The sequence below is a fragment of the Nipponia nippon genome, unplaced genomic scaffold (assembly GCF_047370975.1).
Source record: "Nipponia nippon isolate SJK-2023a ecotype South Korea unplaced genomic scaffold, ASM4737097v1 scaffold_4, whole genome shotgun sequence".
NCBI classification, from domain to species: domain Eukaryota; kingdom Metazoa; phylum Chordata; class Aves; order Pelecaniformes; family Threskiornithidae; genus Nipponia; species Nipponia nippon.
The window spans coordinates 40,967,550-42,120,982 of record NW_028262358.1 but is presented as its reverse complement, the minus strand read 5'-3'; the positions used below and the strand labels follow the sequence as shown (position 1 = coordinate 42,120,982).

The window sequence follows — 1,153,433 nt, the reverse complement described above, 5'->3', positions numbered from 1 at the left end:
AAAAGGAGTTTAATAATATAAAGCTTTTCAAATCTATCCAATATAATCCCTTATAGAAATTGACTTTTGTGAACAGTGATTCTTGGATCTAAAGAAGTACTTCACAAAGCTATTTAACATTGCCTTCTCATTGCATTCATTAAATCCAATTTTGTGTCAGTTTGCACAAACGAGTCTTATTATCATACATCGACTCTAACAGTATAGTATCTAGCAGAAATACTTGACAAAAATGCCTCTCTGAATAGCAGCACAAGATAAGGATGCTAATTATCACCTCTTATTTTCACTATTTTTTCTGAACTATAAGCAGCTGAATTTTAGAAAGCCAACTAATAGATAAATTCAGGTGTAGGGAAAGAATACAAAGTATATGAAGATCTCTTTAAAACACATTTTTAATCAGCAATTCAAATATTAACTTTCCAGCAGTATTTGAATTTATCCCGAATTCCTTGTCCCATTCCTGCAGTTGAGTTAATGTATGTCTCACTTTATGAGCAAACAAACAAATAAACTCCCACTCCTGATGGGTCTTAATTTTCTGTCTAAGTGCTGGTGAAATATACACTTAAAGTAGGCATCTTGTACCATGGCTACTTTCCATGATTTTGATATTAAACTGTTTACCATGTTTCTGGAGAATTAAAAACAAAAAGGGTTTAGACATGAATCATAGAATCACAGAATCATTAAGGTTGGAAAAGACCCTTAAGATCATCGAGTCCAACCATTAAAGTCCAACTGAATGATGTTGGTTAAAAATGAGACCCCCAAATTTTTATTGTTACAATCACAAATTTAATGTAAAGTTCTTGTGAAAACTTGTTTTGAACTTGAAAATATTACCTGAAAAAGAATAAAGTGAGTATAACAGTATGAAAACAAAGATATATTGGTCAGCAATACTCTTTGTAAGATATCAGTAGATAGTTGATAAAAGCAAGGCTTCACTTCAATACCAATACTTGTGCTAATTAGGAAACATCTTATGGAAAAGGAACAAAAAAAACATGCCAGAGGGACCAGTTCATATTAGTGTAGCACATTTCAAGTCTTCCTATTCCTGCCAACATTATTTTAAATATATTGAATCCTCAACATGGATCGCTTTTTGAATGCATTGCAACTACTAGGCCATCAGATGAGCTTTAAATATCAATTCTATGATGGTATGTCCAGTTTGATTTACTTGGTGTAATTTCTCCCAGATCTTCTTCCAAAATTCTCTGGGAAAAATTCAGACAAAATAGAAGTGTCCTGACATTTCTTGAGAAACCGGTGTCCATGTAAGTTGCTGTGCCACATGTGGCAGAATGCAAATTTGACCTTTCTCCTTCCTGCTATTTTAAACCATTCACCAGTTTCATCAGCTAGTATATTTTTATTTTTGATCCATGTGGGCTTATAAAATGCACTCACTTATGCACCTTCAACCTCTGGAAAGGTTAAGGATACCAAAGCTTTCAATGACCAACAGAAAATTAAAATGAAAACTGTTCCTGAAATAACCAGAAATTTTTTCTAAAATGACTAGTATTGAATATACTTTTCTTGCTTTTACAAAGATGTGTCTATTTAAAAGCATAACACTTTGAAATATTTTAAGTACAGTTGAGTGATATGTAGGTCAATAATTCCCACTGCTCTATATTCAAAACTAAAGATTTTTCTAAGCCAAATAAGAGTTAGAGGGGTCTACAGACAGAAATCTCAGCAGAATATCAAGAGAGAAGGCAGAAATGGCTACAGGTTATTGCCATAAGAAGATATACAGATTTTTTTTTTTCCCCTCAGTAAGTTCAAATATAGAATGGCTTTTAGGCTATAATTCCCTTGTCATCTGGTTATATTTAATAGCGCTTACTATTATTCACTTTGTGAAAATTCATCTTGAATATTGATATTTTACCTGTTTGATGCTTTCAGAAGCTTCCTATTTTCCCCCCTTTGATTCATTATTCCTTTGAGTTCCCTCACAGTATTATTTTCCTCTTTAACTCTTTCTCATCTCTTATGATGCACGAGTCATCTTTATGCATCATTTTCTGCTAGCCATCTTTGCACTATTCAGCTTTGCAACAGATTCTCACAGCCACCAAAATGCATTATGCATTGTGAAAAAATTATAGCAAAGGATTAGCTGTCCCATATCAGTTGACTGCCTTACCTGGATCCCAGTATAGCAGAGAGCTTTGCAAGAGGTCAATCAATGACAGCTGGCAAAACTTTTTCCATATTTTGTTTTTGTCTGCTTTTGTAGAAATCTGTAGATATATGGCTAAAGAATGAATAACTTTAATCATCAGATGACAAAACTAATTAATTCAATGAAATTTCCTTCTGTTTCCACCATAGCCAAGTTTTACTACTTGGTATCCAAGCTGTAGTTGAAATCCTGACTCCAAACACTCTGCATGGTAGCAGAGTGAGTTTCCTGTAGTTGTCAGGCACAATGCTAAACTCTGCGAACTGCTCTTCTTCTGTGCATGAATTATTCAGATTCAAATAGGTATAAGTACCTATCTGTACCATGTGCATAAGAATTAACACACGGAAGACAGCAGAAATATGCACGCCAGTTTATGATTAAACTGGAATCACAGGCCTGGGAAAGGCTGCGAGCTGGTGCTCAAAATCGCACCAGGAAATCAATAAAGAGGTACTAGACCTCCCCTAGGAAATCTGTTTCAGTAATTACCTATGGTTCACCTTTGCTGGCACATCTTAGATATTTAAAAATTTGTTCTCACTTTCCTCTTTATATTATTCAACCCCCAGTTCCTTTATCCTTTCCTCATGTCATCAGGCTTTCTAGACTTGTGATGATTGCTTTCTGCATGACTTTCCGTCTGGTTTGCATCTGTCTTGAAGGGTTGAAGATAGGCAAGGTACTCCAGCTGACATCTTCCCAAAGCTGAATAATTAATGGATTATTTACTGTCCTGTAGATGTACTCCTGTATGGGAGTACACCCACCCCTCTGTGGGATTTGTTTATTGCTACAGCACAATATTGCTGGTTCATGTTTAAATATGACTTGCTATTACACCCAGGATATTTTCTGCTGTTTAGTCAATTGTTCCCAATCCTGCATGAGCAACTATTTCTGCTGAAGCATAGTATCTTGTACTTGTTGAATTCTAACTGTTTTCTTTCAAATAGTCTTCAGTTCAACAAGGTCATTTTAAATTTGAAGTCATCTTTCAGCAGTCCCTCCCAGCTTGGAAGCATCTACAAATGTAATTAGCAGAATCTCTGTTCTTTCATCCTGCTTATTAATGAAATATTAACCTCTGCAGAATCTCACTTGCACATACTTCCATTCTGGCATGTTGATACTTACTCTCTTAGGAAGGTTTGTCCAGTCATTGGATCCATGCTGCAGTGCTTCCATGTAAACAACATTTCCACAGATTGCTTATGAGATTTACTGGATGTGATTTGCTTTTTACTGGTCCAGATTGAACATTACTCATTTAATTGCTTTTCTTCTAGATGTTCAGTGTTCACTTGTTTGTTCCAGTATTTTTCTAGAGGTCAAAATCAATCTGATTAAATCTGCAAGTCCCAAAGTCCTGCTTTTTTTTTTTCCTTTCTGAAGACAGTTCCACTCTTCAGTTTTCTTTATTGTCCCTGAATATTCACAGACAATGCTATGATCACTGAGATTTCATTAGCCAGTTCTTTTAGTAACCTGGAATGTGCTTTAGCACACCCTTCACAATTGAAACAAAACAAATACCTCATTCTCTTAATTTTATTTTGCTATTTGAAGAACAACACTAGCTGTTCAAATGATGTTCTTTTACAGTAATATTTCAGTTTTCATCTGGTCTATCATGCCTCTGGTATAACAGTTAAATCATCATTTTAATCTTGTACCCAGACTGCCTACTCCTACAATTTTCCCCATACTTCCTTTGATATCTTTACTCATCAGGAAAACACCATGTGGTTCTGCATGATATATCCCTGAAACATCACACTTATATGAATAACACTCACATACAGGGACAGTATTATTCCTAGAATTCCTTTTGCACTGTGCTTTCTTATGAATAATACAACACCTTAAAATGCTTTAAAAATATCTAATTTCCATGCAGATTGTCTACAATATTGTTTGCTCACAGGATGCAGTTCTCATCCCCTGATTGATAGAAGGCCAGTGGCAAATCTCATTTCAACTTGTCATCTATTTAGGTACTTGGCATAATCAGACTGCTGGCTAAGAATGTTTTCTGCAGCCGTACTGTGGAGACAGGTAATGATGACAGACATACTCACATATAGCCTTTCACCCAAGAGGATCCAGAAAATATTGCAGAGAACATAGTTTGAAAAGTATTTGCATTTTAGGATTGTTTTATCCACTGCAATGAAATGAACTGTGGCAACTGTTTAAGAATCTCACTCCAGGAATAAATAAAATAGGAGACAGAGAAACACAAGAATCCTGTGTTTTGGTGAGCAAAAACGTTGAAAATCTGAAACATCTGGTGTCATGTATTATCAAGGATATTCTAGGAGTATTGAGTTAATTTTATAACATTTTCTTTCCTTGGATGAATCAAAGGCAATATGAGAGCTGTTGAGAGACAATGAAACTGAAGTACTGAAACACTAGTCACACATTATTCTGAAATATCATATACAAATTATTTAGGAATAAGCATGTGGACTTGTCTGAGTACTGTCCTGACCTTAGAGGGAGACACCATCAGAGAATCCACAGATGTGAAACAGTAATGAAAAGAAATCTGTCTGCTGGGACTTGGCGCTTTCTGGGGCATCCTTGCAAAGGATGAGTGACTACTAAACAAGAGAGGCATGTATACAAAAGCAGCTGTAATTTCTGGATAGGTTTTGTTTTCACTGAATAACCCCTGTCCCTGAAAAAGCAGCAACACCTCCTCCCCCCGACCCGTTTCCCCCCCCCACCCCCCAAAAAAAATCCAGACAATGGGATGATCAAAGTGATTGTAGGAACCTGTATGATTCAACGGTCTATAGATGGAAAAAATAAAAAAACCCTGTGATTATGTCCTGAGAAAGGTAATGGCAAGAACACAAAGACCTGAGTTCTCAGAGAGAAGGGCCAAGGGCAGTTAAATTTGAGTTGAGAGTTGGACTTGGGTTGGTCAAACTACCCTAGGTAATTCACAAAATGTCACAAGAACACTGATACGAAAAGTCAGCTGAAATCATCAGAAATTTCATAGAAAGGGAAAGCTGTTCCATATCACAGCATTTCCTACCACTTTAAAAAGAAAAAATCCAGTATATCAGTGATGTCGTGGAAAAACAGGATATTTAGACTTTGCTACCAATATTTTCTGAACCATCTGATTAGCCAGGTACAGAGATATTGATATCAGAGCTTTCTTTATAAATGAGAACTGTAAGAAGATTCTTTTTCAATGCTTTTGCACAAAACCATAGAAGATAGACTCTCTTAAATCCTAATTTTCTCCTGAAGTTTGAAATACTTGGAAGGCTTCCAGAAGCTATACACTGCCTAGAGACCACAAGGAAGCAACAACAGGAATTAAGGATGAAGAAACACATACTGTTTCCTTTGGATGTGGAGATATTCTCCATGGAATGGAGGGCAGCGTGGGGCACTGATCACACCCTTGGTACTGTGCTGGTAACTAGTCCTAATTATTTCAGAAAAATTACCACATCTTTTATCCAGAAGCAGAAAAGGGAAAGTAATCATATACCAGGCACAAATGTAATTGGATCTTAAACACAGAATAGGCAAACAAATTGTGTTTTAATTGACATTTAACCCATGGCATTTATAGGTCCTTTCTTTCTATTACAAAAATGTAGCACCCCCTATTTGTGATTACTGTTACCACAGTGGGTTTTCTCAAAGTCTCTCCAGGCACCGTGCTCAGTATGATAACCTTTTTACATTGTGCTCTTTCATTTGGTCTGCTGATGGAGAAATTCCAGCAGCTTCCTGCTGAGGGCTTTCTGTAAAGGAACAACGGTTGCTTTGTTGGGGAAAAAAAAGACCTATTTAGAGAGGTATGTTCTTCTAAGCCAGCCCAGCAGAGCAGAAGGCAGGGTGGGAGAAGACAACCAAACAACTTTTCAGAATTCTTTATGGATCATACACTGCATTATAATTTGCATTAGCAGGAATTATAACTTCCAAACATTCTAAGCTGTCCTGAATAGGGGGAATAAAAGCAGAATGATGTTTTATTCAGGTTAATTTTCTACCCCTCTAATTTTATGTTCCATGAGGGTAATACAACTAAATATTTCTGAAGTATTTGTATAAATGGAAAAAAAGCAACAAAAAAAACTTGGAAAAAAAAGCATGCGACTACTGGTGTAATAGAAAATGTGGAAAAAAGAAGAGAAAGTGATGAACTCCTTGTAAGACTGGAGAACATGGGAATATAACTTCATGGATATGACTAGTCATCTTGAACACATGCAGTCCTTTAGTAATGTAAGAATTAAAAAGTGTCATGTGCCTTTTCAGGGAAGGGGGTGTTATGTGCTGCAGTTCATGAGGGGTTTCTGGCAAAACTGCATGTGTTTTCATGCTTAAACCTTGTCTTTGTGTGTATATTTTTTACAAGACCAATGCACTTCAGAGAAACAGATTTTTTTTTTTTCCCCCGTGATGTTATCAGGACTCCCTTTTCAGTACCAACGATTGGAAGGTTATCTCCAGTTTTCGTCTCACGCAGATAATCAATTTTAAAAAATTCAACTTCAGAATACTAAAAGGGGACCTGTCATATAGTTTCATAACTTATATTCCTCTTATATCTGGAGTTATGACTTACCATATATTAGCCTCAAGGGAAACCTCTTTCCTCAGTCCATGGTTAACCAAGAATTATCTGGCATTGCTTACGCATGTGAAAATTATTTTAATAGGAAACTTTGAAGTATCTGAACAAGAGGACCATCTTCCAGGAAAAAGGACATTATAATTAAAGTATTATTTGCACTAGGAACTGTTACACTGTAACTTAAAGAATTTTCTATCTTTCCTAAAGTTATATTAAAATCCTAATACATCTGGGCACTCTTACTTAGTTTTACTACATTGAACTTTAGCTAAGACTTCAGAATATTTAGAAAATAAAAGTATTATATATACAATTTAGAATAGGTACAAAATGAAGACATGTTGGACACAGGTTGCATCTTACTGCTCCTTTTCTGCTGCAGAAAGGTGAACCACCTGTTTTTTTGAGTACTGTTCTGGTATTGTTAGGTTGGAATACATGAAATTTGGAAAGGAAAGTATTTATGAGAGGTTGGGTTTTGTTTTGTTTTATCCCGAGATAATATTGAAATGCCCCGAGGAGTTTTATAAAGTATGTGCCAGAGATATTCACTGAATTTCTAATGACTTAGCGGGTATAGTGTTTCTGAAGGCAGACTTACTTCAAAGCAGAGGCTGTGACTGACTTACTGAACACTGAGTAGGAAAATGTATGAACTGAGTAGAGAAACATTTCTGAGCAAAAGTAATTTCCTCCCACTTTCCACAAGATAAAGTCAAAAGCCTATTAAAAACGTTAAGACATTGGCATCTTGAAGGGATCTAAGATCTAAGGCCACAGAGGAGACTTCTGTGATCACTGTTTTCTCAGAAAGAACGTGTAGAAAGTGATGCTCACAGACAGATTTGTAGGGGAAGATGCTGAACAAAGGACACAAAGTTTACCTTCTCTGCATAAGTGCAAAATGGGAAAGGTAACAGTTGACAAAGTAAATGAAATGCAGCATGGAGCCCTACATACTGTGAGGTCAGTTGTGCTGAAGAAATAGCTGGAACGACCCACATTTCCAGTCCCCTGAAATGTCACCCTCTCTGAAACACTGCGGGCCCCAGTCCCAGTTCTGCTGAAGTGCCCTGTAACTGATATGCCACACACATTTAGATTATGAGGTTTGGGTACAAAATCTTCCACTGGTTATTTAATGGATGTCTGCATGTCTTCCAATCTACATGCAATAGTTTTAGGCATTGTCTGGTTCTCACCCTCTTTCCAGTAGATTTTTATGCTGTGTCTTTTTTAAAAAAAGCCATGGGTTTTAGTTAATCATAAATGCTGTTATGCACAATGCAAGTTGTATATACATATACATATTAAAATCCTATATTAGCTTTATTTAGTATAATTATGGAAATGATGTTTTCCCATCTGTAAAATATAGCTTTTTACCAAGGACATATTAAACACATAATTCCAAACAATCAAAAAAAAAAATTGGGAAAAGCTTGCAAAACATTGTTTCTAGCAGAAGAATATAAAAAATTGTAGAAGTTCCTATCCATCCCTGTCCTTGCAAATATTTATCTATCTTCCCTCTACTTAAGTTCAAGCATATTCACCTTTTGACCTCAGCACTGAACTGGATTGCTCATGCCAGCTATGCAGGGTGGTTTTATAACTCTACACATCCTTACACTACCAAAGTCATGTGTATGTGTTTGTGTGTGTACATACACTTACAGAAATAGCTTTCCTATTTTATCTTTAAGCTCTCTAAAGCCTAATCAGGATAATCTGACATACTGAAATTTTTGTCTAGAAATCTCTTAGATGACTATGGAGCTGAAACATGTAGACAAAAGAGGAGCTGGAGGTGCAGGATCAATACACAAGACAAACATGTCTTAGAAATGGATATTGATTCCATTAAAGAAACATGCTGCAAGTGAAAGCCAAAGGTTTTTCTTCCTGTTGCATGTGGATGATTATGAATAAGCTTTCCAGAAAAAAAATATTTAAGCCTCAAGGCAGAAGTGTGTGGCTGCTCCTCTTGCTGTGGTTGCGATGGACATGAGCTGGTAGCAGCTGAGCAGAGAGGCACGACTGAGTTGTGGAGGATTTTTGGTGTGTATGTGCAGCTATGTATTTTTCTATGACCCTTAAAACTTCTCTGAAAATGAAGTAACCTGTTATGGGCAGAGAGCAGACCATTCCCCAACTGCTTACCATACAGCTTTGAAGCTGAGGAGGATCCAGAGTCCAGTGACAGGGTCAGTGGAGGGGTTCGGCTCAGAGTGGGGACAGCTGAGGACGGCGCACATGTGGCGTCTCCTCCCCCACACCTCTGCACCTGCCCCTCTGGCACCAGTACAGGCATTGCCAGGTGTCTGGCTGAAACCATCAGAACCCATCTGCTGCAAACCAAATAAAAGGCATTTCATTTGCCCACAGGCTTTTCCATCCACTTTTGAAGGTCTGCTGACAGCCTGGGGAAGTGTGAGACCTCTCAGCTCAACCATGATGCTTTTCAATGCACAAGCACTCAGTATTATTTCAAAATGTTACATGAATGTGAAAAAAAAGGATAGATTACATCTTAGAAAACACTTTTATAACTGTCTGTATGCTTATATGTACATATAAGTATATACAGATGTATGTATGCAGATATAAATATGTGTACATATTTCACATCTCTGCCTTAACTGGAGATGACAAAGAAAGCTTCCAGTACATCAGCCAGCTGAGTGAGACTACATAATAATCCAAATTACTTTTCACAGCTTTCTTCTCAGTGCCTCAGTACACCCCACTGGGTGGAATCACTACCAAGGTACCTGATCAGATACTTCTTCCTGTGGAAAAATTCATCAGATCCTATCATGCTTCTTTTCCAAAACAGCTTGTTATGTTATTATCTCTTAACATCTGTTGTGCTACCTGCATGTATCTGTTGAGACAATTTAAAGGAATATATAAAATGATGAAGTAATACTTCTTATTAAAAAAATGAAGAAAGCAATTTCTCCCGTTTTTCATGAAGGCCAACAAAGAACAATATAAAATAAAGCTTACAATAATTTGAAAGGTGCCTTAAAGTCAACAGGATACTCGATAATTCTCTCAATCTTATTAGAAAAAAACCCAAGGAATCAGCAACAAAACCCATAAATATTTTTTAAAAATTATATATATGTATATAGTTCCAAGCATTTTACCTATATTTAAAAGCAGGCAGGCAGATACACCTAAAAACAGGAGCCCTATGTGTATGCCACATTTAAAGGCCCAGACATTTGCTCCCTCAAAAGACACCCGGGAAAAAAATTGAGATTCCTTAAAAGAGGAAAAAAACAGGTGCTGGAGCCTTCAGGTGAAGTTCCAGTGGTCGTCATCCAGCTCTGGAGGTGGGGCAGCTCCTGTTCCTGCCTGCCAAGGGACAGGGCAGGGCGTGCAGGAAGCGTTTATGCAAACGCATGCTGTATCTAATAACCCGGTAATTTCAGTGTCTGACACTAAGGTATTATAATAAAATAAATTAGAAAATGAAAATAAAGTAAAAATTAACCTGCTTTCTCCACTTCTTTCCTGATAATTAGAGATATTAGCACTTAATTAGGACTATTAGCACTTAATTAGCACATAGTCTGTTATCAGATTATGCCTCCCAGGAAAATTGCTGATGAACCCTCTCACTTCCTCATTTATTCCCTGGTGAAGCTCAGAGCAAATTGAGAGGGCTTGTACTAAGGTGAATGCAGGACTGTGCTTTGCATGCTGTCTTTTTCTTCCTTTCCTTCCCTACCTTTCTGCCTCAGTAAACTGGCGAAGCTTGCCTTCCTTTCTGAACTGCTAAGTTATTTTACTGCATGGAAAGTGAAGTATCTCAAATTACTGGCCCTGGTGTGACTAATTTCTCAGGATGCTGCTGCAAATATGTCATCATTTAAGAGTTACCTTCCAAGAACACTAAATATGTCAACTATGTTTGTAAACAGACCTTGAGTTGCATAAATATAAAAAGATACTTTCCCTTCCTCCTACAAAACAAACATCTGATGTCTATTATGCTTTGTTTGCTTTCTTCTTTCCTATCTTTCTCATTTTAAAATAAATGCCAGTCAGATTCACTTGTCACTGATATAACAACAAAGAGCGTTATTAATACAGAAATGGCCCCTTGGTTCATTTCTAGCATCTCCATGCCAGAGAGAAAAAAAAAAACAAACCAAAAAAAACCCCAAAAACAAACCCCACCAAACCCCCCACAGGAATCAAGAAGTGGATGTTGTGAAATGATACATAACATGCTAAAACCTGCTTCAAGCTGATTTCATAAGCCAGCAAGAAAACAATCCACATTTCATTTTCAATTTCTTCTAATCAAAGGATAAGATCAATAAATAGCAATTTCTTCCGGTCATAACAAAGGAAAAAAAAAGCCAACACAACAAGCTCTCAGCAATGTAACTTTCAGTAAGTTAACAGAAGTTGCAGATTACTTGAGTAGGGGGAGGGAAAATGTTATAATAAACACATAAAGAATCTGCCATTTTTTATTGTCTTTCTTGATAAAAAGAACACTTCTTAACAATACATCAAGAATAGCATTTCTATAAGGGTGAATATAGACATATAGCTGTGACAGCACGAGTTCAAGGGTTGTATTTCTTGGCAGAATAAGTTATTTTTTCTCAGTTTTGTGATGCTACTTGACATCTTTCAGCACCCAAGCTAACTTTTTCACAATCAATATATGTTTCTCTCTCTCACAGTATGATCTGCAGTATTGGCATGCTCTAAAACTGAAAAGTTAAGATGCGAGGATTTTAGATGTTAGAAGAGTCAGGTTTTTCACTCAGAAAACCATTCTTGATCTATCAGGACATAAGAATATATTGAGTGAGCTGTAGCTGGATGATGCCAAAGCACCTGTTTTGCTAGAGGCAGCTGATGAGGACGAATAAAGGTAAGACAGGCCACCCAGAAAATTAAGGAATTAATTTTTTTATTTTTTTATCCCAAATGGCTGAGATTGAAAGTAACTTGCAGTATTTGAGGTGGGAGAAAATACAGTAGAACAGGAAAAAGGCCCAGGGTTGAAAATGCTACGCATGTGCTCAGCTTCACCTTCACATGCAGTATTGTCCATTTAACACCGGTGTATACATATGTATGCTATATGCAAATATAAAAGGAGACATTTACATAATGTACTTGATGACCTAAAGAATGCCTTTGTGTATCCGCAGATGCCAAAGCAAGAGAGATCCTTCATTTCTGTTACTTTGAGTTATGGATGTTTTAACTGTAATTACTTACTAATATTAGCATTTAAAAAGAAAAAAAAAAGTCACATATGGACCCATTCTAAGGAAACAAAATTTCTTTTTGGATACAAGCAAAGGTTAAATTTTTAAATACTATGCTAAAATTTCTTTAAAGGATCTGTCAAGTTTGCTAAACAGAGCAGCTCAGACTCTTGCAAACTGTAAGGATGGGAAAATAGCTCAGAAGTTTGTAATTCAGAAGCTAAAATATAGCTGTGTCTGCGACCCCTTTCAGTACTTCATTTACCAATCGTGGGTACTTGTGAGAAAGCAGTTCCCAAAGACCACATATTTTTACAGTTGTGTACAAGCACTTGGTTTTGTTCCAACCCCAAGAGATGCAAAGGATCAGCATGGTCTGCATTTATAATTTCTTTCATCTGATGACGAGATATCCACAAGATGAACCGAATCAGATATTATCCTTCTTCCTTTTCTTCTCTTTCCTTTCTTTCTCAGGTCCTGTGGACAAGACTTGCATGAGCATTGCAGTGAGAGCCTCCGTCAGCTTGATCCTTGCTGCTTAGCTTGCCCTGTGAGCTCAGGTTCCTATACATTGCCCAAGTCTAAGTTTTTTTCATGTAAGATCTGGCTTTTTCTATGTACGCACACACATATGTGCAAAACCTCATGACCATGAAAATTCTTATTTTGGGCTTTGTGTCATTTCTGGATTACTTAAACACTTTCCTGGCAAAGAATGATGAAAACCTGCCATTCTGTGATCTACTCAAGATACTAATGAGGAAATTATTACTTTGGCCACAAGAGTTTTTAACCTTTTTCCACTGTGTAGGTGCCTGTCCTTTCTTCACGGCATCAAATGCCAGCTGTGGCCAAACCACATTTCTTTCATCCAGGGCCAAGTCTTCAGTGGCAACATCTGCCTGCCCTTGTTACAGCCCTGCCAGGATGGTGACAACTTCAGAGGGTGCTTATAGCGTCAGGCAGGAGAGATCCTAAAATAAGAAATCCTTCCCTGCTATAAAATTTTCTAATCCATGTATGCAGAGAAAAATAAGTGAATATGATCCCCATTTTAGAGTGGTGACCCTCACCCATACAGATGTGGATCAGATAAGTAACTAGAGTGCCCTTTCACTTTACATGCCTGCAGCTTGTGGGTGATTCATTTAATACATCTAGTTACCAATTTTCTGAAGTTTTGGGCATCCTTAAGCCTCCTCAAAACACTGGAGAAAAAAAAAAAAGGATTTCAAATCGCTGCCCAAGCCCACAAGTAATCTATGTCACTGTTTGAGCTTTCAGGAAACAGTGGCTTAGACATTGTCCCTGTAGTCACATGAATGGGTTTTTAATCTCGGTGTGAGTTTCTGCAGTTACAAATCACACACAGAGGCATGTTTCAATGAAAGCCTGTAAGACGCCACATGAAGGCCAAGCAGTGGCACAGGTCAGAGGGGCATTCAGGAGCATCTGTGTTCATGTCTTTAAAGCAGAGATTTCTTTCCTCCACTGTCACGACCCAGCAAGCCGGCGGGCTGCCTGGTCTAGGAACAGACCACAGCGATGAGCTGAAAGGGCTTTTCATACATGAAAATCCTTACCAGCACTAAACCAAACAAGGTAATATTGAGTCAAAAGCACTATGTACAAAACCTTCCCACTCTAGAAGAGAGAGACAGTATTCCCACACACATTCTCCTTAATAACTCATCTTAAAACCCTTTCTTTGCCCCAAGGCTGTGGTTAACCCTTTGTGTACTAGAAACCACTTCTGTTCACATCCCAATTTTTCTAGAACTTAAATGAAAGTGTCTTGGATTTAAAGGAAAAACATGGTTTGAAGAAAGCTTCCACAAGGTAATTAGCTACAATAATTAGGAATACTGAGTGTATAATACAGGAGAAGGTGCACGTTAATGTTATGTTTGATTATATAATGTCAATTTTTCTGAAAATGTATATGGAATTGAGTGTGCTTCCTTTGGCTGCAGAATATATGAGTAATTATGCATTAACATAATAATGTAGTAAAGTGGGAGATTTAGTTAACAAACTCTGGAAGTTAGCACATTTCTTTAAGCACAAGAAATGAACCCACTATTAATGTCTTAAAACTTTTATAAATGCCTCATTGTATTTCACCATTCTGCATTTGCAGTTTGCATCAGTGGCAAGGCACAAGTGATATTTTCCTTCTGCACAAGCCTTTCACCTGCACTTTCTGAGGCTCTTCTGCAAACAATGTGAATTCTTTTAGGTACATTTCAGTTTTACACATAGCCAACTAAAAAACACTAAGCTGGAGTAAATAGTAATGACGTCTGTGCATACTCTCATGCAGAATAAGTGTTGAGGCCCCATCTCTCTCCAGGATTCATCTTGCCTGAGAGGCAACTTCCAGGGTGGAAGGTGCATTTTGCTTCTTGCAGGGCAGAAAGGGGATTCAAAGGTACTGAGCAGTCTGTGCAAAACTGGGGTGGCAGACGTTGCAGTCTCCTGCCGGCTGCTTTCCCAGCAAGGAGGAAGAACTCTCTCAAGCCTGGAGATGGTGCACGATTGCCACCTACAAACATGAGACTGCAGCCGCCCTGGACAAATGGCAGTGGCATATGCTGTATTTCAATATTAGACTGCACTATTGGAAATCTACAGTAATCAGCAAGCCCATAGCAAAATCAACCTGGCAGCTAGAAAAGTGGCCTGATGGTGATCCAGAGGAAGCCTTTGAATGGGAGCGAACACAGATTGACCTTCACAATGTGAAGGGAGGAAGAGAAGTCTTTTTCAGAAGCGGAAAGATTGAGAATAATAAGATTTTGAAGGCAAACATATACTCCCTAGTATTTATTGCCTAGGAGCAATAAAACATAAGCAGGTGTCGTCTGTTTGAAATGCCCTCTGCCTCAGTTGGCTTTTGTGGGAGGATAGGGTTGATTGTTATTACTGAATATCTATAATCCTTTCTTGAATGTGTGGCTGATCTGCACCATCACAGAACTACCATTATTTCTTCAATTAGTGAAAATCTTCCATAATAGCCAGAAGACGTATGTTCCAGGTACGATGCTGCAGGGCATGTTTCTGCATTTGTTAGTACCGAGGCAAAATTATTTATTTTTTCCCCCTCTGATGTAGGCTGGCTAGCTTGTGGAAAAGATAACTGTGCAAAAACTAGATAGGTATATTCAGGGAAGCTAGAAAAGATGTAAATGGACTTTACTGAGTTTAGTGGAGTAATGATAGTTACTTTACTAGATAATCTGTTCTCCATCTGTCTGCTCTCAGAAGATTGTATACAGCCCCACTACCTTTTTTCCTCCCAAGCTGTGGAATATGTTACTGGGAAACAATCAGTCATTCACAGTAACACAAAAATAACATTTTCATGCCTGTGACCACTAACCATATTTCTGTGTAAATAAAAAAAAAAAAAAAAGAAAAAGAAAAGCCCTGAGACATTACCTTTTAGATACTTTTAAGCAGCATTCTGTGAACCAAAAAGTATACTTCAGTGTGAATTCTTTGAGGTGGAAATATTGTCACTCTTATTTACAGTTCAGAAAATACACTGGATTAAATTTTAGGTCTATTTCATTTTCTGTTGTAAAATGGAAGTAATTGTGCTGGTCTGTAACAGTATATGAATATTAATAGTAAATGAAAGCTCCATAAATTGCCATGTGTAGAACCAAAACCAAAGAACAACTACCTGTGGTGTGGTTTTTTAATGGATAATGAAAATTTGAGTTGTGTTTTGAGTTTGAAGCAAGTATATTGACCCAAATCTGTGCCATCTATCTGTTTGATGCCAAACTGAGTTTTGAATTATTCTTTCTACCAATGTTTGCCATGCTTTTGAATGCTAAATTCCAGTACAGAAAATTGAAACCAGCTGTGCCTTCTTTCATCTCATCCATATGCTGTAAAATCTTTGCCAAATAAGCTCCATAGCTTTTCCTGGTAAGATATCTTCTTTCCTGTTCTTGTTCAGCAATGAAACAGCCATCAGACCTGGAATTTGGATACCATCAGTATCTGCATTGACACGCAGAGGAATTATGTCCATGAGCTGGAGAGGTGGCTGTTGGGCACTGCAGGAGCAGCATGCCCTTGATCAGAGAAAGTACACAAAGGGAATGGTACAGCAGCACATAAAACACACAACAGAGCACCCGCAAAGTTATCTTACTTTTTTATCTACACTACTGTGAAATTTTCAGAGCAGATTTGGATCCCGAGGAAAGCCAGGCAGTGGTAGAGGCTGCCCAGAGAGGTTGTGCAGTCTCCATCCTTGAGGGGGTTTCAAGACCTGACCAGATAAAGTCCTATGCAACCTGGTCTGATCTCAGAGCTGACCCTGCTTTGAGCAGGAGGTTGGACTACAGATCTCAGCCTGAGTTATCTGGTGACTCTGTGATTCTGGGATGTACCTTTATCCATGTGTAGGGTATTTTCTTTGTAACAGTAACAGATAGGATTTTCATGTGGCCAAAATAGCCCATTGGTTATAATTTTCCTGTCTTTTCTGGCACGAAAACATACATAATTTCAGAGGCTATTATGGTCTGTTTTAGTATTAAGCCCTACTTTATACAGAAAAACTAAGAATATGTTTAGTAGGTCCAGTAAAATCGTCTTTGGATTATAGAATTTTCAACACCAGTATAAGTGGCAAAATCTAACCTTGAAACTATTGGGGTGTCAGTTTCTACATCTTTAAAATTGATGTGGTACTGTGAGGTTTTAATCAGATGTCATTGATGAAAAGAAGTTTAAACCAAATATTATGATTTAAAGAAACAGTAGAAATAAATCAGATACTATGCTATTAACACAGGCACTTCCATCTTCCTGTTCTCAACCTCTCCTTTTTGGTATATGCAAGAATTAAACAAAATGTTCTATATATTTCACTTTGAGTAATGAAAAATCCAAGGCTTTTGTGAGACTCCTTACAAATAACATCATAACCTGTAAAGAAATATTCCTCTCTGACAGATAGCTTTTAGAGGAACTGCTAGGTGTTTTCACAAGAGAATGTTGAATACTTTCCTGAAAAGCTTTTAGGCATCAGATCAGAAGAGACAATTGGCTCTTTGTAGCTGACTTTATTGCTCATTTACTAGTTCCTCATTATGTTTACATAATTATTTCTGCTTCTTTTCATTTATATTATTTTATTATTTTTATTTGACAAATAGGGTAATTTCCTTCTTTCTTTTCAATGTCAATCTTATTTGTGCTGTTTGTTCCCCATTCTCTCCCTTGTCCTTGTGACCCGTTCACAGTTGCCAGCATTCCTTGTCTTCATCAAGCAGAAGATTAATTTTCCTGCTCCATCCGTTTCTGTATTTCAGAACCCGGGTTGTTGTTTTTCTTTTTCCTGGTTTTCTTCACAAGAGAGTCAAGCAGTGATTGCTGCTCACAGGAGGAGAGTACCGTGGGCTTCTTTGCTCTGTTGGTTGCCTGAAGGGCTCATTTGGCACTCACCTTAAGCTATAGCTGCTCCAGGAGAGCATGTGTTAAAAGTTTTCTGTATCAGTGGGATTTTCTTCATTCCCTTTGAAAAAATCTAAGACCCTATCTAAGAAAACAAACAACCGTGTAGGTCAAAATGAGAAACAGACACAGAACTACTTATAGACCTGTGCTGTCACTGTACACAAATGTTCTCCCATGACACTGGTGACAGTCCTTCGATTTTCTTCCAAAAGAAACCTTAACTGTGAAATGAAGCCAGAAGCCCTACTGCCAGATTTCTTGCTCACTGTCTCCAGTACAAGTCAGAAGGAAATATCTTGAGGCCAGAGGTTCCTGTAGAAAGCCAGAATAAGCAAAAGAAGAGGCCAGCTGTGTGTCTGAGTTGCCCCATATGTCAGAGAAGTTCATGTTCTCATAATGCAAATCTTTAAGTAAACCTGCTGCTCTGACATACTTCTGTTGCATCTTTAATAGTAAGACCAGTTGTTCTCTGGGTACCCAGCCCCCTGACCTGGAAGACAGGGATGGGGAGCAGAATGAAGCCCCCATAATTCAAGGGGAAATGGTTAGTGACCTCCTACACCACGTAGACTCACACAAGTCTATGAGGCCAGATGAGATCCACCCAAGGGTACTGAGGGAGCTGGTAGAAGTGCTCACCAAGCCACTTGCCATCCTTTATCAGCCGTCCTGGCTAACCAGGGTGGTCCCAGTGGACTGGAAGTTAGCAAATGTGACATGTGACACCTATCTACAAGAAGGGCTGGAAGGAGGATCTGGGGAACCACAGGCCTGTCAGTCTGACCTCAGAGCCGGGGAAAGTCATGGAGCAGATCATCTTGAGTGCCATCACGCAGCACGTACAGGACAAGCAGGGGATCAGGCCCAGCCAGCATGGGTTTATGAACGGCAAATTCTGCTTGACTACCCTGATGTCCTTCTATGACAAGGTGACCCGCTTAGTGGATGAGGGAAAGGCTGTGGATGTTGTCTACCTGGACTTTAGTAAAGCCTTTGACACCATTTCCCACAGCGTTCTCCTGGAGAAACTGGTTGCTCATGGGTTGGATGGGCGTACTCTTCACTGGGCAAGTCACAAGTGGTGTTCTCCAGGGCTCAGTACTGGGGCCAGTTCTTTTTAATATCTTTATTGATGATCTGGATGAAGGGATCGAGTGCACCCTCAGTAAGTTTGCAGACAACCCCAAGTTGGCCAGGAGTGTTAATCTGCTGGAGGGTAGGAGGGCTCTGCAGAGGGATCTGGACAGGCTGGATGGATGGGCCGAGGCCAACTGTATGAGGTTCAACAAGGCTCAGTGCTGGGTCCTGCACTTGGGTCACAACAACCCCATGCAACGCTACAGGCTTGGGGAAGAGTGGCTGGAGAGCTGCCTGGCGGAAAAGGACCTGGGGGTGTTGGTCGACAGCTGGCTGCAGATGAGCTGGCAGTGTACCCAGGTGGCCGAGGAGACCAATAGCATCCTGGCTTGTATCAGAAATAGTGTGGCCAGCAGGACCAGGGAAGTGATCGTCCCCCTGTATTCAGCACTGGTGAGGCTGCACCTCGAGTGCTGTGTTCAGTTTTGGGCCCCTCACTGCAAGAATGACATTGAGGTGCTGGAGTGTGTCCAAAGAAGGGCAACAAAGCTGGTGAAGGGTCTGGGGAACAAGTCTTATGAGGAACAGCTGAGGAAACTGGGGTTGTTTAGCCTGGAGAAAAGAAGGCTGAGGGGAGACCTTATCACTCTCTACGACTACCTGAAAGGAGGTTGTAGCGAGGTGGGGGTCGGTCTCTTCTCCCAAGTAACAAGCAATAGGACAAGAGGAAATGGCCTCAGGTTGAGCCAGGAGAGGTTTAGATTGGATATTAGGAAAAATTTCTTCACCGAAAGGGTTGTCAAGCATTGGAACAGGCTGCCCAGGGAAGTGGTTGAGTCCCCATCCCTGGAGGTATTTAAAAGACATGTAGATGTGGTGCTTAGGGACATGGTTTAGTGGTGGACTTGGCAGTGCTAGGTTAATGGTTGGACTTGATGATCTTGAAGGTCTTTTCAAACCTAAATGTTTCTATGATTCTATGATTCTCCTTCAGATCTACTATCCATAAGGAGAGAACTGCAATACTAGATGAACAAGTGAAAATCCTGTTGAAAGTTTGACCAGCTGAATGTAAAAATTTTACCAAAAAAGGGACTAGCTGTCTTCTGATATTTCTTGTCTCTCACTTACTCCAACACACATAAGTAAACCCTATGTTGCAAAACCAGAAGTGCTTGTCAGAAGAAATGTCATAGCCAGTCGGCACTCAGGATACAGCTCCGATATTTCCTTTGCAGTATGAAGGGACTTTCATTGCTTGACACTGAGAGGTCTCTTTTCTTCAGCTGGGTTGCCAGTAGTTTAGACATAAGGAGTAAATGATGAAAGAAAGTAGAACTGTTCATTAGCTTAACTTGTGCCATCTTGGCAAGACCTGGGACTGCATTTTTCATTTCAAGCTTGATGTTACTGCATAACACTGCAGAGGTAGCTTCACAAGCCCTGAAACAACAGAAGCCTAGCTTGCCAAGGTTTCATGCTCTGAGACACACAGCAGTGTCTGATGTCCAATAAGTGTGAGGTAAAGACTAAGCCTTTTTGTCAAAGCACTAATAGGGCCTCTGTCTCTATGCATTCACCTATTTTCAGAAAAGTATGTTGAATTTAGTTGAAATTGATCACTGGCTTTAAGGATGACAAGTTCAAAACAGACCAGTAAGCAGAAATATATGGACTAACAGTAAGAGTAGACTCACATAAAGCCACTTTCCCTCAGAATTGAGTCTAAAAAGTATAGAAAAGCTGTAAGCCTTTCTTGTGTCATTAGTAAAAAGCAATCAAACAAGATAGAGTAATAAATGGTACTGAGGGGTCATGAACTCAAGCAGATCTTTCAAAACTGAACTTATCTAAGAACCTTTAATTTCCCATAATGGATTCCCAACAGCCATGTAAAAATATTTTCCATCTATCTATCTTTTTAGCTGTCTATCCCTCTCTCTATCTCTCTCTATGTCTATCCATCTATCTACCTCTGTCTAAGAAAAGTATCTAAAGGACTGAGTAAAAGTCTGCTTTTATATTAACTTTAATACTGAAATAAATGAGGCTTTCTTTGATTTACCTGGCTATCAGAAAAACTCTTGGCTTGCACTCATCAACCAGGGTAAGTTTATTTGCCTAATTTGCTTTTTCTGCGCAATGAGGCTGATTTCTCTTTGACGTTTTGGGGACCTGATATAGTTCGTTGTAGTGTTCCTTTGAATTCAGCCTAAGCAGAAACCCATTACCATTAGTTCTGGAACTGTTCCTGGAGCCAATGGTAAATGTAAGGTAGCAATTGCTATAGTTGTCCTATAAATCCTTTGCTATAGCTGTCCCTATAAAATCCTTTTCTTCTTAATTAAGCAGTTTGAAAATAGAAGGAATATGCCATAGTAGTGTACTACAGTTTGATCCCCGAGGGTGGATTTTGCTTTCAGGTTACATGCCATCACTTTGAGTCAGCCTGAATCTTATAAGAATGTCGAATTGAAAGGGATTTCTCTGTAGTAAATTAATAGTGTGAAAGCCATTATCAACACTTGAAACTAAAACCAAACTTTCTAGCCAGCCACAAGATGAAGTTAGAAAATAAGAAACAATACAACTGAAGCAAATCAACCATGTTCTCATTAAAGTCAATGGCCATTTTGTCATTGGCCTTGATAGGAGTGGGATCTGACCCAAATTCTTCACTTCCCCCATTAGAAAAAGGAAACTGAAATTCATGTTGCCTTTTTTCCCATCCCTAATCTCATTTCCTCATTTTCCTCTCTCTCCCTCAAACCTAATTCTCCAGGGACTGTCTGAACAAAGTAGCAAGTATGAGTGGAGGGCTGCAGAAAGGAGGTGATAAGGTGCATGCAATGTAGCTTAAGTTTTGCTGGCTATTTGCTGCATCAATGTGCTTTTCTTACAGCTTGCAAAACTTTGCTTTACTTAAGTCCGATATAGATCCACATATCTTACAAGCAAACAATATCATCCTCTGACTGGCTACTTGAGTAAGTAATTTTCACCTCGGTGCTAAAAATGGGAAGATATTTTAATTCCACTGAAAGCACTGGGGGGCAGTGTGATCTAGTGAAGTATACGTTGGCGCAGCTGCCCTGCCATCTGGCTGGGGTATCACTTCCAGGAGGAACTCCTGTCTTTATCTGGAAGCTCTGCCGTACCTCCTTGAAGGGCTGAGAGTATGTGCGTGTGCTCTGTCTCTTCTGGGGGGACCCATTAGAAGCTGGGCGATGAGGCAATGTAAAATAAACTAAAATGTAATGTTAACAAAGACTGACAGTCTAAAAGGTCTGACTTACTATGGATGTGCTACGAATAGGAGGATACTTGTTTCTCTGTGGGATCATCTGAACTGAGAACAAGCAGAGAAGTGTCTGTGGTGCCTGGGTCTATGACTGTGTCTGGCAAGAAAAGCAAATCTTGTCTATTATTTCCAAAGTATACCTCTTCCTGACAGTAGAGTATGAAGAGTGCTGCAAATTGTTATTGTCTGTTGTACATTTTCTACTTGTTTTATTGCTTACAATTTATTATTTCTTATCTTGCACAACAGCAAGCAAGCAAACCAATCAATTATATAACATCAGCTAACCTGGAACGCAAACAAAGCGGCTGCAAATACAGGGGAAACAATACACAAACACAGCATTTCCCAGAAGGTGCTTATGTAAATTATTGATTTTTATTTTTAACATGAGAGGGTATTGCTATTCCTATTGGCCTTTTAGTTCAGAAAATTCTGCCTTGTAGCACATCACTGAAACTTCTAAAAGATACAGAGAAATGGTGGAAACCTGGTAGTTTTTCAAACAACCAAAATGTCTAATGCTGAGGTTTTAATTCTGTAATTGTAAGTAGTCATTCATAAGCAGAGAATGGTCTTTACAAATGACTTTTATCTGAAAAGAATACTCTGAAGGGGTTGCAGTCTTATAGGCCTGACTAACAAAAAATTCCCGCAATGAGTTACTAGTTCAAGAGCAGGGAAACTGTTACTGCTTTAATCATGGGATGAAGGCTGAGCAGTAAAAAGGGTTTTGCAGGGTAACTTCCACTCAGGTGTCTTAGGAGGAATTCCGACCCTCGTGCCTTCAACATGCCATAATGTATTATGCAACGTATAAGCTAGCTTGAATACAAAAGGCAGTACAGTTATAGACTCAAGGGACTCTTTCATATAGTGTATTGCTTCTGGTCTTCAGCCAAAAGTCATATCTTTGGTCAGTCACTTTTCCTCCTGTAGTGTTTCCAAAGTAATTCCTAAAGCAGGAGTTGTAATGCCCTCTGTCCCATGCTCAATACTCCTGCTGTTGGTATTAACTCCTCTTGATAGCATTGGTAGTTGCATCTGTGTTTTCCAGTAGCCAGATACACCTGGAGAAGGAATGAAAGTGTTATAAGAAAAGCTGTTTGTGCGCTCTATTCACAGATAGTACTCAAAAAAGAGCAGCCACACCTTGGCTCTGTAAGACGCTCCTGGAGTATGTAAGGCTGTCCTAACTAAACTACTGATGGAATGAAACTTAACATGCACTTTTTTTTCCATATTGAGAGCTTCTGTGCTAAATGAAAACAAAACAGAACAAAACAAAGAAAACTAAGAAAATCACCCATATCACTGTGCCACTGTTGCCACTCTTGTGGTAAACCTTTAAGGAGGAACATGTTAAGTCTTGAGTCATACAAGATAGACATTTTGGAGGGGACTTGATTTTGCAGCCAGGCTCATACTTCTGCTTTGGATCTGTTTTACATACATAATTTTATTTGTCTTTTGCTACTCCTTTATTTATATAACTATATAAAGATAGAATATGTGGTTATATGAATGCTATATGTGCCAGAAACCAGGTTTCACATGCAAATGTACATGGGATAAACCAAGGATAAGTAGACTGTCATCCTCTGTCTTGTATGGAGGACAACCCCTGTGAGCAGAAGCAGTGATGAAAGCTGGCACTGCCAGAAATGTAGCCCATATTCTATAAGGTGCTGAGAAAGGTTAGAGTGAGGTTGTCACCAGCAGAGATAGACAGATGTCCAGCAGCGGTAAGCTGGGTTTTTTGGCATCGTCAGGTTTATTGGCTGACCTCATATTTGTGAATAATACCCAGGAAACCACCAAATGAGAAAAGAGCTACAGCAAACACTAATTAAATGTGCTCTCTCTCTCTCTTTCAGGCTAATTAGCACACGTAGAGATTAAGCCTTGGAGAATAAAAAGTTCAGCTCGGAGACTGCAAGAAAAAATACAATGAAAAAACCCAAATCTGATCATGCCGTACTCTCATTGGAAAGTGTGTTTGCTTCTACTTACTGTGGCTTGATGCTTTAGTGTTATTTCTTTTTCAGTCCACCTAAAATCTCCAAGTAAAACTCATAAAGTCACAGAGTTTCTTTCACTAAGAAATTCAAGAGATCATGCAAGGTTTGCATGCCACTTGACCAAGTTCACTTGAAAGTCCGGGCATCCTTACAAAACCATTCAGATAGTTTGCAAATGTAGTGCTTATTGCCTCTAAATTGCATAGATCAGCTTCTTCCAGAGAGCAGACCAGGGACTGGGATTCATACAATGTGACTAGTATCCAGAGGGCGCCATTAAAGTGCTCTTTTGAGCCATTTCAGTTCTCTAGGTCTCAATTTCTTTTCCTAAAGCCACTTCAGATGTGTGCAATGTGACAGTTAAAAAATGGTTATTATCATTCTATGTTATTTTCCAAGTTTCAAGCCAGGGAGAAAATTCTAATCTGGCAAAATTAAATACAGCTGTAGAATTTTTAAGCTTGAATTTCCATAGCCTCTGCATGCACATTTCTATAGTCTGTATTGACAGTTCAACTCATCCTCATTATCTTTCATATCACAGACCCTTTCCTGTTGAAGAACCTTATGTTAACATAACCAACACTAGGCAAAGCTTAGGTCTCCATAAAGTGCTAGCAGCTGCTTTTTGTAGCAGAGTACAGCTAAGTGGATGGCCTGATCAAACAGGTTTTAAAATCCCAAAAGAAAGTACACATGAAGTCAGATTAGTCCCATACACTATTCGTTAAGAAGTTGATCTTGAGGGACATTATGTTGGGGCTTAAAACATCATGAAGAAAAACCAAAGGAATCAGATCTTCCTCTGCTGCTTCATTGGGATTTTAAGATATATGTCCTAAATCTGCAGGTCAGCACAAACTAGATTCATGTTGAACTGTACCAAAATGTGAGTATCACCTTCAGGCCTACTTCCTTTTCCTGGTAGTCTTGTGACAGTCAGGAAAGCACTTTGAAAGTGGCTAGGTAATGTAGGAACATATATCCATGAGTTTGTACTTGTGAGATTCACAGAGTTCACTTTTCAAAAAGAGTACTTCAGCCCCAGCACTGGGGTCTGGACATTTATGCACAGAGTTATCTGTTCCAGTCAGCAGCAGACTGGCAGTTCATACCATCACACCATACTATGAGAAGTACCCACAGGGAAAATTAGGAGTCAGAGCCCACCTCAGCATCTTCCCTCATAGGGGGAAGGCAGATGCCTTTGCACCTTGTCACTCTCACTCTGCCCGGGCTCCTGGGCTCCCAGTTGCTTTGTTTCCAGGTCCACTGACTGTTGCTGTAACTGTTGACCTGAGCCATTTGCCTTTATGTGACCTAAGAGGACCAAGTCAGTTGGATGTCTGTAGGCTAACAACAAGGTCTTATTGCAAAATGTGTGAATGATTCCAGAGCTGGTAAGGTGGCTAACAGTGGATTGGATCCATCTAGCTGGCCAAATCTTTCCTCACTATTCCCTTTCGCTGTTCACCCTGAGAAGGTGGTGAAAACTGCACCTAACAGTCATGGTTGAGAGGATGGTCCTTTGTGACTACATCTAAACCTAATGCTTCATCTAGAAATTTAAAATAAATGTTTTAGGCATAAGAATCACAGTGAAATTAAACATGGTAGTCCCAGATCCATCACAGTAGCTCTCTTCAGAGAGAGCATCTCTGAAGAGATGTTATTGGTGTCTGTGTACCCAGTGTGAGCAGACTAAGCTCTCCCCTTTGGCATCCAGATGAACTGGAGATATAGAGCTGGATGTTCTCCAAAACCATCTTTATTTCTCATCAAAGCAACTGAGTGGATGTGAAATAGACAAAGTTAATGATAATAGCATGAAAGATATTAACATTCCTTGAAAATGCATATGTCAAATGACATTAGTATTTGTACATTCTTTTCTAAGATATAAAATTTGTCTCAAATAACATTTAGAAGGTTGGGTATTTAGTCACATGGAGCAGGTCATTGTGGATTACATTAATACATATGCATGACATCATTAATTAAAAAGTACATGTTATACAGTGAGATTATACAAACCTCACTGGAAGACTAAAGAGATTTACTAGAAAGTCATATTATGTATGCTGAGTTAAGTCCACTAAAGCTGCCAGAAGAATCTGCAACTCTGCTTTGGATCTGCAGAGCTTCACCTATTGGCATAAATACCCTCCCTTGTCAATCAAACTTTAATTACAGCTACTGGCAAAGGAACTTCATTCCATCAGACTTCAGTAAACACACATACCACTAGACACAGTGTCATAGGCACAAATGATGAAGAAGAGAATGGAGAGCATGCTGTGATAGGATGCCACTGAATATACCCTTTTGTTAGCTGGATACTACTGTTAGGAAAGCAAGGGACCCAATGAAATCCTTGGAAAGGGATTTGGTTACTAGTATACTTTAAACACCAGTGTACAATGTTTTTAAAACCTCCATGGAATTCTAAAAAGGAGTATTTTTCATTGCTCATTGGTAAAGAACAGTGCATCTTGGCCACTAAATTTCATAGTTTTTCAGCATTAGTATGTTCCTCATAACCTGATTTGATCTCTGTCTTACTTCTTTTTCTTCCTTTTGTTTTCTTGTCTGACTTCCTTCCTACATTCTCTACTCTCTCAGAGGAACTCAAAGACTTATGGGGTTCAGCCCTTCAACAAACATCCTGAGAGAAGCTGCAAAATGAAATTACTATTTTAGCAGCCAGAGCAGCCATATTTCTAGATATGTATTATTTAAACATATTAACTGTGATTCCAAATTAAATGGTACAGTAGAGGCACATGATCTGAACAAAGACTCCAAGCATCACACACTGTGACCCAGTTACCATTGCACACTGGAGGCTGGACACCAGAAGAGCTTCTCTCCACTTCATTCCTTCAAGTCTGAACCTGGAGCACTGCACTTGGGGGCAGAGTGATTCCACCATGGATTTGTCTTTGTTGATTGATTGCACCACTGTGACTGGTGACCACAGCACCACCTAACAGGTATTACCAAGTTTGGCCCTGCTTGTGGAGAATTGCAAAACCTATTTCAAAATGGACATTTTCCCAGAGTAGTAGATGAATTGGCTGGGAAATCACTCTGAAGAGCTCATCAAAGCTATTGAGGCAGCCACAGCCGTGACATAAGGCTAGCTTCATACTGTACATTTGTGAGCAATGTCGCAATGAAACTCTGGGTTTCACAAGGGCAAAATATCAAGAACAAACTCACAGAGTACTTTGGTATTTCAGTTTCCTCATGAAACTGAAAAGTCCAAAACTCCAAAATACGTACATTTTTTTCTGGACTCCAAAGGTTTGTGTATGTGAAAGCAGAGATTCTTACCTTAGACTATTGCTCCTACGTGAACAACATACGTAAGCATTAGTATGAGTCTGTCCTATGCCGTGAACCATTTTCATTCAAATGCAAAGTATCAGTACAGCACAAATCAAAGTGTTCTGGTAAATAAGATTGGACATCCAAGTGAGGACCTGGAAACCAAACAGTGAACAGTAGAGAGAAAATACTTGACAAAGCAATATCTTTGATGGAGTATACCTTCTTGAAAACCTTTTTGTTTGTGAAATGTTGATAGTAATTTTGTTTGGAAAAAATGTGACTTGCTTCTTATTTACAATTCATTTAAAAAGCATTTGAATTTAAATGGAAATAAATAATTTTGATTGACCACAAACCAATTTACATCGGTTTGGAAATTTGTTTTCTGATTGTCTTTACTGTGCAGTACACTATGATTACCGTTCAACTGCATATTTATCTTACTATGCTATATTCTTCTACCCATTATTTTTGTTTTGGGTCTTTTAGTGACCTCAAAATGCCATGTGCATGATTTGAAAAAGCATAATGTTTATATTTACATTAGTGAGAACAAAGGTAGCACTACTTGGATAACCATGGAGATGTCATTGTTTGCAAAACACTTCCATTTCTTCATAGCACAACCAATTCCTTGTGTGCTTGAGTAGCAAAGGAAGGCTCAGCTACGTATGCTGTGCACTTGATGCATTTTGAGCTTTGGTAATTTACTGAACTTTAAGAAGGGCAATCAGAGTGGCAAAGCAGCAATTCATAAGCAATTGCCATTTAGGCAAGAGGCATACAATTTTTGATTAGGCAATTCAGGCATTGTTTAAACTGAAGTTGCAATTAGGTAACCTTCACTTACTTAATATATCACCATTAATTTTAATCAGGCATATTTGTTATTTTTGGCATTAGAAAAAAGCTAATTAAATTCTAATTCAAAATTCATATCTATATCTTGACGCAGACAGACTGCTGCAGTGTTGCTTTAGTGAAAATATCTGTTTCTCTTGATATTCCATTAATGAAATTACCCTATCTGCAAAACTGTGGTTCACATACGTAGATTAATAATGCCATGTTTTGCAATCCAGTCTTAAACTAGCAAGAAGGTTGCTATCATACTTGTTTTTAATAGAATAATAAAAAGTTTACATTGAACTTGATTGCATAATTTACAAGAATTCCTTTTATAGTATTTTAATTGGGTTACTAATAAGTTTTCCCCACATTTACCTTACTGATACTGAAAATTATTCATGTAAGTTTAATGAATAATTCTTCATGAATGCTACTTCTCCAAGTTCTCATTTTAATCAGGTTTCATTTACATGATATAACATGTTTCCAGGTTGAAGAAACCAATTTTTCTAGTATAAATACTTGCTCTTACTGACCACAAACTGTTTTCTGTCTTTTCAAGCATTCCCAAAAAATCTGTCAGGTTCGGATCCTGTTGCAGCAAGTAAATAACTTAAATACTTAAAAAATGAAAAAAAAAAAAGTAAAGCTAGAAGAAACCAAGCCTGAGAAAAGTTGAAAAAACAAAAAACCAAAATCCCAACCTTGTATTAAATATAAACTTTGCCGCAGAAATTATGTTGTGTTCTACAATTTCAGATGTAACCACACCAAAGATATGGAAATAATAAATGTATTTATGTTCTAGCTGTAGGAAGGGGATGACGTTTAAAAAATCATTTTAAGAGTATTTAGTCCATGCTCACTGAAAGGCAAAAGGGGCAATGACTGTCAGCTTCTTATATCTGCAAACTTTTATTTGTTATTAGTTCCATATCTAATACTTGGGTGTTTGACTAATCAATATTTTAATACACATTAAGTATAATGCTTACACTTATGTAATGGAAAAAATTAGTATCAAATCTGCACTGAGAGAGATTTTGGCTTTGATAAATCATTAATTTAATCTGATGATCGGGGTGGAATTGGTTTCAAAGGATTAGCCCAGAATAGTTCAATCTATACACAGTGAAATAGTTAAAAGTCAACCTTAGGCTTCTGCTTGAAATTTTTATTAGGGTGGTTTGTAACTAGCTGTCTTGCTCTGGGACATTGTTAACTGCATCTCTCGCAGGGTTTTAAGCTTAATGATTTGAAACTGCCCTCCTTTAGCACAGTAGGAAAGACATGTAAATCTTTGTTTGAGTTAATAGTTTAGATTATTACAGAAGTTTTCAGACTTGCTCTTTAATTTGACAGGCAATTTAGAGGACCAAGAAAATGTAAGTGTCACTTGTGAACCCTATCAAGAAAATGCTTTTTCTCCCTGCTTCACTAATCTCTGCTCTGCTAATTCAGCTGCAGAGTGAGCATAGAAACATCTTTGCAATATCAAATTTACTGGTAAAATATAGCAGTTCTTTTGCTCAGTGGCCGCTCCAGCTTTTTTGCAGAAATACAAGACTCTCATGGAGACAGAGCAATGTTATCCTATGATAAGCACTTCACTGATATGGATTTTTAGCTCCATCAGTAACATTGATTAGTCAAAGTTTAATACATTCAGATGTAGAAGATTCAAGAGATAATTCGATATCTGATAAATGAACAGATATTAAGACCTTTATTTAAGAGATGCAATTTCACAGCTTTAGTTGGAAGAGAATAACAGATTTTTACTAATTGCTAAAAAGAGGAAAACTCATTTACTGTAGACCATTAGCTATACACTTAATTAAAATTTAAGAATCACAATTGTAACCTTGCTGCAGCTTATGAAGTTTAATCTCAGCCATTGATTCCTAACTGAATCCTGACAGACTGTAAACTTGTTGTTTCCTGCCTATTAGAAGATGTACTCAATATATCTGACTAAAAGGCAAATATGATGATTGACAATAGACATATCAATATCTAGTGTAAGGTTGATTAACATTTTATAGCCTGTAGACATTAGGACTGACATTAATGACTGAACCACAGAAAGTTATCTGGTCCTTGTTGGTTACCAGGTGAATAAATGTGCTAAGAAGCCTTTGTGGGTCACAGAAAAGGGTGTCTGCTTTATTGATATTTGTAGGTAGGATTAATTTATAATGCTTTAGACAATAGACACAGCCTTTAGATAAGAGACAGGTACAATGGCAGGACTAGTATTATAACAACTGTGCTCCAATTGCCATAGGCACAGGCCTACACCATTGGAGATAAGGACTTTTTTTGTGGAGTAATATAGGAGGTCCTTTTCTAAGCATCCAACTAGTGAGCAACATCACATACATAAGAAGGCCATTATGGTATGTGCTGTGAATGTCTGTAAACAAGTGAAATGGAACTGCTCTATTTCACAGCCAAAGCAATCCAACAGAGTGCTAGGGGTTGAAAGCCTTGAGAAAAGCAGACTGTGAAACCCAACAGCAGGATGTTTCCATGTCCTATGTCTGTATTTCACCTGGCTGTCCTACAGGGAAGCGCAGTCACAGAGCTCTGCCCTCTGGAGACGATGCTCCTGTCAGCCTCAATGCCATGCACCTGCCTGTCCACGCTGCAGATGCAGCAAAAACCCATTTTCAATTTTAAAGGAAAACTTTAAAACTACTTCTGTCTCTGAATTTTTGATAGATTCATACATTACAGAAAAAAAGTACTTGCACCAGCTAATATATTAAGAATTTCGCACCCTTCCACTGACTTTTAGTAACAGACATTTCTTTTCTCTCCTACCTGAGAATACACTCTGCAGACAGGAGCCCCACCTGCCCGCCCAGGGAAAGCCATCCTTCACAGCTCTGCCAGAGCTCTCTTGACCACGTCACCTCGTGTCTTTGGTTAATTTGGTCCTAACACACAGAGTTACTAATTCCCATCCTTTAGCCAGGCCAAAATAGCCCAAATTATGAATGAAGCCCAGGGATGATTTTGTTACACATATAATAACTCTCCTAAACTTTTAGGCCACAATTCATGGACAGCTCCTAGGGTTCTCATGCCTCACAGCCTGTCTCAGATCAAGTTCCCTAATTCACCCTTAAGCAATTTGTATGAAATTTGTATGACCAGTTAGCATCAAGATGTTAAAAAGAATAGTTCCTTTTTTACTTAAAATAGGAAAGTGCTATGTACTGCGTTCAACCGTGTGACGCTATTTGGCTCATTTTTGTAAATTGCATCTGCTGTTACACATAGGCAACTGGGAAGAAGAGGGACATTGCATTTAGATCTCAGCTGAGAGCTGGGTAGCTACAAGCATTTATATTAGTTCATTATTGTAGAAAACCATGAGGTTGAGATTTGAATGTCAACTCTGCATGGATCATAATGATACAAATAATTTTTTTACACAAAATGCAACAGCCGGGTGCATACTTACATATGCTTTAAATCTGCCTAGCCACAAAGGCTACCAGTGATAGTTGTCTTTTAGCAACAATAAACAAAATGTCCATATCTAATACAATGAGAAGACAGTTCCAACAGCAAATTTCATCATTACTAAGATAAAAAAAACCAAAGAAATTTCTTTTCCTGGATAATCATAAACTGTTTTGCTGGGCTGCAGCAGAATAGTCCCTTCACATAACCTACACAGCCTGAAGCTAATTTCATTCACTGTGACTTGCAGGAAAAAACCACCAGTGAGCAACCGTGAGTGTCACTTAACAGTAATGGATATTTGAAGCTACTTAAGCCCTTAATACTGTTTTTCTTCTCATATGTATGAAATTAATCTCCGTTTATTTTAATGAGAGGGTAGTGCTATGTAAATCAGGTTTTTGGAAATGTCAGCAGGTTGTGGCAAGCTGAAATGAAAAAAGTGCTTTATATAGGGGGAAATAACAATACTACTACTGTTGTTGTTGTTGTTGTTATTATTATTATTATTATTGACATACTGGATCCTTGGAACTGAGGTAAATGCAGGCACGAGAAAGAATTTTTTTGTCAATGTGAATGTCTGTGTTATGTTTGCCACAGGATATTGTCAAAGAGAAAAGTTGGTAGGATGCTTTTTCATTTCTGCAGAGCATTTAAAATAGTTTTTTCAGAAGGTTCGAACGACTGCTCATTTTGCAGTGAAAAACAACAAAAAAGTGTTATTGGAAGGGAAGAAGCAGAAAGAATGACTGAGTTCAGCTAATTTTAAACCTCACTAGAATCCTGCACATTTAAACAGCTCCCTGTTTACTGGATGGTCTGTGATGATGAAAATAAATACAGACCAAGATCTTATTAACCACAGCCTATGCAACTGGAGATATAACCCCTATAGTAACTGCTCGCATAGCACCGTGCACAGCAGTCAGGAGATATAAACATGAGCATAAACTGAGAGCTAGTGATGTGGCAGGATCTTGACAGCAAGAGCTGTTGTCAGTCAGATATGATTCCTTCATAACCGTAGCTCTTGTGTGCTGGAGAGTCCAGGTGGTGCTTGCTGTAGCTCCTGGGTGATCCTGGAGAGCCCTCAGGAGAGTGATGGTGCTCCCTGCAGAAAAACATGCTTTAATATATTGGGAAAGGCAATGTTTGAATGGCATATTCTTTCCATAATCCTCCTGGTGCATCATACACACCATCTATAGAATGCAAAAATGGTTCAAATAGTAAGCTCAAGCTCACAGTGGAAAGTCTGACTCCCCAGGCTGTTATTCAGTAATTAATAGGAAGCAGTAACCTTATTTTTTTTCTTAAATTAGATTGATTATCACCCTTTTATTAGAAGGTATGACAGTTTCTTTTCCACTCAAAATCTTTAAATCCAAAGTTTCCCTAAAACTGTTCTCTAGTTTCTGAAATTTATGTGTGATCCAGAATGAAATTCTTCAGTTTATGACAATATGAGACAAACTGGCTGATATTAACGTTCCCTTTGACCTTTATGATAGCACGTTGCACAGCAACACTTCTGCCCTGGAGGGAAAAGCAAGACTACCAGCAGGTCTTTCCCATCTAAAATGATGCAAGTCAGTAGAGCATATGTAATATTCCCAGAAAGTACTGGCAGCAGAAGATTGGGCTTCCAGGAATTGTATGGCTTAGAGCACAGGGATCCAGGTTTTCTGATATTGTAAGGCCATTCCATAAAGATAAAGGTGGAATTTCTTTAAATCATATAAAGCTGGACAGAGTTAAAAATATATAAAAAAACCCATATACAGTTGAAGGGAAAATGGTCTTTGCTGGCGCAGAGCCTATGCGCAATGATATCTTCTAAGGAAGAACGACCTAGAAAATAAAATCCCCCAAATCATCACCCAGTGTCACTGTTTCTGGAATAGGAATAATTTAGCCCAGCTCATCTCAACTACAAGCACTCAGTATATCAGCTTCTTTGAAAAAGGAATAATCTTTGCTGGCTGATGACAGCTTAGGCTATACACGACAGTAGATATGTAATCATATCTACTTCTTTTAGGACCTTGCACAAAGTTCAGGACCTTGAACTTTCTGCCATGGACAAGTCTAAACAAGCCACAGCAGAGTTAGTCAGAGCACTGAGACACTGAAATCTCAGCATGGGTGAAATTCAAGCTTAAATAAATTTGTCCACAGGATCGTTGTTTCAATGCATGCCCTCATAACCAGGGTATGCATTGGCTATACTGAGAATATTCAGGGCTTTGTTTACTTTTAGTCATCTACTATATAAATGATTTGTTGTGAGGAATTATATATATGACTACTGTGTCTCATCATAAGCTAGTGCTCCATCCAAAATTCCTGGCTGTACCCCTGACTTCATACTGTTTAGTTTAATCCTGCTTCTCTTCAGTTCTCAATATGCTCCTGTCACTGCATGGCATCCTCACCCTCCTGTGCACCTCTTTAATTTGGATCATAAGAAAATATTGTTCGCCCTTTTAAATTAATGAGCAGCTAAACACTATCAAAACTTCCATTAGGTTGAGTAAGAGCAGGATGTCTTAGGTAGCATGCACACAATCCATATACATGTATTTTCCAGACCACTCACAAGGCATGCCTAATGATGTGTAAGTGCATTTTCCCCGCCTCTCTCCAAAATAAGCAGAATGGGTGCTTGGGAAATATTTGACATCTTTTCCTCATTCATCTGTCTGCATTATATTGCAACAGTGACCTTGACTGACAGTTTTAAACTATACCCCATTCTTCCTCTCGAAAGAAGAATGTTTTTCCTCTCTGCTTTGTTAAATGAACAAAGGCTGGAAATACTATGTTTGAAAAAAGTTTAGTTTTGTGTAGCATTATTTAGAAATTCATAACTGTTCTGTGTCATTCATCACTCTTTCTTTCTGAATGTCACCCATGGCTTCGTCATATAGGATACAGCTTAGGACACCAAGCATTTGGAACCAGTTCATTTATGCAATTTTTTTTTCCCACCAATGACTATTTTGCGTAACTCTGTCCTTCCTAACACAATTAGCTCCCAAATAAACTTCATTTATGCCACCATGAGTTCTCTGGGGCATATATAGCCTTAGTTCCTTGGAGAGAATAAATGACAGTTGGAGGGAAATGTTTATCATTTATTCATTCTCCCTCCTTTCTTCATCTTTTTCAAACTTTCCTTGATTTCCCATGATAATGATCATGTGAAATCCACTGATTCTAACTGTAATCAGGAAGAAAGAAGATGAAATACCAGGAGTGTGAAATGTGGTTTAATTTTAAAGAACTACTTTTCTCATTTCCAAACACATATTCACAATAAAATTAAATTATATACACCCTAAAAGTAATTTTTATCCTAGAAGAGAAAAAATTCCAAAATGCTATCTAACGCAGTCTCCGTATGTTTGCTTTCCATTCTTTATATTAATATTTTGCCAAGAAAAAAAATCTAAATACTATAATTATTCCCTCCATTTTAAAAATAATACATTGCGGAAAATACATTGATTGCTGTCTACAGGTTTCCAGCATCACTGACTACATGTATAAAATCTAATAGCACTGTCTGGATACCACAGCTGGCATTAGAGTTTTATTTAGATTCTGATATTTGCTTATCATAAGTTCAGGGATTACTAGAGAAAGTAGCTGGGATCAGCGTAACTTCTATTTTCACCCAAGTGTGATTACTTTCAATTTATCCTCCCTGTGTGCTGCAAAGTGGCATGAACCAACATTAGTGCCATTGCAAATTGTGCCTTTGTTTTCTTTGCCTTATTTGGGTTCTTGTCTGGTGAGAGAAAGGTTCCTCCTTCTGGGAAAGGACTGAATGGTTGAAGATGCCATACCAGGCCTGACTGGGAACAGGCTGAACTAAAAATAACAGCCACACTCTTTAGCAAGGCTGTTGCCCAAACAACTTCCTTTATCCTTTCATCTGACAAAGCTGGCAGAAATGAGTCATTAGACAAAGACAGGTGGAAAGCTTCTAACCATTTTAGCGAGTGGTCTCCATGAAAACATTGAAAATATAAAGCGTGCATTTGATGCAACCCTCTGCTGTTCTTCTGAGGAGCATTGCAGAAAAAGTTTTGCAGTCTATATCTCTGTTTCCAATTAGATTTCACAAGGGCAGTAACAATAGCCCTGGCTGAGGGGTCAGAGCCAACACCACAGTTCAGAGCCTCTTGTAGTGATTTCAGCCAGGCCTTGACCCCAGGGCTTCAAGTTCAATGGTTTCTAGCTTCCTTCTTATTTTCAGTCATTTCCTTGGAGATTCTCTGGGTGAGACAGGAGGCCAGGGAGGCTAGATAAACAAATTATTAAAGCAGTTGTTTTCTAATGCAGCCAACAGCTTGAGTGCAAATGCTTCCTTTCCTTTATTCTGCCAGATTCCTGGCTATTACAGAGACAATAAAATGACTACCTAAAAAGCAAATCATAAGACAAGTATCTCAGTTTGCATGACAGCTTTGAGTGCATTTTATGTGACTATTTAATGCAGTTCTATGTTATTCTTCCTGAGCAGATGATGAATAAAATACAAAAAACCTCTGTTTTCAAGGTGTTAAAATGAAATAAATTTTCAGTGCTATTGCTTGTAACAGGAACCAAATTTTAGGTTGCTGAGGCCAATGTCTCTCAAAAACTTAGTGAGCCATGACTAGAGAACAAGGTCATTATTTCTGCTCATCTAATTCTGATTTTGAGCAGCGCTATTACTTTCAAGCTACAGGAAACAAACCGGCATACTTTATTTCTACTGTTGAATGGTTTGAAGGCACAAATTACCTCCCCTGCATATTTAGTGAGGAAATTTTAGGACTTTTTCTTCGACTGAAAAGAGGATAGAGATGAATTTGAGAGACATCTATTCTACTGGTATTGGCATAAAACAATTATTATTTGACAAATTTAAAACAAGATCATACGCAAAATGGTTTTGTTCTTACAAATGAAAAAGGGAAAGTTGAAATCAAAATACAAAATTTAAATGGGAGAATTCTACAAGAAAATAGAGATACAGAGAAATTTTATATTCCAACATGAAAATAGCATATTTTCTTTAAAGCAATTAATTTATAATATCTAGCATTCCATCAAGATTAAAACAGAAAGATTAAACTAGAATTTAGTCTTGATTCATAAGGCAGAACATGAAAATCCATGAAATTTTTTATGTGTAGTTCTGATTTAATTAATCACAGATGAAATACTTCAGGCATTCATCTGACTTCAGCCATGTAAAAGTGAGACATTCAGTGAGGGTTAGTCATCTCAGCTCCTTTACTATCCAACAGAGTGGTATCGAAAGCACATACATTTTTTGCAAGAAAACAAAGAGAGAACCTACTTTCTATTTCCAAACACCAGAGTTTCCTTTATGGATGTCTGAGGGTCTGAATCATGGCCTAAATTAACATGATGGATTTCTTTTTTTTCTTTTCTTGATAACTCATTTAAATAACCGTTATTGAACTCCAAGTGGATATGTAAAATTAACTTCCATTTCCATGAGTACGAGTGAACTCAGGGTTTCAAACATTTCCAGCTGTAGGCAGGGTATAATTACCTCATGTACAAATGTTCAGGAAGTCTACAGCTCCATAGTCAGAAATTGTGATGTTTCCAAAACACCTTTCCATCCGTTTTTCCAAAATGCTGTTTTTACTGTATCTAACCACTATATAAAGGCATAGGGAAACCGTGTTGTAATAATGTTACCTAAATGAACTCCCCCCAGGTGGCATGGATGCCCACTTTCAAATTCTGCAGCAGCCAAAGGGTTCTGGCAGGACCATACACCTCAAAGCCCAAGATCCAAATTGGTGTCAACAACACTGTGATTTTCAGAACACCAATGACAAGAAAAAGCCATATGTAGAATTACAAATGTTGGAAAACTCAGGAATAACTAAGAAATCAAAATTAAGCTCACACGTCTATGTTCCCATTACAAATAAGGAGAAGAGATCACGCTATGCTAATGCATGCTATTGCATTAGATTCTGAAATGTTTGGACAACATTTTTCTTCCTCCTCTGCTATTTTACTTCTAAATTTCACGTGATTATACTCTCAGAATTGTGCTGACATTCACTGGAAAAGGAAGAATAAAATATCATGAGAAAGCCCTTGCTTACTAAACTTGAAGAGAAACCTTGAAGCCCATGTATTTGTTTGTTTTACAATTGCTAAATGTCTGGAAGTAGAAACTCCTCTTAAAATTGAACTAAACCTTCAAACCGGGATGTTTGTCAGTAACTGTTTCTCTTTAATATTAAGGTGATATCCAAAGTCTTAGCAGAGCTTTTAGCGAGACTTCAGTGCTGCCCAGCAATTGAAACCTTCTTTGCAAAATACTTCATTGAGGCAGAACCGCCGTTGCCCTATAATGCCACGCTCCTGACAGAAAGGTGCCCTCAGTGACTCGGACCCAAAAGCCAGGCAACACAGGGCAGGGTAGTTGTCAGAGCAACCCTTTCCCTGCTGTAGCTGAGTCATTGCTCAGCACGCCCCTAACATACGTCCTTCCAGCCCATATCTGAAGATCGTGCATCACACCCTCAAAACAAGCCATACGTACTTTGCTAAAGTAAAAAGTCTTCTGGATGGTAATCCACTTACATTTGTTCTGCAGTTGAACACTGAGCTTTCTACTGGAAAGAAATGAGCAATATGTTCTCAAGCACTGTGGTTCTTTTCGCATCCTGTCCTTTCTAATTCACAGATTTCTACGCATTGTTATGCTTCTGCCCAGGCACCGTTATCCCCAGAGCACGCTCTCTCGTCCTCCCTCAGCAGAGAGAGACCTGCTCTGTGGGTACTCATGCAGCCAGCATGTTTCTGCACATCTCTGCACCGCAGTGACTTGGTCTCACCCGTGCTTCCACTGTCTTGCATCACAATCCCAGAGAACAGGGACACTTTATACCACAACTGTAGCGTAATTGCAGCTCTGCCTCATCCCCTGAAACAATTACCAGGTCTCTTCACATTACAATCATATCCTTTCCAAGCCGATTCAGCTAATCAATACCCAGCGCAGTGATAGCTAAGACACTAACTGCACTCCTGTATGCACGTAGCTCTCTGTGACTATTGACAGCTCTAGAGAAGCAGGGTCTGTACTTTGATTAATTTCCTGAGTTTTATATCACCGACTTCAATCTCTTGGAAAGGCACAAGGCAACCTTAAAAGTGAATTGAAAAGGTGTTTTGTTTGTAATCTGTTGCTGAGAGATTCTTCAGTATGGAGGTTGGCAGGACTGAAACTTATTTTAAATAAAAGCGTCAAGGTTTTGTCAGCTGGAGAGGTCAAACAAGCAGTGTGTGTGGCTGCCAAGGCAGCGGAAGGGTTGATTTCTCAGGGATGCTTGCTCTGTGATTTCAGTTGGAATTCTGAGCAGTCATTCAACATATCTGAAAAATATTAAGCCTTTTAAAAGAGCGCAAGCTGCTTTCTGATCCTACAGCTGATATATCTTCTCTTCCTTTTCTTTCCCTTAGCCAGGCAAAAGAGATACTCTCACCCCTTCCTGCTGGAGCAGACAAAGCATCAAGCCTTCAAAACCTGCTTGTGACCAACGGGGAGTCTGACACAAGGTTTGTCCCCTGACAGCTCCTGATCTATCGAAGTGCCCTTTGCAGAAGGCACTGGAAGAGAGGAGAGAGCCGTGCGCAGGAGCCTGCTCTGCTGAGCTCTGGTCCTTTATCTCAGATCACAGCCTTTGTATCACAGGAGCTGCTCCCCAAGCTTTTGGCCTCTTGACAAATCCTATTCAGTAATGTACACTAAATGAGTGCAGGTTTCCTGATAGTAACAGCCTTTTCTAGGAATTAGAGGTGAGGCTATCAAAGTTACAATTCTTCACTTAGAGAAATTTGATAAAAATAACTTTTTGGTCAGGTCTGGTCAGAGCTGATTTGCAGACATGAGTGCTGCGGGCAAAAATCTATTTAGATAATCTGACTCACCAGCAATGAAACCTGAGGCTGCAAGAAAGCTAAATCTAGTCTTGTAGACCAATAATACGATATGTGACATGCAAGTTGTTTTTGTTTAGTTCACTTAAATTTAACTCCCATTTAAATGTAATTTTATATTTCTGAAATAATTTAGTCAAACTAAAACCAGGCTACAGTAATCTGCCTTGTGTCAGAATGTTTTTTTTCTAACACTGATCTCCCTTTACAGGTGAAAGATTTGTAAGTGAGGAAAACATAAAAAAAATGTAGTCTTGTAAACAGAGGTTAGTTAACATGCAAGAGTTCCGAATTTAGCCAGGTGACTTCCTTCTCCGTATGTCAGTTTCCACATCTGTAAAACAGCACTAACTTCCCCAATGAAGCATTTTGAAATCCAAAGGTGAAAAAAAACCACTAGCAGTAATGCTGCTGCCATCAGCTCTGTTTAACATTAAGCCAAACAACAGTTAATTTGTGATATGGAATTTTTTAGAAGGATAATATTTTCTCCTACTGGAGTAGATAGAGGTTATACTGTGAACTGCAATCAGAATAAAATTAGGCAAAACATTGAATTCCAGCTAAATACCTACTGAGTTTCCACACCTTCCTTCAGAATCTGAAATTCAAACTTTTAATGCCTGGATATAAAAAAGAGTTAAAAGAAACATTGCATTAACTACAGCCACCCTGCTCCTGTGCAAGTTGATGACTAAAGGTCTTTCTACATTCGCACTCTCATAATTTGACAATTTTTTTTTTTTTCAGTATTGCTTCTCCAAAATGTCTTCAGGAGTCACACATTACTTCAGAAGAAAGTTGGGAGCTTTGAATATAGCAAGTGCCTGGAAAGACTTGACTTCAGAAGCACAGAAGCCATATTAACTGGAGCTGTTGCTATTTTTCTGTGTGTGAATTCCCACCCAGACCTAGATCAGCAGCCAGAATTGATGACATAGATACATAGTTATTAATACAAAGTACTTGTTTAAAAAATATGAAAATAAACATCCAATACAATAGAGGCAATGAGTTCCTGCAGCTTAACAGGTCACACAGGTCTGGTGACCTAACTGAAGACAAAAGGTCTCTGTGAAACTGGCTCCAACTACTGAACATACAGTCATGGTATTGTAATACTGATGAAAAAAACCCTGTTTGAATATGAATATTGTCATTAATATTTTCAGGATATCAGTCTCCACTGTGCATACACTGTTTTGAGCATGCGTACGCACATATTATCTCCTCTTTCTGGTTGCTGTAGACATCACAGTCCCATATAAAAAGTAGTGCAAGCATGTCTTTGGTAAATCTGTTTATTGCTGTGACGTACAAACATGCTTTTGTGATACACCTCATCTGATTATAAACTCTGCTGTGGTCATGATGGCAGTGTCGCCCTGCCTCTGAGAAGAGGAGGGACACATTCCAAACAATTGTCAAAGGCAACATGAGCTTTTAAACCTATGGAGAGAAGTGATTAGAGGTAAATCCCTTGATTCTCACGTAAAAGTTAACTAATCTGAAGGGGGAAATAAGACAAGAAAATTAAAAAGAAGCTGAACCTTTATTTGAGCTTTGTGGTTCTATTGGTACTAAGCGAGGGTCTTGCCGTTCTAGTACGATACACTAAATAACAGCATTTCATTTCATTTCATTTCATGCACTTGTCCTTTCTTTCAAGGGCAATGTCTTTTGTCTAAGTAATAATGCCATTGTCACAGATCAATTGTTTTCTCTCTTCTTATTTTTTTTCCTTGGGGCATTGCACAGGATGACTAGACAGAAACATTTCTATCAATTTCATCTTTCCTGTGAAGCCTTGATAACTCTGTTACAAAGTTGATAGAAAACAAGATATGAAAGACAGACTTTTTATTTCTGTCAGAAAAAGGTGACTGTACAGCAAAGTATAGGGTTTTTTCACAGTGAAATCACCCCTGCCCAGGTCTGGTGTTTAGTTTTTGCCTATGTAATTTATTTATAAGCTGTATTGAATATTTGTAAAGTTTGCTTCTGGTCTTGTGCTTCAAGGCAATACATAGAGAAAATGTTTACTCCTCTTATGATTTTCAACAAGTGTTGTTTTCTTTAACTTGACTAGTGCTTCATTCCACATGTTGTTTCAGTTCCTTAACTTATTTCAGATGTTTCACAGCTGAAAAAATTCTACTGGAGTGGTACATTTTGCTAAAATAAGTGACTGCTAATATATAACCTTAGAAATGAGTCTAGAAATAGTCTGAAAAGGCACAAGTAATTTAAGTGCTTCTGAGCCTGAAGCTTTTCAAAAGCTCCTGGGGAGTTACATGAATGGGCTTTGGTGTACAGACGTCCCCCTCTCGCATATAGGGATCCCCTCTCTACCTGAGCACCATCTGAGCCCTGCCTCTTCCACCTACCTCCCTGCCTAAGCACTGTCCTCTGCTCTGCTGCTGCTCTAGTTTACATGCTATCACTGCACAGTTTTAGCTCAGAAGAGCACTAAGGATGGTTCGATGGCTGACCAGCTAGCTTGCTCTATCACTCACATTTTCAGAACACTCTCTAGGGTACAGGTTATTCAGAAGAGTCCTTTCCTTACCAGCCCAGCATTTCTCCCACTACAATCTAAACCCAATAGACTCAAAACCACTGGGTGTTTGGGTTTAAGCCACAATACTCAGGCTTATCCAGATATCTTGGAGGATTTGCTTGGAGAGCTCTGTCACTCATGAGAATCATGCCCTTATGTGAAGACCACCGACATCAATGCCCCACAGCTGCAGCTCTAGGCATCCATTGCGTTGCCCTCCTTGCAGCCCCAGCCCCAGGCATCAGGCACTTCCCTGCGGACTAGCCAAGGCCAGGCTGTGCTGTAGGCCCATGGGTGGGCCCAGCTCAGTGGGGCCCATGCCCAGGCAGGGCAGGGCTGTGGGGAGCTGGAGACCAGCCCTGCTGCAGCATTGCTGGGGCAGGGGCTGATGGCCCCAGGGGCTGACATGGGGTTCTGGGCCATGGGCAGGTGGGGGAAGTCCCAGAGGGTGGGCAGGGGCACCTGCAAATGCCCTCAGAGTCCTGGCAGCATCTTGCAATGAGATTGTCTCAGAATTAAATACTCCTGAAACAAGAGACCTGCCTCCATCACCTCACTGGCAATATGGTCCCAACAGTGTTTGCATTTTTGAAGCTAGAATGGTACCGGCTCTGGAGAAAACCCAGAATCAGTCCTAGTCACCAATTTTTTCTCCCAGGTGGTTGGGACTTCACCCCCAAAGGCAGCACCATGTAGAAGATTCCACCCGCAAAGGCTCTCTGAACACGGCACGACCACCCCTGCCCAGCGTGGTCTTGCTTTGACACTCTCTGGCCAAGGTGAGGTTTGTCAGGTCTTTGAGATGGCCATGCACACAAAGAGGAGCTCAGAATTTGGGTCCAGACTCATCCAGTATGTCTGCTGTTGGGGAACAAAGCATTTGGCATGGGTTTGGGCTTGGAGTCCTGGCTTGGGACCATCCTTCCTCCAAACATGTAACAGTTTCAATGAATGAAAATCCAGGAGGTGGATTCTGGTATTTTTCCATCTTGACATATCAGGAAAACATTTATGCAATTAGAAATGCTACTACATTTTCTCATAGACCATAGCATCCTGTGAGACTAATTAGCAAAAGACAGAAACCTCCCTAAAGATTAAGTCAAAAAGACAGATGAAACATTCTCCTTTTCTCTGCTTGTTTCCAGTGATTCAGCTGGAAATTTATCAAGTGGCAGGAAAATACAAAAAAGTGAGAATGATCCAGCTGTTGTATAAAACCCTGTTAGTGATAAGTTTGTAGTTTACACTGCAGGTGACTTAGCTTTGTCACCTAGAGTCTTGTTCGTTCCCTCTCTCACTGTATACCTGCCTTTCAAGCCATATTCTGTGCAGCTGCCAGATGAGACCAATATCTAGTCTAGGCTGACATGGCATGATGTATTTTTCTTGAAGGGGCTGAAAATGTTCACCCCCTACCACTCAGAAATGAAACAAGAAGAGTTTGCCTTTGTCTTCTCAATCTTTAAGAGATAAGAGGAAAAGGTTAGGTTTGATTTAGCCCTGAAACCAAATTACTACTTACCTTTCTGAAAAGCAATTAGAAACACCTGTAAAATGGTGGGAATGCTGTATGGAAGCCACAGGGAAAAAAGAAACTGCACCACACCTCACAGCAGCAATAAGTGATCAAGTCCATCATTCATTCTGAAAAAACATCTTTGAGCGTCTGCTTGCTCTCATTATTTCCCTCCTTCCAGAAAAAAAGAGAAGCACATAGCAAATGCATTTTGTCATCCCCCATAAAAACAGAAATGGAAGATTAAGGTAATTTAATTTTGCCCACATTCCATTTGATATCAGCCAATGGATACAGCTCTGCTAAAAGAAATCATCATAAGAAATGTTATAGGAGAAAGACAACAGAGAAAGTGACTCACCAATTTCCTTAACACTTTTGATTGTTTATGAGAAATAAGTATTTCATTACCAGCCAGATTTACTTTACAAATAAGAAAGAACAAACTGAAAAATAGCATAGGATTTCTTAGGAGAAAGAAAAGATGGATGGAATATGACCTAATTGGGCTTTAATATTATAGAAATATCAGGAGGCAGTGAACTGTACCTCTTTGAGCTCTCCAACCCTTTTTAAGTGAGTTGTCATCCCGCCCCTCTCTTTCCAGTCTGATCTTAGGCCATCATTCCTTCTTTCTTTTTAGGGTCAACATTTGCTGGTGAAAGAGTGTGACAGCTAAGAACCCACTTCCAGTATTGTCCAAATTCTTCCAGTACTGGTCACCTTACTGTAGGCTGCCGCACTGCCATGCCACACCAAAAGCAAGCCTGCCTGTACTAGAAGAGAGGTGCCTGATGATAAATGTCACCAAGAATACTGTAAAAGAGGGAGATTTGAGGAAGGTTATCTCATTGCTACTTTTTAAAAACTTTACTTCGTCTGCCTGTTTCCGATCTGAGTAATACTAACACATTGGAAATAATTGCTAAGGTATGTGATCTATTATTGTTTATTGCAACCTTATAACTAAATATCCCCTCCCTCTCTCCTTTTCTCTCTTCTTTCCTGCTTTCCCCAAAGGTCTGGAACACTTCTTCTACTAAAATTGTAATTTATCAGTGATCAGGATTGAATCCACTTCATACTGAAGTATTTTGCCCTCACAAATAGATCACAAGAGAAAAAGAAAAAAAAAAGGCCCACTCCTTTTTCAAAATGCATGACTCATTAACCTCTATCACTAGCTGTGCTTTTGGCATTATGGATCTGTACACCAGCTTGAAAGTCAGTCATTCACTTAGATCCACAAGTCAGCAGGTCCCCTGGTTCCATGTAAGCTCTTGATGACTATTCTTAAAATCTTTTTAAATCCAAAAAGCAAGGCCTGTCCCATGTAGTTATTGATCCTTGGCACAAACTTGGAAATAAAACCACTGTTATACCTCAAACACAACAAAATTAACATCTTCCTCATCTTACATGTCTAACTGATTGGGATGGAGGACTGGCTCCAGGTAAAAAACAACAGTCTAGCTTCAGATATGCTCTTGTCTTTGAAATCAAACTCCTTTGCTTCTTATACTCTTTATGCTAATTACATGGAGATATTGCTCAAAGGTATCCCAAAGTTATTCTTTCAGTAGCTATGACTCCCCACTTTTTTTGCTGACACTTGCAAATTCCTACCATAGCACACAAGCCCACACTCCCTTCTTTTAAGACCAACCCAAGAAAACTACAGTTTACAACCTCCGTCCTAAGACAACAGAAATCTGCTCTCCTTTGTCGTGAGCTTCTGTCTGCTTGGGATAATACCCACTGTAACTTGGACATCACTTTCCTTTGCCTACAGATATATTCACTTCTTTAAGCAAGTTCTCCAACCACATCAGCAGATCTTGACCACCCAAATAGATGTAAAAATTACTTCCCACTCCTATGGCAAATAAGTAATTCACTCTTCCAGTTTCTTCTGGTCAGATTTGGTTTCAGACTCTCCATCAGCCATAAAGGTAGTGCTTTTAACAAAGATCTAAACCAGCCCTTTCTTGTAAGCCAAATTCCCGTCTCATGTCCTCTTTGTACCGCATATGTCAGTGGGAAAATCACAAAGGGTTAAATAATTACAAACTTCCTGTAGCACAAGGCCTGTGAATGAGATGGTTATAAGTAATCAGATTATCTGATCATATGTTTTTCCTTAACTTGTTGGAGGATGAAGTGGTAACAGGGATAACATTTCATACCTCTTTGGTCTGCGTCACTGTAGTGTCTATGTGTTCTTATCTTTTGTTTTGTTTCTTACCCAATTTTTTCTCCTGGTTTGAAAAACTACTTGTAAATATTTGGAAGAGCTGTGGAGCAGATGGTTCACAGTTAGATCAGAGCGTTACCCTGTGTGGTCCCTTTCCTCTCTCCAAAAAAAAGATCAGCTCTGAAACTAGCCATTAATTAGATCCAGGAGCAAAGTAGGATTATCTACAACCCTTGAACATGGTTCAGAGATGAGGATTACTGAACAATGCTTCAAATTCAGGAAAGACTAAAATATTCAAACAAAAAACAGATGATGGAGTCTTGAGAAATATATATTTGGGTAAATATCTCTTAATACTTATTGTGTGCAAAACAAGAAAATACATTCTTATTGCAGTGACTTAGCATCAGGTGCATAATGTTTGATCAACTTGCTCTGGCCAGTTCCACATTCACTTCAGCATGTATAGACTAGCTGTAAGTGACTTTAACCTGCCTTGCAGTCCATCAGGGCTGAGATTTTTGTGGCTAGCCGTTGTAGTGTCTTTGCTTCTTAATAGAAGGATAATGTAGAGGAAGTTCTCTCTCATGGTAATAATCATATTTAGTCTAGAGCTACAGTATTGTGTAGGTTGCTTAAGTAATTGCCAGTGAATTCACTGAGGGAAATGAACAACAATAAATACGGACTATTCAACATAAAGTGAAACTTATTTAATTTACGCTATGCAAATTACTTGGCAACTTCTTAATTATTTGTTTAATATTGATAAAATTTTCCCCAGATGTGGTTTAATACATGGAGCTTTCAATTTAGCAAAGAGGTACAGAGAGGGAGAGGTATTCAAGAGTGTAAGGCTGTGCCATAGCATGATGGAAATATATTGTACCAGAAGAGGTCATTCCCTCCTGTCTTCTCTGCTGAGGCAGTACACATAAATCTAGAGCATCTTAAAAAATCTATATTGTCTTAGTGAAGGAAATCACATAATCCCTTTAGCTGACAGATTTTTATACTAACATGAATTTATGGCTTTAGAAGATTTTCCTAATATCTGACCTAAAATTCTATCTTGGGGGGGGGGGGGGGGGGGGCTGGGAAGGAGAATGTAGTCTTCCCTGTAACAGAGGTTTACATTTTGAAAAACTGTCATCAATCTTCCCCTTTTTCAATTAAATAAAGCTAAATTAAATAATTCGATCATTCTGTTACTTTCCTCTGGACTATAACCCTGTGCTGAAGACTAGTATCTGAAACCCAGAGCAATATTGCAATTTAGACATCACCAGAACTTATTAAATGGATAAAATATTGTCCTGTGTTTTTGCAGGAAGCATTTTTGTTAGTGGATCACATCACAAGATTTACCTTATTTAAAATAGTATCACATTGTAGATCATTGTTGGTCTGTTGTCCAATGTAACTCCCACACTTTTCTTATTAAACTGCTGCCTAGTCAGGTTTTTAATTTTGCCTTTAGGCATCTGATTTCCCCTTTCTGGATACAAGGACTTACACTTGCCTTTTCTGAATTTCATTGTGTTGATTTTGAGTCATTTTCCAGTTTAACAAGAATAAAAAATAAGCATTTAATCTTTGCCTCCAGCCTGCCACCCTTCCTAGGCTGATATAATTTTGCAAATTTGATAAGCATGTTTGTTTACCATTTTCCAAGCTGCCAGTGAAAATATTAAATAGAACCTGTCTCTGGGCAGACCAAGTCGGGGTCCCTCCTGAGGGTCCACCAGTGTGAGAGCATGTCACTGACAGCTGTTGTCTGAATATGCTTTTTAACTGCTTCTAATTTCAGATCACATTGGTTTTATCTATATCACACTTCCTTAACCTGTTTATGAAAACAGTGTGTGGACAGTAGGATCAACTGTTCCCTCCTTATTTATGCTGCAAAAAACAAAATTAATTTACTTTGGTTTCATTTGGTCTCAACAACTTCATGGTGGGCAGATGTTTTATTTTGTTACTTCATTGTCTCAGTGTTTACAACTCGATTACTCAATAATGTCTTCCAGTAATTTTTTTACTATTTAAGCTAAGATGACTGATCGAGAATTCCTTTGTTTTTCCCATATTCCTTTATTATTAAGAGGGGTTTTTTTTGTTTTCCCTTTTGTCTTTCATGGTTTTCCAAAGATACTCATTGTTCCTTCTGCTCAGTTTTGAGTAGTTCTTCATGTATGCTAGGATGAATTTCTGAGGTGTTGCTGACATGCATTGATCTCATTCACATAAATACTGTTTGCTCTTGCCGTACTCACATAGTCTCTGTGAGTGCCTGGCTTAGGGAGAACACATCGTTATTACCTTTAATTTCCTAGATTTCTTCCCCAAAATTGATTAGCATCCTGAGTTCCCATTAAGGACACTAAAATTTTGGATTATTAAAGATACCTCACAAGATCTGGCCCTGCCTGTTATAGTTCTGTCTTTTAATTATATAATGTCAGCCTCTTCCTACAAGTGTTTGCATATTGCTGGCCTCTATTGACACTGTTGGGAGGGGAGTGCTTCCCATGCCGTAGGTCTTCTCTCCAACCTGTGAAATCACATTAAAGGCCATTCTTAAAAAAAAAAAAAAAAAATCTCATTATATTCTGGATCATCTGCTTCTGAAGAATGTTTATGGGTTGGTCTTATTTATAATTTGGCTGATTGCTCTGTTTACCATAGCTTTTATGCCTTTCAAAAGTTATTAGGTTGTTACTCTACTATGTTCAATCCCACTTAGTCACGCTTGGCTTAGGTCTATTAGCTTATTTGATGTCTTTGATTCTAAATCTTCATTGGCATGATCACAGTATATACATTTTCAAATTATCACATTAATATCTCCCATTCCCGAGATTTCTTTAAAGCAAGTAATTGACTGTAATCAAGGGTCTGAACATTTTTGTGCAGCTGCAGATTCATCTGTCTGCCACACACTTTTTATTACAAACCGAGGAAAACAAGCAAACAAAACCATTTTTTTTACCAGGGGTTCTTCCATGAAGGGCTGTTTCAGTTTGAAAAGGCACGAGGTAAAGTTAAGCTACATTCTCATGCCAATCATATATTACTGCCTCAAAAATTATATCATTAATATAAATTAAACCACTGTAAAAACCCTGATAAAAAAGTAAAACATAATGAAAATAGAATTTTGTTTTAAATTTCATTCAAAATTATGTATTAGACAAATGTCACCCTTTGAATCTCTACCTCTACCATAAAATCTGATATTAAGAGAGGACTTTTCTATATTGCTTAGGCTCCTGAACATTTATCATAGGGTCACAGCTTAGAGATTAAGTTCTTGTTTAAATTTTTAACATCCTTCTAGAAAGCCATTTATTTTCACCACACATACTCACAATGAGATACCTTGTTTTTATTTACCTCCCAAAGCATGGTTGGTGATATCTTGGTGATTAATTGGAACGACATCGTATGTACAAGTTTTGAAATCAGTATCTGTATGGACTCTGACTTTTGTGTTTATGGAAAATAATTTTTCCATAAGCCACTTTTCTGTGACTATTCATTTTTTAAAAAAAGGCATTTTTATTGTTTAATAAACCAGTGAAGAAACACTATGCAAAAATAAGCTAATCTCCAAAATCTCTTTGTAATAGATAACTACTCTCATTTTTTTCAGAAGAACAAAAGAGAAAGAGAGAGAAATTAATTTGGCAGAGACCAAGATGCTGATACAGGACACAAGGAGCCAGTGACAAGTAAGAGTCATATGCATGGGTTCACTCTGCGACTGCAAAACGTATTTGATATGTGTGTATAGTTATATATAAAAAAATTTAAATTCAGTCTTGCATCATCAAGAACTCACAAAACGTTTAAAACCCCTTCTCAACACAAACAACAAGGAAACACTTGTCTCTTACTCAGCCCATTTTCTCAATGTCAAATTGTTAGTACACTGCATGGGAGTCTGTTAATTGATCCACTAAATTCTCAGCTTCATACGATGACAGAGCCTTTCCTGTGGCTTTTCCAATCCTCATTTTCCACCATTTCACGTGATGGTATACTTTTAAACAATTTTTTTCTGTGCATGTTGTGCAGAAATGTGGTTTGGTGTCTGGGATGACCTCACATGATTAGAGCTACATGGAGTTTCTGTGATTTATTAATCAGTGGTGAATAGGAAATGGAGCACCAGCCCTTGGTCTTGAAGAGATCCACATGCTCTCAAAGTTTCTTGATCCAATACTGTGAACTACCCTCACATGAGCCTGCTTTTAAAATGTCCTATAAATGACACCTTCCATTAAACCCTCCAGAGCACTGCAAGTTTGCTAATGTTGTGATCAGATTCTGAATGCCAGCCAGGTTTAATATTATTTATTTTACCTGGCTTGATTCCTAGGACTAAGTCCACAATGTCCTTTGGTCTTGTTAGTTTGTCAAATGAGCATATACTGTCCACGAATTATAGTCCTCTTTCTCCAAGGATATTACTTTCATGGTATCTGTGACTCTTAGCTGCCCTTATTATAGGCGCAAACCTATTATTTTATGTATTATTACTTAAATTATGATAAACTATTGACATTAAGGAACTGAATCATGAACACAAAGCTATCAATTACTATCCTGAGAAAACAGATCCTACTATATTTCAAGCTTCCTCCCAACAGACCTGTGCTTCATTAACTACTATTGTCCACCAAAAAGTATTATTTTTTTCCCTTGCTCACACCTTTATACTCCTCCTTCATTGTTGGTTTATAGCAATGGACATTCTTCACTTATTTCCTTACAGTGGGAAAGCTTCAGGTCCCTCTGAGCTAGATGAAGACTGAGAAGAGCTGTGGGAGATGAACAGAACTAAAGAACACACTGTTATTGAAAGCTTCACCAGAAAAAAAAAATAGGTTTTTTTTAGGGTCGGTGCATATTAGATGTATGTGTTCAGAGTATCCATTTTGTTAGTATTTGTAGTGCCTCGACTGCTAAATCTTCTTTTCAGTTCTTTAATTGCAGCTATTGCATTTTTTGCAAGAGACTCTGTTCTGATTAAGGGTCTTTTCCCCAAAGCACCCACTGCCCAAAGATTTCTTCCGTATAGTTTTGGTATACTTCCTGCTGGTTTTCATACCATTCAATTAGAGGTACATATTAGATTTTCTGTCAGCATCTCTGATTTCAGGAATGCTCAATGTCTACTCAGAGTGATTCCTTGACTTACATGTTATTTTACTCATTTTCCTAGATGTTCTCTCCCTCTCTCTCTCTTCTAAGAAAGTCCTTATGTTCTTTCATCCTGAAACCTGAGGTGAACAGGAGTCTTTCATCCCTATATTGTGAATATATACATGCAAAGAATGTCCCCTGAAGCTTGAAACAGGACTCTTACTTCAAAGGGCTATAGCACTTTGCAGGAACGTAGTAAGAGACAGACCATCTCTGGGTGTCTTCATCTATATGGATCAGATCGGATGACACTCAGGAAGGAAAGAAAAGAAAAGAAGAAGCAAACAAACCAAACAACCCATAAAATATCAACATTAACTTTTTTACCCAAAATACTTTGCCTATACAATCTTGTTCGGTCTGTGGGAAGATTAAGATTTCCCCAAAAGATTTTTTTTTTTAATGGACAAGTCATTTCAGTAATATACATATACACATACACATACATATATATATATATACATATATATGTAAACCAAAAGGTAAACCAAAATTTTTTAAAAAAAGTTGATTGAAAATTACAATATTGATGTCTCTAGTTTTTGCAGAAAAATTACAGCTTTTCATGAAAAGGGACATTTTCCCTAAAATGATGTGTGTCATCAGGTAAATACTCAACAATTCATCTCTGTTGACAAAAAAGGAACAGAGACAAAGGACAGGAGAATAAATTGACCAAAATCACTGCGTATCAGAGAGAGCAATGAAAACAGATACCAAGTCCTTGTCCGGTGCACTATTTTTTGGACCAGTCTGTCTGCCTGACTCTTTCCCTTAAAGTTAGTCTAACATTACTTTTGAAGTCAAACATTGCAACAAAATGTATTAAAATAACATTCAAATAATATTTCTTGATGTGTTCTGTTTAATGAAATAACAAGAATGAAAGATAGAACGCAGTTTCTTTCCTGTGAATCTCCCAGGTTTATGTAAATGCAGCTCATAGCTGGAAATTAATGCTTTGTCCCTCCTATGGAGTTAGTGAATTTAATCATTGCTTTATCACAGATATTTATAATTATATAACTGGTTTTACTTTTAATCTTATGATGTCTAAATAAAACAAATATAACAGTATCATGCTAGAGATAACAGGACAATAAACTTAAAGATTCTCAAACAACTGAATGAGAGCCTATTGTACACATTTATGTATATTTTATATTCTGTTTTCCCCAAGTCTTTAGATATTATTCAAGGCTAGAATTTAATAGACCTCTAAATCAGAGGTGACATGATTCATAGAATATACAAATCCAATCTTTCTTCAGAAAAAAAAAAATTAAAATCAGAATAAAACATCTTCTGGTCACAAAGATAAGTGTGTGAACATGCCCAACAAAATTTCATTTTATCCCATAATCTTTACTTGTTCGTAATGCTCTTGACTAGTTGAACAAAGAAAGTCTTCCTAGAAAATAAAATAGGTCTTTAATTTTAGTCCTTTTGGTTATACATGTGAGCAAGAACTTAGCTAAATAAAACATACATTTCTTTCTATTTTCTCATAATTAAGAAACATCTGTAAGGTTCACTCAAGCTTTCTAAGATCATCTGTTTTACTTCATTGCTTATAAGCATCTAAAACTGTACATGATAAAGTATTGTTCCCTTTTTTTTTTAATTCATTTCATTGGTCAAAGGGGTGAACATGAAGAAAACAGTGCTAAACCTGAAGAAATGGCAAAGATACTTTCAGAAGTTTTCACTGCTTGTTTGAAAACTCCCACTGAAGGTAAGTAGTATGCACAGTGTTAACTGAGCCATTATGTTTGTTTCTTGCTAAATGTGTGCCTTACAGTACAGTACATCTAGAACATCCCCAAAATATACAACCTTCTCTTTTGAGAGTCCAACCCAAATTATCCAGAAGTGCTTCACTTATATTAGTGCAGTGATCTTTTAGGCAATTTTTCTTCTGTCAGTCTCTTTTGTACAGAACTAATTTCAAGAGGTAGCAAAACTGCAGCTATCTTATTTCTTAACATATGTGTGAGTATATTAAGTTTTCTCCAGCTACTCAGAGGGCTATCAGTGGGTTATGTCAACTGAAGACTGTCGTCAGATAAAACTGCAATGGACTTATACAAATGTGGATGTATTTGACTAGATGCCAGTTCCTATATGCCTTTATTAAAGCCTTGCTCAAGCAGAAAATTCTGCTTTAATGTTATTATAGTTTAAATTATAACATAGCCAAATTAATTTTAGATTAATTATATTCTTTGCTTAATTAATGTGCTCTCTCTGAATTTGAGTATAGAAAATCATAAAGAAAAAAATAAAAAGCAAGATTATAAATCTAAAGATGTCACACTTAGAGGGCTGAGGAGGATTTTACTGAAAAATCACCTACTTCTCTCTGCAGGGTTTCTTGAATGGCCTTTAGTACTTAAACATGTACTTAGCTTTCCAGTAGAGAGAGACTTTATTCCAGATACCTCTGTCTTTTGAAATAGTCCTAGCTGTTGGCTGCAGACTGCCCTGTGAACTTTGCAATGTTGCTCCTGAAGTTTTTTTCTGGTAACTTTGTTTCTTGTATTGTGAAGTACATGGTTTGTGCACAGTTATCCGGTCAAAATTGTAAAAGTAACCTGTACATTCGGCATTTCCAAGCATTTGAGCACCAGATTTGTCATCCAGCACCATCATTACCACGTTTGATTAGAAACACTGAATATATCAGTTGTTCGCCTTCCATACTCTTCCTAGCTCCCGTGAGCCACCTTAACAGTTATAGAGGCTCCTGGGAATCACATTAGAGTTCTCCAGGGAAAGGGTTTGGAGAAAGTCACTGAAGGCAGCCAGACATAGGTGCCTGCATCCAATGCTGATGTATATGAGAGTTCATCTAAATGGAAGAAGAAGTGGTTCTCCTAAACATCTTGGACACGGAAAGCCTCCTTGGCTCAGTTCAGACCTCTTCTCACTGTGATACTCATAGTCCCTCTCACATTGATTATGTCTGAGCCTTTGAACAATGCTCTTCACCTTAGAACACTGGCTTTTGTTTTGCACTGCAGGAGAGCTAGTAAATTTTAGGCCATCTCCACTGGGCTTGCATGTGCTGAGTCATAGCATGGGAAAATACGAATGTTAGTCTGTCTTAATTCTGGTCACCACTAGTCTTTGTTACATTAACAAATTATGACACTTGGTTCTTTCTACCATTCTTCCTGATTTTATTTTAAAATACTCCATGAAAATATTCCATGAAAATTTGTCAGTTCTCGTCATTCTATTCCAACAATCAGATTATTGGAGTTAAGTGTACAGAAATATAAGAAAGTAGTGTGGCATAAAGTTGAAGAAATGGGATGCTTTGACTGCTGTTTCAGTAATTCATATTAGTACTTTCTTGTCAAGTGCCGTCGGGTAATAAAAATTCAGACTTTTTCATTACAGGAAACATTGCAATGAACATTTACAGGTAAAGGACCCATCCTAAAAACTGATGGCTTTGTATTACCATATAATGAAAAAAACCTCTTTCACAGGAAATGCACCTAGTTCTCTAGTAGACAAAAATAAAAATAAGAGTAAAGAAATCCAATATAGGGCCCGTTTCCAGTCGCTCTGGTCTATCCAATATACTGGTGACAGAGATGCTGGATTTTACAGCATGAGATCAAAAGAAATCTGAAAAACAGCAATGTGTGTAGAAATATATAATGTTTGCTAATAGACAGAGACATAAAATGTTTTGTCAGCAAGGTATGGTCTATATAATACTGTTGACAGGTTGTTAAAGTTCTTTTCTGTTTTAAATATCACTTAAATTTTGGGGGTATGAACTGTTCACATTTTCTCTCCTTCAGTGCAGTGTGCATTATATGTCGTTATTTTACAAAATAAAATTACCAACTGATGGCACTAGAGAAACTAGGTTATATATATAAAATTTCAAAATAAGGTTCTGGGAAACTACTGAAAGGAGTAATGGTAACCTATGCCTTGCTGATCTTCTTTGAGCTCTCACTTTTTACAGCACATGAGCCAATCAATGCATTCAGTATTCCAACTAATTTATTTTCTATGTAGGGTGCTTTCTTTCCTTTCTTTCCCCCTTCTTTCTGTTTCTTCCATTTCAATTTATGCCTGCCTCTATTAAATGTTGACATTTTTATTATGGTAAAATATACTTTGAATTGTCACCTATGAACCCCTTTTACATCCACAGGACAGGTCGTTAATTCATCTGTAGACTGTCTGTCCTGTATCTAAACTGTGTGCTAGACTGAACACCTAAGGAGACTCCTTGTTTTGTCACTAGCTTGTGCTGTGTGACCAGTTGGCCCCCTGACACATTCATTGCACAAGACCTCCTTATACTGCCATGTATTTGCCCACCTTAGCCTTTTAGGATGTTTTTTGTGACCTAGACATATATGTGTGCTGGTGTTCACTGGTGTGGAAAAGCACTGTGGGCAGAAAAGCAGGAACAGATGTATCAGCATTTGTGTATCTATCTTGACTGCCCTTGCACCTCCGGGCCTTTTTCCCTCCTCAAACGCCTTTCCTCCATGCACTTGTAACAGTGGGACACAAGTTGGCCTTGAAGACTGATCTGTGCTAGACTTCCGTTAAAGTCTTATCAATATTGCCCTTTTTCTCTACACTTGTCACACCAACAGTCTCAGTGTAGGAATACTTAGCATAGAACCTTGGTCTAAAAGATTTTGTGGACAAACCTGTTCTCCACAGTTGCTCAACTAGGAAGTCATATGAAATGGAGAGCAGAAACCTTCTGATGGGCTGGAGGAAGTGTGACAACCGCTGGCTCACACACACCAGGTACACAGCCAGGAGTTGAAGTGTTCCCTCGCGGGCCAAGGGTCCAGCTCTCACACCCAGGAGTCCCATTACCACACCAGAAATGAGGTCCATGAAAGGCTATGGGCAGTACAGGACCCAGGGCTAAAGCATCTTACTCTCAGCCATACCATTACTCAGAAAATCCACAGTCTTAAATTAGATATCTAGGCTCTAGAGCAATTCAGAGACAGGATTGAGTTAATGAGTAAGAAATTATGAAGGAATCAAATGTCAGGGTCTTGTAATTAAGCCAGTTCAGATGGGGAGGAGCAATTCTTACTAACTAGGATTTTCAACATGAAACACTGTCCTGGAGCTACATGTTGTCCTCAGACCTTCTTTATGCAACATCGCCCAAGGAACTGGCTATTGTAAGCAACTTTTCCCGTGGTTAACACACTCAGCGAGGATACATTAAAAAAAAGGTTTAATTTCTTCCTCTGACAAAGGGGAGTTAAAGCTCTTCTACTCTAGTTGAAATAATTGAATATTAATTAGGCCATGAAGAGAGAGCAAAAGGCCTGCATGAGGGTTAGAACATTTATGTAGGTGTCAGGGCATGTTTAAATATTTTATAATAATTACCCACTGGAGCTGAGCGTCAGTTTTCCCCGGTGAATGCCCTTGTCTTCTTGTTCTTTGTGAGAAGCCCAGTCTGCTTCAACACGTTCTGAATCTAGCTGGCTTGGTATGATAAAGACAGGGAAAAAAATATGGAAAGTATCTGCAGAAGTGGGTTTCCTGAAGGACCGTGGGTATTCAATAGTCCTGCTGCATCACTTCCATGACTTCTTCTTTATTGATCTCCTTAAACATGTGGCAGCAACTATCTTTCAGTCCTCCTTTTTTGTTTTCCTACCTCTCGTCTTGTGGAGAAAGGAGAGTGTAGCATCTCCTAACATTCACATGCTCAAGAACATATAGCTCAAGATAGGAAAAAGAAAAATTAATTGACAGTTGATTTTTGCAACAAGATCTGACATACATTTACAAATGGAAATGTCCATAATTTGTCTGAGTCTTAGGTACTTCCTTAAACAAAAACAAGTGTCCCTCAGATATGCACCTGATAGATGGATGGATACAGATGTTGGTATTTTTGCAAATTCATGGAAAACCTTGCAAATCTTGTCCTACAGTGCCTTAAGGAGTCTTTCTACTTCACTGGTTGTTTGCATGGGGCTAGAGCTCTAACAAGGAGGTTGGGGATGAGGGAGAGAGACCTGCTTTTTCACAGAAACCTATATTCACAAATTGCCCTGATGCAAAAATTAGTCCTTCAGCAGAGAAAAGCTGGGGTGGGAGAATAGGGGTAAATCTTCTATGTTGACAGTGACAGCACATCTTTTTATCCTATGCTAAAAATGCATCCTTTCTTGGGACAATGAGATGCAGAGAGGTCATATCTGTCAGGGCTTGCTTGAAGACAGGGGTGAGACATCATCTGTGAGGCATCCCAAAAGAGAGATTAAAACTTCCTAGTAATGGAGCTATGGTCCTCAGCAGAAGGCAATAATAGAGAACAAGTTGGAAAACCAGAAGTAGCTAAAAGAAATAGAGGAGCTACTATGTAATTAACACTCTAAAACGTGCATTTTGCATTGAAGGAAACTGCAAAATTTGCGTTGAGATTGGAATTGAGCAATTGCCTGGCTCTGTGGCAATGCTAAACCAAGATAGCATTGGCAATTGTGATTTCAGTCATGTTGACAGCTATGATTTTTGTCTAAAACTGGAAGCTACTGTTTCTCAAGCTGTCATTAGCGATTGTCACCTGGAAGAAGCACTTGCTTATCGACCGAGAACAAGGGTGATGATTCCCCCAGCAAAGCCTTACCGGTGTTACTGTGCCCTCACTGTAACATTTATTTATCTCATGCTTTTTCTACATCAGCTTTTTTTTCTTATATCAGTTACACTGGCTGTGGAAAATTAACTTTTTTTATGACAAACTGTGGGAAGGCCACTGGAAAATGATTTCTCTTATTTTTGCCTTTTCAGAGACATGATCTAGACTTTATGAAACTAGCAGTGGCATTTAACCCATTCTTCAAGCAAATAAGTAACATGAATTTTAAAAACTCCTATCATATCGTCCATACCAGTGGTAGAGAGATCTGACTTAGAGATGAGATGAGAACCCACATTATCTGTGAAACAGAGTCACAACCTTTAACAGCAAGTTCATCTGATGAGCCAGGGACATCCCTTATGTTGAGAAATACACCAAAATATATTAGCATCTTCAATAAAGATTTAACACATCTATAAAATGTGGTAATTCACCTTTTAAAACATAACTAATAAACTGCAATTCATTAGTTCACTGCCTCTGTTTTATAAATCAGAGGCAAGCGATAAAAAAGAATTAATATTTAATTTTTAACAAATATGTTTCAAATGTCTTTCTACTTTAAGGTTAACTAAAATTAAACAAATTTGATTTGTAAAATGTGGCAAATCTCCAAAACTGCATCAAGAAGCAACATACTAAAAAACAAATCCTTTAAAGGCTAAAGGCTAAGACTTTTCACATTTTGAATGTCACTGTCTTGCTAATAGCTCTTTAGACTGTGACTTCACAGCAATAATGCACTGTTTCATAGTTACTGGCTCTAGCTGAATTCCATCTTGGTTTTTATTCATCTCAGTTCCATTGCACTCAACTAAATAACACCATTAACCCAGAGTATTTTAATTCCAGATGTGAAAATGTAGAGATGGGTGCTTTTAGTCCAGTATTTCCCTTTAAATGGTATTTTTCAAGGGAACAACATTTAAGGAAGAAATAATAACTCAAGATAATGCAGAACACAGTACTTACATGCCACCTTATTTTAATACATTTGGAACACAAAACTGCAAGAGTAGAAGGACAGAATTTTAGCTGCTACCATTACTATTAACCATGTATTATTCACCAAGGCAAATTAGCGAAGCTCAGTCCTGCACTTAACAGGTGCAGCTCCGTAATAGTTGTGTGTTAGGTATCTCACATCATATAGTTGGTGTTAAGCATCCCAAAGTGCTCATTTGTGAATATTACCTATTTTTATTTCAGAAAATCACATAGATTCAAGAAAACTGGGAACTGAAAATCATGTGCAGCAAGATTTAATCACTAGAGCACAGTCCGAGGCTAATGACTTATAAACTTGATCCTGACACTGGCTTATTCAACCTCCTTTTGTTTGTTTCCTGACCTGTAAAGCAGACATAATATTTTACTTAGATATTAAGGTCCTTAGATAGAAAACATTAAAGAATGTAAAAAAGAGCACTGTTGTATGCAACACACATCTCTTTCTTCATAGTATTTCTTAATTTTTCCCTCTGGTACATACACAAAAAATATAGATTTTTTTTACCCAGATTATAAATTCTCATATACATTTACACAGAACAAACCCAAACAGTCAGATTATCTTTGAGAGGTGGGAAAGAAACTCATTCATTTTTGCTCAAACTGAAAAATAAATTTTACATCAACACCACATTGACTTGAAATGGAGAAATGAAAATTGAGTCATGGATTTGAAAACTGCCACAATTTTCATTTAATACATCCATAATTTTTGTTTCTATGTTTGTGAGCTATTTCTCAATCTTTTATATATAAATACCATAGCAAAACCATTCCTGTGGGAACAGTTATTGGTTGTCTCAGTGTTAAACTAACTCTGTGTCTTAACAAGGTACTCTTACATTATTCAGATGTGCTAAATCTTCCTACTTGTCTGTGAAGTGTATGTCTGGAAACAAAGGACGTAATATTTCATTTTTTTAGTAACATAGTAAATAATCATTGAGAAAGTAAGATAGCATTTACAGAAATGTGTAAAAGAACTTAAGAGCACAAAGTGGTGGCTGTACGCACACATATTCAGCTGCTAGTAACAGCTTTGAACAACTAAATAGGATACCAAATCCCAACTGACAAATGAGTCCTCAGATTTTGACTCTGTCCCACCCTCATTGCTTCACCACAGAGAAGTGATGGCAGCCTGCATGGGGCAGAGATTCTGCTGCTCCCCAAGTTGCATCCATCAGGAGCCAGGTGGGGGCATATCCTGGCTCAGTACTCAGCCATAATTACACTGTCTTTGCCAGAAGCAGACAAGAAAATAGCCATTAGATTAAACATTTCAGGCACTCGAAGAAGGGCCTGCCAAAAAAACGGTCAAATGTTAAGCAGGAGATGATCAGCTTGTGGCCTGGCTTGATCTGTGCTAGGACAGAAATATGATAACCAAGTCTGAGAAGTCTGGTGAGGTAAGGGGCCTGGGGAGAGAACCTCCGCCTTGATCAGCTCTGAGTTCAACGTCTTCCTTAGTGTTCTGAAGTGGAGTTGTCTAATTTATGAAATGGGAGTGAAATCCTTATAACTGTTATGACATGAAACTCTGAATGTAAGCAGCTTCCTACATTCATTACATGCTTTATTTCTGATAATTTATGTGGTGATACTGAGGCAAGCATTATACACTCTAATGTAAGAAATTAATTTGTTAATTCTGGTCTTGCTGAGACATATAAGCAGACCACACACCAAACTGCAAAATATGAACTGCTGGATGATGTTCTGATAAGTCGTAAGCCTTTGTAATACGAACTTACACATGCCCTCACCAGTGAGTTTAGGAATGTTTTCTAAGTTTTATAAAGCTTTAACAAAACAGGAATTGGGAAATAAAAATGCTATTCAAACTGGTAGAGCACTTTTTGTACAGGTGGCATTGCTTGTCCAGCAAAACTGTGGCAGTTTCTCTTGTCTGAAATACAATTCAACTTTTTAGGTTGGTATACTGCTGGGACTTTCCAGTTTTTCTTCTACTTTCAAAGTCAGTTCATACATGCAACTAGAAAACTTGGCATTTAGAGATCAAACATGCTCTTCATTGCATGTGGCTCCAAGGATTCTCCTGGGGAAAAAAAAAATAGGCTACAAAATTTAATGAGTCTTAAGAGTGAGGCAGCGCAGCTTCAGGTGATGGCTGGGACACAGGAGGGAGGTTTAGGGGACACTGATCTTCAGCTGCAGCTGAGGGATCTTGGAGAAAACCCAGAGGTCAAGAGGGAGGTAGTCTTATGGCTGCCTATATTTAGATGACAGCTGTCAATAGCTTCTCTCAGGTAACAATCTTACCTAGAGGGGGTAGAGGAGTGCTGGCAGGCTCCGCATTAGTGGAAATCCATGAATTAGGCATTTTGAGAGTCTTAGTTGGCCTTTGGCTCATATGAGGTTATCAAATCCACCACAAATTTTTTCCTTTGCAAGCAGTGAAATAAATATTAAGTTGTTCAAAAGATTATAATCGTCCATGAATTCTGTATTTTCCCTTATTTTTAGAAAGATCTGTTAGGAAAATATGACCAGAAGTAGAGTGAGAATATAGGTCTGGAACTAAGAACTTTGTGTTTTGGTAATTAACAAATCTGAATCCAGGGCAATTTGCACAAATATAATAGAGAACATTTTACCTTCCTTTCTTCTCATGTCCTAGTGGCTTTCCCTCTACTGCACAGTGGTCCTGGCATTTTGGAAGCCCTTTCAGTTATTGATTGAAATAAAGCAGTCCAGTTTGCTGACATTAGTGTCATATTCCTAAAACAAACTAAAAAAATTATCACATCTTTGCATTTTCATTTCCTCACTTGCAAGACTTGCATTGCAGTTTATTTTAGGCATTGGACTTCAGTTTTAGAAACTCAGTTTATTGGACTTGTTGTAAAATAATAACATATGAGTAATAAGTTTAATGGAACATAAAATGCCTTTGCATATGAAGCATGGTCAGAATTGGTTTTGTGAACTAGATGGCTCAAACAATGCTATATCTAATATAGACAAGGCCTGAGAGTGGAAGTTGTTTATACTATTGAAATATTCTACAGTTTGCTGTCTTCATTTTTAAATATTCTGCTGACTGGGAGGGCAAATGAAATCTAAATCACCTGTTAGAACACCATCTTCATTGTTCTGCCACATGTTTTTATATGGATGTGAAATCCGTGTGAAATACCGTTGCAGTAACTACTGAACTTTTCATTTTGATAATGTCTGTTACCCTCTCAGCATTTCTTTCCCTGCAGTACCTTCTAACTGGATTCATTTTTTCTTAATACTCTGGGTGGAAAACTATGTTTCAAGGTCTGATTCTTGAATGGCCAGATAACAGTACCATTTAATATAAAGCTGCAAGTCCGGAGCAGATTTCAGCACAATGCTGTTGGCTGTTGGAGAGCTGGCAGCAATCACAAGGAGACAGTAAGGAGGTCAGGATTCTCTTATCTTGTGGCTAATATGCCATGAGTGATAGCTACAAGACTTGAGTGGAGCATGCACAGCGTACATGCTTCTCATGTGGCTGATATGTTGGCTGACATTACTCACTTCCTCAGAGACAGTAAATTGGAGCAAAGTTCATTCTACGTTGGGGAGGTCATGAACAGAATTATTCTGAACAGTTTTCATTAAAATGGTGTCAGAAGCAGAAAAATCAAGGATTTTATGCACCTTTAAGAGAATATTAGACTTGTCAGAGATATGTGAGCAACATGGAAGTGTGATGTTTAGTTAAAATGCATTTTTTTCTTTGTTGAGAAATGAGAATTGGTCATCGAAGAATTAAAAGCAGTAACTGTTTTGAGAAAGGGCAATTTATGTATAGTCAGATGGTTGATCCATCATAGCCAAGGTGCTTTAGGAAAGAAGGGGAAGCAGATAGGATAGAATAAGTAGATAGTAGGAACAATCCTGGATAACAACGGAAGAGAAAGGAAAAATCCAGTAGGACAGAAAGAAAAAGAAAACTGAAGATGGAAGATTAATTAGTTCAAATTAAGGTAGATAATAGAATAGAACAGACTATTTCAGTTGGAAGGGACTTACAACGATCACCTAGTCCAACTGCCTGACCAATTGAGGGCTGACCAAGTTAAAGCACGATATTAAGAGCATTGTCCAAATGCCTCTTAAACACTGACAGGCTTGGGGCATCGACCACCTCTCCAGGAAGCTTGTTCCAGTATTTGACCACCCTCTTGGTAAAGAAACACTTCCTAATGTCCAGTCTAAACCTCCCCGGTGCAGCTTTGAACCATTTCCACGCATCCTATCACTGGGTACCAGGGAGAAGAGATCAGCACCTCCCTCTCCCCATCCCCTCCTCAGGAAGCTGCAGAGAGCCATGAGGTCACCCCTCAGCTTCCTCCTCTCCAAACTAGACAAGCCAAAGTCCTTACCTGCTCCTTACAAGACATTCCTTCCAGCCCTTTCACCAGCTTTGTTGCCCTTCTCTGGAAGCATTCCAGGACCTTCACATCTCTCTTAACTTGTGGGGCCCAGACCTGCACACAGGACTTACTCCAGGTGAGGCCGCGCCAGTGCTGAATACAGCGGGACCGTCACCTCTCCTGACTGGCTGCTTATGCCGTGTTTGATGCACCCCAGGATGCGGTTGCCCTCTTTGACTGCCAGGGCACACTGCAGACTCCTGTTGAGCCTGCTGTCGATCAGCACCCCCAGATCCCTTCCTGCAGGGCTGCTCTCCAGCCACTCCTCTCCCAATTTATACTTGTGCCCGGCATTATTCTCTCCTAGGTGCAGAACATGGCTACATACCTTAAGCCTTCCTTTTTCATCAGTACATGGCTCTTCCAAATACCTAACCATGTTTGCATTGTTACAATATGGGAGTTGAGATGAATTAGATCAACTTCATACTTCTCATACTATGTTTTCTCTGGTCTTGTCAGCCTCAAAAGTGATCTCATTAAAGCATAAATATTACTTAGGAAGCCCTTTAGCTCTGCCAGCCTGGTATTCCTCCGGAAGAATTTCTACTACTACTAAACTCTGAAAAAAAAGTTTGATTTTTAATTAAGATGAATAAAAATAAATGCAGGTTTTCAACTGTTGCTGAATGTGTTTGAGGAACTTGTTGCATGAAGAATCTGGAGAAAAGACAATGTAAGTACATGAGGTCACTGATGCTTTCCTAGAGGAAATGAAGCGAAATGAAGCAAAATGAAGAAAAATGAAAAACACTATGTTACCCAGGTTTTAGATGTAAGTAGAATAGCTTAAGACTTCTGATAAAGTGATTCATCAAAATAAAAATAATGGTCTGATGTAACTGACTGTTAATACCAGACAGTCCTGAGTCACATCTTCCCAAAATACCAGAAAACTGGATGACCTTATCTCTGACTTAGATCTAGTGTTCAGCTGTGACACAGAAATAGCTGGCACAAGAAGTATAGCTGTTTAGTCTTTTATAAAATAAAAATTCCTGCAACATGAAAAGGAAAAGAAAAACTGTTTTAGAAACTACATTAACATACTGAAGAGAATTTTCTCACTATTTTTGTTTCTGTTCGACTTCACACTCCTGCAACAGAGAAATCTTAAGGCTTCAAAAGTAATGTTTTCTAGGAAGATAAACTATGTGCATAAAGGTCAGGTATTCGTTACTGTGAGTTACTTCTACCTAGAAAAAGCATAAGAAATGAGACAGCGTTCAGTTTCCACAATATACAGTATCTATGCTTCAGAAAGCCTGAAAAGAATGTGTAAATTATGCATATATTTAGTCCTTTCAGAATTGATAGTAGTGAATAATATTGTGGGAAAAGTTGCACAAAATTACATACAAGCTATGAAATACACTTTCATATACAAGAAAAAAAAAGTATTGTCATCTGAGCAGGAGAAAAACGAGCTTCACAAGAGGTACTGCTGACTTCAATCACGTGTTCAATGATCTTGCACTGTTACACATCATGAAGGGCCACTGGTTACAACCCTAGCATATATGCAGTGTAAAAAAGACCTAATTCATATAACTCTCTGCTGGAAATCATCAGCCATTACTCCAGAATAAAGCAGACTCATCCACTTGATCTGGATACGCAAGAACAGATGTTTCCTAATTAAAATCTAATAGAAACTCATCAGCATTATGTATCTATTACATTTGCAACAGAAGACTAATCCTTCTTTGATATCTCTTAATGTTATCAGCCAAGTATATTAGCAATTAGAGCACAGGCAATTTTCAGAAGACTCAGTGGTAAAAATAAAATACATCTGTTTCATAATGGTAGTAGAAAGGAAAAGCTTTATGATTTCTTACCCAATGTTTCACTTAGATCATATAGACCTACAAGAAACATTAGAAACAGAGAGAAACAGAGGCAGTGATTTCTTAGCAAACATATGAAATATTACAATATATTAAATATAACAACTCCAACTGATCAACATACATTATCAAGGGGAAATACTTTTTTTTTTTTTTAACCCAACCTGAAAACATAGGCCGTTTTAGGAAACAAAAGTTTATGCATGGTGAACTGAGTGACGATGATTGTGTGGAAATGTAAGTAAACAAGTGTTCACGGGTGAATTAGAGGAACATCCTCTGTGTACATGGATGCCTGAGAGGCAGGTGAAGTGCCTATTTGTGGTACTAAGGGCATGCATTATGCACTTCAATGTCTGTTTTTCTTGCTCTCTCTGTGTTGGATTCATTGGACTCACACTTCTGAAAACCATTTAACATATGTTATGATTTAACATATCTTTTGACACTTGCACATAACAGGAGGAATACAATCTGACGGACTCAGAGATATTTTAGTGTGATATGGTCAGACTACATATTAAACCAACATACACCCATCTTACTGCTGCTGCTTCTTTCCTTTAAGCCCATGCCCTGGAAATCACCATTATTATGTACCTCTGGACAGATCCTTAATGTCTGCCCAAGGTGTGGTTTATGGGCTTGAAGGTAGAAGTTATGTTGAATAATGGCAGGTATGATCTGAACTAATAAATATTTCCAAATTGAATCTAGTGTTCAGATTGATTGTTCAGATTGACTGACAGATTCATAATCCATAATGAATTTAAGATCCAACAGACATTTTAAAATTAATCACTAATGGTGAGATTGAATAACATGCTGTTCAGTTTGTAATGTATATTAATGCTTTTGGCAGATCTACAGGCTAAAATATTAAGTTAAACATTTCCTCACCAAAATCTCGATACCTATACTACAAAAAGTAACATTTTAAAACTAGTATAGCCATGTGTCTTTTTGGTCTGTTTTTTAAAAGGCAACATGAAAAGAGTAATGCCACTTAAATGAACAATTATTGTAATCATAAAAAGCAAATTCTTAAGGATATTTAAGAATGACATTTCTTTTTTTTTTTTTGTGTTCTTTACATGCAATATATAAAGTAACTTCATATTTTGATAGTGAAAATGTCACCTAAGTCAACATTACATAGATGAAATCAAAGTAACAGACACCTCCAAGCAAATATTTCAGTCTTTCTCTGAGACTGCTTTACAGTCCTTCCCTTTAAGGACAGGTTTTAAGGTGTTTTAGCTGTTGTCCTAATTCTGAGCAGTTGGCAATTTCCTCATTAATTTGGCTCTGCAGTCTGCTTAAGATGACAAAAGATGAAGACTTTTCAAAGCAGTATGACATTAACAGTAAATACTGTATTGCTGTATGCCACCCAAAAATCTGGGGATCAGAAATCAGTAGCAATTAAAGACCACGGACATATCCAGTTTTTCCACTAAACTCAATGTAGCAAGCAGTTGCTACCATTTGCCCAGGTTTCTGTTTCAAAGCTTTGTAAGGCTACACTGCAGTGACTCATTCTTGAGGTGAAAAAGGATTGGATCACAAAAAAGCTGTGTATGAACAAAGTATTTACATCTCTGCCCGAGCAAAGAAGTGAAAAACAACATTCTTTACCAGTGCTGCCCTGCAACTATCCACAGAAAATACAGCTACTATTGTGAACTCAAGCTAGAAAGGAAAGGCATGTACCTTCAACCTCTCAGTGGTGTAACGTTTGCTGTGCAAGGTGGCCTCAGTCTTATCTGTATCAACTCCCATTCAGTGGCCCTTATCCATGCCCAAGCACCAGACCAGGTGTTTAGTATCACAGATCATGTAGATCATGCAGATCATGCAAAAGCTATTAACTTCCCTTCCAAGTACATTGGTGCCACTTTAGCGGTGTTCACAAAAGATTTTTGGTTGCAATTGTGTTGCAGCAGCATTAGATGCTACTGCATGTGCTTGCAGCAGCATTAGATGCTACTGCATGTGCCTGCATCCTCTTTCTTGTCACTAGTGTTCCCTGTGTCCTCATATCGATTGGCAAAACTGCACATGACAGTTACCCTACCCTCATTGTGTCAAAGAGGTCTGGGTGAGTATGAATGATTTCAAGAGGGAGGTTGATGCTTGCTTTTGGTGTTTTTTTTTTTCCTTTCCCACCAAGTTCGTTTGACAGCAGCAGGTTACAGAAGGCAACATGTGTGATGATGCTGGCAGATCTGACAGGGCAATAATCTCCAGGGGAGAAGTGGTGATAATTTGCTTGGAGAGGTAGTGTTTTATCTTCTCAAACAAAACCTTAGACATGTTAGGATAGTGCACCAGCTCCTGCCTTTTACTAATTATGCTACTTGCAGATTGATGTTTATTTCTGTCAACCCTTCCTCTCACTCCCTCCCCCCAAAGCCCCCAGTAGTATAGCAACATGTAATTGTCCTCCATTATGATTTTATTTTTTGTAACAATTTTAGGAAGAATTACACTTTTGAGTCCCTTTAATAGTAATTTTTTGGTTTTCCTGTCAATTACAAGCTATCCCCAAACAGTTCATCCCCTTTCCTTACTTAAAAAACAGACCAGACAATAAAGCCAGATAAGTGTTCAGTTTTAGTTTTGATAGCTAATTTGCCTATTATTTCACATACAAAAGTTTGTTTGTAGAACATAATGTATAGAAATTAGTGATTTTTAATCTAAGAGGTCTTATGTCTGTGCTTTTAGCACGTAGAAGAGAATGTGAGGTTAGGAAAGGATGGCTGGCTAGGTGTTGAAAGTAATGTATGTTCTGGCTGTCTGGGATTCTTGGTAGCTTTATGATTTTAGGAAGCACACTCTTTGAATGGTGCTCAAGCATTACAGAGGCTTACCCTTCTCTTCCCCCTACCTCTTCTTCTTAGCAAAAACTGCTTCACTGACTTCCATATCTATAATTTGGCCCTGAGCATCTAAAGATGGATGAACATCTAATGATGGATGAACATTTGGAAACAAATGAGAAGTGAGAGAAAGAAAAATTCATGTGAGGATGTTTTACATTCCCTGGAGCCCCTGATATTCAGGCCTTTAATTCCCTGCTTGCTTGAGGAGGTGATAATATTAAAAACGGAGAAGAATTACAAGCTAAACCTAGGCTTTTAGTGCTGTCACTTCTGCACTGCATTCCCTAGTGTGTCTGTTGGAAATATGCCTTAACTTCTAGCATCTGATACTGAAACGATATCAGAGGCATAGGAAATCAAGCCAGAGTAGAGCCATTGCGAGGGGTTTGCTTTCCAGTTTGGATTTGGGTGTGTAGGAAGTTTGTTAGGAATTTTTTTTTTTTTTTACATAGTTCTGATATCTAGCTGTACTGCAGACAGCCTGAATCAATATGGTGGTCAAACCATAGAAGACACCACCCACCCACTCACGGTCCTCAAAGCAGAAAGGAGGGCACTTTAATAAAAGTGGAAAAGCTTCCTTGATGTGTCAAGCATGTCAGTTTTCTGTGCAAAGTGAGAGCTGAGGCTTCGCAGGGTAAATCAGTCTGAGAAATAACAAAGAGCTCTTATCCACTTTAGAGTGAAAATAAAAAGCAGGCAATCTTTTTAAAGTATAGCTTTGATTCAAATGAATCAATTAGTAGTTATCACATGCTTAATTTTAAAAGATTGAAATGCAAATAATTGCATAATGTTACTTGAATTGTTTTTAAATATATTAATCAAAATTCCTGTCTTGGATAAGAGCATTAGCTGATATTTCACTCATGCCCACATGCATTTCCATACTTACAGTCATTTTTGCTCCCTCTGATCATCTTTGAGCAGGCTCTGACTGGCAAGATTGCACGTGCTAGTGAAAAAAAAGAGCACAAAGGACAAGTTCCTCTAGCTGTCTTTAACAGGCTCTTGTAACAAAAAGGAGAATTTCCTCTTCCTAAATTCAATGAGCATGCATGACAGCTAAAAGAGGGTGATGTGTTTGATAGGACTGTTTCTCCCTCCTTTATTCACTATGCAGTGGCAAAATTGGATAGTAACATTGCATAGGTCCTTCATGTTCAAGGTGTCAGGAAAGCATCTGAAAAGCAATCTGGTGTGATCTCATCTGTGCCTCGTCATGAGCTGTATTGACATGACTCCTTCAGAACTCACCCTCCTCAAAAAGCATTATTTAGCAGTGGCTCAATAAATCACCCTCTGGAAGGGCATCCCCACTGACTGTGTAATATCCTGATAGACACTGTGTTCCCAACCTGAGTTTTTTCACTTAGGTTACACAAAGTTGTTTGAAACAACTTTCTTAAGATGTTACAGTTACCTCACTTTAGATTTGGAGTAACTCCACATAATGTCAGTCTTCCAGTGAAGGTAAATTTTATGCTCTGTGTATGACTAAGGTGTATGTATGGAGTACTGAAAAAAGGAGACTTTCAGATCTGGAAGAACTATAGATTGTTTCCACTTCTACGATAGCTTTCAGTTCCTGCTCAAGACCGGTCTTTGAGAGAGACCAGTTTAAGAAACTTTATTGGTGCCGCTAAACTACTCAGTTGCTGTTTTTCCAAGTAGTCAATGATTTGGTAGTTTAAGACAGTTATGAATTAGCAATGAAGAGTTGTTCTGATTTGCTGTTAGTTTTACTGATAACCTGCAGATAATGGTCACTAAAATGCTATTTGAGTTGTGTTATTTTACTGTCATGAGAAAAAAAACCACTATAAATACAGCTTCAAGCAAAGCATAGTATACTGAGGATACGTTCACTTAATTTACTTTTTAAATATCCACTCAGACTATAAACAAATAGCTACTTGAAAGCCTCTGCATTATCTGCATTTCTATTTGGATTTAGTGATGATGACTTTCTGTTGTCAGTGGTATTTCTTTTAATTGATTTTAATGTTTAGTTTTGTTTGTCTTTTTGCTTCCCCTTAACTGACATGCTTTCAAAATTTATGGTGTTTTCTTTTTTTTAAGAATGTTGCTAAAGAGAAGCTTTAATTTAAAAATGTAAACAGTGTTTCCCTGGCAGGCATAGACAAGCATGTGAAGGGCAAGTCAGATATAGCTCCTGTAAGAAAGCTGGAAAGCAGTTTTTCAATCCAAAATAATAAGAGAGTTTTTGCATTCCTCAGCATCCTTGAAAGGGGAGAAAACCTCTACTAGCTCTTTCTTTTGCAGCAATCAGGAGGAAATTTCTTTAGGTGAACCCCAGAGCTTTGTGTTGTTTGCTGCCTGAGTGGGCTGAATATCAGGTGCCTTCAAATACCGCAACATAACATATTGGTGATATATAGAACTAGAGGAAAGTAAAGTGCTTTGCATGAAATAATTCACCACATTAATTTATCACAGGACAAAGTGTATTAGAATGGACACAGAGTCAAGATGTTTAACCCTGCAAGAAAACATATCTCCAATACTGGTGGACTCAGCCTACTGAATCATAAAAAGCCCTGCCTATTTCTTTCCACTTAACTTCGGAAACAGTGTTCAACACCTAAAAAATATTTTAACAGAAACTCACTTTTCTGCTGAAATGTGGATGTGTGAAGAGAAGGCTCTGCAAGGTTTTTTTTATAACTAAATTAAAAAAAAAAATGCAAATTGGAGTAATTTTGCTTAATTTAGTCCAAAAATTTAGAGAATGAACTAATACTGATCAAAGCAGCAGAACACCGGTCCCTTTATGTGTCACAGCAGAAGGCTTAGCATGTATGTTATAAATAAAAATTAATAAATAAAAATTCAAAACTGTGGGGATTTTTTCATTTTAAAGGAAAAGTTATTAACTTTGTTAGGTGTATATATGTGTGTAATTATATATCACATACAGGCAGGCTAATTATTCCAATAATAATGATAATTCCAGAAGCCGACTGTTCCACAAACAGTTCCTTAGCTTTACAATCTTAGTTGTACTTTCAGGCATTTCGGGAATTGACCTCAATCTAAAAAGAGTCAACAAGAAGACTCAGAGAATCTTTTTGGTATTTTTGATTTTCATTAGTAAAGAAACCTCTCAACTCTTCTCTATCCACATTGTACTTTACTGAAACTCATATCATAGCTTGAGAGAACTGCATGTAGCAGGAAGCACACTCGTGGTCTGAAGTGTACCAACTTTCCAGTTGCTACATCTAGTGTCTCCATATGTCACTTGCTCAGAGTGTGTGTGTATACGTATATAATAAGATAATCTGGTTTGCAGATCTGAAACAGCTGGTTCCTGGGGCAGGGTGGGTTTTCTGCAAAATAGTAAGCCTTTATTGGCAAAGACAAAGAAACCTGATTCACTTGTTAGTTGTTTCTTGTCAAATGAGCTTGGCTTGCAACTTCGTTAGCATCATGGGATGAACAGTAGAGATCTTTTGACCCCTAAAAAGTTTTCCAAGAGCATATGCAGTAATAAGTTAGAAAAGAGCTGATGATCACTGGATCAAAAGCTGAACTTGTGCCAACAATGTTGTGTTGTTGCAGAAAAGAAACTTGTATGTGTAGACATTAAGAGCTGCCATCAAGACCCACAGATAACCCCACAGCTCTGGTCACGACTGGTAGGACTCAGTGGGAATACTGTGTCCAAGTTTAAGTAGCACATCTCAAGTGAGGTGTTGACAAAGTGAGAAAGACCAGGGAAGAGCCAGAAGAAAAAAAAGAAAGGTGTTGGAAGCACAAAATGAGAAAAAAGAAGAAGAAAAAAAGCCATTATTTAAGACTACAGAAGAAAATATTAAGAAGAGACAAGATAATGTTCTCCAGTTACACTAAAGCTCTTGCAAAAAGCAAGGAAACAAGTTGTTTGTTGACAAGAGAAGTGGCTTAATCATTGGTTTACACAGCATCAAGCAAAGACTAGATTATATGCAGGAAAAGATAAAATTTCTGAAAAAAAAGCGATGTGGTTACTCAGGTGGGCTGAGGATCCTCCTTTGCTGGATGGAGTATGCCAGGAAACATCTCACAGGAGCAGTGTAGATAGCTGATCCTGTATTATGGCAGAGGAGAATAGCAGGTAACTTCCTGGAGTCCTCTCTAAACCTCGTTCACTGTGATCCTCTGAATTTATGACTTAGTAAAAAAAGAATAGAGAGGGATTGAACCACAATAATAGTTCTGATCAGAGGAAAGACTCGGGGTGTCACAGCTAATATTTCTGGCATTTGGCAATGGAGAAATCAGAAGAAAAAGAAGGAATTGCTAGGTAATTGTAGACTGAGTTTGAGAAAAATAACTGCTTATGTGGCAGTTACGTACCTAGCCATTTTATCAGTAAATGGATTATCTGTACTACAGGGCTCATTCTTAAAATAGCGTCATTACCCCTAAACTAGAATCATACTTCTGCATGTCATTGCAATTAATTCCCTTGCTATGCTGCTTACTCATGCCATCAGTTACGACTTGCTGCTAAAGCTCACAAACACATTTCTACAGAGCAAATTTATGTAATGTAACATCCTTTCTCTAACAAATATGCCTTCTGAAACTGACAATAGCTGAATATCTTCATCAAAACCAAGCAAACACTCAGCATGTGTACTTCAAAACTCATCTACTGTGGTTGTAATTGTAAGAAAGTGTTATTGCTTAAATGAATAAATAAATCAAAAGATTTGGCAGTGTCTGCCATTGTTCCTCCTTTTGGTAACTTTTCCTTGTCCAGTGCTACCAGCAACGGAGACAGTTTTGTGGCAATGGTCTGTGCAAGAGCACTGGTTTGATGGTGAGAATACCTTTTACAAGTTGTCAGCAGCAGATGGGACGTGGCCAGGCCCTTTGCTGCAGGGGGTGGTTTGTAGAACCGCATGAAGGAGCAGGTGTAGCCTGCTAGTGCTAGGCTTGTACTTCTTATGGGAAAAAACAGAGATTTTAGAGTATTGGGAAAGAGTGAAGTCTATTGTCTGACAGACAGCTACTGACCTCTCAAGTTTCAAAGAGTAAGCACACTCTCAGAGGAGAGGAGAGGTCTGTGATTGCCTTTCCTCATAATCTGGGGGATGGAAATTGTGTTTACCCAAGCATTGCTTCTTCTTCCTTTCGCAGGCAAGCAAGAAGTGCATCATTTCGCTTGTGTTCATACGCGGGACAGTGAGGTCTCACCTGGGTTTCCTAAATTGAACACTAGGTGGTTTTCTACATGTTGTTGGATAAAATTATGTCCTAATTTTTTAAGTTCTCGCATGTTAGGGAGCAACAGAAATTTCTTCCAAGCAATTAGTCTGTTTTAAAATGAAGGATAATGCCATAACAATTATATAAATTTTAAGGGTATTTTTTATATAGAAATAAAATTTCTGACTAAAAGACATTCTAGCCAAACCACAAAGTAAGAGTCACCTGTGCTGACCCATTTGAAGACAAAAGTATGACAGAAAGGAGGTAGTCACTTAGGGTTTTCTTTTTGTTGTGTTAACCCTTAAATTTTGAATGCATAATTGAGTGTGTATATAAATATATGCATATTCCACAACATTATGCCACATGATTTACACATTTGCAATTTATTGGAGTATTTTTTTAAGTTGCTTTAGTCACTTCACCTCAATCCTGTCCTAAGAACATGTGAATGGAGGACAGCTGTGTGAAAATCAACACCTTCAATAAAAAGTTCATGAGTCAATGACTGGTAAGAGGACTGGAGTTCACAGACTGGTTCAGCAACTGCTTAACAGCTTGCCCTCAAGGTACAAGAGAAAAGTGAAGTAGTTTGAGTTAACACTTTCTTTTATATTGCCTACAAATGTCTTGAAGCAATTTAATGTGTTGTAATGAGCTAGAAATTGGAAGCTGAAGTGAAGAACATGAAGGGTCGTGCACTAGTGTGTGGCTTAAAAAGGTTTCTAGATTTCTTTTTCTCTCATTTTTGGATAAATAAATATATTTAATTTATTAAGTGTATTACATGTGACTACTTTATAACTATTTAATAGTTAGAACAGAGCAGGGACCAGATTCCCTAGAAAACTCAGGGGTACTTATGGTATTGCCTGTGATTTTAATTTCTTTGAATTCACTTGACACAATATTTAAATTGCTTCTTCCTCCTATTTAGAGATGTGTGATGCATCTTGGTGGAAAAAATCATAATCATATTGTTCTGCCTTTCTTCTGATAAATATCTTTTGGCAAAGATAATAAAGTTTATGTTGCATGAAAATCATTCCTTGTATAAGTTGATATCAGCTGCTGACTTTCTTTTGATAGATCAGTAACTGTTTCAAAAACAAAACACAGGTGAAGGATGCATTATCTAAAAACCTATTCAGAAAAAGGTGTTTCCTCAACTGACAGTTAAGTCCCACATGTTAAACAACATTAATGATACACCAATATGCTGCTTCTTTCTGCTTCTTAGTAACTCTTTTAACTTTAGTATCTGGTAGTGTTAGTTCAATTTTTTTCAAGACTAAGTGCTCAGTATCTAGTTAGTTGTATGTCTGGTCTGACCCTTGTCACCAGTTGTGCCATGTCTTCAGTACCTCTCACTGAACTCTGTAAATTCCCATGCTTTTACCTATGCTGAAAGTCATAGCCCTTTAATTTGTGTTTTATCAAACTTTAAGCACAGCTTTAGTCTCTTAGCATCAGTCAAAGAAAACAGTGGAGCTATGTAAAAAAGTGTGTGCCTTGCTCCATAGTCTGTTATTTCCCCCCCTCTAGAGTTAGTGTGATGGTTTGATAGTTTCAATCAAAAGGTGAAAACATGTTAAACTCTGTATAAAATAACAGCTTGACTTTTACCTTTTTAGTTTTTACTTTGTTTCTCATTTCTAAATATGACCTCTCTGAACTTCACTAGCTGTAATGTTAAGTTGAAGAGTGGGCTGGTAAGACTGATATAGTAGAAATGTGTTCATTAAGATTTCTTTTTGTTGTTGCTATTTTATATCTGAAATCAAAGTAGTTTGGGGTTGGGGTGGGGTGTGAAATGTAGAAAGGATGCGATTTTGATATTATGGACCGCTGAAGAAGGAAGGTCTAATAGTGATGGAAGCTGATTGAAGGATCCCTTCAATCTGATGGTCCTAGACTTTATTTTAGAAGTTTTGTTGTTGTATTTAAACTGTGTGAAGCTACAAACCAACTTAACAGCTTATGTTTGAATATGACACACAAGCCGTGGAACTCAATTGGTTACATAGAATTTCACATACAATTCTGTTTCCTTGAACTGGAAGAAAACCAAAGAAATCAAGAATTACAGATGCTACTGAAGCTAATACATGTGGGTTAACTGGATCTGTCCTTGTCCAGCTCAATGTATGTGGTTTGGTTTTTTTGTTTTTTAATCTGAATGGAGTAAAAATTGCATTCTTTACCCTGTTTTATGTTTGCACTGAAAATTGATCTCACAAATGATGTTGTTAAATCTACTTTTTTTTTTCCTAGTGTTGGAAATAATAAGAAAAGTTTTTTTCGTAGTAGTTGGCATTCATGTATTCTCAGTTTCTCAGTTTATCAATACACTATACAGTGTATGTTTTTCAGTAGGCTTAAAAAAAGTGAGCTCTAATTTAAAAAAATCATAGGTATTTGACTAAAACACTTATAATATTTCAGCCTTTGTAGTTTGCATCTATACATTATAGTCTAATGGATCTTGAATTCCAGTTCATTTAAAAAAAAAAGTCTGGAATACAATCTAACATAGCAAAACCAGCACACAGAAAATTACTTATTTACTCACTTATGGCTGGAATACAGCATTTGAATTCTCCAGAGGCTAGTGGCAACTGTGAAATCAGTATCCTTGGCAGTAAAATTGATGACCTTATATGAAATGTTGTGCTTTGAGCAGCACTAGGCTGTGCTTCTAAGTCTGTCTTTTATGTGTGGCTACAGCTGAGACTGTCCTTGTAGGTATGCTGCAGTCATCACCTGCTCTGCCAAACAGAGCCCAAGGCTCACACAGCAGCAACTGGAAATTTTACATACAGCTGAATTGCCAGAGAGTTCAGGAAAATACATCCTGATTTATGTTTGTTGGATGCAGCTGTGTTTCTGTGACAGACAAAATCAAAATAGCTATGGATTTCATAGTTAGAATCTAGATCTCTTGCTTGTTCTCCGCTGCCAGCTGTAATTATTTTCTATAAAGGTAACATACTCTAAAGCAGAAGGATCAAAACTTTGCCCTTTTTGGCAAGTATTTTGTTTCATGTGCAAAACATAATATTCATATTATTTGAGGAAAAACAAACATGTAAGCTCATCATCCTAATCAGTATTAGCACAATTCAGTTATTTGAGTTACCTATGCATGAGAAGAGATTGTCAGGTGAAGGACATGAGCTGGAGCTGCAGATAGTAGACCCACATGCTATTAACATCATCAGAACTCGACAGTTTCTAGTTATATAGCTCTCTGTCATTCCATTGCAAAGGTTTTTATTTTGTATGTTTGAACAATGATTGCTGGGAAGACCACAGAGCCCCTATGTGCAGTAAAGTATGCTTTCTCTATTTTCTATGTTTAGCACCTATGTTGTGCATTCTCGGGGAAAACCCCGGGAAGTGGTTTGACATTATAGTTTCAACTTCTAATTAAAGAAATTTTTCATTTCCAAAGGAAATACATGGTCCTGGGAAGATAAAAATGTCACTGTGCACTGGATGTGGCAGACTCCAACAGAGATCTTGCTGCTTGTTAAGAACATGATGGCAGCTGCATCATAGTGGAGACTGGCAAAACTTAGGCATGAAAGAGCTAAATACCTTTCTTGAGGTCACGTCTGACTTTATCATTTTGGACACATTTCCCTTGTGCCCTTTTATTTGCGGTTGTGGTACTCTTACTTGATTACAGAATGTATTTACAAACAAGGATGTTTGGCAGAGTGTATGGTGCTACGCGTTTCTGTTATGTGCCAGTTCAGAGAGATGTCCAATTAGATTATTTCAGACCAGCTCATGCGAAAGAACCATACAAGGCATGTGTGAATGATATTGCTTGAACCAGAACTAACCTGATGAAAAGCGGTATTTATTTCTAGCTAAATGGAGGTCTATTATGGTAAAAGCTAAAATTACCGTGTGGTGGTCTTCAAATCAGATGCAAACAGTGTAATTGCCATTGCAAAAGCAGAGTAAACAAGAAAACAATCTGTGCATCTAGTAAACACTCAGTATCACCATTCCTTTCTGTAATTCAAAGTAATGATTCCAGTTTGACCTCTTTAGCTATAGTTAAGCACAAGAAAACAAATTCTGCAGAATTCAGAACATACCAGTTTGTTCCAGCAAAGAATTTGACTCACAGCATTTTCAAGAGACTTTCCTAACACCAAGAGAAGCACGAAAGCTTAGGCTGTGCAGTTCTGAAAGGACTTAAACAGCTGAGTCCTGCTCAACCTCTCTATACCTGTGCCTGCCTATAGTGTGAAAAATATTACCTTTGTCTTTTAAATGAATCTTTGAAACCATTTTTATTGCTTCTCATAGTATAAAGATATCTGGCAGTTTTGGGGTTGGTTTTTTGTGTGTTTTTTGTTTGGTTGTTTCCCCCCCGCCCCGCAAGGTGACCCACGTCTGTGGACTTAAGAGAATTGACAAATATGGTATCCTAAAACATAACAATTTACAAAATAGGTATTTCCAATTGCTGTTAGGAAGAACATCATGTCTGATCTCTTATATACATGTAGATCCAGGAGAGCTTAATAAAGCATTTTTGATTGACAGTCATCCATCACCACACAATGAAGGAGTGGTGCTGGATCTGTGAGGAATATGAGGTTTAGGATAGGGATTTGAATGGTGCTTGTCAACAAGCACTGCTTTCCTGACAAATACAGGTAATAGATTTTGTAACTCAGGAGTTGCTCCTTGTGTGATGTTACACTTAACAGACTGAAATCTTTTAATTTAATCCTTTTTTATCCTGGAGGATAATAGCATGAACTCACACAGACCTGTCTAAATTCCATTAATTTCAGAGAACCCTTTAAGTGGGAGGGCACCAATGTATCATGAAAACTTCCTATTTTAATGAAAAAAGAAAACTAGTCTGGAAGTAAAGGCTCAGGTCTCTGTTAAATAGAGCACCGAGTAGTACTTACACCCTCTATAATAGTTTAAGATAATGTTTTAGTTCAAAACAGTACATGTAAATGTTGGTGACCTTTGATTTCTAATGCATCATGGTCCCTCTCATTTCCAGCTCGAGCTCACTCTACTTTATTCGCAAGCCCTTTAAATCAAATGTGAAGAGATCTTGTCAGGCATATGAGCAAAGAAACACAAGGCTTGACACTTGTCATGAACATAACAAAACACCTGTAATAAATACTGGATTTTTTCATGTGACTTTTCACTGAGACCACTGCAAACAGCCTTTGTTATCTCATACTAGCTTAAGAGAATCAAAAATTAATTTGATCAAGTTTTTTTGGTTTTTTGTTTGTGTGTTTTGTTTAAGAAAACTCTCTAGTAGTAGTCTGAAATAATTAATCTTGACCAATAAAATTTGGACTCCATAAGTCAAAGAAGCATTAAAGGAGAATAACACTGTACATGTATGCATGCATGCATGTATGGGGATACGTATGGGTGAAAACTGATATACTTAGTCCCAATAGACACGCAGAACACTTGCTTGTGTCTAATTTTAAAGATGCAAGTCATCTAGTAGAGTTAACTGGCCAGATTGATACTGAAAGTAAGTGCATATATAAGGAAAGCACTTATCTGATGTATAACTTGTCCGAATGAGCTGACAGTCATATGTCCAGGTTGTGAAGGAGGAACGTCCAAGTATATGGGCTCAGCAGTCCCTATAGGACCACAGAAAGACTTAGGTGAGCCTCTGAAAAATATGTGCTATATGTGGTAGTACATATGTACAAAATGTCCTACTGAGCTACTTCATTTTCCTCCCAAAGAAATATTGCATATCAAATGCTGTACCTGAATTGGTCAAAAGTTGTTACCAGCTACTCAGGTGTGTAAATCCAAGGAGCTGTTCAGGAGTCATTAAAACATGCATTTAAACTCACTTCTCTGCTGCAGGTTTAGTTTCAGGTTGTGATACCTTGAGGGAAAATACATAATGTTATCTTTCCTGTTCAGCCTCATTAACAAGGAAGATAAAATATTTCCTACTATCTTCTTGGCTCTTTTTTTTTTTTTTTTTTCCTTCCCCCTTCTCCTTACTGTGAAAATAGGTTTTCTAGCAAAGCAAGTAAAGTTTCCTCCATATGGGCTTGAATGTATGGGACCTGCCTGGAAAAGCTTATAGCTATATTTCCTCCACTGTTTTAGTCTTGCAACTTCAGTGGAGAACTATCACTGGTACAGATTTTGTCATACGGAAGTTTAAAAGCCATAAATTATTATTTAAAAAATAAAATTTAATAGAAACTAAGAGTAAAATTGTAATACTGACTGCTTGTTAAACTTAATGAAATTTCAATTTGCTTAGGGACATGATTTAGAGGTGGACCTGGCAGTTAGGTTAACGGTTGGCCTCAATGATCTCAGAGGTCTTTTCCAACCTTAATGATTCTATGATTCAAGGGGAATTATTTACATACTTTTCAGTTTTGCTGATGGGAAGAAATCCTTTAATGGGAAACTGGACAACATGCCATGAAGAAAAAGTTAAAACAGGTATCTTTTGAAGAAAATGGTCTAGCAGAGCAGTCCTAAAGTTAGTTAAAAATCATTCTCACTTAGCTAGAGAGAGAGAACTGGCAGTAATTATGAAAAAAATCTGTTCTTTCTTTAACTTTCTGGCTCCAAAACTGAAAAACCTGCTATGAAATGCAAAGATATGAGGTGAATTAGTAGATTATGGAGTCTTCATACTTCAAGTGCTCAACACACTCAAATTTTGACAGTAGGGGAATGGGGAAACATTCAAAAGTGTTTTTTTTTTGTATGCTAAGATAATTTGCAATACCTTCCTAGTTATTAGATGCCTTTGTTGAGCTGAAACTTAACTTGAAGTAGATGCCTACATAATATAAAAAGATAGCATGGACTACAGTGTAGATCTCCTTTAAAAAAAAAAAAAATTAAAAAGCTAAGAATGCCAAGTAAAGTATACCTAAATTTCTGTTCAGAGAAGTCCTCTGAATTTAGTACCTAAGCTCAAACTCTACTCAAGTGAAGCTATTGGAATTATGTTCTGATTTAAAAACACAACCAGAAAACCCTAATACTTCAACAGCTGCTGAAATCCTTGTTCTGTTTTAGATAATGGGAAGATTTAAAGAACTGTATATATGCTTTAATTTGCATATATATGAGTATTTTATGATCATTTGTATAGGCTTTTTATTCCTGCTTTAAAATTTATATACAGATGAAGTTGAAGGAAGGGATGAAGAAATTCCTTTAATGCAAAGCAAACAGTATTTATTTACCTAAATCATTCTTCGCTGTCTGACATGACAAAAATTGGTAATGATGTGTACTGCTACTCTTGCTGCTCCTGACTGAAGTCCTCAGGTTTAGTGTTAGGATATTCCTAGGACTTTCAACATTTTATAACCTAACTTAGTGTTCTGAGTATGGTAAAGCTGATAATTATTCAACATGTGGCTGACAGTTTCCTTTTGGATGTGTTTTTAGCTTTCCTTACTGATGATATGTCAGTAGCTGATGATAAAAAACACCCTACTGTTGCAACAACTATGATGTGCTTAAAGTGCATGTGTTTTACACTTTTATAAACCAGCTAGACAAATAAATTAATATAAAATTAAAAAGAAAAAAGTAGAATAGAAAATCTCAGAGATTTCTGCTGGTCACACGGTAAGTCCCGCAAGTACTACCAGCAGTTTGTTCAGTGAGATGGTTAAACCCACAGAGCATTTGTGGTCATGTGGTTTTGAACACCACCATCTGCCCAGGCTCGGGCTTCCCTCCTCTGTCTCTCACTGTTCCACATTAAGGTTTAGACAAGGGGGGGAAATACATACTTCTTGTGGAACTATAAGGGCATTTTAGCATTTCACAGGTCTAAGACCACTTAGGAAGCCATATCTTGGAAGAATACTTCTTTTACTCCACCATCACTCACCAATCTAGGGTTTATCATCATCTCTACTACTGTGTTTTGCTAGTGTTTTGAAAAGTACTTCTTCAGCCTTGCCAAGAAAAGGTTTTTACCTCCATCCTCTGGAATTTGTGCTGTATTTGAATGTGTTTGTTTCTCCTGGTGATGATGATGGTCCCTTTTTCTGTTTCATTATTATGTTCTTTGTCTTCACCCTTTTAAATATAAAAGGTACATTTTTAATCTCCTTATTTAGTATATGTTTAACTCACATAATCCTTCCATGTCAGTTCCCACTCTCGTCTCTCTCTGAGCACTTAAAATAACCTGTGACAGCTCTCCATTTTGTCTTCATCTTATGTTAGGACTGACACAATCTATATGGAGTAGAAATGTTGCAACCCTGCTTTATCTTATGATGTCTCTCTGCAGAAAATCATGTTGACCTTTTTTGCTTACTTATCACAAGCTCACATAGCTTTATAATGCCAGCCTACATTGGTCATGGATCATGTCATGGCAGAAACGGAGATATCCGCAAGGCTCTATATGCTTTTAAAAGGAAGGATGATAGAAACACTATTTGACAATGTTAAATATTATGCCAGCCTGTTTTGGATTTCTTGATATGTGCAAAGTTATATTATTCCATTGTTATTCCTTTTAGTACCGTGGTTTTGACTTTTAGAGCAGGTGATTTCTGATTCTTATATGTCCATACGTCTTGCCTGAGGTATGTTCCCATTCTGTAGTGCTTCCATGGGAATGAGTTGTACCATATTTATTTCTAGAATAAAAGAAAATACCATAGAAATGCCAAATGCCCTTTTTCCCTTGACCTTTCTGTTACAGCTTTGAAGAGCAAGTTTATTACTTATTAGGAAATATAAATAATCAACAGTCATTAAAGCAAAGAAATACGTCTTGGTGAATGAATTATGCCCACAGGACAAGACAATAGCTGCTGGTACCCACAAGATGTTCAGAAAATCAGTTATTGTTGTGTTTCTTTCTTACTCCATAATAAATGCATCTGTAACCTACTAGCTAGTCATGTAGGGCCAGATTCAAATGCAAGACTTTGTTGCATTTAGGAATAACAGCCCTGAAAATCCCCCTCTCAGATGCTGTCCAGCTCTATTACTGCCTAGATTTGAAGGCTGAGAGAGCTGTTCCTTTTTATGTGCCCTCCCCTGTTGCTATAGTTGGGATAACACTGGAAAGCCTGGCAATTGTTTCACATTCAGAATAGCTGGGGTTTCAAAAATAGGCATTCTCCAGACAGGCCAGTCCTGTACTTATTTTAAGAGCATGTCTAAAGTGTAAGTTTGGGATCTGAACAAAAAATAATTGCACTGTTCGCTATCACTGACATCTGTGAGATAGTGGTCAGAGAAGTCTTCGAGACAGACGTAGACCTTGGTATCTAACAGCTCCTAGGAGGGTGTATGAATCAGCACACTATTAAGGGTATTTTCCTTTTGTAGAAACTGTTTTGTTGCAGCAAAGATTAGTTGAACTGCCTAGAAACAGGTAACATAACTCTGTTGCCATATCTTATTTTCATAGTAAAAGATGCACTGTCAGTATGACTAATAGTGGATTTGTCAGTCCCTGTGTGGTAGCTGAAACTGAGTTTTCTTTAGATTGTGTGAGTTTCTTTCCTACATATCTTTTTTTTTTTTTTTTTTACTAGAAATAGGGTTTTAACAGAGCTAAGATGGAAGAGAAAGGGTTCTGTTTGTTTTCTTAGTAGTGTTTATTAGGTTCAGCACTGGAGTTTTGTCTATAAGGTACATTCTGTCAGAAATCCTCGGGGAAGAATGGGGTGAGACCAGAGACAGAAAATGACACTGACTGCTTAAGTGGAATGTGATACAGTCTGTTACAGAGCAAGATGAATTGGAAGAGTTCTATTCTCTTGTTTTGTCTGCTATTGAAGCCACTCTTGATTCTGTGGTCTAGCCTGTACTGAAACTGGGTTTCCAGATAAGTGGTCTGAGCAAATGGTAGAAACCAGAGAATGAGAGTGAGTTTATTTAGAAATTCTGTACTGCAGTTTTGGATTGCATTCCTCTGAATGCACTCAAGAACAAACTGACTACTTCATCTATTAAAAATGACTACTTGTTGTAAATGGAAAAAAGCTCAAGTACAGAAAGATAGGAACCATCTGCACAAGCACTGTTTTGGGAGATGAAGGTGCTGTAATATCACTACAGTGGTGAAAAGTGGTAATGTCACTTTAATTAGAAGTTGTGGTCTAGCACATTTTTTACTTAGCATTTAAAATCCTAGTGCAGTTTTTATCTCTTGGTCCAAAAGGATAAAAAAAAAAGGGGGATTCATTGTTAACATTTGAACTCTCAAAAATTCATTTAGTAAGTGTACAAAAACATGTCAGAGAGCATTCTGGAGACTTGAGTGCCTGGTATTTGCAGAAGAGCAACACGGTTTTTAACTTTATAAGCACGCGTATGTCAGAATCCCAGTTATACTATCCAACCTTGAGCCCTGTATTCTTTGAACTGAACAGTGAATCTGCCATTCCTGAATTTGCAAATACTCTTCCATCAGGTGTGCTTCAGTCCCAGTGTGGGAAAAGAACAAACAAACAAACCTTCTTTTTAAGTGGAAAGATAATTTGGTTTCTCTGACTTGTTTATTTCTTGCTAACTGTGAGGCTGACAATATCAAGAGTAGTTTAGGTTCTAATATATAGTCTTAGCCACCAGAGATTTTATGTAGATTAGGTTCACTTTTCATACAGGTTAACAAATAACAATTGACCTAAAGCTGTTCTAAATCTTACTGAGACAGTGATTTTTCTTTGGTTGACCTAGTGTAGAGCAGTCTGTATTTCTGAGATCTGAAAGGCAGAAGTGACAAGGATACTGAGGCTACCAAATTTTTCTAGCCCTTTCATTACTTGCTCAGGTGTTATGACACAGTACAAGGGAATGGGAAGATTATGAATGATGGAAATAATGACACCAATAGTGACTGGAATAATTGAATTGAAGTTTACCATCACCAGGGAGAGAATGAAGGAAAAACAAGGGAAATAGAACAGCAAATGGAACAGGCAAGATGAGAAAAGAAAATTACAAACATGTACATTTTGTATGGTTGTGGGGAAGGGCAGAAAAGGGTGAAATACTTTTCAGAGGTAAAAGAGGTAAAGATAGTGGACAATGAATATTATTTCTCCTTTTTCCTTCTAATTCCAACTGCTACCTCTCTGACTCCTGTATGTTCTGTGACTATTTCACGCTGGGTTTTTTATTACCTTTGCCTTTTTACTACTCCATTATTTGTTAGTGAATGAAATGCCCCTTAGTGCATGAACCAGTTTTGCCTATAGCAACATATGAAAGAAGTGTACAATGCAGCAAATTAAAATCAGAACTAACTTAAGCACTGCATCTGTTCTACTCATTTGATGTTGGCTTTGTGATTACAAAACATCATTCGCTTTCCAGATGACAAACAGACTTACAATAATATGGGCAATATGCAGAATAGCAAATTCTGCTGAAACTTGGGATACCAGCTGAAATAATAATGAATACAATTCTGCAGATAATATTTTGATGGAAATAGGTGCAGTCAAATTATCCACTGCAGATGAATAAAAATGACTCATCAGAATGTTCTAATTCAGCCACAAGAGTAAAAGGGTGAGATAAATATTTTAAAGATATTAGCTATTTTAAATAATTAGTAGTCACTAAAGGAGTTATTAAATAGTCAAGTTTGTTTTAAAGGTCTTGCCTAGATTTGCAGTTCCTTCAGGGCAAAAGTCTTTTGGAAGAAAGAGCTTCAAACTCCTAAATACCTCACAATTTTGCCATGTACAATTTGTTCTATTAACAATAGAACATAAGTAAGATAAAAAAAACCAAAACCAACCAACCAAAAAAACCACAAAAAACCACATAGGTATGGTTGGGGTTGAAAAACAAAGTTGATTTACGTTGTTTTAGCTATGCATCTGAAAGCCAGAGAATACCTCAGTAGGTTTCAGCTGCTGCAGACAGGGTTCTTCAAGGTGTGTGGAAGCTCCCAGAGACTGGCTAGAGCAGAAGGATATGAATGCACTATCACTTTGAAAACAAGTACAATATTTTGTGACATTACATCAGAATGTTATGTTCACAAAACAGCTTGTGTACCAGTGTGTATAAATGTTCCTTAGCCACTACAAAGCAACATGAGGTGCCTTAATACTGGTAGAGATTAAGAGACCTCATGTAACTGTCTCACTTTATCTTCTGTGAAGATAAAACCCACTGTACGTAAGATTTTCTTCATTAAAAATGTCATAGGATAGATTCTGCAATCATTACTCATGCTGAGCAGTAGATATTACCATGTGAACAGGTTCACTGAATTCAATAGTTGCATTGAAAGACGGTTTGTGATGGGAATGCATTTCAGTAAATGTTCCAAAATTAAGTCAAGGCTCCACAGGATGGGGTCCAGGGATGGCTTAAGGGAATAAGATAATTATCTGCAAGTGTATTGGTGGAAAAAAGAAATCAACCCTTTGCTGCTCTCAACCCCGGAAAGTACATAATTTGGAAATCTCCTACTTGTCTAATATGTATGCTAGTATAAATTGGATCGGTGAGGTGTTAAAATGTTTGAGATGAAGGTGATGTGGGTCAGCAATGTAGCTTGATCCCACGCACACTTGCAAATGCAGAACTATCTTAGAGCCTCATTCAACATCTCACTTTCCTGCAGTACAAAAAAAGAAGTTTGTAAAATTAAAGAAACTTACAAACAGACCACTTTGAAAAATTAGCATTATCATGCTGATGCCTGCTTGAAATATTATATGAAAATTATGTGCATTGACAAGGCATGATATTCTTCAAAATGCTTTTTAGCACAATTTGATTTGAAGTCAGACTAACAGTCAGTGAACAAATTAAGGAATAAATTTTGTTAAGAAAATCTGCCATTGTCATAAAACATGCACCTGCACTATGTTGATGGACCCTCAAATCTGCACAAAATGTGTGGATGAGGTTTGAGAATGAATAGGAATAACGCACGCTTTTGCACAAACACCTGTATTTGACCTCTGTCTTATGAAATTGTACCATCAGTAAAAGATCTTTTCTCTATACTTGAAACAGACATCCACCAAAAACGTGTGGAAAGGAGGACTTGCCTAAGCTCATTTTTAGGGTTTTGCACTGAGGAAAGTTTTTTTTTTTTAACTGGAATCATGCTATCTCAGGTCAGGGTAGCACTGATATGGAGCTTAGTAAAGTGCAACACCTGTGCTAGGTTCATATAGGGGTTATTGATTTTTAGTTTCAAAGTAAGACCTGGAATTTAAAATCCATGTGTGCAAAACCAAAATTCAATATGAGCATAAAATTTAGCAAAGAGTAAAATGCCAAGTGTGTAACAGCTATTTCTCAGCTCATGTAGACAGCTCATGTAGACAGCTGGGGCAAGAGGTTGTGTAAAAAGTTCCCGTTATCCTCCTAGGAAATTAGCAAGAAGCATTGTCTGCCACTAATTTTCAAATAAGCTACAAAATGAAAGCTAATCAGTGTTTGCCAATGATGAGTGTAATTTTGAAGAGCAATTACAATCAGCGACTATTTTCTTCAAGATATTAGTTTGCAAATAGTTGTGGTCTGGCGCACATTCAGGGTAATGATTGTGGCTGTTTGCTGGATGTGGTGAGTTCAACCCTGTCAGCAGCAAGCCGCAGCATAGCTCTCCCATCACTGCAGGGTTTAGCAGCATGACAGGATGTTTCCATAGAGCCCAAGATGCACTTTTGCCATCTGAAATGTCTGTGTGGGTGTTTGTCTCGTGGTTCATTGCTTCACCAGCCACTGTGTCTAATTTGGAATTACTTTCGCTTCTACATGTTCTTCCCTCCTTGCTTTTCTAGAAACTCAAAGCTGCAAGCAGAAGCTCCTGAAATCACCTAAGCTAAGCCCATGTCCTATGCTAGCAGTGCATGAGCACTGCCTCTTTGCTGTTACAGTCAGAGTAAAGATTTCTGGATGTTTGTCATATTTGGATTTCTTTGATCAACTGTAATATTATGTATAGCAACATACATTACATGAAGCAAGTATTCCCGATTTTCTTGGGCAACAGTTGGAGTTTGCTGGTATTTGATAGTGGTTTTTTTTTTTCTTATTGTCTTGAAATTTTACACTGTTCTCCAAGATGTTTTTTTCCTGTCAGTCAGAGTGACCCTAGACTGCATCAATATCCAATATAACCAGACTTATGCAAGTTGAATGGTGACAGAACAGTGTGGTGCTGGGGAAAACAAGAATGTGATAATGGAGGTAAACCACTAGAAATTTTATGTTTATAAATATTCCTTATATTTTAAGTTTTTTATGAAGGGAGAATGTAGGGGGAAAGTACTGCATAAATGGATATCATCTATAGATCACACAGTACTAATAAAATTAATATCAATAGTTGTGAATCTGAAAAATAAGGTTGTCTGACTATTTTAATAAGAAATCAACAGTGGAGCTATGGCAGAAGGACTATACTGGTAATGTGCAAAATGCCTGTGAATACAGAAGGACTAAAGAAGCTACAGCAATGTGCTGGGTGTATTTTGGGTTTTTTGTTGTTGTTTGTTTGAGGTTTTTTTATATATAGTATCTCATCCCAGCCCCTGAGAAAACAGATCCATCATTGTGTAGCAGCATTTGGAGCTGGGAACTCATGCAGCAGAAGCAGGCTGGGATTTCACAGCAAACAACATACGACCTGTGCTATTTGACAACAGCAGCCTCAACAAAGTGCCTGTTGCCAGACCCAGCCTTAAAGGATCTGTGTCTGAAGGCTGGTGTAGCAGTGTGTTTCAACAGAACTGAATGTGAAATGTGTTGCCACGTCAGTGTGACCAGCTGTCTCCCTGCAGTGACTCAGAGAGGCATTTTAGGTTGTGTTCCAGGGTGTTTTCATTACAAAGCTTTTCACTCTTTCCCTAGGACTGAGTGGTGATACCAGCATGTTTGTGTTTGCTAGTCTGTTCTTCCAAGGCTGGCTGAAGTTTTTTTGGTACTTTAAGGGCTATTTTTCAGTGAGTGGGTGTCTAAAGCTATCAGAAATGTGAGCCCCCAAACAGAGGTAAAAATCGCCAAATCTGCAGTCAATTTTGGAAAATTGTTGACATGTAGTTTGTCAGCCCCCTGAATCCAGAGGGAATAAGTTAAGGCCAGCTTGCACACAGCCTAGATCAGTCTCTGTCTGCTCCTATGCATGCATACCTGTGTGCAAGGGAGAATGCTATCCAGCTCAAGGCTTCTGACTATCTGAATAATCTTAGTTTGGATAGCCTGAAAAAAGTCCGTCTTAAGGTTGCCAGCTGCATTTTTAGAGGGCCCGCCTGTTCACCATGCTATGTCATGGAGCTGCAAAGGATTTCAAGCTCAGGTGTCACATAGTCACACTGCTTTCAGATCCAGAGCTTACTCACTGTGAGACAAGTGCCAGCTGTGTCTTGCACAATGGAAATGTCTTCTGCTCAGCTGGGATTTAGGATGGTCATCCAGAAAATTAAGAATGCACACTTAAACAAAATCTTTCCAAGGTGGTTGGCTGGGGACTCTCTTCTTGGAAACCATGCTTTATTTTTATTTCTCTGTGATGTAGCTCCAGTTGCTCAGTAAGGATAACAATAAGTCTTCACATCACATGGATGTTGTGAAATATAGCTCTGTGTGTGAATCCCGTCATCAGTTGCTCTGATGAGCGCCATAAAATCCCATTGTATAAATGACAGAATTTAGATGGTGCGTAGTAAAGGACATATGTTGAATGAGGAAGACAGAATAAAATAATGAATTTCTGATCATGTAATAAGTGCTAGTGATTTTAGGCAGTGTTTATAAAAGGAATTTGTGATACAGTGCAAGATGTATGTGGAATAATGAAAAAAGTTATTGAAATACTTAAAGATGGTGTCATAGCAGCTTCTCAAAAGGAAACTGAATTGTGTGTTATTTGCTTTAATTCTGACATTTAAAAATTCCTCAATGTTTTCTTTATGAATTTTTTATAAAACACCAAAGTACAACAAATTTTTAAACATGTTCTTATTTCCTTTGCCTGCTATGTTTTCTATTTCTACTGAAATACGCTTTATTAATTAATATATGCAGACATGGGTGTGAGTGGGAGGAGTGTTCAAAATTATCCTCTAGTTCGCCTGATCTCAGAAGTCACTGAATCACACCAGTGCATTCATAAATAATTCTACTGGGTCTCAGAAACTTCAAATACACATGATCTCTCATGCTTACTTTCCTTTACCTACCACCTTCATGCCTCTGAAGGCAAAAGGAAATTCCATACAGGTTCCAGGTCAGGGTGCAGGTGATGTTTCCATGTCATGGGCTAGAGTCTCAATTTGGAAGCACAGAGAGTATTCCTACATTTACAAAAATAGTTGATGCTTACAGTAACTTTAATTTTACTGATGGTTGATCTGATTTCTTGGGCAGATTTCAGGGTACCCTCATCCACCCTGTATCCAACAGAAAAAGAATTTAATGGCTCATTTTGCAAAACAAAAGTGCGGGGGAGAGATGAGTATTCACCTCTTCTGAATTACTTGCCATTTGTTTGTAACTTAGCCACAAGTTTCTACTAAAATCATTTAAGGTGTAGCAGATACTCCTGTATACTGTGCTTGGTTTTGTTATGCTTACCTTCTGCTATTTCAGCCATGGAATAATAAATGTTTATGTCTGACACTGCAATATTTATTTGCAGAGCTCAGACAATGTTGCAAAGGTAAGAAGATATTATTAAACATTACAAACGAAAACACTGGAGTCAAATGGAAGAGATGACCTGGCAAGAAACACTGATGGAAAAAAAACATGATAAGGTTTGTAGATCTCTTGTGGAGTGCCATGACCCCTCCATTGCATCTGTCTAGAAATCACTGAATAAAGAACAACAGGATAAGATGGAATATTCTGTATTTCTTCCTCTAAAGTACAGAGAGAAAAGGCAAAAAATAGATACTGTTGATAAGTGAAATAAGCAGATTCCTAGAAATTGTCATTTTTTCCTAGGCATCCTGGAAGGAAAAATGCATTTTAGAAGGGATTATGAAGAGGATAAACATCTTTCTTACTTTGCAGGTGTTTAAAAAGACCAGCCTTCCCAGCCATGTACTATCATCAAAGGAAGAAGAGACGTGTTTGAAAACATAAGGAAGATGGAGGCTGGTGTCATGGAATGATCAGATGTAGGAATGAATCTGAGTGAATAAAAGATGAGAAGCAGTGAAGGGCCTTGATTATTATTTTTGCACAGAAACAGCTGAATATTTTAAGTTTATTTGAATATCCTCTGTTGTCAGACAAAAAGGAATTAGCTCTCAGAATGACATTTCCAAAACCACATCCAGTGGCTTCTGTTGAAGGGTCAAGCTGACAAGGGGACCTGCCAGAGGTTGGTGGTTTTGCCTTCCTTCTGTTGGCATTCCAGAAGAGTCATGCCATTCCCACCATAGCAACATCCTTCTGTCCTTTGTAATGAAATTAATTCATTGATACAAAACATTTGATATAGTCCTCTGCTTGGAAAACTTAGGCAGGGGAGAAGTCAGACTTACTATAAATTGAGTGCAATGGTCATTATAATTTCTTGTATAACTTAAGTCCAGTCAGATGGTCAAAATCTTTGCTACAGAGTCCTACAGCCTAATCATTCTCATCTGCATATTCCAATTTTCTGTGTTTGAAGCTGGGAACAAGGGAAGAGCTAATTGGGAAAGAAGTTATCTGGAGATTATAGATTATAACTACAACACCATAAAACTTACTGTTTTCTGTCAGAAAAAAAATTTAAAAATCTACCCAAGAGAGGTCCAGATACAGCTGCTTGAAATAGAAAAGTTGATTAAAAAATTAATAAAACCTGAATTATTAAAGGGTTGATCTGGTGCTATTTTATTTATAAATTAGTAAATTGGGAACATATTCATGTTTCTGTATTCCATGTTAGGTCTTCTCATAACAGACTTGATCCCTAAAACTTCATCGCAACAGAAGCTAAACAAACCATTTTGAATAATCTTAATAACTTTAAAACCAATGAAGCTATAAGAAAAAAATGTTTTTATTTCGTCTTAGAAACATCTTGTAGTATGAAACAGAATAATTTGATTCCCAAGTTTTAGCACTTATAGGTTTATACTGCCAAAGGCAAAGACCAGTTTGCCCTTTGTTTCTTTTCCCTTGAGACTATCCTGTTAAACTAAAGCTCAGCATCATCCTAGAGTTTATCCTACCCTTTTCCAAAATCATTTTCTCATTAGCTACAACTAAATTAAGAAGTTACTACAAAAGGATATACTAAAGTAAATTAAATTCATTAAGAAGATATGACCAATGCTTGCATATGTTTAATGCTTAACCAACTTCCTGTAGCATTAGTATTTTTATGAATTTTAAAAGGATGCTAGTTTCAGGATATCAAAACAGTAACATTTCACAAACACACCTGACTTCACAGATTTCCAGGTGGGAGAGCACTGAATTCAAGTAACCTGTGTATTAACTCTCTTCTTTCTTTTAGGCTTCTGTCACTAATTCTACCAACAGTTCATCTGGATTTCTCTCTTTCACACCAGACTATAACGAGTAATGCCCTAATAATAAGGATTCAAGTCTTTGTTCTCTTATCTTTTGTGACTTGAAACTGTCACGTTCAATAACATGCTTTTTTTTCTCCTTTTTTTTTAAATGCAGTCAGATTATTTATATTCTGTAACATTAAGCATATACATTCATTTATTTTGAAACTAATGTTTAAACTTCTTGCTCTTTACAGTGCTTAAACAATATCAACAAATCAAAGTGAATAAAGAAAATCTATTCTCCGTATTTTCTATGTCTAGAAAACTGATTGGATTTTATGGAAATATGTACACTCTCTTTACATCAAAAAAATTTCTATACTAAAATAAATATCATGTTAAAAATTTTCAAAAGAAGACAATCAATCTTCTCATCCTGATTTTGTAGCTGTGAATGTATTAAAAGACTGTACTAGAACTGAACAGCCCAGACAATTTTTTTTTTTTATCATGTGAGAAAAGTCTCTTGAGTCTCAAAGGAAATGGCATTATCTCTTACCTTCAAAGACTTAATGGATAGAGATTAGCTTTCAGTTTATTATTAAAAGGAATCTTTCTGAATGTAAAACACATCTTTCAAACCTTTTTAAAAGTGTAGTAAGGGAATTAGTTCCAAAAATATTATTCCAGATGTTTCAGGTCAGAATGACAACTATGATGGTAGTAGTAGGAGTCTTTTTCAAGCATATATCAGAAATGAAGCTGAAGTTATGTGCCTCTATAAAAGAGAAAAGAAAAAAAAAAAAGGAAGGTACAGTCAACAAAATGCAATGGCTTTGTGTAATTCTTTGCCTACGCTTCTGAAGTTTTATATAATGCACTTTTGTGGAAGATTTTGATAATAACATATCAAGGCAAACAAGATACTATTTATAGGAACAAAAACTAGTAGGTCTAGTTTGAGGGTTCAACAATCCCAATAGTGCATCTGAAATACCTAGGGAAGAGCAAGCACAGGGGAAAGGAAATCTTATACATCCTCTGTCCCCCTCTCTCAGTCTACAGGTGTCTTGCAGGGGCATTCCTGGGACTGATATGGTTGGTTAGTAGCCCACTGTGTATCTCTCTTCCAAGTATGTGTTTAGTTTCTCCTTTAGGTCCACTAAACATATTGCAGCCTCAGAAGTAAGTTCCTAATTTACAGCATGATAATCTGGTGTAATATTGCAAATTAGTTCTCTGCTTGTGTTTCTACATTGCTCTCTCTCCTCAGAAAAGTGCTCAGCCTTCCTGCCACTAAGGGCTTGTGGTAACAGCTCCCTTGGTCTCTCCTTTATCTTGGGATATCAGCTTTCTCATAGTTCCTTTCAAAAATGGTGGTAACTTGAAGGGGAAAATGTATCCAAGTATACGTATAATAGCAGCAGCCTTCTCCTTGTTTCCTAGCACTAATCCAAGTTTCAATCCTATTCCTGGCTTCAGCACAGCTGTCTTTTCCCTTACCCTATGCACGGCTGTGAGAATGGATCCATAATTTACTGAACTGCTATCCTTGAGTTACTCTCGCAAAATACTTTCCAGCGAATCCATATCTTTCCTCTGATGCAGCTAACCACTGTCCTTCTTCAACTTTATCTCCTGCCCCATGCTATTCATGTCATATCTCAAATTATCTCATTAATTATATGCAATGCTATTTGTTGCTAATTTTTGTAACGAACTGACAGATGTGGACTGAGAAAAGACAATATCCTTGTGATTAGGCACAATGTCTCATTCACCTTGGGTGTGGAAGACACAGACAAACGTCAGTGTTCATTTTCTACAATCTAGCTATGTATGCTTAGTCTTCCCTTAAAAAGTTCTAGCAACAGTAAATAGCAAAACTGAATTCAGAAATTATAAAAACATATTAACAAAAATCCTATCAAGCTATAGCTGAAAATTCAGAAGCAAGAAAAATACGTTTTTGATCTTTAAATCCCTTTTAAAATTTTGGTTATATCTTTAGAATTATAAAAAATAAATATAGGGATAATTGGCAAGTAGATGCCAATCTCTTTCTTCAAGATTGTTCAAGAACAGTAACGTCTAAGATATGTAAAAGTAAAAATTATGAAGTACAGTTATGTGTGAATGATGAAGAAGAAGAAATGCATGAACTTCTATATAACCCTTTAATTGTATTTCTTAAAAAAAATGATTAAAATGTTTATAATTGGCTCTGAAGTTATTTGTTTTATGCATACGTATCTTGGACTGTCAGATTAAGATAGTAAAAAAAGTCTATGTGGACAACAGAAACTCTTAGTTTTTCTTCAAAATGCAGGACAAACCTGTGTGTCCAAATTTAATAACATACATGTTGGTTTTGATGCAAAGCTAAGAGTACCTGGACATGGTTTCCAAAATTTGGCTTATTATGTTTGGAAAGTCAAGTTACTGTTGCTGACAAAAAAAGGGTTTTCAGGCTCATCATTTTATTGTGTGATATTATAACTACATATATGGTGCAAAATAGTCATAGAATGAGCCCATAAAAATACAGTAACATTTGAATTTCTGGACTAAATCATTCCAGACATAAGATGTTCCAAAGCTAAAAGATGACATTTTTTCCAGGATGAACAAAAGAAGCATATGCATCTTGAAAATGCCTTGTTTGATTTCCTGATCAACAGAAAACACATAAAAGAAATGTAAACAGATGTTATTTTTCAACAGTTACATTATGGATGTGTATGTGTGAAAGAAATATATGGAAAACCAAATTTGTCATAGAGAAATTAATTAAGATTGCAACTGGGTTAAAAATAAATCCTGTTTTTTAACATATTTTTCTTCATATGAGTTGATACATCCACCTTGCTTTCTACAGATACATGGACAAGACATATGATAAACTATCTATACACACTACAGATATGTATTTTATATTTTCATTTCACTGCCATATTGTATAGCCTGACTGAGAGGATAGCCAAACCCTTTGACTAGATCTCTTATGGGCCACTGTCAAAAGTACTGACAAGTTGTACATATATATTCACATACACATCACCCCCAAATTCATTGTAATTTTATTCAGGACATATGTTCTGCAGAAACCTGAAAAATGAATAAACACATCTAAAAATATGGTATGACTTTGAGGGGGCTGTACATAAAGGAGATAAGGAACAAATAATACTGAAACTCAAGATTTGGAAGAAAGTAGGATGCTAACAGCATTTTACAGGAAAAGAATATTTAATTTCCTAATAGAACACAGGAAAAGTATATCTAAGTTTCAAGTGAGAATGAATGACCGAATAATGCAAATATTAACCTATACCTGAAGGTTCAGAACCCTGAGAAAAATGTATTCTGACTCTGTACTTTCCCCTCTTCTACCTCCTTTTGCCTCCTTCTTTGTCAGAAATGAACCTGGGCTATCACTGTAAGGAAAAAGTAGAAATTAGAGTTATGACAAACATAATTATTTACTTGTTAGGGCCATAGGTGAGTAGTTAAGCCATTGCTCTTCAGGTTCTTATTAAAACACTTACAGAGTCATAATTCAAAATGGTTCATAGTCGCACCTTGACAGGGCTATGGGGAAACTTAGAGGTCTTTGACTTAATATGCACTGAGAGCAAGGTCTTCCCAAGGCTTAACCTGAAAGGTTTTCAAAGGTGCTGCTTTACAAGCGGTCTGGGGATACTGGGTGTTTTAAAATCATATCTGAAAAGAATTTCTAAGCAGACAAAGCACTGTGTTAAAGTGTGAATCATCCTCCTATGTACTTCGGCCACTCCTAAGATTGTCTTCTCCTCCCTTGCTCCCTCCATCTCCCAGCCCAGACAAAACTATAGTGTGACTCTCAGATTTCAGAAACATACTGAGACAGGTTATACTTCTACAATCTCACATTTCTGACATCCTATTTGTGAAAAGAGACTAAATTGATCCATTAAACATGTAATAATGGGTATAAGAGTAAGGAACTGCCATGTGGATGCAGTTCAGGACCAGGAAGCACCCCAAGGAGAAAGGCTTGCCTGACCTTGGAAACTAAATTGAATTAAAGAAGGGTGTGTGAATTTTACTGTGTGTGTGAATCCAGGCTAGAATGAAGCAAAATTTACTCATAAGCAAGAATATCTATTATCACAATTGCTCCAGAATAGCCGTTCTTTACACAGTGTTATTCAGTATCTTAAAAATACCACTGCCAACATATGACTGTTTTTAACAGTCGAAGGCTGGTGGTCATTCAAGACCAACAGACTGACTTAAAGTGAACTTTTTCACACTTTATGCTACTGCGCCATTTTTAAATCAGTCTGGCTCACTGGAGTTATTTCTAATTTAAACAGGCATACCAAAAAAGTAATGATACCTTACAATTCTAAATCCTTTCTAAAACATAAATGTACAAGTGTAGAAACATGTCATTTTGGGGTGTGTTCATAGAATTTCATTTCTTTAGTAAAGATGGCAAAATTAAACCATGCTTAGAGCTATATATAGAAAGTTAATTTTGTTTTTTTCAGATTTCATTATTTTGATGTTTACTTTCAGATCAATCCATCATTATTTTTAAATAGCCCATAAAAGGGAATGGAAACCAGGCTCTGGGCCAACAGCATCAATGGGGCAAAACAGAGCCAGAAAATCTAGACCATCAGGAAGCTGGACAGATACATTCATAAAGCTTACCAGACACCATCATGTCACCTGGAACCCAGGGAGCTCTACTTGTTTTCACCTTGTTAGGAGATGTACAGAGGACATTGGTGCTCAGGGTAAGTATGCTGTCAAAAAAGAAATATCAAAAGACAAGAGCTAGTTTCATCAAAGTTTTTTTCTGGATTTCATTTCTATTGATTCAGATATGTGAAACCACTTTTTTTTTTTTTTTTTTCAGATGACCTTGGTATTTTCCAGTAAAAAGTTAATTTCTTAAAGAATCTTCACCTCATGTACTATGCACAGAGATCTAGTTCTTTCACTGCTTCCTGTCAAAACTGGTTACAGATCTAAAGCTTAGAAGTCACTTGATATTTTTTACTGCATTATGGTTTACAATGAGATATTGTCATTTTTTCTGGAGAACTATTTCTAGGTGTGAAAGAGCAGTTTAATAAACTCTTGTTGGAGTAGACCATCTGCAAACTCTAATATGGAGCATGCTGGTGGTTTTGGTGCTGTAGATACCTATTCACAAGCCAACTTCTAACAGAAATCAGATCTTAATTTTGCAGAAATGGTGGAAAACAGGACTGGGCTTTAGAAACATAAAGGTCTCTACTGATGTTGAACACACAGGGTTTAAGAGATAATAAGAAAGTGGAATGGAAGAAACCCAATTTCCAGGTCAATTCTGACCCTTTCTAAGTGGAAATGCCATGTAGTGTTAATAATGTGCCATTATTTCAAATGCCCATCTGCTTGATGGCAATTGTAAGTTTATCACTTAGTTGTTCAAAGTGATGCCTGGTTGGTTTAATTTCTACTTGACATTGTAAATCAGTTCCCTGAGAAACTACTGCTTGTTAGAAATTTCTCAGTTCTTATACTGACTTTCTTGCTAATCCACTTTGTGAGCTTGGACAGATCACTAATTTTCTCAAGAGGTTAGTCTATATGGCAAACTGACAGTGTAGTGCACAGATATACAGCTTTTTCTAATAGAGTTACTTCAGGTGTGAAGAAGGGTCTACGCATGGCAGTCCAGTGCTCTTCTGTGTGGACTGATTCACCTTGCAAGAGAGTTAGCATGTAGGCATTCCCCAACTTCATTCCTTTCTTGATCCAAAGTGGACTGATAATGCACGCTCAGCTGCCTCAGAGGGTCCAGAGACAGTGCTATGCTGTGAAACAGAGGGGGACGGCAGGCATTTTTTCTGACTGCTCTAGTCCTTTAGGAGTACTTGGTACTCATCCCACAGCAAATAGCATATTTTACATTTCAGGATATTTCCAACTGATTTGGGCCAAGTTTTTTTAATGTACTCAGATTACATCCTTCCTGTATCTATTATTTTTCCTTTCTGTTGTAACCCTCAGGCTCCTGCATCCCTAACAGTACACTGTTGCCTCCAGAAATAAGGCAGCAATTGTTATCTATTCCCTCTTACCCTACCTGAGAACACAGTATCTTTTGAGGATGATATTGTTTTCTTTACTAGCTCGATAATCAACAGTGTTGCCACTGCTTATTAGTGCTCTTGATTTATAGAAAAAAAGTGATAATGCAATAAGCCTTTTTTAATTTCGATTGTCTGATTTTATGCTTCATTGTTGTCATATTGCCTTGAGACTCAAATGTATTTCAATGTGCAACTTCATACCATATGATACTAGTAACTGTAAGGCTATCTATTAATCTGTCTCCTCTGGAAAATTTCATGTGTTATGCTCTCTTATACTACTTAGTCAATAAAAATTTCATATGCCATAAAAGATACAGGTGTGGGCTATGGGCACAGGATAATCAGTTGTTCTGGAGTAGAGCTGGACTAAGAATTGGGGTGAAAGTTTGCTGGTCAAACAAACGATCTGTAAAAGAGTATCAGTCTTGTTTTAATAAAATAAAAAAAAAAAAAAAAGAATTAAGGTAAATGTCTTCCTGAAGCTTTTTTATCCAGATAAAAGTCTAAGTGCTTCATATTAAAAATATCAAAACAACACATGCGGATTGTTTGGTTATTTGTTCCCATTCTCTCTGTTTTTTTGGCTGAAATAACTGAAATTCAACTGGGATTACAATTTGCAGTCATCCTGAACATGCCCTTTTCTGTTTAAAAACAAATATGTATTGTAACAACAACAACAACAAAATATCTGAGAAAAAATAAAACCAAGCACAAAAAAACCCCACCTGAGTATATTTCCAAATGAACTGACAAGCGTATTGAGACCATGACCCCAGTCCAGCTAAGAACTGAAGTACATACTCGTCTTTATTTTGGGTCCTCTTTCCATTTACTTTACTGAGTGGTAGGTTTAATATTAGCCCAGGCAATCCCATAATCTAGGAATGGTAGTACTACAAACTTCTGGCAAGATCATAAGCAAGTGAAAAAAATGGTAATTGTCACTCCTGGATCAATGAAGACTACCCTGAGAGTATAAATGAGTATTTTTATAAAAGTTTGTGTTTATTGGTGCCTGACCCATATTCATTCTGTCCTGTTTTTCTTCTTTCATGGACAGTTTCATAGGAATCTGATGTGACTGAGAGAAACAACTTTTGCTTTGCTCCAAGTGCCAGCAGAGCACTGATTCCCTGCTATTACAGGGATAAGCCTGTGGAAGTGTTATACTTTCTTCATCCCAGGCTAACCATAAACCAGGTGGAATAATGTAATTTTTCCTTCTCAAACATTTTGATTAAACCTTAGGGATGCTAGAATTTGTATTCAAAGCCATGGTAGAGTTCAGATCTTTCTGAATGATGAATGTTTCTCCTCCCTGTTCACTACTTTCTGCAGTGTTCAGAAAGCACGAACACCTTATTTTCAAAAAAAGTGCCAAAGCCCCCAAAAGTAGATCTCAGACATACATTATGAAACTTATTATTATTACTATTACTGTTATTATTTATTTTTAATTGTAAAACATTAATTTTTAATTAGCTTTTTAATAGCTATTCACTTCTGACCTCCCAGGTGCTTCTTCCCCATTCAAAGTAGAGCCTCTCCCACAAGCATGGTGGTAAAATTGGTTCTGAAACCAAAGAACCTGATCTTGGGATATTCTGATTGTAAAACAGAGAAGGAGGACTATAAACAAAAATAAGCCTCTCTTAAGAAGTCTGGCATGAAACTGTAATTTTCACATATTACTATTTTTTATTAAAGCTGTGTTCAGAAAGATAACTTCCTATACATTCTTTGGGTGTACTGTAAATCTACATTTATATAAGCAATTATAACAATAGTCAGTCAGAGGAAGCTTTTTTTTATTTAATAGCATAGCTTTAAATTATATGCTGGTTTCTGCAGCAGCTCACCAACAGAAGCATGATTCATACTGGAAAAGCAGAGGTAGCAGAAGGAGAAGATTAAGAGCACATCTAAACTACCAGCCACTTTGGGTGGTTGGTTTTTTTGTAGGGGAAGATCCCAGAGGGCTTTGGAAGAGTCTTTTTCTTCCATGACTGTTGCATAAGAAATGTACAGATATAAGAAATGTACAGATATACATGTTCTAATTTGTTTTAAATGCATAAGCAAATTGCACACAGTATGCTCTTTTTCTTTAGCAAATTAAAAATTGGTGAACAGAGTAGAAGCAGAAGAGGAGCAACCAGCGGAGGGCCAGGCCAGTTGGTAGGGAAAATCTTTGCTGTACAGTTAGAACTTAATTAAATCTATTGGGATTCTGTACGCTTCTTTCAATAAAAATGTGTGGAAAGTGGTTAAAATCTTACAGAATTGCCCATTTCTGTGTGCGCCTTCACTTAAAGAGGAAATTTGCTATTTTTGGTTTTGGGCAGAATTCTGAACCGAAAAGCTGCCCAGGGCAAAGGTTTTGTTAGCCTTCTTAAATATGTACTATGTATAAAAATACATGCCACAAGTATATATGTAAAATATATATATACAGACATATACAATATGTAGTGAGAAGAATAAATTTGCCTAAATTATTATGGATAGTAATGTATATTCCCTTGTGTTTATACACAGTCCTATAACCTAGTTATGCAGATTGTGGTGACTTTTTGCTGGGCTGTGGCTTCTTGAGGAAGATCCAACTTTTTATTAGTTTCCTTCAGGGATGTTATATACATTTTCAAAATGAGTAACTATCTACTCACACCCTTAGCTTGAGTATCTTTTTGTCTAATAATGAGTAAGTAGTTTTTTGTTGTTGTTGTTGTTCTAGGCATTTGTTTTAAACTTAGAAGAATGGTAAGGAAATGTCATTTAAGAGACAAAATTTGTGCAAAGATTGATTAATGTCTAAGTGGCAAATGCTCATTTCATCTCGTTGTAAGCATGCTTTATTGCAATTATTCTGAGAGTGAAGTGGACACAGTAGAGCCAGTCTGAAAGCATGGTAGCAAGCCAGCTCTTCCCAGCACATCCTGAGGGATGTTTCTCTAGAGAGACCTTATCAAACAGCATAGGAGGACTTACTGCATTGCAACACTGGTGGGGTTTGTATTGTTCAGTAGAACAGTCTGTATTGCTTGATAAATCCTGCCTGTTCGAATAAAAACCTGTAATACAGCCAAATGAGGGGTTTTACACAACTGAGGGAAAAAAAAGAATGGAAAGCATACAAATAGAGCAGGAGAGTATGTGTCCGGGAAAAGGATGTCTCATGGAAAATGATGTAGGGATTCACAGTGGATAGACAACTCAATTGGAGCTACTATTGTAATGCTGGGTCAAAAAGGCCTAATGCAATCCTTAGATAAATACAGAGAAAAAAAGTGAATAGAAGGAAAGACGTGATTTTGCTTCTGTACTGGAACAGCATGTAGGATTTTTGTCTAACCTTTATAAAAAGGTTGTTGAAAATGTGAAGAGATGCCAAAGAGAGATGTAAAAATGAGTTGAGGGGTATAGAAAGTGCCTTTCAGGAAGGTACTTAGAGCTAACTCTATTTAAATTATCAAAAAAAAGTCTGAGAAGTGAGTTGAATGCTGGACATAAGTACCTTTAAAGAGAGAAAACACTGGAAGGTGAAGGGCTCTCTAATCGAGAAGAGGCCCAGCAAGCACCAGTAGCTGCAGACCAAACACCGGGCAACTGAAACTTGAAACAAGCCACATCTTTTTAAAAAATTAGTATGGTTAATCACTGGACAAATGGCAAAGGGGAGTAAATTTGCCATGCCCTAAGGTCTTCATATCCAAAATGGGACCCTTTCTGAGTAGAGGGAGAAAAGCAGCAGATGAACTGACTGAATTTGAGTAACCTGAGACCTTGCTCAGAGCATCCCCTGCATAAGTCGGAAGTCCATAAAGCTTATTTCAGAAAGTAAGAGCAGCAAACATTGGGCAAACTACACTCTGCGGCTCTGCTCTGACCATTTGCACATGACCCGAGCCATAAACACCACTCTGGGTTTAGGAAATGTGGCAAGAGCTTGACGTAGGAAAAGTGAAAGAGAGATGAGCTGGGAATAGTGCGGGTTTAGGTACCTGCTTTTGCCATAAAGTAGTGGTGCCCTGGGCAGAAAGAGGGGACAAAACACCTTGTGAAATGCAGAGACAACAGCCTGAAAGGGAGAGTGGGCACCGTCAGCCTTTGGCAGTGCCTGTGCCAGCAGCCTGGTGAGACTCTGGGCTCCTGTTATGTGCCAGTTTGTTTCTATGAGTCACTGTCACACGCATGCTCATATATATGTATATACTCCCCCATCCACTAAAAAAGCCACAAAGCTATTTATTATTCATGGAAAGTTCAATTTCAGAGTCATTCTTCCTACCTTTAGTCACAGTCTCTCTAAGTTGTTTTTTTTCCTAATGGGCTATTCACAACTTTCATGTAAAATAATTTCTAAGGGGCTATTCTAAATTTTTTTGCATGTCTATCCTAAGCTAATTTTCCTTATATATACATATAGATGCATACAGTACAATTTAACTTGACTATGCAATCTTTTTTTCTTCATTTTTGCCTTGCTGAATGATAACCTGGAAGGATTTTTCCTTAACCAAACATTTTGTGTTGGGGTATTCATAATGAAAGAAGTGGAAAAAATATCTAAAGCCTCTGATACAGTGGTGGCATCCCCTGCCTTCATTTTGGAAAGCAAAACATGGAAAGAATTAATCTGAGACCTACTGTATCCCAAGTGGATTTCTTCTGCTGCTGAGTAATCTATACTCAGCTCATATTTTTTGCTTTTCTCTCAACTGCTTCTTTAATTCTTAACTAATTTCAAGATGGATAGATGCACATTTCTGGCAAACATAACTGTTTATGGGAAGGAAGGGGAAAAGCCTCCTGGTTCTAGCTGGAAGGTTTTTTCCTCTGAAAATGTCATTAGAAATATAAAGAGATGTGACTCAAACCCCAGCATTGAAACTGTAGCTGTGGATAGTTTTTTCCAGCAATTTTTCTAGTTGCTTATGGTTTGGTTTTTTTTTTTTTTTCCCTGTGGGACCTGTATAAAATATTTACAGAGAGGGTCCCACACAATCCCAGATTTTATTTCTTCTTAGAGAAACTTTCACTAACTATAAGTTATGGAAAACTGCTGTTGATGAGACTGGTACATGTCCTACAGGTTAAGAATATGATTAAGCCACTCTTCTTTAACATTCAGATACTACCACCTTACTTTGGTACTGTCAAATCCTGAAAATACACTTCCTGAATACATCTGCTCTGAAAAAAACCTTTTACCACAAGCACATATATATGCCATCATATAGAAGGTGCTTTTGTGGCTTCATGGACTTACTGGACCTTGGAAAATCCTGCTAGGCACTCTGGATTAACATTTTATCTGTCTATGTTGCCAAATCTTTGCTGCTATTTTCACTCATACTACCTAAATGCAAATGTAAGTACTTCTGCTTTTAGATTGAAAGCTCATTTCACATGTGTCAATGCACAGCTTTCAGAAGGTAACAACACATTTTAATTTTTTCTCACTCCATTTAGATTTGAACTGAAAAACTGGAAGCAGATATCATGTATCCATTTACAGTCCAAACACTAATCACCTATGCATTAGTGTTTTCTTCATTCTTTTAAAAATTAGTTCCTTTTGATAAGAAAATTATTTAGCTTCAAAATAAAATTAATAAATCCTATAGTGAGTGTTATAAAAATATAAATATTAATATATAAAAATATTAGTTTAACATTTATTTCTCCTGTCCCAAGAAAAGAGAACAGATCTATAAATCTTAATCCTTACAATATTATCCACCACATTTCACTTTGGTACTTGTGTCAAAATAAGATACAGGATCTTAAGGGTCTTTTCCAACCTTAATGATTCTATGATTCTATGGTGGAGTCAATCCAACAACAAAACAAGAAGTCATTTCAAAGGCACCTTTTCTGCTCAGCCTTTACTGACCACCCACTGTTTAATGACAACAGCAAAGTTAGGTAAGAAATGTACCTCATAGCCAACAGCATCGGTGCCAGGCAAGTGTGTAAAAGTATGGAGACAGGACTGGAAACTGCAGGTAATTCCCTCTAGAAAGTGGCGGTGCAATAGAGGGGAGATGTTAAAACAGTCATTGGCATCATTAGAGAGTGGCAGGTGTCAGAGAAAGGAGGGTTCTTAATAGAGTCTCAGGGGCCCAGCCAGGGGTGTGATTCATGTCTGCAAGTTATAGAAGTTGAGTTTAGTGCAGGTGACGGCCTGGCAGCTGTGGCTTCTGCTCTCCATGGCACGGGGGCATCTGAAGTAGCTCGGGTTCAGACACAGGACCTCAAAAAAAGGGTGAGAAAAAACTTTTCCTCCCTACTGGAAACTTATGTTTCAACACATCATTATGTCACCAATGTAAGTGGGTGAGAAGTGCTTTCTGCCTCACCACACCTGCAGCCCTGAAGGACTTTGGTGGGAACTGGCACAGATTGGCTGGAGGAGTGCCTTCTCTCTCACTTTGGCTCAAGAGACAGAACTGTCAGGGGAAATGGTTGGCTTGCTCTTTTCAGAAAACTAAATTTTATAGGCAAACGCAGGCTAACAGTCAGGTGAGAAGCATTACCTTACCTGATACTAGAATAGTTTTACAGTAGAATAGCTTTACTAGAATAACTAGAATAGTTTTACAGTTCCTGAGACTGGGCCAGCTTAAATAAGCTTGAAGGGGGATTAGTAAATTTAAGGAAGAGGGACAGCAACCACATTTTCAAACTGGAAAAAAACTCCTCCTGGGATTCTAGCTTTAACTAGGCCATTAGGCCGCAAGAAACCATCAATGACTACCTCGTCTCTTATCTTGGGGGTGAAGATCTATGTGCTGACATAGCACATAGCACAGTGTGCTGACACTAAGTAGTCACAGCAAGTCTGTAAATGAATTTTTCCTATTGCAGAGAGGTAAGGAGAACCCAGCTCTGAGGGTGTTCACCCAGTGAAGAAGAATTTACATCTGTGGCTGTCTGACCAAAGCCAATAGTAAAGGATTTGTCTTCATCATGTCCCTGTGTCCTTCCCATGAGGACAAATACAGGGACAGCTTAATGCTTTCCTTCTCAAGGCGTGAGGCAAAGGAACATTATCTCAGAAGGGATCTGTAAGGAGTCTTCGTTCATCCAAAATGCAGTTAGAGCTGTAGCATCAGTGTTTGATTCTCAGGGTAAAGGCTGAGCTTGTGAAATCCTTCATTTTAAGGCACTGAGAGTTCTTTGCAAGCACCTATGCATATTAGACCATTATTTCTTAACATCCTCAGAGGGCATGGCCTGGTTAACCAGGATGGCTGTTCAGCATATTGATGGGTGAATTTATTCATCAGGGACAAATTTTCAAGTGGGGGCACAAGATAAGCCTAGTGGCTAACAGAAACCCCTCCCAGAGATCCCTGGAGGGATGGGAGTGCAGGAGAGAGTATGGACAACCTCTGCTTTCTGCAGCAAGAGAACTGAACAAGCACAACCAGCAGTCAGGCTTCAGACGTATTCCAGTTTTCTGTATGTATTATCGCATTTAGGGGTAAAACAAACAAACAACACATACATCATGAAATTGAGGAGATCATATACTTGCTAGAAAGTGTTTAGACCAATCAATTGTGCTTAACCGTGATTGGTGACTTAGTAGCTTGCAGACCTGGAGCAGTTGAAGTAGACAGTGTCCATTTATGAAACTTCACGTGGGTGGCAAGGACATTATTCTGTGTACAATGATGACCTTACTCCCTAACGTGAATCTACTAGAGTGCCTAGATGAAGCATTGAGGCAAGAGGAGCAGCTAGCAGCCTGCTGGTAAAGAGTGCAGCTAAGAGACTGCCCGGCTGATGGGAGAGCAAACAGGCTTCCCCAGCCTGTGCTGCAGTGTCAGCTGCAGCTTTTATGCCCAGCCTAAATTACGGTACATAAAGGGGGTCGCAGAAAGTCTTTTCACACTGGAGCTAGTGATGAAACTGTATCACAGATAGTAATTAGTTTGTGTAGATTATAGAGAGATAAGTTCGGCCACTGCCTTAGTCCTTTGGAACTTTCATTCCCTGATGGGGCTGATGGATAGAAAATTATATCAGCTTTGGTTCCTGTCCCATTACAACTGAATAATTATTGTAAAGTTCTCATTAGTTGTACCTCAGCAAAGACCAGACTGATCTTAAGGGAAGATGTGGGGGATTTTTAACTTCCTCCCCCCCCCCCCCCGCCCACCCCCGAAAAGGTCATCAGTTTCAAATTGTTAAAAAAAAATCGCTAGAAACCAGCTGGTCAGCCTGAAGGCTGGCAAGTACCTAATGATGAATCTATATTACCCAGACTTGATTAATAGTGGAGACTCTGAAAATACAACCTTCACCACCTTTCTTAAACTTCTGATAACATGTTTAGAAATATATTAGTTTATCTGTCTAAGCAAGTCTCTGACATCTACCAAAAGTGGCAGATTCCTGGCTCCATAATAAAATGACAGTACCCTTATCAAAATGGGAAGATAACTGTACTACAAACACATAAGTTGTTTTACAAAGTGATTAGTTCTTCCCTACAAATTTGTGTAATTGCATTAGGTTTAGAACCAAATCATTATTTGCTTAACCTGACGTTAATGTGACAGGAAAGTAAAGATCATTTTCATATACTGTAATCCTTTGTCCTTTTCTTTGGTTTTCTGCCCAAAAGGTAAAACATGAGAAATACTGTATTTTTTGAGTAATATTCATTGCTTTCACCTGCCTGCTGTCCTTACTGTAGTTGTCTTTATAGAAGCAATACTTCCTTGCAGTGACAAAGAGGCCATTTCAAAAAAGTTGGGGGTGAGCTGATGAAAGAATTGCAGCAAGCACAAAGTGCTTTACATTCTCTGAAAAGTGGTATGATGATATATTTCCACTTTTCTTGCTGATCAAATAATGAAAGTTACTCTCTTTTCTCTGCAATACCTTTTAACAAGCTCTCCTAGCTGTGTAGTTACAGTGCAAGAGTATCCAGGATAGTAAAGATCTTTTTCAAATGGAAAAGGGGAGCTTGTGTTACAAAATAAAAGTGTTCCTTTTTTCAACATCTGAAAAACGTTGCCTTCAGAAAGGTGTATTTTCTCTGTTAATCTGGTCCTTGTATTGTGATATATATCAGTGGGTGACTAGTTTGAAATGTGAAAATAATAGATTTAGCTTTCCTAGGAATTAAAGATACTCAGATACATTTCCTTTCAAAAAGAAATATTAAAAAGAGATTCTCACATCTTCCAGGAAAGCCATTCTCAGTCAGGTAAATGTACATTTATACCAGGTTGATTAGTGTAAATAGAAAAAGTGAAGAAAAACTTGACATGAGATAAACTGGGAACCTGATGCCATGGTAGACTTAAGAAGAGACTAACCAAAGGATGGGTAGCTATTTTTGAATAAGCTGGTTTTGAACTAAAGTTCCTTATCTTTCTCTTGGGTTTTATGCTTTATCAAAAACATCAGTCTTGATGTAACTCAAAGGGAGAGGGTGGCAGGAAGAGCTGAAATCTCAGGCTCTTACAGGAAGGAAAAATAATCTTTAACATTTCCCTAAATGCTTAATTCACAGATTTTATTCTGCAGCAAACCCCTTTTATTCCTTTATTATATTGCAGCCTTTTGTCATCAGTCAGCAACCTGTCATGTTTTCTAGTTTAACTAACCTACAGGATCCAGAGGTGCTGTCTGATATTTATATACGAGGGAGTAGAAGGTGAGCAATCGGTTGTGGGTCATTCATACAAATAATGTAGTTGATACTTTGCTGACTAAGGAAGGCTATGAAGACTAAGTAGGATACCTGTGTGTGTACTTGACCCACGAAGAAGACAAAGGCATGTAATTCAAGGCAAAAGGTGTTTCTATATGGAGCACTTCTAAGCTAAAAGACAAAGCCTGTGACCTGTAGAGTGAAGGATGTATTGAAGGACCTCAGAAGGATTTCAGGAGTGTCTGTGGATAAGGAAGAGTTATTTGCAGTTTTTATTTGGTATTTTAAGCTTTCTGAATTAAAATCTTTAGATGTGACCTTTTGAAGGAGAACTTAACTACGTGACACTGCCAGTGAGTGTGAAGGCTATGTCAGTTTTGTCCGGAACAATAAGATAGGCGTTGTAATAATGAAATCTTTGTTGTGCTCTAAACCCAGCACAGGCATAGTGGAGTGCGGGAGAGTACAAGATGATATTTCTTAGACCATCAGTAGTGGCCCAGCTCTATTACCTATAAAATGAAGACAAAACACTAACAAAGAGTTTAGTAAAGGAAATCTATTCATTATTACACCTTTCTCTATTCTGTGTATCTTCATTGTTTTAGAAGGAGAAGGTAGTGGAAGGAACAGAGAGCAGGAAATATTTCAGAATTCTCCAGCAAGGATTTTTCCATGCAGGAATACATATAATTATTGAGTGACATTGTCTTTGAGACATAAATTACAATTGCATATTAATCAACAGGATGTGAATTGTCCCTTGATAGTTAAATTTGATTTCAATTATAAGATTTGGTTTGGATCACAAACAAAATTTCTTGGCATAAGCATCAAGTAACTACAATAAGAATCTGAATTTCATTTTCTCTGGCAGCCTCCTTTCTGCAAGAAGTGAGCCTGCATTTCCATTTTGTGATTGCCCATAGTGAGAACTGCAAAGTGATTGTCCAGTGCTTTGCCTCAGAGATGCAGTATTGGAATTTCATGTGGTCAGATCCAGCCTGAAAACATGACAGGAAGGTCATAGCAACTCTAATTTAGCAAGTTCTTATAAAATGCATAGGTAAATGTCTCAACTGTTAGAAAGGGAAAAGGTAAATTGAGCCTGGTGAGGCATCCTTTGAAAAATTGTCAGCACTTGGTGTGTCAGTGTTGAGGACAAATTTCAAAATAATTTTTGACAGAGATGCTGCTAGACATCTCAGCAGGGGCAAGGACGCACCATTAAACCCTGTGACATTGAAATACAAGTGACTTGTGCTGGGAACTGTGCATGAAAGGAGATGTGGCAGAGACAGAAAAGCCCAAATGCCTGCAGCTGCCCATAAGAAGGGCAGATATGTCTAAGGGGGGATTTGAACCGAGGTGTTTACAGAGTCTCTGTCTCTCAGAGCTTTTCTGACCCCACACTGAGTTACCTTGAGGGAGCTCTGGAGCTGGTTCTTGTTTATAGCTTAGGAGAAAATTCAGGAAAAGAAAGCCTTCATGATAGATGTAGCCTGGAAGATATTTTAATCTAGGTGAATTTAGCCAGCAATGTATAAGGTGTTGCAAAGCCCTCTACTTTCAGCTATAGGTTTTTGTAAGCTACTGTGGTATTTAAAACATCATCTTTCATTTTATTACCAACATCTGCAATGCCTTGCTGTGCTAGACACAACGAAAACGTTGATTACATGAAAATAAAACACAAAATCAGATTATAGTGAATATTAATTTTCTTTTATGCAGGTGACATGTACCTGTCCTGCAATGAGTATGCTGTGCAGTCCTTTCAGAGGCAGACTGACAATGATCATTTGTACCTGTAATGATGATGGCTGTGCCCTTTGAAATCCATTTCACAGAAAATCAGTAATACAAGTGTGAATTCATGAGTTTCCTCCCTTGATGGTTACAGTTCCTGAAGATTTCCCTTCGGCCTTTGTTTTTCTATAGAGGTCCATGGTGGTCAGCCCAGACATTTTCTTTTCTGTGCTCGCAGGCATGACATCCTCCTTACTAGGTCTCGGTTAAACTAGGAGCAACTTTGAGAGCGATCTCCAGACCTCACTCTTCCACTTCCTGTTAGCCATAGAGACTGTCTAAACATCACCACTGTCTGAAGCCCTGCCTTTTAGACAAAGTCGGATGAGATAGGCCTTACCCTTGGACAAAAAGCTGGCAACAGAAGAGAAATGGTGAGGTGGGAGAAGTGCATTTAATTTTAGAAGATAATAACTTTTTTATTTACTTTAATAAAAGATGCTTCATATATCATCACTTCTCAACTGATAAAACTTCAGTGGGATATAAGATGACCTCTACTTTCTTTGCCCTAAATATATTCTCTGGGGTTTTTTTAGCTAAAAATAATGAATGAGCATGTCTATAAGACTGTGCTTATTTTTCCCTATAAACTGGAATGTATTTACTGAATGGGACACTACATCCAAAGTACACTTATCCAAATATTGCTGTCCTGGAGAAATGCAGTGCTCTCATTCTCCCCCTGCCACATCAGGGCAGAGCATTAGTCCTGCATTTGTCATTGATTAGGAAGAATAACAGTGATACAGATGAAAGTGAATAATACACTGAGACGGTATCAATATGTTGTTACTAGGTCAGTAACATTGCACAGAAAAGACAAGAGAGAATCAAAATCCAAATAAAGAGTAACTTTTTAGGCTTATAAATGCCATTGATAAACTTAGTCCCCTCATTAACACTGGTGGCAGGCAATAGCATTAGATACTATTATTTACCAAGCCAGTTTTCATTCATTCATTAAAATTATGCATGGGTGAAGTTAAAGCAGCACTGCATGGCACAGGTAAGCTGCCCAGAAATAGTACTGTCATTAAGTAAAATGTATTTTTAATATTTCTATGTGGTAACACTTGTTTCATCATTTCTAAGGATGTGCATCAAATAAGGTAAAATTTACAAGCACCTTCTCCATCTTGTTGCTTAAAGACTGACAAAATGCAGTATTCTCATTCTAAAAGGCATCGCTTTCTATTCAGTTTTGTCTGCTTGATTCACAACATAATGAATTTTCACTCCAGCTATTAAATAGAGCAGATGGGATGACGAGGACATATTCTGCTAGGGCAGAATTAGTCCAGTGAAACCTGGGATCATTGCTGGTGGACACCCTCCCAGGCAACCAGGGGGTGCAAACACAGAGGGGAGCAGTGCCCGTCTGCTCCACCACCACCTCCCTGGGGGCTTCCAGCTGCACACAACATTGGACCCGAAATCCGTTTGAGAGTGGTCATCAATAGTTATCTGGTTTCTAAACCTAAAGCAAAGACCTCAGAGCACCAGGCTGGAAACTGAACCTTGCCACTTAAGCAAAGGAACAGAGAAACTTGGTTTGAATTAAGCAAGTTCTTATCTGTCTCACATCATGACGCCTGCCGAAATACAAGATTCTTCTTCTGTTGAATTTCTAGGCCATATTTCATTCTGGCTGTTATTTTACATGAGCTTCTTCACTTCTTTCTTTCAACTTTGTTTTCGAGGTTTTGAAAGCCAAAAAAAAAGATTTATCTGACACTATAGATAAAGAGAAAAAACTATGTGAACTAACTAAGACTGCTAAAGCAAAAAGCATAATAAGTTGGTTTAAGAGGAAAGTAAATGTCTTTATGGAGAAAGAGTTGACAGGAGAAGATGGTGGCAAAATGGGAAAGCCAAATAACACCAAAGTATAGGAAATTCAGTAGCTTTTCTCAACAACTTCTTGCACCCTTATGTTAAGTTAATATGTAGAAATTGACATAGAAATGCATTATCTTCTGCTATTTATTTCTTTGTTTTCCAGTTCCAATAGTATTTTGATTCCTTTTAATGAAATAGCAATTAATAAATACCCTGCACAGCATTTCACAGAGACAGCATTTAAACTTGAAGATAGAAAAGCAAAGCAATCTTACTTGAAACTGCTCAAAGCTGAAATCACCAATAAATGACTGACATTCACTGGAAAGAGGTTCAGAAACAAGATGTTCTCTGGCCTTGAATCTTTGCTGAACAATGACACCAAAATCAACAGTCTCTACTATAAATCAAATGTTTTGTGGTTCACAAAAACAAGGAATAAATAAGCATTGACCATTCTGATTTTCTGCTATTTTTAGCAGAACAAGCTGCTCTCTCTCTGTGATGAACTATGGAACAAAATGCTAGCATTATGGCCTTCCAATAAGGCTTGTAAGGCTGGAGAAAAAGAAAATGGTATACCACTACAATTGATCACTATACAGTGATTTTTCTATTAGTAGAAGGAGAAAGAATCTTTAGTGCAAGAACAAATTTCATAATTATAATCCTTTCTTACTACTCTCCTTTACTGACCAAACAAAAAGAGGGAAAAATTAAGTGGTTCTATGAGAAAGTTACAGTAAGAAAAGAGAAGATTTGGGCAAAGTAAGCAAGGAGATTAGTTTTCTGAAAGACAAACAGACACTTCAAAAATATATTCTGGGTAAAAGGATCCAGTACTCACTTGATCTAAGACCAAAATATTTTTGGGAATGTTGAGGAATCTAAGACAGGAAAATGGGAGTGAATGTCTATTCTTTCTGGCTGCATACATGCTTTTCCTCTGCTAAGTAGGTGATTGATTACAAGAGCTCCAAACCAGAGGATATTTGTATTTCCACTATTAGGTGCTTCTGAAATGGAGGAAAAGTATATTCCCAGAGTGCTTGTAAAGCTGATGCATGGGGAAAGATTTTGAAATTGTTTGAAAGTCTGCGTCTGACCCTCTAGGGAAGCCATGCTTCAAAATCCCCTTTGCATGATGAGGGTACAGAGGTAGTGTCTGCACCTGGCATCCATTCAGATCAAGGAAAATGTAAGAACGTTTTGGCCTAATATCATGGGGTTCAAAAGAGCAGCTCTGCAGGTATCCACTTGGGGTATACAATATGTTTGTTATATAAGATAATTACATGAAAAAAAATCATTAAAAGAACATGACTGAAGTTGCAAACTAAACATTAGAGTTATTAATTTCTCTATGATTTTGCTGTTGGTCTCATGATTGTTCAATAGATGTGGATGCTTCTATTTTTTACATTATCTTTATCAACACAGAAAAGACCTTAAGGACACAGTCTAAAGGACACAGACTAAAGCAACTGGTAAGAGGAAGGAGCAAAATGAATTAGGATGCTGTATAGGCATTCTTGATGTTTTTCCCTGGACAGGAACATTCTCTACAAGAGACATTGTAAATGGCACATCAGAGTTGAAGATGTCTAAATTGGTCCGAGTTCCTGAGTGAAGGCTGCATATATTTTTATTGACAGATACAGAGGCCTCAAAGGATTTTCAGCCTCCTTCTACTTTCCACATGGAGGTGCAGACTTTTAGAAATGTCATCTGTGTAGATGATTTTTATATGTGGGTTTTTAGTTATCTTTCTCAAAGATATTACTCTGTGGTAGAAGTAACTAGAGAGAAGGCTAGATGATGAAGCAGAAGTCCACACCTGCACCATTCTGGTAGGGTTTTTCAAAGGATGTGTATAATCTCTAACATAAATTGTAGGGTCAGTACTACTTTTGGAGATATGTACATGAGGTCACATATCACAAGAAAACAGCCAAGAGTCCTTGAGGTAAAAGGCCCTCAAAGGCAGATATACAAAGAGAAGCTGAAGACTCAGTGCATTTTCAGAGAATGGAAGGTAAAGGTGTTAGTCCTGAGCACCAGCCTGCCAGGTGAAAAAATTGGCTGGATATGTTACTCTTTGTTACACAAATGTGAAACTGGGACACTAAATGACTTATCCTAGGTCCCATTTCGAATTCAGACCCAACAGGTATTTCAGTCTCTGTCTTTCCTATCTGGGCTCAAAGACAGCTTGCTCCCCCTTTTGCTGGATATCCCATCTAAGTCTTCCCTGAAGTAAGACAAGTCACTCAACACTGAAGCATTTAAATCTAAACTAGCATTGTCTCTTCACTTTTTTCAAGTATTTTCTCATTATACTACTTTCTATCACTTATCCCATAGATCTAATCTATCCAAAATCTACAGCCACAGTCAGTTCTTTGACTGTAATAAATCACTTAAGCAAAAATAGGTTTGAGTGGAGAATTCATTGTTTCAGAGAGGTGAATTTATACAAACGTGGATTTTTCCAGGAAGGAAACTGAACCTGCACCATAAACTCACAGTGTAGCTGATTATTTCTAGCTTTCAGAATAATTTTAAAATCATTCTACTTTTACTACAGTTGGAAGTAATGAAACCTCACAAGAAGTGCCAAATTTCCTCGAAGCATTGGCTGAATTTTGAGGTTTGAGCACGAGAGAGGCCAATTATGTTTTCAGATGAAAATCATGTGAAACTGGATGGCTTGTTTTGCGGGGAGATGAAATTTTCCCAAATTAGACAGTTTTTCAGACTTTTCCTGATTATTTTCATGGTTTTCGTTAGTGAGCTACTGATTTATTCAACTCAGAAATTAAAAGCAAAATTTAAGGAGTTAAATTCTGGATTCATTGAAGACAGTGGGGCTTTTCCTCTTGAAATGAATATCACAGTGAACCACCCCTCACCACTAATTAATTGCGTTAACATTTGGGAAAAAAAAAAAGGAAGTTTTGCCTCTGTCTGCCCAAGCAAAACGGAAAGTTGCCTGTTTCAACATGGTTGTTCCTATGAAGTACTGAAAAACTACTTTGGAAACTTTCCCATTAAAGCAGCTGTGTCCTTTTAATTTGGATCTGACTAAGGACCTTGTTTTTCATTCACATTGCAAGAACTGCTGAATGTAAAGCCATTAAAAGGAGCTTTCAAAATTGCTTGGGCAGACTTAACATTATTTAAATGTTAAGGCATTAGCTTTTTAGTAAAGATACCATATTTAAAAATTAAGTTCATCTATAAAGTTTTTTGATAGTTAATGACAAAACCCTTTTCAGCCCTTTAATCTTAACAAATACCTCTCAATAATTTCCACGTATTCTTCTATCACTGTTTTATTTTGTGTTTTGGTTTGTTATTTGTTTTAGTGAGAGTTAAATAAAATATTATATCAAAATGAGATATATGTCCTTGTTCTGATAAAGGCAAAAATATTACGTAGTACTGGAAAGTCACTAACAAAACTTTACAAGGAAATGTTATTTTATAAAAATAGCAAAAATCTAACAAAACATATGGGACATTAATAAAATTTTTGAAGCATCTTGGGTTTTTGCCATCAGATATTGAAGTGCGGACCTCTTGAGTCACCAAGAAAAAAGATGTATTCTGAGTACTGGTAATTCCAGTCCATAGATGAACTTCAGCATTTATTCTAGCTAGGACTCTGCTGGGTCATTCACTCAAAGGGGATGATTGTATGAATCAAATCACAAGTTACTGGACTCATTAGAATTGCAGGGTTAAATACCAGGGCCAAGGTTACGATAAGAAGTCAGGCTGAATAATCATATAAGGCCTTGCTGTGACTAACTTTCAATAAACCAGCATTTTTCTTATGAACTTTCTTATTCCAAAGAAAGGCAAGTAAGCAGTGCTGTGAGAATATGAAGCTGCTGTGCTAATAAAGTAGCTTATTTTTCAGTGATATTTAAGAATTTTATGTTCCAGCAGGAATAGCTAGATACAAAAGTTTCCATATCCTTGACTCATTGTCCTATTCAAATGAAGTGAAGTAGCCTCAGCGGCTAAAGCAAAACAGAACAGAACAGAAAAATGCTTTCCTCTTTAGTGATGGAAAAATAAAATACTATGTTGATAATATGGAAATGACGAAAAGAATATCCCATTGAGGTACTATCAACTACAAAGCTCTTGTTCCAGTGGACTGACTCCAGGAAATTAGAAAAACAGTCAAAATGCTATTGGTTCCTATTTCATTACTTTACTTCATACATATCAATTATAAACATTAGCCCTTTGGTAGGGCTGACTCACTTGAAATACAGTGGTTTTCTCACATCTGATTTCTCAGCACCTGAAAAACTGCCATCCATGAGGTTATAAATACTGAAAAATATCGATGTGAGTTCATTACTTTTTAATTATAAAGAGAGAACATTAAAAAAAAAAACAAACCACTGTTAGAAATTCTGTTCTTCTGTTGATAATCTCTTCCAATAAATATATTTATTGTTGCCATGCATAAAGAGTGAACTATAAGGCAAGAGAAGAGTATGTGTTTGTCAGAGGAAGCTATTTCTCAAATTTAATTGTGCTGCAAAAGACATTCAAGAAGAATTATTAAATGTTTTTCATTTTTATTTTACAAAACTCTCTTTTTGCATTGCTGTTTGACTTTTTCCTTCTCAGAAATCAAGAAGATGTATGCAAAATTAATTCCAATAAGTAGTTATTTTGCTTTTTTATGAGTTGTATTTTGTCATAATGAATACCTAGGTGGCTATTTCACGTTTAAAGTAATTCTATAATGGTTTTCCTTTATTGCTCTATAATGTACATGTCAGCAGTTTTCACATGTGACTGCCTTATATCTCCTGATGCAAAGACTAAATTCTATCTTGTTTCCCATCTAGATAACTACACACTGAGAAAATGGAAAAAGAAGCTGTTACTTTCAGAGAAGTTCTGTGCAAGATTAGTCAGTGCTATTGCTAATGTTGTTTTTAGAAAACTAACCACTGGAGCTGAGAGAAAATATTCATTTGAAGCACTCTGTCTTTAAACACATTTTTTCAAAGGTTGGGATCACTCCAGCTACCTCAAATAGGTGGATTAGGCCATTTAAAATGTTGTGTTCTCTTAAATGTTGTATTCAAATACTCAACTGCTACTCCAGGAAATCATATGTCTCTTGCAGGTTAGTTATACCTGTTATGTGAAAAAATGTCCTCGTTACCTCAAGTATCGTCAATATCTGGCACCAGAAAACTGCCTCAATGGCTGCTGTTTGTTTGAGGGGCTGCTATTTTTATTAATAAACTTTTAAGGACTTCATGTTTTCATTTTTCCACTGAAATTTCTCCAAATCAATATAGTAAAACAGGAAAAAGTACAGATATGAGTAATAAGATTATCACAATTTTATGGTGTGGGAATGCTTCTATATTAAGGATAATTCACTTGAAACTTCTGCTTGGAAAAAATGTCAGCTGAAGGGAGATCTAAGAAATGATGCAATTGTGAATGGTATGGAAAATGTAGATAAAGAATGATTATTTATTGTTTTCCTTAAACTGGGTGTTATGATTGGGTACCAGACTGCAAACAAAAGGGAAGCCTTTTTTTTTTTCCCCACAAGAGAGCCTATTTTTACAGGAATTTTTTAGACACCACAAGTGTAAGTAGGATCAAAAGAATTACTTAAATTCACCGAGGGTAGATTCAACTGTGACTATTATCTATGACAATTTTAATTCAAATTCTACACTCCCAGGCAGATGGCTTGCTACACCTATGATCTGACCTGTTTTTTTGGTGGAGTGACCTGTCAACCAGGAATTGTGCTAAGAGGTAAATTATGATCCTTATGGGAAATGGGGTGGTGGTGGTGGAGATGACACTAGTTGGCTGGGCTGGGTATATAAACAAGTCTCCTTCACTTGCCATGTGTAGTCTACCTGACAGTGTGTGCCGGCTGGTGAACACACATGACACAATTCCCCATATGCTTTCTTTCGAACATATCTGACAAATTTACCTATTGAGTGTAAACCAATAAGAATGTCTGCTCTGTTGCAACAGCATTGTGTCATATGGTACTGTTCCTCTGAGGAGTTGTGTCATATGGTACTGTTCCTCTGAGGAGTCTACATTATGCTTCCTTGTGTATATATTCCACTTGTGTCAGGTCACTGTTTGAAGTGATAAATATATCTCACCTCAAAATTGGGCATGGACTCATCTTCCTGAACATTGCTTTGCCTCTTACTTTCTGTACTACAGCTGAAATTGTAAATCATCTGGCTCATTTCCATTGCCTGACAGGCCGAAACTGGAGTGGCAATGTTGATACCCACTAACCATATGCAAAACTGAAAGCAGTAATAATCCACAGCAAAATAGATGAAAATCATTAACAATTATTTTCAGGGTATGTTCTTCATGAATTTCTAACTATTTCCATAGAAACTTAAATTTCAAAGAACAAGTTCTGATAGTAAAGTTGAAGAGAAATAGGAAAAAAAAAAAGCATAGATACAGATTGTCTCCACTGTTATTCTAGATTTTTGGTTTTACAGTCAACTATTGCTGTGAACATAGTTACAGAGAGCTGTCAAGAAATATTCTTCCCTGAAACACAGATATGAGGAACCCTTGCCAATGACTCCAAGTGATTAATACTCATGGGACTATTTCATAAGCAAATGCAAATTATGAACTATTTTGCTGCTTTACCACAGTTTTTCTCGGAGTTCTCATTTCAGATCTTAGTCTTCTGTCTTTGTAGAAGAAAAGTCTATCCTTTGAAGGAAACTGACTCCAAATGCTGTAAGTTCAGGTCTTCTCAGCTGTGCTGTACTGGCAAGTATGATTAGCCTTATTTTTCATATAGCCTTTTGAAAAGTAGCCTTACTGCTCTTATCCATTGATTTAGGGATTACAAAGATCAATTAGTTACAGTGCAAATGTAAAATTGTATAGCATGCTTTATTCTTTAAAACTTTCTATTCATTTTTGCTATATTTATAAAACAATCTTGAAGTTTAAATATTTGGACCCAGATTGAGTAAGAGGTTAAAGTTTAAATGTTAAACGCATTGCAGTAAACTGACAAAAATTCCCATTAGTTTCAGAGAGAGAGTTTTGACCTAAAACGTTTATATACTTTGGGCAGGATTCATTAAGGGTCTACGAGTTAGGCAAGACACGCCAAATGAGTCATCTCTTCTATGCTTCCTACATGAACAACAGGGGAGAACAACTCTTGATATGACTGATCTGACACTGAGACTTTCCCAGACAGAGAAAAGGATGCCAGTCTAGAAAGGCCTCCCTCTCTCCCCTAATGATGCAGGGTTTCTAGACAACAGCTTTAAACTAGATACCTATCTTTAGATGTTTAAATTCAGAAGAAATTAATTCAGAAGAAATAAATAGCACTCAATGTTAAACATTTCATATCTTTAAATTTAAGCAAAATTAGTCCTCCTTAAGGTCAGGGATCTCAGGGAATCAAATCTTTCTTAATCTCTATGCATATTTACCTCTTGAATTTTAGGCTGAAGAGGGAGGAGAAATTGCTTTTTTTACCTTCCAGGGATATCAATCAACAGATTCATTCATTCATTCATTAAAGGGCCAACAATTATACCATCTAGCAAACACTAGTTACTAACCAACTTGAAGGAAAACTGTTATGAGAATATGTGTATAGAGCTATAAGGCACCTTCAGACAAAAAATGCACCACTTGTGTCACTGAAAGCTTGCAGGTATGTGAGCCAAAAAGGCAAGAAGTGAAGACAGAAGAAGACAGAAAAGAAGGTATGGATGAGGAAAGTTACAGCAAAGAAAGCCTGTGTGTTAGTTTACAGCACACCTGTTATTTCAAAAGAATCAGCCAGAGGATTTCATATGCCTGCCCTACAAAAGTGCAGGTAGGCTGCTCCTCACAGCAAGGGGCAAACTACCTTGCGTTTACCAGAGCTAGAAAAATAAATTCCTACTATCCTAAGGCTCTGAGGTTGTTTATGCACTAAAATGTTCCTTCTTATTTTTCCTTATAATACAGGAAAAAAGCAGAAACTAACAATCATTTCTTTGGAGCTGAAGTTGATCCAACTAGCTTAAAAAAGAGCACTATGCCAGTTGACAGTATATCATTGAAAAAATAGTTTAAAGTGTTTCCTCTTGGGTTTGTAATGGTGGGATGTCTTCTGGGACACATTTTCCTTCCAGGAAAGTGTTGGGCAGCAGGCAATCAAGCGATTGGAAGCTGAGTCAAAGGAAGAACCAAAAAAGAGGTGAGAACTGACTAAGGGAAAGGAAAAGGAAACAGAAGAGATCCTGCCCCGAGCTCAGTGCTGCTCAGTGAGCTTCCCCATGCTGCAGTAATTAACTGGCCTTGCTCCTGACCACACGGTTGCCTCCAGTGAAGATGAATAAAACAGAGGAACCTGAGCCAGGGAGGTGCTCTCACTTAAGTGAGGTGAAGGGCACAGGTGCCATAGCAAAGAGACTCTAGAGCTCCTCTCAGAAGCTCTCTCTGTCACCAGTGTGGCCAGATGCTTGGGTGATGACTGTTTTAAGATATGCAGCCAGTGAGATTTCTCAAACGCTGTTCCAAATGTGCTGGTTAAAACCTCAGTGACAAACAGAATATGATTGCTTTCTTGATTATTGTAATATGAAACTTGAAATGTAAAAGTTTCTATTTGCTTTGAGGTTGCCGACATTGATTTAAATCACTTGTTACTGCATTGGACGGACTGCAAACACCTTAAGACGAGACAGAGATTATTTTCCCTGTCAGTAAATCTTACAAATCTTAGGAAGCAGCATAGACTCTACATTAAAAAGCAAAACCAAAATTAACTTCTAAAATTAGAGAAACAAAAATGAATATTCTGTGTAATTTGCAGAAAAAGATTCTACATTTTTATTGGAAATACATTTTTCATGTTCCTTTTCCTAGACAGTACATAGGTGCTATAGAAAACGTTAAGGTAGATGAGTAGCTTCTCAGTATCTTTTTTCTGCATAATGAATAGTTGTTATAGTGTTTTTATGCAGATTTCAATTTGTTTTATGAAGAGCCATTGTTCTGTTGATATTAAAAAGGAAAAATAAGCTGTCTAATCTCATCCTGTGTAAGGAAACTATGTTTATTTTACTAAATTGCATGCATGTACAATGTGTTTAATTCAGAAAAAGAGATGTCTTAATAGTATAATACATATTCCATTTGGAATTCCAGCTGCCAGAGGAGTAGCAATGATTGAGAGACTAATAGAATAGAGAGGATAATACTCTTTAATGCCTTTCTTATGGATTCCACAAATCCTTTTGATATCTTCATGTGAGGAGAGGGGTACATGATGCTCCAGGCTCTAGCAGAAATTGCTGTACAAACTGAGTGGTAGCCTGTGCCTGACTTGTGAACTGCAGGAAGGCTGTACTTCATTTCCCTACTTGAAATATATTTATCATGTTTATAAGCTTAGAAGGATTGGAAGGACTTGGTCACCCTTAATAAACAGCAAGTTTCAGTTCTATCTCTAATGTTTTATTCATAGAAATTAACATAAATAAGATGTCCACCCAAATCCTGATAAAGACAGGTACGTTTTTCTTTTGGTTTACTATGATATTCTAAGAAGAGCATGGTAGAAATGATATAGAGTTCTATACATGTCTTCTTACCTGCATTTCAGCAGAATCATTTGTATACATTGATGAGATCCCCCTGAGCCTTCTCTTCTCCAGGCTGAAAAGCCCAAGCTCTCTCACCCTTTCCTCATAGAAGAAGTGTTCCAGTCCCTTAATCATCTTCGTGGCCCTTCATTGGACTCTCTCCAGTAGCTCCATAGCTCTCTTATGCAGAGGAGCCCAGATCTGGGCACAGCACTCAGGTGTGGCCTCCCCAGCACTAAGTAGAGGGCAAGGATCACCTCCCTCGACCTGGTGGCAACACTCCTCCTCACGCAGCCCAGGATAACATTAGCCTTCTTTGCCACTTAACACAAAGCTAATCAAGAGCCTTACTTATAGCTGTTTGATCAACCCTTGATAAATGCTTGGAATATGCTGCTTTCACATTTGTTCTTTTATTTATGTTTCAGGGAAAGGAAAGTCACGGCATTGTAAATGACTTAAAGCAGAGGTTTAAATTGTTTTAAGATTCCTTAGATGAGAATGGACATCACTCAAGTAATTTTCCTGTCCGCTTTGTGTTTCTTTCCAGTATTTTACCCCAGGAGTGAAGCACTAAATAGGCAAAGAAAGGCTTTTATAAAGTCTTCAGTTATTGTTTGCTGCTGGATGCACATGGATAAATGAAATGCAAAGCAGTCCCATAAACCCTGATCTGCAGATCTGGGAATTGCAGTGATGTCTTAACAGTTCACTCACTGTCATGTTGTTTGTAGAAGTTAAAAGTCACTGTAAACTCACGTGGTAGAAGACTGTCGCTTGTATATTAATGAAATATCAATTGGTAGTCAAGATTCATTAGAAGAGTTGGTAACTACGTATTTTTTACATACCTCCAGTTCATTTTCAACGATAAAAGCATGCTATCTGTTTATTCTGTTAATGCAATAAAATTATAAGTAATTTGTACTGGCAACTCACATATAAGTTTTAATGAGGTAATTTGTTAAGGAATATTTTTGAAATATTAGAGCACTAAAGGTGCAGCAGAACAATGAGAAACAAAGCTTTTGGCTTTTTCTCAAGCAAGGCTGTTATGCATTGTTACAAAGGAATTGCCATCAAATGATGTACTATGTGTTCATTCTACTGCTCACTATAATTATGATCACAATTAAACCTCAAAAATTGTTACTGTCAGTTTAAGATGTATGAAGCTGAAAAGACAGTTTGCACTGCAACAAATTTTATTATTATTAAAGACTGGGTAATCATAGCCAGCTGCAGTTGATCAATCTGGAAATCTCACACATTTAGGAACATGTCACTGAGCTGATTCTTTTAACTTTGGGGTTTTTTTTTGCAGTTAAATTCTAACCATCTCTGTGGAAAGAGTAATCTTAAATGTCTTTCCTCCTTCACTGCCCTTGTCCAAACCATCATTAGCAGATTAAGTCCTTTCTTAAGCATTTTTAATGTAATTGGGAATTCTTTGTGATCAGATATGGACTCCAGTATTGTTATCATTAAAAAGATACTTCTATGGATGTGGAAGTAAGTACAAAATCTTAACTTTATGTTCTCAAACTAGACCTTGGACTCAGAAAATTTGCATTTGAAACTCTCTCTTGTAGTATTATGAGACAAAGTTCTGAATTTATAGGATTAAAGCATTTTTGCCTAGATTTTCAATTTTATAGCCTTTGAATTTGATACACAAAACTTTAATGCTGTAGTTGATACCATAGTGTAATGCTTAGCTATATATCAATATATAGAGATTATATTCTAGCCACAAATCTTTATGGAATAATAGATTACATTTTGCTCTTTGGTTGGTTGGTACAACTGGAATTTTGAATTGAGTGCTTAAATTACTGGAGATTTATGCTTGGGTGAAAGAGCACAGAGAGGAGTATTTAAAACAATCTTAATATGTTTCAGTGTTATTGGATTTGTTTTTAACTTCAGTAAGTGCATAAATTTTCATGCCACCATTATTTCTGATCTCAGAGAGCAGAAGTATTTTGATTGCCATGGTTGACCTGTCCGATAGATTCCAGACTGCTTAGTAGGTAGAGGACTCAAGCCCTCAACATGTACCAAGAACTACTAATGTTTCTTTCTCTACTGGACTTAACTCTGAAAGTTTTGAGTTTGTAAGATTTGACTTTTATTATAACAGTAAAAGCTCTGTCATGTTTTCCAATCTTCAGTTACTCATTCCTTAACTTGTAACTCAATTATAGGTTTTTGTGTCTGGGAGAGTGAGAAAAATACAGGTTAGAAATATGAGAAATCATGAGAAATATTCTCTCAAAAAGTAATAATTTTAAAAAATATGACATGAAAATTTAGTTGTTGTAAGGCATTGTCGTGGTTTAACCCCAGCTAGCAACTAAGCACTATGCAGCCGCTCGCTCACTCCCCCCTTGGTGGTCTGGGGGAGAGAATCAGAAGGGTAAAAGGGAGAAAACTCGTGGGTTGAGATAAGAACAGTTTAATAATTGAAGTAAAATAAATTAGAACAGTTAAATAGGCAAAGCAAAAACTGTGCACGCAAACAAAGCAAAACAAGGAATTCATTCACTGCTTCCCATCAGCAGGCGGGTGTTCAGCCATCCCTAGGAAAGCAGGGCTCCATCACGCGTAACGATTACTTGGGAAGACAAACACCATCACGCCCAATGTCATGTCATGTCATGTCATGTCATGTCATGTCATGTCCCGTCCCGTCCCGTCCCGTCCCATCTCTCCTTCTTCTTCCCCCAGCTTATATACTGAGCATGACGTCATATGGTATGGAATAACCCTTTGGCCAGTCGGGGTCAACCCCGCTGGCTGTGCTCCCTCCCAGCCCCCCATGCACCCAGCAGAGCGTGGGAAGCTGAAAAGTCCTTGACCAGTGTGAGCGCCACTTAGCAACTATTTAGCAACAGCTTTAGCACTACTTAGCAAGAACCAAAACATCAGTGTATCATCGACATTGTTCTCATCCTAAACCCAAAACACAGCCCCATACCGGCTACCAAGAAGAAAATTAACTTTTTCCCAGCTGAAACCAGGACAGGCGTGAAAGGGGAGTACAGATTTCAAATTGATTTCTATTATCATTTGAAAGCTAATTTAAATAGACCATTGCAATAAACATGTCACTGCTATTGCGATACGCATTTCTAAATGTAAGAGAAATTAATTATAATTTTTTCACATCCACCTTATAAAAAAATCAGTGACTTTAGAAAATATCATCTATTTGCTAACTACAAAACTATATTGTGAGTATTTAAGATGGAAAACCTGAGCCTGACGAGCCTGCATGGGAATACGAATAGTTTGTCAAAGCAGTGTGTTTTCATGAAATTTAGACTTAAGACAGAACTTAGGTTTTTACCTCTGTCCCTGAGCAATACCTTCAGGAAGGTATTTAAAAAGAAAAAAAAAGTAATTTGTGAAATTCTAATTTCATTATAAAAATGGAATTTCTTAGGTGATTTTGCCTGGTAAATCACAGTATTGAAGTACTCCAGCACTCAGCAATATTCAGAATCTCAAAGTTTTATGTCACTCTGTATCTCTGTTAAACACCTGGACTCAACAATTTCACCTGAAGTGATAATTAAATTGAGAGATTTTCCTTTCTCACAAAGCTCATTGCCAAAGTCTCCAGTGGTAGGCTTGCGTCGGAAGACACGCATGAGATCTTGCACTGATTTAATTTTAAAAGTGGGCTGTCTTTTTGCATTTGACTCTATGTTCTTTTCTCTTTCAATTCATCTCAAATTGACAGTTGTACCTGTGTATAGCTATGGCAACAGCCACAAGCTTGCTTTCTTGGTTTTCTTTTTCCCTGTCTACATCAAATATTATGCCAGTTTTAGTAACATGGCAGACGTTAATAAAGATTTTGTTTTCAGTGTGCTTCATTTGGTGGTTAGCTTTTCCACTTCTGTTGAAATAAACTCACCTGGTAGTTCTGAAGTTCAGAGTGTTATTAGTTGTTGTTCAATATTTTAAACACAAGCCTAAGCTTATGTTCTACAGAAGAAAACAACATCAGTCCCGAAGTCTGAAGTGATGTGCACTTAGTATCATAGGCATGGAGCACTCCATGTCACACTCCCTTAAAAAGAAAAAGAGCTAGGTTTCTATGTCAGTAAGAAAGTTAATTTCAAAGTATATTTATAAGTCATTTTTAGCTCCTACAAATTTATCGGTTTTCATGAGAATACATTGTATTCTCAATATGCAAAACACAACAGCAAAAGTATCCTCACTCAAAAGTATCAAGCCCAGAAATTTGCAAGTTCATTCAAAATTTGAATCTAAGACATAATCCAAAGTTTTAAACTAGGAGTATTTCATAATCTGCATAGCATGGTCATTACACTTCATCCCACCTCATGCAACAAGCCCAGTAACGTCTCTGACTGTAATATAAATTGTACTGCTGATGGCTATGCACATGCTCCTTATCCAACTGCAATTTTGTGGTCAAACATCATACTTCAAACCTGGCAATAAATATTTTTGTGTGTAATTCCTGTAGGTGATAGTAGTTCAAATGCTATCTTCCTGAAGGAGAATTAAAAAGAGTATGAAAAGCATGCATGAGGATAAACAGTAATAGGAATGAAAAGAAAATCCACTATTCTTCATTTGTCAGTGGTCTTCAGATCTAATCATTTTCATACTCAGATATTAGAGAATAAAACTGTTTAAAATGCCACTTACATGCACCTGACTCCCTTTTAACTTTGTGTAATGATTATAGTTATCAGACCTACCTCTAAAGTTCACAGCTTTCAATTTTATATCAGTATGTTTACTCTGTTCACTAATAAATGAATTAGAAATGCCTACGACTTCATTATTGCAGATAATACTTGGATTTCCAGGCACACCTGAGCTGTGTCCTTAACAGCAAATATCAGAATCCAACTACAAGAATTCTTATTAAACCTGCTTTTATTTGTACCTTTTGTAATTTCACATGCTATAAAGCAAACTGCTTTCCAGTAAAAAGCACAGCCCTGGGAATTAGCAAACTTCTATTGTAATTCAAGTATCTGCAGTTACAATGGAAATGACTGAAAAAAACCTTTGAAAATATGTTTCTCATATTTTCTAATCCATTCTAACCCATTTCTAATCCCAAATATCTCATTTATCACATTACAGAAAATAAAAGGTAACTAAATAATCTTTTTTGTTACTCATGAGATAGCTGCAATAAAAACTGGAAACAATTTCCCCTTGCTGACGTCTTTCTTTGAGCATATCCAAACCTATACGATTATTGAAGACTTTTCTCCCAGTTATCAGTATGCAATTTGTAGCAATATAGGACACTCATTTTCATTCTGCAGTATGGGCATAGAATCATAGAATCATAGAATGGTTTGTGTTGGAAGGGACCTTAAAGATCATCTAGTTCCAACCCCCCTGCCATGGGCAGGGTGACCTTCTACTAGACCATGTTGCTCAAAGCCCCATCTAACCTTGGCATCTATAGAAAACACTTGGAAGTTACTAAAAGAAGCTATAAATTTACTTTATTTATCTTTGTTGTTTCAAAAGCAGGGTCCAAATTATACATCCCTTTTTCTAATCCAGCAGAACTAAAGGCAGAGGGATAAAGGCTATTGACATGTTCTCTTTATGGGCAATAAACGGCTTGGGTCTTGTCTGCTATAAAGTCTGTGGGCAAGTTAAAGAGTTTGAGCTCTTTGAACAAGCTCTAACTAAGTTTTGAGGGGGCCGGCATTTTAGGAGCTGCTCTGGTCCTGCAAATGCTCAGGGTTGGTGTATTCCTCAGAGCCCACCGATCCTGGGCAGACAGCAGCGTGCATTGCCAGAGGTGGGTAAGGAGGACTCCATACTCAGCCTTCTGTGTTTTAAAATTGAAACCTGACTGCTGTAATGCTAACCCACTTTCCAAAAAAAGTGAAAAAGTGAATTAATTTATTGGTATTTTCTCTCTTCCTTTGTTCTGTGTGTTGCCAGCCCAGAAGAATGCATCAAAGGTAACACCAATGCTGAGTGGCCATTGCTTTGCACATGAAAGACTTTTGGGAAGCCCTGTTGGGCACCCAGGCTGCAGATGCAGGAGCAGGAGGGAGATGTTTGATGCCAGGTGTCCCCAGCATGACCCCACGCCGGCTCCTTCTCCTGCAGAAAAGCAACATTTCCTGACTGGCAACAGCAAATGACATTCTTGCTGGGGGTGAGGTTTCCAGTTCATCCCTGCTCATCACATTATTGCATGATCTTGTCTTTATACTGCTGTTTGAGTGGGGATTTATTGCACTTGCAGGTTTCCATTACCTCAGCTGATGCTGTAGACTGGTATCCACCAATGCCCAGTCAGGAATGCAGTTGTTTAGGATTAGTAGCAGGTAAGACAGTGTCAAAGACTGATGAAGCAAATTAGTCAACATAAGCTTTCTGCCACTTATGAACATATTCTAGTATAACTTTTTTATATACCATTACAAAGAAAACATCCTGTAGCTTTTCATAATTTTCCCTCTTTGTTCCCTCTTTTCAAACTCAAAGTGGTTTTAACTCTCAAACTGTTCCCTATGCAATTAGTTTTCCTCATGGATGAGTGGTTTAAAAATAACCTATTTGGAAAAAACCATAAAATTTCCTTAGTTACTGCAGTGAGTGGTTTTGATATTATAGAAATAGTTATAGTAACAAAGATACTGAGGATATCTCACAGAATTATTCATACATAACTTTTGTTCGGTTGTTGAGAATATAATGAGCTTGAAAAATTAGTTTTCTCTGGAGAAAAATCGGAGTTGTTCAGTGTGAGAAATACTGTGAGAAATAACTGGACTGTTACTATTATTGTATGCATCTCTCTGTTCAAGGGATAAATTCTATAAATAACCCATAATATCAATGGAAACAACTAATTACCACATTGATACATAAATAATCCCATTTCATTTCATTTCAAATAACAGAAAAATTAAACCTTTCTATATTAAATATCATTGTCAAGATCTTCAGTTTGCACGATGTGTACTTGCAGCTTGATGCTACCAACACTGAATCTTTGGGATTTTAAGAAAACTTTTTATGTAATTCCCAGAAAACAATAGTTTAATCACAAGGTGACATCTGGAGTAAGAATTCTTCAGTAAACCTCATATTGAGCTAATGCTGAGGTACAAGAGATCATTATATGCTTTGTTTTGTTATATCAAAAAAATATAAAATAAAAAAAAATGATGATAAACTTTCTGCTTGCTTTAGAAAGGCCATTTTCAATAAGGGATAAATTCAGAGCCAAATCATCTGGGGGATGTAACTAAAGATTAAAATTTTTAATTTAGTTGTTTCAGAACATTTCAATAGGCATCCAAAAATGTCACACGATGAAATAAAACAAGCTATAGTCTTAAAACAATAAACCAAGATTAAATCAGAAGCAAAACCAGCTATAATAAAATCTAAAAAAGAAATACAAACAAAAGGAAGAGGATGTTTACAGCAATAAAGATAAACTAATGCTAGGAACTCAGAAAATTTATAAACTTTCTAGAAAAACATAAAGACATATATAGACAGCTTTAAGGATAAAGAATGTTTCAAAGAGCATGAAGAAAAAAAAGAAACAAGTGAGTTGTGATGATCACAGTTTTTCTTGATTAGGTGGTTCATCTTTTGACTGATAAATCAAATCTAACTGATCAATGAGACTTGACAAGCTCTACCTTTTAATTTCAATTATGTGACAGGCGAAAGCATTCAGAAATAGATATTTTGATAGAAGATGTCAGATGACTGCTTCATTCATACCATATGATGAACTATTTTTTATTGCATCAGTAACTTTAGGAGGTTTTAACAACAGTTACAGGAGCTAGGCATTTTAAAATGAGGATTTTCAGATAACTTGAAAACTTGAACTTAAATAGTTCAGGAAAAATCCCTATAACAGTAGTTAATGTTGATTTTCCATAACTCATGGAACAACCAATACTTAAAAAAGACAAATGGGATGGTCAAAATAATTATGTCTGTCAGCCTGTCATAAAGCCTGAAGAAAAGAATGGACAAACTGATAAAAGACTTTATTAATAAAGATTTAAAGGGAAGTAATGTAATTCATGCCAATCGGCATGAGTTTATGGAAAACAGATCTTTTCAGACCAGCTTTGTACCTTCCTATTGCTGAAAATAAACCCAATCAACTATGGAGAAAAAGGACAAGAAGCAAGGTTTGGATACAGTACCAAGGCTGAGGCCTTGGATTGGTTGTAGGAAGCTGCTACCCTGACGCATGCAGGATGCCTGCCTGAACAGGAGATCCCACTGGAGTAGTCAGACCAAAGGAGCAACTCAAAATATTAGGGCCGTACAGGATCTCAAAGTGATATATCCGTTTTGCCTCTCTTTTCCTCAACCTTCCCGGGTCAGGAAGGAGGCTGGGACCATTCTCAGTAGGTTTCTTGGAATGGTCACATTTTGCAGGGGGGAAGGGGTCATTGATAAGAGGTTTTAATAGTATGAATGCAGACTGTTCTTTGCCAGACGGACTCAGCACCAGGAAATAATCCTGGGCATGTACAGTTTGTGGGGGTAGAGGCAGTCAGAGTGCAGTCACTGTTGCCATCTCACACAGGAATTCTCTGTATAGCCCAGAAGTTACCAATTAAGGAGGTTGCTGGCAGACTGAGAAGATGTCATGGAAAAGCCACAAGAACAGCTGGCAGACTGGAAAGATGCTTTAGAGTCCAAGAAGTCATCCACTGTGTCTGAAAGCTTAGCAAAGATTAAAGTGTGATTTCATAACCTCTTACAAGTGCCTACAGAGGAAACAGGAATTTGATAGTGGAGAACAGATATCCCATGGTTATGAATTGATATTAAATAGTTCAGACTAAAGAAAAAAAAACACCACCATTTTTCTCCTACAAGAGTTATAATAATAACCACTATCAAGGACTATAGTGGTTTTTCCATTACTTGCTTTAAAGAACATGATTATATATTTTCATTCAAGATACATTTCATACAAAAGGGAATTAAGCCAATATAACTATACACAAAGTCAGAACAGATGTGTTAGAGCTGCTGATTGTGATTCAGCTCACAGATGTGATACAGAGACTGTTAGTATCACCACAGGTTATATGCTATCAACAGCTGTACGCATATTGCCAAGAACAATCTATTATTTTGAGAGACCATTAGCTGCCCAGGCTTTTGGACCTACTCACCAGCTGGGAGGCATAAGAACTTGCTTGGGAATGAAATTCAGAGCATGCTATTGCTAATTTCAAAGATGGAATTTCATTAAGAACAACAACCTGGGAGCAAGAAGAAGGACACAATTACCCCGTAACTTCAGGTATCTAACTGAGGGATTGTACCATGGCAGGCACTGACTACACATTGTGCTCCTGTCATCTAGCTCAGGGGAACATCTGACAGAGCTACCTTAATTATGCCACTGACAGTCTAGGAAGCAGAGACTTCTAACTTTATGTGCTCTGAACTGCACCAAATGTAGGTGCCTACGGTAGGCGTCATGAGTATCTGCCATTGTGGGCTGCTGTTTGCACCAAGTGAAAAGGAAAAAAGAGGTGTAACACCACAGCTTGTCCAATGAACACGCACAAGCAATGTGCCTAGCTCACACTGGAAGTAAACAATGAGTAGACATCTAAAAGCACAAATGGCATTAAGATCTTAAACACCTTTGACTTACAGAGGAGTCAAGCAAGGATGCACTGCTTGACTCTCTGGAATTCTGCGCTCCAAGTACCTCACTTCTCTGCAAATCCCAAAATTAGGACTAGGACTACTGTGGAGGCCACAGAAGTAGCTGCAGTTCTGGCCACAACTGTTTTGTGCCCTACATACCCTTGGGCTTTTTAGAGCTGTTAGTATCTCTCAGAAGAGCTGAGCTATGCTAGCATAGCGTTTTGATCTATTCCTCTGAATTAGAGCCTTTACAATGTATTTGTGCTACAAGTATATAAGACCAAACATTTAAAGCTGAAATTTTCAAATGCCCTTAAATATGAAAAGGTAAAAAGTAAGGGAAGTCTTATAGTCCTGTTGAGGATAGTGAGAAACAGTCAAGACACACTCCTAAGCTTATGTTTCTAAAGAGCTTCTCTAATATTTTGAGGCAAATGAAGGTTTTATTCCTTTAATATACAGATGTAATTCCTACTGGTGCTAATGAGAATTATGTGTACAATTCAACTGAATAAATCTTATAATTTAAGTGGTATTTGGAGGGGGACTTCAAAGAAAACAGCTAATGTCTGTGATAAATAGTCTGTGAAAAGTTTGAACATTTGAATAGCAATCAATACTTTTAATGATCTTGAGTTTTCTAATATATGCCAAGAATTCCAGTGTGCAGAAGTCCAATACAAGGATGTCCAATCAAACTACAGTAATCTAAAAAGACAAAATATAAAAACATGAACACTTTTAAGACTTATTGAAGTACAGCCATAAAAATGAAAGGTATTCAATTTTTATTATTTGTAGAAAACTCTAAATGACAAAAAAAGTGAGGTTTTGATCTGAATCTTCTTTGATATAAAAAGAATCCCTATTAAGCCTTAGGTGAACCAAAAAGAAAAAAAGCAAGTCAGACAGACAGAGAGACAGAGACTAAATTTTAGATTTCCACTGCATTTCTAGATCTCCTTTCAGGTGTACAATTTTGATTTATTGTGGGCTCAGTAATATATGTGTAATGATTACAGAAGAAGTAATTTCAAAACTTGGACTGCACATCAGAACAAAAGCTGAGCAAAGGCACTCTGCTATCCCCTTCTTGCTGCAGCGATGATCCGTGCTGGGATTATACAGTATCTTATGAAACGGAACCACAGTACGCTTGGTACACAACCTGTAGGATTAATGCTTCATTAAGTACCTGTGTAGACCTGCTTGGTGGGGGTACCGGAGCCATTCAAACTGACAAGGCAGGTAGTGACTTGAGGAGGTGAATTCCCCAGCTTTAGGTATCTGGAGTACAGATGTCTGCATCTGTCTCATTGTCTACAATCTCCTAAGTGTTAGTAGAACAATCCTGGAGAGAGATTAATCTCATCCCACAGTAAATGTCTACAACAGACCAGATTAATTGGTCATTATTTTTTGCCATTTTATTTTGTTGAGTGTACAGAGTAGGACCTAAATAGCTCAGATATACATCTAAAGCTAGGCGAGAAGACTCCCACGCCTAGTTTATCCACTGATGTAGAAGTCAGTCTGACCTCCAGTGACAGAGACTGTAACAACCACTTTAATCAATGTATTCCTGTGTTCATTATAATTTGAAAAGCATTTGTTGATGATGACCTGTAAATTAAGCCAAATATTTTAATGCAGTCTGTCATAGACAAATAGAACAAAACATCATCTTCCTATTCTGAATCTTTTTTTTTTTGTTTTACATACGTGAAGAAAGGTACATCTCACTTCATTTTTGTCTTCTTCAGGTTAAACAAATCCAGTATTTTTGGTACTTATCTGCAGGTCAGGTTTTCTGCATCTGTGCTCATCCCAAACAGTATCCATTTGATCAAAGATCTTTTTTGCTGTAGCATCCAAGGATGGCTATAATATTCCAGCTAAGACCTTATTGCAGTAATGCGGACACTAGAGAAAATCTACTTCAAATGTCGTAGGCACAATTTTTCTGCATGGAATTTGCTCTTTTTTTTTCTTTTTCTTTTCTTTTTTTCCCCAACATCATAAGATTACTCATCCTTGTTCTCTTGGTGATTCAGGTTATTTTCCAGGTCTTTTTCAGCCAATGACCTAGCTTGCTTATTCCTGTCTATATACAATAACTTCCCCTAGAAAAATAGCATGTATTTTTTTTCCTGACCCTACCTAAAATCTGACAAGATTTCTTTGAATTTCATGCTAATAATTACAATCTTCTTGCCTTGGTGACCCTTCATACTTAATGAGCACACCTTCTGTTTGCTTCTCTGGGTCATTCATGCAAACATTTAATAGTTTTCTACCCTGCAGAGACCCTTTGGAGAGTAGAAATGATCAGCTTTCTTTACCTGTGGCATTTTCACCTAAACCAAGGTTTCCCAGTTTCCTTCTAGGAAAGGCACACGAGCCTCTGTTGAAAACCATACTGGACCTGTGATATGACGTCTGCTGTTTCTCCTCCATCTGTAAGGCCTTTGCCTCTCATAGGAAGAAATGAAGCTGGTTTGGCATGATTCATTCCTGGCACATGAAGGCTGGTGGTTATTCATCCTTCTGCATTACTCAGTGTGTTCACAGACTGCTTGCTTATTGGCTCCATGTGCTTTTCAGAAGCGGAAGTTAGGATATCTACAATTTTCTGGCACCTCCTTTATAAAGCAGTGCACCACTTTTGCCTTTTGCTATTTTTTCATATCCATCTGTCACAACTTCTCAGAGGAAACAACACAGATTTTATTAATGAATTCTTTCAGTGCTCTGGGAAAAAAAAAGTCATCAGATGAAGGCAGTTTGAAAACATCTGATTAAGTCAAGTATCAATTTGTTCCTTGCTATACCAGGCTGAAGTCTTGCTCCTTCATGCCTGATATTAATTATGATAGTGTCTGATAGCAAATGAGCTTTTTAGAGAAAGTGAAAAAAGTCATTAAGTGTTTAGAAATTTTCAGCATCATATGTCAATCACTTTCAATCTTTGCAGGGGCAAACTAACCATCTCTCTTGTTTTCATCTTACCTCTGGAATACTTACTTATAAGTGGTTTCCTGTTGCAGTTAATTTCCTCCACGGGTTTCCTTTCGTAACTTTGTTTTTCTAACCCAAACTTTAATTGCAGTGCTGTGTTTTTGCACCCATCCTCAGTAGTTTGACCTCCATTTCTATGCAGTTCTTTTTTGTGCTTAAAATGCCAACAAGATATTTCATCATACTTAGTTTCCCAGCTGTGTGCCCTTAATATTCTTTTTAATTGCTAATCTCTTTTACACCTTCTCCTCATACAAGCCATTTGAAATGATCTTTCCTTCCAATTCTCTGATTTCATTGAAGCCTGACTTTCTGAAAGCCGTTGTTTTTATTCTGCCCTTATTTGTGCACTCTCTTTGAAGGGTCATGGAGCTACATTGTCGTGTTCAGTCATACCCAAGTTATCTTTCAATTCAATGGCCTCAGAGTTCTTTTCTCTTAGTTGAAATAATATGTAGGATTTCTCCCTTATAAATGTCCTACAGTTTTGCTACTAATTGGAAGAACTTGCAGGGCAGTCAGTGTCTCACTATGTCCATTTTTCCTAAGTAGTTTCTGTTATTAAACATTTCTACTGATGACTGCTCATTTAAGGGTTTTAAAGGGTCACAATGACATCACCTACTCTGGCTTACAATTTCTGCTCAAAATTGTTCACTGGCTAATTCTCTATTTTGTAAGACTTTGCCACTTAAATTTCTTCTATTTCTATATCTCTTTATTTGCATTTTAGTGCCAGTTATGAGTCTCGGCTATGGTTGAGGATTCAATCTTTTGAGACACTGCACACATCTGTAAAGATAATAATAATAATAAAACCCCCTGTAATTCTCATATGCTTTCACAATAAACTTAGTTCTACTCAGTTCCTTTGCTTTGCCTGTGCTGCCATTTTGTCTGTAACTACTTGTTCAACACAGAGAACATGTGCATGTACATATATGGATGTATACCTGCACTTACTGTAATCCTGAACTTAGAGGGATACTTTGCATCCTAAGGAGGCTAAATAATAACAGATAAAGGATTGTTTGTCTGATGCCTAGAACTGCAAGTGACAACTAAGCTGCCTATAATCTGTGGATTTAAAAACTTCTGGGCACAACAGGCAGATCCACGAGAACAGTTTAGTGACTGCAGAAACCTCATAAATATTTCAAATATGACCTGTTATGTAAATAAAAAAAAAGTTATCTTAGCCACGTATAAGGAGAGACATCTTCATAAAAACCACGAGATGAATAATCTTAATAAAACCTGTTCGAAATTTAATTTTAAAAAGCATTTAATTTTTCTCCGTCCTTACCATACATCTCTTTGGTCATGTCTTTCCATTACTTTAGAGGTCTCGGAATTGGAACTAGACTGGTTTAGTTACTTTGGCTCATGTTTCATTTAAGTCCGCATTTAAGCACCTTATCCATGAAAGACAAATAAAAAGAAAACATATCAAGGATTCAGAGGCCTGAGAAAAGTGAGGTTTTTTTCTATCCTGGAATTAAAGTACTGAGGAGTTATAATTTCAATCTGCATTAAAAGCAAACTGTAATTTTTAACCCTGTGTGTCCTTAAAATCCTGATTCAATGAGGCTTCTAAACACCTGCTCTACTTCAAAGTATGCTCACAATTGCTTTATTGGATCAGGTCCTAATTTGCTCAAAAACATAAATGGACCTTATTAAAAGTCCACAAGCTTGTGCTCTGTGGCTTACTTTCAAGTTATTTCATTTGAAGCACAGGGATCCAATTAATTCCGATGGAGCTGTTTTACAGATATTAAATTTACATATTAAGTACTAAATTGAGGCCAAATTGAGGATTACTGATGGTCTAAAGGCTTCCGATTCTATAGCTGTCTGCAGTGCAAAACTATTTTCGTGGAATAGTTTCCTGTTATTAGACAGTTTTATAAACTACAGAGATATCACTCTCTTCACCTACAATTCACTTCATAAATACATGGACCATTCTTAAAGCACCAGCACATAGTCACGGCATGATTTTCAAATATAGATAATAAAATAAGTTAGCGTAAACAAATGATAATATTTATCCACTGGAAATACTACGTACTGAAATCCTCAGAATTAATTATTGGAACACTTTAGCTGTATCTTGTTAAGATGAAGGTTGGTTCTGATTTATAGGATCACTGTGGAGTTCCTTATTAAACTGTCACTCAGAAAGTATAAGAGTGGAAAACCCATTACTGTGTTAATTAGGTCTGTGGTAGTTTTCAGACTGGTGGTGACAGCTGCCTGCATGTGGCCTAGCATATATATTATCCAAGTGGCAACACTACCTCTGTTGGGGTAGAAGGCTTTGCAGTCATGACAAAAGGGAAAAGGATGCTGCTTTGCCCCTTAGAGGGCAGTATGACAATCCAGGAAAAAACTTCAAAGGTTAGATTTATTTTCTTGCAGAATAAGAGTAACGACAAAACATGCCGTGGCTCCATTTCATTTTGCTCTTTTTTTATTTCTTTCATACCCAAGGGTAGCTGCCTTGCACAAACACCCAGTTATGTTCCTCTAGGTGCAAATGTTACTGAGAAAAATTTAGATAAATTAATACCAGAGGACTATATTGTTCAAAAACTTGTGTTTCTTGCATGACCTCAGCCACAGGATTTCAGGAAATAATTCCATGATAAAATAGGTGTTTGCATTTCTGGGCTTAGGTGATAGGTAGCCCCCCACGTCTCTTGGTATCTTTCAGTTCTGAATTACTTTCAGTTTCAGAAAAGTAAGACAGACCTTCCTAACGTGCCCTTGTGACATGGAGAGTAATCAAATTTTCAAAAATGATCTTGAAAGTTATGTCCCTTATCTTTCAATCAGACAGACTGCACTATACACATCTGTTACTGTGAAGCAAACCAAGGTACAATATTTGGACATTTAGCCTTACCTGTGGTAAATGTGTAGTAGCAAACCCCACCTCCATTGATAGGAACATGTTTGGAAAGGTTGATGAATTCCTTCAAACTGCCTCAAATTTACTCAAAGCTTTTATCACTTAGTAGCTAATACTCCTTACAAACCCTAAAATCCATATCCTCACTAGTAAAGCATTTACTTGTTCATGTAGCCAACATGCTAAGTCACACTTGAAAAGCAGAATATTCTTTGTTAAGTCAGTAAAGCATGTCTTAAATAGCATCTCAAAACCAGATACAGTGAGTCAGGTCAGGCCCACCAAAAACAATACTATCGCCTCCTGAACCCCAAGAGATTTTTCTGTTCTTCTGCTTTCAGAAGAAAAGTGCTCCTCTTTTTGCGCCAACATTGCACTGGGAGATGCTGTTCAGCAGTGTGGCAAGCAGATATGGTACACAAACTGAATCATTCATTAAGTGAGTATTTGTGGGCTGACACGAATACCTATACTTGGGGAGCACGCTAAATATCTATTCCTATGCACATTGCTGTTTCTGCTCTTTAAAAAGTAGACCAGTCCAAACAAGAACCTGTGGTGAATCCATTGAAGTAAGTGAACAGTGTTCCCCTGCATTGGATAGGTTTTGTGCCTGGGTCTCATGCTGAGAAAAATGACCTAATACATTTTTCCCCATCTCTGATTTCAATGACTCCCTGATATTATTTGCTCCATGTTTCCATTCCAGTCTCACTTTCTTCTACATACCTCATTTCATCGTATTTTCTGTCACATTTTTAAAATTCATCATATAATACTGGAAATTATGTAGAACTTTTTGACATTTAAAAGATCATGGACTGCTCAGCAGAAATAAGCAAAGTCTGCCAGTCAGAAGGCAGGCCACCATTAGTGCACAGTCAAAACTCCCATGCATACAAATCACTCCATCTCCCAAAGTCAGAAAGAACAGGTGGATGAGACAATAGTATCATAAAGTGCTGTTGACTAAAACAAGAAGCAGTAATTGAGAGACGAAAAATCTTTCTGCTCTTCGCTTCTCTGTTTGCAAACAGAGAAGGACTTGTGGGTAATCTGATGGTTGGAGGTCATCTTGGGCATAGTGATCACGAAATGACAGAGTTTTCAATTCTTGGAGAAGTAAGGAGGAGGAACAGCAGAACTGCTACCTTGGGACTTTTGGAGGGCAGACTTTGACCTGTTCAGGAGCCTGGCTGACAGAGGAGGGAGTCCTGAAGGGCAAAGTAGTCCAGGAAGGCTGGACGTTCTTCAAGAAGGAAATCTTAAAGGCGCAGGAGCAGGCCGTCCCCACGTGCCGAAAGACGAGCTAGCAGGGGAGAAGACTGGCCTGGCTGAAAAAGAGCTTTGGCTGGAACTCAGGAAAAAAAGGAGAGTTTATGACCTTTGGAAGAAGTGGCAGGCAACTCAGGAAGACTACAAGGATGTCATCAGGTTATGCAGAAAGGAAACTAGAAGGGCCAAAGCCCAACTAGAACTTAATCTGGCTACTGCTGTAAAAGAAAACAAAAAATGTTTCTATAAACACATTAGCAACAAAAGGAGGGCTAAGGAGAATCTCCATCCTTTATTGGATGTGAGGGGAAACATAGTGACAACGGATGAGGAAATGGATGAAGTACTTAATGCCTTCTTTGCCTCAGTCTTTAAGAGTAGACCAGTTGTTCTCTGGGTACCCAGCCCCCTGAGCTAGAAGACAGGATAGGGAGCAGAATGAAACCCCCATAATCCAACGGGAAATGGTTACTAACCTGCTACACCACGTAGACACACACAAGTCTATGGGGCCAGATGGGATCTACCCAAGGGTACTGAGGGAGCTGGCAGAAGTCCTCACCAAGCCACTTTCCATCATCTATCAGCAGTCCTGGCTAACCGGGGAGGTCCCAGTGGACTGGAAATTAGAAAATGTGATGCCCATCTGCAAGAAGGGCTAGAAGGAGGATCTGGGGAAATATAGGCCTGTCAGTCTGACCTCGGTGCCGGGGAAAGTCATGGAGCAGATCATCTTGCTATCATGTGGCATGTACAAGACAACCAGGTGATCAGGCCCAGTCAGCATGGGTTTATGAAAGACAAGCCCTGCTTGACTACCCTGATGTCCTTCTATGACAAGGTGACCCGCTTAGTGGATGAGGGAAAGGCTGTGGATGTTGTCTACCTGGACTTTAGTAAAGCCTTTGACACCATTTCCCACAGCGTTCTCCTGGAGAAACTGGTTGCTCATGGGTTGGATGGGCGTACTCTTTGCTGAGTAAAAATGTGGATCTGGATGAAGGGATCAAGTGCACCCTCAGTAAGTTTGCAGACGACACCAAGTTGGCCAGGAGTGTTGATCTGCTGGAGGGTAGGAGGGCTCTGCAGAGGGATCTGGACAGGCTGGATGGATGGGCCGAGGCCAACTGTATGAGGTTCAACAAGGCTCAGTGCTGGGTCCTGCACTTGGGTCACAACAACCCCATGCAACGCTACAGGCTTGGGGAAGAGTGGCTGGAGAGCTGCCTGGCGGAAAAGGACCTGGGGGTGTTGGTCGACAGCCGGCTGCAGATGAGCTGGCAGTGTACCCAGGTGGCCGAGGAGACCAATAGCATCCTGGCTTGTATCAGAAATAGTGTGGCCAGCAGGACCAGGGAAGTGATTGTCCCCTTGTACTCGGCACTGGTGAGGCCGTACCTTGAGTACTGTGTTCAGTTTTGGGCCCCTCACTACAAGAAGGACATTGAGGTGCTGGAGTCTGTCCAGAGAAGAGCAAAGAAGCTGGTGAAGGGTCTAGAGCACAAGTCTTATGAGGAACAGCTGAGGAAACTGGGGTTGTTTAGCCTGGAGAAAAGAAGGCTGAGGGGAGACCTTATCACTCTCTACGACTACCTGAAAGGAGGTTGTAGCAAGGTGGGGTTTGGTCTCTTCTCCCAAGCAACAAGCAATAGGACAAGAGGAAATGGCCTCAGGTTGAGCCAGGAGAGGTTTAGATTGGATATTAGGAAAAATTTCTTCACCAAAAGTGTTATCAAGCATTAGAACAGGCTGCCCAGGGAAGTGGTTGAGTCCCCATCCCTGGAGGTATTTAAAAGATATGTAGATGTGGTGCTTAGGGACTCGGTTTAGTGGTGGACTTGGCAGTGCTAGGTGGATGGTTGGACTTGATGATCTTACAGGTCTTTTCCAACCTAAATGATTCTATGATTCTATGATTCACTATTTAGGCTGAGCTCATGGACTTGCTTTTAGTCAAAGGACAGAATCCACAGCCATTTGTCTGGAAAAATACAGCTGCAGTCAGCTAGCAAATAAGCTAATTCGGCGAGAACATTTACAAGACAGAAAAAAATATTAACTCCATGTTTCTGAGATCTTTGTGATCACTTAAGGGGATGTTTGACTGAGCTACTATATTCCAAGCAATGGCAGCTAGAGTATGAGAGAGAAAAAAGAAAGTTGCCCCAAGATTACCTGCTCAGTGTTCATGGTCCATCCTTTAGATAATGGAAGAATATAATGGTAGCTTAACTTTTCTCCTCTCTGAATTAAGGATTCTCTGCTCATGGAACTTACATGTCATCTTGCCTCCATCATGACCTCCTTTGGAGGTCTCTACTGGTCAAAGGTTTAAAAAAGTGGCAGGTAATCCATGTTAGAACAAGGAAATCAGAAACATATTGTCCTTTTGCCAACAAAAGACAGTTTACATTACTAGCTTTCCTTGAATTACCTTTCTGATGATATGGGTGAGCCATTCCAGACAGACAGCAGATGAAGAATCACACTTTGGAGCTGTCTCCACTAAAGCAGGGATGCTAAGAAACAGTGGATTTTCAGAGGAAGGCACGAGAAATCTGGAGCTGTTATGAACATTTCAGGCTTTCTGCTGATTTTATCAAACTCATTTTAATGTCTGATGTAAAAGAGAGTTCAAACATGGGATCACAATCAGTTTCCTTGACTGTGTTCTCAGAAGCAATATCTGTCGCCCCAAAAAGGGTTTGGATTTTTTTGTTCACCTTCATATCTCAAAACTTGTTTAGAAAACAAATTACCACAAGTAGCAACATGTGACTTCATGTGGGAGTGAAAACTGGTAGGGGTTTAGTACATGAGTTTTAGGGATTTGACAATTATGGTTCTATACCAGGAATACTCAGCTTATTTTGTATATCCAATAGAGAAATAAAGTGACTTATCATTTGTGATTTTGATATAGAGAAGAGTCTGTGCTTCAAAAGTCAGTCAAATTCTCTTCTTGTTTACACCTGATCAAAACCAAAACCAAAAACTTCATTGTCAAATGAAGATTGCTACATCCACAGATGCATGCTGCACTTCAGCAGGCAGATCATTGAATGGGTGTTAAGGAAGGCAATGTGATTTAAATTATGAAAGATTTCTAATTCAGTCCAGCAACTCTAACGAAACTGGTAAGATGCATCAGCTGCAGTTATCATGAATTGCTGTGTATGCAACAGCACTAAAATGAATTAATCGCTATTAGTCACTCCTGAACTAGTTACTTTCATGCTTATAACTATGCTTATTCCAATAACCACTCTGTATAACACCCAGACTATTTTGTTTCTGACAACAATAATTTGACAAAGAGGTGAAGTATATACCTTTATTGTATATCCTAAGAAGAAAAAACAAACCCTTTTTTTTTTTTAAACTTAGATTTGCCTTTCTACCTTAACTGATCTCTTACTACCAGGAATTTAAATCTTACAGTATAACACAGCAACACAAAACACCAGTCTCTCATGCCAATATGTTTATTTCCATGTGGGAGGTTAGAAGAGTATTAGATTTGTAACAGCAATGCTATAAGGAAACACTTGGTCTCCTAGCTGCCATAATTATTATCAGCTGCAAAGTTACTGGGTTTCCTCTTATTAATGTTATCACTTGGCACAGAATTATAATGCAGGTTTAGCCAGTTATTTAGCCATCTGTGAAATGGCTTAACTCTGTAAGGCATGGTATTAAACAAAATTCATATTAGTTCTGAGGAATACACAGTTCATGGTGTTGTCTGCAATTCAGTTAAATAAAAACGAAGTCAGTTGGGAAATTGCTATAGTTGGACTAATTACATATAATAGCATAGGAAAATATGGGGATTATAGGTGAAACTAAATCCTTCAATAAAGCCTCCTTATGCTAGATGTTTTTTGGATTCCCTTCCTCTCCTTGCCCTGCAATAAACTATGAAAATATTGAACCTCTTGCTAAATTATTTTCCTTTAATTAGTCAGATTTCAAATAGAATATTTTTCATCCCTTGTCTTCATTTCCTGGCAGAAAGCAGAACAAATAAATTAATTCCATTAAGAGCCATTAGAGGAACAACATAGAATACTAAATCTGGCCAATAATAAACTGACCTATTGAATCATCTTGTAGTAAATTAAAAATCATTTTAACAGCCCACAGGCTAAAGTATTAAAAACAACATCAAACCCTTTTTGGTTTCATGTGTAAGAATTAAAGGAACCAAAAAGCCAGAGTCTAAACACTGAGTTCTCTGCTCTTTTATTCCCATGTGATCCCACCAGCAACTTCAGGCTTTCTATCAACCACTGATACACACAAATGATGCCAAGACTCACATTCCTATAAACAGCATAATGTCATATGTGTATCTATCTACACCAGTCTGCATTGCTGGAGGTGCAATTTTCTGAGTAATACACTAGGAAGATCAGGATGTTCAGAAACCCAGTGCTAACACTGGTATGGAGAAACTTGAAAACAGAGTTAGTTCGGTTGCCACTCTTCTTCCCTGACAAGCCAGCATATTATTTTCATCATGTCTGACAGGGGATAGATCAGAGTAAAAAAAAACAAAGCAGCAAAATTTCTTTTTATACAAAAATCAAGTATGCTTTTTTTTTTTTTTTTAATAAAAATATTTCCCTCAATAGAAAACTTGTTAAAAAAATGGTATCCAAAATTAAGAGCAGTTTCTTATGAACACAGCAAGGAATCATAGAACCTTGTTGATGATTGATACATAACTAAAATTTAGGAGACATAATTATTTTATTAAGGAATAAAATAATTTCCATTTTCCACATCTTTGCTTGTTTACTGGATGGATGGGAGTGTTCACAAATGTTATGTTCCTTGTTTGAGCTTTATATAAATGACTATATATACACATGTATACATACATATATATACCTACCTATATATATATATGTATACAAACAAAATTCCCTCCGGGCAATGTATAGTCTTCAAGGATACTGAAGGTTATTGCAAAAAAGAACAGAATGATCTGTTAGTGTCCGTGATGTATGGGATGAGAAGCAGTGGATTTAACAGAATGAAGGAAGATTCAGATTAATCTTTATTAGAAGGGTTTGTAAAGTGAAGCAATAACCAAGAGGGAACAAACTAGAATAGATTACGTGGGAGGTGATAGAGTCTCCATTTTTGGAGGTCTTTACAAGCGAGCTGGAAAATACCAGAAAAAATCCAGTTAATCCTACGTTAGGGGAAGAAAGAAGATCAGGTGATATCTTGAGACCCCTAGACCCAAAGCAGAGTTGTGTATATCCTTCTGGAGGCCAAAGATGAACTTAAGCTTAGGTGTTTAAGAGTGCATCCGCATGATTGTTTTAGTTTGGCTCAGGAAGATGCTTTCCAAGTGAATTTTGCAATTGTTCTCACTCACTGCACCTTGGTTTGTGTAGCAGAGAGGTCTCAGAAAGCATAAACTCTGTTCCCTTTAGGTAAAACTGTACTGGAAGATGCACTCTGGGATTATACTTAATAAATTTTAGCTGCTAATTGGCAATCAGCCCATGGGGTCAAACTAAATTTGGCTGGAGGAACATGACTATAGTGCAGACAAAGGTCCTTGCACCATCTGTTTTGCTCTACAGAGCCTCTCCTGTTAGACCATTCTTCCTGCTAGTGTAGACATGACTTAAGACTTTTACTGGTTATGACCATAAGTTCCTGAGGAACTGATGCAGCCAGGATCTGTTGTACTTCTGAGTCCTATACCACAGATACAAGGAAAATGAAGCAGAGGAAAATAAAAGCAGAGACAGAACTTAAGATAAGCCCTTTTTAGTCCCTTTTAAAAGCAGGAATAATTTTGTTATACCATATTTATACCATATATTAGATCATCTATGTACATCTCTATTTATATATATGAAAATACATTCATAACACTGAGCTTCAGTCAGTTGAAGGCAAGTTAACAGACACCAAGAGTCTGCTCAGGCACCACCATTCTTCATCTTTTCTGAATGTACTTTCCAAAGTAAACATTTCTAATACAGATTGCAAATGAAATACAAAGCTTTTTGCTAAAAGACGATGCCTTTTATGCTTTTTCCTGATTCATATCTGACTTATTCTTTATCTTAGAAAGCAATTATCTTTTGAAAATAGTAAGTCACCAACAGAATATAAATTAGTACATCACCTCACAATATGATGGTCTTTCTGCTGTCGTGACCCGCCATGTTTTCAGCCGTCATCCAGCTACCAACATGTAAATGCAATAGACTGGGATATAAAAAGATGTGAAGACCTGGAGAATGGGCCTAGGGCTGAATTCTGATTTCTCTGACATTATAAGCTCTTTGTGTTAGACCTTAGGCTTGTTTCCAAATGCTTGAATGGTTCTTGTCTCTCTTGGTGGTCCCTCAGAGCGTTTCACACCACACTGAAACCCACAGAGAAGCACAGCCACGGCCAAACACTTTTCCCCCTCTAGAAAAATGTATGCAACAGATGATTTCTAGCTAGGAGAACTTGTTTATAACAGGGAAAAGGAGTCTGTGGTCAGGAGCAGGCCCAGACAGAGAAACTGGGACATTAAAAGGACAGGAATGGGTCTACTTTCAGAACTTTTTCCTGATGGTTGCAAACTGCAGAGAGCTGCTGGAGGTACTGGATGAGAGAGGGCAATATGCTAAACGTCAGTAAGCAAAGATTAGCCAAGGAGCGTTGTGCTCAGGTTCGCTGCTATATTCAAAATTGAGCTATCATTTTATGTTTTATCACAAGCAAAAGATAGAGTCAAAAGAGGCTTGGCGAAGCTTATGTCTAATTACTTTTGAAATTGAATGTCCCCGGAAAGAGCTAAATGGTAAACTAGAATATCTGCACCTAGGCTGAAATGTTAAGGGAATGTGCAAGAGTGATTGTGGAGGTTTGGGGACAGCTTTATTCATTCTGACATTAAAAATTTTGGCCTACAGATCACCTGACTTTTAGGAGTCCTTCTCACAAAGGCATGAAATTCTCCTCTGAAATGGCCATATTAAGGCTGGAGGATAAATTCAGAGCCAAAATACTGTAGTACCCTGAGATGATGACAAAAATGGGAATTGCTGTACATATGTACAGCAAATATGCATCTTTGAGACACATACACACACATATATACATACATATGTAGTAATTCCTAGTAAGTTGGCAATAAGCTCTGATAATAATTTGTCAGAAAAATTGACCAAAAACTGAAATGGTGAATTGTCTAAAATGCAAGAAGTGGCTCCTCTGAACAATTGCATAATGATGAGATAAGATTCACAACTTGCAGTCTGCAGGATTTTTATGATCCAGCTACAAAGTGCTGCAAATCTGTTCTCCCCCAGATTGTCTCATTTGGGAGGGGCTTCAAAGTAGCCTAGGCACCTGAAAGAAGAGAACGGTGGACTATTATTGAGGATGCATATATTTAGGAAATCCTGAACTCTTAAAAACCTGCCAATAATTGCCTCTCTGTTTTACAAAGCCATTTTCTTTCTCCTAACAGAGCGCTGCTTCTACTAGCTTTGATTACAGAAAAGCACAATCACCTATTCAAATAATGAAGGACTGTCTTCTCTTTTAAACACACACTGAGTGCTAGTAGGTTGCAGTATTTCACTAAAGACTGAGGCTAGTCTGAAGATAGCACACTCAGCAAGGAAGAAGATAAAAAGAACAGCGCATTCCTGTGTGAAATGTTATATTCAGGTTGTCTCAGAATCAGACGCCAACTTCCACCCCGTGCACACGTGTGAACAGGCGCCCGATGGCACTGCAGGGTATCGTTTCCTCCTGCCCAAAGTCGCCATGGCAAGATTTTGAAATTGCACCTGGGTTTAACTCTCTCACTGATGCACAGTCCAATCTCACCAGCTGCTTACAAGCACCTGGACTGTTGAACTGCAATGAGTGCCAAGGAAATAGTAACTCCTGGTGCCTCCCTGCGGACCTGTCCCTGCCCAGCGCTACCTTTTGTCTCCCTACAGGCTCTGACCTTGAGTCCATATAGCCAAAGTTTAAGAAGGTTCAGCATCCAGTCAGCTTTCTTCCACAGAAAATGTTAGGCTTTGGGACTGACATTTTTGGGGAGGAACAGATTTCTAGGTCTGACCATTGAATAATAAAACCCACTTTCTATGAACAATAAAGAAAACTTTATTAAGGCATAAGTCAGTGATATTGACTGGGTTGTATAAGATGGCATTAATTTCATAATCGGTCTCCTTTTTTTGCAGAAACAATGAATGATTCCTCAGTCAGGAACTTATCTTACAGATAGAGATCCTTGGTGGTTTGTTTTTTTTTTTTAGAGTCCATATCCAAAATAATCTTTGAAACTAAAAAACAGATTATTTTGCTCTCATGTTTCACATTAGTATTGACTGAAATGCAAACTTTGACACATGCAGTTTCACTCATTTATTTAGGGAAATGTCAGCACAGTATTTAAAGCAAACGTGGTAAAGGAATGATCCCTTATTGCTTGCTTAGGCCTTTCCAGGTATCACATCTCCTGAATTTTTTAGGGAGAGGACACAGGGAAATGAATGCTGTGCAGCTGGCATATAAATATTCCTTTGGATATTGTCCGTGACAGCTGGCTCTCATACAAGAACAGGTGAATTCCTCACAGCCATGTAAGTGTTTGAGGAAGTTGACAATTGCTGCAATAACTAGTGAATACATAGTTCAGGTTAGAAATGTGTGCCAAGAGAAAAGGTTACAGATGTTTTCCAGAAGGTAGAAAACAAAAGGCCAGTTATTTAACTGCTCCAAATTGCGGAGGACAGGAGAGTCAGCCAGTTTTGTGTCTGTGTGTGTCTGTGAATGGTCCCATGTGGCTTCTCAAGGGAGCACTTTTTTAACATACAAAAGCTCAAATCAACTCACTAACAGCAATCCAGAATTCAAGAAAGATTTTTCCTGCTCCTACAGTAAACTGAAGCAGTTTTTCTCCTGCTGAGGTTATTTTTCTATTTGTCTTATTGGCATAGACTCTAACAACAGCAATCTCTACAGCTTCACATAAACTATGAAGTTCTTCATGCAAACGTGTTTGATAGCTTCTTGTGAGCAGAGACTGTGTGAGGGTTTGTTTTTGGGTTGTTTTTTTTTTTCACAAGGTAATTGTTGCATGTCACTCATGAGGTCATTGGAGATCACAGCACAATGGGACTTTGTTCTCTGCTTTGCTGGGCTATTCTGACAACAGAGCTACTTATGCAACAGCACAGTTGCAGTCCTCCCTTCAGAAAACCATCATGAGAGAAGTTTTTATTTTTAAATGTATTGGATAGTCTTACAAAAAAATACATGTGATATGTATTATGTTGTACTGTTGCAAAGTTACACTCTCCAAAGCAAATTCTCTGATTTCCAAAAAAAAAGGAATGAGCTGACAAGTAAAACCCATCTAAATAATGAATCAAACATCCAGAAATGATTGGCTTAAAAATATTTTTTCTTTTGTCTTTTTTTTTCCTTCATGTAATAGAATTGTCTTTGTCACCTTGTTTTGAAACCCGTAAGGTTCACTCAGGTTACATTTTTAAGCTTTTCTCTGCAACTACAGGGAAATTTTCCTCTTAGCTGAAAGTTAGGATTGGCATGGACCCAAGATCTGTGGCTAAAAGGAAAATGTCAGAAATCACAAGAGTCGTGATGATATCATACTAAAGTCACCTCGAAGATACTGGTAGTGAGTCCTTAGTTGGTCCCAAGAATGGCTGGCATGAGGAGATGACTGAGTAACCGAGGTGCCAGACTCAGTTCCTATCATAAAACAGGGACCGGGGACAATATACTTTTACCCCCACAAAGATAGTAGGGTATGTGCTCAGGTGCAAAGATACTTCACTATGTCTGTAGCCCTTGTAAGGCAAAGAACCCACGGTGAGAGTACAATGCTGTCCTGCTCCTTCTTCCCCTTCCTCTGCAATCCTTCTGCGCTCTTCCCACCCTTGCCTGAGTGCAATACGCAGCTTGGGTCCTTTGGAACCCACTTTTTTCCAGAAATCACCTCAACAGATATTTTTTTTTAATCTTATTTGTTGAGGAAAAATGTATATCTTGTTTATTTTGCCACGGGTCATGTTTTGCATGTCTCTTCTTCCACCATTGCCCCCTCCCAGTCCTCAAACCCAGGTGTTGTATAACACTGTGAGCATGTAGCCTGTTCTAGAACTGGAATATCAGCTTCACTGAGAGAGCAGTGAAAAATAACATGAAAAGGTCACCTCTGTGGTAAAGTGGCCCTGCACCTTTCTGATGGGGGAATACAAGGCTTCTGTTGACTTTGCAGAACAAATCAGAAACACAGCGATTTGGATCCAGGTTTCCCCTTTCCCTAAGATGCCAGAGACTGATCCCCTCACATAAGCTGAAATGTAAACAAGTCAGCATACCACTTCACCTGGATTAAGGGAACTATCTGCAGGCTATGATATCCTCAGTCATGGAGTGACCATGTTTGGAAAGGGTAATTTTTAATCATTATCAGCCTGATCTTCATGAATCCAGATTCTGTTCTGCTACATAACCGTGAATCCAGAGCAGCTCTATCAATTTATCTGCACTCTTACCAGGGTTACTGAGAATAAAATTAGGACAAGACTCCCAGATTTTTATCATCTGATTTCGAAACGGAGATGTATGCCCTTCAACACATAAAAGGACTATTTGTTCATTTCCATTTTAATGGAGTTTCTTACAGGTTGCTAATATGTTACTTGGGAATCACTTCAAAATACAAAAGCAGAGGCAATTCCCACTGCTGGGAATAAAAAGAGAGAAGTGATGGTTTGAGATTTATTCTGCCAAAATATACTGAAAGATTCTGTTGGAAGTGGCTTTGATTGAAGAATGCATTAAAGGAATTTTAAATAACATTAATTAAGAAAGTGAGCATGTCATGAAGATAGATTTTAGTGGACAGGTTAATATTTACCCTGAAAAACAACTTCATGGCTTGAGTGAGTCAGCAGGATGTGTGGGAGAAGGGCTGGTAGAAGGCCTCTCAGCAGTGGAAATAAAACTGAATTATTCTGCCTCAGTGAAAATGGTAAAATAAGGTACCTCTTGCTTGCAAGGTGTCTGTTCTCCTTTTTCCTTCTTTTCCCTTCGTGTCCATCTCCTCATCTCCCGTTGCAGTAGCTGCTTCCCAGACTCTTTGGCCCATTGCTTGGAAAGGCGGGTTTTATACTCTACAGCTTTGTGTTGCAGGGTAAAGTGGACACGACAGCCTACTGCAGTCTCTTTTTAGGACATCTGCTGTCCTCCAGCACTCAGCCTGGCCTGTTTTGCCCACACCTACAGTGACAAGAGTCTGACCTTCCAACTAGCTGCATCTCATTGATTTAAACTACTTTCCTTCCGTATACTGAAGAGCAAGACGAGTCAGAGTCCCTATACTCGGCTACTCTAGAGTAACCTGTCTCTGCATGAACTATCTGGAAAAACTGACCTCCCTAGACATCTAATGTGGGCGTCTAGAATTAAATTTCCTGTATCATTGCATTATTATGCAAACACACTGTTATTCAAGTTTCCTTTCTGCAGGAACTGTCCTGCTCACAAGAAAAGAGTTAGCTCTGTAGAAAACTGGTCATTTGTACTATTCATTCTTGCATATTTTGGTCTTATTTAGGCTGAAATTTAAATTTTAAATACAGCTTTAGTGATTAACAGAAGAACCTGGTGAACTGATGTAAAATTTCATGTGAGATCTAAAGGTATGACTGAAGAAGCAACTTTTGAAAGTACCTTAAAGTGATCTAGAGAAATAATAGGTATTGATTTTTCTTTATTGAGGATGAAACCTCACGTGTAGTCTTGCTTATTTGCAAGAATATGTTAGTGGTAGAAGTACAGGGATGTTGAGAAGTGTATGTTCAAAGACAAAATCTTGGATTAACTTCAGAGGAAGCTTAAATGCTCCATTTGTTCTCCAATAATATGTTTTAAGTAATTCGATTTATTTTTCAGTCAGATCCAAATAAGCAAAGGCTAAAAATTACAACATATTTCATGTCTCTGGTGGCTCAAGTCACCTCTTTCAATCCCTGAAATACTGACTATCTGGGTCTCAATGTGCATATTAGAAATGACCTTGTATCTTTAGTCTGGAGTTCAAACCTCCACTCATATCTGAGTCTGTCATACTTTTTTTTCCCCTTAAGACCTTAAATCCTGAAACTGCCAAACTTCATTCAGAAAAAAAAAAAATTCCATTATTTTTAACCTTGTAAAAATCAAATGTGGGATATTTGAGTAAATATAGAATTCAAAGTTAAAATGAAACTTGTGTAGCTAGATCTGGCCTGCATCGCTATTTGTACTGATTACAAGGCATTGTGTATTAACGGAAAGTGGAAAAAAAGTGGGGAAAAAAAAAATTGTGACTTATGAAGTCTATAGCACTGAGTATGAAAACAAGACAGAAGATTTCGTATCTCATTTCAAGTACTTTTATGTGTGAATGTTTCCCTTTTGGTGACCTTGCAGTATACCTAGAATATAGCTAAAACCAAAGTTAAATCAAAGCGATGCTGATTTGAATAAGCTTCAATAAACATACACAAAATCCCTCATTCCCCCTACAGAAAAATCAGAACATCTCACTCTGATTTAAATAAAAGCTGGTTTTTTTTGAAGGAAAAGAAGTTGCTTTACCAAAATAACAGAGACTGATATGATCTTTCAATAGAATAAGGTTCTACATTGTAAATGGACACATTTGGAGCTTAAAATACCACTGTTAACCAAAGTCATAATCTTATGTTCTGGAAAGAAACAGTCACACCATATGAAATACTATAGCATTTTATGTTTTACAACAGAAAAGAAAAAAATGCATATGTGGTTTTCCTTATACCTATGAAAAAACTGATGATACATTTTCTGCTTGTTAAATGGCTGCCTTCCAAAGAGTTCTTGCTATCAAATCAAGCTTCATAAATTCTTCAAATGTATTTTCTATTGAGAACTCAGTGATGTATGAGGATTATGTAGGTCTTCCTTTTGTTTTGAAGGAGCTATCCCAGTCATCCTTATATTCTTTGGGGATTAACACTCACTGGAAAACATGAGCATTAATTTCTGCAGGACAATATCCTAGCCATAGCAATAATGGAGAAATTTATTTCTGAAGCTTTAAGGAGCTATTCAAATTTCTATGGCAAATTCCAGTCTGAAGAGTCTAAACATCACTTTATCTTCACAAACTTGTAATATTAAAAAAAATTAAGTAGAGCTTTAAAAAAAGAGTTCGTGGACATGCTTTTCTGGCAATTGCATATAGAATACTTCTACCATCAGCATATTTTGGTTAATGAGGGCTGCAAGGACCAGGAGGAAGCATCAGTCTCCCTTCCAAAGTATTGTGTTTATTGCCCTAGCTGTCAGAGCTGAATGAATTTAGCATGTGGTGCTTATAACAACTCGTTAGCTGTTATATGCTTGACATGTGGCAACAGCTTAAAACCATTTGGAAGCAGAGGCTAAAGCAGGCTTCTGCACAGTGAGGGATCATATTGCTGGAACAAATACTACTGGACCAATGAGGATAGCTTACAGCCACTGCCTTTCAGATGCTGGTTTCCATCCTACTGTGAGAAACCTGCCTGTGTGGTGTGAGCCTGCATTTTGGAAAGGCTGCCTGCTCATCTGCAGGGCAGGTGAGGGAAAACCAGTCTGTGCTTTCCTGGGCCCCACCAGTCTGGAAACAGGTGTCCTTGAAAGGAAAGGAGTTGTGTTCACTCTCACCTGAGATGTCACCAATGGCTGCATCAGAAAATTATTATGACATAAAATACAGTAATACAGAGTGAAAACAGCAAGAGATTTGGCACTTCATTCACCTGGACTAAGATGTCAAGTGCCTGGACTCTGCTTTGGAAACAGCAAAGCAGTGCACTTACCATGGCAATCAGGTCGTGTCCTTTCTTCTATATCGTTGCAGATTTGAAGCACGAATTATTGGTCCAGTAGGGCACATAGGGCAAAAGGCTCAAAAGGTGAATTTGATGGCCTTCTCTGGCCTTAAATTCTATGAATACCGGGAACAAACTCGAAGCCAACAGCCAGAAAGTTAGTGCTGAGTTCATCTTCCCTCTCCTACAGTTACTACTGCCCAAACTCTTCCCCAGTTTTTCTTAAGATGCCAGAGGAAAACTTGTGTGCTGTTATCAACAGATTTGGGCTGGTCCAGACCAAGGAGGGAAATTAATTCTGGGCCCTCAGCTCCCTCTCAGATAATATGCTGCTGCTTTCCTCTTGTGTTGTACCAGCTCTGCACCCGCTCGCTCGCCTCCTGTACTCTCAGCTGGGGAAACTAACACAAAGGGGGAGCAATCCTCTCATGGTCTTCAGATATATTTGCAAAGACAGCAGAGCTAGACAGGAGCACATTTATCCACACTCTGTACTGTTTTAAAGGAAGTTTTATCCTGTAATTGTTATACAATACTTATGTAGTAAATATGATCTAATCTAAGATTAGCCACATGGACTGCTGGTGAATCTTGTATGGATTTGTTCAGAAACTAGAAGACTAATAAAACCATGGCATTCAACAAGCAGCTCATGTGCTAAGGCTGTTTGCCAGCACTATGAGACAAATGCCATTATCAAATCTCACTTTAAAAAAATGGTACATAGCTTCTGATTTTTTTTTTTCCATTCTAGAAGGCACTTTACTGAGCATCAGTTTTCCTGTAACTATAGAAGATAACAAATGAACTCAAATCTAAAGAAAATAATACTGTAAGTGGAATGAAGTTGTGATGCTTTGTGACTGCCATACAATTTCTCATGTTGAGTACAAACAAGTTGTAGAAAGTTGAACTCTATATCACAGTTCGGCAGAGTAAACAGTTTCTTGCTCTTAAGACGAATTTTACGAATATTGGAGACTGTTTCCCCTCTATACAAAATCCAAATATCTAGGAATAAAGAAACGCAAACACACAGAGCCAAAGTACATAGTTTTTGCCAGAACCAGTGGGCTTGACATAAAATACATGAAGAATCAGCTTTGGTTAATGAAATACTGCACAAACTGTGCTCACTTCAGCAGTTAGGATCTGCTCCCATGAGAACATGCTGCTAATTTTACACTGAGATCCCCCCCCCAACAAACCAGGCTTTCAGGGGAAACTGCATGTTGATCAGCAGAGATGAGTTTCAGATAATTCTAGTAGTTCACCCTATTGTAAATCCTCAAACAAAGCCTGCTGATAAAAAACAAAGTATTTTCACAAGAGCTGTTGATTATACTCTTATACTAAATCAAGTATTGCTTTTCAATTAGATCATGGTGTGCTCAGCCCTGCAAGTCAGCAGGAAGGTTAGAAAAGTCATCTTGTCCTGAATTAATCTATTAGCATAAGTGTTTGTGAAGCCAATCTAAACATAAACTGATATAACATACTTATTTTAAAAAACCTGTGAAGAGGATATAAATTAAGGCAATCTTTCGGCTCACTTAAATTGCTACCTGAAGTTTTCCCTCATGCTTTTGTCTTCTTAACACTTCCTCCAAGCATTGCAAAAGCCTCTGCTTCACTTTGTTCCTGTCTGCTGAGACAGAAGACTGTCCAAAATTGTGTTTGTTTTGTATGAACAACAACAAAAAACTACTGTAAACCAAGCTGAAGTTGTTAGGCAGGTTTCTGCTTTTACAGACATTGTTACTCCTTTATAAGCTGTGGCTTACTAATGGCAAATACTAAAACTTTCTTTTACTAAGAATTTTGTGGGGTTTTGTTATAATTTACAAGGTAAAGCATAGTTTTAACCACCACTTGACTGACAAAGCTTCTTAATGAGATCCAACATGGATGAGAATTCCCATATCCCATTAACGATTTACATTTGTCACAGAACATGCAAGAAAAGAAAAAAAAATTTTAGCAATAAATGGGGAACAGTCTCAGGCCTAAAAGAATAAATAGCATGTTATTTATTTCTTGCCTCTTGAGCCAGGAGGAAAGGAGGGAATATGCCAGGACAATATCCATATGAACAAGTCTTAACTGCATTTGGCCCAAAAGTTTTCAAGTTTTGAAGATATCTAAAGATATCCAGCAAAAAAAGGATGGGAATATCACTAAGCCCTCACAGCTCTATGGAGGCTGCTGGTATGTCTCTGGTTAAAATTACCATCAGCAGACCAAATCCTCACAACCTTCGCTCAGGGTCTGGGGCTGAGGCTTTTGCAATTGCACCAGGGCAAAGCTCTTGTCCCTGCATGTAAGCTTCTACTGAAGAAAAACAGTACCTCCTTAGCTCTTCATGCAAGTGTACCCCACCAAAACTTTAAGTTAGGCCAGTTTTTGGATACCTGATGTATGAAGTCTATTGCCTTTCATTTTCATGAATGCTGTCTCCTTACTGCTTTACATACCTTTGCCTGCATTGACTCTCTTCTCCTAGACTCTTGAGGGGCCATTAGGGATTGGAAAAAAAAATGAAAGAAGACTATTTATGTTCTGTTGGTAAATGTGGTTGATGCAGGGGGTTCTGGTTACTAAGGGGCAAAGAAAATCACAGATTTGTGAGGAAGCTGCAAGGAGAAGTGACTTTGAAAAATCTTAGTGTTTTTAGAACTTAAGATACATTAAAATGGTGATACATTTAATGATCTGTGTCTATTTTTCAGTCTTAGGTGCTTTCAAAATGGCTGTTTTAGGAGTAATTTGTCCAGTAATTCTGGGTATACCTACACTAGCATTGCTAGAGAACATTGCTCGGGCAGTGAGAATCAATAGTCTGTGTTGTCAAACCGTGGGGATGTCCCTGGCCTGGTGTGGACCCTGTCTGTCCCTGGAGTCGTTTGGCTGTCAGCGTGGGCCAATGACAGAGGCTGGAGGTGGCTGCCCTGTTCTGGAGGAAAAGGGCATTTCATAGGAGAGATATGGGCTCTCTCGTACATGTTGGTCTCAGTGCCAATCCATGTGTCCTGGCCAGATGAATTTTTAATAAAGTTGTAGTGTAACCCTCCTAAAAACCTGAAAAGAAGGTGGTGATTTCTTACTTTCACTTTGAGTTTTATTTCTCTCACTTGTAACTTTGGTAGATTTTTAGGGACACTTCAGCTCTGTAGCAGCACAAACTTCCAAATAAACATAAACATATAAATAAATCTCAGCAGGCTAAAACAGCCTGGTACAGACTTCTGGTTGTATATTATGATTATCCATATATTTCATCAACTAATTTAGCGTTGCTCCCTCCACGATTACCCTCTGATAAAAAATATCCTTTTCCAGAGCATAAAAGCAATATTTATCTGTTCTGTTATAGTTGACTACATAGCTCTCATTCACTAGCAAATTGCAGTGTCAACTTTATTGGCACAATTTAATTTTATTTACCAGGAAACAAAATTCTTCAACCAGAATAACTGGTTGTGGCTTTTATTTTTCAAAATTACAATGAAGTGGGCTTTCAGAGAACAAAGTAAATATTTAATTAGTAACAAGTTATATAAAGCAATTACCTCTATAGGAAGTGCACTTTCCCCTTCTTTATGTAAGAGACTCATTGTTTCCAAAGAGGAATTTTTCCTGAATAATGACTATATGCCACACTTACATAAAAGGAGAGAATGTCATCCACCCATGGTGATCATAAGTAATACATGGCCATTATTGCTTTCTCTTTTGGCAAATGCTGCCCAGAGTATCCAATACATATTAAAGAGGCCTCGTTTGCATACCACATAAGGCTGTCTGTGTTGTAAATGTTTATTGCATTGAAATCTCAGAAATATGTGTGTATTTGTGTAAACTGGCACTTTTACTAGCTGATGTATTCAGAAAATGCCAACATCTTATTGCTCTAAATCACTGTCCTTAGGGCTGGCATTATAGAACAGGCAAATATCTTTAAAAGCATGTAAAACTGAAATAAGAGACCTGTCCCAATTTCTCGTTTTGTCTGGATAATTTTTCTGCTGCCCACCGTACCCCTCATGTCTTGCCCGGGGGTCCCTGTCCTATCCCCAGCGCAGCTCGCAACATCCTCTTCTGACATAGTCACAAAAGCTACCACAGCCTTGTCTCCCTCTGTGGCTTCTTCCAAGAGCAATGCAGAGCAATTAAGGGTAATTAAGAGCAATTAACTACTGAGATAGCCTCACTGGGCTGGAGTTACTCTTTGTGAAGCTCTGCTTGGTCAATGACCCATCATAGATAACTTCATTGTCCAGAGATTGCAACTCTCAGGAAGGGAGGGCCTTCTTACATGGATGTCACAAGCACCGGGAAAAGAGGTCAGAGTCACATAAAGGACCCTGAAAGCTCAATATTTACAGAAGTGCTCCCATGCCACTAGCTGAGGAAAACAGTGAGAAATAGCCTCCTGAGGTTATATGCAAGCCTCCCTGGGGACCTCTGACACAGGATATTTCTCAGAGAGGACAACTGGAGTGGAACTCTGTCTCGGGGTTGACACAGAGTCTCACAGGGCAAATAGGGACGAGCTGATATAATGCAGGCAGCTGTCGAGGCCATCTGTGCCATAGGACTGCTGGCCCAGGGAGTTGCCCGTGAAGTGACTTTTCCTCATCTCTGCTCACTTTGGGTGCAAGTTCTGCACATTGACTCTCAAAGGTGCAGACCACAACTCCATAACAGCTTCAGTGCAGAAGCAAGCCCCAGTACTTATTGTGTCTAGAGTCATGGCTACACAGACTCGAGGAAGGGAGTGCTGGATCCTTGTTTGTCTACTTTCATTTGTCTTCACTGTTAGGGGACACTGAAAGTACAAAATGTAAATCTACATTGGGGTGCTCTTACCCATGTAATCTCTTCCATTGAGTGGTGTTTTCTTAGCAACCTACAGGACACTAACCTCCCTCAAAGAATCAAATACAACATGGGGTCTTTTCAGTAACCCGTACTTTAATGGTCTTGAGCAGGTTAGGTAAAATACTGAAACTTTCTTCATAGCAACATCAGAGAAAGTCATCTGAAGAACAATCCTGTAAGTGCTGAATCCACAGCTGATATACAGAGAGCTATCCATGCTTAAAATTAAGCACTAACTGAAGGGTTTGGATGGCTGGATACCAAAATTCTTAGTGTCTTGGAGTATCAGATCCTTTGTCAGTGTATGTGGCATTGATAAGTGTGATAGAATTGAGGAAATATTACACTACAGGTGAATGTCTTTATTAAAGTTTTGGTTTTAATTATGAAAATATTTCACTTTTTTATCCTAACAGTTACCCTAACTATACAGATGACTCTCTAATGTTACGTTATACATGCTCTTTAATCCTTCCAGTCTCAAAGACGTAAAATTATAGTCAGATTTTGAGGTTTAAAAAGTGCACTTGAGATATCTGAAAAAGGGAAAACCTGTTAGTTTTTTTTTTCCCTTTTGTCTACTGAAGCATTCTACTTTTGAATTAAAATATCCTAAGTTTGTGAATGCCAGGAGGGATTTACTGGAAACACAATGACGACTGTGATGATGGCACTCAGAGTAAAATTGAATGCATACAAAAGATCTGTTCTGTGATTCCATAGAAATATTGTTCATTTGTTTAATTGGCCATAGGGCTCAGTAACAGAGATAATAGTTGTCCCTACTGGCAGTGTTGCTCTTTGCTTTTACAGGAGTACTCTCATAGTTAACACATCTCTTACAATACAGAGCACTCTGGAAGTGTGAAAGCACTACCATTTACACTGCAGCTGAGTGGTAGCACCATAGTTCATTTTTTGTAGTCTTTCACTAACAAGGTGTAACAAAAGTTATGCCTTTATATGATCGAATTCCCACCTAAAGTATAAAATATTTTATCCATTTTCTGCTTCAGAAGTTCTGTCAAACTACATGAGATGGGTAAACTGATTAGCTGTGAGGACTGTTATCTGATACAGAATAGACAAAAGCTCAAATCCTGCTTTTGGAAGTAAGTAAAATCACAGTTACGGATACCATAATTTTAATCCATCTCCATCACAAAACATGTTATAACAAACTTCTCTGTACGTTGGAACTCATTCATCATTTCTAAATGAGCACACAGAGGGGTTTAATTTTTAAACTCCCTTCTGTTATCAAACCATAAAAACCAAGAGACAAAAATATTTATGACAAATGGAAGCTACACACATGATTTCTATTATGGAAGTGTTTATTTTCTGTAGAAAGATGGTAAGAACAAGGAGTTGCATTTTTATCAGTCATTATTCAAGTAAAAAAATCACTTAAAATACAGTTGAAATTGCACTTTGAAGCTTTCTAGTAAGTTGTGTGAAGTTTCTGGACACTACACATAAATCTTATTTTTAGAGAAATCATGACATGTGAACATATTACATTCTATTAATATTGAACCTTTAGGATAATATATATATATCTCCTGTTTTATTCTTATTGTCTAAATTCTATATTTTACACATAAGTTTACATTTTTTAAATATGTATGTAATAGTAGGTTCTTTTTAATGAAGATAACAGTACTAGAAATGTCAGAGTTGTAATCAATACATTGTTTGACCATACCAAACCTACTTAGACTATAATAAACATTTGGCACTTGCCATTTGTAAATCAAAAGCAAATTTACAAAGGTGGAAAATTGTTATTGGATTTGTTTATGGTTAGAAGTAGGAACTCAGACATGTGATTACTTAAATTTTGAACAGGAGGTTCTTGCCAGAGCTGGGGATAAGCTAGAGGTGAAATTCAGTCTTTCTTGAAATCAGAGAGAGTTTACTATTGACATTTCCCACGTTTCACACTTCTTGGCTAGAGATGAGTAATTCCTGTCTACTGCTTCAAGTGCAGTTGTTTGGGGCATGAGCATTCTGGTACTCAGTGGATACCCAGGTGCATCTCACAGGTGTTTTGCAGCATCTTTTAAGTTTACAATAAGGCATCAGAAAGTGTACTGATTGTTTCTTGCTTTTGGCTTGGCTTGTACAGTGTGTCTTATTGCAGAGATGCATGCCTTTGATTGCATCTATTTGTTATGTGAGCCCCAGGACAAGTTATTCTAAGAATTATGATGGTGCCAGTTACGAGATCAAATATTTTTTAAAAGCTTGCTCTAAGAGGTTGATAAGGCATTGCCACAGACATATTGTCCATAGGAGGTGACAATTCAGTAGCATATTTATTTTTTAATTATATTTGCTAAATTTTACATTTAACTTGTCAAATACATACTGTTGCTTATCACAGAAACATCAGTGATCCAAATCAGCAAGGATGTTGAATCTGTTTATATTGGAAATTGCAACATTTTGCTCAGAAACGGGAAGGCAGTAAAAATCTTGAAATTGCTTCATCGTTATTTCCTCTGAAGGACAGAAAAAGGTCTGGACAATTACTTTTATGAAGTGGCCCTAAGAAGTGCAGTACAGATTCTCACCCAAAAAGGCAAACATGGAAATAGAATACAGGAATTTTAATGGTGTCTTCAGTAAAAGAAGAGAAGCACAAGTTGAATACAACCAAATGCTAAAGAGCTATCAGGAGACACAACAAAACACTGCTTAGGAAATACTTGTATAAAGATTGAACTGACAAAATAGTAGGTCCAGTTCAATGCTCCAAGTTTTGTACTCTCACAGACAAAAGGAGACAAAAATTGCCCTTGATTCACCCCATTCCTACACAGATTTGACTGAGATTAGTCACAACAGTATATGTTTTAGTGTAAAATGTTCAATAGCCTAACCTGTTCTGCTTCCAAGCCTTTTTAAGACAGCTATGTCTCAACCTAATGCCTGTCAGGAGATTTTCCTCAGTGCTAGAGGTACACTTTGACACCTCAAACTTATCAAGATGCCCACTGCTGATTCTTCCAGCTTGAACATCTTTCTCTTCTGTTATTGTCACACATTTAATTCTCAGGCAAGTTATACAAAATGCAGCTTTCAGTTTTCAACTTCAAACAATCTCTCCAGATATTTTATTCTCTGATCTATCTCTTAAAGACTAAAAACAGTGTGTTTGTTTTTTTATCTGTTATGTTCAGAACAGAAAACAATAATCTATGTGTTTACTGAACCGATTTCACACAGTGATTCCCCACATGAACCTTAAATTAAATATGTTTCCAAACCAGTTTGCAGTAAAATGTGCCCTGAATGGCCCTGCACTTCATTCTCACTTGTATTATCACAGAATTACTTTCATATCTTTTCTTCACTTTTCACTTCACCTTTCACTGAAAACTTTTTTGAAGTTTTGTTCCATAATGCAATAACGTTCTTCAAGACTTATCAAGACATAATATTTGTCTGTATTTCCAATCTCCCCAAACTTTTTCTGTTCCATCCTTGTCCTTTTGTATCTCTAACTCTGTGGTGGGTTGACCCTGGCTGGATGCCAGGTGCCCACCAAAGCCGCTCTGTCAATCCTCTCTTCAGCTAGACAGGGGAGAGAAAATATAATGAAAGGCTCGTGGGTCAAGGTAAGGACAGGGAGAGATCACTCACCAATTACCTTCATGGGCAAAACAGACTTGACTTGGGGAAATCAAGTTAATTTATTGCCAATCAGAATCAGTGAAGGACAATGAGAAAAAAACCCTAAATCTTAAAACACCTTCCTCCCACCCCTCCTTTCTTCCCAGACTCAACTTCACTCACAATTTCTCTGCCTCCTCCCCACCGGTGGCACAGGGGGGACGGGGAATGGGGGTTGTGGTCAGTTCATCACATGTTGTCTCTGCTGCTCCTTCCTCCTCAGGGGGAGGACTCCTCACACTCTTCCTCTGCTACAGCATGGGATCCCTCCCATGAAAGACAGCCCTCCATGAACTTCTCCAACGTGAGTCCTTCCCACAGGCTTCATTTCTTCATGAACTGCTCCAGCGTGGGTCCCTTCCACGGGGTGCAGTCCTTCAGGAACAGACTGCTCCAGCGTGGGTCCCCTGTGGGGTCACAAGTCCTGCCAGCAAAACTGCTCCAGCATAGGGTCCTCTCTCCATGGGTCCACAGGTCCTGCCAGGAACCTGCTCCAGCGCAGGCTTCCCACGGGGTCACAGCCTTCTTTGGGCATCCACCTGCTCTGGCATAGGGTCCTCTACAGGCTGCAGGTGGATATCTGCTCCACCGTTAACCTCCGTGGGCTGCAGGCAGAGAGACTCTCTCATCATGGTCTTCACCACAGGCTGCAGGAAAATCTCTGCTCCGGTGCCTGGAGCACCTCCTCCCTCTCCTTCTTCACTGACCTTGGTGTCTGCAGAGTTGTTCCTCTCACATATTCTCACTTCTCTCCCTGGCTGCAATTGCCATTGTGCAAACCCTTTTTTCCCCTTCTTAAATATGTTATCACAGAGGTGTGACCACCTGTGCTGATGGGCTCTGCCTTGGCCAGTGGCAGGTCCATCTTGGAGCTGGCTGGCATTGGCTCTATCGGACGTAGGGGAAGCTTCTAGCACTTTCTCACAGAAGCCACCCCTGTAGCCCCCCTGCTATGAAAACCTTGCCACGCAAACCCAATACAAACTCTCAATTTAAATCAATTTATAAATGTTATTGAAGATTTATAATCCCCTTTTTTTGGAACAATAATGGACATGTTAAAATTACAAGACGTATTTATCACTGTAATATCTCTCCACAGCTCAGTAAGTCATCTTTTATTATCTTTTCAGTATGTACTCTTTAGGAAGATGTATCCTTTCTTGTTTAAGGCAATGTGAATCGATAGTGAGAACAAACAGACTATATTGTCATAAAGCTTGACTATTTCAAGTACTTTATAACTGCAATGTCTAATCAGTTGATATTTCATATAACAAAAAAATGGTGGTTTACTGTAAAATACTTTCTAAAAAATATTCTCAACTTGCTCTTTATGGCTTTTTTAATATGAAATAAGCATGGATGTGCAATGTGTCTATGCACATTTATTCCTGTGCTTTTGAGCCAATATATAAAGTACAAGTAATTAACGTCTGGTTTTGAATTTTGGTGCTGCATTTACTTTTCTAAAACCCCTCAGATCATCATCAATTTTCTTCATGACTTTTAAAAATGCTGCAGGTAGCACAAAAAAGAAACTGTTGTGAGCCTACCACTCACTAGGTACACAGCTTTGTTCCAAGCAGAAGACAGAATTTAGGTTTCAGCAGAAGTTAACATTTGATAAGGAAGAATAAATAATGGCTCAGCTGTAGGAAAAGTTCAAGATACAACCTGAAACTATACAACTTGTCTTGTTCTGCATATGAACATGATATATTGCATGTGCTGCTTTCAGATTTGTTAAATATTACAAAACTGGTAAGCATAAGAAGGAATAATGTTGAGTTGCTTTTAATGAACAGAAATCAGGGATTAAAAAATAAATGAGTGCTGTTTTTTTAAAAAGAAAAAATCCACACTTTTTTTTTACAATTTTGGTATTGTAATTGATTGAAAATTCCAGTTCTCTAAATACCAGCCTCTGGAATAATCTTGTGTACTGACATGGTTTCATAGCTTTCTTACCCCCACTTTTTATCTGCAGGTAAAAGCACAGGTAGTCACTAGAAACAGAATGCCTGCATCAGCTGAACCTGAGCTTCAAGGCTGGACTTCAGCATGGGAAAGGAAATGAAGAGACACCACTTGCAGTATAGTAATGAGGGAAGAGCCAAATGTTGAAATATTCTTTACCATAATTGGGTAGTTCACACCAGAGGGAACTGAAGAAGAGGCATCTACAAACTGATCATATCACTCAAATCTGCATTTGTTTTGCTGTGGGGTGAACTGATCTGTGGTGTGTCCTTAACCTCTTACTGACCATGAAACAGACTGGAAGCTACTGTTGTACTCACGCCTTGCACTGAAAATCTCCTATACATCACAGACAAGATGATAACCACATTGTGGGCCTCAGCGGAATACAAAAATAAACCCAACTAATGAGTAGTAGTAAAATCTAAAGGCTTTAATGCTGGGAATAATTTACAACATAAGCCAATTAATGTTGCCAAGAACTATATGACCTCCCCAGGGTACGTACCTGAGGAACTGCAGTAGCTCCAGTATTTTTGCATATTCCTCCTCTGCCTGAATAATTCCAGTCTATTCCATATGCTTTCTTCAAAGGTGACCATTTTTACTCTAAATCCACTGTTGTTCATAATAGGTAAATTTCATGCCCTGTCTTGGGTTTCAGATGATGTTGACAGATGGCTTTTGATTTCACTGGACATAGGTGTGCATGCAGTCACATAATTACCAAACTTCAACATAAAAAATACCCCCTGAAGATCAAGGCCATTATACGTCTCCAAAACTCTAGACCTGAGACTTTACTTAGACCTTTTAGGATGTGAATTTTTCAGCCTGTTCTAGTATTAAGTGGTGAGAATAGTGGCAGGAAAAAAAAGACTTTGCAGTGCTGTGCAGGGAGTGAAAGTTCAAACTTGGGACTTGCACTGAAAGATGTCCCCACATGTGATCCCCATGTCAGGGGGTACCTAACCTTTCTCGCTGCAGACTCAGAGCAACTGGATGGAATCTTAGCCATACCGCTGTCTTGTTACTTTATTGAAATAAAGCAGCGTGCACTTTGCAGGCTTCAAAACTCCCTTTTGAACAAACTATATCTGTTCTGAGGTTATTTTTACTGTAAAGGACTTATTTACATTCCTGACAAAGATTAGTGAAACCCATTTAGTCAGCAGCAGAACAGTGAATCTCTGTACAACTTCACACCCTCCTCCCCATAACTTAATACCCACCCCATAACTTAATACCTGATCAGACTCCTACATATACTTACTTGCCCTCCCAAGGAGTTTACAGAACAGTGCTGTCTTGGGCCAGATTTCACTTTACAAGCTTCACATTTCCAGGTTCAGTCATTTCGTGGTTTTCCTCATTCCTTCCATAGTCATAGACAGCTATCCTTTAAATGGCACTCTTTGAGGGCCATTTACTCCAAACAGTGAAAACTGCTGGCCTGTGGCAATGTGGTTTCTATCTGGGAGGGGGGTCTGGATCCATCCCCTCTTCCCAGGACAATTCATGTGTTTCACATCATTAAACAGCATAAGAGGCCCTGAAGTGAATCTCTCATCCAGCAAGCACTGTACGCTCATTTCAGATGGCGTACAATGCCAGACAAGCGCTGCATTCAGCTTGCTAATTAGGCCGTTCATTTTGTCCCCTCGTCTTCCTTCTGGCCCTTTGGAGAAGCTGTTTTTATAAACAGACTGGTAAGAACTAAATTACTGTTTGGAAAACTTTCCCTGAAAACATTCTTTGCTTCTTTCTGCTTGGAGATACTTTGTTAAGGATAAGATATGTGTTAAGTAACAATACAAAAGCTAATGATATGTGAACTTGACTCTGGGGCAGCCAGAGTTTTTGGATTAGAATTAGTGTTAAACTCCAGCAAATCTCTACAGAGGTTCTGCTGTAGTGTCTTGCCTTCCCTTTTTCTTTGTTAGAACATCCTTTCTTCAGTCACCCTCTTTCCTGAAATAATATTTTTCTGAAAGTATGGTGAAGAAGTAATGTGGGTAGTGAAGAAGCACAAAAAAGTGTTGAAAGGTGGGGAAAAAATGTAAGAAATTTGCCTGGTTTACTTCACCCAATTAGGAGTCTGGTACGCAATCTGCATACACTGCCTGTGGCATTTCCCAAATCCTCTCTTAAAGAGTTTGAAGCAAATGACTTTTGAGAAGAGACTGAGAGGGTGTCATTTGGTAAATGTGGCAAAGGGATGGGAGAGGTGAGGGTCTTTTTGCTTCCTTCTGCTACTAAATGAGTAGTTCTAGAGAAAGTGGAAAGAGACATTTATTGGAGGTGCACCCTGAAAGCCTGAGAGGCAGCAGGCACATATTTCAGCAAAGAATACTTCAATTAGGTGTAAGAAAAAAAAATTCTCAGTGTTGGTCAAACCATTTGCCCAGAGATTTTTCTGGAGTCTCCCACTTTGGAGAGGTTGTAAACTCAACTGGAAAAGGACATGACTAACCTCAGCTAACTTACTTTGGCCCTGCTTTGAGCAGGGGGTTGGACCAGATGACTTCCATAGGTCCCTTCAAACCTCAATTACTCTTTTTTTCAATAATTTAGCAGTAGAACCTGTGTCTGAGATATGATTAGAAACAATGAATATATTTATCATCTTTATGTTCCCATTTCATACTTTCTGTCTGGTTTTTAGCTTTCTTTTTATTCTTCACCTCTGACATTTGTAGTACAACACTGTTGGAAAGAACACCTTTCTTGATCTATCAAAATGATTTGCATGATTGCTTAAAACTCTTCCTTTATCTCCATAAGAATTATGGAAGTTTTTAAAGATATGGCATTCCCTATGAAAGTACCCGCTATAAAGTAAAATAAAAATATTTGCAAGAATCAGGAGAAATAATTAGGAAAAAACCTGCCCAAAACTCCAAAAGTTTTGAAAGCTCACCTCACCTGAATGGTTTGCTTCAATATAAATTTTTTATCATTCTCAGATCAACTTGATGTGCTGTCCATGCTGTTAAGAAAGTCTCCTTCCTTATTGCAAGACTCCAGTGGTATGAAGATCAAAGAGCTAATGTTCATTATCATACCTAGCTGTGGTTACAGTACTTCCAGAGAACAGTAGGTAGTACCTAATCAGGTAGGACACGTGGCATTTGTTGTTCTCAGATATTTCTCACTATGACACTCAGTGCTCAAGTGCATCTTAATTTCCCCAGGACTTTAAGTATTTGTGTTAATAGTTCCATATTGGAGAACTGTCTCAAGTGTAACATTTTTTGGACAATTTCAGATAAAATTCTTTGTCTATTTTCCAGAAAGAAAGTAGACCAAAAGTTGTTATTCTTTGTCCTGCAATGAAAAATTCTGGTTTATTTTTTCCTGTGCAAAAACTGTGCAAACTCTTCACTCTGGAAAAAAGACTTGCATCCTGTGTCATAAACTGCATGAATTTCACAACTTAAAAACTAATCTTTGCTTTCACATGCTTAGAGAAAGTAAAATTCCCAAAAGCTCCCATCAGCTTTGGCTGGATCAGGTCCTCATCCACCATGAGACCTTTGCGCACCAGTTTGGGGTGGGGGTCAGGCTGGGTGGGCAGGGTCCCTGCCAGCAGTGTGGCTCTTTGCCCAGTCCGGGCAGCACAAAGGAAATGCCACATCTCAGACTTTCTTGCAGAGAAGAAAAACTCAATCACATGATGAGGGGAAAGATATAAATGTGTCCTTTCAGAGAAAAGACAGATGTTAAGCTATAACTCCTGCAATTAAAAATAATACAAGAAGCAAATGCCTATGAATAAAAGGCCCTCACTGACCACCAAGGTGGCCTTCCTTAACAGTGCTCATCAATTTTCCCTTGACATAAAATACAAATTTTATGAGCCTAGATGAACTGCCTCTATATCCTATCTGTGTGACTTATAATATTTTCATCATCAAATTAACTGGAACTCCTAAAAACTATTTTGAGGTACAAAGAGTCCTGAACTTATTTTTTAATTGGAACTATGCAGCTTTATGTTAGCTAATTGTCATAGCTTGGTCATCCAGACTTTTCAGTTGGTCCTTACTTACATACTTTTTAGGATCTTATAATATTTATCTAACCTAAAATATAACTATATCTGTGATACCTAATATAAAAAGAAATGTCAATGTCCCGTGTTTTCATTTTTAATGCAAACACTTTTCTGTAGCCATTACATGTTTTTCTCAGTTCACAAAAATTTCTGTTGTATACATTCTGTCCATGTTTCTTTGCTACAAATGAGTTTTCTAACCTGCTGAACCCCAATACCTCATTTGCAAGTGGTTGTCAACTCACAGGACTTCAGTGATTTGTTTTATGCAGTAGATTGGAGGAGTATAAGAATATGAAAGTTTGCTAAATTTTTTACAGTCTCAAAGCTTTCTAGAAGCAGTTGCAAGTGAAAATAAGAATAGCTCTGAAATTGTTAAACCAAAAAATGAGCTGCAGAAAAAGGTCAAGATTTGTTGCTGAAGTACAAGCGCTTCCTTCTAGAAAACAAGCCAGTTTTTCTCTTGTTAGCAAGGTCATGCAGCCAATTCATTTCATCTAACGTTAAGAAACCATTTTTAAAGCACTCAATTTATTAGATTTCTAACGTTAAGAAACCATTTTTAAAGCACTCAATTTATTAGATTTAGGGCTTTGGGCTGATATAGGTTGTTGTGGCACCAGCAAACCTCTGGAGTTACGCCAGCTTGGGATCTGGTGCCTAAATTTTTATTCTGCATCTTGCCACATAAATAAAAGTGGTTATGACAAGATTTCTCCTCACAGGATTTTACAGGTCACATATGAGGTCACCAGCAACAGGAACTCACTGAAACTGTTTGCAGGTTCTTGTGCAACAGGATATGCCCACAAAAAAGGCAACAATTCAGTCTCAAAGGCCACAGAAGATATGCTATGCATGGCTCTTGGAAGGGATCCTGCCTGCCACAAAGATCCGATATAGACTGGTAAGACATATACATACTTCCCCGACCACCTATGCCTCCTCCCAGAGGTGCCTCCCTCCCTCCAGGAGGTGTGAAAGCAGTCTGAATGTCCTGTAGCAAAGGATCAATCCTAAAACTTGATTTGGCTTCAAATTTTTGTAAACAGGTCATATAAGATAAGAAAGCCAAGTCATGGTGTGTGTGTTGGGCCCAAGGGTGCAGCCCTTCTGGCTCAAAGCCTGGTGTCAGTGCAGCACCGCCGTGGGACCTGGACTCTGTTTGACTGCAAAAGCAGGTGAGGTGTGAGAAGGTGCTGGAGCCAGAGCTGCCTAACTGCAAGTAAGAAGTCCCATGGCTGCACCTGCTGGGGCTATAACAGTTAGCAACTCAAGGATTCAAGACCCCTGACATGAAGAAGTCAAAAAATAAAAAACAAAGGTAAAAACAGGTTAAAGGGCACCTGTAGAGGGTAACTCAGCAAGACCAAAGCTCAGCCTGCTCCAGGCTGCAGTGAAGGCTTCCCTGTCCTTCCCTTACTGACAGCTGCCTGCAGAAGTGTTTTGTCAGGCCTGAGGAGCATATTAGTGCTTAGCCTGGCACTGTGTTGGTCCTGGACACCTATTGCATGTGTTACCCCATAAATAGCTGCCATGTTCTCTCTGTGCTGCGTACAGCCTGCTTGCAAAGTCTCTTTGCATGTGGTAAAAGGTGCCTGAGCCAAGGTGACTCATGAGGGAGAGTAATGTGTGTTATTGGCATAAAGATTCCTGTTGACTTAACTTCAGTGTTTGCACTTCACTATCAATATTTTAATTATTGATAAAAGTATGATAAGGAACAAATGGAAAGGGACAATTAATGGGAAGGGACAGAGGAATGAGGAGGAAGGGAGAAAAGCAAAGCAGAAATATTGTCTCTGAACTTTGCTTGAAGCACAGGTTATTAATATAATAATGCACTCAAGCCAAGAGTGTGTCCATGCATGAGCAGAGATCTCCAGCATGAGCAGGAGAAGGTTGCTGAGACATCCACAGCACTCCACAGACTGCCCTGCACCCCTACCGATGTGGGGTGGCAATTTGGCTTCAACAGCGTGGGGGGCACACTGACTCCCTCAGATCCATTCTGTCCTGAGGTTCACACCAGGGTTGAGAACAGAGGAGGGAAAACAGGAAAAGAGCAGGGTGTGGTACAGAGAAGGAAAAGGGCAGAGGAAAGAAAAGCAACCTGCCTGAAAAAGTGAAATAGTTATCCCACAGTGAAATGGAGGTATGCTAATTTGAATTTTCTCACATTTTTCTTGGTCTAAGTTTACCTAGCCACACATAGATATTGCAGATGAGCTGACCATCAGGTAAAATGTTAACCTTTAGTATTCTGTACTCTTAAATATTAAAACTGGCTTGAAATACAAAGCTTATTTTGTTTCCTAAAACTGTGTCATAGATGAAACATTAATTGTACACTGACCAAAACAAATTCCCCATGTAATGGATTTTAGTGTGTTTTCTTTTACTGCTGAGGGAAATTCTGTGTGCAATATGGCACAAACCAGATCATTCAGTTTCTTCTACTGCAAGCTTCCACGGAGCATGGAAAATCTCAGATACATCTCATTAGCTTTTCTGCATGTGCGTCTCTAATTACGAAGTGCTATAATTGATCATTTTCCTTTTCAGATTAATTTATAACGTAAGAAGATTTGATTGAGGAAATGTACAAAAGGAATACTTTAGTTTGACCTTACGGCTTATTCCAACTCTTTGGCTGGTGTCCATCAGGATCATTAAAATCAATTAAGGAGTTAAGAACAGGACATCTATTGTTCTGCCATAGAATCAATAGACCCTTTCACATCTCCTGTAATTTTAGGGATCACAGCAGACAGTTTAAAGAATTACTCTTTTGTAGAATCATAGGTTCTAATGCTGCATATAACGACTTTGTTAGGTTTATTTTTCTCTTTAAAGGCAAACACACATGATTTTGGGGACTGGAAATACAGCGTGCTCTATAAGAGAGGCATCCAGTCCACATTTCATCTCTGATACCACGGGCATGCTGCATGAAAACTAAAGTATAGCTGATATCTTTGCTCCAATCAATTTAATTGAAATCGCTGAATATTCAGTCCACTGATGATTGGTCATTTGTAGCTGCAGCTATATTTAGAAAAAGGAAAAAAGAGATATTTGTATCCAAGTAACAAAGATGTGGCCCGCGTCATAGCTACATGGTTGGATTAGCTGGTGGCAGTCATTGCAGCAACTGAAATAAGAAGTGTGGGGAAGGACAGACTAACACAGTCCTTAAGGCCCAGAAGCTACACTAATGCAATAATAACTTGGAGCCAGAAATAAGCTTAACCTTTTTGGTGAAACAGGATTATTTCATGTGAAGCATGGCTCCATTCAGAAACTGTAAACTCAGAGTTGAGGCAGTGTTTGCTCATATTTGTGTAGTACCTCACAAATGGGACCGATAGTGCCTAGGGGTGTCAGTGCTAATGCTGGGTAAATGTTAAATGACTCTTGTGCTTTTTATTATTTAGCAGCTATCGCTGGGCTGTGGAGGAGCTGGTGCTAAATATAATCAGTTTCAATCACAGTGAAATATTACAGATCAGATAGTTGTGCTGGAAACTAAGTATGAATGGAGAATAATACCACACACCTTATTTATGACCGAGTGTAATACATATGAAGGAGAAATGAACGAGGAGAGGAAATTCTCTAAAGTCAGTGCCTACAGTTACACTCAAATCTTATTTATGGGCAAAGAGGAAGCACACCTTACATGAATAAAGCCAAGAGTTTATTGCTTGATTAATCGAAATTGAAAAAGTCTAATCGCTTTTAGTCCACAACTAATTGTTACAGAAAAAGAAAGAATAATAGACTTAGCACTGGTGTACGCACATATCTTAGTTTCTACCCCTTTTCCTGGGGTTATGCTCTCCCTTTTGCTGCTCTGGCAGTGGGGGGTGTTATGGCAAGCTGTCAGCATCTGGAGTCCTTCAATGGGAGGAACACCATGTTTATGTTGATGGTTTCACCTCACTTGGTGTCCTTCTTATATGTTTGCTAACATGCTCTTTCTTCATTGGTCTGCAGCTCCATGTTACATCCAAACTTGTTGCATACGGTGTCTTTTTTCTATGCTGGATACTATTTCTTTGTTCTCTTTTCCACCTCCAGTTTTTTCAGCTCCAGGTCTGCATATCTTCAACTGACCATGGCTGGGCAGTTTATAGCTGTGGGGCCTCCAGTGCCAGCCTCTGCCCCATCATGTCATTCGGCTGCATTTGGTGCCTCCACTTCTCAAGGCTGCTGTCTCACCAACCTGTGTTTCTGTATGTGACATCATTATGGTAGAGTCATCAAATCAAGGTGGTCTCATACAAGACAAACCAAAGGAAAACAGATTAGCTGTAGACACCTGGCAATTAGGAACAATGTTATTACAGCTAAACCACATTAAAGTAAAGCTGCTGGCAGGTCAAGAAAAGTTCAGATAGAGCAAGCCTGACAATCCTCAGAATGTCAAACTCAGTTGACAGGCCTTGCAAACTCAGTACAATGCTTATGGTCAGTTGCTAGCAATGGCAATACCATATTGTAGAGCTACAGGGTAATGCTATTAGCTACATGTAAGTTCAGCAATAAATCCTATAAAATTAATATTTTCTTCATCTGACAAGATGCTTAGTTCAACATTAATATGTTGTCTGCCTGCAGTGAGAAATAATTACTTATTTTTTTTCTACTGGAAAGCCGAATTAAATGTGTTTCCATATCCAGTGGGAGGACTCCTAAGCGCTGATTACTGCATAATCTATAATAAACTGTCATAGAAGCTGTCTACATTAAAATAATGAGTAAAATATCAGTGATGTAACTTCAGTTAATACTGTGGCTTCCAGCTTCTGTGAGAATAAGACTAAACATAAGCATAATATGTCTCATAATCCATAATACCATATATATTTGTTATCATCCACAATATAAGGGTAATTCGAAGCACTTTCTTTCTTAATTTGCTAAGAAGTGCTCAATTTCTACAATGGCAATGTGAAGACATTAAAAATTATGTTGTTTTTTTTAGCAGGCAATCCCTGTTCCTCTTTGCTCCTCAAATTCTCAAGCAAATAACCCATCAGATTGTAATTATCTCTGCTGCCACCTGAGCAGTAGTGGAGGCCAGAGTCCCTTCCGCCTGGGGATGCCTGGCCAAGCAGAGGCAGGAGGGAGATGCAGGAGGGGGCAGCAGGAAGGGGTGATGGCAAGGCAATCCCCTCCACAGCCACCAGTCTCTGGGGCCAGCAGGGAGTGCTCCTCTCTCCCTTGGTCACAGATGAAGGTGCAACAGGCTCAGAGAGAGCACCACAGGGGACCTCAGAGGATCCCCACTGCTCCCCTGGTGAAGATGCAGGGCCAGAGACTCAGCATCCCCTTGTGCCACGCCTCCAGGCCTGCCTGCCAGCATACCCTCTGAGGGCTTCTCCGTCCTATTCTGACAAGCAGCTTTAACCATCTCTCTTGCATAGGTGGGTACCAGGTACATGTCTATAAATAGAGTGTGACTGTCAAAGCGAGAGGCAGGAGTTAAGTGCCCTGCGGCTCCTTGGTTTGCCCTGTCAGCAAGCTGGGAAACTGCAAAATGCTGACAGTTGAAAATTCATCATTAAAATGTTCTTCAGCATCAGTCTTTCTTTCCCCTGTCACCAGCAAGCCCCCAACATCAAGACAAACACAGTGACCCTGACAAAGAGCTGACTATTGTCTTGTGTGTGCCAGCTATCATGTTTTACTACTGCTGTTTTCTTTTTAGCAGAGGCATTCTTAATTGTGTGTCAAGAACATTTCCTGCCTCAGAAGGCAATAATCTATATTGGTAAAGAAATCAACAACCTGGGGTATCTCCATAAGCCAGAGTGTCGTTCTTCCCTAGCAGTACTTTGAGGTCTCAGCACCCCACTTTGGGTGGTGTCTGGGCAAGCCCCAAATCCCCAAATAGCAGGGAATAAGTAAAGGGGAAAACAGCATTTGCCAAAGGGCTTAAAGACTTCAGAGTGAGCAGCAACTTCAGGGTTCCCCATGTAGCCTTCGCTTGAAACACTTGAAACACTTGAAACTAGAAGGGACAGGATACGAGCAAGCATAACTGGGGAACCGAGGAGCTTTGGCAAGAAAATGCTCTGTTAATAATCATCAATTTAAATTATTTATGTGCAGTGTGCAATGTAGCACTATGGAAAAAAAAATGCTGCATATTTTTTTTTTTTTTCAATGGAGCAAATATTATAAGGACTGGTCTGCAATTTGTAATAAACTACCTGGTGTTTCTTCAACTCTAACATTTTGATGTTTCAGATTTCCACTATGGAACTCATAGGAAAGCACTTGCAAATCAGAACCCATGTTGAGAAAAACACCTGCATATCTATTATATTAATGTATTCTTAACAAAAGCAAAAGGATGCTTCTGAAAGCCATCACAGATCATACATCTTTTTTGGACCAGATATTGTAATTTTCTAGGAAGGCCTGAAATCCTGGTTTTCTTTAGTGCAATCACCGCACCTGAACTGTTTATTCTGAATTTTTTCTTTGGCAACAGTTAGCTATTTATACCTGGAAGATACGAGCTTTTGTAGATCTAAGAAAGCAGCCATTATGTTTTTCAGTGTTACAGTTTTTTTCTGCTTCCTCATTCTGTTTTTAAGCTTAAATTCCTTTCAGTCCTTCTTCTTTCTCTTCAACAATTAGACATATAGCATCTTATGTTACTACCATAGATCATAAAGTTTGTCCTTACAATTTTATCTTTCATGCAGTTTGCACTATGTTATTCTATGCAATCCATTGAGTAAGCCAATTTCTACATATATCTTAACTCTCAGAAATACATATAATCATATTTTATTTTCAATGTTTACTCCCTTTGAAAAAAAAAGCTGTTTATTGTTTTAATTAATCATCAACTGGCACAATCATTTTCACATTTCTTCTTTTATATAACAGAGATTACAAGTCCTGGAAAAAATCTATTAAGTAACAAAATGTCTTTTAAAGAACTGAACCATACAAATTTAATGTAGTATGCATACATTTCTAAGTGGCATGTATTGCAGGTAAAAGGGACAACGTACAAGTCCCTTATTTTTCAATTACTATTGTTACATTCAGAAAAAAATCATTAAACTCAGCAGAATTCAAAGCAGAATTAAAATTCTCCCATTTAACTCCAGTTCATCCACTGATATTTTTTTCTGAAATGCACTTCAACAAAGGCTCACCAGAATATTTTATTGCAAAAATTCAGTACCCAAAAGATAATGATATATGACAGCAAACTTACATACTGTGTTTGACTACTCTGCAATAAATAAGGGAAAAAGTTATATAACCCCAATGGAGAACATCTCTCTCTTCTGTGAGATTTCTATTTGTTGGATTAAAAAAAATCTTATTGTAGCTACATAGAAAGAATAGTTCAATTTTTCCTTTTTTCTCTTGTATATGTAACTGTCTCCTAAATGAAATCTGGAGATCTGCTTATTACAGCCTCTCAACCTGTTCAGTAAGAAAAGGTACATTGCATATTTAATTCTGTATAGGAGGGAAACCTGCCTTCCAAATGATGTTCAACTGGAACTTCGAATGCACTTTCCTACACAAATTAAAAAGAAGAAAAAAAAAAAGAAACAAACATAAGTGCTTGTTCAGCTCAAAGTCAAAAGGAATAAGTAATTTTTCAAAATTTTTACCCAAATACATTATCAACAAAAGCTTTGTTTACATAAGTTTCTATAATCACTTAAGTCCAGGTCTCCCTCCTCATCCTTTTTTCATAATAATGTTTAGCCAATACAATAGGCTGAGTCGCTGAATGGAGCAAAGCCAAAGTGCAACAGGCTTTTCCAATGGAAGCAACTCTCTTGCACTTTGTCAATGTTCTTGTATTTGCACTTTCTTACTGCAGCTCCTTATCCATGGGAACAGTTAATTTACGTTTCAGCCATATCCCATTTTCTTATTCTACTCTTCCATTAGTACAGGGTCTGAGTGCAGACTAGCCTTATATCTAGCCCAGGCAGTGCAAACAGATGGTTTGTTTGCATTGTGCTGTCATCATGATGATTTATCGCAACCACTCCCAGAGTAAGACATTACATTTACCTTATTGTCCCTCAAGGACCCAGTTTTAGAGCTTATAGTGGAGAGTAAAGCAGAGTAGATGAAGGCTGTAAGGCTTCCCACAGTCACCAGATTGATTTTTTATGTCCCTGTGGTGCTGAAACATGGATTCATAAAGTTAGGTCAAAAGCAAGGTTTTCAAGAAAACATTTCAAAAGTGCTGGCACACAGTGATATGTCCTCCTTTGTAAAGCATGAAAATGCCAAATGCTAAGTACTTGCTACCCCAAGACTTTGGCACCCTGCTGATAGAGTAACACAGGAGCTCTGTTACCTATTATGTTCCTTGCCATATATACCACAATGGTGAATCAATTCAGCGTCAGAATATTAACATGGTGGTCACGGCGCCAAGAACAACCGCAGACCTTCCTTTGTCTGCACAAAGAAAACAGCTGGAGGAAATGCTTATTTTAAATATCTCTGGGTTACCTTTACTTTCTTTCAAAAATTACTTATAGAAAAGGTTTCTGTTTATCCTGCTATGTAACCATGTGTCTGTCACCTGCTTCAGGAAAGTGCAGTCTGCTGGTGGTGGGAGCAGAAGAGACTGGCTGAGTCAGAAAGAGGCAGCTACCCACATCTGCACCTAAGGTAGGATCATTCATATCTTAAGAAAACAACACAAGATGATCCAAACAAACAAACAAACTGATCATTCACTAACTTTACTGAAGGAGACATGACAGTCCACTGTTGACTCCCTTGTAACGTGTTTGGTTGTGTGTCCATTTCATCACAGTTTAGGACTTTTTTTCACAGGGAGGTATACAACAAAGCTGTGAACTAGCACAGGTTGTTTTGCACAGCGCACAAAACCTCTGCAGAAACAAGCAAATGCAACATGCAACCCCTTAGAACAATGTAAAGTTCTACGCTTTTGCTTTTCTTTTGTATTGCCCACGCCCTTAGCTGAATGTCTCTCTCCCATCAGAGAAACCAAACTCAATTTGCTGTGCTGTGCTTACCTTTTTTATGACACTTTCCATCTACCTGCAGTCCCAGGCCACTGGACCTACAGGATAAGTATGTTTTGGAGTTAGTTAGATACACCTGACCCAATAAGCCTGCAAACAAAGCCAAACTTCAGTATGTAGTAAGTGTTAAAGGAATCAAAAAAATGCACTTTTTATTGTGGGCAGATTTTTCTGACACAATTGGGAAGCTGTGAGTAATGATAGCACCTTATGAATTTAAGAAACACCAAACTAAAATTTCTCGCCATCTCCATTTTTAAAAATAAATTTTTTAATACCAGTAAAATGAAAATGTAAGCAAGTAACTTAGATGAAGATTCATACTTTAGAGCATTACACTTCAGCTTTGGTTGGTTTATCATATAAAGGTACTTAAGAGGTACTTCATATTGATATTGGAAAATATAGGAAGTTATACCAGAGCAAAAGAGAACGATGTGCTGGAGGTCTTGGCAAAGAAGAACAGACTGTAGGAGCAGATGACTAAATCTTATGTTTGTGGTCACAAAAAGGCTGTGAACATAAGCTAAGATTAAAAAAGAAGATAAAGATCAGAAAGATAAAGACATCAAACATGGAGCAAAATGGTACAAAGTAGTGAAGATCAGCAGCTACTCCCATGCAAAGATTTGAGGAAATCTGTAGTCTGATAAAGTCAGTTTACAAAGACAGTCACACAACGTTACCCCATCCCTACGCTCTCCGGTTTGGCATATGTAAGAACAAACTTTCTGCAGCACCTTGTGCAAGAGCTTACCGAGTCTATCAGCAACCTATTAGATGTTAGCACTGCACAGACACACAGTGGATTCCTTTCACTGTTAACAAAGGTGTATTCTCCAGCAAAGGAGCAGAAACACTCTGTCTCCACCAAGCACCTAACTGCAAGTATCAAGCCATGACACATACAGCATGAAAATTTGGGCTGAAGACCTAAACTACATTTGCTCAGTCAGGTCCTAACCTAGGGACAGACTGTTCCTGCTCTGAGACACAGGACACATCCTGGACACAATTACTCTGGTCACATCATCTGAAAACAGCATTTCAGCCAAACAGAACGTGCCACATGAGGCAAAGTGTCCCCCCTTGTCAGCCTCAAGGATGGGGCTTTGTTGCCCCCACTCTCCTGTGTTAGGAAGTACCTTTGCTTGTTGGTCAGCTCCAACAGGAGCTGACATAGGATGCTCCAGAGAAAAGCTTCTGTGGGGCAAGCTTCTGTCATGCTGCTAAGGAGCCTAGGAGGGTGGAACGCTGGGAACGTGGATAATTCAGAGGTCATCAGGAGCAAAAGAAAACAGTGATAGAATGGCCTGCCCTGGTTCTGAGGTGTTTGAAGGGGAGATCCTAGGAAACCCTAGGAAACCTGTGGTGGAGAAGAATTTAAATAAGGCAGAAAAACACCAAAACAAAACTTGAAAGGAACTGAGCAGGGAAATGTGTTCCATATGGGTAATGTTAAGGCTAACAAGTCTCTAGCTTGATAAGCAGCATGCACATGCTCTGTGTGATGCTGGGCAATCACTTGAAAGAGAAAAGCTGATCACAAAGTCAGTAGACCATAGGATATAGCATTGCAAACAACACAGACATACAAACATAATTTAATGAGAAAAGCTGATCATAAAGTCAGTAGACCGTAGGATATAGCATTGCAAACAACACAGACATACAAACATAATTTAACATCACAACTGGAGATACATACAGGTGGATTCAAGGTACCTTCTATTTATTTAAGAGCTGTCTGTATTCTTCATTCCAGGATAACTTCCAAAAATATGTTCAGAGTTCTGGAAAACAGACATTTCAAATGAAATAGATAAAGTCCCTCTTAAGTGTTAACAGTCATATAAACTTGGCCATGTGTCCATGACCATGAGAATATGATAACGTTATCTGCCTTATGAACTCCTGATTTCCTCCAGCATGTATCTCAATAACATGTACTAATTTCAACATTTTTATTACCCAGAAAACTTCTGCTTAAAAAAAGAAATAAGAATGCTTACTCCTGAAAGGTTGTATACTTTATAATAGGAAAGCCTTTCTGACTCATGTACTTAAACTGAACAAGGCAAAACTTATTCCTTCCCCACGGGACTCTGTGTATTAAGTCTTGTGTGTTACAATGTCTACACTGAAAATGGCAAGTCAGTCAAAATAGAGAATTATCACCTTTAGCCATTGTTCATACATTTTTCAATTGTTTTTGTACTTCTGCTTTCTTCCATACCTGTATAATATATGAAAATAAGCCTTTTGATACTCTCAAGCTAATTTTGCAGTTTCTCATTTACTGGCTTTTACACATCAAGATGAGAAATATTTTTCAAGGTATATCTTTGACTTGTTTCAGAATATCATGTTTCCTTTAACAATTATGACAGTTAAAATCATATCTAATACTAGAGTGGAAAAATAATTTTAAGAAATCAAATAAAATGACAGTATGGTTTTTCTAAGAGGTTTTATAGCTTAACTCATCAACAATATTTGAGTTCAAAACTATGCATCATGATGAAGAAAAAAACAATCATCTAGACATTATGCATGCATTTATAACTGCACTGATAGTCTTTGAAAAACAGACATGGGAACACACAATACAGAAAAAGCGTCAGAATCCTATAAGCATCCAAATCTGTGGGGTTAAATATAAAGGAAAATATTTACACTTCAAATGAAACATAAGAAAATTAGTCCCAAAGAATAATGCTCAAAACCCCCTCCGTGCCTTCAACCTAAATTTTTGAGATGGTGTACTCTTATAGTATAACTCTATAACTGTTTTTAAGAATATCTGTTAGTAGCAGACTGACTGGTGTTACTCTGAACTAAATTTTCCCAACTGAGTGAGAGGATACAAAAATTCATTTTGAAATATTTTCATATCTAAATATTGAGATAATACTCATTTCTCATGGGGTTAGGCTGTTCCCTGTTCAATACCACTTCTAAAAAAGGTTAATAAATTCAGTAAATGTCATAAATGTCTTGTTGATGTTCTTTGTTTTCATATTTCAAAAGCTTGCGGCATCCAGTCAGGAAATATAAACAGCACCATGTGCCAGTGGAAGCATTCATATTCTGCACCTCACAAATTCTGAATTCTCTGCTTTACCAGTGCATTTGGACTGTTTGCTAACGCACCCATAAACCGTGAAAGTGGTTTACATACACGACTTGAGCCTTGAAATCTATAGGCTTTCTTCCTACTCCTCGTAACGTTTAAACTGAGCGTAGTATTACATGTCTACACATGTCATTTGCTCACCCAAAGTGGACTGAGGCAAATACCTACACTCTTTGCCAAACTCAGGTCTTTGCTAGTGTTAATGGATTCATGCATATGTTAGCTCAGATGAAGGCCATATAACTACATAAGTAGATGATTGCATGAACACAAGAATGATTAAAATCCTAGATAATGCTTACAGAGTGCTGCCAAAGAAAAGTCTTCAGGAAGAATGAAATAATTAATCAAGACTGTACTATTAACAACCCACATATATTCCACTTTCAGTGCTCAGATATTCTGCTTTAGGACTTTCTGTCCCCAAGCTTGTCATGCAGCACTCACGAGGAACAACAAAAAAACACTTGCTTCTAGATTTAGCAATTTGTGACTTACATAAAGACACGCTGATAGATGGATGTCTGGACTCATTAAATGAACTGGATACTGTTTTGTAGGAAGTGGTAACTGGTCTTAAATAGCTGCTTTGAAAAAGATCTCTGTACTGCCTTTGCTAGCAAGCAGCTAATACATTACTGTAGACAGGAATCATGCTTACATTAACATATTAGGCAAGATACAGCTCTACCAGCAGTTGCCACATTTGTGTTTGCTTATGTTATAATAAATTACTATTTAGTTCAGGATAAGACTGAACACCAAAGCCCCTTTATGAGTCTATCTATTTGACACTGGCAGGCAACCCTCAAGTAGCTGCACAGTATCTCCACGGAAGGGGATCAGTGACCCGGAAACTCCTAGTGAAGAACCTCATGTCAGTGTTTTCACAGTGATACTAACTGAGGCAAAACAAAAGACAGCTGATTCTTTGAAAAACAAATATAAAGATCGTGGAGAGACAAGAGTATTCAGGGAAACGCTTCTTTCATCAAACTTCTGCAAGTCAGAATTGGTAGCCAACTTGAATTTACTTGTCACTGTTCCATTTTGCGCTTGTGCCCTGACAGAGGTGCAACAAAAAGCAGCTACCATGGCACAAAGCCTCACTTTGCAGGTGAAATGGTGAAGAGGCCACTCTGCTCAGAATGAATTTACAGACCTTAAATCAAGGGCAGAGGTAAAATTTGGTTACAATGTATAAACAGGTCATTAGCACTTTCAGCCAATGTTAATTTTCCTAAATGAATATTAACTTGTAACCAAGCAGAAAAAATAATCTTAATGAAATATTCCTTATGCAAAGAGAAATAATAGTCCTTTGCTCTTAAATGCTGTGTGCCAAATAATATACAGAAGCATTTAGTGTCACATCATCAAAAGTATTTACAGGACCACCTCTCACTGTGATTTTAAATTTGAGTCAAATTTTCCTGAGAATTATCAGCAACTGCTCATTTTTAATTGTGAACTTTTGTTACATAGTTTTGTAATTAATTCTGTGGAAGGTATATACAGATGACAAGTAACAGCTGTTCTAAAAATATTCCTTGATTTTCTCCCTGTCCAAAGAATAATTTTATACTGTCTTCAAATATTTAAAATTATTGTTGCTCTCCAAGAAGAAAAGAAAAGGAAAAAAAAGCAGCCTGTCACAGCAAATTAGGAAAGTCGTGTCATTTGGACTGAATGTTTCTAGTGTGCTGTATATGCTCTACATAATCAGCACTAGGTGTAAGTGTAAAATAAAAAGTCTCACATTTCAGGATAACTTTTTTATTTTAAAGCTTCCCAATTCACACAATCAGACTCCAAGTCCTGTTCCTCATTCGTGACACTCTAGTAAGCCCTTACAACTATGTGAGAATCTCAATTCAATTCTTGAATGTATTTCTAAAGGCTTCTGTGCAGGAGGACTGTGGAGAGAGGCTTACCAATTTGAGCCAATCTTAAATCAAACCAGAAACCTGAGGAAAAGAATACAAAATATTGTATCTACATGTTTTCCTTTTATTTAAAGTCAAAACCCAACACTATGCCACTTTTGATGAAACCATAAAAGTCGGTGCACGTCTCTTGACCAAGGTTTTAGTATTATATATATCTATCTGCATAATAAGGACAAGCCCAAATTGTCACGTCACAACTACATCATATACTCCCAAGCCCATTCTCAAATATGAGCTTAATAGAACCTTCAAATTATTAAGAAATTATGCTATATTTTGTGCATTTCTTAGCACAGATTTCAGTGAATCTGTCTTTCCCACCCAGCTCTGAACATTCTCTCTTAGGTCGTATATCTGCAGGGCTTTCTTGGAAGGAAAACTTGTTGCTTGCCACCAGAGGAGATAAGACTAAGCTCAGGCTTCCTATGAAACAGTAAGGACAAGGTCAGCATAGCTGAGCAGAGCAGGCTCAAGATCATTCTGGGGCTGATGGCTCTTGTCTGGGGACAAGAAGAGAAGAACAGCATGGTGGCTAAGACCAAAATGGTCTTTGACTGTTTTATGGCGGTGAATAGCAGATGACTGAAGAAGACCATCAGAACAGGACAAATTGTAGGTTAGGTATATGCTGGGCTAGAAGTAGATCTTTGTGTTTAATAGCCTTGGCTTTTTTCTTTTTCCTTTTTTTTTTTTAATTTTTATGATATATTTATGTAATCAGTTTTGAAACTATGCAGACTCTTGACATCCTCGACATTCTGTGGCAAGAAAGTTTAGTTTAACCTTGTGAAAGAAACATGTACATTTATTTATTTAGAATCAGATTATGCCAGTGTGTTGATGACAGGGGGTGAGCAATCATTGCCTGTTTTCTATTCACCTGCCTCGTGGCAGCAAGGACTGCAGAAATCCCTATTACTTACCTTTTTTCATTTTGAAATGCAGTCATCTTTTAAATATTTCCTTGTGTGAAGAATATTGCATAACTTTGGTCATCTTTGTCACACTTCTGTTACACTTTTGTAATTCTATTGTATTCTTTTTGTGATGGAAATCAGGATTGTAAGTACTCTCCAAAACAGAAAGATGTCTCATGGATTAGTGCAGTGACAAGGTGATGTTTTTCTTGAAATTTCCTAATATTCCTTTTGCTTTTCAAATTGTTGCTTTTCCTTCAAATATCATAAGTATTGATGATTGCTCTCAAAAATTTTGTTAAAAAGAAGTAAAAATGTCATCATAATTTCTGTAATTACTAGGCTTGACAGTGTTATAAAACCACCTTGAGTTCATGAAAATTACCACTACTATAGCCTGCTGACTCTACACTGTAGGTGGATTTTAACATTTGCATGTACTTCCTGAAGAGTCTGTTAGCATGATGGTAAATTACACATTACAATTATAGTTTGCTCCTGCCTGCTCCCAAATTGGTTTTTAGTGTTTCAGGTATGATTGTTACTTTGTTTTTGAAAAGGTAAAAATATTTGTGGTGGCTACATATTTTTTCTAGATTATTTTAAAGGCATTTTTACCTTGATATCCAAATGGCATATCCACTGATGAGGTCTAAGGATGACATAAAGAATGACTTGTTTTAAATAAGATCCATATTTTCATCATCAGCTAATGAGTAGAAATGTTTTTTGCAAGATTCATTTTAAGTATGCCAGAAACTGGCAGCATAAAAAAACCAAAAAGGTTTCTTTATCAAGTAGAAACAAGTATTCTCTGATTATGATTTCTAAATTTGATTGCCAACCTTGTCTAAAGATTTCCCACAGCACTAAGAAATAGTCTCAGTGGGTAGGGCCTAACACAGCTTCCCTGAGGATAAAATAATTGTCGTGGTTTAACCCCAGCCAGCAACTAAGCACCACACAGCTGCTCGCTCACCCCCCCACCCCCGAGTGGGATGGGGGAGAGAATGGGAAGGGTAAAAGTGAGAAAACTTGTGGGTTGAGATAAGAACAATTTAATAATTGAAGTAAAATAAAGTAAAATAGTAGTAGTAGTAGTAGTAGTAGTAGTAGTAGTAGTAGTAGTAGTAGTAGTAGTAATAATAATAATAATAATAATAATAATAAAATAACACAATAATAATATACAAAGCAAGTGATGCACAATACAATTGGCTCACCACCCACCAACCAATCCCCAGCCCATCCCCGAGCAGCGATCGCTGCCCCCCAGCCAACTTCCCCCAGTTTACATACTGAGCATGACATCATAAGGTATGGAATAGCCCTTTGGCCAGTCTGGGTCAGCTGTCCTGGCTGTGCCCCCTCTCAGCTTCTTGCTGGCAGGGCAGGGGGAGCTGAAAAGTCCTTGACTAGTGTAAGCACTGCTTAGCAACAACTAAAACATCAGTGTGTTATCAACATTATTCTCATACTAAATCCAAACCACAGCACTATACCAGCTACTAGGAAGAAAATTAACTCTATCCTAGCCGAAATCAGGACATTGTTTGTCACTGAAGATTGGTAACATTGCTAATGCATACCAAAAGCTGACCTGGATTACCTGCCTCTCTGCTGTGTCTTGGATTTGTAACTCTTCCTGCATTTCTTGTCAGTAATTGCAGTGCAGGCAAAGGATGCCTTGATGCAGGCACAACACTGCAACCAGAACTGTAATCAGAAATCAGGTTTGCATGTGGAAGAACAGCTGTCACAGATGGTGGCTCTGTGGATGGCACTGCAAACACATCATCCATCTGGGAGCAGAGCTGGATGAATGTAGCATAATAGGATTTCTGAATATTTTTGTGAAACCTGCCGAGTTTCACGCTAGTGTCACTGCAGGCCCCCATACCCCTCTGTTCACTGAAGAGCAAAACTGAAAGGTTTTCTCATTATTCATGTAGAAGGCCTGCACAGTTGCAATAGTTCAGCGATAATCCAAAGGAAATAATGGGACCTTCCTCTATGAACACATATAGAGTGATTTGATGATCACATAATATGCTATGAATATACAATACTCATTCACAATCAGTCACAGACAATTTACTTGTCTAAACTGGTGGTGCCAGCAGTTCCCCAAATAATTATGAATAGTAAATACACAATAATAGTTGTGGTTTGAGAAGAGATTATTCATACACAGATATACTAACTATATCTAGCAATTGGGTGAAAGTTCAAATTCAATTCATTCTCAGATTGGTTACCCCTGGCTGTGGAGCCTATGAACTTGAAGACCACAACTCCTGCACAGACCTCATAGCCACGACTTTTTAGTTAACTGTAAGAAAAGCCTACAGAGGACAAATCTTCAAAAAATCAAATTCTCCCTGTTTGATGGGTATTCTGTCATTAGGCCGACTCACCTTTGAGAACTCTGCAAGGACATATCATATATCTTCATTAATATCTGACACTTTTTCCCATGACAGTCTTCAAGGCAAGGTAGAAACATATGGTGGACAAGAACACTGGTAGGTGGAAAACAGTGTTAAAGGAGTGGTTACCAGTGGGTCACTATCAAAATAGAAGTCTGTGCTCCTGGGTGTGGTTACAGTCAAGACTTTCATTCATTGTGTTGGAAGTGCAATAATCATATTCTTTTTCACTTTCAAATGAAATGGTGGAGCGGAGGTCACGGAGGACATGACCAACACAATATCTTTAGACACCACTTTCCTAAACCATGTCTCTATATGCCTCAGCTTTGTTCAGATCTGGTCATTATTGCTTAGCAGTGCCTTCCTGGAAAGGATTTCAATTCAAATCATATTCAGTTTGGTTTGAAACAGACTTTATTCAATAGAGAATAATACAGGTTATTATATTTTAGGCTAGGGAACTGATCAACTGACTGCAAGTTCTGCAAGAGACTATGCAGATGATCGTGATTCATAAATTAGACATGTATCAACAGTAATGTCTATTCTGAAAAAAAAAGCAAAGCATCTCACTGGATGTGTAAGCAAGACACATATGAGACATGAAGTAATCCTCTGGCTTTACTCAACTGTACTTCAAGGGCCAACTTTAACCCCCACTTTTAAAAAAGGTGCTGAACAGCTGAGACAGCATCCAAACAGCAAAAGTTGCCAGAAGTTTAGAAAAAATAACCTTCAAAGAGGGAAATGGGGTTATTCAGTGTACCAAACAAAAAGGCAAAGAGAAAGATATAGTAAGTATTTTAACATGTAAAAACCAGCTACAAAGAGGAAGGAAATAAACTCTTTTGCCATAGGCAAAGAAGTTAAAGGCTTGAATTACAGCAAGTGCAGCTGAGGTTGGGCTGCAAAAAACTTTCTAATAGTAAACATGATGAAGTATGGAAAGGGAATGCTGCAGAATCTCCTGCCGAGCGGTTTGTAATAGCAAATAAATTAAACAAGAACATGGTATAAATGGCTTGGGCACCATCTGGACAATGGAATAGATGAGTTCTTACTTGAACATGTTTTCTGTGATTTTACACTCTCTTTTCAGAAGCAAACAAATCTATTCCTTTTGTTAATGTAAAAATAAAAAAACAAACCCTGCTTTTGTTTTTCAAAACACATGGAAACATGTATATTGATGTTAATGGAGTATCATGATGTCAGTGATGTTCTTCAACTCTGTTCCTAGGTATATTGACTTTAAGACAGAACCTGCTTTAGTTCATCCTGATGATTAGCAGAATGGAGCAAATCTAAACCTGATGGAACTTTACTTTCTTGATGTCAACGGATCCAGATTCATCTACACTGGATCTAAAATTGGCACTGAGAGCAGGAGTGCTTTGACTTTCTTAATTAAAAAAAATCATTGCTAGTTCCATGGGGACAAGCCCACCCATTCATTGTTCTTCAGGTTAACCCACCCATTCATTCTCCTTTCTGATCCCATTTGTTCTATTTTAATTTCCTTATCTTCTGTATTTCCTTCTTGAATTCTAATATTTATTTTAAACTATAAAAGCTAATAAGATCTGCCAGAAACTTAAAATTCAAAACTAGAGATTACAGGTGATTATAATGTTATCTGAATTGTTATCTAACTGTTGGCAAGTACTCCACAGTTACTACTGAAACCTGCAGCAACTGAATTTATTAAGCCTATAATAAACAAAATCAGTAAGTTTAAAATGAAAACATTAAAAGTTTTTACACTGAAGAATGAATAGTAATTGATATTTTAATACAATGTAAAATAAATAAATATCAATCAAAATTAAAATATCCATAAAATATTGATATTTTAATATCAATAGTAATTGATATTTTAATAAAATGTAAAATAAAACTGAACCTTCAGCATTGGAAAGCCTTTTCATTATTACGTAGAGATAATTGGTTATGCACATGCTTATGTATTTCTAAATGCAGTAAATGCGAAATTAATGCAACAGAATGCCAGAATAAATGCCATTGTTGATAACTGGATTATTGCATATAAAAATAATAAAAGACACATTCACCAGATTTTAGTTTCATGAACATACTCAGTCTCCTGTGGCTTGAAGACTACAGTTCCAACTGAGCCATCCTAACTGAATCGGCTGTATTGTGTTACTGCACTTACAGTGCACCATGCCTTTTATGAGTGAACTATTTTTCTGATACAAGCAAACACATTTTATTCAGCACTTGTAATGTGCTAAGATCATGCATATGGCCAGCTTTGATGGCTTGTCTAACAAGCAATAGTTCGATTGCTTGCAATCATTCTTTTTATCCTAAGATAAATACTAGGTATATTGGCTTTTGCATCACAGGCTGGAGCTATAGACAGCGTTATATTTATGATTAACAAAATTTGATACACATTCACTGAGCTGAAAAAATAAGATTTTACAAGTGTTGGACATCAACCAATGAACATTGAGATGCAAGTGATGTGAAACCTCTTGCAAAGACAGTTCTGAACCTCCTTGGGACACTGTCATTACAGAGACCATCACCATCAGAGGCTGACCAAAATACTGTGGACCCCAACAGACACCTGTTCTCTACTTCTTGGTCAAAGAAAGAGCTCTGTCTTTCTTTTAGTGACAACAGATTGCTATTTTGGACAATAATAAACAATACCAGCATCTTTTAAAGGAAGTATGAACACCACATGAACAACACCAACTGACTGTGATTTAATAACAGATTTTAAAAGAACCCTCATATGTAGCAGTGGAAGGCATTAGGTTTTAAACTTGTGAATCTGCTTTTTCTACTGTGTAAGCCTTCTGTCCTTTGAATCAGCATAAATAATATGTAGTACATTGCATTCCTTATGGTTTTCTATATCTCTCATGGTATCTGAGGAACCATTTACTCTATAGGAAAATACCATCAATAACATCCTTTAAGAATGATTAGGAAATTGTTGGATTTCCTAATGGCAACCACTATCTTTTTTGTTACTGACAATTACAGTGTCTTAATATGATCACAGGTTGTTATAAAGTTTGATGCTATATTCCTTACATGAATATAACAAGTATGCAACATAATTTTAAAATAATGCCACTAGAATCCCTCCACACAGCATCAATTGGTCTTAGTCGCTGTTGCACTCCAGGGTTACACTGCCACCTCGCACACAGATTAATGTTTTAATTATGGCCCTTCTTGGAGATTATTTCACAGAGGACTCATACTGGTACTGCAGACTAACTATATATATATATGTTCTTCTGAATCATCAAATTAGCGTAGGAGACTGAGTCCCAGTTTGAAAAGGGACTTGTGAATTTTGGGCCCAGATTCTACCTACGTGATCTTGGAAAGGATGGGATTTGGAGAAAAAGGAGAGAAATGAGATAGGGAGAAGAGGTAGGGGTCAGAAGATCGCAAGTCATAATAGAGGAATTGCTAGAAGGTAGTCTACTAAGATGGAAAAAAGAATAGCTTGAAATACTGTGCAAGTGTAGGTAGATAGTACTGTAACGACTTGCAGATAGCTACCAAGACCCATGGTAATGCAATAATGGGAAACTGATAGATTCTCTTTTATTTCTCTGGACACCTTTATCCAAAATGTCACTGTGCATCATGCAAACTTCATTGCTAATATTTTTTATTAATTTTTGCATGTATATGATGTGCTATTAAAAACAATAACTATGCAGATTGATGTTGTGCAATTTCAGAACTTTTCTTGGAGGGAGCACCTGAAGTGTGTGTAACAAATTAAGGACTTTCCACCAAATGCTCACAGTTTCTGCAACTTACTTAGGCCACAGGAATTGTAATTTGAAATGTATGCTCCAATCAGCCTCTAGTTACCTATATGAAAACAATGAGATACAGAGAGACACACAGAAAGTGACCTAACTATTTCCACCAGCAAATATTGAGAAACTCGCTGTGGAGCAGACAACAGCTTTCTAACTACACAAATCACTGGGATGTGAAAGAATTAAATTAAAGCCCCTGGTCTGAATTATTAAGTTAGATTTTCCTTATTTGACTATTCTAAATGAATCCAGAGCCTCCTGTTTTCACAGGAGCAGAGCTTTTGTCAAAATTAATACAGATCCAATGAAATAGTCTTTTATCTGAACAGCCACAGAAGTATAAAGGTTAAATCTTATCTTTTCTTCTTCTCAAACTTGTAAATCCTTTAAGATCAGAACATACATGTGTCCTTATTCTTGACTGGCTTGATTGGGTACAGAGGATACTGAGTAGCTTTTAATTTAATGAATGTTATTCCCCTGTTTCTTTCAAAAGCCCATCTTTCAGACTCCACCTCTTGAAAAAGTATTTTCTAATCAGTGCCAACCTGGCCCACTTTACTAAAGCTTGTGATTTTCTTGATTTTCTTACAGCAACTCCTGGGACTTTGATGAAGTTTAACTTCTTCCATTTTCAGTCACCATAGTGGAATAAATTTACTGGTTTTATATACTGAATTTTTCTTTGCTGTTCCATCATCTCTGTGCAAAGCAGGACCCTAAATGATTAGTTTGACTGTACTACAGCAAGTTTTTCAATTTTAACAGTGGTATTACTTGTGGGACAAGCAATATTATTGTTTTATAAAACTGCTACATTATTAAATATTTTTATGTGTTATAAGAATGTACATTCTTAGGCAAAAAGTAGTGTAGAATAATTAGTTTTAATAAAACTTTCATTTGTAAGATTTGTGCCAATACATACGCATAATTCAGTTGGTCAAAAAGTCCTTTCACTCTTTTATTAAGCAGTCATAACAGATCTGAAATGCACATAAAGCACAAGCGTTGCTCTACTTTATAGTTACTCTCCATTTTGTAGTTATGCCCTATTTAGCACACAAAAAAGCCCCTAATTCATGAGCAAAGCAACAAGTGAAGGACACATTGTCTATTAAATTACAGGCCAATTCTCACTGCTTATGGAGGAGAAAGACCTTTATAATCCTGCCATAAACCTCTAGCCAAAGGTTTTACTGTTGGACAGGAATTCCCTGTTTGTGGTGTGCTCTGCATAGTTGTCCCTCAAAGCTGTCAGAAGAGGCTGCTAAGAGGGAAAAAGCATAAGGAAGAGGATAGGTACTTGTTCTCCATTGACATGGAGTCCATAAAGACCTTGGAAAAGTTTCTGGACTGCTTCATTGTATGTCAAAGCCAAGTTCTGGCCCCATGTATAAAGAAATCATAGCAGTCTTCCTGAAATGCATTTATTCCCTACACATTGCCCTAGCTGGAAAAAAGCGATAACAAAGAGTCTGTTTTGAAATCTTTGCAAGCTGATCTTTATTATTTTATTACAAAGAAGCCAGAGGGCATCTGGGACATTTGTAAAGAACTTTCTTTCCATAAAACCTTCTTTTGCAATTAAAAAAAAAAATCAAAAAAAAGGTGAAGATTTACACAACTTCTAATTATCTCATGGGAGCACTGTTAGGAACATCCCATAACACAACAGAATATGACTAAGAGTAAAAATATAAAAATATGAGGTTAGCAAGTGATTGCCTTTTCAGTGGAACTGACTCACAAAGGTGTTATTTCTCAGAAGTGCCCATATCCTATTTCAAAAATGATTGAGGTTCTTGGGAGCCAACATCTTGCTGCACATTAAAACTAACTCTCTTTACACCTTGTGAAAATGTTATTCTTTATGTTTCTCGCATATTGCTACCCCTTTCCACCAGACTAGTTCATCAAAATGAATTTCTTTGAGTTCTTTCTGTATGGGAGAACTTGATAGTGGGGCCAGGTATTTCTTTGCACACATTCTTTGTAAATAAAAAGGATTATGTCAAAGTCTGATTCCTCTGAATGCAACAGGAATCAAACAAGAAAGGAAAGTCTTTACTCCCTACTCCAGTATTTTATAATACATATTATTCAAAGATTCTGTCTGAGATTCATTTCAGATCATACTTTAAGCTCTTTTTTGGCTGTCCACTTCTTTTTGCTGTTTTTTTTTTTTTGCTGTCTCTGCTGTTTCTCTCAGACCCAAACACGCTGCTGCAATCCAATCAATATCTCACCCCACCTCTGTTAGCAGAACTGCAGGATCTCCTCATGTCCCACAGCTTAAGCCCTGCTACATACTGTCATACATAATCTGTTTTGGCAATCCAGTCATATTGTTTTGGATTAGTATTCCATGGAAAATACAATTTTCTAATTTCTCTGAATGAAAGGCTGCCAAACCCAGTTTTCATTATGTTTTCTCATAGCTTAACTGTGTTTTTTGTGGATTAACGGTAAACCTTCTCAACTAAGAAGTTCTGAGAAATTTATCTATCATCTTTAACATTTACTCACTGTGGTCAGAAGTAGAGAGGACTGGTTGATTGCAAATACCCTACATACTGCTATTTTCAGGAGGCCCTCAGTAACACATCCCATTAGTGACAGCTCAACCTGCTGGTTGGCTGAAATCACCTACTTTATCTTCCTGAAAGGTTGGCAGTCAGTGCACGGTGGAAGGCAGTGAGAGGGATCCCAGACCCTACTGCAAGTCTGCACAGTTTTACTGAAGCAAATGAAGAAGTCTGAGTTTCTGAAAAGACAGAACAGGGCTGAGGTTTTTGCATTTCCCTAACTGTGTAAGTGATAGTCGCCCCCAGAAGTGCAAGGCACGTTAGGGGTTTCCCTATTTATAAGGGTGGTGGTATAAAGCCTGATACAATTACCTCTTCCTGAAGCGTCTCAGGAATTTCAAACTTGAAAATGACCAAGTTGGGTAAAAATGTGTGTTCACTAGAATGATACCAAAAAAACCCACACCAAAAAAAAACAACAAAAAAATTCCCTTTACAGTCAACATCAGCAAAAATCAAATCTTAACTAATATGGAAATAAATTGACCTTGAAATAACTTATTGTATGACATATTGAGAAAAGATCAGACAAATATGTAGTGAACGTTATACTGACATTTAGGCTTAAACTCCATTTAAGCAATAACTTTAGAAGCGCTGCTTCTAAACAGGTAATTTATATGTGTCAAATGTATCTGCCTGTCTCTGGCTTAGTATAATCAAAAGTATGATTTTTCAAGTCAGAGGAGAAATAACTACAGAACACATATGATAAGGGAATATGAGGAAGAGTGGAATTGCCAGAAGTAAATTTTATACCTGTTCCTTCTTCATTTGACTTGGGTTTAGGAAAAGCTAATGTTTATTTTCAGGTTATTTCCTAGGGAGAATTGAGCAAATATAAAGCCACATTCTTTTCCTGGTGCAACTGCTCAAATTCACATCCAAATTAACAGATACTGTTTATAGCAGCAGATAATTTTACCCCAAATATTTGCTCAAAATCAATGCATGTCCTGAGTGGTTCATAACATATCTTATTCTACTGCAGGAAATCTGCTGTGAGTCAGTAAGTCTTACCCTGTAAATGACTCCCACAAAAGTAATTCTCTCTTCTTAAAAAGATGACCTTTTTCAGACCGTTCCTCATCTTGCTGGCAAAAAATGTACAAATTCCAGCTCATTAAGTCTTCCATTGTCTACATGGATCATCCGGGAATGAATTTATTCCTTCTGTCAAGGGTACACTTCAGAAGGATAACTTCCACTGTGCTGCTCCAGCTATAAGAGGGCATGCACAAAATTGGGGTTTTACTCCAATTCTGTCCCACTCATCCTCCAACAGCACCTTTTTTAAACCATAGTGCTTATGAAAGGATTGTGCAGCAACGGAGCTTCCAAGACATGTATGTGGTGGTATTAATAAATCAGGGCCCAAGTTCTTATAATGCTTTTCCCAGTTATGAAGGCTCTCTGATGCTTTTAATTTACATTTAAATCTTGCAAGAACTTGTTGTTTAAAAAAAGATGTGAGGCAATTCATATTTTAATTCACTATGAACTAATTGCCTTAAAAGTCATGATGGGAATCGATATTTCATGTACTTAAGATACATGTGCTATGTTAAGGATTAAGTGCATGTTCTTAGCTTGGTGTTAGTCTTATCTGGAAGACTGCCAGTGAAGCAGAAACTGCATTTTGACACATTTAGAATCACAGCAATCCTCTTAATGAATAATTACTTCTACAGAATTGTTTACATTCAGAAGTTTTAACCAAATCTAATGCTTGCTTTAAGTAGAAACACATTTGTCTTAGCGTGCTGTTAAAGCGCATATAAATCATAATTTACCTTTGCTGTGTATCCTAATGCAATCTATTAAGGAAATAGTTCTTTTAATAACAAGACTTCAGGAAACAGACAGCTCAATCACACATAAAGAGACAATAAGATTACTGTTAATACACTTTTAACCTTTTAAAAACTCATTCTGATTAGCACACAAAGCTGAAGGGTCAGTGGTCATTTTCCTACAAGGCCCCTTTATGGACTGACAGTTTTGTCATCCCAGAAAACAAACCCATGGGCCGGAAATGACCTGGTGTCCCACCTCGTTACTTCATCCCCTGGGGAGAAAGGCTGGGCCCTGAGCATGTCATTCTGGGTATCTGCCCATACAGTGAGGTTGGAGGCACCAAGCACCATGAGGCTCATTTGAGCACAGGTGTTTTACTTTGCAATCGGGGCAGCTGTAGACAGTTTGCATGGTTGAATCACTTGGAGGCAACTCAGTAAGCTCCTATAATTCAACACTTGTGTCTGAAATACCACTCCCTAAGATCTCTTCTGTCTTTATTCACACTGCTGGTCTCAATGGAAAATTTATTTTCTTCTTCCATGCCCATCTCCACATCAATCTTTACCAAATGTCTCAACTTTTCTGATAACTTTGACGTTCATAGCCAATATTTTTCTAATTAACAAAAATATTTTTTAAAAGGAAAAAAGGATGCCATTCCAATATTTACCTGTGGTTCAAAACATTCAAGAATGTATAAAATACAAAACTCAGAAGATAAGTGGACACTTTCATGGCTTTTAAAAATTACAGAATTTTAGTATTTTGAAAATATTTAATAAAGCTTTTTTTATTTTGGAGGCAACTTTCAATAAAACATCTGTTAGTGCAATCAGCGAGGCACTAAGTTAATAGAGATATATAGTGTTACAAGGCTATTCTTATTTGGTCTTAAAGTTGAAAAAAGGGATCACACCTGACAATGCAAAGAATTCTAACCTTCACACTGAGCTCAAATTGTTTACCCCTGAACAGTTATAAGGGATTGAAAGTTTACAGTCAAAACATCATTGATTTGTTTTACCAGAACAGGTTTATAATATGCTACTGGCAAGCAGGAGACTGTTCCAAGTTTAAATGATGGATCAATGTGGAAAAATATTGATAATCTGAAGCAATCAGACCTCTGACATCTGTAAAACTCAGGAATAAACTTCCTCTTAGGACTGACAATGCCTTTCATTTCTGGTCTCTGGCCAGTGCCAAACTGATCCCAGTGCCAAATAAGTGATGTCTCTGAAGAGTCCTTCATGAAACATTAGCCACAGTTGCGAACACAAGTTGTGCGCACTTATTTCCAACTTTCAGAAAGTTTGGTCTGACCTTTCATGCTAGCAATGTCCATGGGTGGAAGGAAGCTGCTGTTTTTCACAGGAGTTTGTTAGATTCAGGAGTAAAAGCTAGTTCTCACTGTATTTTAGTCTTCTACTTTATTTTCTTTCTCATTTCAAGTAACTTGGTTAAATCATTGATAGCTCACAGGAAACCTTGAAGTTTTTTTCAGAAGAGCAAACAATTTTCTAATCTCCGTCTGATTTATTATCTGACTGGTTGCTGGCTGCTGAATAGCCAGCAAGTGCACAGATTAGTATCTCACTAACAAAATAAAAAACAAAGGATATTTTTGACATCTGAGGAAGGCATATGCAGATTTTTACAGGTCTTTTTTTTTAAATGTACCTGCACAACTCAGGACTTTGAACTTCCTTCCAGGAAAAGGATGCATTCATTAAATGTACCCTGGGACATCTTCAATCATAGACCAGATACTGAACAAGGTCATGCTTTGTTCTGGTTTACAGTATGTTCCTCCCATATTTTGCTGAAGGGTTTTTGTAGTCAGAGTTGGCTCTACAAGCCATGTTTGGCTGGCGGCATCCTCAGTATGTCTCTGTGTCTTTTAAGCAATAAAGCTCCAAAAGTATTATAGATTGCAGTTAGGTTGGAAATTAGGACTTACCAGAGTCAGTTTCCAGCTTTCTGTTATTATAATGACTATCCCTGAGCTGTAGATTTTGAATTTGCTTATTCAGAATACATCCCACTTTGCAGCTAGACATCCTAGCTAGCTCTGCAGGACGCTGAGAGCATTTGAGAGCATTTAAGAGCATTTCACAGGACTCTCCATGAATGACTTGCTCCTACCCACAGTAGCCCTTTGTGGTGCCTCCTCTGGGCTTTCGTGGCCTCCACACCACGCACGGGCCCCCAGCAGAACCCCAGGCCCATCAGCCCTTATGCTGCCACAGGGACATTCCACACACCCTGTTGTGTCTCCACATGAAGCACCCCGAAATAAGCCACCAAAAACAAGGGACAAGGCTGTGGCTGCTGGGTGTAGGTGGCAGGTAGTACTAGGGACAGTCCAGGAAGACAAAACCCTAAGGAAGCCTGTGATTAGCTGAAATATTACAGAATTTTACAAAGAAGTTGTCTGGAGGAGAGTTACTGCTTCTTCAACTGAGGAACTTCAGCCATTAGTGTTCAACTCTGTAACACTCTCTGCAGTCTCAAGGAACAGCACCATCAAAACCCTACAACTGACCTTTTCAAGGTGTCATATGAACTCTGGGAGCCTCATCTTTATGACAAACACTGACTACCTCCAGATCCATGACAAACGGCAAAAGCTGATCATGTGCTGTTTGTGCAATCAAAAGGATAGATAAGACCAAAAGCACATAGAAAAACATCAAAGTAAAATTAAGCTTTGGTTAAAAATTAAATAGCTATATATACACCTGGTAAAAACATGCAAACAAACATATATATTATATGATAAAACCTCTAGGCAAGAAGAAAAAGCTTAGAGTTTAAAAGATAACCAAGAGAACATTTAGACATGTCTAAGTGTAGAACGTGCTTCTGTATCACAGGATGCTCATGCTCCCAGCTTTAACTTCTTCATGGCTGATCCCTTCACCTCAACTCTGGCCATACACTTGAGAACATCTTTACCTTGGTTTTATCTGAATTAATATTCACAGAAGCCATTTGTTACAATCTTCTCATAGGGGATATTTGAAAAAAAAAAACAAAGGAGTATATTTAAAAAATTAGGCAGAAGCACTCACGTTGTAGTGCTTAAATAGTCTTCCTGTGAAGAGAAGAAAAACATGTGAATATGGTTACCATTATCCAACACTGTTTAAACAGCAAAATGCTATAAAAATTGTTTCCAGTGAATGTTTGCACATTTTTATAAATTTATTTGCTAAAGACTAGAAGGAAGTCATATTCTCCTCAGGGATATCACACAAGAAGCAAGTATATCTAAGTGAACTGAAAATACTAGCTATAAATTATCTATTCAGCTTTTCTTCTCAAATACTGGCAAGCAGAGCTCTGAACTACTGGATTTAGGCTTCCTTTCCTCTTCAGTGGACTATAAAAAAACTCCAAGGTTAAGTGGCAGAGCGGAATACTTGTAGTCCTCCTGCCATCTTCATCCAACATTGAGCTTGAACATGTATCACACCAGAAAAAAAAATGCTACTACTGCAGCAGGTTGAAAGTTTTTTTTCCTTTTTACAAAATTGTTTGGAAATGCTGAATTCTCAAATCTGAAACTTTTGTGCACGAACATGCAAGCATAACTTTAACTGAGTCTGCCATGAAATTGCTCACCAACATGGAAGTGACAGATGCCAGAAAAAAAGGCAAGAAGGTGGTTGGTTTGCAGACTTGGAAGGTGACTATCTGAGATGTGAAGTTTTTGGGACACTGAAAGTACAAACTAGCTCATACCATTGCCCCTCTCCTGTACAAAGAACAAAGTTCTGCCTTTTTTCCAAAGGTGAGCATATTTCTCACTATCTTTGGAGGTGCTCCCCAAATTCTAAAAAGTAGTTGCCATTTCCTGACTATTAAAAAGGAAGAAATAGCTGTTCCTTAACTCTTTTCTTTCATGTTTGGATGAGTAGCCCTTGTACTCGTCTGTTTACCATCTGCAGCTTTTCAGGAAACCTTTGTTCATTTTTAGATACTCTTATTTTCTAGAATGTCCTTCTTAGAAGACTATATTTCCTTTCTTATGTATTCAGTGTATAATAAATTTTTGCCATTCAAAGCGGGTTTTTTCCTTAACAGAGAATACAATTTCTATATAAATGCTGGTAATAAACATCTTTACATGTAAAGTTTAGGGATTATGAAATGGTTATAAAACCACCATAAAGTTTACTTTCTTGTTGTTGGCCAAAGGGTGCTTTGGAACATTTTTTTTCACTTTTGTTCTCTCAGTAACGCTAGTGTCACTTCACTTCAGAGAGGAAGCAATTCCTGTTTTCTTCACTTTCAGCTTGGCTTCTCTGATTTGGGTTAATGTATTTTGGTTAAATGAGAAAAGATGACAACTGTGTTTGGAGGTCTTTTCCAATTTGCTAAGATGATATACTGAACAGTAGTATAGTCTTCATTGTCAGTCTATAGACCAGATGTAGCAAACAGAAATATGCACTTTTTCTGTACTGTTGTTTCTCGCTCAGCTAAACTTCATATTGTTGTAATTATCCAGTTCGCTATACAACCAAGGCATCATCAAGCAGAACAGATCAGAGTAATATAGTGATTAATACATAGATAATTTAGATGTTATATGACATAGCATGACCAGGACAGAAAGAGTACCTCTAGGTGGCATAACATGATGACTTTTCCTGGCATGCAAAAGGCAGTTGATAGGAACCAGAAGCCATGACCTCGCCAAGAAGCATTTAGAAATAATGTGAAACACTGACCTAATGCAATGCAATTAATATTATTTTCCAAAGTTAAGAAAATTCTCACTGAGTTGCTTGATGTAAGATAATTCTTTAGTTTATGAATGTTTCTGTAGCTGAAATTCCACAATTTTCAAAAGATGTCAATAGTCAAAAGTAAGGAAATTCACAGGATAAAATAATAAAAAAAAAAATGTAACATGGGGAAGTCTTTGTAGACCACAGTATGTTATATTCATTCCATATTGCTAAAAATATGGTAGGGAAAATATCTAGTAGTGAAACTATGTATGGATTCCTGAATGGCCTTTTGCTGAAGTTGGATATATGAGTGACAGCAATTAGAAATGGCTGCTATGGTTTGTGTCGCTTAGAAAACTGCCTAATAAATGTCTTGTCCTACCCTGTCCCAGCAATTCATTGTGATGCACTGTCAAGGTTTGCAGTTTCTTCCAAAGAAACCAGCCAAAAATCAGAAAGACTTCTCCTTTGTCCTCTCTGTATCTTCTGCGCATAAAGCAAAATGTCTAGGCACTCATCTATGAGATACCTCACTATGTGGTTACTTTTCCAGGCTTCTTTTAAAGTGTTCCACAGTTTTCCCATGGTCCATGTTGGCCACAAGCCATGTGTTTTTATAAATACAGTGCTGAGCCAATGCTAATATTCTTTTCCTCCCCAGCAGGTTTTATTAGATTGGGCTAACCTTAGTTACACAGCTTCCGATTCAAATCTGTCTCACATTTAGGTGCTTTAGAAAGAGGATAAAGTTCTTACATAGCTATCTGCAAAATTTCATTTAACTGTAGTCTCCATTGAAGTACATCATTGGTCAGTTACTAGCTCTAGTGTTGAAATTTTTTAACTGAAATCAAGTACTTTACAATTTAAAAGCAGAGAATTTTCACAGTTATCTATCATTTTAAGTAAGAGATCTAAACTCTGTTTTGAGAGGTTTTGAGGCAGAGCTGGCTGACTGTTTACAAAAGAGAATGTGAATGTCATAAAACATGTTATCCCACTCAGAAAAGAATTAGTCCCATGTACTCATATTCTTCTTCCCTATACAAAAAGGTGTCCTTTCCTGAGCTACCATATATCCTATGCTTTTTATGTACTTCATAACTGCAGTTACTTACTGGCTGCTTCTGATGCTTCTGCTTTCCCTGCATACACTTTGTAGGAAACATCTATAGGAAATGCTCTTGAATTCAAAGTCAAAATAATTTATCTAAGAGCAGTTGAATATGTATATAAAAGTTTACCGAACTGTACTTAGATCACAATCTTGAAAGTGACTTTGAGTGAAGGAAGAGCTTTGATAGTTCTTTGAAAGCCCATTTCTGAGGGATTCCATCATGAAACCTGATCAACTTGAGGGTTCCCCTAGTGACTGCACTAAATATCTATCCACAGGCAGTGATTTAAATATGATTTCAGTTCATTAAGTTGGTTTTTGTATTGAAAACCAAGTTATTATTTTCCACTTGTCATCCACTTTTCTTCTCACATTTGTAGTTCTAATTTTCTAAACTCTTCTTATCTCATCAGAGTTTACTGAGTATGCTAAAATTGATGATTTTTTGGCCACGTTTATTGGAATCCATGTCTCCTGAACCTGTTTTTGGCTTCCTTCTCTCCAAGTACTTAAATTGGCTTGACTTGGTTTATTAATTCCCTGATACATAATGCCTATTAAATTGTCACTTCCAAATGCATCCAGATATATAATTATCTCCAACACTTATCCACTCAACAAATATCTTAGTACAGTCATCAGATTTGTTAGGTCCATAATTTCCATAGCACTTCTTAGGATTTTGTCTTTTTTAATAATGGAACTTTATTTATGTTTTCTCCAATTAACATGAAACTTCTGCTACATTAAAGGATTATTTTAAATTACTGACAGCAGGATGCTTTCTTCTCCAATCCCATTAAGGTTAAATTCTCTCACATGCAGAGTCTCTGGGTCACTCAGAATGAATTCTGAAGATTTAAACGTTGAAGAGCCTTGGCTAAGAAACCCCTCAGAATACAGAACATCAGAAAAATTAGCCAAGTTCTGGGCACTTTAGTTTAGTCCAAGACCTCCTAAAGTAATGAAAAATTCCTGTTGACCTCAAAAGATCGAGTTCTTTTTGCATGCAGACTGATTAAAGGGACAATATCTAACACCGGGTCTATTAAAGCTGATGTAACTTGAATTCATCTGGTTCTCAAAGACCTACTTACAGCCTTACTAACAGATAAACAACGGAAGAGCAGTGTGCATTTACAATATTTTGTGTAGGAGCAGTGTATTTTCATGTATAAACTCTAACGCCCATCAGAGCAGGTGAGGGACTGATCAGACTGACTTCATTGTGCTTTTTATACCGCAGTGAGGTGATGTGCAGAAAGGTATGTAAATAACATAACGCTGTGTGGGACTGAGTTTATATAAGTCTGACTAGTTCGTAGAGATTAATATAAAGATACATACACATGGATATTCACTAAAGCAACACGGCATATTAGTCTTCAAACTTCTTATTTGGTACGAGGCAAATGATAGTAGAGTTTTCGCTTGTTAGCAAAGAAATTACATGTATTTATATATATACAAAGGAAATCTGACAGAAGGGAATGTTAAATGTTTGAATTTCACTTCCAAAGGATAAAGTTGTTCATCCATGGGGGAAAGGCAGTTACATGCAGAGACGAAGAAGCTCCTGTTGGCTAAGTCTTTGGATGAACCTTTCAGTTTTTTAATTGAAATGAAACAATTCATCCTGATCCTTGAAAACCTTTCAAGTCTGAATATTGCCTACAGTATACAAGGTGTAATTGAAACTCCATTTGTCTCAGATCAAACCCAAGGGAAATTGCCTGAAGTCAGTTCAAATTAAAATAGCCTTCTGAAGACAGCATGGGCTTTGTTTGTCTGCTTGTTTATTTTTTAACCTGGCATCTTCCTACTAATTGTTTGGTAAAAGTCCTTAATTAAAGGTTGGTGTTATTGTAAGCAGCCAGATTGGTTTTATGAAGAAGCAGAGTTTCTAGGAAAGCTCTATTATGATCAGTGTAGAAGGAAGTGGCATATTTGTCTTGTTTTATGTCAACCTTATTTTTTCCTTACCAGTAAAGTAGTGGAGTTTCAAAGCCAAACACTGCAGCTTGGGGAAAGAAATGTCAGATACATTTTGCATCACAAATGCAAGGCAAGTAATTGCAACTGCCTTTAGAAAAATCCTAACAGGACATCTGCCTGTGTGTGAAGCGTAGGCGTGTATCTAGCAGCACACAGACATACTGCTTGCAACTTTGCAGGACACTTTATGTAACTTTCATATGTTGCAGAAAGTTAAGAAAAGCATTAAATGACAGTGGAAACAATTGTCTAACGTTTTCACTCTCCTGCACAGGACAAAGAACTCCACAAGCTAGAAACCAGTTGATCCGACGCCTGCTTATCCAATAGCAGGAACAACAATGCCCAGAAAATTATCTTAATGGGTTTTTTTCCTTGTGTTTGGGTCACTACAATTCTATTCTAGCTACATTTACTGGCAAACTTACTAAACAAACAAGGCTGTCCAAACTCTCCATCTTGTATGCTGGCTGGAAGTGGAAGCTTGATTATACACGCCCTTGTTATGGACTGATCATTATCTCTGTGTATATGATTTGTGGGGTGCTATTTTTGTGAGACAAACAGGGCCAACAGAATCACATAGAAGTACAGTCTGTAGGTTTTCTATCTTCTGCCAACTAATTGTTAGCAAATATATCTAGTGAAGGATCTATTGCTTCACTTTAATTGTTAGGAAAACAATGCTTACACCGTGTGCACCTTTCAGCAGAGAGAAGCAAAAGGAGCCAGAAGCAGACAAAGAAATAGGTCTTCCACTTCTTTTAGCCATCTGCAAGAAATGTGTATGAAACTAGATATAAAACTTCACTTGAATTGTATTCTCCCAAGCTGAGATGTAGCAATACTGGTTAGCATGACTGGGAATACTTATGTGCTTTAGATACAGCTTCCCAGTTCAGTCACTTATTTCAAATTAATGTTAATATTTGAACGTAACTCCTGCTTGGAGCAGAAGAGTGAAAATACAGGATATGGGGAGCATCACTCCTGCTCTACAACGTAAATCCTAAGAGTGAATTCTTTCACATTCTTCATCGTAATGCATATTTTTAAACTAGGATATTAAATTAGATGGTTTGTTTTCACTCTGTGAAAACTTGCTGTCATGAAACTGCAGATAAGATTGAAGGATGAAAAGGAATACAAAAGTAGAATCACTGACCGTGATTGAAGGGTCTGATGCAGAACCATGAAAAACAGCCACAGCTACCACAGAGGTCAAATGCTTCTCAGAATCTTCTTTAAACACTTATAAAAATTTACTGGTGCCTTGGGCCAGATCTTAAAATTATAACATGTGTTTATCTTTGTATGTCAAATTTTAGATGAGATTTGTCATGCTCATTACAAGTGCAACGTTGATTTTTTTTTTTTTTCCTACCACAATACTGTGTCTTGTACTGATCTTTGTAATTTCTCAGAAAGTCGTTCCTGGGAGACTAAACTCAGGGAAAGCTAAAGGAGAGCTCTGCATGCTTCTTCATATACATAGCTAGGTCTCAAAGAGCAAATAATCTGAGGGATAATCTGTGGATGGAATTCAAACCACTCTAATACGAGTTGCAACAGTTCTGCCAAAGCAGCTATATTGTGTTCATATTAAGGAAGAAAAGCAAACAGAGCCAAGAGCTATTCTCCTACTTTTGCATCTGACAGAGCTGTTTCATGTCAACATAACCAAAAAGACCATGGTTTTAGGAAAAACTCATTATTGAACTCAGTCCAGAAAAACAATGTGAGGACCATTTCCCAAGCAGAGAATGGCACAGGGGCAATTTCAAATGGGGACAAAAATCCAGGCTAGGCTGGGAGTTCAACTGAGTTTTGTATTTGTTTGCCTCTGGGCCACAAACAGACGATTAAAAAGCTGGAGCTCCATCCTTGTAACCATTGCTACCACCTGGACCAGCAGGGAGGAGGCTAAGCTCTCTCCTGTTTCTGGACCTTGCCTCTGCTGGGTGACACCCAGTCTGTGGTCCCCAGCCTATGAACCTGGCTTGCTCTGGGTGTGTTTTGCAAGACAACAAGACTGTCACCCTTGGGACTTGCTCCTCTGTCTTACAGTTTGTTCCATTCATTTTTTCCAGCATATTTACCAATGGAAATAATTTTAACCTCCAGTACCCTTTTCTTAGCAATTTTACACTATTTATCACAGGAAGATAATATTATTGGGTAGACACCCCAAATTTTGCACATCAGTGCAGTTGAACTGTTGTAATTAGAGTCTGTCCTGAAAAGAGTATGATATATCTTTGATTACAAATAGCAATTTTAATGTTAAAATAAGAAGTTTTACGTTTCATCAAGCATAGCCCCAAATGAAAAGCTGAAAAATAAGGCATATGACAACAAGCACTATGAAAATAAGATATGAAAGGTATAATTTATTATTCAACAACTACTGATTAGCAAAATATTAAAAAGACAGTGCAATCATAAAGTAGAATCATAAAAAAAAATCTACAAAAAAGTCATGGAAAAGCAGCAGTGGCTAATCCATGTAACCATATACTTTCTGTTCTGTGTGATGAATTGGTAGAAAATGGAGAGAGGAAAATATTAAACTTTACACTGAACTATACTGATCAACTGTTAACTGAAGCTATCAGTCTGTTTTTATACACTTTCAGAGAATGTTAAACTTACTACAGTTGCAGATGACTAGTTTGGAAGGGAGGATGCCGTGGGTAACAATTTTGTGTAGAATAATTGCACTTCAAAACTTTATAAAGGAAGTTCCCCATGCATTTATAAATGTACCAGCGGAGCAAAAATATGTATGCTTTCCACTTTATCAGAAAACTGAAATTTTACACACACAACCTATTTACATTTCAAAATCAGTCTTACATGTTGAAATAGTACTTTGAGGGTATATTTTAAGAAGTAGATTAATCGCCCTCCTGGGGAAAAGAGTAACACTGGAATTCAAACATTGCTGTGTAAGAATAACAAAAAATTTCCTGGCTATAATTTTCAGTTCACAGGAGTGAAACTGATTGGACCCTAAACTCTGAGTTGCCACCAATGGGCTACACAGCCTCTGTCTGCAGTCTGGCGAGGAGAGAAGTTGATTGCAATAGTTACAACAGAATTACTGAAAATATTACTGTAATTACAGCAAAATAATAGCAATACCCGTATTAATATGATTGTGCTTTTGCAATGGTAAGCTGTCACAAAAGGAAAATGCTCATGGGTCGGTGTATAAAAGTATTTTGTACGGTTGCTCTAAAATGCCGTCCAACCCTTCCTAAATCTGCCCAATATTTGGATAATTTGCCAAGATGCCTGCATCGTTTGTGGTGGAAGGGTGTCCCTGCTCAGAGGACTGGAGGTGCAAAGGCACTTGGGGCACATGGGGGAGGCATGGGAGGCTCTGGCCTTGGAGGAGGGAGAGTGGGGCCTGGGGACTTGGGACTTGTCTTCCCAGCACTGGGGCTGGGAGGCTGCGAGCTTTGGGAATACACACCCCAAACAGCTGGTGGATCCTGCAGCACAGTCACTCAGGAGAAGACTTTGTGTTGTTTCAGAGAGATCTGGTCTTGTTTTTCCAAAGAAACTCTTTTAGTAAATTCCCTTTTTGTGGAAAATGTAAATATTTTCAGTCCTCATTCTCATGAAAACAAAAGCTTCAAAATATTGGAAATGTACCCAGACTGAAAAGTCCAAGCTTTAGTAAGCAGGTACTTTTCTTTGTCTTTTCTCTTGTTTAATGTCTCCTCTGTTTTGCATTTCTGTTTCATACTGTTTCATATAACATCATGAACTGGAGAGTTGTTTCTTGGGAAGCTTGGCAGAGAAGTTCTGCAGAGCAATTTCTTTATTTATCAGTTGGATTTTCAAAGTATTAGATGTTTTTGGATTGATCCAGAAATTACAATCATAAAATGAAAAATATATTTTAAGCTATTAAATGTATTCTAAAATACTAGCCAAGGGGAAAAGAAAAAGTGCTTTTCAGTTTACTTTCAGTTTAACAATATCTTTTCCCAAATCTACATTTTCTCATTTTTTATTTCTCCTGTTTGATTAAACATGAGCATGAGACTCTTCAGACATCAAGACCGATCCAGGTGATGGGACACAATCATGTCCCTTGCATGTTCCTTTCCCAAAATGGGCAGCTGTCACCTTAGCATCAGTTAGATCTATCTCTGACATGGAAAGGTGTTGGGAAACTATATATATACATTTTAAGTTCTTGAACTTCCTCTAGCTGCCTCACTGCTGCTGTCAGTGAACACATCCATGGTGGTAGTGTGGTCAAACAGGCTAATTAATCCTCCTTGGGATTCAAGCCAAAGTATTAGCCATGGTCTCTTTCTCATACACAAATATTGCCATACCTACTGCGAAATAACAGTGCAAAACCAAAAATGTGAAAGCTGGGTTAGCAGCAAGCACAAGCTCTTGTACTGTGACATTTAAATCTTCATCAATGCCACCACAGACCAAGCTGACCTTTTGTTAACAAGAGCTCGCCTTTCGTGTTGTTCGAACAAAAGTTTGCTTTAACAATTTACACTTCAAAAGTGTAAAACACTTCATGTTTGCGTCTTAAAAATTACTTTCTTGTTACATTTCAAAGTTACTACTGAAAACAAAACCTACAAACCTCAAAGTAAACAAAAGGCAAAGAGAAAGAAAACAGAGCATTTCTGAAAAGGTTATACAAATAACTGTAAGAATTGTTAAAGCCTTTTTTTTTAATTTTGGATAGAAAGTATTAAGTTTGCTTTGCATTCTTAGGCCAATAAAGCACAACACACCAAAGGATTTTCAAACAAGTTTTAAAGTAGGTAATTGAGATAGCCTGCATTAAAAGGCTTATACACAGCGAGATCTTCCACAGCCCACACTACTTGTTATATGCAGGCAAGAAGATTTTGAACCTCAATGCTATGGCTTTGGAGAACAAGTAATACCCAGCTATTTTGTAGTCCTTTGAACATCCACAAATGTCCACAACCCCGTACCCCAAGATTTCCTCAGCTGTGGTGTCTTGTTCCAAATGTTTGCGGGGCTTCTCTGTCTCCCCTTCTGCTGCTGCCACTGTGGATTGTGCCCTCGCCCGTCCCTGCCCTGAGCTTTGGGGGGCCAGGTGGGGCACACATCCCCAGGAGGTTACTGATGCAGCACAAGCAAGCAGGGGACCCCCAGCCTCCTTTTCATCCTCCTGTGTAGAACTGTGCCCCCACATCTGCTTCTCTCCCTCCACTTTTCCTTTGCTCAGGTTAAGGGTAGAAGTCCCATCCTGAGACAGCATATATGTTAAGCGGACAAGGAAGTGGCTAAGCCCAATATGAAACAAGCTGCTGATGATAAGCGTTTATACTACAGCTCTGTGCTTTGTAAGTTCTCTTTTCCTTTTAAATTTTTAATTTTGGCTTCAAAGCCACCTGAGCACTCAGAGTTTCTTATCAGTTCCTTTCATGCTGATTGGAATTTCCTCTTTCCTTTTCATTCTTGCAGTTTAACTCATCTTTCTCTGCTAATAAAATCACTCTGGCAACCTCATCTTGTGCTCTCATTTAATTTGTGACAATCCCAGCTGTCATTTGTTTGTGTATTCTTAATTCCATTATTAGGTTTAAATAATGCCTTCCAAAGAGTCCATCTTTTACTTTAAATGTCCTTTAGCTGCCCTTGGATTGCATTTCGATACCCTTGTTCCCTCTTTTCCAAGTTCAAAGGCTAAATTCGCTTTCTTTCTCATTCTCCTTTTTTGACACAGTCATCTGAAGACCCAGGTTAATACACTCTGAATTTCTTTTGGCCAATCCCTTGTGTGTCTCTTTCAGAATTTCCTTCATAAAAGCCAACTCCTTATCCTTTTCTCATAATCTCCTTCCTAGTTCTCCCTGTAATGTTGCTACAGTTCCCTTGAACTTTTAGAGTTTCACTTCAACACATGGCCCAGCTGCTGAAACAATACCCTGTGACCAACCGTTGTGCTTTAAACCAATAAAGCAGGTATGAGTTGCCAGCACTGAATAAACAGCATGCTAAGGCTTCTGTTTTGCACTGCCTGGATTTTTTTTTTTTTAAATCCCACATTTCTTTACAACTGAATCACCAGTTTCTAACTTTCTCTTATTGCAGGTAAATCTTTCAAAGAACGTGCTGTCCTGCAGCACGCTTACACACGCAGTGCAGGGGGGAAGATGCAAGTAAGGAAGGACTACCTACAAATTTAGTCTCTGTTTACACTATCTTTAATATGTGTTGCTCTTTGAGTAGGACCATGTGTTTGCTACTTAGGGTACTTTCCCACCAAATGGACACAGTGGGTTATCACAGGGTAGGTCCAGAGGCAGCCAGGGCGGGGAGAGCATGTCCAGGAGCCGTCCCACCCCGGATGCTGTGCTGAGCACAAGCCAGCAGAGAAAAGCTTCAGCCCTTCCCTTTAGGAGGCTTATTCTCTTCCAAAGAAAGTAGTGAAGGAGGCATGTTATAGTGTTTCTTTCAAATGCCTAGCTGGGCACCCTCGTTTCAAGCCAGAGTCAAGCAATGGGGTGCACGGGGTGCCCAGCGTGGCCTTGGCAGTGCCACTGGAGCCGCCAGAGCAGCTGCCTGGGGTGGATATTTCAGCTTTGAAGCTCCTGGCTTCCCCACGAGCCACCTGAGGCTCCTAGATACTTTTTTACAGCTAGCTCTGCGAATCCCAATCCTTAAGTCTCTATCACTTACAAGAAGAGAGTCGTAGCAGAAGTAAAATCCTTTGAAACGTAGCAGGCATGCGATCCATCGCTGGTTTGAAGCCCTAAAGGTGCGTCAGAGTGAGGAGTAACTGTTCATTATCCCGGAGAGCTGAAAAGTCAGAGCTGAGGGGAGGTGGCTATGAGTTTTCTTCCTTTTTTTTTTTTTTTCCTTTGAGGTTTTGGCATTTTCTTGGCACTTTCCTACTGTTTTTTGCCTCTCTGGAAAATATTTTCACTCAAAAAAAAGTACAGCCGTTACCACCACCAAGAATCCAAACACAGAATAAAAGAAAAAAAGCCTTCAACCACAAATACTAAAAAAACCTTAAGCAACAAAGAAAATGAATAGTTGCAAGAAGATAAGAAAAATGTGAAAACCTATGTCATCAACACAGCAGTACTACAAATCAGAGATGTCTGAAATATGGTCAGAATAAATCCCTATAGTATTGCAGCAATAAGCCAGTTACTTCTTCTATAAATCAAATTATTTGTTAACAAACCCTTAGGGTTTTTCCAAACCAAGTTTAAAAAGAAATACTCATTTTCAAAAGTACAAGATCTCCAGGATGTGTGTTAACCTCAGGGCTCCTGGCTGGTTTATCAAATTTTACTGTGTTCATTTTAATGTAATAAAAGACACCTAGGTAGCTAGAGATTGATAATCGTGTCGCTGCACATCATTCAGCAAGTTCTTGGAGGTGTGAGTGCACATACCTCCACTCACCACCTATGGCTGTGACAGCTATTAACAATCTTGCTCTCTTATTTAAACTTACAGAGAAATAAAGGAGAAAACCAAGTGTAAACATCTGTTATTGGTGCAATCCACCTTTTTGTTACTTTTTGAGAACTGGGAAAAAGTTGGTGGGCTGCTCTGCAATGCGGGCAACGCTGCCCCAGGTGCTGCAGAGTCCCATCCCCTCCCGGAGGGCACCCGGCAGGTGACTGCTGGCACCCTGCCTGCGTGACCGTGTCCCCCTCGTCCTCTGGCCCAGCCACGCAAACATGCGGTACCCTCCTGGGGATGTGCGCCCAAAGTGCTGTGGATTCTCCTTTCAATTATCTCCTGCCCTTCCAGCCTGAATGATAGACTCACCACATTTTTTAGAGGTTGTCTCAGAAACCACAAGTAACAAACTGCTCATGGCAAAGAAAACCAAAAGCTGACATTTTCTAGAAGCAACATGATTCCATGAGTTTAGGTTTTAGAGAAATAATGAATAATGCAAAGTTTTATGACAACTCTGTGAAATTTGTTAGGACTGCATGATATAGGAGGTAGTTATCCAAAGATTTTACATGCTCTTAACAGAGCTTGTTCTTGGCTACTGTCCAGTACAGCCACTGACACTGGTGGCAGATAGAGGGGGTGGTGGACAGAGTGAGGTTTCTCCAGATGTGACAGGAGTTGCTCTCACTGAAAATCACAACTGCTGTGGGGATACAGCACACAAGACATCTTGCTCCATGGGATTGCTTTCAGTGAGTGACAAACTCTGTCCATCTTCAGCATGTTGGAAGGCTCTTTATGAAATCGCCTCATAAGCTCTAATACAGTCACAGCGTAAGGTCCTCACATGATGCTTTTCCTATGCAGATCCACAAGCCCTTAACAGGATTAGCTCTACAGTTTTTAGGAATCAGTTGAAAACTTTTTTTTTTCAGTCCAAGAGGGCCAAAATGAAAACAAACAATGCTGGAATATTTGGCTGGTCTGATCATTTAATGAAAATGCAGGTCTGCACCAAAGTCCCTCCTCTCTTTCACTCTGCACAGGCATTTGCACTCGGATGCTGACTGTTCTCCAGTGTATTTGTCTCCATGTGCTTCTTCATAAAAATTAAAAATAAAAACATTTAATAACTTTGATTTAATCTCTGAGGCAATTTTGCAAAACAATCTAAGCCTTTTGTTTGAAATCTCTTTGGCGCAGTGTTAGCAGGCAGCAGTACCCCTATTTGCTGTAAGCAGAAGCCAGCAGAGGAAGCAGTTCGCCCAGCAAGCCAAGGGCAGACCTTGAACTCGAGTCCCTCAAAATTTGCTTGGTGCTTTGGCACATTGCCTCCCACCGGCCTCCTCTATTTGCCTTTCACAGGGTGAAAGCCCAGCCCTTTGTGCCATGGGTACGGCTCCGCTTTGGCTTTGACGGGTGTGCACAGTCCTGCCTGCCTGCACTTCTTGGGCAGGGGTGAACAGGAACAGGATAACACACAGAGTAAGGTCAATCTCATCAAACACGAGACTTCAAAGGGAAGCTTCTGTGGACACAGCCAGAACTCTGCTGGCAGTAGTGTCACAAAAGTGGTGAGAAATTCAATTTGCTTGCCCTTTTTCTACTTTCATGGTCATAGTCCAGCAAATAGATAGAAAAGTCATAAGGTTGTTTTATTTTCTGTTGATGAGTGTAAATGACAGTGAAAGAGAACTGGCAATGATTCCTGTGTGCTAGTATTCATATTTATGAGCAAGAAAAGGCTCCTAGAGAAAAATGAAATTTAGTGTGTTTGCAATAGACAAAGATAATTTCATTGTATTCTCTTTTTTTAGCCAAGAAATAGTCTTTTGAAAATTTAAAGTGGTAGCATTTTGCACGCTTTGAATACCTGTAGACTAAGATTACCATCTTTAGTTAACAAATAAATAAAGCACCTCCACATTTCAGAGGCAAAACTCTGACAATATTAGATTTGATTTTAATGGCAATAGGCCTCTCGTATAGATGGAGTCAGAGGAACTGACAGATCACAATTATACTGCTACGGTTACTTGAAAAGGTATAGGGGTGAGGGCACCTCAAATTCCTGGTTAGCATTTGCGTGGTGTGTTGACAGCCCCTGTTGTGCTAGCCTTTAGGTCCACAAACGGCACTTCAAAAATAGGGGCTTTCTCTGGCTAGCTACCTCCTGTTCTGCCTGCACTTTCCTGTATTGAGTCAGCCCTCTTCTACCTCATGCAGCCTTGCCTATGGGTGTGTGGGGCACTCTCACAGCTTTTTCACCTTCTGGTACATTATTGTTTCTCAGCTTTACATTATTTCGTGACAACTGTAAGTGTAAAAGTAAAACCTGCCTCCTGACCTAGCTTTGTGAATCTTAAATGCGTTTTTCTACCAACTCAACCCAGATATTTTTGTCACAAGGAAGGTTTTGTAAGGGTATTCCTGCACTGTTCACGATGTACAGCTCAGCCAGGTGGCAAGTCCAGGGACTTCTACTCTTCTTTTAGCCCCAGCATGTGCCTTCTCACCATGGTATTTTATAGATATCCTACTGCTATCTATACCAAGATAATTTTTTAAAAATGCAATTTATGCTATAATTATCAGAAGTGACTCTTTTCCAAAGCACTCGGTTTGGAAATACCTCTGCTGGAACACAGCTGTATAAATAAGTGAGTCTTCAGCTGATTTGGGTGTAGAAAAGCAGGAAAATAGCTTTTTGGATTCAACAACATACAGCTTGTTCAGTCCAAAGAAGCCACCCTAAGCACATTATTTCAGTTTTATTTAAAAGACTCTTAATAAAATAACTAGATTTCTAGACAGAATATTGTGCTAAGGTTTTTAGCACAGAAAAAATTCAGGTTATTTTGACAAAATAAATCTGAAATATTTTACTTTTTATTAGTTATTTTTGTGGTGAAAAATTATACCTAATAAATTCATTCAGTTTTATTCATGAGTTTCTCTCTTGGATTATGATTTTGAAAATATCTAACTTTTTTTTGAAATAAATCTGTATTACAATTTTCATTTCAAGGCAATGCTAAAAATGGCACTGAGGTAACAGATCAAGGGTCTTTGTAAAGGTATTGTAAGAAAAATTATATTAAGTTACTATAATGTAAAGATTAAAGAGATTTAAAACTGTAAAAAGGCAATGTAACTCTTCATTGCAGAACTAATAAAGCATTCTGGTTACCCTAAAACATTTTACTTGTGCAACCACTGAACTGAAAATGTAGTGATTGCAAAGTGTAATAACAATAATGGCTATACCTTGCACACCATTTCTCAGCCATCGACATAAAACACTTTATGGAGAATATAAACACCAGTTTCAGGCAGGAATAATGATAAAAGCTCTGAGTTACTGGCTGAGTGATTCTGTGCAGGGGAAGGGCCATGACGTGACATGACGGGAAGGCAAGGCAAGGCAAAGCAAGGTAAGGCAGGGGAAGTGGAGTGCATGCTGGGGGTCTGCACTGCCAAAAGGGCAGTGCATGAAGGGAGCCAAATCCACCTTTGTCTTTCTGTCTCTTTCCCCTCCTCTGTCTGTACTAACTAAAGCCCTGTTGAAGATCCAAGGCGTATTTGACATTTGGGCCTGTTTCTGTGAAAAGTCAAATTTTTCTAGATGTTAGAGAAATGGCTAGATTTGAAAGGGCTTATATCCTCAGACAGACCTTACAGATTAGTTTCTTTGTCAATGTATACACTGACTTAGCATGCAGAGGCCAATACAGAAGCTTTGTATGTTTACTTATTGTAATAATAAAATGTGCCAGTGATATCACTCTTCTGTGTCCAAAAATTAGGGAAAAGATTAGACAAATACATCCTTCCATTGATGTATCTAGAAGAATGATAACAATTGGGCTCCCCTCCATGGAGAAACAAACATATTAATGGCCAAACCTAACGGCACTCTGCTATTTGACAGAGATCTAGGTGGGAATCTATAAGCATAACCATTGGAGTTGATGGCTCTTGTCCCTCTCCTGAACTTTAATTAGGACTGGAAAACATATCTCAGTGCTTTACTGGATCTCCTTTGTGTTATACACACTTGTACACACATGCAATACTGTAAGGGATGCCAGTATTACACACAAGGGCGCATGCACACACACACACAAGTTGCATGTACTTTAATACTATTCATTTATTTGCTATGGAGCATAACAGAGAATGTTCAAGAACATGGTTTCCAACTATTCAAAGATATGAAGTTCCTGGAAGAGCAGGGTTAGCCAAATTCTCCAGTAAAATATTTTCAAACTAGCAGAAAACATGTTTTTCAGCACCCATGGTAATAGAATTAGCAGCATTTGAAGTTTTACTCAGAAACACACTTTTTTACTTCTGGAAGGAAAGCCATCTTAAATGTATAAACATAAAATAATTACAAAAGTATTCTTTTAAAAATAAGTAATATATTTTGTTAGCATTCCAAGTCAAAATATTTTACATATTGCATTCAAATGACAATATCATTGTAAAACATAAGATTAAGATTTATTAAGCCAAACTTGTATCGGTATGCGTACCGCACATTGTTTTTACAGTTGTTTTGCACTAAGTGTTTAAGAACTATGCAGTTAATTCCTAGCAGGCTGCTGAGGCAATCAAACCGAGGAGATAATATGTATATAAACTATCCTGAAAAAGACTGTCTTTATTGTCATCTGTCATTGAGTGGAATGAACAGGGTATGTTTCTCCAATATGGTGACAATTTGAATTTTTAAACTAATTTTATTCTATGTTGTGTCTGAAACATGCTACACATATGCATGATTGGTATTCTAGAGGATTTTATGATATTGCAAAAAATGTTATATCTAGTTGAAACTCAGGTTTATTTCTTTTTCAGAGGGACTAAGGCACTGAATGTTTCCATGTCTGACATGTATGCACTGGAGACCATTATGTACCCAGAGTCCTCAGGCTTCCTACAGACACCTTGGAGTAGGAGTCACAGAAGTCAGCTTGCTTAACAGGACGCTCTGCTGGAAACCAACAAGTTGAGCTGTCACTTTTCTAAATGCAGGCTCAGGTGACTCAATGCCCACACCTTCAAGCTCCCAGAAGCACATCCCATGAGACATCTTTGCAGCTTGGCTTTTGTTAATCAGGTAGCAGATAGGCTGGCATAGCTGAGAAGACCTGGACTTCAGCCGGGTAAGCAAAGTGTCCAGGGAGAGCTCAGCACAGTCACCATGGCTCGATGCCTCAGCTTTTGCTCTTTGTCTAGAGAAAGAGGATAGGTGTTTTGGTCTTTTGTCTTGAAAACCCTTATGTACTAAAAGATGGCATTTATTTGGGTCACCACAGGAAAACAGGGAGTGTTAAAGATACTTAAAGACTTTTAAAATTACATCTTCTTCATGTTCCTGAAATAAATACTAAGAAACAAAATTATTTCCTTCCTAAAACCAAAGTTTTCTTTTATAGCTGTATTGTAATAGACATTGTCTGTAATCTAATACTTTCAGGGACCATCTTTCAGAAATACTTTCACAGATGGGAGTATTTGCTCTCCCATTCTGCTAAATAAGAGAAGCGAGGGCTAGTGTCTGCCTGTCAAGAGACACACGCTGTCCAGGGCTAGCTCCATCCAGAACAGACTGCTCCTTCCACTTGCTCCTGGATTTCTTCTGGTGCTCTGTGGCCCTAAAACACAAATATTATTTTTGTCATTAAGATATATGAAATGATGTTGAAGCCCACCAAAGGCTTTTTCCCATAACGGGAATGAGAGGCTTTGTGTTGCATGCCCTGAGATCTGGCATGAAGCTATGGGAGGCTCCAAAGCTTTCTGCAGAAGTGTTGCAGAACTCTAGGGAGCCAAACCTAGTTCAGTCTTGGGAACACTGCCTTTTCGGATCCATCCTTGGAATTAAGTACCTCCAGACTGCCCTTGGAGAAAGCTAACTGATGTGACCCCACAAGAGAATTGGGGAATAAGCTAATATTGAAGTCAGACAAGCAGGAGTCCAGTACAAAAGGTCTCCCCAACCTTCTTTTATTTTGCAGCACAAATACACCTCTGGAGTCACTTAAAAGAATAGCTTCATCATAATTATCCGTGACAGCCCATGAAATACACAGCCATAGCTGCACTCAGGAGTCATGGTCGTATTGAAGCGTGATACACAGGGTAAAAAATCTCCCCCTTGCAAAAAGCAAGCACAACACCTGCATACTGTTTATATCTCAGTCACGTTTGACCTGAAAGCGAGATATAGACCTTGTGTTACAAAGGCAAGTTTTTGGCTCAATAATTAAATTAAATTCAAGGAGGAGACAAACTGTATCATATGGTTGAGAAATTCTCATAAGAATCTATCCAACACCCGGCAGGTGTAGCACAAGCTCTTAATCTGACCCTCTCCTCTACTCATCAATGGCACTAAATGCTAATCTGGAAGTGATGGCTCTTATGCTTCTTCGTGCTGAAGTCAGAGCTACGACTCCTCACCAGCAGCACAGCTCCTGAGAGTTAACTGTGGTGTCTCAAGGAATACCTCTGCTGCAGTGTTGCTTGTCACGGCTTTAACAGTGGCTAATGGTTTTGCTATTACTTATTTTATTTTGGGATGACAATGATAGATCTTTGTTTTAAATATAGATGTACCCATTCCAGTTAGCTGAAATGTAATGTCTAAACTACTTGGAAGTATCTCTTTAAACGCACGTGTAAGGACAAAAAGACTTCTGAGTTGTAAAGCAGCAAATTTTAATGAGTGAAGAGAAACACAGGGCAAAGAAAATATGTTTAATCAGTTCTAGAAATGCAAAGGGATTCTGACACTGCACAAGATCAATATTTTTCACTCCTTCTCTATAAATTACAGTTAATTATCTCTTAAAACTGGAATGTGATTCTAGATTTTGGATAATGGCACATTCATTCTTGGTCCTTGCTTGGCCAACCTTAGTCAAAGTCTAACGCCATGTTATCATCCACGTGTGCCTTTCCAACCATCGTCCCCTCCCTGAGGCTTGGGAGTGACATTCAGTGGAAAAGGGGTTGGGGGAAGTCTGGTGCTACAGAGACCTTACCCTCGCCGTCCTCCCTGCTTACTTTCCCATCTTAAGTCACCCCATGCATGGCTCTGTGGGGTTTCTAAGCCGCTTTCATAGAAAGCTTTATGTGCCACCCTTCGGCCTCCAGGACACATTGGTGGTCTGCTCAGCAGTAAGCGTAGGGTCAAAGGCTGCTTTCTGCAATTGCACTGTTAATTTATACAGGGCGTGGAGAAAGAGACTGCTTTACAAAACACATTTTTTATTAAAATCTCTGGGATGAAGAATTGCCATCAGTATGAACAGACACAGAATAATTGGGTACTAAATGTACAGCTTAATTGACTTCCGCTAAAAATGGGGCTTTGAAGGAATTGCTGATATCTTTTTCTTATATAAAAAATGGTTTGCAGATTATGAATAAATAAAATGGAGGGAATTGAAACTTTTTTTTTTAAAAGTTCACTAGCACAAAATGTCTTTGAGAACAGTAGGTAACTATATGAATAAAGACCGTGATTTAAGAAGATAATTTCTTGTAAGGATATGTTAAATTATACACTAAATGACGTGTTACTATACCTAATACTTAAAGTCAGGGCTGTGCTATCCTAGATGCTGCAATAAGACAGCTGTAGGAAATGAAGCAGAAACTATCCCTGAGATGATGAAAACCACTGTGGGTTTCTTTCTTTGAGCATGCCACTGTCAATCACTCTGCTGATAGCAAGGAGAGTTGTGGAGAGACCCTAACCCATCTCCTTGCTCTCCAGTCCAACCAGGCACAGGCTAACTCTAGTCCAAAAGCTGCAGAGCTGAGGCACGGTGGTGCTGAGCGTGGACTTCACTCACCCAGGCAGCTGGATCAAGTCTAAACAATGTAAAGCACAGAAGCAAAGTAAGTTCATATCCATCTTCTGACATCTGCATAGAAATGCCCACAGTGTCTCAGCATTTCCCGGCTCTGACTGGAGAGTAAAATCCTTTGAACGTCTGTTTTTCACTGTGGGGTGCGGTGTAAATCAGCTCCTGTTTCTTTGTATTCTGGAGCTGCCGAAAGAAAAACGTGACAGGTCCCTCAGATTGTATTTTCCTGCATGTCACAATTACCCAGGTTGTTTGGGGTCTTCAGACCCTTAGAGAAGGTGCATGTAAAGATAACTCAAGTCTCCACTGTGTAAGCAGCAAGCAGATCACTTAAGGGACAGAATGGCATATATTCTTTAGTTGATCCTACAAGTAGCTGCAAATTTCACTCTGATAAGACACAAAGAGGGTTATAGGGAAATGAAAATTCAATTAGTGTAAACCCAACATAGCCCTTTAAATTTTTTATTTAATTTTTTCATATTTTATTAATTTTTTGCTTCACAAGATGAAGAAATCATTAACATCATTTAAACTGGAATAATACTGCAGATGTTTTCAGTGCACATAATACTGAGATTTTGTGTTTTACAGTTAATTTGGCATTTAAAGCTGTATTAAGGTCAAATCCAAATGACCTGTGTTATATTGCCAAACCTGTCCAGTAAAGTTTGTTAGGAATTTCTCAATTAAGCAATTTTTAATTCAAAACCTTTCCTGGAAAAGGTTCAGTCTGGAATTCCAATCAAATGAAAAAAAAAACTAGTGAACAAGATGCATACAAAACAGCCAGGCAGTAAGAAGTCATGGCGCTCATCAGGACAAGGGAAACTGTGATTCATGTCCTTCATGTATTCCTGAGTTCATTTCTTAATAATGTTGCCATCATAATTTCTAAAAATTTTTAATAGGAATTTTAAAAGTATTTTAAACATCGTCATTATGTAGGACAGGGAAATTACCTACTCTTCAGCCTCTGGCCATGACCATCTGAAACACCCACATTTCTTTTTACAGAATAAGAATAAACATCAGGCTTGCAGAAGAAATTTGGGTCAATTAGATCTGTGTCCATCATAACTTTGTTCCTTTCAAGAGCTGCCTTTAGGCAGCAGACAAACAATAACACTGTAATTTCATACTGGTAGCTAATACTCGTTTGAATTGTATAACTTCAGATAGAAATATATAGCAGCAGCAAAGCAGTGGCAAAGTGGTTAATCTTTCTTTATCCACTGTGCCCTTAGAAGACTATATGCAGGAAAAGATTACAGTTTTTTATTGGTGGTTTCCAAAGGAGCCACAACATAAATACTCAGCTATCTCCAAAGTTGCATACTTAATTTAGGGTCAAATCCTTCTCTGGCAAGCAGGAACTTAGTATTTACCTAAATGAAATAGCAGATATGAAACAAAATGTGTCTGATGATTAGATCTAATGTTTATCAATATGACCAGAAGTTGCATGATTATGTGACTTCAAGAAAAAAAGCATTCAACAGAAATATTTATTTTCAGTCTTCAGTGGTTTGAAAAATAGCACCCTTACCTGTGAGAAGCAGACTTTGCCATAGCAACTCATGCTTTTTTCCCCAGCTTAGATCATTCCTCAAGATAAATTACTCTAAGCTGCCTGCAAACGCCACTGAGAACGACCGGGAATGTCTCTGGCCACTTCCAACACAGCATAAAAGGGCAAGAGCAAACCGTGCCTGTGAGTCAGGGAGTGCTGCTCAGAGGAGTCGCTTGAGATGTAAATAATTTGGGCAAGAGATATTCCAGAGACCTCATCCTCTCCAGCTGCTACTGCCAAGAGGCCACGTTCTTAAAAATTCAAAGCTGCTATTCATTTGTTTCGGCTCAATCGTATCAGCGGACAAGGTAGACAATACAATATATTTCAGAAGTTTAGCAGGAGAAAAGAAATTTTAAAAGCCTGAGACGCCTTCAGTGACATGATGTAGGACAGAGTATCTCATCACCTGCTGCTCTTGACAAATGAACTGAGGAGGCTGCCTCTGTTCTCTGAGTGATATGATAGAGCGGATATTTCCCAGAAACAAAAATTACAGAAAACACAGAGGTGGGGGTAGCCCATTACACCCCCCTCCCTGCTGCAGGGAATGCCTAAACCATTCCTAATAGAGAAATATCTACCAAATCAAAGCCAGATGGCTTTCCCTTTCCATGCCCACCCCACTGGCTTCCCAGCCAGTTTGCTCCGTGCCCCGTGCCCCGCTCAGGGCACACCCAACAGGAGCTGGGGTGGGAAGCTGTTGGCTTCCTCTGTGCCTGAGGACAGGGAGAGGCAAAGGGCGTTTCTGCAAGGCTTTTCTTCTCTGCACTGAAGTACAAGCCAGGATGGAGGTGCAGAAACAGCTCCTGCCATGCAGGCAGCCTTGCTGGCAGCAATGGCAGAAATCCCTTTGCAGCCCCCTCCTGTTTCCTTCATCCCAACTTTTTCTCTTCCCACAGTAGCAGAATGAGACTCTGACTCTGGTTTTGGCATTGTGGCACCTGCAAACATTCTCAGGAGCCAGGAAAGGCTCAGTGTGTGGGGGTTGTTGGAAGGGCGACTCCAGCTCTCCAGCATCTCCTACAGCACCTCAAAACACCTCTGAGCTCCTCCACCCCCAGGACACTCGCACAAAACTGGTTCATCCTTCTTTGTCACTTGCAGCCCTCCAGTGACATCCTGGCCCACTGCAAAGTCCTGCATGCGAGCTCCAGCCCAGTGTCCTCGTCCGTCCGGGAAGGCCCCGCGCCCTCTTGCACCTCCCCGGCACCCCTTACTTCCCCCTGCACCCCATCTGCTTCAACTCCCAGCTGCTGCGGTGCCTGATCCTCACCTAGCAAGGTCTTTCATCCCACCATGTCTCTCAGGACTTCACTCTGAGCACGGCACATTTATTTCCATATCAATCAGAATCGTACAAAAAACCCATTAACAGAGACATATCCGTGCACTTCCATAACACCTTATCTAACAGAGACAATCTTTTCTCTTAATAAAGGGCACATGGCACAGCCATTAATAGTGAAGGCTCTGCAGCACCACTATTTGTTTTCAGAATGAGGTAACACTTACTTCTACATTTTCAGTGTTTGCTCCTCCATCCACTCTACCTTGTGTTTGAGCTTTGGCTGAGCACAGGAAACGGTTCAAATAATTATTCATCTATTTGGACAATAATAGGTAACTTCTCCATAGTTACAACTGAAATCAGTCTGTCTTATTTTACACTTCTATAATTTCGATTCCACAAAATGAGTTTGACATGGAATTTTAATCCAATATTACCTTCAGATTCAGAGAGAAATAATTAAACTGTCTTTAAGCTAAATTTAAATAGCACAAAGGAAAAGGCAGTAAAAGCTGGTTCAAGGTTTGCATTTTCTGTAACATTCCTTTGTCTACCTCAAGCTTCTTAAAAATTCATGCTCAAGGTATACTTGGCAGCAGTTTTATAATTACAAAGCTATTAAGCTTTTGTAGGGAAAAAGTGAAACAGTTTTTTTTTCCTAATTAGCTAATCATAAATTTTTCAGGGAAATAGTCTTCTACTAGAAAATGATGATTTGAAGAGGCAAAGTATTCAGCAGGAGTAAGTTGATTATAATATATTTTCTTACAAAAATCAGTACATGTCCCCAGTTAATTAAGTTTGTCCTTTGGTAGCAAGTCCACTTCTCTGCCTGGATAACTCATATTCTTCCTCCCACCGCTGCCTTTATAGATGCTGCACAGTGAGGTGCCAGGAAGTCAAGGAGATAAAAATGCTCACGGCCCCATTAATTCTATTCTGAAAAACTGAGAGAAACTTCTATATCATTTTTTTTCTCAATGGAATTTCTGAATTCAATGGGAAATATTTATGTTTATAAGAGAATTTTTAGCAATCTGGAGAAATTCTTATGAAAGAGATTTCTGACCTCTCCAGCTAATGCAATATAATTATAGCTTAGACTTGTAATGCATTTTCCCAAAGACCGTATAGATCCTGTCAATATTAGCCATCTATTACAGACATGAGAAGGCCAAACTGAGGGCACGTTTATAATAATGATAGCTCTTCACTGCAGTGGAGGTACTCATACCTGGACCCATGATTATACAGTTGCCTTAGAAAAAACAAAAGTTCACAAACAGACTGGTAAAGTAACTTATTGTTTAACAACAAAGTAATCGTTGGGTGTATTTTTCTCAGTCCATGCAATCCCTTCCTTCTGCTCTCAGAGCCCATCTTAAAGATATAAAAAGATTTTTCTCAAGCCATTTTATAATTCAACGAGGTGCATATGTTCCAGGTGGGGTTTAGACATTAAAGGAAAAAAAGGCTTAGCAAAAAGAACAAACAAAACAGAACAAACAAAAACCTTTCCACACCCCTTCAGTCACACACACCCATACACATATGCATCAACAGTAACTGAATTTCCTGTCACAAGGAATTTCTACCTGCTTTTGCAAGCTGTTATGAGAACTCTCACTTAAAACTCGTATTTGATATCTGATATGAAGCTGGCAAAAGGCTCCTCCAGCTTTTAGGCTCAAAGCAAAATCCTTTATGCAGCCACCAAGGGTGAAAACAGAGTCTACACATCTGCATTATCCAAACTGACTTAGGGAGCTTGTTAGCAAGAACTTGAGTGACTCTTGAATACCCAAAGCATAGCAACAGCTATCTTTCTCCCTGACCTCTAAAACCAAAGTGTGACAGGCAGGGAGAGAAAAGGAAATAAGACAAGAAATTGGTGAATCTCCAGCAGGAAAGGTTTTTATTGCTAAGTAGAGTGAGAAACTAGCAACTGAGAAGTGAAGACAGGACACCTTACAATGTGATCTTTTATCTCCCCAATGAGCAGAGGACTTTTTCTATCATTCTCTATCCCCAGAACAGATTACTTATCCCACTTCTCAGGGGTTATCGTTCAAGTTGCTCTCAAGTCTTTCCCCATGTTCCTGAAATAAAAAACTAAGAGAGAGGCCCCATTTCCTTTGCTTAACAGTACTCAGAAAGGAGCTGTTTCCAAAAATGAAAGTGTTTCATTGAAGATGTCCATTGTTCCTCCATCCTAATTCTCTATTTTCCATCGACTCTCAGTCACTGTGTCTAGAGAGTGTGAAAATAACGTTGGTAGTGTAAAATTAAAAAAATTAAAAAAATGAATGTCCATCTTTTAAAAACACTATTCATTCAGTGTCAGACTCTGAGGACATTCTTGGGCCCAGAAGCTGCCAGTAAAGCTGCCCTTTTACTATACGCTATTACTCCATCACTGTACCTCTGGACTCTGAGGGCCAGAGACAAACAGGAGTCGCAGTTTTGAATTTTTACATTAGGGCAGTATAGGGGAAAGCACAAGTGAATAACAACAAAATACAGGAAAACAAGAGAGAAAAGAGTCTTTGCAGCACATTCTCGTATTTCCCTCTGCCTTTTAGGCATCTGTTGCCTTAAGAACACAGTTGTCTTGAGCTCCCAGTAAAGTCAACAGAGCACAAGGGACACCCCTGGATAGAGACACCCCATATCTGATCTGCCCCTTTTGAGATGCTGCATCTCTCTTCTTCAACAATGCATTCTGTGCCTACACTGGCAGTTTGGTTCAGAGCAGTGTGTAGCTGTGAAGCAAATCCTCTGGATTTATTTATCCTGTGTTGTTGGGTTCTCAGACCAGTTTTGGTGTATGTGAGCTGAGATCACTTTGGAAACTCAACCCTGATAGCACTCCCCAAAGCTTTTAACTGGAGCACTGCTTCAGCTCCCACTTTGTCTGCCTTTGCTTCCCCTCCCCAGCACCTGCCAACCATCCTTGCAAAGGCCACAGGGGCATCTCATGTTGCTGAGGTCCTTCATGATGTGGGAAGGACAGGTTTGGTGGGAATGGCTATCTTTTTGATTTTGAAGAGGAGACAGTCCTCTGCCTGCTATACTGTGTGGGAGAGTGGAAGTAATTTCTGCAGCTGAAGGTGTGTCTCGTGAAGAGATCACAGGCTGCAGTGTGCTGGTGAGGCTGGAAGAGGGCGGAATTTTTTAATAGTGTTTCAGCATGGGATAGATGGGTGATTTCTTCCAAAGGGTGAAAAGAGGTGTGAGGCGGATGGCACTTACAGGAGGGCACAAAGGAAGCCCCTCTTATGTGAGAAAGCCTGGGGTGAGCATTCTGAAGTTGCAAAGAGATGCTTTCAGGTTCAAGTGAAAACGGGAGGTGTGAAGATAGGTTGAGAAAATTCTGCAACTATGACAAGGAAAAAGCCACTGCCTAAGGAAAAATAGCCATGGGATGGACAAGATTATGTCAGGTTCTGTCATTTTCCTTAGAAAGAATCTTACTCTGTGAAAGATGTGAGGGTTGTAGGAAAATCAGGTTGGATGAGTATGTTCAAGGATGTGAAAAGATGACTTCTTCAATGAAGCAGCAAAAAATTAATTTCGTTAGTTATGAGGAGACTAAAATCAAGAGGACCCAGAGATTCCTTTCCTTGGAGAATAATAAGAGAAGAAAAAAAGTTCTGCAGGAAAATATTTGGCAGTCCTAAGTCAGTATTGTTAATATTACAGATTATATAAATAATTTATGTAAATACTTATTTAAACTAAACGACAAATCATTGTAATTTATTATGAACACTGTATGTGTAACCATAGATGCACTGCCAGTTTGACCTTGATAGAATAATCAAGGCCTGAATTAATAAATGATGGTGAGAGATATTGTTGACTGACATGTCTTCCATTTTGGAGGCCGGCGTTAGCCAATTTGGCCTTAAATGAAAGAGAAATAATTTTCAATCTACATATCCGTTCTGTTTTGTTAGCAGATTGTCTACTTTTGTTTGCAGATCAGCATGAGTTCCTGATGACAGCTGACTCACACATACTGTAAACCAAGAAATATCAAGTAAAATGATGTTTGGCAGCAAAGTAACTAAAACATACAACCATTTAAATATTGACACTTGACTTTTGTCATATGAGCAGCAGCATATTTTTTATGGGTCTTTTTCTTTTGATGATGAATGCTTAAGATCTTGTTGGTGCACAGTATTTCGTCTACCGTGGAGATATCTCCAACATTCTAGATGTCAAAAGTGGCACGGAAGTGATACAGACATTTTTGCCAACCTGGTTAAAAATGAAGCAGAACCAAGGAGTCCCCTGCTGTGTGCACAGCAGTGATACTGTTAGGCTTCTGCAAGCTCTGTTAGAGGCTACAGGCTTCTGCTATGGGCAGAAGCAGGGGTGCAAGGTGGGGCACTGTGGGCATTCGCTGAAGGCTGAAGAGACCTGGAGGTGCCCCACAGTAGGACATCTTGACAGTGGCAAAGGAGATACCACCTCATTATGCAGAGGAGTGAGCTCTCCAATTTCTGTCAGGCACTGCACCAGCTTACCAGAGCTGCCTGGTGTCACAAAGCTGCTCAGGCTTTCCTTTGCTTGCTCTTCACTTCTGCTGAGCACGCCGTGATGTGCTTTCCAGAAGTACAGCCCCAGTGCTCAGCCCAGGTTTTTCAAAGCTTGATCGTGCAACAGGCAGACCAGCATCCAAGTTAGGGGGAATTGAGGGGAGCCCACAGCTGCTCCAACTGGCCACCAAGTCGGTGGGGTTCTCTAACAAATGATCCACTGTCACTCCACAGATGGAAAAGATATGCAGAAAGAACAAAGTGTAACAAACCTGGTGCCTCCTGGTTCAATAGGACCTGCTGTTTAGATACAGTTAATGTGTGTAAGGACATATTTCCAAAGCACTGAGGAGAATAAAGACGAAACCCATGAGTTTTCTCATCTGTATAAGGAAAGGAAAATACATTATGCCCTGCGTGTCATTTTTAACAGGAAAAATGCCCTTAAATACCTGTTACCAGCATGATGCTTTTACAGATTGTATTTATTCTTCAACTTTGTTATTTTATTAACATTATTACACAGAAGTTATTAAAGAGAGTTTTATACAAAAACAGATGTTTCATGTTTGGTTAAACAAAAAGGTTTTCTGAACTCTGTTTTCAGTTCATGAGCAGGGAAAGTGGACGTGCAGATTTGAACTGAGGATCCAAGTCTCTTAATATGTCTGAGAAATTATTTTTCACTTGGAGCTGTTGTAGGAAAACTATTTTAACTGAACTGTTTTTTGATGGGAGTTAGATTCAGTGACATGGAAAATTAGTTAATTTATTTTAGTTTTACCAGATTATTCATTTTGGTATTATAATGTTTTCTTCTGACATTTCAAAGAAATTGAAGTTTCTTTCAATTTGGATGTAAAGACTTTTAATAAAACTAATGCCCAAATCCAAAATAATATTTGTGATTTCTCAAAAAGTTGACTTTTCCATTTGATTTTGAGTTGATTAGAGTTGAAATTTTACCAGCCAAGCAACCAATCAACCAACTAAAGAAACCAACTAGTTTCACATGCTTAACTTGCAAATATGGGAGGAAAACCATTTGGTATGCAGCTCAGTGGTATAGTAAAGAATAAATGCTAACGAATGTAGTAAAGTTTACTCTCTTCTCACATGCTTCACACATGCTTGTTGACTTTTCTTTTTTCTGTTATGCCATTGACATATGTCTCCCTTACAGAAATCATATGATATATATCATACTCCATTAAAACTGTACATCAATTGGGCATCCCAGGAATCCTCTTCCAAATTTTTTTCCTGTAAAGTATCACTGTGTGGGTGTAACTGTGTAACCACAACAGCCAAAACGATGTCAGATTAAGTTAGTCTTGAGTCTAAGTCCTTCAATACTGTATTAGGATAATTGTCTCAAAAGACAGAGGCTTCAAAGAGCTACTAATAAAGTGAAAGATCTGTTGCTGTTCTGAGCCAGGACTACTGTTCTTTCATTTCCTAATAGGGCTCAATAGTAACTCTTCTGATTAAATGGATCTTAATCATTAGAACTTTATTGATGATAGCTCAAACAGCTTTACTGGGAGTGGAGGTCAACCAGTGAAAATAACTTACAGAAAAAAACTGTATTCAACTATTTTCTAACTGCTGTAAATTCTAGGCTACTGTATCTTTAAGTTAAAAAAATATTTTCAAGTACACTATTGACTTTCAAAACACTTAAAAAGTGTGCTTTGTATGCTCTGATCATTTTCGTTGTTCTTAGTTTGTGGTTTGTGTAAGGGGTTTATATAGAAGGATTTTGTTTAAGTTTAAAAATCTCAGGCAATTCTAAAATATCTGGTGGGGATACCAAGCTTTTCTGGTTTTCATTAATGCTGACTCATACAGATTTTATCACATTTAAGAGCTATACTTTGGGCTATACTGTGCTTCTGGCCTCCTATGAGAAGCAGAGTAGAAGTAAACATCCTTGAGGAAGAACACTGGCATGTCTCAAAGAGGTGCTATTTTTCATCTTACTTCTTGTTTATGCTTGGAGATACAAAATCGCAGTGTCCCTTTGTAAGGCAGCGCTGTTCTGCCCAAACTGTGAGCAAGCAGGCTACTAGCTGCTCCACAGTGCAAAAGCTGCCACAATTGCGCAAGCTCTTCAGTCTTGGTCATTCTCCGGTATCACACAGCCTGGGTACTCCAGAAACAGAAACAGGAGCAAGAATAGGTTAGAAATCATAATTCCTAATACATGGTCAAGTTTGACGGAGTTAGGCTCCTCTGTAAGTGCCGGTTTTCTGAGAATGTATATATAGTGTATAGTTAAATGAAAGACAAGGTTTTAGTCATTGCTTCTGCTGTCGTTGTTCCTTTCCCAGCTGCAAAGGAAACTAAACTTTGCTGCAACTGCTTTTTGTTTCCATGAAAACTATAGCACGTTCATCTTCACATGATTTAGGAAGATATGATAAGAGATGCACATAAAAAACATTGTTTTCCTTCTCTTGCCTCTAATGTCAATATGCTGTGTGAGGGAGGAAGCTGGGAGGAAATTGAAGTTTTCCTCTGAAAGATCATAAATCTAGCTCTGTTACTTATTAACGAATTCCATATAGCTCTTAATTGCCAGTAGATTTGCTGTGTAGACAAAGCGTGTAGTAGAGAGTCAGGAGGGCATGCAGGCAGCAGGTGATCACAGGTGTGACCAGTGCACTCTCTGCTGTAGCTTGCTAAGGTGCCTGATAGCCATATTGAAAAAGCAGAAAAATTTTGATGGAACCAAGCCTACTTGGTCTGCATTCATCATCAAATTGGTAGCAAAACCAGAATTATTTTCCAGTTAGGACATTTCCTCAGAGGAAGAAAACCCTCTGCCTGTTAGGATTGGTTTGGTGATGAAGCTTTGCTTCATTGCTGTATCAGCTGCTGGATTTGTGAGAGCTGGCGTTGAGCCTGTGGTCCTCTTTGTGGAAGCTGCTGAAAGAAATCATCGTAAAAACAAAGCAGTTTTGTACAGACTCACACATCTCAGCCAAAAAACAATTTCAGGCCATAAGTAGCTATTTAAATAAGCTGTATAATATCTACAATTGTAAACCCCCAGTATGTCCTATTGCTGGGAATTACAGCCTTGGTTCCTGTGAGAAATCTGTTTGGAATGGCTAAAATGTGATAGGATGATCTTACCTGGGATGTAGATGGAGAAACTGCATTTTTGCATTTTGGTAAGAGGTACTGAAATAACTTGGACAGAAACAAACAAACAGGAGGGGATGAACTGCAGAATGACACAAGGTAGCACAGTTTTTTTGTTTAAGTTACCATCTGAATCTAGCAGAGCTGTTATTGGTAAGACAATGGAAAACCAGATTTTTCCCAAATGTCTTATCCAATGGGTACAGAGAGGAACAACTAAAATTTCTAATCCAAACAAATATGGTCTGTTCTTGAAGGCAGCCCAGTTAATTAGTTTTCACATAGTAGTTTTCAGCAATGACAGTGAGAACTCTGCTGTATCACACTTGGTTTTATGCCCGACAGCAGGGGAGGCAGAGTTATGGGAAAACCCTGTATTTCGTATACTTGATGATACCCACACTGCTGCTAGGCGCTGGATGATGGAGGCATGTAAGAAACGGCACACTGCAACATGTGTGCTCCCTGCCTGAGTTCAGTGAGTGCTGCCCAACTTCCAGTGTGCAACAGCCACGGGGCCAGTAGAAAGACGCAAGCGGAATTCACCTAGTGCCTCATCTGGAACATAACGAACTCTGTGCTTTGTTTTAATCGGCGGCTTAATGCTAAGTCATACTATGACTATTTGAGAGCCTAAAGCACACATTTTTCTGATGAAGAGAGCCATATAGAAAAGATGAAACTGTTAAATACTGTGAAGAATCTTACAGCCTGAAGAGCTGGGGGCTCCTGGCTCTGTCCTGCTGTGGAGGGATGGCCTCAGTTGTTCTGGAGGAACCAAATGAGCAGGCTGCTTTGAAACGTCAACATTTTGTTATTTGCTTTTCTTTTGTCCATACTCAAAACACATCATAATCACCCAACTGATAAATTAACTTAAGAGATTGGAGCTGTGGCACCAATCGACATGGCCACCTCTTCAGGACAAAGAACCGTGTCTGGTTTATCTGAACAAAATCAATTTAATTGCTCAGTAGCAGGACAGGACATACAGGTGTTATAAAGTGAGCATCTCGAATGTATGGTGTGCTTCATGTTTGCTTTTCCCCTGCAGCGTAGATGTAGCCTTTGATTTCTGCTTTTAGCTCAGCTGTGATCATATAGGTTTCATCCTCTCATTGCCATTCACCATCCTGCTTTCCCTTTGTTTCCACCATCAGTCTGCAGACAGAAAGCTGAAGTATTGTTTTAGTGTTGATTTACAGTTTCGGTCTTTGCTTCTGCTTCTTCATTCCTCGACTTCCAGAGGAAGTCCTTCTCTTTTGTAATTTCTAATTCATCTTGATTTTTCTTTTTATCACTTGACTCTCTAAGTCCCAACCACTTCCCAGCAATCCTTTTTCTGCTCCTTAGGCTCTCTTCTTAGATCTCACATCTGTTTTAGAAGAGAAGAAGATGAAGGGTCAGGAATGAAGGCAGAGGAGAGGAAGATATCAGGCTTTACCAAAAGGTTTTTTTTCCTTTTGCTTCACATACAGGTTAATTCTGTACTGATCAATGAAGATAGTTGACTAAAATGGATTAAAACAGAGAACAAACAAAAGAAACCAAACAAACAAAACCAAAAAACTATAGGAACATCAGAATGTGTTGGTTGCTCACTTATGATTTAACTCTGGTTACAATAGTGCATCTACATTTAAAATATCATTACATGTTATCAGTCGCACTTTTTAGACTGTTCATGTCTTGCATTTAGTGACCTTAGATACATTCTTTATCAGAACTGTTTTTTAAACATATTTCTTTTCCTTTGGGGGATTTTTACAGTCTTTCCAGATCTGTCCTCATTTTAAAGAAAATGAAAAATGAAAAAAAAAATTAAAATCCAAACTTTCATTGTTAGATAGTTAAGCTACCTGGAAATGAACTTCCTTGCAAGGATTGCCTTCAGACAGTTAAATACTGCTGTTTGTTGGAATTGTCCATTAAACTGACCTTATCAACAGGCTGTTTTACTAACATCTCAAAGATGGTTAGGGTTGTTATATTTAAATGGTCCTATTGCAAAATGGGATGGTATAAGTTGTGATGTGTGAAAAACAACATTGCAACTTTTATTGAAATACTCACGTGTCTAAAATACTAGCTGAATAAAATCAGAAACTTGTATTGATTTGTGTAGCTTCTGTACATTGACTAGTCTTTTGTGCAAACTGCTGTTCTGAATCCCAGTCGGCCAAGCAGCAGACTTATTTTTCCATAGATAAAAACCAGGTGATATCTGATGAAATGCATAATTAGCTTAATAATATATCACCGCAGAAAGTGTGCAAGTTTTTCAGCTGGGGAAACTATAACACAAAAAAAGCTTAAGTAACTGCTCAGCAAGGATGTGGTAAGTATAGAACAAAATGGAAATTCTACTATTGTTAATTTAAGTCTAATTTATTACTGATTCTGGTTCTCTCTGTAGTTCTTTCTCTCTTAGAACTGACAAAATTGAGGTTAAAAATTAACTTTCCATTAAGATGAATAAGACAGGATCATTTGCGATCTCATACTTTTTTGTTATATTTGAGGATTTAGTAAAACAACACAAGAAAAATCCTTTTCCCCTGCTGTAAAATTATGTAGTACACAATACAGTTGACTATAGAGCAACATTACATCTAACCCAGAACACAAATGTTAAAAATATTTTTTATTTACAGGTTCTTAATACCATTTTCTAATTCACTGTTCTTCCTTAAGCTTTCTTAAACCATTTTATCCTCAGCTCCTTCTCTTGCCAACATCACTGATAAACTTGGAGATCTGGGTTTTTTCACAGGTCTTTATTGAGCTATTTGGAAGAATTGAAAAATTGGGATAGAAATATCAGCCATTTTAGCTTGTTAAGGGCTAAGATTTATATTCAGATTGATTTTCAGTTATAATGGATCTACAAGTGAGTAGTGAGGCCGATAACGTATGGTTTCAAAACAGCAGGATATTAGGAATTCCGTGTTAGACAGAGAACAATTTGGATCCAAGCATGAGACTGTTCTTTTGAAAAGAGGAGATTCAATACAATGAAGTGATCCAAAATTTTTACAATTGTTACTCTTTTAATTACCATAGAATTCATTAGCAATGATGAACTGGTTTATTAGTTTGTTTTTCTCATTTGGAAACAAACACATGAACTCAGTTGCAGGTTGTGAAATTTTATTTGTGCTGGCATATGAAAGAAATTTTAAACTTTGTCTTTGCACAGTGCATAGTCCTATAGAAGAAGTCTTCTAAGCTTTGTAAGCAAAATTCCTGCAAAATTAAACTCCAGTAAATGCAACACATGATAAATGCCTGAGTGACATCTGATTAAATTAGCAAATCGATACTGGATTCTGAACACACTTCTGGATCAGGCGGAAATGGGCATGGTGATTGCTTGCTGCACAGTTACGCATTTCAGATCCATCTGGCAAAAGTGAAGCGCTTGATGTCAGGCTCTTGTGAGCAGTGTCTATCTCCCTATACGTATATCCCATATAGGCCAGCCTGGCAGGCAGGTCGTCGTTCCCACCCCCCTTCCATTTCTTAGTCAGATGCCAGTGATCCTCACAGACAATAATCATGATATCTTTCCTGTTTGATTTGAAAAGACACTTTTTAATAGTGTATCTTCTATGTGTCACTTAAATATGGAAATTATAAAGAAGTGGACTGAGAGGCCTTCAAAAGACCATAGAACCCAGACCCCTTTTTTTGAGATATAGGATCAAATATTCATATATTGCCCTGGTCAGAAGTCTGTCTAACTTCAGTGTAGGAGGAGAGATGAAGGGAAGATGGGCAGTATGCATACCCAGACTCCCATGAACATGTTGCTGACACAGTTACGCATAGCAACTGCCCAGAAGTAACCGCTGTCCTCCTGTACTCTGATTACTGATTTCAGCATTTTATATTATATGCAGCTTGAACACACATTTTAAAAATACTGATTAAAGTGTTACTTTTTTTTTATAATGGTATGCAAGTAAATATAACACTTTAAAATACAAGCATTCATTTTCTTTCACTGCACTTATATATGGACTTTGACTTCAGTTACAAAACTTTGACTAAGTTTTCTTACTTCTGAAGAAATGTAGCCTCTTTCTGTCTTTGTCAGTATATAAACAGATACTATGTTTATCAGCCAACCATGCAGTCTTCAGAATAAAACTCATAAACTTTGACTACAATGGCACAGTCCTCACTCATATACTGAGGTGAAAAAGCAATCACGTCTGTCTGGATAAGCCAAGCAAATTAAGGCCTGAAAAGAGCATTGAAAAATAGTCACTTGTTAGTTTTCCTGTGAGTGATCCCAACTTATTTACCTGGGGTTTTTTCCTTCTGTAGCTCAATTTTCCCAGGCCCTTTCAGCAAGGGCTGATGTATCTCCTCATTCTAAAGCTTTCTTTTAGAGTATTGTTTAACTCTGTGGTTACAAAAACCCCACAGATATATGTGCTTGCTTTAAGATTTAACTTAAATTGTCAAATAATGTAAATTAATTTTCACAGGTCACGATGCTACTGAATCAAACTTCAGCTGCATTAATTTCTGAATGTACACTGTACGATGTACACTGCTGGGGGTTAAATGTTTTTTTTTCCATCTAAAATCTTATACATTTTGGCTGCTCTGAATATATAAATAACAAAAGAAAAAGAAGGAAAAAAATTTAAAAAAAATACTATTGGAAGGCTGAGTGCTTGCTGCTTTCCTGGAGTTTATAGGAGACATACACTCTTCAGCCTTTCCCCTGAAAGGGCCATCAGCAAAGCGCACAGGTAACACCTGTGGTGATAACCATGCCCACGGAGCCCTTGTGCATGGGCCACAATGTTCTTCATCAAATTAAACAAGGTTACCTGCACTGTTGTGTGGGGGAAACCAAGTCATAAGTAGTTGGCTGACCAAAATTAATGTCTTTTTCGTGCTAAGTTATGGGCTAAGCTGAGAACGCATTCATCAGGGGTGTGTGGCTAAACATCTTGCTAACTGTTCAAGTACACAAGCCTATCTATATGTTCCAGTACCTTATTGGGAAGTGACCCTAGTGCACTTCCTGCAGAAGTATGCAGATGCCACAACAGAAATCTGCAAAGAGATATTATGAGATTAATTGGCCATAGGAATTATGTAAGGTGTTCTGGGTAAAATAATTCTGGACATATTGGATAGTGAAGAAAGTGATTAATTCCTAGAGGATATCCACATTTTCCATGTAAGATTTCCTGTGGGAAGGCTTTTTTTCACATACTTTGTTTTTGGAAAAAAAAAATCAATTTAATAGATGTTCTCTTTTCCTGTATTTTTTTTATCTCGCCTTTCTCCCCTTCCAATGTTTTCTATTGTGTGCTATAGTACTGTAGGGGTACTCTTTACTTCCTCTTTTTAATTTTCCTATACGTACTTCAACTAATTCTTCAACTGTGGAAAAGTTGCAGAGTGCTACAGAGAATGTAAGGGTGGAAGGACAACCATTTTTTTCATCACTTATTATATTTGGCCCATGTCAATACAACTCATTTATGCATAACCCACTTTGTACAACTGCTTCTTCCTCCCCTGCCATACACTAATACATGTGCAAAATGCTTTAAAAAGCATTTTAAACAATGCTTACAGGGCATTCATATTTCATATCTCAGGCTGTGACAATATGTGATTTTTAAAACTAGAGATTTTTCATTAAGTTCTGGCATCTGATTTACAGGCATTCAGACTATACAGGTATTGCATTAATTACAAGCACTCACAGATACAAGAAAACACAAACTCTCCATATTGTGATGAAATTCAAGTTTAGACCAGTAAAAAGGTGATGTAATAGCTCTCTTTATTGTGTAATAACAGCACAGACAGTTTTTCCTTTTGTGTCTAGTGGTAACTTAAATTTCATGGTCTACTGTGTAACTAGACTCTATGGACTACTAGAAAGCATGTGAAAGATTAAATTCATGTTCCTCATACAGATACTTACAGAGAAAGAATTACCTGAAAAAATAATTATTCCCTTCCAGTACCATGAAGGCAAATTTATTCTCTAAAGCATAACTTTGGAAACACAATAATCCTGAAGTTACGTCAGAACCACGTACCCTAATTTTTTCACTTGCTTGAAAGAAAGAATGGCTCTCGTTTGCCTTAGTCGGGGACCCTCTGATCTACAAATGGGATCCCAGAATCACAGAAAGGTTGAGGTTGGAAAGGACCTCTGGATGTCATCTGGTCCAACTCCACTGCTCAAGCAGGCCCACCTAGAACAGGCTGCTCAGGACCATGTCCAGATGGCTTTTGAATATCTCCAAGGATGGAAACCTCACAACTTCTCTGGGCAACCTGTGCCAGTGCTCGGGCAACCTGTGCCAGTGCTCAGTCATCCTCACATTGAAAAACTGTTTCCTGATGTTCTGACAAAACTTCCTGTATTTCAGTTTGTGCCCATTGCCTCTTGGCCTGTCACTGGGCACCACTGGAAAGAGCCTGGCTCTGTCCTTTTTGCGCCCTCCCACGAGGTACTTATATACATTGATGAGATCCCTCCTGAGCCTTCTCTTCTCCAGGCTGAACAGTCCCAGCTGTCTCAGCTTTTCTTCATAGGAGAGATGCTCTAGTCCCTTCATCAACTTGGTAGCCCTTCATTGGCTCTCTCTAGTATATCCACATATCTTTTGTACTGGGGAGCCCAGAACTGGACACAGTCCTCCAGATGTGGCCTCACCAGTGCTGAGTAGAGGGGAAGGATCACCTCCCTCAATCTGGTGGCAACACTCCTGCTAATGCAGCCCAGGATACCATTAACCTTTTTTTGCTGCAAGGGCACATTGCTGAGGCAAAGAAGGCATTCAGTACTTCAGCCTTTTCCATGTTCCATGTAATCAGGTCCCCCATCTTGTTGAGCACTGGGCCCACATTTTCCCTAGTCTTCCTCTTGTCACCTATGTACTTGTAGAAGCTGTGTGTGGGATGTGAGCTAAAACACACCGGGTTCCTTCTGCAGTATTTTGGGCCTTACTGCAAAATACTGTTTCCAAAAATTTTCCCCAAAAAAATTGATTTACCATATTTAAAAAAAAAAATCTAAGTTCTACTGCCTTTTTACTGCATGCTGCCAACAGGGGATGTAATATACCCCAGAGCAAAACTCATCCTCTTCTGTATCTCTTATAGTGTAAACATAGAGACTGGGAAAACCTTCATCTTTACCTATATGAAAATGCCTTTAAATCTTTCTTGATGGTTTATACAGAGGTGCCCTAGCTCAAAAGACCTCTGAAAAAAATAAAGTTATCTTGCTAGAAAACTTTAATTCAGCTGAAAACTGGTGGCTTTTTAATTCAGCTCTACCTAGGACTCTTTTTTTGCCAGGTCATGATCAAATTAGTTAAGGAAGTCCTAGCTGAATGGAGGTCTGCATGTTGTCATTAGCTACTACTTAGAAGGATGGCTCCAGCTAAAGTGTGTCCTTGGCTTCCTCCTTCCAAGTCCAGGAGAACAGTTTCTGTTATCCATGTTGCAAGTTTTTAGCGATGTTGGTAAACAGTGGAAGTGTGTGAAATGAGATGCATCCTAGTTAACTAAGAAATTTATTTCAGTAACTGGAATAAATGCTTGCTAAAAAGATTGGATAAATATTTATTTGCTGGCAGGTATTTTTGGTGTTTGCTAAGAAGGTAGGGAACTTTCTGTCTCATTAACTTCGTGCGTAAGAAGATCATGAATCCAATTGCATAAGCTTTGAGTTTCTAACTGAAATGTGAGTTCTCAGTGGTATAGATCTCTACCTCAAGTATCAACTTCAAGATAAACTTCAGCTTTAGGTACTAGAACTTCCCCACCTTTCAGTCTTATTGGGGAACATGAGGGATTGCTAGCCTGTCTATTTTTCATGGCAAGGTTTCTGCAATCTGGATTTTAATAGGTCTTTGTTTCTAGGTAGGACTAAGTTGCATCTGGAGTTTGGTAGAATGAGAGCCTTGAACAGGCAGTAGCTCTAGGGATCCACCTCCCATGATCTTGGAACTGAAAAATCAAAAATAAACTATCTAGCAATGAACCATGACAGAAAATCTGGACCAATAGCAGATAAGCTGAATCCCACCCACTGCTTTTTCTCATTGCTGTAACTGCCAGCATCAGAGGAACAAAGAGACCATTACAAAAAAAGGCTATTGGGTGTAAAAGAGATTATTTATTATGCTTAACACAAAGCAAAGCAGAATAAAATAACCCATTTAGTCATATGCATAGAGAAGAATGTTGGACTTTAAGGTGGGAACAATCCTGCACTGTTTTATAATGTTTAACATCTGATGAACTGAGAGCCAAATAAAGCTGGATGGTTGTAGAGAGACTTTATCGACATTAACTCTCATAATACCATGGTATCAGTTGATGATATCAACAGCAATGAATTCTAAGATTAACGTACAGAACAATGTAAATGCAATGTCCCATCCAGTCACTATGGAAATACTGTATTGCATATACAGTGAAATAAGCATAATCACATCTGGATACTGCTTCATTACACCACAACAGCTTTAAACATCCAAGTGCTATATGGTGACTTTTTATTTTCTACTTTGTTGTTTTTTTTTTTCTTAAGTGTCTGTTGAACTCTGAATGAAAGTTAAGGAAGCTCCAGAACATATGTGCTACTTTTGGCATCTGTTCCCTGACCCTGTCATGGATTTTGCAGAGCCTAAATTGGATAAGGCAAACACAAGAGAAGACACCTGTCACAGGTAAGCCATTTTTACCTTTTTTCTCTATCATAATTTCCTTAAAAAAAAAAAAAACAAAACAACCCACAAAAACTATTCTTTTTCCTTTCTCTGTTATTCTGAAGTAATGGTTCAAATCCCAGCTAGAGGCATTGAGCTAACTTTAGTCTAAATATCAGATATGATTTTTTTTCTTTTTAACTCCCTGAATGTACAGTGAGTTTGTTCCTACTCCATGCAATAATTGACGACTGTGCAGTGTGTTGTTTTGTGGATTTTCGTATGCCACCCTAAAAAATGACATCCCCTGCAACAACTGTGTGAAATTACTATGGTATTTCCTGTAAGTGGAGGATTTGTTCCAGTGTCTTTGTGGAAAGTTTCCCTATTCCTTACAAGCACAACCTTGTAAAGCACCCTTCAGTTCATGTCTGCTGCAAACTGTTTCAGGCCTTTCAGAAACTGTAGTGTGCTGGAACAGTTCCTATTCTACTTTCCCCTTCCCTTGCTGGTCTAGTGCCTATGAGAAGGTGGCAGCGCCCAGAACTGTGACTCCAAAAGCCCTTCTACAAATAGAAACTCTGGAAACAAAGGTGAGGCAGAACCAGCCCAGAGAAACCACCAGTATCCCAGTAAACACTGAGGACATAAACCAACAGTAGCTTCCCCTGAAAATTATTGGTTTTATTCTTTTACTACATGTTTTGGTGAAATTATGACCAGGTCAAAGTCTAAAATGTTGAAGAACATTTCCCTAAAAGAGGATTATACCTATCTGCTATGAATGAAAAATCAAATGTTTGCTTTCACTTTTTCCGAGTAAATTGCAATTTCTGAAAATCAGGGTTCGATCAAGCATGCAAACTGAGAAAACAGCCTTTGCAAGTCCCTTTGCTCTTTTTGAAAAAGAATTCAAAGCACTGAAATAATGATGTGCTAAGCAATAGAAGTGGCATTTTTCTCAACCATTAGGTCTTGCAGGCTGTAATTTTCAGCCTGCTCAGGGACTTTTGATCATGCAAACTAAATTGAACCATTGCATGAACAATTTAAAAAGTATGGATGCTTTTATCCAGGACTGAGTACTCCAGTTGAAACACCCCAAATTAGATTGCGTTGCTCTCACCACCCTGTCTACCTGCAAAACTCTACACGGGTATTTGCATTCCCAAGTAAAACAGGGATTATACTGGAAAGACTCTAGGGCAAAAGATGGAAACAAAAGAGATTCTGCATTATTTTAAAAGGTACCAAAAGATATATCTGAAAGTAGGTCTCCCTCCCTGGCCAAAAGTGTGGAATATACCAAGTACTACCAGACGATGTCTGAATGTACAGTGGCTCACTCACTGAACCAAGAGCCTTCTCTTACATCCCAATTGGGTGACAAAATCCAGCAAGATAATCTTACTGATAATAATTTTCCTTCATTACTGTTCCCATTCACCACATACAATACAGCTAGGGAAAAAACAAACAAACAAAAATCCCACAAAAAAGCAAACCACAATCCACATTTGTCAATCACCTGTATTTGGACATAAAGAAACTAAAGCAAGGGTTGGGTGTTTGTTATCTTGTACCTTTTTACCTTCACTGCCTTTGTTTCTGTTTATTAATGCTATGCTGGTTTCACCAGTGCTACTATACTTAGAAGTCAGGAGAGCTTCCACGTGTTTGTGTCCATGGCCTGCCAACACAATGCCCTAGCCTGGGAGGATGCTTGCTTGATGTGTGAGCAAAACAGCATTAACCGAGTGATGGGAAGTACGGAGCACACTACCTATGTAACTGGTCATAACCAACCACAGAAAGGACAAAACTTTTCATTTAGTAGCAGAAAGTCTTCTCTATTAAAGGTCAGGAAAAAACATGTCAGAAACAATGGGAGTACTTTAAAGACTTGGGGGAACACAGAGTGTCCTCAGAAGATGGAACTGTTTTACTTTGACTTCTTGCAATATTTTTGGATGCAAATAATATTTAGTAATATTTAATAAAGTATGGTCCCTTATTGCCCATGAAAATTTTGGCTATGCGGCAATGGGAACTAAACTAAAGCTGTATAATTTATCCCTATAAAAGAGAAGGAAGGAGGAAATGCATCCACCTGCGAGCATGTACTGGGCTGACTCATGTTAACGGAGACTGGTGTATATCCCACCAGTACGAAGAACAAAAGAATGATTCTCCTCCTGGTATGAATCTTTATTTTCCCTCAATTCCACTGCCGAACTGAAAAATTAGTTTGCAGAGTTTGGCCAGCAATATTGTAGTAAACTAGTAAAAGATTTTCATACTACAAAGTTATCCTCACTCCTATAAAACAGCTTGGTGATATGTGAGCTGCTTTGAACATCTTTCTAAGTCTGTCTGTTACTCAGTTAAAGGCAATGGCATACTAAATCCAGAGCCCGTGAAACTTGTGTGCCATCCTGCCTTTATGTCATCCATGCCACTCTCTCCAACAATTTATAAATGCATTTATTTGGTGCATTTCTTCGTTCAGAATCAAAGCCTGAACTACATCACAGGAGGTGAAAGACTCATACATTTAATCTACTACATAATTTGGCACTGGATTTACTTTTTCAGTCCCACATCCCTTCCCAGAAGACATGATTTAGTCAAAACCAATTACCGAGCTCAAGTCAGAGCCAGCATGGGGAGATTCTGTGGTCTGTGGCAGATGATCAGGAGAGGCGAGCTAATGGCACCTGCCATTAGTGAATCTGTATTTCTGAAAAATGTATTATATTTTGACTACACCTGTTGATATGAGGGAGAATCCAGAGTTAAAAACAAAACAAAGCAAAATAAACCACCTTTAGCAAGCTAATTAAAACCGCTTTAGCTCATACACCAGTGCCTTCTTGACTCATAAATAAAAGTCCTAAGCAGATCTTTTGGCTGGCAAATAACCCCAGTTTGTAAGGAATTTGATTGATACAGGCAAGGAAATTAAACATGCTGCAAAATAACACATAGCGGAGCACGTCATGGCTTGGAGAGAAAGGTAAACACAATAATGTTTACATTGTCGGAGCACCAGTTTATGCCTAAATTCAGCAGAGTATTCCATACAAAAGTAAAACTTTGGATGTTGCTAAATGCATAAGTAACACAAAATAGTCATCTCTTGCCTTGCTGCTTTTTAGAGAGTGGTTTGTTTCAACACATTTGCATTCTGCTTGCATCTCCCAAGTCAGCCCCAAGGTAGCCTGAAGGATCATGCCTTCAGGGGTTTGGGGCCAAGGGAGGTGGGGACTCCTTTTCTAGCTTGTTGCCATGGCACCTGGAAAATAATTGGCACACTATCACAAATGGTGGTTTTCAGCAGCTGTGGCATGCAAGGATTATAGCCTCAGAAGAAATATCTGTTCCCCAAGTGAAATTTTCCAGAGGGCTTCACAGTGCATGAGCAGTATTGAAATGTGGGCTCAGGGATAAGAGAGAAGCCTCATGTTTTCATCTGGAGGGACAAAACTGCTTCTGACATGTAAGAGAGCAGGGAGCAGGCTCTCAGACCGCTTCTTTTTCCTGAACTAGGATACCTAGTGTTCTACCACTGACATCTTCCGTGACTTCAGTTGTTCAAGTGAACAAAAAATCTATTAGTGGACTTGCTCTGTAAGGGAATATTTTGCTGCCTGTTCCACAGCTGTTCTTGAGAAACTGTTTTGTGTGAACTCAGACTGCTTCAGCTTGAGCATCTGTGTAGAAACTGTACCAAAGACTTCTCTAGCAGGGAGGGAGAATCCTGAAACAGTTACTACTTTGAACCAATTTGGGTAATTATCCAAAACTCAGTTATCGATGTAAAATTAATATGGGCTTCTTGGAACTGATAAATTTCATTTGAACAAATTTTCACTGTGGAAAATCATGAAACAATAAACTTTCTAGCTAAAGCCAGGATAAGAATATGATGCAAATAATCATTCAACTCGTATGTTCATTTTATTCCCCAGTCTTTTAGTTTAGGTTTTGGGGTGGTTTTTTCCATTTTAAATTCTTTGGAACTAGAGTCACATTATGTGTGTGCATGTTCCGACATTATTTTCATAGTAACTAAACCTGAATTTTAGTCTTGGCTAGATTTTCAGGAAAACCTCTCAGCCCCGATCTCTCTGTAAGAGAGTTCTGCTTCCCCATTAGAAGAGCAATCAAGACTGTAATAACTATATGTAGTCTGAAGCATATTAGTGATCACAATTCAAAATGTAGTTTCATATCTTCCCACCTTGCTGTCCCACTTCTCAAGCTCTGAGCAGAGAAACGGCAGAAGAATGGAAGGAAGGTGGGAGGGAATTAATCAACTCTTGTCTGCCCCTATTGTGCCATTTTAATGACAGGTTCACCTTCCATGTTCCTCTGAGAAACAGAGCAAGATCAAGTGAAATAAAGTGGTAGTGGAAGTGCAAAATAAGTTAGAATAAGGTAGACCACAGACAACAGCTAGAATAGAATAAATGAGGGGGAAGTGGAAAGGTGGAATTGTAGGGAAAATAGAAAAGAGGACCAAATAAAACTTAGTGCAACAGGAGAAAGTGAACAGCAAATTTAAAGGTGCAGCAATTGGGATGGAAAAGGCAATCATTAAAAAGCAGAAGACTGTCTTCTCGGAGAACAGAAAATTAAATGGTGTCTAAGAAGATGTAGGAGAAAGATTCAACAAACAAGGATGCAGAGGGGAGAACACAGAAATAAGAAAAATAACAACAAAAAGAGTGTGAATGAAGAACATCATTGAAGAAATGGAAAGCAAAACAAAAGATACCAAAGAACTGGAGATGGGAAACAAAGTAGTGTCAGGAAGCAAATGGGAGTATAGGCAATGAAGAAGAAGAAATATCACATACAGGAAAAAAAGTATGGAATAAATAAAAGATATAAGCACACATATAAAGAATGACCACAAAAGATTATGACCTTGTTCCCTGTGAGTATGGCTTAAGTTTGCCCTAAGAACAGGTAGTAGTTTTCCCATTCCTGGTCTTGCATTTGTAGAATAAAAATATTAATATATTATACTAAGGCAAACATATTTCACAGTGAAAAATTGTGTATCCATAATAGAAATGGACTTGATGTCAAGATAGTCTGAGGAAAGAGGTTCAGATGATAGGCTTTTTTTTCCATGCTTCATTGTATTCCTTTATGTAAAAAAGGGACCTATGTCTTTATTCTATCATTCTGATACATGCTGAGCAGTACCATGACCTGCAGGTGATTTGAGTGAAATCAATAGGGCTGCTTGCTGAGCAAGGACTTGATTGCTGCTTTACCTAGGGTCAACAGCAGAATTCCTATTGCTTCCAGTGAAAAAAGATCAGGCAGTAAGATAACAGTTGTGAGAAAGAATGACAGAATCACATACTATACAGAATTGCATGCACTAGGATGGGGGCATGGCAACATATTATGTTATATATTAATGTAAAATATGAACAGCTCTTAGAAATGATGTTTCCCATTTCCACCACCAAGTGCAGATGAAAACCACTACAAAACAAAGGGATATCAAATGAATGCCTTCATTTTCAAAAGTATTGCATTGATAAACACCAGCTAGACATTGTGTCCAAAAGGTATAATGAGGTCCTTTGCATGTCCTCTTTATAATCCAATGTTAGATAAATTAAATCAACTTTGAAAATTATCATGGCTTTTTATGAAAAACATGTATTACATAGTCAGTAGCAAACACATGTTCCATTTGTTTTAATACAGCATAAATAGATAGAATAGGTACTGAGGATCGGCAGCTGTAATGCGTTTAATTACATTCTCTTCTGTATCTAGCTAATAGGCTTCCACCACCTTGAAATTCTCAGATAACAAAATGTCCATACAGTAATGTACGGACCTTTTTTCACCAAATCAGCAAAACTTTTAAAGATGTTTGTAATGTAAGAAATACTCCATTGCCAAACTTTTTACGATTTTTACCCTTCTGGACTTTGGGTAACTTCTGGTTTATATAGATAAAAAGGAAATAGTCTCTGATTTAATGCCTTTTTAAAAAAAATCTGGACATTTTCTCAGAACTGGTTTCACTGCCCTGGACTAAGTGAGAATATTCATTTGATTCATCTGTAACTTTCTCTGCACTTGATTCAATAAGTTTAGTATCAAGAGAGGAGAGGGATTGTTTCTTTTTTAACTGAAGCTCTCTTTTTATTATACTTAGGCATCAGTCTCTTAATATTTCAGAGGCTCATTTCTAAGCACACAAACTCACTGTTTGTTTTGAAGTTTTTATAGTGAATTATCAAATTACATTTGTAGATATGTTTGTTAAACCTAACTTTCAGAGTACATTTCTAGGGGAAAAAAAAAAAACAAACCTGTAGGTCACTCAAGAAACAAAGCAAATAGACACATAACGGTGAAACCAGATAGTTCAAATTGCACATTTAAACAATCAAAGGAGATTGTGAAGAGCAGAGAAAGATGTGTGCAGGCTTATAACAGCTGGTAGTTTTCTGACTATTCAAATGAATTGTCTTTCAGTATCCACAGTACTAAATACTGAAACTTATGTTTTTAGTTAGCATGACTAGAAAATTGCACGAAAGGGAACATTTGGAACAATGAAGTGAGGGAAGGAAAATGAGAACCAGCAACAAGAAGATAAATTCTATTATCATATTACCTATTCCTTTCACAAAATGCCTCCTACTGAACTCCATGCTATTGGAAATACATCCAAGCTCATTTTTGCTAACTGACAAAAAATATCACACAAGGATCCTCTTTCCAGACAGATCTTTGCTAAATGGGTCTTCTATATCTATGCATAATTTTATTTTATAGTTGTTTTGCTTGCAATGAGCCAACACACTACACTATGGAGACATATCCATGAGTGAAAATAATTTCATATATCTTCATATATGACCACAGTCATGCAGAAAATAACAATCAGTCACAATAAATTAATAAAAGAAATAATGCAAGAAATGAATGTAGTGCTATGAATTTTGTCACAATGTCTGGGTTTGTGATTCAGTAGGATTTCACAAATTAAATAAGCTGGGGCCTAGTATAATAAAGTTGCATGCTTACAGACAGATTCATTTACCAGATCCATCATGCAGGCGTCTCATAAGCCAAGTCTGGATTCCTGCCCTGGCATCCCAAAGCCACCGACTTCTTGAGCATACAGGGAGGTAGTTAGCTGCCTACAGCTGGTGATGTAGGCTTGTCTTCTCTGTAATCCAGCTATTGTCAGAAAAGATGAAGCAAAAGCTTTGACCAAGCCTTCATTCAATTCTGAATAAATATTATTATATTTTAAGAAGGTGAGACTGTTTTCAGTTTATCAGAAAAGTGCTGGTGTTGCACTGGCTGCAAGAGAGGGCAGTTGCAGTGGCAATGTCCTGGCTAATCAGGGCACCAGATTCCCACCACAATCTCTGGGGCTTAACCAAAACTGTCTCTTCAGTATCTACCTGGGAAACAACCTTGGGTCTTCCTAAATTTTGCAGCAGCAATTAGATAATTCGTTCTTGAGGACAAACTTGCTTCGGGCCAAGTACTAGACACGGTATCCCAATGCAAAATAGATGCATGAACTCCCTCAGCCGTATTCTGCAAGAAATCAAAACAGATAGCCTTTAATTTGTTCAGAAAACTGTCCTCCCATTTATCCACTGCCAGTTTTCATCTGTATCTCAAAATTCTTCCAGCATCATCAACTGAGAAAGCATATAGCTCTCATTTTCTGCCTCTTCCCAAAAACAGAGGCTATGCTTAATTTTATTTTCTGTGAGAGAATGGGAATAAGCAACCTGAGTACTGTTAGTCACCAGCTTTTCAAGTTTGAGATCTCTAATGGTATATTTTCTACAAGACTATCTCATTTTTTACAGCTCTGTAGTATCTCACATGTGGTCCTGAAGCTGTAGTTCTGTAGACTGTTTTTGTGTTATAAATAAAATATCCATGGTGGGATTATAGAAGAAAAGAAATCCCAGTATTTATCAATACCTCTTCCACAAGGTCCCCAAAGGTACTTAAGTATCTAAGTCCTGTTATAAACACACTAAATCTAATACAAAGACTAGAAAAGCTACAAGGCAAATATGAAGGGCAAAAAATCAGAGTATATTTAAGACAAATGGTCATTTAGGTTGATGCATTTGCACTGTGTTGGCTTAGTGCCCATAGTGGGATGCCACAAAGGACAGAGCACACTGAGGAGGGTTTTTAATAAGCTGACTTTCCAAATGCATCTCCAGCTCTTCCGAGCTCATTTCAAAACTCAGACATAAAAGGCTGTTACTAGCAAATCTGGTGCCCTTTGTGACCAGGGCCATTGCTAATATTAACTCTACATAGCTATCAAAATATTTTCTATTAGACATGCTTTACCCAAAAAGAAGAGTCATTCTGGAGAGGAAAAAAAACTTTAAAAACCAAGTTTATAAATCAAACCCAACCCCAAACCTTCATAGGGTATTTTATAAATCACACCAAAATGTTCAAATCACAGTGTATATTTTTCCAAATTAAAGACAATTATGTGGTAAAAGTTAATTACCTTTTGCAGTAACACCAGCTGGCCTCATTTAAAACAATGATGTCTAATAGTTCCCATTCATTGTGCAGGGATGGAATTCAGTATATAGTGAGATACCATGATGAATTACCTGAACCATTGGAGGCTATTACTTATATCTTTTTTTCCAAGGCATGATACCTCTGTAAATATACATCTCTGCATTTTGTCATGCATGTTGGATCAATGTACGGATGGGCTCCCTCTAAAAAAAAGTCCATTTGCTTCTGGAAGAGATTCAGCAAGTGTCATTAATCCGCTCTCTGCACTACAATAACTTGGTGCTCCAATATGGCACTAAAGTTACTATGCCTCAGAGAAACAGAAAAAATTAAGGTTGTTATCACTTGAGATTATTACAAGTCACAGAGTGGAAGTTCATTTTAGCGTGCAGTGCTATCCACAGATTCTCACAGATTTACTGTACCAGCCATTATTTCTACAGGATATAGCATTATTCTTTGTCCTAGATCTTTGTTCTAGATGTCCTAGAACAAACCATAACAATAGGAGACTGGTCCCATTGAATTAAATGGAAATATTTACATTGCTTGGTTTAAGACTGCCTGGGTTTGTTGTTACTGTTTAGTAGCACTGAAGAATTTTGCTGCCAAACAAAGGACATATTTCACTTCTAAGTGCCTGGCTTTTAGGACTAAGATGTTTCCAATACTGATATGAACTTATGATTTGACGCTCTGATTTTCATACATATGTTGCAGACATTCTTATTTAGATACTGTAATAAGACGAACTTCATTTCTCTCCTTGTGTGATGCTTTCAATCACTCTATTACATCATTTCACATTGTAAAGGCTTTTTTAAAATAAAATAAAAAAAACCAAACCAAACCAACCAACTCTAAGGATCTTGTCTTCAAATGTTTCAAAATTCAGTAAATAACAATAATCCAATCAGGGATATTAGCCAACTGGCAAAGTAGTATCCCTCATTGTTTTTAATGACAACCTTGCAGCAACTTGACTAGCTCATTACAAAATTATTCCTGTCCTCTTGGAATAATTTCATGTGCCTTTAACAGAAGGTCTGGATCTATCTGCAGCTTTTCTAACCAGAGCTGGCCTTTGCTATTTCAGTCCCCTGAAGAACAGAAATGCATCCACCCTCTCCTATGTATCCCTATAATTTACTGTGCTCACCAATTAGTAACCTCTGAATGAAATTGTGAAAGGGGAGACATGCAGTCTATATGTAGATGGAAAACCTAATAATGTAAACTTGAGTGTATTCCAGGAACAGAACAAGCAAATAAAAAATTCACCCTCCAAGTGAGCAGTTCAATTTTTTGTAGTTTTGCCATGGCACCTTCACATCAGCACAGACACACATATTTTGCTTGTGCCTCTTCAAGCAGACAATGCCACCAGGGGTTACTCCATATCCGTCCTGGAGGAAAACAGCTTACTGAAAGACAGGAAATTGCCTTTATGTTGCTTTGCTTTTTTATTTTGCTAATACAGGAGAGGTTCATCCAGCAGCTCAGCTGTAATTCAGTGGACACGCTGCCCCAGCCCAAACCGAGTCCCCTTTGTGGCTGGGGACCCGGTCCTTCCAGAGGCCCCAGTACTGAATACCTTGTTCAAAGGCAACACAAGCTTCCTCTCTCCTGCAGGTGGCCTCGGTAACCAAAGGGGCTTTCACATTTAAGAACAGAGTTTCCCATTGATTAGGGTTATCAAACAAAGCCTGAAATGAATGAAAGTAATAGCAGTCATGCAAGCTGCCAAACGAGCTTAGACACACATGGTCTCTTAGATGTCTCTGGCCGTGCTTATGTCCTCTGTATTGCTATTGCTGCCCTTGGGATGCAAGGTAGAGGCTAACTCCTGTTTTCACAGGAAAAGGATTAGAGCTACATTTTGGTTAGATATTATTACCTTTATTTTTAATCTTCAGAGAAACAAAGACACCTGAGCTGATCATACACCAACTTTATCTTGCTTTGCATTTTGTGCCATGGTCTTCTGTAAAGTTACTCCTGAATAGGACTTTGTAAGCGAAGAGAAAATTGGGACAGCTGTCTTTAGGGAAAAGGAAACTGTAAGCCTAATAGATTATAAGCAAGGATTTATTATCTTATGATACAGACAACCTTTATATATGTACTGGGTTTCATTGGGATAAAGTTAATTCTCTTCATAGTAGATCATGTGGCGCTGTTCTGGATTTGTGACCAAACCAGTGTTGAAAAAGCACAGATGTTTTAGTTATTGCTGAGCAGTGCTTACACTGTGTCAAGGCTTTTTTTTTTCTGTTTCTCATACTGCCATGCCAGACAGTTGGCTAGGGGTGCACAAGAATTTGGGAGGGGACACAGCTGGGACCGCTGACCCCAACTGACCAAAGGGATATTCCATACCATATGGCTTCCTACTCAGGAATAAAACTGGGGAGGGAGGGAGCCTGGCCAGGGCTGCCGTTGGTCAGGGACTAGCTGGGCATCAGTTGGTTGGTGGTGAACAATTGGGATTTTTTTTGCATCACTTGTTTTTCTTGGTTTTTTTTTCCTTTTCCTCTTTATTGGTGGTTTTTGGTTTGTTTGTTCTTTTTTACTTTTTATTAAGCTGTCTTTACCTCAACCACAAGTTTTCTCACTTTTACCCTTCTGATTCTCTCCCCCATTCCACTGGGGCTGAGCAGCCTACTGGGATTAAAACCTGACACCGCTATATTAGCCATGTACATGGAATCAAGTCTTTTTCAAAGTATTTTTAGGATGGGGCCTTGAAAATAGGAAAAAAAATGCTGGAAAATTGAGTTTTCATCAGCTTCTGTATCTAAAAGTGTCAGAACTGTGCTAATTACTTTTAACTGTAAAGGATTGTCTTACAGTCATTTTGTATGGTAACGGTAGCTATTTATCACTGTTGAACAATTTTGTTATATGTTACTTATCATATTTAACAAACAACATAACTGGTTGTGTTGGACTTTTTCCTTTTTATATGCACTTAAATTGCTGTATATTAGGTTAATGAAGAGATTTTTTTTTTCCTGGATACATTATTGATGAGAAATTCAGCAGTTATGCCTGCTAAAGGTCAGGGTAACATTGTGTTTTTTTTCATTCTTGATCCAATCTTTAAGCCAACAAGGGCAGTAACAAATTTTGTAAAACCATTAGCAAGTTGAGAAACAAAGCAATAGCTGCACTTCCATTTAATTGGCATTCGGTTCTTTCTAGATTAAAAAGCATGCCTTGGAGCCCGAATGTATTACTTACACATATTTCATGATTTTTATTCTGCTGATTCTAAGAACAAAATAACAATTGCTGTCACCTCCCACAGTGTCTGTGTATGCACTCTGCATCTTACATGTGTCCCAAGTGGAAGACAGAATAGTAAGGAAAATAAATTTGATTAAAAACAAAGCTTGTCTCTTCTTTCAGCCTTCAGTCTAGTGCAAGGTTGCAGATAATAATGCCTGACAAAGACCTCTCCTTTGTGATCCATTTGAAAACATACATATTTTTGTTTTCTTTTAAGTTGAAGTTAAACATTACAAATTTTCAAAACTGAATATCATTTGAAGCAGAGGCCATTCATTTTCCAACTGAAAATCAAAGAGACCGATGGAGGAGGACAGGAGGAAAGGATGCAGAGTGGGAAGAAAGGAGTGAGTTTTTCAATAAAACAATGTTCTTGTCTGAGATTTTTCTGTGACTCATTTGTTTGGAGACACAACTATAAAGGAGGACAGTGGGATGCTGAGATGCTAATCAGGAATAGAGACTGTTCCTCCCCACATGCTGCAGTGTCACTGCAGCTCTCCTCTCATCTCTGAAATTCAGTCCTCAAAACATATATTCCTTTGGGTGATAAAAAAATAAGTCTTAAATTACAGCCATTACCAAGATAATTGTCTTTTTTTTTCTTCCTAAGTTTTATACCTTGATGCTTTTCTTCCTTCTGTGTATCTGTCACTGTCTTTTTTCTCACTGCGACACGGGGGGCAGCATTATCCCCAGATAAGGCAGCAGTCAAATGGTCCCAGTTGTCTTAGTCTTTTTTTTTTTTTCAAGCCTCTTATTCTCAGACCTAAATAACATCTCTTCAATCACTGCTATGATATGATGGGATGTGACCCAGCATCAATCTTTTATTTGTTGTCTTGGAACTGGTGGAGTGTTACAGAGGTACCCAATATCACATGGGCTTTATAATGCCCACATCCGTCCAGCTTTTCCTATCCTATTTGTTGTGATTTTGGTACCAGTATCTCTTCTAGTATCTCTTTATTCATTAGCTTTTAATTTAGTTTTAAATATTTTGCTCCAAAATCTGCACTGAATGTTGCGCCTTTTGCCTTCCATCTTATTATTTTTTCATTATGTGTTTTTACTTACACAGATTATGGGAACTTAAACAATAAACACACTTGTGTACTCCTTCAACGATTGTAACCAGAGTGGCCTGAGTGGTGACTGACATAAAACAATATACAGTAAAGGATCAAAGGAAAACGAGCATGCAGACTGAATTGAGCAGAATTTGTTTGTATTTCCACCCCAATAATTACTTATACCAGCTGCCTCTCTGGCAAACTTCTGTGCCTGTATAGGGGAAAATCAAACAGAGTAGGTGTCAGAAATCACACAATAGAAATAGCTGTTCTGTTTTTAAAGTTGATCTCCTAATAATCTTTCTCTTGCCACAGCTTAGCTGCAGTACTTTCTTTCCCCTGATGTATTGGCAACCATGTAGAAGATCTGCTTTCTGTTCACCTGCAAAAAATACAAACGCAGCAATTAGTGGATGTCCAAGCCAGAAGATTTCCAAAAAATTTGGCATGTGCACTGCTTAACTAGAAAACAAATGTTTGTCAGGTACAGCAAGGAAAAAGTTGAAGGATAAGTGAATGGTCCAAATTGTCCTGGATGTAGAAGTTCACATCTATCATTCACTGATCTTCCATACCGGCTGTTTCCTTGAACAGCAGACTGCATTTCCTTTTTGCACAGAAAGCAAAGCCTGGCAGAGGTGGGCTGAGAAGGGCAATAACTGCAGGTGAACACTGTGCTGGGCACTGCCCCCTGAGCATGGCTAGTTGACCAGGCACTTGGTGTGAAAAGGGCTTGGGAGAAGACTGGGAATCTGCTGTGCTCTGAGCTTCCAAATATTTTGCTAAATATTACAGCTTTGTTCTAGGAAAGAGAATTACGGATTTGAGGGAAAACAGGAAACTAGCTGTGGCTCTCTCATCATAACTGTTTGGTGCCGGTCTTGTTAAATTTTCCCAGGTCAGTTTATGGTTTGGACATTTCCAGTATCTCAGACATTGGGTTTCTCCCCGAGATCCATATTTCTGACTGCTTCCCATGCGCTGGGGCAGCAGCTGCACCATGCTGCCATAGTCTCATTGCAAGGTCTGAAGTCATAAAAAGGAAAAGCGGGTGCCATGAGGTGTTTCCCACTGAATAGATCTCAGTTAAGATGATTTCAGTAGTCTTGCTCTATCTGAAATTAATATTGCATGGGCCCTGAGAGGCAGCTGATGATGTGAGGCCTTCTTTCTGGTTACATAGCAGGAGACCCTGAGCATTTGGTGCCTCCTGGCTTGCACAAGGGACCTCAGGACTGGGGAACTTGGCCATCAGTAAGAATGAGATCTCTCAGATGAAGTCAACAATGAAGCTATGAAGCAGGATATATCACTATTCCACTGAAACCTGTACAATTTTTGGAGCTTGACCTTAACAGCCCACAGTTGCCATTTGAAAGAATGGATAGAGAAGGTCTCTATTGTTGAAGGATGCTATTGTTGTTACTGCAAAGGACACTGCAGTGGTTCTGTACGCAAGGAATGTCACTGTTGCATCCTTGTCAATCATTTAAGTAGGGACAATGAGTCAGCTGGTGTTCTAAAAACTTCCTCCATCACTGCATCTTTAGTTTCCAGCATGACCAAATGTGTGCTATAGGATTCTGCAGCTGAGACTTGTTCCGCAGCCACATGGTGCATCACACCAACAGCTGTGGGAGCAGATCCTCGTGGTGTTGGTGGAGGTAACATCCCTCATTCATAATGTGACGTTTTTGGCAGACCAGACAGAGCTAGTTATGAGGATCTCTCAGACCAAGAACCACAACTAAAATTTGTGGATGCAATAATATCTCTACTAACATCCTTAGGATATTTTTTCAGAGGTTATTTTCAGAAGTGTGTTTAACGTGCCTTAGGAAATCAGATCAGTGGGAAAAGATGCTTCCTGAAGGTGCAGAAAGAGATTAAATAGCACTGATTTTCCCACAGCTAATGTAAAGCTTCTTCATTGCTCACATTACTATCTAGCAGTTAACCTAGCAACTATATAACAGGAAGCAGGCTGGAGACAATCAATTAACATTGATTCTTATGCAGCATAAGCCTAGCAAACAGCACATTTTGTATTTGCGGTTGTATTTGTGAGTATTTGTCTATTGCAGAGGAAACACTTAATCAAGGCTGTAAATAGTACTATTTTTCAATTATTTCTTTTATCTAGGAAAAAAAATCTCATTGAAAAAATATTAGCAAATTCTCCAAGTATTCTAGATATCTGACATTTCATATATTAGTTGAGAGGAAGTGCTTATATGATATTAAGTTAAAACAGCTGCAAGTCTAGACATTGCTATTATAAATTATGCAATAAATAATGTTACTACATTGTCATATTTCCTGTCAAAATTTTTCTATCAATCCTTTTCTTTTTAACAGAAAAGCTGTCGAAGTCTAAAGACAAAATTTATAGTGACCTGATTGTGAAGGGGATTGAATACTGACAAAACCCCCTGTGGAGTCAGTGGAATTTCAGCAGTGTTAAAGACCAAAACATGATGTGGTGTTCTGATCAAGACATTATTTGACCATAAAAATTTCTAAAATTAAACATTTTCATGACAAAAAGACAAAGAAATCACTGTTCTGACCAGCTTAATTATGTCACAGCTGTGAGCATAGCCAACCTATTCCTATACATTTTTCCCACACATGATATTTACTATTGATTTCTAATTAAAGTGGAATTAATTTAAAACATGACTCAGAGCACTCACTGAAGGCTTGTAACAGCAATGCCTAGTAGTAGGCTTTCCTCATTTTTCCTGGCTTTGAAAGTCAGCTTTCAGTTGCTTTAAACTTTTCACAAAGCACAATTTATTGAACAGACATGTGGAAGTACCAAATAGGCAATTTTTGCACCTTGAGAGCTCAAAAAAATTACATCTTTGGTTAAAAAGGAACAAAGCTATTCTGGAAAACAGCTTTTAGATGTCTGTCCTGAGTACTTCAAAACTGGCCATGAATTCTTCTAAAAAAATTTGGGTTTCTGTTCTCTGGAAACCCACAAGCCCTTTCTTGGTGTGTGGTCTGGGCTATGCCACGATTCCTAGTGGCTGCATTTTACTTTCTTTTTTAATTTTTTTTAAGGTCTGCTTGACAAACATAAGACTAGTATGTTATGAGAAAGAAAAACTAGATTAATCAAAGATTAATCCACAGGCTGAAGAGCTCTTGGAAATGTATATAACAATAAGACTGGTTTCATAATATCACAGTGATATGTTTGTTAAGACTTTGTTTTTTTTTTTTAACTGGGAGTGTACTGGTCAAAGGTTTGGGTGATTTTTTTTGAATGTTCATACGTGACATTGATAAAGAGTTGCTTCTAGCACTTAACTCCAGCCAGCAGGAGCTGGGTCCATACCCCCGCTGCATGGTTTTACCCTACCTATCATAACAGAGGAGCTGAATCATAACATCATACTTTGAGACACGTCAAAGAAAGGACATCTGTTCAGAAAATTCAAAATATTGTAAGGCAAGAAGGGTAAGACAGACTACTGATTTGTTCAGGCCAGTGCCACCAAAGGAGGACCTGAAATATCACTGAGCCCAGCTCAGCCATAGAGATGTTGGAAAAGGACTAAATTTTAGATTTTATGTAGAAGGTAAGTCCTAGAAACTAGTAGCTGGATATCAGTGGACCCATAGGGGTGATGGGATGGATTAATTTTGTTATACGATGTTTTGAAGACAAAACATGACTGAAAAATTTTGCAGTAAATAGGACATTCATATTTTAAATAGGCTATATGTAGACAAATCAGAAAATTAAATACTAAAGCTTTTTTTAAGTGAAGCATGACACTGCTTGTATGTGTAAGTCCTAGAACAGCTGTACAGAGAATAGATTCAATGAGGATATGTCCTCTCTTGACTACTGTTTCCTATGTGGTTGAAAGTTATTTTTTTATTTTTCAAGTATCTGTGGACCTTGACGACAAACACTTTAAAAATTTATGAATCATGCATTTAAAATAACTGTGCAAATGGATTTTGTGCTAAAAAGTCTTTTCATTGGTGACAGATTACCAATGGAAATTTTGTACTTTCAATTGATTATCTGTTTCTTTGGTGACTGAGTGTCTGTAGTTCATAGTTTGCAACAAACATTTATTGTTTCCTACATCCATTTGACTTTTTGCTCGGTTTTTCTGATTAAAAAATTAATGGATATCAAATGAAAACACAGCTAATAAAATGAGGCAAATATCAGTCATATATTCATCTATACATTTGCATTGTGCATATCCAAACAAAGGAAAGGTCTCAAAGTTGTTCAGATTGTTATATGACAAATTTTCTGGACTTTGATACCCTCGTGAATGCATCTGAACATGCTGCACGTGCTGAGAGCAGGGCACTGAAGAGCTGTCTCCAGCCACCTTTGAGGTGGACTGATACTGCAAATGGACACCCACTGCATAGCACATATGTCGATGGAAAATCTTCCTCTATTGTTCCTTCATGGGCAGAAAACACAACTTGAATGCTATGTGATTTCACCATCATGTACCACCTTGCAATAAGCTGGTGCTCTTATTGTGTTATTTATGAGGAATGATATGCCCTTAGACCAAGAAACAGAGATAGCAGAAGTATCCCACATACTTCCTCTCCCCTTCAGGGGCTCTTAGGGATTCAGTACAGCTAGTTGGGTTCATGGGGTTTAGTGCCATCTCTAAGTAAATTTAAACAAGTTACATCACAGCCTTTCATGTCCCTTCACATGAATCAAATTCTGTTCTGGGATTTTCTAACAGTTTTGTGAATTAAATTAATTTTTACCTTTCCTGTACATCTGTATAGTTACATGAATAAGTTTAAAGTGAGTTAGTGCTGTGAGCTGGATTAGAAATTTATTTTCACACGATTTCTGGAACTAGACTGAAAAATGTTCAGCACCTACAGAACCAGGTTTTCAAAACTTAAAGGAATCAAAAGAACTTGCTTTATTGTTGTGTCCAATCCCTCTGCTATTACAAGCAGCCATATTACGTGTGGCCTCTTTTCCTATTTAGCCAAAACAACCGGACAGGTTTTCAGAACAAAATATTAGATTGAGAGCCATTCAGCATAGATTTGCCTCTAATAGCAGGGAAATCAGTGACCACAGGTTTTTAACTCCATGAGACATAGGCCTGAGACAGAAAATAATAACCAATATTTAGAGAACTTGGAATGAGAACTGGGTCTTTCAGGCAAACAGAAATCCAGAGTGTTACGAAAAAGAATCAGGACAGTGTTTGGAGAGACCTGGATGTACTCAGAGCTGGAAAGGACAAAGGATTATTTTTTTTACACAGAATCATTCAAAAGAGAGTTATTGTACTTTTCCTTTGTGTGGCTTAAAATTCCTGCAAACTTAAACCAGTATCATGTACTTTTCATTAGTCACTGCATTCATTAAGGACCAACTGTCAAGTAAAACTGTAGCAGCTCTGGGCATGTAGTTGAGTTGGGCTCCAAGCAGCTGTAGTGCAAGCTGTGATAAAGAGCCTTTACCAGGACTGAAATGAGGGTGTTGTTTTTGTTACGCATGTCAAATTGTCCCTGCCTGAAATACTTCTAGTGAATGTTATAATCCCTTAGTTTAACCCTGAGCTTAAGTCAAAATATATAAATCAATGAAGGGATACTTTTTGGTTGTTTTGGAATCTAAATTTCCTCCTAGTTAACTTAACTGTTTGGTAGAAAACTTTCTTATTTATTGTCTTTTGCACTTGATGTAGAGGAACAAGGTGTGTGAAAGTGACTTGACTCTGAAATCCTGATTGTTTGGGGGGGCGTCCAACATTATAAGATTTTTCCCTAGCCTCTCTAGCACTCTCGGTGAAACCAGTGGAAAATCTGACTTTACTGGGAAAGAAAGAGAGATCAATGTTTCAAATTATTTATTTATATAATTAACTATCTTTAAATAAATCAAGCTGTAGTTCCAAAAAGCTTTATATTTCTTACTGACAGCCGATCAGATATTTGCAGTGAAAGCCATTAGCAAATTCCATCCGCAGTACTCACCATTTGTGTGGTGTATTTACAGTTCTTTCTTTGCAAGGCAAGTGTTGGAAGGGTAAACAATTTGCCTTACGGAGCAATCTCAGAGACAATTTTTCATTAAATGTAGAGTTACATGAGCTGCTTACAGAAGGAAGACAAGTTGGAAATGGAGTTAAATCTCCAGGGAGAAAGTCACTGCTCCAATGGGAGAGACATTTTGAAAACTTTTCTAAAACACAAATGTGAAAACCTCAGTGCTCCAGATCCATCAACTTTCAGTTGTCATCTGTATTGCTTATTGAGCTCACCACAGCCTGGATTTTATAGAGGTGTGAACAAGTGTGGCACAATGGTTGGACCATAAAATACTGCTAAAGGCTCTGCCACTACTGATCCAAACTCTCTAGCTGAGCTACAGCTAAAAAGTCCCCCATGTCAGATTAAGTGTGTGCCATATATAGCAAGTGGGAAACACGTTCTGCCCAAGTTAAATGGACCTCCTCAACCAGCTGAACTCTGTGTATCCCCCATCAGTACAAGACCAAGAGTGAAGTGTTATCTGAGTATAAAAGAAGTGTCCTTCTAGACTCTTTTCTTCCTTTTACAGCGAGCCTCTGGCTGGGTCCTAACGGAGATTAGGTGACAGCTTTCATCTAAGAGCGGCACTGTGAAAACCTAAGGTGTGGGTGAGGTGTCCAAGGTCCCCAGTAGGAAATAATGTGAAGAAAGGCTACATCTAAATCCTCCTGAAGAGAGATTTAAAGGACAGAGACCTATCTAGACCAATTAGAGAGGAGAGTATTCAATATGTAAGAAACGTCCTGGAAGAAAACAGAGGTTTACAAAGGAGAGGGAGAGGGACTGAAGGACAGTGTCACTGACATGGAAACATTGACTTTTTGATTCTGTATAGGAATGCAAAGTTTGATTCCTGTGTGGAGATATCCATGAAACATTAGTGAAGTAAGCATCACCACCCAAGTAATAGGCTTTGGGCTTGCACACATAAGAAAACCCCAAAACATGAGGTATATTTGCAGTTTTGTGTACCTGCTGGCTTTAGGGCACAGAAGCATCACATAGTCTGTGAGCTCAGTCACCCTGCCTTACAGAGCCCCATGCAGCTCCAGCTGGGACACAGGGTCCTTGCTATCTGCACTAACAAGGGACATCAGCACAGATGGCACTGACCCATCATCTGTCTGAGTATTTTCTATCACACAGGACAAAGCAGAACTGGCTGCACCAATTTATTTTGCCAGAGGGAGGGGTCTTCAAAATTATTAGGCACAGAAAACAAAGCAATATCTTTGAGCATAACCATCCAAGCATCCAACCCTAGATATAAATTACCAAGTTCTCTCTGGATAAATTAACAGTGAGGTCTACCTAATTGCTAAGTGCTTGGTCAAGAGTCAGATTTAAACTTACGCTGAGTTCTGAAAATTACTTGATTCAGTTCATATGATCAAGCAAATGATGGCATAGAAATATATATTTTTTAAAGAATTTATGAACAATATTGTGGCAAACAAACCAAGAGCCAGAATGTATTCTGGTGATGCTGGAAGACATAGATATATGGAATGTGTTCATTTACATGAAAGAAAAGTTACTGCAAAAATGTTACCAATGATCGCTGTGTACAGACTGAAGTTTCAAAAAGAAAAATTTTGATCACTTGTGACCTTTCAATACATCTACTGTCAGTGTTTTCAGGTTTCTGTCTGCAATGCAAATGGTGAGGCAAAGTCGAGAATGTGGTAGGAGCAGAAAGCAAAGTGCCTCTTTACCTTGGCATTCATCCGCAGGAATACCTCCTCTAACAGTAAAATTCCTGGAGGGAAAAGAGAAGGAGGAGAGGAGGGTAAACAACAATTGTTTCATTTATCAATTCAAAATAAATAGTGACATTTATGCAGCATATAATTATTAATGTTTTAACATTTACTATGTCTTTCTCATCAAAACAAGTTATGAAGTATTTTTGCTCTGATCATGAGCTTTTCCTGACTCTCGTCCTTTATTTGGATGAACATTCTCATTTCCCAATGAAGGCAGCTGGAAGAATGGGAACAAGAAAGTGTGAGCTTTTCCATATAAAAGACTACGAATGTTTAAAAGAAAGGAAACAGCAAATTATTGTGACATACAAGAGCTGAAACTAGGAATATCTACAACTTATTTTAGAAAAAAAATTCTGAAGAATTTAAAAGAAACTAGGTGGAAGAATATTGTCATGTAAATCTTGCTGAACTGCTGATACCGAGTTCTACAGCTGAACCAATCTTTAGATTTGTTAGCAGAGTTTATTTATTTTGTAGCTTAACTAGATTTAGTTGCTTTAGTTGCTTAGTTGCTTTCCTGCGCGGGGTGAGATCAATATAACATTTGCCCCCTTTATATTATTTGCTCCCCTCTACATTTGCTTTATAGCATATCTTTATAGGATACCACCTCTTACTCATTTTCTCTCTAAATGAAACAATATTTCAATTTCCTTCCACAGAGTAGCTTTTCTTTAATTCTAATAACACCACTTGTCTGTTTGTGAACCTCTTTTATTGCTGTCATATCCTTTTCTGCGATAGACTGATAAGAATAGAGCCAAATATTCCAAAGAAGAGCCTATAACTGATTCTTGTAATGACAATATAATATTTTTTGTGCTGTTTTCTAGCTCATTTTTCACATCTCATTCTTTCCAGCAATGCTTTGGACTTCAACAATTATTAGGGCAGAAGACATGAGAGGCTCAAATTTCCCTTCCATTGTACAACAGCCTGATTTTTTTCAATAATTCAATTAACTGACAGCTGTATTCCCTTCCTCCAAGCATTCTGACCTCTCTGAAGGTGCTCAGAGCTTTCTTTTGTTATTTACAGCTCAAATGTTTGTTCCTCAATTATCCATGCTGAAATTGTCCATGCTGCATCACAAGATGCATGTGAATCTCCTCTTTCCCAGCAGCTCCCATACAGTCAGCCACTTTTCATAACTTTCCAAGAATAATTAAATACAAAAACAAAATCCAAGAACAAAAACAAGGGCTTGTGAGATCTCGGGTTGACTTTCCATTATAGTTCTCTGAGGGGCTGCAAATGCATCAGACTAACTTCTTTTTACTAACTTTCTCTGGCTGTGAGGAGGAGATAAAAGTTCCCATCAAATGTTCTGAAAGGCATGAAATATTATTTATACATAATAATAAAAGACAATCTTTGAAAGCAACAGTCCCAAACACATCCTCCTCCCCCTTAAGCTGGAAGCCAGTGCCCAGAGACTGACAGTATCTACTCCAAGGGACAACCTGTGAGCCTGTCTTGCGCATGCCTTCCCACCTCCCAGCCACCGACAGATTTCCCTGGCACCTAACCAAGTCCTCTCATGAGGTGTCGGTACTTGTATACAATGATGCTGCTCCTTTCTTTTCCCTTCTTACTTCCCTTCTCATTTCCACACTCTTTCCCCCTCAGCAGTCCTCAGCTCCTCATCCCCACCTCTCTCCTCTCATCACAGGTCCCCTGCCCTTTCCTGCAGCAAGCTACACCGCCTCCTGTCCCCTTCACCCTGGGGGACTGGGGACAAAAGTGGCTGGGGAAGGGGATCACACCTGCACCCTGTCCCCTCCATCACCCCTGCTGACCTTGGTCTGGCCTACGTCCCGATCTTGGCACAAGCTCACCTGCAGATGTCCCCCACAGAAGAGTTTAGCCTTTTTATTTGTGCAATCTGTTTACCCTTTTGTTTCCCCAAGACTTTCTCATTCAGAGAGTGCACACACCTAACACAATTAGCAATACTTTGCTGTAGACTTTCGTAATTCATTGCATCCACTGCCTTTTCAAAAGTGGTGTGGTATAATACTTACTGTTCTTCCTTCAGGTAGGATTTTTACAATTCTCTTAAAAGCAATCAGGACAAATTTATGCTGCTTATTGCTTACAACTTTATCATTTTCTGTATATATCTAAGGGCTTTAGTCCTGCCATTTTCCTTACAGAGTTGAATTCTATAGGTGCATAAATAGATTAAATATGTTTGTTGTAAAATGTTGCCTACATTTCCTCACATGCTGGTGGACCTCTCGATTAAATGACTTATACAGATCAATGACTCAAAGGCACTTTATATGCAGATATATTCTATGTTTATCCTGCAGACCACCCACTGCCAGCAAATACAATTATCATTTTATAATTGGAGGAGAGCTGGAGGGATACAAGAGTGCGCATGTGCACGTGCATGCATGTGTGTGTCTCGCTTGCTATATATATATATGTATGTACGTATGCACATGTGTATGAATGTATAAAATGCACATGTGCATATTCACTGAGGGTGAAAAAAAAAAAAGGAATTCAAGTGAATTAAGAAGGTCTCGGTAATACGATTGCAGCACATTAAAAACATAGCATACCGGCACCAAGTGCACTGCAAATGAATATTAAGGTCTGCATTAAGTGCAAGGCTAATGGTATTCCAAACCTCCTGCCCAGGCTGGTTTTGGAAGACCATTTAAAACACAGCAGTCAAGGAGTGGGATGGGGGGAGAGTGGTCCAATGGCCAGGCTCGTTTCTTCCTCACCCACAATCACATTTTACACAATTAGGATTAATTAAGAAAAAAATTGCAGGAGATTAAATGATAAGATTGTATTCCAGGGGAATGTGTTTTATCTAAGCTTTTAAAAAAAGGCAATACAAGAGCAGCAAAACCTGGAAATAGTTTTGAAAGAAGATGACACCTTGCTGTGATGTGATTTGTAGCGACAGTTATGATACAGTCACAATGACTAAGTGTTTGCAGTGCTAATAGGTGTTTACTCCCATACAGAGATGGCTGGGAATTTTTCATCAAAACATGTTTAGAACTAATCATGCTGGTTTTGTCTGAATTCTCAAATTTAATTTTCTTGAAAAAAATAAATATGGCATAATTTTTCTGTCCTTTGTGAAAGGTTATAATAACTTATTAGTCAAAGCACTCTTTTCTGTTTTGGTATCTTATATTTTTAAATATAAAAGTATTTCTTGTTTGCATTGCAATTAAAACTGAACACTGGGTTTTATAAGAGCACAGAAAGGAGATGTTTGGTCTGAAAAATAAGATAAAAGGTTTCAGTGAGGTAGCAGCTCTCTTTAGCCATGTTAAGAAAAGTAGGACATCTCAACAGCATTAACATGCACTAGTGTTATGCTAGTGACTGTCATTTCTGACAGTGAAAAACAATGAAATAAGAGATGTAACTTCAAAGCTTGGAAACAATTTTGAATTTTTCCAAACAACTTAAAATCCAAATGTCGAGTTTCTTTATAAAAGAATGCTTTTGTAGTGCCAGAAGGGGAAAGATATTTGAAGAGAGTGGAAATGAAAACTACAATGATTAATTTCACTGTTTTTTTTACATATGTATTTTTAGACAGGCATTACACAATGAAGACCAACATATTGCATAAAGTAGGTAACTACAGTTCCCGTGTGAGCAGAAGAGACTGGAATACTTTTCCAGGCTTCACAGCAAAGCTATCACAGGGAAGAGGAATGGATTGCATGGAGCTGGGAAGCAGAAAAAAGTTTTGACAACCAAGACCTCTAGGCAAGTGCCTGAGCAGAGCGGAGGGGCTGCCCCACAGTTCTCTCCTTCAATGGGGAAGGCATGGGTGTGGGTGCAAAATCCCAGCCAGCTGGCATAGCACCAGGGGGCTGAGGAGGGCAGTAAGGCAGAGAGTCAATGTGTGAGATGTGACAGCTCTGAAAATTTGAAACGCCGGGTGTGTGCATGCAAGTGTGTGTATGTATATCTCTGCCCTTCTCTTTTATAGAAGGATTTTTCAGTGACCTTTCAAAAATTGGCAGTAAGCCAGAGGAATTTCAGTCAACTGATTGGTACTCATGACAAATAAGTCTCCTGTGTAGCTGCTTACACATGTACTTCAGGCCATATATTAAAGGTGTTAGGTTTAGACAGCAATATTTTTTTAATGCATCTATCCTTCAGCCATCTCACCAGATTATTCCAGTTGCAGCAGCTGGTCCCTCTCACAGTCCTATGTGGTTTCTAGAGGCAGACATTTAGCAAGGAAATGTCTTTTGAATTTATTCTCCTATGAGCTTTAGGGAACGAGTTGTTTGAGTTTTCAGTTCATGTAATTTGGATAATTATTTTCCCTTTTTTCTCGCTAATCACTTACTTTTTAAGTTGGAGGTCTGCTCTGGACTTATGTGGTGCTGTGTCCGGGAGGGGACACTGTGACCTGCACATGCCCACAACAGTGCAGAGCCTCACTCGAGGTCTGGGTCTGGAGCTTTTGTTTCCTTCTCATGGTCTTTCCCATTTTCATCCAGTTGCTCATTTAAATCAGGTGCTGAGGCTACAAAATAACCCCAAGCACTTCTTTTCCTACCGAAAGATCCCCTAACAAAGAACAGCTAATGGAGCTCATGCAATGGATTTTAAATGATGGGATTTTCTGGTCTCTTTTCATTCATTTTCAGCTACTTAAAAATGCAATGCAGAGATCATGGCCATGGTTTTAGAATAACAGATCTGATTTTTTTAAGAGGATGAAAAAGCAAGTGCATGTGCTTTTATATTCATGAAGACTACTGTCTTAATTTCCTGAAAGTCAGAATAACTACCCAAGATTGAGATTTCAGAAAAGAAACTTTCTGAAGTACTTAAGATAATTTAAATTTAAATATTCAGTGAAAAAATGCAAAGTTTCTGCAAACAGCCTGTTAACATGGAAGCTCTAGCGCCTGCCAAACTCCAACAGCTTCTTTTTTTCCTTTTTTAAGTAAAGATAGAACACCATTTGCTCACTCGAGTCATTTATGTCAATGCCTGGAGAAGGTGAGACGCAGCGATTCCAGTGAAATCCTGTGTGTTGTGTCAAATCTACTGCCTGCTGCTGCTCATCAACCATAGCATTCATTTCACATCTTATGCATTGTGTGATCAGAAAAGGAAAATATTTTCTCTTCTGTTCCCCCAGTTTATAGTGCCAGTGCATCACTGTATCACTCAGAGTATGGCACAGACTCCTTTTCAGCAAAGGCAATGAAGTGAGATCACCCATATCATAATTTTCAGGAGTTTAAATCTGTATGCCTTAGTAATAAGTCCAGCATGCCAGCTATTTGCCAGCAACATTATTTAAACATTATTTAACATGTTACTATGGTCCTGCCAACAGGGTAGTCAAAATATAAATGAGCGTCTTGAACTGAGAGACTTCCTGGGGATGGGCAATTAAAAACCTGCAGTCTTTATAGAAAGAACAACATAGGTGGTGGCGGCAAAACATTCTCCCCGCTATGTTGAATTGATCTGTTTCAGCCTCGGACTGCATGGATCACCCACAGGGGTGCAAGGAGAAGTAATTTTTCATGCTTATCTTGCAAGTCCTGACTGTGACCATGGATCTCAATTAATGTAGGACACTGGAAACAGTTTATTTACACAGGCATCCCTTCTGATAAGCTATCTCCATCTTTTTCATCTTTGTTGCATCACATTGAGGCAAAACATTGAAAAGTCTAAACAGAATTACTTGATGTAGAAATAGCTCTTCACAGTGACCTACCTGGGAAAATGTATTCCTGTTGAAATTCCCAAGCAAAGGACTAATTTGCCCCATTAATACTGATTATTTCTCCATTTTCTTTTACTTTTGGGAAGCCTGTGTCTTTAAACCTTGCTGAAACATAATAGAACCCCCACTGATCAATCATGTACATGCATGATGCCTTTCAAAGAGCTTTCTTGCACTCCTGACTAGCTTCATCTAGACTTAAATTGGATGCGGTAAGCAGAAAATTACAGACTATATTTAATCAGTCTCCTGAAACATCTAGTCCTGTTCAAGAACTTCCTTCACATGCAGTTATTAGAACATGGTGGGGAGTAAAAATCTCCCCTTCCTACGTGACAGCACACACCATGAGGCTACCGAGTAATTTTCTGAATATCTTCCCCCCCACGCAGAGCCACCTTTCACTTCAGCAAAAGCTACTGAGAGCTTCACTGAGAACAATCTGTGGCCCAAAAAGCTGATGGTTGCTGCTTGCTTTGGTGCAAGAAAAGATCATCATTTTCCAGACTAAAAGTAAGCAATAAAGCTTGTATAGAACGTGAACCAAGCAGCTCCTTCCCCCTCTTAAGTTATTTTTATTGTCTTAGTTGAACTTAGCTGTGTTGCAGCCCCACATCCAGGTTCTTCACTTTGATCAGCCTTATTTTAAACACTTTTCTCTCTTCTGTTCAAGATCTGTTCCCTATCAAGTTTGCAATTAATAAAGCAGATAAATTAGTTTAACTAGACGTGGTTTTGTGTTCACCTCCTTTCTGGTTCATGCTCTTTGCCCCAGTCACTAGGTACAGGCATTCTTGGCCTGGAAAAACAAACCAAAACAAAATTTTTCACTAATTAACCTGTTGGGTGTTTTTTACAGTGAGGTAGAGGGGAGAAAGAAGCTTGCAATTGCATCAATTTCTCTTGACCTTCTGGGCAATTTATGTTTGCACATTCTCAACTTCCAGCTTTCCTACATCTGCAAGAGCTTCCTCCAACACATTCCTGCATTGTACTGAAGGATTTCTCATCACTCCCCCGGCCAGGCTCATTTGTTATACAGTGCTGTGTTTGATTGTACTTGCCTTCAAATTTTCAATTTGCATCCTTCAGTTAAGTTTTAGATCCATTGAAGGGTTAGAACAACTCTCTTTAATTAAAGCTTTTCTTCTGCCTTCTTTGTAGATAATTAGTGATGACAATAATTCAGGAACATTAATAGAATTCAGATAATGGTGGCTATGATGATTCTAAGTGCTTCTTAAAACAGCTACATTTTAAGCTAAAAACACAAACCAAATCTTTATTTATGGCATTAAGCAGTCTTGAACTGTCCCCAAGATGAAATGCACTTTTCATTTTGGATGTATAGTTTCTTCCAAAGCATTAGTGCTTTTGGCTGGCTAACCACTACATTCCTCCTACCAAATTATTAATTAGACAATCTATCAAAGCAAGTAGTCAGATAAATGGTTTGCCCTGCCTTCTTTGCCTTTTTGCTGTTTCAAATCATCTTCCCACTCACGTGGAAGGATGAACACCACAACATATCCTTCTTCACCCTTAACCTGAAAGAATTTGGGGTTTGGTGTTCGTGACTGAAGGGTGGGAGGAAGGAGGGAGCTTTTGGGGCAGGTGAGAGGAGCACTGCCCTCCCCCACGGTCCTGGGCTGACTCTGCAGCCTGTACATGGAAAGGTAATGCAGGTAACAGTGCTGTCAAGTATCCTAAACGTAAATTTTCTGATAGAAGGAAAGCCTGTAGGGAGTCTGAGAGGGAAGAATACTTGATTGTAATTTTTTCTGTATTGTCATGATACTCATTTCTCTAACATTGCCAACTCATTTGACCCCACTGGACTGGTGGAATAAGCTTTTCAGTAATTAAGGTATTAACAATTCAAAAATAAAAATCAAAACTTGCGTTCTAATTCAGCAGTCAGAAAATCATCCTTCTAAAACAAAGGGACCTAGTGTCTGGCAATTCATATCTCATCCTTCTTGCTTGAATAGCCAGCCTTGGCCCCTAGGACTCTGCAGAAATCCTTCCAGTCTCCATTATTAATAATGCTCTTCCAGAATCTGTTCTGTCATAAATTCTTCTGTTATTTGTTCAAAATCATGCAAATCATATACAACTCAAAGGTAAGTTTAAATCTTTGCCTGCCTTCTCATGTACAGCCACCAGCTACCGAATTTGATCAACTTGCATAGAGGAAATAAAGAACTATTCATTTTATTTGCCATTCTTATTTTCAGTATTCTCCTTAGAAAAACAATAATTTCCCTGTGGCCTCCAAAAACTTCAGAAAATAGTTTAATTCCATGATTTCTGCAGAAATTCAACTCTTAACAGTTCCTTCTGGGCCAAGGAATAAGTAATGAGTTTACTCCTGATACACCTCTTCTTTATTAAGAGTGTGTTTTGGAAAGTAGAAAATATAGCCTGTCCTGTTTGAAATACTCTGATCCCACATCAGCTCAGGGTTTTAACTTTGATCTTCTGAATACTATAAAAAATGTATCTGAGTAAGTGAGGAATTTTGCAAATGCTTTCTCTTCTTACACTGGAATGAGCCCAGAGTAACACTTTGCCAGCCCTGTGTCCTGCTGTGCCTGAAGCTCAGACCTGGAGAGGTGACCACCTCCCGCTACCCAGCACGTAGACTTCACCTAATGAATCTGGCCCCTCAGACCTGACCAGAAAGCTGATATAACAGTGCGCCTTGTCACTCCCTAACTCTTCTCCATCAAAATGATTTGGAATAGAAAAGACCCACTGGTGGAAGTGTCTAAGCTAGCCATGTCTCCCTGCCAGGCACCTGGATCCTAACTTTTGCCGTTGAGCAGTACAGGTCCAGATTTTTATGTTTCTTTTGCTTTGAACCCCTGTATCAGTCTGGCATTGTCACTTCAAATTTCAGAAGTGAGAAAATGAAGCACTTGCTGTGTCTCTAAAAGCTGCAATGAGATGTGATAATGGTGTTTCTAAATAACAGCTGATGATTTTCCCCTGCCGCAGTGAAAATCGTGAGAATGTATGAAATCATCTCTGTAGCTAACAGTTCAAAATATATCCAAAAATGGTAGTATGGACACAGATGGGTGTTCATTGTGATCAAACATTTCTAGATGAAGAGTTTTCAATGTAATTTTTCATGAAAAAAAAACAATTAAGGAGGAGGAAGAACCTGGAATGTGTTAGAATGAATCTTTTCATTCAGGGTTTTGATATTATGCAACACTACCTGATAACCAAAATTTTACAAAAGATTTTTTTTTAGAATTAATATGGTTGTACTGATTGAAATGAGATGACACAGGCATCTTATATTTTACTTGTATACCTTTGTTACCAGTTAACCCTGCATTAGGACCACATTGTTGTGTACTGATGACATTGAAGAGAAAAGTGACAGCTAAGGGGAGCAAATTTAGGTTTCAGAGCCTTGAAAAGCTCTATAAAGCTGTCTCTAGACTATAAAGAAGTAGTATTTCAGTCACACTCCACTCATCAGTGTTTTCTACTGGCTAGTGGAAGTTGTTCAACATACAAACTGATGTGCATCTTTCTTCTGTGTAGAAGATCACTATGCATTTTCTAGAGAAGTAGTAGGTCTAACATAGGGGAGTGGGTTCCATTTCTGGCTGCAGACACATAAAAGTAGGTGTAATGACATTTGCTATACATCTCCAGATAAGCAGTACTCAAGGCTGCATAGCCTTTTCTGAGCTATTTTAAGAGGGAATTGTTGGCTTTCAAGTGGAAGAATTATAGTCCATATATCTGTTTTCTGTCTTCAGAGACATCGTGTGTGCGCAGACTCAGAAAAAAAAATATGCTCACATAATGATTTTGTCAGGTTAATTTGATCCATCCCAACATGAGATTTCTAATTTCAGTTTAGATTCTATTATTTGACAAAGATGCTGCATATATAGGGCAAAAATAATAACTACATTATACCGCCTGCCAGACTGAAATGGTGGAAGTGATAGATTCTGAGTTTGAAGCCACTATAACTTCAATTAAAGTTAGGAACTCTGATTCTCTGTCTGGCCACATTACTAAATTCACTGTCTTATTGTTAAATGATTTTTGCTTTTAAAAGATAAGGAAGTTGCCTTATGCATTTGTTGCATTTTAGAATGCTGTCAAGTCTGTTGGTAGCATTCAAATGTTGTCCTTAAGTATGTAAGTTGTTTTAAAGTTGAGTTAATTTAAATTAAAAAAAATCTGCACTCATTATTACTTATTTTAACATTTTCTTGCTACTGCTGGAAGAACTGATTGCTTCCTTCAGTCAAATATCGACCAGAAGAACATCTGTAATTATAATCACCTAATACCCTTTCTTCTGAATGAATATTTATACTTAGAAACAATAATCCTATTCCTGTTACACAGTTGGACTCATCTACACCCCTTTTCATTCTTTCATTGTCATGCTGGCACCTTTTGGTTTATTTGGAGGGGAATACAACAGGATCAGAAGCTGCTCAGGATCAGAAGCAGTTCAAGACTGTAATTCCTTTTTTTCTTTCCTAATCTTTACCTTCACATGGTACTCCCTGGAGAGCCTGGGTTCAGGTCTTCCTTGCTGAGCCGGTGGAGATGCGCAAGGCTGTCAGGGGCTTTTCAGAGCTCGAGGGGAAGGTGGATGTTCATGTGTACATAGCTGGTGCCACAGATTTCTGGTGACTCATGTCAAGTCCCAGGTCACATTTAGATGTTACAGTTGTCCCAGTTCTCCACAATATATCGCAGCTCCCGGAACAGGCCATGGCCAATAAATCATAAAGCAAAATGAGGACAGAAAGCTACCCACCAGCTCTTTTTTCCACCCAATCCTGTTAGGTTCAGTGTAAATACTTCACAGAGTTCAATTTCTATGAAGGTTAGAAAGAAAACAAGCAGGTCTCTGACCTAGCAGACAGATAAAAATTTGAAAGAAGTAAGGACCTACTCACCACCCAGTGCCTGTTTCCCCTTACTCTGAGCTGCCAGGATCTGGCTTTCAGGGACTGGGATCTCAGACCTCAGGCTTTCACAACATATCCTGAAACACAGGACACAGGAGGTACCTCTCCAAAACCTTCATGAAACCACCTTTTCAATGGTTTTGTTCTCTGTGGAAACAGAACTACTTTGCTCTACTGCAAAGTGCGTTTAATTCCTCTCCTTCCTGAGCTTCTGAAATCTGCTTTTGTTGTGCTCACTTCTGTGTGCTTGCTTGCTTGCTTGGTAGAGAAAGGTATTGGCCAACTGAGAAAAATGAAAGGATGGAGTGAAACAAAAGAAAAAGTCCTAAATGTATATGCCTGGATTAACAGATGGCTGAGGAGAGTGGGATGGCAAAAGCATGATGGTCTATAAATAGCTGAAGGATGGAGTTAAAAGAGAGTGTTGGGCTAACAAAAGACATCTTTTATGAAATATCAAGATTTTATCATAGCATTTTCAAGATATGTTATAGATTATTAAAACAATAAACATCTAAAAAAGAATGGTGTATTGGAAGACTTTGTCTCTTCCCCCGCCTTTATCTTCCATATTTCCAAAATGCAACAAAAAGAATAAGCCATCCTTTTCTGTGGATGATGTAATTACATGCTAAATCAGTATTTGAAAATATTACAGTTAATACCCAAAGAAGCTGCTCTTAAATGAAAAATTTGTCCAGATAATGAAGGTGATCTCTATCAGAACTAATGTGGCCAAAGTCATGATCAGTCATCCTGCCACTGTTGATAGCAAGATGTCCATTGATCTAAAAAAAAAAAAAAAAAAAAGTAAAGCAAAAGCAGTGCATTTAAAGGTTAAATGCCTTCTTTTTACTCGTTGTGTTTGTTTCTGTTTGGGGTATGTCTGATTCACCTTTGAGGAATATCAGAACAAATTCATTTTCCACAATAAAAGTTAATAAGGATTTTGATTTACCTATTTTATGGGAAAATGTCCAAAACAACACCATGGATTTACCATGGATTATACAGACCAAATTCTTCAAATGTTAAATTCCATGAGGGATGCTAATCCTAAGAGAGACAGTAATAGCCTGTTTTCTTAAGGGAAGATAATCAAATATCTTGCAGATTTGCCACATGCCTTTTTCCTTTTTTTTTTTTTTTTTTTTTCTGGTTTGTGTCTTAAATCCTTCTGACGCCATATGACTGACCACCATATGTTGTAAACTGTTGCCTCCTCAAAATTTGTCTGAAAGCTCACTGTGGCCAACTCTGTGGATTTAAACACTACTAAAGCTCTTACCTGCATAACGTTGAAGGCAAGAGCTAAAAAAGGACATAATTTGCACAAATTGTAAGTAAAATTGAGATGCATAAATTCAAAATTGCAATCTGAACTAGTTTTCTACTAATTTTAAAAATGTCTGAATTTTATTTACATCTTCCACATGAAGAAATTAGCTAAGCATCTTAACTTCTGCTCCTCTGAATACCCGCTGCAATTTGAACATCTCGGTGTCTAGCTTCTAGCTAACACTTCGGCCAATTTAGAAGCAAGCATGTCTATACTTATGATATATTGACATTCACGTAGTAGTTCAAATCAAGAAAAGTGAATTTCCTGATTGTCTCCACTTACCAAGGTTTGGCCTGCCATGATAGAGCAGTCTCAGAGCATGTGAACTGGTGTTTTTTGGGGGGATGAAACTCAATTGGAAGATGTGCCCACTAGTGGGCTTTCATCTCAGACTCTCATAAAATGTAGACACGGCTTCTGTTAATGGTTAGAAAACTCATGCAGACCTGTATATTAAATGCCCTTCTCAGCAAGAGGTGGGGCATGATCACTACCCCTCCTAGACGGGATGGCTCAAGAGGGAACATGGATCTGTGAATTTGCATTTAAGGTGCACTCCTTGGAAGAAGTTCACAGAAGTTAAGTATGAGTTTTTAAATAATTTCTAGAGAAAAAACAGTCTTGGCAACTGCTTCCAGAACTACTTCTGATCTGGAACCAATGCAGCCAAGCCTATCAACTGGACTTGCATAGCCATATTCCTTCTCATGCTTTCAGGTTTCAGCACTGCGAGTCTTTCATTGCTTTCTGAATCTTTCATTGCTTTCTACACAGTGTCATAGTCCCAGCAGGAGAGACGGATCAGACCCACTACAAAGCCTGTGACTTGGACTGAGAGCCTGGTGGTGGTTACAGCACAGTCAATAAGCTCCTTGAAGATGTTCTCTGGCTTAGTTTTGCCCAGAAGGATGCCAGTGTGTGTGCTCCCAGGCTGTTTCACACTGCAAGCCAAAGCATAGCAAAGAGTGATGAGGACATTTGCTTTGAAGGTGCACTCTTGGCCCAAATGAAGCCTTTAACACAGATGTACCCTGTAGAAATCCTCTTAAAAATGGGATTCATTGCTTGGACACCCCGAGGATGAAAACAGTATCAAACTTCAGTCCCTAACATCCTGCACAAATGTTTTAGTCATTGTGCTCTGGCATAAAAAAGGACACAATAATCTCTCTTCCTCCAGCAACCCTCTTCTAGGTGGCTGCAGGTTTGAGGGCACTGCTCTGTCCATTGCGATAGCAGCTGTCAGGGCAGGAGTCCCTGCTGCCACTCAGTGCCCAGTGGCAGCAGTGCCTTCATGAATCCCTGAGCCAGGGAGTTTTAATGTCCTTGCTGGCTAGCTCTGGATGTTGCCTCACTTAACTGAAAAAAGTTTTTTGGATCAGAGTTTGGCATCCTCACTGGAAGCCAATGACCTGCTTTGGGGATTGGGTATCTGAAAGCTGGGCACTACAGCATCCAACAAATAGAGAAAGAAAAAAAAAAAAAGAAAAAATAAACATTAGGACTGTCTCCTACAAAACAGAATTTCATAGAAGCTAACAGTTTCAGAATCAGAATATACAGATTTCATATTTCAGGTTCAGAAATATACAGGCAATACATTCTTAAACAAAACATCATTTTCACAATGTTTCTTGCTGATTTACTGGGCATCACTGACTCCTGTCTGCTGGTGGCAGTGCTTAATTGGCTGCTTCTGCCTCTTGTGCCTGCTTTCCATCTCGCATACAAACAGAGCAAATCCCTAGCAGTAGCCTTTTACAGATAATTTGAAATGATTATTCTTTTGGCCGAGAGCAGGTGAAACTCATGTATTCACTTCTCCACAGTTTAGCAGGCTGTCATATTAAAAAAAAACCAAAACCAAAACAAACAAACAAACAAAAAAAACACACACAGAAATTTAAGCACCAAAATTACATTCCTGAAATAAATAAGTACAATACACCCAACTTTGCATAAATAAATAAAATTAAAACAGATCACCATATGGGACTCTGTCAAACTCTGTGCCTGTGGGTGTAGGCTAATCATCACAAAACACCTCTTTGTATCTGAATGCTTTTATTTTTAAAACATGTAAAGGCAAAACAACAACAACAACAACAATAATAATAAAAGGAATATATCAGTATTTTTCACACTTAGTGCTTCCTATGCATCAGATACATATGAACCCAGAATGATATGGGCAAGAGTGCATACACGCTCCTTCTGTCCACCCACATACACAAGGGCAATTATAGCCCAAACGACAAGATCAGTTTAAAAGATTTTTCTCCCAGCTTTTGTGATTTTTATTGCAGAACATCATCTAGTCTGAATCATCATCTAGCCAGAGAAGATCCCTGATAATTTACACATATAGTTCATAACTTCTGTTTAAGCAGCATCATATCTTTTAGACAGACTACCCTTTGGATAGAAAGCTTTAACAGATGGAGAATCCTGTATTTTTCTAGGTAAATTGGTACAGTGTTTTTTACTCTTGCTACTAAATTGCATATAATTTCTACTCTGAATTTGTCTAAATTCAATTTCCAGGCATTGGATTTCATTATCCTTATTTTACCAAATTAAAGAAGTCATTATAGGAAGTCTTCTCTCCACAGAAGTACTTCTGAAGGCCATGATCACATCACGTGTTAGACTAATTAACTACCCTGAGTCTCTTAATTCTCTCTAGACCTCAAATCAAGTTTGTAGCTCTTTCCTGAACTTTTCTAATCTTTCAGCATCCTTTTTGAAAGCGTGGGTAGAATCAGACATACGCTCACCCCATAGGAGCCTCACCATGATGACACAGGACTGTCACGTCCCTACTCCTTCCTGGCAATCCTCAGCTCAAATATCTGAGGACTGTGTTCACCTTTGTGGCTTCAACAGTGCAATGGGAATTTGTATGCAAATTATTTGGCTCCTAGATGTCAGACTTTTTATTTAGATATGCCAAAAGGCATTTCTCTGATAAACCTGTACAATTGCTTTGCCCTCAGCAACATAGAGCATTTTACCAGTTTTTGTGTAATCTACAATTTTTTCTGATAAGGACATCTTGTATTTTCTCCAGATCACGCTTAGCATTACTGAAAAGCACTAAACTAAGGACCTCAATAAATATATATACATAAAAGAATTATATTATTGGAACATAATGAAGCAATTTTTAAGTCGTACAATGAAGACTGTCAGCTTATTTGCTTTGTGAAACAAAATAACATACAAGACCAAATTATTTGAAGATGTTTGAAGTTGATATAATACACTGTTATTAAACAAACTTCTAGTTTTAATTGAAAACAGAATCTAATTTGTTTGGCAAGAATAAGTTCCCTACTCAAACCCATGTGAATTTGTATGAGCTGTACGTCCGCTCTTTGGGTTACCTCAAGGAACACTCCCACGTAGCACGTATGCAGCTCAGCTTGCACACCATGACACATAGTCGAGTCCTGGCTAGTCTTCTTTATTGCCAAATTTCTATCATTTTCCTGCAAACCTCTCTTCAACATTGAGCCTGAAATGTTTAAACACTTTTAATTCCCTGCCTGTGCCTGGATTTCACTTGCGAAGTTTATTTCACTGCTGTATTTTAACTTCCTATACTTTTAAAACGAGGTATCCTGCAAATGTTATCAGGAAACGTAACTCCTGCACAAACAGCAAATGCCAAGCTTACAATGGACCCCACTTTGCACTGGTTTGGACTCATTTTTCCAGTGCTGAATACTTTAAATGTTTACTCCAAAATGACGACTTAAGTGGATGAAAAGCCATTATTTTAAAATTGATTTAGTCTGAAAGTGTCCTTGTAAATTTGTTTGATTTCTGCTCAGAAGACCTCGTGCCTGAAAACAGTTAAATATCAGACACCTAACAGAAGTGGGGTTTGGTTCTCCTTTTGGAAGGGCAGCGTACTAAAAGTGCCAGCAAATATATCTGAGTCTGGGCTGCATCCCAGCTGCCGCATCAGTACTTCTTCCAGGGTCTTGTCGCAGAAGTCAAGGCCGGAGATCAGGGAGCTACAAAGAGCCCAGCCTGATTTCAGTATTCATCTGGGGTTGTTGAACAGGACATTTGGAAAGATGATTACTTTCTCCTTGTAAATGGAACATGAATTCTATCTGCAAATCTCAAAGAGAAAATGATAGTGGAATTCGCAATGCCATTTCCACAGTCATTTCTTGGAATACAGTTGTGCTTCAAGAGCATTTAAGAGGGTACCTTGACTGCTAATTTGAGGATTCAACATAGTTACTTCAACTATAAAGACAATGCATTTGAAAAATACATGTGACAGATTTTCTGTAGATTAATGAATATAATCATGAAGAACAAATTAAATGAAGAAGACTTCCAGAGAGAGTAAATTCACTTAACAATCTGAAGAAAGGGCAATTTATATCTAAATATAGCTCTGCTAAGGATGAGCATCCATGAACCCACAGCTTTTTTCATATTCTAGGAGTGAGTTTCCTCTCATTCAGATTTCTTTGAGTTTTTGTTTTTCCTTCACAGAATAGCAAACTGATAAAAAATATTACAAAAGGAGTTTTTAAGACTGTCAGGATGACAGGTTTCCTCCTTCACTATAGTGACCCGATTCATTCCTGGCTGAGAAATAAGCACTCTCAATCACACTTAACAGGTTTCCATGAGAGGGAAGGTACAATTGCTTTATCCAATACAATAAAAGTTAAATTGGGTCCTGGTCTCAGCTAGTTAAGATTGTATACACTGAGCAAGTAGCCGAATGCTCTGTAAGGGCAAATAGACTATCTTCTCATATTCACAGTGCATAACTGGAGGCATAATATGCTCAGTTGTTACTCTGTACACACACATAGCCCAAATTTCAGGAACATTCATTCTAATAGGGAAATGCTATCACTTCTTCATTCCTGGCAAATCAAGGGGCAGGCTGAAAGATCCCTCATGCAAAACTTTTTTTTTTTTTTAACAATTAAAGATTTCTTCTCAGGTAGACTAGAAAAAGTCTTGAGATCATTTGATCATTTCCCAGGCTAGGGACACAGTCTCCTGTCCTAAGTCTTATTAGAAACATAAGTCATCATTTCCTTTGACCTTAATGAAAGCAGTGTGGTTAAATTCAGAGTAATCATTTTATAAGACAGAGCTACATCTCTCCAGCATACTTGCATAATAATCAACTGAAGCAATTTTTCTGTAATGTCAGGGCAGCAGAAGCAGAGCTGCAGAACATACCAAAGCCATAGTAGATAGGCTGGTATGTTTATTTGTCACATGTTTATCTAACTACCTCAACTGCTTCTATTGAAGATGTCTGAAACAGAAAAAAAAATCACTTTAGTTTTAAAAAATAGTTATTCTTACAGCTGTTACTCTAAGTACTCTTTGACTAACAATATATCAATATAATATGATAAACATAAACTTAGTCCTGCAACAGTTACAAGAAAAGCGCTCCTTATTTACTCAGCTGTGAAAACAAATTCAGATACTCCCTTGATAATTGTTACAAATATAAGGTTATGTTAATGACATCTATTGAGGATGAGCTACAAAAATGAAGTTTACTTGGGAATATTTCCAGCAACATATATAATTGCAGATTTCAGAAAACATTTTATTTGAACAACGCGCACTACTTCTATGATGCTATCATCAGTTTTGTGCGTAATTTGCTTTTTAATAGTCCCTTTAGAAAGCTGATAAGTCTAATCAAAGCTTGCATAATTTCTGTTTATCATTTAGGAAAGTTAGCATGTCTCCACCAAAGGAAAACATCGCTGGCAAATAGTACACCGCAGCTCATTACTGAAAGATGTGGGCTGGTTCTCTGATGCAATTACTAACAATATTAGTGGTAACTAGAAAGGTATTTGTATCCATAAACAAATATTAAAGGTCTTCAGATTTATATTTATAAAAATTTCATCTGGTTTTATAGCAACAGTAACAGTATTATTACTAAAGTAATTGATTTATAAATTAGTAATTATTATTCCTACTAACACTACAGCCAGTAACTACTGAAGCATTTTTGCACTTTGGTGAGATGAAGCAACCAAAAATATGAATGTACCACTGATAGTTTTCCTTTCCTGGCAAAATTCAAGTTTTGTTAAATCAAACTAGATTTGACTATGGAAAGTTTGGAGATTTGCAAAATTCTTAAATATAAATATTCCTAAATATGAAATATGCAGGAACCAGTGTTCTCACCAGCAGACATATATAATCATCTGTCTCACTGGCAAGAACATATTGGTTAAAAATAAACAGTCTTTGCTTAATGGCTCCATCCAGCTGCCCTTCAGCTGATGTAGGTCCAGAGGGAATCCTGCATGGGGACAGTCACAGACTTGTACTCTCCTACCAAAATGCAGCCAGGCATTCGAGCTGGTGTAGCAGCAGTGTTCTGGTTTTGTCATTATTTGCCATTTTTACAGAATGGTGGACTTCTTTAGTTTGTTGTTATGAAAATTACTACTTAGACATGCTTTTTTTATATTCAACTAAATTTAGCTTTATAAAAGCAAAAGTGCGTTTTCCCATTAAACACAAAGCCTGCACCCCTCTTGTCCCACGTCTACTACTGCTCTTACTATCACAACTTCCAATACTATATGGTATTCACGCAGCCTACAGTTTGACTAGGTTTCTTTCCTGAATCTTATCGTGCATAAGGAGATAACCAAGCCCACTAGTATATGTTAATACAGATTATTTTATTATTTGTACTTCCATTAATTGTATCAAAATGCTCTTAAGACTAATATGCAGATGGATATTTACTGAATTTAGTTCCAGCATCTTGAACAAACACATGTTTTCAAAGCATGTTGGTGAGTGAATGAGTATAACCAAACAAATGTCATGTATGCAGTAGTGGGTGAGAGACTGTTTCATGTGCATTCACTTTTTTTTAAAATCAAATTTAATTTGGAATGCTATCTATATTGAGATTTTACTGCAGACTAGATTGTTGAGGCACTGTGGAAAACAAGATGGAACAGAGTTAAGAAGCAAGCCACAGGACTATCCAGTTTCTCGTGGTGTGTGTGGGGCTTTGAGCATTTTCTTCATCATACGATCTTTAAACTACAGCAGAACTTTACAGATCTCCAAGCTATAACTAAAACCACTTCTGCTAAATGATATGCATCTGATTTTAACAAGAGCAAGAATGCAGAAGACATTTTTTCTCATTAATACAGAAAAAAAGATGGTTTTGTGGTTAGGATGGAGTAGTGAAATTCACAAAACCCAGGACATATCCTCTTTGGTATGGCATTCTAATGCATCACTTAAGCTAACGTAAAGGCTACCATCAAAACCACCACATTTGAAAGTTACTGTGCAATCAGGGAGAAAATAACCTTGTGATAAACTAATATCTCTATCCCTACAATCATGCCCATTGTGAATTCCAGTGAGTTCATGGGAAATCATGCAATATCTCTCTCTGTTCCCTGAAGTGCAAAATTAACATAATACCTGCTGATCCACCTGACAGGTGGATTTGAGACACACGTACAGATGCCTGGAAAGAAGATGTTTCAAAAACACATATCCAGATAAGGTATCCCCAGCCTTAAACGCTGTCTGGATGATGTGCGTGCCTATTCCTGACTCATCTGACCAACCAGACTCCATTTGCTGTACCTTTGACACGGGACTTGTACCACCACCTTAGCTGTGACTTTTTCAGGTTTTGGTTTTTTTCCCCTGTTTCTCACTGCTGTTATTTCTTTTCAGGAGGCAGACATGATTTCTGCATTGTGTTACTACTTAAAGCTACTACCTGATTATTTTAAAATCTAGTTTTTCAACAGATTCTGAAAATTTATTGAGAAGGAATGAAAGTTGATGATTTTTATGTTATTTCTCTGCCCAACAAACATATACAAAAGATAGGGAAAGCATTGTCTTTCAGAGTGTGTCAGTTGAAAATATGATCTTCAAATATAGTGCAACTGGAGATTATTCACCAACAAAATTCTAGAACTTCTGTTTTTGAAAAAAATATTAATTCTCACATACTTCAGAATATTTTAAATAAAGCGTTCTTGGGAATATCAAGTGTACATTTGTACATCAAAAACTCCTAACCAGAATAGGATTAAGAAAAACTCCTTATTAGCTCAAGAGATAAACAGATCAGCCAAGTGAGACTTCAACCACTAAAGATGTAAAAAAATAGGTGTTCATCATGGGATATGTAGCTCATACTCAAAAGATACATAGGACTCAAGGCTTCCAATATAATGTCCTGTATCACTAAATTTGCTTATAAGGAATTGATAGGGGCCTGCCTGAAACAAGGTGGTCAGCCTTGGGCTGATAGATTGCCTTCCAACTGCCCGGTTAATTTTTCTGAATACATGGCTTAATCATCAAGGGACTGATTTCAGGTGTGAACCAGACAAATGTCTTCCTAATTTTGTGATTTGGCTGGCTGGCTTGAACTTTAGCTTTTGCAATGATGGCTTTTGAACTGTAGCTTACCAATATGGACTAAGTAGCGTAAACTGTCATGGTCAAGCATCACCCAGATCTTCCCAGCCAGGGTTGCAAGGCCTCACAGTTCCCAAGAAAAACTTGCTTTTTTATTCCTATTCTTTTTTTCCTCAGATCAAAAAATTAATGGTACTGAAGAAGTAAGGAGCTGGCTTCTTAATTTAGCACTGTCTTACTCAGCAATTTTAGAAGCTTTACTGGAATAGGAAGGATACAAAACAGTCACTGGTTGGAACTAATATTTTTCTTGTCTTGTGATCAATGGCCAGATTGGGTGGTGCATCGATCCTGGACAGTGGTCTGGCTTTCCCCGTGCCACCCTCCCAGCACCTGTATGTCAGAGAACTCCATAAGGCTGAGACAATTTCCCTATACGCCCTACTAAGTGCACTGTTGGTAAAATACAATTGTAGCACTGGTATGCTATAACTTCATATATGGCCTGCATATAACGTATACAATATACATGTATACATGTGTGCTTGTGAGCATGTGTGTGTGTGTGCACCTGTGTGGAGAAAAACTGTATATAACTCTACTGCTCTCCGTGGCACAATTTGTGCAACAAACATTATCTGTTCAGCTGTGTCTGTCTATAGAACAGACACACTGTCTGAGCAAAGACACTCTCTGAGCATGAATTAAGTTACCCTCAGTATGAAAAGCAATTTATTGATCCAGTCCCTGATAGATTTCCTTTTCACTCAATTTTTAGCTACTGTTAGCAAACCATGGAGCTTTAAAGGGAAAATTCAATAACTGCCGTTCCTATTGGGTACTGTGTATCTTGAAGACCTAGAGCTTTAAAAGCATCTGAACTGGTAAGAGGACTCCTATTCTGCACCAAAAAAAAAAAAAACAAAGCAAAAAAAAAGAAACAGAGAGAAAACTGTAGCTTGCTTCTTTGGGGAGATTAGGAGATCTAGACTTAAATCCTTACTTTTTCTGAGCCAAATCAGAGAGATGAATTTAAGTATCATCATCCTAATTCTTCACCATCAGGCTGTAAGCCATTTATTTCCCACACTTCATAAAAAAAGGATGTGCTTCAGTCTCTGGACAAAACACACAAAAAAACCCTGAAATCTCAGAAATATTTCCAGCTGTAGCTCCTTGAGATGTATAACTACTACTGGCATTTTTCTTTGGAAGAAGTATTCTTCAAAAGAAGAACATATTTTCAAACGAAAAATGTCCTGATTTATTATGATAACCTGTTTATGAAGTTTTTGTTACACCAGGAAGATTCCTGCTTTTCTATTTGCTTTTAAAATGAAGCTAATACACTTCTGAAAGCTTTGGTGTCATCCTAGTGAGGTGTATTAACTGGGGTTTAGGAGGAGAATCTCACTTTTTCTGTATACAACTTCCTTTTTCCTCCTCTCCCCCATGTCCAGATGTAATTTTTTTTCAGTGTTGCTTAGGTTTTCTCCTGTTCTTTCTTGATTTTTATTCTAACATTGGCAAGTCAGACAAGTAGTTAGAACTGCTAGTCTTTGCCTAATACGTGTGACAGGTTAGACTTGGGCCCTGGTTTTGCAATTGGATTTGACAGCGTGCGTGCCCCGCTGGAGGGACTTGCTTTGGCATGGTGCTGTTGGTGTTGAGCCATTCACACTGCCTGCTGTATTACTTGTGAGTAACCATTTGGCTTCCCTCCGTGTAGCTTGCTTTGTTTTCATGCCAGTAAAACAAACAATAACAACTTTATTTTCCCTCTTCTTTATTGCTTTATTGTATTATTGCTGCATTAGTAATATCAGGTGAGCGATATTGGCAGCTGTCTTCCCACAAATGCCAAAATCCTAATTGCCTGCTGCCACAGGACAGTATAGAGTTCAAATTCCCAGGACTCATCACTCTCACGCCAAATATGAGGACTTCTGTTAAGACCAATACAACTTATTAATAAAAAAGACCAGTCATTAATGATAAATGGCTCTAAGTGTATGTTAAGCATTGTATAACCATACAGAGAGATACGCAGGGTTTTGTGACCTCGAATACTAAGATGCACTCAACTTAATATTTACAATGAATTACATTCTTCCACAATAGCAGTAATACAAGGAAGTTTATTTTGCCATGCTCAGATTTCATAAAATAACATCTTCAAGTATAACTTCCCTATCCTCAGTAAAACAAGCAAGCTTTTGTGTGTTCCAGTACTAACACAGAATGCAGATCCTGAAGAGCATCTTAAATATATTAAGAGGAATAAACGATTGTATGATTTTAATATGATTTAATACAAGATACAGCAAAAGATATAAGGCAGCATTTCCCAGAATTTCTTCAGCGAAGTCAGAGTCGCCAGAGGAGGCACTTACTATGAAAATTATACTATAGCCTTTGGCGAATGGTGAAGATAAATTATGTGAGTTAACAAAGAACTGGGTATGTTTGATGGATTCAGAACAGGAGTTGAAGTTAAAGAATGACACACAGACAGAAGGAAACATTTCAGAGTACCTGGAAATCAAAAGTTCGTCTTTAAAGGAATAGACTGATAGGAATTTTATTCCTAGTTCTGCCCTTGACTTGCAACGTGACCTTGAATTAGTCTCTTGACTTCTCTGGCGGGGTTGGCATAATGATGTGCTGGTTTTCTTGCAGGAAATGCCCATAAAAAAGATTCCTTCCATCGATTTTTTTTTTTTCCATTGGAAACAAACAAGCGCTGAACCACCAAACATTTTAAGTAAAAAAATACTGAAAACTTAAAAAAAGTTAAAAATTCCAAATGGATTTCTTCATTTGCATTTCCCATCAAGGATTTTCAAGGAATATTTTCAAGGAATGCAAGCACTTTCCATAAAAATGTTTGTCAAGAAACACATTTTCCCATCAAAATTAAGTTTTAGTAGAAAAATACAGAGCAAATTTGGCCAACGAACATCATTACATGCCTACTCATCTATATATCATGAAACAAGAGTTTTCAGTGCCCAGAATGATGCGGATTTCAGCTGACCAGGTGGGATGAATGACACAGACCTAGCAGTTTTGGAGTATGTGACACGCTCCCTGCTTTGAGTCCCTTCCATCTCTCTGCAGTCTCTTCTCAGCAGCACAGCATGCCCTCAGACACATCCGTGACATACCTTCTAAGAATATACAGTGCTAAAACAATTTCCTCCTAGCAACAAGTCAACCCATGATTCCTTCAGTACCATGCATTTATCTTAATCGCTTTGCTTTTAATTAGTCCAAATGATTGTTCATTGCTTTCTCACACAGCTCCTACTACCTCATGTATAAACTGGCAAGGTAGTGACAGAGTATGTCTGCTCAGCTGACAACAAGATGGAATTATTTCTGGATTCGTTCAGACTGTAGCACATATAATGACATACATCTGACAGGGATGTGTTGAACACTCCACAGTATCCGTAGGGTTACTTGGCCCAGCTTGGAACAAAATACATACAAGGCATACACAGCAGATCTCCAGAGCCTGAGATGGAGTCCTTTACCATGAAGAACAGAAACCTGGCTAAGATGTCATAGTCATTGGATAAGTAAGGCGGAAACACTGAAGGCTGGTGAACAGAATTAGCTTTGTCCAACACATAGTTCACAGGATCTCCAAAGAGTCTCTCTAAAATGCCTTTCTTACTCCCTTATTTCCTGAAAAAAACACAAAAATGGTACTAACTTCTCAGTTTCATCACACATTTGTTTCCCCTTCAAAGCTAAGTCCTTGGTTCTTTTACTTTCCAGCTTTCTGGAAGTTCACGTGGCAATGAATTAGTTTCATTTTCTTAATGCAGGACTGTTTTTTGGTGCTAGTTGTTCACACATCCCTCCTGAGGACACCTGTAGTTTTCAAACAGCTGGTTTAGCTTTGACTGAGCCAAAATTGTGGTTGCCTTAATATTTTCCCAGCTTCACTGAGACTGAGTTTAGTTCTTGAGAAAGAGAAGACAGCTAGGGAGTGTTCCCAGCTTTCACTCTGCTTTTACACCCTTGGTACATAAATAAAACATGGACAGTAATTTATAACACCTCTAAAGTCACTCTGCTTGTTGTCTCATTGTGCTTGTTATTGCTTCTACTCGATCCAGCCTAGACAAACTCTTATTTCATGGCTACAGCTACACAGTCACACCTTTCTCATGCAGAGAAAACCCTAGATGATAGTGAGCTTGATTCCTGCCTGTCTTGTGTACTCATGTATAGATAAGTGGATATGAATTGTTTCTTTTCTGATCTAATATTTTGCACTTACTTTGGGAAGATATAAACAGAAGAAAGCACAAAGCAGTGAAGAAAGATTAAATCGTTGGAGAAAAGGATAAAACTTTAATAGCTCTATGTAAACTATGTAAATTAAGTATCCAGAACAATTACTAGAAATAGCACAGGTTTGTGCTGATAGCTTCTTAAATATTTTTTCTTTATTTCTCATCAAATGTTACCTTTGAGTAGTGGATAATAAGCTTTTACAGAAATTATTGAAAGGGCACAAGCCCAATCAAGCATCTGTGAACCCACCAATTACCTCTGCTAATTCAAATAGTATGTCTCTTCCCCAAGTTGCTACTTTAAAAACCCTGCATGACAAATAAATCAAGAGCTCCATATTCTGTGATATACAAACAAAATGAATCATGTGTTCTTTAAAAAAATGTTTATTATAAAGATTACTAGCCTTTCAGTTGAGCTTTTTCTGAACAATCTTGACTGTTTCAGAATATTACTTGGCCATTTCTATGCACAGTAGATGAAGGCTTCACATAGTTTAGATGAAATTTCATATTATTATTATTGTAGTTACGATGATGCAGAGTATTTAAGTCATTAGTTAGATAACAGAAAAAAGAGATGTTTTAGGCAAAGGCATTATTTAAAAGAGAAAAGAAAGACTTTTACATACATGCAATTGAATACTCAAGTTATTTGAACACATAAGAATTTTTCAGTATGCAGAGCCTGGCCCTGAAATGGATGATACTGAGTTTTCAAAAGTAGCCCTTCATAATGCTTCTTAACTTGTTAGCAAAGCCGAACACCTGATTTCAACACTGGATGCCTTCCTTATGAGTTGTAAACTGATGTCCATAGAAAGAGTTGTCTGGAGGCTTTCTTTGTATCTATTTACAGGTAGTCATGTAATGGCTGTCCAAGAATCTTAAAATACTGCCATGACATCTCTGAACTTGCTTGACTGCTTGCTAACCAACAAACCTGCTGCAGCATCACCTCCCTGGCCCATGCTCAGCACTGACAGGACTGAGTGACAGCATGTGAATTCCCAGCCACACCAGCTCTTATGGTCACAACAATTCCTTGTTATATACAGATATGAAAAAATATGGTATTTTTCAAGGCCAGACTCAAGGGGGTTTGGGAGTTGTTTTTTTCAGTTTGGGTTTGCTTTTTCTATATCTGTCTGTCTATCTATCCATCCATCCATTTTGGTATACTATAAAGCTGAGAAATTGAAGGCAAGCACTACTGATGACCTTTCTGAGCTTTTATTTCTGTTCTGAGCACAGAGCTTAATCCTAAGAGTCATTCTATCACTACTGATACTTCTCTTTCATTTCAGTAAAAGTAAAGTAGCATTTCTGAAAAAAGTAAAGAACTGCTTTATGATGCATTCTTTGTCCCATGTTAGACACTCTTTGACCCATTTAAAAATGGTTAACACATGTAATATGGCTTCTACTGGGTCCTGGGATACAAAAAACCCAAGCAAAACCCAAGATTTTCCCAATAAAGTCAGAGAAATCTCTGCTTTTATAATGTGATGGGTAGTGCTGAACAGCAGCTGGATACATGACTTAAAATTATTATATGACTTAAAAATATAATATAGTAAACAAAGAACAGCATAACAAGGAAGGACATGATATAGGCAATTTGCAAAATTTATGAATATGCAAATCATAGATGAGAAGGAAAATACATGTAAAAAACTTTTACATTTAAAATTAGAATTGTTCTCCAAAGAATATAAAAAATCTGATTAACTTATGAAGGAAGAAAACCTTACCTAAGTTCAGAGGCTAAATTTTAAAGGTTTGGAGGTATGCACAGATGGAAAACCTCAGTTTGAACATAGCTTCAAGGCCAGAGAAACACCGTATTGGAATAAATATTTTGTTGCTTCTAACATAAAACTAATCTTTTTAGAGTAAATATATCCCTGTCTTTAATATAAGAAGATACCCATATGTATATAAAGATAAGATCTTTAAACTACCTTTGTGGTTTCTATCCTGGCTCATTTCTTACTTCGGAAACATTTCATGTTTGATGTTTCCCTATCACGTAATTTCCTATTACCATAACTGAAATGAAGTCAAATGTATGCTGCCTATAATGGTTTCTCACATTTGCTAAGCTTTTACTTATTTTATTTTCTCACTGAAGAATATTTTATACTATTTTTATATAATCTTATACCATTTAACACCTATAGACTGACTAAATGAATGAATATTAAATGGAAGTGTAGTGGCAGAAGTGTAGCAGGAACAATTGCTGTGAGTGCAGCCTGCTCTGAACATGTGCTCAGGAAGATCTGCATTAAGACAGTTCAGTGTATAGAAACGCTGCCATTCATAGGCTCATCCTTTTGTAGTTGCTTCCTTTATGTTTTCTATGGTATTTGCACCTTGATCTCTAGCACGCTTACAGTTTTTCAGAAGTACTTTCATAGACCTATGGAACTGCACAGTGTGCGATGTACAGCACTAAAATATTGCTCTCAGATCATATGGATTTGGGTGTGTTTGCATGGTATAACTTGTACTGACAGAAGTTCTTTGGATGTGCTACAAAGCCAGAGGTTTTCCAGTCATTTTTCACTCAAGTGAATACACAATATTCTTGCTGTGCTGAAAGATAACAGACTGTATTGCACTAAATCGTAATGTTTGCATTAACAGTTAAGGCCGTAATACTGCAGTGGCGCAACTAAAGGCTACAAGGTACAGAATTCTTGAAAAAATATTTCTACAGACTGTAAAATTTCATTACACCTGTTACTACCTCAGGATCCAGGATTTGCTTTCCTGAGGGCTTCTTCAAATGCTTCTGAAAGGGTCTATGTTTCCTTTTTTATAAAAATTCTGAACACAATACAGAAGGAAGTTAACCAGAGCAGCTAATCCAATAACTCCATGTTATGTCTTTTTCTATTAGCATTCCATATCTAGCAGTCACTGTCTACTAATATGTAAATTTGGAGTAGTTAATTTCCTACTCTTTAACTGACCCTGATCATTATGATCTTATGCATGCTTATCAGTATAAATATGTACATTTTAGGCCTTGGCTTCACACAAAAATGAAATCAAATATTTACAAAATATACACAATAGAATCCTCCATTTGTTAGTGTGATTCATGTTTAACACTAGTGTGTAATAAATTCATGTCAGTGTCGGCATAACCATTTGTTTGCACCTTTAAAATGCTCAGGATTCAAAAAAAAAAAAAAAGGAAAATCATCATTCTTCTCTTGTGGATCTACTTTGCTAATAAGTCATCTCCAGAAAAAGTTGTGCACCCAGCTTTGAGAAGAGGTCACTATGAGCAAAAGTGAAATGTGTGGGAAGGTGGAAGTTAGGATCAGTCACAATCATAACATGCAGTGTAAACTATAAAAAAACTGAGAGAAAATTCTGGCTTCATTTTGTTTTTTAATATAAACTGTGCCATACCCTCTACCTGAATCTTATTCTGCATTAGTGCAAAGTGCTTATCAAATTTGTGAGTTTCTCAATCAATTATCCTAACTGATTAAAATATCTGCTGGAATGCCCCAGAAGAATATACTATTTTGTGGGCATGACTTTTGCATATGGGTATGAATATGAACATAAAAAAAGTATGAAAAATCCAGTACAGACTCTGAAGCAGATAATTAGCCTCATATTGAAAGCTGTTTAAAAACAAAAAACAAACAACAAAAAACCAACAACTTGATTTGTGAACCTTTTGACGGCATAATTCCCATAAAATTAATTATACTGCAAATTCAGAAGAGTGGAACTTCAGCACTTACAGGTTGTTCATATTGCCTTTTTTAGTCAGAGCCCTCAAAATAGATCACAAATATTAATTTATTACAACCCAGGATGTTATGAAAAAAATGGTCTCCCTGCCCCTGCCTCTTTTCATCTTACCTTTCAAGAGACTGCTGTTTCTCCTGGCAGCACCAGCCCAGGAGCAAGCATTTTGCAGGGGCCCTTGGAATTAACTTCAGCCATACAGATCAACATTTCGCTATGGATAATCTCCACTTGAATGTAAGGATTTCAGGGAAGCCGCCAAATCCTTTTCCTACACTGCTGAACGTCAGGGATTTAGCTGTAGAGATGGCACCTAACCATACCTCAGGGGACTTCCATGAGGATTCGTTAAGACTTAAGACTCCTGATGATGAAGGCCATCCATTATTGTCCTTATTTTTTTCAGATCTCAACAGGACTGTACTTATGGCTCTCTAGTCTGCAGCATGACGTACTCTATTGAAGTGATACGGCACAGAAATACACATTTTCCTGTATTGAGTGAATTGGAAAATCGTGTGTTTTTAATTAGCTGTAAAAGTACAGTACAGCAGCTGGTACTACAAAGTATATGAAAAGACTTGCCTTGCTTTGGCTTTGCACTTGGAGAATAAAACAGTTAAGTGCCTGCTTTTCTACAGTGAATGATGAATGTGAATTATGTGGATTGGAGAAGGCATGGGGTTTTAAACACAGGCTCTTCCCATTTCACTTCGGTGCTGCCGTGTGGCTGCTAATTTGCTCTTGCTCTATTGCCTTTTTCTGGATCATTACTGAAACTGTGTTAGTCATAGACTCCCTGAGATGTTTCACAACATTTCTTGAATAACAGACAGCTGGTGTACAGCGAGAGCACACCATACAGGCTCCAGTCTTCCTTATACTCGCTTATATGCTCCTGGGCAGGGGAGGGCAAAACACAGAAGCCTGCAGAAAATCTCGGGGGGGATTTCCACCTCCCTGTCATTCTATAAACTGCCCTGCTTTGGCCTCTGTGATGGAGAAGCTAAGAAGCAGTGCCAAATGTGCTCAGTTAATATTTCTTGGAAGCTGTATGAATTTGTCTCACGTGTTCCATGGTACTCATTTTAGGAGGGTACAAGCTTCCACTCAGGCTTCAGCTTCCCAACAACCAGTGATAGCCTCTCTCAGATGAAAGGGATACTGAACAAGGGAGTTGAAGATTGGGATGGGCAAGCAATGAACATTAACAGCAAATTAATATTTTCTGTGTTTTGCCACAGTTTGGCCTCAGCCTTTGGAAGTATACACAAGCAACTTTCCCATCACCCTCTCCTAAAACAGGTTTGAACTTTTCCATGTTTTTGCCCCTCCTTACTATCACTCTCAGATTCTCATCTATTCAAAACTGGTAGCATTTACTAAAGCTTGTCAGACTTGAGCTCCCTTCAGCATCCAGCATCACCACTCACGGTTGCCACTACCATGCTATTATGATACCATGGAAATAGAAGATGTATGTAAGTGCTAAATAGCCAGTATTATTTACTGTTAACAAAATTATATACCCTTCAAGATGTATGCATATCAACCTTAAGGCTCTAGAAATAAGTCACATTTTTTATCATTTATATATAGTTTCATGTACCATGTTCTGGGTACTTATGTGAAGGTTTCCATGTTTTGATAACTAATCTGATGTTATTACAGAACACTGCCGAAGTGCTGAAATCCTGGCTAACATTGTAGCTGCATAATCTCAGACTGGCTACGTATATACTTTGGTACACTTTCCAGACTGATTCCTCTAAAGCCTTTTCTGTTCCTCCCAGTTTCTGTGCAAGTCACTACAATTTCAAAACACTCCAACAGGTTTTTTCATTGTTTCTAACAAACATAGTGGAAAGTGAATAATTTAATACAAGGAGTAGCAAACACATACTCTTTGGAAAATTTCCAGGTCAATGATCAAAAAACATTACCTGCATCCTAAAGGTGGAGCTGCATGAATTGGCACAGTGCCGATTTGTCTCTATTGCAATGTGAAGAAGTACCTTTTCCAGATCATTTGGTATTCCACTGAAAAATTTCCTCAGTGTGTTCTCTATGTGAGAACTGGACTCAATCAATTTCCATTAGTGAGAAAGCTATGTCTGAAAAAAAAAAAAAGTTTTAACTCACCATAGCAGAAACACCATTTCATTATTTTAAACCTGTCAAAAATGAAATTCATGTCGGCTTAAGCAGAATAAGTAACTCAGCTGTGGAGATACTAAGGATAGGTGAATGGGTATTTGTCTCTACTCACAGTTAAACTATTCCAAAATTAACTTTTGGTCCCCCAAAACTACTGAACTTCATTCTTCCAGGTGTTTTCCAAAACAGCATCAAATAAGCCAGTAGATGTGCTGGCTTTTCGCCATATAGTACATACACAACACCATAGGTGGCTGTCCACATAGATCCCCTAGCAGCACTTGCAAATTCACCTAAAGAGATATGATGGGTTGACCTTGGCCAGCTGCCAGACACCCACCTGGCTGCTCTCTCAATCCCCCTCCTCAACAAGAAAGGAGGTGAAAATAAAATTAAAAGCTTGCAGGTCAGGACAGAGAGATCACTCACCAATTACCCTCACAGGCAAAACAGACTTGACTTGGTGAAAATGAATTTAATTCATTGACAATTAATAACAGAGTTGGATGGTGAGAAATAAAGACAAAAACTGAAACACTTTTCCCCCACCTTTCATCCTTTTTTCCCAGGCTCGACTTCACTTCTTCATTTCCAGCTCCTCTCCCTTCCCCCTCAGCCCTGGGCAGCACAGGGGTACAGGGACAGGGGTTGTGGCCAGTCCATGGCAGCTCCTCTCCATCACTCCCTCCTTGCACTGCTCCCTGCTCTAGCACAGGGCCTCCATGGGCTGCCATCCTTCAGGATAAACCTGCTCCAGCCTGGGCTCTCTGTGGGCTGTGATTTCTTCAGGACACGTCCACCTGCTGCAGTGTGATCTGCCCCAGGGCCTGCAGGGGAAACCCTGCTCCATGCCTGGGGAACCTCCTCTCCCTCCTGCTTTCACCTTGCTGTTCACACTCTTGTTTCTCACAATTTTTAAAAATTTTAAAGTGTTTTGTCCTTTCTGAAACATGTTAATTTTCTTCTTAGTGGCTGGTATAGTGCTGCGTTTTGGATTTAGGATGAGAATAATGTTGATAACACAGGGATGTTTTAGTTACTGCTGAGCAGTGCTTATGCAGAGTCAAGGCCTTTCCTGCTTCTCTCACTGCTCCACCAGTGAGGAGGCTGGGGGTGCACAAGAATTTGGGAGGGGACACAGCCGGGACAGATGACGCCAGCTGACCAAAGGGATATCCCATACCATATGGGATCGTGCTGAACAAAAACTGGGGGGAGTTGGCGGGGGTGGGGAGCACAGCCGCTGCTTGGGAACTGGCTGGGCGTTAGTCAGCAGGTGGTGAGCAATTGCATTGTGCATCACTTGTTTTGTATATTCTTTTATCATTATCATTGTTCTCCCTTCCTTTTCTGTCCTGTTTAATTGTCTTTATCTCAACCCACGAGTTTTACCTTTTTTCCGATTCTCTCCCCCATCCGAGTGGGGGGGAGTGAGCGGACGGCTGTGCGGGCTGAGCTGCCTGCCAGGTGAAACCAGGACACGCGCCTTCCCCCGGCGCCACCAGCCCCGCGCCCTGCAGCGGCAGCCCCTGCCTCTCCTCACAGAGGCCACCCTGCAGCAATCCCCTGACAGCAGCTGGGCACAGACACCTGACACAAGAGGTAAATAGAGTCCTAAACGCATCGTTTGACACATCTTACAAGGGCATGACCTATTCCTGAGAGCATTTGAAGTAGGTTAAACAGATTTTAAAGGGATGTGGCTATCTAGGTACTCTGAGGTAATGGAGCTTGGCCTACACATTTCTGGTGTGCACTGGATGTTCATACTCGCCTAGTGTTTATTTTTACAACTTAGAATCAATTAAAATATGTGACCTGAACCTTACCAACCTGAATAATCTGAAAGATTTTTATCAGTTTAAAGTATTCAGTCATAAATGCTTAGAAATTTATGCCGAGCAACACAATCTGCCTCTGATTTCTGCCCAGCCGACCCTCTCCCAACTTCTCCATTGCTGTGTCACCATCTACAGCTGATTGATGGTGCTTCAGTACTTCAAAGTCTGAGATTAATGATGAAGTTCCCACATCTTGGTCACCTGGTTTTGAAGCAAGGAGTCTGATTTGAATTGTGGAGGTTAAAAAAGGAAAATATTTTTCTTGTCTTGCAATGGCTGAAAGGTCATTCTTGAGCACAAGTGGTTTAAATAATTTATCGTGAGCTACTGAGTCATAACAGTTAGTGATATGTCTTTTACTATGGTGACATTCTATTTTTTCAACTCTGTATTTTTTTATTCTGCAGTAGGATTAAATAGCTCTCAATCTGCAGTAACAAGAAATGTTTAAGCACGCTGCAACTGCATAATGATGCATCAGATCTGTGCCTTTCACTAACAGTGAAGTACCTTGATGGGACCACATGCTAAAAAGAAGCGTCTTGCTTGGGAACAGCACACCTCTATCAGCTTTGAGCCCATCATTTATTTTATAAGTAGCCTGTGCATACTCACTTTGCAACATGAGATAATTTGAGACTCCGATGCTGATCTACTTTTTGCATTTCTGCATTGGCACTGGGAGTCTTCATACCTCTTTATTTTGGGTGCTTCATTGTTCTGTGCAGTCTAGGGGGGGTTGGTTATATCTTTCAGTAACTGAAAAGTTGCCTAGAAGTTAAAATAATTCTCACGGCTGCTAGTATTTCACAAATTTCATTTTGTCTTCAAGGCAAATATCAAATATCAAAATATTTCTGTTTTCCCCACCTAACTTAAAATATTTATATGTACTGAAGACATTCTGGATCATGTTTCCTGAGAGTATATGGAAGTCTGGCCCCTTGAAAAGTGTATCTATCTACCAAAAATGTCTTTCCAGTTTCTGACTGCTTTGATTGCAAAACATTCCTTCACTGTAACTGCAAATGCTTCTAGTTGCTGTGTAAAACAAACAGAACACCGTTCCTCAGAAAGAGTGCACAATCGTCCTCCTCCCTCTGCTTCTTTTTTCTTGTCTCTTCTCTTGACTCCAAACAATGATTACGGACAGGAGCGAAGGCCTCTGTGGGGATATGGGTTTCATTATGAGAAAAAGGTCCACTTGGCAGAATTTCTGTAGTTCAAGAAATGAGGAGTAGTGTAACACTGTCATATGAAATAAGAAGTAGAGGAAAAAAAAACCACAGAAAAAAGGAAAGGAAACACTGGATCCTGTCATGAAGCTGTTGGGCTCCATGCAGAATTGGCCCCTATGTTGGCTGTGTTTTGGCGACATAGCCTGGTTGAGGACAGTAATTCTCCTGGGTCCCTCTGCAAGGGACGCATGGGCAAGGGGCCCATGGGCTGCCACAGATTTCCACCCTTCCAGCTCTGCAGCCCAACTACCCCTTTGAGCCCACTGGAATCTCTCCTCATGCAGTTTCCCCCACCCGTCCTGCCCAGGCTGAGCTGGGGCATCCTTAGGAATCTGTTCCCTCAGCATGGAAAGAGGTGGAAGCTAAAAACAAGCATGGTAAAAGAATATGGGAAATCATAACACTGAAAATGAGTTATGGAAAATCTGGTTTTAAAAGGGAAGAGCTGCTGTTACAAAAACTGTACACTCAGTTTGTACTTCTGCTGGGCATTAACAGGTACCATAGGAGGAAGGATGTGTATATATGTTTTTGTTGTATTACATTAGGAAAGACAACTTAGTTTCTTTCTACTTCATTGCTAGATCTGCTATTGCTATTCCATCCACTTCAAAAATTTGGGAATAATGACATTGAGCTTACAAAGGTGTCGAAACGATTAATTAATTGTTTTGGAAGTGTTCCCCATTACTTGAAATCAAAGCATTATAAATATCAAATTATTATGTTACCAAATAATAAGCCTCAAACTTGAATTTCAGTCTTGACTAGACCAGTTTTATGTAGACAAGGCTCCATCTGAACATACTTTTCTGCTCATTCATGTTTTTCTCACAGTCAGATGTTATATCCAATGATGTTTGAAATAATCTATCAATTTGGAAAATTGTGAATCACTGTCATCCTCCTCGGACATTCTCTGAAACTGTTATGAAACGTGAACGAAACCGTATTCTTTAGATGTCTTAAACAGTACAAAACTCCACAAATTGTGTCTCATTTTTTTCAAATATGCTTAGCGATTGGCCATAGTGACAACCTTGATCATCAGCCAGTAACATAATCTTGATTTTGCTTGCCCTACAAGGATCACCTGACTTTATGGAGTGGTGTATGGTTTGCACTGATTTACACGATGGAAAATTAGATAAAATGCAGCATGAGTAGATTGTGCTAGACTAACTTGATCCCTTTTTTTAGACAAGATAAATAATTTTCTTGACAAGGGTATTTCTGCAGACTTGATCTATTTAGAGCTCAGTAAAGCTTTTGGCATGGTGACACATGGGGAATTGTTAGTTAAGCTGAAGAGGATGAGGATTAGTACAAGAATGTCAGTTCAGTAAGGCATGGGCCAAAGGGGAGACAATGAGGTGTGTTGTGCTGACAAACCATCGGGCTAGATGGATACTGCTGGTGAAATTCCTCAGGGAGCAGCAGTTGCTCAGCCCTGGCCAAAGAGAGGGATCTGCCAGCTGAGGCTGTTGGTGAGACGATGTTCAGAGGCGCTGCCAATGCTGACTGACGAGTATCTGGTGATCGGACAAAAAAAATGGAGTGACTATAAGGTCACAGTAAAGCATAAAGTAAGGAATACAATCAGACAAAATAAGATAATGCATGTAGGAGCTAAATATAGGAAATTCTGCCATGAGCTGGGGGTTATCACCTGGAAACAAAAGAAGCAAAGGAAATACTTGTTAGTACTATCTGGCCAGAGGGTAACTATTAGCCAGCAATGTGATGGAGCGGTGAAAATGGCAAGGTGAACACCAGCTTACAGTCTAGGGCACTCTCACCACTTCTGAGCTCTTTCTAACTGGTCATATTTAGCACCTTGTCTAAAACTGGTATATAATTTCACCCATATTGAAGGAAACTCAAATCAAAAATAAAGATAATACACAAATGCAGTTTAGATAAGCAGAAGAGAAAAGAACCTGTGTTACAAAACAAGACTAGGAAAGCACAGGTTTAGCCTGGCAAAACTATGGAGAGGGCATTATAAAGCTCTTAAAACACAGGAGAACGGTGAGCTAGCTCAAGTCAAGGCCAGTATTGTCAAGCAAGACAAATGGATATAAAGTGTTCAGAAATAAATGGAAGCTTAAAATTAGAAGTTCCTAACTATTGCCAACATGAGGTTCTGATGTCCCAGAGGAGTAAAAAAGGAGGGAGCAAAAAGTAAAATATGATCATAATCATTTGAATTTCTGAATGAAACTATGTGATTCTGGATTCCATGTGGTGAATGACACCATGGACAAGGAAGTGGTCTTGCCCAAGAAGGTCCTTCAAGGATAACTTCAAGGAGTGCTCAATAGAGACAATTGAGTTGATTTCCTAATGAGTTTCTTTGGATGCTAGCTGCAAATACACAACCACAGAGCATCCAGGGGATGACTGCAAAGACTCTGAGAACAGCAGTGGCACGCACACGGGCACAAAAAAACGCAGGAGGCCAAGGATGCAGAATCATCAAAGATGAGGCCACAAATTCAGTGGTCCTCAATGTGTAGCAAAAAGTGTGGGTTGTGCATCAGCCTGTCCAGTCGTCCAGCCGCACAGCACTCACTTGTATGTCCCTACCTTCCTTGCAGTGCTGTTACCTGCGAGGGCTGGCATGCTCACGGTGACTTGGTCATGATCCTCCAGTGAGTCCCACATGGCAGGTAAGTTCTATGTTGTTCGGTGAGAAGAGAAATAAATCAAGATGTTGAGAGATGTGCAACTTCTGATGCCAGATTTGCTTCTTATTCCCATAGATACCTTATGAAAGATAATCAAGTAATCTTTCCTAGTTAAAAAAAAAACAAAACAACAAAAAACCAACAAACCAACAGTCTTCTAATTAATCTTCACTTCTGTCCCTTCTTAAGAACATATTGCAAAGACTCATATTATACCTAGGAGCTCTACTATACCTAGGAGCTGTACTATGCAGGTTTAAACCTCTGGTTTCTGCTCAGCCAAAGGTTTTGTTAAAGTCAATGGATTTTTTCCGTAAAGGGTATTATTTAGCAGTGTCACTGCAAAATTTATTCCCCTACCTTAGGCTTCCCTAAACAGTTCCTTGACTGTCTTGACACTTACTTCTTTATACAAGACATTATCCAATATGTGTTTTCTAGGATCATTGATTCTAATGTGTATACGCTTGCTTTAAAGGCTCATTTTGCATGACTCAAGGTTAAACATATTTATGGTACACAATTGTACTAGGTAACTGGGCTCTGATTTATAAAGTATTGATATGTGTCTTAAAGCAAGGCAAATTCAAAGCCAAGCTGATCTCAGCTTGCTTTGAATCTTAAAAAAACGTACTTTCTGAAATACATTCTGCATTATATCATATAGATGATTTTTGCCACAGCCTCAGGAATTAGTGAGGTTATGGTAGATACAAAGCTATGTACTTTTGACCCTGGTCTAATCATACTGTGATTCACCATTTGGGATTTTTTTTTTCTGCCCATACGAATGGTCCATGTGTTAATATATTATCCACCTCAACCTGAGATCATCTTAGCTGTATTTTGTGTGCTCAGAACTGGGAAGCTCTTAAGCAAATGTAACAGCTAATACAAGAGACAAAGGGGAAAAGATGGTCAAATTACCTAGGATTTTTTTCAGCTACAGCTTCAATGGCATAAAAGAAATACACTCTATCTAATATAATCTTAAAAAACAGGGGTGTATCCTGTGACCTCATCCCCGACGCACAGGGGTGCTGAGCCCTTGGCAGCCAAGCTGCAGAAACTCCAAGGACAACCCATGCTCTGAAGGGTCACCTGAGAGGACTCGGCCGCAGCGGCTCTCAGCTGCTCTGAAACCCCAGCCTAGTGTTACAGGGTACAGAGTTATTTTAGAGTTATTTCTGGCACTATTTTTAGATGCAAGGTAAAAGGAAAAGCTTGGATGGGCAGTAAAGCAAACGTATGCAGAGCTCAAGAGCAGACGAATCTTTGCACACCAAAAAGTCTTGATTTTTTATGTGTAAGAACTTTTTTTATTTTTTTTGCTGTTTCATCCCACAGGTATTTTTTAGGGAGATATGAATTACTCATTGAATTTGTTGAAAAACAGCAGGTTCCTAATTTATTTTTTAAGTGTTCAAAATTTAGTACCCAAAATTTTGTATATTCTTTCACAGGCTCTGGTCACAACTACTTGTCACTAAGGATCCTATGGCACGTTCTGTGAAAATCCTGACATCGGGGCGTCGGACGCAGCCCCTTGCTTGAGCGGCTGTAGCACGCGGCTGTAGCACACGGCGGGCATGGAGCACTGCAAAGGGTGAAGACAACCAACCAGCCGGGGCTGGCCGCGCTGTAGTAGCAGAGGGAGGGACCTCTACCAAGCAGGTAATCCTTCTTCACTGGATGCGTAAGGTGCAAAACAGACCCCAAGTTTATCAATTTTTTTTCTGAAGGTAGTAGATAATGGAAATAATATTATTTATAAAATTAACAGAGAATTAGAACCCTCCAAAGTACATACTGCTGTTTTATTTATATTTTCCAGAGCACCAGTTTGTAAACTTTTCTCTTGCACATAAGCAAGAAATACACCAGCAGGCAAACAGAACACCCCCTGCTCCCTTGTGCCATAGCAACTTTATAGCAAGCAATGAAGACTGGAAAACAAGTGCTAAATTCTGAAATTCTTTTGTGTTGAATGATTTCAAGTTGAATTTATTAATCTTTTATGACAGAAGAAACACAGAAGTGTGGCACACCTCAGTTTGCTGTAATAATTTATCATGTACATTTACAGGATCTTTTAAAATGCAAAGGATTTCCTATGTTCTTCTGGTTTAACATGTTTTAATTGTGCATAAGCATACCTTAATGCATTATTTGGCTTTCTGTGAGTTCACAGCATGCCCCGATTAGCTGAAAGGGGAGAATATTCTAAGCAGGTCTTTTGAAAGATTGCTAGAAATGAATCAATACCACATTAATATACATTGCGGAGCTATATGATGATATATGTGACTTGGTTGACGTTATATGCTCCATTAAGAGGCATATTTAATATGCAACGGAAAATTATTTACTTTCCACAAGCAGGACCACAATCTTCAAGCAATAGCTGCTCATATGTCTCAATTAAAACCAATAAAAATAGATACCAAAAAAAAAAAAAGGAAAGAAAGAGACGAGACTATCACAGACTAATGGAAGACTTCCCCGCAGCATCTCATTTTCTGCGAGTCACTTCTACCTCGCAGGCAGCTCGCAAGGGCAGGGGACGGTTTTTGTGAACCTGCCCTGAGGTCCCTGCACCCCGCGGCAGGGGCCGCGGGCAGGACCCCGTCGCTCATCCCCGCCCGCCCGCCCGCCCGCACACCGCCACCCCCCGCGCTGTCCCACCGGCTCAGGGACGCCGCGGGACCGCCGGCCGCCCGGCATCGCGCCTCGGAGGTGCCGCCCGGTGGCCGCAGCCCGCCCGTAGCCGCCGGGCTCCCCGCGGGGCGGCCCCGGGGCACCCGCCCGGGCCGGGCCGGGCCGGGGGCGGCGGGCGGGAGGGGCGGGGCGGGGCCGGCCCCCGTGAGGTCAGCGCGGGCCGGCCAATGAGCGGCGCGGCGGGCGGTGGCGGCCGGGTGCCCCTCGTGCGGCGGCTGCATGGGGAGGGCGGCGGCGGCGGCGGCGGGCGCGGGGCGAGGGGTCCGGGCGCGCCCCCGCCCACCCCGGGGACGAGACTGAAGGAGGCGGTGCCGCTGCCCGGGCACAGGTGCGGCGGCGGCGGCGCGGGCGGGTGCGGAGCGCCCTCCTCCCGGCGGCGCCCGGCGGGGGATGTGCCGGCCGCCGGGGGCGCGCCGCCCGTGGGAAGCGCGCTCCTAACGCCACCTGGGCGCCACGGGGAGCGCTCGGCGCGGAGCGGGCGGTGCGGGGTCGCCGGGAGCCGGGCAGGTAGGAAGGGAAACGCCGGTTTGGGAGGGTCTGAGGGGCTTTTGTTTGTTTCTCCTCCCTTGTGTGCGGGGGCGGCGGGGGCGGGGAGCGGCGTGCGGGGCCGCCCGGGCCGGCAGCGCAGCGGGGCTCCCCGCGGGGAAAGTTGCGGGGACGGTCCCTGCGGCGGGGCGGCTTGAGGAGCCGCGGGACTCCCGCCTGCCGCTCCCCGTCCGCCCGGGGCGGGGGGCTGCGCTTGGGGCGGCGGCCGCCGGGGGGCTCCGCGGACCGCGGCGGGGCTGCCCCCCTCCCGCGGTGCTCGGAGGAGCGGCCGCTCCCGGGGCGGCTGCGCCCCTTGAACGGCGAGGCGAGGTGCCGGCCGCCCCGCCGCGCCCGCCCGCGGGCTCGCCCCGCCGGTGGGATCGGGGACCGCGGCCGCACAGCGCGGCCGTCCCGTCCTGCGGCGGCTCGCACCGGGAGCCCCGGAGCACGGCTCGACGTGCCGCCGGCTGCCGGGCTCGTCCCGCTGGGTCGGTGCGGGAGGGCGCAGCGGTGCGCGGCTCCCCCGGCCGGTCGGTGCCCCCGCCGCCTCCCCGCGCACCGTGTGCGGTGTCTCCTCCGTTCTGGATCAACGAGGTTCCTCGGGGCCGTACCGGAGTGTGGGCTGTCGTGCCGCTGGAGTTTGGGAAGGCATCGGTGGGCAGGGTGTGCGCTGCCAGCGCACCCACAGGAGTGTCTGAAGCAGAGCCCAAGTGTTTGCTTAAAACCAGAGCTAGCCGTATTCCCTTCGCTGTGTAAGTCTCAGGGCAGAGAAACCCAAATGTGCTCGTGTGGGTTTTCTTGCTGATTAACAGGCTTCTGATTGTCTGGGATTACTTTTGGAAAAATGCAAATCCCGGCAAATATCTGTGCTGACCATATATAGAAGTAGTCACAGGCAGAAGAACTGTAACTTCAATATTGCTGATACACATCGAGAAACTTTAAATAAAAAAGCAAACAAAAGCCAGGATATGTCTTGAGGATGTTTTTGCCCGAGCAATATATTTTCCTGTGTTTACACCCTACCTTGACTGAAATGTTCATTTTTTTTTTTTTTATTTACATACCCATACACCTCGAAGTCAGTGAATCATATATATTGATTTTATTTCACCTGCTTCTGTATATTTAATCTGACAATGTTCGGTTTGCTTACTTGTGTTGGACCAGGACTGCAGTAGGTAACTCTGCTTTCTCCAGAATGGAAGCCCGGTTTGGTGGCTTTCAGAAATGTGCCTCAGCATGGAAGCAAGCTGGTCACTCGTACGGTAGCAGTTCTCTGTGGCATGGAAGAAGTATTGCAGGGTTTTCTGATATTGTGTGTCCTAAAAAGTTTTCATGTTTTGTTCTCTTTTTTTTTTTAATAGTTCTGTTATTACCAGAAGCTTTTGCATGTACGTGATTGCTTTGTAGAGCAGTATGAAGATTATGTTTTCTAGTGCTGAATCTTATACAAAGTAATGTGTTTTTACTTCAGTGCTGTGTGCACGTTAACAGGGTAACTTCAGCTTTAGGGAAGAAGAATCAGTTGACTTGAACTGAAACACTGAAAACCATTCTATTGGACTATTTTGGATGTAGCAGTTTTGCTGGATTTTAATAGCAAAGCAATGAAATACTCCAGGGATAATCCAGTATGAAATTCATCTGACTTGCTGCCAGCTGTATCAAAACAGGTTGCAAGTTTTCTTCTTTTCTTCTACCAGCTGCACTCTGCCACCAAACCCAGACATTCAGTTTTGTATTCTTTCACATTTCATTCAAAGGAAATAGAACCTAATTTACTACAGAAGCTGTTGTGAGGTGCAAATTCATATAATTTGAAAGTAGATGAATAGTAACTTTCTGGAGGGAGCCAACTGCATGCTTTATATCATATATCTGTATATTGTCAAGTGCAATCCATTTTTACTTCTGTTACTGAAAGAAATTTAAATTTCATCTTACTCATAGTAATATAGTCTTCATCCAACAACTTATCAATGTATTTTAGAGTAGCAGTCGCAGAAGTAGGTTTTCATGGTGAAAACCAACCATGACCATATGAAACATCACAAACACAGTGCTCACTGTGGTCGTAACACTAAGACTTAGAACTGTAATTTAAGGATTAAAATGTCTTGATTAATTTGTAAGATGGTCTAAAAAATTGTCACACTTATGGTGCTCTCCATTCTAAAGCTATTGTTACTGCTTCAAAACTATCTGACCTCCCTTTCTTGCATTAGTATTTGGATTTTAGTCTTACTGCTATGTATGTTTTCAGGACCAATTCCTGAAATGCTAAAGAAAAATCTGTGATGACTAAGGTGGAAATTTCTCCTACGTAAATACTGCAACATTATGGTTCTTATGTTCATACCTTCCCTCCTCCCTCAGTCTTGATTTTAGCAGATAGAAAGCCTAAATGCATACTTTTTTTGCTGGCAATTACTGTACTTAGGCAGTGTTGTGTGACTCGAAAAGAAAGGGGAAGGAGTGCAAAAGGTGCTTGACACTAGAAGAAAGTTTGAAGTGATCTGGATGACCTTAATTAATTTTGTCCATTATCGTATTATGGCTTGTTTGCCATTAAGAAGAGGTTGTACTCTAAGCAGATGTGGTGCTCTGAGGATGAGACAAAGTATCTGGGAGGTATTTGAAGGCAATGAAAGCTCTGCTCAGTGCATGTAAATGCATGGTTGCTGAGTTTAGTACATAATATGATAGAACAGTTCACTAATGTTATTAGTATCCCTTACTGTAGTGGCAGCTTTTCATTTAATGAAGACATATAATTAGGCTTTAAAATAAGGAGCAGTATGGATAAGAATATGTGGGGGAGGATATGCAGTGCCCCTCTATCAGTATCCTCAGCTATATTTAAGCACCTTAGTTTGTGAATATGTAACAAATGCATAAATGGATCTGTAAGCTTGGAATGAAAAGAAAGACCCTGGTAACACCAAAAGTAGTCTGTTTTGCAAATTCACTCAACAGCATTGCTACATCCTCCATGCCTTCATTCTGTGTGTTTCTTCAGTAGAAGAACATCAATTCTGCTAGACTGCATGGCTGCTGTAACGTGTGAAACTCTGTCAGTTAGAGATGCTGGGAGAGTGTACATCAGCTACACCTCTAGACACACAAACCATGCCTCTCAGTCCATCCAACAAAGAGTGTTGTAGAATATGCACTGGGGTATGTTCCTGGTGGTGTTGGGGTGCAAAACAGAACAAATTAATTTAGTATAAGCCTGGCGTGCCATATTTAGATTGGGACATCATGCTCAGGAGTTGTACATGTCTCGTTTTTGTTTTGAGAGAGGATAAGAGCATGCTGCGACACTTTCTACTCCTTGTGCCTTGGTTGAGTGCCATCGGAACACAACCCTTCTATGTGCAAGCCTGGCTAGGAGATTCAGTGAGGGCAAGGAAAAGACATTCTCCTGAATATAAGTTGTTGAAATGACTGTGTGTAAAATAGGAGAGGATGGAAGATTAACCCTTTCACCTATTCCGAGTATGTGGTTTCATGGTAGAGGCATCAATTAGTGTAGAGGAAGGTAGGCTTAAGCAAATTTCTTCATTAAATGTTTACAAAGTGAAGGCAAGGTCTTTTCTATGGTTAGAAGATTTTTGGAAAACCAAAAGCAAAAGATGTAATTTATATTACAAATGATAAATATTCAGTTGGTGAAATGAGAGCTAGAGGGAGTTTGATACTTCTGTAAATTAATCTTGATGGAGATAGTTAAAGAGAAATATTTAATAATACAGCTACAGTATGGATTATGGGAAAATGTCTTCCTGGATATGATTTGAAAATGCAGCCACTTGTCAATGCCATTACCTTTCCTCCTCTGTTTTCTGTGCTTTTGTTCTAAAGTTGGAGTAAACAAAACCCTAACTGTTTAATTTAGAAAACTTCCCTGCAAGCAAATTCAGGGGTTTGTTCATTTAGCCAGATGCACTACATCAGTGTAGCCACAGTACGCAGAGCTCTATGCAGACCAACCATCTGATACTTTGCCTGGTCTCTGGTGTGAGCATTATGCCTGGTTTTGACCTCCAGGAGATTGTGGCTCCTCTGGTAATTTGTAGCAAGTTCTTGTCAGGGTAGTGAACGTGTTTGGGGGATTCAGGATTATCCAGTTATATTCAACAGCTGATGGAATTGTGCTCAATAATGACTATTTCTGATTTTTTTTTTTTTCTTTCCACCCCTGAACGAGAAGGCAGTGTGATGACGTGTAAGGATAATCTCCCAGTGTGTGTAGATGATAATCTGTCCTTCTGCATTCCCAGTATATCCCCATGGAAAAGGATTAATTGTGACACGCAAAACCTTCTAATACAAAAAGTCAGAGGTTTCCCTCTTCTTTATAAATTCATAGAGGATTAAGAAATTTGGGGGGATGGGATTAAAAAAAAAATGCTTGGAATTTCTGTGACATGCCTCTGTTGATGTGCCTTACTTCTGTTAAAGAAAATGATCTAATCTCAATGCCTGTGGTTGGCTAAAGTGTTTTGTGCAATATTGTTTGCCTGCTTAGCTCTAGCTGTATTCATGATTACCGTTCTGTCCATTGCTACCTTACTTGACAGCATTAGGTGTACTGGAGCCAGATGCCAAGGGCTCTGTGTGGGCCTTTGAGCTCCATGTGAGAAGTAAAGGAACCTCTTTCCAGGTCAAGTCTACAGAGTCACGACAACATACATTGTCCTGCAGCCTCCTTACTCCTGCCTGTCCTTCTCCTAAGCAGGAGGAGGCCCTTCCACCATATAGGATTAACGTTTTTTGAGAAATCTTCCCAACATTCCTGCATGAAGGTCTCGGGTATCATCTGTAGCATCTAAAGGAAATAACCCTGACAGTCTTGAAGGAAAAAAAAATGCTATATATCATCCACAAGGATTTATAAAACAGTTCTGAGGGGCAATCTGCCACTAGTCTACAACTCCATCATTTCCTTGTGAAATAAGTAAATTTATTGAGTTCAGGAATTATGTGGGTTTCTAGTAGCAGAAAATACATTATTAAGGTGGTTAAATAGTACTTGTAAAAAATCTTGCTAAATACATACTGAAGAAGCAAAGCATTTCGCTTCCTTCAGCCTTGCATTATAAGCAGTTATGTAGAGCCACACTATTCTTCATGGGATTCGAATGGCAAGTCAAGCCTAAAAAAAGCAATGACAATTCTCTCTAAAACCTTAAATACCTCATAGAAGGTACTGGGCTGCAACAGAAACAAATAATTTGGTGAGATAATAGCAGTCTTAGTATAGAATATTAATTACTACTTTTGGTTTCATACAACCTAGAAAACACTTACTGGCTTCATGGCTATTACTCAGGAGCAAGCAGGTCATTATCTTGAAGCAAGATACCTGCGTTCACTAAAAATGCAAAAGAAAGGTCTCTGCAAAATACTGAAAGAACAGTGTCAAGTCTGTAGAGAACAGTATTGAATTACCCTTCCTTAGACTAATGTAGAGGAGCTTGTCCCACAGGGTGCCGTGATGTATGAAAGCAGACACATCCCTGTGCTCTCTAGGACTTTCTGAAACAACAGAGCCTGGGTCCATCTTGGGGTATTAAGGCAGCAACATTCATGCTCTACGTTCTAAAGCATGAAATATCCATTATGCCTAAAGAGTCTAATGACATGAAAGGCTTGGGTTTATAGCTGCAAGCTCTATATTGGTCACCTATGCAAAATCTTACTGCTTTTTTTGACCAGAAGCCTTTTAGCACTCTCCCATGTTTCTCTAGTAAAAATTAATAGTACTAATTGCCACTTCTTTTATCATTAATTTCTGAATCAACACGAAGTATTGCTATAGCAACAAATCCTTTCGAACTTCACTGCAGACAATTAGTAGGAAAATTCAATCTCAATATGTAATAAGCACAATAGTAAGAACTATTCAAAGGATTAAGGAACTTTCGTTTAAAAAGAAGGGGAGTAATGCAGACACTCAAAACTGTCATGGAAGAACAGAACCTGAAAGTTTTCAGAATTATCTTTTTATTAATCATCTCCAATTGCTGTACAAAGGTGCATACTTGGTTCTAACAAACAATTACAGCACACTGTGTTTCCTCGGAGATAAAGTACATCACCCTGTGGAATACTCTGCAGATTTTTATCTCCAATAATAATGTCTCACCATAAACTGCTGCATCAGGATGGCTGTTCTTCAGCCCTGACAGTGGATGTGTGGGAAAACCCTAAGTGGGTTTCAGGATTAGCCGGACATCAAACAATCCAAATTTATGAGGTCAGAATTGGATAGTGCTTTATCTCTACTTTTTCACCAGCTGAAGCATCCTTCTCTCTTTCATCGAAATGGATTGCTATTTGCATTTTACCTTGTCATTTCTCTTGATAACAGGCAGACAAGGGAATTTATCCATATATGCACACGCACAAATCAGGAGGCAAAAGGGCTGTGGAAGTGCCAAATGCCTGAGGAACAGTGGAATAAAATGGAACTGTCTTGGACTGTGAGTCCATGATTGGTGTTATTGCCTGTGATAGATTTTTGAGGTAGTGAAAGCTTATAATTTTTAGGGGGAGCTGAGTTTCTGAGGATGTTGGTTGCAGTGGAAGAAGGTTGTGTGAGAAGGGAGCATAAGGACAGGTGAAGGGTAAGGACGAGAAAACTGTAAATTAAGGAAATTAAGAGGATAGTCAAAGGAGAATTAGTGCTTGTACGAGGGAAGCCTGAAGGGAGTAGGCCAGGAGCCTGTGACTCTTGGATATATACAGGATAGAGAAAAGAAGGGTGGTGGTAGGGTAAAAGACACAGAAAAATGGAACAACATGACTCCAGGTGCTGAGGGAAGAAAGTGCCTGTGGCAGAGATCCTGGGAAGAATGTGGCAGGTTCCTGGGGAGGAAGGGTTGCTCTGTGGACCCTTGCTTCACCTCATGCAGCGGGCGGCTTTTTCATAATAGTGCTTCACTGGATGTCAAGGCTGGCTCTTCTGTATATTGTTAAAGTATGTTTCCTTATATGTAGTGCCCCTGCCACCCACCAGACCTTCTCTGCTTCCCCTGGAAAGACTGTTAACCTTGCAAGTAATAATTGGTAGAAGGCAAATATTGAAAATGCAATTGCATGCAAGGCCACAGCTCCACAGCTTTGTCTTGTCGGAACACTTCTTGGAGAGCCCTCTGGAGCCCTTTGCATAATGTCAAAGTTACCATTTTCAAGCAATCAAAGCTTGAAATCTCTCTTCAAGTTGTATCTCTTGGTTATTCCTTTTATTAGCATAGTGGTCTGGCTTTGTTAACTGGGAAGTCTTAAAGAAAATTCTGTAATAAAAGCTAAAACAGCATTACAAAAGCCTATGGTGAAGAAATGCTGAGTGTGTTTTTCTTCCATGATTCTTAGAAGACAAATGATCCCTGGAATATTTATGTATGTAAATATCTTTCTAAAATACCTATTGCAGAAAGCATCTCCTGATAGAGAATGAGCAAAGTCACTTTAATAGTGTCCCTTAAGGAGGACTGAAAAAAAAGAATTGGAGTCCCATCTCAGATCTGGAGCTACGGAGGTAAATTCAGGGAGATTTAAAACTAGTAAGGAGGCTTGGTGGGGGATAGAGTTGTTTATTTCAAATTTCTGTGTTTGTATTCTTTTTCTAGTTATTGTTTTGTATAAAATTATCTTGGATTTCCTGTGGAAAGAGATGGGAAAGTTCACCCTTAAGAGAAAGGACATAGATTTTCTCTGCAAGACAGAAAAAGATGATCTCTAGTGTCTGGATGCAGTGTAAAAAAGCTAACAAAGAATGACTTTAGAACTAACACTGTTGAAAAACAGGAAAAGGTCTACATTGAAGCAGAAAGTTGAATAGACTAACCTTCAGCTGTGCGTGGAAGAGAAGCTTACAGGACTACAGCTCTAGGGGTAAAGGGTTGTGCTGTAGAAAATAGTTCCTAAAAATAATGCTGTACAATGCAAAAGGAACTAGTATAAATAGAAAAGCAATGAGAATAATTTGTAGCTTCATTTCTGGAAACTGCAGTTCAATAGCTACTGGCTAGCGATGATGTGGTAGGCAGATTTTTGGTTCTCCTTTTCCTTGGCCTTAAGCTGCAGCGTGATAAGGGAATATATCAACAAAACTGAAGATAGTGTTTGACTTTCCTGTTGATAGACAGTCATAGGCATGCTCCTCGGATTGTCAGACTTTTCCTTTTCAGTCATACATGCAGTTTTCACTGAAAAAGCATAGTGCCTACTAAGACTTCCAAATAAAAATACGAGTGACTATTACTTTTCCTCCTGTTTCATATCTCCATTCAAAAAATTCAGTTGTTTTGTGAAAGCAAGTACATGGAAGGTGCAGATACTTGTGAAGATGGACTGTGCTTTTCAGAAGAAACAGACGGTGTTTATACTGTTCACTACTGAGTCAGTAGTTTTCGTTCTCACTCAACTCAATGAAAGCTGTGTTTGTTTGCCAAAGGGAATGCTAGAGAGGCAAAAATGTGCAAGCAAGATTGGAAAAAAAAGGTTTATAAAAATAGCAGTAGGTTTGTTCATGCTTGAAAAACGGTAGGAGATTAAAAAAAAAAAAAGCAAAGTGGGTTTAATACATAGAAACATTTCAGTTAGTCTTTAAAGACTGCCTAAGACAGGATCACTTTCTGCTGCAATCTGTCTAGAAATTTCTGGTTTTCTTCTGCAATTCTGTTAGCTTGAACGCTTCCAGCTTGAGCTGGATCTCATGGATATAAGTTAAACTAAGTTACAAATTTGTATGAATTTGGACACAAAACTGTTGTGATTCTCTTTCTTTAGTGTCCACACTCTTTGGGAACTGACGAGTTTTTTGTGCTGATATCAAAGTTTTGGATTCATACGCAGTGATCAAAGGTATCAGATATTTATTTTATTGTTAAAAAATTTCATTAAAGTATTCATTCAAATCTAATTTTCATTACTATGATTCTGAAGATCATATTTAATATGAGCTATGTTTCTCGTAAGCACAATCCAAATGATCCATCGTTAAAAGCACATTCTCACAAGCTGTGAAGAAGAGAATTGTAAAGTTATTTACCTTTCCATCCAGTTTGGGGAAGAAAAATGTCATTTGTCACATTCAGTTCTGCATTCAGTGTGATGTATTCCTATCTGTGAATAAAATATTGAAGCTGAATAGATAGCATGATTCTTACTAATGTATATTAGTCTGCTCCCCTGCCTCCTCCCCAAATAACAATGTTAAGTTGTAAAATGAAAATCATGATTCTGGAAAGACTTTCTCTTCAGGAATGCTAAGCAAGCATGGATTTAGTTTTATAGATTTGTACTAAACACTTTCTTGAATTAGGTTGAAAAAACCTAATAGATGTAGGACTCTCGGCCACTCATTTAAGTAAGCATATGTTGAGTCCGCCATCCATAAATGTGGTTCAGTAAATGGGTACTTGGAGCGCAGAACCTTTATGAAGCATTACACGCTGAAGCTTTTCAGGGCACTTGTGAGCAAATCTGCTGCTGATGTAAACTGCCAGGAGCAGCTCTCGAATTATGGGTATGGTAAAATCAAACTTTTAAATGCCTGAAACGGAAGAATGAGGATTATATGACTCTTGTAGGCTGACAGCAATGATCAGGAGATCCATTAAGATCCAGGATATAGGTGAAGATGTTGAGGCCTAAAAAAGCAGGTATCAAGTGAACTGCATTTGAAAGAAAATAATACACAAAAAAGCACATCTCACATACATTATTGCCCACAGCATTAGGACACATACACAATTCTAACTTGCTGTCATATTTGCAAGTTAAGAAAATGGAGGTTCAAAGATAAATATGATTAGATATGTTGTTTCCAAGAAGAAAATATTGAAATTGAAACAATTTGTAATGTACTGATTACTTTTTAATGTAACTAAATGTCTAATATCTAGCAACCTGTCAATATTAGCATGCAGAGGTCTTATCCTTGTTGTATCACTTTGAAACTTTGCGTGGTACAATGAGTCATATGGGTGACCAGTATCTTTCTCTGTGTCAGTTCTCATCAACTTCATTTGATGTGTGTGTTGGTTTGTTTGTTTCTAGGAATAATGCATTCATTTTACAACAGCTGTACAGTTTTATTTCCACTTCTCTTAAATTTCAGTGTAGTTACTGTTTTTATAGCTGTTATGGAAAGCAAAGGTTCCTTTAAAAAAAACAAAACAACAACCAACCAAACAAAAAAAAAACCCAAACAAAAAGACCCAAACCCTCATCCCTCTGTTTTTATAAGGTGAGAACATTTTCTTGATATGGCTTACGTAATGGGATGGGTAAGAATTTATTTGCATTGTGTATTGATTTATATGACAAGAACATTTGCATACTAAGAACGCTTGTGTTTGTAGCCTTTTGTGGTTGTGTGACTTGCATGACTTTGATCCTGCTTTCTGTATTGTAGCTGGAATCAGGTGTTGCGATGTCATAAGGAAAGTGTTTCTGAATCTTAATGTTGGACATACCAAAAAAATGAATTTCAAGACTGTTCCTTTCAATTACTTAGAATTTTTTTATTGACCATGTGTTTGAAACTGGGATGGTGTTTGTTTTTTTGGTTTAGCAGCTATTTTCCTTCATTATGTATTTATTTTTTGCTATATTAAAAATAACTTCTGATGGCCTTTCTCTGGATTTTTCAATTGGTAATGCTGCTGCTCCTGATCTCAGTGTAAACAAATGCAAGGCTTTGAGTTCGTGGCAACTGGGTTGAATCTACAATATTAAATTATTAATTTAATTTCTACATGGATTGTGGAAAGTCTTGCACCTAACTCATGGCGAGTTCCAAGTTAGTATTGGCAGTTTCGTGAATGCAAGACAGTTACCGTACTGTTTTTGACAGAAGTCCTAAAAAGAAACATTTCTGTAAGAAACTTGAGAATTGTAGTGGTTAAGATGGTAAGTTATGCTTAGGCCTGAATGTGTGTACTAAAAAACTTTTGAGTGCTGACACCTCTGGCCCTAATTCCCCCCCGCCAAGTGTCTTAGATTATTAATGATTAAGAGTAATGAATAGATGCAGAAAAGCTTCATTCATCATGCTTGGCTAGCTCATGCAGAAGGTTAAACCTAAAAGGTAAAACATGAAGAGGAAGCACTATAGAAGTGTTTGTAAATTTGATGGTTGTATGTATACACCATCTGGCTGTATTTCTATCATCTTACTTAAAGATGTGGAGTGACACCTAGCACCATTAAGCTAAAGGTTGGGGTTTTTTTGGTTTTGTGGTTTTTTTGTTTGTTTGTTTTGGATTTTGACAAATTGAGATTTCACTTCAGCCTGTATTTCACTTTCGTTTACTTTCCTTTTTTAAGCTTGAACAATGAAAAGTATAGTTTTTTCTGGTCAGTTTTACTTGGGTATTTTATTTATAACACTTTTTTTTGAGTGTTCCAGTAGCAGTGGTTCAAAAATCCTCCTGTTTTTTTTTTCTACCAAAGGTATTACCCTCTCCTAGTTAAAATGAAAGAGAAATGCAAATTCTAGAAATAGGTGGCCGGCTGGTCTTGTTTTGACCAATGATATGTGTGGAGTGTACATGTGCAAATCATACTTCAAGGCCTGTCCTAATCAACTTAAGCAAAATAAATTGAAATAAATATCCCCAAACTATTTGCAGCAGTTAGATTATATTAATTTAAATGAGATTAAAGCTATAATATGCATAGCTATTTTCATGTGAAGATAAGCTTAAGCAATATTCTTCCTCAGATCCTAGTTCAGAGTAACAACCAGGCCAGAACCCTTCATTTGAGGATTATTATTTCCCTTCTGAATTTCTAGTCTCCTCTTTTTTTTTTTTTTTTTTTCTCTGATGGTTAGCTCTCTAATTTTTCCAAATATTCTTGTTTGCATGTTATTTACAAATTTGGTTCTGATGCAGTGATCCGTATATATATTAAGGCTTTTAGTTTTGAGAATCATGGAACTGGAACAAATATTCTAAATAGCTAATTAAGCACAAAATCATAAGAATAGATGTTGTTATCCACAGCCTCAGGTAGGAATTTTTGGGTTTGATTGTGCTTGTTAATAGAGCTCGAGTGTGGAAAAAAACATGAATTATTGGGGAAACTTGAGTGGTACACACGGAGAGTTGGAAGTCCTACAGATTAAACCCCAATTGTATTGTGTGTGTGAAGGTAAGAAAGTCATATTCTGAATCAGACTGTAAGAGTGAAAGGTCCTTGATATAGTATTGCTGGAATAGGAATAGGATTAATTATGGATTTGTGATGGGTTAGTATTTTATCTTTTCAGCAAAATTTGGACAGAGGGAATGCTGACTGAAAGGTGAATATAGAACAAAAAGATGAGCATCTAGTGACTTTTATTGGTTAAGCAGTTTTCAACAGCTTTAACTTGGTGTTTCAATGAGATTAACAGATTGCTAGACTGCATTATTTAGTAGCAAGGCTTTACCTTGCTACTAAATCCTGTCTGGATTTAGCGAAAAGTTACATCCACTTGAGCTGTTATCATAGATGTCACTGGGATATCATGTAAATGTGTGAAAATGGCTTCAGCAGTAATGTAGTGCAGAATGCTTTAAAATGGATAGATTACTGTATGTTAAAGCTTTGCACAGTCAGCTGCATGTTGTTAATCAGCTGAACTTTACCTAAATTGATGGTCATATAAAGTTAACTAAAATTTCTGATTTGGGCAAAGAAGAAGTCATTTAAAATATGAAAGTTATTCATGAGTCTGTACTGTCACCAGAAGGTATAAAGTAGAATATGCACAGTATGTTTGACTGAAAGGCTAGTCTTACTTTTGTAATTGTAAATATGGTATGACAGCTGTAGAAGTGATACATTGCAACATTTTATCCCAAAGAGCTTAATGTAAAGAAATGGGGGCTAGCATCTGGATGGGTATGAATTAGCCACATCCCATTACCTCGCATTTACTTATGCCAATTTGTAGCTCTTCTAAAGTCATCTTCAGCTTTGCAAGGAACACCGACTATGTACACTTGGGTTCTGCCAGCCCTGAGAATTTTAAATACCTGTAGCAGAAGCTTTTTAGGCCTCTTGGGGGAAAAACGTAATATAAAAAGGCACTATATAGACAGACTGTGTACCAGCTGCTTTGTTTTCCTTTTGCACACCCTTGGTGTCCTACGCTTCTGTGTTCCTTCTATATTGTTTGTTGATCTTTCTGAGAGGAAAGTTACTGAAAATGTCAACTGAGTGTTACAGTTTCCATATTGGAAAAGCAAGTGTGTAAGTATTGAGTCGTGAATTCCCATGTTTATATTTAGAAACTTTCGCTGCCAATCCTGTATTTCAGGAGTTCCTTGAAATTGTTGTAATGAGAGTTGAGCTTAAATGCACAAAACTTCATATGCTACAAAGTAAATTTGTTGCATAATAACTTCAGTACAGCACCCTGAGAGAAATAACTCTGGACTGAGGAATTTGTTTACTCTTCTGACAAAGCCTGTAAAAAATTAGTCAACTAGCTCCAGTCAAGGGAACTTATCTGATTTTTTCAGGCATGACCAGTGGATCTCTGCAGTTCCATAACAGCGATATTACCACCTCACAAAACTTTTAAACTCTTTAGCGTAGACAGCAGAGGGACACAATAGTCTTATTTTCACTGAGTTAATGCTATGGGTTTTCCTCTTTGCTGTTCTTATTAATCCACTCTGTTTAGTTAAAATTCAGGGAAAGGAGATGAGGACAGGTATCTGACCGCAGAGACAGGCTGGCCACCCAGGAGAGTTTAAAGCTTATGATAACTCTAGTCAATGGGGAGGAATTGGGGAATTTTAACTTTCTGTCATTCGTGGATTTGAAGTGGCAGTGCTTTAAAACTTTGGCATTACTATTATGCCTTGAAAATCTAGGTAGATATTTTCAGTTTCCACAACACAGTAGAAGTTGTCTGATAGCGAGGGACTGGGGACCTGGGGGCAATGGCAGACGTGAGATAATGGGAAGTGGTGTTGAAATAGTTCACTAGCATGTATTCCCGACTTGGACATGTGTAAGCATTCGCACAGGCACCTCTCAATGAGGGAGAAATACCAAGATTTGGGCCATGGAAGTCTTTGTATATAATCTTAACATGACTCCGTCATGGTAGGACTCAGCTGTATCTCAATATGCTTGTGAGTTTGTAAACTGCTGGTTACTAAAGAATCATTTCTGCAAAGGTTTTAATTTTTTTCCCTCTGAAAAATGGAGCTGCTAATCCACTTCAACAAAAAGCTCCCCCCTGCCCAAGAATTTGTTTTATTCTGTGGCAGTTAATTCCGTGGGACGTTGACCACGAGGTGGGTCAAGTGAAGATGTTTTTTTCTGGGAGAGGAAGTAGTTTGGAAGTAGGTTTCCAGTTTCCCAGCCGTCTGTTAAAGCTTTTTTCTTGAAGCTGTTTGTTATTTCTGAGGCTGCAGTTATGTTTCTCACTCAACTATAAGGCTGTAGTAGTCAAAGATTTCCCCGAGCTCGGTTACTGCAAAATCCTTCAATGACAAATTTAAGTCAGTACTTCTATGTGTCAGTGTAGCAGGTATTTCACCATTAATGTGAACTGCAGTCAGTACCATAAGTATGTCACAGGAGAGAAGTGAATCGTGTATGTTGGAGAAAAAATGAGTGAGTATGGGTCATTGTGGACTAAGGTATTTGGAAGCTCTTGTATAGGGAAAGAAAGGTAGAATTAGGGTAGATATTGGAAGGTTATAGACTTTCTTTGTATAAAGACATGGTATTTTAAATCACGTAATAGATCAGAAGTGAAATGTTTTCTCCCTTACAGTCAGTGATAGTACATTAGCAGACAGTTTTCTAGCTCATGTTGACCTTAGTGACAGGGCAGTTTTGAATTAGGTAGGTTTGCCAGTGCTTTTCTGCCCAATAGCTGTTTGCCATAATCAGGGTGGAAAAAATTCCTCCGTATGCTCACACAAATTGAGTCCATTTTTTTTTGTCTGCTTATGAGTCTGCTCTGTGCAAAAGGGACTCCTGTGCTCTGCCTCAGTTGCAGACCAGTTCTCCACCAGAAGCGTAGTAGTCTGGCAAGCCAGCAGAAAGGGTGAGAACATGGACAGCAATTGCCAGACCATCACAGTCCATTAATTTTACCTTAATTATACTTTGGCCCATGATTAATACAGGTCATCGCTGCCTGGTCACATTGTAGATCGTGCTGAATATTGTACAATGACAAGTACAACTCCTCTGAGTCATTTTGACTCCACGGCTTAAACAATCATTGTTTAAACAGGGTAAGGAAACTGTTTATTTTAAAAATGTTTCCAAGAAGTCCTAATTCCCTTTTGGGGTAAATGGAAGAGTTTCTGCTATGACATTACTTTTAACTGTAGAAAGCAGTCAGGCCAAACACTGAAAAGGAAACAGAAAAGATAACTTAAGAGCTCTTCTGCTTTCTCAGCAAGTAAAGTGACAAAATTTCTTTGGATTGGGTAGATTTGCTCTTTAGCCCAAGGGCTGGGTGAAGTGTCTTTGCAGGTCAAGAGATGAGTTGATGGGGTAAAAAATGTGTTCTCAGGAGAAGACTTTGGACCAGGAGTGCTTAGAAGCAGCCTAGCTCAACGCCTGCACAGCCACAAAACGCATCACTGGATAAGAAGGGGAAAATCATTAACTTAGGATAGATCGTTCATCCACCATACAAGGTAGCATCACATGCTTTGTTCTAAGGAGTTTTGAACGTTGTTGTGGGCACTTCCCTGGAGACTGCCCCAAACATCCAGCTCTTCCTTTTTGCATTGCTTGCAGGTTGTGGTTACACCTTGTGTAAGCAGCTAGCAGCCACCTGAGCAAGAACTGCAGCCTTGCTGTCGCATCCCTCTTCCTTCCTTAGCAAGCATCCCTCTTTCTGCCCTAATTGCAAGTCAGATGCTTTCTTCCTCCATATGTTTCATATCACATAGTATAGCTTCAGTGGGAGGGTCCAGTGCCTGTGTCTCATGAAGGGAAGAGTTGCATGTGAGTGACTTGGGAGATGGCTGTCCTGTAGCTGTGCCCCCTGCTGTCACCACACAGACCACTGAGCAGCCCTCCAAGTGTCACGCTTAGTCCTCAGGTTTTCAGGGGAACTGAAGTTACCACTGCTTTGCCTGAAAGTGTTTGACTATAAAATGCAGAAATCCTGGAGCTACTTCAGGAGTAGCTGGGCTGTCTGTGTAGCAAGGGCAGGAGCACAGCTGGGACTGACAGTCTCTGTGTATCTTGTCCCTGTTCATCATTCAAGGCCTTTGGAAAAAGCCCTGCCAAGGAAATCATTATAGTCTCAAACGTAAATGTGTTCTTGGGAAGTCAGAAATGTATGCTTGAACCCACAGGTTCAATTCCCCGCTGCCTCTGAGGATACCATTCGGCCTGAGTGACAATTGTAAACTCTGTGCATGGGCTTCTCTTTCAAACCTAAGTCTGTATTTACATGCCTTTTCCTAGTTGGTTGAGTGTAATGTATTTGTTTGACAGAAGATGATTCAGTTCGGTTTCTGTTTTGCCAGAAAAAAAATCTTGAACAATAGCAATTCAGGTTGAATGCCCCAAAATTAATTCAATCTCTTGACTTCACAGTTTTATTTAAAAGACAAAAGATTTATAATTCCGAGTTTCTTTTGTGTTTATATAAGAAACAATGCAAGAGGATTAAAAGTTGAGTCACTTCAAGACATAAAGCAAATTAATTGCTGACAAAGGCACAGCAAAAAATGTTAAAAAAACCCCAAAACCCAAACCCCCCCAAAACCAAAAAAAAAATCCCCAAACCCCAACCCAAACCCTTTCATGTGTAATCTTAGTAGAGGTTATATTCTTGGGAGTTGTTTGTTTACTGGCACCTTCTTTCAGGAGTAATGACTAAATACATAAAGGTATGTGTATGTAAGTACAGTTCTGCAACCCCTCCTTCTTGTTCCAGGATTGCGGGAGTCTGGCAGGAGCTTCCATAAATGGTGACTGCTCTTCTCTTCAGTTTTAATTACATGTGCATAGATGTAGTATGTCTTCAGAAGCTGAAAATTCCCTTCTTGTCGTCACGTACAGTTATGTGAGAGGTTTTTTGCTCATAGGACCAGATGATAGCTTTCTTGCAGTGATGAGCAAGTGGGAGTAGGAGGAAAAGAGCTCTTTTCACTGTGAGTCCTACATAATTACATTTAAAATGATGGAATGAGTCAAGGCTAAGTTGTCTGGGCATGTATGCATACTTATAGGTTAATATAGGTACAGTAGATGCATTTCTTAGATAATTTTCTTATTTGTTTTATATAAGTGTTTGCAAAAATATGAAAATTGCATTCATTAATTTGTCAATAATTACTTTCTGCCAATAGGCAAAAAAGTAACAACAGAAAGCTCTGGCCTCTATACCTAATTCTATATACAGAGTACTTGAATAATTTGACCACAGAAGTTGTTCCACTCTCTCATGTACATGTATTCTTCATTGCCTTGATATCTCAGGGAATTTTGTTCTTGTGTGGAAGTAAACAAAAATGTTCCGTCTTTGCTATTTTAAGCAACAAGTGGAAACTTTCATGGATGAAACAAAGAGTTGAAATGTAAACTGAAACAGCTTTCAAGTTGAAGTTCAATTTTTGGGGTTATGAACTGCTTTTGTAAGACATCACTGTAGCTTCATTACTTCTTTCGGATACGAGTATGATTGCAAAACACTGTTAGCATTTCCCTGAGGTAACAGGAGGGGGTGAATGCTTGTCTAAGACTGAGGAGCTGGAAACCTTCACTCTTTCATTCAAAGTCTCTGTTGGCTTCTATGGTGGGAATCGAATAATGAGAAAAACATTTGACTAAAAATTGTAACTGCCTACTGTGTTTTGCCTCATCGTTCCTTCACCTGTTTTTTGGTCTCTTCTAGATGCTTTGTACATGTAGAGTCTAGAAAAACTGTGGTCTCACCCAAACCTCTCCTTAGCTGCTATTATGTTATAAATGTATCCTTTTGTTTATATTTTCAAATTTTTGCAGGATGTTGGCTTTTTACCCACTGTCAAAACATAAATTGTAACTACTGGTATGCTTCTTCTCAACTCCTATTTTTGATTTGCATTTAACTGAAGATAAGGTGCCTGCAATTTCATGTCAAGTTTGGTATGCTGCTCTGCCACAGAGATAACAGCCAACTAGAGATACTAATCAGTGGTAGGAGAGTTGTAAAACAATCATACGAAGCTCATAATGATCCCCATTTGTCACTTTGGATACTGAATAGCTTTTTCTGGGGTGCCAGTGTAGATCTGTGAGAAATAAGTTGAACATCCTTTTGATCATCAGGTGCTTAACTGATATGAATGAAGCTGGAATTGATTCAAATGTGCCCAGTCCTTTCCCAGCAGCATGCTCAAGGAAAATATGTGCTGAATTCTTCCTCTATAAGAGCCAATAGAAATTAATGAATTCACCTCTATAGAAACAGGGTCCAATGAAATTTCAGTCCAACATAATAAATTTATTCGTGATATCTGTATAATAAACTTAAGAGGAAAAGCTAGTGGCTCTTACTGTCCAGGTATATGAACATTCTTAGTGCAGCTCCAGCTGCTTAATTCCTTCACCTTTGCAGTATGTGCGCAAGAACTGAGATGGAACAGTGGGCTGTTTGGGTCATCCTTTTGAAAGTCTAATTTTTACTTTGCTGTTTTGAACTCTGAAACCATGATGGGCTGCAAGGCAAGAATACCTGGATTAAGGTTCAGTTTATTTAGAGCCTAGGGCTATAGTAACAGTGCTAGAGGAGCCTGCATCAAAACATTCAGGTTTTGGAAGACACTCCCACTTTAATACAGGAGTGGCACGGACCTTTTCTCTTTAGTTCTCTTGTTTCTTCAAGTTCTGTTTTAATTAATTACCATTTGGAAAATTGAAAAGCTGCACCAGGTGAGCTAAAGATTTATTGGCTTAAATTATTTCTTTGAACAGTGGAATGATTCTTTTGTCTTGCATAGCAGGTTTAAACAATGTTTATTTTCATTATTAGCAGAAACCATTTTGAGTTGGAGCAAATATGAAGTACTATGTAATCTAAGCAATATACTTACTGTACAGAGTGTGTCTCAACAAATACTGACAAATGTTACATTTTAATAATCCATTCTGATATGCACTTGAGAAATTATTTATACTATTAGCATTGCAATGAGGTTTTTCTATGACGTGTTTGCCATGGGTAATTCTGTTTCCATACCTCATTCTAGTTCCTGAAATGGGCTAAATTATACTATAGGCATATTTATGCTAGTCTAGTAGTATCCATGTATGTTGAAGAGAGGAAATGGTAGCAGGCAGGAGGAATGCTGTTGCTGTAAGCAGACTAGGTATAGTTGAAGCACAAAGCTGTCTGCTGCAGCTGAACCTTTAAAGACTACAAGGATCACCTCACTTGCTCCTGAAGCATAGCAGTCTCTGAGGCAATACATAGGAAATGTAAAAATCTACACATATGCCATTAGGATAGGAGGTGATGTATTTAAACTGTAGGCATGATACAGTTGTCTAAAATGAAATTTTGCTGCAGGTTCAAGGTTATAGCTCGTCCCTACGAATGACATCAGATATCTGGTTACAAATGAACAAAGACCTGTTTTGAAAGTATAACTCAAAAGTTTCCACCTGTGTAATGGTTCTCCCTAACAGGCTGGTGGGATTTTGGTGCTGACACCCATGAATGGTGGTTTCCATAAAGATACAATTGCATGTACACTGCTCTGTTCTCTTCCACTCAAATACTTACCTAATGCAAACTGGGTTTTCTTGTTGCCCTACCAAAGCTTGTGTCTATAACATCTGAGAATTTGCCACACCTTTTTGCATGGTGTGAAATATCTAGCTTATTTTTGCTGTACAATGTTTTGCATAATTATGCTTCATCAATGTATGAATTTGTTAAACACTCTGGAATGCTATGAAAGCATTCAAGTTTCATATATCTTAAAAAAATGTTAATTTTAAAAAGCAATTCACAGGTGAGATATTGTAAAGTCAGTGAGATACTTGTGTCCAATTTATGTATACTGTTCTCTTTCTTCTTAAGACTAGATGAAACTGGCTTCAGATAGGTGGTATCATTTGTTAATACACATTAGAAAAGAACTTGAGATTTTTCCTCAACATTTCCTCACCTGTACGCATCTCTATTGTTTCGTTACTGTATAGTTATATCGATAGCTGTTTTGCTAGAAAACGTTTTTACTTGACGTGAGTACCCTTGGTTTTCCTCCTTGGCTATGGTAGACTATTTTTGTTTATTCTATTAAAAGCATAAACAAAGGTTACATCACCATATGGTAATCTTCTCACATATACACACATCTATCTTAAAATAAATTGTTAGTGTAATTTATCTTAAAATAAATTGTTGCTCCTAATTTTCAGTGTTTTTTTCTTGAAAAGCTGTTTAGTTTCAAACTGCATATTTCCTTAAAAATATATATACCCATTAATAAAAAAGATGAATGTAATTTTTGAGAAATAGAATACAGTAAGTTGAAAAGACAGGGTAGGGTTTTTTTATATTTTGGGAAAATAAATCACAAAAATAATTTAAGATGTCTTTTTTAGAAATTATGCTTTTAGCTTATTGAATTAGTTTCCTGTGAAATAATAAATCATTATGCCAGTTTCAGATATTCATGGGAAAACTTGAAAATACTGATTAGAATCTAAGCCTTCGACTAAGACTATGGCCAACATCTAGAGCTACCTTTGAATGTGCTTTTATCAAAAGATACCAGGTTTGTTTAGTTTGCTTGAAATTATGTTGAAATTTAGTGCTCTTAGAAGTAATTTTAAAGTGATACTTTTGATTTATGGGTGATCTTTAAAAGATACATTTAGGAGATATTTCATTTACTAGATAGAAGGGAAAGGAGATCTTTGCAGTTTTTGCTTGTTTCTGTAGTTCCTCCAATTGTGTTCTTGGTCTAATATACGTCCAGTCAACTTCTTTGGTCTGAAATTTATAACTTATTCTGAAATTTTGTAGAGGAAGAAATAGACATGTTTAATCAGGAAAAATTGAAATGAATGAAGTCAGTTTAGTTGAGACTGACAGTTTAATCTCTATCTGAGTAATTGTGGTGTATTACAAGAGTTGCTGCTCTGCCTCCTCTACTGGCTTTTATCTGTATAATGCATGTGTTGTGTCCTAGCTTGTTCAGAAATTAGAGCAGACCCAAAGTAAAATGTCTTTGCCATTTTCTAAAAACTGCTTATTTGCAAAAGTTAGGTTTCCTTTATTTGGTGTTTAAATTCATCCTGGAGGTGGATTCAACTGTAAATAGTTCAATTAGTCCACCCTGTGCCTATGTAGAGTACTCAAGGCACCCTAATAGAAAGTCTGCAAGATAAGGGGCTTAGCTTTCAGCCTTGGGGGGTACAAGACCCCTACTCCTCCCCAATGTATTTTAATGTTACACTTCCTTTGCATAATTCTGTTTTATGCCACTATTTCCAATCTCTAGTGAAAGACTGTATGCAACAGAAAAAAAAAGTATCTTAAGTGCAGCTGACAGAATTCAGGAATCTCTGTCTAAAGAAATTTATACCTTGCTTGTTAAGTGACAGAGGCTGAAAATGTGTCGGTACTCTCATATTTCCACGACTATAGAGGGAAAAGTGTAACAGCATGTGGAAGGCTCTATACCCACTAGTACTAAGTGGTTTAGGAAGGGAGGGATAAAAAAACCCCGATGTTGTCTGCAGTGGATGAGTGTGAACTGAAGGGATAATAAAAGCATTAGGAAGCTTTCTGATTGTTGGCCTTTCTCTGAAAATTCAAGGAGGGCATTTCTTCCCTTGACTCCTTCAGACTTACCAAAGCTTTAGGTGGCCCCAGTCACCCCTGAGATTTCTGGCTGCCCTGGTAATGGCTTAAAAAGAGCTGGCTGAGACTGGCGCTGGGAAGCCAGCCAAGGTTGCGCAGCCAAGAAGGGAAGGAAGGTCATGCAAAGGGAAACCATGCGAGGAGCCTGAGGATCACATCACCTGCTTGAGGAGGAAAGACTTAAGACAGCCTGACATGTTGAAAGCTGTTCCTTTGCTGGGAGATACCTTACCTGTACTGAGCGGAAGGTGCAGAAGCAGCATGACTTTTGCAGTCCATTGGCCCTCGTTGGGAAGGGAGAGAGCAGCTTCTGTTCCTTGCTTCCGGGATAGATTATGCATTATTTCTAGTGAGTCCTAATATAAAATGCGTAAGCAGTGTCGGAAGCAGAGAATGGAAGTTGGGAATGTGCTCATCACTTTACTGCACTAACTACATTATCAATAAAGCATGTGCTAAATGGATTAAGAATAGGCTGCCATCTCAAAAGTGGCTCTTCAAAAAGAAGCCTGACCATCTCTTCAGAGCCTGAAATAATTTTGGTTAATGATCTAGAAACAAAGATGAAATCATTGACAATTATGCTGTCTGCACATTTTATCAAAACAATAAACAACTATGACAGTAAAATCAAAGGAGTTATACAGTTGAAGCAGCCAGTTTCTAAAATCAAGAAAGGCATGGGGCTGGGAATCAGTCTGAAACACTTGGACTTTGAAAGGGCCGGTAACCAAATTTGGGTCCCCCTAGGTGGTGCTGTAGAAGGAAATGCTAGTGATATTCGTATATTCATTTTTTATATATGTATATATATGAATATACAAATATATATATGTAGGAATATATATACATATTCATATATTCATTTTTATATGTATGTATATATATGAATATACAAATATATATATGTAGGAATATATGTACACACCAGTGTGTGTGTGTGTGTATATATATGTATAAAAAAATGATGCAGACTGGTGAGGCTGACATTAGACAGTGTACCCTTTTGGTATTTGTATTGAAAAGAAGCGTTAGAGGAGGAAGAAATGACTGAAAAGAACACATGAACAAGGATTTAGGAGAAATGCCTCTGAAAAAAAACTTCAGAGCTCAGTTTGGTAACCAAATCAAAGATTGGAAGTTAACACAGTAATAGTGCAGAGGAACTTTGAGGACAGAAAGTAAAGAGTTAAAGCATTCTCCCCTTTAGTGCTACAGACAGATGCAGGATGACTGAGAGCGAGGTCCAGATTTTAGCATCAGCAGGGATGAGTTAACAGAATCTGTGGAGGTTCTCCAGCCCCCAGCACTCCTCATCACGCCTCCATACCATGCTGGCAGGTCTGCTCTGGCAAGCTAACACTAGCAGAATTAAATACAGCAGAATAAACGATTGAGATGAGATTTGCAATGTACAGGAGATCAGAAAAACGCTTTGTGTAAAGATATAGTATCTTCTGGCCTTAAGTCTGATTAAATGTCCTTAAACCTCAAAGGAATATTCCCGATGTTTTACAGTTAAATTGAGTATTGACTACTGTTGCGATAGGACAAGGGGTCATGGTTTTAAACTAAAAGAGGGTAGATTCAGACTAGATATAAGGAAGACATTTTTTATGGTGAAGGTGGTGAAACACTGGAACGGGTTGCCCAGAGCGGTGGTATATGACCCATTCCTGGAAATATTCAAGGTCAAGTTGGACGGGGCTCTGAGCAGCCTGATCTAGTTGAAGATGTCCCTGCTCATTGCAGGGGGGCTGGACTAGATGACCTTTAAAGGTCCCTTCCAACCCAAACTATTCTATGATTCGATGATTAATTTGTTTATACAGGAATTGTATTATGGCCTTACTAACAAGGTAGTTTTGGTTAAAATGTAATTCAGTTGCATTGCATTGCATTGCATTTGACATCTTCCCAAATCTGTGTGCCCCCTCCCTCCTGCTTTAACAAATTGTGTAGCAGGAATACTTCTCCATAATGTTTGATTTCTCATCGAATGGTAATACAAAGGAAGACCTAATGAAGACCCTAGTCTAAACCCTTATTGCCATGGTTCAGAAGAGTTGAAGATAATGACACATTAACCTTGGTGTGCTAGTTGTTATGGAGAACTCTAGAGGAATCATTCTTTCACCATGCACTAATAATCAGAAGATGTTTAACTTAAGGTTTCCTTCCAAGAAACTATGATTAATTTGTATATTAATGCCTAAGTAAGGATTCAAATTGTGTAAGGCTTAAATAATTTCTATTCACTTAAAGAAGATTCAGTCAAGAAAGATCCCCTGTGCTTTAAGACCACAAAAATATTTTAAAAATTTAATGAGATTTAATTAAAAATGCTGATATTTTGGTTGCTTCTGATATTACCCTGGCAGTAAACTGCTTGCCTAAAGGATCTTTCAATAACGTTAGTTATTAGTGGTAGTTGTGTGGGGTTTTGGGTTGTTTTTCTTAGTTAAACTTCCCAAACTACTGCTGCTCCTTCTCCTCATCACAACAACCCTAAATGGGAGTAGCAGAGCAGAGGGAGATCTGTCTTGGTCTGTATCCACAAGTGATGCCTTTTTTTTCCCCACTGCATGTGCACAAATGCTGCCAGGGACTCTTCATTCAACCCTGAGCAGCTGGGAATGGCCATTTCCTTACAACTTGTCTGATAAAAGAGATGGAGTTCTTCAAGAAGAAAACCTCTGTTTACTTTACCTTCATCAGTTCCCATTCAGCATCTCTGAATAGGTGCGTGGCCTCTAGACAATTGAAAAGAAAATGTCAAAATGCAGCTGTCTGTCAGCTTTGTCTCCATTATATCATTCAAGTAATTTTTTTAAAAATAAGGAATCAAAAATTAATTCAGGTAACATTAATTCAGTAGCTTTTTTGAATATGTTAGTACAATAGAAATCCTGTTACGCTGAAAGAAAGAAGATTGAGGCTGTTATCTTTCAGTACTGATCACACTGCAATATTGTGAGTACTCTTCTTTTTCTACCCTTCCACCCTGTGGAAGGGAGAAGGATAAAGGGAAGGTAAGGCTTGTGTGCCAGTGTGCACATCATGGTTAGTTCTATCACTATGCTATTAATCTCTGCTGGCTTTTTTTTTTTTTTTTCTGGTCCAGGAAACAGCGTTGTATATTTACTGAAAGTAGACTTCCATAGGATTTTGAAATTTATCATTTTATTTTTTTTCTTCTACCTCATACACAGTACATGTGTGTGGACAAACAACTTATTTTTGCATTATTTTCTGTTGAATAGTTAAATCTTTTCCTGCTGATCATTGTCTTAGGTCTTTTATGTGCTTTTTTTCTGGCTGTTTGACTTTCTGACTGTCTACACCACCAATTCCTTGAAGTTATTGCATGGTGAAATGCTGAGAGAAATCTTGTAATACCATGGATTTGGATGGTAGTAAGGCAGAACATCAAAATCTCAAATTTTCTCTCAAGTACTCTGCATTGCTCCTAGGAAAAACAGCTCTCAAACCAAAAGTTTCCACTTGAGTTTTGTGAACGTGCTTTGAACTGCATCATGCTCCCACCACCCAAAAATTTGCTTCTCCAGTGAACAACTTAAAACCCAGTTGATCTGTACTTGACTATCTCTGCAAGCCTCCTAAGTATTTGTGGCTTCAAAATCTTTTGGTCTGTGGTGCTGCTGCAGCTGATATCAACACTTTTTTCCCCACTATTTTGTTGTATACCTGCAGTTGGCTATCTCTGCCGTTGCTTTCTCACTGATTCTGTAGTCGGTTCAAAATAAAAAAAAAAAAGGATCAAAATATTTTTGGCCTGGTTGTTATGCTAAGTGTCACTTACCTATGGTGATGTACCATTATTTCAAAAAGAAAAAAAAAAAGGCATTTCACTCCTTTCTCCTTAGCATAAAAGCTTTTAGTAAATAGAAGATGGGATAGGCTGGGAGCCAGGAGACTGGGTGCTCTTGTCTCTCCTCTGCAAGCTGAGGTTGGTTGTTCTGGGCAGTTCACAATCCTTCTTGACCCAAGCCTCTGGTCTCATTTTTAATGTTGATATAACTAGCATTTTGTATATATTTAACTGATGCTGTACTCAGTCATTTTAGTGAGTGTTTGAAACAGGGTTCAAGTTTCAGCTGTTTATCACACTTTGATCTCATAATACGTCTGGCATGCATGTGCAAAATATATATTCAGTGGTATCTGTTAACATCTGACTTCCTTAGTAGGGCACAGTTTTGCCTCAGAGATGAGCAAGTAACTCAGGAACCACAATATTGGACCTGCCATTGTCCTGTGGCAATACAAACAATGTTATGACTAGTGGCACAGAAAAGTGGGCAGAAAGGATGTTTTAAGGGGAAAAAAAAAAAATCCTATGCTAGCTGTTATCTATGAGCATCTTCAGGAGCCCATGGTGCAGCCAGCTGCCTTGTCTGTTCCTCTTGCAGCTTCTCCATTACCATGGGAGGCAGAGAGAGAGAGATCTAAAAGATCATGAGTTCGTATCCTCCACTATATGAAAAGAATAGTGTGGGATGGGCATTTATTATGAAAACTGTAATAGCATATGCAGTGCTCCTGCCCTTGTGCATTATGCATTTTCTTATTAGGACTTTGTGAGCACATCTCCCCTCTCCTCATCATGCTACTTGCTATGTTAAAGATTTCATAGTAATAGAAGTGCTCTAGAAATAGAAGGCTGTGTCTATAAACAGATTTGGATTTTAATTAAAAAGAATTTTTTTTTGAAACTTTAGTTCTACTCCTTGATCACTTAGTGCTTTCTGCCATATGCTGCTGCATAAAGACAAGTAGAATTACTAAAAGGGAAGATCTGCAGGAAGGTGGTACCTGTTCGTGTTTTGCTGAGCCAATAGATGTTTGCTAGCGTGCAATTAAGGAAAGAACAACAAATCAGATGTGAGTAATATAGCACTTAAAATATTTGTGCTATATTAGCTTCATATAAAAAGCTCAAATATCTGCTCAATTTTGTGTATTTGAGACTGATGAAAAATGGGTTTGCAAAGCATGTGAGTACAACCTCTGTAGTGATGCCTGAACACGATGGTGTCTGAGTACCAGTCTGAAAAAAAGAAATTCCAGTTTCCATTTGGGGGGGGAGGGGGGAATGCAGTCAGAATAATCTAATTTATGACAACAATAATGGATTTCTGACATAATGGCGTTATCTGACTTTCAATCCAAAACATGCATAGCATCTAACCCAAAGAAACAAACAGAAGCAAGGCAAAGGAAAAAGTCTTCGGAGGAATCTCCAAAATGCAAACAGTTTGCTTGAAAGGAGCAGTGTGAAGCATGGGGCAGAGAGGCAGGCATACTGGCATAAGCACTATTTTCTTTTTGGACAGAGAGACTGGATTTGTAGGATGGTTATGCTTCTCTCAAAACTGAGCAGAAAAGATCATAATGTACCTAAAAAAAGAAACAAAAGTATACATATCCTGCAAAATGAAGTGATTTGTTTAATAAACTACATCCCCTAGTTCAAATAATTTCCTTGAACATGATGGAACATGGGTGTTGCTTATATATTTGACACTGAAATATGAATTGTTAGATAGCCGAAGTTGAAGGTAAAATCTAATCATATGTGAGCATAAGTAAAAGTTAGGAGGTATAGTAGCTAAATCGAATTTGTAGTTGACAGAGAAAGCAGTACACTTGATGGCTGAAAGCAGGTGGAGACTACAACAGCGTGAGTAAATACAGCAGTTTAAGTATAATGCTGGAGAGGACACCAGGGACTACTTAGTCCCTTCTCTATTTTCTGGTGTCATCTGATTCTATAAGTAGGGATGTTTTATATAAAAATAAATTTAAAAACAAGCAACCAAACCAAAAACAAATGAATGAATGCAAGGGCATTGCACCACAGAGAAAAACAAAACAGTAAATATACAGTGACTGAAGATCACATAGGTTAAGCCTTCATAGCTACAAACGATATGCATGTGATGGTGAATGGGCTGTTTCAACAGCCAGCAGTCTTAGACCTTAAGAAGGGACTGGGGGATGAAAGGGCAGCTAAGCAGAAAAAGTATTAAATATCTTCAGCTTCACTGTAGTGGTAAACGTGAATGCTTGAGGATGGTGCTCTGATCAGGAAGAGCTGCACAGAAGGTCACATTTTTTTGTGACCAGAGGTTTTCCAGAGTTGGTCCCTACTGTGCTGTTGTGAAGAGACTGTCTGGAGGCTGGGTCCTCAGCAGTGCACCTGAACCAGTTCCCTCCTTCCTGAGGTCGGTCTTCTCATGTGTGTTTGCAGTTTCATCCCGGGGGTCCATCTCTGCATTGCTCTCTGTCACCACTTACTAAAAGTACTATCTGAGACTTGTGGATATAAGACACCAAGCTATGAATACAGCTACAGGGTCATAAACAATGTGTATATAAACTATCCGGTAACGGCTGATGTACAGCTCCATTGGTGTGAGTCTCAGAAGCACCAGTTATGTCAAATTGAGAATACTTTTTCTGCTATTGGAGAGCTGGAAACTTTGTCCCATCATCAGACTTTCACAAGTTCGCATTTTTGTTATCTGGGAAAAGGGCGAGGGGCAAACTGCAAGTTCCTTCTGCTCTCCTGAAGTAGCAGGTAAGATATTGGCTATGTTCCAAAGGCCACTGGCAGAAGTCAACAGAAAAATGAGGTATTGATCAATTTCATTGCTGCTTATTTACTGAAATTTCACCCTAGGTTATCCAGGGCATGAGGAAAGGAGAATGCACTTACTGTTTGTTTCCTAGTAAAGGCCAAACCAAAGCAATAGCGAGAGTGTCTCATAAGGACTGCAGCAGGCAAACAGGGTAGGAATCGGTGGTGCTATGTGCCCAGAAGTGCTTACCACAAGGGAACTCTGCAGTTGATCTGTGCCTCTCAACAATAGGTAAAAATAATAATTCAATGCAGCTTTCTCTTGGCTTCTTACTGAGTTTTGTGAAGGGGGATTCTGATCTACATTTGCATTAAATAATAACTGGTATTTCAAAATTATCTCCCAATCATAGAAACTGAAATTTATTGAAAAATCCAGATGTTTTGTATTATGGCTTAATTATTATTTCTTATTGATGACAAAGCAGAATTCTTAACATGGGTCTTATTTTAGCCTTGTTAAAGGAAAGGGAAATAAAATGTTTTGACCTCAGTTTGTGCATGGTAACTCTTGGGGCTTCTGGGAAGGTTCCTAGCTTTTGGATGTGTGTTGCATGTCCTGCTTTCCAGAGGATCACAAAACCAAGCAGTTGCTTAAGAAAAAGACTCTTGAGTGTGTACTTCTGGGCGTCTGTTGAGAGAAGCCTGGTGTTCATCTGTTGGCATTCAGTAGAAGGATCCATGCTGCTTCTCCAGGAATATGGTAGCAAGGTCTGTTTGGATGTTTGGGGAGGGGGGAACCAAACTCAAAAACCCCTGGATTGTTGTATGAAAAACATGACTTATGTGTTTAATATTCATTTTTAAAATACCTTGAAGGATACGGATTAATTCATTAGTGTTGGTGATTACATCTGCCTAAACCTTTCCAGGCAGTCGTACTTCCTGTCTAGAGTGAGGAACTTCATTTTCTTGTTGGTCTTCTGATCTAATTGAGCAGATGGCAAAATAACAATGTTGATTAAACAAACATTTCGGTGTTTATAAACTAGGTTTTGCTACACTTTCTTTGTAGGACCCAAACATTTGGCCCAAGTACTGAGCCTTAATGAGTTACTGGAGTTCAGCTGAGCTGTGTTTTTTCCTTCAATTTGCAAGGAGCTGAAAGCACGAACCTAGTTGATGAGTGCGGGTAACCTGATGTGCAGCATCTGAATAAGCTATGAGAAGGCAAATTTATGTCAGAGGTCTTTTGGAATCACTATCCAACCACATCTGACTGCAAATAAATCTTTTTTTCAGTTCTGTCCTGCAGAGTGTTTCTGCCCTGGAATGTGTGTTCCTCCCCTGAGCCGCTGATCTTGAATAATTAGAAAATAAAGCTTTGTCTCCCTGATTTAAATAGTTGGAATGGCCTATGTCTGCAAGGAAACTCTTGTTTAAGGTTAAATGTTAAAATTTTAAAATTTATTTTTTGTATAGCTTAAAATGCATCTTGTTAGACTAAACTAGACAGATGGGTGTATGCAGGTGAGTCCACAAATTTAAGTCAAACCAGTTTTCATATTTTCAGTAAAAAGGATTTGACTGTCTTTTATTGACGAATCTTATGTGTTTATAGCATGCAGGCAGCAGCAGCTGGGTAGTTGGAAATAGGTGGGTAGTTCCCTGTGTTATGTTACAAGTAAAGATCGGAGCTTTTTTCATTCTTCAAACTTTGTAGTTAAAATGAAAATTAAAACCAAAAGACCCTCGAGCCTTTCCATTCTATACTGGAATGGAAGCAGCAGCTGTTGAAATGTTGAGAGTAAGACTTCTGTAATCAGGAATAGGCAAGCATTTGATTGAGCCCCAGAGTGCTTACATATGGGAGAAGGGGAAACCTTGGTACCCATCCTTGCCTGAGGGACCCTAAGGTAGTGTCAAGCAAGTCCTCTAACCAGGGAGCTATTGCTTGAGGGGCAGCAGATGGGGTATCACCATACCACCTCTCTTCTCCTTCTCTTCTCTGCCCCTTCCCCCCCTCCTTTTTTTAATTAAAAGGAATGTGTAAGTGCTTGTAAGGTAGTGAGAGGGCTTGGTTTGGTGGATAGTTTGAAGATCTGTGAGGAGTTAAGACAGGAGACTGTTGTTTTGACATTGTTGGACAGCTAGGGCATGTACAGAATCAGAGGTTGGGCATTTAAGGATGTTTGCTTGTGAAAGTCTAAATACCATAGGGGCTCAGGGACTAGGCAGGATATTTGAAGGCTGCTGTCTTCAACCTACGTACCTGAATTTCTTCTAGTTCATTTGTTGGTCTTAGCCTAACTACCTCATAGGGCTGAGCATAAAAATCTTTCTTAAATGATAGGAAAAAAAGATTGGTTTAAGCACCATGCTTAAAACAGGTATCCCTTGTGGAGGAACTCTAATGCTAACCAATCTATCATGATGCTTTCTAAGTGTGCTTCAGGGTGAGATAATCATGCTTATTTCAGTAAAAAAATATGATGGGTTGCAGAAGTCTGAGGTAATAACTCTGTATAACTTGTTAAGGACTTCTTAGGCCTGCACTGTCTCTCTCTTCCTTACCCCCAGTTCAGTTTGTAACTAGATAAAATTAACTGGGGGGGGGGGGGGGGGGGGATCTGTAAAACTTATGATATTAAGTATTTTTCCAAGGGCTGGTTTTTTAATATATATTCACTGAAAAGAAAAATTAAAGTTCTACAGAGGCAGAAAAAATACAATATTTAGTGTTAACTCAGGTTACATAGTATTTTTAGAAAGAATGTAAATTAAAAAACCCACTAACTCTCTAACCTGGGGAATAGGGCTTAATTCACCATCAAGTTCTTTTGATTCATCAATGTTCAATTTAATGAATAATTTCTTAAATATAAAAAAAAATTATTTTAAACCCTATTAAGAATAGCTTTAATTAAATGTAAAGATACAGACTGACTTTACGAGAGTCATATCAAGGTGTGGCAGCATGCAATTGAAAATTTTGTTGTTAACACCAAAACTGAAGATTAAGTTTTTCATATATTCAGATTACAAGGAACTTTATTCAAAAGTCAATTTGGAAGAAAATAAAATGTTTTAAAGCAGAGTTAAAAGTTTTTTGACTTAAAATTTCCGAAGTATGTAATACATATCAGGATTTTAAAAATAAAATTATTGAAAATAAATGCCACTTTATGGAGCACTTTAAAATGTTTTTTTTTTTATTCCGATTACAAATGAACCCACACACACCCTTCAAAAACTGTCAAAAAAAGAAATCTTTTCAAATTAAATGCCAGCACAGTGAATGTGATTTTTGTGAACATTTTGATTTCAATAAAGCAGCATTCTCTGGTGGATAATTATTTGATTGTCGTTTTTTCCAACTAGCTCTAGTATAAAGTGGCTTATTTATGCACTTTTTATTTGTGCACGTTTTATTTTGTATGGCACATTTCCATTTCGTCTTAGGAGCTTTATAAAGATTAAGCTTTATAGACCCCTTTTCTGCAGATATTATCCCCATTACACAGGAAGGTAAGCAAATACAGAGGAAGGTTAATTGAATTGCCCTGCTGCAGTATGTGAGTATTGGAGCTGGAACTACAATTTGGGAATGATCGTTCCCAAGTCAGTGGTTTAATCTAATATAGCACAGGAGTCTTTCCTCTGGCATTGTAACCATAGAAAAAAGAAGGGCAGAAAACACAAAGTTAATAACATCTTAAAATTAAGCTCTAAGGTATTGCTTTTCATCCTGTTAAGACTGTGTTTTCCTTTTTATATGTTCTTTCCAATAACAGACTTCTTTCCTTCATGCCCTAGCAGGTAAGATAAATAGGACCAACTGTGGCCAATAGGAACCTTGCTGTTCATTTTGGGGACCAGAGTTTTAGTTGATCGCACATCTTGGTTATGTTTTCCTATGTATTTGAATAAGTGGTAAGGCACAGATTTTTAAGAGCCTTTAGAAACTCAGCCTCACAATGAAGATCACTTTAAAACAGTCTGGGTTACTAACGAAGGAGATTGCCTTGTACTCATAGCAATGACTTTGTGGTATTGACTGTTTAAGCAAAATATGTACAGTCATTATCGTGATAAAAGTAAATCCCTGACACTCTGAAAAGCTGTACAAGTGATTTGTGACATGTATGGGTGGTTGACTTCTACCGCTTTAAGTCCTGTTTGGTGTTCTTGTTTCACTTAAATCAGGATTGAAAGGTGAGGTCTGGTCATGAAGTATATGGCATGATTTTCTGATTTTGGAAGAATTATTTAGTTAAAGCCTTTACTTTCTTACTCTAACTTGAGTTTCTGTGAATCACTTAGTTTGGTGATCCTATTGGACTTGTAGTGGAGATTGAGGTAAGCAGTGTTGGCATGGGGCTCACTTAATGCGAAACCCCTCAAATACAAGGAGGTGCAAGGAGAGAGGGGAAGCACAGTAGGGAAGGGGGTGGTTTGACCCTTTCCTGGAAGGGATCCTCATGCCTGCAGTATGGCAGGACCAGCCACAGGTTCAGTGCTCCCTTTCACGTAGCCTGTTTAAGGGCAACCTTTGGGCTTTCAGGGAGGGAGGGGAAGGCTCATTAGTGGCTGAGAAAAGGATGTGCTTAAGATCTGCTTTCTCCCTGTGCTCTTGGAGCTGCACAGCGCTCTCTCTTCTGAGGGGAAGCACAGCTATGAATATGTTGCACCCTTTGCAGTAGTGATGCCTTTGTAATACTGTGTTTCAGCTGCTCATTATCGTGAGCATTTAGCACAAATGTATTTATGGAAAATTTAAGACTTTTATGTTGTAGTGGAGGGGCAACAATCTCTCTTCCTTCAGGAGGGTGTTTTAACAAAAACATTTTTTTTTTTTTTTTGTCAAAGCAAATGTCCAACTCCTTTATTACTCTTCTGGGACTGTTTTCAGGTTATTGTAGCTTTGTTTTAAACTGTATGTCAAAAAATGATTTACTAGAGCATCTGTAAAATGTTCTGGGGACCTTGGCAAATACCTGATAGTTTAGGTCCATGTCCAGATACTGGGTCCTATCCCAAAAATAATTTTGTGATAAATGGATGAAAACTGCTGGCAGGTAAGCATGCAAAGAAAAAAGAAGTTGAGATGAATTGGTTTTGTTATTTTTGAGAAGTGTCTTTTTAGTAGATTTCTTTTATGAAAGATGTTGCCACAGCTCCTGTTGCAGATAAACTTGCTTACTTGGGACTACAGTTTTAATGCAGGAGCAAAATTTATGTGCTTCCTTTTTCTTGCTGAAACTTTTAGAAGTATAATAAAGCTGTAATACTTCTGCCCTTTCTCTAAAAAAAATGAAGAGACAACAGAGTCCAAATGCATTTGATTACTGTATGGGTATGATAAAGTAGGCTAACTTGTCTTCATGAGAGGGAGGTATCCAGGGCTCTGGGCCTCACCTCCTACGGAAAGATAAGGAAAATATCTTTCTGTACAAACATGGTGACTGTATGTACTAGGGAGGAAGGGAATGTACTTTGCCATTGACAAGCTGCAAGTTCAGGATCTTCTTTATGCTATGGTAGGGTCTTTGATCTATAATTCCCCTCTAGTCCCAGTGTCTCTTGAAAGTCTGACTTTTTTGGACAAAGATTTGCAATGTCTGCAACCAGGACCAGTTCTGTTATTCCCTGGAAATGCGAATACTAGACCTCTATGATTTTTTTTCTAGTTTTGCATGCATCTGTGGCAACTATGCACAATACCAGTTGAATGTTCATTGTTAAGGATACAGAAAACCAAAAGTGTATTGAGAGACTATGAAACACTCTGGGGAAGTATTAACTTTTAAAATCAGTTTATTGAAACTCCACAGATTACTCCTAACAGGTGCTGTTGAACTGTGTTTTGAGGGCTGTGGTAGAGCTGGGCCACCACGTGAGGCCACAGCTATTAGGCCCTTCTGTTATGTTGTAATACTGGTAACTTTTTCTGCTCTGTAAAAGTCACCTCTGGTCTTAAATGTACTTCTCTGGGTTTTGAGAAGCTTCAAGTAAAGGACTGCTGCGACAATTCCCTACTTTCCTGCAATATGAGTTTTATTGACCCATGTTGAAGGAGGTGGGCTAAGCAACCTGGTTGTTCCTTACAAACCATTTCTGGAGTAAAGGCAGGCAGTAGTGTTGGTTGTCCTGGGGACTTTAAGCTGTACAGCACCTGCTGTACATTGATCTCTCCCTGGCAGCTGGTGAACTTTTCTGGTTCAAAGTTTCAGAAAAGAATTTAGAGACTTACATAATTCTTTTTACTGTTAAACTCAATAGGGCCTAGGCAATTTTCTAAAAGTCCAAGGCCTGCATTCATGTTTGAGGTGAACTTTTCCCTTGCATGTGGTTTTTTCCCCACAGTGACTCCACTGGCTGGTGTGTAAGTGCCTTCAAAGGGAGGCAGAGAGCTGCACTGAGAAATATAGAGACCATTTGTGTCCTGGGCTCTTTCCCCAAGAAAACACAGACCTATCTGTCCTGTACATAATGTACAATAGAGAGAAACAGGATTGGTGTTACAACCAACTTTGAGTTGCTGGTCAGCACTTCCCATAAATAATATAAAATTAGGAGAGGTGTATAAGCTTCCTGTTTATGAAATCACTAACAACTTGCTATTTTTGTCTGATCTTTGACTAAAACTTTGCAGTTCTCACTGAAGAAATATATTGTGGGGAAAAAAATATTAATGGAAAACTCCAAAACAAACCTGTCTGACTTTAAAGAATGAGGCACAAAGACCAGACTATGTGCAATAGCTAGGTGTGCATGAACCATACATTCCCTCTATCCAAAAGGAATTATCTGCTGTCAAGGCGGCCATCATATTTTGAGAATGAAATTGTGAAGTAGTTTAAAAACACAAGACAAATATAAACAAGATAATTGACCCATTAGGCTATTTGTGAAATAATACTTGGGAGGTATGCTGCTGTGCAGTTAAAACTGTGTCCTCATAGATCTGGAAAAGATGTAAATGTTGGAGGGGGGAAGCTTTCCTTTCCTTCTGCAAGCCCCAGGAGAGGGCTGAGGCACCGATCTCGCTTGTGGTTACCTGTCTGGTCCTTGGGCTCAGCCCCAATTGCAAACTGCTGCAGGGTGCCTGGGCAGCAGGGAGAGGCTGGGGTATGGGGAAACCCAGCAGGCAGATGGTCCTCTTCTCCATCTGCCCACCTCTGCTGCAACCATGATCTTTAGTAGCCAGGCATTCCTGTGGCTTTGGTTAGTTGACTGTCTCTCCTGTAACCAAGAGGGCTGGAGTTACTCTCCGCTTTTTGGGCAGTCTGCTTTCTCATCTCCACCCCTAGCTGCTGTCAGTGGTGCCATGTTCTCCTGGAAGCACTTTCAGGCACATCCAGAGTAGGATGAGACCAACCTGGGGAGGGGGACGGGCCTTGGAAAAGCTCTGTTGAGTCTGATGGAAAGGGTGGGAGGGAAGGAAACACCAACACACAAGCCCCTGCCTGGTGCTCTGTTACTTGTTCTTGGTCTCCAGGGCTGGAAATTGGGAAATAATAACAAAAGGTAAAGGGTTTGGGTGTGTTTATTCACACCAGGGTCTGTTGGACTGCAGAATTCACTCTCTGGTTCCTTGGAGAAAGCTCCCTTTTGGCTGGAGGTGACCCATCACCTTTTTCAGGGGTGGCTGGGTGGGGTGCCCACAGGAAGAGAGCCCAGCTGTGCTGATCAGTGATCTCGCCTGAGATGTGTTTACTAAGCAGGCTGGGCATGGCAGGTGGTTAGTGGTTCCTCTCCTGCTCCTAACACTCGGCAGCAGATGGCAGGGCAGCTGCTTGACACCGCGGCATGGCTGGCTGCAGCCCCTCCACATCAGCTCAGCCTTCCCCTGCCCAGGCAGTGTGTATGTCCTTTCCTGTGGCAGCTGCCTTTCTTGGTACGATGGCTGACATTGCTGTTTGCTTCTTAGCTTTTCCTGCCCAGCCCGGATTAATCTAGCTGGTCCTAGCTGAGGCTTCAGTGCCCTGAATGGGGCTTGGCCCCTAAGTGGGCTTTGCTCTGAGGCATGCAGGAGAAAACCCAGCAGTGTGGGAGAAAGTCCTCTGGCTGGAGGAGGAGGGCAAGAAAAACCCAACAGTTTTGAATCCTCTTTGCACTGGATAGCATCCCCCTGCTCACCCCCATTGTTCTGTGTCTTCAGGTCACTGTATGTCCGGCAGCTTGCCCTCGGTGTCAGAGCAGAGGCCACGGGGCACGACTGTCCCTTTTACAGGCAGCAGAGCTGACCCAGAATGATCTCTACAGCTCTTCTGTTTAAGAGCTGAAGTCTGACCTGTCTGAATAATAAATCCCAAGAAGAGTCTCATGTACTTGAATGGAAAACACCTGGACATCTCCTCCCCTGCCCCCATCCTTTTGGCCATGTGCTTTTTCTTTCTCTCTCGTATCTTTACCCCCTCTTTATTTTTCTCTTTCCTGCTTTTTCTTTTGCATACTAGCAGCAAAGCGACTTTTATAAAAAAAAAAAAAAGTTTCTTAAATGACTGGTTGGAGAGCCTATGCAGGCACACAGGCCAGCAGGGAGCCCTTTGGAGGAGCCTGGCCCCATTGGCTTAGGGTGGGAGAAGATGCCTGTGCCTGCTGTGGAGGCAGAGCCTAGTGAAGCGGGGTGGGCTGTGAGCCTGCTGTCCTCTCGCAGCGACACCACCTCAGCTTCGGCCACCTTGGAGGCGTCTCCCCCAGGCAGGAGCTGGGGGTGAACTAGGAAGAAGTGGGTCGGGGTCTCTGCAGCGCCTGCGAGTGAGGTGGCATGTCCAACAGCTAGGGCAGGTGCGGGTGCTATGGCCTTTCCCTGCTTGCTCAGCCCTGGGAGGTGAGGAACAAGCAACAGCCTGTCTTTACACCTTCCCTCTGTAGCCTTTTTCTTCTGACCCTGCCTCATCCACTTAATCTGCATCTGTAGGGTGTTTCCAAAGTCTCATAGTAATATACTTCATAGTAGTATACTTCTTGTTTTGAGGGAAGAAAGAAACATTTTTTTTTTCCTTCAGTTGCATATAGAGAACCTAAACATAAATACCTGCTAATTTTGGAGTCCCAGACTCCAAAATTCAGGGGTTCAGGGTGCCAGGAGGATCGCTAACTATAATTGAAACTATGCACTCATTACTGTACCAGCTGCTCCAATACCCCGAATTCTTGGAGCTAGTCTAACATCAGCTAGCATTATCAACACTCTCACAGTTCTTACCTGAGAATTTAGCTAGTTTGAGTTTCTACGTTTTTTTCAAAGGATCACAAATTAAGCTTCTGCAGGCTGGTAGATTTCTTCAGTGGCTCTTCCTGTTGTTCCAGTATTACAAATGAGGACCTGAAGCACAAAATTATTAACATTCATAGTTTTTAGAGCTCAAATGCATAGTTACCTTGGTGCTTCTAGTGCTGAGTACTCTACGTAGGCTTTATTTAAAGGACTTATTTTACCTGCTATTGAGTGTTGTATGTGTCAGGAAATCTAACAACATAAGGTCTTCGGGGGTTATTTTTCCTTTTCTAACTTGTAGAATAGAATACCTGAACATGCACTGACCATTATTGCTTTCTAGGTTTCAGATATAAATATGAGTATTATTTTTCTCTAGGTTTCACAACCTGTAGAAGTGCTTAAATTTAACTATCTTACAGCTAATCCATGTTCAAGACTAAGAATTAAATTGGAAATTTAGATTCCTGGTTTTTTTTTTTAATTAATTAAACTAGGCTATTGCTATAGGTAAACTATTATTTTCAATAACTGATCTAATTCTAATTTCAGTAACTAAAACTAGGAAGTGAAGGGTAAAGAGCTAAACAATATGTAAGTTTTGAAAAAGATCAGTGTTGCTACTTTGTATTGGATTTTAACACACGGGTTCTGTTTATTATAGCAGTTTGTTACCACAGAAATATAAGCTGAAAGGTAGCAATGATGACTTAGTGTAATATATTTATGTTAAATAAACTTGTCCTGTTAGCACTACATGCAAGGCTTTATTTACATTACAGTAAGCTGTTTTCTGCTGCATTTACAATTCTGCTATACAAATAAATTAAGAGATCTCATGACACTGTCATGATTACTTTCTCCCTGCAAACTGAAAAACTTTAATATTTTTAAGCATATTTACTTGGAAGTGGTTACATTAAACTTTCTGTTGGGGCACCATCAAACCTACCATCTAAGAAAGGAAACAGATGAAAGTCAGTCTTATCTTCTTGTTCCTATACATGAAGGATGGGCAAATATTAAATATTGTATTTAGAATTCAATGCTATTGCAAGCAATACGGAATAACCTTTTAAAATATATTCCTGTCCTCCAATAACAGATGAACAGCTACAAAATGAAATAAATTAAAAGAGCCAGTACAATCACACACAAAGCTTTGACTGTTTGATCTTCTGTGTTGTACAAATGCACTCTTTTGGAAATCAGTGAATTTATGCTTCAGCTTTGGTCAAGCTGAACAGGTGCAGTGGAGTGCATGATTTGGCCTGTAATATTGGTAGTGGTGGTGGAGATAGATAAGCTGTGAGAGAAAAACTGAGTGTGAACTTTCAGTCCCAGGATAATTTGCAGGGCTGATAAATTGAGGGGGGTGAAGGCAGGGAAGAAGTATTTCTGTTTAGGTAAAGGAGCAGATTTTTGTCTGCACTCCAGTTACAAAGGCCGTGGACCATCACAGTCCAGTCTGGTTTTATGTAATACTAAGATACATACTTCCGACATGATACAAGTATAATTTCTTCTGTGAACATCTGTTCCTTTAAAAAAAAGTCATGTATAGTTTTGTTTCCTATAAGGATAGAGCTGGTAGAATGAATTTGCAATATCTTGATATAAGTATTTGGAGTTAAGCTCTTCCTCTTTCTACCCTTTTTCACTAAAACCTGTTTGACAAAACACAGGGTAACTTATTCTTTTTGTAAACGTTGCCTCCTTTGGTCGCTCAACCTGATGCAGTTTCCATTCATTAGTAGCTGTCGTCCTGGGTCCTGGAAGGAGAGGGATGCTACTCCCTTCCTCTGCAGGACACCGTACGGTAAAGTCCCCCTCATGAAGGCACAAGCCATCAGGCATTCTGAGCCACCAAATTCAACATCATTTGCAATTATAAACTGTCTAGCTAAAACACTTACAGGATTTCTAGTTATTTATCTGACAATTAAAAAAAAATAAAATTATAAGTAATGCAGCCCTTTTAGCTGCAGAATCTCCCTCACTTACAGAAAATGGTACATACAGGGCTTCCACAATGGTATTACACGTTCATACTTTTATTTCCAGTATACATAGGAGAACAAGAGAAATGCCAGCTCTGCTATGCACAGTTGATTGTGCAGCGATGCTGATTATATCCACACTTAGCTTTTTGTGTTCTTCCCAGCTGGACACGTTTCTCGGTTACAATTTTGTGTTTTGTGCATCTGTGGTGTGATGCTGTTGGTTTCAAGATCCTGTGTGCTGTTCAGTCTGTTTTCAAAGAATTCCCTCCAGTGTTCAAGTTTGGCTTAATGCTTGTAGAAAGCAGCAAAGTGGGTGGGACTAATGCCCATGGAAACTAACTGTTGGTATTTGGAAAAACTCCAGATATTACTGTAGTTTTAAATAATTGGGGGAGTGGGAGCAGGAGGGGGCACTATTCTTATGTCCTCTGGCAGATCACTGTGAAATGTTACTCTTACTTTTATTAACTATTTGCTTACATTTTTCCTTCTCTTATTTTTCATATTTTTCCTGTTCTTTTCCTGGAGCAGTGGGGTGGGGGAATAAACTTACAGTTCAGAAAAATAGTTTACAGAATTGTATACCCTACCTGATACTTAAATGCTGATCCTATGTTTTGTTTTTTTCCAGAATGAGCCTCCCATTATGTTGCAATGGAACAAAAACTTGCAAAGAATAGTGATAAATAAAAATAAACAAATCTCACAGGAAAACTTAGAAATTACTAAAATGAGATTTAAACATTTCTAACCTAGTGGATTTGCATTGTTTGAAAGTATGATATTGTTTTGATTACTATACCAAAGTTATAGTACTGTGAAGTGTTTTTAAAAGAAATATTTTCTAGTTTAAAATAAAGGCTCTTATGTAATTAAAAATGAACTATTTGGCTATGATAACACACTTTCTCATTTGATATATCTATTTAGTAGTCATCATTAATATTATATTGAAGGTTTTTTGCATTAAACAAATCATGGAAAATCTCTAGGGCTGAATATCCGATAATAATCAAGTAAACCAACCAACCAACAAAAGAAAAAGTAAGCAATGGTGTGTAATTGAGAAAGAAGCTACTTTTTAGCTTTCTGAGCTAGACACAATGATGACTTATCTGGGAAATTACAAGTTATCTGAGAGCAATTGCTGCTGATTTGAAGTTTCATTAGAAAATACTGTTATTTTGCCATATCTGGTGAAGGTGAGCTGAAAGGGTTTGTGTAATGTGTAAGCTGTAATTCGAATATACATTGATACTACCTGACCTCTCTTTGTAGTTTCTCTGTCAATAGAAAACCTAACTGAAAGCAGAACTTGATACTTTATTGCTGTTTGGCAAAAGGCAAATGATACTTTCTTGCTATTTGGCTAAATGTTAATAAACCTTGTAGGAAGGCTTTATGCATTTATCAGATAATGCTTACAAAAAGCTCTAAATCTGACAAACATAGAAGAGTAGAAGACTTTGAATGAGTAATATAGATAAATTGGCTTTCTGGTATTGGGTCTGTCTGTCTTGCGTCTGTCTGTGTGTCCGTGAACTCCTAGGAGGGTGCATGGCTGCCGGTGGTCCTGGCCATCTCGGAAAGCCCCAGGAAGCATCTCAGTTACCTTAGGATGTTTTAGGTAACACCAGGTACCTACACTTAGGCAACAGAAATGGCTCTTAGATGTCTATCTTTATTTAACAGACCTATAGACACTTAAATATACATGTGGGAATCTCAAAGTGGCCCTTGCACTAGGAGCTTGAAATTTTTCATTACAGCATAAAGCAAGAATATCTTGCTTTTTTGTCTCCTTAAAAACCATTGCACAAGGTCAAGTTTGCTATCAGTGTTTCTGAATGTGAATACGTTTTTTAGATTTATTACTGACATTTTTTCTTTATTTTTTTTTCTCCTTGTTATGAGAAAAATTTGGACCGCAGATTGTCATCAATGTGAAAACACTGAGAAACTCTGACACAGGGCATCTCCCACCTAGTTCAGAATCCCCTTTATGTACTTTACTTTGACATCTACTTGTGTAAAGTTTTTTCTTTCACTGCTTAGCTTATGATTTTATCCATTCAGAAGAAATAAAGGGAAAAAAACCCATCACTTTTCATTACTTCATTTAATCCCATTATTATCACTATTAAACCATCAGTACTTACATGAAAAGTATTCTTCTCACACTGGGGATAACTGTAGAATATGTTTTCCTTTATCCAAGTTGGGTATATTTCTGTGCATGTGTGTTATTTATTTTCAAAGTAAATTCTTCCATTAACTCACTTATTCTTGTTTCTCTGACCTACCTGTAGCAGTTTTCCAGCCACATCTCTAGTGGAGACAAGCTTCAGCTATTCTAGTATGAGTGGGATCGAAATATACTTATATATGAAGGGTTCTATTTTTATACTTTATGATGTTTTTATGTGGTTTAAAATTATACTGGCTGTTCTGTAGTCCTGTTGCATACCATTCAGGTTTCATTTCGAATTAATTTCCTCCAGGGCTCTTATTACTGTTGCTTTTCAACTTCTCCCTGTATACTAAATTATTAGGAGGACCCTCAGGTAACAAAGGCCTGGTAGTGCTAGAAAAGAAAAGGGCAGTGAACAGAGGTCGCTCCTACCTGGGGAGCAAGAAAAGGTTTATGTCACTGGTGAGCTGTTGAGATCCCTAAGACAGGCAGGGAGAGCAAGTTTTTTTGCCACTGCTGTAGTTTCTTTCATAGCTCAATCACTATTAATTTAAAGACTTTATTGTTAAGAAATAGTCTGGGTTTGCGACATATCCCTTAAGTGTTGCATAAGTATTGAATATGTAAGTATTCCATTGAATTGACACACCCCCTCCACCCCCGCCAAATGCCAAATACAAATACTAGGAAATGTAATAACACTTTTTTGGTAAATATTAGCCAATGGACTTTTTCAGTCCAAACAGTATGCATTAAAAAAAAAAAATCTGTTAATGCTACATAGCTTATTGACATAGTAAATATGTTCTCTGTGTCTGGACAGCTACCTATAAAAGTTTTATGATGCCTATAGATAATATTAAGATGAAGTGAGATGATGAGGAATTTCCCAGACTTTCATTTCATAGAATCGTGTAGGTTGGAAAAGACCTTTAAGATCATCGAGTCCAACCATTAACCTAGCATTGCCGAGTCCACCACTAAACCATGTCCCTAAGCACCACGTCTACCCGTCTTTCAAATACCTCCAGGGATGGGGACTCGACCACCTCCCTGGGCAGCCTGTTCCAGTGCCTGACTGCCCTAGTTCTGCTGGCCACACTATTTCTGATACAGGTTTTTATTGGTTTTGTTTTGTGGTGGTTTTTTTGTGGGTTTTGGCTTGTTTGGCTTTTTACACATTTTAGAAAGTATACCCATTTATTTGCAATATCTTAACATACAAAAGAGAATTTTGGAGAATTCCCTAGGGAGATGCTTACTATCTGCATTCTTCTAACTTTTCAGCCCTTTTCCCTAACTATTAATTCTGAATATCAGTACCTAATGAAAAGGTAAAACAGCCAGTTAATCTATGTAAAGCTATAAAACTATATTTCTGTAAAAAATATCCAAGGTAATCCATGTCCAGAAGTTATTTTAATTTATAAATGTGGTTTTTACTTTGTTATTTACTGTTGACTTCAGTGTTGCAGCTGGTGGCAGAAGGCTCCATGGAGTCCTGCCTGTTTGTCACTATCAGTTAATGTTTTGGTTACACTTAGAAAATATCCCTGGATTTGGGTTTGCTCCTATAGGGCATGCTGATAGCCCAGGATGCTCCTTTGCTGTGCAAAGAGCAGAAGCAGGGGATCTAAGGACTCAAAGAAGAGTGCATGATCTAAACTGGGAATTAGGCAGGGAGAAAACAAAAATAACAAAAAATGTGTTCATCTATAAAATTCCTTGATAGATACTGCAGAGGTTTTCATGTGACTGACTTAAAAATTGCTCCTGTGGTAGCAGCTCAGCAGAGACAGCCTCTGTACATGTCTGCCGGGAGGGGGCTGGGGCACGCTTTTACCCTCCTGCTTATCGCTGCTGTCAAGGAAAGTTATCCTGTGAACTGCATTTGAATCATGTACAGGTGATAGAGGAAGAAATTTCCTCTGTGGATTAAGCAGCCTTTTAGATGCTTTGTATATCACCACTGTCAGGCTTGACAGTTCACCTAGATTTTTTTACTTTTTATTGTTCTAAAAAAGTCACCTTTCCCGTTTCTCCTCAACTGATCATGTGAAACAGTTTTCAGGAAGGTGCTGCCTGTGGGTGCAATCCTCCACAAAGTGCTAGGAGGAACTGTGGGTGGCTGCACCGCCAGCGTCCCGCTTCTCACTGTCCCTGAGGGCATGGGGCTGCTGCCATCCCTGCAGTTACAGATGGGATGCTTCAGAGTTAAGTGGCAAACGCCTGTAAATTTTAATGGGATTTGGCTGCCAGAATCTCTTAGGCCACTTTTAAAATTTTAAGCTGTGATTTAGTGTTTCTTGGGAAGAGACTTTCCCTAGATACTCATTTCTTATCGGCTGAAGGAAAGTGGGTTTTCATTGCGCTGGTTTTTGAAGCTGAAAGAATCAGACTTGACTGGAAGTATTTGTTCTACATAAAATATGTAATCATATAATTCTGAAGGATGATGCTGTCTGTATACTATATACCAGTCGTCTTGAAAATGTTTCTCTTGACATATTTGGTCTGTTCATAATGCCTCCATTTTTTAATCATATCAAGTGCCCTGGTGTATTATTTTTATACCTCATAGTTCGTGTAGTATTAGGCTGAAGCATTTACCATAAATCTCTGATCTGATACAATGACGTATACACCCAGTATTTTATCTATGTATTCTTTATTCTTTACATTTACATTCTAGGAAATTGCAGGTCGCATGGAAGAAAGCTCTCCTGTTCATCGCCATGACCTGTGTAAACAGCTAGCAGATAGGCTTTGATATCTGGGTGCAAGTCTAACCTTGCAACAACAAGAGGACTAATCAGCCTTAATCCAAGGTTTCAGGCAGGATGGGGAGGCACTGCAGGGAAAGGTGTGTTTCAGACACATGGGCTAGTGGGAGGCAGGGTAGTGTTCAGGAAGGACAGGTCCCTTCTCCTGTTCATCCTTTCTATTAAATCCACTGATGATCCAACACAATGAATAAGTAAATACCAAAGCTATATAACAACACTTTTTTTTTTATTAGTAAACTAAACCCATCCAGTTCAGAGGAAGTCGAATTTCAAAATTCAACTGAAGCAGAATAATTAGGGTTGGTTGGTTTGGGTTTTTTAATAATTATATAAATAATATATATTATAAAAGTGGTAAAAACAGGGAAAGAACAAAGTTGTGGATACTGCTTTTGATGATGCGCTGAACTATTAGCCCTGTGATGAGGGTGGTCATGCTAGACATAGTAGACTCAAATTCAACTTGCTTTTTTGTCGAAGGACACTTGAACACACAACTCTCTGCAGAAAGTGCTCTGTTAACCAGGCTAGAAATAACTCGGAAATAAGGTCTGTTGTGCCGCTCTGTATACAAAATTAAACATTCAGGGGAGCAGGGACTGGAACCAGATGTCTCATTTCCCAAGTGACTAATCTAGCCACCAGGCTAGAGACTTGCATTTTCTCATTACCCCTCCCTTCCTCCATTTACATACAGTTTATACACGGGAGACAGTTTCAATTGGCCTGTAGCATTAGAAATTATCACACTGGCATATAATTTTCCACAGGGTATAATTGGACCATGCCTAATTCAAGTGCAGGAGGAAGTACCAAGCATCATAGAGACAAAGTGGTATTATTTTTATTTGCCTTATCTGAGGAATTTTTGTGCCCTTGGGGTTGCCTCAAGGAGCCAAGAGACCTTCAATTCCAGTCTGAACTGAAAAGAATATGAGGAAATGGCCTCCTGAGCTGCATTAGGAGGATTATTGCTTGCAGGTTGAGGGAGGTTCCCCTCTACTCGGCACTGGTGAGGCCTCAGCACTGGTGAGGCCCAGCGGTGCTGGCTTTCAGTTCTGGGCTCTCCAGTACCAGAGAAATGTGGAAATACCGGAGCAAGTCCAGCACAGGGCCACAAAGATGATTAGGGGACTGGAGCATCTCCTCCATGAGGAGAGGCTGAGACTGCTGGGACCGTTCAGCCTGGAGAAGAGAAGGCTCAGGGGGATCTCATCAGTGTATACAAATACCTGAAGGGAGGGAATGAAGAGGCGGCAGCCAAACTCTTTTCAGTGGTGCCCTGTGACAGGGCAAGAGCCAATGGGCACAAACAAAAACAGAGGAGTTCCTGTCTGAACAACAAGAAACATCTTATTACTGTGAGGGTGATGGAGCACTGGCACAGGTTGCCCAGAGAAGTTGTGGAGCTTGGGGATATTCAAAACCTTGGGGATATTCAAAACCTTACTGGACATGGTCCTGGACTACCTGCTTTAGCTGACCTTGCTTGAGCTGAGGCAAGTTGGACTAGACAATCCCTGGAGGTTTCTTCTGACTTCAGTTTTTCTGTGAAAAATATGTAGTTCTGTTATGTTCTTTTACTAACAGATACTCATTGACCATATAAACACCACGTACCTAGGTTTCTTATTCTGTCAGATTAAGATATGAAATCTATTAAAACAAGCAAACAAAACACCAAAAAAAACCCAAACCAAAAACAAAACCCTGAAAAAAAGTTAAAACAAAAATGAAGTCTTCCCTTAAATTTGTAGGTGACAGAAGCCAATTAGACCGATGATGTTAGTATGATTACATAAAGCACGAGAAACTTTTGGAGTTTAGATTAACTCTGAGGAGTTGTTTGAAATGAAGTTTCCTTAACAAATGCTTATTTTACCTTGTGTTGACTTATACTTGCTTTTGAGGTAGGGGATGAGATGGCAGAAGAATCTATCTTTTGAGTCTGAAAACCATATGCGGGTGACTTGAAACATTGTTTTCCTCATCTAGACAGAATAATTCTTGAAAAAAAAAATTTTAAAAAAAAAAAAGAAAATCTTTGTGAGAAAAGGTAGAAAAAAATGTGAAAACAGTAGGTTTCTTTCAGTGTTAACCTGATGATGTTTGAGTCCCAGAATACTGCAGCAGTAAGGAGCAGCATGTGCAGATGTGGTCCTCACTCCCAGCACACAATCACTGAGAATTTTGGTATGTACTGTGAAGAAGGAAAGCTGTAGTGACATTTTTTTTTCCCCTGAATGCACTTATCTCCCTGATGTTGGGTGCCATTAAAGCTGCAATTATAAACAAGGCTACAACAGAGAAAAATGTAGATTAGTTTTCATTAATATATTCAAGGAAAGAGAAGATTTTAATAGATTCTCTTCAAAAATTTAAATGTAAAGCACATCTTGCTAAAGTTCTGAGCCTCCTTGTTCCAGTGTGATGTTGGGAACCTACTTCTGCTTTGAAGGGTCTTGGGTATGTTCAGGTCTCCATGATCTGTTGTTACACGGCTAACTTAAAATGCAGCTGGTATCAATGGAAAGGTCCTTGTTTGCTTTCAGTTGGAGCTGGATAGTGTCTCTAATGATGATAGGTTTTGCCTGGAAAATGGTAGTACATGTGATGTTTCCATGTGCTTTTATCTGGTTGAAGTGGCTTGACTCTTGACACTGCAGGTTTTGTCTCTATGTTCAGAACCAGGCAGGCTGGGGCTGTGCGTGTGTTAAAGGTTTGGGGGTCATTCCTCCTGGCTGTTCCTTGATGGCTTACCTGGCACTTACCACACACTGCTTGTCCCCGTGCACGGTCGCCTCAGTTGTGATGCAGAATGGCTTGCAGGACTGTGCAATGGACTGTAGTAAAGCACGGCTGCAGGCTAAGAACAGACACTTTTACAGAGCTGTTTTCGACCTTCATCACTTCCCCGCCCTGGATCACTGCCTGCCCCCCTGGCCCTGGATGCTTGAATTGGTGCCTCAGCTGCAGGGCTGCCTCATGTCCGCACTGCTGCCGGGGAAAGGGCTCTGTAGCCCGCATATGGAAACACAGACACTAGGCATTGTATGCCGTAGGGAATCAAGTGGGGAAATATTATTGTATTTCTGAATGCAGTTTGAAAGCTGTGTGTATATATTAACTCTGTATGATCAACAACCGTATTTCTAAAAGTTGTCAATTTAGTCATCTGTACAAAATTTAAGTGTCATGGTGTGGAGCCTTGGGTTTTCCATGACTCTGAATATGTTCCAACACATTCCCATGTAACTGAATGATTGTTTTTGCCTTTCACAATCATATTTTCCATTCTTCCAGTGAAGATTTCTGTACTTCATAAAACAGCAGGCCATGGGATTCAGACCAACAACAGAGCAAGGTGTGAGTCCTGAACATCATCTTTCAAATTCCTTTCTCTTAAAATCTACTTCTCCTCCTCTTCCTCCCATTTTATTAGAGTGAATCCTTTGCAATTATTAGGAAATACAGCCTGGGTAAACTGGATGTCATAACTTGCAGACTGAGAAGTCAGTCATGCAGACATACCTTGAAGGGCGTTGGTTAATATTTTATTATAGTAGACAGTGCTTGTAAGTTTGACTCAATCTGTTAGCCAATTTATTAGTAAATGAGATAGCACATACTGAAGATCAGAGTGGCAAGTTCTGTTACTTTAAAGTTTTTTTTTATGACATTTAATATTAATTGTAAAAAGAAAAAGCTAAATCCTCACTTATACTACATTCCAAAGAGGAATATCCTTATGGCTTTTCTTTTTATCTCCTTTCAATGAATCTGTTCTTTCATTTATCTTGATTGAAGGAAATCAATTGTCATTTTAGTAGCTGTCAACAAGCAGGCTGGGACAGCATAGTTGTTGCTTATTTACACTTGGTGCTTTCATTTCAGTCCTTTATGGAGATTTTTTTTTCTTAAATTCATTAATGATAAACCTAATGAAAAGTTGATTTTTTTTTTTAAGATGAACCAAGAAAGGGAAAAATGATGCATTATGTATTTTATTACAAGAAGTTTAGAAACAGGCAGCAGGTGTGCATGCATATGTGGTGAAGAAAGGCAGCACAGGTGCTAAACCAAAGAAAATTACTATTTTCACCTATTAATTTTGGACTACTACTTAGGGTACCCAGAAGCTGGGTACTGAGGGACTTCTAAGCTTTTAAGTATCAGAGTAAGCAATTTTGCTTGCCAACAAAATTTTTTTTGTCAATCTTTTTTAATACCTGTATAAAACAAACAATTAAAAAAATAAGGGAACATTCAAGAGCTGGAATGTGTTAGATAAGTTAGTTAATTTGTATTGCCTCTAAGTATCATAATTTTAATTTGTAGTAATAGAAAATAATGGGCAACAGCTGAACAAGCAGCATAAGCAAAGAGGAGAGCTGCTCTATACCTATATTACGTTAGTTGCATATTATAATAGAATGAACAAAATCAGTAAAATAACATTTGAATTACTGAAGTTTCTCTTTGTAGATTAAGGGAATTGAAAGTGATGGCCCTGTTTGACATCAGTTTGAGTCAATTTCAGCTAATTTCATTTCAGTGGTTGAAAATAGTTTAAGACAATTCCATATTTTCCTTGAGAAGTATTTTTTTCCTTTTGTTGTTGATTTTCCTGCCTCCATGGTCTTGAGAGCTGTTTAATTATTTCCACTGAAATAGTTTATTGCTAAATGTTCTGATTTTTCACTTTTTTTTTTGATTGATAAGTTTCAACTTTGCTGGGAAGTGTAGATGCAAAAATAAAAATTCGTTTCAGCCTACGTAATTCAAGATAGTTCTTTCTTTGAATATGTCCACAGAAATTTATTATAGTTCGACAAAATGTTTGATGAAATGAATCTCAGGAAGCCATCAACTTCCTTGAACTGCATTTTCCATAAGAGAATGTAGCTTGATATTTTAATTAATTTTCAACAGCAGCTACTTTTGAACTTAATTTTCAGTTAGTTTACCAAATGGAAATGAAACCATTTGTTATCTGGAATATCAAGGAATATTTATTATTTCAATCACAGAATTCAGGTTATTTAAATATTTTTAAACTTATTTCTGTTGTACAAATTTTTTTTCAACATACAGAAATGTTACCACATTAGAAACAGGAATAGTAACGATTTATTCTGCAACCTTGAATAATTTTACAATGGCATTCCAGCTAATTTCCTTTCTAACATTTATTTTCCTGGTAAGCTGATTTAACATGTTTCTTCAGTGATTTTAATCTTCCCTTAGCAATTGGTAATACCTTAATTCTTCTTCGAGTTCTTCACCTGTATATTCTACTGTCCCTAAGGAGAAAAAGCTGTGCAAGACGTACCCATTGTTAGTAAATCTTGGTTTTGATGTATCCTGAAAAATACAGAAAACTAGCGTCTGCAACTCATTGGTCCTCCCAAGGGAAGGATTCTTGGAGTTGCTTAACAGCTCCTCTCTCCAGCTGTTCCTTTTCGAACCTCTGCTGCTGTGAGGCTGCTTGGACCGTTTATTAGGTGATACTGGAAGTGATCATTGCACTGATGGGGTTCGCTGCTTATCTGAAAACAGGGAAGCCAGGCAGCAGCAAACTTCTGAAATCTGCTTCTTTTCTGGAACAGGGGGCTCGTGGAGCTTCTCCTCAATGCAAGGTGCAGCCTGACCCCTGAAATGCTTTGCCTTCCTTTTTCTCCCTGAAGTCACTTTCAGTCTCTCCTTTGGCATCTTCTGTGAGCATACAGATAATTTTTTAAGTGAGTAATTCCATTAGCTTTGGTAGGATAACTTGAATATGTAAAGCTAGACATACTTGAATACTTTATTGAATCAGGGACTAGATTTTTCATAATCTTCTCTTTATTTTTAATCTGAATGAGTGGGTCAGTCTCAGGAACCAGATGTCTTACTTTCAGAGCTCTGCACTTTGTCAGTTGTGATCAGCCCATACTTTTTTTTTTTTAACCAACATTTATTTGAGTTTTTTTTCTTCCAGTCCACAGAAAATGTGATTCTTACTGTGTTAACAGCTCTTTTAAAGAAGGTGTAAGTAATAAACCCCCGAATGAACAATAGCTGTACCTCAGCAGTACAGCTTTGGGAAGTTGCAAAGTAATTTTTAAATTTCCTTTGAGATAAAGACAACTAATTCTGAGGCTGCTCTTTGTAGGTGCATGCTGCATAGTGAGGTTAAATTACAATAAGTGAGCAAGGTATTTAGCATGACTCCTCTACGTTGTGCATGCCAGGGCTCCTGGCATTGCTGGAAAATGACATCAGGCTGAGTGAAGTGTGTGAAGAATTGAAGAAACTCTTTTTAAGCTTGGAGAGTGGAAGATTCTTAGTGGGCATATTTCCTTGACCTAAGATATGTCCAAATTGTAATTACAGGGGAAATGTCCTCCAAATGGCATTATTTCCACTTATATGCAAATTTTGTTTCCTTTCATGCTTTTCCAGAAATTTTTAGAAGCTTTAATATTAGCTTGTTAATGTTTTTAGGAGGCCTAAGTGTATCCTGGAATAAAGTACATGTTTTCATTCACTTGGTGTTACATCCAGCCTATACAATGTTAACATTCAGAATCCAAACAGTCATTTAAAATTATTCTTAATATTTACAGTTTTCTGTATCGGAAAAGCTGGTTAGAAGCTCTTAAGAGTAAAGTAATTGCCTGACTTTTCTAACATTAAGTTCCATTAAGGCTGCCACAATAAGTTGGCCAATATTGCATAGCCACAATATTTGTATTGAGAAAAAGAAAGATTTGCTTTTTTAAAGTGAGAACAAAAGCTGATTAATCTAAAGTGGTACAGTAGCCAGTGGTCCACTTCTAGTCTTTAATGCATTTCTTTTCACAACTTTATTGGGAGATCACAAATCCTAGCAGGACTCTAGCTGTAACATGGATATGGGGTACAGAGACCATGGCAAAAATTTAAAGATTAATAGGTGCTTAAATCCTATTTCAAGAGAGAAATACTTTTGAAAACAAGAACTACCTCATCAGGAACTACCATTTTACAACACCTTATTTTTTTCCTCTTCAGTTGTTAAGCAAGTAGTAAAAACCTGGCTTGTTATCTCTTAAATTGACAGAGCAAGTTGGAAAAGAAAGAGCAAAAAAAAAAATGGAAGCTTCTGAATACTTACTAGGACTAATTGCAGGGTATTTTCTGAACTCAAGTTTGTAAGCAATTCAGTGAAAGTTGTGATGCTTTTTATATTGTATTAGTTTCTTAATCAAGATACTGTGTTATACCAGGTCTTAATAAAAACAAGGTTACAGTGGTAAAATACTTAACCAAGTCTATAATCTTATAAGTTTGACAAAAGTAATGTTCCAAAAACTCATAATTATCCAAATAATAATCCAAAACCTCATTAATTGTATTCACTTCCATTACTAATTTTGTTTAATTTATCACTGTTTCTGTTGTTGTCTGGCAAATTCATAATATCTGTAGGTTTTTTTGTTTACTCATTAACCTTGCTAAATATTTGTACCATAATCACTGCTTGTTAGAGTACTAATATTTTGTAAAAAAAGTAGTTTTACTTTTCTTCCACACTGTAAAGAATGCTGGATCATGTGTTGTCAGTCAAAGGTTTCTCAGTATGTATGTACAGTAACCCGTATGTACTTCCTGGAGAAGTAGCCTATGCAAAGATTTTTTTCAATCATAAATAAAATATTTGATTAAATTTGGTCCTTTTTAGTAGAATTAGTTTTACTCTTAAAATCAGACATCAAATTGAGCACATTCTGAAAGAGAAAAATATCCACAAGGACATCCTCTTTCACATCTGCATGAAAGCAACTAGATGATAGCTATTATTTTATCACTTTAATGTATTCTTTATATAGCATTTCACAGATTTTCAGGAACAAGTTATAACGGACGGTTTTCCCAGTGTATTTTATTAGCTTCTAAATACACCGGTTTATCGTTCTCTCTTTCCTCCCTGACTGGTTAAAGTTCACATCTAAATTTTGTGGAAGAATGGAAAAATCTATTTTTCGTACAACTTTATTTCTTACATTTATTCTTGAGTGAGATTTCTGATAAGAAGAGCCAGGGTTTTATCCATATAACCAGACAGTCACGTACCTTTTTAAAGTGTGTTCTAAGAAATAGGCCTGCTGTTCAACCTAATCTTTCATTTGCTATTTCTGTAAAGCACCTTTGAGTGTTTCTTGAGCTTAAAATGTTTGATCCTATGTGCTGTCCATTTCTCTCCTTTCTGTATCTTTTCAGAGTTTCTGATCTTTGAGTGTTATGATATATCTTCCATGCATTTCTTCATTTTCCTTCTTCAGATTTGAATATATGTCTTTTCTATATCTCTAATTCATGCCCTTCCTTCATGCTTTCTCTGTCATTTTAGTATTGTCAATCCCAATCATTTGGGAGTTTTGCTGAAAAAGTATATCCATGTACTGAATCTTCTTTCTTTTTAAAATCTGGATTCAAGTCCATTATGAGGCAGAATGAAAACAATTTTGGCAGTCTTATTCTAGTCTTTTCTTGAGTTTCTGTCCCATAATAAAGCATAATGCAGAATAATTGTCCTTTTCTGCTTCAGTTGGTTTGAGTGTCAGGGATACTGCAGGTCAAGGCTGAAGTACATAAATGCTTGCTCAGCACATCACTACCGTTTGTCTTACCACATGAAATGTGTCTTAATATATTTATTGAGATCATTTAAAGTAAAAAGGAAACATTAAGCTAAACTTTTCATGAGGAAAAATATAGGCACAAATCATCCCAGTTTTATACCATTATATAAATCCCTGGAACCATGAAAAACAGCATTTTCATTGACCTTTCCTTGGTTTCCACTATGTATTCATCTTTTTGGACTGGATTCATAAACTGTAATGTTAAACTTGATAACTCATTTTGATCATTACATGGCCTGTTAATGATTGCATTGTTTCACATTTGCTCATGTTATTCAGGACTTTAAGTATAAAATATAGATACATTCTTATAATATGAAATATAATACTTCAGTTACGAAATCTGCTTTGCAATGCAGTAGGCTTGTTTGAATGCCGTCATCTCGGGTAAGTATAAAATGATTAGTCTGTATTGCCAATTCATTTGGTTTTACAGCTTTATTATGCACTTCTGTGTAATGAACCAGTTAAGGGTGGCTTGTGTTATCTGAACACACAAAGTAAAACAAATCAACCTTTTATTTGTTGGTGACTAATCCTGATGTTTTCTCACTATTCTACTGTACTTATAACATTGTTTTCTAATGATGCAAAGTACAATTATAGATACCAGAAAATGTTGAAGCCCACTGCAGTTGTTAATGATGGAGACATCGAAGTCTTGATAACATTCATATAACAGAAACAAGTATCTGCTAATTTACAAAGAGAGAAAATAAAGAGCCAAGAGGGTAGATGGCACCTTCCAGGTCCTTCCTGTAGGAGTAGCTGATTCCCTCTCCCACATATGCTAGTGAGCTGATTACTAAAGGAGGAAACATTATAAACAGTGTGACAGTGTAAATTGCACCAGTTGTCTTCCCAGTTAAAATACACAGGAAAGAAGTGACACCTGTGCAAAGGACACACTTTTCAAAGCTTCTCTGTTTTATCTCAGGTGGCAGCATCTAATCAGGGAGATTCATTCTTGCATGTATGTTCTCTTTAGCTTCTGTGCCCTGCCTTTTTTCAGCCGACCTGATTTACCCCTCTCGCTCATATGGGCTAGAATCCTTGACTTTTCATGCCATTCTCTCTCTTCTGTTTGAAGGGTGGATTTGGGATTTTGTGGGGGGGGGAAAGGGATTGCATCTGGATTTTATTTTCCGTAGTAAATTCCAGAGACTGCCCATGCAATTCAGAAATTTCAGTAGCTGAAAAGTAAAAGGCTGTTTTATTTTCTTCTGTGATATAAGCTGCTAAAGATTTTTATTACCATTACATCCCAAATTAGCCTTTTGTTACTCCAAATAGGTATATTTATATAACTAGAAATTAAATGTGATTTTCTCCACAATGAAATCTACTCAGTGACAAATATATTTCTCTGACAAAGGTCCAGTGCCACTGAAAGAATGATCTAAATGGGTGATTGTAGGCAGTTATGAATATTACAGTCATTATTAAAGTATTACTCAAGAATAGTGTTAAATAGCTTTTTGGTCATAAACTTTATTTTCTGGATATATTTTTCTCTTATCACTCAATGAGGTATTTGAAGGGGCCTATGCCATGGCTGGCAACCTTAACCTTTTGTTAACAAGACTTTCAACAGTTTATTTCCTTGCTGATTTTGCTTTTAATTGGAAAGAAAAATATTCATATTAGTAGTCAAGTTGGAAGCTATGATTATTATTTTAACTTACTGTGTCTAAGAACAAGTAAAGGGTAACCCGTGACTAAGTGACTCTTTTCCTTTATTTATAATAAAAGGGGCTTTATGGTCATTCATGGAAGTATGGGGAATATTTTATGATAGAGGTGATCAGAAAACAAACCACAGATGTGGACTGTATTTTAAATGCATGTTGATTATTCTAACGTTAAGCAAAGAAGGAAGGCCTAGTGTGTGCCATGCGGTTGACCCTTTTCCTCTCCCCCATCTACAACCAAGCTGTTGTCTCTTTAAGGAATCCATTGATATTTTAGAAGAGCTTTTATAAAGCTAACGTGAATAACTGTCTTTTTGGTTACAAAAAAAAGCAACAGAAAAGGAAGGATGTGTTAAGAAAACTGCCGCAGGTTAAGTAATTGTCTTCTTTTTATAAAATAATTCTGTAACTTGGGCTCGGTTCCTTCCTCTGCCTGAAAGGTATTTCCTCCCTGGGACAGTGCAATGACTGCGAAGCTATAGGAAATTTAGGTGTTTTTAAAGGCTGATTACAGTTGGCAGTCCTCTTAGTTTCTGCAGGTCATACTGTTCCTGTTATTGCACTCTTTGCAAAGCGCGGGGGGGGGGAGGTTTTTTTGGGTACGCAAGTGGGAGGAGTGGTTCCATGGTCGTTTGGGCAGGTGTTTCTTATCTCCTGTGATGGTGAGCGAAGCCTGGATGCTCACAGAGAGCCGTTCCTTCATCCCTCTTCCCTGGTGTCCCCACACGTTACAGCAGAGGGGCGCGGGGGACTGGCAGGCAGCCCCTCTCCGGTTCTTTCCACTGCATGACCACATTGCATACCGCCCCCCCCCCCTTTTTTTTTTCCCCCCTTTCTCACTGCCCCCAGCCTTTTATTCTTTGCTCTTATCTGCCTGAGTTTGCCATTTTTCTTTTTGGCTTTTATTGGAATAATCTTTTCCCATTCAGAGGTTGTCTTGGTTTTAATTCTAGCCTGGCTTAGGTTTGGCCAGACCCTAGTGCAGCTTTTTTGCCTGCTAGGGGTTCCTGACAACCCCTAGTATAGATAGGGCTGACAGCGTGCCTGTTCCCTATCCTGTCTGCATGCCTGCGGGTGATCTCTGTGGCCTGGGGATCAGCCCTGCCCCTGCCTGGAGAAAGCCAGTGCTTTCCAGATCGCAGGGGTTATATACTGAGTCTGCTTTAAAGGTGTTCAAAGGCAGGTCTGCATTCCAGAGTTTGTGCATTTGAAAGACATTAACTGGATTTGTCAATCTTGAGAAATACTGCTCAGTTTGCAGGGCTATGTTTTGGTAATAAACAACCTCCTACATGAAACACTGCAGCTCCCTTGCGCTCTGGTGAGGCAGGATAGCTGTCACTGCAGAGTGGCTAAATATTGTGGGGTTCGGAGCGCCTAAGAGTCCATCATTACTTGTGGCAGGGATTTGCCGTAAACCACATAGACGAATTCACATTGCATTCAAAGTTGAGAAAAATTATCCCTAGTTGGGCAGGTACCCTAAATAATAATAATATTTATTATTCTTATTCTTATTATTATTATTATTATTATGTTTAAAATAAATTATTACACATTCTCCGTTCAAACCTGCAGTTTCAGAATTGTGGTGGCAACATCACTGCAGTAGATAATGCCCAGGAATAAATGGCCCAAGTGATTAAAGGCAAATGATTGTCGGAAACTTATAAAGAAGAGAAGAGGAAAAAAAAAGGAATCATACTATTTAGGCTACAATAATATAAATTTGGACTGCAGCATGTGGATACATTCCTTCAGACAGCTGGGGCGGACACAATTTTTTTTATTCTGAAAGAGATACCACAGCCAAAAATGGGAACAGTTACTTTTTCTTTTCCCCAGAAAAAGAGAAAATATCTTTTTTTTCTGTCCCAGTCAAATTGTTTTCTTTTACTTACTCCAAACTGTATTTTTAACATACAAACGATGCCAGAATGCATACAATGTTTATGTATAATACCAAGACTGATTGCATCATTGTTAAGAACTATCACCAGTAAGAGATGTGTGTGATAAGCCAACATGGATTTAAATGCAATCTGTGCGATTCTGTAAGAGTGTTACTATGTGAAACTGGGTGCAAATATGATAATGCATCTAACCATTTGTGGCTGTACGATGCTTACAGACATATGTGAAAACAAAGTTAAGTCAGAAGTATTATGCTATTAGTAGAAACTCTGTGAGCTTAAGTCTGAATGTAGACACACGGATCATTTGCGGTTTCTTACTCTGTGCACGTTGCATATGAAGAGACTGGACTTGAAGTTACACTGTCTGTAATAACATTAGTTGCATTCTCTTTATGAAGGGACTTATTTCAGAAAATGTTGATTCTTAGATGTTCTTCCAAATGAGCTAATCATTCTTTGCTGTTCTCTGAAAACACAAATGGAGCAAGAAGCCATAGATGGTGCTTATTTAGGTGGTGTTGCATTTTCCCCTAAAAGATACAAATTTTAGCCATAGATCATTGGCTGGATTTTTTTGTTTGAGATAAGAAACCAAAAAAGTGACACTCATAAAAACAACAGTTCTTTGTGGTTTTTTTTTTTTTTCATCTACCACAGTAACCACTAAGTATTAAAAGATACTGCAGCTCTTATTTAGAGTCTTAGCAGCTACTGTAAACATCCTCTTTGCTTCCCATGTTCCTTTTTCTTCTCAAATGTGTGAAGTTTCCTTTTGCAGGAAGAGGGATAATGGCTACCTCATTTTACCCTAGGACCATCCGTATGCTTATGCCTTTGAACTATTTTCCACAACATTATGTCTAAAAAAAACTTTTCAGTTTGAATAGTTCGCTGTTTTGTGTTTTGTTTTGTTTCTTTCCCCAAAAAAATTCTTCCTTTTTTCTTGAGGAAATATAGGTGATCTAGAGTAACTCTTTTCAGTGAACTGGCAATGCACAAGGAATCTGGTGTCACGTGGTACCCGCACTCGTGCCTGGCTCTGCTTTTCTAGAGAGTGCTTTAGCAGTGATGCTGAGGCTAGTACTTTTGGGGGGCATGTGTACCCATTATACTTTTAGCAGGTGCTTCGGTCTCTTGGAGAAAGTCTTGTCAAAATGGAAACGTTCTTGCCAAATACCCATGCCAACAAATGGATATTTCTGGTTAGAAAGTCTTGACTAGTTATGATTGACAGCTGTCTCTTTTTCTTACAGTTCTGTGTCTTTGAGTGCTGTAGAAAGGGTTGGCACAATACTAAAAGGGGTTGGTTTACCTTTTGTTTCCCCTTCTGTGATCAGAATCAGTATCATCTTAGCACATAAATCTAGCTGAATTTAATTTGCAAGATGGGCGTATGTGCAAGGAAAGATGTGGACAAGCATGTGATACGCTCTGTAAAATGTGTGATGTAATTTTCAGTCTTACTATGCATCAGCTTCATCATTTCCAAAGGTTTTATCTTCCAGATACATTTTTTTGAAAGAGGTTTTTCTGACTCAACTATACTTATCTCCAAACTTGACTAAGTTATGTAATTTATTCAGATGATACTCAGCTCTGCTTAGGTTTCTGTGACTTTCCTGTACAAGTTACCTTATCTTCATTTTTTAAATTAAAAGCCAATAAAAAAAAAATCTCAGGGCAAGATGGTTTCCAGACTCAGTTTGGTACTTTTGCTTCAAATTCTCAGTTAAGATTCTTTCTGTGTTTTGTTTTAGTATGTTGCCACTTTTCTTTAGGAAAAAAAGGCTTGCCTCATTACAGTTTGCTAGCACACCCCTATCAATTGTGAAACTGTGGGCTGTTTGAAAGAAAATCTGTGAGAAGTGGTGCCATGTGCTGAATGAGGAGCTGAGCGAGCTCTGTCCCATCTCCATCTGGAGAAGCAGCATCCTGCTACCCAGTCAGTGCCTGTATACTGGCCGTCTCTCAGGGAGATGGCCTGAAATCAGCTACTTTGTATTCTACTGGGAGCTGGGGAAGTGGGAAGGAGCTGGTGGTCTGCCTGCGTTTCCTTCCTCAGCAACTTCCTCCGAGAGTTCAAAACTTTCTGTTCCAGTATGTGCAAAGTGTAGTTGCCAGCCCTCTCCTGTGGAGCACAAATGTGCAAACAGTAATCCTGAAAATAGTACTTCTGCTTCTGCATAGCAGGGTTCTTTTGGTTTGTTTTAAGAAACTTTTTTCCTCTACCTTCTTTTTGTGCTCCTCTGTATTTCTGTTCAGTGGCGTATACTTCTGCAAGTTAAAATGGGGAATGTTCCCCTCCATTTTACTTCATTTGTATGTAATGCCTCATGAATTTAATTTCCTAGTAAAATTTCTTTCCAAATATGACTGGAAAACACATTTCTTCTTTGCCTTTCATCTAAATACTTCTTCCTACCTTTGATGTATTATTTAATTCTGTAATTTTATTATTTAACACCTGAGATCATGGCGGAGTATAATTTCTGAGAAGCCCACTGTATAGACATGCACACTGTTTAAAGTGGGTTGGAAATTTTCTGAGAACAGACAAACAGCAAATGTCTTTTGAAAGTGGAAGTTGTTTGAGCCTGAACATTTTGTTTCAAATACCTGGGTTGAGAGAACTTTGCCAGTTTGAAGGGAGGAGTCTGATGAGAACTTGGCAGTGTCAGGAGCTGTGGCTTTCTTCAGATAGACAAAAGCAAATTTGGGGGATGCAGAAGAGAAGCATAATTTTATTATTGAACAGTCAATAATGACAAAGATAAAAATAAATAACTATTTCTAGCTCCTTGCTCCTGGATCCTCAGAAATACTATAAAACCGATGAGAAATCCACTCATGATTCTGATTCCATGGACCTGGGTCTTTCACAGCACATAGCTGAAGTGACTCAGGAGGTCTAATTTTGTATATACAAAGCAACTCACACATGAAACGGAAGAGAGAAGTGAACACTGTTAAATAAAGATTAGTATTTGGCATTGAGCCCATACTCCTGAAAGCACCATTTGCCTGATCCCTTTGGGATCAATGGTGAGTATCATCCTAAAGCAGTGGCAAAATATCAATTTAGTCCTAAGATTCTCCAAGCCACAGCAAGGTCTCCAGGAGGAGTTATGGCTTACAGCTGGCTGAACTTCAGTCTTAGGGTTACTGTATATCAGAACAGACCAGTGTTCATTGCAAATGGGTCCCTTGCTTCTGGAAAATGCCAGAAAATGGTAATTTTTCTATTTATCTTTTATCTGAGATATCTTTTGCCTTGATTGTCTACTAAATATCAGGACTAAAGAAAAAAATAATTTGCAATACTGCATACAATAGGAAGTGACACCTGACTTTCTCAAAGGCAGGTAGTAAGAATACTGCTGTTATAGTCCTCCTCCCTGAGAGATGACTTTTCTGCAACACTCCTGCTACTTCTATATGCAGTGTTATGCCATGTGAAAATAATTGAGTTAACCTTGAATAAGCAGTGTCAGCTTGTCAGATGTGTATTCTGCTCAGGTTAAATGCTGCTTCTCAGCAGTGCTAATTGGAGTGTTGCACTAATATTAACTAAACTGCCTTCTTCACGTTAGTGACTTGGCACTTTTGATTCAACTCAGTTTCGGTGAGTTTGGAGCTTTGTATTTTTGAACAGTTCAGGATATTTTCCAGTTACCATTCTATGAGAAATAATTAAATATTCAAAATTATGTTGTTTGTGGTTTTTTTATATCATTAAAGAGTATGCCCATGTACATCAGTGGGTTTTTGAAAGATGCAACAGTATTGTGTGCCTGAAAGTAAAACAAACAAAAACCCCTTAGTAATTATACCTTTCCTAGTTTTATTCTTTTGTGTTTCTTGCTATCTACTTCAAATCCTGCTTTAAAATGTATCTTTTTGACCAGTATGCAAAACAGCTGAGGGGCTGTCAGTCAAATAAGATTTCTTCATCTGATAGAAGAGATTAACAAAGGAAATTAAAGTATGTAGTTCTACATATTACATCTTCTAGGAAATGTTTAAGCATATATTTGACTGGATAAAGCTACAACATTTTTTGACATTATATGGATTTTTTTAATCTATTTACATTGTGTTAATCCTGGATTTATGATCTAGAATCTGAGCCAAGAGACCAAAGACTAAAACTATCCTCCTCAAAGATCCACAACAGTGTGAAAATATAACTTATATTTTATGTAGCTTTGGGTCAACTTCCTTAGAAAAGTAGACTGACATTTGAGCTTTTTTTTTTTCTTTTAAATTCTGGATTTGTTTTAATGTTTCAGTAACTTGCTATAGCTGTAAATATTTCTGTACAGATGCAAAGTCAATTCTTTCAAGATTCTGATTAATGACTTAGGTTTAATCAGATTTGCCTTCTAGCCATAACTTCAGATGAGAAACCCATCTTTCCTTTCTCAAAATTTACATTTCATTTTAGCCCTTAACATTTAGAAAAGTTGCTAGACAGTTCCAGCTGGCAGGATTTGATGTCATGGTACAGCTCAGGAAAATACATCCAGGACTTACCTACCTGATAATCTGCTCTTTAGGTACTGAAAAAGTTTCCTATTTAACTAAGCCACGTGCAAATGTTTACGTACTACATGACACCCCTGTGATGCCATACAATGACATTCTACACATGGCAATTAGCAGCATATTCCTTACAACTGGTGTGTGGTTGAGACAGTGTAGGCTGCCTAATAACCACTTGTCAACATGCCAGTTGTGGGGGAATTGTGATCAGGTGCCCTGATAAGCTTCATGTGCTGTCAAATTGCAGGGTCAGAGAGCACCTTTTCTCAGACTTTCCTTCTCTGTCATGGTCCAGAGTTGTTCAGGGACAGCCTCTCTGGAGGAACAGAGGAAATCTGCTGATCATTCGTATTCTGGCATTGTAGTGGGTAAAGGACACCCTCCTAATGTGGAGCAAAACACAGGTTAGGTAAACTGGAGGCATTAGGAAAAGCTATTTTAGGTGTCTTTTCAATGTCCTGAGGAGTGAGCGAGAGCCGTATATTTTAGGTTGACAGCAACTAGAAGTAAAAGAGAGACTTATAGCAAGATAATTATTTCCCTAAAAGTAGTAGAAAGGCTTGATATCACACCCATGCCCATACCAAAGAATCCTTCATCCTAAAGATTGTCTTGGAGAAATGTTGATAACTATTGTGCTATGTAAGCAGGGGCTCAATAACAGTACTTTGTGTTATAGGTATAGGATGAAGACCCTAATAGCTTAGGCCAGGCCATGAAAAGGGTGGTAGATCATAAATCTGTCTTTCCAAATGCTGTATTAAGGGCACACTAATTTATGGCATATAGCGTTATCTAATGGTTCTGCTCATAAATGCAGATCTTTATTATGGTTTCAGTAGCTTCATCATTTTAGACACTGGCTTCTGCTTCTCTTTGATGTAGCCAGATAATTTGAATTATACCGTTAGCAGAAGAGAATGTTTTCATGCCAAAACCTCTTGCTGATCAGCATCTCTTGTATCACCCTTCTGCTTTACTGCTGTTCTGCATGGCATTTCTGTATGTATTTCTGCTGAAGCTCTTTAACTTTCTACTTTCGTATTGGCTTACCACTTAATGAAGCTAGCTGGCTGAGTATAAACAGAACCTGCGGTGATGGATAGCATCTATACATAAGTTAAAAATATTTTAGCATAACTCATTAAAGCAGCTACTTAAGTTCATGTTAAGTGTAAGGGGAATGTGGGTGGGAAGGCATGTGGAAATTGGGTTGGCTTACAGGATGGAATGAAATTATTATCGCTCTTCAGGGAAGTGCAGTTCCTGTAAAGACTGCCATTTTGGGCAATTTAGGGAATTTTTGTAATGAATTTCTTCTGGAGGGGGAAATTCTTGAAATACTTCATTTACTGAAGATGCAGATGTATATTATTAAAAGGTCTAAAGCTGCTGAAATACTCAATCAGGAAAAAGCGATGCTTAAAACCGGGCTTGGCATTGCCCAGTGGATGTACTTTAGCAAGCTTTATCTTCTTGAGGTCAGTTCTGGTGAAGTTAACTTTAGCTTTAGTGCTGCCTTTATCACATAGAGCTTCCCTTGATCAATACGAGGGCTGGACCAGTGTGGGAGCGTCTCTTCAAAGTAAAATGTACAGATCCTTTGGGTACTTGTGCTATGGAACATCTTTCTTTTTTTTTTTTTTTTTTCTTTCCTCTCTGAACACTTGACTTAAAAATTATGTGATGTTTTTCATCTAGCACTAGGTCATTACTGATCGGACTTAATTTTGAGACTAATGAGTTTAGCAGAGAATACAATATTTCATAGTTGATCTCTAAGGCTATTCAATGTCAAGAAGTTTTGGATTTTTTTGTTTTTGTTTTAATATATGGCAATTAACATTTATCAGAAATCTGAAAGAGAGAAGTTCTCTTGTAGAAGGTTCTTCAGTTACTGTCATATGGTGGATAGCAGGATCCGTATTATGTGCCCACCTGAGAGAGAATTAAAGTCCTAAGGATCATAAGATGGTGATAAATTATTTTAATGAGAGGAAAAGAAAAACAGGAAAAAATACTATTTGTAGTGTTTCTATCAATTTGCCCAAAACAGCAGTACTTTTATTCCCACATAACTACTTTTAAGAGGCTCTTCTGTGTTTAAAATAACATTTATTTTTAAAAGAATGTTAAGTATTAGACTTTGTTAACACATGGCATATTTTCCATCTCCTTGCTATAGTAAACTACTGTAGTAATACTGTTTAGTGTTTAGCCTTTACTCTGCTTGAATTAATATAACTACTTTGAAAGGCTTGGTAATTATGAGTCCTTTCTTCCAAATTGCAGTTCAGACGAAGATGGTTCATAAATCCTAATATATCCTGAACGGTAGAAGGATGGCAATTGTTCATGCACCAGCACAATTAGGAATAACTTATTTTCCAAGAATCCACCCCCATATATTCATTTAAACCCATTCTGTATGAAATTTAAACTATAAAGCTTCTAGAAGACCTGTATACCAAAAGAAGACAGTCCTCCTTTAATTGTCAAATAGGAAACAGAAAGATCATTGAATCACAAACATAAGCATTGTGGAGATTTACAGAAGAGTGCTTTGCTATGATTAATAAAGTGTCAAGTTGAGCACTAGTTGCAATGTTATCAATTTCATGAAACAGCAATTATAGCAGGTTGACAAAGCTGAAAAGACGTAATAAAGTTAAAGCTAAGAACAAACAAGTTCGAAGGATGGGGCAAACTCATCTACACACGACTTTGATACTATTTCCCTGTGGGAGTGTTCAAAGCCAGCAGCCTTTGGGACTGACTTGCTTGAGCCTCACTCGTTGTCAGCTCTGCTTTTTTCTTCTTTTTTATTTTTTTTTTCCTCCCCTCCTCCTCCTCAAGGAACAATATTTTGGCTTTGCAAAATAAGTTGGCTTAAAAGAATTGGTTATATTTTAAAACTGGTTTAGTAACTAGGCAGGTCTAAGCAGCCCAGATATCTTAGAAATCTGGCTGCTTAGGTGGATTGACAAATAGTAATTTTTAGATGCTGTGCTTCATAGATAGTAGGCAGATTCTTCATTTACATAATTCTATGTTGATAAAATCTAGTAATAGGTAAAAAGCTAGAAGCTGCCCTTATCCAGGTTATATATTTGAATTTCTATGAATTTTGATCTGAATAAAATAAAAATTGAATTGCTAATGACTCTTGGATATTATTTCTGTCATTAAGAGATCTGCTTTTGGTCCTGTGCCTTTCCCTGTTCCACAAAAACAGTCCCGCAGCAGGACTTGTGGCATGGTATTTTCATGTTTTCTCCTCTGTGCAGAGAAGTGGTTTGTAGTTAGAAGGCAATGAACACAGTGCCAGGCATCAAGCCCCTCTTCAAATGTAACTAACAGAAAATAAATAATAAAGCTACTTTGATTCTATTTAAATCAGTTTCTTTAAAGAACAAAAGAACATCTATTGCTTCTTGCATGGCTTTAGCGGTTGTCTTCTAATGAAAAAATCATTTTGTTCTGCTTCAATATTTCAGTCTTTATCCATAACTGGCTGTATACGCATTAGTGTTTGTTTCTGATCAGTGGTGTGGTTTTAATGCAAATTCCCTATTGGTCCCTACTTACTGCCTGCTTAGTGCATGTTGCTTCATTACCTGGTTTTAACAAGCATGAACTGGCTTCTTCTCAGAGGAAATTAAACCAGAAGTCCCATTTCAGATCCACACCAATGGAGTTTATCCTGGTCTCTTTTCTCTGTAGAGTAATTACACGATTTGGATTATAAAATTGTTTGAAATTTTAAATCTGGCTTATCATAATTCTTAAGGCAGGTAAAACAGAAAACATAGTGAATTGTGTTTCATAATTTTCTTTTTTCCACCCTTGGTAGTTTACTTTTAAATTAATATTTAAAACAATTACCTTTTTTTCCTGTTTGGCAATTTTATCTTTTGATTCTTACAGCATTTTCCTAGTGTTGAGTTTTGAGGTATTCCCTCTATGTGGAAAGCACTTCTAAAGAGAATAAAATTTTATTTAAAATTCACAATGGTACAGGCAACTTGTTATATTTTTTTAAAAGTGTATATATATAAATTAGTGCGTTGTTTGAAACTATTCTAAAAGAAAATCCTTTTTTTTCTGCCTATGTATTTTGAAAATTGGAAACTGAAGTTTCAATTTATACTGGTTTAGAGATTATATATGTATTTAGTCTTTTTTGTTAGTGTTTGATTATTTATAAAGCATATGTAAACTTGAAAATTAATTAGTAGGCTAATTATAGAAGTAAAATGATAACACAGCCATAAAAGAAATCCTTTAAGAAGACAGAACGAGCATCTTTCTTTCCTTTGATTTATGAAAGCAATTGAAATATGCTGCAGTATTATCCTCAACACTTATTATATCTAATGGACAATTAATTTAAGCTTATTTAAGAAAGTGCAGGGAAGAAACGAAAGGGTTGGGCTACCATTAAGAGAGGATGTGAACATCAAGCATGGTGGATCAGAAATGAATCAGCAATTTGCCATTTGAAGGCAAACATCTGATGTGATCTACAGCTTTCAAATGCTTGGAGCTGACACTTGATATAAATGTTGTAAGGGGTTATTGATAACACTGGTTGAAAACCAAAAGATTGCTTTTAAGAAAGCACTTTCAAAATTGTGATTTTGTTCCAATGAGGAAACAAAAAATGAAAAGTCTCCATTTTGTCTTGATAAAAGAAGATGGATGCACTTTCTCCCTCCTCCTCCTTCTCCTCCTCCCCTTCGTCTGCGCAGTGGGGTGCAGGATGCTGGTTGGGACACCCAGCTTCAGTGAAGTCCTTGTTCTGGGCTTTGTGCAGAGGGTCTCGCTCTTCCCTGCTTTGCAAGCCTACATTCTTGATCTTCCAAGAAACATTCTCATGAAAATATGAGTACAGGGATGCTTTCCAGTGAAGAACATAAAAGTTCAAAAATTTCCTCTTAGCCTTAGCGTATTCAGTCATGTGCTTCCTGTCCCGCTCCATGTAATGTTGGTGTATTTGCTTGTGGCTTACGTGAGTCACAGATTTCAGAGTCTTCTCCAAGTTCCTAGCAGACAAATATCTACATCGGGAAACAATGGGTTTGGTTTTTGTTTCTTTTTATTTTGTTTGTTTGTGTTTTGTTTTGTTTTTTTGACTTATGCCTCTTTTTGTCTTCTCTTCTATCCCTGTTGCACTTTCGGTGGAAGAAGCAGGTTAGAAACCTTCCACAATTACGGAAGCAGGAGGGGGCATGGCTTTACCACATTTGACGGACTGAGCTGGTCTGGTAGTATAAAACAAGCAAAGGCAAGTGCGTTTTGGGATGATGTTCACATCTAACATGAAATCAAGCAAAAGTAAAATAAAACTGAATTTTCCAAATAGATTGCAACAGTATGTTTGACAGGTGAAGTTATTAAAAAAAAAAAAAAAAAATTACAGTTGGTTCTGGGAGGAGATGGGGAACATCTAACGTAAGGGTCACCTTGTCGTCAGAGCAGGTGGGTAGCCTCTCTGCATCAGCGCTCTGTGCATGCGTTATGCTTCAGTTGCTGTAAACTGACAGCTGAAATGTCACTGTAACGGAATCGTTCCAGTTCTGACCCGTCCGCTCTCTGTTGAGTGGTGGCATTTTCTAGCACATGAGTAAGTCTCTGGGCAATGGCTTGTTTATTAGAATATGCTTTTAGGGCTTTTACCTGTTGTGGCTTGTGTCAGAAGGGAGACAGCACCCTTTATGTCAATAAGCATCGCATGCTTCTCTCTCTCTGCTTTGCAAATATTTTTAAACTGGCTTTGCTAATCTTGCTTATGTCTTTAAGACTGATATATCCTCCGAGTTATAGCTAATTGGCTGCTTGTCGTCTGCAGCTTGTGCGTTCTGTTTATCCCATGACAGACTCAGTGTATCAGTGTGTTCTACTAAATGTATTTCGTGGCAATATCGCATCTGTATGGCCAGCTGGCTTTTCCTGTGTCACAGGGGCGCCATGCGGCTATTGCTAAAGCAGTCCCCTACTCGGGTTTCTCCTGTGGCTGCTTCTGCTCCTGCCATCAGATGGCTCCTCCAGTTTTCTTTCAAAGAAGGCCAACCATGAGTATTTGTTAGTATCACAGACATAACCTTACGCTGTAGGATCTGGGAGAAGTTGTTAGCTTCTGGATCTACATGTCACCCTAGACGCATCCTCTCACTTCATGCACCTCTCCGCCTCTTCTCCCTAGGTGCTCAGGCCTAAAAACAAGACAAAACTTTCTGAGCATTCCCCTGGCTGGGCAATGAGGTGCCAGGGTGGCCAGGTCTGATGCTGGGGGTGCCATGCAGATCTGGGACAACCAAGGCAGGGCTCCCTGGGTGGCCATGGGCAGGGACATGGTCCTGGGGAAAGAACTACAAAACAAAAGATCTCTCTTTGGATGTTTTTTGGTGCTGGGTGCCTTACAGTCACCTGCAGTGGGGGCTCACCGACCAAGCTGCTGCTCCAGAACTACAGTTTATGTTCACAAAGCCCAATGTAAACCTGGAGTGAAATGTATGTTGAAGGCCTAAGATAAGTTCTGTCCTACAAAGAGAGTATGTTCCTAGTTCACTTATCCGAAGACTTGGTTTGGGAATGAGTGACATGTAGGGCTTTCTTCTATGAATCCCTCCACTAATAATAGTCCTGTTATGCTCTTACCACATACCACTCTCCTCCTGAATTAAAAAATGTGTACCAATTCTGAGTGGTACAGTAACAGTTAATCATAGTAATCCTGAGGGGTTCTGTGTTTTATATGTAAGCTGCACAGTGTGTTGAGACAATGTCCTTTATTTAGTTTCGTGGTTACTCCGTGCCTCAGTGACATGTATTATGACAAAAAAATACAAGTATGGAAGAATTTAAAACACTGTTTGGTGTAGTCTGGGTGATTTGGCACTAGAGTGAGAGAAAAAGCACTCTGCATCCCTACCTCTGCCACCAGTTGGTAAGGGGATTTCAAGGAAGTTAGTTAATACCTGTTCCTCATTGCCTGCCTGAGATTCACTCCTGAAGATTTTCAGGAAGTGCAATGTAATTTATAGATCTTTTATGAAGGGAAACTCTGCTTTCTGACTTCAGGCTGTAACTTCTAGGGAACAAATAATTTCTGTTGTATGGGATATCGACAGTGTCTCATTATTGAATGGTTAGAAGTTCAAAGAACAAGTTTTGGTGACTGTGGTGTAGCTTGGTTTATGCCTGTCAGTAGAGTAATTAGAAAATTTCTGAAAAATGTAGGTTCTCTTCCTATTACTAATATTCTCATATTGCAGCATGGAGACAAGTCTACTGGCATAAATCTGTGCAGAAAGAATTATGATGTATTACACATAACAGAAAATGGGGGAAAAATAGACACGAACAAAAGAAGAAAAGCTCTCTACAAAGCAAGATTATTCAAAATAAAATAGATATGAAATGAAGCATTAAACAGTAAAAGTACAGAAAGCTCCATCTGTTATCCTGTGGTTATAAGGCTGAACTCCCTGTCTTGTGTACTGCCAATAACTGTATATCAAACATTATTGATGGCTCTAGATGTTTTCAGGAATGAGTGAACACTGATTCGCTGTGTTTAATTGCTACTTCACAAATAGCCAAGTACAAAGTAATAATAAAAATGCTGGTCAGATAATGCAGCAACGAATATGGTATGTGGGATTTTTTGCAAATGAGAAACACCTTTAGATTTTTATTTTCCTTTGAGACTCAGGAGCTGTTCTTTTTTAATAAGCATTTTTAAAAAATAATTCTGGATTGTCACATCACTTCTACTGGTACAAATCTGGAGGAATATAGAAGCCTTGGAGCACTTCTCTGTCTTGGTAGGCAGAGACACAGATTCACTGAATAAACTTTTTCCCAAACTCAAATTTTTTTTTGATTGCAAAATATGTATTTTTACCCTTACTTTTAGTCTTTGAATTCTTAACTGTGGCTTCAACTCCTCCAGCATAAATTGCCATGGTTATGCAAAGGCACCTGGAGGTAGGAGAAGTTCCTGCAGTGGAATGAAGCAGAGCAGTTTTATGTCTTCTTGGCTTTCTGTCCCTGGAGCTGAGGTCTCCTCCCTGTGGCTTTCTGACAAAAACATGGAAAGTTAAAGGTGGCTCAATATGTGAAAGCTTCCTGTAGCTCTAACAGACATCTGCATTTCTGAGATGAAAGTGTTGGGTCCCTTCACTCCCCTCCTTTGCCCATCCTTTTTGGTACATTTCCTTTAGTTTTTTCCACTATCCTAAACCTTGTTTATTCCAGTTGGACATCAAGGTAATAAAGCAGAAACGAATCATCCATGCATCTGATGAGATAAAGACATCTTAACATGAAGTTCTATTTTAATTGCCTTTTATGGAGCACAAGGGAATTCTAAATAGCCAAATGAGCTTTCTGTAGATATCTGTGAATAGTAAAACTGGCCATTCCCAGAAAATGATAAACCAGAGAAAACTTGCATTTTGACACTTGAAAAAGGAAAATGATATAAATGAAATCTCATTTTTCATATTATTTGGCTACAAGCCAAAGCATTTTAAGTGCTTCAGAACTGATCACCATGTTTGCAGCAGGAAGCAATAACGAACATTTAAAAATATTAACTTAAATTTCCACCTTTTTCAGAAGCCAAAATACATGTTTAAAAAATGGGAATCACTTTTAGGGAGATTTGATGAATCCAAATCCAGGTGCAACCTCATTAAACCAGGTTCTTGATATAAGTCCTATAACCTGATAGGCCCTCACACACCTGAATCCTCTTCAAAGGTGGAGTCTGAAGTAGTTAAGGGACTTTCTCAAGGCCTTGCAGGAACGGTATGTTGAAGCAAGGAGTGGATCATCTTCCTGGTGAAAGGCAGTCTGGTACCATAATCACAACGGTATCTGCTGACACTGCTGTCTTTGAAAGCAGATATCTTCCTGACACTCTCCTGGTACAAACAGGTGACTCCAAGGACGTGAAACGTCCAGATTTAATTTAGGTATCTCCAGCCAAGCGATGAACTGAGAAATAGGCAAGTTACCTGTGAGATGTTAGCAGATTTCAGAGAAAATTCTACAGCTACCGCTCTCTACCTGGCACAAACTGTAAGAAAAATTTTGTCTTTTAATTATTCGTAGGGAAAAATAATCCTTTAAAATACTCATTTTCTCACATGGTTTTGAAGGTAGCTTTGTACATGGATACCTGGTAGGTCCTTTTCACATCTTAAAATCAAAGTTTAAAGGATTTTATAGACCTTTTTGATTCTTTGCCTTTAGGAAACACAGACGACATTTTTTTTTAAATTGTTGATATATGGGTATGTATAACTGCAGTTGTCTGTCCAGCCATAACTTCATAAAGCCCTTTATGATATGCAGGGTCATTTTAATACTTTTATCTGGAAACCCAGAATAGTTGTAATAATTGAAGAAGAAAGGCATTTTTTCAGTGCTCACTACAGAGCTACGCTTCGGAGAGTACTTATCTTTTAGGGAAGAAAGATTGTAAAAGCTCTACAATGGAGAAGACAGACATTACTCATTCAGGCCTAAGAATGATGAGCAATGCTTAAGCTGAAAATATGTCTGAGAATCAGCCTCTCTTAAGAGGGCATTATTCTTCCTGCCTGGAGCTGCATCTTAGGTTTGTTTCTTTTCTCTGTGACCCTTTCTTTTACCGTTTTCCATATGTGATATCCATGCGCAACCTCTGTGCTCGTACCACTCCTGCCTTCCCTCCCCCTGTATCGTCTTCAGAGCCAGCATTTCAGAGAAAAGAAATATACAAACCATTTATTCATTCATTCATTCATTCATCCCTTTTCTGCCTCCTTCTTGTTTGCAAAACGAGCAGGAAGCTATTTGTGCCTGGTGACTCACCATCAGATTTTACGAGGGGATTATGCTGAACATCACTGATTCACACACTCTCGGCTTTGTCAGAGGTCAATGTCTTGGCAGCATTCCCCTGTAAATACCATGCAAGTACTGAGCTGTTGATCTTGAGAGCTTTAAGTCATTTCTGCCTTCCATGGTCGTGGCTGTGCGTCTTGTTCAGAACAGTTGCCAACAGGGGGACAAGTGACAAATTCTGTCTCTGTATTGAATAGAGAAATTTCCTGACATTCAGTTGGTGCACGGGTACCTGCTCAGCAGCAGTCTCCTCCCCTTCCCTTCACCCTGAAGTGTGCACTGATTTTTACTTTCCTTAATTCAAAGAGCTGTTGAGATGAACACATAAAATCTGATTAGATATTGTTCACGGCCTTTCATTTTGTAATTCTCCTCCCCTCTTACCACACAGTTGCTTCCTGCCCCTTTATATCTATTCTCTCATTTTCTGTTGCCTTCCTTCAGGGTGCTAATTTATAAGGTCCCTTAGCTTAAGGAGCTATCAGCTCTTTGAAATCAGGGAGATTCCCATGAATTTAAGAGTTAGGCTACACAATCCCAGCTGGGGATTTGGCATTTACTTTTTTGTATTTCTCTGACACTTTCTGCATATTTATGGATGCATACACATGATGCAGCTGTAGTAAGCTGTGTGTTCAGTAGCATATGGGGAGGTCCAAGAGGCAATCCTGCAAGCAGTAATACAACTGCCTAATTAACTTTGTTTTCCTGAGCCATGCCAATGACGTAGTACTTAATTTCTTGCAGAATGAGCCACTGTACAGGTTGTACACAAGATCTTGAAAAGGAAAAGGTTGGTTGAAGGCTTACCAACGATGGAAAACAAGAAATGTCCCATAGGGTTGATACAAGTTTGAAGATGTTCTTCTTTGTATTGTAGTAATTTTCAGATTTTCAAAAAGTTAATTTGCTTATTTTACTTTTAAAATGCTTTGAGAGCCTTGGAATATTAAGATAGAAGAGCTGGAAGAAACTTTCTGGACATGAATACAAGTTTCTGCCATCTGACACCCCCAGTCAGTCCTACTCCTTCCTGATTCCCGTGTGTCGCTCTACTCCTACATGCATTTGCTTGGACCCCTTCTGTCTCCACTGGAAATACAGAGCTCCTCCAGGTCTCACCAGGAAGGCAAATATCATCTGGCTTGGAAAGGCTCTCGTATGGATGAGCTCTGCTACCACCAGCCATGCTACTGGATGCTTTGTTTAACTTGCTGATGGAGACTGCCAGGATGCCCATGATGGGATAAGATGAAGAACGTTCTCCAAGTCATCTGTCCGACCCTGGTACATGTAGTTTTGGGCAGAGCTCAGTGTAGACACAGATATTCCCCTCTCTCACTATCTAATATCCAGTCAATAAAGTCTCTGTATGTAGGAGAATAGTAACAGATAGACCACTCTTCTTCCTTCTTCACACCAATGGGATTTTCCCTTTGTGATGTGTTTTGTTACAGAAGATTAAAAATATGCTTTCTGAGCTCTCTTACATACCTTTCTCACATGCGTGCAGAGAAAATTCAACCATTACTAAAATACTGCTATTACATTTGGCTGCTTTATAGTCTAGTATATAAAACACCACCTTTTTTTTCCTAATTATAGGGATGTTCAATTAGATCTGGGAGTTAAAACAATTTGTTCCATAAGCAAAGAAAATAATCTTTATTTCTTGAGGATTTGTTTTGTGTCTTATGCTATCTACATCTTCCTATCCTCCTGTCTCTGGGTGGACCCAATTCAGAAAGGACGGTGCTAGAACAGAACTGCAGATGTGCCTGGTGCCAGCAGGTGGAATGGCTGCAAGGCAAAACAGATTAAGGCTGAGTGTTTCTTGCCCTTTTTTTCCAGGCATTCTTTTATCACTAGCATCTGTTTCCACTCCCTATTCATCCTGAAACTTGTAGAAACCTCACAACTTGGGGACTCACATCTGCATGCCATTTTGGAGAGTTTTCACTGAAAACTGGGGAAAAAACCCAAACAAACAAACAAAAAAAACCCCAAACAAAAACCCACCACCTTGTAAAGAGGATGTTTCTTCATTTTGTATTATCATGATTTCATTGTAGCTGATGTTACAAAAATTGATTAATCTGACATTAGAACTGTTCATTCAGGTGAACGTATGTTTCATTGGAGAGCATCTGAGTGGCAAGGTTTGCTGATGATTTAAATTTATTTGGGATAGTGAGGGAAGCTGTAAAGAATTGCAGAGGGATTTTAGGAGATGGAGATAATACTATACCCAGAAGCCACCACCACATGTGGCTCAGTGATTTTGACAAGTGTCTGGAGGCTGGGAAAAAGGTGGGGTATGCTTGGGGATCACTTATGTTACTGCCTGGGCATTTGCTTTTGGCCACTGTTGGAAGTGACGGTCTGAGTTCGTTGGACACCTTTCTGAGGCAGTGCAGTACTCTTATGTTCCTACAAGTTCCTGAAAAGACTATGTGTTTAAAAACCCAGAAAAGCTGTTTCAAGCATGACAAAGAACTAAGGAAGGGAAAAGCACGAAACGAAAGAAAACCAAACAAACCACTCACGCATGAATTGTACTTGGGAAGAAATGTTAGCATGTTAGCATCTTTGGGAGAATCTAAATGTTTTCAGGTCACTGGGCAGGAAAATCTTTAGTTTGGCTGGATGTACAAAGTGAACTTCAGCACAAATTCCACAAGATGAGATTAAAATAGTACATTTACAATTACTGTCTTCTAGCAACTTTTGGAGAAACAAAATCTGTTACAAAAATGGTTTGTTTTGCCTGGAAAGAGATGGTCGTTAATGTTTGTTGACTTATCATGGTCACCATCTAAAATATAAACACAGTTCCCTGTCACCAGAGTGTCTGAGGAATTGCTGGTTGACTCTACTTGGAGGGAAAAGTCAATGTGTTTCAGATCACAGCCTGTCAGCAGAATTGTCATGTACTGTTGCAATTACAGACATGGATAGTATTAGTCTTTATTGAGTTCATTGGGATATACTGAAACTAAACTCCACATAGGTAACCTCTCTCTCTCTCTCTCTCTCTCTCTCTCTCTCTCTCTCTCTCCCCCTCCCCCCCCCCCCCTTTTCCTTCATTTCCCTCCCCAGATATCTTACCTGTAGAAGCCAGTGTAGGAGGTAACGCTAAGGTTGTTACGGTTTTGGTATTTACTTCCTCATCAGCTTTGTTCAGGATTGTTGAGTGTCTCATTGTTTTCATTAACTCGTGGGTGATTTGCTTCAAAAACAAATTATTTTTTTAGAAAGAAACTTGCAGCCTTCAGCTCCTCTGTCTCTCTGTGTATAATCGGTACATTGTTTGATGAAGTTATTGGTGAAAATAAGAAATTACCATCTCAAATCAGGGTTTTTCTTCTATAGAAGACTCCTTGGGATTTTTTGGTAGTTACAGCCAAATTATCCCTTCTGAAGCAGCAATTGTATCACTTGGACTCATTTTACTCTCTTTACCTCTCATATATTTTAATTTGCCTGATTTTGAACTACAGAATTTAAAACTAAAAATTTGTCTAATGAAGTCATGCTCATTGCCAGTAAAAAGTATTAAGCCTGCCCTTAAACTTACTTTACCATAATGTAATCTGCACTTCATCTCAGTCTTTAGTTTTGCCACATTTACAGTTTATGACAACAGGATTTGGATGGAGAAAACAGAAGATTTGAACTCAGTGCTGTAATTTTCATACACGTAGGCACTGCACATTTTGGTTGAAAACTTGGTAAGCTTAATGTGATACTTCTATTGTTTTGTATGTCTGAAATTTGCTACTGAACTTGAATTTGATGCCCATCTTCTGTCTGATCTTATTTTTGCATTATTGATGTACTGTATGGAATGGTGTGGTATTTGAAATCTTGATTTCCTGTAGCTTACGTGACTTTTTTTGAAGCAAATTGCAAAATGAATGGACACAAAGTACAACAGGCCTTCTGTGAAGAATGTCTGGGAAGAACCTCTTTCTATTAAGAAAAACAACAGTGGTAGCAAAATACTAATGAAAATGAATCACTTTATAAGGCATTATTAGTTAGATAAAAACCAAAGAAAATATAAAAATGCAAATATTTATATATATAAATATATATATTACTATATATAAAAATAACAAAACAAAAATCTAAGTAAAAATCATGTCCCTCCATCCTCCCTTATAACTTATTCTTTGGAAACAAGCACACAAATCTGTTTTGAGTGTGTTCAAAACTCAGACTATTTTTTTCAGAAGCTTCTAATACTTTAAAAAAGCTTAGAACTGATAAAACAATATGGTTAAGCATCTTCTATGTGGAAAGGATGTCTCTTGAGCAAAAAATATGTCTCAAACAAAATTTTGGAGTTTTTTAAAAGTTGCAAGTTCCAGGACACCACGTGCTCTGGAATGTGCCTGAATGAAATAGAAATCACTTCTTACATGTAATCTGATTTAAAAAAAAAAAAAAAAAAAAGGAGAGAGACAGACAATAAATAGATTGTTAAATTAAATAAATGAAAGAGTTTCTAATGTTCCACCAGGGTAAAACAATCATAGCTGCTTTTTTTTTTTTCCCCCCCTTTACCCTTTTGATACCAGTTGCGATACAGGATGACAGTTTTGTACGCTTGTAGGATTTGTTAAGAACTCAATTATCCTGTTATTTTGTATAAAGCACAGTTATAAAGTTACATGGTTCTGTGGGTAGTATGAGATAACGATCATGAATAATAAGGGCAGAGGGATAAAGTTGTGACCACAGAAGAGTATTGTGTTTTAACGAAAGCATCTTTCTTTGTCGATGTTCTATTGAATTATTCTAATTGTTTTATTATGGGATTTTGAAATAGAATGTAGAAAAAGAACGATGACCTGTCTTTGAAGCCTCCACCAGCCTTGAAATCATTCTTCTCTCCAATGATTTAATTGTTAAGCGACAGCAAGTGTTGGATGTTTATGCTGTTCTCCTTCAATAGTTGACTATTTCAGAAGGCAGAGGGAAAAGTAGGATAGTATCAGTGAATACTTGTGACAGTACATAGTGGTGATTACCATTCAAACGCAGTGTTAAAACAGTTTTCTTTGCACGCTGCCTGAGCTCCTTAATGCAGGCAGAAATCTGTTGGCCGGAGGAGCGAGGCTTTCCTCACAGGGATGTTTCCGAGCATGTGGACCATGTGCTGAACTCTTCAAGCCTGGTTACCAGGCGAGGAAATGAAGTCAGCTTTTGGGCTGGGTATTCTGGGGTTTCCGCAAACGATAAATTTGCAATGACTAAAACATTCTTTCTGGGTCTTTGAAAGCAGAAAAAGTCCATTGGCATAGAAACCTACAGCCCAACTGGTCGAATTAGCAAAGTTATAATCCACTTAGAAGAGAGGTTGAGGAGTTGTTTTATTTTGGTGGTACAAATATTGCTGTCTCTTAATCACAAGCATTTGTACCTGTTTCATCTACAGAAAAGGTATGGGATAAAGAGGAGTTTCAAAGGAAGGTGTTCTACTGAAGTCTATAAATACTGAAAACTATGATTTCTCTTTCCATTTGTATTTCTAATTCCTATTCTAATGAAACAAAACAAGAATGATATGACTCTTCAGACATCTACCTAAAGTTTATGAAATGATTATCCCTCCATATATAGCATGTTCTTGCTTGCCTTTTGGAAGCTTTTTTAATAGCTGAAGGTTAGCCTTTAGGTCATAGCTTTTATAGGTTTAGCATAAGCCTTTAATCTCTCTTTAATGATTTTTGTGTGTAACTTATTCTCATAATTATTACTAATAAAGCTACCACATAGCAAAGTACAGTACATCCTTGTAGTATCAGAATTCTTTATCCTATTTGTTTATATCTTATTAGCAGAAAAAATACTGCCTGTATCTTCTTATGGTCCCAAAAAAGGACCTTCCTAGGCACTATAATAGCACAGAGCAAGAGTAATGTTGAAAAAGAATGTTCAGATTTGGCTAACAACATCTTGGAAGCAGTGTTAATTTTGAGGGAAAAGGTTGCTGATTTCTTTTTTCTCTTTTTTTGTTGCCTGGGGTTAAGTTACAACAAGAATTATGCTAAAACTAATAAAAATAGGTTTTTAATCATTGAGTTTTATCACCCATATAAAAATCAGTAATATAACTTGACTATCTGGGGCTTGTACAATATGTACTTATGCCTTAATAACAGAAGACATCTGCTGAACTAATTTCCTCAGCAATTTAAAGAGCTGCCTATATTGTGAACTGATAGATATTCTCTGTTGCCTCAAAGCCCTTTGAACTTCGTGCATCTTATTCATTATAGCAAAATTACTTGTTCCTTAGCAATTTTGCTATACAGTATTTTCACAGAAAAAATAAATGTAATGAAACTCACTTTCTTCCCATCTCTTGTGATTTTCCTCCTACTTTCGGGATGCTACTTGTAATACAATTCTTCTAGCAATGAGAAGAAAATTTGCTGACTATGCCTCTGGTGTCTCCATTATTTTTTTTTTTGGTCCCTCAGAGGAAAAAGCTCTGACAAATGGGTCAGCTGGCTCCCTTCCCCAAGAGACAGAGAGTAATTTTCCTGGTTCCTATATTCCTGATTTGAGGTCCCAACTTTCCCTCTCCCCAAACCTGCCACTCTAAACAGGCAGCCTGTGAAATGCTTAGAGCACCACTAGCAAGCTCCAGGGTAAAGCAACACTTCAAATGTTCAGTAACTCGTCCATGCACAAGGTGGGTGAGGTACAGTATTGACACTTTTCAACTTCTTCCCCGACAGTTTTTAAAACTTTTTTTGTTTTTCTTCCAGTGCTATCTGCTGCATCCTTTGAGAAGTGCCCGTATGTTTCTAGCTTGAACCTGTAACTGTAAGATCCCTGAGGGTTTTTTGGCTGATGCTTGACTGTACCATTGTAAGTGCATAAATGCTGGCCATGCTTTAGCTGGTAGTATGGTTTAGCAGAAAGCAGCACCAATGCACAGAGGAGTTGAGAGCTCAGTACCTGCTTTGTTGCTAGCCAGAAGAGCAGGATGTGAAGTTTTGGGAATATATTTGGTTATTCTGTGTGTTTCTGAATGAAAAAAATACCAGGGAACTTTGTCTTGTCAGTAATCCCCAAATCTTTCAATTTTGTAATAACCCACTTTCTCGCACTGCCCCTACTGGGTTTTCTTCAGCCTAGGTGACAGAGATAAGTTATTCTCCGCTCTGAAGTACAATTTTTTTTTTTCCTTCTTCTCATTGTATTTTTTGGGGAGGAGGCAGCGGGGAGGACTAATCAGCATTTCACACCTGCATTTGTAGAAGAAAACACTGAGCAAGATCTGGGGCCCCAGAGGAAGTCTTTTAGAGCAACCAAGTACAGGACTCTAAGGGAATCACAACTAATGAACGCTAGACAAATGTGTAACATTAAAAGTTGCCAGGTGAAGACAACTAATGCAACTAATATGAAGGCCATGAATGGAAAGACAGCGGAACGGTTTTATTTATAAGATCATGATTAACATCAGTCTGTGCACTGCATAATGGTCAATTACTGACTGCTTAAATTTCCTTGTATAGTGAGACTTCATCTTGTAAACCACAGACTCTGAAATGGCCGCTCTCTTTCCCCCACATCTTAAATTTTATCTTTGCTCCCAAGACACCAGGATTGTTTTCATATTTTGTAATCCAAATTAGTGTATATAGAGGGTATTTGCTGCACCAAGCTGGGTGTCCTACACACCAGTGAAAAGGAGGATGAATAACCCTTCTGAGGAGGTTAAAAACAGTTTGTCATCCCCTCACTTCTGAGTCCAAGTCCACATTGCTGGTGTTGACATGCATTAAGGAGGAGATGCCATGAAGCTGTTCCAACCTCATTTCTCCTACGCAAGTTTTATTACAATATAATATAAGTGCTATTTCAAGCTTTATTTATTTTTTCCACAAGTGATGATATGGCTGGCATATTTAGAGATTTATTGTTAATTAACACCAGTTCATTAAAGGATTAGTTCTGGGGGCACATGCTAAGCACAGCTGCGTTGCTGCTGTGTGAGCCTAAGTTGACCAAGGGAGCCATGTTCTGCTCTCAGGCTCCATCCACAGTCAATCCTGGATAAGAATTCTTTCCTGGATAAAGAGTCATTTTCTCTTGTTCTTTTTTTTTTTTTTTTTTTTTTTTAATGAACTGTTATTGCTAGATCGTAGAATATCTGCTGGAACCATCAGTTCTGACTTTATTCATTGCCCTCCTACTTAGTCATATCTCACACAGTCAAAAGGTGATGAAATAACAGTACAGAAAAAGTTGGGTTTGGTTTTAACTGCTGTGTAGCACAACAGGCTGCACAGGAACTTCTGTAGTTCCCCAAAATATTATTTGGTTCGTAGAACATGAAGATACAAATACTTGCTTTGCCAAGCAATATCAATGTCTGTTCACAGAATTTAAATGTGTTGAGAAAGCAGTCTTTTTGCATGTGAGATCTCCTTTATGTTGCTGATATGGTAAAAATATTCTGGTGGGTCAGCCATTTTCTGCAAGGTGGAAAAAATATAAAGCTATTCCTCTAGCGTGAAAAGAAGAAATAGGTAGTTGACAGGGACAGAGCACAGTTGTTCCTGACGTCCATTGGTCAAGAATCTGTTAGACACTGTATACCAGCATGAAAGTTAATCTTGCATCATAGAAAGGATGTGGACCACAGTGCTGGAGAATGAATGTCACGTTTTCATTACATATTTGCTCAGAAGAGAGCGCTCTCACAGGAAATATATTAGCTCTATTTCTTTGCCTGATGTGCTGCTAATGAAAGAGAGTGAGTGACAAGGGAAGTTCATGTACAGATTTAGGGGAAAAGTCTTTTTAAAATTACACAGCTTTTAAAAATTATACTCAGAGCATATTAAATGCACAGTTTATTACCATACATATAAGAAGTGATATTCAGAACCTGTTGATATAAACTGACATGTTGATTCCTCTGTTCTGTTCCCTTACAGCAGCAAACCAGGTGTTTTTCCCACAAAGAACTTAAAAAATGTGCACACAAATATCGACATAGCATTGCGAGGCTTCATGCAGATCTGAAGTAAATAGCCTAAATGAAGACCATGGTTTGAACGCGAAATTAAGAGCAAAATGCTCATCCAAACACTTCTAAAAAACAACAGAAATAATAGATACCACTAGTGACTATGTGGAGTCCTACCTAAATTTCAAAGCAAATTGATACTGTTCATCACAGATTTGTTACTAGAATTTTTATTTTAAAATAAATTACAATAAAATAATAAATAATTTTATATACATCACCGTGTTGGAGTGTTGAGGCAAATAACCTTAAATTCATTGCAAACACTGAATGAGGATGTAGTAAGCTGGGGGATCATTATGGAGAAAAAAGCAAAGAAAGATGCAAGAGAAGTGTAAATCATGTTTCACAGTTTCACTTGCTCTACTACAAGCAGCATTCACTCTTCAGAGATCACAGGTAAATAGTCCTTCCTTCCTGAGACTGAAAATCTATTGTTTGAAAAGTTAGTAAGTTAGTATCAGCCAATTATTTGTGAAAATTCCGTTTTTGTTTTTTTTTTTTTTTTTTGAACAATGCATGCTGCCAGATGCACTTTTAATTAACTGTGCTCTGAATGCCACTTCATTACATTTATTTTTTGGACATTTTTTTTTTTCATTTTGGAAAATAGCATTTTAATGGAAAATCCTATTCTTTGGCCTCTGAGTAGTAGATTTTTTTGTTGTAAGTGTAAGCTGAATTGGTTAGACTTTGAAAATAGGTCAGTGGCTAGTAGAGGTTGTGTAAGGACTAAAAAGCACTTTATCAGTACTCATTAGGCATTGTGGTTATAAGGTCTCACTGTTAAAACATACTTGAGAGTTTCAAGCAATAATATGCTACTCCACAGGTTTTAAATATTGCATATTCATAACATTAAAAAATGTTTGATTAAAACAACAGTTACAGTAGTTGCCAGGGGCCAAAATGTTTGGTCATTTGGATATGATCCAGTTTTGTTCATTATAAGGGGACAAACGCATCCAGTTTCACTTCCTGCTGTAAACAATTAATATATTGTTATTCTTCAGTGTGTTATAATAATCAATTGGCATTTAGCATGTTGTTGATGCAAATCTTAGCATAACGAAACCTAATGAGAGTTTTTCTTTTAGGTAAACTGTATAAATAGCAATCAGTTTGAATGTAGTCAACTATTTAAAACAAGCTGTACATTGAGTGTTTTACCGTGAAAGCTCTTGAGCACTTGTATGCATTTACAGTGTGTCCGTCCTGATTTGCACGGTGTGTTGCTGGCAGCACTGTTGGGTTTTTGTGTTTTCTTTTTCTTACGTTATACCAGGTAGTAACCATGGGTTTGACTAATTTTAAAAAAAAGAAAGAATGAGGGTCAAGAATTATGCTTAGAATTAGAGGTACAGGTACACAAAATATTCTCCTCTGTGATACGCTTTCATGAGTGAAAATTAATATATCCAACAACTAAATACGTATCCAGTACCAAATATATATTTTGGCTCAGAGGGATGCATGCAGAGTAGCAGAGGCAGTCACTGCATGAGTGACCACCCGCCACTCTGCCCTTGCAGGTGAGCAGTACTGGGACAGGCTTGTATAAGCTGACTGTAAAGGCTGTGCAAGTGACTCATGAATTTTATCTGTAGAAGCCGAGCCATTTGCAGTTAGCTATTCGACGTTAGCCTTTCACTGGTTGTGAAATACACACAAAATACCTGTGGTTTCTAATTAGTTTTCAGTGCAGGTTCCTTGTTAAGAAAAACTTTGCCTTTATTGAAATAACAGCTTAGGTTTCGATAGAGAGCAATGCTTGCAAACTACTTCTGTCAGTAATGTTCACTTCCTTCAAAGCAACTTTTCTAATTAATGAAATCAATTGCTAATTCGTGTTCCATCTGGATACTTATATAGCTGCATAGGACACTCACAAAATTGCCCTTTTTTAGAAGGGCTTTTGTGGAGCTGGCAGTGACACATTCGTACAGTCTAAAACTGTCTCCGCATTTCTGAGAAGTGAATCCAGGATACAATTTTTACTGGATCCTCGGAGACCGTCTGAGGCTTTTTGTATTCTGTTGACCTTAGAACCTCTGCTCTCGGAGCAGGCTGCCCTTCGTGCTGGAGGTGGTTACTGGTGCCAGTCCCCGTACCTGTGCTGGGGCACTGCTGACCTTGCGAGGGCTGCCTGCAGGGACATGCGGTCCCTATATGATGCTGATGCACAGGGACTGCTGTTTTTCACGTAGTTGTAGGTGCAACTAATTTCAACTAGATGTTTTGTGTCCAGCAGTGAAGTCAGAAATAAACTCTTACTGTCCCCCTGTGCCACTTAAGTGCTGGGAACAGATCAAGACTGTGGCTACAATGAGTAGATTTGTAGTTGTTTGCATTTGAGGTGTTTTGTAACTTTCACCAATATTTAGTAGCTCCCTTAAAAAGCCTCTATATTGTGAATGCTACCTTATTTGGTTTTGTGTGTACTCAGAAAAATATGACAATATTAATCCTTGCAAGGTTTATTTTTCTTTCATATTCTTAAAGTATTTGAAAACATCAAAGTCTTTTTATGGCTTTTAATTTTATGGGCAGTCAAAATACCACAGGAAGGCCAAAATTTGTATTGCTTTGGCTCTGCAGATGTCATCTCGAAGGATTAAGGCAGTCAGCAGAATGTATAAACACCATTTCCAGCTTTTTAAGTTGGTCACTAAAGCTTCCTTAAGAGCAGCTTGGGAATCTAGTCCTGCAAGACAAAGCCCTCGATCCTATGACCAAATGATGATCAGGGGCTTCTGTTAAAATGTTTTAGTAGCTTCGCACTTCGCAGCAGCAAGTCAGTGCTCTTGCACTTGAGACGCAATGATTGATCATGTGTATGTAACTAGCCCATTGCCATATAAAATAGAGTGCGTTTACTTTTATCTCAAGTTTACTTCAAGTTATGATAGTGTAATTATTTAAACAAAGGGGTAGTTATTCAGAAATTATAATGTGGCTGCAGCAGGTATCTGACCAGGCCCTGTTTGTTGTGCACATCGATGGCATTCTACATTCTACAGCTTCTCACACTGCAAAGCAGAATATGCAAAGTTTTTGAAAACTTTGGGGAAGATACTGCTTTAGTGGAAAGGGGAGCATGTGCTAATATATAAAAAAGAGTCTTAGAGTTCTTATATTAATTTTATGTCTTTTAAAGGAAATATCTAGAGGAGTGGAAAATTGTCTCCTCACAGTTTTCTTAAACATAAAAAACCCCCAAACCTTAAAGTTTTTTTTCTAGTTGTTTTGTTGTTGTTTGGGGTTGGGGTTTTTTGTGTTGTGGTTTGTTTTGTTTTGTTTTGTTTTTTTTTCTGTAATCACCTGGAAGGAAGTTGTTCAATGAAGTCTAAACCTGTTCAAGGAGCAATGTAGGGTAAAAATTAATTATCTGATTACCTACCTCTCTGTCTTGGCAAGGCCAGGCTGATGCCCTTTCATAAGTTAAGAGCTGGAAATGATGAAAAGAAAGTCATTTGAATAAAATAATAAATAGATCACTTTAAGTAAGTTATAGGAAGAGCTTATCATAAAGATACTGGTTCTTGCAGACTTGGGGGGGGGGGGGGGGAAGAAGATAATATCCTGTAAAATACCCCAAATCACCATATCAATTCTGTTCCACATTTTTCACATTTTATTTGAATTTAATTTGATCTTTAGAAAGCCTTAAATTTTAGAAGTTTGTACTGCATAATAGATTGACACAGCAAAGCTGTGAACTTGCCATACTGGGTTAAAATACTAATGTATTCATATAAATACTGTCTTGACCGATAAAATATTTCTCAAAACAAGGGTGCAGTTTGATGTGTTGCAGTGGCAGGTTAAGCAGGTTATCTTCTCCTCCCTCTGCCTACCCCTGTGCTACCTCATCCATTACACCAGCATCGTGGGTTTTGTAGCCAAGTGGTGAACTGAGTGGGGAAAACAGACCTGCCTTTAAGAGAAAGGAAAAAAAAAAAAGGTTTTGACAAGTTATTTTTGAGTTGGACCAATTCTCCACTCCTGTTCCCTTGTCCTGAAAAGACAGCGGGGACACGAGAAGTAGCAGCAATAGGTAGCCTGGTGTAGGATCTGCTTAAAGTTGCTGATTGTCTGAACAAAGCCTGACTATACTTGAAAATAGGTAATTTTGTCCTTTGAAAGAGCATTAGAAAATGAGTACAGAAAGGTATTTAGAAGAACATGCACTTCAAAAACTATGGGATGTGAGTATAATGCCTTTTCCTAAGCATATTTGTTTTGACTTTCATGCAGGTCTCCACCATCATAAAATATTCTCATGTTTAGGGCAATTAAGAATTTATTTCCCTTGTAAAATAAATCTGGATAAGAGTTGGTTATAGTAAATTTGTGTGATGATGTTTTCTACCCATCCAATTTTCATAAATTGATGTATCACTTGACTGAGCCTGTAATTCAGCATTTCTAATGGATTTTTAGAGAAGAAAGGCAGACCAGAAAGGTTAAATGTTTGGAAGCGTTGCGTAGCGGCCCTTAAGATATTAGCAGAATTTAGATGTAGAATTTCAGCAGAAGGGGCAAAAGAAAAGTGTGATTGATGCAGGCAAAAATAATCAGTGGAAAATGGTCAAAAACTTATATTCATTTTACCTAAGCTTTTCTCATTAAAGGTGAAAAGAAAATAAATTCCCTAGCTTTTAAGATCTGTGCAGTTCTATGGAAAATGTAAAACCCCACTTCAGAGATATCTTTGATATCTCATTCTCTATCTGATGAAAAGCGTGTTTTGGAACCCCCCACTTTCAAAATGTTCCATGAAAGAGGAACCACCGTGCTGGAATCACACTTTCACTTGACTTTCTTTTAACCTAAGATTTGACATTAGATATAACTGAAATAAAAAGCCTCTTTTGAGAGGAAATACTTAAATCTGAAGCTATTGAAATGGAACGCTTCAAGAGTGGTAGAACTCTCCCATCCCTTTTTGCTTTGAGAAAAACAAACAAACCAACCCACCCAAATTTGTCAAATTTTCAGTTTGAGCCTAGTGTTTCAGGTTAAGTGACTGCACTTTCTGGGAATTTGGAGGAACCATGGAAGAATGGTTCTGTAAAAGAAATTTTTTCAAGAAGCTCTACTAAGGATTTATTGGGAGTAAACAAGACTGTTGAAAATTATACGTTATTTGGTGAAACTCCATCAGCTTTTACCTCAGTGCTATGCAACCACTTGGTCTGGAGCCCACCCTCTTGCCTTTCTGCCCGCCATCTGCCTGCCATCTGCCCATCACCTGTGTTTAAAAATGCAACTTTGAGATCAGATCCTCATATGAGCTTTGTATGACTCTGGCCTTCACGTTTAGTGAAATAGAAACAAGGAGTTAATAGGAATATGTTGCTGTTGGTGGGATGATGGGTGTTCCTAGTTTTGCGTGTGCTCTTAACCCAAAAGTTAAGCAGCATGCGTTGTGTTAGAGGTGTTGGCGTTGTCAGCTGCCTGCTGATGCGTGTGCCCGGCTGCAGGCCTGGCCAGGCTGCCCACTCACGTGCGGTACTCTTCCCTATCATGCACCTTTGTAGTTAATTTTGGTGTGTGGATTTTAGGCTTTGATGGAAAGTGCACTGTGAAGTCCTGCATTAAAAAAAAAAAAAAAAGGAAAGAAAGAAAGTAAAATAGTGCTTGAAAATGTTGTTTTGAGTAAAATGCTGGTGCATAAAACTATCATCATTAAACAACAATGAATAAAAGATCTGAAACCTGAAAAGTCAGCTGAAAGCCAAAAAAACTGCAAAAGAACTGAAACTGAAGTATCCGAGCAAAATACATTGCAGTGGTTGTAAGAGAAGTTCTTGCTGGATGGCGATGGTGTGCAAAACGCTCTTTTCTAACTATCTTTTTAAAAGTATGCTTTAAAGAGCAGTGAAATTGTATTTTAAATAAGAAACACTGTTTTCACTATTTCCATATCTGATTTTCTTTTGTGTGTTTTTGGTTTTTTTTAAGATCTTCATGGTTATGGCAAAATCTTTCATCGGCGTATGGTATAATGGGCTACCAGTTGGATGATTTACAGTCATCTGAAACATGATAGATACTTCTCCTCTTCCTTGTCCATGGTAAGTTTTGTTCCTGTACATACTTATTAAATACTTGACTTCAGAGAAGGAACTGAAAGTTTGCAGTGACCCGCACTGGATGTTGTTCCCGTTGTTTTCATATGGACTAGCCTAGAGTTGTTAATTTGCTGAATATGTAAAAACTAGTTCTTAAGCTGTTTGAGATGTTTTAAAAACTTAACTTCAAAAAATAACCGTACAAAATTTTTCTCTCTTCTGGATGATTTCAGAGCTGTGCAAAGTTCCTGATACACAGCTTGAAATGTTATCTTTCCCTTCAGCTTGAAAGCATCTTCACCTTCATGTGGATTGTCTTAGTTCAAATTAGATTCCAGCCAAATGTTCTTTTTGGTATGACACATACCACAACGTATTTAAGAACGAAATAACTTTAACTATGTTACAAATATAATTCAAAACATGGGGCGGGGGCGGGAGGGAGAATTGGAGAAAATATTTAGAAATAAGTTTTCATTTTTATTTTTGCACTGCTTCTATGTTTTGTGCCTACAATTAATCTGATTATAGTATCTGTGAGCAATGTTAAGTATTGTGTAAACAATAATATTAAAAGCAAGGCTCCTCATAATATAACTGAACTATCATTTCTGATTTACAGTGTCCAGACATGCAATAATGAGATCCAAAGCACTAGTTGTTCATTTGGCTAAACGCATTGACAAACCAAATTAGGATATCAAAATGTTCCACTGACTGCTCTTTAACACGCCAGAAATAACAGCCCAGTCTCCTGTCCAAGTATCAGGTTAAGCGTTTGAGATTAAAATCCCGACTGCCTTGCTCTTCTCCTTTTTAAGGGTTTTGACGTGGCTCTCACGCCAAAGTTTATTTGTGAATGGTACTGAATTTTCTGGAATAATTGCCTAGCCATTGTTAAAATCTGTCTGTAAACGTTTGTTACCTTAAGTCTGTGTCTAGAGTTCAAGTTAGAGAAGATACGACATGCAAGCATGAAAAGTGTCTTTTGTTTTCTATTCCTGTTCCAGATTTTAGAGTCCTTAGAGGTATGCAGAAGTAGTGAGAAAAGCAGAGTTACATGCATTGAGAATAGAAGAGGCAAATTAATGGCATTAGTCAAAGCCAGTCCTGTGATATGCTTAAGTACTGTAATGAACTAAGACAGAGGCAATACAGTTTCCACAGGTTCATTTTCACTTGATAATGGAAAAATGTGTTTAAATATCCCATATACATGGATAGAGATATTTACCAGCAAAACCAGTTACCATTATTTTTGGTGGAAGTAGGTATTTACACAGTGAAATGGACAGACATAGAACATCCATCCCTTTGGAGGGCATCTTCTGCCTGCTTCTCTGTTAACAATTTCAGCTGGCTTTGCATTTCAAATGATATGTCTCACAGGTATTAACCATACAACTCTGAAACCAGGGAGCCAGATAAATAGCAAAGAAAACATCACCTCACTTGCTTCCGCTGGCAAATTATTGAGGAAAAAAAAAAAAGATATTGTTTGATGGGTTATCTAGCACCTGTTGATTCTGCGAGGCAGTTCCCCGGGTATTCATTGAGTTCTGCATTGTTCCCTAACCAGGCTTTCTATTTGCCGAATTAGCCGATTTGCTTCAAAGACTTGACCTTTTCTTTTCTCCTCTTCCTTATCAGCAATGTGCCATACATTTCTGAGCCTGTTTTTGCATCCTGAATGTGCACTGATTCATGATGAAATAAGGGCTTTGTGACAGGTCTGGTGGAAGAACTAACTTCTTTAAACAGAGAAAAGGATGTCTATCCCATATGTGTAAACACTGCGGGATTTTGTCTCCTTTTCCAGAGGTCTGCTACACGACATTTTACCGCAGTTATTCCCTGCGTCCACCAGAATGAGAACAGAATCCAGTCCACAGTGTTTCCTTTGTGGCCAAACCAAAAAAAAAAAAAAAAAATAGTGTGATGACATCCTAAATTGTTTAAGAAATGCCATTTACATTGCCCTGGCAATTAAAAAAACACTGCTTGCTTTGGCAGTCGTATTTGTCAGCATTATTCCTCTTTGCAGTCAAAGCTCTTTAAGCAAAGAGGACGTGTGTGTGAAAGGGCCTCTTCCCCCCTCCCTCACTATTGGATCAGCTCAGGACTCACGTAGGCTCTCAGAAGCCTGGTGAGTTACCCCACTGCTGCTTTCTAACCAGGTTAAAGCTAAAGTGGACATCAGGAAGTAAACTGAATGTCAGCACACATGATGTGAAACCTAGAGGATTTTCTACCCTTTCTGCAGTAGCTTGCGGAATGGTATCTGGAGGCTAAATAAGCCTTACTTTGTCAAATTAAAACCCTGCAAGAGAAGAAACAATATTCAAAACAGTAATATACATTTAGAATCTGTAAAATAATAACAGTGATGATGATAATTCCAGTTTGTTTCCAAATCCTGTCCTTCATTAGCTAGACCAGGGAAACCTACTACGGAAAGATATGTTAAGATGATGAAGTCAGGCTTTTAGAGGAGATGGTGGGATATGAGAAGAACTTATGTGAAAGGGAAATGGAATCTCTTACAAGGAAGGAGTACTGGAAATGCAAAATTGTACATCAGCCTGTAGTTATTGAGTGTCTTCTGTATGTCATTCTGCATTGGACCAGCTGATATCAACTTTGGCAGTTTTTTCTGGCTGGAAAGCAGTCAACGCCACTGAGATTAAAAAAAAAAAAAGAACAACAACAACAGAAAACAACCAAAAAGCCAACAAAAAAATCCAAAACCCAAACAAAAATAAAAAGTGGAAAAATCTTAATTGTCTCCTATATATTGAGAAAATTCATACGGTATTTTAATATTGAACAAATTCTTTTAAAGATATTGAATATGTAAAGTCAGCACAGAATGACAAAGAAGCAATAAAGAGCAGAAGCCAGGGTGCTGTTTAGGAGACATTTATGATAACTAAAAAGAGAATATGTAAAATGTTAAAGGTCAGGACATCTACAAATAAGATAAGTGATACAGACCTTATGTTAAATTGTAAGAATAAGGAACAAATTTTTAGCATGTAATAGCATCAACTTACTTGGATGGCACACTGAAAATAAGTCTAGGAAGCTCAATAAAAAAAACTGTAGCAGGTATCCAAAGTCCTAATACTTACCAGCTGTATTTTCTGAGTGTTAGGTAGTATAGACAACAACTTGTAGGGACAACATCAGCAACTGCTAGGTAGTGTTACAGTCCTATTACCTGACTTCAAAAAGAAAAAGGACAAAAAAAAAAAAAAAAAAGGCAACAAGAAGAAAACATGGAGAAAGCCTAGCCCTGGATCTCAATTTCTCAACTCAAAACAATCTGTCAAAAACCATCTCCTGAAAACTCCTGTACCAACACTAAGTACTGGAAAGCTTCCCTTTTGGACATTTCTGCTTCTGAACTCTTATTTCAGCCTCTCTGTGCTAATGGCTCGTCGCAGTTTACAGATAGTGTTGTAATTGAAGTGCTCCATTTTAACTGTAAATCATCATTAATAAGTATTAAAACCAATCAATTTTTGTTATTTCCATTGCTTTCTCCTTACTGTGGAAATTCAGGGTTCTCTAGACTGCCTCTGGTTTTGCTTAGAGTGTTGCTCTGTCACAGTTCATGCAGGTGCGTTCAGTGATTCTGGGTCCGTCCTGCCCTGCCACCTGCTAGCCGGGCTGTCTAAACACATCACGGGCTTCGTTTGGATGCCAGAATAAATGGCATAGCAGGTACACTGAGAGAATCAAAATGAAGCATGCATTATTTATGGAAGTAATCACGATCTTACTGAGATATATCCTGAACTGAGATGCATGCAGCTAATAAACAGAAACGAAGGAATAACTGTTAGTGTTTGTCTTGAAAATTTCTGGTTTGGGTGCATTTAAACTAGGTTTTTAGTGCTGCCTCAATACATTCAAATAAAGAACTCCCTTGCCCTTTTACTTTCATTTCCACACACTTCTGTGTACTTCATTTTCAAGCTGATTTTGTGATCCAGAAGGACTGCGCTATGTCAAGAGTCTTAAATAAATTATGCCACAGAAGCTTCAAAAGCTACAGAGGAACTACCCTCAAAGTTAGGTATTGGTTAAGGGAAGACTCAGTAACTTGAGAGGCGTTGCTGCTGATGTGCTGTCTACTAGCGATTTTCTACTAGTAGGGAATCTTGACTAATGATTCTCTGTCGATGTGTCCCGATTGATGCGTTAGTCAACGGATCAGTGCATCATTTTATTTCCTCTTAAAGAGCGTCCTTCTAATGTGAGTGTGATAGGATTTGGCTTTAAATGAACTGCTGCAAGCAATTTCTTTACCTGAATGGAGACAGGAAAATATTTTCACTTTCTATAGGTTTGAATTTGTGCATAGTTTTCTTCTGAATTCATAAATTATTTGTACCAAGTAACCACCTCTGTGGGCTTTTTTGCGTTTTAAAAAAACATAGTAAATGAGTAAAGATGCTTGGAATAAGAAGAGGCTCTGTGGTAACGTTACTCTTGTGTTTAAACTCTGTGCTCTTTAACTGCACCAGGCTTTTAAAGAAAGTGCTGGTTTAAAGCTCCAGCAAACTTGCTTGAAAATATATCTGATGAATTAATATTTAATTTTTAGCCTTTCTAATGTGCTACTGTAAAAAAGCAATGGCAGCCATTTTCTACAAAAAGACCAAGGGCTTGCCAGTTTTATTAGGGTAAAAAAAAAAGCCACATGCAAATACTAGTAAACTGATTATTTGTTTTTGTCCTTAGAATGTCAATCTAGGGTTTTTTTCTCATTAACAATTAGTGATATAAGAACATACTGTGAGTGCTTCAGATCTGTTTGTTTTTTTTATTCTCCTGCTATGAAGGTAAGTTTCCAATGGAAAACCAAGATGCAGTACAGAACTATCCAGCCCATTATCAGTTTGATGGGGAGGATCCTGGAAAGCTGGAAGGGTTTAAATGGCGTGCGATCTAGGGGAGCCATATCAGTGATCGACTGCCTTTGGTGCCCTAGCAGCACCAGCTCCTCCACTCAAAGTCAGACCTTGTTGAGCTGCAGGAAATTAGTGCAACTAGCTCAGTGAGAGATCTTTTTGAAGGGCGAGGTGGCTTTATTTTAGATAATCCATAATCGAGTTGATTTGACCCATTTGTGTTCTCACACTGGCATGATCACAACACTGAAGTGCATGTCCAGGTGATCTGGCCAGCATCACTTGTGTGCAGTCTGGAGGCCAGGAGATGCCAGCAGTTGCATCCTTACCACCCCTTTTGGGTTCCTCTTGGTTGCTGGCGACAGATGAGTTTTGGAGAAGCTCTTTTTTATGATATAGGACCCAACAGTTGCTGTATTTTGATTGTTTACCTCAGAATTTTGCTTACTTCAACCTCTGTAAGTGTTAGGCAAACCTGCTGCCCAGTGCTTGTGTGTTCTCCTTTCATGTTTCTCAGGGTGGCTGGGCTGGCAGGAAGAGGCACATGGCATCACCGCATGTGGCGTCACCTCTCCTTCCTGCTTACACTTCTGACCTGCACAGCAGCCTGGTTTACAGTGTAATAAATTACGTAATTTTAATTTTGGATACCTAGCTTGAGAAAATATGCTGAATGCTTACTATGAAAATTGAGGACCTTAAAGTTACGTAGGATTAAGCACCCAAACATGTGCCTAAAAAATGGAACTTCGTTTTGTTTTAAGAAAACCTAAATATATCCATCTCCTGTTTGGTGGACATTGACTGCTGGAGGCAGATGGTGCTTCCCATATCCCTGAGACACCTGAGTGTGATAACTGCTGGAGTTTCTCACAGAAAGGATTCAATAGGGACTTCTGAAAAAAATAATAATAAAAGTAGTATGCTGCTTAGAGCAGTCAGTAATTTTTTCTTTGTTCTTTTACAGTTAGCAGGCAGAGTTCCTTTCTGAATGCTTATTTTGGAGGTTTTGGAGGTTTATGTTACATAAATATACATATTGGAACTAGATTTTTATATGAGTGTAATTGTGAAATAAACAAGATAATATTGAGATATTTAAAAGCTATGTGGCCCCAACTGTGGGAGAGGAAAGCAGGCCTTTGATAATCAGAGTAAATAATAAAAAAAAAAAAAGTTTTTAAAGAGACTGAATTACATTCCCCCCCAATCATCTAAATAATTAGAATACTCATGAATATTTATAAAACTCAAGGACATGTTGGCTGTAAGGCCCCTGGGAGGTCTCCTGCTCCAGGTGGGACCAATGCCCACCCAGATGAGGGCAGCTGCGGCTCTGCCCTTGCCGGGGCTGGCTGCCTATCCCCTCCACTCCTGGTCCCTACTCACACTGAGGGTTATTCTGTGCCATGAACCCACCCTGGCACCTGGGGAATATCATGAGGTTTCTGTTGGCCCAAACCTCAAGAGTATAAAGGTCTTTCTGGCTGGAGGCTCGACCATCAGCCATGGCAGCACTCACCTTAATTTACTGTCAGTTGCTTATTTGCCAGCGGGACCTCTTTGGCAACCAGCAGGTCACTGATGAAACCGTTGAAGAACATAGCCACTGAAATTTATCTTTACAATGAGGTATGGATTTGTTTTTAATTTTATTTTTAATTATTTTCAACATACCAGTGTTATCCTATAATTTACCTAATAGCAGAGAGCTATTGTAAGGACATGTGCCTGAATTAAGCATAATCATTTTAAGACTCATTTGAAAAGTAGTCTTCGCAAAGTACAAGGTAGAAGCCAGGTAAGAATCACTGCAGTTCTCTGACTTCCAACTGATCAAATGCATACAGTATCTGTATCTCTTCTAACTTTGATTATTCTCTTAGCCAGCATCAGCAATAGGAGAAATGGGGAAAAGGGGAATCTGGTAGAAAAGACATAGCTTCTGGAAAGCAATTTACATTTCTCAGCTCACGGAAACAAAATCTAGGCTTTTGAAAGGACTAATGAAGTGCTTGAGAAGAGGAGGAATAAGATTCATAAGTTTAATTCATGCTGTTACAACAGCCATCCACAGTTCAATTCTGCATTCATTGCTTTTAGATGAGCTCTATATTAAGTCTGAGTCAATTTATTCAGAAATTTAGATAAGACTTTTTTTTTCTTTTACCATTGTCAATTAAAGCATCTAGATATTGGCAATTTGTTAGCTTGGAGAGAACTATCTCATTGAGATCAGAACTGTTGATAGAAAACTAAAGCAGTGCAGATTTTTACAAGTAGATCAATCATACTTTCTGATAGAACAACTACTGTTTATAGATAATGTTCACCTTTTCAGACTCTCTGCTGAAATGCTATTGAATACCCTTCTTTACCGGAAAATTAACAAAGTTGGAGTAAACCAGCATAAAATCCTCAAAACTTTAAGGAACATCTTTTGCGGAGTTAATCTTTAACTTAATCTTTAATATCCTTCTCTGTTAAGTTTAATGTCTGCTTTTTGTAAAACCGTGTAACACTTCCCCTTATCAGCTTTCCTCTCATTTTGTTTCCTTTTGTATTATACTGTTTTCTACAGCTTTACGTAAACATGTCTTCTGACTGCATTTTATCTGAATTGAGTGCATTTTATAGTGGTTTGTAGCAACTAATTTGGGCTATAAGCTTCTGTGGGTAAGCATTTCTCTTGGCAAATTTTAATTTTTCTCTTAAATTATTTGTTTAAATGCTGCAGTGAGTGGTATTGTTAACAAAAGTAGTTCTTTGCCATGCTAATATGAAGGAAATAATAATTTAGATATATCAGAATACTGATTTTGAACAATTGGTACCACTGGCTTAGTGAGACGTGATATTTATTATTCTAAAGATTAATATATGCTGTTATATCTCAACGTTAGCTTGCTGTATGTCATTAACTGATGTCTTTTTTTTGTGTGGGGGTGTGTATATACGTATATAGACATATGCGCACATATATAAAAAGACGAAAGAATAGTTTAAATTATACAGAGACACTTTAAAAAAGTTGTTTGGGGAGAAAAAAAGAGGATCCTCTTGTGAGAGATGAGTGAACTTGGAAAGTAATTTCTTTCCTAAATAAAACCTATATTTTTTTTTTTAAATTGCATGCTTTATCTGCGTTCTCAATCCATTACGGTGTATCTCTTATTACACAGATCCTTATAATAAAGGTTGGATTCATCTGGTGTCTCTCAGTTGTCAATGGGGAGAGGCAGGCAACTCCAGAAGGCAATTCCTTTTTTACATGTATCTTAGATACTTATCTTAGAAGGGGATATATTACCCTCTGGAGTTGGCTGTGCATGCAATATTGTTATTTCCTATTTAAAAAAAAGGCCAAGATAAGCATGAAGAGCTCAATGCTTCCTATAGTTCTTTTTATTTTGTTGGAGCTATAGCAATTGCATCTCTGGAGCAACTGCACTTGTTCAAGTGCATTCTACATTTTAAGTACATAAAGGCGTGCTCAAAATGATAGAAACTTTCAGGCTGGAAGATACACTACTCTAACCACTGTTATTATGTAGCACAATAAAAAAAAAAGTATGCAATTATACTACTATTTAATCCAAATCGGTGGTGTTCTTCAGATCTTTTGTTTGCTTGATTGTTCGACATTCACAGAAATAACACACTTGCCATGTTGTATTCTACCTGCAGCCTTTTTATATATAAGCAGAATGTTAAATTTATTAAAACTAGGAGTTTGTTTGCAAAAAAACTAAGATCAGGAGAAGTGAGACTTTTTGAGCCATTTTCTACTTTTTCTATTTGTTACTGGAAAAGAGTAATGTATATCAATAACACTCATGTAACTAGTTTGTGCGATATAATTTCTCTTGCATTGAATTGTGTGACCTCTTTTCTAGAAAATCTTAGTCTGTCTTATTTTATTGTTTGGGGTTTTTTTTACTATTTTTTCTGTTTTGGACAAGCTTGTGCTGCTCATTGCCTTTCCCATCACCTATACTGGCTGAACTAATAAAAATCTTTGCCTCTGTTAGATTCTTTTGCCTTTCATAAGATCAACTACAAAAATACAGTGGTGCTTCAGTGCAGTGTCAAACTAGAGTTTTGTCTATGTTTACTCACTACAGTAGCTTTTATCCAAATGCTTTTTAATTCTAGTGTCTTTGCCATGTCCTCTCTTTGGCAAGAGCTTTACTGGTTTAACATGTTTATTCATCTGCAGTTTCTATGGATTAGACAGTCTTCGTTTCCTCTCCTAAGTGAAATGGGTGTTGTGGCACTCAGTTAAATAGTCAGTGTTTCACCCCAGCAACGTGGGCATTTTAGTGGTGCGGAAATTATTTCCCATTGGAGAATATAGAGTTTTATTCAGGACTTAATACTTACGGTTCAAGTTTCATCTTCAGGCAAGTGAAGTTAATGGCTTGACTCTGTGTTACGCAAGACCTTCTTGCATAGTGCTAATTAATCAATGCCATGCATTAAAGCTGAAACCTTTCAGATAAGAAATAACAGCAAGGTTTCAACCATTTGTACTAATAAAAGAAAATGTGCCATTTGGGGTTATCCTGGCCATATTTCAGCTTGTATTACATCCTGCGTAATAACCTTCTTACTACATTTCAATTACATAGTCTTCTGTTCTTTAATTCTTCTTCTAAGCTGTTCTGTCGCTTGGCACAGTTGAGCAGCTGCTGTGTTCCCTCCTCCAGGTGGCTTTGCTTCAAATGCCTGGAAAGAAATGATTCCATTTAGAAATAGGTAACACCACAGTAACATATAAGAGGTATTTAAAATACCTCATGGTCCACTTTTTCCTGCCTGAAAGATTGTTGATATTTTGGCTTTACTCCGTTAGAAGAAAGAGAGAGCGTTTTTCATCTTAGGAAAATCATTTAATTGCTTTATAGGTGACCCAGCTACGTAGCTATCAGAGTGGCTGAAGGCTTTTGAGAGAGGATTTGTGGGTGTCATTATGGTCAGGGGAGAGGAAGGAAGTGAGGAATCTGCCTCAAAGTAGTGAATCTTGTGAGAATTGAGGCATCAAACAACCTTTCCGACAAGAGCCTGAAGCAACACATTAGCATCTACAGCAGGTGATGCCAATGACTCTGAAAAGCTCAAATTTAATGAATGCAGGTGTTGGTGTTAGAAAATCAGGTCTCTAAAGAAGAGTGTTAGTTACTATCAAGGGATTGTTCTTGCCAAAAAAAGTTTGGAGGTAATTTAAATTGCAGTGCAACTCAACTTTGTGTTGACTCCAAGCAAGGTCATAAAATAGTCATGCATATGATTTAGTTCTGAATGTGAGTCAGCTATGGAGCAGGAATACTCTTAGATTTCTTTTGTTTGGAAAATTTACATACTTGAGCTGATTTAAGTACAAGCTCACCATATTTGTTAAAGATCTAGTACAAATTTTTAAAAACAGAAGAACTAGAGCCTAACTGAAGAGAAATGATTCAAAATAGATATTTTTTTTTTGAGTTTGCCAGTTCTCTGTCCTTTGCACAATAAGGAAGAACAGCTCTTTCAAATAAATCATTAAATAGAAACCTTGGAGTGTATGTAGAGGGCACAATTTAAATTCAAGTATATTAACATTGTGAATAAGCAAGATGGGTTATTCTTAAAAAAAAAGAAAGAAAAATGTTCTTGCAAGATGTAGGAACTTCTTGTCCATTGTGTTTGGGTGTAATCTAGTTAGACAAGAGAGACAGAGAACCTTTGGCTGTTTTTAAAAGTATGTGGTTTTGGGAAGGGGTGACTTCATTTCTGTGTTTAGAATGGACATGGTGACTCCATGTGGGGCGACACTGTCCAGTGCTCCCAGCCTTTTGTGGGTGACACAGATGAGAGAAAGAAGGAGCTTGTAACTCTGATGCTATCCGTGGGAGGGCTGCATGCATCCTCTGCCATTGTGTATGTTTATAATCCTGAGACAGTTGTAAGATAAGGGCTAATTCAGCTGTTCCTGAAGAGTCATTGTTATTTCAGAGGATAAATAGTGCTGTCCATATTATCATCACTTTACTGAGTACTATGAGACTGCTAACATGGACTTCCAGTCTATTTGGTTAGTTTAAAGAAAGCTATAAACCTTGCTTGTAAACTGTGTTTTGCACAGCTGCTTTTATACCACATTTCTTTGAGCCATATCATTGTTGCCAGAGTTTTTGATTATGTTTGACTTTTATTTTTGCTCCCAGTGTTCTATGAACTTTGGATTGAATTAATGATTATAAGTTGCCTGATTACTGATAAGCTCCTAACTATTTGAAGGACTTTTCCGCTGCCTCTCCTCTCCCTTTCCTTAAATTAGTCATGCAGGAGAAGAAAGCCAGAGCGAGACACCAATATCCATGTGCAAAGAAATTTGTCATAATCTGGTTATGCTGTCACTAAGGATGCTTTAACTCATTGAAGGTATGTGATACAATGCACTTAAAAAGCTGCCTGAGCTCAGTCTAAATTATTGGAATAATTGGACACTTCTCAAACTTGATGGACTACATAACTACGTTATTTTTTTCAAATACTTTTATTAATCCTTAAGGTTTCAGTTTCCTGATGTGATAGGTGAAAAATCAACTAAGTGGAGAAGTGTTTTCATGACAGTATGACTGGCCATCCCAGCCAGGATCAGCACTGAACCACCAGACTTGAGAAGAGCTCATTCTGCACTGAAGCTGAATGTGCTCCCCCTCTCCCTCCTCCCCCATGTCTGATCTCCAGGCAGCAGAGATGTCACTAATTTCCAGCAATACTTTGCCTGTCCTCATCGGCTCTTAGGAACTGGGAGATTCCAGGAAGTTTTTGAAAACTGAGTTTTTTGTAAGCTTCCCAAACTCATGTTAATGTTTTCCAGCATCCCAAAATAAGGTTAAATTGTGGGAATACTTTTTTTCCCCCCCACTAACTAAATCCATGCTGCTTTTCCAAGAAAGTAATTTAAAAACTATGTTGTTTTTCCCAAAGGGGAATTTTGTGTTATGCCAATTAAAAACAATAAACCATCACCTTTCCCCCTCATTTAATATGGGTAGCTATTCTAGTGTAACTAATCCATTATCCATGACTGGCTGTTACAGTGTGGGTCTTCATGTGCTACCTAGTTTATGTGAGGAATTGCACTAAGCATAAGAAGTAAGAGCTTCAAAATTCTTCTGCTGTGGCAAAAGAATTTTGCTCCCAAATATATGAGCATCTGTTGGCTGTAACCCACTTCATTTCTGCAGAGATCATACTCCCCTGACTCAGCTGAGAGGACAGTGGTTGCTGTGCCCCCGTACAAGCTCTTTAGGAGAAGCCTGTTGTTGCTTCAGAGGGTCCCGAGGCGGAGGAAAATGGAAGGGACAGGCATTCGGGGAAACAAAAGGCAAGGATAAAACAAGGCTGGCCATCTTGAAACTGTAGATGCACAGCAGTAGCTAACGTTGAGGTTTCAAAGAGAAGCCCCATGACAGAGTGTGATTTTGTGACTTTGGGACTTGCTGCTGTTGGGATGTGAAATAGCACAGTTAAGAAAATTATTTACAAATTAGAGAAGCAGACTTTTTTGGGAGGCTACTTCACTTCTGTGATGTCCACAGGAAGTTTGTCAGAGCTCTTTTGTAGTCTCTGCAGATCCCTGAGATCTGGGGAAAACACGTCTCGTGGCCTACCGTGATGAGTGATAAACTAGCGTTATGTCTATGTTTTCACTGCAGTTGTGGGGCTTGTCCTCTACTTATGGAGTATATGGATAAATTAAAATTCATAATCCAGGAAAAGAATAGGTGAGGTTAATTTAAGACATCTGTGACACTGTGGGAAAAGACCAGCAAGTCAGTTTAGTAGCTAGTTTGTGCGCTTTTACACATATTGGAAGTACAAAGAAAACAGAGCAGAAATCAGGAATAATGGGGTGGGGGGCGGAGGGGCACTGCGAAGAGTGCATATGTTGTTTGAAATAAAATATCTTTTGTTTGGAAGTTGGAAAGTTTCTGCTGCTCAAGACTTTCTGCTACTGGCCTCTCAGGGTGGGAGTGCTTCTTTGGAAATCTCTTCCTTAAAAAGTAGGTCAAGCAGCTTCTGTCACAGTGGTGTTTTGTTTATGAGGGAAAGGGCAAAATGAAAATAATTTACTAGCAATGCTTGAGAACTGTCGCCATCTACTCCTTGACAGAGTGCAGATGACAGTAAGTGGCATGTTAGGGTACAAGTTAAATTAGCAGTATTAATTAGCTGTCTGAGCTCTCTGTTTATTGTTTTTCCTGCTGCGAGTCTTTTCGAGACACATCTTGTGGGTCATACAAAATATAATCAAAGTAGTTGATTCTACTGTATGTATATTTACTTATCTCTGGTTTATAATCTGCTTGTTCAAATGTGCAAACTGCTCTGATTAACTCTGCTTGGTTAATCTGGCCCAGAATGGTGATGTCTGTGTCAACTTTTTTGTGCTTCAACACAGACATTCTATCATTCAATTTAATTTGAAAAGTAAAAAGTATGTGGACTAATATTGGCTGCTGCAGGAGTGATTTTCAGAACTTTAAATGAACTGGCAGTGTATCAAACTTACAATCTGTAAATTCATCAAATTTAGATCGAGTGCAATGTGGAGATGTTTTTGAATTATGCAGCTATTCAGCTTTTTCTTTAGTAAAAGTCTGTAAAAATGTTCCTTGTAATTTGGTTTTCAAACCATATCTAGTTTGATCTAGGATAATGACCTTTTTAGTAGTGTCAGGAGAGCAGTTATTAACCTTAATAAGGTGTTTTGGACTGTCTTGGTCAGCTGACAATCAGTTTGGATGTAACCTTTATTTCTGGAAATGAACTCTTTTAATATTGCTTGCAGAAGGAATTGCAGCAATGCGTAGCGGGAGGTACGATACAATATAACGTCTAGCACTTCCTTGTGTCCACATGCGCTGAAATCTCTGCCTGTCCCAGCACTAGCAAAATGAAAGCTGCTGGTTTCAGAATGCATTGGCGATGATGCTGACATGGTTGGTTATCTTTCCTCAGCCCACCATCTCCTTGCTTTTCTTCAGAGGTCAGGATCAGCTGTCTGCTGGTGTACCTGCCCAAAATCTGATCCCAGGCTGCAGAGGCAGGTACAGCTGTGTCACCCAGCAGGGGTAGCGGGATGGGAAGCCAGTCCTGAGCTGTGCAATGCAAATATAGCTTAATGCAGAATTCCAACAAAAGAGGTTAAACGGTGCCTCAAAAGCATGATTTGTAACCTGGCTTTCTGCACGAGGGTGCCTGGGCTATGTCTCCCAGGTGCTGGGAGGTGTAGTGCAGAGGGGATGTTGTCCAGACTTAGCACTGCTTTGCAGTGCAGTTCCTGTCCCCCTGTTTGCCAACAATGCCTGATTGCTTGTGTCCTCTGGTCCTCCGTTCATTCAGAGCCCTCCTTTGTCAGTGGGAAAGGGGCAAAATTTTCAGTGGTAACAATGGAGTAGTCACTTCAAGTATTCTTTGTAAGTCCTGACTGGGCTTAGTTTTGTTTCCTATTTGTATTTAGCAATTTGGCAAAATAATGATTAAATTGACGTCCAAACAATGTTTACAGTGGGCTTTTTTTTTTTAAATTGACCTCTTCAGTATTTACTTAATTCTGTAGGAAGGCATGAATAAGCTCTGATGACTTGGTTAAGTCTCTGCTTTATCTGTGTCTCTGCTTTTATACAGGCCTTTTTGGTCACTACAGCCCTTTTTTCTTCTTGCTTGTGAAACTGATTGCAGGTTGTGTTTTACCCCCTATTTACTGATGGATTTATTTACAGATTCAAAACTGATTCTTGCTTTGTTTGCTGCCACCAGTTGCTTTTCAAACTATTTTGACTTTTATTGAAGTGGTGGTGCTGTTTTGGGAGGTTTTGTTGTTTTGGGTTTTTTTCTCTTGCTATGATTATCCTTGGAAGAGAATAATAAAGACCAACCCTCATTAAACGGAAGAGTAGTTTTTACACAAGACCAAATGGAATAAACTATGTATAAATGTAGGTTAGGAGTTAGAAGGAAAGCTCATAATCATTAGGGCAGTTGGACTCTGCAGCAGCTCTGAAACATAGATATTGAATTTAATAAATATATTAAATGGATCATATGACCCTTTGATATTGAGCACCTCGGTATCTGAAGCTCACCTTGCTAGTTCCATACATATACAATCAGTGGTTCACGGAAACAGGGTGGCTTTTAGAAGTGTAACTGCTTCAGTAATTTATCAGAGACTGGTAAGACACCATGGCATAGCAACATAACAGGACTGATTCATTGTCAGCTAAATCTAATTGGGTCTGAAGAACGACATTGTTTATCTGTATGGGATCCCCCTTAAAACAAGCAAATACAGAACTTCCTAGCTGCAGCTCTTTCACAGAGCAGCTACTGGCATCAGGAAAAGCAGAACAGATAGTGTGGTACCTTGAACTGAGTCTTTTTCTACAGGCTGTCAGGGCTCAGTAATCTAATCTGTTGTGTTAAGCACCACAGGGTAGGGCCAAAAAGGAAGTTATAAACAGAGGTCTCGCAGCACAGGGGAAGTATATTGGAAATCATCCTTCTGAACGGTGTGCATCGCAACTGCTGGAGTGACAGAAATGGCTGGGGATGTTTCAGCACCTGAAAGGTATGTTACGAGAGTCTTAGCACAAAAAAAAATGAACAGATCTAGATGTTAAAAAGGGAGATGTTAAAATATGTTAAAAAAATGCCTTTTCTTACAGCTTTGAAGCACTCTTGCATCTGACAAAAACCTTCAGGGGATTGACAAATATCCCCCCTCCTGCTCGTGCCTGCCCTTTTTTGTGCAGGCAGTTCCCCTTCTCTGCAGATAATCCTGCACTTAATCATGAAGCTGAATGCACTGATGAAATTGTTCTCTTTCTCTTTATTTTTTGACTGTGCCCCGTGTTTAAGTTCTCCTCTTCTTCCCCCTCCCCCGTTATTTTCTCAGACTCTGGAACATTTAAGACTCATTTTTAACCTGAAGTCCCTGTTCTCCCACTTGAAGATTTGTCAGCTTTCTGAACTCTAGCCACTCCTACAGCCATGGAAAAAGATAATTCCTTTGTAGCATGAGACTGCCAATTGAATGCAATCCATAGAGCTAATTCATTAGTTTACTCATTAGCTTTTCTTTCATCCTGATGGGGCACAAACAAATTATTTCCTTTGCCTTTGCTATGTTCTTTCTCACTTCTGGAGGCTGTACTTGCATGCCCTAAGGTTCCTGTATGGCAGCGCTTTCTTTCCTGGCAGGTCAGACACTGCAGAGCTGTGATTGTTCCTCCTGCCCTCTGCCAGATCCTGGGGACCATAGGTCTGTCCCCCCTGCCCAGGTAGGAGGCAGAAATGCTGTGTTCCAAGGACCAGCATGAACTGCCACCTGCAGCCTGCTTCTCAGGATCCTGTCCCAATCTTTCCTCTCAGCTGCAAGACTTTGGGCCCCGCTGTGTGGATCCAAGAGGTCTGTGTAACCTGCGGCTAAGACGCGTGTTGTTTGATCCTTTCATCAAGGAGCCCAAAGCCTTGAACCAAGTTTCTCAATCATTGTTTCCCACCAAACCTGGTAAAACGGGTGAGGATTTTGGCAGGGGAAAAGGTGAGGGTATTGTGTGCACTAGCAGTGACTGAAACCAGCCAAAGCTTTTCTAATTACACTTTTCCTTCTTTTTTTAAAATTTATTTTTATTGTTGAAGAAGCTGAGGTGCTCTCAGCTGCAGTGGTGGAAGCGTTACAATTTCATGTCCTGCAAAATCAAGAACAGTATGTTGTTGATCTGTTAGCTTAAAGTTCCTATTCTCTAAAGTTTTATAATGTCAGTGATACAACAGTTTGCTAAGATATGCTAGCACTGCTTTACAGAGCTGTGACATTTTGCATTATAAAATACTTCTTGAAGCAAGGAGGTTATTTATTATCTCATCCCTCTAGGCTGATAACCAGTGCAGAGGTTGTCACTCAAGATAGAGATTACAGTATGTAACAAAAATTATTTAAATTGTTGCAGATGTATTTGAGTAAGAGATACAAAATATGCTAACGTTAATTTGTGATCCTGAAATTAAAAACAGATTTGTTGTCAAATAAAATTGGTGCATTATAGAAGATTCACATTTCAGAATATCTGATCATAATAATAGGATACAATAATAGTTTCATTTTTCTCATCTGAAAGGTAAATTAATATTTAGACACACAAGTAAAAGTGGTCTTGATCTTTTTTTTTTATCCTATTCTAGAAGCACTGAGTCTACAGAAATTTTCTGTACTCTGCAAATGCAACTTTTTTTTGTCTGCAGCTTGACACAGTGTAATTTTAACACTGAAATGTTAATAGCATTTTCAGGGTAATAATTCATACAGTTCTATTGCTTATGTCACTGTCAAAAAGGAAAGAAATTTGCCAGACCTGGGTAGTTGTTAAAAGGCAGTGTAAGCTTGAACAACTTTGTGAAGGGCGCAGACGTCCTTCATGGCGCAGAAACCTGCCCGCCAGACAAGAATTGGGGACATCCTTCAGGTTTCAGTTTTTCTGCCTTTCTTTTTGGTTTTGGCAGCAATGGATGATATTGCTGAACTTTCCTTTGAACGCTCACAGTACTTGCTGTGAAATAGTTTTCTCATGCTTGGCCCATTTAGGAGCATACCTGAGCCATGAGCAGGCTGGGAGACCTCTCTGACCCTGTTAATGTGCTGTAGAACAACTTGTCTACTAGGATAGATTTACCTGACCCAGTGAAATGATTGCGTTAGTTTTAAATTGTGCTTTGCTCTTGTTTTTAATACAGCTTCATGTTTTCGGGTCATAATCTGACTCTTTCCATACTGTGACTTTCTCTCCGAATTTCAGTGGAACTGCTCGTGTGTTTAAAATAAATCATGTGTCTAAGTGCTCTGGTGGCCAGGGGCCAGAGCACTCAACAGGTTGCAGGGCTGAGCCCTAAGTGCGTGCTGCTTTAATGTATAGTCTTCTCTAGCCCAGGATAAATTGGGATTAACTCTACAGGAAGTATCACAGTACTGTGAGGATTTGGAAAATACCTCACTGCATGGAGGGTAGCTCAAGCTCCTAGCAAATACAAATGCAAACGAAGCAAATCCTGTGGCGTAATGCTTTTTAAGTTGTTGTCAAATGAGGTGCTTTTTGTGGCTAATGAATTGGCCAGTTAATTTTCTCATCACCGTGTTCAAACTTGTTCCTGCTGTTGAACACTGCTCTTGTCTTTTCACACATTGCTGAAGATGGTATTAACTTAACCTTCTTTCCTGTTACAAGGGCTTTAAATGCCTTCACGCTAATATCGAAAAAGTGGAATTTGTGGTTTAATCTGCGTATAGAGTACATTATTGCTGCTGACGAAGCAGAGGGAGGCAGGTAGGAGATCTCCATTCTTTTATTCCCGTTAGACCACAGAGGCATTCCAGGGTCCTTATCAGCAAAGCAGTTCATGTGGTTTTTTTCCATGGTAATAGTGGCATAAAGTGTGATGTAATTCAGACACGCATTTTGGCAAGTATTATTTGGTAACTAAGTCTTCAACATGTAATTTTATGCATAGTCTATTTTTCTATCAATTTCTGTGAGGGAACTTTTTCTGTTTGGGGGATAGTTGAAAGACATCCTGGTATATTTATATATTTATATATATTTATATAAATAAAATAAATTTTGTTTATTTTTTTAATTACTTTCATTTGAATAAAAATCTGCATTATTTTTGCTTTGAATAAGATATCTAGAGACAGAAGATAAGAAAGGTGAAGGTTGATATTAACTAGTGTATGGTTAAATTTTGTTTATTGGTCACTGAACTTTGGGTGGCTGGTTCTGTTGCTTAGTTGTCTGGTTTACTCTTGTTCTGCTTTTATTTTTTGTCTTTTTTTTCAGTCAGCTAGTTTTACATAAATTGATGCACAGCGTATTGAAGAGGCTTTTTTGAACTATTGTTTTCCAGAGGATCTTTCTTCCCTTATACTTGCCAATGCTGTTTCAAATCTGACTGGGCTGAACAGGTTAGCTCCAGTCCTCAGGAATCTCAGGGGGAACATTTAAAATGCTATACAAGCAAAATTTAGGAATTGTGTTTACTGAGTCAGTAAAGCATGAAAAGGGGCAAGTGGCTTTCCAGTCTCCTGAGGGGAATCTCTTGGCTTGGTGACAGAAAATGAAATTATGGGTGTAGGACAAAAATAAAATTGAGTGTATGGAGCTAGTAAAGCTTAAAAATATGAAAACCAAAATATATAAACAAAGGGCTGGAAGTGGGGCAGGCCTGGGACTGGGAGTTCCAGGATGCAACATGGTAGAGGGCCACAGCTGAACATCTGGAGTTTGGGGGATTTTCTCAAAAAAAACTCAACCAAAAAAACCAACCAACCAAAAAAAAAAAACCCTGCAGTCTCAACTGTGGTGATGGAGAGGTATAAATATTCTGAAAATACACTAGCAATTCAGAGTGGTTGCAATGGATTCTCTGTATAAGAATCACAGCTGTTTTTTGTTCTGTGCAGGGGGCTATTTTTCCCCCTTCCACAATTACAGTTCAGTCCTCAAATGAACTTCCATACGGTCAGACATTTTGGTTTCCTAAATGTGTCGTGGCTACTGTAGCTGATAGATTGTCCTGCTGGGCGGTACTGCTGCCTGTAAGCTACTGTGAAGTGGCTCAACACTGTTTATTCCCCTACCTATTGCAGCTGGTTATTTCCAAGCAAGTTTAACTGTGTGTTTCTAGTCAAAACATATGCTGGCATCTGCTAAGTGCAAAGTGCTTACAGTGAATGAAAATAAACGGAGCATACAGTTTGCCTCTTCAGATGATGTAGGTAGTGAAATAACAACCGTTAAGCCAGGTTTTGTGCTCTTTTGTATCCTCTGCAACATTTTGTACTTGCCAATCATACCTATTTCTCCACAGTGATTCTGAAGCCTGTTACTTGCCTTTTTCTTCCTCTGTTTCTTTTTTCAGTAGAGATCAAATCCCTTCTCTCTACAATTTTTTTTTTTTTTTATTTTCACTGAATTCATGGAAAAGAAGTCACATAAATGAAGTCCAGTGATCTTGTGAGAAAACTTTTACTGTATAGTGCCAATAAAAATAGAGGATGAACATGAAAGGTCCAAAAAGATATTTGTTGGACGTTATGCTGCTTGATGGATATACGTGACTTCCGTGCTTGCCAAAATCTACAGCTTAGGATGTAACAGAGAAACGTATTCCTGTGTCTAGGGAGATCTTCCTGTATGCTATTCAGAAAATATTTAAATAGTCCTTAAACGATGTTATACTCAGCATGAAGAGAAGTTGGCATAGAAGTATGCTGAAAACAAAAAGAGCTAATATTGTTATGCTCAGACCTTTGCACTCTTCGAGGGGAAAAAAAAGAAGCAATTCTACTTTATGCTGGAAAGGACCTCTGTAGGTACCTTGTTCAGGCCACTGCTCGAATCAGGGCTAACTTCATAGTGCGACTTGGCTGTGCCCTCAGCCTTGGTCACTCAGGTTTTGAAAACATCCAAGGGTGGGGCCTCCACCCTCCCTGGCTTCTGGCATTGCCTCTGCTCAGCCTCCTGGACCCAGCGTGGTGTTGCCTCATACCCCTGGCTACCAGCACCTCCAGGAGGCAGGCAGACAAGTCAGCTTCTCCCTGTGCAGGACTGTGTGAAACCTGTGAGATGGAGAGTACAGAGCTTTTTACCAGAAATACAAAGACCTCAGAGATGAAAGAACAAAAATGCTCCTTTAAGATTTGAAAAGCAAAATAGTAGATGAAATAAGCAGGTTTCTTCCACTTCTGGTAGCAAGTGCTGTTGCTTTGATTAAAATCTGGAAGCAGTACACTGCTACCTTGCTAGAAAGCAATGCTCCCATTTTTCAAAGGGGAAACAAATTTTCATCATCTTTAATTATGATGGAGATGAAGAGCTTTCTAAACAGGAAAATCTTTGCAGAATACCATAAATTGTGCTAAGTGATGTCTTGCAAGTTTGCAATAAAATATGACTATGTAAAGCATAGCTCTATCTTCATTAGTAGTATGTCTTTGCTAAGTGGGTTATTGCTGTCAATACTCAAAAACTGCTCTCTGTCACAGCCATTGCACTGTAGTACTGTGTTACTAAAATATATTTATTTCTTACTGAGCTACCCTGCGACTGGGCACTAGATTGGGGTGGAAAAGGGGGTTTCCTGTGCCGGGGAACCCGATAAAGAGCCTGGTGGGGCCCTCACGCTAAAGGAAAACCAGCTGCTCTCGCGAGCGAGGCAGACGGGGCTTGGGCATTGCTGGGGCAACCGCGGGAGATTTAAACGGGCCCCTAGGGAGCGCGAGCGACCAGGAGCGCGGCAGCCAGGATGGGCAAACAGCGCGTGGCGCGTCAGGAAGGGTGTGGCGTGTCAGTTCGCGCAGGCAGAGCGAGCAGGCAGCTGGCGAGCTCTCCTTGTGGTCTACACCCTCCCGGAAGAGACTTAGCCATGGTCTACACTCGGACAATAGCCATCGCCAGAAGGGACGTGGCGATGCAGACGGAGCTCCCACTAAAACATGCAGCCACTCAGGTCTCTAGCTGCAGGGAGTGCCAGACCCTTGCTCTGGTGACGGAGGGCTGCCGAGACAACACCTCTGTGAGGTGCGAGCAGGTGGAGGATCTGCTCAGTATGGTAGCAGAGCTGAAAGAAGAAGTAGCAAGACTGAGGAGTATCGGAGAGTGCAAGAGGGAGATAGACTAGTGGAGCCACTCCCTACCATCCCTGAGACGAGCTCGCCAGATGGAAGCATCAAGAGAAGGAGAGGCTCCCCTACCCTCTTGCCACCAGGCAGAAGGAGGGGACCCAAGAGATGGAGGAGAGTGGAAACAGATCCCTGCTCGGCACAGGAGGCGAATCCTCTCCCAGCCTACCTCGCCCTCGCAGGTGCCCTTACACAATAGCTACAAGGCTCTGGAACTTGAGGGCCCGGAGGATGAAGATGCGGACAGTGATCCATCCAAGGGGTTGATTAGGGAGAACCAGTCAGCCCCACGCATTACAACAGTCACTGGTAAGAAAAAAAGAAGGGTAATTGTCATAGGCAACCCCCTTCTGAGGGGAACAGAGGGCCCGATATGACAAGCAGACCCATCCCATAGGGAAGTCTGCTGCCTCCCTGGGGCAAGGGTAAGAGACATTACTAGGAAGCTCCCTAGTGTGGTAAAATCATCCGATTATTATCCAGTATTGGTTGTTCAGGTTGGCAGTGATGAGGTAGCTGATAGAGGCACAGAGATGATCAAAAGGGACTTTAGAGAACTGGGGTGATTACTTGAAGGATCAGGAGCAGAGGTGGTGTTTTCCTCCATCCCGTCAGTAGCCGGGAGGCATACGGAAAGGAACAGACCCATCCCATTAACACATGGCTTAGAGGCTGGTGCCAGAGGTGGAATTTTGGGTTTTTCAGTCATGGGACAGTTTACATGGCACCAGGCCTGCTGGAGACAGATGGGGTTCACCTGTTACAAAGGGGGAAAAGGATCCTGGCTCAGGAGTTAGCAGGCCTCATTGAAAGAGCTTTAAACTAGATTTGAAGGGGGAAGGGGATAAAACCAGTCTTGCTTGGGATGAGCCTAGGGGTGGCATGCCTGTGTTGGAGAAGAGATCGATAGCCCAACTGAAGTGTATTTACACCAATGCACACAGCATGAGCAACAAGCAAGAGGAGCTGGAAGTCGTTGCGTGCAGGAGAACTATGATGTACTCGCCATCACGGAAACATGGTGGGATGACTCATGCAATTGGCGTGCTGCAATGGATGGCTACAAGCTCTTTAGAAGGGATAGGCAAGGAAGGAGCGGTGGTGGGGTAGCCTTGTATGTTAGAGAGTGTTTTGATTGTCTAGAGCTCAACGAAGGTAATGGTAAAGTTGAGTGCTTATGGGTAAAGATCAGAGAGAAGGCTAATAAGGCAGATATCCTGGTGGGAGTCTGTTATAGACCACCCAACCAGGATCAGGAAACAGACAAATATTCTACAAGTGGTTGGCTGAAGTCTCACAATCTCTAGCCCTTGTTCTCGTGGGAGACTTCAACTTACCAGATATCTGCTGGAAATACAACACAGCGGAGAAGAAGCAGTCTCGGAGGCTCCTGGAGTATGTGGGAGATAACTTCCTGACGCAGCTGGTAAGCGAGCCAACCAGGGGAGGTGCCCCGCTGGACCTGCTGTTTGCAAACAGAGAGGGCCTGGTGGGTGATGTGGTGGTCAGAGGCTGCCTTGGGCTCAGTGACCATGAAATGATAAGAGTTTTCAATTCTTGGAGAAGTAAGGAGGGGGGTCAGCAAAACCGCTACCCTGGACTTCAGAAGGACAGACTTTGGATTGTTTAGGAGTCTGGTTAACAAGTCCTTTGGGAGGCAGTCCTGAAGGGCAAAGGAGTCCAGGAAGGCTGGATGTTATTCAAGGAGGAAGTCTCAAAGGTGCAGGAGCAGGCTGTCCCCATGTGCCGTAAGATGAGCAGGCAGGGGAGAAGACTGACCTGGCTGAACAGAGAGCTTTGGCTGGAACTCAAGTAAAAAAGGAGAGCCTACCACCTTTGGAAGAATGGGCAGGCAACTCGGGAGAACTACAAGGATGTTGTGAGGTTATGCAGGGAGAAGATTAGAAAGGCGAAGGCCCAGCTAGAACTTAAACTGGCCACCGCTGTTAAAGATAACAAAAAATGTTTCCACAAATATATCGGCGACAAAAGGAGGGCCAAGGAGAATCTCCCTCCTTTGCTGAATGCGGAGGGAAACATTGCCGCAAAGGATGAGGAGAAGGCTGAGGTACTTAATGCCTTCTTTGCCTTAGTCTTTAATAGTCAGACTGGTCATCCTCAGGGTTTTCAGGCCCCTGAGCTGGGAGATGGAGATAGGATGCAGAATGAAGTCCCAGTTGTTGAAGAGGTGGCAGTCACCGACCTGCTCCTCCACCTGGATGCCCACAAGTCTATGGGGCTGGACGGGATCCACCCGAGGATACTGAGGGAGCTGGCAAAAAAGCTTGCCAAGCCACTCTCCATTATTTATCAGCAGTCCTGGTCAACTGGTGAGGTCCCAGATGACTGGAAGTTAGCAAATGTGATGCCCCTCTACAAGAAGGGTAGGAAGAAGGATCTGGGGAACAACAGGCCTGTCAGCCTGACCTCGATGCCAGGGAAGGTCATGGAGCAGATCATCTTGAGTGTCATTACGCGGCACATGTGGGACAACCCAGGGATCAGGCTCAGCCAGCATGGGTTTATGAAAGGGAGGTCCTGCTTCACTAACCTGGTCTCCTTCTGTGACAAGGTGACCCGCTTAGTGGATGGGCAAAAGGCTGTGGATGTTATCTGCCTAGACTTTAGTAAGGCCTTTGACACTGTCTCCCACAGCATTCTCGGAGAAGCTGGCTGCTCATGGCTTGGATAAATGCACTCTGCACTGGGTTAAAAACTGGCTGGGCGGCCGAGCCCAGAGAGTGGTGGTGAATGGAGCCAAATCCAGTTGGCAGCCGGTCACGAGTGGTGTTCTCCAGGGCTCAGTACTGGGGCTGGTGCTGTTCAATATCTTCATTGATGATCTGGATGAGGGGATTGAGTATACCCTCAGTAAGTTTGCAGATGACACCAAGTTGGGTGGAAGAGTTGATCTGCCGGAGGGTAGGAAGGCCCTCCAGAGGGACCTGGCCAGGTTGGATGTTGGGCCGGGGCCAAATACATGAGATTCAACAAGGCTCAGTGCCGGGTCCTGCACTTGGGTCACAACAACCCCATGCAATGCTACAGGCTTGGGGAAGAGTGGCTGGAGAGCTGCCTGGCAGAAAAGGACCCGGGGGTGTTGGTTGACAGCCGCCTGAACATGAGCCAGCAGTGTGCCCAGGTGGCCAAGAGGGCTAATGGCATCCTGGCCTGTATCAGGAATACTGTGGCCAGCAGGACCAGGGAGGTGATAGTGCCCCTGTACTCGGCACTGGTGAGGCCGCACCTCGAGTACTGTGTTCAGTTTTGGGCCCCTCACTACAAGAAGGACATTGAGGTGCTGGAGCATGTCCAAAGAAGGGCAACAAAGCTGGTGAAGGGTCTAGAGCACAAGTCTTATGAGGAGCGGCTGAGGGAACTGGGGTTGTTTAGCCTGGAGAAGAGGAGGCTGAGGGGAGACCTTATGGCTCTCTACAACTCCCTGAAAGGAGGTTGTAGTGAGGTGGGGGTCGATCTCTTCTCCCTAGTAACAAGTGAGAGGATGAGAGGAAACGGCCTCAAGCTGCGCCAGGAGAGGTTTAGATTGGATATTAGGAAAAACTTCTTCACCGAAAGGGTAGTCAGGCACTGGAACAGGCTGCCCAGGGAAGTGGTTGAGTCCCCATCCCTGGAGGTATCTAAAAGAAGGGTAGATGTGGTGCTTGAGGACATGGTTTAGTGGTGGACTTGGCAGTGTTAGGTTAACGGTTGAACTCGATGATCTTACAGGTCTTTTCCAACCTTAACGATTCTATGATTTTTACGATACCCTCAAACACCATACAAGATATTTCAGGATACATGGTACTGCAGTGGTGATTTTACATAATATAAGGAAATACTAAGCTTTTTCATGTTGTATTGATATTTATGATTTGAAAAGTCAATATTTGTTACCATTAAAGGATATGTTGTTGAGAAAGAGTAAGCTGATGTTTGTGGATATAGGTAATCCTACAAAAGACTGATTAGGAGGATTGCCAATTGCCTTCTTTTTATGGAGCGTAATGACAGGCTTCAGATGTGTTTTCCGCTGAGCTCCCTCTGAAGGAGCTCAGCAGCCACAGAATAATGATGTCAGAAAGCAGTTTGTGTTTCCGCTCGATTAGCTCGTGTCACTTTTGTCTCCTTTCTGAATTTGCTTTAAAATCCTGCTAAATCCTTCCATTGCTCTGTGCATGCCTCAACCTGTTCTGTCAAATTGTAGGGAATGATGCTTATGAAAGCATCTTGCTGAATCATCTGGAGCATCTCTGGGGCTTCGCTGGCTATAGCACAGCAGCGTGCTGGGCCCAGGGAGGATGGGGCTGACGGCAGGAAAAGGCCCACCCTCAAAGGGCAGAGGGCTGCTCCCAGGGGACACTCCTCCTTGGTGGCCACCGGGCAAAGCCTCTAGTCATGTAGGAGCAGATTATTACACTGTGTGGCCACTTAAATGCATGGCCATAGCCAGGGTCCCCTTTTTCCTGTCCTGGAAAGATAGCTCAGAGGCTACTCATGACTCTGAGTGCTTTGGGAAGGATATTTGTTTTACTCTTCCCAGCAAATCACATCATGAACTGTCTCCTGCACTTAGAACGGTTTAGGTGCCTGTTCTGAAATGGTATGAGCAAGCATTCCTCTGATAGCCACCCTTCCAGGAGCGTTAGCAGAAAGCAGTTGTAGTAGCCTGACTTTGTAATAAAAGTTACAGAAATTTGTAAGGGGGCTCATCGTTGCCACTCTGCATCAGAATGTTTGAGCAGTTTACAGTGCTTGTATGTCCGGTGATGGCTAAAAGCCTGCTGCTTTTTCCTTGTGGTGATTCTGGGTGATCTGCTCACCTCCAGAGGGAGAAGAGATAAGGGTATGTGACAGAAGAGAGAAGAGAGTAATCTTGTTTAAGATTTGGAGTGATACTAGAGATGCGATTGCGAGGAGATACCTCAATGAAGTTTGAGAGTCTGACTAAATGCAAACCTTTGATGAAGTGTCTCTCTATTTGGTCAAGTCCTTGTGCTGCGGTTGTTTTACAGAGCTCTAAGTTTTTCCTTTTGTTCAATAAAATAACACTAAAATCTAAATCAAAAGTAAACCCAACAACAACAAAAAAACTCTATCCTTTATAATATTGTTCCAGGCAGCACAAAAGGGACAGATAACATTAAGTAGTGGCATTCAGTTTCCTTTGTTTTCTGCGGGCTTCTGTGTTTTTATGTCTTTCATTGCTATTTCTCTATGAGAGTAACAGGCATGAAAGTTTCCTAACAATGTATCATCAGCTTCTTCTGATTTCTGTATGCTAAGGATGTGTCCTCTACCAGGTGTTTGGGGGGAGGGGGAAGAAGTAATTTTAATAATCTATGTAATATTTCTCATAATAAATCACTTCTAAGAGAAGCAAAATCTCTAATACAGAGAGAGAGCTCTAATACCAGTTAATGTCTAACAACATCTAGAATTAAACTATTTTATTGTTTGATAAGTTACCTGTAATCGTTCACGAAGTGTTGCATCCTAGTTTGTCATTTTCTGCTGCAAAACAATAAGTATTGATGAAGTGGTGAATGCTTATAAAGCCTTTTCATGGCATGCTATCTTTAATGAGAATCTTGCAGTCTGCAGCTGGGATCAGGATAATATATTGCCTGTGACTAAGCATTATGGGAACTTTCAGGCTTGCTTAAGATCAAAGAATTCAAAGCTTTTAACTCTGTGCCTGACTGTTACCTTAGTGGATTATAGACATATGTACACATTCATGTTACGTAGAGCTGAGTTCATACATCACACTTCAATGAGGTACTGAGCACGAACTTGGGCATCCAGCACAAAAATGTCCTAAGTCCTTGGTGAAGGATAGCTCAGAAAGGGAGAGCTGGCGCGGCCGTTGTCTGGAAGGAGGCATGGCAGGACTCCAGCCTCCTGCCTGAACTTTCCGTCCGTGTCGAGCAATGCAGAAAACGGCTCAGATCTCTTACAACTTGGAGTGTTACAGCAGAGAGGCTGTGGAGGAAACACTTGAGACCTGGGAACTAATTACAGGAGCACTGCTGCAGTCTGTTCTGGAAAAAGTGGAGGAGGAGAAGTGCCCGTATGCTTAGGTACAAGTGAAAAGGAGTGAGGAGGAAGAAATATTCAGCTCAGTGAAGCTCCTACAGATGAAAAGTCCCTGTCCTTGCATACTGATTTGGATATATAACAACACTCCATACCAATAATTCTCAAAAGAAAAGCTGGAGGAACTTAATAGATCATTTCTACTATAGAGCAAGAGAAACTGAGGGAGATGTGAAATTGCTGTGCCAGGACAGAGAGGAAGTTTGGATACAAACCCTGGCTTAACATTCATCCTCCCCTGAGATGCATGGAGCCAGCCACAGTCTGCAGCCCAGCCATGAGCGCTTCACCTCCTGAGGCTCTGCAGCCGCTGGCCTTGGGCAGCCATGCGCTGCCCGGGGATGCCCACTGCCTCTCTCCTCCAAAGCCCCTGGGGATGCCTTTGCTCAGGAGCAGCTCAGGACAGCTGCTTGGTGTGATGTGCTGAAGGTAACCAGGAGAGGGCAAGGGAGCTACAACAAATAAAGGCAGGCTCAGAGGAAAGCCTGGAGCCTGCTCTTCATGTTCTCATAGCAGAAAAGGGTAGCTCCTTGGCCCTCCTACCTCCGAAGAGCTGGGCTGACAGGTACAAACAATGCTCTCTCCTGTCCCTTTCTCATCCCTCACCTCTGCTGCAGTCATCTTCATCAGTCACACACTTAAAAATCAAAAGCAAAATTTGTCTTTTAACTCCTGTTCAGTCTCCCTGCTCTAGCTTTTTCACATGATATTCGAAAGCAAATAGTCTCTTTCATGCCAGTTTTTCCTTTCCTTTTTGTGTTTCTTTGTGTGTGTGTAACTTTCTTCCAAGCCTAGCTCTGATCTTCAGCAGGCTTTCTCTGGAATCCCAGAGATGAAAAGCATATGCCAGGCAGCCAAGCGCCATCTCTCTCTTTCAGAAACAACTTCCTTTGGAAAGGGGCAGTGGCTTTTCTCCTATAGCCTGTGCATCAACTCTAACACCCTTTCCTCCTTGAGGCCTTTTCCTTTCCTGTTATTGAGGCCATTAATTGATTTCTGGTGTTTATTCTATTAGTCCAGGCACCTTGTCAGTGTTGCAGTGGCGCCCGGGCACTTCTCTACAGGCTGTGACATCCAAGCTGACTTTCAGCTGGATGCCATCCCTGACTTTCATTTTCCTCTCTGGATCTTGCAGAGCTGTGCCAGACAGCACAGATATTTTTATTGTAACCTAAGTACAGAAGAGAGTATCCTGGCAGGATAGATCTAGAACAATCTTTGTGCCCATTTATTCAGGCATCCAGACACACTAGTCCTGGATCTTTCTTGAAATACTTCTTCTGAGTTACTTTTTAAAATAAACATTTATTTTGTTTTCCGTTTAAAGCATTGCCTATTGTATTATTGTGGATTTTTTTAAATTATTTTGTAAGCACTTAAGCACTAGACTTTGAGTTGACTTTGTCTTCCATCATATCAGTATTTTACTGGGTTTTATTTGGTTCTTACCAATTACATATGCAGTTTGGTTTGCTACTGTAACAAGCTTTGAAAGTAGTATTCAAAAGATAATTAGTTAAGATTGCACTGATAATATGCACCAAGATTCTTTGTAGGAAAAGAAAAGTAAGTTGACTTGTCATGTGGCAAAGCTAATCTCAGAAGTACCTCAGCATACTCATCTTTTCTCTTTGAGATTGCTCCCCATCCTCCTAGGTGTGACCGTCATGAGAAATAACTCCCCAAAATTTTCTCTTTAGGCAATGAATTACAGCGTTGGACTGTTAAAAGTATTACATCTCTAATCCTGAAATGAGTGCACAGATGAGTCAATAAAATGCTGGATCATATTAATAATTTATTATATGGATAATTATACAGGAAATAAAAGGGACAGAGAAGGCCATCATCTATTTGCATCATTTCTGAACATTGAGAGATGTATTGTATGCCTGATTGAGGTTCTTAAGAAACTTAAGAAACATTGGCCTGTAACTATGCAGAACACCTTAGAGAACTATTAACGCAGCCCATAAAATACTGAGAGACTAGTTACTTATTAAAGGTCTGAACATCAGGGAGAAACAGTGCAGCTTTAGAAGCTTTAGTTGAGCTGAACAGTGAAGTTTTAATAAAAAGAAAAAAAAATTGTTAAAGTCATTTAACGTTAACAATCAGCCTTGTTGATATCTTGCATACTTTTTCACCAGTACATTTCTCATGCCCAAATATGACTTTTGGAGGATCGGAATAATGAGCACAGAACAAGATCTTCTCTTCTAGAAAGGTAGGACAGACTTTCTGTTAGCTTCCTGGTTTCGTTCTGGCATCTTCCTGCAGATGGAAAAATAATGCATTCATCAATAAAAAGTCCTGTTATACATATAAAATATCCTTATTTGCATTCTAAGTGAACATGAGGATCATAGATTGAAGCCAGGAGGGAGTGCTGAAATCATACAAATTCTCAGGCTGTAGCAATATCCTCAGGTGATTTCAGCTGAACCAGAGATACTTTCCCTGTCCCCACTGGAAAACATTTTAGATGCCCTCCCCTCCCCGTCCTAGCCAATTTTGATTTTTAAACCTGGTGGTGATGAATCTACATGAATTTTAGTGAATCATCATATCGTCCAACTTGTTTGAAGATGAACCACCTTGCACCTCATGTCTATGTTAAATGCTGTCACTGAGACAAGAAGACTGAATTTTTTTTTTTTGTAAGAAGAAACCTTACGAACCAATCACTTTGCCCCTTAATCTTATTTTTTAGAACTTAGAAGGTTGGGCTGACCAAGGCGGGTGAGGATGGTCTACTTAACTATGTAATTTTAGATGCTTATTCTCTTTTGATTGCCTATACAGTAAAAATAATTTCTCTAGAGAAATTACCCGCAGTACCAAAATTAAGCTTATGTGGCAAGTCTCGGTCACTGAATCTGATCTCTCTTATTTCAGGCCAAAAAAGCAGGTGGGTTAGTATCACTCATTTTTTGTTTTCATTATAGCTCATGTTTCCCAGTGCTCTGTGTCATGTATTAAAACCAGTCACCGGAAGCAACATGCCCTCATTTCTTCAAGCCTTGCTGAAGCCCTGAGACCGAACTTATGTTTTTGTTGCGTGGAACTGAACTTGTTAGAACGACAGGAGACACAACAGGCTCTCTAGGCACGTTTTTCTTACAAGATCTCACCGGACACCTGGTAATGAATTACTGGGGCAACTCTCCATCCTGCAGGCAAAAGAGAGCAAGGATGCATGATTACCTTTGGCTGTTGCTCCGCATATGTGCACCTTCCTTTTCTTTAGGCTCCCTTGCCCTCTCCTGGATACCTTCAGCACATCATACCAAGCAGCTGTGCTGGGCTGCTCCTGAGGGAAGGCATCCCCCAGGGGCTTTGGGAGAGAGAGGCAGCATGTGGCTGCCCAAGGCAGGTGGCTGAGGAGCCTCAGGGGGTGGAGTGTTCATTGCTGGGCTGTAAATCGTGGCTGGTCCCATGCATCTCAAGGGCAAAGGATGAATTTTAAGCCAGGGTTTGTATCCAGACTTATTCTCTGTACTGGGACAGTAGTTTTCCTTACACCATAGTAGAAATTCTTTATTAGGTTCCTTGGACTTTTCTTTTGAGAATTAATGCTTATGGAGTGTTGTTAAATATGCAAAGTAGTACAAGACAAAGCTTTCTGTTACTTCCATTGCATGGCATCACCAGCCTTTTAATAGGTAATTTAAACCATTCTCATTTGAGTGGTGTGTGTTTGAGAAGAAATTTTATTGTATCTCTCTGAAGACGTTAGGGAATTAGGGTTATTGCCTCTAACTTTTGTTTTAATTTTTAGCTTAAAGGAGAGAAGCTTCATCCAATGTAGAGATACTTTAATGCAGACAAGCAGACTTCTGAAGCACAATAGACATTTAAAACGTGATTTAAAAAATTATTTACCACTATAAAGAGCAGCTCTGATGGAATCATGGAAATGTATGTGTGTAGGGGGGAAATCCCTCCTTTTTCTTATAATATACCTATACTGAGCTATTTACATATAAGAAATAACTGAATTAGCCACTGTAGAGGGTGTTCCCTTAGACATGTAATAAAGCATTGTCTTTGAAGAACGAGACTCAAAGCAGTTGGTTTGAAACATTGGAGTGTCTGTGCTCAGGGACATAAATGCTGACTTGTGCCTTGTTCAGATTAGGCTGCACGGCCTCCTCTAAGCCAGTCAGCATGGCAGGGGGGAGCGTGTGTGCTGGGGCAGGGAAGAGTCCCTTTTCCTTTTAAAGTTCCCCAAACCCAAACTTCTCTCTCAAATGGACATCTTACTGTCAGTGCTCATGGATGAGCTTTTTTGTTTATGCGGACAGGGTTCATCCCCATTCACAGCTCTGAAAAAGGGCTCTCTTAGGCCGTAAAACTACTGATGTTTTCAAAGAACTGGTCCCTCTTAGGATGCGTTTCAGAGGCTGTTGCTTTGCATTTGTGGGCAGAGCTGGCTGCGTGCGCTCTCCTGAATGAGAGTAGAGGGCTGCTGGGGTGGCTGCTCTCTGGGCTCCCGCATGTTGAGGGGGGAGGTTTGGTCAGGGGACGGGGGACCGGTGTGAAGCAGAAGCCCTGCGGTGACTGGCTGTGCCCTGCTCGCAGCACCAGCTGCTCCGCTGCATTGCGCCAGCTGTTGTGTGCCACACCACTTACTGATGTCAGCATAGCCTCTGATTGCTCTCTGGAGGCAGATATGTTCAAACCCCAGGAGACAAAGAACATTTCTAAGGTTTTGTTTTTTTTTCCCTTCCCTTTTTTTTTTTTTTCCCTGGAAGCTGAAAAGTGAGTGTGAAGCACTTTTGATAAAATGCTGCTGGATGGAAACCCAAACACATCATACAGGACAAGCTTTTGAAGAGATGAGAGCTTTCCTAATGTGTTCGGTAGTCAGGGTTAGTTTGAGGGAGTGACAGTTCCCTTTGATGTCCTGGGCTCCAAATATTTAAGGAGAGTGTTGCAGGAAAGGAATGGAAGGCCGGTAATGTGCTACTTCGTTCTGAAATCACGAGCTGTGCAAAGAAAACCTTGAGACTGTAAGATTTAAGAAAGAGAAATGTTCATGCCTCAGGAGAGAGATTATGAGTCCTAGGAAGCTGAAAATTAGGTAATTCTGTGGTTTGATGTTTTGATCTGCATATCATTTTATCTTTTGTGCTAATTCACTCAAGCACATGTGGGCTTTGGGTTGCTGGGAAGGTTTTAATTAGAAACATGCTGAACAGATTAACAGTAGTTGGAAATATTTGAAAACTACGTTTTTACAGTGATTTCTAAAGAAGGCGAGATGTTTACTGTTACACTCCCTCTCCATCTTCCCCTCCCTTTACAACTGATGTTTGAATGCTGAAAAGTTAGTGACTGATAGATAGCATTTCAAATCTAGTTGTGTGCACTTCATCGCAACATGTTGCAATCGTTAGAAAAGATTTTTAGTAGATAATTTCATAGTGGGTAAGTTAGGATGGCCTATGTTGAACACAGATGATTATTTCATCTCAGGTCTGCCTGTTCCAAGCTGGGAAAGGGAAGGAATCCTGCCGTTCCTGCTTTGATACCAAATCTGTAGCATTTTTCAAATTATCCGTTTCTGTAATGGTATCATAGCTCAATTCTATTACTTTAGCTGATCAGAGGAAGAACTCCAGTTAAAGCACTGCATGATCTTTGAATTAATTGATATTTTATTCCTCTCTTTCCTTTAAGAAGCCCTCATTTTGTACATGTTATGACCATTAATACTTTTTCACTTCAGGAAAAGTGATCTGCTAAAATTTTTCCTCCTCTTTAGAAAGGGTGAGGAAGTGGCTTAAAATATTACAGAAGAACAGAAGAACCAGCAGACCCCTCAGTCTGGCAGTGCAGATCTATATGCATTCCCAGTGAAATGTTCTTTTGAACAGTGATAGCATAAGGTATGCAAGCCACAGCAGTCCCACTAAACTAGGGGAGACCATGAGTCTTACTAGAACTGTGGTAGTGTTTGTGTGGTCTTGATGGGAAAGAAGGAATTTTCATGTTAGATCACCCACCAGTAGCTCCATAAAAAAAATACAGGGTGACAAGGCTAGCTGCATGTTAAAGATAACCATCTCTGTGTCTACTCTGTTTAACACAGTCTTATTTCAGTGGAGTCATACCAGTGTAATTCTGGGGTGGTGAAGTGGAGAATCTGTCCCCAAGCACATTTGGTTGTTCTGAGCATACAAGCAGTTCTCTACCTTCTATTTTATTACAAGAAAAGTGTACTATAACATCTGCTTGGTGATGGTGCTAATCAAAGAGTTTATTGGCTCCCTTCATGGGCTCTGTCTAGCACACTGAATTTGTATTTGTCATATGAATGGCCCAAATCTTTCTAAGTGCAGGCATTGTATCGGTGTACGCAGGATTTCCTCGCAGCGGGCCCCAGCATTTCCCACATTCTGTGGAACCACAGAATGGTTTGGGTTGGAAGGGACCTTTAAAGGTCATCTAGTCCAACGCCCCTCCCTTGGGCAGGGACATCTTTCACTAGGTCAGGTTGCTCAAAGCTCCATCCAACCTGACCTTGAACACTTCCAATGATGTCAGGTCCAAGACACTCTCAGGACAGTGGCAGGTGGAAGGACCCCCTCCTGCTAGGGTGGGGCAGAAAAGAGGAAGGTAAATGTAAAAGTATGTAGTGAAACCAAAACACCTCACTGTAGTATCAGTGTTAGTTGTGATCATCAGGCTACAGGTTATTCTGAGGTGCCTCCCTATTGTTTTGACTTGTAATTTGATTTGGGAGAGTGTCTGAGTAAGAACTCTGTACTGATCCAGCAGCCGTCTTCATTCATCATAATAGTACCTACGAGATGTAGCTGAGTCACCAAGCTGGGTTATTTTTTCTAACATGCATCTGCGTTTTATTTGATTATAAAGTCCAGATCCTCCTGCTTTCTGTTACAGGCTTTTTATCTTACTCTGGTTGTGTCAAAATCAATTTGTAATTCTGTGGTGTACACATGAAATTAGTTTTAATTTGCTATGTGTTTCCAAGGGTGACTGACACTTAATATTTTGTTCTGAGGGTCTCATTAGTACTGTGTACCCATAATCTATTCTATGGGTGTAATGACAGAGGGTAAGTGAGCTATTGAACAGCATCCATCTGTCCACTTAGCGAGTGGCCAGAGGGAAATACAGGGAAAAAAATACATGGATAATTGTCAGCATTTCTGTATTTGAAGTTCAGGAAAGTCAAATACAATAATGCTGGTTTGCTGTGAGCTTCAAGGCTTTTGGCCCTCCATGACTCAGAAGACGTTTCTTAGTAGTAATTCATACACACCAAGCGATGAAAAAATCATGGCAAAACCTGTAGAGGCAGAACTGATTTTCAAGCATGAGAGCAATTGCTACGCTGTGAAAGAAGTAGTGCCTTTTGTCCCTAACCTCAATATTGAGAGACAAGTTACTTTAATCTAGTAACTGTGAGCCCATCTCTTATCGGTAGTGTAGTCAATACGTATGCAGGTGCATGCTGCTTATGGCCATCGGTTGGCTTTATTTTTGTTGTCCTGTGAGTGACTTGCCTCAGAGGTTTTGAAGGCCTGTATGGTTCTGTAAATCTGGTGTCAATTGAAGTTATGGGAGATAGATTATTTTTTCTTCTGTTTTTTGTGTGGCCACTGAAGTAGCTGTCTGCTTCATCTCTAGACTTTAATGAGCTTGGGAGAAGGGTGGTAGGAGAATAAAAAGAAATGCACAGAAGGCAGAGCAAAAGGAGAAGAGGACAGCACACAGGAGAAGCAGCAAGAGGTGGAAGTATCCAGGAGAAAAAGGAACATAGCAGCAGTACTGGTGCAACGTAGCACAAAGGAAGATCAACTGGAAGTAGCATTTGTGCATGCCACCAGAAGTATTATTAACAAAGTTCTCTAAAGTCTTTGAGAAACCTACCCATTGCTCTTCTCTTTGGCTAGGTATTTGCCCTTGTTCTCATCCTGGAAAGATGCTGTAAATATTTCCAGTGCACTTTGAATTAATATAGAAGAAAGAGAGTTCTACAGCAGTTATTAGTAGAGAAAACAAAAATACTATATTTGGTATTTAAGGACTTATGGAGGAGTTTATATTTGTCTCCAACTCATATGAAATGTTCCTATACTTGTTAGATATAAGTAACAATGTGGCCACTTTCTTTGCAGTTTACCCAGTGTTTTGACTAAAAACTTGAAGTTGGTACGTTGGAAAGAGGGTTGATGCTTAAACTTCATTTAATCTGTTCAGGAAAGTGCTACCACTTTCTTATATTACGTGTATTTATATTGTACTGTACAGTGAGATCCCTACTAGTAACTTAGCACATTGTATTAAAAAAACCAAACAAACAACAAACAAAAAAAAAACCCAAAAAACATATTGAGAGCTTATTCACTTCGCTAAAACATCATCAGATATGACTATATACTTCATGACTATTTTTCTATTAGGTTTATTATTAAGCTGTAGTGAATAAGTTGACTTATAATTTTAGTATCTGTAATTTACTGCACTGAGGTATTTTGAAAAACTTTGCTTTTCAGTATAGTGACTAAGATTGGTTGGAGATTTTGCCCTGGAAGGAAAGTTTGTTTTGTGTTAGTCATCTTATATTTTTCTCAAAAATACACTGTTTTAGTTGTTTTTATCTGGCAAAATTAATGTCTGTTCACTTAAATAACAGTGATTTCTACCAAGTATAAAGATAGAATGGATTAGAAAAAGCCTTTCATTCTGTCAACATAAATATTTATTTGAAAATACTTTGGGATTGTTTTCAATAATGGATTTTTTAACTGTGGATGGTAAGAATTTAATCCGAGCATAGAACTGTAATTTTAAAAGGTGTATATATAAACTATTGGCTATTATTTAGATATAAAAAAACATCCTTTGCGGAATAAATCATGTAAGCCTAATACGTTGAATAGCATACCAGAGGTTGCTTTTATAGTTTGTATTGATATATGAGTTGTAAGTTAACTTTTGTTTCCATGAGAAGTTCATCTCAAGTTGAGATGAAAAACTCATTTAACCACAATTACAGCAACTGCGTAACTGTTATTCATAGAAATACCATTATATGGTTTCACGGCTACTTTAGCAGTTAGTTTGAAAGGATAAGTTGACTAAATTCCAAATCTAGAAGGAGAAGCAACTCAAAAAGAGAGCAATAATGTTTTAATGGTGAGGTGCTACTGATTTAATGTTACAGTGCTGAGGCTTCTTCCCCTTTCTAATCTTTTTGTACTTACAGCCTTATACCCCGTTAGCTTCCTGTGAGAGTGACACTGCAACTTTCAGAAATGTTGTCTTCTACAAACTGCTGTCAAACTTACCTGAAAATATATCTTTATGTGGGATATTTTAAATATCTGTGGTGTCTTTAGAGATCCTCACCATGTTTAACAAGAAATACTGGTTCAGAGAGAAGCGTTTCACTTTAAACTTCTTTGTTTCTTAAATGTCAGAAGAAAGTAATAATTTTTTTAATACCGGTAAGATGTTTGGAGAACTTTGTGTTGCCAGAAACAAGCTTCACAGCCTTGGCTTGTTAGCAAGGTTAACCTGTAAGTCAAGTAAGGAAACCCAGGAGTAGTCAGTACAATCAGCATAAATACCATAGGAAAAGAAGCAAAGAAAGAAAAATGCAATGAAGTTATTCTGAGATAACAGAAACCTGTGTGAAAGTAGGTAAAGAGAATGACGACTTATTTTAAAGCAAAGTATTTCAAACTTCTTCTGTCCTGAAGAATTCTTGAGATTATTTCAGGATATTCACTTTTATCACACTGTGACATAATTCATGTGAATTGTCTTGGTGGTTTTGGTTTTGTTTGTTTCTTTGGGGAAAAAAAAAACAAACAACAGCCTGCAAGTTTTTTTCCTCTGACCTTTCATCAGATTCCTTTTTAAAATCTGTTGTCTTCTTTATGTTGTTCTCTACCTCTGTCTGATAAAATTCCCTTACCTTGCTCATTAGAGTTGAGGTGCCCATTGTGGTTATGCAAGAGCAGGACAAATGGTTAGGGCAGAAGAAAGAGCAGATTGTACTGGTAGATTGCACAGTTATTTATGCCAGGGCAAAGGACACGCAGAGGATTGCTTTCCAGAACAACTGCTCTTATCTAGACTTTTTACAGTGCTTTGAAGTTGCATCTGGTACTTACAGTGTCTGTCATCACTGAACCTTTGACTTTCAGCAGTCCACGTGACCAGCTATAACACAGTATTTTCTCATTTAGAGAAACATTATTCTGCACTGCAGAGGGGTTACATATGTTTTCCTTACATTCGATCCTGTTATGAATTCTTGCTTTTGTCATGTACGTTTCCATGTCCTTTTCATAGAAAACTTTTTTTAGATTATTTTTGTTCATTTATCACATTGAATTCATGTAGAGCTTGTACTTAAAGAAATTGTGAAATTATATTAGAATTTATATTTAGATATACCTATATATTTACCTATTTATAGAAAATATCTTTAGACATGTACTAAATAACTAGTAATAGTTGCATGCAATATTTACCCTCAAAATGTTTTATAGCATTCTATTAATGAACCAGCAGTAGTAAACCATTATTTGTAACTATATAAATCTTAAAACAAACAAAAAACCCCTCCCCATACTTTCATTTGATAATTTTGAGCAAGCAGCGGAAGCTGCAAGTCTGCCATAAATACATGCATCTTGCTATTAACTTTCTCCAATATGCTTTTAAATTCTACTTCGTTTGTATACATACTAGTTTTACTTTCTATATAAAATACAAAGTTTATGTCTTTATATTATAAAGATTAGCTTTATAAATTTTATATGTTCTATAATTTACATATTTATATGTATATAATTTATAATCTTTATATTATAAGGATATAATATGTCTTTATATTAGGAAGTGTTTTCGTATTAGGAGATGATTACAAAGAGAGGGAAAGAACAATTAAGAGTATGTGTCCTGTTAGTCTTAAACAAGCCAGTTGTATTCCTTTTCAGCTGCCTGCAATAAAAATGTAAGGACTCATGTGTCTCTTCCTTTTCTCATCTTAAAGAATAGGCTAGGCTTTTTGACCAGTCTTATTTGTTAATCAGTCACACTTAGCTCCTCTCATGCCCCATATAAGAAAATTGTATGGAGCTAGAAAGTTCAGTATTGTATTAGAATAATTTTTCTATATGAGAAATAGCATCACTGTTTATCGTGAAGCTGGTTTGGTTGTGTATATATATATATATCTCCTTATATGTAGATACCTTCTATTTATGCTAATGGCATATGAAAATAGAACAGGAAAACAACAAAATTTTTGACATTCAAAAGTTAAAAATTTTCTTTCCTTATTTATGTGCAGTAATTTTATCAGAAAGTGTTATCTCCTGAAGACAAGAAATGCTAATGTTGGTATCAGCATTTTTTCCTTACAGATTTTAGTCTCAGCGGCAATGGCTGTTCAAAATTATCCTCCCAAATGGTCTAACCATTTGGAAAAATGTGTGAAGGGATGAGAGGATGGAAAGGAGAGGTCTGTCTTCAAAGTTTGCTTCCCATACAGAGGAGTGAAATATGGTGGACACGCTATCAGTTACAAGAGGGTATGCTTTACCTTTTATGCTCCCGAATGCCTCCTGTGCCTGAGCTGACTTTAATATAGTTTGGTCACTTATCCCTAGACTTCCTGGCCTGAAGCAAGGCTGCTTACTGCATTTTAGTTGATCACAGCAATTATATCACTTCAGAGTTGAGCTAAGTTTGTCAAGCTTGTCTGCTTGATTTAAGCAGAAGACAAGAAGGACAGGAGAGAGGAAGACACGGGAATGAGGATCAAGTGCTGCATGAAGTGCTCACTTCAAGAAGGACATTGAGGTGCTGGAGCATGTCCAAGGAAGGGCAACGAAGCTGGTGAAGGGTCTAGAGAACAAGTCTTACGAGGAGTGGCTGAGGGAGCTGGGGTTGTTTAGTCTGGAGGAGGTTGAGGGGAGACCTTATGGCTCTCTACAACTCCCTGAAAGGAGGTTGTAGCGAGGTGGGGGTCGGTCTCTTCTCCCAAGTAACAAGCCATAGGACGAGAGGAAACGGCTTCAAGTTGTGCCAGGGCAGGTGTAGGTTGGATATTAGGACAAACTTCTTCACTGCAAGGGTAGTCAGGCATTGGAACAGGCTGCCCAGGGAAGTGGTTGAATCCCCATCCCTGGAGGTATCTAAAAGAAGGGTAGACGTGGTGCTCGAGGACATGGTTTAGTGGTGGACTTGGCAGTGTTGGGTTTACGGTTGGACTCTATGATCTTAAAGGTCTTTTCCAACCTAAATGATTCTATGATTCTATGGAAAAAAAAAAATAAAAAAATGGAGCAGTAAGAATCTTAAATCTGCATTTAACATATTCAGCCTATTTGCCTATATTGAAAATTTTTAGCACTGGCATCCTGACAGGGTACCAGGCTGTTTTTACAGTTGCCTTCTTTTGGACTCCCAGAGACTAAGTGTTTGCTGTTGCTGACTCAGGGGATCTTGCCTCTTCCAAAATGGTATAGCTGCTAGTTTGATAGTCTCTCCTTCAAGAGAAAAATCAAATGTCACTATCCTATCCAGTTGAAGAATCAAAATGAATTTATAGTCATGAAATATTAAGTCTGTCTTTTTGTTTTGTTTCCAGCTCCAACTTTTTAGGCCATCAATATCCTAGCTTGTAACTTCCGTCTATATGAGCCAGGGTCACCATGAGAGTCATAAAGTGAACAAAGATTAAAAATCTGCCTAATTCTTAAAATCTATCTTGAATAAGGGGCTTTAACAAAGCATAGGCAAATGTATGTCAGATTTTCTCATGCACCTACAGAGTTGCATGACCGTTTTTTGGTCAAAGAATGTACACCACTAAAACAAAGACACACAGATTCCGTCTTTTTAGCTTAGACTATTTTGTTTATTTTTTCTTCCAAGTTTTAGAAAGAAATAAAGAAGACTTAGAATGTAAATGTGCTGTCTTGCCAAAAAGGAAACCCTGTTTCAGTTGAACTGTCTTCAGTTGAAGTGAATATTGGTCTTTTCTCATTGTTCCTCAAGTAGCTCTCAGCGGGTGAGTTTATACGAATACAAATGATATTCTTATAGTCACATAACAGCAAGGATTTTGACTCTGCAGTTGAGCAGAGTCAAAAGCAAATATTAAATGTCACATGCTCTATTACAGTAACTGTCTAATGTGACTGTATATACAGATATCTTGTTTACGTTTTACGTAACCCAAGAATAATTGTAGGAGGAGGCTGGCTGACAGAAACGAGCTGTGTCCTTTTGGTGACTGTTGGTCTACTGAGAGTTTTAGTTTAGTTCAAGAGTGCACCTTTGGAGCAAATCTTCTGATCTGCAGTTTTGTTCATGTTGCAAAGCCATCTTGGTACATGCAAAGTAGATGCCTGTGAAACTAAACTGGAAGAAAAATGCAGTTTAGAAACCAAAATTGTATGTAAAGGACTTTGGAGATTCTGTATATTTCATCTGCTTTAATTCACTGTAACCTCTTTCTCAAAATGCTTCACTTGGGACTTTGAATCTTTCCACTAAGTAATGAAGCAGAAAACACTTGATATGGGTCTGCAGTCCTTGATTTTGGCCTGAAGTTAATCCAAAATCAAATGCAGCTTTTCTAGGTGGTGATCAGCATGTGAAATACAGAGATTAAAAAACACAACCAAACAAACAAAACCTACCCAAAACAAAACAAACATTAGTATTAACCTAGGCTTATTTACCTTTTTTTTAATAATGCTCCACAATATTTTGTTTTATGCTAATGTAGCAGAAAGTAGAATTAACTTTTTTTTGTCTCCAACCCTTCTACTCTTTGTTGAATGACTTTCAGAATTGGTGTAGAAAACAAAAGGGCTCTTATGTAATTTTTTTTTTGATTGATGGATTCATTTCACATTAATATTAAGAATGCCCCAATATGAAGCCTTTCATTTTAGAAATATTCTGAAACTAATTTTAAAAATCTGTATGATTCCTAGTCTTTTTTTCTGGGGCTTCAGAGTAATGTTGTCTGGAAACAAACAAAGAAAAAATTGAGACACTTTGAAATCTTAAATATTCTCTTATTCCCTTTATCCGTTGTCTTTGGTTTGAAATTTTGGATTTATTCCATCTGAAAACCAATTATAGGAGCAATTGTTTCAAGCCTTGTTGTAAGAGAAAGAAAAATTGTAATCAGTCCTGAAGCATCTATATCTATTTGGAGACAACAAAACCTCTTATCGAAGTTTTGATATATGCAGGATTAAAGACTATAAAACCTCTTATCAGAGTTTTGATATAATATATGTAGGATTAGAAATATTTGTTGCCGTGCTTTGTGGCCTTTTTCTCAGCATTTGCTAAGGATGCATTGTTGGGATACAACTCCACACTCTGGGCTTATTTTCAGGCTACAGATTTAAAATGCAAAACGATAAATCCTGCAGTATTTAAATGTATTAAATATAAATAAAAGGACTTGACAAGGCAGATGAAATTCAGCAAATCACTTGCTTCTATGATCTAAATTTTGCTTGATTTGGAAAAAATGCTATGTATTTGGAAAAGAAAGAAGTCAAAATACTTGAAGGAAGGATGTATGTAGAAGCTATGGTGACATTTTTATTTTTTCTCATTTCTAATAAGAAGGATACTGAGTAAGTGGGGTAGTGAATAAGGAGTATGAAATTGCTTGGTGCTTTTTACTTTTCTAAGTTTTGGTTGGAATAATCTGTATGTCTCCACTGAGGACTGACTGGAACGTGTGTCTGTGTAAAACATTGTCTCAGGGGCATCTTATTTACACTACAGACCAAAGACAATATTCTTTATCTGGTATTTTTGCAGAGTAACTGTAAACAGGGGCAGACAGAATATATGTGCTCCTGCTTATCAGTTCTGACCTTTCTGAAATTGTAAGACTGCTGAAATTTCACAAAAAGTATTGATATGAACTAATTAGGTGACATTTATATGAACTAAAGGTGACATTTAGATATGACGTGCTAAATGATGATATTACCAAAACTCCCTTAATTTATGTTGAAAACCTATTAGTATTTTCATTTGTGTCTTTATAGGCAGTGCGGGAAGATCCTGAAATAGGTTCCAGTCTGTGTTATGTTGATATATATACTTATGCAGTGGGCCTCCTCAGAATTTACACTGGTCTGACATGAGCCAGAGCGAATTTCAGTCTCAAAAAGTTCCCAGGCAGAACTCCAGACTCTTCCTTTTGAACTCTTGAGATGATGTAAACTCACTGACTTCCGTGAAGTTGATATGAATTTATACTCTGTCTTTTTGCCTTCTGAGTAAAGATTTTTTTATATGTGTAAGAGTATTAACATGTCATATCTAGCTGTTAGGTGTAAGTATACAATATATACTGCAGAGCCTTTCATGTTAATTCATTGTAGTCAGCAGTGGGTGTGACAGTGACTAATGTAAAGATTAAAAAGTAAACTGTACTGGCTCACTGTATGATTAATTTGCTCTGATGTGGCAGCAGCAGAAGTGGGGACTGGTCTGGCACCTCAGGGCTCCTCATCTGCTGGTTCTTCCCCAGCACCCTCTTTACCCCGCTGGCTCACGGCAGGGGCTCCTGCTGGCTTTGCTGAAAGTTGGGCTGAACATGACACACAGGTTAGCTAAGTTTTATTAGAGTGCACTTTCTGGCCAATGGTAATAAAACTAAAGTGAGTGAAAATGGGAGAAAAGAGGAAGGGGCAAAGTATGCGTAAGTCATGCCGTCAGGGAAGATCGCCTGTCATTCTCAAGCAGATTACTCTCTTTCAAGAAAAGCAATGCCGATATTAAAGATGACAGGTGGTGACATCTGATTTATACTGTAACTTTTATGGTATCTTTACATCCTATGTGTACATATAAAAAGAGATATAAAATATATGAATTCTCTGCTTCGGTTCATCTAAAGTTCAGGAAGATAGAAAGAGCTGTCATTTCAAAGAAATACTACTTCAGTCCAGAGGTGCACTGAGAGCATAGTATACATCCTATCAAAGGGGTAAGCCTACATGCTATTTTCTGTGTTTCTCAAGTGTTTTCAAATATATAATTGGCTTTTACACCTGTTCCCAAAGCTCAAAGCTCTTCCTATCTTTGTCTGTTTTAACTCTTTCCCAATCAACCAGAGCACTGGGGGGACATAGGGACTAGTGAACAGCTCAAGGGTAATTGATCAGGTGCCTCCTTTAGGAGTTTGGGGAAGGATGTCAACAGCAAAACAACATCAAGGTGGGGAATGATGCTTTGAGTCTTATTTGCTGTTACAACTTCAGGTTTTTCCCAGCTCTAACTAAATGGAAAATTGGTTCTGCGGAGCATTTTGCATTGCAGTGATTTTTGGATAATTCTCTTCTGCCAAGTTTTCTCTTTGCTGAGATTACTGTTGGGAAATTCTTCGCATCTTAGAGTGTTCTCATCATTAATAGGAATTTGCACATTGTCAGAGATATGTAACCCTGCAGTACAATTACACATGAAGAAATATTACAGCAGCATTAAGAGCTTGAAATATAACCACTACTACATGGAAAGTCAGAGATAAGTGTGAAGAATAGAGTTAGTAAATTCTTTACCCATACAGAAATGTCTAAATAATGAGGTGTTTTCAAACTAAGCCTTCAATTTCTATTAGAAATGAGAATTCCATTGTCTGTCTGGTTTTAAGGAGTTTATTGTCTGTCATCTCTTGGTTAGGGCATTCTGTCCCCACATCCTCCTGCCAACAAATAGAAACTGGAAACTATTCAGTATAGTTTGGGGGTTTTGTGTTTTTCTTACAGAGAATTTCTGTCCCGTTATCCACTCTGTTGGCACAGCCAGCATATAACCAGTCAAGATGGGAAAGGGAAAAAAAAAAAAAAGGCTTAACTACTCTCCAAATCTTTACCTAATTAAAAAGATGCATGGTGCAACTTAAATTTCAGTAACTTAACTGCAGTCAAAGATTTTTTGCGAAGCATGGCTGGCACACAAATGTTTAATGGACTAGATTTTATTTTGTTCATCAGAAATGTGTCTTGCTCCAACTAAAGGCTCAAAGGATTTTGCCAGGAAGTAGTCACATGACTAAATGTTGTTCTCTACTTGATGCCTAAGCAGTTCTTGGTGCCTTATTTTTTTTTTTTTTGTTTTAAATGTACATTTAGGTTGTGTACTCTTGCCAAGGCAGAAGTTTCCACCAACTCAAAATGCCCAAATTTCATTTTAGTTGAAGTGCAAAATAGCTGTTAATAATGGCTTTTGGATTTGAGGAATTTAGCAGATTGTTTTTAATGATCCATGCTAAGTTACTGAGTTTGCAACTTAATATGTTTCATTTCACAAAACTCAAAAGCAGACAGTAAAGTTAATTGGAACCTTGTTAGATTTTCATGTATACCACTTTTTTAAAATGCACTGAAAATAAGAACGAATAGTTTTTTCATTACAAAAAATTGCTATGATCTGACATCCTTCTTACAAGTACATCGTTATAAAGTATATGATTATGAGTTATGTCCATAATATATATTATATTTCACAGTCATAGCAAAAGGGAGTTAAGATAATCATTGAATGCAACAATAATCAGTGAAGCATTGAATGTTAATTAGATTTTTATATAAAATAAACTTCAACAGAACAAGAAGAACTTACTGAACTGCAATTTTTCATAACTGTTAAAAGTTATTAAAAATGTATTTAGAATGCATTCTATTTCTTAGGTAATGTACACTATTAAATATGCTATTCTAAAGGTAATATTGCATTATTAAATACTTGTATCTAGTACAATTTGATAGATTCAAATGACTTTAGCAACTGTGCTGCTTGTGAAAATATTATACAAGCCATGTAGTTGATGTTTTTGAAAGCTTAATCTAGAGGCCTATATGAGATTTGTTGGAACACTGAGGGGATGTACATAAGTACTTTCCATCCATAGTTATGCTCAGAAGCAGCCAAGAACCAATTCAGCTCTTAGACGAAGCCTCTGACTTGCTCTGATTTATTCTGGCTGATTTAACAGTTATGCTAATTCCAAATCCAAAGAGTAAAATATGAACTAGAAATTTCCCAACCAGCTGTTAAGGCAAGTCTTGGGAGATTTCTGCTTAGGGGGAAAAAAAAGTATATAGTACAGTATTACTGCTGTAGTAACTTTGTTACCTTTCATTCTTTTTAAAATGATGAAGCAGAGGCAAAGAAAATGGCCATGGAATTTAAGGTAATATGAAGATTTTAATGTACTTTTTGATGTGATTCTCATCATTCCTGCAATATTTTTCCACTTGCAAGCGATGTATGCAGTCCAATCTCATGGCAATAAAAGCTTTTAACACAACAATCTATCATAAGTTTTGGCGTGCATAATATGTGTAGGATAATTCTGTTAGATTAGTTTCAAACAGAGTAGGTGGGGGTTTTTTGTCCCCTCTCAGCTATCGAGCTTACTTGTGATTATCTATGTGAATGAAAGTCAAAGAAAAGCTTTTACAACTCTCTTCAAAATGGCTGTTTCTTTACTTCGTGCATGTATATGGCATTCAACATTTGAATCAGCTGTTACAAGTCAATAGGACCAAGACTGGCATTTAGCATCCACTAAAGGTGGTTCAAGTGTTCAACCTAAGACAAAAAAAACAGATTCAGTAGTCATTTGAGAAATATCTTGGGTAAATTTTCAGAATTAATGTTCTTGATGGCCTTCAGATGCTGCCTTTCTAAATTTCCAAATGGCACTGTATCAAATGCAGTGCTTCACAATTTAGCTCAAAAAATCTTTTGCTTTGTTGCAAAGGCATAAAGTTGGCATTGTTTGTTGATTAAAAAAGGGAACTGGCTTCTTCCCTCTGGCTTGAAAGGAAAAGTTGGTTTACATTAGATTCATTCAGAAATCATTGTACACAAATTATTTTCCCAGTTATAAAACTTGTCCATCATGCTTCTTACAGAAATTCTCCTGGTGAAGCCCACATAAGTTCAGGTGTTTAATAATCCCATTGAAATATATCAATAGTTTATTAACGTAGAGATCTCTTCCAACTGATGTTACTTCTAACTCAACCTGGATTTAAAAGTTTTAATCGGATTCTCTTCTGTATTTAATAATGAACAATAATTAGGCAATTGCTAACTATTTCCTAGCCATTTCCATCTGCTGTGGATATGATGGTTCTGCAGTGTCAATATGAGTTATTAACAATAGTTAATAACTGTGCCAATAATAGCATTGCTTCTATAGTAAACAAGGGATAGATCTTCTGAGTGAGCAGGTTCTGCATTGTTTCCTAATTGTACAGTCTCAATTTCTGCAGAGATAGATGGTGAACTCTGAATAATTCATTTGTTCCCAGTAACATCATGTGAAGGCAAGGATACTCTGTGGTCTCAGCAGCACTGACAAGTTCAAAGCAGTATTAATCTTGGGTTTCACAATACAGATATCCAGCTATGCTGAAGTCTGGTATTTTCTGCCTGTCACACATTCCTGTGTTATGGCAAAACTGTGTAGCTATGTGGTGAAACAGATTGGAAAACCGATTCTTCTTTTTTTCTTGAGAGAGGTAGAAAAAGGAAGAAAGGAGATTGCCAAGAGATTATCTGATGTTTTATATCACAAACTGTAGTTTAAATCTTCCTGTATGCATCCAGAGAGATTGCTTACTGGTTATAACCTCCATTTGACAAAAGCAAAGTAAGTTACAAGATTTAAAATGTCATTCAGAAGCATTTTGCAGTTGGCTCTAGAATAGAATGTGTGAAGTTAAAAACTGGTTAAATGCTGTGAGTACATTTCTCCTGATACAAAGATATAACCATCACATTGTGAATAACTCTGCTGCTGCCGTTTAATAGTAAAGCTGCTGTTAACCCAAACCGACAGAAAACCGGCTTCAGACATGGAACAGTACCAACAAAAGTGGAAGTGAATGATACCCTTCAAAGCTTTGTAGTGCTTATAAAAATGTTAATACCGTAGGTACCAGCAATTATCACTGTCTTTTATAAAGAGGAAAAAAAATATTCTCTTATTAAATTGAGATGTTTCTAACTTCAGCTTGTTAATAATCGATCTGTGCCCTACAGGATCACCCAGAAATGCAGGTATAATCTGCACCAAGAAGAGGCAAGACTCTCTTATTCATTTCTGTTCAAGCTTATCAACCCGTGTGACAGGGAGTTTCTACCACCTTTATTCTTCTATACATCATAGTGCATCAGAACAGTACAGCCAGCATGTAGGAGCAAAAAGAAACACACAGAAGTGAAAGCAGAAGGTTAAACATATTAGCCTACGACAGTTCTAGTCCAGAAATGAGCATCTCACTATTTTTGGAGTTGGTTGCTTAGCAAAAGTCAACATCAAACACATAGCTCCAAGAGAGCCGAGTAAGAGTTCTGCATGAAATGTAAAACAGAAAAATAGTTAATGACTGTTGCAGTGGAGTAAAGGCTGGGTGCTAAAGCAAGCTGTGTCAGTGCCATGTATTTCTCAGGTTCATTTCAATACTTTGCCGTGATCTGTTATAGCTGGCATTTGCCTGTTGATCCCACTTCAAAAAGCAAGTTACAATCATGCCTTTTTCCTGCAAAGTTCAATTGATACTGCTATTCTGTGAAAAATGGAGAAGCTGCTACTTGTAGTCATGTTCTCCATTCTGGAAAACTGGAATAAGAGACCAAATGGTGCACTTTGCCAGAATCGGTAACAGAGCAGGCATTTCGTCTTCATAAAATCTATAAAAAGAGAAGATGGTATTTTCCGAACATGCTCCTTGACATGCACAGTGCTGTGGAACATAAAGAGATTTAATATGAGCCAGTCAGGCACAGGAGGAATAAGTCTTTTTTCTATAATAGTTGAAATGAACAGCTGATTCTAGGAATTAAAAATCAGTCATTTTCATCAAAAGCAATCATAGTAATAGTATCAACTGATAATATCAAGTGATCAGTAACATCAATTTTCAGTAGAAATCAGACATATCACTGGTATCTTCTGGTTAAGTGCTTTAATCTGCTTTAAATGAAAAAAATTCAGTCCACTGATATCAGAAGTGGACTTGCTTGTGTCAAAACAAAATTTCTGACATACACTTCGCATATGCTTTGAGGTGTCTTGTCTTAGTTTACATTTACTTTGAAATTTCAGAGTTTGAATGTTGATTTTCTTCGGGAAGTAGCATTGGAGATAAATGTGAATGACAAGCATTTTTGCACAGGATTTGCCTTGCTGCTTACACTAGATATGGTTGGGAAGAGTTTTGGTTTGTTTTTATACAAGACACTTAATTGCGTGTAATAGAAGAAAATGCACAAGCGTGATGATGAGAGTACTGACACTGATCTAGTTCAGATGCTAAAAGGTCTTTGGGGGACATTGAAAGTTTATTCTGGCCTAACTCTGTTGGTGAGTTTTATTCTGCAGCTATTAAAACATGGAATTTACTGCATTTAAGCTACCTGAAGTATTCATCATCTAAGCAGACCACTTAAAGCAGATCAGAGCACCTAAATCTTAAGTAAAATATGAAGGGAAAAAAAAAAAAAAAAAAGGAGGTAGGTAGTCGATTCTTCTCTAGCCATTCTTCTACTTGACAGGTACCAAAACCCAGTCATCTTTCTAATGGTGTGAAGCTTATAGGTCTAATTTGCATCTCTCTATGGAAGTAATGTTAAAATTGCATGAACAATTATATGTTTTTAATCTTAATCTGTTTACAGAAAAAAAATATTTTCTTGTATTTTTGTTTGCCAGCAGTGCTGCCGCCCAAAAGGTTGGCAGTAGCTTGAAAGAACTGAGTAGGCTTAACATACTTTTCCAGTTTTGTGTACGACCTAGTTCCTCAACTTCCCTGTGGTTGTTAATAGTTACTAAAGATGGTACCTTGCTGTCCATGTAAGCACTGTTCCTATCAGCAGATGTGCTCTTCAGGATGGGATGTAAGATACTCTTCTCTATGTTTATCCCCTATTTGGAAGCAGATTCTTCCACCTCTCTAGCCACGTCACGCTTCAAACAGTTTTCCTTTCACTTTCCTTTTTCTTTCTGCAAACACATTAAAGTGTGTTAGCTTAAATTTCCTCAAATTGCCCAACTCTAATCAGAATAATGAAGCAGGCCCCCCAAAATCATGGAGCTGGCATTGAAAAGGAGAAAACAGAAAATGGGATGTGACGTTATCTTTTTTATGCGTTGGATTGGTGTTTGTCTACAGCTATGAGGCATAGATTTATTTTATTTTCATGTTTGTGAATAAAAATGGAAATACTTACCCAGGGGCATAACTGTATCAATCTGTGGCCTAAAACAAGAAGAGAAACATCAGAAGACTCTCAGAAAAATTGTCAGCTAGGTGGTTGGCTTGTTCAGAGCTTTCTACTGTTTTCTGATTCTTCAGCAAGTTTTTTTTCAGACCAACTCATCTGATTTGTTTAATTTCCATTGGAAAGAAATCTTCTCAGGCATTTTAATGATACCTGGTGGTTCTTTCTGATCCACCTGGGTGTTTTGCTCTTGCTGAAGAGCCTTTCCTTGCCAAGATATACTAATTACTAGATTTCCATTTTTCTGTGAATATATGAGAATTCTTGGAAAGTGAAATATCTTGTCAAGATTTATCATGTTATCATCTGAAGAAGCAGATATATTCCCTGTAACTCAGATTATATCCCCTTTTCTTCATTATTAATTTTCCAAGCAAGATTGGGAAAAAAGGAATCCCAGGAATTGAAACTTTGGGTTGTTTTTTCTTTTTCTTTCTCCATTGTTTTTTTAACAGGTGTGTAAAAGCAAATAGCATATCTAGTTTTCTATTCAAGTGTTATATTATAAAATATTAGTAAGCTGTAAATATCCCTGAATAAATTTCACAATTCTTGGACTTGTTTTTCCCTTTCCTATGCTTATATCAACACTGATTCCCAGCGTTTTTCTTTACAGGCTTTCATAGCTGTAGTTCACAGCTCACAGTGTGCCTCATCACCAGGTTCATGCCCTCCTTACCATACTTTATAAAGGACATATGCAGAGATAAATAACTCCCAACCTATACACTGGAAAAGTAAATTAGAGCAGAGGTAATGCATTTCCTTATCTTTCTCTCTCCATGGGACTGTTAGGGCATCTTTTTGAAACAGGTCCAAATTCTAAGTGGCCTTTCTATTCCCTGCTTGAAGGCAAAGAAAGGCTGTGCTCTGCTCTTGCTCCCATGGACACAGTGGTGGTGCGTCGCCATGTCCTGGCTGAATTAGAGGCCACCTCTTGCCCTTCCGAGGGCACCTGGCAGTGGAAGCTGTCTGGGGATGAAATCACTATGTTTGGTTTTTCTTGTTTTGCGATTGCTGTTTGCAAACTGTCTCCAGCTCTTCTATGATGTTTACTTGCCTCTGCTTCCACCTTCACTCTCCTCCAAAATCCCCATGAAAAGTCCCATTCAGAATACAAAAGTTTAAAGTATAAATCAACAAAATAGACTGTGGCAAAAGAATTCAAAACACACCATTTAAACCTCTTAAACTTCCAGACTACTGTGGCACTGATGCAGCAGTTCAGATACTACTCATTGCTGAAAAAAAGATCATCAAGGGAGGTATCAGGAAATTGCTAGAAGAGAGAAATGGCTCGAAGAAATGAGATCTAGTGGGAAGAAGAAAAAGGAACAGGCAACATCTCAGTGACAGGGAGAGACAGAGGGGAAGGGTGTGAAAACGAAAAGGAGATTTTAGAGGCTGAAGGATGCTAGAGGCACCCACAAAAAGAAATGCTACAGCTCAAGTTAAAAGATTGATGTTGTGTTTACAGAAGTGGAAGGGAAAGTAAGGCAAAGAGGAAAAGAAGGATGAAAGAAAACACAGACATCATTATTGTATTTGTATTACTATATTATAAGCTAGTTTCTTTTCTTCAAATGTAGCACAAAATTTGATATAGTGGGGTGCAGACTTCTGCTTGCTTTTCTTTTCAAAGTGTTCTTTGAATATTATATCCTACTTAATTTTGGGAGGGAAAGGGGAGTATTGTTGCTACCTTGCTTATGCATGGTGGGCTAGTCAGCAAGTGGGCTAGTGGTCATGGGTTTTGGGCGAGCATCCTCAAGGAAGAGACCCACCTGATCAAGTGTGCTACAAAACATAATCAGAGCAAAGAAAAAGCAGAGAGTTGCAGAGAGAAAATGTTGGATTTGAACACATTTCTCAGTAAAGGCTCAGGTACCTTGTAATACTGCAAGCAAGTACCTATAGAACCGGTGGGAGGGGGTGGGTTGACTTTTTTTTTTTGGGGGGTGGTGGTGGTTCTTTTGAGAATGAAAGCCAGGTTTTGTCATCAATTACAATGCATGTAGGAGTCATCTATGTTTTGTGTTGACTCTTGCACAAAACTTAGAGAGGGTTTTTTCCCTCCACTGCATTTTATAATATTCCTTTTGTTTATATAGCTACTAGACCACTTCAGCTGTCTCTTTAGAAAACACTGTCCTTTTCCATTTACTTATATTGTTTTATGACTTCTTATTCTACTTTAGGAAAAAGGAAAAACAAACAAACAAACAAAAAACAAACCCACAACGACAACAAAAATACCCACTCAAGATTCTATTATAAAAAAAAAAAAATCTGTCATCGAGTAAAGTGCTCTGCACTTTAGACTATCATAACTATCATAACCTGGCTAGTAACAGTATCCTTTCATCTTATCTTGTAAGAGCTGGAGTAAGATCTGATAAATACATCGAGGCAGTCTTTAAGCTGCCAGGGTTTAATGATCATCCCAGGGTTGCTTGGAACAGGAAAGACTCCAAATAAATTGTCATCCTTTATAGGAAAATACTTTGCAAATCATCCTGTATGCTACTTTTTATTAGATTAAGCATATAATCAGAAAACTTTTTCAGATCCAAAACTTTGATTGCTTTGAAGTCACAATTCAAAGGGAAAGTTATCTGATTGTTTTAGAGATGAGGAATAAAATATTGATGGGAATGCTGGTTCAAGGAGAGTGCACGGGTTATGGACCATCTCTTCCTTCGAACTCCATGTATATCTCTGGGAATTTGTTACAAGACAAATTACCCAAGGCAAAGTGTGCTCAGGCTACCTTTTTTTTTTTTTTTTTTTCAACTGCTTGTCTTAGTTTCTCCATTCATCTCTACTAGCCTACTAGCTTTTGAGGCAATGACCTTCCTTTGGTCTGGATCTGCTAGAGCTAATACACGGCAGATACTGTGTAAGAGTAGCTAACAGAGGATGCTTCTGCTCTAGTGATGCTCCCAGGATAGATAATATACTGTGCCTAGCTTTTCTGTGATTACTGTCTCTCAGTTGATGATGTTCAGAGCAGTTACAGAGACAAGAGAAGCAGAACAGAGATCACAGCTAGAATAGTGTTAAGATCCAGTTTTCCACAAATGAGACTACAGAACAGTCTCCTGTTAGTTTGGTTTAATTTGTCCAGGTTTGAAAATTGGCAAAAAAATAGAAAATGTACTAATTTCCACACAGGGTAGGCAATAATTTGCTCATTACTCTCTGGGATATTTGCTTACTCTAACCTTTGCTTTCTGTAGTAGGTGTTACTGTCAGGAACATGAATGAATGAGGTTCTTAGATAGTTAATGAATTTACAGTAATTTTACGCAAACTGCTTATTTTGGATCTATGAACTATAGAATTCAGAAGCAGTTCCCTAGAAATAAAAACTTACAGGAGGTTTCAACAAATCTTATAAAGTATGTAAAAAAAAAAGCTGAAGAGAGTATAGTTTAAGAAGTGTCTTCTTAAACATGTCTACACGTTCACAGGCATTATTTCTGATGGTCAAAAAATTGTCATGAATTTTTAAAATATGTTGTTAATCTGTCCATTTCACTATTCATTTATTACCTGCTTGTAAACCAGGTAAGGGATCTCGTGAGCAGTACAGATATGTATCCCCAGGCATGAGTGGAAAAAAAAAACAAACCACCATATTAATTTTGTAAAATAAAACACATGACTACTGTAAAGGAAAAACAAATTACTCCCATCACATTTACCATCCCAGCTATTCATGTCTCAGAATTTAGCTACATGTATCTTGCTGTGGTAATGCGCAAGTTATGTTTACGTTGTTGAAAAAATATGTATATAATTGGCAAGATTAAAAAAAAAAAAAAATCTGTATTTTTCCTTGCTGTTTAGGTTTTGTTAGCAAACATGCTGTCCATCATTAGTTACCTGTTAATATTCATCTCTTACTTCAAACACTCTTGTAAATCATTTGATCAGGATACAACTCTGCAGGGATTGCCAGCTATTCTGTCACATCAGATGGTTCCTCCACCTTTTTTCCTTCTTGGATGGCAATCACAGGATGCAAATGACAAGTTCTTGTGAGATATTTTCTAACAGCTGGTTCTTGATGGGCTCCTCAGGCAGCCAGGCTAGGCACGCTGGAAGAACTTCTGAGCTACTCTCATAATGAAGGGACTTCCTGGCAGTGTCCCCTCCAAGTGCCCTTCAGATGTGAAATGATCTGCATGTTATGTCTTGCCACAGATCCCAAAGGTGCAGATCAGTATGCAGCTGGAAACTGCAAATGTATGCTCTAAATTGAATGTGCTACATGACCATAAGGCATGCGGACAGTGGCGTAGTCTGTTGCGATGGCTGCTGTGTTTCACATCCCATGGCAAAAGCCAAAACACCCGAGTTACAGCAAATAATTTTGCAAATCTTTGCAGTAACAAGGCTCAAAGTAGAGGCAAAGGGAAAGAAAGTTTAGATATTTTGATTTTCAATTGGAAACAAAAATTTGGTTTATATGACTTTTGTCTGTATGCTAATTTTTCCCTTTTGGGTAGGTATTCTTAGACTGTAGTTCTGTATTACAAATAGATAACCAGAGGCTCTTTATAGCTTAGTGGGCTTTCAGGAACCCCGAAGGAGAATGTTTACCTGTAAGTACAACTCAACTGCATTTTTTTTATGGTATGGAGCTTCAACTTCGAGTAAATGTGATGCTTAATATTCAAGATTGCAAAACATGTAGCAGCCTAGTATGTTAACAATGGTAACAGGAAACCTAAAAATAGAGAGCATAACTTTCTGTCAATTAAATTAAGTTGTTGTTATCTAAGCAAACAACTGGACTTGACAGTTATTTGTAAAATACCTGCTTTCTGGGTTTTGTCATTGATTATTGTCTTAGATAATCAGGATTGTTGTCTTGATAACTACTTGCCAGGAAAAAAAAAAAAAGAAAAACAAAAGATAAAACTTGAGGAAGTTTACATATCACATTAAAAAAATATTGAAAAAAATATGGGGATAAAACCAAAAACACATCTCATTCGAACAACTTTTTTTCCAAAATGCTTTTGATTTTTTCAAAATGCAATAGTTTTCTGCATAAATTCGTAACTGATTATAGCTAAAACTCCGAAAGCTCAAAAAATCATTTCAATTTGAATAAGCATATAAAACTGGAATACTTCTAATTTCTGCTTGGGCTCTATTTGAAGATATAGCCTAGATCGAAAAGACTGCATGTGGCTGGATTCTTTAAATTCCTTTGGCAATAAAAAGATCTTTAAGTAATCTTCAAATTGTCAACATTACCAGTACACTGATGTCAGAATACCTTCTTGTAAAGAGGAACTTGGTTTTTATTGATGCGGGTGAGAGAGAGAAAACCAGAGAAGTTACAGATAATGCATTAGGAGGAATTAGACCATTTTCTAATTGTCCTTTTTCTTTTCCTTGCTATAATGTTAGTATTTGAAGACATGCCAACCTGAGGTAGGAATTTGCTATTTTTCTCATTTCTGAACAAGTAAAAGAACTTTTATGTAATAGCAAATAAGGTTTTTCATGATTAAAATTCTCATAAGATTTCAGTTAGACTTTTCTCTGGTCAGGTGGAAAAAACACTCCTCAGCATCAGTGGAGGTATTATCATGATGTAGAGTTTAAATTTCTTTTTTGTTGTTGTTTTGCTTTATTACTTGATCTGTATCTATATTTTACTCTTGATGTTATATATTTGCTAAAAGGTTTTTTGGACCTTTTCGTCTTTTGACTTAAGTTCTTACAGATACATAATTCCCAAGTAGCTGATCTTCTGGTCCTGTGGCTGGAAAATTAAAGTTAGTAGATACAATTAATCTGGATATAAGAAACTTTAGTGGTTCCCTGGCAGAAGAAAAATCTAATTTCCTTTTAGTGAATGAGCTACAGCTCAACATATTTTTCTGAAGTGACTTGCAGTGCAATGTTCTGGAATGTGCCACTGCAGAGCACGTAGCAATCTTGCCATCTTACCAATTCTTGGGGGAGAATTCGGCAAACTAGTTTCTTAAACCAGGAGACAGAGGTAGATTGGAGAGTGTATAGATCAGGCACTATAAGTTAGGGGAAAAATGTTCCTATATTTAAGGAACGGGAAATAAATGAAAGTGTAGCTGGAAATTGCTCTGTGAGGCTTTGTTTTGGAGCACTTGTGTGGTTCCTTTGTTACTGTGGGACTAACCCTGGCATGAGACTCGCTGGTCTGTGTGAGGAGCCCAGGTTCCCCTGCTGCGCTACGCAAACTGATTGGCACCGAGGCTTGCAGGGTGCTTGGTGCAGCAGCATTATTTCAGCAAAGCCTACAAATTCCTTCCAACAATACGATGCACATTCAGGATCACCCTAAACTCTCTGCTTCTGGCAATATTTGGTTGGTTTTTGGCTGAGTTTTTTTTTTCTTCCCCAAAAAGCTTTAGTGTCTCAGAGTGAATAAGGATAAATGCTATGCATAGATTTATTGCAAAATTATATCAACATTATCTTTTAAGAAACAGTGATATTGACTCTTCATCTTGAGCGAGGTGTATTCAAAAGTGGAGAAGAGTGATTTCTTTCCTTGTACCTCTTCCTTCTGAGTTGAGCTTTGGGTCGAGGAGAGTAGTTGGGTTGAAGCAGCTTTAATTAATAATTGGGATTACTGGCAGGCAAGCATATGGGCAATAACCTATCACTCCAGAGCAACAGAGCATGTTGATGGTGAGCTATTTTTCTAGTAACCTCATGTGAATTTAAGGGTTTTTTAATACTCTCAAACTTGTGAGAAGAAACTAGGGTAAAGCCCAGCAAATCTGCCCTATCATTTAGTAAGTAAGTACTGTTGTACCATTAGAAGGACCAGAAACAAACTATGAAAGGTACTTGTTCAGAGTGTGGTTTCCCCCTTCCCCCAAACCAGGTACGTGCTTCTTCAGTAAAGTATAAAATCTTAGAGAAAAGTTCATGTCTAGATTAAACAGCCACGGATTGGTTGCACGTTGATTTACTGGAGAGAGTATCATGAGTTTACAAAGTCATTTGAATGCTAGACAGTTGTGAAAAGATAGGCTTCTTTTAAGTAACAGCAATTGTCAAAGGCATGTCCATTATAAAATTCTATTCTCTGCACTAGAGCAAATCTCTGTCTCCAATAACATTGCTTTGAAATGCCTGTCATTTACATTTGTAAGTAAACAACCAACAGCTGCTCTCTCTGCCTGAAATAAGAAGACAGTTCCACCTGGTTGAAGGCTTACCCCACCTGGGAGCTTGCATTGTTGGACCCTTACTCTTACCCATCATGTATTCCCTTACTCTGCTTTCTTCTCTTTCAGAGCACAGAGTGGTATGCTTTTAAATAGGTGACATTTTTACATCTAATGCATCTATAACAGTGTTTGAGGCATCAACATACTTTCCGTAATTTCACACTGCTTTTTGAATTTACAGGCTTATTAAAATGTTCCCAGTTGTTCCTTTTGTTTGCTGGGCTGAGAAAGAGCTATTCTTATACTGTGTAACCATACAAATAGCGGGGCCTTCAAAAGTTCCCTTGTTTGAAGTTACATAGGAGGGAAAAAAGTTTTGTAGATGGAATTTATTTATCTGCTGCAAGATAGAAAGGCTGTCCTTGAAAATGACTAGCTATTAAAGTATAACCACCCTGTTTTTTGAACTGATATTCCCTTCAATTAGCTCCCCATAAGAAAACAGTACTACTGAAAGGAACAGATGACATCAGAAGCAGTTTCATCAGTGCTTTGCCAAGGTTTCTTCGAGAATAGAACCAATATTGAGCAATTAGGAGTTCTTGCTTCTCTTTTTACATTGTTTTTGCTGCATGGGGGTTGACGCTGGATTTCTTTCATTGACTTCATGTAGAATGAGATTATGACCTGATTCCTAAACTGGAAGAAGCACATACAGACAATTTCTTTTTTAGAGATGAATAACTATAGGAATAACTGTGGAATAACTATGGAATAACTATATATCATAACATTCAGAGTTGAAGCAGCTAGTGTTCCTGTCTGTAAACAGTGCTGCCAGACAAGTAAATATATTGCTTAAAAAAATAGGAGGGCATGAAGTACTGCCTTAATGCCTGTTGGAGCTGAGCTACGCTGTACCAAGGTGTACAGAGGAGGGGAAGACGTCTGCAGGACCACCGAGACCCCTACACTGAAAGAAAGGTGGCATGAGTGGTGCTGAATGGGTGGTATCATAGCTTTGTGCTCTCAGAATAATCCAGTCAATGCAAGGACAGTCTCTTTCCTGTGGATAAGGACCATTAAGGGATGCATTGTCTTTAGAACAAGGGGCAGATGTGCAGAGTAACACCTTGGTTTCCACTCTGCTTCAGGGCTCAGTTCAACAACATGCTGTCCTTGGTAGAGTTCATGGCAAAGCCAAAGCTTAGTTATGAATCATGAAACCAACTGATTTCTCCATTGACATATGTTTACAGAGATTGGGGGTGTCACAATAGAAAACCATAAAACATTAACTATTCCTATATGGGACATCAAACTCGTTTTCTCATACATTCTTAATGCTTAGATTTCTGTTCAGAAATGTCGCTAACTAAACAATAGCCAAACAAATCAGTTAGAAATATAGGAATTACTGCATTGCTTTGGCAGAGTTGATATAAGCTCTAGAAGTTTAGTTTAGCAATCAATGGATTTCAGACCATTTTCAGATGGCTGTGAAGAAGGCGATATTTGCTGGCTTGGAAAATCTTCACATCTTGACTGTATCACTGCTTTATAAGAAGGAAAAGGCCAGATTTTTATTCAGACTCTTACTTAGTTTTGGGTAGAATCCAACTTGCCTGAAGTTATCTGTCTAGATGTTAGATGTTTAATCTAAATTAGCCATTGGGCTTTTTGCTGTGATCATGGAGAGAGGCTGCTGCAAGGGATGATTCACATCAGACTAAAATAAGTAGTTAAGTTACGTGGTATCAACAGCCCTCTTCAGGGCATTTCCTGCATCTCTGGGAAATGGACCCATAGGGATATCGCTGAAGGAAAACATGCAGTGTTTTTTAGAATTGATGCGGTTATCATTTTTGTAACACTGGAGTGGTATTATTCCTCCTGAAGTCAGTTAATTCAGAAGTTACCCATATTGGCCCATGTTCTGCGAGGAAAAAAGAAACAACACAATAAGTTCTGGTGGGTATTCTGCATTGGCATTCCATTATACTAATGCAAGACTGCTATTGAGCTCAGCCTTGGGGGTTTTAACTCCAGCTTTGACATTATTTCTCTTACTGCATTTAGAAAAATAGCTGAGCTTTCTGTCTCATTTTCTGTAATGTCAGCAAGATACATAATTTCTGTAATTTCATTGTTAAGTTGTTAAGGACCTTACTTGACTCACGAGCTCCATGAAGACGATCACAGAATTTTTGTCTGTAAAGTCTTTATTAAGTAATTTAAAATCTTATCCCAGTGAGAGCTCTTGGCTCGGCTGATTGTATGCTAATGTTGTGTTGCCTTCCAGAGGCAGCAACTGTCATAAAGCAATGTTGCTAAAGATCTTAATTGTCTCAATACATCTTGGTGTGCTTTAATGCTTCAAAATTAATTATGCAATTTAATACTGTTATTAAGTCTTGAATTGCATTACTTCAGCAGAAACATAAAGCTAATGTGATTGTGTGCCATAGGAATGGAAGCACATGTCTTTTTAAGGATTATCCCCCAACGTTGCAATTATTCAGTAAATGTCTAGTTCAGAAGGTTCACAAAACATTTTGCTCATATGCTCCTGGGAGCCACTGAAGACCTTACATGTAACTTATGACTTACAATAAAAGGTCAAAAACCACAATTACAAGATGTCTCAGAAAGAGAGTATAAGAAATGAAGGCCACTGCCAATAGCTTAAGTGCCTGTAGAAGCAGAAAATATGTTAAAAAAAAAACATATTTGTAGGGAATACACTGTACCCCATATTCCGGGGAACTTTTCTTCTTACCTTCAAATTTGGTTATTGGCTTAAAGGTTGGGGTTTTTTTTGTTTGGTTGGTTTGTTTTGTTTTTTTGTTTGGTTTGCTTGGTTTGTGTTTTTTTTTTTACAGAACCTAGCTAGGTACCTGAAAATTTTAGTATTGCTGGCAACATTGGTTCACATCGCTTTGAGATTGGTCTGGTATGGTTAACCTTTCCTTGAAGAGGAAAATGGGCTTTCAGTATACTTTAACCTCTGCCTGTAAAGGGAGAGAAAGCTGATGTGAATCCTCTCCCCAGTTTCTGAGGCATCTTGTTTTTCTTAAATATTTAAAAATCTAAGTCATCTCCACTCATCATATCATCTATCAAAAAAACCCATCAGTTTCTTTGCTTCCCAAAGCATCACTGTGAAGACTGTGTATACAGGAAAAACAGAATCGTTATGCTTTAGGGCACATCACTTCTACTGTGAACGTACAGAAACAATACTACCGCTCTTTGATTTAAATTGAAATAGAGAAGGAAATATGTATAGGCAAAAAGCATAGTTATCCCAGCTAGAAAATGCGACTGAGGTTGCTATCAGTTCTCAAGGGAAATGTGTACTTTTACATTTTATCTAGATGACAGCACTTCTCCATTACTATAATGACCTGTAAAATCACAGAGTAGCAAAGCAGCACTGCAACGCAGGAGTGATTATAGTCAATCAGCCAGAAGTCCCTGTTCTCACGATATTGCCTGTGGAAGTCAAAGCCTATATACAGCGCACAGAGCTTCTGGTCTGCACCAATTCTCTGTCCTGGTAGGGTATAGGTCATTCTGTTCCTTTCACAGATACATCTCATTAGAGCTTAATCTCATATATCTTCAACTGAGTTTATATACTGCCGGAGTCATTTACAGTATTTTTCTCATATTAACTCATCTGAGTTGAATGTATATCCACAACAAATGTTGATTACTACTGCCCTCAGTAGTAATCAGTTGCAAGCTTTTTCTAATACTCAGAATTAAATAAATCCTGGGCAAAGCCAAACCTGTATTATCTGAGCAGAAGAGTTAAACGGTGATAGGAAAGCCGTTGGCATATTTCCCCTGGCCTGTCTGTCTAGTTTTAGTAAAATATTAGCATTGCGATGACATAGTATATTTTGTAATTTTGGGAATCTGATTTGTTGATTAAATTGTGAGTTTAATGACAGAACGTGCCATGACACAAGGGTTTCGTGTCAGGGTTGTTATCTTCCCACATATCATTCCTTTCCTTTTTTTCTTCCTCATCCCTTCTCCTCACCAGCTGAAAGCTGTTTAGCTTTTCAGTTTGTATAAACATTGAAACAAAAATCAAGATACTGATAGGGAAAGAAATGGCTGAGCTGCTTTTTTCCAATACTGAATTTCTGTATACTAATTCAATACAAAATTAATAACAGATCTTTAACTTCAGCTGCACAGAAAGCCACACTGTGAGTGACCTACAGAGGTCAACAGATTTTCAGACATGAGCGAAGGCATGTTACAGTCCCAAAGCTTACTTATGATGTTCTCCCATCGCGGGTCAGGAGTATGTCCCTGCAGTGAGCGCTTCTCTCAGTGTTTGCTCCTCAGCCCTGATGCCTGTATGGCTGTTCAAAATAACACAGAAAAACAGTGAGCAGTAAGTTGCGTTCTTAGCAATGAGAAATGCTAATGAAAAGTTGAAATCAGCAGCTTTTCCTACACTCATTTGTGTTACGTTAGATGTTGCTGTAGTCTGTAAATGGTACGTAACTATATGTATTCAGTCCTGGGGCTTAAGTACAATTAGGCTTTCATATAAAGAAGTGCAGATCTCCCTGTTATGCACTGAGACCTGAAACGGGCTGCCTGTCCCTTTGAATGCTGGCATCAAAGAGAGCAGTGGCTGCCAGAATGTGCAAAACTGCCTTTGCTGGGTAGCAGAAGCATCTGGATAAAGTCTGGGGTTGTGATCCTCGCCAATTCATTGGGTGTTTTGTACTGTGTGGAGCTGTAGCCTGTGGGGATTAGTTCTGAAACTAGTCCACCCAAAGAGCAACCCTTTGGGGCACCCTTCCGTGGACCAGTGCAGCTGAGCAGCTGCCGAGTCACTTCCACGGTGGTGTGGGGGGACAGGGACAGGGGCTGTCATCAGTCCATGGCAGCTCCTCTCTGCTGCTCCTTCCTCCTCCTGCTGCCCCCTGCTCTAGCATGGGGCCTACATAAGCTGCCATCCTTCAGGATGAACCTGCTTCAGCCTGGGTTCTCTATGGGCCGCAGGTCCTTCAGGGCATGTCCACCTGCTCCTGCGTGGACTGCCAGGAAGCGCTTTGTTCTTTTCTAAATATCCTTTCCCTGAGGCGCTGACCCGTGGCTGCAGGGCCCTGCGGTGCCCTGCAGTGGGTCGGCTGGCACCGGCTGTGTCTGGCACCAGGCAGCGCCGGCCTCTCCTCACAGAGGCCACCCTGCAGCTCCCCCACTGGCACGTGGGCATTGACACCCAAAGCAGAGGTAAATCCAAGGCCCATTAGCTGATTTTATTTCATCATTCAAAGTTTGCGCTGGAGGTTGTGTCAGTGCTGCGGGCATGCAGGAGCGTCTCCGCCCGCTTCCTGGGGACGCCATTTGTGCCGCTCCCTCTGGGTGCCAGGGAATAGCCGCAGCTGCAGGAGACGGCGCCAGGGCCTCCCTCGTAGTGTACCAGGGTCCTGCTCCTGGACCCGGGAAGCTGCCTGCTCCACAAGGAGCTGAAATTCAGGCTGAAGCCAGGCTGGTGGCCACAAGCCAGGCCATCAGCCCTGCAGGGCCGCTGTGGGGGCTGGCAGGTTTAGTGCTGGTGGGTTTCTGGGTGGGGTGGCCCTGGCCTCAGGTCACAGCTTCACCCTGTGGCGGTTTTACAACTCTTGGTTCCTTTCTGAGCTGTAAGGAATTAAAATTACTGTTTAATTTAAAAGAAGAAAAAAAAAAGTTACTTTTTTTTAGCTCCGCAAATAAATTTAGTGAAACTTCTTGGATAAAGAGGTTTAATTCCAGTAGATGCAATTACAGCTGTGGCTGTGTCTGTAACTCTTGGGTGTGGAAGGAGTTGAACGTTTAATAATTCACCCCCTTTTTTCTTTGCCCAGAGGCATAGTTTTATAGGTTTGAATATAAAAGCATCATTGCAGCCACTGCCTGGGTTCATTTAGACGGTTCATTAAGGTTTGCATATACATACTGTTATCTTTCTTTTGATGTTGAAGAGTGGCTTTTGGTAGGTGAGTGTGGGAGATTATTGCACCTCTTGCCAACAGCTTATCTCTTCTCTGTGCTTATAAACATTTTCATTAACCCCATAATTTCTCATCAAAAGTTTCATCAAGATAATTGTTGGGTGATTTTTTGTATACTTCATACAAAATTGAGTTTAGAAAATAAATCATGATTACTGAGCTTTTCCTCTGTTGCCTAGCAGGCATAGTTAGGAAAGACCAAATTATGGGACATTTCTTACCTGCGTACCCCAGTGAACAGGCAGCACATTTCCATTAACAGACTTAACATCCCTTTTCAGGAAAGTCCATCTGCTTCCAACTGATAAAGTAGCATATCACTCACAGTGCATTCAACTGCCTCATATGACAATTCAAAACCTTACTTAGCTTTCCCACTCTCTCAGGTTTTACACACCAGACCTGTATCTTGTGAGTCACACACAAATATTTCCTGAAATATTGAAATTTCTAATGTTTCGTGAGATTTTTTTTTTTCTTCTGTTTAATCAGTGACACTGAAAACTGTAGGAGGGGGAAACATTTTTCTTAATTGCAGTGATAGATGGAGAAAAGGCTGTCAGTAAGGGGGTCATGAATGTCTTAAAACTTTTGAGTAACTGTTAATAGTGAAACTCCGTATGGAAGAAATGGGGCAGTATGTTTGCTCAGGACATCTTTTTCAGATAAGGTTGTCTTCCATGAGAAGGGTTATGTGTTTTTTTCCATGCATATATATATATATATACACATATACATATACATATACAGTGGAGCCTAATCTTACTCTAAATGGCTGGATGGATCAGAATATTTATAGACTAAACAGTGGATGAAAGGGATTTTTAAAAACAGTTATTACAGACACTGATTTATGATCACGAGAAGTGAACACTCAGGATGGGATTCATCAAACCAGGTTTAGATATGCTGTGTAATGGATGGAGGACGTGAGATACTCCTAAGGCTTACTTCATCTCATCCTAGGGCAAACAACTAAGACACATCAGCTCTGTTGAATGGTCCTTTGAAGTGGCAGCTTTTCCTGTGTTCACTATGCAGAGTCTGTACAGCTCAAGGGTAGATGCCTATAACTGTAAAGATATCTAAAGTTAAGTGGGACCACTTCCTAAATTATTAATGCTGATAACTGTATACCAAATAGTGAGGTTCCTGGTTTGTTTTGTTTAGCCATGATTATCTTGTAGTGTCATGTAAAATTATGCATGACATTTAACAGACTTTGGTTTAAAAAAAAGTAATCTTTGTTTTCTTAAAAACAGAGGTGCTAGAAGTCAGGCATCAGTAAGCACCCAAAGAAATCAAAATCTAAGAGAGATTCTAATCACTTCTCAAATTTTAAAAGGCGTTTGTGATTATATATCAGATACATAGAAAATGTAAGTAATAAAGAGCAGTTAAACTGAAGTACTCTGCTAGTACTTATTTTTCCTGATGTTTTCCTTTTTCGTAACTGCTTGTGCTACTCATTATATTCAGATACTGTAGTGCACTTATGCGATGCTTTGTACATGAACTGAACTGAGTTGAACACTTTTACGCTGAGCAGCTCTAACTGAATATTTACAAAATAGCTACTCAACGTTGCCAATGAAATGCTGAAGTCACTATTCTAGAGTGAAACAAATGTGATATGTCTAGACTGAACAATTTTTGAGCTATGAAACTACCAAATTAAAAATCATATCTGAAATGTCTGGATTTAGTTTTACTACACTCCTCAGAACTTCAAAACAAAGTGAAGCCTTCTAGTTATTCAGCAGCTGAAACAGATTTGGCTGTCACTACTATGAATTGACATCTCTTCATTGAGAACATTGTCTAAATTCAGGATGCTAATCATTAATTTTTATCTCAGTTAAACTGGATGAAAGGGGTGTAAAATTATTGTTTTCAGTCATCCTCAAAAAATAAAAGTTGAGCAAGTTGAATGAACTGTTGTGTGACATTAAATTTGTCCTTTTATTTTGGCCTTATGGAATTTCTGCTACAACCTCAGAAATGCAGAAGATGATTCAGTTCTGTGGGGACTTAGTTGACATTTGTACAATATAGGAAGAATTTATCTTTATAGCTAGTGTTTAGAACAAACACAGGACATCAATTTATCGTCCAAGTTGGTAGAATGAGCCCGTGCAGCCTCCTTCCATCTAATTTGTAGGATATTCTAGAACTGTTCTTCCTTAACATAGCCTTTTGAAGCAGTTCAATGTGAAATACAACATTAACATGTTTACTGGGCTCGGGTTAGAGCCCAAGTTTGGATTTTATGTGGAGGGACTACTGGTAGCCAGTGATTGCAATGAGATCTCCGAGTGCATCAAGCGATTCATCATTTTACAGACTACTTCCATAACAAACATGCTTGTGCTTCTTTTAAAGTCCGTTTGACAGGTCAAGTCTCCAAACTTCAAGCAGTGAGTTCAGGCCAAAGACATTGCCAATACAAATTTTTGAATAAATAATGAAAAATTTTGAAAATATCTCTGTAGTGCATTGCCAGACAATTGTAAACAATTTTGTTTCACATCAGATCTCTAAAAAAATTTGTTTTATTTTTTTAATGGAGTTTTTTGACTCTTCCATATATTCTTCTGAATACATGACCCATGTTTACTTTGTTTATTGATAGTGCTCATTTTTGAGATCTCTAATTAGAAAGCCATACATTTCTGTAGTACCTCAACTTTTCAAAATTCTTACCTACTTCTGACCTGTGCTGGCTGGGAGTTGAGTTGGCAGCTTGTGCTTGGAAACTGGCTTGATTACTTTTGTCACCAGTATAAGAAAAATCTCTTTCTAAACGGACCTTTATAAAAGGTAAAAAAAAAAAACAACCTCTAAGAATGTGAAAATAAATAAACAACTGCAAAAAAACTGTTCCTAGCAAGAAACTCTGTTTTGAACTAGGTGTAGTATGTTTTCTTCTCATATCAGTGGAAGAGGTGCTTTTCAAGCGTATAAACATTGCAGTTGCAATCTCTTACCATCCAGCTTTGATCTTGTCTTGGTCCAGAATGACTCTAACCTCTTTCTAATGAGATCCAGTGAAAGAAGTGCAAGGCAGAGACACCTCTTTCAGCTTGAAGACTTTTTTATACCTGAAGCTCAAAAATCAAAAGATTTTCTGACCTTTAAAAACCACTGGAAATAGAAGCTGCGGGGCTGATATTGTAATATGCCTTTTTTCTCATTTTCTAAAGTCATCAGGATTATATCCATAACATGATTAAAGTGCCTTTTATCTGTGTAGGTACACATATAGGCATTTTTGAGGATGATAAACGTGATGTGTAGTAGTGTTGATTCATTTTTTTATTGATTACTTAGGCAAGAAAATACAAGTATGTAACTAAGTATCTCCAATTTTTGAGACTTTTTTGTCCTCACAGCAAGACAAAAATGGCCCAAAGTTCATTAAAAAAAAAAAAAAAAAGGACCCATGAGATTGCCTTTATCTGTTGATAAACACGCAGGTGAAATACCCACCTTATTATGTATGAAGTTTTATCAGTCTGTGAAATGTATTTCTGACAGTGGGAAACCTACTTCGTGATACACCTCTGTAAAAACACAGGAACTCAGTTTCTCAGTGCAGAGTGAATGAGTGCAGATTCATCTTATCAAGTAAACAAAACAGAATTTACTGTATCCAGAGTTTTGCTTTTTTCTTATTTAAAGGCCTTTCTGACACACTAGTCTCAAGTCATTTTTTTATCAAAAATAAACAAACAGCTAAAGGTGGCACACAGGTGCACTTCTTATTTTAAATAGGGATTCTCATGAATATAGGAAAGGAATCATACAAGTCATAAAATGAGATCTTCAGTTCTGTACCTGGAACACAAAGCACCCACATGTCCAGACAGCAACATCTTTTAAGGTTTTGTAGTCACAGATGTATTTGTAATACCACAAATCTCAGTCCCTTTCTCTCCATAGCATGCCCACATGCACAGAGCCTAGCTCAGGTTCCTTGGTCGTGCTGCCTCCCACGTCATGTCCGAGCTAAAATCCTGCTAGGACCCGCCTCACAATTCAATAGCACAGATTGAGTGCCAATGCCTAGAAGCACCATGCAAATAACATTTTCTAGCATAGACATAGCAATTGAGGTTGGGGGTGGCTGATGTTGGCTTAAATAGGTCCAGGATTCATGCTGATAACTGGGGTGGGGTTTTGGGGGGTTTGTTGGGTTTTGGGGCTTTTTTTGGACAAGTATCCCAGAAAGAATAAAGGAGGACTAATGAACTGTATCATCACAGAAGAATGATTCAAACCATTGTTTCCCAGGTGTAAAATACAAATCAACCAGGTTTCCATCTTATTATGTTTTATGATGTCTATTACAGGTCTACCCTCACATTAACTATAAGTATCTACCTCCAAATGCTTTGTGTCAAATAACACCCTTTCTCCCTTTTCTAAAAGAACCAAACTGAACGAAGGTGGAAGGATGTGTGGAGATAAAACTTTGATGTGGTTGCTTTAAATGGACCTTGATGTTCTGCACAAGCCGAATTGTCAACTGGTTTTGATTGCTTTTCATAAAGAGTAGAGTTTATTAGTTTTGTAGCTGAATATACAAACAGCACAAGCTTATTTGAGGAGTCTTAGTTTATCATAAATTAGGGCAATGAATTCCAAAGCTCTGAGTCACAACCTGCATTGTTAGGGGAGTAAAACTGGATTCTTGATAGTAATGGCATACAATTAAAATATAGTAGAAAATTACTGGGAAGAAATTTCTTTACTGAGAATAGCTTGAAAAGCTAATTTAATAATGAATTAGTTTATTGCTAGCTAAAAGCATAATAACTTGATAAGAGGGAAATTATTAAGCATTATTAAAATTCCAGTTTTAATTGTCAGAAACTGTAATTCCTCAACTAAAAGGAGGCTCAACTAACTAAAAAGAGACTTCTCTTTTCAATTGTTTTGCATTCTTAAAAGTATAAGAGTGACTTAAAACTGGCTTTGGTCATGAAGAAGATTTTTAAAAATTATTTTTCTGCATTGATAGTGTGAATGAGAAATGCTTTTCATCCTGTATACTTTCTGTATAAAAAATAATTGAACAATTAAATTTTTAAGTGTTTTTAAGCGTAATTCTCATTGTTGTTTCATGGGTCACGGTATGTAAGAGTACTGCTAAGGACCTCTAGGGACCTCAGTTAAATAATAATTGGTACATGCTGTGCAAGCTGTAGTTTTAATAGATGAGTGAATTCTAAGGTGTGGATTCACTGCTGCATCACTGGAGTGAAGTACTGAAACCAGAGCTGCTGTTTTGAAACGTCTGGAACCATCCTTCCTGAGCTGAAAGATCGAGCTCTCCCACCAGAGGCTCCACAACGTCCTTACAGAGCTTTTGCGTCACTTTAGAGAGTGAAAGCCCTTTCCAGGCGGGAGGTGGTTAAATGATGCGCGTGAACTCCCTGGCTGCTCCTTGCCTCTTTCTGAGAGTCTTGCTTTCTTTGCTTGGTGACCTTCAGTGCAGACGTGTTTCCTTGTGCTGCGCTTCCTGCGCATTGCCTGTCTGGGAGCAGTGGCAGGAGCAGAGCGTTTGAGTAGCAGTGTAATGGCTCGGCAAAGAAATGCTCAGGAAAAGAAATGCTTTAGGAAGTGGGTTTGGAGTGATTGTCTCTCATCTAAACGTTGATCTGGGTTGAGAGGGTATCAAAGTCTGCTCTTAGGAAAGGGTTTGCCATACTGACGTGTCCAGGCTCCTTCCAGTTAAGAATCGCGTGGCACTATTTGTAAGACAAATAATGCGTATTCCTTCTTTCCTGGCCGTATTTCATCTGATCTGCTTCCTTTCCACTCATTCGCACAAATACAGCCTCTCCTGTTTTCAGTTGGTGTCAGGGTGTGTTCAGATTCGCTTCCACTCTAATGCATTGCGCTTCTTGGCTGTGCAGGGTTTGCAGAGGGAATCGCTGCTTCTAGGAGGGACAGCGGTTTTCCAGAGGAGGGAGAGACCTTCGTGATTATGGTGTATCAGAGCTGTGCTAGAAGTGCTGTGTTGGCATGCAGCAATGTACATGGGTAGTAAATGTGTTATTTTCTTCCTTTCTGAAAATGAACTGGAATATAGTCTTAGTCTTGTTTGTTAATAATCTCAGCCTTGTTGTTGTTTTGGTTTGGCTTTTTTTCCCTGAGAAACTGAGCATCCAGCATAGCCAGTGTGTTCTCTCTTTGGTCTGCTGCCTCCTTTTCATAACACCTGGGAGTGAAATCCCTTGGCATGCTGGTAAAGGCTGAGACACTAAGCGAACACGTGGAGCGTCTATTGATTCAGGATCACTCTTCTGTGTTTAAGTTATTCAAAGGGGTCTTGAAGCCTTAGGCTGCAATAGCATGCAATAAATGGGATAATAAAGGCACATGGTTCCACTTGGTACTAATTATATATAATGAAATGGAACACAGTAGTCAGTGGGTAACCCTTTTCCTACACTTCTGACTACAGAAATTTACAACTTTTGCAGAGGCGACTATGTTGTTTAGGTTTTAATTATTGTTATTTTTGCTTCCTCTGTAGCTGTGTCAACTTTTAAAAGCAACAGTATATTAAATACAGCTGAAAATATAGTCTACAGAATTCATTAAGGGTTTTATTTTTCTAGCTTTTTACGTTTTTGACATGAAAAATAATATTCCAAACCAGCTTTCTAAATTGGTTAACTTGAGAGACTGCATAATTTGGGGAAGAAAAGGAGAGCCCAGTTCTTAGTTCTGCCCCTGTGTCAAGCTGCTCCCGGGGTCTAGGTGGGCTCAGCATCCCACCTCTTTCTGTGTCTGGAGGTCCCAATTTCCAGGCACAAGCCAGCGAACCTCCCTTGCTGATTCAGCTGCAGACTTCTTTGTGATGTCTCAGAGAAACTGTTATCCTCATTCCAACTTGGTCACTGGGTTTGAAAAATCATCTGAAAATACTGTGATCATACCTAGCCCTTTGGGGGTCGGTATGAGCAGCCCAAGGGCTTGTCAGTACCGTCTTATTACCACTACTCCAGATCTGTGTGATTCATGCATGCTTGAGTTGTTATATTTTCAGCTAGGTCTCTAAGATCTAAAAAAAAAAAAAAAAAAAAAAAAAGAGAGAGAATAAAAGAAAAAAAAGAAGATATTATTCAGCAATAGAAAGTATTAACAGTTTTTGTCTTCTTTTGGTCCAAAGGAGGCCTTTTGGCTTATATGTCTGTGTCTCCTCCATGTGTCCGTAATGTATTTTAATAATTCTTCTTCTGTCTTTTGTTTTGTTCACAGCCTACATGCTGACACGCTACCAGTTTTGTTTCCAAAAGAGGAGTTCACAGAACTACACAGTGCCTGATCCAACTAGCTGCTTTGATGTTCCTCACTGGACCATGTAGGTAAAATTCAAAGAAACATATATATTCACATTACATCCTTCCAAGTATTCAACATATTGAGAAACAGCTGATTTTTGGCAACAGTGCTCACTTTGCGCAGTCAGGGTCTCTTGGGATTTATGGACTACAAAATCATATATTAAGGCCCTCCAACTTTGCAATGTGTTTTATCATCAACAGACACACAACTGTAGACCATCATATGTCACAATGCATTTGGTCTCCTTGCCACATCTATTTTAAGTTGTAGGTGCTGGGAATGCTGTGATGCCTGTCATTCCTGTAGGCGTACCTGAGCTAACTTTAATAGCAGCTGCAGTGGTGCAAATTTCAGCTTAGGCACAAAACCCGGCAGAGAAATTAAATAAATTCTCAAGCAGTTCACAAACCTTGAGCTTCTTGTTATTACAATTGCACGGCTAGCAGAATAAGAGCTAGCCAGGGTAAGAGCTAGGCTGAACAGGTTTACGTGAATGAACCTCTATGCTTGTCTTAAAAAGAGTAGAGCAGTATCATGGTATTGGTAATCAGGAGAAAGATACCTTCAGGTTATTCCTGTTGATCATCTTGAACTTCTGCACAAACCTTCAAGTTTTCTATGAGTTTCAGACAAAATAAAAAATGTAGCCGATATTCCACCTCCAGGATTCCCCTGCAGAATAATTCAGTCTTGCTATAGTAGAGGTGAGAATCCAACAAGTTAAATTCAGTTTCTTGAAAAGTGTGTTTTCCCTTCTGGTTTTGGTAGGCTCGCTGGGTTTAGTTTCAACAAGTCATTTCCCTCTGCAAGAGTAAACCTAGGCAAAGAACTAAATTGTTCTGATTAAATTGCCAGCATTCATTATCACTTGACTGCTTTCTCCCTTGTATGTTACGCTGTTTTATGTCTCAGTTGCAGTGGCATTTAAAATAATTTACATGAATTAGTAAGCTGTAGTATTTATGTCTATGTTATAGCTGGTATTTCTTTTACATTCCTTACACATTTCTGTAAAACTTCCACCTTGGTTTGCATTTCTAATTTTGTGGAAATGAACTGTAAACATGGATATGCAGCAGTGGTTTAGATGGCCTGTATTTACACATGCTGGCACACTCTCCTTACACAGAAAACAGCTCTCCTCACACACTTGCTTTAGGGACTGTGGCACTGACAGTTTATTGTGATTATTTCTGGAGTGTCTTGGGATTTCAGTCACTCATTTCTGTCTGGAGAATGCTTCTAACCAAGTCACCTCAGGAAAGCATTTTCATAGCATACCAGCTGAATCTTTATGGCTTCAATACTAACAACAGGTGTCTCAGATGAATCCTGAAACAGTGCTTACCCCTGCTTTCATATCCTGAAATTAGGATATGGTATCTTGCACATTGTTACTCAGCCGGCCATATTCAGTTACAGTTGGATTTGCCTTTCATGTTGTGTTGACCATATTCCAGCTTTACTTAGATGTTTTTTCAGGTATTTTGTGTAAGGTGAAATGTTGTAATGTTGTGCATTTGGGTTTGTGTTGTTTTTTTTTTTTTGCAGGTGACAGATTTTCTATGAATAAAATACTAAAACCACATAAATTTTCTGGTTTACTAGTTAAATTCAAATTATCACAATTCATAAGTGGGTTGCTAGCTCTAGATTGGAGAAGAGATTCATGTTTCCTGCTGTGAGTATCCCAAATCTTCCCATAGCTGTAACTGATGGGCAGGAAAACAATCCCAAAATACATTTATTATGCTGGAGAGGGTATCAGGTATGAGGAGAATGCCTTTTCTGTAGGTATCAGTGGCACAACTATTCCTTGGCGGGAAATTTTTTAATTGATGCCAAAATTCAGAGTACCCCAAAGGAATAGGAATTAAACTGTATTCAGTTTTAGTGTAAAAGGAAAGTAACAAAGGAAATACTGGAATTCATATAATTGACTTCTGCAAATTTTGTTACAGCCCACATCCCTCTCCCTGTAAAAACACGTATTGTTTGTTACTTAGACTCTGATGTGACAGTGGGGAAACAGTGAGCAAAAAATAAAGGGTTAAAACATCAAACCTTATAATCCGTCTGCAAGAAATGTAGTAACAAAGTTTTCAGAAAGCCAGAAATTAATTTTTTTTTCTGATACTAAATTAACAACAACAAAGCCATTCCTGCAAATAAATCTGATGGATTGCTTCAGATTTACACTACAATGTTATGCTACCTCTTAAGGGATTATATGTATAAAGAAATAATAAAATAATGTGCTTTACTACCCACAAGTGGGCAGCGCATTAAACAGAATTTGTCAGTTCATCTGAACACATTACATTAGTCGAGAAAAGCAGCATCATTTTGCTTAGCAAAGGTACATTAGCTCGGCTGTTTGGGCTGTCAGAATCTTAAAATCTTGCCTCAAGTGCAAGGGTAATGGCCACTATGACATGCATTTGTCATTTAACACAAGTAATGCTTCTGCTTTAGTAGCTTTTAGCAAAGTATAGATGTCTGCAAAGGCTGTGGTACAGGTTGGCACTCTAATACAAAGTGCAAATTCTAACACAATTGGTGTAACTTTCAGTTGTGAACTAGGTAATGTCTGATCTAAAAAGAGCCAGAGGAAACGTGTTTTCTTAGAAGGTTTGCACAGCAGTATATTCATGTTGATTTTTTTTTTTTAAAAAGTTTATGTGTTAAAATTCATTATTATTTGTTACATATAGTCATAAATGTGATATTCTTTCTACATTTATATATCTACCTGAAACTTTGTGATATTGATAAAATCTACTAAGTCAATCAGAAGGTTTAAGTCCAGAGCATTGATGTCTCTTTATTATAAAGTAGTGACACAGAAATACTTGCTCCTATACATTATCCCTTGAAAAATTATTCAAGCTCCTAATCCAAAGCTAATGAGAACTTGTATTTTTATTTATTTATCTATTTATTTATTTATAGATTTTGGCAGTAGGTTAAAGCAGAAGAGTAGCTTTGACAAAAAGAATAGCCAATTCAAAGCATATGTAATTTGTAGAATACAGCTGTCACGAGTTCATGCTGTAAGCAGTTGCACAATCAGCCAAATCTTACGGTGCTTACTTGCTTAGTCCCTTTGAAGTGACTTGGCTTGACATTATTTCAGGAGAAGCATCACAGCTTAGACCATTGTATACCTATGGCTGGTGTGCTGAGTTAATGGTTCATCCGTGAGGACAGGGTACTATTATGCTTTAAATAGATGATTAATGGCCAAAATTAATTTTCTAGAGACAAATTCCTCTTTGTCTCTAGTTACTTAATTGAGTCTGTGCAGTAGCTATTGATGGTGAGGAGAGCACATAGACTGGGGTTCAATTTATTCATTCATATTTGCTTATTTATTCCTAAATAGATTATTTTAATTACTTGGAGGAAAAATGGTGACACAAACTGGTCATTTGTAATTTGTATCCTGAAAGAAAGTGCACTTTTTATACCAGAATTATTTTTTTTAAGGATTTGTGATTTAAATGAAAGATGGAAATATTTACATATTTAAATTTAAGTATACAAAATATAATTACTCTCAGCTGAAACCCCCTCTAGGGTATAGTGTAAACAATTCTTCTTTCGTTACATGCCTTAAAAACTCAAGTGGAGTGATTATGGCTGAGTTCCATTCCCTCTGAAAAAAACATAACTTTTATCAACAAAGATCTTTCAATACCTTTTTTTTGGAGGGAAGACTATTAGTTTTTTGGAATTACAAATTTCTATTTCCTCTGGCATTTTAAAAAAATCTTGGGTTTTCTTGTCACATACTTCACCAGACTGATCATGTTTAACTTGTGAGGACTGACTAGTTTGCAGCAGTAGGTGGTATGTGAGATACAGACTTCAGGAAGAGCATGATTTCCATAACCACTTCAAAGGAAATACATTATAAATAAAATACATTTCTCTGGGGGCTTACAAAACCATTCTGTTTATAATTTAAATTACATTAAGCTAAATAAAATAGTACAGTAAAACCCTCAAGGGAAAAATACTTCATTTAAGTTTGAACATTACATTACTTCAATTAATTGGAAGTATTTTACTCTCTCTCTCTAATAGTTTATTTTTCATTGAATATATATAATTAAAAGTATTGTCATTATAACAGGAGTCATTCTTTCCATTTTGTGTTCCAAGCCCTTCTGTTCAGTAGATCGCTATAGTTTTACTTGCCTACCTTCCTTCATTTCACACTGCTTGATTCCTGGTGACTAACCCTCTGAGCATCAGCGCGTGACAGAAGATTACCATTGCTTCATCAAACTCATACTGGAACTGAGGCTCTTAACCAGCCTGAAGTTTTGTATTGAAACCACGGAGTGTGTGGCTTTCTTCTGTTGGAATATTTTAGAGTCTGCTTGTCCAAACCATGCACCTTGCTTCTCCCAGGGTCCATGCAGGGGTAACTGTTGAGCAGGGGCTGCAACACAAGCAAGAGAATCCATTAGTGTCCCTACTTTATAAATGTAAAATGGAGGCAGAGAGGAGAGGCTGTACATGCATATATGCCTATGTGTATTTTGTGTATCTACAGATTTAAGGTCATGCATGTTTGTGCATGTGTGTGCATGTGATTTACTGGCATACATATAGTTTCCTTTCTTTTCTTGCTATAAATTTATGCCTATTCAGTTTCATATGGGAACCTGATAGGATATTCCACTTTAAGTCATATGAAAATAATATGACTTCCAGAAGAGGGTGACTAGAAAAATATTGGAAAACCTCAGTGAACTGTCTAATTGTAAGAGTGATTTATTCCACCTTCCTTTTTCACCCCGTGACAAGAGACCATGCAGGCTGAACTAAATCAGGTTATCGTTCTTAACAGCATGGAAGGCAGTAAATCTGCAGTGCCGAGCTCCTCTAATATTGACAGCTTTGCAATATGGGTATCTGTAGAAGTAGTCTCAGCACATATAAGCTTACAGAAGCTGAAACAGGTTATACGATAGAAGCAGGACAGTCCCATATGCAATGCCTATTCCCACTTTAGAGGCAGCTTGAAACTAGTCACTAACTTCAAAATAATCCCCATTTAAGGTCTAAAATAAGCTTTGTGTTTCATATAAATTAATTTCACGTGATTAAAAATATTTTTTCCATGTGAAAATAAATCTTTACAGCTAAATATTAACAATATTGAAATATAAAAAAGAAAGAAACCGTGCACAAATTTTCCCCTAATTTATAAAATGTTTGCTTTTGTTTTAAAGAGCACTTCTGAAAGGCAATAGTAATTAAAACTAATGCCAGATTGAATAAAAACTTTGTTGACCTGACAGTTTCATGTTAGACTGAGTAAACCTTGAGGGGGAAAAAGATAGTACAAAATACCAAAGCTTAGACATATTTTCTATTGACTCAGAACCTAAAAGTTTCATGAAAGAAGTAAGAAGACTTAGTCACAAAAGTCTAAAGAAATAACTTCTTCAGTATATTTTCTAAGATTTTCATTAAGGCTTAAATAAGTTTACAGTTTCATTGTATAACCTTAGGAAACATTTGGTTTTCCTTTCTGCTTTATAAGATCCTTTTTTTTTCCCTCCAGTATTATTTGTCTGTGTTTTAAAACTAGCTTTTTTCCCTACTATAAACGGTCGCCACGTGATTAAATAATAGAGGTGATGAACTCTGTAATGAAATACCGAATTTACTATACTGTGGCAAGTAGGAATCGATCTGAGTTTTTCTGTATAACTTTCTCCAAATTGGGGGTCCTGGTGGATGAAAAGCTGGACATGAGATGGCAATGTGCACTCGCAGCCCAGAAAGCCAACCATATCCTGGGCTGCATCAAAAGAAGCGTGGCCAGCAGGTTGAGGGAGGTGATTCTGCCCCTCTACTCCGCTCTGGTGAGACCCCACCTGGAGTGCTGCGTCCAGCTCTGGGGTCCTCAGCACAGGGAAGACATGGAGCTGTTGGAGAGGGTACAGAGGGCTGGAACACCTCTGCTATGAGGAAAGGCTGAGAGAGTTGGGGTTGTTCAGCTTGGAGAAGAAAGAGCTCCAGGGAGACCTTGTTGTGGCCTTTCAGTACTTAAAGGGGGCCTATAAGAAAGATGGGGACAAACTTTTTATCAGGGCCTGTTGTGATAGGACAAGGGGTAATGGTTTTAAACTAAAAGAGGGTAGATTCAGACTAGATATAAAGAAGACATTTTTTACGATGAGGGGGGTGAAACACTGGAACGGGTTGCCCAGAGAGGTGGTAGATGCCCCATTCCTGGAAACATTCAACGTCAGGTTGGACGGGGCTCTGAGCAACCTCATCTAGTTGAAGATGTCCCTGCTCATTGCAGGGGGGTTGGACTAGATGACCTTTAAAGGTCCCTTCCAACCCAAAGTATTCTATGATTCTATGAAATTTATTAAAAAAATATTTTTCATTATGCAATTAAATTACACCATGATTAATTTTTTTTTCCTTTCTTGTCACCTATCCCTTTCCACCAACTTTAAAGTTAATAGAGAATAATTTTATTATTTTAATAAATGTATATGCATATATCACCACATATTTTGTTTTGCTCTCTGGCTGGGATGGTTTGTGATAGGCTGAATAAAAAGGTAGGTCCTCATTATAAATCTGAAAGTGTTGTGCAATGGAAGTCCATCTTCCTGTAGGTAAATGTATGCTTGTATTGCCAAATAAGACTCAGCATGCTAAGGTAGTTTAGGTCCTACTCTCAGGGCTCACTGCTTGATCATAACAAAGAAACAAAAGCCCTTGCAGAAATTCAGGTTGGTAGCAAACACTGGAGAGGTGGGTGGGAGGGCAGCAGTCCTTCTGTCCCCTTCACCGGCTCTCGCTGCAGCCATGTCCCCTTCACGTTGCCTGCTCCTCTCCAGACCCACAGTACATGAGATGATGGTCACATTCTCCTTGTAATCCCTTATGCGCAAGGACTTAAGGAGGAACTTTTAGTCATTATCATAGTGATATAATCTTGGGATTTTGCTGAAATGTCTATATGTAACTGTCATAGAGTGCATAGCTAAAGCTGTGAGGTAACTGGAGTTTACTTTAACGAGGAAATGCAAGACTTTAAAATGAGGCTTTGTTTTGAATTTGCAGATTTGTCCATTTGACTAGTTGTGCACTGTATCGTGCACTCTGTCTTCATATGCACAGAGTTGCCATCCAGTCATGCTCTGAATGACAGCAAGGCACTAGATTCACGTGTTCTATTCAGAATACAAATCACAGGAGAACATAGTTGCAAGTCCACCAAATCTGTTGTTTCAATGTAATTTATAAGTAAAATCAGCTTTCAAATGGACAGTCGATGTGGAAAGGAAAATCATTTCATTCCAAAATGTCCAAAAGTTTCATTACAAAATATTTTCAACCTTCTGTACATATGATATCACCTTGCCTGGTCTGTTTTTCTAGTTACATTGCCCTGAACTGCAATCTCATCTCACATTTGTACCTTTCATATTGTCTCTCATGATGCTATAGCACTGTCTTGAAATATCCCCTCAAAATCATACTCTTTTTTAGTATTATTTTGAACACTGTGGTGAGCAAGTGAAAATGAAAGATTGCAGTACTAAAGTCAGGTATACTTCAGGATGAGTTAAGTTACTTAAACGTATAAAAATGTTTTTAACATGAATATGTAACGTAAAACATACTGTGTTTATATAGATGTTAGCCATCTCCTTCTCGTTTTCTTATTTAGCCTATGAGTTTTCTGGGGAATGTTTTGTGTCTGATGTGTTGGTGGCTGCTGTCAAAATACAAATAATAAAAGATATCATAGTGGAGGTGTCAGTCCAGCTGCAGTTAGTAATCAGTGTTGCTTTGGAGCAGAGAATGTAGGAGGAAAAGAAATGGTCCAAACAAAGAAGCCACATTTCTACTTTTTTCCTTGGATTTTTCAACCTTTTTCCATTTTAGACATCAGAAGAATATGCAGTTATAAAACTGAGCTTTATCTTCAGTTCTTGGGCAGAGTGTATCACTTGTGCATGAAAGCTAGAGGGGTTCACAGTCAGCTCTAGCAAGATGGTCATTGCTGATTTGCCTGGTGCTGGGTGACTTAAAAGCTTATGCTTTCATGCCAGTGCATATCTTCTGAAAAATGCCTGTATTTTATTGGGATACTATTGCAGCACTGATCCTACCAAGTAAGGTGCCAAGGGCTGATTCCTTAAGGTATAGCAACTCTCAGCATCGGCCCCTGTACTGAATTAAATCTAACTTAATACAGTTGTTTGCATGTGACAAAAAAAAGATTCCTCGATGGTCAAAGCATTTTAAAATCTCTATTTGTTCAGTGAGGATTTTGAATAGGTGGCTTTGACTGAAGCTCGTTGTTTCAGAACAAATTAAGCAGGTCCTAACTTAGGCTTGCAGCATGCACTGATACAGTATGCATGAGAGAAGAGTTAGAATCACATTTGCTGCAACCTGTAATTACTTTGTTGGCGAGTTTGTAAAACTTATTCTAGTGATTAATAGAAGAGAAGAAATTAATAGTGTACCTCTACTTTTTTCTATGGAAGATATTCCATCCCTTATGTTAATTTATATTAACAGGTTGACTGTGTTGACAGACCGACACTAAAGAATAGAGCTTATGAATGATTGTGTCCTAGGTGTAAAATGAATGACTCACTATGATTCTTCAATTTCAAACTTTTCTCAGAACTAATTAATTAAAGGATTCATTTAATTAATTAAAAAAATTGTTGTTGTTGCTTTGATGCTTATCTTAAAGTGAAGTGAAAAGTATTTTCAACAACAGCACAACAAATTTGCAGTGTCAAACTGTGGCCCAGGGGATGCCCAAGGCAAGGTATTGCAGCACTTGGGAAAGATCGACAGAGAAGTTGTACAACCGAGAGCAGAGCTTTCTGTGGCATGGTGACAAGGACTCAGACTCAATAACACAAATGCCCTCTGCTTCTCTTTGTAATCGGGAGTCTGCCCGAGGATTTTCAAGATTTGTTTCAGTTTGTCTTTGTGCTCACTTTTTAGCATTTGCCTCATAGATTTTTCCACTGTTCTGTGACATCTGTGGGGTCTGATGACCAGGGTCTCAAACTCTTGTGTGTAATCATTGACGGTTTTCTACGTAATCACTAGGCGACAGAGCTGCAGGCAACACAGCTTGCAAGAGAGGACTTTTTCAGCCTGATTTCTGATTTTCAGATGAGCTCTAGGCATCACTCCTGTACCACTTCATCTAAGGTTATTGCAGCCCTGGTGTGACTGTGCAAAGGGTTTTGAACAGCTGGAGGCTCAAATGGGCTGAAAAACATGTACTGGGCTGCTCATCAGCTGACATTTACCAGCTTGAGTGACTTGGAAAACGTGAGAAGCAACATTTTGACACACCATTTGTCAGCAGCATTTGTGTTAAATGGATATAAAGTCTGTCTTCAAAAGTACTGAGCCAGATCTTCAGGCTGCATTACTCTGAATAAATTTTAAAAGTATGTCTTCCCTTCTTAGCGGACATTGCATGGTGTACTAGGTGTACTAGGTCCCTGAGGAAAGCAACAACAGGTGCTTTATGTCAGTCGTCTTTTTTTCATATGGGGAACATCAAGTTGAAGATGGGCTACGATATACTATATTGTTTTATTTCTCTCTCCACGGAAAATAAGTTGCATTTTATGGCAAGGTATTACCTAGTGCATCTTGGGGAGAGGATGTGGACTCTTAAGTTTCTGGTTGTTTGTTTGCCCAAGCCAGTGCCTCTTTGACGGGCTGCATTTCTACTTTCTTCACATTGCATCCATTTCTAGTGATTACTTTTCCTCTAAATAGCAGCCAAGGTTGACTAATTGTTGTTATCCATTATCTTTATGCAGCTGTCTTTTGGGGACTATTGGGATGATATGCTTAAAACCCAGTCAGGATTAATAAAGAGTTAAAGTACTGACAAATCCATTTTCTTATTAGCCTTCTTTTTAATTGGGGAAAACTCATAAATCTAAGGACTACCAATCCATACATCCCTTTTTCTCTCTAGCCAACATGTTTTGCATTAACGGGGTTCTATTAGCAATTTTCTGGTTGTCTGTAATTGCTGAAGAGGCCTTTGGGACAAACTGTACCAAGCAGCTACCAAAAATATATAGTGTTGTGTAATGCATTAGATGTCATTAAATGCTTAAATTAGATCTGTAGTGCACACATGTACAATCATTACTACTTGTAATATGTATCAACAGTTTCAGCTCTAAAAATTTAAGCTCAAGCTCTGTAGTAACCACTGTCATTAATTTGCTCAGACTGTTTCTCAGTACATATAGGGATTTGTTGGAGAGGGTCAATAATTAGTGGGATATTTACTGAGGTTTCTTCCTCTTTTTAAAGATAGTTTTAAATTTTATTTCAGTGGTTTCAGTGAGTCTGATTAGCTTTTGGAAATTTAAAGAAATGAAAAGAGCAAATCTTGAACTGGGAAGAAATGCCTGTATTCTTCTGGGCCCCGATTTCTGCTAACGCTGCTCGTGGAGTAGAACAATTCTACAGGAGGGTGTCTATCACTTATACTAGAATAGAGAATCAAGGAAATAAAGCTTCAAAACTTTCAAGACAAGAAAGTAGGGAGCTGCCTGGAAAAGAAAAATATCTTTAGAAAAATGATTTCAAGTTGCTAGGATATATTTCTAAGGTGAAATAAAGAGAGAGAAAAGATGTTAGAAGTGATTAGATCTCCAAACTACTTTCTCTGGCTGTAAATCCCTCTAAATCATTGCTTTAAAGAATTGTATACAAACTGACTGTGCCTCCATGAGGTAGTGAGGAGACTCCATTATTTCAGTGCTGGAACCAAGAGGATTGTGAGTCGGGTATTTGAGAAAAACACAAACTATTATTGCTTGGTTTCTTCTTGCCCAGTCCTTTTTCATTTAGGATACTTGTGGAATAAATAATAATATAGCTTTGGTTTTCCAGTTCAGTTTCTGGCGTAAAAATCCCAAAATGTAGGGATATATGCTTCTTACATATCAGATTTAGAAAGTTGCCGGCAGATTAAGCCAAAGGGATTCCTTTCCTTATCTATGTATTTATGTATGTATGCATTTGTTTGTTTTGTTACATTTGCCTTCATGACTACAAGTTTAAAACCAGTGAAATTCTGTTGTTCCACTTTTGTGAGACTTAAGTAAGCATATGATAATTCAAATACAGAAAAACAGGTGACTGCTCTTGGTCTCCTATTAACTTAATAGTTAAAAAAGGCTGGACTTTGTACTCCGAGTTTTATATATAAAAGCAGTATGTTTTTTTAAAAAAATAATAGTATTGTATGCAATTAATATGAATGAAAACATCTTTTTCCTTGAAATTTATGATGAAATGTAGTAGCACATATTTTCATTTTAGTGACAGTCTATACATTCTCTATCATCACAAACTGACTTTTTAAGTTAAACATGATCAGATATATCAAATGCTTTTGCATCAAAGTTTTTCTGTTTTAAAATGTTTTTTTCATTGGCTCTGAATTTTTCATATAGCATGATAATAAATAACCTAAATAGTGACTTGTTGCATCTAGGAATGAATTGTTTCTGTGAGGTATCTAGTTACATCAATTTTCAGAAGAATATCAAAGATTTTCCCACATGAAACAGATAGAATAAGTGAGACTTCAATGTTTTGGGTTCAGTACTGCTGAACTATACACATAGATCTTTATGTTTTCCAACTTCATGTGATTGTTGTCATGGATGGAAAGCACATGCCAAATAATAGCCAGATCTTTACTTTTCATTAATTAAATCTGAAAATATATATAAGAAAATAAAGCAGAGTACAAATTGATTAATGTCTTGTTTTTATAAGATGTAATAGCACCATCTTCATGAAAATTGTGTTAAGGTGTAATTAGGTTGTGGGTTTCTGAATGTGTCTGAAGGAGGTTAAACTTTCAACAAGAAGTTTTAGATTATTTTTTTAGAATAAAATAGCCTATTTCTGAGAATTTCGTGACCCAGAATGCCTAACTTACTAGATGCTGGTAATGTCTGTAAACTCAGTTGTAAGTGAGGAACAGGTCAGAGAAGAGAAGCACATGATTTCTGAGATTTGTGCCAGTGGGAGGGACTCAAGCCCAGGATTTTTCTGCCCCATTTACAGCGAGCTGAGTAGCAGCAGCAACAGTATTGCACTGGGGAAAGCTGTGCATTCCTTCATTGCTCACCTTTGTGCAGATTTATGAAAAGCAGCGTGGTCGGGATAGTCCACCTTATCTATTTTTCATCAGAAAAAAACAAGCACAACTGGTCCTTTTATGTGTGCAAACACATCTCTCAGAAAAACATGGGCATCTGGCTGACAGGGACTGAATGGGCTTATACATGTGTTTCACAAATGTAATAGACAAGGAAGCAGAACATTTATATGATACTGTTAATCTCAGATTAGTACAGGTGACTTTTATCTGCAACTTCTGATAATGGATAGGAAGCATGGATAAACTGTGGGAGACTTGCCAGCTCAGATCGGATCTCAGTAGGCAAGGGCTTGAGAGCACAGCTGTCTGAAGGCAAGCAAGGCGCTCTCTTACCCACAGGTGCAGATGCCCGTATCAAGGTATGTGTTGCTATGCTTAGTCCTCCGCAGAGGTATATAAGTGCGCAGGAGTGGATAGGGTCTAAGCTTCAATATGATTTTAAAGGAGTTTAACTACTTGTCATAGATGAGTATCGCAAGGAAGAAATTCTACAGAATCAACACGATGGACATGTGATCTGTTCAAAACATGACTTCTTACAGCAGACTGCATTAAAGCAAGCTGGCAGGTAATACAAGGGATAAAGTTGCTGTAGCACAAAAATTACATTACATGAAAGTACAGCTGTCTAATACCAATATGATTTCATTATTCCATTTTAATAGTTCAAAAGTAAATTCTGGTGTAATATTCTTCAAAAGTCACTAGAAAAAAAATCTTTAGTAACAATACTATGCTCAGGGTCCTTCCTGGTCTCTACAGCCAGGATCAGTCATTCTAAATGTATGATTTTTTATTTTTTTTTTAATAAACTATTTCCTGTTACAAGGGCTGAAACAGGGAAACAGTAGAACATACATTGAAACTCTTGATCAGGGGTCGTTTAGAGACTTTTCTAAATTTGGATCATAATACACACTCTTATCTAGTAAGCAATAGGGTTTGCAAACACAAAGCACCTCTTGTTTTGTAGCGGACATGTTGATTGCTTGCTAGGTGCTGTTCTGCATCACTTTTAATGTTGTGCTTCCCACAGCAATATTGTAATATCTTTTGAATATGAATTGATCACTTATCACATATGCAAAGAAACACGTCCAGTATTGTGTCCTGTTGTGGAAGGGATTTCCTGAAGCATTCACACCGCTAAGGAAGGATACAAAGTGTTGAGGCAAGGTTGTGCTGGTTCTTTGTTTCTGTGGGAATTCATTCCTCATGTTCTGGCTAATTTCTAGGAAAACTTTCTCTACTTCCCATGTAATCAGTATGCCTGTAGAAATTTCTATTACGTCAAAGAAGTAAAGTCATATGTTTGTAAAAAGGCCAAGTCCCTAGAGGACAACTTGAAATATTACTCCCAGATGGATCAGCCTGAACAATGCATTGCCAAAATGTAATCGTGTTTAGGGACCTGCCCATTAAGCGATATTGCCATTAGTGTTTACGACATTTTTGTTGTGCGGCTGAAAATATGTGGTATTCTTTTCTATTCACTATTGCATGCCATGTAACACTGAAGTCCTCTCTTTTGTTCTGCATGAAGTTTCCCCTGTAAATTGCTTTCTTTCAAAAACAAAGCTGCTGCCGTCCTCTCTGTCCCTTCCTAGTCAGTCTGAATGGGGCCAAGTTAAGGGAATCTGTCACAGTGGAAGCAGTGGAAGAGCTTCAGGAAACTGGTGAGCAAATAGATTAACCCTCACTGAGGTCAGTTGCTGCTCATGAGCATGCAGGAAGGAGGTGCTCTGAATGAAGGAGAAAATTGCTTGGTGTTCACACATTGAGAGGCATCAGAAACCTCCACCCTACTCAAGATATCTTATGTGTCTTGGAAAAATCTCTGATATACTACAAATGCTGCTGCCACTCACTCAGACATTAGGAAGCTTTCTTCCACCGATTTTAACCTTTGATGAGGTGGAGAAGAAATATAATATTTGTAAAAAACAAAGAATTAACCAAGGGATTTTTTACATTTATATCAGTTCTGTTTCTTGCTTTTTCTGTTGGAGCAAGGTCACCTTTTAAATAAGCAAAATACCAACTCTGGCTTCCCATCCCTTGAAAATGAAACAATATCTAAAAAGTACCTTCATAAAAGTATCATCAACATGATATCATAGTTGTTGTATCTTGTGAATCTGCACAACACATTTATTCAGCCTGCAGGCCAAAAGACTACTGCTATGTCTTAGTCCACTAACTGAGGATTCAGGTAGTCATAAAAGGCTCCTTCCGTCTTTCATGCTTTCATCTTCTGTGCTTTATCACCTGTAGTTGAGACTCTTTGAACTTACTGTCAATTCATTCTTATTCATTGCCTACTTATGAGGTCTTCAGTTACACCTATGCTTTTCACATGTGCTACCAGAGAAATCTTAACATAATGTGTTTCAGAGCTAGCTGAGGCTACACACTTTCAAATACTAGGAATCTTTTATGAAAGTTCAGAACTTTATTCAGTGTAAATATGTATACAGATTTATATTTTTTAAGTAAAGAAGGAAATAAATCTGAACAATTTTAATTCTATGTAGGCAGTGTAGCAAAGAATAGAGCTAGTGAGTGGATGGCAGTGTTGTCTGTAGAAAAAATAAGAACAACCTGGTTTCAATGAAATTTTCTTGGGGAAAGCAGAAGCGGGGAGGGAGACCACAGATTCAGAGAGCACCAACAGGAGTAAGAAGAAGTTGGCCCACCTCAGAAAAAAACAATTGCTTAAGGCACTCACACTGAGGTGGTTTAGTCTGGAGAAAAGAAGGCTTCAGGTAGACCTTATTGTGACGTTTCAATACTTAAAAGGGAGTTTATAGGAAAGATGGAGAGAGACTTTTTACCAGGGCCTATAGTGCAAGGGTAAAAGAGGTAATGGTTTTAAATGAAAAGAGGGTAGATTTAGGTTAGATATAAGGAAGAAATTATTTACTATAAGGGATGGTGAGACACTGGAACAGGATTCCCAGAGAAACTGTGGATGCACAATCCTTGGAAGTGTCCTAGGTCAGATTGGACAGGTCTTTGAGCAACCTGATCTAGTGAAAGGTGTCCCTTCCCATGCCAGGGGGTTTGGACTATATGCTGTTTAAAGGTCCTTTCCAAACCAAACTATTCTGTGGTTCTATGATTCATCCTATGATTCTATGTAGGAGACAGTCTTTGCTTTACACCAGTCAAGCAGAGGGTTTCTCTGTATTCTCATACAAAAGCTCCAGACCTTGTGTTAGTAGATATTCTGGTAAATATAAGTCTGTGTATCCTATTTATACTTTTAAAAAAATAAATTCCACTTTTCTCCTAATAAAGAACAGAAAAATACAACCATGATCTCTGAAATGTTTTGGGGTGTGTGAGGATGTGTTCCAATAAGATCTACTTGGGTATGCATTTTTGTTTTCAAAGGTGGTCTCAGCACAGGAAAGAACATTACACTTTCTTTTCCCAGTTTTCTGATTTAAAGAGTGGACACAATAATATCTTTTTGTGAACTCTCAGAGAACTCCAGAGAATGTTGAGTCATGTACTGCTACATTTGCTTGTATAACCCTAATTCTGGTTAAGAAATGTGTTCTTAGATCTGTATAATGATTTTTACCTGCATCCTATTTTATCTTTTGAGAGAATCACTATGATCACCAGTCTGCTTTACCCTCAGTCTAAGGTAATTTCATAGACCCTTTGTGAGGGCTTGATGTGAAACGGTATCCGCCAGTTGCTCCATTTCTGTGTGAGCCATTTTCAGACTTTCCTTACAGACCAAAGATGCTGCACTTATATAATGCGGCAAACCCTACCAATCTGCCAAGGTTTTAAGATCAAGCCTTTCAGTTTCTCCAGAAATTTTCAGAGATGGGCTTGAGATAAAGTTTTAAATCTGTATTGTTATGCCCATTTAAAGCACAGCTCTTCCTGTTACACAACAGAAAAACACTGGCTGCATTTCAAACATGAAAACATATGTTAGCATTTCTTAGCTTTTCTATTCCTGTTCCTACTTTTCTCTTTCATCATTTTAATGTAGATATGCTAAATGGATTAACATGTGCTCACTACAAATCAAAACCTTTGCAAAGGGGACCGCGTATCTGTGGACTTCTGTGAGGAACCTTGATATCCTGCTGCGGCCCATGTTTTCAGCCTTATTTTCCATCTTTTCAGTTCTGTCAGCCACAGAGGTGACCGGGAAATATAGTTAACACAATCATTGCTGTCTTATTCCCAAGTCACCACCCTGCTTTCTTTGTTTAATCTTATATACAGTAACCTATCCTAACTTGAATAATCTGTGTGAGACAGAGACAAAAAAAATGTAAAAATAGCAGATGGGTTTTAAAAAAAAAGAAAGATGAACAAGAGAAAATTTTGCTTTAATTTTTTTCCTTTGGTAGAGATATCTGTAATTTTTTAAATATCGTTTTCTTAATATCCTAATCCCTGGAACTGTGAAGAAGTTTGCCTCTGACTCTTTTTCTTTAAGATTTTTTTTTTAATATAAATAGAGCTATTCGAAAGGTGCTGTCAGATTCTATCTTTCTATGCTTGCAGAGATATTCCAGGAACAAGAGGACAGTTCCCAAAAGAGCGTATCTCTATTTAACCAGAGTTAAGGCTAGTTATACCAGTGATTAGATTAGCCTATCACACATACTTTTCTTTCCAGATTAATTTCCTGCATGATCTTCATCTGGTTTAAATAACAGTTAAATGATGTTTGCATTGTTCTTGCGTAGGTGAGGGCATCTTTAGATCTCATCTTTGTTTAGAGATGAATTGGTTCCATTTTGCCAAGCTCCTTGGTTGATACTATTGATATTTAAGGTAAGGAGAACTAGAGCACTGATGAAAAATTATATGTATAGTTTATCTCAAAGATCAATTTAAAATTTTTGAATTACTAGTTTTTCCTTCTTAGCTTTCAATTAGCAAGGTGAAAAGAACATGATGGCATCATGAAGAGTCCTTTAAAATGTATATTGGCCTGTTTTCAAATAGGCCGTGGAGTTTTTATCTACCAGACTATGATAAACTGATGGCTATATCTACAGTGCAATCACTCAAGACAATGTGCCTCATATAAACACCTCACAGCTGGCTTAGAATTGCTGGATCTGGTGTAATTAGAGAGTTCAGTTCAAGTCAGCAGCCTACATATCTACTCAACTTCTCAGACAGGCTGTGCAGTCAGTGTGTTAACTGACCTTGGGCTTCGTGTTGCCGCAGCTGCCATTAACCTTTGGTATCATCAAACTAAAGTCTCTTTGCCCATGTAACTATTAAACCTTCTAGAGTTTTAGTTGAACGGGGAATGTGAAATGGACTATCAGCATCAGTCTTTGCATTGATTTTATGGGGCATGTGCACTCACCATTTCACCAATGGATTTTTGACCAAATAGAATAAGGCAGCTAATGTTCAGCTTAGCCATTAGAACTGAAAACGATAATAAAATACTTTTGCATATCTTGGTTAATCTCAAACTTCATAGCTATGCTTAAAGGTGAATGCAAGATGAATAAACATCCCTTAAGAGTCTTTAGTGTGGTAATATGCTGGATTCATTTTAATTTAAAGTAGTGTGCTCTGCAAACCATACTGACGTTGGCCATATTGGATTTTAAATTATGCCGATTACTCTGCAGTGCCTCAATCCATGGAAGTATTTGCAGGCTTCTCTTAGGCTTTCTTTGGCTCTGAAAAGCCAGGTCCAGGGAATATATGGCAAGGCCTGATGCTTATCTTTCATATAATACATCTAAAATGTCAAAGCCATTCTGAGCACAGGCAGAATACATTTTTAATTAGGGTCTGCAACCTCAAGCTATAAAAGGTGAACCATGTTGTCATCTCTGTCCAGAGAGCACGTCTGAGTTGTTCCAGCAAGAAGCCCAGGCTGAGTAGAAGATGGCTCTCCTGGAGTTTTCAAGCTTCAGAGGTTTGATTTTGCTAGCTAATCAACTAAGCAGCAGTGACAGAAACACTGTGCCCACTAACACGATTCAGTGTTCTGCTGCAGCAGGAAGTTGCTCTGTGATCTTATGCATCTCCAGAGACATTTATTTTCCTGCTTTTTGGTCCGTATGTGCATGCTGGTTGCTTTTCTATCTGGCTGATGAGAACTGCAGTTTGGTACGTGGTTGGTGGGCACAAGTTGCAGCCTTGCATCTTCACTACCCTCGCTTAGTCCCCTTCGGAAGAAGCTGTCCCTTCATGATATATGCAGCACTTTACATACAGTTACATGGGCAAATACATTCTCTGCAAGTTTCCCTCATAATCCTATGCCATGATGTGGTTAAGCAGAATTTAGTAATAAAATATGTGTTAAGCTCGGCTTCAGCATAAAGGGGAATTCCTGCATGGCCCTTTTCAAATTAGAAAAGCATCTGTGTTTGATTTATTTGGCCTTTTGTGTTTATTTTTTGAGGTTTTGGGGTATTTTTTAAGCATTCTTAAAGACACTTAACTCTTCTAGATCCACATTTTGCATATGTGTCATCAAGACAGCCTGTTTATCTTCTGCCTCTGTTGATATGACAGCTGTTGATAACAAATAACCTCTCACTTCACAAATCCAATTTCTGAGGAACATATTTACCCCTGTCACTCTCATTAAATGGGAATAAAACACTTGTATATTTCTCCCTGGGTGCAAATAAGGGAAAATTGTGGTCTTAAAACAAAATTGATACATAAAACAATCTTCTCTGTACTGATCTTTCTTGCTCTCCCATCTCAAATTGCAAATTAAAAAATTCAATAACCCAGATGTATTTATATAACATTACAACATTTTTAAACTTAAGAAAACAAAAACTAAACCATTGTTTTGCTGGACTTTGATGAAGGATAAACTTGGCCTAAACATTGCCTTTGGGGCAGGTTTTTTTTTGGTTGGTTGTCTGATTTTGTTTGTTAGGACTTCTTATGTGCTGGTTTTATATAAACACATCTAAGTTATTACATTATTTTATTTGTAACTGGAGAGCAGCAGGAATCAGGAGGCAGAAAATATCTCTGGGATGAGAAATGCTACTGAGAGGACTCGGGTGTCAGCAGTGGGTGTCAGCAGGGCACTGGGCATGAGCACGACGTTCAAATCGTGCTCCTGCAGGACGGGGCTGGTACATCACAATGCTGCTGTATCCACACTTGTGCAAGAATCTGGCATGTTTCGGTCCCTTAGATACTATTCAGAATAACCGGCTCTGGATTAAAAACATAGAAATATAAAAAGAAAAGTACATTTTACAAAACTGCGTGATGTGCCTGCAGAACTCACCGTCAGAAAGTGTTTCAAGATGCAAAGTAAAGTTATATTTTCCTGGATTTTGCATGGTACAGACAACATGTTGAAACTACTTTATAGGATGCTCCATGAGCCATTTATAGTAGGTCTTCCTTGGTTCTAATAATAACCACTTTTTTCTAAATCAGTGCAGGGCTTACAATTGGTATGACCTCTTACTACCCTTGCTTTTGTTTATGGTCATTAATTTTGTATTATTATCACCTATCTCTTTTTTTTTGGCATAAAAGAAAACACAGGGGGCAAGAAAATAACATTATAATCAACAATCACAAAGTTCCTATTTTTTATATTCATTCACCTTACCTAGTATGGCAAATTCATTTCTCTTTCTGCCTAGAAAATTCAGGACACAATTAAAGTGAGTATATGCAATAAATATACTAATCTATGGTAGATTTCTCCAGTAATACTTATGGTTATAATGAAAGCTTATTTTACTGAAACTGAACAGGCATTGCTTTATATGGACAAAGAGAAAGCCAAAATTTAACTCGTGAAATTATATGTTGTCTATAATAAGAAAGGTTTAAAATTCCCTGATCTCAGAATTTATCAAATTATATTTAATGTATTCCAGATGCTACAATTAATCTTCCAAAAAACATATGAAAGAGTTCCATCTTATCCAAATCCATCTATCGGTGTCCCTTCAGTTACAGCTGAACTGCTTTGGGTCCATGTATGTTACATGTTATATGTCAGTTACATGTTTTTGAAGATAAATTATTTATGGATTATTCACAGTTAATTCTATCTTTTGATCAATCACTGGAGGGAAAACTATGTAACTATAAGGACCAAATTATTGTCAGACCAACTATTTTATAATCATTGAAAGGTTTTAAAGGCCATAAGATACAAATAATGTTGCATTTTTTACTATTGCACTCAATACAATATATCCAATATATGTATATAAAATATTTCCTGCCTCAAAGTGATTAAAATTATATGAAATAGTTACTTTTGACTTCTAATTCAGGCTCTATTCATAATCTTTTGGCAAGGGCATGAGCCCTAGGCATATTAAGACTTAACCAGCTCTTCACGGCAGAACACTGACTATTGCAAAACTGCATTTTTGGGTGCTATACTTTCTTATGAGAGCTTAAACTGTGAACCTAGCACCTCCTACAGTATATAGGAAATGGCACCCAAAAAGCCATCGCACTGCATGGGAATCTGCTTAAAAGAGCCACCAAGAAAAGCTGAGGTGGGAGAAGAGACCTTTCCTGCAGAGTAAAGTGAACCATCATGCACTCATGAATTTTCTGCTGTAGTCAGTCAGCAGCCTTTGGCACACTCTGTAGTTGGAGGAAAAAGAGTATCTTTTGCTTATTGGTTAAAGCATTCACCGAGGTTTGAGGAAAATCCTGTGCTTGAAGGCAAGCCATGCTTCCTGCTCCCAGGGGGTGTCCCAGCAATGGGGGTGAAGCGCTGCAGTTGGGGGGCCCCCAGCAGCGCTGCCAGCGGGGCCCTTCTTTGCCTAAAGCACCAAAGCACCAAAGCTCAGCGGTGACGGCAGACCTAGAGCGTTGTGGCTTTCAAAGAGCGTGGGGGTCCCCTCCCCTCTGAAGAACTTGAATATTTTCATGTAAATGTGAAGATTTGCAGTTTGTATCATCTCTGTTTTATTCTGCAGCCGATTTGGTGACTCCTCTGAAATCCTGACCCCAGAGCAAGGTGTCAGAGAAAGCCAAAGAAAGGACTGTGTGCTACTCCCCCTCTTTACATGTTTTGGGGGGTTGGTTTTTGAGGGGGCAGTTTTGTGTGTTTTTTGAGGTGGGTTGTGGGTTTGGTTGGTTCCCCCCCCCCCTTAAGGCATCATTTTGAATTAAGTAGCACATAATCAAAGTTATTGAATTCTGTGTAGTGTCTCTATAACTCAGTGTTATGAAGAAAACCTTCAGTCAAGCGTGGTTTTAATAACTGCAAACTGATGCCAAAATATTAATGGGTTTAAAGGATTTCATCCTCTCAGGTCTTCAGGAGAGTAATTTAAAGTTTTTATTTTTCCTTTGGTGTTTTTTTTCTTTTTAAAAGCTTTTCATTTTCAAATATCAGTGTTTCCTACTTTTGATATATTTGAAGGGGTTTTATGCTTTGTCAGCTCTCAGTAAAAATAAGGGTTTTTTCAAATGACCTGATTATCCCTATACAACATTGTTCATATAGGGAAGGAAAGGGAGTTGGAATGACAGCAGCATAACAACTGAGAGAAGAGAGAGACAGGGCTGAAAGATGTAGATTAAAATCCTTACAATTAAGGTTCCAGAATAACTGAGGTTGACTTGTTTCAATAAGTATGTCTATCTCAGTAAATGGGATGGAAGTTTTGTTTAAGGAATGGTCAATATTTCATCTTTTTGACTTCCCCCAAAAGTCTCTTGTTTCTGCAGAGTTTTAAGATTGATGATACCTTCGCGTGTTGAATCCCCAGGGAGTGTTGCAGAAGTGAATGCTGTCTCCCTGCCACCGCCTGTGGCAGAAGGGCTTTAGCTCATGCCTGAGGGAGATTTCTTTGCATTCTGGCATTTGACGTTTTCAGTCATTGACACTCACGGCTTGGTGGGAAATGCATCTTTTTTCTGAGAAGCCTAGGTTGGCTCCCAGTTGAAAGGATTTTGTCTGCACACTATTTATTGGTGTTACCTTCTTCTTGAGAAATAATATGCCTCCCACCTCTCAGGTTAACTTGAGACCACTCTCTAAATGTTATACCTAAAATTGTATTGTCTGTAGAAAATCAAAGGCGCCTTCTTAATTGCTGTAGGTAGCTTGTAAATGTGGTGAGGGCATGTGTGTCCCCCCAGAGCTGCTCTGCCCCAGCAGCTCTCCTGGACGGAGCAGTCTCAGCAAGGGAGCAGAGGCAGGACCTCTGTCCCTGCCCCTGGGCTGGCCCTGTGCTGTGGTCCCTGCTCTTGCATTGGCCTTACCATTTGTGAGACCACAGGAGGCTGCAAGGGGCTGAGCAGGCTGAATGCTAATCGCTCCAGGCCTGAGGGGTGGAGGGCTGCAGCAACCTACACTCCGATTAAACTGCTCCATAATTTGAACTACATCTGCTCCATCCCCTCCGTGAAAGTGCAGTCCTTCTTCTCTCCCACATATGTGTTTCTTGAAGACCCTTCTTGGTCCTTTTGTGCAGGAGGAGTGAATTTGAATAAAGCTGTGCCTGTGGTATTTACTCTTCCACCTGATTGCGCTCCCTAAACTGGGTTATAAAATCAAGAGATTCCCTTTTCGTGGAGACTGTCTCTAGATTTACATTTTTACTATGTTCTAAAGTAATATTTTTTTAAATTTAAGTGGCTTCTGGTTGCTCACAGCATTTTCATGACTGACAAGAGTATTTTATGAGTCACAGGCCATAAAATGTGCATAATATGCAAGGACTACTTCTTAAGCTTCCCTAAAACCATCCATGACATACCGATGTTTTAGGTGTCAAGTTGGGAACTTGGGGTGCTTCTCCCATGGTAGCTTCGTCCTGCTTTTTCAACTTTAGGAACACGTAACATTATATGGTCAGAGACCCCATTTCAGCTTCAAGAGGGCACAGCTTTTACAATGCATTTAACTCTTCTATGTGAGCCCGTGGCCGTTTTTTCTCTGAGTTACAACTGCATGATCAAACCTTTAAGGCTTAAACTGTGTCTAATGCCAATCTCCAAAAGTAAGCTGGGAATCATTTTACATTCAAATAAAGATAGTGCAGTCCTACAAACACTGATTGGTTTCCAGCTCACTCCTCTGGTTCACAGGTGTCAGTGCTGGTATGGTGACAGAGCTAGAGTACGTGGCTAGTGACTTGAAGAACAGCAAGCCTGTGATTGCCTTGATTTAAATAAATTGTAGCTGCTGTGCAGCCACACTAGAAATTTATATTCTGAAGTTATAGAAAGCTGACAGATCAAGTGATCTGCTGCTGAAGTCCTATTTCTGCTTCCCTATTTCCAAGGTTCAAAGAAATGTGACATAATTTGTCCCCTGTCTTATTTCTAAAGGTAGAGGTAGATTTCTCTTGCACAGGACATGTCACAGAGCACAGGAATAAACTGGTGTGTCACCATTTTTTTTTTTACGCTCCAGAAAGAATGAGGCATCCTTTGTTCCTGATAAATCCTGAGTGCTGGGGTTGAATGAACGAATGAAGCTCTGGGCTAAGTGCAGATCTGGGCTTTCACTGAGGGCCATTAGTATTATCGCTGCACAGGTTCCAGAGACAAACATTGGTTTATGCACGAATATAGAGTAAAAGTGATGGTACCTACATTGCATGTGACTGTGTCACTCGGTTCCAAGTATTCATATGTTTCTGGGAATGTGTGTAATTCTTCAGTCTCTTGGGTTTGATTTGGAGCCTGACTTGTATATACAAAATCTGTGGGAAAATTTAAATTGTCTTCATTTTCTATTTAAAAGAAGACTTAGTGCCAAAACAGAATTTCATTACCATTTTTGTATTGGTCGGTAAGTATCTGAAGAACACTGTATGCTATACGATTACTAATACAAAATAGTAAAGATTCCACAGCAGAGACTGAGTATTGGCCAGATTTCTCAGCAGAGACCACGGGAGGACATTCCTTCTTCATTTTGTCTCTCTGCCAAGGAAGTGACGCAGATCATCTTTTTACCACAGAGAACTTGATGTTGTGTGCTGTTGCTTTGTTGTCACAAGAAGTGTGCACGCGTGTGTGTATATAGGTAAGTATGATTCATTAGTACCAGCCCTACCATTTTGTGTCACTGGCTAGCAAAGTTTCCAGAGATGGATATCAGTTTAGTCTTCAATGCATAGTAAAAGCAATAGTACCCACGCTGATGCAAGTGACTGAGAATTGAGATAGTTGCTTATGTTGGTTGGATTTGTAGTTGTATTCAGATTGACAGAAAGAAGTTCAATCTTTAATGACCTCCCAGCTGTTCCAGAAGGAGCCTACTTAATGAAACACTTTACCATGCATTTGCTGTGTTCTGAATTTATTCCTTATACTCAGCAGAGAGATCACTTCTTAAATAAAAGTATATGTATCTACTTATCCATAACCACTGATCTTAGTCGTGCTACAAGTGGTAATCAAAGAGCAACCATAGAACCACTTGTGCCTCTACATCAATGCCAGGATAATCTTTATTTTACTGTTGCACCTTAGCACTTATCACAAGGATTCAATGCCTCTCAACTTATGCAAACATGGCAGATGATTTAGCTGTATTTTAGTGTATGTTATTTATCTGCTGAACTTTATTTCTCATGAGGCAATGGCAAAATGTTTACTTTATTTTTGTTCATGTTTTATGTCTGTAAGTGTTGGCACTCAAATCCTATGGCTGTATATCCTAAAGCTTTATTTTAATTTTGTGAAATACTGGTCATCGTAACTACTTTTTTTTAAACTTTTTTTTCTGTGGCTACTTTTTCCTGACTTAAAGGTAATGCAGTTAATATAATCTGAAAAATAGCCATTGTCTCACTGTTGCTGATTGCTGCTACAGGATATGAAAGTTATATTAGCTACCTTTTTTTCTACTGCAGTATTAATGGATCCTAAAATGCGAAGCTTTTCCAAATGAAATAGCTGATGCAAAATGGTGCAGCTCAAAAAGGGAAACTCTCCAAAAGGTCAAAGCAGGCATGACTACATCCAGGAGCAGAAGCCTCATGGCTTTGCAGGAAGATGCAGAAGACAGGACTGGCTGCTTTGGTTAATAATATAGATGCTTCTGGCAAAATAAAACTTGAGGTTTTGCTGGATCAATCTGCCCTTGATCCAGAGGTTTTGCTGACTCTCCAGGAGACACAAGTGGGCATGGATGGACTTTCCTGTGAGATGTCATGATTTCACTCTTCTGAGAAATCTCAATGTCTATTCATTAGAGATTGCTGTGTCTTTCGCTGATCCATATGGTAAATTGATGGAAGTGTTTCTCAGGGTCCTTTTTTCATGGACTGTGTTTTCATTATTTTAGTAAATTTAAGAGGCTGGAAAATGGCAAAAAGAGTAAATAGATTTTCTTTTCATGTTGAGAGCTTAAAGGCCATTTGGGAGATTTCTCTCATGAGAAAAAGTTTGGGAAGTTATGCCAGTCTTTTCATAATAATTTGAATTACATTTGCATAACCATTATACTTTTACAGAATTGTTCAAAGGAGAACTCTGGATATTTTAAATTTCATAGTAGTTATTTATATGGCTCAGAAACAATAACATTACATTTTCTGTACTAGTAAAGATAATAGGTATAGGAATCTAAGTTCATGGCTTGTTCCTCAGTTGTCCTTTTGGTCCTATAATATTTGCCATTTCTCTAACACGTAGCTATCTGTACGCAGTCTCTAGATGAGATCTGAAGTAAGCTGATTTTTATCAAGCCACTGGGTAATTCTGACCACTTCATCTGACAATTTTAGTACTATGCCATGGCAGCTGACCTATGTAAGTCAGGGATTCCTCTGTCACCAGCATACCGAAAAATGGCTTGGAGCATTCTTTCAGCGCGTGCCTGTTAAAGGTAAGAGAGGGAAACACTTGCTTTCTGTGTATTAAAAACGTAATAACTGTTAGGTGGAATTAGGGGATGAGCTCTGTTTTCATTCTGGGTTTGTCAAGGCTTTGAAGGAAGCAGCCGTCTGGGCCTGTTGTGGCATCACATTGTTTTTACGTAGAAAACATGCTATTGTCATTGCACTGTTCTTCAAGCCAGAAGGAAATTTGTGACAGGTTCTTCTTGAAATCTGTAACACTCCTGTGAGTGTAATATTTCAAAGGGGCAAAACCATGAATTCCCTGTATTAAGGGGTTTTGTCTGTACAAAATACGTAACAGCAGCAGTGCTCGGTATGGTCTTGGTGCTTTTATTTCAGCTCAAAGACCACCATTTTCTCTTAGTGTGAGTACTGAAACAAGACAGTATGTTTTTCTTTATCATATTTAGTGTTGCATGAGGAGTAGATAATCCTCAATTCAAGCGGATAAGCCTGAAAGGGATTTCAGCTGCTTGTCTTTAGCACAAAATCTTTTCTCCACCTGTTTTCTTTTTCGTTGTTGGTGGGTTTTTAATAAACAGTTTGTATTATCAGTACAACAGCAGGGTATTTTTTGTCTAGCATGACAGACATTCTGGCTGGCTGACCCATCAGTTTGGTGTAAGATACAGCAAGAAAAATAATAAATTCTGATCAAGGCAATGATGTGATTATGAATCATTCTCGTCCTGTGAAAAAATAATGTCCTCTGTAGGAAGCATCATTTCGTAAGCAAAACCAGATTGGAGAAAACTGCTCCGGCACAAATGTATGCTCTTAAATAGGCACTGCATCATCCAGGAAACTCACAGTGGCAATCCTTTCCGATTAGAGACTAAGGTAGTCAGTTAATCAACTGGCTTTTGCATTAGAGATCTCCTTATCATATGCCTTGCCAAAGATTTAAGTCAAAAATAGGGTTCAGAACTTAGCATACAGTTTGCATAAATGATTGCTGTTCTTTTGATGCTCCTCTGTCAGGAAAAAAGGCACTAGTTTCTACAACAAGACTGACAACACTTTGTTTTACGGATTCTAGTTTTTCATCAGCTCTGTAGCCTCGGAAATGCAGAGCATATTATGAATACTTTGGAGGATTCACAGTAAACTTCATGTCTCATTCTGAGGCCGTTAGAGCCTTTAGCTCTTGGTCTTTTCTGAGTAGCCTTCTGAAAGAATAAGATGGAGAATAAAATGTTTTCTTCTCCCTGAGAGCCAAGTTTGCTGCAGAGTTCAGCAAGGAGAAAAGTGTAGGTGGTACTGAAATTGCCAGCTCACTACCCCGACCACCTCTGTTATTGTCTTCAGTGCATGATGGTCTTGATAACAGTGGCTGACAGGCTTTGGGCCCGTTCTGAAACTTGTATTTTAGGCCAAGCATTCTTAGATACTCGCTTTTTTAAAACATATTTTCACTTTTCCCTGTTATGAAGATATGCCATATTAAGTTATTTTATAAAGATTTTCAAAGACTCCAAATTTTCCTCTCATTTACCTTTGTTAAAGCATAGGCAGAAATCTCTGATGAAAGCAGACTAAGACAGGCTTTTACATTAGGAGCATTATAAGGTACATTGCGTAATGCCATTTGTGCTGATATGATTTTGTTAGACGAGTAAAACCGAGGAGAAAGCCAAATTCATATCGAGTCAAAACCACTAATACTTAAGGAAACTGTTCTATGCACTGCATATTAAAAGAATAAATGATTTCTCTATAAAGAGCACTGCACATTGTAATTTTTAGAACTGCCACTTACATGACTAGTGCTTTTCCGTTTGTCGTAAAGAAAGACTTGATGTTTTAAATAGTGGTATTGGAGAGAAGATGAGTAAAGATCCTTCTGCAAGGTATTTCATTTGAAGAAGGCAAAAAGAAAGGAAACGTTTGGTGGTTTGGGGTTTTTTTTCTCCTCATTAGATGTTTGCAGATGAAATTGCATTGCTGGAGTAATCTATTTTAAAAACAAAACATAAGTGCTATTCCTTTACTGCCCTATCCACCAAGGGGGTGATCTTCTGTTATTTTTCCACCAGAAATTCAGCAAGATACCTGCTGTCAGGACCAAATCACCTGAATGGTATTTGAGTCCAACTACTCTGTTCCAAAACCACCCACACTCCACCCTGGGTAGCATATGATGCATATGCTAATGCAATAAGCTGGTCAGGAAATGCAAATTCTAATCAAATTTCCCCCCCTCCCCCACTGGAATGATTTATGATGTGCATTCTCTAATGCACATCATAAAAAAGTATGGTCACAATGAAGCACAGCTCAGAGCCACTTTATCATATTGCCTATGAATTATGATATTAACAGACAAAATTACGGTCCTGGGAATTCTTGCAAGGATCCCATCCATTTCAACAAAAGAAACTGCAGTTGTGTCAATAGCCAGGCTGCCCTGCCCACCAAATCCTCTTGGTATTTCCATATCTGAGCCAAGATTTGGAAGGGACATGAAACAGGGAAAGAATAGAGAGGCCAGGATGGCAGAACATGTTTCTGTCTCTGTAGCATGCTAGAATATGGCTAAAAGAGTCTTCCAGATGATATAATGTTATTAAAATACATAGAAAATAAAATTGCCTAAACTCTTGAGCTTGTGTGCTGTGGAGGAGCACAGTGCAGCAACACAACATCTAGATAGCGCATCTCCATTCGTTTGTTCTTGTACTCACGGTGAAGGCTAGGGACCTGCAGTTTTACAGAATTTATTGACTATCCTCATGACTTGAACTGGAAGACAGGTCAGAGCCACCTAGACCCTGGCTCAGTTCCTCTTCAGCGGTGCTGGACTTGGCTCTGAGCGTATGCTCACTCGGCACTGTTTGTTTTCTCATCCCTCTCTGAAGTTTCTCCCACTGATTACTTCTGACAGCTTACTATTCCTGCTAATTAGGTGACAATTTAATAATTGATTTGTAGGTGTTTGCTTATTAAAGTTAATCATGAATGCACACTTGTAATTTTATCTCATTTCAAAGGAGTGTGATCACAGCCAATGAAAAGAGGGCAGGAGGGAATGATTCAATGTGTGCGCATAATTTTCTTGAAAACCATGTAAATGCTTTTCAGATTTTTTTAAATGCTGTAGATTCAGCTACTGGCTGAGCTGAAAATGCTGGCAGTAACTGAACAGAGAATCAGTTATTTAATCTAATGAAAATCTTACCTGAATGGCTAAAAGCTAAGGACTGGGAATCCTTAGACAAATCTCCAGGAGTATCAAGCACATGGAATGCAACCTGTGGTGACATAAAGGAGAGCTGGGCTGTTCAAAATTTGTCAGCATCAGCCTCCGTACTTACATTTCTGTACCTGTATTTATTCTTACTTCTCCCACCTTGAGTTTATCCTGTGGGTGTAAAACATCGGACAGTTTTAGTCTAATGTTAGTCTGTAAGTGTCTGTGGATGTCCCCTCCTGAGTTAAGTGTTAGTTGGTAAATGTATCAAAGGTGATTTTTACAAGTCATCCACTGAGAGAGCAGTGAATATAACCTAAGTGGATGTCTTCCTTGTCCTTATGCCAGTGAATTTGAGTGCTTTCTTTATGTGGGGTTCTAGACCCTCATATTTGCATCTAAATCTTGCTGTGTATTATTCCTGGTGCGATTATGGCTGAATTTTGATGAACAATATGTTTGTCCATGCCTTTTACTCTCCCCTGGACTTTCCTAAGAATGGAACTCTCCTGCTGGTCTTTTTGAAATAAAAAGGATAAAGGATATACAAAGTATTTCCTTCTTTTCCATGCATATCAGAAAAAAGATGATTTTGAATTCAGTTGATCACAAGTTTGGAACTGGAAAAAAATCATCGTAGTGTAAGGAAATGTGGGCTTTGCAATTACACGATGGAGATGGCCATGAATAGCAGCGCCAAAGCGGAGAGCCACAGTGAGGCTGCGAGTGTAAAGGGGGTGTGAGCTGGTGAAAGTGCAGAGCTACAGCTGGGGAGGCCACCGTGTTATCTCCTGACCTGGATAACAGGTCATACGTTATTTCCCTGTTCTAAAGGAAACAAATGAGTAAGGAGGTTCACTTTCACTTCCCACCTCTGAAATGGGCTGGCAGCCAGCCAGACACAAGTATAGCATGGGAAACCGCTTGCATGCAACTGAGCAGCTGTGGATTAGTTTCTCACACATGAAGGGGGCCTTAAGTGCATTTAGCACCTTTGCTACGCTCCCGCCACCTTTGCTGCATGTCCTGCTTTTCTCACCCCTGGGTACATAGTGCCAAAGTGGGTGCCCCTTTCTCACCACCTGGGAACTGTCATGAAGTGTTTGTAAGAAGTGTTTCATTTGAAACTGAAGTGTGCTAAAGTGCTTCAGAGAGCTCAACTTCAGCGATGGCAGTGTAAGTGCTTTGCTGAGCAGTATCTTACAAATTGCAGGTATGCATCATAGGTCCGTTTGTTTTCCAGAGGTTTTCTGGTTTGAGGCTTTTCTTCCCCCTTCTGTTATAGCTCTTAGTAAAACATCATTAGATTTGTTCATCTGTTTGTACTGCTTACATTCACTGATCCCAGGCCTGCCCTGGCTCTGTGCTGGACCGCAGCCAGGCGCTGTTGTACCACAGGAGTCAGGGTTAGCGATCATCTTCAGTTCGCACCAGCTTTATGGTGTGGAGCTGCTTCAGGGGTGAGGAACAACATGAAAGTAATGGTATATAGGCTTTAAGTACAGGACAGGTGAAAGGAGCAGGAGGGCAACTAGTGAGCTTAATCCTGCGAAATTGCCAGGGGCAGCTGCATCCCTGGCCACAGCTAATCCATTGTAAAGTGCTTGAGCTGCTCCTCCAGCAGATCTGTTCAGATGTCTACCTCAAGCTAATTTTCACAAAATATACCTAAACAATGGCTCAAAGAGGAGAGAGGACAGAGATGTGAAGAATAGGAAGAGGTTTTTCGAGTTGGTTTGTGCTACATGTCTGTGATAAGTTGCTCTGTGCCACTTTGGTGATGCAGAACAGCCATAAAGCTGGTTTAACAACATGGATTTTCTGGATTTACTGCTTCACCAGAGCAGTACAAAACAACTGGAGTGTAATGATGAATCAGTCCTGTTTATTTAATTTTGTTTTGCATACTTGATCTTTACAGCAACATTATTAATAGTTAAAACTTGAGAAAAATTCATCTTTGTTTACAGCAGAAGCTGAAATAATTTGAGAAAAAGGATGTTTTCCTCTGATTTTCTTCAACTTTTTCAGTTAAACTGCATTTGAATTTTGAATCTCTTGAGACTCATTCCTCATTATCTTTTCTCAGGGTTGTGTGTTTGTCATTTCCCCAGAGCTGAACTCCCCAGGGGTAAGAGTCAACTTCACTTATTCTTTAAATATGAGGCAATAAAGAACAAATGCATTCAACAAATAGAAAGGAAGAACAATGCAGTAAAAGTAAAGTCATCACCATGTGCGGTTATAATTATTGCGTGTTATCTTCTTTTGTATCTCTGCTTTACCTCAAATATCCTCTTACATACTTTTCTGTGCATACATTCTACTTAACTGTAATGTAACTACATATTGGACCAGTTCTTCAGCAAATAGACTCTGCTGATGATGGAGAAGTTGGAGGTTAACAGTGTATGTGTTGTGAGTCCTGCCAAAGACTTTGGACTGTTTCCATTGAGTTCAAAGGTGACTTTAGCAATTCAAACTGTGGAAATGAAGTCCTGAGGTGTGGTAAAAATTATCAGCTGCATTCTTTAGTAGCTCCTTAGAAAGCTTTAGTTCAGTGCAGATCTTCTCTTGGGCCAAAGAGTTTGGCATTTTCCTTTGTATTACATTTATGGCTCTGCTACTTCTTATAGCAACAAATGACAGCTAAATCTAAAGCATCTCCCTTCTTGATTGCATTTGATTAGTAGTTTTCTAAGGCAGTAACTTTACAAGCCAAAAGTTGAAAGCTGGGCTTCACATATTTGTGTTCAAATGGAAAGACTTTGTCTCTACCCCCTACCAATTTATGGGGGTTATATTTATTCATTTTCAGCCAGCTCTAAAGAAAAAACTTAGGATTGTAAACACCTAAAATTGAAATGCAATGACATTTAGTAAAGTGTAATTTCTCATAATACATCAAATATTTTTTCCCCTATAGATGGCCTCACCATCCTGAGGAAATGCCAGGAAGGGTCTATATTTGTCATTTGTCTTACAGCGAGAGCCAATCTCCTTTTCTTGCAAAAAAATGGTCCAGAGATTATCCTGCAGTGTTACGAACCATTCTCCCATCCACCAAAGAGAACTCGACATACATCTCTCAAAGTCTGTCTGCAAAACATAGCTGCCAGCTCAGGGGCTCTTGGATGGCGGATGCTTTACTCCAGCACACCATGCTCCAGAATGCGCAGAATGATAGATCCGCAGTGTTTGCAGGGGGACCAGAGTAGAAGACACATAGACCAAAAAAAGCCATATATTCTCTGCCAAAAATCAAATCATGCAGGTCTTTTTCAGAACAGCTAAAGAAAGTTGTAAACTGTTTATTTACCTGTGGATTTTTGAAATGTGATTTTAAATGAAATACAGCATATTCATATTGAAAAATATATTGAACTTAAGCTGAAATTTGAATTTCATGGCTTTTGGTGTCTGTGGTTATCCACTTAGTTATTAAGAGCAAATTCTAATGGGAAATAAGCCCATTATTACATTCTGACACTGAAAACAGTAATTTCATTGCTTCATTAAGCAGGTACCAGTAAGTTCTATGTCCCATCTGAAATATTTTTCCTAAGTCATATTATTGCAAACATCTGAAATACATCCACTGAGCAAATCTGATTTTTCTGAAAACTGCCAGTGAATAAACACACCTGGAGAGACATCCTACTATCGCTCCTTTTTTATCAGGTTCTACTACTTAGAATGTCATTAAAGTTAGTTGTAAAGAATGTATCATTTTGACTCATTAGAGTAAAGGCACCCTTGACAACTTTAGAAGAATCCATGCAAATTTTAGAATTTGTGTGTATGTATAGCAGCCTTGCAATTTCATGCAATCTTCTGGAAAGTTAGTGATAATAATTTTGTAGTAAAGTTTATCGGTATGTACCCGGGGACTCAAAAAGTGCCCTTTTTTGTAGTACAAAAGTTTAGCTCCGTTTAGCTTGCTTATAAGCAACAGGCTTCTTGTTTGCTTAAAGAAAAGTAAGGAGGCTTTAGAGATATCCGGGATGGGTTTCCCCACATTTCTTTGAAGCCGGAACATCACCTTTTGTTTTGCTTTTCAGTTTCCCCCTCAGTGAACTTGCCCTGCCTCTGGGTTCTCGGCATGAGCCTTTTCTGCATTGTGCATCCCCAGGAGTGGCTGCCCCCGGGAGGCCTCGGCACCCGCGTTTCACTGGGTCTCTCCGGCACGGTTTGGGGGACGCTGTGAAGGCGAGGGGTTTGCAGAGCTGCCGGTGAGCCTCCAGCACCGCCGGGCCGGCTGGCTGGGAAGGAGAGCGTGGTGTGACTGCTTTGAGGCTGAGTGTGTGCAACTGGGTTTTAAGCAAAATCCTTTCAGCCTGAGGATCGCTGACGTAAAGTCTTCCAGGTTTGCTTTAGAGCCAGGTTTGAGTCTGTGGGTGGAATTTTTAAGCATATTTATTCGATAAGGCTGCAGTTTCTGGGTGCAGAAAGCACCCGTTCATTGGCAGCTCCTGCTTCCCTTCACTATGAAGCGGCTGGCCTGCTTGGGAGAGCCGTGCTGGCGGGTGGCCGCAGAGGCACCAGCCTGCGCCGGGGCTTTCACCCAGAACACTTTGAAATTGAGCTTTCACTTAACAGCTGTGGGACACGTGTGGAATTGGCAGAAAGCTGCCATGGTATTTCCTTCTCTGCGTGAGGTAAAAGCACCCAGTGCTGCAAAGTGAAATCCATGCTCCTTACTAGTGCAGGGAAGTGTCCTGATCTGCTAAGCCAATACAGAGCAGCCTGGTTTGCACTGAGCAGAGATATTAGGGCAGTGGCAGCTTGTTTATTATTTTTATTTTTGTTTTCAATTCTAGCTTTCCAGGGGCCTGCTTCGAAACCTGGTGAAGCCCCTTGAAGGCTCCATGGGTTTAGGCTGAAGTAAAATAAGCAATATCTTGCTTTTCAGTTCCAGAGAAGTGAGTCCCAAAATACACTTTTTAAAAGGGTAACTTTTGAAGTTGAAAAGTTGTCTGCTTTCTCATGTATGACCCTTTCAACTTGCTCTGGTGTTGTGAATTGTTTACATTTCTTCAGGTAAATCTGAAGAGATTTTGTTCTTTTTTCCTTGATGTTTATTGCACGACATATTGTAAACTGTAAAGAGACTTTGGTAATTAATTTAGTTTGTGGCTCCACATTAACAGGATCATAATGACTTTGTTTCTTATTTGGAGTTAAAGTTGTCACAGGTGTTACCAGGTCTCTAAAAGTAGTAAATTTGCTGTACAACTCCATGGATTTCACAAATAGAGTTGAAACAACCTGATAAAATTAATATGTGCTATTTTCTGTGAAAATGTGCTTTCTTTTTTTTTTAATCCTTGATAATAGTTTAATTCAAGAGTTTGAGTCCAAGAACATTCTTTGAACAGAGCTGTAACTGCTTATGAATATTCCAATTATGGAGAAGGCAGTGGTAAATCATCTTGTCTTCATAGAGAAAGAGGAGTGTCGTTGTGTGGTGAAGACTGTAGGTGGGTAATCAGGACTGTAGAATCTGAAATACTTTTTTTTGCCATTGACTTTCTGTTTGACTTTCAACAGTCATTGGTACTTTTCTTGCTTTGATTCTTCTAAATATGTCGATAATAGAAACAGACAACTTAGAGATATTCATAATATTCTCAAAATGCTTTTCAGCTCTTAGCAGAAAAATGCAAAGATAAAACAAAATTAATTTATTAACTTGCTAATTATTTTCTTCTTTTACTTGTGATATTCTAAAATGAAAAGGAAGTTATTTTTCAATGGTTTCTTGATGTAAAATTGCTAATAATAAAGATATTTGAATGGTCTTATAGGTATGCAGATACTGACACAACAAAAAGTAATACAGCTTTTTCTTTTATTTATTAAGTTCTGATTCTTCCTTCTTTTCTAATAGCCAATTTTGGTTACTATTGAAGTACGAGTAAACTTAGTTCAATTATCCATTGCCTTCAATAGGGAGTTCAATAACATCAAAATTAGAACAGCAGAAATTTGGGGGGTTTTCAGTAAATTATTCAAAAATAATTGAATACTCCATGACCAAAGGAGTTTTGAAAAGGGTTTTCGGGTTTTGGAAATTGCCTCTTTGTTTTCCTCAATTAAATATGATCTTACATTTCAGTAGGTTTATCTGGATTTTGTGCTTCTTTGAATTATTTATAAAGCTTCAAATGGAAACACAGAGTCTAGGTAGTGTTGAGAAGAAAAAAAATTACACGTAATATCCACAGTAAATGTATTAGGACTACACAGAAGTCTAGTACAGTGTGAAATACAGGTGAAAAATACACTTCTGGTTTTTTCAGTGTAAGCTGTGTGACAGTCACCAGTTCAGAGGAAGAATGACTAAACAGCACTGATTGCTAGTTATGTCACTCTTATTAGGGATATTCTGACCTCCTACCAGGAGAAGGAGGTGGGAAAGAAGAAAACCACCATACGCAGCCCTGTCGGGGTGACGTTGACTGCAGTGCTTAAACTTTTCTCTCCAAGGAAGTAGAAGCTTTTGACATTCAGGTGCTTCATTTCTTTCCATTTTCTTTTTTAATCTCTTTATAATTGTGAGATTGATGCAATCAATATTTCTTCTATACATTTTCTTAGATGTGTTTTTAATTAATGCCACGTAGATTAATCCAGGAGCTTCTAGTCCTGAGACCATTATCTATTAAAATGGGAGGCTCACTTGATATTCAGAAGAGTACAGGGTGGAATTTGTACTAGATACTCCTGTCTGGTACACATAGCCGGTGAGGAAAATTTTCCTTATGTTTTGTTTTCTAATCACAGTATACTTTGTGCTTGGTGTGTGGGTGCTTTGTGCTGGTTATCTCCTCGTCTTCAACTCTTTCTGACTAAAGTTCACTGTTACTGTCTTAAGTGAATTTAGTGCCTTACGTGAAGTTTGTCCACTGATGTGTGACTTTATCTCTTGTTATGGCAAACACCCTGCAAAAACCTGATGAGGTAATTGCAGGTGAAGCAGTGCAAATACCCTCCCAAGATATTGGCTGAATTATTAAAAGCAACGCTTAAATGACGGATTAGTCCTTCTTTAGAGTAATAAAAACACGTAGGACAAGACCTGCAATACACTTCCTACACTGAAGTAATTTTAAAACATCCTCCAAAATTTATATGACATTTTGAGAAAGGAGTGTATCTTCTGTGTCTTCAGGTCAAGTGTTATGGATAATATCAGTTATGGTAAACCATGCAATATCATTTAGAGCTCCGGAAAGTAAAATGCCCTAGATCCTTTAGCCTGAGAGAGGAAGAAAAATCATTAATCATCTAGGAGCTTCCTTAAGATACAGAAGCACACTACGTTACGAGAGTGAAATAGATGTCAATTAACCGTATTTACTGTGCTTTTATGATGGATTGTTACTTACTGAATTGCATTGAAGCAGTAATAAAACATGAAAATGGTGAGATCAGTTCCAAACCCCTTTATTGTGCATTTCATTGGTTGTAGTCATGTGTTTCAGCTGACAACCACTTGGTAAAATGAGCTGCTGCTTTCCCTTGTACTCCAAGCTGTGAGCTCAGCACCACTTTGTGAAACCCAGTTGGTGAGACAAATGTAGGTTTACTACGTAAGAATTACTGATATGTCTCTGAAAGTAAGATTTATGTCTTTGGGCTCTGTTAGACAACAGGAGGAGACGCGTCCTCAGCACTTTCACCCAAAGACAGAAGGTGCTCACAAGGCCAGTGGTTACAGCTGAGACATGGAAAGAAAATGCCAGAACACACAGCCTGCAGTGATGGCATTTTAGCACTTAGCATGCACACAGCAGCAAAAGAAATGAATAACCATGTGCAAACCTTTATGGCAGTCCCTGAGAGGTCATGGCCATCGTATCTAACCGTGCAGTGCTGTGTCTGTGATAGATGTGTGGCATCCCTAGCCCTCCCAGGAGTCTGGGCTGTTGACATAGGGAAAGCACTGCTGCCTTCCTCTCGGCATGGACTGGTATGCCAGACGCACATGTGGTAATCTTGGTGGAGAGAGGAGGTTATTTTGTGCTCATAGTCTCTAATAAAGGCAATTCATGTGAAAAATGTTTCTTCTCTGTGTATAGAAAAATGAAGAGGTTACCTCTGAGTGTTAACTAGGTGTTAGCCTGTATTATGTGAAGATACATTGCCAAGATATATGGACTCAGAGACAAAAAGTATGAATCCTATACATAAGAATTTATAAAAAAAATAAACCCCAAATTTTTATTATATAGTGGACACATAACTTCACAAAGGTTCATGTAATGAACCTCTTATGCATTCCTTTGTTTTTCCTTGTTAATTACTGAAATAATGAAGCTATTGATGCTGTTATATTCCGAGTCAGTGATTTGAGATTAACATGTTTAATAATGTAGCTTCAGATTCTTTTCCAAAAAAGGTAATCATTACTTTTATGTGCAATAAAGGGATAATATTTAATACCTCTTTAGTTATAGTTATCATAAAAAGTTAGAATTTTTAACATCAAATGGTGACAAGAGAGCCTCTTCACCTACCCCTTATTCCTGCTTCAGTCCCTGCTTTTTTCCTCCTAAGCCTGTACAGTGTAGGTTACAGGTAGACACCCTGACTCTTAGCAAGGTTCTGCTCCTGGTAGATCTCTGTGCAGCAATTAAGTATAAACAGACTTATTAGTCAATTTCTGTATGGTGTATACATAAATATATAAATATGTATGTGGGTATCACATGTGGGCATTTCTAGTATTTTGCTAAGATAAAATGGTATTTCTGTTAAAGCTTTGCATCCAGAATTGATGATTATAGTAAAATTCATTTTTTCTTTTGTTTCACTGGAGTGCAGTTAGTGATATTTCATTCTGCTGAAACTATTAAGGTACAATAAATTCACTGACAAAAAACAAAATTTGGAAAATGTCTCCACATTATGATCTATGTAAAAATGCCTTGAATTAGCTCCTTCAGGGCAATGCAAATGACTCTGGCTCTGTTTTTAAGAGCATTTCTTGGAAATAAGTTCCAAATAAACTTATTTAGAGTGATTGAATTAACAACAAAAACAAATTTGGATTTCAGTAGAAAAATAGAAACTGTGAGAACAACAAACAATAATGGTGCTGCCACTCTAATCACTGTGGACAGAAAAAAGTGCTTTAAGGAAAACATGTTTCATGCTAACATAATACATATTTCATTTCCCTCATCTGATGTGAAGAAAATCAAATAAATTGATGCAATCTGTAAATCCAAAATTAAAACCACATGTGTAAAATAAATTTGGACAATTTATCAGTTGGACTAAATGTGCTTTTCTCTAAAAAGGGTATGAATAATCCCAGCACATAACCTTTTTTATACATAACAGCTGTTATGTTGAAACTATCCCCTGTGGAGTTTGTTTCACAGTTAAATACATGACCTATTTGTCGTTTTTCATATGTCATGAGTTCATGTTGTTTAGCTCTATCAAATCAAATGTAAGATTATGGATTTTTCCTGGCTTTTCTAGAGTCCGGTGCAGAGGACTTGCTTGTCAAACCTGTCTAGTGGACACCCTGGTGATGTTCAGCACATGTGAAAATGAGGGAAAGTGAAGTTAGCAGCAGAGAAATTGCAGGGACAGCAAAATGTCTCCAGTTTCAGTGAGGAGCAGTTCAAGCAAACCTTCATAACTACATGTTTTCCTGATACTGGGCAAAACTCTTAGTGAAAGATAAGTAAATACGCATATAGTTACATGAGTTTGCAGCAGTTTAGGACCCTTCTTAGCTCGCCTGAATTCATGCTTCAAAATCCTAACTCTTTGACACAGACAGAACTAATACAAGTAGGAAATTCAGCGCATTTTAAGCACCTCTTGTTCTCTACCAGGGCTTTTTCCTCATGTCCGTAGCAGAGATGCGGACTGTTAATATTTTTTCTCTAGATGAAGCCCATGCCTGTGACCCCATTTTGCCCACTTGCAGTGGAGAGCAGAGTGCTGGTTGGCCCACTGACGTGATGCAAAGCTCATCAGTGAAGTAGACACAGGGTGTGTGCTGGGTCTCCACTGAAGCCAGGCCCAAGTAGCACTCCTTCCTACAGGTGGAGGCATCTTCTAGCCAGAAGGTAAATGCATGCTGCTCATCTGTGAGATAAGCAATGCCTCTCAGTCCGTTGGAGGGGCAATTAGCATGTCTTTTCAACCACATTCAAGTGATTATTGTAGGAGGAAGGGGAGTGGGTATTGCCAGAGATGTAATATGGAGCAGCAGATAGAAGATATGGGTACAGGAGAACTATTATGATAGCAGGAATCAGTGGAAAGAGAAGGGGGTAGGAAAAAAATATTATTTTATGTTGATAATGCCTCTCTCTGTTACCTGACCTAGGGTTGCTTGTCCTAGGTCCTTGATCCTGAAGAGGATATTTGTCTAATGGCAGTTCCTCTAGTCTCATGCTATTGATATAATGTAGTCAGACCTCTCTAAAGTATTGTTTTTGAAGGTAAACATTACAGAAATATAATACCTGTAAGAAGTGACATTGAGTACCATTCATGTGTAGCCAGCCTGAGGCATTGCTAAGCCTACACAGACTTACTCACTGCAAGCACACTGGGACCTGCATCTGTTCAGGAGTCCCTGCATGTGTTGTCTGCAAATTCCCTTTTTAGAGGGTTTCCAAAAAAACAGGAACAGGGTTTCTCTCCCTTCATGCTTAGGAACTTACTTTTTAGTTTGGAGGTTGAAATTGTACCTAATACCCCATTCCCACAGAGTTGCTTCTAGGACAGTCCTTAGAAATAAACCTGGCTTCCTCCACCTGTCTCTGAAGATTTTTATGACAGAGCCTGTATCCATGCGTTTTATCTTCATGTTCTTTGAACAGAATGATCCTGTTTTCACTACAAGCTTTTTTCTTCTGAAATACTGCGATCAGCAAGTCAATCCCAGTCACTCTGAAAAGGGTCATTACTTATTCATTAATTATGAATTATTCATAATTCATTACTTATTACTTAACCTTCAAAAGCAAGCAGAAGGTCACATGACAATAGGACTTTGTGCTGGTAAGAAAAAAATAAGAATAGAAGTTCCCCCCAGTTTTGTTAGCTCCATATCTGACAAGGAGAAAAGACCTTTCTTGCTTTCAGGCTCCCTGTATCATCCTTGGTCAAGCTGACAGCTTTTGCTATCATTGCCCTGGGAGCCTTGACCTGTTCACTATGCTTCTCGCTCCACCAGTTTCCCAAAGCCCCAAAAGGTTTAGTATTCCCTCATCTATCTGTCCTCTGCCTTGGCAGTTATATCATGGGCTGGACAGGGCCAAGGAGCTGTTGTGTGTGGCTGTTGGATTGGCATTTATTGTTTGCTTGGGTGCTCCTAAGTAGCTTCATTGCTTTTTTTTCTCTGTCTGAAAACCTGTAACATTTAATTCCATAGCAATTTGCTTTGATTGCAAACACACACAACTTGGCACCAAATTAAGAAAATACACAGTGTATTTTCATAACTATGCAGTGTTTCCTTGTTCAGCATGGCATTGCACTCTGCCTCAATAGAAAAAGGTAAATTTGAGGATGGCCATGTAAGTATTGTTAACAAAGAACAAAGAAAGAAAGAGAGAAAGAAAGAAAGAAACATTCCTGCTATCTAGATGGGAGGAAGGTCTTCTACCAAAACAGTCAGGTGAATGGCAACAAGAGAAGACTCCTCAGCTCTGGCTATGGTTTACTGAGATTGTTAAATAGCTGTATGCCAGTCGTATTAGAAACATCTCCTTTAGAAAAGATAAAAGAAAAAAAACGTGGAGGATGAACTGAAAGAGAAGGTCAGTGAAATGCTGAGAAGCTGGGAAGTCTCAGGGAGATTGCTACAAGGAGCTGGGGTTATCTTTGTCACTCTGAGAAAGCCAAACCTTCCTCAGCTGTGGGAGAAGTTAGTCGTGTACATCCGTGTCTTTTTTGTTTGTTCATTTTTATACCTAGTACAGATATGTCCTCATTTAACATTCAGAAATCGTTACATTTCACCAAGTTATTCTTGTGTTGATCTAAAACACTTTAAAGAGTAAGTGACTTTCTGAATGATGTATAAGACATCAAGTGATAGAGGATCTGTTGCTTCTTTCAGTGATTTTCCTAGTGGATGACTATACTCCGTGACAATGTGTGCATTTTGCTTGTTTCCAGACATTTATTTGAGCTTCAGGCCACTAACTCCAGTGCTCTTGTTTGACAGAATGAAAATCCTTTTGGTATTTTCTCTTTTTGATAGCACGTATGCACTAAAAAGGTTATGGGTCAGTTTTCTTTTTGAGTAAGGTAGAGAAAATACAGTTTGGAAAAAAAAATAGCTCTCTATTCTGCAGCTACTCTTAATTTTCTATTTCTTTTACAACATTTCCACCAAAATTGCATGTATTTGTTTATTATAAGTTCTCCTAATTTTATCTGCAGAGATAAAATTACCTCCTCCCTGTATATGTGTGTATACACATCCCTTGTTCATATGGCTTATTGGTCTTAAAACCCTTTTATGAAAGCATTGCTCTAGAAGCATCTCTTAGTCTGCTTGAACCAATAGGTCGTCTTCATATTCACTGCTTTCTAGGTTGGGTACCTGCCCAGTAAATAAAGACCACCTTTAAAATAATTTGTCATGCACATCCCGAAACCAGAGCCTTCCAGACCAAACGCTCCCCCAGAGGAGTTCCACATACCTCTGTGGGATTTTCTATGGGGTCAGAGATTTCTCTTTTTGTAGCTGATTGCAGGAACAGGCCTTGCCCTAGGCAATTGTATCCACGTGTCCTTTACCATTAATTTGCATGCAGTCTTACGTATAATATGCCCGTTATGCTTCTCTGCTGTGAAACTCATCTGGTGACACCAAAAGGAAAAAAAAAAACAACACACTATTGCCAACATTTTTGGTTAATTTTGCACTGTCAGTTGTTATTGCCATTTATTAAAAAGATTTTATGTGCAGCCTCATTTTCACTGCCTCCTCATTCTGTGCTTAGGGCAGAGAAAATATGTCAGTAGATATTGAACAGCAAAGCTGTATTATGACTGACAGTTATCCTAATTCTTGGAGATACACTGATATCAGTAAAGTAATGTCTGTTCAAGAATGAAGTGCCTAATTTCACTTTGTTTTGATTGCAGAGCTGATTTGGTTCAATCAAAGAGTGATGGCTGGTATCATTTTTAAGGCAGGTGTCATATGTGCTTTATTTTTTAGTTCCGTGGTCCAAAATTGCAAATAACTGATTTTCTGTGGCATGGTCATCTCTAAATATAATGATGTAAAAGCACAAATACAAGAACAAATCAGTGGGTCATCTGTCTCAGATGTGTCCAGCAGAACCTGTTCCCAAATGCCTCTTGACCTGCCAAGGAAGGTCCCACCGGCTCCAGGGCAACCCTGTGGGCAAACAGAGGGTCCAGAGAGTCCAGCCAGCTGTTCTAGCAGGCTACCTGTGGTCTTCACCTATCTCTGCACTTTTGGCAGACTTATCTCTGCCCATCTATTTAGTGGATATCCACTCTGAATCTCTGCCACCACCCTTCACCTCAGTTTTACTTCACATCTGTCCCAAGTGCTTCGACCCTGGTCATGCTTACCTATATTTCTTTGTCTTTTCCGCTTAAGCTGTCCCTTTCTTAGTGCCCCTTCTCCCCCCTTGTCCCATCTCAGCCTCTTGTTCTCTCTTTCCCGTTGCAAAACTAACATTTGCCATGATTGCATTGCTCACGCTGCTCATCTTTTGTACCGGTTTCCCCTCCGGTCCCTATGTGGTTTACCTTGTCTATAAACTCTTCAGGATAGCTATGATCTTTTGCTGTATATCTCTGCATACCACAAAATCCTACAAGACTTGTCTTTTGCATGGTTTTAGGCACTACTGTAGTAAACATGATTAATAATACTAACACCTACTGTAATGTACTTGGTTTATAACTGTACCATAAAGGAAAAGTACTTCCTCACACAGCTACTGATTGTACTTTGTATTTTTTCTACTGTCACTGTAGATACATGTCTCTATAAAATAGTTTAATATCCTAAATTTTTCTGGGCTGAAATTGTAGCAATGATCTATTTCTTAGATTTTTTTAAGCCAAGTGAGTCCAGCTAGTTTGACCTCACTGAAGCTCATCAGATTGCCCCGGAATCAGGTGGAATAGCTTGTCTGATCATAAGAATGTTATTTAATTGTTAGTATTACTACAATGCCCAGGAGCTTTCTGGCACAAAGCACAATAAAAATACCAGAAAGAAGAAGAAAAGAAGATAAATTGTGCCACAGGCTTACAATTAAATACAGGGAAACAATGAAAGACTACTCACTATGCCCACACCAGATGCACGATCTATATATGATGTCTGGTTTTTTTGGAAGTCATCATGGTGGAGAAAAACTTTAGGGAGACATTTTGAGGAGCCTAAGCAGGGATAGGTTTATGATTTCTTTTGTGCTGCCCCAAGTGTTTGAGGATTTCATCTACCAGGGTACTAGACTGGCTCCAAAAACTTAAAAAATTGCCATGTTAGCTAGAAAAAAATGTTTTGTGTTCCTTTCCAAAGCACTGAAGAGCTGTGGGCTCACACAGACCCAGTGTGATATAGCACATCTTTGTGCTCTAAATTATGCTGAAATTGTGTCTGGCATAAACCCAGCCCAAAACTAAGGGAGCTAGTGTGGCTCTCTTTGAAGATACCTCAGCAGCTGCATTTACCACTTGTTGAGAACAAAGCAGCAGAATCTCTGTGTTAATATCGTTATTAGCATTGTATGGATATTACCCACACCTGTGTACCTCTGCGAATGCTATGGAATGTAATGGGTCTTGGTAACCTATCTTTTTATATGCTCTATTAGCAATGCTAGTCATGTCTGTTCCCCATGTGAGTACTCCTCTCAAATCAGGGTAGTCTCACACATTCATTTGTTGCATTTTTGGTCTTTTGTTTTTACAATGACATGGTTGTGGTTTTCTGCAGCAAGCCATTACAGAACTCATTTCTTATATTACTCTGTTTTTTTGAGAAGAGTAGGGAAGATATTAATTTTCTTTTGGCTGGATTATGCTGCCATGTCATAATGAAAATACTGAAATTTATATTTACCAAAAATCCCATCTTTATACAACCATCTAAGCTAACAAAGCAAATGATGCACCATACCTCACAAGTGTTTTCTATTATTAAAAACCATGAAAGCTTGAAAATAAAATTCTGCCCCGAATATAGAGCTGTATATGTTGTATGTATTACATATACCAGTCTACTCAGAATACTAGTACAAAGGATTGCTTAGGGTGTTGGTTAGAGTACAAAGGATTGCTTAGGGTGTTGGTTAGGTCCAGTTGAAATAATGACTTCACTAAGACAAAAACTGATTCTAATCTGAAAGGAAATTTCTGTGGTCTACAGCAGCATTGTAATTTCTACAGATGCATGAGAATCCATGCAGTAAAATCAGGTTTTCATGTCGATTATCAGCTGACCAGCCAGTTCAGTTGCAAAGCCCTTACTGATAGATATACTGCCCGCTTCTGAAACTTAACTCACACCGATTTCCTTTTCCAAACTGAATTAAAAATCTAGACTTTTGAAGTTCTTCCATAAATGATAAAAATAAAAAGACAGTGATTTTTAGACTGACAACATAAAGTACAGCATATGCAGGTAATTACAGACAATTGAAGAACACCTGGCACACAGTAGCTGAAATACAGATAATATTGAATGGAAACCGTTTTCACGTAAAATGAATTAACAAGTAAAGAAATGAGCCCAAAGATATGAGTTCTCATACATTTGGAAATGTGTTGCAAGCTCTTTTCTCCTTCCAAATACTTTTCCCTTCCCAAATATTTAAACTTTGCTATTTTTTAGTAGGTTTCAAAATGCTTGAGACAAAATCTTGATTGAAGCTATGTGGGAGCAGGGTTATTCATAAAACGTCACCTAGAACTCCCTTAAAACTGACTTGGGAAGTTCAGTTGTCTTCTATGGCTAATACACTTGAGAAGATAAATGTAGGTGGCCTCAATAAATGTTAGGTATACTCAAGATATTCACATCATGATTGTTCTGACATTTATTTAGTCTAGAATTTATGTCCCCAGTGTTTTCCCATGTAGAAGTTAGGCATCTTGTCTCAGCTAGTGGACATTCTAGAGAGAGAGGTGTTTCAGGAATGAGTGGTTCATCCAGCAATGGGTGGTGTTGAAGGCACGTGAGATGAATAACCCTCCAGAGGAAGGTTTTGTCTGTGAGCCATTTGCTTCTGAGGCTGAAGGCCAGACATTAGCAGTCTCACTGGATTCCTATTAATGAATATTTATGTATGTTCCAGTATCCTAGTCTATTTGTTCTTGCTTAAATACATTCTCTCTGTAATTTCAGTTAGGAAAAATTATCTTTCCAGTCTGAAGCTACTATGCTTGTGTTGTCTTGTAGAATTAAACTACCACAACATTATTTATAAACTTCTATGTTTTTAGCTGTTTTATACCAGTTTGCAAAGCTGAAGAAAGTCCCTGGCTCTAATTTCAGTGATAAGGCACCTGAAGTGTAGATGCAAAGATTTTCCCCAAGTAATGCAGATGGTTTACTGGCTTATGAAAAGCAACCTGTGTATCTTCAGTCTTGGTCTAGTGCTGTAATCGTTAGGGAAAAAAATATACTTTATAATGTTCAATAGTCTAAACCCGTCGTCCTGTAAGTTTGTAAATATTTCCTGTGCTTAACTTTGACACATACCAGTAACCACACCAATTTAAAGCTAATCAAATTTAGAGGCATTTACAGGCTCACAACCTGTTATTGTATGTAATTGTATTTAAATGTTGTAGGTAATTCAGGTAAAACTTTTTATTGGTTTTGACAATGCTGATTACCATTATTAATTGCCAGGACACGTTAAGAAAAATATCAAATTGTATTCTAACCTTTAAAATACAAACAGTGTGAAATACCTTGAAAAGATACAAAACTTCTGCTGCGGATTTCTTTGACAGCAGGGAATAATGTCCGTATTGTCCTGACAATAAATCCCCTAACAGGTAGAAGATAAAGAATGTGAAGGGAAAGACCAGGGAAGGAGATAGCTTTGTTGCATCTTTTAAACAAGATGGCCAGCGCTTTGCTCTCAGAACTGTGGTGGGACTGAGATGGAAAAAACCCTCACAGTTATTTTCCTTTACAGTAATGCAGGAAAAATTAAATTGTTCCATATCTTATGGAAATGTTCTGAAATGAAAAATGTTGTGAGCTGAAATGCGAGAGGCCCATGTCCTCTCATTCCTGCCTTTGGATATCATTAAACTCTCTGTGAGTCTAACAGACTTGCAAACATGTCATCAATCACACCAAATGACAGTTGTAGGAGAACAAGATTATGGAGAGTCACAGATACAGTTGCAGTGTTCAGGTACCTTAATTGGTCCCACCCATGACAAACGCATTGTTTCTTGTAGCATTTGATGGATTAAAATTGTATAGGCATCACTGAAACATACTAATTATTGTGTTAAAAGAGATCTCTCTGATCATTTAGTAGTTTTGGGGTGATGTTCAGTGTTAACAAGAGGATAGAATGAACACAAAAGTTCACAGGCATTTTGCTGTTGCCTAAGAAAAGGTGGTGAGAATAGACGTCCTTCTCCTCATGTAAGAAAGCACTTTGGCAACTGAGCTTTTATAATGAATAGAATATCATATTCTTTTCAAGTTGACATGCTTGATATTACATTTTGTGTGTTTTCCCAAAATAATAGAAATACCTTGCTGCCAGATGTTCCTATTGGCTGGTCAGTTTTGAACTAAATATGCTGCCTTTAATGAATGTGTCGTAGCTGTCTTGCTGATTAGACAACAGCTCCGTTACTTGATAGCCTTTTCTGCTGAAGCTCTGTTTTATACTCGGTGGGAAGACAACATTCTCTTACCCTCATAGTTGTGTATCATACTGTGGGTTAATAGAAATTTCCCTGCCTTCTGTCTGGTGAGAAATAACTCTTTCCAGTGCAGCCTGAAAATGTGTCTCTGGCATATTGCTAATTTCCATCTGTGCAGATATACTGATAGCCAGGGCTTCTGAAAAAGGATCTGCCTGTGGTGCTTTCAAGAACCCCCGACGGGCTGTACACAGAACAGCTTAAGGGGTCTCTTGCTTCTGACAGCAGCAGTATCGTGGTTACGAGAAATGTTCCGAACTTCTGCAACTGTTATAATAAAGGCATTTCAGCAAAATGAAAATACATGTTCTGTGCAAAACCTTAACTTGGCTTCACACCTTCTGAAGGGTGACTGATTTGCCTTTATCTATGGAAGAGGAATGCAAGATCACACTCAGACTGCAAAATTATAATGAAATATTGGCATGCCAGAATAAATCACTGCCACCAATGCTTAAGAACCCTCACTCTCTTTAGCTTGGTTTAGATCTGGAAACTATTCTCCTTGGTAGATATTAGACAGTGTTTCAGAATGCCATGCTATCTGAAATGACAGCTCAATTAGCATTTACTTTCTAATGTGTGTTTTCTGAAAGACCTTTGGGACCAAATTCTGTCCCACACAGTCTTTCTGATTTAAAAGGTCATTAGAATCTGCCTGAACACCTCCTTCTGCTGTTATTCTCTCAGGCCTGGAAAAGGTTAAGAGCCATTTGTTGGCTCAGGGAGGCAGATGACTCATAACTTCTGGATGTAAGAGGGGGAAGTGGCTGCCTGGAAAGATAGAATCTAGGGTGTGGGCTCAGAAGTCCCAAAGTAGTCATCTTAGCAACAGGCTCAATAAAATGAAACAGCATCAACAGAAGTTTTGAGCTGAAGTTTATCTTACTTTCTTTGTTAATAAAGGCAAACCCCCAAAAGGCACTGGAATAGAATTTTACGTAACGTGGACTCTGTGGAGAGCAAGTGAATAAGGTACCTATTCACAGAAGGGAGCAGCGAAGACTAATGCAAAAGGTTTATGCCAGATGAGCACAGCAAGATCATAATACTGAACTAAGTGATTACGCCAATAAACTTGCATAACCCAATTTATACCCTTCTCTTAATCGTTGTGGGTTTTCTTGCAAATATTTTACTGAAATTTCTTTTTTCCTCTATATTAGCTGACACCTGTGTTCTACCTCGGCCTCACTGAAACAGGTGCATAGCATGCAGCATGCCTAGAAACAGAAATATAGCTTTTGGTTTTTTTCTGTGTGAGGTATGAAAGAAATGCATTCAAAGCGAACATAAGAGAAAAATAAGAGAAAAGTAAACTGAAATCATTTAGCCGTGTTTTCCCTCTGACATTCTGATTTCCCACATGGAAAAATGTCTCGGTGTATATCATAAAAATTATCTGTTATATGATTATCTCCACGCCACTGCTAAATTCAATTTGCCCTTCTTTAAAAGCATCTAGCTGCTGAGCAGACTTTTCTTTATTTCTGAGCTCAAATCATCTCTTCTGTCTGCAGTCCACATCAGGTTGAATTTTTCTCCCGTTCCATCATAACACTTTTGATGAGATTCTGGTTCTCATTATCTTCAGAGGACCAAGACTAACAGTGTGCCTCCTTTTATAAAGTTCATATGTTCCTGCAATCTCATCTTCTCAAGAGACACTGGTTTCGTTATATTCAACTGATTATGTTTTCCTGACCACAACTGAAATTCATGTCTGTGTTTAGCAACTGCTGTCTTTGCTATAGATGGATTTCTATTTTGCTAACAAACTTGGAATGTATGCTTTGCAGGAACAGGAATTGCTTCTAATCCCTTGTATTTTTAGTTTATTGCTTCAAACTGTTGCTTTGAAATTAAGGCATATGTAAATCTTCCACGTCAATTATCCTCAGTGACATTAGCATTTTGAACTAAGATTGAAAGGTTAAATAGAGTGCAAGAGCACGCAAGCTATGCCTGAGCCTGTGTTGTACAATTTGGGGAACAGAGGTAACGGGACATTGTTTTGCAAGCTGTTCCCCTTTGTAGCAGTTCAAAGCCAAAACAATATGGATACAGGATCTCTGGGCTTTTCATGAATTTAAATATTCATGAGCAGATAACAGCAGTGGATATGTAGCCAGAGCTTGTTGTATTCCAGTCATACCTATTTGCCACAACATTTATGGGTCATTGGAATGGGAATATATTCTAAGGAACTAGGAGCTAGGAATATATTCTAACAGAGAAAACAAATCTTGCCTTGAATTCACCTGGGGTTTACCAGGAAGTCTTGTGGTACTTTAATTTCAAATCCATCTCAAGCTCACAATCTGCCATCATCCTAGTTATCTTTCTTCTCTCTGGTTTTACAACCCCTGTAAACTATTTATTTTTCTAGGCATTCTAGCTCATCTCCTTGTGTTACCATGTACAGTCAATATTCATGTATATGTGATTTTAGAAATGAAGTTTCTGCAACCTGTTTCTGTTTTTTAATTCAATGAGATTTTATGTTAAACTTTGAATTTTATGTAGCTCCTGATGTCTTAAGAGTTTACACTCACAATTTCCATCTGCCAGGCTAACCTAAGAGTGCCATTCCTTCAGTCATTTTTTTCAAAATTGATTTCTTTTTCTTCTTCAAGAAATAACTCAAATTGCCCTCAGCTGAGTAGTTCTAATTAAGAAATATGAACTGCATTTCATATAGCCATCTCTTTGGCAAAAAAAGGATGAGAATTTACACCTAAGCAATCAGTTCATTGCATAATTCTTGCTTAATATTCCCTTACAAGTGTCGTAAATAAGACAATGGCAAACAGGTGCAGTCACTAAAGGGTATGGCTCATATAAGTGGTCTTTGTCAAGGACAGAATTCCTTTTCTAACATTTTCTGAGTGTTTCAGAGTCTTAGAGTTAAAGTCAGAAGGTTTTATAAGAGTAAACTTGGTTATATAAAGACTAAACTTAGAAAACTAAGTGCCAGGGTCCTCTCTTAGTCCATTTTTCATTAACGTGACACAATTAGCTTAACATAAGCCATGTTTGATTTACATTAGAGTGAGAACGGACTCTGTGAGGCAGTATTTTCTTATGTAGAAAATTAAATAATATCTGAATGCTATTTTTTGCTCTCACCTCCAAATATTTAATACTATGGTATTTCCATAGCATTCAGTGCCACACAGAACTATGTAGACATAAGACATGTTTATTACATTTACCACTTTTTAGGGTAATTGACTAAAGCACTCAGTGGGGAAAAAAAAAAAAAACAAAACAAAACAACCAAACAAAAAACCCCAAAACATTAGCACAAAATCTGGGGAGACCTACTAGAATATCCGGTCCATTATTTGCCAGGCCTCAAATGCACCCCTTTTCACCTTATCTCTGCCCTCTGCACTGTATTCTATTACAAACACAAGAAATACACTCTCATCCTTCCTTGGAATTACACTGGACAGGAGCTTCTTCCTTGAAAACAGTTTATTGCATTAAAAAATCACTATAATGTCTGCTAAATTTTGTAGTCTCTAAACCTCCTCATCCAGTCCTTTGCCTCTTATGCACATAATGCCACTTAATGCTATAATTCTCTTAATCAAAGACTAAATACATCTCATATGTCTGCTAAGAAACATCCTGATGGAGCATCTTTCACTTGCTGTCCGCATAACACAGTACTGAAAAGAGACATTCAGCACCATAAATCTTTTCTTCCACTACACTGAGGTCATCCCCAGGCATTGCTCAGGTACATCCTCCTATAAAGTGTTACGTCTCCCTCTAATCACCATCACAGCCTGCTCAGCAGCTCAGCCTTGCCTGTGCACCATTCATTACAACCATACCGTACAGCGCACGTGGTGGCGGGCACACAAATAATCTGTCTGCATCAGTCTGGCTGATCCACATTTGGGAAGGAAAGCTGGATGGACATGTCTTACTAAGCTATGAGTGCTAAAAGGTCAGGCAGCATTCATCTGAGATGAATAACATGCTATGTCAACATTTTTTTCTTATATATCTTAAATAAAGATATTGCTTGTAAGAGTTAGTAAGCATTTAGATAACTGTGGTTGTCTGAATTTGAGGCAGTAACAGTCAAGTGTATGTTATGCTCTGTAACTAGTAAACTTGCTCCTCAGCTCCCAGACAGTTGGTAGTAATGGAATGAAAGTTTCCCATCATTGGAATATTTTCAGTGTGATGTTACAAACACAGCCAGAGAGAAATCACAGATAAAAATCTGTGTCCTACATTGTTGACTATCAATTAAGCAGTAGCACAGGAACTTTTAACATCCAAGTGAAGACACAATATATCAATTCTCTGTCCTCTTATTTCACAGTCTCCTTCATGATTCAACGCTGCCCACCACAAATCTCATTGTTTAACTTCATTAGCATGGACAAAGTTGCTCTCTGTTGCGTATTGTCTTCTGCTTTATACTTGTTTTTATCACAGACATCTCTGATTGGAAGGACACATCTTTCCTTGGTTACAGTACCTGACATACACTAGCAAGTAGATAATGTTAAGCCTCTTGGTCTCTCACATCCAGGTGTTCAGAATCATTTTTAATAAGTCACTCCCTCTGGCAAATGCTCTCTATTCAGGTAATTTTGAGGTGATCTGTAGAGACTTTCCAGTATCCTTTTAAAATTCAGTTCACCTAGATCCAGAAAGAAGAATTCAGACTGTAGAAGGAAACCACAGCCTTGCAAGTAAACCTTCTCCAGTCTTTGCATACATGTAAGGGGGAGAAAATAGCCCTCAAGAGCACCACAGATTCTGGATCCTACAGGTATATGGGCTTAGACACGAAGAGAGAGGCAGAGAAGTGTTACCTCTGGAGTGTTTAGTTAGCACTTTGCTATTTCCTGAATATGCTGGTCAATATTATGCAAAGTGGCAGGAGGATGCCTTGAAAAAACTGGGTGAGTTTCCAGTTAATGAGAACATTCAACCCATGACAGGAGTAGTAATAGGTAGAACTGATGGCCTTTAAAAAACCTGACTCACGCTATTGGTTGCAATGGAGTTAGTCATCTGTATATTAAATGTTATGGTGAAAAAGCTGTGTGAGTTTTTTTCTCTACCTGATTTCTGGCACTGTGTTTCTACATGGGGAAAATACCCACGGAACAGCAGTGATTCGAACATAGGCACTGAGCTGACCCAAGTGAATTCTTGGAGATCTTAGGAAAGAAACTTGGCAGGCAGAAGACTTTGAAGTAGGGCAGCATTTATGCCCTTTGGTGGCAAGGCTTCATTCTATTACATTTCAGACCGAGATTTTTGGATTTTTTCTAGTACAGCCTGTTTTAACTTGTTTGTTATAATGAAGGTGAACACAATAAAACAGTTATTATATAAATGTTATAAGTAATATTATTTATATAATAAGACATCAAGGAAGGAAACTTGCTGGCTGAAAGAATGTTGCTGAGTGGCCCTGTGGTCAGCCTTTAAGGAAGAAAAAACAACAATCTGAACTCATCATACTATCCTGGAAAATCTGAGCCTTAAAGTTACTGTGGACAGTCATTTGCTGAAGAAGTAATGGAAAAGTGCATCATTTCTGTCATCCAGCCCATGAATAATCTTTGGAGTCTGTGTATTCCACCTATATCCATTTGTCCCATCATCTCAGCCACGTGGCCATTGCTATCAAAGTGCTACTAGTGCTGAAAAGGGGGTTTAGAAATACACAGTGGAAATAACTCTACTCCTGCCAGAGATATGCTTGAATAGGTTCTCCTAATCAATTGTCTTTATAATGTTTCCTCAGTCGATAGGAACTGAACTCTTCTGAGAGCTCTAATGAGATTGACTAAAGATGCAATGAAAATAACACCCAGAGGGACTGCAAGGGATAACGATTGCACTTACGCAAGTGTCTGTTCCTCCTTTTAAGCAACACAGGGATCACTGTTCTTTCCCTGAATCAGTTCAGAGGAACATGGAAAAGTCCCAACAGGTACAGACTCGCATCTAGTGATTTTCCTGCTTAAATCTGGGCACTGTGGAAAAGTGACATCCTAAGACACAGCTCTGCCTAGTTGTGTGCAGGCCTATGAACCCAACAGCTTGAAAGAGCACCCAAATCCAGCATGCTGGTCTCTCACTGCCAGATGTGGCAGTGCTGCCCAGCCTGTAGACAGCTGGACTGGGGTAACTGCACAAGAACTGCCGTCACTGTGGTGACTTTAGTGAAAGCTTTATCCATTTGGGGAGCATATCCATTTGCAGGGGCAGAAGTGGTAGTCCTTCTTGTCCTGCCAATAAGATGGCCTTCTCCTGCCTCACTTGTCTTGCCTCACCCTGTAGAGAGGGTTAAGGCTGCAGGTAGTAGAATATCTATTAAAATTCTACTTCTTTCTTCTGCACTTAAATGGAGTCGAGGACTACAGGTATTGACCAGTGGAGTGTTCCAAGCAATCTTGGCAACAACAGTAACATCAAAAAACCAATGCCTTACTGTTACACATTTGCGGTTGCCACAGGTGGTCTTTCTTCATCACAATGACTTGGAATACTCTGGATGTTTTATACCTCTCATTCGCGTGAATCAGGACACTCTGCCTCGTTTACAGTCATGGAAAGAATGTGCTCAAGATTGCAGTTACGATTGTACTGCAACTTTGTAAAGAGCTGTTAAAGTCAAACCTTTCGTAATGGTTTATTTTCCACTTCTGTGATGTCAGTAGTGTTGTCTCTGCAAGTGCCTGTTTTGGTAACCAGCACAGTAATAGAGCTCAAAACTCCTTTAACAGTTTTACAGTTCAATTTTGTATAGGATCCTACGCTGAAGGGCAAGCAGCACGCGAGTCATGCTGAGGAGAGTACATCTCATGACAGTGTGCTCATTTGTGTTTATATTTATCCAGTATTTTGCTTTCAGCAATTTAAAAGCAATATAAAATGTAAATCATAGTCTCCTCCCAGTAAGCCAGAGCAGTCAGAAGGAGGCTGAAAGCAGCGGAGGCTAAATGGGGGAAGCAGCACTGCTGGTATTTGCCACAACTCATGAGGGGTTCTGCCAGAGCAATGGGCATGGCCCCGCTGCTTTTTCCTCCTCCCCCTCACTTGCACAATGCAAAGGCCAGGTGGAGCAGCAGTTTGGGGAAAATGCAGCCTAAGCATCACAACTGGTGCCATAGACTTCACCTTTCCTCCATCTCTTATGGTGAGGCTTGTTTTTTGTCCGAATATTTTGTGCATTAGCAATTAGCATTTTTTTCTGTCTCTGTGGGATGCTTTCCCAAGAGGAAACTTACTTGATTTTTAAAAATCTCTCTTTTGGAACCATAATGGGAATCAGATGAAAATTAATTACACTGATTTACATCTAAGAAAGGGGAGTGAACCTGATGTTAAGACTCCAGCAAAGTGTAGGGATTGTCAGTGAAGTCTTACTTTAATTTTCCTAAAAACTTAACTCTCCATTCAGTAAATATGACCAGAGGATCCAAATCAGTGTATAATTTCATAAAGATATTATGCTTGAAAAAATGCAGTTGTTAAGACCACTCTTATGTACTGAAATACAATTAGGCATGTATGAAGAAAGAAAGTCTTCTTTAAAACATCACCCTCAGGATCTCTGCTCACTGTGTTGTAGATACAGACTCTGACCTGAGCCTTCCATGCAGAGCTTTCATTTCAAAGGATCTTGGACTGAAACTGTGAGTGGCTGAGGACTAGGACAGTCCATGTTTTACACTGTACAGATAGGATGAAAACATTCTGGTCAGGAATCATTTTTGGCTACTTTAAGCTTACCATTTAATGCTCCATGTGAAAAGGGGTGGTGAGTCTTATATGGTTAGTTTACACATCAGTGTTTCCATAAAAAGAATTCCTTTCTCCTTTGCATTGTGTGTTCAGTAAAGCAATCACTTCCTGCCCCAGATACTCAGGGAACTTTCTTGCACTACTTCACAAATGAAAATACTTTTTATTTTCTTTTTTTTTTTTAACCAGTTTAATGCATTTTTCTGATTAGAAGTGTGTCTAGTAGCATATGAAAAAACCAGAAAATCTTGTTCTAAGTTGAAAATACTTAGGCTAGGGTAGCTATTGTTTTATGGAAATACTAAAGAAAGATATTTCTGAAACATGAATTTTACAAGTGATTATTTCCTATGTGTATGTTACACCTATTTTTCTGTGTTGAAAGGGCCAAAATCTTGATTCATTATGTTTAGACTGGGCAGTGCAGCCTGTCTCTGGATGGCTCTGCCCTGACATGGCAGTGGAGTGTATCCATCACTCTGTGCCTCTTACAAACAGGGTTGGAATCTGGCTCATTAAAGGTAGAAAAAACAGTAGAAGTCATCAAGTGAGACCTAATGACAGTGTCAGTTGTAGCTATTCTGTTCATCTTCCTGTGAAGATAGGTCTATGCACTCTGGCAAGTTGGCCGTTGCATGGACTTCTCAAACAGAGGAACTCAGGCCAAAGTGGGGACAGCACTGCTTTTGGGGACCAGGTAAGGGGCCCATACTTTGCATGAGATTTAGCCTTGTAAACGTATTCTGAGAGAAGATCATATACTAAAAGCTTGATCGTGGTTTTAAATAAATCACAAGGAAGGAGCAGCGTTTTGCTCTGTTACCCTGTGAGCAGCCGGAGATCATGCCTGTATGCGCCACAAGAGGTATGTATGTGCAATTGGAAGGGGAATTATTTTGCTGGCCCAAAATAATTTTACATCTGTCCTGCATGTCTCGTGTATCAGAGGCTAGAACCTCAGAGAGGCTAAACTGCACCTCACTTTCCCCTGCCAGAACTCCTTGTTGGTAAGGTCCTTCTGAAGGAAGCCTCGGGTAGCTCGCAGTAGGATCTTTTGACAAACTGAATCTGTGCATGAACCACTGTAAAACATTAGCACGGTGAAATAAATGCACACTAAGTATAGACGCATCCTTGTCATGGATGTGTCTCAACCTGAAGAGGTTGAACTACCTGAACTAGGTAACAGCAGGAACAATATTGTGCATTGTGGTAAGCTTGTGAAATATAATATGCTAGAAATCTGCCAAGTATTTTTTCTGGGGAAAAAAAAAAGTTAGTATGGACAATAGAAAAAAAAAAACTTCCTGAACCTTGATTCAGCAAATAACGACATATCTTAAAGTTCTGCTTCATACATACACATTCCCAGAGGAGACACTAAGTATCACTCAGGGTACTTAAAATGTTCCATTATGTGTTCATTGGTTGGGTTAAGATGACAAAAATGACAAATCCAAGGATTCAGACAATAATTTGAAGGAAACCTCTCTTCTCTGGCCTAAGTAGTGTTCTGAACATATCACTAACTAATGTTTGTCTGGTTTAGGTTCTTAATTGTATTGTTTTGTTTTTCCATATAGTATTTCCATGCTCTGCTTTCAAACTATTTGTTAAAATTTAACATTTATATACAATTGTATTTAGGTTGGTGATTCAGTGTCAAAAATCAGTTCCTTTTCTTTGAACTCAGTCTGGGTTGAATTTGTATTCATCCCATGAATATGTTGGCCTAGTGTGTAGTGAGGTAAAACAAGGAGGCTCAAAGCAAAGCTGTTTCTAAGAGAACCCTGGAGAGCTGATAATATACTAGGAAAGAAGAGGAAAATATTCGAGAAAACACAAGTTTAAAGAACCGAGGCAGATTTAAAGGAAAGTTCTGCCAGTCAAAGGACTGGTTAATCTTCTGGTAAATGTGACCGGGGAAGTTACCTCTACATAAATATGTATTTATGTATCTACTATATATACTGTTCATGTCTGACTTTGGAAGTGAAGATCCTCATGTGTTTTGACTAGTCCTGACCAAGTGGAAAACAACTGATACGCAAGAGTTGTGGTTCAGAGCCTTGCCTGAGAGTAGGATATTGCAAAACTTCACCTCACAGTAGACAGGGAATACAGAGGTGTTTGGCCCTTTTGCTATTTTTAAGTACTCTGCGATGAAGGACATGCTCATTTTTACTTAGGATGAATAAACGTGTTAATTTTGTGACTATTTAATTCAATACAAAGTTTAGTTGGTAACTGTAGTAATAGTGGAATGATGGTCATATTTTAGAAAACAGTAACATTCACAGGAAATAGGTTGTTCCCTGGAAATTGTGAATGTTCAGGGGTAGAAAAACAAACAACTAATGTTACATTAACTGTTACGTATCTTAGAGAAATGAAGGCTAATGAAATAACAGATCTGTTTCATTAGAAGAAAAAGACATCAAACGTACAATATCTTTAAAGAAATTAAAAACAACAGTGATCCAATAATTTCATTTTTAGAGTGTTTTTGATGCTTCACAGTAAAAAACTTCATTAATATCTCCTTAGGGACAGGAGGAAACAGGAACACCTCATTTAATCAGAAAGCCACAGACATTCAACTGATCAGAAAGTGAAAGTCTTACCCATAACTGTAAAGAATATTCTCTTTTTATAGATAGATTTTAAAATTTCATTAAAAGTATGCCTGTGAAGTCCCTGCATTCCCTTATTTTGTCTTTAAATATTTGCATCTTGCTTGCGTATTCTCCAGAGAAGGCACAAGTTATACAGTACAATTTTTTTAATTAGCTACCTGGCCAGTTGTGCTCACTTCAGATTTTCTAGCAGTATATTAATTTACAAGAGGAAAAAAATTAATCACATAGAGAAGAATGGAAGTGATTCATTGCCCCAGAAAAAGTCTGCTGTAAACAATGGTAGGGTTTTTTATTCTGTATTATTTAAACGGCTTTGAAATGCCTCACTTTATGGAAGTACGTAATGATTTGTTTTCATCTCTACCAGTACTAAGCTTTTAGTATGCTTGACTTTAGTAAAGCCTCTGTTTATTGTTTTGTGGAAAAAAAAATTAAAACTGTACAATCTCAAGATATCTAGAACATAGGTGCACAATCCAACAAAAACAACTTACTTTTAAGAAAAGGAGAATTATCCTTTCAGTGAAATGCTCAGTTTGGCTTCGTGGAGGAAGCTGTGAGGACATGGAGCTTTTCGTATCACCCAGGAGGTATTCTGATTGTTACAACTGAGTAATGAGCAGGAATTTCAAAGTGGAATTGCTCCTATAAAGTTCAAAAGGAGTTTACTTGATCTTAAGATGAGTAAAATTCAATCTTGTATTATTTTTATAACTTATTTACAAAGAAACTCGCTTCTGCCTGCAGCACAGTGCTGTCCGTGGTACATGAGTTTCACTTTCATCCTGCTTGAGCTGTCTTAAACATTTTTTGCTGCCCACTGCACCTTGGGAATGGAACGGGAAGCAGGGCCTCCTTCTTGTAGCAGTGGCAGTCATTTTTGGGTTTTAATTAAAATTCATTATAGATTAAAAATGCAAGAAATTTGTTTCTGTGGTTCCTCCACGCTGAGGACCGTTAGCTAGCACATGGGTGACGTTGCAGTAGTCCTTCTGCAGCGGTGGCTAGCACAGCAGGAGTTGCTTCAGAAGGGAGCTGTGCATGTGAAGGACTTCCAGGGTGCTGGAACTAGAGTGGAAGACCATTCATAGCTGGCAAACATGAAGGGCTTTACTGTAGCCTTCCTTTTGGAGGTGGAGAGGAGGGGGGAATTGGAGCTTGATATGTTTGTGAATTACATGATTTGATTTCTTAACATTGCCTTCATGATCCTGAAGATGAATTCTAGTTCTGTGTTCCTAACATGAAGTTGCATTATATCTGGAAATTAGAACAACTGTAATGGGGAAATCCTAGCAAATAAATACTGTAAGTAGGAAGAGTAAGCGTACTTTAAAAGACCAGAAAGAATCTCCACAAATACATTTATAATCCTTCCTTCACATTTCCTTCTTCTGTCCTTTAGAGAAGCCATAGAAATTTGAGAGTGAAGGTTACATGCAAGAACATTAGCAATTCTTAATGTCTCTTCTAATTTGCAGAAATCCCAAATATCAAATCAAGAAGCTAATTAAAGACACGATTCCAATTACAATGAATTTTTGTACTGAAAGTGACTCAAAAATTGCATAATGAGCCTCCATTATCTCTCAGTGATTTCAGAACAAAAGTAGCAACTCTGTCAGGAAAAGATAAACTTCCTCCGGTAAAGTCTCACTCTGCAAAACAAGTCTGCGATTTAAAAATGAAGTTTTAAAGCTCATATGCACTTTGGTTGCTTGCTAGTCCATCCCAGAATGGCACAGTGGGTAGTTCTGTTCCCCAGGTTACAGCTGCATATCATGTCAGTTTGACAGGCATGAGAATGAGCAAATTCTTTCCCACCAGTCCTCAAGGATTTTTATCCTGCCAGGTACCTCTCTGCGATCGTGTGCAGAGCTGAATCTGTAGCCTGTGGTCTCCATACCACTACATGGTGCACTGATAGTATCTCAGGTGTTCAGTGTCAGATCCGCTGGGCTCCAGTTGTGCAGTCCTTCTCCAAGAGGCATGTCCATTCATGCTTTAAGACAGCAATGCTTATAATGATAAGAAAAAGCATACTTAATGTGCAGGTAATGCATGATTTCTGTAAGAAAGATTCAGTTTGAGATTAAGACACATAAATTTAGGTGCCTGTGGGTGGATGTCTTCGTATGAATAAAGCAGGTAATCTTCTACTGTAGCCAACAGTGATCTTGCCAATAGTCAGTGAAGTCTAAAGAAAGATTTAGTTTAGCTGCTTTACTTGTTTACATAGTGAATTAAACCACCAAAGCCATAACACAAAATTTGTGAACACAGGCACTCCCTACAAAAGAATGTTTAAAATCTATGGATCCTACAAATGCTCAGCACAAAGCGATTATACTACATCTAGGATATTCAATGCCCCCTTGGAAATTTTAGAAAAACATCAGCTATGACCACCTATGGACTTATACATACAATTGACTTATACAGACAAATGATAAAGAACAGAAATACTAAGCTACTGTTTGAGGCTAATTCCCCCAAAATAAACATCTTTTATTGAGGTTAAACCCAACCATCATCACTATGAGATGCATATAAAAGGTATTTAGTAGAAGAGTCTAGGAAGTGAAATTCAACCCTTCCCAGGTTACTAAAAAATAGTAGACTCAGAAGAGACCTTGGTTTTCTTACAGTCTTTCTGCTGCCACATCTCTTAATCTCTGATACCCAAAACTCTTTGCTTTCTGTGTCCCAAAGTCTCCTAGCCTATCAGTTCTTCTGCCCTTACATTGTGCTACCTGCCTGTTTTACCCAAGTAACTGAAGAACATTGTAAGTTTAAGATAAGGACTCTTGTGCCTGAGCTGTTCCAACCTGGGATTTTGCTTCGTCATAATAGCTTGGATGAGGGAACTGCAAAACTGGACTTCCACAAGGGAACAGCCTCAGTGCCAAAGGTAGTTCTTCCTACTCGCTCATTCCTGCCCCAGCACCATATCCTGCCATCCCCTCAGCTTTTCTGATACAGCTGCTTATAATGTCTTAACCATATCAGTTAATCAATTTAAAACAAAAACAACACAAAAACAAACCCACCACCTTTTGACAAAGGGATTATTTTTACCCAAATTACACCAATGATAAAATTCACCATGTGGCCCATTAGCACTTGGATTGACAACGGTGGTATGAGGACCTGCAACGTAGGGATAGGATATTTTTCATGCTGTCTTCCTTGACAAAGAAAATGTATCATGTAACCTTGAATCTAAAAGTTGTCTTCTTTTCCTAATTATCACAACTTGTCTAATAGAAGATTAGTAGATTACCTATGCCTTCAGGCTGTTTCCCTTCTATCCTTATACCATCACAGCTGCAGAAAAGTTATTTTGAAGAACAAAATTAAAACTTATTTTTTAAATAAATAGGACTTTGAATAGCAAAAAACTATATCTGTTGAATAAAAAGCTGAATATTTTACAAATTCATATTTAGTTGTATAGAAGGAATATTCAATTTAAATCCAAATTAGAGACATTAATATTACATTTTAGTTCCAGGCCCGAAGCACAATTTTGCAGGTGGCTTCAGATTCACAGATATAAAATCTGTTGTGCTTACCTTCAGTAGTACCTTACCCATTATTGATAAGCATGCAAAAAGGTATGCAAACTTACTAAACATCTCTTGCAAACTCTTTGTTTCAAAATACGTTGTGCTTACTCATAATCCTTACTCGTATTTCTCATCACAAACGAACTCACAGTAGGTTAGAGCTGTGATCCCATATTGTGAACATTTAACTTAGTAATGGGTACATCTAGTGCAGTTTACTTCATATCACTATTGATTCAATTCTTAGCGTAAGGTTAGTAATATGAAATTAATTACTTTTCCTATCAGCAGTCACTAATCCAATTCTGTTATTGATGCATTTTTATGTGTCTGCTCTATAATTTGTTTGATTCTTTTTTTCTATTAGGAATAGAAACACAGCAAGTACAGCAGGGGCGAGTTTACGGGGTAGAAGGCAAAGGTTAGTTGATAGCTGGGCAGTCTGCAGTACCGTCCAGGTGGTAAGAAGGGGAGCAGCTGGGGCTCCTTGCTGTGTGGCTCCCACGTGAAGGCTGTTTCCCCTTTCCCCCCTCAAGCTGCAGCTGTCCCTGTCGGGCAGATTATCTGGTACGCAGATATGTAGAAACTGAATCTGATTTCAAAGTGCATTACCCTCTGTGGTCAGCTCTTTCCTTAAAGACTATGCAAGGGTAAATTAAATTATTTGGCAATCACAATGCTTAAAAAAAAAAAATTCAATTAATGAAAATTAAAAAATGGTTATCTTAATTGCTCTTGTTAGTTACAAAATTAGCTTGGATATTGAGTTCTTTAACATTGGACTTGTACTTTTAACAATGAACAATTTTGAAAATCCCACTTAAATTCCCTTTTTGTTTTGATGTTTTCTACTTTGTCCTTCATTTGTTTCCACTGATGTTCTTTCTGCATTTCGTTTCCTTTCCTGTTTCACAGTTCTTTCTTTTGAATAGCCATTTGAAAACAATGTTTGTCTGGTAAAACAGTTCATATTGAAATATACTAGAATACTAAAAGTTTTGCTGTGACTGAACACCAGTCCAAAGACAACTTCAAAGTTTAAATACTGCTATATGAAAGGCAGAAAAACATGTTTCTGAAGAATTCTGGGGCCTTTGAAATGTAGTTTCATTTTCTATCAGAACTGAGCCTCTAAATTCTTCCTACAACCCAGTAAAAATAAAATCTGCTTTGAAATGATTCAGCAAAATCGTCTGAAATTTTGATGGACTCTGATGTTTATAATTTAGCATGTAATGAAAACATCAAAGCCAGATATAAGGCCAAATTGAGGATCACTGCATTTTATTCAGGATATGTTATGACTGAATATTTCAATACTTCCAATGCATTTTTTTTTCATATTATTATTTGAAATGTTGGTAACATTGGAATGGATTCAGAAAAAAAATTGGACCATTATTTAGTAGATTTGTTAGATTTGTATTAAATATAATTTGATAACATTTTCCAGTTAATGAATATGGTTTCTTTGGCATTTCTAACAGTTCTTTCTGCTTGAAACTTTGGGACCCCTCGTATCTTTATTTACAGTGCCACATGGTCTTATTTACTCTGTACACAACATGGGTCTTAGGTATTACTCAATTTACATCCAGGATCCTTACTTTTCGTACTCTGCATAACTATATATTTCAGTCCACATCTATCAGATATGCAAAGTTAGTGAGGTTTCCCTTCACACAAGTGTATGGAGTACCTCAACTACACACAGAGATACTACAGAAAATCTGAAACTTCAGGAGGTACAATGAGGAAGAAAATGGTTTCATTTTCTCACAGCAATGTTATTACTGGGGACTTTTTTAGTTTTGTAAAATGTGAATTTGTATGTTTATTTTATTATGGTGTCTTTCATGAGACCTGTACTAGCTGAATTGAATGACTGGAACAGGGACGTTTGAGTTTTGGGATTTTACTGTGGCAATATCTGCTTTATGCTTTACATACAAGAGAGTGAAGGGTGTCACTGTTTATTAAAAACAGTATTTGAGTGTTACTGCCTGCTGGAGAAGCCCACGGTAAGGAAAGAAGCCAAGCCAGGAGGGGTGTTTGCACACGTGTGACAATGAGGCAGATGCATCATCTATTGAGTGAGGAAGGGAGGAGGGTTCCCGACATAGCGGGTGGGATGCAGGAGCAGTCCCTCGGGTTGGCTGCAGTGGCACTGCAGCTGGGGACCCAAGGACTAGAGGAAAATGCTTCTACCCACTTCCCAAAGCCTGCAAAACCAAAGGGAAGTCAGATGTTTCTCGTGTGCCCTTTCTGCTTCACACCTGTAGGGAACTCAGCAAAAGAGGCAATGTGTCAGTCCCTGATGGGACCATGTATCGTGAACTGTGTGTGAGAAGCCAGAGGGGATGGATTTGATACAAAACCAGCTACAGCAAAGTGTACTTTAATCAGTATAAAATCTTGTAATACCATCCTTAGATCCACAATTAAAGGAGAATTGAGGGTCTATTAACTTTAGCTTTGTCCAGCTTTCTCTTTGGCAGATTGCAGACACCAGCCAGAACCATATAAGGCCTTAAAAATAAAAATAGGTCACAAATGGTTTCATGTCAAAAGCCTTTACTTTTGAAAATGCAACCAATAATCAGAGCCTTGAAACGTTCCTGTGACATATAACTAAGCATATGCATAAATGAATATATATGTATTCGTACATTTTTAAATCATTTTATGATTGTCCTTCATCGATAGTATATTCAGAGAAGGAATAGAACCCCTCTAATTTCTTTCTCAAGTTATTTTCTAAGTGTTAGGATCCTTGCCAGACTGTGTATATTTTACTGACCTTCCTTTAATTGCCCTGGCATTTCCATTACAGCATTTGAAAATTGCCATTAGTTTATTTGCTGAGTTGCCAATGCTTGTATTATGCTTGCCACCTACAGAGAACCGCAGTAATACTTGCTGATAATATCACACATTATTCTTGGCTGTACTTTGGCTCAAAGAGTAGAAGGGGGCTGTGTGTCTTTTCCTTAGCTTCAGTGTTCTATTTTTTTCTAGATAAAATAATTTCACTGAGATACAGTGTCCCTTTCCACCCAGCAGGCCAGTTTAAAAGGCTCATCTCTGAACTTACATGATTTTTCAGTTCAGAGGATAACAATAGCAACTCTGAGTACCATACATGTAAACTGATAGATGCTGGACTGCATGAATAAAAAATTAATCCCAAGCATATTTTTACAGTTTATTTTCATATTTGTGAATTTTAAAAATATCTCAAGCATCATGTTAGTTGAACTGTCACACACTGAAGTAACGCACAGCTGTTAAATAAGTGGTCTTCTGAAAATCTGTCTGCTGACTTTATATAGGAAAAATCTATTTTGCAAAAAGTAAAATTCTTGTTAAAACTGAAATTTCTGTAACATCGAGAAGATGTGGAAGTCTAACAAAAATACTGTAATAGAATAGAGCTTTTTAAATGATGACAGACCCACTTTCCATGTGACTATTCAGGTTGTTTTTTTCTCAGCTGTATGTACCTGCTTTTCTAAAAAATGTAGATATTACTTTTCTATGTTTTTTTTTTTCCTAACTGTATGTGTTTTCTTTCTGTTTTTAATTTGACATTATTTGATATCTATTTGCATTTTGGTTTGTATCACTATTTCATCAGATGCCGGTGTGTTAAATCGTATTTTACCAGCATCCAGGGTGAATCTTTGCAAACTTTCTAGAGGAATTTAGTAATCAAAATCACAGTAATTCAGGGGCATTACCAACCTGTGGTATTTAGCTTCAATTTAATATTTATTTAAGTAGAATCACGGAAATACTTTCTGCCATGGAGCCACCTACAGTTGATAGGTTCCTGTTTTCTACCAACGTCCGTCAGGCATATTCAGCAGGTGGAGAGTACTAATCATAATTGACTAAGGACTTTCTAACATTTATCAAGGTGTTTCGGAATGCCAGTTCCACCACTCTTTGTATTAACCTTAATTTTCCATCTCCATATTTTTTTCTTCTTTTTTTCATCTACACCTTTGTGTCCTCCCAGTCAGGGACAATCTTTCCTTTCATATATAACCTTTTTTAAAATTGAAGATGTGAAATCTACTTATCATTTGAAATCATAGGCATGGCACATATCTTTAAGATCATTGAAGTTAATACATTATGCTTTTGTGGCAATAGTAATACTCTGCACATCACCTACTCCTTCAAAACACTGTTTCTGGTGATGCTAGTTACCCATTCCTTGCAGCCCCCCAAAAAGCATACAGAAAGGTCACACAATACTAAATTAAGAGCCTCAAACAAAAAGATGGATTTTTTTATTGAAAATTTATTTTATTGGGGAAAACTGAAATCTAACATTTCGCTATTGGAGGCAAACACAACAGAATGAAAATGATCTTGAACAGAGGCTGGTTTTTTTCTATTTCTGGATTGATTAGGACCCTTTGACACTTATGCACCTGGACCAATTTGTTCCAGCTGCTTTACAAAATACAGAACAAAAGAATGGTGCCTGTATGAAATTTGGGAATTAACACTGATACAAATTAATAGAAAAAGCAATATTGATGTGAGTTTGCAAAGATGTGATGCGACTTGCTTGTGTGCAAACTTTTAACATAACAGGAGTACTGTGAATCTACACCTAAAACTTGAATCTGGATGGTTGGATGTTCAAGTGCTGACAACACTTGGAGCATCCGAGTAAGCTATTCAGAAAGGGTAACAAAAGAACTAATGCAATTGAGGCACCAAAGAACTGGTTTCCAAAGATTAAAATCACAAATGTGCTTTCTAAGAGGAAGATAAGAACTGCAAGCATTTGAGGGATGTAAGCTTGAAAAGAACTGATTAGAATACTCCAAATGGATGTGGCTAGGTGTGATGGGATAGATGAAAAGGATTTGAATTTGACAGGGAAAGGAAGTTTGTTAGATATGAGATCTTTAAGCTCTTTAACAATCCACTTATACAAATAATAGGAGCTTTATCATATAAGTTTTAAATCAAAGTAAAAAATATATGTTAGAAGATTAATTTTATATAGGCAGAGGAAGAATGAGATTATTTTCTTATAATATTACACCCCTGATTAATTAACTCCTGAGTCATCAGAATATAATTTCCCTTATGAGAGCTCATGACCTGTGTCTGGAGGTGCTAGAACAGCCCCATGAGTTCTGAGGAGTCAAAATAAAGGATATTTAGATCCAAATCATGTAAATATGAGAAGGATCCACAGCCCAGTTCTCCCTGTCCTTGAATTAGCACCAGGACACTGTGCAAAAGCAAGCTGCACAGCTGTTACCTTGCTTCACTTGATAGTCTGTGTCTCCATGTTGTGTTAGGGGAGATACAGGCACTCATTTATCCATGCAAATGTATTGCTGGGTCTACATACTTGTCTGAAGTTAAAATCCAAGAGAACTCTCAGCTCAGAGAGGGCATTTGTAGGTATTTTCAAGGTTGGACAAAAATTGAAGTGAGCTGACTCACTGGCTCATAACCTCTTGTTCATTATCTAGACTTAGAGCATTTTAATTTTCTTGAGATTATTACATTCCATCCTCACTTATTCTGATAGAAGCTCACGGAGAGTCAATTTTCTTTTTCTGAGAAAAAGAGGAAAATAATAATTACAGATGACATTGTTCCTTAGAAGTAGGTACTTAGTGCTAATATATTTAACATTGCATCTGAGGAAATACTCTTGTATTGACTCTCAGTACTTGTTCTGATTGCCAAAGCATGCCTTCCTACATCATGTTAAGTTAGTGAGACAGCTTTTCTACTGTAGCAGGTTTTTGAGTTTTTTCAGATCTTTGTATGAAATTTATTCTGACAGCTCCATGTATGGTCCATCACATTTGCTAACTGTTCTCAAGTTGCTAAGCAGCTTTTTGCATTTCCTCCCCCTGGTTTTAAAATGAAGACTTTTGATTCTTCAAGACTTCAGGTTTATTAATGTTTTTTTATCACTTCTCACAATATCTCTGCACAATGGAATATTTAAAATGCAAAACAAAGTTTTATACTTGGCTGTCTCCTTCCTTGAAATGATATCTGTACCTCAGCATAGTACCAAATAATACCAAATTAAAATGAGCCCTGCTATCATGTGTGGGTCTGATTTTAAATTTCTGGGGAATTGGGAACTGATACTATGTGATAAATACATGTTTTATTTGTTATATGCTATCCAAGTGAACAAAGAGAGAGTATGATGTATAGTATTAGCAGGAAAAGGAAAAAAAAAATACATGAGAAGTTAAATGAATGAAGCTTTTACCCAATTGATCTATGTGTTTGGATGAGATTCTCTGACTTTTAATGAGAGAGATTCTGATGCTTTTCCTATAGTTGAGACAATTTTGACACCTCTTTGCTATCAAAACTTAGGGTCATATTTCCCCAGACTACCATGTAGTTAGGGTGTCTCTCTTTTATGCAGACACTAATTTTCATGAAACCTGTAGGCATTTCGTACTTCTGAGATCTTTTCTTCATATCAAATATGAATTAAATTGGCAGATGGCTCGAAGTCTTGTAAGAGGAGGACACAAAAAGTGCATATACTTACACACATATAGTTAGATACTTAAGCCATGTCTGTCTAAGAAGCAAGGCGAGAAATTACACTAAAAAACCTCCGAAGACTTCTTCAGTGCCTTTGGTCCTTGCAAATCCAGTTCTGTCCTTAAACATATTTATTTTTCCTATGTGCTAGAGAAAAGCATTCAAGAGACATAAGAGAAACAAGCAGAATACTTAACCACAAATGATTGTCATATCCGTTCATTACTGAGGCCAGAGTAAGTACCTTGAGAAACTAGAGACAGCATCTAAATGATGCAGGCATTACTGTGCCATCACTGCAGAGTTGCATGTGTTATAATATTCAGCCCAGACACAACTAGAAAACAAGTCCAGGGAGCTTAATTTTTGTAAAATTATTTTCAATCCAAAACCGTTGGTCGTGCCTATTAAGTGTGGAGTTCAGAAATTAGAATAATTACAGAAATGATGTGATGCTTCTATTTGTCTAATCAATTAAAGCATTGTGGCACTCAGGCTTTAGTCTCAGGCCTCCATCGTTACTCAGCAGAGCAGTGGTGCAATAAGCCAGCTTCCTTACCCTCAAATGCAAGGGTCCTTATGTCCACTGGATCTCTGCTATTAATTCAGCTCCATCAAATCAACTAGCCCGTATTGTCACCCATGTTCCTCATAGGCCTGCCATGTACACATCTCTGCCACAGTGCAGAGGAGGATTGGTAGTGAGGTCTTCTTTAAAGTCAAATCTTCCACTGTCTGTCTCCAGTCACTCCTAAGACAAAAAAGTGGGCTTAGGAAGCAGGCAAATTTGCATCTCAATCTTAATCAAAATGTTGTTCTTTTGCAGACTTACTTCCTCAATAGAGTGGCAGGTCTTTCTACCACAAACATTCTGAGCTTGTATTAAGACAATAATTTCAGTTTTTGAGGTGTGTTTGTTCTGGTGAAGCCAAAGCAAAAATGAAAACCGAGATTCAGTATTTTAAATTAAAATAGAATTGAAAAACAGCCTGATGATTCACATGAAAGACTCAGCAGCCATACACAGAAGGGATGTTGGTATCTACCAACATGAAGGCAAAAAGTACGCTGTTCCAGACAGTCACTGCGAAGTCCCATGTTAGCTTAATGTACAGTGTTATAACTCCCAGAGACGCAAACAGCAGTTACTCTGAACATCTGGCTTCTTCCAAGAGAGAGTTCACCTGGAAACATTTATTTTGGATTAACTTACCTGGGTTTGAGAACAGGGATCATCAAGTCCCACCTCAGAAACTCTTTCTGCCCCACTGGTGCCCCACTTCTCATGTGGCTCCATTTTCTTACAGTGCAGGGGTGCAGGATGCACACTGGCCAAGAGCTGCTGAGGGCTGGTAGGGGGTGAGGTTCAGCTATAAAGCCTCACAGACTTCAGATCTCAAACTGGCAATGTGTCATGCCCACCTCCTCTTTCTTTCCCCTCCTCTCCTTTGGAAGTTCAAGCTCTCAGATAAGGGGAGATCAAAGGTCCTACCTGTCCTGTCTTGTATTCTCAGAGGAACTGGTGGGCAAATGTTATTTCTGGGAAACACTGATATTTTGATATTTGGCTTCCATATATAAAAATCAAAACTTGCATTTAATTATTTTATTGCTTGGAATTAATGTGACCTTACTGTAACATAGAATTTTAATAAGTAATAAAATATATAGAATACAGAAATAAAGTATAGGTATAGCATTTCATATATACTTTATCACATATATTGCTTCAGCTGAATGCAAGATTGATCAAAATGAAATACTGTATGTTGAAACCAAATTGTTTTGAAATGTTTCCAATTATGTAATCAAAGAGTTATGTTCCAGCAAAACATTTCAAGTCTGACATAACATTTTCTAATGAAAAAGTCTTCCATCAATTATTTTTCCTCTAACCAGCTCTGGCTATTAAGCATTGTTTCTTGTAGGGAGAACATGGCATTTGTTTCACATAATTCATACTGGTTTCCAGGAGATACGATACCAAGAGATAACTTCAATTAATGTGTGACACCTCCACTGTGATCTGGATACTGTAATGTTTGCCTCTGTCACTGTGATGCCTTGCAGTAATTGTACCTGCAAAAATGGCAAGGCAGGACTCTTTAGCTAGTACGGAAGGAACATGGTGGTAGAAAGTTCTCTGAAAAGGAGTGGCCATTTTTCTCTTGTTCACCAAACCCAGGCTTCAGGCTACAAACCATATTTCTCATTTGGGGCTTTTTGTTGTGATGAGGATTGAAGAAAGGGGGGGGCGTGTCTGTGATAAAATTTCAGCTTTGAATATCAATTTTTCAGACTCATGCATGTGATTTTGTATGCAAGCCGAGAGTCTTTACTGGCTGTATTTTTAATAACATTTTTTTTTATTGGCTGTATTTTAAATAGATATTAGTTGATGTGTTGAATTAGCAGGGGAAGGGTGAAGGGTAGGGTTACCGAACAGATTTTTAGCTATTTCCCTTGCCAATTTCTAGCAAAGTCTAGTGGGCATTTTTGCCAAGAGCCATTCTGCATGAAGCAGAGTACTGGCCCCGGCTCTGTGGAGCAAACCAGGCACAGCAAACCACTTCCATAGCTGGCAAGTGTGATGGGCAAGCTGTAGCTGCTCTTAGACAGGCTGGGAAAATGGCAGCATCTCCCAGAGAAACGCAGGAGCCATCACATGCATGTGGCCTTGGCCAGATCAAAGAACAGTTACTGGTGGTCTAGATCCAAGTCAGAGTCCTCCATCTGAGTAGTTCTGAGTAAAGAGAGGAGTCAGGGCTTCTTTCCTTCATTGGTACTTTTGATACCAACCCAGCACAGTAGGGTTTAATAATTTGCAGCTCTAATTTCCAGAAAGAGACACTCTTTAAAAGAAGCCTCAGCATTTATAAAAAGGCAGTCCCAGGGCCTACTGATTGTTCACCTAAAAGAAGAGATTGCTTTTTCTCAACGGGTTCTCTTCACTACATTATAATTTAGTGTCAGCATTTGCAACATTTTTTGCATTTCTGTGATCACTGTTGTCAGAAGATCCTGAAAAGCATCCCAGTCCATCAGTTGCATTTCCCCTCTTTGTGAATTCTTTTATGCATAAACACACACATAAAAAATTGCTCTGTGACTGGTGTCCTGCCCTAACGTTGTGTGCTCGATGCTGGATTGAGATGGGGTGATAGAGCTCATGCCTCCAGAGCGCAGCCAAAGGTATCTTTAATCTTTTTGGTATTTCTGCCATTTTAGTTTTGGTTTTTGTTTACTGTCCTTGTCAGCCCTGAGTGGAAATTGTCCAATGTCTCAAATGGTTAAATACCATTAAAAGGATTTACAGCTTTAAATTAATTGTAATCTCTTTTCTTGTGGCTGTGAATTAACTCAGTTCCAAGCTACTGAGGTTTCAAAACATTTTTAAAGTATGAGATGATAAGACTTCAAACATCATAAGACCTTTCTCATTTCCCTAGATGGTCACATTCTACAAATTGTCAGATTCATCTTGCTTTACTAGCAGAGGATAAAGTTCTAGCTGCTTTATTTTAATTCTGCAGTTTTATAGCCCTTTTACATGGCTGAAACTCTGGCGATTAAGAAAAAGGGTCTGAGAAAGGAAAGGTTCAGAACATAATTTTCAACAGTTATTTAATGGGTTGTCTCCTAGGGAAAATACTCAGCTAGTCAAGTGACATAAGTAGAAGAAATGTCCAGGTATCTTTGTGCTTCTATCCTACCCCTATATGTTTCCATATGAATTCATACACATTTAGCCATGTTTTGTTTTACAAGCTGCAGTATTGTACATGCAAAATAGGATGAAAGGTGCGACTTACTGTCCTGCTCGTACTCAGCAAGAGAGACAGCTACAGGGAAACCCCCATTAGGAAATGTTAAATACAGTATCATATTCCTGTCTGCACTTTATCCTACGCTGTTGCAGAGCATCGTTGCGTGCCATTAAACAGTTGCTGTGTTCCATCCCAGAAACACACTTCATTTCGCTGAATGAAAATTCATCAAGATAGCAGAGACCGTGTCAGAGTAAGAGCGCGTGGCTGCACTGGCATCTGCGCTGTGCATGGAGAATGTTCACCCATATGCTCACATGCTGTGGACACGACTGCATGTACAAGCATCATGAGACAAAAACGTGACTGAATATCAGCTCTTTTTCCGATTGTCATTACAGGACTTTCTGGGAACTAAAATCAATCCTATTTATATTCTTCTACATTGCTAACGTACATTGCATTTGTAAACAGAACAGTAATTTTAATGGATGGCCTAGCTGATTTTTTGCTTTCAACTCTAGATTTCATGCATTTTTTAATCTTAAAAGAGCACATCATTGCACAGATTCATTGTAGGCAGCTGATGCTTCTTCACTCTGAAGAAGTTATGACTCTTTTAACTAAGAATATAAATCTAGTGCAATGCATATTGAGAGACTCGAGTGAAATGTACTGTGCAAAAAGGGTAGCAACATATTAAATCAAGTCCCTTTATCCATCTGTCTGGGGATGTATAATGGAGAGCAGATTTAAACTACATTTTGGCCTTTTTACAGTTATATTAAAATACTACTGTAACTCCCTCTACATCTGTTTTTATACCATTGTATTGTACATTTGCTTTTGTTCATAGCTACCCTCCCTTTTTGGGGAGGGGAAACAAGTTGTCTATTGCTGTGTTTATGGGCAGAAGTCATGCTCCTCAGCCTCCAGCATGTCTCCACTCCCAGGATGAGTCCCCCTTGTTCTCCTCATAGGTCATCTCTGTTCCTGCTGTGGTCTGTGGTTCCTCCTCCTTTAACGCAGGAGGCCAGAACTTCACAAAGTATTCCAGACCATCTCTGCTAGAATCATAGAATCATTTAGGTTGGAAAAGACCTTTAAGATCATAGAGTCCAACCGTAAACCCAACACTGCCAAGTCCACCACTAAACCGTGTCCCTAAGTGCCACATCTACAGGTCGTTTAAATACCTCCAGGGATGGGGACTCAAACACTTCCCTGGGCAGCCTGTTCCAATGCTTGACAACACTTCCAGTGAAGAAATTTCTCCTAGTATCCAATCTAAAGCTCCCCTGGTGCAACCTGACGCCTTTTCCTCTAGTCCTATGGGTTGTTACTTGGGAGAAGAGACCAACCCCCACCTCACTACAACCTCCTTTCAGATAGTTGTAGAGAGTGATAAGGATTCCCCTCAGACTCCTTTTCTCCAGACTAAACAACTCCAGTTCCCTCAGCCGCTTCTCATAAGACTTGTGCTCTAGACCCTTCACCAACTTCGTTGCCCTTCTCTGGAGACGCTCCAGCACCTCGATGTCCTTCTTGTAGTGAGGGGCCCAAAACTGAACACAGTATTTGAGGTGTGGCCTCACCAGAGATGTTTTGCTCAGCAAAAAAAGTGCAGCTGCTTCTTCTGTAGCATAGGTAGAACCCTACTTCAGTTTTGAGCATATTTTCTGTCTTTACTATCACACCTTTCTTGACCACCCCCTCTATTTCTTTTCCACTTTATTTCTACTTCAGATACTACATTTTGTCATTTGACGTTTTTTCCAGTGTCTGGCAAGCAGTGTGCTCCTATCAGCTTCCACATGTCACATAGCTGCAGGATGGTTTCATTTCCCCTTCTTCCCAGCCGTACCGCACTTCTGCAACTGTCTCAATACTGATGGCTTTGAGCAAAACATCACCCTGTATGACATCAAACTGCAACTATTTTGTCTAGTCTTTCCTGAAGGCAAAGTTTTACGGCTGTAAAATCCTGGTATGCGTGGCATCTTACAGAATAAAGTGAATGGACAAGCAATGATTAACAACATTTAGTGTAGACTATGTAGCATCTATGTTCTTTGTAAATTAAGAAACTTAATCTGTTGCTATCAAAAAGAGAGTGAATAATAGACCCTTTATAGCCACCTGCCCATACCCCATGCATCAGTAGGGAAAGGACAGCCAAACTCTCTGGAAAATAGGAATGTGTGGGTAGGAGTTTTGGGAAGGGAAGGAGGGGTTATATTCAGCATACCTCTGCTGCAGCTTGTTGGGCTCTCTTCCTGTGGCAAAATTTCTGTGAGTGGTGAATGGTGCTGACAGTACTTTTTCTCAACAGTTACAAGTGAGTTCCTCCATCCCATTTAGTAGGGGAATAACTTGTTGGTTTACAGCAACCAAAATGTTTATTATTTATGCCTCTGCTCAGTGTCACACATGAAAGTTTCCTAATTGGCACACAAATAAGCAGTATTGTTTTGTCCATTTTACAACATAAGATATTACCTTCATAAGTTAGGGCTTCTCCACACATCCCTCATTTTCTTAGCTTTTTTTTTTTTTTTTGTCTTTTTCTTTATGGTAGTATTGCTTTAATGGTAAGAGTCTCCAGTTATACCATGAAGGGATTTTTTATTTATATCGGTTATCTCCTTCTTCAAAAAATAAGGCATATTATGATATATTCTTCTTCTATTTGGACGATGTTGGATCAGAAGGATTTTTTTTCCATCTGGATTAAGCAAGCGATGTCTCTGTTCTGTTCTATTCTGGGTTCAACTCAACTTTGCTTAGTATTATCTATGAAAGAGATTGTTAGCCACATCCTTTGGGTTTGTTGAAAAGAAGACAGTATGTATGGAAAGAACAATTCATAATGTTGCGACTTGAACTCTATCATACATTTATAAAGAAGCTGTGCAAAAACAATTACAGAACACTGTTAGGCTCCAAGCTCACATCAAGGTTTTTCCAGCTGGGCCCAAGTTTCTTCCAGGATGTGACCAAAATAAACACTGATAGCTAAACCCCAGGGATAAATCTGTGCTGTAGTCAGAGGGGTAGATCTGTGCCCTGGTTGATGTGCTGCCATAGGAGGCCCTAAACACATAACTCACCGTTCTGTTGTAAACATGGCTGCATAACCATCAGCAAAGTTTTATCCAGCCCCCTTTGCTAACTGGGAGCATTAGCATTTCTCCATCTCACAAGACATTATGTCTAAAAGAAGTTCAGAGGCTGCGGCTGTAGGCTCCATATAAATACATAAGAAAGAGAGATTGCTATCTGAAAATGTTTTTAATCAAAATGCTGGAGAAATATGTTGATTATGTGCCCTGAAGGGTGAAATAAAGGTGCATAAATTTACCAGACTTCCTAATTCTAATATTCAAATATTAAATTCCTTTAGAAAGGGATTTCTATGAAGTCATCTGCATGATAGTATAGTGCCTTGGAGGTCTAGCATCTCGTTCTTGGGTTTTTCCATAGGGTCTTTTAAAATGATGAAAAGGTTCTCTCTATATAAGAATATTTATCTTACTGTTCAGGAATTATTTGGATGGTTACAGATTAGTCTGATATACAGATTAGTGACTGATATGTATTGTTGCTCAATTTTATCCAGCTGAACTGCTATTAAAGCTAAATTAAAAAAAAATTTATTCTTTTTATCAGGAGACTGGCCTATGAGTCAGCAAGTACATCCCTGCAGAGGAATAAGAGTATATCATTTACATTTATTGTCTGAATTGCATATTGCAGGACAAGAAGACCAACCTCCCTAGTCAAAAACCAGAAAGGACAGAGAGGATCTCTTCCAGGGCTGCCTGGGCCTTTGATCTGCTTCTGCTGTGGATGAAATAGTTTGTGCTAGATATTTGCTGCCCTGTATTGCCTCTTGCCCCTGCCACAGGGAGACCAAGGATAATACTATAACTATGTGACATTTCTCAGTCCGCTCATGGGACAGCTCCTCTTTGTGCTGTGCCTTGCAGGAGGTTAAAAACAAAGCCGAGATTCAACCCCAGATTATTTAATTGGTTAATAAATAAGAACATAAAAAAGAAACAAGCAGTCGTAAACACACATACATACAGAACACAAACTCGGGGCTTTGTTTCAGAGTTGGTATTTCTTGTTTCTATTGCTAGGATCAATGTAGCTCAAGGAAATTCACATTTGTTTTCTCTGTATGTGAGTGGTTCTGACCCTTCATGTTGCAAATGTGCATATAACAGCACCTTTATTTAGCATTAATGTCAACACATACAGCCTCACAGCATCTGTGGAATGCCCGTAGAGTGCGTAGAAATAAGGCTTAAGGGAAAAATCATTCAAACTTCTTCAGTTTCTTTCAAGTGGAGAATGGAGCAATCAGACTTGTATGAATCAGATTTATATAGTCCGAGGCAGAAGGTATATCCTACTTTCAACAAGTACTCTACTAATATGATAAGAACATATAAGAAATAACATCATATTTATCAAATCTGACTTGAAACTTTACTTTTAAAAAGAGCACTGAGACTTCCCGTTTGCATGTTTTAAGAAAAAGTGGTAGTATCGTCAGCCAGTATAGAGTCCATTTATAACATCTGCTAAAATCAGAAGAGGCATTTTTCAGTGCATGCTGCTTCTTGAACAGGTACAGCACACAGCCAGCCTTCTGCTCAGGGATAGAGGCAGCTGAGGGGCTTCCTCTAAAAATAAAAGTTTTATGCTGAACTAAATTTTTCATAGGGAATTCCATTCTCCTCTGTTAACTTTTCAAATGTAAAATAAAAATAGGGAAATTTTAATTTATAAATTAATATTTTTTCAGACTTCACTGAGGTTTTCCAAATGTTTAGAACAGTTTAGAACAATCCTTCTTGAATATTGTCTGTCTGGCACTTCTTTTTACTTAGTTCTGAGAACAGTACTTTCAGCACTAACTGCTTTTTTAACTAGCAGAAGCTGGACAGCAGTCAGAAACTGTGGGAAATCTAGTTTCTGAATGACTTCCAACTTTTGCCAGCTAGAAACACAGTATAAAAAGAACAAGAATTGCAAAAATTATTTTATTCATACAAAAAACCTGAACTAGAGTCATAGCAAGAAGAATCTGTTAAGTTCCACTTTTAAGAAAATTCATGCTGACTTCTGTGGACTCAAATTCCTACACAGCTTCTTTTTAACTATTCTGTTTCTAGAGTTTTAAACAATTTCCGTTAGACACTCGTCCAAACCGCAATTAGGATTAGATAATTGGTTAATGCAATGGCCTTTATGTAAGGAGTTGCAATTACTGCAGCAAAGTCCGTGGCAGAAGTTCTGGCCGAATTCCCTTCAAGGGTCTGGAGTGAGTGCACACAGGAGAGGCAGCTGTACTGTCCTTTGGAAGGATGATCCTTTCTTCCCATCTGTTCCACTCCCAGCCAGCTCCACTTGGCCAGGTCCCTATCCTCACTGGGCAGGGAGCACAGATGGCAACCTGTGGATTTTCTCCAAATTAGCTGGAGCTAGGGTGCCCAGATTTCCTGGGACAGGACATATTTTCCCACGTATTTTTGAGCCTTTCATATTTTTTCCCTAGCGTTTCTTTTCACTGAAAATTGTAGAAGCTTCAACATGAAGCTGTGAATATTTCAGCGGACTCAGAATTTTATTCTCCCCTTTTTGGCGAAATACTCTTCCCCAGCTTTAGTATTAGAAATGATCTTGTACTGGAGATACCCAAGAGAGACACTGATATGCACTAGAGAAAAAGAAGTGCCTACTGTGAGTGTTGTCAGGTGATATCCAAAAAAACTCAGTGAACTATGTACAATCCTCTCCTTTTAGGTCACAACACCTTATTTATTAATATAAATCTTCCTAGGTGAAGTGCAGCCTCAGCAATAACCAGTGGTGAACTGAGCTGACTGGAGCAGCTGGAAACCATTCAGGTCCCTCTCCAACAGCTGGAGCTGCTGCAGGCTGCCTGTGCTGGGGCTGGGGCTGCCATATGAAATCCTGAGAAAACAGGACTTTTTCTCACTGTGTGGGTCAGTCTGGCCCATTCTGGTATCTGGATTGTCAGGCTTTTATTAGGAGTTTTGATAAAACAGTTCGTAGTCCTCAGTTTGATTTTAAATCTAAGAAATGTTGTTCCTTTTTCTACAGTCCCAATAGCGCAGTTTCCTTTAGGTATCCATCTTAGCGACAAGAGGGATCCCACATAGGTTAAAAGGCGCAATGAAAAACACCTGCTCGCATTCACAGCTACCATGGGGTCACATCCCAGTGGTTCCGAGAGCCAGTGCAGAAGGACCTGCAGAGCTATATAGAGATAAAATAATCCATGTGCCTTCGGGGAAGTTTCTCAGGGCATGTAAAGGGGAATGGAGAAAGGAGAAACAAGGCCAATATGTAAAGCGCCATTAAGAATTTCATCATATGGACAATGACAGTTTTATAGCCTGTTGGAAAATCAGAAAATGGATTTCTCACAAAATCAATAAGCCTCGTAGAAGATGGTTTCAAGAGGACAGAGCAGCACATATCAAAGTAATCAAAAAGCTGAAATAGAGGACTATTTAAGCTCTTGGATACAAGGGAACAAGCTGTTAAAAATCAAATGGTCTCAGCTGAGTTTTCTATATTACTCTACTTTATGAATCTATCCTATTTAATTTTCATCAGATGAAAGGCTGACCATTTTTGAAGGAAAATGTGAGACTAAAATAAAATTTTCTGTAATGCTTGCTCATCGCTATTTCAGGAAAGTATTTTAATTAGATGGGTGAATAGGCAATTAATAAAGCCCTGAGTAACCTGAGTACCAATCAAAGTGGTTTCTTGGAGAATTTTCTTTATTTGTCCTGTAGTTAATTTGCCACATTCTTTTTGTATTATCAGATTTTAAATTCAATTCCTTAATAAGGACGACTTGGTAATATATTTGGTTGCAGAATGGTGTTTTTCAAGCAGTGAGCTTGTAACCCCTCCTGAGGATCACAAAGGCTTTGAGACTGACTGAAAAGCTTTAGGAAAAGCTTAAGAAATACTTTCTTCTAGGACAGCTCAGGCCTTCTATGGGAGCAATACAGACAACCAAAAAAAGAGGAATCAGGTTTTCAAAAAGTTAGAGAAACACTTCTATAGATTATACCATAATTTAAGATTATAGCCTGAGAAGTGTTTAAAAACAAAAACAAAACAAAACAAAAATCCAAGCAAGTAGATTGTGATTCAGGGGCTGTGTGATTAAAATGTAGCAGTACATTATGAGGGGAAATATATCACAACACCCTTCTGATCCAGGAATCCCGCAGCCTCTGGTGTCCGTGAGCTGCACGCGCTGTTCCAGCAGCCCCTGCTTCTGCCTTGCTGTGGGGTGGGCGTAACTGAGGGTGAGGTCAGCTAAGGATTTATTCTGATATACAAGTACCTTTAAAGGTTGATGATTACTTGAGGAGTGTACCATTCGCTCAGTGTCATTGATGTAAGGAAAAACTAAATCGGTGGCATGTTTAGATAGAAATGCCCATAGGAAAAGGTGGAGCGAATCCATTAAAAGTAAGGAGGCAGAAGCACTCCAAAGAGCTGGATAAAGCCCTTAAAGCAACTGACAAGGAGAACTAGATAGGGAAAAAAAACCCCAAACTTACCAAGTTTTAGGTTTCACTTTCCATATCTGAACTTCTTTGCTGTATCTGCAGGGTTGGAGAAAAATAAATGAAAGCAGATCAAAAATGTGGTGATTAATTTTGTGTAGCGTGAAGAGTCTACTTAAGGTGGGACAGGGCATGTCCCAAACTTGCAAATCAGGTGGACAAAGGAGATAATTTTCCAGTTTCCATTGTCCTGTAGTGACCTGCAGTCATGCACAGTGTAGTTTCTCACACTTCAAGTCTTCCTACAAAAAGAGTTGGAAGGCTTTTGTGCTTGCATTAATGTAGGATGAAAGCAAATACAAAAAACTGAGAATTTTTCTGGGAACAGTCATTGTCTTGTCAGTGCTGTTAGTAAGTGCTGTACCATTGTGCCTCTATATAACCTTATCTTACAGTATCATTGTTGTTGATATGACTTTGCTTCAGAAGAGTCTTCTGATCCTCACACTGGACATCCCTCGCTGGAGTCCCAGTGTGGTTGTATGCAGGGTAATGGGATAGGAAGCAGTCACACCCCAAGGGAGAGGCTACCACCATCCCTATCACCTTTGTGGCTGCATCCAGCCCTTGCTTATCTGTTGCAAGATAAATATATGGAAGAAGCCAAGGTTAATGTAAATCCTAACTTCACTGCTTGATAACTTAGCTTCAGGTGTGCTATTTTTCTCCTGCACTACTTCAGAATTGTGTTACCATCTTAGCTGACACTGTAAACTTGTAAGCATTTCTTTTTAGGCTGGGGGCTGAAGGTCCCAGCACGTAACCTTTAAACTTCTCCAACTATGAAATCCTGAAGGACTCCCACAGAGTGAGTGTTACAATAGCATTCACCTGTTTTAGCTGTTTCTTACTGGAATTTCAGATGCTGTCTCAGTTACGTATGTAATTGTCATATTACAGGATTTCATCTATTAGGAGCCTGGGAGTCTGCTAATGCAGATGAATTTTGCAGAGCTGCTGTAGCATGTCTACCATCTCTTACCTTTGGACAGAAATATTCATCACTCTTGTTTTACAGAGTATATTTAGTTTTATTATTCAGCTTGAAACAAGATAGATGATTTCAGGTTACTTACCAAGTCTCTGATCTAGAATACTGGATGTTTCCTGGGGGCAGTTTGTTTTAAAGCAAATGCCATGCACATTAGGCTTAGGTAGATCACAATAATGATTGATCCATTGAAAGCCTTGAGCTGTCACTGTTCAGATGCAGTATTCCCTGCTCTGTTCTACAGTTTTCTGTCAAGCACTGGCCTGCACTGTTACTAGTCCCTGACAGTGGGTAGCATTCCTGCCTGTGCCATGGTGCTGTTTTCTATGATGATCCCAGGGACAGGAAAGCGTGTGCAGCAGCATGGAGAGCCTGCGGGTCTCCACTCTCTTTGAGCATTGGTGCATTCAGTGCTCAAAGTGTCAGGTGGAGCTGCAAGGGGCAATACTGCCCTGCTAGCCCTGGCTGTCCCTTCCTCTCCCTCCTGTGGCCAAACACCAGTGGCTCAGCCACCCGATCCAACCACAAATTCGCCTCACAGATAGATACATGAAGTTTATCTACAGCAGCTCAAATCCTAATGCTGACACAAGGCAGAGGCTGGAAGGCATAGCTGGGACTGGAGAGGAAGGTTGTCAGCAGCTAGCGCTTAGACTGACTAAAGCAACCAAGACGTCTCAGTCGCAGACTGGGTAAGATGCACACAGCCGAGCAGGTGGAGGATCTTGTTCTGGAGCTGCACCACTGAGGGCTGGCTGGCTGCAACCAGCTGTCTGCCAGCCAGCTTTCTCATCTCTGTAGGACATGTCCTCATGCAGGGGTAAGTTTCTGGAGCCTCAGCACGCAGCCTGTTCCCCAGAGTCACATGCCAGGCCCCTGTTTATATGGTGTATATCCACCACAACAGCAGTATACCTTGGTTTTCCAGACCAGCTTAGCCCAGTACAGTTGGAGCTAGTTACTGGCTAAGAGAAAGGGACAAGTTTGTCAAATTCCACCCAGACAGTAATTCTGGAAGGGTGTGCGGGGAACAATCCCCAGGTTTTCCTATAAATCTGATAGATCAAATTGAAGAAAAAAAGAACTTGCTTCTCTTCCAGCTCTCGGAGTTGCAGTGAGACTTAACCAACTTTTTTTAGGCACCACAGGATGCCAATCGGCATTTGACAGGATTTCAGAACCACTTCTATGCCACTCTGCTATGGATTTGTTTTAGCTCTGACTGTGAAGGCTTGTTCTTTCCGGTGCCTCATGTCCCACACTCCCTCTTCAGGGTTCAGAAAATTAGTGCTATGCAGCCATCTCTGAAGGCTGCCAAACGGGGCATGGGTACTTCTGATTATGAATGAGACTGTAATTTTTGCCTTGTTGGGTTGAAGTTTGACTCAATGTTGTTTACGTAGGTTGCAGTGTTCTAACTCAAGGGAGAGGTTATTAAGTTTGAGTGTGCCATTGAAGCTTGAAAGCACTAACCTGCCAGACACACACTCACACACAAAATCGAGGTGAGGCTGCAAGTGAGAATGTAAACCAGCAATGTTGTCATGAACTTAAAACCCAGGAAAATAAGTGAAAAAAAAAGTTCCAAGCCCAGGGTAAATGTAAAAAAGCCAAACATGTTAAGATATAGGTAATAGCAGTTAAATCTTCCAGGAACTTTTACTGTGCTAATAAATGACAAAGTGCCAGAAGAAATAAAAAGGAAAATGGTAATGGACTTTAACAAGCAATTTACCGAGTCTATAAATACTGCAATAGTTTAATCATTAATGGTATGCTTTAGCATGATCTCAGGCAAAGTTTATATTTGATAGTTTTAAAGTTACTTTTTATTTTTTATTCTGATGTTTGTAATGCTTGCAGTATTGAACAAAGAAGTCATGTCTACCTCGATAAAGACACTATGCGGTAAAATGCAAGAGGATGAGGCCAGAAATACTTTCTGGATAACATTTGGCAAAACTGTTTTTAATTTTTGACTGAGCTTTTTTATACAGTTTCAGTACTTATGAATACAAAATGACAAAACATGCACAGCAGATACTGAAATGAGGCCTGCTGAATAAAAAGAGCCCCTTGCTGTCCTGCCTAGTGTCTTAGGCCATCCATCCTTAAGGAAGGCCGACTCTAATCATCCTGGTTTATATTTTTGGGTGATTATATGAGGGAGATCAATGGCCTATAGATGAGTGTCTTATCCAGAGCCGCCTTTTTCCTTCAGTGTGATGTAGGGTTCAGAGGGTAAATCTTCCAGGTCACTGCTCTGGAGCCACTGGGCAGTCCCAAGATTAGTTTATTCACGGAGGCAGAGGCTGAAAGAGGCTGACCAGGAGCAAGTGTTGTTGAGGTGCACAGCTACACTGTGAGATTAAACGTCATGGGACATTGTCTCAAGTTTGATGTCAAAAGGAGTTGGAGGTAGTATAAAGTAAGCAGATATAAGGCAAATCTCATTGCAAAATCAAGAAATTATAAAGGAATATACAGGAATGTCCAAAACTAAAGTATATCAGCTTGACTGTCTTCTCTTTCCCTTGAATGACCCTATTCTTTCTGTGCGAAGAGCTTTCAAATGCACATCATTCTGGACCCTTTTCCTGCCTCCAGCCTTTCAGTTCTCATTTTCTCTAGGACAACTAGGACATATCCTTCTAGATAACTTCCTGTCATTTTATTGTACTGACACTTGTCCTTCTTTTCTGTTTGCTCAATCCCCTTTCCACTGTTTGAGTTTGCTTCTAATGTCACACTAAATCATGAGTGTCCACCCTTCTGGGCAGCAGCTGTATCTTTATTTTATAGTGCTTGGCCACTTGTTGAGACTTAACTGATACAAAGGTCCCACTAAAGGCAGAATGGGTAATGTCTGAGTAAAATCAAATTAACTTTTGTTCATAGAATCAGTGAAAACTCAAAGGAGAGGTTTGAATATAAAGCAATTCACCTGGTTTTTGTCTCCCTTTTTAACTAGCTTGCAATACAAATTACATTAAGTATCATGTTCTGTGATATCCATTTATTTTTTTCTAAACAAATACATTCTGAGAGGCAGTTTCCTTCTGCAGTTGGATGTGTTTGCTTTACCATTTCCTGTTTATTTTCCCACATGTCATTTCCTTGTAAATCTGAAGTTTACAGTTTGTGCTATGAGATGAGAACCAATTATAATACTTAAACAACATAGTGGAAATAGCTGAAAGCCAAAATGCAGTGACAGTGGATCCCCATAGGGAATCATTGATACGTTATGAAAGCCCATTTCAAAGCACTTCTCTTTATATAAAATACAACTTTTTTTTTTTTTTTTTTTTTAGTTTTTCTGCTTCATTTACTGGGATACCTGTAAGAATAAGGCCTTTATATATCAGCGCAACCCTCTGTTTGCTATTAAAAAAAATTCACTAAATTAGTTTCTGAAAAGACAATGATAATATGGATAGTGCAATATGTTACATTCATATTATGTTAACATATAAATTTTTTATTTTGAATGGTTCGGGTTATTGTTTTGAAGTATGAAGTACTTTAGATGAGCACACATATGTGCCTTTTCAATAAAAAGTCAGAGGCTCCTCAGAGCTTTTCATGGATGGTGGCAGAATTTAACCAGGTGTCAATGTTATTTACGCCTGTTGAGCAAGCCAACATTACTCTTCTGACTGTTGCTTGAAAACAGGTGAGTAAGGTCTTAGTACTTTGAAGACAGGAGAGTTAGTGAATCTGAATAGTTCCCTGAGCCAGAAAGAAATACTGCCAGGAATTGAATGATTCTGTGGAAATTTTGTTGAAATGTTCAGCCAAAATTCATGTCATATTTGTATTTATCATTTAAGTTAGTAACAGAAGAAAATGACAGAAAGGAGTGAAATATGGCAGTAAGATTTGTAGTTTAAGGGAAAAAAAAAATCACAATTTCACAGCCAAATAAGCAAAACAGATTCTAATAAGCAAATTAGATTGTCAAAATTGCCTGTTGTGGGCAGCTTATGAGTCTAACAGTCACATCAAAGGAATTTATGCACAATTTTTGCATAGATTTTTAAGGTAGAGGCTGAATTTTTTTAGTCTATTTGGAAAATATTTTTGATCTTTCTTATAATTATCAGGTTGTTGTATGATGTTCTAAATTATAACGCCTTATGTCATTACCTATGCAGTAGTCTTAGTGATAAAAATATAGCGCTTGGTGCAACTTCTGCTATGATGTGCCCTGCCCACATGTGTTTATTGAGGTATTACAAAGAACAGCCATAGCAGGAGACCACTGTACAATGCAGCATACATTGGTTATAATTTCTGAATCCATGTGGGTGCAATGACAAGAACTACAAGTGTCTTCAGCACTACACCATTCTTAATGCAGTTTCTTAGCTTGCTATACCATTATTTTTCCTTTAATAAAGATAATTTTCAAGCAGCAATTCATATAACAAGTTCTTAACTGGCAGGGTCCCTGAGCCCTGGGATTTCTCCAGGAAAGCCAGCAACATCACACATGGTGCCAAACAATCCAGATTGTATCCAAGATAACGTATAAGAAGGATACTGAGAGAGTTCTTGGAAACCTGCTTCTATTTACACTTTCCTTTGTCTTTCTTTGCTGTCAGGCTTTCTGTCATTTAACGTGTGGAATGATGGGGCTAACTTGTCTGTTCCAAACTATACCATTTAATTATTTTGCTTTATGAAGTTGCCAGCCTATGGATAACTACAAACTAGGAAAGAAAGTTTAGCCAATAGTTTGTGAATTCGAAAAAGACAGCATTGGAATGAAAAGGGAATTTGTGAGAAATCTAGGCAACTGGTATGGAGATTATTTTTGAGGTAATACTATGTTTGGGCTTAACAAATTTCAGTATTTGCTTGTACCAAGTATATGATATCTTCCAAGTTGTGGAGTCCTGCTACAGCTTCTGTTTTGCACACAGCGCCAGGCAAGCAGAAGGAGGACATAAGTTGTTCAGCACACAGTACTGCTGTGAATAATGACTCCTTTTTTAAAAGTTGCCTTTTGTTGGAGGTAGATAGAAACAAAGCCAGCTGCAAGGTAATTACAGCCTGAAAGGAAATCATGCTGGATTGGGATCCTAGGGTGTTAAATGACTGTCATGAGGCTGGAGGCAGGTGTACTGGGGCTGTGTGGCAGAAATGCTGCAAAAGGAGCCCCAGGTATTCCCTGGAGGTTTCCTGGGAATTCAGGAGGAGGTACATTCCCATCATGACATATTCTGCTGCTACATGAAATACCAACGCTGTCAGCCCTCTGTTTCCTTGCAGGCAGAAGATGAATCCAGAGTAGCGGGGGGACCCAGAGTTGGCAGAGGGGGCAGCGGTATTTCTTGGTTGGGCTGGATGAAGAATTCAGGTCCGTGTGCTTTCTGTGTGCCCTGGGAGGTCCAGCAATTACAGAGTGACTCAGAGTTTCTGAATCAGCAGCTCGGATTTATGCTCATACATTTAGGTGCATGTAGGTTTAGTATCCAGTTTTGGAAATGTTGGCACAGGGCTTTACTTCCTCGGCAAACAGGAGCACAGCAGCTGGTCTGCTGGTTTGTGTATGATATTTGCATAAGTGGAGGTTCACATTTCTGTTTTCCTGAAATGACTGCCTTGAATTCATAGGACTGGCTTACATTGAACTGTATTGAATGATCAAGGGTAAGAAAAAAAAGAATAAACTTGAGTAAATAGGAATGAGTAAATGAATTAAATTGGAAAAGCGGCAAGAATTAATGTGCCTTGGGAAAACAACTAAAATGATTTATGGAGAGTGACATTGTTGAAGAGCTATTGTAATTATGTAAAGTAGTCAGCAAATCCAGGGAGCTGTCACATGTTTTATCAAACTGGTTAATTTGCTCTGTCGTTTTTAACGACATGTTCTTCGTCTTACGTGGTCAATACAGCCTTGCAATAATGTACGTTTCCTTCATTTGGCAAAGATGTTTTCCTTTGCATTTAGAGCAACTGTTATAATCCACCTGCTTCATTGTCAAAAGTCTGCTGATAATTTAGAAACAATTAAAAGCTTGTACAAGAAACATTCATCCTACTGTTCATTTTCTGAAAAGATTAAATTCCCGTTGAAGTTTTTCATTCTCTTTTTGATTAGCACTGCCTGTCTCAGCAAGGTTTTGTGGAATTACTTCAGTACAATCAATACTCAACTTGCAGCCAAATGTCAGACTGAGAGATATTTTAATGCTATTAATATTTATCAGAAGTCAGTATTCTGAGCATTGGTTTCTTGCAGGCTTTTTGATCCCTGGAGTCCTTGACTCCCACTAATTATTTATTTATATATTTATTTGTTGTCAGTTAAGTTTGTTATTATGTTTACAGTAAATTAAAATCACAATGTATGACTATCTTGTGTATAGCAAAAATGGAAAATAAGTCAATATACTCAGCCTAGCAGCATGTAGAAAACATAGCATAGAAATGTAAATATATTTTTGTACGGACAAATCAGGAAGGAATCCTTGATGAAAGGATTCCTCAAAACAACTCAGACTTTAGATCTTTGAAGAGCTAGAAATCAGAATTACATGCTGAACTCCATGTTAAAAGGGCCATTATTACTGTTCCAATATCAAAAGCTCTGCAAAAATAGGAAATGTCAAAATTGAGGTGACTAGCACATGTTGATATATAGCCTTGATCCTTGACAACCTCACTGCAAAGAGCAGCTTGAGGAAGGGTGACAAGAATATTTCCTTTGAAATGTTAAAGCCTTTCTCACCTCTTCTGCTCTCTTTCCCTTTTTTCTCCCCTAGCCTCGTCATCCAGTGTGCCCTCTCCACATTGCTTCTTGTTCTGCTTTAATTTTTCAATATGCTTTGAAAGAAAACAAAAATTTCCTTTCAAGGTAATGTTTCAAGAGATGGAGGAGAGGAGCAGTCAGCTCAGACTGGTGGTGCTCCTACAACCCGTGATGCAGTCTGCCAGGGTCATGCTGTAACACACTCATTTCCAAACTTCGGGATCGTTTCATTTTCCTATGTAGCGCTCCAGCTAAGCAGAGAGTGAAACTCTCTCTTCTTCCATATTCTCCTCCTCCTTTGTCCTGTTAAGAAGGACAATTTAGAAAATAAGCCTTATTTTTTACAAGAGTTTTGCAACATGTGAAGAACATGTGAAGAACATCATCTAAGCATTGAAGCACCACTGGCACTGTGTGCATTTAAGATTTTTAAAAACAAAATCTGGCTCCTACTTAGGTATTTCGAAAGCAGCTGAACTCTTTCCAAATGTAGTATTTGTTCTGAGAGTGGTGACCATGAAAACCTGGCAACATGATCAAAACTGAGATCAGTGCATCAAAGACAGCCAATAATAATTTGGTCAGGTCCTGCAATATCGCAGATTTGTGTTTCATCTGCTATCTTGCGCATTCAGAAGTGCAGCACTGCCAGGGTGCTTGTAGACTTCCCAACCCCTTCACCAGGAGGCTCTAGGGAAGAGGAGGCCCAGAAAAGAAGCGAGGCAGCAGCAGGGGAGGAGCGGTGCCTGCAGACCCTTCGGCTGATCTCCTCCTGGGGCACTCCAAAGAAAATATTTACATGTCCGTTGGTGACAAGCTAACCCACAAGTGTGAATTCTGAGACATTACATGGGACTCTGATAAATAAGGGTAAGGAGGCAGGAATCTCTGCAGCACAGTTAAATACTTCGAAGTCATCCATAGGGTCATTTTGGATGCCTTTTTTTGAAGCACAAAACTTGTATTTGCACTAGGAAGTGAATGTCTCTGTTTCCAGAAGCAGTATTTGTACTGAACACTTCCGTGCCATTGCCAGAGGAGACAAGAGTTGCGTGTGACATGACAGGAAACTTTTTTGGTATTTTAACAGCCATTAATATATATCAGTACAACTTTTAAATATGTTGTAAAGTCTCTTTTTGTGACCGAAAGCACTATTGCCTAGGGTACGAATAATGAGATTAGTATTCTCTGCGTGGCAGACTCTTTGTGTGTAGCTTTTGCATTTAATAAAAGGCAATTACATAAAAGTCTGGGCTGTCATTCTCAATTTTGTACATGACCCTTATGGAAATAAGGAAAAAAAATACTGAATTTTGTATTGTGTTCCCAAGGAGAATTCATAACTAAAAGTGAAAAAGTAATTCTTCTTGGAATAAGCCAGTGCAAATAACCATAGGACCTTTCTTTATTTTAACAACACTCTACCAAGTTTTTTACAGTTGCTATATTCTATTTTGTTTGCTTTGCCAATCTGTAGAAATAGCTATCACAGTTTATGAATGCTACACTGTTAGAAGGTCTGTGTATCCATAAAAATATCCAGCATACTCTGCCTAGTTCTTTTTGCAGACAGAAAAGAAAAGGAAAATGTCAATACCAACCAGTTCTTCTTTATCACCAGAGCTGGGAGTGGATAGTTTTAGAAATGAAAGGAATTTTAACAATCCAATGTCCATATTCCTGGTTGTTATCTACAGTCAGAAAAGTAGTTAAAAGCATTCACGTACCTGTCTTATATTACTCAATGGTGATTGGATGACCCATTAAAATTAGAAGAGAAATGCTGTGTTATTTCAAACTATATGTTTCAGAAACCATTTACATAAGTATACGATATAAAAATATTCACCTCCATATAGTAGCTTTAAAATTTTGTCTTCCCAGGACATTTGATATAACTGTGTGTGAGAGAAGGAGAAAGGAAGAAAAGCTGTGTTTGTATGCAGAAGGTGGTAGGGTTTGTATGAGTGTCCTTCCTTGCAAATCAGTTAAATGAAAACTGCAAAATCAAATACAGAGGAGTATGACTCTGAGTCTGGAAAGCAAACTTTAGCATAATGTCAGGCAGGAGATTGTTTAGGGTGTGGTTAGAGGGGAGGAGCTGTGGGCAGCAGTTGTACCTTAATGAATTACTGATGAATAATTCTGATAATGGAACAAAACTAGTTATTGGTTTGTCACGGCAACTGTAAAATGTAGTTTTTACTTGATGATGCTGACAAGGCTTGACATTGATGAAAATGAATTTAGACTGGAGGGAGCAATGTTTTGAACTATTCAAAATAAATCAGAGCTGGTGCAAGTTGCAGTATTCGTAAGGGAGATACAAACAGGCATTTTATCACCCGATGTGAACATCAAACCAGGCCATGCTAAGCAGGTTTACAATCTTTTAGCTCCATCTTCCGAAGTCCCATATATGTGGATATATCCACAGCTATATGTATACTCATATGTCCTTAGTTGTGATTATTCATGCTCATCTTGAGAGTTCAAGGGCTGATCATCTTAGAAGGATGATTATTCTTCAGCTCTTAGTACTCATCTTCTGAATGGTCTCTAGGAAGAGAAGAAAATTAATGGTAGCTCCTTTGCTTCTGGAAATGCCATGTTTGCAGAGTCTTACGGAAATGTAATCCACTGGATCATTTCTTTAATTTCCTCTAGTCTTTGCTGCTCTTTAAGGGACAAATCAAGGAAAGAAAAAGTTAATGGGACTATATTTTACCCTAGTTCACATCAGCATAAGCTTGGAGTGACTCCTGACTTTCTAGGGAGGTTGCTCTAAGTTTACACTGACATAAATGAGAAAATAAATTGATCTGCAAGATTTGCAGTTCCTAAAAATTATTTTAACATTCCTAAGCTTTTCTCCGCACTACCCTGAAATTTAAAATGCAATTCAAAGGAATCAATGTGAATGGTACAATACCTGCTTCTAGGCTTTCCTTGAAGGTGATTTAATCTCAGTTTAGAAATGAATTATTTTTTATTTAGTTAGGTATTGCTTCTTTGGTTTTGGAATCACAATTTCAGCCCATGTTATTTCAATTTCAGCGATCAGGTACTAAGAAATGCCAGCCTATCAGGCTGCAGTGACCACTTTGCAGCAAACCAGAGGTTCTGCAAGTCCAATTCCTAAATTTCTCTGAAAGCATGCAGCCAGCTCAACTGATAGTGGTAAAGAGAGCATGAAATATTTTAAACATTTTGGTGGGTTTTGACCATCACGCACAAGTATGAGCAGATTGCTGATTGATATATGCCATTTACATTGGAGCCACTGTGTTCATTACATACTTATTGGAGGTATATAGAAGACATAAACATCATTTTTTCATATAAAACCAACTTGCTGCTTCTTTTAATGAGAAACATCTTTGTGTCACAGCTAAGAGCCGGTTATTTTGATCGTGGCAGTTAAACTTAGGTGATGTATTAGAGGATCTGTTTGTGTTTGCAGAGTAAGATTTGACATTTAATGATAATAAAGGAACTTCTGGATTATTTAGCGCTTCCTGCTAATAACCAGATGAAGAATAATAAAAGAACAGTTCTTACAGTAAAGTTTGGGCTTCCTACTTCTGATTTGGAGCAGGACCTAAATGTAGTGGCAGTTAATAATTATAATGAATGGGAAATGAAGCCAGCACATAACGATTTTAAAAGTTTGTTCAAAAATTGTTTGGGTTTTTTTAATGTTCTGTTGCTTCTGTAGAGGCATGGGAATCTCCTAGGGAGTAGAGGGAGGGAGGATGTGGGTGGCAGGAGGTGAAATATGTGTTTCTCAGGAGGTTAAACTGATTAATCGGTTTTAATCACAGCTCAGGAGACTTGTCTTTCCACATCTGAAACCTGAACTCAGAAATGTGTAACTATGCCTTCTCTGCACTTCAGACAAAAGCAGAAATGACAGGTTCAACCACCTTCTGACTTGGAGAAGCACCTGGAGAATTCAGGAAGCTTTTTTTTCTTTGGCTAGAAGTGCTAGGTCAGTTATATGTTGAAGGCACAACAGTGCTTGGGGTTATTGCAGACGCTAGTCATAGGGTGACCGGTCACTGTAGGGAGCTACTGTAGAAACACGGAAGGAAGGGATGGTCTCTCACCACAACCTAGTTTACAGTCAGAATATCTAATTTAACAGCACTATCAATCACAACTTTTCCTTCTTGTTTTTATTTACTATACAGTAATTTAGCTGTGTGATCCAGTGTTTCTAAGATCTTCATTGCAGAATTTTGCCTAAGTTTTAAGTAAATAAAGAAAACCGTACAGAAAAACTAAGATCAGTCAAATGCAATGAAGCTGTAACTTTCCAAGCCAGCCTGGCTGGATATGAAACAAACCAGTCTTCTTGGTTACAAGGAAACCATAACTACACTTTCATGAAGCAAAATTCAGAACTTTGGACACAGTTCTGTAACAATTTAAATGAATTTAAAACTATAATTCATTTAAGTTACTACAGAAGTTTATGCTCCTAACAAAACTGAAAGATTACTTTCTTTTTTAGCTATCACAGCTCTGTTTATTTATTTTTTTTTTAAATTTCCCATCACTCTTCATTCGTGTTAAGATAAAATATTTGAAAGCAGAGCAGGGTTTGGTGGTTTTTTGTTTGTTTATTTTTATTTTATCTTTTACAAGATGATAATTATACATAATATGAATATCTTTGGAAAATATAGTAAATAAGAAACTGCAATTGTATTGTATCACCTCATGTATGTAACAGCCCTAATACAGATATTGTGCTCTTATCTAGACAATTTTATCTTAAAAACTCAATATGATTTGCTGACATACATAAGCTGCTTAAATAGTGTCTAAGATGAAGGCATTTTATAACAGTAAAATCTATTATTGTAAGAACCAAAACTATTTGGTACTTTTTTGGTACCCTCCTAGATTAACTGCATTTTCATTAACACATATTTGGGTAATGTTTTAACAAAAGTATTCATTTAGGATGAGATAAAGTTCTGTTGAGAAGACTAATACAGCTTTAGGAAGAAATTTAAGTCAAAGTTTGATGACCTTATTGGGACCTAACTGCTGCATAAACTTTGTGCTACCTTTCTGCATAGGCGTGTTTTCCAATTTGAAAACATAACATAAAGAGTTTGAGTTTTGAAATAGAGTTTGGTATTGAAGAGAGTTTAAAATTGAAATTGTGTGTATCCAATTCTGGTTTTCTTTTGTGTTTTAAATTCAAGAAGTGAAGAAGTCCCTGAAGTGTGGATAAATCACTGTTTATACAAGATTTCTCTAATGCATTTTTTGCAAGGACAATCTTAGATGTATCAAGTACAGCACTTTTATATCCTAGCTGTTGCTAAAGTATCCTTATATAGTTATTATTTTGCAGTTAGCTTTACTGTGTAAGGACCTGCATTAAGACTTAGGGACTAGAAGATTTGGCTGCTATCAGTTTCCGCTTTTCCCAATAGAGATGTTCCAGGTCTGCTGGAGCTCTGTTGCTCCTTATTGCTTTAGGCTCTACAGCCTCTTAAAGCCTGTGGTAAGAAGCAGTGTGCTGAAAGACCACCACAGGCATTGGGGTTCCCTAAGCTGAGACACTCACTTCCCCAACTCTGCTCTCCACAGGTCATGAATTAATCTCTCACTTGCTGCCTGGGGTAATTTAGACGTATCTACAAGTCTTCTTGGCCATGCTTTCCTCCCTGACTTCTCTTTAATACACAGATATAGCTTTAAAGGTGGATGGATGCAGAAGCGTCTTCCCTCCTTATCTTCTCAAACGCCCTCCACTTCATAATACACCTTCTGCACAGGTGGGATGCCCACCTCCATGCTGCCCATGGGAGCAGTCCCTGGTAAGTCCCCAGTATGGTGCTCGGGATTTATGTCACGTATTTGCAAAGTAGGGGAAAATTTAAGCCAGCCGATACCTTGCGGTCAAGTCTCAGCCACATTGTGCTGTCACTATAGGCTAAAGTACATAGGAAAAATCCCTGGGTCCCACTGAGATCAAATTAGCTTGAAGGGAGAGAGGTAGAGAACTCTGCCCCGAAATCTTGCACAACACAAAAAAATTTAACTGTTTTCTGGCCCTCGTCCCCAGCAGCTTTCTCCTCATACTAATTTTGCTTACACTAATGAAAAGCCTTTAGCCCAGTTCCAAGTACAGCCCTCATCCAGAAAATCTAGCAAGCCATACTAAATAACGTGCTACCATCGGTTATATATTAAAATAGTCAGAAAACAGATTTTATGTTTGAATTCAAGTCCCTTTCAGGAACACATATACAAAGGAACTTCATACCAAGCCAAATCCATCTGGATCTCACAAATGAGCAATTGCTAGTTTTATCTATTATAAAGAATATGGTTTATGGTGCCCTGTACAGAGGCCCTATACAAATTCAATAGTAAGGCTGAGGAATGTGTCCATTGTGGGTGTTTACTGAATATATTTAGTAACCACATAACTCCTATTTATTTCATTAGGACTAGAAGAAACATTTCACTTGCTTTGCTTTCACTCACAAACTTCTATCTTTAAGTTTCTCATATTTCTTCTCTTCCTGAAAAACCTGTCAAAGACTGATAAAATATGTCTATTGATATTTCAGATTTTTCATTTAATTCTGTCATGTAACCCCATAATTCCTCAGTTCTTGTGCATTTGCCAACTTTTGTAGGTAAGATGCCAGTGGCACCCAAAAGTGGCACCTCTGATATTCTGTCTGTGTTCTGGCATTGGAGATGTATATGTATATATATATATGTATGTATGCCTTGAGCCAATACGAATCAGTGCAGAATGTGCATGTCTGAGAATGGCTGGAGACTGTAAATGGCCAGAAGTTCTGCAGCACTATTAATTAAAGCAGCATCTCTCTTTAATTTTCATTGCTGTTGGGTAGGCACAATGTAGAGCTGGGCCTGGATGCAAGGCTGATTGCTGCTATATCAACACCATTCACAGATGGAAAATTACCACTTGCTCTGCTCAGTGTGGTGAAATCTGTGCAGATGCCACATCCATTTGAAAGGCAATTGAGTGTTTGTTGGCCACATGGATTTGTGTTATTCTGAGGAATTGTGGACTTGTAAAACACAATATCCAGCCTTGGCTCACAAGAAGAGACTATACGTAGGGAAAGCAATTAGGCCTGAGGAAAAAGGTTTCTTCAGATGCTTTTATCTGATGTTCAGGCCTAGCTTTCCCCCACAATACATGGTTTGTTGGGTGGAGAGGACTGCAGGACAAAGCATGGGAAAAACTCGTTCATGAATGTTCAAAGCTATAAAAATCATGCAGTATGTTCACGTGAGATGGTAAAATGTTGTGAAGCAGACCCTCCAGCTTATGTTGTAAGCTGTTTCCTAATACATTTCATATCCTGAAGGCCTCTTCTTCCTTTTATAATACCTTGCTGAGATGAGTCACCCACTTAGAGTCTTCTAATACATGTTTCAGCAGTAAGTAGCATTTTACATGTATTTTACCCTTTAGTGTCAATGAAACTGGTTGTAATTTGCAGAAGAGTCACGGGGAAGAGAGTCACTCCTGATGTGAAGCATCAATGGTTTCCAGCTTTTCTTTCTGAAAATCCAGTGAGGTGGTTGACTCTGGTTGCAGATCCAAATCATATGGATTGCATTTGAACTCACAAGTAATCAGCAGCTGCGCTTAGATACAGGCCAAGGTTCACATCAAGTTCACATCACATTTCATCTCCCAGTAAATCTCTGGAAATAAATGTCATCTAGTCAGTCTACTCATCATGATTTTTTCCATTACAGGGTAGGCTACCATGTCACAATGCCAGCTGATGTCTTAAAAGTAATTCACTACCAATTTTTTTCACTCGTGCTGTCTTTGAAAAAAATGGACATAACCCTATAGAATAACCTGCATACAGTTTAACAGCCTACACTGTTGGTAGTGAACAAAATACATTCCTTTTTCTTTGTTTCACAAAGAAACTTTAAAATAAATAGAAATTTTTTTTAAATGGTCTGCTTTAACAGAAAGGATTAGAAATGTAACAGCATTGAACATTTTTTTGTAACTATTATTATCCACAAGCAAGTTCTACAACCATTGCTATTTGCAGCAGGGTCTTTCAGTTTTTATTTTTCTTCTGTTTGTGAATAGCTTGCTCTTTTAATTGATTCCTGCAGGGATTTTGTATCTCAAATTTTCTTTTTAAGGGATATTTCCAGTTAGGCTGGCAGTTTGTTTATACGCTAGGATAAAAGCAGCATATCATTTTCAGTAGAATAAATCCATTTTTACTTTGTAAAGAAAATGTATCAAGAATGTCTAAGATCAAAGTTTTTAACCAAATTGACAACAAAGATTGTCACACATGAAAAAATGTCTTTCTGCAGAGAAGAAAATCTTTGTAAGGATTTGGTCATAAATGTAAAGCCCTCAGTATGCAGCCTCCAAAGTAAAAAATGAATTTGCAGGTATGTTTGTGATTATTGGTTTGTATATACTGAGAAGAAATGCAGTGTGAAAACTAGGAATAAATCTTTTTGTTAATGACATCTATTATTTTACTGTGAAGAACCACAATTAAAGGTACAATTATACATTGTAGTGTCACACTTCTAATACTGGGGAAAAGGCAGGTAGGAGTGAGGGAGTAACAGAAGTTACCGGATGCTGAGGATTTTGTCTGTGGGTATGCTAATATAGGAAATGTCTTGTTCATAACAGTTTTTTAAGGATGAAAATATTTTGCTTAAAATGAGTCATTACTGCAATTATCTATTTTCATCATGTATATTTTTCACATAGAAAACACAATAGAGGCTTTACCTTGACGCCCAGCACGTTTCCTTCTTAGTGACCAAGTTTAGCTCTGTAGTGTTTAGAAACAAGTGTACTATGAGCAGTTCATTTCCAGACATGGAATCACATCTCTGATGCGGGTCCTGTCCACGTAATCTGGATTTCACATATTCACAGGAGTGAGCTGCATTGCCCAGCGTTACTGTTTTCACATGTGCATTCCACCGTGGCATGAGGGCCATCATTTGACTGAGCTGATGCAAAAGCAGAGTTTTCACCCTGTCACAGCCTCCCGCCGACTAGCCAGCTGATGTGTGGCCGTAACAGCAGGAGAGCCATGAGCCACCACCTGCAGCCCTGTGACTCTTCCGTTTATGCTCTTTCACTTCACCTAAGCGAGAGGAACTTAAGCGAACATTTTCACCTCCCGCTCTTTCCTGGTTGTCAAGCTGTGGCAGAGACAGGTTTTCAATAACTTCCCACTTCCACCAGTCAAATAAAGTTATATATATATATTCTGATTACTTTCCTGAGGTTTGCACAGCAATTTTATTGTTCAGACCCAGTTGAGAGAAAAGGGCAGAGTCAGAATAAAAAATCTGGGGGAGCGTGGGATTAAGAGATCATTAAGCACAGATCTTCATCAGTAGACATAGTCTAAAATAATAGCGCCTAAATGTCCCTACTCCTGGTACAGAAGTGCTTTAGCTCTCATTATCGTCATTGTTGAGCTCTTATTTCAGCAGAGCTGCATGTTTCAGCCTGGTCATCCTGTGGCAGAGGCTGCATTTGTAGCTTTCTAAGCAACAGGAATTTTTACGCTGGATGGAGTCCATGAGCAGTAAGTCATCATTGGTGGGAACAATTACTCAAATTACTGTTATTAGTACTTTTTGCGTGAATGCAAGCAAACCATAATTGACTCCAGAAAAATAAAGGAAGAAAAGTATTTTTCATGGGAACTGAAAACTGACAAGATCCTACAAGCAAAAAAGGGCACAAAAATGTGATTCATGTGTCAAAAGATGTTGTAAATTTTTTTATTGTAGATAAGAGACCTTCAGAAGATAAAAACTTTAAAACCTGTAATCACATTTTTATTGAGTTTCAGGTGTGAATGTGAAGTGAGCTGTTTCTGTTACAGTTGTTCCTGATGCACATAACATTTGATCTGGAAAGGTAAATACGTTCTCAGAGTCTATAATGCAGAGAATAAAAGTCTTTCATTTCTCTAGTACTGGATTCTTCCATCATGAAACATTTAGGTGCCAAATAAACTCTTCTCTCAGATTAAATTAAAAAAATATGCATTTCCATAGACTTGTATAGACAGCTAAAACTCATTGGACCCTCTAGCCCATCTCCTTGCTAATATGTTTCCTCCTTACAGTACCTTCCTTCTCATTTTGCCAGTTTAGTCTGTTCAGTTTGTCTGCCAGTTTAGCATTTTAAGAACTTCCTTCAGAGCTTCAGATGTATCCTAAAGGCTGGTAGTTCATGGTGCCAGGAAATCTTCCCTTCCACTCATATAAAATTATATTCCCTTCCTATGACACTATATATAATCCTCCCTTTCTTGGAGCTACACTGTGATATTTTTTTGCCCCCACTGTCAGCCTATGCATTATTCCTTAGACACTTGTGCTTCATTGCTGGGAATAATTTCACTGATGATAAAGACACAACCTGTGACAACAATAATGTCTCTGATGATTCTGATACCATTTCCAGAATTACTTGGTGCTCTTCAACACTTTGTTTCTCCTGTACTTGTCATTTTGCTTAAACAATGTGTTTCCTCACTCTCTTCCCATAACTCAGGGACTCCTGTTCCTCAAACTTTTCTATTTTTCTTCTTTAATCTTTAGTTAGTTTGTAAGTATCTTGTACACTTCAAGTTGGCTGGAACAAAACTCTCTGTTACACTGTGGTATGACTGGCATATCTTTCAGCCTTCAGTCTTCTCAATATGAAGTATCACAGAAATGCATATAAGGCTGTGGGTCATGAAAATGTCTAAGATAAACTGAAATTCATTTATAACTAAAGGATAGAAACATACTTGTATGAAAAAAAATCTTTAAATCATGTAAATTTTTTCTTCTTTTCTGCAACACATAATATTACTATTGCTGAAGTAGTATGAGGCATATAGGTTTAAACAGTTAAGGATGCTGTAGAATCAATTATGAAACCTTAAGCCTGAAATCTATTCCTGCTTATGAAGTTTTCAGTTCACTTGTTAAACAACTACCAAAATAAGATAAATTCAGAATTAAAGGAAAGACATCAAAGGATAGAGATGTCTCTCCAAAGCAATTTATTTTTGTAACTTGTCCAAAATTCAGGGTTAATATTATGAACTACCAAGTTAATCTGGATAGTTAATGTTTCAAATTAATATGACCATGAAGTATAGCGATATCATAAAAATAACTTTTGCAGAAGGATGATGTTTATAATTCTCTCCTACTTTATTCCACTGATTTTCTTTTAAAATGTACTCTGATTCTGTACTCTTAGTCTCAGATTTGCAAGTGATATTCTGTTAATGAAGTCAAAACCAATTGCACAGACAATTTTTTTGCGTGGGCAATTACACAGGTACTTGCATAGTAAATTTTTCTGATCAGCACCAGTGAGTTTTCCAAAAGATGCTCCTGGGAAGCAGTTTGGTAGTGTGCAGGGACTGTCCGGTCCTGCACAAATATGGTAAAAGAGGGCAGCCAATGCACTGTCCCTTGGGAATGATTCAATACCCATTTTCTTTCCATTATTTTAGCTTTTGTCCACAATTCACTTGCTGTCTGGCCTTGAGGATTCTGATTCACTAACAAATGGGAAAAAAGAACCTTAATATTTCTAGTGAACCATGTTTTGCTATGAAATTCAGTTCCAAGTATCTGCCAAAACCAGTTTTGATACATGTATTGTAAGCGTGTGTGGTTTCTAGCTAAAAAATGCAAAGTTACCTGTTTGGATTTAAGAGTTTTCTAATTCAAATACTTTATATCTGAGTTGTATTCTGGCTAGTTGGGAATTTAGGTGCACTTTTTTTTTTTTTTCTGAAAATATGTACTTTCCAAAAAGTGTAAATATTTGCATAAAAACTTTCTGTAGGAGTATTCTCTTGGCAAAAATCAATATGAATTTTTCAGGTAGATTTTACCCAATAGGCAGTGAGTTAATTTTATTTTTACCTGGACTCAATATGTCCTGGAAGTTTCTTGCCTCTGAGTATTAAAACAGCTGTAGCCTAGCCAGAAATTAAAAATGGCACTTGCAGAGATAGTGCATGGCTTAATACTCTCTTATATAGATGCAAAGTGCTGTAAGTCATTGCAGTCCAATTTTAAAGGTGGGCCAAAATTAAATATTAGAAGGTCAGAAGTTCCTGCAGGAAGGGAGAGTTCACATTTCACTTACTGCTGGTTTCTGGTTGCTTAACCGGCATTGTTTGTTACAAGTAGAATTTGCAAGCAAAGTTGAATCATATATGCTACTGTGGTAGAAATATAAAGTGTATGCTAATTGAACTTTTTCTTAGAATTTCGTAGAACATCAGTAAACATTTTTACTCACAAACAGCCATTGCACTTACCTGTACATTGTAGTATGAGAATTATGTCTGCACAAGGGAACTGTTAGCAGGAGAAATCCAGCCAAACTTGCTACATATGGCTGGTTCCTTTTTGTGCCAGGGAATCCTGTGTGTAAACCTGTGTGGCTTGAAAACATCTGAGAAGCCTCAGGGATTCTGCTGAAGAGCCCTTGGGAATCTCGGATGGAGATACAGAGGCAGAGGAAAAAGTAAACACGAAACTGGCAGCAAACCAAGAGGAGTGTTCAAGCGAAGGGGGCAGGCCACCCTCAGCACTTCTGTTGTTGCCTGCTTTATTTGTTTGTTTCCAGCAAACATCCTTAGCTGTGGCACTCTATAAAAGGAATAGGAAGCTTCTAGCCTTTGTATATGGGATCTCCACTACCACCTAGAAAATCCTCATATCAGCTAAATTAGTATCCATGAGAGAAGATAGTGGGAAATCCACCCCAGCCTAACTCCTGAGTTTATTCAAAGTAGTAGGTATTTGGGAATTGCAGGTTCTGCTTAGTGTAGTACACCTGGTGCAATAAAATTATTGTCCTCAGGCAACTGCAAGCATAGGTGTGAAGGAGGAATTTGGGGATGGAAACTGATTCTTCCTCAGAGTGCATGAAGTCGTATTCAAGGTTAGATTATTACTCATCTGGTATGGGTGCTCAAAGCAGAAAGGACAGAAACCGCAAAAAGCTGCCACCTCCCTATTTGTGCAGAGAGATGCAGTTCCAGCTGCTGCTCTCTCTGAGTCAGGTGTGCACGGTACCAGTGCTGAGAGAGGTACCAATCGCTTGAAAAGTAACAAGCTGAGAAAGGCCAGTAATTTCTCAACAGCTAATGCACCTCTTGTGCCTGGGTGGAGTATACTCTGGAATAAGTTTTCAGGGAGCAAGTAAGGAGTCTCGGTGTGGCCTGCCTCCTCGGGAGGGGAGAGAGCTAACTGTGTGCTACAGGAAAGCACTTACATTACGAAGACATTATTCCTCTCATTTAAAGACATAGAAAATAATAAATGCTGTAGCAGAAACTCAGTGATATATATATTGTGTTGTTCACAGGATAGTTGTAGTTGCATGACTACATGTAGTAGATCTTTGGAGTCCTTGATTCCTCTTCCTAGTTATTTCCCATTTCACTCGTGTTATAAAAAACGGCTGTGAAGAAACAATATGGTGTGTATAAATAGTACAAGAAAATTATGCCAGCCATAAAAAAAATTAATAACCATTGTGTTCTAGTTTCATGAATATTCCATAATCACTAAGAAGACATTCTAAAAGAGTTGTATATGTGTGTGTGCATATGAATACACATCCTCTCACATGCATGTTTTCACTCCTAACTGATATGCCCAGGCTTCATTTAACTTGTCCCTGATAATAAACTGCCGTTAGCAGGAGTTAAAGATGTGGTCTGAGAGAAAAGAGGCAATCTTGCCAGCAGTCTCTGTAAATGCACATATGCATTATAGTGGCATTGGTAGTAATAACTCCCATAATCAATATATTAAACTGTCCTCTCTTCACTCCTGTTATGATGTACTTTTAATTTTCCCAAGCCTATTGGTTTAAGTAAGTTGGAGTGTGTGTATGTGTTTCTATAAATGCATAAACGCACGATATATTGATCCTTGGCAAGGATCAAACTAGTGATCTGTTTTGTACATATCCGCTGCCAAATTGGAAAAATGAAAAATAAAGTTTGGCAGAGGAATAGGTTTTACTGAGGAATTATGTCTTCTTTTGTTGCTTAGGAACGAGCTGGTTTAGACTTAACCAAGTTTTTTAAATTTATGGGCTGATAATGTACTGAACTTTGTTTCACTAAGTCCATGAACTAAGGCAGTGGGTGCAATGAGGGGCTTTAGTACTAAATCTGCAGTTTCTGGAGACGGTCTGGCACTTTTTAAAACTTTAATGTGTAAGATCAGGCTTTGAAAGAAATTGCTAGGTGAGCAATACATGTTCAAATTTTCAAACATGCTAAGTACATTTATTCCCATTAATTTAAACTTATAAACTAAACCTAAAACCAAAGAATTAATGAAAAAAAAATTGTATGTGTGTACATAACCAGCGGTAGTCAGTCATAATTGAGACTCTTCTCTGACAAACTTCCAATGCCATTTGAACTGGATCCAAATCCTCCCTGAGTGTGATACTGCCTGAATCTGACACTTTCCCACCAGGTGACAGAAGCGGGGCCAGGCGCTGCTGGCACAAGTGTGGCTGTGGTTGTCCCCCTTACGCTGCTTCATGCCTGCGAGAAGGCTCGTGTCCCTTTGGCACTGGCATCTGCAGAGCCGTGCTTAGAGGTCCATGACATGTTCCAGAATGTGCTGGAGTTACACTTTCATCCTTTAGGTAAAGATTTGCCCGTTTCAGTTCAAGTCCCTATTTCTGCGACTCAGCAGCCACAAGGGAACAGCTTTTGGCTGTCTGCCTGCTGCCAACAGAGGTGGGCAGACACCAGTGCGGGGTTGCCTTGCATCAGTGGGGTAACAGAAATGTGGCAGTCTGAGGGAAAGGTTTCCTCCTGGATATAAAGCCGAGCTCCAACGCAATGAGCTATCAAGCTGGCAAGGTTGCCAAGTATGGCTGAGCAGGGAATTCAAGAACCTGGGCAGTTGCCCTCAGTAGGAAATGTGTCCTGTCAAAAAAACCCTGCCACAATATTTGCAGCATTAACTTGCTTTAAAAGGTTAGCCATGTAACGCCTTGCTTCATTGCAAAAGGTGATCCATGACTTCTATGATGGTTCTTGTTATAACTGCTGGATTTTATAATAAGGTTTTCAATCCATACAAAACTATTTTTTACGTTTGCTTGGAAAGAGTAATTTGCAGTCTTTAGAGATACTGAAAAGTGAAAGACAAATTAGCAAATCTTTGAGAGTTTAGGACATGAAAAATTAATTACACAGACTCAGTGCACTTGTGAATAATTAGCAACAGTTCAGAATAGCCTTGCCAATTAAATAAATGCTTTTTTTTTCCTACTCAGATAGATCAACTGAGACACAAAGCAGGTAAAAGCCAAGATCTTAAAACAACGTTTATGTGAGTCTGTAGTTTGATGTTCACCTTGAGCCATCTTTGATCTTGATGTTCTGGACTTCTGAGGACTTTCATATGCAGTAGTCTAGCTCAGGGTGAAAACCAGCCTTAGCACCTTTGAAAATTATACCATGAGGAACTTAGTTTCAAAGTCATATAATCGCTGTCAGAACTAGAAAAAAAATAAAAATAGGTTGACTGCTAGAGTAAAAGATTGACCTGACCCTAAGCAGCGCTAGGGATGTCAGATGGGACCACTCCCTCCCTTCTCAAAAGGCCATGTGGCAGGATCACCTCTTTGGAAGTATTGGAAGTTTAGCCCTAAAATTATCACTTCAACTTATTTCTTCTTAAAAGTTGATGAATTCATCCCCCAAAAAACTGGGACTTTGGAAGAACTTCAGCTCCAACTAGTTATCTGAGGTTTAAGAGCTTTGGTTTTGATTATAATCCAAATGAGAATGATGTGAGTGAGTATGAGTTATAGTTGTAGGACAATATTTGAATGACATATATTACATGTTAATGGTTTCTAAAAACATACATGTATAATTAGCATAGCCTTATATCTGGTTCTGGCACTGGACAGAATCCCAATATTGTCTCTAATGGTTTACTCCTGTATATCATGTCAGAGATTTCTTTCACATTTTTGGAGTGTTGATGCTTTAATTCCTTTGGGAATGGTTCTTCTAATTCTTCAGATAGGTCAAAAGTGAGTGCTATTGGATCAATCCTTCAGTTTGGGCATGTACAACATTTAGAGGACCAAGAGAGACCTACTGTCTTCTTGTAATTTGGTTTGTTCTCCTGAGCCTCCTGCAAAGCCTTTTAGGTCAGTATTGCAATAGTGCTTGATGGAAAAATGTCTGATGCTTGATACAAAGCCTTTTAAAAAAAGAGACTCAGAAAAACTCTACTTTGAACATTTCTAATGAGATTGTGTCTGCACCTCAGTGGAGTAACAGATAACTTCACATCTATAAGCGTTACAGATAGAGCTGGCCAGAGAGCTTCAGGCACAGCAATTTCCACTGCTAAATGCGTTTTTCAGGAAATGGAAGACTTTCTCTGGAATATAGCAATTCTACTGAAATTTTAGATGTGAAAGGGTCTAAATGTATTATGTAGACTACTAATTAATTAACTACTGATAGTTTTAAAATGTAAATATTTAAAACACTTTTTGACATTATCAAATTAAAATATTTTGGCACTGAAATAATTTTTCTACATTATCAAAATGAAAACCTGATTGGATTCCAAATAAAAAAAAACTCTTCTGAATTTGAACTATAGACTTTTCATTCCAACTAAAAAAAGGAACAGTTCCTCTAAACAAAAATAGGGTTTTTCACATGCCCAGTTTTACCCATGATCTGTGCTGAGCTGCCCCAACCATTCTACCAAATGAGTCTGCTTCAAAACTTTCTCTGCTCAAAGTCATGTTTTTACACCATTTTCACACTAAGTCCATATACTTTTTTGCAGTTTCATAAAGAATACTGGGAAAAACTCTGCAACTGGATGGTTGTTTGTCAAACTACAGTTTTAGAAGTCCAGGTGCATTTTACACTCCCTTTGCCTGAAGACATTCATTAATTATGGCCTCAGGGATACCTGGAAACCAAATCTACTTTCACGGAGCTAAGAAAATGACAACTGTCTTTGGATGTAGCCAGTATTTTTTCCATAGTTCATAGAGCACCATTTTGAAGCTCTGCCATCAATCACAAAATTATACGTAAATTAGATTGTAGATTCTAAAAAGCTTCGGTAGAAACAGGTAGTACTGAAAGTCAGAGAGAAAACATTTTCCATGCTGAGGTTTGGAAGCAGCTGGACTTCCTGTAATTTCAAAGGATTTATTTCATCAGAGACATCAACTACATTGGAGATATGGGACCAATACCTCTGAGATAAGCTACTGAAATTAGGAAGGAAAGTTTTTTTGTGGTATTTGAGAGACCAGTCATTGACTTGATATGATTTGTTGAATTCCTGTTCAGTATATCTTGTCATCCTGCAACCATGCAATGGCTAAGGAGATTAAAGGACCTCCACCAGGATTCATGCAGTGGTTGTGTAAGAAGCAGCTGTATTTGGTCCACGAGATCTCCTTCCATTTGCCGTTTCAAGCAAACTGCCATCAAATAGTCAGGAAAGAATGTGGTGCAGAGGAATGGCTCCTTAGCATGTGCATGTTGGCTGGCTCCTCACAGAGTCCGGTGTTGAAAGGGTAAAGCGATCCACAGGCCATATTTGTTGTCAGGGCTCCTAAATGGTCACAGTTTGGTCCTCAGGAAAAAGAAGTAACTTATTCAATTATTTTTTCAACAATTACCTTTTCCTCTAGTATGCCTTACCAGTCCTTAATGAACTACAGGAGAGGTTAAGAAAAAAAACAAAATCTGTTGAATGAGATTAGGATGAGCTGTGCTGTAGGCTGGTGGAAATATGCTAGGTTATGAATGATAACGTGGCTGCACACGGCTTGGATGGGTGCACTCTACGCTGGGTTAAAAACTGGCTGGGCGGCCGAGCCCAGAGAGTGGTGGTGAATGGAGCCAAATCCAGTTGGCGGCCAGTCACAAGTGGTGTTCCCAAGGGCTCAGTACTGGCGCCAATCCTGTTCAATATCTTCATTGATGATCTGGATGAGGGGATCGAATGCACCCTCAGTAAGTTTGCAGATGACACCAAGTTGGGTGGAAGTGTCGATCTGCTGGAGGGTAGGAAGGCCCTCCAGAGGGACCTGGCCAGGTTGGATGTTGGGCCGGGGCCAACTGCATGAGATTCAACAAAGCTAAGTGCCGGGTCCTGCACTTGGGTCACAACAGCCCCATGCAACGCTACAGGCTTGGGGAAGAGTGGCTGGAGAGCTGCCTGGCGGAAAAGGACCCGGGGGTGTTGGTTGACAGCCGCCTGAACATGAGCCAGCAGTGTGCCCAGGTGGCCAAGAGGGCTAATGGCATCCTGGCCTGTATCAGGAATACTGTGACCAGCAGGACCAGGGAGGTGATGGTGCCCCTGTACTCAGCACTGGTGAGGCCGCACCTCGAGTACTGTGTTCAGTTTTGGGCCCCTCACTACGAGAAGGTCATCGAGGTGCTGGAGCATGTCCAGAGGAGGGCAACGAAGTTGGTGAAGGGTCTAGAGAACAAGTCTTCCGAGGAGCGGCTGAGGGAACTGGGGTTGTTTAGCCTGGAGAAGAGGAGGCTGAGGGGAGACCTTATGGCTCTCTACAACTCCCTGAAAGGAGGTTGTAGCGAGGTGGGGGTTGGCCTCTTCTCCCTAGTAATGAGTGATAGAACGAGAGGAAACGGCCTCAAGCTGCACCAGGGGAGGTTTAGGTTAGACATTAGGAAAAACTTCTTCACCGAGAGGGTGGTCAAGCATTGGAGCAGGCTGCCCAGGGAAGTGGTTGAGTCTCCATCCCTGGAGGTATTTAAAGAACAGATAGATACGGTGCTTGAAGACATGGTATAGATGGACTTGGCAGTGATAGGTTGACAGTTGAACTTGATGATCTTAAGGGTCTTTTCCAACCTTGACGATTCTATGATTCTATGATAAGCGTTATTATTTCATTGAGTATTTTTACCATTTTGGTGTGTGGGGTAGAGTGTTTCTGTAGTTAGAGAAAAAGTCCAAATATTAGGAGATGGTGAAACAATGAATATGTTACACCCTGCTGTTGGGAGCATTATATAGTAAATTTCCAATATTTTATAAAGCACAATGTTTTAAACACACTCTGATGGACGTCAACAGTAAAATAGAGTATCAGCAGGATTTATTTCCTTGGAATCTTAAAAGCACTTGTGTAAAAGCAACATGTCAATCAAATTAACTTTAGTTTTAAAATTGCATAACATTACATTCAAGTTGCTTTATTTTTCAGGCTTATCAGTCATGACTGTGTGTGTGGTCTCTACAGGAAACATACTTTCTACAAACATAGTAGATTTAGGCACATCTTAAATCTATAGCAGATTTAACTGGATTTAAGAACATGTGTGCATGAAAAGCTTACTTGAATGCTTTTCTGAATGAAGACCATATTTTAATTAGGATCACAAGTCAGGGTCACATCATGCATTATCTAATCCACACACCTGTTTCCACCAGACAATTCTATTCAGAAACATATTGTGCTCCCCCTTTCAGTTTTAAAGGTTTTATGGTTTTGTCACCACAGCTCTGATTTGGGCAGTGATTAGGTTTGGTTTACTTTGATGTGGTTTGGTTTGATCTCCTGTGAAACCTTATTCTTGGCCAGCCTACAGCAACATATAACATTGTGTGATAATTTGAATAACAATTCAGCAGATCAGGTGGCAATAATAATTTTCTAGAACTGTTGCTGAAGAAAGATGTATCAAAATCTTGGAACAGGACTGTCAAACATGACTACAGATATAAAGATATGTGAGAATCCTGCATGTAGTCAAAAACGTGTGGGGGACAACTGTCGAGCAATACACCAAAATTTATTTTTTAACAATACTTGAAATATTTAGAATGGCAGGTCTGGGCAAGAAAACGAAGTCAACATCTGGTTTTGGGGGTTTATATATATATAATATATAAATAATATATATATATTTATATTTGGATATGACACAGCTGTGCAACAGACCTGCATGCAAACTTTTACTTGCAAATGATTTATACATTCTGTAAAAAATAATAATGAAATTATAAGTTTGACAGACCGAGCAAGATTCTGGTGATTCACAGAGGATGTATGAATGGCAATGAGGATGCAACTGCCTCAGCCCACAGGCCAGCGCAGAGGGTATTTGTAGGGTTGAGCTGCAGAGCCCTGAGGAGCTGAATGTTTCCCAATGTTCCATCTGGTTTCCTGCACTCAGACTGTCATCCATCTATTCCCTGACTGCTACACATAGTTCAGGATGAAACCATCTCTACTTGTCCAATGGTGAATTACAACATGACCGGTTGTCCTCATCAGTCTCTGATTGCAAAAGAGCCAGTGGATATATGCTACCAGTTCTTTTAAGGAAAAAGAAAAACAGTTAAGTTTGTTATGTGTATCCCACATTTGCTCAGATCTTTGCTTGCACAGAAGGTCAAATACCACCCAAGCATATAGAAAATAACAAGCTTGCAGATCATTGTTTTCCTGCTGGGTAGTTAAAACACAGAAAATATAGCAAACAATTTTGGTGCATTATATGTTGATGCAGTTTATTAATGAATTTTCAGAATCTCTTCTGTAAGCTCCAATTCTAAGCTTGTAGAGAAACAAACACTTCTGTATAGGCAAGCATATTTGGAAATGATTGTTTCCTGTTGAGTGCATTTTGAATGAAGACATAAATGCTGTCCTTCATTTACTATAAGCCAGGTTTAATATCATTTTTGCAGAAAAGAAACAATTGAAAAATAATCCTTCTTTGCTACTTTACACTTTATGAACTTATTTGCATCTGTGAGTTATTAGAATAAATCACGAATAAGAACAGTAGCTTCTTATTCCTATTTTGCATGGATGGAAATGAGCTGAAAGGAAAATGAGAGGTCAATACAAATTTGCAGAAAAGTCACGTTAACACAGATATAAGGAACCTCCCAAGTTTGCGTGTATTTTGAAGAGATTAGGGTGAAGATCTTATGGCAAACAGAAGAAGAAAATTATTAAAAAGAAATCAGGATGGTTTGTTACTTAAAAGGCTAATTCCAAATCTATTAAAATTGATATGATAAAATATGATAGTGCATAGCAGCCTGGAAGTGAAGAACTCGAGTTGTCTAATAGAAGCCTAATGAGGACAGAAGAGTCAGTCCAGGATGCCTCTGAACACAGGGGACTGTCTGCACTCTGAGCCAGTGGGAGTCTCCCATGCAAAACCCTTAGCAGATTAGATTTCAGGCTTTATTGGTTAACAGTAGGCACATAGAGAGAGAGATTGCAAAGTCCCATAAAATTGAGCTGATAAGTACCACTTTATTAATCCAGTTGATGGCAACATTTCGCAACACTGAATGACCTGAATTTCCCCGCTAAGTTTGCTTGCACTATCCATGTCCACGCTACTGAACATGAACAAAAGGAGCAGAATCAGGGTCCTGTTGAGTGGCTGTTCTAACCAGGCATGATATCTTCACTTGAGAGCTGTGAAAGTATCGCTATTCCACTTGGATTTCTCAAATCAAATTTCATCTAGACATGCAAACTAAGGTTTGATATTTACCTGGCTTTAAGGAAAAGGTCAAATTAAATAGCTATTAGCTATTTCCTATTAGCTTTAAGGAGTTTTCTTCCGGAGGCATTAATATGTCTTATGGAATAATTCAGTTGGGACTGGAACATCACAATTAGGTAAATGGATTTTATACCCATTTATAAAAAAGAGGGATTAAAGTGACTTGCAGAATGACACACCAGTGACTCTCATTAGTAAGAAAGCCCAGTGTAGCCTATTGACTTCTCTAACCATGCAGCATTGCATCTGTGTGTGTACATGCACGCACAAGGGACTCTGCTTAAGTATATACCGGGAAAGGTGTTTGAATGGGTCTTTTTATTAGAAACATGTTTACATATGAACTGGTTTTTACAAGTTCAAGGGAACCAAAATGATTGGTTGAGTTATTTGGAAATTTCTTTACATGTTAGAAGAAAAAAAAGTAACTTCCTAATTCCTAAAGAAAGAAGAACCTTGTTGCCATCCACTTCTAACATGCACCTAGTAGACAATTAAGTGATCTGAATTTGCTGGCATTTCACTTCTATCAATTAAAGTTAAGTGGACATTACAGTGAAAATTGCTTAATGGAAAAATCTGCCTCGAAGAAACCTTCTAATGGAGAAATTATTTTTGTAGACTCCCTAGGTTTGCAATAAGACATTCCTAGTTAATATCAATGTAGATTTTTTTGAAAAACAGTTATGAGTGAAGATTATAATATTGATATGAATCAGACTGGGAGATGATCAAGTACTTGATGCAGCCAGGAAAACAATGATATATAGTAAAGGGAAAGGGTAGTAAAGGGAAAGCCGCATGGATTCGTTCTCCAATTACTGCTGAAATGAGGCATCCCAGAATCCTGCCCTGTGTGCGTGCATATCAGTTATCCCTGTGCGTTTTGTTAGCAGTGCTGATTTTCTCTCCACCTATGTATTTACATTATGGCTGGTGCTCCCTGCCTCTGACTAGAGCAAGGCACCGTAAGGAGTGCAATCAGCTGAGATTTGGTCACTCAGATTCATGACTTCCAGGTCTGATCTCCTGTTTTTCTGGTTGGCTTGATTTCTGCCCAGAAGTTCCAATGAATAAATGAAAAAACCTAGCAAATATCACTGACAGTCTCAAGTGAACTCTGACCTGCTGTATTTTGAGGGCTGTTACTGGGAAGTTACTCTGTGGTATTTCTGCACAGCATCCCGACCCAGCAGTGCACCTGGGTAAATTGCAGCCAAGTGAAAGCACAGTGAAGTTAGCGCTCGGGACCTTGGAGTTCAGATCGCACACCTGAGACCCTGCCGCACTGGCTTCTGATACCTGGGCTTTTTTTGGCACTTGCAGACAGTAAAATCCCAGCCTTTCATCCCCTTGGGGTAACGAGGGCTCGCAAATGTGTTATTAGCTCTAGAGATTTTGTGCACTGTATAAGGCACAAAATCCTTGAATCTCTGACTGTGAGCTCCCTGTGAGCCACATCCCCATCATTCCCTGAAACTCTCCTGTACTAGAGACTATATTATGGCTGGAGCTTTAAATGTCTTCCATTTCCCTCCTCTGACACCAGTATCTCTCTCTCTTCCTTCTTATGCTAGGGGTTAAGTGTGCCCCCCATTCCCAGCTGGCCTGTTCTTTGCCCATGCCAGCAAATCCGCATGTGTATTCATGTCTCCAGTTTGTCTTCCTGCAATGGCCAAATTTTGCAGTCTAAGTAATATTAAGGCTTTTTTTAATCTTCTTTTTTTTTTTTTTTTTACGTTATAAAATAAGAGGGGTGAGAAGCTTTGCAAATGTGTTAAATTACTCAATGGAAAAAAAGAAGTTGAAATTACAAACAAAGTGTGTTGAAATAAACTCAGTGTGAAATCTTGCAGCACTGGAATTAAAGACAATATTTCCAATTACATCAGCATTTATTATTTCCCAGCTCTCGCATTTTTACAAGTAGAACACACATTTTTATTTCTACTTCTCAGAAAAGCTTTTCCTCTTTTTTTATGAAAGGAAAAATAAGTACTGATGAGTAGAGAGGCTCTAGTGAAACATTGATTCATCTAGGTCCTATAATTTGAAAACTGTTTCTAATAGCAAAAAGCTATGTGGTTTATTATGCCTTTTTGAATAAGGTCATGGGAGTGAAGCAGTAGAAACTCTTATTTCTGCTGACACTTTGCATCTCAGAAATTGTTTCCTCTGCTACACTAATGAATCTTTTTTTTTGCCCTTGTCTGACACAATTTACCTCTACCTTGGCAGCAAAAGTCACTTCCTCCTGTGAGTAAATGAGTGATAAAGGACAGATGAAAGGGCAGAAATGTGCAAGTGCCATCAAAACCCTCATTCTTGAGTTTTAATATGCTGCAGCTGCAGACATGGAACATTTCTCTTGCAGTCGGAAGCACAGCCAGCATGGGAATATTGATAGGTTTACATGAATCCTAAAGAGTCGCAGCTTATTTGTATTCACTAATAAACTGGAGCTTGGAGGATACTGAAAACATCATGAGACAGTAATAAAGATTAGTGAGAGGGATTGATGGGGAAACAGAGACATTTGGAAAAGCAAGCTTGGATCAAAACAGGGTATAGTGAGATTTAAGCACTATTCTCCATTTCAGAAACCTAAGGTAAACATTAATGCATGGTAGAATGACTGTCATTCAGGACTGTCCCTCCTGGATACATTTTGCCCTTTGAAAGTCTTACCAGTTCTCTGGCAACAATTAATATTGCTAAGTGTCAATAATTAAGATAGTATTACTCCGTTCAGGATCTTGGAATTCCTTCAGTAGAAATGCAGATAATCTGAATCTCTGAAATTGGGCCTACGTTTGCTGATTAAGGGTAGGATTTTTGAAAAAGTTAGAGACACCGGATGCTAAATGCCTATTCAAAGTCAATAGGTACTTCTCAGTGTTCAGCGTTATAGTTCAATTTACTGTTAGAAATTCAAATTAGTCTTCTCATGCTACAAGGGAAAACAATACATCCTCCTGATATGAATGAACTTGTCCTCATAGGTCTTCTTTGAAAGCTCATACTATTTAAACAATTTGGATGGAGTTAAATTGGCAATATAACCAATACAGAAGGGAAGACTTTAGGGCAGAGACAGGGTGGACACCCAGTTTACACTGTTTTTTATTTTGGGGGAACTTAAGCATCTTGTTGTATTTTGTGCCCTCAAAAGTCTCTTTAACATTTTTAGAAAGAAATATCAAGAGCTCTCTTGGACCAAAACCTAAAATGCTAAAAACTGCTTCTTCCCGTGAGACTAGGGATACATGTTGTTTTAACAGACCACTGATGTGATATTTCTTATGGTCTGTGGAGTCATGAGGGATTTATGATATAGAAGTTTTTGTGTATAAGCAACTTTGAGCTCTGTTGCACTACCAAGGGAAGCAAAGCAGGGAACAGTGGTTGTATTTTGTTTGTTTGTACGTCTGAGAACAATGCATTGAAGTGCACAGAAGAATTTAGGATGCAGGATCCTTGTAGCTACAAGGATTACAAAAAAAATCCCACTTTGCTAGAAATGCTGTGCATAAATATAGCAGCTCAGGTGCATTCCTGAACTGCTCAGTCTTGGGTGGCTATTGCTGGCATTAATCATGCAATGCAATGGTGTTTGACCCCCTGAAGACCAAGGTTTTTCAAATGTTAACACAGTATTCACATGTTCACTTTCGTAATCACATGGTTATATGCCTTGCGCATCACTTCTAGACTGACCCTTGAAAATTACTAGTTATCACTAAAATATAAATGTCACTTAAAGAGAAAAGATAAAGAAGCCAGCCAGGATGTGGACTCGAGTCTTTTATCATATTTCAGTACAGAGCAGCTTGAGGAGCCAGCTCATTTCCTTCCACGTGCCCTCGCCCCCTGTATTTCATGTGCATACAGATAAAACCAGGCAGTGCATTTTTCTTGTGTCCATGGGTTTATTAAGATACCATACACTCGCTCCCTTTCAGCGACTGCTGCCTCCCAAGTAGCAAGGAGCCTTTGGGGCTCCCAGCACAGCCAGCACCAGGCCGGCTCCGTTAGCTGCCTGCTGGTATCTCCGGGGGGATCGGTGTATCAGATGGGCCACTGCTTATCTGTGCCATTCTTCTACCATGGCAATTCACTGATGTGAGGATAGGCCTGGGAACAAGTTGCTTTTCTTTTTCTCGCCTGTCATTTTTAATGTCTTCGTGATTTATTGAGATTGAGTTTTCCCCGCCTCCTTTCTCTCATAAAGTAATACTGAATCAAAGAGGTCCTGTGCAATGATTATTTCAGGAGCAAGCATGGTGGATTTGCTCAGACACTTGCTCTGCAGCAGCCAGAGTGGCAGGAAGAAGAACTTGACTCAGAGGCTCACATGTTTATCTGCCGTCACCTGGCCACAGCTCATTGCGCCGAGTCACTGGCTCCTCCGTAACGTCCGGTCTCTTTGGAAATCTGATTCTCTTTTGAGCTCTGTTCTTCATGCTACTGTACCAAGCATCTGCGATCAGATCTCTCTCTCAGCTGAAATGGTGTAAAGCTGAAGTAACTGGGTGAGGGATTTATTTATTTATTTATTTACTTACTTATTTATGTATTTATCTATTTAACACAAGGTGTAGGTTTCCTGAAAGTCTGGGAGGCAGTGTGGCTTCTTCCTTCTCTTCACAAAGGTCATTGTGGCACTTTTGCTGTCACACATATGAGACATTGATTTATTTATAATATATGCCAAAACAATTCTGTGCACTCGTCTTGCTCTGTAAACATCTGGTATTATTAACAGAACCCTTGTCCTTCCATTTCTACTCTTTGAATTTGTATTTCTACTGTGACAAACAAAATTTATGTTCTTTAGGATAGAGGCATTTTTTGCAGCAGCTCTCAAGCAATTATTTTTCTTGCTTAATTTTGAATAATTCATCGTGGAACATGCTTATTTCTCTAGAAGGGGGTTACAAGCCTCAGCTGTTCTTGACATCTTCACTCCATTATACCTGGACTCCTCTCCTGACTATAGCTGTGGTTGTAATAGCTTCACTTTCTTACAGAATAAGCCATGAGGGCTACCATAGGAAGAAGGAGGACTGATGACAGAGAATTGCTGCTCCAACTAATGGAAATGTCTTTTTATTTCAAGTGATTTTGTTGCTGCTTTGAGATACACGAATCCGTATCCCAAAAGGGGTGATTGCCTGCATGCCCTCCCTGCTTTCCATGCTGACTTCAGGTTCGCATGAGGAGTTACCAGATTGCATCTTAATAATCTTTTTACCATGCTCTACCTGTTCAGTTGTTTTACCTTCTGTCACTCCTTCCACTGTGTTTTATAATCTGTGTTCCTTTTATCTTTATCCAGATTGTTGTAGTTTGTACAGTGAAATTTCATGCAGGGCTCCAGGAGCTTTTAACACACAAGCATTCACAAGCACATGCAGTTTACACTGATCATTCAATTTTCCCCTAGTACCCCAGCCCTAGCTGCGCTTCTTCCTCTCCAAAGGACATCCCCTGGCCCACAGGGCAGGTTTTTTTTAGGAGGACACAGTGACACTACAGTACAAGCTTCTCTCAGAACACAGGGAACCAGCTCACAAGTCCTGCAAACTGGGAATACTGAATTTAAAACATCTCTGGGAGCTGTTGCTCAGGTCGTGCAGGTGAACAAGAGGCAGAGCCTGCACTGGGCCTTCTACAGTAAACCTTTCTTCCTGGAAGAAATGGGAGGGTAGGGTACCAAGAGCAGCAACTGCGATTTCCATTTGTCCTTTGCTCTGATGTCCACCAGCAGAAATCCAAAATCCATTTACCTCATCTGGAGTCTGTCCACGGATTGCTGCAGATACTTACCTAGTTAAGACTTTTCAGTCCTATGAGCTTTTACCCACACATATCACTATAGGATTGCCAAGAAAGGTTAAAAAAACAACAAACAAAATACCCTCCTGAATGGCAACCAAATAGGGAATTCTTTTCTGATCCTAAAAAATAATTGGTCAGATAGACCCACAGCAACCTAAAAGTACAGCTCACTGGCAAACCAAAGCACGAAAGTGGGGCAGCTAGAAGATAAAGGCAGATGAATGGAAGGAAATACTTAATACTTAATGAAGCATTAATACTTCTTTTTTTGGGCAATGGGACTTGGTGAAACCACATGCAGCGTGCATCCCTATTCTTAGTTCAAGCATTAAAATTCCTCTAAACTTTCAGGGCAGGAGATATTTTTTCTAGGTGCAGATTCTCTTTCTTCTGGCTTGCCACTTCCTTTCTGGAAGTAACATATTCTGCTTGCCCTTTGAGTAACCCTGTCAAAGCTGAGAGAAATATTTTCCTTCTAATTTATCGAAGACTCCTGATTTTAAGTCTTTTGTTGATTATCCTAGACTGTAATGGATTTGCAAAATTCAGGTTTTGTAGGCTTGAAAGAGCAAATGCAAACAACCATGAGTCCACTTTACCGTCTTATTTTAGAAGCAAAATCCTGTTACTTAGATAGCAACCTTTACAGCTAATGTAATTATATGTCCATGTCTTTCTATTTGCCATGTCAGAATGCATGAACCCTCAGAAACAGCAACAAGGAGGGAGCTCAGAGTACCATGAGTGTGTTAGCTAGATAGTGAGTAGAAAACTTGTAGTGTAGTAGATTAACATATAGCTTCTGAATTTAAAAATGGTCTTTTTTGTTGATTGAATGATTTTAACATTTTAGAAGCATGCAGATGAAAACCTGCAAAGATTTAGTTCAAGATCATTCATTTTGCAAAACCGCACATACAAAAGTTGACGAATGTCTGTGCATTACTAAATTCAGCTTTGAAGTATCCTTTCAAGGTAAGGTGATATTATTTTAAAGATCTGCATAAGTCACTCCTTCTGTAGTGTGTGGAAACCCTGTGACAGAATTAGGAATACACCTGAGTTCCACTTTTAACTCACTTAACTGCGAGCCCTTCCTTTTTCCTTCTCAGCCATGTGCCTCCTTTACTACATACTTCCTACAAGCATAAGGCAAGAGGGTCTACCCATGCTCTGCTATGCAACTGCAATTAATTGCTGGGGCAGGTCCGTTCTGCACACTGAATAAAATCACAGCTTTGTGAATGTGTACTTTTTATACTAGAACTGATTTTTTTCAAAAATTTCAAACTCTTGGCATATATTCCAAGTAGGCAGAAAAGGCAGATATTCAAGCAAACAAATATATAACAACCTAATTAAATGCTAGTAGGAAGAGGACCCTGCCACGAGGGTTACCAACAGGCATTTATGAAGAATAACTCAAAATAAATTTTTCATTAGCACCTCCTCCCTCTCTGTCAGGACTATTTTCATTGGGCATGGCTCCATTTATCTTGCTGTGTAACTCAAAAAAGAAAACAACCCAAAAAAAAAATCCTGCAAACAAACCCTAGAAAAAGATTATAGCATTGGAGCATTATTTAATTCCTTGTCCGTATCTGAATAAAGAACAATTGCTTGCATGCATTAAAATCCACAGTGCCTGCTACCATTGTTTTCCCAGAGAGTGGCAGCATGCGTACAGGGGGTCGGAGTTTGGAATGGGCCATTTTGGTTCAGTTACAGAATTCCACCTGTCTGTTCTAGGAAAAAAAGTAGTTAAGTTAGGCTACAGCACAAAACACAGTTGTTGGTAATTTGGCTGCTAGTTTGATTCAGACCAATATTTGGATGACATGCTTTTTTTTTTTAGCTGCTGTCCCTATCAAGGAGTAGATATAATTTAGTTATAATTTCCATGTATAAGACATAGGCTTTATGAAAGACTTTGTTGCAAAGGCCAGAGTTTTGCTTCTGAATAACTATTGTGCCACCTAGTGGGTATTCACCTACACGTTTAAACAGATGGAAAGCTTGACTTAAAATATGCTGGTGAATAACAAAACATAGTATTTATAAAATTATTTCCAGTGACTTGTTGAAACAAAGCGTTTTCCCTTTTTGTCTGATTTATTACCAAGGTGTTCCATTAAGGTAAAAAATATTCCGTTTCGACTATATCATAGCATTTTGCTGCCAATTGTATTAAAGAAATATAATTCATAAAAAGGGCACACGCAGAGCTCTTCGCCTCCCTGGCAATAGATCCATTCCTTAATAAATTACTGGCAAATTTCATATGCTTTTATGCCGTGATCAAATTATCAGTATGAAAGGATATCTCCAAATCTCAACTGTTAGGAATTTCCGTTCTGTAACACAATTAAATAAATAAACACACTGAAAATGTTATTTTCTGACCAGCTATGCCAATTTTCACTTGAAACCAAACTGAAATGCTTTCAAACATTACTATGATTGCATGTTTTAGAGCATTATTTAGAACAAATAAGCAATGTGATTAAAAACATAACATTCTGACACAAAGTTTCTCTCATAAAATTTCCTTTTCATTATACATAGTTCCAGTGTCCAAATATCTATATAGATTTCATTCGTTAATAGCTATTTCTTAGCAATTTTTTTCCTTTGGCTGAAACCTCTCAACATTTTTTTTTTCCTTTCAGCTTTTTAAGTAAACCATCTGTCCAGTGTGGGAGTGTTGGTTTTGCCGCAGTAGATAGCAATAATATTTCAATCACCAAAGCAATAACAATAAATTTCCCTTAATAGAGTGTTTCCTAACATTGTTCAAGTCACTTTATTGCATCTTATGTAAAATTGACAAACTATCCATCATCAACAAAAGCTATAGTAAGTGGTCTGCGTCTTTAGCACCTATGTGCAATGCCATAGTTACAGTATAAAATGTAGTGGTCAGCAAAAGTACAATTTAGAACCTTTTAGGATTCTCTTCAGACTCATGAGAACTTTAAACTAAGATTATTTGACACATTTAAATTATGTATGTTAGAAGTCTTCCATACAACAGGACCTGACACCAGGTAAACATGACATCTGAACCAGAGGCTTGGGTAGCTCTTTGCCAGACCTTGATGTAAACGTAAATATTTTTTATTATTTTCCCTAAATAAATAACAAGGTGGAGCTCATCTGCTTTCAGGAGCGTTTGTCAAAAAATACCTGAGAATCAGCTTGAAGTTGACAGAAAATGAAATTACTTTCTCAAGAAAAAAACATAGTTTTTGAAAAGGCAGAAAATCAAAACTGTGGTTTGAGTTTTTATTTATGTTTTAGTTTGCACTATTTATTTTCCCTCTGTGCAAAGGATTTCCAGAAAAAAAAAAAATTCCATTTTCTGGTTTCAAGGCTTGACAGCCTTTTGTCGTTTCATTTTCTTCTTGCAGACAAGTGAAATTTAGAAGAGTGTGTCAGTTGTCAGGTGAGCTTCTTTAAAGCTCAGTGTCCAGGCTCTGTGTCTTCTTTGATACTTGAAAAATGTTTGTACTCTTTTCCAGTTTTCCCTGGTGGTATATTGTGTCAGTGAGCAAACGGTAAAAACAAAAATGTATTTATTTTTATAGCATAATCAATTGTTTACTTTGTTTTAAAGCAGTTTCGTTAAGGATAGTAAAGAGGTCTGACAATGAGGTCTGTTGTTCCCTGTAAAGGTTCTTAAAGGCTAGTATTCACATTAAATATGGGGTTTAAATGCATGCAAGGACTACTAAAAGGACTGGATTACAAATACAGTAAAAATTTACTTGTTTTCTATAGCATTGGTAATGAGCTCTTCTTGATATTAATTTGCTCAAACATGATTACTTTTTTAGAGGATGCCATTTTAGTAAAAGAGGAGAAATTCACTTAGAAGGCTTGAAATTTTTTATTCTTTTTATCTAGGCATATATTTTTCCGTGCTTATTCGAGGTATTCTAGCATTTAACAACATCTAGGAGGACAATATAGTTAAGTGTAAGAATTCCCATTACTTTATTTCACATGATCAACATTTTAATGTGATCTTGAAATACGTCACTGGGATGATTATCTGTGGAGTCAATGGCCAGTATTTCATAAAGAGACAGCTGAGTTCACAGTGAAATTTCAGATCATGACTTCGATTCAACATCATGATAAATAACAAAATGTTAAGCAATACTATGTAAAAAAGTGTATATATAATAAAATATTGAAATGAAGTCTCTAAGATGGATAGGTTTTTTTACTCAAAGGAAAAAATACACACCCCTCATGCATAAATGAGATAATTAAATGGCTGGTATTCTTCTTTCATCTCAATCTATTTTCGTGTTTAAATTCAACATAGTAACCAGCTCTTCAGCCAGACCTTCCTGTCCCCAGATACCTGCAATGCACAGCATTGAAGTCAGTGGGTTGCTCAAGTGCGTAGAACTCTCAGTATTTGTTAGTAATTCTGACTACATTTTGGACCGCATGTCTGTTTCCTCTAATATCAATTAGATAGACGGGATGTAATTTTAATAAAGCTCTCTGAAAGACAAACAGCCTGGAATTTAAATAATTTCCTCTCTTCATAAGAACACACCTCATGGATTTAACCATTTGAGCTGATAGTCAATATTTACTGTAATCTTAATTAAGCAAGACCTAATTTGCTCTGGTTTTCAAGCATTTGAAAATTGTAGACATATCCAAGCTCAGGCTTTTGAAGGTTTCACTTTGTTCTGTATAAGTTGTTCAGACAAAAACCACTAAGTGCACGTGCCTGAGAAAGAAAAGTGCCATTCCTTCAGCAAGTCTGCTGCTGCTACACGTAATAAACCTTAACTGCCCTTAGGCCATATCCCAACTGAGGTTAGTAGCTCGTTTCTGAAGCTTCTCTCTGGAATGATTTTAGAAGATTTCAAGATAGGATTATTTTGAAACTAAAAGTCATGGAGCAAATGGGTATTGGGTCACTGAGGCTAAAGAATAAATAAATAATAAATAGCACAGAAACACTTATTCAGTAAATGTGAATATCTGTTAAAATCACTGTCCTTTTAACTATGCAGACTAGGATGTATATGTGTTGTATATAGCATATTTGGAAAAATTAGGCAAGAGAATTATACAGTTCATGTAACCAATTCAATCTTAAATGGAAGTCTTAAGTGCAAGAGATCAGAAATACACATCTGGATATTTGAAATGGCAACAGATGCAACATGTCTGAGATTTTTTCTTTTTTGGTACTAGTAGTAACTATCACTATCACTATAGTAATAAATACTACTGGTATTTATTAGTAGTAGTGTTTATTCTTACTTTTGTCGCTGTGTAAATAAGCAGATGTTTCCACTGAAATCACTCTCCATTAAAACACATTAGTATTCAAAGTTACATTTCTATCATAATATAAAAACCCCAGTGAAGGATTCATACTACATGAAGTAAGGTGTTTGAAAATGCAAATATTGTAAAAGCAAACACAGTATAAGCAAGCAAGGCCCACTGTGAACGCTGCAGGTACAGCTGGGCCGTATGAATGTAAGCCTCAGTCCAAGTGAAGGAGATGGTAGATGTTTGGCGAAAGCTAATTGGCAAATTAAGGTACAAAAGAGGCTTTTCCCATGACCGGGCTTTAGATATGAAATTTGCTGGCTGTGTTCTGTGGACAGTCTCAGGTGCTCCCAGTGTGATGTCCTTACACATCCCAGCAGGAACACTTGAGGTAGCATCCCCCTGCCTCTCCTCCCTGGGAGCAATGCTCCCTTCTGTGGACTGCAGGGCCACCAGGGAGATGGATCAGGTAGTTTGGTACTGCGCGTTAGCTTCTCTGAACTCTCGCCAAAGTTATGAAAACAACACCTATGATTAAAAAAATGAGATCCTAGTTTGCTCATGCTAGACCTCACACACTAACAGCAGCAACACAGTAAGCAAATAATAAGCAAATCTAATTCATTAATCACAAAAGCAATTTTAAAGCGCTGACGTTAAATCTAGGTAATTTTAGTAAGCGTAAACAAAACATCTTTATGGATGGAAAATGGAAGAGCTTGGGTTGAAGTGTTAGTGGGATATGTTTGACTGAGCTTTATCTATATCAAGTTGATAGCTAATTAGTGAAAGATACAGTCTTTCCTTATAACAATATTTGGAATAATATGACAAAAGTATATGTATATATATCTGCAGATATATGTGTGTGCATGTGTATATATATACACATATGCGTATATATACACACACGTATGCCTGTATATATCTGCAAATATATACATATACTTTCATCTGCAGATATATATACACACATACTTTTGTCACAGTTTGTATGTGACATATTTGTATGTATATATTCTTATGTGTACATATATATAAAAGTATAAGAGTATATCAGTTATTTGTCTGTATCTACTGTGAATGTGTAAGACAGTGACCAGGATATTTCATGATGGGATCGATTTCTATGGCTCTGTATTCTGATTCTGCAAAGATGCAAAACTATATTGAGTGCAATATATTTAACCATCAGTGTAAGTAAGCCATGGTAAATCTGAGGTCCTGTTCCCTGATAATTACACCGTGCTTCCTGTGATCACATAGACATTCATAAGGAATCCTGTATCTTGTGCTACACTAGCTGCATGTGGTGTGAGCTGCTGTATAATAAATGTAAAATCGTGAATGCTAGTGTGAATACTTGCATCTTCATTTTTTTCATTTCAAGTGTTTAAAATTCTTTATTGTGTTTTGAAAAAAAAAAAAACAAACTACTGTGTGATTTGAAAAATAGGTATCTTGGGAATAATTTCAGGAAAACTTTAAAATTCATATCTGTTTTTATTTTACCAAATACTAGCTTTGGAACAAAGCTTATGTGCTAGTTTAGGTGAGTGCATTAAGCATTCTAAAGGCGTGGTTTCTTTATGTTAGAAAACAGGTTTATAATTCACTGCATGGAGTTCTCTGCTATTTAGCTAATGTGCATACAATAGCAATGCAGGGGGAAACAGAAAAATAAGGTAAGCAATTTTCTTGTCTGTGCAAACAGATGAGATGTGAAAGTCTTCAATCCTCAAGGCTTGCTGGTTTTGAGCTCACATAGAGCCAAGCCCATGGAGTGCTGTCTGGCCTCCCGGAAAATGCATCTTAGGGCCCTTTAAAGACAGCAAGAAAACAGACTTCTCTGCAAAAATGGAGGTTGTGTGTTTGTGAATAGGAAGGTTTAAGGAAAGGAAAAAATATGGTAAACTGAAATGTGAAGTATTAACAAAACCACTGAAATATGAAATAAGCAAAGAGAAACAAAATGCAGTGAAAATGTGACAGAATTGTTCCTACTGTCTATTCCATTTTACTTTCTACTTACAGCAATGTGCAATGAATTAGGCTATTCCAAAAATTCAGGCTTTTAAATCTGTGTTATACCCATTTATTGAAATCAGTGAGCATTTCTGTAGCTGCTTTCTCCTTCCCTTCCAATGGGTCTTACTGGGATATCCAATATCTCAGTCCCTCCAACGGAGCAGGGAGCAGAGGTGCGTTGGGAAGGATGTATGTGAAAGTTTGCATAGCCATTGCCTGTACTGTGCCTACACTTTTCCCGAATAATGCTGGGAAGCGTACGTTGCCTCTGGTGTTCTCTGGCCTTTGCATTTCATAAGCTCTTATTAAAAAGCAGAAACAAGAACAAAAAAACCCAAACCACAGTGAATAGCATAGCGGTAATCTTAAGTAAGTAATTCTGTATTCTTGGGCTAAAAACAGTTTCCTTTTGTTACTCCCTGTCTTGAAATTGTAATGTAGTGCATCGTACCAATGATTTGTAAACTCTTATCCTGGTATATAAACCTATAATCACTTCACAGTTTGGTTTGTTTGCATCGCTCAGGCTGTGCTGCACTGTTTGTTTACCAAAATATTTGTGGCTGCTTTCCCCCTTGGTCACGCATCATTCTGTCTTTGAGCTTGGCTTGCTGGGCAGGTGCTGGCAGGCTGCTCTGCAGGGCACGCGGTCCTTTTCCTTGCACCCAGGACACCCTCTCTTTCCCTGTAACAATTCTCATAGAGAAAGCAGAAAATGCATGGCAGTTTTGGAAAATGATGGATAACTTAGCTTGCTTTGGCTTCCTAAAGGGAAGAAAATCCAGTTGCGCTGATCTGGTATGTTATGGTGGTGATGGTAGTGATGTTTTTCTCTGCAGATGAACATATGGGTAATACATTTTTTATTGAATTAAACAGTTCAATTACAGGAACTTGTAGAAGAGCCAGAATAACAAAAGACTGTACTTATCATCTTGGTAGCACTTCATTTGATCAAATAGTCCGGTATGCGAGTTTAGGCATCCCCTTAATGCCTGAGGGGTTTAAAAAGCCAAGTTCCAGCTTGCAGGATTGTACTGGGGAGCAGGGAGCTGCCGGTGGTTGCTCTCACTCTCCTCTTCCTCAGTTACTGGACTGCTGAGGACTGTTCATGTTTTCATTGAAACGGTGGCTTAGAGAAGTTACTCTGAAGTCCAGGGATGGGGAGAACTGACCTGAGAAATAAAGGTTTGGTTCCAGCATTTGCTCAGCATCTGAAGGACTGCAGCTGAAGTACAGTTTTCCCAGGCTTCCTCATGATGAGTCTTTTGAAGCACGGCATTTCCAAAAGGATTTATTGGTTAATTTACATTGAAACTCCACTTCAAAGTCTACAATTAAACAGAATCCACAATCGTTTCATGGACTTAGTGATAGATAGTACAGCATTTACACATTAATTTTGCAAGATTATTTGTATCTTTTATGTGGTAGTTGTTTTGGACTTCCAAAGCTAACATTTAGGTTAGTTTATGGTTGTGTTATACAATGAAAATGTGAAGTACTACCAAACTGTCAACTATTTTTATTTCTTAGTAATACTGTTATTTCTACCATCACTTCTAAGTAATATTGGTTTTTATTCTATGCCCTGTAGTGAAAGTGTCATTTCCTTTATCAATGTCTTCTGCCTGGTCCTTTCTTGTGTATTAGAAGATACCAGCTTGTCTTTTTTTATGAAAAAGCAGCATAATGGTATCATTGCCATCTAAACTTACCTGTTAGACTTCTCAATCAGTACTTGACTATGTTGGCCGTTACCTTGTAGAGGTTTTACAAGTGTATGTCTGTGGAGGGGATGCTTTCTGGCTTTCATCCTCTGCTCTCTGTCCCTAATGTCAGTGAAAGAAGGTCTGCACCCTATAACATTAATCATTTCTGGCATATATTTAGCAAATATCATTATTTCAGATCTCTCTCATTCTATTCTGGTTTTGACCTCATCCTATCCGACAGCTCTGGAGAAGCTGCCTGCTTCCTAAGTAAAACATTGCAAGAAGGATGGTTTCCAGCAATCCTGTTTGAGTCAAAGATTTTTTCCCCACTGTGACTAACCACCCTGGCCCATAAAAACTGGCAAGAACATTGTCAACACTTGCTTAAGTGGTTGCTCACAAGTGAACTCTGGTTTTGTTTCACCCACGCGTTGGAAGGGGCAAGCCAAACTTGAATACTGCTTCACTATCTTCTTCAAAGGAGAACGTTATTGTACATTGGGTTTCCATGGGCCTTCATTTGTAATTTTTGAGTACGTGGGATCTCCATTTTCATAGGCATGTAAATGCATGTTGTCGTTGATCAAGGGAAAGGAGTGAGCTGGTATGAGTGTGCCTGAGGGGGTGTGAATGAAAGCAAGAGCACGTTTCTCATCCGGACCTCTGCTTGCCTTTTTGCAAATGACTTTCTGCAGACTTTCATTTCATTAGTGTAGGTGGGATGAGCCTCTCTCTCCCAGTGCAGATTTGACTTCTGCAGCTTCTTTGAAACAGTATGATAAGGATCAGTGAGGACATGTTGCTGTATGCTTGGTGGCCTGAACTACACCAGCTCCATAGTCAGAAGTAGTATATCTTGGGGAAGAAAAAAAAGAAACATGTTGTGTCCCACAGCTTCTCTAGTAGATGGCAAGGACATAGGGGAATTTTTTCAGAAAAGTTTGTTGAAAGTTTCTTGGGAAATGAACAATTGAAATGGTAAAAAATATTGAACATTTTAGAGGAGCAGCTTGAAAAATTTTCAGAATGTCTTTTTGCCTGAAATTTCATGCAAAACTGCACATTTCTTTCCTATGAACTTTGCAAAGTAAAGAAAACTTGGAATGTCAAAGTTTTGTGATAAAAGATAATTTTAGTTTCAACCTACTTTGATTTTAAGAAAATCGAAGTTATCAATGTTGTTTTACAGTTTATAAAATTCTTACCATTGTTCTTCTTAGAAATTGTTTGAGTTGCTTCAAATTTTCAATCTTTCTATCGGGGAAAGAGTTAAATTTAACTGTGTGATTTCCCAGAACGGTATTTACATTTGTTATTATTACGTTGTTATTATTATGTTCACATCCTGTCTGATATGATGATGAATGCATTAAAAGTGGATTGAATTAGATTAGGATAAGGCAGCATCATTGTAACTTTGTCTTCCTATTAATAAAGAGAAAAATTAATATCTCATTTACGCTAGATATCAAAATATGGGGGGGGTGTTAGTTATTGTGCACGGGTTAAGGGAAGGAATTGTTGGTCTGTTTACTGCATATGTCAAAGAAGGTGCACCATTTAAAATCACGGTGTCCTATGGTTTGCTAACAAAACCAAGTACGGTTCAAGGGAAAACAGAATTTAGAAATTAATTAAAGAACCAAAACCAAAACCTCCTCTTTTGGGTAAGTATTTTGTGTAACATGAGTGCATTGTGATACTCATTATTATCTCATGCTATAGTATATTGGCTCTGGAAGGATTCATAGAAAACAAATAAACATTTTTCTTTGACAGCATATTTTGTTTAACATTTACTATCAGCAATGGACTTTTGCATCAGAATTCTTGCTGCTTGATGAAGAATTGATTTATTACAACGAATATAGTCAGTTGACCACGGAAGTTAATGAAATAAGGGAAATGCAAATTCCTATTCTGAGCATGTCTTCATTTTGCATAAGTACTTGGGGAAAAGGATTAAGGCTTAATTACAAATCCCTTTCATGCTTTTTTCCTCTTTTCCTAAAGTGTTTAATGATTGCTTTGACGTACATCTGCCAAACATTTCTTCCTGACCCTAGAGACCATATTTTCAAAGGAAATTTTAACATGTGTTGCCCCAAAGACATTTTGAAGTTATTAGATGTACAAAATCCTTAGTCCAAGTATAAAAATGTGCATGAAAAATGAATAGTGGCATGTGCAAAAAGTGCTAATGAGAACTTTTAGTACCTTTATCAGGTAGCCGAAATGTAGATGAAAATGAAAAGATGTTTGCAGCCTCACAGGTTAGGGTAGCTTGACACAGTGAAATGATGCTGGCTTGTATCTCTGTAGTTTAAGGGAAGACAGAACAATATTTTTGTTTGTCATTAGCTGTAACCAGAGGCAGCAGAGGCTGGGGCTGTGTTTCGCTAGTGCCAGGATAGCACTGGGGACCAGCACTGATTCAAACTTGGAGGATTTGTGGCTGCTTGTGTCTGGCATTTAGTTTTTGAAGGCTCCAGGACAGTGGGCTGTTGAGATGTAGAATTCAGGGTAGATCCATCAGGGAGTGTTTTAATTAAGAGTTAGAGTTAGGAGGCATTTTAATACTACTGTGGGTTCAAATTCTCCTGGGATTTTGGTTCTTCTGTGACTGAATGTTTTTAAGGAGACAGTATGTGATTACTACAAAGAGCTCAGATTAATCACAGCTGTAAGCTGAGTACTACCATGTACACATCTGACTCGGAACATGTCACAGGCAGATTGGCTTTTAAAGACATCTTTCAAAGTGCTGAAGGGATTTTATGTATGAGTATGCGGATGATTATCTATTTACTGCCTTCATCTGTTCACTTGGGTTTTGTTTGTTTTTTCCCTGCTGCAGACTATGTCAGAGAGCCACAATGATCATGCAAAATAACAGTTCAGCCTCGCCCCTGTTTTCAAATGTGACCTACTCCTGGAAGAGAGATTCACATGGACTGGGACTCCTTGATGAAGCGGCATCGCTCATTGGCAGCTATGATTTCCCTCAGACCACAGAGAGTTTTCCCTTCTCCACTGTGGAATCAAGAAACATGTCCCTAAATGCCACAAGCAAAGACCCTCTGGGTGGACACGCTGTCTGGCAAGTAGTTTTGATTGCTTTCCTCACTGGGATCCTTGCACTGGTGACCATCATAGGAAACATCCTAGTGATTGTTGCATTTAAGGTCAACAAACAACTGAAAACAGTCAACAACTACTTCTTGTTGAGTCTTGCTTGTGCAGATTTGATTATCGGTGTTATTTCCATGAATCTTTACACCACATACATCATCATGGACCACTGGGCTTTGGGAAACTTGGCCTGTGATCTTTGGCTCTCCATTGACTATGTCGCCAGTAATGCCTCTGTCATGAATCTCCTTGTCATAAGTTTTGACAGGTATTTTTCCATCACTAGGCCGCTTACGTACAGAGCCAAACGAACAACCAAAAGGGCTGGGGTGATGATTGGTTTAGCATGGATCATCTCTTTTGTGCTTTGGGCCCCTGCCATCTTGTTCTGGCAGTATTTTGTTGGGGAGAGGACTGTACCTTCTGATGAATGTTTCATCCAGTTTCTAAGTGAACCTATCATCACTTTTGGCACTGCCATAGCTGCCTTTTACTTGCCAGTCACCATTATGAGTATTTTGTATTGGAGGATCTACAAGGAGACTGAGAAACGCACCAAAGAGTTAGCAGGCCTACAGGCTTCGGGCAGTGACGCAGAGGCAGCACGCTTCGTACACCAGACAGGCAGCTCCCGGAGCTGCAGCAGCTACGAGCTGCAGCGGCAGAGCATGAAACGCTCCACCCGAAGGAAATACAGACGCTGCCACTTCTGGCTCACAATGAAGAGCTGGGAACCCAATGCAGACCAGGGGGACCAAGAGCACAGCAGCAGCGACAGCTGGAACAACAACGACGCTGCCGCCTCCCTTGAAAATTCAGCCTCCTCTGACGAAGAAGACATCGCTGCAGAGACCAGAGCCATCTATTCAATCGTGCTGAAGCTTCCTGGTCACAGCGCCATTCTCAATTCCACGAAACTACCCTCCTCAGAAGATTTGCATGAGTCAGGGGATGAACTGCAGAAATCTGACACAGAATCAAAGGAAAAGAAACCGAAAAAGTTGCACCCTCCCAAAAGTGTTCAGGATGGTGGAAATTTCCAAAAGAGCTTTTCCAAGCTTCCAATTCAGCCAGGGTCAGCAGAGACAACCACAGCTTCTGATGGCATCTCATCAGTGACCAAGACATCTGCAGCCCTGCCCTTGTCCTTCAAGGAAGCAACGCTGGCAAAAAAGTTTGCCCTGAAGACCAGAAGTCAGATCACAAAGCGGAAACGAATGTCACTTATCAAAGAAAAGAAAGCGGCGCAGACACTCAGTGCCATTTTGTTTGCCTTCATCATTACCTGGACCCCATATAACATCATGGTTCTGGTGAACACCTTTTGCAGCTGTATCCCCAAAACTTTCTGGAACCTGGGGTACTGGCTTTGCTACATCAATAGCACAGTGAACCCCGTGTGCTATGCACTGTGTAACAAAACATTCAGAAACACTTTCAAGATGCTGCTGCTGTGCCAGTGTGACAAACGAAAACGACGCAAACAGCAGTATCAGCAAAGGCAGTCTGTCATTTTTCATAAGCGGATCCCTAGGGAGGCTTCATAGAATAGTATTTTTTAAACAATTTAAAAAAATAATGAAGGGGGGATGGGACGGGACAGGATGGGATGGGACGGGATGGGATGGGATTGGACAGGATGGGACGAGATGGGATGGGATGGGATAGGAGGGGATGGGATGAGACGGGATAGGTTGGGGTGGGAGGGTGGTTCCAGGGTGCTGATTCAAACATTTAAACATCAAGACATAAAAGCAGCTGCCAGGCTTATGTATCCTTTTAATAAATCCAGTTTAATATAAAAACCAAGTCTGCATTCAGCAAAAACTAACAAACTTCAACGTTTTTACTAGGAATGAAAGACTTAATAAAGTTTTCCTACAAATTTGCAAGAAGCTGTATAGCAATTATAAACCCATTACTGATCTGCCCAGCTCTTTGATTATAATCAACTCTGGGATCTCAGGTAAGCACATCTAGCTAGCCCAACTCTTCTGTTTCCAAGGAATCCAAAAACTTTCAATTCAAGTCACATACAGATGTAGCAAGCTAGCGAAACAGGATTATGAAATTATTTGAGACATTGTATAGGTTGCAAAATTGCTTCTTGTTGTCCAGGTAGAGCTTCCTGTCTACTTCTCTTCTGGTGTATTGTTAATTGTACCCCTGATTCCTGGTTGCCGAGTATCTATGTGTGCAGCTCATGTTATATATATGTGTGTGTGTGAGTGTGTATGTATGCATAACATACATTCACACCTCTAAAATACACACATACCAGGAAAGAGGTGATCTATTGTTCTAGGTTTGTCAGGGCCCCCCATCACTATTACATATGAGTGAAATAAAAAAAAAAAGAAAATCATATTATAAATATGTATCTCATTATTTGCCACCTGAAATTCAAGTTTATCTTTGAAACCAAAACATGGTGTCCACATTTCAAACGGAGAGAACCAAAGCGTAGCCTGTGAGCCTAGCAGTCTACAGAATTTTATAATGGGGCACATACCCAGTAAAACCTTAATCTTGAGCACAGTATCTCTCCCCAAAGTTATCACGCCTCTTTAAAAGATACGAAGGTGAAAGGAATTGAAGGCTACATTCAGGGCAGAGTATGAAGTTATCTTTGTAGGGTGTAGGGTGGCGAGAGCCCACACCCGGGCTGCAGAGTGCTGATGCTCAAACTTGTGATGCTCAAAGGGCGTTGCTCAGGAACCAGGCGGGCACAGCCATTAGCAGGAGCCCCATTTCGTGCTCGAGCGGCCCCACTGCTCTCGGGACACGCACGGACGCTGCAGCGCCTTGTCCTGAGTTGCACCGTGTGGATGCACCGCCCTTCTCAGAGCCAGCTCAGATCCAATGCACAGCATCCGTACAGCTTCCAGTGAAAGTTCGAGTTGTAATTTTCTGTCTTAACTTGGTGGAGCCCCCCTGCTTGCACTCTCTGCCCAGGTGATCTTCAGATGCAAAAGATTTGCGTAAAAGAAATGCTTTATTTTTGCACATGAAGGATGCTCACTAAAAAGTGTTTCTTTCCAGAATCTGTTTTAAATATCATTAGGAAAAGTGCACCTAGATCTGTTTAATGCCAGGTTATTAGGTGTTGCGAAAAAGGTGGATATTGCCAATTTGTAACCTGGCAATTTTTTATAAAAATTTTAAAAGGGCTTTAATATTTATAGCTTAGACATGACCAGTATTTCCTGGTATTTGTGATGTGATCTGCACCAAACATGATTTATAAAAGTCAGAGATCCCCTGGGGAAAGGATTGTACTTTAAAATATTGTCCTAAGTCTGGTTTAGTTACATGTTGAAAGATAATTTTGTATTCTCCTTTGAACTGACCGAAACTTTTTTTTATTGCTTAGACTCTTATTTTGCTGAAAATAAAACAAAACAAATATCTTCTTTTACAAAGGGGCATCAGTGTTGTGAACACAGAACTGATGTAAAAGCTGCTTTTGTATTCAGTGTGAGATGGTGTTTACAGATGATTTTGACAACAGTGGAAATATATTAAATGGTGTCTGTGTATCTATCTGAACTATTTAATTTTGTGTTATGTTCATATGAAAAAATATTTATACATACTTCACCAAATGTTTTATTTAATGTTGATAAATATTGCTCTTCAGTCTTCAGCTGTAGTGTCCTTTTAAAGTGATTCATAAAGGTCTGCTTGAGAAATGAATAGTGTATACCTAGCTTTCTTGTCACTAAAACAAATACTCTTGACATACAGATCTTTCTTTGTATGAGTTGTTTAAAATGTCTACCTAAAGGTAAGCTTGTAAATGATATTGCAATTCTACTGCAAGTACAAGTTTAGTATAAAACATGAAAAAAAGTTAAAGCTTCATCTATATGTCACAAGTGCATTTTGAGCTAAAGATACCCAGAATTGGTTTAGCAGTTTGGTAGCCACATACAACCAAAGACTTAAAAGGCACCCATGTTGCAAGGAAAATTAATTACCTTTACTTATAGAAAGAAGCATATATTTGAAATATATTCATTACTCAAGTTGACCTAACTAATGTTTTAACATTTAAATATATATCTATATCTATATATATTGCCATATTATTATCTTCTGATATCTAGAGTAGTGCTGTGCCCCTAATACACAGAATGTGAGAGCACGTAAGGAAGCCAGAATTCATCAGGGGGATTTATGGTATATTAGTATTGATTTTACAATGGGAAACTATTATTTTTGAAGAAGCTAAGGTTCCTTGAAAGCAGCTGTCACCACTGTTTACATAATAGGAAGAGTTAAACCCTTGGATTGTTTTAACAGAGAAATAAACAACCTGTCTTTTGATGTGTGAACAGGCTTTAAAATGTTATTTACAGGCATCATAAAATGTGTTTGTATACACATATTGTAGCATAGATCAATATAGTTATTATTTATTTAATGGAATATGCACTATAAAATATTAAGAATTCGGCTGTGTTACAAGTACAGTGGGGATCAAATTAATTTGTATTTTATATGTCTGTGTGTTTGCTTTAAACCCATGCACACACAAAAATTTTAGCTGTATGCACAAGTGGATGTATTATTTATGAACACAGGCGCACATGATAGGTTGCAGAAGAAGAACAATGCAAGACCAAAAGGTACAATCTGACACAGCACTACCTTTAAAAAGTACAAATTATGTAATATTTAATCTGTTATGAGGAAAATTAAGGCAGAAACATGACAGAAAGCATCATTCCGAGGGCAGACAAACAGCTCAGTCCCATTAACACTCCTCAAACAGAAAGCTCGTTTTTCAGAGACCATCCATATTAATTGCAATAATACAAGATTAGACTCCATACAAAGAGTATCAAAAAATCAGAGGTGATAGCCAGACAGGAGCCATTGGGTTGTCTGGAGAAAGCTTTGTAGAAGCTTTAGAATCACTGTAAGCCACTGGACAGCTCTAAGACAACAAAATACTTTATAATATATGCTTGGCTTTCTTGATGTAAAATTGTGATAGAAGTTTATTGCTTCTGTACCAGTATAGGCTGTGAGAAATGTCTGATCCAAAGATCCAGGGACAGGTGTCATGGTACATGAAGCACACTATCCAACCCCAGCATAACACACTTCCTACAAATGTAAACGGCAGATGAGTGTGGCACTGTTCTAAAGCTAGACAGACACAGGAAGGGCCTGAGCAGCTCCCACGATCTAAACCTGTGGATCTATATATCCAGAACAATAAATGACCTGAAGGAATCTGGCAGTTTTGTGAGGATACCCACACAGACGTTCTGAGGCAGTTGGTGACCTTTCTCAATTATGTACAACTTCACTTTCTTATTTTGTTGTCTTTATTATGTTTCCTTACTTCTTCTGCAAGAATATTCTAAAAAGTCTTGGCTCATTATCAACCTTGTATGTATAAGAAGTGAATACAAGTCCCAAAGTACACTCCGTTTGCCTCTACAGAATGCAAACATCAAAGCAAAAGTAAATTTTTATCTTTTTTCCCTGAACAGCAGCATCAGTAATTTTGAATATACGGTTATCATCATACTACCATATATACAGAAGGGATAGTCATGGATTATCATGCTAAACTGTTTATAAACTGCATTTCACTTGCCCCCTTGACCATCTGACTATTTTTGCATCCCTATTCAAGTTTATATTTGAGATTCCAAACCCTCAATCTCGTCCAAAAGGCTCCCAGATTCTTTTCATAAAATGTGCTCTACAAGCTTGTTTTGGTATCAAGCTTTTTCTTTCCTTACAAAATATTCCTATGCAAAGTTAGGCCACTCTTAGACTATGAGAAGGCACGTTACTAGCTCCAGCAGTTGTAGTGTTGAGGTCTGATACTTTCTTTTCTAAGGATGTGTAAGACTTACCAAAAAGAACTGGAGCAGGATCCACATATTCCAGGTCCTTATCAGCAGAAGTGATCTGCACCACAAGTTGGGTCTTCACCAAGCCTGACCTTCTTGCAGCATTTGGGGATGAGCTGCCCCTAAGGATGTTCCCCCAAACCCCCACTAGCTTGAACTTCATCCAGTTCATGAATCATCATGTGTTGTAATGCATTTGAAAATTTCTAAAAACATACGTATTCATTGTGGTAACTGAATATTTTTTGGCCCCTGTAAATCTACTGTCCCTTTTCACAACTTGCATCCAGCTTCTATGATTTTCTATTTTATGTATTCTTTTTATCTTTTATTTATTTACCCATGCAAATACCACTGCACTTGCTTCTGGGAGCAGGTCAAAGTGATATATATTTGTAGATTGCTTCTTGTTAACCCAAAGGATATGTACAGATGTCTGGTGGAGTTGAAGTGTTCATAATGATGGCTGTCTTTTCTGTCTCATGAACGGGACTCCCATGACACCCAAGCACTTCTATTTTGAAGTTTAGCTAAAGCATGTACAACATTCAGGTTTTCATAGAATTTAAAACCTTATTTAATTAGGATTTTCCTCGTATCAGGCATAGATCATTTGTAGGTTCTGCACTTTTCTACTTCTCCCTTTAGGAGCTGCCAGACAGATATTGGGGAAAATACTAATTTGTAATGTCTGTTACTTGAGCATTTTTGTACTTCAGCTTTTAAGGGAAGCAGACAGGGGGTAGCTAATTCAATCGTGCTGTTTGTTGGAAAAAGTTGGCTATGAGTAGGGGTGTTTGGAACTCCACACTGTGTTTATTCCGTTTCATACGCTGTCGCACCACAACTGGCTGAGATTGCCCATCACGGTATTTGATGTCACTGACAGGTCTTCACCGTCTCAATTGGCAAACTCATTAAATGTGCCACACTGGCATTCAGGACTTTGACTACTTTTCACCACCCACACTGTACATTCAAAATATAATGTAGATTGTAAATTTTTTTCTCAAGAAAGATTGTTGTGGTTATTTCAGATACTCTCCTAGATGTGCTTGAGGATTTTTTGCTTAATTTTAAATATTAGAATAGCTCAGGGCAGTTTCAGTTAGCCCTGACAGAGATTGTTTAATGGAAGGAGTACAGGTAACACATGAAAACCTTAAGATAAGTGCTACTTATTTTGTGGCTTATTCCAACACGTATCATGTGGTATGCATATTGTACCTATACATCTCTATGCATTATGTATATCTCAGAAGGATAACGTATGTATGACATAGTACTGTGTATGTACATATAGAGAGATGCACACACATCTAGAGCAATGTATACGGATGTATATACAAACTTAGGCTGAAATTGTCAGCCATGGTAAACATTGCCTTTGATGCCTCATCAGTTGTAATTGGACAGTGGAACTGTGTTTAAGTCTGCTCTGCTTAGCTGCAAGAAAAGTTTCCACGTCTTTCCTTACTGCATATTTTTCCAATTGCATTGTCTTTATTTCCAAATGTGGTGTTTTCGGTGTGTTGTGCTGGCTCTTCAGACATTACCCAAAATTTAGAAATGCATGACCAGGTTTCACTTATTGAGCTATTGCATCAATACTGCGCTAGGTTTAACTCCATTAGCTTAACCAAAATCACTCTGGCTTTGCCAAATAGGGAAATAAAGGCCTCTATTTCTAACAGTATATTCTAAGTTCACGTAAGAGAAACTCCTATGTTCATGTGAACATCACTGTCAGTTTCTCAACATGGGTACAGGAATCCAGCCACTATTAAAACAGTTTGAGGCAAATGTCACAAATGCATAAGGGCAAAATAAAGCAAGTCACCACTGAAAATTATTTAATGTAACAAGAACAACACTCCTCCCATTAGAAATGCGAGGAAAAAATTATCATCCTCCCTCACCCCATCCTGTTGCTCTGCCCTTTCTGTTGCATGGAATAATACTTTTCATTTGCCAGTCCCACAGGTGGAATTGTGCAAGCTTTAAAAACCTCATTTGCCTGATAGGACTGAGAAATGCACAGTATACCCGGATCACTCACCCTTTTCTGTTCTTGTGAACAATAAGACTTTGCCTGATTTTAACTGGGACATATGATGCTGGCCTCAGGGAAGGTCTTCTGAAAATGGTGATAAAACCATTCAGCTCAACTGTGGTGAGGAGAGCTACCTTTTTGCCAAGCTAGTGAAGCTATACAATTTATTTAACTTGGCAGAAAGCATGGAAAAAAGCCTAAGACATTTAAAGTTTTTATAGATGTGAACATCATCCCTGCGTAAGGGGGAATAACGCATGTAAACAGTGCCCAAAAAAGTTCAGCATATGAATGACTCTCTAAGCCAAAAGCACACGTCACTCTGTTGGCATAGCAGCCTGACACCTAATTATTTAGGACTAAATAATTAGGCATTCATATGAAAGCAGGATTTGTTTGTCTGGGTGTATGTGCATGCACATGTACGCATGTTCCAGGAATTTGATGGGAAATTATTACTCTCTCCAGGACAAAAGTTATCTAGTGCAGTAGCTGGAATGAAAGAACGCTTGAAATGCTCTGGTAATCATTACTTGACCATGGCTAATAATCAGAAAAGTACAGGACATTACTGCACAGAGAGAACTTAAATTTATTTTTCAGCTTATTCATAGGAGCATAGCTAATTTACTTAAAATACTCAAAAGATCTGAAAACCTTTACACTATCATGGAAATAAAGTCTCTCGACAAGAATCTGATTCCTTCTGTGGCTTCAAAATACCCAGTCCTCTTGAGACTATTTTTCTTCTGGATTGAAATCTTTGGGTAACAAAGCAACTGTAGTCACTCCTCAAATACTACCCAGTCTAGAGATGTCAAAGGGATGAGGGAATGGCCTTCATGAATTTGTGCTTAATGAGTCCATTTTAAGAATGACTATCGTTGTGGCACAGACCAATTAACACCGTGAGGGTAAAACATATAACCCAATTGACTTTGAACCCTGCATGGTGCTGCACTCTGTTGTGCGGATACATCACAAGAAACAGACATGTGCAGTGTATCCTGATGCTCGGTACTTTTCTCCACTCATTATTTTTACTTTTCATGTGGATTCAGTACCGTCCTATTGAATACACCTATTGAATGAACATATTGAATATACCTATTCAAGACCTACACATTGAATATACCTGTCCAATTCCCTCTTCCATCAGTATAGAAGTATGCCATTTTTTAGCACCTGCAAAATTATATTAAATCAGATGTAGCTAGAGTTCAGCAGCTTTTTTCCTCCAGTGGTGTGATTTTTTTCTGATTCAGAAATAGATTCATTTGCTTGCTTCATATCTTCAGTTATGGTCTTTAGTTTACAACTGATTGTTATTAGGACAAAGCCTTTCCACTGTTCAGACTGTGGAAGAATCTCTGAGTAAATATTTGGCTCCTTTATTCAAAATGAGCATGGTGTCTTGACCATAGGCTAATCTGAACAAAAACTTCTGTGTGTAAGGACAGAAGAGACTTCGTCTCCTGCTCTGCCCACACACTTCACTGAATACGATGGAGGGCCCTTTCAGACTTGTTTTCAAAATAGTATAGCTACAGAAGTAGTTGCGCATTTCCCCACAGTTATTGGTACTGCCTGAGGAGACAAGCTCCTGAGTTTTGCTCCCTACTGTGAGACTGGAATTATCAGTATGAGGAACTACCACACCACTGAATGCAAGAGAAACTTAAACTAATAAGCACGAGTGCCCTTTTTTTTTGTACTCCGTACAGTGCGCATTGACTGATGCAGTATCCATCGTTAGAGGTGAAATACAGAGTAAGACTACAGATTCACATCTGCTCTCAGAAGCAAGCTGCATAGGGAAAGATCATTGAAATCAGTATACTCAGTGCACAAAAGTGCCTAATCTAGAGTTAAAGCCTAAAAAAGCACAAATTACCATTCATTGCTTTCTGAAACAATTAAGAAAACGCTGAATATAATGTGAAGTTTTGCGGCTGTAAGCCGTAGACATTAGAAGAGGTCATTGAAGGAGACGTAGTTTTATTCCCACAAATTATCCCTGGGTTTCCAGAGGTGTCCCCTCACCCAGGTGACTCTTCCCCCAGTTCTTCCTGCCTCAGCGCTGATCGCAGGATTTTTGCCCCTCTTCCACTCCGGAGCCCTGCACCGCCAGTCGCGGGACTCCTGCCTAGTGCCACACTGGCACTGAGCTCAGGCCCCTGCCACCCCGCGGGGGGAAGGGTGTGGGCCACGCCAGTCAACACAAGTTGTTACAAGAAAGAGTCATGAGCTTCCTGCTTCTATTTGGACATAGCGGGTATTTTTGTGATACAAATAGTGATAACATTACAGGAATCTGATGAACATATTTTATGTGTTTCCTGATATGCTTTCCTGTTCCTATTACTTGAAAGCTTTCTGTGCCATTCTTCTGATTATGGAGCAAAACAAGTTCCAGAGACAATATCTGAATATATATTTTTAAGGCTTGAATATTTTAAATAAATTGACATTTTCCTGGTTCTTTCTGATTTTGAAGTATACGGGCAAATTACATGTGATAATTAAGCGGCCCAGAAATCGCTTTCATAAAAAGGGATTTGTAGTTTAAGTCCTTATCAAATACTGATTTTCTTCAGCCAAAACCAGTGGAGCTGAACTTAGTGCAAACTGATTAAATAATTAGGAAGCAGTAGAAAGGAGTCCCTCACCTTCTGCTACATAAAAAGACAGTGCTTGAGCATTCACTCAAAGTCTGCTGTGTATTGATCTTGTCATAGCCATCCATTTAGATATTATACAAAATATTAGCTTTTTTTAAATTATTGGCCAAGGTGCTCTTTTTTTGCTAACAGCTGCCTTACTTCTGCTGACTAATTAAATTCTATGTCTTGGTAAACTCTCAGAAAGAATAATCGGTCCGAGCTCATATTGACGGTGGTTTGCAAAACACTAGCACATTAATTGGAAGAGTAGAGGTGGATAATGATGGAGAGCGATTGTTTTCCTTGGTAGCAATGTTTTGGAGGAACCTTTTCTTATCCAGCTAATAAAAACAAGAGTAAGAAAAGATGTACTGAGACAGAGTCAAATGCCTTTGTAGGCATCCTCCCCTCTGGAATGACCGCCAGCGCTGCAGAAGGGGCAGAAGGTGGATGGCCATGTGTTGGTAGAAAAATAAACACGTTGGCCCAGGTCAGGTGTCCTATGAGCTCTCACAATTCTCCTTTCACTGCACGGGTATCAGCCCAAAATATGCTGTCAAAACTTGGCTCACACTGAACTATCACGGTGGAACATTGTGCTCTTAAGAGATTTTCTCCTGCCAAGATGCTTTAACATCTTTTTTTTTTTTTTTTTTTTAACCCTCCACATAAACCTAATCAGGTGGCACCTTCCCGTGGGGAACTTTCCTTGCAAATATATTATTGTAATCTACAAATGACTTTTACCCTGTATGCCCCTGATAACAATTGCATTAATATAAGCTGATAAACTCATTTCTTTAGTTGCTGCTCATAGAGTGGCTTGCTAGTTAAGATAAAAAGTAAATGATGTGATATAAAAGTCATATCTGATTGTACAATAATACACTGTGTGCCAAGCAGTTGGCGAGGTAAGGTTTACATAACCGCTAGACATTGCTTGAACTTTTGAAATGCATTTCCATGTTCTTTTTTCCTCTCTGAACCCAACACAGGGGCAGAACACAGAACAAGCAATTAAGAAAATTGTAATTGTTTTGATTAAACTAATTTGAGATTAGAAGTTGCAAGAGGGGTAAACAGTCTGGAGAAAGTGTTTGGAAGTCTTCATCATGTAGATCCTTTCCTTTGGGGAAATTGTCATTCCCCTCAGTCTGGGAGTACTCTCTTTGCAGTCGTAGATATGTAAGAGGAAATTTTGACTCCATATGCCACAATATTCTTTGGCTGCTATCAATTCACTTGGTGACACAGTCGGTTGCTCGGTGAAATTGCTCTGTGCTCTCTTAGCGTCTGCGAACGCCGGCCTTTTCTGGAGGCTGCTCCAAGCCCAGCTCCAGCTGATGGAAAGATTCCTGCTGTGCTTCTGAAATGCACATTTTCCCCCCAGCCAGGCAGGAGGCGGCCAGGCCCCTGCGCCACGGCATGGGGCTGTGCTGCGTGGCCTCCCCTCTGCCTCCCAAACCTCCGCCCGCGCATCCCGTACCCTCCTCTCACCGGGCACGAGCCTGCAAAGAAATTCTCTGGGAGAACACGGAGCAAGCACAGCGAACCATCAGCAGCCATGTATCTCCTTCCAGTTCCCTTCCTCCTTCCTGCTGCCTGATGACAGCACAGTCACACAACAAAAACGGCGGCTTCTAAGATCATTTCCAGCTTAATTGTAAAACTGCAGTGGCCTTTATTGCCAATAGCATTAGAGAAAAATGGAAATGAGGAATTGCTCATCTCTGGCTCGCTTATGACTTCTTTTTTTCTTTCTCATTTAAATGATGTATGTATAACATTTATTTGTTTGGAGGAAGGATTGCAGGTTACTGATGCAGCATTCTGATGGATATTTTAGCATATTTAGAGAAGAGAAAATTCAGTCGCACAAATGGACATCTTGGATTTCTTTTTCCTTTCTTCCCGAATTCATTGCAGACAGTTTAAGACTCACCTCTGGCTGCATGAGCGTCTTCCTCTATTTTTGATGACTGAGCAATTTTCTCACATGTGCCAGTTTGTTCCAATTTCTTCCTTTCTCTGTTTCCTTACTGATGTTTTCTGAATTAGCGAGCTTTTGCCCTTTTGACGGTGCACAGAGTCTGTTTGCACCAGCTTTAGATTAACTATGTTATCTTAGGTATCGGGAGCAATGCAGCTGTGTATGAATCTCCTCTACCTTACCTTATTTTACAGCTTGAATTAGACCCTCGGCATTCTCAATTATCACACGCTCACAGACAAAGGGGTTTGTCTAGTGCTTTTAATCTTCATAAAATCTAATAAAATAATCAAGTGCATATAATTGAGGTGTTAAAAACACCAGTCCATAATCCATCCTATTACTTTAAAGTACCATGTCAAATATATTTTCCTATTAGTTGTGGAAGCAAATATCTCAGTGCATAGCCATGACTAGCTACGTAGCCTAATACAAAACAGATATTCTTCAAATATTACATTAAATGATGTGACCTAAATCATCCTGGCTGAACAGACTTACTTTAGCTCAATCCTGCTGTTAAGCCTTCTTCAAAATTCTCATTAGCATCAATGGAAATTCTAGCAAGAGCAGATAAATCAATCTCTCTTTATAGGACAGATAAATAATGCTTTGGTTTTGTATTTCTAGTTAATAAATGTAATCAAATTACTTAAAATATAAACACTCAAAGCCTGTTCTGTGCCCTCAGGGAACCCCTTTCACTATCCCAGTGCAGTAAAGCTGCATATAGCAGGATATATTCCACTAATACAGTCAAAAATATATGGGTGTATAAGACTAAACAGCTTAAAAAATCATACTGTAAATGATGTGATTGAGTGAAATTGTATGTATATTTTTCAAGTCTTCAGAATAGTTGAAGTTTTAACTTATTTCAAATTTTTAAGTTGAAATCTATTCATATTTGGAAATTTTGTACAACCTTGTAAAGTTAAATACTATGTCACTGTAATTTATTTTTGTTGTCATATATTGACACATGCTCATTTATATATGAAGTGTACTGTTTATCAATTGCTTCTAAGGCAGCAATAAAAACATGAAAGTTGTTCTCATTTTCCTGTCACAGCAGTCATTTATGTCCAGTATATTTTTTGACTTTATTTCAATGCTTTTAATTCTGTTCCTTACTAAAACAGATCGCATACTGAGTTTTTAACTGTATGTCTTCCAGTGTTCAGTCAATACATGGGCTCTTCTTGCCTGTGCAGCTACGAGAATTTGGGGATACATTGTGCAGAAGCCCTAGGAAGAGGTTACGACCTCAGTGCATCACCCGAAGAGGATGTCAGAAAGTGAATGGGAACAAAAAGTTGAAACTCTTTCTCGTTCCCTACCAGTTTTGGATTTGCTTGTTAATTGAAAGGTTTCCACATCATACCACGAGTCCTTTCAGGCTCCGTAAAGTGCTGGGCATTCAGACCTCTTATGAAAATGTGCATGAGTAGAAGTTAGAGAGTACCTTAGAAAATCAGTCCTGATATTGAGATTTGATTCAGTAAAAAAGCTTTTCTCCAATTTCCCTCCATCTTGCAGGAAATGCCTTAAAGCCTGCCTCCGCAGGCACAAACCATGGGGGGCTGAAGTCCTTCCCACCCCTTCTGCATGATGGGAGGCACCAGCAAATTCCCGGCCATATGGAGCGTTTGCACGTGTCCAGCTTTTCCCTCGGTCCAACCAAAGGCTAGGTGTGTAACAGAGGGCAAATGTATTTTCCATACGTCAAGGAGCCCTTGTTGCTAGGAAATGCAATCATCTACAGACTTCCGAGTGTCATATCTACAGCCACTGTAAAGCAGAAGGCATGTGAGCAATGGGCATAACTGGAGGAGTTTCCTACAGTGATTCAATTTCTTTTCCTCCTTGCTGATCTGCTGAACATAAATGTAAATATAATATTGATAGTAAAGGGAGCTAGAAAAAATAAGTTTTGCTTTATACAATGGTCTCTGCAGTAAAGTACTAGAAGAAATACACAAAATACTAAAAAACAAAGGGAAGACCCTGGACATTGACCGCATATAATATCAAAGGAAACCAAATGTATGTTGTAAAGTGGGTTTGTTTACTTTGTATAGTTACTGCAAAGGTGGACTATTTTCTTGCTGGATGTCCTTTGTTATCTGCTTGTGTCATGAGCCTTTCTTTTTGATCGCTATCAAACTTCACCTGTCCATCTTCCTTCCTTTTATTCCAGGATGGAATAGTTTTATTGTCATTGTCAGCCTTTCAGGAATAAATGCAAACTGTGGATCACAGAGTAGCTCAAGCAGCTGGAGCACAGCTGGATGCAGTGAGCGGCTGAGGGTGCCACTCCTCCAGCCCCGGCCGGCTGACCTACACTGATCTGCTTGTTCCAGACTCAGGAGGGAGCCAACACAGGCTAGCTAATAATTACTGCTGGTCACCTGAAAGCAATAACCCTCCACCCAGATTAGGAATGCCTTCTCAGCTGATATAAACTAACCTAGTCTATGTTTAGAGAGAAAAGGAAAGGGCAGGGGGGAAAGTAAGACTAGTACAGCTAACAGAAATGCCAGCTGAGAGGTGGAGGCTGCTGCTGGTTGCTGTTTCTGGTGAGTCTGGGACCCTCTCACAGCAGCTTGTGTGGCTGAAATGGGCTGGGAGATTTGCTTGGCCCAAGTGTGCAGCATAGTCTTAACCAAGGTCTGGTTATTGGGACACCAGCAGCAAAAGCCCTATGTCTTGAAAACTCTTGAGAGTTATTGGTGCTCCATTCAAACATCAGTTGCTTTGAGTAACACTAGGCAGTAATAGCTAGAGATTAAAATCCTGGACTGAGGTTTTAGAGATGCTTTTAAGCAATCTTAAAGTAACTCTGGATTGGGATTAAAGCAAATTCCTGATGCAGGCACTTCCAAACTGCATAGTCCAGCTTCAGTTCAGAAGCCCTAATATAATTTCTTAAAAACTATGCATTCCTAATTCTCTGAAAACCCTCATCCTTTTCCTTAATGCAGATGGCTCTGTGCTGCACTCTTTATAAATATAATTCAGACTGCTTTATTAAATAAAACAATAAGCTATCCCCATGACTTGCAACCAGAATAATGTCTGCCACTTAAGTAGCTAAATACATCTGCCTGATACAAGAAGAAAACTTAAAAGCACAAATCCTTTTCTCCAGCCAGCAAGCTGTTTCCTGATGAGGCTTTCAAAATGGGAATTTACTTCTGCTTCATTGTACAAATATCTGTATGCTGTGTTTCTCAGTATTTCTGTTAGCCAGCTGACACTACCCTTCACTGCTTTTTGGGTGTGCTACTGAATGCAACTAGATGTGGATTCCAGTGAGTTGTTTCTATCTCCTCTGAAGCTGTTTATTCTACTGTGAAGTAGCAAGTCAGTGGGGAAGCATGGGAAATTGTTGACTACTGAAAATGTTTCCCAGCGATTTTTGTGTTTCTCCAATCAGTTGGGGTGAAAGCAGTAATGCAGTTCCTAATGCTTATTCCTCAAAGCTTCCACCCACTTTCTTGCAGTTACTTCAGCAAGGATTTGCACTATCACTTCAATATGCAGACCTGTGTCTCTGAAATATGGTGGACAAGTATCTTTTTGTAGCTATGAAGTACGGCTATTTGGCAGGGGGATGAAGGGATTGAGAGCAGCCCTGCAGAGAAGGACTTGGGGGTACTGGTGGATGAAAAGCTGGACATGAGCCGGCAACATGCGCTCGCAGCGCGGAAAAGCAACCGTATCCTGGGCTGCATGAAAAGAAGCATGGCCAGCAGGTCGAGGGAGGTGATTCTGCCCCTCTACTCTGCTCTGGTGAGACCCCACCTAGAGCGCTGCATCCAGCTCTGGGGTCCTCAGCTCAGGAAAGACATGGAGCTGTTGGAGAGGGTCCAGAGGAGGGCCACAAAAATGATCAGAGGGCTGGAACACCTCTGCTATGAGGAAAGGCTGAGAGAATTGGGGTTGTTCAGCCTGGAGAAGAGAAGGCTGCAGGGAGACCTTTCAGTACTGTCCTGGTTTCAGCTGGGATAGAGTTAAAGGGGGCTTATAAGAAAGATGGGGACAAACTTTTTATCAGGGCCTGTTGCAATAGGACAAGGGGTAATGGTTTTAAACTAAAAGAGGGTAGATTTAGACTGGATATAAGGGAGACATTTTTTATGATGAGGGTGGTGAAACACTGGAACGGGTTGCCCAGAGAGGTGGTAGGTGCCCCATCCCTAGAATTATTCAGGGTCAGGTTGGACGGGGCTCTGAGCAACCTCATCTAGTTGAAGATGTCCCTGCTTGTTGCAGGGGGGTTGGACTAGATGACCTTTAAAGATCCCTTCCAACCCAAACTGCTCTATGATTCTATGATCTCAGAGAAAGAAAAGATGGGATTTTTTTCTCCAAAATGTCCATTGGGGATACAGAGCAATAGCAGCATCAAAGTCTCCAATTAATATGATGCAATCAACAACCTCAGTTTTAAGGATTTATCATCCCAGTTGTAGCCAGTCTGAAGGATAATTACCTTAAAGCTAGTGGTTCCACGCAAAACAAACCAGGAGGGATCTTGCACAGAATGAATGCATCTTGCTTTTGGATTATTTTAACAGAGTATGAGAACAGTTGCAAAAGTCCCTTGAATTTGTTAATTATGTTATCAACAGATTTTATAAATGAGGAAATATTTGCCTCTTGCCTCTCCTGTCTGTAACAATAAAAGGGTGGAAACAATTGGGGGGGGGCGGTGTGTGTGTGACTTTTTTTTTTTTTTTTTTAACTGCCAGGCTATGAAGGTTGTGGAGTTCTTCACCAAATATCTTTTCCTCTTGACATATGTGGGGACGGAGGGCAGGACAGGAGCTCCTGGACACAAATCTGACCTATACAGGCAAAAAACTTTGTACACAGCTCTGACCACAGCAGTATTCCCTGTAGAAACTTAGCACTGGAAAGATGGGAGCAAATGAGAGGTGGATATAACTGTTAGCAGGAGACATCTACTCAGTGCAGAGAAGGATGATGTGGAGCAACTACGGGTTTATGCGTAATTGTAGCTTTATTATGGATATTCATAATTATTGTGGATATGTAATACACAAATGCGACTGAGCACACTGCCTGGATTTGGAATCTATGCACTTTTTGTGAATGTCTTCCCTTCTGAGAATAAATATTGGTATTTTGTTGAAATGAGGGGGAGGGTGAAAAGAAGAAAGAACTGTGCATGGAAGCAAATAATCTGGGATTTCCACATATTTCATTTTAAGAATTAGCATCAGATTCAGCAGCTGTTCTTTGACTTGGTGTGTAATGAAACTAAGTTGTCCTAATTCTCAAGCATAAATCTGTTCTCTCTCCTGGACAGGGATATATTTTGCTTGAGTGATTTGCAACTGTACTAGGATATGCAGAATGTCCAGCCCTTCCCCTGTATGTTGTTTGTAGGAAAATAAGAAGAATAACTAGATGGTTAGGTGAGACAGTGTCTCCAATGGTAAGAACTATTAAATTGTAATAAAAATGAACTGCAAAGAAGGCTGCAAAAATATTTGAAGCATACATAGAGACTGGTCTAACACTGTTACAGAAAGCAAGAGAGAATAACATCTTGCCAGCAGTTTTCTGAACTTCCTCATAATTTTCTATTTGAGTGGTTTGAATTCTCTATCTATCAATACAGGGTGGTGTTAATCTTGTTGAGAATGCCTTTTTCCAGAGTAGACCAAAGAAGAAAGGAGCTGCAAAAGCCATCAGACAGCTATGCCTTCCTCCCTGTGGAGAACAGGTCTTCGTTTGTAAGCCAATTTCTCAGCTGTGGCTGAGTAGTGCCTAGAAAACCACCCAGGCTCAGTGACTAGGTCTAACAACAGTTAACTAGCAGTAACTGGTTGTTACTACCAGAAGACTTAGAGTTACCTGACTGACAGATCATCTAATCTAACCTGCATGTGACCTTTCTTCAAGATTTCCTTTGTATTGCAGTTGTTCACCATTTTAATAAAATTTAAAAAAAAAAAAAAAAAAAACAACAAAACAAAAAAAAAAAACCACCAAACTGGCTTCCAGCTATGGTAGCTATTACACGACAGCCCTATACTGGCCATAGCATGGATAAACCAATGGATTAGAAAAATTATGGGCAGGGTAAATTTGCTATCAGTTCATCTACTACTTTTGTGAAGTAAGAGAAACAGTACAGAAGTGTTTTATACACCTGGGATGTTATGACCTGACTGAGCCAAAGGCAGGACAGTCAAATGGCAGGGAGAGGGGGGAATGAAACTTCACTGAAATGGATTAATCCTGAAAAGTTTTGACTTCTTTCTTGCTTTCTGAAGATGCCTGGGGAGACTCTTGATAGAATATGAAGCTTCTTTCTAGCTAGAACAGTGGGTCCAAATGGCAAGGTAAAATTAAAGCTGAAGAATCAGAAGGTGTGATGCTTTGCTACACGGGGACACCTGCCAGCTCAGGTGGCACACAGTGCACAAAGACCTGGATCTTCTGCTGCACCTGTTCCCTTGTGAGGAGGGGACTGGATTAGGTTGGAATTTGTTCATGTCAGTAACAAAGGTATCATATTGGAAGAGGATTAGACACAATAAGAGGTCATCTCTAACTATGTATGTATATAGACTACACAGGCTATCATTCTGTCATAAGGCACAATCCTTGCCGAGGTAACATCATGTCTGGTAACACTTTGCGCAACTCCTGGCAACATAGCATACCATATTAGCACTCCCTTGTTCACTGTAGCGCAGCAGTTGCAATTCTTCTTGCATGCTCTAGAAGGATTATCACCAGTAAACAGCTTGTTGTTTAACTTCTGGGGGAGATGTAATACCAGAGTCAAGAATTATCCAAAGAGAGGGGCTATGCAATAAGTCATTCAAGACAATCTTAAGGATTGCGGCAAGTGTTTTAGAGCTCCAGCTGATGCTGTAGAGAGCATCTGTAGCAATGCGTGTTGGTAGCATCGATTTCTTCTGTTACCAATGAGTAAAGCTTGAAGATCACAGAATCAAACAGCTTAGCTGACAGTGCAGAAGATGCTGTTTGGGATTATGATGTAACCTTTGATTCCACTGACTGCATGTCAGCCAATTCCAACTAAAATCCACTAGGATGTTCAAAGCACTGAGTATGTGATGTGATATTCAGTGATGCAGTGTGTATTTGGTGATAAAAGTAGAAGTTGTTTTATGCTTTAGGTGAGCTTCATCTGGATTGTTGCAGAATGACTCATCTTTTGTGGACATCTAATAGAGGCCCTCATGAAAGAAGCTATTTGTCTCAATTGACTGTAAGAGGCATCTCTACAACTAGCTCCGATTAATATCTCTGTTGCAGATATTTCAAGTTAAAAGTCAGGATCCATCTCACCATCTGTTGTTGTCGAAGGCAAAAATCACCACATATACAAAACAGGAGCATTTTCCCATCAGTTTGTGTTCTCAGATTGCGGTAGCCAATACTCCACGGACACAAATAAGCCTGGCACTCTGCAGTAGGCAGGTCAGGGGTTGATTGCTCCGGGCAAGCTCTAGTTTGAAAGCTAGATGGCTTCATTAAGGTATTGGTGTGCTTGAGCAAATCCATAAGCCTTCCTCGTGATGTACTTGCTTTCAAATCAGACCTGGCTCCCATCTAGCCAGCTTGGGTTAGATAAAGCGAAGGTAGGTCATTCAGCAGTGGTGCACCCTGCACACACCAGGCAGAGGTGGTGTTGAGCACAGGAATCTTCTAAGGAAAAATAGCACAGACTACTGAAAAACTAGAGGTGAATACACATGATGCTGTTAGACAACGGAAGCCGAAACATCAGTTTAGTAATGAAATTCTATGATAAAAATTTCTATTTCATAACACACTTCATAAAGTCTTAGCCCATGTTTGGAAATTCCCTTGCTTCCAGGTGTTCTTAGTCCTAATTTACCTGTATAGGCTAATAATAGTGCTCTCACTGTGCCATAATCTAGTTTATCTGATTCTACCAGATTACCAGATCTAGGTAGCTCTGAACTCATCAGACTAATGGGGAGGGAGCGGGGAAGGGAATAAAACAAACAAAAAAAGGTAAGCTTTTTCTGTATTAGGGAAAGAATCAAAGTCAATTGGGGGACATGAGGATTCATAATTTCAAATGCATGACTGAAGGTGATACGTGCTTGTTAATGCTGGGTCCATTCTCCACTACACCAACAGTGCTCAAATGCCCACAATCATTCTCAGAAATATACTGGACCAATTTTCCAGAGAGATGAGCAGATGCATCCCATCTGGGCTATGATCTCACAGGATCCTCCAAATTGCTAGGTTATAACTCTGTTTAATCTCATATTTTCCTATGTTTATATCACTGAGTATAATATGTGTTTCTTATTACAAAAGTGTTTAACAATTTCACTTAACATATATTGCAGGCCTCTGTTCTTTCTCACAGTGCCTTGAAACTCAGATGACTGCTTCTGAAGTAAAATCACATGCAACTTGCTAATTTATCTGCATAATATAAAATACAAATATACTAAATATCTAAGTTTATATCTAATTTATGTATTTGTCTCCTAGCAGTGACTGTCATAATCTATAAATTCAAGAGCTACGTAGAGATATTATGGGAAAAAAATAAAGTAAATGCTTAAACTATTCAACTTAAACCTATTAGAAGTAATTGTCTGCTTGACTTCTAACATTTTAGTGAAGAAGGGATTGGTTCATGAAAATAATTTTGGCCTTCTTTTAAGCAACTCCTGGTAGAATAGTCATTAAAAGTGTCAACATATTTCTTAAGCAGAGAAAGATATTTTTCACTCTTTCTAATATATGCTCAACAATAATTTTACTGATGGGGTTAAATGATAATGCCAGAAATCGCTATGTGATAAGGGAATTCTTTAGAATACTTGTAAATAGCTCCAGTTTCAAGTCATTTATTTAGTCAAGCATTCACTGGCACGTTTGAAGTATACGTGCATCTCGGGTTTGCTGGGACTGCGCTGTGTGCTCCCCTGTTGTAGTGCTTCACGTACGTTTCTCTGGAAACTCCCCTGTCACATTCAGTATCCTTGTGTTAGGAGAAACACATACGTTCAAGCTTAAATTACTAGTTTTAAGTGTTTTGTATACATGTAAGTAGAGCATACAGAGTTGTACAAGTTTACAAACTATGTTTACAATTACACCAGTGGGATACAGATCTGAACGTTTCCAAATTTCAAGCCATAACAAGCTCTGGGGCTTTGGTGTGAGACTAATTGTAAGCTGAGGATAAGGCTAATTACTACAGCATAAACTGACCTAGTAAGAGAAACCAGATCCTTTAATCCCGTAAATGTACAGCTCAGTTAAATGCTGAAGCAGTAGTTCTTAGGCGGGGGGTGCCAGAGGGTTACTTGGTCTCAAAGACCATTGCAGTTTAATAGATGACATCTCACAGAAGTGAAGCAGCTTGCCCAGAGTCATAAACCAAGCAGGTGGCTGTAGCCCTGCACGCCAGGCCAGCTGGAATCCAATGAGGCACACGCTGCGGCTCTTCGGGGGTTGTACAATAGGCGTTTTGTGAAGGAAGAAATGAGAGAGCCTGGCCTTTGCTGGGGACAAATGTGTAGGGATGAGGAGGTTTTCCCAGTAAGAGACATACTGAGCAAAACTATTTGGGGGTTCCTGTTATTAAAATCACTGCGCAGGGGCGTAGCGGTCTGTACCAAGCAGTCTGTAGTGAATAGCTATAGGAAAACCCCAGAAAGAAATAGGAAGTCAAAGGGCGTCGTTCTGGAGAAATAGAAAGCTGAGTAGCTGTGCGACCAGAGAAGGCAGTGCCCTGCAGCCTGGGCTTCTGGACCTGGAGGGTGGCATGCTCCCAACAGCAGCTTCAGCTGCAGAAATGCTGCACAGCAAAGACAAAGAAAGTGCTTTGACCTTCTAAGAAAAAAGATAGCAAGGGAGAATATATATTGGTTATAACAGGGAAGGTGAAAGACTGCCTTTAAAAAAAGCTACGGGTCTTGGACTCTTGCTTATACCAGAAGGCAAGAACTTATAGTTTGCCCAGAACAAACAAAAATCATAAATCAGTTAGAAGTACTGTCTGTAGTATTGAGATCAGAAAGGCTACCAGGCAGATCAGCACAGTCTTTCCCCTGAATTTATACATCGCTTCTAACAATTCCATTGTCTCCATAAATGTTTATTTTCAGCTTTATATCGTTCAGTTATGAAGAGTTCTTTGGGCTTAGGTATTGTGGACTTCTCAGTGTTAAGATTACCACAACAGTTACAGACATTGCATTTTTCTGTTTTGTTTTTCCTCTGATTAACGGAGCTGCAAAGTAAAAATTAAAAGAAAAATCTTATATTTAATTTTTAATCATATTTGGAAAATTATTATTGTATGCAAACATATATGCATTTTTTTGTGCAGGGTGAATGAAAAGCCTATGGTAACATTTAGTGCATATCTCTGGCTATTAAGGCTAGGCACTCCTACTCACAAAGCATTAGCCACCTCATTACACATACATTAAGAGAACAGGTTTTGGTAACAGGCAACATTACATGCCTTCCTTGATAAATGGCATGCGCCTTGGGAAAAGTCCTGTCAGATGTGGGAAATGTATGGCAGATGTCCGGGAGCTGCTCTGTGAGCAGCCTGGTGGCACTGATTAAAACTCCACTAAATTGTATTAGCAAGTAGGTTTGCTATTGCCAAAAAGAAATTAAATCTCTTTCAGAGTCAGAGACCTAAGACATTATCCAGAGCAACAGTGTTTATACGTGACCAGGCAGAGGAGCTATTGCATTTCCAAAAGGAAGGAATCTACGCAAGCATCGTGGAAGCCAAGGTTTGACCATATAGAAACACTCTGCCATGCAGTAACATAAGCAGGCTTCCTCTGAACATTTTGAGGAAGAAAGGCAGCAAGTGACAGAAAGCTGTGCAAATTGCACGCCCTACATGTAGTTGTGCCCGTGCACCACAGTGAAGGTATTTGTTTTAGTGACAGCGCAACTGAGATGAGAATTTGGCTGCGGGACTCAAGTGAAGACCTCTGTAAGCAGCGATGGGGGAAGGACGGCGTGACACGGAGAGCACGCGGGGCTTCGCAAAAGCTTCCCAGCAGCCATGAGTGAGGCAGTTGGGACTGTCTGCCTTGTGTGATAAGGCATGATGCCTTATGTAAACAAATAAAAATAATATTCTTCTTGATCTATAGCTGTACTAGCTTTATAGAGCTCAGTAGTGAGAGAATTAAAAATCTGTGCTATTTATTTTCAGTCCCTGAGGCTAGAAGAGTTGGCTCAAAGCAGAGTCATCTACTGGTTAGCATGATTATTTGGAGGTCACATTTAGAAACATGTCATTTTAATTGTATTCCTGAAGCTGGATCTGTCCACATGTAATGGAGTTACACCACAGATTCTGTCCCCACTGCCCATGTTACTTGCATTAAAGAAATCTTTTGCTACCTGCATCTTGCAATATTTGATCTTCATGGATTAAGGAGTCTCACCAATTTTCTGGGGGAGATTTCCCTTCACAGGGTAGTGAGGAGATGCTGATTCATGACATGTTTCAGGTTTCAATGCTGCTTATTATGCCAGCAGTGTCCAACCATGAGCTCGGCTGTTGATGAGACAGACTCAGTATAGTCCAGCTTAAAATTTGTGGGAATAAAACTGGATTTTTAAACATAATTCTAGTAATTTAAAGTTGTTTGTAATATTAAAATGTCTGGCGGAGAAAACCACTTTTTGCATACAGAACAAATACGGTTTTCTTTTACTTTGAAAGAGGGGGTTATTTATTTATTTATTATTTTTCAGAGTATGGCTACTGTAGCCATGACAACAGTGGGTGCCTAGAAGAAAAGTGTGGAGATGCAACAGACATGCCAGAAATACATTATCTGTCAGGATAAAAGATTGCTTCAAGACCTCTGAGTCACAAAACCAAAGTCCCTTAGAGGGTACATTAACTCATATTATTTTTAATCCAAGAGAGGCAGGGTGACCTCCTTGGCAAGGCAAGTGAATGAAAAAAAACCCCAACGAACCAAACAAAAAACCCCACCTTTACTCAATCCCTGTCTTCATTCCACTTTCTAGGACCTTGACTAGTATATTAGAGTTACAGCGCTCATTTTAAACAATAAAATTGGTGGGTTTTTTCCTTCTATCTTAAAATGACAAATATTTTTAAAATTTCAGTTTCAATAAAATGTAACAACATGAATGTCTTTGCAGAAATGTTAATGTGAAGAAAGGGAGGAAGGAAGGAAGCAAGGTCGATCTTTTCCCTCTGCCCATAGCCAGATATTCATGGACTTGGTTCCCCTTCCATCCCAGCTGGAATTTAGGATGGAGGACAAAGGCACCCCATCACCTTCAGTGGGAATCTTTCCCTTGTCGTCAGTGCGTACTGGTTCAGACCCTCAGGCTGTATTTCCCTTATACCCAGAATCATAATGCAGGCAGCATACTAAAGTTTTCCAGGCTCCTGGAAACCTCATCAGGCTTCCTGATGTAGCTCCACGTAGCCTCACGTGTACGTTGGGCTAGGATGCCTGCAGGTAAGTGCCCACTGCCAGAACGATGAGGTAAGTTTTGGTTTACTTACAAACTTCTGATGCCATCGCTACATTACATGGGATCCCACCCAGGAGAGGATCCCTTCATTGACTGCAAATCACGCTGTAAAGCCCACGGCGTAGCCAGATATATGTCCGTGTTCCATGTGCCTGGTCCATCCATCACACAGAGATGAGAGTCTTCATCTTTCCCTTTTGAGCAAGCTTACAAACAACCTGCAAGAGTGTATCCACACTGTAGGTTCAAATTAAATTTGACATTGAGACTGGGTTTTGATTTGTGTTCAAAATGACTTTAAAGTGTACTTATTTTGAATGAATTAACTCCATAGTTATATTATGGCCTCAGCCTGTATACCTACGGCAAATGCGACTGGCAATTCCTTATCCCTATGTGCAAGCATACGATCTGCACAAGAAAGAATTGTGGGATCCCCCCTCCCTACTGTGTGTAGTGCTCGAGCTGCAGTGCAGAATAAATGCTGCCAAGCGTTAAACTAGCTCGGTGTGCTGTGCTCCAGTGAAGACGATTGCCTTGTCATTGGGTTTGCATTACTTCTCCGCGTACCCGACCACATTATGGTTTTCCAGCAATGTTGTTTTCTCTGTCTCATCTTGTTTCAAAGATGCACAGAGTGTTCAAGGGCTCTCGGGGAACTTGTGATCAGTTGAGACAAAGTTGGCAGAGCCTGAATGAGAGAGTAAGTCTCTAAAGTACCCTATGGATGGAAAAATGTGTCATTTGTACAGGATTTCAGTAAACCAAGTCTTCGTGATATGTGCTTATGGACTAAAGAGGTGAAATCAGACATTTGTCAGTGTTTCAAGACCTAGTATGTTCCTCACAGTGATTGTAGGGATGATTTTTTTCAGTCTAATATTTGTGTCCAAACACTTTCTATTGCAAGTGAGCTATGGAATGTCAGAATTAAATAACCATCAGTTCTGATGATTTCAGCATGGAAATAGACTTTGTTTAAGAAAGGTAGATTTGCTTAAATACAGCAAATTCTGCTAAGTTCTAGGCAAACATAAATCAATATACAGCTAACCCTAAAATCCATGTATATTTTAAAATTTAGGAGATGACTCTTCACTTGCAAGCCAACAGTGCCATCCGCTGATTTTTGTATGTTTTCACGCAGATATTCTTCAAGATGTTCTAACACAACAGGTGATCCTGAAAGCATTTTTAAGGATGCCTTTATGTTGCTTGCTTAAGAGAACAGAATCCTTTTGAACAGACCAATAAATAATATAGAAAAAAATCTATTTCATAGTCTGGTGGGGTGTTTAATGGATTTGATCCTCACATCTGGAGAGGAATTTCTTTCCTTTTGCAGGAAGTTGACTTGTATTAGTTAGACACCTTCTCATCCTCACCAGCCAAAAATTCCAATGTCAAAGAAAAATCTAAAGATCAGATGGAATTGAAGATCCTGGTTATAAAATATTAACCCTTATTCATTACCAAAGGTCCTGAATTTGTGCTGATATCATGCATCACTGTTTCAACCTATTTTATGCTATAGAGGGCACACAGAGGCCTTATATAGACCTGTACAAAACCACTCCTCTGCCAAAGGCTGTAAACACACACAGACACTCATCCCCTGAAGGGAAAGTGTTTTGATCCAGGATATAAAATCAGTTCCCATACTACAAATGAAAAGGTCATGCATTAGTACTCCCAGAATTAGGGCTGTTTGTTTATTTACATATTTACTTATTTTTAAAGGAAGCCAGGAGGTAGGAGGGATTATTTAATTAATACTTGGGGGTTTTAAGCCTTTAATGTTTGTGTTTTCAAATAATGTTCTGTAGCTGTAAGGGCTAGAATCCTATTTATTTTTGTTCAGTTTGGCTTTGGTTTGATTATGTGAAAGCGCAGATAACCACATAAGTACCTGAGATACAGATCTAGGAAAGACAGAAAACTTTTTATACAACTGTGAGAAGCCACACTGTAATTTTAAGAATCAAAAAGCAACCATGCAAGTTACTTTTATGGTTACATTATACCTGCGTAGTTACACTGAGGCTGACCATACTGCTATCCTTGTTCTGCAATCTGGTTCTGAACTGAAGGGCGTCCCTCTATTAACGGTGGGAGCAGCCCCGATGGATAGCACTGTGCTATTGCCGCAGGCTCGCATGTGCATGCTTACATTCCTATATTTTCCTGGGGCTGCAATGTAAGCTAGCTCTTGCTCTTATTTCCATAAGATCTTGTCATGTGTAGAAGGAAAATCTTTTTCTCTAGTTAATTACATTTGTCGTAACTGCTCTTCTCAAGCATCACTTCTTAATTGCCTGTTAGAAGCTTGGTAGCTTTGTATGTTGTTCAGGTAAACGTTTTGTATGCCATAGTAATGAATGTGAGCCTTCTAAATTTGAAATAAAATAGTTAAATTCTGAAATATTCTATAAGCAGATGATGTTGGAATGACATCTTGTTGGGGGCGGGGGAAAAACATGAGCCCCTCCCTCCCAACAAACCAAGAGAATCACTTCTCTAATAACCTATTAAAGAAGCAGTTGGTTTTAACCGTAGTAACTGTTTTTCTGCAAACCTCAGCAGCAGCAAGTAGGTGGCACTGCACGATCATTTGAGAGACTGCAGCCTGCCATGCAGAGCTGCGCTCCCTCCCCCGGGCACCCTCACAACTCCCTGAGGAGCAAGTGCTCTCCAGTCCTCGGGCTGATGGCAGAGGCAGTCTCGCCACAAAAAAATGTTATAAGAAAGTATGAAAATATATCAAGATAGTTGATATCTCAATTTTTTTAAAATTTAGATTGTTAACAATGGATTAAATATGTTCTCCTGTTAAATTTACTTGTAGTCTTTTACATTAAATATATGGCTATATGAGTACCTGCATCTATAGATTATATATATACACCTACACCATGCACACCATCTGAATAAGATAAAAGCGTACATGATGTTAAATGATATTTTTTCCTAAATTCTAATTCCTGGACAAGTAAAAACCAAGAAAGTATGTCTTTGGTACAACAGTTCTTGATCATGGTTCTTGGATCACGGTTCTTGGCGTGTACCTGAACATTACTTGTCACAAGGAAAAAGAAAACCTGTAACACAGCTACTTAAGATCGCTCCTCTGGTGTTTTCTTCAAAGGCAGAACATCTAGGAGCTAATCAGGAGTGGTCAGTATCATCTCAGGGTTTTTCACTCTAAGCAAATACATTCATCTTATTACATCCTCCTACACCATATTGCTAACTCTCAGGGCACCCATGCAGGCAAATAGTCAAGGCATGCACCTAAGGCGGGCGATGTCTGAACACCTGCTCCACAGAGTGTCTCCCTTTCCAAGGACCATGTCAGCCAATGTGCATACAGACTGCTGGAAGCAAGGACTGGAAGGCAAGGTTCACCTTTGCAGCCATGCCACTGAGCGCGTTCGAGTCCCCCGTGCCAGCTTTCCTTCCCATCCCGTGCACCTTGCAGCGCTGACTGGGCCATTGCCCCAGGCTCAGCAAGCGGGCAGGGGCTGCCTCCCACCTTCCCCGGCTCGTGCCCTTCTCTAGCTGGGGGCCGGAGACTTTCCGGCCCCAGTGACTGGGAGTTGGACCCCCACCAGGTTTCCTACATCTTTAATCGCTTCCTGCTCTGCAAAAGCACTGTACCACTGCTAACTCCTGTGTTTACACCAGGGCATGCCCTCCTTGGTTAGAAAGCTGCCCTCCGGGTGGAGGAGGTGATACCGAGAATCCCAAGTACATGGGTACTCCTATCTCAGAAACTGGAAACCGTTCAGATATTATCACAAGCTTTGGGTTTTCTGCTTGTTGGATGCAGGCAGGTTTAATTCAACATTAAAGGATGAGGAGTTACCATTTGCAGGAGCCTTCACCTTACCGTGGGCTCTGTGTGTAACTAAATTGGGTTCCCTGAAACACACTGCTGGGCTTGGGGCTGCTGAGGCTTTGCATCATTTATGTGGGCCACTGACATCAAGAAAGCTGGGTTTTTTCCCCCTAGTAGAAATGCTTTGATTTCAAAAATATTTATCTTAATAAATTGCTGTCCTTCAGGTTCCACTCATCCAAAAACTAATAGCCTCTAACCTATATAATCTGTTTCCTTCTGCCCCGGCAGTAAAGGATCGACATTTTTTCAGTCTTCTTCCCCTGTTATATCCAAATGGCAGATGAACACACTATAACTTCTCAGCATTCCCACCATCATACCCTGGGGTTTGATTTATTTCCACACATTCATTTCCAGGTATGAATTGTTTCATAACATTTTAAGAGAAAAAGACAAGTTTTTAAAAAGTAAAAGCAAGAGCCAAGAGGTGGAAGAACAAATAACTGGGACTTGGGGAAAGAGAGCAGTTTCAAGGTATACAAAAAGAGTGATCAGAGATGGAGCCTAGGAAGGGAAGACCTGGGAACAGGAAGAGAAATATGCTGATTTTAAAAGCTGCAGCACTGACAGCTTCTGTGGGTTTAGTGCTACGTTTTGGTGTTTTTCTTAATGCTCCACTTTCTGGTGTTGGATGGTTATATGCAGTTTCATGTTTGTATGGTTTAGGGGAGAAAAACTTGATTCAAAATCTTTAAGGTATATTTGAATAAGAGTTAAGTATTCTAAAGAAATTGCTATATTAGCCATACTTATTTATTTAGATGCAGAAGAAAGAATACAACGCTGAACAGTAAAGCAGGCCCATACACCCATGTGAACCTTCATAAGTGCTGTCCTGCTGACGTCACTGGCAATACTAACAGGGAGATTGATTCCCAATTTCAGCATTAGATTTTTAATTTGGCATATAAGCCTAGCTCCACTTAATTAGCTTGCTCTGTCAATAAACGTGAATGAAAACCCATGCCAGTGGACTGTTTACTTTCCCAAGATGCCACTTTGCTAATCAAACTATGCAGAAAAGCCTAACAGATACATGTGAAAATAAAGCAAGTATTCATTTTATGATCAAAATTGCACAAACCTTCACAAAGTCCTTCACAGCTTAACTGTAATTCTTTCCTTATGAGAGTGTAGCTGATAGAGACATAACCAGCGGTATACAACCTACAGCTTTTTTTCTGTTCAATCAACCATCCACATGCTCACCTTTATACAAATGCTTAAACTGTATTTGATTAAAAGATAAATCTAGGAGTTGATATATATTCTCATACTGGGGCCATCACTCTTATTCTCATGGCTGAGTTAAATAGTTTGGTTAACTGATATGAAAATGGAATTTGTGCAGGTGGAAAAGCCTGCTATGCCTGTGCTCATTTATATCACAGTTTGGGACAAAAATCTCAGATTACTAGATCCATGGTACAATAAAATGTTCCCCAAAATGAATTTAGGTATGTTTGAACGTTCTGTGGCACTGCTTTTGATTGAAACGAAGTATTTGTCAGTGCCTAAATAGAAAGATTTTCCTGGGGATTAATCTTCATTTAAGCTCTAATTACTGTGCTGTGCCACAGGTGTCTCCTGTCTTCATTACTCTGCCTGCATCCAGCTTTCTACCTGGGCAGCACCTCCTCTGGTTCACAGCTGTGAGTTTACTGAACTGCACCGAGCGTAGCTCTAGTGCTGCAGATCACGCAGCAGACGTTATTCTGTACAAGACAAGCTTTTATCAGCCCCGTGGAGCCAGACCAGCCCAAGGTAAATTCTGCAGTGATGATTTAAAAGACCGTATGCACTGGAAAAACTGGTGTTGCTTATCAACGTTAACGCTGAAAGACTGGGGAACATACAGCTACCATCCTAGCTGGCTTGCCAGCCTACGGCATATGGCTGTGGACTGCAAAGCCATGTTACATCTGCTCTGCCTAAAACAGGTCTAGAAGAATTCAGTGCCAGCCCTCACAGTTTTGTGCGTCACCATGCAGGCAGAGCAGAGAGGATCTGCTACCAGCAAGGAGGCAAGAAACCCTTCTGCTCTGACAGCAGGACTGTCAGTCTTTCGGGAAGGCATTCAACAGCTCACTCCTGCTTGAAAGAGCGTGGTTGTTCCCCACAGAGCCTTGTTTTAGCAGTGTGCTGAGGCATCTCTCCTGCTGCACAGCCCTGTTGGCCAGGCTAAGCCCTGATCCCCCACCCGCCACAGCGGACACATGGCTGGTCCAGGGCTGGGGAGAAGCTCCTGCCACTGTTGCCTAAAGTGGCCCGCTGGGAGCCTCCTCTCAAGGGAGCCAGGCTGATGGTCATGCTCTTAGTGAATGCCTGCCACTCCAGGCCTTTCCTGCCACATGATGTGATGCAAGAAGTAAGGGGAGAAAAAAAAGTTTGTGCCATATTCTTTCTACCTAATCTCTTTTTGTATCCTACTCTGGTTTCCCTCTTGCCTGCTTATCCTCATTTTCACTTTATTTTATTTCTGCTGTTTTCTTCTTTGTGCTGTTCTGTTCTCTGCCACAACATTCACCCACCTTCATCCAAATGTAAGATTCACTTAAGGGTATAAATAGAGACTACCCTGATGTCTGTGCACCATGTAAGTTGTTGTGCTAATGGCCATTAGCAGAATAGAGGCTTCCAGCTTATGCTCTTCAGGGAGCTTTTTCTTTTCCCTTTTTCCCCATATTTTTAAGTCTTTATTGTTTTCTGGTTCCTCCCTGTAGAGTCTTAGCACCACCCACAGAGAAGGATACACGTAAATCCTTTGCTGCCAGCATTAATGCAGCACTGACACAGGCCCTGGGACACCTGTGGCAAAGCCAGGAGGGATGGTAAAGAGTCACAGGTGCCATTTCACAGTCCTGCAGAAATGTTAATTTCTACTGATTGATGATCTATACAAAGAGGAAAAATTAGGTCTGAATTTCAGTGCTCAAACGATACCTGTGCAAGGCATCTTAAAGCTGAAACTTTGTTTATCAACTAGGTTGTTCACACTGAAATCCATAGCAAAAGGTAATTGTCTCTCTCTACATCTGATATTACATTTTTTTAAAAGAAAATCTACATGGTATAACTTTTTTTTCTCTCATATTCACTAGTCAGTTCTTTATTGTTATCTGCTTGACAGTGTTGTCTGATATATGCATTTCTCTGGAAAGAAAAAGAAAAATCTTCCTTTTTCCTCTTGTAAAGAAGTATTTTCTAAATGCTTCTTGGCAGATGACGATAAGAGCACAGCCTGTAATACATTTCTCCAATTAATTTCAGGCAAAAAGCCAGATGTTACTGCTCTTCAGCTTGCCAAACCTATAGCAGTGCTTAGACTTTGGCTATCATTTTTTTTTGACCACTACAGAGGTGGAGGGAGTCCGCATTAAGTCTTGCTACAAGCATTTGATCAAGTACGAGGTAAAAAAGAAACAAGAGCCTCCATGCTGACTCTTCTGAAGGTAAGTCTTCTGCCATTTTAGTGAATTCCTCAGACTTCTACTGGGTCTTTAGACATTGTCTTAAGAAATGTATCTTTATATATTCATTTAAATCAGAATTGTTTAAATGTTTGGGGGTTTTTATTTTTGTATTTTTATAATTTTTAGCCAGTATTGTTTCTGTTACAAGTTATATTTACACCTTAAAGATGTCTTGCAAGAAGCCTTCTGCAAGGAGAAGTAATTGTGTTGGGTTTTTTTTAACCATGTTTTTTACACAGCTAATGCTTTACATCTTAAGGGTAGGAACCTTTTAACTGGAAGAAAAATGTAACTTGCTTTATTTCAAACTAAAACATAGAAAGGTTCCGAGTTCAAGAATAGGAATATTATGGAAAAATTTCATTCATGCATATATCTTAAAATATCCATAGGTTGCTGTGGAGGGAGGAAAATGTTCACAAGAAGATTTCGGTTTTTTCAACAATAAGTTGAGCACTGAATGAAGAAAAACAACTGAATAGGCAGGGAGTGACATATAAAGCATACAAACTGTACATCAAAACAACATGCTTTTATCAGTAGCAAACTTCAGGTTGGTGGGTTGGTTTGAAAGGTAATGTGAGAAAATCTGTCACAACACTTGTAGCTTCAGCTTTAGGCAGGATATGTTTTTGTAACAAATGTTAGAAGATATATCTCTATGCGGCCACTCGCATGCAGAGTTTCCTTTCCATCTCTCACCCGAGGAACAGTTAAAAGGAGATGGTCGTATCTACAGCCAAATCTTCCACTCTTTGTCCTTAAACAGAGCGTCTCTTTTATTCAGTGCAACTTGCACTACCAAGCAGGTACAGCTTTAGATCTTCCTGAGAAGTGAAGGACCAACTGGGGACCCCAAAACAGGAACACAACTTTAACTAAAGTGATGGACTTCTTTCAAGGGCTGTGGTATTCAGTGACGTGGGCACAAGCCTTGGTCTCGAGGCAGTTCTGTCGCCTAATAGCTGGACAGCTTTTGGCAACGTACATTGCCTGTCCGTGCTTCCACGCTTGTAAAAGGGACTCAACAATACCGAGACATCTGTGAGATTTCTGCTGCTGTTGCTGGACCCATCCTGATTCATGTGTTTGCTGAGTGTGCAAAGCATTACTTACAAGTTCAGCTGTGTGAATTACCCAGGGTCTGCCCAGAAAATGATGACAGATGCTAGAAATAATTTTCAATTTGAACTGTGAAACACTTTCCCAATCCTTGCAATTGTTAGAAAACAACTCTATGGTTTCCTATAAACAAAGTCAACAACTTTATTTTCTTAATGATCAGTCTAACTTTTATCTTCTCTTCATCTTCTTGCTCTCTTTCTCTCATCACACAGAGTCTTCTCTTTCAGGTGCTGCATGATAAACCCAGTAGGCAGAGTGTTAAAACTGGGAGTATATTCACTGACATGCACCTAATTTCTGACATAATATAGTATATCCCAAATACTGGGATTATGATTCTCCTCAGGCCCACGTACATGGAAAAGCCAGAGGAAATCCTGCCTGGTGCTTTTTCCTGAAGCTGACAGCAGTTAGCAGAGCAATGAAGTTGCTGTTTTGGGCTGAGAGTAAGAATTGCATGTTTCCCAGTAGTATAGTTATTGTAGACATATTCTGTACTATTTCTGGCCATTTCTGTTGGCTGATGGGATTTTTTTTTTTTTAAGGTGATAACGTACCCTTTCAACAGTAGTCCTGTCTGTCCCAAAAATGTAGGACTTTTCTGGGAATTCTGCCTTAGCCTTTGAAATGTAGAATATGATATAAAGGCCAAGTTGATACTCTAATTGCTTTATGACTCTTGCTGTCTCCATAAAATGAATGCTATCTCTGTACAGGATACCATAAAATTTAATAATACTCATCTGGCATTCTGAGGATGCTTTATATCATATAAAAACCCTGCTTATGCAAAATATCTACCTTAACTTACTCTGTGCACCACTTTGCAGGAGCTCTGGTGAAGCAGTATGTTCACCAATATTTCAGTAAGTGGGTTTGAAATAATGACCAGAAGGTAAAATAAAGGCTAAAAACTAAAGACAAATTTATAGAGATTTATCACTTGATTTTTCTATGGGTTTCTGTGCCAGAGAGATGATTCACCTGACAAAATGGCCACAAAAAGAAAGGATATTAGGAGATTTTCTTTTTCTCTCCCTGTATGTGTAAAGTAAGATACACCTCTGAGCAGTAATGATGGAAGCACAGACCTTCATGTTGCTCCATAATTTGGCTTTTTCCCATGTCCTTTGAGTGCCTCCACTGAGGTGTGATCCTATTCTATCTTGATCAGCAACTCAGTTTAAAATGCTTAATTATTCTACATGCAAGAATTTCAGTGCCTGGATCATCACAAACACTGGCACACCACACTTCAGAACCGAGAAATCAGATTAAATACTGTATCACAGGATTTGAAAGCAGTGAAAGAGCTTGCTTTGTGCTGAACTTTTGAGCAAAGGAAAGCATACTTCCTGAACACATTTTCTTGTGTTAAAACTATTCTGTTTGCTGCGTTGCATTTCTGCAACAGTGATGTGCTCTGACTTACAGTTCTTAAGTTTCATGTTGTGTGGCTTTCAGTCCTACAGCACCATTTTGGTAATGAGAGTAGGATTAGAACTTGGTGGGCACTTAACCGTTCCTTCAAAATCTAATGTAACTTTTAATTTCCAGCATATAGAGGGCCAGTGGCAAGGCTATTACAGGGTACTTAGCTGTAACTATCACCTCCTCTGAGGAGGCTGTGCTACACAAAGAAAGCGGAGTTCTGACTTTGTAATATTGAGAACCTCTGCAAGATCCTTCTTCGCAAAAGCTTTTGTACCTGGTGACTCAATTTTCAAGAAATAACATTTCTAGCTTGCCTTCAACTGCTTGTGGGGGGGAAAAGGCAACTACTCTCACTTCATATCGTTCTGGATACTACTTTGGGCAGTGGAAAAAGCATTCCATTTCTACCCTAGGCATGACTTTTGGCAGTGCAATGATTTTAATGCATACTATCTTCTAGTTATATTTCAGCAAAGCTAGGTTTTTATTTGTGCCCTGCACCAAAAAAAAAAAACCAACAACAACAAAAAAACCCACAAAAAACCCAACAACAAGAAAACAACCAAACCCCATGTCCTCTGGCTCTTCCATCATTGCAATTTCCTAGACACTGATACTAAATGTGGCAACTTCACTATAATTTTTTCCTGACAGGGTAGAAACAACAAATTAAAATCCACTTTCCCTTCTTGACTGACTAGAACCTTGGGAGATGTGTTGTAGCAAAACACATCCATATGGGTGCTTTCCTTGTAGGGCATCAGTTTTGATCAACCTTGTCTTAACATTAAGATAGAATGATTTGATAATTGGAGGAAAACAGGTACAGGAGCAATTTCTCTGATTTGCACCTGCAGTTAAATTAGCTCATGTAGTGCTAAAGACACAAAATCCACCCACATGTGTGACTCAGTAAATGATCAGTGCATAGCTCTCCTTGGGGGAGTGAAACCTGGATCATAAGTTCAGGGGATCCCACACAGTCTAATAACTGAAGTGGAGGGAGCTCTGTAGACTGGTGAGCTCGAGCATGTTCAGTCTCTGTTTCAGTTACTGCTGTGACTGTTCTGCAGACAAAATTAATTCAAAGGGAAGTTTTCCCATTCATATTTTTTAAAGCAATCTTACCAGGGTGTGTTTGTTTTCTGGGGGTTTTGGGGGTTTTTGTTTTGTTTTGTTTTTTTAACCAAAAGGTATTTTCTGACCCTCCCATAGCTTCTAATCTTGCTTGCACTATCTTCCTTCCTCCAAATATCTTTACATCATTTGTTACTTTATCAGCTGACTTCAGGAAATAATCTCAAATAATGTCTTCATGATAATCTTGCTAACCCACTCAGGCAGGGTAAATCACCCTCTTTTGGACTGTGGAGTTTTCAGATGGTTATGATGTCTTTGTTCTGTCTAATTCAGTGTCTTAATAATGATGATGCAGTCAACGTGGGGGAGGAGAAAACAGTGAGCTACCTAATCTCCTTTAGGTCTATTCCATTAAGTCTTGGGTTGAGGAAGAAATCTCATGAAGCAGGAATACTGCAATGTTCCCATGGCTGTGTTTGAAGGCTGATGGGATTCTTCCTTCTGGAGTATCGAAATTTCACCCCTTTTGGCTAAAACTATTCATTTTTTCAGAAGAACGCTTAATTCTTTAACTGTAATCTAGACTGAAAATATGACAAAGAAACAGTAACATCTTCTCATGCTTTCAGACTAAATGAAACAACTGTTCTACTCACCGCCTCATTATATCTACCTTTTGGGATGTATATACAGGGTTATGATGAATCTAGTTTTTCCCAAGAATCACCCTCTTCTCACCTATCTTTCAGGAGAATTTTCAAAGCAAATGACAAGATTACATCTATTCTCAATTATTTGCAGGCATCAGACAGATCTGCCAGTGTGGATGCTATACCATATGGATAGTAGCTCGTACTGCAACACTACCTACTTCATACCCCAGCCATTTCTGCAGAACACAACCACCAGTTCTGTAGCTCGTGCTCATTCAGTATAACATAGTTATTGTATCCGAAATGCATATGAAGGGGGTGTTTCCTGACATTAATTCATTTTTGAGGGACATGATCACTAAATTAGATTGCTACTAGTTTCTGAAAAAAAAAAATCCAGCTAAGAGTATCCCTTAGTAAACAGCTTTGCGTCTTTCCTTTGATTGCCCATACCAAACATAAAAAATCAGCCCCTTTCTGACAAATGTTGGATGGACTTAATGTACAAGTATGATACAGGTGATCTGCACATAGTTAGGAAGTCTGACATCCACAAAATGTGTATAGGCTTTTCCTGCAAAGCATGCACTAGACAGCAGGTATTTATTAGCTGTGTTGGAGCAACTGTTCTGCACTGCTGTGTACCTATCAATTTCTTTTCCCTCCTGTACATAGCATGGAAACTTGGTTTGCCAGTAGTTTGGTCACTTCTTTGGCTGAAGGTGCAAGAGCTGTGGGAACCATGCTAATGAGGAAAGAACTGTATGACTTCCTTTTTTCTCTTTCCCCTTAGAAAAATACCAATATTCTGTTCCCAGAACCATGCAAAGGTTATAAAGGGACAATGTGCATGTATTGCTTTAATCTGCCTTCGTATAACTGGGTTTGAGTTATTTTTTCCTCTCTCGCTGATCTCGAGACACAAAAGATTTTAACACTTCTGGATGCTCTTTGCAGGCTTCATGAGGTCTTCAGTTTTTTTTGGTTCACTTTAAAAGACCACAGAGTGCAGAAAGGAAGCATCCTGGGTGGGAGGAAGGCAGGCTTAAAATAATCCATGTAACTTCCATTTACACAGAGAGGGACAAAAGCCTGTCAAATGCTTGGACCCAGCTACCTCTTATCCTGTAATATAATGATTCAGGGACATAGCTATGCCCCTTGAGGCCACCTTCTGAACATGAAACTTCCTTAGAGAGTGAAATGAATTGCAACAAACGAGATCTAAACTCTGAGTGTCTCCACTGCTGCAGTCCTGTGAAATGTAAACCACAAATCTGTCATCTTTCCCCCTACCTCAATGTTGCCAACCTGATGGAGAGCTCCTTCAAATCTAAAACAATAAAAATAAATCCCTCTACAAAACTGAAAATTGTCTTTAAAATAAATGAAGAGAGGGAAGGAAGTTTACTGGAAGCTTAGGTGCCAATCACAGATTTATCGTAATTCATCACTTCTGTCATCCAGAGGTGGAATTCGTCCCATTTAACTTCTCAAACCCTGACATCCATTTAAAATCCAAAAGTCAGATTCTTCCCTAGTTTGCACACAAGTCCTACTTCACTGAGCTTGTAAAGATATGAAAGTCAGGGCAGAACTTTATTCAATATGGTTTGCTCCTTAACATACTATATAGCTATGTGTCATGTCACCGTGAACACTGATATTACACTACGGTTCCTCACAAATAACATGCATACTGTATTTTCAATAACTTTTGTGATAAGCCTTTTAAGCAGTGAAATTTCTCAAGGCATTTATGATTTATTTTTTTTTAAACAGCATTCCTGTAAATGTCAGTGGCTGTTAACATCTGAATCAAGCTGTTCCCAGTTCATGTGACTGGAAATGGTGCCCAGAGCAAAAAAGCCAGACACTGACTCTTGTATAAGTATAGTCTGTGTGGAAATGTTACTACTGAATGCAAGTAGAAGTTGCCGAATCCACATCAGAATACATTTTGTCAGGAAATAAGGTAAGATTGCATTATGACCACTTTATTATTGTTATTACTTTTATTAAAGGTATGTTTTAGAAATGGTCTAAGAGCTGAGGAAAAACAGGATGAGCTGCTAAATAAGGATTCTGGCTGGACAAAAACTAACTGGCTCACACGTTACTGGCAGTGTCTGGAACTCTCCTGGGATTGTATCGGCATTATCTCACAGGGAAGAAGGCTGAATTTGGGGTTTTAGCTTATAGCCACCCCAGGGAGCAGTTCTGAACAGCCTTATGTTCTTAAGGGGTTTTCCACCCTCTAAGTAGAAGGAATGCCATGCAGTAACCAGCCTTGCATAAGGGTAAAGGGCATTTATAGCGATGAAGAACGAAAGAGTTGAATTGAACTCTGGGCACATGTGAATGAGACTTATTTGGAGTGTCACATGGGTGGCATCAAAGACAGAAAAGTGTGCCAGTCAGAGATGGCTGGACTGGGAGCAGCCATACACTTGCATTTTACCTCCAAAGGTGTTAGTGTAGCTAAATATATTTCAGGCATAACACATTGACATATGCATATACTTTCAGAGAAATTGGAAGGTCTAAAAACATAGCAGAAAATATGTAACTGAATCCCTAACTGCCTATCAAGCTCCCAGTCCAGAAAAGAAAAGCTTTTTTGTTGTTGTAAAAAAGTTGATCATACTTACAGGCTCAGATGAGTACTCTAAACTTCATCTGTTCTTTAGGAATAAGCCTTTTTTAAGACCAAGCACTGGATGGCCCATGGCAGGTAGTTAGGGTGCATGTATTGTTAAGGTACTACTTTACTGAAAGAAAAGAACAGGGAAAAGTAATAAGCTCCTTCTCCCCAGCCTCCAGCTACCTTCACTTATTGTTACCCAATGCTGTTTGCATGCTGCTGGCTATGTGGAAGAAATGTCTGTGGCTGCACACCCTCCTCCCTCTCCTCCATGGTGGCTTTGAGTCTTAATGCCACGGGACGACCTCTCAAAGCAAGCAGTAGAATATGACAGCTGTCATCCTTTGTACTTTGTTTCCCTTCTCTTTCTTCTGTAGCCTGTTTACACTGTGTGCCTATGTTGGAGAGAGGACAGGACAGAGAAGTAGTATGGCGTACCTCCACCGTAGTCACAGGTTTGCTGCTTCAGCAGCACACCTGTGTTCCTATGTAACTACAGGGCAGGGCCATCAGGCTGCCCACGTAACACTTGACTAACTTCTATTAACAGGACCGAGGCTACCTGCTTGAATGAATGGATTGGTTTTTTCCTTTTCTTTCATCTTTTCTTTCCTGCATGCCCTCAAGAGGGGACATGGTAGGGGTAAACTAAGAAAAATAGGTGCTCAATTAATTTGACAAAGGAGGTTTATATCATGTTTCCAAAATAGCCTTGGTGTAGTGTCAAACAATTTGTACTCACCCTATCTATGCTGGATGTGGATTTTGATTTAAACAGAAATCCTCCAAGAAAAACATGACGAGTGCGTTAAATAAATAAATAGCAGATAATGAGGTGTTACAGCAGCTCATGTTCAATCTTCCAAGGTCTGCAACTGATCTCCCTAAGCTGGATCCTTATCATTTCTAACTGATACAAAGTTATGAGATGTCTAGAGGTGTCAGGGGGGTAATTTTATGAAAGACAAGAAGCTATACCCTTACTGTTTAAAAATAACCAACCAAGTAGGTGGCTTAGTTCATTAGACCCATTTTATCCGGTTTGGGATGACAAATGAGGTAACAATATAAACCCAGTTTCTGTGGATATTTCTTCTAGCAGCAGAAACAGTCTGAAATATGTGCAAAAGCCTCAAACTGTTGAGATAACTAATACCACATAGTCCAGTTACATCTGTGTGCCTCTAGAAACCAGTTGTGCTCAAGAATGTAGAAGAATTCAGAAGCATCTTGTATTTGAGGTTTTACTAAGAAATTGTTTTAACAGAAGAACGTGAGGTTGAATGCACTTTCATGTAGTCGTTAGACAAATGGTTCTATAAAACAAAAATCAAGATGTGCTAGGTAAAAAAGACATTTAAGTAGTGAGAACTTAGTTTAGATAGCTCTGAAATAGTCTTGTAATCAATTCCAGTTATTGAAATTCTTGGTGTCTACATAATGTCTGTAATGTATCTCAGTCATCAGATAACAACAAGTCAAAAACACCCAAAAAAACAGCAGTTTTCAAAGTTCATCATACTGAAAATATACAATGATTTTTGCAGTTTACATGTATACACCCCCTGACCTGGATCAAACCTTTTTTTTTTTCCTGCATTTTGCAGCATAAGAAGAGAATTCTTTATTCTATCTGAAGTCAACAAATGTTCAAAATCTTAATCCTTACTGATGCTAAATTCCCTATGATGATGTCTTCACATCTAAACATAAGAAAACTCAGTTTCATTGTGTTGAATAAATTTCTTTCCAATACTTTAATCACTACATTCTGATCTGGAGGTTTCTCTGCTTCATGGAATAGCCTGGGCCTTTACTATCTTTTCCATCAGAACTGTATGACTATTTCTTCAATGTTCTACTCTGTAGCACAGCAGTTTACATACAGGCTATCTTTCTAATGGCAAGTTTAAGTTACGTTCTCTAAAGCTGCCTTTACATATACTCATTATAAATATTTCAAGGCGCTCTTCTCTGCACTTCTTTTCATAATAGAACCAGAAGAGAATGTGGAATGAAATATCATCAACAAAGAATATGAATAGCTCACAGCAGACACTATAATTAAAGGAATTTTTAAGTAACTTGACATTCTCTCTCTTTGACACATAAGCTATACTACATGTTAATATTTGTGTAAGGAATAGTTTTCTAGGTCATGGACAAGGTATTTTTGTCTTTTCTCTGTATGCCTTCCTCAGAAATCAGCAGGCAGGATCTATTCACTTCAAGTTACACCAACTGGAGTATCAAGGGTTCTACGACACAGCTGGAGCAGACCCTAATTGAGGGAACAAGGCAGCTCTGTCAAGATACATGTATATTTATAAATAAAGAAGACTTTTGTGGGGGTTTTGCCTTAAGGTCTCTCTGAAATTTTCCATGCAGTTAGGGCTTTAGTTGGCAACAAAAGCAGCCTTATTAATAAATGATTTGGGCTGATGCCAGTTTAAGGAACTGTAACTGTGCTGAGGACTATAGGAGTTGAACTAAAAATATATCTTTTAAAAAAATTTTTATATATATATATATATATGGAAATTGTTTGACTTCTATTTTCAGGAAAAAATCCTAGATCCTGCGTACTACTAAACAGATGTTTATTCACAGCTATTTCCAATTGACTTATTCCTGCCTGTATGGACAACCTTGAGAACTGTGGTTTAGTGCAAAGCCATCTGACTTCCTCTCTGGGACACAGCTGGACTTTCACATCAGAGGGAGAAATGTCAGGCTGCCAATAATGCAAAATTTAACACAGAAATGTTGGACTGCTTAGAACCCTGTTATGGCACTTGAGGTATTTTAGATTAGTATTGAGTTAGAGGGGACAGAACAAGCTTATTTGTGTCTAATCAGATATTGACATGATGCTGGAAGAAAAACAATAGCATCATAAATAGTCCATAATGGGAGTGAATAACAGTAAATTCAGTGGAGTGGAACACAAAAAAGCAAGATGAATTGTCTGCATATATTCTGTCAAACTCTTTCCTCCTTGTTTCTTAGACTGATGCAAGATACTTATCTGACAAGATGAAAATAAGTGTATTTTCTAATATTGCTCATTACTCTTCAGCTCTAATCTTCCTCTGCCCTGGATAAAAATAAAACAAAAAAAAAAAACCCAAAACCACAAACCAAACCCGCCAAAACCACAAACCTTGTCTTCTGCTATGCTTACAGAGTGCTTAGTGCACTTGATCTAGATTAGGGCTTAATGTCAATATGGATCCTGTGACAAGAGTTGCTTTCACTTTTGAATACTCACATTTGGTTACAGTATATTGCCACAAAAGCAGCAATGGTAACGGTAAGGGTTGAAAATAAAGCTTAGTATGTCAACGTGAGTAGTTATGTGTTCCTGCTATAGGGCAGGAAAAGTCCAGCACTTTGGTGCCTCTGAAGCAGCAAAGGTCTTCGCTCTTTCAGTGCTTGAGAATTCGTGTGTCTGGATGAAATGAAAACATGAGGCTAATGTCTAGGCTCACAGCTGAGTCACCCAGGAATCAGAGAGTTCAAGGCAATGCTCCCTTATGATGTATTACAGATAAGATTGGTCTTCCATCTGTCTTCATTTTTCCTTCTCCAATTCTTCCTTTACTTTCCTTCACTTCCTTATAATACTACATTGTGATTGAGTTTTTCATGTCATATTCATCCCACGTCAGTGACATGTACGCTTTGTACTGTCCTCAGCCTTTCTCTAGATTATTGCCCTTTGCTTTGAAAGTGCTGACAGATTTAGTACTCTTTCCCACCTTTATACGTACTTGTGTGGTGTTGTACGCATGAAATGACCACTTAATGTTACTAAGCCAGGATGTCTATCTTCTCCACATCAAGAATCTTTCTCGAGTTCATAATTTCTGGAAGGCTACTGATGTTTGTCCATCAAATGCCTCTTCACTGCACTGTGGTGCAAAAAGAAAAACAGTGAAAGGCAGGGGGAAGCAAACAAATGTAATTGAGTTAATGAGGTTATCCATGCGAGTCTAAGTAGACTGTAAGCTTTCTAGGGTAGGAACAGCACGCTTGCAGCGTTTTGCTTAGTGTTTGGCACAACTGGTCCCAGCTTTGACTGATATGTCTGTGAGTGCAAAATGCAGCTAACATGATAGCGAGCACACCCTGAATTACAGCACAAGATTGTTTGGAGTTGTAAGACTCAATTAAAACAAACAAACCCCCTTGTCTAAGGACTTACTTACATTAACGTGGGTGATAGACTTGGGGAGTAAAACTTCCCATTGCTTGCCTCTAAGGCATTTCCTGCAACATTGTCTGTACTGACCACTGCTAGAGGCATGATGTTGAACCAGATGTACCATCAGTCCAAATCCTAATTTTTTATTTTTTTAACACGATATATCCTGAAATATTTCAGTATCTGTGGATATTGGGAAGATTTCTGGCACAAAGGCAAATAAATAAAGTGCCAGATGACAACATGAATACCTTATTTAAAAGTCATGAGTTGTCTCATGAGTTGTTTTTTTTTTTCTTCTCTTTCTTTAGGCTACACTGAAGCAGCCTAAACCCTACTTTACTAAAGAAAACACTTCCTGTAATAATGCTCCAGGTAAAAATAAGCTGGCTCGGAAAAGACCATCAGAATTTTGTTAATTTAATTTTTCCCCAGGTGGTGTTTCTTTTCCTCAGTGCTGAGTACATTATGTAAAAAATAAAAAGATAACCCCTCTTATTGTGTAATTCATCCTTGTTATTGTACGCATATACAAAAAGATGAGCTGCTATATTGATAGTTCACACAAAGCCTCTTTAAGTTAAATTTAGGACTGCTGCTGAGCATTTCAATCTTGTTTACTTGAACATCTTCCCTGAACATAAATGAAATGAGAATGATATATCTCATGTCATTTGATGAGTGAGGCTGACTAGCTTGGATGTTAGGAAGGACTCTATTTTCTAAATAGTTTTATGTAAGCTCTTAATATGATGACATTGGCAAGGGTGGGGACAGAGCATAATAAAACATTTTCTGGAAATTTTTCATGCCAACTGTTGCATAAATCAATGCTTTTGTATTAATTCAGGTTCCATAACCAATTTCCTAAAGCACTCTAGGCTGTGACATTTTAAACTAAAATGTTTTAGGAGAAATTAAGACCTTGAGACGTGATGCAAGTATTGTCTGAATTACAACTCTCCACACTGTTTGCCATTCTTTCTCAGAATTGAAGCTTGTAGCAGTTAAATGTAATTGTTCTTAATCTCTTTTCTACATGTTTTCTCAGTGGAAAATGTCTATAAAAAGATGGGGAGGCAAATATTCTTTCCTTTCTGTTTCTGACCAGCTCTGTTTGGATTGTGACACAGAAGAAGAATGAAACCCAACTCAGGGTTCCCACAAAGGCGAAATAAATTTGCTGCATAAAGCTAAAGGAAATTGTATAAGAATTACAGATAAAATAGATGATGAATACAGAATGCCCTTTATATGGTCAGTCATGTCTTGACAATATTTGAAAGACATGGGCATTAACGTTTAATACGGATATGGGAGGGGAAAGTAAAAGCAATGATAATATCCGAGCTGTAAACCTGTGAGATAATTTCATTGTACTTCTTACACACAGTAATGCGTGAAAGAAAGCAATGTTTAGTCCTACATGCTTCCACTCATTACTGGCTATCTATCAAGAGATGGAAGTAACTTCTTCCATCATAGCCATAGATGTGAATCTAGGTATAGTGAAGATCTTGGATTAAAAGATAAACAAAGAGTGATGTGATGATAAACCATTTAAGGACAGAACAGTTAACACACACAGGAGAGAATGGCACTGCAAAGGAAGGTGCATTAGAAACTGGCAAACTAATGTAGGTCTTTGAAGTGATCAACAATTGCAGACAAAGAATGAAGATAAACAAATACAGGAGAAGAGATGCCATTTTGTAGCTAGAAGCAGGTCACCCACCATATTGAGAACATTCTTGGTCTGTGGATGACCTTGGAGAAATCATGCAACAAGATGAGACATCACACAAAAAGTTCTTGGATATAGTGGTGGAGATGAAGTCAAAGGAGAGTTGCTCAGGACAAGAAATTCAGTAGGACAGTTGATATTAGATACCTGGTCAGATGAAGATGTTGAAGGTGAGGAAGAAAGGCATAAGAATATGCAAGACTGGGAATGGCTATAGCGAGCAGAAGCAGTGATCTGGCAAAATTTTAACTTGCCGTTGCTCATGGAAGGGACTTTTCATGCCCAAACTGGATCACACTAGTTGCCCTATGTATTTTGTCCTACAAAAGCTGTAGTTCAATGGTGGCCTCTATGCATGGCATAATCATTTTGATATGAAAACATCATCCTCCTAATTGAATTTCCTGACCTTTATCTGGGCATCTGGGTTATTCAGCTGCACCATGATTCTTTTGTCTTAGTCTAGTCGAATAGATTGCCAGCTGTTCATCTTCAATGTATTTGCTTTATAAAGACAATCAGCACCAGAACTCAGCTTATTATGATAACTATTCAGCTGACAAAAGGAAAGACATTTTAACTACAAAACCAGCAGGAATTCACTGTGCTAATTAGGCTTTGGGTCCCTCATGCTAAGGCCTAGCCAAGGACATAAAACATAAGTTATGGATTGAGCCCACTGTACATAGTTGCACCTGTTTTAGTGTAGGTAAGTCCTACCTGAGCTAGTTAGGCCTACTCAGGTAGCCAGGACTGCTTGGACATTAACAAGTACTGTATTTAGGCGGATTTGTAGCCCAGACGATGTCCTGTGGTGCTGTGGCTGATTAACTCTTGCTGTTCCCCAAGCCAGCTGCTTTACTACACTGCAAAGTTAACAGAACAGGCAAATGAAAAAATACTTTAATACAGATCAAATTAATTGCACCAATAACAACATCCAGTTCTGGGGTACTTTGAGGGTTATTCATAAAGCTGATCTGCTCATGTCCTTTGTATGGAAACTTAGTGGAAAGAACTAGTATTCTGTAGAAATTATTCCATTCAGGAAATTAAACTTAGGTGAGCTAAATAGTTCTACAGCTAGCCTTTTTTCTAGATAAGAAGCTCAGAAAGAATAGATCTCAAGGCCTTGAATTGGGTTTCATAAATTCCTCTCACTTTCCTCATCTCTCTTTCCCCTATTATGAAAATATATAAAGCCCTAAACCAAAAGTATTGGGCCAGCTAAGGCTTCATATGTATAGACAAGATAAGGATTTTACTAAAGAGGGGCCACAACTCAACCAACCACTCCTTCAAGTGGAGAATACTATTCCCTGTGCATCAGCAGGTCTTAGCAGTATATATGCTAGAGACTGCATCTATCCAGATTATTCGCTGCATTAGCTTCCCCTGATCTCTACTTAAGGCATGAACTTGAATTGTTGTAATTGCTACAGCAATTTCAGTTTGAGCTGTAATGTGGAGATAAATAAAGGCAGAAATCTGAAGACAGCAGTTATGAACGCCCGTATGGATGGTTCTTGCTGATCATCATGTGACAACAGTAAGAGGAAGTAAAACCATGAGACACTAATATTGTTTAAGTGGTACATACTACTTCAGCTTTCCTTTGGTTTCCTCAGAGTTCCTTTCTTTTCTGGCATCTTAGTGCTTGTCTTTCTCTGCATTGGGGGCTGGTTTATAATTTTAGTTTCAGAACACTTTATTCACTCCAGCTACAAAGGCCTTCATCCTATGAACTCTTAAACAGATGAGGGCATTCACATTTGTTCATTAGTATAAGTAGTGTTCACCTTGCTAATGTTCTATACTGAAATAAACCAAAGGCTAGGAAAGAGATAGTCTTCCCTATCTTGCCAGGTTGGATTTGTTTAATCCCAAATCTGATTATGGAAATACTATAAAAAAAATGCATTCTAATTACTAAATGTATTTAAGACAATGCAACAAATTTGTACAAAAATATTGGCTTATCTTCAAAACCATCCCATTTTGTAAACTTCCACAGGTGGTTTACAAAGTGAGCTTGCCCCAGGGTTGATCTCTCCAGGGGGAACATATTTATGGCAACTGATAGGAGGATGCTTGCTGTTTTAAAAAGAACTGAAAGCTGATCAATAGCTTGCTTTTTTATTTGGCCCAAACTTTGCACATCCACATGGGTGTGAATGTCTGCAATAGAACAGAAATTGCTGCCTAAAGGAAAAGGGTAAAAAATGATGATTTTTTTTTCCTCTCCACATATTTTTAAAAACAAACCATTTCACTGGTTAAGATCTTCAAAAACTGAGAAGAATCTTAGGAAAAACTTGATCTTTGTCAACTTTTCCTTCAGACTAGTAGATACTTGCTGCAGTAGAAAAGATAAAATTAGAGCCCTAAGTACTTAAGTTAATCCCTTGTCTCCTACAGAAAAGGACTAGGCTCAAAAATCTGCCATTGTTTCATGGCACTTTGGGCTCTCTGCAGGCAAGAAGGTCCACCCTGTCATTAAGTACTCTGGGAGCTGTCCAAGAAAACCAAAAAGACAATACGTAATTTTCTGCTTGATTTAACAGAATATGTTCTTCTCTAAGGAATGAAAATGAGGAGGCCCAGTTTCCTACAGATTTGTATTCTTTGGTCCTTTCTCTATTCTCTAGTACAATAAATCTCTTCTCTCATTTTCCCCCATGAAATGCTTGCTTGTGTTAGGTATTCCTAAACTATGTGAATCCTGTTTGACTGACTGACATAGTCAGTTCTGCTTATCTTTCACCCCCTCTACCCAAATACTGATTCTGTATGTGTGTGCATTTTGCAGAGGTTTAATGATCTTCATCTTGAAAGCTTGGCTGACGTTTCCTGCTGTGTTCAAAAGCTATTATGAGGTCTGAAGAAACACTCTTATTGCACAAATTTCACTGCCTTAGAAAATAAAATTTATAACTTAGACTCTTATTCTGATTTTTGACTGTACTTTACAGTGGTTTAAATGGTAAAAACTGTCTTCTTTGTGCTTCTTTCATAGCCTGGTCAGCAGATATTTTGCTAATTTTTTTTTTTCATGATGCAGCCTACACTGTGTTGCATTGAATTTGCTTAGCATATATTACCAAACAACTGCTGGTTATCTGCATTTGAAATAAAATTTGTCTGAAATGAACTTTATGCAAGGAAAAGTGGGAGCTGTGCCACAAGATACCTCTTTTCAGTCTGTGATAGGGAATAAAACAGACCTTCATGCTTCCCTATTGCTCGGGTTTGCTTAGAATACTAGTGTAGCGTCTTGTGCTCCAAATACAGGAGTCCCTGCCTGCAGTATCTGCAGAGGCCTGGATTTTCAGAGACTGTTTCTGTGACCTGACCCTGACCTGCAATGCATACATCTCTGGAATGCTGGCAGGGTTTTGTGTGCAGCTGCTCAGCCAACTCCTCCTATATAAGTAACTATGAAAGATTCTGTATAGCTTTTAAACTGAAAAGTATATTTTACAATAAAGCAGCACTAAGAATATGAAAATGTTAGGGGAAAACAATAAAATGGCTTATTGGAATGTGTATGGGTTTTGCTATGTTGAGCTGATCATATTTTTAAGCAAAAAAGCTCTATTTCACAATGTGTAAATGTATTATTGCATTTAGGTGAGAAATCCAGGTGGTTAAACACTTCACAAAGATTTTGGCTCCTAACCAGTGGGCATTCTCCAGCATAGCAGTTAGCAAACATTGCATTGCTGGAGACCCTGCTTCTTCAGATATGTTAATTTTAAATGTTAGTTCTCACTGGCTAGACATTATGCGGGAGAAAGTTCAGCACTATGTAGCAGGCATTTGAAAATCCCAGTCATCATTTTCTCATGCACTTAAAAGCTCCTAGGGAAGCTAAACACTCGCCTAGGATCATTGCTTGCTAGGTTCAAGCTCCTTATAAAAGAAACCTTTCAGTAGGTAAAACAGGTTTCTCATTAGCTGGATCACCTCAACTTAATATACATACAATGCATGAGGCATGATTTCATACTGCTCAGACAAGTATTAAAACAAAAAGCAGAATCTCATATCTACTAGGAACTAAATGAGGCAATGTCAGGACCAACTTCATCCCTAGCCAGGACGGTCTCCTAATCCACATTACATTTTCTGATCTCCTGACTTGACCCTTGCCAGCTGGAGAGGGGAAGCGAGTCTGCTAGAGCTTGTCAAGTCATAAAAGACAATTCTCCCTACAGCTGAAAGAGATGGGGGCTGTGGGGGCAAGAAGTGATTTTCAACTGCTCAGAGCACGGCTTTGGCAGTATAAGGGAGTATTTAATGGTAGTTGATACCTTCTGGGGAGATAACTTTTCCAGCACGCTCAGAGTGGCAGCTGAGGGAGGCTTCCCGCTGCCACAGAACAGCAGGAACAGGGACCTGGCTCCGGCACTGGACTGAATGAGAATGAGCCCTCTGTTTTCTTACGAAAACTAAAGTTTTAGTAACATACAGATGGCTGGGAATAGTCTGGTCTGCTTGAACAAACCTTTCTTCATACCATCTGCATTACCATATCCCAATCAGTAATGTGACACCAGAGTACTTCAAAACAATTCTGTTAATCTATGTGCCTTTATCTCCAACCCAAACCTGTGTACATTGAGCCACTAATTAAACAATAAATTTCTGCAGAGTGTGTATGGCAGAGGTGAGGATCCCCTGGGCTCTCCCTACTCTCCCTCTCCAAGCAGTAGCCCTGTCCGCTGAGGGAGTGGGGTGAAGGGAGGCCAGAGGAGCCACAGTGCTGGGGGGAGCAGAGCCCAGCTCCCAGAGCACTGCCATGGCACCTGGGCCCTGTTGCAACTCTCACACTGCTGCCACCTCTCCCTCAGCCCTCCTCTGTGTGGAGGCGAGGCAGAGGGCCTGCTCCTGGCAGCCCAGGCCTTGCCTGCGGCCTTGGAGAATGAGGTTGAGCCTCCTCCAGCAGGCCTCCACCCTGGGCCGCCATGTTGTGGCTTACCCCCAGGAGAGCACCTGCCCTGGGCTGCAGCAGTCTCCCCATACCTTGGCTACTGAGTGTCCCCAGCAGGGAAGAGGAGCACAGAGCCCACGTATACACATATATGTAGCCTGGCCAGCTGCTTTGGGTTCCTGGAAGAGCTGGCCGTGAGCGCACGTCCATGCAGGGTGGTATGGGGGTACGTGCAGGGCCTGTGGCGAGGCTCATCCTGGGGGCGCATTTGCTTCGCCCGCTGCATCTTTACTGCACAGTGGTGACGGTGCTTCTGTGCTGCTAGCCACAGCGTTACTGCCAGGGTGCTGTTTTGGGTACTTTGTGTGTTGCCAGCACTCCCGTGGTTTAAACCCTTCCCTGGGATCATGCTGGTGAAGCCTAACCTTGCCCCAAAGACTCATCCCCCAGCAGGCATGGCCCGCGGCAGCGCTGTGCCTGTCAGAGGCAGTAATGGGGCATTATTATCTTCACTCTATAGGGACTTGCTCGATGACTACTACTGAGAGCAGAATGAAATATCATAGTAAATAAATCACAGTGAAAACTCGTCCACCCCAAGAAAGCTGTGTCTCCTCAGGGCAGGCTCCCCTGGGTGCCCCTCTCTCCCCCTAGGCAGCCCATATTTGTGACAGGCCCAAAATACCACAATGTCAACTGGTCTCCCAGCCTTTTTGTGAGGAATCTGGGGGGGAACGTTCCTACCACAGCCGCAGCCCCGCCCGGGGGGAATTGCTCTGCCTTGGCTGTGCTCCAGGAGGCCGAGCCTGCACCCAGGTGTGGGCAATCGGTGCTGCCAGCAGCCATTCCCCTCCCAGCAGGGCAGGTGGGCAGGCAGGCAGTGCTGGCGGGATCTGGCCATGTTTCCAGAGAGGCTGCAGCAAATGGTAACTGCCTTGTTGAAAATAATCACAATTTTGTAACAGGGGCTTACTTTTCTAACAGGAGTGTGTTTATATGGAAGTCTCTAGGAGCACAAGGACAATGCATCTTGAGCTGTAAGTTTTGAATCTCCTTTATGTGTTGCCATTCGTGTCTCCTGAGCTTTGGAGGAGAATGAGAGGTGAGGATGACCTCAGTCCTATGCATGTGATCTCGCCCCTTGAATTTTTGACTGACCACTGGCAAATATTGAATGAAGTAGGCAGGCAGGCAGGCAGGCTCATGGACCAGCTTTAGTTGTTTGTTGACAATTTATAGCAAGCTAAGAACAAGCTATAGATACTCTTAAAAATGAATTATCCTTCTTGAACACCTAAAACTCCCTCTTTTTCCCATTTACTTTCTGTTGAAAGTCTCTTTTTTGGTGTAGAATATTGAATACATTCTTAGCTTTTAAAATGTGGCTTATACTGATGCCAAAATGTTCTGGTTTCTTGCTGACTTGTAATAACATGTTTTTGTTCAGAAGCTAAAAGACTCCTGAGAATAAACAAACTCCAAAGTATTAACATTTGGGTTTATGTTTGGCTAATGTTAACCTTTTGTACTTCCCACAAATGCTGATTGAGAATTGTATCTATCACTGCCATTTTGGGGTAATTTATGTTCTGCCCCCACCCTCCCTTTTTTTTTTTTTAACATATTTTATGTGCATTATGTGGAATAACGAGAGCAAATTCTTTGATGTTAACATGCATACCTCTGTTCGCATAAGTATGCCTATTTTGGTGATGCTCTTTCCCCACATAGACCAGAAATCCTAGTCAGAATCCCTGCTTGGTTAGGATACCACATTCAGAAGGACTAGATAGAAAATGTTGGGGGTTGTTTTTTTTTTCCTTATAGTTCTTTTGCTTTTAGGATGACAGCCACAGATTGAAAAAACTGAATAATTTTTAGTGTAATATATTTAAATTCAGGTAATATCTATGGCTATACGTTTACGTGTTTTTTTGAAGAACTTATCAGGATGTCTACAAAATAGTGCAGATACATGATTTAAACCATTATAAGTTTCTAGTTTCTAATTAAAAAATGAAAATCAGTCTTTAACTTGACTGTATTATAACCCTAGTTTTGTCGATGGCTTGATTTTTGCAGCATAATTTGCAGTGTAATTACTGCTGGTGGATTATCATTAGTTGTAATGGAAGTGTGTTGAGTTTGTAATGCAAGTTTACAGAGAAGAAAGGAAAGAGAATGTTTCAGAACTTCGCACTAATTCTACATTTCCCTTACGCATTCAGTCTGCAGTATCTATATATTACTGCTGCACTGTTAATTGCTGGCAGATTTTAGTGGGAGAAGAGCCTTTAAATGGGGTTAGAAGCTACAAGTACTCCAGTTGTAATCAAGGGTTAGATCCTTGTCAGTTCTAGTCAGTGAAAATACCAATCAAGGTAGTATTCTACTATGGTTCCCTCAAACTGTGCCTTGAGTAATTCTTACTGTGTATCTTCAGATGGACTGAAATTACTTGAGCTTTCAGAAGCCTTTTGCAAGTATGTAATAATGCTGTAAAAGGTAAAATACTGCAACAAATTAGAAACTAAGTAGTATAACAGAAATCAAAAGCAGGAATGGAGTCAAAAAGCAAAATCACTTAACATACTCTTGCAGGTTTTGCTATACTAGCAAGAGCTAGTACATTTATGAATGCTGAGTGCTAAAAATGAAAAAAAAAAATAATCATTTCATTAGGTAAGTGAAAACTAAAACAAACAAACAAAAAAATAAACAGAAACAGAAACAGTGAGTGTACAAAGTTATCTGACCGACTTACAACACTTTAGTTCTTGTAGACAGGCTTCTGGTGCCTGAGCCACAGGCTCATCAGAGCAGTAAGTGACCAAGAAGCACAAGGAAAAAATTATGATAGTTCACAATAATTTACTTGCATGTATTATTGACAGTGCTATTCTTTCCAAGCTGAATTAACAGTAATTGTTTAATAATGACCATAGTCCAGATTTGTAAAGGTATTTGGCATCCCTTGAAGAAAAACTGGGGGGGGGGGGGGGGGGGGGGGGGGGCCTGCATAGTTTTTAAAGTGTGAATGATACTCTCTTTTTCTTCTTTAACGTGTATTAAGGCAGAGGAAAGCAAGTGAAACCTCTGGTAGGAAGAGAATGATACCAAAACTAAGAGTTACATAAACCAATAGGATGCATTTCCCTGGAATGATGTATTGTTTTAAGCAATGTCTGGTGAAAGAGAAATTGTTAATAAAGAAGCTTAGAGGTGTGAGGAATATGTCAAGTCTCTCACAGAAACTGAACCTAATAGACCAGACAGTTTAGAGATGATAAATCATGAATGGAAATCTATCTAATTACTTCTTGGCTGGTGTTGAACCGAGATATTGAACTGCTGAACTGATCCAACTTAGCAATTTGGCATTCTTATACCCTTTTGTTTCTATTCCAGTAATTTTAAATCTAAATTTTAAAGGTGGAAGGGAGTACCTGTCTGGAAGTTCAGGAAATGTATTTATGAAATATGGATGCTTATACATCTAAACCAAAAATGGAGAAGCAACTGATTACAACTGTTGCACAAGCTTCCAAAATCATTAGCAAGTGGCAGTGTTTAAATCAATTATTAAATATATAGGGTGAAATAGAGGAATGCTTTACCGTATCCTTTTTTCCTTAGTAGCATTTGAATAGTGCTGTTTTTCTTGTTTGTTTTGCCTTGTTTCATGCCAGATGTTCTTATCAGGGAAAACAATGGTAGTGTGTTTTAATATTGATGAGTTGATTCTCCTGGGAATAATAGTATATCTACCTTCTCAGAATACAAATTGTGGGAGGCTTTTTATAGTGTAATTACCATAATGCATTTAATTTTAAGTGCAACTTTTTAAAACCGTGGAAAAAATGTTTTGTTTATTATCTTTCTTCCATCTACTTTCAGAGTGACTCTCCTTTTAAAACTATGTATCATGTTTTGGTGGCCTTTAAAAAGTAAACATGTAAATCACTAGAGGTACTGTGTAATCTGTCAAAGTAGCATATGCTTAAGCACCTTATAAACTATTAAATAATAATAATATGTCTCTTTCCAAGGTTATTAGTTTATTCATTTAAACAATTGTAGAGTAATTAAAGTACCTTGTTTTAACTTTTTTTTTTTTTCTGTTTCCCTCCAGGAACTTGAACGTTCAAGTCCTGAAATTATAAATGATTTGGTGACGATCTGAGCTTGCAATGCAGGCAATAAAAACCGTGGAAAAAGAAGTGACTTTTATAAAGGAAACACTTTTCACAGAATCCTTCCTAAAGAAACAAGAGTGCAGCAGAAGCCCGGAGAGCAGGCGGATCAGTGAGCAGCAGCCATTGGAAGGAGCTGTCTGCAGCTCTCAGTGCTGTACTGAGCATGTCCCAGCAGAGCCCAGCGCAAGCAGCACATTATGCAAAAAGGCAGCTCTAGCAGATGGGAGAGAGGCACAGCAAGCATTTTCTTCACTTGCATCACCACTGCTTGAAAACAAACCTGGATCGCTAGAGGGGATCTTACCGGCAGGCCAAAGGAATGAAATCCAGGAGCATGGCTTGATTGCCGAAGGTGTTGCACTGCGAAAAATCATGGGGAATCAAGATGGGAAGCTAAAGAAAAATACAGGTGATGTGCATGAAGGAGGAGAGGATGCCTCTGGGCCCAAGGATACAGATGGCACAAAGAAGGTATCGGGAAGCAGAAGGGGACTGGGGAAGCATGCAAAAGGAAGTGAATCTGGTAAGAAGAAGGGTAAGTCGGACTCGAGGGCTTCGGTGTTTTCAAATCTGAGGATCAGAAAAAATCTGTCCAAGGCTAAAGATGGGAATAGTAGTTCACGGGAGGATGTTTTGGAAAGCCAGGCCTTGCCGGCTGGAGAGGTGGACAGTACTCATTCAATTGTAACCAAAACTCCAGATATAAGCATCTCTGCAGATGAAGGGGGTCTCTCAGACACAGATGTGGAACATTTTGAAATCAGAAATGAAACTGTCCCAGCTGCTGCGGAGACACAGGATGGACAAAGGACCAGCTCTGGCTCTGATACGGATATATACAGTTTCCATTCAGCCACAGAACAAGAGGATTTGCTTTCTGATATCCAGCAAGCTATTAGACTGCAGCAGCAGCAGCAGGGGGCAATTAACATTGGAACTGAGGACCTCGTCACCAAAACAATGGGCCGACACATGGCTAATTCGCAAGCAGCCCCCTTAGATTTTGAACGGTTTCTTTCAGCAACTACCAGTAACAAAGAGAGGAGCCCAGACACTGAGGGGGATTTTCCAGCGATATCTGAAATTGCGGAAAACATTCCTGTCTCCTGTGCAACTGAACGTGAACTGAAAGAAGCGGTAAATGGCACAGGCTCTCCTGGTAACGGCTTGTTTGAAACGCAAGAACGTAAGCTATTGATTGAGGAACAGAAACAGCTCGTTGCTGGAGTTGATGCTGTAGCTAGTGAGCAACAAGGTGATTTAAATAGAACTGTGGCAGAAAACGGGTCTCAGACACACAGCTCCACACGACCTTTTCCAACCTCGGTAGCAGATGCTGAGACTAAAATTGCTGAAGTGCAGGCTGTTGATTTACAGGACTCAGTAACAGAGGATGGTATTTCAGATGCAGGCCATGATCATGCTGCTGAGACTCAGGAGGGGAAACACACTCTGTCAGCCAGTCAAGAGGACCTGCATAATGGTTTATCCACAGAAATGAAAAATGGCATTTTGTCCTCCGAGGGGACAGCAGGCAGTCCAATGCTTGGTTCCCGATGCTTTAAGCCCTATCTAATTAATCCTTGTTACATCAAAACCACAACTAGGCAACTGAGTTCTCCCAACCATTCACCATCTCCCTCCCCATCTCAGAGCCCACTTTTTACAAGGAGGCAGGAGTCCTTTCACAAAAAAGAAAAAGTCTCAACCAAGAAGCAGAGGTCTGCTAGTTTGGCAGGTTTATTTAGTCGTTCCGCAGACTGGACAGAGGAGGTATCTAATCACAAATGCGAGATAACGCAGAAGGTGGGCTCTGCAGGCTACTTGGAGCACAAGGGGTTTAGAGAGAAATTTCAAACGGAAAGAGTGCCTTTGACTCATTCAAGAAAGTCCTCAGGGGTGCAGGCTTCTACAGAGACATTTCCCAATGTCTTTTCAGGTGAGTGACATGTATTAAGGTTTTTTTTTTTTCCAGAGAGTCTTTGAAAAGATATTTAAAATACTTGAATTCAGTCCTTTGCATGTACTATTGTCTTTACTTGTGCTGACAGTTTTATAATCAAAGGCCTGACCTTACAAACACAGTCACATTTCATTAATGAGAATAGTTTCTCTATTCAGTGTCAGCCTGGCAGTACTGCCAGTAAAGGAAGTGCATAACTCTTTGAAGTTTTTCTTTCTGCTTTTCTCCTTTGTCTAAATCCTGTAGGAAAAGGCTGGATGCCTTAAATTATTTCTGTTGAAAAATGCTAAGAGCTGCACTGTTGTAGGCAGACCAGCTCTCTGCATAAATAAATCTTTCAGATGCAAAGCTTTCTGTAACTGGGATCCTGTTTGGGGTTTTCTTGTGCTAGGCGCTGTTCTGATGTACTGTAAATATTTGAGAGCTGCACCTGATATTAAACTGAGGCAGCGATGAGGATTTGCTTAGTACAAAAAGGAAAAAGCCATGCAAGCACAGATGGACAGCACTACAGAAAGGAACCAATTTCCCCTTCAGAGGGGGAGAAGAAGAGGAGAAAAAAATGTCAATGACTTGAAAAGGCAGCATAAAATGGAGAAGAGAAGGGAAACTGTGGGTAGTACAATTTGGTAGCTGTGGCAGGCTGCTGCTCAGGCTACATGAGGTGACTAACTCAGGAAAGCAGTCTTTTACCTTGCCTGTTAGCGAGCTTGCATCCTCTCACAAAGGCATAGGAATATAGAGTTTACAAATGAAATAGTGTGAATAGATGGTTATATTTTCCTGCGCTTTTAGGGTTTTTTTTTCCCCCTTTCTCTTCCCCCTATCTGAAGTTTCTATATAAAGGTAATGTATTCACAAATAGAGCAGGCCTCTGTGCATAGGAGGTATGTATACAGAGCAACAGAAACTCAGCAACATATTCCATTTATTTTTCACTTAAGAAAACTGTAGAACTAAGAGAATACAGAGAATATGCCCTACAAGTCTCTGTTACAAGATTAAAACAGTTGAATCTTTAATCAGGTTTGGTTTGAATGGAAGTCTGTTCTAGATGCATGAGCACAGTAACCACATACGTACTGAGCTATTTGCAAAAAAAATGCAGTGAGAATTTTTTTGTACTTTTATGAAAACTAAACAAAATAGTATGATTTATGAAGGGACCAATGACATGATGTAAAAATCACATGTAAGAAAACAGTTAAGCTACTCACAACTGTTTTGCATAAAAAGACTATCTTGTTTTATACTGTAGATTTTTAAGAATTATATAACATGTAATCATTTGCATTCATAGTTGCTTTCTTTGTGGACATTCTACTCTGCTTGACATCACAGTAATACTGGTGAATTAACCTGTCTGGAAACAGAAATTAAAATTAGTGGCTTTTTTGCACAGCAGCCAACTCCGGGAGTTTGAAATATACAAGTAAATCATTAACAATATTTTCCAGATTCAAATTACAAGAATACTTTCATTCTTCAGTAGTCTTGAACAGAAATCCCCAATTTCAATCTTGAAAATTAGAATTCAAGTTTTTAACACAAAAAAAGCCAGCCCCTCTGAAGGGGACCAGCCCCCTCTGAAGCGAACTGAATCTTTTTTTTGTGTTTTAAATCCCTTCCACCTGTTTTCTTACATTTAATTTCAGACATCTCTATCTAAAGTTTTATAATTTGAAGTGATCACTACTTTCAGATTTATAGCATATAAAAAACATTTTTTTGCTATCAACATTTGACAGCTTATAAACAACTCAGAGAGCAAAGCTTTAAATTGCATCATCAGTAATTAGACTTTCTTCTTTATGGTGGTGCTACAGTGGAAATAAATTTGATGTGGCAAAGTTCAAGAACATGGAATTAGTTTTTAGAGACCTGTTTTCCAGAAAACAGACTTCTTCACATTTCCTCAAAAGGTTTTGATTTACTTATTAATTTTTGTTTTATTGTTTTTTTCCCACCAGCACTTTAGACTGTTATTGTGAAGGGACCAATGTCCAATGCAACAGTAGTTCTGTCTCTTATGGAAATTATGGTGACCCTCATTTGCATGTACATACCAGCTGTCTTTACAGGCAGAGGACAATTATACCTTTCAGTTCATGCAGAAAAGCTTGAAATGAGGGAACTGGAAATGACATGATAACACTTAATCTCTTTGATCATTCTTCTTATTTTTAAAAATATATTTACAAGCTGAAAACTATCAAGAATATCAAAATAACAACTTGTGTATGTGAAAAAGGGAAATTAAACTTAACCTTACTATTCCCACAGACTGGCTGTTATTGCTGTAAGAGCAGAAAAGCCTCTTTATTTAAACCAGTCTGCACAGCAACAATTACAGAAATAATTTCCTTGTAATTTGCATACTGCTTTTGAAAAATGTTGTATTTTAATTGCATGCATCAGATGCATCAATTCGGGGATTATCATCAGGGTTTTAGAAATGAGCCACTATAAAGAATGTTATTTCTGCCTTTAAAAAAAAAAAAAATCAGCTTCTTGCCTAGAGCATTAAATCCCATCTTGCTGTACAGTAACTGCAGTGTTGTTCTGCATTTCTAACTAGAATCAAGTAAAATATTCCACAACACTTTAGTCATCGATTTTAATGACAGCAGTTTCTATGCAGATGACTGGCCTACTTTTGAACTATGTTGTGGTTTGGCTGTGTGCCATTGGGTTTTCACAACGATCCATATGAACTCTTCTAAGGCTGTTGTAATGTAAAATGTAGATGGAAGCCAACAACTGGAATGGTAGAGACTTTGCGTGTTTTAATTTTGCTTTATATAAGAAATAAGTAAAGTATGGTATTTCGAATATGATGCATTGGCTAAGAATGTGGTATGGGCAAATTTACAGGCATTTTGTAATTCGAGCATTGGATCTATTTCTTTTATGACGAGGGCAGCTGTATTTGAAATTGCAGTGACCATAATTACAAGTTCTAGATTACCTGATGCACAATGGAGCCATGGCTTTCATGTTGTGGTCCCAGGAGGACAAGAGCTGAACCTGAATGAATAGGGTTGGCTCTCTCACTTTGGTATGTGGCAATGAATGATTTGCACTCACATGAAGAGAGTGTCTTGGTGGGAAAATGAAGTCGATGTTTCCAAACATTAACATAACTGAAATGGAAGAGATAATAGATTAATTTAACAAAAAAAGAGTTTATTCTAGCATTAATCTGAGGTGCAGTGATTGCAGAGGAGCTAGTAAGGGTGTCTGTTACATAAACTGAATGTAAGAGTCCAATCAGCTGCCCCAGATGGTAATTAAACTCGACCCAGACAAACTCATACTCTTTCTAATCTCTGTTGGCTGGCTGTAACACACGTGTTGCATGAATCTCTTTCAAACAGATCATTTATCTTTAAATTTCTCTTCAGAGATTTGTATTTGTCCTGCTTTAGCTGTAAACAGGAGACAAACAAACAAAAAATCCTGATTACCATAAAACAAAACCTGATGTCAGTCCTGTGCTTGTGTGCTCATGGCCACTTTCTGATTTCCATGGCCTGCTGGCCTGCTTCTCACAAAGGCCACTTTATCTCACTGTGCACTAATGTCATCTGCACCCACTTGCAGTTCCAGTGCAGTGTCTGCAGGCATATACAAAGGTCTTAGTATAGATAAGTATGTGAAAACTTGAAAAAACAGGATGAAAGTTTGTTTCCGAGACATAAAATAGATCTTTTTAGATACTTTTTCAAATTTTTTTTTTTCATTCTGGTTCATGTGATGATGCACACAATATGTATTTGTATCTATTTGCATCCTGAGGAGACTCTTTATCATGCAACTGTTATTTAAGACTACTTATGGTTTACTGTTTCACTGATGATGTTTGTTAGCAGCAATACAAATGTTTCCTTTATCAGATATGGGGCAGTGCAGCCTCCTCTAACTAAGCCAGCTGCCCAACAGCAACGCTCCATGTGATACGGGATCATGCTCTACACTGAGTGTTGCTTGTAAGCATCTGAAGGGAAAGATCCTCCTCTTTTTGCCTAGTAAACCCAGACCGGGGCGGGGACGGAAGAGCTGCAATACTGCACTCCAATTACAGTAAAATGTGTTTGAAAATGGGCTGCAATATGTTATTGAAAGACTGCTGAGATAAGTTGCTTTAATGTTACCGTACCAGCACTGCAATATGGGAATCGGAGCAACATGAGTAATGTCACTGGAATGCAGTGCTGCCACAGGGTTGTTTTGATGGGATCTTATGATTAATGCTTTGATCTTTATCTAGAACTTCGTTGGGAGTAGCAGGTTTTGATCATGGGGTTAAGTGGCTGCATCTCTTGACACCCTCTTTCTGAGCAGCAACCCTGTTCTGAGGTCTGACTGGCAGCCTGACTCCGTGTCTGGAGTAGAAATGTACTGTCTTGGTTGCCTGCTGGTCTCTTTTGGGGTGCAAAGGGAGAAAGGAAAAGCGACAGTTTGTAGCTGGAGGTCCATGCTCCTCTGCTTGGATCTGAGGCATAGTACCAGTATAATATCCATCACACATGGGGATCTGGCTAGAACTGGTCATTACAGGACATCGTGTGCTTCAGTGATTTCATTTCTGTGAAAAGAGCAGTGGATTATTCCAGTGGGAATAGTTATATGGAATTTAAGTTTGAATATATTTCTTGGATCTAATTGTGCTTTATTATTTTTAAAGTAGTTATAAATTGTTTAATATCTTGTGGGGGTGGTTTGTCTGTGTTTTTTTGTTTTGTTTTTTTTTTTTTAAAAAACCCAACTGTGTGCAGGCCTCTTCTTTGCAGAAAAAAACCTATTCCTTGAAGCAGGCCTCACCTTTTTCTCCATGCTGTGGTGTCTAAAGAAAAATAAACTTGGAATTTAAAACCATCTCTAAGAATATTTTAGGCTGCCTGTATATGAGGGATCGAGTTCTAATGTGAATCGTGGTGATAGAAAATGCAAAACTACTAATTAGCCAAGGTACTTTGTTTGTGCTGTAGTTTAACCAAGCTCAGGATATGGCCAAGTGTATTTCTTATAAATTGCTCCTGCCAAAATTTGAACTTACATAAGGCATACTGGTGATGAAGCATATATGTGTAGGCGTTTCTGTGACTGCGGCTTTGGTTATTTTTAGGTACATTTAAAAACATCATTCTGTAGTGGCTAGGTGGAATACAACGGTTTCTAGAAACTTACTTTTATGCATACAACTTATCTTTTTGGGGGATGAAGTGAGTTGATACAAGGGGAACAGGGCAGAAGCAGTGAGAAGCTGTGAAGGGAAGGGAAGGATGTGAGGACTTTACATTGTGTCACCTCATTCCTGCCTCTTCATATGATAATATAAGGCCAGTTGCACTTCATTAAGTGCTTTAGAAGAGGCAGCAAAGTGGGTTCAGGAGCTGTGTGACACTATTATTTCCTTTACACAGAAGCAACTTCCTGTATTCTACGTTGCAGTTCATGTAAAGGAAGTTAGGGACAACGAGATGGTCTATGTTACCTTGAGTACAAAATGACTGTTCCTCATTTTATTTCCATATTGCTGCTGTCCAGAATAAGTTTCCTTCACATTGATGGAAATAACTAGCCTTTCTGACCATGAATAGGAAGTGTTTTCTGATTAAAAACCTTGCTTTATTCTCAGATAAATACAGAACATGACTTCTTTCATCTGTAGAGGCATAGATGGTAGGACCCATTAAGTCAGTTGGCAGTTTTGCAACAGTAAGAAGCAGTGGTTATGAGATTGTGTGTACATGCGTGTAAACAACATCACAGTTGTAGAAGTAAATCCTAATATACGTAAAATTAAATGGAAATATATAAATACAGAAGTATAAAATGCTTGAAAACTTTATCTTTTTGGTGTCTCGACATATGCAGCTAAATAGTGTCAGGAAAGCCTAGTCACAAATGAGATTTATCACTGAGACATTCGTATTTTTCAGTAAAAGTATGAATTGTTTGGTCTCAGGATTGATGTGAAATTTATCAGGAGCGCCAGAGCTCTGAACCTGGTGTGAATTTGAATCAAGAGGAAGCGTAGATAACTTTACTGTGGAACTAATTACAGGAGGTAGCTTTCCCTCTAGAGTTTATTTGATGCTGAGATCTGGCTCAGATGTCCCTTGAAGATATATAATAGGTAGTATGTACCAGGGGGGTAGTATGTACTCATATCCTGTCCTCTTCCTTGCACTGATTAGGAAAAAAATCACTGTACGAAAGAAGTCAATGCAGCAGTAACACTGTAATTAACTACATTAACATCTGCTAACAGTCATGGAAGAAAAGGTGGTTTTCATTTAAAAAAAAATATGAAAAAAAAAAACACTGGAAACAAAACATTGCCTCCATAACAGAGGGTGTGTATCTAAACACTATTTTGTCATGCAAAGAGTGAAGACAGTACAGTATGCTGAGAAATAGTTGAGAGAAATATTTGATTACATCAATGAAAGAATGTGAGGGTCCAGTTACAGCAAGGGAGGCAGGCTTAGGTTTTATTCCAATGAAGTCTAGAAGAACATATCTGCACGAATATATAGGCGTGCATGTATATATGTTTCTTTTTCATGGAATGTGTTTCTGATTTTCTGATTTTCCCCTTTCTTCATCTTACCAGTTTTTGTTTATGGATACAAAGAAGAAAAGGTTTTGTACATTGTGACAAATATTAAAAAGTCAGCAGTCATTAAAGTTGGAGGAGATTGTCAGACCTTGGGTGCACAGGTCATGGAGAGGAAAGAAAGCTAAGGCACACTGAGGCTTTAATGAGTAGGTTGTAAGAAATTTGTTACTTGTGTCCCTCTTCAGAGGCTTGCTAGTTCAGTTCAGTTGTGTTTTGTGACCTGTGGCTGCTTGAACAAATACTTGGACTTACTTCTAATGTAGAGATGGGCCAGATCTCATTAAATGTCAAATTAAATGTAGAACCATTGAGAATAAAGAAGTTTTACAAAATTGGTTGTAAAGAACAGTGTGTATCAGTTTGGACTGACAAAGACGCTGTTAGTAATAGCTGCCCAAAAAGATATCAGAGGAACTTCTTACTTTAAAGAGCTAGACAGAAAGAATTCTGGCTTTCCAGCAGTCTGTGAGAGCCTGGCAGAGAATACTGCCTTCACATCGCAAATCACCACAGAAACTAAAAGGGTAAAGATGGGCAGAATTAAATACTTGCTGAGAGGAACCTAAGCACCTGGAAAACACAATATGCAAGTTGCCAAAGATGCATATGGTGCCTAAAAGATTCAGTAGACAGACACATATAGATTCTCTTTTATCATAAACCAATCTAATTAGGAAAGCTTTAGCAATATACTTCTGTAATCCGCAATAATACTGCATTAGAACCTGAAGAGAAATCAAGGTGAAAGGAGACATGACATATAATGTGTGGGAGCGTGCATCTTGTTTATATTTTTAGGAAGGTATTTATACTGTGTACCACTGCTGTATCATAGTTGGGGAATTGTTTGATGTTTAAAAACTTCATCTTCTGAAAGCTATTTAGTGACATATAAGATATAGTCTTACCTTTTGCTATATATATGATACATATAGTGAAAGGTAAGGATAAAAGCATGGCTTAATAGTTCATCTCAGCTTATCCTGCATGCCATATATCAGAAAATTCAGTGTGGGGGAAAGGCGTAAAATCTTAGTCACTGTGAAAGCAAAATTTTAAGGAGCTTCATGCTCAAGTTAGAGAGACAGAATGTTTAAGAGACTTGCTAATCTGCAAGAATTCTGAAAGCACTGTCACAAGCCATCACAAACATTTTAATATATTTTGAAGCTCTGGTGATAGCAAAGTTAGAATACCTACTGTTTAGAAAAAGTGTTATATTGTTATTGCAAACGATCCAGGCATTTCTAGTCATCTTATTGTGACTGCAGCAACAAGCAGGGCTTTGGAACAAATCTTGAAGGAGGAAATTATAAGATATAATTAGTTATTGTGTTTATTGGAAAAGGGTAAAGAAAAATGGAACAAAATGCAGCATGGTTTTAGCAAAGATCAATAAGGCTCCATTGATAGCTTTTTATGTACAGCGGCTTTCTAGACAAAGCAAGAGGGGTAGGAAGGAATTCATCTGGGTTTCCGTATAAAATGGCAACACTGCAAATCACTTACCTGAAGAAGAAAATTACTGGTGGTTTTGATAAGGGACACCGTCATGTTACTTCTCTTCCACTGAAGAGGAACAGCTTCATTTTGGTCTACTTCTACCTAGTGTTATGATAGGCTTGGTCAGGCTGTGGAAGTTTATTGCATAATTAATGCAAGAGTAGAGCTGGGCCCTGACGTTTGTCCTGACCTTAGTGTTTGCAGGACTCGACCTTTTCATCACCAAGTGAAATTTTCAGTAAAATTTTGTCTTTCTGTATTATAATACCAATTTTAAAATTAGGAACCAGGCTGGATTTGAGTTCATTCCTCAGGATCAAAGTCTGCATTAATCAATTTTTGACCTGACTGCTTCACTTTTTCCTGCATGATTTGTGCAAGTATGGCTTATGGTTAAGTAATCTTTTAACAGACCATTGGAGGTATGCTGAAACTGGTGTTGTTGCAATGTCTCATAGCCAGCCCACGTGGACCAAGCTGTTTCAAAAATACAGCTGCTTGGTTGATCATGGGACACTATGGATAAAGAGTGAGATGGGTTTTTTTGAAAACTGCTTGTAACATCCTTTCTGGGGTGGCTTTTTACTTCATTAAATCTGAGGCCTTTCCTTGTCATCTTTATTTTTGGGGAATCTGATTTTCAAATTTTTGCCAGACCTCTGCTTTTTTCCATCAGGGCATTACTGGAAGAATTTCAGTGGCCTTTGTATGAGGTGCCACTTTTGCCCTGCATGCACAGTGGTGGCCCCGGGGGCAGCAGCAGGATTCTCTTCCCAGTGGCAACTTGTGCCCTTGCTTCCAAAAGGGAGCACACACACATGTCTTCCTTGGCTTTTTTTGGAATGTCTTGAACATTTGAAACTGTTGGCGTTATGTGATTCTCTTTCTGTAACTGTGTAGTGCGCTGCTTGTTCTAGCTGAGTTGAAACCTCAATGATATTGTTATTCAAGCTCTCTTGCGCGATCCAGAATCTGTTTAAATGATTAGTGATAATTGTAGGGCTAAAATAAGGGGAAAAAAATTTACTTGCTTGAGTTGCACAGGGCTTGATATATTGCAGTTCTAACTTAAGGCTAGTCAAGAGTTTTCATGGAAAATTTTTAACAGTCAAGAGCGTACTAAAAGACGGGATGGTATAAAGGCAGGGAGACTGAGATGCCAAGAGATTCAGACAGCTTGGCAAAAGTAAAGCGTGGTTTTTACTGTGATAATCAGATACAGGACTGACGGATGTGAAATTAATAATTGATAGTTTTATTCTGGTGGTTTGAAGAGTCTATGAATGTAATCAATCCATCAATCAATACGTTCTTCACTGGACTTTAATAAATATATACTTCTGACTTTGAAATTACATTGAACTGCGTGTAGGCAGGCATAGAAAACCAGGGGTGCAGGGGGAGATGGTGTCGATGTATGTCTTTTTCTTAATTCTCTTGCTTAGACAGACTTTCTGCTTTTGACTTCTGAATTTGAGATGATATGTCGGTTCAGTTCGTGCCATCCATGTGAACAGAGCCAGGAAATCTGGAGACAGAACATCAGAGAAGAAAGGACAATCCTCTCGGGCATTTCCACACATCCTTAAACTTAGTAGTGTTCTAAATACTAAAATATAAGATATAAATACGTATATAAAGAATAAATTAATATGATAATATACAATATAGATATATAAAGAAATTAATATGTAACCTCTGGGGTTTTTCCCCTTAGAAATGTATGTATGTGTACAAGCAGTGAATGCAGATATTAGTTATTACACTGATAATAAAAACAAAATAAAATACCTTTATGACAGTATTATAGAAATTTGTACCATAACCCTAGACCTTGACAAGTTTTGTCATTTTTAAGGTTTACATTGCCTGGAAATTAGACTTATGACATACTTTACTTTTGTGTTTATTCATAGTGGAAGGATTCAATTAATTTTTTTTTTCTTTTTATTGTGAAAACAGGCCTGTTGCTTGGTAGGTTTTCCATGTTTTATGTAACCAGGCTGTGAGAAAACTGTCATGTGGTTTTAGGAAAGTATCTGTCAAGGAAAATTCAATCCCTTTTTTTTAAAAAAAAAAAAAAAAAAAAGAAGAAACAGCCAAAACAACCTCACAGGATGAGAGATCTGGAACAGTTTCCCTATCTAAATCAGCAGAGGATTAGAAACTCTGCAGTGAAAAAGAACAATAAATGAAGTCTCTAATCCTGGAATATTGGGCGCAATCTCCCAGGTCAGGCTTCACGCAAGCAAGAGACTAAATTAATTTGTTATTTTTTTAGTGCAAATGTATATTTAATATGCGTTTATGCAGGACTTGGGCTTGTTATTTGAAGAGGAGATGGCTAGAGTACCGATTTCCAGTTCTGTTTCATTCCCCAGGTTCGAAGCGCACCTTTGAAAACCTCTTCTCTATCAGCAGTCATGTATTGCATACTATATTTAAGCTGACTAGTAGAGGCTAGCTGAAAAACTTGAAATTTGAAAAGATTATGAAATGAACGGAAAATATTAAGTAATACTTTTGATCCTTGAAATATTAATTTTATATGTGAAATAGTAGTCACTCAGTGCTTTGTTTATTTGAGACCTAGGAAAGTACATTAAACAGTAGAAAGGTGAAAATGAAGTGTGATTCATTTGCCCCTAGGAAATGGCTCAGCAAGCTTTTGCTGTGTAGTTTGGGGAAATACGATGAATGAATAAAACTTGTACTGTAAAGTATTTAAGAAATGGCATGTAGTTGCAATTCCTAGTTCATCTACAAGTAAGCATATATGGAAGTCTTTGCAGTATTTCTGTCTTTTGGACATGTTTGCTCTCTTCCGACATTCTGTGGAACGTTTGGTGCTGCACAGTTCAGGTGCTTTGCCAAAGCGTTTAGGTTTGATTTAGCTGTGACCTTGATCATAGTATATGTAGAAAAGGAGACAAGAAAAATTGGAAGGAAGGAATGTTTTAGGGATATATGTGGCAGCAGATATCTGAATTGTAGTATTTCCTAATTCTTGAATGCCATAGAAATCAGCTTTTCTTTTTCCATGTTTTCTGCTCTTTTTAAAAAAAAAAAATTGTATAACTATGTTCACAATTGTAATCCTTTGTGAACTGAAAAACCATAATAAGACTGCAATTGCCTCTTTATATTTCATAAGACTAATAGAAAACATATTCTAAATGGAAATACATGACTTTGTCCATCTCTTCTTCCTTTCCCTTTTTTCCTGTCCTAACTCCCAAAAATAGACCATTGCCTATAGTACTTTTGGCTTCAAAGCTTATGAAATCTTTGCTGTGTGAGCATTTATGAGCTCACTGAAGTGGGGGGAAAGAGTAAACTGGGAAAAAGAGGGCAGGCTGATTTCAGTTTTTGAAGATGTAAGCAGTATGTGCATGAGTCACTGTTAACCCTTGACGTGACTCTGAGTATGGTGTTCAGGACTGGTATTACACTGAAGCCATTCACTCTGCATTGGGAAAAATTAAAACTGTAAGTCTGTCTCCAGTCTGTATAGGTTAAGATGTGCTGATGCAGCTTCTGTGCTACTGGTGAAAGTGTGGTGTAGCGATCTGGTTGGTAGAAGAGAGAATCATGGGACACCAGCAGAAGGGGAAGCTTTTGGAGTATAGCTCATTTGGATCATTAGTCTCAGCTTGTGCTTGCTGACAGCTGTGCTCCCGGGCTTTTGCAAATGCAGCGTAAGGAGGATACGAGACCCATCTTTCAAGATAAATGTAAGGCTATAATAGCACGATCCTCAGCGAAGCATTATCGCAAGTTCTGCTGTAGTGCAGGGCCTCAGTGCATGCACGTGTGTCTGTGACTACTGTAGTTTTCTCCTGTTTCTCTCTTCCATTTGTCCCTCTCCCTCCCCTCAATAATTAAGCAAATCCAAAGCCAACAACAACATGCTGATGATATTGCTAGTCCTTAAGGATTTTATTGCTCGCCTTGTTCCTCTTTGAAAAGTTGGTCTTCTAAGCAGATTGGACAGGAAAAAAGCTATCATGCGAATTCACTGAGTTGGGGTTTGCCTGTATTTCTCTGTGAACAGTACTGAACCTCCTTTCAACATTCAATAATTCCATAGACAATCAAGTGTAAGGCAAACCTGCATTTCAGAAGAGTGTAGATCCTTATTTTTAGTGTCTGCTTGAGGAGAAAAAAATCTTGCCCTGGAATATAAGGTAACTGTAATAGAAAGACCAAACATGCTTCCTTCTAAAATAGGCAACCTCTCCCATCAAAAGTGATTTATAGTCCAGGTCATGACGGACAAGGTTGTTCAGATTATCAGTACTGGTGGCCAAGGTCTCTAGCAGTTGCTGCGATGTGGAAGGAGTGCAATACATACATGCAGATACCTCTCCAGGTCAAGGGAGAATCTGTGGCTGTGTCAGGCCAGTACTGAGTGGCATTATTCTATTAAATTATTATATGCATTTTATACAATATATATTATAGTTAATATTTCACAATGTTTCATTCTTATATGAAATAATGTTTGTAGAATGATTTTTGGTGAGGTAGGCCTACTTTCTCCCTCCACCTTGCATTTGAGTAAATATAGTTGCAGTAAATCTAAAGTTGAAAATGATCATTCCAGAATACACTTACCTGCATTTTTCAAAAAGGGAGAGAGTATTAATGAAAACCATACTGGGACTTGTGAATTTTAATTCTGCAATGAATAGCTTACATGTTCTACAGTTGTTGCCAGAGGTGGTTTTGATGAACAATGTTACCCGAGTCTTGGTCACAGTGATAGGGTGAAGACCTGTAATGTCATACAGGAGATTGTAAGATCATAGTGCTTCATCTTAATGAGAATGGGAGAAAGCAGCAGATAACATGGAGGTAGAGAACATGGAATTTGCAAGCTGAGCCAGAAGACCTAGGCTGAGCGATGGCAGCAAAAGTATCACAAAATATCCATAGAAGGCCAGAGTACATGATACTTCCAAACTTAATTTTATGTTCCCATTCTTTTAGTTAATTAACTGTGTAATGCTTTGTAAGAAAAGAAGTCTTTTTATCCCTTACTGGGATTTAATAAGTCGTTCTAAGCTCCTAAAAAATAACTTATTAGTTTATAGTCGTCTTATTTGCTGGAGGGTTTTGGCAAGATCCTCAGAATACTGATTTGATCTAAGGCTGAAACTTAACTGCAGTTCTTCTCTAATTCAAAACTTGAAACACCTCCCATCCCCCACCAAACTAAAACTTAGAGGAAAGGTAAGAATAGGCTTCAGGAACTTCATGACCTGGGATTTCTGGGAAGAAAAGTTGTTTAAAATATTAAAAAAGGGAACATTTTTAACCTTTTAGGAAAAAAAAAAAAAAAAAGAGCTGAGAGATCTTTGTTCTTTACTATTTTCACGGCATGTAAAGGCAACCAAGAAAAAATGCTTTATCATTGCATTTAAATCCCTGTAACAGAAATCAGCTGATCATATAATAATTATGAAATCATTAATCGTTTAATTATTCCAGGTCACTTGCAACCATCTTCACCTATTGGGAACACATTCAGGTATTACCTCATGTAAGCTATGAATATGAGGTGATTAATGATTTCATTCATTGCTGCATTTTTTTTATAAACCAAAGATGAAAACTTGTAGCTCAAAACCTTGCAGTTGAAGTTGACTGGAATTTGGCCTATGCATTAAATATGGTTGTGATTTTGATTTTGCTGTTTAAGGAATAGATTCAGGGATTAATATTGTACAGTCAATTTCACGCGTAGACACAAAGTCATTTTAATTGGAATTAATTCCAAGCATGTGTAGTGCAGATAGATGGGGTGCTGGCAAACCATTTCTGATTCCAAACAAAAGTAGTTAAAAGCCTGTGGAGTCCAGTGTTAAAGAGGTATTTTGCTATACCTAAACAAAAATATAACCTTCTTCTTGCCCTGAATCAAAATCAGAAATGTGATTCCTGATGAGAGGAACGAACATCTCTTGCTTTGATATCAGTGCAGGTGCAGGTAGGGTCAGAGGGCAGCGAGGCAGGGGCAGATTTAGCACCAGCCTCCCCGAGCCGCAGAGGGCTTTGGAGCTGGATTGCTTCTGCTGTAGTTAGAACTGGGTTTTACCTGAAAGTAGGTGAAAGAGAAATATCAGAAAACTTTAACAAAGGAGGAACGACTTCTCAGTAAGCAGTGGCTTTCAAATGTTCTCCCATGTGAAATAGCCTTAGCCCTGTCTGGAGCTACAGTGCCACAGCGACTCCATCGGTGGGCAGTGCAGCGCAGCGTGGTGTTACCTCGAGGAAATGAGTGACATTCCCAAGTACTGACACCCTTTCTTTTGGTAGGGTTTACCTCCTCACTTCCTTTTAAGGAAAATATGTATTGTCCTTTTTATAACTTTGGTTGGTTTTTATGTTTGATGAGGAGTGAGTGGTTCTGACACTTGTAACAACTGTTCAATTTGATGATAAGCCCTAGCTGGTTGGGTACGAAACTTCAGTGGCTTAAGTCTGTTCTAAATATATTGCCCAGTAAGTGCTTTAAACATATAACCCATTTATTGTTGATATAGAGATTTTTTTCACAGCTGTTCACAGTGAAGCTATTTCTGTATGCATTGAAAATTGAACTTCTTTCAGCTTGCATTTGGTAAAATGTGTTAACTGAACTAAAATGTATTTCTGCAATTCAAATTTCTGTGTCTGTCCTCAGGTCTCCACAGCAATTGTAAGGAACACACAAGCTGTGTTAGAGCACAGCTTTATCTGAACATTATTGCCTTTGTATTGAGAACCTTTATTTTTTTGCCCCAACTTATATTTGATGCAAAGGACAGCTTAATTGTACTGAAGTTACCTTGAGTTAAATGATTGATTCTTTTAGATTAAAAAGTACTAGCTAATATCATTAAGTAATTTTTACTACCATATTTATTCCAAGACTGATAATACACTGGAGAGAACAGTTCAGGCTCAGATGGACAAAATGACATAAGAAATGCAGAGTACAGTAAGAGAAATTAAGTTCACTAATGACTTGTTTACAGATATAGTTACTGTGTATTGTCTGAATGCTGAAGTGTGTTTAGACAGTAATTGATAATCACTGAGCAACGATAGCTAATAACCACTATATAAATTAAACTGCATCTGAATGGCAACTAAGATTCTGAACAAAGTATTTGCTCTTGAGCAAGACTGTTAAGAAGTGCTACAAAAATTAGCAAACGAATAGGTAGATTAAGGAAAAAAAGGCCTCACTTCCCGTTTTGTCATTTACGGGTGTTATTCCTGTAAATGGTTAAAGCAAAAGGCGAGGGGGAGGCACGGGGCTATTCTGCTTTTGGATGTCCAGGAGAAGACTCTCTAAACATGATAAGATTATTTACAAGTTGAAACATCCAGAGGGGAATAAAAAAAAAAAAGGATATATCAAGCCTGACATTCAAAAGTCATGGGTAACACTTGAATATTTAATACAGCATGAAGAAATGTGTAGTTTTCTTGCATAGTCCTATTTGTGTGTGTGTGTGCACAGAGTGCTCTTCCTCTGGTGTATTTTCTTGTTGTTATTTTTTCTTCTGTGCATTTTAGATAAATGTAAAGCATTGACTCCCCCATTCATCCTCATTGCTTGCAGTCAATCGTTTCACTAGACAACTTTCCATGTTGTTGAACTTTACTCAGTGATATAAGGTGATACTATGGTAATATGATGTTCTTTGCTCCAGAAATGCTAGCAGAAATGCTACCTATTGGTGCTCTGGTGTCAGTGTGATGCCAGGCTTGTACTCTTATTTTTTTCTAAAACTTGCTTATATAGCTAAACCTCAGTATTTATAACTAGGAGAATCCATTTATTGCAGTAAGAGGACAGTAGCTAGGAGTTTTTTTAGTGGTCTTTTACAGCACTACTAAGCATTGGCAACTACAACCCCAAAGAAAACTTAGTGAAACAAATCACAAAAAAGTCTGTTGGCAGACAGCTCCCTATTTGCGCTTCGCTTCCATGTTTCGTACTGTTGCCTTTCTTCATGTAGGGGATTGCTGCAGCTGTGGGTAAATTGTTGTTAAAAAATTTCGGTCAGTAAGAAAGCCCATCTTCAATTAATTAATGACTTTGAAGATTTAATAACGGAACTGTATCTTTAGATAAATACAGGGATATGTTGAATAAGCAATTATGTTATCACCACCTTATAGGTGGTGAAACCAAGGAGTGGAGGCAAACTAATCAGCAAATGTAACAAAACTTGTGTATCCTACAAGTTTGTCCCCTGGCTTATCCCCTTGAATGTACTGTATTGTGTCTAATAAAAGGCTAGGAAACTTGGACTAATAATTCAGAATTATCAAATCTTTAGATGTGGAGATTAAAGTCTTAGAAATAACTTCTAACATTTTAATGTATTGTTTATTTTAGCCTGTATTGCTATATGAAGTTAAAATAATGCAGAAACTTTGGGCCAAATGTCACTTACAATATCGTTTTTAAATTGCCTCCAGATGTTTTAAAAAAAAAACAACTTTTTGTTATATTCAAAAAGCCTGGGAAATTTTCCATTTTGAATAAAATCAACATTCAAACATTTGTATGTAAAAACCAGTAGTATCATTATTAGTGTTATTATTACTACTTTAAATGACACTAAAATGCTTTCTTAATCCAGTATTTTTTTTTTCTGGAAAATACCTTTGGCTTCCAGTGAGTGAATGGAAAAAACAGACTATAGAAACTGATTTAGGTACAAATTGTATTCATAGTTAATTCGTACTAAAACATGAAATTAACTTTGTTACTCCATCTGCCTTTTCTCTTCCAGTAGATTTATTTCATACCTTTATTTATATCCTGTAAATCTGAACTTTGGCATCTTTTGACATTTTAGAGCTTAATCAAGCAATTTAATATTCTTGCAATATAGATTTTACTACAGCCTGCATATATAGCTAATTTTTTTAGTCTCTTTCTGGCTAACTGCACAGAGCACAAAGGTCTTTCAAACCTCTAGCATTGTCTCCTGTTATATACTTTAACATATGCCCTCCTTTCGTGCTCTGGTGAGATAACAAAGAAAACACTTTGATCGTGAAATCTGGCCCTGTAATAAGAATAAATCTCTTTTCTAAATCTTCGAAAGTTTTACTTCTCTGAACTGATGCTTGTGGCACTGCATTTGAATTTGGAGCACTCTGCTGCTCTGGAGCTATATTAAATACAATTTTAAATAGTACAGTTATCAGGGTTTTTTTGTTGTTGTTCTTTTATTGAGAGTTTCTCCAAAGAAACAGGGCACAACTTCTTAAAGACTGTGATCATTTTATGATTCAAAAAACAAAGGCTCATTCCAAGAGTTGGGAGACTTGATTCTATAACAACTGTGTGTCACCCTTGGAAAAAATTAGTTCATTTCTTGGTAATATCTTGATTTTCTCATCAGGACAATTGTACAATATAAATAAATAGGAAATAGATGCTACATCTCATGGCTTTTGTTCCTGTTCCACAGTGCAGCCAACACAATGTGTATTTTCTTGAATATCCTAATTAATCAGTTCAAATTACTATATAGCAATATTTTATATTAAAGACTTATTATCAAATACTTTTCTCAAGAATTCTTTTTTTATTTCGTATTTTTACTTCTAATAGTTGATATTTTCAATACATGTTGTAATGCCTTAATCTTTGTGTCCCATAGATAGCTACAATTTCTTATTAATCTGTGTCATCACCTTGGCAGGACGAACTCTGCTGGAAAAGCTCTTCAGCCAGCAGGAAAATGCACCACAAGAAGAAGCAGAAAAACTATGTTCTCGCATTATTGCAATGGGTCTTCTGCTTCCATTCACTGACTGCTTCAGAGAACCATGTAATCAGAGTGCCCAGCAAAGCACACCCACGTTTGATGTAAGTACTGAAAAAGTTATCTTTTGTCCGTTTGCCCAGTGGGACATGATTTATCAATGGCTCATCAGTCTTGAGAGAGTTAGTCCTTTTAATGAAAATTGCCCTTATGAGAGCAGCCAGCTATTTTTCTGAGCTCAGGTGTGTGCACTTTTGTATCCAGGTAAACGTTAAGTTTTAAAAGGTTCTCCCATAACTTGATTTCTTAACTTTTTAACTCATGTCTTAGTGTGCTATACTGTTCTGTACCTGTCGTTTTCATTAAGTCTTTTTCTTTGAATCAAAGCGGTCTATAGGACAACCAACATTTCAATCCAATAACTGCTTCACCAAAAATATAAATTAAAGGAACAACAGAAAACAGCATGTCACAAAACTTTACAGAACCCGTGGGATGTCTATGCTAGATGATTTTTTTTTTCCCCTTGAAAAAGACTTTTGATACAAAATAGCACAGGGGTCACTGCAAATTTGCTGGCATTCCAGCTACAGTGTTTTCTGTGCTTTTGGGCTATCTGGCCGAAGTGCTGTTATTGGTGGTGGTTGCATACCGTTACAAAACTGTGGTGTAGACATCACCTAACATACTTTTCCTTCCTCTTGGATAATGAATTCCACATTAGAATGTCTTTCTATTCTATGGTACTGTACAACCCATGAAGTTTTACAGTGAACTTATTTTTATGATCCTTGCCTTAAATTTTATCTTTGACACTTCTTTTAACTGGTTCATGTGACTGGTGATTTTTCTCTTCACTAATTAACTTCAAAATAATGTACAAATATTAACTAATCTACTTAATACCTTACTGGTATAGTTAAGATCATCCCTATTCGACACATTAAGCTGAAGCTTGGTTAGAAATACTCAAAAAATGATTGGCATAGGTATGAGAGAACATGAGTCTTTTGAACTCTTTAAATCTTTCTCATCTTTCCTGAAGAATAGTTTAACACAACTGGTGAAGAGAAAATGGGTAGAATAAATTTGTCTGAATTCTTAAAACAAACAAGCTTTCCTAGATAACCTAGCTTATCTACAAAATCATTCCATGGTCCCTCTAACAATATTAAACCTTGTGGTTTGGGTTTTTTTTTTTGGTTCGGTTTGGTTTTGTTTTTTGTTTGTTTTTTTTTTTAAACAATGTTTTAAACATTGTTCAAACTGTTTTTTGAAATTAATTGAAAAATGGAGTGTGACTATAAAACCGAGGTTGTTCAGGCAACTTAAAATCATATACCATCTGAAAGTGTTTATGGTTAAATATACTCAATAAAGTTACTGGAAAATACATGTTTCTTATTTTTCAGGTTGTTTAAAACAGTCTAGCAATGTTTTCAGTTCTCCTGGTTTTACCGTATGTTCAGCTAATCTCTTCTTCTTTAGAGTATTGAATATAATATTCTCTTTTAAAAAGTTTCTCCTCACTTACAAACAGATTTTGTTTGGAAAGAAGCAGAAGAGGCTCTTTTGTTAACTGGTATACCATGCTTTGTCTGAATAAGAGAATTATTCTATTTATCTTTTATTGACTGTATTGAGCAGGATGGACTTTCTGAAAAGAAACAGTAGCCTAGCCTAGTGTCATGTGAACAGTGTGTCAAAGTCAGTGATTTAATATGTTGCTGGCTTAGCAGTGATCTTAATTTGAATTGGGCTATCAGTAAGCCACAAATGCTCTGTTACTATTTTTGTGTATAAGTCCCCTAAATAGATCATGCTCCTGTAAAACAGTGTCAGAAGTGGTGTAAAGTGCTGCGTATGTGTATACAACTAGCAGTGCATCCTACTTCAAAGGACCGTACGTCTGTCTTGAACACTAGGATCTCAACAACTGAATTTCACATGGCACAAAGATGAGAGCTGCTGCTATTGAGTTTGGGAATATGTTTCTGCTTCAGCCTTGGTGACCGCAGTACAGGAACACCTACCTGTTTATTCATTACATGCCCTACAAGGGTGAAAATATTTAGAACTTGCAGTATAAACTCTAGTGGCTGAGAACTTCAGAACTGGGCTTCTTCTAGCTGATTTTGCTTCTCAGAGTGAGTAAATAAAATATCTTACAGAAAATAAATCCTAATAGTTATGTAAGGAAATGAAACAATTAACAGTTAGTGTGAAAAACTTACGGTGTTGCTGTGTATTACTTAAAGAAGGACATGTAAGATCTGTGACTTGTGTCCCCTCTTGCATCTCTCTCCATTTCTGTACTTTGCTTTTTTCTTATTTAGTTTTTTTTTTCTTTTTAATGCTGATCTGACCATTGATTTCAAAGACAGAAGAATTAGAGTAGCCTTAAGTAATACTTATATTTCACCCATCTAGAATTAGGAGATATTTGACCTTACTCTAAAATTGGGAGGACAGCCAGTCCCATATTCTTCCTTCATCTCTAAGTTCATCAGATGTCCCTCCAGTTCCATCTTGGACTCCCTCCAGTTTGGCTGGTGTCCTTTTCACTCAGCTGAAACTGTCATCAAAAAAGGTCCTGTAACCCTGTGCTGGTCCCAGACAGGTTTGTCCGTCACCTCGTCCTTCCTCCCTGCTACATCCAGCTCTGGTGCTTACTTGTTCCTTAATGTTACTCATTTGGCTGTTTTGATTTTTGTCTTAGTCTGGTTCTTATAAAGTCTCTTAGGTCACTCCTTTAGCATGTTTTTTTGCAGAATTGCCAACCTTTTTTCCACTGAAATCTTTCCTTGAATCCCTCCTTTTCTCCTTTTGTGACTGATACCATGTATTTCTGATCTTTAACTTACTTTCTTTTTATGTTGAATAAAATCCATGATTCCCCTTTTCCTTAAGTGTGGTCCAACAGACTTTGTTTTTTGAAAATGTTAGGTTACAGTTTATGAAAATAATTCAGTGAGTTTTGTTCACTCTATGATCTATTGCTCGTGGGTTGAGATTAATATAAACAGATTATTTAAAAGTCCTATTCTCTCACTCTGATCTCCTTTTCTGGACGTCCTCCAGTGAATTTAATTTAACATGGCTAATGCTGAACTCTGTGCTGTCTTGAAATGTTTGTAATTGCACACTCTGATTATATTCTCATCTTCTTTATACTCTTGCCCGGTGGTCACCTCTAGTTCTCCCTGTCTTACAACTGCGTATCCAAATCTTGTGTCTGTTTTCTCAGTAACACACATGAGATCTGCTTTTTTCTTTCTCCCAAGACATTCCAGGCTTCAGAGTGGGCCTCTGCCTCACCCCATTAAATAATTGTACACAACCTCTTTTACTTTTCTCATTGGATCTTATTTCTCTATCTTCCACACTGCCTGACTGCAATTAGGCAATGCATTAAGAGTACAGACAACTTTTGCAGCTCTTAGTTTCTTGGACTAGTATTATAAAGGCTCCTGGAAGCCAGTTTAGATTAAATTCTTAGCACTTGTGTTACTGGTGTAGGTTACGCTTTGTGGACGTGATGCTTACTCCTTTGTTAGTATATGACAAACATGAAGGACCAACAAATACCTAATGAAAGCATAAATCTTCAGAGAACTAGCAGCTGTCATCACATTTATGCTGAGGATGGTGCCCAGTTTTCAGAGGCTTATAACTTGGTCAGATTTTGGATAGATTTTAATGATGATCGGAAATGGCATGTTCTTGAAGTATCTCTGACCTTTTTGCCAAATTTTAAGTCATAGTCCAAAGGATAGAAACTTTAAAACTGTTTTAAGAACTTAAGAGAAAACTTTCATGTTCTATCTTGGCCCATTTTATCAATTATTTCTTTTGAAACAGATTGTGGCAGATGCCCAGAATAAAAGATTAGTCTGAAAAATAAAAGTTGAACAAAGCCTTAAAAGTCACAGAAGTAGACAGGGTTGAGATTTTTAAGATGTTTGCTGTTGAGAAGCAGTGGAAGCTTTCACTATAACTTTTCCTGCCTACTCTTCTTATAATATAAAGAGTATCTTAAAGAGTAAGTAAATGTACAATGGCAGATTCGCTGTCTAGAGATATGATGCTCTTTTTGCTAGTTTCCTGTCTCCTGGAGAGGCTGCTAATTATTGCCTCATGGATGTCATGACTTCTTACTTGTCAGGCTATCTTTACAGTCTTTCATTCTTCTGCTAATATTTTATAAAAGAAAAAAAGTTTATAAAAATATATTTTAAAAAAATGGCCAAGTAAGTAAATGCACAACTTGCAGAAAGATAGATTAGCAAAAGCCTATTCAAAGAATGTTAATGCTTTGTGAAAAACTCTAGCCATTCCCAAATGACTGTGTCATGTTATTAAATAATCATATTTCTGTAGTGCAAGTGTAGTCCGAAGCTTTTTAGCATGTTACCTCATTGTATTATGCTATTACAGTAAAATAAACACAAGACTGAGCTGGCTAAACAGTGTATCTTTGGCAAGAATGTAACCACAGGCAAGTTTTGGAGCCACCTGTTGGAGGATCACAATTTTCGATAAGTAGATATCTCATCTCCTGCTTAGCTCCTCTGTTAATGATGTATCACAGAAGCTAGAAGATGGCTATCTTTGGAGAGCCATGAGAAATGTGTATAAATTATAGACATTTGCATTAGAATTTAAACTGTTCATACACCAATAAAAAAGTTGACATTTTCCTATTTCCAAGGCAAGTTTATTTAGCTTCACTGTGCCATTAAAAAATATGACAAAACAAGTAGTTTTTTGTGTTGTTTCTGAACATTAGTTTTAAAACACTTAAATTCTCAGTGAAAACTTAAATGATTTTGTGATAGAGGCTTTCTATTATCATTTTGTAAGTGCTTTTGAGAAGAAAACTGAGCATGCCTTTGTATCTATACTATACTCCTTGTTTGGGGAACTTAATCTCTATTGCGCACTGAAGGATCCAACAACTACTTTTTTTCACGTGGCACTAATCAGCAATATCTTCTTCCATATGTGTCTGAAATGCGCACTAAGCTCTTTCATCTTTCTTTAGTTCTGGTGACGTTTTGATTGGACTAGCACTCCCTACATCTTTTCCAGTGCTTTTATTGAATTCTGTTACTGTGTTGAGTGCTGCTGTTAATGCCTCCTTGATTTATATATTATTTCAGCATATTCTATAATGAATGAAAGAGCTATATAAATGAAAGAGCTAAATGGACATCATCTGGATGGTGTCTGTCTTTACTATGTTATGATGTGAATTATACATAGGCATGTTTGACAGTTTGGGATAGGGACTGCGCCTTGCGCGATTCATAGTTATGATGCCTGAGTAGGTTGTCATCCGTTTCTGAAATAGCACTTCCACAAGGACGCAGAGTGCCAGACAATATAAATGAGAAATGCTATAAAAATGGCTGTTTTCCTATTATCTCCTGGCCACCTGTGGTGATGCAAATGCTTTTTCAGGAAATAAAGACACCGCTTCCATTTTGCTGAGTAGTAGCAGATGGTTGGACTTTGCAGGATAGCTGGAAGAGGAGTTAGTGACATGAAGACTTTACTTAATTTTAACTTATTTGCACTGTTTAGGCCAGTCAGAAAATTAGTAGTTAAGCAGATTGCAGACAGACTCCTTTCTCAGAAGTTAGAGAGCCAAAATACCAGTGATCATTTTCCAAAGAGCAACTTTCCCAAGAATTGACTTCAGCTAGGAGAACTTCTCTTCCAAACTGCAGCACAAAGCTGGCAACAATGCAGCATTTCTTCAAGCATACTTTCAATGCTTGGGAATAAAATGCGTAAAACTGAATGTAGTCCCATTTTATGAAATTTGTCACAGCAGTATATTGGGGGCCAGTAGCAAATAAGACTTTAAAAGTTAACGAGTGAAAATTGTGGAATAGAGCAGCGAAAACAGATTGTTAATCTGCTGTCTTAATCATTGTTTGTCATGTAGGTTACCATGGCAGTTGAGTTTGGCTAAATCAAAGCCCTCATGTCTCCTCTTCCTTTTCCATTGCCCAATCACACTTTGTGACACTTTGTCTTTTGTGGTGAGCAACTCTGAATATTCCTGAGAGTAGTAAAATGGAAACAGTTGGATGATCACTGGGCTGAAGTGTTCCTTTTATGCTGTTTCCCTGCTTCCCTTTTTTTTTTTTTTTCATTTTAATTGCATATTTATTTTATAATTATTACATCTGGCCTTGCAGCCTTCTAGCCTTCTCTTTTTCTTTTTTCTTTTTCTTTCTCCTTTCCAGTTACTTGTGGTGATGCTACTGTATATACTTTCAACTGAGGTATTTTGTATGTAGGATGTTGCTAGGTTTCCATGCTGCTTTTTGCAGAGAACATTGCTTACCTGCTTGTTATTCTGAAGAGCAGCTTCAAGAGGCACATACTGGATGTTAAGTTTACACCACCTGTTTAATATTTTCAAAATCATTATGCATAGGGTGAAGGTGATGGTCACCCTGTCACCTTAAGAGATCTTTTATATTTTATGACTTTCTGTATATTAGTTCACTGTCTTGAGAATGACAGACATAACACAATGTCTTTTTTCTAGCTTGGAATTGAGAATACAATGAGAGTTGATTACTGCATGTCTCTGCTTTCAAGAGGAAGTTTTTACAGTAGTAATAATCACCTTTTCAAATGGAATAGAGGTGAAAGGAATTTTCTAATGAAACAGATTTCTTTGGAAAATTCAAATTTGTTGGAATCCAAACTTACTGCAGAACAGTGTCAGTGTAAGTGAAAACAACTCCAGATGGAGAGGTTTCTCGCCTCACCTTAGAATTTCAGGAAAGAGTGAATGAGAAAGGACACACTGCTATATGGTCGAAGTAACAGGTCTTGGGATGTGGTCTTCCAAGCTGGAGTTCGTCAGGTGTGTAAAGAGGCTAGATCTTGAGGTTCTTCTGTTTCATAGAAGGATAGCCACTGTTCCCTCTTCAAAAGCAATTTTGTTGTAAGCTCACCAGTTCAGCCTATCCAGCTATATTAAATGTAGAAGTTATTGGGAAATAGGAAGACCAAGACAACAACTCTGGAACTGAATGAGAATAGATGTGGAAATCTGGAATTTAATTTCCTGATTTCCTTTCCCCATGAGGGCCCTAACTACAGGGCTATTGGCTCTGTTGGCATCTCATAGCCCCAGGATATGATGTTGAATCCGGAACAAAGTTTGATGGGATCAAGCAAGTTTGTTTTGTTTTGTTGAGGAGGTTGAAGTCATTTCATGGGAAAGAAATGTTTCATGGTTTTTTTGACACTTGAAGTGTTTTTAAACAAATTATTGAGGCACATCAGTTTTCTGAAAAGAAAGAAATCACTCAAGTAAAATGCTCAGGCATCAAATTTAGTTCATGAGGATAAAGTGCTACTTCAGCCATATGTTACAGTATTATGACTGACTTGCTGTTTTTCAGCCTTGGAAGGCAGCTATACTTACTAGTACAGCCATGTTTAATCACTGCTCTCGTTTTGTCAGTGGTCAGACAGAGCTTTATTACTGAAACTCTCCTCAAAAAGTAAACCACTTTCCCCATTCTTGATAGTATTGATTTCTTTATTTTAAAAGCTGCTTAAAATAAAGCAGTCTCCTGCTGATAAGAGCATTTTGAGGTAGTCTGTCTCTAATTTCTTGAACTAAAACCTTGTCCAATTAACTATTTATATGCAGTGGGAACGTGCAATTGGCTTTCTTTCATTTTAGAGGTGTATACCTAGTATATTAGAAAGATTAAACTTAGTGAATGGAAAAAAAATTCCTTCCATGCACTTGAAACAGTCTAAATGACAAACAGTTGTATACAAGTGTGGAACAAACTCTTTGGAGCTCTTAGCCTGGAAAACACCTTCTGTGTAATGTAATTCCACTGAGTTTATCTAGTTTCATCTTAAATGCACTTATACTTTTTTGTCTCCCCACTCTTCCAGCTCTTCCCACTGGAAGGCTGTCCATATCCAGACTGATATCATGAGTTGGAACCTTCTTGTAACTATCGCTCTGTGTTTGCTCCTGGTCCGTTTATACCTGTCTGCAAACATACCAACCCTTCTGTCCTCCCCTCTTCAGGATAACTTTGAATGTTTGGGGTTCTAGTGAAAAATTGTTCAAGTTTACCATTTGAAAATAAATGCCCTGCAAGATAGGGCATGATTCCATCATGGCTTAACGCAGGAACCATCAGGGAAGTTAGCAGCAATTCACTCTAGTCTAAGAAATTTAGAGGTACTGCTAATGCGCTTCCCCCATCTACTGCTGTGCTGAGCTGAAGAGCAGAGGCTACTCCTGATAGCAGTGTGCCTCTGTACTGCTCCACCTTTCCCATCTCACTGCTCATGATCTGACTGCGCTTTTTTTTTTTTTTTTTTTTTTGTCTTTGAGAATTGTCAAAATACTTCTGGTCAGATTTCCCCCCCTCTCCCCCCCCCCTTGATTTTCACATTGCTAATTCATGCTTTTGCAACCAGTTTGGATGGATGTATACATTTATTGCTGTTTCAACTCCATCTCTTGTACCTCTTTAAAGTATTTCTCACAATGGCTATCTTTGCCCTTTGAACTAGAAGCAGATAAACAGTTGATTAAAAACTGAAGTGGTGTTGAACAGAAGGTCGTATTACCTGCATATCTCCAGGAGCAATACAGCTGCCAAAAGCATAGGTTCAAGGTTGCACATTATATTCCTACAGTGGGGGATATAGTAATCTCTAATTCAATCTGTGGCCCGGGAAACAAACCTGGTGTCTCAGTGTGAAAAATGTGTGACCCCTTTTCTGAAAGCTCAGGGTCCACCAGTATGCCTTCTGATGTTGGCTGCAGGTCTAGCTCATGGTCCTAGTTCTGGGTCGACCAGCCTCTTTGTGTCATTTGCTGGAGGCCCTTACTTTGAGTAGCTTACAGCATTGGCTTCCATCTTTAAAGATTAGCAGGAAAGCATATCTTTAGCTCAAGTCGTGAAGGAACGTAATTAATATTTAATATATTATGTACCTGAAATGTACCACTGCGGTACCCAAGAATGAAAATTTGTTACAAAAAGCCATTCTTTCTGCTTACTGAGAGTTGCCTGGGAAGAGAGTGAGTTAAACTACAGACCCTGGCTCTCTGTGACTCTATTCTAAATGCTAGCATCTATAAGTGGTAAAATGTCTATTGATTAGGTACCATCAGAATCAGATCCTGCAGGCAGTTTGCCTCGCCCATGTGCGAATGCTCTGCAGTTTTAAGTACCAGTGGAAAGTGCTGTGTAAGGATGTGTGGAAACGAGAACTCTTCTTGACATCACGTTTAGTGCACTGGACTCAGATAGCTTTAAGCTTTCAATGTCCGCCCAGAAATGAGTCTGAATAAATAAGACTGGGATCATTCATTAAAAGGATATATATATATATATTTTTTTTTTTTTCCCTAAAAGAAGTGCTTTAAACACTAAATAGTGGAGTCTGAGCAAGATGAAGTGGAAATTCCAGATGTATTCAAAGGTTGATCACGGTAAGAGTATTCACTGGCTGTACTTACAATGATATCTAGTAAAAATTGCCTCTGAACTGGAAAGATTAAAGGAGAAAAAGTTGGATGTAGAAATCCAGGTTCGTGAATGCTTGTATTACAATTATTAATGATAAAATCAAATCTGGATTTTTTTTATTTGGACTGTGTTGTTTCTTTTGCTTGAATAGTACTTCAGCATCATAGAATTAGCTGCATAAATCTTTCTTCAAAATGTTCTAATAATCATGCAAATTTATGGCATTATCAGAGTTAGAAAAGGTGAAATGAGATGGGTTAGTATATTAACTGACAAGGAGCTAAAGACAAGAGCTAAAAAGGATTAGATTTTGCACAGTATCTTGAGTGAGTAGGAATTAGGACATTCAAATGATTCATCTCTTTTGAAGGGCACAAAAGTGAAGACAGGGTTAATCTTTTCCCATTTTAAGTGTAGTTTATGGACTATCAACTTGAAGTCCAGACCTTCAGACTACCTTTCTGTCATGAGGGTTTTTCATATTTTAAATTATGTTTCTAAGTTTGCAACTAATCTGAATGTAGCTGTTGTTAAATACCTTGTTCATATGGTGAACATGGATACATTTTGGTTGTCGTGCAAGTCCCTTCAAGACATTTTTTGCAAATTTACATTTACCTCTGTAAATTTCTATTACATGATGAGTCTATTCCAGCATCCTTTTCTATGTTGAATAGTGAATGAAAAGAATCGCAAAACAAAAAACAACGCAAACCAAAAGATACTGTCTTTTAGACTCACAAACAAATCTCCTGTGCTAGGTTAGGAGTCGGTTATGGAGTTGTGTGATGTCTTAATTTATAACTCTTCGTAGTTTATATGCGATAAATTCTGTCAGCAAGAACATAGGTACTTCATATTTTATTACCCTCATAATGTATCCCATCTGTACAATAATTCTGAGACATACCATGTTCTTTTTAATACTTCTTAATTCATGTAGACTAATCATACTTCAAAAATTTGTTGTTGAATGATTGTACCGTATCTTTCAAGAACTGGTGTGGTGAAATATCATGTCCAGGAACAGTTTAACTGTTTGTCTTCCTCATTCATGCTATGTCAATATTATCTACAGTCTGTTGTCTTCTGTTTTATTGCCCTGTAACCTTACATGTAATGCCGTTGAAAGTCAACAGCTTACCCAGCTAACCCTCTGTAGAGCTTGTTCTTCCCTCTGTTCCCTGAACTGTGTAATGTGGTAGAGTGGGCAAAAAAAAATCTGTTCTGGTTTGCCTCGATGACTTTTTTTGAATCTTATTTTCCTCTGTGTTTTTGAGATTTGGATGGTGCAGAAACAAGATAAATAGCAAAATCCAGCACCTTTTCTTTTTCTATACATAGTATGTACAGTACTGGAAATTAGGCAGAAACGCAAAAATACATATCCTCTAAAAAGCTGGAATTAGACAAATGGAAAGTACTAAGTTACTGAAAGAATTGCATTAATCAAGCTTGTTTGGATATTCAAACACAGTAGCATAGTAATGGGAAAAGGATAAGCTTTTCAAGGAACATAGAGTTCAGGGCTATGTAAAGAACCTGACGTGATTTTGTATTAAGCTTTTTATCCATTTATTTTTACCTTTATCTGAGGTCTGTGTATGTGGCTGGATTTTTGCAATGTTTTTCATGCTGGAAAGATCTAACGAGCTTGCTTTGACCCTTACTGTTTGAGGCACCCTCTGTAAACCAAAACTTTTTACTTTATAACCAGCTTTTGTCTGTTCTAAGTGAGTTGCTCTCAATAGAATGTTATCGCTCTTACCACAACTTATTTTTAGACAAGTAGAAGCTTAGTCACATGGAATAGTAATTATCCCAAAAAAGTGTTGAATTATTTTTTCTTCCCCCTGCATGTCTCTTCAATGTTTAGTATCTGTTGAAAATTAATTTAAAAAAAAAAAAAAAGGTTTTAATCTAAAAATGAAATATGCAGCAGGACAAATAGGTATTACCAATGTTTTACTCAGGCAATAGTGTGAATGAAGCATAATGATCATGATCTTTAAGAAGATAATACTGTGTGATCTGACTAATTTCATCCTGTGACTTGATCTTTTTTTTTTCCAGTTTTGTGCTACAGCATTTGCATATTTCCGGGTGACTTACTAGGATACTCATGCAGTTGCTGTGATTGATCTCTATAGAGTTTACAGTATTACAAAGATTTAATCACAAGGTGTGCATGTTGATGCATAACTACTTGAATTGTGGTCAGCTAAAATCTTTCTGTTGCCTTAAAGCGTAAGTTTGCCCTAGTTTTCATCAGACAGTCTGGATGTCTCCTACTTTTAATAAGTGAATCAAACTCAAAGCTATTGAGTAATAAGGATATAATCTGATTTGACCCCAGAGTTTAAATTTTTAAATTTTATTCTAAAAGCAAACTCACCTTTTTAGCTGCCTTTTTTTGAATATGGAAATGTAAATGACAAAAACTGTGTTGCAGAGAATGAATACCTCAGTTTAATTTATGCTGAAATAATCCTGCTTCTTTTCCTTGCTTGTGCATTTGGTGTAAAAAGATTACACAGAGTGTGGACTGAAATATTTTTCTCTAACCTATAAACTAGCCATAGGTAAAGAAGTACAGTCATGATGGGCAGAACCTGTTATCTCTCTAAGGAAAGAAGTGGCAAAGAGTTCTTCATGCTCAAAAAAGTGCTGAACTGTATTCTAGCATCTCATTGTGCTGTAGGTAACTAAAAGATTAGATTTTCTGTTGTTAATAGAAGTAATTCCAAAACTAAAACATTAAATTATTTTAATATAGATTTATGTTAAGTCTTTGTCAGGAGATGAAGAACATAAAAACAAGTCTGTCTTGCTACAGGGGTGGATATTGAGCTATTTGTGTTGGAAACAAAGGCTTTGATATATTGAGCTTGTCTTTCTATATGAACTTTTCAACTTTTTTTTTTAATAACCACAGCAAGACCAGCTTTATACTTGGGCTGCAGTTAGCCAACCCACACATTCATCAGATTACATTGAAGGAAGCTTTCCAAGGAGAATTCCGTCTGTGTGGCCCCCACCCAAACCTCCAGATGAAGAACAAAGACTCAAAATTACAGAAGAAGGTATAGTTCTTGGATACAGACAAGATATATGTATGGCATGGAGAGGAGCTGCTGTCTTTTAGAATCCAAGATATAAACTTAATATCTTAACTTCTAACAAATACCTGATTTTGAGATCTTGGATTAGCATCAGAAATAATGTTAGCTAGTATGAATCTAATAGAAAATATTCAGCAAAAATGCATGCTTTTTGTTAACAACCAAGATGTGCACCTGGCATCTGCTGACTAATGGATTTTACCAGGTGTTGTGACCTTTGCTCTTTTCCAGTTTACATACCTTCAGAGCCATGAAATATGGGTACTTTTCTCTTCTTAAAAATATGGAAAACTTCAGAAGTCCACTGGTGGTATACTGAAAGTTATTAGAGTGGTGTAAGGTATTCCTTTGTGGATTCAGCAGTCCCCTGCTGACAGAGAGGTAGGAAAAGTGTATCTGAAAAATAAATTGAGGTCTTGTTTACAAAGTCAGTTTGTCTTAAAATTTGTGAGGTTACTTTACTAGCCAAATTTCTGAAATCTTCTGCATACTCATTAAAAGCTTTGTTTAAGCTGAGAATTAAAACAAAACAAAATAAAACCTATTGTAGCTGACAAAGAAATTCAGAAGAGAATTTCAAACCTGTTTTCTCTTAGTAGTGTTGATGGGCAAATACCACAAGTTCTTGGAGGCTTAGCTTTGCATTAGTTAGTATTCAACAGCTCTCAACACTTTTAGACTGCATTCATCCCCATGACCTCCATGGAGAGCCACTGGGTAGTCTCAAATTTTCCATTTCCTACCGTTCCTTTTTTTTTTGTTGCTCAGATTTGAAGAATTAAGTCATCATTTCAACAGATCTCTTTGTATTGCTTGTAGGCTTTGGGTGGAGTTAATTTCAGATTTGCTTCTTTTTGGGACTTCTCTACCACTTCCTCTGGAACATGAGCAAAGTATTCCTTGCATGGACAGCATTTATCATGACAACACTTCACTTTAACTGCTATCACTTATTGCAGTGTTCACAAGCAAAATAAGTGATGCCAACAAAAATGCAGTACTGCTATATTATTGTTTATGCTGTGGCTTTTACCAAAGCAGCTCTATTAGTGGTCAAGGAAACTGCATCCATCTCACTGGTGCAATGCTGAGTGTGGAACGCTGCAGTACTGGACTGTTGGGCTGGTTCAGTTTTTGACTAATGATCTGCTGCTTTATGCTGTATTCAATGCAAGTGCTGTCATATGTGGTAGTAGAATTCATTGCCATGTACTCTGAGAGGACTTTCTCAACTTGGAGACTTAGCTAGTGGACATGTGATCAGAGTATTTATGAATGTACTCTGCACTGGAAAAACAAAAGCTCAAATATTTTATTATTTTACTTTGAGGTTTTAGCCTAGCAGAGGCTGGTGCAAGTTAACAACAGGTTTTTTGCTCTAAAATCTAGAAGAACGTTGATTACATTAAATATTTTGAAATGTAAAGATTTTTACTTTTTTTACCAATTTCGAAAAGTATTTCCACCAAGAGGATAATACTAATAATTTTTAAATGTATTCATTTTATACATGGTTGGTTTCCATCCTATGTTGTTCTATTTAATATTATATCTACTACATGGATGTAATGTGTACAGTAATTTTCTGTCCCTTATCTCAGCCACTGCCCTATCAAAAACTGCAACAATATTAAGAAAATAGAAGTAAAATGGAAGATTGTGTATTGTGATTATTTCTAAATGGAACATAAATAGTTCTCCAAGTTTACTCGAGGTGATGACGCTTAAAAATATTATTGAAATTTTGGTTTTTGATGTGAATTTGCAGTGTAGGGAATGGAGGGAAAAGGAAAAAATATAGTTGTTCTGAATACAATTCAGGTAGATAAATAATTTAACTTTTTTTTTTGATTGTTTGCATGCTTGCCATGTGGAAGAACCTGGAGGTGAGTGATGTTTGAAGCCTGAAGAATAAAAACCTTCCCCAAGATTTATAACTAAACTATATTTTATGTATATGTGCCTTTGAAAGGTGGATGGGGCAAGCATATTTAAAGGGTTTAAATTATTGTGTGCAGAGCAGCTGTATTTGGCATTATGTATAATTATTGCTGTATGGATTAAAAAGATACAATATTAATATTAGAGACAATAGTTTATTAAAAAAAGTCCATTTTAGACAAAAGTATTGATCTGGAGAGGAATGTAACAGGATATTTTTATATGTAGAGTCTTGATTTTTATTATTCATATTTTAGCATGAGGACAATACTAGACCTTCAAGCTTTAAGTAAGCCAAGAGAAAATTCTGCAAGGTCTTAGGGAATCTGTTCCTAAATCAGCAAAGTAGTTAATCATCTGTTTAATATAGTATATATTAAATAGTTTTGCTGTGTCCTCTGTGTCATGTGGAGTGTTGTTAGGTGTAAGGAAATGGCTATTAGAGTGGTCAGAGGTTTCTTTGGTTTTTTTGGTCAGGATGGTTGAGGGGGTTTTTTTGGGTTTTGGTCAGGATGGTTGGTTGTTTTTTTTTTTTTTTTAGGTTGGCTATTTTATTAAAAAACTGAAGTTTGGAAATACCTAATGTGAATTTGGGTTCAAGTCAGCAGGTACTTATGCCAAAAACATTTTTCAGTTCTGGATTCAGAAAAGTTTTTGGACAAAATGAGTCAATATCACCAATAAGACCAATGTGTATGCCACTAACTTTCCATCTGAATACCCAAAATCTGTTTCTGTTGCTGCTTATGGTATTTGACTCTAGCACTCCCACACCCCACCACATTGCCTGAATCTAAACACAATAGGGTATTTGAAATTCAATTATTTCAATCTTTGCTGATGACACTATTCCACTTAACATATAGGAAAAGGCAAGTATGCAGGCACTAAAGCCCAGTCAACTTGTCTCCCATATGACTGTCCTAACCACCTGGGCAGAGACTCAAAGATTATACACCTTCTCCTGCAAAATGAAACAGTCCCAACACTAAATTTCTGTGTGAGTTTACACCCTGAAATTTAAGTTAGTCTCTTTAAAAAAACTAGGCTTGAGCAGCCATTTATTTACTTTGCTTTTTTGAAAAATGAGGAAGAAAAATAATGTTTGGTTTGGGTTAAAGGGAAGGTTTCATTTGTCATACAGCACTTTTTTCCATCTCTTAACTTTTTTTTTTTCTTGTAGTGGTTTGTTTTTGGGTTTTGGGGTTTTTTTTTAGTTTTGTTTAACTGAAGATAAAACCCTGTTAGTTTGCTGCAAATAGATTATATTTGGAGAATTTTGGCAAACTAACCTTAAAATTAACCACTCGTATCACCAGGAACTCAGCTTATATTTAGAACCCTTTTTAGAACAAAACCTGTCTGAGCTAAAAATAAGCTAGACAATTCTGTCAAATTGTTAAATATTGACAAATATAAAGGAGCAGCCTGTCCCTATTTTTTTTAAGAACTTTTGAGTAAGGGAGGTAGTTTGTGCCAATTTGTATAACATAAGACGTTACTTTCTAAGTTGTGTGTGTACATGTCTTGTCTATACTAGAACATTGGCAAAGAATAAAACCTGGTGTGAGCAAAGATCAAATTCATCTTAAAGTTTCTCTCAACCATACAGAAATCTAAAATCACATCCATAGGCCCTGGCAAGATCACCAATACCCAAATACTAGTGAAGTTTTCCTAGTTTTGCAAATCAATTGTGGTGGGGTTAGCCAAGAAAGTTCTTTTCCAGATAATTTGTAAGACAAATATCTCACAATTGCTTAGTTTAAAAATGTTAATGCTCTTTCCTTCTTTTGGAAGAGACATTAATAGCTTTTACCAGAAAAAAATCATTCACTGGTTTTGGTGGGGGTCTTCTGGTTGTAATGAGGAGTGAGTATCCAATTCATTAGTAGCATCCTGAATTTTCTTCAGTAAATGGACTTTCCTGAAATTCAACAACAAGGCATGATTTATCCATACTAAAAACTTGTCAGAGTGAGAGATGATGAGTTATTTCCTGTTAATGACAGCCTATCCTCATCCAGCTTTTTATGACTGGGAACAAATCTGTCAGATGAGACTTGAAATGCTGTTTTAGTAAACAATCAAAAAAGTAAAAAAGGTTTTTTTCTGAGATCAGACTGGCTTTATTTATGCATACAACCTGTTCATTTAATTTTAGATGGATAATTTGGAAAGTGAGACAGTTAACACTTTTCTTTTTAATTCTATCCTCTTTTCATGAAATTGTTAATATGTATTTCAAAAGATCAATGATTTTTTTATATAGAAATTTTAAAATCTGTATCTTCTTTTCAAATTCAGAGTTGAAATCTACTGTCCTAGAAACAGAGAAACAATGCATAGAAGATGTTCAGCGGGTACAGGTAAGATTCTAACAGAGGTGTTTTGTCTATCATTTTGTAAAAAGACTGGAAAAGCAATACTTCAACATTTTTGCAATAGTTTTTTGTACTGAATATTCTGAATGCAAACATTCAGATGTGTGGTTTTGATTCTGAATTTTTATTTCAAAATACTTGCATGCTCTATAGTGTATCTGGGTACAGAGATTCAAGGTTCCTGCCTGCCTAAGGTGATTCTTGTAAAATGTTATTGTTCACTCAAAAGTAAGTTAATACTTGGTTCTGGAGGTCTGATGGCGTTACTAAGGAATAGCAATAAAAGACCTGGTTATATTAGCTAATCTACAAAAGTTCATGTGAATAACAGTAGCAGAGACTTTTTTTTTCTATTTCTCCACTGAAGCTTACAGATAATAGGCAAACAGATTTAGGGTGCCATGCTGGAGTTCAAAAGGAGATAATGTATTACAGCTACAGTGAAGACTTAGTCTGGGTTGGACTTGTTCAACATTAACACAGTCTAAATCTTTTTTTTGCCATGTCACCATTCATGATGTATTTTTCTTTAAATGTGGTGCAGTTTGATGGAGTTGAGGAACTTCAAATTTTGTTTCCTCAAAAGACTTGCTTATTTTCTGTGACAGCTCTCTGATCACAGGTACCAGACTTATCTTACTAGTAAATAAGACTACTCAATTGTTCTGGAAGTCATGAAGAGGAAGGCAAAGTTCTGGTTTCCTTAAATCTTGATTTGGAACAAGGAGTGCCCAAAAGCTCTTGATATCTCTTCTTTTTTTCTTTCTTTCTTCTTCTTTTTTTCCCTTGGTGGGGTTTGGTTTTTGTGGGTTTTCTTTATTTTTTGTTTGGTGTTGGGTGGGTATTTTTTTTCTTTTTTTTGTAAATGACTGGATGGTTCAAGCATCACTGCATTGAACAGCATTTGTGAAAATTATCAATGATTTGCTTTTGAGGTGAAATGCATGCTACTGATCATTAGACCTGCAAATTTAATCCAGGTTCAATCAAGTATTTTATGAGCATGTGTGGGGAGAGTAGGTATATTACCTTTATGGCTTTTGTCTTGTCAAACAACACTAAAGGAGTTCTTCTAGTCAGTTACCTAATTTCTTCTACCTCCATAATTCAGAACATTTAAAAACAAGAGGCCATTAATTAAAATAATATCACAAAATTATTCTCCATTGCAATATTGTAAGTTTAAACTAACGTATTTGTCCCATGCTATTTTTATATTTCAGTCACCCAGGCTCCAGTAGCAATGCTTTCTAGTATTTCTTGTGAAAAAGAAATTTTTCCTATACTTCCAGAAAGGTATTGCATGCAAGGAGCATATTTAATCTGTCTCTAGGATTTTAATTTATTACAAGAAACAACCTATATAAAAATACTTTTTTGTTGGAAATGTAATTAATGAAAATAGGTTCATGAATGCTTAGGTACTTTACCTGAAAGAAACTGGGTCTTGCTATGAGAATGACATTTAACCAGCAGCACTAGAGCACTGTTTGATTGCTTGAACAAATAACATTTACTTCAGGTTCGGTTGTTTTTTTTTTTTATTTTTAAAACTAGCCTATTATGTTGTATTACAATTATGGAATTGCATTTGTTAGTGTTGTTAGAGATCCCCGTCCCTCTTGCTCAGTGTTGATCTCTTATGACAGTAATGTGAACTTCTTCCATTCTGTACTATTATTCATCAGTGAAGAGCAGAAATAACTGTTTTGAATTCATGATCACCTCACTTGCAGAAAATCATCTCAAGTTTTTGCTATATTATGTCATCATCATTCTGGTTTGTTTTGAAAATCAGAGAGGAAGTTGTTTTTATTTGAGGAACTGTATGTGGATAAAATGTTTTCATGTGTTCAAACTATTTCTATACAGTCCTGAACAGCTGAGTGTATTCTACCTATATATCAGTATCTATCTATATAAATCCTTTACTGCAGTCAGATCATTCTTGGTGTTACTTGTACTTTTTTAAAGTGATGAAATACTATGAAATGTTTCTATTAGAGACCTAGCCTCTTTTAGTCTGTCTAGCTTGTCCATAGTTTTTTCTTTCTGAAGAAAGCAAGCATTGGCTGAAGTTAGCAAAGTAGGTGATTTTTCTCTTTTCTTTCAATACATGAAAAAGGAAGAGAGCCCTAGTGTAAAATCTGAAGCTGATCAACTAAGTCTACTTACAGGCTTCTTCCTTCTCCCTTTCCTGGGAAAAGACATTTTCCACATGCTATTGAAATAACTGGAGATTGTCTATATTGACATAGAAACAAACGCAAATGTAACATGATGCTGGTAATTTATGTCATGATAAACAGTTAACTAACAGATTCAGAATAATACTAAATTAAAATCACAAGTAACACACAAACAGAGCCTCGATTCTACACTTTCTTGCCACTGGAAGGGGCTTTTTTATATATTTTCTCCATTTCTTTACCTTTACAATGTTAGACATAACCTTCATATTTTGCAGCATAATTTCCTAAAGTTTTTAAGACTGCTCTTTTGAGTCCAAAATAGCTAATTTCTAAAAATTACAATTAAAAAAATAAGGGCCTGGAGGTGTGCTTGTTTTTAGTGCAGGAATTGGTAAGCAGAGGAAAAATATGAAAAATTGGCAGCCATTTCAAGTCCTGGTTTTGAAATGCCAAAGAGGAGAAACAGTGTCTGCTTAGTCTTCCCAGTACAAACAGAGAAAGCTTTGTTAGGCCTAACTCTTTTAGTGAAGGAAGAAGAGAAAAATTGAATATCCTAATTTAGAACCTCCAGCTTCAAACCTGATGTTTAGATTTAACAGCTGTATTTTTGTGCAAAAGCCAACTTCCTTTCTGTTTCACACCCCTGATCTTTTGTGGTACCCTTGCAATTTTCCCTACATTTTAACTCAGTTTTCAGATTTGCTTTATTTTGTTTACATGGTAGGTAAAAACAGAGTCTTAGCAGAAAGTAAAAAGAAAAAAAAAAAAAAGCATTGCATCTTATAATTGTAAAATGAGTATATGAAAACTGGGCTTTGGTTAGTAGTGGGACATTGCAGAACCAAAAACCTAAAGCTGTTTGGAAGTCACCTAAATTCCCTGTTTTCTTACATCCCTTATTATCAAAATATTTTAGATGTCTTCTTTTTTTGATCGTTTGTGATGAGTGCCTATTCTGAGTATCACGCATTTAAAAAGAAAGCCCTCATTACATTTATTTAAAGTTCAGCATCCAGATGTAAAGAATTCTTCTTCATGCCATTGACAATGACTGATGTCTGTAGTCCTGTCTCAGAAGATGAGGTTTTGCCAGACTGTTCCAATTTCTAGCAGTTTGGTTATGAGATAGTTTACACGGAGTGTTTAAACTATATTTACAGCGGAAAATCTTGCCATCAGAAAACTCTTATGCCTGTAATGTTTCCTGCTCAGTTGTTCACTTTGGTTTGGTTCACTCCATTTAAACCAACAAATAATCCCTCAACCAAAATTATATGCCTTCTTGGAACGCCACGTACTTCAACTGGTAGTAACAACCAGACAAAATTTTGGCAGTTCTCAGGCACTGAAGACAGATTTATGCTGCATGATCTATTGGTGTACTTTCCAACAATATCATAGGGAAACAATTCTAGCCTTAAAAACCTTAAATTACAGGACATGTTTTGCCATGTTGAATATACTTTCCACTTTGAAAACTTTATAAATCTGACTCCTGGAGTGTCTCTTTAGACTATTCCTAACTACTATAATTTGCTGGAAACTCCTCTCTCAGCCTTTCAGCGGGGACCTGTTTTCTTACTCTGGTCTGTAACTACAAATTATTATAACTCCTTAGGGTAATAACTTAGTGACATTTGAAATGTTCTGATTTTGACACTTAGTAATACAAGAAAAAAGGTTGTGAAATCCTTTAAGATAAATACATAATCAGTCTATTTAGAAAATATAAAACATTGGCGGGATTGGGATTTACTTTTCATTATTATAAAATGTCACAACTAGACTTTGTCTTGGAAACATGCATGCTGCTCAAAACTCTCTCTTAAATGAAATTTCAGAAGGATGATTCTTTACAGGTGAAGGTAAGAAAAAGAAGGTAAATGTAAGATTTGTCTGAAATGGTGAAATGATTCTACTACACATACAAAAAGAATAAAATAAAAAAGGGAGATTTTTAAAACCTGTTTTATTTTGGTATTACATGGCTTTCATCAGGATAGAGGCAAACTGTAGATGAGACTGGTTAACAATTGTGTTCAACAGTAATTGAAGGAAAACTGGGAACTCTTCCTTTATGAGCTCCCAAACCATTCTGTAGCTGTGGCTCTTTTTACACTGCTTCATTTTGCATGTTCTCTCTTGAGATATTCATTCAGAAGAACCCAGTGATGCTGGGAACATGTGCCACTCCTCTTCTGTCCCTTCACTACTTGCTGGGTTACTTTTTGTAAGGAGGAAGAGAAGGCTTGGGGAGGTAATGAACAGTTCTTCTAAGACGATTCTTTTCCTACAAAAGTATGATTGCTAAAGTCTTAGATTTCAGCAGGGGGAAAAAAGGTACATATTTGGGTAAAAAAAAAAAAAAAAAAAAAAAAAAACCAACCAAAAAACCAACAAAAAGAACAAACCAGCAAAAATATGTAACGTATTCACAAGGATCTACTAGATTCAGTTGTCTCATTGAGGAAAGAAAGGCGTATGAAAGCAGCAAACTTTTTTGGAAGTTTTCCATATAAATCAAATGATAGTGAAGTCTGTACCTATTGCATTTTTCAAAGTAAATACTATAGCTAACTGATGATCTCTGTCCTGACAAACAGAATTGGATATATTGTTTTAAGGAGAACTATATCAATGTAAACTTCCTGCAACATCACGCTAGCATACCCCAAGCTCAGAAAACAAAAAGCTAAAAAAATTCAGAGGTATAAATCTGTTTTTTTTCTTATTTTGCAAAAAATAAAGCCAGATATGCAATATGTGGTGCACAGGAACTTATCTTCTAACTGTATGTTCAATGTGTAATGTTAGAATTGGGATACCTTAGCTTAAAGCAGGTGAATATCAGGAAGCATATGTAGGCAGATAGTGTTTTCTTGTTAGCCTTGAGAATAAATTATGCTCTATCAAAAATGCACAGAAAGGAAACAAAGTTTGTATGAAACAAGAGATGATAGAAACCTGGCAGAAGACTTTACTGCTGAGGTCATAAGAACTGCTGAAGTGCAGAGCATTTTGCTCAGGCAGTAAAGGGGAGTCTAACCTCTGTCGAATTTCACTCTAGGATGTGATAAGTGCAAATCTGGTATACTCTTTTATGTTCATGAAATATAGTTCTTATGCAGAAGTTTCCAGTTTTATTGGTGGAACTCTGTGCTTGATTCTTAATATTAGAACTTACTCTTCAGTTTAAATGTGCTGAGATTTTCAAGTTTCTATTTGGTTTGTTTTTAGAAAGCCTAATAAGCACCAATAGATTTTTCATGTCCTACAGCTGTAACAGATTAATTAATGAAACTTTTTAAAACATGAAGTGAGGGTCTCTCAGTTGAGACCTCAATATAATTTAAACAGAGATTGTCTGTTCCAGTCTGTTCTCCTTCCTATATGACTAGTAGCTGAAGTGATTAAAACACTGTCTTCGGATAACGTCGGGATTTCTTAGGCCGTGAAGGAAGGATGAGAACGCAAGTAGAAATATTAGAAAAGAGGGAAGAAATGTTTTATTACAGAGCCTGAAAGACATCATAAGAAGTCGGCCTACGGAGCCACTAGGTGGCAGTTAAGCATTTTTGAACAGACTGTGCAAGGCACTTTTAAGTCATTCCCGGGGGGTCCTGCAGATACTCTACAGTGAGAATTTTTTTTTTTTTTCCAGTCGGAAAGTGGTGGCTTTCTGGTGGTTAATAAGTTAGCCTTTAAAAAGTACGCAGATTTACTGTGTGTAATCTGACCAAGGTTTAGTAATTGGAGCATCTCTCAAAGATAATAAAATTGCATCCTAAAAATAGTAACAAAAATCTGGAAACGTTAAATATTTAGAAAGTACTGTTCTGTCACTGTTAAGTTTGTTTGTTTGTTTTTAAACCAGTGAAGGGAACACGTTTAATTTGGTCTACAAGACTTCTGGATGATTGTCTTTGTAGTGATAATTTAAAAGTTTTACTAGTGAATTACCATCGTTTAAATAAAGAGGTCAATTTTCTGTTGGATATGAAATTCATTTCTTCAACCATAATCCTGAATCTTTTCCATTTAGGTCTGATGAGGGAGAGATTTAAAAAAAAAAAAAAGTGCATCTGACATCATTTTTATCAATTAATTGACATAGAATATAAATCATAGACTCCATATTTAAATAAAAATAAATAAAGGAGTATAATATGTCAAGCCTGTGTGGTAGAAAAATAAAAGCAGTTAATTCTCAGAACAAATGTTAGTATTTTGTATTATATCCAGACTTCACAATACTTGGATTGACTTCTGTTGTTTTGCTTGAAGGCAGTGTTTGCTTCTTTAAAAGGAACAATACATTGGTATAATTTTCAATGGAGTGACAATGGCACATTTTTGCGCTGTTCCTCCTGGCCATGGTGAGACTAAAATTTGTTGTGTTCTAATCTGTGTTCTTGATGTTAATGTCAAGATGAAGTTATACTTATATGCTCGTTTAAATTTGAAAGGCTCTTTATTCTGTTTTCCGTCTTTGATATATGGCGTGCTACCTCAATTATAGCTCTGAAATAACATAAAAATTATACAATAATTTAGGGCTGAATAGGCATTAGGACGTCATGCTGTCCAATCCCTTCCTCACCAGCATCCTCTCTCAAGCAAGGCTAGCTTAGATGTTCGGTTGTTTTTCTCGGTATTTTGCTCCTCTCCGAGGATGGCGATGTGGTAGTGCTAATATGTACTTCCTGCTTTGCCTAGTCAGTGGTAAAATGATCAGTCTTGCTACGTTTCTGGTGTATTGTTCTGTGCTCTAAAAGCACATATATTTCCCGTGAGTTACTCTTAATTCAAATACTGTGTACTTACAGGCATTGATTAAAATTCTCAAGAAACTTCTGGTCGAGTTCAAGTGATTCATCTGGTTTCATGACTTCTACATCACAGACTTTTATGAGAATATGGCAGAGCATAATATAAATTTTGCATCTAGTAATTATAACAGGCATTCTGAATTTTTCATTTTGTCTATGCTTTATACTTAGGCATAACCAGACAGACTTTTTTGTCATTTTAGGTACAACTTCTTTGAAAAGTAGCACCAACGTTAAGGTTCAGGCAATAATAATGCCTGAACAGTGTGCTTGCAAATTCTATCCAATGGAAGTTGACTTAGAAGAAAGGGAAGTCTGTAAATCCTGTCATTGATACGAAAACAAGGAGAAATGAGAGTAAAACTGAGAAACTTACTTATTTTAACCAGAATTACTTGATGGTACTTAAAATCCTTGGCTATAATGTGATAGACTTTCTTCTTGTTCAAGAGATGAATTATTGTATGGGATAGGGCTTGGATAGGATGAATTACCACTTTTCTGTCTGTGTGTGATTCTGAGCACTACTGTGGTTTTCTCCTGCCTTTTATAGTGAGCTGCTTGTAAAATACTAGCAGAGCACTGTCACTTCTCTGAGGGAGCAGTGAATAGAAATGCACGATACGCATACACTTCTTGAAAATGCAGTTTTAAATTGTTTTCTATTTTCTCTGCTGACTTCTCACTTCTTTTACTTGTGAAAATAGGTAAATTGAGAGAGTGTTCATTCCATCTATGCATTGCTGGTCAGAGCAAAATATATAGCAGATTTGTACTTATTAAAATACAAATTTTTTTTCTTAAATTCTCTAAAACTGAAATCCTATTTCAGATGAGAATGAAATGCTTTTCTTAGTAAAAATGAATATTTCTTTAACTTAGAAATATCCCAAATTCTTGAAAAAACAAACAAACAAACAAAAAAACCCCAACAAACAAAACCATAACCATGGCATATTGCCATACTTGAATGAGAACTTAAAAGTAAAGAGAATATGCCAATAGGTATATTCAAAGCCCAAAACTACTGATAAAACTTAACTCGCATGTTCCTGGATGTTTAATTACTTTGTTTTCAATATTCAACTTTTCCTGACGACAAATGATTTTTTTTCTAATGTCCATGATACCAGAAACTTTTTACTTAATCTCTCAAAATGTAAAGCTCATCTTTGATGATTTGATTGTGATTGATTTTATTTATTGTTCTCTCACCCAAAATGATACAGCCTTACTTTTAATATAGCCTTCACACTTTCAAAGAGTTAGAGAAGCTGACTGACCTCCAGCCCCTTGCCTTCAGCATGTTTGTGGATACAGTTGTGAAGACTCTGATTCCATTTCTCCAAACTTTTTCTGTCATGAGTAGTAGGCTCATATTTCAGGGTAGTGAAGACTATTCATCCCTTTCTACAAAGATTTATTCTTACTGTGGATATTTTTTGCTGCTTATTCCCTGCTGGAAGCCTGAAACAAAAGCAGCATGTGAACCTCCCATTTTGTGGTCTGGCTGAACTCTTGGATAAAAAGGGTTGGATAAAACTCTTGGATAAAAAGGGATACTTCTACTGTGTGTAAGTATCATACTCTGGACAGTTGCTTATCAGAATGTGGCAAAGTTCACCTGGAAAATCGTTACCTTTTTTGATCTCCAGTACTGGACCATCAGGGGAAGAAATTAAAGGCATTCTGAGTCCTTCAAATTTAGATTATTAATGTTCACATTTTGGGCAATGAAATCCTTACTGTTATTTCTAGCATAAAAACTAGTATAGTTTCTGTATATAAAGAATACAGAACTAATAATAGAATGAGGTAGTTTACACAGTGACTACTTCCCAGGTTGCCGTCAATCTCAAGTTGAATTGAAAAAATCAAGAAAAGGCCTGGTGTGAAAAGGTTCAACTCCTTTTTCTAGTATGCCAATGTAGTAATGTTCAAGGTATGTCAGATTTTATTTTGTGTTTTAACAGGATGAGATGGATGGTTGCCCTGGCCTGGGTACATAGGAAAACTACTGAAACCTTTTAGACTTATAGTTAAAACAATTCAGGCAATAGGAGAAAGGAAGTGATTCATCATGTGATAGTCATTTCAATAAACCGCCTAAATATTGAGCAGAAAATAAATCCAGAACAGTTTTTATCCCAACTTTTAAGGAAATCTGTGACTCTTAAGGTATCTGTTGCTTATTGGATTGCTGGCATAGGTGACTAGGTTTTAGTTATCTTTTCATCTGCTGAAAGACCTGATTGCAGCTAATTCTACTCTAGCAGTCTCTTTGAGATCAACAGCAGAACACCTAAAGAGGCAGCAGAAACAGGCAAAATAAGGTTATATTAAATTTAATAAAGTTGCACCTTTTTTTTTTAACACTGGGTGAGTGACAAAACAGTTAAACCAATTTTTGGGCTAAATGAATCTATATGGAGGGGTAAGCCTTTTTTGAAGTCTTTATTGTTTACTGCTGTACTGTTTCATGCTTCTCTAATAATGATATTTCATATATGCTAGGAGAGAAACCTTCAAGACTTGGGGGGGGGGGTGGTTGGTTTCTTGTTTATTTAGTTGGTTTTTTCTTTTTAATAAAGCAGGCCTAAATCTTTCTGGGCAATCAGGTTGAAAAATGCTGTTTGTGCAGGCTAAAAGTAATATTATGTAAGACAACAGTAATTATACTTGACTGCTGTGTAGCTCCTAGGGTGGTCAGTGGTTCTGTGAGATATATTTTTTATCTTGTCTTGTCTGTAGTCTACAAAATTCTTTTGAGGTTCCTATTGTAGCAGAACTTGCAGATAACCTAAGGTTATATTTCAGCTCAGTTAAGAGTCTTACTATTTACAGAGAGAAAACTCTTTCAATCTTTGATGCATCTGAAGTTGGGTTTTGGCTTTTGTTTTTTATTACTTACTAAAATGGGAACTGTAAAGAAATGGGATCTTATCTTCTGAAATGCACTTAGCCCAGGGATAAGGAATTGAAACTGTTCAGGAACAGAAGCTTCAAGAAACTGAATCTGAAGAAAACTGTTTTCTTCTGACTTCCAGCTTTAGAAGCTGGCATCTTTCTTCAAAGGCCCATGCTCCCTGCTGATCCTATGTTTGCTTATTTGAACTATTTGAATTGCAATAATTATTGATTTCTGCATGTAATTTTTTTTTTTTTGGTCACCCATGATAGATTATGGCAAAACCTCTTGGTTGATTAGACATGTCCTAGCTCTTTAGTTTAGGAACAGCTAAATAGTCCCAATGCCAGCACAATGCAGCCTGGTGTAATCCATCTGTTGCACTGTGTCACTGTGTGGGGGATTAGCTCACGTCCACTAAATAAAGTTTATCACTTCAAGCAGGGCAGTGCATTACAGCATTTCTATTCCAGGGCTTGCTTTTTCAGTGCTCTCTTGGAGACCTGTGCATCATATTTCCTTGTGGTTGTAGGAAGAAACATGGAGCGTAGCTTAAACTATTGTGAAAACGTATCTCCTTTGTCCCCATACATGCACCTTCAATATAATAAAAGCTTCTCAAAAAAGATTTGAGAATTAATTAGATGGATGCTATTTTGTTTGAATGCAAATCAACTGTCCATCAGTACTTCTCATTTGACAATCGCTGTAGCGCTGAAGGTGCCTGTTAAAATGTTGTGTCTCCTTTTCTTAAGGTTGATCTGCAGTTGCAAGAAGCAGCTTTGAAAATGAGACAGCTTTAAAAAGAGAAACCTGGATAGAGATCACATTTCTCTGAATTAAATCCTTACTGTGGCACTACCTTTTGCCATTTGGTGAGCATGCACGCTCAAAAATTTTTCACTTCACATAGTAGAGAGGCATTTATTAACAGAGCAGTTGGAAAGAACATCCTTCCAAGTAATTGGATGCTGCTAATACCACCAGGCATTGACTTATTGGAAGACCTGAGAGGTCCTTTATTTTGCCATCTTAATCCTGTTTAACCGTATGCTTCTATTCCCTGTGTGTGCTTGCAGTCACGTAGCAGCATAGACCCTGAATCATGAATTCTGATTTAGAGAAATTAAAAGGTTAATGTTTTGGGAAAAAAAAGAGGTATAGTCCTATCACCTAAATATGAATTCTACCCAGAGAGGAAATTTCATGACACTAAGTGACAAATTGCTGAAAATTATCAAACTGGTGATGCAACTTGTTGGCTTGTAATAGTATAAGGCATTAACTTCTAAAACTAAACTGTAATGTGTCTTTATTTTTCAAATATTCCAAAATTACCATTAAGAACTGCCATTATGTTTATTTTCAGAAGAAGACGACACATTATGTCTGTCCATAAAGTATGTAAGTGAATGCAAGCTGAGATAGCTAGAGTTAGATAAATGTATAATATAGACACATATGTGTGTGTATGTACATATAGACTAGGGCTAAATTTCACAGATGTGTGGGTTTTTTTCTGCCTTGAAATTTAGTTATAGAAGGGTCTGTAGGTTTCAGTCACTCATCTGAGTAACTAGGATGTCAGACTCAGTAGAGAAGGTAGCTGTAATCTGAGCTTTTACATGTTTGAAGATCCTGGGCATGTTCATCTCCATAGATCAGCTTCATGCTGGACATCTGATGTGCACATGTGGAAAACATGGCAAGATTGGAATGAATTGAATGTAATGTATGGGCTTTTGGTACATGTGCAGATCCAGGTGTACAACCTTATACAGTAAGGCCAGCATTCCCAGATCAGTTGGATATTGTACACATACAAGCCTATCAGTGCAACACAAACATAGTCAGTCCAGCAGTCCCAGATTGAGCATCCAACTCACTGTGCATGGAACATGTACAACCTGTTTGAGAAATGCTGGCCACCATTCTATAGCCATACAGCTCTGGATTTTTTTTCCTGCTCACGTCTTTCACACTCAAGTCACCTGGATAAAGCAAGGCTTAAGCTTCCACCTTTCTTTCTTTCTTTACAGAAAGAAGACTGTTCCACAGTACCTGGGTCCTGGGTAAGAACTCTAGGCAAGACAGAGTTCCCTCATATCTCTTTTAAACCCTGTAGGTTTCTCCTGTGGAATTGTCTTTTGGATTAAAAATGAACCTTCTTTTCATTATGTGTATTTTTTTATCTGGGTCTTCTGGTTCTTGTCAACAGCTTTTGACCATCTTTTACATGTGTGAAAAATTAAGTCTTCCCTTGCTTATTCTTTTAAGAAAACTGTCTAATTTTCATTTCTGATTGGACTTATATATTTTTTAAATTTCCTTCCTTTTTGAGGATAGTGGAAACTTGCTATGGCTTATGTTTGTTTGATACAGCCCTTTCTGATCTAGAGGAAGACTTTAAACTTGTTGCTAGGGGAAAGGCAGAAATCTAATTAAACAAGTCTGAAGGCATCTTAAAAGTCAAAATGAAAAATATCTCTCTCTAAAATAATTACTGAAGCATATAAATACCGGGGCTTTGTTTTGGGTTTTGGTTGTTTTTTTTTTAAACCAAATAAATTTAAAGTATGTAACTTCCTCTGGTTAAATATCTCTGCATTCACAGCAAAGTCTTGTTTGTTCATAATACGCTGTTTCTGTGAAAACCTGGATATACTGGTGATTCTTAGGTAATAACACAATAGCAAATCACCAGATTGTCTGAAATCTCTTGTCTGAAGGACAGCAGAAAAATTGTTTCTTAGGGCACAGGGTTAAAAGTCACTTTAATTCATCGATACGTTTTTGTTTCTTGTCTGAATTGCTTAATCATCTCACTTAATTGCCCATTTTTTTTAACTTTAAAGAATACTTCTTCTCTTGAAAGAAATTTCATGGTCTGCAGGGTAAATTCTCTTGTAAAACAGTGAATTCTAGGTCTTTCCTGGAGTTTAAGTAGAATTTCAGGATTCAAGGATTACCTCTTTTTCTTGTGAAAAGTTGAATCCAATCTCCTGAGTAAAGGAGTTTTTAAAACCGTGACCTATTCTGAGATCAGCCATCATTAAGGCAAATCTCTTCAAAACCATATAATATTGTGTCTAATCCTGTTGGCTTCCATTTGTTTGTGGCAGGAATGAATTTTCCAATTCAGATAGAATTGGGAAGCTGTATCTGTCAAAAAACCCTTGGTGGAGTGTTCTTACAGCGTAAAATGTGAGCTTAGGAGAGTTACAGTCTGGGGAAACTGGATTTGTTCTCAAATAACTGAAAACTGGTGTGTGGCCTTAATAATCCTAGGAACACATTTCCTTTGATAATGTTGCTTTTGGAAGAACTGATAGGCCTTATTATTGTATTTGCAGATGACTGGTAGGGGGATAAGAGCAGAAGAAAAAAAGGAGTAATAGAATATTCTCTTTCTCCTTTATAATGAAGTTCTTCAACAAAACTGTTGCTGCTACGAAGTATTGAGTTATTAAAGGAAACAGTGGATTGAAGCGCCATGAGTAGTCTGTAATGGAAATATGTTTTTCAGCATTTTTTCCTTGTTATAATACTATTTGTTAATATGTCTGCTGTGTTCATTCCTTCACTATTCATTGGAAAACTTTTTTGATGTTCCTTTCTCTGTTTTACATTTATCTTCAAAGTTTAGTAGGGAGACCTAGTTGTAATCCGTAACTTTCTGTTCAAACTGCCGTTCAAACAATGTAAGGGGGATTGTAAGTTCTGATAATGGTGCTTCAAAATCAAACAACATTTGGTTTAAATGTAGTAGTTGCTGTTTTACTTCTGGGATTGCTTTAGGACAGCTGAGAAACTCTAAGATAAACACAAAATTGAAATTTTATGTTTGAAAACCATTCTGTGCAGAAACAACTTTTTTAAGTATTAATGAACATGTATTTTATTAATAGTCCCCAGCTGGAAGTTACAACTTCATTTTCCAGAAAGAAAAATGACTTTTAAAAGTTTAATGTGTCAAAGGATGAGATGAAAAACATCATCTTCCTGAAACAAATCAAGGCAATTAGTATATCAGGTATTGTATGTTTATTTGTAGGCTTGTTTACAAGACCTGTAAAATCTGAATATTTGAAAGATTTTCTATGAAGTAAGCCTACAGTCTCATCCATTAAGCTTATGATTTTTTAAAAGGGAACTAAAAGGCGCTAAACTATTTTGCTGTAACCACTTGGGAAACCTGTTGCATGACAAACTTAATTCAACTAAATGCTTGAAGTGCTGGCCAATATTCCAAATTTAAAGGAAAAAAAAGTACTAAAAATTATATGCATGCAACTAGAAAATAATTTCTTTACTAAAAGATTTTGTGTTGTAAAGTCTTGTCTGTTCAGCTTTTCTGACTAAGCACAAATGGCTATTTTTGGACTAGGTTGCTTCTTTTGGTACCTTTTGATAAAAGCACATACCCATTAAATTTATTACAGTTTGTTACTGGTATTTATTTTAAAATGTAGGAATTACTGTGCCATTTAAGGTTAATGGTTCCTCTACTCAGTCTATAGCAGGCAGAATCAGATGCTTCAGAGAAAGATATAAAAAATGTGGAAGCTGTCAAATACAGAATAACCATTCCAGACAGGAAGCTTTTCTAATGTTACTCACTCACAGTCTGTCACTTGTCAGAGGATTTTCAAATTTTGGGTGGGAGGAAAGTTCTCCCTTATTTTTGCCTTACTTCTTTTCCTTCCCAAGCATGCTGGCTGGAGAAAAGCATAATTACTCTGTTCTGAGCTTTTTTTGAGAAGTGCTCATCAGTTATGTTCTGCATTCCTAATCTGTATTGTGTCATTAAGGTGTATATTGAAACCCGGCGGTCAGTAGTGTGTTGAGTCTGTTATGCACAGTGCATCCCGTTGAAGAAACACTTGACATTATTTTTCAGTTAACAGAATTAAAGTAATGACGTGCTCTTCCAACTGCCATGTCTGTGTATCCATGTGTATACAAACGCTTGCAGTACTTATGCTCAGTGGTTGGTTGTTTTCTTGGTCAGCGTATGTGGGGGGAGGAAGGTGTTGCTGCTGATTTTTGGTTTTGCCAAATATAATCTCAGTCTAAAAGACACGCATACTGATGAAGGTAGTTTCATACTGAAGCAAGTAATTTTCCTAAGCTATCTTCTTCCACTGTAAGATGCAGCTAGCCAAAATAATACCTCTGTTTTTAAAGGCTTGTCAAAACTGGCTTATTTCTGAACATCTGGAATACCAATATTCTTGATCTGAATTTTATTTTTTTTATATAGCGATGAATGTTCTCTCTTTTGTGCTGATTATATATGTATTTTCTTTCAAAGGATGATGTTGAGGTGAAATCTGAGGAGCGTGCCAGTGTCATCCAACAACTTGAACAAACTATTGAGGATCTGAGGACCAAAATTGCAGAACTAGAGAAACAATTCCCTGCTGCAGAGGTACAGACTGCTAGGAGGGAGCAGGAAAATGAGCACACGCACACAGTTTGTGGGGAACTCAGCAGTGTGACTCTTCAAACAAATGGAAAGGAGACTGTACCCAGGACTGTGTCACAAGCAAGATCTGTACAGACGTCACCAACGGAGGATTATTTAACACACACAATGCCTTCAGCCAATGCACTGCCACAGCCACCCCCACCACCACACTTAGAAGGGGGCAAAAGTGAAGGGCCAACTCAGAAATTGCCAGCTCTAGAACTACAGCCCACATTTTGTTCTGAAATCTCCTTAATTCTGTCGCCGAAGCTAATCTCGGTGCCACTGGATGCAAGCCAATCAGTACAGAGTACACCACAGTCACCTCTTCCAGGACCCAAAGTTAACTTGTCCCGTGCGTTTGAAGGAGAGACAGAAATGCCAGCTTCCCATCAGCCTCTAAGTACTGTAGATGTGACTTTTAGTGAACATCCTCCTCCTTTGCCCCCAGAGCCCACATGTAGCATTCCCCCATCACTGCCAGCCACCAAAGCGGCTGCTCCTCTGCCTGGACCACTTGGCCCTTCCCTTGCTACTCCCATGTCCATGGCAGGAGTACCGGCCCCACCACCCTTGGCCGGCTCAGGACTCCCTTCTTCTGCAGTGCCACACCTGGACCACTCTTTGCCGGGCATGCCGCCACCCCCTCCTCCTCCTCCACCTTTGCCGAGTGGGGAGATACCGATGCTGCCTCCAGCCCCTTCTTTCCCATGTGCTGGAGTCCTACCACCACGTCTGCCACCACCTTTGCCCGGAGTAGGAGTCTCACCCCCTCTGCCCGGTTGGGGCATTCCTCCTCCGCCTCCACCACCAGCTTTACCTGGGGCTGGTGTCCCTCCCCTACCTCCTCCTCTACCTAGCCTGGGAATGCCACCCCCACCCCCAGCACCACCTCTGCCTGGAGCAGGACTGTCACCACCTCCCCCACCTCTGCCTGGAGGGGGCATCCCGCCCCCTCCTCCTCCTCCACCTCCTCCACCGCCTCTGCCTGGTGCAGGTGTCCCCCCTCCGCCTCCTCCACCGCCTCTGCCTGGTGCAGGTGTCCCCCCTCCGCCTCCTCCACCGCCTCTGCCTGGTGCAGGTGTCCCTCCTCCGCCTCCTCCACCGCCTCTGCCTGGTGCAGGTGTCCCCCCTCCGCCTCCTCCACCGCCTCTGCCTGGTGCAGGTGTCCCTCCTCCGCCTCCTCCACCGCCTCTGCCTGGTGCAGGTGTCCCCCCTCCGCCTCCTCCACCGCCTCTGCCTGGTGCAGGTGTCCCCCCTCCGCCTCCTCCACCGCCTCTGCCTGGTGCAGGTGTCCCTCCTCCGCCTCCTCCACCGCCTCTGCCTGGTGCAGGTGTCCCTCCTCCGCCTCCTCCACCGCCTCTGCCTGGTGCAGGTGTCCCTCCTCCGCCTCCTCCACCGCCTCTGCCTGGTGCAGGTGTCCCCCCTCCGCCTCCTCCACCGCCTCTGCCTGGTGCAGGTGTCCCTCCACCACCCCCTCCTTTGCCTGGATTGGGGATGCCAGCTCCAGCCCCACCACCTTTGCCTGGAGAAGCGCCACCCATTCCAGTGCCAGCCCAGGGCAGCACCTACCCAGCAGCCCCACAAGTCTGCGGGTTTCTTCCTCCTCCGTTACCATCTGGTTTATTTGCAATGGGGATGAATCAGGAGAAAGGGAGCAGGAAACATGTGATAGAGCCTTCTCGGCCAATGAAGCCTCTTTACTGGACAAGAATTCAGCTCCACAGTAAAAGGTAAGTTGTAGAGTTGTGAGGAGAGAGGTGTTTTCACTTTATGGCAGTCCTGATAATGTTGTATGTTATGAGCAAAAGTCTTTATTTACTGCTAGGCAGGTCTTTGAGAGAACCTCAGTGCAAACAGGATTTTATTTGTAGTTGGCTATGTAAATGGGTGCTCATTTTATTTTGAGTACACAAGCTCTGAGTAACGTTGTTTGCACATGGAAGCTCTTTTACAGTAGCATTTTCAGCTGTCCTTTGGGGCTACATACCACACATTGATCAGAGATCCGGGGGTGACTGTGTGCCACTAAGCGTTCTGTGAGATGGTGTTTAAAATGTCGTATTTGTGCCTCCCCTCAATTTTCAAGATAGTGTTGGTCTCTCTCTGGAGCAGCTTGCAAGTTTTGGTTGTGTCTTCCCTCTAGATGAATGTATGCTTGAACGCATTGTATCCTCCTCTTTCCTTTTTCCAGTGACCTAGAAATCCTTTTTTTCACCTTGTACATTCAGCAGGCAATTTATTTGCATGGCAGCATAGCCCTTACTTTGATATACTTGGTTTTGGTTGTTGATGCTTTTTGTTTGTTTATAAGATCTCATTCCTGGTCATGAAAAGAAGTTTCCTTATTAATCTTTTCTTTATGTCTCTGTGTACTGATTGTAAAACCCTTCTGCTGTTATTTAATGATGAATTTCTTCTTTCGTTTTCAAGTTCTTGCAACTGTCACACAGGTGGTCTGCAGATAACTGTCTATTTCTACTTCTCTTTGTGTCCCTGTCTGTATGTTTTATAGCCTATATATAGCCTATTTATATTCCTGTGTACGTAAAGTGGGTGAATATAAATGAGCCTGACCATTATTGTGTGTGAACAAAGAAGCAAACAAAGAAGTATGGGGGAGAATCAACAGTATATCTTATCAAAATGCTGTTAGTAGAAGTTAGGCAACAACTTTTAAATTGCTGCTATTTTATTTTCTTCATTCCTCCATTTATGACCTTATTTAGTTTGACGTTGCCCTACATAGGTCTTTTGCTTAACTTTAGAGATTCTAGTGCTTCACTTGTGTGGGAAAAAATTGAAGAGCCTTCCATAGATTATCATGAGTTTGAAGAACTGTTTTCTAAAACAGCTGTTAAAGAGAGGAAGAAACCCATTTCGGACACCATTACAAAAACAAAGACTAAACAAGTGAGTACTCATTTAATTTCAGATTTTTTCTAGGCTGTTTTTTACATAAAGACAGATTTTTGCATGCAGCTGGGACGGATTTTGCCTGGTGTGAAATTGTTACCATATATATATACACACTGTAGAAACATAAGACAAGGAGAGAATGTAGGATGGGTTTCAAAGCTATATGTGCTAAAGACCAAAGATTTCCTCTTTTATAAATTACTTTTCAAGTATGTATTTTCTTAAAAAAAATCTTTGCTTTACCACTTAAAAATTAACGAAACTAAAATAATTAGGTGCACATATGATGCTTTGAAACTGACTGCACATGTGCAATAAGTTGTATATAAATTATTCTGGTTAATTTTATAAATTAAATAATGAGTTGCATATGAATTACCATAACTTCAGAGAAAAATTATGTTTAAGAATCTAAGTCCTAATGTTATACCAATCATAACAGTTCTAAGTTTGTGTTATGTTTATATATATATAATGAATAAGAAGTTTATGCATACAATAAAGGACAAGCACAGTTAGGAAAATCCAACGTTAATTGAACTGGTTTCTTGAAATGGAATGGTGTACAATAAAATAAAAATAGGAAGCATATTTTAAATGTAGAATTTTAAAACCTGGGGTAAGAGAATTGAATCTGAATATTTACATGACTAGAGAGCTGTAATCTTCTTGGTATCTCTGTGAAAATTGAATTGTGGTTGTATGATAATTAATTTTCAATTAAAATTTCAGGCTATAGAGGAGAATGTTCTTATGTAGAATCTTAAACAGCAATTAAAGTTCTTGTTTTGTCTTGTCTTCACATTCCTGTACTCAATTCAAGACTAGGCTGTTCTTTTCATCATCTTTTAACATACAGGTTAACGCTATACAAGATTTTTTTTCCACATTGAATGTACAGTGAGACTCTTCAAAAATCTCCATGCAGTACATCTTATGTTTGAATATGACTTCTCCACCTAGTAGTTCTGGGGATCTTGCCCCCACAGACACACTTTGGTCAGCAATATAAATGTGCAGGTGCTCTTTACTGTGCTGACAGCCTGCGGTAGGCAACAGAACTGGTAGTGAAGTTCAGACGATTATCCCAAGACATTGAATAAAACCTTCTTCTGGGTGGACGGGAAGGATAGTTCAACCACACTCGTGTGGCTGTTCACCACTTATCTGTGTGCTGCACTAGGCTGTACTAACTGGGATGTGAGGAAAGGTAATGGTGCTGCTGCTACCTTGCTGTCCTGCAATAAATCTCCAAAGTGTAAGACCTTTGCTCTTCTTCCCTGCTTCTAGAAAAAGGCCCTTTTAATGGTCATTCTTAACTCAATTAGTATGAAAGCTCTTTAAGTAAAAAAAGGAGTGCAAAGTTATACCTGATGCTTTGCCTATGAACTGTTGGTCCACTCACATTTCATGAGATTTGGTGAGGCAAATCTCTAAACAGAGTAGAAATGACGACTTTAATTCTGTAATGTAAACAGTGGTTAAAGACAGACAGCGATTATGAATAAACATTAGATGTGGATTTTAATACTGAGTATTTATTGGTCTCGCAATGACAAAAATTTAGATATGTTGTCAGTAAATAAATAAAATGCAGATAAAACTAAATGAAAATGACTGATTGTTCTTAACTTCTTTGAAAAGAACAAGTTGTTTGTGACAGAAATTTCCACACAGAAGTTTAAGGCAATCTAAGTAGGTGCCGTCATCTAGAATGAACATTCCTGTGGGTCACCTAATTTGACCGAAGAGAATCCCCTGTGTGTTTTTCTTCCTCTGGTGATCAAATGAATGTACTGCTCTCCAAAAGAGAGAAATTGCCTAATGGAGAAGCCTGATTTGTTGAACTGTAGTATCTGGGGGGAAAAGATCAACCAAACAGATAATCACAGGCTTTCATTAGACCTACAGTTAGAGCTACCATTTATTGTAGATGTCCAAGTTAAATGTTCATGTGTGCAAACCCAGTTTGGGCTTTTCATAGTATTGACGTGAGACAACTGAAGTGGAACAGCTTCACAAATATATTCTATGTACCTCAGCAGTTTGGAATGCAGGTCTTCGTTTTTAAAATTCTCTTAATTTATACCGCAGTAAACAGTTGGATAATGAAGTCCATCCATGTTTAGCAGAAGAAACAGTTATTTGGGGAAAGCATGGCTGTAATTCCACAAGTATGTTTTTATAGGAACACCAAGTGCTGTTTAAGTGGTTACTGACTTACATGGCTTCTATGATAGTTACGGGTGTTGTAAAGATCTTACAAATGGTGTTTCTGTAGTGATTTTTACAGGGAAGTGTTATGCAAAGCAGATGTGTTCTGTCACCTGTTGAGCTACAGAGGAGCGTTGTACAGAACAGAACCAGGACCTGCAAAGCTTACTCTGCTGCTTTCCAGAAATACTTTAGTCTGGCAATTGGTTTTCCTCCTTGCATTGATATGCGGGTGTGCTGAGCGGATGTATTGCTTGGACGGATTGCATTTAAAATACTGGAAATAGTAGTAAGGAAAAAATGCCCAGATAACTTTGAAATGCAAAAAATATTTGGTACTGTATGTAAACATCTGATTTTAATAAAACAGTGTTTTTATTGTAAGCTGAAATAAAAATATATTTACAGAGGAGGCCACATGGCGGGGCGGGGGGGGAATTCTAGCTAATCTGAAGAAAGATTTGATAGTTTGGGGATGTTTTAGTGGGTGAAAGATTAATTATTTTGGAGTACACTGCTGTTCTGCACACAGAGCTACTTACGCTGTATGCCATAGAGTATATACATATGTTTGCTTGTGTATGATGCTAGATACGCATGATATAATTATTTCTAAATGGTGACCCTTTTTTTAAGTGGTAAAATTATCTATATTGTAGTGGGTCGTCTTGGTTTTTTTTGAGTTAAAGATTGAGTTAATTTCACCCTACCCAAGTATTGGTTCTAATTGTTTTTTTCTTTGGCATGATCATCTGCAAATAAATTAAATATAAATCAATAATGCTTTAAAAAAATCAGTACTACATCTAGCATTGAATGAAGGCCACATTAAAATCCATTCCAGGACTTTAAAGAAAGAGGAAAAATGAAGTGTTAATATTTATTTGTGAATGCAGCTGGTTTTATTCTTACTGTCTCTCATTTGGTGCTATGGCAAAAGCTGTGATTTATTTTGCTCTGTTAATGCATATATGTCAAATTCTCAGCTGCTGTAAACATGTGCAGGCTCACTCAATGAGAATGCCTACTAAATCTTCAAAGAAAGTCCTTTATGGGCTATATTATAGGTGGGGCTGCCATTGCTACCTATTAAAGTGGTCTGGCTTTCATTATAAGTCCCTATTGTTATAACTTTGCCAAAATTTAGGTCTTTAGACTGCAAGTTTTTTTGGGTTGGGTTCCCCCCCCATTGGGTGTCTCCTTCATTTTGCCAATGTTAAGAAAGAAAACAAAGTCTGGGTTTGCTCATGTCCGCATAGTTTCATAGAATGAAAATACAGAAAAATTTTATCAGATATGTCTTGTTAGTTGTGTAAAGGGTTTCTTAAATTTTGCCACGCTACAGGCTATATCTCAGTTGAAAGACTTCATGTATAATTCAGTTGAGAGACTTCACGTATAATTCTGAAGATTTTTTCCTAACCTTGTACTGGCAGGTTGGAAAAGAGGGGCCAAGAAGAGAGAGGCAAAGGAAAATTAAGATGAGTAACTGGGGAGGGAGTGAAGCACTGAGGAGATCTCACAGGTGGAAATATAGAGCATAATAGGTCTGATTCGTTGTCGTCTCTCACTCTGTCTAAAGTAATTTCTCTCAGAAACTTGTTGTGAGTCTGGGGTATTCTTGACCTGGATGTTCCTTTCAGCACATAGTGGATGTCATAAAATCTATGGTGTTTGACCCTAGCAAAGGGTGAAAACTCGTTCTTGGAGTGTCTTGTTCAACCATGCCATGTAGTTACAATACTAATGGCTGGATAGTTTTTTTCATAGGACCCTTTCCATAGCTAGCGTGGACTGTGTGGAATGAGCACAGTTCATAATGATCACTGAGGAAATGAAGCTGTTACCTGAGGGGAAAGAATGCTTTTATCAGTTGTTGCAGCACTTAAAAAAACATGTAATTAGTGAAGCAGGAAGAAAAAGGATAGTCTCATGATTAAGGCCACATACTCAAGAATGATGGTAAATGCAATATTAAAAATTTACTTACATAGTGAATGTTGGCCAATGTGCACTGAATGGGTTCACTGGAAAAATGATACATAATTGGAAAATCTTGATATCACTGTCAGCATAATAAGTATACAGAAGGGGCTGAGCTGACTTGCATAGATTGCTTTCCTAACTTTTGAACAGTCGTAAGCCTTACTGATAATTCTCTACCTGTATTTTTGGAAAATAATATATATGTAACTTCAATGAGCTTTTCAAGAGCAGACCACGTGTTTGTAATCTGTCATGTAAATGAAATAAAAATGTTAAAGATATTCTCATATGGAAAGTCCACTATTAATCTATTGACATTAAGATTTTAATCTCCCTCTTCCATCCCAGAAAATAAATAATAGGTTACTAATGTTTCGTTCTGTTTCAAAAGCCTTAGATGCAAACAAGATGTATCAATAAAACTGTTTAGTTAATGATCTCAGCATTTTTTAATTTTTAAGTTGAACATAAAGAAGCTCTGGTAATAGAATACCCCTAGAAATAAAATGCCACATAAAATAAGTATAAATTGGTAAATAAGGTAAATGCCATATTGAGTTAACAGATGTTTATTCATTAACAAGGAATGACATAAAGGGAAAAATTATTTTCTGAAAAGGAGGGTTTATTCCCTCTGCAAACAGTGGAGGCACTGTCTTAAGGAGCTTTCTGTATCCACACTTATTGATCTATTACCTGTGCCAATGGCACAACCATTTGCTGCAATTTTATGTGCTCTCCAGAGATACAGTTGCGGTTCTGCTGCCTGCCCAGACAGGAGTTTGAGGACTTGACTGATGCATCATTTTTATTTATACAAGCAAATAATAAATCATGTCATTAAGTTTATTTATGAAATTAAATAATATCTCACTTATTTGGCTTGTAAGAATAATTTCTTTTATCAGATGCTGTATGAATGTGATCTCTGTTTTTACCTCTCATTCTCTTCTTTATATGGCTTGTTGCATATTTTGTTATTATATTATTTGTTTTGTAACTGTATCTACAAAGTTGTCTGTTGCAAACACAGTTTTACCTGACTGCATCTATGTATCAAATACCTCTACCTGTTCAGGCTTCCCAGGTTGATGTCCTCTATTAACCACCTGCATTTCTCCTTCTTGGTTCCTTCCTTTCTTTTCCTTGGATCACATATATGCAAGTTTAAAAACAAACATATGAACTTGGCATCTGACAATCTTGCAAACTCATCTTGTGACCTAAGAGCTCTGTGGGTTTCTGTATTTGTTCGTGTATCCTCACTAGCACTGAAAGCTTCTGCTGATGCAACGGTCTGTTTTAGATGCTGCTGCTTACAGATTCTGTATGGGTGAGAAAGGTTATGTTCATTTCGTAACCAGAGGAGCCATGTAGAGTGTCTGACAATGGCCTCATTGTGTTTCTCTATGCTCTGGAAGACCTCTGCAGGGGAAGGTCTTACTGAAAGTTTGTTCAAATAAAGAGAAAAATAGGCTTTGGGTTGGAGTGAGTGAGCTGCAGCTGTTCTGTGAGACTGAAAGCTGCATATCTAAAAAGCATAACCCAGATCATGAATCCCAGCAGAAAGATAGCTGCCACCCTGGGCTGTGTACAATTTTTGCTGTACCTGACACGGTCAAGTAGAGGCATCTTAGTTACAGCCATCTTTCCAGGGAGGCTGGCGATCTCGCATTTCCGTAGCCAGCAGTTCTACACCTTTCAAATACTTTCTTCTCCATCTCTCCATGGTGCTTCTGACTCTCTCAGTGCAAGGGCTCAGTGCAGTGGACGTTGTAGTGTTAGATGACATCGAGGGAAGAAGAAAGGAAGAAAATATGGAGATAGCAATACGCGTTTCTTCTCCTGTCTCTCTGTCCGCATTGATTTTGCTAAGGAGGCAAGAAGCAACACATTTTAGTACAGTAGTTTTTAAATTGGATCAGGAAAACTCCGATTGCTTCAGAATTAGATGTGCATATGGATTAAATGTGTTTCACCTAGAAATTAGACTTTAATACAGTGGTCATGACGATTTAGTAAAAAACTCACTGTCTAACTTAAGTGTGCATGTACTTGTCTGTATTACTATCAGATCCTAACTGACTTAGAAGTTAAACAGATTTTTACTGTCAGCGTGAAAATCAAAGTTTTAAGATTAAGTTGGTTTTTTTTTTTTTTTTTTTTTATTTGTAGAGAAGTACTGATTTTTCAGATTTTTCCTCATGGCTATATTTTGTTACTTAGTGCTGATTTCAGTACAAGCAGCCAGAACAAAAACGTTGGTATATTCATTTGGAGTAGGTACAGTGAATAATGTCATACTTTTGACTGTAACTGTATGTTCCCCTTTAAAAGTGGGAACACTAAAGCTTTTACAGCATGGGGGTTTTATTTGTTTGTTGTTGATATCTCCTACTAGATATCACAGTGGGTTCTCACCTTTCTTTGGGAGTTTTTTGGTTTTGGGGTGGTTTTTTTCATTCTTTACCATTTCCTAAGCCTCCCCTTCTTCTATATCTGTCTCCCTGACTTGATGTGTTAACTTCTTATAAAATAATTAAGACTTAATTTCAAATGTATTTGGGCATGCAATATGTTTTGCAAGAGTTTGCAAAAATTTGTGTAATTGCATGCCTAATTTGAGTACACAGTGACAAGATTGTTCATAGCAGTTGGGCTGATCACCTGCAAAAAACACCTGCTGACTGCATTGCAAACCACACATGAAAATTCTGGCTTTTATACAGAGTTTCTAAGGAAATTTTAGCTTTTTGGGTTTTATTTTTTTTAAAGAGTTTATATTGTAGCATCTGAACATGCATTTGCATTACTAACCCACAGAGACATTTTGACAGTTACAAACATAAGATCTGAAAATACAGAAACTAAACTTGAGGCACCCTGGTCCTTTCACTGATGAAAGAAGCAATAACTATAATTGTGGTACATAACAATGAGCTAAACTCTCAAAGAGGAGCTTTAGTTATGCAAAAATAAAATCCTTGTGACCTATTTTTAGACTAAAGAATTTAAACTTTGCTATTTATCTCCATCTGCTACTCCAGTTCTTAAAGTTAGAATATTGTTGTTATTTTTTATTAAGGGACATTTTACTCTTGTTTAGCCTCCTGTTGAGGAGCATAATGCTTATCTAACTTACTACTGTATATCTGAATCTAAGCAATCTAAGTATTTTTTCATCTAAAGTCATAAGTGAGGAATATTAACTAGAGTAGCAATCTCTTAGTGAAAGATTACTTCTACAGTAATAGTTTTATGATATTAATTTCAAACAATACTATTTTATTTGATAAAACAGCATGAAAGGGCATGAACTGTTTCTCATCCATATCGTTAAAAGCTTTACTTATGAAAGCACAGTAGGGTAATAGATAAAATGACTGAAAAGTAAATATTATGTTTAATCTTTACCCTCAAGTATGAAGTTACAGCGTCTACAAACTGGCAGATGCGGCTGCTTCGCTGCACTAATTTGCATGACATGTCAACAACTTGCATCTAGAAGTATATGACAAAGAGAATTTTGAAACCTTAGGTATCTCCTTACAGATTATGAGAATCTTCAGTGGGGAAGGTAACCAGTTAGTTTGCAGAGGGGATTCCAGGTTTGATTAGGGTAGGAGACAGAGGTGTGCTCAAAGTTACACTTTATGACTGATGTTCTGTGGTAAAAGTTGAGTTTTGGGGGTTTGGTTTTCTTTTTGTAAGTATTAAGTAGAAATGGTTGATCTCCTATTGTAGCAAAATTACCTCACTACTTGGAAGCAGTCCCTGTTTCCACTCTCACAATTGCCCTTACTAGCCAGAAGTCACTTCTGGATTTACCTTTAAAAAAACCAAAAAACCAAAAACAAAACCCACACACAAACCCACACTCACGAGAGCATAATATTGTTCTGTTATATCTGTAAGAGGACAAAGATATACAGGTATGTGAAAGATATGACGGGTTCAGTTCTGCGATTGCCAGTTTTACATTTGGAATACACTTGAATCCGCAGAAAAGATCCGTTGTCACAACGCCTAGAGAGAAGGTGGCTGCATTATTGCCCTGACCCTGTCTCTTGACATCTTGTTTGGAACTTTGGGGTTTCTGCATCCTCTCTGCAACAGTTACAAGCTATAGGCCTTTGTACAGTGGAATTTTCTGCATGTGGCTTTTTGTAACGTACAGTAGTTTTTCTTAACCAGTGAGAGCCTTGGGATAGTTTTGCTTAATGCTGGTGGTCAAAATGAGAACCAGAGAGCAAGAATCATTGCAAAATTCCATGCATTAACTAAATATTATTCTGGGGAAAGGGAATCTTCGTATTTTTGCTTCAGGGTTCTCATCAAACATGTGTCTTGCATTACCTTTCACTAAATATCTCTTTGACTCTTTTTGCTTGTGTTAAACAATCAGGAACAAATTTGGCATGTAGTTTGTTTACTGCTTAACGATGAGGACCACTCAACAATTAGAAAGTTTGTCCTAGACTTCAGGCTGCAGATAATATCTCTAGCTTCCTTTTCATTTATATTTTTTTAAATTTGTTTAAAGCAGAGTTCCAGAATCCAAGCTAAAAAGGAGCTGTGTATTGTGTCTGAGGCTTTAGATCTTGTAGAGATTGGTTTTATCAAACTTCTGTTGTTCCGCCTTTAAATGGCGTCACTCGTCTGTAGCCTGTAGGCCCAGACTATGCAGCTGATTTATTTTATTGTTTTATTTTTAAATGTGGGAATTGCTTTAGGCATTTATGCTAATATTCATATTTTCTGAATTAGTTTTGTATTGTTACAGTCATTTTATTGGAGGAAACTATAGTATTCATGCAATTGACTGAAATGGGAATGAAATGCGTAATAGAGATTAGTACAAAAGTTGACATAAAACCTACATTTTAAATAAAGCCAGAAAAAACTGGTAGCTGCTACATAAAAATGCTTTATCTGTTTCTGTTGTGCACCCATTCACCTGACAGTCCTGCTCTTTGGTGCTCTTTCGATGTTGTTGTGGTTCAGAATACTGGCAGCAAAGACAACCTATTCTTCACGGGGACAGTGCTTTATTTTTTTCCCTCTGATCACTGCCAAAATGTGGCACTCAGTAAATAAGTATTCTCCTGTCCATCAGCTCGCTTTCATAAAAAGCAACTTTTTTCCTGCTAACTTTTAGACCAGTTCCCTTTTAAAGCACAGACTTGAATGGATTTACTAGGCCACTAAGTCTGGTCCTATAGCATTGATGGGAACCATGCCCCCTAAGAAATCATGTTCTAGCCTGCATCATAACAACATAGTTAATATATTTAGTTCTTTTTTCTCTAGTGTTGGTCCCCTTGCTGTATTCGTAGACCTGACCTCTCTAGCTCTCTGAGCTTTAGATTGCTGATGGGTGACAGAAACAGCAATTTCACAATTTGAAGTGAATATAGTAGTAGTATACGGGTGCTGACACCATTAGAAGTGGGAGGATCCCAGGAACAGACTCCAGCTCATCCTTGCTCTTTGGGCCTCCAAGAGAGAACAGTGTAGTTCTGCTTCCTTTGGAAACGTCGAGTTGTGGACCCTTCCTTGGTCCTAGGTACGTTCCCACCTGAATGCAGTTGTAACATTGTTTTGGGGAAGACCACATAGCAAAACTATTTTACTCTGTTTTCTTCTTTTGTTTTGTTTTACTCCTGGCCAACACAGTAGCCTGGCTCAGTTCCATTTCTACTTCATTTTTGCAGAATATGAGTGACAAGAAATGTACATACTTACTCCAGATGAGCTCTTGCCACTTTGTGTGACTATTGTTGTTTCCTTATAAGACTTTTGGAATGGGTTTGCATTCATTCTTTTTAATTCCCATTTATTGTCATCTTTGGGATAGTTTTCTTGTTCAAAATAAAGATAGCAAAGGACTCCCTCTATACGTTGATGACAGCAGCAAGCTTAAGTTATTCTATTATTGTGAGGTGTTTCAGACTTGAGTAAAAAGCGATAATGGTGGGGGCTGGAATCAACACTTTCCCCAACATCTTCCATACTGAATTCAGTCTTGTCAGTGTTGTTGGAGTGGACAGCTTTAAGGAGAAGCTTTTGAACTTTTGTTACATAACATACCACATTGTTTCTTTCTGTTGCTCTGCCTTTTCTGGAAATACGGTTTGGTAGTATTACGAGTTAAAGAGTTTCTGTTCTTTCTGAAGTTTTGTATCCACTTTTTTTTTTTTTTTTTTTTTTTTTTTCTTCTGATAGAATGTAAGGTACTTGTTTGGTTGTTATTAGAGATGTACATTGCAACGTAGTTATTAGAAAGACTCGATCCATGCCTTGCTACCCAAGATCTATTTTGTTTTGTAAACCTTTTGTAGCTGCAAAATAAATAAATAGCTTCTTTTTACAACAAGAAAATCTCATATTATTTGTCCCAGCTTTGTCTCAGTTCCAGGCTTACGTGAGATTTATGTTCTGTTTAAAAAACATTTAGAGTGATTATAGCCTATTAGAAGGATAGCGCGGAACATCCTAATTATATTTTTCTGAATTACGTTAGTTTTCCCTTTAAATTCAGAAAATCTGACTATCATATCCTATTTCAGTCCATTTGACTTCAGTTTTAAATTCCTAACAATATATTGCATGGATTAGACAATTGCAAAGGAATTTCTTGCTAATTTCTGACAGGTGACATCAATAGCTATGTCTTGAATTTAGGTCTTTAACCTTGTGAACTATAGTTGACAAGACATACTTGGTTTCTAATGTTAAAATTTTCAGTTCATGAGCAGAATGCTGTATTTTCACTTTACTGTAACTAGTTAGGTATCTATGAGGAAAGGAGGATGAAATATCTTCATAATTGATGGCTATGAAGGTTTAAGGATGAAAAAAAAAAATTAAAACAATTGGCCAGCCAACCACATCCTCAGAATGCTGTGCTGCAAGCACCGTGAGTTTCTCAAGTTTCCTTTCCTAAGTAGTCCCAGTGGCAGAGTTCTGGGTCAGGCTTTTACTTCTTCCCTTCAGCTACTGCTCAAACATCAACGTTCAAACCTGTGTTTGAAAACTTAAGTGAATCAAAGTTGGCCACAGGGCAAACATCTTGTGGGTACTTTTATGTTTTTTTTAAGATGCAAATTGAATCATGACATTCTTTACTCTGGCTGAATTAATTCTACCTTTTCTAATCTCATTTCTGCTAATTCATTTCTAAATAATTTTGCCAGTGGGGCTGTAGATGATGCATCACCTTGGTGCTAAGATAGGAACTGTGTAATTTGAAAAAATATGTATATTCTTCCCGACTGCAATGTAAAAAGAACTTGAACTTACAGTTCTAATTATCTGGCTTTTCTTCTTTCCTCCAAGTGATTCACAGAGGTTTTCTTCAGTGTGTTTAGTACAGTGTAAAACTCGGCAACCCGAGTAGATTAAACATTAACCTCTTCCATCTATGTAATGGTTGCAGCCTGCATTGAAAAGTACTTCATGTAGAATGACGTTCTTTTACAGATAAGCGTCCTTTCCTGGCATTGCTTGCTTCTCATACCAATGATATAAAATTTACAGTAAGTTGAATTCAAACAGCTTAGAGCCCTGTGGAAGACAGTTTGTGAATTACTTGTTGCTTTTATGCTTGCAAAGCAAATATGTACGAAAGTGTATTTTAGTGGCTAATTTTAACCCCCTAAAGCAAGATGTTTTGATGGCTTGATTTTTTTTAAATTTTAAAAACAAAAAAGCTTTGAGACCTTTTATATTCCCTAAAAGTGATCAAAGAAAATCCCAATATGTACGTGGTTATTTTGCTTTTTAAATAAAATTCATATTGGTGCCTACTACATCAAACATTCAAATAAAATACAAATTCTCACAGTTTTAGCTTACATCAAAGATGGAAATCATTGTGTGGTTTTGGAAACCAAAGCAATTCCAAGATAGACACAGTTGGAATTTTTTTTATATGACAGCCTGTTTTATACACTTAGTAACATCAGTGTGAAGTTGAAAGTGTGCATCCTAATGAAGGAGGAAGTCTAGGAGAACTTTTATAGTGACTCTTTTAGGTTTAAGATTCAACTAGGTGACATAGTTACTTACATGTGATGGATTTATGCAGCAGAAGCAAACTTAAAAAGTAATAAAATTACTCATTTTTAGGTGTGTATATAGACTACAAGGTACTATTTCTTGAATTTGCCATTAGTAATGCAAAATATCTTGTACATTTTCCTGCAGATTAATACTAATAGTTGGGTTTCTTTTGGCAGGTTGTCAAGTTGTTAAGTAACAAAAGATCTCAAGCTGTTGGAATATTAATGTCTAGCCTTCATTTAGACATGAGGGACATTCAGCATGGTAAGTGAAATAAGTATCATTGATTCTAGCTCAGATCACATCATTAATAATCTGGAAATGCTAATTATTTCTATCCTTTGATATGTAAAATAAATTAATAAGAGGCTTCTTTTACACTCTATTTTTCTGAAAATAGCTTGCTCTGGCATTTATTTTCCCCCTTCTAGTAACATATTCCCTTGTCCTGTATAGAAAATAAACCTGCTTATTTGCAGAATTGCCATCTATAGTTTTTGGCGTCAATTATCTAAGTGGTGTAAAATATAGACACTTTGATTTTGGTCGTTCTGAGGAGGAAAGTATGATGTGTTGTTTATTTTAATTCAGATAGCCTCAGGACATATCCAGAAAAGAGAATTACAACATTTAATTGATTTCCTATATAAAATAGCTCCTATATTTGGGTTAGCACAAACTATGGAATTCTTTCTTCTTCAACAGCATTTTTTATAAAGGGAGATCTTTTGGGGGAGTGTAATACTTTTCACATTTATGCTAAGAGACAGTAGTGCAAAAAGGTGAAAAGTGGAATTGCATTTATTTTCAGAGCATCCCTTATGTTTCCCAAAGGCTTTGGATAGATTTGAAGCAGATTGATTTATCCTGTGAAGTGAAGGCCTACCTATTAAATAAATGTGGTTTCAAGTATAACACAGGCGTCATAAATCACAAAAACATCTTGTGAACTTCCCAGGCTACATATTTACAGCCGTACATTCACTTTACTATAATTCACTTACTTTGTGAAATTATTCATAAATAGAACAAATTTCAGAGCACTCCATCAGCTAGTGAGTAACTTAATCACAGTTTTAAGTTTTTATTAAACTGTTTTGATGGTTACTAGACTTCCTTAAGCTGAAGCACTTAAGATGGTAGTCATAGAGCAAGGCGCCAGTACTGGCGCCAAGAAGTACTTGGTATTTCCAAAGCTGGCAGATGTAGTTCAGTTAAGTCATAGAGCAAAATCTGAAAACAATGATATGGTCCTTTCCTTCAGTCAAATATTCAACTTGGTTTCAGTTAATAATAAGAACCTTATGAACAAAGGAGTCCGCCTAACATCTGTGTCTGTGGTAAAGCCAACACAAGTTCATTGAAAATTTGCTTGCTTAACATGCAACACTAACAATAACATGGCATGAATGTCAGTAGTTGAAGGGGTCAAACAATATTATGCTTAACCTTTATCCTATTACAATATTAAGCACATATGATCATCTAAGAGCTGTGTGAAGATTTTTGTATATTCCTCTTTCAATAGCTGTTTTCTAAAACCAAAAGCCTTTGCAAAGGGGGATTTAGTAGTGCTCTTATTCCTTTGCTGTGCAGAAGTGATTGAACAAACATGAGAGAACTTTTGTCTGATGGGGGAATTTGTGGAAATGGTTGGCAGATCCTGGTGGTAAAAATGTTTGTGTTTTGTTTTGGTTTTTTTTTAAGAATATTAAATAGGCGTGGAGGAAAAGTGGTGAGGAGCAGGAAAGAAATTTGGATGGTGGGGGCAAGGAAAATAGAGGAGACATCTCACCAGGAAGTATTTCTGGCATCAGTCACTCCATGCAGAGTTCTCTGAGTGATCTAACCATAGAGCCTGTGGAGAAATTATAAAATCACAAGCCCAAGTATTTAGCTTCACCTTTATGTATGCACTATTTTTACTTGCTTATTAAAAAGTAAGAGTTTTACATATTTTTTAGTTTTATAGCTTACTGATTTATCTGCTGCGATTTGAATATACAAATGAGAAGGTACAATAAAAAATTAAAATAATGTTAAAGAGTGCCTGCATTAGCAAAATAGGCAGTTGATATATTTGCATCTTTATACATTAAGATTTAAGATGTATGACAATAACTACAGCAAAAAACATGACCAATGTTCTTTGTGCCCTGGCCCAGGGTTTTAGTAGTGGTCTTGAGTTTTTGCCACGTTTAATGTACAGCAACATGTACATTTAACCATATCTCACTCAGTACAACACAAGCAATATTTTTTCATAAATTTGAAAGGCAGTCAAATGAAACTTCCCCCCTCCCCCCCAATTTGTGGTACTAGGTGACTTTCTTTATAAGCTTTCTTGTAAATAATTCCTATATTACATATAAAGCATGTCTGTGGGATGCAGTGTTTATGCAAATTGCAGAAGAATTGTAATTTTTTTTTTATTTCTTTTTTTTACTGGCCATAAAAAAGCACCCAGAAAAAGAGAGAAACTTTCAATGCCATTGAAACCATTTATTGGTTTGCATGCTATTGTGTTTTATTTTTCTAATGGTTTAGACAAATTTCAAAGTGTTACAGGAACAGAAGGGAAAACAGTTGTGCTGGGTATTAATTCACCTAATAAATTTAGGATTTCAAGTTTTAATTCATATTGTGTTTAATTGAAGAGCTTAAAATTACTTGAAACGTGGGTAAATGTTATATTTAATGTCTTGTAAAATTTTTTTTTTTGTTTGTTTGGGGTCTTGCGGTGTATTTTTGTTTGCTTTTTAAGATACAAAACAATGGTGAAATATTGTCTGCAAGAAACAATCCTTGATGAAAGATTGTTTTGGAAACTTGAAAGTTTGAATCGTTTATGATATTTTGTTAATTAATCTTGAGCACTTAGCTACTTTTTATGCATATGTGATCAGATGGCGTTTAATGGAAGATCTCAGAATATTTTAATATATGCTAAATAGCTTTCTTTGACGATAAGGATATCCTTGTTAAGTGCCTGCTTGTAGAATTGCATTTGTCTGCTCCCGCCTTTGAAATGGGTTTAGTAAGACAAACTCCTAAACCCTGGCTGCTTTTAAAATATTTTTACAGTGCGGAAGGAGCAGTTGTAATAATCAGAGCACATTTGTACTGAGCTCTAGTACGTCTTTCTAGTAGTGCTTTAAAGTAGGGTAGGTTGATTTTTTTGTTGTTGTTATGATTTTTTTTTTTTTTAGTAGATTCTAATTGCTAACAGAACTCCCAGCTATTTTACGCAGTCTAGGCTAGAACTGTAAGAAATGTTGGTCTCTTTAGTCACAGTGCCATTTCTCTATGTTATTAGTACAAAAATGAGTCCTCTTCTCATGGTTTCTCTGGTTTCACACAAGGTTTTACTGACGCCTATTTTTTACAATCATCTATCAACTATGCAAAACACTTTATCCAGGCATTTTGCTTGCTTTTTTATTTTCGCTATACCGCAAATATCTTTTATCCAGTATTATGTTCCCACTGGAAATACAGCTGTATTTGGCTGAATGATACAGCCAAAGCTTGAGAAATGCCAAACAAGCACTTCTTACATATTTTTCCTTTATAGCTCGGATTTTCTTCCTGGAGAAAAGACTTTGGTTTTAACATTAGTCTTTTGGGTTTTTTCTTAACATTTCAGAGATGCAACGTGTGCTTAAATTAGAGATCCAACAAGATTCCAGTAAACTGCATATAGTAACGAACACCCTATGTATTAATATATAATTGCATGTTAAGCCTGTGTCTGCATTTAGGAACCAGGTCTCTTGAATAAGATCTCTCTTCCTTAAAAAGTTGTCTGTCATCACACGAAACGCAACAAATGTTTGAAATTGTAACTATGTTGCAGAGAATAAGGGTTGTCAGTGCCTTCCCAGATCCCCTTGCTTATAAAGATACAATGTATCCTCTTCTGTGTATAAGCTTTTACGGCTGTTAACAAGTGCAGTAAGAATAGCAAAAAACTCTTCGGTGTGTGTGTACAAATAGAAGGAAAAAATTAAAGTGAAGCTGTCAGCAGAACAAAAACAAATTTTATATTTCATGCAGATAAATATTACATTTACTACGCGGTCAGATTTATATCTACCATTTATTTCCAAAATGGAAATTAGTCTTTTGTTCAATAAAATCACCTTAGTCTGAGCATGCCTTGTAAATGTTGAAAGTAGAAGTCTGGCAAAAACTGTGTATGCAATCCTCTGTCTCTTGAAGTTGTCCCTCTGTCTCTTGAAGTTGTCTGTAGTCTTTTCCAATTCAGTAAGTTTCTCTTAACAGGGTTTATCATTTCAGGCACTGTGTTACCTCTGGCATGGATGCAATATTAGAACTATATTTCTGTAAGGTTTTGCGTAGCACCTCGTGGTTGCCCTGGCTCTGGAAATAGTTTGGAGATTTTTGCCTTTGAATTTTGGACCACCTTTCTCATATCCTCATTTAATAAGTCATTTTTTTCCCCCCCTCTCTGAGACCCTGGTAGTCTACAGAATTTGATGGAGCTACCTGTCCTGCTCTGATAATTGAAAAAAAAATAAATATATATATATTCTCCATATATATATGGAAGGCCAAGGCTCTTTTTTACTACAAACCTCAACTCATTGTTGGTCAGTGATACTAGGAAAGGAGGTTATATTAAAAAAATGTAATAGGAAAAATAGTTATGGAAAGGGCAGGCAGCTTCATGTAACAGCTGGTAAAGCCCGACCTTTTAATCTGGATTTGAGATTATTTTACTGGAAGCTGTGCTTGCGGCAGAGCTTGCTCTGCTAACAGAAGTACAACTTCGTACAACAGATATATCTTCTGCCCTGAATTCAAGACAGATGTGCAGGAAGTGAATGTACTTTAAATGTTAGCGGGCAGAATAAATGTTTATTCTTTTGTATTTGGCTATTAGTGACAAAGGAACATGAGAAAATCTTGGTTTTGTTTTCTTACTTGACTGTTCACATTGGCACTTAGAAGTGATGAGCTAGGAGAGACTTTATCAAAGGTTAACTGAATTTCACTGGAGGAGGAGGATAAAATGTCTCTTACGCTGCATTATTTAAATGTTCTGTGCAGGAATTCTTCACTCGTTGAAGTATCACATAGTCTCAGTGGTCATAGATCCAAGAGATGCTCTAAATGGAAAGCAATCAGGAAAGAATGACTCAACATCTGGAAAATAAGACTCAGTTTATCTTATGGAAGATCCAGAGGTGATCTGAGCATTATTTATCCTAATAACAATGTATGTCTATAAGCATGATCATTTGAAACTCACAATACTGAAATATTTGTGAAGAATGGGTATCTTCCCAAAAGACATTTTGCTGTTTACACAAATTATGAGGACAAAACAATACGATTGGATCAAGTTCCTTGGACACTGGTATAGTGGAAGGTAAATCAGCTGCCCCAAAGTATTACTTCTGTCCATTTAAGTCATGAAAAAAATCCTGGATGTAAGAAGATATATAGAACATTTTTTCTGTCAGGTGGCAAGTCTGTATTTCTTTATTAAAGGAATGATCCATAAAGTGATTGCAGTCAGTGCAGGTTAATTACAAAGTTTGAAACTTCACCTGTTATTTCTGGCTTATTAATTGAGAATTGAAATTTTTAAAACTTTTTTTTTCTTAAATATTGTGCATTCAGTCACCTAAAAGCTTAAAAGATTATGGCTTAAGCTTCCCCTCTGATAGTTGTTCCAACATGTGTTTAGATCCTTCTGAGGCACCACCAAGGAAAGATTGGTAGGTTCAGCATCCGGTGAACTAGCACTTCCTCGAATCTTCACACCATAATCCTCAGTCTTATTCCTCTATTTCTTCTTAGCTGCATCCTACCATGTTCATTACGTTATGCCTGCTCTTAGATTGCAAGCTTATACATTTTATTTGCTTATAATTACTTTACAAGCTCCTATTGTGAAATTATTGGAAAGGAAAACAATGGAATACCCCAAATGACTTCTACAGAAGACAGACTAGAGTTAAATTAGAGTGCCACACATATGTATTGCTGCAAATGTTTCTATTGCTTCGATGCTGTTAGTATGCCCACAGTGTTCTGTACTGAGCAGCTGAAAGCAACTCTGGAGCCCTTGTCTGGCCACTCTTGCCAGAGGCAGCTAGTGAGGAGGGACAACAAAGGTCCTTGGGGACAGGTGGAGTTTCTAATGGATGTGGCATAAACACCTGAGCTGTGGGTGAAGGCCCTGAAAGCCAGTCCTGAGTAGTGAAAGCATGCCTCAAGTCCTCTTTCTATCCTCTGGGATTTTCTGAAGCTTAGTTCACAGCGACCAGAGGCCAATAAAGCAATAGCAGCAGTTGCTAGGGAAAAAATACAACCTCAGTCATCATTTTCTTTAAGTATGCATGCGACATGCCAAGATAATGAAGGGCAGAAATATTCATATCACCAAGAAAGGAACTGAATGTTTTATGTGATACCTCCTTTTGGAATTTACAATTAAAAATAAATTTATAGAATTAAACCAATTTTCTATAATACAAAATACATTTTAAAGAAGTTAGTGGTTTGGGTTTTTTTTAATGAGGAAAATCATATTGAGTTTTTTCACAATATTTGAATCATCAGAGACTAATTACTGCCACATTGGATAGTTTGGATAATTAAAGATTTTTGTTGTTGTTAAGAACATATGAATGTAATTTAATAGAGAAGTTTTGTAAGAAACTGTAATTGCATTGTTTGTCTGTTGTTTCAGTTGAAACAGTTTATTTTTTTTTCTTGGAAGTCTGATTAACTTTGAAACTTTGAGAGAAGAGTTTCAGACAGTTCTGTTCTCCCAAAAGAAAAAAAGCAGTACAGTTATTTCTCATTTGTGCGTAGTGTAGTCACTCATAAGAGGGATAATTACAAAATTCTAAGCATAAAAGCAACAAAATGTATGCTATTAGCATTAGCACTGTGCAGAAATTCGGGGGAGGAAGGGAGAAAAAGAGCACCTGGTCTCCTTTCCATAGCAGAAAAGTTTTCCGCTGGTCATACTTTTATACGTTGCTGAACTACACAGAGATTTTAGCTTTATGAAAATTAAGAAAGGCTTATTAATTGACTAAGACCTTCCAATAATTTGAAAGGTTTAGAAGAAAAGGATCTTTGCCACAACAATCTGTTTGTGATTTGTTCATGTGTTTGTTAATTTGAATGCATTTGTACACACAAAAGATTTATATAAAAAAGTTAATGCCACTTACGTGTATATAGCCGTTAAAATCTAATTTAAATACAAGGTAGTTAAAATGAGGATTTAGTAAAACTTGCAAGGTGAATCCCTTTTTTTTAACATTTAGTGTACCTATTTTTACTGTATTTTTCTTATCATTCCTCTTTTAAGGAAGCAATTAAAACTATATGCTATATTTGATCAAACGGAGATCTGTCTAACTTAGTACCTGATCTCCTGTGTGGGTAACCAGAAAAAAAAAAAAAAAAATGGCACTGACTGCTCATTATGTAATTTTTATAAATCTCTATTTTATCTTTTTGCAGTAGTCATCTTTTTCCACATTGAAAAGTTTGTTTGGAACAACTTTCATACACGTTGTCTATTCTTTTGATTTTTCCTTGTCACCAGTCTACGATCCATGGTTCTGTTGCTTTGCCAATGAGGTGACTAGCTCTGTTCGCTGTTTTCAAGACTTATGTGCACCATATGCCTATGCCATGGTATCGCATCATCTTCTATTTCAGGCTCCATTTTTTCTGCATTGTTACTGACATTCTCTTTGCCCTTTAACTGTTGCTAATTATTGAGCTTTTGTTTTCAGAGAAATATGAAAAAAATCCAAGTGTCTTTTTTGGGGCAGTAGTTGCTAATTTTGTATTCATCACTGTTTTTACAGTTTGGGCTCTTTTTTTTCCATCTACTTTGCATGTATTGACACTGAATACTTGGAGACATCCTTTTGTACATGTTTGTGGTCAGCTTTAAAGTGTCTAGCTTTTATTATCTGCCAACAGTACCACCTCATGTTCATTAAACAGCAGAGAAACCTGCAAAGATCCTAGTAAGGTTCCACTGCTGCAACGCCATACTTTGAAAACTGATCATTCATTTTTGTAATTGATTTCCTATTTTTTTGAGTGGTCTTTATTTTTAATTAGAGTAGACCTTTCCTCTTATCCCACGACAGCATAATTTTTTCTGAAGCTTGAGGTTAAGTATTGTGAGGAGCCTTTTGCAAATCCGGTATCAGTCTGATCACTCTTATGTGTGCTTTTGTTGACTCCATTAAAGCAGTACTATTTAATTTGTTGCTTATGAGTTTCTGCTACAAGATGGCACGCTACCTCTCTTTCTCATTACATTGGTTTATCTGTATGTTCTTTAAAAAAGATGTTCTTCCGTGTAATACATAGACATTTTCCAGGCGCAGAAGTCAGACCGCCTGGTTTGTAGTTTCCAGCACCATCTCAGGAATCCTCTTAAAATTTGCATTTGTATGTTCTGAAACTTGTTCAATTTGAGATGGTGCCCAAAACGTATCACTCAAGAAGTACAGAACTTGTCCGAGAACCTCTTTGACCTTTTCTGTGGTTGTGAATCCTAACACAAATACTTTGTGTAACCTTTTCTCATTCTCTTTCTTTTGTGCTCTTTTTACAGCCAGATTATCCGCATGCCGCGCTGTTTCCTGTCAGGCTTCGTACATCTGATGTGTTTGAAAGCAGTTTTATTACTAGCTTTATGCATTTGGCAAGTTGGGTTTAGACCTTTTTGTTCTTGTCCAATTTACATTGAACTTACGAGACTTTTTGCTTTTCTGTTTTCTTTGGCTGATTTCCACTTTTTGAAGAGTATCTTTTATTGACAGGTGTCCCCTGTGCTCTTATGTTTAATCATGTGTGTGGTTTTGAGGAGTAGGAATACTGGGGATGTGAAAAGACTAGGGCAAAAAAGGATGCTTTTGAATTTTTCAGTTGATAATTTTTTTTTTCTCTGAACCTCTAACATAGTGTCTGTAAGCTTCCTTCTGACTTCCAAGCTTTTTTTTTTACCCTTTGAACTGGCTTCGCATTTCATGTAATTCCTCCTTGTAAAGTCTAATTTTATGGTCTTATTTTTAAAAATCTTTTTCCTCTGTTCTATAAAGAAATTTCATTTAAGAATCTTGGTGCCTCCAACTGTTTTGTACACTATTCAGAAGTAAATCAAGTGTTGCACCACCTCTTTTGGTATTTCTGCCTGGTTGCTTTGGGTGATAATTGTAATATCCTGAAATTTAGGCTCCGCATGATGTCTCAAAAATATACTTCACAGATTAAACCTTCTGCTATTCTGTTTTCTATGTTTCCTATTATCTTACAGCGTTTACCATTTAGAAGTCATCATTAACATGCTCGTTGAGTGATCTGTAATCGGGTGCTAACTGTGCTCTCTCTGTTTAGGCAGGACCGCCCTCCGTAGGGAATGCGGTAGGTCTGTCGCGATGGGTCGCTTGGTCTTAACTGACTCGGGCTTCCTTCGGCGTTGGTTGCCTCTCTTCTGCAGTAACCAGTTACGGCACCATATACAACCTTGCATTATCAGTGTCACACTGATTATCTTCCTTCGGTTACCCTTGGAACAGCCGTGAAATCCACCAGTAAATGTAAATTTGCCCACCGCAAAGGTTAGATGCCTGGAAACTACACGGAAACACACCATACGCGCGGCCTGGACTTTGTCTACGGAGCTCTGCTTATCTCGGTCATTTTTCTGGCTCGTCTCCCCCGGTTTACACCTGGACTTCCCCCCTCCCCGCCACGCCACCTTCCTCTCCCCGCTGCCCGGTGAGGGGCCGCGCCGGCCGCTGCCGCACACCTCTGCCGCAGGCCGGCCCCTGCGGCCGCCCTCGCCGCCGGCGCCGGGCGCATCGCCCCCTGCGGCTGCCGGCGCCTCCCCGCGGCGGGCCCGGCTCCCCCGGCCGAGCCTGCGGCGGCCCGGCCGGCCCCGCGTCCCCGCTTCCGGCAGCAGGTGGCAACCGCGGCCCGCGCTGCCGCCGCCGGCGGGGAGCTCCGCGGCCCCGGAGCCGGCGGCCCGGCTGGCGGCGGAGCGGAGCCCGCCGCCCCACCCCGCGGGCCGTGTCGGGCGAGGTGCTCGACCTTGTGGCTTGGCCCCGCTCTCCGGCTTTGACTGAGGCGCTGCTTCTCGGCGCACTTCTCACCCAGTGGGTATCCTCTTCGAAAACGTAGTTCTGAGGGTAAGGAAGAGAAAGGATGATGCAAAGATGGGGGAGTGATTTGTTTGCTGTATCCATCCATCATCCGTGGTAGGCAGGGTAAGAAACGGTGCGGGGGAAACTGTGGTTTTCTACTGCAAAAATTGTGAAACGCTTAGTCCGAGAGCCCGCTGTTTCTCATGCTGGAGCCATTGCGTCAGCGTTCCTGTACCTGTTGCTTTATGAGGTACCTGGGTTTCTCCTACTTTTTCTCTTTTTTGTCTTGTTCTGTCGTGATTCCTAGACAATGAAAGATCAAGGTTATTTCCGTTGTTCTGCTGTTTCACGGGAAACCTCCGTGCGCAATATGCATTAGATTCTATTTCAGTGCAGTGTGTTTTCTGTTTGTAGTGAAGCTGTGATTGCTTTAGCTACCTGGACACAAAATATAACTCAATCCCATTGAACTGAAGCAACATAGAGCGCCTCTGATAATCTTAAAGCCTCAGTAGGCCGAATCCAGTCATGATACTGAAATAAATACACACAGGTGATTCCAAATAACATTTGAGTATGTTTTTTTCTTAGGGTGTATATATTTTGGTTTTCCACATATCCAGGCATTTGGTTTTGTTGTAATCCCAGCCCTCAATTCCTTGAGTTATTAATACCAGCTTTTGAGAAACACTTTGGAGTGTGAAAAAAGATGGAATTTAAACATGCATCCTTCTGCCCTCAGTTATCACAGTATTGTGACTTGAATTACTAAAGCTGTGGCATCTGTCATCTACCTAGCCAAAAATCTTTTTGCGTTATTTTCATAATCCTACCAAACTTAGAACATGGACTACATATCACAAGATCATTACATCATTTTCTTAGCATCTGTAGCTCTTTATACTGTAACTTCAGAATATTTGGTGAAAGGCTTATCGTGTTTTACTGTGATGAAATCCCTGGTGCTTACCTAGACATCAGACTGGGCAGACATGTAGAACACCAGGCTACACCTAAACTGCTCTCTGCTGTGCCGAAAATAAAATTTTAATTTGATTTGGAGAATAAATTGAGAGTATGTGATTTTATTTCAGTGAGATACTACCATCTGACAGAGGGAAAGGGAAATTTGCTTTTGAAAGGAAACCTCTCAAATGTTTTGTGTTTGTAATTCTTGAGCAAGAAAACTTGTATTTTGACTTGTGATTGCAACAGTTGACTGTACAGCAATTATAGATAAATGGGGACTTGCTTTGCCCGATTTCTGAATCCCTGTAAGTTTCCATGTAGTGTTTCTAACTAGCTCTACTGTTACGGATACTGATCTTGTTATACACAACTGGCTCGCTTGAACCATAAGCAAGGAAAGCTTGTTTCTGAATGATCGTGCATGTCTTTATGGCTAAAAGAAATTCCAGTACTTTCTGTTGTAAGTCATCAAAAGGTAGCAACGTTTTGTGTAGTCTGGGTAAAATGATTTAGGCTTGTTGATGTTAGGGAAGACTAGTAGAGAACTTCAGAGGGACCTAGCAAAGGGCAAGCACCCAGCTCAACTTCAGATTTTTAGAAAGAACATTCTAAGCTTTTAGTCTGGCTGCTGAATAAGGCAAGTCATGTAATATTGCCTGCTAATTTCTGCCTCAAGCCATTAGTCTGTATAAATATGAACATTTTAGCAGTATAAATGATCTTGAGTTCCAGCTGAAATTCTGACCCTTCAACCTTTTGCTTTCTTTGAAGTCACTGATAGTTTTGCCATTGACTTTGGTGAGTCTAGAATTTCATACAAATGCTTTAGGTGATGGAGAAGCCAATGTATCCCATGAAACATTGTTCACAAGGTTACTTTCCCTCACTTTTAACACTTAAAATAGTCTTTCTGTAGTCAATTTGTCAGATTAATTTACAGACATCCTTCATTCTCTCCTACTTTTGGTCTGCAAAATTATGGAGCCATCTACTTTCAGATATCTTCTCATGCAGGCATGTGTAAGAACTGTAATCAGGTTGCCTCTTAAACCTTCTTCCGTATAAGCTAAATAGATCAAGCAATTCAACAGAAAGACAAGTTCTTGAGGCTATTCTTCTATTTCCTTTGTTGGTCGCTTTGATATTTCACCAGCTATAGCTCTAGTCCAAAGATTGTTTTGACTTCTAGTCAATCCTTGAGAGATAAGGAGTCTTATATTAGTCATTGATTGTGATTACTAAGAGTGTAATCAAGACAGTTCTTTGGGTGAGTTTGAGTCTGCTCAGGAAAGAGCAGCTCTCCCATTGGCATTGCCACAAGGACCTCACTGAGGATTAATAACTATTTTTAATATCTTTCTTTTCAGTGTTCGTAAAGATATATTTAGTTGCAGTAAGCTGAGAGCAGATTCCTATGGAAGCCTAAGATGCTCTCCTTTCTGGTAGTGTTTCATAAGCCATTAAATTTTCAGATCTATGAGTTAGGCAGTTGTTAACTCATTTAGTGTTGTCACTTAAATAATTTAATATAAGTATTCTAAATTGCCAACTGGGCACACCTGGAGCTCCATTAACTGTATACTAACTGGGTAAATTGAGAGCACAAAAGGTAAGATCCTACGTTAGGTGCTTAATGTAGAGAATATACTTTTTGAAAAAAAGGCATGTTTGGTATCTACCCTGCTAACTTTATCAAATAAATATACAGAGTGCTATGTAGCTGTATAAAACTGGTATATCCTTGCCATGAGGGATGAATTGTGGTCACTTCATCTCAAACAAATATAATAGCAAAAAAATTAAGAGGTTCAAGGGTGGATTAGAAGAATGATTAAAGAGTGGAATGTGTATAAGGAACATGGAAAGACTGGGGACTGTTCAGAGCTGCTCAGGGTCACAGAGTAAGGCAAATTGTTCAGAGATCCCATATGAAAAAAGTTAGTGTCCTTCTAGTGATTATGATGTTAGAATAAGCAATAAATAATTATTCCAGTAGTTGCAATAATTTTAACTTAAATTTATTCTCGACTTTGAACTACTTTAAACCTAGGTTTCATCTTTGCCAGTGAACTACTAGATGATTCCAAATAAGTCTCTTCCTGCTCCTCCTGCATTTTGTTTATCTTTATCATTTAGAATGAGCTCCCTAAAGCATTAAGGAAAAAGCTTGTCTCTCTGCTTATGGACTGGACTTCTCAGTTAGCCATGGCTTTGTTTACTTTGAGCTACTCTAATGAAAATAGATAAGGTGAAATTAAACCAAAAGCCAGCAAATTTGAATTCTGAAAAAATCCACATGTAATTAAAAGTCTCAATTAGTTTGAAGCCTGAAGGTTTGTTTGTATTCCAGACAAGTCTTGCTAACTTCTCCCAGCTGCACTCGGTAAGACATGCTACCTTGTTCTGCAAAGTTTGACTTGCGTATGTCCTTTGACTGTCACAGTTACCCCATCACTGGTACTTACACCACTTATATTAGCCTGCAGAACTCATAGACATAGTGTCGTTGAAATAGAGACTGAAAAGCGTTAAAGCCTATATGGATCTAAAAGAAAAGTCAAACACTAACACAAAGGAAACACAAGTTTTATTTCACTTGACTCATAAATACAAAGCTATAAATCATCTGTCTGCAGACAGATTGATAAACAATGTCAGATCTACTGCAATATGTGCCTTGCAGCTGATGTGTTTGTGCAGTTTGTTTTTATAATGTGCACTGTAAATACATACTGTCACGTAAACATCCCAAAAACACATTCCTCAGATATCCTGTTCTAGTAGTTTCCCCACCAAAGTGATATAGTTGATAGGTATGACAAGGTTCCTTTTGAGAACTGCTAAACAGAATGCCTGTGGCATGCTATACTACCTTAATCAGAAAGTGAAAAATCTTAGTACAAGCTGATATTGAAGTAAAAGCCAATAGCATTGGGTTTTTACAGCAGTAATTTCATTTTCTGTAACAGAATTTCTTACAGGTAAAATATATCCATATGCCAATGATTAATTTTATATTAAAATCTTGTTCTTGGAAAAACTTTAAAAATACATTTAAGGGACAAAGTTTGCCTAGAGAACAACAAGCCAACACTGTAAGCGTAAAGCGCATTTTTTTTTTTTTAACTTATTTAAATGTGTCATATCATTTGCATTTGTGTACTATGCTAAACCTTAAGTAGCATTTTGGGAGTTATCGTGGTAATCCTTTCCAGTTTATTGAAAACCTTGAATCCTGCCAGTCAATCTTGTGCTTCAAATTTGCTCCCCAAAGACCAGCCCCTGGCAGGTTCATTGAAACTGTTTGCTCCTCTACGCACTATAGTTTAAAAGAAGCATAATCTGGTAAAATGCCAGTCTTTTCTCAACCTTCCTATATCCCACACCCATGTTTTTTTCACCTGCCAAATTCAAACAAATCTTATCTAAACAATTAAGATAAGCACTGAAGTACTCTCTATAGTCAAATCAGCAAACCTCTCAAAACCAGAACTGAAATACAATCTCTCTAAATTAAACAGTCTACAATGGCAATCATGTTTGTATTTAAACATTTTATTCTGAAAGGATTACAGCATTGGTCTCCATTTTTTTTTCCCTGCCTAGACAAGAAGGCGACATAGTGAGTCAAACAAAATATATTTGTTCTCTAAGAACTGAACTTGCACACTTTTTATAAACAGACTGTATAGGTGTATGAAGTTAGACTTCACATAATCAGTAACTGCTGTCCTTAACATAGCAGGCAATTGTTTGAAATGTATGTAATGTAACTGTTTATATTAACTATGTATAGCTATATATAAAATACAGTTATATATTTTGTTGTATATGTGTATATATATTTATATATATGTAAAAAAGCTCTAGCGATACAATTTTATTGCTATATATTAGGGATACAACATTAGGGAATAGGAATGCTAAGAACAAATGTCTAAAAATTGAATTGTGTTTATAAGAGAAGAATCAGTGCAAAAAGTGATACTAAAGATTCACTCTTTTTGATGAAGTCCCCTACTTCTGTTACTTCAAATTTTGCAAATGCATATTCTTACTTAATTGATTCTTGTTTTATTGCTTCCCAGAAATGTGAGTATATGTTCTTGAAGGTATTTAAAAATTTTAAGTCCTTTAAAAACAATCTGAAGCAACAGCTAAGCTTAATCCATGGCTTCTGCTTGGAAATTTTGTATACTGTTCTGGTTTATTACACAAGCTTTAGATCAAGGTGAATTACTGCCACAGTAAAACTGTGTGCAAGCAGTTCTAAGTGCTGTTTCTTGCCTCTGATCCATGCTGTATGTACTTGTGTTGAAGACCCAATCTCCATTGTGCTTTGTGCACTTAAAGTTTTCATCTTGAGAAGGTTAGAGTATTTGCTAATAGATAAACATATCACAGAGGTACCGAGGGTAAGCAGGTAGGTGGTAACATGAAATTGTTTTCGTTTATGCTAACTCTACGCAGTGCAGCCATCTCCTACCTACCCATTATCAACAGGGCTTTTTCTGCAAGTTGTGCAAGTCCAGATACTCCTGTTTAAAAATTCTTTTATTTCACTTATTTTCTGAGAATCTTTAAAAATTACACAGCCATGATCCTTGTGTGTTTTGCTGCAGCTCCCATTAGCACAGGGACGTTTGGTTTTACTGCTGTATTTTCCTTATTTATGTAAACATAACGTTTATTGCAAAGGGGCCCATTTGGGATTTAACTTCCTGCATTAGGAGATTCACATTTCCATTATTTGAGATAAAGAAGAATCCTAAGAGAACAGTAGTAGTTGTCAAGTTATTGGAAGTATCACAGAAAAAAACATGACCTTGTGCAGTAGGCCTGTGTTAGATGAATGATGCCAATAAGCTCACATGGAAAAAAAGAAAAAAAAAAGCAAAGAATAGCCATTTTTGAAGTTGTGGGTTTGCTGTGTAACCAATAAAAGACTGCAAATTTTGCAATTTAATTGATTTTTAAGTATAAATATTAAGTTGGATTTAAATCTGGGTTTACTTTGCAAGTACCTTGATATTGCATCACACCATGATCTTTATAGCAGCAAAGGAAGCCACTGCACTTTGATCTTCTAAGGCTCTCTTGGCTCTTTTGTTGATGAGAACGTTGAGGCAGATGTTTTTTTCTTCTACTTCTGAATTGAGCAGTTCAGCTGCCAGTCATTCCAAGGAACTTGATGAAATTGTCTTCATCGAGACCTTTTTTTTCTGGTTTGCTTGTATTTGCATGTGTGGTGTTCTTGCGTTTTCTTCCAAAGACATCTGTCAGTGAAGGCTTCCATTCTGCCTTCAGTGAACAAACAAACAAGTTTGTTCTTTTTCTCTAATTTGTTGTCAGAAACATTTCATAAGTTGATCAGGCTATATAATGTCTGACTTGTCTTTCTTGTATCAGAATTCTCCATTGCTTAAGGTTTTGCCAGTGTGTTAATTTTCTAATGATGTTGGTGTTTGACTGTTTGAAGTTTACTACCCGTACGTTATTCTTGGAGCAAGTATTTTTTTTTAATTAGCTCAGAAATAATAATTCAAGGAAGATCATACAATATGACACATTTGACCTACTCATCTACTCATGTGCCTTTTTTGCCTTCCAAATAGCCTTTTTAGATATTTGCAAATGAATATCTCATCAAATTTTCAAGTACAATTACTTGAAAACATTTTAGAAGATTGAATGACTTTTAATGCTACAGTTCTGCTTCAAAATTATGTAGTAATTTTGAGACTCTATTTATGTACAGCTTATGGTTCCTATATAATATACATGCAGGTTCTTAATAACAACAAAGTCCATTTTTATTGTAAGACTGGTTGATGCCTTTTCTGTTTCTTTCACTCTTCAGTTTGGAGTAACATTCCTGGGGTATAAATGGTTTAATTGTTAACATGGAGCAGAATTATCTGGGAATGGAAGTTAGGGAAAAGTACCATGGAAGTTGTAACCTCTCAGTATCATGTAGTCTTGCATGTTAGAGTCACACGATGGGCAGAACAGCTGTGAAACCCCCAAATCTGTGTCCCACACAGAACTGCATGATAAGAGTACTGTGATTATCTGCTGTAGAAGTAGGAGGGTCCTTCGTTCGGTGAAGAAGAATCAGTCTGCCTTTGTAATTTGCTGAAGTGACTGTCACTGCCGTTTGACAGAGATGGGAATTCTTGCAAAGAGTCTTGGTGCTCTTCTGGAGAAAGAGAAGAGGCAAAGACGTGCAGGAGGAAAAAAGGAGTGATACTGCTTGTTTTTCGGAGAGTCATGGAGAAGTTAATTGTGGTGGAAATCAGCATGAACTTGGGTGGGTGGTTTGCTTGTTTGTCTCCAGGAAGCATGGGTCTGAGTATAGCAGGATTGGTTCAGAATTCCTTTCGCAAATTTGAGGTGGTTTTGCTTCAACTACTGCTTCTCTCTGAGGAGTTAAACTGTAATCTGTTATCAGTCAAGTAGTCTTTGGAAATTGCTCAGTCAGTTTCTGGGGAGACAGCAGTGCTTCTAGGAGGTCTCAAGAAGAGGACACTCATTTGTGGATGGCGTCCAGAGACAGAAAAGCTTAGGAAGCATACTTGGAAAGGCCAGAGAAATGGAGTGTGATTCGAAACCTGCCCTGAGTAAAGGGAAGACATAAGACCAAGATTTGGACTGAATACCAGTGTTCTGAAAGTCACCCATAAGTGAGATTGTGCTAATGAGAGTTTTATGACATAAAAGTTGGATCCGAAGGATTGGGTTGATAATTCTTTTTCTTCATCCTGAAATTCTACTCAGTGGGGAATTTTGTCCTTTTAATTTTAAAAAGAAATTCCAGAGTTTTGAACTTGCATGCAGAATAGAGTTTCCAAGCACTGGGTAGCTGTAGGAAGATGTCTCTTTCTCTAACAGTTTACGTAAGTGGTACTATCGGTGGATTTAGAATCATAGCCTCAGGCAAGTGTAGGTTTGCTGTGTCTATATCGTGTACCAGTTCTGTTTTACTGGTAGTTGGTAGTTCACATGCTCCTAGTTAGATGAATAATCAACAGTAATGATCTGTCTTACAATATAAAAAATTACAGCTGCTTCCTTCTATAGTCTTCCTGAGAATACACTGTGCATCCTCCAACTTCCTGCTGATGTTTTCTCATGCATTTCTTCTTCAGGATTGTATTTGCTGGCAAAAACTTTGATCTCGTTGGTGGCTTGGTTACATACTGTGTTCCCCTGAAGACATGTGGGTGGTGATTATTCATTGTGGTGGGTTTATTTTTTTTGTGTTTTTTTTTTTTTAATTGTGTCTGTGTTCTAAATTGGCTTCCGTGTATATGGGAGAAGGTCTGTCTGTTCTCAGAGTTCAAATATGCCTCTGAATATAGTTGTGTGCTTTACACTAATCTCACTTTTTTTAGCAGCAATATTATCCTCCTGTCAGGTGAAGTATCTTCTAAGGTGCCTAGCCAGGCTTGCAAATTAATTGATATTACTAAGAATAGTAAGTCTTTGTCTCTCTGCATATATTTTATTGTCCTTCCAGTTTGAAACTAGTGCCTAAGTTGGCTTTGTTATTGTGAGTTTGCGTAATTTATTTTTTGATTCAATTTATATTGTAGAAATACAGAATGGAATGGAAACTCTTCCATTCTGCTAAAACTTCTATATTCTGCAGTTGCATGAGAAAGATATAATTTCTGTCCCAAAGATACCAGTTTAAATTTCCATGTAGATTGTGACAAAAACAATGAGAATATCAGGAAAGTTTAAGACTGACAAGAGATTCCTGAAGCCTTTATTCTGGCTACAAATCCTTTGAAATCTTTCTCCTCCTCTGTCCTTTATAGTGTCAAGCAACCCTTTACGATTGCTCTTCAACCCCTCTTTTTACTGCGTGGATTTTCTGCAATCGTCTGTTGACCAGTGCTTGCTTGAAAAAAGAAAAAAAAAAAAAAGTTGTTGGTTTGTAGTTCCTTTTATTTTTATCTGTGCATATTTGTGTGTGCATCTGGATATACTTGGTTCAGATTTGATTTAATCATATCTATACATGTGTGTATAAACGCACAATTATATATATGTACATCGAATAATTTTACAGTATTAGGGCTTGAAACTGGTGTGGGCTTGCTGGCTTTATTGGCAGCAGTGGCAACAGGAATGCAAGAAAATAGCAGAACTATGAAATCTTGAAGGTAAGAACTAAATGCCCGAGTCTGATGTGATTAAAAGAAAGTTGTTTCTATTAGAGTAAAAGCCAACAGATATTCTTCACTGCTGTCTTATGAATGTATCAGAAAGGCTGGATGGTGTGATGGCTATTAAAGATCATTTCATAGTAGTCAAGACCAGGAAATGGCAATGTCAACTTTGAAACAAAAAAAAATCACTTTCTAAAATAGTGACATGGGTGAAAATAGTCTTGCAGTCGCTGGATATTATAAACCCTTCTCCAGATGTTTGCATCAAAGTATACTGGAATTGTAGCATAGCTCAGAATATTTTCATATGAAGAAATTAATGTTTTTCTATATTTTTCATCTTTATTTTGCCACCAGATGTGGAATCCTTCGGTTAGATACTTGTGTAGTCATGCGGATTGTAAGGAGGGGGCATGTTTAGCTAGTAAGCTTGGCTGCATAAGGAAACATTATTGTTTTTATCAGTTCAGATTGTCTAGATAATGGAATTAAATATGCAACAGTTGTGATTTATTTTGCCAGCTATCATGTTCTGCATGACAATGCTGCAGTACTGCCAAGGAACAGAAGCTCATCTGATTCCTTGGAGTGAGGGGAGCAAATCTATGGCGAACACTGAAAAATCCTAGTGGGATGCTAGTGTGCTATTTATGAACATAGACGTCTTTAGATGAAATATATAGAAATATATTAGTCTTGGGAGGGGGGGATTTGAAACATATATACTAGGATCTAATTTCTCCAAGTTCTTGTCTCAGACTGATTTGTTTTAAGCAGCTCCCTGAAGTATGTGCACTCTTCTGCATACCTGTTTTGTTGAAAGTACACAGACCTGGCACCATTGTGTTTGCCAGCCGTTCCCTTATCTCCTGCAAGCATTCAAACAAAAGTGTTCTATTGCTCCCTGAGTAATCCGTGGGTGATCTTAACATTGAGCAAAAGTCAGAGCAGAAACTTATGTCATATTTCTTAGTGCAGGAGTAGACAGTCTCTGGAAGGAAGGGGAGGGGGGTGGAGCAGGGAGAAGACAGCCACAACTCAAAATAAATAGATGAAGGGTTGCGAGTGCGTTCATATATGAAAATGTACACATAAGCGTAAGAGTGCTGAAACGTAGGGATAATACAAACTGAGTTTCATAATATATCCTGGTTTTAATAAAGCTGTTTGTATATAGGCTTTGACATATGTGTTTTCTTAAAGTGAAGCTCTCAAACCAATATAGACCCAGTTTCTATTTGCATGTTAATTTTAGTCTCCAGTTCTACAAGACAAATTTGGCATGTTTTTAAGCATGCAGATAGTCCTATTGAGCATCAGGGGTTATTAAAAACAACATATACTACAGTACCTGGTTGAGAGGCCATCTTTAAGTCTCTATTGCAAGAAGTATTACACTTGGGGGGGGGGGGGTGCAGGGGGGAAAGGAGTTTTAAAATATCCCAAATAATTAGTAGCAGATTTTTGCATATGCCCCTCCCCCAAAACAAAACAAAAACCATGTTGCTTCCTGAACTGTTAACTGTTACATTGCCATTATCTTTCAGATTCTCTTGCTTTCTGGTAAAGAAAAAAATGGAAAAAAAATTTTTTTGTAATATTATTTCTGAAAATTGAAGAATTTCCTAATTATTTTTTGCTTCAGTCCTAAAAGTTAGCTTTGTGCCTTGCTTAGAGATACAGTGTAGCCTGCTTAGCTTAATCAAGATCAACACTTCTTTGTTTATAGTTTTCTTATACTGTAACTAAAACTATGTCTCAGGCCTGGAAAGGGGAAACATGATGAGTCCCAGACTCAGAGTGGTATCTCTAAATGCTTTAGAGCAATCGGAAACATGTGAGCTTGAATTATATTGTCTGTAATCTTTAGGTGTATACACAGAATTTCTCTGTGACAGTTAAGGACATGGATTTATAGGACATAAAGTAACCTAGTGCTGGGTTTCTATTGCTGATCAGTGTTGCAATTTCTAGATTAATCTTGCCTAGGGGTTTATTCTACTTATTGTACAAGTGCACACATGCAGAGCCCATTACAAAAAAGGGTACAAATTAATGAAGTGCTAAATAGAAAAAAGACTGGTATAGTGTGATAAAAATTATTCATTACCATCACATATGTTCTAATGCAATGTTCTAAATTGCTTTCAAGATTTAAAATCTGGATGAGGAAAGTTGGATTTGTCTGGGTTTTAAATGACTGGTCAGTGTGCTTGCAAAAAAATATGTAAAAGGAATACTGAAAAGTACTATTTTAAAAATCATTCTTTGTATTAGCTGAGAATAATTCTTCACTAGTTTGCACAAACATTTGCTATGCCTCATGAAATGTTCCTAATGCAAGTGGGGAGTCAGGGTCCTGTTCATAAAAGTGTGCCCCTCTTACTGATTTTTTTTTTTTGCACAGGTTCAGTAGATGGTAATCACTCTCTCTGTGCTGTTGAACTGGCTTTTTAATGCTGAAAAAATACAGTATGTGTGTGGCGCCAGAACTGGTTGGGAACAGGAAAGGCATATTTTGTATCTGTACTAGACGTGTCGGCTTAGTGCATAGAAGACTTGACCCTTGTCAGGTGTTTTGAAGTTAACTGGCTGATTTACAGATTAATCAGTTTAAGACTGAAGCCAACCAGTGACAGGAATGAGCTTTGTTGTGTGAGAGTGTGTGTGTGTGTGTGTCTGTGGTGCAGATTTACAAATTTTTATAATGCTTTCAGTCGGACCGTGAAAGTCTGATGTAAAGCTTATCTCTGATCTCTGGCTATGGCCATACTCGTGGGATCATGTTTGTGTGTTTGGGGGGAGGGAGATGAATTCTTTAACACTTGACACCTGGCTCTACCAGGTTTCTAGCCCATAGTCTTAGGAACGGCACTATTCGAGGCATTAATAAAGTTAAAACCCTTAAGCTGTATGACCAGTAGGTCATAAAAACTATTGCTGGGTATTGTGCTCAGTCTTTCTTTCACAGCTGGATTATCATCCTGACAACTAATTCTTTTTTCTTTTGTCTTTTTTATAGCTGTTGTGAACTTGGACAACTCTGTGGTTGACCTGGAGACCCTTCAAGCCCTGTACGAGAATGTGAGTAATTGGAGGAAGTCCATATAATATAGGAATACTGTAGGTCCATGTGAAGATATTTTTGGTTTGCATCAGTAATATTGAGAAATCTTGTAGAACATGTCCTATTTTGAAGTGACTTTTTTTCCCAAAGTAACGAAAAGAATAAGCATTTAAATTGTATTAATTGACATTGTGTGTTTTATATAGTACCTACCTTTTTATATAAGTAAGATAATCAACTTCTAAATGACTAAACAGAAATTGGGTTTGCCTCTTTTTTTTTTTTTTTTTTTTTTTTTTTTCCTTGGGTGGGGCAGTCTTTTGTCAATAGGTATCAGACCTTGCACTCCAGGTCTTTGGTTTCACTTCGTAACTTCGCTAATATAACAATGTTGTTGATTAAAAAGAATTGTTTTAATAACAGCAATCATTCCATATGTGGAACTGTAGCTTTTAATTATTATTATTTCAGGGCTTCCTCCAAAATAATTTTAACTCTTTGAAAGGAAAAGGATTGCTCTAAGTTAATGTAATAAAAAGTGGTATAAACTGTCGGTGGCTTCATAAATGTCTGGTACCAATCATCAGAGTGTATGACCAGCAGGTATGCAAAATCAGGGATTCAGAATATACTCAGGCATGTTCTAAAAGTTTACAAAGCCAGTCATGTGCAAAATTCAAAAAATTGGGTCTCAGAAGCACGTTTCTGCCTTCAACTGAGGCCAGTGAGCATTACCCCCTTCTCCAAGCACACTGCCTGAATACATGGAGATCTGGCTAGGCATCTCTGGAAAGAGCAAAAAGGCTTTCTATTTACCCTCCAAAGAACCTGAAAATATGAAACATAAAGCTGTAAACCACAGAATGGCGTTGAAGGCCAATGTATGCTATTGTATTGGATTTTTTTAAATACCTCATGTTACAGTTTTGATAATATGTTAATTACTTTCACACCTTTCAGTTTTTTTGTTTTTAGACTACAGCTTTTTATGGCCTACTTTGGAATGATTTGTTGATTTATGAAATTTCTCATAAATAACCCACTTTGGGTCCTGAAGAGAGAGATAGTAAGCTCTAGTCCACTTTATAGAAAAAACAGAAAGATAAACAAAATGAAAAACAAAAATCTGGCAAAAACTAGGAAGAACTTCTACTCTTATTTCATCCCTGAAGAATTAACTTGCTCGACATTGCTCAGGAAGATAATGGTCAAATGGGAAACCTATTCTAACTACCCCCAAATCTTTATAGTTTAAACACTTCTCGTCCTTATGCCACAGTGTTTCTGGTTTGCTATTTTTATTTTACATTATTTTTAATCTGCTCCCTTACACAGCACAGCTATACCCCATTCTAATTAATTACAGAAAATCTCTAGGAAATACTGTCCTGACTGAGGAAAATATCATATGTTAATCTCAGGCAAGACTCAAAAATTTGGAATGACTATAATATATTTCTTTGCTTTGAATAGAATACAGATCAGCCCAACTTTATCACTATATTTGCTTGGGTACAAGACAGAAAACAAAACAAAACAAAACAAAAAAAAACCCCAAAAACCCAAAACACCAACCAAAAAACCAAAGAACAAAAAAAACCCCAGTTTATTTGGAGAGAGCTTCATAAGGGGAACTGAATTTTAATCCTGGATCCTCTGTTTGATAAAGCTCTATCTTGAAAGAAGCATTTTTTTAAATTGAATTTTATTTTCTGTTTTTACTCTCAGTCTTTGGTCAAAACACATCAGACCTTGCATTTGCTTCCCTTGGTAGCTTCACTAATTATAACAGTATTGTTCAATGAAAAAGTGTAAGCAATGGGTGGTACAAAAGAGCCTGGCATGTTTGACTCCTCCCTTATTTCTCAGCCTCATCCTGTGTTGTAAGTGGGGATAACATTGCCTCATTCAGCTACTTTGTAGCCATTAACTTAATTTTTAGTTCTTAGGGTTTATTTATTGGATTGGGATTTTTTTTGCTGGATATTTAAATACCACTGTACTAGTTATCAGCCTTTCTATTTGATCTCTCTGGAACATATGGGAGCATTTGTTTTACAGTCTTCCCTCAGAATGTAATCATTTTTTTCTAATTGCATATGTCTGGCATGGTGCTTTCCCTTCTTAAATGTGAATGAAATTTGGGCAGTCTCCAAACCTAAACACACCCTAATTTCAAAAGCCACAGTCCCGGGGGCTCAATTCCTGTTTACTGAGGAATTAAAGTCTTGTTAAACCACAAAGTTACTGTATACATCTTAGTGACTTTTTATAAACGAAGAAACCCACACCCCACCAAAGACCCAAGCCCTCAATAATTTATTTAATATTATTAAGTGGTATTGCATCAAGTGAGAAGGACTTTGTTACTGCAGCACTGTACGGTATAGTCACATAGTTCTCACACATGGTTGTGTAGTTTGCTTTATAAAAAGTTGTTTAAATATGTGTTGGTAACCAGCTATGTTTTAAGATCTAGACTACTTTAATAGGAGAGTCTTACTAGATTAAACTACATGTGGCACATTTACTTTAATGTGCTGTTACAGACTCCCTGATAGCAATGCTTTCAGGTGGCAGCTACAATGAGAGAGGGAGAAGGTAGATAAAATTCAGTGGAGTTGTCAGTTTGCCGTATGTGGTTAGGCCATATTGGTTGTGATGAGAAATGTGCTTATTTGCAAATAAGTGATTGTTTACTTTGAACACAGGTAGCCTCTTAGCAGCTGAGATTGTAGCTAAAATATCACTGTTTGAAACAAGATAAGCCTGCTCCTGCTTATGTCTTCGCTATATTTTGAAAACAAGTGTATAAAAAAATGGATGAAAAATTGTATCAAAGGATTATTTTTGATCTATGGATTTGCACTTTTCAAAGCTCTTTACATCACAAAACGAAACATGTATACTTTCTTAATTTGACTCCTGGTCACCCTGTCTCTATCTTTAAAAGACTTAAGTTGATGGTTTCAAAAACCTCAAAATGCCATTTGCAAGAGCGAAAGGCACCCGGAAGTCTGAAGTGCATGCCTCCACTCTGAGATTCAAACCTTCTCCTCAATTATTTCATGTGATTTTCTTTGAAAACTGGCAATTACAATGTGATGTCTTAACGTTTTTCTGCAAAGACTATACATTGTACCTGACTTCTGATACATGACCCAGCTTCAAAGGAATATGATAGTTGTTATTAAACTGGGTATCTTGGTATATCCTTCTTGTTTCAGTTACTTTTGACAATATTCTTTACACAAGTCACTTGATGCTTTTGAAATATGTAACATTAACTTTGAAAATCAAGTTGATGAAAAAAATCCACCCCAAAATTAAAAAACCTATGCACATTTAAACTGGTCTAAACTCAGAGCTAAGGGTCTGTTGCAAGTAAAAACAAAATAACCAGCAAATGTAAGACTTATGTCGTGAAATGGAAAAATGGCCCTTACGAACTTTGGTAAGACGAAATATAGGGTAAGTTTATACTCTGGCAAAAGTGGGAAAAGAGTTAAAATAAAGCAGTGTATTTTTTTTCAATAATTTCTATCAGATTTATGCTGTCTGATTTTTAGATATAGTTAATATAAAATTCTGCTATATTATACTATTTTGTTCCATTTATGATGCTATATAATAGCTAAAATTCAAGGAAATAAATAGAAATAACATTCAAAGAGGTGCTACCGCAATCACATTAATGACTTTTATGAGAAGTATCTATTGAATGTGTTCTCTCGACACAAATGTTGGAGGGGAATATAAAAGCTTTTTTTTATTATCTATCTGCAAATTAGAGAAACATTAACTGTAAAGCTAACTGATAAGAATTCTGAAAAGTAATCTTCAAAAATACCTGTGCAGAAGGTATGTCAGCTTTATTCCTTTTCTATCATAATTTAAAATACACATAAATCAGAATTCTGGTTACCAGAGCCAAAATTAGTGACTTAAAACTCAGGTTTGATTCTGAACTTGCACCATATGCTTGGTCCTCTTGACTTAGATGAAGAGTGTAAGCCATATCTCTTGAGTTTTGCTCAGGCCTACCTGTGAGTGGACCTTTGTATCTTTGCCAGTTGTTATTTCTTTGCGTACACAATCTGAGAATAATGGCTTAAATAAGGAATAGTGAGTCTGCCTAACCTTTGCCCGTGGGATTTGGTGGAGAAACATTAACAGCTTGAATGTGCATATATATGATAGATTGCTGTGATAAGCACTCTAATACTTCACTATGTGTAGAAGGCCAGAAGAGAGAGTACTCTCGCTATTTATTTTAAAGAATTTGCAAATAACCATTTAACTTTATGCGCCTTGCTAAAATATTTTCTCCTCTTTAACTATCATGAAAAATTTTCAAGTGATTTCCTTTCAGTTTAACAGAAGAAAATATACTTCACAGATTGGCCAGATCTAATAGAACTTAATTTAAAATCTATTAGTACGAGAACTTGTTTACTTTTACAAAAAAAGGTTTACAATTTCCAAGTGTAGATTGAATATATGAGTTTTTTGAAGTGTAAGTTGAATAAATAAGAATAAATAAAATAGATCTTCCTACAGGGTCATGTTATTTGCACACCTAGACATCTGTGGCTCTGATGACATGACCACTGGAACAATGCTACCTCTCCTGGCATCCTTCTGATTTCTAAAATTATAGATTTCATCCATTGCCAATAGAGTTTTTACTGATTTGAAAAGAAATGGGAGCTTTCTTTTTCTTTTAACTCTTCATTGGGTAAGAACGTTCTAGATGAAGTGAATAAATGTCCCATTTACACCTGCTCCCTAACGCAAAACCAAAAGCAGGTCTTTCTCCTCAACAGCATCTGCAATACTTAAGTGGAAACTTCTGAAGTTAGTTGGATCTTTCCTAGTCCTCACCCCATGTCCAGATGAGTCTTCTAAGATTAAAAATTGATACAATTTTCTGATCTTAGTATCTTGAAAATTTCCTTCTCCTCAGGATAGACTTATACAAGCAAAATTTACTACTGTAATTTTATTCTTATGTCCTATGCCTGCCTTGACAGAAACTTTATGTAGAAAAGTACCTTTGGAGCCTGAATCCCCAAGTTTGTTTTCTTGCACTGAAGTGATACTGAGGTAGGGAATTCAGTAAACTAGGTGTTATGGATAGGCCACTGCCAGTATACTAAAATTAAAAACTGGTAAATTAGTCTCAGCCTAGCCCTTGTTAACTGAGAAAAGGATGATACAGTATACACAGATCAAGGAAGGATCAAGTGAATCAAGGGAAGTGATTATTCTCCTCTTCTCAGCACTGGTGAGACCACATCTAGGGTGCTGTGTCCAGTTCTGGCCTCCCCAGTGCAAGAGACATGGACATATTGGAGCAAGTCTAGTGAAGGGCCACAATGATGATCAAAGGCTTGGAGAATGTATCATACAAGGAGAAGCTGAGAGAGCTGAGGTTGTTCAGCCTGGAAAAGAGAAAGCTCAGGGAGATCTTATCAGTATATACAAATACCTGTTTGGAGAGGGGGAATCAAGAACACAGAGCTAGGATCAGTGATGTCCAACGTAAAGACAAGAGGTAGTGGGCCTCTTGAAATTGATATACTGGAAATACCATTTTAAAATAGAAATACCTTTTTTTACTGCAAGGGTGTCCAAACACTGGAACAGGCTGCCTAGAGAGGTCATGAGGTCTCCATCCTTGGAGATACTCAAAACCTGGCTGGACATGATACTGAGCGACCTGCTCTAGCTGCCCCTGCTTTGTGCCAGAGGGTTCGACTAGACAATCTCCAGAGGTACCTTCAAACCTCAGCTATTCTATTAATCTGTGATACAGGTACTACCACCATTATAATTTCTTAGTGTTGAGAACAAAGTTTATTGCTGGGAGAAAAAAAAAAGTTGTTGTTTGCAATATTTCCTATCTGTTGGAGTACTTAATAGGTAAGATCAGACTACTTTTAGAGAAGATGACCCTTGAAGAACATCCACAGAAATGCTGGCTAAATATTAGGATGTGTACTATTCAAGACAGATGGCCTTGCAGTCATTTCCAGACTTCTTGAAGTAATTGGAGAAACTCTGAAGTGCTTTTGTTCTGAGTAACTCTTCAATCTCTTCATCTTTCTGTTTCGCATCAGTGTTTTATCCCTTTTCACATGGAAAGATATTCAACAACCTCAGAAGAACTGTCCAAACCTGACTTTCTGGTTTCAGGTTGCCGATGGAGCTGTGGCAGTATGATTTGAGATAGTTCCATACCGCTTCTGCTAATCATGCAAGAGCATGCAAGAAAGAATGCAGATGCAGCCTATCTTTTGCTTTGCCATTATTTAGGTAGTTAGAATATAATTTTCCACTGTTGTCTTCAAGTTCTGTAGTGGAGTAAGTTAAAAAACGTGTGTAATGTTTTCTTAAAGGAATAAAGGCAGATATATTTACTTCTTTTTTTCACCCTTGCACAGATTCATGTTTTGAATCTGTTTTGAAAACCACCGTGGATGTAAGAAGAAGGGTCAGAAGGAGAAATTTCCATTCCACTTTTCCATACCATTCCATTTTCCAGTACTGCAGTTGGAAAAAATAATTTCACTGTAGCATGGAGCACAGAAAGAAGTGAGGCTCTGTTTCTTTTGATTGGAGTATTGAAGAAAAGACCGCACAATGTGCACAGGGTTCTCCAAGAACCTAGGCAGTTTACATGTAATTGTTTTGGCTTATTAAGATAAAAATGAAAATCATTTTACTCCAAAGAGGTATGCAGCAGTTCTCATGTATTATGCTATGTATGATAGTTCCATTATAAATCAACTATTTTTTGTTGTTCCATAGTGTTTTCCAAATACCAAATAAAATTTAAGTTGCAGTAAACAATACAAACCTATTTTCATTTAGTTTAAAAAAAAAGATACTATTTAAATATATATTTAAACATCAGATTGCATTCAAATGCAACCCAACAGATTTGGAAAGAGAAATAAAACTCACAAAGAGATTTCTTTGATCCAAAGACTTTATAAACAGCCAAAGAAAAGGGATTGGAAATGAAGATTATTGTCTTACTGCATGATTGAATGAATAAATCTTTTGCAGATTACTAGTAGTCAATAATATTATTTGGAAGATGTTCTGTTTTCCATCAGGTGTATTTATACTTAAAATCACTCTATGGACTAAGTAGTTTTACCATAAGCAGATGCTGGAAGGAAAAGAAAAATCTGTCAACATGACTTGTTACAAGGGCATCTCTCTGTGTGTCATTTGACCAGGTTTTTAACTAACACTTTTTAATTACTTTGTTTCCTTTATTCCAGAGAGCACAATCAGATGAATTAGAAAAAATAGAAAAGCATAGCAAGGCATCCAAGGAAAAAGAAAATGCCAAGTCTTTGGATAAGCCAGAACAGTAAGAACATACTTATGAAAGAACAGTTTTGCTTGCTTCAGAAAACTTTCCCTGCTATAGTAAACTACCTAGAGATGTTATAAAAGAAAAAAAAAATACTGTATCTACTGACAGTCACTCATATAATTTTCTTTAATCACTCCTACAGGTTCCTCTATGAACTCTCACTGATTCCCAACTTTTCAGAACGTGTATTTTGCATCCTGTTCCAATCAACATTTTCAGAAAGCATTTGTTCAATCCGTCGCAAACTTGAATTGTTACAGAAACTGTGTGAGGTAGGTTGTGCTCTACGAAAAGGTACAGCGAAATTTCTGATATTTAATCTTAAGTTGTACTCATATTTCAAAAGTTTTCGCTTTATTTAGTTTAAGTACTCATTAAATCTGAAGGATAGCAGAATAGAACGTTTTATGATTGCACTTCAACATCAAAGCAAATTTTAAGATTAGCTTTTGGTACCGAACTATATCATGTTTGTGCCATCAATGTGTATCAGTCTCTGGAAAATAGTCTATCTTCTCCTTTTGTTAAAGCAAAATCTTCCATCTTCATAGTGACTGTATCACTCCTTTCCAAATGAATGCCATTCAGTTCACCTTGCGTTTGCTTGGATTTTGGAAGTGTGCAACTCGGTAATATCTCTGATATCTAAAATCAGAGATAGCAATGTTGTCTCTAGCTAGAAGAGGTTACTGGAATTGTGTGGTCCCATGCAAAACAAATACATGGCTTTAAAATGCAGATTTCATCAGTATTTTCATAACTGAAAACAATTTGAAGTATTTTATTTAATTGTTTTACCATTCAATAGATTTTTTTTTATTTGATTGATTAAATGTTTTAATTGTTCCATGTGGGTTTTTTATTAACTTCTTGCAGAATTCTCTCCTATATTAAATATACCATTCACAATATCAGCATCAGTTAAGGAATTACTGTTTGTTTTTTGTTTTTTTTTTCCTGAACAGGTCATCTCTGATAATATTGTATAAATTTCCTGTTATTTTTTTCTAAATATCAGTTTTGGAGATAACATTCTTCAGTTACAACAAATTAGATATTGATATTATTCTACTTCTACATGTTGCAGTAGAAGGTTGTTAATTCCCTATATTTGAGCCTTTATATAAGTATTATTTCTAAACGCAGTATCAACAAATCTGCTTGTCAGTAATACTGGTAACTGTAAATATTATTGTGAGTTTGAATAGAGAATTGTTTCTCTTTCTGTTTTGTAGACATTGAAAAATGGGTCAGGAGTGATGCAGGTCCTGGGTTTGGTTCTTGCCTTTGGAAATTACATGAATGGTGGAAACAGGACAAGAGGACAGGCTGATGGGTTTGGACTAGATATCCTGCCAAAACTGAAAGATGTCAAAAGCAGTGTAAGTTGATTCTAGACTTCCTGTAGGCCTGACTGTTAAATTATCAGAAAATTACTTTGTCTCCATTGCCGAGTAAATGGTGTGAAACTTAGGAAAGCACATCAAAGGGGATTTTTTTGTTACTATACTTACCTGATCACGCTTTTCTAGTTGGATGTATTTCTGTAGAAATATGAAAATTAACCATCTCTTTTTCATTACTGCACAAACAAAAGTACATTAAATTATGTCTTAGTTCCTAATCTGATGTGTTTGTCTTTTGGTTTCCAACTTTTCCTGTATTCAGAAGCAATACTATGATCCTTACACTTAAAAGCTTTATTACAGAAGTGAAAACAATTGTAAAAGAAAAGTTAATTGTGATTCGATGCCAAGTCAAAATATCTGTGAGGAAAAGAAAAAAATATGTCACTCCTGAAAATGATTGAATAGGCATCCTGAGCATTTGGGATAACCCAAAATTCATCCTTTATATACATCATGATTACAGAGTGTGCATTTCCCATTGGACCATGGAACCACCTGAGTAAAGAGTAATCACAGCCAGTACTTGTTGATTTAAGATGTGTCTGCTATCATCATCTGAGTAAACAGAATGATAAGTAGTCTTGTTTCTTGCTCAGTGCTAAACCAGAGCTTGTGTGTTACCGGCACTTTTTTGGTTATTCAGATTGGAGTTGTATTCAAATATCTGCTTTTGTTTACAAGGAAACAATAACCTTTGAGTCTCTATGGCTATGGTGAAAAGACTCATCTGAATGTGGGCAGTGATATGAGAAAGGTTATAGCAGTAATTCTTGAGACTTTAAATTGGCCCTTACATGTATCTATTGAGTCATTGTCAAGATCTGCTATTCTGAAAGTGGCAGAAAACGAGGAGTGTGTTTCCCTGCTTGGTCACTCACTAAATATACGTGCTTTAGCTGCTGGATTAGGTAGTGCAAGTGAACTGTTGTTTACCCTGAGTTGAGAGACCATGTCAGCCATTTAGCCTTTAAAGGGGTGGAGGAACTTCATTCTGGCATGCTGGTTTTGTTTGGTAAGCCAAGGGAATGATGATGTGAATGAAGCCTTAGAACAATGTGTTTAGGGCAGCTTACTTTAGCTGAACCTTCTGCTTGACTCTAGATACATCACCAGTTTTAGAACTCAGCTCAGTAGAAGGTTTAGGCACACTAAATTTGGGTTGGTGACTCAGGACTTTAGTATGTAATTTGCTGGAAATATTATGACCGGTGACCGTGCAACTGCAAGATACATCTTCAGTTTATTTGCTACTGATCAGTCAGAAAAGTTCTTACAAAATAGTTTTCTGAAACTATCTGACAACATTCTGTCAAAAATCGTCTTCAAATCAAAGATTTTCTGCTGAAATTTCATTACAGAGATAACAGAGGGGAATCAATGAGAAAGTTCCCCCAAAGACCCCCAAAAGTGCCAAAATTTCATTTACAAAAATAACTCTTTGTTTAATTTAACTTTGCTTTGGTTATAGTTATAGATTAATAAAAAGATCTGAATTTTGTGAAACAAGTTGCATACATCAACCCAGAAAGAATTTCTCTTTTCCTTCTTGGGAAATTTCAAAATGTAAGGGTTCAATTTATAATCAGGTAAATTTAAAAAAATCAGGAGTGGCTTACACGAGTGTTATATCTTTCTATTATTTTCTTTAATGATTAAATGGTATTTCGGGTGTTGGGTTTGAGTGGTTTTGTTTGTTTTTTTTTTTTTTTAGTGAAGGCACCAAGTCAGCAAAGTATTTTACTGTACTTGACATTAAATATTTCATTTACTTGAATTATCATTTCTGAATTTGTTTTTTTCAGTGAGTTGCAGTAACACAGCAAACTTTATTCTCTTCTATACAGGACAACAGCAGAAGTCTTCTATCTTACATTGTCTCATACTATTTGCGTAATTTTGATGAGGTGAGTGAGAATTAATTTTGCTCTTTTAAATTCAAGTTAAAAAAAATCAACTTACTAAATTTGCTCTGCTGCTGGCTGAGATGAGGAAATGTACACAAATATTCTTTGTGCTTTCAGTTATATGTTTTAGTATATAAAAAAAGTAATGAGCACTATGTAACCGTTCACTTGTGTTTTTGTCAGGATGCTGGAAAAGAACAATGCATCTTTCCTCTTCCAGACCCACAAGATCTCTTCCAGGCTTCGCAAATGAAGTTTGAAGACTTTCAAAAAGATCTTCGCAAAATGAAGAAAGATTTGCGAGGTACTGAACCTAGATTAAGTGCTAACTTTATCTTACCAACATATCCCTGCTGTTGTTGTTCGTATAATTTTGAGAAATTATATGATAGTATAAAAATAGTTGTGTATTTTTGACTCCTCAATTACTATTTTGTTTCTTTAATTTGCTTTTTCATGACCATTTAAGCAATAATTCATAATTTTCTGTAGATAACCTGGACGAGGTTATTGAAATAAATAACATCAAACCAGTTAGGTTAAATCTTTCCTTTCAAAACCAGAACAAAAAAAATTTTTTTTTCCCAAAATGATTTCAACAAGTCTTTCACCATAAAAAGAATTGCAAAGTGTTGGACCATGTCCATGACAAAAAAAAAGGTTGATAATCAGATCCAAATACTATCTAGCAGATAAAATAATATATATGGCATGTTGTTAAAGACAGTTGAAATAACTTGACTTTACTAAAAAATAATATGCAAAGGAAGTATTTTTTCTTCTGCTTGTGGAATGATTTCTTTAAATGAACTCAACAAGCTTAAAATATGGTGTATTTGCTAGCCTTTAATAAAGAACGTGTATCACATATAATACATTTTCTAATAACATTGGGATCTAAGGACTAAGTTTAAGTTAAGCAAGAGTAGTTTGCACAAATGATGGCTAATATCCATCATCTTCAATATTTTTGCTAAAAGTCTCTGCTAGTCCAGCCAGTCATGTACCATTATGCTAAATCTCAAAGAGAAGGATTCAAATCAAGGAGTGAAATGATCTTTATATTTCAATCGCCTTTCTGATTTTGAATGCCATGCATCTAGAGACTAAGGAATGGTTTGGTAAACCATTAGTCCCTGAACAACCTAGAATGGAAGGTTCTCTATTAAAAGAAAAACATAACATGGTTACCAAATGATATCTGACCTTCCCTTCTTGCCCCTATCAAGCTTTCTGTTTGGATGTTTTAAAATTTATTTTAAACATTTAAAGGTAATATTTATAGTTGAATCAAGGTCACTTAGTGTGATACTGAGGAGCGAACTGCAGCACCATCCATTTACTGCCCTGAACAATCTAGGGGGCAAAAATCTCGCAGTTCAGCCATTAAAACTTATTTCTATACTTGTTGCAACTTTCACATAATCTGAGGGCTGATGCCCAGGCTTGCACATAAAGAAGAAAGATGCTTAGGTCTGACTGAAAAAAGGTACTTGAATTCAGGCACATGTTTACAAACATTCATGGGGGCAGACATTATTCCTCGCAAGTTCACCAAAAATGTTTTTATGTAGACATGTTATTTAACATTTTATGTTAAATATTTTTAGATCAAGGTTGCAATTTGCACGCAGGCATAAATCTCTCATGGAATAAATCCACACTGTGCAGTGATCAAAGCAGGGGTTCTGCAAAAATTGAAATTACACGCTTTGCTCTGCCATCGGACTGCAGTTGAATTCTTTCTGTGCTTCCAATCCAGCCCTTAGGCTGGAGGCTCTGTTGTCAGTCTGTTCTGTAGTTAATGAAACTGAAGAATAACTGCAGACACCATCACTCTGTCCTTTTTCCCTTCGGTACAAACTTTTTGGGGGACAGCATCGGCCCCCTTCTGCATCCTCTCCTGCATATGAAGCAACTATTTTAATACCACTCTGCAATCTCATTCATGACTTCTTATCAGCCTTGAGTGATACAGAATGCTTTGCGTTGGCTCTCTTTTCCAAAGAAATGTGTCACCCTAAATTAAAAATAATTTGTGTTAAAAATTTTTATTACTGCAAGAGCATTCACTAAAAATTCTGGGTATACCAATAGCTTGATTGTTGTAATGCTTTCAGTGATGCAGAATAGCCAAGTTTAATGACAGTCTTTTTTAAATAGAGTACAAGTTTTAGCTGAATGGATAAAATGACTTCAAAGCAGTTTTCCTCTGCATTTAGTTTAAGTACACTACCAGATTTGCTAATGCGCATCTGGAACCTTACTAGAGCTAGCAAGTGCTTCATTAAATGGCTGAGCAGGAAGAGGGATGTAAGATGCTGAGCAAATTCTGACAAAATCCTAAATATGATTGTCTCCTTTTGAAGTCAGGGAGAGTAAATGAGTATTGAGTATTTCTGAGAAATACTGACTTCTAAAGCTATAGAAATAGATACCCATGAATGCATTCCAGTTTTATACTGAGATGCGGACTGTAACCTTGGACCTATTATCATGAGTAATTAGATGGAAGATTTCATGAGATGATGTCACCATTTATAGGGAGGGTGTTTGCTTTGTTCTTTGTCACTGAAAAACTAAAAATTGCACATAACATTGATGCAGGCAGTATCACCAGTTTCAGGGTATTCTGTTCACGTCGTTTCAAATACCCTGGAAACCTTGCACAGTGAGATCACGCCCCCTATGGGGGAAGGGGGTATTGGTTCACCCAGCCACAAAAGCTTCTGAAGATATTTTATTTCTGTCTTAAAAAAAAACTTTCCATGAGCATCATTCAAACGTAAACTTCATCGCAGAAGGATCTTTTGATAAAATTATGGGGCCACTTAAAAAAAAAAACAACAAAAAACCCCCACAAAGTAGAGGAAAGTTATTATAAAAAAACCTAAAATGTTTTGTAACCATAACAATAGGAGTTCATTCTGGCAATGCTGTATTTTTCCATCTAAATATGTCAGTAGCATACACAGAGATGTGCAGATATAAATAATCTTTATGGTTCTGTAAAATAGTTTCGTTGTCATGCTCTTTTCACAGTCCTGAGCTTGGGCTTATGTTTGTATTAAAGGAGTTGCTATATTGATTGCTTAAAAAGAAAAAGCACTTATGATGTTCAAACTTGTATGCTTTCTTCCCTTTTGACTCTGGAGGCTCTTGTCCATTTTTAAGTTTTTATGAACTGTATGCCTTGCAGTTTGTAAATGTTAGAAAAGAAAGTCTCTTCTAAGATTTCAGATTAAAAGTGTGAGTCCAAAAGACTTTTGGAAAGCATGCTGTGTGCCTGTTCCAAGATTAATAAGGCAGAAATTTACATTTTTTTTTTAAATTAAAAAGATTTAAGATTATAAGATTATTATTATTATAATTACTAAGATTATAGTGGAAGTTACACTAACCATGTAATATCAAACTTGCAAATTGTTCAGTTTTGTTTTTAAAAAATAATATACACCCCAGGGATAAAGTTTATATACTAGATTTTTTTTTTTTTTTTTTTAAGATAGAAGACCAAAGAACAGGTAGATCCTTTTACTAACAAACCAAGTGAGTTTGGCTCCATCTGTTGCTCCCAGATTTCACAGCTCTCCAGGATTCTCACTTTAGCCTTTTTGACTTCAGTGACATATAGTTTGTTAAGCAACTTGATCTGCTTTTGATCTCTCCTGGCTGTCAGCAACGTTCCTTGATGCAGTCATGCCAAGCAATGACTTCTGTTCCTATGTCATTCCACAGAAGAAACTTTAGCACTTGCCACATGACTTAAATCAACTCACCATGTAAAGAAAATTGGGCATCCAGGGTCACAAGAGCAGTGCGTGACTCTCGCTGATTAGGACCTGTGTTGTATATCTATTATTATCAGTGTATTTTTCTAGACACTTCAGAATGCTAGAGGTGGGGCAGGAAGATGTGGAAAACATGTATTGAGTCAATTAATGTTTTAATCCTCTCTGCTCTGACACTCTCTGGATGTACAATTGTGGTTTAGGAAAATATTGGATTTGTGGCCCGTGAAATTCTTCAAGACATATATTTAGTTTAGGAAAGAGCTCGGACACTAAAATGGCAGACAGAGTTACAGTATTTATGAAGCACTTATGGCAAGTTAAAACTGTTTAGAAGCTGTTCTTTGGCTACACATTAACATTTTAGCTTTATAATAAAAAGTTTATTCTTGCAAATCAAAAACTAATTCATCAGTTGTCACTTATTGCAAAACTTTCAGTGACGCTCAGCTAAAAGGGAATTAGAAACAATGTCAGGCAGAAAATAAATCTGACTAGTAGAATTTTGAAGAGATGAATAATACCATATAATGCAGACTGCTAAAAATCGAGTTGAAGTCAGTATTTGTTTATATGTCATAATGTTGTCATATTTCATACCTTTGAAAACTGATTACAAGTAATAATTATGATAATTAAATATTATTTTGGTAGTGATGCTTTCTTTTCCTGCTGTGACTGTTTACAACTCATTGAAAAGTCTCCATCGATAAGAAGCTAGGCTGTGTGGCCCAGTACATCTCTCTGATTTGGAATAAATGTGACTGAGAATGTTTATAAAGTGTTAAGCATTTGCAGAACACTTTGTATTCTAAAAAGTATGTTCCAAGAAAAGCCCCACAGTAACTTGGAAAAATACATGTTCCTTATTTTTTCTGTGCTTCTTACAGTCACCTAAAATTACCTGTTCAGCTTGGATCTGCTAGTTGTAGAGATGGTATGTGCTCTCGGGTTTAATACCTGCTGTGTAAATCAGAGCATTGGAAGTACCATATTGTGCAATAAAAAGACTTTTAAAAGTTGTATTTGGGGTGGTGTCAATGTGGGACTGAGAGTAGCAGGCATGTTATGCTTTGACCCCTTACCATTTTTTTCTCACATAGTTATCTCATAACTGTTTAGCTTTTGACAAATCATTCCTCTTGCCTCAGTAACGGTTACTACTAACACCTAGAAAGAGGCCCCAACCCTAAGAGCAGAGTCAAGCTGTAGTTTGAGATGGAATTTTCCTCTTCGTGGCCAACTCTGTATCTGGGATGCATGGATTACTTTGCAAAATAAGATTACATCACTGTTAGTTATTTCATAGGTAATATTAACGTTTGCAGGCTAAAATAAAAAAAAAAAAAGCACTGTTCTATTTGCACGTCATCCCTTCTCTCACACACATACATATCCTCATATCTTTTCATATGCACAAGAAGATCCATTTCCATCACAGTTCTGATTACGGGGTTAAGATTTTGGCAACATTTCCATGCCACTTCTTGATCAGAAACAGGAGCAGTATTATTATTATTTCAACTTCAATTAACAAAGTTAAGCAGCCCAAGCCATTTAGGGTCCCACTACAGATGACAGAAAAGGAAGGGATTGCTTTCCTAAAATTGATTTTCCTCTCCTAAAATTGACTGCTAAGGAAAGGTCTTGAATCTAGTCTGGTGATCCATATTTTAAATAGCTAAAGTTTGATGAAATGAAGTCCATCCTAAGACATTTCCCAAAAACCTAATGTTTTTTTTTAATGTGCTTCTACACTGGTATTCCAAGGTGTTTCAAGAGAAGAAGGCAGGGAGCTGGAGGAGAGAGAACTGAAACAGAGAAAAAGTGTATTCTTGGAGAGTTTGAATTCATTACCTCATCAAAAACTTTCTGTTTTAAGATACTTTGAAGTGTCTGTGTTTCTGTTATTCTCTGTCAATAGTTCTGATATAAATGGGAATGAAGATTTTTCACAGTTAAGAAATAGATCTTTTATTTTTCTTATACGTTCCGTAGATCCATATTCTGATGAAAAGATGCCTTCAGTCCTTTATAATAAAATGCCAAATCTCTCAAGGTAACTATTAACAAAATAATATAGCAACATTAGTGGTTTTGGTCAATCCTAGTTATCTGTACAGTCTATTGTTTTAACCAAATTAAATCTTTATTTTTGCCTACTCATTAACAGCTGTGCATCCACAAATTCTAGCTGTTTGTTCAGCTATCACTGAAAGGGTTAATTGCTGCAGCTATGCAGCATGCAGACTCCTAAACCTAAACCAGATGTAAACTAAAGTCAGGCTTTCAGTCAATCTGTGAGTCATATTTTACTGTCCTTAAAACTCCAAACAAGGAGCTGTCTATGGAAGCCCTTGAAGATTCAGCAGTTCTTAGTGTAAGTCTTTACAATTCCAAAAAAAAAATAAATAAAAGAAAATTAAGAGCTCTTTCTGTATTTGTGGCTGAGTTCATCAGTTTGTCTTTTGATGAGGCCAGTATTGTTTCCTTTAGGTAAAGTCTAAGCTTTCTTTTCAAGGCACAGGTTGTAGTTGTAAGGAATCCAGAAAACACTGAGGAAGTTGTGAAAATGGTGGTTATGCTGTTATATACTTTTCAGGCAAGTAGGACACAGGCACATCTCCTGTGGGAGTCTGAGTACTCAGAACCTCTGAAAATTAAGGACATAATTTCAAAACTTCCTTGAAGACTTAAAAGTAAATAGTCTATCAAATCTCAGTGCAACTTGTGCTCTTAACTACCTTAAACAGTCTTTAAAATCCACCTATATTCCATAGGACTTATATAGATAAGTATGTCGTTTCAGAAGTGGTTAACCAAAACAGCCTAATGGACCTGTTAATTATTCATCCAAGATAATTCACAGTTCTGCTTGCTTTTTTATTGTTTTTTTTGGTGGGTTGGGTTGTTGTTATTGGTTTTGGTTTTGGTTGGGGTTTTTTTTGCCTTTTGTTTTTATGTTTTGAGGGTGTTGAAAGAAAAATCATGCTGCCCATTATTATCCTGACCAAAGACAATACAGTAAGCCCGAGGAGCAGCTGATCATCTGCTCACACATTTTGTTCAAAAAGACATATTTTAGGATTAGAAGAGATTTGTGCTTCCAAGGACTAAAATTTAGTATCCAACAGAACTAGATGGAAAACATGCATTAAAAACATATTCTAAATCTTGAAAACATTTTTTTCTCCTTTTTAAAAAAGTAAACCAACTATTTTTGATAATGAGATTGGGTGCATTTTAGATCACTTACCAGAATCGCATACTGAAAATGTTAGTAAAATGCACAGAACGTTTTGTGACTCTTCTTTTCCTTTTCTCTATAGATGTCTATTAATCAATATTGGCTATTGTGAAACATTATATAGTTTTAGTGTATTGACTTAAAATAAAAAAAAATATGATGAGCAGGTTAACAGAGTACCTTGAAAAATGGCGATTAATTATACTTTAACATAGAGATAGAGAATTATATGAGGTTCTTGAGATACTGGATGCAGCTGGAGTTGCAATTTTTTTAAACCTCTAAACTGGTTTTGAACACAGATTTTCACATCAATTTCCGGATCAGTAGCATTTGAGAGATCTGTGTATGTATGGGCAAAAAGCTACCAATTTGAATTGCCCAAAATTTAAAAGGTACTCCCATGAGAATCCATTTGTATTGCTTCTCTGGAAAGCCACCTACAGTCCTCTGCAGCGTATGATGTTAGAGAGGAGATGAAATTAGATGGACTGTTGGTCTTTTCCATTGTTGAGGTATTGCTTATATGTTAAAATTGATTTAGAAGGTTGGAGAACAGGTGTCTCTGCCCACGCCAACTTCTGCTTAGGATCTGAGATTTTTGGAAGGTATAAGATCAGTGCATGAGAACTGGGTATTTGGGACTACAGGAACTGAAACCTTCAGCTTGCTGCAAAGCAATATGAAGAAATTCTTATCTATCTTTATTCCTGTCTAGGCAATTCCATGTTGTGAGATAAGCTTCTGCCTAGTGCTTGGCTTTTGTGACTGCCTACATGACTCTCATTTGTGGTGCCTTGAATACCTTTCAATTCTTTCATTATAAGAAAATTTTAAATCTGCTTAAAGTAAACTGAGCTTAGGAATACGCTAGCTTTGTCTAAGTTTTTCAGTTGTGTACGCATCTCCCAAGATGAGAGAATAACTGAACCTGTGAGAATAGGGATGGCAACAGAGTGAGTTTTGAGTCTGTTATCAAAAAAGAGACAAGCTTTTGTTTCAGACAAAACTTTTACAAACTTGTCACAGCAGAAACCCTTTGCCAACCTATTCTTTTGATATCTGGGATGTTTAGCTGGGCTGTTTCAAGGAGAGAAATATGAAGCTGAGGGGAAAAAAAAAATCAAATATAGAAGACTGTTAGTCTTGTCACATACTTCTTTTGTTTTCCCCGCATGTTTCACCTCCATGTTGCTTAGAAGTTATTAAATACTCTTCTGACACAAACATTTTTTCAGTATCTTATTCCTTCACTTGGGCAGAAATACTGGTAACTGTCTAGTGTTTTATGTTCCTTTCATATGATCAGCACTTTAATTTCTTCAGTTACAGTGAGTAATAACAATATCTCACCCAAATAGCGGGGTTTTATATGCTGGTGACACATTACAGAACATGATAAATGAGTGCTATATTCAACAGGTTGTGCAGGGAGACCATGATTCTGGTCTTGGTGCTCTGGAGAACTGGGAAACTTAGGAAGAGCTTACAGGCCTGTTAATTCTTTAATGAAGAAAACATCCAATGAACTAGCTTGTTTTAGGCATCCTAAAACTGATATTAGTATGGTAATAATGACAGAATTTGTCCTATTTTTAAAGATTGGATGCTACATATGATATCTTTCTATAAAGCAAGAAAAAGGGATTTTTTTCTCTTTTTTTTTTTTTTTTTGTTTTAAATGTCTTAGACATCATTTGCAATTCAGGAATAGGGTAAAAAATGGACCTGAACTGTTAATCTTCTGAACATCACTGATTTTAGTCTTTTAACAGGAGGAGGTGGGAAACAAACAAACAAAAAAACCTCCACCAAAAACTGGAGAAACAAAGCTGTCATTAACTGCACTCCCTTCCCCACCCCATACATGCACAAACAAATCAACCATGGAAGAGGTTCCAGTATCTGAATGGTTAAAGAACAGACATTTCATTCTGACAATATTACATGTTTTTCTTTTCCATAGCAAGTTGAATATAAAGGATAGTATATCCCTGCATTTCCTACAGACTTTGCAAAGGAACCACTTCAGGCTATTGGCATGGGTCTAGGCTAAGATTTTTGGTGGGTATATATCTTCATAAGATCTATACTTCTGTCAAATCAGCTGAGAGATCGGGAGTTCATCGTGAGCTGCAGACATTAATTCAAGAGAGTATAATGTTGTACTTTTGTGAAGAATATGTAATCCATATTCTGGAAAAAGGTATGGAATTTTGGTGATATTAAATGTTATGGTAGGTTCTGTAGCACCTTTCAGCTCTGCCACTTATTTCTGAGTAGCAGAAAACAACAATAGAAATTCTATATGTCACCATCAGAATGTCTTCCTTTGCAGAATAGAATACAACTTCTCTATTTCTTTGTCTATCATATGCTGTAAGAAAATTCATGGGCATTTGGAGCCACTCCCCTATTTCAGATGTGTTGACTAACATTTGTTTAAAAATTACAGGCTTGTCCATGTGACTATGTTTGTGGAATTTTTTTTTTTTAAATATTGCTTCATTAGCAGGGTTACCTGTTTAATTAAATATATTTGTTATTTTTTTCCCTAAAAATTTGCTGGTATTTATTTCTATTTTGCTCTAAACGTAACAATTTCAATTTTTTTTTTTTTTTATATTGTCACCCTGGCTGTACTCCACTTGTGTGGAGTTACCAATTATTTGAGCCAGTTTGCCTTTCTGTATATGCGCATTTTAAAAATTGATATCTCTAATTGTCTTTGGTATATTCACAACTATGAGAAAAAAATGATTAACCAGTGTCTATGAGATCTAAAGCTGCATTCTCCAAAGATTTGCCCCAGGTATGGCAGACCAGATGAGTAGTACAGTAAAGGTAAAGCAATTTATACAACTAACAGAATACAAAGAGTGATGTGACTATCATCATATATATTTACCTTCTTGGTGCTCTAGCTTGAATTACTATGTACAGATCTGTAGTGGGTTCGCTGACTAGCATTTGCCAAAATTAATGAATCTTTGGATCTTTGTCTTTAATTATGTTATCTTCAATTGCTCTACCGTACTCTTTTGGATATGTCATTAGTTTCTTGCTGTAAACTAGAGACTGGTATTATTTACCAGATTATAAATTCATGCTTGCTGAAGTAAGAACAAGATGAAAACTGATTCCCCCCCCCCGAGACCCTTTCAAATATTACAGAACTACAATTTTAGAGCATATAATGGTGATACATGTAAGGCTACTACCTGTTGTTTCCAGTCTTCAAAAGCAGACTACAATTCTCATCTGTAGATATTTGGATTGATGCAATTCTAGACATCATTTGTATTTAAAGGATATAATTATGATAGTACATTCTGATGCTTCAAAATCTTCTTTTAAATGTCTAACCAGTCTTCTGTATTTAAAGACATAGTAATAATCCTGTTTTGCTGAAAGAAACCCTAGAGAGTAAACAAGTAAATACATTTTTTTTGAATGTGTGCACTTTTACTGGAAATTTTGAGGCAGAATCAAGCAGGATTGATTTCTGTTGAATGATGGGAACTTATCTCAGCCTAAAGAGATTTCCCCTATAATAAATCAGACCTTAACATTCTCCTGAAGTAGTAGTGGTGTCAAGTCTTCTGTTGTCCCAAACTAAATTAGCTTGGATAGTTGGTAGAAGCATGATGGTACCACCTCACCAATGAATAATCTGGGTCAGCTCTGCTTCAGGCTCCAGCTTCTCTGTCCTGGCCTCTAGTGCAATAAGAACCAAGCTGTCCTCCTCCAAGGCCTCTCAGAGAGTTCAAGCCATGATAACTATACTCTTATAATCTTTCACTTTAATAATTTTGCACTATTACTTTTAAACAATGCAAGGCACTTCACTATGTCTGTGGTTTTGTCAGGTATCAAGCCCTCATTTGGCTTTACTCAGAGGTCCTTCCTACTATTTGGTGCAGGTTTTGTAGCTGAACTTTGTGTTGATTCAGGCACTGTCACCTGGGGCCAGGTATATCAACATGGCCTGGGATCCGAGTTTGTAATTTTGTTCCCATACATTTCAGCTCCTTAAATTTGTCTTTCTCCTTCAAAACAATTGAATACTTTTGTTAATTTTTGCTACTGCTCATTTAAACTAACTCACTGGCTACAAGTTATCTGTGTATTTTGGTCAAAAACATTTGACTGGGAACATAACTGTTCCTGAATACATTATCATAGTCTTTGTACTTAAAGTAGTGTGTTTGAGGCACATATTCCAGCAGTTTCACTGGCTATGCATTAATTTAAGTGTGTCTTTTATTACAGTATGCAGATCCATACTATGATGTGTCATCCTAAACTAATCTGTTACTTCAATTTCAGTATGTGAGACAGAAGCAGCAAAAGTTTATCAGCTATCACTAGAAGAGCACCTCCAGCCTTTCAAAGACAGCATGGAACAATTCATTAGTCAAGGTAAATAATGAAACGTCACTTAACCTTTTCATGACATTTCAAAGGAAAGTTATGGGAACAATGTTTATACATTGTGGGAAAGGGACTGTTTATTTTGGCATCATAGAAAGATGTGGATTAGTTTAATCAGATGCCACACAGTTCTAAAAGATTTGCAAAATGATTCTGTTCTGTAGTTGACTCACTCTCTTTTGCATGACAGCAAAGACAAATGCTATTGGCTTGAGTGTGTGATCTTCTGATAAGTTCAACATTCCAGTAGAAAACAATTTTACAACCTTTGTTCCTTGAAAAATTATTGAAGCTGGATCTGTTTCATTAACTTCTTTCCAAAGAGATAATTCTTTTGTATGTGCCAAAAACATGGAGTAAGCATAGCAAAAGTACTTAAAGGTTTTCCAGATATAAGGCAAATCCATATGAAATACTTGGATGTGATTAGTGGAAAACACTGCAATAGAAAATGTATTAGAAATATGCATGATGAACTGGCATCCTGAGTGCTAGAAGGAAAACAATGAATAGACTATGCTTTCACTGCTTTACTAGACCCTTCCTTTGCAAGACTACAGGAGGTATGGATAACTTTAATTTTTGACTAGCAGTATATCAGAGCATCTCTTGAAATACGGCTCTGAAAGAGTATACTCTGTATTGACCAATTCACTTTTTGATACAAGTTAAAATTCAGTGCATCAGGGTGACAATGGCCTGATGAGTATACCAATGTAATTTTAACTTTCTTGACCACTTTGGTGCTCCTGCTTTAATGTTGCACTTTATAATAGAAGACAGACCTGTTATCTCTGGAACAGGTAAGTTATGTGAAAATTCAGATTCTAGTGCTGATTCAATGGAGCTGTCAGTAATTTGTTGGCCTAGAGCTGTGTTAATGAGCTGTCATATATAGAAATCATTATTAAGTGAAAATGCATTATGTTTGAGAGGCCAATCAGATACGCATTCATCTCTTCTTGGTTAGAATATCCAAGATGACCATCTATCTGAACATTATAAGAAGTGGAGTGCATATGTTCTAGTATATACTGATCCATGCTATAGGACTCTCAATTACAGTGAATAAATTGAGCAAAACCACCATTTTGAACCATCAAATGTGAACTGATGTTTTCTAAGACAAATGTCTATTAGCCAAACCTGGCAAACAGGATGATGTCTCCAGCAATAGTAGGTATGAACTGCTTTAAAACTGGATTCTGATTATGTACATGACATGTAAATGTTACATTAGTGGCATGATTAAACAAGTAGCAAGTGTTTTACATTAGGTTTATATTATTATTTATATATATGGATAGGGGACAATCAAATCACAAGTTGGTCTGAAAGAGATCACTAATGATATATGGTAGATCATGCCATATGTTTGCATATTAACCTTAATAACAGAGTAGGAAATCAAACATGAGGATTATATTTCATCAGACGTATATCTGTTAAATTTCTTTCACTTCTTTTAGAAACCATACTTTTAGAAGTATCTGACTCTATACTTTAGCTTACTTTATGATTTCTGACTATGACTTCCAGAGCATAATTATATATAAACTATATAGTAATCTGTACTGGTTTTGCAAGAATACACAATTTCCTTTCTTGATTATGTGTCTGTATTTTAGGAAAGTGAGGAAAAAGAGGAGAAAAAAAAAAGAAAAAGGAATGCATCTCATCCATTAAGAACTTTTCTGTGTTCCCATGTTAACAGGGATGTTGTTGGGTGGTTGACAAAAGCAAAAACCCATAAAGTCAGTAAAAATATCATTGTCACATTTTAATGAAAATAATTGGAAATGTGTATTGTGAACACAGTGGACTGTGACTAAACAATTTCTACACTTATTTAAAACTGTAAGGCACATTTTGCACAATTCTGTCCCAATGTAAGAAAGACAAAGGTTAACATATAAGAAAAAAGAATCTCTGGTTAAGTTCCAAAAATAAAGTAATTTTAAATACCTTTCATTATTAAATCCTTTGTTTTTACTTCATGGGATTGAATTCAGACTTGAAAGAGGCCATGTTTAAAGCAGGATTTCTCTTTCCTGTTCAGTGTTTGACAGGCTTTTGATCTAGATATTTTTTCTAAGGGCTTTTGTTGTTTATGTAGACATAATCGATGAGTCTTTTCAGCTAGACTGCACACATGATCATTTAGAAAAACAGAGGGACAATTCTTGGCACCTTTTGGGGATTCGTGTTTATATAACATATGCTCTGGGCAAAGAAAAATCAAGCTTTAAGTTTTTATCTTTTCAAGTTCCAGTTTCTCTAAAGTCAGAAAAAGTTTTAACTTATAATTCAGATGAAAAGCATTTTTCATAGAGTTGAATAATTTGGCATGTTTATATGATGCCTTTTCAGAGTAGATAACTTGTGTGCATAATGGGACCCAAAAGTTCAAAGTAGCTAGTTATTTACAGCATATTCACTTATACTTGTTGCTAGCAGCTAAAATGGAAAATGGTTTTGCCATAGGCAAGAAAACTTGGACATCAAATTAAATATCCTTGGCAAGGGGTTAGAAAGGCGCTGCCTTATAAGAATAGTTACTGTCTGGCACAGTTATATAACTTTGAATTAAGTTACTGTACCTAGTCTAGCTGTTTGTTACTATTGACATATGAATAAAAACATCTTTTTTAACATTAGCACTTTTATTAGATTCATGAGAGACAAAAGAAAGGTTGTCTATTACTAGCTTACTTGTAAAGATTATTTCATTTGAAAGATAAGGGGAACAAGCAAGAATGTCTTCAGAGTCATAATGTTTTAGATGAAAATGCCAGTGGTATATATGATTGAGACTGTTCAGCGTTTGCCTTGCCAGCCTAATCAGTAGGCTAAATAATCAGCATATTCACTAAAATATGCAAATTAGCGAAAGGATGCCAGTCCTTTTTCTGATGGACTTCAGGGTCATTCTTAAAATGACCATTCTACTTAACAGAAGATCAAACTACCTGTCCTGTCCTCTCTACACTGGCTTAGTGGATATTTGCAAGCATGCTTTATCCTGTGCATTTGATTTCTGGGGGCCTGTGTGCCTCAAAACCTCCAAGGCAATCCTCTCTGTTCTCCCATGTTTTCTGTCCTCGTTTTGGGTTCACATGCTGTAAATCATCAATCATAAAGTATATAATGTGGTTGTTTTGTTTTCACAAATGTTAATAATTTTTTCCTGAAATTCTCTATAGCCACAGGGTTTAAAAAGGGAAAAGGAAAAAAGGAAAAAAAAAAAAAAAAAAAGAGCTACTTCGAAAAAGGAGATTGGAGAAAAATTGTCAGAAAATACAAGACTTTTTTGTTTGTTACATATTTATAATCATTCTTTCACGTTTTCTAATATTTGAGTAATATAAAATATGTGTGAAATTTAGTAGAACAGCGGTCCTTTTCCAGTGAAAATATATTCAGACCAAACTGTAGGAATTGAAAAAGTACTATTTGCATCTCCCCAATATAGGGTATATATTCACTGAAGTTTTCTGTCCTTGAGTTACTCCCCACAAGGTATCACAATTTGAATGAGATTGCAAAGGAAAACACTATTTCGGAACCTTGTCTCCTTTGTTCTGTATGTACTTGTGGATAGATAGGGACACAAAAACATCAGAGATCACATCCACCAGTTTAGAAAGCTTCAGAAATCACTTGTTTTCCTGGGGAAAATGTGTCTGACTCAGGACAGTGGGGAAATACTGAGGGTGCTAATCATCATGCAATTTGTAGAGGAATTTCATTAGCAGTTAGTAATCCTTTAACCTTGTCCCCACTTGATAGGATAGCCAGCTCATGTTGAAAGAATTGTGTGTGCATGAACCACAAATGAGTCTCAGTCCCCAGGTTTTAACTGTGGTTAGCTTTGCAGTAAAAAGCAGTCTTTGGGTGTTTGCCACTGGGACTCCAGCTAGGCTGTGCATTCTTGTCAGCCTGATAGGGCAGGAAACTTATGATAGGAGGCAGCAACCACCACTTCCTCAGAAAAGTCAGTCTGCTTTGGGAACTGGGAAGAGGTAATATGTTGGAATCACAGCTTTTCCACTGAGATTCTATAAACAGTGCAAATGTCGCAGACTTCAAATCTGAGCAAGTCAACTGATACCATATTCAGAAGCCAAACCAGTATAGTTAGTTTTAGACTTTAGACTTTAGAAAAAGCATTATAGTGTAGGAAATTCAAGCACTAGAATGCATTGGTTTAGAAGAAGTAAAACCATAATTTTCTGATGTTTAGCTAGTTCATCTAAAAACAGTGGGAATAATTCCAGTATGATTGTAAGCTTGGGAGTACAAGGTAACCATTCAACCTTTGGTTCCTTCTGGTCTTATTTTGCAAAATTCTGCAGTTTTGCACTTGTTAGTGAATGCTAGCCCCAGGTTTTATTCTGCTGGACCCAGGAATACAGACTCTTCTTCAGACCCAAATTCTAGCCACATCCTCAAGATCTTGCAGAATAAAGATGCTAAAATTGTCCTCTTGGGAAAACTGTCTGTAACCTTCTCCCTCTTTTTCCAGGAAGAGCATTCAGGAATCCAGTTTCCAAACCATTAGTAAATGAAAGTATAAATCACAGTGTGTTGTATTTATCGCTGTAGCTGCAACCAGATAGTTGGCTGTGACTTGTTCTTTTAGGTCAAGCAGCAAAAGGCTGTGCATCATCAAATGATGGATTGTGAATGAGACTAAAGCATCAGACTGAATCTTGGATAGCTGGGTTCTGTTCCTGGCTCCAGAAGTACTGTAGATGATTGCGAAATGAATGCGGCTAGGGTAATCTTAATTCTGGCATTTTCTAACCCAGAATGATTGATTTTGCAGATTCCATTTTCTTTAAATGTTGCTTTTATATTTTGATTAATATAAGAGGAGAACATAGCACTACTTCATAATTTTTCTAAAAATAATTTGAGAAAATATGACTAAAACACCATTATGAATATACACTAATAAATGTTTTTGTTTTTCTTTTTTAAAAAATGTACAGAACTTTAAGAGGTTGGATATTGGTAGATTTATGTGGAGACATTCACTTTAAATATTATTATTATCAAAATATACTCATTACTAAGATTAAAAACCAAATTTTTTTCATTTTGGAAGAAAATGTTGGAGAGTTTGAAGAGTGAGCAACATAAAGTCATTAGAACAAAAGATGCAGGAATTCACACTTAAACAATTTAATTCCACAAATGTTTACATTTTTATGTTAGTATTCTTTTTGTTGGATTATTGAAAGAGCTTTTAAAACTTGTTCTTTGAGTGCTGAAAGTATTTTTTTAATCTCACACTGACATCTTAATGCTAATAAATAGTTTAACGTCAGTACTGTATAAACTTGTCCCTACCTCAGATGTCAGCACCTCCACTGGTGTGCATTATTACATAATAATCCTAATTCAGATTGTGTTGTATTTGCAGCACTAAACAGGCTTCACTGAGTTAGCCTCACCTTGCCTCAAAGTCCATGAAAGGCCAGACCTCTAGAGAGGGGCTGGCAGCTGTTTGTGCCTTTGGCACAGGACCTCATTTAATCGTTTTTTGTAGGCATCAATACAATGATTGCAGACAGCACAGGTGTGGTAGAGTAAAAAAGGTATTTCGGCATCACTTGGGAACAGATCAATGCATGAGTGTCACAATAGCATGATACAAGTCATCCACCCCAAAATATTCTGAATAAATGCAGCAGATTAGTGAAATTACCAAAAACCTTGTGGATAGTTTGGGGGGAGGGAGGGGGGAATTAATTAACATTTTAAATCTCTTCTCCAGTAAAATCCAAAATATGTTCAAATAACATTGATTTTACCACATAGTTCTTGGGATGTAGAGGGAAAAATAAAGAAGACATTAAAGCTTAAGAGTACTTAGCTTCTTCATTAGCCCTAATCACTATGGCATGACATGTTCTTCAGCACTGCAGAGTCCAGGCTCACAGCTGAACAGCCTTCCTTTTAAATCAGGCCTGAAATCTCTTGCAGTATCTTTACTGTAACTAATAACATATATTTAGTCCTTGGTATTGCTAGCTAACTGCACATCTGTTTAGTGCCTAGTCCGAACCGGACTGAGACCTTTGAGCAGTGTAGGATTCTAGAATCAGTAGCAAGGAACATGGGGTGAGGAGCTCAAAGCTGCAGATGAAGTACAACGTATTTTACTTCTGTGAATGTGACATATGACAACATTATAGTGAGTAGTCGCTGAATGCACATAACTAAGTATGATGGAGTGATTTTTAAGTGTTGGATCTGGGTCCCACTTCTCCCTCCATTCAGCTGACAGCAGATGCCATCTTTCAAAGGGTGGTAAATAACCTATCTTATTACCAGACTGCTGCCTGAGATGAATTAAAAGAGGACAGGAATAGCAAAATGTGGAGAGAGTTCACATCTTGAAACACAGCATGTATGAGGGGTAGATAGGACTTGTGCTGAGGTTTTTTTGTTATTATTAGTTAATATAGTTATTAATTTGAAAAGTCAGTCTCCTTTTGTAGAGTCTGTTGTTAAGTTTAAACTATTTTAACTTTCAAAGATCAACTTTCAGTGCTCACATATTCACTGAGAGTTTAAATGTGGTTTCATAGATCCTGGTCATAATCTGTGGGGCTAGCACATAATTTGAGTTGTTTCTGTTGTGTGAGATTGTAAAGTCATTGTGAAGTGCAGTTGGTTGGAATCAACATAAATGTTTATGTGTTTAACTTGTCATAGGTGTTGAAAAAACTGGAACAACATAATTAGGAAAATGTCAGCATATTAGATCCTCTATCCCCAGTTATCTTCAAGAAACTGGGGTCTGAATAAAGTATTTAAATGTTCTTTTTCATGTATGTATGAAAACCTTAGAAAATGAGGGAGAGGGAGTGGGTATTCATGCTCACAAACTTCTTTGAATTTGTCACAGGAACACAGAAGGCTGCAAGACTCTTGCTAGGATTCCCAGAAGAAATGCTGCTTTCTTCTCTTGCAAAGCTTTCTTAGCATGAATGTACTCGATAATAAACCATCCAAATGTACTTGGATCTTTGTTCAGTGTAAATAGAAATTCTCAAAACTATAGCAATGTAGCTCTAATGACTCATTGAAAAGGCATTATATCTGTCAAAAAAAAAAAAAAAAAAAAAAAACAACAACAAAAAACAACAAAAACCCAAAGCTGGCTCCACTTGAAAGTTACTGGAAAGCACATTCATAGCTAATTATAAACAAATACTAGTTAACACTTTAAATAAAAAGAGAGGAAAAAAGCAAGAAGATTTAGGACATAGACAAGCAGATGAAAGGATTCTTGTTGCCTTCCATCTGAGATTACTCAGATGCATTCCTGTATTCAATTACCTGAGAAGATGTGATATTCCCTTAAGAGAGATCAGGAGATCAGAAGGGATGGCAGTTTCGTGCATCTTCTTACTCATAGCCCTTTGAAACTTGTTCAGCAGAAATAGCTTAAATTGCAACAGGGTTTGGGGCCAGACGGTGACTACAGACAGTAATCACTGGGTCAAGATCATACCACAAACCAACAACAAAATGTTCTGGTGGAACAAAAGCTCTGAGAGGGCATTTGAATGCTGTTTGAGTAGACCTACAAGGTCTACTGGGAATAATTTCTGAATCGGAACCAAAGGGTCAGCTTATTTTGTGACTATGCTCATCTAGTACATTTGCACATAAAGGACACTGATAATTCTTAGTAACTGTTAGCTTTGAGTCTATTTTTGTCATTGAATTCCTGGTGTTGCATATTCATTTTTAAGCTTAAGGTTTTTTTTATTATTTTACAAAGCCACTAGGCACGAGCCCATGTCATCATTTAAAAATTAATGATCATCCAACTTTTCAATCTTCCCCAAAACCCACTTCCTTTTTGATAGTTTCCATCTAAAATGGCTACTTAGTTCTTCCCAGTGTCACTCATGTCCCCAACCACATTAGTCTTATTAAATAAAACATGCAAAGAGAACAGACAACAACAAAAATCTAAAAATTGAGGCAAAATACATTCAGAAGTCTAAAAGGGGGAAGAAAGAGGGTTTTCTCAAGAGCTTTCTACTGATCCTGACATCTTTGCTATTCTGCTTTGGTGTTTCAAGGTATTTCAAAATACAGTGTTGAATAGTATGCTGATTGCCAAATAGAATAGCTGTAAGTATTTTGGTGTTTTCTGGGGGCATTTAAGAGTTCGTGTACTACCAAGGAGAATCAAGGAGCTCTCTTAGGAGCTCTGGCAGGTCTTATAAACTTGAACCTTAGACCCTAATAATACCAGTGTAAGGACATGCCCTTGCTTGTGGTGGTTGTTCCTCCAGTATTTCCTCTCTCTGTCTTCACTTTCTTTCTGTCCTAGTCACACGCATGAGATACCTACAGAAGGTATCCTCATGGCCTCTGTCAGGCACCTCAGGTCCTCAGATCTTAGTGGAGCTGGGTCAGCAGTGACAGAAGAACTGCCTGACGTACCATACGCTTTTTAAGAAATTGTGTCCCTCAGTTTTGTTTTTAGTTTTGTTTTGTTGGGATTTTGGGGGAGTTTGTGGCTCTGCCAGAGGAGATCTTTGGTATGTTTTCAAAGTCCCAGCTACTATTCACTCAGCACTGCTGAGGAAAAAAAATTTGTCATCTTTAAAGATCCTGGTAAATCTGCAGCAAGGGTTTGTAAAAGTGTTAGAAATAGTTTTTTGGGGTTTTTTTTCAGGAAAAAGGATTTCTAAAAATTCCACTGCTTTTGAATAATATGTATATAGCACAGGGGCAAAATAGTTCCAGTTTAAAACAGTCATTGTAAGTCTTTGACTTCCCAGTCAGTCTTGGGTCAAGTGTTTCTTAAGATTTTTAAGTCCTCTGGAAGAGACGATAAAGAGTAAAATGTCGCACTTTCAAACAAGAAATTGCAACAACTGATAATGGAGACAACAGATGTTATATGCAATATCTGTCCATACAGAAAATAGTCTGTACATACAGAAAGTAGATATATTCATGTAAATAACTTTTTTAAAAATCAGATTTAATGCAGAAAGTATAATGGTTAAATTTGGAGGAGATTAATATAGAAAGTTTATTGGACTGACAATGAGAAGATACTTGGCAATGTTCTTAGTTCACACAGTGGCTTGATTCCTGCAGAGATTTTAGCATAATAGGTCCAAAACGTCACTTGCCATTGAGGTCAGAAGGGACAATTTGTGGTCAAAAAATGGCTTTTATGTCCTTACCTTTGAACCACTCTTCACTTAATTTTATCTTCTAAGCTTCTTAAAGAAAAAAAAAAAAAAAAAGGACAATTTGCAGAAAAGTGAATTATACTGTTCTGCTAAGGACCATTATTTTCTAGAATATCTGTGTAAACTTCTCATACTTTGTGAGATGCTTTGGATTTTCATACATGCATAGGTCACTTTAGTATGGCTATTCATATATGTGCCTTTGCAGAAGTTTATACGTAATCTTTGCAGGACTCTAATCTAAAAGAACTGGAAGAGCAAACACACGAACAATGGCATGTATCATTCTGGAATGTGGGTATATGCTGATAACGACAGAGCTTTTGTGAATTAGGTTAATTAGACTTTATTTGTGAGGCCTTGTTGGAAAGCTCATTTTGAATTGCATGAAATGAAGTTTTATGCTCCAATTATAAAACATCAAGCAGTAAATTTAAGCAAATGCAAAAAGTGCTAAGAGAGAAATTAGAACATCTGATGTGAGTAAATTTTGAAGAAATACATATACCCTGTAGTTAAAAGAATTGATTGACGATTCTTGGATATAGTACAGTCCTCATGCTTGCTAAGGAATGACGTAGGGAGGAAGGAATGTACTTGAATTGTGACCAAATATGTAAAGTATTTAGGAAGTGTAGACCTTGCTGTAAAGGGAGACCATCTTTAAATAATCTGAAGGTATCATAATGGAAAAAGCAGGCAAACAGTGGAACATCATCCAACAAGAAGGCATTAATGATGCTTTCAAAAGAAAAAGTGAAAAGATAACTAATTCAGTATATGTTGTAAATAGTAGATAAAGCAGCTTTGCTCCATGAGAGATCACTTTCACTCTAAAATGTTCTTTTTTTTTGATATGGCAATGTTTCTCAATATGACCTGAGATTATTTTTCAACTATATCCTTTTAGGTAGATTTTACAGAATATATGTGCCTTCAGGATTATGAGACCTGCATATAAAGCGCTATATATTGCTATAAAGCTACAATATATTGACTGTATGCAGGCAGAGATATAAAACTAAGTTTTACCTCTGCTTACTGATGTATTACATGAAATATAATGGCTAGTATTTCCTGGTATGATATAGTCTTTAATAGATTTGGAACAGTGTATTTGGAGGTGGTTTAGTAAGTTAGTATCAAGGATCAAGAAAACTACTCTTAGCAGGGGGTTGGAAAAAAGATGATGAGTCAATAAAACATGAAATCTTTTCATTTGGGAAAGGTAACTGACCCGAGCTTGGCAAGTCCTACATCTGTCAGAAAAGCCTGCAAGCGGTTGCTGCTATGGTCAGCTGATGGATTGCTAATATATATGAAAGCAGATATGGCTACTGGATGGCTACGAGACTTCTTTTAATGTTTTTCAAAGAAAATCAATAAGACTTCCTGAAGTAATCTTGCTTCTTGAGGATAGAGATAGACAAAAATTTTAGTGGCAGAATGGAGTGCTCAGATGTGCTCAGCTGCCATGGTATCCCTGGAAATGACCAATTTTCCTGTATCAGCCATTGCTATGGTAGGATCACTGTGGAGTGGGTAGGGATTTTCTCCTTTTTACTTCACCTGGTGGAGGGGTTCTCTTTTGTAGAAGGAAATACACTTTTCTCCCAAAAGTATTCTCCCGAGGTGGGCACCTTGCAGCTGGTACTTAGCACTTAATTGATAAACGCTGCCAAGAAGGAAGAATGCCAAACTGGTACCTTGCAGGCACTCTCTTTACAGTAGTGATGAACTGCTTTGGAGGAAGAAGTGACAGTAAAGATGCGTTATATTGAATGAAATGGTAAAGTCTAATGCACTCTGGGACACTTAACTGAAGCTGTCATAACTGAATTTTTTTCCTCCCCTACTCAAACAGGAAAAATGAGTTGAAAGCAGCTTACCAATGGGGCGATTAGTACAGAGCAAAATACCAGTAACCACTAATATTGGGTGATCATATTAGTGGCCAGTTCCAGAAGCTATAGGAATCTCTAGCTGCTTCGACATCTAATAGTTATTCCATTGTATACAGGTGATAGTAAGACTTTTGTGTTTCTGATAATAGGAGGCTTTCTTCCCTTGCTGCTTAAATCTCAATGCATGCCTTGACTAGCCATTGTCCACAGCTTTCAGATGTTTACTGTATACTAGTGCAAAAGCAGTCACCTGAATATTTTCTTTGGACAGGGTCAGATCCCTGAATGTACATACCATATTTTCTTCTCTTTCACTGGTGCCACCTGTCGTCTTGTGGAAGGAGAATTGCTTTCATACTGTTTTTTAACTTTTTATGTCTAGAAAAACGAGAAAGCAAATGGATTGCAAGTCAGATTTACACTTGAATAATATCCTTTCAATAACCTGCAAAAGGTTTAGAAGTGTCATCACATATTTGGAACAGACTACAAGGAAATTCTCTTTTAGAGAAAATTCTTTCCTTGCAAGACTCCATTTAATGCCAAGAGGTGATCTGATGCAGGATGAAATCTCTCTCTGTGGGTATAGTAGCTGCCTTATGCATATGTACTTATTACTTTTTTTTTTTTTTAAAAAAAAGCTATTACACGCACCTGCATCATTCAGGGATTCTCAAGATTCTTTTCATTGTGTAATACCCATTTTCTATGAAATGATTAAAAGTACAGATACCTGAAGTATTTTTTTTTTTTCTTCCTCTCTGGACCATACTAACTTTCCTTTTTAATTGAAACAAAACTTGCTCCAGAATGGGGACATCCTGACATGCTTTGATAAGCATAGACATGTGCAGAACAGTAGAAATAAGGAAGAAAAAAACCAAAAGTAGATGGCTCAGAGGATGTTATATCCCATCAATCCTGGAAATTATAAAAAGAGTTATAACCTATGAATATGATGTATGTACTAAAAGACTGTCCTGGGCTGGAACATGCTAGCCTCCATTTCCAAGCGTTGTTTAACTGAGGAGTCCAAGTTACATTTTTCAGTAATAGAATTATTTATTTTAAAAGGTGTATCTGCAGATACTTAGTGAAAGTGTTAATGCAGAATTAGATATTGGATCTTCCTTCATCCAGGGAGTTGGTGTGCAGTTTTTTCTCTCTTGCGCCATATGGTTTTACAAGTCATACCTTGACTTTCAGGATTGAAGTATGAAGAGAAAAAAAAAAAAAAACTAATGAAATTCCATCAAAGCTGCCAGGTTTCACCTGGTTTCATATCCAAAGCAAGGCAAGGCTTTCAAGAAAAACTCTAAGTGAGCCCAGATTCACTCAACACTGGGCCCAAGTTCACTCAAAAGGGTTGTGAGCCCTCAAAAACCTTTTGAAGAATCTGGGCTGAGTTTCAAGTCGGTATTGAAACCTGTAATCAGGCAGGCTTCACGTGCTCTTGAATTTCCTTGAGAACATTTACCCAGCTCTCCCTCAAGTTTTCTGTGGTTTGCTGGGATTTTTTTCACTTTCAGCAAAACAATGATGGAGCCCGAGTCTTCAAGTAATAATTACTAAATAAAATGTTTGTTGCTGCAAACATCCAGGCACCACTCACCCTGCTCAGCAAACTACATTACAACTAATGAAAAGCATTTGCAGCTTCAGACATAGCTCTGGTCCTTGTTCTGACTGGGGAAGAATAGGTAAACTCAATTTATGTGTCTTTGCTACAGATTTCAGGGATCTATTTTAGTGTTAGTGTATGTTTGTAAAGTGCTGTTGACTGAAACATTGTAACAGAAAAATAGTGGTTATCTTTGTTCCCGAAGAATTCCATTGCCTTTCTCATTTTTGCCAAATTTAAAATCAGGATTTCCTTTTTCAAAGGCTGTGTGTATACAATGTAGAAAAATAATTTTATTGGATTATTATTGTAGAGCTATGTAGGGAAAGTGGAATGAAAAATAGCTTAAAGGTTTATTCTTCTTTTTTAGATTTCTGTATGAATTCTGTAGCATTGACATTTGTTTCCAGGACAGTTCAGAGCCTCTTCATGTCCCCAAACCCACTAATTCTTGGGAATCTTAAAATTCTCCTTGCAAATTAGCAGGCCAGTAGTCCAGCAGACTGAAAAGGGGAATCAAGTTCCAAACTAAAAAGCTTTTGACTAAAGCATGCAGATCTTAAATGGGATTTAAATTGTGCTATCTGAATCACTATATAGGTATAAATCGCACCTAAGCACACATGCACAGAGCAGTTTGTACTGTTACTTTGCACATTGGTGATGCCTAAGTTAATACGCATGGTCTTGTAGATTTTGTGTATGAGAATACCCATGTAAATTAAGTGAAATGGGTACAAAATAAAATATGAGAGAACACATGGAAAATAGATAACTTTTTCACCAATGTGTGGCAATGACAGTTTTGTATTTTTAATTTCCATCACATGATCACCAAATGATAATTTCCTTCATATAAAAACAGTCGTTTTCAAAATGGGCCTGCTATGGCTCTAGTACTTCACTAACTGAAGTTGTGTACAGGGACATGATGTGTGCAGGGAGAGGGAAGGGAGCGTTTATTTGTAACTATCAAGCAACTTTTAGAAAAACTATAAGGCTGAGTCCTTCCTGCTCTTCACTCAACTTTTCCTCCTCTTGGTAGACCAGTTCCCATATTTCTTAAGTTTTCAGAATCATTCTTTAAGATATGTTTTTAAGTCACTTTCATGTCTTGGTTGTTGTTTATATTACTGCAAGATTTTTTTTTTTTTAATTTTCAAAACGTGCTTCGAGTTTTTGTTTGTGGTTTTTGTGGGTGTGTTTTAATAGGGATATCAAAATTCATGTAGTTTTATTTATGTGAGGATTTTTTTGGTTTTTTGATTTTCTTTCAGAATTGATGTACATGAGTATATCCTCAGGTGGTTTCTATACATTTTATGTATGACATCGTTACAATGAACATTATCCTGAAACAACATCTTTATCTTTCACCTTGTACCTAATTCTTTGATTGTATTTTTACAGCTAAAATAGACCAAGAAAATGAAGAGAAGTCGCTGGCAGAAGCACATAAAAGGTAAGAAAGAACAATGCAGTAAAACCTTCCTTTGAAAAATATGTTTTGGTAGAAGTTGCTGTATTGGTAGCCAGCTTTATCATATTTTTGAATAGTGAAAGAAATGCACTCAGAAAACTAAGTGATATTTATTTATTGTTAATTTGAATTTGACAATTAGGAAAAAAATTGAAGGAATATAGACACGCAGCCTACCTTTAGCGAAATATTGTACATGACTTCTGTCTTTCAGAAAATGCATGTACCTTATGTAAAAAAATTCAGAATATACCATTTGGACTGAGAGAAAATTGTTCGTACTACACCAGAATCATTGTAATTTGACAGACACATAGCATTCCCCAGACAACTATTATTCATTAGGTATTACTTCCTGTGCTTATAAAATGTCTGCTTTAGAATAAAGAATGGAAATCTGTTTTTTAATATACTAATGATATGTATAATTAAATGTGACTTCCTTTGTAGAATTGCGAATAAACCTTCAAATAGTTTTTTGTGGCAAAAAGCAAAATACCTCATTACATTTCATTACAGATGTGTGCAGTTGAGAGAGTTTTCAAAATTGGGAACTTCACTGAATTGCACAACTTGTGGTTTCTTCTGATTTTTTGGCAGTGTTCTCCAGAAGCAGTGTTTAAATGGGACAGATTTTTATCTGTCCCAGAAAAACACCAAAATATGACACACACCATTTATAGTCCAGATTTAGTGAAACTGAGCCTGCGTTTGTTTTTCTTTCACTAAAAATAGCATCCTCTTTTTGTATGAGCTACAACTGACACTGAATATATGCTAATGAATATATTCATTATATATTCCCAGAGCTGGGAAGTCTCTCAATAAGATTCCAGTAAAATATACCATTATAAAAGGTTCTAGTTTTTACTATGGTTTGTTAGCCATTCTATGGCCCTGATGCCCAAATTTGCCACCTGCTGTAATGCCACAGTGCAGTTGAAATCTTTCCTGGTACAGCACCACATTTTCTCTCTATTGCCTTGGGCCATGTACTAAAGATAGTACCTGAAAAGGAAGCCAAGGGGAGAGTGGCTATTCCTCTGCCACAAGAATCCTCCTTCTTACTTGTATGGAGATGGTAGGTCTTTGAGTGGTACATCAGTCATGCAGGATCATGATGGCAAAAATGGAACAAAGGGAGTATCGCTTTGGCTTTCAAGTATATGAAAGGCATTCCTGACATTTCTCAGGTTTGTTTAACTGCTGAGTTACATAATTCTTATCCTTAAAAATCTCCTTCACAATAAAACTTTGAGAGAAGAAACTGCTGTTAGGAGAAGAGTTTTTTGTGATCTCTGACTGCTCTTTTAAGGAAACTGTTTCTCCTGTAGAAAATGGATTACACGACATGTTGAAAGCTGATAGATATCTAAGGGCAAGGGGAATCTGCAATCTGTTCAGAAATCTTGTGACTTATCACTGTCTTCTGGTGTCTAATTCACTCTCCATTCTTATTTTTTTCCCTGACTGCACTGGAACCATCATGTCAAAAACTTCTGATTGGTATATCTAGCATCCACAATATGGGGAAGAAAGCAAACTGCTCCCTGGATTCTCATTCAGCTTGGTCTGCTCCTTCCGACTTGTCCTAATTCTTTCTTCTCCCCCTATGTTGAGTGCAGCAGCTCCTTTTACGCAGTAGTTTGTCAAAAAGAAGATTTAGCTTCATTGTTTCTCGTTACTGTGAATATTTAGCAAGGATAACATCACATGCAAAGCCTTTTGTGGAACACATGAGGAATTATGCTAGGACAACATTAGGGCGAAGATATTTTTTACTGGTATCTATGCTACCTATGCTACCACCTTCCCACTGAAATTCTTAATCAGATTAGTGATATTTGTTAAAATGTTGAGGACAGCTTCATAGTATAGCTTTGGTATTATATGTATTTATTTCACTAAGATCTTTAATTGGGCTTAGAAATAAAATGCTTGGGATCTTTTTTGGCAGGGGCTGAGTGAAAAAGAAGATGAGAGCTTAAAAAGCAAAATAAAAGATTAGTTACATTTGGCTAATCATAGGTAGAACAGCAATGCATAGGATGGCTAGACAAGCAAGTAGTGCAAGGAAAAGTGATGGATTAGATGGAGCAAAATTAATGTGATTAATGTGCTTGGATTTTCCTTTTTGAAGTGGATAACTTCAGCCCATGTGTAAGTTCAGGTCTACCCCACAACAGAATTTTTTTAGTTTTCAGTGAAAACTATGAAGTTTCTTTTGTTGTTGTTAGTTTGGGCACAAAATATTAAAGCTAGTATCTCCATAAAAATGCGAAAGTCTAAAAGAAAAGCTCTTACAGCAATAACAACAAAAATGTTTCTAAAATGAATAATGATTTGGGGAAAATGCAGCAATGTGTATTTTAGAAAAGCTCAATTGTGCAATAGATGAGCTGAAATGGAAAGTTAATCTTCCACACAAAATAAAGACAAAGAAAATGGAATGTCTGCTCCAGGGACTCCATACAGTGTATAGCTGTTCATTTGTCACAAGTGAGAAAATGTTTAATCAGTTTTGAAATGATGTATTCTCTCTTTATTTATCGTGTTTAGTGACTTTAAGAGTGTCAGTATGTAAAGTGTTTATCCAAGGAATGGATTTCTGGCACATGGATAAAATGAAAAGTGAAATGTTTAGCTCGCAATAGGCATATGTTCCAAGATCTCTCTGAGTAAGTATCCTGAGATGAGAAGAAAGCACACAGGTCTGTGTTTATCTAGCTTACGCAGGCAGACAAGGAAGGCTCCAGCCTGGTATTAACACTGAAGTGACATGGAATGTCTTCACCAAACCCCAAACAATTACATCATTCCCTTAACAATATTGATAAAGTGTAATAAAAAAGAACCTGGCACTTTCCAATTAGATCCTCATTGCTAAATACTTGAGAAACTGTGAAATACTTGACAAGCTAAAGTAAAAACCAGTGTTTTGGGGGGAGGGGAAAGAAGTAAATCAGGAGAGGGAGAAGAGGAGGAGGAGGAGGGAAGGAGATGCTTCTATGTTTTAGTACTTCACAATTTGGCACTTTTTTTTTTAAATTTTAGATTATGTCCTCTGTCCCAAGATGCATAGCTATATGCACAATTCACACAACTGTATGTAACATTTAAACAACTTTAAAATTTAGCATCTTTCTTTGAAAATTGGGAGATACAGCACGATTTCCACCAAGCAACAAGTACCTTCTCTGTCATTCTGTATTTTAATTTACATAGCTTTAAATATATCTAATCTTTCAAGATGTGATTTTCTTTAAGCAGGGAGAAAAAAATAGAAGTACTATTTTTTCCACATATGCCTAATACAATTTTAGAATGAGACAGAGTTTGATCACAGTATCCACAGTAAGTAGGAACTAAGCTTGCATCAAACTTATTCTCAAAAGCAATATGATAGCTGATGTCTTGTTTACTGTGCTAGGATATAAGGCAATAGCAACAGCAGCAGTATAATCTTGCTGGCTTATAATGAGAAATGAGCTAGTTGCTCCTCTTCTTGCACTTCATTCCTGAAGCAGCAGCAGCTAAACAACCTGACTAGAATTACCAGAATCAGCATTCAGTGAAGCAGAAGGTCCTAATTCTCTGCCTCGCTACCTCTATTCAGCTGAATAGCTACGAAGGAATAGCATGTAGCTGTATTACTTTCTTATAATACCTTACCCAGTATTGAGTTCTGATCTCCTTGGAAGGCTTCCAGATTAGGGTCTTTTTTTAGAAGAAAATAAATCCAGACTGTAACACTGATCTCTCTTCCACTGAAATAGTTAAGATGATCTTTTTCTTCCCCTCTACCTGCAATGATTCATCTCTTCTTGGAATAACACTTTGGGAATCATTCACAAATTGAACTGGAGGTGTTTGTTTTAGACCTGAGACACAGTCAGATGATCTTCAAGTCTTCCTGCTATCACTCACTCAAACAATGAAGCATCGGATTCTAAAGTCAGTGCAGTAGCACTGAAAATTGCTCAGTTTATGTTTACTCATACTGCACTCATATAAGAGGCGATGTATGCTGAGAATCTCTTAAGAACACTACAGATCCTTTTATTTCTAATATTTCAGATAGTATAACCCTGCTTGAAGTGATAACATAGGTCACGAAGACAACAGTCCCATACAATGGTGGCTTGATTTGAGGTGAAACTGTTCACCTGTTTTTCCTGCTGTGATGCCTAATGAAGGCTGGATAGACAGAAATGCTGCTCACTATCATGGCTTTGTGTACATCACTGATTTTAACAAATCTGAGAATTTAATCTGTTCTTTAGTAAATCTCAATGCGTTAGGAGAATATATATTTGTTTTATAAAGAAATCAAACAGAGGACTTTCTGCCTTCTGACATAAGTATCAACTGGGGAATTTAGGATGTGTGTGGCTGGGTACGGAACACTCATCTTCCCATGTCAGGATATTTTTATTTGGTTTATTTTATAATTTGCTCCCATTACTTGCACATTCCAGCGATTTTTAGGCTTTTAAGTGCTTCCTGAGTGCAGCCTCCCAGGCACCTCTTCTGTTTTCAGGACTTTTAATAATCCATTTAGCAATGTGTTGTTGCTTTCTTTGCTGTAGCAATAAATGACATTAATTTTGAAGAGAAATGTTTACCTTTAAATTCCCTGCAAAAAAAGTACTCCTGACACAACGCTCTTTGCAGACTTCCATTGGCTTCACTGAACATGAGACTTGGGGAGGAACAAAGCCTTACACCTGCTTATGAGCTGACAAGTTGATGACACTTAGAGAAATAGCAGACAGTATGGTACAATGGCACTGCTGAAAAGCAACAGCTAGAAATGTAGCACCTAAGTCTGGTAATCCTTTAAAACAGTAAATGTTCCTCCCACCTCACTACCCTCCACACAATGGTTTGGATTGTTTCCAAAAGTGAACTGTAAAGTTAAAGTGAAAATTGAGTTAATGATTGAAATAAAGTGGTGAAAAGCTCAGAATGGAGAGAGGTATGTAGCTTAAAAACAAAACAAAACAAAAAAAAAACCAACAGCACAACACTTTTAACTGAAAGGCAAGAATATGCTGTTGGACTCCATCTTTCACTACTCTTTGGCCATTCATCCTTTGTTGGTTCCTTTACTGTTAGGTCTCTTTCTCGCTGTGTGGCTCCCAGCATGCAGACTTGAATTGCTCATGGTAATACATTTCAGACTGTAGGTATACATTAGTTGCATCAGCAAAAAGTAAATAGTTGGTGAGCAAAGGGAATGTGTATAGAAGAAGCTTACAGACTGTTAAACAGATTGGATCATTCTAGTTTAGTATCCTGTCTCTGACAAAATATAAGGGCCTGTAAATATGCAGTAATGGAAACTTAGATGGCAGTTTAGTTATGTCAGAAAATCTCTTCTGAAATATGGGTAATTGATCTTTCCCTGAAAGATGAAGTCTTTGTCCTTTTCTGAAAATATTTGCCAAATGACTGCAAGTCTTTAACCATTTGCACAATTGATTTTTGCATGTAAGAACATTATGTTTTCTTTTAAAGATGTTGGGCTGCTTGCTTAAAAAAAATTTTATTTTATTGGTTTTAAATTAGTTAGCATTTAATGGCATTCAGCACTAGTATGAACAAATGGTAATATAACTTTTAGAAGACTGGGTTACATTTCAGAGATCTAATATTCTGCAATGTAAACTCATCTTTATGCAATTTGTTCTACAGTTTATGTAGAGGACCTATTCTTAGATCTTACAGTAAAAGATAAAGGATATTAGTTTAAGGTGCAAATACAGTTACACAGCTAAGTGGGATTGTTATCAGGGTGTTACTTAGCTTTATTGTTAACTATATAGTTAAAATAACTGGGGTGTGATCATACCCAAAACTACTGCTATAGCATTAAATTCAGGATTAAAAAAACTAAGCGAAGAATCACATAGCTAATAAAATTAATGAAAAAATACAGAAATTAAAATCGTTAAATGTGCAACATTTTGACCTACAGTTTATGTCCAGCAGGTGGTTTCACTGAGTAGTCCTCAAAAATTCAAGATATTCCTCTTGAGCTGTTACAGCTGAAGTAAAATGCTTGTGTGCATGTGTGTACGTATGATTAGCTCCAGTGCCTCTCCATTGTGCATCAGCTTCTGATTATGTTCAGTAGGTTTTTTCTTTCATCATATTGTCTACCTGAGCTGTTTAGTTACATTGTTTCCTAAGACCTTCACAGTATAGTGTTTGCATTTGCAATGACTGTGACTTCAATGTGGATAACACTTCTGCTTTTAGCCTTTTATGTTGATTTGCCACTACAGTTGTTGCTTTCTTCCTTGCTGCATTTTAAGATTTACTTTAAGGATTATTATATTATATTGCTGTTTTTCATGTATATGCAAATAGAAAAGCAGAATGTCAAGGATGTGGTTTAATTAGGTCACAGTTGCATTAACTCATCTGGGAACTATCCAGTAATAACTTATACAATATAGGCCATTCCTTCTGTAATAATTTCCAGCTGATGGAAGGCTGCCATCAGCCATCGGCCCCTCCACAGTGTAGGGCTTGCCTCAGCCTACTGCTGAAACTCCAGTGTGCTTCTCATATACGGAGGTTAAGTGACTGGGAAAAAAAGTGTTGCCTCTTTACTCTTCCTCGGTTTGTTCCTCAGCCTTGTTGCCTTGTTTCTTGTCTTCCTTAACAAGCTAGATTCAGAAACAGCCTTAGGGAGCCAGATCCCTTCTGCACTGTGTCTTAAATGAACACTTCTTATGGGATAAGTTGCATCTGCTTCTTTTCTGAACTGCTGCCTGAAAGATGGTTCTACCTTAATTAGTCTGTTAATGAGGTAAAAGTTCCTTCTTCACCCCAAAGGAAGAAACTAGGGTAATGGTTACCTCAGAAGAGAAACACCACAAAGCCTTCATGTAATCCTTGGGATGGATGGGAACAGCTCCTCCAGACATGAGTGTTCTTAGGCCGAAGGAGTATGGTCTATTTAGCTTTGCTTGGATGTGTGAATATCAACGATTCGCATATCCAGAGCGATACGGTTATTTATTACAATCTTTCCATCAATTCCAATGGCTGCCACCTTTTCATTTAAACTTGATCCATATAAAAAATGCTACCCATTTTTCTCTGTGCATCTAAACACAGATACTGTCACTACTGTGAAGAGAATGTACTGGGATAAGTCAGGAGTTCAGTCATAAATGCCTAACATTTGAAAAATGCATGCAAAGACCTTTTCAATCTGACACTTCATCAACCCAAATTTTCAAGTCTTTCAATTTACTTTCATGGGATTTTGTTGTAGTTGACTCTAAGAATATGAAAGCCCCTGTGAACATTTCTGTCTTCTCCAAGGCTGGATTTCTTTCATTCATAGTTGTGCTGCCTTTAATGATATTGGGGAATCCTGTGTTGATGTGTGTTAAGGAGAGAGCTCTTGTACACTGAATTAAGTAAGAACGCTCTTCAGAACAACACTGAAGGGTTAAGATGAAACTGCATCACAAAACGTTTTAAATGCTAGGAGGTTCTATAATACCGAAGTAATTCAGAGCATTTTTATTCTATGCTTTTCAAAGAATAGAAACTGAAACCTAAGTTTCATTTGAGGACCAAAATAGAAAGAGTGCATGACAATACTCCCAATCAGACCTGTAGATTCATTTCACTTGTTACTTTTAGAGTGTGTTTTTGTAAATGCACATGTATAAAATTTAATCTGTGCTGGATTATATTCTTAGACCGTGTGTTAATATTATATGTACATGAAATCTGGTAAAGCATCTGTGTGGTTTCTGTCTAGATATCTAAATAATCCGCTCTAGGTTTAAGGCAAATTACTTCTTATTTTGTTAGATCACTCTGACCTTGACCCTGCATGAATTTCAGTTATAAAAGTGAGCCATACCATGGGAGCAGGCAGATTGCAAGGCTGAGGTTGACATCAATAAATTGAAAAAGCAGAATAAAACTTTTAACACAATATTTAGTACACAACGGTTACACTACCTCCATATGTAATTATAATCTCTTTAAGTAATGATTGCTCAGATGACCTCCATTGCATTAGACAGTGAAGATGAGGTGTGTTAATAGAAACATCTGGAGGCAAGTTGGGCTTTAACATGAGGCATTTAGCTGTTTCTTACAGCACTGAGGGTAGCAGCTTGTGTGTCAGATTGCTGCTGTTCAAATTCATTCTACCACTGTATTCTGTGTCTACTGGCACCTTATTATTTCTTCAAGTTCAACTGGTCAAGGATTATTTAATATGTCTGAAGCTCATATGTTAGCCTTTTTAAGAGAGAAAAATAGTTTTCTCTTGGATATGTTACTGGGCCTGACTTTCCAGTGCACACAATTACATGACATTGATTTACACATGTTCATATTATATACGCCCAGTTTAGCACAGAGCTATCCATGCGTCTACATGACAGCTTAGCTGGCATGCATGGGCAGGATATTCACACTAATGTAAAACTAAAAGCATTAAACTCTGAGAAAGAGAACCACACATTCATGCAAAGTATGCAGATTACGGTGGATTGCAGCTAATATCAATGTATCCAGGAAACTGAAATACCTCAAGCCAAGTTTTTGAAAGAAAATTCAAACCTGTTTAAAATTGTAATTTTAAAATTACAGGAGAAAGCACGTGCCAATTAAAAATGCATTAGAAGAGTCATGATAAAAAATGTTTGCTTTTTTCCCTGAGTGGCCTGTTAGAATACAATTGTCAGAGTCAAAAAAGAACCCAAGGTTAGCTCTGTTTCTAATGTATTATCCCAATTCATATTTTAACCTGAAATAATATTCTTGAACAGAGATGTAACCTTTAAATATGCATAACAGAATTTGGGTTCACAGAAACCCCAATTACTGGGTGACCTGTGGCTGACAAATACTTTGTATATGATATAGTGAAGGTACGAAAAATACCTCTAACCTACATTTCCTGACCTTAGATTTTCAGATGTCTGGAGGCTGACTCAGTCTGTGCAGAATGGCTTTTTAAACACTGTATTTATTTTTTTTTTTTTTGACATCAGAAAAGTTCTGTCTGCCAAGATTGCTCCATCCTGCTTGTGACATAATTTAGCACCTAATCCTGTGCCACCTGGAATAAAAGATGGCATCGCTACATCAGCGGAGCATTTGCTTACATCAGAGTAATAAAAAAAAAACCAAAAACAAAACAAAAAAACCCCCACAAACATATAGAGGGACCAGGTTGTAGTCTAGTGTTTTAGAGTAAGAATGAGAACAAAAATAGGAAGAAAAGATAAATAATAACAGTAGAAAAGGAAAATCTTGAGGAATACTTTTAAGATGTAGTGTTAACTGTCATCCCTGATCACCTAATGTTTCCAGAAGATACAAGCAACAAGAAGTGATTTGGCAAATTTCTTCCTCATGCTTAGCCGATATACCTTAATATGGACCTGATAAAATTAATTTCTAAAATAAACATATTGTGAAAATCTCTGTGTTCAAATTCACCTTCCAACAAAACTATAATTTAAATTAGCCATGGCCATATTATTTTGCTACTTAGCTAGCCCTATTATGAGGGACTTTGTTCCTGAAAGATAGGACTAAAGAAATATCCACCCATTGAATGATGTAAATATAAGGGCCTGGAATAACAGTTTGAACTGAGGTTGAAATGGCAATCTGATATGTGAAGGCTTTATTCATTGCTAACTCCATGAGTTCATCAGTCCTCTGAAAATTTTAGTTTTCCTAAATTATTTGTTTTAACTGCAAGGTTATATTTGTAATACCTCTTGAATTTAACAATCTGTGTCATAGTATGTGCTTTGCTTCAGTTACTGGGTCTGCTGCCTTCGGTGTATGGCATGAAGTATGTAAGTTGTGCATTTGTGCTACTGATCAATGTGTACAACTGATAATATTGATCATTGTTGATGAATACTAAAGGTGTAAAGCATTCCTAGTATTGGTGGGGGGGAATCAAAATTCTCATGAGCAAGGCAGATTGGCCTGTCAAAACATAATTTCCTGTTCTTCACATTGGATGCTTTTTGTTGGACTTTTGCTGTGGGGAAAAAAGGTACCTCAAAGTTAGAGGGATTTTTGTTGTTCTTGTTGCTGAAGCTGTTAATTTTCATCTAGTTGGAGCAATAAAACACTTTTCTGTTTAATATGAATTCATAGGACGCAAGGGACTAGGGATGAGGGAGATGACTTAGGATTCAAAACATTGCAAATGTTTGGCAGGTTTTTTTTAGAGGAAAGGAAAAATCTCTTGAGACCTTTGTTTTCTAAGGAACAATATTACAAAATCCATAGTTACACAATATAAATTGGCAAATGAAAGAAGAGATTAATGATTCTGGCAGCTGACTTAAGCTGGCATATTATCTCAACTTTTTAATATACAAAAGATACTTTTATTCCTTAAAAAAAAGGGGGGGAGGAGACCCCAAGAAATTTCTTACCAACATTTAGGTACTAGATATTTTGAATGAACCTATGTTTATTTTTATAATTTCTCACTTGTAATTATGCAGGACAAGGGAAAGCACTGAGGAGAGGGAATGATACTTTAAAAAAAAAAAAAAAAGGTGAAGAAAGTGATGTAAAGTTATAGTGCAGAGAGGACCCTCAACAAAATATGTCAATAGAAATTGAGAGGCTTCTTAGGATGCTGTGCATATTAAGTTTCCTCACAGCCTTGTGCTACCTCAGTAACCAGGATGCTGGTTATGTTTCATTTTATGCAATTTTGTGTGACCTTGTTGAATTGCTTGGTATTCTGTCTTAAGGCTAGCTCTCATTAATGCTTTCAGATGTTCAAAACACAAAGAAAATATGTAAAAAGCCTTTTCCTCTTTATAAAACAAAACAAGTATTAATATGACAATCCAGATTATTAGCTTTTCCAGGAAGCAATTATTGTTACCTGTATACTGTACTTATCTTCCCTATGTAGTCACCAATTCAGGATCAACACTCTGAAAAGGCTTATATGCCTGCCAACTCAGTTTGGCTTTAAATATAACTGATGTCAGATTTAAAGTGGTAAGAGGCACATACAGTCTTTTCTCCCCTTTTTACCCTCTTCCTTTTGGTAGACTATGCTTAGTTCTACATTTTACTTGTGACTTTAACCAGACTAAAATGTACCTTAGCAGCTCCTGCCTGACTCAGAACTGCTTCTGAAACACAACTGCTTCACAAAACTAACATAGTACCACCACTAAGACAACCTGTTCTTAATCTCAAATGTACATAAATGATGCTTAACAACTTATAAAGCCAGACACGAGTATTCAAGAATATCCAGGTTCGAACTTCAACCAAAATACGTAATCTGTTAAACAGTATAGAATCTCTCTTGCAGAATTGTAGAAAAATTAGGTCTGCTTTTAAATCCACATTGAAACAAATCTTTGCTCTTGCAGGTGATTTAGTTTGCTGTATGGGGAAACCAGATGTATGTGTGTTTGTGCGTGTGTTCACCATTTCTCAGAAAGGTCAGTCAGGGCATGTCTGTACCTGTGGTTACTTTGCTATTTGTTTGGCCACGGAAACCTGATCAAATGATGCTGAGATGAAACTACTGCTGTCCATTGCTTAGCATTGTTGATTTGTCTCCTTATTGCTGCTTTTTTTTTTTTTTTTTTTAAGCAAAAGAAAGATTTTTGTAGTTGCTGGCTGCTCTATCTCCTCTCGCTCTCCTTTTACTTGACCTGCTGCATACATTCACATACATACATGCATGTGTACAAACATATGTTGTACATATTTATAAACTGGCCAATTCATTGCACACAGCAGACTTGAATCTGAATCGTTATCTGCAACTGCTTGCTGACTCGCTTCAGAATGGAATGGAAAAAACCTGAATAATCCATAGCTGCTCTTAAAATATTCCTAATGGATCAGATCTATTAGCTAGAAATGCTGTCAATGAGCCATTTGCAATGTGAATGGCTTCTTTTCTTTCTCACATAATTAAATTTGGTTTGGCTGTTAGTGCATCCATTCCTTCCTTCCTTCCAAATAGAAAAATCATTTACATAGTCTCATAGCTGTACACAAGGGAGCACACAGAAAAGCCCAGTGATTCATTCATGAAATTTCCACATTTGAATGAGCAGTGAGTTCAGTCATCTCAATCTGCAGTGGTTTTTCTGAATTACACAAACACTTGAACCAAGGAAATTAGATGACGAGAAAAGGAGAAAAGGAACTAACCATCTTTCTTGATCTGATTTTCTTCTTTACTTGTCAGGGATGAGCAATTCCTCCATTGTTTTGAGAGAGTTAATGTTATTTAATTCCCCTTCAGGGCCAGCATGAGGGATATGAAGCCCAGCCTGAAATCTGTTTAAAGAATTCTGGCTTTTGCCGTGTCAGGATAAGACAGTGGTGTGAACATCACTGCCTTATTTTTAATCATGCTTGAAAAGTCAGGTTGTTTGAAGCAAAGCCACTGATCTCCTTTACCTGTTTTAATCCCTGAAAATAACTTGCATGCCCTTCCTTCCCTCTTCCATGACTGCTCTCTCTTCTCTAATGCACATTCTTTTCTTCTAAGACACTCCCTAAGACTATGGAAAAGTAAGAACCCTTTCACTTGAGAAATGGACACTAAACAAACTTTGCGATACCTGTTTGGTAATAAATGTCTCATTTTGCAGATAGGTGAAATGAAACCCAGAGAGGTCAGATGAGTTTCCCAAGGCTGTATGATGCAGAAATTAATTTGGGCATAGGAAAAAAAGCCTTCTGAACTCTAGTCCTTTATTTGATTCAAATGTTTATGTGCCTGCACATATAGTCAGGAACAGTATCAATGATATTTGCAGATGTTTTGTTTTGAAATCTGCTGAAGGACCAACAGGAAAACTTGAATGGGCTGCCCTACTGAAAAGCACCAGAGAAAAGGTATTTGCTGCCTGGCTGAAGTTTGAAAGGATGATATCTAGTCTTGGGGTTATGGCGATGTCATCCAAATTTCTCTTTGTATTTGAAATGCATGTCCCCTCCTGGAATTAGCTTTGACATATGTCTGGTTTGACATATGTAAACATTTCCAAATCAGATATTTAAAGAGCGTGGTAATATAGAGGATTTATTGCTGTGCATGTTTTATTATTTGATGCGTTTGGATTCACTTTATTTGCTTTGTCTTTCATGTGTGAATTATGCCACTCTGTCTTGTACTACAAAAATGACAGCATCAAATGTATAGCAAGCAGATTTCCATATGTCTTCTAAATGTACTCTAAGAGACTTAACTGCTAAATAAGGGTAGACCTCTCTGGTTGGAAAAAATATAGCAACTGTCTTGACTGTTTGATCTGCATATACAGGAAAAAATATTTGATTCATGGAGATTTGTGCCCTGAAGTGTTACTGTGTCGCAGCTGATGTCTTGTGCATTGTTACCAGGCATTAGAAAGGTGTGATGTATTAACAATGACAACCTGCTATGCTGCTGCTGTTTCACATTTCACAAACAGCTTATTTCCCTTACCTCCCAAAGTAACTGCCAGGGAGGCAAGCAACCTGGCTGAGCATTTCTTTTCTCTCTATAAACCTAGAAATTAAGTTATAGGTGTTAGACACATCTGTATGCATGTGTATGGCTGTACTGGTTATACAAGTGGTCCTCAGGAAGATTTTCAGTCACCAGAGAAAAAAACTTTGGCTATCCCCTTCTGCTCCCAGAGGATAGTTGGAATAATTGAAGAATATTGGAAGCCTTTGCATCTCCAATAAATGTTAGTGCTGTTTATCAATTTTTTTGGAGCATTCTCCTGTACAGTATGAATTCTGTTTTGTTTTGGCTTCCTGTTTCTTGGGATGTTTTCCTGTGAAGGAATTCTAGCTTGTTACCTCAAATTTAAAAACATTGCTTAGGAAGGCCTAATTGTCAAATTCTTTTCACATTATTGTCATTTGCAGAATGGCTTGAAGACATGTTTCTCAGAACAAGGCTTCTTATTTGAACTTCTGATCTTTTTATGTTCTGTAAATCGATAATGGCCTTCATTCAAAGAGCTTCCTTAAAAATAAACCATTGACTCAGCTGATGCCTCCAAATTTCTCTCTTATCCTGTATTCCTCATGTTCCTTCAAAAATGTTGCCAGTTCATTCTGAAAAATCAAATGAGCTTTTTATGACTTCCCCTTCCTCTGGAGCTGGCTAGCAGGGGAAGGGGCTGGGAGGAAAACCAAAAGATCTCCCTGATAAGTTAGCAGTCTTGCAAAAAGTTGAAAATATGTGAAAGTAGGCAAAAAGTTAAAAATATACTGCAGCCGACTGACAAATGTCAGGGGTATACTTTTTGAGTGATTCTGTGGGACCACACGATAGATGATAAATATTTTCCCCAGTATAAAACTGTGGGAAAAAGGTAAATAGGTGAGTAAAATTGAATATTTTAGTTTAATCAGTAGTACTACTCATCTATAAACCATTTGAAAGAACACAACAAAACCCAGCCACAAAAAAGACATTCTGTTTATTAACCAAGTGCTGAATTACAGAACAGAGTGCAACGGTAGGCTAACAGAGAGCTGAAGAAATGGTACACTCAGGTAAGGTGGTATTTGAGTATCAGCGCAATGGGTTAAAAAGTGAGGATGTTTTTGTCTTTTGTATTTTTCTGTGCTGCATCTTTGTTGTTCAACAGCTTCATTTTGCTTCAGCAGATGGAAAAATGACTTACAAATTAAGAGAAAAAGTGTGTAGAATTTGATTGGTAAACCGATGATAAATTCTTAAGCTGTAGGCTTTTTTTATTCAGAAATAGGATAATTTATGTAGACATTTATTTTTCATGTTGGGGAAAACAACTGGAGTATTGACTTTTGAGAATAGGACAGTTTCACAAAGACTTTGTGAGACTGACCCTTCTGAATGGTTGAATCTTTGTATATTATTGTCATCATTAAATACTTCAAATTATAACAACTATCAAAGCATTCTATCTCCAGTTACGATAGTCCAAGAATAAAGATACAGCTTCTGTGACTAAAATGACATTTTCCAACCATTTAACTGGAATTACATTTTTTTCCCATCATTAAAGTGATTAAAACTGTGATGTGTATTTCATAGAAAATTATCATAGGATCTGATGAGTAGTAATAGATCAGTGAGCAAAGCATCTACAGTTACATTTCAAGAGACAACTTTCCATAGAATTTTTCATAAAATAACCTATTCTCCAGAGGCTTCTGTGTTGAGCTTCAGATGAGAAAAATTTTCTTAAAAGCTCCAGTATTTACAAAAATTAAGTCAAAAAATAAAATGGAATAATAGTTAATCGAGCAATTAATTTTTGGAAGAATTCTTCCACAGCTTCCTATAACATTCTTACAGGTTTTTAAATTTGAAATAAAATAGAAGCAATTCAAACTCAGAAATTTGTGAAATTTTAATTGCAGTCACAATCCTCACCCAGTGTTGGAAATATGACCTTTGCATTTCAGCAGTAGTTCTTACTTGAGGTGTAGCTTCTGTGTTTAATATGCTACTTTTACTGTGCTCAGAAAGGGTTGTCGAATTGTTCTGGTAGAGTCATGATGGGCACCTGTTTTCTAGCACAGTTTCTCCTGGCCCAATTTTCTGTTGCACAGGTTTGAGTTTTTATATTTCTGTGTAGGCTTCAATCTAAGCTATCTACACTATTGTGTTGTAGTATAGATCTAATAGAACGTGAAGAACTTTGTTTGCAGTCCTTTATAGGCTTTGACTCTGTTTTGAAAACAGCTTTAAACACAACAGAAAAGCAGTATACAGGCAGGTGTGGATGTCTGGATTTGCAGGGCTGTGGACAGTGTGTTCATTTTAGCTTTTGAAATGGAAAATACTTCGGTCAAAAACAGAACCTATGACAAATGCCAGATCCCAACTTTGCCGAAAAATCATCTTATATTGTGTGTCTATCTGTATACGAAGAGCTCAGAACTGTTATGTTTTTTATATTCTTTTATTTTAGATCTGCTACCAAGAATAATTAAATACTATGTCAGTGTTAAGAAAAAAAATTTTTTTTGCATCAGTGGGTACTGAAACGTTTGCTGGTTTTGCTTTCTTTGACAGCTTTTTGGAAACTGCAGCCTATTTCTGTATGAAACCAAAAATGGGAGAGAAAGAGGTGTCCCCACATTCTTTCTTCAGTATTTGGCATGAATTCAGTTCTGACTTCAAAGACTTCTGGAAGAAGGAAAACAAACTTATTCTTCAAGAAAGGTACATTTGTTTGTTTGTTCAAAGGCTTTACTCAAAGAATGTTATTGGGAGCAATCACACAGAAACCAGTCAGCCCCATTTCCTTAGCGCACAACTTATTGAACGCCTTTTGGAGTTTTCTCAGTCTTCCCCCCGCCCCCCCAAATCATCATAATTTTGGAATGGGACATTAATATCAATTTGTGCTAAAGTTTTTCGGGTCCATTACCCGAACAACATTTTTGGCAGAGTATGTAACTACTATGCCACTATGAATCCAAGGAATGGGAGACTTTTTTCAGGTCTGAAAGTTGATTAAAGATTTCCCATTAGCATATTTAGTGAAAACAAGTCAAGGCATCAAGACATGACATATTGTAAATATTTGTCCAATGAAGTTGGGAAAAAGGCAGGGAAGCAGGAAGGCAGAAGGAAAATGTCAATTGACCGTGCGTTAAGAAAAGACGCAGACTGAACCATATCGCGAATCACAGCCCATGGACATGAGCATGTGTGGTATATATGGCATAAAGAAATGAGACAGTAGTTTTGAAAAATTAGCCATACTGTCTGGTCCATGTATTAGAAGAGCTATGAAGTTTGCTTTCATCTGCATGCAGATATTGCATTGTGGGCACCCTTTGTTTATAAAAATTATGCCAAGAATTAATGGGTTGTTTAAAAAGTAATAAATGCAGTATAAGGACAAATTAAACAAATACAAACATGAAAACTGTAAACACTGTTATACAATCCTACATCTATTAGCAACTTGAGTGACCTTGGTATACAGATAATGAAGCTACTTCTGAGCCTTAACATTTAACAGGATTGAAGATTTATGTTCATTCAATGATTGGTATCAGTCTATTTTTAGGTAAATTGACAGGAACAGACCTCTTTTTCAAGATTATTCACCCTATGTAATTGTCACAGGCATCAGATTACTGATGTTTAGGAAGTTATTGAAAACTTTTCTTAGGCACCTATATGATCAATGTTATGTATACCACATATATTTAGTGTAAGTGGATACATTTTGGAACGAGCAGTCTCATAGTTAAGAAAACTGAATTCTGCTCCTATTGCAAGAGTGTGGTGCAAATGTTAGCGCAGTACAGCAGCTCTCCAGGGATCTGTTCCATTTTACTGACTGTCTGACTTAATTTTATGTAATTAAGTATATCTCTTCGAAATTGAGTTGACAGTTAAATACTATCTTTGGTTTCCTATGCAGGGATTTAGCTGCCAACTTAATACAGGTTAATTTAATCTTGTACTTTTTATAGAACAGGATTTAAGAAAAATGTCCTTTCATTTGCAAAATACTAGGCTATTTTTCTAAAAGCAAACAAACAAAAATCCTCCAGAGGGTTCTTGCTGCAAAAATATTTTTCTTTAAAAGACATTAACTAAATAAGCACAAAACCTCTTCCTCCTATTTTTCTTATACATCTAAAGCTTAAGAGAAGACTGGCATTGCGATACAATCATTTAACTCTCTTTCAGTTCAATGTATGTGTACGCTAAAAAGATGTGTTGAAGCAGCAGACAAAAAAAGTGGCTGCCAGCTGGTCCCTTCTAGGCCAAGGGTGTTTTTAGCCTGAAAGGAACTGAATATGTATAACCTACAAAATGGCTCTAGGTGTAGGATGTGACAGGGAAGGGAAAGGACAGTGAGAAAGGACCTGCAGTGAGAAGGGAAACTGGGATATCCCTAGGAAGAACAGCAAAGAGACCAAACCCAGACTCGGAGCTGATGGGCTGAAGGAGACTTTCCCAGAGGGACAGACAGGACTGTGTAACTGCAGTCCAGGAAGTCACTGAGATTAAGATTGAAAATGATCCATCCTGAAAATCACAGGTAGATTTTTGTTTTGAATTTTAATTTTTACTTGTCTCATCAAGTTTAAATCTTCTTATCTATAGATTTTGTTTGTTCAGCTGAGGCAGGGTTTAGACTTTGAAAACCTTCAATGTCTTGGTTTGTGCTCACCTCTCAGCAAAGTTTGGCATGGTGCTGTTTCAGGTCTGGCAAAGGCAAGCTCTCTTCATTGCCTCTTTTAGGAATTAAAATATTTTGGCCAAATTGGCAGTAAGAGTAACAATTTTCCAAGTAAGACAAATTATTTTCCCCAAAATGAAGAATCTTCTTTGGTAAAACAACTGTCTTATCAAAGCCTTTACGTGGAAAATATTTTGCCTCCGATCATAGTTCAACCTGATATTTGAAGTTGTCCTTTAGGCTTCTTTTGTTGATTTTACATTTCCACTTTTGTTAGTGAAAGACAAGATGCTGTGATGTGAAGGTGTCTTGGTATTGAGAAGTCAAAGGAGAAAAATCTTGATAGAAAAATAAGTGTTGCCCAAAGGTGTAAGAATGTACAACATGATGGTTTTCAAAATCTCGGCCTAGATCAGCAGACCTTTAGGTGACAGAAAGGTGAAATCTGCCTATTGCCACCAAAATAAAAATTATTATTTCAAGAAACTAGATTTTCCTCTTTAGTTGATGTTCTTGAAAGTTTTTCTGCTGCTAAAGTCGAAGAGCAGGCTAGAACATTAATAGTCAAAGTAACTTTCTGTAGTTTTTCATTGGTGGCAAAATCAAGTGACAGATATGGAGAGACTTTTTTCTTTTTAAGGCATTGCAGTATGCCACCTTTGAATTATTTACCAGATTGCTGCCTCATGAAGCATACTTTAATTATTATAATTATTTATAAAATTTATACCTTTATTCCTCCCTTTTTTTTTTTTTTTTTTAGTTCGATCATCTTTTTTTCTCACCCCCTGGTTGGTTTTGGGATTTATTTTGCCTCTTCTCTCTCCACTTTAGTGTTTAGTTTAATAAAATTTTATGCTGTGGGCAATGTTTCCAGAATATTTTATATCCCAGTTTCCATATGGACTGTTAATAGAGGCTGTTCCTTATTTAGTCTCGCAAATATGAGTCACACTGTTTTACAATAATTTACCCAAAGGCTTTTCATAGATGGTATTTTCTAGAGGTGGTACTACTTTTTGTTACCGATAGATTAAAAGTGTATGTTTTAAAGAAAGCAGTCAGCCAGTTCTTATTTTAAACACTTTTCGCTTGGCATTCCAACTTGTATATTGGTTTGCCAGGCATTTATATGCAAAAGGTAAACATTGAAGTGTCAGACTTCGTATTTCCTTACAAGAAGATCAGGGAAAAAAAAAAGAAGAAAAATGGTGCAAGGTTAAAAACAAATTAATTTTTCTGAAGTTTTCTACTGCTTTCACTCAGTTCTCTCACTTGAAATAAAGCAGAACTGGAAAATACCAACTGTAGAGAAAATTATGCATGATAAACTGTTAAATACAGTAGCAATAAAAAGAAAAATGCACCTGAAAACTACAGTGAAAGCATAGGTCTGCCAAAAGGTTTTCTGAACAGTGCTATTTTTTTGTGGTCACACTGCAGTCAAGGCTAACTAGAGCATTCCAATAGAAATTATCTGAGTTATTTATAAAGTTCTCAAAAATATTTGGTGGAGGTTGAAATTTCTGATGCTATGTCTATCCTAAAAGTGTATCCTTTTAAGTGAAAATTTTCAAAGTAATGTAACTTCTTTCTGATTAAGCAACATTAAAAAAAAAAAAAAAAAAGGGAAAGCCACAACCAGACTTAATGGGGCATGTTTTGAGTTTTTAAATGTCGTTGTTATCATTGTCCTTTCATTATATATTTAATGTGTCACTGGTAGTCTGCTTTGCATTCATACTTTGAAAACTCTTAAAAGGTAACTGTCAGTATAGCTTGCACTTTACATGTGATCAGCAAGAAAGCCAAGAAGAGCTGACATATTTTCCCTAATACTTTTTTAATGTTGTTTGAAAAAAAGAAAATGATTTTCAACTTTGCAAGCTTCCTGTTCAGCATCCTCATTATCTATACATGTATTTCACTTGCTGAATACCCTGAGATGCATGCTGCTCTCTGAATACATATTGTCAGATAATGCACAGCTACAGCGACAGCTATGCAAAAGTCCCACCTTCTTGGGAAAACTCTTAGGGGATCACACCACCAATCTTCCTTTTTTTCCTCCTGTAGTGAGAGCAAGTGTCTCGTACAAACTGACTTATAAATATATTAATTCTTTTCTCATTGATCTCTGTCTTTATTTCACTCCCACCCTGGTTTCTTTATATTTCTGAGGTAGAGATATTCAACGTTAAGTGCACTATTCCAGTCTAGCACGTCTATGAGAGCAAGAAGTATTTTAATTTTTCTTGACATCCAGCAAAGGCCTACAGAACTGTTGCCCAGACCCTACCACTTTCCTAGGAACCAGGAAGATAGCCTGTCCTAGGCTAATGAAAAGATAAAAGAGCTCATGAGGCAAGACCTAATATAACCCTACAAAGGGAAGTCTTGAAAAGTTATGATCAATTCTAAAAAAAAAAAAGTTAAGCAACAGCTGGGTATGGCAATCAAATATGGAATTTGTGAATCCTTGGTAGCTAAAAATACAATTATTAGGAAATCTCGTATTGGTGTGGACAGCAATGATCCATCTTTAGGACTACAACTTCATCTTTTCTTTACAGCCTTGAAATACACCCTGGCTTATTATAGTAACAAAAAGCAGTCAGTCCTTTAAGAACTTCTATGTTTTAAAGAAAAGTTCCATTGCTGTCAAAGGTCACTGTCATTAGGCCTTAGATGCCGGTTCAGATCGTACTAGAAACAGGTCAATAATAAGGCAGAAACATGTTTGCAGGGCCACAGTTCCACCTTCCCTTTCTCTGGGTACAAGTGAGGTACTGACACTCGTCTGTCCACTCCAGCTCTGGACATGTTTCTGTTTCTTCAGATTGTTTCCTGTCCCAGGGGGCCTGCGCAACCTTGCAACGATTTACCTAAACAGGGGAAAGAAAGTTGTGTTTCTAGATGGGGGTGGGGGGGAGGGGAAGAGAGAGAGAAGGGGACAGATATAGGTGCCCTGTAAGTGTGTACATAAGGTATATACTGCTCATAAGCTCAGTCTGGCCCTTGTCTTTATGAAGAGGCATGTCACTGAACAGAGACTGACTGTGTTAGGGATGCCAGCAGAAGAGAGTTCATAAGCAGGATCAACATGATGGTAAAATTCTGTAAATCCCTGATATCTTGCATCACACTAAGCTTGAGAATTTCTTTTGGCTGACTTTATTCAACCCTTTAACTCCTACGATAAATCTTTGACACATTAAAAATAATCTATAAACTCAAAAAATGCACTCCTCTCTCAAATGTAAAAGTTGCCCATTCCCGTAAGAATAGCAGTTAAGCTGGCACCTGGTGTGTCACACTGTGTATATCTAGATGAAAGGGAGATTCCTGGCCAGCATGTCTCCACAGCTCATTGATCTCCCTCTGCAGAAAGACTGGTATGTCTCCCTACAGACTCCTCGGCAGGATGATTTAAAACTTGCTGTTGAGCAATTTAAAGTCTGGCATTGGATATCTGTACGTTGCACAGTGAGAAGCATATTGGTAAGCTGCCACTTCTACTTGCAGAGAAGGGCATTAAATCCCATAGCACAAGCAATGTCCTCTCAGAGTAATTTAAGGGATATTTTGTTAACGCTTATAATAGGAACCAGTGAGTCAGACTTGAGAGTGAGAAATCGGGGGACATGGGAATACGCACTTGCAAAGAAATGCGGAGACGGAAGGAAAGAGAAGAAAAATGTATACGGAGTGGCAATATGAGAGGGAAATGATGAAAATGTGGAGTATGTTTAGTGGGGTCACGTTTTGCTTGGCATGCTGTTGTAATGCCAACTAAAAGCTCCAAGCGTTATGTTAGTAAGTAGTTATGGGTAGATACATTTTCTGCCTTGGGAACTTTAATCTCAATGTCTTTATTGCTCTCTAATCAACTGAGCTGCATGCTGGTAGGCTTGGGTTTACAACTCATAGTTCTAATGACATTTCAAAACAGAATCCAGCTTACGTGACTTTGAATTGAATAATTAAAAGGATCTTCAGTTTTTGAGAGTATTTAAAAATTTTAACTTAAATAAAATAGCTTTCTGATCAGAAAATGCTGTTACAGGCATTGGAAAATCTATTTAAAAGAAACCCAAACACACCAAAGAGTCGGAAGCTAGGAACAGACCTTTGAGGCAGTGCCTCACAAAGAGACAATTTGCTGTCCAGCTGAGAGAGGTTGCTCAACATTTCAGTACTTTTTTTTCCTTCCTTGTGCACTTTCAGCAATTAGTCCTTTTTTCAATGAAAACACCGTCATTTTTTGGTTAGGGGAGAAAAGCAGTAGCTTTCATTTTTAGCATTGTTTTTGAGGGAAAAGTTTGTGAGAAATAAAAGCATTTGGAGATAAGTTTCTCAATCTGGATCTTTGGTGGAAACTACTTTTAAATACCTTAGTTTAACATTTTTTAGTGTTGTGTTTTTTAAGGCAGGAACAAATATTTCCATTTGCAACTGCAAGCCAGCTGGTGCATACAAATAGTAAACTAGAACAAAGTGAAGGATCTAGTAAAAAACTAATTCCAAATCTGTGATCTTTCCTATTTTTTGTGACTTGCATGAGGCCAGATTCCAGAATGCCCTGACATGAACAGCAGAAGGGCTTTTCAGCAGTCTCTTCTGTACTTACCTGGTGATGGTAGTGTATCATGCTGGCACGTTACATTGCATCCTAGTATGTGTGTTGTGCATAAAAAGAGATAGATACTAATCGTTATCTCATAAGGAAGTTTGCAGCCTGTTTTCATGGCTGTAATGTCAGACTGGGTGTGACAGTTTAGGGCATAATGAGATGGGATACCATGATTCGTACTGTATAGTGATCTTTTCAGGTTTTTTAACCCTTTCCTGTTCACCACTTCTTGAAAAAAGAATATTTTCCTATGACAACATCCATTAAGTGTTAAGTGGCTGTGTGCATGTTTTATGGTATGAGTACAGGGAATACTCTAATATCAGGGTTGTTTTTTTACATTTTTGGGAAGAACCTTGCTGTGTCTGCAGTTGTTTTGAGTCATTATATAATTATGAATGGGCACCTTTTGATATGATTATTTTTACCTGATGCAGCAAAGTTGGAGGCCTCTTATTTTCCCATCTCCTGCACTGGAGAGCTCTAATTCTGTGGCTCTTTAGCTGACTTCTACTTTTTTTTACTTTTCTTTCTAGTGATCTCTTCTATGCACTGAATTCTCATCTTTGCTTGTACTGCCAATCTTGTAGCTATCAATTATCCATTGTAGTAGCCCCAGTATACCTAATGTAGGAACTCATCTGTCCAGGGTATGTCTCCATATTGTCTTTAAGATAGTCTCCTTCTCCACATAGTCTGTTCACAGAGCCTTTTCTCATTCGTTTTTACACATTGCATTTTTTCCTTCTTTTACCCCATCTGCTCCTTAAAAATGTTTTACAGCAAACACATAGTTTCATATTTCCGTTCACTCATGAGTTTCCTTTCTTTTGGTTTCTGATTGTTACCAGTTTTACCTCACCTCCAGTCTTGTTCCCTTCCCTTATCGTTTCCTGTTGAATTTCCTAACGAAATAGCCCAGAATGCAGCCAGGTTCTTTGAGAGCAACCTGGCTTCAGTCCCAAGAAAAACAATGGAAGGTGATGACTATCTTTTCTTAGAGTAACCTCAATTTTCTTATGTAAAGTCTGTAGGAAAGTGATTTCAATCTTGCCTGAAGGTAGCCAGGTATAGCCTGAAATACTGGCCACTTTGAAAAGGAAAAAAAAAATATGAATTTGATGGCAGAAGTCAGGAAATGTATTTAAGTGGGTATATACACGTTTGCATTTTATTAGAATCATAGCCATCCTCAGCAGTTTAATTTTTCACGTCACTATATTTTCTAGGTGAAATTTTCTTTAATGCTGAAGTTATCATGTTTAAAACATGTTTCAGCACGGTATTCTTTTTTGTATTTATGCACATCTGTGTATCTCTGCACAGATAAGAGCAGAATCCCTAGATCACCAAGAATATGATTGCCAGATAGAACTGAGTGAAACTGAATGTTTCTGAATTGAAATTCTTTCAGAATATGTTGAAGCGTGCTGTGGATTACAGTAAGACTCTGCAAATGGGAAGGTCTCTCTTCATTTCAGTTGGCCTCAAAGCCTTATTTTAGCCCCGTTTGACATGATGCACACTGAAGAAAATCTGAAATGTATTCCCCAAAGTCTACTCTACGCTGTTGACAGAGGAGGGGTCTTATTCAGGGTCCTGCTACAGGTTAGTCTCTGTGTTAAGTGGCCAGATTAAAACATTTTAATCTATTTGTCCTTGGTCCTCCAAGCCAAAGTATGATTAATCACTGCATCTTTCAGCCAGCCATTGTCTGCCTCGTGGTCCTTGAAGTAACCATGCAAGGAGCTGGCAGGGATGTCAAGATAGTCTAATACATAATCTCTTTGTAGGTAGGCAGAGGTTAGGTTTCATCAGTCAGTTTGATGGGACCAGGTACATTACAATGTGCTTCTTATCTGTATAAAGTCTTTGCAGTCAGTTACTGAATCATATCTATGTCATCACTTCAACCCTATTGGCGTGAACGTAAAAGCTCTACATTTTTTACTCTACTTTTATGTTGGGAATCGTAATTTTCCTTTCTGTTTTTTCACTAAAGAGAAACTCCATAGCAAAAAATCATTTCAATATTTTAGTAACTGGGTCAAAGAATAAAATATAGGCACATTGCTCTGGAAGAGTTTTCAAAGAAAGAGTTTTAAAGTTTTCTGCTCTTGAAGTCTTAAAGACATCTGGCACTTGATGTTTTTGCTGAGGATTTTTTTATTCGTTTTTATTTTTGAAGGTACTATTATTATTATTATTATAAATTAGTTATCTCCAACCCAGACAAACCTACATAAAATACTTTGGCAACACCCATTTTGTTTATCTGATAATAAGCACTTAGTAGTATAAAGAGTACTGTCCTCAACTTTGTTTTATGTTAAAAAATACAGAATATCTGCAGAAAAATGTCTTTTGGGTTTCATGAACTATACTGTCAAACTGTAAAAGTAATGTCTGTCTGAGTTTATCGTGGAAGTTTTTGTGAGCAGCTCTACTATCTAAGGCATATAACCTCCCAGTCTTCTCGCTGTGCTTACATTTGTCATGTCATAGTGCTCGCTAGTGAAGTATAAGTCTACCAAGCCTAGATGGAGCCAGTAGGAAATGAATCTGTCTGCCACAGATACTTCAGACAAAATTATTAATGTTTAGTGGCAGGAAAGTGGCTCCCCCCCTCAATGGATTGAATGATGACAGAAAGTCTCTAAGCCTTGATAAGGTTGTGGCCAGGCCGGCTTTTGGTCTAGAAGGTAGATAAAGATACTCTGTCTTTCGGGTTTGTAAGGATGTCTGGTTTCTTTTTCCTGTGTGTGTGCCAAAGTGTAACTTGCTTATTCATCTTACAGACTGTCTTTAAACATAGTTTGTATATGTTTGTCTCACAATAAATAGGAGGTAGAAGGAGGTGAAAGTGTTGGAGAAGAGTTTTTATTATGATGGAAATAAGAAACTACTTCCTTTGTTACGGGTGACAATTATTAGACTCTCTGAATCTTACTAAGTAGATTTCGAGACCTTAATTTTTGGGCTCTAGCTGTTCATTCACTTGCAGTTTTTTGGTTTTTGTTTTTTGGTGTGGCTTTTTTTTGTGTTGTTGTTTTTTTGTTTGTTTGTTTGTTTTTTAAACTGAGCCATGGATTGCCCACTGTTGTACGTTCCCTACATGTTTTCTTACTGTTGGGGCTGTTTGGAAGTTTATCCTTTCTGAAATAATGCAAGCAATGCTTTAGCTAAATTTAATATTTAAGGAGTATATTTGTCTAGATTTAAGTTATGAACACTCTTATTAAGTATTTATAGAATCTGCCCTGGGCCTGATGTTGGGTCTGCTGCTGTTAATACCTCTGCTCTTCAGATTACTACACTGAGAGTTAAGCAACTCTCTGATTGTCTAGGCTGAGAAGACTAGTTTTTGTAGGATTATGTTCTCATTAAGACAAAATAAAGAAATTATTTGGGAAAAGAAGTAACAGGTAAAAATTACTAAACGTAACGCAGCTGATGTTATCTTTCCTGTCAAACTGATACGCTCATTTTTAAGCCTGAATTGACATGAGATGGGACAGGGGTTGATAGCAAATGAAGCTAAGTCAGTTTACTGAAAGAAAGTGAGTTTGAGAAGCAGTTGAAAAGTATGAAGTGAGATAGTTTGAGCATCAGTCTAGCAAAGCAGCTTAGCACAGTGTAAGACTGCAAATTATTCCCATCACACTTACCAAGTTAACTGTACCACCTGGCTTCTTCAAGAGCACACCATGTCCCTTGTCACCTCCATCTTACACACCCCCTCTCAGACCATGCCTTGAGCATCTGTCCTTCTTCTGAGTATTTCGTTGCACTTGAGAGCAATGGCTCTATAAAGGGACCGAACAGCCTCTAAAACAGGAAGTATTAGCAATGTAGAACTAAGTAGTTTAAGTAAAAACAGATCTTCAGAACAATAAATCAATCTATACACATGCCTGTCTTTGCCTAAGGGTCATAATTCTCAGGAACTGGGGAACACCCGCCTTCGTTAGACTCTTTTTCCACAGCCTCCCCCGATGTCAGCCTATCTTTCCACACAGGCCCTGACAATTGAATCCCCACTCCTTTCCTAGGAACATCTTTTTAACCGTTGCATGCTCTTTGAGTTCTTCATGCTCTGCATTGGCAGAGTAGCAGTGTCACCTTGGCCTGGAGCCTGGAAGTATGTCATTGTCTGCAGTTGCTTCCACTTTTGTGACTGTTGGGAGGCTCACAGATTCCAAACTTTTGTGTTGTTTTCTCCAAATATCCTCTTCCTTCCTCCCAGTACTGAATTAGATCCATTAATTTCTTCATGAAGCTCTAACAGCTCACCATAGTTGAATAGTTAACCCAGTCTTCCTGATACAACCACTAGCGTTCATACAATTTTTGCACCTTTTGGTCTTTGGTTATTATCTTGTACCTTCATGCTGATCAGGGTCTCACTTTAGTCAGTGGGAAGTAGTACAGGACAAGCCTGAGTGAGAGGAGGGTACGCAGGAATTTGCCACTGTGAGAAATATGACTTGAACCAGGCATGAGTTGACAGAAGCAAGGTGGTTTGGCCTAAATCTTGATAGTTTCATGGATGGGAAGATGAAGAATCATTCAGGGCCAGTGGAGAAAACCTAAGAAGTTGACAAAAAATTGCCAGTTGCAATTAAAAGCTATTTTCCAACTGAATTAAGACTATTGCCGCTACTTCAAAGGTAACCTTTTACCTGCTTTTCTAGATCTTTCAGTTTAAATGGTACTGATATTCATATCAAAACACATCCTTTTGTTCTTCCAGAAGGATTAGGTTAATTTTAGGTTTTAATTTTACATTTAATAAAATCCTAATTTAGTTGAATGGTAAGTCTTCAGAAAATACACTTGCACACTGTAGAAATTGATACCAGTTTCACTGGTTTATGATTTAGCACTGTGGAAGGCTAATGTTTGCCTTTGTCTCTTTGTTTTACCAGTCTGCTGACTTTTCTTTTATAGATACAGCTGTAGGTTTATACAGTTCTCTGTGCTTCCAGTTTTAACGTGGTCATAAACTAAGCCTCCTAACGATGAGCCTTTGGTGTACCATCTTTACGTTTCTAAGGACATTTCTTGCTGAAGAAGCATAGGTATAGGTCGTATTGGCTTCAGCGAGGCTCTGTCCAACCACTTGAATCTTCCTGCACAGAGAGCAGGATGGGGGCCAAGATACAGCGAGCTGTCCCAAACCCACGCAGTGAGTCAGTGATATGGTTGGAACTGGAACTGAGCGGCTGCTAGCTCTCAGCTTTGTCTTAAGTGCATTAGGGAGTAATGCTTCTCATCTTCTGCATTCCCGTCGGTATGAATAAATAGGCTCAAACTCCAAGGAATTTCACAAAAGCTCCCAAAAACTTGAGGATGGCAACCATACTAGTGAGACCAGACCCTCTTACATAATCCTAGAAAAATGGGTAGCACAAGCTTAAGGTTGTCATTTATCAGTCCGGAGGCTGTGGATCATATTTTCAAGCCCAATCTGAGGAACGCAGAAGTTCTGATTTCCTCCCTCACAGAGTGGCGTTGTTATTAGCATTTTGCTGTTTCAAGCGGAGACAGCCTTTCCCTAAATAGCTATTTCTCTAAGAAGCAGAACATTTAGAGATGTTACACTGAAAGTGACGCTTAACGGGACCTGCTTTTTAAAAAGTAACCCCTATCACTATGTTATCAATGGTTCCATTCCGTATGAGGATTTTTGTTTTGAATTAACGTGAGACGCACAGAGAGCTGTGCTGTCTTATGACCTGGTATGTTAGGCAAGCAGTGGGTGATCTATCCTAGAAAGGGGATTTTTAGATGAGACAAAGACTGGAACTAAAGATTCCCTGACATTTCCTGAGAATAACATCTGGATCTGTGTGAACTGGCTTGGTAAATATTTTTGTATGTTACGTATGCTGTCATTTGCATGATGAGTAGTCTGAATACCTGCATATATTTCATTGCTTCTATAAAACAGTCATTTTGATAACCTCAATAGTACTTGTACGGTCCCTGGGATTTGATAGTAATTTACTCCCAGGTAACATTTCATTTTCTTATTTAAATTATGTGTACCAGTAAAGGGAGACAGCTATAGTTGTATTGGAAAAAAAAAGAAATTTATATGATAGACGTGCTATTTTATATCTGACTTTGTAAGAGTGGCTTTTGATAGGTTGGAATGTGTCTGACTGTTTGGAAAAGATCATGGGAAGATCAATGTCACAGATACTTTTCCTCCTTCAGATGTAAGCAGATATGAAGCAGAAGAAAGGGTGGTGTTTTAGGAAAAAGAAAATGTCTTTGAATTTTACTGCATTCTGTATCATTCCCATAAGATTCTATTTAAAGCTATCACCACATTTTGTCTGCCACTTTTACTGAATCTATTTAAATACATTTTTAAAGATGAATTACTTGGCTGTTTGACATTTTTGTTCTATATTATGCTGCAGCAATCTATCTAATTTGCAGTCAGATAGAAAGTGTTACAGCTTGAAAATAATAGGTTTCAAAGCCTTTTTCTCCCCCACCTGTGCACATAAAGGTCTTCCTACATTAATAAAATATAAGGCCACCAAATGAAGAGAGCAGCTTGTTGGAAGTGCTGGAAAAGAACTGACGTTTAAATTAATTTTTGAAAGTATAAATTTGAAACTTATGAAAAGAACGAGGTGTGTCTGGTGAAGTTGGATAAAGGAGAGATGAATGCGAAAGCAGTTTTTTTTAATGTGCTTAGCAGACCCAGCTGGAGTCTTATTTTCAAAATCTGGCCCCTACCACACACACAAGAAATATTTAAAAATAATAGTAACACAAAATCTGATTCTCACATTGCCCTGTGTAGCCTCAGTGAAATCACAGACATGCAAGTGGTCTGGAGATGAACTGCAAGGAACCAGCCAAGGATATATAACTTCTTCAATACCATTTTACTGTTGTTTCTTTTTTTCACTGTTGGATACTGATGAAAAGGCAGAGTAAGTGCCATCTAAAGTCTATGTTGTTGGCAAGAGCAAGCCAATATAGGATTTACATTTTTATTTTCTGCTTCCTTATTTATAAATAATATTCTCATCTCTCATAAAAAAATTATGCATCTCACACCATTTAATGCCATCATATAGAAAGGGTTTATGTAAGTCTTTGAAACTTAGAGAATTCATAACTTAAACCTGGATTATCAGTGTTTCAATAGCCATGTGTGTTTGTAAGGTTGATCTACAAAATGAGTAAAAATGGTAAAGAAACATTTTACAGTGCACCATTGAACCCACCAGACTGATTCTGGCAGGCTCCCAGTCTGAGTATAGCCCTCTGCCTTTCACAGCTTGTTCCCTATCTGTGTGACAAAAAAGACATTTATCTCATAAAAAATGTGGCATTTGGTGGCATTTCACAAGGCCCTAATTTGGTACTGTTTGCCAAGTCAGGATGCACTGAGAAGTGGACCCTCGCTTCTGGAACCTGCTCCTCTCTTTACATCCAAGCAGCCCGAGTGCATTCATCCCCAGTGGGCCTGTAAGCCTTGCTGCTCGCTCTCAGCTTTGGAAAGACAGAGATGTGTGCAGTGACGTGCACCACCTTGGTTGTAAACATCATGTCCCAAGGCAATTTTCCATTTTTTGTTTTAAGTTAGAGAGTGAAGACTGGAAATTTAGGTTAAGATATTTTGCCATTTTAAATACAAACAAAATTGGCTGAAAGGGAAGATAGCTTGGTGAGAAACTTTGTTTAAACTGTAGTTGAAGTACTGAGGTTGGGAATGGATGAAGAATGATTTTTAAACAGTCATAAAAAGAAAAGGAGCTTTCTTAGCAGCGTTTGGTATGAATGCTCTGAAAGGTAAACTTCATGCCACCCAGTGTAGTTTAAATCCTGATACATTTGCATCTTCAACTACAATAAGTACTGATTGCTTTTGTAACTAGAATTGATTATGCCATTGATTATGCCTGTCCTTGCAAGTGCCAGAGTCTGATGGTACGGCAACAACAGCCACAGTGTGCAAATGCGTGCTAATGAAAATATGGGGAATAAAGTTATTCACTTGTGTCCTCAGGCCTAAATTTGTAAGTTATATACTGCAATGCCTTTGGAAATGGTTTGGTCTACAGGAATATTTATAATTTTTGTCTCTCTTCAGAGTTAAAGAAGCAGAGGAAGTCTGCAGGCAGAAAAAGGGGAAGTCGCTATACAATATAAGACCAAAACACGACTCCGGAATTGTAAGTAAAAATTGTAGCAATGCTTCTGTTCCCATCACTTGTTCTACCTTTTTCTCTTTGCATTTTATAGGTATGTTATTCTTGATGTACATTTTTGTTTTATTTTTTTAGTGTTTAACATTTTCGTAAAAGGTGTTAGATTAACGAACTTGAATGCTGCCTATGAATATTACTCCACGAAATAGTTGTAGCACAAGCAAGAGCAGTGTATCGTTGCTCCACCCTGCAAATCTGTCTGCATCTCAGTCTTGATGTGGGATGCACCTAGAAGGCACAAAACCAGTTCCAGTCTTCAAGCTTATTCAGTCTGTATTCACTCTCATTTCTACAGTTGCAAAATGTAAGGGAGAATTGTGATAGGTACACATTTTTCAAATTGGTTCCCTGTATCAAATACTAGTAGCTTCTGTTCCACTGATCTGGATTTGTTTGGAATAGAAACCCTAGAAGAAGATAACACTGTTCTCACCATTCTTCTGAAAACAGATAAATAACTTTAATGATAGTAGAGGAGTAATTCTAGTCATTCAGTGAAACTTTTCCACTATGATTGCCTAAGCATTGCTAGGTTCATGACTGATTTTACAGAAAATGAATATTCCTGTAGTGAAAAATTAATCTGGCACCTTACACTAAAATTTTCACCTGTAGCAACTGGACATCTATTATACCTGTAAAATATCATAACAGAAGATTTTTTTCATGTGTCCATGTCCCTGTCCATCCCCCCTCAGGCGTGATTTAATTCTTTTGTGCTTTGTAGTCATGGCTATGTTACTGTGACACATCCTTGAAATGAAGCATGTGGGAATTTACTATATTCTAGCTAACATAATCTGACACAGAAAGAAATAATATTGCATTTATTGTTTCTTATTCTGAATATTTAGGGGGCGCTGGCTGTGGCTAGTGCCACAAGAAATGTAAATGAAGTAACAGCTTGGTTAGGAATGATAAACTAGATTTTATTTTATTAATTTTATTTGAAAGCAGGTCAAGATATTATTTTAAAACAATCCCAAAAAAAGAAACATTGATTTGGATTTCTCCATCTCAGCTATATCTTGCCATATGTAAAGACACTGAGAGATTTTAATTTTTTTTTTTAAGAAATAACTATAGGCTTAATTATTCCTGTATCATTATTATTTGCACTGAAACTGGGACTTTCCATATTACTGAAAATTTGATAGAGTGAAAAGGAAAGTAAACAAAAATATTTCACAAGCAGTGTGTAGCTGCAGTCTACTTCAGTTCTAGCTTCAAAGGAAATTTTTGAAGTCAATTCTACAGTAAGTATAACTGAACGTTAGCCTATGCATTTCTGTGCTTTTCATATTTGTGTGAGGTGGTTTTATGTACACTCATTTTTCTGCTTTTTTAATTTATTTTCAGAAAGCAAAGATAAGTATGAAAATCTGAGAGAAGAAAAGCAAAAGCCATTGTTACCTGGTTACCAAAACTCAACATGCCTGTGGGTGGGGAGTGAGGGGGAAGGAAACTACATCATCCTGATCATTTGCTTTCTTGACCTTTTTGAATTCGCTTTTTGTTCTCTAAAGTTTTCCACCAATTGATGTGTTATTGTACATTCATTCACAAATGTAATCACTTTAATGGAGTGCCCAGCAATAGACTAGGTATGGACTTGAAACACCTTCCCTGGACTCTGTATCTCCTTTGCCACTCAGAAATGATATTTTGTAAATTGTATGGTATATTACAAATAGGCCAAGTCAGCATGCATAAAAAGTGGCATCTGTATCAGTTCTGAACATGCTGAAAATTGCATTAAGTTGAACTTCATAAGAATGCTACTCAATACAGTAAAACATTTCCATTCCTACTGGCAACATCTGTCTAACACAAATACTTCATGGCACTGCACTTAGATTAGGGAAAGAAATGTTACTCCTAGTGAATTGTTTGTATCCGTTTCATGTTGGCATTTGTAGTTTGTATTTTGAATCGTTAAGTGCTGTTTATACAGTATAATCAATGCTTTCCCAACTTGTTTGGTTGCCCTCCATGACTAAATATTTGTGGAACAAGATGTTTACTGTAACTATCTTTAAAATCAATAAGGCAGCATACTTTTACTTCATCTTTTGCCAGATAGTGAATGCCAGGTAGTATGGGAGTCAGAAATCCAGCATTAAAAAAAAAAAAAAAAGGGAAAAAAAAAAAAAAAGAGTGAGAAGCAGGAAAATACAGAAAAGCACAGAAGTATGATAGAGAGTATGAGAGAGATTTGGCTATTATAGTTTGTTAATATATAAAGCAGCTAATACTTTTACATGAACTTTAGAAGGTATAGTATAGTTTTAACTGCTGATCACTTAAGTCAGCCAGGCTTTTGGCCACATGTACGTGACTTCCCTTTTGGAATTAGCTTTACAGTTAATTTAAAACTCCTTTAGAGAGCCATTAAAAGATGCACGTGGGGATTGACGTTTATGGAAAACAGTAGCCAATTCTAGTGACAGAACATAGACTACCAACTAATTGACATCAATTTCACACTTAACAGAATTGCAGACTTTTCTTCCAGGCTTTCATGTCCCTGACTAGGAGGTTAATGATTGAAATCTATGACTTAGGGCTTCCATTTTAGACCACATGCTTAATTCCTATTTGCAATCCAGAATTTACTGTATCAGTTTTGATCTGATCAACCGATAACAACCCCTTCCTCCAGTCCTAATTTAAGAGCCCCAAACCAATCAGCCTGATTGATAACATTTTTCTTTCAAAGCGCACTTTTCCTGAAAGCAGACTGTGTGTGCCACCAAATTGGACGCACATGCTCACAACCTTGGAGCCTGGAAGACACTGGGGTAAGGCAAATGAACTCTCACCTGCTGGGTTGGGTTATTCCCTGTCTAATCTAGCACATCAAGAGACATTCCTAGCTGTCCAGAGGCTAGTATATCCTACAGGGTCTCATAAAAGGAAGTGCGAAATATGACCTCAGGAATCTGTTATTCTTCACGTATACCAAGCACTAGAAAAGATGTTTTTTTCACTATGTGAAAAGCAAGTCTCCTGTTGCTGACAAACCTATGTGAAAATCTCTACTTGTAATAATTTCTGGCAGGGATATAAATTACCAAGAATGGAGTTCTAAAATTTTGTGTTGATGGGAGTAACATTACTATTTGGGGAAGTGAAAAGAAGAGATTATTTGCTGTTACGACTAACTTATGGGAAAAACTTTAAAAAATAAAGCTATTTTAATGGCACTGATTCAAATCCATGTTTGTATTTATGTAAACAATAGTCTTTTCCTCTTAACTTTGCTCCTAAGTGCAAGGATACAGTAGCATGTTTTCATTTGTAGCCTTCCTGTTTCCTTCAGTACCTACAGTATGTATATTACTATAGTAAATGAAATAATAGATCATCTAACAAAGATCACTATGTGCAATACTGTATTTAGTGTTTCTATTTCAATTTTTTTAGAATGTTAATTTATATGAAAATAAAAGGAATAATAATGAAATAACTGCCTCCTCACTTCACTGTCAGGCTATGCTGTGGCTTGCTAGCAACCATTTGCTCCCTAAGCACCACATCGCATTCAGGCTCCTGTGATCAAGGAAAAGCCTTTGTGAAGGGATAGGTGGAAAGGCGGCTTCTCTTTCCTCACCTTTTGGAAGCACAGCGACAGTAATTCCCAGTTATGTGGATATATTACCTTTTCCCCAGGTGGTGGTAGCGAGATGCTTCGGAGTCCTTTACCCAATCAGACTATGTATCACTGGCTTCTCTGGCTTCTGCATGCCTTCCAGTAGTGTGTTTGGCTCAGGTTTGTAACCTGTTCCTACCAACACTGCCTACATAACAGTCTCAAGAAGTTGCTGCTAGGGCAAAAACATGCATTAAAAAGTATTATCGGCCTATTACAATGTCTTTGTGTGTATATATATCTAGATGGATGTAGATATGTTTTATATCTTTAAAGTATTGTCCAGCAACCTGGTAGGACTGTCACATACGTACATACATACTACCCTTTTCACTGGATCTGCAGCAGGGATGCTAAAAGTTATTTGCAAACCTCTGTCTCTGAAGAACAGTGTCAAAGGCTGACTGCAGCTGGCGGTACCATGTTAAGATCTTAAGATACATGCTGCTACACAGATTTTCCTCTTTCATTTTACTCAGGCCCAACCTATTTGGTTGAACATGTCTCTCTTTTATATAGCTTCTCTCCAGCCTGTTTTCAAACTTCCATACCAAGTAAAGTAGCCCACTATGTGCAGTACCAAAGTTGACGCACAGCACTCTCAGAGCGGATTCCCAGCACGCTGCTCTCTTTTTCAGTGGCACACCCAGCTTTTTACAGGATTCTGCACTAGTGTCGTGTCGTTTGTTTGGGTGTCGAACCTCTTGTTAAGGGGGTTGAACACCCCACTGGTCCCCTCTCCCCCCATTTACTGCAACATTAAGCATACTACACTTTGAGTTGGCTGTAGTCCTACAAGAGTTCTCACAGACAAAATTCTGAGCCTTTGTTGATCACCAACACCAGGTATCACTCACCATTACTTAAACAAATGCAGCAGCTAAATAAGGACTTTCATACCTGAGCAGCACACGTGACTTACGGAGAATAACAGCCCCCTTTTTTTTTTTTTTTTTTTATGAGGAGCTAAGAAGATTCACGTTGTTTGGCTTGCAAATTAAAGCCTTTCAGAAGCATGGCACTTTGTCACGTGTCATGACACAGTAGTGGTTAGCTTTTTTGTAGCATCTTTCATCATCCCAAAGCACTTCCAAAACTTAGTTAAGTATTAACCAACAGTGGCAGTGGGAATACAATTAGTGACATCTTCCACAGACTGACGTTTTTTCTTGCCCAGTTTTTCAGTGATCAGCTTAAAAAGCTGGAAGCAGTTATTAATTCCATTGAGAGAAGATATAGCAAGTCTTTGCATTGCAATTATTTTGTTGCATACTCTAGGCTAATAAGCAAAGCTGAGTTTGTGCCAAGTCCATTATATCAGTTACTCAAGTTACATCAATTTTAAACTGCTACGGACAGAATAAGTGAAAACTGATGGAGCTGAGCTTTTCTGAAGGTAGTGTGAACAGGTCAGCAAAGGGAGGAGACAAAACTGTGCCCCGCACCATACAGGTCTGCCACCCACCAATCAGATGGGATTCATGTTACAGAACAGGTTTTCCAAGCCATTCTCTTGCTTGTGACAGACCTATCTGTACCTGACGTTCATCCAACCTACTTGTAAAGGCATCCAATTGTAAGTCCATTGCCTCGAAAAGATGGTGTCTTTCTGAAGACAAAGGGTCCCCATTGAGTCAGCACTGTTTTCTCATTTATTCCCAGCTGCAGCTCAAATTTAAGCTCTTAAAAACTTCATTTGTCACTCACCCCAAATTGGGGCCCTGCCAACACGGCGGTTCCATGGTGGTAGAGCTTAACGTTTACTGTCCCCCTCCATCCCCTGTCCCAGAACACCACTCTACTTTAAGAAATAATATTGGATCTATCTGACCTAAAGCTTTTTTTCAGCTACCCTGGGAGACTAGCCTTGCTCTTGGATTGCTTCCACGAGGGGGAGTTTTTTGGATTACAGCGTACGCCTCCAGTACGGTGCCTCCGGTACGGTGGTTCAGCACTCGGGCAGCAGGAGGCTGGGAGAGCTGGAGCTGGAGTCTGGGCTTTACCACAGAGAGCAGGGCTTCAGGTGGGTGCTGGGCAGTGAAGCTACCTGCAAAGCAGGAGAGTGGCTAAGAGACAGGTGGGGATGAGAGGGGGGCATTGGAGGAGATGATGGCTGCCTGGGCTCCTTTTGAGCCGATCGATTGACAGAGGCACTTGCGAGTTCTGAGCCGAGGGCCTGGACCAAGCTTAGGTAGCTAAAGCGCAGCAAAACAGTAATTCTCAAAATTAACAGCTAGCAAAGGAAAAAAAGTCCCCAAACCCATTACATTGCTGAACTGTGAGGGGACTTTGGCAAGACACGGGGAAGGGAAGAGAGCAAGGGGTTCCTGCAGGTGTCAGTTACAGTGCCACGAAGGACACAGCCCTCCCCTGCTAGTTGTGGTCTCAGTGCTCGTGCTTCTTTCAAGACCCATGACAGGCATCTCTTCTGGTCACATGAAGGCTCATTCCTCAGTGTGAGAACTCCCTTTCCTCATTGAATTCTTCCTTCAAGATTATTTTGCAACTGTCTTTTCTCTGGGTTGGAAAGAAAAAAAAGAAAAAAACCCAAAACACTATCCTACCTTTGGAGAGACATCCAGTGTACTCATTCAAGAGCTGATAGCAACCATTAAAGCTCACCTATATCTTGAGATACTTTTTTTTTTTCCCCTATGAGCAGTTTGGTGCCCGTTACACAAGGATCTAGCTATATTTTAAGCAAAACCACTTAGGTCAGGGTAATAGTTACTTCTCTTACTGCAAGTGATGCCAGCAGTTCAGCCAGCAGTGGAGCTTTGGTTGTCTTCTTGTCAGTTAACCAGAAAAACAGAATTTGCGCCTGCAGAATCAACTCCAGAATCTAGGGTTAGTGCAATTTATTTTTCCCTCTTGCCTTGCAGGTACTTTTGAGGGGGGTAGGGGACAAGGGAAGAAGTAGCTAGGTTTTCCTAAGCTGTCAGGGTGAGCCGACATTTACCTGTATCTGGTAGGGTCAAATGGAAGCCGGAGAATATACTTATGATTAGAGAGCAGTTGGACACAAGGTGTTGAAGCAAATCTCATACACCTGGATGCCATATAACCCTAGAGTAGCTTTATTATTTAATCTATAATTTAATAGTAGACCTATAAAATAATTACATTATACTTAAAGCATTTCTTCATTTTTTGTTTTCATTTATAAAACAAGAATTAAATACAGTTTTAACCATTACAAGCTCAACTCAGTTTTTACATAAACACAGCTCCTAGAAGGAGCTTTAAGCTGCAGCATATTCATATTGCAAACTGGTGAAAAACCCAGGCAGGGCATAGCTTAAAGATAAAGATTCTTGCACATTTTTCTTAAGTGAAGTTACTAGTGTGCTTTTCTCTCTCTAGTCCAAAATGCCTGACTTTCAGTTCATTTCTTTCAAGTGGAGACTGAGATCCCTGGAGTCTTAGTAGACTACAGCTATTGCCACCTTCCCCCCCCCCCCGCCCCGCAACACTCTCAAGCCAAGACTGAATGGTGCCTGTTCGGTGGCTGGCATGATGCTGGCAGCGCAGCAGCGACAGCCTCTAAAGCAATCCCTGCGTGACGAGTCGCCCTGTGCACTTCTGACATGCTGAAAGATCGCGGCCAAAAAGCCATGGCCGTTCACGTAATAGGGCTAACAGACCTGACCAACCTCATCCTGCCCGTGCCAATCCCCATAAACCGCTTGGTGAGCTCTCATGGAGCTCAGTCCTGAAAGCCTCTTAGAGCAGCCTGTCTCACATAATAGAGACCTGTGGCACTGAACCCCTGGCTGGCGAGAGTGCTAAACACATTAACCCCTTGAAGTGGCTGCGTGTGAAGAGGCTGGCGGGAAAGGGCTCCCACAGCAAGCTGGTTTCACTAGATGCAGATGCTGAACTGTGAAACATGCATCAGGGAGTCGGCGTGTCATTTTTAATTTGTAAGCTTCAGACAATTGAGCAGGCACCGGCTTTGGTTTGGGGGAAGGGGCTGGTTTGTTTTTGAGACATAGGATTTTAATGCAGCTGGGACTAATACAGATCAGAACTGTAACAAACGGGATATACAGGACATGCTAAACTCCATCAACTGAATAACAACGTAGTATGATTTAAAATGAACTGCAAGTGTTCACGAACACTGATTATGTAGAACTCAAAAACTGAATGGACCACCAGTACTGTGGCAATTATGACTTACTCTCTCCCTGCTCCTACAGCTGTGACTCATTCCAGCGGCACTGACTGATGGGATTGTCCTTTAACACTAACACATTAACATGGTTTCCAATCATGGGAGAGACACCACTCCCAAAACCTGATAACACTGATGCAGCTTTTGTATTCAGTCCAGCAAGGACCAGATTTTGTCCTTTGTGCGACAGTGCTTTTATACCTTAGGGGAAACATCGTTCCCTTAAGTGTTCTCAGCTTCTCTGCCACTACCCTCCCACCTTCCCCGGTCTGAGCAGGCATAAATATAAGGTCATAAATGGATGTTGTCCTTTTTTGGAGTAAGACACACACATGTATCTAACACACAAAAACCTACCAAAAGCCTTGTTAAACCATGTCCATTTTAAGCCAGGCAGCTGACCTAGCAACCGAGTCTCTTTCTTACTCAACATATTTTAATCTCTGGCATATTCTGCCACAAGAAAAATATACATGGCTAGGTCTATAATACTTTAAACAGCTGTTTACTATAGCTAGGTTACAAAATAAACACTGCTGCAGAGACCACGTGTTCAATATACTCTAACCACAACAGCATCAGAACCCATCCTCAGTCTGCTCTGTGGTCATGGTGGCTGACCCAGCGCCTCGCCCTCTCCCCCTCGCTTCTTATCTGCCGTTCAGACAACAAGCCCAGAACCGTTTGTCATTGCACAATCCAAGTTGTCTTAAGGAGACGAGCCTCATCGGAGAGTCTCGCTTGCTTTTCACACGTTACTCCTCATTACTCTCCCTCGTCTGCGTCCCCCGGTCCTGGGCAGCACCCCAGCACTTCCCAGTGGGACCCACAAGCTCCAGATCAAAGCACGGGGAAGGTGCTCTCGTCTTGCAGAGGGGACTGGAGTGTAGGGCAGAGGGCTTTACTCCACACAGTGGAAACATTTAATGCTGGTTTCAGCCAACGGGTCACTTAGATGATCAATCCCAACTTCTGTGAGCCTGCTCCACTCCAGAAGATTCAACCACCAGATGATATTGGAAATACAATGAAACTTTATGGTGAAGTGCCTAACACAGCCCATTAAAAAGTGTTATTCCAGTAGGCAAGCGACAAGGAGCCTTTCCTTGCTGGAGAGATGCCTCCTGAAAGAAAACGAAACACAAAAAAAAGGAAAAGAAGAAACAAACCAACAAAATGGACAGTCTGCTCAGTGGGAGAGGAGAGGCAGCAGTAAATCTGATGGAGGCAACACCAAGCAGTAGCTACATGCCTGCTCTCACAGTTTGCCCGAGTTGTTAAGATTCACAGACATGCACCGGCACTGCTTGACCTTCTGAATTTTCTTGAGTCGGAAAGGTGGGTCCAGCTCAGGGCACTCCAGCTGCACGGTCGAAGAGGTGACCTTGTGTGGCTTGCAGAAAGCACAGGACTGGAAGGACTCCTCCTCCTTTTTCACGTGCCGTGGTATGTAGAAGGAGTTGCACTGCCCATAGCAAAAGCGGTTGATGATGGTGCGGCTTATGCAGCCCTCCTCACTGACAGTCTGCCGCAGGGGCTGCGTCTTGCACCAGTCGCTCTTGAGGTACTTCCTTTCGGTGACCACGAGGGCCTCCTGGCTGGAGGCCAGCACCTCCTTATTCAGCTGCTGCCTCCGCTCCGAGTGGTTGCTGCTGCTGTCTTTGTAAGGGGAGGGAATGGCGCCTGCAGGACGGTTTTTCCTGGTGTCTGTTACTCGAACCAGCGCTGCCATCAGAAAAACGGACAAGGCAAATTTCCAAATCATCCTGCAACGGCAACACAAGTAGATGTTAAGAGAGACACATTTTCAAACCACAGAATTGTAATGGAGTTGAACTTTACACATGCTTTTCGATGAAGTGGAGATCTTACCACCTTTGTAATCCCAACACTTTTCCTAGGAGATTAGCTCTACTCTAGGGTGATTATTTATCATGAAGAGGCCAGGCCCTGTGGAAAATCACATTGCTCCCCTGCGCCCCCCCCCCCCCCGCAAGCTCTCCAACTACTCTTTTTCCCCCACAGCGACACTCCTCCTTTGATTGCTGAAGCAGTGATTTTACAGAAGCTTCAGCCAAAAATGTTTCTTCCTTCTCTGAAATCCTGGGCCAAACAGCTGGGCAAACTCCTGGCTAGTGAAGGCTCAGGAAACTCCTGCCAATACTGTGACAGCTGATTTGGGGACGGCGGGACAAGGGGAAGGGAATACCAGGTTACACAAGGTGAACTCCCATCTGCCTCTCCAGCCCCTGAGTCCCTGCACAGCCTCGTTGCACACAGAAGTAGTGAGAGGTGTCCAAAAGTGTATTTTTATTATTTTAAATTGCTTCTGAAGTTTCTTGGGGTTTTTATGGCACTTACTTACAGGCTTGCATTTGTTGTCTTTGTGGGAGGCCGAAAACTTGATGGATTTATTCTTGCAGTAAGAGGAAATGCTTAAACACAACTTTGAGGATTTCATTACTGCAATGCCTCCTAGTCAAATGGTTTAAGAAGGTTTGTAAACAGGAGAGAATTCAATATTTATTTTAGATGTTAAGGAATAGGGTAGAGCATAAGCCAGTTGCTAAGTTAAAGTAGTCAGCCAGTTGGCAAAAATATTTTTTTCCTATGGTTGTCTATTAGGATTTCTTGTTCTGTGGAGCATCTCTTACCAGTTCTTGGATTTTCATCAACCACTTGTCCAATTCGTTTTAGTAATGTGTCTCGATGCACTTCCAGGATATCAGAATAGACGTACTAAATTTCCTCATAAAGTCAATGCTCACCAGTGAACTGCCACAACTCATTTGACAGTTCATTTTACATCGTTCTCCCTGGGAAGGGAGAACAGAGGGTCTCTAGGGTGCCAGAAGTGCGTGCAGCACAAAAGCTTCCCGGTCGGAGGCAAGGACACTTCAAGTCTTTCTAAAAGTGCTCTGCTCACCTTTGTTCTTAATGGACTGTATTTTTATAAGAGCGTACAGATGAAAGACTTATCCCTCTCTTCCCAGTAAAGCTTCAAATCCTTCCAAGTAATGATTGTTTTTTCCTTTAGAGTGATGCCAAGACAAAAAAAATACCATCATACTGGTAAACATAGATATGTCTAACACTATAGACACTTGAGATGTTGCATAGCTACTCCTAACATGAAAACATGCCATTTTCCAAACAAAGACACCAACAGATCAAAGAAGTGTTTGCAGCAAATGTGCAAGAGAAGATAACAACAGCAATTACAAATACTTCTCACCTAACAAAGCAGACCTAATGTATTTAACCCCTATGGAGATAAAGAAAAGGAACTACTGTAGCAGACTAGGTGAGATAACATCCCTTTAGGTGATTTTCTAAGTTTATGAGATATCAGTGTCTGACTAAATTTCTAAGGGGAGAAATTTAAAGTTGTCGTGGTTTAACCCCAGCCAGCACCTAAGCACCACACAGCCACTCGCTCACTCCCCCCAGTAAGATGGGGGAGAGAACTGGAAGGGTAAAAATGAAAAAACTCATGAGTTGAGACAAGAACAGTTTAATAATTGAAAGAAAATAATTAATAACAACAACAACAACAACAATAATAATAATAATAATAGAATATACAAAGCAAGTGATGCACAATGCAATTGCTCACCACCTGCCAACCGATGCCCAGCCAGTCCCAGAGCAGTGGTCCCCTGGCCAGCTTTTCCCTAGTTTATATACTGAGCATGATGCCGCCATATGGTTTGGAACAGCCCTTTGGCCAGTTGGGGTCAGGTGTCCTGGCTGTGCCCCCCCCCCAGCTTTTTGTGCATCTCCAGCCTTCTCAGTCGGTAGAGCACAAGAAGCTGAAAAGTCCTTGACTGGTGTAAGCACTACTTAGCAACAACTAAAACATCAGTGTGTTATCAACATTATTCTCATACTAAATCCAAAACACAGCACTATACCAGCTACCAGGAAGAAAATTAACTCCATCCCAGCTGAAACCAGGACAGAAGTGCTGAAGGAAAGGAAAGTGCTAATCCTATAGCTATGAATGGAGGATGTTCCGATGCAGAGTTAAATTTCACCAGATTGTGCACTTGAAACAGAATCACCTTTAAATAGAAACCAGTATTTCTAAAAACCAGATAAACTCATTCATCTGCAACCACGCCAGCTGCCCACTGACACCCATTGTAGCCATGGGTACTTTAAATCAGTGGCCTATTTTCACACTGCTTAGCATTCAGCACACGAGTCCAGAAGTTTTGTCCAGAGTCTTTAAATGAAGCAAGACTAGACTTGGCTTTGCTTGCAGGTATTGTCGCCAAGACCATTGGATGTCAACCCACACAGCCAGGCCAAAACCTAATCAGGTAATTAGTTTCAGTTGAATATAGTGTTCCACGCTTCCTTTCAAACTGTTCTCATGTTATTCTGCACTGATGGCTGCATTTCAGTAGTCGATAAAACAACTGATCTGCACTGCTTTGTGTTTTACATAGAAAGGGGAGGAAAAACCCCAGGAGTTACAAGCCTACATCTTCTAGAAAAAGACATAGGTGAGCTCTCCACAAGATGCCTTATGCCAACTCTCCTCAGGCATACTCTTCTGCTTTTCTCTTGAAACGCAAGTCCACAAAGCAATTGTGATAATTCTACTGTCCTTCAGGGAGGGAATTTGGTCCTTTTCAGCAGCGGTATTGCCTCTCTGGTCTCATTTCTCTGATCCTGGTGGGGAAGAGGATGGTACAGGTCCAGAGGCACATCAGGAGAGACACAGTCTTTCCCCCATTCCTTCCTCTTTTCTTTGGGAAAGCCTGTCTTACCACACCCACCCTTTCTCATCACAAAATGCAAGTTGAAACTGTTTCCCTTTCGTGTCAAGGATGGGGTCAAGTAAAAATCCTATGTAGGAATTCAGGAAAGCTGACAGAGAGCTAATAACTCAAACACTACAATATAGAGAAATATTATAGTAGCTTTCTAATTACTGAAATAGTTTTATGTAGGCATGGAGAGCCATTCAACAGAGTAAGTAGGATTTATTCAGTAAGTCTATGTTTATAACTAATAAAGCATTATTAATCAAAGCCACTATTGTAAGGTTATAAACCAAACGCTACAGTACATGTTAGCAAGTACTTCTACAGACAGGTAGGAATGCACCACCTATTTCTGTCGTCGATCCTTATCAAACCTGTACCTTAAAATGTTTACATAATAGAATAATAATCTATTTTACACTAGCAGGTCAAATGTGCATCCTGTCAGATCGTGGAATTTCTAATCACAGGGTTGCCCCTTACTAGCCTGCAAATCACCTCTTTCTAAGCCCTAGCACACAAACCCCCTATTCAAGCAAGTAAGGGTGCAAACAAGGTCACCTGGTGCCAGCAACATGCCAAGGACTACATATATTTTCCGTGCTCACATGCAAAGAGAAGAGAAACCCTAGTATTCTCAGAGAAACAGAACATTTTGGTAAACTCAATCTGAATGCAAAGCAACATGGTGAATGCTGTCTGTCTGCAGACAGAGCAGGATGAGAAGAAACACAAAACGTACTGGAGAAGAATCTGGCTTCTGGCAAGAACAGAGCAGTTCTGTCCTACTTACTTAGATGTCACAGAATTGAACAGCATGTGGCTGAGACCAGGCAAGCGAGAACTGCCTCAACAGACCAACGCCTCTAAGACTTGCACAAATGCCAGCTTGGGCCCACCATTCCCGCTGCACTGGGGGGTCCCCATGGCAGAGCTGGTGGAAGCTCCCATGTGGCAGTTTTCAGCTTCTTCAAGCATCATTGCCAGCTGCTGCCAGTTCCCCCCACCCCTTTTTTCCAGCGCGTGAGCTGGTGCAGAAAATAACTTAACCTTAGATTAGACACCAAACAAGGCCTAGTTGCATTTACATTTCACATGCTAAGTTTTTATCTCTTTGACAAAAGAACATCAGCATCTAGTATGAGTTCATAAACTCATCAAACCCATCATGCTGAAGCTGGGCTATCAGGTACCCAGGAGTGTAAAAAATCCTTGGCCAAGGAGGCAAGAATGCCAAGATCCAGCTCTGTAATCCAGAGAGGTTAGGGCGCTTAGCTAGGAGGGGAAGATCCAGGATCACTGTGTCTGCCCTTAGCTTTATTTCTTGTTTGTATCCAATTACTGTGTAACATAAAATATCTACCAAGGCAGGCTCCCTCTTGCATACCGACCTTCTGGCCCTATAACTCACGCATTCTTGAAAGCAATCCAGCTCTGGAGCAGGACAGGCAGCAGTGTAACCCCCAAAATAGCCTATAGTTTTGTGGTTGGGGCACTTCTGTGGTAATTGGAGTATTGGATTTGATGTCCCAGTTCATCATATTTGGAGAAATCCCCCAGCGCAGAAGTGGGTGCTATGGTCTGAAAGACAGGGCAGGAGGCAACAGCAGCACCCCTCGGTGCTGAGCGACTGCTCCACTGTTTCCTCTGGTTTTCAAAGGCATGACTTCAGTTTCTAAGCTCAGGGTGCAGTTTCTGACTAGGAATTCCAGTTTTGTAGATCAGCCTACTTCAGGGTTGCAGCTGGACAGAAAGAGAGAGGGATGTAACTGGAAGATTGCTGTGATACTTTATGTTAGCTGCTCAGGAAATCAGCAGGTGTGAGACCCATTTGTTTGTTTTAGCATTCAACACCTACAAAGCACTCAGCATTATCAGGGTTCCTGGAAGCATCCAACTCTCTGATACAGATATGTCACACAATCATCGCCTCTTCACCAAGCCTTCCTGGGAGTGGTTCAGAAAAAAAGCCACAGCCAATGGTTTAAAAAAAAAAATCTGCGAAACCTGTCTTACCATGGTACTTGAGAGCCTACCTGTTTAGCTTAGTCACAGGATGGATTCAGCTTGTAAATGCTGGAAGATTTAGTACTATAAACCTATCCTACACCCACCAAAAGCAGCATAAGAGCCAAGGACTGAGAAGATGATGAACAAATTCAGAGATACTTTACCTTTTGAAAATTTTGAATTTAATTAACAGCTAAAGAGTTTGCCTTGGAAAATGGTTTCTCTTCAAATACCAGCAAAAGGCAGGAATTATAGGCTAGGTTAAATCAGGTATGGTTCTGTGGCATGGTACGTACACAGTTACATCCGACCACCTGCATCACTCTTTTACAGTTTCCATCCTGCTGCAAACTTCAGAGACACAAGAGCTCTCCTTTGGGATCACCTATTCAACTGACTGTGGGAATCCCTGTTATCAAAAAATTTTCTACTCCCTGCTTACTTTCATATTAGACCTAGTCAAAGAAGAATCTGTAAAAACCAGCCATATGTATATTAATGTAAGAACACAGTGTACATGGTCAGTTCTCAGCATTTATGATGGGACACAAGACGTGTTCCTTGAAGACAAGCCAGGCAATAACAACTTTTCAAAGAACTAAAACTTGGCTTTAGCAACAGATGCGGGAAGCCAGGAAATATCAGATTCTCTACCAGGAAGCCAAAAATGCTGTTTATTTAATTTATTAATGGTTAGGCATTATTCTAATGGTACAATGTTCAAATAAAGACTATACAAATCAGGCATCTTTGTGCAAAGGAGGCATTTGGTGCTAACTTCTCCCTTTTAAATATCCTTTGGAAACTATTGCTCTTGTTTCTCAACAACGTCAGCAATAGCTGAACACTGTACTATATGTTTCTTTTTGCAGAGCCATGGGCCTCTTAGTAAATCATTCCATTATTAATAGATTCTCATGATCAAATTGCCAAGACTGAGGCCAGGCACAACAACAAAACATGTAGGAGGCTGGGGGGAGCAAACTTAAAAAAAAAACACAACTCGGAGAATCCAGTACTGCAGCTAGAATGTGTTATTCAGATATTCACATACAAAATCACTGCATTTTAGCGGTAAAGAAGAGTTACCATGTACTAGGAATACTAAGCATCACTTTTTAAAACCACCGCATGCAACACCAAAGGGAATAATTGTTTAAAAAACAGTAATTAATGCCATTACAAGCAGAAGTTTTTCCATTCTTGCCCTCTAAGAACCTTCTATAGTGATTTGAGAGAAAGCTATTTCATTGCATCACAGCCCTAGCAGTAGGTGGTAGAGGGAGAAAACATTTTGTTCAGACTTAATAAACTCCTTGTACCCTCGCTGGCTGGCTTGGATGGAGATCCTTCCTCCTCTCCCTCCTTCCCTCTCCCTCCCACCAAGGAGATCCATCCTTCGCTGACCTTTGCACCAACACCTCTCCCCCAAAGAGGCCCAAGCATGGCCGCTGGGAACACCATGAAGCTGTGAAGGAAACAGGAAAGGTCTGGCTGCAGGCTGGATGCATCAGAAATCATACTGTCTTGTCCAGGCTGTTGTTCTGTTTTTGAAAGGGGAAGGTGGGGTTGGGTTTCACTGATGCCATCCCGCATTCCTCAGGAGAGGACAGCATTTCCCCCATAATGCCAGAACTTAGAAGTTCTCCTTGTCAAGACTTCCTGAAGACACTGAATTTAAAATATTGAAAAATAGAGTACATCACAGACAAAACCAAAGTATGTAGAACAAAGACACTGGTGGGGACAGTCTATGCTAAGACAAAGCTAGTTGAAAGCAACTCAGAGGATGTTGCTTCATACTAATTTCAGCTCTCACTATAAATTTTCTACAACCAAGAGCTTTATCTTGATTTTTTTTCTGAAGAGGCTGGGAGTTTAGAAGAACTCCTGGTCCATGCACACAAATATAAGAGGACTCAAGGACTCAACAATTACTCCTGTCATATTCAGCAATGTGTAATGTCTCAGATATGTTATTTTTAGGGCAGGAGCAATTATGAAGAAAACTTGAGGGTAAACTCACCCTTGGCACTAAACCCAACCAGCTCAGAGGATGGGGTTTTCCATCATATTTTGTCCTCTATCTTTCCTATCTACCTTTACCGCTTCCAGAAATTCATGTTTATAACCATTGAACCATTCCTTCTTTCAGGAACTTCAGACAAGCTCATTTGAAACAGGTTTGAATGCAGCTGCTCACTTCATCAGAGTTAAGAGATCACATTACTCCAGCGCTCCTCTTTGCACTGACATCCTGCCAGGAAGTATATTGATTTAAATATTGTATTACTGATCTATGGTATTAGGCTCTCCACAGGCTGAATCCTTCTTATCTTGCATAGCTTCTAAACCTGTGCTTCACTTTATTTTTTTAAGTAGTATTACTATTAGAGGAATTGAGAGAAGTTTCTCCTTTTTTAAAGCCAGGACAAGCAGTTTGCAAGGAAAGTCACGGAAGATTTCATTAGCTGAGATATCAGGTTTTATCTATTATATCCAAGATATCAACTAGAGTTCCAGAAGACTGTCGACGAAGGGCGGCGGGGAGGGAAGTATTGGTGAAGCCAGCCCTGGTATTTTTCTTTGAGATACATTCACTAACACTTATATCCGTGATAAATACCAACGTCTCCCAGAAAACACATATGCATATAATAAATGCAATTACTAAGGCAATCACCCAACTAAAAGAAAATAGTGAAGGAAACCATGCTCCATGCCTTTTTTTTTTTTTTTTTTTAAAGCTAAATGTTAGCCAGGTAATACAGTGAAGCAAGACACTATCAACTTCATACTGCCCTGTATTTATCAGTAGCAAAGATTTGATTCCACAACAGTGTCAGCATTTATCACAGGAAAAGTAAAACAAAGAGAAGGTAGAAATGCTGCAAGAAATGTAAGAGCTAAGCCATCCTACAGTAGCTCTGGTAATGCAGCAGTGCCATTTTTAGGGAAACGTGAATACACAGAACTCCAATTGAATACTAACAGGTAACTGGACAAAAGCTTTTTGGAATATTGTTATGATTAAAACTCCTAAATTTTGTTGCAATTTCAGCTTCAGGAACTTGTGGTTTTCAAGCCAACCACAGACAAATATCTGCCTGGTGAGCACATGTGAATTGTCCCAAGCAGAGTGAGATGTCCTACTCAGAAGTGTCTGGGTAGTCATCAGTATTGGCAGCACATGCAACACTGGGGAAAAAAGGGGGAGTGGGAGGAGGGAAAAACCCACAAAATAAAACCAGATTTCTGCTTGCTGTCCATGAGGTTGATTTTCTTTCTCCCAACCTGGTTTTGGAGAACACTATAGTCAGGGGGTGGGAGGAATAATAAAAAGAAAACTCCTTGGATACCACGAGAATAGCTTTTTGGAAAGGACTGAAAGTTAGTTCTCCTATGAATCTAAAAAATGTCTCTTTGCAAGAGTGAACCAGGTTGAAAAGATTCTCCTTCTCAGCGTTACTCAGCTTTTCAGCATAAGATAAAGAGCCCCAAATAGGCAAGTCAGTTCTGTTTGCACATGAACATTTTGTCCAGCAAGCAATAATAGCCTACATTTAACTTTATTCTTCTGTGCAGAAGGCAGCTGGTACACTCCCATTTGGCAGCATTTCATTCAGGAGAAAACAGCAGACTTCTGCCCTTGGGAAACCAAAAACTAAATCGGAAGGGAAGCGGTGGCTTGAGCAAATGTCTTCATTTGTGACCATCTCTCAGCCTGTTGGAAAGGAGGACAGTCAACACAAGGATGGGGAAAGTTCAGCATTTAAATACAATAGCTCATTTCATTGCTTCCTCACTGGAGAATCAATACTACAAAAGACTATTTTGCAATGAGTAGTCTCCATTATATCTTTGTTGTTTGCATTACAACAGAACACAGAAATCCCATCCAAGACCAGTGCCTGACTAAGCAACACAACTTCAAATGTTTGTAGACTAACTTGGTGAGCAACACATGGTGGGACCAGTACTGAGCACAGAGGGGAAGTGAGTTACTGGAGGTCAGAAATTAACTGAGAATGGACCATTTCCAAAATCTTTCAATTGCACCACATGGCACCAATGCTCTTCTTTTTGCTGATCAATCCAGATTTGTTGCCCTTACGCAAGCTCTTCTTTAGAAACATTATACTTTTGTATATGAAAATAGTCCTGTATGAAAATTTCCAATGTAGTTTCCCTGAGTTTTGATAGAACAGAGGTGGAGTTAGGAGCTTTATTGCTTTGTATCTTCAAACAACGCACTACTTCCAGAGCACACAGCTCATTTTCTAGCTCACAATAAGGAAGAAGACCATTAGTCTTCAATATACATACATTACTGTACTTGCACCATTCCCACAAGAGGGCATTTGGATGAAATCTGTTCTAGAAGAAAACTGAGGTCTGTATATTAAAGCATCATAAAAGTGCTCAAAAGAATTTCTGCTTGCTTCTCTTAATGGTCAGAAAAATGCAATTACTTCTAAAAGTCAGTAAGTGGCATGTAATCTTGTATATGAGAAATACTAGATTAATCAACAGTAACATTTAAATTTTCCAGATTTTCTGGTAGATTCAGATATTTGTATGCTTTCAGGTTCTCTATTCAAGATGCTATCCTCAGTTAATACATTGTGACGCTTAAGTAGTCATGATCCTGTTTGAAAAATCTAAAATGTTATTGATGGTCACCATCAATTCAAAAATTATGAATTTTTGTAAGCCAATATCCTATTTATAGGGCTGAAAAAACAGATGGTTCAAATAAGAATTGCTCTTATCTCAGTATCCTACAGTCTAGTCTTTCTATTAGGTAGTATGCAAATTCCCATACACACAAAATATCAGCTACATATCCCACTATTTTCCAATATGCCACTCGCAAGAACCATTGCAGCTCTATTTTCATAAAGTTCTAAAAATGGCTCAGATATATTGCTTCAAGAGTTTTTCATTTACATTTATCTCTGTTTACATTTGCCTGACAAAGCATCAGTCCTGCTGGCTAAAACTTACAGCAGTTCTGGGGACAGAGTGCAGAAGACCTATGCTAATGAGCAAATAAAACAAGTATTAAGCCCATTCAGCCTGTTAGCTGCAACCAGCTCTATGCCACGCAAACATGTAACTAAGCGCCTTACCGTAACTATTAGTTTGACAGAAAAGCAGTTTTCTCCTCAGTGAGGCTAAATCTAGGGAATCCTCTCATCCTGTTTTGCCTTTTCTTTGGTTAATAAGCAACGTGCAATTACACATCTGACAGTTCCTCACAATTATATTTTTTTATTCCACTGACCAGATTTCAAACAAGTTGGATAGCAAGGCAGTTTTGAAACTCCTATTGCATTACACTAAGTGTGTTTTCTCTGAGGGTAGACAGGAAGGCACGAAAAGTATTTCAGTGAAGGGGAAGCGGGGCGAGGGGGGGGAAACAAGTCAAGGATATCACAGTTTGGTACCACAGGAGGCATGAGTAGTAGAGGACGTTTAGGGTTACTGTGGTGGACTGGCACACCGAACACATCCATAGAAAATCAGAGTTCATGAGCTCTAATGTTCATGTGTAATACAAGACACCTTGAAACAACAGTGGGTCACCTCAAAGTTTTTAATATATTCTCTTGCTCGGGGTGTAAGCTGGCCCAACAGTTAAAAAGCTTATTTGCACTACGTGCACATGGAAGCCAGGCAGTAACGAGCCACTGCTGCACACCATGCATGGTATTACCCTTGGGTTGATCCTGTAATAGTTTGCATCCCCTCTTGTTCACAAACTTACTTGGAGAGTTACAAGATGTCTTCTTCGTTCCCTAAGAACACCAGGCTTCTGCTTGGCTTACTTTTGCAGTTACTTTTTGAGGATTAACTAATGGCCCATTAGAATCCCCATTTAATTACTTTTGTTTCAAATGTTTAACTCAGCTGTGGGCTTTGCTCTGAAAGGAAGCCTGTTGACTCAAGGTCTCCTATGAGAAAATTCAGGTATGCAACTGAAATGCAATTCAAACCTGTGAGGGCTGAGAAGCACAGCAACTGCATGCTCTGATGGTTGTTTGTATATGTGCATTTGCAAGCCTATAAACAAAGATGACATTTGGAGTTCAAAACCTTCAGAGTTATATGGCTTCTTGACTACCCTAGTACATGCATCAAGTGATGTCTTGATGCAAGTTCTTCTGTTTGGAACTAAGCTGACCCATATTTTCAAGTTGTTTTGTAAGATAACAAAAGGAATTTTCATCTATTTCACTACACGTCTATTGATATTTCCAAATTGACAGTAATGTTTATGACTGTCATAGCTGTCAGATGGACCAAAATAAATCACAGCAGCTGATGCACAACAACTGTCAAAAGTACAGAACTTACAAGGTGCTATAAAGTCAGAATATAAATAAAATTGTAATTAGATATGCAATATCAATATAAACATTGCTAAAAACTTAAACACTTCAATATCCCTTTCTAGATATACTGGAAAATGTATAGCACACAGAATGAATGGACAAACTACAGTTTACTCACTGTTATTGGCAGTGGGCGTCACTTAACTAAAAGATGAATTTTCAGTGAAATGCTGAAGGGTGACCTGTACTACAGGAAATTTCACATACAAATACTGGAAATTTATTCCATCCCTCCCACTTCACACTGATGGCAACACGTGGCTGTCCCACATCTATGTTCTTGTGGCTTTGATTCATGCTCTGCTTGGTGATTCTCCCTCCGTCATTGCCCGAAGAATGTAAATATTTGTTCTGTCTGTATTCTGGTTTACACTCTTGGCCCATTATTGAATATGAAGGCTGTAATTCAATCATAGAAGGCTCTGTTGCCATGCATAAACTGGGATTTTATGTTTTATGACTTAGGCTTTGCAGAGCAGCCGTCTTCCTACTCACCTCCCCCTCTCCTTGCCCATGACTGAATTATAGTTCTGTCTCTAATTGAAGCCTAGTATTATTTTATTTCTCTTCTGCTGAGAGGAAGACCAGAGCTATCATTCTGAATACACACCAAGCCACAGGAGCCTGGATGAGATACTCTAATGACAGGTCCTCCTACACAGCACATTTGAAGTCTTTCTGTTAATTAATTTGATTTCCTTTGTCTAGACTAACATAATACAGCAAGTTATGCTCATTTAAAGGAGGATCGTTAGCCTTTTAGTTCACTCCAAATGAGGAAGAAAGAAGAGTCAATAGACTGGAATCTGGGGGAGACTGACTTTGTCCTTGACTACACCATTGCTTATGTTTTCACTTGACCAAGACTTCGTCTCCAGGAGAACCCGAGACAGCACTATCATCAGAGGAGAGACTGTAATCAAAATCAGATATCGTCGGTATGTGCATGGCAAGGCAGTGGCAGTTACACAGAAGGGTTCTGTCTACGATGCACTGCAGTCAGCGGCTTTCTTCCTGGCAATCACTTGGCATTCACCGTTCACAGCTCCTGACATCCTCAGAGGGCTGAACAAACATGTAATTAAAAACACACACAAGCTGGTTTCTTCCGACTCCCTTCACAGAATGAAAGGAGATTCAGCGTGCCACTGGACTAGTAAATCAGAGGCAAAGCTAGTAACGGGAGTAACCCCTCACTATTTGGAAGGCGAGATCTTCATTCGGCAGTTTTGACAATGATTGAAACTGTGGAGCTGAACAGAGTCTCAGAACTGAGCTGTCAGTCAAATACAGGACTTGGGAAATGGAGTGATGCGTGATAAACAGATGAACGAACTAGGATTTGGAAGTTCAGCCTTCTGAGTCAGATGGGCAGATCCAGTTTTAATGCCCAGAAAGAAAAGTGACAAGGAATCACACATCATATAGGTGCATTGTGGACTGGAATGAGTCCACATGTTTCTTAATAATGGCAGGGAAGATATTCCCCTATGACAGAAGAAGAAGAAGAAGGGAGGAAGCCTACAGAGGCAATCACCAACCTCTTCCGCTCACAAACCCACAGGAAAGTGCCAGAGCTCCCCTTCTGTAGGGAATTTCAGGATCATTTCTAGCCTTGTAACCTCAGTTGCATTTATCATTTTGCAACATCAAAGAGGGGAAGGATTCCAACTTTGGGACTTACTGGCTCAGGGATTTTTTTTTGGCTGATAGTAACTGGGGACCCTCTTTACATAAACACAAGCAGAAGATAAACAGCACCTAGAGGCTCTTTATTAACTTAATGTGACCTTGTTTTTTACAGTGTTTGGCCATAAGCCATTCATACTGTGTCACCACAGTTAAGGTTTAAATATTTTTCCATTAGTCACGCTTTCAAGCTTAGTAGAAGTAGACAATAAGTAAAAGGAAATCTAAAGATTCTTCTGTTTGGCTCTTTCAGAAAGCTATTCCCATAAAGGTCAGGGAGGTATCTCGGAAAGCCAACATCTAGCCAACATCTAGCTATAAATTTCAGTGTGAGATGGCAAGCTCCATTTCTCTTCCGGGTCTATTCAAGGCCTCTTACCCAGCTCTAACTTAGCCAGCACTTCCTTGAATCTAGAGGACAGAGACGACACTTCTGGTAATCTTTGATGACCTCATGTTACTACACAGAAGGACAAAGATACCGAGACTCCATTTCATGTGGGTGTTCGATTAGATTGAGAGTAATGGATTGTCCAAGTGAAGTGGCCATGACAGCTTCCCTTTTGACATGACTACGATGTTAGATACAAGCTAACATATCCATATGTGACCAGTAAATACAAGACTGATTGTGAAGAGGAGGAATGGGTGATCAGAAGCTTGCTCATTCAGGGTTTGGTTTTTGGTTTGTTTTTTTTTTTTGCTCTTGTTACAAAGTAGTCAGAGAACATGTCATGCATTACAGTTCACACCATTTTACTAATCCTACCACTTAGTGCTGTTTCAAGCATTTATATGTATCTTGCTGAAGCAGCAAGAGAGATTGATCAGCTGAAGGGTTTGGTGAACTACTTGTAATGGTTCTCCTAGCATCAACACAACTTTGTGTTGGTGCTAGGAGAACAATTACAAGCAGTTTAAACTTGTATATACCACCCTGTAAACCATTCAGTTGGCCTAGCAACCGAATGCCATCTGTACCACTTGCTAAGGCCCATTGTAGTTGATTAGACCAAATAAGATCATCCCAAGAAAAATGCCCTGATCCATAGCTTTGCTCTGGTTCCTAGTGAGTAATAATACATACAACGCACATACTCCTTTATAAGTGATTTAGATCACAGGTACAAACAACATTATGCACCCATAAACATGGCTCTTTCTAGACATTTTCCTATGTCTTGGCTAAACAGTAGACTTATTACTTAAGATTATGTGTAATATGGGATTAAGAGGACTGGTATCTCAAATAAGGCTAGACGGAAAATATTTTCTGACACCATGAAAACTAGACATATTGAAAGCTTCATCTCCAAACTGCAGGAAAAACTAAGTCCTGACCATTGGCCTACCTTTTCACTTCAGATAAGCTGAACTATTAGATTCTGAATTCTTCCTTATTTTCCTTTTGAAGAAGGAGGTGAAGTGAGCAAAAGTTGATTTTAAGACACTTTCAATGTAAAATTATTAAACCCTCAAAATCCAAGAAGCCATTTCACAGAATTAACATGAAACACCTTTTTGTCTCAGTAATGGGAAAGCCCTAAAAAATGCACATAAACCGAACTAGGACCTTCAGGTGTTTTCAGTCTAAAGATGCTGATATCTCTTCCTGTGAAAAAGCAACTTTGAAAAAAGAGTTTTGATCAACACTTCTCCTGAAAACTTTCATTCCCACTGCGTGGAGAGACAAGAAAAAAGTTTCACCTCTGAACCCTTGGGGCCAGCTACCACAATTCATGTAGTATGATGGTCCTCAATGGGTCAAGGATAACCACAGCCCCATGGGATCTTTTATGCTTGTATTTTGAAAAGAGGCTCAGTAAAGAATTTGGCTTAGCAAAACAAGACTACGCTTCCTCTCTTCCCTTACTTAGTTTCAGAACAACAGCTTTTGCTTTGAGTGATTATTTCAGCTTCCGTAATTTTTCCCCAGCCCAAAATTGTAGAGAAGCTCCATACAGATCAGACCAGTGATTTGGGCAGCATAAGAATATGGAGAACATCAGAGCATCAAAGAGAAACAGAATAGCAATTAGGAAAAACGCTACCAAAAATGCACCTACCAAAGACAAAGCTAAAAGTAGCTCACCTGTCTGAAAATCTGCTAACTTGGCAAAATGCATTTTTCTTAGAGGATCCTAAGAAGCTCCTAATTAGCACAAAGACTGAGGAATCCTAATTGCCACTTGGCAAAACTCTGCTCATTAAAAACACAGGGCACATTTGTGGGGTTTTTTCCTTCCTTCCCGCCCCCAAAAAACAACATGAATGACATAAAAGGCTACATCAGAGCAAGTGCACAATTTCATATCTACATATTTGTTATATGGCTGAAGGGGAGGACTCTTAAGCTTATCTAAAAAGAAAAAAAGGAGTGAGAGTTAAATCATTAAACTGTATGGTTTAAGCAGAATACGCAATGGCACTGCAGACTTGAACAGGAAAGGAAGCAAGAGAGGCGCATTTGGATTAATAGAAACAGACCTAAGAAGGCAAGCTACTGAGTGGATTTACAGCATAACTGTACAGAAGACACAAAGAGCTCATCTAGATACCATGATTTTAACAAGGTCCTCTCTATGACTATTCTCCACCCCCCTCAAAAAAAATATTATTTGTTTAAAGCTGCTTGCCAAATCCATGGCAAAGCACCTAACAGAAACCAGAGATGAGATTTAGAGACACTTTAGAAATAGGAAACAGGGACATACATGTCACTTGAATCAATGTGAGCAATCCAGAAAGCTCCTGTTCCCACACCTACAAAGCCTAGAGTTTCATTTTGGGCTGCGACATTGCTTACGTGGCTATACACCGGTGCCTTTGTAGGGCGCCCAGACGTACGACTGGGTAGGTGGTAATGCTGTCTGCTGCCATTCACACAGAAGGCAGACAAAGCTTGGGAGCCACTCAGCAGCTCCCCAGCTGTCCTGCTTTGTCACGTGTGTTTCACGTACACCCAACCAACACCACTGAGCAGAAGATGAACAGCATTAACTACTACCAGTCATTCAAAAATTTAGCCAACGGGGCACGCTACTTATCTTTCTCATAACCAGTTTTGCACCAAGCTCTTCCCCATTTACGCATATAAGCTCAGAGTTTCAGTACCCACATGGACTGGAGATAATTCGACTCACATTCCCCGACACTGCAAAAAAGCCCCTCTAAAAACTGCATAAAAGGCTAGTGGGAAAGCAGAAAGCACAAAGAGGTCTTACCCATACTTTCTATTAAAGCTGGGTTATTAGGTAGGGAATAAACATAAAATCCCTGGACCTAAAGTGAATTACAATACCATACCCAACACTATTTTTCTGTGAATAGGCTTTGTGATGTGGAGGGTGAGGTCCTGATTTAAGCTCCCTGAATTTTATCATCCTCCCCAACACATTAAGAAGGTAATTTGTTCTAGGTTTTTGAATTGTAATGAAAATAATCACAGACCAAAAGAATTAAAACCTATGCCTTTTTCTCTCAATTTTACATTCTGATAAGAATACTGCAGGATGTGGGCTCAAATGTATGTTCCAATTATATATTCTCACTGTAGAATAATGCAACTCCGCTTTCAGGTAAAGTAATGGCACAGAGAAAACCCTGTATCTGACCTTGAGAAATAACCAAAACAGCAATTAATGTCAGCTGGATATATTTCTAATTGCAACCCATGCCCCTCTGAGATAAAGCTTAAATCATCTCATGCTGTCACCCAGTCCAGGGTGCAGTTTGATTCATTTAAACTGTGAGCCACAGTCCCCCTGCTCCTGGCCCCCACTGGCACCACCTTTCCCCCACTCAGCACACAACGGTGTGCACACACACACACACACAGATACACACACACTCTCTCTCTCCTCGGTCACTCTGTGCCAGTACTAACAACCATGCAGCCACACAGTCAGCAAGATGAGTTTGCTGATCCAGTCAAAAAGGTATTTTTTGTTTTGCCGGCTGGCTTTCCAGCTGCCTGCAGGATCAGTAGTGCCGCTGGGGCCCCCGTGCCAGTGTTCGGCTGCTCTGCCCTGCCAGTACCAGCCTACAGGCAGGCTGCCTTCAACCAGCTGCAAAGCCACACCCTGATACTCCTTCCAAACTGGGGCCTGGGAACGCTGTCACCCAACTTACCTGTTTCAGGGTGGAGGAGGCTAACGTAACTGGAAGGGTGTGGCTGATAAAGGTGGCGTTGACTGACAGAACTGCATGCTTTTCCTTCCTATATGAGATCCATGGTCCTTGTATCCAAATGGCTTGGTGTTAGGACTACAGTCTGTACCACAGCGGTGAGAAGAAATAAAATAATAATAGAATGTGATGAGTAGTACCGTTTCAGATGCCTTAGGGCATCCAAGATGTTTGTATAGGCTGGCACATCAGAGAGAGATCCTCTGGGAGATACATACTCCTCCACAGTGGCCGCTGGAAGCCAGGTGAGAGATGTGGGGTATTCAAACAGGCACCAGGCACATCTGCTGAGGCAACCAACTCTCCGCCAGAACCTCATTCTGCTCTAAAGACACAAGGACTCATTTTTTGCAAGTGTCTTAAACATTACAGCTCTTACTTATGACTAGATTTCCAAAAGAGGTATGCACCATTTATCTCAAGTCCTCAATGGATATGGGGTACTTAAAAAGAGGATCTTTTATCTTATCTTGAAAATGTGGTCTGCAGCTATAGTGCAAAACTAAATATTAAACATGGAAAAAGAAGCATGAAAATGTACTTTAACTGCAGCATCCTACTGTCTGACTTTTGAGTGTCTTGCCTTGTAAGTGCAAAGGTTTCTTTCGCCAAGGCTTTGGGGTTTTAAGTGATTAAACACAACCACTGGTTAGATTGCATAGGAATAATCTACATGATATATGAAGCACTGATGCCTTCTGCTTCACTCTTTCTCCATTAGACATGTGCTTCCCCTACCCCCCCGCCCTAACACCTACCCTTGCGGGATTCTCCACACCTGATCCAGAATCTAGCACTGAAGATTACGGCAAGAAGGCTCTTCTTCCTTTGTGTGAAGATGCTAAGTATCCATGCAATTAGTGCATTGCAAAATTAAGCAAACCTGAATTTAAGGACAAACAAACAAACAAGTAATGTTGTTTGGTGAAAGAAGTTGGAGGATGTAGTTTTCTGTTCTCTTTCCAGGTAGCAGATGAGCCAAAAATGCTCATGAGACAGAACCAGCCTTCTGGTTAATAACCTGAAAAAAAAAAATCTATCAGAAGTTATAAAACAATTTGAATGCAAGTATTTGCCCAACCACCCTTTCAGAACAGAGCACCGGAACCATAACAAAAGCTGGTCACTTGTTCTGGCTGTTGAATTCCCATGGATTTTTGCCCTCATTAGGCAAAAGCACATGACATGGTAAGAAATGGAGTGATGATGTTAATACATGAACAAGAAAAACAGGAGACAAGTTTTCAGGAGCATTCATTCAGCAGAAGGCTGAAACAGCATCTGATCAGTCAGGGTCTAAGGTGAAGCCTTCAATGCCGAAGAGCACCAGCTTGTATCTCTGCCACCCGGTCAAAGGGTACAAACACCACAGTGACTAGCCATCCAAAGGGCACAGGCTTATGCACAGAACCTGTGCATTAAGCTTCTCCCTGAATGAGGGCATCTTCATTCTCCAAATACCCAGATGATTTTGAGTACCATGTGGGCTAAGGTTTTCCAGTTACCTACAGCTGCATGCATGCATAAATATAATATACTTAATGGTCAACAGACAGGGCTAAGCTCTCATACAGGTATGAGTTCACACCATTTTAGTAATTAGGACTCTGATTAAGAGAGGATAGCTTTAAAGTAACATTGTAGAAGTTAAGCAAACAATTCGCTTTCTGTATTCAGGTCCAAAAGCCTGTTGAAGTTACCAGACCTTAGAAGAAAAGCGTGGTAACGTACTCTACACACCAGCAAGTCAAAAGCATCAGGAAACACACCCTAACCACTTGTAATTAAAATTCAGATGGAAATGGTATCAAGGTTGGATAAGTTTGCAGTTTGGATCAGATGGCATTTAAATGTATAGCTCATCTGTATAGCCATCATGTATAGCCATCTCAAATGTATAGCTCAACTGCCTCAAGTAATATTTATTCCTCTTAATGGAAGCCTTAGGCTCTGTATTTCACTGACAGCTTTTTAAGCCAGCTTCCATACACACCCCCCCCCCCCAATTTTATATTGTTTCTATATGCCTTGATGTCTCTCACAATGGTCGTCACAGTAACCTGTCTGTCCCAACATGTCCCACAGTAGAACAAGAAACTCCTCAGCACCTGGAAATTTTAAAAAATCCAAAAGCAGAAGCTAACACAACTTTTATACAAATACATAAAAAAAAAAACCCATCAGATCTATGCTCACCACACTTTGTTGATGGCATGCTGAGGACATTAAGGACAAACCAAATTCTATTTTTGGACTTGAAAACATGGCTGCACAAACACAGAATGGAAAGTAGTAGCTTATGAGCCAGTTCTGGGCACCGTGCTTCAGGAAAGCCATGAAGATTTCTAGAGGGGAAGCAAGGAAGAAAAACAAGAACATTTATATACACAGAAACTATAACTCAATGTGGCAAGATTGCAGAAATCAGGGACCTTTAATACAAAGAAGCAAAGACCAGAGGAGTGATGTTAATAGCTTTCAAATGCATAAAAGGCTATTGCAAAGAGTGAAACAATATGTCTTTACTCTTCATGGATGTAAATGCAATAATGTCAGCAAATAAGATTTCAGACAATATTCCTATTAGCAAGCCCCATGATGCAGATAGTGAGGCATTGGAATTGATTTGCCTAAGTTTGTAGACTCATCATCAGAATTATTAAGGAGAAAGTGACGCAAAAGGAAAAAAAAATCACATCTGCCACGGATTATGTTAGATAAAATGGATTCTAACAAGCAGGAGATGAGCCAGATGACTCCTCAAAGTCCCTTTAATTCCCTTTGAAGTAAATAGACATATATATATATATTATATAGAACAATTATTGTCCTCCAAAGAACCATCTTAATAGGTTTTTGCCTAGTTTTCTGTCATCTCTCTTCTCTTCTTATCTTCCTAGGCTTTTATGTTTTGTGCTATCACAGAAAGAAATCATCATTCTTTTTGCAGTACAGCTTAAGGTACATTTGCTATGGGGTCACTAAACCGCTACTCAAACCCAGCCTTATGTTTAGCACACTGCAATCTGCTAATTGTGAACCTACCAGGTTTATAACTCAGATGCTATCAGATGCTTTCAGAATTAAAGACTCAGTTTGATTTCTTTTGATGTAGGTAGAATACCTAACATTTGTTTAATGCTCCTCTGTTGGCAAAAGAAGCCAAAACTCCAGATTCTGCAGAATGTCTTGGGTTTTCAAAAATTTAAGTTATTTAGAGGAAATATTGCCTAGTTTATTTGTTGAAGAAGATGAATGTCATTTATAAATCATTGGAAAATAAGTTAGAATCCTAAAGCATATTTAAATACTCATAAAACACACACACATTATTTTCCACATAAGGCTAATTTGGGCATGGTTTTAAACCATCTTTGAGGACTGATTTCAAGGCAGAGAAGTCAAAACTGCTTAATTAGCTTGTGGGGGTAGATGATATCACGCCAAAATGCTGCCATATCATGCTTTTTTCTCCTGGCCCCTTCGGACAAAGAGTGACAGACACATTGAACGGTTGGCAACAGCGCTGCTGCACCAGCTGGTGGAGCAATCAAAGTCCACAACCAGCAGCTGAATGGGGCAGCTGAGTGGCTTCTCATCTGGCGGCCTCAGGACAGCAGAACAGGCCCAGAAACAACCACGTCCTCGAAGATCTGAGGCAAACCACAGAGATTTGCACAGACCAAAACATCTGTATTGTCCTCGTGACAGCAAACACCCAAATTCTTCTCTAGTCATCATACCTGTAATTAACAGGTGTAGAATAGTTTGTCAACAGCTGTCATCGTAAAGCTATGGTATCTGTCCTACAAGCAATACCTTGTGAAGATGTATCCACTGTCCAACCCTCCCTTTCCCACAAAGCACAACAAATAAATAAATGAAATTGCCCTCAAACAGAAACTGAACACACACTGGAATAAAATTCCAGTTTCCCATCTGCCTTCTTTATCCTCCCAAAATTGAGATAAGTTTTGAAATTTGATTTACTTACTGTTGCTAATTCCCTAAAATTAGCCTACAGAGTAAAGGCATCTCCTCAGCATTTTCCCTGTGAGGAACAGCTCTCCTGCATAGATACAGTCTAATATTTCTGATTACATTAAAGAGGTGGGATGATATTGCAGTGTGTGTTTTCCTAAAAGCCAGGAAAGAGTCATTCACCTAAGAGCAACTTACAACACCAATATTGGTTATTTGTTTATTGTTATTTACTCTTACTATTATTTATTTACTGTTATTTAGTAACGACTATACTATTCCTCTTAGTACTGCTATTCCTGAGAGAAGCCAGTTGCTCTGGTATGTTTTTTAAACCAATGCTACGTTTATACTCTCTTGTAACCCAGTGCAAAGCAATGATCAAGTGGATATACATATGTTCAGATTCTAATAAAAAGTACATCACTCATTGCCAAGGAATCACCGTAAGATTGAAACAAAAGGAAAATTTAATACAAGACAGAATCCTGAAACAGATGATTAGTACAGCAGAGGATGAGAGGAAGCTGCAAGGCTTCATGCACTAGGCAATAATGCAGTGTTTTCTACCAACAAGAAGCCCAATACACCTTCTCACTGTGTCCAGTAAGCTCATGGGAGAAAATAATACATAGAGAGGGAGGATTCTCTGCAAATATGTATTTTAAAATTATTTCAGAGGATTCATCTGACAAATACTGACTTCACTAAAGTGAACAGGAAAAAAATAATATTTTAATTCAATGGAGCCAATAATTTTCTCTGTGGGAATATCAATACAGAATCCTTGAAGTTTAAAATATACAGACATTTAGACCAGGCAAGGATCTGTCTTCAGGTAGACTCATTGATATTTCACACAGTTCAGGTGGACAAAAAAAGTACTGCCATTAAAAATATTCAATCAGTTTGAAGTAATCAGCAAATTACTTCAAATCAGCTTACAGATAAATTATTGTGACACCTGACAGATGAAAACCAACCACACCAAAAATGTTTACCAGGAATCATAGAATCATAGAATCATTAAGGTTGGAAAAGACCTCTGAGATCATCAAGTCCAACCATTACCAGGAAGTAATTTAAAACAATAGATTAACAACATTTATGTTCTTCGAATATCTTGTAATTCTAATACAAATTATTTTTCATTTCTACTTAGTATCATGCTTCTTCTTTAGTTATTTTACATATTTCAAATTGTATTTTACTTTTTATTAATTAAACAACATCTGGCTATAAAAGGGAAAAAAAGGATGAGGGAGAACTCCACAAATGTCTGTTTTCTGTGTAGCGTAACACACCAAATAAATCCAGCCTAGTTAGTCCTAATCTAGGCTACAGGAGCCCTTGGCTTCACAAAAGCACCAGTATCTGAACAGGTTCTACAAACTATGGCTAAAAAGGTATCCCCCAAAAGTGTCTGTAAGGCTGAACAATTCCCCTCTTTTTAAAGATGTCCAGGCCAGCAAAATTCTGTAAGCCAATGGTAGGCCCAACTTTTCTGCTTTCTGCTTTTTCTCGCTTTTGCGATTTAGCAGAGCTGTCCAGCAGGCCCACATGGGACATCCAAGAATGGTTCAGTCTCCCATTACATGCCTTTCTAAGAAGTTTGAGCCTACAATAATTAAATATCAACATGCCACAGTTAATTAGCTCTTACTGTTCTCCTTTTTCATAGCCTTAGGTATTGGGATCTAGTAAGAAGTTAATGGAAGACCATTGTGAGTAAAATACTGAGGTAAGCGAAGAGGAAGAAAGAGCTGTAACACAACTTTTTGCAGGGGAAAAATGTGAAGAAATGAGGACTTTTTCATTGCATGACTGCCATATATTCAAAGCAAGAAATACAGAAGTGTTATTCGAATCACCCCATGCCTCATTGATTTACACTCCTGGTTTGAACCAAATTAAGATCTGATTGAGGTTTACTTCAGAGATACCAGGCCATCTGAAGTCATTAGCTTCAGTTTCGGCAATGGTGACAGATAACAGTTTTTCTGAAGCTAATGGTAACTTTCCCACAACGTGTGCATTAATTGTAGGCTTCGTAACACAAGTGTCTTGTTTGGTACAGTTTCCTGGCTGGAAGGACCTAGTCACTGCCAGTTGGCTGTACCAGGCAAATCATTCAAGCAAAGAAGGGCTGATCCTAATCTCTCCTCATGCAATGCTAATACAGTATCAATGAAGAATTCAGTATCTGTGTTGCTTTGCATGCATAGCTCCCAACTGAACTTTGGACTTGTAAAATTGGTTGTTATACAGGACTTTTTCATCTTGAAGTAAAATCATGTTCAGTGATCCTCAAAAGCATCTAGGAAATCCCAACAGCCTCTGAAAGTCTCACCAGCTCTGAACTGTGACATTCTGCCTACTGGCACCAGGGGCCATTCCTTATGTAAGGCTTTGACAGTAGAGGGGAGGGGGTAAAATATGTCTAGCTGTACTTTGGATCTAATTGCATCTTCTTATAGCTCTGAGGATTTTATCACCTTTAGTTCCAGAGTGTAATTTAACCTATGCATTCAGCCCTCATAGTGATCTTCTCCAGCCTTCAGTTGCACCTTTTTCCTTACAGAGGGAAAAGCTCAGCAGATACATCCAAAGATGGGAGCATTAAGAAGCTTTTTGCAGCATTTCTTAATCTTTTTTTCCCACCTTTTTTCCCCAGCACTTCTGTGGGAGCCTCCAGTCATGAGAGGCAGGGTTTTGGAAACACTCATTTCTTCAATATTATCTGAAGTTTAATGATTCTCCACCTCGGCACACTGTCTTATGTACACCATAAGCCTAATCCCCAAACTCTCCCTATTGACAGCACAAAGAACACACGTGTTTGCCTCACCTATGGGAATTCCTGATGCCGGTCATCTAATTTTTATGTTCTTCAACAGTCCTTATGGTGATGCCTCTACTGAATTGTTTAGGTTGCTCAGTTCCACATTCAAAAGCAGCAGCTTTGGAAAATCAGGACTTGCACTTCCATAATACTTTGCAGCTCAGTTCACAGAGCACTTTGATTTGTGTGGCAGCCACCTAGGCAGGTTACCACAAAACAGTTTACCTTAGCTATTACTCTCCTGCTTCTCTTCAAGGCTTATCGAGTCCAGACTCTGTCAGCTTAATCTGTCTTCACAGCTTCACATACTGAGTGAGGACCCTGCAAAATTCTTGGTCTTCGTAACGGTAAGCAGAGGAAAGTCTAAGCACTCTAAGATACAGGTTTAAGGTGAGTTGCTGAACATGAAACAAAAAGTTTCCATGTTCCCAAACTAGCACACTAGACATTGTTATTTGTAGAATTCATTTGACCTTCATAATAGGCCAGTCTTCTGCATAGTGAAAATAAGTGGAAAGAAAGAAGGCAGAGGCTACTTTTACCCTCCACATATCTAAGCAGTGCCAGAGGAGCCAGATGCATTTAGATTCTTCTTAAGTTACTCAGAGACTGTGCTGAAATATCTAGAATAAAAGCAAAATGCTCCTTTCATTAACTTATGCATGTGTCAAGGTTTTATTGCAAGTCATATATATATGCAAGGTTGGGCTAACAGGCATATTTTAAATAAAGGGTAAGCTGATATGAGAAGGTGACCCAGACAGAGTGGCAATGTCACAGTGGTTCTTGATTCGTGATTTTTTTAGTGGGGCAAAATAACACAATCCTATCAGCAAAAAGAGTGAAAGAAAAAATCGTTAAATACTTAGCCTTTCTCACCCCACACCCCAAGTATGTCCCGGAGAGCAGCCCAAAGAGAAGCAAGCAAAAGCTACAAATGCATACCCCTTCTCTTCGCAGACACCAACGATTGCTGTCTTAAGCGCAGATTCAAAAACATGCCAACATTTGTCTTTCTCCCTTTTCCCCTGCACATTCCTTCTGCAGACCTCTAACTACAATTTTGTATTAGGGAAATAGTTGCATGCCACAAGATGATTTGGAGAGAGGCTGCTGTCTCAACATAGCATGAAGATGACTAAATAGTGACAAAGTAAATCATCCCTCAAAGATAAGTCAATAGTGAATAAGTAATTTTATCTGTCAAGAGTTAACATGCAATGAATACTTGCAAAGGTTACACAACATAAAATCTACTAGCAGTTAGACATGAGTTCCCTCACACATGCTAACCAAGGAAGCCTGTGGAGGAATAGATCCCATTTGACTTCTTGCTGAAAAGCCTTAACAACAGCAAGTTGCATGTATAAACTCCTAGAAAAGGATTATATCCTAAAAGATTGTCAGCTTACAGCCAGATATCTTAAAGATGCACTTCATAAGTATTTCTTAGGAAATGTGCTAAATTTCCATTTAAAAACATTTTAAAAAAACAGTGAATGAGTGAGGGGAATAGTTTATAATGAATAAAAAAAACCCTAAAGGTGGTTAAAAAACCCAAAACACTTGTTGAATGCCTTCCCCATTCTGAAGCCATAAATAGTTTGGAATTTAACTTGCAGTTAAAGCTGACAGACCACTAAAAAGCTTAACTCACTTTTCACTTCTGTCACTATTTGCATTTTTCTTTTTTTCAGTTATATAAAAGCATTAATCTGTTTGGATTTTCTTCTTGAATAGATCTTTCAAGTTCTCATATATATTTCTAGCGTGGCATGACATCTGTCCTATAAACTCTGTGAAAACATAGCTTATGATGTTTAAAACATTCTATTTAATTAAAAGAAATCAAGAGTCCTCCTAAAATGTGCAAGCAGCAGTTGCATATTCTGAAATCCAGGCTGTAAGTATACATCCCTTAAATTTTCCTAACTTCTTGAATAAATAGATCCTCTGAGGTTCCGCAGATAAGATATGTTTTAGATTACTTAGGCTATCCAAAGAATATTTTTGCTGCTCTGTGCAATTAGAGCTGAAAGTGCATTTATCTTGCTATAAATAAGGTGACTCTTAAAGAACAAAGTTCAGAAGTGTTAATGTCAACTCTTTAGTGGACATACCTTTGATAGGGTAATTCCATATCTCAAAGTACCTAGGCTAGTTTAACTCAAATTTGAAATTAATTTTGACCTTTACAATATATGAAAGTCAGAAAACCTGATTGAATTAATTCCAAAATTAAATTATATGAGTTTTATCATAAACCCTAAGTATTTACACAGCTGTTTTAAAAGTTACCATTTAAATATGATGTTAACTCAGAACCACCCCCAAAATCATATAGAGTAAAAAGTATAACTGAAATGTTCCAGATCAATCTATGTATGGAATAACTCAGTTCATCAGAAGCAAATCCTCTCTTCCCTACTTTACAGTATTTGGGTTTAGATATGCTGCTTCAAAAGAGAAAAGTGCAAGGGCAATTAGCTGTAGTTGTCTCTTTTACTACAGTAAAAATGTATTTTACAGGTATGGATGACCTTGTGTAAACCATAAACAAAAGCTTTGGATGCCCCAGGTCAGAAATATTAAATAATGAAGGTAGCAGAGCAATATACAATGGACAGTAATTCCCACTATATAGAAGGCATGGTTAACAGGGCTGGTTTTTTTAAAGTATAAAAGTATTTTTGCATTCTCTTGAAGTAATACGCTGTTCAACTCCTCTGTGCAGGAATTAATTTAATCCAGCGTGAGCAAACCTGCATTAGAATTCACATCCGTATAGGCTCTGCAGTAAAGCAAAACATCAGATTTTTTTGCATCTACACATAAAACCATGGGTACCTCTTTTATAGATTATTCATATTTGCTTACCTGCATATATATCACACTGTAATAACCAGTTTATCATAGAAGCATTTTAGCCATTAATACTTTTTTTTTTTTAAGTGTTCAATGACAGTAACAGTTTTTATAGCCTGTAAAGCGACCCATGAGGCTCTGTTCAAACAATGACAGCATTATACAATCATAGAATCATAGAATGGTTTGGGTTGGAAGGGACTTTTAAAGATCATCCAGTCCAACCCCCGTGCCATGGGCAGGGACATCTTTCAATAGATCAGGTTGCTCAAAGTCCTGTCCAACCTGACCTTGAACACTTCCAGTGATGGGACATACACAGCTTCTCTGAGCAACCTGTTCCAGTGTCTCACCACCATGATTAGCCTGCGTCATTGTTCAGAAAATTTGGGAATGCTGGTCTTTGGGCTGTTTCTTAAATAGCAACCTTATTCAAAGATCTTCCACACTTAGCAACTGAGCCTGTCTACCTAGACTACTAAGGCCACCCAGTACTAACAGGGTTTTCAAGACACCATGCAAGGAGTCTGCACCTATGAACACTCTCAGCTAGAGGACATACAGTGTTTTGAACACTTGCATCAACATTTACAGCACAATTTCTGAGCCAGTTTCCCATAGATGTTGAGTGTACCATTTTAAACATGCCAGATGGCACAAAGAAAGTCTGTAACAGAATTAAGACACAACCTAGTGGCCAGGAGCAGAGCCAAGGGCAGGATGACCCTTTCAGCACAGGTTTAGACCTATGCGTAGCTAAAGTGACAGCACAGGCATAGCCATAGGCAGCATAACAAAGCAAGAATATCACTGGACTATTAAACACTTTTAAGAGATTATTAGACTCTGCCACCTCAAAGAAATTGGTCATGCAATGAAGCAAAAGGCCATCACAGAAGCTTCAGAAAAGGCTGACAATTAGCAAGAAGACAGTAAGCAAAACTGAAGCATGACTCTCATCCAAAAGATTCCATCAGCATTGCTATCTGACTACCTGCTACATATGTTAGCAGTTTGTATCATGAATCTAGAAGTTCAAAAGTTGTAGAGCATTTGATGCCCAAACTAAGGCATCAGCCTTAATCATGGTAAAAAAAAGCCAGTCTTCAAATGTTTTTAAAGGAAAAATAATTATCTTCGGGGGAAAAAATCTAATTTGGAGCACTCCATAATACAAGTATCTTAAATTACAGTTCATTTTTATTGAGAAACTATGCCTCTCTAATTAATATAAATCTAACCATGCATATTCTAATATGACAATAAAAAACAACTAATTTTGCATTGTCCTGTAAACAGTAAAGATAAATCTAAACTGATTACAAATACAATGACAAATACATTTCAATGTTCTCAACAAATACACCTAAACTTCAGTGTGGGGGAAAAAAACCCAAGAAGCACAGCACTAGAACCTCAAGCTCCCTATATTTTACAAATTCAGAAAAAGTAACAGCTTAAGTCAATCACGTTTGACTGCTATCCAGTTATTTATATGAGTAAATGAAGCTGGCGTCCGAGTGGGGAGATGAACTGGCAACTTGCCGCAGCCTTGAGTTACAATTTGTATATAATGGAGCAAACTGCAAGCACTCTGATTGTATTCTATCCATGTGAATGAAGCTAAGCAGAAGAGTTCAAATAGGCAATATTCTGCTTTGATTAACGATAAAGCAAGATAGAGATGTCTTCAATCTGCAGGTGAAGTTGCCCAAGAGAGATCTGCACAAGAACTCAGCCCCCCCCATGACCTGAAGCCTGGACTGCCAGTGGAGTTAGATACACCACAGTCTCCCTTCAGACAGGAAACCCTTGGTATGGACTTCTCACCCATGCATTTGCAGTTCCACTGTCTGAATGGACCGCCTAAAACCAAAGTGAAAAGTCCCATGGTTGCTGGCAGTCTCAGAGACTCCACAACATGCTGGACTGTACTATGGCCATATCATGTGACATATCACACTGTGATTATGCATTCTCCTCTACTCTTGATATTTCAAAAAAAAATTCCCTGTATGCATTTCATAGCAAAATTACTTCATTCTGTTTTACTGATTTGTAAGCAGCATTTGTGTCCATGTAAAAATGACCTCTTAACATGTACTTAGGAATTGAAAGTCATCCCTGTGGCCTTTTCTTTCTCCAAAATTCACTCTCTAGTTGAAACATTGGCCAAGGCACAAATAAACAAACATTAGTAAATACGAGACTGGAGTGCCATTGCTTCTCAACAGTAGAGCCTGCCAATACCAGATATGGATCCAGAGACATTGCCGGGTTTGCCTCTTCCAGAATAACTTTTCCAAGGAGCTACACCCTCGTCTAGCTTGCTCAGATTCTGAAAAATCACTGTTTATGACTGTGGCTATAATAGCTGACCTAACCAGAAGTGCCAGGAATCAAACCACAGACTTTGGAAAGCAACGGGATCCATAAGCTACAGACTCCTTATTTTGAGAGTCTATGGTATGAGAGTCCCAGTCCTAAGCCACATGAGATGGCTGTGCCAGGATAATAGTTCACATTCCACAAATCACATCCATATTGTTAAGTCTTTCAACGTCTGGCATAGTTTTAAATGGACAACAAATCTGTTTGTCGGATAAAGTCTGAACTGCTAAATAAATAGTGATAAATTTCCTAATACTACTGGGCAAAACGTTCCTGCAAGTACAACGTGTTTATCAGTTTCCCACTGAGCTAGCATTGACTTTCAAATTTCCTTTAATCTTATTATAGTGAACATAGTACAGCTCTCTGGCAAACAAGAGTAACGTTCTTCCTGTAATATCATATCCTTCTTTTAAAGAAACCCTAGAGATGTCCAGAAAAGAACTAGGCTCAACTTGGAATGACACAATAAACTTGTTTCCAAAGAAACTTAAGGTTCATAAAATATTAGATTTTATACTGAAAAAAAACCAAGACTATTTTTATAAAGAGAAGATTGGCAATTTCTGATAGATACTCAAAATAGTGTTTGCATGCATCATACTTTTAAGGTCAGCTATTGAAACACCAACATAAAAATATTTTCCTAGTTGGAAGCAGTCTACCTGAGCTGCAGGATAAAGCAACTGGCATTTTGCATGTAGAATTCACAAAATAGTAGACTGTAGCTTGTGAAGGAGCTTTTTCAGTACTCCAAGAAGAAAGAACATCAAGTGCAGACAAGTTTAAAAAAAAAGCGGATAAAGGAAACCAAATGGGATTTATTATGGTACAATTTGTATTTAAAGCTTCTCTTCATTTGGGAGGAATTTATGGTAGACAAAGGTGGGATTTGTCTTACACTTAAAAAAAAATAACCTAGATTGAGGTGTTGAAGTGACTGAAGGGACTTTGGGAACCTGAAAGCAAGACAGTTTCAGGTGACAGAAACTAGCTCAGTTTCCAGCTGTGTGCTTTTGTCTTGCTCGCTTCAGGGTTCCTATAGAAAAAGTGTTACTACGTATAACAAAAATAGCATACAATGGTGCAATTTTCACACATCTTCTGTGATTTTTGAATAAAACGATAAATTTTCCTAATAATCGGTTTATGTGACATTTGAATCTTCAGCTTCAGATACCCTTAAGAAGTCACAAGTTCTGGGCTACGACTTTACTTAAGGCTCAGCTTCAGTCAGGAATGGAAATATTAAAGAGGAAGATCAACAATCTTTCCCTGCCTACACAGAATCCAAGGTACTTATAATTTGTTTCCGTTTGCAAGTATTCACTCTTAAGAATATTTCAGCAAAAGCTGTTCTCACTGAAGCATCAGGCAAAGTTTCCATGGGCTTTGTTAATGAAGAATATATACCAAAGTCAACAAACACGCTTAGTATAAAGCCATTGTGTGTAGTAATCTGAAAGGTGTCAGTCAGAGAACAAATGAAATCGAAACACGAGAGATAGCCATCTCTCTCTTTATTAGGGGACTTCACTGAATGTACCATTAAGTCATGCAACATGTTCACATATTCCCCATCTTCTTTGCCTGTCAACTTCCTCTTCTTCCTTGCAAAGGACACTGAGCTCCAAATTATGTTGACGGAACAGGAACTGACAAACAATAGATGGATGATAACAAAAAACATGCCTAGAGCAAGGATGTCTGACATCTGAGAGCTGGGATGTTTTCATTTTGGATAGAAGCTCTGACCCACTATTTACACCCCTGTCCCAAGCTCTCCCACATATTTTTAAATGACAACTTTCCAGATGTTATCTGTATGGAGACTGGCCAGATTTATGGGCAGGATCCTGCTTAACTCTAAGCCAAACTAGTGTTTTGGCCTCACTGGAAATGAGATTAGGCCTGAGATTTGCACCAGGAAAAAAAACGTGTAGTTTCATGCCAGAAATGGTCATGCAGAATTTTTACAATGCTGTCTATTTTTTTGTTAGCACTACTGTAGAATATCAGGCTATTTAGCATTATCATAATAGCACTTAAGCAGAGTAATAGGATAGACTAGACATGGCTGGACTCCACAACGAAACTGCACACAAATGAAGAAGGGCAGCTAGTTCACTTGTAGCACCAGCTCAAAACAGTTTTCTAACTCTAGCAAGTGTTTGCACAAGACAAGGTCAACAACACGTTCTGCATGAGCTGTACAAATGCTGTTTCCAAGTTTTAAGAGAAGTTAAAAATTCAGGAAATTTTTAAGATTTATTGCCGTTAAATCCACAGTCTGATGTTGTATTTGTGCATTGCCCATCACACTCAATAAAAGCTGGTTCCAAAATGAAATTTGGAGGGTAAATAATATATTTTCCTTTCCTAGTGTACTTTACTTCTCCCACTTCCTTAACACAAAATAGGCAGAAATGAAATCTTTATGCGACTTTTTCTATTTGAATGTATCATAGTTTTAATTTCCTCTTAGTTTCATTACAAATTATGGTTTCTTAAAATACTCACTTCCTAAACAATAATGACTTTAAAACTGTCTGGAATGAGAGGTAAATTCACCTTTTTCTTTCTATAAAGAAGCTTGTAGTAAGGACAGTACATATTTCTATATACAACATACATTTACAGTATAACTAATTCTATATGGCAGTCTAACCTCTACAAAAAACTGACCTTGATAAATCCCCCTTAGTCTTACGACTAATCTAAAATATGCCGCTGTAACTCTTACAGATATTATGTAGACAGCAACAACAGAAAAAAAATATACAGAATCTCATAGATAAGCATGGTTATGCCCAGAAGAAAAAAATGAATGTGAAAAGTAGATGCTGTAAGACGACTTTTTGACAAAGACAGGTTACAACTGAAGTTGCCATGATTGTATCACGCCGGATATTGAAAGACAGATTGCCCTCTGTTTTAACATCCTGGAGCAAGACAGATTCTCATGGTCTGTTTCCCTTTCTGAAACAGGCTTCAAAAATCTTCTTAAAAAAAAGATAAACGACTTAATGCACTGAGAACAAGAAATACCATGGTTTCAAGTGACGTATCCATAACCTACGCAACTCATGTTAAAATCTGCACTTCATCCCACAGAGCAGCTATGCATTGGAATAAGGTTTGGAGTAGACAGCCTCTAGCAATAGAAATACAGTCATCTGAGAAGGAAAAGCTCTCTTGTTTCTCAGTTCCTATTGTTCCGAATAGCACAACATTTTCTGCAATCTAAAAGCAGTCTTGGAGCAGTCACAATGATCCAGAACAAGGAGGACTTTTGTATCATTCGTGCTATACACACCCAACCCTATGATTTCCATCATGATCCCATGAAAATGCGTGTAAAACTGAAGAGTCGGTAAGAAGCCCAATTTTTGCAGCAATGACGACCGCCTTCTGTTACTGAGTAAGTACAATCTGAACTCTAATTGCTCCAATAATATATTTTCTAGTTAGAAATGTTTTTATACAAAAAATAACCATTTATAATTAACAGAATATTTTTTCTATTTAAAATTATTTTCCCCAAAGAAGTAAACTAAAGAAAAACATGAAACTGCCAAAAGCCAGCCAAATCACCAAACACCAGAGAACTGAAAAGTTTTCTGCTTTAGAGTGAAAACTGCAGAAAACAGTGTTTTAACACTTTTTAATCAGAAGCTTTACATTTTAAGTGGACATTTCTAAACACCTCCCGGGGCACCACACATTCCCACCTGCCTGCGGAAACTGGACTCCAGGGCCAGCACATGTTTCCCATCATGTGCTGGGACCCAGAACTGCCACCACAGGTGGCACCTTCTTCCTCAAAAGCAACACTTCTGGTGTGTTATGGGAAATGTAGTCAGCCAAGATGCTGCTCCCACAAAACACAGCACAGCATTTCTAAATGACAGTTTTTAAGTTTCAAGCCAACGTTTCTCACCACTCCCAAATACAATGAGGAACATAAACACAGCCTTGTGAACCTTTATACACAGAAGGGCTACAGCCAGTGACAGGCAAACAAACATGAAGAGGCACCAGTTGTCCTTGCCTAAATGCAACTGCTGTGTTCACATTCACCAGCCAAGCACAAGGCTGCGTTATCCAAAGTTCCCACTCAAAAAGTAGTCCGCTATCACATGCCAGACTATAAAAAAAAAAATTAGCTGTCTTCTTTTAGCACGGAAGAGAGCTCAGTATGTGTATATACAAGCAGGGCAGCCACGATTCGTTGCAGGGTTGTTCTCTCCCACTGAGCCAGAAGGAGCTTCTTGGTAACACATGCGTAGGCAATGGTGCAAGAAGCAGGGACTAACCCACACCCCTGGGAACGACAGTTAGCATCGCCCTCAAACTGCCTGGTGCATCAGTACTAGCCTGCTGCAAATGGGCCAGGTCTGTGTTAGCAGGTAGCACAGCCCAACAGGAACAGACATACAGAGCACAACAGTTAAGCGCAGAAGACTTTCTATCAACACTTAAATGCATTTCATAGGGTTTTACTTCAGGCTAGCTCTGGTCTGGTCCCACGGACTGAATTTCCAGCAATGACTCAAGCACATCTTCTCATTTAGATTCATCCTAAAGGAATCCAGCTGGCCCACCATGAGGTATACAGAGACGGACAGTAAGTGGGAACAACTGGAAGACTGGCGTCAAACGTACACTCCTGACACGAACCACAACACTAATATAAATGCACAACCACACCCACGAGCATCTGTGAGAGTGAAGTGAAAGACCTTTTTGTGCTGCTCTTGAAGACACTCTTTGGATGTCAGTAAATCTGCACAGTGACTTGAACTGCTCATTGAAATAATTCTAACTCAAGCATCAGGAACTGGTAAATTCCAATTTACCAATTGCAAATTGGAGTTTACCAGGTTCGGATGCTTGAGTTAGAATTATGTCAATGTGAATTTAGCAGTAGTGTGTGTAGAACTATGAAATTGAGCAGTTGGAATTTACCAGTTACCAAGTTTATCAAACAAAACCACAGCAGGACTAAACTATCTGTTATAGAAGAGGATGATCTGGATCTACTTGATTTACGCTTCCATAAGCATTGACAAATGGTGACTGAAACCAAGCACTTTCGAAAGGACAAGATTTATCGATACAGTTCAGTTGGCGATGCTGATACTAATTTTTACCCTCATCTGATATTACGGAAAGAAACAAAAATCTCCTGAGTTTTATCCTTCAACTTCTCATACCTTTGTTCTATTCCACGCTGAAAGTCACGTTTCATGACAGCACAGTCTATTTTAAAGATAAATATGAAGTAAATAGGTCAGCTAAACAAATCAACTAAAAATCTAGGGTCAATGGCATTTATTTTTGTGGCGCCCTTTTAGAGGTCTTACTGATACTTTTCACTGACACATCTTTCACTTACTTATCATGCTGCAATGGAAGGCTGAGCAAACCTCGCTGCTACCAGACATACCTCCTCCCCACACACAAGAGCTCTGCACGAAGAGTGGGCTCCAAGAGATGGCAGAAAGCAAAATTCTACCTGCTTGGTTTCTCACTCATCCCACAACAGAGATTTAGCAAATCAGTCCCCTCTCTTCAGCTTCACAGTAACTACCCACAAATGTTTAGAATTTAGGACTTCACTGCACGTCTTGGATGATGGCAGTTCATGAGGACCACGCAACAAAAGTGAGAGAGAGGGGTCTCTTGCTCGGAGCCTGAATGCTGAGGCAGAACCCTTATGTCCTGGCTCTCAGTAATAAGCAGGTTGCTGTTCTTTACCTCTATTCAATTATTTTCTCAGGGCATTTCTTTAAAATCTTAGGCTACTATTATTCTTCCTTAACTTTTGGAAGGAGATGAGGAAAGGCCAGCCGAGAACTAAGCACCAAGTTTAGCAAGCAAAGCATCTGCATTAAAATACAGCAGGCATTCGAAGCAAATATTTCAGGTGACGTGTACCTCTTGGAGTTCAAGCACCAAACTAATCCCGTGAGGGAACACAGTATCTGTATTGTATTGGCACTGGTGGGAAGACAAGACTCTGACGTGATGTTGATTTCTCCCTGGTTTAGCAAGAGCTAGCCTTGAAGCGGCCTGATAACCAGCTTGCTAATTGGGGCTCTGCATAGACATTGCTTGGTCTTGCACCTGCTGCTTCGCAATTCTCGGAAGGACTGTGGGATTCTTAACCCGGGGCTCTTCCTTAGGGAATCTCTGCCGTGGTCATTCGTCAGGCTGAAGTTCACCTGACTCTACTCACTGGGCTTTCATTCAGTTTATTTCTCCTCTTCCGGAGAAAAAAGAGGTTTAACTTGTTACAAGCTGTTAATTTTGTCCTCAAAAATCCACCAAAAGTTATATAACCACTTTCACAATAGCGTGCTAAAAATAAGAGTTGTTCAGCCAAATGTCACTGCAATTTTTTATAAGACCTGTGACTCCAATTCTGCAAGACCTGTGAAAGTGCAAGTACTTCCTTAGCTTTAGCAGAAAGTCAAGCAGGAGCTCCTTGTGAGACAGACGTGGGTTTGTATTATTATACTCCTAACTTGCAAGGGGAAAGAAACAGTGTCTGTACACACACATATATATTTCCAACGCATGACTTAAAGTAATGCTATTCACTCTTGGAGCTGATCCCTCGTGGGGTTTCATAATCACAAACCATCATTAACCCAAAGCAAAGAAAGAAAGGTACAAAGGGGCACAGGTTTCAAGTACAAGATTAATTTTTTTTTCCTGGTTTTTTTTTTTTTTTTTTTTTTTTTCCTTGGGAGGGCGCGTGGAGACGGGATGCAGGACGCTTCAAACCCAAAGGGATTTACCCATTCAAGGTAACTTCCGAGGGCGCTCAGAGCAAAGCACCGCGACCCAGACGCTGCCGGGAGCCGGCTCTCATTAATTTACTTACGTGCCCCTGGAAACGCCCCACGGGCGGGCAGCGCGGGCGCGGGACGCGCGGCTCCCGCCGAGACGGGCGGCCGCCGCCGCCGCCAGCGCCGCGGCCGCCGGGGATCCCCGCGCGGGGCCGGGCGCCCACCAGGGCTGCGGCGCGGCGGGGCTGCGGGGGCTGCCGGGGGCTGCGGGGGGCTGCCGGGCGGCCCCGCGCTGTCACCGCCGCCGCGCCCGCGGGCCCTGCGCGCCGCACCGCTGCCTGGCGAAGGGGCGAGAAGTGTGAGAGGGCAGGGGAGGAGGAGGGAGGGAGCGAGCCGGCCGCAAGGGAAGCGGTGCCGGATCCGGACGCCGGGCGCCCCGCGGCCGCCCCATACCTGCGCGGAGGCGGGGAAGGGTCTGCAGCGCGCTCCGTCCCGCCAGCTATAGATCCCAAGGGGCGACGAAGCGGGGCGGCGGCCGTCGCCCGCTCCTGCTGCTGCCGCTGCTGCCGCTGCTGCCGGTGCCGGTGGCGGTGGCGGTGGTGCGAAGCCCTCGCCGGTCGCAGATGCCCATAGGCGCTCGGTGGGGGAGAGCGGTGCCCGGAGACAGCCAGGCGGCTTTGCCGGGTCCCGGCGGCGGAGGGGAGCTCGGCACTGGCTGGGCGCAGCCGCTGCCCGAGGAGAGGATCAAGCCCCAGCTTTCGATTGGCTCCGGTGGCCGCGCAGCTCACCCCGGCCTGCCCGCCCGCCCGCCGCCCGCCCGCCGCCCGCCTCCCCTCCGCCGCCCCACACGCTCCGCTCGCCGGCGGCTCCGCTCCTCCCTGCCAGCCTCCGGCCTCGCAACCTGGTGGGCAGATCTAACCCCCTTTCTTTTTCTATCCCCCCCCCCGCCCCCTTCCCTAATACGACGTCCAATCCCGAGCCTTTTGTTTATGCAGGGACATTCTCACCCTGGGTCTGACAAAACACACTCCTTCCCTTCGCATCTTCCTCCCTTGGCTGACGGACCTGCAACTTTAAGCGTTCATGACATTGTGTGTCACGCTCAATATTCAGACACGTTTGTTCTCTGAGCGTTTTAAAAAATATCCCTAGCTGGTAAAATTAAAAGCATGCAGCGCCTGATCACCTTAGGGCTAAATCTGAGGTAGGACAAAGCGTTCTTTGCCTGAGTTTAGTTTGCTTTTCTTACACTGTTTGGGTTCCTAGCCCTGTCTTGGTTAACTGCACGTCAAATCGTGGCATGCACAGAAAATAAAATCAGGATGCTAAGCCTCCTCTTCCCAAATCTAGGGTTATTCAGTCACAGCGGCTGTGACTGTCATTCCTTGCTGCATCTTTGATGTTGGTATTCTGTTCGCTTAGGGTGACTTCAGTGGCCTGTGGAAAAGGATTCTCCCTCCTGCAGACGTGCTATAGCCTTAAGTCAAATCTTAGACCTGTCTTCTGGGCAAAATGGCAATCCTTTGGTTTCAGTATGACCCTCCGTTTAAACAAGAACACAGCTGAACCAGATAAATAGGCCCTTCGGGTTTTCTCAGCATAGGAAGATGTTGTAATATTTCCAGTAAACATGTTGGCAAAATTGCTTATTAAAATTAGGGAGAACAAAATGATCAGTTATAACAGATACACTGTTAATTAATGGAATGACCTGCATTTAACTGATGCTGTTGAGTTAAGTAGCATCTATGCCTGTTGGTACATCAGGTGCCATTAAAAGTCAACATTTATCCAAATCTGGCAGACTGCAGCATTTGAAACAGAGAATGGAGTTGCAGAGATACCTTTGCATGACAGCAGCATGTACATTTTTAAATGGTAACCTCCAGAACATTTTTAATTGATTCTGTATTTAATTGTGTTTTTTCCCACAAAATTCTATGCTATTTTTTGTTCTCTAGAAAGCATGCCTACTTTTTTCTCTTTGGGGCATACAGAACTAGTTAAATTTTTTTATTTTTTTTTGTTCAGGCAAAAGTCAGAAAAATAAAAATAGAAATATTGAGAAATATGTAAAACCAGACATATTTAGAAATATCCATACTTGGAGTATAATCCATCCCTCATTTTAAAAGCTTTATTAGCAAAAACATCCCTCAGTGAATTCAGTAGAGCTACACCTCTGGAACACAAGAGCAACTAAAAAAAATTCTGTTTCTTTTTCATTATATGTTTTTCCTTCACATCTTGCCTATTTATTTTTCTCTGGGAGAAATGAAATGGCTAGTTTAGAGACCAAGCTACGTTTCTAGCCATGGCCCAACAGGCACAGCAGCCACTGCATCTCCACCACCCCCCGACACCTCTACAGCAGGCATCTTCCCGCACGCTCCTGATCCAAATACCTGGCTGACCCTCTTGCAGTATTTCACTAAATCAGAAGGTGGTGCCTTCCTTCATCCTGACTTTTTCCTAGGAAGAGTGCTTGCTCTTGAATCATGCTCCATTTTCAAGCCCTTTTTTTGGCCTCCCATTTTTCTCCCTTGACAAAGGGATATGGCCCTCCAGCTGAGCGGTTGTTGAAGCAAACGCCATGGCCGGCAGTTCCCTTAGACCTCCTTCTAGCTACTAGTTTTCAACCATATTATCTTATTATCTCTACACAAATTTTGTCTCCTGCTTTGTGTTGTTTTGGGGAAAAGCTCTGAACTCACTACAGAAGTTTTCCTATAATAAATTCTTTGTGCTCCTCATTATAACCCAAGAACTTTCTGCGGTACAAATGACTTGGGACTTCAGAAGATTTTGTACTTCCAGAGTTGCTACTTCCCATTAGCCGTTCTCAACATTTTGTTTGTTTCCTTCTGCGTTAGTTTGGATTCCTTTACAGCACTGATTAGGTTTCCCTCTAGTCTTGTTCAATTTAATAGCTTTTAACCTGTCCGTTTTATTTATGTCTGCTTAAGTGCTTATTTACTCTTTTCCCTTATACTATAATGACCTTCCATAGGTTACTATAATCCTAGAAGGCATGTGGGGAATTTAAAGATTTAAAAGTCGTTTGACTTCATAAATAATTTTTATTTTCTCATTACACGCCTTATTTTTAAAACAGGAATGTTACATTTTCTATTTGATCAAAGTTTGTTTTGCACAGATACTCCTTCCACATATCTAGTAGTAAGGCTAACTGAGACATTTTGGATTCAAAACAACTTTTTTTTTTTTTTTTTTACAATTTGTTTAATGACAACTGCAAAGGGTGTTGATCTGACATAGAAAATACATAGCATGTTTATTCTTTGCTCTGGTCTACAACCAGAATCTTATGCCATTAAAAATACTTCAGTTAGGTGTGCAGGTTTTGTTCTGATTTTTTAAAACTAAAATAGTTTTATGCTGCAGGTAGCAGTTACCTAGAAATATCAGTACAAAGCACATTCATACTCATATTACTGCATCTTTCCTTCGCTGTGAGTGCCTGACTTCTATTGTGTGCGGTACTTAAACTAACAGACTAATCTTCTAACGTCCCCTGGCAATTACAGAGCCCATAATTCAGCAAGCTGTTGAAGCATATACCTACTTTTAAACTACAGATTTCATGACTACGTTCTACTTCTGATGTGGCCACACTTCAGGAATGACTGTAATCCACGTCTTTTGTCTCACACTGAGACGAAACACAAACAACTGGTGCCCATCTCCTTCCCAGCAAGGACCATATCTTTGTCACTGCCGTTACAGAAACTCTGTTCTGCTTTGCAGCCCTGAAGACAGAGCTTGTCTTGATCTGTGAACACATCTGGCAGGAGCGCCTGGAGAGCATGAAGGCCTGTAGCACAGCTCCAGAGCCAAAGGCGGCCTGAGGGATGGTACAGTCCATCACATAGCCCAGCCTCATTCCTGTCCCGAGACATGATCCACAGAGTTCCATTAGATGGAAGAGAAGAAACCTGAGAGATCTGGTGATTCCATTATACAGATTTTCCCTGCTTGTTTACAAGTGACATATCTACACTGAATGAACAAACTGACCATTTGCGTCAGGTTAGGCACATACTCTCCTCTCTCAGGCCCTGGCTAAGCAGCCAGGCTCTGTAGCCAGGAGCCTGAGAAGCCTGATTGTCTGAGGGCTGGCATATGTTTCTGATTCAGGCACTGGGGGCAACCCCACAAACTGCTTTCACTGCCTTGCATCCCCTTTGGTTCTGCGCGGTTCCTGCCTCTTGATTAACCTGCCTTATCTCATTCTAGTCCTACCTCATCTTTATCCAAGACTTTTAGTACAAGCTCTTTGATTTCCTGACCCTGCTCTTCATTTACTCTTTGGTTTGGGGTACCCTTGATTTCTTGAGCATGCTTTGGGCTGGTTTGTCCTCAGTGACTGAATCCTGGTCTTGAGTTTCCTCAGCCTTAGTGGCTGGACCCACCCCAGCTATAGTCGCTTTGCGCAAGTATTCCACTTGTGGCTCCTTAAGAACTCCCGTTTAAAGCCACCTTGCTGAATGGGAATTATAAAACCTGATATCCCACTGCTGACGCAGAGCATTTGGCACATAGCTTATCTGCGTGATAATTCAGCCGCCTGTGGAATAGGTCGTCGAAGCAATATTGGGTCGTAGCTTAGGAGAAGCTGCGAGAATATCACGTCCCCTTAAGATTAATCACACTTATCAAGATCTTCAACAGCTCATACTGTTTTCATAGACAATTAGGCACCTAAATGCCTTTGGACATAGTGCCCTCTTAATTTGGAGTTCTTTCTAATGTTGTGGATTGAAGCCAGAAAAACACTCTAAGCAGCAGTAATTTGGATCCTGTTTTTCAGTACTTTATCTCTGTTATGAAAAAAAAAACTCTAAAATATGCCTATGAGTAAATATTTCATCCAACCCCCAATAATAAACTTCATTAACATGGAAAAAACTATTCCTGTCAAAAATGCCATCTTTGTATTTCACAGAAGACATGAATGAAACTTTCCCAGGCTTGCCTGATTCAAATTCAAACAGAAATTAGTCTGTGTGCTCCTTAGAAGGAAAAGAAAGTGCTAGCACCTTTCCCTACCTTTATCTTCATTCACTTAATTCCCAGTAAAATTTCATTTGAGCCAAGCTCTATCCAGATGCCCTGAGCCCATCTGTATGCTCCAGGAACTTAGGTATTTGAAAGTTGCCTCTCCTTTGTGTGTTTTCTTGGAGGAAATTATTGCTCCTCACACATCTGCCTCTGAAAACTCTCCAGAAGGCTCACAAATTCAGTTTACCAGATTAAAAAAGATGAGACCACGCAGGGCCTGAAATAAACTTCTCGTTGACTGAAATTTTTTTCCAGCCTGAGGATGATTCCTACGTAGCCTGGTGAAGGCTTACTGATACATGCTGCCATACTGCTTTTGTGGAGATCGTGGTAAGAAAAGGGGTAACTAGTGAAGACCAGAAAAAAGCAGAGGGAAGGAGGGTGTGAAATGTTAATGCTGTCATTCCCTTTTAAGACAGAATAGGTCTGTAGATATTCACTGGTCCTTTCTCAGAACATGGTAGCCCAAAGCGTGCTTCTCAACACTATTTATAAAGCTGTGGTTTGTAAAGGTCATGAGCCCTTTACAAAATCCTTGCATTCTCAAAAATGGTTTGAGGAACCTGAGCCACCCAGAAGCCTTTGAAAATTGCTCATCTAGAGTGAAAGCAGTGATTTCATATTCCAAAGCATTGCATATGCCCAGGTCTATATTTTCTGTTTCGTACGCTCTACGACATAGAACTGGATTTTTGCTTGGAAATACTTTTGAAGACAATTAAACTAATATTAAGCTATCTGAGGTCTGTCATTCCCCTTCTCTAAATTAACTTTAGACACTCCTTTTTTACCCTGTTTTGATGATGCTTTAGTGGTTTTAGAGCATATGATCCTGCCTAAATCCGAGATGACTTGAATGAATGAGGAGACCGGTTAACCTCCACTCCATCTCTGGTTTCTGTGCTTGGATTGAGAGACTACCTAGCTGAAGAAGAGACATGAGCAGCAGAGAGCAGGAGTCCATTTGGGATGAGTTCTCTTCCTTCTTCACTGTCATGAGGGGCTGTGGGGACATCTGGATCTCTAGGGAACGTCACTAAATAGGACCAGATAACCTCAAAATATTAGAGCCAGACCAGCTCTGTCATGTATGATTCACTTGCCATATAACAACTAATAAAGGCAATATATGTGGAAGCAGGAAGGCAGCCAATATAGATTCTTCCAAGAACTGTGAGTAATTAACTGGGTCCCTGGTTAATTTCTTTCATGAAAATGTGTTGAGTGAGATTCTTACAAGTGGTGCTCTTTGTGTGACGTCTCCCTCTACTCCCAAACAGCACAAGTTCATGCCATTGGAAAGGAAGAAAAAGTAAAGTATAGTTTCCAAATCTTGGGAGCATTTTTTCTCCAGCTGCATCAGCTAACATTTCCTTGCTCCTTCTTAGTTCCTAATCTCCTGGTGGTTTTCCTCTCAAAACCTGGTCTATAACCCAGCCATAGGTACGGTATCCTTGTATAACGCGCTCCAGCTTCTTCCTTTAGTTCGAGGTGTTTCAAATCTCTGATGTTTCAGAGGAAAAATCGTTCAAAACTTCCTTAGGATGAAAGAACACTACTTAGTTGCAGCATGTCCCCAAGGAGGAAAAACTCACCCAATGCACCATGTTGTCCTTGTTTGTGGACCTCATGTCACAGCAGCTATGAAGAAGAGGAAAAGACGATTCTCAACCTGCTAAGTCACTGTTACACCTCGTTAGGAAAGCTCTGGCTTTTTCACTCTGCATACTTCAGGCTTTCCACTCTTACTGCTCTTGAGGCAGCCCATTGCTGTCCATGACTGAGACCATGTCTCCTTCGAACTTAACAAGCATTTTCTTCCTCACTACGACAGAGCGAGCAGGCTGTGGGAGATGTCTGAGTTGCCCAAAGCAAACAGAGCCCACCCCCACCCCAGGCAGTGGAGGATGCTCCAAGCAAACAAATGAAATGATGGATGGTTCCTTCTGACAGCAGGGCAGATTTTGAGTGACAAGAATCAAGGGATATGTTGAGGATGGAATACGTATGATAACAATTTAATATGTACAGCACACAAGGGAAAAGTATATTAATATCACATGGCACAATTGAATTAGGTATTTTAATTAAACCTAAATTTATCTCACTGATAGTGACTGGCAGTGGATGTTTTGGGAAATACACAAGCATTTCACTGAAATCACCGGTTTAAACAAAAGGATACTATCCTCTTTCAATATTTCAAACACTTTATGAACATGTCAGCTAAATGTTATGCAGAAATAATATTAAGCTGCTACTGAATGAGGTAATGAGGTGACAGAGCACAGAATATCTTATAGCTTTTGCCACATATGACTGTCCTTGCAAGTCTTGTTCTTTAGGAAGCCTTGTAAACATAATGTCTGGTCTACATCCCTTTATGTTATTTTCTTAAGATGCTTTTTTCACAACCATAGGAAATAAATAGATGTGATCAGGGACCAGGAAAACTGAACCACAACAAAATTTGTATCACTACGAAAACATTCACATGTATTGCATGAACTAGAAAGGGACTGAGATTTGGCCAAAACAAGTGGAATCTATGATTTGTTGGGAATCTAGGAATATTTCCACCTTTTTTTAAGTGAAATGTACCAGTTTGAATAGCACCAGCTTCTTTTTTATTGCGTAATTTGATTCTGTGGATTGAATTATTTTTGCCAAGTTTTGTCAATCTGCCTGGCCTGTTTTATACAATTTACACACAGTTAATACATCATTCATCAACTCCATGTAAATGATAGGATTTTTTTCCTTCTCTCTGCTCCTAATGTCACACAATAATGTCTGACGAGTTCTCACTAAATTAACCAGCTAAACTTTGATACACATATGTGTATTAAGTAATATAGCATTTTGTTTCTTCATGCCTTCAGTTTCTTCTTTTTTTGTTATGAGTTAATAACAGATATTTGTCAGCTGTGGGTGGATTCACTATGAAGAATATTCTTTTAAATAACAGAATGATCCGAAATACTGTGTGTTATGCAACGAAAATAATGTACATACATTGAGAATATTTACACACAGTGAATTTAAGAAAAAAAAGAAATAAAGATTTGTCTTTTCCTCTTCTTGGAGAGGCTAAGAATTTCTTGAATTTGAGCTGGCTATGTCCTTTTCCCCAAAGGTACAAATATAAGGTTCAAATTGATAAGAGAGCAGAACTACCAAATAAGATACATCTCAAGAGTAAATCTGGCATCTGAACAGCACTGTCACGAACACTGGGAGCAAGGTGTGCCATCTTCCCGCTCCGGGTCAGGGGTCTGGGGGAGCCTGGTCAGTGGCCGGGGTTCTGCTGCCCCAACTTCCACGAGGACTGCTCGCTGCTCACCTAACCGGCCTGCCGCCTCATGGGAGGCTGAGCTGGAACCTGAATTAATACATATGTCTGTCCATTCTCAAAAAGCAACTAGTCTTTATGAATATTCAAGCAAAATTTTTAGGGAGTTTCTAGGTGATGGACTGGGATTATTGCCAGAGTATTAAGCATCAAAGGGTGGGGTGCTTCGGGTAGCTATGCCTTACAACTAGTAAATATTCAGGTTATAGATAATGAGATGTTTTACTATTCACATAAATGCATAGTGAATGCACAAACCTAAGTAAATCCATTTTGATATCAATGATACGTAAAATATGCTGTATATTTTAATTCATGTTAAATTGTGCAGCGACAAGAAGGGAATCATCCATACAGAACACAAAGCAGCCAAGGCAGTGCAGGAACATTTATTATTTTACAGGATCTGCAGGTATCATGAGTGCTTGACACTGCATTTGGAAAAGCATTGTCCTTTCTCCAAGGGATGTATTTGATTACAACCAGGTATTTATAAAGCCTTCAGCTCCAAAGTACTTGAGGATCTTCAGCCAGTTAAAAATGACAGTACTGCTGTGCGTTACTTATTTCTTTTCATGCTATGCTATGTAGAATCTGAATAATCCACTTTTTTATATATGACAGTAAGCATGGTTAGGAATAAGGAGAAATTTGCATGCTAAAAACCAAGATTAGACTGCTAAAATCATACTAGAAACAGGAAGGCAAGACCCCCTATAACTATCTTTCTTCTTGTCCTAGATCTGTATTTTCATTGATCAACCTTATGAGCGTTCTTGTTGAAAAGGGGTAGGTGTGTGTGATAGATGGGTACAGTTCATCCTATTGACTCCTATTAAGCCAACTTACATAATAGAAAAAAACAGACAAACTTCTGAATATATAAGCACATCTTCAGGTCTGCTTTCAATACCGTCACTGTTTGCTTAAATGCTATATAAGAAGACAGGCTTAGTGGCGTTCCCTCTAACCATTAGGAAATTCAGGGACAAGCTTCTGGGGCTTAGTATTCAGAGATAAGGGTTAGGACTTCTGCAGCTCCTGAGGTGCTGTGGGTAACATATAGTGGCAATATTACTTCATGTAATGAAGTACTACGTACATGAAGTACTACATACTTTATTCAGGTGCCCTGGCAATTTGCAGTGGAAAAATGCACTTCAGATGAGCAGAAATTCACAGTGTCACTGCAGCGAGGTGACTTGCACATACGCCTCCTCGTTTTCACAAGTAACATACTTTTCTAGATCTAGGGTCTGTTGGAGTGGAATAACCTGGAACTGGAGTGGTCAGGATGGGAGGAAAACAGGCATGAGGAAAAGTCTGAGAAAGCTCTGGTAACAGAAGGTTTTGACAAGTACAAAGTTACACTGAAATAAGAGATGGAGCAGCAATAGGTAAAAGCGGAAGCATACCACCTAGAAAAATGATGTGTAAAATTGAAGGGGACATTGGAAGTCTCTGATGTATCACGCCACTTTCCTCTGAATGTTCATTTTATTGGTGCAAAGTACTCAGAGAATATTTTTAGGACTTTAAATAATTTCAGTTTTGCTTATGCACTTTTTCATATTCTTTTTAAGTAATGAAGTTTTATTCAAGCAAACATCTGTGGATGCCACACTTCAATCTGAATGTGCAAGTATTTGCATTGGATGTGTTAGACCACTCATCCACTCAGGTAGCATAAACAATACCAGGTAACCAGTGCAATAAGAATATCAAATATAAAAAATATGAATGGTCTGAAGTATATTTACAGCAAATTCTTTTAATGAAAATATAGCTGAATAGCTCCAAATACTGACCAAATCTGATGAGCTTATGATTTACAAGTGGATTTTGAGTAAGTATGGAGAGAAAGAGTCCTAGAGTAAATTGTTTTCTATAGTTGCATTTTGCAGCATAACCTCCTCTCCAGCTCTTTGAGCATATATATAAGTTTGGATCATAACCCACATCTCTACTACAAAAAAAAAAAGGGACACAATATTTTTTTTTATCTATAAGAATCTAATAACATAGTTTAAAATAACCAGTTATCAGAATTTACCTAAAGCTTGGTTTGGGTTTTCCTTTGGGAAGGAGACTCTTACGTGCTTACCGCACATGCTTACTCTTACGTGCTTACTGAAAAAGCAAAGACATGAGGCATAAGGCTTGAAACTAAGTACCTTACTTTTCATTGACTTATTGCTTACCAAGGCCCAAGGGGAATCTGACAAATCTTGCTAATTCTGACCTCAAATCCATAGTTCTAGTTAAGCAAAGGATGATCTTTTTTTACAAGATAAACCAGTCTAGATTCAAAAGTTTGCAGTGATGGAGAATCTAATAAGTCCCTCCCTGCCTATGCAATTCTCAGGCCCTTTATTTCTAATCTGACTATTTCAAAACACAGCTTTCTGATACTGGCTCTTGTTATGCCTTTGTCTGCTGGATTAAAGAGTTCTCAAAGCATTCCTGAAGCAGTTTTCTGAACGCTTTCCAATTTTTCAAAATCCTTTTGAAGGTGTGGATACTGGGGCTGGACACGGTATTCCCACTGACAGTTGAGTTTCATTACCTTGAAATAAGGATTAACTGGGAAGTCAAAACTACATAACTTGGTGTAGTGACATTTCACCTTTGGTGACCTGGGTTTAAATTTGTGTTTGGTCAGCAATGGAAATTGTTTTGCTAATCTTATCCTAGCCCCTTCTGACGTTTTTCCATATCAAAAAAGGATCGCTTTCATTGGCATAATTTTCATTCCCGAGTAAGGACAGACCTAGTGCTGGGGTGGCTGAATAACAGGTTTGAATGGCAAGGACACACTGACAGAGCTGTGTCTGTCCTGGGCGCGTGCTGTTGGCTCCTGTGCTCCCCAGCACAAACATGTTCTGAACAAATGCTGTGTGTACAAGAACCGCAGCCGCTCACTTTCCCCTCCTCTGACCTCAGGCACAGTCAGCACAGCCCCTAGCAGGATCCTTTCTCCCCTTTGCTTGGTGGTCCTGCCTGAACAACAGAGAAGGAAGCAATTTTCTTTACAGACTTAGAATGAAATGATATTTCACAGCTGCAAAATTGTATAAAGACTTGAGGCTTACAAGCTGAGCAACAGGAAGCAACCCAATTTTAAAACCACTTTTGCACTATAGAATATTGCCAAGCAATATGCAATGAAGAGAGTGAGATGTTTCCAAATGCTTTTTCTTCAATAAGTTAATAAAACTATGATCACATACCAAGTATTTAGGCAATGCTGTCTTCCAGACTATGAAGAAATAGAAAGGTAAGTCAGGAAGGAAAGAGACGCAAAGAAACCCTATCTTGAAATAAACATAGTTAGTGCAAATTAGTATAATGTAGTTATACCTATATGGGGGTTTAGATAGACTTATTAATATTTAAATACATATACATTAGCATATGCATAGCTATATTCCTGATACAGGAATTTTAATTGACATAAACCCATTTTTTCACTAGGTGCTAAAGTTAAGACATGGCTGTTGAGATTCATCTGACCTAACTTTAGCTTCTAAAAAATTAGTTATCTACTATAAGTTAGTCACCTAAGTCCCCTTTTGACTGACAGAGAGACAAAAATATTTCTAGAGAGTTATTGATGGCATAGCCTTACACATGTCTTCAGAAGAAATGATTTGCCCTATGAAAGTCCTTCTTTCTCTCCACCGAGTACCAAAAAAACTGGAGAAGTCCTTTCTATTTGATGCCTAATTTTTAGGAAACTGAAGTTAGGTAGTTGTGGTGGATCCCCCCCACCCATGCAGATTAGAAATGTATATAGATATTAATGGCTGCACTCAAAGTGTTTAATCAAAGCAACAAATAATCATCAGCTCCTTCATAGCACATTTTTATTATGGTGGAAAAAACCAGACTCTTCCTATGCCAGAGGTCTAACCTGGATGTTTCCACTGCTTTGCTGAAGAAAGAGCTGGGATGTGGAACATTGTCACAGTCCTGGACTGGAAGCAGCCCAGCTGGGCTCAGTTTCCCTGTTCCCCTGGAAGCATCAGGAGCAGCAAGCCTGAACTGCTAATGCTTTCCCTTGGCTCTTTCTTCATCCCTCTTACGTTCCTGCCCACTCTTCCTCTCCTGTCCGAGACAGGAATGCCTGGCGCTTGCCCTGCTCCACTGGCCTTGGAGCGGCAAAATCAGCTTTGCTTTGCACAACTGAGACCTCACAAGCCATCTCTGGTCATTAAAGCCTGACAGTCTTGAAGTGTGCGGGCACAACATGGAGAGGTAAGCATTTGGCACAGGGAGCTCTGTAGAAGAGGTTGAAATATTCTTGCATGCCGAAACATTGTTTTTACTTCAAATTGATGTACTCTGTACTGAAATGGTAACTTTTTTTGCTGTCCAGATGACCTGTAATTTCCACTAATCAGTTTTAAAATCTCAAACAAAATGGTGTTTCGAGTCAAAAGATCAATTAATATAAAATACATTTTTAATTTCTTGTTTTGTTATAAATGGTAATTTCATTGCTTTCTAAAAAAAAATTGCAAAAATACCACAACAGGACATTTTAAATACATACATCATTCTGTTTCAAAGTTTCTATTTTGTCCCAAATCTGTTCAAAACTTCCTGGAGAAAATGCAAGATTATTCTTCAAGCAGAAACATTCCTCAACTACATTTTCTTTTAAAAAGCTCTTGATGAGATGTATTTGGATTTCTGACCAGCTATTGCCTTAAATCATTTCATCACTGAGTACAGTAAAAAGGAGCCTCACTTGGTGGAAAAGAATTAACATCCAAGCAGCCTCAGCTGGAAGAGTATTAGTGGTAGCAGAGTTCTGCAAGGCTTCCATTTGGTTAGCAGAAGATCTTCAAAGTTTGTGAAGTAGAAATGTTTCCTGCTTCAGAAGGCATAAAGGTAAAAAATAGCTTCTAATTCAGATTCAAGGAAGAGTATGAATGAGTTGCTTACTTTCTTGCCAAATAAGATGTGATAGGAGGTAAGGGTTCTCAGGACTGGAATAGATATCGACAGGGTGGTCAAACACTGGAACAGGCTTCCTAGAGAGGTGGTCGATGCCCCAAGCCTGTCAGTGTTTAAGAGGCATTTGGACAATGCCCTTAATAACGTGCTTTAACTTGGTCAGCCCTGAATTGGTCAGGCAGTTGGACTAGATGATCGTTGTTGGTCCTTTCCAACTGAAAGAGTCTGTTCTGTTATGATCTGTTCTGTTCTATTCTATTTTCTATTCTATTCTATTCTATTCTATTCTATTCTATTCTATTCTATTCTATTCTAACTAAGCAAAACAGTACATAGAGCATCTTTCTTTCAAGAGGTTCAACAGTTTCATGTGTAAGCAGAATTGTCACAATTACAAAAACCACAGTGTAATGAACTTCATATGTGTATGCTCACCTTTCAAACTGCACTGTACTTTTCAAAATACACATCTGTATACAGTAGATTTTCAGAAGCCATAACTGTTATCTTATTGTCAGCTGCCATTTAAGGCAATAGTCAAACTCCTCTAGTTGGAAACAGAACTAGGGCAATGCTGAGGACATCTGAGAATACCACCTGTGCTGTGAAAACAGTGTAAGTGATCATTCACCACACTCCAAGAGGAAATATTTTGTGATTTCCCCATGTATTATTAGTATGTAATTAGTTGAGCAGAGGATGGGAGTTTAGATGCCCACATGGAGAAGTGCAAAAGGCATGCTAACAGAGTAAAAGAGAAAGAGGGAAGGTGGACTATTGATAAACTATTTCAAGGATGTTGACACCATCAGATATTAATGATCTACCTTAGATGTGTGAAGATAGAACTTGTGTACCTGCACAAGGGGCACAGGGGCTCTCTCCATAGTTGAGACTCCTTATTTACTCATCTGAATTGGGTGCTGGAAAACAAAGAAGGTAACCAGTCTTTTAAGAATTTGACTTCAGTTCTCCAATGTACAAACTGGAAAGTCCACGTGCCATGAATCCTTTGAGTGAACCTTAGTTACAAATCAGTGCGGCATACTAAAATAAACAGGGCTATTTCACTCTGTCTAGAGCCAGACAGGCTTGTTTTTTAGCTTAATAGACTCATTTAAGATAAAAACTATATAGGAAATAGGTGCGTTTCCATCACAAGACTAATTAAATCTAGTTTTGGCTTTACTCCATCTAGTGGCAACTGGGCAGAAATTCTCCTCCCTCCTTCCACGCAGAAGCAACAACGCGTGAGCTTTGGCTAAAAGTTCGTGTTGGATGTGCTTGGCATTGTTTGGGCATGTTTGTAGTCAGTGAAGCGCAGAAGAAGTCGATGAATGGGCTTTGATGTGTTCACCACTGACACAACATGGTTCCCATTACACCACACCACCCTTGGTACGGGAGCCTGCTACGGGAACTGTTAGAGAGAAGGCAGGAGGAGAAAGCGCCTGATGTGGATGGAAGCAAAGGTCTGCTGAATGTGTGTAAACAAGGGGTGTTATGTTAGAAAGGGTTGAGAGAAATGCATCCATAGCTTCTGCTAAAGATTTCTTAGACAACAGAAATCTAACAGGGAAGAGACAGATTCATTCATAGTCAAATGTGTCCTAGACTCCTCAGTCAAAAATCTCGGATCAAATCTTGTTTTCCTGGTGTGCTGGAAGCAGACTAGTTCTGTACAAAGTTTTTTAGGTATTCGTGCAGCAGTCCTTGCTTTTTCTTTGATACTTTACCTGAGCTTGCAACCCTTGAGTTTCCATGGGAGTTTCTAAATAGGACAGAAATCACAGGAAGGTAAGGCACATCTCTGGCTGTGTCCAGGTCTGTGCCCAGAAGCAAAGGATCCTCTCTGGGCTTATCAGTTCTCACATCATTAACTTTCTCTAACACAGGGCTGGATTTTGTGTTGGATTTAGAGACATTAAATGGTCTGTGCAAAATACATCCAAATACAACACAAATGCAACACCTGAATTTTAGGAATGTTCAAACACCATTGGGATCTGTAAGCTTTAATTAAAATTTAAAAATTTATTATATATGTGTGTGCATGCACACACACATATATACACACTATGTATATTACTATCTGTATACATATACATAATGTAGCTGTTTCTTAGACATCTTAGCCAAGGATCTGGGTCTCATTCTGCTGTATCTTGTATAATGGACAATTAAAAAGCAATCCTTCTGAGATTTTGGATGAAGGCATACATAGGAAGTCATCTTATATGACCCCTCTATCAATCAGTATAAGAAAAAACCTCTAAATATAGTGAGATAATTTCTATAAAGGAGCACTGAATCATGCCTCTGTTTTCGTTCAAATCATATAGTAATTAGTAAGTGATGATCTGGTTTAGAAGAAAGAACATATTGTTTTTGTACACTGTGCTTTGTGTACTGCTTGGGCTAAATTAAGACAAATAACCAAGACAATATTTTGCTTTGATATCAGTAAATATTGGCATCAAGAAACCATTGCCCCATTATTTTTAATGGGAAGAATTCAGTCTAAATCTTTTTTTCATCAAGTTAAGGAGGTGATGTCATATGGTAAAGGCTGGATATTCAAAATAAATCACTAACAAGTCATTTTGGCTGAGTAGTATGTGTATCAGATATGCAATTGAACATGTCTGGAAGAAAATGCATTATTGTCATAAGACTTAGGAGTCAGAGCCTGGTGACTTTGTATATCTTGCAAACAGTTACACAAGTAACCAGACATTTCCTGCACAACTCAACATTTTTCAGGGAATGTCCTAGACTTTATAGCAAATAACCTTAGATTACACACTTAGACCCTGATTCAGCACCCACTGCTGAGTGTTTCTCTCTCTTCCTGTAGAGCCCCGCACGACATGCTTGTCCAATGCGCGTTGTAAAATCCATTGCAACATCCGAAGTGAGCCAGCGACTGAGCATTATGCATTAGTGTGTTCCGGAGCTGCGTTCCCGGAGACGCGGCAGCAGCTAATAATTACAGGCCTTCTTCTGTACTTCCCTTGGTCTCTGATCCTGAGTGGCCCGAATGATTCAGAGCCCAGGGATCTGGGCCTCTCTGTCACCCCAGAGGCAGCTCTGGTCCCACATGCATGTTCCCTCCATTGCAGATGCCTGCCCCGCATGGGGATCACGCCGGCTCCGCACCCACGGCCACCAGCAGCGCAGGGGAGATATTGTTTTGTTCACTGCTGGGCTTCAGTCTACACATAGCAGGTCATAGATGTGTAGGTGTCTGGCTATAGGTGCCTGGCTCCGAGGCAGATATTCTGGAGGGTGAGTTAAGCTCCCCGTGGGGAGCCTGTAGGAGATTTAAGTGCCTCATAGGCAGTGTGTGATATCCAAAGGTTCTGAGGGTAATTACGAAAGCTCCTGCTAATTTGATCTGCCGTAAATCCTAGAAGGTTTTATCAGCAGGAGGTATCTAAAAATAAGCTCATTACTCTTTCTCACAAATCACCTATGATTTTTTTCCTAATTTCACTACCTACCCACATGAATTGACAGAAAACAGAGTATCAGTGGACAAATTAGACCTTTTCCTGATGACAACATAACAGAGCTCCCTCCAAAAGAGGAGCTATGCCTGTATAAGCTTGGTTTATGTAAGACTCAATTTTTGCAGTAGGGTTACTGTGGATCCTGCAGAAAATCAGAGCAGATGTGTAATGTCTGTGTGGAAATAGGAGCCTTCCTTTCTAATCGACCCTGCAGTGATACCTCAGGCAGGGATTAGACCCCAGGCAGGGCATTTCTCGTGCTATAAAGTCTGGAGGTGGGTGAATATTTTCACAATCAAAGTGAGGCTGGGGAAAAAAATAATAAAAAAAAAAAGCTGGCGTGTCTCCAGGAAGCTCTGTTTTTCATTTCACCTGAACTGTTTAGAATTTTTACAACTGAAAATTGCTTCTTTCCATCTGTGAAGCATTTGCTTCTTGGAAAAGATGCACAAAGCCAAGACATGAAAGACATTTGAAATAAATAAATAAACTAATGCATTCTTTGGAGAATCCATGCTGTTTCCCTACTGCTCCCCATTTTCTTATGAAGACCTCTCCACAGATGGAGGGCAGCCGCGGTCTCCTCAGCAGTAACGAGGGATGGAAAATAATTCCAGTAAGTAAATTACAGTAGCTCATATGTCTGCAGTCTTAATAAGTTCTGTTTCTAAAGTGTAGGCCACAAACTAGTTTAGTGAGGGGAGGGCATCTTTCATATATATATGCATTCATAAATGTTATAATTTCCAAAGAACAGTTTGCCTAATACAATTAGCTGTGGCTAGGACTGCCTAATACAAACATTTTGGGCAGGAATGGCATGGAGGATGTCAAGTAAGGCTGCAGCATCCACTTCAGGAATGATTCAGGTCTGTGCTCCTGCGGACACTGAGGTAGCTGAAGACTGACTATTTTATATGGCTTGGTGGAGACAGAGATACAACACCACATTTATCTGGTCTCTCTATAACCTCCCAGAGTTTACAAGTACCCAGTAACAAGAATAAAATTGCAATGGTGGCTTATAGTCAGCTTCAGACCTCCTCCCTCTGCTCTATGACTACTATCAGCAGCCCTCTTTGAAAGGCATCACACAAAAACTTACCCGGAGACATTTCTGAACTGAAACTGTGTCAGGTAATTGAGGAATTTTCCACTGCCCTTTGATCTGAAATGATTGCAGTAAAGCAGAGAGAAGGATCTGCAAGCAAGGACAGCAGTGAGGGCAGATACTCCCTCGGAAAGAATTGAAGCCTTTCCATTGACCTCGGCTAAATGCTGCTGGCTCATGCGGCTGCAAGCCCTACCCTAAATTTTTCTCCCTGGAAAGGAGTTACCAAGTGTCCTTCCACATGCTCCTGGTAGTGACAAAGATCGGTTGGTGACAGCTATCAAATTCTGTCTGCCCAGGATCTGTGTAGGCTAAGGGTTTTGCTGGATTTGGATTCAGAAAGCAAATGTTGCATTAGCAGGCAATAGAAAAAGTTCTTGGGCTGTCCTCTTTTAAAGTGATTAATTATTCAGTGGGACTAAAGTGATTAATTATTTAATGGGACTTTTCTTAATTGTTGCTTAGCAGCTCTGAAATAGTGGAAGGAGTTATTTCAGAAAATTGCAAACCATTCTACTAACTGTCAGGTACGTTGATTTGCAGCTACATGGTGGCACCAGCCTCCATGGTCCACCAAACTGGAGACCACGTTTCCTTCATGATTTGTATTGCTGGCGCTACGGTTGGGTTGTATTTGAAGAATGCAGGAGAGGAGCCAGGTCTGGTAAGGACCTGAGCAATCCGCTTGTTACTCAGGTTGAAAGCTTGTCGGGTTATGAAGAGCGCATAGAAGATTTGCTCCCTCCTCTGTAACTACTCTGGAAAACAGAAAGCATGGGATCCGATCTCCTTTGAAGCTTATACACTGCTGTTAAAATAGACTCAAGAGTAAATCTGTCGTTCTAAAATCTTTTCCTCAGCTCACAGTACTTTTGGATATACAAACTATCAAGTATTGAGCAAAAAAAGAAGAGAAAAACCGTAAAGGCCATGCATTTGATCCTGGAACTAGCGAGGCAGTGTGCTGTAGATGAGTTTGCAAACCTCAGTTCTATCACTTTGCAATAGTCAGAGCTATCGGGCTCTCCTTAATGTGTTACACAAAAGGGCTGCAGCACACAAAGCCTGGAACACATCAGTTTACAGATCCCAAGAGGGTCCTGTGGAGTCTATTACTTTGATGAAGTGGTATTTAAAATTGCATTACCCAGCAGTTGTTTAACCCTCCAGATGTTGCCCCTGTGGAGTGTTTAATACGACGTGAAGCGCTGGTAGGCTAGGCCATAACCTCATGTCATCTTTTCAGCAGGTCACATCAGGTCTTACTATCTTCTACTAAATCAATACAGGATGACCTGACATAGCAATTTTCTTCCTCTGCTGTTCTTTTTTCCAATAGTGAGTAGAAAAAACAGAAGGAAAAAAAAACGGTCCAGAAGAATAGGAGAAAGGAAGGCGATGTGAAAGCAAACAAACTCTAAGAAGCATTTGTTCATTTAGGCTCGTGTTTTTTCCCAGTTGGCGCGAACAGCCCAGCTAAAGCAGCCCGGTGCTGCCATCTGCTGTTTCTCCTGCTTTTGACATTGCCCACCTTTTTGAACGCATCAGCAAGGAGCAACTAAAAAGAAATCAGCAGTATGAATAAATAAACACTAATTCTAAAGGGAAATAGGCAAAGAGCCTATAAGAAAAAATCCCACTTATTCTATAATATCTGGCAGCATTTTTGAATCTTTGTACAGCACGCTAATAGTAATTCCTATGGTCACCAAAAAGATGAGGCATGTCTGTGAGTTCAGTTAATTTTCTTTCCTTATGATCAAGTCAACTTTTAGAAACATTTAGTCAGAACTCTCATACGGCTTACAGGTCAAGGACCTGATGCTCCACAGTGTTGTTCATGGTTCAGATATTTGGTGCCACAGGTATTTGTTTTACAGAGCTGGCTTCCAAAGTCAATTAGTACCCATGGGCAGACTTGCTTTGATTAGCGCAGGGCATTTCTTAGATCAGCTCTGCAAAGAGCAATATTTCTGTTTGAAGGCTGGACACTCTCTAAAGACTGTCTGGGGCTGCAGATCGGAGCATCAGCAGCTTTTAAGAATGTGAGCCAAATCCCTGCGTTCACCAGACGGAATTCTGTTGGCATATGACTCACCTCATCACCCACCATGATGCTGCCTGGTCCTGGCTGGGCTGTGGCTCTGCCAGCATCTGCATTAAAACATAGTCCTGCCAGGTTTTATGTTTTGGAGGGAGAGATGGAAATGAGGAGTGAACTTTTTTTTCTTTCATTTTAGCACAAACAAACCTGAACTTTTATAAACTAAGGGCACTGACATCCAGGATGTTGAAAAACAAAACCATTTTACCATTACTATGCGAAACTCTGTTTTTCTCCATCCATCTTTTTATTTTTATGTAAAAACCTATTTGCAATTCTCAGTCAAATCTTTACTAAAGATTCCAACAGGGCCAAGATTTCAGCCCTTGTTGGCCAGTGTCACCACAAATGTGATGGCTGTTACTATGATTATATCTATGGAGAACTGATGCTTAGAGAAAATAACAGTTTACTGGCATCTCTTTTAGTGATGTTTTTGAGATTCAAGTATCAAGGATGTAGACATGTATTGAACTTACTGTGCCAGCACAAATAATCTCTTGACACATGACTGCAGCTGCAGAAATCAATGCCAGCATCGCTTTATCAAATTTGAAAGGGTTGACCACTTCCTCTCACTATTTGAAAACCCTGTGTAGGAATGTAAAGCAGATACTACAGCACATGACGGCTCAGGAATGGATGTCTGTCACACCACACTCTTGACAAATGTGGTTTCCGTCATCTGGCTTCACCTTCTGCTAGTCTAATAAAGTCCTATGGAGAGAAATCTTCAGCTTGCAACTACTTGTAGCATCTCCTTGCCTGATATTAATACCAGCAGTAGAGCAGCGTTTAGTGTCACTAGACGTTCTTTAATCAATAAAGTTGGAGCTTGGGATCTTAACCAGAGTTGTGCTATAATTCCTAGCTCTGAGGAATGCTCCTTCTCACCTTTGCCGGTCCATCTCCTCCGCTACTTACCTCTTCCAAAATGCAAGTCTTCAGGAGTCCTTTGGCAGCAAGAAGCATGGGCATCTTTGCATCCTTTCGGGCTGAAGGAGCTAGACTCAAAAAAAGCATTTTGTGTATGCATGTGTGTGCTTAAGTGAAAAGACTTAAGCAAGGTAAATGAGCAGACCCGTGCTTACAGAGTGGCAGACCTCATGCCACAGGTGTGGTTAGTGACAGTGGGACAGAACGGGCTCCCATCACGGGAACAGCCCAGTGTTGATGGGCAAACACTACTCCAGTTTTGAGACTGAAAATGTGCTGCCAAAGACTCAGTAGACCCAGACTCAAGCTTAGAAATGCTACTAATACACTCACCCAACATTTTAGTCTCTCCCATCTCCTCACTTCCCTCCTGTTTGTCTTGTCCAGCCCAAATATCAACAGTTAATGTAGGCACTTGGTGTGATGCAAAATGTAAAGTGAATTGGCAATAATATAAATCTGGAATGCAGATATGTGGAGATATATTTAAAGACAGAAAAATTCTTCAATATATTTGAGTTGCAACTGGTACATGAGTGCATGGGGAAGAAATAGTATTTTCAACTCATCTTACCAGAGTCCCAGTCCTAGAGCCAGATGCACTGGCAACAGGACAGTAAACGTCAGCCTGGGGCTGGAGGTTGTGTTCACGTCTCTTGGGACCACCCGGGAAATAAAAGTCACCATTATTGTGATGGTCTAGATGTAATTCATGTTATTTGCTTGCACCTTATTTCAGGTGTCCTCGATCAGTACTTTGTGGGGGAGAGAGAGAGCACGTGTAGGGAGCAGGCAGTTGTAGAGTATATGGCAAATGTAGGCCAAATAAGCATTCGCCTTTTCAGGCCAGGCATATTCCAATAGCCAAAGCAACCAGAAACAGGTGATCTGACCTTTTAAAATCAATAGCACCACTCTCCCCATGTCTCCCTGGGGACAAAGAGCATTTATAAAAACAGACTTTGCTGGATCACATTGCACAGTTCAGTTTACCTTTTGGTATCAAGATCTTATTTAAATGGTGCGTATATATCTCTCTCTCTCAATTAAAGCGAATTCAGTCATTACTTTACCAAATTTTGGTCTCATCTGACCTCACAATTCCCATTCTAAGACCTGTATTTTTGGTATACTTCTTGTCAGAGTATCATTTTCTGAACATAAAAGCTTCAAAAGGTTTAAACTGCTATTGCCGCTGTCCTGTATCCAATAGAAGAAATATATTTTTACTGCAGAGGAAAATGACTTGTTTCGTGCTTCTCACATATTATCTTTATTAAACATTTGGACAGATATGCATCAATTTATTATGTAAATAATCTATGGCTTAGTTTGCAAATGCTGGTTGAAAGTTCACGAGAGCAGGCTTTTCTGTGAACTTTCTATATTTATAAGTTCAGTCACTGCAATAAATCCTGAGACTATTGCCTGCTTAGCAGCATTTTGCACTGTACCCCAATGGCTAAAACAGGGAAGCTGGAAGCTCTACATCTGAATATTTCAAAACCTCTGAAAAGCTTGATTGGAGTTTGATTTTCTTCTTAAATAATGCAAGTTGTTCTGAAGAGAATGTATAATCACAATTATCTGATAGTCAGATCCTTGGTGGCTAACATACAAAGCTCCACTACTGCTAACAGAGGTTTCATTTGAGCAAAGCTCATTGCAGCATTTTGTAGTCGCTAGAAAAAAAGTGTTCTTTGTGTGTGCTGTAGTTCAGAGCTGTAAGGTCTTTGTGAATCGTTACTCTCAAAGTGCTACAGAAGTTCCCCGGTTCAAGGTGGCTCCTGGCTCCTCGGAAAAATGAATGTGGGGTTCCAGCCTGGGAGGAGAGAAATAAGTGAAAAAAGGAGCATCCTTGGGCTAGGCAGGACAGGTCTGCCTAGTGCAGCTCTGCAGCTGGGACCAGTCAGTGCTAAGGTGGTTCAGGAGAAGGAAGAAAGGTGAGTGCTGACCCCGGTAAACACAACGAGCATCCGTGAATCCAAATTCTCAATCACAGTATAAACTCCTCCAGCCCTATTTGTCAAAGCAAAAGGATTTTCAGATTATAAAACCAGGAGTCACCATGTGGTCACCTAACCACATAATTTAGGACACAGAACATCCTTGATTTTGATCCAGTTCAAACTTGAGAGTACATCTTTTGGATTAAAAATCCCAACAACATCTATTCTCGATGTAAAAATTACTCATGGTAGAAAAGCCACAATAACCTATTGCGATCCACGCCAGTAGCTAAGTATTTCCCTGGTGAAATGCATAGCCTTTTCCTCCTGTGCATTTGTCCAGCTCCAGCCACCAGATCTTTCTATATTTTTATTTGCTAGGTTGGAAGAGCGTTAATCCCGAAGTAAATACTTACCATATGTAACCGGTAATCCTTTAACCTTTTCTTAATATGCTTAAAAGACTGCATACCTACAACTTCTACTAGAAGGTGCTTTCCAGTCTTTGGTTGCTCTCAGAGCTGTTGCCTGCACCCCCTCTGGTTTTCAGGCAGTCTTTAGGAGTGCCTGAAGCAAGCACCGTGCTTCAGAGCTCAACACACGTACAGAGGAAACAAGGCCTCCCTGCCAAAAATGCATATTCCCAGGGGTCACATTAGTTTTCGACCCATTTTACTCCTGGAGTTTACGTCCAGCTGATGCCCTGCACACAACCCGGCATGTCCTGTTTAAGCTCACTGCTCCCCGATGGAGGGTGCTCCCAACAGCACGCGCAGCCCCTACGCCTTGTTTCTCTGTGTCCGACCTCACTTTTGCCCACTGGATAAATGACTGTTGCTCTCTCATCTGCCATCACATGACCAAGCACTTCAGACTTTTTCTTCTAGAGTTCCTTTAATCCCCATTATATGTGATAACCCTAATCTTTGTAACATCCTCCAATGTTTTAAGTGATGATTTTGTTCTCTTACTGGCCCTTAGTACTACCTCTGTTACTAACAGTAAAATTAGTACCGTGCTTTTGCAGGACTCTATCAGGAACAAAGCTGCTCACTACTGAACTGTTCAGCTGCAGAAATGTTAGCTAGTATCATCGTTATTCTGGGTAGCTTCATTTCCCTGAAGTCACACATTACTGTTCACTTCATGTCTAAGATATTATATAGAGTTACTGTGCTGCATTTTCAGCTCAGAGACGTCTCTCTCAAGTGATGTAAGGAAGGCTGGCAAATAGAAATCATTTTCTCTGCTTCTATCATGCTTTTCAGGTGAGAGTGCCAAAGTTATTTATTAATTAATCAGCTCCATGAACTAATTGAAATAATATATTCTGCATGTACTAATTGAAATAACATATTATATGTAGATGAAATGAAAGCCACAACAAAGATAAATAAAAGTTTCACAAGAATTTAGTGACAGACCATGAAGAGGACCCTGGGAGAAACAGGGAAACAACTCTCTGATGCCTTCCATTATTCATAAAGGCAAATTCACTCTCTTTTTTTCTGAAACTGGTTCGTACCCAATCTCGCCCCTACGTGTCAACTCCACCTGTTTTCCCTCTTTCAAATGCTGAGCATCTTTTGATATGTTCGATAAGTCTCTATTAAACAGTTCCCGTCAGAGTGCCAAAAAGACACATGTATCACATAGAAAAAAAATCTCATAGCTCTTCTTCCACATGGACTTCTGCAAAAATAACCAGCTACAAGTAAGCAGGGATGCATATTTTCCATGATTCATGCTGCAGAACCCACCGTAGACTGTGGGACTGTTGTACAGAATCTGAGCTTTCACAGAAAAAAACGTTACCAGCAGCCTGATGGCAAGGGAAGCCTTCCCAAACAGGAACTGAACATGAATCAAGTCAGGATGACTCAGATTGTTTTTGTGATTCTGCAGAGAGACAATCTGAGATAATAGTTGGGTTGTGTGAACTATTGCTATAATTTATTACAATAGAAATTCAGAATACAATGACTTATATTCATATTACTGTTGCGAGTTGGGTTTTTATTTTTACTACGTATATCAAGAAGACTGTAATACTTATATTTCTAGCCCCTCCGTGTGAATGAGCACATAGAAAAATATTTATAAAAGTCCTCTCTATGCTTCATAGGCAACATGCAAAATTTCATCCTAACAAACACAGCAACATCCCTTTTGTAGGCTCGGTGAAGTACCTTTTGATAAGAAGACAGTACTGTCACAGCAGGACTGAGTTACAGAGGTAGGTAGCCAGCCTTAGGACACCAAGGAATTTATAATACAATTGTTACATGTTGAAGCTTATGACAGAACAACATTTCCTTTCCAGATGGTGAAAAAGAGAACGATGGGGAAAAATAAGGCCGAGCCCTTGCTTAAATTTATAAATTAAATTTGTGCTGCTTTTGATACAAAGAAAGAAAGAAACCCAGGCTATTTCTGTTTCACAAAATAGAATTATTACCCAGGGGTTGTAGCTAATGTAGTGTAGGCAGCACAAAATATCAGTACAGCTAAAGGACATTTCTGGTGTTTGTGTGTTGTACAGGCAGGTTAAGTAAATGGTTTTAATTTAACCAACGAGATCCCATGACTCAAGGTGAGAAAAATTCTTCTTTAGTGCTGTTCTCCATCCTTAGCCAGAAAGCTGTTCCCAATCAAAACTATATTTATCCGTTATTTACCAGTTTAGTCAACTGAGGACAAGTTGTTCTGAAAATATTTGTTTAAATCAGCCAGCCAGGCAGCAAGAAGAATAAGGAGAGGAAAGAAAAAACACAACAGAAATGCATCTAAAATTCCAGGGAAAACCTTTCTGTTGACTTTATCAGGATTTGGCCAAGATCTGCAGTCAACAGAAGAGAACGATGGCTATTAAAATATGGGAAAGAGACTAGAGACTCTAAAGAAAGAAGAGGCAGAGACAGGAAAGTAGTGGAAACTTCCCAAGTTCCCATTAAAAAGGGAAAAATGGAGGTCCAGCTGCAAACAAGCAATGGAAGGGAACAAAAACTGAGAAAGTAAAGTAAAAGATGTGTGACCATTGATTTTGAGGGACAGAGATGTGAGGCGTTGGCCTTACCTGCAGAGTTTCCTGAATGGGTGCTAGAGCCACAGGCTGGGTTCAGTATGGCTGGGATACTAAAATAGTTGGAAAATTTGGAGAGATTATTCATGTCTGAAGCTTTGGGAAGATCACATCTGGGTAGTAGTAAAGGGAAAGATTTATCTTTCATTTTCAATTACGTTCAGTTTGGAAATGATCGGGGAATTTTTGTTACAAAATTATATTTGGGCTCCTCCCTCTGAGAGAATATTTTAATTTGTAATTTTTACCCTGATGAAATGATTTTAGTAGAGCACAATGGGTGCAGTGGGTATGTATCAGTAATGACCATGAAAGGACAAACACCGCACAGCAAGCCTTATAGGATTCAGGAAGGACAGAGTCTAAGTTTAACCACAAAGAAATCCGAACATGTTAAGAAATGTGTCTGAAATGAAGTGACTAGCAAATCCTCCAAAAATCAGTCTTTGCAGGGAGAGCAAATGTGGAAGGCATATTGTCTTCTTAATCCATAACAGACTGACACATCTTTTGAAAAACAAACTGCAATTCTTTCTAAACTACGAAGTCTTGAAGGGAGACCAGGCGCAGATTTACCAACCAGGGAAAAGGTCCTCTAGCCGCTTTCCTCTTGCCCCAACCAGACCTCCCCGTACTGCTCCCTTGCCTGGTTTTTAAATAAAAACATCCAAATACATAGCTAGTAGAGAGACGGGTGGATGACCAATAGATGGGTAGATAGTAGACAGAGGCCACTGGGGTTTTTCTCCCACAGTTTTCTGGTTTGTAATGCAGTAGCTTTATTTTCCTTATCATGTCTCCCCACTGATGATCTATCCTTCTTGAGTCAGCTTCCAGTGCAGTGAATAGTTTCCATTTTTAATTTACTATACATAGGTAATTATAACTTTCCCTGTGGACGTCAGCAAAGAGCTTGCAGTCTTGACAACCATATTATAAATGATAGAAACACATGCTGTTGATGCTCCAGCTAGCAGAACGCAGTCCTCCAAACCTTTTCAGGGTTTACCACATAAGATGACCTTGTTATCCCAGCCTTACAGACATGAATCAGGACAAAGATGACTCATCACAATAAATATCTGTTATATGGCCCAGATCTAATGTTTCATTGCCACCACTTCCCTGCAGCACATTCAGGTACCAGTGTCCTTGTGAGATGCAGCATCCTCCTCGCTCCTGGGTGTTCGCCCATGTTGTGGTGTGCCTCCTCTAAGGCCCCCACACTGCTGCCAATGCCCTTTTCAGGCTCAAGCCCCTCCACGCACATGGGCATCATGGTCTGATTTTCCAGGTGAGCAGTGTATTGCTCTTTCCCCCTCTATGGACATACAAAGGGATTCTTTGAACAAAACCAAGGAACAATCTTGCCAGAAGTTCTCCAAATTCTTGGGGAATGCAATATGGAGAGCCCAACTGACAAAAGCCACCTTTGATGAGGGACAAACTGTCACAAAGGTGTTCCTTTTCCTAGTGTGGAACTGAATTTGCTAGCATGTTACTGCCGAAGTGGTAAAAGACCCATACAGGATTGCATGAAAAATCACATAAAGCCTTACTACCAAGGGGAAAGAATAGTCAGTAGCAATCTCCCAAGTAGTTACACTTCAAAAGCATCAGCCTGTGGGAGTCACAGTAACGTTCAGAACTGCAGCAGCTCCCTTGATGTGATCAGATCTTCCTTTCTCCATCAGCAGCTGAGCCAGGTTTTGAGCCAGCAATGTTTCCACACAAATTAGTAGTAGCAATAGCAGTAGTAGTAGAAATTATTATTATTATTAATTTTATTATTATTATTATTATTATTATTATTATTATTATTATTATTATTATTATTATTATTATTATTATTATTATTATTATTATTATGGGGAGGAGATGGCTGCTCCTCCCCATCACTGCTCCACATGGAAGGCTTTGTAAAACAGTTTTCCAGCAGAGCTGTGCCAGTGGCACACACAGCAGGCAGATGCAGAATGCATCTGTGTCGAAGAACGTGCCGTCAGCAGCAGAGGCACTGCCACATGAAATGCCAGCGTACGAAAAGGCACCAGCAGACTTGCTGTAGGATCCTGTGGGGTGGGAACACTGTCCCTCCTGTGACCAGAGACAGGATCGCCCAGCCTGCGCCACAGCAGTAAGCGACATGCAGCCTCCATCCTACTGTTCCTGCTTGCCACGCCATACGTGATGCACCGCACAACCGTGCCCATTCACCTCTACAAATATCAGATTGCTTTTTTTTTCTTGATGATAAATGTTTTTACATTCCCAAAGAGGAATACAGTGTCCCATTGTACATTTTCAATTGTCTTGTCTGTTTCTATAAAGTTGGGAGGATGGACCAACAAAAATCACCTGGGATGATGAAGGGTTTTGATAAAGGGCTCCCAAACTCCACCTTTGAACTAGTTACTAATGCCTAAGCAGGTGCCTATGCAAGCCAGCTAGGAGCAAGCCAGAAGCAGGCGTGTTTCCCTGCTCTGAGAGGTGTCGTCCCCTCTCTCAGCTGAATGCAGCACTGCCTTGGGCACTGCCAGCTCAGCAAGGATGCAGGCCCCTGGTGCGGTGGTGGTGTGGACGGCAGCAGGGCATGGTCATGTTTCTTAGACCCAGCTGCATCACACAAGCTGGAGCCCAGCAGCCAGCTCAGCTCAGCTCAGAGCTATGCCACACCGTGACAGCCCTCCTCGCTCCCCTGGGAAGCCAGTGTTGCTCCAAGCTGCGGGAAAACCACAACCAGACCCTGTGTTTTCGGTTTCTACTGCCTGCCCAGCCACATCATCAGACTGTCTCATTTTTAGCAAATGATGTAGACATCAGTGACGTCTCCAGATATTAAAAGACTATCCTTCAGCCTGCTACGCCACCTCTGAACGTGACCCCCCACCTAGACCGCAGCCCTTCAAGTTATCCTTCATTTGTTTGTTGGTGTGCTCCCTTAGATCTGCAGATCGCTTTGATTATTTGAACATCTGGAAGTTGTCACATGCTTTTTTTGACTGTGACCATCTGAAATATTACCCAGCAGGACTTGGGGGGAGACACAGTAAGGAAACAAAAACATCCTACTCATAAGAACATGTGGCAGGAATTATCAAATGACACCATCCCGAAGGGGAGTGCTATATATCCAAGCAAAGACAAACTTTCTCTCCATCCTCTAAAGCCGGGACGATTGCTTTCCATAACATCCATTCCAGACATAAAAAAATATTACATACAAATACCTAATATATTTTTCATTAAACATTATGTTCTGAAAGTTGGCTATCTCTTACTAATGGAGAAAAAACATTTCTTTCATCCTCTGAGTTTCAAAGCTCATGAGTAGCTCCCCGCATACATGATTCTCCATAGAAAAGCCTCCCCAAAATGGTTCAGCATCTGAGGTCACTAGGGTGCACAGCCCTGGTTTGCCTGTTGTCCTTAGACAGAGTGGAGGTTCTCTGGTAAAGCTGGAATGGGATATGCAAAAAAAATGAGATGGAACAGGTTGAAATACAGAGTCAGAGTTTCTCAGCAATCCCATCACATGGACTAGGGGCTCTGGAGAAGAGGGCAAAGGCAGCCCAAAATCAATGGAAATGAAACCCATGTATTTGCAGCACCCACAAAACATAATTTAACTATGCAGGTGGAAGCCCATGACATACAAGCACAGTTTTTAGATTTGGTTTGTTGTTTTCACCAAGATACAGATAGCAAGTGTGGAGAGCTGTAAAGACTGTACTGTTGCAGTTTGGCAGTGGTTAACTGGTGATATTTTAGCCTTCGCCAAGAGGTTCCCCCTAAAACCAGAACTAGAGGGGAGCAGCTTTCCTTCTGGCCAGCCTGTTTGCTTACAGATCATAGGACCAAAATCCCATTGCCCTGGATGCAACCAGGGGAACAACCGGGACCGGTGCTCCCATGCACGACTTCAAAGCCCACCTTCCCCGTGGGCAGGCTGCTGGAAGGGGGCTCTCTGCCGGGGTTCCCTCCCAGGGACGTGCCCAGGCCTCCCCAGGCACTCGCAGTCAAATCTGTGTAACTGCTTCTTCCACCAGTCCTCAGCCTCTGCATGCCTCCAGAGTCAAATCAGACCTTGATGTACTGCCTTTGCCCCATGGCTGCCGTTGTTTCTTCTTCGTTCAGGGCTACTTTTATATTCAGTGGCACAGCGCTCTGATTTTTTGTTATTTAAATCAGTGCCCATAGCTACTGAAGTCAATTTGAGACAAGCCTAATGTATCTTGTTACAATCCCGACAACTGAGAAGCAATTCCTTGTAGTGCAGCGACATTGGTTCCTGGGAACCGGCTTAACAGAGACGCTCTCCTCTGGTGTAGCCTGACAAAAATATTCCATGTTCGTTTTATAGGGATATGAAGAAAGGTGGTTTGTTGTTTTTTTGTATTTTTTTTTTTTTAATAACAAGTACCGTCAGTTGTGCTGTGCCTCCGTTTTAGCTGCTGATCAGTAAAATCCACGTTGCTCTCATCAGCTTTCAATGAGGCAACGCAGTTCGATACCAGCCTCAGCACACAGATCGTCCCCTACGCGCCCGCGCCCCTGCTTACCTCACCCCGCATCTTCTCTGTGGGAGCCCGCTCTTGCCCCAGCAACAGGAGCCGCAAGGGGAGAGGGGAAGGACGGGGGGACCCCTCCCCCCCGCCCCCGCCCGCGGTTGCCGCGCGCCCCCACGAGGTGTCACTCCTGCCACGCCGCGCGCGCCGCCGGCCGCCGCGCCCGGCTCCCGCAACCGGACCCGCAACCGGACCCGGAGCCCTCCCCGTCCCGGGGAGCGGGCTGCTACGGGGCCTCTCTACTACAGGCATCTGGCAGATTTTTTTGGTTGCTAGTGTTGGAAGCCAAACTTGCAGCTGCTGCCCGGCGGCTTTTAACACCCCCGTAGCTCAGGGTTTAGAGGAGGGATATAAAATCGGGTTTATTTGTTTCCGGTGAATATCGGTTCTCAGCGCCTAAATCAGCAAGACTCAGCCGGGGGGGGGGAGGATCAAATAGAAAGAAGAGACATATGATCACTTCAGCACTATTGGGGGGGGTGGGGGGGTGGAGAGGGAAAAAAAAGCGCAAACTTTTGATAACAGCAAAGTAGTTTGCTTTACTATGATAAAGAAAATTGTTTTGACTTCTTTACTTTGTTCCTGATTTTATGCTCTATTTAGATTTCTCAAATAATGGGCTATAAGGAATACCAAAAATGTCCCATCCAATAAATTTCTGTAATTAATATTTTTCATACTCAGCATTACGCAAGTCAAAGTAAGTAGTACCATTCAGATTACACATTTTTCCTTAGCAAAATTAAAATTTTGGCAGCATTGTACCAGATCAATGCTGATACACTGGCCGTGCTGGTGCTGCCGTGTCAGTACCAATAAAACAGAATGTAGGAGCATCCAGGAGAGAGAGCTGTTAGAAGCAGCCATTTCTGCATGACATGAAGGACGGATGCTGACCGCTGCAGACAGCTTTTCTCTGGCAGAGCAAGACGAAGTAGGCAGCTGCCGCTGCTGCTGCACGCACAAGACCACGAGGCTTCAGTAATGAGGAGTAATGAGCTCCATCCTGGTGCAGGAGCTTTCAGGAACTGGAAAAGGATGCGGCTTCTACTGGCAACATTAGACTTCTTCACCACGTTGGGCATGCAAAGGCTTTTTCTTCTTTCTCGTCGTCATTCTTTTTTTTTTTTTTACACAACGCAATTGGGGCAGCACATTCAAAATCTTTATATAGATGAAAAATAAAAGCAGCAGGCTCTATGTGGTTTGAAGGGTACATAGATCAAAGTCCTCCTGTCTTCCCAACGCTCAGCCTTTTATTTCCCAGTGCTGACGCCCAGGTCAGGCAGTGCCACCAAACACACGTGTGTCCTGTGGTCTCTTGCTCCTCTTCTGATGCTTCGGTGGTCACAGCATTAAACACACAGAGTAGGAGGTCGGCAGCCATCCGTGAGTGCTCTCAGGATACAGAAACTAAGTGATAGCCGTAATGAGAGGTGGGTGGTGGGCCTTGATGTCGCTATCCCAGGTGTTATTTTTATGCTTTTTTTTTTTATTTTTATCACTCCTTCCCCTCTCTCACTCTCTCTCTGATTCCTCGAGGTCTTCTGGCCTCCAAGCCCTTGGTTTTTTCTTTCTCATTAAAAGATGCAAAGTGATCAAAGCCACTCTCCCTAGTCCATGTTGTTGGTGGAATGAAGGTGCCTTCAAAAGTTTTCTAGAGACAAAGGTGCATTCACAGCACATGGTGTGGTCTGGGGCAGGAGGAGTCCAAACCATCTTTCAAAAAAAACCCCAACCCCACCCGACTGTACCCAAAAGGTACCACAACTGTCATCCAGCTCACAAGCACAACTGTACCTGCTGAGCAAAGGGTAACTACACTTTAAAGTCAGTCTTACAGGTTTCACATCTCTGATGTCAGCAGAAGTACGCTGGGAGTTTGGGGCAGGAAGAAACAGTTGGAGATGCCAACAGAGGCACTGAAAGGTCAGCAGATGCTCAGCGCTCCTTGCAGATGGGAATCCCAAAGTGCAGTTTTAACACAGCAATGGGGTTCGAGCAGGGAGGAGAGGTCAATTTGTCTATTGTTCCACTCAGCTCTGACCAACAGCAGAAGAAATATCTAAAATTCAGATCTTCCACGGGGTTTTTTTGGGTTTGGGTTTTGTTATTTTTTTCCCAGTAAAATGTCTGAATGTCGATAATACACAAGTATACAGAAAAAGTAGATGATATGGGTCTATATGACAGGAATTGCACTGGGAAGAAGCCTTTTGGAACAAAATGAAAGTCTGACATTTCAAGTGTTCTCATTACAGGAAGAAAATAAAGATAGAAGAGAAAATCCCTCCCTGCACACAAATGCACCGGTGGGAGAGCAGCTGCAGTTACTCCCTCATGCCTGGGGTTTCCAACAGTGACAGAAAAGGATGAGGAAAATGACTGAGAAGGAAAGCAAGAGAAGAGAGATTAGGCAAGGCCTTGCTAGTCAGGGACCCAGAAGTACTTCAGGTGGGGTGGAGGAAGGAGAAATGGAGCAACCCAAACTGACTTAGGAATTACAAACTTAACTGTTCCCTAAAACCGACCTTCTGGAAACCAATTCCCTCATTAATTGAGCATTATCTATCTAATTGTCTGCACTGTATCTTCAGCAGTTTGCTGCTAATGTCTCCTTTTAAAACACCAGAACATTTTAAATAAAGTCTATCCATTGATGAAATTCCACATTTATGCTCCCTCCCCAAAAATCTTTATCTGGGATTTAGGTACAACATGAGCTTCCATAGGCCTCTTCATTGGCTTCACCGGAGCTACCTCCCAGGCCAGTATGGACCAGGACTTAGAAATATTTCCTAGTCTTGGGCTTTAACCTTCCTGCCTCCCACAGACACTTTCTTTCATAAGAGACCGAAATGCTCTGCATCGCTCTGTGGACCCCCTCACCTCGCTGTTACCATGAAAGAAACTCAAGCTCCCCATCTATTTTGAATTGCGATGCCTGGAGTGAATGACGTGAGCACCTGCTCCCTTCCGTCCCCCAGCCGCGGGCACCAGGGGAGTCACACACCCAGCCTTCCTTTGGCCCGTCTCCGTTCAATGCACCTAAGCTAATGAATAACTCACCTCCCTCCCACCTCCTGAGGCCCTCAGCGACACCTCCCTGCCAGTCGAGGAGGGATGTCCCCGCCGTGTAATGGCACCCTGCACAGGCACCCTCCTCCCCAGGACATCACCCCAGGCTCCTCGTCCATCAGCCTGGAGCTCTGCTGGTGGCCCCTCAGCCACCTCTCGCCATCCCCACCAGTGGTCTGCCTGCCCCCTGTAAGCCTGCCCTGGTCACATATGGCATTCATATGCTGTTTACCAACATTAGCGTGGGCACTGGGGCTAAGTTTATATGGGAGGGAAGAAGAAAGGGAAGGTCAGATGCTCTAGGTCTCCACTTCTGTTTTGGCAGGTTCATGCTCCTGCACAGACATCCAGACAAGTCAGGGGGGTCCCGATGAGGTGCGGGAGCCTGGCTTTATGGAAAGATTTGGAGAACAGTTTAACAAAGGTGGTGGCATTACTAAGAGCCACCCTGTGGCCTGTGGCCATAGCATGGCATGCCAGACTAGCTTTTGAATGGATACTTTAACCCCACTGCCAGTCAAAGTAAAGATTTTATGAAGAAAGGAGCTGATGCACAGAGGAGCTTGGGGAAGTACCTTAGGTGTTTAAAGATGCATTTATGCGGTTATGTCTGAATCCCCAGCCACATCTCAAAGAGAGGGGAGTTTGGGTCAGCACTGGCTGGAGGAGGAGTGAAGAGCTGGTGGGAGCAGGGCGGGGAAGGGGAAAGTCAGGCACCCAGGGGCAGGACGGTCCCCTGAGATCAGGCCACAGTCAGAGGCACGTTCTGCACCTGCATCAGCCCCGGCCCTAGCGCTGGCCTGCCTTTCCTTTAATGCTTCCTCTTTTTTTTTTTTTTTTCCTTGTAATTTCTTTCAATTCCGAGAAAGATAAAAGAGGGGAGGTAGTGTAAAGAGCATTAGTGGGCACTGTAGGAACATGCGCGAGGCATCAATGGAGCAAGGATCAGAGGAACAAAGGAAAAGAACCATAAAAGATGGAGAATCTTAAAAAAGACATTACTGAGGGGGAGGGGGAGAGAAGAAAGAAAGTCTAAAAGGAAAGACGAGTCGTATAAAGAACAGTGCATCAGAAGAGATGAACTCAAAAAAGGTCATAGATTTCAGGTTATACATTCCTCTCAGCAAAAAGGTAGAAAAGTAAGTTACATTAAATATGCCATTGTCACACATCTTTTAAAAAGGAAAGGGGGAAAGGAATAAAAAGGTGGATAGAAAAGTTATATGAATAATGAAATACCTCCTTCATGTGATATACATATGGAAGAAGCAGCTGCAAGGTTAAGAGGAAGGGTGATAAATAGTATCTCCTTTGAAAGCTGACATCTGTGATGAATCTAATGGGAGATTTCAAAATCTAGTCAAACCAAAAAAATCCAACGAAGGTGAATGCAGCAGAATATATTTTGGGAGCAAAGAAAAAGTACAATAAAAATTGTGCAAATGCCACTAACAAGGTAACATTTACAATCGTGTCTTAATATTGTTTGATATTTACTGTCCATGTCCACACTTGTAAATAAGGACTATCATCTAGCATTTGAGCAGGTTCTCAGAGTTTATTGTCACGGCAATTTCTCTTAACAGTTTACACATACAGATCCCTTATGGCAAACAGTGATGGTGGTACTCACTCTCATTCATGCGTTTGTGTTAAAGAACCAGGCGGGCAGATTCCTCAACTCTCACCCACACATAAAGATACCCGCAGGTAAAAGGACTACAAGTATTTCACAGGTTAGAATCAAAAAAGAGAAGTGACCTTGGGAAAAGAGAAAGATGGTCTGAAAAACGAGGATGCTACTCAATTGACAACTAAAGATGCCTCACTGACCCAAGAAGAGTCAGCCACACACAAAGAGGACCAACCGTCTACGTTTTACTGCAGAGGATCTGGGCATCACCATGCCACATGAGCTGACACAATTCAGTAGTGGCCATCTACTGCAAAAAGGGCAAGCCCCATAGTTGTGTGTACAGACAGAAGTACAACAGTAATCCTCTGCCCTCCTCCTGTAAAACCTGGGTGGGAGCCCTGCGGCGTGCTCTGGGCACTGTCCTCCAAGAAAGCTGCAACACCCCCAAGCCCGGAGGAGGGCAATGAAGTCACTCAACGCTTCAGAAAACACCGGTAAGAAAACCAACGGAGGCTGTAACGTTGCAATGGCTATTTACGTATTTGAGCAAAAAGGTAGGGAACATTTTGTTATAGTGATTGTAGCAGCCTGGTCAAAAAATAAAGGGCTAAATTGAAGCAAAGAAGATTTAGTTTAGATATTAGGAAAAAAAAACTTCATAGTGGCAGAGATAATGACTGTCTGGAGAGACTCTACAGCCCTCAAGCCAATGTCTGTACAAACAAAACCCATTTATTTGTACACATGTCACCTGAGCAGTCCAGAACAGCACAAGGAAGGGGAGCCTGGCCTCAGAGGGATCGTCCTCTTCCCCTCCGCCTCTCTGATATTGGGACTTCAGCCTATCTTCAACTCACAGGAGACAAAAGCATTAATCTGTTCAGCACAGTCAGATCAAAAGGCAGATTGATATGGTTCACAGCCACTTAGTAGCTTGCTTAAATGAATTGTGGACACAGAATATGTTCAAAGAAATGTTGATAATTTCTCTTGAACATCTTGGGATTAAAACCTTATTTTATATAGGTCCCTATAGCTATTAACTTTCTTTTAGTAAAATTCCTGTGTTTTATGCCCCTAAGTTAATAAGTCCAGTGTTAGCACAACGTCTCTAGCTAGAAGGGACATTAAAAATATGGTAATTTAAAAATCTAAATTCAAACAGCTGTTAATCACTTGGCATAAAGATAAATAATTGGAAGAGCCACAAATAAATCACTGGTCATTCCCAACTCCTCATTCCTGTTCCTTAAAGAAAACAGCCTTCCCTCACTTTAGTTGCCTGCTTTGGCTTAAGGCCTTTTTCCTGCCTCTTCGGTTTTGTAAGGTTGAAGGACGGTTTTTAACTGCGCCTCACAGAAGAATGGGTGAATATTTTGCTGTTCTCAGGTAGGTGCCAGGGAAGCTCCCGTCTCTCCCACTGGCCATGTTCCTTCCCAGGCTGGTCTGGGAGCACAAAAGCAAGGGTGCAGCAGCACCAGCAACCACTTCTTGCCCCTGTAGGCTTAAGAGCTGTTTTATGCACAAGGATGCATGAGGAAAGAGACTGTCTGATGAACCCCAGCTCTCAGATGGAAGTTCCCAGCTCCAAGCGGTTATTCTAATGTATATTACAATTAATTTTCCCCAACAGAGGGTGTTCTTAGCTTCCTGGGCAGAGCCAGGAGGCACTGATTGATGGCTTTTCCCCAGGAGACAAGAAACGTGGTTTCTTCAGATTGGGTTTCTCTCTCGGTCTTTTTTTCCTCAGCGGGCTCATGGCCTCACTGAAATTCCTAACGGGTATATCATTGTGTAACCAAAGTCATACTTCAGCTGTTTGGTGGTTGTACAAACATGCCTTAATCTGAGTTAATCTTAATTCTTGGAAGTGGATCTTCGTATAAATTTGGAAAAAAGCATTTAGCTTTTCTCTATGAGGAAGTAAAAGGAAGTTTGTGCCTACTTGGAGTTTCCAGTCCCAGTATTGTATCACTGGCAGATGACAGTGATCAGGTGAAGTATCAAAAGATTGCAGACAAACCCTTTAAAAATCAGCTGGTTGTAGGACAGATTTTGTTTGGGCCAAATTCACTCATGTAACAGTGGAGTTGCATCACTTGAAACTAAGCTCAAATGAAACGTTAATACAGCTCCCTGACTACTTTGAAATGCTTATTAGTAATACATATTTTTACTTTACAGACATTGTGTTAAATCCTGTGCAAATACGAGGAAAGACAGCCATTCAATAGAGACTTCATATTTATTGAAAGGAAAGAACTAGAACACATACAAAATGGGTTCAGGAACACAAATGCTCCACATCTTTTCACTGGCCAGTTGGTGTTGCAAAGTGATTTGGAAAAAAAATATATTTCTTAGGGTGAAGTTGCATGAAATACCTCATGCCTGAATTTGAAACATTAGTTATTTCAAGGAAGTGATTCTTCAAAGCAGACACTGGTATCTAATTAGTTAACTCCTAAGGCAAAGCAGGCAATATACCAGCTGATGCAATTGGTGGCAGCAGGAGTTTGGAAATAAATATCTCTATTTGGCACTGAGAAGTGAAACAGAGCTCAAATTTCTGTGGATTGCCTGGCCCCAAGTTCAGGCCTCAGAGCTCGCATTTCTGTGGTGAAGGAAAATTAAATCTCAAGAGTTGAAGATCTGGGGTTCAATGCAGCTATTTATTAAAATTCATCTGGCCTCCCTAGATTGTGAATATTTTGAGTTGACCTAGATGGAGCTCTTGATAAAATCAAGCTCTCATGGGGCATTTCCAGTGTTTTCTGATAAAAGCTTAGTAGAATTGTGCTAACAAAACCTGAGACACTTTAAAGCAGTGATTATCATCCTAGCTAGAAACCAGAAACACAGTGGCATAGGAAAACAAAGAACAAACAAAAATCCTGAACCTCCAGAAACCCCAACTGAACAAAACCTGGGGAACAGCCATCCATGGTGATTGATAATGCCTTTTGTCCTGGGTTCATTCAGACTACCTCTGTAGAGATGCCGCAGTCAGGGCTACGGCTGCACCAGGCTACCGACAGAGCCAGTGGAGAAGCGAGCGCTCTCAGCAGAAGGCAGCTCAGCTCCCAGCTGCCCACAGCTGCTCTGTGCAGGAGCCCTGGCAGCAACAACTCAGGGAGGTATTCGATGTTAAATGAGATGACTCTAGCATTAATGTATTCAAATTTACTGTCTGATTATGTCTATGACTGTCCCGCTTTGTGTGTGTGGGGAGGGAGCGTGCGCATTTTTAGGTTTCGTAGTCCCTTTGAAACAAGATTCCTGTTTCTCAATATCAAACCAAAGTCAGTATGACAGATGGTACTAGAGTTGGATGTCCTGACTCTATCCTGTGCATTGCTAAAAAGACTTGTTCATCCTATGCACCCTACGATGCCATGGAGGTATCAGCATTTTGTCGTTTGACTTAGTTCCCATCATCGCTTTCCTACTCAGAGGTTCTGCCTACTGTCCTTACGTCATCTCTAGCAGTCAAAAGTGCCATTTCTTAGGCCAAGTAGAGATTTCTGGTTCCAGCTCAGTTTAGCTTCAGAAGTTCCATATCTGCTGTCTCATGGGCAACATCTACATGCTCTCATAAACCTGTCAATAGTCTCTGTGTGAGCAATCTCAGCAGCAGACATACAACAGCACAGCTGAATAGAGCCCTTGAATTAAAATGCCAGCCTCCCGCATCACTACCCAAGGTCTGCTCTACAAACAGTATACTTCGCACTCCCAAACCACTACCTTTTCAGCTTAAAACATTGCATTGCTTCACAAGCGACAGCAAGGAGAAAGAAACACTGTCCTTCCTATTTAGCAAGTATACACTTGTGTTCTCAGCCAGCTTCGTTCATGTCCGTCCCTAAGGAAAGGCAGTTCAGTCGTTCTGGTCTTGGGTAGTGACTGAATCGCTGTGCAGGCTGCACTATTACAGAACAGGTCTACCTTAAAAAAAGGTTTGCTTATGTGATGATGAGCAAGCTGGAAAGGTCTCTCTGCTGCTAGCTTGATAAAAAGAAAATAAAAAGTAAATGATTATCAATAAAGTGTGTTTGATTAGGTGTCACTGAGAGAAAGAAAATGCCATTGCATGTCACTTTTTAGAAAGCACAAGGTGTGTAACTTCTGTTGATGATTTTGCTCTTGACTAATCTTCAGATTCAATATTAAAATCTCAAACTTCCCAAAGGAAAGAGATTCTGCATCTTTTAATGAAAGATAAAACAACAATATAAACATACACAAATTTACAGAGAAAGGATCAACTTTAATACATCTGGAGTAAAAGGTGTTTTTTTTAAATATGGTATAAAAATAAATGCAAGAAACATTAACAGAGAATATACAGACAACAGACAAAGACACAGGCTTTCTTTCTCAATGTGAATACATCAGTGAAATGAAACCTTCTGTGCTAATTTATTGTGCAATAAATGTGATGCCATATGTATATTTATTAATATATGCATTTTTTACATTTCTTCCAGTTTTTGATTGACGTATTTTTTTAATAAACTGTGCCTAGCAGAAGCTTTTTTTTCACTGTACTTGAGCTTGCAGAAAATAAAAAGACACAGATCCAGCTTGATATGAAGGAGGAAGTGAGCAGACAGTTTTCGAAATGGAGGCATCGAAAGGCTAGAGAGTCCCTCGGAGTCTGTAATGCCTTAGTATACACAAAAGAAAACAAGTCAGGTCCTTGCTCATGCAACATCTTGTTCTACTGTCCTCTGAGTCAGGCAATCAGTGAGCTACAAAGTATGTATAATGATTTGAGTCTGCTTCCATGCTACAAGGTGATCCTTTTAGTAGGACTGCACTAGACTGGTTAACCTCTTTGATGTGAGCGATTTCCCCTGAGGAAAAGATAAAAACAAAAAACAAAAACAGAAAACAGAGGCATGATCACTGCAAACCTGTTCATCAGCAACCACTTAGTGTTGCCACATCACTGTCAAATAACTAGGGGTACCAACTGGAGTCTGTCAAATCTTAAACCACAGGAAGCCCTTACGCTTAAACACCTGCACTGCCAGCCAGCCAGATTGTTTCACAGAATAAGCCAGCAAATGTAAAGGCCATTTTTGCATGACTTTGGTTTTGGCTGATGAGAAACTAATGCTGAGGTTTTTGCTGTTGGTCATACCCAGAACTTGAAGAAGGCTACTGCAAGTGAGAGTGCCTTGTGCTGCAACGATGAATGTGCAAACTGTGGTAGCTCTGTCACAGAAGACAAAAAGCTACATTAAAGTTAAGGTAAGAAAGTAAGAGGCAGATTGCATACAGGCAGGAAAGCAGCTTTTTCATGAACGCAGCTATCAGTTTGCTGAGACCGTATTTACTCTTTATTAGGAACATTGGTCAGGTATATTACAAGTAACTGCATAACACTGCTTTGAGGGTGTTTGGATTTCCATATTGTTATTTTCCTCATCGTTCCTCCCATTGCGAGGATGTAGTTTCAGGTTTTTAGCAAGTTCTTTTAATAAAGTATAATGACTGTCCCACAAGAGTTAGGTCAACAGCGTGAAGAGGATGGTGTAGGGTATGTCACCATGGTATATTTCAGGCAGATTTGAGCTTTATCTGAGTCGGACAAAAGCCATGAAACCACAGCACAGGAATTAGCTCTCCTAAGGCCACATAAAAGGAGTTAGCTCTCCTAGGGCCATCCTACCCAGCTCTGATCCAACAGAGGCAGAGCTGGCACAGCAACCTTGCATCGCTCCTCAAAATACCACAGGCATACCCTGATAAGGTAACACAAATATATCATAAAGCATTGAATAGAAAGTGGCTCTAATTCTCCAGTTAGATATTTAATACTTACATTTATTGTATTGTTCATTTTAAGTGCACTACTCAAAAAACACAATGATTTCAAGGAGACTACAGTAAGAAATACTGTAACTATGGAGAGACGCTACATTTTCTGCAGTAAATGGTAAATGAACTTATTCTGCCGTATCAATGAATTAAGTCACCTGCTGTACTATAACTCAGAGGAATTACACAATTTAATATCTATTGTCACTATCAATTACATTTATGCTCACAGGGATCTGTAAGTTGGTTTCACGCATTTACTCAAATGCAATAGATCAGAGTGGGCCTTCACAAAAGGAAGAATAACTATTTTATTCTTTGTGCTCTGAAATACAAGTTGAACAAATTAGGATGAATATTTCCCTACAATGTAATTTTGGAGGGAACTTGTGATCTGCAGTGTTGGGTTAGACTGCTCATCCATCAGGCTCACCATATCACCTGACAGTATTAAGACTCGCTTCTTTGAAAGACGGAAAGTGTCCTTCTTGGCACACACTCTTCCCTGTGTCTACCTTTAACTCTGTCACTTTCTACCTACATTAAATTCACAGCTTCCTAAGACTTGTTAAGCCTTAAATTATGTTTTCCTCTAACGTAACAGGTAAGCTGTTATAGTAAGACTTCTTTTCTTTTTAAATAGTCAAAAAGTCTCAACAGCTGTGTGGCACTGGAATACAATTTAAAAGAGCATGTTCAAAATTAAGTGTTTTATTAGGCAATTCATGATTGTCAGCTTTGGACATAATCTAGGATAATATTGAGCACATGCTTATCTTTGCCTTTGATGAAGTTATTCATGCTTAATTTTACAGGTCTACTGGCCTGGCTACTTTCTGTAAATATGTATGAGTTCCCTTTAGTACTGAACTGGAGCTCTCTATTAGTTATTAAAATAATTTGCTCAATACCATGCTGGAAAGCTGTGCAAGCTCTTGTTGTGGGATAAGATCTGTGAAATAATTTTTTATTCTTATCTGCAACAATTTATTATTTAGGAGTTGTAAATTATCTGGAACTTACATAGATGAACCACAACCAAATTCTAACATCTCAGGAATGAATTGTGATATCACATAAACTAGGAAGTTTTGACCTAAAAGCAGTGCAAAAACTAGTTGTTAGTTAGTTGACCTGACTTGTATAATCTGATTCTATACATTATTTGAATTTTCTCCTGTAGGCACAGTGAGCTGTCATGACAAATTTTTTCCGTCTTCTACATCACTTGCTCCCTGGGCGTTGCTGGTCTTTGGATACTTTTTCTCCCAAGCCCTACAGTGATCAGGATGTCTCTGTATGGTCCTCTCCTCCACCTCCCCCCCCACCTCAGAGACTATTACACTTCCTAAAGATACGAAGTCTCCCTCTGAACAACAATAATGTATGCTCTTTTTCCAGGTATTAGTAGTTCTAATTTACCTTATAGTTGGAAAAGTGACAACTTAGAAGATACACCCTACTTAAGAGATCTTCTTCCATTTATTCTGAATCATACTTAGTTCTCTGATTGAGAAAATAAGCTTTTAATACACAGAATCCACAGCAGCCCCAAATACAGAATTAACCCACCTTCTTATTCAGATATGCAGGGATTTGTTATTTTCCACTTCACAGAATATTTCTTTCAAACTCTGTTCCAGAGTATACTTTTACTTTAGCTCTGTACAGTAGGGTTTCGCAATTATCACTTCTAGGAGATTTCCAGAGTTACTCAATTTACAAATTGATGCAAGGATCATCCCTTGCGGGTCATAATTTAAGAGTTGAGCCCAGATTTTTCTTTCAGATACAATGTTAATAGCATTTCCACAAGCCAAATTTTGATTTGGGAAACTACATCTAACAGGCCAGTTTTGAGAGGTGTAGCATATGAGTCATCACACATAGGAAAATGTTTCCTGTGCTAATGAGATTAACAAATAACTGGAAAAAAAGTCAGTAGTAGATGTTTGTCTGAAGAATGAAAAGGAGACCCTTAATATTGTCAATATATTCTTGCCATCAACATTTAGAAGGATATGGCCAAATTCTAAACAGGATTAGGATTTTTGGCTGTATTGGTGCACCTTGGACATATGAATTGAAACTATTTAACAATTTTACTAATAACACAGAAGCCAAAATGAAACTGCCACACATACCCTGACAAGGGAGTCGGAGTATGAGGAAGCAGCACAGCAGCTGGAGTGAGCAAGTACATCTAAGAATACGAAATCAATTGGCCTCAGTGTTCATGTCCCTACCTTAGTGTATTAACTGTTTAACGTAGAGTCCTCCTTCCAACTGTACTTTTAGAGAATTTAGAGGGAAAATTACAAAACTGTGTGCAGATTTATGAGCTGCTAAATACAAACATGCTGACTGACCTATTTATGCAGCATGACACTAACACCTCAAATAATCCAGCAAACAAGTCAGCAACAACCTCAGTACATATGTGGCATATAAGAAATCAATATGAAGTTTATATAGGGACCGGAGCTGAAATGTATGGTAGAGGAAGATTAAGTCTTTTCCTTTCAGAAGATTAATTCTCTTCCTTTCTGCTAAGCAACCTCAATGGCTCCCTTTTTATGTTTCTTTATTGCCAGCGCAGATGCTACTCCCCAGGACCAATACTGGTAGAACTAGAAACGAGAATTCCACGCACCTGACCGGGTAACAGAGAAACAGTGTGAACCCTGCTGTGAGCAAAATGAGATGCAGAGCGAGAATCGACCCTCCTTGCTCTCACCATTCCCCATCTGCTCATGTGCAACACACCTGCAGCACACCCGCAGCTTGGCCGGCACCGGCAGGGAAAGCTCCCAAGTGACACTGCAGTGCACCACACACACAGAGCCGGTATATAAACAGCCCCTGACAGAAGCACATCTGCAGAGGCACAGGAGCAGAAACATTAAGTCCCTTTCCAAGATTAGGCAGCCCTTCCTCCTCTAGCACAGGGGAATCGCTTTAGCACCACTCAGAGGGTCAGGATTCTGCTTTGATTTCCACAGCAGCACGGGACGCTGCTCTCAGCCACCCGTGCAGGTATATTTCTTGTTCAGACATGTGAGGAAGGGGAGGAGGTTAGCATTTACTGAATTTGGGGCATGAGGTGTCAGCACAGCTGCAGCGCTAAGTGGTTGCATGTGCAGGAAAATCCTTCTGCCTATCGCAGGGATTTGCAGTCCTCTGTTCATTTCTCATTATGGCCATGCCATTTCCCGGAGCGGTCCATAGACAGGAGGCAGTGGATGAGCGACTGCATTCCTATTTTGGCTAATTCCAAATCGGATGACACTCCCGATTTCCTTCTCCTTTCACACTAATCTTTACATTTACTGATGAGCTGCTCTCATTTGTGATTAACCTACAAACTCTTGCCAGATGGGGTAGTTTGAACTTGAATAACCATCCGAAGAAGTGTGGTGTAAGACATAAGATTTTCCAAGGCACCAATGCACTAAACAAATATTTTTAGTATGTTTGTCCTAGGCCTGACCCCTCAGGTTTCTATACCTCTCTGCAGTTCTCATTCCTGCAAACAGTGTAAGACTCAGGTAAATGTTTGTCAGCTGGGAAATGGCAGACACTGGCCTAATACCTGAAGGTTATGTGCTGGCTCCTCACTTAGATGAATCTGTCTGTGCAAGTGCTACTCCTCAGCTCTTCTCCTCCAGCACAGGGCACAGCAGCTTGGCTCCAGTCACTGCAGAACAGCACAAGGAGGCCAGTCCTCACTGGTGTGTCCTACAGATGCTCTTTTTTCCTCATTAGCCTGGGCATCATTCCTTAAAAACCTAAAACTAGATTTTTGGACTAATTACTAGTCCAAACTAAAAATTGTAATTATTTCTTCAGTTCTTTTTAGTCAAACATCAATAAGCCATCTCTTTCCTGAAAAGGAAAAAGCCCTCATTTCTACAACTACTTTATATTTTTATTATTTTTTTGTATTTGTCAAACAAGAAGCTTTGTGATTTTTTCTGACTAGCTGTTTTTCTGTTTTAAGTTTTAGGAATAACATGCAAGTAAATTTCAAAAGTGTAATCAGGATTTCTTCCATGACTGTGCATTGAACTTGAGATCCCACAGCTGATACTGCACTGAAGCTCGTTCATAATGCTATGTTCAAGAAAAATATAGCCCTCAGTGGGATTTCAGGGCTTGATGTTCTTCTGGTCTGGCACAGTAGAGCTATTCTGTACGTAACAAGTTTTGCCTCTTCATATAGAAAAATTTCTTGATTAAAAAATTAAATTGATATATTATCAAAAAAGGGACGGATTTTAATATGGCAAGACCTTACACTGGTTTAAGCGTCTAGAATGGCTGTCCCCCACTTATAAGAACGGAAGAAGCTATTTTTAAGAGTTTTAATTTCCATCTCTAGACCGTAATTTGCTATGTCATGTTAAGTGACATTGGACTGAGCCACTGTGAAAATGTGCTGAGTTCAATGGCCTTCACATTTCTCATCTCATGCATGAAATGGTCTAATGTTACTGGTTTGGAGGGGGAAAATATCAAAGTCCACTGGTAAGCAAGTTCTTCCAGCTAAGTGGGAGAAGACAGCTGGAAAGGTCATGGGTAATGTAAGAGATAATGGTTTTAAACTCAGAGTTATTAAATGGTGTCTAGTTTATGAGGTTATGAGTGAAGATAATTATCATCTGATGGCTCTCTGGTTTAGTATATGAACTGAGTTTGGTCTGTTTTGTTCTGCCTGTATTTCCATAAAACATCACAGATTTGCAACAAGCACATTTTTTTTTGCCTTCTCTGCAATTGGGCAGCAATAGATAAAACTCTAACACTGACAGTGGCGCCTGAAACCATGACACCAACAAGTGATGATGGAGTGTCTCCCCCCAGACAGCTCTGAGGAGGGAGACTGCACCTTCTTGCCCTGCTAACTTGGTTCCTGATGAGACAGGAAAATTTGCATGGGGTGGAAATGAAATTAACCCACTCTGCTGTAAATGAGATCCCTTCGTTTCAGGCTTCCAGACTGGTGATCACAGCTAAGCACCAGGGTAGCGCTCATGGAGGTGTCTTGCTCAGACTACCAGCCTGCCACTGTCACAAATCCCACACACACATGAGAAATTAAAGGGAAAAGTCATCCCTAAAGGACCTCTTTGTTCCCGTCAACATTATCAGTGCATATTCACCTGTTTTTTTCTCTGCAATGTAGATGTTAGCACTTGAGGTAGAGGAAGTTTCCTGATTTTTTTTTCTTAATATGGATTTTTTTCCCCATGTAAATTCCTCAAAATAATTTCAATTTTTAAATGCCTCAGAAACAGCTGATTTCCCCCTCTCTGCTACTGTGGCAAGCAAGGAGATTTTCCTGCTCCCTGACTTACGCCCTTAGCTTCCCTACTCACCTCCTTGGGAAGCTGCAGGTGACTAGACCTTCATTATTCCCAAAGAGACGCCTGAGCGTCTGAGCTGGCCAGGGGGGGAGCACAAAGCACACTGTCACCACCACTCCCCATGCCTCTGAGTCAGAGCTATGACACTTGTGGTTGCCAGTGTTATTTCAAGGCAATGCACTTACCCAGTGGCATCACTCCGGTAGTGCTGAAGTGTATGTGCACTGCATTTTCACACAATACCTGGGACTGTGAATAAGTGAGGGAAACCAAGAACAGCTGTGCTTACTACTCAGAGGCAAACTATGAAATGTCAGTAATAAATATTACATATAGCAAATGCCAGTTTGCTCTTACTTTATCTATATTGTATGTGAATGCAGACCTGTTTCAAACACTATTCATATTGTCTGTTGCGGACTGCCAAAGGCATTAGCAATTTTGCACTATAAAATCCACAGAGCAAGCTAAATAGCCAATGTTTTTAAGCTGACAATTTAGGGCTTTCATAGAGTGCACCAACTTACTGAAAGTTTTCTGGAAAGAAAACTCTCTAATGTTAAAGAAATGCAGAGCTGAGCCTAGGGTTTTTTTGTGTATATAGCTCCACTTTTATTTTTTCCCCATCAGACTAGAATAACAACTCATTACATTAGGTTATTTCCACTTAATTCAAGGAATAGTACAGAGGGATTTCCCTTACAAAGTTTCTAAACCTTCTGGTTTAACAAATGCTTTCTGTAGCAAGTATAACCCACTTTCAATCATCACGGATCAGGAGCCTCTTATAGTCTATGTCTTAACAAATCAGGTTAAGAATTACAAGGTCATCTTCTCAGGTTCAGTCCCTAGACACAACCAAGGATACTGGGGGTTTTTAAACACTTCAAATGGAAAAAAATGAGGTCTAATTTAGTTCAATACACACCTACTTTGATATAAGTGAGAAAAAAAAAAAACAGTGAAAATTAGTCTAAATTTTCTAAACCATCAGAGGAGAAGAGAAACTGTAATTTTCATCTTACTAAATCATTCAGAGATGACAGCATTTATCCAGGTTGTAGAAGACCTGTTTCACACCTATTTTCTGTATTAATCAGAAGAACAGATCTATACCACAGTCCCTCACTTCACAGTTGAATAAGTTAATCAGTAGACCGTAGGATATTCTGAGAAACGTTTCCCTCATCCCTGCTGGCTGGAACCACTGTACCAAGGTAGATAATTACATATTATAAACTCATCATAACCGAGAACAAGAATGGAAGAACAAGGATGCCTGGTGGCAAGGGGTCCTGGAGCAGTGGGTGATGTTAATTCAGTCATCTTGGAGAAAAGGTTTGCACTTGAGCATCCTGACATTCTGGATTAATTTGCAAACCTCAGAGCTGCCGATCTAATAAAGAATATAGATCTAGCAGTGACATGTTTTACTGTCATACCTGATCCGACTTGACAGACTCCACCCGGATTCACAGGCAGTAGTTTGAGGAAAAGCAAAACCACAGTTTTTATTTTATAGCTTGCTCCATGAAAAAAGTATCACCCTCTTCTGCTGAAGAAGTACTAACGCTTCACATCCAGAAATCCTCATTCCCTTTTCTAGCTCACAGCTGGTTTATTGGGCCTGCCTTGCATCTCTGGCATCTTGCTATTCTGGTACTTCTGCACTAGAGATCAGCACAATGAAAATCGGGCACGCCTGCAGGGCGTAATGCTCCAGTGTTTGTGCACAGAACTGCTGGTTTATCAGTAATGCTGAGAGGGATTATCGGAGAGTCATCTTAGTGCCTCCCAGTCTGTCTTTACTTTTTCCCTTTTTGTGCTGTATTCTCCTCACATCTGTCTGCAGCTTGCTATTTCTCTCCTTATAGCCATCTGTTTACATACTCTTTAGCACAACCAATTCCTGATCCGTGGGCTGTTTAAACTCCCATGAATAAATGCAGCTATTGCAGCTTGCCAGGCACTGTTAGAGGGGAAAAGCCTGGCTCTCAGAGGTCCCAGATGTATTAACTGCTCTCTACACTCTTTTTATTAACATAGGCTCTTTTATTAATATGGAACTTCCTATGGAATTATCATGGAATTATCATGTACAGTGTTATCATGTACAATGTTGTTTTATAGATCAACCTGCTTAGACAACACACAAATCACACTGCAACATGCTATGGCAACACCACCATGCAAAATATAGGGGTTTTTGTTTCAAACATTGGGATAGTTTCCTTTGTGGCTGTTTATTTACTTTTTAGTGTCCTTTACTGACTTTGTCCCATTGAATCCAAATTTCTTCCTGATTACAGTGGATTCAAAGCATATTACAGGAAGACTTTACCTATAAGAAAGTAGTTAAAGAATTACAGTTTTGTTTTAACATGTGAGATATTCCCACAGCCTCACAAAACTTTGTTCTTTCACTGCGTTTGTTTCTTTTTTTAATTACTAGAAAGTATATATATATATATATAAAAATACTTGAGGAAATACTCTTGAGCCTCATTTTACGGGAGGCAGTTTCTGAGAACTGCTTCACCTTCCCTAGAAACTAAAAAACAAAAACCATGATCTTTGCTGAAAGCTCTCATATTTTTCATTTCAACGCACACAGCTCCACTAACCAGGTCACAGAAAAAGCCACGGACACACACGCACACACAGCAGCGTCACCTGCACAATTCAACAGACAATGCAGACAAACTTGAGTATAATCCAAGATCTTTCTACCTCTTTTCATAACAGGTTAGTGCTCGCCCTCAGTGTTGGTGTACAGTTTTTATGGCATGGGAAAATAGGGATGTTTCTGCCCTACAAAAATAAATGCGTTGAATGCTTTAGTTTGAACTTTCATAATGTTAAAAAAAAAATCCAAAGAAACTGGATAAGTAAAAAGAATCCCACATATCAGGAAATCAGCGGATCTTTTGACAGGTGGCAAGAGAATGCCCACAGCAAATTTACCAGCCTTCATTTTTTTTACCTTCACAAAATTGCTTTTAATAATTATATATTTTAAAAAAATCAGTTCTTGTAGTCCATTATCAAAATGAAATCCCAATCAAACCCTTGTGCATCATCAGCATGAATTCTTTGGTCCTGAAGAAGCTGTGCTAGACATTAAGGAAAATGGGGAAATTATTACTGTTTATTTTTCCCTGTGCCAAATTAAAAAAAAATGGGACAAACTCTTTTTTAGTAAAATAAAAACGAGACAGGAAGGAAATCCAATGTATTCAAACTGTGTTAGACTTTGTATTTTGGGAGGCACCAGAAAAAGGAACAACATCAAGCAGGTTTTCACAGATTCTTTACTACAATTTTTAAAAAAAAAAAAAAAGAGTGAATAATTTCATGCTTCCTAATGCAAAAACCATGGCTCCCAAAGGTCCATTCCTCCATGTGTGACTATTGAGGTCAGTAGGAAAGGGACTAGGAAGGAGGGGTTGTAATGAAAGCACATTATAAAGCTGTCATTCCTAGGAAAATTCACAAACTGTGATGAATACACTTTAACTGTCAGGTTAGAGAAGCAAAAAGGGAAAGCAGGGATCAGTGAGGGGGAGGGGAGAAGGATGTCCCATCAGGTTTACTAGTCTTCCGAGGCAACAAACTTACCACATTGCGTGTGAATTTCTCAAAAGATGTTCGACGATCCAGAGTGTTTTCCAACTTAAATTTAAAATAAAAAAAACAAAAAAGAAACAAAAAGAAAAAGGAGGGGGAAAAAGAAAAGCAAGAAAAAATGGAGTAGAAAAGAAGGATAGATGAAACAATGGACTGCAAAACAAAGCTTGTATAAATCAGGAAGCAAACACAGGTATGAAGCTGTAATGGGTCTCTGCAAAACAGGGGATGGGCAAAGCAGATATAGTATTCAACAAAAATAATTTTTCATGGGGATCAAACTGGTTTGATTTAAAAGAAAAACTGAAAATAAAAAGAAATAATGAAGTGCACATCTTGTGTTAATGAACTGACATTCACAAACTTAAGGACTTCACACGGACAGTTGTAGCTTTCTGGTATTTTCAACATCTCTCTCTATATTGGATCTTCAGAAATCAATGTTTGAACAAAAAACAAAATCACACAGTACTTTCATATAATTTTAGGTTGTCATTATAAACAATAGAATGCTACAGTGTTAATAACTACCTTGTTCCAGTAATGATCAGGGCCCTGATTTTGCAAGGCACAAGGCTCCCAGCTGATTCTAGGAGATTACTATTTAGAGCCCACTAATAAAATTATTTATCATTATAGAAATCTGCATTGCACAAGCTGCTCCACATACTCTGGGCTGCGTCTATTCAGAACTCATTCCATATTTGGACTTTTCTAAGCAAATATTACATACCAAGACATGAGCCTCTGTTTGCCGAAGTGTGACATGATCAATCTTTGAAGCCAGATTCCTAGCCTACTCAAAACTATTCATGTAATAATAGGGAAAGAAACAATTAGGAAGCCCCTATATTTATAGTTAAAATTAGAAGTTATTCATATGAATAAGATTGTTTCTAAACACATTCTGTAGCTTTTATAGGTGGAATAAAGAGAACAACAATTATTACATAAGCAAACTTGCAAACATGAAAGACTATTCTTCTGGGATTTTATTTTATTTTTTAATGTATTTGTAAAGCACTTTGCAATTTAAGGTGCTTCATAACAGAGAAAACAGTACAATATGGGATGTAAAAATAAAAATAAGTTTTGCTAGATTAACTTATTGAAACATGCCCGCATGCAGGATATATACACATATATGTATATTGAACTCCTGTGTGTATGTGACCCTCCAAACACGCCAAGCTGGTCACCTACCAGATATCCAGTTGCACTGGCACAGGGGAGAGAAGACTGAGTATTGTTGCAAACATAACCACTGCTTTGCACAGTGGCAAGACAAAGGCAAGATGGACCAATACCTTTTTCTTGGCCTGTAGCAGCTCCTGGTAGGCACTGGATCGTATAAAACGAGGATAAGAATCACTTTTCATCAGTTTGTAAATGTGCTCCTGAAAGGGAAAGAAGGAGCTGTTACTCCCATAAAAGATGACATACGTAAAACGGGAGGCAGTCATACATGTTTTCGTTATGGAATGTATACCAGCTTCCTATTTTGAATAGCAAGTCTTATGGGATAGTAGGTTGCAGTTCTGAAGCTAAGGCTGTGAATTGCTCTCTATTCTTAAAGCAGAAATCCCATCTATTTGCTATATATAAAGAACACAACACACCTTTCTTTAATTTATAGTCCCTATTTCCACTATGGAATTATTTTTCTAAGAATTTACAACTGAGCCCTAGCTTAAGGCCCAGTTTCAAACCTCCGTTACATTTCAGTTTAGCTAAGTGAGTAAATCAGGGGCTGCGGATCCTTCCTCATCAAATTTTCTGAATTAATTTCTGGAGATGTTTTTCTGACTTCATAGGCTGGGAAAAGGTACTAGGTTTCTAATTCAGCACCACAAAGAAGTGCTTAAGTTAGGGAGGATATCCCCTGGCTACTCTTGAAAAAATCTTTTGACAGACATTTGGTTTGCTATCCAGCTGACAATATAAAAAGGAAAATACATATGCAAATTAAAAAACAGTTCCAGGCTAATCTAATTTCCAAGATATTTATTCTCCAGAGGCACATGAAAATTTGGAAACCCTTATCCAGAAAACAAATGGCATAGGCAGTTTATAGAGCTTTTCTTTTTGGAGCATTCTCATTTCTGTAAAATACGAAAAACTAAAAATCTATGATGTAGGACACCTTATAATTCTAGTTCTAGTTATAATGTTAGGAAAGAGATTCGTAGAAAAAGCAATTGGAATAGGAAATACTCTCAAAAATACTTCTAAAAATCCCCTGAATTGTGTTAGCTATTTTTGTTTTATTTTTTACTCAAACCCTACCTTTTACTATAGGAAACTTGTAGCACAGCAATCAGGAAACAACAAATAAACGGTAAAGTAAATACTGTTTCTCAGTTTGATACTGCATAAAATTAGTGAATAGAAAAAAAACCAACAAACCACCTTGCTTGAAAATTATGGTAAGGAAAAATTAAAGCTCATTTTTAATTTTTGTTGTATTAGAAACTCTAGAAATGATTCTAAGTGCCTTTCATTGTATTTCTTGCACTAAGCAGAGAAATTCTGGTGTATATTCAGAACTTAGGCTCTTTCATTTGGGGAGTTTTTATTCCACTCAGTTTCTATGAAAGCAGCCAATGCAGCCAGCAGTGAGCAGAAAGGCCTGTGCTCCTGTTGTACATATCAATAGTGATGGGCATTAAAATATTATTCTGTGCAAAAACCAACCCTGTAAAAGCAAGAATAAATTAGGCTGTATTAGTATTGTTAATGTACACATTAGTCAGGAATTGAGGCTGGATGTTATTTAGCACAATTGATCTATTTTTACTTATGTATCACTCTCATTTGACATGGAGTTCAGTGGTGCCATCTTTCAAGACCAGAAATGCTTTTCAAAACATTTTTAACCACGATTAAATGACCCGCTGACTGTCAGAATGACTTATAAGTGGTCTCTTTCCCAACTGGCAGGCCATAAAGAACCTGTTGCAGAGGCAGAACCCTACTCCTGACAAAACCTTGCCACTTCAGGTGGGGCACGCTGTGAAGGTCCTAAAGCTTCAAGTCAGAACACGGGAGGTACAGTCTGCCCCCTTTTCCCAGAGAAATGGAGGCTTCCAGGTTCAAGTTGTATGCTGAACTGGATCGAATAAGCAGAGGTCTGACAGGAGGAAAAGTCCTGCCTGCATAAAGACTGAATACTTCACATCTTTCATAAATGAAGGAGGAAAAAAAATATGAGAGAGATCTGGAAGTAAAATGGTGTTGGAGCTTTACACCTATTTAAAAAAAAAATTGGATACTGGCAAGGAGTTTCATTGTCCTTCACTGACTCAACTGCATATACGTAGTTTTTTAAAACCTTTAATCTTGCTAGATTGTGTATTTGTGTAACTTACGTCTTTGCTGTAGGTTGCATTCCTAAACCGTGTCAGCAGATGCAAGCAAAAACTGTTTGGCAGAGTACTTCAAAACAGTGGGTATGATATAGTGCCTAACAAAAACTTTATTGTTGCATCATAGGTTGCTATTGTCATAACAGCAAAATGAAAAGGTGGTAGAATTATTCCCCCTCCTATTTAGGGCAGAGGCACTTTCCCAAAAAGTAGAAAGTCCCAATTAAATTCCCTTCTCTACTTTGTGGGACTTGCAGCAGCATCTCCTGACTCCCAAGATGATGACCTAATAATCAAGCTCTAGGAAATTCTGCAGGGATATGATCTCAATCTCTCCTTTTGACACCATTTCACTTTGCATTAATAATTAAATTTTCATCACTGGGCTGCAGATGAAAAAAGGAGGATGGTACTGGTTCTACTACTTTTACTATGAATCCCATTACTTTCTATTGCTTATCTCAGAAGTCTGCAAAGATGAAATATTAAGTTATAAGTCACATGAAGTGTTGCATTCAATACAGAAGCACTTCTTTTTTCTTCTGAGGAAAACTGAGATTTGTATTTTACTGTTTTGTTTTTTTAACTTTTACTTCAATCTCAAAAATATAAGTATTTGCACAAATCTAGCTCTGGTCAAAAGTATCTTTTGATGATGGTATTCAAATTGTGACTAAATCAGACTCCCAAAAGCCAAATAAGACATTTACAGACTGTTCTTCACTGCTGTAATACTGATTATTGAAGAGCAGATCTTTAGGATCTTTGCCCAATGTCCTGTAGAAAATAGTTTAGTAAGGTATAGAATATACAACATCCGTGAAATATGATATTTCTGCACAAGCTGTTACAAAATGTTATTTCTCACATGGGTCATATTCTTTTCATGATGGGAACCTATGACTCCTATAAATGATAACAACACTTTTGGACATGCACTGAGAGAGAAGACATTGAGTCTTTCTGAGACAGATCTTGAGAACTAGAAATCAATGTGTGTGTGGCAAGCTTTTCTCTTAATGTAACTGAATAAGAAAATTAAGGAAACAGGAAGATGAAAATATAATTTTCACTGCATTATATGCTTTGCCCTATTTGAAGCCGATTTGAAGACTCTAAACGAGGCACAGAAGTTTCATGAAGAGCTTTAGTAATTCATAGGCCTTACGAAAGAATGTTACCCATTTGCATTGCCAAAATGGCATTTTAGAGCATTACCATTTAATTCCCAAATATATCTTATTTTTGTATATAGATTTCACTAGCCAATATTCTATTTCAAATGTCCCTTAACAGGATTGCAGACTGACCTGAGCATCTTCAAATGTGTATCTTCCAGGGTCCTTTACATTCTGCGTGGTTTTGTCGTAACTTTTTGAATCCAGGTTGATAGCGCTGGGTGCACCTGGAGCAAGAAATTCTTGCCAGATTTCTTGGACGCGAGCAGGAACTTCGCGGATAGGCCTCTTCTTCAGGTCTTCTACTGCTAACCAGAACCTATGGCACAATATAGCATCTTGACTTCCAGTTCAGTATAATCATTAATGAAGCGCTCACACTTTGCTCTTAAAAAAAATGAAGTAACTGAAGTTTTCATCTAAAACATGCTAAAATGAGAAAAATCTGTGATTTTGTGTTGGGATCAGCATTCTGGTATACTGTCTCAGGCAATCAATCCTCCTTAAGAAGCAATTGTTACAAATTATTACAAGCCTCTTCATGAGACAGGTGGGAAATTCTTCATTACTTATGTATGGGTAACTTGCTTACGGAAGTGTTTCAATTTAACTGGAATTCAACTGAGATTTCATTTAACCTGAACCACAGGGGCTTATATTGCTTATAAACCTATTGCTTTTTGGCATTCCTTCAAAAGCTAATAAGAACTTATGTTCTTGCTATCTACATGAATCTAAGTCCTGGTAAACTATAAACTGTGTAACTGTAGTTTTGTTACTATTACTCCACAAATCATGTATAAACTGGAAAAGCATTTGTTTTGCTCACTATAATTTAATTTCTTTCTTCAGCATTGTATTTCTATGCATATTTTTATTAAAATGCTGCATGGAAGTACCCATTCTCTCTTCTTTTCTGCTGCTGAGCAAACCAACATCAGGCAGCCGCATACAGTGCAGGCCAGTTCCTCGTGTCCTTCGTATTCAGTCTGGAGCAGGATCGTCTTGAGCAGTTTGTGATGACAGCTGGCTAGCTATAAGCTTTGATAATCACTTTTCATTTGCTATTATGATTGTTTCGTCATTTCTTCTATGGGTGTTCAGACTCTCTCACAGCACAAAATAATTCTAAATGCAACTAGGATCCCATGCTTAGACATGGTGCAGACCACTTCGTTCCCTCCTCCCCCCACCCCGAGAGCTCAGCTAAAGTTTGGCTTTGTTAAATATGCAATATATACCATCGCAGCTTTTCACTGTTGTTTTGACACAGCTGATCCTATGAAAGATATAAGCTGAACTTTGAAGTGAGTTAACTGTGGAATAAGTTGGATTTTACAAGGCTGACAAATAATTTGGGTGCACCTTTAAAATGTGGTTCCACCCTGCTTACACTGTGAGATCAAACTGAGCTCTCTTAGCTTAGTTAAACAGGGATGGGATAGGGGAGAGGAACAACAGAACTGTACTCAGACCCCCCAAGAAAGCAAAATGATACCACCCTCAATCCAAATTCTACTATAGTTATTGCAACAACACTTAAGAGAGGATAGTAAAGCATAGCGAAGAAAACCTTACAGTATTTCTCCTATAAGACATTCTTCACTTGAGATGATTTATCTTCCAGGAAGCAATTAGTCCTTCATAGTCCTGTTTTGGAACTCCTTTGTAGCAGAGACGGAAGGAGCTTATGCTCATTGCTCACCAGCCATTATGGTCAGCTTCACTCTACTGAGATGACTAGTTCAGGTATTTTGACACCCTTCAATTTCCGTTGTACCTAAGCACAATCTTTCTGTCTATTGATCCCTTAAGATTCTCCAAGAGACAGAGAAGTAATATTGTCCCACTTTTGCAAATATATTAATAATGTAATACTGTACAGTGGTTTCTCCAAGGTCACAAAGGGAATCTGTGCCAACAGAAGAACTTCAGTTTCAAAAATTCTGGGTAGTACCACTTATCTCTGTGAACTGCAATGTGAATTGAACACATCTGCAGAGAGTCTGGGGAACATATCCTGAGAATCTGATGGCAATGCAGTAAGAAAAGAGGCCTCATAACTCAAGTTTAAAAACTGCACAGCTCACAAACTCTAATTCAGTTCACTCTGTCAAATTTGGGCAACCTACTTTGGTTTCGTTAAGCTGCTTTAGATATTTGCATTTAAAAGTGTATGTCCTGCAGTGCTAACCCTTCAAATGCATCTTCTGGGACTGACTGATTACTCATGTGCATGGAAGTCAGGTAAGGAATAGAAAAATGAAAGGGAAGGATGTTCTTTGTAAACACACATTTTCTATCACCCTGCAGACATCCTGAGGATCTAGCTCAAAGCTGTCACATTCTTGTTTGTTCCATTATATCACTGCCAATACTTCTGGAAGTCACAACAAACATGACTTAGGATGCTGTTTTCTTTTGCAAGTAAACTGTTTCCATATAGGAAGTTATACTCAATTACGGGGAAATAGATGGGAGATAAATTTAACTTCTTTGAGGAAACATTCAGCTTCCAGCACAGAATAGGCAGGTTGTATAGACACATCCTTACAGGCTGAACACCAGCTCTTTGATAGATTAATTTTATTTTATCCTTCTAACGTTAGCGTTCAAAAACTCTATTGAAAATGTGAGATTCTAAATATAGAAACCTCTGTAAAAGTGGGAAGAAAATGCTGATTTCTGTGGTGTGTTATGTCTAGGGTGCTTACTTCAGAGCCAACACACATTTTAACATTTTAATCCACTTACTGATCTTTCAAGAAAAAATGCCTGCCCTCCTCCCACAGAGAGTTAAAGTCAAATATGCAAAGTTAGGAAATGCCAAAAATAAGACTGCCACCTCTTGCATTTTCAAAAATAACTTTTCCGAATATCCCATGGCAACCAACAGCACAGATGAAGTTGAAATGGAGTCTGCAAGACCTCAGCACAGGGCCTCAAAAGAGCTCCCTGTCCCCTTTTACAGCTCTCTGCCTCATGAGCTGTGATCAGAGCAAGGGCAGACTCCTGTAGCAAACAGCACACAGTGTGCAACAGTAAATATGTGCAAGGGCAGGAGAGGGGAGAGGGGGAACCTAACTGCATTTTCTGGGCAATGATATACACAAACTTGGTGCTACTCCATGGAAGGAACTAGAGCTCAGTCTCTCTGCCCTCAGATGAAACTCTCTATCTCCTGTCGGTGGAGGTTTGCTTTTGCCGTGGAGGTCCTCTCTAGAAGATGCTCAGTACCGTTTGAACAGAGACCTGAATAGCTGGGTGTAAACCTCGCTGCTGTCTTCTGTCCCAGCATTTGGGCTGCCACATGCTGGGTCACACGTCAGATGTATAGCTGAGTGAGAGTGTATAGCGTATGACAGTCATACATCCAGCCACGACACGGTAAGACACATGTTGCAAGACATCTGGGGATTATGTCCTCCAGCTGGATTACTTTCAAAGTAAGGGTGGCCTTGCCAGATAAGTAGCACAGCTGCAACATGGCTTCTGTCCCATTAACTGACCTAAATGTCAGATGCAGCCATCAGCAGATCCCAGATCAAGCTAATCAGTTAAATTTAGCACGTAGGAACACAGAGTAAGAGAAAGGCTGCAGTGATTCTCCACAAAATGTGTGAGGTTTAGGCAGAGTGTGGAGACAATTAAGTGGGAATTATGTGGGCTTTGCACCCAGTGCAAGTGACACAACAGGCCAGAGGACAGGCCTTTCAGCATTTTCAGCAAAAGCAAAGAAAAACTTTAACAAACTCCAGGGAGAAAACAAGCTAATATTTTTCTAGGGTCAGGAAAGACTACTCTCCGATTCCTAGAGTCCACCTTCTTGCCAAGTACAAGTTCAAGTTTCAAGACATAGTAGTGATGAAGGTCTTCGAGAAAATGACAGAGAAAACCATTAAATCTTGCAACTAGTTCCTTATCACCTAATCTGCAGAAATGGCAGCATTGCTGGGACTTGGATTCAGCTTGAGTCTGAGTGAGAAATAAAGTACAGGTGATTTCAGCCTTCAGGACTAAATTTTGGTCAAGTTATTAGCATCTAAAACAGAGTCTCATAATCAACAGTGTGAAGGATAAACATTACCAGTGCTCACACTGCGTGGGAGAGTGTCATTACCAACACTTCTGTTCACACTTGCAGGACAGACATCAAGGACAGTTCATCAATCTTCATACTTTGTAACATGCAGAACTCCTCCACAGAAATGTCTTGCATTTAAAGTCATCAAGAGTGGTGATCAGTAATAAAGAGCAAAAAAGTGAAACAGGCTGGATTAAAAAGAAAACTTAACCTCTTGCACCTTTCTCCCTCTTCTCTAGTAAAAGCCCTGTCATGGTGTTATTAAAAGAATAACAGAACCACTGAAGTAAGTTAGACATAAAATTAAGCACTTTGACTGAAACAGTTTGTAGGCAGCACTGCAAATTTTTAGCAGTGTATATGTGGGTTTTGTTTTTTTTTTTTCTACAGGACATAATTGAAGCCTCTATCTCCAGTACAGAATATTTCTACAACAACTTAAATGGATGAGTCCAAAATAAACACCTCACAAAATCTCAGCTTGCAGGGGGATGGTCAGAGAAAATTTATCGAGAGAAAACATCTAAATCTAGCTAACTCTTCAATCCCTCTCTTATTTTTGTGGACAACCAGAACTCAAAGCCCCTTTTCCCTATTTATTCACACATTATGGAAGCTAATAAATGAGGATCAAAGGAAGGGGTAAGGGGTCCAGTGGCTTTTCCTTTTGTGCATCATGGAAGATGTCCTGGCACCACTCTCCCTTCACTAACCTAGGAGGCTTTTGCAGTCTTAGCACTGCCTTGGAGATCACACCCACTACAATACTGCATAATGGCTTGGACAGGCTTTGAGATTGGCAGGCCTGAAACCACTTAGATCTTTACAGGCTGCGATTCCTACAAAACAACCACGTGGGAGCAAATGTAGTTAATATGAATATTAACTTCCCAAAGAATTCTGCAGCACTACAGACAAAGGAAGGATATGGAGAGGAACGGGGATTTTCTACAGGTATGAAAGAAATTAGGTCTCCAGGTGCCACATTGCAGTAAGATTCATTTCACTATCTCATTCTCTTTGAAAAGTCCTTTTTCAGTGCTTGGACAGCCTTGTGACCAAGCTCAGTAGTATTGGATCACGCTCAAACTTAAGTCTTGTGAATTTTAAACAATGGTCACCATTTTTGTAATAGGCAGTGGGAATTTTATAAATCTATTATCCAAATCATATGTTTCTTTAGCTATTTGTTCTGTGTAGTGAGCAGCATGCAAAGCGACCCCTCCAAAAATTCTGCATGGTAACAAGAGATTACAAGTCATAGCCTGCATTAGGTGAATGCAGAATCCAGCCTGGGTGTTAGCAAACTGCAGTCACACTGTAACGAAGCTACCGCACTGACAGAACTGCTTAGACAGTTTTATTCCTTTGCTATGCTTTACAACACCCCTTTAGAGAGTGAAATACTATTAATCCCAATTTGCAGGCAAAGAAAAAAAGCACAGAGATACGGAGTGAGAAGTTTGCATTCCTAATCATTGCACAGTTCTTAGTTTTAATTCATGGCTCAAGTTTCTTCATCCCTGTTCTCTTTCTTAAAACAGAATCTATATCCCCTAAGAATGAGATTCTCAACCAGCTTAGACACTCTCAGTCCAAGTTAATGAAACAGTAACACTGGGACTTTTAGCTCCATAAGATAATGACACTTGAATAGAAATGGTGTATCTGGTAGAGTTATTTCACATTTTTGGCATTTCTTTCACCAAAGCGTGGTATAAGACTTCTAATCAACCAATACTGAATCTCTCTGTAGTGTCTGCAGTCCCCTGCTGCATCCCATGTACTGCACTTGGTAGCTTGAATCCAGGGTCCCACCTGTCTATCCCACTGTAGGTTTGACGGTACTTGTTGCAAATTTTATCATTATTAGATTTGTAAAAGGACGAGAGCCAGCTACTGACTCGAGTTCACTTTGTTGCAATGGGAAGATGTGGATGGAAATAAATCTTTTTCTCACAGTGGCTGTCAAATCCAAAAAAACCACCCCAAACAACCAAATTGCCACAGTGGGGTTTACAGGAGAGCAAAAAAATTGGTGGTGTTTTATATTTAAGGTTTATTCAGCAGTAATGCTTGAAACGATCAAACTTTTAATTTCTGTTACTGAGATCTATAACATTTTGACTCCCATACACAACAAGCTTTACAAATTCATGCTTTCTCACCTGACTTTACTGTGTGAGCCTACTGGTGGATTGATTTCCCCCCAGTTTGAGAATTCATAAACATAATTCTGAGATTGTGAGACAGTTTTCCTTCAGTTAATCATCACAGAAAGCACCTTTTCAGTGCAAGTTTGATCCCCTGCCTGATCCTTCCCAGGGACAGCCTTTAAGCTCATATTCACCGTTGCTCAGATACTATATTTTATAATGCCAATATAAGAAGCTAGAGAGAGAGACAGAAGAGTAGCTGGCATGTCAAGGAATCAGCTCTGAACAAATTTCTCTAGGGCATTTTTCTGGATCAGTCACTTGCAGTTTGCCTGTGGTTAGTGCTGTAAATAGGATTAGAAGGAAGAGCTAGGGATTATGCGGGTGGCAGTCTAGTTAGCAGAGAGACAAATTAATCACAGAAATGCATAGAAACTGCAGCACACACTGGGCTGGATAGGTTCATGTTTGAACAGCTGCTCTGCATAAGGAATTACCAGGATGCTCCTTAAATAAAAAAATTACCTTTCCTTTTCTTGGTATTATTCTGATTTTGAAAATTTCATTTTACCACTTGGATTTTTTTAATTAAAAAAATCTGTATCTGTCACTAATGGAGTTATCAACATACACATACAGGTCAGGCCACATTTCCATGGGGGTAAAGGCAAACAAACCGGTTCGAAAATATCATAAGGCCTAGAGTATCTAATATACATTTGTGATGAAAAATTCAATGTTTGAATATGAACATGGTCAACAACTTAGAGAAGTCCATCTCCAATTATTCTGCTGACAAACTTAAATTAAAAACAAGGAGGTCTGTGCAATTACTTACAACCACAAAATGCTAAATGCCACTCAAACACCACAAAATGCTAAATGCCTCTTGTCAGATGCTACATAAATGTAACTCTAGTATGAATGGCTATGCTGCACCACTTCAGAGTGAGAACTGGCATAGAAAAAAAAGTAGTTTAGGATTTTTCTGAGATTCAGAATGTGTGCAAATAGCATTTTATACTCCTTATGCTATTGGTGAATGGGAAGTGGTACAGATGACATCTGACAAGAAGGTGGAATAAAGAGAAAAATACGTTGTACATGCTTTTGTGCTATGTGCAGTCTGACATCAATAGAAAGGCTGTTATCAATCCCTCTGAAATAATTCTTACCGAAATATGACTTCCTTAGAATAGTGATAACAAAACATGCTATTAGCCAATGGATGGACTATCATTTTTTAACGTCAAATAATTGTTCTCCCTCACTTAAAAGTAATTCTGTATATATACTTTTTAAAAAAATTTATTTAAGCTTCATACACTAGCAGGATCTTCCCATTTTGCAGTTAGCAAGGAATTTGAGAGCTAGCTGTCACACTACCTCTGTTGTGTCAGATCCATGAGTACTAAAATCTTGGTGGAAATTTTCAAAAGACTAATGATCCCCAGAAACCTGACCAACAGTGAAAGTCTGTGAATTTTACTTTTAAATCCCTTATTTATTTTTTAAGAAATGCTTTTTTTTTTTAATTTTACTGTTCTCATAATACTGGACTTAATAAAAGATACTGAACGGGCTTTGAATGGGTTGATGTTTTAAACCTGTTTAATGAGCTGAGAGAAAAGCTCTTACATGGGTAGTTTGACCAAAAGTTGGACATGAATCGGAAAATATGCTTCGTGTGAGTCTCTGCTAACTATATCAGTCTTTCCCTCAGCCTGAATATGGGAGCAGGCAGCAATTTGCATGAATGGATTCTGAAAGGTAAGACACAGGAAAATTTTTGAACGGGTCAAAAAATGAAAAGAAAGGTATCAGACAAAAAAAAAACCCCAAACCAATGTATCTTACAAGCTATTAAAAAATAAAGTCCCTCTCATTTACCTTAAATTTTCTGAACTGAATTCTGACTCCAGGAATTTGAGAAACTGCTCTCTTCCCACAGGGTCTTTCAAAGCTTCATCCATGCCAAATCCCCATCGTTTCACCCTCTGCTGTCCTGGCTCTTTGCTACAGAAGTAAAAACAACAGAACTTACAATCAGCAATAGTCAGTATTCTAATACTCTGTGTTCATAATTTAGACTAAGTCCTAAAGTTCAACCACAGATTTCTCATGTTCCAGATTGCTCATATCTGTGCAACGTTCAGAGATGAGCAACCAGGCTGTTAGTACTTACAGAGGATGAAGGTAATACGCATGCATTTACATAGAAGAATAAAGACTTCCAACTAGCAAATGTCACCAGATTTTAAAAGGTGCCTTTTTTCCCCACACTGGAGCCCTGGAAACTGGTTACTGTAACTTTTTACGCAGATTTAATAATCCATAGCTCTTCCCATGTTATGAAACTGTAAAGCTGGAAAGACCAAGAGGATACTGCATTGCCCTTCTGCCTCAGTATCTTCCTGCAATACCTCTGTCTGAAATCTTCACGTTTCAAGAATGGTATACCCCCTTACCCCAAAAGAAGAAATAAAATTATATACCTTGCTTCCAGTTCCCAGAAAGTGGTGTCGTCTGATATCCAAGGGTTTGAGGGATCAGGGGGCACAAGAAAAGGATCGTATTCCAAATACTGCTCTGTATAAGCTAATAGACTAGGAAAATAAAAGCATCAAACATTGTCATGTCAGGAGGTGAGGAAATCTGATCAGGTTACCCCAGTTAAACAAGTTACCTTGCATCAACTGAACCATGGCAACCAGGTGTGCACACATGCAGAAGTCAGCTACAAGCTCAGGCTAAAATAGGTTTGCTCAAGCCTTTTAAAAGTGGACCCCTGAAGAAGGAGAGGTGGCTCAGGTCTTATCAAGAGCTGAAATAAAATAAACAACAAACTTCCCTAACACTTCCACATAGCTCCTCCTAGGGCTCCTTTAGGCACTCATAAATTAAATCAAGCAACCTCTTCCATGCACATTTGCTTTCATAAAGGAATATGTTTTATACCCCTACGGTTTTAATTATCAGTTCCTTTAAAATCTGTTTTAAAACACTGCATGCTATTCAGGTCATATTTATTGGCCCTGCAGCTGCTGGGAGTCCTTTTTTCCTCTTTTAAATACAGTTAATATTTTTATTATTTCCTAATCAAATGGCACTACTCCCAAGTTTATTGCTTTCCAAAAAAAACCCCATTTTTTTTTCCAAATTCTTCAGCTTTCATGAATTGGTCTGACCCAGCTGAACACACTAAAAAAATTGCTTGTATTCTGGTAATTTACATCTCCCATGCTCTTATTCCCACTTTCCATGTTTCCTTTTGCTTCAAAATTATTGAAAAATTATTGATAAGTGAGGGCAAATATTCTTTCTTTTCATTCCTATTTATATTACATTTAGTCTGTATTCCATTTTTACTGTTCAGCAAACAGAAATTCTTAACCTGTTCTCTTTCTAAATATATATTTATATATGTTTGTACGTGTATGCATACATACACATATGTAAGTGGACACCCATGCACAACATATACGAGAAGATGAAGAACCATTTGTATTTGGCTTAATTTCCTTTACTAAGTCTTACGCAGCTCAGTTTTCTGCAATTTTCACTATCCCTGCCTTTGATGTGCAAGATAAACCCTTCCTTTTCTCTACCTCTTCTCTACCTAAGCTGTAGTTAATCTTTCTGAGGGGCTTTTTATTTTATTTGCTTTCTAGCCCTTTCCTGACAAATTTTGGTCTTATTTGGAGAAAGATTCCTACTAGTGTAACATCCTCTGAACCGAAGTAAGCTCAGACTCACTTTGTTCAAGCACCGAGCTCCTCACCCAGCCAGCTCTGCCAGCAGCTCCCTTGCTTTGTCAGTGATTGCCCTTTTGAAATATCAAAACAGTAACCCCAGACCTATTTCCATTTAGCCTCCCTGCCAATGGAAGGTGAAACTTGTGATCACTTGGTCAGAGGCTCTTTCAGTGACTCTTGGGTTTACCAGAAATGTATCATGGAATACCTGGGCCATCTTTTATCAATAAAAGAACTTCATACCTCCCACTTGAAGTAAACTCTCATCAGTTATTTCTGACACCTGAGCTCCCTTGTCTCTCTTTCTTTGAAGCTATTTCATACTGACATTTTCCCAATAGTTATCAGTCTAATTGAAAAAAACAGAAGATGTGACAATATACTTACCTCTCTGCAACTTTTGACATTTTTAATCTATGTCTGTCTAATTGCATTTGCCAGTGCTTAATCTGCAAGAAAGGAAGGCAAAGAGTGTTATGAGTAACTCATTGCTTGAATCTATTTCCATAACTTTTTATTAGGGCTGTAATTTAACCTTAATTTATCTTAGGGCACAGAAGAGAAATATATCTGAGTTAAAACAACATTTCACCAGTGTAGTTCTAAAATAAATGGAATTTTCCATCAAAGACAAAAGATCATACAGAGACAAAAAAGGACCCAGTGCAACATTTTCCCTAAAGATTCATCAAGAAAAATCCAATTAGCCTTTTTTTATGATTTTTGAAGAGAACTACTAATTCTTCAGACATTTACCTTCTCCCAATTCTAACACCTCAGGAAAGATTAATGAAGCATGAACAGTAGATAAATGTGTGAACCCATGTGTGCATACACGGAGAGGTAAGTACACCCCCAAACCTCGAATCAGTGTTGAAAGGAAGAGCGAGCTGTCTATTGCTGAAGGAGCTAATGGGCTTAGCTATGCAAAGAACCCACTAACTGGCCTGCTACTAACTGCCTTTAACTGTTTAATGCAAGATACAAAAAATGTCAGGTTTTGTCTCATTAGTTTTAATACAAGTTACATACCTAAATCCATAGACCCTGAAACAAGCAAAAGGTTTACTAAACGTTTGCTAGATCTGTTCTGAACAAACAATACGATAATGTTTGATAATCCATAATAATTTTTGGTTTAATACCTACTTTCCTAAAAAGTTCATTTAAAAGTACATGTTTGTAGTTATTTTTCAAACCTCTTGGTGTAGTTCATCTTCTGTGGGTGGCTTAGTCTCTGGTACTGGTGTGTGGGTAGGGCTGTGACTTCGAATGTCGTTTTGTAAGCCATAGACAGACTACACAAAAAATACGGAACAATGATAGTTGCTTTCAGACAATGCTTTCTACACATAGCCATAGTAACTGTGATGTTTTAGTACAGCGTGCTCAAGAAGTTAGCCAAGATCATCTTATTCGGAAGAAACTGCAAATAAGCCATGCACTCAGATAAAATTGTGCTTCTATATCATGGTGTAAAATAAAGACTCCCCAAACCCCACAATTTCATAATGCCATAGAACACAGGATCTATTTTTATTATGTCTCTATATTAGTAATATAATAAACATGGGGGTAGTATAGTAAACATGGGGGATGACACTGAAAGGCAGCTATTACAGTAAGTGGAGATGACTGGTAGGAAAAGAAGAAAGAGTATCCTGAAAGGTAGACTATCACAATGGATTATTTGGATGACTCCCAAATTTGCAATTACTGCTTGGTAAATTACGCTAATCTGGACCTTTCACTACCATAAATAAACTAAGCTAAAACTTCCTCTAAATCCACTTTCCTTTCTAAAACACGTTTTTCCATGGGTTGACATAAAACTATACCTCAAAGGGAGTACTTTAAAGTTGGAGTCAATATACATTATTATGATACAAAGGATTTGAAAGAAAGTGTTGTTCCAATCCATCTATACATCCCTAGGGAATTTACACTGTTCATGTCTGGATCCTAATTTAGATGAAGCTAATTTCCTCCACAATTTCTGGCCATTCATTTGGGGCATAATTATAAACTAGAGACACCCTTTTCATTAAGGCCAGCACAAGAATAACTGCTGTTAGAGTTTACACTGCATTTTTAATTTATTTTTCCTTAATTACTGACAGAAACATTTTAACATGCTTTATTCAGTCTGGTAAACAACACGAATAAAGCACGCAAAAATGAATTTTATTTTCATATTCTCTGTGTATTTCTCCAAAGCCTTTCTTACGTGATAGCATTTACCTAGCATTAGCAAATTTGTTAATACTAATTCATTTAAGAGCTTATGAAATAATAACGTACGTTCAAATATTTGTTCTTTGCAGCTGTAAGAAAAAATTGTTTTAGGAAACTATGGAACTTCGTGCTATAAATTACATCCAACTCCTGCTTTTGATATAATAACAGTACTTACCTTTCTTGTTTTATGTGGGTTTCTCATTCTTGAAGATTTTTTTATATCCACTTCAGTAGTGTTTACACATCCAGGCTATTAAAAGAAAAAGAAAGTAAAGCACAACGATAAAATCTGCGAAGGAACTTCATACTATTTTCATTGAGATACTCCTCTTCAGTTTGTAAGGCTAAGAAAATAAATAAATAGAGGCATATAATAACTTGATGTCCTTCTGCAATAGTCCCTAAAACCTAAATAAAATAGAGTCTAAGAAAGCATCTCAAGTACCATTTTGTCTGGCTTATTGTAAGAGAGATTCTTTTGCTATTCAGCGTTGTTTGCTGGACCCTATGATGTTTTTTAGGACAAGTTTTATTTTATATCTTTATGCTGAAATTACTAAAAGCAATGTGCAGAGGAACAGAAAATATCCAAATGCATATTATAAGACACACTTGCAGCACAGACAGGTACTAATTCAAATTAAATTGCTGTTGGGAGTACTTGGGAATTTTGGAGTGAGACAGTGAAGACCACATGCTTAGAGCTCATGACATCGTGAATTTGAAATAAAATAAATTATCAAAATAACAGAAACAAATCACATGTTTCTCCTTTCGTTTTGCCAAGGAAGCCATACAATGTGCTTTCTAGCTATCCCTCTAAGAAGCATGGTTGACCTAATGAGACAAAATAAATAGAATTGCGCAATAGCCACCTCAGCTGTGAACCCCAGGCTCCCTTCAGGAGCATCTGGGTTTCGGTCACTTTTTAAAATATGATCTTTTTTTACAAAAGATTAAAAAAATATGCCAAGATGGGACTTGTTTCTTCAGAAAAGAAAAGGAAAAAAAACCAACAAAAAAACCCCAGGCTTCAGCAGAAGACTGGCAGTCTAAACAGAATGACTCAACACATCTGATTTGGCCTTCAAAGATTCATTCTCACAACTCTGTTGCTTCCCAAAAGACACAAGTCCTCTAGTTTCTCCTAATTCGTCTTCGTTTGACACTTCCCTTTAAGTATGAGCTCTGCAGAAATCTGTTCTTTACCCATTGCTGGAAACAACTAATAGTAAGTGTTATGCTCTCAGGTGAGTTTCACCTATCGATTTTAGAGGGATTACATTTGGCACCGAGAGTGGGAAGTACAAAATCTTCTCTCTAGTAGGAGCAGATTTTTAGTGAAAAGTAGGTTGGGTTTTTTTATTGGAAGTAGCTAGATGTAGAATTTACTTGCCAGACAACCAAGCTAGACTTATTATCACACCAATGATACAAGCTTTGTCTTCTTATAGTAATGCAAAATGCTTGATGTGGCTGTAAATCTTCACAGACAAAAATTTTAAACGTTTCTTATATAGGCAGAGCCAAGAAACAAATACATTTAATTAAACAGGCCAATGGTACTTTGCCTCTGGAAAATATTTTAACTAACAGACTGATCATTTAATCCAGTATGATTTTTAAATTAATAAATAAGTTTTTATTTTAAAGTAATCCATTAATGTGTGCTTGATCATATTACATTTGCAGTATAAACAGTTCCTCATCACTAAGAATAAAAACAGGCACTTAGATAGCATTCTCAAGACTGCATCTGACATGCCTGTTGAGCTAGATTTGGGAAGGTACACTCTGTGCTTGTGAACAAAAATGGTAGTTTTTTAACTCAGAATAACTTGTAATTCTCAAAGACAATGACAGGTTGAAAAATACAAAATTCTGCATGATGGTCAATTTAAAGGCAGAAAGCAATTTCACAGGGCAGTATACTGAGATATGAAGTTAAAAAAACCCCAATGCATCTACTTTAGGATTATGGCAGTAGTTGGCAGTGAAGACATGGGCTTTTAATAATATCTACAGCCCTTGAATGCAACCATTTGAATAGCAGGCACACTTACGTAAGGCACAAACTGTTATTTGTTTAGCTTTCAGTTATGGTTTGTTAAAAGCATGTCTTAAAAATGGAGAGGGAAAAAAAAGGCAAAAAAAAAGAAAGAGCATAAACCTCATCCAAAGCCTCTCATTTTCAAAGATTTCAAGTCTACCAGCAGTAAATTGGTATGAACAGATCTAGCACCTTGCCCAGGTAACTTATATGCCAGAGCTGTGCAGACTGATGCAAGGGACACAACGAGAAATTCTGGGTGATTTTTAGGAATGAAACAAGAGCGAAGCTTTTGCTGGTTGGAAAGAGACCCAACCCAGTCCTGACCTTCTATAGCATCTAGTGGATTCTTACAGACACCTGGCTGTTTAAAACCTCTCACGCTGAAGTAAAGCTGCTGTGGCGTACTTCAGCAGGGGCACTCACGAGAGGCTGTGAGGGCAGAAACCGGACCAAGGTGTGGCCGAAGGGAAGCCGATAGGAGAGCAGCAGCAGGAAGGTACAGGCTGGGAAGCATCAGGGAGCTTCAGTGCAAAAGGGAAGGCAGCTAAAGGGCGTATCACTACTCTGACAACCTGGGGTAACAATAGGCGTTTAAGACATATATCATGACCACTATACAATACCGTTCTCATAATTTGATTTAAATTATATCACTGGAAGTACCTAATGTAATTGGGGCCACAATTCATGTTTTCTTCTCAACTGAAGAATATTTATTAAAACGATACTTGATATGAGATGGGATTTATTGTTTCTCCAGTGCTGCCACACTTCATCTGTCAATTTTTAGGAATAAATATCAAACATCTATTCAATTAAAACAAACATAAAAGCTTGGGTTATTTGAACATTTTGCTAAAATAACTCAGAGTCTTTGTGGGAAAACCTTTGCTGGACAACATTTCATTTTATTTGTATGCCCCCACTAACATAATAAGTATGTGTTTGGATACAATTACATCCAGCTGTGTGTTGCTTTTTTAACTGGACTACCATAGTTCAAATAGTGAGATGCCTGTCAGAGTGCTCTGCTGCAAGATTCCCATTTAGTGTGTAGTATATAATTTGCATACTAATACTGTAAATAGTTTTCAAACAGATTTCCTGGAAGACTTGAAACCTTTTCTATATATGTAAATAGAACACTTGTTTCTTTCAGGACTAATATTCTGTATGAAAACAGTTCCCCCTCCACACACAGTGAGGGAAGTCTTGTGACCTTGTTGAAATTATCATACAGCAAGATCATAACCAGGGTAGAATTTGGCCTTCATCTGTTTTCAAATAGCTGGCTGAAAAACTGTCATATATTCAAAGGAAACTTAGTTTCTTTTCATCCGTTAGCATGCCCTTTTCTCAAAATACAAATGCAATTGTATTAATTTACAGCAAAGGACATGTCAGTCCAGTCATGATTAATTCACTGCTGAGATAAATGGATGCAGATAAATAATATAAAAACCCACATATAGAAGATTTTTTAATCCCTGCTTCAATTATTGGATAATCATATTAGTATGAATTTCAAGCAGCACAACTTTCTATTGATGCTGTCTAGGAGGCTGCATAATAGGATGCTGCCAAGAAACACAGTGGAAGGAGGAAGCCTCCTCTGCAAGGAGAGGAGGCCCAAGAACACCAGGTCCAAGAACTTACATGCTTGGATCTGGCTACAGCCAACATTTGAAAACAACAACGACCTGAGAGTATGTTTAGTTAAAAAAAATCCACTTGATATTCATAATCTTTCCCTGATAACTGTGGCAACAGTGAATTAATTAATTAAGCCCTTGTAATAGTGCTAACAGTGAATTAATTTTTTTGACACCTGAAGCAACTCTTTGGAAGAACTTATTGTTTACATCAAATGGGATGCTTTAGCCATGGTACATTTCCATCCAAATAGTGCAGAATACCTAATATTTATAGCCTGTTTGCTGTACAAACTTGCACACTGCAAGGGCCCTTTTTATGGCCTGCTCACATAGCCAAAATCAATTGCTATCAACACCTTTTTGTGTAAAAATCTCTTTGCTATGATGTACTTGTAATTCTAATAGTGTGAAATCCTCAACAGAAATTAAATTAATTTTTATAATGACATCAGTTTAAGTTTTGATCTTTTTTTCTTTCTTAAAGAATATGGCAATATAAGTGTGAATCTACTTAAGCCAGAATAACCAGAAGTTTTCTTTTATCTGAGGCAAATACACCAATGTATGTGGGAGGGAATAAGCTCATGCATTGCAATAGGCTGGGAACTGTCTGTATTGCTGCTCTATAGAAAATGATCTGAGGGAGAAGCTGAACATGAGTCAGCAGCATGTCCTTGCAGCAATGCAGACAAACCACATACCCAGCCGCATTAGCAATAGCATAGCCACCAGGCACAGGAAGCAGATTTTCTTTCTACTCAGCATCATGAGGATACATCTGGAATACCAAGACTAGTTTTGGGCCCCATAAACAAAACTAGAAATATATTCAAAATGCAAAAGTCCAGTGGAAGAACAGACTTTTTTCTGTTTGCAAAAGGGGAGAGCTAACTGTTGTCTTCTGCTGCCTAAAGGGGGCTTGCAGAGCTAGACCTGTTGCAGAGGTGCACCATGAAAGAACAGGAGGCAATAGTCAGAAATTACAGTAAAGGAAATTCCAGTTAGCTATGAAGAAATATTCTTCATAATAAAAGGAAGAAGCTGCTTAAGAGAGGCTGTGAAATCTCCATCCTTGGTGATTTTCAAAGCTTGTTTAACCAAGGGCCTGGACAATCTTATTCAATTTAGAAGTTAGCACAGCTTTGAGCAGAAGGTTGGACTAGACGACCTCCAGAGGTCCCTCTCAGCCTACATTTCTGTGGTACAGCCTATGACCTTCACAAGCTGCAGGGATTGAAATTCACATAATCCACCTTACAGAACACTCCAATCAAGTATTCATGGTAGTGTGAAATTCGTCACTCTTCCTTTCCCTCCCCACAACAGCAGAAATGTAATTTCACAGCCTCTTTAGCTAAAAACGCATAGGTGCTATTTAAAATAATTACCTCATTTCAATATGCACACCCATAAATTCATGGTGCATTAAAGCAGTAAATATTTAGGCAGATTGATTCACATCCCTTACACAATTTCATTGCATTTCAGTGTCAATACACTATGAAATAGATCTTTTTATTTGTTTTGCAAGCATGGGCTAACTTGTTAAGTTTAATTGCAAAATACTAAATTTCAAGATCTCCAGGCTTTCAAAATTTAAACACTATAAATTTAAATCATGGACATGGATACAAACATGGCAGATCTTCACTTCCATTTGGAACAGATAAAGTCAGACACACAAACATAAAGACAAGGCAGAGATTGAAAGCTGTCTTTTACATTATTTGCAATAGCAGACTATCACAAATGTAGTAAGCTTAAAATCTGAAATTTCCTGAGTGCAAATGGTAGTGTTGCCTTCTCCAACAATCTATTCTGCTATTTCTGTCATTGTTGCTATTTCTGTCATTTTTCTAGGAAAGGAGTCTTCTAACCCTCAACAGTCACTATTCATATCACTCACTTCTAAAGTAGGGAAAGGAAGCTAATTAGACAGTGAATTATAAGTAGAATACCTGAGTTCATTTTTATTTGCAGTTTTTATATTCCAGTTTACCTGTGTAGCTAGCTGAACTGTGCGTAGTTAAAAATCAAGGGGAGAACAAGGGCATGAAAGATTATAAAAAGGAAATGACGCAAAGAAAAGAATTTCAGTGATACTCAGCTGAAAAAAAACAAAGGAGTTATTAGCTGGAGGAATACCCAGTTTGTCTCTGGTTTTGTGGGAAAGTTTATTTTTTCTCATACAAAGTCTAGCATCAAAGGAGACATTAAAATCCTATATTGAGTAAGTTGTCAGTAATGGCTAAAGCTGAGGCTCTCAGAGAAAAACACAGGCTATATTCTCCTGCAATGCACCAATTTTTCATTTCCCAGAGATGGAAGTTATTGGAGTGTGCAGAACCTGCTAAGGCTTATAAGGAAAGGTTGAGGTTTAGGTATAGATTATTTGGATATTTTGGGGTTTTACCTCATTTTACATACTTCAGGGTCAATGAGTAAAAAGGCTTTGCAGTCGAAGAGTTACACTATTAGTGACGTTGCTGGAGTAATAGAAAGTCTCAGAGAAACATTTCAAACGTGCTGAGTACAAGTGGTCAGCTCTTTTAACAGGATTTAGAAAACCAGCTGCTATCTTAAGGGCCAGTCAAAGGAGGGCTGGATATTTCCAGCCCTTTACAGATTTCAGAAAACTTTTTTTTTTGTTTTCCTGGTGGTTATATGATAGGACCTGAAAGCTGTTTAAAATGTAGCTCACTTTATAACTATGAGATCAATCAACCTCAACTAAGTGATGAAAAAAATAAACCCAGTAGCCATAGTTGCCAGAACTTGCAAACATGTAGGAACATGTATTGATACGGCTGCTAGGGGGGATCTCACTGGCCTCTACTGCCCAAGGCAGTAAAGCCAAAGCAGTGATTACAGGGACTGGGCTACAGGAACCACTTCCTTTTGGCTGGAAAAAAATCTTGTTACTTACAACTGAAGCACTTAATCATGGGTTTAATTTACAATCAACTAGGTGTACCTAATCTGAAACACTCTTATGAACTTTATTAGCCTCTCCAAAAGTCTATGGCTTAATTACAATTTCCATTTGGTTCAGCAGTTCTTTGAAAATAACTCTGAGAAAGCATTGGGACTTCTCTTGACAACATCTCTAGTCACAAGATCCCCAGTAAATTAGCAGATGTCTGAAGAAAGAGGAAAAATATTATGATGAGTTTACTTATTAGGGTACAAGTGATGGACTTTTTTTATTATTATTTTGCAGCTTATGCCCCATCACAAACGTATCATAACCCAATAGTTACAAACTCTAAACCAAGTTCTATGGGTATCCCCACCGCAGGATCTAGCTACTTAATGAATTCAGTCTTTGTTCCACAGTTGAAATTGATGATACCAGATAGTTTTTTTCTTCCTGTATATGTAGTGGCACTGTGGAATCATAGAATGTCCTGATTTGGACGGGACCCACAAGGATCATCGAGTCCAACTCCTAAGTTTTACAAAGTTTTGTAAGTTTTACAAAAACATCAAGAGACTATCATGTAATAGAAGGGACCAGCACCAACTTTTTTTCTCTCTGCTTGGATTTCCAAGAGTATGTATGTGTATTGTACACACTTTTTTTTTTTTTTTTTTTTAATAGTATCATATTCCCAACTTCTGCACAATTACTTTTAACACAACTATCTCTCTGGAGCATGCCTTTTTAATTCAGGTGTGTGACTGACACACAAGCATTGTGACTGGACTTTTGATACCTGCCATTAAGTTACAGCGCTTTTATGGAGGTCCCACTTGCATTATAGTTCTAGTAAGAAGTAAACACAGCAAGACAAATATTTGGATTACAGTCTGTTATGGCCATGGTAACTTCATATACAAATTGTTATAAGTATATAAGTTTGATGATGACTTCGTATACAGTTTCTATCAAGTTTTCACCTCCCTAGAACTTCTCTAAAATTAGCTCACAATTTTTCTAGTTTTTCCTATGGACTCTCTCTTCAGTTAGAAATTAGCTCATCTTGGAAGTACAGCTATACCTTCCAATTAACACCTATAAATCATATTTAATAATTAGGAAGCAAATCCCAAGATTGTTCTCAAGTATAAATTCTGTAGCAGCATGTTTCAGATTTGATTCCCAGATGCCTCAGTAATCTGGCAGATAATCAGGGAAAAATTATTAAAACCTGCTTGTGCTATGAAAGCATTAGATATTCTCCCAGTTTCTTCAGCCTCTTCATTAGGTATCTTAAAACAGATGTGTTATGCTACTAAATACTACCCTTATGGAACGCAAGGTAGGGTAAGTAATTACAACGTACGGATTCAGTGTGACACTGAAATAAGTGAATACAACTTGGAACTGGACTCGAATAGAATAGCCTTAAATTTGGTTATATTCCTTAATATGAATCTATTTCTAAAACATGTGATACATCTGACAATATGCTGCAAATATCCCTGACTACAGTGATCTACAGTCAAGTAGTATTATGGAAACAAATTAATCATACACAGCTTAACTGCTAAAACCTGTCTATATCAGCTGATAATGATGTACAACCTGCTGGCTTTTAATTAAGTAAATATAGCTTTTCATTTTTTATTATTCATTCATTGAACTGATATTTCAGGCCACAGAATGTTCAATGTCAAATCTTATTGAACTGCTTCCTTCAAAGGAAGGGATTGTCTTAATTTGTAAGAATTAATAAAAGCTTTGTTAGGATTAAGTGTTCTCTTCTATTGAAGGTTTTAGTAGAGACTTATGCAGGCAGCATAGAATGAATTTAAATGCTCAATACAAGTCCTCATTAGCTAATTTCATTTTGACTCATTAAAGAACAGAGATAAATAATATTAAGTTCCAGACTTATTTATTAAATTGAAATGAATGAGCAATAAACCTGGTTGCATCATCCACTAGAAATATATTGATGCAGAAATAATGAATTCTTGATAAACTGCAGAGAAAGGCATAAGCATTTAAGCATAAAGTTAAACCCACTATAGACAGCCCCAAGTGAAGGACAGAAAACTTGCTGTTTGGACCAATTAGTAATATCAATACATGCTTGGTTCAAGGATTTATTTGAAGATCACTGACTGTTCTCAAAATAGCAGTAGTTCCACTGTTATTCTGCAGTGGACTTAATCAAAACGTGGCAAGGATGCTATTAATGGATAAAACTTTAACCATTAGTTGTTTTTCTTGTTTGCACAAGACAAATGAGGTTCAAAGAGCATCAGACAAAGGAAAGACATTTGACCAATTAGTTTGATCAAGCTTGTCGCTTGTTTGCAGCATGATAAAACTCAGATGGTTTTCAAACTAAGAGATGGGAAGTCTCACTTAGCATGGAACTTAGGATCATCTTTCCAAAAAAAGGAACCTATTCTGTACCAGTTTCCTGTCTATACCTATTTGCCTTCGCAAACTAGAGTTCTGATCTTTTCCCTGAGTAGTATCAGACACACAAGGAATTCCAGTGGCTGTGCAAACCAAGGACCTGCTTGGAACAGCAGAAAAAGAGATACAGAGAGATTTTCAAGAAATACAATACTAGTAAATTAAATCATTAAATTAATCCATAGGAGATAGAGCATCTTGAACTTGACAGGGATTCTCATGTTCTCACATACTTGCTTGTTTAAGGACAGATCTAGTGCAACGCCGGGCTTTTACCTTAAGATAAGAGGATTGTATCATATTGTTTTTAAAAAAAATTCTTTTAGTGGTCTGTATGTTAGAGAAAGAGATAATACGCAAAATGCATATGAAAACGATGTTGAAATTTAATTTTTGAGACAAGTCATGTGAAACTAAACTAGAAGCTGTACTAAGGAATATACTACTGCATCGAAGTTATATGGTTTATTCTTTTTGAAAGTTAATTTAATTTCTAATGAATCTTAATTTAGTATTTATTTTAATTAAGGCTGTATTAATGTGACTTTTGTGTATGTGAAGATTCCAGTATTTGCAACTCTGTGGCATAAGGAAACCTGTTAAATTTATCTGGTTTGTTGCCCTTGTGCTAAATACTCACAGTCATTATTGCTTTCTCAAATTTTTTCACCCCAAAAAGCAGGAAACTGCTGTTTTATTGATTTCATAAAGAAGAATTTAGGTTATTCACTTGAAAAGAAGCGACAACAGGAAAGTCTGACCACACGTCTCCGAAAATGTTGAAAGCAAATATAGGTTACATTTAGAAATTGATTATCTGCCTTTTGACTTATAAGAAGATCCTTGACAGAATGCTTTGGATTAAAGTAGCAAAATTAATTCACACAGAAACAAAAATCAAGGTATAAACATTGCACTTTCTCAAAGAATTCCTTATCCTTACTACTTCAGTTTATTTTCCTAGTTGCTACCAGAACTAGGTCTTACTAAAAACCATAACATCATCTCATTTTTCTGTGTCCTTCCACCATCTCATCAGTTAACTATTTCACAATTTCTGACCTCTTCATAATAGTCAGTTTTAACTTGAGCGCTTTCAGTTTGTTGCACGGTTGCAAGAAAGCTGGCTTCTTTTTCCCCAATTCTCCCACCCTTACTCAAGTATCAGACAAAATAACAATGCTAAATAATGTGAGTACAAATTCTTCCATAAAGGTCTTAGTTAGCAGGCTAGCTATAAGGTTTATAAACATCTGCCTCAAACAGATGCAAGCATGGATCATAAACTTTATAACCATTTTCTGAAATAAAACATTGTATAAGGCTTTGTTTCATTACCAGAAGTGCAATTATCTGAGACTGCCAATTCTGCTTTGGCTGCATTCCCTGTCTGCTGGAGAGGTAACTCCCTTGTAAGGATATACGGTGAAACAGGTGCAAAAGAAGACATGAAAATTTTGTGCAGATACATCACTAGAGAAGTCGGATGGCAAGATTCACATTTGTTTCCTGGAGATGTTAAAAAACTTTCTGAAAATATTATGATAAAGCAGACAGAAGTGTTCTCTGGCTAAACAAGTGACAGGCCCAGAAAAGTCTAGGATTTGTAGCATGCAAAGTGTGAAATGAAGGATTGCGCCATCTTAGCCAAGTTAAATTCAGTCTTTTGCCAAGTCTTTGAGGCTGATCTTGAAGGACAGGATGGAAAAGTCATTAAAAACAAAAGCAGTGAAAGAAAAGAAAACCCAGAACAAATAACCTCAAGTATCCGCCGCATGACCCTAGACACGCAGTAATATTACCTGCTGGCTCAGATGCTGAGGGTCATGTTCAGACCACATAAAACACAATTTTAAAATATAAACAGATAAAATGAGATTAATGGAGTTAGAATCTCATAAAAAAATAGAGAGAGAAGCAAAAGGTGTGGGACATGTGACAACATTTAAAAAATTTAAAGATTACTGTTTTCCTAGTTTGCTACTAGGAAACAATGGCATGAAACCCGCAAATACAGAAATCATACATATTTCTGAATTTTACATGATCAGTGAATTATCTTAAACCCACACTTGCCCTTAACATTGCTGCTGCCCTTACCAGACATACCCACCCTGGATACTTTGTCTTATTGTATTAAATCACGCAAATATTGGTTTTGTTTTTCATAGAATCATAGAATCATTTAGGTTGGAAAAGACCTTTAAGACCATCGAGTCTAACCCTTATCAATATTTTCTATTCATTTTTTTCACAGAGAAGCAAAACGATCACCATCGTTCAGCAAACCAGTGGTAGCAATGGGAACAGAAGTCCTGCGATTGGGTTTAACCAAATGGCAGGATGGAGGAACTGGATCACATCTTGACTCATGCTCATGCTTTATTAAGTCACAGTATAACTAAACCATCCCCAGAGTTTAGACTTTGGAGAGGGACACACACCAGTGTAGTTTTCTAGCACATCTTAGAAAGCTGTTGCATATTTCCCATCTTCCTTTTAAAAACAACTGCACACAAACCTGCTAAATATGACTGCAATGCAACCAACATTCTGACTGATGACAAAGGTCAGAGGCATTGGAGAAAATAAAAAGTTTTTTCAACTTCTTATAGTTCAGGGGTATACAGATGACTTTCAGGAGAAAAGGATACTTCCCCCATTATCTTCTGAATTAATCTGAATCTCAACAAGTACCCAACAGGCCTTTATTATGCATTTCATTTAAATTACACTAATGTGTAACTCAGTGAATTGTTTGTAGCGGCAAGACATCAGCTATCCTTGCTCACTGCCTAAAAGAGTTAATTTTACAGCAAGCTGTAGCTACTCTGCTCCTACTGTATTTGATATGGGTTTGAGGATGTTTCAGGGGATTTACTGGTTTAGTACCTGTTTGTCCCTTTTTAACAAATGTAAGATTATGGGTTTTAAACCGAGATGATAATTCAGGAAATCTATGAGTTCTTTTATGAAGACTTTAATCAGGAGCATGACATTTCTTTTCAAAAAAGAGCAGCTTCTTAATTTCTTTTGCCTGGAAGGAACTGACTTCCCCAATTTAGCTTGATTTGTTACTGCTTTTTGACTAACTCCCTAATCCTCCTAACCAATTTTTGCACAGCTCCATAGTCTGTTATCGATAGAGGTTTCAAAATTATGAAAATGATACACTTTCTAGGCAGGTGGAAAGAAAAGGAAGGCTTTAAGATATGTTTACTCTGTCATCAAAAAGAGAAATATGTCACTATATGTGAATAATATTAATCTCAGACCTATGTTAGGTACTGGCTATACCTTAGAAATAATGGCATGGACTTTACCCTAGGTCTGCTGCTCAGGATCTCAAGGGAGTTTATACAGCTCTCCCTGACACATTTCCGTGGTTTTACTGTGATTGGTATCTGAACTGGTAAGATTAAAAGTTGTTCAGGAATGTCTCTGCAAGGCTGCAGTACCTACAGTTGAAGCTCAGTCATGCTCTTTCTAGCTGCAAGCTAAGATCTTTCTACATAAAGCAGCAACTGGAATTTACAGAAATGACCGAGATTACACTCCACATTACACTAAAATACACCAAAATAAAAAATTAAATACATAGTGAAACTGCAATTAAGTAAATATCGGAGTGGAAACTGATCAGTGAAACATCAAAACTGTTCTCTTAACTGTGTCTCGAAAGAAAATTGAGGAACAGGTGACTATTTGAAAAAACTCCTCTCCAAATCCACTTTCTCGGGTTCATCTCCAAGCATCATCTGCCTGAAAACCTAGGAAAAAGTTGTGGGCGATAGCCAGCCAGCCAGCTGATCAAAAGTAACAGCCGTGATGACTTTCAAGCATTTGTCTGTCTCTCAGATTATAGCATAAATCTTCTAGGGCCTCTGTAGCCACCTGCAGGATTGACTTTGACTTGGGACCTATGAAACAGAGGTGCCTTTGAGGCAAATGCTCTTTACACATCAAACTTTTGTTCATGTCCTTTATTTTAAATTTATCAGTCACAGTGACATTTCTGATACCCAAATCATGCTCTTTTTCTGCAGCTACACTCTCCTGGCTTCAGTGTCATATAGCTGTTCTTTTTTATGTCTCCCATTCCTGTTGGGCACTGGTGCACTGTCCTTTTCGACTGATGGCTTGCTTCCCTCTTCTATCCCGTTCATCGTCTTAAAGTATCTCTGTTTTGAAATAAAATGCAGATTTAGTATTCATAGATTATATTCTATATGTAAAGGTTCTGTACCAGCACTGTAGCCAGGTAGGTAGAAACAAAGCAACTGGAGACCAGGACACCTGCGAAAAAACTCTGGAAAATATTTATTTACTCACCTAAACAAAAAAAAGCAAATAATGAAATATTTAGTTCTCAAAATTCATTTCAGTAAAAAAAAAAAAAATCGAGGTGGATTTTGAACAATACTATCACTGCCCCTAGCCTCTGAATTTTTATCAAAAGATGAAAAACTGTAAATAAAAATAAGCATTAACCCCAGATTCTTATCCAAACATTACCTAGTTTTCTAAAATTAGCTCTCCAGAGTTGCAGCAACATTTCTGTGAGTTTTTGGGGAGCTTTTGGGGGGTTTGAAAAGCCATTAGAAATTGTAATTATCTCTAGCATCACCTTCCTCTTTTCAGTCTGTTCCTCTTATTTTTTATTCTTTTTAATAGAAGCTTCTGGCTTTTACTGTGACAGTAAATTCATAACAATGTTCTCAAAATGAGTATTTCACTAGCTAGTGAGGGAGCTAGTTAGCCAATGCATGAACCTCTCCATTCTTCTATTTGTATCTCCTAAAGTCAGGAGCCTACATTGCTGACTGTAAGCCAGTCTTTTGCCTCTGATATTTCCTGGGTATGTCTACAGCCAGATTAAAAACATCTGCTGCACCAGGCAAATTTATCCACAGTCCAGCCAAAGCTCTTAATCAGATTAAATTTCCTCTTGTCCTGGTCCCTCTAATTCTCTCCTTATTGTCTGCCTATATCTTAACTTGAAACTGCAACAATTCATCTTCTCTTCCAAACCTGGAAATAGCATCTCATTCCCAGATTCAAAACCCTTAGATCCATTTCTGCAGCTAATATAAAAGCTGTCTGCACCTTCAAAGTTCTCAGGTCCATAGAAACTTTTTGTGTCTATTCTATACGTAACTCCCATCAACATCAGATGGCAGACTGTTTTCTGCCCTCCTTCCTTATTTTATGCCAGTGACTAGGCAATAATGTCCCAGTCTTTTTCGATGTAATGCCTGTGGTTTGAATCTTTCATTTCAAATGATTTTCTCTACCTGACGTTCTAAATCGTACCAAAAAATCCATTTCTTCTACTGCTTTTTCAATTCCACAGTCACAAATGCAAGCTGACCATGTCCAAATTTATTGTTTTTTATTCAAAACTTTCTCACTGTATTCACCTCTTCTACAGGTATCATCACCTAACTTTACTTCCCCAGAACAATTAGTTTTAGTTAAGTATCTTTTCCCAGTGTCACAGTGGAAGATATAGTCCATATTTGGTTCCATTGGTAATGATACCAAACTCTGTACACAGAAGATGAAGGCTTAACTCCAGGTAAGGGAAATAGATATAATTTTGTAGTAAAGCAAAAAAGTGTGATTATTGAGTTCTCACAGTTTAATTGGAAGTCTTGTGACATTTGACATTCTTTCTCAAAGTTTGAGCTCTCAAAGGTAGTTTATTACTTAAGACCTTTTTTTTTTATTTTGTTTCAGAAGGACTTTGACAAGGAATTCAAAGAACAAAAAATCTTGTTTAGACAGTGTATGACTTCCACAGCTCAAAGCCAACAATACCTAACCTTTATGTACATTAAAAATAGCTTGGAAATATGACCAGAGTGAAGTTGAAAGGCTTAGCAAGAAAAAAGCAGATTAAAAAAAAAAGTCAGATTTATTTAAAGGTATTTTTACCTATGCTGATAATTTTGGTTGTGTGACTCATACCTCAGGAAACCTTTGAGATAGTAATAGTCAAAGACGGGTATCTTCTGATTCAAGAAATCAAACATAACAAATCTATTAACCAAAAACCCCAAACTGAGTGTACACACATCTGCAGTCTTCAATAGTATAATGATATAAACCACAGATCCTGCAAAAAAGGGAGGCGGGCCCCAATCCCCAGCCCTACAGCCCTTTTACTTTTTCCCAGGCTACCCCAATGCTCCACAGAGGCTGATATTTATCACTGGCCCTGCTCACAGGCAGGGTGGCCCCATTGGCACTCACCACCGGCCGGTGCACGTCCCAGAATGCTCGCTCCTGGCTGTCAAGAATCTTCCTCTCTATTTTGTCTCTTTTCTTGTCAACTCTGTCAATGTTATAGGATATTTAAAAGAAACCATGTTAATGACAGTAATTTTAAACATAAGAAGTGTCCAATCACTTTTCCCACCCCTTCTCCCTTCAAAAAGCATGCAACACCAAAACTCCCCGTCTTCAAAGGAACTTACTTTGCTTGTGCTTCAGCTTGCATAAAAATAAACTCCCATTTCCGAGCAAATGCTCGCTGTAGCCTGGCCAAACTCTCCTGAAAATACATCACAATTTTAGTGGGTTAGGTTGTAAGTTATTTACTGTTTAACAGCTTTTAGCTTATCTTTCCCTCCTCCTCCTCTTGCCCCCACAAGATGTAATACAAGTCATGATATCTGTGCCAGTGTAAATGTACCTTACTTATCCAATATACAATCTTTGCTTGACACTAAATGGGATGGAATACTAGATCTATCTACTTTTGAATGTCCTGACTATTTTAGCTTTGAAACTCTGATGACAAGGGTGGATACAACCTTCAGCAGAACATGGGATATCTGAAGTATTTTTATATACTGGGTGCTGGCTGAATAATTTTGTAATAATACAGAGAAACAGTCGTTTTGAAAGTACCTAATACTGAAAGATAACAGCAGTACTTTCCATACTGGATGATCCACATGACAATTCCCATCAGTCATGTGTACAAATGGTTTGCATTGAACAATGTGGGATGCCTATCAATTTATTTAAAATATAATAATAAGAAGCTATCAATATTTTGGTAGTATAGGAATCTTCCAAGACTCTACAGCTGTCCTCATTTTAAAAAAATGTAGACTATAGTTCTTCACTACTGTACAGGAAATACATGTATCCTACAGCCTACTCATAATAACAGGAAGAAGGTTTGCAAAATCTTAGCAAAACTGTTTCCTCCATTGATGCTGGAACAGTTTCACTGTCTGTAACAGAGCTTTTCCAGTCTCTCCCCAGCTTAAATGGCAGCAGTATGCAGTCTGTTAACATGGAGAAGGCTGAGGTTCTTATAAAAGAACAAAACAAAAAGTGTTGCTTTAACTGTATTTCTATGCATTGCAAATGTATCTCTATGACATACTTACTGAAAATAAAGACTTCAGAGAGTGAAGAGGAGACTTTCTAGAGATTTTGTCAATACCAGTAAAGGCTCTCGTGGATTGTATACTGGAGGTGAATTTTCTAAGGCATGTAAGTATAAAATTATGCATATCCCACAGTGCAGTACACTGAATAGCAAGCTTGTGCCAGAAGAAGCAATAAAGTGTGTCAGCAAGGTGCTGTGGCTGGAGTTTTTGGCATGTTGAGAGGCCTGGCTGACTATCCTGCTCTCATGTCACAGGAGCACAGCTGGACAGCTTTCAGTGCAGAGCCAGGGCTGTTCATGAATTTTACGTTGACATTTTCATGAAAAATTTATCAACTTTTGGGGGGATAGGGATGGAATTCAAGACATCTCTCTCCTGAGTGTCATCCTCATCAGCTAATCAAACACCCTCTTTGTCTGGCTCTTCCTGGCCCCAATTATCTTACCTTGCCTGGGGCACAGCACAACTTTCAGGGAGTGGGAAGTGCCTCTAGTCTGACTCTCTTTGCCTCTCACCTAACTGACTGGACAAGGGCTCAATCACCAGAATCACTTTAAAGAATGAGATTTATATTTCTACAGCTACCAAGTGCTTTTGAAAATGTTGCCAGAGATCCTTTATTCAAACCTTATACAGTGTAGAGTACAATTTCTTTCAAACACTTGTGGTGTATCTAGGATTTGTGAACAGTTATTTCTGATCCTGCCATGGTGATCTGAGCAGAGTAAGATTAGAGATGGATCAGAATCTCAACTTTTGCCCATCTAGTCTTCACTACAGTCTCTCAAATGGCATTTATGACTACTGAGCACTGTCAGACCCACATGCTGGCAAAAGTGGATAACTAATAAATTTTCACACATAATGCCTACAGTTCTCATGCTTACATTATTTCACATGCTCATTAGGCCCAGCAGAGAAATTTACTTTTCCCCAGGTACTTACAGCTTCATAGTCTGCTAGCTCTAGCCTTGCTTTGTTTTGCATCGTCCGCTTGCAGAGGTAAACGGCTGGAACAGAATAAAATAACACAGAATTTGCTACTATCTCACAAACACAGCAGACCAGAAATCTAGAGGCTTCATCTCTATTCTACTGCTAGTATTTTTTGTTTTGATTTCTCCCTCTATTCTAAAAAGCTTTAAATACACGATCAATGCTACCAGTATTGTAACTAAAATGATGGGTCAGATACACATTCATTAAATAATTATAAAACCTGCTTTATGCAACAGACATTGTATAAAAAATGCATGAGATACTTGGGTGAGGTTGTTTAATAGCCAGGGAACTAGCACATTAAAGAAAAAATGGCAAAAATTGTGTGTGTATAACTCATAATGTGTAAGAGTTTTATCAGGAGCTGCTGCTATATTAGTCAAATAGGTTTTCAAGAACGTGTATACATGGTTTTGTTTACTTTATCTTTAGAAACCACAAAATTTCAACCTAGGAAGATTTTAGCTAAAAATTAATTCCAGATAATATTCAAGTCTAATACAGATTAGTCTGCTATAACCAATATTTAAAACAGAAAATAACGAGACCAAAAAACGAAGAAAGTGTATCACGTATTAGATATAATGAGAAAAAAATATTCTTTCATTTATTTTCTAGATCCAAAATCCTTCATTAGAGCTGTTCTGCCTCCACCTCATTCAGACAGAGCAGAATCTTAACTAATAACATGGAATACTGAAAGCTAAATACTGAAAGGACGCAGGGATGAAAATGAAACTTAACACTACATAAACAGCACAGTGGTTTGCATCACGTTGCTTGCTCCGGAATTTTTTATGCACTCCATTAACATTGAATGAAGTACATTTCCAATAGACTTTATTTAGCAACAAATACTTCACATCAACTCTGAATATTGTGCAGCTTCCCCCACAAGTAAGACAAGTACAGCACAATTCCTTATTGTGCAATATTTACCCACTTCATTACTTCAGAGCACCTTCTCATGTGTGAGATGGAGGAACCTTTTGATCAGTGTAGGTAAGAAAACCTTAACTTATCTGTGGTCTCTACAATCAGCAAAAACAGCCCATATTTACTGTTTGTGGTTAGGAATGTTCCTGCTTCCTGACTGCCAGCTTCTCCACTACAGGAGCAGAGAGGAATAACTTCACATAGGAACCTAACTCCTGCAATCACTAGAAAGAAGGAAGTGCTCATCTTATATATAGCTTTGATTTTTAAGGTAGTCAAACCAATTATATTTTACAACTCCATGGAAACATTTATTTCTGACAAGTCACCTGCAAATGTATGCAAACCCACTCCAGTGGATGCTATGTCAGTGGAACTGATGACAAGCACTTCTAATAACTCCAGCTGCAGTTACAGGTGTTACTTGATGTAAAATGAAGTTATATTTTAATGGAGTTTTTGTCTTTTTACCCCTCTCATTTTGTGTGTGTTATCTGGTCTATTTTCTTTCATACTTTTTCATTTTCCACTTCCATAAGAAGCCATGGTCTCTTCCTCTATTCCCTGCTCACCCATATCCCCTGAACTCCCATATCCCCTCTGGTTCCAAAGCAATTTCTGTGTCTACAAACTCTACAAATACAGATACAAATCCACATCACACACCAAGTATAGCAGACAAACAGTTTCTATAGCCTCAGTTTCCATGCATTTTAATATTAGTATACACTTATACTAATGCATTGGCATGCATGCTGAAATGTCACAAAAAGATGAGGGGATGAATTCTGGATGAACCTTTGTACCTACGTTGCATCCACAATCAGTACAGTGGTAAGAAAATACTGGGGAGAGAGATGGTCTTTGTCATTTAGCTCCTTTTACAGTGAAGCATTTTCCTCGCTTTTCCTTCAAAATCGGTTATTTCATTGAACAAGAAGAAAAATCCTGAAACCCCTTGAAAATATTAGTAATAAAATACATATTTAATAGAAATGTGTAGACAGTTCTGAGAATTCCAGGGGTCAAATTTTGTCTAGTCCAACCCGTCTGATACCATCTGAACAGAAACAAAACAAAATCCCTGTTCTCTGCTCTTGATTAAGCCCTTGTAAACCACATTCTCATGGTCCCTGTATGGGCACCTTTAGTCATCTTAGCACTTCCTTGAGTCCCATTGTGGGTATATTTTGGGATTAGCATCTCCTGCTACCTCCAACAAAACTTGTTGCTGCAGAGGTGGTTGACTGTCCATCTTTCTGTCAGCATCTTCAGATCCCAGAGTTCTCAACACTGGCAAAACAACCATCAAGTCACCAGGAGCAGGAGAGAGGAATTAGCTTGCCACACTATTAATCTAATACTGTGTCTAAGAAAACTCTTGTCTTCGCTGTGCGACTGTACTGCAGTATTTTCCCTGCAGGGTTCTTTTAATGACCCTTTTTGCTGCAACTCCATAGCAAACAGTCCATATAAGAACACCTGTTTTTCATTATGAGCATATCTTAGCCAAGACTCAAAAAATCATGTTCATCCCTCAGACATTTTTTCTCTGGAATATCCAGATCCCCTCCCCTTCAGAAGCCTGAAGGTTATAACATTTGTGGCTTGGATTCTTTATGTCAGAAATGTTTCTATGTGCCAGTGCGGACAAGGCAGAATATGCCCAAGGAAGATTTAGTTATTTGGGAAAGATGACATATCCACTAGTGTAGAAGAAAATAGACCTGAGGGACATTCCTACTCTTTGACTCAATTTACTGCCATTGCTACGCACTAACAATTACATCCTTATCAGAGAAGTGTGTGTTTGAGGATCTGTTTGAGAGCTACTTGTAGTCACATGAGAAGCTGGCAGCAGCTCAGGAATTTGAGTTCACCAATTCACACTCTCGTTATCATATTCTTTGGCTTGCACGTAACAAAATTCACTAGCATATTGGAAAGCAAGAAGAATGTGAAAATTACTCTCATTTTCAGCCAGAACATTTGAAGACACAGAGAAATGAGGGTTTGTTCTTCTGACTTTATTAGAGCAATGAGATCTGAAATATGGATACTCCCATCTTTTGCAGGTACAGCTCCTTTTCTGCACCAAGGCATGTGTGAAGTAACTATATGTGTCCAGTAGCCTGACCCTGAGCATCTGGGGAGGATGTCAGTCACTTCCTCTCTCAAAGCAGAGTCATGAGCCCTCAGCATTTCAGAGAATGACAGTGTCTGCTTTTCTAATCCCATGGTTTGTATGAGTTGTCAGTGTTTTTACAGCTTCATGCAGAAGTACAATCTGCAGGAAGCGTCTCCATCTAAAAGCTCCTCTATTTCTCTATATATTTCTCTATTTATCTACCCCACAAAGGTCCTGGTCAGGGCCTGCAGTACACCAAGGAGCTGTAATTGCCCTGAGCAGCCCATCCAGGGCCTCCACTGAGGCCCCCTGCGCCCAGGAGCTGTGCTTAAGCCCAGCTACTTCCCCTGGCCCTGGCTTCAGCTACGTTGTAGATACGCCTCTAACCAGCCCTGTAACTTACCAGCGCTGCCCTGGCTGCCTGGCTTGACCTTGAGACTTTGTCGCTGAGGCCACTGCTCCTGCCTGCACTGTTGCCACCCTCAGTTCTTGCTCACCTTGCCTTGCAGAGCTGCCCGCTCTTGCCGCTCCCTGACAAGGGTGCTGAAAAACGCTCAACATATGGATGAATGATATGCAAGGAACAGGGTCTGATTAATAACCTCAATTTGCTAAATATGGACTGCCACATACACTCTTATTTTTAGAGCCAGTGTATTCTGATGGATTTTGCAATCAACATAATTGCCTCCACTAAAGTGAATTATATATTAGATGTTATAGCTTGTGCTTTAGAAGTGACTGATTATCATGAGAAAACAGATTTGCCAATAATTTTAAAGGCAATATTAATATGCAATATTTCATAATGAAAGATGGTCAGTGATGTTTATGAACGGGCATTTGAACCACAAACCAGTACTAAAACACTCTTTGGTAGCTGTGCAGTAAATACAGACTACTCGCTCTTCAAAATTCTGTTTGGGCATTCAGAAAACATGGGCAATGTGAGAGCTTAAAGTGAGATTGCAAAGTATTCTAGCGAGGAGTTGCATGAAGAAGGTGTCTAGATTTTCCTTCTTGCAAGTTTTTAAACTGTTACACCCAAAATAACCCATTTTCATGGTTAGCTACTTTTGTTTCCTATTCTTGACTGTTCACTTGTACTTGAAAGCTCGTAGGAAACCTCTATAGGTCTTTTTCTTTAAATAAGATCACAGTGATAATGACAGGTTTCATTCTAGAATCAAGAAACTGGACCGAGCACACATTATATTACACATGCTTACAGAAAAACCCCAGAGCTTTCACCCAAAAGTTAATCTGGGGAATTTAGCTAAACAGGGGCTAAATCTTCCCTCTCACCACAGCAGAGAAAAAGCCTCAGCTAAATTCAATGGCAGTACAACTGGGCCTCTGAAGACCACGGATAATGCCACCTACACATCCACCACCATGTACACAAACTTAAACTCCTTACATAATTGTCCCAGTGCCAGTGGTGTTACAGCTTGATTCAGCCCCAGATGGTGGGCGTAACTTTCGGTGAACACTCATTATCTCCACTGAGGCCAGATTAAATTTATTCTCTCTGTGAGTCAAAATTCTGGTTTCAGAGTCAGTGTGTACATGCCTAGTCAGTATTTAAAGAGCAAAGAAAACAGAAAGTACTGCAAGGTCTAAGGGTTTCAAAGTGCCCTGTGGGCAGCCAGAAGTTCCCCCTCCATAAGTGAGAGCCTGCATCAGATGGAGAATTATGGGACAATCAGCACAGAACATGACTGCAGGATGGAGAAAATGAAATCAACTATTGTATTTAAACATCAATCAAAAACAATTATATTAGCTCAATAAATTATAATAGCTCAATTAAAAAAATAATTTTTGCTCTTTGCAACAGCTATTGAGTTTCACTTAGTCTTAAAAAAAAGATGACAACTTTTAGGCAGACAGATGGGTCACCAATCAGCCTCATGTATCTATAAAAGAACTACATTCTTTAGTAAATGCTGATAACATTAAGTTAGAAGGAAGACCATGATAGCTTCTGTGCACTAAATTGCCAAATGGTCAAAAACATAACTTCTGAAACACTCTTCCCTTTCTCTACTTTTTTACTCTTTGATCACACTATTTCTGAAACATTTAAGGAATGCAATTTGATTATAGATTTAGATGGGCAGAGGACTTTCTTACATAAACCAAGGGCAAGAAAGAAACCAAATTCAAACTACCAGAGAGGTCAAGAATTAGAAAAAGGCAAATTCATCTTCAACACACAGAAGGCCCCAGATGATGTTGGCCTGGGAAAGTCCTGCAGGGTGACAAAAAGAGGTAGGGAAGAGAGGTCACCCAAGCTACATAAACTAAGGCATCAGATAAAGAATACCCTGTTGTCAAATCTAATTAAAAATTACAGCCATTGAATTATTTCATACTTCTTGATGTTATCATAACACTTTCAATTTTCATTCAAGAATTTAACACCCTGCATTGGCACCTGTGCTGGTTTTGGCTGGGACAGAGTTAATTTTCTTCACAGTAGCTGGTATGGGGCTGTGTTTTGGATTTGTGCTGAAAACAGTGTTGATAACACAGGGATGTTTTCGTTATTGCTGAGCAGTGCTTACACAGAGTCAAGGCCTCTTCTGCCTCTCACACCACCCCACCAGCAAGGAGGCTGGGGGTGCACAAGACATTGGGAGGGGACACAGCTGAGACAGCTGACCCCAGCTGACCAAAGGGCTATTCCATACCGTATGACATCATGCTCAGCATGTGAAGCTGGGGGAAGAAGGAGGAAGGGGGGACGGTTGGAGTGATGGCATTTGTCTTCCCAAGTAATTACACATGATGGAGCCCTGCTTCCCTGGAGATGGCTAAACACCTGCCTGCCCATGGGAAGTAGTGAATGAATTCCTTGTTTTGCTTTTCTTGCGTGTGTGGCTTTTGCTTTACCTATTAAAGTGTCTTTATCTCAACCCACTTCTCACTTCTACTCTTCTGATTCTCTCCCCCATCCTGCTGCATGGGGAGTGAGTGAGCAGCTGTGTGGTGCTTAGTTGCCAGCTGGGGTTAAACCACAACAGCACCAAAACCAAAGGTCTCTACCTCCTCTTAAGGTTCTCAGACTTAAGGGGGACTCAAATGCACTGGCTAAAAAGCTTCTAAGAGGAGGTGCAACAAATTCAAATACACTGACTTTTCACAGAAACCACTTAGGGCATGTCAGAAGATGGAGTATTTTCTTCTAAACTGCAAAAATCAGCTACAGGGATGGCATCAGACGGTGGCCATTACTTGACAAAGAGGGCAATTACTCAGTGCCTACCTGGCAAAGGGCTATTAGTGGCAAGAGAGTGCATGACTACAGAAAAAAGCATTTGTTGTCACTGCTCCCTTCATGGTCTGAAAGCTCTAATTTCCATGTTGATAATGAAACAGACAAACCTATTTCATTTACTGAACATGGCAATTTGAAAGCAATTCTGAAAATTATGAGTTATGTTTATAAATCTCAGAACTTATTCTGATAAGAAATTTTATCTCTATTTATAGGGGAACTAGATGCAGATTATCAATGGGTTTAAAGTAATTTTTTTTAAATAATGTTGCAGAAAACATGTACTTGGGTCAGTTACCTTTTCATACACATGCATACAAATGCATTGGCCAAACACATTTTCCATGTTCCACATATTATGGAAATAAGTTAGACATTCATGGAAAGAAAAATCCAGGTAAGTACAAAACTCTGAAGTGGTGAGCTGACTGGAAAGCATTTTCAGGAAATGCCTCCTGCTTACAGAGCCCTTGCTGCAGTGGTTTGTCAATGTCAGAATTAGCAAGGATCAGAACAAAATTCAGGACATGCTTGTTGAAGTGAGACTTTCTTTTCATCATTTATATGACAGACATAGCTCCTAATGAGTGAATTATGTAGCTCTGCAGAGAAATATAATGGGATACGAACTCAGGGTGGAAAAAAATCTTGTAAGTCACCTCTTCCATCTTTCTGCTAATTCAAGTCTCTTTGCTAAAGCTCACTTGATTCGGTTCTGCCTAGATTAAATTTTATGCATACCAAGCACTGGCCCCAGCCACATTTTCCTGAAGGATGATTCTCCTTGATAGACTGTACTCCTCACTTAGTCCTGCCACCAAGATCTTAGTCAATACATTCTGTATATGTAGTTTCTCAAAGCAAAGTCACTCACTTAAGGAGCCACAACCCAGTCTTAGCAACAATTTAGTCTATTACTTGAGTCTGGTGGAAAAAGTCTGTTTCTTACTACACCTAGGAATCCAGCAAATTTTGAGGTACTTTGAGACAGGTCCTTAAAGGAGGGATCTCTGTTAAGGACCTAAGAGGATTGCTTGTAGGAGTCATTGCTGACATACTCTGGTTGACACTAGCTGTTGAAAAAATGGGAACTGGTCATCAAGATTCAAGATTATAGAAATGCAGAGCTCTCCAGAAACTATTTACACTATATTGGTAAATTTCTCCTCATTCTCATGGCATAAATTTTAACAAATAAGTTTTTATTCATATCTGACAATTTATATCGAAGAAAATGCTACTCTGCTGGCAGTTTTGCCCCAAGCTACTGACTCATACTTATGGATTGATTTCCAGAGATGCTGAGCACATGCAGTTTTCCAGCAGAGTTCAGGTAAGCAATAGGTCTTATTATTTCTCAAACACAAATTGCTTACTAATAAGCTGTTGCCAAGGGAATCCTGCCTGAGCATTTGGGCAAAGAAAGCATATAACACATCCTCTGCACAGTTCTCTTTCTAGCCAGTTACTCCATGGAAAAGGGTGCAGCAAGATGAATGACAGAGAAAATTCCTGAAATGATCAAATTTTCATACAGGGATTTGAAGCTAGGCACATAAAATAAGGGGGCAACAAACTCTAGAGAGAAAATAATATAAAAATTTTCAATATGTGAAAAACATTATATATGATTGCAATTACTTTTTGTGCACTATGTGCTCTTTAGCATGACTGCAAGTTTGGCAGAGAGGCAGATGAGCCAGGTGCAGTGGCCCCTGTTCAGAACGGAGCGTCAGAGACTGAACACAGAGAGGTCTCTGTCAGCTTACTCTTAAGCGATAAGAAGGTATCATTAGGAAGGAAGCTTTGTACGGACTGACTTGTTAGCTGATTATCAAAAAAAAATTAAAAAGGACAGACTTTTTCTTTCATAAAAATGCTGGGGAACAACAGCTATGAGACAACAACTTGCACACAGCAAACGTAGATGGCTTCCTTATTTTACTGTATCTCAGATGGGATAACAGAGTCATGAATATCTGTAGAACTGCTGCAGAAGTTTACAGGCAGCACTTATCCAGACAGGGAGCTTACACTTTTAAAGGGAGTAATTAACACTTTTTTTTTTTTCTTCCTGTAAGTGCTCTAATTTCCTAGAAGATTGCCTTTACAGGCATTGCACATGACTTTACCTGGAAGGCTATTGAAAATATGTAAATTTTCAAAACTTGTCCTTCTTCACAGCAGCAGAATTTAAGAATTTGCTTTTAATATATAGAAGAATAGTCTCGAATATATAGAAAAACAGTCTCATTTAGCATCATTTACAGATCACATGGTCATGTGCTCTTAAACTCATGTTGCATTATCAGTTATTTACCGTGTTCTCCATAACCTACCAAGATTCTGCAATCCTCCTCCATTTTTAACTCATTTGGGAGAAATGCACACACATAAAATTACAAGGCTGAAACAGCATCCTCTTGCAACTATATAGATGCAGTTGACTATCGTCTTCTAGTATTAGTCCAAACCTCAACACTATAAGTGACTGTGGCACTTTCAAATTTTATTGTGTCTCTCCTTTGAACATACTTCTTTTTTTAATATGCAGTTAACTGTAAGAAAAGGTCTGTGTGTCACAGACACTTTTGAGTCTAACCATCAACAAAAGTGCACTAGAGAAAATGAGTAAAAGTTACTAATTCTTCTTCGTATCTTACACATCTGAAATTCTTATAAGCTTCTTACGTTGTCACAACTATGTTCATTTGTTTGCTTAGGCTTAGGCTTGAGCTTTTCAAACACAAAAATAATTGCTGTTTTGTTGTGAATGGAATTTTTCCCTAACCTTTCATATTTCTTATTTATCTCATTCAAAAAATAGAACAGTAAGGAAATGAATTCCTCAAATTTGCAACAGCTGTGAGTCACTAAACCTCCAAGAGAACCTGATGGGTCCCATGACAACTGAGGCCAAATGCATATGGAGTAACAATTTCATATGTGGCATTATATTTCCCCTTTCTGAGATGCAATGGGCTTAACAAGTCTCCATATTTAATTAATTCTTAATGACATGAATTGTTTTTAATCTGCCAGAAAAAAATTCTGTCAGTTACAAATTACATCTGTAAGAAAAGAGAAGATGATTACAGGTAGGTCATGTGTTCCGCCATTAGATGCTTTCATTTTCAGAGCCACTTTTCTGAACTGAGATCCAATTCTATTTGTCACAAAACCAAATCATAATTCAAGAACATGACTTAACTCACAGGAAATGCAAAGTGATTTGAACTACAATGGCCTTAAAATTATTATTATTATGCAGCATACTTCTTTTCATTAATAAAATCTCACTGAAACCAATGGGATTCTACACAGAACAACATGTCCCGCATGGGTGGACTCCAAGACATACAGCATTAAATGGGTATCTTCAACAGATGGAACCTAAGAACCTGCTTGTTTAAAAATTATTTGCAATTTGAGGAATCTTTTTTGAGATCTCTTATAGCATGATTTTTAAGGAAAAGGCAGGGAGATTTTCAGCACTTTGTGAAAATTAACAGTTTCTTAGTAACCTCAGAATGATCAGATGGTCAATATTTTGATAGTTACAATCAAAACCAAAGGCTACATGATTTCACTTTGACATACAATAAATTAATCCAAGCCCTCTTTTTGCCACCAAGACATAGCACTGCACTATAGTTTTATTATGAGAACGGGTCAATTTGGAAGATTCTGTTTTCATGTCTTTTTTTCTTCACATTTTCTTCAGATAAATCTTTTTCAATGAAAATATTTGATATCACACACTCATGTGGAACAAGAAATTATATTTTAGAGAAGATATTAACATATTATACAAAGATGTAAGGATTATTTGTTTCTGAGTTAGCTCTGGTAATAAACTAACACATGCAATATCTCCGTCTCATTTAATTTCTAGTTTAAGATTAATTATTTGCCTGACAGTATGCTACATTCTGGACAGTAGCCCAGCTATGGGTGAGTAATGGTAAATGGTTGGGAGTACTTTTTGAATTAAAATAAAATTGTAGTCTGTTTTCAAAGACTTGTAAAATAAGGTCAATGCCAAAGGAAATTGTTTGCTTTGTTAATTATTTTGATAAAGGAAGATTACAGAGAAAGCCTACTTCTTGCTGGCCTTGAGAGACTCCTAATGCCTGCCACAGTCATTAGTTTTAGGAGGTGCTGTTTCAAGCTTGTTCAGGACAAGTCCATGAAAATGGAAGCACTGCACAGCACCATGCTACATGACAAGTATGAAGTGCATTTGCATATCTGTAATAACATAAATTCTATTTATATTTTCTAGGAAGTAACAGAATTACTGTGAAAATCTGCAGAACCTCTTTGGAGTGTATTTGAGGTGGAATTTATCCTTTAATATCCTCAAATTGTTTCAATCCTACTTTAGATTTATTTTGGATTCTTGAATATTATCTGTCCCATTTTTCTTTATTCCTCTAATGACCACTGCTTACAACAGTTATGTGATCCTTTTGCAGGCAGCTGTATTCAGTTCTCGTCTTATCTGCCCTTTCTTTATATTCATAGAAAAGTATCGGAAAAAAATCTTCAGGCCACAAGGCAAATGCTAAGTTCTGGGACTGGGAAGATGATAACCTAATAAGAATACCATTGAAAAGTTGTCTTAAAAATTTATTTTCCTGCAAATGCTCTACATTAGACAATTCTGGCGACACACAGCCACCTTAGGTAGACCTAGTGCAATGCTCTGACACTGTTGCATGGAGGAGCTGCCGGTGGGTTTCTTACAGGCTTGCACATTTGGCTCATGACTCAGAAGGAGCAACGAGTTAGCAGGGTTGGGGCCTTCCCTTCCTTCACCCCTCTGCAACAGAAGAGCTTAAATTCACCAACTGGAACATGTTTTACTGGTCCTATATTTAAATCTCAAAAGCTCACAAATGAGTACGTTTACTGTTCAACAAAGGCACCTCCCTACATGATGAAGAAAGTGATCCCAAGTTTAATTCTGTATTTCTGGCATGCAAAACCTGGACAGATTACAAAAGATTTCTATTTACTCACTAAGGTATGCAATTCATTGCCCAATCCAGTGATCAGCTGTGACTAGAAAGTTAGTGTCTCCTAATTTAGATTAAAGGATATTAATAGAAACTTTCTCAGCCTGATCTCAAGTTCAGACCTGTTAAGCATATATTTATTTATTAAAATCCCCCATGTAATGTAAAACACATTATAACTGAACAACTCAATGTCTGTTAAAACCATACTAAATTACTTTCTGATCTTTAACGTATTAGGAGACTATACTGAAGTGCCCCTCTGAGAAAAGCAAATAACACTTTCAAGGAAAGGAAAAAGCATTGCAATAAGTGGTAAATCAAGCATTTCTCCTTCAGCAACTAATTTCCTCATATGGAGTGGCTAATCACTCAGGTGTGGTATGAGTTACTCTTTTTTGTAGCTTTCAATAACTATTTGCTGGACATCTTCAAATCTCAGTATTTTAAAGAAAGATGAACATTTTTCTCCTTCTATAGGATGAGGAAACTGTCACCACTTTCAAACTCTACCTTGAAGGCACTGAGCTCTGCTGAGAGTCTCAGCCTGAAATCGTTTTATGTAGCAATTTATTTGAAATTAAACTGTGTCCGCCGCAGAAAGGAAGGAAGCGTCTATTGGAACCATCCATCCCTGAGGTCTTCAGCTCCCAAGGCCTGAGACTGAATCCATACTACAAGTGACCATGTATCTAAATTTCCAAAAAGCTGTAAATAGAGACTTTCAAAGTTTGAGTTTTTGGAAAGGTAAGCTCTCATGTACATGCTTAGTTACCTAAATAAGTGACCTGGTCTTCAGATGAGCTGCGTACTTGCAGTCTGGATTAGAAGGAACAGGAGACTGCACAAAGATAATCCATATTCTTTAAAAATTAGGTCACTATTTGGTGTACAGAGGCACTTAATTTTGGTTATAATTTTTTATGAGTTTTTTTGTAATACTTTATTACCTATTATCTTCAGATTTTCCTGTCTAAGCACACATCAGTAAATACAATGTGTAATTTATGAATAAAAACCCAAGGAACAGGCAAATAAACAAGGTATTTTCTAATACAGTTCATATTAGAACAATATTAGTTTCCATAATAAATAATTTTCCACAATGTGTATATCAGAAATAAGAGATCTTAACCAGGCACATCTTTGGGTCTGAATCTGAGAATACCTATTGCACAACCATCAATAAAGTGTCCTCTACTTCACTGAGACTTTGTCACTGTAAATAATTACACTCCCTGGAGCAAACAGATGTATATGGCAAGGTAGGTTTTGATGAGTTTTGAGGCTTTTTTTTTTTTCCTCAGGTCATCTCCAAATCTGACTTTAATAAACTTTTAACAAACTTTGAAAAAGGTAACAACACACTCATTTCAATATCAGCAATTCTTGCACAGGAATTACATGACATATAATTATGTTTTTAACAGTGGGATGATTAAACAAGACAGACTGCAATGATGTGTTCATTCATATAATACATAATTCCCAAGAGAAATAAGAAATATTTCTACACTGACCATAGTCTGTGTTTTCCGGCTCCCAACAATTTGACGGCCAAAAATAAGGTGTCTGTAGACAAAACAAAAAAGTAGGGAACACAAGTTAGACAATGCAAGTATTATACAGTTCTTGGACTGATTTCAGAGTTTTCAGAGTCAATTTGCATTTTTAGTAGATCTATTATATTGTTAACTTGACAATTTTGAAATAGGCATCAAAACAGAAAATTACTTTTGTATGCTTGTTTATTGCACTAGTGTCAGAATGGCATTGAAAAAGAAGAACAAAGTGTTCTTTTTATTCTTAAAATTAAGGGAACAAAACCCACCAGGTTAGGTAGTGAGGCTGTCTTTTTCATCTTCCCTAGCAACATACCTCTCACATGTCCTGAAGAATCAGTTTTAAAGGGTGAAAAGACAGAAGACATTTTAGGGTACATTCAATTCTTGGTTTTGGAGAGTTTTCATTAGTGTATATTAATATTCAGTACTCTTTCCTAGGAGTTATTTGTTTAAAAATGCCACTAAACACAACCTGTTTTCACAAAGTTATCAAAGTTCTTTTCATTTGTTCAAGTCTATTTTTTTTTCTAATCGTTTACCAATTGTGATTTAAAATGTTATTTTTTTAATGGAAAGCCAATTAAAGTATCAATAACTAGTTCAATACTATGCTTATTAAAACTGTGCTGAACAAATTGTTAAAATAATTCACTTCTACCAAATGAAGAATATAAGACCATATAGCCATTTTCATACAAGTAACTTAATTTTTAAAATGGTAACTTTTTGTTAAAATGTCAAGGATTATAGTATTTTGTACATAACACATTTGTATATATATACACATACACTCATACATTTAATATGGAAACCAACAGGGCTGAAGGGTGACACATTCACACCTACTGTCAGGTTAAATATATATTGTGAAAAATCTCTGTTGAAACAACGACCCATCAATTTTAATAGGAGCGATTAGGACTTGCTATTTATCAAGCAACAGCAACGAGTTAAATGGTAGAAACGAAACTATCACAAGCTAACTTCAAAGGCTGAGATGTGTTTCTTGTAAGCTGTTTTGTGCTCTGTAATGGAGCAGCAATAAGTCATTCTCCTATCAACTATTCCTTCTCAGTGCCACTGAAATCCAAGTGACCAGTATAAACACAAATGGAAAGAAGAGGAACCCTTAAACAATGAATGGCAGCACTCAGCAAATCCTGGAGAAGGAAGAAGCTATAAAAGTAATTTGACAATGTCAATCATATAAAGCATAAAGTCATCATCATTTAAATATACAGTTCACCCAGGAAGGGAGAACAGTCCTTCCTTATGGCATTAAGTGTATCTTGGGAGAGGCCCAAGAAGAAAAGCACAACTATATAATTTTCCTGCTAACAGTAACTTTAACCTCTGTTTACAGGGTCAAGCTGAGCTTCTGGAAGAAGGATGCAGTGAGGGTTACTAAATACATAGAAACCATATCCGCTCAGGCAGCTCCTGAGCTGAACCTGGCTGGGGCTCAGATTTTATGTAGGGGGGAGTAGCAGTTATGGTGGAGGATGGCTGGAGAAAGGTGCAGGGGAAGAGCCCTTTCAGACGTAAAGAGACAGAGATTCTCCCAATTGTGGGTATACTTACTGCAAATTTCATATTAAAACTCCTCATACATGCTTAGGATTTCTCTTGACAAATTACACATACTCCCAACCCCAGCTGAGATTTAAAAAATAAATTCTGTCTTCTTATTTTAAGCCACTCCCATGAGGTTTTGAGCAAATCCCAAAATTGCTTTTGGCATTCATTTCACATCAGGCTATGAGGAAATACTATATATTCACAACTATGTGTTTATGATGTAAGGGGAGGACTCCGTTGTTTCATACATAAATGAAAAGCTACTCCCGGCCAGCAAGAATACTCCAAGAAATAGTTCTAAGAGGCTGTCAGAGAGATTATATCAATCAAGGATAAATCTGATATTACTGTTTTCAGTAATTAGTTAAAATAACACATTAAACTTTTATTGGGACTTGCACATCGGTTGTGGAGGGAGTGTGGGCACTAAACAGAATATGGGAAAGGAGGCAGGATCTTCAATGTTGTGAAATGTCAGTTTAGCTCACTAGGAAGCAGAGGTGGCCAAGGCTTTTCTGAAGGATGAAAAGGTGCGTCCTGATGGCAGGACCTGCTTCTAACAGAGGAACTCAGTTCAGGCCAATGCTGAGAAATATGAAAATGCACCGAGCACACTTTTTACTTTCCAAAGCTGAATGAAACTTTTGAGGGAACAGATAAAGCAGATTTTGTTCCAGTAGAGAATACCCGATCAAGACTTTGTAGGTGTGTAGTGCTTGGAGTGAAAGCAACTGCAGAATGAGACTGATATTCTGCAAAGATGAGCACAGCAGCAAGAGGGCCAGCAGGTTCAGAGAACAGGCAGAGAAGGTCTCTCAGGAAAATAAATCGAGGGACAAAGAGATTCAAGGGAGATGGCAGTTATTGAAAGAGACCGTACTAAACGTCCTAGGACCTTTAGAGGGAAAGTGTAGTGACACGCCAGTGTAACCGAACTGGCAATCTCCAATCAACTAAACATGAAAAAAAAATCATGGAAAAAGCACAAATTAATGCGTATGCTACTAAGGATGAGTCTAAGCCTCCCTGCACCACCATGCCTCTGGAGATAAAAGCAGAAAAAATTAAAACAGAACATGAGTTTTAATTAGCAAAGCACATGATAAGTCATAATAAAAGGTTTCAATAATGTGTTATAAGGTAATCATAGAATCATAGAACACCAGGTTGGAAGGGACCTCGAGGATCATCTGGTTCAACCTTTCTAGCACAATCTAGACGAGATGGCCCATCACCATGTCCAGCTGAGTCTTAAATGTGTTCAGCGTAGCAGAGTCAACCACTTCCCTGGGGAGATTATTCCAATGATTGACTGTTCTCATTGTGAAAAATTTACCTCTCGTGTCCAATCGGAATCTCCCTGGGAGTAACTTGTACACGTTACCCCTTGTCCTCACCATGGGACTCCTTGTAAAAAGGGAGTCTCCATCTTCTTTGTAGCTCCCCTTTAAGTACTGGTACATGGTGATGAGATCACCTCTAAGCCTCCTTTTCTGAAGGCTGAACAAGCGCAGCTCTCTCAGCCTATCCTCATACGGCAGGCTTCCCAGGCCCTTGATCATCTTGGTGGCCTTTCTCTGGACCCCCTCCAGCCTGTCCACTTCTTTTTTGTATAACGGGAACCAGAACTGTACACAGTATTCCAGGTGTGGCCTGACAAGCGCTGAGCAGAGAGGGATAATAACTTCTTTATCTCTGCTGGTGATGCCCTTTTTGATGCAACCCAGCATCCTATTGGCCTCCTTGGCCGCAGCAGCACACTGTTCACTCATGTTGAGCTTCCTGTCCACCAGGACCCCCAGGTCCCTTTCCACGGAGCTGCTCGCTAGCCAGGTGGGTCCCAGTCTGAGCTGCACTCCTGAATTATGTTTTCCCAGCTGCAAGGCCTTACATTTGTCTTTGCTAAACTTCATAAGGTTCTTGTTAGCCCACTCTTCCAGCCTATTCAGATCTTCCTGCAGGGTGACTCTCCCTTCCAGAGTGTCTACTTCCCCACTCAATTTGGTGTCATCAGCAAACTTCATCAGGCTACACTTGATCCCATTATCCAGATCACTTATGAAAATACGGAATAGCGTTGGGCCCAATATCGAACCCTGGGGGACCTCACTTGTGATGGGTTGCCAGTCTGAAAAAGAGCCATTTACCACCACCCTTTGGGTGCAGCCCGTCAGCCAATTCCTCACCCACTGCACAGACCACTTGTCCAGGCCATAACGCATCAGTTTCTTCAGGAGGAGGCCGTGGGGAACTGTATCAAAGGCCTTGGAGAAGTCCAAGTAGACAATGTCAACTGCTCGCTCCATGTCAACCGAGCAGGTCACTTTATCATAGAAGGCCACCAGATTTGTCAGGCACGATCTGCCTTTTGTGAAGCTGTGTTGGCTTTTCCCAATCACATGCTTCATTTGACTCGTGACGGCCCCCAGGAGGATCCGTTCCATGACTTTCACGGGGACTGAAGTAAGACTGATGGGCCTATAATTACCCGGATCGTTCCTTGAGCCCTTCTTGTAGATAGGGGTAAGCCAAAAAGAAACCACAGCAAAAGGTGAACATTACGATATGAGAAAAGGGTTCAAATAACAGTTAGTACAGAGAAGTACAGAAGATTATTAAATGCCTTCCTTGTTGGAGTCTCCAGAAGGAGGGAAACTGTGGTCAGATAAAGGTCTTTCTGCCCAGGGAATGATGTGCAGGCGTGAGCTCTCCTTGCTGATGTGACCCTGCCCACACGGTGCTCGAATGCATTTAACGGGATCTGCCAAGAACTACAGCTCACCAGCTCAAGCACTGCAATGTGGCTGGAGCTGGCCTCCAGCCAGCTGGCTCCCAGTGGGAACAAAGTTGAAGTCTGCCCGCAATCAGCTTTGTGAACATGCCCAAAATTAATTTTGACATGAAGATAAGACTACAGGGCAAAGTACAGGAAAAAAAAAAACAGGAAGAGAAATATTTATATGAGGTCAGACAGTTCAGGCTAGAGGCCTGATGAAATTCAGCACAGAACACTTAAGGAATTACTGTATTTTCATGTGGGTAAACTGTGTTTATTTGTAGAAAACAAAAAAGTCTCACCTAACTAAAAAATGATTCCTGGTTCCCCAGCACTGTGAGTTATATGCATATGTAAATATTATGATGATTTTTTTTCCTCTGGTACTTCTCTTTCTCCTCTATCTCTAACTCTCTGTAGTATCTAACTGGCAAGAGTTATCAAAAGCATTGGATTATCTGCATGATGTTTAAAGTGGTGCAAGTTACCTGAAGGGCAAGTTATACATGAAAAAAATATTCATTCAAGTAACCTTTGAAACATGGGCAGTTATTTAAAAAAAAAAAAAATCTCATAAGGCAGAGAAGCCTCAGAAGACTACAGCAAGTGGAAGATCTACCTTTCTCAAAAAAGGGGAAGAGCTGAAACTTCCTGTATTCTAATCTTTCTAGATCTAGTGTCCAGATTGAACAATTGTAATATACTATCCATTTCTGAATCCTTAAAAGCTAAAGGTTACTAAAATTGGGATTTTTCAAAAACATATTGGGTCACTGACAGTGTAAAGCCCCTACTAGAGGAGAAATAAACAGTAGATGCTATGTATTTTGACCAAGGCAAAGTCCTACATTACTTTCTTACTAGCAAGTAAAGAATTATGGTATCACCATAAGATATGTGCTCAAAAGCAGCTACAGCTGCTGATAAAGTTGTATTCAAAGAGTAGATAACTATTATTTATTTTCAAAGCAGGGAATGGCATTGGTGGGTGCAGAGACAAGGAAAATTCTCCTAAAACCATGCACAAAAAATAGTGGTAAGGGACAGGATTAAGACTTAAACAGAAAGTCCACAAAATCAAGAAAAATCTTTAAAAAAACCCTAGACACTGAAAATGAAACATGATAAAAAAATCAGTTTCTGATTAAAGGAGTTTTGCAATACTGTGATTGTATGAAAAAAATCCATCAACAGCAAACTTGTGTGTAGCTAAAATGACTGATGTGTTCCCAAAGGTGTATTCCACGTTTTCTTGCCTAATTGTTTGGTATTAACAGCCATAAAGTTCTGGTCTTAATCTACCTCACAATGTGTCATGCACACTGGATAAACTGGAATATCCCTTGACAAATTGTAGCAATAAAAGTAAATCTCAAGTAAGTCACTTCTGGCTGAGAAAAGACCCAGGGAGAAACCTCATCACAAGGCTCCCATGATAGTACAATTCATTTATTAGAATGATACATTAAGATTTTGGGGAAACGTATATCAAGGCCCCCCATTCAGGCTGGCCCTTGAGTGCACCAGACAACCCCTTGCCTGTCCCCGTTCTGCAGGGACATGCTCTGAGTGCACCCCCACCGCCGCCGGCTGCAGTCCTCCTCAGCCCCAGTGCCACCTGTGCAGAGATTTATTGTCCCAACCTCTGCAATCAGGGCAAGTAACATCAAGCTTGCACAAGGTCTCGGACAGAAATCCCTGGAACCTTTGACTCCAAAAACCAGATTTTCCTACAAATGGAGTCTGCAGTTTATTTTGTCCCTTAGATGTTACAGACCTCAAATAGTTTAATCACATAACACGTCACAAATGTGCCGAGTTTACATCTTTCCACTTCTGTTTCAAAAGTCTCCACACAATTTCACAGTCCAGATATTTAATAATCCCTTAGAAGAATTTGCTACAGAGGTAATCCATGAAGACTGGGGAAGATTTGCCTTGTTCAACAAGGAAAGATTAGGAAGTAAGAAGAGCCCGATAAGATGATCCCTGGTCTTATGAAATAAGGTCAGGAATGAGAATAGGAGGTGTATGCAAAGGAGAAAGCTGCCTGCTTTCATCTGCTCTATTAAAAAACTCCCACAGTAATGCAAGGAGGCTCTGCCCACATAAATGACCTTCTCTGTACCTGGACTATGCAAGCAAAGCTTGGTTTAACTATTTGTTACAACTCACATATGCTGAGTAAACTGTAGAAGAATTATAACACCCCTTGCAATATCACATATTCCTATAGCACAAACATTATACAATCTATATGTCTTGTTTCATGTTCTAGAAACCCTATGTAAGTGAAGATTTTCCCCAGGAGAGTTACGGACATGGTATAACATGTTGTACCTCAACACTACCATTTTTCAAAGCGAAGATTATGAAATATCAAGGGGTTTTTTTGTGAAATGTAGAAAACCTGAAAGAATTATCATACTTAAGAATTTTACTTTTCTTCAGAAGGAAATGTGAAGCAGTTTGTCATGAACAAGTATTAAACAGGGAACATTTGTCATTTTGCCATGACATCCCACTTATAGCCGGAAGGAAGGTGGGTGGTAGAACGGTTTGGGGAAAGTCAAGTACTGTTTGTCAGCCCAGGCAGAAATAATGCTGCCAGTTTTTATCAGTATGCTTTTAAGGCACTTTGTTTAATTGTATCTGTAATTTGAATAAGCAGCCAGTACAAGTCAGCAGCTGGAGAAATAAGGCTTACCTAGCACTGCACATGCGATCGTAGAGCCATTTAAGCGTTCAGAACAAAACAGGCTGTTACAAGAATCTTCATGCCATTGACGGAAAACTGGTTTTGCACACACAAATGCATACTGGTTCTCTCACATTCTGGACTAATATCATTAGGTAAACCTAACCACAGAAATCCATAATCCTCCTGTTAATAAAGCCATATGAAACAAAATCCTGTAATATAGCACATATTCCGCGCTAAAGAAATTGGCAACAGTGGCTGCTATGCATCATGAGCAATCCTGTGATAAAACAAATAGATCTGCTTTGGCCCTACCATAAAATTAATCAATAATAATATCTGAGATAATGAAACAGCCACTTGTAAAAATCAGCGTTGCCTATCAGCTTTTATAAAACATGATTAATTCTATGCATTAAACTGTATTACTGAGGAGGGAAATCATTAAACATCTTTCAGCTACCCCTTGTTGATAGTAATAAGAAAAGAATTGTTGTTTCTGAAGCTGCTCCACACCATGAAATCTTTTAAAATCTAATTACGGGGATGGGGGAGGAATATTCAAATCACTCATAAACCTTCCTTTGCATATTACTGCTATTCTTCTCACAGGCACCAGGGAGTCTTTATAAACAGCACAAATCAAGACTTTGCTAAAAAATAGCTGTACACAATCTCAAATGCCTTGCATGATGGATGGCAGAATTCACAGGCATTCAGTTTTACATTCACTGCAGTTGACTCAAATGATCTCCTGGTAAAGGAAAAGGGTAAGATCACTGGTCTAGCACTGTCAAGCCATTAGTGGAAGGATGCCAGCAAGTAGTGCTCCACGGTTAGCTCAGAATTATTAAAGAAGAGGTTGAGGAAGTTGGAAACAATAAAGATTTTGGCTCTGTGACTCCTCTTTCCTAACCTGGAAAGGGGATGAGCATGGAAAGCAGTGGGGGAGAAAGTGTGTCTGAGTAGGGAGTTAAAAAAGAAAAAAGGGCACTGATAGGGCAGTCAGAAAGACACATGGATTTGAAATCATTTTTCTCTCTTTGAAACCTAAGCAGAACCTGTATATGCCGAGCCTGAGCTGAAGAGACAATGAATTAGTCCTTGTACCTGCAATTGCCAAAGAAAATCTGCCAAATGCTGGATAAGATAACCTGCTTTTTTTTTATTTCTAAAATCTGGCTTCCAATAAAATCCTTCCCTCAAGGCACAGTAGATGATCCAGTGAGGCTGTGGAGAGCGGCTGAAGAGCTGTGATATTCAGCCACAGTCTCAGTATTCAGAATGGCCAGAGGCTGGCCCAGGACTGAGCCAAGAGGTAGCTAGCTGAGCAGGGCTGTCTCAAAGAGATGTGGGAAGCAACATAATTCCACCTGAGACGCAAGGATCCACAACATTTCACGCTTTACACTGTTTTGCAGCAAAGATATTCCAAGATCCTTACAGTGATTGCTATATATTTTTATCCGCAATTTAGGCACGGAAAAACAAGGCCAGAGAAGTTAAATGCATTTGTCAAGAAAGTGTTCCCAGTGGTAGAACAGGAGAAGACATCACAGGTGAAATCTTCATCTTGCCAAGATCCATGAGTTTTGCTGCTATCTTCACCAGACTCATGCTTTCATAAGAAACTGTTCTCATTTTCACACTTCTCAGCTATTTATGCCTTCCATTTTAAAAGTTACAAAACAACAGCAGAACCTAAACTTCATCTCTGAAAATTAATTTATGTTGAATCACAAATTAATCTCATAAAAAAATGAGAGTGTGTTTATCACTAGCCTCAAGTATCCTAGGAGTTTGTTCAAAGACAAAAGCTATTATGAAATATTATTTTTCACTATGAACATTGAGACACTTAGTATGCATGTGCAACTTGTAGAAGAAATCAACATATCTTTCCCTGGAAGACTATTATAGAAGTTTACCAGCTGAGAGGGCGAGTCATGTGTTGCTCACCAGGACAGACATATTATCGCTTATGTGGACACAGATGAAAGGTCTCAGTGAGTAATCCCTGGCCGCAGGAAGATCTGCTTTCTACGGTCCACCTTGCTTTTCTTATTTGGGTCCCTCATATCTATTTGGTCTCAGGTAGAGGAGGGCAGATAGCAGGTATTCAGCTCCTTCTTTGGTCCCAGGCTTAAATTACCAGGAAAAGGCAATGCAGCTGTTCAGGATGGTTCACAAAGTATCACTATCCCTGAATTTTTTCCTTTGTCTTGTTGAGACTAATAGGAAAATTCCTCTTTGAGTAAGGCAATTAATATTTAGATCCATCCCCTTCGAATTAAATTGTTATCACAGAAACTAACCTAATTACACCTGAGTAGGTCAAGAAATGATCCAGAATTTTTTTTTTTTTTCCTAAGGCCACATTATTTAAAAAACCAGATATAGCTACGATTTTACAGCCCTCCTGATGCCAAGAGTAATAACTGGAAAAGTATAATTTTGCCTGTAAAAGGGCATTTGCACAAATGAAGCACAATCTCCACTGTTTTTAGCTATTTCTATACAATAGAAGGTTGTTTAAAACAAACTGGAAGTAATTTTACTGTCAGGAGGGAATGCGTGACCCTTTGGAAAACAAAAAATGAAGTGCATAGAGAACATTATTGTAGCTAAACTTTTTTGTAGGTCAGGTCTTTGTATTGCAGACAGAGACTTCTCTGCAGGGATGGCTTCTGAACTTTTCAGTGCTGGCAGGTGCACGGTTTTCTCTTTCTATTAAAATACCCAGAAATTTGTGAATCCTGTCCAATACTCAGGGGGTCCTAGTTCCAAAACACCTGAACAACTATTCTACTGCAAAATTCACACATTTGCAGTCAAACTTTCCTCCCCATTGAGTACGTTGTCTTCATCTTCCAATTTAACAGCTTCAGTAACAGATTTTATATTAGCCTTATTTTGGTGGGGAATATGGAATTGTAATGACATAACTTTTGCTCTTACAACTCCAGTTACCAGTATGACACCACTATGAATTTTTTCTCATGCTATACATTAGCAGCTAAAATTGCATTATTTTAACATTGTTAGCATAGGAATAGCAATGCAAAAGGTACCACAGAGCAGCAAGCAACCAAAATACTGCAGATATATTCTGAGCAACACTTGAGGAAATTGTCTTATTTCATATGCATATGTCAAATAGGTGCCAAATCCTTAACTTATGTAAATCCACTGATATAATTTTACAGTCTAACCCTCACTGAAGCTTCATGTCCAAACCTGTAGGCTGTAGACCTCTCTGAGGAAAGCACACGGCAGTGTAGCTGCAGTACTCTCAATTGTTCCCAGTGCAGCTAATTCTAATCTATACTTTCCTTCAGTCAAATTATCATGCTAGCAGAGGTGCTCATTTCCCATGTTTGAGATAGAAGCAGGCCAGCAGCTGTGCAGAATTCAATGACCAGCACTCCTATAAATAAGTCCTATTCTCTGCAAAATGAAGTCCTCAGATATTTTGTCCTTCTGGCTGCTGCTTATGCAGAGACAATCCAAGAAGAGGAGCCTCAACCACTCCGTGATTTCTTTCCACTTTTCACTTATCTCATAACCACATCAGTGCCTTTCCCTCAGCAGTAAGTCCCTGCACCCATGTGCCATCCCTCTCTTCTTTATACTGAACACTGAGGAGGATGAAGCACCATGAGAAAGAAACCTTTTCCTTCAAATTCTCTCTCCAGGATCAAAGGTAACTGTGGATCTGGGGGAGGAGACTTGGGGTGACTGCTCTTTGTATTACCCATGTACTCATGTAACTTACTGTCCTGCTGAAGCACTGTATGACCCACAGGATCTACATATGAAAATATGATAATATTGTATGCATGCATGCAATAATAATTCTCTTTCTTGCCAGACTGTGCTGTACATATTTAATTATGTTTACTCTAAGATTTTGTTTTAGACCAAATATTATGAATATTATGAATAAATATTATGAAAAAATATTATGAATATTATTTCTCTTCCCTTCCCTTATGTGGCTCTATCAAACTCAAGCCAAAATATTGATGAAAGTATTGCACAGAAATTAATCTAGTACAATGTTTGAGACCATGATTGGTCTCCAATGTATTACAGTTTTCTTCTGCATTTTAAAGACCACAATCTCAATTTTATTTTATTCTTGATGGCTTCTTATTTAAACAGCATTTAAGACAAAGCTTAGACTTAAATATCTTGAAGACAATACATTTTGTTCTGCCAGATATTATTTTTGTGTAAGTATTTAACACAGTTAGAACTAAGGGAGCAGGATTGCCAAACTATAGTATTCATATCATCAGTTTCATAGTGATCATCATCATATAATTTCAAAGCAACAAATACCTAGGGAAGATCTTGGAGCAGCTGTTGGTGATACCTACCAAGAAGACCACCTAATAGGAAGAGCAATACAGAACACAACCACCATTGTCAAAGGTGGCACATGGCAAGCAAAGTTGATTCCTTCTCTAGAATACATAATCAGATACTGTGCCTCCATATTTGTTTCAAGTCATAGGTGGTATTGCTCTGCAGACTTCTAGCCTATTACTAATTATTAGAAAAACAACACTCCAGCTCCCCAAGCCCTTAGTTTGAAATCTAATATAATAAAACACAACTATGTAGGTATCTGGATAATATACCTGTAGGTATAGGTATGCATATACATACATATACATCATTCCATCTTGTTCTGAAGCATCTGCATGTTTGTTGTACGCAATGAGACTGACAGATCAATGTAGAAATGTGTCTGCGCTTGTTTGAAGAATACACGCTACTTCAATACTACTCTGTTACCAATAAGGAGATCCTCACATAAGAAAGAATATGTGAATATATACCACCATTTTTTATCAGATTTCAGCTATAGGCTTAATAAGTAAAAGACTTCTCCCTCTCCAAATTAAGACTATGTTAGGAATAAGAGTCAAGAAGATAATTTCATTTCCTTTACTACATTTCCAAAATACTAATGTATTTCATGAGAGATACTTCCACACTTAGCATTATCATACTTTTTCGAGGGATCAAAATGGTCACTATCATCTTAATACTTTGCTGACTTAATTTCTAAATAAAAACCTTCTACCATTTTTTACTTTAAGGGGAATTGTCACCATTTACTAGGTTACATAAGAGACAAAGTATGGTTAAAATTTGCTATGAACCTTTGTGCAAGGCCTTCAATATGAGCCTCCATTTGTACAAGTCAAGAACATATTGAAAACACTTACCTGGAATCGATAAAAGGTGCCATCATCCTTTAGTGTTAGAACATGGTCTGAGATTGGAAAGAAATAGCCATGTGCTGCCATCAGTGTTCCCAAATGTAGAGCTTCCACTGTTTGAGGAATAAAAGAAAGATAAATTTAAAAAATTAAATAACTTCTTTTCAGTAGTTTACTTTTCTTCTTCAGATTCACCTTATCTCCTGCAGATAACCACTTGATTCTCAGTCAAGGTCCTGCCATCATGAAAGTGCTGCCTTTTTCTGTGTAATATAATGATGCAACCAAAAAAAAACCCTTTACTTTCCTTAACAAATGGCTATTAGATGTCCCATTTCTAGCTGCTGTTCCACTTCTTACATCAGCATTAGCAGATAGCTACTGCAATGTTCGCTCACTTGTTTTGAAGCTGAAAACAGCTATCGTTTTTACTCTGATGGTGCAGCCTGCTTTTCCTCTTCAGAACAGTTTCAGATTACATGATGTTAAAGTAGTTGATTCCAATTGTATGATATCTTCCTCACTAGCTTTATCAGAACTACAGTAAAGGATAGAGATATCCTTAAAAGTTTCTCATTACTGAGAAAATAACAAAGGATCACAGAATCACAGAACGGTTGAGGTTGGAAGGGACCTCTGGAGGTCATCTGATCCAACCTCCATGCTCAAGCAAGGACACCTAGAGCCAGTTGCCCAGGACCATGTCCAGATTGCTTTTGAATATCGCCAAGGAGGGAGACTCCACAGGCTCTCTGGGCAATCTGTGACCTGTCACTGGGCACCACTGAAAAGAGCCTAGCTCTGTCTTCTTTACACCCTCCCACCAGGTATTTATACACATAGATGAGCTTCCACCTGAGCCTTCTCTTCTCCAGACTGAACAGCATCTTTTTCTCATAGGATAGATACTCCAGACCCTTAATCATCTTCGTGGCCCTCTGTTGGACTCTCTTCAGTATGTGCATGTCTCTCTCGCAGTGAGGAGTCCAGAACTGGACACACACAGGATGAATTCAATTCACTCTAATGAACAAAACCTTAATATGTAACAGTCAGGTTTATATGTGCTCTTGTATTTTCAGTGAATCGCTGCCCAGTATCAGTCCCTGAAGTCTCTTACTCAGTATTGTCATTATTTGACTGACAAGAACACAATGTTGTAGGAAGAGAACAGCATTAGTTAGAGTCATGCTCCTGTTGCAGCATTTAAGTCCTACTATCTCTTTGCCATATTTCTTTACCAACCTTGTAACAACTCCAGTACATATCCCTAAAATAGCTGTACAGCAATTTCTGCTGTAACATTAAAAATTTCCTAGCATAACCTGCTAATATCAGTCCACAAGCACTGAAGCATCCTAATTTTAAAAGATGAGCCCTGGAAAGGAGCACAAGGGTTTCTGAGTTATATGACAAAGCCATCAGTTACAGGAGCTGGTTCCAGAGCGGACAACACTGCTGCAGGACAACATCAGGGATGAGCAAAGGAAAAAGATCAATAAAAAGGCCATATTGGACACCTAGGGAGTAAGGGGAAGGTGGGAAAGGGGAGGAAGAAAAAAACAAAGAGAAGAAAGACAGAAACAACATGATCTGCCTAAAAAATGAGGGATCTTCGATCTAAAATATGAATTCAGCATGAATCCAGAAAGTATGCAGAATAAGTAAGGATGAATATTTGCACTATGGAATACATGTTACACCACCACAACATATACAGATTCACATTCATCCTCTAAAAAGAGCTCATTTGTTCCTATTGCCTGTAATTTAGCTTTCAGCAATGGCGAGCATAAATGTTGCTGCATAGATCTGTCTTGTCCTGCCTCTTTAAAACATCACTGCGGCATCTGACCAGTGTCAACATGCAGAAAGAAATGCAAGTCCTGATACCTGTGTTCTTGCTAACAAACACAGAAAGAGGGAATCACTTATGCTTCACCCATTATTATTTTGGATACGAGAAGGAAACTCAGGCTTATTAATTTAGCCATACTTCATCAGCATCCCAGAAAATTCCCTATTTCACCCTTTTGCTCCCCTGGACGCATTCATTGGTACAGGAGATACAGGAGGTGGAGTGGGACATTTTTAAGCTAACCCAAAGCCAGCACGCATGTGAAAGGAGCAAGAAAGGGGATCTGGACAATACTTAACTGAGAACACATGACCATACCAGGGTTTATATGATACCCAATAATCCTTGTGATCTCTGTGTTTAGCAAACTGGTTCCTGCCCCTCCAGCAGAGCCATTATCTAAGAAAATCCAACACACCCTTTCCGGCAGTGAGCTCTCTGGCCTGCTATAAAATGCCACCACCCTGTTATCAAGCCTTCTCCCAATCACAAGCCTACAAGAAATCTCCCTAACAGAAGAAACATAGTTGTTTCGCTCCTTGAGTTTGAGATGTCTGCAAATCCCCATCTGAACTTTATCCTAATTAATGTAAGTCCATATATTGTTGTTATTCATTTATTTCAAGCCACTAAATTCTATTATCCCTCGGATCAAAAATTTTGAGTCAACACTTTCTGTAGTGAGTCAGTTGCTGAGGTTCTTTTCATCTTGGTTCACTTCGTCTACCTTTTAATTTTATTAAGCTTTTCTTTGTTCTTCACACTGCAACTTATTACCAATTCAAAAAACTTTATTTTTGCAGGTATTATGTATCTTCGTGGAATGAGAGAAAAACAAAGGAATAAATGTGCTGACATTTTTTAAAGAAAGGATTTCTTAGACAAGGGTGACAGGGCTTGCCAGGGAGCTCTGACGCAGATGAGAGCGCATTCTCTTCAGATTTAGCAGAAGCAAAATAGGCTCCAGATTTGTTTCATGTTCTTTCTGGATTCTGAATTGTCCTATTTTTCAAGAGCACAAGGAGCTCATATTATTCCCCTTTACCCAGAAATCTTTAGACCACATCTGGACTACTATGTCCAGTTGGGAATAATATGTCCACTCCAATACAAGAAAGACATCAACAAACTTGAGTGAGTCCAGTGGAGGGTCACCAAGATGGTTGGGGCTGGAGAATGCGCCCTGTAAGGAGAGGCTGGGGGAGCTGGGCTTGCTCAGACTGAAAAAGAGAAGGTTTTGGGGTAGCCTAGCAGCACGCTTCCAATGCCTAAAAGGAGATTAACAAATGAGGGAGGCAAGATATTTATGGAGTTCATGGCAATTGAAAAAAAAAAAGAAAAGAAAAAAAAAAAGAGAGACAATGGTAATAAACTAAACCAGGGACAGTTCTAACTTCACCCAAGCAGCAGAAGAGGCTGCCCAGAGAGGCTGTGCAGTCTGCATCCTCAGAGGGTTTCAAGACCTGAATGGATAAAGTCCTGGGCAACATGTTTGACCTTACAGTTGACCCTGCTTTGAGCAAGGGGTTGGACCAAAGCCCTCCTGAGGTCCCTCTCAACCTGAATTATATTACAACTCTGACTCTAGGTTGGTCAAGCAGAAGTGGAACAAGGAGCAGAAAAAAGGGATGGAGATCACTGGAGAAGAAATTATTTAAAAGCTCCTGCCAGACCAGGCTATAATCCTGGCAAAGTTAGTTACAGTAGGAGTAAGAGCTTATATTTCGCTCACTGGCCACTGAGTCATATATGCAAGTATACAGTCACTGCTAGTTGTCTATGCAAAAAATTGAAAGAATGACCCGGCCTTCTCCAGAAGCCAATTAAGGTTATTTAAGATCCAAATCATTCCCAATAGGAGCCTATATCTTTTCTTCAGTTATGTATGGAGACTAAGGCAGTTCTACTCTCACCTCAGGCAACCTCACTCAGCTAGGATGAATCTACACTAACTCAATGTTAAGTTATCTCTCTGTCCGTTTAGCTATTAAGAGTTAATAAGGATATATAAACTTTTCACATCTCTTCTTTTTTCCTTCAGCTAATAGACAATTAATTTTCATTTTTTTATGGCTATGAATCCAGCAACTTATTCCAGCATTGCATAAATATAAATGCACAAATATACCTTTCTAATAGCAGCCTAAGATCCACTGCAGCTCAAACTTGGGAGTGTGAGCAGTATCTGCTTTATTAAAAGAAAAAAAAAAAGAAAAAAAAAGGAAAAAACCCACGCATGGTATAAGAACGAAGACATTCACTTGAAAGTCTAAAATCTTCTCCACTGGTATCATCTGCCAATGGGACAACTGCATAACTGAAGCATGATCAATAATCTTTGCATAGAGATTGAATAACCTATAAATCAAATACGGCTCAAACAGGTGAACGACGTCCACAAAATTGTAACTGGTGAATAGTGTCCACAAAATTGTAACCCTGCCTCACACCAGACTGGTGGAGGACTAATGCTGCTGCTGTCTGCACAGCAGCAGTAGAACTTCTGCGCAGAAAGAAAACTCAGCTCTCAGGAGGTTTCTAATCTCCAAGCAAGAAGCTGTCCAGTGTATTACAGACACAACAAAGGCAACACTGATATACATCTCAATTTGCTAAAATCAGACTGAAAAATAAATACTGTAAGAAGCCAACGAAGTAGAACAGTAGGATTTATGCAACAAAACCATGAGCTTGAAAAGGAAAATGTAGCCAGCAGCAGAGTAGTCCTACATGCCTAAATGCCTAGAAGTTCAATTCAGACAACTTCTGCATTCCCCAGCTATTCCTGCCTGTGAAGTTAGGGGATTTTCACTTAAAGAAGCATGTTTCATCTGGAAGAATGGTAGATGGAGATTAGGAACAACAAAAACTTCTATGAAGTGCATTAGTTAAGAAGAAAAAAGAAGCCTGAAAAAATACTTTTAAATATAAAGGTTCCCAGGTAGAAAGAGTAATGTTTATATGTATGCAGAATACAAATTCAAAAAATTGGAGAAACACAGACTAAAAGCAAGAAAATACTGGCCTTCTAGATGGCAAGTGTATACAGTTGCACACAGAAATGTGATATCTGCACAACTATTATTTCCCAATCTTCAGCCAGTGTGTAAGAATATGCAATGTAAACTACATTCTCAGTTATGCCCAGATAGCCTCACTGAGAAGGCATAATTCAAATCACAGTCAAGTGCTATACAATGAATAAAAACTACAGCCAGAGACATCATGCAAAAAATCTGAGGGAGACAAAGCTCATGGAGGTGCAACTGGTAGAACAGAGTAGACATCAGCTTCCTCTGTTGTTGACTGCTTGTTTTGGAGACATCAGTTATCTGAACGAAGGTTCCAGGTACACTTCCTAGCAGTGATACTGCTGAAAAGTGGAACAGCATATTCAAGAAACAAATTTACCCAAACCACTGTTTTAATTTTTCATAGTTAAAAAAGGACAGTGTTGTAAGTTATAACAGCTAATGCAAAAGAAACACCTCAGGTGAAGACAGAAATACATCTTTATGAGCCTGTTGCATTTCAACAGGATATGAAATATTTTATATAAATTTAAAATGTTGCTGTGGGTGTAGTTTTCATTCTTAATGTGTATGCTATTGCTGGGCTAAGAGCTCAGAAAAAGCTCAAAATGCCATGGTTCACTCTGCTGTTGAACTTTATTTAGCTGAGTGGGTGAAGTGAACAACACATGTACATAGATTGATTAGCAATCATTTATTGTGAGAAGTAATATTGCCCAGCCATCTGCTGTGCCATTACAAGGAGAGTGATCTTGATGGATGAAATGCTATTCACTTTTAATATACTTTGTTAAACAAGAGAGTCAGACATTTTCAACACTTTGGGACAATGCAAACCTGATGAAATCTAAAGAATGAAAAATATATCCTGGTTGTTGAGTTTTCATTTTATTTTCTTTTTAAACATAGTGCAGTTTTCTCCTTACTGTAATAACTATTGTATGGATTAATGATAGTTCATTCATCTTCAATTTCAGGGTATGGTAATATCAGTAGAACAAGTTGTTTCTTATAATAACATCCACAGGAGGGGATTAAAAAGGATGGATGTTCCTTGTTTTTCTTTGGAATGAACATGTTTCTGTGCTTTGAAAGCCCTTAAAGGATATGTTTTCACTGATTAGTGTGGATTCCACTTTTCCTTATTCACCTCAGGGCTTCAGGTGATGTGGTCTCTATATTTGTTTACTCTGAAGTCCATAAAACACTTTATAGTATCATACCATTATAGTTACAGTCTCACAACATCTGAAGTGGCTTGCAGTAATCTCTGAGGGAGTGAGGAAAGGAAAACAGGGTGTTTCCCCATTCTGCTCCACTTTAAAACAGCATTTTTCAGAGTCTGTTTTATGTTCTTTTGTGCGGCTCAGTCCTGGAGAAAGATCTCCTACAAGGAATGTGGCTTGGGGCATTTTGTGTCCTAAAGATTGCTATATGATGTAAGTGACAGTGAAAAACCCAAACTTGCAAGTTTTTCATATACTTTTTGATACAAAAATATCAAACAAATGAAAACCTCCCTTTCCATCAAACAATGAAGTGTTTGTTATTCTGGGTTATTTGTCTAATCTAAAATCCATCACAGTACTGAAGTGCATTGCTAAGCCACACGGCTGCCTGGAAAAAGAATTAATGAGTCAGAACTTCACAAGCACACATTCATCTTAAGTGTCGAATGCTAAGACATTATCACTTACTCTCACCTCACTCCTGCTGTCATTTCATTGCCAGTGTGAACACAAGCTGCAAAGGATTAACTTTAAGTTAAAGTAATAAAACACAACCTGGTTCTCATGCTCACACAAAGCGTAGGAGAGATCCACTCTCTGGGCCTGACTGTGGCATTTAAAGAGGGGAAAATAAAACAGCTAGAAAAGTTCTTGAACACCCACGTCACTATAAACCTCTCTCTTCTGTCCCATCTGAAGGATCAAATTTGCAAATGGAGCAGCACTCGGTGAGAGTCATTTCAGGGAAAGCAAAAAAGTCGGTGAAGGAAGAGGCACTATTTACCCAAACACAGTTAAAATGAGATTCCTGTTGATTCCAAGATACCCATCACAAACCCAAGCTATCTGTCACCATAGCAGCTTACCTAAACAGGTAGGATTTTGCTTGTGCTGTGTGCTAGACAGTGGCTGCTGATGCCATCAGCAGGCCAGAAGCATCGGTAGGAACATCACTCAGCAGGTAAGGAGGAAAACCTATCAGAGATGTGCCATGAATCCTCATCTGCCCAAGGAACGGCAACATCCACCCTTACTGTCTGAGCTGATCTATAACACAGGGTGTCACTTATACACATATCCCAAGTCTAGAGAGAATGATGCATACCTGAAACATCGACTACTTTGTTCACAAAAACATCCAGCAAACTGGGGACACACTACCTGCCTCACAGGATATGGGTGAATTGGGACTGACCTAAATGTGTGACATAACCCTGGAAAGATTTTATCCAGACAAGATCAACAGAAGTCATGCCACCATGAAAGACCGAATGAAAGAGGAAGCTGACCTACAGTTTCTTGAAAGAAAAAAAAAAAAACAAAAACCAAAACAGAAGGCATTTCTTCACTTACAGAAGAAAAAAAAAGAAAAAAAAAAAAGGAAGAAAGAAAGGAGATATCAAATGGGAGAAAAAAAGAAGTTAGTCCTTGAAAGACAAGTTGCATCTCACTGCTAGCAATAAACAAACCCTCCTCTCAACAACTTTTTAAGTATTGTCTGTTAAATTTTTTATGTGATTGTTTCCCACTGGATTACAGCTGATTCACACATTAACTGTTGCTACCTCCTACTAAAGCTTGGCTTTTATTCTCTTAATAAAATTGTATCTTGAAGGGCAGACCCTGAGACCTCAAAATGTAATGACTTGAGGTGAGCACCATAGCTTTCATGTTGACAGAAAAAAAAAAAATAAAAATAGAGGAGTTGCAACTTGAGGTCTCATGAGGCAGACAAATGAGGAGTGAGGTGCTGGCATTGAGCAGTGCTATAACTTCACCTCTGAAATATTTGTTTGGTGTGTTTTTTTGGCATACTGGAAACATGCAGCTACACAGGGTGGAAGAAATCCATCCAAGCTGCAAGCTTAACTACCAGGGAAAACAGAACACGGCACAATTTGGTCACTAGATAACCAGTTCATTCAGCACGCAGTGATGAAAAGTGGCCTGAATGTGTTTAAAATTGCCCCTAGTTTCCCTGTCATCTGCTCAATTTTTTAAAGATACCTACCAAAATCACACAGCAATCAGGCCTTCTATGGTGGAATCTAGCTCTGTACCCACCAACCCAAGTCAGCATTTATAAAACATTTCTTCTAATTTCACTATCACCACTCCTGAATTTTTCTATTTTCAATTTTGCAGAAATCACAGACTTTCTGCTATTTTATTACTGATATCTCTTGTCTCTTTAAATTGAAATGACAGAAGGATGAAATCCAGACTCCTTTGAAGTATGGGTTTCCTGTTTTTCCCACTGGCACTTCCTCTGAAACGGCAACTTTTTAGTTTGAGCTTTGATTCCCATGCTTCTTCAGGGCAAAATACAGAAAATCAAAACCTGTGTGTCTTGTTTTCCCTAATGACAGCCTGAACTTGTCTTCATAAGATATTTCCTAACACTTTACTCATTCCCCCCTGCAGTATGAAACTCTGTGCTAATATATAAAGTCATATATGCACCCTTTTGAGCAAATCTGCTGAAGACAAGATAAAAAATATTTACAAAAAAAAAAAATACTGCAAATACCATACTTCTAAAAATTCTCTCAGATGAAATCTTGTTCCACAATTTCAAGCATCTGTAGAAGACCCAAAATATTGGACACAGACTACTACTACTCAGTAGTAGAATTATTATGCTATTATTTCAGATTTTCTTGTAGACTGCTTGCCAGTCGCTGTTAGTAAACCAGATCTCCCTACTTTCTTCTCCTCCAGTGGCTGGGTCTGCAGATGTGTGATCAAATCGTTTGGCTGCAAATGTTCGATGGGGAACTATGCGATACATTCTCCATGGCACATGACACCCAAGAATTTGTGCAAGCGAGTGCTGGCCAGGAAATGTATTTTACATCATGGTTCCCTCAGACGTGGTGCCCTGTATGATAGCATGCTTGCCTGGCCGCAGTACAGTGTCACTGCTTCTCCCTTTCTTTGTCACACTCAAGGCAAGGCACAGCTGCCACCTGGCAACTCCCCTCCCAGCCAGCTGTGTTTGGACATCGCAGGCACAGGAGCCGTTACATCAGCACACTGCAAGCATATGATCAATAGGCGCTGCCACAGCCAGGTGTACATCTGCGGTGGGGTTTCAAAGAGGAGACCCATGTTTAAGGCTTGGCAGATCCAGGGCATAAGAACAACTGGTGTGGTTGATGCACCACTTGGATTTGTGGCCAGGAAATAGCAAGAGCAGGCACAGGCTTTTTCAGTGCACAAAATACTTGTTCCTGAAGGAACTACAGAAGATAATATTGTTGAATCAGAGGGATGTCATCTAATGTGGAGTTTCTGAAGTTGGATGAGGGTAAGCAATAGGTAGCACTAAACTCTTGCTATGATTAGTGCTGGTTAAGATGAATCATGACACTTTTTTAGTCTCTAAGTCTGTTTTGATATCAATTGCTACTACATCAACCATTAATTTTGTATCATTGTCATGCATTGCTATCATAATCACAGAACACCCACTTATGACCAGGCAGTACAGATAATACAAAGAACATGCAGCAGCAGCAGCTAGAAAAATAACTGCCTCTTTCACTGCACTCAATACAGTAAAGAAAAATACAATCCTCTTTATAACAATTTTCATGCCTTCAGCAAACTGAGAGCATAAACCACTGCAAAGAATGTATTTCTTTCAATGGGAAGAATGCTGTGCTTTTGAAGTCCAGCAGGAGTTAAAAGCTTTATAAGTAAATTGGTGTCATTGAAGCATACACCAGGGAAAAATACCATCAAAGCTCAGGCAAGGCAACAACAAAGAGTGTGGAGGCAGCTTTCCTCCACATAGGAATGTGATTCCCCATGTGATCAGATACAGTTATCTGGGATGCATATATATAAAAAAACAAGGCAGCTATTACAAACAGGATCACTTTTAGAGAGTTCTCTTCATCTATTTCTTTGACTGGCAACTCAAATGTATTTCACTGTCCACATCAAAATGAAGGATGAGAGAGTAAACTTCTCAGATGTTGCAAAACTCCATTTTATGCCATCACATGTTCCTATTGTCATAACCTCCCTCCCAGTGCTCACTTCTCCTCGTTGCACAGGATTTACACAGATAATTGTAGAGAACTGTCAGTTCAGCCAGATAAACTCTGCTATTAAAAATACAGAAACACTGACAGATACTAACTAGCAAAAATAGCTCAATGAAAACCCTTTCACAAGGGCTTTTTTTTTTTTCCCCACAAAAAGAGAAGGTCTCAGTGAATGACCTATTTCATCTCTAATGGCAGAATCTAAATGTAGAAGGAAGAGATAGTACTAATGACAGCAGCAGCAGCAAAAATTATCAAAGGCTTTAAAATAAATTGATAAAATGTACAAAAGCATCTACCTGGTTCAACATAATGGCCACTGTGTGTTTTAAGGCAAGTCAAATATTAAATTGCTGAACTGTTAGCCAAAGTGTGCACTTTATCATTGAAGTCATCCTCAGTACTAAAGGAAAAAAAGCTGGAAAATGTGTCCTCAAATTTTTAGAAGGACATCCAGGGGAAATCTGGGAAAAAAAGATGAACACAACAGATGCCCATACAGGCAACATGATAGGAACAATAATAAAGGGTAGAATGAATGAAAATAAATATAAATGCGACAGAAAAGGAAGACTCAGCACTACTTTTGTTGGTGGATGCAATGTCTCACAACTCTGTGAGTGTTCTTATGTGGAATTAGTGAACATATAAGGTAATGAAAATCTGGTTAACATATTATCTTGTATTTCCAGGGCGCTCTTGGCATCATTCCCCCAAATGTTTTCTAAAGGAATTAAGTGGATCTGGGATAGAAAGTCATGGAAAAAGCACTAGGGTAGAAAGACAGGACAGGCACAGTAGATCACTTATGACACTGAAGGGGGATAATCACTGTAGCTGTGTTTAGTAGATCCTGATTTGTTCAGTATCATCCTAAATTATCTACGGAAGTGTGTGACTGATGATATAACAAAATTTGTTGAAAGTATATCATTACTGAGGTAAGTAAAAAGTGAGTTGTGAGGAGATGTAGAACAACTTCAAGGTACTGATTCACTAGACAATACAACAGCAGATGGAACTGAATTTTGATAAATGCTAAACATTTCAAATATGAACCCTCCCTCCCCAAGTTCACATGACCAGTAATTGGCTGCAATTAGCTGCTGCATCTCAAGAAAAACTGGAGTCACTCTATACGATTCTGTGAAAATGTCCGCTCAAATCTCAAACAGAACATAATGAATTATTAGGAAAGAAATAGAAAACAAACCAGAAGACATTGATAGTATACAGCATAGCACAGCCACATCATAAATTCCAAGCAGAGTTCTGGTCATTTAATCTCAAACTATAGATATATATTAAAAAAAACACAGGAAGAAGGAGGATAAGGATTGTAAGAGATCTATGAAGGCTTCCATACAACAAGAGATATCACAAATCAGAAAGCGGACCATGGAGGACAGCCATTACAGCAGTCTATAAAATCACGACTAACCAAAAGAAGGTGAATGAATAAGGAATAATAATTTGCTACTTTTCAGAACCCAAGAACTTGGAGTCAACCAATGTGATTATCAGGCAGACCCTTCAAAACAAAAAAATACATCTATAATATTTGATCAACCTGTGTTACATATTGTCACAGGCTGTTGTAAAAGCAATGGAAGAAAGGTCATTCAGGAACTATTAAACAAGAAACTGGAAACACTTGCAGGTCAGGGGATTCCCTAAGGTTCAGACCATCAGGAGCTGGACAAGCAAAGCAAGGGACCACTACACCACCTTTCTCCAGACAGTCTGACTGCAGCTCTGTCTGTCTTATGTTCTTACTGACGTTGTTGTACAAAATGCACTTAATTTCTAGTATTTTGGAGCATGCATTGGATAAGAACCAATTTGCATTGCTACCTATCTTTTTTCTTGCTGTACAGAAGATTTTTGGCTTGCTAATTAAAAAAAAAAAATTAACCACTATTATGCTTAAATGCCCTCGGTGTGCAGAGTCTCTTTTAATATTAAATTTGAAATTGCAATATATTTATTGGTTAATTGCTCTTCCTGGACATAATTTTGGCATGTCAGAAGACCTTCTAAATGTACCATGCAGAAACTTAAATACACCTTTTCACTTCTAATTTATTCTCAGTCAGCTGTCATTACTAAGGTAAAAGTTATTGTGGATAGTTGAATTACTTCTGATCCATTTCTTGTAGGCATAAGTTTTCATCTCCTTCAGATAGATCAGAGCATCTATGTGCAAAAGTTCATTAACATGAACTTTAAAACCCTGGGAATTTACAGTTGAAACTCTACAGGTAGTTGTCTGTACATTTAATTTTATTATGCAGTTATAGTGGTGGTCACTATTACTAAAAATCATGTCAGGTTTAGCTGCAGAACTGTAAATACCCATCCCTAGCTTTCTCAAACCAGCCTACTTGAAAATATGCTCAAGTTAGGTTACAAATACATGAAGCTACCTCAAGAAATAACAGTTTTCACTTATGTTATAAAGAAGGAATCAACCATGTATTATTTCTCTGAAAGACCTTAACCAAAACATTTAAACTTTATTTATCCCATAGTTACTATGATATAGCAGTTGCTTATTATATTTTTGCTTTGTTTATTTCATGCTAGTGATTATCTTTGAAGATGTAAATAATTCCACAATTTCAAGATGCAAATATTCCACATTTATACTTCTTCATAACCTTTCTAATAAGCTTAAAAGCTATTGAAAGGTTAAGTTTTCCAGTTTATCTAAGGTATTACCTTAAAGTAGACAGTAATTAAGAAGCAAACTTTCAAAAGCCAGTGTAAATTACTTGTTATAATCTCTGCATGCCTAACTGAGGTGAACAGAGTCTTTGTATAGTTTGGATTTTTTTTTTTTTTTATTAATTTGAGCTTCAACTTTAGCGAGAACAGTAATTTTTTAGCATCTATAAAAATGTGATTCTATTGTCACTAGATATTTTATACTTTGTGGATCCAAGTGTTGCAAAGCCAAATGAGGTCTTGCAGCTACAAAACCACAGTAGACATGGCTCTTGTTACTCACCCTGCCACACTGTGAAAATCCTGAAAATTTGTGAAATTTGAGTAGGTGACTGAATGCAACCGGTAAAATCAGAAGAAAGGAGAAACATTAGAGTGAGAACATCTGAATGAAGAAGAACATGTGAATTAGATCCAACCAGCAGCCATAAGCAATTGAGAACCAGAGGATATTTTGTGCAGTAAAATTGGTGAAGGAACCATGGAGATAAAGAGGAGAGGAGCGGAGAGGAGAGGAAAAAAGGAAGAAAAAGATGGAAGGGAATATTGAAAAATGAGAGAGCACCTAGGAAATATTAATCTGTCCAAGATGAAATGGCAAGCAATGTCCTTTGCATAGTAAACTAGAGCACCCAGCAGTTCAATTAATCTTGAACCGTCACTATGCTCCTGTGTGGACAGCAGTATTTCCCTACTCTTGCTATGAGAAAACTGGAAACCCTCTTAATGACAATTAGTAACAAAATCAAGAGAAGGCCTTACATTAACCTTCCAGTCATCGAATACTACATGCAACATGTAAATATCAAAACATTTTTGTTTAATTGACTATAAATAGCTGCAGCAGCTGTTGGTAAAATGAAATAGGATTTCAACTACTTTTATTCAATTAAGTTGTCCAGATTTAAAATCTCACTTCCACCTACTTGCACTTTCCATTACTATATAACGCAGTTCTCTGGGAAACAAGGAAGCATAAAGCTAATGAAGTCTCTAGACAATTATTTAGCTGCTTTTAATTAATTATGCCAGTATGAATTGGGAACTAGTAAATGTTCTTCCTCTTAAACCTCCAAAACTTGGTACGATCCCAAAGGTTCAGAAGGAGGCTGTTAAACAGTAAGAAAAGCACAAAAATTCCTAGTAACTTTAGTAAAAATGAGATCAAATATTTTATTAGGAAGGTCATTATAATTTAATTCATGCAATTAATTAATTAGCTTTATTTCTAAAAGTTATCAGAGTTTTCCCTAAAAGAGCATACCTTTTCTACAATTCTTCAGTTCTAGTTTTGTCCTTAGCTAAGTCAATAAGTATATGTTTTATTGTTATTAACAAAGACAGTAGCATAATAGTCTCTGACCATGCTGAATAATCAAAAGTGGCAGCTACTAGTGTGGAGAGTTACAATGCAGGCAGACTAGACAAGGAACGGATAACATTTTTGAATCAGCAGGATTTGGTATCCAAAGCCAGTTATTTTGAAAATCTGATGCATCAGTAGGAAGTTAATATTGGCCTTACATATATTTGCCTTACACTGAGATATTTGTTCCATATTCTGAGCAATGGCATCAAGGAAAAGAGATTGGTACAACACCTGAAAGGAGATACCCAATTTAGGAACACCAGTTCCTTAGAAGAACAATGTGGAGAATTTTCAGTGAAAACTAAGGAACAAAAATTGCCCGGTTTGGGATTTGATTCTAAAAACTGATTATAAAGCTTTCCAGACTTTATAAATCATTGGGGAGAAGCAAGTATCACTTTTGAATAGCTCATCTTATACACAGCTTTATGATGAGGTAGTATACCTCGAGGTAACTTCATGGGTAAAGATTTCAATTGTGTAATTCAGATTTCTTATAGCCTAATTTGTTCTGACAGAAAGCATGAAATACATTCCTTCAGTTGGTGCAACAGAGCATCTGAAGCTCTTTCCAATGAAATTACTTGAAATTAATGCTTACCGATTTTTCAGCTTCTATTATCTGGATCTGGTAACAGTTTTAGCATTAACTTTTTATCTGAGTAGGCTTCTTCAGACTTATTTTTCTAATCAGTATTTTGTATTCTATTCAGTACTTCTTTCTTACTCTTCACTCAATAAGACTTTCAAAGACCTCAGTGAAATAAAGCCCATACTGCCTACTGAATTCTAAAGAAAATGCTGATTGTTGGTTTGTTTCAATTTTTAAAATCTAACTGGGTATCAGACACTTTTTATAAACTACTTTTTTTTAATTTTAGCCTGAGATATAGCTTAAAGGCCGTGTTACACCTAATCCTATTTTGAAAGGCATCTAGTTAAATCTTGTTTCTTTTGGAGTTAATGAGAAAACCTCCAGCCTTCTGCAGGGCTGGAATTTCACCTTTAATGATTAAAACAAAGGAGGAAGGAGTGGATGTCATGTGAAGGTATTACACTTACCACTGAAAATAATTCTGAGTAGAATTTGGAGACTTTAATATTAAAGGCATGAATTATTTCTTATTAAAAATAAATAGCTTTGAAGACATCACCATGGAATCAGGGCTAGTATTAAGAAAAATGAGAATTAAAAACTCAGCTGAAGGTTTGTCTTTAACCAAAAGTAAGCAAACATCAATAGACTTCTGTTTTGCACAGGAAATGTGTATGACACACAAGTTATAGCTGAATCATAGAATCATAGAATGGTTTGGGTTGGAAGGGACATTAAAGATCATCTAGTTCCAACCCTGCTGCCACGGGCAGGGATACCTTCCACTAGATCAGGTTGCTCAAAGCCTAATTAGAACCAAAACAGATCTATTTTGAATTAGTATGTTATTGACAATAGCAAACAGGTTGGTCACAGAAACAATGTTACAAAACACATATATTTTGTCATACCAATAGCAGTGATATCATTTTATTCTTACTGTTGTACAGCAAATTATGCTAGAAGGCGGCAAATTCCATACTTGTGATCTTTACCCATTACTCCAATATGGATATTCATTTATAAATTAAACAGATACAATTCATTAATACTTTATAGTAATTCAAAAGTTTGTAAAATTATTTTAATCATAAATAGGATTAAGTATTTAGACTAGACCTATTTTGTACCTGGCTAATATAACCTATTATATTGATAAACATCTTAAGATAATATCTTTCACTGTTTATTAAATGGTTTCTAAAGGGTTTTTCAGAGTTTATGATGCTGTATTATACATAAATCCTGCTATCTACAAGTACGGTGTATTACTTACTAGGATGAAAAAACATAACTATTTTATATAGTATCTTGTAAAATAATGCCACCTTAAGGCAACCAGGGAGGAGAAATTTTATTTAGACATGCTTAGTATGATGAAACAGGTTGTGATAGTTTGACCTATCTGCCTATGTAAAGGAAGTGATTTGTCGCTGATACCATGAACTCTTTGCATCTCTACCAGTCACAAACTCCATTTCTTCCCTGCAAGTGTAAAAAACTGTTCATTTTTAACCAGCTGCCACACTACTAAACATATCAGAAGAAATGACTGCTTCTTGAAAGGAAATTGGAAACGAGCACTGATGTAGCCTACCACCTATCTGCAAGCAAGAAAATAAACTGGCCAACCTAGGAACATGTTAATCATCTTCAAGAGTGGCTACATGGAAATGAGGCTGCTCAAACAGTACCGGCACATATGTAGAATGAAAGTTCACTCCAGGCTGGCCCTGCTGCTCTCTGTGCCCTTGGGAGACACTCCTAACACATGCAGTCTACACAGGGTAACAGATTATACCAAACTGGAAAAAGCTTCAGTGGAAAAACACAAAATCAGTTAAATCTGATTTATCCTGTCACAATTGAATTACAGGCAATACACCTCTGTTCACCATTTCCAAAATCTATCTAAAGGCTTTGGGCAAATAAAATAACCTCTGCATATGAACATTTACAATTGCAGTTCTGAAACAGCAGCAGCAGCTAGAAGGCCACTGATTGCCCCACACAGGTAAGTGCCACGCATGCTACACATAACTAAAGGAAAACTGACCCATACATCTTCATTTTGGTTGAGTATCACAGCATTAATACTATTGGTACTAGAGCAGTGACTGTAAATTTTGACATTTTCTATTCCCAAGCAGGATTTGAGTTTTACTGTCTTTCTGTTCATCTGAAATTAAAGTCATTGTTTCATTTAAATGTTACAGGACCTGGCAAGCTCAGATCAAATTCACCCAGTAGAAGAAACCTAGAAAGTTATTTACACTAGACTTGAGGAAGGTTCATGAGGTTTGCCTCATCGAACAAAATGTGCTCAAGTTTCTGTTAGACATATGAAAAAAGTGAGTGTCTTGGCATTCCTGGGTTCCTAATATGAGGGTTATGGTATGTGTGCAGGCAGTGTAAATTACTTTTATCAGCTTTTTTTTTTTTTTTTTAATTAAGCTGATAAATGGGATGCATTCTACTCTTGCTATATTTCCACAAGTTTTGATTAATGCAAAGACTGCAAACATAAGCATGACCTTGCCATTCCCTTCCTTCTTCCATTTCATAAGAGGCTCTTTCCTCCATTAGCAAACTCTGGAAGAACCTCCCCTTTCCCTGCAGCTGTCTGGTGCTGTCTCCCCAGTGGCAATCGTTTAGAACATCTTGTCTGGCTCCTGCTCTTTGCTGCTACCTTACTGCATATGCATGGAGAAGGGGGCAGAAATAACTTAGAGCTGACCAATTTTTCAAGTACGCTTTCATAAACTCAAATAAAAACCCTAATATTTTTCGTCTAACTCTTTAGAGCAAGTACTGTGTATTATCAAGGTCATTATTAATACAGCAGCTGCTGGAGAGAGATTTTACTACAAAGCAAAGGAGCAAAAGGTAGAAGAAACACAAACGGATGTTGTGCTACTGAGTCCTCCCTTTTTATTGCACTGGATCAGTGACCACAGTTTACATGGTTGCTGGTGGGCATCTAGTTACAAATTAGCTACATCAGTTAAGTGAAAAGACTGTTAATGGCAAGAACTGAAGTTGAAAAATCACAGGAGCGTGTCTATTTCAAGGTACAGTCCTGTTTTGTAACTTACAAAGTTTGATTTAGTCATATATATTTGACTTTAGTGTATTTCTTGATGCCCAAAAGCAGTAGCAAACTCCTTCAGCAGACTGCCAGAATGAGCGGGACTAAGGCAATCTGAATGCAAAGGCTGCGCATGCTGGAGCTGGCTGCAGTACTGCGGCTTTGCTAGAGTAACCATCCAATAATGAAGTGCCTTCAGCCAAATTCAATTGGCTTTGCAGGTATGAGTAAATTAAATAAGCAACACTCAGGAGTAAAGGTACTGTAAAGGAACAAGGGGATAATGGCTAAACATATTACCGACTCTTAAAGGGTCTTTCTGAGCAACCTAGATAGAAATTCTTCATGGGCTGACTTAAGGATGAAACGTGTGTTTGTGAATAACACACAGTTCATCATGAAAATACTTGAAAACTGACACTGGTTTCTCTCCTTAAAGAGACAACAGCATGATTTATCACTAGCATGTTGGAATGCTAGGGAATAGAGAAATCAAGTGTCTGCCCAAAGGGCATCAGTGCAAGAACCAAGTACAGAATTAGTCCCGTGGCAATTTCAGCTGACCCCTTTAAATCAGCTCATCTACCCTTTTTGTTCTATTTTTTTTCCCCTAAGGATTAAAAGGACTTCAGTCTCTAGTGTGGTCAGTCTGGTACATTTCACAGCACTAATTATCACTTTTAAAAAGAAAAACACAATATAGAAAAACAGAGTAGATTTTCCGCATTAAGAGTAATTGGCACCATCAGTGAAGAGTCAGCACTTACCCTGTAATGGTCAATTCAACAAACACATGTCTAAGTGCCAAACCACAAGCACTTACAATTCTGTAAACTCAGTTAATTGATTCTTTTAGGGTTGAGATCAGGCTTATTTTTATGACTGAATTAAACTTCCACATTAAAAATAACTTAGATAATTTCTGTTCCTTAAAATTTTACAGATGAGTTGTAGGCTGAAACACAAACATTTTTTAAATACATATTGAAAAGCAAACAATATAACAGCAACTGTACATTGCGCACAGTTATTTTGGGCACAAGCTCTACTCTGCTCTGCTGAAATAACTTCAAATCTGGTATAATTTAGCAGAATCCACCCATCATCTCCAGTTTATTTTCCTGATGGAGATTTACTGCAGCAAGCCAAAATCTTTCAAATCTTCCACAGAAAATGATTTTCCATTTATGAAAAATGTGCAGGGTTTTTTGGACTGGCAATTTATAATTTATACTTGTAACTATTTTTTACTTGAAATTGCTGTTTCCAGATAATAGTTTTACACTTATTAATACAGTGAAAGCACATGTTGCTGCCAGACCTTCTCCTGCCTTTTGTTCTCCCACTATCCATAAAGCAGCCTTCTTCATTCCCACATAAATGGTACTGGAGTTGTACTCCCTGTGCAAAACAAAGGAAAAAAATTGCAATACAAAATGTGACTTTTTATTTTTTTTAATGTAAGGTAGTGCCACTTCCTTCTTACTAGTTCTTTGTTTCACTAAAGAACAAGTTGACTGAAGGAGTTAGGTGTGTTCACCCTGGAGAACAGAAGGCTCAGGGGGGACTTCATCAGAGTTTTCCAGTACTTAAAGGGTGGCTACAAAGGGGATGAGGCTCTCTTCACAAGGAGCCACATGGAGAGGACAAGGGGCACAGGGAGAGGTTTCATCTTGATATAAGAAAGAAATTTTTTACAGTGAGAACAATCATTCACTGGAACAATCTCCCCAGAGATGTGGTGGAGTCCCCATCACTAGAGGTATTCAAGATGCAACTGGACAAAGTGTTAGATAATCTCATCTAGACTCCCTTTCCCATGAAAGGATGGACCAGATGATCTTTCGAGGTCCCTTCTAACCTGGGCTGTTCTATGATTCTGTGAATCTAACTGTCTACTTCCCCCTTAAATAACAACTTGCATGCCTTGCTCACACGAGTAGTTCACAGCACTGGTAGATGAGGTGTGCAAACAGTCCTTAATTTTTTCTGGACAGAGTAGAATATACTCTTAAAATATGTGAACCAAGGTCTACTTTATGTTGCTTTTACAGGTATGTTGCTGATATCAGCATTAGACAGAGATGATAACTTTCAGTGCAAACACAGGCATTATTTATTTCCATATCACAAAACTGCATAGCTTCACAAGAGCTTTGTAACAGGACCCTACAGGGGAGTTTTAAAAGACAGCCATAGTAAAACCCTGACACACTGGTGAAAAGTGGACAGAAGATACTGGAAATTCAAATTATAGTGACAACAGTTAACAGAAATGTAGGGATTTTCCACAGGAAATTCTAGATTGTCTTGTCTAGAACTGGAACAAAAAAATCACACACTTAAAAGGTCTTACAAAACAGAATATTTTCAGAAGTTTTGTCATGTGAATAGCTCACCATCTGTCAGGTTCGCTGCTATCTGGCAATTCTGAGCACTACCCAAAGGCAGCATTTAGGGAGACTGGCTTCCTGAAGATTTGCATCCAGCCAGCTCCAGACAGCTGACTTTGGACTAGGACCGACATGCATAAGACATTTTTGTCATTGTGGATAGTTTTTTCCACCCATGCAATCTGAGAAGATAAACCCCAGTTTAGTTTAAGGTTTCTTCTATTCCAAAATAATCTGAATGACAGCCTATCCCAGTATTGCAGTTCTGGTTTGACAAATAAACATTAAGCTTCCATATAAAATAAACACAGAATGGCAATCTTTCAAACTCTGACAAATAGAGACAGAGGAGTGTTTTGTAGCTGACACCTGAGAAATACAATATCACACATAGGTCTCTTGCAACTTCTACTTTATCTTCAGGAAGCAAATACATGACAGTGTAAAGTTACATAAAACTGGAAGCAATTACTGATCTCTTTCATGTAACATATTGATAAATTGTGAACTGGCTACTTCCAAATTGAATTATGTATTTATAATAGTTCCTCATTATTCAAGTCACAATTTTAAACACTGATTTTACTTTTTGCTGAAATTCCACAATGATCATACTTTCATTTCTAATATGACAGGAAAAACACACTTTTTAAATAAAAAAATAAAATAAAAAAAAACATAAATTCCATTCCCAAAGTCTGAAATGGAGAGTCGAAAAATAATATTTTTGATCATACTTTAAAGAAGGAAGATTATCTTTCCCCTAACCAAAAGATAATAGGAACTTCCACAGAATATTCTAGTTCTGCCATTCAGCATTTTCTACTAGAAATCATTCCTTTCTGGGAAATTTCAGATCATGTAACAAGATTCCTGTAAATCAGGGAAATAAATATCAGATACGCACCAAACTGCGTTTGCCGCTGGCTGCACAAGAAACCTGTGGCAAAGCTTGGAACCAAAGCTTTACTTCCACATTCCAACCCCACTGATCAAGCAATGAACTGTTCTTCCTCAACACTTTTATGTAAAAAAATGTGGTTTATTTACTACCGAAAACTTTTATTTACAGTTCACTTTCCATTTAGGATGCCATAAGAGTGACCAAACTTAAGAATAGAAATGCAGCATTTGGTAACAGTACAAGAGGGTATTTTATTAATTCTATTTATTTTTCAGATAGTGAAAAATTCTGTTAAGAAAACAGCACACGTTTAATGAACTATTTAGCATGACACTAAATTCCTCATGGAGTGGAACTTAAACTCATTTTCTACTAATTAAAGCAGCTATCATTTTCATTCTTGGCCATCATCTTGTTTCCTGGTACCTGCTCCAATAAAATGAATAACGAAAATCCCCAGATTCTTAGCAAAGGTTTCTATAGGCTTGATGCTCTCTGTTTTGCTATTGAAATTATTATACTGGTCAAATGCTGCCTGGCCACCCCCACTGCAACAGAAGACAAAGTCAGGTCCAACCATTTAAAAAGACAAACTAGACTTTTCAGATATGAAAAAAAGAGAAATTACCTGGATCTTCTATAGATAAGTTCTTCGTTAACCATTGAACAATATCTGAACCTAGGAATAAAACAACAGGCATTTTTAGATTAGTAAGTTTTCTCTTCCTACTCTTCAGTTCCCTAGGCCAATTAATATTGTTCTACCATGTAAAAGAGATCTATATTTTTTGCTCAGTTTTGTCTAGAAAAAGCTACCATTCTATTTTATTTTTTTAGTTTCTTTTTTATTATTATTATTTTTCTTTTAGCAAAGAAACATACCACTCCTTCCTTTAGGCCAAGACTCATAAACATAATAGAAATGCATTAAAAAGTGCCTTCTGATTTTATTATTTTCAACTATCACTTCTGCTGCAGTGACTTTCAACCCATTCTGCTGGCTACCAGTAAGAGCATATTCAGTTACCTAAACGTGTACCACCAATGTTTCAAACTCCACCTCGTGGTTAAGCTCTTGACAAAATTAATTCTTCCCCTGTTGCTAAAGCTCTTTCCTTAACACTCCAGTCTCTCTTCTTCTGTATCCCTTCATTTACTGCCTATCCATTTCTTTCTGTTTAATTTCCTGTCCTTATTCTAAGGTCCCATGTTATTGCTCGCCTCTTAACAACTTTGATACCAGACTCCCTGCTGTCTTTCGCACTGAGTATACTTCCAACCCCAGTTCCTGATTCTTAACCCCCTCCGCTCCCCTTGGCCATCCACTTCCTACCACACTTTGCACTCTATGTGCCAAATCACAAGCTGAAGTCAGTCTTGTTTTTCAGACTGAAAGCTACAGTTGGACTTCACCCACTGTGAGCACGACTTACTTACAAAATGAATTAAGAAGCAGTTCATAAGACAAAAAGACAAACACATTCATGATTTAAGCAACTTTAAATAACCAGATTGGCTTAAGGGGAAAATATATTGAAACACTGACAGGGGGTTATTTGCATGTTCTCCGTGTTTCATGATGGTTGCATCATGCCTCCAGTTCAGACAAGCAATATCTTAGAGAGACATGTCACATAATATTTCCTTATAGAACCAATATTTAAGTTGCTCATCCGTTTCTCAGAAGACATAACAACATAATTCTTTTATAAACCTTAAATTTAAAAAGATAATAAAAATCTACACAATCTACACAAATATAAAACAAATCAAAACAATAAAATCTCATGAATGGACAATAATACGTAATATTAGAATGTGGAGGATATTTCCCCTGTCACTCCCTAGATTCAGATTTCTTCCTGTACTTCCCATAGTGCCTAATTTCCTTTGGTCTTCTTAAGGCAATGAATATGATATTTTAAAAAAGCATTTTGGAGAAGAAAGAAAATTTAGTTCTCCTTACTTTCTTAATTTTAAAGAGTATAATTTTGTAGCTTTAATTTTATTACACTTAGTGAATAACTTTATCATGTATTTTACAAATCCTAGTTGATTATATCATAACTTTTCATGTGTGTATGCATTACTAAATTGATTACATAGCAATGAACCATGGAGATTTTACAACTGTCTCCAGAGCAGAGATTTTCATTACTGTTACATGTCTAAATTTTGGTAGATATTAAACTCCAGTGGCACCTTTTCTCATAGCATTTACATGGAATTATTCCTTAAATAAGGCAATTTACCTATGCATGCTGTTGGATGTGTACAAAATGTTTCAGACAGATATTTCTACCGCAAAATATTCTATTTTTATACATTTTTATAAATACAATTTCTGTTCTTTATTTATACATATGAACTTAATGAGGCTGACATTGAAGGAAGAATTTTGGCTTAGTATAAGATAAAACTTCATAGACTTCAGTGACATAGTTGCAAGCCTAGCTATATTTTTATGCCAGATGACTAGAGAAGCTGGCCAGCCCTAAATATTTTCCTAAATCCTCAAAGGTCAGAGACAAAAAGTAATTAGAAAAACAACATGACATTTTTGAATACTGATTCTTAACTTTGGTTTCCTTCAAATCTCTCAGGTACATATGGGGAAAAAATTCTATTCTTTTTATCTCACCTTCAAAGACTTCTTTCCTCTTTACCTCTTTTGAAAACTTTCCTACAGTGACACACCATATTCCTCAATCCTCAGCTCCTGACGTCACATTTGCATACGTGGTCTACACATCAGAAATTTCACCTCCATATGTTACACTGTCTTCTGGCTTATTATAAATAATAGTGTGAAATGGGGTTTCTTGACAATTGCATCACCTGATTCTGAAACATCATTAGTGCTCTATTCACATTTTACACTGAAGCCATTCCCCTGGTACCCGAAAGCCTGAACAGCAGTTTAAGCCAGCTGTCACATTCGAACACTCTGGTGATTTCAGCTGCATGACTTCAATGACAAAAGCCCAGATGAATAAATATTAACATGAACACTCTCCTTCTAGTGTGAAAGCCATTCAAGTAAAACAAAGTTGCAAATAATTTGTCAGATCACAAATGAGAAATTTATCAGTTCATATTCCTTTGGGAGATCTTGTGGCCAACTCTAGTCCTAAAAAGAATAATAAAGGTATTGCCTTGTACAGCTGCGGTGTGGTTTTTTTAGCTGCTACTTTTAATGTCTAATAAACACAATTATTTCATTCGGTCATTCCTGTGCCCTTTTCTAAGGTTTATTACTTATGCAAATATGTTTCTAAAAGCAAAATCATTACTATAATATCTTGTCTCAGGAAAAGAACAAGGCAGCAAAACAGGTGAATGCTTTACAGGAAAACAATATTTCCTTTGAGTCCTAGCTTTGAAAAGCTGGTGACCAGTAAATTCATGTCATTTTTCACACACCACACTTCACATCTACAGGAATTATGATCCAAGAATTAGGATGAAAAAGATTACAGACTTCATTATTTGTAAACAAGAACTAATACTTATAAAACATCTTTAACCTTGAAACCTGAATCTCTGTTATTGCCAGGAATCTATCAAAAAGACAAGCTAGTCAGATGATACAAATCTTATGGCAGCCACTACCTTGGTATTGCACTCTCCTGAAAAGGAAAACATCAGCAATCTAAACCAGAAAATGTTTGCTGTGTCAGAAAAATACTCAGGTTTTGTATACTGTTTAATGTGTCAATCACTGGTAATGCGTAATAACAAAAGTCCCAGTAATAACATTTTCAAAGTAGATTCTCAAGCTAAGTTCTCCAAGTCTCCCTGACTCACTTCCAGAAGGCAGCTAAAAGGCAAGCTGCCTATTAGATCTGTAAGATGCAGAAGAAAAGTTAAATTGCGAACTGAATTTTGAAATCCCAGAAGAATGCTCAATTGTCATGCCGATTTCTATAGCAAATAAAACTGGACAAGGCAAAGTGATCATTTGTAATAATAAATTAAAGCTCGCACCGGCAGAAAACATTCAAAAAAGCTGTTTTGTTTTTTTTTTTAGACTCAGAGTCTGGGAGTGAACAGTGAGATTCCTTAAATGCTAGCACCTATCCAGATAACAGCAATAAAATTCACAAGATCTTACTCAAGTCCAAAAATATGAGAGACACTCAACTTCTTTAAAGAAAGAGGCAAAAATATGTCTACATTCATATACAAACAAAAAAGACTCAAGTGTTTTCTTTCTAAAATGTACTTGCTGAAAACTCCACAAGTGATTAATTTTAAATGAAATCGTCCAAAAACAGCAGTTGCTGAGGCTGTTACAGCATCTTAAGAAAATATTTTTCAGGAAAGTGTGCTCTCTGAACTCTGCAATGCTAATTTCCAAGCCAAAGTCATAAAGGCCAGGGCAATGCTAAGGTTAGTTTTCAAGAACAAAATCCTTATTTTAAACAAGTCTTTGCAGAGTACATTTCAAGAAGGTGTTATTCTGAACTATAGAAAATTTCACAGGAATTATAGATCCATTCTTTGTTATGCATAGATGCAATGAGCCATGAAAGCCTTGATCTGACAACAAAAAGATACGATAGTAGTTCTGCAAAAGAAATAAAAATTCAAAATGCTCTATCTTTTTAAAAATTCAAAAACACATTTAGCTGAAGAAGATTCAAGTTGCAAGAAGGTATATTTTATTAATCGGAATCATAAACCATGAGACCACTGAGAAACGTAACTCAATGATTTCTTATTTCATAAGGAGAGAGGTTCAACCTTGCAAAAAAAATACTCTTTTACTGCGAACACCCTGGTTCAGTAACTAAAATCTATTCTTTTTTTCCTTGTAGACCTCAGAGTATTTACAGATGATGAAGAGAGACAGGGACACAGGAAGCTCCCCTGCATTACTGATACCAAGAGAGAGGGTTTTGCTGTTGACAATCCGGCAAACACTTTATCTTCATTAAGACTTTTGCCATCTGAACTCTGAAGAGCAACATAACCATCGCAATGTTTGTCCTGCTCTGTGAAAGCGGGGAAGCTGGGCCTGTTGAGTGGATGCTTGTTTGCTGAAAGGCAGCAGCAGATCATGCAGGAGCTCCCTTGAGGGAGCCCTTTGGTTGGCTGGGTCACCTTCAGCGCTTCACAACCACCCAGTCTTGAGAACCGGGAGAATTTTACGCAGGGCAACTCATAGAAGGGAAAACTTAATAAATATTACTCTAGAAAGTACCAGTCTCTAAATTTAAGACAACAAGACTGTTACTAAATTAGTATGGAAAGAGCACTGCATTTCCATTATTCCATTTTTTTTTCATTGGGAGAGGAGGGAATTGTGTCATTTTGACTTCCGTCTTCAACACCACTTTGTCACACTACTTCATGGTGATATATCAGGAAATTAAGTTTAGTTACTGATACACACTTCAAAATCCTTGGTCATGAGTGTCTGAAAAATATAATGTGCAATTTCATTTTGCATCACTGATTCAGATATTGGAAACACAGAAACTGGATCAGATGAGCAGGGAGATTGTAAAGGTCGATGGCCTATCAGATTCTCAGCTCTAGCTGTTTTCTCACAAAAACTGCTCTCTAACAAAGAGTTGGACTCTGCAAGAAAGGGCTTTCACTGGTGAACTGGACAAGATGATCTGCATTCTCCCTGAAATTTTCACGGTCACAAACCATAGCGTATGTTGTCACTCTTATATCAGCACAGATATTCTACAATTTCTTTTCCTTCTCTGAGAAGCATAGTTTCTGTATGAATTCTGTATGCATACATCTGAAAGAAATCAAGTACCACATATTTCAGGGCAGAAGGGCAGAGGAAAGAAAAGCAATGGCTATATTAGCTTTTCATATACTTAATGGAAAAACATATTTGGATCCATACTGGATTATTCAGCTTATGTTTTCCCTATGTCTATTTTAGCTGAGCAAAGAGAAGGTTTGGATCACTTGATAGTGCTGTGCATAGAAAGGTGAAAAAATAGAAGGGTGTGGGGACTCCTCTCTGAGGCTGGGGTTGCAGTAGTGCTTGAAGGAACAAGGAGTTATTTCCCCATAAATTATGGCTCTAGTCAGTACTAAACTGCATTGGACTGCAGTCTAACAGAAAATATATTCAGAGGTGCTTTGATTCCCCAGTTCTCAGTTTCAGAAGTAAGCTGGTAACAAATGTTTAGATGGTAAAAAGCGGAGATAAGGGAAATAACACAAAGAAGCTGTGTAACTAAATTTGGATTTATTTCATACTAATTTAAATGCTTTCCACCTTGTATTTTTATTTAACAGTTTTCTCTTTCCTTTCTCTATTCTTTTGGATTAATGTAAAATAAAATTATAGATCTGATCTGGTATAATCGTTTACCATAAGTGGCAACAGAGCTGAAACTGTGATAATCTGAATACATTGCTGATTGCATTTACATATTTAACCTACTGACCTTTACTATTTAAATGGGTTGACTTTTAAAAGAAAGACATCATTGATCAAAGTGCAGTTTGATTAAGAAAATTTGCATCTCAATTTTCACACACTTATTTCTGCCACTTGCTTTTTAAAATTATTGATGAAAAAAAATGCATAAACTTACTCTTTTGACTTATTATAACTGGAGGTGGACCACACATTTGTTTGAGTCCCCTTATACCTCAAGGAAGCTTGCACCCAATCGTGGATTCAAAAATCTCATCTGAATAATACTAACTGTACAGAGAATATGACATATTTTAATGAAACTACTCAAGCACAAAAGTAATTACAGTTTTCTAGCTTTAAAACAATAGAAGCTGCAATATACTTTTTTTTTTTCAAGTAAAGATGGACACAGGAATTTGCAGAAATAAAGCCCTCAAATGAATCATTCAGCTGCTTTTGGGTTGGACCCTTTCATTCTATGCTCTAAGCAATCCTCAAAAATACTCAAGCCTAGAAGTGCAGAAAGGATCGGTACTTCTGGCTAGCATAACCCTGTGAAGAACAACGTGTTGGTTGATATTGTTAAATTACTGCATCTCTGCTTCAGAGAGGAAAATTCATCTACTTTCATACTGTAAAAGAGCTAATACAGGATGTGAAAAATCTCTTCCACTTCCATACCTACATGAAATCACTCAACAGTACTGACGAACAAATTCCAGTAATGTTAATTCTGCAGTCACACCCTGTCTCATAACCAAGCTTCAGAACAGAAATCCGGTGCACAAAGACTAAAAGAGTAATTAACAATGTCTGTGTATCTGTGCCAATCCACGATAGGCCCGTCTTCTCCAGCAGAAGGAACTGCTGCTTCATTCCAGCAACATTTATCTCTAAAGGTTCTCAAAAGACATCCTCTACTTAGATCCCTTCAACAGCCACAAGTGACTTTTTTACAGACGACGCGAGCTGTGCATAATTGGCAATATACCAGTAACCACAGATGGGACCCCTGTAAACCCAAGGCTGTTATAATAACCACTAGAGTTCAGCATCTTGCTGACGAACATTGGTTCATGCTAAACATTTGCAAGACAAGAGTGATGCTGTTCAGAAAAACTAAGTGGTATGAAAACCCAGCACAGCCTTTCTATTGTAAAGGAATTTTTATGCTTTTCTTCAAAATGGTGTAAAGCCATGTGATCTTGTTTGACTATAACGAAATAGTTCAGGTGACACAGATAAAGAAAGGACTATTTTGTACATTACTCTGACAACAAAATCTTACAACTTATTCTATGTAGAAAGTATTTGTGGGGAAAAAAAGAAAATGTAAGTAGAATTCTGAACATCATAAGGTCGCCCTGAAGAAATTTCATTTATGAGAAAACTTCATCTCCAAATAGAAAAAAAAAAAACAACAAAACAAACAAAACCCCAAAACCTTCATTTTTAATACTGTATGTATACTGCAAGCAAAACTTCTAAAGCCTGAGATGAGCAAGGAGCCCAAGAAGATTATCAGTGAGACCTACTTGATTTCCTGTCCATCAGAAATCTTAAAAAATGGTAAAAGAAGATTAGAAACTAAGTGACTTTCAGTTTTCCTCATTATTATGACTGATCCTTCTTCTCCTCTCAATCAATTCCTTTCTTCACCCTTCAAACACATGCAAACACATGCAAACACATTTGGGTACTATTAAGAGAGAAATAGCCAAGAAATCAGCAGCTCGTCATGTTCTTCTTCCCTCATTACCTTTGGGAACTCTCAAGCTAAATCCCATCCTCCAAATAGTTTTGGATCCACCTCCAAGTGGAGAGCAGGAACCACCAAGCATAACTGCGTCCATGCTCTTCGCAACACTAGTGTGTACTGTGTAAATCAATACACAATGAAGCTGTTCTGCAATATCGATGGCCCACCTTGTGAGTGAGTGCCTAGCCACCAGCCTAAAGAACAATTTTTTCTGTCTCTCTCAGTGGTGGTGTAACTTCTTTATACAAAGAATGAGAAACTCCATGTGGACGAGAACAGTCTCTACTGCCTGCTGATTATATTCTCTAAAGCATGAGGCAACTTAGTCCAAATTTCTGCTCAGACACAAGCAGTTTCAGGCATTTGAACCTGAGTGTCTCCACCTCAGTCCTTAGGCCTTCTGGTCAGGGCCCCTGTTAATTCCTTTTGCTGGAGCTGTAACGTTTTTGTGTTAAACAGTTTTGGATCTAACAGAGAAAACAAATGATTTGCTACCCTGTAGGACACCCATGTGGGGGAGTTGAGCACCTGGAGTCCCCTCTCTACTGCAGTGAAGGCTGGTTTATGGAAAGTAGAACAGCATTGGCAAGTGCATCCTGGTGCAGCACACAACAGTGTAAAAACGTGAGAGCAGCCTCCCTCAAGAAAAGGCAAGAAGGAAATGGATATGTGACTCCTATCCCAAGTGTGTCCTCTGGTTCCTGAAATAACATATAAAAGGGCAACAATAACATCACTGTTGCCTAACTATCTTGAACTCTCACTTTGAAAATTCATCCAAGATTACTTCAGGAAAACTGACAACACATTTTTGAGGGTCAAATTTGCTACTTACCATAAATAGTTCATCTGGCTTTCTTTTTAGGTCTACTAGGTGTTTCACTGTATCTTGCTGACAGCTTGATATAGAAAACAGGTAGATTAATAAGCACAATTTTTTTGGAGTTCACCGCTGAGGAAACAGCACAAAATTTCACTGATCACGTCCTAAGTCTTCTTTCTTAATGAGCAAGCAAGTTTCAGATTAACAGAAGAACAACTTATTGTTAGTTTCATGATGGAGGGCTCTTCAAGGGAAAGCATCACCCACCAAGGCACAGGGTTTTTTTTCCTTTATTTTATGTATTTGTATGTAATTACTGAAATGGAGCTTTCTTCAGTAATTCATCAGTGGATGAAATTTCAAAATGAAGGCTTTTCCTAGGTCATTTGAATGGCTTTCTTCCTCTGGACAATTAAAAATAATAAGCTTGTGCTAGGACTATACTGAGACCATATGCTAAGTATTCCAGGGGAACATGGACAGGTGAGATCCCAGAGCTAAAGGGCTGCCAAGCAGAAATGGTGTCAGGGTGGAGCCAGAGGGGAACAGAAAACATTATTTCATGCAGTGTTTGTAGATAGGAGCAACCACTGTAAATAATTTTATACCCCTTCTTAACTATAGTAGGTCTCCATGCATAAATTGTAAAGTCATCTAATTTTACGATTTGCATAAATCTCAGTTACTTTACTTTATACCTGCTTAAAATATAAAAACAGATTCTTTAATTTTGGATTTTATTAAGAACATAAAAATACACATTTTATCTAGCTGGAGATACTACTTACGGTGTTTCTGTAGATTTCACAACTACAATGTCTTGAAAAGAAAGCTAAGCTAGAAAAAAAATATTTGTCAAAGTAGCAGCGGCACTATCCAAAGCAACCTTATTAACTTTCTGTAGCATTGTTATCACATACTGCAGCTTCTGCCCTCTTAGTTTTTACAAAATTGCATATCACTATTAGTCAAATGTGTTCTTTCTCTCATACACATATCAGTAAGCGTCTGCAAGTTGCACTTTGATAATCTTTGCAACACAGTAAAAGCTGCCTGAGATTATCTCTGCCACAATAAACAGTTTTACTTTCTCATTTTTTTACATCAGCAGTTTGAAAATAATGTGTAAAAACAAACAGCCTCCAAGTTCAACAAAAAGGCTTTGTGAAAGTCTTCACTGTGCTATTGCTTTAAGTTATTCTGTATTTTTTTTCGTATTTCCACTTCAATATCTCTAAGAAATATGGTATTTTCCTTCTGAAACGGTTCTTCTAATTCTTGCCATACTGCCCCCCAAAGACACCCACACACAGATGGCAATGGAAGGAAGTGAAGCAGCATGTAATTTTCGCTAGGCACCTCACATTCACGGAGGATTTTCACAGGGGAAAATCCTGAAGTCCTAACTCAGCGGTAACAGGAATAAATATATAAATGATATATGATTTGACTTGTGATTTTGACTCCAGGAAGAAAGTCAGTGGAGACACAGTGACTTACAGTTTTGACGTTTGCCCAGCAACAATGTCAATGTGCTTCCTTCCTCACAAAGTGTTCCTACACAGTAAAAGTTAATTTATACAGCTGGTTTGAAAATGGGTTTTTCCACCGTTGCTATTTCAAAACAGTCTTTCAGTGACTCATGCTCTTACTGTTCTCTACACTTAAGACTCTGAAAACTGATGTCCAAAAAAACCCTTTTGATCATCACAGATTTCCTGAATAACCCAAGCTATTTAATTTAGCTATTTTGACTAAAACACATCCCTCAGAAAGATATAGTGATGTTAAGTACAACAGCATAATGTGATGGTCTGCAGAAACACCTGTTAAAAGTGGCAGGATTGGCTATAAAGAACCCAGAAGTTCGCCAAGAATTTGCTTGTCAGCCAGCCATTCTCACAGCTACAGAAACATCTCCAACGGGAAACCTCATCTCAATAAAAGAAATTCTACAACATGGCAGTTGCACAAAATATTTATCTTCAGAGATACCACCCAGCGGGGGGGAACAGGGTATAACAGAAAGCCCTGAAACATGAATTTCATGACAAAATGCCAAAGAATTGCAGAATAAAAATACTTTGTTTGGCCAAAGTAGTCAACTGGGTTTTTTAGCACTTTCATTTCGTAACACATACGTCCCACTGTTCCACAGCCTCCAGCACAGACCAGCTATTTTTCAGCTAATAGCAATAAATACAAAACATAAGGTACAAGAAAGTTTGCTGAAGTTGAGTAGAAACTTTCATCCTTAATCCTAACATTCAAGTGTTACACCAGAAATGTCATTGACTATGATCAGAACTTCACTCAAGGCTTCTTTTTTCCTATTTGAAATACGAAATATTTTAATATTCAATAGACCACAGAAAGTTCAAATAAATTTCTATTTTTGATTAAGCTGTGCTGCATGTTTTTGTGCTATTTCCTCCAGATCCATGATTATTTTAATACTGCTATGTCTCAGAGTTTACACTTCAAAGATCTGCTGCAGGGCTACATTTTCAAAAAGGAAAAGAAATGAAGTTATTCAAATTGTAAGTACCTATACTTTGCAGCATTAGTCTGACTGAAAATCTAATCCCATTCAGCTTTCACCAAAATATGGGATTGTTTCAAGACGATTATGCTCAATTGCTTGGCATAATAAAAATCACTTACATCATACAGCATGGAATGAACTGTGTTAGAAATAAAACTGATCTTTGCTCCAACTTGATACTTCCACCAAATTCAGCTGATTTTTCATTTGCAGTCTTTCATCGCTTTTCAGAGATTATGAATTAATTTATTCTAAATGTCAATAATTGTGCTGCACGGCTGTCTGAAGCAGATATGACTGGGTCTGTTCTCAAAGAACTAAAAATCTCATGGTTCTTCTCACGGTAGTTCTTTACATATGCACCTCAAGCACTTTGTCACAATAAAGGCAAAATCTATTACCTCTTGAGGATAATTCCCAAAGAGTCATTGAAATGTAAGTTGTGCTGACAATTGAAATTCTCTAACATGATTTATCCATCAATGGAGATTGATCAAAAATTTAAATAGACATGAACTACCATTTTAATATGCAATCAACAGCTCTTGTGTTTAAAATAAACTTAATCATACCATCCATAATAAGTACTGTATTTCTATTGAAAATTGAAGTACAGTATACGGTCTTATATGTGAGTATATATGCCAGCCATCGTATAAATTATTGGCTTCCACCAATAATTGGCTCCCACCACAGTAAACTTAGCAAACCAAGAAGTAAAACTTAGAGAAAATAAATCCCTTTACATTTTAGTTTACCAAGTTCATTCCTTTGCTGTTGTTTCCCCAGGGACATTCACATGAGCATTTGTGAGATGTTAATTGCAGCCCTGTAGTTAGTATTGACTTTTTGTCTATGACATTTTTATAGGAATTCAAAAGCAGCCTTTCTGCTTTACAAATAACTTGGTACCATATTAATCAAATGCATCTTAGAAACAAAGTATTTTGCTTTCCATTAGTATCAGCTTCTAGCAATGACCATAGAGCCATCACTGATATCTCCATTTTAGGAATGTCTCTTGGAGCCTGGACAAAGTTACAACCTCTGGAAAAACATCCTATTTTCTCCCACCCCTACCCTCACATTCATTATGTCCAGAGCTATCATTTGATACATTAATCCTCTGGCTCACAGGAAGCACTTGGAAGTTTATGTGAGAAAGCAGGAGACAGTAATTTTCAGCCATCTATTATCAGGTAGAAGAATAACAAAAAAGACATTATTCTGAACAATGCTGGACCAGTAGCCCATGATGCGACCTTTGGTAGGTCACAGTGCTTGTATTTATCTCTATAGTAAAGATAATAGTTCCCCATACTGTGCTATGGATTTTGGGGGCCAGAGAACAGAGAAGCATTTTGAAAAGATCAATCTGTGTAATTAGTAATTAGTGTAATAAATAAAACTACATGTCCTGGAGTCTGGATTCTATTCTTTGTGTTATTTTACTGTACTGTCATGGTTTAACCCCAGGTGGCAACCAAGCCCCACACAGCCGCTTGCTCACTCACCTCAGTGGGATGGGGGAGACAATCGGAATGGTAAAAGTGAGAAAACTCGTGGCTTGAGATAAAGACACTTTAATAGGTAAAGCAAAAGCCACACACGCAAGCAAAGCAAAACAAGGAATTCATTCTCTACTTCCCATCGGCAGGCAGGTGTTCAGCCATCTCCAGGAAAGCAGGGCTCCATCACGCGTACCGGTTACTTGGGAAGACAAACGCCATCACTCTGAACATTCCCCCTTCTTTCTTCTTCCCCCAGCTGTATATGCTGAGCATGACGTCATATGGTATGGAATAGCCCTTTGGTCAGTTGGGGTCAGCTGTCCCAGCTGTGTCCCCTCCCAGCTTCTTGTGCACCCCCAGCCTCCTCGCTGGTGGGGTGGTGTGAGAGGCAGAAAAAGCCTTGACTCTGTGTAAGCACTGCTCAGCAATAACGAAAACATCCCTGTGTTATCAACACTGTTTTCAGCACAAACCCAAAACATACCTACTATGAAGAAAATTAACTCTATCCCAGCCAAAACCAGCCCATGTACATTTCAATGTTTTATTTCCTTTCGATGAAACAGCTGACAACGGATGGTGTCTTACTGTGAACATAGGATGGGTCTTTTATAACTTAGACTCGTGAGTACAGAAGATCTTTGTGAGGATGAGGCTGTAGCTCATTAGTTTTTTCCTTTTTCACAAGATGCAGAGAAAAATGAAGTTCATCCTGTTGCCTAGGAGTATGCAGTGACGTGAATACTACTTTTAGCACCTGTTGCGTCTTTGCTGTTTACATTGTCAGAGTAAGAATAAATAGTAGCAAGAAGTACAAAACCCCTCATAGTAGCAAGAAGTATAAAAACCCCTCAGTAAGGGAACATATATACACAACCATTCACGTACCCATCCAAACCAGTTCTGCCCCTCTTCTTCCCAGCCTCTATACACAATAATTTATTTGTATTTTGGCCTCTCCATGTAACATTTTAAGACCTGTATGTATTTTATGTAAAATAGTTCATGGCCACCATTTCTTCCTTAACCATCGATTGCAGGCTCAGGAACGGATGGTATACACTCTCTTAGGAAAATAAAGGCAGGATCAGTAAAGAAATATAAAGCAAATAGGTATCCAGTTCCAGGACTGCTGTTTACCAGTGGAAGGTGAAAGCAGACACAACTCCTGTGTTGGGGCCCTGGAGAGAATAAAGATTTGTCAGTCAGCTAGGGAGTTGTGCTGTCTAAATGCAATATGGTCCCAAGGTTGGGAGGGAAGGAGGGAGCAAGCAGAGGTGTGGGAAAAACATGTTCTTGCTGAATCTTCTTACATCCTGAAAAGAGCTAAAATGAACTAATCAATAGATTAAAAAAATAAAGCTAGCAGGCCTCTACTGCAACAGGAAATAAAAGACAACAAAACCCCCAAATTAAAAAAAAAAAAAATTTCCATGAAATAATTATACCCTGTTCAATCTGGCAACAGCGATTAATATAATTCTCCTGGTACCCTATTGACAGATAAGAAATTGATGGAGAGTGGCAAAGGGTACTTGTGCCTGGCCTAGCAAACAGCCTGATGATGGCAGTAGGCAGATCACTTCCCACAGCCTGATAGCGTGGGAATGAAGCCACTCTCCCCTCCAAAATACAGGCGGAAAGGGAGTAGTGGTAATACAACTGGTAAGAGTTTTTCTTGATGCAGAAGAGGATGGATATAGGTCACCTAGAAGGGAAGACAGGTAGATTATCCCTTTCCAATTTCTGCTTCTTTTTGCATGAGGCAGGTTTATACTTAGAAACGAAGTATACACTAGGCTGTTTTAGTCCTCCTTTCTGTTATGCTAATTCTATTTGAACCTGCATAGAAATGATATATGACCAAATGATATTGGTCAAATACCAGTAAAATAAATGCCTGCCATAGCACTGTTTTCAACAAATCGTGTCCAATGGACGGGAATACAAGCTCCTGCTTACACATAACCTCCTTTGTTTCCTCATACCTGCCATGTTGCTGCCTTTACTGCTGCCAAACTGGCATTGTTTATCCCTTCCACAGGCTCAGCGGAGCACACTGCTGTGGATGGCATGGCATTCGCAGCAACAATTTGCAATGGTATGAATCCTCCTTTGTAAAGCTATTGGACTAGCAAATGCCTCCACTCATCTGCTTTGTGCCTCTTGAGAACTCGCCAGCCTCTAGCAGCAGGTCCACCCTTAGCCCGCCTGACCCTGCTTACACGGCGTGGTTTCCCTCACTGTATGGGACCGGGAAATATGGTTGTTTAAGGTCCAGCATTTCTTCCATACACTCACAGGAAAGCAGTATCTCAGGGGAGCAGGATCTTTTTTGCTAGCCACATTAACAGCTAGTAAAATATGCTGCTCAAACGAGAGATGACCAGTCAATTTGTCATGCAGCAAACAAACAAAGCTGCAATTCAAAACAGTCAGGAAGAGTCAGAAGACTTTGTTCATCTCAAATTCACTAGCTCTCATCTTTTATTGACTTTGCAAAGAGTACGTCTTTGACCATCACTATTTCTGGAACACAGACATTCCATGGTTTTAAGTAATTGCTGTTGGAATATATCTATATGCTACTGATTTTTTTTTTTATAGAACATGTTTATTAATTATACGTGAGTATATTAAAAAAGATACACAGATTCAATTTTAAAACTTTGATTTTCATGTTTCTTAGTAATAGTAATGAAGCTCCCCTCCGAAGTTATGCTTCTAGAAACGACTGTCACTCAAGGAAAGAAAGCAACAAGATTCCACCATTGTCAATACACCTTTAAATTTCAGTAATTTTTCCTTATTGCATGTTTAAAATCACCATTTAGCTTGCTTTATGAGAGACGTATTTGCTAGTTAGTGTTTTCTTCTTTTTAGCAAGTGAGCTAACAAAGACAGACAACTTTTTTACCAAACAAGAACAGGTGTGCACTGAGAAAATAGAGGAAAATTACAGTTCTGAGCACAGATTCTTAAGATGAAGCACCCACAAGTAACTCTTGCTACGTATAAAGCAAATACCTACATGAAATCCTTTAGTGCTGCCCAAACTCTAATCTTAGTAAAGATGATGATCACCAAGCCAAGCGTACCAGGGACAGCAGAAGATCTGGCAGAGGCAGAAGCTACTCTGCAGTTTGGCGTTGCAGAAATCATTCAGTAATTTTAGTATGGAAGCATCTTATACTAATTGCAATTCAAACACATTGGAACAGTGAGTCCCTCTGTTAAGGACCCTACAATCAGCATTTCTGACGTGACAATTTAACCGGATAATGAAGGTTCTCTGCATTGATCATATTCTGTGGTTGCTCAATATAGCCCCTGACTTCTCTGTTATTTTCTGAGCTTCCCCAGCCAAAAGCACATCCTCAAAAGCATGCTTCACAAATCACAACAGAACTCATGAAACACCCAAGTTTCTACTCTGCAGCAAATTCTGAGGCTCCCAAACTTCATTTTGCTGTGAAGTGGAATCTCAACACCAAACATCAAACCTTTGCATAAACTGAAAAATTCCAAAATATTTTCCCTTAATGCTATCAAAATGTTTAATTCAACAGGGGCAAAGCCTTTTTTTAAGTATAAAACAAACAGAATCTTTCATCTTCATCTTTCTGACTCATAAGACAGCTTCTAACAGAAGTATAACAATAAAACAATAAAACCAAAATGCAGTATTTCAGTACTTCCAGGTAACGACAATGTCAAAAAATTCTCATTAAGCAGTGTGGCTGTGAAAACATTTCCCAGCAGAAAACTGATTTGCCACGTAAAGCATCAGAAAGGCTCTTACTGGACAATTCTTCTAAATTAAGCAGATGTAGAAGGCTTGAACAGAACTAAGATGGATGTGCTTCATTATGCTATGACGGTCTCATCTCTTTGACAAGACCAGAGGACAGTGCCGTAGGATCTGCTACACTGAGCACTCAGGGAAAGTCAATTGATAGCTTTAGACACAAGAGACAAAACAAAATGGGAATAAAGGGCAATCTCATCTGCCTTTTCCTCTTAAGGTGTTACCTTGTCAATGATTAACTCTATCAAAAAGAGTCAAAAATTTTATTCCACTGTATATCTTTAATAACATGCTGCTTCCATTTTAACCTAAACTAAATTCAAAGATATTCTTATCGTGCAATATAAACACTACAACCACAGCAGTGTTAGCTCTGCTTAGCTCATATCATGCCTCTCTATTGATGATGAGTCATCTCTCCTCCTACCATGTAGTAAAGAAAACGGATGAGCCTTGAAAAGCTAACACTTTTTGCAATTTTATATAGCAAATACCATTTGGAAAATGTATTTGTGAAATCACAACTCCTGTAACTACTATATCGTTTTCCAGACAGTGAGTTATATACAGTGGGGATGAAAACATTTGGGAACTCTCTAGAATTTAGTTTCTAAAAGATATTCTCTTTGAAAATAAGCATAAGATTAAACTTAGTATTTTGGCAGTTTTGACTCATGTCCTTTTAAGCTTTAATTTCAGGTATATTTTTCATTCTGGTGCTATGCTTAAAAGTAATTTCTATTTATTGACTGTGAAATCAAAGGGAATGTTATAAAACCATTCTCTGTCTTAGTTGCAATGGGAAAATCCAAAGTAACCCCACCATGGTCACTAAAAATGTATCAAATGTTTTGAACCAACACAGTTTCAGGAAGTGGTTGACCAAAATACTGAAATATGTCTCAACTTCTTCTCAACTATGACACATGCTGAGACTTACAGCAAACAAATGGCGATTCAAAGTTCTTAAGAAACTTAAAGTCTATTTCTTTATTCTTTCTAAGATCAGTATGCATGCAAAATTGTACTGAAACCATAATCATCTAGAGGTATTTTACTTCAAACATAAAAAGAACTTCACTGTACAGTACTGTACATTTTTATCCTCGATTGCACCTTTGCTACCCCTGACAGCTGAAATTGATATACAAAAACAAGGCTCCAACTCTTCATATTGTTCAGGAAGATGTCCCGAATGTCTCTCAAGCAGTGTCCCATGCTATGCGAACTGAAGCAGCCATGCTCGAAAATGGACATCGTCACAACTCTCACTATCTCTAAGGCAGAATTTTTTTACAATGAGGGTAGTGAAACACTGGAACAGGTTGCCCAGAGAGGTGGTAGGTGCCCCATCCTTGGAAACATTCAAGGACAGGCTGGACGAGGCTCTGAGCAACCTGATCTAGTTGTAGATGTCCTTGCCAGTTGCAGGGGGGCTGTACTAGATGACCTTTAAAGGTCCCTTCCATCTCAAAGCATTCTATGATTCTATGATAAAGCAGCAGCATTCAGGCTACTTTGACATGAAACACATTTGCTTTACCGGAGGCATTAGAAATGTGATGATGTTCCCTCCTTTCATCAAAACGACCCCCTTTGTTTGAGGTTCAATTGATGCCTTCACAAGGAAATCTAGACAAATACTTGTAACTGAAGTCACATACATAAAAAGCAGCACTATGTAGCAGCTGTGCTCCCTGTGCACAGGGAAGCCGAGAGGGGATGGGACTCTGCATCCCTCTAAGGGACACAGGGAGCATCTTAGATGCCAGTTAGGTGACTGTGCTGAAAACAAAAAGAAAGAAAAGTGGGTATGTACAAACAAGTAGGACAACAGGCTATTGAAGGATGTGCTACTTGAAGGACCTGCTGTTGTCTTGGTTTTGACTGATGTGGTCACCTACTCCAGGCCTCATTACCTATATTTGGCACAAGCGGTATGATTTGTCAGAAGAATGATCACTGATCAAAAAAGCTTTTCAGCAAGGGAAACAGGCAATGATACTCAGTTTGTCCCAGAAGATGCACCATTTAAAGTGAGTGTATCTCCTAAAGATATAAAACTTATGAAGTGCCCAGAAAGGAATTACAGAAAATAATTTATTTGATTTACAATTTGTACAACAGTATGTGAAAGAACTTTAGCAACGTTAACTCCCCTAGTACTACCCTGATGAAGACATGGTTCTCTTTATAGCTATGGGAGTGGTGACTGGAGAGGCCCACCGGAGAGCCTGCTGCCACAAAGACAGAATGGCCAAGTTCATAATGAAAATCCAAGACACTTAATTCCAAGCCCCACTTATGAGCCCTAGGTTATGCTAATATGCCTTAGACAACACTAGAAAGACTGAAGGTGCTTTTCTTTTTCTACTTCTTTTTTTTTTTTTGGTGCATTTACAAGCAGAGTACTATATTCAAAATATTAAATAAATGTAATTAAAGAACAACAGGCAAATTTTCATGTCACTTCAAATGGGCAAGATTTAGTCTTAATAACTGATTGATTGTTAGAGTGCTGAACTAGCTATCGCAAGTACTTCTTTAATAATGAATCAGCCTCGGTCTATTTATTTATAAAAACCATGCAAGATACAGGACACACACAGATAAAGGTCAGTGTTTAACATGCTGAATTCAGGCAGGGCTTCTAAGCATGTCAGGCTTGCTCTTAATTCTATTTCATATGAAAATTCTTCACATCATTTGCATTGGTGGCTGGGCATAAGATAAATGGGTTTTGGGTTTGGTGCATTTTTTATTAATCTTAGCATTCTATTTGGTTTTAATCCATCACATTTTATCCTATGTCTTCCTTAAAGGAAAGAGATTTTAAGATGCTTGTTAGGCTGTCTTCCTTTTAAATAGTAGCTTGAAAGCATTTGCAAGTAAATTTGCCCATTTGTGCCACAAAGCAAGAAGCAATGACATTTGTCATTACAGCCTATATATTTGACAACTTTTTTTTGCTGACTGCTGTTATCTGCTAGAGCAACTTAAAAGACATTTTTCTTAAATATTGTTTACTTCTAGAGTTAACAGGTGTTGCAAATCAATATATATTCATATTATATAGCACTCATTTGAAGTTCTGCTTTCCCATAACTCATTTTCTTCTTATAAATTTAGTACTTTATTGTTAATAGGTACTGTCTTAAATGCTTCAGCTAAGGACTGCTTGTAGCTGCCTTGTGTAGCTAATTCTTTATTCTTTTCTCTATGCAGGTTGCCATTTTATTAACCACAATAAGACTCTCCAAAGGTTTTGGTATTGCAAGATAGCACGCTTCCTAGGTAACAATGCCCTTGAGCTATATATTATCTCACACTAACACGTTTTCTTATGTCTTACTGCATAATTGTATCACTCTCTTTAAAATGTACATTTCTGGGTTTGTTTTCTTAAGGTAGCATTTTGAGTAGTAATGTTTGACTTATTTTGATTTAAAACAGAGCCTGTGTTGATGAAATAGAACTGCCTAGTTTGCACCCACTAACCCTCATTTTTTGTACTCGTTTTTAAGCATGCTGATGTCAAATACTGTCCTAATCCATAAAATTTTCATTCGACTTTGTGCAAAAGTTATTGTCATTGTACTGGTTTGCCCGGTTTTTCTTTTTGTGGTGTTACTTAAGCAGGTGAGGGGGAATATAAACTGAACACTTGAGCAATGAAAAGAGCTTTACTTCAGGCTTTCTCTCTTTTTGTTGTGCTATAACCATATATTACCCTAAGTATCCGTCAGATACAAAGGTCATGAGAAAAATATAGCATATATATAATACTGATCACTCTTTCCTTGTACTTTAATTCCTACCACATCCTTTCCATTTTTCAAAGTGCTAAATACACTCAGTCTGCTGTACTATACAGAAACTGGTTTGCAAAAAAAGGCTTATTTTGCAGTTACGTACGGTCATTAAAGGACAATTTGTGCCCTTCAATGCTAGGCTTGACACTGTTAATAAACACCCTCAACTGGAAACTGTAGAGAAGAACCTTGCAGCTAAAGGGAAAACATCTTTGGAAACCCAAGGCAAAGCCCCAGATCCTAGTGGGTGCACCCACATTTTGTTAGATCCCAGAGACAAATAACAGAGCCTCTAACACAGCCACAGAGGGAGTCTGTCTTTGATATGAGGGCACACAGTGCAGCACTGGATGAGAGTAGTTTGGGGATCCCAAGCTCTGCACTTCAGTAGGTGGCAGCTCCACTAAGCACCCGCTTGCAGGCCCCCGGCTCCTGGCAGCAGCAGGAGAAGGCGCAGGACTCCCATCTCCTCTGGCACAGCAGCAGCACAGGGCCTGACCTGATGAGAGGGGTGGGTGGCTTTTTTCTCGGTTTTCTCTGACCTTGCTGGGTGCTGTCTCATTTGTAGTCAATTGATAGTTTCAGACTGTTTACCCATAATCATAAAAACTAGATTTGTTTTTAATAGCTGCTGAGACACATACTTCATATATCAGTGCTGAGGTATATATTTAGTGCAGTGATTTAGTTAGATTCTGAGTAAAGAAAGATCTAGTTCAATCTGTATGGATTTTACTAAAGTTTTTCTTCCTGTAAAAGGTATTTAAGTGTTTTTTTGTGTATACAAATCTTACAAATTAATCTGTTCCTTCTACTAGTGCTGTAATTGCAGTGTTCATTTCACAGGAGAAAAATCGAGTATTGGAAATAGTAATGCCCAGTGAAAAAAAAGTATTTTTAAGGCAAAATTTGTTATTTAGGATTTCTCTGTTTCTGCTTCTTTCTTTCCCAGTCAATACTAATCACAGATGAAAAGCATATTTTATTTTTTAAATTATGTCAGCAAGAAGAACTTTTCCCTTCCCAAAATAATAGAAAAGATAGTTCCAACAAGGTTTCCAATACTGATCCAAATCTTTATTAGATCTGAGACACAGGGCTATAATCTCCTTTTTATTTGACAGATCTGTTGATTTGAGAAGAGTTTCAGCTGACTGAGGACATCTACTGCAAATATTACAACTAATATATTCCATTTTTCTTTTTGCTACATATTCTACCTGTATATATGTTTGTTGTAGCTAATGCAAAACTTAAGAACTCTTGCTTGTGATCTGTAGAGTCTCCCTTTTTCTTTCTGTTTGCTATTTTTTTTGAAATTAAATGCCCTGTTTGGGTAGCTCATTATAAAAAACAGCACTTAAATTCAGTGATTCCCTTGCTAAACCGCAAATGACATTTCAATTTTTAAAACAAATCATTGTCTGTACCTGGTGTCTTGTACAGAAGATCGTAAATTATCATTCATGAAATTATATTTTATTTACTCCCCTTATTCCTAGCCTTCTATATCTCTCACTACACCTACCTGTACATCAGGAGTCCATTTTTGAGTTCAGATAGTATAGACAGTTTCTATCTTGGCTTGACTAGTAATAAACTGAGCACAGAGACTCAGCAAATATTGATGTCTAAGTTTGATGGTGCAGACTGAATAGCCAGACTCTACTGGTGTGCCAGAAGAACATTCCACAAACAATGAATTATAGATTTTATCTCATCTGTTATAACAAAGGATCCAAGCATATTTTACACAAACCCCTTAAACTGGGGGCCACTTCTCAGAAGAACAATTATGATTTGATTTAAAATAGATGTATTATATATAGGACTAAATTGCTATTTTACTCTCTCACTTTGGTATTTATTTCGCTTTCTGTTCTACTTTAAAAAAATAAAATTGGAAGGAAATTTCCATTTTTAAATTTTTCAGCTATCAAGCAGTGGCTTTTCTTTTCAGCTGAAATTAATTAGAATATTACAGCTTAAAACACAAGTATGAGTGTAAATGGATAACAGTATGCACGTGTTGGATTCTTTTCCAAAGCAATTAAAGGAGATATGTCATTCTTACAATCTAGTAAGATTACCACAGAGAATGAAGACAATCTCTAGACACACACCTCGTCCTGGATAGCCATAATTTAAATGGCCTAATTTAGACCATTGAAGCCCTTCAAAACTCACATCACTGAGAAGTTAAAACACACTTTCCCTACAAAATTCTGCTTCTTCCACAAGAAGTCATCGCTCATTCCACATTAAATAATTTATGTTCTTTGAGGAAGGCTTTTCCTATTTTCTGATCCCTAAATGAATAATTACTGTTCCCAAATAATCCAAGCAGATACCGTTTCCAAAAACATGCAATGCCTTTGATCAAAAAGCAAGTATCTTCAAGCAGTTTGGAGCCTTTAAATTAGTAGTGCCTGGTAATGCTTTTCATTCTCTAATTAAATAGCTTTAATTCTGCCTTCCATCTTCCCAACTCACTTCCTCTTCAGTAGTCTGTGGCAGGTCTTCCCTGGAACTGAGAGCTCACAAGTTGCTTTCCCTTTCCTAAAATGTAGGTGGTCCTCTCTTTCTCAGTTGGTACTTTTCAGTTAGCATGCTAGCTTAAATTTGTTACTCTATCAATTCATCTTGGCTCTACTAAAATACGTTTTCAAAAGGTATTTGCTGCTCACTTTATTCTCAGTTTTAGTATTTCTCTGAAAAGGGTATACATCTAGCCTGCTACAATAGCGTGTTTCATAGCTCATCAGCTGCCCTATAATGTTTTCTTCTGCCTAATATACAATTCCATTTTAATATAGCTGTCTCTATATAAAGTTCTTTAGATGCTTTTTTAAATTCTACTTCTATTCTACATTCCATCATTAATGATTAGAAATAACAGGCTGAAGCATCACCAAAAAAGTGTAGTTATATCAGACTAAATCCAAAACCAATCAGATGACTGGTTGGATTAAACATGGCACATCATCTCTCAGAATAAAAGGAGGAGAGTTTTGCTGAGACTAATTTACAGAACTCATTTACCCCATTGCAGAGGTAATTTATAAGCAGTGTCCTAAATCTCAGCTACATCACACAAAATTAAACAATATATTAGACCATCCAACTCATGCATACATTACCTTCGTGCTGGTCTTACAGAGCTCAGGACAACCACTGCTGAATGGTACCTGCTCAGTACTTCAACAGCATACCACTGCTTGCTGAAGCTGTGCTCCCTGCCCTTTGCATGGCTGCCCAAAGGAGAAAACAGCTATGACCAAAACATAGAGAAAGATGGACACGCCATTTGTTTTGTTTGTTTGTTTGTTTTCCTTTTTAAACATGAAGAAATGTATTTTTAAGACCTAGAGAAAAAAAGTGAGACAAGCTGCATTCTCCTATTTACTTTCAGCAACTGTCCTAGAAGAGTAAATTGTTACTATGACCAATTTTTCAAACATTTTCTGGAGCAATAGACTCAATTACTGGCCTTTAAATGCTCCAGAGGCTGGGGACACCACACCTGCCAGAAGCTTCCATGTAAGCATGACACAAAATCAAGATTAGCCTCCTAAATCCTGCTTGAACAACATGATGTTCTTTGTAACACAGCCGTATTTTCTATCTACTTCCAGTCCAGAGCAACCAACCCATAGCACAAGCAGAGCAGCGGGGGTCCATCTGCAAATGCTGACTATTGTAACTATGTCTTTGTGGCTTGTCATTTTAGAACTCATGAGAAATTTTTTAGATGATATATCAACAGTCTGAAAAGATGTAGGTAACATGCAAGGCCTAAGTATTTCTGTAAACCATGTTTGACCCTAAGAACAAAAACAAAAGAGATGAGTCACTCCACCTCTACCTTTCATTAAGAAAGAATTCTGACTTCTTCTATTGAATAGATGCCTTTATAAGTATGAAAGGACTGGATAAAATTGTTTAAAAACACCCACATCTAGAATTCAGATAGTAGGAACACAAAAATGCTACTACTCAGAAAACAAGTGAATAGAGAACAAAGATAAAAGTTTTTTTCTCTGAAGAGTATGGAAGCAAGGAGAATTCAACTTGAAATGATTACTGATGAAAGCAAGTAGAAAAATCAGGAGAGGATAAAAGGGTGGGAAGAAAAGCAGAAGGTGGAATTTATGTAAACAAATCATTAACGGGCAGGTTTGGCCCAGTGCCTTTTCTCTATTCATAAAATATTCCCTGTTCTAGAAATAAAGTAGTTCAGGAAACAACTGGGCATTTTACTATATATTTATTTTGTTTAAGATTGTCAAGCCTTTCCTTCCATAAGTAAGTTCAAAACTTACAAGAAGATAGTCTTGACTAAAAGGTAAAGAGTCTACAGAGGTCTATAAAGTATTTGCACATTTTAGCTATCTCACAGTTGATTATAAAAGCTTAAAGGGCAAAAATTCTGGCATCAGACAAGCACATGGGGTGCTGATATCCATGAGACTCCCACATGCACATACTAATTTGGTATTTGGCTCTGAAGAGAAAGAAAAATACAACCTAGCCACTGACCACCTTCTCAATACTTTACACAAGCCTGTTGCATATTCAGAACCCAAGTTAGAAAGCTGTGCAGTAGGTTTAAATGGCTAACTCCCATGCAATTTGTGACAACTTAATGCATAAAAGGAACATTTGCATGTATTGATGGCTGAATTGAGATCCAAATGGGTATATTCAATACCTGAAATGCATATACCTTTCCAGTGTTCGAATATCTAAACTACATATATAGCTGTTGTAATACAAAAGGTTACAGACTCTTCTGTAGGTCTGTAAAAAAATACATACTATTTAAGAACAGCTTTTTTATTTTCAAAGCACTTTGTCAAAATCCTTCAAAAGGTAGATATTTCAGGAAGGGCTGAGGTGGTTTCTATATGATAAAATGGAACCAAATTCTCAGAGCCAACTCAAACCCTTCATAGACATTACATTATTCTAACAGTTAAACACTCATCAAATACCCATCAATCCCACTTGCCTGCCTCTATACTCAAGCACTGCCAGGCCTTGTAATAAAAAATATTATCCTACAAAATGTGTGTATGGGGAGGGGAGGTTAATACTAATTTCCTTTCCCTCTTTTCTTTTTTTTTTTTTTTTTAATATTCTCCATGTTTTCCAAATACTTTGACTCCACTACCCAAGTCTTGGCAATGTCTATGTCCTCCTTCCTGCCAATAAGGGAGGACCTTGTAAGTAATTTCTTTGTGCCACCTACCTGGCTTCCTGAAGAGTCTTGGGTTTCTGCTCTGTTCCTCAGGCACCAAACTCACCAGCCTGCACCTTCTGACTTCCCAGCACCTGCTGCAACAGCTCTGCACATTTCCTACTGTGGTCTACACCTTTGCTCTGTGGAGCAGCACAGGAAAGCAGCATGTACTCCAGTGATCTTCCCTAACAGTGAAAACAAGTAAACCAAGAGCATCCCCACTGAGATCTTCCATCCCTATAGCAAAGGGAGACGAATGCTGTGTGGGAAGCAAAATGGCAAGGTGCACGGCAGGAACGCTGGGCTTTGAGCCTCCAAAGCTGCCAACATCCTCTGGCCTTGGGGACTGCTGAGTCTATGGGACTGGGATCACGGAAAACAGAGTGACTCCTGCAGGTGTACATGCTTCTTTTGTAACATCAAGGCTCACTCTCCAACTGCAAAGACTAGAAAGCAGATTTTTAAACAATAAACTCCATTTCTGACCTTTATTGTGAAGCTCAGGAGCATCCTACAACAGCCACTGCCAAATGCATGTGGCGGTGTAAGTAACACTCATCACACATTTGAGCGGTCTTATTTCCTGTTAACAAATTGTTCTTGATCCTATTATTCCATTTGAAATTATTTTGATAATTTGTGAAAATGAATTAGTATCTATGGTCCATTTATTTGCATAGTGATAGATTGCTAATCACAGTAAGCTGCATGGAACTACCTTCCTGTGTGGGTGACTTTCTAATTTAATGTATCTTACTTTTTGTCAGAAACACAGCTGGCAGAAAATAATATTAGAACTTCTTCAGGACTTTTTCATTGTCAAAGAGGTGGGCTTTTTCGAATACCTGTTTGTTGCAGCTACAATTTTTTAAAAGTCTGTCCCATTTTCAATGTTTTCCAAAAAGAAACTTCCCATTTTTCATTCTGCTCTGGAATATTACTTTTTTTTTTTTTTTTTTTTTTAATTAAAACCTGACAGTTTTGGTTCATGGAAGGCTGAGAATTTAGCTTCTTGTCCTAAGTCAGGAGGAAAATGTTTTTAGTATTTCAAATTCTTGTGGCATGGGATGTCTTGCCAGCTCTAGAAAAAGCAAGAATCCTTAATAACTTTTTTGTTGTTTTTCAGATAGCTAGCTCCCAACATGCAGTAACAACCAAGAAATGAAAACTCAGATCTTGCCATGCTTCTCTTACCATCACAAATACCCAGCATATCCTTGACAAATAGAAATTTCATGCATGCAGATACACTACACAGATAATGAGTTGCTCAGTCTGTGTCATGATCAATCACTTCAATAAACATGTCCAAGCTGAAACAAACACTCAGATAGGCCCATACCAGGCAACTACTCAGGAAAAAAGTTCCAGACAATCCAGACGCATGCTAGCTCCTAGTAAAACAAAACTAGACTGAGTGCAGCTTACTCACAATGAGGTGGGGGTCATCAAACAACATCCCACTAACATGGAACATCCTGATGTTATAGTGACATTTGTTATTATGAAGTATACATATACTGTTTGATAATAGCACCATGCAAAACTAGTCTGTGGACAACTTCAGCAGCAACAGAAATACACACAATTACAATTATTAGAATTTATTCCTTGCTGTCCTTTTGCAAAGACAAGTCTGCAGACTTCTGATGCAACTGCATCAGAAGTCTTTTTCCTTATAGCTGGAACCAACAGAATTGGGAGCTAAATCACAAGTCATCTTGCAAACCCTGCTAACTTGATTGCTTGCCTAAGGGGCATATTCTCCAGGGAATGATTTTAATTAGCTTGATTATTTTAACTACTGGCCAACTATATTTATCTGGCTGTAAAAATGGCAGATTGAAATCTGCAAATACAGCATCACTTTCTCTTTGCATGCAGTTCATTTAAATGTTTCAAATCACTTTAAAATGGTAGATTTAAGGACAATAAGATACAATTTCATGTACTAAAATGGTAAAACTGAAGCAGAAAGAAATTACATTCCTTGAAAAGGCACAAAATGAGTCAATGTTAAATGTTATTTAAGAGGAATAGAGGACTACTATCACTGATACATTTGTGTCATCGTAAAAAGAAAAGCAAATTTATATGTTTACACTGTATTACACCTAGCAGGATACCTCTAAATAATATATTATTTGTATCTGTACCAGTAATACTTATTATATGCCTACATTGCTTCCTATACGCATATAATAAATAATCACCAGTCAACCAAAAACATGCCAGCAGACAACAGTGTACAATGCCACATAAATTCAAAAGTTGGATATTTTTCAACGCATACTCCACAATGCAGTTGTATTAATATCTATTGTCTCTATTTATAAACCAATTACAGTACTTGCCTAACTACAGCCTTGTACACAGATATTCTCTGTGTATTCTGTTCCATTCTAATTTACCATATTCAAGACCCAAACCTACTAACATATATTCTCAGCTTTAGGATTACATTACGTTCATCCAAAATCACACTTACAAATCCTAGGTACTATTGCAAAGTTTTGATTTTTGGCAAGACAATGGATACTTTTCGGACTCAAGGGTTCTGACCTTAGAGGAACCAGATTGGGTTTGTTTTCCTTTTGTCTTTAAGTGGATGTTCTTTGTATTTCTGGGACAGTTTTCAGAGACTATTTATCAAGCGTATCATGAAACAGATTTCACATTGTGGTAAGACCACTACTAACACTCAACAAGGACTTCATGCTGGGACTTCATTTATCTTCAGCTATACACTTCTTCTCCTCATTCTTAAGGTGAACAGCAAATTTCCCTCCTGTCTCAGAAATTAGTGACAGCAAACACAGTAGCACCTCTTTCTTCTCTTCTGTGTACTTCAACTTGCTCTGTGAAAAAATTCCTATGTGATTTAAAAAAACAGCTTTGTTGTCATAGATGTACCTCATAAGCTGATGGAGTCAAGTAGTATACTTTCCTCTGCTTCCTAATTAAAACGATTACTTAAAATACAGGTGCCTCGAAGATTCTCACTGATCTTTATTTCACTAGTTCTAATCTTTGCTATGCAACATCAACAGTACTCCTTTCTAAGAGATTTCCAAGAGATAGCCAAGAAGGAAAACCATTTTCATAGAACCCCTGAATATATTTCTGTACAGTTGCTCTTCCTTAGACATATTCTAGTCTTGTCTTCCTACAAGGCTTTGTTTATGCACATAACAGACTTCAGTGAACCAATGTTATTAATCACTACTACAAAGGCTGCTTATATCAGCTTAAAAGTGTGGTGTTTTTTGTTTTTTTTTTTTTTAAGCTGGTATATTATGCACTGCCTCCGTGGGCAAATATATATGGCATAAATATGCACGCTATTGTATGTTTGTGTATGTGTGCTGGAGGGGGTTATTTTCTCTGTTTTCTGTAAGTACTACTCATTGTTGCTGATATAAAAACAGGATAACAAAACACAATTATTAACTGTTGTTATGTCAGAAAAAAATGGCAAACTACCTAAACCGAAGCTGTGATAGATTGCAGAATTCCTGCTAATTTCAGATTGATGTGAGGCTGATTCAGGGCTCCCTATTCACCCCACATTTTCCATATGTTACACGTCCAGTGACCAGAGACTGGGCATCAAGGGTGGCAAACTAGGTAAATTTTTGGCCATAGTGAAGGCCGTAGGTTTTCCCATACTCCTCTTAAAAGTACTAACACTTCAAAGGTGCAACCCCATTCCGCGAAAAACACTGGCAAAATCTTACACATCAGGAGGCTAGTAAGAAGAAGGTGTAGAAAAGGGAGGGAAGTATTTTCATGACAAAACAACATAGTAGGAGAAGTTAGGAACAAATTTGTATCTATGACCAACAAGCCCCAGGGCTGTTTCTCTGGAAACATGCTGAGCTGTAAGGCCTTACACAGCATTTGGGAAACAGGGGATCATCTAATTCAAACTGTGCACTTGATGTGGACAAACAACAAATAAGATCATTTTTTCCAGCAATCTCCCATCTCACAACAAGGGAACAATTATTAAGAATTTTTGCCCATCAATGCATGACTTCTAGACCTACTTCTTTTGCAAATGTCTGTGAAAATAAGCTTTCCCTATCTGCTGATTTTAAGGGAAGTGATTGTTTTGCACACAGATTACTGTAAAAGACTATTCAACGGGTTTTCAGTATATTTCAGTTTCCTAGAACAAATTTGCAAAATTGCCTCAGACTTTCCTCACTGTATTTTCTTCTTTTTACTAATGCTCCCAATGGCAATCACCACTGAATTGACAGGTAAACATATGAATACAATTTTTTGTTGTTGTTTGGTTAGGAGAAAGCAATGAATTTTAAATAAGAATTCATTATTTTGTTTAAAATAACCAATGAAAATACTTTCACATTTTGAAAAGCTTTTAATTCTGACAGTGATTTATTAAAGGTCTGATATTAGCACATGCCTTAAAATTAAAATGGAGAGCATAATCATCTTGGAGCATTAAAGTTATTGGAAACAGTTCTTCATTTCTTTCATTCACTTTTCGTTTCAAGTGAATAAGAGCATTCAGCTCTTATTTGATTCCAGCCCACCACAGCTTGTCACACAGTCATTCTGAGCTTCACAACTGCAACACTGTCACTAAGCTGATTTTCCATAAGATACAAAGTTCTGTCAAGTTTTAAGCAATTTAAGAGCACCCTTTTCTGGCCATAGTTACAATCCCAGTGATGCAGCCAAGACAGACAAGGCAAAAAAACAAACAAACAAACAGGAGGTGACGGTATGCAGACAGCACTCAAATAACCCCCTTGGTTTACTGAAATGGTAAAGCATACCAAGCACCACTCATTAACCAGTTAATTATCTCACTACTTTGCAATGACTGTATGTCCAATCCTATGGTGCCACTTAATCAATCTCTTCTACTCATGACTCTAAAAATCATGAACATGATATCAATAAATAAGAGAACCAACCTTCTCCTTAAAAATATCCGCTCCCAAAAGACCATGAACATTTGCAGGCAAATCAGTCACTGACAAAATGATGAATGGAAACAACACACAAGAGAGATTGGTGTTTTAACTTCAAACCAACTATTCATTTGGGGATAGAGGATTATTAACTTTTTATTCTCAAAAGTTCTGCTTTGAAAAGTGAAACTGGAAAGATGTGAAGTCCCTGCTCATATTTGCCCTGCTGCACCAGCACAGGAGAGTGAATGAGCCAGCTTCTGTCCTTCATGTACTGACAGAGATCTTTTCATCAAAGCATTTTACTAAGACTGGAAGCTTATCAAGGCAGAGAGTTTGCACTTTTAACACTGAAGGCTCTGTTTGCAAATAACAAGATTTGGCATAAAGAAACCAGCAATGATTCTACTATTAAATAATACCTGTAGGAGAATGCAAGAAAAGGGGGATGAAGGAATGTAGAGAACAAGAAAGTAGGAACCTGTCATCAACCCAGCACTGGAGACACTGAAGGGGGAAAAAAAAGGTCCATACAATTAGGGGCTTGGAAGATGGGAATCCTAGCGTCTCCCACATGGCTAATTTATTCTGGTAAAGGTATAAAAAAATGGAAATTCCAAAATCCTTGTATTTCCCTATAATGCAACATTACTTTGCTTCAAAGGTACCAGATGATTGAGTTGTTATGCTTTTGTGTTTTTTTCCATCAATCCAAGTAGTAGAGCTTTCTCTTTTATCTTGTATTTCAGGTAGGTAATCTCCAGTGCTCAAGTGGATAAACCTATCAACTCATTTCACATGCAGCACCGAAAAGTCATCAGATGCTAACAACTCATTACTCAGCTGGGAAAGATCAAAACTAATGACAGATGAAACGCTCTCTTTCTTGTTATTAGTCCCCTGAGTCATCCAATTCCCACTGTATCACTCTTTATTTTTTGCTGCCTGCCTCTATATAACAAGCAATACTGTTGTTGCAGGTAGCTCCTGTGACTCACTCCTTGGGCTCACCCACCTGTGATTTGTGGGTGAGATGAGCTACATACTGCTATGACACTGCTTTCCTCTGGGGTCTCTCACTACATCTGACCAGGCTACCGAGTCTGCCGGTCTGCTTTTCAGCAGGATTTTTTTATGTTTAAACACAAAAATTCTCTATTTTTACCAAGCATACTACTACTAGTGCTTAAATAAAGACTGGTAATTAATGATTACATGAATACATTTGCTAATCAAAGCGCAGCATCTCATTATCTTAACAATTTCCCAGGTAATAATAATAAAAATAAGCATTTTCTGAGATCAGGAAAAATGCTGAGTAAAACCAGCATATGATAGCAATAATCTTTCAAAAAAATGTGAAAATGCAATCTCTATATGGAAAAGGCACAATATCAGCTTCACATCTAGGAATGAGAAAAAACTAAAGACTTCACATGGATTATGTTTTCCTGGGAAAGGTAAATTAATCTTTTCACTTTCTCTTTAACTCAGATGATGTTAAAAACTACCTTTCTACTGATCTCCTTTGCTTATTTTTGTTGGTTCAGGCTGTGACTACTTTCCAAAATTATTGAGCCATGCATCAGAAACAGGCAGTAACAACTAGTATGAACGTGCTTTTCCTTTTTGTTCTGTCTCTGCATGCATTCTTTAATTGAACTTACATTTCTCATAGTTCTCCCCACTTCTTCAATAAAAATGCTAAACAGTGTCCCTCATTCACGCTTACACACCACTCAATTGGCACATTCTTCACAGATTTTATTCATCACCAAGTATTACACACTTTAAAGTCCTATAAAGCATCACACTGATATTCTGTAATGACCATAGGACACTACTATATCACTACATCTGTCTTAATGAAATATCCACGTTACAATTAGCTTACGAAGCATTCAGTACTAATACTGACCAACCCACTCGCCCACCCCGCAAAGACCCTCAAAGCAAACCCTCAACTATTCCAGTGCTTTATCTGTAAACTCTAAATGCTTCTTTCTACTTGAAAGTGAACAGCAAAACTTTGGCATTTACTTGCTGTGTCTCCTTAGTAAAAATAAAAATGATATTTTAGAGCTCCTTCTAATCCCTATGATTCATATGTCAGACTCCCTACATTCATCATTTCAAGCAAGTTTTTTTATCCATTTCCAGGCCTAATGGTGAACCATGTTCCAGGCAAATTGCCTTCTTTTTATTCCTAATGCTCTAATCAGTGTTAGTAAAGAATGCACATGACAACCTTCATGCAATTATTATTATTGACTGGCAAGATGTCTATATAAACTATCTTCTTCACTCCTCCAAAACATTTTAAAACCATGGAGACAACAGCAAGCCCTTCTTTGTTCATCAAAATGCATAATCACATAGAAAGAGAAAACTCTTCTGCCTATTTTTTTCCTAGGAGCCTTTACAGTTTCAAATCAAAGCCACAATATATAGCTGATGAATAACATTATTATGACTACGCTGCAGGCATACAGGGGGTCCTGCATTACTGCAGTCTAGTTAGCCATCAACCACTGTTTTAAACATGTGCCTTCTGAAAACTGAGTGCCCATGACTGTGGTCATCAGCACTAAACACGGAAAGTGACTTAGATCCACAGACAGGGATAACTAAAATGTTGACATTAAACAGTCAAATTTCCCAAGAACCACATAGGAAACTACTTCAGTGTCATCTTCAAGCCCAGCTTTAGATGCCCAGATGTGTAACTACACTTAAAGGTACTGAGAAAACTGACTCAATCCCTCCTTCAAGAAACTTCCAGTCACCTGCCATATAATCAGTTCAGTTCAGGGACAGTTCAGGCTCTGCTAGAGGATACACTTTTAGAACAATGCAACTTTTAAAACACAACCTCTGGTGTGATTTTCACATGCAAGATTATAACGTGAAAAGGCATAAGCAGACTATATTGTTCATAATAAAAATAGATTATTCCATTCTGAAAGACAGGAAGCTATTACTTGAGCAATAATGGTTTACACCATAGCGTTGCTTATACGCTTAAGCAGTCAAGACTAAAGCAATACTAAAATTTCCAGCAGAATTTCCATTAACAGTGACCAGTGTAGGATCTAAACTATAATCTAGCAAATCTGGTTTCAGCCATTAGTGTACCAGGGTACATAGGTATATTAGTCTGTTTTCTGTAAAGCTATCCATGCAAATTCATCTATTTGTTGCATTCAGTCTGAGCCTACTTGCAAGTAAGATAGAGGGTGACTCAGCTTGAGGTGAACCATCACTACAAAGACCATCTGCTACACCACACTGTATGTTCTCTCTGTTCAAAGACCTAATTGTACTTACCCTCACAAGCACTAGCTGGATGAGGTAATTCAGTGAGACACTGTAAAGGCTAGGGTCTTTTACAAAAAATATTTTTGGCTGAAATCATAACAGGCATAGAGTATACTGCTACAACGGCCCCAGAAGGCAGTGAGCTAGTGTCAGGATGAGTCAGTATAGAATTATGCTGAAAAAGCCATGCGTAGTAGTTATTTGACTCAAATAAAAAAAAAAAAAAAGCTGGGGATGGAGACTGTAAATATCTGTTCTGCAACAGTGAATGATGCAGATCTTGGTGTAAGATAAGCTTTGAGTGCAATTAAACCATTAGCTCATCAGAACCAACAAGCTACAGTATAGAATAATTCTGGGGTGTTTGATATTTATTCTTGCTTGTCACGACATACTAAAATACGCCACAGATGTTCACTGCTGAGCACAAGAGGTTGCAGGTCTGCAGGCAGCACAAGCCAGAGTAGTCACCTCCCAATGCTGTACTTCCACTGATTCTTTTATGCTGAATCCCATTTGGAATTAGACAAGGAAGCATTTTTCCCTCTCCAATAATTGTTTATTTCTATGTATAATAAGCCCCATCATTTCTGTTAAAGACTTTGTAATATACTAAGTTGTTCACCATAGTTATTTGCATAAAAAGAGGTATAATTTCATATAGAGTTCTTTACTGAAGGAACTCAAATGAGTATCATTAGCATCACTAATGCTAAGCAGCTAGGAAAAATCTCTTGGCACTAAGGAATGAGATATAGAACCAGAACAGGTGTTAACGGCTTTGTTTTCACCCCCTTGTTTTCAGGAATTTTTATCTTGACATATATGATATATTGGAGCTCAGCCAAGGACTGTTGTTTTTTGTTTGTTTGTTTGTTTTTTTTTCACAATCCATTTCACCTCCTTTTTGCAGGTGACTGGAATGCTGTTATCCAAATTAGTCTGCAATTCACCATCTCTAGTGAATTTACACCATATATAAATTTGCTGCATAAAGTCAATCTGATACACTCCTAAATGTGAATACAAATATGAATAGTAGTTAGCACACATCTACGGGTTTGTATTCTTTTTCATCAAATAGCTTGCAAACTCATTTTAAGCATATTTTAATCAGGTAGAGACAACTAAATGATTTACTTTTGAAAGATTTCAAGAAAGAAATCAAACAAAATTGGTGTGTTTGAATTCAAGAAGCTTGGTCACAAAAACGAATGTAGAAATATCAACATCAAGCAACTTATTTGCTCTCTATGAATCTATGATATATAAAGCAATATAATTAATAATTTTTTAAAAATTTCACAAGGTGAAATAATCTTTAACTTAGCATTATTTTCTTTGTGTTTTTCTGAAGCACAACAATGTGTACAGCCTGTAGAGAATTATCTGTATTTTAAATGTTTCTCTGCGGATATTTTACTTGTAAAAACATTTAAGGAATGACTCAGTAAATGAGATAATATAATCACATCATTCTATTTATTATAATCACAACATTCTATTAAAAGGTTAAATTCAGATACCATTCCCCAGGCTGATTTTGCTAATGTAGTCATCCTTAAATAGATATGATCAGTAATTCTGCATTAAAAAGTGACTGTTCTTTCAACTATTTTTTTACTTGCTGTTTTTAGAAGCAATACTATGAAATAAAAGTAAACAAAAATAAAAATAGCTCTCTTGCTTTTATAACAACATAATTAAAATGCTAGCCCATAAGACCCTATTCCTACAGACAATTTATGGACATCCTTAATTTTTAGAAGTTGTTTAAAGGACTCTTACAGGTCTTTTCTAAGTGCTTGCAAGAACATGACTTAACTGCGGTAGACGTACCCATTTGGCTTCTCCCCGCAAACAAACAATTGCAAAGTTCCAATTTTTATGGACATAATCCTGGACAGATGCCTGGGTATAATACATGCTTTTATGCATAGACGTACAGAGATATATATGAGAGCATATAGATATTACATGTATTTTTTAACTGGAGAGCATCTGCTCTTGATTTGATCATTTTCATACGGATGCTTTTGTGGGTAATAACAGAAGTATAAGCTGTTATTATATATATTTTCATGATTATCCTCATGATCTTTAGATAACAATACTCCCATATTTCTCAACAATCAATAGTTTTGAATTCAACCTGAGATTCATTTGCTACATACACACAAACTCCTAGCACATTAAAGGAAACCTGTTACTCTCAACAGGAAGGTTTGAAGAATTCAGATTCCATCCAGGATAGAGAACTGACAGGAAAGTAGAGTAATTGAATTAAAATGACAGTTTTATTGTTCTGGTGGGGTTTTTTAGTCATGTCTAGCAAAAATTACTGCCCTGGTATTTGAGGGAGAAAAACTGCAAAGGGGAAAAAAATGAACTCTCCTATACGTTTTCTTTCCCCCTGCAGTTGATAAAGTTAATGTCTCAATACAAAAGTAGTTGTATCAGTGACTGCTTGCTATGTACTACTGTACATATATTCTAACACAACCTTAAAAAGTATGATGTCTATTCCAGTAAAAAAAAAAAACATTTTGGTAAATAATGTCTCCTGCTATACAAATAATCATAGTCTGTCTAATTTGAAATCCATAGCACACAAGGTAAGGCAGAGAATAACAATATGGATCATTTAATAAGATGCCATGCTTTACTAACTTATGGGAAATAAAAGTCCATTCTTCAGAGGCTAGTTTTTGCGCAAGTAGTTTCTAAAATCATGAAGACATTTTGTTCACTCTTAAGACTCTTTCTTTGTGCCAGAATTATTCACTAGCTAAAACATTCCAAAGGTTGAAAATTAACATATAGAATTCTTCTTGCTGTTCTGGACAGTACAAACTTCTATAAATACTTTCTGTGTAAGGATTACCTTTTGCATTACAAAAATTGCAACTGTTACCAGAGTATGGAAAAAGTAGGTTCAACAATGGTATCTATTTCAAAGGAACTCCATACTCATTGGTAGCACAGAAAGATACATATCCACATATACAAATGCATAAATTGATATAAAAGTATGTCAATAAATGAATAAATATATTATACTAGTTAATTAATAAATGGACAGATTTTTGTGCATATGGCAATACTGACTTGGATTAGCTATAAAGTTTACAGCTGTCTTGCAAATCACCACAGACATCTCAGTCTTAGCTTCTTGCACACAGCCAGCCAGCCACAAAAGCAAATCATAAATGTAATAAACGTCTACAGCCACAATTCAGTATCAGTTGCAGAGTGCAGTGATGATTTTCCTTTTGTGCTGCTGCTATGGCAGTTCTTATCTTCATGTACTGGCCTATACACTAAACTCATACTTGCCATGAAAACAGGCTAAAAAACAGATCTGAAATGCAGAAACTCTGCAATAAAAATATTGCCAGCTTCATATAATTGACTTTTTGTAGTAAATTAAGCATTCCTTTCATTTCATTTACATGACAAAAACATGTCTGTGTAAGTCCACTCCAATGTAAGAGACACATCAAAAATTTCTATAATTAAAGTATTCAAAGGATAGTCAATGTCTCCTCCAGACCAGATGACTGAATTCTCCATAGCACTCAGTTAAAAGTGTTTTCCATTTCAGCATCCCCTTACATACGGTAGAGTGGAAACTTTAAACAGTATGAAATTCACTTTGACTCTTACCAGAAAAAACACTGGGGATCTTGGAAAGAAAACTTTTGACTGTACGAATAGGAATCCCATTTTTCTCATCTTGCATGCGGGCTATGACGTCTTCCATCTGAACACAGAGAAAAAAAAATAAAAGAAAGAAACAAAAAGAAAGAAATCCAGAATTATTTCCTAAAATAAATTCTCCAAGAAATCCTAGATCAGTCTCTCAGAATGAAAGGTCCACTATTGCTATTTCTTTTTTAACTTATAATTTATATTCTATATTTTTATTGAACAGGTTAAAAAACTGCAAATAATTTATTTGTGGACAACAGTAAAAAAAAGTATGTGATCAAAATCTCTTGAGAAAGAAATACCAATGCAGAACAAAGAGATTTAGTTAAAAGGAGTTAACAGAAGTTAAAAGAAGTAGTTAAAAGCCATTGCTGGATATAGAACTTCGTGTTTTGATTATACTACTGGAATTGTACCACATATAAAGGCAAAATAGACTCAGAGCCTTCTAGGGGACTGATACAGTTCTCAAAAAGGCTATTCAAAACAAAAATAGAGCTTTTAAGTTCAAAGCAAAAATTCCTTCTTTTCTTTTGAGAAGAGGAAAAAAATACAACATCATGCAATTTTGCATCCCTGGAGACAGCAGAGCGAGAAATGTAAGATATTTTGTAGGTAATGGAGTGGCTATAAAAATGTTTAAAATAACTTTGCTGTATTTTTTTTTTTATTTTTACATTAGCCCATTTTTTCCAACTCAATTTTTTAGGCTAATTTGGACTGTACATCTTATAAATTATGCCCAACCCAAAGGCTCCCTTTCACGTGGACTATGAACAGCAAGCTCTTTTACTGGAAAACACAAAGAATATTTAGGTAGAGTCATTGGCTGACAATATCAGTTTTTATTCTTGCACATTTCATAACTGAAATTTACACATTAGAAAACTTCCATCTTTCTTTCTTTCTTTGAATATCTAACTTCTGAAAATATTCAATGATATTGTGGTAAAATGAATTACAACTATCCTTCCTTTTTCCTTAAAACACCAACATACTCCATATGAAAAACTGTGTGATGGAGCATTTCATATTAATTTATTAGTCAAATCTTCAAAAAAAATTCTATCTCACCTCTGTCCCCCCAACAGGCTCCCAAAGAATTCATTAAAAGTTTGTGGCTGGGTTGTGTTGAGAAAAGAGACTAACAGACAGAATTCTGTTATACACCTTTTTTCCACTGAAGTCAGATGACCCAAATCAGCAAACAGCAAATCAGCATTAGTTGCAGCTGTGCATTAACTGGCCCAATGGGGGAGTTGTATAGAGCCAGGAAAGGGGAATGGAGCTGGGGTCACCAGTGCTGTATACAGGAAAAAAACAAAAATCCATACCAAAAATGAAAATAAAATCAATTAGTTTGACTGTTCATGAAAAACCTGTTTACACAGAGAGTGTCTGGAGGTTCACATGCTCCATGTACTTATGGATCATATATTAACAACCCAAGGAACACAAATCCAGTGGCATAGTCCAAAACAGAAAGTACACACAAGAAGTAGATACTGTTAGCAAGATGTGGAAGACAGAGGCTATGGCTCAGAATTAAGGAATGTCCAAATGTAACAGAAGAAAAGAACCAATGTTCATTATAATGACTTTCATCTGACATGGAATTTAATTATTCAAATAGAAAAGGCTATTAAATAATGTTGTGAAGAAATTCTCAAGCAGACAAACTGTTGTCTATGAAATGGAATCTGCGTCTACATTTATTATCCATATAATAAGTGAAGGCTTGTTTCAACCCTTTCTAAATTCAGTTGGTAAACTGTCTTATCGAGCCCTTAAATGAAGAAGAAATCACTTAAATTCAAGTGAATATCTTTGCTTTAAACAATAAAATAAATTATAGCTGTAGGTGCATGGTCTTCTATAGAAATGAACAGAAGTAAATTTGATGATAAATCCCATACATGCAGTGTAAGCTTATAAGAATATTGCTAGAACTGCAGAGTGAATAATAATGTATGTTACACTGGGACAAAGTTTAGAAGACAATTCATACATAAGGCAACATGATAAAGGTATACTTGCATTATAATAAGGATTACTACAAATGTAGGACACAATCCTTGAACATAATATTACAGGTAATGATATGCAGTTACCTCTTTCTCAGGAATGCACAAGAGTGCAAACGTTGAATGCCTCGCATTCCTAGTGCTGTCAGTAATCAGTGTTTTGAGGGTATACGGAATAAATTGTTAACTGACATTCACATATGCTTTCCTAAACTTGCTTCATGGACAAGATTTAATCTAAACTGTATAAAGCCTAACTCTGGTAGGGACTGTAGCTCTGGGGAAGTTCTCTGGTTTTGATTAGCAAAGTGAGCTCTAGGATGTCTGCACTGCAAAATTACACCTTCCCCTGCACGTCTAACTGAGATTATTGTTCCGTGTCAGGAGCGAACACCCTCTGTGCAAAAGTCAGCTCACACTCCAGACAGCATCGTTGTGAACTGCCTGGTTAATTCAGTGTACAAAGATTACTGCATAAGTGAGTGGGAATGTTCTGAAACAAGATACAACGCAACAGCACGCTCCTAATTAGTTACAGTTGACCTGGGATTCTGTATGTTATCTGTTAGACTACAAAATTCTTATTTGTCTTGTCCCTTTTTGCCCAGAAATCTAAAAGGTCACGTGTATTTTGTGGTCATATTAAATCTTAAACGTAAGAACTCAAGAAAATGAAGGGCAAAATAAAAAAAAAAAAGCTTCAATTAAATATTCAAAACCATCTAATCCAACATATGCAGGTGCACAGTTTAAATTTCAATATATGTAGTCCCTATTTCTGTTTTAGCTGCTTTAAATTCAGCAAATGTATAATCTCTTCCACTGAAAAACTTCTCATTTTAAGTATATTTGGGAAGCAGCACTCAAGGCACTTCTCTGTCATTTATCAACAATGACCTAAGACAATGAAAAGGGCAGACTAGTTTAATTAGAATGATGAAGGAAAATGTTCATCTGATTTTGCTCAAGAATTCTAATCTGGGAAACACAAGCTGCTGCCTGATATAATAATTTTCTTTCCTGATGGATCATTGTTTGCTTCTGAGTCACCTGACCCGATGCTCAAAAATGATATATAAGCTCATTCACTTCACCTCAGAATTAGGCTTTCACAGTTCTGTTCTTATGTGCTTAGCTGGCTAAAAACCTGACTGGCTCTGATCATGCAATGGGATCTTTTTCAGCCCTAAGCCTTCTCAAAGAACTCAAAGAAAACAAATCCACAAACAACAACTGCCTCCTGATTACTCTGCAAATGAACCTCAATGTGCTTGAGAAAAGGAAGTTGTACAAGCACATCTTTCAGCTTTTCAGTCATCATTATACACAATTAAAATGGAAAGTGTAGCTAGAATGAAGTTCACAGTGCAGCAAGGATTCTTCAGGAGCATTTTTAAATAAATGTATACTTCAAAAAATGTGCCATTTGTTTACCAATAAGGCAATTCTAACCCTGACAAAAACTCACTAACCTTCTGATGCATAGGCAACTTAGACCAAACTTATAATAATATTTAAAACTTCACTCATCTCCTTGTGAAGATAATTTGCAGTCTTCATTTTGACAGGTAAGGACTCTGTGAAATCTATTTCAAAGACTAACTCTATGACAACAGTGACAATGCATCTTATATGAAGCAAAAAGAAAGAAGATAGCGATATCCTGTAATAGAAAGGCTGCAGGATACAGGAGCCATTCCCTAATAATGACCACTGACTCTGCTCCAAATGCACCGGGAGCTAGGCATGGAGACATGCATGTCCTAGCCCAGGGACAGAACCCACAGAACACTAACAAGCCCGCAGAGTCAGTAGTATCTGGCCATGGGGAAGAGAGATTGCAAGTTATCAAATGGGAAGTGAAGGTGTTCGTTCTCAGTCGTCTGTATTACTAAAAGTCCATTGAAGGATTATACTTATTAGGCTTCTCTTCTTCTTTGATACGATCATAAGAGTTTTCTGCCATATGGGGTACGATTCACCTCTTCTATCATTAATCATCAGTCACCACCCAAAGGTACCTGTCTTTCTCCATTATTGATAGGGGAAGTCTTGACAACAAGCCAGGACCAGTATCCTTTAGCTACTTACAGCTAGGTGAAGTGAATACAACTCCTAGGAGCACAATATTTATGGTTCCTTAGATTTCACTGCCATGAGGTTTGTGAAGACCCTGATCCTTAAATTTCTAAATCTAAATATGAATTTCATTGTTAATCATCCACAAATTTTTCAAAAATTATGCCCTTGCACCATAATTCAGCATCACTTCTTCTTAAGAAGTTGGGTCTTCTAATTAATTTGACAACAAAAGTCAAAAGCTCAAAAAGTTTGTCAGTGCAGGACAAGAGTTTTTTCTTCCCTTAAAAGCAAGCCTAAATCAACTCCACATAAAGATGGTCACTAGATACAAGGATTCCAAGACAAGAAAAAGAAAGCAATGGTCTGGAACGAACTAAAGTTCAAGAGATACACGGTAAGAGCTTGAATCCTTGACCTACTTATACATTTACAGATATCTCAACTTGACTTCTGTTAGTATAACAAATTTTAGTGCCAGGGAATTAAAAGTATACCCAGGAATACGAGAATGAAACTAAGCATAATTTTGTACTCAGTTATCATACCTCAGAACAGGGGATTGCTCTTATGTTGAGTGTACTGGGGTCCACCCACACTACAGCTTTGGTAATTTTGCTAAAATCTTTCTTCTTCATTTTACCCAAATGCAGGGGTGGAATAACCCAGTGGAACTACAAACCTCATTCAAACTTGTTAACAAAGTACAACAAGTTACAATACACTACGCAACAAGTTTCCCAAGACGTTTTTTTTCCCCTCCCTACTTAAACAGGTTACAGAGCCTGAGGTCATCAGTGCAGCTGGCCAGCAGGTTGCAGAAAGCTTTCCTTAGCCAGCCCCCCATGCAGAGACATACATGACGCAACATGGGCTGAACAAAACCAGCAGGGTAGGAGAAAGCTGCAAGGTTCCTTACAAGGTAATGGCTATTTTTTCTGTTTTCCAACACAAGCTAACTATACAGAATAGATAGATATTTTCTTATCTTGTTAGCATTATACTGATAATGAATTACCTGTAACTGCTCTTGCTTTCAACAGTACTCCTCTCTTGGAACTCCATTGTACTACATACGCTCTGTCTCACACACTGCCAATTATATTACAAATTTTCTGTTGAGACCTCCATCAGCTAAAAAGCCTGCAATTGCAGGATGCAGAAAATGTAAAGTATTTTGCTGTGGTTCATGGAGGCAAAAAATCTGTGTATTTACATGAATGGCTAAACTACCCCATTAGAGTTACACTTTAGGAGCTTCAGACTCTCTGTCTTCCCATGTGAGCTGCTCTTTGCCTGGACTACACATGCCAACAATTACTGCAATATCCTTCTTTAATTGAATCATCACAGTGCCACCTGAGAGCTGCCCAACTCAGTGAACCAGGGGGCTTCGTTCAGCTAGTCAAGCTGCATCACAGAGAAGAAAAGAGCACAAAATACAGGAACTACAAATCCTGGGAGGCTACACTGACAAGCACAGATACAGGCATGCTGATTGCCAGATAAAATATTTCAGTGTTGCTCACCAAACTAAACAAATCATCTCAGGACAGGAGTGCTGACAACTCTTTTTCTAAATCAAGTGTGTAGAAATGAGATGGTTTGACATCTCTGTGTCAAAGATTTTAGCATTTTCCATTTAATACAGAACTGGGTTATTTCAACTCTTCATTCCTACTTGGGATGAAAACAAAGTTTAAAACATTCACAAGTCCAGAAAAGTACATTTAGATTTTTGACTAAAATACAATGCTGAAAGATGGCTTAAAACATGCAAGATTAACCAAACTGTTAATGACAGTGATGCATGAACTCTCTGAGCTTGCTGAAAAAAAACAGTCAGTCGGGAGTTCCTCTAAGTCAGCAATATTGCTTCTCCGGTCTACCAATACAAGGAACTGCCCTAAGTACTCTCTGATAAACATTAAATTAGAGAATAACTTACTCAATGAAAAGAATACAAGAATGACTGGTCTCATGCTTTTCAGAACCTCTATTTGCTGAAGTAATCATTTGACACCATAAAATCAAATGACAAATCAACACAAAAGTTGCCAATCGTATTAAATGGATGGAAAGGAGATAGTTTGAGGAGCCTAATTTACTATATATACCTATGACACTGACACTTCTGCCTCATGTTGCTTTCCTTCTGCGGTATGAAGTTAATAGTGTGAGCAAATAGTTCATACTCTGTCCTCAAAGAGAATATTTGTGGAGAACCAAAGATCTTCTGGCTTCGCATGTAGCACAAAACTCTGTATTGAAGCATTGTCATCACTTTTATGTCTGCATTTGTAATTATCAAATTGTGAATTTCTAATTAAGATTCAAATTTATTTGCCCTCTTTATCTGTACTGTGTCATATACAGCAAATAAGTAATGTTCCAAATTGGTTGTAAAACAAGGGTGGTACTATATATACTAGCAGCCTGTGCTTACATTAAATAAGTGCAGGGCTTTTGTCATTTGTTAATAATTTAGATTATCGATGCCAGTTCCGTGCAATTATTATTTAGACCTGAGTTTTTTCTAATTAGATGAACAGTCCCACTGGGCATGTCCCTGCCATCAGCACTGCATGTTCACCACTGAACTTGCATGAATATGATAGACTCTGCACACTTTGCTGATTTAGAACTGTGCTTTTGGAATGATAATTCTAAGCACGTTCTTGTGTTACTTATGCATCCAAAACGCTTAATCAACAAAATCAGCATTTCATTAAAAAAGTGCTTGTAGTTTATTACAAATCCTGCAAGTAGTTCTCTTGCTTTTTATTCCTGTGCCTTGCCCATTTTGAGCAGTTATACCAAATTCTGGACATCAATACCCGGAGAAGCAGGGAGTCCTAGAGACAGTGGATGAACATGCACTTACGCAGACACAGCTAGGCTACTATAAAACAAGCAGTATCCACCTTTCAATAGTGCTGAACTACCTAATAATAAAGTTGATGAAGACAAATCCCTTCTTAGGTATGTTTTCTCAAAGGCAAAAAAAGCACAATCTTCATGTAAAGTTTACTGAAATCACATAGCATATGCAAAATCAGTTAAGGTATTGGCAGCTCGGATATTGATTACTGCATAGCAAAGAATTTTCTATGAAGTTACAACATTTTATTTGGAAGAGAGTATCTGAGGAAGAAATACAGTTTGAGAACTAAAAATGCTAAAAAAAAAAATGGTTTGCTGAAACATAATTTAGTTGACCTCTTTTTAATACTTTTTGGAGGAAGGATAACTTAAAAGCATACTTTGAACTCCTATGATTAACCTGTAATCATGTGGCCTGTTTGGAAGATAAAATTGTCAGTGATCCCTAGATAAAGAATGGATAAAGGTTAATCCCCATCACATAAAACTGTACAATATTGAATGGAAAATCTTGAAGATACCATATAGTACATTCTGTAGATAGGGATTTAAGCCAATAAGTTATTCTCTTTTCTCCCAGGGATTGCTAATGTTGAGCTAGTGGTTTGATGTACCAACATGTCACATAATATGACTTTTTTCTCTGCCTCATACACTGGGTAAACTAGAGATCTTCCAGTAACCTTCCATTTCCACCACGACTCTACAGTTTCACCTGATTTATTTCTTACTGTGCCTTCTTTGGAAAAGCTGAACTGAAAACATTTAATTAATACCGCATTTAACCAAAAAAAGCGCTTCTTTATTCTAATTCACAAAAATAGTGCAAGTTTGCTTCTGTCAGCATATTTTTTGAAGAATTCAGCATGTCAGAACTATGTCAACAAACCCATAATACAGCATGGGTTATTACTTCCATTTTTTTCAATTAGATTAATTTTTATCTCACTTAAGAGTTCTACATCTACATATATAGGGTATACATGCAGTTCACTGCACATATATTAATGCTATATGGTTGGACACTGAACAGCAGACTGAAGTAGTTTCTAAAAGCTACTCCACTGGTATTACAGAAAAACCATATAACTTTGGGGGTATATATCATACTGATTCAGCTTTGGAATCAAGAAAAGGTTATAGAAAACGCTATGCTAACTATATGAAAAATCTGGTAGGTGGCAATTCCAGCTCCCTGACCTTCATGAAAATGCAATTTCAAACAACAAAAAAACTTATTAAGTAAGGACAAAGGTTGTATTCTTTAAATTAACCACTTGAAAAATAATTCAAATATTCTTTAAAAATTTTTCATACTATTAATATTTCATAATTTATTTTTACTCTGGCCTTTCCAAGCCAAGAAGCATTTTCTATATTCAGGAAATGTCACAATCAGACACGGAAAATATAAAAATCTATGCACTCATACAAAAGTTACCACTTTAAATGAATGGTTTTCATGTTTAAATTCCAGATAGATAAAGAAAAGCATTTCAGTTTATTTATCTGTTTTTCTTGGAACTTAGAAATTATTAATTAGAATTAATTAGAAACACAACTTTCTCAAACCTTGAGCAGTAGTGTTGCACAATCAAACCAGAGAAAGCTTATCCAAAGCAGTTAAAAAACACATCCAGATGGTGAAATTTCAAAACCACTGAAGTCCATGATAATTTTGGAAATTGTATCTCTGCTTTCAGTAAAATCATTATTTCCAGCACAGGTGTGAAACATTGGTTAGAATGACAGAGGAAAAGGAAGCATCACTATGGGTACTTAAGCAGGAAACACAGCTTGATGAAGGAGGTCTTGGTGAAAGAGTATTTATATTAATAGAGGGATTTCTGTAAGAATTCTTCATTCAGAATAAAATATAATTTTTTAAAGCAGCTGAAACCATAAATAATATTTATTAATTTGTCAGGCCATGACTTGAGTTTCTAAACTGTGCTACCAGAGATAGAAATAATGTATCTTAGTCAAAATACATATTGTTAAAATATGGTCTTTCAAAGCCAAGATGGTTCCAGAGTTGTACTGATCGTTTGTGGTATGATGGTCTTAACATTAAAAATGGGGTCTGCTGTATATTTCAGAAACAGACAAGCTCAACTGGAAACCTGACCTCTGAGATCCCAAATGGACTTTTCAAAACAATATTACAAAAAATGTTCAAAAGGTTTGGATTTTTTTTCCAAGCAGGAACAAAAGAAAATGTCAAAATTCAACAGAAAAAAACCCAGAACAGATTCTGGTACCCTGGTCAGTATACAGGCTAAGATTTTAAAGAAGAAAACACAAGCACGTATTTTTGTAGGAAATGCAAAACAAGGACTAATTCAGTTTATACATAGCTAACTCAGATACAGAGGTGAAAGGCAGCTAATGGCGCATTTTGCCTTCAGGAAAAACAGTCAAGAAAATATTAGCTATAGGACATAGCAGAGTCATGATATATTCATCTACCTAAAAAAAGTGACATTCCTCAGGAGTATACTTACATTTACTCCAAAATATTGTCATTTAATTCTAAAGTCCGCAAAAACAGATGTTTTCTAAATTGGTACAGCTTTCTTGCACCATCTGTTACTAGTGGTTTTAGATCTAAATTTGTCTGGTTGGAATCTCTTTTCCTCGCATGTCAGATGATCCCGAACATTACAAAGCCACATCACAGCTCAGAGCTCCATCCAACCTGACCTTGAATGTTTCCAGGGATGGGGCACCTACCACCTCTCTGGGCAACCTGTTCTGGTGTTTCACCAACACATGGAGAAGATAAAGCCTAAGTAGTTTGGTGATTTCTGCATTGCTTTCTGCCCTGTGGTGGGGGAAGACTGAAGGAGGCAAGCTGGTCTTCTGCTAATATTTCAGCATCTCGGGAACTGAGATACTGTATAAAAACTAAATTTCTAGCTCTCTTGGTCCTTTAAATTGCTCTGAGGCATTAAACTCCATTAAATACAGAAATATAACTGCTACCATCAAAACAGATCTTTACCAGTAACTTTTAAATTATGCTCTTGTAAAAAAGTTGTTCTTAATAATTGTATTACAGTATGGTAAGCTTTCAGTATCAATTATATTTGGCATTTAAAAAAAATGGGCTGCTGATATAATACCATAATGTAGCATTATATGACAGATGGATTGGTTTCACAGTAGTCTGTTCACCCTCTGTTACACAACTTATTTGAAAACAAATATTTTATTTTACCTAATCTGAATAGACAGAAACTAGACAGTCGTGGATATTCTGGCTGTGTCGGTTCTTAAAGCATGTCTAATTCACCCATTTTCACTTTAAGAACAACGTAAAAGAAAGGAAAACAAATGAATTACTGAAGTACTGATCTGCCAAGTGAACAATACAGAAAAGAATGCGTAAAGTCCACAGAAAATAAAATCATGGTACATTCTATATGCAAAAAAACCATATCAAGAGTACTGAAATAAATGAAACAGAGCATTTAAACCATTTTCCATAAAAATTTAGCTACCAGCATTCCAGTAACACCAGTATGTTTTCCCTCCCCATTAAAAATCTTACCATCCTTTGAGCCAGTAGAAGTTCCAGAAGTTCCATCTTTTTATTACTTTTGAGAACATCACAGACACACTAGTAATTTTCATGCTAAAAAGCAAACCTACCTAATATAGCTCTTGCTGGTAGCAATTCGGGAACCGTAGTGCAAACTATAGGTTTATGTAAGACAAGCAAAGCATGCAAATATTAGCCTGCCCTTCAGTGACAAAATGAGGTATTTCTCCACATCAAGCAACATTTTTTCATTTCTCATTAACTATACAAATTAGTCAAGCTTCTCATCAGAACATGGCAAAATTTAAGAAAAACAGGCCATAGGTGTTCTTATTCAGCAAGGAGTATTAAAAAAGAAGTTCTACATGCCTTTTTTTTTTTTTTTTAAAGTATTGGGGGGGGAACCTATGTGGAAGGAAAAAGCTTTTTTTTTGCAATGGGTTTTACAGTTTCGAAATGTATTTTAATTTGAATGGGAAAAAAAAATGTGAGTATTTGCTATGAAATAAAATTATGAAAACAAATATTTCAGGTCAAACAATTTTCTTCATTTGAAAAAAGGTATTTCTGTCATCTATTCCTGAAGAGTATAATTAAATAAAAGAGTAATTAAAACAATGAAAGGTATTTTGAAAAGAATGTCAAAATTGCCACCATTTGATTCATAATTTCTCAACATTTCCAGAATTATTCCAGTATAGGATTCTAGCTATATCATCCTGATTCTAAGATGAATTTAAAATCCTCTTTTCCTAAGACAGAGTAAATGGTTTTATGATATTCACAAAATTCTGTTGTTCTCCTAAAAAATTACTAAAATCATAGCAAAAGTAACTTGATTAACAGAACGTAGCCCATTGCTTCCATTAGCAGTTATTTGGAAGAAGAGAGTCAGTCAGAATTTTGATAATGGGTTTTGACTCTACACAATGAATAGACAAACCAGAAATGAAAGCTCCTTGTTTAAAAATGAAAGCTAAGTTAGCCATACTCTTTTATCAAAGCAGGCTTTCCCAGGAGCTTTCTTAAAAGGAATCTCTGATAAACTGCAGTAGCGCCAGTCCGTCAAACTCCATTAGAGCATCTAATTCCATTCAATGAGCTACGAATAATATTAAAATCAGACACACTGTAGTTTAGAACCAAAAACTGAAAATGGATTTGAGTGAGTTAAAAATTTAAAAAAAAAAAAAATCTGGATTAAAGCCTGCCAATTCATTTGTGCAATTATTTTTTACTCTGGAAAAATTTAGGCAAAACACCGCATGAAAGAATTAAGTGAGAAATGGTATTTTTCTGCCAAATTTTATTTTGCCAGAAGGACAGACTCATTCTAGGTATTAGTTATGGTGAGCAGAATATATGACACAATGCACAATGGAATTCTGTATGCCATACACACCTTTCTATCAGCCATAGGGTTGGACAAGACATCTCAACTCAATCTCAAATCTCTCAACTGATCTGTACTTGGTTAATTTGAAGTGTTGGAAGAGTCAGAATCTCTGTACTAGATCCAGTTGGATCAAAATGATAGCTTGAATGTGGGTCTTAGAAACCTTAGATCACAAATTTCATAGAAAGTTACTCTCAGAACAAAGAAGCTTGATTGTAATAAAGTCATTTCTCACTCAAAAAATCCCAGCTCTTTTGGAAGACATTTTTTCCATCACTAGTTTATCTGTTTTACCAGTTTAAAGGATGGAAAGTAACAACCAAAGCACTACTTTAGATAGTCCTATATCTGTGCTAGGAAGCATTTAGAAGGACCCATCGCATACTCCAAATATATGAGAGATGAATAATTGCTGGAAGAAATGGGATACTTACAGAAAAAAACATATGTCCCTATACAGAGGGATTACCCTGCAAGAGACATCTACATTAATAAATTTAAATATAATAAATAGAGGTAGTCTGCAAGCACCCACCCCTTCCAAGAAAAAAAAAAAAAAACAAAAAAAACCCAAAAAAAACCCCCAGATTATTCTTATTTTTGGCTGAAAAGAGTAAATACATTACACAACTAGTCTTTACCCAGGCAAAACGAAGGAGCTGCAGATGATGTGTAGAAATACAGTAAACCATAATTCTGTTCTGATGAACTGTTTCAAACAAGGTAGGAGAAAAGTAAAATACCTAAGCACATCAACAGTGGTAAGATTCCTCTGGCATTTGGAAAAAACAGAGCAAGTTGCATTTAGCAGATGAATCACTTGACTAGGACTTGGGAATCCTTAGTTTTCTTCTCCACCTTGCCACTGACTGACCTTCGGCAAGTCTCTGTAACCTCCTGTGGCTGAGAAATCTGAGACATAACTAAGGAAACCACCATTAACTAAACGACTTTCTAAATTCTTTTGATGTGTTGGAGCATTATAATGCTAGATAAAATTAAAGCATTTAGATTTTCAACAGACAGGAGTTTCTTTCAGTTCCAGAAAGCTGCAAAGTCATGACTTTTTTTTTCACCTTATCTCCTCTCAGAGGCATGAATCAAAGCCTACTGTAGTCAGTGAAGGCATTTCCTTTGACATTTTGGGAATAAATCCTAGTATCTCTAGGCACTGGGCTTCTAAATATTAACTACTTCATGACTGTCACAGCATTATCTCCTCTTGTCCTATCAAAAGCTGGACTATTTATAAAGTTCCAGAAATTAAGAGGCTGAGTGCCACCTACAAATCCACATCACTGAATCATTTCTGTATGGTCCTGCCTGACAACTAACTTAACATCTAGGATGTTAGATGTCTTGAATGCATTTAATATATTACACATGACGGAGAAGTTCATTATTCTGAAGGAGTGTATTAGGTTTATTGATGTTATTTTGATTTTGGTGTGGGGATTTTTTTTTTTTTTTGTTGATGTGAGTGAAGTTTGTGAAGATTGTGTGACGAATGTGGATTTTAATGATAATTCTTAAATATGTGATTCACAGAGGCGAGGGGTGAAATGTATTGGGTTTGTGTGCCAAGGTTTTGGTAGCAGGGGGCTACAGGGGTGGCTTCTGTGAGAAGCTGCTAGAAGCTCTCCCTATGTCTGACAGAGCCAATGCCAGCCGGCTCCAAGACAGACCCACTGCTGGCCAAGGCTGGGCCAATCAGTGACAGTGGTAGTGCCTCTGGGATAACATATTTAAGAAGGGGGGAAAAAAAACCTGTGCAACTGCAGCTGGAGAGGGGAGTGAGAACATGTGAGAGGACCAACCCTGCAGACACCAAGGTCAGTAAAGAAGGAGGGGGAGGAAGTGCTCAGGCACCAGAGCAGAGATTCCCCCGCAGCCCCTGGTGAAGACCATGGTGAGGCAGGCTGTCCCCCTACAGCCCATGGATGTTAGTGGTGGAGCAGAGATCCACCTGCAGCCCATGGAGGACCCCACGCCAGAGCAGGTGGATGCCCGAAGGAGGCTGTGACCCCATGGGAAGCCTGTGCTGGAGCAGGCTCCTGGCAGGACCTGTGGAGAGAGGAGACCACGCTGGAGCAGGTTTGCTGGCAGGACCTGTGACCCTGCGGGCAACGCACACTGGAGCAGTCTGTTCCTTGAAGGACTGCACCCTGTGGAAGAGACCCACGCTGGAGCAGTTTGTGAAGAACTGCAGCCTGTGGGAAGGACTCATGTTGGAGAAGTTCATGGAGGACTGTCTCCCGTGGGAGGGACCCCATGCTGGAGCAGGGGAAGAGTGTGAGGAGTCATCCCCATGCGGAGGAAGGAGTGGCAGAGACAACGTGTGATGAACTTACCACAAGCCCCATTCCCTGTCCCTCTGCGCCGCCCGGGGGGAGGAGGTAGAGAAATTGGGAGTAAAGTTAAGCCCAGGAAGAAGGGAGGCGTGGGGGGAAAGTGTTTTAAAATTTAGTTTTAATTTTCTCATTACCTTACTCTGATTTGATTGATAACAAATTGAAATAATTTCCCCAAGTTGAGTCTGTTTTGCCCATGATGGTAATTGCTGAATGATCTCTCCCTGCCCTTATCTCAACTCATGAGCTTTTCATTATATTTTCTCTCCCTTGTCCAGCTGAGGAGGGGAGTGACAGAGCAGCTTTGGTGGGCACCTGGCGTCCAGCTAGGGTCAACCCACCACAAGGAGCATGTTTAGAGACATATTTGTTTACTGTATGCCTCTTTGTTCCTTATCACATCTTGTTGCACTACATCGTGTCTCAATAAAAACATGAGGATGAACTCATACACTGAAATTGCTTTAAATGGCTTTTATGTGTTAGACAAAGCAGAAAGGGAGGAGGAAATAGTGAGGAGGACAAGGGAAAGATCCGTCTTCATTATGTTTTTATCTCTTTTGAAACTTAAAAATGCAATCCCATTCTGTGTAGATTTGCATTTTAGTTTATGGTTATCATATACACTCTTATCAGAATTTATTTCTTGGTACATAATCCTACTTAAAGATAATTAGATAGAATCTTTGAGGTCTAATACTGAAAACTGCAGTTACAAAAATATTCACTGTCTCACAACATTTGGCAACACCTCCCCAAATTCCACATCCACACTAGATAGGTCAGTTAACAGCACTGTATTCTTGAAACCTGTTTTAAAATAAATCTTCATTTAAAGGTAAAAAATTCCCCTTTGGACATGAGTTCTGAAAAGTGATACCTAGGGAAGTCTTCTAATATCAAGGACCTCTTTGTCAAAACCCCACATCTGATTATTATGACAAAAAATTACAAATTCTGACAAACGCAGGCATTACTTTTTAATCATTTCTTGCCCTGAAGTAGTTTCCACCATATACTGACCATGGTGCTTCTATTATTATCTCAAATATTTTATGTATCTGTTTTCATAAGAACTACTGTTGCAAGTTCAGAGTTAATATAAAAACATGCTGACCAAAGAGGCTGGAGACTCTGGAAATTCAGAGTAAATCTGCTGAGATTAGACTGAGGACAGGAGTGACCTCTAACCCAGTATAAATGAGTAAAAGTAATAAAAACATTAACTGGAATAACCTCCGAATGCTAGTTATCCTGCATAGGTAGTCCTGATATCAGGACATCCATGATCCGCTTGGTTCAAGAAAACTGTCTTGAACATATTAATACCTACTGTATACCTCCTAAGTCCAGCCTAATGCAAACTGAATTGAAGAGACTTTTGCTCCAGGATGAGATCAGGTTCCATTTTGAGTTGCTTTTGCCCTTGGTAACGTTTCTAAACTCACAGAAGTGAATTTAAACTTTGGCATGGCTTTAGAAATTAGTTCTAAAACATCACTGAAAGTGAAGTAAAAGATAAGTGTTTAAATTTTATTAAAAAGAGCAGACAGGCTGCTTATTTGTTTTTCTGCAATCATCAATCTTTAGGGCATTCTTGGGTGACTGTTCTGAAATTATTAGCAATATTAGCTAAATTGAATTAATCTGAGACATATCTACTTTTTATTTCTTACTCAATTCACTGAATTTGGTACAATGTAACTAAAGGTCCATTTCTCAAATCAAATTTACCTCTTCAACAAGTAGCGTTTGATAAACTACCTTTCAGGCCAATTGCAATGAACTGTAAATTATTTCCCTTTCATGGAAAATTTGCTTTTAACCCTTCCTGTACAACTGCCCAGTCTCTGCCCAAAAGAATGCTTTACTACTGTTTACCACTCCTGCTTAGCACTAAATCGTACATAAGGGGTGGTGGGTAGGTTTGGAACTACATGCTGGTTTCTAATTATTTTAAAGCTGGTCAAGCATGTTATATCAATAGTTTTGCTTAACTTATTTTATAGAAACAGTAGCACCATTTTTCACATCATACCTACAGTACTTCAACTCTGACATTCATTCCAAAGCAGTAGTCCATTCCCCATACCCAAGTAGCCGTGGACTTGTCTTGATGATCCTAATGAATGTATCACCAGGATTCACAAAGCACTCTGCTTTTTGGACCAGTAGGAATAGGTGTTGTGCACAGACAGCATATTTGAAATTTTCCACCCAGAACAGTTCATGCTGAATTCTGCTCTCTACATACCATCAATTTTGTGCAATCTTTCCACATGGAACCAAATTGCAGCCCTACTTTTGCAGAATAGATCTTTATCCCAGTATTTTTGTACAGTACAGATACATATATACACACACACATGAACACACAGATCCATCTAAGTGTGATTTTTATTCTGCATTATAAAAAAAATCTTATAAAATCTGATGCAAAAGGGCTTGCTTGGGGATGTTGAAATATTGTTTTTAGACTTTTTATCAAACCATCTGCTTAACATTCTAGATTCTAAGTTATATTCACGAATTCATGCAGTAATCACTTGCACATTTAACTGTAATTTCCAAACAAAATAAATGCAAGAAATGCCCAGACACAGAAGGCTCATTAGAAATAAATAGATCAATTTGCAGCTTGTCCCAAAAGGGAGGCAGTGATGGTTTGCTTTATTTCCTTTCTTTGTTATGTCAGTTAGGCTTACTATCCTGTCAGAGCATCCCCTCTGTGTACTCTAAAGCGCCTGAAAGAGTTGTAACAACCAACTGGAAAGTGTGAATCAGAATTTGTTCAACAGCATACATAGCAAAATGACTTACTACTACCAAGGAACTAGCAAGAATGACAGGTTTTACTCTCAGAATCTAGACTTTATTCTAGGGACCAAGTCATTCTAATGATGTATCAGGTCTGGCTGAGATGGAGTTAATTTTCCCCAGAGCAGCCCTCACAGTGCTGTGCTTTGCATTGGTAGCTAGAAAGGTGTTGATAACACACCAGTGCTTTGGCTACTGCTGAGCAGTGCTGGCACAGCATCCAGGCTGTCTCTCCAGTATTTCCCCCCCTCACCAGCAGGCTGGGGGTGGGCAAGATCTTGGGAGGGGACATAGCCTGGCCCAAACTGACCAAAGGGATATTCCATACCATATGACATCCGCTCAGCAATAAAAGCTAAGAGAAAGGAGGAAGAAGTAGGGGCATTCGTTATTTACAACGCTTGTCTTCCAGAGCAATCGCTATGCATACTGAAGCCCTGCTTCCTGGGAAGTGGCTGGACACCTCCTGCTGATGGGAAGTAGAGAATAAGTCTTTGTTTAACTTTTGCTTCTGCATGTGGCTTTTGCTTTTATTAAATTACCTTTATCTTGACCTATGAGGGGTTTTTTTCCATCTCATTTTCTCCCCCGCACTGTCCTCCTGAGGAGGGGAGCGATAGAGTGGCTTGGTGGCACCTGGCACCTGGCATCCAGCCAAGGTCAACCCACCACAAATGACTAAATATTCCAAACCAGAGCATAAAACTGTAATTGCTAATCAAGAGCTTAAAAGCAGCACATTGCGTTTCCTTTGACAGCCCTCAGAGCCACAGAAATTTAAAAGTTAAACCAGGTGCCAACAGATAGAAGAACATGTGATAATTCCCATAGTTTGTTACTACTGAATATTGTTGCCCTCAAACCAATAACCCTGAAGATTACTGTACCAAAACACCCCACTGATATCCACAGCAAGTTATGCTTCATACTGGTAAAGCAGAGCAATACTGTTAAATGCTAGCTAATACAACGCTAACAAGTTAAATTCTAGTCAATACAAAAGTGAACATCATCAGTGAGATAATGCATAAAGAAAGGAATCCCCGCCTCAAAAAGCCATCATGTTTTGTAGGTACAATCAGGTAAATACTTCAACTGGCAAGAGAAATTAATATTCAGTATTTAACAGCAGTGAGATTTTCTGCTTTACTGAACAGTTATGTTACATATAGGCAGGAGTGGGGGAAAAAAAAAGCAATAGTGAAATAGCCTAAGTAGGTTCAGTAAATACATGGAAGATAAATATGCCTAAGTGGGGATGCAGGCAAACTTAAAAAGGACATGGAGATCACTGAAGCAGACAGAAGAATAGTTAACTTTTGCAGATGAACTGTGAATAGAAGGGAACAGATGTGGAAATGAGAATATAATGTTAGAAATCACATTTGAAAAAAGCTACAGACCTTCCTTGAATTTATTTTTCCTTAAAAGCTGATCAGATCATAGAAGAAATTCTGCAAAACACTGACATTTCTCAAGAATTCTGACATTTTCATTAAGTAACATATTACTTTAAAAATAATTTTGAAGATTTCACGTGCATTATTGACATTAAAATAAAAATTAAGTGCATTTAAAGTTATATGATTTATGTAATTTCTTCTTACATTAAAACTATTATTCTTGTCATTTTGAGATTATATTTCCTGAATGCATACTTTTAATGTAACATTTTGAAATCTAATTATATTGAAAAATGGAATCTCTGTAGTTAAAAAAAAAACTTTCCATCTTTTCCTGTTATTTGTCTGCAGTTTGATATAATTTTTCCACCTCAAAGTTTCTATTTTGTTCAGGGTACTACGACTAACTTCTAATAAACCCAAATCTAATGAACTGGGGTCCTCACAATTCCACACTGTGTAATAGTAGAGTGACAGCAGGTCTCAAAAAAAAGCCCAGATAGAGAGGGCCTTCCACTCACTCAGTATTTCCTGCAGCATATCACGCAGTATTTTCCTGCAGACAATGAATGCTGCGTTTTTTATCTCAGCAGCAAGGGAAACTTCACTCCCTCACGGGGAGTCCTTTCCCCCTGGTATCGCTGCTTCCAGTCAGTTTAACCTGTTCTGCAGTTGGGCTACCTTGCCCTCCATGCCACATCATTCCTTGTTCGCCAGTTACCACTGCTGAGCAGTTACAATGTGAATTTCCCCTTCAATTTTAAGTTTCAGTTTAAGTTTAAAACTGAAGTCAGAGTTTCTGTTCCATTTCCTGAGGTACCCAATATACCTCCAAAAATACATATTGTTTCCCTGAATTCACCACAGGAGAATGTGAGATTCTTCATGTAGCATGTTACATCTAGACAAGGGCCCACTTGTAGTCACATTTTTTAAATCCGTTAACACAGGGCTAACTCTCTGGCCTTGCCCTGAAACCTGACTGAGGGTTCAGCACCAGGATGCTTCTGCCTCAGTCCCTCTGCAGTTCGCATGTAGGCAACTGGGACAGCACAGTACCCCAAGGGCTCCTGCTCTGAAGCAGCAGCAAACTGCTCTTGCTGTGTTTTCTCTTGCATCCTTTCCAAGCACACACATAAAGCAATAATTCACTCTCAGCCTCACTAATGCTCACCTACTGTCATCTCAGGAGCTGTCAAAATCCCTGACTCCAGAACTAAAAATCAAATTAGTACAACTAATAAGTGCTTAACGTGAAGCTTACTGCAGAACTTCAGACATATAGCAAGACTTAGAGGCTCAAAACATTCACAGTAGTTTCGTTACATTGACTACAAATCTAACAGCACTTAAAACACTCAACTTCTCTAGATTTTTAAATTTAACTGCTAGAAGGTAAATTAAAATCAACAGTAGGATTCCCTCTTCTGACTATACAGAAGACAGACAGAATTAATTTTAGTTGCAAATCCACTGTTCATATTTTTTCCAGACTTAGCAATACAATTATTTTAAGTTATTTATGACAAAATGGGGAAAAAGCAGCTTTGCTTTAAACTAAGACCAACAGGGGAGGGAAAGGATGAGCAATAATCAAGTGAGGAAGTGGTGGACCAAGCGAGGAAGTGGTGGTTGGCAAGCAAAAGGTGTGGCGGGTTTATTAGACACAAGAGTCCTCATAATCAACAGCACAGGACTGAAAGGAGCCCACCTCAAGCACACACACATAACTAAGGATGTGCCTACGGGACAGGATTGTGGGGAAACCTCTCTTACCTCTCCTGGGAAATCAGCATGGCTGGGTGCCTCTCTGAAGTGCCTGTATGCCAATGCATGCAGCAAGAGGAACAAGCAGGAGGAATCAGAGATCTGCTTGCAGTTGCAGGGCCACAACTTAGTGGGATGTTGGAGACCTGGTGGGATAGCTCAAACAGTGGAAGGACTGCAATGGGTAGATACGGGCTCTTTGGGAAGGACAGGCTGGAAGGGGAGGAGGAGGTGTTGCCTGTTATGTGAGAGAACAGTGGGAATGTGTGGAGCTCTGCCCTAGATGGATGTGGAGTCAGTGGAGAACATACGGGTCAGGATTAGCGGGCAGACCAATGTGGGCGATGTTATGGTGTGTCTGCTACAGACCATGCAATCAGGAAGCAGATGACACCTTCTTCAGACAACTGGAAGAAGCCTCACATTCACAGCCCTCATGGGGGCTTTAACCACCCTGGTATCTGCTGGAAGTGCAACACAGCAGGGCACAAACAGTCCTGGTTTCTGGAGGGCATTGATGGCAACTTGCTGACAGAGGTGACTGACAAGCTGACAAGGGCAGGTCCCCTGTTGAACTTCACATGCTCTCAAGAAAAAACTGGTTGGGGGCAGCCTTGGCAGCAGTGACCAAAAGCTGGTGGTGTTCATGGGTGAACAGGGATCTCCTGACAAAATTCAGGTGTAAAAAGGAAGCAAACAAGAGGTGGAAGCAGAGTCAGGTCACACAAGAACGCGCACAGATGGACAGGGTTAGAAAGCCCAGCTGGAGTGAATCTGGTAAGGAACGTGAAGGGCAACAAGGGTTTCTACAGGCATATCAGAAGCAAAAGGAAGACAAGGAAAAATGTGAGCCCGCTGCTGATGGGGCAAGGGACTTGGTGGCAAGAACGAAAGGTACTCATGCTTTCTTTGCCTCAGTCTTTACCAGAAAGGAATCGCAGAAAAAAAGAAAATACTTTTTTTAATGTAAGGATGATTGAGCACTGGAACAGGTTGCTCAGGCTGCTTGTAAAGTCTCCAATCTTGGCGATATTCAAAACCTGAGCGGGTACAATCCTGAGTGACCTAGTTAACTCTTTGAGCAGTGTGGTTGAACTAGATGATCTCCAGAGGTCTCTTCCTGCCTCAAATGTTCTGTGATTTCACCAGGTATTTGATAAGGCTACTACTTAATAGTAATCCCATGGTTACCTGACGCACCAGCATGAACGTACATAAGTAGCCTAGGATTCAATGATACATGTAAAATTTCTGTTTTACTGCTCCAATCTGCTCCAATTTTTAGCTCACTTTTTTTTTGTTTTCACAAAATGACAAAGTAACTCAGTCCCAAAGACAACAGAGAAACTACAGCTGCCTTATTTATTATATTTTATAGGGAAGTAGAAAGACATTCTATACAAACCAGCTCTGCCATTCAACCTTTTCTGGTGGTTCAGGAAGCTGAATGACACTTACTTTCAAGCATCACATACAATATCCTTTCTTGCTAGCAGGTACTTCTGAATGAAATATCTGTACACATCAAGGAATGGCAATAAAATGAGAGCTAAGGGATTAACAATGCCTGAATAGAAGTTAGTATGCTCTGGAAAAAAGCTTTTATGAAAGGTGAGATCCAAATCCTGCAAAACGATGAGTGCCTTCATCTTTCATGATCTCCCTGAGATGATAAAGGTGCTTAGCACTTAACTACTTGGTTTCTTTACTGACAAAATGAAGGCTTTCAAGCAACTAACAGGTGAAAGCTTTTCAGCAACTAATGAATGATTTTGATTATATTTGCATGCATGGAATGAAAAATTTATTCAGATTATTCTGTTAGTGTAATCAGCAAGTAAATACTTCATATACAAACATAAGGTATGTAGTTTTTTTGGACACTGCACAGACTTTTTAAAAATACTCATCTAATGAGTATTTTAAAATGTTTTGACTAAAATAGAAGGTCTTTCTGGCGGAAATATTATTTTATTTTTTCAGCCCAAATAACCAGCAGGAAACCAAAGCCAATATGAACCCAGACATAAACTATGGAAACATATCTATGTAGTCTCAAACTTCAAGTATAATGATGAAACTGTGAAAAAAAAAGAAAAAAAAAAAGGGAGTAGTATAAAAGGGCAATCTGATTGAATGATAAAAACCAGCTGGATGGTGTCTGAAAAGATCTGTTCAGGCTGCTATTTTATTTCACTCATTGATGCCTTAGCTATACAATGGGTTTGATCAGTGCAGTGATGCATTTATTTTTTACTGCTGATTTTGTCCTCACCTATAACTGATCAGTTTGGACTTTTTCCTGAGAAAAAATAGTTTCCCTAAGAAAAGAAAAAAATTCCCTTCCCCTCAGCCGCTTTGATTCAAAGTTCACATAAATTTAATTTCAAGTTTAAGGCTGAAAAAGTGAAGGGACAACATATGAAAGGGACAGCATTCTGAGAAGCAGCATAATCTATCAGTAAAGACACTATCTCTCCACTACAGTTCTTGGGTCCAAGATACACTTTAGCAACATTATTTGATTTTCATACTGTCTCTCATATATTTGCAGGGCCAACGTAAGAATACCTGATCACCTCATAACGTGGACTTTCTCTTTCCTCACAGTAACCTTTTATGGAGAAATGATAAATTGATTTTATATATAGGCCACTGAAGAGAGAGAATGTACCTACACAAACTGACACATGCAAATACAAGCAGGCCCTGTCTGTGCTCTGCACTAACGAGAAGCCAAGTAGCCACATGAGCATGAAGGCAACAGCCTGGCACAGCCAGACTCACAGCTTTTTCAGCACATGATTAGGTCTGTGCTCTGTGTGCGGGCTCCAGGCAGTGTGGGCACAACTCGCATTCACCTACAAAGGACAATATATCTGTGCTATTAATAATGAATATCATGCTATTTCATGACCTTGGTAAAGGTCATGAAATAAATACAAAAAAGCAATAAATTTAATCCACGCTTCACAAGGATAGACTATAATCAAGTCAACCATCTTTCCCGTCTTGTGGTGTCAATACTTGTGTCCATTATCTTACACCATATGTTGAAGCAATCTGTAATTGGTGGGCCTAGGGCACAAGGACCGCAAAGACTGAGATAATCAATTTAAATTCTAAAAAGTTCTGCCACAACTTAAAAGACACAAAATAAAACAACATTTAGAAACCTTCTCTGCTATTTACTTTTTTCATCATTCTTCCACTCCTAACTGGACAAGAGGTATCTTCAACATCAGCCTCAATAGCTTGAGTGCCAAAAAGAATTTTATTAATTTAATAATCCTTCTCCCAATACATACACACAAATGTCACATAAAGAAAGGACTCTATTTGGAACTGATTCTAGCTGCCACCCAATTTTCAGGAACACAGAGCCCCAGGCCATCAAGTGCTCAGTAATTTAATCATGAGTAGGATCACGGACTTGTGGGCAAAGTTACAAAACTACAATACATTTATTTATTTGTGAATTCTGGTTGCAGTGTTGCTGTGATTAAGCCCTTACAACCACTTTTCATGACTTATGAAGATCATTTCAACCGTAATGCAAATAAGATGCTGATAGTGTAATAAGAAGTTCAGCTGCCCGTGGCCATCATTCCATTCCCATTCAAGCCATTGCATACCAAGCTGAAGACCAGGTCATTACAAAAGAACGTGTGAAATAAATGGCATATGAAGGATTTTCTCATTAAAGGAAAATTATTTTCTAGTTGACAATTTAGCATTATTACATATACGTCAAAGCCTAATTTGAAATATTTAGTCTGCTTTATATTTCTGTTCCTCTTGAAGCCGATCCCAGAACTTGATGGTATTCTCCTTTGCTTATTTTTCATTTGCCTATTTCTCATTTGATTTTTTGTTTGTTTGTTTATATCAACTCTTATCTGATGTTCCATGTTAAAACTCTATTTGTAAAACAGTATTTGAGGGACGAAACTATGCCCTTGAATAGTTTGTCTGAAAACTACACAAGGAAGCTTTCTGTGAACTCCACCAACATTATTTGTGCTTTATTACTTTCTGTGCACTCTCTGAGACTTCCTTTACTGTTGTTTAAAGCTGCAAGATAGTGAAACTCTCCTTTGTACCTCCTTGAGTAACTGCTGCTCAAGTCTTCTACCATTTGCCCTGGCTTTGAATCTTGAAATTTGACTTTTGTTTTTTTCTGCATATATTGCAATAATTGCTTTTTAGGCATATATTATGCTTGTAGGTTATCAGCTAAAAAGCTTACACCTCTTATTTTGAGGCTCAGCCTTCAGCACATTAAGTAAGGTATATGACCAACTGACATTGTTAAATAACACTGCCAAGAATAAAATAAAACCCACTAAGATATGGTTTGCTTATACTGCAGCACATGTAATCATGGAATTAATTTTTATTTCAGTCATAATAAGGAATTATTCCCAGGGCATTTAAGGGGTTATAAAATTCATAAATTCTTTTGTACTTGGAAATGTAGCAAGAGAGCTTCTCACCTAATGGTATGGAAATTTCTTTTTGAATTTCATTTGGGTTCATAAACAACTATTTTAATCAATTAAGTGTAAGTGAACCAAGCAATACATGAGTGATAGGAATACAGGAATGATTGCTCAGTTAGGAAGTTAAATGAGATGATCAATTCCTAACATAGTATCTAGCAATTTTTGCAAATTTTTTATTTTGTATTGCACAGCTATGGTTTATTAGACATGTGCAGGATTTCTTGTCTTGCTCAACGCAATTCAACCCTAATACCATTTATATCTAGTATTCTCAATGGTGCCTATTTAAAAGTGTGCCACTATCTGTCTGAGCACCAACTTCAGCAAATTTTTTCTCTCTGTCCCTCTCTGCTTTTCCATCTCAGATATAAGCTACTCTCCTTTCAATCTCTCATTACCCTATCTGCCTTCTAGCTGCTGGTGTACATCCTTGAACCCAGCTAAGATCCCAGTGCTTTTGAGCCGAAGTAACAGCAAGCACAACTCAGCTCTGCCATTCAGAATTCAGCTCATGACATTGCCAGGCTCCCACACAGGAAGCGTCTCCCATGTCATTGATTGCTCAGGTACAGACTATAACTGCCGTCCTCAAATCAAGTACAATAACTTGTTTGTAAATGACACATAAATATCTTTGAAGCAGCATCTTGGGATGTAGTAATCTACCAGTAGACAGATGGTCGAGCTCTATTCCAGCTCAATTATTTATGATTTTGTAGTTGAGTTATGTAGATTGATTTCTGCAGTTTCTTTTAGGTGTCTAAAAAAAAAAAAATTATTGACAGATGTTGAGCCAGCTAATGAAGACTGTGGAGTCCTCATAGTGCAGGGTGTGCTGCTTCAGAATGAGAGGGAAAAAAAACTGCCTGATTAAAATAGCATAAAAACTTTTAGTGATTTTTTTTTTTTTTAATTAACATAGGGCTCGCTCTCTCCTAAATACAAAGAACTGTGAAAAACAGTACCTGAGAGGTGTGGGCAGGCCATGCTGATTGTGAAATCGGACTTCAGCACAGTCTCAGAGAGAATTGTGATGGCATACCAGGGAGGACAAATTGTGGGGATAGGGAATACATTAAACTAGTAGTGGTGATGAGTCCTCTCATGAAACAATCATCTCAGTTCAGGCCTCAAGCTAGAAGTTTTCCATTTTCTTTGTGTTAATTCAGGCCTCTTTATAAATGCTTGAAGACATTGTTGCCACTCACTTCTTCCACAACTGAACCATGCCACCAGCTTCTTCTATCCAAATTATTAAAGAGACTAGCTTTAAAAGAAACAGGAGCAGAAAAGAGAGGGAGAGGAAATGGCAAGTTGGTACAGCTGGACAAAAAAACATTCATTTGGTACGTTCCACAAAAACTGCAAATAAAACCAGTAAGTGCATATGGTATTTTAAAGTCAGACTCACAAAGACATTCAATAAATTTTACAATTTCATGTTTTTCTACTGTAAGATAAATACGCATCGTGATGCACCATCTCAGAGAAACCCATCCTTAAGATCAGAATGCAGCTACCAGACAATGAGTTTTCATAAATCTGGATCTCAATGAAAATTTTAACTCTTATCGAGAGCTGAGAACCTGCTTTCATTAATAATTTCCCATTTCCTGTTCCTTCCATTGAAAAAGTGTTTCTTTTTGGTTTTTCAAACTTCAATTTTAATTTTGGTTTTTTAATTTTGAATTCAAATGTATTTAAAGTAAATCACTAGATCGCAATATAAATATTAAGCACTAAATAATTTATATACTTTACAAACTCACAATATATGTTTCCCTAAATTTAATTCAGAATTAGAGAAATGGGAGAGAAGAATATTTTATTTCAAGTTTAATTTTGGTTTGTAATGGTAAAATTGCATTAGGGAATTCTGAACTTCAACCAGTTACAATCACTTAATGTGCCAATGGTCATTTGCAACTTTTTTGCAGCAACACAGTGTCTCCAGAACAGAAGTGAAATACTGTAGCAGGACAATGAGCTCTGTGAGTAATTCTGCATACTGAAAACCTGACTATTGTGAATTCTCTTTAATGATTTTTCCAAAGAGACACCATCCAAATTTTAAGGAACCTGAATGCTACCTCTTCCACTGCCAGATAGAGACGGACCCAGGACGCCCTGTCTTCCTCCCACTGTCTCACAAGGTGACTCCAGGTACTCCAGAGCTTTACAAGAATAAGGTTGTCAATGTTGTGGGTGTAAGCATCATAGGTACCGTTGATATCGATGGAAAAATGGTATTTCACTTCTGATTTTATTCCAAGATTTCCAAACCATGAAAAATCACCAACTGGGAAGCTGATTTGGCAGGTAGATAAACTAACAGGTGGAAACCTTCTGTGTATAAGAATCAGACAGCTACATAGTAGAGCTACCACTGATGGAGATCATTGCTACTCTTTTATTATTTTATCTATTTAGAAGGTTTCCAAAACCAGATACTTTCTTCTTATGCCACCCTTTCTATACTGCTGGTGATTTTCACATCCTTATCTGCACCGAATCTATCACCTTGATGATGCATGCATTAATGTAGGGGCAGAAAGCTCAGTCAGTGATGATGGTCATGAAAAACTGGTGGGGCAAAAACGTGCATTCCTATTCAACATTGTGTCCTCAATAGATAGACATTGTACAGAATGCTAGCATCTAATCCATATAAACTATTGGTTCTATCCAAGCTAGTTATTTGATGATAATAGGAGGATCCATCAGTTCTCTTTACTTTACTCTTTTGGAGGATCCATTGTTCTTTTTAGAGAACAAGTCTTACAAGAAGCAGCTGAGGGAGCTGGGGTTGTTTAGCCTGGAGAAGAGGAGGCTGAGGTGAGACCTTATGGCTCTCTACAACTACCTGAAAGGAGGTTGTAGCAAGGTGGGGGTCGATCTCTTCTCCCTAGTAACAAGTGATAGGACAAGAGGAAACGGCCTCAAGCTGCGCCAGGGGAAGTTTAGGTTGGATATTAGGAAAAACTTCTTCACCGAAAGGGTAGTCAGGCACTGGAACAGGCTGCCCAGGGAAGTGGTTGAGTCTCCATCCCTGAAGGTATTTAAAAGAAGGGTAGACGTGATGCTCGAGGACATGGTTTAGTGGTGGACTTGGCAGTGATAGGTTAACGGTTGGACTCGATGATCTTAAGGGTCTTTTCCAATCTTAATGATTCTATGATTCTATGATTCTAAATAAGACTAGAAGTATTATTTCACTTTCATTTGTTTGTAATTCTGTATTTTAATGGCTTTTCATTCCCTCTATTTCTCTAACTCACCTAAAACACCCAGAACACATTTTTCTTCTATTATAAGACTATCAACTTTAATCTTCAATTTACTACCCCCAGGAAAAATCCCAAAAGTAAAAGCAGATTCAGTGAGAGAGGGCTATATCTAGTTATCAGTCCTTCCATAATCTACTAAAGAAAATCCAAAGCATGGTGTCACTTGTCATTTGATGTATGATAAATCTTTCAATGTCAAGCTCTCAAAAGAACAGATGGTAATAGAGAACACCTTGCTATGGCTATGAAAACAGAAACGTACTAATACAACTGCTTCTTGGAATTCCCATAGCCACTATGTTTACATGGTAGCGAGCATTTTCTACGCAAACAAGACTGAAATAAATAGGAGTTTAGTCGTAGAGATAATGTGATAAAGAGACTTCCAGTGTAATCCAGTGGCAATACTGTGTCATCCGTCTATTCTTACAATTACATTTGAAAATTAACTGTTCTCATTTACATACACATTCAGATTTATACGGACATAGTTTATTTGCCATGTCCAGGGTTTGGTTATATATGTTGTCTATGCATGGTTACATACAGCATCAAAAAATAACTAAGGTATTTTATAATATTCATTATAATACTAATTGTAACAATAAAACTGAAATATGGCAATCCTTTTAAACCCAGTTTACCCATAAGAACTGAAACAGGAAGAGACTGCTTAGCTTCTATCAAAGAATAGAGTATATCCAAAATCCAAGAAAAGATAATTGCTTTACTTCAGTATTAAAGTAAAAACCAGTACCTGTTTTAAAGTCAGCATATGAATGTATTTCTTTTCGGAGCCACATTATACATCCTGATTAAAACCTAAATCTGTGTACGCGAGACCTTGAATTACTCCATACAGTCTTCATTTACTACGCTTTGAATGAGCCAGGTTGCTGTGAGAAAAACTGTACGTGAGCTCATAACCACAGGCCCTGTAATGATGCATCTATTCATACTGCAGGGGCAACTTAGCAATGCCTTGACTTTTGAGATTTTCCTCTTATATACTTAATCTTGCTGTAGTCTATCACCATGCACAGAATTTCCTACATTTTTAAACACTGAGAAGCAAGGCAACAGGAATATCAGTATGTTTAGTTCTTTGCTAAGCTATCAATGTTGTACAAATTCTTGCTGCATTAAAATCACATATCTGAAGTCTTTTCTGTGATTAACTAGTAGAAAGACAAGGCACTCCCTTTCAAACTTCCCAAGGTGTATATAAATACAAGGATAAAGGCAGAATCCTTAAAAGATTGCATGTCTGTTTCTACAAACCTAATTACAGAAAGTTAGGAAAGCTTTTCAGAATATTTTTAATAAACAATGATCTCTTTTCACTGGGTCTCTAAAAGAGTATTCACAATCACTCTAGCTCTGTGAAAAATTTCAGCGGTTTAGCATAAATTACCAAGCTATAATAGTGCTTCAAAGTAAAGTTATTTTAATAATAAAATAAAATTTTCCTGACTCATTTTCAAAAAAGGCACGAATTGCCCTACCATATGTAAACAGTAGCCACATATTATTTGAAAGCAAGCATGCTAAATTTAAGATCCAAAAGAAAAGAATTATAAAAAGAAATGATAAGCCATTAATAGTCCTGAAGGAGAGGAGGAGTGTGAAACTCCAGTTATAGGCACCAATACTGACAGCATAAAGAAAAGACACAGCTATTGCAGCACACAAGTGCTTTTCAACCTTTCCAAGGTTTTGGTGAACGGCGATTCAAAGGGAATAATTCATCATGCCTTTGCACTTACTGTTAAGCAGTAGAAACTCTATGCCTTTTTTTTTTTTTTTAAATCTTTGACAAGAGAATGGATGAGCAAGTGACTACCTGCTGAGACTTATGTTTAACAAAATCTCTTGTCTCTCCTCAACCTTTATTCAGTTCTTCCAGACCCAGAGGTAATTCTTGAACTAAAACCAGCGCTGTATGTATAAGAACCAGTCACATGGAAATGTTCATCTTCTAATTTCTCAAGCCCTCCTGGTCTTTATCTCACTACCAGAAGCCCTTCAAGTCAAGGCCTCGGTCCTGCTGCCCGTCCATTTCAAACTGGGCCACAGCTTTCTACTTGGGTCTAATCTTAAATTTTATGAAATTACAATGTACACCACCTCAGTAAATTATAACTACCACTTCAGTAAATTATAACTGAAAATGGTCTTTGCTTTAATATTACAACTTGGAAATGTTTCTACCATTTATTGTTCTAAGGTGTTACCAGCTTCTTGGTAACTGCCATAACCAGGCATGGCACTTCATACAGAATTTTTCCTTTTTTTAAAGATAAAGATGATGTAGTTTGGCTGACAGATAAATGAGTCGTCAATCCATCAAATAAGAGAGAGCAAAAACAGTAGGTATGAAAATCTCTTTCTTCAAGGCTTTCCGAGGTCATGTAACCAGTGGGATACACATTTTAAAAAGAAGTGGCATTTTGTTAGAAAAATTAATTCACCTTTTACAAAGCTGTCTCAAGCTCAAGAAACAATTACCTGGCACTGTAGCCATGCATGTGTTAAAAACTCCTGACCACGGTAGATGCCCAGGCTAAACTCAGCCAAGGCCGAGGACGGCATTTCAAAGCCCAGCACTACTTACCAGCCGTGGCTAACAGCCTGAAGCAGCCCTCGCCGAGACCCACGCCTTCACCAAGAGATGGCCTCTTTGAGCTTGTAGCAGCGGTGCCCACGCTCTCCTCACCTTGCCTCTGTTTTAACTTCAAAACATTTCTGTGTTTCAGTATCACTCAGCTAAAACATGCGCGATGCAAAGCCTGAAGGAAACCTCATCAGGTGCAGTGAATGCAACCAAAGGAGAGAGTACGGGGACCTCACCTTCGGCTGGTAACACTGTTGTTCCCAGCCTGTCATTTGTTGCCACGACTGAAATGGCTGATTCCTCTTTCAGTGCTGGTTTTTTTAGAAGAATCACAGAGTACACCATAAGTTATATAATGTTTTAGTTGCTGTAAGACCTCTGCTTCAGGTGTCTGTGCCCAGGTGCCAGTGGGGGAGCTGCAGGGCGGCCTCTGTGAGGAGAGGCCGGGGCTGCTCCATGCTGGACACAGCTGGATCCAGCCAGCGCCAACCCACGCACCACAGGGCACGGCTGGGCCCCGCAGCCACAGGTGGGCACCTCAGGGAAAGGGTATTTCAGAAAGGGCAAAAAATGCCAGAAGAGCAAAGAGGAATGAGGAAAGAAGGAGCGAGGAACAGCCCTGTGAATGCCCAGGCCAGCTGAGGAGAAGGTGGGAGGAGGTGCCTCATGTGCCAGGGCAGGGCCTCCCCAGCAGCCCACAGAGGACCCCAGCCAAAGCTGGTGGATATTGCTGTGTGTTTACACTACCTTAAAGAAAAAAAAGCTGAGCTCCATTAAAAGGAAAACAGTACCAGTTTGGGGGCACTTCAGTGGCCTTGAAATGACATAATTAATGTTATGATGTTATTGCTAATCCATCTAAAACTGTCAAAGGAGAAGAAAAAGTACTGTCTTTAAGAGGATGAAAGACACCTCACGTGCAAAACTAGTTATGTTTCTAATTGTGCCACTTTCAGTGATAAATGGTTGCTTTGTTCATCTCACAGATTTGTTGGTGACACAGGATAAAAACAAGTGCTCATACCAAAACTCAAAAGAGGTATTCACAACAGCCCAACCCCGATATCCCGCCCTGTCTCCCACCTTCTTTCTTTCCCTTGCATGACGGAACAGTCTAGAAAACCATTTACATCCACACGAAGTATTTCTCTCCAAAGACAGGCCTCAGCAGCACAGCACCATATTTGAAAAACCCTCCTCCTCCTCCAGTTGTCTGATTTGCTTTCTTTTTTATGGTCAAATGGTTCCCCAAGAGTGACTTTCTATAAAGCCAGACTGAGCCAGTGTTTGGTCAGAGGTCAGAGCAGGACCTGATCTAGACAAGAAAGCAGCTCTGATATTTAACTGAATCAGAAATCTCACTTTGACTTTTGAAAAACACACATGAAGGTATTTTGATTTAATGTGATTTGCATACTAATTCCATCATCTCAGTGACAAAGCAAAGATGAGTATTCTGAGTATTGTGACAAATCTTCAGATATTTATACTATTTTCTATTGTTTTGCCTCTACAGTTTCTTGAACCCACACCAATCAAGCTAACTGAGAATATCATCACGTTTTTGATACAAGATCATCTTAGAGAATGCAAAATGAAATATTTAAAAGACATAATAAGTTTGCATTTATATCAGTAGTTTGGGGGGAGGAGGTGTGTTACCAGTGATTTAATCACTGTTTGATTTGTCTATGAAAATCATCACAGATTCAAGGGCTGGTATGTAACAAACGCACCCAGCCACTGCTTCGCTAGAATACAGCAATTGCTGTGCTTATAACAAAAAGGATTAGTGGCAGATTTTGTGCTGAAGATGATGTAGTTGAGGAAGGAAAGCCTTTGTCATGGTTTAGTCCCTTTAAATGGGTTATCTCAAGGATTCCTATCTAATTCAGTATACACATGCTTTTGACATTTATAATGTTTCCCCACTGAGTTTTACAGCATCTTGCACATATGTGTCAACTGTGTAAGTGTGTACTGTGCAAGCAGATGATGCAGTATTAAGCAGGGTGTTCTGCCAATGTTTAGAATGGTGGTATTATTCACAAAAGTTAAACCTGTAAATAGTTTATGCTTGTCACCTCTTAAAAATCTCGAAATGCATGACTGAGAACACCAGCAATGAGCAATGCTTTCCTGCCATAGTTATGTTACTGTTTTTCAGCACTACAAAGTAGCAGATACTGTGTTTTTCTTATTATCTTATATGTAGGTATACCTTAAGCGTAACACACGTACTCTGCATGGTCCATTAACGAGAAACTATGCATGAAACTGCAGACCTTTTTGTTAGGCAGACACAAAAGTGACAGAAACTGAAAAGGCCATGTTGGAAGTTCCTTTTTAAATTCTACTGAGAACTTGATTTTCTCATCTTCATGTTCCAATAATGTTCATCCCTATTATGTAAAAAAAATCGTTCTTCAGCAACTATTCTCATTGTAATTATTATTAAATGTCACTTACCAAAACACATTTCAAAATAATAAATGACATCTAATTTCTTCCAGATTATATTGCCATCTGAAAGACACCAATATTTACATATAAGATTATAAATTGTCCAATTTGTTTTTCAATTTCTTTGGAAAAATTCTAATGTCAGTTTGAGGATTCAGAAACACCATGTTCACCTTTCAAAAAGATGAAGGAACATCTAAAATACAAATAATGAACATCTAAAAATCTCTTAGGCTATGCTAAGTATAAAGACAAATTGAATAGTGCAAAATTATAATAGGGCTGTGATTTCTTTCACAAACAAGGCAATAATTATTATTATTATGTTTTCATCTACTTATGATTATTATATCATGCAGTTGTATATATTACCATTGCATAAATATTAAAAAACTGGTAAACAATAATAACATAAATTGTCATTCAATCATTAAACAAACAGAAAAAGCCAAAATTAGGGTTGCCAGCACAGCACTGCCTGGCTGCCCTCATGCTCGCCCTTTCAGACAGTAACATGACATTGTACTATTTTTCCCTTGCCTCAAAAGATGAAAGACTCACTGAAAAGAGTGAGGCATAGCTGACAACTCCATAGGTTTTTTTCAGTCTACAGCTCTACTGCTTTTGGCAGTACTGAGTTTTTGTCCAACACTCTCTGGACATCTAGGAGTTCGGGTTAAACACCGTTTTTTAAACAATGAATTTCAGAGAGCTTTTCAAAACAGAGTCAAAACAGACTTTTAAATTCAAAAGGCATCTTCAACTTTTTAGAAGTTTGGACAACACAAGCGTAAATGGAGAGATTTCATAAATCAAAATTAAATAACTGTATTATCAGAACGGAATACATTTTGATGGGAAAAGCTATGGTGCAACTCTACTTTTACAAATTATAGTTTGCATAAATAAACCTAAGGATAAATAAATTTCTGCTGCTTCTTTTTTTCCTGTTATTATTAAAGAAAATCTGCAATACTCCTAGATGCGGTAATACAGTCTTCTGTAAGTCCTAGAGAAGACAAAGGGCTGCAGAAAAAGTAATTAAGTCTATCCGGTCTTGCACACAAATCTAGCAAGTTTCAACACCTGCAAAAAGTTTCTTGAAGCTTTTGGATATGAAGCTAATAGCCGAATTTTTCATATCTACTATAAATTATGAAATACAAAATGCATTAGGGGAAAAAAATTCAGCTTCATTTCATTACCTTTATCATTTCAGCTGAAATGCTTAGACATATCAGGCTATCTAGCTCTTAGTCATTTACTAGAAAATTTTATTTGTGGTCATTTGTTCAAAGAAAACCCAAATCAAAGCTCAAAAAAATTACACAAAATATAAATAACTCTGAGTGGATGCGGCATCTCCCATCACCAAAGAACAAACGACTTCTGTCAGTAAGGTTGCTCTCTTACAAACATCAGAAAAGCCACACTGCCAGCTTCCACGGGCTACCGGTCATTATTTAGTGTAACAGTCACTTCAGATTAGGCAGTGGAAGCAGTGGAGTAGAAGGCAAACTCCCTTTTCTCCCACAACACAGAAAGGGAGGAGGTGGTGAGAAACTTTGCAGCTGACCTGCTTAAAGCAGATCTGTTCAGAGCACAGATACATGGTAAGAGCTCTCTCTGTGCGTAAGAGCTTTTAGATATTCTGCCAGTGGAGAAACAGGTGACTTGTGCTGCCGCAGCTAGAAATGCATCAAAAGCACTTAACCTAATGCTTACCCGCACACTTCTGCCAAAGCAGAAATGACATGAGATGGGAGATGCACAGGCAGCTGCTAATGAGCATGGCCTTCATTAAAGACTGAGGGGAGTTGCCTGTTTGCCGTTGTAAACAGAAAAATAGAAACGAAGCGGGCTCCTTGGAGACCTACCTAATTAAGTGTTCTATTAATTGGTACTAAAGCAGTAAAAGTATGATGGCACATGTAATGACTTACCTTTGACATACAAAAGGATGTATGGTGTGATGGGTCTATAAAGCCATAAAAACTTGTAATTTGTATAGAGTGGGTAATGACAAAGTATTATAGTTCAGTGTGATACAAAGACATTCACGGGGTACAGTTCTTTCATTGCAAAATCCTTTAAGATGCTTGTGAGGTCAGGCTTGGAGACTACTGTGATTCTATAATAGCAATGCAAATTTAATGTTTAATCAGTACAATGAAATTAGCTTGATATGGAATGTTATATATAACCATGCGCAGCTTACTATTTGTACTTTGAGACGTCGGCATGTCTGAGACAGAATTTTGGGTGCTGTTTTTCAGCTGAAATCCATGTTAGCTACCACAACAAGGTGTGTTGCATGAAACGACAAACTGCTAATACATTCTGCCTATTAAAATGATCATTGATGTTAGTGCACAGGTATCAAGAAATCAGGTTACAAAGGCTGAAGCTTTCTTCACATAATTATGTAGAACTGCTTATAGCTGAAAAAAACCCAGCTGTTATAAGTGGACAAAATGGTTTATACTTTCAGACAGTATTCTTCTGGAGTTATTGAAAAACATGAAAACACATTTTAAAATTCACTATGATCTTCTTAAGATCACCATAAAATAGATGATTTGAGTATGTTTTATTCACTTACCATTACCCTGAAAATAAGATTTGTTTCCGCTGACCTTTTCCCTTTCGCCTCCCTTTTGTTTCTACAAGGAGAATGAAATATGGATTCCTTCTGTTTACACACAGGAATGATGCAAGAGGAATAAACAAGGCTTGGAAATGTACTCATGACATATAAACTAGAGCCCCCAACATTGTCTTGTGATATTTTCCCTTTGCCAGAGACTCATACTATGGTTTGGGGCTCCTTTACTGAAGTGAGGTATCATTAGTCCTTATCAACAAAGTGAGTGTTGCTGACAGGAATTGATATTTGAATTTAAGTTAATCTCATGTATAAATTGGGGACAAATTGTATGGTTACTTTCGAAGAAAGAAAAAGAGGCTTGGGACCCTAGATTCTACATTCCACAAAGGACAAACAGCTCCCATGTGAAGAGGATTTGGTGAGCTAAACACTACAAAAGCACTGCCTCAGAGCAGTCCAAGCTGCGGTTGACTCCACAGCCCACTGACAGAGAAGTTCACAAGCTATTTCTTTCATTATACTCTTCCTTGTGAGCAATGAGAATAACCACCCCTAGCCAAGTTCTGTCTCTTCTCCTCATAAAAAACAAAGCGTGTTCTCTGCGCTCCTCTTTGCAGATGACCTTTATGGGGTGAAGACAACGGATTGCCGGAGCTTTCTGCAAACACCTGCCCTAGCACAGTGCAGCTAGGAAGCTGGAGCTGGCTGATTACATAGCAATACCCAAACAGAGATCACAGCTGAATCCTCCCCTCCATTAAACAAACAAATGGAAAATTCAAAAATAAGCCAGGAAAACTTTACCTTCAAGAACATTTTGAAAGAGGAGAGGTATCCGGTATGTCTTGCAGGGGATATGAGGCATAGGAATAAACAGCACAGGATAATGAAGAATAGGATATCCTGAAAAAGGTGTTTCAAATGCACAACATGGAACACCTCATAAACTTGTTATGCACTACTGAGTGGCTCGTGAATTTTAACAGCTGCAGCCTCCTAATGGAAGCAATGCAAATTAGAAAAATAATTACAGCAGGACAGAAATGACAGAAGATTCAGGTAACACATCTATTGTTCAGTCTCATGAAAAAGTTCTCTCTGCTACAGTTTTGCCTTTACTTATGAGCTGTTCTAGGCAACAAGACAATGAAGGAAAAGTAACAACAAATGGGGGGGGGGGGGGGGGCTTAGAAAATACTGATGTGAGAGAATCTTAATGGCCTGAAAAGAAATTCTCTGAATCACCTGCCTTTTTCTCCTCAGTAGCACTTCAGTAACATAAACAAACAGTATGTTTAAATTGGGGAAAAAAACGTACATAGATCTCTAATTGCATCTGATCATTTTACTTAGAAAGAAAGGAAATACTATTCCCTCCCCAGCTCTTTGTGGCGTTTTTTTTTTTGTCACACCACAAAAGAATTCAATGAAGTTTTCAGATGCTAGTACCCATGGTCATTTTAAGAAAAATTATAGTAGTATAAATAACAGGAATTACAGTTACATGAACAGTTTTAAAAGCAAGGGCAATATACTCTTCTTTTGAAAGTACTAGTTAATTAACTGTGGTCAAAAGCACATGCTGTGTAACTCCAAGAACTGAAGTTAGGTGTTTTTGAAAGAAAAAAAATGCACAAAACGCCCAAACAGCTGCCCACATTTAACACGTGTCAGCAAAGAATGTGAAAGTTAATATTCTGAATAAACTCATACGCAATATTCTGATCAAACAGGAGCAGGCAACTTAACAGTCCATCATCTTGAGGCCAAACACCTTTTTTCTGCTTCCCTTGGAGAAAGTAACTATGTGCTATTTCTTGCCAGCTATATATTCATAAGATTTTGCTTTATACTTTAAAGTGTGAAGATTTCCATTCTTTTATTTATAAGCTTTCACTAGAAAGTATTTCTAAAAACCTGCAACACTTGCATAATACTAGTTTCCCAAGGATTAACCAAGAATTTTGTGAAATAACATGTAGGTAGCAAAGCAAACTACCAATTTAAAGAGAAAGTCTTAAGTAATATCTGTGATTAACACAATACTCTGGACCTAATTCACAGAAAGCACCTATTAACTTCAGTAAGATTTTTACTTACGTAGCCAGCACTTTTCAGAGGTAAGATTTCTGCTCCATGAGCTGGCAGTCTGAATCAGGTTAGATATAGTGTGATGACTATGAAACACAAGGTTGGACTTAAGGCAAAGAAGATAGGTCCAAAATAAAATGATGTTACTCCTGTTATGCTAACTGAGGTATATTCCATAGGCAAGATATAAGGGCAGGAAGACATCTGTCATTTTATGGAACTTTCTGTCATTTTAGGACTTTGTTTTAGCAGACAGAAGCAACTCTGTGCAGCCCGCTTGTATTACGTCAGATCCTATGATGTAGCAACACATCAATCACAGAGCTTTTGGCTTAGAGCTGGCTCAGTGTCCAGCTCATGTCTACTTCATATTTCTTTGGGTGGGCGGGTGGGGTCTCTTTTGAAGTGGCAGAAGACCATTTTTTAAGAATAGTTTCAATAATAAAAAACAAACAGTCTAAGAGTTCACCTCAGGTATGGTGTACCAACAAACTAAAGCACTGCAAATCACCTTTCCTCCTCCTCCGAAGAGATTTGCAAAGAAGTGTGGAAACAGATTCTTCCTATGCCAACTCCTACTTGACTTCCAGTAAATTTCTAGAGTGTCCTTCAAATACCTTCACTTGGTTGTTGCTCGCTTATATGATGACACAGAATCAGCATCACTGAGATCAGAAGGGAGCTCTGGAGATCATCCAGTCCAATGCTCTGCTCAAAACAGGGTCAATTAAATTGCAATTGAATGCCAACAGCTCAGAGAACTGCAAAACCTCAGTGGTCTACTCAGTAAGTTTAGGGCACTTGCAAGTAGCAGCAATGCAAATTCTGCGGTGTTGTCTAAAACTAATAGCCTAAATCCTTATGTTATTCCTGCAAGTGTTTGTGTTATTATCTACCGGAGCATCATGAACTTACAGTTAAAACTGTTATATTTCTGTAGAAAAAGCTAAGATGTTTTATAACCAGCAAACAGTTTTGCTTGGTTTAAATAAGAGTTGCTTTTAATTACAGGGAGAAATATGTGCTATGGCATAAGTACAACACATTATTTACATTTTTCCTTTTTCACTGATGAAAGAAAAACCTAATTAAACAACGGTAAACATTCTAAAAATACACAGTAGACTGAAAATTATGTTTACTGACGAACACTAAGCAACAAAACATTAAACAGATGTTAATGAACAGGAGATAGTTTTGGTTTCATGCCTGTAGGAGCTGGTGCACTGAAAAAAAAAATCACACTTTTACGTAGACAAATATTTTTTACTTGTTGCACAGCAGTTTATCATAAAAAGAAGACTTTTTTTCCGAACTCACTTCAAACTTCAAAACGATATTAAATGTTGACACAGCTGATATTTACTTTCTCTTCTGTCCACATCCAATGCCCAGAACCTGTCCAGAACCAAGGCACTTGTTCTATGTAATAAAGGTAATCAAATCATCAAAAAAAAAAAAAAATCAAAACATCAAATCATGCCACTAACATTTTTGTATGCTGCTATTTCCCTGTTGTTGAAGGGCCTGAAGATCTTTAGCCATCTCAACGATAGCTCAATCTTGCTGCTGTTCCACTTGAAGGCTCTAGGAATGTTACCACGGGAACTTAACTAGAGTAAAATGACATCAAGTAGAAAGTTTGTAAAATGTCAGTTAGGAAGTACTCCTTGAGGCAGGCAAGCTGGAATTTACTTCAAGAAAGCACAGGGAGGAAAAAATAGATGCACTCATTCATTTACCTCCCAGTTCTGCAAATACTTCACAGAAAAGAAATCCAGCTGATTAAGAAAATCTAGTGCATACAAAATGCTGCTAATTTATCTGTTGTTTCCTTTTTTCTACTTATTTAATGAAGACTCCTGCTCTCCTTTCTTGCAATTTGTTTGAGACTCTGCAACTCTTTGTTGCTTTGGTGATTACACAAATTTTCTTTTCAATCCCTTGAAGCCTGAAGGGAAAAAAGCATTGATTGACTATGAAAAGCACACTGATGCTGTATCCTCAGAAAAATTTTAAGACCTTAAATTTCACTTCCTATGAGACATAGAGCTTACATAAATTTGCAGGGTACATCCCACAAGCAAAACCAGCAGTAACTAGTAACTACTATGATGCAGATCTTTGTACAGCATTTCAGCAAACTTAAACACCTTCAACACTTGCAGAAGGAAGAAACTTGTACACCAACTTCTTGAAACTGTTTTCATTAGTGCTGTAATGACAAAAATTAACTATTTCTGCCAGTTGACTAGGGGAAACAGAACTCCAGGAGGTTTATATGCTACCGAGAATATGAAAGTATTGCACAAGAACAAAAGCCAGTTTTATATAAACACAGCAATGTTGTCTGTTCACACCTAGTTTATTTCTAAGAAAAGGAGACAGTAAGCCAGTCGGTTGCTTTAGGCTTAATTGAACTGGTGTTCAAACATCTCTACCAACTTTGTAGTCCAGATCTTGATGTGAAGCTCTGCCAATATTCTGCTTGTTGACTTTCAAAAAAAAGTGATTAATGAAAAGACAGAACTCTGCTACAGTACTGTAGCACTGTGCTTTAAAAATAAACACAGCCATTCACCTTTTCTCTGTCAGTAAGAGGACTAAGGACTGCAGTGCTTACAGAACTCTTCAGTTTCTTGACAAGAAATAAACTTTCTTTTCTTTCTTTTTCTTTCCGTTGAAGTTCAATGTTCTTTCTAGAATGACATGCTTCACCTTACCTTAATTAAATAAAATTTCAGGAGTGGAACCTGTCTACAAAGAGCCACACTCAGGAATTACACTGTGGCATTGTGGGGAACAAACAATAGTTGCACTCAAACACCTGTATGTTTTCATTACACTTACCTGAACCTTTAATGTTATCTCTATGTCTAATGATATCTATTGACTTGGAAAATACATTTATTGCTTGTCAACAGCTGCACATCTGCTGTACTTAGTGTTTTTGAGAACATAGTATCCACCATGGTGGATACGCACCTCTTCCTGTTCTTGTCCAGGCCTTTCATTTGTGCTTCAACAGCAGTCACAGCAAAAGGAAAATAATTGGACATATACCCGTGCCAACTTGTATGACATGGAGATTAATACTTTTTCAAATACTTTGAGTGATACTTACTGTTTCTAGCTAAATGATTAAATCTGCTACTCAAGAAAGCCTGTGATATGACATTCTTTCTCAATTAGCATTTCTTCTTGTAGAAATATTAATCATTAGATAATCTAGTTTTCAAAATGTATTTGAAATAAAGACTATGAAATGATGAACACATTCTGTTTAGAAAAACTCAGCGCATACTTCAAACTGAACTGCCTAGGTGAGACAGAATTACAGAACCATAGCAGTTTTGAGATAGTACCCAAGAGAATGGCTGTAGAGGAAAAATAACAAAAGAAATATTGTACAAGAAGACATGGCCAGATTCACTCATATTCTGAACTGAAGGTGTTTGTATTTGTCAGCCTGAGGTCTCCAGCAGCTAAGAAAATAAAAAAAATAATAAAAAAAAAGGTTTTGGAGATAAATCTGTTTGCTAGTTAAGCTTGCAGCTGAATATGTAGGTTAGACAGATTTAGTTTGGAGAGAAGAAGATTTAGTTTGAAACAGAAAAACAGATTATCAATTTGGCATAGTAATTGTAGCTAAAGTCATATCGCAAATAAAATTATTCTGTGACTTTATCACTGAAGAAGAGGATCAAGAATGGTGGCCTATAGCTCCGCAGACAGGCAACGATGAAGAAAGGAAGATCATATAAAGGAAGAAGGATGAGTCATGGGAGCTAAATAACAGCAATTATTACAGAGAACGCAGCTTAATTTTTGACGCGAATGCTAGCTTTAGAGCCCAAGGTATGTCCCAGTTCTGCACTTCGGCCTGTGGGAAACCATTAGAGGCTTCACTGATAGCAGAGAACAGCAGTGCCATTTCAGAGGCTGAGGGAAAGAGTGGAGGAACGGCTTCAGACTGCTACTGTCTATCAGCTTTCACAGCAAGGGAGAGAAGTTGGAGCCGGCTTCCAAAAGGCATCAAGTTTATGAAGTTAATAGCTTGTATTTGACAGTTGTGTGCCCTTTCATCCAGCCTTAGTAGTTTCTAGATCCCGGGGCCAATTTCAGCCCGTTCTACCTAATGGTAAAGTTCCTAAACATTAAATTCCTGCAAACTTTAGGAGAATCAGCAGCTAAAGGAAGAGATTCATTTGAGAAAAAGGCATAGCTTAGCTATTATTCATTCCCTGGGCTGGCCACTCAGTACTCATGAACCTCCAGACATTGAAGAAAATTTTCTCATCAATAAGATTAATATATGGAGATGACACTGTTGTATAAGGCTGGAGGATGGCAGTTCCTATAGTTTTTTTCTCTGGCTCCCAAGTTTGAACAGAATGTGTTAATAAACATATGTACTGCTAGGAAATCACACAGGTTCAGTCCCTTACAGCTGATAAGAACAAACCAAACATAATTGTTCCTTTTGCATGGGCAAGGGGAAGATCGGAAAAGTCTGAGTTCAAAATTAGTAGGAAAAAATTCTACAAAGAGAAGCTAATAAAATAAATACTATTCTTAAAGTATGTATCTTTTAGTCAAAATGCCAGGATGGTAATATATTAAATCTTGAACACTGTAATAATTTTAAAAATAGAAGCAACTCATACTGTTTAGCTTTTACCTAAAATACAAGTACATGTAAATGAGATAGGAGCTGTTTTTTCAGAATTTATTGGCACCACAATCAAATGCAAACCCTAACTGTATTAGAGTTTGAAGATATTTGGATTGCAGACTTTAATGGAATACATTCCAAGACTAAGGAACTCGATGCACAATCCAATTGTGAAGCTCAGCTATATTTAAAATGTCTGGTGCAGGCCTCTAACAAATGCGTGTATGCAGCAATATACTGATATAATTTTTTTTTTTAATGAAACTTATTACGAAGTGCTGCATCAATCTTCTGCCACGAGACAGCTGAGGACCACCATTGCCCATTGAAAGAAACTGATTAGCGTGAAGTCAGAAGCCATATTAAGGAGAGAGCAGGCAGGAAAGGGAGCAGAACGAGAGCTGGCTGGAGAAAGGCGGCTGGCAAGCAGCTTGCTGCTGACAAGAGGAACAGCAACAAACCTGGCAGGCGGCTGCGCAGCAGGGCCTGCGTGGAAGCCATGTGAATGGGTACAAAAAGGTGAACTCTCACTGGAACAACTGCTGGCTGCGTGTGGTCGCCTCCAGAAGAGGTTATAACCTGAGAGCATCCCTGGCATTAAAGTGAATGAATCTATACTCTCATACTAAATTGCTCTTGGGAACTGAAATGGTACCTGTTCCATTTATATCTCTAAGCTTTTAAGTTCAGAAGCAATGGCTGAGATGCTATTCATTTTTCCTAGTACTAGTGAAGGAATTCTCTTGAACATTCAAAAAATGTCTATGCCTCTGTGAACCTGCCACAAGCTGAAATAGAAGGAATCTAGCGTAGAGAAATAAAGAAACTCAAACTCCATTTTTCAGAGAATTCCACCATTCGCACAGACTATGATTCAGGCTTTCAAAATTGTTTTTAAAGGAAGCAAGCAAAAGTGACTTCAAAGCTTGGGGGGGGGGGGGGGGGGGGAGGAATCAATCTATTCCAAATTGTTTGGAAACCATGTATTGTTTCTGAATGGCTCTGATGGTATTATCATCCCATATTTTATATGCATACTTCTGTCCTAAATCTCAAGAATATGAGCTCAACTAAACATACATTTGATGAAAAGCATTTCCTAAGAACTCATCCTAACCTTAATCTGTCACAATAAACAAGACTTCACCTTACTTCTTCTTGCTCATCATTAAAATACAGACTACATATTTTTAGGCTCTACTAAGGAATTATTTGAGGATATTAAAAGAATTAATTACTATAAAAGAAAGATTTATATTTTTGGCTTACTTCTCTTTGTACGTATCTTAACCACTGACATCATTGAGAATATACACATGAATTATAGCTCTTATTCTGAGAGGTAAAACCTTAATGTAATCCTTACAAGCATCCTGAATAAAACAGGATTGAGATGTGGCAGTAAATTATACACATAGGGTACACACATTATACACAAATAATTCTGAACAAAACAATATAGTCAAAGCATTTAAAAGTTACTATTTGAAAAGTCAAGAACCAGAAATGCAACTAAAATGCTTATTGGAACTCAACCAGTGCCCAATAAAAACAGTTCAGTTTTATTGAGATAATACTGTTCATAAGATTAGTAAAAAAGGTTCATTTAATATCACAAACTCTCTGTGGATATCAATAGCTGATTCAATATTGCATGCCATTCAAATTTCTGGGGATGTGTTCTTTCTGTGCTCAATTGTTTTCACACCAAAATTTTAAGTACTATTGTTGACTCCCAATGGGAATAGTATGTCTAGCTTTCCTACAGAATTGACTACCCAAATGAACAGAAAAAAGAAGCTAAAACTAAAACACCTTTAAATTTAAGTGGAAAGCCTAGATAGTCTAAATCATTTCAGGTAAAAGGAACTCTTGCACTCTTGCTTTCATATAGCATTTTATGTGCATATATATATATATATATATATATATATATATATATATATAAAACAGGCTGCCCAGGGAAGTTGTAGAGTCCCCATCCCTGGAGGTATTTAAAACACAGGTAGACGTGGCACTTAGGGACATGGTTTAGTGGTGGTAGCGTTAGGTTAATGGCTGGACTCGATGATCTTAAGGGTCTTTTCCAACTTGCTATGATTCTATGATTCTATGATTCTATGATTTTAAAGTACTTTTTGATGTAATTGCAAGCATGAATAAACACATATATAAACCATAATGAAATTTATGGGAGTTTTTTGAACAAGTCAACTGTAGCATGCACCAGTTATATAATCATGGATCATCTGAACATTCAGATGGAAAGTGTGAGTATATACTAATATTGTATTTTCCAAACTGGTGCTTGATATTGAAAAACTACTTGTAACACATTATGAAAAGTAACTACTCGTAAAGACCTTTCTTATATTCTACAGATTTTTAAAATTTATTTAAGTAACGCACACTAATACTGCATTTCTATGGCAAAATAGGCAGCATTTTTTTCAGGAAAAGATGCAGTAACTCACTGTAACCAGATATAGTCCATGTCTTTGTTAACTAATGCACACGTCAAAAAAACTGTTAAAGTGATGAATAAGTAAAGCAGATTTCAATTTGTATGAGTCACAGCATCTTTGGTTTGCTGCCATAAAACTGGGTTTCACAAACCCACATCTGTGAAGATTCTTACAACATGTGAGCACAGCTGTCCCTCAGATCCAACTTTCTCTGCATTTTCTGATCATCCTATTGTCTGTTTGGCAAAATCAAGCCTCCAATTAGTATTGTACAAATTATTCTGTACACATAGCTAGCATCTTTTTCCTCCACCTGACATCTGTTATGAAAGTTGAGTATTTGTGTGCAAATTATATTTCCTTTCAAACATAATCTTTTAAGATTATGTTATTAGATAAATTCCTTATATTCAACAAGGGACGTTATTAAATTGCCTAAAGAACAAGTGAGTTCAATTTATCAATGGTCAACTCTTCTACAGCACTTACTTCTAAAGCAGTTTTACATATCAGACAATGTATGTGGCTCTATTAATACAAACTCTACCGAAGTAGTTCGCACACTTTCTAAATCTATCCTGAACAGTTTATTTTTGTTTTCCTCATTACAATCAGGAAGATGGAGGTAATTCTTAAAGTCTGCTGCATTATCTATTTTAATTATCTTTTCTATTGATGAATTGCCATAAAGTATTTACTTGCTCATTGTACAAACACCAGTTTGAAAATGAATTCCAGCCTAGAATTTGCTAAATATTTTGAACATTCATCTTCCTGCCACATGATTTGTGACCCAACAAAGTTTTATTTCCAGGTTTTAGTTAATCCTTAAAAAAAAAAAATCTTAGGTAGGGATGTAAGATTTGCAGGCTCTATCCTCTGGGACCTGACATGCAATTCTCACCACCTGGCTTCCATTTTTAAGTATTCTGAACCTACAGTCACAGTACACAGCCTCTAGCACGTTAGACACACCTACACAGCAAGCAGTTCTTCAGTATTGACAAATTTTAACAATTAACACAGGCAGTCATACTAAGTCCAGCAAAAGAACACTGCTTCCACTAAGACATGAGGAAAACGTTTCCACAGCTACCATATTCCAACATCTGAAATCACATCAAATAACTGGTTTAGAACTTTTTTACCAAATCACTTAAAATACATTTTACTTTTTATTTCCTGTTACATGCTCTAGGCCTTAGAGACCACTGGTAATATAAAGATAGATGACTAGCAGGCTTTTCAGCAAGTTCAGGATGATGCAAAATCCTTGGTTTTCCTAGTCACCCTATGTGCATTTACATTTAATTGCAATGAGAATGAATGATAACCTCCTGCTCATTGGTGGCTTTGCAAACCTAACAGTGGAAAGAAAGTTTGGAAAGTCAATGACTTTTCCTTTTGTAGAGTCTCCTCTTTAGAGGAATAAGTTATCAATAAATGGAAAGTTAGAAATTGAAAGATTGGAAAGATCTACCAAAACAAAGTTAGAAGACTTGATACCTGAAACTTAGTTTGAAGGACTAGCATGCTTATTTACACCACTTCTAGACTATTCTGCAAGCATGTGTTAAGGAGATATTCTTGTTAAGGATCAAATATTAACTATTTGTTATATCCATGCACTATGATGAGGAGTGTTGAGACTCCGATCATGAGGACTGGGTCACTGTACCAGTGACAACCTCAAGTCTAGAACAGAAGTTTTATTCAAGCTGGAAACACTTGCCTATGGACTCAGAACACACTGAAGGTCTCCTTGGACTAATACAGCAGACTGAACCATCTAGGCAGACACAGACATACTATACAAGTACACTGTACCTTAAGAAGACAAGTCAGGGGGTTGGCTATAGATGGCATAGGGCCAGATGGAACACGTGGCAGGGACAAGGCCACACCTGGTATGCTCACCCTGCCCGTGTTCTCATGGGCATGTTCTTCAGCTTACGTTAGGGGCTTGCTACACAACCCCCAAAGCTCTCCAAGCCTAAGTACAGGTTGGCATTCAAACAATAGTTTAGTATGGATGCAGCCCTAGATGAATCAACTCTATTTTTGAAGTAATGCGTGAAGTAGAGAACAATTTTAACACATGATCAAACATGCTTACTACTGCGATTTTTACATGTGGCATTTTCCCCAGTATAAACATAGCCCAAGGCATTTTCACACTTTTCTTAGTTCTAAGAACATGATTTTCCTCCTACATAATGCCTTATGAACCATGTCACTGCTGCTGAACCTTTGTATTTCCTGCATGAAAATACACATTACTTCAAATCATGTCTATAAAATCGTTATTTCTACTGCTATTTCTTTCCCATAAAAACTGTATTTTTCATTCTGCTGCCACTTATGGAATTTTAAAATAAAATATGCATCTATGATACACTACAGTTTTACATTACTAAAGGAAATGTACAAGTACTTCTCTACAAGTCAACAGAGATTGAGTAAAGTTCTTCAAGCAAAGCAATGAATAAAAACTTCCTGCATCTAACCTGTAAGAACTGGTTAGTTTTGTTTTGGCTTTTCATTTTGGTTTGGTTTGGGTTTGTTTTTGGTTTTGTTTTTATTGAAAGGAGAAAAATCCTAATAGCTTCATGTCATATTATTCCAATCAGTAAATGAAAGTAAAGTGAGTTTCCAACTGAAAGCATTGGAATAGATGAGAGCTTATTCTGAATTTCTTTCTCATTCTAAAGCAAGCAAGAGATGCATTCTAGGCAGATGGGTACAGTGGATTTCTATTTTAACACTAGCATTCTAGAAATTAGATTTTTAACACTATCTTTATAGTTAATTTTGTTCCCACACTAAACAGCACAAGGAAATGAAAAAGCTGCTATTTCTTATCTGGAGCCAAGAGAAAGTCAAGACTTATCCCAGGGGCAAGATTACTGCCTCTACTATCACACACTTTGACAGTACAGTCTGAACAATGGAAACAAAATGCTAGCATTTGATCTGTCCCTGCTATAACCAATGAGCTCTGCTATTTTGTAATTTATGAGCACAAATTCTCATCATGACGAAGAAGTGGAAAACAGCTTTGGCAGAATTTAACAATGGGCTGATAGCAAGTAATTAATTCCATACCTTTAAGCATACTTGCCATCTATCTCTGAACCTTTTTTAGCTCTAAATATAACCTTTCTGAGATAAGGGAACAAAACTGCAGAGGATATTCATGTTTTAGACCAACCATGGATTTATCTCAAGGTATAACAATTTAGACCATATAATAGATAACATATGAATGGGCAGAATGTCAGAGTCGGCATCACCTGCAAGTCTCAGTCTTAGGACGTGTTTCAGGGTTAGATGTCTTAATAACTACAGAATCTATGTTATCAAAAACATGAACAGATGTTGCTATCCATATAGTCACAAAATGAACATCTAGAAAGAGTAACTGTAAACTCAAGAATTACACGTTAACCTACATGTGTGACTCTAAATTGGTTTAGGCTTTGTCTCCAAACACAACTCCACATCCTGAGGAGTGTGAAATGCTTTTCCCCCATCTTCTGGGTGTCACAATGTACTTAGATAAACAAATAGCAATTATTTATTAACTATTTCACTGCCAATTGCTTCATAAAAAACATCTGATTCTAGGACTGAAGTGGCAGCAGTGTTCAGGACAAAAATTGAGTAGGCAGGCTTACAACTACTTTATTTTGAGCTTTAGAGTACTAGTACTATGGCCTCATAATTGTATAGGGCTACTTAGAAGACAGGAATATCATCACAACCAATTGGGAATAAAATTTGCCCCATATATTTCATCTTACTTCAGTGAAACATAACTGCTATATTTCACAGGGAGTTAAACAATTCCAGAGACAGTCAAAACAAATTACTGAATCTAAATCCATCATGTGTAAGCACAAGATTTTGAGCCATTCTGTTTACATCTCACAAATATCCAGTTTGGGTGAAGAACATCAGCTGAACCAGTTGCTTGTGTGCTGCAGGTCAAGGGCCAAGCACTTCACTGCTCCGAGTTTGCACCTGACCTTTGTTTAACTCTGTGTACTCACTTCTACCTGATGAAAGACATAACAACCGTTGCCTGCAGAAACACAGGTCAGAATGAGGAAGCTAAATATATTTATAGAGGTTAAATATATTTCAGTCAGCAGGACTGATTAATTCATCTAGAGTATTTTAAGAGTCATCTAAAGCAATGTCTTTGGTACTTCAAGGAAGACCGATGAAATCCCAAAGGGTTTGTGAAATGCAAACATAATACTTTCCTTTAAAGTCAGAGAGAGCAACCTATAGACAGACTTACAGGCTAGACAGTCAGATTTTGTCTCTCAGGAAAATACTAGGTGATGTTAAACAACTTTAGAGGTACATACAAGATAACGTGATGTTCAGTATGGGGTTTGTGAGAACACCCTCCCTCCGCCTCCTCCCCACCAATAATCCATGTTTCCTCATTTCCTTTTATATGAGGTTACTCTTAATAAAGAATGGGGGAAATAGTAGATACCAGGCTTAAGAAAGTTTTTGATGCTGCTCATGCAACTGTGCTTTGATTTTCAGAGAGTAACAGTTTAGGAATGAACTAGGTACAAAAATAAGAAGGGCTAGGAAAGAACAGTCAAGCATTGGAAGAAGAGCATCAAGAGAGTCTGCAAAGCCTCTCTGAGAGGAAGGTTTTAGCATCAAAATCTATCAGGGTTGGCCTGGGATTATATTTGATCTTGCTTCCACACTTTTGGGAGGGACTAGATCTCCCGAAGTCCCTTTTCGTTTCCACTTCTATGACACCACAGTATCTCAAAAGCGAGTAGGGAAATCAGGATAGAATTACTGAAGGAAAGATATGTAACTGTGCTAAATGTGCAAGGAAGAGTTATTCCTTGCCAAGCTGGAAGTCTGCCTGGGATCTTCCTGCAGAGGACTTTATTATATTAGCAAGTGTTGTTTTCAGTATTCAAAGGATGATGGAGAAAACATAGATACATAGCATTTGCAAATGATTTGAAACTCAGAGCAAGCTCTTCAAAGATCAGAATTAAAACTCCAATACACCAAAACAAACAAACAAACAAAAAACTAAAATCAATCACACTGAATCCACTGATTACAAAAGCAAAGTGCTACACTTTTCAAATGGAAAAACACCCTCAAAACATGTAAACACAGAATGCAGAACAAAAAGGTTTAAAAACAAAAAGTCATTCCAATCGCCATTCATGTCATTTCAGATTTCCTGGCAACAAGGTGAAACAAACAATCTAAATAAAATTCTGCATTGTTTCTGAAGAAACTGTCTCAAACAAAAAAGCAGTCACTCTTACCACTGTAGTCATCAGATGCCATCTGCCTGTGGCATAATAATCCAGAAGAAAAAGTAGACTGATACCATCTCTGGTCGGTAACTTAACTATTTTATTATTTGAACGAATCCAAATTTTCAAACTGTGTGTTTCAAGGTGTTCTTGAAAACTTATTTTCATGAAGTCATTTAGCTCTAGCACTATCATGTCATTATTCCTCTCATTTGCCCACTGAAGTTGCCTCTTAACAAGGTTTATTATCAATAAATACTGATATTTAGTCTCAGAACATTATATACTTGGAACCCTCAACTGAAAGAGTAATTTTGCTATTTCTGGGAAGCAACTGGTACAGTTTCCAAATTTATTAATGTTCTAAATGACACTGAAAATGCTAAAGTACTAAATATAACCTCCATTTAGAACATACTGAAACTGTACAGAAGCATTCAAGATAATCTCTGAGAGAATATAAGAGTTTGCTATATCAGTCTTTTGAATAATTTTTTAAGACATATAATCTTTCCATTCTTCTATAAAAAGTCTTCCCATAAAATTGCACAGAGGATTTTCTACGTCCATACCCTGTTCTGGATCAGTACAAGCCTTTCTCAGTTTCATAACTTCCCCCCAAAAATAGAGGTGTCTGAGGGAAACGAACTTCAGTTCACCTAAGACAGCCCTGTTAAACTGCAGCAGTTAATGAAGAATTTAATGAAAGACATTTCTTCCGTATCATAAGGGAACACACTGTGGGTTAAAGGGGAAGGGGACAAAACAGAAGGAAGGGATCAGTGTCAAATGTTTCCTACCAAGAACACAAATACAGATAAACTAATATATTACTCCTTCTTTCAATCAATTAAAAATTGTAATTAAACGTATGGATAAAATACGTTCCACAATCCAAGCCTTTCTAATTTTAGTAGTTAGTAAAGAACACAGAAAACAGAGATTTTTTTTATCCCTAAACCAAAGCTTTTTGGCATTAATCCAGTAAAGTGTATAGACATATTCCCAAATGTTTTTTAAATTAATTTTAACACATTCATTCTTAATCCTACCAATAGTCCCATTGTCTCCAACTAGGTTAAACTCCTGTTTAAATACACACTTACATCAAGCCTCAAAGACCATGTCTAGTCAGCTTTTTGGACTCCCTGCTTTCTATGGACATTCAAGATAATAAAGCAAAATGCATCACAGTCACAGGCCAGATGTACAACTTCTGTTTGTCATGTTGGAATCCACATACCTCACAAACAGTATGCAAGAGCCTTGATGATCAAAAAGCCACTGAAGCTGCCAACAAGGTGTTTCCATGGACCGTGGTGGATTTTGTGGTTCCATTACATTTTAAAATGTGTACAATTCAAAGTCCACAGATGAGAAAAACATGAAGTTGATTTTGTTTTAATGTACACACTTAGAATTTAATATTGTCTGAGAAGAACTTAGCACCTTGGATAAATACACCTTCATATTTCCCAATTAATGTAAGTAGGAATGCCACAAAAACACATGAATATGTGCAGAATTCAAACATTACATACGCAATATATTCATTTACTGTTAACGCACACAAATCTGTCATCTACGTCAACCTGGAAGTCAGTGACATTAGTTCACAAAATATATCACAAAATCTTTCCATTGAGGTGCTGCAAGAACAGACTGAAAACTGGTTGAAAAAAAAAACGTGAAAATTAAAATATGATAAAGGACAGCAAAATCCTGGAAAACAGCCCACCTTAAATAGCCAAGAAAATTTAAAAAACCATGTCCACAAATCTCTAGCAGCCTCAGTTGCATTCTCTGTTACAGACAATGCTGTAGCATAAAGCCCAAAAGAAAGTAAGAAACGAAGCTACATGCACAACTTGTAGACACATAAGCATAGCACAGGGCATTAAAGACAAAGACGGTGATCAAAAGCTTTGTTGAATCACCAGTATTTCAGATGCTGAAGCACACAGGCATTTGAGGTGCGCCAGGATCTCATATAATGTTTAAAACACTATTTTAAGGAGAGATAAATTTAAGGAAGCTTCTCAAATTTGGTCCACTTCTAATTTACTGCTGTCTAATGTAAGCCAGTTGCTGTCATGCACCTGTTCTTTCAAGAAATCATAGATACAGATTAACATATGTTATCCCTGCTAAATAAGGCAATCTTGTGTTAACGGTGCTGGTTTGCAAAGCAACAAGGCATAATAGCCAGTTAAATAACAGTTCCACAAATAAAATTTTGCACACATTAACCATACCAGCATTTCATTTATTAATAACTGAAAAAACATCACTTTACTAAGCACCAAATTTTGCCCTTCTTGTCAACATCTCACCTATGCTTTAAATGTTATGCAAATATTTTATTTAAAAAAAAACCAAACAAGCAGTTTCAACTGAGGCAGGTCTATTCATGTTTTATATTATTTTAATTTGTCATTCCGGATAACTATTCATAACTGACTCTAAACAAGGATCAAATTACTAAATTTTTAGAAACAGTAAACCCTATATATTTGCTAAAAAAACATCTATTGCAGGCTTTACAGATATAATGTTAAAAACTCAATAGGTACTCAATTTTATTTGACACCGATGAGGTAAATTGAAAGACTTGCTCTCTAATTACTATAAATACTGAATGCACTAACATCTGTGTATAAAAAGGATTGATTATACTTCAACAAAACATGCCGACAGACTACAAAAATGTGAACAGGAAGCATGGCTATACATTTACTAGCAAGTTTTATGCCAATCGCTGCATCAACTTGCAATCATACTGTCAATGAGGATTTGTTTCACTGCATTCACTAGAAGTATTCTGAAAAGAGCAGATCGAACTTCGGAGACAGCATAAGTGATTAAATGTTCATGCCCCAACTGAGCAAACTATCACTTCTTCATTCACAGCTTGCTGATGCTTAGCACAACAGGTTCGTTCATTTTTTTTTAAAGGACAAAGAACACCAAATTCATTCTTTTCCAAACTCAAATTTATTGTACCAAGAATTAAACTTGATCTCAATATCACCATTAAAACCAAACCAAAGTATTCTGGGCTCATATTTCCTTGGTCACTAATGTGCTACCACAAAACATAACAGGACTACAGTATATAGGAAAACTGTCAAATGTGTGTCCAACCTACAGTTGCTGGTGTAAGCAACCTCCAGGATGCACCCTTCAGAGGATTCCCAAAAGAAAAAAACCATCATGTTCTTCTGTCATGCACAGGACAACAGTGCAGATCCTGACTGAGGTTTACAGGCACTGTTGCAATCCAAGCAACTATGGCTTTTAATTCTAAACAGTGTACATATGAGACAAGTAAAGATATAAAACCTGTGAAGGAGGAGGGAAGGAGAGAGTGCCAGGACAAGCCTGGATAAAGCAAAATGAATGCACAATTTTAAGTAAATATTAAATAACCTTCAATTCTTTCAAATGGCATCAGTAGTCACAATGGATTCGGTGGGATCAGACTATTTATAATACCAGTAACATCTGACTTTCAGTTACATGGACTAAGAATAAAGTCAGCTTCAAATCCCAGTCTCAAAACTAGACAGAAACACATGATGATCTGTGGAATCTAACTATCCCAGTAAAGTTTCCTCAAGAAGTTCCTCTGAAGACCATGTAAAAGAATGGGCATTTCTTAAATTGATATAGTCCTATATCAGTTAATGATAAAACATCTTAGTAAACTAAAGAAAGAGGAAAAAAAAATACCCAAAATGGACCACATATCTTCAAGGACAAGTACATTGAAGCCACAACTGATTTTCCATCATTACACCACCATCTCAAAAAATCTGGAGTAATTTCCAAAAGAAACGTTTTGTTTTTAAATCAGATGCTTACTCTACGGGGGGGGGGGGGGGGAGGGGGGGGGGGCGGTGCTGAAAGAAAGAAAGAAAGAAAAGTTGCAGAATTCATTTTAATAGAAAATATCCAGAAGAAGCTGTAAACAGTAGGAAAAACCATTGAGAGTGCCTCATATTAAACGCACAGAAGTGTCTAAAATTCTGGCTGCATTCTATTTTCTTGAATTCTAGTCCATGTTTTTTGAATGTCACAGTCCACCTAGCCTGCCAAATAGGCCTCAGGACAAAAAGCTTGCCACGCAACTGTGACAAACAGGGCTTACTTAAGGTAAGGAGCCTCAGCAGGCAAAAACATTAATTAGTAAATCATCTTTCTTATTTTTTTCCTCACATTAAAGTTGCCAAAAGCAAGAGAAGGCATCTGCTTATACTTATTAAAAATAACCTCTCCTGCCAGTGATTGAAATACAAGTTTAAACTGCAAATAATAGAAAAATGGAAAAACTACCCTATTTGCAAATGACAACCTGCAGAGTAGGTGAGATTTGCAAAAGCATTTATTGCAGCTAACACCGGTTTAATGCAATATAATGTTGTTTAATAGATCTCTTTTCTGCATTTCAAGATGCTGCATGTTTTCTTAAATAAAGAACTAGCAAAAATTTTCTCAATCTTACTATTACATATTTCACCATTGCATTCTCTTGTGCACAGTATCTCATCCAGACATCGGTAATAATAAAAGCAACCTAAAGAGTGATGAAAGTTTTTAGAAAGGCTTTTTTTTTTTTGGTCCTTATGAAACATGATGCAGGCATAAAGAATTATTTTTAGGGGAGAGAGCATTCAATGGACATTTAGCAAAACTGCCCACTGCTTACTTTTTGCTGCTTTGTTATGTAAGAACCCAAACCCTAGCCCAGCCATAATGACATATTCCATCACCGAACATCATGTTTCACAAACTGTATGTGGAATATGTACAGAAAAAGGTTGATAAAATACAGCTCCAGTCCTGCTCCAATGCAATTATGTTCACCAAATTCTAACAGCAGGCTCTCATTTGCTCTGAGATGCCTGATTCCAGGTCCACTGCAGTTCACGGGAACCTGGCCAACTGCTGTCATTAAGCTCTGATTCAGCTGCATCTTGAAAAACTGAGTGGAAAATATTTTAACATTAAATGGATCCATATTGGAATTTCTACCAAATTAGGCATACTTTGGAAGTAGTAGTTTAAATTCCTATCTGTAAGAGAGTAAACACTGGGTGAAATATTGTGGTTACATCTTACGGAACACATATGCAACACCTTCCTGATAAGAAAGCTGTTCTGTTGCTATCATTACTCTTCACAGCTGGCCATAGCCCTGTTTCTCCATAATAACTTGCGGTTATCAGTAAACCTTCTGTGTCATTACACTATCCCCTTTTCCAGGTCACTTAAAAATATACTGAATAGTTCAGAACCCAGACCAAACCCCTGTAAGGCTTCTCTCCTTCACTCCATCAGGAGCCAAATAATTTACTATTGACCTCAGTTTTTGTCTTTACACTAATTACTTATCAAAGGAAAGATGCTTCCTCTTAGGTCTTCGCTGCTTTGTTTTCATAAAAGCCTCTGGTGAGAGATTTTGTCAATAGACGTTGGGACGTCCAAGTACAGCACCTCATTCAGGTCACCCTCATCAAGGAGGTGTGCCAAGTCCTTCAGAGAGCTCCAAAAGGACTGTTATGCAAGACTTCCTTTCACAAAAGCCATGCTGACTATTCCCAAGTATATCTACCATATCCATATCATATTTATCCACTTGTTCACAAAGTCAAATCTAAAGTAATTTCTACTGCTTTATGCAGCACAGAGACTTGCAGGCTTACAGTTCTTTAGATTTCACATCAAGTCATTTCTAAAAACCATCATCATATTTGCCATCCTTTAATCCTAGGCGCCAAGAAAATTTTAAATGAAAAGTTACGCATCACCAATAGTAATACAACTATTTCCCCCTTGAGTTCCTGTAGCACTCCTGGGTGAGCACCATCTGTTCCAAGTAGTTTGTTCTCAAGGCCGTAGGTGCTCTCCAAACATACTGAAAGACTCCTCCTGTTCCATATTTCGATGCAGTATAGCAGTCAGATACAATTAAACATTTCAAATTAGCAATTCAATAAACTGCGTGAATCAAATTCACCTGCTGCATGTTATTGTTATTGTCTGGCTTTTGACATCACCAGCATAAATCACCTGACTGCCTTGAGATGCAAGAAACCCCACTGAAACATTGGGTAAAAGCAGAATTTATGGAGAACTCAATGTTTTATTTAATCAAGTGAAAATAACGGTAATGAGGTCCACTGAGATACAGAAATGCACAAACTCACACTAGCGTTATTTCCTTAGAAATACACAGAATCTAAATATGCTGCTTATACCAAAGACCTAGGAATTGGGGTTCTTAGATTTTCTTCTACAAAACAGAACCCTCCTGAGCCTGACAAGTGAGCACAGGAAAATAAACAACGTTAGCTAACAGGAACCCATATTTCCATATTTAAGATTCTCAGATGATCTCATAGTATTATTTTGGCCTTTTGTATAACCACAGCAAAACAGAGAAGGCAGACATTGCTTTGAAGACTTCCTTTGCTAGCTTTTCTCCATCCACAAATATATACAGACGAGCATATGCATTGAGTGCTAGTGTGCATGGACAGAAAAATTTCTAGGACGGATGCTATTCTGCTCCATAATAATATGAGTTTGACTGAAAAATGAAATCCAAATGTCTCCATTACCTGAACTACCATGTTTCATTGATTCGTCATTATGAAAGCCAGTTTTTTACTTTCCTGCTAGTGGAACTGCCATAAAACACAATGCTATTGCTTCAAGGTCCGTGTTCATGACACTAAAATCTTTATTATCAGTCTTAAGCTAATAGTGAGTGCTTTCAGAAAACCTGCTGGCACATCATGAAAACTGTAGCTGCTTTGTAAGACATAATAATCATATTAGATATGTAAGAACAAGTATTGTCAGAGTGATGTAAGTGAATCAAAAACAGAAACTCTTAACATTTTTTTCCTAGAATTGCCCATTTATTTCTGCTAAAACTTTTTTATTCAGATTTCTGAATTTCTTCAGGTGTATGAATTCGCTTCCTAGCATTTGATATTTTAATAACATATATATTAATCAGATACTATTGTTTTATTAGGGCAAGTTTTTCTAAAGACAAAAGGTAGTCAGGCATGAAATTGACATTCACGAGTCCTTTATTCTGGTTTTGCTTCTGGAAATCTACATCTCAGTTCCAATGTTTTAGGATATTTTTTGTGAAAAAGTTCTTGTACAATTCCAGGAATAGTATTTTATGCTTTAATGGTGAAATTCAAAAGGTATCTGGCATCCTGAAAAAAAACATTAATTTAAAAGAGTACTTTCCAAAACCTATCGTCTCCTGAAGAAGAATGAGGACATAGAAGTGAGTCTCCTCCTGCCAGAAGACTTCCTCCAACACATTCTGGGCTCTGCAAAATTCTCATCAAACACAAAAGGTTGCAGGTGAAATAAAGAAGTCTGTAGATGTAGGGCGCAGATGCCAAGCAGACTGTTCATACCATGGGATATTCAAAACTGAAATTGTGGGTTGTGGAAAAGTGTGCCAGGTGTGTCTAATGGAGAACACCAGCACCCTAGGTTTGCCAGATACTGGAAGGAAAGTTATGCCAGAATTTCTGTCACAGAGCTGGCAGTCTAGAAGTCCTAGGAGCCTCAGCTTGCAATCAGGCATGCTAGGGAAGTCTAGTAAGGATTTTGGCACCCTGTTGCAGAGCTGTGACTCAAAACCTCAGGAACTCTTGGCTGCTGTCTTGATAACATCACTGAGCAACTGTAGCACACGGGGGGAATGCTACAATTTAGAAACATTACATTTCAGTGTTTCTGGGAAAGAGAAAAGAATCACCTCTGGCTAGAAAGTAATTAAAAATAGTATTAGCTATTTAATATCATAGCCCACTGTGCTGGTTTTGGCTGGGACAGAGTTAATTTTCTTCACAGGAGCTAGTATGGGGCTATGTTTTGGATTTGCCCTGAAAACACTGTTGATAATATAAAGTTTTTGTTATTGCTGAGCAGTGCTTACATAGAGTCAAGGCCTTTTCTGCCTCTCACACCACCCCACCAGCGAGGAGGCTGGGGGTGCACAAGATGTTGGGAGGGGACACGGCTGGGACAGCTGACCCCAGCTGACCAAAGGGCTATTCCATACCATATGACATCATGCTCAGCATATAAAGCTGGGGGAAGAAGAGGGAAGGGAGTGGACGTTCGGAGTGATGGCGTTCGTCTTCCCAAGTAACCGTTACACATGATGGAGCCCTGCTTCCCTGGAGATGGCTGAACACCTGCCTGCCGGTGGGAAGTAGTGAATGAATTCCTTGTTTTGCTTTGCTTGTGTGCATGGCTTTTGCTTTACCTATTAAAGTGTCTTTATCTCAACCCACGAGTTTTTTCATTTTTACCCTTCCAATTCTCTCCCCCATCTCACCGGGGACGGGGGAGTGAGCGAGCAGCTGTGTGGTGCTTAGTTGCCAGCTGGGGTTAAACCACGACACCCACCAAAAATAATGAAAAACACAGCATTTCTTATGGACAAAAAACCCTACGATTTTGACATACATACTCACCACTTATATTCAGGAAGAAGAGACCTCCATTTTTACACAGGCATCAAAACAAATCATTCCACTATCAGAAGCTGATGACCTGGTTAGATGCAGATTGGGCCCAGAAGGTCTGTAACCTAAACTCTGAACTGCTCTTGCTGAGTAGTAGGAACTGTGCTGCAAATGATACAGCTCAAGTTTAGGTTTTAGGTACCATTCTAAGCAATTTGGACTATGAATGGTGGAAGGAAGAAGTGGTAACAAAGAAGTCAGTAACAATATTTACAAAATAAATATTTTAGAAAACACCTACTAGGCTTCATGTTTTAGAAGCAGATTTCAAACATCTGCAACACTATCTTTTTAGATGTCCACTCTATGCATTCACTGCTGGTTTGACAGTCCTTTCGATCAGCCTCCATCTCATTTCAGGGCAGAAACTCAGAAACCCAATCAGGTTTACCTTATACTTGCAGTGAGATTTAATTTCTGAAAAGATCTTGTGCTTTATTTTCTAACATTTCAGTAGATCAGATAATCATTCACATATAGGAAGAAAGAAGCAAAAGGAGCCACTGTCTTTCCATTTTCCCCCAAAAGGCAGCCACAGTATCCAAAATAGTTACAATCAGTTGAGCAGTTGCACATTAAGATCAGTGTGTGTTCAAGGAAAAGAACACATACTAAATATACCTTTTGAACATCATCTATAAGTTGCTTCCAGACTTTCCTAAAATAAGTCATGCCGGTTTTGTAGTGAAGACAGAGCCCTGAAATGCTTTTGTAGCCCTGTTTGAGCCCTTTCTCATTCTCGAAGTCCATTTCTTTCTGGAAAAATGCATTATCCTGCCAGAAAAAGTGGTAAGTAAACACTGTTTTCTTACTGCCTAGTCTAGCTGACAGTGGGACAACCTTTTATATCCTAATTACCTCAGCGTGATTTAAAACAGCACAAACCAGTTCTAAGTAGCGGAAGCATTTTTAGACATCTGAGAGAGACCTCCCATGAAGGCAGATTAATACCTGGAAGAAGTTAACATGTAGAAGTTAAGACAAATTACATCTATTCTCCCCCAAACCCCCCTCAAAACAGAACACTTTTTGCCTTTCTTATTTTCTTCAAATATGATATATCTGAAAGACAGATGAAACTATTACACAAAACAAACAACCCCAAAAAGGACAGTCAAAACCCACCACAAATTATGGCCTCCCAGAGCAGCATTTTCCATCTAATCCGTTAATAGCCACCAACAGCTCTTTGAAAGTTTCACCTTGCAGAGAGACAGAGCTCAGAGAGCCATCCTGAGTGATGAAGCTGTATGGGGGAGCAATGGGAGGACACAGCTGTTACTCAGTGGAAGCAGAGAGATTAAGCTCTACAATTGAGAAAAATATTCCAATTGCTCAATGAATGAGCATTTTGTAAGTACAAAACTGTCTAAGCCTACATAAGTTTTATATGCATCAGTTCCTAATATGTAAATCTGATGGGAAATTTAGAACTTGAGTAAACTGTTACTCAAGCAACTATAGATAAGACACACACACACACAGCTTCCATTAAATCAAAGACAAGATAAATTGACAGTAAATTTTAGAACCATGGAATCATAGAACAGCCCAGGTTAGAAGGGACCTCGAAAGATCATCCGGTCCAACCTTTTGTGGGAAAGGGAGCCTTAATGAGATTAAGGCTCTGTCCAGTTGCATCTTGAAAACCTCCAGTGATGAGGACTCCACCACGTCCCTGGGGAGGTTGTTCCAGTGAATGATTGTTCTCACTGTAAAAAATTTCTTTCTTATATCAGGATGAAAATTGTCTTTGCCAAGACAATTCACAGTTGCAACTGCACAAAGATATCTTACAGTGGGGTAACAAAAAGGAAATACCAAAAAAATACAAAGACAACAGAAAATCAAATGCACACAGAATCTTCCTATCCAGTAACAGCACTCATCATAAAAAGTTACAAGGATACATTGAATGAAGAACCTTTTGCAATTGTTAATTTAATAATTTACTAAATCCATTTAGAGTTATTCATAGTTTTTTATTCTTTTTCAAAGTGATGCCAGATAAAGTTTCCTTAACAGATATGCTTAGAATTTCAACATTCCCCAAAAGGAAAACCTTCTTTTTTGCAGAAAGCTTCTTATTACATATGGTTTTAAAGGGTATAGCTTCACATCTGGAGGCTATTCATACTTCAGTAATTCCAAGTACTGTGCTTAAGTAGGCTAGAGACTTGAAAAAGATTTCTATTCTTTGGAAGAATAAAATACCATTACTAGCATAAATATAATAGTGTTCCATAAAATCTGAAAATAAATTACATTCAGATACAAAATACAACTTAGTATTATTTGTTAGCTGAAAATTTGTAGGAGCAAAACTGGAACAGTACATTAGGATGCCAAGAATCTGACCTTCAATGTCTCCAATGAATCAATAGCTGTAGAGAGCCTGCTCCATGTGATACGAACCATGCCCAGGACTTGACTTAGATATCTGGAGCGAAGTGCTACTTGGTGGCATTTCCAAACAGGATGACCAGTTTCCCTCGGAACTCATCACATTAGCATGTCAGTTCAGATGACGAATCCACTTCCAAGGCAAGTTTTCCACTTAACTGTGCTTTGGTTCACATTATGGAGCAGTCTCAGGAGACATCAGCTGGATTATTTTCACATTAAGGTAAACCAGAAAATATGCTCCTAACGGTTAATGGCACCATGGGACCAGATAAGAGGTAGGCTGAATTAATGCCCCTAAAACATGTGTGACGTGGACCACACCAGACATTTTGGTTCACAGATCTGCTCCCATTGACCCCTACTACCCTGTGTGGAGATCTTGAGTCACTCAAAGCTTTTATCATCCCTGGCTGAGAGAAGCATTTTGTCTCATGGAATCAAGTTTCAGCTGCACTCCACGTCCACTCCTGCAGGGACCCCCCAGGGGGTGCTCCCATGGGACCAGTACTGCCTACCCTAGAAAATAAACCTTTCCAGACAGTCCAAGTCCTTCTCCAGATAGTATCCATGTAGTAACAAGCCTAAAAGCAACTAGCAGGACAAAATTCATGCATAAAAGAACTGCAAGGATTTACTCGCACTCAGTGATTTGACAGTCTATGTTTAATGCCACAGAAGGAAAATAAATGCTATTATAAATAAATAAATACTGTTAGGAGAATAGATGACTGTCAAGACAGCACTGCAATATGGCCTAGCTGTTTCAAGTAAATAGCAGAAGACATGTTCAGCTTTTATTTGCAGTTTAAGAATCTTGAGGCTTCCTACTGTTACAACAGTAAGAAAAATAGTGTTTAGACTAAACCTATTAGTTATAAAAAAGTGGTAGCATTGCTACCTGGAATGTTAGTTAAATATGACTGCTTTACAAAAATGTCTCAACTGTCCTCCCATAATAATGCTGCTATTTAGCTTTAGAAAACCAATACAACAAGTATAAACAAAGTGGTACAATTTTTGACTGTAGGCAAGCTCAAAGGACAAAGAAGGATGAATATGACCCCACAAATTTCATTACAAACAAGTTATCAGCAGGCAGAATTTGACTGCATCTAGTCCTTCAAAAGTAAATTCTTTTGCCACGTGCCAAAAGAGTAAGATTGTGGTTTAAAGTACTGAAGATGGCTGTTCCTGTCAGGTCATGTAGAATGCACGTGAGTTAATAACGTATTTCTTTCTTCTCCTCTACCTCCTTCAGATTTTCTTCCATAATATATGTGGCATTCTTGAGAAAGAATGGGCTACAGGCATTCAGAATCTCAGAAAGAATATTTTCTGTTTCTGATCCTTCATAGCACAAAGCACATTTTGAATTAAAAAAATGGATACTTTTATTTTTCCAGTCACCAGGAAGTTCCCCAGAGCCCCCAAGGCCACTCTGCAAATGACACCATGTCATCCCATACAACAATGACAAGTTAGAAATAAAGTACAGCATGAGCAGGCAGGCTGCCCATTATCTGCAGTTGTCAGAGTATAACCAAGTTTCCCTCAGTCGCATTTTAGATTTCACTTCTCCATAATCAAACAAGAGACTCGTGTACCTTGAAACCCTTAAAAAAAAAGACCAACTTGTCAAGCAGTTCTCATACCTTGCTTTACAATCTCACAAAACAAACTGCCCAGAAGCAGCTTTGCTTCCCTGACAAGTTTCACCTATAAAACAAACTCCATTTGAGATTTAGTTTCCTCTTTATTCCATATTATGGAAAATCCCCAAGGATATTAAAAATTTCTTAGAAACAAGAGCAAAAGAATTCTGTTCTTCATGTATGAAATTCTACCAGCTTTTATAAAAGCTCAATGCCTAGCTGTGCAGCTTATGCTAACAATCTTAAGTTAATGAGGGCTGACAGAAATATCACTGACAGGGAGTCAACAGAAGCAAGAGCCTTCCCTTGGCATCCTCGAACAAGCCAAACATTTAATATTTTTTTTTCATTTCATAAGAAAATGGATTGAAAAGCTGAAAAATGCACTCTTCTACACATGTCTGAATTCTGTTTATAAGACACAGCCCATGTAAAAAAGTAAGTGGCATGATGTAGTTAAGCGCTACGCCAGCAGGAGAGAGGATGGCTAATAAGAACTTGAGGCATGGGTCAGTGTCAGCTCACCTTACACAAGTGACAAAGCAATTCCATGGCTCTGCAAGCTGCTCTGATACTTTTTAGTTAGGAAAATGCTTTGATACTACAATGCATAATGGACATGCCAGCCATATTTCTACTTCCATAAAAATACACCTTTAATACAGGTTTTTAAACAGATATATTGATAATGACCCTTTTGCTAGAAAAGCTGCCTTTTTTCTTAAGTTACCTTCTCTGAAGAAGGAAAACTAATGCACAAATCAAAATAAAATTTCACTTGACAAGACACAATTCCTCATGAGAAAATAAGGATATGGTAGACTACTACTACACAGTATCATCTCCTAGATACAAACCCAGGCAACCTTCATTTCTCACACTTCTCTGTGCAACCAGTCAGAGACTGAAGGAAACAAACTACACAGATTTTCTTTGCCGGCTATAACCTACCTGTAACAAAAGTTCAGATGGACCCCAGAAAATACAAACCTTTTAAAATTTTTCTTAGCTAGCAATATTAAACTGACCCTTCTGGCAAACCGTTCCTCAGTTAAAGCATGAGATATGAAGAACCACAAAGGGGAACATTTATTTGAGAAACTGTAAGAACTGCATAGCGTGCAGTTTTGTATGGTTTGTATATGTGTACCAGTATCAGAAAAAGCCTCAGCTCTTGCATAAGATTCATTGATCTGTGCATAAAAAAAATCCTCTCCATTCAAAAGGAAACTGGTGTAAATTGCGTTTCTTAAAGTTAACAGAGCATGGCTTAAAGCCTTTAGAATGCCACTATGCACAAATTAAAATTTGCTGCTTTGCATTTAATTGTTCAGAATTTAACCAATGCTACAGTTTAGGTTATCTTTGTAACAACCAGGCACAGAATGCAGTGTTTTTCCCTGTGAAGTGGCATAGAAAGCAGTGAGGTAGCGTGCACAAACAGTGCACAGGGCCTTTCAGGTATAATCCTACCCCGAAAATGGTCTTTTTTTATACATGATGTTGCGGTTCACATCTTACCTGAGTTTCACTGACCTCACTGACCTCACAGACCTGTTGCAGACTGATGTTCCAACCCCAGCATTGCCAAAGCTTGAACAAACTGTGCTCATTTACATTTCATTTCTCAAAACCATCAGTAGAGATTATTTTCACCATCTGTGCAGTTCCACGTATCTTTAAATGACAGAGCTTGTGAAGCAGGGTATTGTGGCATTCCTCAAAAGCAGGAAAGGTGGTATTGCAGATCCTGTTAGGTTATGCCCACAAAGACTATACTGCCGACAACAACAGCGATGCACTTTATAAAAGTTCACACCACCTGATAGGACATACAAAGCTCCATTCTGGATTTGGTTTGCATTTTATTAGATACAATCTACTGTTCAACCTCTGGGCTAAAATTCAGTTGGAAAATGGGATTTTCATCAAGAGTGAAATTACCCACTCCTCTTTCCAAAGTCAGTGCCAGCTTAAAATTCTTCAGTCTATATTCTTATCAGGTTATTTAGTTTTATTATTATTCCACAGGTCTGCAAAAAGGACAATGTTTTCAGCTGTCAAAGGAAGAATAATCTGTCCTTCTCATCATCAGCCTTGAGCTGTTTTAGCAGCCCATTAACACTTTCAGAACTATCACTGTGAAAAATTTAACTTTCTTTAAAAACACCTCTAGGAAACTGAGACAGCACTTCCTTCCCTCCTTTGCAAGGCTGCCATCTAGACTGCGGTGCTCAAGTGGCTTTGTTCACGCCTTTTTTTTTTTCCCCCCAATGTTTTCTGTATTTCTGATACCATGTAACTAAAGACTGAGAGATGTGGTTTATTTCATTCTGTAAACAGACTCTGTGTGAAAGACTTGCTCAGGAAGTTACAGATTCTCAAAGCCTTGAAATACATCTCATATGAAAAACACTTCAGTCTGATAACGGATTTATTCTCTGGCTCCTCATGTCAGGCTCCTATTGCACAGTCCCTTGCCTCCAACAAGTTCAGCTACAGCAACAGGGCAAAACAGGGTTTAGGCTGGACCTAGGAAAGGCAGTGGGGGTGAAGACTACAAAGTTTTCAGCCCCCTCTTATGAGGGTTGCTTGAAGAAATACACTTATCTGGGATTTTCTGACATCTGAATAGGCTTCATCAGGCAATGCAGACGTCTGCCTGTGAGCTAATCCTTCTGAGCTCTCTTTTTAGCCCAACAGTCTTCTCTAGGGTGTGATTTCCCTATTCTGAAGAGAACATCTACATTTGGCTGGAAAAAAAATCAAATCCCACAAAGTATCTGTTTATCCTCACTGACCGTAAAGATACTCTGAGGAGACTAGATCAACTGCATGTCTATAGTAATTCAAGAAGAGTCCCAGCCCTGATCTGTAGCATTCTAGCAAATCCGGGATAATTCTGGCCACTGAGTGCAGTCCAGATGCTGGATTCACCGAGCATATATAGTGGGTGGATCCCCAAAAGAAACTGTTTTTACAGTGTACTCTACAACAGATCCATCTGCATGTCTGTCTAGGTTTCCTCAGGCAAAAATACAGTAGTCCTAAATGTATAATTCTGGAACATACAATGTGCTTAAAAGAACATCTCGTTTGAATCAGGGCTTCACATAGCCTTCGTTTGGCCGAGGGAGACGGGACAACAGACATAGATAGAAACACGGAGGTTCAGGTACCTAGCCCTTTTCATTCACACTAAAAGACCCCAGCTCCTATGCAAGTTTACATACAAATCCCAGCTCTTACACATGCAATAAGATTAAACAGAAAACCAGACAGTTACTGCTAGAGCTAGATCAAGACTTTTCCTGTCTCGTGAAGAAAGAGACAAAATTTCAAATGTATTTTCAGTCCTAAAATGGGAGGAAAAACACTTCACATTTCTGTTATGCAGAAATCTAAAAGCATTTTGGAAAAAGCCTAAAATATTTTGGGTTGACCTAGATCATCATTAAAGTTCAAAGCCAAATTAAATCACTTCAAAGTAACTTTTAGGTGTCGTGCTGGATTATTCAACAATTTTGAACTATTTGAATGAGCTGAAATGAAACAATGTTTCCTGTCATAATTTATGTTTGATGATTAAAAATTTCCATAGAAAAATTAATCTCAAAACACACCCATCCAACTCCAAAGGTCAGTGATGCATTTAAAGCTACTTAAAGATTTCAGTTACAGTATCTACTCCTTTCTATGGCAGAGGCCCGAATTCACCATCATCTTGAGATGAGAAGATACAGAAGGATTCCTGCTCCCACCCCTTGTTGTGTGCTTCCCTCCATGAGACTGAGCCTCTGTCGGCCGAGCTACATTTAGGTCTTCATTTATGAGGCTGAGAAGATGGCAGTATAGAGGAAGAGGAAGAAAGTTATGCTCTAAACTGGTAAAAGATCACTGAACAAATGGATATAAGCCAATCAATATGAAATTGAAAACAAATATTCACAAAAGACAGTGGCTGCATGACAGAACACTAGAACATGGAGAGAGATCATCTTCAAGACATTTTATTCCTCACTGCAGCCCAATCATCCCTTAAAAAAAAAAAAAGGGATGTGATATGTTCCCTATTGAATTGAATGGCTTTCCCCCTGTGTTTCCAAATACTCCTCTCTTAAAGAATAACTCACGTTCCCCAGAATGCCCGGAGATCTGCAAGTCTGACGACTGAGATGAGTACATTAGACTGGCAAAAGTTTGCATGCACTGCATCAAATGAATAAAACCAGAGGATTTATGGTGGGGAGATGGGAAAACTGAAGATCTGAGTGAGGTGCTTTATTTTGCAAAAATATGATCAGGGAAAATCAAAGCTTAAGAAGTTCATTCAAAACAAAGCAAATGCATTTCAGGTCTCTTGGAATTTGGAATCGACCCTACCACCCACCACTAGAACTGCTTTTAGTTGGTAAGGAAGTACCAATAGACCAAGGCAGAGCAAATGATTTGTTAAAGGTACATTTAAAGGAGTGGTCTTTTAGCCTTTCAAATCTTTTTCTAAAAACCACATCTGCTACCCATATTAAGGTACAGAACTGCTTTGATTTTTAGCAATGTGTTACATCATCTTACATAAGCAGAAAGCAAAAACTGATTAATTTCTGTTATGATTTAAGTGCCGCTGGACACATACAAAACTGAGGAAGGTGCCAAGTGTTTACTGCACCCCCCTAGTTTCTCTCTAAACTGACTTTTCATGAAGAAGCTTATAAAGACAAGTTGGAAGAAGGGTTCCAATGTCAGATTAAAAATGTAGGAAAGAATTTACAGCTTTAAAATTAGGAGAGTGGCAAAAAGCCAAAGAAAGCAGCAGAGAATGGAATTAAAGAGCTGGAGGAGCAATGGAAGCAGCTGGGTGAAGGGGTGGGAAAAGAAGAATCGGTGCTGGAGACTGAAGTCACAAAAGTATGGGGGAAGGTGTGGGAAAGAAGTGAGCAAGAACCTGAAGGGAGGAGAAAAATAAGGGAGAAAGGAGACAGAATACATTTTAAACTATACATTTGAAGAAGCTTTGCATTTTTACCATCTGGCAGCATATGCAGTTTATTATGAAGTGCTGGAATGTGTTTGGTGGTGCGGGAAGAACTGTTTCATGAGCTCATCTGAGCTAGTTACCTACCATGCAGTTACCTTCTGAGAAGTGGGAGAGGGCCCAATGAAGACTCGGATGATTATGTCTAATCCCATCATCAGTAAAAATTAAAAATGGGTTCAAACTAAAGCCAAATACTCATTGTGATGCAAACCTCTCTGCTCAGCTAAACCCCCTAAAGTGACATAGCAAATCCTCCTCCCTCTAAATAATGCGTAACACTAGCATCTAGGCCAAGTAACATTTTCCAGGAAACATGTTATCTGTTAGTCAGCATAGTGTTGCATGGAGAGCACTAAGCCTGAAGTAAAATGCCTGATTCTATCACTATTTCAGGGACAATTTCACCCAATAGTTCTTCTACTTTTAAGTGCACAATGTTGTTAAAGATAAAACTTAAAAAAAAAAAAAAAAAAAAAAATTCCCATTCTTACAACTCAATTCTAGCTGTCCCTTTACAGACAGCCACACCTGGCAGTGATATTTGGGAGCAGAAGCTGGCAGTCCCTACTATGTCTCAATTAAAACTGAGCATAATTCACAGGTCTTCAAGGCCAGTTCCATTATCAAACTTGAATTCATGTTTCTATTTACTCTGACTGACCAGCACCTACATACACAGCACTCATTTCAAGTCCCAGTGGAAAAAATATGGTCTTTTCGGCTCAGGGTGCTTGAAGCCAAATCATGGAACAAACCATTCTGATCAATAGACTCACCTGTTTCAAAGAGTCCTCCCTGCTTACAGGCATTGACCTGTTATTGAAGATATGCCATGTCATAGAATCAAAGGCATAAGAACAATCTGACACAGGTAAAGTTATGCTAAAATTGTGTTACGACACCTGATTATCTGTCATGGTGTACGCAGCCTTCACTTAGCTGACCTAATAAAATACAGTTACAAACATTGAGAGGCAGGGCATAAAGAGAGGCAGAATTCATCCTGTGCAACTAGACTTCCATGGTTACACCTGTAGGTAAGGACAGGACAGCTGAAAAAATTAATATAAAAACTACAGAGGGGGGAAAAAAGATGATTTGTTATCTACCAGAACATGCTAAGAGAAACATGTTTTCCTGAAGAATCTGCTCCAAACTTTATAAAAGAGTATAGGTGTAATTAGTAAACTACCAGAATTGAATAACAAACTATACTAAAGCCTGTATGTTTTTAAATTCTGCAGCTGCAGAGTTTGCTGCACAATCTCTGTGGAAAATCAAGATTCTGTAGCATAAAAAAAAAAAAAAAATACGATTCTAGTGTAGCTTTTTGGTAGGAAATAAAACCCTAAAAACATAAACTGCAATTAAGCTATTGAAGTCACGTTTGCCTGAATTTGCAGAAAGCCTGACATAACAGCTCCAAATTATGAATTCTGCAGTTTCATTTCAGCATCACCATTAGCTATCTCGTGGTTAATCAAATATGCTTTTCAGACAAATCAATCTGTCTCCTACATCTTCTTGCATAGAATAAGCCTCAGTTATTTCTAACTCTAAGCCATTACGAGGATTTGCTTTGGAAAACTTTATCACCAAGAAGGACATGACATCACAGTATTCATTTTCATATTCAAAACTTTCAGTACAGAACTCAATGTCACATTTTAGTCTGAAATCAATGAAAAAAATTCCAGCTGCAGAATTTACTGTATTCCACGGAATACATAAAACTTAGTTCTCAGTATTCAACACAGCATGTTCTCACAACGTATATTTTTTCAGATATGTATCATTTTAAAAAAGCTTCTTGTTTCCCAACTGCAATTCAAAATTTTCACAACAACTATAAAAAACATGCCATAATCCCTCACAAATTGGTGCCAGCAGCCGCTTAGCAGTCTTGGCCAAATTCAGAAGAGCCTTACATACCCATTGCAATCTTAGTATGATTGCAGAACAAATATAACTTTGACTCTAAATCATATTGGAGCTGGTGTTAAAAATGATTGGAGAACTGAGGCAAAATTGGCAGGAACTGGACGTTTGTACTCATTGCAAATCACTTTGAATTTAATCTTCAAACAAACATAAGCCTGATCTTGAGTTACAGTTTAAAATGATCTGGCCATTATTCTTCAAGGCTTTCAAGGTAGATGTACACCATGTTTGCTCAAATGCCTCAGTGATGGCAAAAAGCAAAGTAGTTCCTAAAAGGAATTTAAAAAAAAAAAATCCAGAAAGCAGAACATATGCTTTAAATTCAGCTCTGCATTAACAGGAACATTCATACCTCTCTATTTACTTGGCTCTTGGTATAGAGAATAAATCTAAAGCAAAAAATCTCAGTCTCTGGATCTCATGCCAACAAGAAGTACTGTGGGAAGACAGAAATGGCAGTTTGTGTTCTCCTAAGCATTCTAGGGATTTAGGGACAAATTTTGCATACCTTATGCATGCAAGCCATCTCAAAACTGAAGGAGACTTCCACTGAAAAAAATAATTAACATAAAGAACATAGGATTTAGTCAAAGAGTTCCTAATGCCTTCAACAATTATAAAGACTAGAAGTCTCTTCAACTATATAGTCATGATCCCTTCCTTTAAAAAGGATTTTGTTAACAAATGCTGTATGTAGACAACCTGTAGATATCAGAAAATCTAGACAGAAGTTACAAATGGGCTAGACACAATATGAAGTTCACATTATGGATCTTGGAAGTTTAGAGCCAGATTAGTCCCTGAACTAGTTCTACTGATTTTTCTGGAAGTCCAGAGTTATCTGATTCTGCACTCTGCAGAGTCAGATTCTACAGCATCTAATGAACTAAGGTGAACCTCTAAGGGGCTCTAGGCTTTGACTTCTTGAACACAAACCTGAGTTCATAGGTTTTTATGACAAAATGAATTTGCTGTAGTATCAAATTAGGGACAAACAACTTTTGTATCTTTGACAAGAGACAGAACTTTACTTTCCCTTGAGAAACAGAGAGCAGCTTCATGGCTACAACATTCACTTTACATATTATGACAGAAATGCTGCTTCTAAGAGATTACAAGGTTTGATCATAGAAGGTGTGTCAAAGCCAAGCACACAATTCTGGGGTGGAGTGATGGTGAGATTCAGGTTAGGAGCACTTTCAAAGATTTGGTTACCACAAGGTAACCAAATAAAGAAGCTTATCGATTAGCAGAATGTGTTGAAAACCAAAAATAGCAATCTGACTTCAGATGTTGTTATGATGAAAGTCCAGAAATGGTACTAGAAGAAGCCTGAAGCAGGTCCAAATGTTCTGAAAATTTTCACCTAATTAACAACAAAAGTGAAAGCCACAGTGAATTCCCAGTGATTTGCATCCTTGTTATCAGGTGTTGTCCCATTTATATTGGGATTTTAAAGGATTCTGCCACATAAGGGAGAATAATGTTGACTGTCTGCAAAGAGGAGCCGGGGACGAGAGGAAGACTGGAGGAAGCAATCAAAAGAGCATCATGGTATACCTAGAGCGTTTTTCTCCAGAGCTGTGTTGAGGCAGAGACAACACAGCCCTGGAGATACACAGAACAGCTCTACATTTGTAAAGCAACATCCACTTATCAGTAAAATAGAAAAAAAATAAATTAAGATACCAAAAAAAAAAAAAAGGGGCCTCAGGGCACAATTTCTGTTCTTGTAAGTTGTTATCTGCCTGTGTCCTACAGTAAAACTTGCCTAACAGAGCACAGGGGTGAGAGCACTGCTTATCAAGTTTGCCAAGGCTATTATGACAAAATTAATTTGTGGTGGAATCACAGTGGGGACAAAAGGAATCTCCGCAGCTTTGATGGTTCACAAGAGATGGAAATGTGTTTAGTGAAATGGAAAGATAATATTTCCACTCTGTCCAGCAGTGGACAATGTTCAACAATAAAATCTGCCTATCAGAGGATGGGGTGAGAGCACCGCGTATTAAGACTGACCAATATTTCCCATAACAAGAAGATTTTTCTAGTTGTTCATAAAATGATACAGAATAAACCAATGAACTAAAAGGACCAAATGCCTGACAAGTGCTAAAGATTTTTTTTTTAATATTTCAGAAAAAACAAGAATTTCAAGAATCAAAAGTAAAGAAAAAAAAATATTCTGTCCATATTAAAATAATTCCTATAACATTTTAGAGTAGAGGTCTGCAACTTGGCCAGTTACAGAGGCCATTTTATCCTGGAATCCAATTGGCTGTATTGGGCACTCCTGTTCATATCTGCAGCTGAATCCTTAGGAATTCAAACCAGAATGTCTACCCCCAAGCTGGACAGGGGGTCTGTTCTGTTCACATTTACACTCTGCAGATTGGACCTGTTTCTGTCATAGATCTGTTTCAGGACCATCAAACCTTGAAACTGCACAGACACTAGAAAATTTTGTATTTGAAGAAGGACATGAATTCTTAAACCTCATTCCTGTCTGTATCACTATATTCATATGAAGGACAAATAAGTACAGAAATAATGAATGCTTATTCAGCAAGCCCCTTTTGTTTATCACATTACTGAGGTTTGGGTTTTTTTGGCAGAAAAAAAAAAAAGTAAAGCTTAAAAAAAAAAATTTGAAATGCTACAATACACAATGTTAAATGCTGTAATAAGAGCAGCAAATCTCAATACCTTAACTCTGATGCTTGACTTTTAGGCATCCTTGGAAAGCCCACACTGCAAACACTGAAAGTATGAAAATTAATTTACAATATCAATGTAATTATCCAGACAGCACCACACTGACACCTTGTAATTTTCTAGCTGTTGGAGCAAGGGTTGTTGGAGCTTTACTATGTCTGTCATTTTGCAGTTAATTACTACCTACTACAGTTGTGGAAGACAGAGATGAGAATATTAAACCATTTCTTATATATTTGCATATTATATATTAGGACAACGGAAACAAGGAGGGAGGAGAATAGGGACAGACTATAGGCCATATGTCGTGGTTCCAGTTGGGATCAGTGAAGCCCATGCACCAGCTACTATGCAATAATGAATCTTTGTGAAGGAGTTTGGATGTTTATTGCCTCTGTGAGTTATTACTAATATAAAAAGCAATACAAAATTGTAGAAGTTTAACTCTCTACTTCCCCTTTCCTTGCTGACAGGAGCAGCAGTTATCAGCAGTCAGGAGGAGTAGGGTATTAAGCATGTTGGATCCAACTGAGCAAGCTTGGTCCCAGGTGTCCCTGGAGGTCCTTCATGCTCAGGTGTTCCCAAAGGCAGAGTTATGCTGCTCCTCCTTTGGGGTGAGGTTGATAAGTTTTAGGAGGTGGAGAGCATCTTCCAGATTGTTTGATCTTTACTGGTTGGTGGACTGCTCTGAGCTGTCACTTGAGTGAGTTGTCCCCAGCAAATATTCTTGCATAAATGTAATTCTGTTATTTCTGCCAGTTACGGGAGGGAGCTGCTGCTGGTGGTGTTAATAACAATTGCCTAATTGTGCTTATCTAACCAAAGGTACTTACCTAAAGAGTGGAAGTCATGCTTCTGACAATCAGCTACAACAAGCAAAATAAAAATCCTTGAAAAACTAATACAACCTCACAATAAAATCTCCAGATTTTTCAGATATTGCATTTCATACAATTTTAACATTATTCAATTAGAACAAAGAATGTCAGAATAAAAAAGCACATCCAATTTACACTGGAAAGTCACTAGGGCCCCAGACATCAAATAAATTTTAGTTTCTTCTCTACTGCTTTGGAGATATTTCATTTTTTTTACCCATGATCACAGATGAAAGTAAGTACTTTTATAAATGTAGCAACTAATTTAAAGAATGTCCCCATGATTAGTACAACTCTCTTCTCCACTCTGCAACAAAGCAAGTCTGAACCATGTGATAACAGTGGCATAATTTAGGTCAGATTCTTTGTTCAGATAACTACAGATGAGGAAAACAGCGGATGTCAGACACCTATTATTCTCCTCAAATCAGTAGATGTATTACAGGACAATTTAAACCCTTCCATGATTCAGGACAAAGTTAAGGATCCTCTTCATTTTGCCAGTCACAATACACAACTGGGACACTTGCAGTAGCCATCACACACTGAGAACCCTAGTCACCCATTCCTTTTCCAGTCATATCTGTCATTTGGAGAACATGCAAGAAGCACAGCGTCATTTATAGCAGGATTGCCCCTCACCAAAAAAAACCCAGCCAAATGACCTAGTTTTTACACAAAGAAATCGAGGGAAATATGCGTACACCAGAATTAGCACTTACTTGCAAAGGCAAGTGTGCTAATTCTCCCATCTCACCTGATCAGCTAGTTCAAGTCAAGACTCTTCAAGCTTACTGCAGACAATGAAAAATTGCTTGAGGTCAGAAAATTATTAGACCTACAAATCACGGTTAGAGTCCTGCTTAAAATGAATTAACGAATTCAATTCTTCTGAATGCAAGAAGACACATACACACAAAAGACCGTTTTGTCGCTCACTTCTTCAGCTAGAACACTCTGTTATTCTTCTGCATCAACTCCTCTATCTCCGGCTGGCTCATCTTCTTTAATCTTTGACTCTTTCATTGATACACAAAATTTTCACTACACAAAATACACCCCTGGGGACAAGGAGTATGGAAAAGGAAGGAGTATAGCATTTTCTGTGTATTGTTTTGAGGCTCCACTTGATTTAGCTTTCTGGTTGATTCAGAAATTTAACCATTTCATACATTTACCTCCAATAAGTAGATGGTTGTTATGCCTATTACTTCTAACCTGACACATAACATTTCTTTCCATGGAAGGCAAATACAAGGAATATGTGAGATGGCTCCATGAAGCTAACAATGTCAGTGGGGAACGACCAAGACCATGGCCTAAGAGTCTAATGACCTAAGTGATACAGTTTTCTTTTTTCAGGGTGACAGCCATTTCCTTTCCATTACTAATTTTACTCCAAGGCAATGTTCGTGCACTTTACTCTGAAAGTTCATTTTGCTCCTATTTATTTTCCTGTAATAAGAAATCCCTGTCTGCAAAGCCAAAATAAGCTGCAGGAAACTACAGATTGTATCTCTTTAGAAAAATCAGTTGTGTGCATAGAGGAAGATGCTAAAAAGCATTTATGACAAGGTGAAATACATGAAGACTTATACAAGAATTTTGTACTCAATTAAAATATAAAGCAAACATAACTATATGATTACGTTCATTCTCAAGCACAAATACAATTGTACATAGGAAGTTGCAACTTGTTGCCCTCAGCTAAGCACAAATACATTCTCAATCTTAAATACATGTTGAAACATAATTAGATTTTATAGTCAGGCTTGATTAGAGTTACAGTTTCTGTTATGAACAAAGCTTTAACTGGGTCATCTATAGCTTAGGCAAGAGTTTAATCACAGCTTCTCTCTGCTTTTAGGATAAAAAGTAGGATTTTTCTGGAATGGATCACTTCTTATCTTTAGCTTTTTCTGATATCATCATCATATTCTGAACAGTTTGCCATTTTTCTTGCCCTCAACATACCATTACATGATAAGCATGGAAATTTGTATTTCAGAAAAGAAACTCATTTCTACCTCCATGGCAGAAATTTAAGATCTCTTAAATCTCCATTTAAGAAAGTCTCATCCTTTTCCTTTTCTTTTTCCATCTCTTCCAAGAAAATGGGGTTTTTTTTGGCATTTTGTGAAATGTTACTGAAATTGCAAGTCACCTTTTTTCGTAGTGTCTGTTCTTAGTGTGTAAAAACGCTTCACAGACATTGAAAACTGTTAAAAAAAATCTGGTTTTATGTGGAGTTTCACAATGTTGCATGCTCTGGACAAGGTCAGACATCTTTCTTTTTAATCAGTTACTTCCTATGTAGGCTGTTGTATGTAACCTCAGGACAAATTGGCCGTACATTGTTACCCAGACTTATGGCTGCAGAAGTGTAGCGTAAAATTTTTGGCCACTGGGAGGTTTGTACACTGCAAGCTTACTCTAAACTGATTAATGATGAGAAGGACACCATGTGTCCAAAACCCTAAACAAACAGAAGCCATCTATGTCCATTAACCTAATGGATTACAGAGGAAGAAGAAATACTTGTCTAAGGACAAGAAGGCTGAACAGCACTGAGATTATTCGGTAAAATATTTAGTATTTAGCCTATTTGCTCTGGTGTGCTGCGGCTTCGTTCCAATCTTCTGTCTCATAAAGCTGCTCTGCCTTACAGCATTCAAGGATACATAATTCTCAAAGACAGATAGAAACGGCTGCCTTTGAAGTCGGCCAAATTCAGCTAAATAGGTTTTATGAGAATGCTGATGCAAGTTGCCATTTTGAATGTATGAAGTGTTCTAATTTTTAACACACAAAATGCAAGCTTATTTCAGTAAAGAACATATTTCATTAGCATTCAGTGACTTGAACTGAACTATATATGACTCCAATTCATATGACTTAAACTATGTAAACTACAAATGAAAAAATTATTCTTAGTAAGCTACAAATTTCTCCAACAATTACTATCATCATCTTGGTTATATTTTCAGTAAGCTATAGCAGGAAACCTTAGAGTTCACTGAAATTTGCAAGATGATTTGATAACATAAAAAGGATGCTAGTTGTGCCCTGCCCAAATGAATATATCCTTCCCAGAAACGTATTTTTTGTCATAACTATATACCAGCAGCACTGGACTTTTTACAGTCTAAAATGCTGCAATGGTCTCTTTTACCTAATTACATAATTATTGTAAACTATGCATGACTGTTAGGATTATTTTCTTTGTAAAATCAGTTTTAAAAATCATTAGAGAATGCGTATATATTAAAATATTTCTTCATAAAAACATGTCTTGCCATGTAAAGGTATTTAAAATGCTAAATCTATGCACCTGGTCAAAGTTTTCTAGTTAGTTTTAAAGCTTATTTTGTAATCTTTTTTTTTTTTATTTACTAAGAATTGTAATATCTCTCCAACATTGTTTCCTTCTACCAGCAGTGGAGAAAAGCATAGTCTCCTCTGAAGTCAATCTGGATTGACAGCCTAGCTTCAGAGGCACACCCCTGCATTTCCAACCTGGACATGTAAAAACAAAACATGTTTATGAGACAATGGCCAACTCCTAGTTCCATAGAGCTTCCCACACTCAAGGCAGCAATGTTAAGCCTGCACCTCTTTGGTTCCCTGCAGTAACAGTAAAAAGCATTTGCTATACCATTATCAAGTTGTCCAAAAGCCTGCCATGCATAACACCTGAAAACAGGACACTACTTCACCAGTAGCACAGCTATTTCCTATAGTAGAGTTTTTATTTTGGAGCCCATTTCAGCACAGCCAAAAAAAACTTTTAATCTGCACAGCAAGTAGAACAGGCTTTGAAATCTTTGTCAAAAGTACATAGAACACATACTAGAAGCAAAACCAAAAACCTATGAAAAGTGGGGGGTTATTATTATTATTATTATTACTGTATATGGGACTCAAACTTTAGAATTGGCTGAACTGAAAGAAAAATAAAAGGGGTAGACAGTATCTTTAACAGTGGTACTTTGAGGGCAAGAAGGGTGAAGAATGACCCTAAATATTACCACACCATGTTTTTAGGCTCCTTGCCAAGCAGAGAAAGTCAAGCTCTGAATAAGTAGAAGAGCCAAAAGGATGAGTAATTCACAAGTTTTCAGAAACTTTTTAGATCTGAGATTTTTTTTGTCACAGTGTAAAACCTGACATGTTGCACTAGAAGCTTCCTTAATATTAAGGTAAACTGACTTTTAGGATGGCTCCCACTTTAACCCTGGCTGGGGTTCTGGCCCAACTGGTCTGCTGTCACTGGCAAAATGGCTTCAGCTTTGAGATCCTTCCTTTTTCCCTACTTCCCTACTGCCCCCACAGAGAAAAAAGAAAAAGAAAAAAAGAAATAATAGAAACCTCAGCAGCAATGTAAACATTCATTTACAAAATTAAGAAAAACCCACCCTTATTAGGCTTTAAAAAAAAATACATACAGAGGTGTGGGCAGACACCAAGACAAAAGGTATGGAAAAAAACACTATCAGAAGATTCCCAAGTGGCTAGTCAGGAGAGACATCTCAGATTTCACCATAATTCTGCTCAGGACAATACCAACCCTAGGTGTCAATCTCGGCGTGCATCTTCAGTCATGTACTGAGCACTGTTTCCAAGAGATTTAATGATGGTGACAATGAATTTTGAATATACTACCCATAAGCAGGCCAATAAAGCCAGTAATCCTTAAAAAGAGGCAGAGAAGGCAGACACCAGAAGGCAAGAGTTTTTGAAGTCTGCAGGTTTACAGAAAAAATTATTTGCATGCTGCATTTACTCCTGAGTGTCTAGTTTTACACGAACTTCTGCTTCAACTACATAGCCTAGAGAAAGTCTGTCCAAGACTAATGATAGACCACTGCCAAGACCTGAGGACCTAGGATATGACCTCTTCAGCAAAGCATTACCCTACCTCATCTGTTCTTCCATTCCCAGCCAAAATCAGGTTTCAAAGTAGCTTCCACTAAATGCACCACATCCTACCAAGACCCTTCTAGATTTCCCCTTTTCATTTTAGGTATAGTATACTGAGAGATTTCACAGGAAAGTAGTTTGAAATATCTATATATTCATAACAAAAATAGGGGGTATAATTAAAGGTTCATTAAGACTTTTGCAAGTAGGCATCTGTATTTGCCATGCAATCCTTAGTCATCCGAGTAAGCAGCTTGATTAACAAAACTGATAAAGCATCATACCATATTTACTTCATTCAGCGATTCATTACTTCATAAATAACTACCTGTGAATTTAAATATATTATGACATTTTCTCTTGTGTAAAAGTATGTCAACTTTCTATTATGTCACATTACTTCTACATAACAAAGAATTTCTCAAACTGTAACAGCTTATATACAAGTTTAACAAACTTCAGATACTCCTTAATTCAGTAAAAGGCAGTATGACTTTCTTTTTTTCAGGCTTAATAGAGATATTATTGAAACTCTGAGCTTGCTGTGTCATTTTATGGCATACCAGGTCATCATACAAGGAAGCTTCCTTGCAGAAATCAAAGCGCTGAAATTTTTCAAGGCTTGTATAGTTTGCTCCATCTCCCTTTCAGCAAGTAGTTTGTACATACAGCATTTCCATATTAGTAGAGGAAAAAAAAAGTTTATGAATACATTTATTTTTCACTTGCGCTTTCCATTCAGCCCCATAGATATACTGCTGTTTGTTGCTAAGGATTTCACAGGGAAATGCGTTTTTAAGATTCAAATCCTGCTTCAAAGTCTCCATTTTAATAGTTCTCCATTTTACATACTGTAACACAGATATAGGAATACAATTAGTATTGTTTTTCTGCCAGCATAAAGTTGTGTAATGCTTGATTTTGGGTATCCCAAGGTCAAAGAACATTGTTTTGTTAGAACAAACATTCATAACAACTTGATATCCAGTGTGCATGCAGTGTTGTCACTGGTCACATTTATTTCCAGGAGCATATAAAACGCAGTAACAACTTAATCCCATTCTTCAAAGTATGGTATGTGTTACTCTCCACGCTGCAAAGTTAACCACATTGCCAGTCACAGCCAGATTTTAAATAGATTCAGAAGTACACTGTACAGTGTGGATATCTGAAATTACTTTTTCCTTTTCTTCAGTATGAGACTATTTAAGGTATGGCAACCGAATGGGGAACAAAGATGGACAGGCAATGAGGAAAAAGAAAGAAAAATCTCAAACCTTTGTGGACAAGCACAGGAATTAAGAATACCTGAACCATGTCAGGAACCTGACTATATGCCATGTAATTTCCTAAAGCTATTCGGATTATGTGATTTTTTTTTTTCCCCGAGTCCAACAAACCCAGGAGATATTTGTCATATTTACTTTGGGTGTCAGATTTAAGTAAAAATTGAATTTCAGATCATCCGAATGTAATACCTGTAATTAAAATTCAAGAGAAAGTCAGTTGGCTTTTAAAGTTTATTTTTATTCCAAGGCTTGTGGAATAGCTAAAGTTTTCCTTTGTTCAAAGAAAGGACTGATTAAGGGATAAATAAAATGGATAGATATGATCTACATTTATTTGCTCTAGTCATATCACAGCAAGAAATATAGGAATGTTTATTTCCTCGCTGAAGAATATGACCTTTATTTTTATTTTGTACATCCATACAAAAAGAGCCTATGAACCACTTAAACCAGGGAAAATGAAGTATCTGGTGTTAACTTATGTTTTAGTGCAATGAAGAACATTAACACTTGCTTTGGCCAGGGCAACACAGGCATTGAAGCTCTTTGCAGAGAAGGTAGATGGATACCCTTAATCAGCTGCTGAGTGAAGCCGGTTTTCTCCATAGCTCAAGCAGCATCACACTATGGGCACTTCTTGACCAGTGCTGCACGGCTTCTAAACTTCTGGACTCCTTCCTTATAGATGGAGTTTCTCACTGATCAGCAAGCAGTCCTATCCGAGTAACGCAATCAGAATGAACAATGCTGCCTCAGTATGAGGGGAGGATGGGAAAAGCTTCTGGTTACAGGGAACAGACTAAAATAGCTCAGCTTTCTTCCCTGTTCTGGTGTAGATACCAACAAACTATTTCAATGTATGTACCTGCCATATACACCATATGACATATGTATTGCTTCATATCAGTACAGAGAAAGATGCCTGCTTCAGGTACGCTGCAAGGTTAAATCAATTACTGATTGAAGACCCAAAAAGTGAAGAATGTCAAAGAAAAGGCAAATAAATGTTAATTGTTAGGCACCATACAAACCTTTTAACTTGTATGGTAGTTCTTCAAATCCATCATTTCCTTTCATCATGAATTTTCAATGGCTGTTGTTTGTACAAGTTTACTTCTCCTAGAGTCAAAATTACAACATTCACTACTATTACTCAGAAACAAATTATGATCTCACCACAAAGTTTCAGAAGGAAGAGGAAAAGGTACCCAACTCTTTCAGCTAGTCATACTCCCTTCGGCCTATATACAAAACCACTCCTGGAAGTCAAGTGAATGTGACAATGCTTGGGCTTCTCCTTAGCTAGGTCTCAGGGTACAAGGTTAGAAGTCCTACAGTACTTTCAAAAGCAATGTTAGAATATTTTAAAAATTAGTATATTAGTATTGTCTTCATATTTACCAAAAAAAAAAAAAAAAGCTGTTTTCCCAAAGAGCTCAGCTTTATTTTGTAAGCAAAATCACAAAATGACATTGCACTTAATCATCTGATGGTGAGAAACACCAAACTGAGGTCTTGTTCCTATACAGTAGCAAATTAAATCCTGCAAGGGTTAAACAAATTAGCCAGGATGCTATACTAGATAGCCTGGGCCTCTTTCTCCTCTATTACATTGCTAGCTGTGCCAGTCATAACAGATCTTCTGGTTTCTAGCAGAGAGATGCATAATGAACTGCTTTGTGGGTGGGCTATAAAAATGCTGACAAACTTGAGCATTTTCAATGACTTTTCTGTAAATCTCTTCACTGGAGTGCTTTGCATGTAAATTCCAGCAGCAGTTGCTCCCATAGCAACAGAGTTATTTAGGAAATAATTTAAAGTGAATAGCACATCATAGTCAGTCTCTCATGAAAGAAAGCAGAGTTGGCAGGAGGATGGGAAATGGAAGAAGAGATATAAGGTCTATGACTTTTAACAGACAAATGAGTTTGTATGTTTCCCATCTATTTACCAGTACATGGGAATCTGTATAAATCAATACCTACCTTTGGATAGTACTTTGGTGCTTTTATTGTATTTTGTATGTTATAAAATGAACCAACACTCATGAACAACTTCACAGCTACAACTTCATGAGGTTCCTGTCAGTTCATTTCTCCGGCCTGTCAAGGTCCCTCTGGATGGCAGCATGACCTTCTGGTGTATCAGCCACTCCTCCCAGTTTTGCGTTATCAACAAACTTGCTGACGGTGCACTCTGTCCCATCATTCAGATCATTAATGAAGCTGTTAAACAGGATCGGACTCTGTAACAATCCCTGGGGCACACCACTAGTTACTGGCCTCCAACCAGACTTTGTACCACTGATCACCACCCTCAGGTCCCAGCCATTCGGTCAGTATTCAATCCACCTCACTGTCTTCTCATCCAGCTCATACTTCATCAGCTTCTCTACAAGGATCTTATGGGAGACAGTGTCAAAAGCCTTACTGAAGTCAAGGTAGACAATATCCACTGCTCTCCCCCAGTCTAGGAAGCCACTCATTTCGTTATAGAAGTTTATCAAGTTGATCAAGCATGTCTTCCCCTTGGTGAATCCATGCTGACTACTCCTGATGACCTTCTTGCCTTTCATGTGCCTGGAAATGCTTTCCAGTATTAGTTGTTCTATCACTTTCCCAGGGTTCAAGGGGAGGTTGACTTGCCTGTAGTCCCCTGGGTGCTTCTTGTCCTTTGTGAAGATAGCAGTGACATTTGCTTTCCTGCAGTTCTTGGGCACCTCTCCCAATCACTGCGATCATTCAAAGACAATTGAGTGGCCTCACAATGACATCAGCCAGCTCCCTCAGCACTTGTAGGTGCATCCCATCAAGGCCCATGGACTTATGTATGTCCCATTTGCTGAGACTTGATCCTCTTTCACCAAGGGTATGTTTTCCTTGCTCCAGATATTCCCTGCAGTCTCTGGGGCCTAGAAATCCTGAAGGCCAGTTTTGCTAGTAAAGGCTGAGGCAAAGAAGGAATTTAGTACCTCAGCCTTTTCTATGTCTTCTGTCACCAGGTCCCTTGCCCCATTCAGCAGTGCGCCCACAGTTTCACTAGTCTTCCTTTTGTTACCTATGTACTTATAGAAGCCCTTCTTGTTGCCTTTGACATCCCTTGCCAGATGCAATTCCAGTTGGGATTTGGCTTTCCTAACTCTGTGTCTGCCTGTTCAAACAGTGTCTGTGTGTTCCTCCAATGTTACCTGTCCCCAAGGCTGCCATGGACTTTCACATTCTCAATGAGGCCCTCCTTGTTTGCGAGTATGAGGTCCAGCAGAGCACTTCTCTTCATTGGGTCCTTTATCATTTAGGTTAAGAAGTTGCCAGCTGTTAAGATTCTCATTCATTCATACATTCCTTTCAAGAAGCTTACATGATTGCACAGACACTAGCCTCCAAAGGGGGGAAAGAGGGGAGAATTACGTAATTCATTAACAAGCTTCCTAGTTTGTTAACTAACAGCAGGAGAAGAAAACAGAATACATTACGAAAGAAAATATGAATATCAGGGTCAAATCAAGAACACGATAGGAAACAAAAAGGCCAAACTACATCATATTTATATAAAAAAATAGTATCCGTATGATGTACAAATCCATGTGACTTGACACTGAATGCAGAGCAGACAGACAAAGATTTCTACCTTTATCATCTTCAAAGACAAAACATTTATACTTCAAGTGGAGACCAAGCTAAGTATTGTGATCATCACTGGAGAAGAGACAAAAACTTTTTGGTTTTTTCTTAAGAGAAAAACTTCTGTGTGAAGTGAGCACTTTTTCACTATCTGCAAGCCCCACTGAGCTCAAGGAGGCTGGAATCAAATCCCATCAGAAGGATCTGACTAAAATCTGTCTGGATTCCACAGTAAGCTTCCAGCATAGAGGCTTGCTTCCCTCCCCCCCACCCCATATAAAATATAGCTTCATTCTTACTGGAAAAAAGAATTATAGGGGGAATCAGAGAAATGTGTTGTTATAAGTACAAATACTTAACAGCGAACATCAAGAAATTTTAACAGTTTCTCACAAGCAATGTCACTTACAGCATGCCATAATTCTAAATTCTTCCTTATTTGCTACACTGATATGAGCTGAATTTCCATACACGACTTCATTGCTTTTATTCCATCACCTGTACTTCACATAGATAAAAGAGTAACAGAACGGGTTCCTACATGTGGTTATGGAAGCTACACCTACATCTGTGCAAGTCAGTAGAGACTCATTTGCCTGCTTATCACCATGTACTCTGCCAAAGATATTCTTCATTTCTTTCAAGGCATGATTGTTTGCAATAATAGTAACATAAGTGTTCTTCTCAAATCTACTATTACATCACCCAGCCTTTTATATTTATTTTAAAAAGTAATATTTGTGTATGTACTTATGACTCCAAAAACAGCCATATCGGTGTTTGCTCACCTGCTGTAGCACTAGTGTAAACCGATACTATTAAAAAATACCCTATTGTCTAGGATAGTCTTGACAATACTCTCCTGGGTTAGCTGGAAATGAAATGAGTGAGCTAGCCATATTTCTCATCTTTCCACCTATACCACTTTCACAAGCTGGTACAAGTAATGAACCGTCTAAACTCATTCTTAAAAATACTGTGTAAGCGAAAACTATCTTTCAAGACAAAATTCTACTATTTGAAATACTGCAGAGTACCACTTAAACAGCTATAAATCAGTATGAACTATTTCTATCAGTTCTGTCATACACTGAAGGACTGCACACAAAATCTTAAATCATGCTCTGAAAGGATGCATGCATTATACACCTCTATTTCTGGTTGCTGATACATCTTTCTATAAACGTTATGCCCTCAACTTGTGAAAAATGAGTTCATAATAAAGAGGTATTACCGTATATTAGAGTATTCTGGGACTAGGGTGGGCAGCTGATACACAAGATGAATATCATAGTGTGTAATAAGGACTCTCTGCCTCACAGACATGTGCTGTTCACGTGTAATATCATGCAGGCTAGTTTCCTATAATTCTGTCCCTATCTGTGCCTGAATGACACAGCTCTCATGCAGACCTTTTTCTAAATGGTATTTTAACTAAAAGCTATACTGCAATGCTTTTCAGGGTATATTATTAGACATTACTTCACTAAAACTCAAAGTAAACATACTGGAAATTTCTGGCACTGGTGATTATCTCGGAGAGGAAATGGATACTTCCAACACTTGTTTTCCATCTTGGTTCAAACTTTCCAGAGATTCACTGTCTCTACAAGAGTCATTGCCAATGGACACCAACCTTCCTAAAACATGTGTTTGGGAGCAGTTAAAGTTAACTTCTCCTGTCATTCTAACACGGTTTCCTATAAACGCCTGCCCTCACCTAAAAGAAAAAAAAAAAACAACCTTATTGTCCCGTCAATTAATTGTACTCCTGTTCAAAAGAATATTCTCCAAGTAATGCTGTCAAAATTTGCTGTTATGTACTAGTATCAAAGATGAAGAGGAATTTCTTTCTTCACATATGAAGCATCCTTGCCTTCTGAGACACAGAAGTTAGTTTACAGTTTTAGTAGCAGAATTATTTGATTGACCGCAGACTGCATTACAGGCTGTGTCCATTTTTACAGCTTACTACAGCTTTAAAGTATTTTTTCCCCGTTTGTACCATTAGAAGCTACAAAGAGAAGGGAGAGCATTTAACTTGTTACTAGATGAGAACACCATGGACTCGATGATCTTACGGGTCTTTTCCAACCTTAATGATTCTATGATTCTATGTTTTGTTGTTACTTGACACTGACATTTTCCAGTATTTTCTTTTTTCTACTACAGCAGGTAAGCTGTCTTTGGCATACTAGCATTGTTTTGCTTGGAATATGCAGAGAAAGGCAAGAAGAAGGAAACGCTTTCTACAAATAAACAGATGTTTCAAATTCATTTGCTTCAGCCATGTTTGTGTACCTTTTCTGTATTCAGATGTCTTTAGAAAGTAATTTAGTTTTGCTGTCAAGAAATAAAGGCAGAAGTTTCTTCTCAAGTTCCACCAACTACAGTTTCATCTACATTACATTCCTAGTTTCTAGATGTGACATAAAAATTTAAATATCACATAATTTAAGAGTACAGAACATATTTAGTGATAACATCAACTCTAACAAGAAGGCTAGTGGGCTAGTGATTTATTATGATTTTCTTCTACAGTTCATATTCTTTAAAAAAATTCTGTTTCTGGTTAGAACTTCCATTACAACTCTGATTCAACATTCATTATCAGTAATGTCCCCCCTCTATCACTGCCAATTTTCCACATGAGCTTCTGGCAAATAACTAGAATTAGGGGATAAGGTTTATTATAATTACAGATCAAACTTCCACTTTATCTGTTGAAAGGCACTGTAAACAAACCTGAACCAAAGCATCACAGTTTCATGTTTCTAGGTTAATCCATCTGCAAAATTGGAACATTTCCAACAAAGCATTACCACACATCATTAGTGAATGGCCTGCCAGTATGGATGGGACAAACAGAATTGATGGGAAAGGAGAAAGCAAACACAGAAAAGATGAAAACACTTGAAAGGAGGCAACAGAAACATCAAATCAAAAAGTGATTGGGGGGCGGGGGGAGGAAGAGAGAGAGAGACAACAGTAGACACATTTAGATTTAAGGACCAATTTTAGCCTCAAAATATACACAAACAGACATTAACTGTACAGCAAGGCAATTGCTTACTCTGTGTTTAACTTAATATATACATATATTAAAAAAAGAAGAAAAAATAGGATGTTGTACTGGACTGGCAAAGCTGACAAGTCATTCTGAAACAAAAGGAACCTTCTCTACCTTGGGTAACTTAGGTCATAGAATTTCACAGGAGAGTATATTTTTGACTGTTTTAATACAAAGCTCCAAGAGACCATTATGGCAGTCTAATCTAACCTTATGCATAAGATAGTACAAAAGAACCTCCTCTAATTAATTCTGCAGCAAGCTTAGGACTAGTTGGATTGGAAAGGAAAAAACAAACCTCCTGCATCCACTGTCTTCACAAACCCTTCTCTCCCCTAAAGAATCTAATCTTTCTACATACATCAGCACTGGTATGACCCCTTTCACTGGACAACAGGAAGGAACCCAAAATACCCAAGAGTTGCCCCTTTGGGGAAGGTGAGCAATATACTTTTCTTTAGTACTTTCAGATCCTAGTTAAAGTATTGGTTTACAGGCTTCTAGACTGAAGTCAGAGTGTTTTAACTGATTTCACTAAATGGAGTAACTCCATACTTACTATACTTTTTTTTCCCCTCAGAAGAGCAAGGCATATTCTAGTCAAACAGAATGGTATTAACGGCACCTTGCCAATGTATCTACCCTAACATGAGCAGAGGTAACAAAGACCACTCCAGTTACCTAGGTCAGTTAAATCATGTGCCACTCTGAACGTGCATTTAGGGAAGAAATTGTCCAGGAGTATTTAGGTCACAAATCCTTTCCATCACTGGCATCTGGTATTAGAATTGTGGGCATCTGCCATTTAATGTTTGTTCTAAAAGTAGAAACAGCTTATCCTTAATAAGTATTTAGTATACTGCATATGACTTGGCCAAGAGATTAAATTTCAGAGTTGTTTATACAATCTGGCTTTTTTTTAATTCAATGCTCCATGGCATATCTATATTAATTCCGAACATTAGTTTCTATCTTACCAGCTAATAAGAGAGTTCATCATCAACAGTACCTCCAAAGTGAAAGAACTATGGTGATGGGAGAACTCAAATAGTAAAAATTTCACCACATACAAAGCTTGGACTTAAAAAGTGTCAATTATGGGGTGTTTTGCAAGGCACAGTCCCATTATTGGCTAAAGGGAAAGCACAGGCGGTGTTGCCAAGTGAAGTGCTTTAACATCACATCCACACAGCCTCCTTAAGTACAGCAAAGATTAAGAAGTGACTGGCACACCTTACGCCTGACTTCCACAGATGGCTCCCAACAGCAATGCTAGAAGCTAACTCATCAGAAGTACTGTGAGAGCACAGCAGCCTCATACTTCTTTGTACAAAACAGGGAATATAGCAGAAAGTTTCTCAGCCTGTGGAATAGTTAGCATTAATTTTCCCAAAGATCCTGTCACCAATATAAAACATCAGGGGAACAAGCCAACCAAGATTTGTCAGCATTTTAGTGCAAAGTAGGGAATGTGCCAAAAGATAAACGACATGGATAATCTGCCTGCAGCGCTGCAGCACTCTTTAAGGTGTATTCCACAGGATGTGTACCAGGAACAGTTCCACCAGCTGGAGGAGATGTAAACAGGCTCCACAAGCCAAAGACAACCATGACACATTCTGCAAGAGAGTAATAACTAATCAAATAGTCAACAAATTAATGCTTGCCTTCCCTAAGAGAAGATAGATTATGAGTTTCAGAAGAGTTATTTACAGAATAGGTTCTTTTTATAAGAAAGTAACTGGCCACAGTTCTTCCTATCATCTTAGCCTGTTTTGGATATAATGTGTATTTGGGGGGACAGTGTAGGAGGTCTGCTACTCTGAATTTCTTGACAACAGCTTAATTTTTTTACAAAAGAGGAAGTTCTATACTAGCAGACTTTTGTTATGACAGTGGACAACCAATTATTGTGGAATTCTGAAAGACTTTTTCTTGTGTCACCCAGGACAACTGATGAGGAAAGAGTTAGTAAAAGAAGCTGCTATTAATCTTCCACTAGTTTAATGTGGACATAACTCTGTTGGCTCAAAATGAACTTAGACTGGCTGGAGCATCTCACTTCGCTAAGCAGGCAAGACCATTACACCCATTTGTTAGAACACCAGATTTGCAAGGCATAGATGCTTAACCAGTCACTTCATCCACTCTCATGAATAACCAGAAAAAGGAAGCTGTTAGACAGAAGCGGTTTCAGATTACTTTAAGCAAAGTTAAGCAGGGAAAGAAAGAGTAATTAAAGTTGTACTAAGAGCAGTCCATATTTGCAACTAACATAATTCACAATTATGTGGAGACACACATACACGCATCAACTCTTCAATAATAACTAAAATTAGGTTTTTCATGTTAGATTTAGATTTTAATTTACAGACATGATTTGAAGAGGAATATAGTATCAGTGGGCGTACAATACAAGGGGATCCATACTAGTCTTTCAAATTAATCATCCTAGTATTGCAAAATTGGTAGCTGCTTTTTCCTTCAGTTTTACATCATAGATATATTCTAAATGGGAATATTAACATTTTTATGTATTTAGCTGTTCCAACACAGTAGTTTCTAAGAATTTTAGAACGTAATGAGACAATAGAATGGTAAACATATCACGTTACTTCCACTTTGCTGGTAGGGATCTAAGACACAGACTGTTAAGACTTCCCCAAGCTTAAATAGAAAGACCCTACAGAATAAGCAGTTGTCGCTAAATATCTCATAGTTCGGGCTAAAAATACACTTTTTTACTCTATACTATAATGGCTTTTCTTAGATCTCCTTGCCAGAACTAAAACGTTTTATAAAAATCAGCATTAACACACAGATTGTTCTATCTGAATTAAATTGATAAATTTCATTTCATTCATTGCAGGTTAACATATTGCATTTGCCTCCAAATAGAATTCCAATACACTGATTGAATAAACAAACGTCATCTGCTGAAGCATCTAGAAGTTCAAATGTTGTGAAGGAAAGCAATTCTAAAACTCCTCATAGTAAAAAGATCGCAGATTTTAAACAAAAGTCAATGTTATCAACCCAAACGTTTCAACAAAGAAACCTCATACAAATCTGTTCACACCAACTTCTCTTGCTTTTCTATTTCTACAATTCTTAACTCCTCTGTGATTCTCCCTTGCTGCTCACAAACGCGGAAGAACCAGTGACAATTGCAGCTGGACTGATTTAGTGTTGGCAACAGTCATCTTGAGCTGGAGACTGGACTAGATGTTCTCCAGAGGTTTTGCGTTTTGGTTTTGTTTGGTTTTTTTTTTTCCCAAACAATATTTTCATGATCCTATGATCACAAGCAGAAGTGCTGAAATGCCAAGTCTGTAATTTGTAGAAAATAGCAAACATCAATCTTGTGATAAAATGTTTTGGAACTCTTAAGACCCATTAAGCAAGACTAAGATATTCAGTGAAGCTTTTCTTGTTCATCCAGTTGTTTTATCACTTTTCAGAATCATGTCACTGAACATCCCAGTGAACATCAGTAAGAGTAATTCTCAACCTATTAGAAAGATGGTATCATGGAGGACCAAGGTGAAGCCACAGTCCTTTCCTTTATCCAGAAAGGGTAGGTCTTCTATTTCATAAAGCTGTACTGAAAAAGTCACATTGGCTTTTTCTACACAAACAGTCATTTTGGTATTTTAAATATAAATCTAGGCTTTCATTTCAAGAGAAGAGGATGCTTCCAGTGTAGTATTTTCTTTATTTCTAGTGCGTCTCCTTTTGTTTCTCCTCTTCAAAATATGTCTCCAAACAGATTTCAACAACAAAAGGAAACAGGTGGAGAGGACCATGGAAATTTTTAACATCTTCCACCCGTGTATTAGTGTACTGATGTCAAATAGCACATTTCAACTGATACGGTTGCAATCAGCCATCTGTACATCGTATCATCTCACAGCATTCCTATCAAGTCACTTTGTGGCTGCAGCCACTTTCACGTTTTAAGAAGGTGATCTGTTTCCCAGTTCTGCATATGCAAGGAGAGCACAGGCTCCTGAGAAAAAGCTATTTCCAAGAGTTTTAGAGTACATTATTATTTACCTGTTGATTTAGAAGAACCCCACTCACATACTGAGAAATTCAGAAATATGGCTTCTTTACTGAACAGAGCTTATCTATTTGGAATATGGCAAGACGGAGCAAGATGAAAAAAAGCAGGAAAATGAAGCACAGGGAAGAAGGGTAAGGGAACAACAAAAGTATTATGCTTTAGATGATAAGACGCCCCAAGACACCAGAGGTCTTACATGCGTTACATTTCACAGGAAGGTCATTAGAAGACAAAAATCTAGTCACTTCCCAGAAACTTCCCAGTAGCTTTTACTAACAAAACTTTTCAAGTAGCATCACAAAAATCGGAGTTGTAAGTTATCTCTGGGCCTGCGAATTAAATCATCTAGTTTAAAAGCATTTTATCCTTCTCTTGCCTCCTGGTGCAATGCAGACAGTTTCGCTGAAGGACTATTTCCAAATTTGCAAAATGATACCATCAGTCCTCCAGCAATGTACCCCCTGCCTCACATAGATATCAAAAGCTCTCTGTTTCCATTAGTTTTCAGCTGCTTTTGAGGAAATCATTCAGCTTTGTCATGTTAAATAATGGCTGGATGACTGAACAAAGTGTAAATCAGTTTGACAAGTTACCATGAAACAGAAAAACAAACTTCTGAAGAAACAATGGTATGAGTGAGAGAATGCTACAGATGGAGTTGCACAACACAAAGTACATGAGAACTACTGTACAGTAAATCAAAGGCTGAGGGTAGCTTCCACATAAGCCCTCTGAAATTTGAATGTAAAGGTAAAGCACCATAAAGAGAAACTTCTAATTTCAGAAGGGCCTGGGTTTTGACCTCTTTTTGACATGCCACAAAATAGACTACATAGTAAGAACCCACAAACCTAGAAAACTTAGCCATTCCCCCATATCCCCAAAAGAGTATCCAAAAAGAATTCTCATAATCATTTGCTGCTTGAAAAAACAAAAACCAAAAAACCTAAAAACCCCAAAAGCTACCCAGAGATGTTTTCAGAAACAGAGGATAAAACATGTTTATTGTTCCTCTAAATATAAAGCTCATCTCTTCAAATGCATGTCTTTATCTGCAGCTAGATTTTAATCATGTACTTCACAGACTTTTATAAAAATCGATGATAAAACTATCATCTGGATAATCTTCCTGCTGTGTGTTTAAGTGACTTGAAAACTACTCTGTGTCCTTGGAATAAATTGACTCAAATACAAGAGTACAAGATGCAAGATAAGAAGAGAGATCAATAGAGTAATGTGCAGGTAAGCAGGTAAGCCAATAGATACTTACCGGTGGTAAAGCAGGTAGTTAAATATAAATACAACACAGCCTAAGATCAGTATACTGACAAATTAGAATGGTATCAACCACTAATTTAATGTCAATGAGTACACCTCCAAGAAAGTCATCAAACGACAAATGCTGCCATATGCAAAGCAGCATTAATGAAAATCACTATCAACAAAATTGGTTTTATATCCAATAAGCAAAGCACAATTTTATTAAAATTCCTTTAAAAAGTCAATTTGAAAATACTGATTCAGAGTAAAATTTACATCGTCTAGTTTAACAAAACACAGACAATTAATAGCTAGAAAAAATAGAAAGAGATTTTATTATAGTTAGGCAGTTACATGATGGACCCTCCAGGAGGAAACAAACAAACAAACAACCCCCCTTCTCCAGAAACCCCAAAAAACTACAAGTCATGACAGCTTTATATTTTCTTAGACCAAAACAAAAAATTCTGCCTCTGGTGCACTCAATTTCACCACCTCTTTGAGTGCTGCAATTACTTCAGAAGGAAACTAATGAATCTCCAAATCCACAGCCTTAGCTGTTGTACCCACCAGCTTAAGGCCTGCTTTCTTCACCTAGAAAACATTGCCCTGTGCATTTTGCTCCTAAGCCTAACATTCTGCAGTGCAAGAGGCGGTTAAAACCAGATCATGCTAAAAGTCAACTCAGCAGCACGGTAATTGCATCTGCTAGCTGTTGTATCAAAGACAAATTACATACAGTTTGCCTTCACTGAATTACAGGAAGGTTCTAAAAATACATAGTCATGTAGTCCTACTAATGAATGATTCTGCCTTACCGTTTTGGAATCAGAAATGATCTGCAACACTAAAAGTCTGTCTCCTGCTAAGACTTGGAGACCCAGTCTTGTTAAAAAAAAAAAAACAAACAAAAAACAAAACAAACAAAAAAACCCAACCCACCTTTAAATGACTTTATAGAATACTAGAATAGTTTAGGTTGGAAGGGACCTTTAAAGATCATCTAACTTATTTTGACCTATACAATGTTATTCATATTTGTCAACCTTCACATAGTCATGGCTATGCAGTCAGAAAAATGTTTTATTATTTTTTACTAACTGTAGTTCAGAATACTCCCTATACATATAGTGCCAAAACATTTTCTACCAATTTTAAGACTTGACCACTGTATCAGGATCTTGTGCTTTTGAGCTGCCATTATTTAAATATAAAGCTTTTGATTTTATTTTGCAACTGGGATACTCTTGAATAGTAGATCTCTTTCAAGTATACCTTGGCCTGTGTACTTACAGTGATCAGTCACTGACAGAGTTACAGCAATGCTTGTTCCGACAAGTACGTACAGGTAATATTTACATTTCAAGACTTATGATGACCAAGGATTGAAATGGTGATTGCAAATGGTATACAGAGTCATATGAGAAAGAATATAATTTGGAACTTAAGAGCCTCGCAAACAGAACAACAGTCAAGATCTTTATAGCACTGCAAATAAGAATAACAACCAGTTCATATATTCCATCCCTCAAATCTGCGTAACAAAAGCCAAAGCTCTTTTGGTAATTTATTTCCCTAAACATGTTCTTCTCCAGCAAGATAATTTCACATAATAAAATAATATGATAATATTGCCAAATAAAGTTTTTTCATGCTGTTTGTCATGCTCTAGCCTGCACATGGAAATCCATCGATTCATCCACCAGATTAGCGCTTGCAAAAAGAATGGCATTTTTTGAGGACACCTGCACTGATGAAAACCACAGTTGAGCATGTATTTCAAAGCAAAATCAAGGATGTACAGCTTAGTGTTCAATCACCCACATATCTCCTCTAAAATAAAAACATTAAAAAAAATGTACTAAAGTAATAGAAACCATCTCAAAACTTCGTGTAATAGTGCAACTCAATTTTAAAACTGGAACTCAAAGTACTTCAAAAGTGAAATAAAATAAACACACCTCCTTTGAGAAAGTATGGTTGCAGTTAGTAATGAAATAATGTATCAAACATTCTCCTTACCTTTGCGTGTATTAAAAAAAGTCTCCTTCCTTTCAAAAAGACTCCAAAAAAGACAAAATTCAGAAACAGCAAATTCCATTTGAGGAACAGTGAACGGAAATAGATCTGGGACATTACCACACCACTTTTAAGCTGTAAGATCCAAGAGTACTCTGTAGAAAAAAATCAATTTGTCAGGCTGAGAGATAAAAAGCTTTTCTTCTTGCCTTCTTAGCGAAGCACAGTCAATCAAAGACCGTATTCATCTGAACTACAAAGTCTGGTAAGCGCTTCAAGATATAAAAAAATATGGATAGCCAAAACTGGAAAAGGCCCTTGTAGATTATTATTAAAATAAGATAAGAGAGTTTTTCTGTTTAGAATTTCCATTTCTATTACCTAAAAGTAACAAACAGAAGTCATTGGTTGCAGTGGTTAAGATGGTATTTGGTTCCAACAGAGCTTCTATAAATATCACTTGCAATTGGTAGCTGATTTACTGAGTTGTAGCTTTCACAGCAATATTGCTTGATTAATATAAAAATATATATATATTTTTTTGCACTCTCACAATGGAATTGAAATTCTTAGTCTTTTTTTAAAAAAAGTCACTGATGACAGACTGCACTTGGAAACACAAGAAAAGTTATGTGCAAATAAACTGCCTGTCATGTATATCACAATTCAAGAGCATCAACAGTGTCAGCTTAGATGCTTCAATTATTCTGGGCATCAACAACTGTGATTTTCAGGGTCTCCGATTAATACTGTAGACGTCATTAATCCAAGAGGATGTTCAAATTATGTCCAAAATCATTCTGCTTCTGCTTTTTATTTAATAAGGTCTCTCACCTGCATTCATTTAAGATGATTGCAAAGTTCAAACTGCTGCAAAGTCAGGCATCAGTTATAAGACTTGAGTGGAAGACAGGGGTAATAATCACTTCTTTGCTAAAGGTCATAGTTTTTAATGGGGCCTCTTAGATTACATTCACCAACAGTCTCAGTCTGTACACGTGACTATTTTTGGATACTGGCCACGGACAGATTTTCTTCGGCATATTTGACCTGTTACATTTACCTCTGTTTTACTAGTATGCTGCAGTCCACAGATTGCAGACTATATCAGATTTATAAGACAAATCTTGTGGCGCTCTCATTTTAGAGAGAGAAAAGGCAAAAATCAAAAGCTTTATTTAAAGTCCTTCATAACTACAACCAGACTAATTTGTCTTTTACTGTGAAAACTGTTATAAGGTAATTTTGGTAACATACCCGCAATATTAATAGCGAGTAATTACCAAAACATTATGTTTATATGTATCTGTAGATACGCAGATTTTCTCATCATCGTTTTTGTACAGTGAACAATTCAATGACCCCAATATAAGGGGATGACAAGGATGTGCTAATAAAATATTACTTATGTTAAAGAAGCTTGAAAGCTGTTGAAGAAAGATAGAGGTCCATAACAGAAGCCCCCAAAAGTTCAAGCAGCAGATGACAGTAGACACTTTTGACATACTGGCACAGGATGATATCTGGGCTCCAGGGCTAAAAATACAAATCATCATATTGTCATAAAATCATCAAAAATACAAATCATCATATTGTCAAATTCCTGGTAAAGGAATACAACCTTGGGAGCTGGGTAAAACATACCATATATAGTAAAACTCAGATATAAAAAGGAACTTGGGAAGCAATGAAGAAAGAGCAAGCCAGATGACTGTGTTAGCAAACACAAAACAATAATACAAGCAGATCCAAGAGCAACGAGGAAGAAGTACTCAATATCAACATCATACTCTTTCTATCAGGATGCAGATGTAATCCTCCTCCATCCTTGTAGAAGATAACTCAGCACTATTGACCCTAGGACCCTAAGGAACCTAGAAAAGTTAAGCCTAACACCAGAGAAGAAAGAGATACTAAACAGCTTGTGTATATCAGTTTTAACTATCCTAATATTTGGAATTAGCAATAACTGGATAATTAGGGATACAGATGTGAGTGTCTGTCTGTGTGGAGTATTCTAACTGGACAAATAACAACTCTGACTAGATTGCTAATACTTTAATTAGACTAAGAAAAAAAATCTTGGCTCTGCATATAAGGTGCATTTCTTTAGTCCACATAAACTGCACGGGGTGTTTACTTTGGTTCCTTGCTCAAGGAACTTGGCTAAAATGTCGATGCAATAAAATTAGGCTAATAAAAGGTTATTATTAGATTTCCATACTGAACTGAAGCAGTGAAAATTGAACTAAAGATGCAAAAATAAATGTATGATGGCTCATAAAAAGTTTTTGTGATTGCAGAAGGAAAAGCTTGGTCAGTCTCAAAGTGTAATTTGTCATATGCCTCTCTTGGACACAGCCAGAAACCGCACAAAACGCAACATAGCATCAGACTTAAAATCACACACTGTCTAGAACCATGAGTCAACCTCATTAGCAGACAGAAACGTTCTAACAAAACCATTTAAAGTGATACTGATTCTAGTGCTGCGACTCCAGAGTTGTCATTTATAATCAAAAAAACTCACAGCTTCTGAGAGGTAATATGTTTTTGACAAATAAATTGGTTTAGTATCATGGACTTTAAAAGTGACATACTAAGGTGCTTCTAATGTTACTTGATAAAAGTTTACAAGAAGTGGAAAAGAAACTGGACACTAATCCAAAGTGAGGAAAATATTTTATATCATTAGCAAAGCTAATCATTCCAGAGCACACAGTTCTGTTAGTAGAAGAGGTAAATGAAGAGAGACTTACAAAAAGAAATGCTGTACAGTTTTAAGAGGGGACACAAGGGAGTTGCTAGTTCAGAAGTAACACTTGTCAGAAATTTGAATATATTTGAATCTCTTCAGCAAAATATTACCTGAAGAAATGACCTAGCTAAGTAACAATGGTTATTAAATGCCCAAACCTGCTGATGCAGTTCTACAGAGAACATGCACTTTTAATAACATAGTCTTTCCTTTACATGATTCTCTTCCTTTGCTCAAAGGCAAAACACTTCTATGTATGGATGTAAGAAGTAACAATAAAAGAGAGAACCACACTGATAAAGCAAGGAACTATTTAAGCTGGGTGGCAAAACTTAGTCATAGCTAGAATATCAGCTGCAAACATGGGTACACAGGCACACACACAGTTTGGGGAATTGCATCCTGATGGTGATGGCATGGATGCCAATAGTATCAGCCCTAGCAAAAAAAAAAAAAAAAAAAAAAAAAAAAAGCCACACATGGCTGCCAAGCAAAAGAAACAAATAAGCCAGTTGTTTTGCAGGTCTACTCATCTTTCACAAGAATACTGTGTATGAAGCTGCACAGGTTCATTCAAATCATCACTATTCATATTAAACTCATGCTATCCAGTTGAACGCAGATTGAAAGACTGCACTTTCTGCTCCAGCATAGTGAATGTTAGCATATATTGCTGAAAGGAACAATTACAGTATCTGTTTCAAAAATTAAAGCTTGGGGAAACTATAGTGTGGCTTAATGTCCCTTTAGTTACACTTGCCACAATACTTATTCAGTGCTCTGACTAGTTTTAAATTGCTGGAAAGCAAAATCTCACAAACATGGCTCCCACACACCACTTTAGTTACAGATATCCTCTGTTCTTCTAGTGGCACAAAAAAACCCCCATGTTTGGATTCCATAGAATTACATATTATTTCAAACACAGCATTTATAGGCGTTACAGAAGTGAGATTAGGCTGCTGTGGTTAGAAAGCACAAAATGCCATTCCGTCAATAAAGGTCAGCGCTTCCATTATTCTTGCTTGTTTCAGCGCATGAGTTTCCCCTAGACAATTTACAGGAAATGGAAGGGAAAATAACCAAATCATTGGAAAAATTGTTACAGATGCCATCTGGTCTTCACAGATGGGCCTGTACTGTAGGTCATGCACATCTCCTTTCCCTCTGTCATCACTCACTGAAGAATTTGAAGCAGGTAAAGAAACAGAAGCAATGACTCTAGAAAGTATCAGCGCACCACGTGGAGATCTAGCCACTGTATCTCCACTTAACACTCCACTGGGAGTCAGACAAAGTTCTCCAGGCTGATGAATCTCACTCAAAAGGGATACAAAATCTGTTATTCAGAAAGTCAAAGGTTAGATCTGTCATGAATCACAGTGGAATTGTGAAAAACTGGAAAAAAGGTGTATCAGAACAATAAGGCAATATTCATTATTGCAATACTGCCATCACTATACTATACACTGTTCAAAAATATAATTAATCTTATCCTCAGGCTCTCTGCATAATCCAGCTGAATTATCTCCAAATTACAAAGGGAAAACAGAGGCACAAAATTACTACCATTTTGTCAAACAGGACAGCAGAACTATGATTCATATCCATGTTCCCACTGCCCAATTTTCTAAATCCAATACTTGATTTTAGATACTCTTCTTGCTCTCAAGCAAATCACATTCTGGTAACATTACACAAATATTACAAGAATTCTCCAGCCATGAGGAATTTACGGTTTTTACAGCACTGCACAAATGACGAGTTTCTGCGGTTCCAATCTTCCTACTCAGAGAAGTAAGGAGGGGTTTTTTACTTTTAAGATAAATAGTTTCATGTATTATTTAAAATAATACCTAAATCTTACTTATCTGCATCCTAAGGAGTTAAGCACAAAGTGCCTGTATGCCTTTCAGCTTGCTTGATATGGAATGATTTATTCAAAACCATTCAGCAGGGCAACCTAGACTTAACCTTCCTTCTCTCACGCTCAGACTCTCCCTCTGCATGATCACATTCAGTCTTAAAGGGAGGCAATCAGCTGAGATCTGACAGATTAGAAGAGTGGTGTAACAGACCACTCATCACAAATCATCCTAGCATCAGCAAAAAGTATGGCTACTGTTGCATTTCAGTAGAACATGCTATCTGCCACTGTGTTCTAATGGAGATTATATCCTCAAAACACCATCCATCTCTTCCTTCAGGAAAAAGGAGTTATGCTGGCTAATGACTATTACCTCATTTATTTTCACTTGTCAGAAGTCATTCACTGCATTAATAGTTAATGTTACAATTGATATGTCAATTATGAAAACTTATTTAGCTTGTAGAAGGGCAATTCATTCAAAAGTCGTCACTACATTTACTTGCTTTGAAGGGAAAATGGCAAATATAACCAAAACATAATGTTTCATCTAATTTATTCTACAATATAGCCTACTTCAGTGGAAAAAAGCTGGAATTCACACCTCTAGCACACTATCACCAGGACACCACCGTGTAAGAACTTCTGTAGCATTTCACCGACACAGGAACCATGTGGTACCGCTTTTCAAGGAATTAACCTTAATAACCTGAGTGAGAACAGCAGTTACTCTGCACTTAGGGCCACATAAATAAAGTAAAATTTCACCTCTACTTCTACAAGATAAATAGGAAAGAACTTAGCCCAGATTTAAAAAAAAAAAAAAAAAAAAAGACAGAGAGAGAGAGGCATTTTCCCCCTGAACTGCATCTACTACATGCCTCAAGAAAGTACCCATCCCAAGGATAGCTAACAATGCAATAACACAGCACACTGAATGCTTCTAGTAACACTCCAAAGTCTAACTGGCTAATACATAATATGTAGGTAGTCCATCTTCTAAGTACTATTTAACATGGCTTGCAAAAAGAATAGGATAAAAATATTTAAACATAACCAACAATATGGCTAAAACTTAAATTGATGCTAATATATTCTGCCAACTGCAGACTAAAATCCATTTACCATGTCTATATGGATAATATGAAAAGGTCAAAAAGCTGGGATAAGGGAGAAAGGCGAGAACATACAGAAACATATTTCCTTTTGCTAAGGCCTGTCAAGATAACAAAGAACAAAAACACTGACATTTGGACCAAATCATGTGAACGACTGTGAATTTGTAGCAAGCTTCAATTCTATTTCAGTGATCCTCAAATACTATTCTGAAGGTGATGCAAAGACCATTCCATGCAGTGAGGGAAAAAATGGAAATTACCTAGTCTCAGCCTGTTCTGACTAGTCTCCCCAAATCACTTCACCACCTCGTTTTATACTTAGACTGTAAATTTTACGCACAGAAATTATCTTTTCAGTTTGCCAACAGAACACTAAGCCCAGCAGCCTCCTTTGTGTAACACGAGTGCAAGCAACAAACGGCAGTGTTTCAGCTGGCTGATGAGCCCATGATGATGGTAGAGGCTTCCCACCCTGCAAACTGCAGAACGAGCCTCAGCGAACTGAAACCACCATCAAAAGACTTGATCAACAATTTGACCAGGACACCAACATCAACACCTCGCATGGAAGACACTGACCAGCATTCATTCCTTCCTCAAGAGAATCCATCTCAGCATCCCTGTGGGATGTTTGTTCACTACCCAGGGGGAAGAGCACCACCTAGTGAATCTCCAGCAGCTTTTCCAGAAGCACCTGCAGCATCCTGGTGGTCTCGTTCAGCCCTGCTTATCTTGCCGTATTCGCCAGACAGAGCAATTGGTGGTATGGCTCACGTGAAGACAAACATATTTAGAGTGACAGAATGATGTGATGCTAAATATTTTTCTTGCAGTGCCTCACATGCAGCGTTATGTCCTTGAACCTACTCCATGTCCTTTAATATTGCCAAGAGTGACCAAGAATAAGCCCCATAAAATGATCTACCTAAAGAAACTATTTCACAGGACACAAAGGGCAGAATTCCTGTCTGAAGGAGCAGCAAGTAGTATCGTTCTTCAATACATTATTAAAAAAGAAAAAAGGATGCCAAGTCAAAGTCCTGTGCTAACACCCTTCCAGACAACACAAACTGACATCTCAGCATCCGTGTTTCTCTTCATTTAGATAACAGATACCAGTGAGTTAGAAGGAAAGGTAAAACCTTCAGAAGCAATCCACGGTTACACATTTATACCTGTACAACATGTCTTATTTTCCGTAGTTTAAAGTGAGAGCTCCTAAACATTTGAATACGGAGCTAGAAAGGATTGTCAAGTCCAGTGTCCTGGAATCTAAGTTAGCCCTCAATTTCTAGACAGAAAAAAACTGTAAACCGAAAGAATCCCAGAGGCCATAACATTGGCTGCGGCCTGCCCGACCAACTATGTACCAAAGTTTCTGTTAAAAGGTTAATGGCATGACAGCTACAGATGCATCAACGCAGATAAATACAAAACATGACTATATAAATAGAACATGTCTGCACACTTTTCTTCTGAATGTACCTCAAAACAAGATGCAAACACTGCTTCAATATATAGAACAGGACAGTGTGTTTAGTAAACAGCTGTACATGAACTTCAACATCCAAAAATAATGCTATAGAAGTGAAGTTGATGGTAAAGAGAAAGCAAGATCAGAAGTATTTTTTTTTTTTTCCACTATAAATGAACTTAAGTGCTTCAGGCTACAACTCTCTGTAGAACAGAACAGTTGTTTAAACTTTGAAAATATTCTCCTATAGCAGAGCTACTATTGTTATACTACAGGTTTTTAAGATATGAGCACAGATAAAGCACTATATCATTTATCCGTGTTTTAAACAAGCCAAAGGTATTTCTCCTCTCTCTTGGAAACCAAACTAATGCATTAACTTTACCGGGCATTAGTATGGCTCTTCTACTCTGATGGACACTGGTGTTCCCTGCAGACCACAGGAGCTAGAATCTAAATATTTCATTCAGGTAGTGTGATGATTCCACAGAGTAATAGACATGATTTATGAAAAGGTACTAAAAACCTTTAGCTCCTAGTGACTTGAATGAGATTTATTGTTGCTTAGTAACTCTTAAAAAAACTGAGACATTTGAAAGCTAGTAATGCTGTGAGCAGCTGGGTAGCACTCTTGTTGTTCATAGTCTTCTAATTGTCTAAAACTGCATTCCTATGACCGTAGTACTTTACCATCTAATGTAGTACTTTGATAAATTTAAGGTACTCTACACAAAGTAAACAGTCGATCTTCACAGAATTTCACTAAGATGAGTTTAATTATACTGCAGACCACCTATTTGACAGATGACACAGCTAAAATAAACTACTCAAGCCGTACAGAAATCTTAGTAAAGCCCCGTACGATAGCATTATTCATACACTAAGTTTTCCATTTGCTAAGAAGCCATCCTGTTTTACAATTTTGAACTTATTCTTCAGGTCACACTTATATGCCTGCAGCACTAAACCTGCCAACATCAGGGATTTTGTGGTACAGCCATGAAATGTTCTACACTTTCTCCTCCGTACAGACAAAAGTATGCAACATAAAGAGAATTCTTATCCTAAAATACCTGCCTCAAGTTTGTGTAATTTTGAGAGTTTATTATTAAGCTTTGTCATTCTTCTTGTTGATATTGATTCTATATCAAATGCAATTGTGTGGCTCCTGCTGATACCAAGAGATGTCATGAATTTACATCTGAGGGCAGAATCTAGCTCACAGAAGATTAATACCTCTTACAGTCTGTAGTTCAGAGAAGTGCAGGTGTTAAGAAGCACTAATATGTCTTTCTTTCAAAAGGCATTCAGTAAACTGCTTATTCATCCTGGTATAAAAGTAGATCAGAAAAACTGTGGTTTTCCACCAGAATTTAGGGTGCTTTTAAATAACAGGTATTCGAAGTATGTCAGTGCAATTCATTTTTACAACATGAAAGACAAAGTACAATAGTGTTACATCATATACATGAGATATTGTCAAAAACTATTATATATTTAAATGCCCTCTAATACAACGCTTTGTTCACGTTTATTCAATTATGATCAGTTACGAATCAATAATCAGTTTACAATAAAATTGGGCCTGGCTGGCATAATACTCCTTCTAAAATAAATTCCATGGGGCCTGTATGTATATTTTCTTTTTTTGCTGTGGATTACTATTTAATCAACAATGAGGAACGGTCACAAAAGCATAACGGCCACACAAGCGACATGCCAGTAAGAGCCCTGACCCCACAGACTCTGTCACGAAAGCAGACCCACCCCACTGCCACCACTTGTCCCACGGCAGCAGGGCTCTGCACTGCCGAGAGGATTTTTTTAACTGCCAATCCGTTTGTTAGATTAGACTACTGAAATACTTTAAGTGCATATGCATGTACATACATGTACGTTCACATTATACAACTATCTACGTCATCAAGAATAACTGGAACAGAAAGAAAAAAAAATCCTTTGGTGTTATGGGTAGCAATTTTCACTTTCAGCTAGATAACCCTTGTACATCTGAAGTGCATTGTGAAGAGATCCTCTGCGTTTGCTGTCTCTTCCTCTGTGTCACAACCCTTCCTCCCTAGAACTTCACACTAGGTGAGTCAAACAGGATTCAGCACAGGTCAAAGGAAGAAGAAAGCAAACACACAACTCCAGAAGAAGTGATGCAGAAGAATTAATACAAAGAGCTTCAAAATTCCCATTTTACCCAGTTTTGGTAAAAACGGTACACGAATACCAGGAGAATGATGGTTTCACTGTGATGGATAAATTTCTGTCTGGATGGTCCTTGGGGTCTATTCATCTCTTGCTTAAGGTTTTTCAGAATTAAACCAGCACATCTTTGATATGAATACAACATGATAAATTCTTAGAGACTTCCCCAAAAGGATTTCTCATTTGAATGACACTGTGGATCTAATACACTTCAAGTTTCATTTAATGTCTATCAAAGATGTCTTCAATTGAGTACAAAATAGCACAATTATAAAAATCTTGAAAACCAGACATCTTCATTGGAAAAATATGAATAAAATATACATTACAGTGTCATCTCTCCAGTTTCTATTCATCAGCAATAAACTTTTAGCCAGAAGTATATTTGAAGGAACTGCAGGTAACAACAGTAAGAAAAAGCAAGAGTGATGTCTCTGGGTTTTGATGCCCTGATCGCCTTCACAGACAAAGCAGCTTCTCTGAAACTCAGCCCATAAAGCTGTCTTCTCAGCGATACACAGAGCATTACAAACAAATTGAGAGAGATCCATAGCAGCATTTGACAAAGGAAGTTTTCAAACATAGATATACACACAAAGCACAAAACACACTTCAAATTTTAGGAGGCTAAAATAGTCCAAATGCCAAGCTCCCATCCCTGTCAGTTAAGTTTGTACGTTACGTAGTAAAAGCTTCACTCACAGTTACAATGGCTTTATGAGATGCTCCTACACCTGCTCGTACAGCTCCATTTCTTGGCCAGCCTGCTCTCCTGCACTAACCCCAGGCAGTTCTCACTCTCCAGATGAAGCTACAGTTCCCAACTCAGCTTCTCAGACAGTTCAGCTCCAAGGACTAACATCCCCTGGGGCTTCCCAGCCAACCTCATTCCTGCTATGTCTTTTCCAGTTACTCTTACAACCAACACAAACTTTAATAACTAGCTCAACCTTTTTATCTCCAACTTTTTTTTTTTTACAGCTGGTGGCAATCAAGACCAAAAATCAAAATTCTCAGCTGATCTCTTCACCATGGAAAACTGTACATGTACATTTTCTTGACTGCATCATCATCTCAAAGTTTCATTTGAAAATTTTTTTCTAAAGTGGTCAGTCTCCTCCTCCTAATCCCACCCTCAAAGTTTTCTTCCCTTACTCATTTCTGTAAGGTTCATGTTACCACTATTAAAATTCAGACTTTCCTTGCCTTGATCAAAGTCGACAAAAGGTATCCTCCTACATTTCCAGCTTCTTCCCCCTACTACTGCAATCTGCTTCCATTAAAAAAAAAAAAAAAAAAAAAGGAATAATGGAAGCCATTCCACATCCCAGGTAGTATTTTGCAAGCTCAGTGCTAATGGCTCCCTCTTCTGTAGGAAATAGTTTGCTCTATTTTACCCAAAAAAGATTTTTAGCTTTTCCACTGCTCTGACATGTCACTGTCATGCCTCAGTTTACCACCTGTAACACAGAGAATAATTACATGCATCTCTTTTGTAAAAGCTTTATTTTTTTAGAGATATAGTTGAAAACCAGCTATTGTTCACACTTTATATTATTATATATCTACAGTCTTTACCTTTCCCCAACACTTTATCTGAGAAGTTTTATAGCATGCAAAAACCAATTAAATATATTCTGCTGCTGACTTTATTCTGTTCTTTCTAGGCTTGACCCGGGATTTAGACTTGTAAATGGACTTCATAAGCCCAATTTCTTCTCTTTTAGCAACTTTTACAGACTGATTTGAAGAAGCCGGTGAAGTGCTTCCTATACTAAAAATTACAACTATGCTTCAATTAGTTTGTGATTCCTGAATTGCAAAAATAGCCACATTTTAACAAGTTGTATTTATATGCAGGTATTTTAATGTGGCCTCATTATAGTTCCTATCAGCCTTGGTGGGAATCTGTCAAACGTTAGCATATGACAGAGGTTACTATAAAAACTCCTGCAGTCCACAAAGAATGTTGTAAGTCTGAAGTAAAAGAAAACAAAACTCAAAACTCCAAACCAAACAATTTCTGACTCTGTATTGCACGTCACTATCAATAGCATCATTGTTTCCATAGCTACAAATGTAGACTGCTTCAAAGGAAAGCAGCAGAGAAACTGAAAATGACAATGCACAATCAAAGCAGGCACATACAGTTTTCAGACGGCACATGTGGGATGGAGAAAGGAAGTAACATGGTGGCACAGAATTCTGTGGGGTTTTTGCATTTGACAGTAACGCCAGTGATCCGAGCACGTCAAGCTCAGAAGAGTATGCAGCAGTAAACCTCTCACTGCAATAACGCTTGATACGTTTCTACACCTAGTGGAAGGAAGAGGAGAACAGAAAAGATGGAAAATACCAGCAGGAATCACCAAAGCAGACATACAGGGCAGGTGCCCCTCTCACAGATCTAGCCACCTGCAGACTCAGATAGCCATATTTTTAATCAGGTTTCCTTGGCATTTTCAGTGGTTCTGTATAGTTGTGAAGACAATCAAATCCTTTATACTGCTCGTATCACAAATGATGCCAAAACATACATGTTATACCTAGTACTAACAATAACCATTCCAGGAGAGGATACAGCATCAAAGTGACTCACTGCACAGGCGGTAGATACAAAACATGAGGGTGAGAGTGTACAGGGAAACATGCAGTCTCACCACATGAAAGGCACTCCACAGCATCTAGCAACTATTCTGTCCTTCAGTATTAAGTTCCTGCCCTCTAAATATTACCTGTGTAATAGCTTACTTCACTATCAACCAACTACTCCGGAACTATGACAACATCCTCATAACATTCATACCGGATAGGGAGGTAAATTCTTCTTCCCACAGCTGGAAATCCTGAGGTTCACAAACGTGGACCTTTCTCCATCAATTCTAGAATAACGAGCATTGGAATAAAACCAAGACCAGCATCCAAGACTTGCACCAGTACCACTCTTCTTCTCGGAAGAAGAAACTGCATAATGTAGAGATATATTGTAATTTAATTAAAAACAAAAAACCACCAACCCACCACTTATCTCTAGTACCTTAGAGAACTCTGGCATCTGCAATGTAGTAACAAACTCAGTAGTTTACACTGGGAGCAAAATGCCTCCGTAAGTTGTGATGGCATATTCAGAAATGCACAGTATCGGACTAATTCTTCCCTTATCAAAGTGAGTGACAGCACTTAGAAAAATCCCACCTACCATGTCCTTCCTCAGTCTCATAGGCTCTAAGGAATACAGTTATCTGTGATACCACTTTCTTCCAACAATCTTTTTTAAGGGGGCAGTTGATAAAAGCCACACGAGAACACAGTATTATCCGCACACTACACTGGAAGTCATCTCTGGTACAAGCAGAGGGGAGAAGAATGGTTATTAGAAGATGGTGTTCACTATTTCCTCAAACGTTGTCACTGCATGGCTATTGCTCCTTTACAACAACATTTGCCAAGTACCATGCTTTGAAGGCATAGCTTCTATGAAGGGTGTCGGATCACGGTAAACTAAGAAGTAGCTTGAGATTACAAATTCAGCCCTTGCTATACATGAGTACTGGCATATATGACCTTCAACAATTGTCACAAGAACAGAACACACACCGCACTCTCTTCATTACAGCACTGAAAGCCCCAACTATTAGTAATTCTAATCAGCTTTGACAAAAGCTATTTTAATGCTCGGGGCAGTGAGGAAGGCACAGAATCAAAGTCTCAGAAGAATATTACTATTCAGAAAAGACGAATCTTATTGTTACAAAATAAAGCTACCATCCCTCCAATGAAGCTAGTTCAGACAGCAATACAATTACCATTAAACTTACAAATTAGAACTCCTAGTCCTTGCAGGATATGTTTGACTAAAAAAGTAAGCAAAGCACAGACCAGAAAGATGAACAAAGGTTTAGCAGGACCAGCAGTACCTCTAAAACGGAAGTTCCTCAAAGACAACTCTTACTCTTTTAATTATTTGTGTCATGCATGAGATTAAAAACAAAAAAACAAAAAAACCCCACAAGTCAGGCTTTGAAACTTACTTAGAAAAGCTGCACAATATGGGCCTTGTATTACATCTCAAGTTTCTTCTTTAAGACCTAGCTTGCAGCAGCAAGTTAGCGTTGCTGAAATCCGAGATTTCTGTATGAGCAACTTGTGATGTTAAAATACTACGGATTCTAGTGTCTTATCTCTTCTAATTGCTGACTGGAATGGGCTCTGTTGGAAAGGAAGTAAAAGCAGGGGGTTTACATCTTTCGTGTTTGCCTCAGGCTACTAGCAGAAAAATTCAGGACTTTTTCTAAGGTATGTCAGTACCAATGATGTGTCACATGTCATTACTTTATAATTAGGCTGATAGCCAAAAAGAATAATGCAGCAGACATTCTATTAAAATAAAAAGTATTCCCCAAGGCATAAAAACACTGACACAAGCATCTTAAAAGGCAGTGTAAAAATGATATAAGGAACTATTTATCTGTGCTGCTGTCTTTTCCATCACAGATTCAAATAAGTAATTCTAAGTTATGTATGCATTGAATATTGAATCATGCTATTCTGATTTAAAAAAATATTTCATATCTGAAAGCAAAATGCAATGAAACCCTTCTTTGTCTATGAATATACAATCTACTATGAGAATAACAGGCTATCGACACTCACTCTAGATTACAATTTGATAATCCTTCTTTCTTCAACTCTTCAAATAAGTAACTCATCACAAACCAAACACGTTTTTAAAGAGCAGAAAACCAGCTTTTTTTCATCAAGAGTTTGCAATTTACTTAAAGTGCAATAATGATTCTATAACAATTCAGGCCTTAATTACTGAATTTGTAAACACCAGAACTTCATTCTGTACAGAATTTTCTCTAAAATGCTCCTGACAGAATCAGGATCCAGGAAACCCAGGATCCATGTACTTCAGAACATGGTCAGTTCAGATTGCATCTGAAAGTTAGACTGACTAGCAGAATTACCAAATTACAAAATTGTGGTTTATAGCCAAAGTAACGGTCTTCACTCAGCATGGCCAAATTTTAGTTCTTTGTTAATACAAGCAGTAAGAGATGTCCCATCTATTCCTTGCAGGTACACATACCACAAAATGTGTGCTATTCCATGTGTGGATGTTGTATGAACTACTGGAAGAAAGCTTTTCCACATTTGTGGATTTCAGCAACGTTATTGAAAATATAAGACTTCCAAATCAGTTTCCTTCTGAAGCCAGCCAATAGCACATTTACATTTTTTTCTAACAACTATTAATACTTTTCCAGTTGGCCAAAAAAAAAAAAAAAAGTCCTTCATGAAGCTGCCAGATCTAGCTCTTTTTTGTTCAGTCTGCACAGTGCTTTCATTTCCAACACAATGACAGACAGAGAAGTATTGTGTTTTCAAATGTATTAAAAGGAATCCTGTGATTTAGTTGTTGCTATTAAAGAATTGTATTCAGAGATGATATATGTTGAAGTGAAATGACTTCCACCTAACTATCCTCCTCTTATGTTCTAGACACAGAATTTATAACACATTTGATTACAGCAGTATCATACTGCAGAAAAAGGCAGGTGACTTAAAAATATTATCTATTATTTTGTTGCTTATTCCTTGAATACTGCAAAGGAAGGACTAGTTTTCTCTCTGTACGCTAACACCAGTGTGCACAATCTTAAATGATTTTTTGATTCACCATGCTACAAAAACAAGTTGACATGTACAGAAATAAATATGACAGGTAATGCTGTAGAAGGTCAGCATTCTTCAGAAGTCTAATACTCAGTGCACCACTTGCACTTTAACGACAAGAAGGGAAGGACCACTGCTACACTGGAAGACACAAACTGATATCATCCCTTTACCACTGATCTACAGAGAACTGAAAAGGTGTTTGATGTTTTGATTTGCTGAGCATACACCTGAGGTTTTGTGTCCTATCCCCGCTCCCCATTTCCAAATTTCCCCTGCATCACCAGGATTCTTGTGACTTGCCTCGGCAGTTCCATTTCAGTCTGGAGGCTGCTCAGGGGCAATATTAAATTTTGGCATGAGGTCACACTAAATGTAATGGGTCACAAGTTTGACCAGTTTCTCAGACAAAGTCACCACGGGAGAAAAGAAACGGTTTCTCTGTGTTCCCCCTCTGTGTACTAAATAAGCTGAGAAAATACTTCTTTCTCAGCATGGAAGTACGTGACAAACGTGGAAAGATTCTGTTCAGAAAGATCAAAAACCTATAAAGAACCACATAAGCTTTGGTATATTGCTTTTAATACATGCAGCGTATTTTCACATATAAATTCATGCATACAATTACATTTTGAAACACACTTGTGAAGTTAATCGCAAAGTAACTCCATGTTTTTCTAGATATGCATTCTTACATAGATGGTTAACTAAAATTAAGTTCATAAATTCATTTGCTTATGTAAGAAGAGCCTAATTTTTCAAAATAGCAAATATGACCAACTAACTGAAATCAGCAATATATTTGAAAATAGGAAGAGAAAAAAGCGTGCATCAGACTTCAATCTGAGACTATTTTTTAATTTCTAGGAAAAGAACACTTACCACAGTTACTGATAATACCTCAGTTCACCTCAAAAACTAAACTGAGTACGTATCGGATGCTTTCTATCACAGTTAACTTGCAAAAAGAAAAGTCAATGCCTCTAACAAAGTAAAAATATTGATTGTTTTTTCCACCTGATAAAAACAACCACAAAGAAGCTAGAAAGCACGGTGTTCTAGGAATAGACAAGTAGTTGCATAATTACGTATTTCAGTTTGTGACACTAAAGTTATTTTTCTCCATTATTATTAGAATTTATTTTGTTATTGTTTTTTGATAAATGCAATTAAAGCTTTATAAAAAAAAATAAACATATAAACGCATCTCAGTATCCCCAGGCATTTACTGTCACTTAAATAAAAACACAGTGGCTAAATAAATAATTAAATAAATAATACTGGAGTTCAATGTCTGGAAATTTGTATATTGATGCTATTAAAATAACTACATTAGAAATCCCTCCCAGAGATAATCCCTGGAGTGTATGTGTTTGGGTTTTTTTAAGTTGTGGCAATTGCAGACAAGTAATATCTTTAATCAGTTTTTCCCCTCATGTGAAATAAGCTAATAGTTCTGACTTCCCTGCACTCTGAAAATCTCTGCCCAGAGACAGAAATACAAAATATTGTATTATACAGTTAACACTTAGCTTTAAAATATATTAATTCATTTTACAAATAGATTTTACAAGTGAACACTTGAACTCAAAACTTGTTCCCGTCTCTGGCACATCACCACCATCACATATCATATGTATCAATGCAGAAAGTGAATGAAATAGATCAAGTATTTCAAATTGAAAACCAACTGTTTCTGAACATGATGCAAAGTTGACATGTGTGTATTTTACCATTTAAAACAACAGATCCAGTCATTTCTCAAAACAGGAGTCACTAGTAGTACCTAGGATATAGATCTACTTTGCACATGCTATTTAAAGGGCATTTGGCAGCACAAACGTCAACAGACACAAAACATTCCAAATTAGCGGCAGGTGATCGTGTTCTGAAATCAGACTGCTCCACTCAATGTAAAGCACAGCAGCAGCATCTATTCATGAAACTGGAGAGAAACAGCAAAAACAATGACCTCACTTGCTAGGCAAAAGATTCCAGGACTTCTTCATTTCCTGAAGTCCCTTCCTCAGCTTTTGAAAAAACACAAGGGCTTACCTTTCTGTACACCAGCATGTTTGGGGATTCATCAGCCACCCCGTTGCTGCTTTGCCCATAATTATTTCCTTGTGCCATGTCCCACAAATTTGATCCGCTTCTGAAACGTTGCACTGTAAAAGGTAAAAGTGGCTTCAGTAAGACATGGCCTCAGGTCTCCTTCCTTCCCTGATGATTAATGGACCTGACTTTCTACCAACATGTTATCAGAATCAGCATATGCTCTTACTCTAACAGACATTTACATTGGAGCAAAGCTGCTAATTCACCATTTACTGTCATTACTCTCTTTTGCCTGTAAAGAATGAATGTAATATGTTAATCTAATTTAGACGTTAATGAATTGTCACTCCGAATAGCTCCCTGACATACCACTAACCACCATATCATGCAGACGCCTCCTCACAAAGCGCTCCTCCCTCCCCTGCACAGGCTTCACCAAGGGATACTCCGCACCTTCCCGACCACAGTTTTGGGAAGAGCGGCTGGGCCCACAGCCGCGTATCCAGCGGTGCCCTCTCCTCACGGCTCGGGCCACAGCAACTTTCACAACCCTCAAACGCACGAAAAGCAAGCCAGGCGCTTTAAACTTCTCTCTAATTCACCAGCACGTGTGTGCTCTTGCACACAGGCCGGGGAGGGAGGCAGGTGACGGGGGGGGGGAAGGAAGAAACAAGCCAGAAAACCTCTCCGCTTGCTTTCACCTACTTTTACCGTACTTCACTGCAAAACACCGGCTCCGCCGCCAGCCCCGTCTCCTCCCCGCCCTCCCCCCGGTCACACGGGGGCCGCACTAAGCGAGAGCTCAGATCATGCCGTAGCTCCGGCTTTGCACGCAGGTGTAAGAACGCGCTCCATCTACGGACCACACCGCCGGCGGCGGAGAGCCCGGAGGGCTGAGCTTCTACTCCCCGCGCTCACCTCCGAAGCCCTCCCCTGCCCCCCGGACCGCTCGCGTCCGGGCTCCGCCGCACCTCGCCCCCAGCGCGGGCTCCCCCGGCCCTGCCCCCGCAGCGCCCGTCCCTGACTGCGCGCCGCTCGGCGGCAAATGGCCGGGAGCCGCGGCTCGCCCGGCGGGGAGCGGAGCCCGGCGCGGCGCCCGCCGCTTCAGCACCGCGGACAGCGGCGGCGGCGGCACCGGCACCGCCCGGGGCGGCTGGCGGCGGCGCCCCGGCCTCCCCCCGAGGCGGCACCGCGGAGGGGCGCGGAGCGCGGCGCCCCCCGCCGTTCCTTTACCTCCCGGGCCAAGGTCACTGCGCGGTGGCCGCGGCTCCTCGCCTCCTCCTGCCGCTCCTGGCGCGCCCCGCGCGGTCGGTGTCAGCCGGCAGCGGGCGGAGGGACGCGGCGATCGCTCATCACACACGCGCGCACACGCACTGCGGGCGGAGGCGCTGCTGCTGCTGGTGCCGCCGCCGCGGCTGCGGCTCCCCCCTGCTCTGCCGGAGCGGCGGCAGCTCCGCTCAGCGCAGCGCCCTCCCCGCAGTGGAGCGGCCGTCACGTGGGGGACGGGCACGTCAAAGGTGCTGCTGCTGCTGCTGCTGCTGCTGCTGCTGCCGCTCCGCCACACAGCAGCCCTCCGCCTCCTCCTCCTCCCCGGCGCTCTCGGCTCGCTCACCGAAAACAGCGGCCAAGAAACTGCAGCTGCCAGCAGATCTGGCAGCAGCCCCTGTAAATGAGATTAGGCAGCACTGGAGGGCTGGGCAGGAAGGGAATGTGGGCTAATGGGATAGGGAAGGAAGGGGGGGCGTTGGTGGCGAAAGACGCTGGTGAGGAAAGTGTGTCACCTTCTTACTCCTTCACCGACAGCAACAGGGAATCTGCCTGTTCCTCTGCCTTATGCTGGACACTTCACGTGTATTTTTTTCAGTGAGAGCTAGGGAGAGCTTGTGCCGTGTTGGCACTGCAGACCTCTCCGAGCAGCGGAACGGAGAGAGCAGAGAACGAGTCTGTTCCAGCCAGATAGGAAGGAGCCCTCAGGACACCCTCAGGGTTGTTTTGCTATGTCCCAGGCAACTGCCTAATTTGTGAAGGCCTAGCATTGGCCGTGATAAAAGAAAAAGATCAAGTCTGTAAGTCTTACTTCCCTACCACATATGGACAAGAATGCTTTGATTTTCCAAAAGGGTTGAAATGCTCAGAATTCAACATCCACAAGAACACAAGATACTTAAGCAGTTAAGCTTTGGGATATTCCCAGTTGAAAGTGTCTTTTCTGAAAACAGTAACTCTTATTACAAGGATGATCTTGCAAATGAAGTCGTCGTCGTCTACCGTGCACTGCACCTCATGGAGTGTGCACTGGTAAATCATGCAATTCAGGCACAGAGGTTGCCATACATACTGTGTCATCTCCATTCTTACTTCTTCTACCTTTCTCACATCTTAAAGAGACTCCAATCAACACTATCCTGCTAGAATTTTGCCATTATCAACTAACGCAACTACTTTTAACTGCTCTTCCGAACTTTGCAGAGGCCTTCAGATCCTTTAACAGAGAATGTGAGAAATTAGCTAGGGCAACAACAGGGAGTCACAGTGGCCACAACAAAATAAAGAAGAAAGGACAGGGCTGATCTGGACTTCTTGGAGAGCGGAGGAAAGGAAGACATAAGCTTGATAATGGCCATAGAACGAACACCAGAGTAAAGAAAGATAATCTCCAATTTAGGAATAGGAATGTTCTTCAGAGAGAGTAGTAAGAGGCAAGATGGCACAAGAGAGAATAAGAATCAACAACTCAGTTCAATGAGATATACTGGCAGCAAAGGAAAGGAGCTCTGTAGCAGACAGGCACCGTATGCCTCAACTTTTATAGAGGAGAATAATTTAGTATGTCACAAGGAAAAGACAATGTGGAAAAAATGGCACGGACGAGAGAAATCTGGAGTTCTGAGGTAGAAGAGAGATCAACACAAGTGAAAGAATTCAACAGCACAAGAGGAAAGTGAAGAAGCACCAATGGTGAAAATAGTGGGCAGAGAAAATTATGAAACTAAAGAATAAACAGAGAACTGAGAAAAGACTTGTTTCCCATTAAAATCCACTTGATGTACAACAGCATCTTGATAAGGCTAAGCAATGAAATCCGAATCAAAATATTAATCTTCCAACAGACCCTGTGATTCAGTCCAGTCCACTGTTGAGAAATGGGTACCAGCAATAAAGATGTCAGTCTATAATTTCCCTAGCTTTCACACAGACGTCCTAAATGAGCAGCACTGCAGCATTCAGATCTCACAGATTTGACTATGTAAGACTGACAGGTGCACTGGAAGTCAAGCGAAATGCCTCTCAAGATCTGTTAAGGACACAGGTGACACCCTTGTGGTGGTATGGCATCAAAATAAACTCATAATCTTATCAGACTGATGTTTAAATTTCCTTTTGAGAGTAAAAATGGGAACTGCACAAAATACGCTTTAAATGCAATTTCACCCTAAAAGAGGGATAGGAGGAAAATCATTAAAAATACTGACAATATACGTATTATTTGCATTTGTTCTGCCAGCCAACACTTAACATAGTAATTGTATTAAAGGGCATAAAAATCAAACATTAGCAAGTTTCCAATAAAGTCATATATTTGTTTTCTTACTCTGCCTCATCTTGTTACTAATCCAAGTGAAAAAAAAAATAAAATACCAGAGAAAATTAAACTCTTTTGTACTGCAGTTCTTGGACTACAAGCATGAAGTTGTTTACAAGATGACTCCAATCTACCTATTTACTATAAGCTATTCAGCAAATGGATTTTGGCAGGGGTTATGTGCCTTTGAAAAACTCCCCAACAAAGCTGACTAATTTAGGCAGCAACATTTCCAAGCTTTTATTTTCTGAGAATCTCTTCAAAACTAAAGGCAGAGGTATCTCCAACTGAGTTAGATTTTGGCTATGCTGCCTCCAATCTTGCATTTGCTTTAATTTTGCTTTAACCATTCTGATTAATTTCACAAATAAAGTAAAATATAAAATCTTATACTAGTTAGGCGAGGTTTATATATTTTCTTTGAAAATAACCAAATTTCATTATCATAAGTGAAGTTCCAAAGCAAGCAGGCAGACAGAGCAATGACTTGGACCTACTGAAGTCAATAGGTGTTTGTCCAGTAACGTCAAAAGGAACTATATTTCACACGCAGTCTTTAATCTTGTCCTCAGAACCAGAGGAATAACTCAAATATCCCAGTGAAGTGTCTTATATCTACAGACTTGCTACACTTAAGCACACCAAAAATTTTTCCACTTCACCAGCACGTCCACTATCAAAATGAAATAGAAGCTCTAAACCCTGAAAGAGTTAAACAACAGAATTTCCTTTTTGTCACCATTTTGCGGTGAAAGAGACCCTGGGCAGGACTACTTCCATAAATGCAAGTAAAAAGAAAAGAATTTCCTTTAAAGATATGTAACTGGATAATCTCATTCTAATGCAGTTGGATGTGTTTGTTCAATAGCCTATAAAAGGCTTTAATTCATAAATTACTTACACATCTTTCCCATGTTGAGAGTCATCACTTATCTCATACACAACCAGCATTAGCATCCCCAGAAAGCATAGTCTGCCAGAAGAGGAATGGCCTGTTTCAAAATGCAAGGCAAAACTCCTCATTAATAAAACAAAGATTATGGGAAAGGCTGCCAAGGGGCAGCTTTATCTAACGAGGCAGTAAAGTACACATGATGTAGCAAGGTGGTGACTACATTTTCTGCATTTGCTTTGCATTGTCAATACAACTCAAGTATTCCAGTAACATCATATATACGTGGCACACATAACACACAGGCATTTTTAAGTCAAAATAATATGTCAGGATGTATATGACAGTCTATCTGGATGTGAAAGAGATCAGGATTTTGTTGTCTGTCCTGCTGACCAATGCTGTAGCATTATGTCCGTATGCTGCCTATATCCATCAATTTCTCTCTTGTCTTATGCCTAGACTGAATGTTCCTTGGAGTAAAGACATGCTGTGCAAACTCTTAGCACAGCATGATCTTGTTCCATGACCAGGTCTTTAAAACATTACAGCATTATAAACAATCACATTCAAATTCACTAAAATAACACAAACATTCTGGTTAACTAGGCTCTAAACACCAACATGAGTTAAGACTGTGCTACCTTAGAGTATAAAACCCAGATTTTTTTCCGCTAGCCTGGTTAAGCGCAGAGATGGTCTGTCTACTTTAATTGAACTGATACGTTCGTGACCCTACAGAACCACAAGCGTTTCAGTGCCAGGCTCTGAATTGGTAGCTTGTGATTTCAGGCCCATTCCTTGGCCTTTCTGATGAGATCTGAACACCTGCTCCTTCAGGAGTGAATTGCAATCAATCCATTTAATGTAGGTCTTCAAATGTCATTCAGATGATTACAGGTTACAGTATATATTTGCTAGAACTGAAGCCAGAACTGACTTAAAAACTCCACCACTTCCTTCATGGCACTTTTTTTAAGCCCTAGGCGTTTGGTTTGTCACCTACCTGCCAACCCCATTGAAACTTTAATTATCTTTGTCAATTTATGATGCTGAAGATCAAAGCTATTTGTACTCTGTTGGTTAGGGCAAGAGTTCAAAAACAACAAAAAGAGGGCTCTTAAAACAGAAAAGAAGAAGATAATTAAAAAGCAACCTAGATTTAACAAGAAACACTCTGAACTGACAGAACAATAACAAAAAAGCTAGTCATGGACAGACATAATTTCACAGGAACGGAAAATTATTAGACATAAGGAAAGCCCACATTTCCATAATCTTTTTTTAAAGTATGAGAGAGAGAGCGCCCAAACAAATCACACAGTACAATTTGCATATATTTAAAACTTTAATGCAACTAATTTCATACCCTACTGAAAATGTCGATTATTACTGTCATAGAAAATTCACAGGTACATAGAATCTGATATCACTATGGTGTCCCACCACAGCTATCCATGGAAATTCAACAGCTTCTACATACAACGCAGAACAACCTCAAGTACTTGCACGGCAGTCTTGACAATTAAGCCAGTTCTAATTATATCCAAAAGAGGGCAGCCTTTCTCAGTCAAAGAGAAAGAGGTTACATTAGCTATCTGATACACAAGTAGTATGGATCAACATTAATTTTCTTTCCACAGAAAGAACTACCACAACGAGCTATACACCCTCATTTCCTCAAAAAGTGAGAGCATTTACAGAAATGAGACGTATTACACTGTATTCCTTAAAAACTGCCTGGAAGACTCAAGATGAATTACTCCTGGTCTTACATCTAAGTTACCAGCTAGAGAAATCAACCCAGCATGTAGGAACAGAACTGATCTCCAGAAAAAAAGTTGAGGTTTTGAGTCAAATTTGGATCTTATCATACCAACATCCTTGACTCAAGCAAGGTTCTGAATCCTGGTCTCCCAACTCCTGAAACAGCTCTTGGGGAGGCTTTTCCATTTTGTGTAAAAACATTATAGACACAAAACAAACCTAGAGTTTGGGGAGTGGGACACCTGGTCTCTGCTTCAAATAAAATATTTAAAATAATGGTGTATTGCTCTCAGCATCTCTTATTACTTGCTATTTACGACACTCTCCTGAGAGGCAAAGATGAGAGATTTATACGTTAATATCCACATTTTCAGATGTGTACCTCACATAGGAGTGTCCAACTACTGAGCAACTTTATATGAAGTAGGGAAAGAAAACACAGTGACTGTGGTTTTGTAAATTTAGCTACAATTCTTTTAGCCCAAGCTATTAGCTTAATTCAACCTGACAGTAGTTTCAGGTAAAAAAAAAAAAAAAGACCCATAGCATTTGGGGGGGTTTTTTTTGTGGCTAACACAACACACGACTCCAACAAACCAAGTAACTGGCCCTTCCCCTTTACTCCTCAAGAAAGCCTCTCAGGCCTGATTCATATGACTGCATTTGCTCAGATCAAAATAGAATAAGCCACTTATTAAGGATTAATTAGGAATAAGTCACTGATTTAGAATCCTTTGGCATGAAAGGACTAGAGAAAGGAGGACTCAGAAGCCCTATAAAGGGAGGGGAAATAGTGCACCATGTGTGAGAATGCCATGGTTACAGACCAGAACAGATTAGTTGTTGAAAGACATCATAACAGAATTAACAGGAGACACCGAGAACTAGCTGAAGGAATAATTTGTGTGGCAAATAATTGCACTGATAAATAAATATAACACAGCAGAAGAAAACAAGTTAAAAACAAGAGGCTCAGAAGAGATGGTAGAAAGCAGAGAGTGAGACATAGGACACGGTCACGGTTAGCAGATGGTGGGTCTTGCAAGCTGTGGAAATGGTTTTGGGGGAAGTGGCAGATGCGTTTAAGTTCATAAGGAGAGATTAGGGAAAAACTGAGAAATTTTGAAAAGTAAAAATTGTCCCTTAGTGTATATGACCTCCTCCTGTTTACACAAAGACAGAATTTCTAGAAGCTTGTGACAAATAGGTAAATGCCAAAAATACAGAGTACATGCTGAATTTTGTAGGTTTTTGTCAGTTGTCATGGGTGTTTTCTCATATTAAAAAAGAATTTTTCTTCAACATACCTTTTTAACTACAAGCAAAGTTTACACATACCACAAAAATAATAAAAACTGTGGTAGCTATCAAGTCAGGAATAGCTTCAAACAGTAGCACCACGCCATCATAGGTAGCCTGCAAGTGCCAAACTTGGCTATGCAAGCTACTACTGAAATTCCCCATTTTGCTCAGTCCTTCCAGCAATCAGGATTGATGTGACTTAATATCATTAATTCACTGAGCTGAATGCACTGGAGAAAAAGAGAGCTCAGCAGTTTAACAGGCATTTTTCTTTCCTTCCCTCACCTTTCATTTTGAAGTTCCCTCTATCATTCACAAATTCCCTGCCTCACATACACAGATAATCTAATCAAACAGCTTTTTTCCCCCAAGGTCGCTTTGTTTTTCTAAAGGTTTAAATCAGCCAGAACCAATTCACTGATTGTGCATCACAAACTGAACCAATCTACATCCATTTATACCCAAGTACACACAATAAATATAGTTATTCCCTCACAGAAATAAATGGAGTTTTCATTCTTTTAAAATACTACACAGCATTCAGATAGAAAGGAGGGCTTTTTTTTAAATCAAATTCTCCAGAAACTCAAGGGACTAAAAATTACAAAATGCAAATAAGCAGATGTCTATGATGGCTAAAGATTCCCATTAAAAAAAAAAAAAACAAAAAGTAACAGAACCACAAACTAAGGGTGTGGGATTTTTTCAAACCACAGTATAAACTCAAGTCCTTCCCGGAACTCACCCCTTATCACAAAGGTTTTCCCTTCAGACTATACGATTTTTAGCAGACATTCAACTTTTATACAATTTCTCAAATATTAAAGGAAACTTCCTTAAACCTCCCAAGTGCAGATGTATAGTTCAAAACAATTGGCTGAGAAAGCAAATTACATTTATGAAAAAAAAAAAAACAAACTTGGCTGTAGTCTCCCTAAAATCATAACAAGAAGTTAGGAAGAAGAGTTTGAACAACAATGAATCTAGATGTTCAAAGCAGTCAGCCAGAACAGTTTAGACGGTCAAGAAAAGTCTTTCTTACAAAAACTTTGATATCGTAAAACTTGCCTCAGCTTCCAGTATTTGGGAGTCGGTGAGTAAAATACACTTCTTTACCTAAACTATAGCATAATATCAAGCCATTTTGCAAGCAAGGAAAACTAAGTAACCCTGACCTAGAGCTCATAGCCTGAAATAGCCAGGCAGTGAGGCAAAACAAGAAGGAGGAAATTAAAATAAGACATGTAGGAAAAGGAATCTAATTTTGTGAACTCCCTTTCCAAAATGTCTGATGTTTGTTACTGTGCACAGTATCATCTCTAGTTAATGTAAAGAACTGCTAAAGACAAGTATATAAGCAGCTGGCTTTGTCACTAGCTTCTACTTCTGTACTAGAAGCAGACAGTGAAGCCTGAGAAGGTATATCTGACAGATAAAATGCTTAGCATGAAAAAACTGTTTTCCCCCAATATAGCAATGGTTTAAACCTTATTTTTTACAAGAGAATGCAGACAGAAGGAGCAGTAAAATAAACTGGGGCTAAAGAAAGCAGACCCTTGCTATGCCTAGATAGGGAACTAAAATTTTATGCAAGGCAATCAGGCATCCAGCATGAGATTCACAGAATATAAAGACTTATCTTGTATGGGAGGAGAGAAAGATATTTAGTCACAGGCCTTTGGATAACAGAAGAGAGAGAGATGGAGACAACTGAATAAAGAGGTCATGACAGTCAAGGCAGGAAGGTAGCATGAATACATCCAGACTGAAAAATACTCCACAGTGAGGGAGGACAGTACTACTTATTTAATAAGGAAGCAGACTGAAATCAGACTCCACAATCTCAATGACTGTATGCCAAATGAAACTTGTGCAGCTGCCAATGGTGAAGGAAGAGGATGGACTAGGATGAGAGAGAGAGGGAGCAAGGAGGATAATTCAGAAAGCAAGGATTTATCCCATTTTCTCTGCAAATTGGTTAGATTATCAGGATAAAATTAAGGAAAGGAAAACTAAATTCAAGGATATACAAGAAAAAAAATCTGAGCACTATAGAAAAGAAGAATGCACTTGGCTTTTCATCTCAACAAAGAAGAGAGAATGAAGGCAAGGTTCAGGGAGTCACAGGGCACCAAAATACTTGGGGACTGGACAAACAAGCAAAGAGCATTACAGGTGCAGAGCAAGAGTCCACTCTTACTGGACAAGGACAGCCAGTCTTTAAAATTAATTGGTACCATCTACTTCCTGAGTACAAATAATGAGGGAACAAGTTCTGAGCAAGTTTCAGACAGGGAGAACATTCTGTATCTAGGAATAAGTTTAGCTAGTAAGGTACAAGCCTGGTTGCAAAATATGAAAACCTAATTTATTCGTGTAAGCCACAATAGTTTTCAGGGATTTCTCTAAAGGCACAAAAAGCCACAATAGGGACTGCAAAAATCTAAGTAAATGGCTTTTATGTGGCAGAGGGAACTGAAATTTCCAGTCATGAACTCATAGTGATGTTCATAGTTTCTTTCACACTCTCTCTCTCCTATGCCACATTCGCTCATCTGATAGTGCTACAGGATGCTAATGCAAAAGTTATCTAACTTGTGTGTTTGGCCTCATGGTACGACTTGTTCTACATTCGTGACTGTGGCTATGTAATATATGCAATAGATAATTTTATGTCATTATAATGCAGTTATATCTAGCACATATTCATCACAGTGGTTTCATATCGGCCCACATTGTTTCAAACAATTTGATAGTGGGAGAATAAACAGAACTGAAATCTGGCTTTAGCTCAGTTAGTTCACCTTAGACCAAAAGCTCCCCTAGTGAAAAAGCAGCAGTCAAGACACTTCCTTTGGCATGCAGCAGATGTTCAGAAGTGAACAATGGTTAGGCCCACAGATTCGGCCACAGGTCTTCTCAGTCAACTCCATGTTTCGTTTCCGAGTTGTTTGTAGATGATTTCTATGGCCATATTACCATTTCAGTATTCATAAGTGGAAGTATTTTTCATTCTCCTAAAACATCACCAAACTTTGCAAACATATTAAGAGGAAGGACCTTGAAATATGGAACCAACCCTGCAATCTAGACTGATAACATCTTGCAAAGTAACAATGACTTTCAGAGCAAGATTCATCAGGCACGAGACTTACACCCAGGAAGCAAATTGCAAATATGGAACTGTAGGTACACGTCGCTGCCTAACCACGTTTTTAGCCAACTAAATGTCACGTTAGTTTGGTGAAGCATGTTCCAGTATATTGTTGCTAACGTTATAAATGCCTACATTGATTTGCCAGTCACAATACAGCTTCCAATTACTTATCCTTCCCAACCTCAGCCCTGAGGGTACACACAATATCCCAATAATTCGTGTGCCGGCACCTGGCCAGCATTCATTAATTAGAGTAGGAAGAGGATAAAGTCACGAGCTTGAACTGATGATGGGCAATTTAACAGTAATATGAAAATATTTCAATTCTAAACGTTACCAGGTAATAATGCTGTCATCACAGGATACTAGTGCTGCATCCACAGTAGTCCTCTTCACCATGGCCTCTCCATTCCACTACCCAGCACTTGGGCAAAGCTATCTGGATAACCTCTCCATGCCAGCAATTCCAAGGGAAATGAACAGGACAGAAGTCATGCTTTGTCCTCCTCATACACCATGCTGATTCCGCCTTCCTGCACTCTGCAGAAAAGCAAAGAATTGCCACTCAGTAGTGCAGTCTGTGGGTGCCGAGAGGAGACTGCTTTAGGGCAATGATTCCACATGCCAAAGCAGCAAAACTTAGGCTGCAGTATTCATTCCAGGACAAAAAGCCTAAGAGTCAGTCAGTCCTACATCTCCAGAGAAATGAGATACAGCTGGCAGCAAAAACTTAGTAAAGTAACAGAAGCCCACCTCACAGGCCCTTCCTTCCTCCTCAGACCACCACTGTCCTACATCCTAAAAGTGAAAAGGCTGTCACAGTATTTACTGATATCAAATAGTCATAGCTTCATCCATCAGCACAAGAAAGTGAGGAGTTTTGTTATTTCAACATACTATCTTTTCTGCAATATTCCAAGATCCTTCTTCGCCCAGCTCTCTTGCCAAAAAGACATTAATAATTTATTTTCATAGTGGAAGTCAAGTAGCTCTAAAACATCTCTAAACCAGCCTTACAAAAACCACCTCCAGAAAAAAATAGTACCATAATTAAGAGGCAAGAAATCAGGTATGATCTTCAAAAGTGCCAATAGGCCATTTAAAAGGTGGTATCTCTTCCCTTTAAATATAAAGAAATAATCACTTAAACAAATGTAACACTGATGTCCAAATCCAATAAAGCACCCCTATCAACAAGAGAACCTGAGCACATGGTAAAGTCCGACTGGCTTCACTTCACGTTGATAAAGTCTTTTCGCAAATTTTCTTGGAACAATATCTAAAACATTACCATTAAACATGTGAAACAGCAAAAAAGGGAACGGAAAAAGGAGCTTTCTAGGGCATCACAAGTGGCACATGCATGTTTAATTTTTTTTCAGATCTTTAACTTTTTAAAATTGTGTTTAATTAAAAGAAACATATTTACATTACTCTCATGCAGGTTAATGTTGCTCTAGTCACAAATGCTTTGTGTTTTGTAATTATTATCTGTTTTAACTGTACTGCTTTAGTATTTTACTTATATAAATTAAATTAGATGACTTGGAAAAAAATAAACAAGCATCTCCACCGTTCAGTTGTTAAGCAGACACAATTTTTTGCATCCATCCTTAGGCACCAATCTTACCTGGTTCTTATTATCTATACCAGTGCGATGTAATAAAAGGGTTTAGGTGCAGGATCTTGTTTGGCTGTGTCTTGTTCTAAACAAAGGGTTTCATTTTCTGGAATTGCCAGAGGATATGGCAAAAACAGCTCTTTCAGGAAGGCAAAATGGGAAAGAACTCCTTTCTATGTGCCCTGCTGTACTGCAGCTAAGTTATATCCAGGACAAGCAGATAAACTATAGTATCTACCTGATTTATTTCTCAAAGACATGGGGAAAAGATTAAATGTAGTCACGTTTATCAAAGAAACACCTCCATTACAGAGCCTTGGAGGGCTCTAGCTCTTAGTTATGATGCTGGCAGCATGAGTCAGTTCTGGGTTGCCGAGAAACTACCCTCTTCCTTTCCTGTGTTGTTTTCCCTCGTTAGGAACACACTGGCTTCAGAAAGCGAGATGCTAACTGATCTGGAAAACTCATTTCTTGTGTAGTGAATTCAAAGTCCAACCTGCTCACTGGGGCCTGAATTTCACCCTTCAGCTACAGTGTTCCAGTGCTGAGACAGCAACAAACCTTTCTTTCCTCTGTCTAGTTTTCTTTCTCACCATCCTGCACTTTTTTTTTTTAATATTCTACATACAGGCATACTAAGTTAACTGAAAGAGAACTATTACAAAGAAAGGGGTGTAATAAAACTGCATCTTTTCAGTAGGTGTTTTTCTGTTTGGCATTACTATGGCTCATACAGGGAGGAGGGCTGAGAGAGAAGCAAAAGGATAAAATAAGGACATTTATTTCCATGACAATTTGTCATTTTTTTTTTTCTCCTCTCTCCAAACTTGTCCTGGATCACATACCATAAGCAACGTGTAACATGTCTAACCACTACGTTTTCAATGACCTTCGTAGGCAGTGCAAAAAAGAAAGCTAGACAAGTAGCCAGCCTCTTTCTTTGCCAAAGATACAATCGTATCCGAAAGAAAAAATTGCCTTTAAAAGATACAAGCATTCTGCTTGTTTTTAGTTATATCTTCATAGATAAAAATATACTGCCTTTGAATAATGAGAAATTGAAGTGCTGGTCAACCAACTTGATGAATTTTTTTGTTTTGTTTTGATAAATGTAACAATTGTTTCTATCATATTGACCTATTTGTTTTTATGAAAGATGAAGTTCCCTCTAAAGTTATGCTCTGCAAAAGCTCACTTCTTATTTATTACATTCAATGCTTATAGCATAACAGTTGCTGCTATATGGCCAGGCTGGTTGAAGTTAGACAGCTAAGTGTAACTAGAGACTATACTAATATTCCTGTGAGAGGGGGGAAAAAAAAAGGCCATCTGCTTTTACTGTTCAAGGTATAAATGTATACGTTAATTCAACTTTCTGCAGAAATAAAAGAAAGTAAAAAATGGTTAACAAGCACATTATCCAAAAGGACAGGAAAAATTAAATGGTTGTCTCCTTAAGTGTGCCTGTACAGAAGATCCAAATTCAAATTGCTCAGAAATTTGCTGAGGGCGTGAAGGGGTAGGAAGTGCATCAGCATGGAGCAGTGGAAATGAATGAATATAGAGAAAATAGCCCAAAATACTGCGTATAATTCAGTCTGAGCAGGTCTGTGTTTAGGGCAGGGAAACGACCAAGTCTACCATCACACATGCGTTCATAGCTCTGCCAGTACACATACAAAAGAACTCTGCCAAACCAGCTGACTCTCGAGGCCATCCAGCCAGGCAGGAGCTCAGGAGCACTCAGAGCATTGGCACAGGGCCCCAGGCAAGGCACACCTTCCCAAATTGCAGAAAAATCCAGAAGCCTTTCTCAGGACAGCCACAGCTTCCTGACTTGTACAGCAGGACACCTGAGAAGAGAGGACAGGCCTGGTAATTCCAGGGCTTTCAAAATCCCACCTTCACGGCAAAGACGTTAGAAACCACAGCTCCCTGACGTACATTAAGGAAAAGGGGCTTTGGTCTCCTGACCCTGAGGAATCCCATCTGACATCCCCAGCAGCATCCCAAGAACCCAGGGAGCTTGTTTCTGACACATAGCACAACAGAGACATTTAGTACGAATACAGGAGATAACTATGGGAGAGAAGAGTGCAATAACCCCATGTCACAAATGGGAGCAAAGACAGACTTGGTACATTACTTGACGAAAGGCACTAAGACAGACACTCTAGCATAGGGAGCAAAATAAGACTGAGAAACTTGCAGGTATGAAGCAAGCAGATGAAGGATTAGAGACAAAATTCAGACCACAAATTTAAAGGAGAGACAGTAGTAAAAAACCTTTCTACCCCATAGTAAGTAAAGTACAGTTAGATCAAAATCAGAATAAAAGGACATAAAATAGGATTTTATTGCCAAAGAGGGAGGTGAGGACACAGTAAGAGAAAGAGAAAACAGCTTTAGCATTCAGAAAGGCATTTCTCCCTGGAGACATTCATCTTTCAAAAAAGCTAGGTGTGGTATTCCTAGCATCACAGAAGTATGTTTTGCATGACGGGAAGAAACTAGAAAGAAGGGCTTGTAAAAGACCCAAATGCAAGAAAACAGGAGCAATTTCAAACAGAAGATGTATTCTTTCTGAAGCCAAAAATTGCATTCACCTTGTATTTTGAGACATGTAGTACGTAAGGTAAGGGCTTTCACACATTCCACAAACTATACAGACCTGGATTTTCCGTAGACTGTCAGGAAAATGCTGTTTCTACAGGAAAACAGTATTAGTTTTTAAAAAATCAGTGTTCAATACAAACCCTATCATAGGATTAGTGAACACTGTTCCAGTAAGAGGAGAGTGTTTAGGAAAAGGATGCTTGATATTTTAATCTAACAATTCTCTTCATCATTTAATTTTGGACTTTAAATATGATTAAAAAGTAGATCCTGATGCTCTAAGTTCAAGTGCAGATAATTAGTATATTTTGTGGGGAAAACCAGAACTCTTAAGGAATAAGTTATCTTCTGGTACTTCTGAACACTAATCAGCACTTGAATATCAATGCTAGGTGAAGGTGTTTTTATATATACAGCTGCTTTACAAGTTGTTTCAGCAACTTCAGGCAAAATTTCCACTGATTTCCCTGAGCTTTGAGAGTTCCAAAGCTACAGACAACACTCCATTCTCTATTTGCAGACCATTTAGCTTTTTAAAAAAATAAAAATAAAATGAAAATATTTTAAATAAAAAGACAGACCGTGTCGTGATCATTATTATTATGGGAGAACTCAATCTTTAATCACCTTTGTTTCCTACAGCATTTGGATACTGCTACAGACTCAAGATATCAGCCATCTCCTCAAAGATGCTTCTGCTGAGACTTCAATCACTGAAAATAATTCCAATTTTTGTCACACATGCATCCTTTAAGAGCTGAGCCCTATCACCGAGTCCTTGTCTTACTGGGCTGTAGCACTGCATTTCCATGGGCAATGAAAGAGGCTACTCTCCATTCACTTACTATGAGGAAGTGTGGCACAAGTTTGCCTCCATATGGTTAATCTGCCCTCCCTCAAAACATGGGGGGCTTCTTCCCTACTGCCTATTGGAAACGGTCACTAGCCCACGCTATCCACCTCAAGGCATTGTCAGAGAAATGATTGCCTCGGGTCAAAATCACACCAGGAAACTCCCTGAATATGGAATCACTGGACAGTGCTGAAACACAGTCCCTAGCCCTGCTAAGTTTCCTAACTTAGACATAGTCTTAAGGCCTAAACTGGTTATTGCTCCATCCCCCACCCCTATTCCAGTTAGTGCACAAGGAGAAATACAATCACGCACATGGATTGTCTGAAGAACTGACTTGTGGTCCTGTAAGCAAGGTCTTTTGAAAAAAAAGCGTGCTCTCAACTTTTTCTGAGCTCTCCCTGAGAGTGATATCATATCTTGTGATGTAGCAGTACAAAAGTAACAAGGTTTAAGACGACAGCTTCTTTATTTATTACAGTTACTGTGAATATTCAACGAAGAATTATTTTCAGACTATCATATTAAAGATGCGTTAAAGACGTGTGACTCCTTCCCACTTTTTTTAGTTTAGTAGATACTCTTTCTCATTTCCAAATTTAAGCAGGTATCCCTCCTACCAATTGTATGGCAAGTGCCATCATGTTGAGAAGTCCTTGGCTCTCTAGAAGTGTACATGCTCAATGTCTTGTAAAAATAGTTCTTGGTTGTTCTTGCTGCAAGAATTATTTGTTTCAAATGACAATTTCGCCTTTCCATGAACCCAGACCCAGTTCTGTTTTGGTTGAATTCCACTGTGTTAGCAAACCTCTCAACTTCTACAGCATGATGGAATTGTACTGACAAGATTCACTTGCCAAGGTAAAACATGCAATGCTAAGGGAGTGAATAAGCAAGCATACAGAAGGCTGGTAATATCATCTATTAAAGCTGTCTAACACTTCTCTTAAAAGTGTTGAAGTTGCTTAGAACTCCATCAAAAACTGTTGGGCTAAATTGATTCCCACAAAAGGTGTTGGTCCTAGGCTGAATTTTTCTAAAGTCTTCACCAAGATGGTGAAGGCTGCTGTGATCAGGCATTTCCCTGCATTTGCTCTTTTGGACTGTTACGAGTGAAGCTGGAGGCCAGAGATCCTACATTTTGAACCACTATCTTTTTGAGAGAAGGAAATTGCATATTTCATATGAAGGTGCCACAAGAGATGGTGAGGAACAGATTTGGATGAAGAGCAAGGAAAGACTTTCTTCCTGGAGAGGCCAACTCAAAAACACAAGGGAGTTTTAAGGGGAAAGCAATACTAGAACTCTCTCGTCCTAACGAAAGGACATGAACTGAGAATCCAAGGCAGTAGACACTGGAACAGGGAAAGAAGCTAGAAGGAAAGTGAGAGCTGGTGTGTAGGCAGAGAGACAGATTGTACATGGATCTGAAGGAGGACAGATACTGTTTTACACTGCTGAGTAATCCTGGACTCACTTGTCCACAGAGGTACCTTTCTCAGCTGTACGATCAATTTAGGCATATGGATAAAATATGACAAGTCTAAGAACAAGGAAGACAGAAGGGTGACTATCTACATGCTTGGACTGTCTGGGTCAAGAAGCAAAGTCTTCAACCTATTGCAGACTCCTACAGGCCCTTCTAGTGTATTTTGATAGAGTATAGTATCTCACATTTCCCAGCAAGCTCTCAGCTCACAAGCTGAAGAAGCTGGGAGAGGAGAAGGGGAAAAAAAAAAAAAAAAAAAAAAAAGAGTAATTCAAGAAAATAAACAGAACTATTTATCTGAAGAAGAGAGAGTTTCTTCCTGGAAACAAAAGGCAACATCTAAAGGCTGTCTTCCCTCTCTGAACAGGAAAAGCTGCTTCATTATATACCACATATCACTGAAGCAAAAATTAAAGACTCAGAAAAGTCTTAGCATTACTTATATGGACAATCAAAACATCAGATAGATTTCAATATTCAAAAGTTTTGTCTGGGATCTAATACCAAATGTTTTACTGATTAGGGATTCTTCAGATCTCTTCTACATATTTTCAGAACTGGCCATGTTTTAAAAAAAAAAAAAAAAAGTGGGTTGGGAGTATGGGGGAGAAAGTATGAGGTTTTCTGTGTGGATTGGCAGTTTGAACTAGAATGGCACAAACTTTATTACCACCCACAAAAACATTTTTTCCCCTCTTAAGTACAAGCCCTAAATACAGGGCTTTCAGTCAGTAAAACTTTGTAACAGAACCTAATAGTACCTAACCTTGTGTTAAGATCTTTTTCCCCCCTTTGGACCCTTCATTTTTACTTATTATAAAGGAATAAATTCAGCTTATATCGTTAGTTCATAAGCTGAACGCTGTCAGTCCCACGGTAATGGTTCTGTGGTAAAGCAAACACAGTTGCTACAGCCTTCCTCCTACGGCTCCTGAACAAAATTCTTTGCATGCCTCTCTCATTCTACCTGGGATCTTCTACAGAAATTAGGGTTGTCTTTTTTCTTTTCTATTAATTACTTTCAAGCTAAGATCACAGGTCGCAGCTAAGATCTAATTCACAAAGTAGCATTCCTAAGTTCAGTAAGATTTGTTAATAAAAAATATCTATAATAGGTCATATTTAAGAACTCCAGCTTAATAAGTATAATTCGAAGAAAGTCTTAACGCTGACTAAGAACAGAAGAACCACATTAATGACTAAAACGCTAGAAATACTTGAAAACATCATGGCAGAGAAGATCCTCATAGGAAATCCTTACTTTCTTTCTGCAGGTTATTTAATTGCAGGTATTTCTACCCAGTTCTAATATAACAGTATCTATAAAAATGGTTTATAATTAAGTAGGAAAGATAGGTGATAGGCACTATCATCTTAAAGTTTGTGGGACAGAATTATCAGTGCTATGCCCTGCAAAACCTAAGGAAGGAATTTTTCACACCTAATGATTCACCGTAAGAATATACGAAAGACAAAAAGAAACAAAGTATTTCTCTCATCTGCCTTTTTCTGTCAGTCACATTTTGGTGGACTCACTTGCTCCAGCTCTCTGGAGGTACCTACTTGTTTCCATTAATTATAGAGGGAAGCCAGAAAGCTAGCTTAGGCTAAGCATCTAACTTTTAGACAGCAAACATTCTGTAAGGTAAACCCGGGCCACCTTCATCCAGCTCTATACTGTGTAAGTATTTCTAAGTCCTTCCTAAAGCAATAGCATGACAAAAGCCACTCAGTTCTCAAATCTTCCTCAGGTCAGCTGGTACGGTCCTGCACTATTGACTTAGATTTCACTACAGACTGTCTACACACCCAAAAACTTGATATCCTGCATGATCTTGTTCTAAGAAGAAAACAGAAACATTATCGTGGTGAATAGTATTTTGTGCTGATGAACCACAGACTGACTTTTGCATTTCTTCACCTATGCAGATTTAAACTTTTAAAGGTATTCTGCAAAGGTTGAAAGAATGAAGGCTTAAGTTTACATGGGAACAGAGTTAAGTAGTTAATGAAATTCAATACTTCATAAAATTCTTTGTTACAAATTAACCTCTAAAAGCTAGTAAGTCAAGCCTGTAAGACATTCGAGTTAACCCTTCCCCCATCCCACCCCCCACCACATTTCCCTGTCTATTGCTATTAATCTTTAACTCAGTATCACCTTCAAATAGATTCATCTAGGCCTTTTGGGAAGAGAAGCTGGAGACAATCTTCAATGACATTCAAATCAAAATGACTCTCACATGGAATTGTTAATACTGACCCAAAGTCTTTTTTGGCTAACTGTAATGAAAAAAAAAAAAAAAAAAAGGTAAGACTTTCAACATTACTGAGTACTATTTTTTTAATCTTCTCTCCAATCGTTTTCTTTGAACCAATTTAAACTAGCAACTGCCTGCCAAGTTTAATTGGATTTCTTTCAATTTTATATGCCTCTGCATTTAAGCAAAAAGCATTACGGAAAAACTGAGTAATTCAAGTCATAACTGTTCATCAGACTTTCAGAGAATTACAGTAGCAACATTACCATATATGCTGATATGTAATCAAAGTTATATTATGATGTACATGGAGTAGTTTAAAAAAAAAAAAAAAACCACAAAGCACTCAGAAATCTTTGGGAAGACTGATAATCAAGATTTTGCCTCGCATTGTTGCTCACATTTGTCTCCTAGATATTCATCCTTTTTCCCCTTCCCCCACATACAACAAAATATTTACCTTTAGAAAATAAAGAGCCCTTTCAGAGCAGGCTTATTGGGTGTGCTTTTGTCATACAACAGAGGAGCATGCTCCACCGTATAAGTAAATATTATCTCAAAGTAAACACCTCACACAAATGTACTGACTGTATTTCACTTCTGCTTTATGATTTATTCTGAACATGGAGGTCCATTTGGTGCCTCCTCTACAAGGATTACACTGCAATCAAGGCCAGACTTCGCACTTACCATCCGCAGCCTGCCACTAGCCTTCCTCACTTCTCATATCCAAAAAACCAAAAGCAGACAAGAATGCTATAGTGAGCAAATCTATCACATGCACAACTCACTCTACATTAACATATCTGGCTTTATTTATATTAAAAAACTTTGTATTTCAAGAAACAGAAAACATTTCAGTTCTGAACTTGACTTCTGATTTTATAGGAAGTGGCTTATTCTGTCACCTTCTCCACTGCTTTTTGGTAACCCCCAAACCAGCATCCTGAAGACCAAGTGAGAACACACATACTGATCTGTTCCTGAAGTTATTATAGATGCTACTGCAAGCATGTTCCCAATTCTGTACATAGTGTGAGGGGTTTTCTTAAATAACCTGACAAATCCATATGGTGTCCGATCCTCTTGGTACCACTGTCACTAGCATGAAACGTACACCTGCAAAATACTTGACTTCACCACCACCACCTGGAGGTACCTCTTTCCTACCCGCCTCTCTCATCAGAATAGTGATATCTACAGCAAGGACAGATGTCCCAGGCCTACAAAAGGCAGGAAGGGAATGAACCCGGATCATTACTCTATGTCATCACTGCAATGTTGGTTATGAGTGTTCTGAGCAGGGTAGAACAACAGTGCTCAAAACACTCAAGGTTCCTGCTTACCCACCCGTACCACTCCTCCCAGTCTGATGGCAGTACCTGTTATTTTTCAAATATCTCCACATCAGAACATCAGACATCAGAACCTTGGTGACAGAGTATTGTTCAACCCACAGAGAATGCTGCCAGGATTACAACATTAATAGACGGTTTCTGTTTTGAAGAATGTCCAAGAAAACTTGCTTTGCTTTCCCTCCCCTCCAAACAGAGCAAGAGAAAAGTTCCTTTATTTTTAAATAGATCTCCAAAATTGGAGAGTCATGGCCAGAGACTCTAAAGGTCCACAAATAAAACTGCCAATTTTGATTACTCTGGTAATCAAACTTTCACTAGTTTATGTAAAAATCTGCTTAGTTTTCTTTTTTAAAACCATTCCCAAAGAAATGCAGGATGCCCCTGTGATCATTATGCCACATGAAAAGCCACAACCATGGCAAGTCTGTGAGGTGTAAGGAGAAACAGATGAAATATTTTAGACTTAGGTTTAAAGATTACTTCCTGTTATGCATTTTTTAAGTTCTTAAGAATTCTCCAAGCGGTCAGGTAGATAGGGTGATTTATTTCAGTTAGAAAATACACACAAAGTTTTGCCTTCCTAAGACATCAAAGGATATGTGGAACTCAAATCTCAACATGATATCTCTTTCCACTTGAGATACTCTTATTTCATCGAAGATTGAACTTCCAAATTCAGAACATCATCAAAAGAGACACCAAATAAACGAATCTTTCTGGTGTTGGTGGTGCTAAGGGAGAAGCATAGCACTATCCCCTGGGCAAGTTCTGCTCAGTTTTTTCCTACACAATCCTATGGATAACCTGGCTTTCAGAGACGAAAATTGTCTTTATACATCAATTGTAAAGCAGCCAGCAACTCAACAAATACAACAAAAAACCCAGAAAAAAGGTTCTTGATTTTTCTAGCCATTTGATATAAAGAATTGTTGCATCTTCTAAAGATACTGATGATTTTTAACAGGAATTAAAACCTGACAGAGCAGTCCTCCTGAAGAAGCCCACAGGTTCACTGATGCAGAAGTTTCACTTTTCAACTGCCTCTGTTTTATGCTAGCTAAAAATTACTACAGCATGATTTATACTGGAAGTAGAAAATTTTTCTTTTCTTCTAATTCTCAGGAAATACACAGTTACCCCAGAAAGCACTTAAATAGTAAGATTCATTGCAAGTAATTTATGCATTTTGTAGAAGCACAACACATAGTTCAACACAATGCTAATTTTGCATGGTTCCAGTCTGGGTTGTTCAAGGAATGCTGAAGATTTCTATCATCCTTAAACAGCATCGCTCCTTGCTAAGTATCAAATGCTGACTGACTTGTTATTTCTACAGAAATAATTACCTTACAGTTTGTACAAATACAAAGCAGTCTAAACATGGAAAACTATTGTTGCTTTTCATTGCATCAATATTTCGACCTAACGTACACCTTACCCAGGGGATATTTTTGTGCTGTATTTTTTGTCACAATCAACTCTTTGAAAGATCCATCAAATAAATATCAGATATAGCTGTCCTCTTTCTCTTAAAAGGCAGCCTTTCCTAATCTACTATACACAAACAAAGCAGGATCCACTATGACACAGGATAATCATTGGTTGAATCTCTACTTACACATATGCAAAGTTTATGTCAGCAGACTCAAATTATGGCAACAATCTGTCAAACTCAGCAATGTGGCAGTCAGCAAGGACAAATATTGAAATTCAACAGTAACCAGAATGAAGAAAGCCAAACAATACTGAAACAAGTGACATGCCTGTTGCCAGTTACACTGCAGATATAGAACACTACATATGAAGTGTCCCAAGTCTAAGAATATGGCTTGCCTGAATTCTCTACCATGGGTTTACTTTCCTGTGATAGGAGTTTTACCATTGAAACGCTGAGCGCTCATACCAAGGGAGTCTGCCTTCGACTTTTGATCCAGGTGCAGCAGACCTGCAGGGCACAAGGGGCCAGGCAGCATCCTCGAGCACATGCAGGAAGGAGAGCATACTCCAGCACACCAAATGGGGGAAAACTGACAAACAGATTGATGGCACAGCTGTCACTTTGAATCAACAGTGGATGAATAAGCTCTGAAGGCTGAGTTAAGAGACACATAAGGTTGGGGGATAATATCATCCTATATAACAAGGAGGTGAGAGAAGTAGGGACAGAACTGTAACTGCGAAAGACAGTACCAAAGACAGCATGAACTTTGCTACCAGGCAAGTACACTCTGCAGAAGCACCACCACCTGCGATCATTAACACAGCAAGGGGCAGAGCTCAAACAGAAAGCGTGCATAAGCAACTAATCCAGCCAAGTAACTGTCAGAGTACAATGAAGAGCAGCTAAATAAATATTTAGGAGATAGAAAACACTAGTCACCGAAAAAGAAGTGAATTACCACAGACAGCTATTGAAGGCTACATCCTCTACAGCTAAGTCTCTAGGACAGTCTCTCTTTAGCTTACAGTTCTGTAGTGCCAAGTACAATAGCATCTTAGCCACTATGCACAATAGAATAGGATACTGCAAAAGGAATAAGGTAGAATTATTACTCAGGGACGCTTTTCAAGAAGATCTCCTGACAAGCTATTAAAAAAAAAATATTTATAAGATCATGCCATCCCTAGAAAATAGAGGAGGGAAAAAGTTTAACAACAGTAAGAGTAATACACCACTTAATTTCAAAAGATATTTAACCAGTTTTAAATCATTCATGAGATAAGGCAGTGTGCTGGTTTTGGCTGGGACAGAGTTAATTTTCTTCACAGTAGCTGGTATGGGACTGTGTTTTGGATTTGTGCTGAAAACAGTGTTGATAACACAGGGATGTTTTAAGTTACTGCTGAGCAGTGCTTACACAGAGTCAAGGCCCTTCCTGCCTCTCACACCACCCCACCAGCGAGGAGGCTGGGGGTGCACAAGAAGCTGGGAGGGGACACAGCTGGGACAGCTGACCCCAGCTGACCAAAGGGCTATTCCATACCATATGGCGTCATGCTCAGCATATAAAGCTGGAGGAAGAAGAAGGAAGGGGGGGACGTTCGGAGTGATGGCGTTTGTCTTCCCAAGTAACCGTTACACATGATGGAGCCCTGCTTCCCTGGAGATGGCTGAACACCTGCCTGCCCATGGGAAGTAGTGAATGAATTCCTTGGTTTGCTTTATTTGCGTGCGCGGCTTTTGCTTTACCTATTCAAGCGTCTTTATCTCAACCCACAAATTTTCTCACTTTTACTCTTCTGATTCTCTCCCCCATCCCAATGGGGGGGGGAGTGAGTGAGCAGCTGTGTGGTGCTTAGTTGCCAGCTGGGGTTAAACCACAACAGACAGGGAAGCCCTTTATTGTTTAAGGCCAAAAGCACCACAGGTAGCTAAAAGAATGTTTCATTCCATTTCCAGAGGGAGTATTTGAAGTTTTATGCAACAGAGAACAACTGTTTTTTGCAAAACTTTTGGAAGACACTGAAACCCAGATGATATTCATTCACATTTTTCCACACACACTGTATACCTGGCTAGCAGTACCAACCATTATCCAGAGCACTCTTTTGTGAGCAAAGATAACATGCGATTTTTTTTTTTTTCAACCCAGACCTTTTCTACTTCGGTAGACAGAGCTTAGACACACTTGGAAGCAAAGCGCAAAATCAGCTTTGGGAAGACCAGAGGATCACCCATGTCTCTACAGCCTAGAGCTCCCTAACAGCGGCTCATCTCTCCTACACGCTGTTCCTTATTTCCAGGCAAGAGGAGCTAGAAAGCCCCATCTGCACTTTCTTCTAGACATCCCATTCAAGAACAGAAAACTGAACAACCGAGAGCTATTCCCTCTTCTCTTTCACCTTTCCCACAGGAGAAGGCCAACGTTCTCCACACACAGACACACTTACTTGCTGTAGCTCCTCACAAACAACAGCTCTGGAGCCCTTCCAGCACAGTCAGCCCTAGCAGCTGGGCACTGCCTTTTATAACAGCTGCTTCTAATCAGCTGCACAGCCACAGCTGGGAAAATAGTTAGGCTGCATCCTATTACCATGGGGTAAAAGGAAGCTCCATAATAATCCAAAAGCCATCTACTTTTATTTATATTTATTGTCCAGTATAGTGCTTACAGGCCTGAATTTCTCGTAACATAACACTTCAGTCTTATTTCTGTGAACAACTCCCCAAGGCATTATGTCAGCGCAAAAAAGTAGGTGGTAGGACAAGAACCTGTCACCAAAGCACGTGAGATTTCCCCAATGAAAGCTAAAATCATTCAAAGGGAAGTAGGGGCTCCTACTGACCCCCATACCCGCTCTGAACTATGCCCTATCTTGCCTTTGTTTTCACTGTGACCAGATCAAAATGCCATCAAGAAGAAAGAAGGGAGAAGGTTAAGAGAGTTTTCAGTGTTGGCACCTGGTATTGAAAGTGCGTGCAACAATGTCATCGGGATTACTGACAGAAGAAACATTAAGATGTTCACTGTTGAGAAGAAAAGGCAGCTCTTCATAAGGTTTTTTTTGGTCACACAATATAAAAGAAATTAAGATATTAACTTCTCTGATCCATTGATTAGTTTTGACCATGAAGACAAAAGCAGGAAACTGCATCATTGATTTTATTAAGTAATTTGAGAAACCTTTTAGTGCTACATAAAATAACATAACTGCTCTATCTGCAATAGAGCCTTAGAACTCATCTTTGTATGTGCTGGGAAAAAAGCACCACCACATCCTTGGAAATCCATCTGATGTCCAAAGCATAAGAAACAAAGTGGGTGAGGATAGTCTCTACTGTTCATCTCAGCCAACTCTGTGAGATTTAGTTCGAGACTACATCTGTAAGTTGAGTTACTTGTTCTTATCTCAGTGAGTAACTGCAAACATGAACACAGCCACAGAAGAGCAAAGCCTGGTATGCAACAGCTCTGTGTAGCATGTCTGGCCCACTGCACCTTCTGCAAGAAGGGGCAATTTCTGGCCACAACACTTAGGAGTGATGCTCAGGATAACATTTATTCCCTGGTGTCTGGAATTCCTGCTGCAGTCCTTCATCTTGCAGGAGCAGTAAGAGCATCTCTATTAGTCTATTACCTTTCTCCCAAAACTTGCAGAAGCACTTGAGAGCTCTGCTGCTCTGGCAAGTCTCCAGACAGAATTCCCAATAATTACTCAATATAATTGCACAAACTGCCTTTTTTTTTTTTTTTACTAAGCCAAAAAAACAAAAAACAAAAAAACCCAAAACCAACACAGTGGTTTGGATCAAACCATCAGTTAAGAGCGGGCTTTCCCCCCTATTTTTCTTCTTCCTCCAGAGTTTACAAAACTATGCTGCACAGTACCTCCAGGGATGAAGAAGACATCCTCAAACCTTTCCAAATGCAGGTGTCCTACATCTCAGGTAAATCACCTAACACTCACTCTGAAGGACTGCATACATTTTCTTAGCAACTGTGTAAACCAACCCTTTGTAGGACCTCCAAATATTTTTTTCCAGCAGAAACTCTTAAGAAATGGTATCTGAACTTGCTAATAATAAGCTGTGGTTTTTAAAATCTTATATGCTCAATCTTATTGTTTACTCTAGTTACACTGAAACATAACATACCAAGCAATACACAGAAGTCTATTATGGCTACACAGTTATTTATATTGACGAAACTTGCAATAGCAAATAAATCACATTTCACCTGTTTCCACAGAACCTATTGTTTATTAGAGAGAATTATACTACTTTTTGATTTGCCCTTCATATCTGTCATTCCTGTGCCTTCCATTAAGGTGTTTTATTTACTACGTGTTGGCATAACACTAGTTCTTATTTTAATCCTCTTAACCAGGAGATGAAGAGGGAAGAGCACAGCATGGAAAGACACTGAAGTGGCTGGAAATGGAGCTGTGGCAGGTTACGGCCCTCTGCTAGACATTAAAGGACTCATTAATCAGAACTGTTTCCTTGTACTTTGAGCACAATAAGTCCATAAAACCTGGGTTTGTCTCCCCAACTCTACTGCAGTAGCATAATATTGAACAATATTCAGAGATTAAATTCCCAGCAACCTTACAAAAATAGGCATTCAGGTAAAACAGAATTTCCCTATTATAAGAGAAGCAGCAGACCAAACAGTATCTTAATTAGAAAATGAAGTCCAGGGAAGGGGTTGGGAAAGACCAAGAGAACCTATGGCTCTTCTTCCTCAGGAAAAGGTTCGATCAAAACTCTTATGTTCTTGGATCCCATGGAACCCAACTGTCACCTAAGCTAGAAGAGGCCAAGTTTTCAACTTTCCATAGTTTAGCTACCACCCATGGAAGTGATTTGTGTTCCAGTGCCACATTGTGTTGTTTCAAGGGAGTATGATAAACTCTGGCCTCAACTACAACTCCTGTAACTTGTGAGTTACAGCCCAGAATTCTGCACTTAAACTTATTTATTACTTCAGCCACTGAGCCAAAGTAATTGAAACCTATTTCTAAACAAATTATTGATGATTACCTCTTGTCCCTTTTCATGTCTATGTCCCATCTGTTCTGAAAGTAGTGCTAGGAAATAAACAAGCTCAGTAGCAGAGGTCAGTGTGATTTTCTTTCTATACTTGATGTCTACTTGTCAATCTAAAAAACAAGACCAGAAGTTCAGAATACAGTTTTGTGTCTCATTCATGTATCTCAATATGATCTCAGGAACTGGGTATTAGTGGAGGTCTTACTGATGTGGAAGGTGGTGGTCTAGCTCAGAAGATAGATTTCCCTCCCCCTTGCCCCGCTAACTACAGGCTGTCCTTTATATTTGATAACAGAAAAATTGTGTGAGAAGACTGAAACAAATACATTCCAAGTTTTGTCTCTTTTCCTCCTCCAAAGAATTGGAAAACATTTAATTAAAAGTGGCTGTAACCTAAAAATATACAAAATGTTTCCCTTAATCACTTAAAAATCAAGTATTGTGACTGAACACTGTTTAGGACACTTATGGCTGGCTGCACTGATGGGTAATGGCTCCTGAGCCAAGGGCATCTCAGATGCCGACATCCAAAATCTAATCTCCTCACTTATATAAAGCATCACAAATGTTACTGCTTGAACAGAGGATGGATCCCACACATCACACATTCTCAAGCTCCGCTACTCCACATTTCAGACAGAAAGAGAGGTATCTAAAGTGATTAAAAACAGCGGACATTCAGAAAGACACGGCTATTACTCCTTAAGTATGCTTTTCATAAATATATGTAACAAATTTGTGTATATATAATAAATATATATTATATATGGTTTTAGTATATAAATATGTATATACGTGTCTATAAAATCCTCTAACAGAGACTCCACCAGTTCTCAATACCTATTGCTTCACTTACTCCTTCAAAAATTGGCAGGAAATTATGCCAAACAGAATTAGATTTAGCCTTTTACAGGTACTAGAAACTCACACTTTCTAGGTGTGTCATTGGGCTCTGCACAATGGTCAGAATCAGCAGTCCTGTGCCAGGAACCCTCCATCTTCCAACAATCTCCTAAATCCATCATGTCATTTGGCTCCAGTTTCTCTCCTGCCTGGGCTCCCATCAGTTCTCTCTATGCATTCTTTTGTTAGCAGAAGCAAATAGACAAAAACAGCAGAAGAAATTCAACTCATTTCTTTGTTGTACACTCCCACTTCAGGAATTCTAATCCACTGGGCTGTCTGCCCCATTAGCTACTGCTATAGCAGTAATGTAAAAAAGGGGTAAAACACTTCTGTTTGACATTTCAGGCAGTGAGAGAGTTGGGCATTGCCCAATTTAGAAGCAGGTAACTCCTTTTTACCATATCACACTTCAAATACACCACTGCCTTTAATCAAAACAGGCCATATTTTTTGGAATCTCTCCCCAGGCCAGCATCATACCTCAGTGGACTTACTCTTGCTGACTAACCTGCCACATATGTTTTCTAAGCTGTAGGTTTTTTTCTGAAATAGTAATTTTTAACAGGTTTCCCTACAGACTAATTTTTATCCAGTACTTACTTTCCCTGAAGGGCTGCATTTTACCTAGTACACTGACATAAAATCAGCATAACCACTGCGAGCAGAACTCTGCAAACACTGCTTAAAGCATATTGTGCAAAACCATAATGTGGTGAAAAAAAAAATGCCTTTACAAGTCAGATCACATTCTCTGAATAGCCACATTTTTAGCATAATGTGTGAATAAGGGTATAGATTTATCAAGCAGTGTTAAGTAAACACACTAACAGAAAAAGCTTAAGGGAATAGTGGTGGCCTTATATTTATAATAGTGATTTTCTTCTGTGACAAGTTCTAATGTGTTTTTTCATCTTATTTTTTTCAAAACCTCCTGTATTATTCATTCCAGTATTAAAGCAGAAATGAACACTTCATTACATAATCTTAACCATACTTGCCTTTTGCCAATAATATCTAAAGTTCAACGCACTACAAACATTTGAAAGACATCAATCATATTTGCAAAAACAATTTACTTCATCAAACCCAATAATATCTAAGTGTTAGTCACTTTTTCTATCAAATTTCATGTGCTGCAAGAAACAGATGGTACTAATCACCTTATCAAAAATTTACTGTCAGTTTATAAATATATTAAGCAGGAGTATTTCTCATGTAAGGAAACATTCTGGGTTCAAAACCCAAGAAAATTAAAAGGGAACTCTAATAAACTACAGCACAGCAGTCTACCCTTTCAGAAGTCTGAAGACCATACACCAGCTATTGTCCAAGATCTTCCTTCCCACATATCTTAAATACTCACCTTTTACACATATAGACTTATGTCACAGCACACATAGAATCATAGGATGCTTTGTGATGGAAGGGACCTTTCAAGGTCATCTAGTCCAGCCCCCCTGCAATGACCAGGGACATCTTCAACTAGATCAGGCTGCTCAGAGTCCCATCCAGCCTGCCTTTGAATGTTTCCAAGGATGGGGCATCTACCACCTCTCTGGGCAACCTGTTCCAGTGTTACACCACTCTCATCATAAAAAATTTCCTCCTTATATCTAGTCTGAATCTACCCTCTTTTAGTTTAAAACCGTTACCCCTTGACCTGTCACAGCAGGCCTTGCTAAAAAGACTATCCCCATCTTTCTTATAGGCCCCCCTTAAGTATTGAAAGCCAGCAATAAGGTCTCCCCGCAGCCTTCTCTCCTCCAGGTTGAACAATCCCCAGCTCTTTCAGCCTTTCCTCATAGCAGAGGTGTTCCAGCTCTCTGATCATTTTTGTGGCCCTCCTCTGGACCCGCTCCAACAGGTCCATAAAATACACATCCATACACATACAATAAGACAATTCATTAAAAAATTTATTAGTCATTATGATCAAATTTTATCTCCTAACTCAACAACAAAATCTCAAAGTACAGCTAACCATTAACAATTAGGTAACTGCGGAAGAGATTTGTATGAGAAAAGTGCCTCACCCTGAGATCTCAGTAGAATGAGCTAAAATATGGCATGTGAAAGGGTCCTCCCAATGCCTTCTTCCTATGAAGCCTCTTACCGCTCTTTCTTCCATAACTTTTCAGATATTTAAGCTCATTTAGCCTCCTAAGCCACCTGAAGCTTAGTAAGGCTCTCACCACTGCAACCCAACACTTGTTCTCTCTTTCCTTGCACTGCTACCAACCACCACGTCTCCCTTGTGTTACTTCAAAGCACTGCTACCAGAATAATCTTCTAATTCATTGTCAACTTCTTCCTACCCCTTCATTAACCTCCTTATTCTCCTCCAAGTTCTCAAATGGAATCTGTTAGTCCCTCCAATATTTATTCATATTGCATCCATCAGATCTAGTTTTTAGCCATACGTTCATCTTTGTTCGTCAACGAAAGCAGCCTCAGCTTACCTCTCCTCAAAACTAACCATCTATCGTAGCGTGGATAGTAAACCCCTGAAAGGCAAGTACACGACCCACTGTGATGACTGCTCCTGACTGACCAGGAACCAGCTTGCCACTCTCTTCCTCACTCACCAGCTGTCACCCTCCAGTTGTACCTTGGTTTTCAGATGGTAAAAACTTCCATTAGGCCGTGGAGCACTTTGCATAGCAAGGCCCCGGTTTCATTGTCCTCGCATTGCTACTACCACTGTGTAAATCTTAAAGTAATAACAGGGCACGTGAGGTAGTTTCTGGAATATATGTCCCGGTGCTGCTGAAGTAGTCTCTATTACAGAAGATGAAGATGTGAGAAGCTAACATTTGAGATCAGGCTTATCATCCCCCATCACGAATATGCAACAGAAGCACATATAGGTGTGACCCCAGTTTATAAAATATCTGATGGTACCATCTTTAAGACTGTGTAAACCAAATGTATGGTAGGCAATGGAAAAAAACTATTTATACAAATGTGCATATATGTATATATATGTGTGTGTATATATATATATATATGCGCATTCCTATTTAGTTAATATTTTATGCGTGGTTATGGCTGACTCCATACTTTTCTTCATACTGTTTGTATCATCATGTGCACCGGAATCAATCCGCTTCAGTCCCAGCAGTTCTATTAGTTTTTACCTCCTAGCATTTTCTAAAAGTGGCTCCTGGTGGCTCGTATAAATAAAAGCAGTGTTTTACAGGAACCACAGATTTATAACTTTAATAAGACTGCCCTCCTTCCTGCATTAAAGTCTACAGTACATGACAAATCAGGTTAAGCAAGCTGGTATCAAATCTGAAGCCAAACACGTTTTTGAGCCAAACCTTAATTCTCTGAAGACCTTATTTTCAAGCTTATTTTCAAGACGTTAAATTATTGATAAGGAAAATCAATTCTTTTTCCAACTCAGGCAATGTCGTACAGTCACAGCATATACAACAATAGCTAAGATAGCTTTTCTGTTTTATTAACTTCACAACCCTTTAGAATTAGATTACCTACCTTTTCCTCTTTAGAATCAAGATAAACAGTCACTATGGACAGCTTCACAACTTCTATTAACTTCAGATGAGAATAAAAGATTTGTCTGAGAACAGACTGTCGGAAGCAGACAAAAAAACATTTGAGACCTGCAAACTCCTAAGTCTGTTTATTAAACTAGTAATATTTAACCAATACCATTAAACTTAGACACTTCAGAAAATAAACTGCAATGCATTTTGTTCTGACAATAAGCAGTTTCCTCAAAGAATCTGAAATAATAGAACATATTCCATCCAAAGAAGCAACAGAAGAATTGCAAACAAACTGGGAGAAAGTAGGCAGATGGCAAGAACAGTTCTTTGTAAGCAATAACCTTCCTGACACAAAAAATCTAGGAGTATCTACATGCACACTTTTGCTTAGACTTGTAGTTCCACGGAATATCAAGTGATTTCAGTCCCAGTGATTTTATTAAGTTTCTATCGCCTAGCATTTCCAGAGGATATCTTGGGCACAACAAAGGATAAGCTGATGTCACCTTCTGTAAAAGTATCCCAACCATTATAGTACAAGATATATAAAAGAAGGAAGGAGATAAAATGATGTTACCGATCTTTGTTGTTCTAAAGCAGAACAGCAGTAGTGAGTAAGCAATGATTTACGAAGGAGCAACAACCACCCTCACGCCCTATCCCAAAAATACCCTAACTATCAGTTTTAGGACTTAACGATGTCATATGGCGAGTTAATGGAGAAGTCTCTTGAGCTTTCCTGTTGAGGATGTCCAGTTTAGTATATAACATGTAAATATCCGGCGACCTATCCAGAGAGGAAAAACTGATTCTCCAGGTTAGTTAGTTACTATGCTTCTCCAATTGGACACCTCAGCCTATACGCCATTGGATTACTGTGCAAAGTAAAACAGCCTTAACAGATAAAAATGAATAGCTGTGTACACACAAAGAGAAATATCTTTTGTCCCCAGAATAGCCTACCAGTTAGGACACCCTCCAAGACTTCTGTGCCAAATGCAAAAATTCTGCTCCCAGTTCTTTGATGAGAGTCCCCAGAACAGAGAAAAAGCAGATTCTTTTCTGGGGAGATGTGAGCCAGCAGCGCTGCAGCTCCCAAAATGTTCCCGAATGAAACCATTCAGCAAAAAGAATGCAGTTGCAATTAACTACTAAACGGGCAAATGCACACTTCTTGATGAATAAAGTGTCTCTGAAAAACACAACTCAGTTCTGATGTGAAACCCCTAACACTGGTAAGTAATAAATACCTGTTTTTCAGTCAGCCACAATTCAAATGTTAGATACAATCTATAGCAAATATCCAGACAGGAAAATTATTTGAAAAACATACCAAAAAAAGCTCAAAATACAGTAGAATTAATTTATTTGTTGTAAATAACTCTTAAGCTCTGATTTTCATGGTACTGTTCCTGATCTAACTAAATGAGAAATTTACTGTGGAAGGAAGCTCACCTAACTGCTTTAGAGAGAGCTCATACGTCTAGGCAAAACAACAGCCATTTGCAGAAGGTAAATAACAGATGTTATTTTTCCTCCTTCTTCGTACTTAACTACTCCTGCATACGCTGCCTCTCTGCCCGCAGCGCCTCACAGACCTGTGCCGCTCCCTGCCCCTGAGAGGGTGCCGCAGCCGCAGCCGGGGCGATGGGGCCCCGCCGCTCCTCCCGCGTCCCCTGGCAAAGGCGCCCGCCCTCTCGGCCAGCGCTGCGGGACCGCGCTTACTGCGGCAGTAAAAATAAATATACACCACCACCACCGCCGCCGCAGCGCCCCAACTCCGACGCGGGAAGGGCACGCAGCTCCACACGCCTCCCCCTTTCCGCAGGTGCGTTACCCGGGCCGAGCCCGGGCGCGCAGGGACAGCGGGGGACAGGGGGACAGCGGGGGACAGGGGGACAGCGGGGGGGGCGCTCCCCCTGCCCGCATCCCGCGGACCCAGGGGGCGGACGACGCCCGCTCCCGCAGCCCCGACCGGCGGGAGGCTCTGAGGGGACCGCCCGCCGCTGAGGGGACGCACCCCGCGCGCCTCAGGCAGCCGCGCCCGCCCCGGCCAGGGCAACGGCGTCAGCGCCCTCCGCACGCATGCGCCGCCGCCCGGCAGCGGCAGCCGCCGCGCACATGCGCGGTGCCGCCTCTCCCCCCCCACACCCGCACAGGCGGAAGCCGGGAGCGATCGCGGCTCCCCGCCACCCGCGCCCACCGGCGCCGGCTGGGCTCTGCGGCGGGATGGCGGCGGGGCGGCCGGGGGTGGGCGCGGCGCTGGGCGCGGCGCTGCTGGCGAGGCTGGGCCTGGTGCTGTACGGCCTGCACCAGGACGGGGCCATGCGGGTGCGGTACACCGACGTCGACTACCGGGTCTTCACCGACGCGGCGCGGCTGGTGACCGAGGGGCGGTCGCCCTACCGGCGGGCCACCTACCGCTACACCCCGCTGCTGGCCTGGCTCCTGACGCCCAACGTCTACCTCGCCGAGGTCTTCGGGAAGCTGCTCTTCGTGGCAGGGGACCTGGCAGCTGCCGTCGTCGCCTACCGGGCCCTGCGGCGCCGAGGGGCCGCCGCCGGCCAGGCCTGCGGGTGCTGTGCCACCGCCTGGCTCCTCAACCCTCTGCCCATGGCGGTCTCCAGCCGGGGCAACGCGGAGGCCCTGGTCGCGCTGCTGGTGCTCGCCAGCCTGTACTTCGTGGAGGGGGGGAGCGTGGGGAAGGCCGCCATCTGCTACGGGCTGGCTGTGCACGTGAAAATATACCCGCTGACCTACGCGCTGCCCATCGCGCTCCACCTGCAGAGCGGGCGGTGTGGTGGGCCAGGGGCAGCGGACACGGGGAGTGACAAAAAAGCAAAGTTTACATTTGTAGGGTACCTCTGGCAGCTTTTTGTAAAGATGCTGAACCGCGATGTGCTGCTTTTTGGAACGGTTGCTGGATCTGTGCTGGCTGCCTTGACTGTGGCGTTTTATCACCTCTACGGCTGGGAGTTTTTGGAGCATGCCTACCTCTACCACCTGACCAGGAGGGATATCCGTCATAACTTCTCTCCCTATTTCTACATGTTGTACCTAACCGCAGAGAGCAAATGGAGTTTTGCCCTTGGCCTCGCAGCTTTCCTGCCCCAGCTGCTTTTGCTCCTGCTTGTATCCGTAGCATTTTACAGAGACCTCTACTTCTGTTGTTTCCTACACACTGCTATTTTTGTGAGTTTTAACAAAGTATGCACATCCCAGTACTTTGTCTGGTACCTCTGCCTTTTGCCCATCGTAATGCCTAGCATTAAGATGTCCTGGTGTCGTGGCGTGCTGCTTCTCTTTCTGTGGTTTGTTGGACAAGGCCTGTGGCTCGCTCCTGCGTACTTTCTGGAGTTCAAAGGATATAACACTTTTTTGCTTATATGGCTGGCAGGCTTGCTTTTCCTTTTTATTAATAGCCTCATAATTGTTCAGATTATTTCACATTATCAAAAAGAAGCACAAGTTGCAAAAAACCTCAAACAACAGTAATAAGCAGGCCAAAATCCAGAAATAGCACTACTGTCTTTAACAAGGCTTTTCATACCACCAGCACTTTGTTTGATATAAATGCGTGCACATTGTACTAAAGCATATATGTAAATGATACTTTGTCAGGGCTGTGAGGGCACTGATTGGTCTTAATTGCCCTGAGCCACCCCAGTCCTGCCCTGAGCAGCGCCTGCAGATGTACCTGTCTCCCACGTGGACCTTGAAGCTGCATTGTAACCTTCTTTCCAGCACTGTCTCCAGCCCTTACTCCTGCTGCTCCCGATGGGACTCCCTGGAAGGACCCTGGACCAGTTAATCACTTGCCGCGTTTGGGGCTATGATGGATCAGCACCCAGCTCTGCCTGCCATCTCCAGAGTGTGACTGTGCCCTGGTCAGTGAGGGTATGGCCTGTGCCAGGGTCACCCTCCGCTCCCGCTCGTACCGCCGCGTGGAGCAGCCCCAGTCTTCTTACTCCCTGACACCCTTTTTTGTCATTGTTACTTTCCTCTGTCCTTTACTTGTTGAGGACTGTGGCCTCTGTCTGGGAAAACACAGAAGATTATGAAAGGATGCTGGAGTTTGACAGTCTTTTACATTCCAGTAAGTGGGTGGGCTCTTTTGCAAGGGTTAAGCTGATGAATAAATATAAGGCAATCACTTAATATGTACAGTGTGATTTATTTTTTCTTTTCTTTTCACCGTAACATTTTAGCTGTACAGTGTTTGTGGCCTGTACCTTGTCTTTCTTCAGCGGAGCAGGAAAAAAGTGGTTATTTCATATGAGTCATTAACTCCTTGAAACTTTTAATTTATTTTAGAATTCAGATATGCCCACTCATTCAGATACTTATTTTTGCCTTTTCAGTGCTGTTTGAATTTTTGAACAGATTTATTCCCCTTGCCATGGAGGATTTTTTTTTCCAAATACCTCTCTTGGATCACAGAGATACATAAAGCAAAAATATTTGTGTTCTTTGCTGCCACGATCGAGAAAAGAGGCCACTGCTTTAAACGGCCGTTAATTAACAGTTATTGTGGATATTGACAGTAGCAAATGCAAAGAGTCAAAGTACAGCTAGAAAGGCACCTGTGTCCCAAAAGCACTAGTGTTTATACCAAAAAGTAACTGGAAATGTAGTTTCTCAGTAGTTCAGTATCTCTACTATTAAAAATAAATGAAAAAGAAAGTGAAAAGAGTTGAGGAAGTGGAGCAGTTGCCAGAAGAAAAGAAAAGTTTCAAAATAGGAAGCTCTACAACCTGTTAAAACTAGGTATTTATTCCCAGATGAGACACGAGATGTGGAATTGAGTGTCAAGTGGTAGCGAGAGGAGTTCAGAGCCATTTTGGAGGCAATACTCTCCTCAAGAACATCCTACGAGAGGTCTGGTGTACCAGCCCTTGACACAGGCAGAAACTGGTGATGTATTTTTTTAATAAAATCTTGAGTTTATATAGGTATATGCCAAATTAAAGAATTTTCTTATGTGCCTCAGCTTTTAGTTACATCCGACGGGAAAGTGAAACCCTTAGTGTGTAACGTGGAGCAGAGCTTCAAGGCAAAATAACTTCAACCACTCAGTGGGATTCCCAGTCTTGTCAGTGGGATTCCCAGTGTTGTCAGTGGGAAAGGATGTGGCCAAGCGGGTTTGCCTTCCAGGTTCCTGCTTGCCATGCTGCTTCTCTCAATCCTGCGGCCTCCCAAGGCAGCCCTCTTCCCCAGGACTGTAGTGGCTCCCAGCTTTTTTGTATGTGCTATGGGCATGTGAAGAGAAAGTGTCCCATGTGGCTTTATTTTCTGAGGTAGTTTGACATGCCCGGTTAGTGTTTTCACCGGACTGAAGAGGCTCTTCTGTGCCGATACCTCTATTCACCCCATCCCAACGTGCAGGCGATATAGCTCATTTTTCCTTGCAACTGGTCTTCTATTACCTGTTCTGCATTTTTCTGTTGCAAATAACATGTTTTCTTCCCCCAAAGCAATATTTTGTATCTCTAACAGACCTGATTATGCTGTTTACAGACCTTTCCACTCCCCTATTTTTTCCCTCCTGTTGGCAAAGAAAGCAAATGAAAGCCAAGAGGTATTACCAGCTTCAAAAACCTTTAAAAAAACGTGGCATTTTGAG

At 38.4% G+C, this 1,153,433-nt stretch overlaps 5 protein-coding genes and 3 long non-coding RNA genes across 26 annotated transcripts; 6 read left to right on the top strand and 2 right to left on the bottom strand.

Annotated features, from left to right (window-relative positions):
- Window positions 1-73,693: 73,693 nt before the first annotated feature.
- On the top strand, window positions 73,694-91,130 carry LOC148053267 (uncharacterized). Its single transcript, XR_015708925.1, has 3 exons — window positions 73,694-73,738; window positions 89,836-89,953; window positions 90,213-91,130. It is a non-coding gene; the product is annotated as an uncharacterized LOC148053267 (long non-coding RNA).
- A 203,585-nt stretch (window positions 91,131-294,715) lies between these two features.
- Window positions 294,716-580,213, top strand: CHRM3 (cholinergic receptor muscarinic 3). 4 transcript variants are annotated; one of them, XM_087775358.1, is made up of 5 exons: window positions 294,716-294,857; window positions 381,291-381,403; window positions 411,301-411,377; window positions 451,977-452,079; window positions 578,392-580,213. In XM_087775358.1, exons 4-5 carry the CDS (start codon window positions 451,982-451,984, stop codon window positions 580,211-580,213), a joined length of 1,920 nt encoding a protein of 639 aa, XP_087631484.1. In that variant the 5' UTR covers window positions 294,716-294,857; window positions 381,291-381,403; window positions 411,301-411,377; window positions 451,977-451,981. The 4 variants fall into 4 exon arrangements, with proteins under 4 accessions (XP_087631484.1, XP_087631483.1, XP_087631485.1 ...); XM_087775357.1 differs by lacking the exon at window positions 411,301-411,377; XM_087775359.1 differs by lacking the exon at window positions 411,301-411,377 and having other exon boundaries at window positions 451,977-452,083.
- A 13,534-nt stretch (window positions 580,214-593,747) lies between these two features.
- LOC148053266 (uncharacterized) lies at window positions 593,748-602,314 on the top strand. The gene is made up of 3 exons (XR_015707975.1): window positions 593,748-593,827; window positions 601,958-602,068; window positions 602,225-602,314. It is a non-coding gene; the product is annotated as an uncharacterized LOC148053266 (long non-coding RNA).
- An 8,305-nt stretch (window positions 602,315-610,619) lies between these two features.
- LOC148053265 (uncharacterized) lies at window positions 610,620-622,799 on the top strand. 3 transcript variants are annotated; one of them, XR_015708973.1, is made up of 4 exons: window positions 610,620-610,728; window positions 611,072-611,165; window positions 617,261-617,453; window positions 622,641-622,799. It is a non-coding gene; the product is annotated as an uncharacterized LOC148053265 (long non-coding RNA). The 3 variants fall into 3 exon arrangements; XR_015708971.1 differs by having other exon boundaries at window positions 610,659-610,728; window positions 610,984-611,165; XR_015708972.1 differs by lacking the exon at window positions 622,641-622,799 and adding an exon at window positions 620,733-621,242 and having other exon boundaries at window positions 610,659-610,728; window positions 610,984-611,165.
- Window positions 622,800-629,805: 7,006 nt separating this feature from the next.
- Window positions 629,806-792,904, top strand: FMN2 (formin 2). Its single transcript, XM_087775399.1, has 19 exons — window positions 629,806-629,932; window positions 633,139-635,141; window positions 653,016-653,182; window positions 665,556-665,703; window positions 669,991-670,052; window positions 685,311-687,199; window positions 688,235-688,379; window positions 700,826-700,913; window positions 722,978-723,039; window positions 730,318-730,409; window positions 730,558-730,687; window positions 731,651-731,797; window positions 733,669-733,728; window positions 733,912-734,032; window positions 745,096-745,188; window positions 759,375-759,426; window positions 775,520-775,669; window positions 790,409-790,490; window positions 791,886-792,904. Exons 2-19 carry the CDS (start codon window positions 633,197-633,199, stop codon window positions 791,910-791,912), a joined length of 5,460 nt encoding a protein of 1,819 aa, XP_087631525.1. The 5' UTR covers window positions 629,806-629,932; window positions 633,139-633,196; the 3' UTR covers window positions 791,913-792,904.
- A 4,328-nt stretch (window positions 792,905-797,232) lies between these two features.
- Window positions 797,233-837,090, bottom strand: GREM2 (gremlin 2, DAN family BMP antagonist). 3 transcript variants are annotated; one of them, XM_087775402.1, is made up of 5 exons: window positions 836,745-837,090; window positions 818,174-818,298; window positions 817,634-817,740; window positions 817,359-817,500; window positions 797,233-800,121 (listed from the first exon to the last, which is right to left on the bottom strand). In XM_087775402.1, exon 5 carries the CDS (start codon window positions 800,118-800,120, stop codon window positions 799,614-799,616), a length of 507 nt encoding a protein of 168 aa, XP_087631528.1. In that variant the 5' UTR covers window position 800,121; window positions 817,359-817,500; window positions 817,634-817,740; window positions 818,174-818,298; window positions 836,745-837,090; the 3' UTR covers window positions 797,233-799,613. The 3 variants fall into 3 exon arrangements, with proteins under 3 accessions (XP_087631528.1, XP_087631529.1, XP_087631527.1); XM_087775403.1 differs by having other exon boundaries at window positions 817,634-817,735; XM_087775401.1 differs by lacking the exons at window positions 817,359-817,500; window positions 817,634-817,740; window positions 818,174-818,298.
- Window positions 837,091-858,596: 21,506 nt separating this feature from the next.
- Window positions 858,597-1,149,464, bottom strand: RGS7 (regulator of G protein signaling 7). Of its 12 annotated transcripts, XM_009463588.2 has the most exons (20): window positions 1,147,797-1,147,910; window positions 1,127,036-1,127,238; window positions 1,115,995-1,116,107; window positions 1,005,054-1,005,150; window positions 967,852-967,902; window positions 945,980-946,086; window positions 933,640-933,691; window positions 920,698-920,762; window positions 918,823-918,899; window positions 918,599-918,680; window positions 903,437-903,511; window positions 902,223-902,321; window positions 901,411-901,472; window positions 899,764-899,874; window positions 899,159-899,284; window positions 891,161-891,347; window positions 887,793-887,882; window positions 886,477-886,530; window positions 885,589-885,669; window positions 876,393-876,522 (listed from the first exon to the last, which is right to left on the bottom strand). In XM_009463588.2, exons 2-19 carry the CDS (start codon window positions 1,127,052-1,127,054, stop codon window positions 885,595-885,597), a joined length of 1,542 nt encoding a protein of 513 aa, XP_009461863.2. In that variant the 5' UTR covers window positions 1,127,055-1,127,238; window positions 1,147,797-1,147,910; the 3' UTR covers window positions 876,393-876,522; window positions 885,589-885,594. The 12 variants fall into 12 exon arrangements, with proteins under 12 accessions (XP_087630478.1, XP_087630485.1, XP_087630484.1 ...); XM_087774360.1 differs by lacking the exon at window positions 885,589-885,669 and having other exon boundaries at window positions 876,339-876,522; XM_087774361.1 differs by lacking the exon at window positions 886,477-886,530.
- A 511-nt stretch (window positions 1,149,465-1,149,975) lies between these two features.
- On the top strand, window positions 1,149,976-1,151,968 carry PIGM (phosphatidylinositol glycan anchor biosynthesis class M). The gene has a single exon (XM_009463832.2). The coding sequence runs from the start codon at window positions 1,150,040-1,150,042 to the stop codon at window positions 1,151,303-1,151,305; it is 1,266 nt and encodes a 421-aa protein (XP_009462107.2). The 5' UTR covers window positions 1,149,976-1,150,039; the 3' UTR covers window positions 1,151,306-1,151,968.
- Window positions 1,151,969-1,153,433: the final 1,465 nt, after the last annotated feature.

Coding starts and splice junctions, on each gene's coding strand:
- CHRM3 (XM_087775357.1), top strand. CDS start 451,982: ATGCTGACACGCTACCAGTTTTGTTTCCAAAAGAGGAGTTCACAGAAC. Junction 452,080..578,391: donor GATGTTCCTCACTGGACCAT/GTAGGTAAAATT, acceptor TCCCTGCTGCAG/ACTATGTCAGAGAGCCACAA.
- FMN2 (XM_087775399.1), top strand. CDS start 633,197: ATGCAGGCAATAAAAACCGTGGAAAAAGAAGTGACTTTTATAAAGGAA. Junction 653,183..665,555: donor AAAGCACACCCACGTTTGAT/GTAAGTACTGAA, acceptor TAATAACCACAG/CAAGACCAGCTTTATACTTG. Junction 665,704..669,990: donor ACTCAAAATTACAGAAGAAG/GTATAGTTCTTG, acceptor TTTCAAATTCAG/AGTTGAAATCTACTGTCCTA.
- GREM2 (XM_087775402.1), bottom strand. CDS start 800,120: ATGATTTGGAAATTTGCCTTGTCCGTTTTTCTGATGGCAGCGCTGGTT.
- RGS7 (XM_087774352.1), bottom strand. Junction 903,512..918,598: donor GGGACGTGCACCGGCCGGTG/GTGAGTGCCAAT, acceptor TTCTTTTAATAG/CCTGGATGTGTAAACACTAC. Junction 899,875..901,410: donor ATGTCAAAAGTTGCAGAGAG/GTAAGTATATTG, acceptor TTATTTTCCTAG/TCTATTAGCTTATACAGAGC.
- PIGM (XM_009463832.2), top strand. CDS start 1,150,040: ATGGCGGCGGGGCGGCCGGGGGTGGGCGCGGCGCTGGGCGCGGCGCTG.